Source organism: Felis catus, chromosome B2, assembly GCF_018350175.1.
Source record: "Felis catus isolate Fca126 chromosome B2, F.catus_Fca126_mat1.0, whole genome shotgun sequence".
Classification (NCBI taxonomy): domain Eukaryota; kingdom Metazoa; phylum Chordata; class Mammalia; order Carnivora; family Felidae; genus Felis; species Felis catus.
In genome coordinates, this window is record NC_058372.1 from 22,562,675 (window position 1) to 23,606,033 (window position 1,043,359).

At 41.4% G+C, this 1,043,359-nt stretch overlaps 4 protein-coding genes, 5 long non-coding RNA genes, 1 other non-coding gene and 4 pseudogenes across 59 annotated transcripts; 5 read left to right on the forward strand and 9 right to left on the reverse strand.

Moving 5' to 3' along the window:
* The first annotated feature begins 43,374 nt into the window (after positions 1-43,374).
* LOC101080789 lies at positions 43,375-45,307 on the forward strand (annotated as a pseudogene).
* Positions 45,308-48,413: 3,106 nt separating this feature from the next.
* Positions 48,414-51,105, reverse strand: LOC109500144. The gene is made up of 2 exons (XR_002157778.3): positions 50,723-51,105; positions 48,414-50,211 (listed from the first exon to the last, which is right to left on the reverse strand). It is a non-coding gene; the product is annotated as an uncharacterized LOC109500144 (long non-coding RNA).
* A 27,195-nt stretch (positions 51,106-78,300) lies between these two features.
* On the reverse strand, positions 78,301-81,574 carry LOC101081044 (annotated as a pseudogene).
* Positions 81,575-95,166: 13,592 nt separating this feature from the next.
* Positions 95,167-713,539, reverse strand: FARS2 (phenylalanyl-tRNA synthetase 2, mitochondrial). Of its 40 annotated transcripts, none has more exons than XM_045058541.1 (13): positions 713,426-713,440; positions 661,131-661,217; positions 629,992-630,048; positions 620,337-620,479; positions 620,206-620,240; positions 584,215-584,410; positions 576,130-576,764; positions 533,475-533,634; positions 509,907-510,038; positions 382,709-382,869; positions 331,659-331,810; positions 306,241-306,308; positions 175,580-175,873 (listed from the first exon to the last, which is right to left on the reverse strand). In XM_045058541.1, the coding sequence occupies exons 7-13, from the start codon at positions 576,739-576,741 to the stop codon at positions 175,656-175,658; spliced, it is 1,503 nt and encodes a 500-aa protein (XP_044914476.1). In that variant the 5' UTR covers positions 576,742-576,764; positions 584,215-584,410; positions 620,206-620,240; positions 620,337-620,479; positions 629,992-630,048; positions 661,131-661,217; positions 713,426-713,440; the 3' UTR covers positions 175,580-175,655. The 40 variants fall into 40 exon arrangements, 38 of the variants coding, with proteins under 38 accessions (XP_019685854.1, XP_019685858.1, XP_019685855.1 ...); XM_045058529.1 differs by lacking the exon at positions 713,426-713,440 and adding an exon at positions 713,229-713,378; XM_045058540.1 differs by lacking the exon at positions 713,426-713,440 and adding an exon at positions 713,203-713,364.
* LOC109499589 lies at positions 127,466-129,239 on the forward strand. The gene is made up of 2 exons (XR_002156926.3): positions 127,466-127,638; positions 128,892-129,239. It is a non-coding gene; the product is annotated as an uncharacterized LOC109499589 (long non-coding RNA).
* Positions 270,747-270,845, reverse strand: LOC111560724 (annotated as a pseudogene).
* Positions 277,226-279,254, forward strand: LOC123385665. The gene is made up of 4 exons (XR_006598612.1): positions 277,226-277,364; positions 277,560-277,691; positions 278,366-278,641; positions 279,046-279,254. It is a non-coding gene; the product is annotated as an uncharacterized LOC123385665 (long non-coding RNA).
* A 114-nt stretch (positions 713,540-713,653) lies between the features above and the next one.
* LYRM4 (LYR motif containing 4) lies at positions 713,654-894,492 on the forward strand. Of its 8 annotated transcripts, none has more exons than XR_006598611.1 (5): positions 713,654-714,209; positions 758,631-758,751; positions 828,947-829,054; positions 840,777-840,908; positions 842,222-842,416. XR_006598611.1 is itself a non-coding variant. In XM_045058561.1 (5 exons), exons 2-5 carry the CDS (start codon positions 756,749-756,751, stop codon positions 894,207-894,209), a joined length of 384 nt encoding a protein of 127 aa, XP_044914496.1. In that variant the 5' UTR covers positions 713,868-714,209; positions 756,687-756,748; the 3' UTR covers positions 894,210-894,492. The 8 variants fall into 8 exon arrangements, 6 of the variants coding, with proteins under 6 accessions (XP_006931541.2, XP_044914497.1, XP_044914496.1 ...); XR_002156924.2 differs by lacking the exon at positions 842,222-842,416 and adding an exon at positions 894,026-894,073 and having other exon boundaries at positions 713,655-714,209; XM_045058561.1 differs by lacking the exons at positions 828,947-829,054; positions 840,777-840,908; positions 842,222-842,416 and adding exons at positions 756,687-756,783; positions 780,735-780,778; positions 894,026-894,492 and having other exon boundaries at positions 713,868-714,209.
* LOC109499588 lies at positions 765,744-766,726 on the reverse strand (annotated as a pseudogene).
* LOC123385666 lies at positions 778,816-809,677 on the reverse strand. Its single transcript, XR_006598613.1, has 2 exons — positions 809,165-809,677; positions 778,816-779,057 (listed from the first exon to the last, which is right to left on the reverse strand). It is a non-coding gene; the product is annotated as an uncharacterized LOC123385666 (long non-coding RNA).
* Positions 894,493-897,788: 3,296 nt separating the features above from the next.
* LOC111560689 lies at positions 897,789-897,922 on the reverse strand. Its single transcript, XR_002742682.1, has one exon. It is a non-coding gene; the product is annotated as a small nucleolar RNA SNORA70 (small nucleolar RNA).
* Positions 897,923-914,315: 16,393 nt separating this feature from the next.
* On the reverse strand, positions 914,316-916,704 carry PPP1R3G (protein phosphatase 1 regulatory subunit 3G). The gene has a single exon (XM_023253712.2). It carries the CDS (start codon positions 915,965-915,967, stop codon positions 914,930-914,932), a length of 1,038 nt encoding a protein of 345 aa, XP_023109480.2. The 5' UTR covers positions 915,968-916,704; the 3' UTR covers positions 914,316-914,929.
* Positions 916,705-993,072: 76,368 nt separating this feature from the next.
* Positions 993,073-1,015,571, reverse strand: LOC111560427. Of its 3 annotated transcripts, none has more exons than XR_006597585.1 (5): positions 1,014,931-1,015,571; positions 1,004,812-1,006,722; positions 1,003,895-1,004,017; positions 998,671-1,000,227; positions 993,073-993,568 (listed from the first exon to the last, which is right to left on the reverse strand). It is a non-coding gene; the product is annotated as an uncharacterized LOC111560427 (long non-coding RNA). The 3 variants fall into 3 exon arrangements; XR_002742201.2 differs by having other exon boundaries at positions 1,006,037-1,006,722; positions 1,014,931-1,015,274; XR_006597586.1 differs by lacking the exon at positions 1,003,895-1,004,017 and having other exon boundaries at positions 1,006,037-1,006,722; positions 1,014,931-1,015,271.
* Positions 999,328-1,008,078, forward strand: RPP40 (ribonuclease P/MRP subunit p40). 2 transcript variants are annotated; one of them, XM_003985838.5, is made up of 8 exons: positions 999,328-999,459; positions 1,001,054-1,001,198; positions 1,002,525-1,002,593; positions 1,003,436-1,003,531; positions 1,004,211-1,004,336; positions 1,006,062-1,006,260; positions 1,006,394-1,006,528; positions 1,007,859-1,008,078. In XM_003985838.5, the coding sequence occupies exons 1-8, from the start codon at positions 999,337-999,339 to the stop codon at positions 1,008,055-1,008,057; spliced, it is 1,092 nt and encodes a 363-aa protein (XP_003985887.1). In that variant the 5' UTR covers positions 999,328-999,336; the 3' UTR covers positions 1,008,058-1,008,078. The 2 variants fall into 2 exon arrangements, with proteins under 2 accessions (XP_003985887.1, XP_044913104.1); XM_045057169.1 differs by lacking the exon at positions 999,328-999,459 and adding an exon at positions 999,703-999,824.
* Positions 1,015,572-1,043,359: the final 27,788 nt, after the last annotated feature.

A 1,043,359-nucleotide genomic window follows, 5' to 3' on the forward strand; every position in this document is an offset into this window, starting at 1 on the left:
AAATCCTAGAGGAGAACACAGGCAGTAACCTCTTTGACCTTGGTCATAGCAACTTCTTACTAGCCACATCTCCAGAGGCAAGGGAAACAAAAGCAAACATGAACCGTAGGGATCTTATCAAGATAAAATCTGCACAGCAAAAGGAACAACCAACAAAACTAAAAGACAACATATAAAATGGGAGAAGATATTTGTATATGACATATCTGATAAAGGGTTAGTATCCAAAACATATAAAGAACTTACAAAACTCAACACCCAAAAAAACAAATAATCCAGTTAAAAAATGGGCAGAAGATATGAATACACATTTTCCCAAAGAAGACATCCAGATGGCTAACAGACACATGAAAAGATGTTCAACATCACTCATCTTCAGGGAAATGCAAATCAAAACTACAATGAAATACAACCCCGCATCTATCAGAAAATGCCTACAATTAACAACACAAGAAACAACAGGTGTTGACAAGAATGTGGAGAAAGGAGAAACCTCTTGTACTGTTGGTGGGAATGCAAACTGGTATAGCTACTCTGGAAAATAATATGGAGTTTCCTCACAAGGTTAAAAATAGAACTACCCTACACCCAGCAATTGCACCACTAGGTATTTACCCAAAGGATACAAAAATACTAATTCGAAGAGATAATTGCACCCCAATGTTTATCATCATTATCAACATTATCATCATTATCAACAATAGCCAAATTATGAAAAGAGCCCAAATGTCCATTGACAGATGAATGGATAAGGAAGATGTGGTGTATATACACAATGGAATATCATTCAGCCATCAAAAAGAATGAAATCTTACCATTTACAATGATGTAGGGAGCTAGAGTATATCATGCAAAGTAAAACACGTCAGTCAGAGAAAGACAACTACCATATGATTTCACTCATATGTGGAATTTAAGAAACGAAACAGATGAACATAGGGGAAAAAAGAGAGAGAGGCAAACCAGAAAACAGACTGTTATGTATTCAGAACAAACTGACGTTTTCTGAAAGGGAGGTGGGGAGGATGGGTTAAAAGGGTGATGGGCATTGAAGAGGGCACTTGTTGAGATGAGCACCAGGTGTTATATGTAAGTGATGGATCACTAAGTTCTACATATGAAACTAATATTGTGTTGTATGTTAATTAACTGGAATTTCAATAAAAACTTGGAAAAAATAAATAAAATTCAGGGTCTATTAATTAACAAAATTGACAAATGTAGGGTATATTATTTTTCTTCTTTAATGTCAGATCTTAAAACACCTGGATATCACACAACCAAAAATTGGTCAGTATATCGATGTATTTGTCAATTTAGCTGTTTTGTAGTCCAGTCATTTCAGTTTCTTCATGGTTAAATTGTATCAACAATGCAAGGATTCAGTGACTGTAAAGGGAAACCTGTATTCTTGTTGGATATATGTATTTTTTAATCTATGTTATACTCATAACATGAAGTAAAGATGCAAGGAAATTGCACAAGAGTTATTTTTAAAAAATGTCCTCATGGAAAAATCAGGATGGAAGGATTGTATAAATATTTGAAAGTCAAGGGAAAGAACATAGGTAGATAAGAAAACTCTTTCCCCTCTCCTGGGGAGAGGAAAAAAACCTTCTTTTTCCCTCCGAAAAACATAGGGAAAATTTATGACGTGGACCCTATCCAAAAGACCGAACAGAAAGAAACGTATGCAACAAGGATGCAACTCATGTTATAGTTGATGATGTTAAGAATAAAAGAGTATGAGGAATAAAATAATGATATTGAGTCTCTGTGTAAAGCTCAGTGGGGAGGGTAATAGTGTTCTATGAGAGTTTACTAAAATATAAAGGAGTTCACCAAGAAACAGCAATAGTTGAAGCTAGAAGTATGAGGCTAGATGCTTTGCAAGGTATCTTTTTGGTTCACAGAGGAATTTACTCAAAGTTCCAAAGAAAATCTCTTCAGCACCCACCACACTTACATCAAATGAACACTTTGGAGGCAAGCAAAACAATGTCCCTCCCACATCCAAAGATGTCTACCTCCTAATCCCCAGAATATGATACCTGGATTATTCAGGTGGGCCTAATCAGATCCCACCCATCCTTGAAAATGAAGGACATTTCTCAGCAGCTGGAAAGGACACAAGAAGGAAGGAGGAGAGATTCAAAACATAAGACGGACTCCATATCATTGCAAGTTTTGAAGCTGGAAGAAGAAGGCCACAAGCCAAGGCCTGCAGGAGCTTCTAAAAGCTGGGAACAGCCCTCTGCTGATGACAAGGAAACAAGGACCCTAATTTTAAAACCACAAGGAGTTGAATTCTGCCAACAACTTGAGTGAATAAGAAGTGGATTTCCCTTAGAGCCTCTAGAAAGGAATAGAGTCTGCTGCCACCTTGGTCTGAGCCCAGGGAGGCTGTGCTGCCCTTCTGACCTACAGAGCTGTGAGATAATAAATTTATGATCATTTGATATGATAAATGTGTTGATGTCACTAAGTTTGTGGTAATTTGTTATGGCAGCAATAGAAAATGAACACAACTTTTATCAGATTATCTCTACCAAGGAAGCCCAGATAAAATCACATATTTGGACCTTGGAGTTTCCACAAAAGGATATGGATGTCTTGAAGGAAGAGGCTCATTTAAAACTGGAGAAATTTCAGTGTGGGCCATCAGACTCTATGGTACCTTTCTGAGAGTCAAGACTCAAAGGTAGGATTTGAGGTGATGGTGGCCCCATGTTTGCCTCTGATGGGGTCACGAACAAGGACTTTTCTCTCTGTTCGTGCGGCCCTGAGCAATCTTGTGTCCAAATGTTCCTGCTTCAGATGTCTCTGCATCATGACTTCTGCCCACAGTGCTACCCAACATTCTCCTGAGCTAAAATGTGTAACCACTTCATGCTTTGTTGGATGAAAGGAAGAACACAGATTCTAGAAAACATCGTTTTATTTGTTTTTCCTCAACTGTTATTTTTTCTTTTGCCCTTGAGTGTTTAGCCTAGCTCAAACTGGGAGATATTAAATTATCGAGGTTTAGTGGTTGATGGCTATATTTGTAAATATTTTGATTAGCAAATCTTTAGACATTGTCTGGACAAACCCAACCTTTAAGTTTAATGTTTCAATTTACAAAATACACACACAAATTTATGCCTAAATTATACCCATGATATATGTGAAAATTACATTCCACAGACACTAGTCAATTATGCATTGTGGTAACTCAGATTTAGAATCAGTTAAAGACACAAAGAAAAGTTTGGTATAACAAAGTATTCACATGTCCCACAAAGCTCACCAGAGTAACTGGGCTTAGTTGAGAGTATTAGCTTCTTCCTTATTCTTTTTTTCTTTCCTTTATTCATCAAACATATATTGAGTCAACACTATTATGGATTACGTTAGTGCTAGAAATTAAATGATTAGCAAAACATGTATGTTGTTGTTCTAATAGGACTTAGAGTTGAAAGGTCATCCATACGTGAAATAACAATGTCAATAGACAGAAAGACACTGAAATAAAAGTGTTTAAGGAGAATGTATAGTAGGAAGCTATTATGAATGTTTGTGTCCCCTCAACATTCATTTGCTAAAACCCTAATCCTCACCAGGATGGTATTAGGAGGCAGGGCCTTTGGGAGGGAATTAGGTCATGAGAGTAGAGCCCTTATGAATGGGATTAGTGCCCTTATTAAAAGAAAACATGGAAGATGATTTCTTCCTCTCAGTCATGTGAGGAGGCAAAGAGAACAGAAAACCAGGAAGAGGACTGTCACTAGACACCAGATCTGTCAGCACCATGATCCTGGACTCCAGCCTCCAGAACTAAGAGAAAGTTCATGGTGCTTTGTCTGTGGTGCTTTGTCACAGCAGCCTGAACTGGCCCAGCTGGGGACCTAGAACTGCTCTGGAGGTCAGAGAAAGCACTCTGAGGAAGTCATGCTTAAGCTGCACTGTGAAGGATGGGTGGGGCCAGATAGGAGAGATTAGCTTGTGTGGGTTCTGAGGGGGGAGCATGGGGGCACTGAGGACTAAGAGAATCCAGGGTAGCAGGGAGAGAGGAAAAGAATTGCTGGAGTAAAGGCAAGGAGGTGAGTGGGCAGGGCCCAAGTCTACGTACTTTGCTGGCCCTTCAAAGATCTCAGTCCTTACTTAAAAAGCCAAAGGAAGGCATTGAAGATTTTAAATGGAGAAAAAATAGTCATATTTTTGACTCTTCAAAAGATATTTGTGACTGCAGAAGATAGATTAGGGAGGGATGGGGGAGGCAAGAATGGATTTGGGGAAGAATGGTGGCCTGTTACCATAGGGTGAAGTAGAGCATGAGGGAAGAGCAAGTGTCAAGACCACTCTTGGGTCTGGTCTGGGTATTGGATGGCTGGTGGGTCTTTCAACTTGGAGGACCAGATGTGGAAGAGAAGAGGTGAGGCCAAGTTGGACCCAGTGACTTTGAGACTCCCAGTGGAAATGTTGACAGGTCACTTGGCTGTGAGTCCCAAACTTGGAGAAGCTATGTTTGAGTATCATAAGCAAAGAATATCATTTGAAGTCATGGGTGCAGAAAAAATCAACTGAAAAGCATAAAGCACTTCAAGTCATCTTTGAGGAAAAGCATAATTTTTTAAACGTTTATTTACTTCTAAGGGAGAGAGCACGAGCAGGGGAGGGGCAGAGAGAGAAAGGGACAGAGGATTGGAAGTGGGTTCTGTGCTGACAGGAGCCAGCCCAATGTGGGGCTTGAACTCACAAACCACAAGATCATGAGCTGAGCCCAAGTCGAATGCTCAGCCGACTGAGTCATCCAGGTGCCCCTGAGGAAAACCATAATTTAAAGGCCAGATAGAGGAGGATGCACTCTGACAAAGGAGGCTGAGGAGAAGCAGTCTGGAGATAGGATGACAACGAGGAGAGGGTGGTGATGTAGAAGCCAAGGGCAAGGGTGGATATGGACTTGGACATTTCTCTGTATCTCCCTATATGCTCATGACATGAGTTGTGCCCCTAGTGGTTTTATCACAGCTGTACTCTGTGAGACTCTGTGAGACTCTGTGAGACGTTTTTGGAAAACACCAGGATGACCTTCATTCATCTTCCCCTCATAAGCTCTGTGGAACCTCGAAGAGCGACTGACCTGCATGGCCAATGGTGCCTCCCATACCCTCCTCCGCTGGCGGAATAAAAGGAATTGGTATTTTTAATGAGAGAAGTAGCAAACACATTTTATGTTAGTGTTAATGATCCCATAGAGAAAGGAAAATAATGATGTAGCAAAAGAATTTCTGGAGTAATGTTCTTGGGTTAGCCAGAGGGTACATCATAAGATATGAAGTCGTGGGATTAGCTTTAATAAGAACATGGATAGGTAGTCCAAGGTCACAAATGGGAAGGCAGAGCTAGTCGGTGAAGGCAGGTGGGTAAGTGTGGGGACAGTTATTGCTGCAGGAAGACTGTTACTTCTTGGCCCCTGTTGTCTCTATAGCTACACTCTGGGGAGGAACAGAGAAGAAACAGAGTCAGAAGGCATGAATTGGCTTTATTATTTCCCCAGCTGGGAAATCTCCCAAAAGTAGTTAACCAATGAGGAGTATTTTCTTTTTCACAGGTAAAGTTTTATTCAAGATATATAAAATATATTTTTATATATTTATGATGTTATCAATATTATTGATATTTATTTTTTCCAGGTTTACTGAGATTAATTGACATACAGCCCTGTGTAAGTTTAAGGTGTACGGCATAATGACTTAATTTACATACGCTATGAAATGGTCACCATATCTCATATTTATACAAAAGAAAAAAAAAAGAAAGGAAAAAAGCTCTTTTAGTTGTGATGAGAACTCTTAGGATCTACTCTCTTAACTTGCAAATATACCATACAGCCCAGTGTTACTTACAGTCATCATGTTGTACATTCCATCCCCAGTAGGAGGTGCTGTTTCTGGTTTTGTTTGTTTGTTTGTGTATATGTGTCAATATACATATATATATATTTGAGAGAGTGCAAGTGGGAGAGGGGCAGAGAGAGAGGGACAGAGGATCCAAAGCAGGCTCTGCGCTGACAGGCTGACAGCAGAGATCCTGGGCTCAAACCAACCAACCATGAGATCATGACCTGAAGTCAGATGCTCAACCGAATGAGTCACCCAGGAGCCCCTCGGAGGTATTATTATAAACTCATGGGTTTTTACATACGTGATGTGTTTCAATGAGGACCAGCTGTTACTCCTCGTTATTCATTATTGTCCCACCTTTAGGCACTGGGAGCCTTGCAAATTGATACCTGTGTCCTTTTGACATGACGTTAGTAGTCTAGTCTTTATTTCCTTTCTTTCTGCCTTAATTTCCTGCCGTAGCCCTGGAAATGGCCACCATTCTAAGGAGCCTGGTTTGTTTTGGTGATGGAGAGTATCTAGAGACCACACTCCGAGCACTGTAGTCTTGCAATTTATTTTCTAGGCCTGCTTGTCCCTTGATCCGCAGTAGGCAGTTTTGCCAGATAGAGCTTCCTGAAACCCAGTTGGTCCATGTCTCCCCTGGGTTTGAATATCCTACAATGAACATTTACTGCCCCCAGGACACGGGCCATTCAGGTGAGTCTGGAACTCAAGGTCTCCTGCATCAGCTTCCCTGCGCTCATCTTTCCACAAACATTGGAACAGAGACAAGAAGCGTGCTGGTTCCTGGAGAAGTTCGCTCCCATCCCATGTCCACGTCAGAGGTGGGTTGGGCCAGAGTCCCAGCCAGAGACATCGCGGGGGTGGGGGCAATGTGAGGAGCCTGCTCTCAGATGGGTGCCGCATGCCTCCTACGGTCTTCCAGGCACAGGTGTTGGCCTGTCTCTGCATTTGCGAGCTGAGTGATTCTGGCATGTCATCCCTCACCACCGGCTGCTCATTCACAAAAAGGAGATGACACCAAACTCACAGGGCCTTTGTGAGGATGAAGTGAGAAGACCCACATTGAGCACCTGGCTCAGGATATTAACAGACAATAAATAACCACTACTTGTCCTTCTCCAGATCACTGTACACTCTGTTATACAATCAGATGGCTCAGAATTTAAAAATACTGAGTCCCTCTGAAAGCACTGCGGCTATTTTTACCTGTCCCTTCACAAAAGGTCACAGGTGTGCCCTGTTGTTGGGGAGAGGGCAACCCTGAGTCACTTCCTCCCCCACGGCTGGGCCTGCTGGGCCTCCCTAGATGGGACCAGGCTGTTCACGGAGAGCTGCCCAGGCCCCAAGGATTCCTCCTTGTTGACATTCAAGAGGGTTTTCAAAAAATCACCGTCCTTGCGGGAGACTGGGCTGACTTCCCACTTCCTGAATTGCTCATGCTTCTTTACCTCTCAGTCATCCTCTTTCTGAAATTGACCACTGCTCTTCCCGAAGTTAGCAATGATTAGCAGGCAGTTGATAATTCAAATTTGAGGCTGACTTATTTGGACTCGAAGCAAGTGATAAGACTCCTTCCTTTAAAAGATGAGGGGAGGGGGCGCCTGGGTGGCTCAGTCGGTTAAGCGGCCGACTTCAGCTCAGGTCATGATTTTGCGGTCCGTGAGTTGGAGCCCCGCGTTGGGCTCTGTGCTGACAGCTCAGAGCCTGGAGCCTGTTTCAGATTCTGTGTCTCCCTCTCTCTGACCCTCCCCCGTTCATGCTCTGTCTCTCTGTGTCTCAAAAATAAATAAACATTAAAAAAAAAATTTTAAATAAAAAAATAAAAGATGAGAGGGGCACTTGGGCCGCTTGGTTGGTTAAGCTTCTGACTCTTGGTTTCAGCTTCTGACTCTTGGTTTCAGCTCAAGTCATGATCTCATGGCTCATGAGTTTGAGCCCCGAGCCCCGAGTAAGACTCCACAGGGACTCCGTGTTGCCAGCGCAGGATTCTCTCTCTCCCTCTTTCTCTGCTCCTGTCTCTCTCTCTCTCTGTCTCAAAAATGAATAAACATTAAAAAATGAAAAAGGAGGGCACCTGGGTGGCTCATTCAGTTAAGCATCTGACTCTTGGTTTTGGCTCAAGTCATGACTTCTTGGTTTCATGAGTTTGAACCCCACTGTTTCTGTGGAGCCTGCTTGAGATTCTCTCTCTCTCCCTCACTGTCTGCCCCTCCACTACTCACGCTGTCTCTGTCTCTCTCAAAAAATAAATAAATAAACTTTAAAGATAAATAAATCAAAAAATAAATAACAAGCACCTGGGTGGCTCAGTTGGTTAAGTGTCCAATTTCAGCTCAAGTCATGATCTCATGGTTCATGAGTTCAAGCCCTGAGCCCCAGGCCAGGCTCCTCTGTCCCCCTCTCTCTGTCCCTCCCCTGCTCACACATGCGTTCACTCTCTCTCTCTCAAAAATAAATAAACATTAATATAATATAATATAATATAATATAATATAATATAATATATGAGAGTCAGTGGGGGTGTCCAACTCTTGGTTTTGGTTCAGGTCATAATCTCACAGTTGGTGAGATCGAGCCCCACATTGGGCTCTGTGCTGATAGCATGGAGCTGCCTGGGATTCTCTCTCTCCCTCTCTCTGCCTCTCCCCTCTTCTCTAAATAAATAAATAAATAAATAAATAAATAACTTAAAAAGATGAGAATGAGTGTATAGCTGTGGTCTACAACTGTGACTACATATTGGAAGGACAGAGGAGCTTAAAAATACTGACACCTGGGTCCCACCCTCAAAGACTCTGGATCATTGGCCTGAGGTGTGGCCTGGGCATTCGACTATTTTATACACTCCCCATGTGACTCTGCTGTACAGCAAAAGGTGAGAACAGACATAAGGTGAATGCAGTTTCTCTGTGCCACACAGGAGAGTCATCAGCTGGGGAGCTACATAGGAAAACTTGCTTTTCTCTGGCTTCTAGAACTCTTGTGTGTATTGTGACTCCAGGTGAGGGGAGAGAAGGAAGCACCTGCCAGGTCATGGAAGGCTTGAACCCCATGTTGAAACATTTTCAGCATATTTTAAGCTTGGTCAAGTTTGCATTGTAGGAAATATTGTCTGGCAGTGTGGGGAGAATGTGCAGCAGTGGGCATGCGTGCAGAAGACCAACAGTCCATTGAAGGCCCCTTGTGAGACAACAAGAGCCTGAAACAAGGCAAGAGCCATGGCAGATGGCAAGAGCATGGAAAGCAAGAAAGAGGGGGCTTCACTATCTCCTATGGGCTCTGGCCCAGATGCCTGCCTTCCTTGTGCCAAGCCCACCCTACCCATTGCCCCTTGGCTTATTGGGACTTTTGTGTGCAGGCCTCTATGTCTCCACTGGGGTATCTCTTAATCAGCATAATGAACCACATTAATTATGCTTTTGTTTCGGGCCAGGCATTTGTCTAAGAACTTCTCGCTTTACCGTTAAGAAAACTGAGGCTTAGCAAGGTTAAGTGACATGCCCAAGGTCACACAGCCAGGGAGACGTAGAGCTGGATGCACGCAGGTTTCTGACTTGACCCCTACACTCTCTGTGACTCCCCCTTCCTACCTGTGGCACTCAAATGCCCCTTCCCCTGGCTGAGGCCATCTCTTTTTAAATTCAGTCTGAGAACTGACTGAACCCACAGGCTTCGTCTGGTTATCCATCCTGGCCAGCCCAGCCTTGGAGTCTTAATGTCCACACCAGCAGGAGGTTCCAACCTGTATTTGCATCAGGTAAATTGGCCACCCTGTTAAAATAGTTCTAATTGATATGATTTCAACTTGTACTACCTCATAACTAAAAATATCCCCTAATCCCTTACGTTTTCCACATGCTAAAGCATTGAAGCCTCATAATTTTCTTTTCAGGAGAAGAAAATTAAAAATAGTATTGGTAATGAATTTAACCTTTGTGAAAAGTCAGAAAGGTCCTACATAAGACTGAGTACAGGCTCCCAGCATTCCTGGAGAAATCTGGAAGGCAGGAAATTTATCCTTTGAGAACTTCTACATGAACACTGTTGGAAATGCCACCTAAAATTATGGCCACAATAATTGGAACTAACTTCTCAAGGCTCTGTCAGTTTCCAAGTGATCATTTACTTCATCTTCTTTACATGTTATGCGGTTGTGATTGACATTTAGTGAGTACATGTGATATGGCAATGCTGGACTATGCATTTACATAAAGTACTCTCATTATGATGTCCCTATTTTTCATATATTTTGAAAAGTTTATTTATTTATTTATTTATTTATTTATTTATTTATTTTTGAGAGGGAGAGAGAGAGTAGGGGAGGAGCAGAGAGAGAGAGAGAGAGAGAGAGAGAGAGAGAGAATCTCAAGCAGGCTCCACCCTTTCAGCACAGAGCTTGATGCAGGTCTTGGACTAACGAACCATGGGATTGTGACCTGAGCTACAATCAAGAGTCAGATGCTTAAATGACTGAGCCACCTAGGCTCCCCATGACCTCCCTATTTCACAGATGAGGAAACTGAGGCTCAGAAAAGCTAACTTGTACAAGTTTCCAAGATGGTGTGTAACAGAAACTACATTTGAAGCCAGATCTGTGTAACCTGGACACCATGCTTATAACCATTAACTGTATCGTTAGGACTCTCGATAAGAACAATTATAGCCTCATGTATACATTAATACCTGCCACTTTGCACACCACACCTATTAGCAACATTTTCTCTGAGCTTTGTTTTAAAAACTTATATATTGGAGTGGTTTTCCCTATAAAGAGTATTGTAATAGTTCCATTTAACTTTCTTGTGTGTAAAATGGTATCACTGGCGTGTTTCAAATACATTTACAGTCAGTGATGGTTAATATTCAAAAGGGTAATGATTGGGGAATCATTTCTTATCAAGATCTTTGCCCAGCAGCTATGTCTCTGCTTGCTGTGTGATACTGTAGGGGTGTCAGTCATCTGGGAAACCTGTGATTTAGCCTTCAACTCGGTGTGGGACACCAGGGAAGGGCTCTCCTTCTTGGAGTCTCAGTTTCTAAAATATAAGGTGTCTTGCAGCTCCCACCTTCTGTGATTCTCTCTGGAAAGCAGCTGGTAGTACATTAGTGACTCCCCAAAGAGTCCTTTGGCTCTATGATTTTACAGTTTCATTGTTGGATATAGCATTGTCCTTAAAAACAAGAACCTGTCTATATTTTGCAGACCCTGTATCTCGCAGTCTATGGTATTCATTAACATCAACCTCTGATTAAACAGTTGATTCAATAAGATGTTTCTGAAAAAAAGTAAAATAGTCAGAACTCAGGCATTTGCATCCTCTGAAGAGTAGGAAATCCAGTCTGAAAAGCCAGGCAATTTGTGTGTGGGTGGGTGGGTGGGGGGTACCCAGTTCATTTGTTAACAACCAAGTACATTCAGTAATTCCATTCATCAGATGGCCTTGCCAGAGCCACCTGCTGGCAGTCTTGCTTTCTCTGTGTAGTTGAGTGTTTTGGAAATTACAGTCTCATTAGTTTGAAAGAGCTCTTTGGTGATTATTTTGGGAAAGCTAAGAATTATTTGGTGATATGGATAATTTCCTCTAACTCAATTTGGCGGGGTGGTGGGGTGGAATTTTTGTGTGCTAGGTGTTATTTAAATCTGGAAAATCTGAGATTTGGGTACCACAACTGTAACACTACCAGACTGGGCTCCCTGAGGTCAGGACTGATACACAATCTTACCTGGCACAGAGTAAGAACTCGGTGAGTGCTTGTTGAATAAATAAGTACATGAATGAATGGTTATATTCCAGCATCCAAGAGGGCTTTAAATTCAAAATTCTTGACTTTTACTTTATAGGAATCACTGAGTTTCCTTGGGGACTATATATAATTATCTCCTTTATGTTATAAACATATTCTATGTGTTTTATAGATTCTTCTAATACGGAAGAGGATTGGATAAGAATAATGGTTTATGGTTGTTAAGATTTTCCAGTAGGCTTTATGATTAGAGCATATGGCTTTCCTTAGTATAAAATAATATGTGAACAGAGACAAGAAACCACATAAGAGGAAAATAAATGCCAGAAGAATTTTCCTTCCTCATTTAGGTAGAACTGAATGAAGAATTTGCTCAGGTTTTACCATAGAGAAGAGTCTTGTAAAAACTTCAGTTTGGTATTCTACTGGCTCTAGGTGAAATAACACAATAACCCCAGTAAGTTTTTTAAAATTATGCTATTCAAGTAAAACAACACCTTAACTATAAATATGATTCTTCAGCTTGGATAAATGAATATACAAAAGAGTCAACTAATGTATCAAGTTTGAGAACTAACATTATCTGGATGATTTTTTAAAAGGTCACACCTAGCTGGCTCAGTCGGTGGAATGTGCTACTCTTGGTCTTGGGCATGTGGGTTCAAGCCTCACATTGCGTATAGAGATCACTTAAAAATAAAAACCTTCATGAAAAAACAAATAAAAGTCACCCTCTAAAAGAAATTCTGACACATGCTACAATGTGGATGAAACTCGAGGACACCATGCTCAGTGAAATGAGCCAGTCGCAGAAAGGACAAATACTATATGAGCGCACTTAGAGTAGTCAAAATCATAAAGAGAAGAAAATAGAATGGTGGTTGCCAGGGGCTGGGGAAGGCAGAGTTAGTGTTTAACAGGAGAAGAGTTTCAGATTTGAGAAGAGTCATGGGGATGAATGGTAGTGATGATTGCACAACAGTGTGAATGCATTTAATACCATCTAACTGTATACTTAGGAATGGTTTAGAAGGTAAATTTTATGTTATGTGTATTTTAGCACACACACAAAAATTACAAAGTGAAAAAAAGGTCACCCTTTGTCTTGGTCAGCATAGTGTGACTTCTAGAACTTTGTGTCTTCCTTACTGTGTGGACAGAATGAGTATAATTTCACTTTGGTCATGTTGGGCAGAAGCGTGATATGGTGGTGGTTGCTGTTTGGATTTTTATTCTTTTTAAAAAAAATTTTAATGTTTATTTATTTTTGAGAGACAGACACATCATGAGCGTGAGAGGGGCAGACAGGGAGGAAGACACAGAATCCAAAGCAGGCTCCAGGCTCTGAGCTGTCAGCACAAAGCCTGACCCAGGGCTCAAACCTCTGAACAGTGAGATCATGACCTGGGCCAAAGTCAGATGCTTAACCGACTGAGCCACCCAGGCGCCCCATGGATTTTTAAATATGGGAAGAAGTGTGACAGATTTTTCTGCACTATCTGTGTTAATCCAGCATTATCTCTGCCCCCTTATGTGGTGTATTCTACATTGCTGAGGAAAAGTCTGCAATTTCTTTTCCTTGTATGGTTTGAGTTAAGGTTTTCCAATAAAAAAGTGGAAGAAAAGAACTCTGTCAGGCAGCAGAGATGGTTTGCTATGGCTTTTGCAGGAGGGGAGCACCCTCTTTCCCAAGAGCCACACACTGAAATCCTTGATAGCAGCTGTCCTTGGCTTTGAGACACCCTCTTGAGAACCACCTGCTTTGGGGCTGTAGGCAGCTGGAGTCTGGGTAGCAGCTTCCCTGTGATTCCTGCTCTTCCAGATTTCCTGAAAGCAGACTTCCCTAGCCCTACTCAACAGTCATGTTTTTCTTTGGATTAGATCTCTTTCGACTTGAAATACTTGGTGTCTCCTTTTCTCCTGAATGAATCCTGACTGTTGGACCATTTTTGCCTTATTGGACATTTTAGGGAAAATTCTGTGTGGTCCAATCTCACTTCTGGGTGACCCTGAGTCCCAGAGTTCTGGAAGTCTTGGAATAGAAGAGGGAGGAGCTATCCAGCTGTTAGGGGCAAATGCAAATCCTACCTGGGCAAGCCCAAAGCATGAGGTCCCAAGGAGTGAGGGGAGAGCAGGAAGGGTGTTGTGTGTAGGCAGAACCCTGGAAGTTCATCAGAAATAAAGGTTAGTAGGGAGAAGGGGCTTTTCAGAGAGTCTGGGTGGGGAGGTTGGCTGTGGAGCTGCTGGGTCAGTTTTCACAGACATATTTCTCTAGCCATGAGAGGGCATGTATGAGGAAAGACCCAAAAACTGAGTAAATACATTGTCTTTATAGGGGAATAATATCATGCACAGTTTAACCTGCTTTGACTGAACTGAAACCACGTCTTTTACATAAAATTAAAAATACTATACCTTAAGGACTTGTGGTAAACTGAATTATTTATCCTATTTCTTCAATCCTCAGCAGTAGCACTAGATGGCCACATTTGGCCACGGCCTCATGGTGTGAGAAATATACTTTTCTGCCCCTTGATTTGGGGCTTGGGCATGTGACTTGCTTTGGCCAATGGGATGTTAACACATGTTGATGCAAGAGGAAGCTTAAAATGCACTTATGCGGTCAGGTTCATTCTCTCATGCATGTACCATCCCATGGGAAGAATGTACCATATATAGTCAATGTCTCTCCAGCCTGAACCCCAGAATGAGTCATATGAGGTAGAGTCTGCAAAAGACCCAGAGGCATATGAGTGATACATAGTTATTTTCCATGGAGAATTTAGGGTTGTTTGTTACCCAGTAAACTTGTAGCAATAACTACCTGACACAGTTACATATAGCACATCATAGATACTGCTCTTTATGGAATAATTAATGACTTTTCATGGATAGTTTTTTTTAAGAAATTTTTTAATGTTTATTTTTGAGAGAGACAGAGCACAAGCAGGGGAGGGGCAGAGAGAGAGGGAGATAGAATCTGAAGCAGGCTCCAGGCTCTGAGCTGTCAGCACAGAGCCCAACATGGGGCTCAAACCCAAGAACCGTGAGATCATGACCTGAGCCAAAGTCAGATGCTTAACCAACTGAGTCACCGAGGCGCCCCAGAGGATAGTTTTGAACACATTCAATTTTCACAATCAATGTACTGACTTTAGACTCAAATTCATGCCGAGAGGAGATTCTGTATCACCTTCAGTGACCACTTTGTTTTGTTTAGTTTGATGAGTAAAAATTGTTTCAGTTTGTTACAGTTGATATCCTAGCTGGCTTGTGTATCATCTAGGTAATGAAGAATAGGCCTAGAATTGATGTGGATCAAAACAAAATCTGCATTCACAGGTCCACAGAGGCCTCTTCTTCTTGTCAGCATTTAAAAATGGTGCTTTCAGATAATTTCATAATTATTTTTTTCCATTTTGCTTAGTGAAATTTACACAGCAGAGAAGTGTCTTTGAGAATGAACAAACTAAAAAAAAAAAGGCACGAACAAACTGAGAAATATACATGATCATTCATTTGGCACTATCTTCTAAAATTTCACACTTTGGGGATAAGCAAAATTAGTATAATTTGCTTCTTAAATTGCTTACTAACATTGTAAGTGAGCCAGTGCAAGAGAAAGGAAATTATAGCTTTCAGTGGAATATGACAAAGTGAGACTTCAAGAGTTTTAGTGAACAGTGATGCTGATGGATACCAACCCTACTGACCCCAGCACTGTTGGCTCCCAGAAGGAGACCTGAACTGTCTGACCCCCTGAGTCCCCTTTTGCTTATAACTCCAGACTCTGGGTGGTCAAGGGGCAATATTTCAGTCACCAAATTTCTTCACCAGCTTTTGCTACCTGAGTTGAATGTGGTAAATTATCCTGACAGTTATTCTTTTAAGATAAAACCATCTTCTTTCTATTGGATAGAGATTAGGGCATATCACGGTTGCTATGGTTACTCAGACTCCTGCCTTGAGTTTGGATAGTGCCACCCGATAGCCAAGAGAACCCGGTTTACATGAGCAGCTCCCCCCATACTCTATACAGTCCATCTGGGGGAGAAGCTGGGTTCAAAAGTTTCCCAGTCCATTTCTGTCTGGGTCAAAGACAAAACAAGAGATATCTGTGGAGTGGCTTCCTTAGTTACTCCTGCGTTACTTGGCTATTTTCTCTCCAGGTCTTGGGTGGACAAAGTATGGCTAAAATCCCAGGACCACCTGGGTCTGAGTCCCTGCTTCATCATTTTATTAGTTGAGTGAACATGGGCAGGTTACTAAATGAACTTGGGCCTCAGTCATTTCATCTGTAAAATGGAGGCAATGACAGCACCCACCCTATAAGCCTACTGTGAGAATTAAACCACATAATCCTGTAAAAGGCCTGGCCAGTACCTGGTATACAGTGCATTCTCAACCAATGTTAGCTGCTATAAGAGAAATAACAGTTGTTCTCATGAAGGCATCTTCTGCCATAAAATAGGGCCCCTCCCAGGTACGGGAGACTTTAGGCACAATGGCAGCAAAGAGACAGTTCCCTGTCTGCAACCTCACCCTTGTATCAGCCCCCAGAGGCTCCAGATAAGAATGGCCCAGTATTTAAGGATGTGGCATTTGGCATCTTGACCCCCTCACCAGGTTCCAGTGGATGCTTTCCACCCTCATTAGGACACAAAGGCTCTCTCTCAACACCTCTGTGATGGATGGAGGGGGCCGCCTACAGTGGTACCAGCCACACCTGATTCCTGAGGAAGAGAACGGTGAGGCGGGATGACATCCCCAGCCTGCTGGGGCTGGTTTTGATGTCTTATTTCAGATCCGTTGTAGCTGCCCCAGGCCCCCCAGGCTGCTCTCTGTTGTGGTTTGACAAACTCGTCTGTCACCGGGTACATGCCGTTTGGGGCGACTGTGTGACAGGCAGGGCCATGTCATTCCTGAGCCACACAGTGACACTTTCTCTGGAAGGCACCACATAGAAAAGCACGTGCACAACCTGCCTTTCATTTTTTTCCCTGTTCAGCCCCTTTCTTAGCTCCTGACATTGTAGTTTGGAAAAGACACACCTGCTTTTCCACTCTGCTCCAAAAAAAAACTGTTTAGAGGCTTCTCAGCTCCTTCTAGGAAGCACTGAAAGAATACCAGGTCATGTGGTGAGTGGACAAATCTCTTCAAGCTCAGTGCAGGGGATCTCACCACACGAGCTTTGCTACACCTGAGAAGATGCTCCTCTACCTTCCCTGGCTCTTATCTTCACTTACTCAAACTAAATTGTAAGTTGTGCTCGCCTGCGCCTTATTTCAAAGTGGGTCGGCTAGGTATTGTGCAAAACGCTGGGCTGCAAAGCCCTGCCCTGGAGGGCCTGACAACCTATTGGAGGAGCCACCAGGAAAAGACTGGCTGTAACATCGCATGTGGATGGTACACATCATGATACAACAGTGGAGTTGGACAGAAGGACAGACAAAGAAGTGCCTGATTCTTCCTAACGTACCTCACGCAAGTGGGTGTGGAGAGGGGAGGTGGTCAAGAAAAGACTACCCAGAAACTGATAAATCAGAAGGTTCTAGAAAGAATTCCTCAGGAAGAGAAAAAATGAGCAGGTTTTTGATAAGAGAAAAGATATTTCTCTTTTTTTAATTTTTATTTATTTATTTTTTTAACGTTTTATTTTTGAGACAGAGAGAGACAGAGCATGAACGGGGGAGGGTCAGAGAGAGGGAGACACAGAATCCGAAACAGGCTCCAGGCTCTGAGCTGTCAGCACAGAGCCTGACGCGGGGCCTGAACTCACGGACCGCGAGATCATGACCTGAGCCGAAGTCGGCCGCTTAACCGACTGAGCCACCCAGGCGCCCCAGGAGAAAAGATATTTCAATCTGAAAAAAAAGGCATAAGAAGGTCAGTGGTGTGAGAGTCTGGGAATGGCAGACTGGAGCACATTCTCTGCAGAGTCTGGAATGTGGGGTGTGAAGAAGGAATGATATTTGAAAGGTCGTTAGGGCCAAAACAGTGAAGAAAATATACGTTTAGGGGACTTCTGTGGATTCTTCCTCTGTAGAGTACCCTCAGGCCACACCCGTAAAACCAGTGAGTTGCCCCAAGTTCATATGGCATCAGAGAGAAAAAAGAACTGGAGAAAAGTAAAGGGAATGATGGATATTTATGCTGTTATTCCTTTTGTTCCATAATGTTATTCATGCCTCAGACGAAGATTCACATTAACAAATGTGAAATAAATTGCCCAATAATTGGTGTATTCCACAGAGTGTTATGTTTTACTTTTATCTCATGCTAAAATAAATTTTATTTTAAAATTAAGTGAAATACTCCTTTCTTCAAGATTAATCTTTTTTTTTAACTTTATTTATTTCTTTTGAGAGGGGTGGAGGGGGGAGAGAGAGAATCCCAAGCAGGCTGTGCACTGCCAGCACAGAGCCAGATGTGGGTCTCGATCCCACACACTGTGAGATCATGACCTAAACCAAAATCAAGAGTTGGACGCTTAACCTGACAAAGCCACTCAGTTTCCCTCCCCATCCCCCCTTTTTTGTTGTTGTTGTAGATAAAGGTCAAAGGTAAATCAACCTAGAAATGATCTTTTTTTAGATTAAAAACTCAACAGCTTCTTTTTAAGAGAAGAAAAAGTGAATGAAGTCAGAAGAGTGAAATGTCTTGCTTAAGTTAAGATCTGAACATACGATATCAAATTTCCAGTTCAATCCAACAAATTTATTAGAAAAAATGTTAGTAATAGGAGATAAGCCACCTTAGGGAGTCCCATTTTATAGCTGATGAAATTGAGATCCTTCAAGAGGTGAAATGGGGGCACATGGCCTTAAAGTTGCCACACAGGCAAAACTGCCATTGAGAACCCCAACCCCCAAGCCAGGCAGTGTCATCTGGCTAGGACACAAAGTTCATTACTCTTTATCACAGCAGGAGAAGCAGCTCACGTGCTCCTTGAAAGCGGTTGGTGGCACCATCTTTGTTTGCAAAGGGCAATGCCATTCTACAGAAGCTCAGAGAGGACCCCTCCCTGGGAGGTGTTTATTTATTGGAGACCTCAGCTGGAGAATTATGACCCTATAGGACTTTTTCAGCCTTCTGCCCATTATAGATGGCGGTTCCCTATCTATGGAGCCCCTTTGTGCCACATTCTCTGCTAGCCCAGGGTTACAGACTCTTTGCAAGCTGACCACCCCTCCTAAGGAGTCAGACAAACTCACAGAGTCACCTTCTGGATCCCAAGATCCACCTGGGATGTGTGAATGGTTTGTTGGAGGACCGAGGCTTGAATCTTCAGAGCCAGGCACGGGCAGACATTGTCACCTGCTTGATGTGACCCAGATTTCTTTTTTCCACTGCAATTGAATTTATATCTCTATTTAATCTTGTTCCTGTGTGGGTTTGGCTCTCTGCTTTGCTCTCTCAGCTCCTTAGAAATGTGGCCTTAGTAACCGAGGGGGAACATTTGCTTTCACAGTGTGTATAAGTGACACAATGGGGCAACGTAGCCTGATCACCAGCGCTACGGAGGCATTTCACTCACGCACCTTCCACAAAAAGCTCCTTTGCAGTCCACAGTGGGATTACTAGGAACCAACGCTGGCCAAGCTCTCAAAGAGAAAATAATGACAGGGAAGAAAGCTTGAGAAGAGCAAGGCAAAGAGAATTGAGAGACATGTATACAAAGGAGTAATAAATAGCACACATCAAATATCACTCTCAGAAAAATCTATCAACCCACATATTCTACAAACGTGTATTGATAACCTACTACATGCCAACACTGTGCCCTCTTGCATGCCTAATTGAGCTAGAATTGCTGCCCCTGATCTGACTCATTCAAACTGAAATTCTGTAATTGAGGGGAAAGAGGATCTAAAAAGCCAAACTTTCCAAAATGCCAAACCTGAGCAAATATGACTGACTGTCCACCTCAGTCAACCTCTCTACTCAAAGACCGGTCTTGTCACTTCCCTGTGGCTATGGGTATCCCGAGATGCTTCACTTCCATCCCTATCAAGAGTAGATCACTTCACTGCACACTTCAAATGGAGAAGCAACCTCCAGAATTATGGGGTTTTTCTATTTTATATATTTTTTCCAGAATTATGGCATTTTATAAGTAAACCTTTTATTTTTGGAATAATTTAAGATTTTCAGAAAGTTTCAAAGATAGTACCCATAGTTTCCATATACCTTTCATTCAGTTTCCCTGATGCTATCATCTTACATCACCATTACTTCTAGACTTTATTCCCTAATTTTCCTACTATCCAGGCCTTTTGTTTTGTTCCAGAATATTCTCCAGGATACCACACTGCATTTAGCAGAATTTTGTTTTTCAGCCCATGTGTTCATAGAGAAGATTGCCAAAGTTAAAGGAGGTTGTTGCTAAGTATTTAGAATTAATGGACTAATAATTCCAAAGGATTAGCTCACATTTCTCCCGTCTTGTATCTATACTCACAGCCTAAATAATTAACTAAGCAAACAGTCATTTTTAAGAGAAAGTTTTAAGATTTTTGTTATTGTGGTAATTGCAAAATGCATTTTCTACTTCTGGCTCTCCTTTGCCCAGAAATAGCAGCAACTAACTCTTCATAGTGGACAACAGAGATTTCCTTCAGGGCTGGAATTCCTGTTCTCTTGGAGTTCCAGGAGTTTCGAGGAAGAGAAGGTTGGCTTCATTTTCCCTGAATGGCATGGTGAAGTTTCTGTTCTCTAACTAAAATGTAAGAAATACAGACTCCTAAAAACTCACACCCAGGTTGTGGGGTTAAAGATAAGCCAGATTCCCAGCTAAGAGGTGGTCTGCATTTCTAGACAGTGTTAGAATTTGTGTAGCAACTTTTCATGAAGACGTTCTGAAATGGAGGTGGCCAGAGGTGAAGATCCAGATGTAAGTTCAGAGATGGGCTTACTTGGGGCCCCCACACTGGTGTACCAAGGAGTCTGGAGTGCCTACTAGGCCCTTCTTTGGAGCAGACTGGGGTGGAAATAGTTACATAGGTTTCTGATGAAATCTATTAATACCAAAAAGATGGTGTTTCAGATAACTCATTTTTGCCACAAATTCTGCTTTTTCCTTCATTAACCAACATACTGGCTTATTTATCTACTTAACAGAGAGAAGGATTTTGAGGGTGACGGCAGTGACAATTGTCATTCATGTTATTGCTGAAGTATTCAGTGTTTTGACATAGAGTGCATGCTTAGTAATAATGCTATTTAATCAAGAAGGATCAATGACAACTTAAAAGATCACCAAATTGTAAAGAGCTACTTTGGGGAACAGTTTGTGTCTTGTTGGCTGTGGGCAGGGCTGTGGGCAGCTTGTGTCTTTTAGCTGTGGGCAAGGCAAGGAAGAAAATGGAGAGAAGGGGTAGAGGAGGAGGGCATTCACTCTGCATGGATGTGTCTGGACACATACAATCTGGGTACATCTTCTTCTCTCACTTTGGGAAGGGAACATTTTCCCCTGCACACTTTTATTTCTGATTTATAAATTCTTTTCAGAGAAATATTTAACCCCAAGAAAGCTTCCTTTAAGACATCATTTTGTCTTTTTTCCCCACGGATAAGAAAAAAGTAGAAGTGATTTTAAGCTAAAAAATATTTCTCTTAATAACTAAGAATAAATCACATGATTTTAACTACAACCTTCAAAATATTGTTTTTCCTCATTTAATAAATGATATTCTGTGCTTCATTCTTTAAATGAACTATACAATTATTTTTTAACAAATAAACTACAAAATCATCTGTGTTTTTTGTTGTTTGAACTGCATGTATATTAACATACATTGAAATTTAGCCATGGGTTATAGCGTTAAAACAGACAAAATAGGGGGTGCCTGTGTGACTTAGTAGGTTAGGCATCTGACTCTTGATTTGCACTCTGGTCATGATCCCAGGGTCGTGGGATTCAAGCCTGTGTTGGGCTCCATGCTGAGCATGGAGTCTGCTTAATATTTTCTCTCTCTCTCTCTCTCTCTCTCTCTCTCTCTGCCCCTCTCCCCCACTTGTGCTCTCTCTGTCTCTAAAATAATAATAATAATAATAGACAAAATAGGTTTATTTATGTAATTTTATAGCTTTATTTCTGAATGATAAGAAAAGGGAAAGGATTATAGATTACTAGTTCTAAGCTCTTCACCACAAATACTGCATTCCAGGATAGATAGTCGACATCTATGTAAATGAGGAGGGTGGTTTTTGGTTCGTCTGCTATTACATTATATAAAAACAACTGGATAGGTTTTTGCCAGGTGTAGGGGATATGTTTGGGATAACATGACTTAAAAGATATGCTGTATGACATAGACAGAATTCCATTTGGACATCTAAGATTCACTGACAGAGAGAGGCAGACATTCTCCTAAGTAGCAGAAACAGGTCAAATGAGATGACCTCGCGACCACCAGTCAGAACTGACATCTGTATATTAGGATGAACTGAACTGGAAACCTAGAAAAGCAGTGATTTCATTTATGAGCCCCAAATTAAAAATCAGTGGAACAGATGCACCTTATTGCCAAAGTTAATTTGCAACAGATATACTTCTCTCCTGGGGAACCCAGTGCTTCTCTTGGGTGATCAGTAGCAGAGATATATTTATTTCACAAATAATGCTTCTACACATTCTTGTAGAATATAATTCTTGGATCCATTCCTCTTTACAGTATGAGGAAGCCCAGCCCCAGACCTCAATAAAAGAATAGTCATGTTGGATAAGCTCATTGTTTAGATGTCTTCTGTTTAATATTGGTATTTCAGGATCTTAGAGATATCTTGATATGCTGTGAAGAATTTTGATCAGATGAATACAAACTTCACACCTAATATAGATTCTCTAGAGGCAAATTTTCAGAATATCATCTTCATGCTCCTCATTAATTTGTCGAATTTCTTCATTAGTTTCAAATGCTTTCTGTCTAACCAGTGGTCTGTTGTGTGAATAATTGAACAATATTTGACTAAGATTACAAACAAGTGAAATTTGACTAAGATTACAAACATTTCAAGGCTGCTGGATGTTTTAGCTGAGCAACAAACCAGGTGCAGGAGTCATGAGCAGACTTCTCTGATCTTTATTCACCACCACATAGATCACTTGGTGTGGTCTTAGGCTCTCAAATGGTTCTATTAAAAATGTATTTATTTATTTATTGGTTGGGGTGCCTGGGTGGCTCAGTCAGTTAAGCATCCAATCTTAGCTCCGGTCATGATCTCGCGGCTCGTGAGTTTGAGACCTGCTTCAAGCTCTGTGCTGAAGGCTCGGAGCCTGGACCCTGCTTCAGATTCTATGGCTCCCTCTCTTTCTCTCTGCCCCTCCCCCATTTGTGCTCTCTCTCTCTCAAAAATAAATAAACATTAAAAAGTGTTTTTATTTATTTGTGATTAAGGAACACATTTTACATTAAGTTCCAACATTGAAAAGTAAAAAAGCATGCTATAAAAACTTTCCTTCTGACCCTATAGCCTTGTTCTTCCCATAGATGACTTACCATTACTTGGTCTCTGGCAGAGGTATGTTATGACATGTAAGCAAATATACATTATATATTTGTTTGATTTAACAATACATCTTGAAGCTCAGTCTATATCATTACAAAAAGAGATGCCTCATTCTCCTTAGTGTCTGCAATTCAATTGTATAAATATACTCTAACTTATTTAAATTCTTTCCCCTTGTGGGACATTGAGGTTGTTCCCAATCTGTTGTCATCAAAAACAATGCTCTAATAATGAATAACTCTGTACGCTGATCATTTCTTACATTTCCACATATATATGTAGGATAAATTCCTACAACTGGGAATTGCTGGGTCAAAGAGTTCATGCATTTGACTTTTAATAAATATTGCTAAATTGCTATTAAATAAATATTAATTGCTTTTAATAAATATTGCTAAATGTCTAATTTAGAGATTGTACAAATTTTGACACCAGCCAGCTATACATGGTTTAATTTTAAAAGCCAGATATATTTAAATAATTTAATTAGTTAATTTTCTAAAAATGAAAGGGAAGCAGATGCCATGACCACTTTGGACACTATCAACCCAACTGAGGCAACTCTCCTTAGTGTTCAACAGAAATCAGTATCAGCCAACCTCAGCTCTGCCAGTAACTGCAGTGCAACTTTGGGCAAGTCTCAGTTTCATCTGGGAATGGACACACCAGTGGGTAACTGTGCCTTCTGGCCTCCAGTGTGGTTCATCCAGTAGAAGTATTATCTGACACTCAGGTGTCAGGCCTAGACTGGAAGTCAGGAGCCAGGAGAAAACAGACCAGGGCCAAGCATGGAAAGTGACTAAGTCCAGGGAGGCACCAAGAGTAATAACAGCTAACATATGTGTGACGCTTTCTATGGGACAGACACTGATCCGAGGACTTTTCATGTGTGAATTCCCTTAATCCTTATAACAACACTAAGAGATAGGTACCATCATTGTTTTCCTTTTACAGATGAGGAAACTGAGGCTCAACAAGATTACTCAAGTAGTAAGCCACAGAACTAGGGTTTGAAGCTGAGAGGTCTGACTCTAGGGTCTCAAAGAGACCAAAGGATAAAGACAACATATCTGAGGTCTGGAAGACATCTGATGTGCTATCAGCTTGCACAGGGGCCTATCTCAGAAGGTAGGCAACTAGGAGGTGGGTGTCTCTGGCAGGATGAAAAAAAGAGAAGGTGGGTTGGTTGACAGATAAATGCAGATACACTCTTCCTTGGAAGTTTACATAAACCTGACCTTCAACCTGCAAGTGAGGGACCTGGCCTCATGGTCTGGCAATTTGCAGTGCTGTCATTCCAGTTGTGTGTGGCACCAAACACCAGAAAGTTGCTGTATCTTCTGAAAGATGAAGAGCCAGGAGAACCAGACATGATTTTCCAGCTTGGGATCTCATTACTTAGGTGGTTACTCATCGTAGGGCTGTTTGGACACACTTTCCTAAACTCACAGAGCTTTGGAGATTACAAAGACTGCCAGTACTAGGAACCCCCTACTCCAGGCCTTTTATAGAATGTTTGCAAACAGAGTAAACAATACAAAAATATTCATCCCTCTTAACTGAAGTCAGGAAAGCTTAAATCTGTGGGCAGAGAAGAAATAACCAATTTATTCTAAAATTGCTCCTTTTTTTAAACATTATCAGGGCAAATATCTTACTAATCGCTTGATTATTGCTATTACAAGCCAGTTTAGACAAGAAACAAGATACACCAGCAAACCTTTTTTTCCCAGCAGAATTTATCCTTCAATTAAAAAAAAATACTGTCTAGTTTTTTCATTTATGCACAACTTCAGTAGACTGGCTTAAATATTTGTTTAAAATTGTAGGTGTCCATCCAGGAGAGCAGCCCACTGCTGCAAAGACCCCATTATCTACCCTACAAGCAATGGGGTATAATTCTGGGGGAGGTGTGAATTGAGGGGCTCAGAAGAGGAGTCTAAAGGTGGACCTCATCCAGTAACTATATGGTGGGTATTTCCCCTAAAGGAGCTTCCAATAAATTCACACCATGGACTTCCAAAATAATTAGCATTTGGATGTCTGCTATACTGAGTGCATTGGCTGTAATGTCACTTAAGTAAGAGACACTTGTGCCTTGCCTTATGTCCCTTTCTTCTGGAAAACCCAGAGACCCAGAGGAGAGGGTAGGAAAGGCACTGGGGTCAGACAACCTCCTTCACCCCCTGCATTCCAAAGTCAGACCACAGGATTTCCCATACTCCAAGGTCTTTATGCTGAAACCCCACTGTTGCCCAAGGGAAGAAAACTGGAATTATATTTGAGATTGGAGTTTTAAACTGGATAATGCTTTTGATAACAGAATTTTGCTAACTAGTTATGGAATATGCCCAATTTTTCAATATGGAGCATAGAGGAGAAATTTGGTATAGCTTAAATGGGGAAGTACAGGGAGTGGAAATCTATTTGTGTATTCACTTTTCTGCGTTCAGACTATTTCACAAACCCATTGTGAGTGTGAGAATTGCAATGACAGAAAGAGAGGAGAGAGGGTCATGAGAGCAGATGCATGAAGGCCCAGAGAGATTGTAGCACTTTTAAGGGGTAGAAAGAAACTCCAAAGGGCTAAGGTTCAGAGGCCTGGATGTGAGGGCTGAGGTATGTGTGGGAGCATGTAGGGAGAGATGTTAGCAAGGTAAGAAGGAACCAGATCATAAAGGGCCCTGGAAGCCATAATCAGGAAGCTGGTGTTATCCTTTAAAAAGGGGAGAAAGCTGTGGAAGTGTTTTAAAACTGGTGGGGAGGGGGGAAGCAAGATGGAACAGGGGTTGGAAGAAGGCAAAGTTGAAGCTGTTGTGCTAATCTAAGCAAGAGATGATAATGAACTGGTCTGGGATTGTTGGCAATGAGAATTAAGAGCATCATAAAAATTTGAGATATATGTAATAAGCAGAATAAACAGAATATGTAGGGAATGGTTGGATGGTGGATAGTAGGGTAGATGGAATATAGAGTGAAGAAGATGAGGGGAGCCTGTGTGACTCGGTTGGTTGAATGTCAGACTCTTGATCTCAGCCCAGGTAATGATCTCACAGTTCCTGGGATCAAGTCCTGCATCAGGACTTGGAAATTTCCTGCTTGGAAATCTCTCTTTCCCTCTCTCTGTCTCTCAAAATAAATAAACAAACATTAATTAAAAAAAAAGAAGATGATGATACCCAGGTTCTACTTTACCCGATCTTGAATTGATGGTGGCAGGTGGAACTTCAGTATACTTCCTGAAAATAGACCCATTTCTTAACTTAGACCCTCTGGATACTGTCCAGTCCTCCCAGGCCCTAAAATGTCTACTGCTCACATCCTGAGTGGAATCCTGACACCCCAGCTAGGCAAACCAATTGTCAGGGTCAACTAAAAAGCAAAAAGCCTAATTCAGTACAAGGATTGTCTCAGTTAGCTAGTGCTAGAATAATGCTGAATAACAAAACCATCCCCAAACTCAATTTCTTAGAAGAATACTCATTTGTTCTCCTGAGACTGCGCGTTGGCTGGGGCAGTTCACCTAGGCTGGACTACAGTGGGTGTATTTGGGCTTCAACTATTGATCTGAGTCTGGCTGCGGTAGCTCTACTCCATGTGTTCATTCTGGGCTGAAGAGGCAGTAGTTACCCTAGAGAAAGCACATCTCATGGAAGATGGAAGATGGAAGAACCAAGAGAGCAAGCCCAATCATGCAGGTGTTTTCAAGCCTTTGGTTACATCATGTCTCCTAACACTGTATTGATATTGACTAAAGCAAATCCCAAGGCCAAGGCTAAAGCCAAAGGTCAGGATAGTATGCTTGGTGCATAAAGGTAAAAGTGGGGCAGGAATGACTATCACTAGACAACAATATAATTCACCATATGGATATAATAGAAGTGTTTTATTTTATTTAATTCTACATGACACATTATTATAGGCTGTAAAGCTAGGTAAGGGGAATAAACTTACTACCTCAAGCAAGGTTACTCTGCAGTGAAATAATATCTAGACTCAGTAGGGCATGGAGAGAAATTCCAATCCCACTAAAAATTCTCATCATTTTATAAGTTAGAGGTTGCAAGTCTTTCCCTAAGAGGACTTGTTGTTCCTTTCTAGAGGTTAGTTCCATATGCTATTGAGTTGCTGCCAGGTTAGCAGTGGTACCTGATCTGTGGTCATGTGGACCCAATGATTAAGCAAGCAGATCACAGAAAGACCAAACAGAAAACACATAATTCAGCCATTCATGAATTTATGCCAGGATACAGCTTCTGATTCAAGTAACAGCATAAATATTTTAACCTTTTTCTGTGTAGAAGTGATTTCATATTCAGATTCAACCGTTATTAATCACTATTTAATATAACTCTGGTTTTAACTTCCAGACTTGAGTTCAGAAACCTTCTGAGGTATGTGCATTCTTGTCAGTACGTGGCTCCAATACTGAGGCTTTCAAGATGTTTTCTCATAAAAACCCTAGCCAGTGACTCGCAATTTTCAATTTCCTGTGTCTTCTGTGTTACTAATACTGTTCCCTTCTTCCATTGCCTTAATGAAAGTTTCTTATATGTCACTGCAAAGTGTCAAATCTCACAGAAGCCCTTGGAACAATGTTTTATAAAGGTTTTAAGCCTGTTGCCAACCTTTTAAAATAGGTGAGATTTCAAATCAAAATCTTAGCTTTTCTGGTTTTTCTCAAAATATTAGAAGATCTGGCTAATGGAGTCCTGCCATTGTAGGGTGTAAGGACTGGCTGGGGCTGGGCAGCCGCTGCCCCCTGCAGGCTGGGCTCTCACCCTGCAGGTGGGGCCCTCTGCCTCTGTTTCTGCTGTTAGCTTGGCTCCTGGAGGGGGGTTGTCCCCCCACTTTCCATCCTTGTACCATCTTTTCATGAATGATGGCCTCTCTCTAATCCATGTGATTTTTCTCTGTGCGCAGCCTCCTTCTTTTCCAAGAGAAGTGAAATTGATTTGTCGTTCTCCTCCATCTTTTCTGCAACTCATCCCATATATCCTTCCTAGGTGAGAAGGTTGCTCTCCTGCATCAGCATAAAAGCCTGTGGCGGATGCGTTTCCACCAGAAAAAATATCTCCCTGGCCATCATCCAACTGTCTTACCCCACCTTGCTTTGTGGTCTCTAAATCTCAGTGTGTTTTGAATTATTTTGCATAGAACACCCAAATCTCTGAAGATTATCCTCTGCCCTAGTGCCTCCAATTTACATCAAATGATTTCAAAGTGTCATGTTTTCTTTAGAAGACATTTGGAAAGCCACAATTTTTAAGCAAAATTATATAATGATTTTTTCACACCTACTTCACAAGTTTTTTTTCCCCTCTGAAAATGTCTAAAGAGTTCCCTACTGAATAAGGAAGGGCCTACGATCCCCCTTGGTGACCCTTTGTGGTTTCTTCAAGCTAGAACAACTTTTAAGTCTTCTTTTAATTAATTTTCCAAAATGTTCCAACTCTCTACCCAAGGATTTCAAGGTGGATTCAAGAACGATGATAAACGGAAGCACAGCACTCTCAGCTGCTAACTAAATTCTTTCTTAATCATTAAGTGAAAAACCAAATCAATATAATTTTAAGGGAGAACAAAACATATAGTGAAAGGTTGGCATTCCATCTTGCTTAGAAATGGAGGCAGGTGTGTTTTTTTGTTTTTTGTTTTTGTTTTGTTTTGTGTGTGTGTGTGTGTGTGTGTGTGTGTGTGTGTGTGTGTTGCTTATAAAATAATGTGTATGTGGCCTCAGCTTGCCCATTGCTACGCAACTCACGGGAGCCCCGGGAGCAAACCAAAGCAATTCCAGAAGCCCACTGAACCACACGGACCTGGAAACTCCCAGATTCCTCCCAGGCAGAGGCACTGTTTAAGCAGAATAGACTTAATCTAGCTGTTTAGACACATCCCATGCTCCTGAAGAATCTATTTCTGGCTCTGGGTTTCATTATAAATGTCAGGACACCATATAGTTATGGTTAAAAAGGCACTTTCATTAGAAGTCCCTCTTCCCAGACATTTGCAGCTTTTTGAATAAATTACCCTTTGGGATGAAATTTCTTCTTGATGTGAAGGTAAATTAGTACGGAAAACTTAACAAGGTCCACGTTTTCTTCTCCTTTTGGTGGGATGCAACACCAGTATAAGGGAAATAACGAACAATGCCTTCCATTAGGATCTGGGAGGCATTCATTGCCAAAGTCCAGGTAGGATCACCTATTTGACCATTCTTTTTTTTTTTAATTATTATTATTTTTAATGTTTATTTATCTTTGAGAGAGAGAGAGACAGATTGTGAGTGGGGGAGGGGCAGACAGAAAGGGAGACACAGAATCGGAAGCAGGCTCCAGGCTCTGAGCTGTCAGCACAGAGCCCGATGGGGGTTCAAACTCATGGACCGTGAGATCATGACCTAAGGTGAAGTCAGATGCTTAACCAACTGAGGCACCCAGGTGCCCCTGTTTGTCCATTCTTAGTGTTTGCAGACTCATTGTGGATTTTATGATCAGTCTAGCAGTGAGTTAAAAGGAGGGAGGCTGTCAAAGAGAGAGAAGGGAGAAAGAGAGGGATACCTCTGTTACCCCAGTATATACATATATCTCCATTCAGGAGGGCTAAGGCCCAGAAGCAAAGGTCAAGGGTTGTTTTCTTTAGGGTCAATGTTAAAGCAGCACCAAGGTATGCTGAGTGTTGAAGCTCTCACTAAGCAAAAGCATGCAAGAGGAAAAGCCAAAGTTCACATACCAATGTCAACAGGGCAGAGAAAGGATCAAGGTCAGGAGTCTAGAGTCAAGAGTTGAGTTTATTGGGAACAGAACTACAACAAAACCAAGATTGGTAAGATGCTGGTTAGGCCGGAGGGGCTGTCTTTGGCGGTCGCCTCAGCTGGCCCAGAGATATAGAGCTTGAGGATGCTTCCCAAAAGAGACGCCAGCAGTGTGACAGTGACAAAAATGGGACCAGTGTCCACGATCCCTCCTCATCAGCTGGGAAATACAAATGCCCAGACATCAGTGTCACTGACATGACCTGAACATCTTGTCTGTCCTATGAGTCAAAACAGCATGGATGGAGACAGGTAGCCTTCTGCATAAATGCCTAGTTATTTAACTGTTTTATATTTTTTGGTTTGGGATGGCAAACAATTAGTAACCATAATGGTCCCATATAAAGCACTGTTAAGTGCTTTGAATTAAGAAAGGTTTTTGTTGAGAGCCTGAGTGTTTGAAATATCGAGGGCTGTATCTCACCTGTCCCCAGTGAGTGGGTGTGGAGAGATGGGTTACCGCCGCTCTCTCTTGACATCACCCCAGCAGAGTGTGAAGGCTCCTTACTGCCAAAAGAGAAAATTTCCTCCTTCCACCCCGGAGGCTCGAATTTCTTCTATATTCTGTCTCCTACCTTCCCTGCATGTGTGGGTGAACGGTAAGTGCCTTTGACACTTTTGAACAGACCTGTGTTAGGAATGAATCTCTAAGGCTCTTAAAAACCACCCGCTGAACAAGTAAAAGTTGTCTTTCTCACCCTGATAGAGATTTTACAACTTTTTAATAAAGTATCAAGGTAGAAATGGGCTGTACTTTGAGCCACCACACTAGTTATGAACAACCAAAAGTTTCTCCTGGCACATTTATAGCTCAAATAGACCCTTTGGATCCCAAGCGCTGTGTCAAAGTTGACCCACTGGATGTTTGCAATTCCAAGGTTCAGGATGAGGACAGATCAGCTCCTATGGCGGCTCTGCCCCTTCAGGGTCCAAACTTCGGTTCAAAGATTCCACAGCTTAACTGAATTTGAACAATAGTAACTGAGCATCTTGCCAAAAGAGCAAGGAAAGGGGTTAATTGGCATATCCTCCCATAATTGCAGTAAAAGTCATCTTTAAAACAGGGATCATTTAGGAGCGCCTGGGTGACTCAGTCGGTTAAGCGTCCGACTTCGGCTCAGGTCCTGATCTCACGGTCCGTGAGTTGGAGCCCCGCGTCGGGCTCTGTGCTGACAGCTCGGAGCCTGGAGCCTGTTTCAGATTCTGTGTCTCCCTCTCTCTGACCCTCCCCCATTCATGCTCTGTCTCTCTCTGTTTCAAAAATGAATAAAAACGTTAAAAAATTTTTTTTAAATAAATAAATAAATAAAACGGGGATCATTTGAGTCATATTCTTGTGAGAAAGGGGGAGTGATACAGATGAAAGCATGCAGACTCTGCTTACTTTAAAAGCCTATCTAGAATAATTCAGGGGAGACAACAATATGTGATTCTTTTCTCCAAGTAAATGTGTATTTCTTTCAGTATCAAGTTGCTGAAGATTCTACAGCAATGATGGGCAGCCCTGCTATGGTAAGCATGTTTTTATCTTCACAAAAAGCACATGTTGAAATCCTAACCCCTGAAGGTAATGGTATTAGGAGGTAGAGCATTTTGGGAAGTGTTTAAGTCATAAGACTGGAGCTCTCGTGAATGAAATGACTGCCTTTTGAAAGAGACCCCTGCAGAGATCCCTAGCCCCTTCTTCCATGTGAAGATACAAAGAGAAGTCTGCAACCCCAAAAGGGGCCCTCACCTGAACCCGACCCTGTTGGAACCCTGATCTTGGACTTTCAACCTCCAAAACCTTGAGAAATAGATTTCTGTTGTTTGTATCCACCCAGTCTGTGATACTTTGTTATAGTAGCCTGCATGAAGTAAGACATATCATGCCCTTTGGAGGATACTGGTGTTGCTGGGCCCTGTTAATAAGGGTATGTATGCTTATAATTTTTCCAGCTGTCAGTCGGTGTTCAAGCCACAGGGTGAAGCTCATTCAGTGACCAAGGTTTTAGTCTTGCCAAGTGACTAAGTTCAACATGAGGGGAAGAGTCACTGAGGAGCCCCATGTCCACCATGGTTATCAGCCTGGGAGCTTGGGAGTTGGAAAGAATGGTCTAGCCTTTTGCTATCCCTCTCTATGTGGGAAAGGTTCAGACCTCTTTACAAGGGTATCTCTTGCTTCCTGATTCGCATCAAGCACTCATGCATCCACTCGCAGGGGCATTGACCGCCAGTGCTAGTTTTTCTGACCCTTCCACCACAGAACAGCTGTTTCTGTCATCCTGGTATCCTTATTGTTCCACAAACCAGGCCCACTGACATGTAAGCTTTGCTCACTCTCCTGGAATACTTCAGCTTTCTGCCAATACTGAGTCAGATTCATTCTTGAGGGCTGAGCCCGTTCTCTGTCCTCAAGACCTCCCGGCCCTGACTCTGGTCCTCCCTGAGGTCCTCCTCTTCTGCTAACTGTTGCTTTAGCTTTCCCTGTTCATCAGTTGTGGAATGAATATTTGCTGAATCTGAGCCCCCCAGTGAAGCTTGGTCTTGCCAGGTGTCTGAGCTCATACAGTCCAGAGCAGGGGTACATGGGGAGCACCACGTCCACCATGGCTATAAGCCCAGATCTGGGGAGCTGGAAGGAATGGCCTATCATGGCCTTTCTCTATCCCTCACCTTGTGGAACAGGCTTGGGCCTCTTTACAGGAGTCCACCTTGGTTCCTAGATCGTTCTCTTGTCCCCTTGATAGAATGGCTGTGATTGTTGAACAGTCCTGAAAGGATCTTGGAAAATAGACCCTGCTTAAGTCAAATCCAAAAGCCCTTGTGTCTGCATTCATGTTGGCTTCATTCTTTACCTTATTTCAAAGAACATGGGCATCAAAGAAGCCAAAGATCTTTTGTCTTAATTTTATTCAACAAAGTTGCTGAGCCTGTATCTGTCAGAATCCATCCATCATTCAGCATTAGACATAGGTGGACAGGGAATGGATGGAACAAAGGGGGATTCGAGAATGACTACATAATGGTGGCTGTGTTCATGAACTTAAAATGAGCTTGAGAAAATCATATCAATAGCTGAGTACAATATAAGTCCCATTAATATAGATATTATAATAAAATTGTCATGGGTCACAGGGGTAGGTGAAATCCACCCCAATTCAGAGGACTACAGAAAGCTGCTTGACAAGATGTCATTTTCATTGAATGTTAAAAGCTGAAGAGAATAGGTAAATATAGAAGTGGAGGGAATAATGTAACATGTAGGGCTGAATATGGGAAAGTCATGTAGACTTCAGCAAGGTATCCTTGTGTTTGAGTTCCTGGGATGTAAAAGGAGGGGATTAGTGAGAAACAAGGTAGGAAAAAAGGGCTGGAGTAGAAAAATGGAGAGCTACGTTCAGAGACAGGGCCCTCTGTCTATAAACCAGCCACCTGATCCTCATGACATGTGCTCATGACTGAAGATCCCCCACTGCCCTGCCACTTCCTCTCCTGCCTTATTGGAGAGTTAAGAGCCATATGCTCTTTCCCTGCTTTCTCCCCAACACTTAAGGCAGTTATGTTTAAAAACAATGGACAAATGGATTTATTTTACCTTAACTTATTCCGTTTGCAGCACTTTGTTTCTATAGATCCAAATCTGTCAGGCATCACATTTTTTATGCCATAAGACTTCTTTTAACATTTCTTGTAGTGACGGTCTTCTGACAATGATGTCTCTCAGTTTTGGTTTGGTCGAGGAGGTCTTTATTTTTCCTGCATCTTTGAAAAGTATTTTCACAAGATATAGAATTATGGTGTAATCCCATTGCCTCTGGCTTCTTGGTTTCTATCGAGAAATGTGCTGGAATACTTACTTTTGTTTCTCTTTTGGTACTGTGTCTTTTATTCTTTGTCTGATCTCAAGATTTCCCCTTTATGATTTTGTTTCCAATAGCTTGAATGTGATATTCCTGGATGTGTGGGTGGTTTCTGAGCTTCATGGGTTTCTGAAATGGGGGCTGTCATTCATATTGGAAAAATCTTGGTCATGAGTCCCGACATGTTTCATGTTGGACCTCAAAGATAGCCTTGGTGCTTCTCCTTGTCTATTCTATTGGACTATCTCTGGCTCCAATGGCCTTAGCTGATTTGTTACCTAACCCACTTTTTTAGCACCTGGCAGATATGGCCAATTTTCAGTCTGTATTGACCAGACACCTCAAAAGGGAAGCAGACACATGCTAAGCAGCTAGGACTTTACTTTGCTGGCAGTACGGGAGCCATGTATAATTTTTGAGTAGGAGAGAAACTTGATCACAACAGTAGTTTGGGAGGCTATAACTCTGAGTGCAGAAAAAATAATAAGCTATAAGTGGTGGAGACTGATAGTGGGGATAATAAGTAAAAGGCTGATGCAAAGATCTTCTTAAGAGGAAAATCTGGGGTGCCTCGGTGGCTCAGTAGGTTAAGCATATGACCTTGGCTCAGGTCATGATCTCATGTTTTGTGGGTTCAAGCCCCATGTCAGGCTCTGTGCTGACAGCTCAGAGCTTTGAGTCTGCTTCAGATTCCATGTTTCGCCCTCTCTTTCTTCCCCCGCCCTCGTTTTCACTCTGTGTCTCTCTGTCAAAAATAAATAAACATTTTTAAAAAAAGAAAGACAAAAGGAAAATCACAGAGGAAGTAAGCAATGGGAACTTCTGGGAGGAACATTCCAAGGATGTATCCATAACAGAATTTTCCAAATTAGTAATGAACCATTGTTATGTAGAACACTAACAGGAGTTCTAACAAATGTTCTGTGGTTGAAAAATGTGGAAAATTCTGTGTCAGATGAAGTTAAACAGGTTTCTAAATTGCAGACATTCTCAGAAACTTTAATATGGGAATGCACTCAGACCATCTCTTGGGAGGGGTGAGGATATGATATGTAGTGTTTCCCAAATATGCTGACCAAAGTATGCTGTTCTCATAATGCTTCCAATATCTTCAGTGCTTCATGGAACATCAGTTCTGGAAGTACATCTCAACAAAACCATAAACATTTGAATTCAGTATTAAGGAGTTAGGGACAGGGGTAAAGGAGAGGGAGGAAGATGTTGACCACAACTCTGAGGTTTAGCCTGAGTAATTAAACAGATGTTGAGGTCAAAACTGAGATAGGAATATGAGAGGGGTAGCTGACTTGGAGGGAAAAAATGAGAAATTCACTTTGGGGAATGAAAACACATACGCTGAAAAGAAGAATGGTTCTTTGGTATTTCCTATAAGAGTGATTCATTTCTGCATTGGAAATTTCCAACTGATTTAATAAAAAATAAACCTTACATCCTCTAAGGCCATTAACTAGAGCAAAAATTTATCCACTAAGTGGAAAGCTGGATTCCAGAGACTTGGTATTAGTTTCCTAAAATTTCCTTCCCTTGGATCTCTCCATATTATTACAACCACCACCATCATGACCTTGGGAAGGACCTTGCTCCCCCTGTAAATAAAGCCCTCACCCAAATTAGGAAACATGATATTCCCCACTAACACCCAACAGTATGACTGAGATCAAGCTGGAATTTTACTAAAGGTTTTGGCTTAACAAAATCAAAGAAATATAGGTAGTCATAAGAAACTGGTAATCTGGCCTACAAACTATTGCTTCCTCACTTTCCATTTAGGACCTACTCAGTTTTCCCTCTGTCCTTCTCTTATGAAGGCCATCACTAACTCCCTCACTCAGGAGCAATCTGAAAGACAATTCTATGTCCAACAGTCCCTGACACATAGAAGGTGTTTGATAAATACTGTTGAATTAAACCACATTGTGTTTAGAGAAAAGCAGAGGTTTGTCTTCTTGTCTGGTTTCCTGGACAAAAAACCAGCTTTGTCTTCATGTGGCCAACAGCATGATAACCCCACTAGGACACAAAACACAGCACAGATTGCAAAATACAAAGCGCCTCTGCTTTCAGGTAGAATGATCACGTGTAGACAGAGGGTAGCTCTACTGCCTGCCATGTCTGCCTACTACAGGGAATGGCTTCAACCTTGAAGAGAATCTGTCTGTAAGTACAGGGTGAGGAGATAGAGGGGAGGGAGGGGTGATTTGTGTGCTGCTAACATTCTCTAGGGTGTATGTTGGACAAAGTGTGATGAGGTCCAGGGATAGTTTCCTTCTCCATGGCCATGTCCAATCAAGTTTGGCATACCCTACGGAAGGATGCAGGTGGCATGTGGTATCTCTGTTTAGAACGAGGTTTAAGAAACTCAGGCATCAATCAGTGATCCTTCTGTGGCCATGTGTGAACCTAAAATCTTAGATGAACAACTCCATACAAACAGGAACAATATCCTAAGTTATCTGGCTTCTTCTGAGTGTTTCCTGACCCCACCTTTCAGCTTAGATGTTGCTGTCCAGCAGCTGACAGCTGAATCAAACCTTCAAAGAATTCTTCAGTGGTGGGAAAGGTGTTTTGTTTTTATTTAAATTAGTTCTCTGTGCTGACAGCTCAGAGCCTGGAGCCTGCTTTGGATTCTGTGTCTCCCTTTCTCTCTGCCCCTCCCCCACTTGTGCTCTGTCTCTCTCTCTCTCTCTCTCTCTCTCTCTCTCTCTCTCTCTCTCTCTTTCTCAAAAATAAATAAAATATTTTTAAAATTTTTTTAAAAAATAAATAAATAAATTAGTTGTCAAACATTAGTTACCTGAAGCATTCACACAAAACTCCAGATTTCTAACTGGGGCTCCTGGGTGGCTTAGTTGGTTAAGCGTCTGACTCTTGGTTTAGGCTCAGGTCATGATCTCACAGTTTGTGAGTTTGATCCCTGTGTCAGGCTCTGCTCTGACAGTATTGAGCCTGCTTGGGATTCTCTCTCTCTCTCTGTCTGTCTCTCTCTCCTCTCTCTCTGCCTCTCCCCTGTTTGTGTGCTCTGTTACTCTCTCTCTCTCAAAATAAATAAATAAACTTAAAAAAATGAAACTCCAGATTTCCAACTTCTCCTAAAAAATCAGAAGCTATGTCTACTCAGGTCCTGCAGTCTGTTGTTAGCTGGCTCTACGAATGGCTGTTCCTGGTAGCCATCTGGTCTTCAGTCTTCCACAGCCTCTCCCATCCCACTGAACCCATGCAACTTGCCTGCCTTGTGGCTGTAAGCATCAGCAGATGTGAGCCTTGGTTCACACAAGGGCCTACTCTGGGCACTGCCATCTGATGGGAGATGTGGGCTATGTTCCTGAAATCCACCTCATAAAGAAATTCTGTGAGGAGCCGGCTAATTTCTGGGAACTGCTCTCCTAGAATTTCAGCAAAGCATGTCAGACACACTCATGGCCTTCCTAATCCAAAGAAAGCTATTCCTTAGCTATAAATTGTGTGTACTTCTGATTACCACCCAGGTAATGTCTAGGCAAGGCAAGCATCATTTGTGTGTAATTGCATTTGAGACTGTACTTATGTGCCAAGGCATTTGGCTGACTGACATGTGGTTGGCTCTAGTGTGGTCCCCAGTGAATTTAGGAACATGATTTAATGACTCATTTTCAAACTCACTGGCAATGAATGAGAATTGGTGGGGGTCGGAGGTGGGGAGCCAAAGCCAGTCAAGACCATCAAGACTTTTAGGCCAAAGCCATGGGATACCCTTTCCCTTGGGAAGGTGAGGGAGGGAGCAAGAAGCAGTGGGAGACCTCAAGGAGAAAAGCAGAGAAGCAGTCAGGGGAGGGAACTTTGGGGGAGTCTTTTTGCAGCAATATTTCTTTATAGCAAAAGTTGCACAGTGGTTATCCCTGAACTAAACTTGGCCTACACATGTGCTTTAGCTGGCCTGCACAGTGTTTGTTTTACATTTGAGCTATCAAGATTATTGTGTAGGGGTACTTTGGTGGCTCAGTCAGTTAAGCATCCAACTCTTGGATTTGACTCAGGTCATGATCTCATGTTTTGTGAGTTAGAGCCCCATGTTGGGCTCTGCGTTGCTAGCATGGAAGCTGCTTGGGATTCTATCTCTGTCTCTTCCTCTCTCCCTCCCCCCTCTCCCTCTCTCTCAAAATAAATAAACTTGAAAAAATAAAACCACTATTCATTAAAAAAATATATTGTGTAATTTTTAAAATACAGACTTTTAGGTTTTTTTGTGGAAAAAAATAGTCCCAGGCAAGATGTTGCAGGTAGGCATTCCGGCAGGACAAAAAGCCACTGTACTAAGTGAAGGCTAAGCCCTTGTAGAGAGTATGCTCTCTGACTCAGCCCCCATGCACACAGTGACCCTGCTCATGCCTGGCTCCCTTCAGTCATCCTCATGGCCTACCTGCTCCAGGCAAGCATGTGGGTTGAGACTCTGCTTTCTAACAGTGAAATCTGGAAAAAAAAAAAAAACAAAAAACAAAAAACAAAAAACACACCAGACGTCACCCTGAATCTAATCCTGGCTGAGTCACCTAGTCTGCTGTAATGGTGGCCAAGTCACCTCAACAAACCTGAGCCTCTGTTTTGTCATCTACGCAATGGGGAGGTCCTACAGAAAAACCCAGGTCCTTTCCAGCTCCAACAGTTATGATCTGCATACCAGGAAGGGGGGAATTATTTAAAACCCAAACTGACTGAGGTTGAATTTACCTTTGAAGGTGAGGGAAGGGTGTACCAGAGGGTAGTGAATGTCGGTGATCCTGTACCCCTCCTTGCAGAGACTGGGGTCGGGGTGGGGGGAGCAAGAAAGGGTTTGGCCCACTGGGTTTGTAAAGGGGATGCCTGGAACCCAGCTCAGGGGTGCAGGCCAGAGAGAGCCAAGTTTTTCTCAAAAAGAAGCTGGGAGAAACTGAGTTTGCAGAAATGGCTGAGGTCTAGAACAGCATGTGCCCAATACTCACTTCTCAGCTGTTTAGTGTGTTCGGAGTACCTTCCCTTCGGCTCCCACATTCAGGAAAGGCTTTATGTGAATGGGGCGTTTTGTGGGAAATCAAGAAAGGAGCTGAGATCCTCTGGCTCCCTGGGTCCTCATAGTGCAATGTAGTAGGGGTTGTCACAGGTGGAGGGCAGTGGCAATCCATAATCGGAACGGATTCAGGGGAGCAGGTACGATGGGCAAGGTGGCAAGGAAAATGGGAGCCCCACCTCTACCCCACCTTCTCCTCTGCCCAGGAGGGCTTGGGAGGACACAGGGCTCCCTCTACAGCGGTGTGGAGTGGGACTGGAGCCTACTCATTTGAATCTCAGGGATAGGGTTCCTTCCCTGCAATCTGGGATACCACGTATGTGCATGGCATTCTGCATGTGTCCTTCCATGGACTCACATTTCCGACAAAGGGCTGACAGGGCACACCTCAAAGTCACTTCTCTTCTCACATGCAGAAATGGAAAGGAGTCAGACTCACTGCTTCCTTTGCTTGGGGGTATCTGGAAGGAAAGACTCCCAGAGGCCAGAGCTGTGGGCTCCCTGGAAACCTTTCTTCCCAGGTGTGTCTCTGAGCTGACATGAGGCTGGAAGCGTCCGCAGGTCCTGCCTGGGAGCCTGCACAGAGCTGCCGAGGGGCACACTGCAGGGCATTTGTCCACCGGCCATGATGCGGGAGTCCTATCCGCATCTTTCCCTGCCTTTTCAGAACCCACAGAAACCCTGTCTGTCAGTCCTTTGTGAGCATTTCTTTTTGGAAAGACTGTTTGAAGGGAAGAGACCCGTTATGGAGTGCATGTGCCCTATTTTCACACTATCTCCTGCCACTCTCAAGGCCTAGTTCCCAGGGGCAAGAATTGTGTCATTTCCAGATAAAATGTGAATGTGCCCCAGGGGACATGAGGCTGGGGTGTGTCAGGCTCTGCTGCTGCTGAGGCATTTGCTCCCACAGGACTTATCAGTGCCTCTCACTGGGGTTGAAGGCCTCACATGGCATGGCCCTGTTCCTCTCCCACTCAGGGCTATATCCAGGCTCTGTGGGCTAGGCCATGTCATAGAGCATTTTAGGACAACTGTCTATTTCTAGGCCACCTAAAGGAAGCCAGAGGAGTCATAATCAGACTCATTCACTCAAACAACATACCCCTTGAGCAACCTTTACCTGCTAGCTTCCGGGGAAAAGCAGTTAACATGAGGGAGGCAGTTCTTTCCCATATTGAGCTTATACTCCTGCAGGCCTTAAATGACTAATTAGACAATTTACTATTTACAGCAGTCATTATTAGTGGTATAAGGAGGTATCAGAATATGAGACAGCATATAAAAGGATGACCTAATTTTGGGGTTGTCAGTGAAGGCAGCTCTTCGGAGCTACAGTATTTCATTGAATCGAAAGTGTCACCAGTTGTAACACACACCATTATTCTGTGTACACTAAGAAAGGAAAAGATGTTTCCAATTAAATATGACAGAAGACTTTCTTATAACTTATAATATTTATTTTATTTTTAATTTGACATAAAGCTTTGTTACCTATCATTTTGTGCATAGCTAAGAGAGGAAATGTAAGCAAAATAGGTCCTTAATGAATTCTTAAAATGTTTTTATACTGAGTCCATTTCTTCCTAATCACCTTCAACTCAGAGTTGATGTCTCCTGGTTTCCACACATTCTCATCCTCTATGCCATTAAGAGCACTGGTGATGCGATATTTCTTCTTTTAAAGTTTTTTAAATGTTTATTTGAGAGAGAGAGTCAGAGAGAGAGACAGAGAGAGAGAGAGAGAGAGAGAGAGAGAGAGAACATGAGTGGGGGAGGGGCAGAGAGAGAGGGAGACACAGAATCTGAAGCAGGCTCCAGGCTCTGAGCTGTCAGCACAGAGCTGGAAATGGGGCTCCAACTCACAAATGGTGAGATCATGACTTGAGCCAAAGTTGGATGCTTAACTTACTGAGCCACCCAGGCACCCCCTGTGATGTGATATTTCTTAAAAGAATCTATAAAAGAACTAACAGCTATTGTTTCTGTGCTTTTAAGTCAAATTTGCAACAATGTAGAGCTGACATGTTTTGAGTCCTGCTTGGGAAATGTTGCTAAGCATGTCCAATCCACCATTTCCTCCCTCCCATGACATAGCCACTTGATTCCACGCATAGCCAATGCACCCCAATTTTGGAGACATTAAAATGTGAAGGAATATGTGCTTTCATACCAATGAAACATAGTAGTTTCTAAGATGAGATCTTATGGATGAGCAAGAACTAGCTATGGAAAAAAGGGATGGACAAGAGAGTATTCTGAAGGGAGGGAGACCACATGTAAAGGCTTGGAGATGAGAAAAGTGTGGTGCATGTGACTGACCCACAGAGTAGGGAGGAGATGACAAGGAATAAAGTTAAGTGATAGGTAGGGCTTGTCCTTACCTGTGCAAGTCCTTGCAAGCCATGCCAGGGACATGGAATTTCATCCTAAGAGCAATAAGAAGCCTTTGAAATGTTTGGGGCAAGAAGTGGGCACATAAGGGTGAAAGGCAGATGCATTAGAGAGAATCTGTACAAGATATTTCCATCTGAAGTCTGGAGACTACATGTGAAAGGTCAAGCATAAGCCCTAGCAGTAGCCCCATGAGAGAGCATGGTGGCTTTGTAATTGGAATTTGTGGCTTGATCCTGATTGGATAGGAGGTGGTGAAGGGGAGGGAGGGAGAAATCCAAGATGACTCCCAGATACCTCTTGTGAGTCAACAAACACTGCATCTGGGCCAAGTCTGGGGATGGAAACAACTAATTGATTTTGGTCAAGTTGCATCTGCAGAAGCTCCAAGACAGCCAATGAGAGACAGTCCATAGACAGTAGGATATATGGGTCTAGAGCTCATAAGCTGGGCATTTAGGCAGGAGAGGTGAATTTGAAAATCATCAGAACATGCCTGGCAGCTGCAGTGATGTGCATGGATGTGATTAGGGAGAGGGTGCAAGGTGAGACTTGGAAATGGCCAAGAGCTGAGTCTTGAGGAACTTCAAACTTTGGACTTGAGTGGTGGAGGGTAAGCTGTCAAAGGAGCCCAAGGAGGAAGAAGAGAAACCAGGACAGTGTATCACAGAGGCCAAGAGATGAGCACTGTCTGGGATGTTGCCTCTAGTGGTTCTTTAGAACTTGGGCATCTGCATACCTTCCTGCAGAGTATGGCTTCTTCCATATTGCCTCTGTCTTCAACATTTGCCTCCTTTATAAAGTATTTTACTTTGAACAAGCTCGACTTAATTTGCCTTCACATAAAATATACACCTATTCATCATAACCTCTCCTGGGGGCCCTCAAGTGCACCCAATTTGCCCAACTTAAGCCCAACTCTCCAGCAAGCTCATCACAGTCCTGTCGATGAAGTTGTTGAGTGCTTCTGAGAAGAGAGAAAGGAGAGAGAGGGCAAAGGGAAGAAGCAAAGGAGAAGAAGAAAGCCAATGTTTATTGAGCACCAACTCCGTACTGTCATTATGCTTGTCTAATACCAGCAAAATGGTGCAAATGAGTATCACTATCAGCAACTTAAAGGCTCAGAGAGGTTAAATAATTTGAGTTAAGTCACACGGGTAATATACTGTGTATATAGAGCCAAATCTCCAACTTACATCTATCTTCTCAAAAAATATTTTTTGAGGGGCAGTCTTTTGTAGGAAGCTCATGTGTGTTTGTGAAATGCAAGCACGTCAACTCTGAGGCAAAACCACCATAGTAAAGGGGAAGATTCCAGTGTGAAAAAGAAGTGGTAATAGTTGACAACAGAAGTCTAAACGTAACCCTGATGAATGACCTCCATGAATAATTTTGTTCTTTTTTCTTTTTTTAGTGATATTGGTGGGTTAGAGTTTAGTAGAAATATCTGTACTGTGATGGATATATTGGTGGCAATTACCAGTGAGAAGTCTCCTTCATGGGGTCTATTTTAATGGGAACACCATTTGAAGGAGTTAGCGGTGACAAACCTATTTATTTCTCTGCTTCACTTGTTAGCTCCTTTCAGCACAGTAGGAAACTACAATCTAATGTGGCCCAGATTCCCTTCAGAATAGCCAGGGTCTTTGTAATTCTCATTAAAGTGTCTCTGGGTAGAGTCTGAGGAAGGAAGAAGGCATGTATGAGAGCACCAATGAGCTGTAACCATCTCTTTTACCTGGAGGAGGCACTGCTCTGTGCTAAATACTCAAGAAATTAACAAATAGGGGCACCTGGGTGGCTCAGTCTGTTGACTGTCCGACTCCAGCTCAGGTGATGATCCCCCAGTTTGTGGGTTCAAGCCCCGCAGCAGGCTCTGTGGTGACAGCTCAGATTCTATGTCGCCCTCTCTCTCTGCCCATCCCCCCTCATTCTCTCTCTCAAAAATAAATAAACATTTAAAAAATTTTAAAGAAATTAATAAATAACTAATGTTCCTAAAATTAACCTAAGGGAGAGTGGGGGAAACCCAGGTAGCCAAGAAGAGCTGCAGTGCGGAGACATGGTGGCCTGTGGAGCCTCCCCTGACCATCCAGCAGGTCCTGAAATGTGGTGAACCCCGGCTTGTCTGCTACCAGGATGGACCGCAGCGGCCTCCTGCCCTTCCAGCTCTGGTGCCCCTGGCCCTTTGGCACCTACTCCCAGAACCAGCCACTCCCACCTGCCGCAGCCCTCAAGCCATCAGCCTGCTCAGAGCCGGCCAGCGGGGCTGAGCCAGACCACAGGCCTGCCCACTCAGAGAACACCCCACCCACCTTGGCCACTGACGCCCCTGCCTCCCAGCCTGCCCCGCTCCTCTCCGCAGCAGCTGCTGGCGATGAGGGGTGAGTCCTGCTGGACACGTGGTACATTACCAAGCTCGGGAATACAAAGGAGAAGGTGGCCTTTCTTGTGGCCCACCAGTGTGGTGGGGACAGCCGGGCTAGCTCCATGAAGGTCAAGGAGCACTGGGGCAGTGACAGCTCCAAGGCCAAGTGGAGGAGGGGCTGTCTTCAGCCTACTAAGGCTCCACCGGATCCAGGGGGCCTAGAGGGCCCCCTGCCACTGAAGGGGCCCAGACTCAGCTGGTGAGGATGTAGACCTGCTCTCTGTGGCCGAGATGGTGGCCCTGGTGGAACAGCGGGCCGCCCTGGCCCTACAGAACTACCCATGCCCAGGCACCCCAGCACCTATGGTCTCCACGTCAGTTGAGCAGGGTGGGCCTGCCAAAGGTCTGGGGTCCAAACGGAGGTCTGGTGGCGGGGACTGCAGCCGCATAGCTGAGGCAGTGGCCCACTTTGAGGCCCAGCGGGACAGCCCTCCAGCCAAAGGCCTCCGCAAAGAGGAGCAGCCGGGGCCCGGCCCAGGGGAGGTGCGCATCGCCTTTCCTATCCCCAACGGCCGAGAGCCTCAGGCTCCCGATGACAGCTTGCCCAATGGGAGCAGCGGCTGGCCGGTTGTGCCTACCCTGGCAGCCCAGGCCCCGGGGCCCGAGCCAAGGACAAGATCACCAGTGACCTGTACCAGCTCATCAGCCCCTCTCAGGATGTCCTGCCCAGCAATGTGGAGTTCCTTCTTGGCTCTGGCGGATGAAGCCAGCGAGGGGGGGACCACGGTCCCTGCCAGGCCTGAGGACATTCCCCCGGTGCCCCCTCCAGCCCCTGCCCAGGACTGCGGCGCCTCAGGCTTCCACGTGGACGTGGTAGTGACGGGTGTGGACGAGTGCATCTTCTTTGGCAAGGATGGCACCAAGAATGTGAAAGAGGAGACGGTGTGCCTGACGGTCAGCCCCGAGGAGCCGCCCCCACCCTACTCTTCTTCCTCCAGCTCTTCTTCCTCCAGTCCCGGTGTCGGGACGGGCCCCCCGAGCTGCCCCCAGCCGACTCCCCCGCCACCGCTGGACGACGCTGAGGGGACAGCGGACACCTCCCTGTGCCGCCTGTATCGGCACGTGTCACACGACTTCCTGGAGATCCGCTTCAAGATCCAGCGGCTGCTGGAGCCGCCGCAGTACATGCTGCTGCTGCCCGAGCAGGTGCTGGTGAAGGTCTTCAGCTTCCTGCCCACGCGGGCCCTGGCAGCCCTCAAGTGCACCTGCCACCACCTCAAGGGCATCATTGAGGCGTTCGGTGTGCGGGCCACAGACTCGCGCTGGAGCCGCGACCCCCTGTATGGCTATGACCCTTGGAAGCAGTGCCGCAAGAGATACGAGAAGGGTGACCTGTTGCTGTGCAGCTAGCACCCGAAGCCCTACCACCACGACCTGTCTTACGGACGTTCCTACTGGATGTGCTGCCGCCGAGCGGACCGCGAGACGCTTGGCTGCCGCCTGGGTCTGCAGGATAACAACTGGGTGCTGCCCTGCAAGGGGCCGGGAGGAAGGGAGGTGAAGCCGGGGAAGGTGTTGGGGGGGGGAGCCCACTGTGTCCACCCCTCCCCCCCTCCCGCCCCTGGGAGCCCAGGGCCAAGACTGGGTCACCCTCCAGGCGGTACTGATCCCCTTCCAGAACTGAGATGGGGTTCAGGGGGATGACTGAGAAGGCACTCTGATCGACCAACCCCTATTGGTTTTCTAGTCTTCAGACACAGGGCCTGTGGACCCCTCAAGTAGGGTGGTTTTTATCAGCATTTCAATTTCTTCTCCATTCAGCCCCAACACCCTCCTTGCCACTCTACACCCCAGGGACCCACCAGCAGGGAGCAGACGGGAGCTAATTTTGGTACTACTTAAAGGTTTCCCCATTCTGGCCCCCTTCTGCTGCACCCCCCCCCCCCCCCACACACACACACAACCCATGCCAGCCAGTTCTTTGTCTCTGGAGCTGTGTTCTCCCAAGAGGATGTAGCATGCAAAGTCAGTATCTCTCCTGACTTGCCACACCAGGGCTTACCTCCTCTTTAGGAATTGGGGGCCATCAGATCACAGATCAGATGTGGCACTTTTCACGGCAACTTACCATTTCTAGACCTTTTCCCCATTAAAACAATAAAAAAAGAAAAATCCCTGTTTTCTCCTTAACCTAAAGCTACCAGTCTCTTCACTTCCCCTAAAGAAGAGAAAATAAAGCTGAAATATAAAAATTCCCTATATCCCATTATTTAAACTATTTCCATTGCTTCTCTACGCCCCACCTACCCCCCCAAAAAAAGCTGTAAAGCCCTTTGCCTAGCTCTTGACAGTGTGGGGGCCGGTGGCCAGGGACTGTGGGTTTGAATTTCTGGATTGTTTTTCCTTCCATTCTGGGTATTTGTTCAGGCATTGGGGTCTCTCCAGCCCCAGCCACATGAGTTTCTTTAGAATCCTTTGGACTGAGACCTTGATTTTTCAGGCAGTTTGCTCTGGGGTATTTTCGTTCAGGGTTTTTTTTTTTTTGTTTTGTTTGGTTTTGGTTTTTGGTTTTGGTTTTGGTTTTTTATCCTTGTGGTTCTGGAAGCTTCTGGTGTGCGTCATCTGACCAGTTTTGAATTGGTCCTTTCTATAAAATCAATATTTATAAGGCAAAAAAAAAAAATTTAACCTAAGGGGACCAACCCTGGTCTCTCTAGCCCAGACAACATGGCAAAGTGTGAGAGCAGATAGTGGTTGTGATCCATGAGGCTGTTTCCACAGCAGGGCAGGTAGCTGCTTTGGCCACATGTGCAGGGCAGAGGGAAGTAGCAAGGTGGTGGTTGCTTCACTCTGTTTCTTGGACATACAGATAATCATTACTGGCAGTTTCATCTTGATTCTCAAAGACAGCATCTGTGACAAGGAAGCTTAGTTCTGTACAGTCATGGTGGGCAAGGTTGCTGTCAGTATCAGAAATGCACATTTGTTTGTGGTACCTCAGCACCACATAATTAAGGAGGCTGAAACTATAGAGATTCTTGTGCCCATGTTCAATAGAGGCTCTTTTGGATGGGAAACTTTTTAGGTGAGCGTGAGGGTATAGAATAAAACAGAAGCAGGAATCACCTGAAAAGTATCCTATGTCTGCCTGGGGAAGACACACTTCAGGTGATTCCTCTCCTCTCCCTTCCTCACCCTTGTCTCTCCAACAAATCCAGATGTGAACACCAAGAAAGTAGATGAACAGGAGAAGCTGGTGACCCACTAGAACGACAGCCAAACAGTGTCAACTGGACTTCCTTTTTGCCAAATAACTTGAAAATCTGATGAGAGTACTAAAGTACAGCACTAAATGGTTACTAAGCTGGTTTTTTCTTCCTGGGTTCACAATTATACTACATTTCCCAGAGACCTTACAGTTGGAGGGAGCCATGTGACATACTCTTGCCAATGGAAACTGAGCAGAAGGGATGTGCCCTGGCAGGCAGTGAAGAGGTGATGTGTCTTCTCAATCTTTCTCTGCATTGGCCTTTGTCGACTGGTGAGGGGATATGAGGGTTTCCTCAAGGCCACATATTAAAGATGGCTGCGCCTCAGCACAGAAGAAAATTGGCTCCCTGAATGGCTATGTGGAGCAGAGCTCACTGACCACATCAAACTATGACAAAAACAAGCAATAAACTTTTATTATACCAAATCACTGAGATTTTGAGGATCGTCTGTTACAGCAGTCACCATTAACAGATACAGCTGCACAGCCCAGGATTATGGATCTTTGCAGTAAGCCTCCTTCTTCTTTACCTCCTGAAGTCTTTAACGGCTTTGCAAAAATCAGGGTTGTGTTTTTGTCCTTTGATTTTTAGTTCTTAATGCATTTGTTCAGGGACAAAGCATTTTTTGAAACAATTTTTAATGGAAACTCAATAAAAAGACCTCAAACCAATGTAGCAACTTGGTAATTAATCATTCAAAATGAAGCATTGGAGTTCAAGGCCTGATGTGCTATTCAAATAAAATTATGAAGATTTGTTCCAAAAATCCAGCTAACATTTTAGGGGGGGAAAGCATGCCTTGTTTTCTGTTCTGAGCCTGTTTTTAGCTCTTGATCTGTCCAACACTCTGTACCAGCTCTTCGGAATGTGTGCCTCATGTGTCCTTTTCTGATGAAATGTCATGAGCTGGCCTTTGACATTCAGCATTTCCCAAACTTGGCACCAAGAGGTTTTGCCTTTGTTCACTGTAACACAATTGTTGTCTTTTCCCCAAAGTGGGATTTCTGATTCTCTTCTCTGAATCCTGAAAATGGATTTTCCTCACTGCTCTTACCTTGATTTTGAGTTGTGGGCCTGAAGGTAGTATCATGGGAACCATCAAAGCAGTTAGAAATCAGAAAAGATGAAAGTACAGAGACCTGTATCTGGTGAGTTCCTGCCACAGTGGCTTGACTCAGCTTTCCTCCGGTCTTGAAAACTTCTTCTTCCTTCTTCTCCCTGTCTCTCTAAATCCTGCTAATGCTTCAAGGTCTGGCTCAGTGTAAGGTTTATAAGACTTCCCACATGGACCCTCACTAGGTTAAACTTTTCAAGAGCACAAAGAACACGTTTGGTTTTGTTCATAATTTCCCCAGCATATACTGCTCTGACTGCCATTTGCCACATGTTTTTAAAATATATGCTGAATGCATTGATGACTTGGAATAAATGGATGAATTTTAGGTCCTCTGCCCATCTCAAGTAACTGAATTACCAGGAAGAATGGAAAGGAAGAGACACTCATTCTTCTCCAAACACACATTATCTACACGACATCATTTAGCAAGTAAGTGCATTTAATGCTCATTTTGACAGTACACAGAACCAGCAGCATTTGCTTTATGCACTTTGACAACATTTCTAACTTATCTGGGGGGGGGGGGAGAATAATAATCACAAATGACAGTGTCCATGACAACCTCCAACCCAAACCATAAAATAGATCATTGTGTTCTTGCATTAAAAAACATTGAGATATGATAAACTTTTCATTTTCTCATGTTTTATTTTTTTAATAGAAATATCCATTGACCTACATGGCATTCTTTGAAGAATATACAATGCTGGGTGTGATAAAATATTGCTCCTCTCCCCCAAAAATGTCTATGTCTTAATCTCTAGAACCTGTGAATTTGTTATGTTCCATGATAAGGAAGAATGCAGGTTGCTGATGGAATTAAGGATGTTAATCAGCTGACCGTAAAATATAGGAGATTATCCTGTATTATTCAGGCGGCCCAATGCAATCACAAGGGTCCTTTAAATGTAGAAGAGGGAAGCATAAAAGTTATTGTCCTAGTGATGCAGGGTGGGAAAGAATTGACTGCCATTGCTGGCTTTGAAGACAGAGGGGACTGTGGAATGTGAGCAGGTTCTATAAGTCAGTAAAGGAAAGAAAATAGATTCCCTCCTAGAGTCTTCAGAAGGAATGGATTTTAGTGCACTGGGACCCATTTTGGAACTCTGATCTCCAGAACTATGAGACAGTACAGGCATACCTTCGAGATATTGGTTCAGTTCCACACCACTGCAAAAAAGCATATATTGCAATAAAGCAAGTAAAATGAATTTTTTGGCTTCCCAGTGCATATAAAAGTTATGTTTACCCTATACTGTAGTACATTAAGTGTGCAATAGCACTGTCTAAAAAGAAATATACATACCTGAATTTAAAAATACTTCATTGCTAACAAATTGCTAAACATCATTTGAGCTTTCAGCGAGTCCTAACTGTTGATCACAGATCACCATAACAAATATAATAATATGAAAAAGTTTGAAATTTTGTGAGAATTACCAAAATGTGACAAAGAGATAGAAATTGAGCAAATGCTGTTGGAAAAATGGCACTGATAGGCCTACTTGATGGAGGGTTGCCACAAACCTTCAGTTTGTAAAAAAAATAAAATGCTGTATCTGTGAAGCACTGGAAAACAAAGCACAGTAAAATAAGCCACTGAGTTTGTGGTACTTTGTTATAGCAGCAATAGGAGACTAATATACTGAGGTTCTAAACAAAACAGAGGAGAAGGGGTACAGATGCATTTTACAACTTAGCAAAAAAAGATAAAACAAAAACATTTATTTTTCTCATTTTGTCCATTTGAGCTTATTTTTTCTCTCCAAACATTCACCACCGGCAAAGACTAAGACATATGCTCTTTCAGTATTCAACACAGGGCAATACAACACCAATAGAAGGTGGCCAGAAACAACTATTGGTTAAAAATATACAGTGGATGGCAAACACATTCTGTTATTCAGTAAAGTGGAACTAATTTGGTGTTTTTCCAGGAACTCTTTGGTGATAAAGGAAAAGCTCACAACTCGAAATAAAATTATAACATACAGATGCTCTCCTATTGTCGGGAGGTTTGAAGACACTAGATCTTGGAAGAGACAGGCAGATCTCCATGGCAGGAAGGACAGGGCTTGGGTGAAAAATGCCCTTGACAGGGCATCCCATTAATTTCCAGCTCTTCAACCTCCTGGTCTTTAGCAGAGATGATAACAGGTAACTGTGTCTGACAGATGTGAGTTTCTGCTCATCCTCTCTCCCATTTGCAAGGGACATGTCTAGGAACAGAGGAATATCAGAAGGCGGGCACGGAAGGGAGAGGGAAAAGAGGTGATGAGCCTGGACTATTTTAAACTTTAGTAATTGGTGCCAGAATGGTTAAGAGTAGGCATGCATTTTATATAATACCCAGACCTAAAAGAGATTATTTTCCAAAGGGAGAAAGAATTATTAGCAAACCCAGGGTTTCATGAAAACATGAAAAAGTTTCACTGGTCTTTCCAAGCATTAGTTCATAAACCCAGGCCGTTTTTCTGAAATGAAAGCTATAGACAACTCAAACACACTTCTGGGCATTTATCTGTTAATAACGTGAATGTTAGCTACCACCTGGGTTTGCTGGAAGGATTAACTGAATTCATATTTTTTAACTGATTAAACAGTGCCAGGCACATGGTAAGAAATGTGGAGGTGTTGCTGACCATTATTGTTAAATCAAAGTAAACCACCTTATTTAGAATAATGAATCAAAAATAGAATGTGACCCTTTCAATCTATGCAATCACATACCAGAATTTAAGTCATGATTTGGTGGTGGATCCACCACCAGATTTGTGTGGTTTCCCAGTCCGAGAGAAATAAAAGGAGCTAAGTAAGCTGAGTTCCTCATACAGGTAAGACCACACCAGGGGGAGAGGGAGCATGTGACCATTGGGCCAGAGAATCTCACTGAGCTCCAGCACTAGTGATGTCACAACAGGAAGCCGCATGGCTTCAGTGTGACTCTCCATGCATCTGTATGTACATTCTGCACAACCTACAAGGAGTCCAGCTCCAGTCCTGATAAATATCTGTTGATTGAGTGAATGAGCTGAACAGGACACACACACACACACACACACACACACACACACACACCGAGCCTCCATAGCCCATTCTATAAAAGAAAAAGAATGCATTTCGATAATTTTTAAAGACCACCCCATTGCCTTCTTAATAAAATTTTTAAAAGAATCAATAATCTTAAAAAAGAAAGATATTGAAAAATAATAAGGGAATCTGCGCTTATAAAACAAAAGCAGATTTAAACAAGTTTACCAGCACCTGTTCCTTTCTCAATTGCCTTTTCCTTTAGCTCTCAGACTTTGGGGGAGATCACATGACAATAGTGATGTATTTAAAAAAACGGTTATAACTGCAGTTATAACTGCCTGGCTCAGTTGGTAGAGCATGTGACTCTTGATCTGTGAGTCGTGAATGAATTCAAGCCCCACATACTTACTTGATCAATCAATAAATCAATTAATTAAAATTTTAAAAAATGCTATAACTATTTTAGGTTGGGTTCTCTGGAAACAGATATGAGGTAGAGATTGGCATGTAGGGAGTATTTTGTGGAGTGGTCTCAGGGTCAACTTGAGGGTTGACCTTAGTGTCTATCCCAAGGGGATAAAGAAAGCAGGGTGACAGTGGCACCTAGGTGTCTCAGTTGGTTAAACATCTGACTTTGGCTCAGGCCATGATCTCATGGTTTGTGATTTTGAGCCCTACATCGGGCTCTGTGCTGATAGTTCAGAGCCTGGAGACTGTTTCAGATTCTGTGTCTCCATTCTCTGCCTCTCCTCTGCTTGTGCTCGCTTGCTCTCTCTCTCTCTTTCAAAAATATATAAATATTTTTTAAAAATTAAAAAAAAAGAAAGCAGGGTTAGAGAGAGAGGGATGGGGGTTGAATGCCTTGCAGTCACAACAGAGGCTTCAGTCAGTCCCATGATGAGTTCTGACATGGTCCTTCAGAGCTGTCCCAGCTTGAAGCAAGCAGGCTATGCCCTCACATTTCCCTGCCTTCCTGCCCCTTTGGCCAATCATTGACCAGTCTTTGGAGCTGACTGCCCATGAGGAGAAAGGGAAGCAGCCATGGGGGAGGTGGCTACCTTTGGCTGAGGGTACTTCCAAGGAGGGACGCAGCACCCACACCACAGGAACTGGGAGAATGAGAGCCTCAGTCTTTGTGTTAGTTATCTGTTGTACAGAAACAAATCACCACTTAGAGTTTTAAAATAGCACATATTTATTATCTCATCATTTCCATGGAGTAGGAGTCTGGACATGGCTTAACTGGGTCCTCTGGTCAGGGACTTACAGGCTGTAGTCAATGTGTTGATTGGGTTGTGTTTTCATCTGAAGCTCCACTAAGGAAGAATCCATTTCCAAGATTATTCAAATTATTGGCAGAACTCATTTCCTTGCGGCTGTATGACTGCAGGCCTGGCTTTTTGCTGCCTATTGCCTGCCGGCCACTTTCACACCCTAGAAGTTATCCATATTCTTTGCCACATGGGCTTTTCTAACATAGCCAATTACTTCATGAAGCCTTCAGGAAGAGTCTTTCACTTGCAGACACTGTCAGTGTCTATTTCAAGTGCATTCGACTGATTAACTCAGGCTCACTCTTTTGATTGACTCAGAATCAACTGACTTGGGACCTTAATTATATCTCACAATCCCTTTACTACTGCTATATTCTATGGACTAGAAGCACACTACAGGTCCCATCCAGGAGAGCTGGGGAGGGGAGGAGAGATTACATAAGGCATGAACATCAGGGGGTAGGAATCGTGGAGGCCATCTTGGGATCTGTCTGCCATCGTCCTGAAGGGGAATTCTGAGTTGTATGCTATAGATCCACTATAATAAATATAAAATCTGGTAAACAAGATTCTTCAAGTGCCAAGTGATTTTAGGCTGACCCATTTTGTAGGCAGCTTTAAATTTGGGGGGATTTTAACAGCCAACAGAGATAGTGTCAAGGTCTTCATGGTGGCAGGGGACAATACCACCTAAAACCTAAATATGTAGCTCTCAATGGGCAAGTTTCAAAGGGGTGGGTGTTAGCACAGCCCTTTGCACATAGTGAGATTTCATAAATGCCTGTTGAATGAAATTCAGTGGGATAGAGAGCAGCATTTTATGCTGCAAGGGAGTTGTGAGTCTCCTCGGTCTGAATCTTCTGCTGAATGTCTAACCATTCATAAGTGGCCAGACTGTCAGTGAAAATAATGGCTAAGTTTGAATGCCTGTAAAAGTCCATAGAAAAGTGCTTCTTTTGTCAAGTGAAAATACCAAGGGGAAAAAAAAAGTCTTTCCTAAACTATATAAATTCACCTTTATTTAAAAAAAATTTTTTGTATGTAGGTTGTATTTATAAACTTTTATTTTTAAAATAGAAGCAGAGTAGAGGGAATAATAAAAAATGATCTGAAGATCCCAGACAGTTCCTGCAGGAACCCCAAACTACCAACAAGAGTTATGGGCCCTGGCATTTTGGTGTGGGGACAATTCCAGCCACTGAAACTATGTGGCTGATTGACAGATGAAAATGGAGAAAACTGTTTCAAGTAGGAAGGGAACTAACTGCCTAATTCTTTACATATGTGATTGTCAGTTAATACTTTAAGGTCCGTGCAACACCCACTCATCTTCATTTTGTAGAAAAGGAAGCAGTCTTTGCCCTCATGTGGCATAGTCTACTTTGGGGGCCAGACAAGGAGAGGCCATGTGACACTGGGGGTCTGTGCTCTGGGAGAGAACATGAAGGGGCTGCCGGGCAGGGGGGAGCACTTCACCCTGCACAAAGGAGGCTTCCCAGCAGGAGGAGATTCTGAGTGGACACTGTGTCTTTCCTTCATGGGTCAGTGGGAGAAAAGAATGCCATGTAGGGTGGAAAGGGCAGCCAAAGAGGAAGCCTGAACCTTCTACTTTGCAGTTTGCCTGGAGTCACCTACGTCACTGTGTCTTATGTGGAAGGGGATGGCTTTGGGCTAGTTTAACTCACATATAGATAGATGGGAAGAGGCTAGATAGACAGACTTAGCTTATACAGCTCATAAGAAGTCCTACTTAGGGGACACCTGGATGACTCAGTCAATTAAGTGTCCAACTCTTGGTTTTGGCTCAGATCATGATCTCATGGTGGTGATCTTATGGTTGTGAGATAAAGCTCTGCTGTGGGCTCCGTGCTGGGCGTGGAGCCTGCTTGAGATTTTCTCTCCCTCTCTCTTTGTCCCTCCTCCCTCAAAGCCCTGCTTAGGAATATAGTACCTTCCTTCCTTTTGTTGAAGGTAATTTACCCTCAAAATGGTTTCTAACAATGTAGATTTCTTCTTTGATGAGTTTTGGAAAATCAACCCCAAGCCACCCAAAGATAAGGCTTAATAGGTCCTCTTTCCCTAGCATATTATTCTTCACAATTAACTGTCTTCATTCTCTCATCTGGAAACATGGATCCTCTTAGAGTTAAGAAACCACACAATTAGAATTAGGGTGATCATATAATTTATCACCTAAAGTGGACACTTCAGAGAGTGAAAGGGAGCATGAATAATAATTATTCTAGTGCAACAGACAAAAACTGGGGCCATCCAGGCAGACCATCAGGCTACCATCAGCCCAATTTTTTTAAGTTTATTTATTTATTTAATTTGAGAGAGACAGAGACAGTGCAAGTGGGGGAAGGTCAGAGAGAGAGGGAGGCAGAGAATCCCAAGCAGGCTCCACATGGTCAGCTCGGAGCCCAATGTAGGGCTCAACTCACGAAACCCTGAGTCATGACCTGAGCCAAAATCAAGAGTTTGACGCTCAACCGACCGAGCCAGCCAGGCAAACTCAACCCAATTCAACGCTAATTAGCTACAGAATGGAAACAGAACTTTCCCAGGACTCCCAGAAGCTCCCGTATCTGGGTGATAAGGAAGAAGGCAGCCATGTTCTTCCTGCCTGAGTTACACAGAGTGTGCCAGACTTTGTCTAAGAAGAATATTGTTACCTAACAGGACTTTAGGAGCCCTGTGTTTAAGAAAAGTCTGTTCTCTGAAAATGAGAAGAGCAGATAATAAACAGTAGGCTCATTAAATGCCCAGATTTTTAAAAATTCAGCAATATCTATTTTTAGAAAGCTCATTTTTACTCACTCTAAATATTCTCCTGCTCCACCCACGAGCAAAAGGTATTTTGTAGCAATTGACTCTGAGGCTGCTGACGTCATTAGGTAGGGAATTAGACTGGAGAACTCCCAGGTTTGCAGTGAAACTAGTGAACACTGACATGTAATGGAGGAGAGCCACCCATCTGGAGGAGATACAACCTAGACTATGATTATAAAATGTGTATTGAGGAGGCCTGGGAAGCACTTATACCTAACTGGAGGACCAAGGGATAGCTTTAGTGTGCAATGGAACTGATGAAGAGGAAGGCTGTAGCCTAATCAATTCAGTTAATGTATCTGAAGACAGTGTTAGCCAAACAAGATGGTCTGCACAGAATCTAAAAGAGAACTGAACAACCTTGCATGTGACAGTGCTCCTCCATCAAGGCCAAATCTTTCAGATTGGAAAAGGTGGTTTTCTTTGTTAAGAGTCAAGGAAAGCCCCTCTGATTTTGGCAAGGCTTGAGTGAAACCCCATACCCCCCACCAAATCCTCCTCAACAACCCACTTTCCATTGTTCTGATTCTCAATTTATCCAAACAACTTTGAGTGACACCGCATCTACACAGAAATTCTCTGAGTCTCTAAATCTACTGATAGTTCAGCAACAGGGTCTAGTTGATGGAATTCCTCACCAACAGTCATAACCAGAATCTGAAATTCTCCTAAAATATTAAGAGGATGAAAGATGATAGTTTCATTTAAATTTTTAAAAAAATTTTTAAACGTTTATTTATTTCAGAGAGAGAGAGAGAGACAGCGTGGGAACAGGGGAGGGGAAGAGAGAGAGGGAGACACAGAATCTGAAGCAGGCTCCAGGCTCTGAGAAGTCAGCACAGCTTTCTCACTGGAGAGAATTTTCATATCTTTTGTTTACTAGTAAGCCTCTTCTAGATTCACTTCATTTCCCAATGCCTGTTGGAAAATGTGATTCTCAGAGCTAAACATGATGTTCAGGTGTGGTCTGACCATTAAAGAAAACAAGACAACCACTCTTCTCTTGATTGGTCCAATTAAGTACCTCAAGTCTGTATGATTCAGGACTGTCAGCAAGTCAGCTAAGCAAGAACTCTGTTGTGTGTGTGTGTGTGTGTGTGTGTGTGTGTGTGTTATTGTAATTCAATTTTTAAGTTTTGAGATATTTATAGATTTCCATATAGTTGTAAGAAATAATACAGAGAACCGTGCAACCTTTACCTAGTTTCCTCTAGGAGCAACATCTTACAATACTGTAATGTAATATAACCAGGGTATTGATTGACACACATATGCAGTCAAGATATAGAACATTTCCATCACTATAAGGAACCCTCATTTGCCCTTTTATAGTCACATCTATTTCTTCCTTCCCCTACTCTCTCTTAATCCCTGGTAACCACTAATCTGTTTTCCATTTCTACAATTTTGTTATTTTAAGAATAAGTGGAGGGGCACCTGGGTGACTCAGTCAGTTAAGCCTCCAACTTTGGCTCAGGTCATGATCTCACAGTTGGTGAGTTCAAGTCCCATGTCGGGCTCTGTACTGACAGCCTGGAGCCTGCTTCAGACTCCCTGTCTCCCTCTCTTTCTGCTTCTCCCCTACTCATGCACTCTCTTTCTCTCTGCCATAAATAAATTTAAAAAAATTTTTTAATTAAAAAAAAGAGTAAGTGGAATTGTAGGGTAGGTAACCTTTGGGATTAGAATTTTTACTCACCATAATTCTCTGGAGATTCATCCAGGTTGCTGTGTGCATCAACAGTTGTTTCTTTCCATTGCTGAGTAGTATTCCATGACATACTACATTCCATGGATGTACCAAAGTTGGTTTAGCCATTCACTTATTGAAGGACACCTGGGGTGCTTCCAGTTTTTGGCTATTAGTAAGAAAACTGCCGTTCCTGTGTGAACATAAGTCTACATTTTTCTAGGATAAATGCCCAAGAGCGCAATTGCTGAGTTTTATGATAGTTGTATGTTTAATATCCAAAGAAACTTCTGAACTGTTTTCCAGAATGATTTATACCTCTTTTTGATCCAGATCTGTAGTTAAGCTGGTGTACCCCAATTCAAAGCCGTAAAGCATTTTGTGTTTTGGTGTGGTTGTGCATTTTTGTTCTTGGACCTGAATGCAATGTGCATTTATTTTCCTTAAATGTTATTTTGGTAATTTCATGCCAATATTCCAAGTCTTAAGATCTTTCATATCTGCTTTCTCTCATCCAACATATTAACTGTTCTTCTTGACTCCATTTTTTCTGTACCTTTTGTAACCATGTTTATTAAAGCTTTCTTCACCCAGAGCTTGAAGGGGGAAAAAATGGAATAGGACAAAACCCTAAAGCATGACACTGGAGACAAAGTCTCTCCAGGTGAATCTTATCAGCTGATCTACACTTTCTTCCCTGTCTATAAGGATAATACCAGGAAAATTTCCAAAGGATTTGCAAAAGTCTGATTCCTCTGTATATAGCATTTCCATTCCTATCAATCCAAACACTTCATTTATAAAAGAGAGAAACATTTAAGTTCCTAGATCACACTATTTCACTGTGAATACACTTTAATTCTTACTGAGAGACATTTTCTTTTCTCAGTTAACAGAGATGGAAGACATTAATAAAATTACTTTCAACATGGTAGCTTTGCTCTTTTTTTTTCTTTTTGAGAGAGAGAGAGAGCACAAGCAGGGGAGGAGCAGAAAGAGAGAGAGAGAGACTCTTAAATAGGCTCCACACCCAGTGAGGAGCCCAATGCGGGGCTTGATCTCATAATAGTGAGATCATGACCTGAGCCAAAATCAAGAGTCGCATATTTAACTGACTGAGGGTGGCTTGATTTTTCAATCTAGGCTGCAATGCCCGTTTAGGGCATCAAGATTTTGGAAACAGGATATTGACAATGATGAAGATGATGGTGGTGGTGATGGTGATGATCACAGCTAACACAGGTAGCATGCTTACTAGATGCCAAACATTTCTGAGAACTATGAGGTTCTGTGTCATTTTTATACCTGTATCTGGTTTGTGAATAATTGTATCATTCATAGGGATTGGAAAAATGAGTGTTCTTTTTAGATGCACAGCATGGCTGCCAGACACTTTAATCATAAGCTTTACTTGGGATTGTGTCTGAATTCTTGGTAGAAAGGAAAATTGGTAATATAAAATCAAAGCCAAAGAAAGCTTGTGCTTTATTATCTGATCATTGTAGGCATAACAAGGCTTGAGAAGCCTAATTACCTTAATTTTAGTCACTGTGTACTATATCCTGAGAGCATTTTATATCTCTGCACTTTTCACATTTGAAACGTGACAATTCAAATAATTAAAACTAAAATCCAGAGTTCAATAAACACAGTATTTTAATTTTATTTCTTTATGTATTTATATATTCTTATTATTACTTATTTATTTTATTTAGCTCTCTTCTGATTCTCAAGAAAACCATTGAGTTAGTGATACCTGATAGGATAAAGAAATATGCAATTTAAAGAAATAATTATACAATAACACGGATATAATTTGATTTATACTTGTAAGTGGTACGGGGAGAAACAGAGCTATATCATACTTTGAAGAGTGATAGTAATAATTATTCAGATTTAATCATTTTATTAATACAAAATTAAAAAAAAGATTTTTAAAACGTTGAAAATCAGCTTGGCTTAAGAATCTTTTGGTGGCAATTTAAGCAGCCATGGAAGGTGGAAATCTGTACTATATTAGAAGAGAGAAACAATAAAATGCAAGACATCCCACTCACATGGGAGCATACAACCTTAGTTATAAGCAAGAATCATTCTGCCTCACACTATAATGACATTCCAGAATCAGATTGAGGAGTCAGTCCCAAAATGGGATTTAAAAAAAATCAAATCTTGAAGGAAGTCTTGGTTGACATGTTCATTTACTTTGTTAAATCCAAAGCGTCTTAAGTGGCAGCTATACAGACTAATCCAATTGTTACACAGGAGGCACTGCACTATTTCTTAATATGTAACTTCAAAGCACTTGAAACCATTAAGTTGGTTTGAAAATGATACAGAAAGTACTGGGAGGGAAGGTGATATTAGTGGTCAAGATCATAAATGCTGTTAAGATGAAAAGGCTCTGCTAGTTGATTTATTATCACACCAAAGAGCAGATAATAGTCACGTGACCTCATATGAGTTTCATTTAGCATCTCTTAGACTCCGTTTCTTGTAAAAACTGGCAATTAAAATTGCCTTGGAGTATATATGGAAAAAATCCCTATTCCTGTATCTTGTATAGTATGCAGGGGCAAATTATAGTTTCTTTTGGTCACTTACTGCATTATAATAATGACTATTGCTTATTACTTACTTATTGAGCATTACTATGTGCCAAGGCTAAGGAACATTTTTATATCTTATCAAATCCTTACAATTCTATTGGAAAATGCCAGTTTTTCTCATTTTTTGCTGATGGGAAAACTGAGGCACAGAAGTTAAGGGAATTAGCCAAGATTCCCAGGTAAAAGGGGGGCCAAGCCCGTACATAAAGTCTATCAGTGAGATGGCAGAAATCAAGGATGTGATCACCACACTACACACACACACACACACACACACACACACACACACACACTATGTATTTATTTATAGTATAAATTAGCTTTCAATGGACTAGAAATAAGAAACTGGGCTAAGTTGACTGGGGCACCCACCAACTTCCCTGATTTCAGGCTAAATGCTCTTTGAGTTTGTCTAAACCCATTTTCTTTTTCTTTTTCTCAGTAAACAAATATTTATTAATACCTTATTACTTTTTATGAACCTACAAATGGTGTTTTAGGAAAAATAACATGTTTAAAATGTGATGCAGTCTCCATTCTAGACGACAGTCATTATGCACACAGTGCACTACCCTCTGCCTCGTATCAGTCTGAGCACTGAAGTACCTCAGACAGACCAACACCTCAGCCCTCATGGAGCTTCCATTTTATTCTAACAGCTTTGTTGGGATATTATTTGCATACAATAATATTATCCTATTTAAAGTGTATGACTCAATGATTTTTAGTGTAGAGTTGTGCAAACATCCCAGAGTTGAAGTTTAGAACATCTACATCACTCCAAAAACAAAATGTTGACTTTATTAACACTCACTCCCCCTCCCCAACCTCCAGCCACAGGCAACCACTAACGTGTTCTCTGCCTCTATAGGATTACTACTGTGAACACTTCTGTACCTGAACGAAGTGGTTTTTTGTGATTGGCCTCTTTCACTCAGCACAATGTTTGCAAGTCTCATCCATATTATGGTATTTATCAATACTTTATATTTTTAAGATTTTTTAAAATTTTTAAGTAATCTCTACACCTAACGTGGGGCTCAAGCCCACAACCCTGAGATCAAGAGTCACATGCTCCACCAATTGAACCAGCCAGCTAATTCTCAATACTTCATTTTATATTTATTTTTTTAAATGTTTATTTATTTATTTTGAGAGAGAGAGAGAGAGAGAGAGAGAGAGAGAGCATGAGCAGGGGAGGGGCAGCGAGAGAGGGAGAGAATCTCAATTAGGCATCATGCTCAACATGGAGCCCCATGCAGGGCTCAATCCCATGAACCATGAGATCATGACCTGGGCTGAAATCAAGAGTTGGATATTCAACCTACTGAGCCACCCAGGCACCCCAAGATATTTTTCAAGTAATCTCTGCATCTAACATGGAGGTCAAACCCACAATCCTGAGATAAAGAGTCACACACTTCACAGACTGAGTCACCCAGGCGCCCCAACACCTCATTTTAAAGCCTGAATAGTATTGCGTTGTATGGGTAGACCACATCTTATCCTTTCATCAGCTGATGGACATTTAGGTTATTTCCATTTTGTAGCTATTATGTATAATGCTGTTATGCATTTTGTATACATTTGTTTTTAAGTTTTTGTGTGGACATGTGTTTTTGTTTCCTTGGAATGAAATTCCTAGCAGCAGAATTGCTGGGTGATGTGATTGCTCAATGTTTAACGCTTTGAGGAACTTCTAAATTGTTCTTTAAAGTGGTCACACCATTTTACATTCTTAGCAGCGTGTATGAGGGTTCCAGATTCTCTACATCCTCACCAATGTTCATTATCCAACACTTGTTGTTGTACGTCTTTTTGCTTCTATGGTGTGAAGTGGTATTCCATGGTATTTTTAAAAAAAAATTTAGCGTTTATTTATTATTTCTGAGAGACAGAAAGAGAGCACAAGCAGGGGAGGGGCAGAGAGACAGCCCCAAAAAGGAAAGGATACATGCTATATGAGGAACCCTGGAAACATCATGCTAAGTGAAAGAAGCTAGTCACAGAAGACCACATATTATATAATCCCATTTATAGGAAGTGTTCAAAATAGGGAGATCTATAGAGACCCATTAGTGACTTAGGGCTGTGGGGGAGAGGAAATGGGGGTGATAACTAAAGGGTGTGGGGTTTAATTTACAGGTTGTGAAAAGTTTCTAAAATGAGCTGTGGTGATATTTGCATGTTATCTGTAAATATAGCAAAATCCATTGAATCATACTCTTTAAAGAGGAAGTTGTATGGTATGTGGATTATAAGCTGGTAAAGCTGACATTCTTTAAATGACTTTTTAAACATTTATTTATTATTTTTGAGAGACAGAGACAGAGAAAGTGCGAGTGGGGGAAGGCAGAAAGAGAGGGAGACACAGAATCTGAAGCAGGCTCCAGGTTCCAAGCTGTCAGCACAGAGCCCGATGCGGGGCTCAAACCCATGAACTGTGAGATCATGACCTGAGCTGAAGTTGGACTCTTAACCAACTGAGTCCCCTAGGCACCCCTCCATTGTGGTTTTAATGCCATGTCCCGAACAACCAATGATGGTTGGCTTTTTTTCCATGTGCTATTGGCCATTTGCATATCTCCTTTGGGGAAATGTCTATTCAAATCCTTTGTCCCTCTTTAAATTGGGTTATTTATCCAGGAGCCTGGGTGGCTCAGTCTGTTAAGTGTCCAACTCTTGATTTCGGTTCAGGTCATGATCTCATGGTTCATGAGTTCGAGCCCCACACAGGCTCTGTGCTGACAGCATGGAGCCTGCTTGGGATTCTGTCTCCCTGTCTCTTTGCCCCTCCCCCTCTTGCTCTCTATCTTGCTCTCAAAATAAATAAATAAAAATAAATAAATAAATACATAGGGTTATTTATCTTTACTGATCTGCAATTGTTCTATCTGCACCCTAAGTGTAAGTCCTTTGTCAAATATATGATTTGCAAATATTTTTCTCCCATTCTAGAATTTGTCTTTTAACTTTCTTGTGGTATTGTTTGAAGCACCAAAGTTTCAACTTGTCTCTTTTTATTTATTTATTTTTATGGTAAAATATGCGTGACCTAAAATTTATCAATGACATTAAGCACCTTCACAATGTTGTGCAACCATCACTACCATCGACCTCCAGAAGTTTTTTCCACCTTCCAAAACTGAAATTACATGCCTCTTAAGACTAACTTCTCATTCTCCCCTTCCCCTCAGGCCCTGACAACCACCATTATATTTTCTGCCTTTATGAATTTAACTACTCTAGGGATCTCATATGAGTGGAATCATATAGTATCTGTCCTTTTGTAACTGACTTATTTCATTTACCATAATGTCTTTAAGGTTCATGCATGCTATAACATGTGTCAGAATTTTTTTCCTTTTTAAGGCCGAATAAGACCCCATTTGTATATATCACATTTTGTGTATCCACTCATCCATTGATGGAAAAAGTTTTTAATTTTGATGAAGACCAATTTGCTTATTTTTTTATTGCTTGTGCTTTTGGTGTCACATCTAAGGTATCATTGCCTAAGCCCCAAACATGAAGATTTACTCCTGAATTTTCTTCCCAGAGTTTTATCTCTCACATTTTGGTCTATGATCTATTTCAAGTTAATTTTTGTTCAGAGTGTGGATATCCAGTTGTCCTTGTACCATTTGCTGAAAAAAAAAAAAACTATTCTTTCCCCCACTGAATTGTCTTGGCACCTTTGCTGAAAATCAATTAACCAGGGGCACCTGGCTGGCTCAGTCAGTAGAACATGTGACTCTTGACCTCAGGGTTGTGAGTTCAAGCCCCACGTTGCGTGTGGAGCCTACCTGAAACAAAACAAACAGAAGGAGAAAAGGAAAATCAATTAACTTAAACATAAGATTTCATTTGGGGATTCTCAATGCTATTCTCATTTCCTTATCTTTAAGCGAGCAATCTGATCTAGATTACAGTTACTTTAAATTTGCCTGATCAGAATCACCTCTCATGTTTGTAAAAATAGACATTCCCAGGTATTTTCTCTGGTGATTCTGATTCAGTAGACTCGGGGGTAAGGCGGGAATTTGCTGTTCCTCCAGTCTTCCTTAACTCAGTTACCAGCAGCACATTTCCCCTGGTTCCTCAGACCAAAAACTAGAATGTAACAGTGCTAGTTATTAAGCTACTGTCTGTTATTCCTAAACTCACCCTTCTCTACTCTGCTCAGAAGTTGGGCTGGAGCTCTGGAAACCACATACTCCATGGCAGCTGCTCTACAATGTGTTCTGCCAATAAGAAATGTGAGGGGGAGACTGAAAACCCAGGGGGAGGGAGGGAGAAGGACTTGCCCCTCCCAGTTTGTTCCTGATTATGTGTCATTCTGTGGGCATCACGCCAGGGTGGCATCTTAACTCCAGTAGCAGCAATTCCTTCCCATTACCAGCAATTAAATCTATTTTGTAGGATTTTTAAAAAATATTTGCAGAAACAACTTTATTTAAATCTCAGTTAAGACAGCAGCACCCACCAACCAGTCAGCACCCTCTTGACAGGCGTCTGGGTTACATGCCTACAGGGCACTACTCTGAGTTCAGACACCAACACCAACACCAAATACGCAGCACCTCCTCAGATGTCTAAGTTTTAGCTCCCCGAGGTTACTACTCTAAGTTTCTAAGTTTTAATATTCTTAATATCTTCCCTTTGTTCCATTGACCCTACATTTTGGGAGCTACTTCCTGGAATTGCTTCCCCCATACTACTTTAGACTTTGTGTTGCATCTTTTCAGTTACCTATATAACAACTAGTTAATTTTAATCTTTTTAAAATTTTTTTAATGTTTATTTATTTTTGAGAGAGAGAGAGAGAGAGACAGAGCATGAATGGGGGAGGGGCAGAGAGTGAGGGAGACACAGAATCTGAAGCAGGCTCCAGGCTCTGAGATGTCAGCACAGAGACTGACACGGGGCTCAAACTCACAAGCTATGAGATCATGACCTGAGCCGAAGTCGTACACTCAACTAACTGAGCCACTCAGGTGCCCCACAACTAGTTAATTTTATATATGAAATACTGTCTTTTTTGACTTCCACTGCATGAAGAAGTACCTTGTTTGGAAGTTGCTTATTAGGCAACAAGCAGCCCCAGGACTATGGTCCCTTAGAGAAGAGAAAGAAACAGGGGTTCTCTATCATTGTCCCATCTTCATACTTAGAGGTAATCTCCACTCCATGGTTCAGAGAAGAGGAATCCAAGCAGAGTCTATTGTTCTCACTGAATTGAGGAGACAGAGAAAGACGTTTGGAGATCCTGAAACAATGGGATTTTGCAGAGCAGACTACCAGGGAGAAGGGAGTTACACAGAGAAAGAACTCACAGATCTTCACTACAGTTCTGTTTAGTCTTTGGCTATGACTACTCTGGGCATGCATAGGGGTAAACTCCATGAAGCCAGGCAAAGAACAACTATCAGAGAGCTACAAAAGAAACAGATCTTAGGGCTAGGAGATATTTGAGATATTTGAGTTCCAAGTAGCCTAAGTGGAGTGAGGTAGATGAACACTTGGGCCATTCCATAGAGAACCCAGAGGGGTCACACTTTAATAATAGGGTTTAATTATCCCTAGAGTAAAAGCTACTTTGGATATACCTTAATAAAATTTGAAAACAAGCCTTGAAATAACCACGCTGACCTGAAAGTAACTTCACTGCTTAAGTGCTAAAACAAACTGTAGCACCCTTTAAAGGAAGACAGCATACAGGAGAAAAATTAGGCAATAGAAATCATGTTGTCTAAGAAGCTGGCATCAAAACAAGATGAAGCGTGCAAGGATTTTATTAGCAGAAGTATCTGTATGTGGAAAAATGTGAAAAGAGCCTAATAAGGGTGGGAGAAGTGTCAAAACATAATAAAATCTGACCCTGAGGGAAGAAAAGAGAAAGAAACTGAAAAAAAGTGAACAAAACCTCTGTGACCAATAAGATAACATCAAGTGATATAAAACACGTATAACTGGAGTCCAGAAGGTGAGGAGATAGAGGAGGGGCCAGAACATATACCTGAAGGAATAACAGCTGATTTTTTTTTTTTTTGCAAATTTGATGAAAACTACGAACCGCCAGGCCCAAAAAGCACAATAAATAGAAAAACATAAAGAAACCCACATCAAAACAGATCAGAATCAAATTTCTGAAAAACAATGAAAAAGAGACAATTTTAAAAGCAGCCAAACGAAAGAAGACAAGTTTTATAGTGACAGTAACACAGACAGGGATTAAAATAGACTTTTTGTCAGATCCCATGCAAATCAGAAGACAATGCAATGGCATGTTTAAAGTTCTAAGAGAAAAATCTGCCAAACTGGAATTCTATTCCTTGTGAAAATATTTTTCAAAAATGAAGACAGAGTGAAGATTGTTCAGACGAACAATGAGACACAGTCACCAGTAGATCTTACTACAAAAAATAGTAAAGGAAGTTTTGCTGTTTCATGGCAAGAAAAAGAAGTTTCTTGGGGTGAAGAAACATGATTCAAGATGGAAACTTGAGTCTACACAAAAGAAAGTAGAGTGCCAAAAAGGAAAATGTGGGTAAATACAAAAGGCTTTTGTTGTTGTTGTTGTCGTTGTTGCTGTTGTTGCTGTTGTTGTTGTTGTTGTTGTTAAGTCTGTTAACCTCTTTCTGTTCAAATAATGGGTGTGGTCTCTGTTTTCTGGCTGAACCCCAAGTGATATAAGAGCCTATTTTTCTTCTCAAATCTGTCCCATCAGCCCAGAGGGCTCTGTGAACCACATTCTGTTGGCTTCCCATTATTCCTCTCTCATGGCTTCCCATTATTCTTAAAAACAAAAAGAATACACTACAAAGCAAAAAGAAATCACTTTCTATTGACTGCCTACCACAACCCACGCACTGCTTTTCTCCCAGCATTCTCCTTAAAATCCAATCTCTTCACCGTCTCTGATCTGGCTCCTGCAAATTTCTCCAACTGCAGCTACTATCCCTGCCCACTTGCTGTTCTCTAAATCACACCAGCCTTTGGGTTCCTCAAAAACATCAGGTGTGTTTCCATCTCAGGATCCTTTTATACTTGCTGGTCCTTCCACTGAGTGCTCTTCCCTCAGATACTTTCATGGCTCTCTCCTTCTTCTTAATGGGATCACTGTTTGAATACCACAGTCTCAGAGAGATTGCCTCACCCTATTAAGTGTAGCAAGCCCCTGGTTTCTCCCCAACTACCTTCTCTACCATTCACTTTCCTGGGTTTTATTTGTTGCTTTTTATTTGAGTATAGTTGACATGCAATGTTACATTAGTTTCAGATATACAACATAGTTTATATAAACAACAAGTTTATGTGTTATGCTGTGTTCACCACAAGTGTAGCTACCATCTGTCACCGTACGATGGTATTACAGTATTATTTACTATATTCCCTATGCTGTGCCTTTGATTCCCATGACTTATTCATTCCATAATGGGAAGCCTGTATCTCCTACTGCCATTCACCCATTTTGCCCATCCCTCCCCCTCTCTCCCATCTGACAACCACCAGTTTGTTCTCTGTATTTATAGGTCTGATTCTGCTTTTTATTTGTTTGCTCACTTATTTGTTATTTGTTTGTTTTTTTAGATTCTACATAGGAGTGAAATCATGTGGCATTTGTCTTTTTCAGTCTGACTTATTTCACTTTGCACAATACCCTCTGGGTCCATCCATGTTGTTGCAAATGGCATGATCTCATACTTTTTCATGGCTACATACTATTCCATTGAATATACATGCCACATCTTTCCTGTCTATTTGTCTATCAATGGACTGTTGGGATGCTTCCATATCTTGGCTATTGTAAATAATGCTTCAGTAAATATAGTGGGGCATATATATTTTTGAATTAGTGTTTTTGGAATTTTTTTTAAAGGGGGGGAGGTAAATACCCAACGGTAGAATTATTGGATCATATGGTATTTCTATTTTTAATTTTTTGAGGAATGTCATACTGTTCTCCCCAGTGGCTGCACCACCTTATGTTCCTACCAACAGTGCATGAGGATTCTTTTTTCTCCACATCCTCACCAAAACTTGTTATTTCTTGTCTTTTTTAATTTTAGTTATTCCAATGGGTGTGAGGTAATATCTCATTGTAGTTTTGATTTGCATTAGTGATGTTGAGCATCTTTTCATGTGTCTGTTGGCTACCTGTACCCTACCATTCACTTTCTATTCTGTTACCCTGCTCAACTGACTTCAAAGCATTGCAGGTGGAAGTTAAGTGACTTACCTATCTTCCATTAGATTTTTGGGGCCCCTGGTAGATTGCATATTGACTCCCCCAAAATGTCTACATCCTAATCTCTATAATCTGTGAATATTTTACCTTATATGGCAAAAGAACTTTGCAGATGTGATTAAATTAAGGATCTTGAGAGGATGAGATTGTGCTGGGTTATTTAGATAGACCCAATGTAGTCATTAAGGTCTTTAAAAGAGGAGGGAAGGAGGATCACACTCACAGAAGATGGTGTGACAATGGAAGCAGAGAGACAGAATAGGACATGTGATGTTGGAAGCGGGAATTTGAGTTATGAGCTTTGAAAGATTGAGGAAATAACTATGAGCCAAAGAATGTAAGTGGCTTCCAAAAGCTGAACAAGACTCCCCTGGGGCTTCCAGAAGAATCAGTCTATACCTCAACTTTTTCCCAGTGTGACTTATTTTGAACCCCTGCCTTCCAGAACCTTAAACCATTTATTAGTAGATTGTTTTAACCCGCTTGTTTTGTGATAAGTTGTCACAGCAGCAAAAGCAATCTGATAAAGGTTCTTATTTTAGAACAATATAAGTGCCATGAAAAGAATCACATGATCTTTCTTTATCTTGTATCTTATATCATCAAATTAATCGTATCAGGTGTCCTTTTGGAATAGATCCCAAATCCAACAACTTCACAAGACCTCTGACACTAAGACCACAGTCCAAGATACTGTTTTCTTTCACTGGGAGTACTGAACGACCTCCCAACTGGTCTCCCTGCTACTACTCCCATCCAAGTACTAATCAGGCCTGACCCTGTTTAGCTTCTGAGATCAGATGAGTTTGAGAGCGTTCAGGGTAGTTTGGCCATAGACTCCCTGCTTCTACTCTTAATTTCTACTGTCTATGGTCCACAGAGCATCCAGAGGAATCTTTAAACATGAGTCATATCACAGATCCCTGCTGAAGCCTTCAATGGCTTTTCTTGTCATCCCCAGGAAATTCCTCAGTCCTTACTGGGGCCTCAAAGCTGCACATCATCTGTTCTAAGATGCCTCTCTGACCTCATCCCCAGTCATTCTTCCTCTTGCTCCCCCAAATAAGGCATTTAAATGGTACAAACAGAATTTGAACCCAGAACTGTGCTCCAACATGATGTCAGCTTGATTAGGCATTCCAACCATATGCCAGTGAAAGCCTCTCTGTCTCAGGGTTCTACCTCACTGGGTCACGTGGGACTCAGCTATGCTGGTTAAAATACAAATAGCTGGGCCACTCTCCCAAAGATGTCAATTCAGTGGATCTGACATGAGGCCCAGGAATCTGCTTTGAAGATTTAGGTGCACATGATAGTTTGAGAATCCCTGCACTGCTCAATGAATAGAGTGTAATTCACCTATAGAGGTAAAAACAGCACCTTGTTGATAGGCATGAATGAACTTGATTTAGAAAGCCTAAGACCAGAAAGATCAATTTATGTTTCCATTATCAGCCTCAGCTGAGCAGCTGTGCAGAAGCCAGCTTAATTAAGTACATTATTATGGGGAAAGCCAAATAATTAAGGAAAAATTATCACTATATCCTTTAACTACTATGTTTATTCTGAGGCACTGAAATAAATGTTGGTTTTTCCCAGCCTCCTCAAAGCAGAGGCTGGGGTAGGGATAACAGCAAATGACTTTATCAATGATGTCAGGATAAGCACAGAGATGATGCCAATTGGTGTTAAAAAATTTACTTGGATGGTCTGGACCAACCAGCCAGGATTTGGAGATCAAGAGCATAGCCTGAGGAGCCTGACCCACCTGAATTCAATTCTGTCTTCTTGAGCAACCAGCTGTATAACATTAAGCAAATGATTGACACTCTCAGTCTTTGTTTTTCTGTTTGTAGGATGAGGCCACTAGCAGAACCTATTTTGTGAGGTGGTTATGAGGATTACATTTGAGAATATCTTCAAAGCATTTATTTCTGGCATGCAGGAAGCACTCAACAAGTGGTTGATTTGATTATCACAGCTACCATATTAATTCTCTTCCTTGCCTTAAACACCGACTAACTTTGCTTGTGTAAAAACATCTTAGGGATTCTTCCCCATTGACGTTTCCTGGAACACACTCTGCATTCCATTCAGAACTATTCATGAGAAATGATCCTTGACCCTGGGACCTGATCCAACAGCTGATAACTGCACGAAGCAGGTGGCTTGACTGTTTATATCTCTGCTATTATACAAAGAGCTCATGACCTGGTAGCATCAAAGACCTCGCTCATCACTGTTTTTACCTTCTACTTAAATATCTTGTGTACAGAGCAGAGTATCTGCTCAAGAAACACTTGTTGAATGAATACATAAGTAGAACCCTGTATCTCAAGAATGACATAATGCCGTGTGCCAGCTAGGATTCAATAGAGGTCTTGCAATTCTCCTAATGAAAGCTATATGAGCAACTCAGTTTCTTCATGAGTTCATGGTCATCACTGTATAGATAGATAGTAATGTTTTGTGTAGAGTAGGAGTCGGTCTTTTTACAGTGCAGTGCCTGAACAAAATTGGGTTTGGGGTAAAATTTTTCAATAAGTATAGGGGCGCCTGGGTGGCTTGGTTGGTTAAGCGTCCGACTTTGGCTCAGGTCATGATCTCACGGTCCGTGGGTTCAAGCCCCGCGTCGGGCTTTGTGCTGACAGCTCAGAGCCTGGAACCTGTTTCAGATTCTGTGTCTCCCTCTCTCTCTGCCCCTCCCCTGTTCATGCTCTGTGTCTCTTGGTCTCAAAAATAAATAAACATTAAAAAAAATTTTTTAAAAAAAGTATTAAAAATGTTCTCCCTAACATTGGGGGTCTTATTTAAGTGTCCATAGGAGAAATTAGACAGGATGGTTTTGTTGGCCTCTACTCATTGGTCTTGGCTATTAGCCTCGTCCTATATTTTGCCTGGAGCTTGATATTCTTGACAGTGAATTATTACCTTCCAGATGTCTCATAAAAATAATAATAAAAGAAAAGATTATATGAAGAAACCCAAGACCTTGTCAGCCTTTGTGAGCAGACACCCATATCCTTTTAGCCACTGCCAACCTTCTAAGAGAAGACTGTATGAAATGTGGTCCTATGAGTGGCCCCAGTGTGACACAAGGTTAAGAGTTTGGGCCCTGAAATCCAGCTCTACTTTTTGTTACCTGTAAAATTTGATGAGTGAATGTAACATGCGTGGAACATGCCCTGGCACAATTACGTTTGTCATTATTACCTGGAGGAGTGATCCTTGTCTGTGTCAGTTATGGTCAAGTTCCAGGACTAGGAATTTACAGCAGCTATATTTTAGGGAGTGTAATACATTGGAAGGGCTGGAGGAATGGCTGCCAGCATGTCCTCAAGAGACGGCCTTGGGAACTGGGTTTAAGAGCACACAGCTACTGAGCTGAGATGCAAAGACCAAGAGGCTATGCTGCCACCATCAGGAACCTGGGGACTGGACATGGCTGATTTGGGCCACGACAGCCACCAGAATGCCTTTCAACATCCATGAAGATTAAGCTGGACATGCTGCCCCAAATCCCTCCCTATTACCCTACTTGTGAGCAAAAGCAGCCATGGAAGCAAGAAAATGGCTCCCACCTCATTCCTGCCTCTTAGCCTGCGTCTATGGTAGCCTACCTCCAGGATGGCCCCCAATGATCCCTGCCTCCTGGGGTTCACCTCCTGGTGGAGTCCCTCCACCATTGTACCAGCAGTGGTTTGTGTGGTTAATAGAACCCAGCAGGAGTGATGGTGCATCACTTCCAAGACTGGGTTGTAGATGACGCTCTGATGTCTATCATATGACTTCTATCCCTTGTTCTCTTCCTTTCTCAGATCCCTTACTCTGGGGGAAACCAGAGTTGCCTTGTCTTTAGGACATTCTTGCAGTCTTGTAGCAAAGCCCATAGGGTGAGACACTGAGGCCTCTTACCAACAACCATGTGAGTGAGCAAGGAAGCAGCCCCTCCAGCTTCTGAGACAACAGTCCCAGTAGACTTCTAGGCTTTATAAGAGACCCAGAGCCAGAACCACCCAGTTAAGCTGCTCCCAGACTCCTGACCCTCAGAACTAGGAAAGAGAATAAATGTTCACTGTATTAAGCAGCTAGGTTTTGGACTAATCTGTTACTTAGCAATAGAGAACTAAACAACATCTAAGTGGGAGGACTCAATTCACCTCCCAAACCCTAGCTGCAAGGAATATGCAATGTAGTTTCAGCCTTATGGCTGTGCAGAGCAGAGAAACACAGGAGGAAGGGGCTGGTTGCTGACTGATCCGATCCACACACTACGCCACACCATTTCATGCCAAGGATGCCAGTGTGATCGTGTTTGTAAGCAACTAGGGATCAGACAACCAATACATTTCAGACAACTCTGTCTTACAGAATCTTGTCCATCTTTATTCACAAACTAAATCCTTCTTTTGCTATGATCTTTGTCAGCCACCAAGAGCAATTCGCTCCTCTTTGCTCCATTAAACAGAGAGAAGCGAATCCTTTCTGCATCACATAATACAAAAAATATCTCAAGATTCTCCACTCAGTGGAGAATTATAATAAGTAGCGCTTATAATAAAATGCAGATACCACAGTGACAAAATAAACCCATGCAAGTCACCAGGCTAAGACATGAAGCTCTATTGTGGACCCACTTTTGCTACTGTTGATCAGCTGATGAGCAAACTATTTGACCTATTCTCTGCTGCCACGCCTGCCTCCTGCCTGGTGAGAATGAGCAGCTCGGGGAGGTCCATACTGCAGTATTCACAGCAGAAACTGTTTTCCTTAGTGGTTTTCAAAAATGCCTCAAGGGAAAATGTCTGATGCTTTATAAAAATGAATGCATCATCTTTGAGGGGCCCCACACCAGGAGGAAGTGACTGAGATAGGAGCTAATGGCATCAACAGAGATGTTTGTGTCTTTGTTTTCCAGAAGTCACAAGGACCATTTAGCAGAGAAATGGTATGATATGGTGGGGACCTCTGCTTGGGAGACAGAGGAAGGCTCTGTACAGAGGAAGTAAGGCAGGCAGTTCTTCTAGGGTGGCATCAAGGGTGCAAACCATTAACACCTCTTTTTGGAGAAATTATAACAAGGCTTAAACAGAAGAGGCAAGAAGAAACTGTGCAAATGTCCCAGAGTAGATGCTGTGAATGAGGGACAGACCTGCACAACAAAGGATTTATGAACTGGTAGCCTTGAAAAGACTTACAGAGGGTGGCAGGTGGGAAAGAACATTTAATTTGTACTTTGCGCTTGTATGTTTTTTAACCTAGAGCACTCTGAGAGGAATTTACTTTTTTAAATATATATTTTAAGGTTTTTTATTTATTTTGAAAGAGAGAGAGCATGAGCAGGGGAAGGGGAGGGAGAGAGAGAATCCCAAGCAGGCTCCATGTTGTCAGTGAAGAGCCCAACGTAGGACTAGATCCCACAAATTGCGAGATCATAACCTGAGCTGAAACCAAGAGTTGGACACTTAACTGACTAAGCCACCAGGCACCCCAAGAGGCATTTACTTTTTTACAAAGAAGGGTTTTTAAAAATTAAATATAATTTATTGTCAAATTTGTTTCCATACAACACCCAGTGCTCATCCCAACAGGTAAGAAGGGTTTTTGTTTTTTGGTATTTTTTGAAAAGCAAAGGTATATATATTATATATAAATAAATATATCAATTTCCTGGCTTTCTTAGATTTTTTTAAGACCTAAAAAAGTCTAGCCCAAAACATGCTGAATACAAGTATCAGTTATTAGGAGGCTGTTGCTCTCTGTCCCTAACTGGTATGCAATCTAATTTCATACAATCCACACAGACATCAACACCCTATATAGCCTGTAGGACTCAGAGTTTTTTAATTTCTGCATGTCAGCTGGTGAACAAACACTCTGAGATGATGTGTCCTGTGGTACCACCTACCCGTTCAACTTCTGACGTGTTGGCATCTTTAGGTAGTGGTGAACTTTGCGGGGCAGTTTTATTGTATTTGGACCTTCTTCTTTTCTAAACCTGGCGGACTATGGAAAAATCATAATTGCTGGCTTCCTAAATTTAACAGATTTACGTAAAGATACAAATCGTTGCAAGATACAAAAGTACTGAATCCTAATCTTCAGTCAGAAACCAATTATACTTAATCTGATTGATTCTTTGTTCAATTATGAAGGAAAAGAACAATATTGGAGACTATTATGAAAAGATTACATATAAAAAGCAAATGTAGTTGGAGACCTTATGATTTTTCAATCTCTAGGAAAGGAACAATGTAAGAAAAGAGTTGTTACACTCTCAGAGAACAACAGGAACATATTATATGCAAACAGGGAGCATCATGCAAACAGACTCTCTAGGAGCAGTTTGTTCACTGCCATGCCATAAATTAGGCTCCCTTGATCCTTTCAGAGATAGAAAACTCGTCGAAATTAATCATTGTAATTTAGAGGGGATCAGGATGGTCATTGAGATGCCAAGAACCAACAGACCCGGGCATCTCTGTATTCTTCGTTCCTTCCTTGTTTCTTTGCTTCCTTCCTTCTTTATTCTCTCTCTCTCGGGGCTCCTGACTGGCTCTGTCAGTTGAGCGTCCAATTCTTGGTTTCAACTCAGGTCACAATCTCACAATTTGTGAGTTCAAGCCCTATATCAGGCTCTGTGCTAACATTGCAGAGCCTGCTCGGAACTCTCTCCTCTCTCTCTGCCCCTCCTCTGCTCTCTCTCTCTCTCTCTCTCTCTCTGAAAATAAATAAATAAGTATTTATTCTCTCTCTTTCTCTCTCTCTTTCTCTCTCCCTTTTCAATTTATTTATTTTTTAATTTTGCCAATTTTATCATTTTTACTCTAAAATCCATTATTTCTATTTCTTTCTTCCTTTCTTTCTTTCTTTCTTTCTTTCTTTCTTTCTTTCTTTCGAGAGCAAGCAGGGGAGGAGCAGAGAGACAATAGGAGAGAGACTTTCATTCAAGCTCTTCACTGTCAGCAGGGAGCCTGATGCAGAGCTTGATCCTACAAATCATGATATCATGACCTGAGCTGAAATCAAGAATCCAATGCTTAACCAACTGAGACACTCAGTCACCCCTCTCTCTCCCTTTTTACAAATGTGAAATATCCACTTCTTTAACTACATACACAATCACAGACATAGAAATAGGTATAGGAGTATATGAAGATCTACAGATGCATATACATGTAAATATAGTAAAGTCTTCTGCCCAATTCTGTTCCATTCCAACCAGGGAAGTTATTTAACTGGTAAAGTTGAGAAGCTATTTGATGATAGGAGAATACACTTGTGGACTGAGATAGGGAAATCATCGTGCAACATGGTCCAGAACAATGTTTTGTCTGAGATGGGGTTCTTTTTTTTTCTCGGCTCAGTAGGAGATTGAATGAGAATACTTGAGACCTTCAAGCTTCTGGAAGGGAACTGAAGAGAACAGATCTGTAAGAAATTTGAGAGGTTTTAGAGATGGACACATCCAATTTTCCCAATGTCTCACAATAACTCTTGTTTTATTGATAAAAGAAAATCAGTGTTTTTGCCCTTTGATGAAGAATTTCTTGATGTGGTAAACTTGATGAAGGGAAGGATGCTACACACACACACACACACACACACACACACACACGTGCATGCACTCAGTTCCATGCACAAAAATGTTTACCATAGCCTCATTTATAATGGTCAATAACAATGACAAAAAGCAGGCAACTGAGGAACCCTAAGAGAGTTATAGGTAAGAAAATAATGATGTCTATGAATCATTCATGCTATCTTAGGCTCTCTGGGCTCTAAGATAAGCTCAAGCCAGTAGTGACAGAGGAGCTATCCAAAAATGTCCTTGGGACAACAGGTATGATATGATAAGCACATACCAGGAGCTGGGATTTGGCCAGGCCCCAGGAGAACAGGAATTGGTTCCAAGTTTCTGGGGCTTTAAGAGGATGAGGTCAAGGATCTTCACTGTATGGTTGTGTCACTTATGAGTTCTTGCTACTCTCCCCTCCTCTGTTCCATTCCCAAGTTCCTCAACAAGAGCAACTTCCTCGTCTGTCACCTGGAATCTCTTCTCCCCAGCTCACAGCTTCTGCTATGTGTCCTAGTTCCTGTTTATTTATGTTATTCATGTTTTTTTATTCCTTTTATGACTTTAACTTGCCTTGGCCCGTGATGACACTATTGCATCTTTCATTTATACTTTAGCTGTCATTGGTAAATGACAGAATCTCTGTTTCCATCTAGCACTTCTAAAAGAGAGAAGTTGGCCAGTTGAGCAAATAGCCATCACCCTATTAGGCATGAGCCTCTAAGCCCCAGGCCTTCCGGTAGGCTGCTGATAAGCCTGTGGACTGCCTGCTGTGGGTGAGCAGTCGCCAAGGAGGGTGGGTTTTTACATTATAGAAACACAATTATGCAGGTTGTATCTCCAAAACAGACTATGGGTGAGCAGTCTCCCTTATAAGGGACTCCAGGCATGGGCAGGCACCACAATCTGCATCTCTAGGACCAACCTGATGGGTGCATTACAATTGCCCACAGAGTGTCTGCATGCACTTCTAACAGGGAGTCAATGAATCCAGCTTGTCGAGAAGGTAATTTGGCAATATATATCAAATAACTTAATGTTCATAGACTTTGCCTGATCATTTTACTCCCAAGATTTTTAAAATTTTTTTTTCAACGTTTATTTATTTTTGGGACAGAGAGAGACAGAGCATGAACGGGGGAGGGGCAGAGAGAGAGGGAGACACAGAATCGGAAACAGGCTCCAGGCTCCGAGCCATCAGCCCAGAGCCCGATGCGGGGCTCGAACTCACGTACCGCGAGATCGTGACCTGGCTGAAGTCGGAGGCTTAACCGACTGCGCCACCCAGGCGCCCCTCCCAAGATTTTATACCAAGGGAATGATTAAAGATGAACACAAAGATCTACATGTAAAAATCTTCTTCAGGAGATTATTTATATTAGAAAAAATATTCAAAAAGGAGATTTGTTAAGTTATGCTTTATATAGGTGCAGTAGAATACGATGCAGGTATTGAAAAGATGGTGGAGACAAATAGTAGGGATGTTCAGGATGAACAGAAAAACAGATTTAAAAGTATGGTGTAGTAAGAAATATATTTGGTCTTTGTCCCCAGTTCCTGGCACAGAGCTTCTAAAATCCCTTGGAATTTCCCCAATGATAGGACTGTCTTTTGTTATTCATTAGGAGCCCCTTTGGTTACACCTGAGTTTATTGGAAGGGGGGGTGGGGCTGCAAACTGATCTCTATAAAAACTCATGAACAATGGGGGGCACCTGGGTGGCTCAGTTGGTTGAGCGTCCGACTTCAGCTCAGGTCATGATCTCACAGTTTGTGAGTTCGAGCCCCACGTCGAGCTCTGTGCTGACAGCTCAGAGCCTGGAGCCTGCTTCAGATTCTGTCTCCCTCTCTCTCTGCCCCTCCCCTGCTCACGCTCTGCCTCTCTCTGTCTCTCAATAATAAATAAACATTAAAAAAAATTAAAAAAAAACCTCATGAACAATGAGATGTGATGAGCTTCTGAATTGGAAAACACATCCATGTGCTGGGACGGTGGTACACCCCTTCTTTACTGGGACAGAAGCTCCTGAACTCAGCATCCTTCAAACATTGTCCTATGCACCTCCTCATCTGGCTGTTCATTTGTATCCTTTAGAATAAACTGGTTTAAGTAAAGTGTCTTCCTGTGTTCTGTGACCCATTCTAGCAAATTATCCAACCTGGAGAGGGGGTTGTGAGAACGCTTGTTTTATGGACATTTGGTTAGAAGTATGGGTGGCCATTTGGCCTCTGGGCTGGGGGTGGTCCTGTGGGCTGAACTCCTGTGGAGTCTGATGCTGACCCTGGAGACAGAGGAGGTCAGAATTGTGTTGAATTGTAGGACACCCGATTGGTGTCTGAAGAATTGGATATTGGTGTTAGACATCCTCCAAATAAGAAAATATAGAAAAAATTCCCCAATATTATTTATAAACACACAAAACACAAAAACAAAGGAGTTATGTAACAAAAACTTAATTATGATTCTTTTTTATTTTTATGTGAGCAATCATCTGATGTATAAAAAGATGCAACTAAATTCAAAATGATACAAAATATCAATTTCAGGGTGCCTGGGTGGCTCATTTGGTTGACTCTTGATTTCAGTTCAGGTCATGATCCCAGGGTTGTAGGATAGAGCCCCACATCAGGCTCAGTGCTGTGCATGGAGCCTGCTTAAGATTCTCTTTTCCTCCCTCTGCACCTCCCCTGCTCCTGCACTCTCTGTCTCTCTAAAACAAAAAAAACACACCACAAGATATCGATTTAAAAACAACAAAAAGTGAGTATATTTAATCATACTCAGCTTATAAGAGAGCGCATGGGTAAAAAGAATAATTCATTCTATAGCATAGTGCTATATGAACTGGGGACAGAAAATGGTGGTAAAGGAAGGCAGAGGAACTCTTAAGAATTGGAACTGAGCTTGGCGGGGGGCGGCGAGGGGCACGTCTGGGTGGCTCAGTTGGTTAAGTGTCCAATTTCGTTTAGATCGTGATCTTACAGTTCATGAGTTTGAGCCCCACAATGGGCTCTGTGCTGATAGCTCTGAGCCTGGAGCCTGCTTCAGATTCTGTGTCTCCCTCTCTCTCTGCCCCTCCACTGCTCACACACACTCTCTCTCTCTCAAAAATAAATAAACACTAAAAAAAAATTTTAAAAAAAGAATTGGAACTGAGGGGCTCCATAATCACCTGGCATCCACTCAGTGTTGTACCTATGGTTAGAAATGTACGTGATGCGGGGCACCTGGATGGCTCAGTGTGTTAAGCGTCTGACTTCAGCTCAGGTCATGATCTCATAGTTCAGGAGTTTGATCCCCCCATGGGGCTCCATGCTGGCAGTGCAGAGCCTGCTTGGGACTCTCTCTCTGCTCTCTCTCTCTCTGCCCCTCCCCCACTCATGCACACACTATCTCAAAATAAATTTTAAAAACTTTAAAAAAATAAAAAAGAAATGTACATAATGGGAACTCCAGGGATCTTCCATATCCTTCCTTTAAGCTCCCCCCACCAATCAACTGTGGCCACAATGTAACGGTTGTGCTGAGTTACTCTCTATATTAAGTAGTTATCCTCATGGGTTCCTTTGTGCTTGGTAATCATTCAAACCTAGGATTCTCGGGAATCCTTAGAGCCACTGGATACTCTTGACCCAAATTCTCAACTTCAGCCATTTAACAGTCAGTTATACATTTGGCATACAGGTAGTCCATCTTTGACTGTACTAAGTCAAGTTTGCCTTTAATAGACAAGTTGATAAAGTTGGTATCAACCAGAATGTCATAAGATGGGCCCAGCTATATCATATTAAAAGAATACGCAGGATGGTGTTGGGCAACTTCTCTTTCCTTGAGTGCACTGGAACCTTTCTTTTCTTTTTCTTTAGGCTTTTATCTTTCTGTTGAAGCCTCTGATATCTGAGACTAAGCATTTACTTCACGGTCATGTACTTTCTTGCCTTCCTTTGCTTCCCCATGTTCATGCTGCACTCTTATTTCTTTTTAATTACTGTTATTTCTAAAGGAAGAGATGTGTGTGCTTTTTCTAAAAATTGTTATTATGAATAGTTATTATGCTTACAACTGGAAACAATAATTTAGCAATTAGTGTTTACAAAGAGTTTGTGATAACACTCATATATAATGTTAAATGAAAACAAGAATACAAAATTGAACATTGTGCAGTTACAACTCTGTTAAAAATATGGAGCAAAAAGGCGGGAAACACATTGCAGGGTGGAAATGTCTATTTCTGAGTGGTGGACCTACAAGTGACTACTTTTTTACCTGAGTGTATTTTGCTTGCTTTTCTAAAATGGGCATATGTTGGTTTTCACCTTTTTTTTTTTTTTAACTTAAGGAAACTTGAAGGTTATGGAGATTAAGAGATCTATCCAAGGCCACAGTTGTTCAGCAGAGAAACTGGGATAGGGGGCCAGATAACCTGACATACATGGAGTGGACACTGTGATGTCCTGCTCAGATCCCCTTCAGAAACAACATTTCTTCCCCCAGCTACCAGAAGTGTTAACACAAGACCGTGTGCAAAGGCCAAAGTGCTAATGCTGGAAAAAGCCACTTTCCCAAGGTGAGCCACTCTTTCGTAGCAGCTCACACCCAATGATGGAGGGTCACAAAAGACTCCATTTGGGGCAACTCTAAAGTGTCACTCTGCTTCATAGTCCACAAGGAGTCACCAAAGATCTTAGCACTGTATCACAGCTTGACACCTCTCTCTGCCCAGTCCTGCTTCTGTCCTCTCCCTTCCATGAATGTGGTTTCTCCCTAATAAACATCCTGCACAATAAGCTTTATCTCAGAGTCAGCTTCCCAGTGAACCCAGCCTGTGACAGTTGGTAGGTATCAGGAGTGGTTCAAGAAAGGAGACACTATAATGAGATATTGGAACAAGATCATCTGCCACCCAGCTGAGGATGAAAACTCTCTATCACTGGTGGAGGTGGAGTCCAGAGCCCACGGCATAAAACAGAAGGACAATTGCTAGAACTTTCACCAGGGGTGAAATGGGACAGCATATCTGTGGTAGGGGAGGCATCAAGCATTTGAGAAATATGAGGGAAATCATTGCTATAAGAACAACAGAATTGTGTAGCTACTGCTGAATTTGCTAGACTTCTGGAAAAAGAGAAAGAAAAGCCGGGAGCAACTAATCAGCAATGAAATCTAGGCTGGAAAGCCAGAGGGCCTTCTTGGAAGCATAGAGGGAGGCTCTTGTCTCTGTGCTGGGAGACTGAAGACAAGGCAAGGAATTGAATCCACAGGGCAGCAGAGTTTGAGAGAGACCACTCTTTCAAACACATCACACCTGTTGCTCCAAGGCCAGGCCCTGGAAAAAAAAAAGGGGATCTCAATACCCAAGGTGAGGACACGGGGGTTGAAAGGCCCAAATATGCTTGTGCCCTGGAGCTTGCAGAGAGCTCCCTTAACCCAGCCCCATGTTTGAAGCCTGGCTATAGGTAGGTGCACAGGCCTCTCCTCCATAAAACACATGCTCCTCTTGGGGTCCCACCCACCTCCACTTCTGGCATAAGCCTACACTAGAGCTAATAGGGCTAAGGCACAACACAGCCCAGCTAGGGTCATTCTGGGTCTGGGAAGGAGGAAAGGAACAATATCTCACAGGAGCAGCAGGACCCAGCCAGCTGAAGCAGCAGCCTAGGCACGTGTGTGGGGGCCGGACTGTGTGTCGGAGCAAGGGGGGCAGAACACAAGGTATGATAGTGGAAATGCTATAGGTTTGGAAGCACTCCCCCAGGATTCCAGATGGAGCACCCAGGGGACAGCCCCAGGAGACAGTGCGGACATGCTTGTAATGGAAAAGTAACCGCTGCACGAAGTAAGGTAGAATTGCCAGCATTTTGGTGGCATATGGTGGAGACTGTTGAGAGAAATGTGCACACTCAAGTGGATATACTGTATCAGGTTGGAAAACACAGCAGAGGAATATGCTCCGAAGGAGGGTCCAGGGGATGTCCAGGGGATGCCCTTGTTCCCAGGGCACTAAGGAAGACACATGTGAGACAGGCTCCAACTTCCCTCAGGGACTCAGTGATGGCTCTGTAGGAGATGCTGCCACAGAATTGAGCTTGCCAACAACAGGATAGTGGGGTGAAAAGACTCTGGAACAAGAAAGATCACGTGATAGCATATCACCACCAGGAGCCAGGTGAAGGCAATTATCATAGTGTCCAGGTCAGAGGGGCAGCCACAGAGCTTGACCCCCAGGGAGGAAACAAATAGTCACTAGAACTCAGGGCCCTTAGGGGCGCCTGGGTGGCTCAGTTGGTTAAGCGTCCAACTCCTGATTTTGGCTTAGGTCATGATCTCTCAATTCATGAGTTCAAGCCCCACATCAGGCTCTGTGCTGGCGGTGCAGAGCCTGCTTGAGATTCTCTGTCTCCCTCTCTCTCTGCCCCTCCCCTGCTTGCATGCTCGCTTGCTCTCTCTCTCTCTCTCTCCCTCTCTCAAAAATAAATAAACTTTATTTTAAAAAATTTAAAAATTTAAAAACCTCAGGGCCCCTAGGGGTAAAATAGATGGGCATCCAGCAAGGATGGCATTCTATTGTGCAATCCAAGAAATCAAGAATGGATGAGCTAGGCAGTGCCCCAGTTTTGCTCAGTTCCCAAACCTGATCCAGAACCTACAGACTTAAGAAGAGTCTCCATCCTCAGAAAAAAGGAAGGGAAGGGAAGGAGGAAGGGAGGGAGGGAGGGAGAAGACAGGCAGGTAGGCCTTGCAATCATGGAAAGTATACATGGTAATGATTCCTCATGTCTTCCCTAATGGAACATAAAGTCATTTACTTGGATTACTGTACACTGGAGAAAGCAAATACCCAAATATTCTGAGGACATTGTTGACATCGTAAAGCCATAAAGCAATGTCATGCCTGCCTACCTTAACTGAGGAACATAAGGGGGCTGGGTAACAAATGGAGCCCTGGCCTAGGCCCAGCTCACAATGGGCCCACTGGGTCCATAAACTCTGTCCCAATGGTCATTTCCCTGGTCCCTGAATGTCTAATTGGGAGTGACATACTTGGAAGTTGGCACAGCATCCACATTGGGTCCTCAGCCAGTGAGGGAAGAGCTATCACAGGGGAAAAAGTCAAGTGGTGCTGGCAGCTGGCAAACTTTTTCTATAAAGGTCTAGGTAGTAAATATTTTAGGCTTTTCAGACCAAGAAGCAATCAATACCCTCAACTCCTTGAACAACTGTTCCCACCCCCAAAATGTAAATGTAGTCTTTTTTTACATTTTACACTTAAAAATGTATAAAACCATTCTTTGTCCTCAGGTTGTACAAAAACAGAAGTATGATTTCCATCATGTTTGCTATATTTAGAACAAATATAAATGGACTGAGAGATCTCCCAGGATGCACAATGAAATACAATTTCCCTTGGGGTCAGATAGTCCCTAGGATTGTTGGATCTTGGACATATCAAAAGCTTATTTACTTTTTTCAAAACTAAGAAAACTCATCCCCAGAAGAATAAATTTAGATAAAAATATTTAGCCTGGGAGTCTAGTTCCTCCATTAAATTACATGCAAAGTTTTGTGTGCATGTGTGTTTGTCCGTATGTTCAAAGATAGTAAGAACCTTGATATGGTGGTGCCATGCCTCATTGCAGCCCAGACCCTTGTCTCCATGAAATTGAAGGTGAATGTTTGCCTGGCTTCCCCTGTGAGGACTCACCATCAACAAAAGTCTCCTGGGCTGCCACCAGGTCCCAAGGGCTTCGGGCATCTGAGGGACTCAAGGGGAAAAGCTATCCCAATCGATAGACTGAATGGTTCAATAACTCATTTTGCTGCCAGGGCAGTAAAATAAATAAATAAGAACCTGGCTGGAAGTAGAAATTGTCCATGTTCAGTGCTTCTCGGAGGCCAAGTTGATGGGCTTTAATAGCTTCAGTCGGCACAGGACACAGGCAGACTGTCCCAGCAGTGTGCCCTCTGTTTCCTAGGTAACCGAATTTGAAATAAGATGATGACTGGAACTGGGTACCGAATCAATTTGTTGGAGGTACAAATGTGGGAAAGGCAAACTTCACATAAAACCTCAGTCTGCAGCATCCGCATTTATTATCATTTCAGCTTGTGTGTCTCTACCGCTCAATTACCTGCCACCCAGCTTAGCCAGCCCTTCCCTCCCAACTGAAGAGCCCCACCCCCTGAAAAAAAGAAAATCACAGTTCCTTGTGCTGTCATGATCAATAGGATGCTTCTCTCCATCAGATGAAAAGAGCTAGAGGCAGATATGCATGGGGAAAGCTCTTTTGTGTTACAAGCCTTAGTGGCGGGGTTCTGGCTAAAGTAAGGATCTAGAAATTGCTACGTGATCCGCCATCCATCCGATGTGGTTGTGAAGAGATTGCTCCAGAGTTTCTCCAGAGGGAAGGAAATTCCTAAGTACTGTAGCTAGTGGGTCACCAATTCTTAGCCTTTGCCCGGCTTCAGTTTCAGGGAGTTTCAGCAGTTACCACTTTGGCTGGGTCAAGGGTAGGAATAGGGATAGGAATAAGGAAGAACCTTCCCTGGGCAACTTGTGCCCCTCCCATCCTAACACTTAACCATGGTGTATTGTAATTGCCTCAAGATTTCTTAGTGTCATCTATTCTGTTCTGGACTCAATCAATGGCATCAGCTTATAACATATGTAATGAATGAATCAGTGAGTGAATTTTAGTGGAGATAGTAGTGAGAAATCCCTTGCCGAGTCCTTGAGTTTTTTTTTTTTTTCTCTTGTCACAGCCTCCTTCCCAGCGTCAGTCCTTATTTCCCAAATTTACAAAGAAGGGGAGCACATTCCCCCACCCCTGAACATAGAGGGCCCCAAGGAGAAAGCATTCTCCCTAAACCTGACACATAACGGTACTTGATACATACTTGCCAATTAAGTTGCTCTGATTATCATGCAAAATAATTTGACATGATTTTGGAAACAATTTTGGGCTTCAACCTTTTATAGTGTCGATTGGATTATTTAAAAGCTTTTACAGAATATTTCAATCAGGATAGGCAGGTATCAGCTAGCCTTGTCTTTACAGGGCCAAATAGTAAATATTTTCTGCTTTCCAGGCCATGCTGTGTTACACCTATTCATCACTGTTACTGCATCATGAAAGCAGCTGTATGTATACCCATAATGAATGTTTATGAATGGGTGTAGCTATGTTCTAATAAAACTTATTTATAAACACAGGTGGGGGGGGCCAGATTTGGCCCATAGGCAGTAGTTTGCCAACCCATAAACTAGGCTAGGTTATACTAACAAAACCACCAAAATCTCAGAGGCTACGCACACTGAAAGGTTATTTCCCCCTCACGCTACATGTCCAAGATGGATGCTGGTGGCAAGGAGGTTTTTCTCCAAAAAATTACTATACACCATTTTAGGACACCTGCACCTCTATGTGAGGCTTCACTATTCCCCACAAGAGAGGGGGCGGGCAATAAGGTAAACTCTGGCAACTAAATGTCTTAGCCCAGAAGGACACACCTCACTTCTCTTCTCATGTCTGTCTGGAGCTCATCACTTTGCCATCCCTAAATTCAAAAGTGTGGAAAATTGTAATCCAAAATTAGCAGAGAAGTGAATATTGGTAAATCAGAGAACTATGCACCACATTGAGCATTAGAATGTGCAGAGCCCTATTTGGGACTAACAGGAAGCCTCTGTCTCATAGTGGATGAGACAGATGTGCCTCAACAAAAAGTGGATGCAAAGTCACTGTGATAAGTGAGTAGTGGGTAGTGTGGCATCTACAGTCCCTTTAGCTGCAAACTCTGTGATTGGATCTAAGTGTGATAAACACACAACACATGGAAGGGATAGCAGGATCACTGCTCTATTTACACACTCAACGGACAGTGCAAATTCTGACACAGGATTCTCCCCACCCCCTCAGTGCCTCCAGCCTATTTCTAGATTGAGGAATATGGGTCTGCAGGGGATGAGGTGAGAAGGGCAAAAGAGAAGAAAGCAAACACAGCTTCCAGCAGGCAAAAGTCATCATGTACATTTCAAAAATGATAAAAGACTTACCTGGAACACAGTAGAAAGTCGCCAAGGACAGACATTTAACCCAAGCAAATTTTACTCTATGTCAGCAACAGATACCAGTAGGTTCTCCTTTTGAACATCCAAATATAACTGGTCAGATTCATGTTCTAAGTGGGAAAAACACCAGAATTGAAAAGCCTGGTGTGAGACTGTCAGTGAAAGTAAAAGTTAAGACACACACACACACACACACACACACACACACACGGCACATTGGTGCCCTCGTCCATAGGGCCCCCAGGCACTGGGGTGGCAGGATGCCCCTGGGCCAGCCCCGTGCAAGGGGGACTCCTGAGGTGGAAAAGCTCAAGCCTCAGGGAAATGCTTTACCTGCTTAATGAAAAGTCCGTTTTGTCAGTTCCCAAGAATACTTACCTTCTCCCTAGAGACTTCCAAGAATTAATTAATACTAAATGCTTGTCCGGCCCTTTGCCAATGTAAAGGATCTGTTTAGTCTGAAAGGCCAGAAGAAGCACAAACAGGAGAGTTGGGCTTTATTTTATAAAGACTCCACCTGTATTCATGCACAAAATGACCTTGCCATGTGGAAAACACAAGGGAAAGAGGCCCTTCCTATTTTAGGAAGTGTCATTTCCACACCACACAGAATGCAGGTCACACATTGCTAGATTCTCTCTCTCTCTCTCTCTCTCTCTCCTCTCTCTCTCTCTCTCTCTCCCTCTCTCTTTCCCTCCCTCTCTCTCTCTCTATATATATATGGCATGTATAGTCCACATTATGATGATATATGGACTGTTAGGGATACTACTAAAGATAAGAACTTTGTTATTTCCTCTAAGACCCATTTCTGAAATCTGCAATAAACAACAACAGCATGTGGCCATTTCTTGGGATTCCAGTGGAACAATAGAAATAGAGAACAATTCAAAGTTGTTTGTTGTCTAGAGGAGGCACAGAGGCAGAGGGGGGCCTTACCTGGAGCCAGTCAAGCTGTAGAGTCTGAAGGAACAGTTCCCAAGGCTACCCTTGATTCTGACATCATCTGTAAATTCAGGGACTTTCCAAAACTATTTCCAGTTTCAACAGTTCACTGAAAGGGCTCACAGAACTCACTGAAGGCTGTTATACTCATGGCTACAGTTTATTACAGGGAAAGGATTAGAACCAACCAAAGGAAGACACACAGAGGACAGAGTCCAGGGGTTTCCAAACACAAGACTTCCATTGTCCTCAGGAGGTGACACCCTCTCAGCATCAGTGTGTGAGGATACACAAGGAGTATTGCCAACCAAAGAAACCCACCCATGCTTTGGTGTCCAGAGATGTTATTGGGGCTTCATTACATAGGCATGAGTGATTGATTGATTGCCCATTGGTCTGAACTCAATTCCATCTCCCTCTCTAAGGAATTTGGACTGTTATCACATAGTCTGAGGGGCCCATCCTGAGCCACCCATTAGCATAAGCTATCTGTGGTCCAAGGGGCTCAGTTGGATAGCAAAGACTGTCCTATCACTCAGGGAGTTCCAAGGGTTTAATGGTTCCCTTCCAGGAGCCAGGGATAAAAGTGAGATCTCTCTGGGTGAAACCAAATTCCTTACTACACCTGTCCCAAAGGAGACACCCCCAGTAGCTTTGCCTGGGAAGTTTGCTGAGGACAGAGAGGTCTAAGCAGTAGCATCCAAGTTTCAAGGGAAAATGATATGTCCCCATGGGAGTAGTCAGTGGATTATCTGTTTATCATTCCTCTTCATGCCTAAGTCTTTTCTGGGCTGCATAGCTTCCCAGAACATGATTCCAGACCACAATCTCTTCTCTTCTCTTTTGTCCATTCATGAATTTCATTCACCCATAGCTCAAGGTCCTTCTCAAGCTTCATGTTCTTTGTGAAATGTGACAGTTTTGAAAACTGGCTGAAAGTAACAGGAACTCTCACTCATTGCTAGTGAGAATGCAAAATGGTGAGCCACTTTGAAAGCCAGTTGGGCGGTTTCTCACAAGACTAAACATACTCTTACCATACAATCCAGCAATTGAGCTCCTTGATATTTACTCAAAGGAGTTGAAAATTTATGTTCACACAAAAACCTGCACAAGAATGTTTATAACAACATTATTCATAACTGCCAAAACTTGGAGGCAACCAAGATGTCCTTAAGTAGGTGAATGGATAGATAAATTTTGTTACATCCAGACAGCATAATATTATTCAGCACTATGAGCTACCAAGTCATGAAAACACATGGAGGAAACTTCAATGCACATTACTAAGTGAAAGAAGCCAATCTGAAAAGTCTACATACTGTATGATTCCAACTCTATGACATCTTTTCCAGGCAAAATTTTGGGGACAATAAGAAGATCAGAGGTTGGGAAAGGTTAAGAGGAAAAGAGGGATGAATAGATGCAGCACATCTGGGAGGCAGTGAAACCTTTCTGCATGATACTATTGATGAGGGAGCATGGGGCAAGCTGAGGGCAAAGTGCAGGCTAACAGTACCCCTCCCCACCCCCACCAACCCCAACAAGTCTGATATTCCTTGGACACTCCAGGCTACCCCAAAACAGGGAAGGACAAAAAAACAAATGGTTAAACTGATAAGAGTCTCCACCAGTTTACCAGAAAGGACAATCCCATCATAGCCTAAAGTCCAGGAACTGTCTTAATTGTAATGCTTTGTTAGGGGGAAAAACAACCTTAGTTTGACAATAGCTAGGCCTCCAGTAAGTCTTTAGCATGTGAAAGTCTCTTTGGAAACTCCCTCTCCGCTCTCTGACTCCATAACACCCTCCCCACCACACTTACAATGCAGCTCTTCCTGCCCATGGGTCCTGTCCCCATGCTTTAATAAAATCGCCTTTTTGCACCAAAGACATCTTCAAGAATTCTTTCTTGGCTGCTGGCTCCAGACCCCATGAATCCCCATCACCCCAAAACTTCATCATTATGACAGTGAATGCATGTCACTTATATTTGCCAAGGCTGTAGGGATCACACCAAGAGTCAACCCTAATGTAAACTATGGACTCTGGGTGATAATGATGTGTCAGTGTGGGTTCATTCATTGTAACAAATGTACCAGTCAGGTGTGGGATGAGCAGTGCCAGATGAATAACTCTGGAGTTATTTAAGTGTGTCTTCTTTCCCCGGCTGGGTTGCTGCTCTCTCTGGGGCAGGGACCAGCATGCATTTGGTGTCCAAACAGCACGGGGCAGGCACAGAGCTTTGTACAGAATAGGTGTTCTACAAGAATCTGTTAAAAAAGAAAAACCATGCAGGTCGCCTCGATGGTTCAGTCAGTTAAGCATCCAACTTTGGCTCAGGTCATGATCTTGCAGTCCGGGCGTTTGAGCCCTGTGTCGAGCTCTGTGCTGACAGCTGAGAGCCTGGAACCTGCTTTGAATTCTGTGTCTCCCTCTCTCTATGGCCCTCCCCCACTTGTTCTCTCTCTCTCTCTCTCTCTTTCTCTCTCTCTCTCTCAAATAAATAAATAAACATTAAAAAAAGAAGAAGAAAAACTATGCAGACAAGCATCTGCATGACATCATGGTCTCAGTGTTGCCTGACAATAGCAGGGTCAGGTGGCCCTGCTACATCTTCACGTGGTCAGCCCAAGACAGTCACTCTCCCTGCCAATGCTCCTCCTCTTTTACCACCTCACTTACTCTCTAGAGTCTCAGCCTTGGGAAAATTTTGGTCCAATGAGTTCCATTCACCCCAGTGTCAAAGTACTTAAACCTCTCATTGTATTTCCTGAGAAGCTGTTGATTGGATTGGGAAGACACACACATGGAGATTCCTGGTACCACCCAGAGTTGACGTGGGTGTGGACAAATGGTCACTGACTTGGACCGCTGCTGTATGAGAGTTCTTTGATGTAGACATTTTGGAAAGTAAATTGGCACCATGTATTGAAAGCTGTAAAACAAAAAATGTATACCTAATTCTGAGAATTTGTTCTAAAGAAATAGTGTATGAGCAAAAGCACTTAGTTTTATGGATCTCTGCATTATCTATAAGAGGAGAGGAAATTGCTACAACAAGATGCCCAACAATAGAGACTGCTTAAACATACCACGATCTACCCACAGGTGACATGCTTTTTCTTCATTCTGTACCAAGCATGGTTCCATAGGAGAGAAATGTATGAACGACACAGACAGAAAGTCTGGCTTTGTGGAGCCTGCATGCTGGGTTGGGGAGGGTGGGTAAATGCAACAAATGTAACACATTTTTCACAAAAGTACAATACTTGGTATGTTGGAGAGTGATGTTGACTGTGGAGAAAAATCCAACAGGGCAGGAAGATGGAGAGTGTATAGAGAAAGGGTTTGGGTAGGAGTTAGAAAATATTAAATAGGCTAGTTGGGGAAGGTCTCATTGAGAAGATGATATCTAAGTAAAGTTGGAAGAGGCAAAGGAACAAGTTGGGGGTAGGGAATGTTCTAGAGTATTCTAGAAAGGAAGAACAGAAAATGCATGGCCCTAAGGCTGGAGCATATTCAAGAAACAGCAAGGAAGTCACTGTGGCTGAAGTGGAGTGAGCAGGAGGGAAAGAAGTAAATAAGGTGAGGCATATGGTATAGGGCCTTACTGATCACAGTAAGAACTTTGAATTTTAGTCTGTGGAAGGAGGAGTCTATAGAGGGCTTGGGAGAGGAGCAACGTGATCTGACTCAGGTTTTTAAGTAGTCACTCTGGCTGCTGTGTTTAAGACAAGCATAAGGGAACAAGTCAAAAGGGGAGGGTCTATTAGGAAGATGTTGCAATATTCCAAGGGTGCCTTGCACCAGGGGTAAGGCCGTAGCAAAATTCTGGATCTGTTGTGAAGGCAGAGCCAACAGAATTTGCTACCATATTTGGACACAGGGTATGGCCAAAAGGCAGAAGCCAAGAAGAACGGTCATTCTGAATCCTATGCAGAAGGAAATCCAATAACAGAAAATATTCTGAATATATTTCTAATTGGATCAGGTTATAAAACAATGTTGTTAAAAATTACTCTATTATTGGAAAAGAAAATACAGATATATGCGAATACAAAAAGACTTGAAGGATATCAACTGAACTGTGAGAAGTGGTTACCTTAGGAGCAGGATTGCTGGTAGTTTTTATTTTCTTCTTTTGCCTGTTTTTAATGACTACTTTCCCAGCATGAAAACACATTGTTTTTTAACCACGAAAAATAGAATAAGTCATTTTAACCTGACCCTCCTCTCCATCCTCCTAAAACTGGGTCAGTCAATACAAGACCCTCTTCCAGATAACTTCAGGGTTTCCTCTGTTTTCCTGATGTTAATTATAGCTACTTAAGACATTATGTAGTTTCAAAGAGAGATGACAGCAAATATTTAGAAATCCTTGTATTCTTTCCCAGAAGCAATCTCAGGTAGAAGGGCGGGACTGTCTGTGCCTTGTGATGTGAGTAGACAGATTCTTGGGAAAGTTTGTGGCAAAATACAGTACAGTAATGTGTGGGTTTTTGATTCATACCAAATTATTCAACACAAAAAGATGCCCATAATGGTATCAAGAATGACTGGGGACACCTATTGGAAGGGTGACCGCCTTGCTGTGGAGGCTCTGTCTCTTGCTTTCTGAGGACAGCAAGACATACATGTGTGGGAAAATGGGGGAAAACATGGTGCAGCTCAGACCATCAGCCTTACAGATGGGTGGAAAGAAGATGAAGCAGTGTGCTGGAGCATACAGGGACTTCTCCCTGGAGGTTGTGGAAGCTGACCCCAGGCCCAGAGAAAGAGAAGGGGAGGATGAGGGTAGGCACAGGGAACAAAGGAGGAGAGCCCAGATTAAGTAAAGGGCTTGTTACTCAGTCAGTGACACCTTTCCCAGAGAAAGCCCTGTAGCAATGCTTAAATAGCTCTTCACATGAGGGCCTATTACTTCTGGCACTTGTCCACACAGTCACTTTGTCCATGGAAAGTTTTCCATCTCCCTGAAAGGAACCTCTATTTGAGTTAGGATTATTTAACTAATCTTTTTCTTCTTTTAAATGAACAGTTAAGATGGAAAGTTTTAAATTATGTGCTTGATGATATTTATGTGTTTAAGAAATGAATTATTTTAGCACAATAATTTGAACATTGTGCCAGTATCACAGTTAATGACTAAGTAAATGACTCCCACTTTTGGTTTGGGTAAATATTTCTCTCTCCATTATCATTTATTCCCTTATGGGAGCCATAGACTGCATCATAAACTCAGCACAGAGGATTGTTCTAAGTTTGTTTTATTCAATATTTAGTAGAAGCTACCTATAACATCCATTAGGGGAGATAATGGATTTCTTTCCTTTTCTAGAAAGTCTGTACTCCTATGACAGTCATAAAATGAGCATTTTATATGCTCTGGGTCTGGATTGACCCAAGTTCTCAAATTGTGCAGGTTTGGAAGCAGGCATGAAAGCAATTCTCTGCCATTCTGAAAATATTCAGTCTTTTCCACTGCCTTCACTGTGGAAAGAAAATGCTGGTGCAAGACTGGAAGATCTGGAGGAGGTGAGTCTGTGTAGGTGCGTGTGTCTGAGACGGTTGGGGGAAGTCATGGAGAAGAGGTGACCACCAGCAGACCTATAAGCTGGACCCAGTCAATGGGAGGGTCCTCAACCCTTTCCCTGTCCTTGAAATATGGGTTCTTCTTGTTCCTCCTCCTCCCAGAAGATGCTCCAAGGACAAAGCCTTGAGATAATGATGTGGTGTTGAGAGCACCTGCATGACATGTGTGACTGAAATCAGTTAAGGCTTTAAGATGTGGTGGGCAGGTGTGGGGATCCATTCATCTTGCTGCTGAGCAAAACAAACCTTGTATGTAAATTCCCTTTGCTCAATAAAACAGCCACCTACCAACATAGAGTGGCCTGAGTCTTTCTTCAGTCTCTCCCTGCCCTCTGAGTATGGTGGCCAGTTTCAGATTTCACCCAGGGAAACTCCAAAAGGGGTCATGAATCAATGAGGAGCCAGCTGGTAAACTGAGTCAGTGATCAGTGACCATACATGTGTGACCCAGGCTCACATGGCATTGAGTTCAGATGTTTTTCTTTCAATACAAAAGCATCATCAACAACCACAACAGATGCAACCCATGGAGTGTCAAGTTGTGCCCGCTGTGTACTGAAGAAGAGCACTCGGCTGTGTGCTTCTTGACGGCAGACACCAATGTCAAGAACCCCATCGTGGGAAGGTTGCAATATCCCTCCTGCCCCCTGCCCTCACACATCTCTCTACCCTCTTCCCTCCTCTGGGACTTTCCCAAAGAACCTGTCACAACCTAACTTACTAAATATTATTTATTGAATCTTGCTCAATGTCTGTCTCCCTCCCCTACAATGCAATCTCCATGACTGTTTCATACAGTGTGGTTCCCAATTACTAGTACAGTGTGGGTACTCAATAAATATTTAGTGAAGAGTGAATGAATTATCCCCCAGTGCCTAGGAAAGCACCTAGAACACAGTAGGGACTCAATACATAGTTTCAGAATGCATGAAGGGATCCACTGATTAACACCTTATGTCATTTAATCCTACATGATAGTTATTATTATTTTCATTTGACAGACAAGAAAACAGAGACATAAACAGGTTCAGCAGTTTGTTCAGGGACGTGGAAATGGTTAACAGCAGAGAGAGGATGCAAACAATTTTGTCTAGTGTCAAAGCCCATATAATTATGCTAGACTGAATAAGACTGTTTAATGTGGAATTTGGAAACAGATCCATTGAGAACGCATAGATTTACAGATATATATGTGTACATTTCATTACAGCTTGTAAACACTAGTGGCTTAGAGACAAAAAATCTAAGATCTGGCCCAGGTTCTCTCTCTTTTAAATTGAGGTATAATTGACATGTAACATGATATTAGTTTCAGGCATACACCATAATGATTTGATACTTGTATATATTGCAAAATGATCACAATTAGTCTGGTTAACATCCATCACGAAAGATAGTTACAAAATGGTTTTTACTTGAGATAAGAACTTTCAAGACCTACTAAGTGAACAACTTTTATGTATGCAATACAGAATTACTAACTATAGTCCCCTTGCTGTACATTATAATCCTCAGGACTTGTCTGATTTATAACTGGAAGTCTATGACTTTTGACCCCCTTTCACCCATTTCGCCATGCCCTCCCAATCCTAACCTCTGGCAGCTACCATTCTGTTCTCTGTGTCTATAAGCTTGGTAAGTGGTGTTTCTTTTTTTTCCCATAGATGCCACATCTGAGTGAGATCACATGGTATTTGTCTTCCTCTGACTGACTTATCTCAGCATGATGCCCTCAAGGTCTTTCTGTATTGTTGCAAATGGCAAGATTTCCTTGGTTGAATAATATTCCATTGTGTATATCTACCACAATTTCTTTATCCTTTTATCCATCAGTGGACACTTAAGTTGTTTTCATGTCTTGACTATTGTAAATAATGCTGCAATGAACATGGGGCTCCAGATAAATGTTCAAGTTAGTATTTTAATTTTCTTTGCATAAATATTAAGCAGTGGAATTGCTAAATCTTATGGTAGTTTGATTTTTAATTTTTTGAGGAATCTCCATACTGTTTTCCACAGAGGCTGCACCAATGTATATTTCCCCCAACAGTGCACAGGGTTCCCTTTCTCCACATCCTTAACAATACCTGTTATCTCTTGTCTTTTTGATAGTAGCCATTCTAACAGGTGCAAAGTGACATCTCATTGTGGTTCTGGTTTGCATTTCACTGATGATTAATGATGTAGACTATCTTTTCATGTAACTGTTGGTTGCCTCTTTCTCTTCTTTGAGAAAATGTATATTGTGATCATCTGCACTTTTTTAAATCAGATTGTTTGGGGGTTTTTTGTTATTAGTTTGTATGAGTACTTTATATATTTTGTATATTAATGTCTTATCAGATATGCTTTGCAAAACTTTTTCCCCATTTGGTAGCTTTTCTTTTCATTTTGTGAGACTACATCATATTAAAACCTTCTTTACATCAGAAGAAACCACCAACACCCATTGAAAAACAGTTAAAAGAGAACTACCATATGATCCAGGAATGTCACTTCTGGATATTTATCCAGATAATTAGGGAGGGTGTTTGTTTGTTTGTTTGTTTCACAGCCAGCATGGGGTCTAAGCACAACCCTGAGATCAAGACCTAAGCTGAGATCAAGAGTCAGATACTTAAGCAACTGAGCCATCCAGGTTTGGATGGTTTCTTTGGATATTTATCCAAAGAAAACAAAAATACTAAGTCAAAAAGATATCTGCACCCCCATATTCATTGCAGCATTATTTACAATAGCCAAGACATGGAAACGACCTATTAATGGACGGATGGACAAAGAAATTATTGTATATGGAGAGAGTGGAATATCAGTTAGTCATCAAAAAAAAAAAAAAAACAACAGTGAAATCTTGCCATTTGTGACAACATGGATGAACTCTGAGGGCATTATGCTAAGTGAAATAAGTTTGACAGAGAAAGACAAATCGTATGATCTCTCTTATATGTGGAGTTTAAAAAAGGAAGAAAAAGGCTCATAGAAGCAGACAACAGATTGGTGTTTACCAAAGGTGGAAGGAAAGGGTTAGGAGTAAATGGGTGAAAATGGTATAAGTCTATTTTAAAAATATTTTTAAATATGAATATGCCCAGGCTTTCAGCCAAAAAATGGAAAGGCAGTTCCAAGCAAGAGGAAAAAGTGAGCAAAGGAAAGAAAGCTGCAGCAATGAGCCAGAGAAATGAGGCAGGACTGGGAGGGCAGTTTCCCCAACATCCAGAACTACCTTGGTCACTGCTTTACAGCTGAGGAAACTGAGAGTTAGCCACTCAAGTCCAGGCAACAGCTGCAGGGCCTTTGACGTTCCAGGTTCCTGCCATTCTTGCCTCAGTGGGTCCAGGCTACGAGGGTGGCTAAATACAAGCCTTGTCCAGCAGGAAACATGTCTCTCTTCTGCTTGTATTTCTAGAGAAGTACAAAAGGATAGCAGATATTCATGTGTCTACCACTCAAAATGAAAAATGTTAACATTTTGTCACATTTGCATGGGGTCCTATGGCCCATGATTATTCCCAACAGGCAACCCCAGTGGTGAATCTGGTGAGGATCTAGGTTTTTATAATTCTACACCACACCACACACATGTATCTATAAACAAAATACACCATGTGTGTTTTAAACATGCACAGGCAGGACTCAAACAACACATACCATCATACCATTCTCCTGCCTGCTGTTTTCATTCAATATTGTATCTTCGAAGTTTATACAGGTGGAACCATACAACCATTTCATAGTATTCCTTTAACTTATTTACCTGTTTTCCTCCTGACAGACACTTTAGTGGTTTTCAGATTTTTGCTATTATGTCTCATTGTGCACACATGACAATTTGTCTAGAATTCGGATTGCTTGATAGTAAGTTATGCACATGTTTTGGCTCTAGTAGATGTTTCCAAAGTGGGAGGAAGAAGAAGAAGAAGAAGAAGAAGAAGAAGAAGAAGAAGAAGAAGAAGGAGGAGGAGGGGAAGGGGGGAGAGGGAGGAGGAGGAGGAGGGTGGAGGGGGAAGGGGAGAAGGGGGAGGAGGAGGAGAAGGAGGAGAAAACTTGGGCCAACCCATCCCCTTTCTTCTAGAAATTTCTCCTCTCAATCCATCTCTAGCAAATAGGAACATTCTGCTTTGCCAAAACATCCCAGAGAAGAAGACCGGTGCAGAATTCTCTTCTAGGGAATTGCAGTGCTGTGCCATTTTGACACAAATGTTCTGCCTTAACACTTTCCCACTATAGTTAAATCCTCATCCTTCTTGTCCTAATCTATGGAAACAGTAAGAGGTTGCCATCATTTAATGATATCCTTTTACATACCTCATGATAGTTAATAGTTTTTACATTGGATGGAGCCCATGTTTAATTGGAATTAAAGGGTGCTGAGAATGTACAAAGCCATTCTTGTTTGCAGTGAGTTATTCATTGCATTTGTGCTTGCCTTCTTGAGTAGACATCTGGAACTGTGCTACCATAATTATTTCTTATTGTAATGAGTTGAACTATACCCCCACCTACCCAAATAGGTTGAAGTCTTAACCTCCAATACATTAGAATGTGTCTTTACTTGACAATAGGGTCATTGCCGATGTAATTAAGTAAGATGAGGTCACGGTGGAGTAGAGTGGGCCCTGGTCCCACACCGGGGCTGGTGTCCCTATAAGACCGCCATGTGGAGACTCACACAACAGAACTCCACGTGGCAACAAAGGCAGAGACTGAAATTATTCAGTCGCACCCCACAGAAGGCCAAAGGTTGCCAACAAAGCACCAGAAGCTAGAGGAAGCAAGCAAGGATTCGCCTAAAGTTTTCAGGAAGAGCATGGACTCACTGACACCTTGAATTTGGACTTTTGGCATCAAGAACTGTGAGATAATACAGTTCTCTTATTTCAAAGACACCTGGTTTGTGGTGCTTGTTATGGCAGCCTGAGGAAACAATATAATTATATAAATGGTTTCTCTTTGATCAAGTATCTAACCTGTATTGATCTGGATGAAAGTGTGTCTCCACATTTCACTCATCTCCTCCTGCTTTGAGAGACTTTGGAAGCTTCTGAATGAGGAGGCTATTTTCAGAAATAGTAATGAAAGTTTCAATTTTGGATGTCTTTAATTATAATGTAAAAATGAGTAACACTCCTTCCAAAAAGAGCTACCCTAAATCCATCTGGGATTCAAGGAGATACTGAATTCAAACAACGCACTACTGCCATAGTCCTTAATGGATGCCCAATTCTCTCTAAGAATAGCAGAGCATTATTCTAAAATTAAAATAATCACTAAAGCTGGGTGACAGAATGCCTTTATGTGGCCTCTACAGGCCTGGCTATGCCAGATTTAATTAAGGAGTTTTATTTGCATCAATAAATTATTATCCAAGGTAAAATTAAAGTTATTCGATTTGTTCACACTCAATTTCGTTTAGGTGTACAATTAGTGGTATAAGTCTATTGCAAAATAATTCAGCCAAGAAATCAATTTTAGCACCTACAAAAAGCCCAACCAAGCTATAATTACAATCTTCCAAATGCTAATTGTGTACAGTTTGGGATAGGAAATATACATATATATCATCTCACTGTTTACAACCAAAAAATTATACTTGCATAAAACATGAGAAAATTATCTTCATTATTTATGACCCTCTAAAGGCTAAGATGTTCCTTTTAGGGCCCTTTTGGATGGATCCACATTAGAAATTATTGTCTTCCCTGGCTGCATATGTACCATTTCTTCTTCTTGTGGAGTCAGAAGCTAATGTGTGCTGATGCAGAGAGCCCCATAGTAGGAGGCAGCGGGGACCAGAGATCAATGCAGGAGCTGGGACCTCAGGGAAGAGCCTGGGTTTGGGGGAAATGTCTGTCACCTATAGTATCAATGTGTTCTCATCTATGAGAGAAAGGTCACAAGCTGGGGGATGAGCAACTAATGGAATAATTGATAAAAATGATGTTCATTTCCATATAGAAAATTAGATGTATGCTTCAGGCAGGCCATAAGGTAACCATACGTGATGAAAACCAGTGAGAACTAAGACAACATTCAGCAGATTGTTCTGAGAGTCATAATGGCCTCTAGAGCATTCTCTCTCTAAAAATACTGGACAGAATCATTTGGAGCAATATAAGAACGCAAAGGTGGTAGATACCTGAGTTGGATTTTGTTATTTTGACAATGATCTCTTGCTATCCGCCAAAACCACATGCACTGTGACAATGATGCCATGCATTTGCATAGCAAGTCACAGTGTACAAAGGTCCAACATGTGTATCTCTCCCTGGGAGGTCCATTTGCAAGTGATTATTACCGCCACATCTGTTTTTCAGTTGGAGACGAAACTGAGTGAATTGAAGAAGAAAAAGGACTGGGTAAGTGGGAGACTCAGCCAAGACTCCACAGCCATGCTGGTAACATATTTTGACATACATCTTTCACATTTGCATTTCACAGAAATTCATTATTTTATTTATTGTAAAGAGTTACTCTGTTATGTGCTACACTGCTTGCCTGGGACTATGGGGAGAAATTCCTTAATATCTTAGCACCATAAAGAACTGTTTCCTGAGCATTGGGCTAGTTACCTATTCCAGCACATTCTCCCTCTAGAAAAATGGATGGATGTTCTTCTGGGTCATTTTTATGCATAATGACACTTATGTGTCTCTCCAAGGTGCCCAGGTTCTGAAAGGGAAAAGTAAGGATTGATTCAGAGAATGGGAATGGGAAAAGTAGGTGGAATAGGTAGAACTGAGGAGAACAGGAAGATGTCAGCTTCCCCTGACACTAACCCAACTGATTGGCTCACTTGTGTAGAATTTCATGTGACTCTGGTACTAAGTTTGGGGGGAGATGGTGACAAATGCAGTGCATTCAGATAGAGAATGGGGAGCAGTTAGGAAAAAATTCCCATAAGGAGTTGTTGAAGTAACTGGAGATGTTGAGTCCTGACTACAGAAGTCTCGAGGAAACACTGTACATGCTTTCTATGATGTGGAGAGCCACCATACAAAGAGGCAGGAGAAATTTTCCAGTGAATGCACAGGACATAATGAGATCATTGGAAAAGAACACCAGGAAGAAAATTTCCTTTCAATGTAAGAGAAGGTATTTTAACAATTCTAGCAGGCAAACAATGGTCAGGGTGTCCTGTAGAACTTTCCACCCTTGACTGGAAGTATCCAAACAGTGACTGGAGAGTTGTCCTAAAGGGTACCATTTGGTTCAAGCAAATGGCTCTGGGGTCAGTTCAATGGTACCAAGTTCAATGGTACCAAGGGTACCATTTGGTTCTAGCTCCAACTGCCCATGACTTTATGAATAAGTTCTACTTGGTTCCCAGGGTTCATTATTTTTTTGGTATTTGCCAGAGACCTCTCCATGGGGCAGTAAACCTTTCTCCCTTCTATTATCTCATGGTCATTTTAGAATGTCATTTCTTTGGCTGGCTCCTTCTTCCCTGGCTCCTTGGGTCTGAAGAGTGATGCCATATTCTGAAGGAATCAGGAAGTGCTGGTGGAAAATTTCTATTAATTGCCAATATATTTTTTATCTTAGTAGACTTTTGTGTTCTCTCTGTACCTCACAGTTTGTAGGCATTTAATGAAGTTTTAATGGTGAATGAGTGAGTATGAATATTATCTTGGCAGCTAATTTTGAAAACAATATTCCAAGCTTTAAGGAGAAAAGAAAAGGGAAATAATCCAAAAAAATTCTAAACCTTTTAAAACAGCTCTAAGTTAGAAATTGAATTAGTTGCTCATGATTTTTAAAAATACTCTTAGCAAACTGGAAATAGAAAATTTCCTAAAATGATTTTGAAAACACTATAAAAATACATAGCCTACATCATGCTAAATGGTGAAATATTAAAAATATTCTCTTTAAAATCAAATCAGATAAGGAGGCTTGCTATTTTCATCTCCAATGAACATTTTACTAAAGGTTCTACACTGTGTGATATGACAAGAAAAAAGGTATAAATAATGCAGTGTAAAAAACAAAATTGGTAGAGGCACCTGGGTGGTTCAGACAGTTAAGTGTCCGACTTCAGCTCAGGTCATGATCTTGCACTTTGTGGGTTTGAGCCCTGCATCAGGCTCTCTGCTGTCAGCATGGAGCCTTCTTCAGATCTTCTGTCCCACCGCTACCCTCCCCCACTCCCTCATGCTTTCTCTCTCTCTCTCAAAAATAAATAAACATTTTTAAAAATAGAGCAAAATTCGGGTCATGTACTCATGGTTCATGAGTTCAAGCCCCACGTCGGGCTCTGTGCTGACAGTGCAGAACCTGCTTGGGATTCTCTGTGTCCCTCTCTTTCTGCCCCTACCCTTGCTCGTGATCACGTGATATCTCTTTCTCTCTCTCAAAATAAATAAACATTAAAAAACACAAAGTTTTAAAAAATAGAGCAAAATAAACAAAGGTGTATCACCACAAAAATGGTCTCTTCTTAATTTGGCCTTGTTGAATCTGCTTTCCTGTCTCTGTTATCAGTGGCTAAGCAGCACATTAACAAAAGTTTGCTACTCACCAAGTTCCTGTGAACTCTCCAGGTCCACCTGGTCTGATTGTGTCTTGCTTCTCAGCATGGCCAGCCTCTCCTGGGCTCCAGCCTATCTTCAGCAAGCAGCTTTACTTTTTGGAACCATATCTTATCTCCTGTCTTTACAGAGCAACTCTCGTAAAGGGGCACAAAGCAAACCTTGTCTTCCCTGCCTTATATGATTCTCTATAATCCCCCTCTTAAGGATTTAGCCCAGGTTAAATGTTGTTTATTTGCTTAAAAAAAGAATTTAAATCAAATTGAGTTTTTATACAGCCTACATATTAAATAAGTATGAACAAATATATGTTATGGGGTCAGAACAGGCATATACATTGATGAGAAAACAGGCATATTGATTGAGCAGTATGGCTGAAAGATCCAGTCATCTAAGATCTCACTGAGCACTTATCAGCATAGGGGTCAACAAGAGAAAGAGGTGGCCCCTGCCCACCATTAGGCAAGCAACACCATCTATCATACAGAACACAAGTAGATAATATATGCAAAAGAGCTAGATGGACTATTCCCATAGACAGATGGGGGAAAATGTGGGCTAGATGACAGAGCACTGGGTGATTCACACATAACTGGTTGAACTAACATACCCAGCAGAGCAGATTAATGAACAAATGTCAGCATATCATGAGATCTCTATTGGCTCTACCCTCATCCCAGTCTTGTCCAACATTTTTATAAATGATTTGGACAAAAGAGGGGTAGTGTAATCAACCAAATGTATGTTATCATGAAAGTAGGAGTGATAGTAAATATGCTGAATAACAGAATCAGAATCCAAAAACCTGCAGAGTGGCTCCAATTAGCCAGCCCGGTTAGGGGTGATGTGTCCAGATAGAGAGACAGGATGTGTTCACCATGCCCAGTGCTGTACTTACCACACCTGCGTGGTCCTTCGGGGGCAACATATGCAAATGGAAATTTTACAGTAAAACAAACTCTAGGCAAAGTGACCAGGATAATGTGACTGGAAACCAGGGTAACTAGATGTGCAATCTAGCACAGGAGATGTAGCCTATGACTACATGTGATCCATTGCCATACATTTAAGGGAATACATATGAAATGAAATAGGACTTCAGCTTATTCCATGTCATTCCACAAGGCTGAACTAAGACAAGACAGAGTTTGACTTTACGGGAAAGAAAAGGAATATTGGCTTAGTACCTATCTAGTGCCAGAAATGATGCTTAGTGTTTCATAATAATCCTCCCAACAATCAAATAAATTGTTCTGTTTATCTATGGCTAAATAGCAAACCACTACAAAACTTAGTAGCAGCTTAAAATAGCCATGTATTATTCTTCTAGCTCACCTGTCTGTGGGTCAGAAATTTGGACAGGGCAGAGCAAGGAGAGCTTATCTCTTCTCCGTGATGCCTGGGGCCTCAGCTGGAGTGTCTGGAATGGCTGAAGGCTGTTTAGGTGTCCCTCTTGGTCTCTCTATCCAGCCTCCAAGGGTGGGCTTCCTCACATCATGGTGGCCTTGGGATGGGTGAACCTGTTAGGCAGGGCTCGGGGCTCCAAGAGGTGAGGCAGATGTCGCCCCTCCTCTCAGGTCTAGGCTAGCAGCTGGCAGAGCAGTTCCTCTTTACCGTACTGGTCAGGCTGGTCCCAGAGCCAGTGCGCATTTGGGGAGAGGGAAAAGGAGAGACAGAGAAAGCCTCTGTGGCTGTCTATGACCCAACACACTGGGGAAGAAGCACAGGATCGTAGGGACCGGCAGAGCCAGGACTCAAACCAGAACTGACCAGTGATCATTCCACTCAGTACCTTCAGGCCCTCAGTGACCTCCCAGATGTCCTCTCAATGTGCATGCTTCTTTTTAAAAATTATTTAAGTTTATGTATTTATTTTGAGAGAGAGAACACAAGCAAGGGAAGGAGCAGAGAGAGAGAGAGAATCCCAAGTAGGCTCCACACTGACAGTGTGCAGAGTCCAATGAGGGATCGAACTCACAAACCCATGAGATCATAGCCTGAGCCAAGGTCAAGACTTGGACATTTAACTGACTGAGCCACCCAGGCACCCAGCCCCCACCCCCGCTACCTTGCTTATCTCCAAATGTGAACCACACATCTCTGTTTGAATTTTACAGCAGCCCCTCAGACTCAGCAGGCAGATGTGAATCCTAAACTTATCACGGGCCCCCTCTCCATCCCAAACTGGGCACACCCACTGCCCCTCACATCCACCTAGTCTCCCAGGCTCAGCACATCCTGGCGAATCTGTTCCCACTCGCTCACTCATTTCTTGGGCCCCATGTCAGTCACAAAGGCCTGTGAGTTCACGTACACCACAACAAACCAGGGATCTGGCCTGCTGGTTGGGATACCCCTCTCCAAGCTCACCTAACTCCAGTCATACTGTCCTGATGCTCCTCTGTCCTCATCCCCGCCTTCTGAGCAGAAGCTCAGACAGCATCTCTCAGATGCCACTGTGGCAGATATAGCACCTTCCCTTAGCCCTTCCAACCCCTAAGCTCACTTTCTTCTTCACGGTGTTTATCCTTACCTGATATGGCAGTATCTATTTATTTGCTTATTTACTGACTGTCCCCATCATTCCCTGGAACAGTGCTATTCAATAGAAATACAACATGAGGGGTGCCTGGTTGGCTGAGTCAGTTCATCACCTGACTCTGGCTCAGATGATGATCTCACAGTTTGTGGTTCAAGCTCCACATCATGCTCTGTGCCTGCAGCCTGCTTCAGATTCTCTGTCTCCCTTTCTCTCTCTGCCCCTCCCCATTCGTGCTCACTCCCTCTCTCAAAAATAAAGAAATAAACTTTAAAAGAAAGGAAAGAAATACAACACGAGCCCTGTATGTAATTTCACATCTTATGGTAGCCACGCGTTAAAAGCCAGAAAAGAAGCAAGTGACATTAATTTTAATCATATATTTTATTTTGCTCAAAACATCCAGTGTATTATCATTTCAATGTATAGCCAATGCAAAAAAAAAGATTAATGGAATCCTTTCCACTTTTTGTTCTCTGTTTTGAGTTCGGGTGCACACGCTCTCCCAGCACTTCTCATTGAGACTCGCCTGTTTCAAGGGCTCAGCGGCTCCAAGAGCAGCACAGCTCTAAAATATAATAAGCTCCAGGGCTCAGAGGGCTTGTGCTCCTTGTCCACCTCTCTCTTCTCAGGGCCTGCAACAATGCCTGGCACTGAGTCAGTGTTTGTGGATTGCATAAATACCATAAAGTAAATTGCATCCCTTGTCTTGGTTCCTCTCCCTCCCACACCAGCCCCAGTCCCCCTCACCTCTTGTATGGCAGGCACTTCTTACCTGTTGGCACCTGCAGGTGTGGCCGGTAGTTATTTCCTTTTCCTGGAACCTTGTCACCAGTTCCAGAAGCTACTGGAGAAAGGCTATAAGGGAGCAGCCTGGGTGTTGTGCCTGTGCCTGCCACCAGTAGCAGCAACATTCAAGCTAGCGAAGCTTTAGAATCTGCCTGATCTGGTGGCCCCACCTGTGGGCACCTGCTGAAAGCCTCTTCCCCTTCTTAGCCAGAGTGTCTGGGTCTCTGGTTCTCTCCTCCCCTCTCCCTGCCTTTGCCCTTAATCTTGAGCTCTAGGGTGGAGTCCCCTCAGGGATTTCTAAAGGTCTTCAGTGTAACTTAGGTTGGGAACACTGACATCTGATTCTATGCTTTTATAAAAAAATTTTATTTGAGAGAGAGAGAGAGAGAGCAAGCAGGGGAGAGGGAGAGAGAGAGGATGAGAGAGGAAGAGAGAGAGAGAGAGAAAGTCTTAAGCAGGCTTTATGCTCAGCACAGAGCCCAACTTGGGACTCAGTGCTACAACCCTGGGATCATGACTTGAGCCAAAATCAAGAGTCAGATGCTCAACCAACTGGATCCCAGGCACCCCGACCTCATGTTTTTTGACTGAAGAAATTGATGGCAGAGGCCTGTTTGGTCTGAACTGGTGCCTACCGTGATGGCTGGCTCTAAGGACCCACTGCCTGCCCATTTGTCTGCTACTTCTGTGACAGCTTGGTGCCAGCCTGCTGCCCGAGCTCTTGGCCTTGGCTGACAGTTCCAAACTTCTTGTCCCTGGATGTTCCATCTAGGTGTGGCCCAGAGTGGTCAGCTGGCTTTGAGTTCCTCCTCTACAGATTCTTTTTTGTGCCTAGGTGGTTCAGTCAAGCATCCAACTTTGGCTCAGGTCATGATCTCACAGTACATGGGTTCAGGCCCCACATGAGGCTCTGTGCTGACAGCTCAGAGTCTGAAGCCTGTTTTGGATTCTGTTTCTCCCTCTCTTTCTGTCCTCCCCCACTTGCACCCTTTCTGTCTCTATCTCTCAAAAATAATAAATAAACATTTAAAAAGTTATTTAAAGAATATCAGCTTTACCAGCTTATGATCCACATACCATACAACTTCCTTTTTGAAGAGTATGATTCAATGGATTTTGCTATATTTACAGATAACGTGCAAATATCACCACAGCTCATTTTAGAAACTTTTCACAACCTGTAAAAGAAACCCCACACCCTTTAGTTACCACCCCCGTTTCCCCTCCCCCACAGCCCTAGGTCACTAATAGGTCTCTATAGATCTCCCTATTTTGAACACTTCCTATGAATGGGGTTATATAATATGTGTGGTCTTCTGTGACTAGCTTCTTTCACTTAGCATATTTCCATGGTTCTTCATATAGCATGTATCCCTTCCTTTTTAGGGCTAAATAATATTCCATTGTACAGACATATTCACTCATCAGCTGATAAGCATTTGGATTCTTTCCACCTTTTGGCTATTAGGAATAATGCCATATGAACACTCATGTACAATCCCCCATCAGTTCTCCCCATATCTTGCTGCCAGGCTGATCTTTGACAAACATGGGAGAGCAGATCAGTTTATTGTTCTGACACTTCCAGGGGCTTGGCCCTTCACAACTGGAGTGCCCTTCATTTCCCCCCCATGCTATGGAGGGAGCAATGGAGGAAGCAATGGAGGGCCATGGTCAGGGCAAAGGCTTTGGACTCAGAGGTCACAGTTATAGTTATCAGTGGGCTAAGCCAGACACAAGACCAGCCCAGTTTTGGGATTTGGGGACAGCAGTGATGATTCTTTCACTTTGATTTACTATCCACTAGGCAACAAGCAGATCAAAGATGCCAGGGGCTGTACTCCACAAGGCTACCTTCTGACTTCCACAGAGATGTCCAGGCTCAGAGGACAGCTGGCCACCCTCCATGTGAGCCCACAGAGCCCAGCACTGCCCCTTATCAGCTAGAGAGGGACCATGACAGCACTTTAGGGTCCTCCACATTAGCACTGTAGCCACACTCATCTGTGTTCTACCTCTGACTGCCTCATCAGGTAACACCACAGTGCTTATTATCCCCTGTTTATGGGGATAATACACCAACCTCACAGGATTCCTGAAAATCCATGCATGCATGCATGAACCAGGCCAGAACAAGGAAAGCACTCTATGCATGTCAGCCACGATCTCTTCCCAAGGCAAACACTTTGCTCTGTGGAGACTTCTCTCCCACCTGTGCTCATCCCCTCTTCATACCTTGCATCTAGATTCTCAGGTTAACCAAGTTCTGGCTATTTCTATTAGTTTCCTACTGCTGTTGTAACAAATTGCCACAAACTCAAATGTGATGGCTTAAAACACACACACTTATTATATGTGCCTTCTGGAGGGCAGAAGGCCGAAACTTGTCACAGTGGGCCAAAATCAAGGTGTTAGCAGGGTTCTGTTTCTTCTGGGGACTCTAGGGAAGAATTGTTGCCCTGACCTTTCTAGCTTCTTGATGCTGCCCACAGTCCTTAGCTCACAGCCCCCTCCTCCATCTTGAAAGCCAGCCAGCAATGGCTGGTGCAGTCTTTCTCAAATTGGGTCAGTCGGCCTCTCTGAGTCTGTTGTCACATCTCTGCTTCCTCCCTTGAGATTTCCTTGGCCCACCTGGATAATCCAGGATAATCTCCCCATCTCAACTCAGCTCGTTAGCAATGTTTATTCCAGCTGCAACCTAATCCCCTCTTGCCACAAAACCTTTTGTCATGGCAGCTCCAGGTATCAGAGTGCAAATATCTCTGGGGAGCATTATTCTGCCTACCACACTATTCTTTAATGTTCAGTTATGGCCTCCCCTTGCCACTTGGGTCTTCCCCAAATGACCCAGTCCTCTGCCTCCTTTCCTAAATGCCCAAAATACTTATCATCTGTAACCTTCATGTTTACATAGCTTTTGTGCCATCGTGTACTCTTCGTGTACTCATCATGTAAGTGAAATGTAAAGTCCAGAAAGGCAAGGACCACGTCTCACCCCCTGAGAGAGGCAGCGTGGCAGAGCAGAAAGGCCCAGAACTGGGAGCCAAGGGGCCTTGCTTCCATTCTAGCCTCTGGCTGGGAAACCCTGAGTGATTTTCTGGACATCTGTGATTCTCATTTCCCTCTCTGTAAAATGGGGTTCATCCAAACTCTAGCCATAGCCACTGTTAAAAATCAAAACAAAACAACACATCAACAAAAACAAACTACTCAGGGGCGCCTGGGTGGCGCAGTCGGTTAGGCGTCCGACTTCAGCCAGGTCACGATCTCGCGGTCCGGGAGTTCGAGCCCCGCGTCGGGCTCTGTGCTGATGATGGCTCAGAGCCTGGAGCCTGTTTCCGATTCTGTGTCTCCCTCTCTCTCTGCCCCTCCCCCGTTCATGCTCTGTCTCTCTCTGTCCCCAAAATAAATAAACGTTGAAAAAAAAATTTTAAAAACAAACTACTCAATGAAAAAAAAAAATGAGCAGAGGTCTTCAATAGACATTTCTCCAAATAAGACATACAAATGACAAAAAAAGCACATGAAGAGATACTCAACATCACTCATTAGGAAAATGAGGTACTACTTCATGTCCATTGGGATGGCTATTATAAAAAGAAAAACAGAAAATTACAAGTGTCGGCGAGGATGTGGAGAAATTGGAACACCTGTTCACTGCCAGTGGGAATATAAGATGGTGTCGCTGTTGGGGAAAACAGTATGATGATTCTTCAAAAAATTAAACAGAGAATTACCATATCATCCAGCAATTTCACTTCTGGGTATATGCCCAAAGGGAAAGCAGGACTTCAACACCCACGTTCACAGCTGCACTATTCACTACAGCCAAAAGGTAAAGCAACCCAAGGGACCATCAACAGATGAATGGATAAACAAACTGTGGTATACTCATACAATGGAATATTGGGGCCACCAACAGGGATGGTCCCACCGCCCACCAGAGACACAGTCTTAACAAGGAAAGAAATTCTGGAACATGCTACAAAGTGTGTGAACCTTAAGGCTACTATGCCAAGTGAAACGAGCCAGTCACCAAAGATGAATATTTTATGATTGCATATATGAGGTTCCTGAACAGTCAGGCTTATAGAGACATAAAGGAGAAAGATGGTTGCCGGGGGCTAAAGGGTCGAGCAGGAGTTAGTGTTTAATGGGGACAGACTTTCAGTCTGGGAAGATGGAAAACTTCCGGGGATGGATGACGGTGATGGTCGCAGAACAACGTGAAGGTACTTATGCCACAGAACTTTCCACTTAAAATGGTTAAGATGGTACATTTTATATTACATATACCTTACTGCAACAACAACAAAAAATCAAGCAATGTAAGAAGTGCTCTGGTAGCTATAACATTTGTACAACTTTAAGGTGACAGTTTCCTGATATCCTATTACCTCCTCACCATTTTTCTGCTCATATTCCAGATCTCAATAAATAGTGCAGAGTTGTCCAGGCACATACATCTTCCTGTCCTTTTCTTTCCCAGCCCATCTGCAGACGTGTGTAGCTAACCATCTTACCTGACGATGTCTCGTAAACTATAGCAGTCTGAACATTTTTAAAAGTTTTTTTTAATGTTTATTTTTGAGAGAGAGAGACAGAGTATGAGTGGGGGAAGGGCAGAGAGAGAGGGAGACACAGGATCCGAAGAAGGCTCCAGCCTCTCAGCTGTCAGCGCAGAGTCTGACTTGGGGCTCAAACTCATGGGCTGCAAGGTCATGACCTGAGCCAAAGTCGGAAGCCCAACCAACCGAGCCACCCAGACGCCCCTGAACATTTTTAATGTGACAAAACGTGAAAAGGGATGGAGAAAGAAAGGTAGAGATGTGTGTGCATTGTGCATTCATGGATTTGTGTTTATAATCCAACGATGTTATTTTTCAAGTCTGCCTAAAGCTGGTTCCACCTGCTGGTTTCTTTTGGTCACCCAAATACGTGTGTGCATTCTCCATATGCTTTGGAGTCTGCACACAATGAGCTGTGTTTGTCCCTCGACTGACTTTATGCAGTGGAAGCAGAGCACACAGCACGTAGACCAGGGAGCCCGAAATCCCGAGCCAAGCTGCACGCAGGGTAGGTAGGAGCTAGGGGAAGCAATAAGACCTAATAACCTCACCCATTCTCCTAATTGCTTTCTTCTCACAAAGAACCACACCAGAGGCTCCGGTGGCCCTCAGGGAAATCTCTGCTTGTTATGAGGCTGGTGGGCAAGCCTTCCCTCACTGTGAAATGCTGGCAGTTTGTGTCAACAAATCCAATTTCAGTCAATCAATAGCCCGCCTCCTAGCTCTGTCCTCCAGGCCCCACAGAGCCGGGAGCTGGCTTCCCCTTCCTCCCAGCCCTGCCCACAGGAGCCCTGGCAGGAAGAGCGGCTGGCTGGGTACAGAGGATGAACAGGCAGTGGGGTCCAGCTGGTTGTGGCAGAGGGCCACCAACAGGGATGATCCCACCGCCCACATGAGACACAGTGGGGCGTGTGGGTTACAAGCGCCAGCTTTGCACAGAGAAGCCCAGGTACAAGGGCTGGCTGTGCTACTTTCTTTTGCCTGTATGGCCTTCGGCAAGCTCTTCACCTCTTTGAGCTCCAGGTTCCTCTTTTCTAAGGCAGGATGGTAATGGTGCCCACATCCGGGATTGTTCAGAGAAGGATTACAATGCATGCAAGGCACCCAGCTCATCTCTGGCCCATATTAAGTATAAAGAGGGAGAGGCACTGGAGATCTGCCAAACCTTACAAGCCCGATAGGACAGCCCATGGGAGCTACTGTGGAGATTACAGTCATCGTTAGCACCATCATCATGACCCCTGTCTTCTGGACGATTGTGTGGGAAAATAGCTCAGGACTCTACTGGCAGAGAGGGAACCAGCCCATGTAGGTCTACCAACATGGAGGAGAACCTTTGACCATACACTAGTTCGTGAAGGTTCCCTAAGCAGACATGCTTATTAGATGTCATCAGTGTTTGTAAAAAGAAATATCCAAACTATAGGGGTGCCTGGGTGACTCAGTTGGTTAAGCATCCAAGTCTTGGTTTCAGCTCAAGTCATGATCTCATGATTTCATGAGTTCAAGCCCCACATTGGGCTCTCTACTGACAGTGTGGAGCCTGCTAGGGATTCTCTCTCTCTCCCTCTCTCTCTGTCCCTCCCCCACTCACCCTATCTCTGTCTCTCTCAAAATAAATAAACTTAAAAAAATATATATCCAAATTGTAGTGTCCTCATCAGATGCCTGGTACCTGACCTCAGGAGAGTCATTTGCAGGCAGATGTTCCCAAGGAGGTTTGCTCCATCGCCTGGCACAACATGCAATAGGGACAGGGTTTGACCTCAGACATACTGGTTTTCCAGAGAGCAAGGCAAAAGGACTCCACAGCGGTTCCCTGAGATTTCTGCATTTCCCCTGGGAAGCCAGAAAGAACAGAGCCCTCCCCAAAAGGAGCCCTCTCACCTGTAGGGGAGGTCACAGTTTCATAGATCTTTGGGTGCTAGAGGTCCCCACCGGGCAGCAAAGAGTTAACACAACCCTACTTCTTGCTAGCTGGCCATCATGCCCAATAGATTGGGGGTGAGACCCTTCTGCATGTGCATGATCATGTGAATTCCCTACAGGGCCAGGAGCAAAGCCCCTCAGAGCAGGACACACAAGGACAGATTCAAGCTAATCAGGCAGCACAGGGCTCCAACTGAAGCTCCGGAAATACGGAATTTGTAACTAGCCGAGGATGCAAACATTTCTCCAGCAGGAAATGGTTAGAAAGAAAGACCATAGAGTGCATTTTGCGCCTGCCGTTGCTGCTGCTGTTTTGCTTAATTGGGAAAGGAAAGAGAGTAATTAGAGGTGAGGTTTCCAGATGCAGAATGCCTTAATATTTATGGAGTTTCTACTCTGAGGCAAGCACTGTGAGAGACCCTTCCACATTCATTATTTCATTTTGTGCATCACAATAACCCGGCCTAGCCAGTATATTTACCTTTTTGTTGTTGTTAAATGAGGAAGCAGAGGCCCAGATATAACCTGAAAGCTCAGGGACCTGGCACTGAGCAGGTACTCAGTAATGAGAGATTAACTGAGACCTGCCCAGGGTCACAGTCAGCAGGAAGGATTCAAATGCAGATTCTAAAGGTCCAGGCCACTCCTGACCCCACTTTGCTCTCTCCCTACCTGCTTGCTCAGGGCAGGAGACTAGGAGGCCTTCATCAGGAATGGGTTTTGGCTTCTGGGAAAAACTTCCAGATGGAGAAAATAAAGCTTTTTCTAGAGGAATCTGTTTTTACAGGAGCAGCCATATCTCCATGCAGCCCAAGGGGAGATCCCTCTGAACATTTAAGGTAGTCTCAGATATTCAGAGGAGAGAGCCAAAGATTCTGAATTTAAAAGAAAAAGGGAGTGAAAGACCCCCAGGCTAATAAAATGTGTGTTATATCTGCTATGAAATTGGGCTTTCCTATGAAAGCACGGGGTCAGTGCCTGCTTCCTTCCTGGAATTTACCTTACGGTGAGTACAGTGAAAACCAAAAGAACAAAAACCAAGTCGCCATGCATGTTTGGGACATTTGGGATTAGGATATATAAGCACAGTGGGAAGAGTCCTAGAAATTGCTCCCAGGAATTTGATTACTGGGTAGAAATGACAGGAATCTGGATTTCCAACCAGACTTCTTGAATTCCAGACTCTAGCATATGAAACTTCTTCCTGACACTCCATGCAGATGCACCATGGGCATATACAACTCATCATACCTGCAGTCAAATGAATGATTGGTTGCTGCTTACACCCACCCCCATGCCCACTGCCACCAACGGGAACATGGCCTGCCTTCTCTACTTGGGTTGGAGGTATCATTGTCATCCACCCAGCCTCTCAAACTAGACACTTGGGATATGCGTCAGCCCTCCCTCACTGATCCAGCAGGCTGCGTCCTGCCAGAGTCTCTCCTTCACACTGTCACTGACCTGTGGCATCTTTCTTCCATTCTCATACTCGAGCTTCTAGACCAGCCTCCCCAGTTGTAGTCTTACCCTCCTGTGCCCATCAGTGGTTCCAGAGACATTGTTCTAAAATCCTAATTTGATCATGGCACTCCCCTACTTATCAGCTTCCATCACTCACCAGCATTTCACACTCTAGAGTCCAACCCTCTTAGCAGACTCTGAAAACTTGCATGATCTCCATAGATGGACAAATTGGGCTTGCCTCCAAAGTGCCTCCCATCTAGGTTAAATATGAACACTGAGAGGGTTCATTTTATGTGTCACCTTGGTCAGACATACTAGTTGGCTTGGGCTGCCATGTAAGATACCACAGGCTGGGTGGCTTAAACAGCAGAAAAGTATTTCCTTGTGGTTGTGGAGGCTGGAAGTCCAAGATCAAGGTGCCAGCAGGATTGGCTTCTCCCGAGGCCTCTCTCCTTGGCTAACAGACAGACACCTTCTCACTGTGTCCTCATGTACCCCTGCTTTTTTCTCTCTGTGTATCCTAATCTCCTCTTTTCATAAGGACATCAGTCATACTGGATAAAAGCCCACCCTAACAGGCTCAGTTTAACTTCAACACCTCATCAAGGGTCCTATCATCAAATGCAGTCATATTCCAAGGTACAGGAGGTTAGGACTTCAACATATGGATTTGGAAGGGACATCATTCAGCCCATAACAGCGATAGTATCCAGTTTGGGGGTCAAACACCAGTTTAGATGTTGCTGTGAAGGTATTTTTTAGATGTGATTAAAATTTAAATCAATGGTCTTTAAGTAAAGCAGGTAATGCTCCATAACATGGGTTGGCCTCATCCAATCAGTTGAAGGCCTTGAGAGAAGAGACTGAGGTCCCCTGAGGAAAAAAGCATTCTGCCTCCAGGCTGCCTTTGGCTTAGAGCCAATCATATCAATTCTTCCCCAGCTCTGGGATTTCAGACTTTCCAGCCCCAATAATTGTGTGGGACAATTCCTTAAAGCAAATCTCTCTTGGGTCACCTGGGTGACTCAGTTGGTTAAGCATCCAACTTCGGCACAGGTCATGATCTCACAGTCAGTGAGTTTGAGCCCTGCATCAGGCTTTGTGCTGACAATTCAGAGCCTGGAGACTGCTTCGGATTCTGTGTCTCCCCCTCTGTCTAGCCCTCCCTGGCTTGTTCTCTGTCTGTCTCTCTCTCTCAAAAATAAATAAACATTAAAAAAATTTTTTTAAACAAATCTCTCTTGATATATGTACACATATCTTTTTGGTTCTATTTCTCTAAAGAACCCTGACCAGCCCTAACCACATACCCCAAAAGATACCTGAAAGCACATAAAAATGTAAATACAGAGGTAGGCAGTCAAGGGTTGGTATGGTGTTTCCAAAATCACCAGGGGCCCAGGCTACTTCCATCTTGATACTTAGTGTGCTATCTCATGGTCCTATCTGGCTGCTTGAGCTCCAGATATCACGTCTCTATTCCAGCCAGCAGGAGAGAGGAAGGGACATAAAAGAGAACACCTCTTCCTTTCAGAGATACGTTCTGTAAATTGAACATGAACATCTCGTTAGCCAGAATTTGGTCACATCTAGTTGCAAGGAAACTGGGAATGTAGTCTTTATTCCAGAATATGTGTGCCCAGCTAAAATCAGAAGGTTTTATATAATCATAGAAAGGAGGGGTGGATATGGCATTGCACCACAATACATTTGCTACAAGTACCAGCTTAAGTGGGTGCCAAGAGGAATGAATTATTTAGAAATTAAGAGATTAACGTGGGCAGGGGCAGGCAGAGAGGGCTCTATGATGGAAAGGGGACCTAGGCTACTTTTGAAGGAAGGGTTAATTCTCTCAAGCAGGAGAACATCCCCGCAAGCTTGTCCCAGGGTGCGCATAAACACTACTGTGAGCAGCATGACACTGGGGGGGGGGGGGGGGGGCGGGCTGCTCAGCCCAGGATCGGCAGAGTGTGAGGCCAGTGCTGGAAGGCAGGCTCACTCTGCAACAGGCTGGCAGGCAGCAGCTGCCCGCCGAGGATGGACAGGCTGACGGCTAATGGGACCCACGGCCAAGGGCATGGCGACCCTTCCAGCACTGATTCAGTCTTCACAGAGACCAGGGGTCGGGGGAGGCCGGGGAGTGAGGGAGGGGCCGTGGGATTGCTTCCATCTCCTCAGGGCAAGCCAGCCAATGGGCGGCCTCGCTGATGTTGTAATGCTCCAGCTCGGCATTTCATTGGCCAGCTCTCTTTCTGGGCTCAAACTATTTTTTCATTCCCCCCCCCGCCCCCCCCAGAAGTCGCAACTAGGCATAAACAAGATACAGAGGAGCAGCGCTGAGCCCAGATGGGTGGAAGAACACGCCCCTCAAGTGCTGTGTCGTCTGTGAGGACAGAAACTGTGACAAGCCCCCAAGCCCCTCACAGGCCTTGGGGAGGCTGGGCTCTCCCACCCAGGCACAGGAGAGATTTCTCCCCCCTGATATTTATTTTTGTTTTCACAGTTTTACAATTCATGTTTCTTACTGTACGGTCGCTCAGGGCTTTTAACACACCAAAGGGCTCCGTGAAGCTTCAACAGGGATAAGCCTGTAAGTGAGTAGCATTTCCTAAACCTAGTTGATCTCAGAGTCTTTTACTCGCAGACCATATTCCACTGGACACGCTCTAGAAGATGCTCCGCTAGCGAGTAAGTCACTCCGGAAATCCCAGCTCTTCAGGCAGTCATCCTCCCAGGGCCCCTCCCTCCCTGGGCTGGGTTATCTGGCCTCCACACCCACCTTGGGGTCTGCCCTTGCCAGGCTCTGCTTAGTTGGAGCCTTGTGGCTTAATAGTCATGAGCAGCAGCCCAGGGTCACTCATGGCCCCAAGTTGGGGTGGGAGGTGGAGGTGAGAAGTCTGGTGCTGGGAGAGCCTTACTTACTCAAGCAAGTCACTGCAATACCGTGTGCTGGGTGCAAGACTGGAAGTCATACTACATATGGTCATGGCTCTGAGGAAGGGAGTGATCGCTCTATTTTGGAGGGGACAGTGGGACGGGGCACCAGGGAGAAAGGGGATATAAGAGGCTAAAGACAGAAGTCAGTGCTTGAGGTGGTCAAATGAAACCTCTACGCAGTTCAGTGTCCTTCAAAGTGTTCGCATCCCAGGAAACCAGGTCTGAGAACCAGACTTATGGAACAAGGGCTAAGCTTGCCAGTGCACTCCAAGTTAAAAGCAGGCCTAGTGCCTGTGCAGAGGGTCAGTGAGCCTGGGCTGGTGTGTGCTCTGGCCAAGCCCATGCCTGGTTTTCCTACTGCAGCTCCCAGATTGTGTCTGATACCAGAGAGGGAACTTCTGTCAGGTGATAGCCACGTGGTCAGAGGCGAGCAAGCCTCTTCATCCCAAGCGGGGTTAAGCACGTTGTATGGCGGTGGGGCAGAGGCATGGGAGTTGCTGGTGCACTGAGGCTCGGGGCTGAAGTGGTAAGAAGAGGTTGAGGACAAGATGGAGCAGAGGCAAGGTAAAAGTTGAAGAGCGGGAGGAAAAAGATGGCTGCTTGACGTAGTGCTGGTGCCCCGGGGATTAGGAGCTTTGCATTCTGGCTCCAGCTCACCTTCTTCCTGCCTGTGTGACCTTGGGCCAGGCATCTCTGATCTGGGCTAGTTCACTTTTCTATAAAAGGAAGTGGGGAGAGTAGCTATGATCCTTAAAGCCCCCTCCTTCTCAAGTGTAATAACATCTTCCTTTCTGGAAGGTTCCTTACCAACTGCAGGTGTTACCACTGTAAACAGGAATGGGTAGACAGGTGCAGGTGGCACAGTGATCCTCATGAGGGTGGGGTAAGGCTGCTAGCACCCTGGGCTGACTCAGAACGGTGCAGCACACAGCCCTCCGCCCCCCCCCCCCAGCACCATCTCTCTGCTTTCTACCTGCTGAGCCCCCCAGGACACTGCAGCTCATGTAATAGTCTCCTCCAGTTCCCATAATGGTCCTGCAGCAGCTCCTGCAGGCTCAGCCTCTCTCTGCTGGCAGCAGACTGTGAGTTCAGAGGGAAAATGAGCTCCTGGCTCTTGGGAAGGTGAAATCAGGCTCCAGAGTCAACCCAGGACAGTGGTAGAGCCACAGTTTCCCCTGGACACAAGGCCTGTGCAGGGCCCATACAGCGGAACTCTCACTCAGTCCTCCACCCTGCAGAATCTAAATAGAAAGAGAAGGATCAGCCTTTGCTCCTCATTTGATATGGTACCCTTTCTTGCAGGTGTTTCCAAACCATGTTTACCTAAGAGTCCTGTCTGTAAATGCAATCTAACATGAAAGTGTAAACAACAAGTATTCAATAATTATTTCTTGAAATAAATGTCTATTGGGTGCAGTGTTGAGAACTTGCTACACACTGATGGTCCAAATAGACCTTCTTCCTGCCTTCAGAGCGTGTGGTTTAGTGAGTGAGACCACACATAAACAAATATTTTATGGACACTTATGATCAATGCAATGAAGGAAAAGAAAGTGGGGATGTGTTTAGGTTGATTTGTCAGGATGGATTTCCTGGGAAGGGATGCTCCTGCCTCTAACGAGGACCTGGTCAGTGTGAAAGCTGAGGACAGGGCCAGGCAGAGCCTTCAGTGACTGACAACACCCAGAAATAATGAGCAACCCCCACATGCAGATGGGACAGTGAGACGCCCCTGCCTGGTGGGAGGTGCTGACCTTCTCCACAGCGCAAGCCAAGGCAACAGCTCCCACCTGTGCCCCCAGTGGCCTGCCAAACATCAAGTCATAGGTTAATAAAATGTACAAATACAGAGATTTTCACACAATCGATACACATTAAGCATTTGAAGGTGACCAGCCTCATAAAAAAAAGCATCAACAAATTCAACAAAACAAAGAGCTTGCAACTGGGGAAACTGAGTTACTAGCGTATCAGAACAGAAAGTTTTAGATCATGTATTTAATATCTTCAGAGAGATAAGGGAAGATGTATATATCACATATATCAAGAGAAAAGATGGGTATGACTCAAGAGCCTGGCAATTATGAAGAGAACTAATGAGAGATCTTAGAAATGAAAAATATAATTATGCAAAAATTATTCTGACTGTAGTGTGGAGAATGAATACAAGGAGGCAAGACAGATAGAATCCAGTAAGGGATGACAGTGGCTTTGGCTAGGATGGGGGCAGAGCAGAAAGAGAAGAGTAGATGTATTCAAAATATATTTTAATGAGGATTCTGCAAGACTTTCTAACTTGCTAAGGGTTTGAATGTGAGGATGAAGGAGAGAGGGCACTCAGGGATGATTTCTAGAACAAACACAGAACTGCTCCCTGCATAGACCAGGGAAGCCCCTTTACCCTCTGTGTGCATCAAACTGAGTTGTACAACCCCTTGTACAATCCCCAAACTGCACCTTTTGAGGTTTTCTCTTCTCCTTGCTCTTGACCTAGAGGGCTTGAAAAGAAGAGGTGAGAGCTGAGTCCATCACTGAATGTGGCCATTATGTTTGTCATCCCTGGTGCCTCAGGGAGGGTCATGGCTGTGAGGGGAGAGAAATGTGACTGTTGCAGATTGGGTGCCCTTGAAAGCAGGCCCTGAGATGGAGTTTTTCTTGCAGAATGTTAAGGAGTCAACAATGAAGGAGTGGAGGGCGGGGGGAAGAAGGATCAAGCAGAGAAAGAAGTAGAACCAAACCCGATGACAGCCTTGGTCAACCCCATGGGGGATGGAATGACCAGACTGTTATGCACTTTCATTCTTCAGTCATAGATTTGGGTAGCACTCCCCATTGCCAGAATAGCAAGTCCTTATTGAAGGGTGGCACATTACAAAGATCAGCACAGTGATTGAAGTCACAGAAGCCCCTCAAGTGGCTTGATGTGTGGCCTTGTGTATATCTTACTGTTCCTTGTACTTACCTGGTCTGAGGTCATTACTAAACATATCTCCAAATTGTGGGGAAATCGTAAGTTCAGAGGCAAAGGAAGGCCTAATCAAAGCCAAGAACATCATTCATTGGGATAAAAGAGAAAGGAGTGGCTTTAAAAATGGTCAATATGGAGCTGAAATCATCTCACTTATGGCAAACTGTATAACCCTAAGCACAAATCTTGGGAAGTTCATACCCTGAGATCCAGAGTCTACAAGTTCACAATATAATTAATACCTTATTGAGAAAGCAAGTCTAAGTCAATCGATAGAGACCCTCTCTGCTGATTCAAATTCTGTTTTCACATGACCTGGCTGGCAGTGGGCTGAGACTCATCTCTCAGGACACTTGGAAGCCCTAAATGTGGACTGATGAACTGCAATATAGAACATCTTTGAGTCCCTACATCATTCAGGGATTCTATATTCTACTAAAGTCTGCTTATGTGATATTTGGGATTGTGAATGTAAAAACTGAGGCAGGAGGCAAATGATAATGTATCCAAATATGCTCTCTGCTATTTGGTTCAATGGGGCCTGGGATTTTTGAAATTCTGAAATAAAGTGGTTTACTGGGCAGTGTTCCATGGAGGGGAATAAGGAAGCAGGATAGGGAGAAGGAAGCCAAGCAAAATGCAAAGCCAACAAAGCCCCATGCTTGAAAGGTGACTGCCTCATCCCACACAGGAGGTCTGTGGACCATGAGCCCCTCTACTCACTTGTCAGAGGGATGGACATTGGCTGGCAATTCCCAGACTCCATGTACTCAGGCAAAGCACCTTCCAGAAGTAGCCCTCTGACAAAGAATGGAGTCTAGATATTGGGAGAAAAAGCAAACTGGGAACTGAGGGGCATGGAAATAGGAAGGGAACCTGAGGATACAGAGCGGAATGGACACCACAATTGCCAGGAAGAAGTTCCAAGGTTATGGAGTCAGCCCCACTGTGTCCAAGACCATGCTGCCTATTGTGGAGAAGACAGAAGTCCCCAGACTCCACGGCTCTCATCAGTAACAGATGTCTGTTCCTTCAACATTTCAAACCAGGCTTAAGTTTCCTCGCTGTTCAGATATGGCTTCCTGGGATGATGGCAGCGAGCATCAGTGAATGTTAGGGGTCATAGTTGCATCTGGAAAATGACTGGCTTTTCAATGTACTGTATTCATAATGATCATAGCAACAAATACAACAATAATGTGGCTGAGACTACGCTCACCACACCTATTTTTTCTTCCTGGAATATAGCAAATCTTTCTATTCAAGCACCCTTGGGTCTAGGTAGATTGGGTCTAGTACCCTTGGATCTATTCTCAATAATGTCATTGCTTCCAGGTCAAGGCAGTAAAAGCAGGTGTGAATTTCCTTCAGAAACCTTAAAGTCCACATGCTGGAGATAGTGATTCCACAAAATGGAAGGGCAGCATTCTTGAGTCCCTGGGTCACAGGAGAGCCACCTGACCACAATTATCCACACTGGACCCTGTGTTAGTGGGAAATAAACTTTTGCTAAGCCATGAAGATCTTCAAGCTGTGAGCCGTTAGCTTGCTCTGTTACATTTAAAGGCAATAACCACAGAAACAACAACCTGTCATGTAGTATCATGATTTTCCTTTTGTAGGTGAGGAAATTGAGGATCAAAATGGTTAAAAGGCTAGCAATGGCAGAGGTGGAACTCAAAGTTTATCTTTAATCCCAGCCTGTGTTCACTGTCATGTAAAGCCTAGTGTGACTATGTTTGATGCTTTCCCACATGTCAGCTTTGATGGGACAGAGAAGAGAATATAGAAACCTGGGGTCTCTTGGGTGGGATATGGAATGGGGAGGTAGGACACAGAAAATAAAGGCTCTCCACATCAGAAGCCAAGCTTTAGGCACTCTGCAATTTTGCTAAGGGCTTCCCCACCTGCTCACATATGGTCTCCCCTTAATATCCTCACTGTAATGAAGTTGTTTCTTCACTACAGTATGCTCATTTGTCTTGTGTGATTCTAATGACTACTTGCTACTGAAGAGAAGAAATGAGGTGATTTAAGTGTCCAACCTTAAATTCTCAAGGCTGTGCCCCTCAACTCCAAGCAGAAGCAGAGAACCTCTTGTATCATGTAGACATCTTGCTTGCTTTCTGTTCTGCCACTTACCCATTTCCTTCTTAATAAATCTGATTTTCCAAGCTACCATATCCTTTGGGGAAGTCTAAGCCATTCCTCTAGCCAGGAGTGAGAGTTCATGGCCTAAGCTAAATATGTATGATGGAGTGATTTCCCTGTCAGATTATTGGCTTAGGCATGGGCATGGGATGTAGTTCTGGTCAATGGACCTAAGCAGAAAGTCTGCTGATGAGGTTTCTGGGAAGGCCTTCCTTTAAAAAAAAAAAAAAAAAAAGATGAAAATGTTTGCTTTTCTGTCTTGGGGCTTGGGTGTGTATATTGTTCCTGAAACCAAAACAGTCATCATGGGTCCATTAGGAGAATAGTCTATGAGGATAAGCCAAAGATTCAGGATGGCAGAGTAGTAAGACAGAAATAACCTGAGTCTTTAAGACATTGGTGAACTTGTGAATTAACCAAAACTGGAATTTCTGCCCCTCTGGACTTATTATGTGAGATAATAAACTGCTTAATTGTTCACATCATGATGAATTAGGGTTTCTATTACTTGCAACCGAAAGCATCCCAATGGATTCAACTGATAATGTTGCCGTATGCTCTAGGAGGGAGAGCACAAGAAGAGCTTAGTGGCTCCCACAATGCTTAGTGGCTCAGTTGGCTTTCTTGATAGGATCTTAGCTTCCACCCATGCCCTGTGCTCTGACTTAGAATAAATCCTTCCACATTTCACTTACTCATGACTCTGCTCATCTTAGCCCCACTGCCCTTCAGAGGGAGCATACCCTGAATTACTGCACAACAAATCCTCAAGTTTCCACCCAGTTTCCCAGCTGCCCATTCTCATTGCTGCAAGCAGGAGAAAGATGTTGAACACCACGAGTCCTGGCAATTCTTTGCAAAAGATGGTGACTGTTTTCTTGGGTTTCCATAGGTGAGTAATAGGAAGGAAAAGAAGCTCATTTTTTCTAACATTAATTCACATAAGGTCACATTTTACATCATTTTAATTAACTTTCATTGAGTTCATGTTCAAAATGGGAAAAAAAATATGTTCATTAAAATAAGTCATGAGGACCTTAGGTATAACAGTATGGGGTATTTAAACAGGTTAGAAAATTGGAAATCTTTTCCTTCTGCTCTGATGTATGGTGGGGTTTTCCTAACTTCTCTCTAACATATCACCTTTGCAGAATTCAGGAAGAAATAGACTTGAAGGTTCTAACTCTTTCAGGAAGCCTTTTCTGAGATTTCTCACCCCTGCTTGTTCCCTTCCTCAACCACTGGCTAAGCCCCCTGTCCCATTAACACTTTGCAAACCTCTGTCTCACAACTACTACGTTATTTGACGTTAATCATTTAATATTTTATTTCCTCCACAACACTGTGAGGTTCTTGAGGGCAAGACCTTGTGTTATTTCTTTATCTTCTAGCAAGATGGTTGGCATACAATAGGTGCTCAGTATAAGTTTATTGAATGAATGAAAGCCAGGAAAATTTTTCCTGGGTCTCATTTTAATTTAAGAAAGGACAAGTATATATAGAACTGTGTAAAATGAAAATTAAAAGGCAAAGTCCTTTAATAGTAGTATTGAAGGCCTGCAGAATGTGCTGTCTATGTCAGAGTGGCTGGTGGAACACAGCTGGCAGCTGGGCTGGTCTCTGAAATGTGGACTTAGGACAAGTGTGGGTCCATGTGCCTCACACACCTGGGAATACAGTAACAGAGTCTTAAAGCATACCCAGTGACAATCTGCACTAATCTGGAGGGTAGGAGCTGCCTGAGGTGCATTTGTTCTATGTTTTGGCTTTTGGGATTGTCCCCAAATGAAGCACAAGCATTTTTCTTAGCTGAGCCTGACACTGATTCTCCAGATACCTGTCCATCTAACTCATAAGGCCTCCATGACTCTTTTTCCATTTCTCAACAAGCCCCTGTCAGATGGAGTTTCATCACACAAGTCCTTGCTGAGCCTGGCAATGTGCCCAGTTACATAGCAAGTCCAATTGTAGGACTACAGGTCCTCCTTGGTGCCCCATTTGTCCTTCCCCATTGTCCCCAACAGCCACTTCATTCACTGTCCTCATTCCCCTCCCCCTGTGGAATGACCTGCCATCCCCACTTGGTCAACAAGTGTGAAATTGGCTGGAAAAAAAAAGCAACAGTCTTCTTATTTTTCAAGAGGTGCTTTGTAGCTGGGAAAGTTTGAGACTGAATTTCCCCATGCTCAGATTTACCTCCCCGTTGAAATTTGTTATGTTGTCTTACTTTTTCTTTTTCTTTTCTTTTTTAAGATTTTATTTTTAAATAATCTCTATATCCAATGTGGGGCTTGAATTCACTACCACAAGATCAAGAGTCACACGCTTGGGACAGCTGGGTGGCTCAGTCAGTTAAGTGTTCGATTTCGGCTCAGGTCGCAGTCTCATGGTTCATGAATTTGAGCCTCACATTGGGCTCAGTGTGGAGCCTGCCTGGGATTCTCTGTTTCCCTCTCTCTGCCCCTCCCCTGCTCACACATTCTTTTCTCTCAAAAATAGATAAATAAATAAACAGGAAAAAAACAAAGAGTCACATGTTCTACTGACTGAGCCAGGCAGCTGTCCCCTTGTGTGACTTACTTTTAAGTAAGTCCAATATTTGGATTTCTAAATGTAGATTCAAACACTATTCACACCACAAAAGGATTTTCCCATCTTCAAAGGACTTGTCCTTAGACTCCTACAAATCAATAAGAATAAGTTAACCAAATAAAAAAATGAACAAAATGCTTGAACAAGCCTTTCCTTTCAAAGTTTATCCAAATGGCTGTTAACATAGAAAACTATGCTCAATTGCATTAATCATGCACATGCAAATTAAAATCAAATTAATACCAATAGACACCCACCAGAACGGCCAAACATTCTGGTAAATGAAAAACATAGAAAATAATAAGTGTTAGCAAGGGTGTGGAGGAACTAGATTCATATACACTGCTAGTGAAATTGGTACAACATGTTTGACAATATTTATAAAACTGAATATACACATAAGCCCTGACTCACAGATTCCACTCTCAGGTATGTACCCAATGGAAATACACATATATATCCACCAACACACAGGTAGTAGAATGTGCTGATCAGCATCATTTGTTGTAGAATATGTCTGGTAATTATGCAAATGTTAATCAATGGTAGAATAGATATAAATAAACTGTGATATAGTTCTTCAGTGATAGTTCTTCAGTGATGAAAACAGATAGACACTACATGCAACAATGTGGATGAAATTGATGAACACAATGTTAAGCAAAAGATAGACACAAGAGTGTATCACTTTAAATAAAGTAAAACCTGGTAAAATTAAGCTATGTTCTTGGATATCAGAATAGTGATTATCCTAAGGGGGTAAGAGATTGGAGGGAAGCATGGGGAGGGCCCTCTAGAGTTTTTATAATGTTTTATTTCTTGATCTGGATCCTGGTTACATAGATGTGTCCAGGTTGTGACATGTGCACTTTCCAGTGTGTGTATTAAACTTCAATTAAAAAAAGGTTTTTTAAGTATGATGAAATTTATAAACTTTTCATGCCACAATAGAACTTTCTAGAATTATATGTGCTATCCAGAATGAAACATACCACCGATGTTCAATTGGATTAAGTATTTTCCCTCCCTAGTGTCTTTACTAGCTTACTAATTCTGGAAGGCTAGGGAACTGAGTTAGGATTTAGGGACTAACTTCTACATGCATGGCATTGGATCATGTGTTTTTGGTATTCTCTAAATAGCCTATGTTCCTGCACTTCAATTGAGGCCCAGAGGACAGAGACCATTTTTCATTCTCTTTTGTCTCCCCACCCCATCTCTTCCTCAATGCCCAGCTGCCCTGAGGATTCTTCAGAGGACATAGTTTCAGGCTGGAGAGGATTCCTTACTTCTCTAACTCTGTCACAGAACAAGCTCTGAGATAGGATGCCTTTCTTTTATGAAGCAAGAATTTATTATGTACCTGTAGTTACCTCAGTTTACCTTCACATTCTCAAACCTATGCCCATTTTATGGAGGAGAAAACTGGGAAGCATCACTCAAAAGGCAACATCCCTCAGAAGTGACAAGCTGGTCACAGGATTCAGTTGGCTCCATGACCACACCATACTGCCTGGTGTTTTCTAGAGAAGCCTCACTCTGCAATTTTAGTTTCCAAAAGCAGCCACCTTCTTTCTGCAAGTAACAACCTGGGCTGGCTGGCCATCCCTGACCGGCCGTGAGTTTTGATGTCTCTTCATTCTGCCCCAGGGCCTGGAGACAATCAATCAGAACTCCCCTACTAGAGGCTCTGGTTCTTCGCAGGTCCCAATGGGGCCCAAGACAGGGTCACCCCACTCTGAGCCTGCCTATTCCTTCTCTGCAGGAGAGGAAGGAAGACCCCAGAATTTTGCTGGCTTCTCTGTGGCAGACATGGAAGCTGCTCCTGCCTGATCAGTACCTGGGCGAGTCTGCTCCGGGTGCACGGGCCCTGCAGATGCTGTCAGAGCTGCCCATTTATAGACAATGGCCAGGCGCCCAAATTTTCCCCAGGCAGCCTGACTGCACGCTTCACCTCCCAGCCCGGCTGTGTGGAACTCTCCATCTGTATTGATCACACTGGCTTACCACTGCAGACAGAAAGCCGCTCTGTAATCTGCTGGGGAAGGCACAGCGCTACCCGGCATGGCGATTACAACTCAGCTCAGGGAAATCAGCCTCTGGTCTTGAGCTCAGCCCAGCAGCCTTTTTTTCCTCAGTGGAATTTTCCCCAGGCTTGCTCGGCGCAGACCCAGGGATAGCAAATTGACCACTCCTCAGTGCTCTGGTGCTGCCATGGAAATCAGTAAAGGCAGCCTCAAGGGCAGGGTCTAAACCAGCACATCTTGATGGAGAGCATGCACACCCATTATCTCTGTGCTCAGGGTCCCCAAACTCCAATCTTTGGCCAACCTCCAATGACCATTTTCTGCACTTTATGCCTCCCTCACCCTTGGCAGAGAAATCGCTGCATGATCCCAGCAAGAGTGATGGAGTTGCAATGTGGCCAGGACTTTAGAGGCCGTCCGGTGCTCCTTTTACCAGTGAGAAAACAAGCCCAGAGAAGTTAACTGACTTGCGCAAGGTCACACAGCCGTGCAGGTAGAAGTTGTATGAAAATAATCCAGGCCTTCTGATTTGGTGATCACCTCCCCCTCCCCCACAGCATTCTAGGCTGTTTTTCTTTCTTTACTTAAGGGACTCCTCTAAGCCCTGCACAATTTTGGGCTACAGATTCAGGAGAGCCTAGAGATGATCACTTTCCTTTGGGGAGGCCAGAGAGATTTGTGAGGGGACCCACCAGGGATGACAGTGCTAAAGGAGAGCACACTCCAGGGCCCAGGCGGCTCACAGAAAAGTAGGCAGAAGGTGAGCATTGTTTGGGCCACAGCAGGGAAGAGTGAGGGGAACACATGTGTGCACCAAGTCAGTGTCAGCTGCCCTCAAGCATCCGAATGTCCCAGGAGGGGCAGCAAATGCCTGCTTCCCCTGGCAATATTGACACCCAGACCAGTGACTGTCAGGTAATTCCTGTGCTCTGTTCACTGCATCAGTTGAAACCGAAAATGCATCACCCTCCAGGAGGGTTGGCATGGAGGACATCTGAGGCAGTGAAGGCAGGCGTCAGGTTGGTCACCTCCAGTATATTCAGAGATGATCAGAGGAGGGTCGCACAATGGCTGGATGTCCCCAGCCGGCAGCCTCTGCAATTCTCTCCTCTTTTCCCATCCCCAACTTCCTGTTCCCTGCCTTGGGCCAGTTTTCCCCCTCTCCCTCTCCACCCCATCTAGACTTTCCAGGCCTGTGTCCCACTTTCTGAAGGACCTGCCTATGAGGTAACTGGCTAGAGAATTGGGCCAATGCAGAAGGATGGCCGTGGTGGCTGGTGATTTTCACAGTTTGCCTATCCTTGGATAACTTCCCAAATCTACATCGATGTGCCAAGTCCGGGCCAGTCTCCATGCCTCCGTGGGCCTCTGTTTCCACATCTGAAGCTCTGGGTCTTTTTAAGCAAGAGCAACCATGCCTCCCATGAGGATGGTGCTATTACTTTTTAAAAAAATGTTCTTGTCTTAAAAAATGTTTGTGCTCTGAATTCAGACAGCACAGACCTGAGCTCCAGCTTTGCCCCATCTTCACAGCCTGCCCTCCAATCCTCAGTGTCCCCATCTGTATTATGGGGTTGATAAAGTCAACCACATGGTTTGTTTGAAGGACTGAGTGAGATGATGCATGGGAAGTGCTCAGCCCAGTGTTATCCCAATAAATGTAACATGTTCACATGTCCTCATTATTTATGAAACAGGTAGGGCATATTCTAGCATCAAAATGATAGATGCATAAATGGAACTCCAAGAAGTGACTCATCTAGAAGCAGAGGTTTCAGGGTCTGTGGACACCTCCCAATGCTACCTCCTCAGTATCTCTGTTTCTGATGAGCTATCTGCCACTCCTTGGGAGGTTTGGAAAATGCAGAGTGGGTTCTCATTGCTCACACAGTCCTGACTGCATGCAAGAATCCCAGAATAAAATCTGTGTGTCTGACATTCCTCAAGGTTTGCCTTCATGATTAATTTTATAGATGAAGAAGTTAAGGCCCAGAGATGTTGAGTGGCATCCCTGGGGGTCACACAGCTTATTCTCCCCTCACTCCCACCTCCATCTCTGTGCCCGGAGATGCTGTCCCTTCTCCTGATTCAAGGTTCGATCTAGGTTGTCCTTACTTTGCCCATTCACAGATCTTGGAGCGGGAACTCAGGGGTCTTGTAGTCCAGGACCTTCTGGGCACAAGAAGACCCTCCTGAGCAATGCCTGACCCAGCCCCCTCGCACACTATCCCGAGTTGGTGGGATTCCAAGGTCACACTTTGCTCCTATCTTCCACGTAGCTGCAGTTGTCCAGTGGCTGTTCCTCTGCTCAGGCCAAAATGTGTCTGTCAACTCCACCCAGTAGGCCTGGGGTTAGGAAGAGGCCCCAGAGAGGGCCATAGCAGAGCAGGTGAGACCAGGGACCCAGCTCATCCTGGGGGGCTCACAGCCCAGTGAGTTACCACCAATCTGCAGGGACAATGAGCCCAAAAGTCACTTCTGCAGGGGGCAAAGCCTGACCTTCCCTCGTGGCTCCAGTGGGGCCAGAAGCACAGCCAGTTCCCCTCATCTGCCATCTGTGTCTGCTGTGCTGACTTCACTCTCAGGTTGCAAGGACAGTTGAGTAGATGCCATCAGAGAACACAACTCCTGAAGGAGCAGCGTCTGGGTGGGGATGGAGTTCACGTTCACAGGTGTTTGATGCTCATCCTTATTAAACCCAGTCCAGAGAACTTATTCCTGGCCAGCACATGTCCTGGCCTCAGAGGGGAGGAAGGCAAGTGGGCAGCAACCCTTGAGAGGGTTTTCCTCTTGGGATAATATTCAAGGCTGGATGAAGAGAGGGTGGTTGGCCCTGCCTTCCACAATGTTAGGGCTACTTAGGGGTCCAACTCCAGTTTTTAGGAAGGAAACACAAATATTTTCAGGCTTCAAGTGAAGCAAAGCATGTGCCTTGTCTCAGAGGAATCCAGTCACAACCTTCAAACAGGCTCACAGTGCTCCCCCCAGGACCCTCCCCAACTCTTGTCCCTCTCCACAGCACCCCCCCCCCCCAGGTTGGGCCTCACAGTCAGGAAGAGCTCAAAATTCCAAGCTGTTATTATGACCTCACAGGGGGCCTCTGACATCCCCATGAGCCAACACTGTGCATGGGGAAACAGGGCTATGACTGAAACAACATTTGGGCCTAGAACCTCACTGCTGCCGGGCTCGGAAGCCCAGGGATCTGGCAGGTCTGAGCAAAACAGCAGCTCAGGCCCGTCTGTGCGTCCTGAGCTGCCCTGTCCCTCAGCTCTCTGTAAGTGCTTGGGGATGGCAGGGAAAGTTGGGCCCTAGTGGGGAGTCCCTCCCAAACAGTGGGCACGATGAGGCCTCTGGGTGTGACCTGAGAGCCCATTTGACCACCAAGCATCCTGCAGCCCACTGTCCTCAGCTGTTTCAGCAGATCAGCTGTGCTCATTCCAGGTCTTTAAGTTTATCTCTTTTTTTTTTTTTTTTTTGGCTCCCTCTGAGAGGCAAATGTTCTAACAAAGATGTGAGATACTGGAAGAAGGCATTAATTTCAATAGTCACTTAAAAGCAATTGCTTGGGAAATATCTCATTTTCCCATTAAATGCTGCACAGCCAAAACCTCAGGTGATTCTCTTCCTTTCCTCTCCCTGGCCCCTTCCACCTCCATGTGCTAACCCCCCTTCCCCTCTGCCAACAGCTCACAACCAGCAGATCATTTCCCAGTCCTGTCCTAAAATTATATCCTGAGTACATAAATGATTCCATTTGGCTAATAAGCAACCTCTAGACAGCAAATGCCTGACAGGTGACTTACCCTAAAGAAATCATCCTGGAGGGGCTTCCCCCCAAGGTGGGTGTCATCTTAGGAGCACAGAGCAGGTGGCTAATCATGTTAGCAGCTTTGTGAACACTCCATTCTTGGTGCAGGGGGACTGGCAGGCACACAGGGGCCTGGAGAGGGGGCAGCCTGCCCTCTGAGGTCTCTCCTTGCTAATGAGACATGGATGATGTAAAGAATGCATTTCCAGGTCTTCCCTGGCCTTCCAGTAGACAAAAGTCTGAAGAGGCGTGTCTTTCAAGACCTGTCTCAGGGGAAGCTGTGATCCAGGTGGGGCTGAGCCTGACAGACGTAGTGGATGATTTGAAAAATTGATTGTGGTCTTTCACTGCAAAACCGGGAGAGAAGTCCTGGCTGCCTCCCTTCCTCCCCATCTGAAGGCCCTGGGGCCTGACTGAGACAGAGCTAGAGGCTGGAAAAGGGGAGTCTTGGCCTGTCCCCCATTTTCCCAGTCTCCCCATGCCCCTGACCCCCAACCCCCTACTTGTCTTCCAACTACAGGCTCTCCTCTCTGGTTCCATTACTGCAGGGCCCCACTCTAAGATGCCATCTAATGTAATCTCTCTCTAAGGGAGACCTACAAAACACACCTGCCCCCTCTTTCACAGAGATTCTGATTATTATTATTATTAAAAGTAAGAGTTGACTATATGTGACAGACTTCCGCAGGCTCAATTCCAGCTGTCAATTTCATTGACAGTTTACAGAAGAACTGAGGCCCAGAGAAGCTCAGTCATGTCCCCTGAAGTCACACTGCTGGATTCTGAGGATTTGAGCCCAGATTCTCTTGGTTCTGGGGCCTGAATACATGATTGCATGGCAGCACTCTCCATCTAGCCTGCAAGACTCAAGGAAATTCATCTCCAATGAGGAAGCTTCGAGTCCCGGCAGTGAGGAGCTCTCTGGAGCAGGATACTGATCCCATAGACTTCATATGGCTTCACAGCTGCTAGCACCTGCAGCCTCTCCTCCCTGAGTAAGAGAGGAGCATGGAAAACAGTATGGCAGGCCCTCAAAAAAATTCAAAATAGAGCTACCATGAGATTCATCAATCCCACTTCTAGGTATGTATCAAGGGAAACAAAATCAAGTTCTCAAAGAGATATCTGCACCTCCCTGTTCATTGCAGCATTATTTACGACAGCCAACATATGGGAACAACCCAAGTGCCCTTCAAGAGATGAATGGGTAAAGAAAATGTGGTCTATACGTACATAACTCAACCTTTAAAAAAAAGGAAATCCTACCCTTTGCGAAAACATAGAAGAACCTGGAGGACATTGTACTAAGTGAAGTAAGACAGACACAGAAAGAGAAATACTGCATGATACTTTAATGTATGTGGAATCTAAAATAGTCAAACTCATAGGAGTGGAGAGTAGAATGGTGGTTGCGAGGGGCTGGGGGTTGGGGGCACATGGGAAGATATTGGTCATAGCCAAATACAAAATTACAGTTATACAGGAGGAGCTAGTTCTGGGGATTTAAAGTACAACATGGTGGGGTGCCTGGGTGGCATATTCAGTTAAGCATCCAACTCTTGATTTCAGCTTGGGTCATGATCTCATAGTTCATGGAATTGAGCCCCATGTCAGTCTCTGTACTGAGCATGGAGCCTGCTTGGGATTCTCTCTCTTTTCTCCTTTCCAGCTCTCTTTCTCTCTCTCTCTCTCTCTCTCTCTCTCTCTCTCTCAAAATAAATAAATAAACATTTTTAAAAAATAAAGTACAACATGGTGACTCTGGTTAAGAATATGTATTATACTTGAAATTTGCTAAGAGGGTAGATCTTAAGTGTTCTCACCAAAAGAAAAAAAGGAAGAAGGAAAATGGTAATTAATCAAGGTGATAGGTTAATTAGTTTGATTGAGGTGCTCCTTTCACAATGTATGCGTATATGAAAACATCAAACATGGGGGCACCTGGGTGGCTCAGTCGGCTCAGGTCATGATCTCACAGCTCGTGAGTTCGAGCCCTACATCAGGGTCTGCACTGGCAGCTCAGAGCCTGGAGCTTACTTTGGGTTCTGTCTCTCCTCTCTCTTTCTGCCCTTCCCCTGCTTATGTTCTCTCTTTAAAAAATAAACTTAAAAAAAGAAAGAAAACTTCAAACAGTATACCTTGAATATATACAATTTTTATTTATCAATTATACCTCAATAAATGTGGGGTGAAAGGAGAGACAGACCAGGAGCCACCAGCTCTGCATACAATTATGAGTCTCATCTTACTGATTCCCACCTTAGGGAGAGAAGCTGAGGCTCAGAGAGGCTGAATCAAATGATAAGGTCACATAGATTTAAGGTCTCTTCTCTTCTCTAGGCAATGGGCTTTAAGGCTGTCGTTCTCTTCTTCCCTGTAATTTGATGGCTCTGAGTTGCCCTTCTTGGGCTTTGGTGCAGCTGAGCTCTTGCATCAGCCTGCATATACATGTGCACTTAGAGACGTGAATGCTGTAATTTCCTTGTTCACGCACAGTCTATCCCAGGGCTGGGGGGTGAGACGGCAAGAGAAGGGGTCTTGAGGGTCAAGACCATGTGGGAAGGCTGGGCCACTGAACCCAGAGTGTGGCTCAAGTCAGCCAGCCCGGCTCCTGAAGCCACACACACATAGGAAGGTGTTATCCCATTTCAGCAGCTGCCCTGATGCCACAGGAGGCCACGCAGCTGTTGGAGGCTGCTCTGGTCTGTCTGGGGTCACTCTAGCCAAGGTCTGGTCTTTCCTTCAGAGCAGAAAATCAAAGCACATTGAAGAAAACCCTGAGAAGGCTATCGTTTTCCAAATTTGAGTGCCTGGGGTGGAATTCTGGTCCGATGTTTGGAGGACTGACTTTTGTGAAGTAATGTGTCTGGGACAAGTGATGGTTCCTTCTTTTCCTACTGTCTGGTCTGCTCCTGCCAGACTCACCAGCAGAGTGGAGAGAAAGAGCGATTGAGTTCTATGATCTAAGGGATCCCAGGTGCCCCAAGGCAGCCATAGAGCCACACCATTTGGAGAGCCCAGTTTTATGCTTTCCACAGCCTCCTGCTGCTGGTGCTTGAGGAGGATGACAAAGCAGCAGCAGCCTCAGCCGGTCCAGGCTCAGGAAGTGTGGGGCGAGGTTCTCGGTGTAGGAGTACGATTATAGGCTTGGACAACAGAGAGACCTGGTTCCATTGATATATTCCATGTAAACTTGGGCAAGTCTCAGCCTCTCCAAGCCTCAATTTCTTCACCCGTGCATTGGGGACAAGAGTGTCAATTCTGCAGGGCTAGTGTGAAAATTAAATGAGAATCTTAATAGAAGCCTAGAAATGTCAGCATCATAATGATGGTAGTCTATTACTGCCTACAACTCACATTTTCTCAGCACTGACTGCAGACCAAGCTCTGTGCTAAGCATTCATATTAACTGTCCCAAATACCAATCAAAACCATGATGAGATGCCACCTCATGCCTATCAGAATGGCTAAAATTAACAACACAAGAAACAACAGGTGTTGACCGGACGCAGAGAAAGGGAAGCCCTTTTGCACTGTTGGTGGAAATGTAAACTGGTAGAGCCACTCTGAACCGTGTGGGGGTTCCTCAGAAAGTTAAGAATAGAACTACCCTATGACCCAGCAATTGCACTACTAGATATTTACCCAAAGGATACAAAAAGTGGCAGATGCACCCCAATGTTTATAGCAGCATTATCAACAATAACCAAACTATGGAGAGAACCCAAATGTCCATCAACTGACGAATGGATAAAGAAGATGTGGAATACATATACAATGGTGTATTACTCAGCCATCAAAAAGAGTGTAAATTTTGTCATTTGCAATGATGTGGATGGAGCTAGAATGTATTACGCTAAACGAAATCAATCAATCAGAGAAAGACAAACACCATATGATTTCACTCATACGTGGAATTTAAGAAACAAAACAGATGAACATGTGGGAAGAGGGACAAAAAGAGGAGAGAAGGAAACAAACCATAAAAGTCCTTTAATGATAGAGAACAAACTGAAGGTTGGTGGAGGGAGGTGGGCGGGGGATGGGCTAGTTGGGTGTTAAGTACGAGGGAAGTCACTTGTTGTGCTGAGCGCCGGGTGTATGTAAGTGCTGAATTGCATACACTGAATTCCACTCCTGAAACCAATATTTCACTGTATGTTAACTAACTAGAATTTACATTAAAAAATTGAAAAAAAAATATTAACTGTCCCACATAGTCATCCTAAAAATCAAATGAGGTATGTATTATTACTATCCCCATTTTGTAGATGGGAAGACTAAGACTCCAAAAGGCTAAGTGGGCTTTCCAGAATCACTGCACATGTGTATGCAGACAGTAAGTCATAAGAAGCCCAAGTCATTGGATATCTACCTTTCTCTCCCGCCATTATCACACAATCACTTAAGTGGTGGTTGTTCCTTTAACTGAATGAGCGCACCTGCTGTTTCCAAGTCTGTGGACCTTCCCACATCCATACCACACAGAGTTCTTCAGTTATGCCATGAAATAGGACATGCATTGTTTTTTATTTTCAAAATGAAGAAAGCGAGGCATTGCAGAGTTAAGTTACACACAGCTAGCAAGTGGCAGAGAGTGGAAGAAAACCAGCATTTATGAGCACTTACTCTATGCCAAGCGCTGTGATTATTTCAAGCTTCTGTTGTCGCCGATCTGCAGGGAAGCTTTGGGGGATGTTGGAATTTCCTTGACTTCTCATAACTACCCTGTGAAGAAAGTCTGATTGTTTATTTTCTTATGTTACAGACAAGGAAACTGAGGTCCAGAGCATTTAATTAGACTCCAAAGCTTGTTAACAAGGAAGGAGAGGGTTCCTTTCTGCTTTTTAGGGAATGTGTAGACAACCCCGATTCCCACCTGAGGACGAGATGGAGATGAGTTCTGTTCGTCCCACGTACTCCTGCCCACCCCCCAAATCCCACAGATCAGTTAGGGAAGGCTTTCGAGGCCCTGGCTTCCCAACAGAGTGAAGGCATGGGTCAGAAAGGGCTGCTGCTTTTGTGGGTGGCCAGGGGGACCGAAATGCTGTGCTCCCCACTCCTGGATGCTTCCCCATCTCCTCCTCCCTATGTCCCCAGTAAACCCCGGGAGGACTGGAATGCTAGCAGGTATGGGAAACAGCCAGAAGCCATACATCCAGCCTCTGGTGATGCAAGGGTATCCTGCACTCTGGTTGTGGTGGAAGTCATCTTTCCTAGACAGCCAGGCACAGCGCCACTGAAAAGATTGGTGTTGAGCAGTGTCTAGAAGGATCCTGAGGAACAGACAGACATAACTGCAGGTGAAAGCAGAGGCCTATGGCAAGCCATCCTCTCTGGCCCCTGAGAGACCCAGGGGGTGGGCTACCTTGTCATTATCTCCAGCATTAGACCCCATCTTTTTGTTCGCTTCCAATATTGGTAACATAATTTGGGGCATACATCCAATATGGGAATGTTTATTGATTTGCAAATTCTATTAATGTGCCACTGAGCTAGTGAAGGCATCCCAAAGCAGACACCAATATTGATATTACAAGGGGACAATAAGAAACCCTAATTAGAATTTCTGATGCTTTCTCCCTGCACGTATGACAAGTCCCCCATGGTGTGGCCCCTCTGGCCTGGGAGCCACTGCTTTTAGACCTTGGTAGAGAGCCGGCTGGGGCCCTGGCAGGGCTTGGGCTTCAGGAGGCTGTTTAGTGAGGGCTTTGGAAGCACAGGCTTTGGAGGGAGTGGGTTTGGAGCCCTTCTCTGCCTCTGAGGAGACATGTGGCCTAGGAATTGACCTTCCTCCTTGAAGCCTCTGTTTCCTCACTGCTGAAATGAGGCAGACCACCCTGTTGTGCAGAGTTGATAAGGTGACAACCATGGGGCCTAGCACTGGGGAGGTACTGAAGTGGCCTGGGTACCTGGATATCAGTCCCAAGGATGAGGTCTAAGTTAGGAGGGACTGATGGCACAGGAGAGAAGTCCAAGGACCAAGGACCCACTCTGCTCTTGAGCTCATCCCCTCCCCTAAGCTGGGTGGGCCTCCACAGGGAAGCCACACCAGTGTCACTCCAGGTAGAACTCCATTAACAGAAACGCACACATTCATAAGTTCAGTTTAATCCTTCTGGCATCTTCCCAGTTTTGTTCGCAAAAGCTTGCACGTCCCTTTGGCAACTTAGAAAGCAGAGTAAAACCAGAAAAAGAATTCTGGAGAAGTAGAAATTTATTTTTGACCTGGAACAGCTTCATGATATGAGACCGACACTCTCTCCGAGTCAAGGCAGAGACTTGACCCCCACCCACTCCGCTGCCCCAGGCCATTTATTTAGCAGGACCCACATCATTCTCAGGAGGCTCCTGAATGAGCTGGGGGCCCTATCATTAGCAGGATGTGTGAAGCCACTGACCATGCCCCGGGGTAGCTCCTGTGGCCTGGGACAGGGTGTTCCAGGGGATAGCAGTCCAGGGCCAGTCCATCCCAATATGGCTCCCCCTGAAAGAACCACTTTCACACTGTTGCCAAATTAAACTTTCATTTGGGCAGGGGAGGGAAGTGGTGGGTAAAGGTGGAACATGGGGAGAACTGGCCACAGGCAGAGGGGGCAGCTGCTCTGGCTTCCCTGGGAACCACAGCCCTGTCTCTCATACATCCTACCTCGGAGCACTCACATCCGAGCTTTATGAGCGGGTATTAGATTCCACTGCGGCTGCAGTGGGCATGTTGATGGAGAGTTCAGCTGGGCTGCAAGGACACATCCCTGGTGCAGTCCTGGATCACAAACACTGTGGCTGAGGGGGGGCGCGGTGGTGGCGGGGAGGACAGGGTGACCTGGATACATCCTCCCTAATAACCCCACACTCTTTACTAGTTACCTTCAGTGTCTTTTGCCCTTCCATCCCCTTCAAAATGAAGATACTCACAATACCTATCACCATCCTTAGCGCAAAGTTGCATAATCTTTCACTTTCCCTGAGCCCTGGCCTGCCAGTCTCTGCTGCAGCCACTGTGAGGACAGGACGAATTCATTTGCAAAGGACAAGCACAAGCCTCTGGTGGGAAACAAATGCAATGTACCACAGTAAATGGGAGCAGCTTAAAAAAAAAAAAAGGACAAAATCCATTGGGGACCCTGTTGCCATAGGAACTGGTGTTACAGCTTGCTTCCGATAATTAATGGAGGGTTTTGCTATTACAGTATTCTTGAAACTTCGCTCTCCCCTGTGCTGCACTGCAGAATGCAGCATCGCCTCCCCATTCATAAATATTTCATTACCACCGGCTGCTGCATTTCATCATGGAGGATAACACTTGGCCTAATCCACCCCTCGCCAAACTCCTGTTGTCCTGTCAGAGAAGCAGAGCTTTTTTCCCTCTTCCTTCTGCAGCTTCCATTTACCTGGTGTGAAGCTTTCTTCATTCCCCAACCTCAAAGGGCGGCTTCACTGGCTTTGTTTTCAGATCCTGACATCTATCCCCCGTGCCTCATCTTCCTTTCCTAGAGGTCGGGTTGGCCTCCGCCTGAGGCATCTGTCCAGCTCAGGGCCCTGCTGCCTCTCTGTGTCCCCTTGGATGGTGGCCTGGAAGGATGCTGGGCTTTCCATCCTGGTTTTGCAAGGTGCTGGCTCAGCTTCAGGTCCCTCATGGTTCAGTGGAGACATGGCCTGACCCACAGGGTCAGAGAGGGAGGAAGTGAGCCTGTGCTGCCCTGGGATGTGCTCACATGGTGGTTGCTGGTGCTGGTTTGTTCTCAGATTTCCTGTGTTTATCTAGATGAAATCATATCCATGTTATTTTATTTTATTTTATTTTATTTTATTTTTTAAAATGTTTTATTCACTTATTTTGAGAGAGAAAGAATGCAAGCAGGGGAGGGGCAGAGAGGGAGAGAGAGAAAGAACCCCAAGCAGGCTTCGTGCTTGAACTCACAAACCATGAGATAAATGACCTGAGCAGAAACCAAGAGTCAGACGCTTAACTGACTGAGCCATCCAAGTGCCCCTTTTCTTTTATTTTAAAAGAAGGGCTTGTTCCTCCTGGCTGCCAGGGCTGCCTGGCTCCTGGCTGCCAGCTGCTTCTGGAACCACGTGTGGACTCTGTGGCGAGAGCTGGCTCTGGCGAGGGCCCTTCACTGGAACTTGAGGGAAAGGACATTGAGCTATAAAAGGAGCTGTCTAAGGGCAAGAGGGAGGAGTCCTGAGCAAGGGGGAGCAGCAAGGTGGATTCATGTGCATAAAGTGTAGAAAACTAGTCTCAGGCTCACCTTCCCCCCAGGACTCAGCCAAACACACCTTCCCTCTTGTATCTCCTAAAAGCGTTTTAAGGCTCAATTAGTGAACATTTACTCAGGGCTCTTTGAGTCTTGCTCTAGGAAGAGGCAGAGCAGTGGGGGTGGATGGAGTCTGCTGCTCCTCCAGGTGAGGCAGCAACACTGGGAGAGGGGGGCTGGGGGCTCAGAAGCCCAGCTGCTAGCAGATACTGAGCACTGGCCTGGGGGGAGACTTGGGGAAATTCCCCCGGGCTCTGGGCTTGTTTCCCTTCTGCCTCCCATAAGAATATAAGCACCAGCGTCACTCTCTACCAGCCCCAACTGTACAGTCTCCCGAGTTTTGATAAAAGGGTGTATGCCCTCTGTGATGCCTCTGCGCCCAGCCTACTCTGGGTCACCGTGGCATCCCCTTTCCAAGCCATCCCCAGACTGCAGGGAAAGTGGGGGCAGATGCCTGGGAAGCCGCTCACTGCAGACAGGCCTGAATGCGTGGCCCCCCATGGTCCACTTTTCTCCACGCTCCTCTCTCAAGGCACAGGGTCTAGGCAGATGTGCACTCCCAGGGGCCAGAGCCAGGTGAAAGAGGCGCCAAGGACAGGAAGAACCAGACAGGATCAAAACTGGGGAGATCAAATTGTGCCAGGGAGTCCCAGGAAAGAGTTCAAGGAAGACAGAAGACAAGGCCAAGAAGGTTAGAAATGGTGGGACTTCTGCAGGAACCAGGAACCAGAAGCAGAGAGCCAAGCAGGACTAAGCACAGACACGTCCAGCCAATAGGAACACCTAGATGCTCCTTTGCAGTGGTCTCTACTATGGGGCCCAAGCGAGTCAGGCCAGCTAAAAGCATGAATGTGGGATAATGTCAGCCTCCGTGATTGCATTGCTTTTACTGCTTTTAGCTCCTTCTCCAAACCCTGCCTACATCATAGATACTGGCTTGATGGGTGCTACTGAGTTCCAGAACCATGTCTTCCACAACCATCAGTCATGCCAGTGTAGACAGTGGGCCAGAGGCTACCCATAGAGACACTCTTCCCTGCCCCTGAATTCCCCAAGCTGCCTCCATGAGTTCAGGACTCTCTGACAGAACTTCCAGCCTTCTTTTCAGTCTGAGGGGGAAGCTGGTCCAAGACTCGGTGCTCATTCCAGAAGCCCCTGATGCCCTGGAACTATCTAATATTCCTATCTAAATGCTTTGACTTATAAGACCAGAGACCTGGGCTCAGTTGAGCATCTGACTTCGGCTCAGGTCGTGATCTCACAGCCCTCGTTGGGCTCTCTGCTGTCAGCACAGAGCCTGCTTTGGATCCTCTGTCCCCCTCTCTCTCTCTGCACCTCCCCCACCCACACTCTGTCTCAAAAATAAATAAACATTAAAAACAAGACCATGGACCTAGGGTGTACCCTCAACCTCCTGCCCCTGGGGACATTTTCTGGAATCCTGGCCTGCTCTGATTCTGCAGGGCCAGTCTTCGAGGTGGGCTCATACCAGCCTCAAAAAGCCTGGACCTCTCCACACCTAGTCTCAGTGGGACAAGCCTCTGCAAGGCCAGCTTGTGGGAGTCTTCTTCTGCAAGTTCTCTTTCTAGCCTCATCTGTTCCAGTTTCTGGGACACAAATTTAACTCCCCTGCCCACAGTGCTCACCACCTTCTCTGCCTATTTTTTTTCTTAACTATGGTAAGATGCACACATAACATAAAAAGTACCATCTTAATCATTTTAAGTGTATGGTCCTGTGATATTAACTATATTCACAATGTCCTGCAACCATCACCATCTCCAGAACTTTCTCATTTTGCAAACCTGAAATTCTGTCCCTTTAAATACTAACTCCCCCTTCCCTCCCTCTGCCCCTGGCACCCACCCTTCCACTGTGTGTCTCTAAGAAGTAGGCTGATCTAGGAACCTCACGTATGTGGAATCACATAGTATTTGTCCTGTTGTGACTGGTTTGGCTATTTCACTGGGCATGATGTGTTCAAGCTTCCTCCATGTTGTAGCATGTGCCAGAATTTCCTTCCTTTCTAAAGCTGAATAATATTCCACTGTATGTATACACATTTTGTTTCATCCATTCACCCATCAACGGACGCGTACGTTGATTATACCTTTTGGCTAATGTGTGTAATGCTGCTAGGAATGCGAGGATACTAATATCTGTCTGAGTCTCTGCTTTGACTTTGGCATACATACCCAGAAGTGGAATTGCTGGACTGCATGGTAATTCTATGCTTAGTTTTTTTTGAGAAATGGCCATACTGTTTTCCACAGTGGCTGCACCATTTTACATTCCCACCAGCAGTGCACAAAGTTCCAATTTCCCCACATTCTTAACAATACTTGTTATTTCCTGTTGTTTTTGTTTTTGTTTTTGTTTTACTACTCACCATCATAATGGGTGTGAAATGGTCTCACTGTGGTTTAATTCACACTACCCTAATGATTAGGGATGTCAAGCCTCATTTCATGTCCTTTTTGGACATTGGAGAAATGTCTCTTCAAGTCCTTTGCCCATTTTTCAGCAGGTGTCTCAATAAGTGTTTGTATTTTTGTTGAGTTACAGGAGTTCAGCTTGTTCTGGAGCTTTTGAGGCAGGCACCTTTGCTATGAGTGAACCCGAGTGATATTCAGACACACACACCTTTAATTGTCCTTTGGAGTCTGGTCTCCCCAATCACATCTCCTTCATCAGGATCCACCTACCTGCCCTCTTGGGGGCCATCTCCAGTCTCTTTTTTTGCAGGCAGTAGTAAGAAGCACAGGAGCATTTTCAGGTTTGGGGACACCATGGCTCCCCTTGGGCAGAATGTGTGATGCATTGTTTTTGTGACCTTCCCCTTCCTACTGGTGCCTGGGCCTTGCTGACCTTGGGTCCCAGGAGCACTCTCCATTGATGACTTCTGGGAAGTTTCCACAGAGCTCCTGTATCACATTTTCCCAGGTCAAAGCCAAACATTTCATTACAGCTTCAAAGATTCAGCACCACATGCACTTCAGGGAAGCTCAAGGGCAAGGAAAAAGGAAACGTGGACCAGAAGTATTCTTTCAGTCCATTATTGCTACTATGAGAAGTGTGTAAGTACTCGCCTTCCAGATCCCATTGTGTTCTGTGCCAGCGCATTTGCTGGGCATCTACTCTGAGCCACACACCAAGCTGGGTGCTGATCCCACAGCCTTCCCTGACAGCTTCACCTTATTCCCCACAGGTTTCTGCTTTCCAGCTCCAGGGAAGCCCCGGGGGAGTCAGTGCCACAGAAGGGAGAGAAGTCAGGGGAGAAAAGAACAAAGATGGAAAAGGGTAGGAAGACTTTCCCTCTGTCCTCTGCTCCCATTCAGGGGAGGAGCCCCAACCCCACACTTGTTTGCTTAGGAGAAGTGGACCAGCTTCTCAGGTCTGGATTTCGTGGAGCCAAGCTGTACTAAGGCAGAAGGAAGCCTGGGTCAGGGTCTGACTTTCAAGGAAAAAGGTTTCTCCTAACATTGAGGAAATCTGACATATTTGTAGGTTAGCTCTGCCATCATAGGGGAAGACATCTGTCCTTCAGAACAAGCCCAGGGAGCCAGGTAGGGAGTGGGGGACAGGGTGACGGAAGCAGGAGGGAAAGGAGGGAAACACTGGAAAAGAGAAACAATGGTAGGCAGAGGTGGGCTGTGGAGGAGGGGGAGAAAGTGTTCATGAATACAGAATGTTATTTGAAGAGCGATTAGCACAGCACCCAGTGTCTATGACATGCTTAAAGAATGCCCATCACATCACCAACTAAGGCTGGCCCCACCAATCTATGAAATGGGGGGTTTCTACAGCAGCAACACCCCCTCTCCTCTTGACTTGCCACCCACCCATCCCCACCCTCACTTTTCTGTGGAAAATAAGGACTCAGGGTGTGGCCTCTGGAACATTATAAATCTCTCCAGGTTGTGGAGGACGGGCGCTTCATGGGTGGGTGGACTTTCCAGCCCACTATCCAAGGAGGGTGCCTCAGCTTCTGTCTGTTCTATATGTATGTATCGGAAGGAAGTTCTCCTGCTTAAACATGATGGTGTAAATTACTGGCCTGGAGACCCTCTAACGACCCTTCCACCTGGGACATCTCATGGTCCCACACTGCCCCAGGCAGACAGTGATCGGTGCCCCCATCCCTGTTAGCCACAAGAAGCTGGCCAGGCATAAGGTGGCTGTAAAGAGGAAGCAGTTGGCCCACATCTCCTGCCCAACTGAGCAAGTGTGTTTGTCACACTAGGAATGGTTGTTCCCAGAAGTTGGAAATGGTTAGCAGAGTCCAATGTCCCCAGGAATGCTGGAATTTGATAAAGTGAGACTTTCTGGACCTGGTGTCAATCTAAGGAAGTGAAAGGGGACAGATTTTAACCTCACATGAGAGATTTTATAAAAAATGAAACTGATTTGGGGCGCCTGGGTGGCTCAGTCAGTTGAGCGGCCGACTTCGGCTCAGGTCACGATCTCGTGGTCAGTGAGTTCAAGCCCCGTGTCAGGCTCTGTGTTGACAGCTCGGAGCCTGGAGCCTGTTTCGGATTCTGTGTCTCCCTCTCTCTGACCCTCCCCCGTTCATGCTCTGTCTCTCTCTGTCTCAAAAATAAATAAACGTTTAAAAAAAATAATTAAAAAAAATGAAACTGATTTGGGGTCAAATGGAGACCCAAAGTAGAAATATTTCACAAAACATAACAAACAGCTGGGTGTTTTTAAAACCATTTCCCTTGTGTGCTCAAAGCCCACATGTGCATAGGTGGAGAGGCTGACTGAAAATCACACAAACCCAGGAGTCTGGTGTCAGCATCTGAATTAGTGACTCTCAACCCCAGCTACATACTGTGACGACCTGATGGTTTTGTTTAATTCTGTTGTTCAAGCCCCACGCTCACCAAGTCTGATTTAAATGGCCTGGGTGAGGGTGGGCATAGGGATTTTATTACCTTATATCGGTCAGGATGGCTATTATCAAAAACAAAAGACAACAGTGTTGGTGAGGATGTGGAGAAAAGGGAACCCTCGTGCAATGCTGTTGGGAACGCAAAATGGTGCGGCCACTGTGGGAAACAGTATAAGGGTTTCTCCAAACATTAAAAATAAAACTATTGGGGCACCTGGGTGGCTTAGTCATTTGAGCGTCCAACTCTTGATTTTAGCTCAGGTCATGAATGCAGGGTGGTGGGACCAAGCCCCACGTCAGTGTCTGTGCTGAGCATGGAACCTATTTGAGATTCTCTCTCTCTCCTTTTGCCCTTCTCCCCCACTTGTGCTCTCTCTCTCTCTCTCTCCCTAAAAAATATAAACAAACAAACAAACACATAAATATAAAGCTATCATATGATTTAGAAGTCTCATTTCTGTGTATTTATCCAAAAGAATTCAAGATAAATCAGGATCTCAGCATTATTAGTACTCTTATGTTCACAGCAGCATTATGCACAATAGCCTAGGTGTGGAAACAACTTAAATGTTCATTGATAGGTGAATGGACAAAGAAAATGTGGTCTGTACTCACAATGGTCCACTATTCAGCCTTAAGAAAGAAGGAAATCCTATTACATGTTGCCACATGGGTGAACCTTGAGAACATTATGCTCAGTGAATGGGCTGGTCACAGAAAGACAAAGACTGCATGATTCTACATACATGAGGTGTCTAAAATAGTTAAGTTCACAGAAACAAAGAGTGGAAGGGTGGCTGCCAGGGGCTGGGGAGGGGGAAATGAGGAGTTATTAATCAACAGGCATAAAGTCTTCAGTTAAGCAAGATTAATAAGCTCTAGAGATTGTCTGTACAACATCTTATCTACAGTCAACAATGCTGTACTATACACTTAGAGATTTGTTAATGGTAGGTCTCATGTTTAGTGTTCATACTACAATTTAGAAAATGTTTTTTAAATGCTAACCAGATAATCATGATGGGCAACCAGGGTTGAGGACCACTTACCCAAAACAACAATAGCACAACTTCCACCAATCTCACACCTTGGTACTTACCCAAAGGAGTTGAAAGCTTATGTCTAAGCAAAAACCTGCATGTGGATATTTGCAACAACTTTATTCATAAGTGCCAAAATTTGGAAACAACCAAGATGACCCTCAGTATCTTCAGGAGGTGAATGCGTAAATAAACTCTGGTACATCCAGACAATGGAATATTACCCAGCATTAAAAGGAAATAAGTTATCATGTCATGAAAAGACACAGAGGAATCTTAAATGCATATTTCTAAGTGAAAGAAGCGATCTTAACAGGCTACATGCTGTATGACTCCAACTCTATGACACTCTAGAGAAAGCAAAACCACTGTCCATAATCTATGGAGACAATAAAAAAGAACAATGGTTATTAGGGCTTGGAGGACAGAGGACTGAAAAGGCAGAGCACAGAGGAGTTTTAGGGCAGTGAAACTACACTGTGTGATACCATAATGATGGAAACATGTCATTATGCATTTGTCCAACCCCACAGAATGTACAACACCAGGAGTGAACCCTAGTGTAAACTATACACTTTGGGTGATTATGATGTGTCATTGTGGGTTCATCCATTGTAACAAATGTCTCACTCTGGAGGAGATGTTGATGATGGGGGAGGCTATGCATGTGTGGACCAGGGGGTTTACAGGAAATCTCTGTATTCTTCATCACTCAACTTTGCTATACACCTAAAATGTCTCTTAAAAAATCAAACCTTTCTTAAAAATTGCCTAATTTAACATGGGCAAGTCTTCTCACACACATGATTCACCATATTGAAATTTTCATTAGTAAAACAGAAGAGTGATACATTTTTTTAAATTTTTTTATTTTTAGAGAGAGAATGAGGGGAGGGGCAGAGAGAGAGAGAGAGAGAGAGAGAGAAACTCAAGCAGGCTCTATGCTCAGTGTGGAGCTGGACACAGGGCTCGATCCCACGACCCTGGGATCAGGACCTGAGATGAAACCAAGAGTTAGGTGTTTAGCTGACTGAGCCACTCAGGTGTCCCAAGAGTGATCAAGTTTTAAAGATTTGAGTCAGGTATGTATTGACAGAAATGAAATGTCCATCCTTGGCTGACATGTCTTTTGAGGGAAGTGCTGAGGTACAATTTCCCCCAGCTAATCCTTAAGATCAGGCTCGACCAGCCCTCAGCATAGACTTCTGAGAAGTTTCAAAGACATTGAGAATACCTCAGTTAAATTAGCCACCCCCACGTCAGTATTATCTCGAATTCTGCACCCAGAAATTCACCCTCTCCTCCCAGGAGTTTCTGGGAATTTCTATGTACAAAATATGAATAGCTAGGCACCCATCACAGCTTTTTATACCTCTTCCTGGGAACAGGATTTGATAAGAGAGAGTAGGTAAAGGGAAGAGTGAGGAGCCCAGGGTTGAGCAGGGGGCCCTTCCCCTCCATCCCCTCCTCCATGACTGTTTCAGGGGGCAGCTCTGCAAAAGGGGCTTGAGGTAGGGATGGCCAGTGGTCTCCAGCTGACCCAGCTTCTGCCAGTGTGCAGGAGGCTTGGTAGGTCCTGCCTATTATGGCCAGACCTGCACCAGCGCCCACCTCTGGAAGAGAGGTCGGGCATGTGGGCCCTGAGGCGCTGTGGCCACTCTCTTATCAGCCCAGTGGCTGTGTCCCAAGAGGGTGTGACCCACCTCACAGGCCCAGGATGGTGTGCCTTGTGGGTATGAATTCTATACACAGCATGCTTCAGTCTAGGGCCCCTACATAGGGCACAGGGCAAGGAGTTCTGGGATGTTTCCCAGTCCAGCTGTCACCAATGTCCTTTGAGACACCAGCAGGGCCCTGGGATATAGGCCACAGCATGTGTGGAAGTGGCATTCACTCTTGAAGGAAACCTGGGCTGTTTCCTACTGCGGGGATAACATTGGGATATAGTGGGAAAGAGCTTCAGGCCTGGAGTCAAGAGACCTTCCATTTACCACCCTGTGCTTTTATTTACTTAGATTTTAATTTCGCCATCTCTAAGCCAGTGCAAATGTCTGTGGTGCCTACTATCCTGGTAGGTTGTAAGGATCAAGTGGGGTGAAAACCTTTGAAATCTTATTGCTCTTTATGAGTATAAGTGATGGTTATCTGCCTGATGGGCGCTGGCCTTTTGGGGGAAAATGGGGTTAGTGCTTAACCAAATGCAGCTTACAGAGAAGTCCAGACACGGAGCAATTGGTTATACAGGCCATTTGTGTCCATCACTCACGTCACAGATGCAATCATTCTTTTGGGTTGCATGATTCCTGTTTTAGTAGCTTCCAAAACAACTAATCCTTTGATGTTAAATTAAAAAAAAATATTTTCTCATTGGAGTTCCCTGAGAAAGGGAACTTTGTTTCTTTTTGCAAAGGAATATTATTAATAATAATTTTTAAACTCTTATTCTGGAGTAGACCATTGTGGTAGAATCTCATGGTGTTGCAAGCCCTAAAGAATTGTCTGAGGCTGCCACCCTCAGAAGGGAGTCGTGCTGGCCTTGACTGTCCCTGGTCTGCCCAGGAGACTGAGTGCACGAGCAGGAGGAGAGAGTGACCCACAGGGGAGGGGCGCTCACAGTGCCAGAGGACCAGCCATCCCCACAGACAGCTCCCTTTGCCTCTGCTCTACAAACACCTCTTGGCTCCCCAGAAGGCACACAACACTAATGCCCTTATAAATAGGCTCCCCCGACTTGGGGAGTTAGCAGTTTCAAGAAATCCAATGGAAGAAACAGCCAGTGTTGCAATCCTGGCAAACGCTCTTGGGCTTTCTCTCTCTCTCTCTCTCTCTTTTTTTTTCCTTTCCCCGTTTTAACTGTTAAAATTCATCTCCGACATCGCACACACGAATGAAATCAACAGTCTCTTATCAGATCCCAAATCTGTCAGCGATGTCTACCAGCCGCCTGGAGCCAAAAGCCTCTTAGCACATGTGTGACTTGAGCTGAAAAGGGGCTGGGACAACAGTGCAGGCAGTTTTGTTCTGGCACCCTCGTTCCCAAACATTTGCTCATTTAGAGCACGGCAAGCAGTGATGCCTGCATTCTCATCTATCTCAGTTCCATGGGCTTCCAGACATGGTTCAAGCATCTCCCTGGCATGCATTAGGGTCTGCCTTCTGCAGGCACCAGTCACCGGCCCATGGCTGTTTGACCAGTGGCCAAACTCAGTGCTCTCCCCCAGCCCTAGGATGCTAGCCCAGGTCTCCCCAGGGTGGGAAGAGCTGGGGGTACTGCCTGGGAGGAACAGGTGTCTGAGTGGATTGGACTGAGCCCTGGTTCTGGGTTCACCCCCCACTCACCCTGGCCCAGTGCTTTCAGGACTTGGGTGCTTTGTATGGTAAGTCCACAGGCAGCTCCGGGAGTGCTGGACTCCAGGAAGATCCCATTACTCCTCTCTCTAAGACCCACCTTTTCCCACAATTTCTGCTAGAGAGAGACATGAGACTTAACAGAACATAAGTTTCCTGAGAATAAAGTGTGGGGTTAATCCATCTATGTATTCCTGGGTCTGGCACCTACATACCAATATTAATAAGAACCATCATGGGGCATCTACCAAGTGTCAGTTACTTTATATAGATCTTCTTGCAGATATTAATATAGTTTTTAAGCAGATGAGTAGAATAAGCTAGAAAGTTAAGGAAATTTCCTGAGGTAGTGAAAGTGGCAAAGCCTCTATACATTTCCCCTTGACTTTCTATTATAATGATTGATGAATAAATACATCGAATGGATGTGTGGATGAATGAATGAATGAATGAATGAATGAATGACAGAGTGAGTGAATGAATAAATCTGTTATATTCAGTGAGTGAATGAATAAATCTGTTCTATTAATCAGTCTATGTGTCTGTCTGCCTGTCTGAAGACAGGGAGAGAACATGACCTAAAGGATGAACTTGGGTCTGTGTAGCAAAGGTAGGGTACCCCACCAGCTCTGCCCCAGTGAAGACCCAGGTTTCTAGGTGGGGAGGGGGGTGAGCTCAGACTCATGGGAAGTAGAAATAGGTGCAACTCCTTCCTCTGCGCCCCAGGCAGGGCCACATGGGAAGCACCAGCATTGGTCAGGAAGTAGAACAAGTGGGAGAAAAGTATGGGCCAGAGTCTTTATTGTGGTTTCCTTGGGCTGGAACTTGCAAATCAAGGTGGGCAGGCTTCAGATTGGCTATTTTAAATAATTCAGCTCTGGGATATACGGGCTCTCCCTAGTAGTCTGGTACCTGGCTCTGGGGTGATTAGGGCATGTGGACAGTGGCCGGCAGTGAAAAAGCCCATGGAGGGTGTCGTTGGGGTGTTCCTGGATTGGTTTGTTTGTATTTGAAAGGTGAACTCTGAAGGGGAGAGTGCTATCTCCAGGAGTTAACTAACCCTGGGAGGGGCAGTTCCTCCAGGGTCAGCACGTCCTGAAGATGTCAAAAACATCAGAATATAGAAAATGAAAGACAGTTGGGGTGCCTGGGTGGCTCCAACTCTTGATTTTGGCTCAGGTCATGATCTCATAGTGGTGAGATTGAGCCCTGCATTGGGCTCTGTGCTCAGCGTGGAGCCTGCTTAAGATTATCTCCCTCCCTCTCCCTCTGCCCCTCCCCTCATACACATGCGCATGTGTGCTCTCTCTCTCTGTCTCAATCTGTCTCTCACAAAAAAGAAAAGAAAATGAAAGAGAGTTGAATGCACTGAGGCTCCTGAGGACCCATCAAGGCAGAGGTCTGCTTTGAATGCTGGATATCCAAAAAGATATAATAATGTTAACATGTTAAAAAATATAAACTATATCCAGGCTAATTCCCTTTCCAGATAGAAATCCAGAAAGATTATGCTTCTGTGGTCATCCATGGAGACATCCCATCATCACCTTCACCTTTTATCAATTCTGTTACCATTTAAGGGGGGGACATTAAGTGCCAGTACCATGGCAGATACTGCATGGTTGGTCCCACCCCTACCACCTCCCCAACCACACCTTGGCCATCTTCCTGGGCTCCAATTTTTCCAGCATACCAGGCTCCTCCTTGGCCTCTTGTCTTTTGCAAATGCCCATCCTTCTTTGGCCTGCCCACCACTCCACCTTGCCTATATATACATATATATAAAATATCTCTCTATTGTCTCTCTCTCTCTCTCTCTCTCTCACTGTGTGTGTGTGTGTGTGTGTGTGTGTGTGTGTGTGTGTATAGGGAGGGAGAGAGAGAGAGACATTATAATGAGTTGGCTTACACAATAATTGCCGTGGAGAAGTCCCAAGATCTGTAGCTGGCAGGGTGGAGACAGGAGAGAGCCAGTGGTAGGATTTTTGCTTGGAGGACAGGAGAAGACTGATGCTCCAGCTCAGTCAGGCAGGAACCTGACCTCTTATTCAGCCTTTTTGCTCTATTCAGGTCTTCAGTGGATTGGATGAAGCCCACCCACGTTAAGAAGAGTAATCTACTCAATCTACTATATCATTCATAGGTTAATCCTATCCAGAAACACCCTCAGACACACCTAGAATGATGTTAGACCCAAGATCTGGATATCCCATGGCCCAGTCAAGCACACCCCCCCACACACAAAATTAACTACACTCTGTTAATGTCCTACAGACCCATAGAGCTTAAAATGTCCAGAACTGACCTCGATACCGCCCCCCACCCCAGCAGGCTGCCTAAACCAGCGCCTAAAATGTCCAGAACTGACCTCGATACCGCCCCCCACCCCAGCACGCTGCCCAAACCAGCACCTAAAATGTCCAGAACTGACCGCGATACCGCCCCCCGACCTCCACCCCAGCACGCTGCCCAAACCAGTGCCATGTCCCATCTGTCACTCTGACTCCACGTCGCTCAGCACCACGCCCCACAGCCCCGCCCCTAAAGCATGTCTCGAGTGCATCCCCACCTCTCATGTTCACGGTACCAGCCTTCTTTGGCAAGCCCATCACCTGCCTGAGTTTTGGCCACTGCCTGTGTGGCCTCAGATCTTCAGTGTTTCCTCCAATCTTGTCCCCACACTGCCACCTTTGCTGTCTTTCTGAAGTGGTATGCATTTGGCTGAGATCTGTTCGTGGCGTCCTCTTGGGATGAAATTGCACTCCTGGGCCATGTACTCTGACGGCTTGGGAGGCCTTCTTCCACTGGATCTGACCTACAATGTGGCTTGCACTCCTTGGTGGAGAACACTTAATATAAGTCACAGCCTCCAGCTCCCCACACCCAGGCACCTCCACAGGGCTCAGAACACAAAGGAAGGCTGGTCTCAGTCCTGATCATGCGGTTCATCATGATGAACCTTTTAGGGAGCATGGGCAGCATTTTCCCCTGAAGAATTGTTTATTCATTCATTTATTCGTTCATTCATTTAACAAGTATTCTGAAACAGTATTTCATGACTAGTACTATTCTAGACACTGGGATATGAGGAGAAGTAACACCTGATCTGCAGTGAGGGAGTCAAGATGTGTTGTATGGAAGCCAACTAACAATGCAAGGCAATGAGAGGAAAGCACAGAGGGGCACGGTCAGTCCCTATGGCTTTCTAGATCCAGGAAGCACTAATAAAAGGAGGGGGGGGGGAGGAAGGAGGGAAAAGAGAGCACAGGAATCCTTAATATACCCAGGAGAGTGTAAAACTGATGTCCATACCAAATTCTGCACATAGATGTTTATAGCAGCTTTATTTGTAAGTGACAAAACTTGGAAGCAGTCAAGACGTCCTTCAGTAACTGAATGGATAAATGAATTCTGGTATATGCAGACAATGGGATATTATTCAGTGCTAAAAAGAAATGAGCTATCAAGCCACAAAAAGACACAAAGGAAACCAAATGCATATCACTAAGTGAAAGAAGCCAATCTGGAAAGACTACACACTGGATGATTCCAACTCTGTGACATCCTGGAAGAGGCAAAACAATGGAGAGAGTAAAAAGGTGGGTGGTTGCCATGGGTTTCGAGGAGAGGAGGATGAACAGGTGGAACACAAGGGAGTTCTAGGGCAGTGGAAATACTCTGTAGGACACTGCAATGATGGCAATTTGTGGAAACCCACAGAAGGTACAATTCCAAGAATAAACCCTAATCTAAGGGAAACTATGGACTTCGGGTGTTTTTCACGTGTCAGTGTAGATTCATCGACTGTAACAAATGTCCCACTCTGGTGGGGGTGTTGATGGTGGGGAAGGCTGCATGTATGTGGGGGGAGGGGGCATACAGGAAATCTCTGTACTTTCCTTTCAACTTTGCTGTGAACCTAAAACTTCTTAAAAAATAAACTCTATTTTTAAAAAAGAAGAAGAAAAAGAAAAGGTGGGAGGGAGGATGGGTTTTGCAGGAAATTGCTCTAAGGTTCTGAAATCCTTTTCCCTCCCTTTTCTGAAATGCAATGATGCTTACCAGCCACCAGCTTGCCTGCCTCTTGGTCCCCAGTTATGGAGATGACAGTGGTCTGTGATATGTGCCTCTGACTCAGTCACCTGGCCTGGTGTCTGAATCCCCTGAAAGCTGCTCCCTGGTCCCATATTCTCTCTGGCAGGCGCCCAAAAGTCTCTGCTCCCTGTCCTACTAGAGTTTCTCCCCAGGCCCCACCAGAAGTAAGCAGACCCCTCAGCGTCTGTAAGCAGGCATCTGGGGCCTCACTGTGTCTCTCTATTCTGCAGGGACTTCTGGGGCTCCAGTTTTTCCCAATTGTCAGCTTCCTCTGGGCTTTCCCTTTATCCCTATAGGTTCTGATTTTTTTTTTTTCAACCTCTTTTGACAACGACCCTGCCTCCATCTTCTGGAAAGAGCCCTGTAAAATCTGAGCTCAGCCCAGATCCCCTTAGGGTCAACAGGGATGTCTTCTGTGGCCTTGGGAGGGACTGTGCGTGGGCTGGCTGGATGGGTTTTACTCCCCTTGGATTTGACTATTCAGAGTTTAAATTTGATCTTCTCAATGTAATTCTTCATGTACTCCTTCTTTTTAACATATTTTTATATATCCTTATATAAAATTCTTACATATTTTTATATGCTTTTCTTTCCCCCTGAAGTCTAATGTATATGTTCAGCCTTATGAATTCTCTGATGGCATTCTCTTTTCTACCAAGACTCCTACTGATTCTTCTAAGATCAAAAGTTAATTCAGATAGTAGCTCCCCTTAATGCTTCCTTTTTGCTTTTCATTGCATGGCTAATTCAAAATTTATGTGAAAATATTGTGAAATTTTTTAATGTTTATTTATTTATTTAGAGAGAGAGAGAGAGGAGAGAGAGAGAGAGAGAGAGAGAAAGAAAAAACTCAAGCAGGGGAGGGGCAGAGAGAAAGGGAGAGAGTGAGAATCTCAAGCAAGCTCTGCACTGCCAGCACAGAGCCCAGTGCAGAGCTCCATCCCATGAACCATGAGATCAAGCCCTCAGCCGAAATCTATTCAGCCACCGAGGCACTCTGAAAATATTGTGAAATATTTAACAGGAAAATACTACCATGAAGTCAGACCTTATAATCACCACACTTTTCTTTTTTTTTCTTTTTTTTTTAATCTTTATTTTTGAGAGAGAGAGACAGCATGTGAGCAGGGGAGGAGCAGAGAGAGAGGGAGACACAGAATCTGAAGCAGGTTCCAGGCTCTGAGCTGTCAGCACAGAGCCTGATGCAGGGTTCGAATTCACAAACCGTGAGATCATGACCTGAGCCGAAGTCAGACACTCAACCAACTGAACCACCCAGGCGCCCCATCACCACACTTTTCTTTACACTGTTACTACATATGCATGCATCTCTACATGCCACATGGTATTGTTTTTTTCATGTAATCTTTATTGTAAATGAATCTCCATACCTGTATTCTTATGCACTTGCTTTTCTGAACTCAACATTACATTTTTTTATATTCAGGCATGTTAATATATAGAACACCAGCTCATGCATTTTCACTACTGCCTAGTACTTCCTTATATAATTATATCACAACTGATCTATCCATTGTTCTGCTGATGATCATTGTAAATGACTCGTTTTTGTTTTGTTTTGTTTTGGTTTGGTTTGGTTTGGTTTGGTTGTTTTGGAATTCAAAGAATGCTGCTATGAACATTTTAGAATAAGCCTTCTCTTCTATTTCAGTGTGGTGCATTATCCAAGAAAATTTTTTATTGTGAAACCATCTTTGGATTCTTAGGTGAAACACAACTTGGTTACAATGTATTTTTATTTTTATAGATCACTGGATTTGGTTTGAAACTTTAACACAGATGCCTGCGGTTGCAGGTGCCAGGTGGCCGTTCCCAGGGTCAGGATAATCCTCCAAGAGCCTTGTATAATCTGGGGAGGGGGGCGCAGTATAACCAACTCCTTTGGGACTGTTCCAATCACACCTCCCACGGTGCACACCTCCTCCTCAGAGACATGCTCCACCCCGCTCCAGGCCCCTGGCTGATGTTCATTCTCTAGTTTGGGAACAGAGTAAAATGACAGCTGCCACATCGAGGTCCCTCTCCTCCCAGCTGGGTCCATTGCCAGGGTACCTGCTTCTCCTCCTGTCCCTTCACTGAGTCTCTAGGCCATTTGCTGCAAGAGTCAAAATCCCACCTGGTGTCTACTACGCTCACCTTGCCACCTCCAGGGCAGCTGGAGAAAGTGTCACCTACATGGCCAGGTGCTGCTTGGCAGGTAGAGGTTGTTAATGCTGGGGGACTCAACCTGTGAAAGAGACACATCCCATCTCACTGAGAGATGACAGAACACTTCAATAAGTACGTCTTCTTTCTGAGGACATAGGGACTTGCAAGGGAGCTAATGTAGTGGAGTCTATTTTGAGAAACTGGGGGAGGGGGAGGGGAGTGGGCTTCCAGGGTCTGCCTCTTTTACTCTCTCCCCTTTAAACAAATTGGCAACGATTGTGCTTCATGCTGTAGGGGGAGCGTGCAGTAGTGTCCACCACCAGAGTAATTCCCTTCTGATTTTTATTATTTTGTGGGAAACCCTAATTACTTGGGAAAAGGGAATTCAGAGCACCCTGAAGAAATGCAAAGGAAGAAAGAACCACGCAGGATTAAAAGAAATGCCCTTGGCACATCTGCCATTGACAAAGCCAGGCGTGCATCTCAGAGAGGAGAATAAACCCCAGAAAGGGAAGAGCCACAGTGGGTGTCCAGCCCGATAGGCCCATAGGGAGACACACGGGGTTTCTTTGCCCCTGGCATGGCACAGGACCAGCAGCAGCCAGATGCTGTCCATGGTCCTGTCCACAGCAGCCTGGGCGTGCAGGCCCCCGGGTGCCAGACAGACACCCCTGGGCCAGTCAGCATTTTGCTCAACCCTGAAGCCGGGGAGGGGAGAGGCCCCGGGAACAAGCCCAGTTACACTTTTTAGCTGCCTGAGTGGAGATTCAGAATTAGGAATGCATCATAGAAAATGTGACGTGATATATATTTTTGCACAGTCAGGCTGTGGGCCACGAGTCACACTTGCCACACCTTGTTAAGTGGTGAATCCTGTCATTCTGTGTGTCATTAGTCCAGAGCCAAACTAGGCTGTGGCTGGTTTGTGGCTGCAAGATGCAGACAAGTCACCTGGGGGAAAGCAGCAGAGCCCCGAATTCCCATCCTGCAAACTCACACCCAAGGACCAGTAGTGACCCACCTAGAGATCCAGCTCTCAGGCTCTGCGAGGCTTTTCAGGCTGTGAAAAGCCAGTGGGGACGTGGAAAATCCAGTGAGGAGCAGGGTGGTAGAGGCTCTAGAACTTTCCGTGAACAGCCGGGAGCAACATATTCTCAGGCCCTGAGAATCCCCACAAGTAATGAGTCGGGCAGCAGTGGGGTCTTGCGGGGGATCGGGCATGTGTGTTTGAGACCCTTCAGTTTCTCCATGACCATGATAATCATACTATTATGCCTCCAGTGTGTTTCCTGTTGGGACCCCTGTGAGTCCGTGTGGCAGGGACATTTGAAACTCCACAGGCTGAATGTAATTAGATGCAATGGAACACTCTGGTGGTTCTATTTTATTAAAGAAAAATGGAAATAAATTCACCTCAGAGGAAAGATCAAACCATGAAGTCATACAGAAAAAGGAACGGACCAGAAGGTTCTCTGCGTTGTGCTTGGCGCTGGTTCTTCGGGTTAACAGACTGTCTTTTAAAGCCACTTTCTTTTTTCTCTCTTTTTTTGAACTAATTCTATCCAACCATCCAGCACAGATTCAGAACTGTTAACCTGGAAAAGAGGGGACATGTGGAGGTCGCCTTGGTAACTAGCGCCTGTGCAGTCTGTAGCTCCTGCCCCTGGCAGATCGGAACAGAGCGCGTCTGAATTGATCTTGCTGCTCAGCTCTTGCCCTCTTTGCCTGGAGGCATCAAGCAAGGTTTAGAAAGATGAGCACCAAACACCCCCATGTTCAGAGGACCATCTCTGCCTGGCGACACAGCCCCTGCTTCTCCCTCAGGATTTCAACTTCGCTCATTAGTGTCAGTGGCAAATCTGCCTTTTTTCCCCTATGTTGTTCTCAAGTCTCTGTTTAGATCATCAGAAATATTTTTTTGATGTAAAATAGTACCCTTTGACCCAGAATCTAGTGAAATGAACTAATCCACAAGATGGAAAAGGCTGTATGCCTGAAGATGTTCACTGCAGCATTTTTTATAAGAGTGACAGATAGCAACTTACATATACAGAATAGGAGGAGGATTATATACCTTGTAGTATATATATGAGAAATATGCAATTATGCAGTCAACAAATTATAACTATGTGGAAACAGAATAAAATACATCTCACAATCCTAAACTTGAAAAGACTACAACATTATACATTAGTTGGTTATATATATATATATATGCACAGGACAAAGGACTAGAAAAGAATGCACAAGAGTATTTGTTGTTGTTTTAGATGGGTGACTTCAGGCATGATTTCCCCTCGCTTTTGTAATTAATAAAATGAATAGCATTCTTAACTTCTCCAAATATAAACCAATATCATAGTTATTTTAAAAGACCTCTCACCAGTATGGGGCCAAGTAAGTCAAGAAAAATTAAAAGCTGAACTTTTTCAAATTTGCAAGAAGATCTCTTTTCACCTGAGCAATAGATTTGTTATTCTCCTTATTCCTGTTTTGTTTCTGTTTTTTTTTTTTTTTTAGGCAAAATGCTTATTTTTCTTATCTATTCATTTTATTTAACGCTGTCTCTCATGCTACCTTTGGACCTCTATTGTCACATCAATGATGGCCCCTGTTTCCTCAACTGCAGGCTCCAAAAACCATTTCATGTTAAGACAGAAGGGATGTTAGAATTCATTTCCCTAGTGTTCCTCAAACTGGGGTCAATTGTGGGTGGAGAGAGAGAGGACCCTGTTTTCACTTCTTCAGTTTACTCTGCGTTGATCACTATATAATATGCTATAAGCATAAAGCATTTGTATTTAGTTTTATGTTATACATATTTAAGTGTTATTACAATAGAAATATTTTCAGTCAACACTAGGGAGCATGAGTATTTTCTTTCATTTTTTCTTTATGAGTGGCAAGTCCTCATTAAGCCTTCCCCTGTCTTCAAGTGATAAGGACCCTGAGTGCAAGGGAGGAGAATAACTGGGTTCTGTTCCCTCTGGAATGGGGACACTAAGACCTGTTCAGTGCTTAACTATCCCATGCAGGGTTTAGAAGTGCCAGCTGGGATTGGCCTATCAGACTCTACATCACAGGTCTGAGAGCTCAGTGAAGGTTGTGGCTTTATAGTGATGGAATTTCCATAACCAGCCTAGACCTCTGCTCTGACCTCTAGATTTACCTACTGGGCTACACACCTGACATCTCTTCTTGGACATCTTAAACTTGACACAGGTCAAACAGAACACTTAGTCCTTCCCACTGACAAGGATCCCCTCCTTTACCAAATTGTAGTTAGGCTCCTCTGAACTTTCTTCTCAACTTCCTTGGCCTTGGCTGGTTGCCCTTGGTTTGTGAGCCCAGAATAGCAAGAAGTCTTCCAACCCATTCAGCAAGAATTCTCCTACCCTTGACACCTAATCAAGTTCCTCTTAATAATTTTCCACAAACTGACCCCCTTGCCCTGCCTATCAGATGTAAATCACCAGTTACCCTATTGTATTGGAGTTGAATTTAACCCCTCTCCACCACTGCAATAGTCTTGAATAAAGTTCCCCTGCTGGTTTAAGTCTGTCCGGTACAGTTTCTCTTGGACACCTCTCATACTCCCCAAACATGTATACTTCTGGTTTTCTCTACCAGCCACCCAGCTGCTTGAGCCATGAAACCCAGGGGCCATCCCTGATGCCACCCCTCCCCCTGTTCTTTGCATCCAAGCAATCCATCTTGAATCCCTTCTCTCTCCCTCTCTGTCTCCCTCTCTCCCTACCCTAGTCCCAGGTACTATGATCTCCAACCTATACACCTGAAACCTCTAGCTGGTCTCCCAATTCTAGTTTGGCCCCCTGAAATCCATTCTATACAAGGCAGCAAAAGCAAACTTGTTATAGGATAAATGAGATCATGGCTCTCTCCTGCTCAGACCTTCGAAGAGCTTTTCATTTCTCTGAGATTTTAAACCAGGCTCCTCACCTGACTGCAAAGCCTTATGAGATTGGCCCAAGCCCCCCTTCTTGGCCTCATCTGATTGTTATATATTTATGTGTCTGCTTATCTGTCTTTGTGTTTCCTTCCCACTAGAATGTAAGTGCCGTGAAGGTAGAGCCATGTCATTCTTGTTTGCTGTCATCTTTACATACCTATGACCATGCCTGGCTTGTGTTCACTCTCAACCACAATTTGTTAAATGACCTAATTTAACCTTGGGTTGAAATTGACTTTCAGAGAACCCCTTTAGTCACCTATTCCACATGACACTCATGTACAAACCAAGAGCCTAGTCTTCCTGATGGGTCCCAGGGTCTTGTCTGCTCCAAACAGCTCCTGTATGTCCACCTTGCCACAGCCAAATTCAGGCTGGTTTGAGCAGAGAAACACATATCTTTTATGTTAGCTTGAAAGTAGGACTGAATGTCCTTATATTCTGTGTCACAAAGTGGGAAGGGGGGGTCACATGACATTGACATTGTGTGGGCTGTGGGCAGGTGATCTTGTTCCATAGTCCACTGTCAACCATGAGTTCTGAGAACTTGAAATGCATCCAAAGTGGGGCACCTGGATGGCTCAGTCAGTTGAGCATCTGACTCTTGGTTTCAGCTTAGATCAGGATCTCATAGTTCGTGAGTTTGAGGTCCACATCAGGCTCGGTGCTGACAGTGTGGATCCTGCTTAGGATTTTCTCCTCCCTCTCTCTCTGCCCCTACCCCTACTTCTCTCTCTTAAATAAATAAACTTAAAAAAAAATGATTCTTAAAAAAAAGAATGCATCCAAAGTGATATTTGAGGAATTTTATATATCTTCAGTCCAACTGCAAAGAATTTCTATATTTTATTTCCATTGAAAAAGGTCAGTAGGAATAAAATTAAGCATAAAAAATTCTTTTTTTTTCCAGCTTGTAACTAAAAGGCTTTGCAGGTAGGCAATAGATTTTGCTGAAAGTGGTTGTTTTATGGATGTCTGGTCTCTGGGATCCCCTGCTCATCTCTGGGATTCCCTAGCATACCCCACCAGAAGTGGTGAGAGATATCCTCAAGAAATTCTCATGGCTTCAAAGTATGGCCTTGCTCTTTTCAGGTTAAACAGTTTCAAATGTGGTTACATCAGGCTTATTCAACAGATAACAGGACAGAGGGGACAAGGGCTGGGTGAGGTCTTTGAATAGGCGAAGTCCTTGGGTAGTCGTGTGCACAACTGGTCTACACAACTAGCAGGGGTATGGGTGCTGACATGCATGGGGGGCAGACAAGGCACTGGGAGCTTCAAGATCTCTCTTCTCATTGTTTCCATGTTCCAAGTTAATTGGGAATTGAGGTTAGGTCCCGAGTGCATGTAGGGGGAAGAGGGTGTTGGAGGCTTCAGGAGAGATAAGGTGTAAAATGACTATGTAGGATAGGGAAGAATGCTGACTGACAATGTGTAGTAGAATCTGGCAGTGCTGAGGGGTGCATGGGGTCTATGGTCATGAATTTCGAGTGATGCTTGTCTGTACTGGTTGGCCTTTTCTTCCAGGAACAGAAAGTTGTTTGGGCGTGTGTACAGAGTAGGTGGAGAGATGCCGACGAGCAGGCGAGGGGTTTTGCCAGGCAAGTGTGATGAAGAAAGGGAGGGCAGCCAAGTTATAAATATTTGTCAGTGAGTGATTAAAATAATGGAATATAGGGTGTTTCCACTGTAAGGTTTTTTTGTGCCATTCGATTAGTTACCATGTCCATAATTGCTAATATTTTTTAATTAGAAAAGAAAAGAGTAAAGTAGATGTCGGTCAGATTAAGAACAAGTCAGTCCAGGGAGGTACGTACTGAGGTGATCTCCAGTCCAACCTCCACTCCTGTCAGGTGCTGGTCCCATCTCTCTCCTCCTTGGGGTACAAGTATCACCTACACAAGGATTGAGGGGCCCGCTCTAGGGTCTCCTGGGCCTCTGAATGGGTTTATTGTCAGAGTGTATCTGGCTCTCTAGGGCCTGGATCCCACTCTTCTTAAGATCAAGTCCACTCCTCACTCTTTCTGAGGTAAAATATGAGTCAATACACCAAAGGTAGGAGGCTCAGGAGACTTTCTATCTGTCAGGGACTGAATTGTATCCCCCCCCCCAAATTAATATGAATCCTAACCTTTAGTACCTCAGCTGACTGTATGTGGAGATAGGGTCTCTAAAGAGGTAATGAAGGTAAAATGAGGTCATTGGGATGGGCCCTAATCCAATCTGACTGGTGTCTTCATAAGAAGAGGGGATCAGAATGCTGACACATAACCACACTGAGGGAAGATTGTGTGAAGACACAGGGAGAAGACGACCACGTACAAGCCAGGGAGAGAGGCCTCAGAAGGAACCAACCAGCCTCCAGAACTCTTATTTTAGCCACCCAGTTTATGGTACTCTGTCCTAGCCACCTGTGAAATCTAATATACCATCCAAACTAGGTGGGCTGTCTTCTAGAAGATTACTAAACTATGTCAAATATTTCAAAACTGTTTTTATGAAATACAAGCTGAAATTTTTCAGCAGTGTCTCCTCCTTTGCACACTTAGATGTAAGTGAATTACTGGCCCATGTTTTTGTAGGTTTAAGCATACGGCATCCAGTTTATTTCATATGTGTTTACTTTTGCCTCACTGAATTCTTTCATTATTTACATTAAGTCCCAAAATGAGCTCTTCATCTAATGTTAAGGAAAGATTAAAATCATTTCATCAGGTAAGTAAATAAGTAAATCAGATGAAACCCCACTGAAATTGGAAGTCATCATGTTGGGGTCAAGTTTGTCCCATTCAGAGTGATAGTATACATATGGAATGGCATAAACGAGATGTATTACTAACTGTGTGTGTGTGTGTGTGTGTGTGTGTGTGTGTGTACTGATGTATAAACTCTGGAAAGATTAAAAAAAAACCCAACTATGTGAACATGCTGGAGAGTGGATAGAAACAGGCAGAAACTGGAAGGGCACTGCCTCTGGGTAGAATGGGCATTTGTCTGGCTCTCAGCAGGACACTCCCTGGTTGGCAGGCAGAATAGCTGGAGTTGAGGCAGAAAACCCAGTCTTATTGCCTACTCCCTCAGAGCAGGGAGAAGGGCTGCCTGAGCTGCTAGAAAACAAAGGGAGAAATGCCAGATAGGAGGAAGCCAGTGAGGGGAACCCTGACATCTGCATATAAACTGCCCCCAGGTCCATGGCTGTCCTCTGAACTGAGCTTGCATGGAAAAGAATCCAGAGAACCTGGGAGGAGGAGGCGTGGAGTATAGGGTGGGGGCGGGGAAGGGCGGGCATAAAGGAGAAGACAGGATGGTGCAGCCAATGTGGAAAACAGTATGGAGGTTCCTCAAAAAATTAAAATAGAACTACCGTATCATCCGGTAATTCCACTACTGGGTACCTCCCCCAAAGACTGTGAAAATGCTAATCTGAAAAGTTATATGCACCCCCATGTTTATTGCAGCATTATTTTTACCACAGCCAAATTATGGAAACAGCCCAGTGTCTATCAATAGATGAATGGATGAAGAAGTATGGTATATGATACACACACACACACACACACACACACACAGAGAAATATATACACAATGGAATATTATTCAGCCATAAAAAGAATGAAATCTTGCCATTTGCAATGACATGGATAGAGGGTATAATGCTAAGTCAATCAGAGAAAGACAAATACTGTATGATTTCACATAAAGGTGGAATTTAAGAAATAAAACAAACTAACAAAGAAAAAAGAGACAAACCAAAAAAATAGACTCTTAACTGTAGAAAACAAACTGGATGAAATAGGTTAAGGGGATTAAGAGTACATTTCCCGGGGTGGGGGAGAAGGAAAAAAAAAAGAATACATTTCCTATGATGAGCACTGAATGATGTACAGAATTGTTGAATCAATATATTATACACCTAAACTCAGTATACATTGTATGTTAACTATACTGTAATTAAAGTTTTTAAAAAAGAAGACTTAGGAGATGTCAAAAGTTGAGCTCTTGGGGAGCATGTTCTTCCAACTACAGTGGAATTAATCTAGAAACCAACATTTTGAAAACCCCCAAATAGCTTCAATGGACCTTATTGGCACAATTGATGAATTTTGAATATGGACAGAAGATTAGGCAATAATATTTATCCATGTGGAATTTCCAGATTTGTACAATTAGGCTGTGGTTATACAAAAGATGGTCCCTGTTCTTGAGAAATATCTGCTGGATATTTATAGCAAGACGGAACCATATGGGGGAGAGAGGATGATAAAGCCAATGGGATCCATGGGAACAAGTAGTAAATCTGAGGAAAGGTATACAGGAGTTCCTTGTACTATTTTTGCAACTTTTATGGAAGTTTAAAATTATATCAGTAGAAAAACATTTAAAAACCTAATTCTGATCCTATCCATCTCTTTTGCTTCCATTTCCCTCTTGAAAAGTCTGTATTAGAGATCTGAGGCAAGACTTTCCATCCCATGTGTTGTTTCTTCCCTACTTGAGCGGGGAATCGGCAAGGTTGGGACTGTGCCCAAACAGCAGGCAAGGGTTTTGTCTCCCAGCATCTGGTTGCCCTCAGCCGGCCCCACTTCCAGGCACCAGCTCACTGTTATTTGGCTTTTAAGTAGCCAGGCCCCTGTGTTCAACTGCAAAGCTAATCACAGAAAGCCAGCAGCAGGGATTGGTGTCCACTAGATAAATGACCAGCAGCTATTGTCATATTGTTCAAAGGGTAGAAACCTCTAGATAGGAAAGGTGAAGAACAATTGTGTCTGAATAATGAATTTGTGGGTGGTGGGGTGTGAGAGAGTATTCAGAGAAGGATGAAGAGGGAAGGGAAAGGTTGCTTTAGCCCGTATCTCACAGGAGGGAGGAAAGGAGGGCCAGCATTTCTGGCGCATTCCCCACACGCCAGGCTCTATATGCTCTGTTGCGTCTGAAGTAGACAAGAGCTCTGTGCACTTGTCCTTCTGAATCACCTTTCACTGCTTTCCCAAGTCTGGGAGAAGTTCCCCCTGTTGTGTCTATGTGGCCTGACTCGTCCCACAAGAGAATGTGAGGATGCCAGAACCTGTCTACCTCAGTCTTCCTTGCAGTGTCATGGGGCCTGTGACCCAGTCCCCCAGTCAGATGCACCAGCCTGGAGTCTCAGGGACCCGAGGCCAGAGTGGCTGCAGGAGACAGAGACTCTGGGCAAAAGGGCAGTGTCTGTGCGGTGGTGGGTCCTCACAGTGAGGTTAGAGGTGTGGTTCCCACACTCTTTGCCTTTCACCCAGCACCTCCCCCCACCCCTGCCACACCTCTGTATGTACTCTTTTTTTATTGTGGTAAAATACACATAAAGTTTACTATCAAAACCATTTTTTTTTTTAGAAAAAGAGAGAAAGAAAGAGAGAGAGTTCATAAGCAGAGTAAGAGCAGAGGGAGAGAGAATCTTAAGCAGACCCCATGCCCAGTGAGGATCTCACAAACGTGAGATCATGACCTGAACCAAAATCAAGAGTCAGACGCTTAACCAACTGAGTCACCCAAGCACCGAAAACCATTTTCAATTGTAGTGGCATCAAGCACTTTCTCGGTGTTATTACAACCATCACCACCATCTAGTTCTAGAATTTCTTTATCGCCTCTGATGGAAACCCTATACCCACTAAGCAATTTCTTTCCACTCCTCACCTGTCCACACCCCAGCCCCTGGCAACCACTAATCTGAATTCTGTCCCTATGGATCTGCCCATTGGATACTTCACATGAATGGAATCGTTATGGGATCTTTCGTGTCTGGCTTCTGTCAATAAACACAATGTTTCCAGGGTTCACCCATGTTGTAGCATGTTATCAGAACTTCATTCCTTTTTATGGCTGAATAATATTCTGTTGTATGTTTGTTTATTCATTCATCCACTGATAGACATTTAGATTGTTTCTAACTCTTGGCTGTTGTGAGTAGAGCTGTTGTGAATAGTCATGTAGAAGTGTTTGAACACCTGTGTTCAGTTCTTTGGGGTTTATACCTGGGAATGGAATTGCTGGGTCATATGGTTTTAACTTACAGGGGAGCAGTCCCACTTTTTCCCTCAGCATCTTTTTAATACCACTTTTTTCCCCTCCTTGATATGAATATGTTTTTTTTTTTCTGCTGCTTGTTACTAAGAACTCTGACTAATGCCTCATTCCCATCTCACTGATGGGAAAACTGAGGCTCAGGGAGATTGAGTCATCTGTCCAGGCTCCTGGCTGGTAGGTGCTTGATCCAGGCCACAAACCCTGTAACAGTGTAGTGGCAAGACTCTGGGACAATGAGATTCCCTTTGTGTCTTACTTCCTGCATGATATGGTGCAGTGGTTCCCACTAGGGGGTCCCTGGAGGCCAGGGTCTCCATGATTTAGTGGCAGGAGTCTAGGAGCTGTTCTGAATATTTCACAAAGCTTAATGGAAAACTCCACATTCCCACAATGAGGCTATTCAGGCTATCTAAAATGTCAAGTTTCTTTGCTTTTGGAAGGAATTAAATCAACCTAGGGTGGTAATAAGGGTTATCTCCTGCTGACCAGCAGACTCTGGCTGGCAGTTATGTATATTTTTGCTTAATTTAAAAATGGGAAAATGAATAAATTATTACTTGATAAATGCAGTTGTTTGGTAGATAAAAATCTCTTAAAACATGGGGTCCTGGGGGGAAAAAAGTAACAAATGAGTTTCTTGGTAGTAAAAAAAAAAAATGGTGAAAGCATTGGCCTGGTAGGAAGATGTCTGAGGCTAGGCCTGTAGCTCTGGGTTTGGCCTCCGTTGTACCACCAACAGTCAAGCCTCATGGAAGTGACGGAATCTATGAAGACTTCAGTTTCCAACTCTCTAACGTAAGGAGCGGCTTTCTGGGCTACTGTGGTTCTGACCTTGACAAGGAATGAGGCAATGAAGAGTGAGAGAGTTCATTTCTTCTAGGTGCCACAGCATGGTCTGGCCTCCCAAAGAAGCCAGACATGGAGCTCAGCTTCCCCCAGGATCTCAGTGTGGTCAGAGACAATAGATCCAGCAGAGAAAACCTGCAGGCAAAGGACACCACCGTCTCTCTCCAGACCCCTCCCCTGCAGTATCCTCCCCACTGTTCTCAGCCCAGGGACTTTATCTCTCTTTCCCATCTCCCTTCTATGTCAACCCTCTCCACCCCTCTGCTGTGTCCCACAAGGATCACTGCCTGGCTCCTTGTGTTCATGCCCACCTGCTTCCCTGGCCATCTTCCCAGGTCATGGATGTGTTCTCTTGCTCTTAGCCTGCAGTCATGTCACCAGAGCTCTCCAGTGCATCTCTCACCATCCTTCTTAAGACCATGGCCCTCCAAAGGCAAGGAAATTAAAAGCAAAAATGAACTATTGGGGCCTCATCAAGATAAAAAGCTTCTGCACTGCCAAGGAAACAATCAACAAAACTAAAAGGCAACCTATGGAATGGGAGAAGATATTTGCAAATGACATATCAGACAAAGGGTTAGTACCCAAAAGCTATAAAAAAAGTCATCAAACTCCACACCTGAAAAACAAATAATCCAGTGAAGAAATGTGCAGAAGTCTTGAATAGACACTTTTCTAAAGAAGACATCCAGATGGCCAACAGACACATGAAAAGATTCTCAACATCACTCCTCATCAGGGAAATACAAATCAAAACCACACTCAGATACCACCTCACGCCAGTCAGAGTGGCTAACATGAACAAATCAGGAGGCTATTGATGCTGGAGAGGATGTGGAGAAACGGGAATGCTCTTGCACTGTTGGTGGGAATGCAAACTGGTGCAGCCGCTCTGGAAAACAGTATGGAGGTTCCTCAAAAAATTACAAATAGATCTACCCTATGACCCAGCAATAGCCCTGCTAAGAAAATACTCAAGGGATACAGGAGTGCTGATGCATAGGGGCACATGTACCCCAATGTTTATAGCAGCACTTTCAATAATAGCCAAATTATGGACAGAGCCTAACTGTCCATCAACAGATGAATGGATAAAGAAGATGTGGTTTATATATACAATGAAATACTACTTGACAATGAGAAAGAATGAAATCTTGCCATTTGCAGCAACGTGGATGGAACTAGAGGGTATTATGCTAAGTGAAATAAGTCGGTCAGAGAAAGACAGATACCATATGTTTTCACTCATATGTGGATCTTGAGAAACTTAACAGAAGTCCATGGGGGCAGGGAAGGGGGAAAAAAGTTACAAACAGAGAGGGAGGAAGGCAAACCATAAGAGACTCTGAAAAACTGAGAACAAACTGAGGGTTGATGGGGGGTGGGGAAGAGGGGAAAGTGGGTGATGGGCATTGAGGAGGGCACTTGTTGGGATGAGCATTGGGTGTTGTATGGAAGCCAATTTGACAATAAAATATATTTTTAAAAAAACCCAGGGCCCTGCCACCAAAAGCCACATGAAGCCCCCCACCTGGGCCCAGCTGCTTCCCACCTCCAAGCCTTTGGATCAACCACAATTGCAATCTCGACATTAAACCTCAGAAAGTGACCAAGGGTTTAGCATTTTGATTTCTGGTGATATGCAGTCCCTGACAACAAATATGGTAAGCCCCTGTGAATCAGAACACTGTTTTCTCTGTGGTTTTGAACAAGTTCTTCCACTTTGTCTCCATACTGAATGCTCTCATCACTGGAAAGAATATTTGCCATCTACCTCACCATGAGTTATGGACATAAATAAATGAACATTTGTAAAGAGCTTAAAAGCGCTAGAAGAAAAGGCATGGGCTGTGAGTAAACACACTTCATAAAGCGTCAGCTCTGGAGGGCCATCTTTCATGTCATGAATACTGACGTCCTTGACTGATTAATCCACAAAGGGATGTTGGCCACCCTCACTGACAAACACCCTGGCAGAAAGGTCATGAGGGGTGAGCCCTGTGGGAAGTGGAGTTGTTAGTCGAGTGGCTTCAGTATCTAGCACACCCAGGCTGCCCTCCACAGCCTCATCCTGCCTGGACTAGCTTCTACACACTCTGTTCAGTTTGGACTCCAAGTTTCAGCTTAACTAGTCCCTGTAGTTTCTGACTGCCAAGTAGCTGCATGACATTGGGCCAGTCTGGGAGACACTGTTGGCTTCCTATAAAATAACATTCCCCACTCCACTTATTTTTTCTGGCAGAGCCTTTTTCCTACAACAGAGGCTGGAAATGCTAGATACTTCCTTTCCCACTTGCCTTGAGATGCTGGAGTGTGGGCATGTGAACTAATCCTGGCTGATGAGGTTTGAAGGAAGGCTAAGAAATACTTTATGATAAAAATAAATTTGTGAAAAGAAACTGAGATGCTTTGCCATCTTCATTCTTGCTTTTGGAGGTTGTATGGAGACATGTTTGTTGATGCACTTGCAGCCATATTGCAACCATGAGGGGAAGACATGGTCCACATGCTGCAGTTGATAGAGCACAAAGATGAGAAGAGCCTGAGGTCTCAGTGACAGCATCAGAGCACTGAATCAGCTGTCCCCTGCAGGCTTCTCGTTCTCTGAGATAATTGTGTAAGCCAGTCTAGATTGGGTATTCTGACATCTGATAGTTGAAATCATCCATATAATACAGCAAGTCATTTTACTTCTCTGGGTCTCAGCAATTCATCTCTAAAATGGGGCTACTGGACAAATGATCACTAAGGGTTCTTTGGATCTAGATTTTCCTGGATACCTCCAAGTGCCATATTTTTTCCCCCAGAAACTTCACAGACCTCACAATCCCTTCAGTTGGGATTGTGGTCCTCTCTGAAACTACACCCAGATTTCCTTTCTTTTTCTTTCTTTCTTTCTTTCTTTCTTTCTTTCTTTCTTTCTTTCTTTCTTTCTTTCTTTCTTCATTTTCTTTCTGTGCCTGCTTACCAGCTCTAATGCTAGCTGCTTTTCCATGCACTGTGTCACTTAATCCTTATGACAATTTCACATCTCATCCTACAGCTGTGGGTCTGTGAGGCTAAGAGGCATTGTGCTCAAGGATCCCACATTTCAACTTGCATCTGCCTGATTCCAAAGCCCAAGCTCCTAACCACCTTGGTGAACTGTCTGTGTTATCTTCATTATCTTGAGAATGAGCTTTAAGTGACCCTATTAAACAGTATTTTTCAAGCCCTGAGGCCCCCACACAGCATTAAACTCCAGGAATTAGACTAGCCCGTCCCAAGTGGAGTCACTGGCAAACACCATTCAGAGCCTTCTGGGGGTGGGGGTGGGGGGCTGGCCCAGCAAACAGGTAACCTGGGGCCTGGGCCCTGACTGGAATAGCACAGCGTAACTGCATCAGAGCCAGCCAGCCCCGAGGCGTGATGCAGGGAGGCCAACACTGCTTAGCATCCCCTCCTCTGGGTTCTGGGGGGGCTCGTCCAGACAGGGATGGAGAAGCTCAATGAGCTGTTTCTCCCTGTGCTATTAAGAGGCTCTGCTGCCTGTGCCCAGCCTGGACATGAGGTGATTAATGGGCAGTGACAGGAGAATTAGTGGCTGCCCTCACCAGGGAGTGGCAATTTGCCAGGTGCTGTTTCCCTCATCAAAGGGGGTGAGCAGGTGAGCAGGCCAGTGTCCTTCCATCTGGCCGGGGCTGTGGCTGCATTCCCATCATCCAGGGCTGAGTTAATCCAGGCCAGAGCTGCATTCTCTAGGAGGGCTGAGTGGGGGGGGGCGGGGGGTGAGGGGGCAAAGGGATGGGGGAGGAAGGAAGAGGAGAGGAGGGAGGGAGGAGACAAAGAAAAAGAAAGAAGAGAAGCAGGGGTGGAGGAAAGTGGGGACGGAGTTCTGTCCAGCTGCCTGAAGGGAATGGTTTGCAGGGAGGAGCAAATGGAACTAGGATTAAAGATATCACTTGTGATGCCTTGAATGCCTCTGAAACAGTCAGAACACCCTCTGCCTAGGCAGACCTGGGGGAGTAAGTGGTCACTGGCACTGGCTGGGGCCACAGTGAAAGCTCCCTCCCAGAGCCACACCCAACTACCTGCCACCAGGGGCTGGAGCAGGAGGCAGATTCTCAGATTCTTGTCACTCCCTTCCCAGTGCAGGGCGGACTCCTGGAGGATCCAGAAGATTCACCTAGTGTGTGAAAAGCATTTGAGACTCGCTCTTCCTCTTGTCACAGGCAGTCCACGGCCCCTCTGTCTCTCACACCCTGACAGCCTCGGGCACCAAGGTCACTGCCTGGTAGCACCTGCGGCCTTGGCACTCTCTGTGTGAACAGGCCCTCCTTCTCTGGCTCATTTCAGGGCTATCTGGCTGGAGCACCCCCATGTGTTCTGGTCCCTGAGGCCCACATACTGGCCCTCAAGTCAGCTATCCTCTCAATGTTTCCCTGAAGGGGCCCATGAGATGCTCCTTCAAGGCCAGAGAAACCCAGTGTCTCTTGGGAAAGTGAGACTTGAAGGCCTCTCTCCACCTAAACACACCACAGCTCCAGCTTCCCAGCTCACTCCCAGGCAGATTCCGCGAGGAGGGGCAACTGTGAGGTGACCCTCTTTTCAGAGTCCTAATGAGAAAGAGGGCTGGTCCCTCTGGCTTGGGGCTTATATTAGTTTCTTAGGGCTGCCCTAAGTACGTGCTACAGACTGGGGAGCTTAAACACCAGAAGTTCACTCTCTCACAGTTCCAGAGACCAGAAGTCCAAATTCAAGGTGTCGGCAGGGCTCTGTTGCCTCTGGAATCCTCTCTTGCCTCTTCCTGGTGACTGGTGGTTTATTGGCAATCTGGTGATCCTTGGCTTGTATCTCTGCCTGTATCATCACATGTCACATGGCATTCCCTCTGTGTGCATCTCTGTCCTCATGTGGCCGTCTTCCTTCAGGGACACTGGGCCTTCTGAACCAAGGCTCACTCCAGGATGATCTCATCTTAATGAATTACATTGTCAAAGACCCTGTCTCCAAATAAGATCACACTGCAGTAAGTGGGGGTTAGGACTTCCACAGCTCTTTTTTGGGTAGATGCAGTTCAGCTCCTAACAGGGGACAAGGATCTGAAGGGTGGGATTTTCTTCCTCATTCTCTCTGCAGTCCGGTTAAGCCTTAATGATGAGCAGTTCAATCCTCTATGCTCTGGAAGGTGCTCATTGCTCTAGCCAAAAGCTTCTTTAGATCTAGTGCACGCCAATCATCAGGGATCTTATTAAATGCAGATTCTGATTGCATTCTGGGGAGGGGCCTGGGACTCTGCATTCCTAACAAGCTCTTGGGTGATGCTCACACTTCAGGAACCCCACATCACACAGTAAGTAGCTGTCCCACTGAGCCATTCTGAGGAGGTCAAGTGTCAGCCCCTCCAGCCCTGGGGAGGGGTGGAAGGCTGCCAGGTCCATGTGCTAGAAGGCAGAAAGTAGAACACTCCATTTTAATCACCAGAAAACAGCATCCCTGGTAAGTGTGTGGTCGAATATGCTCCAAGTCTTGTGTGGGAGCTGCTGGCTGAATCCTCGGTGCGGCCAGATCCCAGGGAAAGAGTGGAAGACAGACTTGGCTGCCAGTTTCAGAGAAGGCACATCACATCCACATCAGTCCTAATTCAGGAAGATCCTTTTTTAAAATCTCTCTTGGGAAATACTTTAGGAATGGAATTGCTGGGTCATATGATAAATATATATTTATAACATTTTATTACTATTAAATGTCAATATTCTTAATGCTTTAAAAATAAGTTTTATTTATTATTATTATTTTTTAATGCTTATTTATTTTTGAGGGGGGGGGAGCAGGTGAGGGCCAGAGAGAGAGGGAGACAGAGGATCCAAAGGGGGCTCTGAGCTGATAGCAGAGAACCTGACGTAGGGCTCAAACTCACAAACTGTGAGATCATGACCTGAGCTGAAATCAAGAGTGGGACGCTTAACTGACTGAGCCACCCAGGCACCCCCAAAATATCAGTTTTATTGGGATTATAATTCACATACCTTGAAATTCACTCTTTCAAATCATACAATTCTGTGGACTTTAATACATTCATATGGTTGAGCATCCATCCCCCACAACCAGTTCCAGAACATTTTCTCAACATGGGCTTCAGAAAAATACTGCTACACCTGTAACAGCTCATTGTGCTAAAAGCTTCCCATGCCTTAGCTCACCTAACCTCCATCACAATGAGTATGATTAGTGCCCCCGTTTGTAAAATGGGGAAACTGAGTCAGGAGGCTCAGGAACTCCTCAAGTTCACCCAGCCAGTCAGTGGCAGGGCCCCCGCTCACATCTGATATCTAAAGCATGCATCTCGACCCCTTGGTCAAGCCTTCAGGTCCTCCCAGCTTCTGACCCAGGGAGGGAGTACCGCTGACTATAGTCAGGCCTGGTGGCTTGAGGGCAGGAGGGAGAATGTCACGGGAGTCTGATTTCTCAATCCGGCCACAGTATGAACCTCCCCTACGTGGGAGGGAGCTGCTCTGTGGATCCCGGAAGCCATCGGCAGCTGCTGGGCTTCACTGTGATGCCTGGGTGCTTCCCACCGGGTGGAAGATGGACACAGGACGTGCTTTGTTGTAAGCTTGCCCCAGCTGGAGCAGGGGAATATGGCTACTGTCACCGTGCTGCTCTAGCTCAGAAGGACTTTGGGGAGAAGCTATATGGCTAAACCAGAGGCTCTATCAGCAACCCTTGGGGCCCCTCCTTCTCTTCTCTGTGCCATTGAGTCAGCCAGCCAGTCGCCCAACGTACCCCAGCTCCAAGGACAGCACTGAGGGCTCCATCACTTCTTGCCTGTGTCCTGTGCGGGGTGGTCTTGCACCCTCACTCCTCCACCTTCACCCAGTCTCCCCAGCATGTGTTGCCCCTCTCCTGGAGATGGTTGCACCTCAAGGTGCACCTCCAGCGTCCTTCTGGACACTTCTCTACCCATGTCTTCCAGAATCCCTGCTTCCACCCAGCTGAGCAGCTTTCTCTGCTTTGGAGTTGTAGCATTCATTTGGCTCTGAGAGCAGCTTGGTAATTTTTCTCTTTGTTACTGTACATACATAATTTACATGCAGTGAAAGGCACAGATCTTCAAGTGTATGGTTTGATGAGTTTTGACAAATGCATTTGTCCACGTAACTGCCCTCCTCTCAAGATATAGAACGTTTCCATCACCTAAAAATGCCCCATGTGCCCCTTTCAGTCAATCACTTCCCAGGCCCAAGCAACCTCTGATCTATCTGCGTTTGCCACTGTAGATTAGTTCCGTCTGCTCGATCACTTCATAAATGTGTTTCCTGATGGCTAATAGGGCTGAGCATCTTTTCATCTTATTGGCCATTTATAAATCTTTTTGTGAAGTGTTTGTTCAAATATTCACTCATTCCGTTCAAAGGGTGTTTTGTTTTGTTTTGTTCTTTTTAAATTACCATTGAATCGTAGGAACTGTTTGTGCATTCTGGATATAAATCCTTGTGAAATACAGGTTGCAGATATTTTCTCCCAATCTGTGGTTTGCCTATTCATTTTCTTAATGATGTGTTTCAAAGAATAGAAGTTCTAAATCTTGAAAAAGTCCAATTTATCACTTTTTTCTTTACTAGTTTTTTTCTGTGTCCTCTCTAAGAAATCTTTGTTTATCCAAGGTCACAAAGATAGTCCCTTGTTTTTTTCCTGAAGCCTTACAAGTTATGGCTTTTGTATTTAGCTCTATGTTCCATCTCAAATTATTCTTTGTGTGAAGTGTGGAGTAGGGTGGAGATTCTTTTCTTTCTTTCTTATGCGGATAACCAGTAGTTACAGAACCATTTGTTGAAAAGACTTTCTTTTTTCCATGGAGTTGCTTCAGCACCCTAGTTATTTCTTATTAATAATAAAGTATAGATGACTTCAAATAATTCACTCTTTTTTAAAGTTTATTTGTTTTGAGAGAGACACAGAGAGCGAGGGAGTGAGTGGCAGAGAGAAAGGGACAGAGAGAATCCCAAGCAAGCTCTACACGGTTAGCACAGAGCCCAATGCGGGGCTCAAACTCACAAACCCTGAGATCATGACCTGAGCCGAAACCAAGAGTTGGAAGATTGACTGAGCCACCCACCCAGACACCCCAAATAATTCACTCTTGATAGGTGAAAAGATGTTAAAAATAGACTTTAAAGTTTTCCCTGTAAAATGGCAAGTCCACACATTGTCTTCCCAAATCCTTTCTTGACTGGGAAAGATGAAGTGCTGCTGTCTGGCTGGCCAGCCATGACCTGTACACAGCCCCGGGTGCACCTTCACCCTGCCCAGGAATGGCCAGTAGCTGAGGGTGTGGCAGGGAACATGGGCTGGGAAGTGCTGCTTTAGGGTGGAGCACACTGATTCTCTTTCTGGATGGATCCTTATTGTGTAACCAGTCTCAAGTGGCCTCCTTGATTTCTGCTGTTAACTCAGTGTGGTCTGGCGTCCCCTCCATTGTTTGATTCTTGGTGAGAACACCAAGCCCTCTGTGAGGCTTGTGTCCACATTAGGCGTGCACACACACACACACACACACACACACCCTAGCCTTCATTTTGAGAGAGAAGGCTATAGGGGGGAGTTCCTTGTTTTATTGCTGCAGCTGCAGAGGGCAATGTGCTGTGATGGTGTTTTCATCCCTCTTCCGTGCGTGGCAGACATGTGGCAGACGTGGCATGGTGGAAGGCCATAGGCTTTTTAGTCTTACGGACAAATGGCCTTAAATTCTAGCTCTATTACCCACTGACTAGAGAAGCCTGGTCCTGGCCTTGGGCTTGATGTGTTCAACCCCTAAGCAGACATACTGTGATTACTTTCAGAGTTGTTGTGAGGTTAACATGAAATACTTGAGAGTTTTACGCACAGCTTTCTTAGTGCTTGCTGAGCCATTCATTTCATACTCTGCAGTAAGAAGGGCAGGGATTACCACCTTTGTTTTAGTGTGGAGGAAATTAAGCCTTAGGGATGCTAGATGACCCACCTGGAGCAGAGCTGGGTTTAGACCTGGGTCTCAGCCTCAGGCTTGGCCCTGTGCCCAGTGGAACATCCCTGCACCGCTCCCCTCCTAAGAATGGCCACAGGGCTCAGGGATGGGAGGAAAAAAGTGCCAGTAATTTGTTTTCTCTTGACTGCTTTCAAAGCAGTAAGGCATTTCTGGGTACAGAAGCCACCCAGAAATCTCGGAGTCAACACGACCTTGAGTAATTGCTGAAGTCAGGAATAACCACATTTCCTCCCTATCCCGGTGCTGGGACACTTTCCTGGGAGCACCGATTGCCCTTACAGGGTCCTAGATTGCTCAGTTTTGGTTCTTCCCTGTCACTCAGGAGCTGACCTTTTCGACTCTGAAAGTGACCTTGAATCTAACTTTCTGTCCAGAAGCAGCGATGGCTACATGTATAAATCTATTGAAGGTTTTGAGCATCAGAAGATAAAAAGCGGCTTCTAGTGGTTTTGACATAGAACCCAAAGCTGGCCCCCAGAGCCTACATCAGATGACCTAGCATCTCACTGAGAGGTCCTGTGGCTTGTCTGTAGCTTCTGTCACTATCCTGAAACTTGAAGCTCCTGCAGGTGAGGTCTCCACCACTATGTGGTCCATCACCTCTTCCGTGGTCCAGAATGAACTCCCAGCCCTGACTACTGTTGTCTCAGTGCCTGGGCAGGTGCACAGGGAGGAGTGGGAGGCAATGTTAAGAGCACAGGCCGGGGGGTCAGAAGGACCTTCTCCAGTGCTGCTGGTTTTGTAACATTTCCCTGTGCACCTTAATCTTGCACCTGGAAATGAGAGATAATGGGACCAGCTCTAGGCGCTTGTGAGGTTTGAATAAGAGGAGGCATATAAACTCCATGAGGGCTGGACTTGGTCTCTCTTTCTATGACTCCATGGCTCCATCAGTTGTGTAGAACAGTGGTCCCCACTCTAAACAGCTGAATGAAGGTGGAGTACTGTGCCCGAAACACGACGATATTAGCCACATCAATGTCACTGTCATGTGACGCTTCCACTACCAGGCAAATACTTACGTGGCCTACAGATGGGTGGAGGCAGATGGCCCTGGCTCGTAGCCTGTAAGCGCTGAGTGACAATAGTCACTGTGAAGACTGGAAGACTCCTAGCATGAGAATGGAGGACACAATGTGCCCACTGGGGTGTCTCAGTAAGTAGAGTCCACGTGTGGGCATTTGGAGGCTGCCGTAAATTCTTTGAGTTCACTCGTTTCCTCTGATGCATGAAAATGAATTTAAAAAATAAAAGAACATCCAGTGTCGAAGGGTTTCCTTTTTCTTTTCTTGACTACTGGGCCATCAGCCAATGGTTGGGAGCACTGGGCCAGTGTTGTGGTGACTGGCTGGTTCCAGGAATGATAAGTCACAGGGTACAGCACAGGGGAATCAGTTCACGGTGTCATTCATCCGGAAGAGGGAAAAGCAAGGAGGGGACAAAGGGGTAAATGGCTCCACCCTTGAGCTGCAGTTGGTCACAGAATTTATCACCATGACCTTCAGAGTAGCCAGTGTCTGCTGACCTCTGGCTGCCTGGCGTCTTGAGAGGCCTGTTGACATGGATAAGTGATGCATGGGCCTGAAGCATACTTGGCCTTCAACTCCAGGACATGGCTGCAACCCTAGCCTGAGCCTTCCTGCCTCTCATGTAAAGTCATGCTCAGGATGCCTGACTCAGTGTGGTGTTGTGGAAAAAGGCTCCAGAAAGCCCAGTTCTGGGCACAGCTCTATAGTAACTAGTTATGCCCTCAAGGAAGCCATCTTGCCCCTCCGGACTCCAGGGTCCTCATGTGTAGACACTCAGCTAGGGGCAGATGTGGCTGCTCCCAGGGGCTGTTCCAGTTGCAATATTCCACGGTTCTACTGTTTCCCACCTGAATCATGATCAGAGCAGGTATCATTTACTGCTGGCTTGTTAGGTTCCAGGTTCTATGCCAAGTATAGCACATGAGAGGTCTCATTGGGTCCTCACAATCAACCTCTGTAGTAGGTGTTATTATTACTCCCATTTTATGAAGGAGGGAACCGAGCATTCTGGAGGGTCACAGTGACGGTGCTGGTGTTAGTCACCATGCTCTACGTTATACAGAATTGTCTGTTTTTGAATTGCAAGGTTCTGTTCGTCTTATGGATTAAATTACCTTTCCCATTGTTTCCTTTCTCATTACTTATTTTCCTATGGGAACCATGAAAAAAGTCAAGAGCTGGATGGGGCGGGTCTGCTTTGGTGTGTCAGCCCACTAGATTAGAAAGAGGGGGTCAGCACAAGCTCATGCAGCTGGAGTTCTTAGAAAAGAACAGAGGCCCAAGGAGCAGGAGGGAGGCACAGACCCGACCACCAACCAATGTCTGTGTAGGCAGAAGGTGCTAATTTGGAGGCGGCAGGCCTGAGAGTGAGGGTATTGTTCCTGGTCTAGTCCTGTGACATCTTTAGGCCTTAGTACCTCATTAGTAAAATGTTAGATAATGGATATACATTATAGAGTATTGAGAGGAAACATTCAGAAAAGTCCTCTATGAACCTTCCTGAATGTCACTCCTACCCCAGGCCCGAGTATAAGGTTTGGCACAAGCACGGTATTGGACAAATATTTGTGGGCCATGGGGTGGCACTGTGATTTTCTGGGTGTTATCTACCTAACTTGGGTTGTTACAGAATATTAATAAATGCCTAACTGGTCTTGGGGAGAAGATGGCTCTCTGAAACACAGCCTAAGGCTAGTCGGAAACGGTCTGCTGGCAAACGCTCCTGAAGAAGATATTACTAATCATGGTGTGCATTCCACACAAGATCTATCCGCTTTAGTAACTGCATCGAGGGGGCCTCAGGACCCTGGACAGCAGTTTGATGCCATGCATGGGTGCAGGAGTTGGGGCACTGCTCCCTTAATTCCCTTGAAAATCCAAAGGAAAAGTACAAATGAATAACACTGTAAAATGACATTAAGGCCCCTTTGGAGAGCAGCTGCCCACCCCCCATGCTGCTAGCCGATAATGGCCACCCCTCATCAAATATTTATTCCAGCCCTTGTGGTCGTCCATCAGCCTCCAGCATCATGCCAGGGATGGAATCTGATTATTAAAAATGGTCAGGAGCGAGGCAGGCAGACTACAAAGTGCTTGGGATGGAAAGGAGGGAACATCAAAGCCCTATATTCTTCCTTAAAGGTCGTCTCCGGAAGCAGAGGCCTCCTGTTAGGCAATCAAACTCGCAGGGATTCAAGGACCTGGCCCCTGCGTGCTTCCCAGCCTCTTGCTCCTTTCTTTTCTCGCCAGTGGGCCAGAAGGGAGTGAAGCCAGAGCCTGACTCTGAGCCACGGGTTTATGAAAAGCAAGAAATACGCTGCCCCATGCAGACATGTGACTGCCTTCACTTTTGAGGGGGGTCCTGGCATTTCATTAGTGCCCTGTTTGAAGCCTGCCCTTTGCAAAGCAGAAAATGAAGAGAAGAAAGTAAGTATGGAGGCTGATTCAAACAATCTTCTGGTATCTTGAGTTTGTGATATCCCTTTGTGTGGCTTCACTTATTACATGGGTGGAAGAGCCTGTCAGGCAAGAAATCATGCCTGGTGTTTACACTTTAATGGAACCCAGGGACCAATTAACCACACTAAGTGCCAACGGGCAAAGCATTTCTTAAAGGAATAGGAGGGAACTCTTATATTATCGTTCCATTTCCCTCCACTTTTCCCAAATAAAAGACAGATGCTATGTCAACAGTCTCTCAAGAGTGATCTTTTATTTTCTGAAAGTCCTAAAACTGACCCATTTATCAAAACATGACTGATGTCTCAGCCTACAAACAATATCCTTTTCTCCCTCACAAATCCTGGAGCCCTGAGAGGCTGCAGCCTGGTCCAAGCAGTGCCATCAAAATCTGCCCTCCACTCCCAGCAGCTGCACGGCGGCCTCCTGCACAGCCTGGTGGACACGCCTGACCTCTCTCTGGGACAAGGTCCTCTCCATGTGGCGGTAGGTGATGCGGTAGCAGTGGCTTGTCTTGTGTGTCCTGGAGAATGGAAGAGAAAGGCAGGTAAGTGAGGGACAGACGTGCCTGCCGCCTGTAGGAACGGTGTTGCCGGCTCTGACCAGATCAATCCCAGAGGAGAATAGGATGGGATCCAGGGCCTACTGGCATGGTGTGACAGAGACATCACCATCACTAACAGCCTGCACCTCTTACAGGCTTCCTGAGAGGTGGTGGTTGGGAGACCACTGACTTGAATAATCAAGAATGCTGGTTCCCACTGGACTAGCTGCATTCAAGTTCCCTGGGCAGGATGTTTCTTACAAGTCTGATTTCCTGGGCCAAGCCCTGGATAGGTGGGATGTGGGCTCTGGGTTTCTGGGCTTTTTATCGGTTCCTCAGGGGACTCTGCTAAGCAGAGATGGTCAGGAGCCAAGGCCAGCAAGCCTCCACCTTTCTCACGTCACAGAAAACATATTTGGAAGGCACAATGCAGTCACAAGGCCGGGATTGGCTCTGGGGGCTCTAGCCGCCTAAAAGGCTGAGCGGTATCACTCTGTTTGCACCTCTAACAGGCCATGGAAAGCATAGAGACAATTGTGCCATACAGACATGCTTCCGAGTTCCAGGTAGTGGGGCCTTTTGCAGAACTTAGTCTTCACAGAGACACGTGAAGCCACAGCTCCTGGTGCGGCTGCTCTGTGAACATGCTTCTCCGCAGGTGTGCTTGTGTGTTTCAGGTATATTTGGACAGGCCTTCCGTTGCTGCTGGAAAGGCAAGGCCTGCCCTGCTGGGGTCCTTAAGAAGCGTTCCACTGCAAAAGTACAGCCCAACTGTGCCCAGTGGCACTGGGCCTCTTGTGGCCACTGGAAAGACTCCACACTGCCTCCCCCAGGTGCAGAAGACAGGCCTCTTTTTCAATTTGACATCATCAAGGAAGGAGGCTGCAACATCCTGAGTTTCTGAGAGATGGAAGATTCCAGAGGAGGAAAAATTAGTTAAGGAGTGAGAAGGAGGGCATAGGAATCATAGATGCTTGAAGATGATGCCAACATTTACTAGAACAAGTGTGGTGATAGGATCTGGGGGCCCAGGTTGTCAGTGACCTGGTGATGGTGCAAGGGTGTGATGGTTTCCTGCGGGTGGGGGGCACAGCCATGTCAAGTTACGCCCACTGCAGGGGACACCTCCACTAGCCTCCTAATTCCCCGTGCCAGTGAGGGAGACAGAGGCCCCCTGCAAGTCAGTGGCAGCTGGGCCACGACACACCTTTCCTGGGTCTCAGTTTCTCCTCTGTTGAAAGAGGTTAACAGCATAGCACTTACACCATCAACCTTTCCAATCTGTTGCAAAGACCTAGTCAGAAAGGGACAGGGCTCTGCAAATTATGAAGAACTTGAGTGTGAGGCAAAAGTATCCTTGTGGCAACTGCTGGTATGTGCTTTCGTTGGTTCACTCAGGCATCTTTTACTTAGCTGAAGAGTTCGTAATATGGCCACTCTGCATGCTGGGATGCCCAACCAAAGATGAATGGGAAAAATTTATCATCTTGTCTCTATATGCTTCCCAGAAGGCCCCTAGAAGGATTCCCGGGATTCAAACAGCTTTTATAAAACATTTTGATGAGTGAGGTGTAAATGAATCATAAACATATGGATTAATTTTATAATTTGAGAGAAATAAAATTTGGCAGAATATTTGGTGATAATTCAGTAACTTCAACTGAAAATCAACCAGCTTTGCCTTTTCCTAACATCACTAGGGAGAGAAAGAAGACTTACTTTTGTTTTCTAGAAACTTCTTTTTGAAGATTTTAGTTGGTAGGACATACTCCTGTCCTCATTTGCTTGTTGGAGGACTGAAAGCAGTGGAGCTGGCAATTGGTCATGAGTCTCCTCATCCTTGAGGAGTGGGTTGTCCCCGAGAACTACAGGGTCACAGACCTGAAGGGTCTCATGGCTCGTCACTGACCAGGTTAAGACGATGGATTTCTCAAGAGGAGGGATGCCCTCAGTGCCCAACTCCAAGTATCTGAATTAGAGCTCTTTTGATTCTTTTATACCACCCAATGTGGCCTTTTTGTGGTCAAAAAGCTTCTCAACCTTTTATCTGCCATGACCCTCACTGTCACTCAATGAGAGCAGCGTTGATATAGTGCTTCTTACGTACCAGGAACCACCGTAAGCCCTTTGCAGGCATTAACTCATGTAAGCATCAAAACCCCACTGAGTTCCTAGCACTCTTGTCCTGGTTATAAAAATAAGGAAACTGAGGCACAGAGAGCAAAATAACTTGCCCAAGTTCACACAGCTACTAAGTGGCAGGGCTGGATTTGAAACCAGGCCATCTGGAGGGAATGTAATCATGCAGCCACTGTGGAAAACAGCTTGGTGGGTCCTCAAAGAGTTAAACATGGAATTACCATATGAGCCAGCTATTCTACTCCTAGGTATATACACCCCAAAGAACTGAAAGCATGTATTCAAACAAAGACCTGTACGAAAATTTTCAGCGCCAAACAGTGGATATGGCCGTCAATGGATTAATAGATAAACAAAATATGGTATAGCCATATGGTGGACCTGTACAATGGAATATTATTTAGTCATTGAAGGAATGAATTAATGATACATGCTGCAATGTGGATAAACCCCCAAAACATGCTAAGTGAAAGAAGCCAGACACAGCAGATCACATACTGCATGATTTCATTCACATGATATATCCAGAATAGGGAAATCCGTATGATAGAAAGCAGACTGGCGGTTGCCAGAGGGTGGGGGAAGGAGGTACAGGTAGAAACCGCTTAATGGTGTGAAAATTAATAAAGGGGACTGGGATGCTAGAAGGGGAGCCTACAAGGGAGAGCCCTTCCACTCAATGTCAATTACAAGAAGAATTGTCAACTACAGACTCCAACGGAAGTGTCAGTTACAGACCTCAACAGAAGAGTCTCAACAGGAAACAATTGTCAATTACAGGTCCCAACAGGGAAGGATGTACACTGCATCTCCTACAGGAGATCAACCACCCCTGCAACACAGCCAGTGAGAAACCACCATCACCCTGAACTCTTGCTTCTCTGCAATGAACTTTTGTCCAAAACAACCCCTCTCAACTTCCTCCTTATCTATAAAATAATATTCTTCGCTTGTGTTTGTTGGATTTGCCTATGATTGTGCTGTAGCTGGCTTGTTCCAGATTGTAATTCTCTGTTATTTCCAAATAAGTGCATCTTTTGCTGGTAAGATAACTGGCAGTGTGAAGGTTAACATTAGGCACAAGGTTTTCTTTTGGGGTGAAGAAAATGCTTTGGAACTAGGTAGGTAGTGTGGCTGCCTAACATAGAGAATGTCCTAACTGCCAATGACCCTCCCACTTCAAAAATGGTTAATTTTCAATGTTTATTTATTTTTGAGAGACAGAGGCAGAGCATGAGTGGGGGAGGGGCAGAGAGAGAGAGAGAGAGACACAGAATCCGAAGCAGGCTCCAGGCTCTGAGCTGTCAGCACAGAGCCCGACATGGGGCTCGAACCCACGAACCACGAGATCATGACCTGAGCTGAAGTCGGACGCTTAACCAACTGAGCCACTCGGGCGCCCCAAAAATGGTTAATTTTCACCTCATTACAAATACACACAAGGAAACTAGGCAGTTTGGTTTCAGAGCCCAATATTAGCTACCATGCCTGAGCACTCCACCCCACTCCTCCTTGTCTTCTTTTCCCTTCTCCAGCCTCTTCCTTCTACCCTAACTTTTCCTAAGAAGTGACAAGGCTTGCAAGCTACTGAGAAGGGAATTGCCCTTAATCCTTCTATTCAAGAGATGGAGTAAGCCCATGTTCCTTTCTAAAAATTTTTTTTTTCAACGTTTATTTATTTTGGGGACAGAGAGAGACAGAGCATGAACGGGGGAGGGGCAGAGAGAGAGGGAGACACAGAATCGGAAACAGGCTCCAGGCTCTGAGCCATCAGCCCAGAGCCTGACGTGGGGCTTGAACTCACGGACCGCGAGATCGTGACCTGGCTGAAGTCGGACGCTTAACCGACTGCGCCACCCAGGCGCCCCAGCCCATGTTCCTTTCTAGCTCTGCTCTTTGACTAACAAGCCAGACATGAGGCATAACTGTGACATAGAGTGGGAATCCCTGGAACATGGATACTTTTTAAGAGGTCTTTCCCATATATACAATGGAGTATTACTTGACAGTCAAAAAGACTGAAATCTTGTCATTTGCAACTCTGTCGATGGAACTAGAGGGTATTATGCTAAGCAAAATTAGAGAAAGACAAATATCACATGACTTCACTCATATGAGGACTTTAAGATACAAAACAGATGAATGTAAGGGAAGGAAGGCAAAAATAATGTAAAAACAGGAAGGGGAACAAAACATAAGAGACTTAAATATGGATAACAAACAGAGGGTTACTGGAGGGGTCGTGGGGGGGGGGTGGGCTAAATGGGTAAGGGGCATTAAGGAATCTACTCCTGAAATCATTGTTTCACTATATGCTAACTAATTTGGATGTAAATTTTAAAAAATAAAAAATAAAATTAAAAAAAATTAAAAAAAATTAAAAAAAAAAAGGTCTTTCCTGCTTATGGGGCCATTAAAAGGCGTGTTGCAAAGCCAAACAGCTGGTGGGAAATCAAGAGGGCTTGCAGGGAGAGCATAAAAGGGGGGTTGGGGAGGGGTGCAGTCGCAGCTCCTGTCCACACACAGTTGGCTGGGCAGAGTGAAGCTGCCAAAGCCTTCCCCCAGACTCACGTGGGCACAGCCTTCAGACAAGAAACCTTCTCGGAAAGAGAGAAGAGACTACATTGACAATTCTCTCTTCTGTACCTGATAGCTTCTAGTCATAGGCAGAAGAAATGAGAATATCCCTTATGGAGTTTGTGAGGGCAAATTTCCTTACAGTAAGTCTGAAGAAGAGTCTAAACATTTCTTTTGGTGCTGGAATTTCACTGCATTAGGATATTGGCGGAAACAAGTTGGTCACTGGTTGGAGCTTGGATTTTTTTTTTTAATTTTTTTTTTCAACGTTTATTTATTTTGGGGACAGAGAGAGACAGAGCATGAACGGGGGAGGGGCAGAGAGAGAGGGAGACACAGAATCGGAAACAGGCTCCAGGCTCTGAGCCATCAGCCCAGAGCCCGACGTGGGGCTCGAACTCACGGACCGCGAGATCGTGACCTGGCTGAAGTCGGACGCTTAACCGACTGCGCCACCCAGGCGCCCCATGGAGCTTGGATTTTTAACAGAGACTTTGGATTGAGAACCTGAGAATGTTTGAGCTTCAAGGGCTTATCACTCGTCTAACTCAGAGACTGATTCAGTTCTTGAACAGACAGCGCGTTCCAGGCACTGAGCTGGACAGAGGTAAGCGAGTGAGGGGAGTCCCGACCCAACAGGTTCACATCTGGGGACCAGAGGTCTGCAGAGGTCCTGCAGCAACCTGGGAGGAGCCAGAGTGGAGGACTGTTCCCCTTGTCTCTGTGATGGGGCTGGTGCTGCATTGAAATCAGCCACGCGGCACTCCCACCTCGCATCCTCCTTCAGCAAACGACTCTTTCCTCTGGTGCTTCCCCGTGAGCATCTATGTGGTACTACTCATGTAACACGAGGCTGGGCTCTCCAGGGCCTGTGAAAGGGATCCAGATCATCCTGCCTACTCAGGGGCTTACCTCTGGTGAGAAAAAGGACACAGGACGGCCCATGCTTGCCCACGCACAGAGGAGCTGAATGATGCTGTGGTTCACTGCTCTAACCAGCCTCCCACTTTTTGTGTTTTCCTACCTGGCCTCCCTTCAGTTCTCATTCTCAGAGATCCAACCTGGCTCATGAAGCTGGAAACATGGCTCAGAACTTTTTCTGAAACTTACTTCTTCTTGGGTCCTGTTCCCTGCTCCGGTGTGATTGCCAAGGTGCACCGAACTCTGCTGTCCTATGTGTCCGGCTGCCCGCCCCCCTCCCAGGAACTGAGGGGCAGCCCCCTGTGGGCAAGTGGCAGCGCTGGGCTGCATGGTAGACGCACCTGTGGGCAGGGAGCCTGTATTTTCAGGCCTCCTTCTCCCGAAGCACTAACTAACCTTAAACCTATGGAAGGGGATGTTTGGGTGCTGTGCATGATCGAGTCTGGATTAGTAGAGGAGTGTCGAAATCAGACATGTTTAAGAGGAATCCTGCCCTAGCTCTTTCTTTTCTTCCTGACCAAATAAGTGATAAAATTAACAAGTATCAAAAGTACTGCTAGGTGACTGGCTGTGCTCCAGTTCACAGGGTGCCAGCAATAGACTCTGAAAGAATGTGGGGCTAACCAAGCATCGCTGGAAAGAAGGGACAAGGGGTCTGAGTGCTAGCGAGGGTTGGATTACTTCTATTACACAACCACTTGGTTTACTCTGGCAACTAGACAGGTTCCAAATGTGAAATAAAACCCTTCCATGGGATGCAGCCAAAGCTCAGCTCCTGCAACACCCACAGTGGTTGGCTTTTCCATCTGTGACAAGAGCAGCTACTTCATGTTCTTGGCCACTGGACACATCCTGGAGTAGATCGTTTACCACCAGTAGTTACTGCAGACGCCACCTATGCGTGCTGGGACTACTCAACATAATAATGTCCATTTGGTCTGTCACACGGGTCAGCCTCACACTGGATTCTTTCATTTACTTCTGAGGATACACAACTACCTGATGTTTCCCTGTTTCCAGTATCATGTGTTATGTGCGATGTCACATGTATAATGCGTATCTCTCTTGTCCTATACACAGCACAGAGGATATGGGTGTAGGTTATGTATACTCTCTTCTACTCAGGTCACTGTCTTTTTCTAAATTCCTGCCCCAGGTGCTGCCATGGGGTGGGTTCCGTTTTCTGAGTAAAGAAAACAGGAATTCCCCTGTTCACTTTTAATGTGTCTCCTGCATGTATCATGCAGAAGGTCAGTGGGAAGCCCCACAAGGCAATGTCCCGCGCACCATCAGGAGGGTGCAGAATGCTTTCACTGGGTGGGGGTGGGGGTTGGCTCAGGCAAGGGAACAGGATGATGGAAAAAGGAGAATGGAAGGGAGTATCTGTTCAAGGCTGCTCCTGAAAATACAGAATGAAAAGGGGCCTGGTGGAATGCAGAGGAGCCCAGAATTTGCACCTAGAGACCTGAGTTGTAGTCCCTACTCTGCCCTTTGCTTTCTGTGTGACTTGGGGCAGTTTACTTAACCCCTTGTGAAATGAGGGTCACCACCCTACTCCTGGGGTTGTGCCAGCTGAGTGGGGCATGTCTGGAGCCTGCTAGGATGAAGGCTGCCGCCCTGAGAGCTGAACCCCTAGTCCGTCCCATCTCCTTCCCCTATTCCCAGGACGCGTCAGGAGAGGAACGGCACTACGGGGAGGACGACCTGTATTTCTTACATCCTTCTTTGAAATCTGCTTTTGTGGGCCTGGAATCTGACCTGTGGCCAAGGGTAGCATGAGCACATTGGTTAGCTGTGGCTGGGAAAGTTCAATGAGGAAGACAGGTCAGGGAGAGTGATGAATTATCACTCAGAATTAGGCACCATTTAAATAAGTCATCTGGAAATTAAGTAAATTATTTTTTCTTCTTTACCTTTCATATATATATGTACATACATATATGTATGTATACATATATACAATATTTCATATATACATACATATTTCATAAATATATATAATATACTATATATAGTATATATTTAGTATATGTATATACACTAAAAAAGAAGAGAAAATAAAATCTGATTATAAGACAGCATACAGTGATTCTATATCACTTTCCTAATGAACTGCTCTGGGGTTTTCTCTGAAAGAGATATCACTGGTTTAATGTAAAGAAAGAATATAGGCGTGGGAGGCAGGAGACCCGGGTCCTAGTCCAAGCCCCAGCAACATCTGTGTGGCCTCCCCAGTGAGATGGCTGGACTGAATGGGCTCGAGGCCCCTTCCAGCTCTAACAGTCCAACAGTTACTTCAGAGGACAGATGAGTTTCTAAAGCAAATGCACATGCAGAGGAAAGGAGCCAGCCAGCCAGCAAGCAGCATTTGCAAGCTGCATGGAATGAAAGAGAAAGGGGCCCTGATCTGGCGGGCAATTTCTTGACAGGCTAATGCATGAACACAAGATGCATTAGTAATATTCATGATCAAAGCAAGAAGGAAGGGAGTTGGCTTCATGAGGTTGGATTACGGCTTGGTAGAGCCCACTGAGAAAGTCTTCTTGTAGAAGGTGGACCTCGACTTATAACAGACACTCTGGACAACTTATAGCCCCTCTCCATCAACTACGCTTTTCTAGCCTGCATCCCTTACCCTCACACTTTCCAGAACTAAGAGGTCTGCTTTTCTTATTCTCAGAATGGTAGGTTGTAGGCTCAACGCTCCCTGGTGGGCCGTTCTAAGTGAGGTACCTCCCCCCCCCCCCCCGCCCCCAGTTCCTAGCTAGCCAGCATCAGCAGTGCCTGTCACTGCCACTGCTGTGGTTACGATTTCTTCCCAGAGGGATTTCTGTTCCTGGGAGTCAGTCACAAGAAACCAAACCAGATGGTGCCTCTGACAGTTACTGCCTTGGGAAAGACAACTCCAATCCAGGCCTTGATGGAGGGAGAGTCAGAGCCAGGGAAAAAGGAACTTGCTGGGTGCAGCTTGAGTAGAGTTGCTTTCAAACCTGCCTCCCCCGCCCCCCTCCCCAGTTCCCAGTCATCTCGCGTGGTGGCAACTTAAGAGCTCCTCAGAGACGCACGTTTTGCAGGCAAGAAATGCTTTTTCACATCAAACACTTGTCAAGTCCTCAGGGAAGTTTCCAAACACCCCCAGGGTTTTATTTCCATCAATCCCTGTAACTTCTCCTGGTACTTCCCAATGAGTGTCTCATGCTAAGCTCCTCAGGAGGGACAGTGTTCATGCTCTCGCCTCCTGGGGAGCATGGCCCATGTTCCTGCCTCCCACATGCATGTATATACATATGAAAATTGTTTTGGGGAAATCATCTAATAGAATCTCTTATGGAGGGGCACAAGATCTAGACTAGCCAGTGCTACGAGGGCCTAGCTAGAGGACCTTAACCTTGGGCCAGTTCTTCATTTCTGATCTAGGTTCTCATTTTAAGACACAGATAATGAGGGGCGCCTGGGTGGCGCAGTCGGCTAAGCGTCCGACTTCAGCCAGGTCACGATCTCGCGGTCCGTGGGTTCGAGCCCCGCGTCAGGCTCTGGGCTGATGGCTCAGAGCCTGGAGCCTGTTTCTGATTCTGTGTCTCCCTCTCTCTCTGCCCCTCCCCCGTTCATGCTCTGTCTCTCTCTGTCCCAAAAATAAATAAACGTTGAAAAAAAAAAAGACACAGATAATGAACTCATAGGGTTTTTTGAAGAAACTGCATGAAAATAATATATGTTAGGTGTTTAGCATAGTTCAGGCTTATAGTTAACAATTAGTATTATTAATTATGTACCTAAATATTAAATAGCCTCTACTTTGGGCCACACAGAAAGTGACCTTAGATGAATTATCAGAGTTTCTACTTCTCATTTGTAAAAATGGATCCCTAATATGATACATACTACAACACAGAAGAAACTTGGGGGCATTATATCAGGTGAAATAAGCCAGACACATAAGGTCAAACATGTAAGTCCACTTATACGAAGTTCCTAGAGTAGTGAAGTCAGAGGCAGAAAGTAGAAGGGTGGTTGCGAAGGGCTGGGGAAAGGGAGGAGGGGGAGTTAGTGTTCAATGGGGACAGAGTTTCAGTCTGGGAAGATGAAAAAGACCTGGCGGCAGATGGCGTGATGGCTGCAAAACAGTATGAAGGTACTTAATGCCACAGAACCATACATTTAAAAGTGGTGAACATGGTACATTTTATGTTATGTATATTTTATTAAAATAAAAAAAAATTTGACGAGGAGAGTTGGCCCAAATAACCTAGTTGACTATAACTAGGAATGGGGGTTGGCAACTCACATTTATATTTAGAACAAACAAACAAAAGACATCAACGAAAACCCGACCAGATCACTGACACCCATGTGGCAGACTGTTGGAGGGTATGACGTGACTGCTTCCCGTCCTCCCCAGATGGCTCACTTTGACTTCATTAACCTGTCTCCTAAGCTGCCCTGCATTTCATACAAATGAATTTTTACGATGCCCTGCTCATAACGCTATAACAGAGAATTTAACCATATTTGAACAATTCTTTTCCATGATTCCATGATCTTCCAAGCTATCCTCATACATTTCTAACAAACTTGGAGTAATGGTTCATTTTGCACAGATTTCCAAAGCTCTGTGCTTTTTGGTTGCGTGGAAAATTTGGAAGAGGTTTTATTTTTCTCCCTGGCTTAGTCTGCCAAGCCAGAGTCAACAGAGCTAACTTTAACTCTTCTACTGTTACATGGCAGCTTCCCAAACGTGTTGACACTTTGGTGGATGACTCACGTTACAAAACAGAAGATTTGTGGTGGGTGAAGTGCTACATTTCCAACTCAATCAATTGATTAGCAATTATTTATCCTGTGATGAGGCAGACATTGTGGAAGATACAAGACACGAGTTGCTTGATCAACACACAAATATTCACAGAGTGGCTGTTCTGTGCACAGCTCAGTGGTGGTGTGAGGGGGAAGTATCCCAAAATAATATAAAGAAGGACTGGCTAGATAACCATCTACTTGGGGCTTAAGACATTTATATATGAAAGGATACCAACAGGACAAAGCAGTTCACACTAAATGTTAAATGAACGACACAGATTGTAAATAACTTAGTATTGAGAAACATTAGCAGGGGAGAAGAGATTAGATTTAGATCTTAAAGTATGATTAGGATTTTTGCAGGTGAAGGTCAAGGGGTGCATCTAGCTGGCAAAATGACACAAGGACTGGCTGAGGGGCATTCCTTATATCTTTTTTCCTCTTCCATTTCAACGCTGAGTTGGTGAGTGTATGTTACAGGTATAAATGGTCCAGTGAAGAGGTATCCAGAGGATGCACGATCTGCTTGCTGGGAGAGGGCTGTATACAACCACAGCAGGACGCCAGCTTTGGTCACAGCATGTACAGGAAGTGATTGACCCTGTAAGAGGGAAGGGTCATTTCTGCAAAGGCACAGACAGAATCATGAACATGCAATGGACAGGTTGAGGAGAGGTGAATAGTTCAGAGTGGCTGGTCTGGGTGTAGACAGTACAGAACTGGTAGGGTAGGAGGCTGCAGGGTGGGTAGAGATTATAGAGGAGGGTCTTATGAAGCCTCAAACAAAAATCCATCATTAAGCAATCAACCAAACAACAGAGTCCAGGATCTTGTCTCTAAAGTATCTTATAACTGCTCTGGACAGTTTTATTCCATCTAGAGTCTGGTCCTCAGTGAACTTCAGATCTCACTCCCCACAAACAACAGAGGATTACTCAGATATTATGGTATATTATGTCACCAATCTGGTAAAAAAAATTTTTTAAGGGAGAGATAGTGTGAGCAGGGGAGAGGGGTGGGGGGCAGGAGGGTGGGGAGTGGGAGAAAGAGAAAGAGAGTATCTTAAGTAGGCTCCATGCTCAGTACAGAGTCCAATGCAGGGCTCAATCCCATGACTCTGGGATCACAGACTGAGCCAAAATCAAGAGTTGGACACACAACTGACTGAGTTACCCAGGTGCCCCCTGATCTGATATTAATAACCACCCAACCAAGGAATATCCTATAGATCTATCCTCAATCCCATTATTATGAGTAGAATTACCCATAACTGTGTTATGTTGTATAACTTATATTTCTTTAGCAAGTAATGGATCAAATGTGCTGATTGCTTTAAGAAGGACTCAGTGTCTAGATAATTATGAAGGAAGTATTAGGAAAGAGAAATTTATATACATTTCAAATGACTTATGGTTATTTTGCAAATGTTTTTGAGGAGGGACTCTCTCAGTCTAATTAATAGCACCATCTCTTGACAAATAGTGAGTGGGAGATTGAGGGAGAGAATGACAAAATAGAGACTTGGTTGGCAGGATGAGCTCCCACTAATTCATCGTATTCTAGGCTGGAATACAGCAGTGATATCTTGATTAAGGATTCACTGTACAAGCAACATATTTTATGGAATCATAGAATCCAAGACATATAGGCCTTAAAGATTTTCTGGCCCATGATTGAGCTCTTTCTATAAAGCCTTATGTTGGTGTACTTCTGGGGCAGACCATTCCAGGCTTCCCCAGCACAGGCTGAGAGCAAGATCGCCTTTACAATGAGCTGACAAGTGCTTCCTATGTTTGTCCTCATTGGTCCTCAGTTCTGCTCCATGACAGCCCTAGTGAGGGACTCCTAGGATCACTGATAGTCAGAGTTGGAGGCAGCACATGTAATGTTTAACATCACTGTCTCTAAGGTTAAATGTATGTCTGTCTATGCATCTGCCCGCCCATCCATCCATCCATCCATCCATCCATCCATCCATCCATTTCATTTATCCATCCAACAGATGAAGTGAATATCCAATATATGTCATGTATTCTGCCAAGTATTGAGGACCAAATGATGGAACAAAAAACAAAACAAAACAAACCTGACCTCATGAAGCTCACAGTCTAGCATAAGACACAGGCATTAATCAAAGAATTACGAAGAAATGCAAATCGCAACTACACTACTGGGTTTGAAGAAGAGGTATGTGAGGCTACATAAAAGGGCAATTGACTCAGATGGGTGGGTCAGAGAAGGTTCCTTGTGCAAGTGTTAGTGAGCTGAGATCCTATAGAGGGTAGGAACTAACCAGGAGAATGAAGGTGAGGGGTGGTGATCGGAGGAGTTTCTGGTAGAGGGGCTGACAAGTATACAGGCCCTATGGTCTGAGTTCAGATCCTAACTGCTCCTCCTCTGAGCTATGTGATCTCGGTCAGATTTCTGACCTTCTCCAAGTCTCAGTTTTCATGATAACATGGAGAAAACAATCCTGCATGTCATGCAGATGAAGCCTTCATGGGCTCAGTCCAGGTTCATTACTATGAGCACCATCATCTGAGAGTCCCATAGTTCAGGCCTTTTTTCTTAAGCAACAGAACCCCAATCTCTCTCCCATGTGATGCCCTTCAATTTTGTTCCCTATAATTACATGGTATATAGAGTACAGCTTAAAGCAAAACTACTTTAGTTAAAGTGGGCTTGAGGATCTCATGCACGCGGCCTCTGCTTCCTGCCCACAGCAGCCTCCTTCCCCAGAGGCTCATCAGAATCCCCAAAGCTCCAAGGAGGGCAATTTAAAAACCACCCCAGGGGCACATGAGTGGCTCAGTTGGTTAAGTGTCTGACTTCAGCTCAGGTCATAATCTCATGGGTTTTGAGTTTGAGCCCTGCATTGGGCTCTGCACTGATAGTTCAGAGCCTGCCTGGGACTCTCTCTCCCCCTTCTCTCTGCCCCTCCTCCACTCCCTCTCACTCAAAAATAAATAAATAAACTTAAAAAACAAAACACCCCAGATTCTACAATAAGAAGCAAAACTCAGAGAGGCAATGAATGATTTGCCTAAACTCATCTCAAAATTTACAAATCACAGTGAAATTTGCTTACAATACAATTGAAGCTCATTTGGGGGAACATATTCTTCTTTTTTTTTTTTTTCAACGTTTATTTATTTTTGGGACAGAGAGAGACAGAGCACGGGGGAGGGGCAGAGAGAGAGGGAGACACAGAATCGGAAACAGGCTCCAGGCTCTGAGCCATCAGCCCAGAGCCTGACGCGGGGCTTGAACTCACGGACTGCGAGATCGTGACCTGGCTGAAGTCGGACGCTTAACCGACTGCGCCAAGAGAAATCTTTGCTTCCATGGAGTATAAATCCAGGAAGATACAGCAGAGAGCAGATAGGCTGCAGAAGTTAGAAACCTGGATTCTTATCTGAAAGCTTATCACTAAGACAAGTGACTTAACAGGTCCTTTAACAGCTCTGAGCCTCGGTTTCCCTATTTTATAGAAGGGATTACAGCTGTCTTGCAGTGTTACAAATAGTTAGTAGGTTTTTAAAGTGCTTTGCAAACAAGTGACTATTTAAATATACTATAATAAAAGGGAAATTTCATCTCTGCAAATGGCCAAACAATATTTAGTGCTAAACTTGGGGAGAAACGGTAATCTAATTGAATATTTCCTGTTAAAAGAAAGCACAGTGATATAGTAAACAAGACACATTTTCTGATATGGCCTATGGCTTGTCCTATAAAAATTCTTAAAAAAAAAAAAAAGAGTTCCAAACAACTTTGGAGAACAAAACAGCATCATATAGCCTTTAACACAGACCACTTGGCAGGTTAGTGTTACTTTTAGTCAAGCTGCTGGACTGGCTGGGTGTACTACGTTATAGTCATACCACAGTCACGTATGTTCCTAATGGATCTATTTTTACCATCTAGAGAAAGACACAACTATCCCAGACCATCTATTCCCTCGGAAAGCTAACATGACACTGACAGAAACCTGTAACATCTATATGAAAACAGTACTTAAATTCCACATATTGATAAAATTAAAGAAAGCTCTGGGCTTTGCCATCACATAGTCTTTGTAAAATTGAAGATACTTTGTTACTAATCATAGTAGCAACAGCAAGAAAAGTTAATTATAAAGTGATGCAGCTTCCAAAGCCTTGGACCCACACAATCTTATTGGTTGAGATCTACGTGGCAATCCTGACAGGCAGACACTGTCACTTCCTTCTGCAGAGCCAGGAACGGGCCCAGGGAGATGAAGGGACTTAGTGAGGGTCACAGCTAGAATATGTGGGGACTTGCTTCCTTCTTGAGCAGGTCTGCTCATCTTTTTGTCCTAGGCACACTGTTCAGCCTGTTAATGTCACCATTAGCGACTTTTAAACAGGGATATCACAGTAACCAGTAAAATTACAGGATGCTTTCAGAAACAGGACTAGGACTTTGTCACAAAAGAGGAAAAAAGATATTCCTTAGTAAATATTACTTAGCAGAGAAAGTGGAGGAAGTATAAAGAAAGGGTGAAACAAGAAAGAAAAAATATTTTAAAGGGAAGAATGATCTATTATGTACTCAGTGCTACGCACCATAATGTTTCACTTTATTCTCATCATTAATAGAAAATGTGGAGGAAAAAAAAGAAAACAACAACAAAAAAATAAAAACAAACATGCCAGAATAAGGGAGAGTATGAGACTGATGAAGACACAGTCAAACCTAGAGAACACAGAACCCAGATCTGCAGGTTGTGAGTTAAACTAGTGGAGACAATACACTTGTTTTTAGAATGTGCGAACAAAATGGAAAGAAAGCCTTATCAATTCCATGGTTTGTACTGTCTGAGAGGAGAAAAGACCACAGTTCTTTAAGAAAGCAAAATTTACCCCAACATAATACTCTAAAAGAAATTTCTCAAGTGGGGCTCCACACAGGGAACTTCAAATTAATAATGACTATGATTTATGGATCACTAAGTATGTCTACATGCATTACCTCATTTAATTCTTAGCCAGTCCTATCATAATGGGAATTATTTCTCCTATTTTGCAGATAAGAAAACTATAGCTCAGAGAGGTTAAAAGTGACTTGCCCACGTCACTCAAATAGTAGGTAACAGACGCAGGATTATAATTTGGGTGTCCAAAGGCCTCCAAAGCTATGCTTTCATCCTGGGCTGGGAATATTGTCTGATATTAGTGGCCAATGTCTCAACCATATCACTATTTCAAGGCAGTAGCTGAGTTTCATCAGGCTGTTTCCTTGATGAAACTTGAGGGAATAGTCCTAAAATGTACTTCCATGAAAAAACAATGTTGCTTCAGGCAAGGGGGGGTGGTCAGTTCAACACAGCTTTTTGGGGGGTCCAGATATCTTTGCTACTTGGATAAATCCATTGACTTTTCCAGGTCTCAATAAGACAGAAGCAGTGCTATTTGCTCCTGACTAGTCCCTCAGTTAGGAAAAAACTGAAGTCATGTGAGTAAAGCATTGTCAGCAACTTGTTAAAAAGTTACTAATAAAGTAAGAGTCAAAGTCAATAAGCCATTTCAAATATTATTGAATTACAGTTGTTTGTTTTCAAATTCAGTGAAAATAAATATTTTCTTACTTCAAAATAATGTTATCAAGCTTATATTTCTGGTATACTGGAGAGAAACATAATCAGTCTTCTTAAGTTGAATTCTATCCATTATAAATAATTCGGCAAGATTTGATGAGTGCCCATGGGTTAATTTCAAGGGCAAAGTATCAAGACACCTCAATTGTGGGCTCATGGGGCAATGTGACACACTGCCATGCCTTGAAGAAACAACTAGTGTGGTCCAACATCTTTAGGTTCCCTTACTTCATGCTGATTTCTTTTTTTTTTTTTTTTTTTCTGGGCAAAGGACTGAGTGTGCAGAGTTGGGCAGTGTGTGCTTTGGACAGATTGCTGGGACAGGTAACCAAAGAGTATGTCTGTCTCTTCCATGCATGACAATTAGCTCAGAATAAGAAAGCAGTGAAGGAGGAAGGTTCCAGAATGATGACAGAATAAAATAAAAATCCTACTGCTATATACTCCCAGATGTGTTGAATAACATATAAGAACATTGGCTTAAAAAAAATAGCTAAATAGATAACATGAAAGCAAGGGAAAATCTCCCTAATGCTTCAGCTGTCTAGAGTAGAGAGAAATATCAGTTACTGTAACCTAGAGTTTATATTTTGATGTCCACCTGGGAATAGGGGTGAAGTCTTTGGTCCACATGAAGCAAGGAGTTGGAACTGGGTAAGCAGCTGGATTCCTGCACAAAGCTGGTACCCTAAAGGACTGCATCCTTAATAAAACAGTATACTAAGAAAAAATATACGCTTGGCACAAAGAGGGGCAAAACAATTTTGTCTCTGCCTAGATTCTGAGAACAATGCAAAGGAGTCTACCCTGAGAATCGAAATCCCAGGTGTGTGTCACAAGAGGCTTTTGGATCCAAAATATACAGTGCCTTAGATCCTCAAGCTGAGAAGTCAACATAAAATTGGTCCTGAAATGTGCTAACCCCAGGATGCCTGGCAGAAGAACATGAAGAGCAGCTCTGTAGAGAAGGTTAGCTACATGGGATCACTTCAGGAAAAGCTCCAAGGAACATAACCTCATAGTCAAAAATTACAGAACACATGAGGAAATAACCCATTATATGCCCGAGTCATTAGATAAAAAACACAGAAGGATCAGTACCCCCAAGAATTTCAGATATAAGAACAACCTAAAAAGTGTTTAAAATGCTTAAAAATGGATTCAAACATTTAAAAATGCCCCAAATACTTAAAGACTTAAAAGAACCATATGAAAGAACATTATGAAAAGAGAACAGCAGGTCTGAAATAGACCTACATAAAAATGTAGAGAAATAAAAACACAGTTATAATTTGAAAATGGGTGGAAAGGTTAAAACAACAGATTAGACACAGCTGAATGAAGAATTAGTAACCTGGAAGACAGATCTGAGGAGCTGCTTAGAATGCAGTAGAGAGAAAGAGGTACAGAAATGGAAGACAGGAGAGAGGGTAAGAAACATAGGATAGAATACGAGTGCCAGAAGAATATAGAGAGAAGAAGGAGAGGCAATATCTGAAAAGATAACAGCAAGAGACTTCCAGAATTGATGAAATCCTCACACTCTGGAAGCACAGTAAATTCTGAATGGGATAAAAGGAAAGTCTACATCAGACACATTGTAATGAAACTGCAGAACACCTAAGACAATAAGATGACCTTGAAAACAACTAGAGAGGAAAAATACAGAATTTACAAAAGAACAGTGAAAGAAATAGGCGACTTCTCAATAGCTACGAAGGGGTCAGGAGGTAATGGAATAATACCAACAAAATGTCAACTCCTATTAATTGTACTCAGCTAAGCTGTTATTCTAGAATGATGGCAAAATAAAAACACTCTCACACAAAGTGGAACATGATGAGAAAGTTTACCACTCAATACCTTCATGAAAGACCTACGGAAAGTATATTTTAGGAAGGAAACTGAATTCAAAAAGAAAGTGGATGTGAGAAGCCAGCAACAATAATATGATGGCTTAGATCACAACCAGGTGAAAGCTAGGTCTGCGATGTCCCAGTTTTCAGGGATAGTCCCCCTCTTAGATGGTATTCCCAGAATTGCTTCGAGTTGGAGTAAGCTCTCAGGAAAGCCGATCTCCTGCTCTGGGCATTACCCTCAGTCCTAGGCCTCCCACAGAAGCCAACTACTTGCAGAAATGCACTGTGAAGCCACACGGCAGAACTGAGGGCTCCCGCTCTGGTCACATACACCGGCTTTCAGCACATGCTAGGTGTGATTTCTTTCTGGAAAGTTGCTGAATCTCTGTAAAAGTGGGGCTAATAACATACTTTATAGATATGTGCATGGAGATCCGAACACAGTGCCTGGCGCAAAATAAATAGTAAGAGACAGCAGTCAGTATATAATTAGTATTAGCATCATGACCATTGCTAATTAGTTTAATGAACAGTACATACATTTATTTGGGTTCCCAAAAAAGTGATGTGTCCCCATATTTTTCAGAAAAAAGAAAAATGAACAAGAGTATTAATATCAACAGAAATTTATCAGGCTCCAGGTGCTAAGTACTATACACTCTCCACCACACTACTTCTGGCCTTTGAGCACCTCTGACTGCATGACATCAAAGCAGGTCCTCTGATAGCATCACCCTGGTGCTGGCTGAATTAAAACTGTAGGGAAGTGGCTGGCAAGTCTTTCTCAGAAACACTGTTGTTGACTGTACTTGATTTGGAAGATACATCCTGGTTGGTTTTGTTTATAAAAAAAAATTCTTTTTAATGTTTATTTATTTTTGAGAGAAAGAGACAGAGCGTGAGTGGGGGAGGGGCAGAGAGAGAGGGAGACACAGAATCCAAAGTGGGCTCCAGGGTCTGAGCTGTCAGCACAGAGCCCGATGCAGGGCTCAACCTCACGAATGGTAAGATCATGACCTGAGCTGAAATCAGATGCTTAACCGACTGAGCTGCCCAGGTGCCCTGGTTTTGTTTTTTAAAACCACTTTCTGCAGTTACCTCTGGCCACAGGAAAAATCAAAATAGAGCAGAGAGAAAAGACAGATCTGCTGCTCTCTTTTCAACATACAGGACAAAGCCATGAAATCTGCATGCATGTTAACATGGGGGGGGGGTGCGGCAAAAGAAGGGCCTGGATTATTGACAGCTCTGTGCCACAGCCAATTATTTTTACAGTTCATTAAAAGACCTCATTCACCTTCGTCTCTATTCCAATAAGCAAGACAGCAACTCGCAAAACAGACACGTGTCCAAGGAGAAGTGCTGCAGAGGGATCTAATGTCTTGTTGGTGGACCCTGAGTGGAAAGCTCTACAGCTGGAATAGAGCTACAGGGATAAATCCTGGGCCTTCAAGCAAACAGGCCAGAGGGGGCACCCTTTCTCCTTGTTACTGACCAAATAAACTGATGTCCAAAGCAGAAACCCCTCTGGCCACCTGCTTGTTTCAGTGTTTGCAGAAGTGACTTTGATTCATAATGCTTCCATGCAACACATGTACTCTTCTCTGCCCTTCTCTCCCTCTGTCTCAGTGCCCCCAGATCAAGATCCAAGGGACTTCGGGGTGCTGAGTTGCTACTTTGTTTTGGGCACGTTTATTTAAAAAGTGCTAAGTACTTTTGTAATATACTATAATATACTTTTCTAATATACTATACTATCTTGCATACTTCTCAAAACTCTCTTATATAGCATTACTCCCATGGGAACAATAAGGACACTGAGAGCCAGAGGGGTTGTGTGACTTGCCCACCTCACCTGCTCTGCTAGTTGGGGCAGAGTCTGTGGGGCCCTCTCCAGGACACCCCGCTACCCCTTTCCTAAGACACGGCTCTGGGTGAGAGAAGTGGGGGGCACTGGGAAACAGCAACATGTGGGGTGTGAGGAAGTTTGGTTTCCCATGCTGTTAGTCTTTTCCCTAACCACCCAGGTAATCCTGAGCAAGCAGCTAACATCTCTGGGCCTCACTTCCTTCACGTGGACTAGATGGTCACTGAGATCTCTGGCCTCTTCACTCAGGGTCTCTAAGTGCTTATGTATCCATAGCAGGTCAGGAAGGACGAAAAACTGGGACCCAGGAGGAAGCATGTCTCTAAGTCACCTTGGCACCCAGCATCTGTCCTACTTCACCCTGGCCATGAAAACTGTTGCTTACAAACAAGCATTTGGCTGGGAGTTCCAGCGGCTGACGGTGTATGAAGCTTTACTACGGTCCTTTTGAGTACGTAGCTACAAAACTGCTAATTGGATTCGGCGAGTTGCTGAGTCACCATTGGGTAAGATCAAGTTGCTCTGCACATTTGATGAGGCCCATCCTGTCAGCAGCTGAGAACATTTTCTTTGTGATTAAAAAGAACAGGAGTGCGAGAAGACGTGCAGGGGATTGGCTTTCACAATTTACGACGAGTAATTAAAATCTAACAGGCCACAATTAGAAAGCCTCCACCACAACCTTATTTTGCCATTTGTCTTTTAATTAAATATGTCCCATGATTTAGCTCTAATTCAACACAGATTTCTGGTGCGGACAGGGGAGAGGAACACACAGAGGTCGGGGCCCTGATGGACTGGTGATGACATCTTCTTGGAGAAAGAGGGTAGTGAGAAGAAGCTCAAGTATTTCATATAAACCACTGATCTTTCCTTTCTGGGCATCTTTGCACATCACAAAAAAGAGATGAAATGTGCCTGGCCCTTCACAAAACCACCACTGGGCAGAGCTGGTGGAAGGACTTTTTAATCTTCCAGAATTGATAGGGTGATAAGTGGGAGAAATTTACCATTATGCCATGAAAAAGAAACATTTGTTAGGGCACTGTGGCACAACCCGGGGTGGGAGAAATCATTTTTAAATGGAAGAGATTCAGAGAGATTTCACTTTTGTGCTACTAATGGCTTACTGCAAACAAGCAGTAACTTTGTGCACGGCGTGTTTAAGGTGCCTGAGTGGGGCCATCGAACAAGGGTGCGAGGAGTGGGGGGTCCTTGGATGTGACTGTCTTCCTGAGTGCAGCCCGGGGTGGGAGACACTGCATGCCATCACAGGCTTCCACCAGGCTCATCCCTCAAGCAAGAAACAGGCAAGGGAGAAGCATTTACGCATCTGCTTTGTAATTTGGAGCTGGCATGAGGGAAGATGTTCCACTTTAGAAGCTTCGGAAGGATCCATGATTGGAATTAGATTTACTGACTCCCTTTTAAAGGATTTCTCACTGGAATGAATGCTGGTGAAGACAGAACAGAAGGCAGTTCACATAATGGATCATTCTTTAGCTTGCTTTGCTCAAAAGGAAAAAGTTGTCAGTTGCATGCTGGGAACTGCTGCATTTTTATTATTCATCAACCATCAAGTGTCCAGGACAGCAGCACCTGATCCCTGGGCTGCAAGAGGCCATTTGTCTGATAAACTAGAGGCTGAAAGTCTATTGGCCTAAGTCACTTCACTGGCTACTCCTTTCTTCCCTCCACCGACACACCCAGGAGGCTCAACTTCTATAATTACCCCCAATAGTTAAAATCACTAAAGGGGGGTGGGTGGGATCCCTTATGGAGAGTTATGTCCCAAATACCATTTAGAAGACAGTGAGTTTGTATCCAGAATACATGTTTGACACCCAGAAGCAACACTGGAGAGGTATTAGGATTCCAGCCTAGCCTCTCAGAATCCACCTAACTTACTATGCTTATGAGGCTTCCTCAGCATGAAAAAGGAAGGGAACATTTCTAGGTTGAATTAATAGGGTGCTTAGCAAAGCAATATCCAACATGGTGAAGACTTTGAAATCCTATAAAAATGGGTTCATCAAGAGAGATGCTTAGGGATCGATCAGTTGGAAAGTTGAAAGAGACCTTGAATAGTCATCTTTTATTTTCTTTATTTAAAAATTTTTAAATGTTTATTTATTATTTTGAGAGAGGGAGGGGGAGAGAGAGAGAGCGAGAGAGAGAGAGAGAGAGAGAGAGAGGGAGGGTGGGGCAGAGAGGGAGATACAGAATCCGAATCTGAGCTTTCAGCCCGGAGCCTGACACAGGGCTCAAACTCATGGACCACGAGATCATGACCTGAGCCGAATTCAGATGCTTAACTGCCTGAGCCACCCAGGTGCCCTTGAATAGTGATCTTTTAAATGATCGTGCCTTCTTTCCCAGGCAAAAATAAGAAGTCACAAGAAACCCCTTCAACTTTCGTCTACTGTCTTGCCTCCTCCCGAAGCCTGGACCCCAGCATAGTGATGTGCATTCTACAGTCTCCAAATTCTGGGGGCCTTGTCTACCAATGATATTTTCTCCCTCCGGTATCTGCAGCCCTCTTCTCTCTGGGCCTTCCCCTGCCCTCCCACCAGTATTTAGAGAAGCCTAAGTCCATCTTAGAGAAACTCTTTCCAAGATGTCTCCTCTGATTCTCTTTTATTTCTTGCCTCTCTGACAGAGCCAAGCTTACTGCAAATGTCTATCTAAATGCCTCCACGTTCTCTTGCTACTCATTTCCCAGTGCACTATGGTCTTGTCTGATCAAGAGGGTTGAGGGGCTGAGGTCCAGCTTGTGTTGTGCTCACCACGTGCGGGGATGGGTCCGCAGGTGAAGTCACACAATCTTCTCACTGGTTCTTCTAGGAGTACCTCATGTGCAACCCCCTGGCCTGGGGCCCTTCCCTCAGGAGAGGGATTAGCCTGAAGGGGAGGAAAGGAAGAGAGCGGGGCCTGAAGGTCTCAGTCCATGCAGGGCTCCCCCTTTTGCACCAGCCCAACCTCCGCATATCTGCCCATTCACGGAAGTAGGGAGTGGATTTCAGGGATGGTAATTTCGGGAGCCCAACCATATACCAATATTAAAACTGTATTTTGATCTTCACCTGATTCCTGTACCTACTTCTTAGTTACATCTCAATTCAATGAAGAAGAGGGATGCCATTTATTGGTCCTCCTCAAAATGTCAACAAACCCAATCTGTTACTGTTTCACGCTAATAGCATGCAAGTCAAAAAGCAAAGTAGCAAGGATCCAGTGTTCACCTATAGGCAGCACCGAATTTGTATTTGCTGAATGGGTGAATGAAAAGTATTCAGTAATGGCGGGCAGTAGTTGAACCAACTTATTTTTCATTGCTGTTCCAGACTTTGTCAATGATGAGTCGTGTGTCCTGTAACAAGTTGTTCAACCTCTCTGAGCCTCAGTCATATTATTAAGACAAAATGATATATTGTATGTAGTACACTTAGCTGGCATACATTAATAATGAAGGCTGGTTCTTTTTATTTTCAGTTTTACTCTTAACCCCTGATTCTTGCCTGCGGCTATGATGCCTGGTGCTGGCCCTCTCCTGCCCCTCACCATTCTTGGTAAGGAAAAGGGTCAAGTTCTTACAGCACATTAGCCACGAGGGCTGTGATTCCCGAAGCTCTCAAGATTATTTTCTCTTTGTTTCCTGCATTTATCTGGCAGTGCCCTTTGTACCAAACATACTGTTCTTTTCACTAGAAACGAGTCCCTGAGACATACTTATTTTTCCCTTTTGCTCAAAATAGGAGGTGTCATTTTCTCCCTTGGTCAGCTATGAGAAAAGAGGCTCCAGAATGCCAATGGGAAAGGTTTGAGGGGAGAAGGCAAAGTTCCGGGAGGCATTGATTCTAGCACCCATGCTGGGAAGACATAGGCAGGGGTGGGTAGAAGGGAGGTGGGGTAAGGGAGAGAGGGGCTACATTGGGAGAGTTTTCTTGAGGTGGGAACGGAACTGGGTTGGGGGGCAGATTTTGAATGACAATGTTAAAGTCATTTCAGATAAACTCTTGATCTTAAGAAACAGTCCAGGATAAAGCACAGAATAGTAAAGGAAATGAGCTTGGAACTGGAGAAAATGGAAAGTTTCGCTAAAGAACCATCTCTAAATTCAATAATTGAAAAAGAGAGGCAAATGGGCTGGTAACTCAATATACTTCAGTGATAAGAAAAAGGTTGCTTAACAACAAGGTGAAGGCTGACAGGTGACTGCCAGTCACTTCTGTCATCTGACTCTCAAGATCATGTGTGTGGTTTTGGCAAGTGACTTAACTCCTCTGAGCCTCATTGCAGCCAACACTAGCATCCACTCCCCTTCCCACATCGTGGTATCTAGTCTGTGGTCTCATAGTCTCCAATGATCCCTGACACCTGTATTCATGCTTCCATGTAATTCCCTCTCACGTCATACCATATTCCACACATACCTGTGCGACCAAGAGAATGTGGCAGACATTACAGTATGTTATTTCTATACCCCATGACAATCCATAAGCAAACCCTGCAGGCTGTGGCTTCAAAGCACGCCAAGAACTGAGTGCTTCTCACCACCTTCCCAACTACCATCCAAATCAGCACCCTCTCTGTCTGAATTACTCTAATAGTCTAACTGGTCTCCCTGTCTCTCCCCTTGCCTCCTTAGAGCAGCCAAAATAATGCTGTTAAAACATTAAGTCACATCATGTCACCTCTGCTCAAAACCTTTTTTTTTCAAATTTTTTAAAATTCTTATCTTTTTGGTGGGGGGGGTTAATGTTTATCTTTGGGGGGGGGAAGGGCAGAGAGAGACGGAGACAGAGGATATGAAGCAGAGCCCAATGTGGGGCTCGAGCTCACAAATTATAAAATCATGACCTGAGCTGAAGTCAGAGGCTTAACTGACTGAGCCACCTAGGTGCCCCCAAAACCTTCTAGAACCTTCTCACTGCATTCAGAGTTAAAGCCCATGTCATGTCAATGGCCTACAAGATCCCGTGTGGCCAGACCCCCAGTGTTACTTTCAATTTTCTCCTACGACGCCCATCACGCTTGCTGTTCTATTCTTCAAACTTGAGGTTTGTACCTGCCTCAGAACCTATCTCACTTCCCTGCTTTTTATCCACAGCACTTGTCATAATCCATAAAACACTATGTATGTTACTCATTTATTTTATTATCTGTCTCCACAGAACATAAGCTGTGGGTGGACACTGCTTTCTCTTCAATTTTGTTCATTGCTGCAGTCTCTGAGCCTGGCAAACAGCAGGGGCTTAATACATATCAACTGATATTGACACTGGTTACTATCAAGAGATATGCATGGGCTCAGGCACTGAGGGGACAAGGATGAATAAGATCTGACCCTGTCCTAAGAAAGCATATCCCTTCTCCCTCCACACTCCAGCTTCCTCCTGACCAAGCCCCCGTCTCACCAGCCAGATCTGGCTGCTGCCCAGAGGCTGGACCACTAATCATGGAAGCCCCAGGCCTGAGTAGGTGCTGTTTGCGAAGAACTAGGGTCTGAAAGAACTAAGAGCCTTCTGCCATCTTACTGGGCTGGGGGGTTCTGAGTGGCAGAAGCTCACTGACAAGGGGCCCAGAATGCCACCATCTGGATTACGCTCAGAGTGCAAATAAATGAATATATGGCAAGCAGACAAGAATCTGTCACTGTCAACACAAAAACAGACTAATGGTATGGAAGACTAACTGTGTGTGAGTGTGTATGTGAGTGTGCATCCTCTTCCATGCACCATCTAAGGACCACTGTCTTTGTTCACTAGGGTAGGCTCTGGCTTCTAGAGGAAAGCTTGCCCAGCTTTGGGCTCGTCTCCACGGTATAAAAAGATAATTATCTACTGGCTGCCTGGGAATATATGGTATCAAATAGATTACTTTAGTAATTAAAATAATGAAAGGAGTTATCAGGGCTGGAAGATATTTTTTTTTTTTTGTCTTTTTAATTGAAGACTCTAAGTAAGGGTGAAAATATGAATGGGAGAGGAAGTCCTGATTAATCCATCTGATAATTACAGGACATGTCAGTTGAGGGCTTGTCTCCACATCACAGGCCTTTGGGGTTCATTTCACTGGTCAGCTTTTCTTGGTGCCCTCCTCTGACTCTGAACCATACAGGGTCACAGAGGGCTTACGTTGGGATAAAAAGTGGCTGTTGCAGCCCATTTATTTATGTATTCTTTTGTTTGCAGCCATGGACATTTTGTACTTTCCTCAAACAGACCTTTTTATTCTACTGTCTTTGAAAAGAGCTAATAAAGAATCAATTACAAGGGATACACACAAACAGAAATTGGTATTTATCTATGCGGGATATCTGCTGAGAAATAAAAGGATCATTAAACCACAGGCACACACGATGAAGTGTGTCTACTGAAGATTGTCCGCCATGAAATGTGTGAGTGTGCCCCGCTCTCAAACGAGAGGCTCGTTCCTCGCCCACAGGACAAAAAGAGCCAAGGCTGAGGCTGTGGGGGGCAGTTGTCCCCTCTTCTCAAGAGCCCTGGGAACCACTCCATACTCCAGATTTCCAGGAAATCTCTTGAGAGGCCACTTTTCCCTGAGAATTTGGCGCTACAAAGAGCCAGAAAGTAGAACAGGGCTAATAATAACTTCATTGCTGCTCTCATCCTTATTCAGAAACTTTCATTTTTTTTTAATGGCTCTTTTCTAGGAGCCATTAAACCATTTTGTGGGTATATTTGTAGATGTTAATTTTGGCATAAACGTTAGAGGCTATGGCATAAACACCATTTCTTTTCCTAAAGAGCGTCAAATGCTACAGATAAAGTTAATGATGTGACTAGGTTGGGGAGAATGACTGAGATGATCGTAACTATTTCCTTTGTCACCAAAACCTAATTGCCAAATCCAAACAGACCTTGACGGGGGTATTTTCTTTATGATTGTTCATTACATCGTATATTTACGTTTTAACGCACTTTTCTGCTTATGTGTTGTATTTGGCAATAAAAAGGTAAAGCAGTTTAATGTGTTGCCTGCCAAGAGGAGGCTTATGGTATTTTCCGTGCTTAAAGTACGGGACTGCCTCTGAGCTCTGAGGTGCATTGCAGGGGTCACTAGGCATTTGCCCTGTGCTCTGGACTTCATTTATTCACTTGGGTTCTAAAGCTTCCTTCTGCCCACCCCCCCCCCGCCCCCCTCCTTATAAAAAGCTGGTCAGGATACGGGAATGGGTGGAAACTGGTGGGCAGGTGAGCGCAGGCTGAGGAATCAGATGGAAGTAGGTTTGCACTGCAGTTCTGTTACTTACTAGCTGTGTGACCTGGGGAAGCTGCCCCCCACAGCCTCTGCTTCCTAATCCGTGAACAGAGACCATCATAGTATCTATCTCAGAGAATTGTTGTAATGGGTAATTTGTTAACATACTGTTTCAGTCAGGATGCTGATGGCTGGGGGTAATAGAGTTCCCAATTCAAACAGGTGCAAGGAATGCAGAAGTGTGTTGGACCGAATTTGTCTTGTTAAGAGTAGGGCAGGTGAGAGGGCTGTCCTATGGCAGTGGCTTTGGTTTGGTTTCTCTGCCATTTCCCCAACTAGCTCCATCCCCAGACTTTTGCCAAAAGGTCCAGGCTTGTTACCCACACAGGAAAACACCCTCCCTGAGGTTCTCTCTCAAGTGTGAGGCTCCTTGAAGCCCTTGGATGTCTCAGATCTTCCCCTCACAAATCAATGGTCCCCATTGGGTTAGGGCCCATTCCTAGGCCAATCATCGTCACGGAGGAAATACCATGTACTGATTGGCTTAGAACTGGGTGGAAGAAATGAAATGAGCACCATTACCAGAGATTAGTTAGGGGTCTGCCCTGGAGCTGGGGGTGGGCAGTGGTCAAGGGTAGAAATGTTGAGGAGAAATGCACATTGAGTGTTATACATACATAAGATGCTCCTAGCATGTAATTAGCCCTCAGTGAATGGAAACTATTATTGTGGTAGTTGTGTAGGTAGGACATTTATTAAATGCCTGTTGATATATAATACATTTGTTTTTTACTTTCTCAAAGGAGAGTGCAACAGCTAACTTTAAACTCAGCATTGCTTCTGGGGTGCCTGGGTCGCTCAGTTGGTAGAGTGTTCGGTGATTTTGGCTCAGGCCATGATCCCAGGGTTGTGGGATCAAGCCCCATGTCAAGCTCTGCACTAAGCATGGAGCCTGCTTAGGATTCTCTCGGTCTCTCTGCCCCTTTCCCCACCTCCCACAGTCTCTCTCTCTATGCCCCCACCCCCCAAAAAATCTAAACTCAGCATGCTTCTGTGAATATGCTTTCCTAGCCCTTATCTCCTCTCTTCCAACTCCTCTAGAGCATGGTATATACCCACAAAGATCTCCCTTACAAAGCCTCTCTCACGTGAAAACAATTTCAGTGCATGTGAGAGCCTTCAACAACAGCATTAGAAACATGGTTTTGTTCTAAGCCAGGCTTGTTACTGATCAAATGCTTACCATGAAAGTTTCATTAGGTTATTAGGGATCATGGCTTTCACCTTCTAATATTCAAGCTGTTTTGTACAGTTGCAAAGAGACTACAAAACTAGGAGCATTGATTAAGTGCTTCTGTAAATCAATACGAACACTGTAGCCTCTCAGACACTATAAGAAAGGTAATGTATGATCTTGGCCTCATCTGTTGCCCAGATGCTTGTGGTCAAAGTCCCCACAACAGGGACTGCTGCTGTGGATTTCAGTCTTGCCAGGTGGACAAAAGGAAGGCTTTGTGGTTTCCAATGTTACAGATCAGTTTGAAGGGTGAAAGTTACTCCCATCAAGGGAATTTTAGAGATGGGAGAAGTGAAAGTTTCTAAAGGGGATGCAAGGTGCCACTTAGTAAGATATTGGAATCCCAAAGGACTTTTCTCAAAGTTCTCAAGAGGGCTGGGTTATAGCCAGGGGAATTCTTAAAGCTCAAATAACTAGACAGAACTTACCAGGCAGGATACTGATAATGTTACTGACCTGCTGGATATATATCCTACTCCTGCTCCATCATCCTTACATATACCCTCAGTCCCATCCCCACACAAACACTTAAGCACCTGTGAGCAACTCACTGGCCATCAGGCAAAAGCATCATTTCTCTCAGCAGGGCTGTGCACTTCTGTTTTTGTCCATGTATATCTAATTCTTTCAAAGATTATGGATGACTTCTTTTGTTCTTCTTAAAGAAACCCTTATGGGATAAAAAGTTTACCTGTTTAGAATACTATTACCAGATTCCTCTGCCTTATTTTTAATACCCACGAATGTGTCCTTTTCTTTGCAGACACTCAAGAAGCACAAGGCAAGTAAAGAAGGGGAGGTGGGGGCGAGGGTCATGTGAGGGTAAGAAAAATCAACCATCCAACCAAACAAGCCACAAAACAAAACAACGAAAGAAAAATAAAAATAAGAGGAAATTTTGCACAGACCAAAAAATAAGATAAAAAATAAGAGGAAATTTTGCACAGGCCAAAGGAAAAGTCTCCAACTCTTCTAAAGGCTTTCCACAGCAAAGTTCTCCTTGAAGTTAATACTTGGAAGATTATACGAATAACAGGAAAAAATAAAATATGCCTAATAAAAAAACAACCTGCTAGAATTCTTGAGAATTATCACCCTTCTCGCCACCCTTATCCATCGGACTGACTGACTTATTTCTTTTGAGGAAACTATGTTTGGAATCAAAGGGATAAGAAATCTGGGAAGAGCAGTGATGCAGAAAGAAGGGTCAAAATAAGAGATGGGATGATGATGACAGGAAATGTTGTGGGAGGGTGAAAAATTGTCCCCAAATTGGATCCGGGAAGAATGAGGCACCAGGAAATGCTCCATGTGCCCCCCTGCACTGTGAGCATCTTGCCAACAAATAACAAGTGAAGATTTGAGACCAACCAAACCTGGAATTGTGAGTCAACTCCAGAAACAAAGCTGGCTTCGAGATACTTGTTAATCTTAGAACTGAAGAGTCAAGCCTGTCTTTCCCCAGGCCAAACCCACACTGAAACTTTCCTCACAAGCAGAATAAAAACGTGGAGGCTGAGACTGAGTTCAGAACCGGATGCTTGGGAAATATCCCAGGAACCTGTGGAACATGGAGGCACCTGTCACTAAGGGGAAGTCACTCAGTGGGGCCAGGCCAGAAGCCGTTGGGTGGGGCTGGCTGGCTGGCAGCGTGCAGCTGGGGTGGTTGGAAACCGATGGTCAGGAGGTGAAGTGTAGCTGCCGGAGTGAGTGTGGGCACTGGGGACATCAGCTGGAGGGTGTCAACTAAGCCATGGTTCAGGAGTGCTGGCATGCCCCTGTAGCCCTGGAGAAATGTCCCACACCTGCTTGGCAAGCTAATGCTACGCACAGTTTTGGAAGAATCAACAGGAAACCGGGGAATAGCAGCAGACCTGTATCAGGGTGGGGAAACAGTGTCAGAGCCAAGGCTGCCATGCCACGAATCCGCTGCACTCCACGGTGTCCACACGTGCGGTCAGCTCATGGCACCTGCAGTGGGGGGCCTTGTGTACAGAGACAGCTGGGAAGGGGAAAGTTGAAAATGGGAATGTGGTCCTATCAGGGTTTGGTGAAATTCTTCCTCCTCTAACCTCTAAGGCGAACTTGTGTCCTCCTTCGCCTCTAAGGAGAACTTGCGTCCTGAGAATGAGGAATGAACACGCGGATGCTCTTGGGAGACACTGAGAGGCCAGTGTCAGGGGAGGGCAGCCATTTCTTGAGTAGCCGGCAGGGTGTTGCTGTAGGACTGACCGATCAAAGGATGTGGTGGCCGAAGCTAGTCTGTTTCTTTACTTAAAAATTTTTTTTTCATGTTTATTTATTTTTGAGAGAGACAGAGAGAGACAGAGCATGAGCGGGGGAGAGGCAGAGAGAGGGAGACACAGAATCCAAAGCAGGCTCTAGCCTCGGAGCTGTCAGCACAGAGCCTGACGCAGAGCTTGAACTCACAAACTGCGAGATCATGACCCGAGCCAAAGTCGGACGCCTAATGGACTAAGCCAGCCAGGCACCTCTAGTCAATTAGTTCAGCAGGTTGTTGTGCATATTCTGCCTCAGCAAGGCTCTTGAGGAGAACAGGGAGCAGAGGGCAGAGACATTTATTTTCTCAGAGGTGCTGCCTACAAAAGATGGAGCTGGTGAGTGACACACAACACACCTTAATGCAGGTCTTCTGGAGAGCTACTCCCCAAGGTCAGAGACCAGCGTGACATTCCCCTCCTTTCATTTCCCAGATGGAGGGTCTATTTGCTCAGTAGGGATAACAGGCAAGCCTCTGCCTAGGTGAGGCATGGTGATGTGCCCTTTCTTACAGCAGGTGGGCGCTGAGATACGGGGGAACAGCATCCAGAAGTGCGGGTCCTTTGAGGCTCTGTGGGGGTCTGTGAATATCCTTAATACGGGTGCTTAAACCAAGCCCAAGGATCTGCCTTTTTCAAAAAAGCAAGTGACAGACAAAAAAGAAGAAACAGAGATTTAAAAAAATTTTTTTCTTAATGCTTTGCTTTGTACCAAAGTCACTGATTTCTTTCTTTTTTTTTTTTTTTCAACGTTTATTTATTTTTGGGACAGAGAGAGACAGAGCATGAACGGGGGAGGGGCAGAGAGAGAGGGAGACACAGAATCGGAAACAGGCTCCAGGCTCTGAGCCATCAGCCCAGAGCCTGACGTGGGGCTCGAACTCACGGACCGCGAGATCGTGACCTGGCTGAAGTCGGACGCTTAACCGACTGCGCCACCCAGGCGCCCCAAAGTCACTGATTTCTAAAGGTACCAACAAACTCATCTGGTACTTACTTTTGATTAGAATGGTGCAGGCTTCTGCTTCTACAGACTTAAGAAATCTCTATCCCTGACTTAGTTCACTGGGACAAACTAAAATGGCCCCAAAGGTCCCTGGTGTTTGAAAATCCCCGAGGCTGCCACACCATAAGCCCCCCCTTAGTTCTCAGTTTCTATTTAAAGAGCCATTTACACTTGCACGTGCGTATTTTGTCACACCTCAGATGGAGAGGGTTTGAAGGGCAGACATCAAGGCTTCTGGTGCACTAGGTATATGGTCTCTCCCAGGACAAGGTGGAACATGCCAGTGTACATAGGCCCTTCGGCCTGCTTTCTGCTCTGGACTAAAACAACTTGGTGGTTAAAAGCAAGGAGTCTGGGGTCCTTTAAACCCTGATCCCAGTCCTGCGTTTTGCTCTATGGTCTTGGGCGGAAGGGCGTTAAACTTCCTAAGCCTCAACTGTTTTACCTGTGAAACGGGGTCAGTAACAGTATCTATCCTGTAGAGCTGTTGAAAGGACTGACGAAAATACTGCAAGTGGTACTTCCAGTGGAGTGGCTAGGACTCGCTCTAGAGGCCCCAAGGACTGGGAGATCTGGATTGAGATCAAGCTCCCCTCCTTTCCTTTGCTCCAAAATGCCACGTATAGATGTGGCAGCACGGGGAGCCCTCCTGGACAAGGATTACAGATGGAGGCCTAGAAGGGTAGTTGTTTTTCACTAATACTCCAGAATTTTGCCATGAGAAGTGAAGTGGTCAATATTAGCCTGGGAAACACGTGTCCATGTTGTAGATGTTTCTCAGGGAGTCAGCCCACCTCCTCCGCACAGGCTCCCAGGGACCCTGAGGGCCTAAGGTCACAGTTCCTCCTCCTAAGCAATTTTTATTTTGCTCTAAGTGTAAAAAATAACCAACTGCTTTGGTTTTAATCACTCCTCTCAGGGAGTATGGGTCAAACAACAGGCCATGGTACCAACTTGGCCAAAGTTGGAAATGGCTGAGTTAGGAGTTAGTTAGGATTCTTGTTTTCTTGACACATGCAACAACTTGTATGGATCTCAAGGGCATTAGACTGAAAAAAAAATCTCAAAAAGTCACATACTCTAAGATTCCATTTATATAATATTCTTTTTTTTAATTTTATTTTTTTATATTTACATCTAAATTAGTTAGCATATAGTGCAACAATGATTTCAGAAGTAGATTCCTTAATGCCTCTTACCCATTTAGCCCATCCCCCCTCCCACAATCCCTCCAGTAACCCTCTGTTTGTTCTCCATACTTAAGATTCTCATATGTTTTGTCTCCCTCCCTGTTTTTATATTATTTTTGTTTCCCTTCCCTTATGTTCATCTGTTTTATCTCTTAAAGGCCTCATATGAGTAAAGTCATATGATATTTGTCTTTCTCTGACTAATTTCACTTAGCATAATATCCTCCAGTTCCATCCACGTAGTTGCAAATGGCAAGATTTCATTCTTTTTGATTGCCAAGTAATACTCCATTATATATATATATATATATATATATATATATATATATATATATATACACATACACACACACACACACACACACACACACATCTTCTTTATCCATTCATCCATTGATGGACATTGGGGCTCTTTCCATACTTTGGCTATTGTTGATAGTGCTGCTATAAACATTGGGGTGCATATGTCCCTTCGAAACAGCACACTTGTATCCCTTGGGTAAATACCTAGTAGTGCAATTGCTGGGTTGTAGGATAGTTGTGCTTTTAATTTTTTGAGGAACCTCCATACTGTTTTCCAGAGTGCCTGCACCAGCTTGCATTCCCACCAACAGTGCAAAAAGAGATCCTTTTTATCTGCATCCTCACCAACATCTGTTGTTGCCTGAGTTGCTAATGTTAGCTATTCTGACAGATGTCAGGTGGTATCTCATCGTGGTTTTGATTTGTATCTCCCTGATGATGAGTGATGTTGAGCATTTTTTCATGTGACTGTTGGCCATCTGGATGTCTTCTTTGGAGAAGTGTCTATTCATGTCTTTTGCCCATTTCTTCACTGGATTATTTGTTTTTTGGATGTTGAGTTTGATAAGTTCTTTATAGATTTTGGATACTAGCCCTTTGATATGTCATTTGCAAATATCTTCTCCCATTCCATCTGTTGCCTTTTAGTTTTGCTTATCGTTTCCTTTGCTGTGCAGAAGGTTTTCATGTTGATGAGGTCCCAGCAGTTCATTTTTGCTTTTGTTTTCCTTGCCTCTGGCAACGTGTTGAGTAAGAAGTTGCTGCGGCCAATATCAAAGAGGTTTTTGCCTGATTTCTCCTCAAGGATTTTGATGGTTTCCTGTCTTACGTTTAGGTCTTTCATCCATTTTGAGTTTATTTTTGTCTATGGTGTAAGAAAGTGGTCCAGGTTCATTCTTCTGCATGTCACTGTCCAGTTTTCCCAGCACCACTTGCTGAGAGGCTGTCTTTATTCCAATGGATATTCTTTCCTGCTTTGTCAAATATTAGTTGGGTACACATTTATGGGTCCATTTCTGGGTTCTCTATTCTGTTCCATTGATCTGAGTGTCTGTTCTTGTGCCAGTACCATACTGCCTTGATGATTACAGCTTTGTAGTATAGCTTAAAGTCCGGGATTGTGATGCCTCCTGCTTTGGTTTTCTTTTTCAAGATTGCTTTGGCTATTTGGGGTCTTTTCTGGTTCCATACAAATTTTAGGATTATTTGTTCTAGCTCTGTGAAGAATGCTGGTGTTACTTTGATAGGGATTGCGTTGAGTATGTAGATTGCTTTGGGTAGTATCGACATTTTAACAATATTTGTTCTTCCTATCCAGGAGCATGGAATCTTTTTCTATTTTTTTGTGTCTTCTTCAATTTCTTTCATAATCTTTCTATAGTTTCCAGTGTATAGATTTTTCACCTCTTTGGTTAGATCTATTCCTACGTATTTTATGGTTTTTGGTGCAATTGTAAATGGGATTGATTCCTTGATTTCTCTTTCTGTTGCTTCATTGTTGGTGAATAGGAATGCAACTGATTTGTGTTCATTTATTTTATATCCTGCAACTTTGCTGAATTCATGAATCAGTTTTAGCAGTTTTTTGGTGGAATCTTTTGGGTTTTCTATATAGAGTATCATGTCATCTGCGAAGAGTGAAAGTTTGACCTCCTCCTGGACGATTTGGATGCCTTTTATTTCTTTGTGTTGTCTGATTGCAGAGGCTAAGACTTCCAATACTATGTTGAATAACAGTGGTGAGAATGGACATCCCTGTCTTGTTCCTGACCTTAAAGGGAAAGCTCTCAGTTTTTCCCTGTTGAGGATATTAGCGGTATGGCTTTTATGATCTCGAGGTATGATCCTTCTATCCCTACTTTCTTGAGGGTTTTTATCAAGAAAGGATGCTGTATTTTGTCAAATGCTTTCTCTGCATCTATTGAGAGGATCATATGTTTCTTGTCCTTTCTTTTATTGATATGATGAATCACATTGTTTTGCAGATATTGAAGCAGCCCTGCATCCCCATTTATATATTATTCTTAAAATGACAAAATTATAAAGATGGAAAACAGATTAGAGGCTAAGGGTTGGGGGGGAAGACACTTGAGGGGAGACACTCGAAGGGAGCATGAGGGAGATATTTTCACAATAGGATCATTTTGTATCAGATGCCAGTGGCAGTCACACAAATCCACACATACGGTATAACAAGACAGAGCTGTGCACCTGTGCGCGTGCACACGTGAGCAACCCACTGCTTTGCTTTGCAGGAGTTATGATACAGTTAGCATTCAAGCAACAGGCCAGTGTCCTAACTTTTTCAAAGTTGGAAATTACTAAGCTAGAGGTCAGGATTCTTGTTTTGTCATTGTAATTTTTTGGGGGGGGGTGCAATGGGGGGAGGCCATCTTTCACTGTATCTAAAATCGAGGCATCACAGTGTTTTAAAAACCAAACCAAACCACTGCAGAGAAGGAAACCACATGTTACAACTCACTGCCTGGTGTGTAGCATTCTGCCAATTCAGTGGTGACTAGATGGTAAACGATCACCAAAGAGGATCTGTATGATGCAATATGTTTCAGTATCCCTCTCCCTCTCTCTCTCTCTCTCTCTCTCTCTCTCTCTCTCTCACACACACACACACACACACGCACACGCACGCACTCACACACGCACACACCTGATGTCCCCCGCCCTGAGGTTTCCCAAGGGCTGACACTCCGTGACTTTGAACCTCTCGCCATGGTGAATGTCTGTTCTGCCGATGCTCAGGCTGTGTGCACTGGTGGTTAAATATTTTGAATGCAACTCATGACTTCTAGGTCTTGTATCCCACAGAATAAAAACAACAAGAACAACAACACAATGAAATAAATGCACAACCCTTCGATGAAAGTTTTATACTTTTAGGAGTCTTGCAACTTGCAATTTTTTTTTTCTAAATGTAGGGTTTGTGATAAGTATTTCGAATTTAACTGCTGGAAAGAAATCTGTGACTAGCTTCGTGACTTGTAACTAACTCTTCTTGCTGTTACCATATGGTGTTTCCTTTAATAAAAACATTTTGCAGAAATAATGATAAAAAATTACTTTAAGCTTTTATAAAAGTTAGATGTTCCTGGCAATAAAAACACTCCTTATAATGAGGTAGATAACTTTGCATGTGGTAAACAGGAAAAACTCTGCTGACCTTGCCACTTTATCTCTAAGTGAAAATGATGCAATCCATTTGTGTCATTCATTCTTAGACATTTCCTGAATCTCTCATTCACTGACCTCTTATTAGACTGCAGGGACATACATTTAAGGCTCCTGTTCTATTCATGTATCCTCTAGGATCCTGTTTCCTTTGACTGTTTGCAACAGAACAACATATTCTCTATCTTCAGAGCTCTGAGCCATACTGTGTGTCGGTTCTGATGAGTTTAGCTGAAGGGAGCCAAAAGAGCTGACCTGGCTTAAACACATTAAAAAACTTCTTGGAGGCGTGCAGACCAAAGCAGCTGTGAGTGATGGCAGGGGGAATCTGGCCTCTTTCTTCTTTCTGTCCCACCATCCTTACCAAGCAGGCCGCTGTCTTTACGTGCATTCCCTAATGGCTACAAGATGGCTGCCCCATCTCCAGGCCTCCCATCAGCTCTGCGGATAGACAGGAGAAGAGTTGCCTGGTAAAAGGCCAAAGGGATGTCCTAGGCAAAAAGCCTTTTAGGAAACCTCATCCAGAAACTTCTCCTTATTCTTTGGCCAGAATTGGGTTGCACAGCCACCTCTAAGCCTGGGATAAGAGAGTCATGGATGAGGTTAGGTCAGCCAACGAATACCATCTTCTGCTCACACTACTGCAGAGAGGAAGGAGGGATGAGCCTGTTTTCTTATAGGATCTTATTTCTGAAGGGACTTCGGGTCCCCCACTGCCTTTTAAGATCCCTGTGAATGGTTTTGAGTGTACATATGTGAGGTCTTGGTTGCTCAGCTTTACCTTTATAAGAACTAACTGCGCGATATTCCTTCTTGTGAGCCTGACTGTGTGGCTCATGTATGGAACCTATGAACTGTGATTTCATGTCCTTATGTTAGTTCACAGGGCAAAGTGAAAGTAGAGTAAGTTTAAATAAATGTCTTTACCCCCGAATCATCTGGCTTAGAGTGGAGGGAGGGAGGGTCCAGTCTCAGGCACGAATGGGTATTGTAGGGATAGAAAAGAGACGAGACAGAGGGTATGCAAGTTATTCTACACTGCAGATGTGGAAACAGTAAATTGGTTTGCTATGTATTTAACCACCACTCTTAGGTAACTCTCCCCTCTGGGTTGAAAAAGAAGTGTTCTAGCAATTATGATGGTTTCAAATTTATAAGAGTTGAATTCATGCTGGTCTGCATTGAAAAATTCTGTGGCCACTTCTATAATAAATAGCCAGGGGTACATATAGTTAAAAAAGTCCCTTGAGGTTAAACTGAAAATATGTTTCTCGCTTTTGTTTCAAAACTATCATGATCACTGGGCTTTTCGCATTTTAATATAATCCACAAAATAATCAGCAGGCGTGTCCTGGAATAAATGTGGACTAAAAATTTCCTCTAAAAGGCTTCTTATCCCATTGTGTTGGTCTTTTTAGAGCTTAAGAGTTGTAAAGAGCGCGATTATGTCAGTTCTTCAGAGATGTGAATGTACTACCTGTGGTAGCCAGTCTCTGAGGGGCCCCCAGTGATCCCCACCTCCTGCCATTCACACTCTGTGTGGTCTCCCTGCCACCTGGACCAGGGGTGTGTGGCACACACTACGGCAGAAGTGATGATGTGTTACGTCCAAGGGTAGGCTATGAAACGCATCATGGCTCCTGTTCCCTCTAGTCACTCACTCATGGACGCCAGCTGCCATGCTGCCCTGTGGAGAAGGCCACATGCCAAGGAGCATATGACTTCTGACCAACAGCTTGGGAGGAACCAAGGTCTCCTGGCACAGCCAAGAGAGTGAGCTTGGAAGGGGATCCTCTAGCCGCTGTCAAGCCTTTAGATGATACAGTACGAACCCCCACCCCCACCTCAACATCTTCACTACAATCTCATGACAGAACCAGAGCCAATATCACCCAGTCAAGACACTCACTCTCTAATTCCTGGCCATAGAAACTGTAAGAGAATAAAACATTTGTTGTGTTCAGCCACACTGTTTTGTGAATAATTCATTATGCAGCAATAGATAACTAATCTACTAACCTTCCCTCTTCTGAATGGTTCAAACCAGCTTTGCAATCATCTTGAGAATAGCTTCCTAAAAGGGGGAACATCAATGGTCATTGTGACACCCAACCTTCCTCACTATTTTGGGAAGTTAACATGACACACTACAGAGCACGGTGTCACAGACAGGGCCAGACCTGCAGGGTGTGTTCAACAGGCAGGGGGTGAACACAACTTGCCAAAGAGTGAATCTAGAGGTTTAGGACATAGGTAATATCCTATTTACTATAAGCCTTAAAGTAACAATATTCAGAGGCTTACAGTGGCCTTTTAGACTTTGCATGGCTCTATGAGTAGGCAAAGAATTCCTGAGAGAAAAGAGCCAAGGGTATATGATGTCCTATCAATTAGAACCACAATTATCACTTATGCACTGATACTTTACACCATTATTTCACCTAATGCTCCCAACAATCCAAGGAGAAATGGAGGTCCAGTGAGGACAAGTAATTTGAGGGCACGAAGTGATGGAACCACAATTTGGGCCAGGAGCTTTCTTACTATGAAGCCCTATTCCTTTAATCACTAAACTCCCCACATTTTCCCTGGTTCAGCCCACCAATGTGATCTTGTGAGCCACCCACAGAAAGTACAGGGTAATGGAAGGAAGACATGGGAATGGCAGTAGACAGAATCAGAGAAGTAGGAAGATTACAGTTCTGCCACTTATTAGCTCAGTGACCTCGAGTAAGTCATTTAACCTTTCTGAGTCTTTCATGAAGAATGAACAATTCTATAATGAATAGCCAGGGGTACAGATAGTAAAACAAAAACAAAAACAAAACCCTTGAGGCTAAACTGAATATATGTTTCTAGATTTTGGTTCAAAACTAATAACTAATAATCCTTTTTGCATTTTAATATAACCTGCAAAATAGCCAGGAGATGTGTCTGGACTTGATCTTCTGAAAGGCTGCACACTTTATTGTGATGGTCATTTTAGAGGCCAACAGTCATGAAGTAGAGGAAGAGAGGAATTATCTATCTATAGAAAGACACTGTATCCTATCCATTCAACTGTCCATCTGTCTGTCCGTCCGTCCATCCATCCATCCATCCATCCATCCTTTTGTGGAGGAACTCTCTAGGCTCTGATTACTTATCCTCATTTTTTTGGTGAATCTCCCTATGTATAAGGTGAGTATAACACCAATATATATATCAAAGGATTATTATGAAGATTGAAATAATTTATATAAAGCATTTGAAGTATTGTCTGGCCATATTAAGTGCTGTGGAAGTGCTCCCTATTGTCATGGTCATCATCAGCACCATTGTCTAAGGAGAGAGACTCCAATCTGATGGGTCAGATTCCAGGACACAGTCTGAGTGACGAGACTGCAGAGTGAAAATGGCACCTCAGGGACATGGCTCTCCCTGATGCCCTCCTCATGCTATCTCACAGTGCAAAGAAGATCAAAGGCCCAAGGCCTACTCCCTAATTCCATGTACTTAGAGTCCTAAAGAAGACCAACTCTTTTTTCCTGCTTGGGAGGAGAGCTGGCCACATCTTCTTTTCTCAGGAGAACATGCATTCAGGACCCCACTCTCTTGTCCTCCAGTAGTACAACAAATCTGAAATCTAGTTTGGGGCGTGAAACAGGTCTTAGGCCTCTAGGATAGGCCTCCTGCTCCAGCCCAGCTTTCCAGAATTCCCAGAAAAATCTGTCAGACTACATTCTCCATTGCTCACCATGTTCAAATCTGCCGATGGAACTTGTGGCTACCGTCTACATTCAGTGTTGGTAATTCCAAACCCCTTAGCTATAACACCAATGTAGCACTTTTGAATCCCATGGTTATACAACAGCAACAATGATTATAATAGCTGGTATTTCTTGTGGATTTACTATGTGCTAGACATTCATATATCTATCAATTCATTTAATTCTTACAACTCTGATGAAGAGGCTACTACAATCCCTATTTCATACATGTAGGAAACAGAGCTCAAGAAGGTTACTGATTTCAAGGTTACATATCAAGTAACTAGGCTGGGAACAGAACCCGGGTCTCTCTGACTTCAGAACCAGTGGTCCCCACTGCTGTGGGGGCCTATCAATGTATAGCAGCTACAGGCTCTCAGGCTTGATTTCACAACACCGAGAAAAAAATCACATCGAAGAGTAAAGTATAGTCTCCAAGGTTTTGACAAAAGTTCTGCTTTGGGCTACTAATCTTTTCATTCATTCATTCATTCATTCATTCATTCATTCATTCATTCATAGAGTAAGTGAGTGAGCTGGGGACAGGCAGAGAGAGAGGAGAGAGAATCCTAAACAGGTTCCTCACCACCAGTACAGAGCCCGTGGTGGGGCTGGAACTCACGAACCATGAGATCATGACCTGAGTCGAAACCAAGAGTTGGACTGCTTAACTGACTGAGCCACCCAGGATCCCCATCTGGGATACTATTCTTCTCTTTTTCTTCTTTCTTTCTTTCTTTCTTTCTTTCTTTCTTTCTTTCTTTCTTTCTTTCTTCTTTTTGAGAGAGAGGGTACAAGTGACAGAGGGGTAGAGAAAGGGAGGGAGAGAGAGAGAGAAGCAGGGCTCAAACTCACTGGATGCAGGACTCCAGCTCACAAACCATGAGATCATGACTTGAGCCAAGGTCAGATGTTTAACTGAGTCACCCAGGCACTCTGGGTTACTATTCTTATATATTCTTGGGCAAAGGTGGTTAGATTAAAAAATGGGACAATCAGTGTGACTATGAAAATCAGGGTGTGGCAGTGGCAACGAGGAGAAATAAAACAGATTATAAACCCAACTGGCTCTACGAAATGTTTTTGATATTTTAGAGAGTCAATGGTTAGGATGGAAAAAACAACAACAACCATCTTTTTAGAGTAAAAATCTCCTTTTTTTTAGACCATGGTATTACAAAAGTTTAAAGAAAATGTGCCATGAGATTTCCTGCTCTAATTTGCAATGATTCAGGACACACTTCACTTAGATCGGGAAATGATAAGCATGTGACCCACATAGCTTCAATTTCCTCTGTTGAAAACCAAATCCCATTTTCACTTGTGGGCATTTCATTCATCTTTGCTTTTTTGGTTTTTTAATTACATGGCAGAAAGCGCTACTGTAATTTCCTCCCTGCGTAACGACAGCATTATTCATCAAGAAGCTTTTAATTCTATACAGCAATTGCTTCTCTTCAAAAATCTGCTTTCAATCTCCACAGAGGCAGGAGGGTGTGATTTTTTGACCCTAAGGTTAATTGTCTGCAAATAAGTTAAAATCACACAAAACCTCATCCTGGGAAAAGGGAATGCGAGCCTGACCCTTCACTTTACCTGCCTTATTGTTAGAGGTGGTATGGGATTGAGCTGGGACAGGGCAGCCAGACCCTGTGGCATTCCTTGTCTGTCCCTCTGGACCTTGATCTGTGAGGGAGGGGCAGGACCATCTCTTCCACGGCTGTAATTTATTTTATTTCTCTAAATATGATTTATTGTCAAGTTAGCTAACATACAGTGTATACAGTGTGCTCTCAGTTTGATTCATCGCTTACATACGACACCCAGTGCTCACCCAACAAGTGGCCTCCTTGCTGCCCTATCACCCATTCCCCCCACCCCATCAACCCTCAGGTTGTTCTCTGTATTTAAGAGTCTCTTATGGTTTGCCTTCCTCTCTGTTTGAGGGCTCACATGGTATCTGGCTCATGGGAAGAAGTCAATAAATGACTGCAAAAGTGATCCGGGTTGAAAGAAGAGTGAATGGAGGACTGAGCTCTGAAGCATTCCTGACTTTTGTTTTTAAAGTTCTGTGTATGAAAAGATCCTATTTCTGGAGGAAAAAAAGGAGAGAAGCAATGAGGAGATTCACTAGGGGCCCTCAGGGGACTAGTGACCAGGACTGAGGAGTGAGGCTGATCTGGGAGGAAAGTCTGATGTGCCCATGGGATCTGGTGTCTTCTTCCCAGACTCTTCCCTCCCAATTGCACCACCAATAACATCCATCTTCTCTCCAGTGATGGGCCCAACTCTCACTTCTTCATTTGTTTCATTGTAATTAAAAACCACTTCTGAGTACCCTATGTGTGGCCTGATATTGAACTTTGGCTGGAAGGGAATGGATAAGAATAATGGTTGCTAACATGTGTGGAGTACCCACTAGGCACCAGGGACACCTGCACGCGGTTTCAAGCATTAACCTCTCAGCCTCACGGCACCCCAGGGGGCTAAAGGCCAGGTGATCCCTGCTCCCCAAGGGGGGCTTGCATGCTTCATCACTACAGCATCCCACATGCACCCCTCGTTATACTTGTGTCTGGTGTCACCAGAACCATTTGTTGACATGTCTGTCACTTCTAAAGACTGCTCATTCACTTTTGTGTCCCCAACACCTAGCACAGTGGCTGGTACATGACAGGTGCTATATAATGTTTGCTGTGTTATTTAAGTGGCTTCTTAAATCCAACGGGGAAAGAAGCACATTAGGAAGCAATGCAAAATTGTACACACAGTTCCAGAGGGGCAGAGTGCAGGCAGGGGCGTGGGCCAGTGACACACACTTGGAACCTTGCGGGTTGAGGGGCAGCTCTGCAAGCCTGTCACAGCCATGGGGTCAGCAGGACCCCTGAAGAGGACAGCAGCAGAGTAGGCAGCGATTGTGGGAAGGCAGGTTCTCCTCACGTGGGTGACACGAGGCAGGGTCTCGGTGCGGTCCAGACGACACATGATGTGATAAATCACTGTGGGCCATCGAGCAGATAAAGGTTCCCAGCTGTGGCTAACAAATGTTGAGGACCTGAGAGGGACCAAGGGGCCCTATTTTTATGATCTTCAATTTTTGATGGGAAAGGATGTCTGAGAAGATGGAGATCAAACAGTGTGCCCCAACATGATGGCCGCATAGGCTTCGAATGGAATTTCAGTGCAGAGGGACTTTCAGCTCCAGTAGACAACACAGCCCAGCTTCTGCCCCTTGGACAGGACACTACCCACAGAAGAATGTGCAGAACATCAAAGGGCAGGACTAAGTAAAACTTCTCACTAGAAACCACACCCCTGCCTGTGAAAAATGCTCCATCACATAGGATCTATGGCTCCTACTCCAGGGGGCAGGGGCTGATGGCGTGAGTGTGCTGGGGAGAGCACTGGGCAGGATCTGGGGCATGGGGTATTGAGGATCTGGGGTCCTACTCCCAGCAGAGAAAGGGGAAAGTTTTGTGGGCTGTATGGAGAGAGAGAGGACCCACAAAGAAAAAGAGAAAGAAGGGAAAGGAGGAGGGCAGGAGAAGGAGGAAAGGAAAGTGGGAGGAGAGGTGTTTTCCTCTGAGTGGTGGTCCCTGGGGTCTGTCTCATTTCCCAGCTTCTTCATACCTTTTTAAAACTCCCAATGCCCCAATTCTTTTAAATGCCCAAAGTCTGTCACCTTCTCAGGTCAACTGAATTTCCAAGAGTTATTGGTCTACCTGGGGCGGGGGGTGGGGGGGGAGGGTAGGGTAGTCACACTTGCATCCAGGTCTCAGTGTTTTTCCCACACAATGAGCATGTAGCCTCAGAGTCCGTGCTTGCAGAGACTGCTTGGGTCGGTATACCAGCTCTACCTCTTAGTTGCTGTGAGACATGAAGCAAGTTACTTAACCTTGCTGTGCTTCAGTTTCCTCATCTTTAATGTACCTTCTAGGGCTGAGTGACTAATTGAGTTAACCCATGTGAAGCTCTTAGACTATAAGAAGCACATAATAAAGTTACTGATAGCAATGATTTGGGGAGGCAAATTTACTATTAACAGAAGAACCATTTAATAAGAGTGACTAAGTGAAGACTTAGCTCATGACCTCTGAAAGATCACCAGCTCATAGTATAATCCATCCTTTGTGAAGAACAGTTTTGTCAGTTGTACAGGAGTTCTTAGAAGGAGTCTTAATTTCTCTCTCCTGGCCTTGTGCTCGGACATACAAACCGATGATAATGAATTACTGCCCTATGACATATCTTGGGTAAATAAATCCAAGGAAAACAGTTCTAGTTGGACAAAGATCCCTTTGACCCTGTAAATCCTCATTCTTTATAGACTGATCTAGGCCTGGGGTTGGTTGAAATCATCTTCCTAACGACTGACCCATATGTGTCTCTCTTTTCCAGTCTCCCTTCCCCCTGGTTCTCAAAAACAGAAGCATCTATATCCTCCTCCCAAGCATCTTCTCCCAAACATTTAGTGCCTTCGATCTCCTGCCGTTTCCTCATTAATCGTCTCATCTATCTTCAATCTCTCTTTCTCCCCGAGAAAGGCTCATATTTCTCTCAAAAAAATTTTTTTTAAAGGAAACTCTTTTACAGTGCTTGTTTTCACTGAAAAAGTTCTTGAAATGTAATATACTTCTTGCCTCTACCCTCAGTTCCTAAGTATGGGGGCTCCATTAACACCATTCTCTATAACTATGTATTTAAGTCTCTGGTGACCTTCAGTGTCCACCAGAGAGTCCTGTAACTCCATCTTCACTCATCTAGACCTTTTTGAGCATGTCAAAGTCAACCCTATCTTCCCCTCTGAAACTTTTCTCAGCCTCCCATGACCCTGTGTTCCTGGAAACCTTAGTAAGCTTCTGACTGTTCCTTCTTGGGCTCTGGATTTGCGCTCTCTTACAACCTCCTCAACTGCTCCCATATACGGCCTGCCTTACCTTGATGTGGGTGCTCCCAAAGGACCTATCCTTGGCAGTATTCTCTTCTCTGCTCTTTACTTTGTTCAAGCACATGGTTCAAGTGACCACCTCTATGTAGAGAACCTGGGTGCTGACTTCTCCTGCAAGCCTACATTCCCCAACACCTGCTCAGCACCTCCAGCTAACTGTATGTCTATGGGGCTCAGTCTCAAGCTAGTCCAAACTGAGTCACCCCCTCCTTCCATGCCTGTGCATCTCCCTGGGTGCCATCACTCTGATCATGGCCCATCATTCTCCCAAGCACCCAGATACTCTCAAAGACTTGGGATCACCTTAGACTCTTCACTTTCTCTGGCCTCCACTTCTAAATCTTATCAATCCTGCAATCTCAGATGCACACCTCCTCTTCTCAATGCTCATTAAACACATCCCAATTCAGTCCCTCCTCAACAGCTTTCGGCCTTTGCCTTCCACTCAGAATCTCCGCCATCTGTTTTTCCCCAACTCCAAGCCACCATCATCTCCACAAAGCCCAGTCTAATCCCGGTCCTGCTCTGTGTCTCACGAGTTGGGCACTGCTTTCTCCTTTCCTACATACAGATGGAGAGAGTGAGGTTCACGGAAGTTCAGTCTAAGGTCAGTAAGTAGGAGAGCCAAAATTTAAATTCAAGAATGTCTAGCTCCAAAGGCACTATTGTTCCAGGGATGGATTGTTGGCTGGTGAGCTGGATAGACAGATGGATGGGTCAATGGGTAAAGAGGTGAATAAATGAAGAAATAATAAGCAGAGTTTGGTAACTAAGAACAACCCATCCCACCAAGTGGACTGGCATATGTTTAAAATGGGAGGGCAGCCTTGGCATAATTCCTGTAGAGCAGTGGTTCTTAACAGGGTAAGTTTTGCTCCTCAGGGGACATTTGGTAAGATTTGGGGACATTTTCAGTTGTCACAACTGGCGTGTGTGGGGGGCATGTTGCTCATGGCATATGGTAGGTAGAGGCCAGGGAGGCTGCAAACATCCTGCAAAGCTCAGGACAGCACCCACAGCAAAGACTTATCCGATCTGAAATGTCAACAGTGCCAAGCTTGACAAACCCTGCTTAAGAGTGATTCAGTGCCAAGTAGTATTCCATTTGCAGCAACGTGGATGGGATTGGTGGGTATTATGCTCAGTGAAATAAGTCAGTCAGAGAAAGACAGATGCCATATGTTTTCACTCATATGTGGATCTTGAGAAACTTAACAGAAGACCATGGGGGAAAGGAAGGGGGAAAAAACAGCTACAGAGAGGGAGGGAGGCAAATCATAAGAGACTCTTAAATACTGAGAACAAACTAAGGGTTGATGGGGAGGTGGGGAGAGGGTAAAGTGGGTGATGGGCATTGAGGAGGGTACCTGCTGGGATGAGCACTGGGTGTTGTATGGAAACCAACTTGACAATAAATTATATCTAATTAAAAAAAAGTGATTTAGGTCAATCCCATGGGAAATAGGCAAGTTTTCTGAGGGTAAGTGAAGGAATATGATGAGTAATTTTATACTTGGAAATCTGTGCTTCAAAAATAAGCAAACAGAAAACAAAACCAAAGCGTGGATGGCTTGTGCTTAAAAGAACAAGGGCCCACCCCTTGAGGGGAAAGAGAGAGAGGAGCCGAGGATGGAAACAGAACTCAGTACAGAGGAGTGCAGAGCATTGCCATATATCCTCAATGTTTCCAAGAGAAAAATAAAGTGAGCACATACCTCACCTTTCAAAAACACATGCAGGTGGATGTGTGTTGCCTTTTCTGAACAACCGTCTCTGTTCTAAGACTGTGTGCCTACCCCTGCTTTCTTGTCCCCATCTCTTTGATATTCCTGCCCCAGTTTCCCCAGTGTTGTGCTCCCTGTGCAGTCCATGTCAGGCCGAGGGGCAGGCTCTGAGACTCCCGTGGCTGGGCTGGAGCTTTGGCTCAACCCAAAGCTGGTGTTGGCCAGCCGGGGTGCCTGGCCCTTGGCTCTACCTTTGGGACAGCCAAGGACACTCAACAGGCCCTCATGAGCCCTGCCAGGGGTTGACAGGACTCTGCGTCCACCTCACTCATTAGCACAAGCTACTCATTTTAGTTACCTTGAGAGGAAGTTGATTCAACATACACTCAAAATCAACTCCATGTAGTGGCTGCATGGGCCTTGGCTCCTTCCTGCAGCAGCAAGATTGATTCTCCCTGGGACTGAATGCTTGCTTTGCTTAAGTGCCCCTTTCAGTTAAGTTGTGAGAAATGGAAATAATAGCCATCTGCAGGATGAGTGAGCACTGCAGTGCTGAGAGTCCTCAGAACCTACCATCCGCTTCCTGGGTACAGACTGCAGCCTGGGCCATGGTCAAAAGCATGCTGCCCAGTGCTGGAGACAAGGGGGACCTTCAAAAGTCCACGAGAGAAGGACTGGAGAGCTCAAGCAAGGTTTCAGGTGGCTTCAGGGCGGACAGCTTCAACACAGCAGGGTCCCTTGAGGGAAGGCAGGGCAGCAGAGAGCAGAGAATTTTACCAAAAAATATAGTTCACACTGGGTAACTACCTGGTTGTTTCCTGGAAAAGCCCAAGTACAGGAGGCTCACAACTGAGCCTGATAGCTCTCGTATTCTAAAACAAGCCTCCATTTGCTTCCTCCACCCAGGTTCTCCTGAAGTACAGTGAGCCGTGCAAACGGAGGCTTTCTTTATGATTTAGACCAATTCACTGCCAGTTATAGCTCTCCACAGTGCACGATGTGTTTTTCCTGTCACTTACTGCAGGGAGAGAATCATGTGAGTATGTTCTCAGTTTTGCCAACAGCAAAAATCATTTTGAAGAAGGCATTCTTTCTAGATGAATAGAATTATTATTCCCTATACTTCCTTGTCCCCTCCCCATCATGAATAAACAGTCATTTCAGCTTTAGCAAACCTCGCTTCAAAAATAGGCAAAGCACACACACACACACACACACACACACACACACACACAAAAGAAAGAAAAAAACACCCAATAAAGCTGTAATGCTCTAAAATCCATAATTCGCCTCCAAATGTCACAATGTGAAAGCACCCGAGTCCCTTCTAAGCACATTAGTAAGGGACAGTAGGCCATTGCCAGCTATTAGACTACTTTGAAATAAACCCAAATGATTGCAAGCCAGGCATAATTCCTCTATTTAAGTTTCTCATGGAACTGCAACCCTGTGAGTGCAAACTCCGGCTACCATTCAAAATTAACAAAGGATGCAGACACTGTCGATGAAACATTAATGACCAATTTGCAAATGTTCTAAGACCCCCTTCGTTCATCATGGGTTCATCAATGCAACACTCACCCATCTCTCTTTATTCTTTCAATTATTTAGCATCCATTAAGCGCCCACAGTAGGCCAAGCTCCGATGACCTTTCATCCACATTACCTCCCCACTAACAGCTTCATTCACCTGGTGGCCCTTCTAACTGCACAGCGAATCGACCTTTGCCTTAAGGCAGGAAGCTCATTTAGAAATCATTCTCTATGGGCACCCCTTGCATTACATCTCCAAGTGCTGAGGACACAGGGCAGTGTGCAGATATGACAGAAGCTCGAGGAACTTTTCCAGGCTGTCCCAGTGCACCGGAGGAAAACATACCTGAAAATGAGATCCTTGTGGTACCTCAATCTGTGAATCCTTCAGACCCACTTTGTCTGACTTGATTAATTAACTCAGACATCTTTAAATATTTACCACGTGCCTACAATAATGTTCCAAGAAGCACTGTCTCAGAGGGTGGAGGATACATAAGATGAGACAGGTAAAAGCATAGCAATGTCACAGCTGCTGTGGAGGGCTGAGCAGTGTTGTGGGTTCAGAGCCAAGTTCTGATCACCCAGATGTGGGGTCACCTCCACGTAAGTGGAGTTGGGGACCATGAAGGATTGAGGGACATGGAAAGGTCCTCCCCATTTCAAACGACTCCCCTTCGCTGCGTGTCCTAGACTCAAGTGCATCCTGAATCACAAAGACGGACACCAGACGGTGCCCTGAATGCACTTGCTTCACAGTTACCTGAAGCCCACCAGGGTAGCATTTCTGATCTTAAACAGGAAGTCCCTGACCTGGCCTTTCCTCCATTCTGGCCACTCAGCACCATGCCGTGACCTCTGAAAAGTGATAATGAATACAAATGACACCGCTACCATAGAGAAAGTAGCAGATGCTATGAAACAGGTATAAACAGAATGTTCCAGGAGACCAGTAGAGAGACAGAAAGCTCTTGGCAGAGGAATAGGGTCTGACCTCATGAAGGCAGTGGCATTTGAGCTAGCCATTGAATGATGGTTCTCTCCAATCAACTAATAATGATTAATAACAACCCCAACCCCCCACCCCACAGAGCAGCCACTACTATTTACTGAGTAATTCTCTGGGTGCCAAGCACTGTATTCATGCTCTTCCTATTAGCAACAGCCCACGGGAAAACCCCATTTTACAGATGGTAAAAGCAAGGCTCAAAGAGGCTAAGGTCACACCATTTGCACACAATAATGATAAAGCTGGAATCTGAATCATGTTTGTTTAGCTGAGATCATCACTGTGATGACCCGAGGATGTTACATGTTCATTCCATGTCACTCTGGAAGGGCCTTGGTTCCTGGGGAGTGATGTGGGTGCAGAACAGGGGCCCACTGCTGCTGAGAGCCAGTGCAGGAGCCACTGGCTAGGAACTTCCAAAAGTAGAGAAGACGGATGAATTCTGGGGCGAGAGCGGGGAGAGGGAGCCCCGGCTCTGGGGACTGTAGTCTCGTTAACTACTGATGCCCTCTACCCTTCCACAGCCTCCATGCTCTTCCAGAACGATGTCTGCTGGGCAGTGGGGGTCTCTTAGGCACGGGGTGGGAGGGAGGGCCTCATGCTCCCTCCTTTCTTTTTACTGCTTTTCGCATATTCTTAAAACAATCACAGAAACGCTAAAAGAAAAGCAATTAATGTGCTCATGTCCCTTCTCATCTTAACACAAATGTTGTCACATGTCTGCATTTCTTTACAGTCCTTGCCAATATGTATCCCTATTTTCACACAGTTACGGGATGCACACACAATTTTAGGTTTTGTTTTATGTAACGTTATTGTCTAAATATTTTCCTATTTGCTGCAGTCTTCATAATTATCATCTTGATGGTGGGTTCCAGACATCAAATTTGCATCCCCCGCACAGGGGCCTGCTGGCTCCAGAGTGAGGCACTTGAAATTCACTCCCCAAATCTACATGTGGGAAGTACAGCCCTGAATGTGCACACGTCCATTAAACACTCTGGCGAAGGGGCTCCAGATTGACCCAAGTGAGGATGAAAAAAAAAAAAAAGATTTGAAAGAGAAAAAAAGGGCAAGGTTTCTATTTGTGTTTCAGCCGCAGGGGTGGAAGAAGAGGAGAGAATCTGGAGCTGGTGCCTTGGTGGGGGTGGGGGGAAGGGTAGCACAGCCAGACTTTTAAAGTCAAGCCTCCCAAGGCTGGTGTGCTCCACTGTGCAGTCACTTAGCCGCTCAGATTCACCCACCTTCCTTCCAATTAAAGTTCCTAAAATAGCAACAATGACAATGCTGATAAGCATAATACAAGATGACGCTTTCACAGCACGTTGTCACATGCCACGTGCTGTTCCAAGAGCTTCACATGTATCAGCTCATTCAATCTTTGTAAGTATCTACTATTTTGTCCTGTTTTACAGGTGTGGAAACTGAGGCACCAAGAGGAATAGGTAGGTCTTCCCACAGCTGGTGGCAAGGATTTGAACCCAGGCAGCCAGGCTGGAGAGTCCAGGCTTGGAATCATTTCATAACAGCTGCCTCAAAACTCAGATTTCAATTCCTTCCCTGCTTAAAATTCTTTTCTCATCTCCCACTGAACATCAAATTCAGTTCCAACCCATTCGGCTGGCATTCAAGGCCCCACACAGCCTGCCTCCAAAGTCCCTTTCTAGCTTTCTTCCCATAATTCCCCTTCACACTTCTCCATTCCACACGTGAGGTACAAAGCATGAGCATGGGGTCCAAAGTATGACTGTTCTCAGCTAGTAATCCTTAGTCTCTCTTCCCTGTGTTGGCCTAGAATGTCCCCTGTTTCCACATATCCCAATCTTACCCGTTTTTCTGCTCCAGGAGCTTTCTCTTCCCATACTGCTCAGCTCTTCCTTCTCTGAGCTCTAGGAACCATGTACTGTGATACCTCCTTTCAACCTGGACACTGAAGTCCACGCAGGGAAGGAGAAGAGGGCTTATGAGGCATAACACACAGCTGTACATGATACTCTCTCTCCTCATTAGTCCCTGCATCCCACCCCACTGCCCCCACCTCACATTTTCCCTTCCCTTTGAGTTCAAGTCCATCCCATATTTCTGACTGACCTTCAAAGTCTGGAAGAAGTGGGTTTTGGAGGGCATTCTTCCTGCTGCTTCCTTCTAGGGTTTCTGAGTTTTTGAAGGAAGAAAAGTATGTTGACTGAGTACTTTTTCTCTTAGGTACAGTTCGTTAGAAATTGTCCTTCCAGCCAGAATCATAACACACAGGTGCATATTTCTACCTCCCTTAGGGCTGGTCAGGCCTTATTTATTATTAAACCTACCCCATCTGCTGGGCTAGCATGTAAGCTAACCTGTAACACTGGGAACAATCACGGCGATCTCTGCTCTAAGAAGGGAGCTGAGCACACTTCTGAGCAGGGATAAGAAAACTGCTGGCTTCTCTCTCAACCCCACCAGGGCTCCACTCACTTAGAACCTGACCCCAAGGGAGTATGGCATGACCCACACTTCTTACCTAGTGTTAGTCTTATTTGGGAAAATATCTTACATTGCCTACCATGGACCTAAGCTTTTTTTATATCCCACATAGTACCTTGTAGAAAACCTGCCACTTGATATTCAACAAATGTTTGATGAATCAATGAATAGCTTTTTCTAAGAGGACCAATATGATAAACTCATGAAGAATTAGTAATAAACAATAATAAATTTATTAGAGATCCTAGTGAGTGAAATAAGGCAAAAAAACGAAATAAAAGGCATGGATTGAAAAGGAAGAGATAAAATTCTCTTACTTACAGATGTCATGATTTGGCTATACTGATAACCCAAAATAATCTATTAAAAAAACTACTAGAACTTAGTAAGGTCACAAAACACAAAATCAATCTTAAAAAAAATCTATAAACTAGCAATCAACAACTGAAAACCAAAGTAATAAAAATGATGCCATTTGCAGTAGCATGAAAACACATGAAATATGTAAGCACAAATATGAGAAAATAAGTACTAGATATGTGTGATTAAAAATATAAACACTGGCAAAATAAATCAAAGATCTAAATAAATGATGAGATACATATACCACGATCATGGATTGGAACACAAAATATTTTGATGTTAATTTTTCCCAGACTACTATATATATTCAACACAATGCTAATCTGATTCTGAGCACAAGTGTTTGTAGAAATCAACAAGCTGATTTTAAATTTTATATGGAAAGCAAAGGAATACCCCAAACAGTTTTGTAAAAAAACAAAATTAGAGGACTGCACTACTTGATTTCGAGATGTCCTATAAAGCAATAGTAATCAAGCCAGGGTTGTATTAAATAAAGGACAAACAAAAATAACCAGAATAGAAAACCCAAATAGACCTATATATGTGGTCAACTGATTTCTCAAAACAGGAGAAAAACAAGGAGAAAGGAGAGTGCTGAAACTATTGGATATCCATAAGCAAAAAAAAGTAAAAAAGGAACCTCAATTCACATCTTGCACATTCTGCAAAAATTAACTCAAATTAACTTAAGTGTAAATCTAAAACCACAAAGCATCTAGAAGATAATCTTTGTTGCCCTGGATTAGGTAAAGATTTCTTAGATACAATGCCAAACATATGATTCGTAAAAGAAAATATTGATAAACTGAATCTTAATAAGAAGAAAACAAGTTAACAAAATGAACAAAAGATATGAAGAGACAATTCATCAAAGATATACAAATGGCAAATGAGCACATGACACTCAACATCATTTGATATTAACAAAATGCAAATTAAAAACAATAATTTATCACTACATCTATTAGGTTAAAAAACAAACGATCTGACAATACCGAGTGCTGGTGAGGATTCTAAGGAACTAGAGGTGTCATACGTTGCTGGTGGGAATGAGAAATGGTACAGCCACTTTAGGAAACAGGGCAGTTTCTTACAAAGTTAGACATACATTTACTATATGACCCAGAAATCCCACCCACTCTTGGGTATTTACCAAAGTGAAATGATAACTTATGTTCACACAAACACCTGCATGTGAATATTTACAGCAGTTTTATTTACATTTGCCCCAAACTGGAAACAATCTAAATGTCTCTCACCTGGAAAATGAAGAAACAAATTGTGGTTCATTAATACAATGGAATACTACTCAGCAATAAAAAGGAAAAAAAACTACTCACATACAACAACATGGAAAGACCTCAAGGGCATTATGCTAAATGAAAGGAAACAGATTCAAGAAGTTACATACTGCATGATTCCATTGCTATGACATTCTGGAAAAGGCAAATGCATAGGGTTAGAAAATAGATCAGTGGGTGCTATTGGCTGAGAGTGGGAGGTAGGGTCGGCTAAAGGGTCTCAGGTCTGGCAGATTCCAAAACGCTGTAAAACAGAACTTAAATCAGGCAGTTCAGGGAAAAGTGTGCTGAAATTTACAACACTTGCCTGGCTTGGGCTCCCATGGAACCCAGGGGGAGCCCTTCCCTTCTGACCTAGCACACTCTCTTCCTGCCGCAGGTGAGTAACCCAGTGGGCAGCCCAGTGAGGGCTCTGCTGGGGGTTTCCACTGTCCTGGGGGAGTGTGCCTGTCACCAGCAGGGCCCCTCACAACTGAGACCTCCTGCTGTGGCTGCTTCTAAAACTCACTGCGAGCCACATTTTGGCCTAACGCCCTGAAGCCTCTTTTCAGGAAGAAAGCATTGAACCTTCCAGTTTCATTTTGTTTTTTACTGCTTGTTCAAAGAACAATCATATAAAATAAAAATATCATCCTCAGGCAAGAGAATTTAATTCAAACATTCTTAAGAGTAGATTCAACAACAAACAAACCTGCCTCATTCTTGGTTTCCCCCGGTTACAGAAAGAAAAAATGGAAAGAAGCAGAGAGTATTTACCGGAACAAGAATTTTCACCTGCCCCTCACACATGACCAAGAAACTTTGTAACAAGCACTTTATGGACATGATCCTAGTACATCTTCCCAACAACCCGAGGTCAGGGATTCTGCTATTATCCCACCTTACAGATGAAAACACCGAGGCTGGAAGGATCAGTACTGTGTCCAGGTTGCACAGTTCGTAGGGCATAAGGCAAAGATTTGAATCCAAGCACTTTTGCCCCAAGGTCCAAGCTCTTAACCAGATGCTACAGTTGATATTTACACAGCTATGGTCAGAATGGGCTAGGAAGTTGCCTTTTGGTTTGTGAAGAAATGAAAAAGGTGTTAGATTTGTTTCTTCTCAACTCTTACTCTCTTTTTATATTAAACCCGTATGCGCACACTTGGGTTAGTCATTATCTGTGCCTCCTGATGGACTCTTATGACTGGCCCATTCGTGGCCTGCCTGCTTTCACTCACTCATCTGTTCTTAATAAGGTAAGATAATCAACACCCACAAAACCACCACTCAACATCAGAACTGGAACTTTGACAAGGAGCTATATCTCTCTATGTGGTCTTCCCTGAACCGGTCCCCCTGACTCCCCTATCTGAGGTCATCGCAACTTTGAATTTCTGTTTACTGTCCTCTTGGTTTCCTTTTTATATAGCCTTATCACAACTATAATATTTTTAGAATTTATTTTTATTGTATAAAAAGTATCATGCTATATGTAATCGCTTGGATTTTTCCACTTACAGTCACAACTTTATTTTTTTAAGTTTATTTTGAGAGAGAGAGAGAGAGAGAGAGAGAGAGAGAGAGAGAGAGAGAGAACACGTGCAAGTGGGGGCAGGGCTGAGCCTGAAGTGGGGCTTGATCTCACAAACTGTGAGATCACGACCTGAGCTGAAATCAAGGGTTGGTTGCTTAACCGACTGAGCCACCCAGGTGCCCCACATTCACAGCTTTATAGCCAGCAGTTGGAATTTCAAGGCCAGCTATAGTCATCTGCAGAAGAAAGGAGGTATGAAGATGGGTGAAAACACACTTCCTGGGGGCAGTACGAGGTGGCTGTCACCTTTCACTCTGGCTCAATCCCCTCCAAGTCTTCATCAAACTTAGAATAAAAGCCAGCTCCTTACCTTGGTTTCTAAGGCCCAATCCAGTGTGGACCTGGACTTTCTCACTGACCTTCCCTCATACCATGTCCTCCTCAGTCACTACGTTTAGTGACATGGTCCTCTTTCTGTTCTTCAGCCATTCTTGCTTCAGAGCCTGACTAGCTGTCCTGTTCTACCTGCTCTTAAGTTTCACCTGAAATGTTACCTTCTCTGAGGAGACTTTCATGACCACCCAACCTAAAATAGCCCCTCTGATGCACAGCCCTGCTTTAGTTTGGTTATAGGATCCCATACATTTTGAACAAAATTCTCTCTCTTGCCCCTCTATAAGAAGAAAGTCTTGTATAGGTCATCCTGAATATCTACTGTAGACCCTTTGGGGGCCCCCAAGACCCTTTTAGGGGTTTATAAGGTCAAAACAATTTCATAAGAATAAAGCCTTGTTTGCACTTTTCACCGTGTTGATATTTGTAATGTTGGTGAAAAAACAAAGGTGGATAAAATCCATGAGTCCCTAATGCCGATCATGGTGGCAGTGGCACCGACATGTGACTAGTGGCCATTGAATGTTTTATCATTTCATACTTACAGGGAAAAACAACAATCCATTTCACTTAAGAATGCCTTGAAAGAGCAGTAAAAATGATTGCCTTTGTTACATCTTGACCTTGGAGTACATATCTTTTCGATAATCTGTGTGACTACATGGGATGCCTGTCTGTTACATACTGAGGTATGGGGGTGAAAAGCACTTCTGTGATCATTTGAGTTGTGAGACGAACTAGCAACTTTCTTCATGGAACACCATCAACTACTGACAGATTATGGCAGAAATTTTCTCAAAAGTGAATGACGTGGCCTGATAGTAATTTTTGGCAAGGATAAAAATCAAGCTTTCAAGTGAAAATCTGCATTTTGGAAAACTTGTATCGGCCAATGCTTCCTGATACTTAAGACGTTTCTGATAAGAATGGTGGTGATATTAATAAATGTGATGTTTTAACCTTAGATAATGAAATGTGTCAACATTTGAAAGAGCTGCATAACTCAGTCAACCAATATCTTCCAACTGACTAATGCGAAATGTCACAAAAACATGCCTTTGTAAGAAATCCATTCAAATTGTATGATAGGCTAATAGATTTTAACTTAACTAACAAGTTCAAGTGCAGCTAACTTGTAAGAAAGTACTACTGGCTGAGTTTTGGTGTAATACCAAAAAAGATTATCTACAATTTTCTCAAAAGGCTATTAAGACGCTCTCGCTTTTTCAGCAACATATGGCAAGGTCGGATTTTCTTCAGATACTTCAATTAAAACAACTTAGAATACCAAATTGAATGTAGAAGCAGATATAAGACACCAGCTGTTTTCTATTAAGCCAGACATTAATGAGATCTGAAAAATATAAATCAATGCCACTCTTTCATTACAATTTTGTTTTTTCATAAAAATATATTTATGTTAACATGCAATAGCTTCCTTATTACCTCTATGTGAGTTAATAAAATATTTTTAAATATCACATTTTAAAATTTCAATATGGTCAACATCAATAGATATATACTCCCCACCCCCGCTTCAATATTTTTAAGAGTGTAAAGGGGGAATCTTCAGACTCAAAAGTTTGTGAATCTCCACTCTAGTGGCTAGCATATGCTGGGTACTTGATAAATGTTGTTAAATGAACATACTAAAGACATATTCTCTTTACTTTGTATCTGTCCTCCCTGCTCTTTCAAAATGTTCCACAAAGCTTTCTCAGTGGCTCAAAGTATTAGAATAAGACCAGCGATATGAGGACCCAGTGACAGGAGCATGTAAGTCCCTGCAGAACTCAGAAGTTTCCCTCAGAATCACCATATGTGTCTCCAACTATTTTTTTTATCCTTTCCCTTTTCTTAAGTGCTTACGTCACATACAAAATTTAAAACTGGTTCTAAGTGTGTTTACTATGATTGCTTTAATTTTAACTACTGGTATTGCTGTAATATTGGTTTTTTTCTTTCTTTTTTTGCTGTTGTGCATTGAACATGCAGGTGATCTCACCACACTGCATGCTCAAGAGGAGGCTAACTGCCATTTAAAAATCACTTTTTTTTTTAATTTTAGAGAGAAGGAGAGAGGGGCAGAAGGAGAGAGAGAGAGTGGGAGAGAGGGGCAGAAGGAGAGAGAGAGAGTGGGAGAGAGGGGCAGAAGGAGAGAGAGAGAATCCCAAGCAGGCTAGATGCTCAGTACAGAGCCTGATGTGAGGCTCAATCCCACGGCCCTAGGATCATGACCAGAGCCAGAATCAAGAGTCAGATGCTCAACCAACTGGGGCCACCCAGGTGCCCCTAAACATCACTTTTTAATAGGAAAGCACATGACTTATTTTGAAAGTGACTCTCAATCTTCTGGGAGACAGATGACATTGTGGCTGTGGCAATTTCTGTGGCATGACAGAGAAAGTTCACAGACGGCTTGCATCACACTACAAGAAGTCACATTTGGAAGCTGTCTCATGTAAAAGTAAATACACTGTGCTACAGCTTTATAGATAAGCCAAATGATGTTGCAGAACCTGCCCTTGGAATTATATTATAAAGGTGTATGCGCTCTCCTCTTAGTGTCACATCAATGACAAACTAGTGACAGCCACAGCATTTGGCTGGACACAAAACCAAGAACTTCTACCAGAATCCACATAAAGTTCTTTGTGTTGAGGCCTAAGAGAATGTCCACACACAAGGGCACTGATTGTACCCTCACAACTGCCATGCCCAGATTTTCCAAATAATGGTCTTCTGCTTTCAAAATCTCATGTTAGCATCTAAGTGTTCTTCTTCAGACAAGTATAACTGAATCAGCAGGTAAAACGGGTGCAGGGAGGCAGGAGACAAATCTCAGATCCTGACTATGTTGTGTAAACAATGTGCTCTGCACAAGTTGCAAGTGGTAAGGTTCCAAGTGGGGTTGGAAACACTCCTGAAAGCTTCCATAGGAAGACCGGGGACATACACTGGTTTAGGAGAACCAAAGATTCAATATGAACAAGAAGATTCTAAATAAAATTTCCCAGGGCGCCTGGATGGCTCAGTTGGTTAAACATCCAACTTTGGCTCAGGTCATGATCCCATGGTTCATGAGTTCGAGCCCCATCGGGCTCTGTGCTGACAGCTCAGAGCCTGGAGCCTGCTGTGGATTCTGTGTCTCCCTCTCTCTCTCTGCCCCTCCCCAGCTCATGCTCTGTCTTTCTCTCAAAAATAAATAAACATTAAAAATTTTTAAATAAAACGTCCCTGTTTTTACAACACACCTAACATGAAATTAATAAACCAGAATTTAACACAAACATTTTACTTTCCAATCCAAAAAAGGAGCCACACTGCTTTGGGCTGACAGATTTCACAGGCTCAGGAGGAACAGGCTCAAGCTTTCATTAACTATTCAGTTATGCAGGGCGCCTGGGTGGCGCAGTTGGTTAAGCGTCCGACTTCAGCCAGGTCACGATCTCGCGGTCCGTGAGTTCGAGCCCCGCGTTGGGCTCTGGGCTGATGGCTCAGAGCCTGGAGCCTGTTTCCGATTCTGTGTCTCCCTCTCTCTCTGCCCCTCCCCCGTTCATGCTCTGTCTCTCTCTGTCCCAAAAATAAATAAACGTTGAAAAAAAAATTAAAAAAAAACTATTCAGTTATGAGACATCTGGGGCCACAAAATGAGGGTGGAAAAGACCACATATTTTTTGCTTCAGTTAAATAAAAGAGGTTTGGTTAAAAGAAAAAATTCAGCTTAAATTGTGAATGGTCATCCTTGAATTTGATATTCTAAATGTCCCCCATTATACACTCAGAGTTACAGCCTGTTTCATCTGATTCACTGTTCAACAGTGGCATTATCTGAAAACCAGGAAGCCACTAAACACTTATCAGCAAAAATGTGACCAACCTTGGCCATCACAGGAAATCTTCTGAACAGGGTACATAGCAAGGAGCACGGGATATTCACTCACTCACTCAACATCTACTTAGTAAGCTCTTACCATGCGCCTGGCTTAGGGGAGGTGGACATTAAGAACCCAGCACTAGCTCTTGCCCTCAGGAAGTCTAGCACAGAAGAGCTGAATAAATTTTTACACAGCTAATATTGAAAGTAAAACGCCATCTTAATTACTGATACCTCCCTGCTTTCAACACTTCTGCAATATAAAGAAAATAGGGTATAGTAGAAAGCGTACTGTTGCCTTCCTGGGAGGCGCTTGACATGTGTGATTAGGAACGTAAGCTCCCCTGATGAATAATGGATCTAAGCCATGCTCACCAATGGTTGCCAAAAACATTAGTTAAAAAAGCCAATGGGGGAACTTTATCATAGATACGCTAAGCTGACAGTGCTCAGTACAGTGAGCTCAGTACAGTCCAGTGCTCAGTACAAAGACAGAGACATACAGAAGTACAGATCACCACCCGTGAAGTAGTCTTGCCTCCCCACAAAACAGTCAAATTTAAATCTGATGAAGTCTCTAGATTAAACTACTACAGGAAATACAGAGGCTAGAAGAACCTGTTAAATGACACCACAGGGATGCAACTGGCAAAGTTTTAGAATGTAGGAAACTGTATAGGGCAAACCACCTAACTTCTTCAGCAACAAAAATTACCAAGAAAAGAGGAAGAAAGGAACCATAGACAAAAAGGGGCCTAAGAGATGTATCAACCAAATGCAAGCATGGGCCTCGTTTAGATATGAATTCAACAAACCACTGAAAGAAGAAAGTATGAAACAAACAGGGAAAACAGGAAAATTTGAACACTGACTATATATTTGATAATTAAATATTTTTTAAGGGAGTGATAAAAATATTGTGGTTACGGTTTTTGAAGAATGCTTTTTTGCTTGTTTTGTTATAGGTACATACATGGGTGTTTATGGATGAAACGGGATTAGCTCCAAAAGAATAAGTGGAGAAATAAGTGTGTGAAAAGATGCTCCACATTTATTCGCCCTATTATTATCATCATTCAGCAATAAGAAGAAACAAAGTACTGACACATGCTACAACATGGATCAATCTTGAAAGCTTTATGCTAAGTGAAAGAAAACAGTCACTAGGGACCACACGTTACATGATTCCATGTACATGAAATGTCCAGAATAGGCAAATCTACAGAAATAAGAAGCAGATCTGTGGTTGCTTAGGGCTGGGGTGGGGAGGGTTACAATACTGGGGGATGGGGGTTGATGGCTTTCTTTTTGGGGTTATAAAAATATTCTAAAATTGACAGATGCACAACTCTGTAGAATACACTAAAAGCCATGTAATTGTACACTTAAAAAAAGAATTCATGTTGGGGAGGGAGTAGGTAAGGATACAGGTGATAACAGATCATGTGTTGTAAATTTTTTACATGTGTAGGCTCCATCATAGATCCTTTGGGTCAAATCCTGGCTGTCAGTTACTGGCTGTGTGACCTTGGGCAAGGCATTTAATGTCTTTGAATCTCAGCTTCCTGGTGGAAAATGGGGACAATATAGGGGATAACAAAGACTCTACATGAACCTAGGTATATATGGGCTAAATGAGGTTGATACACTTGTTTTTTTTTAATTTATTTTTTAAGTTTTTTTAAATATATTTTTGAGAGGGCAAGCAAGGGCGGGGTGGGGGCAGAGAGACTGGGAGGGAATCCCAAGCAGGTGCCATGCCATCAGCGCAGAGCCGGACACGAGGCTCAATCCCAGGAACTGAGAGATAATGACCTGAGCTGAAATCCAGAGCCTGACCGCTTAACTGACTAGGCCACCCAGGCACCCTGAGGTTGATACATTTAAAGCATGTGGAATAGTGTTTGGCATGTATGAAATGCTCAGTAAACAGTTACGTATTATTATTCTCAACTGTTTTTGTTTTCTTACATCAGCTCCTTCAGGAGCATCCATTTCTTCAGTATCTCCCTCAGAAGTCACAGTAATTATGAACAAGTAGTAGATGCTCAATAAAAGCTTCCTGACACTTCCTGATGTTTTGCTGGCTTTGCGTTTCTCAATTGTTAGGATTCTCCTTAATATGAGGTATTATCCTTCAAAGTTTCTGTATTCTGTGAGTGAGTGAGTGAGTGAGTGAGTGAGTGAGTGAGTTTTCTTTTTGGTTTCAGGCTACAGATGGGGATTTGGGAGGAGCAGTGAGATATAAGGAGACCAACTATAGCCGCAGTAATCAGCTTCATGCCAGAAGAAAGTCTGGCTGAGCCCCCAAAGGCCACAAGTGCTGGGACAAAAAAGGATAAAGCCCACAGATGATCCTTCTAGACCCCTTTCCTTCGGTGATGCCTTTGAATAAGAGTGGCTCAACTCAGAGATGGCCGCATTTTGTTGCTAATGTTAATGGGACTGCCAGCTTTCCCTCTGGATTCAAACGCAGTCATCTGTGGTTCTCACTCTTATACCCCCACTTAGCATCTTAAATTAGCAAAGTGCTGTGGCTCCTTTTCAATAACAAAGGCTCTACATGAACCTAAATCAGTAAAACCATGATAAATATTTTATAAATGGCACTCCGAAAGCACAGCTTGAGTGTGTGTGCGTGCGTACACACACGCACACGCACACACACACACACACGCACACACACACACACACGCACACACACAAGGGGATTTATATGCTCACACACGCTCTCCACACAGAACTCCGGCATTCCCTCTCATTCAAGTTTGCTCCAAAACAGATTTTTTATTTTTATTTTGTTGTACTGTACATATCAACTGCACAAGGCAATCAGCCAAGGAGAGATTTAAACATATGGACAAAATTTCATGGCTTTGAAAAACATGGTAGAGCAAGACCGTGTTATGTATGCCCTTCTGCTCTGCGCTATGGACTGCCATTTGGCTGGGCAGGTGCTCCATGCTCGTGCCAGATTCCCCCTGGGGCCATGGGGTCAAAGTGCCTCTCCCACATCTGCAGTGGCCGGTCCAAACATGCAAAGGCTCCTGTGAAAGCTGACGTAGAGCTGTGATACTCAGCACTCTCTCCACTTGAAAACTGCTCGTCCCCCTGGGCCTACCAACGTGCAGCAAGACAATCAGAAATGTTGAATGGTACGGGCATTTGATATGCTATGGATGTGTAAGATCGTCACGTACTTTAGAAAATCAATGTGGTAATTCAATTTATCTTCCAAAGTGTTCATCTTTCCAGACCTCCATTCCATTTGTAAGGTGAGCAAATATGTCCTACCAAAGAATGAACCTAAAATAAACTCGATGTTATTGTTATAATATCCAGAATTTACAAATTTTTAACATTTGCTAAAATGAGTAGTGTTCTTCCAGTTTACTTGCATAACTTCTTTGGCTTCTTCTGGCTGGGTAACTGAAACAGAAATGTGTTGATGTGTTATGACCAAAACACCGCTACCTCTGGGAACACAGTGCATCCTCACCTACAGGTACACAACTCACCACCTTCTTGTCAATGTTGTCCATTCCCAGGGAAAGGTAAAGAGAATAAGTGGAAACAAACAAACAAATAAGTCCCAACCCAGCAGTGCTACCATAGTGTCACACTGCCATGACCCCAAAGGTCCTGTGGTCACGCACTGGAGGTCAGCCTAAGCTAGGAAGCAGGTCATACGTTGTCCCTTGACTTTCTCTTCCTTTCAGAAAGCTTATTGGAATGGACACTTCATATTGGGGACAGTGACAGTTGTAGAGCTATGCCTCCTGCATGCTCCATTTTAGGGAGAGGTATTGGAATGGTACAGGCATGTGTTGTCTGCAGCGTGAGCTTTGGGACCAAGCATGACTAGTCACAGCTTCCTTAGTGCACGCTGGACACGTGCGTGTGGAGCAGCCATTTGGCAGAAGGAGCAGCCATTTGGCAGCATTGGTGAAGGAGCTCTCCCCAGCCTCGCCAACTGGCTCAGGAGTACAGAGCAGGGAGGGGACAGGTGGCAGGGGGCTGGAGGGAGAGGCAGGCACTGCAGTGGGAAGACTATGGCCTTCATAGGCAGGTATCTCTTAGTTTGAACCATGGCTCTGCTACTTTCTAGAGGTGTGACTGGCACAGTGAATTCCATGGCTTTTTTTGAGCACTTCCTTCTTTTTCTGGCACTACAGGATACTTCAGGCTCATCTTATGTATTTCCTGCCGCAGTCCTAGAATCTGTCATCTCTCCAAGGAGCCTGTAAGCTTGCATTCAAGCTTTGTTGGTCAGGACCAGGGCAGCCTTTAGTCTAGGGATCCTTTTCCCCCAACACTGAGGGATTACCCTTCTGACTACCATCGCCATGGTTTTCCTCCTCTGGCTGGTGGGAACACAAACCATTCCCTGCCCTGTAGGACCTCAGAGATTGTTCTGTCTGTTCCTTTCCTGTGGTTCTTTCCTCAGTTGCTGGTAGCTTCCTCACACCAAGTGCTGAGCAGTACCTGCTGAGGACCAAAGGGAAAGCCTCTGCAGACCCCCAAAGCTCACTCTCTGGGAAGCTCAGCTCCCTCTTGGACTCTACCTAGAGAATTCCAGCTGCCTTGGCCTCTGATTCCCTAACTCTGTCTCTTGAGAGTAGAGACTCCTGGGCTCTGGCTGGGTCCTCTTACCTGGGTTGTGGCATCGGACCCCCCTCCAGCAGCAAGCTGGGAGGACTGTAGGGCCTACCCTGGTGTTTCCCCTCAGGGACTCCGTACTACCTTGGGTCCAATGTCTGCAAACCACTGTTTTGTATATTATGTCTAGATTTTTAGTCTTCTGAGTTGGGAAGGTAAATTCACTCTCTGTTACCCTATCTTGGCCTGAGCCGAAGTTCTGAAGTTCACTATACATAAAGGGTCCCATTTAGAACCATTTGTGATTGACTTTCCTGGGATACTCAATAGTGTTATCACAGTGATGTGCAGTGAGTCACCTCCTTGACAAGTGAGGAACACAGCTTGGGCCACATGGCATCATATGAGCAAGGCGAACCTGTCTACGTCACATATGAGGGTGCTGGAGGTGTCAAACCTAACTAGTATGAAGCTGGGAGGCTGAGAAAGCCAAAATGCCTTCCCGCACAGCTACAGGATGATCAGACAGCTGCTGGGGAGAGGGCTGCCTCACCAGGCACACCTCAGGAGCCAAGGGCCTGTGTCAGCCAGCAATGACCAAGGATTTTAAATGAAAACAGCCCACCTGAGTGATGTGCACATGTCAAAGCAGCTTTAATAGCCCACAGGAGAACAGCTGATTTCATACGATTTTCCCTTCATCCTAGGCAAGCTGAGAAGTGCTGGTTAATATGAGCACTCACCAATAGCTGAGAAACTCACTCAGCTAACAAGGGAAGACGGTGGAAAATCATGGCTGAAAATGCCCCCCTGGGGCTCTACTCGGGAGTCTTCCCTACATCTCAACTATATCAGAGGGAGTGACACATTGCATGTGTGTGCACACACACACACACACGCACGCGCACGCGCACAGTATACATCCTTATGGAACATAAATAGGAAACCATCATTTTCTTCTGGGTCTCAATTCCATTGCCTTCAGGCCTTAGCAGCCTTATTCCCAAAATTGTGAAACAGGTGTTAATGACTTGCAAACAAATTTTTAAAATTTAGGAGACTTCCACCAAAGGAAAGAATATGTTTCAGATGTAAGTGTGTCATTCACTGTCAATCAGAAATACTGCAAAGGGAATTTTCTTTTCATGGTGCACATTGGCCTCCCCCAAATGGTAGATCTACCTGTAACTTGCAACCCAGAACCACCGACTCCTCTCTACGCCAGTTAATGCGACCACATTTTCTGTCCTCCTTCAACCAGGGGCGGGGAAGTAGCACCTAGAGTAGAAAAGCTGCCAAGGAGCAGCACCCAAAGTTCAGTTTTGGCAACTGTTTGTTGCAGAACTTTTGCATTCAGTGGGCGCACCATGATCTCTGCTAAGTTACACTGAAGTACTTCAAATGGTGTCCCCTTGTTTCACCCTATTCCCTTCAGGATAACTGCCTGGGGTCCTGCCTGTGAATTCCTGTGTCCTGGCAGACCAAGGGACAAGCTGAAGCTAACTGACCATGTAGGAATCTACTGAGAAATGACCGAGGCTGGCTAGCAGAGCTCCTCTGATCTCAAATACAGATAGAGTGAAATTAGGCCAAAAAAAAAAAAAAAAAAGCCAAAGAAGGACAGAATCAATCTGAATATAGATATATAGATTTAGGCTTGAACCATAAGGAAATTCCATATTCCTGGGCCAATCTAAGGAATGGAAGTTTCTAACAAAACACGGGTGGTATTTTCCACAATGACTGCTTGTTAGTTAGAAGACCATGTACAAAACCTTTCTGCCCGGGCATTTTGCCACCACACCAGACTGTTCACTGCTCTGCAAACACACCGTAAACTTCCAGGCTTGTGAGTTTTCATTCTACCCACAACATCGTCCCCATGTGCTGCACGTGGTGAATTCTTGCACATTCTTTAAGGTTTAACTCAAATGTCACCTTCCTTGTTAGGCATATATCCTGACAATATCCTGACAATAAGGAATTAATAACCAATGCATTCCTTCTCTGTGCTGCACAGTGCTTAATGCATCCCTTAATTAGAGCAGGTATCCTCTGCACCGCGATTACCCAAAAAATGTTTGCCTTCTGCTTTGGAATGTGGGGCACTTGAGGGCAGGGACTGAGCCTTGTTCATCTCTGGGGCCCCCTGAGCCTAAAAAAGTGCCTGGGACATGGCGGGGCCTGTGTGAGATGTGCACTGGGAGGCTGGGTGCACGAAAGCAGGGAAATGAGCTCCTGTACAGGAAAAGTACAGTACTTCAGGATCTTCATGGTGGATTTACACATGCGCTCTCATTTGCCCTTTTCTACCTCGGGAAGTGGGGGAGGTGCTCCTCACCATCTACTCCTAAGGAAGACATTTGTGTTTCGAAAGGTCTCATGAGCAGGAAATGCCTGGATTAGACCTAAAAAGACCGAGGTTCTAGTCTTGACTATCCTGCAGAATGTTCTGTGTGACTTTGAGCACGTCTGTGCGCCTGGGTTGGAGGAGATGATCTCAATGGTCTGTAATCTGACCATAAGCAGCTAAGCCTCCTGTAAGGTCATACATGTGGAGGAGGTGAAACCAGTACTGGCATCAAGGTTTTCTGATTCTTAATGTGTTGTCAGAGGTCCTGGCGCTGTTTTAGAGCGAACTTCTGACTTCGCTTCACTCTCAGATGCTGAATTTGTTTTTCAAATCCATGTACTATTGGAATAATGGCTGTTCCCCAACTGTTAATGAGAAGCTGCTTTTAGGAGTGAAACCCATGTTGCCAGCACTGCGTGGGGTCGGCCCACGCTGCTAGCCACAGACGGGTCCACGGGAGACCACGCAGACACATTAGTTTCTTTCAGCAAATATGGCAACAGGGCAATGATATCAAGCATGTCCCTAATAAAAGAAAGCGGGAAAGGACACACAAAGGAATAAAAGTGAATAAGAACAAGCACTTACAAGGTCCTGGGCTAATTGTGCCTTTGTTAAAGCAGAACATCTTGGTTCGTCAAGGCACTTTGGAGAAAGCAAGGCTGTATCTGCTGAGTCCTTATTACAGGCTTCCTGACTGCAGTGATGGAAACAATGGGAGCTTCATAAATGGATGGAAAGACTGCCATTTCCCCCACTGCCTCAAAGTCTCACAAAAGCTCTAACTACTTTTCCGATCATTTGTCCAGCAACATCTGGCAAATCTCAAGGCTGAAGAAGTAGTAAGAGAATGAATAGTGCAAGAGTGATGGCGGGAGTATGCTGAATGCAGTTCTCAGTCGTAAACAATAAGGAACCACACAGGGAAGGTAAAAGGTGGCCAGTATTAGCAAATAGCTTCCTTACTACAAAAGCATAGTAGCCAAAGCTCTCATTCAAAGGCAAGTTAAATATGGTCTTCCTTGTTGGAAACCCAACAGTTGACAGAGCTATGGGTTTAAAAGAGCTGCCTCACTGGCTACTCTCAGGGCTCATTCATGGCAGGTAAGCAGCACAGGCTGTCAGCCATGCCCAGTGACCTGCAAGGCTCTTGGAAGTGGAATGGGGGGAGGGTATCTGAACTAATGGGGGCAGCACTGGCCACATTTAATTCAAGAGCTATTGCCCTTGAATTAAGGGATGTGCAAGGGATGTGACAGTGACCCAGACACAGCCCCTGCCCTTGGAAAGCTTGCCATCTAATGGAGGGAGGAAGATAATCCTGTCACTGTTGCATAGGGAAGGCTAAGATAATGATCATCAACAAGGAATCAATTGCAAAGTGTGAATGAGGTTCAGAGGAGGGAGAGAGCACAAGATACTGGGAAATAAGCATTCAAGATGGTTAGTGAAAGGCAAGAAAGAGCTCAACAGGCAGAGAGGGGTTGATGCAGAATGACAGTCATGAGCAACAGGTGAGGTGCTCGCCCGTGTTTAAGCAGGAACAATCCCAGGGATGGAGCAGAGGCTACATAAGTAGGAAAACAAAAGGAAATAACACTGAGAATATGACGGTGCTATGCTTTGAATGTCTGTATCATATGTTGTAATATCAACCCCAATGTGACGGTATCTGGAGGTGGGGCCTTTGGGAGGTTAGATTAGGGTTACATGAGGTCATGAGGGTGGAGCTGCCATGATGAGATTAGTGCCCCTATAAGGAAATAAGGGGATGAGACTCTCTCTCTCTCTGCCATGTGAGGAAGCCAGGAACAGAGCCCTCACCAGAACACAACCATAATGGCATTCTGATTTGGACTTTGAGTTTCCAGAACCGTGAGAAATAAAAGTCTGTTGTTTCAGCCTTGAGTCTATGGTATTCTTCTTAGAGCAACACAAGCTGACTAAGCTAGGTGGGCTCGAAAGGGCCCTAGGCATTAGAATAAGCCACTTGGTTTTGGTAGAGACACTGGAGAACCACCATGCATTTCTTAGCAGGGAGGTTTCCAGGTCTGTCTTCTAGGAAGATTAGTTGGACAGCGATGTTTAGGATGAATTAGGAAGGTCAGGATACAGGCAAAGGGAAGCAAGTTGGAGGCTGCCGAAGTAGCAGCTGTAACAGAAGGTAACAAGAACGTGAGTGCCCTGAGCTGACAATCCAGGTGGAAGGAGGAAAAGGCAGGGATGAAAGTGAGCAGAGAAAGGAAGGCAGATGGGAGGAGGCGGGGACGGGGGGGGGGGGGTGTCCCAGGCCCAGGTGACGCAGAGAAGGCTGAAGCCATTTAGAAGGGTAAGAGGTCAGAAGGCCAAAATGAGCCCCATTTATGTATGTTCAACCCACGGTGCAGACAGCTGGAGATGTGGGGCTGAGGCTCTGCAGACAAGCCTGCTGTGGAAGCAGAGTGAGGAGCTGTCAGAAGAGGGTCACTACTGATGCTGGAGGAGTGGGTAAGCAGGAGGGAGAGAAGCCTCACATCAGGGGATGGCAGAAGAGGAATCAGAAACTGGAGAGCCAGCCAAAGCAGCAGGGGTGCTGTGTGAGTCTGGCCAGCACACCCAGAAGGCAGCAGAGGAACTTATGAAAGAGGGGTTCCCGGGGCGCCCGGGTGGCTCAGCTGGTTAAGCGTCTGACTCTTGGTTTAGGCTCAGGTCATGATCTTGCGGTTTCATGAGTTCGAGCCCTGTGCCGGGCTCTGTGCCAACAGTGCAGAACCTGCTTGGGATTCTCTCTCCCTGTCTCTCTGTCCCTCCCTCACTTGTGCAGTCTCTCTCAAAACAAACTAACTAACTAACTAAAAAAAAAAAGAGGGGTTCCCTAAACATACTTCCCTGTTCTTATCCCAAGTGATGCCTTTGGCCTAGATGGGGAGAGATTACATAAAAACCAAGGGAAGCCACAAGGAGAGTAGCAGAGGGAGGGAGATTCCCCAGTTTTTAAAGACTAAGACCCTTGGCACTTCCATTCTCACAGGACTGAAACAACTCCTGCTCTTCCTACCTGCCAGGCCCAGCTACATCAACCCTTAACTTCTCTGGTGGACCAAGGTTTCCTGGCATCCAAGGGCCACTTTAAGGGCATTTATCACATAGATGGGCAGGATTATTTGGTGATTTTTTTCAAAAGTTGAAGAAACGCTGGCTAACAAAACTGAAACTATTTTTAAAGTAAATATTATTTTTGGCTGCTGTCAGCACGAACCCTCTCAGCAAGGTACCTGCTTAGTGCAGGGATGGTGAGCCCGTGCCACAGCCCCCTCTCTGGTGTCTGTGTTCACGAGCGGGAATTCACAGCCACAAACCCTGGGGTCCCTGCCACAGTGCATGCCATGGCTCTGCCATGCTGCTCACTAAGCCCCTCCGTTCCCTCGATGTATGCTGGGGACAGCAAGCTGACACACGGGGAGCATTATAGGAAGTGATGCTCTGAGAAATTATCTGCCACAGAGTCTCAGAAATGTTAACTATAACCATTACCCTGATTGTTAATAGTACTCTTTATTTCTACCAGAATAAAAATCCTGAAGACCAATTACTGTGGCTTGGCCCAAGGGCAAGTGTTTGGAAGCTTTGTTAGCGGCAGGCATGGGGATCAATCCACAGGTCACTGTGAATTTCCTCATTGGAAACTATCTCCGGATCAGTCAGATCTTAAATCCATGAGCAGAAAACAGTCAGGAACTAGAAGGTTAAATGTGTCTGATTCAGGAGGAAGAAGACAGTGGGCCGATTCCTAATCTATCCTTTGATTGCCTTTCTTTCTACAAAGTACTTCCTATAGTAGCATTTGGATGTAGTTAGCAACTCTGGCCTTCAGTGCTTCCAGATTTCCTTTTCCCATGACTACAGAGAAAGAAACACAGGGAAAGATGTAAACTTTTAGATAAGAAGCCATTTGCACTGCAGTTCCTTTCTGATTTTGTTTTTAATGAATTCTATTATCCTACCTTCAGAGTTAAAAAGTGTAATATTTCAGTGACAGGTTCAGGCTATTCAAAATGCTGAATATGTCTCTATGATTTTGTTAAGTGTTTGAAATCACAGAAAGGCTTTCTGCCAGCATGCTCCCTGTCACCAGGAAATCCTTCTACCTGAACTCTTACTTCAAAACTCATGAAGCTAATGAATCAAATTCCATTTCTACGAAGTGCAAAAGCAGAAAAAACTCCCCTACAGTGACTGAAGTTAGAGTGGCTGTCTCGGAGGGGAGGGGTGAGTAGTGGGAAGGGACAGGAGGGAACTTTCTAGGGTGATGGAAATGTCCTATGTTTTATTTTCGATGGTAGATACATGGTATATACAACTGCCAAAACTCAAAGATGTGAACAATTAAGATTAGTTCATTTTGTAGGATATAAATTATATCTCAATAAAAATTTTGACATAAGTGAACAAAAATTCTTTGCAAGAACCCTTTTCTTTAAAAACTGGCCCCAGGACAGAGCAGGGAAGTACAGTACCCACGGTTCTCTCCCACTGTCATTCTTTCTTGGGGCGGGGGGGGGGGCTTGTGTGCACACAGGACACAAGAAGCATGTGGTCAATGCTCTGCCAGGGCTTGCCAGCGTGTCGCCCCGGCATTTGAGTGCAGTTTCTTTCTTGGATAGAAGCCCCTTCCTTCTGGTCAGGTCGTGGTGGATCAGTAATGAAAGTAAGTACTCTTTCCAATCTACAGCATGCCTGGAATAATCATTAAATAATGGACGTCACTTCATGGCTTGAGTTTGAGGGGACAGATACAAGAGAAAGCTACCCAGTATTTCATCCACCTGCCCCATCCACACCATCCTCCTCCTCACCCTGGACCCCGCCCCTGCGTGGGGAGGAACATCAGTGGCCCCAGCAGGAAGCTGACACACTCATGGAGCAGAACTGCCCTTCACAGTATACGCAACCAAGAGCGTGTGGTGCCTGCACTGTCACTCAGCAGAGGACTTTGTGTCAGCAGCTCGCTCTGCTTTTCCTCTGAGCATGTTAAGTTGGAATATATGGATCTTCGAATACTTAACGCTGCAGACTTAAAAAAAGTGATAATTTCACGTTTTGAAAATTTCAGAGTTTTGACACATCTGCTATGTTTACTATATGGTTTATTTGACCAGATTGTAACTTGCACAAACTTTTACAACTCTTGAGTGAAACTGCTACAATTCTGGTCACTTCTTCATCATTTTTTAAAAAAATTGTTTGAATGTTTATTTATTTTTGAGAGGGAAAGAGAGAGAGGGAGAGGGAGAGGGGGAGAGAGAGAGAGAGAGAGAGAGAGAGAGAGAGAGAGAGAGAGAATAAGCGGGTGGGGGGGCAGAGAGAGAGGGAGACACAGAATCTGAAGCAGGCTCCAGGCTCTGAGCTGAGCTGTCAGCACAGAGCTCAACACGGGGCTTGAACTCACAGACTGCGAGATCATGACCTCAGCCGAAGTCAGAGCTCAACTGACTGAGCCCCTTAGGCTCCCCCACGTCTTCATCTCTAATGACAACATTTACCACTTGTGTGCCAATAGCATCAATATCTTCATTTGTTTGGAAAAACGCAAGAAGCTTATAGAGATCACTATGCCTGCCTTATGTTAATAACATTGATAAAAATGGCAATAACGATAACAGACAGCACATAAGTGTGTACATAAGCATTCCATATATATTAACTCATTTATTCGTTACAACAACTCTGAGGTAAGTTCCATTATCATCTGCATTTACAGAGAAGGAAACTATTTACCAGGATTCCATGATAATTACCAAAGCTGGGGCTGAATGGCTCCCAGTGCAAATAAGTTCAAAATTTTAGATATTCATTATCATACTTCCTATTTGTATGTTTCTTTTTTTGGCAGCTTTTGGGAAATCATCCGACTTGCAGACTGACCATCCATGCTCACATTATAAACCTGTGGACTATTACCATTTGCATGTTGATTTGATTTCTAGGATTCATATTATCCACCCCCCCCCTTTTTTTTGGACTTCAATGAGTCATTCTGAACCTAAGATCCAACCACTAAAGAAAAGGGCAAATTTAGTATATGTAAATATTAACTTGTAAATGAGACAAAAATACATTTGTAGATAGTTGAGAAGTAAACAAGACAGTCCTTGGAGTGTATGTTAAATATTTAATGCCCCTTATCACTATGATGTATTAAGAAAAAAAATCTGGCCGGTGTTAAAATTAAGAAAAACTAAACCCTCTAATCATCCCTATCAGTCATAGAAGGGAGAGCCCAGCACTGTGTTTCTCACTGAAGGGAGGTGACACAGGATTTCCCAGGGAAGGCTGCGGGTGGAGGGGAGGGAGGCAGCTGGGTCTGAGGCAGAATAGGGGGCACAGACAATGAAAGTGCAGCAGGTTTGGAGGGTCCTGAGAGAAAGGGAAGCCAGTGGTCCATGTCAGCATAGCACCTCCCAGGGGGTGGCAGGACCCCTGGGAGAGCTCAGGGATGCAGTGTGGACTCAACAGCAAAAGCCGAAGTTTCTGGAGTCCTGGGAAAGATCCTCATGCCCAGCTCTGCACAGAAGCAGAGAAGGACCTGTCTGCCTTCAAGAGATCCAGGCTTGGACACAGAACACATCACGGCTATGACCCGTGTGCTGTGGCTGCAGAGTGCTCCTTCCCAAATTTGCAAGGCCTTCAGGTGATATGGTGTATGTGTGTGGAAGAGGCAGGCGTGGTGGTGAGGTGGGGTAGAGGTAGGAGTAGGAGACTGATAAAATCATATTTTGACAAAGAAAGGAAGGTGTCATGTCTCATATCTAGAGCTGTGGGATAAAACATATACCTGCTATAGACCCATTAGTAAGAATACAATGGGAACCTGCAAAAATCTCAATTATCTTATATTTTACATTTCCTCTAAAATTGTCAACTGCCAACAGACCCACTAGTATGCCTGCCAGAGACCCCCAGGGATCCACGAAACTTACTTTACAAAGCAGTGTACTCGATCTTGAGCACCAGAGAGTGGGGACCTTTTAGCACCTAGCAGACAGGAAGCACACAACAAAAATGTGTTGAGCTGAACTGATGTTGTTTGATTAGAGTTAAATCCATGCCTTTAGAATCATAACCCAGGATGAAAACCTGCCACTGCAGGGGCCTACCGGAGGTTCATCATTCTTTGGAACCACAACATACAAGCCACAAGACCTGACAGCTACATTTGTTTTTAACAATTGTCTGATCTGATTAAATGGGAATTTAAAGGAAAATAATATGTCCCTATGTAATTTCCTTCCCTTCTTCCCTTCCTTCCTTTAAATTTTGCCTGTGGAAGTTTTCAAGCCTGAGAAGACCTCATTTCGTTTTGAGGCAGAAGGATGTAAAAAATCTTGAAAAACCAATATCTGTTAAACCAGACCAACAGGTATGAAAGTTCTGCCAAAGTCCAGCTCTGTAAAATTTTCTGGTGTTCCCAAGGGGCAACTGTGGGGACAGTGACAACCAGAGGGTACACAAGAAAGGAGCCCAGCCGGGCCTTCCTGAACCACCAGTCCCTTGCAGGACTCACCATGGGAGCCATCCAGCTTAGGCCTCCCACCTCTCATTATCTCAGTCCCCAGTCTCTGGGGACATGGCAGTATACTGAAGGAAAGGGAAAACCAAAACATTTGTCATCAAAAGTCTTAATTAAGTAAAATCCAAGGAACCAGAATCTTCAGACAAGCTTTATTTTGCTGTCTTATTTCACTTTTAGAAGATGGTAGACTGAGCATTTGTTTTTAAACAAATAAAAAGTCCTTAAATATGGCTTAGGGACAGTCCAACCTTAGCCCCAAATTCCTAGCCTTCTAAAATTTATTCATGAAATTAGTGAATTGCCTTTCCACAAGTTCTAGAAATATCTGTGATCGTAGCCCATCAGAAAAACATTTCAATTATCAAAGAAAGGTTAAAGCTAAATTTTATCTACTTACTAAGGCAGAAGGTACACACGTCACCATAGAAAGATAAATACGAACAGAAACTAAAAGGGTTTTCTGTATTAATTCTCATTCCAAAAAATATTGAACTAGTCAGAACATACTCTTCATAGAACATTCCAATTAATTAAGGTTGATCAAAATAGATGTCATTATCTCTGCAGGTACTGTCTCCTCAAAAAGCTTGCCACTTTTTTCAATATTAAAGAAAATACTACTGGAAATCTGGTTGAGCATGTATTTTGCTAAAAGAACACTTTAAAATATTTCTGAGATCACAATTAAAAAGCTTTATGCTTTTTAAACATAATTTCCAACAGGGAGAAAAATGTTCAAAGTTTTTTGTTGTTGATTTGCTTACTCTTTTATATTATTTATTTATTTTTGAGAGACAGAGAGAGACAGAGCACAAGCGGGGGAGGGGCAGAGAGAGAAGAGAGAGAGGGGAGACACAGAATCTGAAGCAGCTCCAGGCTCTGAGCTGTCAGCACGGAGCCCAATGTAGGGCTTGAACTCACAAACCGTGAAATCATGACCTGAGCTGAAATCGAACGCTTAACCGACAGAGCACCCCCAGGCACCACTGCTTACTCTTAACGAAAACACTTAAGAGGGATATGTACCATGAGCTTTCGAAAGTCCCAGATTTCGGGGTGCATTTTATAAGTTAGCACAAAATTCTAATTTGGCAAGATGTCAAGAACAACAATATAATAAAACAGAAGTCAGAGAAAGGCTACACTAGGTTAAGAAGTAGCCAGTATGAATCTGAAAATGGGATAAGAGCACACATATTACGAACTGCTTTATTTTATATTTGACAAGTCACATCTATTTCTCACCTCATTATTGCTCCCAAGATCTGTTTTAATATTTACTGTGCGTTAATAAAAATGAGTAACGAAGAGCGCTGCACTCAACCACATGCCACGAGTAACCGCTAAAGCGCAAAATAACTTAATAAAAAGTTCTTATTAGAATATACCAAGAATTTCAATTAGCCCTTTTATTTACCGATGTTATCTTAAAGTTGACATAAAGTTAACGGCTCCCTGCTTTTAATTTACTCCATTTAATGACTAATTCTTCTCCATTTCTATTATTCTTTTAGGGATGAAGCCAGAGAAAAAAGCAAAGCAAAGGTATTGCCAGCGCTGTGACTGTCAGTTCCTGACATCAGCAATGTTGCTCCGGATTCTGAAGTTTCTGAAATGTCACTGGAGTCCTCTATTCTGCCCCTGTCCAAAGTTGTTGTGTGTGTCCCTCGTCTGGTAAAAGCCAATATGAAGGCCCAAGGGCAGCCATTCGTATTCACCAATAACGTCAGTTTCACCTGCAGGCTTCTGTAATGGACAAGCGCCCGCCTCCAGGCTGTGCAGGGCCCCATGCTGAGGGCAATGTGCCCGGCAGCCAGAGGCAGACGCTGCTAATATCAGGATTCCCCATGTGTCACCAACGGCCTTTCCAGAGACAGGCACACGCGAGGCTCTAACTCTCCAAAGGCTGCCAGGAGCAGAGCCCAGGTAATCCCGATGAATTAGAGGATCCCGTCCCTCCCGACACCAGGGCCCACCGCGATTGCAAGCTTGTCACAGATGGGCAGTCCATTTGTCTGCCACGGCCCAGCAAATCCCATAGATCCTCTGAGCCTCTGAGGTAGGCTTTTCAGACCCTGAATCTTATTTAATGTTCACACGGAAAGGCAACTACTGCTTGCTGTGCCCATAAAAGTCTTGGTGAAAATTAACACCTTGCTCATATAAAAGCAGAAAGAAAGGTATTTCTCTCTTTGGAGGCCATTCGGGAAGGAACACGATCTACCTATGAGCAGGGTTCTACGTTAGCACTGGGGTGATAGGAGTGTGCTCCCCACAAAAGTGGGGCTCTGTTATGTGAACTGCGGGCCTGGCAGGAAAAACCCCCTTGTAGATGTCTGTATGTCTGACATCCTCAGTTCAATAGGAAAGGTAACAAAGAGGGTCTTTATTTGATTCTGTCCCCAAAGCCAGGTGTCTCTCACACATGTGTCACCAATCACAAGGTCAGTAAGTTGAAGCAGTGAGAATAATTAAAGGCAGATTATCACAGCTATTGCTACATGTTTTGAAAAAAGATCCCTCTGTATATAACCCTCAAAGTTACTTAAAAGTAAACACATCCATCTCATTATCTACTGTATTTTTGATGTTCAACAGAGAATAAAACCCGTTATGTTACATGATAACATAATAAGGTAACCTCTTGCTGTCATCAGGGGAAATTGAGTTTTAAATTCTATCCATCAGGAAAATACTTAACTTAGTAAATTAACGTATTTGGATTTCCATGACTTGTAGTTATGGCATTTTAAATTTAGATGTGGTGGTCCTAAGCCCTCTGCAGTCATTAGGGAAGACACAGATAATGCCTGGTGAATTCTGATAACAGACTGGAATTGCACATTCTATAAAAGTGTAGAATGCATTGGAGGATCGGAGTCCAGTCCAAAATACAGTGAAATGCCACTGGGAAGGTTCTGTGGAACACACTAATGGTGGCTGTGAATGTCACTTGGGTCTCTGTATAGCAGTGGTTCTCAAATTCTGCTACATGATAGAATCACCTGGGAGCTTTTTAAAATCTTGGTGCAAGGCCTCACTCCAGACCTGCAAACTGGGTGTTAGCAATTTTTAAAAGCCTCCAAGTAGTTCGAATGTGCTAATGTCTGAGAACCAGTGTTATGGATAAGTGCTTTTTATTTTTTATTTATTTTTTAAAATGTTTATTCATTTACTTAGAGAGCATGTGCACACACACACACACACGAGCGGGAGAGGGGCAGCAAGAAATGAAGAGAGAGAATCCCAAGCAGGGTCTGCACTGTCAGCATGGACCCCAATGCAGGGCTCAAACCCATGAACTGTGAGATGATAACCTGAGCTGAAATCAAGTGTCAGATGCTTAACTGACCCAGGTTCCCCGGATAAGTGCTTTTCAAAGTTGAATGTGCACATGAATCCCTGGATCTTGTTAAGACGCGGATTCTGATTCAGTAGGTCTAGAGTGGGGACTGAGACTCTGTTTTAACAAGACCCCAGGGAATGCCGCTGGCCCATGGACTAGTTTCAGTAGCAAAACCATAGACAATGGTAAACCACCAAATACCTCTGTGAGGGGGTGATATAATCAAAGCTGAGCTTTCTAAAGATGAATCAAGCATGCTTTAGTTCAGTAGATTTCAAGGCGAGGGAATGGGATAGGAGACCAGTGAGGAAGCTACTGACAGAGACCAAGAGAGGGGCACAGGGGAGTCTCAAGGAATCCTAGTAGCAGACTCACTTAGGGGAAGTAACCCTACCTTCTTCAGTGCCACCCATTAATGCTGTTGTTAAGGGGTGCACTTGTACAAGGCCCTAGTAGCATCTCAAAGACCGTATAAAACTGCAGTCTACTTTGGTACATGGTCCTTCCGGGCAGTCTGAGTAATTGAAAAGCACAACAGGGGTGTGAATGCCAGTGCCTTTGAATTCTCCTTGTGGAAAAGACTCCTTGTTCACCTATCAATCACTTCTCCTTTCTTTGGAGGCACATGGGGGACTTCCTCCTGTCTGCTCCTTGCAGTTGAGAGGGCCCTGTAACAATCTGAGCAGGTGGGGTGAGCCAAGCCGGCAATCATGCCCACTCTTCCCTCCCTGGCTGTCCCAGTAGCGGCCCAGAGGGGAAATCCCAGCTCTCAGTGTAAGAAATATGCTTTTGTCGGGTTATGTGGCAGAGACCTTCAGGTTATTTGTTACCAAAACATTAGACTGGCCAATCTCTACTGATGGATACTCTGATCAAGTGGCTTCACTCTGTGTGGGTCAGTCCCAGCAACCAGGCAGGGGTGATCTGAGGCTCCTGGTGGCCTGGTGAGCCTGCTGATGAACTGTCCAAATTCTATTTAGAATGGGGGATATTCCTTTTGTTTGCTTGTTTGTTTAACAGTTTGTGATATTGAATTCTATAAAAGTTATCCAATCTATTACATCAAGTGCTGAAAAGAAAAAAAAATGTTGACAATATCCAAATGAATATCTAGCAGTTATTTAAAAGTTATTTTCTCATATCAAGCAAAAATTAAAAGTTGAGCTCACTAAAAATAATTTTTAAGCAATTTAATTTTTGAATTACAGCTAACTCTTGAACAACATAGGTTTGAACTACATGAGTCCATTTACATACAAATTTTTTAACAAGTATAATACAGTACTATAAATGTATTTTCTCTTCCTTATGAACTTTTTAAAATGATTTAAAGTAAATATGATTTTTATTCATTGTTTTTATTTTTTTCCCATTATTCATTTTGTTGGAAGAGGTTATAGATGTATATATTTTTAATTTCTTTAAATTCAAGTTAGTTAACATATCATGTAGTATTGGTTCAGGAGTAGAACTCGGTGATTCATCACTTACTTATAACACCCAGTGCTCATCCCAACAAGTGCCCTCCGTAATGACCAAGGATGGGGGGGTGTTTCTGAAAGATCCTAGTACTAATGACTCATGTAACCCACAGGCCCAGTGGGGAAACTTCACAAGGCCTCATGTCAGAAGGGTTTCCTAAGCTCCTGAAGTTTTCCTTCTTGTAAGTAAGATAGTTCTAAAATAAGTATTCTTGGCCACAGTGTTTATTTCTTTTTTCCCTTGTTCCTCCATATCATGGGTAGCAAGAACCAGGCATCATTATTTGGCTTTAACCTCTGCTCTCTATTTTAATCCAACTCTCTCAAAGCCAGTTTTCTACATCCAGAGTTTTAACTAAAAAGCATGACACAAACCTATTGTTAAGATTCAAATTATATTGGGTGATTTTTTTTAATTAAAAAAAAAATAACTGCTGCTTTTAAGTTGAAGATGTAGCTTGATATTCGTTTCAGACTTCTCACTTTTCACACCAAACCGGAGAAGGTTCAGGGGGCTCTAATGTCACTCAGCTAAACCTCACCCTGAAATTAGATATTTGAAGTCTGCAAATGAATGTAAAACAGGTTGGGTGTGAGCACAGTATTAAAAGGATGACCTGAAACCACTTCGAAGGCGAGTCATCAACTTTAGTGGTATCTCATCATTTTGTCTTTGTTTATTCAAAGTCATACTTATTTCTCAAATGGATAATGAGCAGAGTCCTCAGAAAATATTCTTGCCTCACTTATCACGAAGTGGAAAGAGCACTGCATTGTGTACTTGATAAATATTTTTAAATTTACTGAATAAACTGGACCCAAATTTCTCATTTGTGCAAAGGAGTTAGATGTCTTTTCATCTCTATAGTTTTCTGCCATGCTGGGTTAGGATTCCCTTCAGTGACAGATGTGAACTTATCTTGGCTGGAAATCAAAGAAGGCTTTTAGTTCTCTGAGACTCTCAGACAGCCTCCTATTCTCTACCCCTCAGTCTTTCCTTTACCTCTCATACAATGCAGTTCAAAAGAAATTTCAAAACTCATTGTAATTGGTCATTTCACCCAAACATCTCTTTCTGCTTAGACATAATCACACAGTCATCTGTGTCTACCTTTACAGCCCATTAAAAATAAAGCCCTAGTGAGGTTTTAATTTGTTTTCTTTGAGTTTCTTGGTATTTTCCAAATTCTGACAATGAACGTGTTACTTTGGTAAACAGGAGAAAAGGCATTAAAATACATGAAATTGGATGACATCTCAGAAGCTGTGCTTTCCCCAAAATTATTTTTTCCTATTTCTGCTAAACTGAAAAACTCATCTAGCCGGAGAGACTTGTTCCCAAGAGAGTCTAGTTGGTTTTGCTGAAATTTTTATTACCTTTTGTTTATTAAATCATTGATATCTGTTCTCTATGGTTGGGTAAGTTCTATCTGTCAATCCAGGATGATCCACTTATATGGGCTGCATCTTGCAAATAGGGCCTAATAAATGAATGTCTTCCATACTGGATTTTTAAAAATTATTGTTTCATCATAAAAATAATATATGCTAATAGTAAAAATTCTGAATTATACAGAAGGTGGTATGAACTGAAGAGATAAAGATATCCTCAATTCTAGTCCCCTGCTGTGGAGGTAACGATTGTTAACAATCTCCTTTGTGTCTTTTTAGATATTATCTATGCACAAAAAAACAGAAAATGAAATCTCCTATACAATGCTCTTTCAACATGTCTTATTCATCTTTTCTTATTGTTGGATATAATTGTTTATAATAACAACTAGTGTTCTGTAGTATGAACATTCTAAAATTTATTTACTCAGTCTTCAATTGAGGAACAGTTTTGGGCATTATATCAAGCAGTGCAATGAACATACTGGCCCACACATCTTTAAATACCACTATTAAGATATTTATGGGATGAGTAAATTCTGGGTTAAAGAGTGAGTGTGTTTTCAATACTGGTACTTATCATGAAAACTGCCTTCCAGAAGAATTATACCTATCTGTACTTCCACAAATAATGTAGATGGATAGAACCTGTTATTCAATACATTTGACAGCACTGAGTATTATCAACTTTTAGGATCTTTACCAATCTAACTACTGAAAAAGTGTTAGTCATAATTATTAATTTGTATATTTCTCCAACCATGAGTGAGGCTGAGCACACTTTCCTATGTTTACTAGCAGTCTGTATTTCTTACTCTCACTGACTGACAAGGGCTCTTTCTTACATTAAGAAAAGTGGTCTTTTATCATGGTGTGTCAATTCTCCCTCCCCACCCATCCTCTTGTTATATGTCCTTGATCCACTTGTTGAGAAGTTTTACATTTTTATGTGGATAAATTCATCGCTCTTTTCCTTTATGGCTTCTGAGTTTTCTAGTAGGTTTATTTTTCTAAGAAAGGAAGGAATGATTCTAATTTAACCTGTATAAACCACTGAAAGTAGCTGAAGAGGCTGGCTCTATTACTAACATACAGTGCAACCTTCTGCAAATTACTCATTCTCCAAGAATTTCAATTTCCTCATCTGTAAAATTAGAAAAGCCACTACCTTCATGGATGATTGTGAAGACCAAATAAAACAAGGTAAGTTGTGACTCAGTGCACTGCACACAGGGAGTATAGTAGCCTTGCTTCCCCCAGATTTCAGACGTTGCTATCACTTAGCTCCAGGGCGTGAGTGCTAGCTAGTTCAGTGGTGAATTCACATTTCCCTGGGAATCCCAGCACACCGTCCAGGAGCTCAGCTCCTGGCTTGCTGTGGTAATGCACGATACATTCTTAGCACGGTTCTTAGAGCACCCTGGGATCTAAAAGCTTTTGATTATTTTTGGGATCTATGCTCACCAAAATGGCTCAGGGCACACAAATGCCAGTGACAACTGCGGGGGCACACAAACCCCAGTGATGACTACACAGTTACCCGGCTTTTGAGGAAGAGTGACGTCTTTACCTTACTTTTCATGAGAATGAAGGGAGGAAATTGCTCCAGAGCAAAGAACAGAATTGAAACAAGAAATTAAAAAGTATAAAAACTTACATGGCATTTCCCATTCTCTTCTTTCATTAAAGGAGAATTCATAAGCACCACACAGGTTGACAGTCCTCTTTACAATAGGAAGAGAGACATGTATGTACATCTAATTGACAGTCTATGCTACACATTCACACTTGGCCTCTTATCTGATTTTATTTATTATGGCTACATAGATCAAGAAGACCAAATATTTCTTCAGAGAACTCAATTATTTAATAAACTTCTTACTTAAATGAATATTAAATCCCAAGCAAGTTTTATTAGAAGGAATTTATTTTTCCTACACACTCTAAGCACTGTAACATCAGGGTTATTCAAGCAAGAAGTGAACCTAGTTGTCATGACCTAATTGTTCAGAGTGGCAGTTGCTCTTTTGGCTCAATTTTAAGTTTTAAGTATCTAGAAAATACATGTGTTGGGTATCTATTGTTAACTGAGCACTCAGAGCTACTGTTCTAGTACCAGGCCCACCAACACTGATCTTAGCATCTGCAATAAAAACTCCAGGATTAGTCACATTCTATAAACACATTTTAGCCAGAGAACTCCATTATTCATTTTTTACAGAAATCTGTGCACGGAATATAGCACCATCATTTTCTCAAAGGTGGCAGCAATGATATCGTCCATGCTACATGTGCTTCCTCCAATGTGACCTTGATAGTTCTTTCTTTGAGAGGTGCAAGCTGTGTTCTGTCCTCTTGAAAACAAATGGATTCTATGACTGTTTCTACTAACAGAGGCCAGCAGAAGTGAGCCTATGTGACTTCTGAGGTTAGGTCACAAAAACAGCTACCATATATAAGGAGTTTAAAGGTCCAGAGATGACAATGGTGAGGAAGCTCAGGCCATGTGGAGAGGGCCAGGTGTTCTCCAGCCCAAATCCCATCAAGTCCTAGACAAGGCCTACTGCCAGTCTCGAGGATTCCACCCTGCCATCAAGCCACTCCCAGTCTTTGAACCTTCAAAGGATTGCAGCACAGAGACAAGGATTTGTGCACTTAATACAGTCAGTGCCACAAAGTTTTGGGGCAGTTTGTTACACAGCAATAAATAACTAGATCTTTATCCTAGGTTTACTTGAAAACAGGCTATCTTGCAACTGCTGAGGATAAATGATTCCCCAAAGCACTGCAAAACTTCTGCAGGAACAATGTGAACAGATTAGCCACCTTGCCCATTAATATCCTGCTAAACAGCCCTGTGTCGGGAAGCAGTCATTCATCTGTTACTCTCCACGTAAAAGCCAAACGATGGATTCCCCATAAGTCATCAGGCTGCTCTAAGATTAGTGGTGAAGGGGTAAATCTGGAGAGGGTCTTCCAAAATGAAAATAAAATATTTAGACCATCTTGCAAGTTGCTCTTCAGATGCTGCATTTTTCTCTTTCATCGGTTCCAGCTGACAACAGTTGACAGCCGCTTCTGTGGCTGTTTAAGCCGAAAACCATTTATCCTGAGAACATAAAGACGAATGCCAGACTGGATCTGATATATGTAAAAGTAAACTCATAGGATGGTATCGTGTCCAAAGAGCACATTAATAACATTATTATTATTAATATTTATTTTGCAAAGTAGATGAAATATGAATTCTCTGATCCAGGGTATAAAATAAACTCTGGATGGGAAACATGAAATACAGTATTGATTAACCTGAATTTATAAGGATCCTCACTGCGGGTGGCAAAAAAAGCGGGGAAGGTAGAATAAAGAGCTTCATCCCCATGAAACCTGACATGGTTGGTAGCAATATGGTAGACCTGGCGACAGTACCACTGACTTGGTGCTTATGACATGTTTAAACAACTGGACCAACATACAAGGCAAGAATGCAAAATAGCCACAGACACATCCCACCCCACATGTTCATACGGCATAAACTCAACATATTGGTATACATACATTTCCACATTAGCATCCATTACAGTAGATTTTGGGGATTATGTTATATATAATTTAGCATTCCCCTGCCTACTGTTGGTTAGCAGTAAACAGATTAAACTTTCTAACCATTAAGCATTATATTTTTTTAAGCCTGCTAGCTTCTGCATGTCTATTTTACTTCCATCTAAGGTTTAAAAAATCTAATTATCAAGGTAGATTCTGAACAAGACTTCAGTGCCCAGCTCGGGGTGTGGTGAAGAGTGTTTACCTAAGCTTTCAATGGAAAGAAGAAAAAAACTTGAGGCCAAAAGAGTTTACATGGCTTGCCAAAGGGCATACCAATGGCTGGTTATTATTTTAAAAGATGAAGCTGAGATCAATTTTCAACAGCATAAAAGGTTCATGGAAACAAAGCCTGTTATCATCAACAATATGAAACTTGCCTAATTTCTGTGGACATCTTCTGAGCATCCACGACAGCCCAGGAGCTATGCTCTGTGACATAAGACAAACAGAATAACCTCCCTGTTCCTCCCAGTCTTCCTTAGGCAGGCTTCCAGGTGCTATAAATTCAGCTCAGGTGTCATTTTCACCATTTTCCAGGGGAGTCCTGAGCTCGTAGAAAGTGATCTTAATATGTACTGAGTGGTGCCATAGGAAGTGTATTCTAAAGTTCTTAATAGCATTCTAAAGTTCTAATTAATAGCATTTAAAAATATAGTCTCTATGCTTCTCTATTCTTTTTTTTTTTCAACGTTTATTTATTTTTGGGACAGAGAGAGACAGAGCGTGAACGGGGGAGGGGCAGAGAGAGAGGGAGACACAGAATCGGAAACAGGCTCCAGGCTCTGAGCCATCAGCCCAGAGCCTGACGCGGGGCTCGAACTCACGGACTGAGAGATCGTGACCTGGCTGAAGTCGGATGCTTAACCGACTGCGCCACCCAGGCGCCCCAATGCTTCTCTATTCTTAAGAAAACTGAAGAAGGTTTTCACACCTGAAAATATGGGAAAATACTGTCAAGGCAATGAGACTTCTACAGGATGTAAGAGACCCACTATAAGCCTCACCTGGGAAGCCTTTGAACATGACCTCATGGTGATCCCAAGCATGACCTAGAGAGGCCAGTCCGTGAGCTCCTCTCATCCTCATGTGTGCCATAACCGAAATCTCTGATGCTTTATTCACGACAGGCAGAATCTAAAATGCCCTTTCCAGTCCAGAGAGTCTCTCCAGCTTAAATCGCTCCCCCAAACTAAATTCTCCCTGCTTTCTGTACGGGAGAGTCAGGCTACTGGAAATGTCATTCTTCACGCAGTACTCACACATCAAGGTCAGCTACCTCCGGATTAAAGCTACCCCGTTACAATAGTGACTTTCAGGATGTCTCAAACAGGCCTGCCTGTTTACCTCTAGTTTTACAATCTGGGCTGCTTGGAAAGGTTGGACAGAAAGTTCTGAAGCCAGCTGTTGGGTGTATAAATCCATATCAGTTCAATACTACGGTCTGGGGCACAGAACCGGAGAGGCTCACAGGAAACCGAGGGGGAACTCAGCTTCTGTACCTGGCTCACAAATAATGAATCTTTTATGCAAAAGCAATTACATATACGAGGAAAAAAAAACTTTCCTTGAAATGGCAGAAGTGAAAAAAAACTATTGATTGGTTTTGTCCCCAAACAATAGGATCATTTCCCCTTTGCTTTCAGCCCACATTCTGGATGGCTCTGCCTTGGTCCTCAGCTGGCTGTGAGGTGCCTCCTGAGCTAGCCAGCTCCTGACCTCCAAGGACTGTCCCCCATGCTTCTGCGCACACTTAATGTCATTTGAATTGAGCTCCTCACCGTCATCAGTCTCCGTGAACCCCACAGTGTTTCAGGTGAAGGATTCTGAGTTTCAACACTTCAAGAAGAGAAATTATAAAAGGTAATTGTTCTCTGGCTCTGCTTACTTTTTTTTTTATTTGCTTAACATTTCCCCCTGGCTGGTGAGCGTGCAATTCGAGTGACTTTAGAGCTAAGTTTAAACAGAATACTAGGAGTCAAAGAAACCTGTCTTTTTTGTTTTAAAGTTTTTATTTACTTGAGAGGGGAGGGGGAGGGGCAGAGAGAGAGAGAGATGGGAGAGAGAGAATCCCAAGTAGGCTCTGCACAGTGTGGAGTCCAGTGAAGGGCTCAATCCCATGAATGATGAGACCATGAACTGAACCAAAATCAAGAGTCAGACGCTTAACTGACTGAGCCACCCAGGTACCCCAAGAAACCTGTCTTATTATTAGAGCCTTTAACAGATGTAATAGAATCAGGCTCCTGTTAGCAAGAAAAACATCTACTGGTTTAGATTAGCTCCCTTAATTGTCCTTTCAAAACCTATTCCACCTCTCCATTCACTGTAGAAGATGCCATCTTGAAGTGACAGGTACTGGGACTTCTCAAGATGCTACTTAAGAGGGAGAAAGTAGTTTGCTGATTAGGACTATTAAGCAGTGCTTGGAGGGGAGAAGTCAGCTTCTTGTTGTGGCTTCTCATTTATATGGCTGGCTTAATCTAGGGTAAGGCTCCTGGAAATGGCCCTTGGAAACAAACACAGGTGGGTCGTGAGAATGAAAAGCAACCAACTACCTCAGTTAGCAAGAGTCCTCAGAGAACAGAATGCAAATTTAATTTTTTACTCAGGGATACATCAGAATATGCTTTTGTTTCACTCTTGAAGTGGATCTTGCTAAGTCATTTGTTTTGAGGACTAGTGCACAGTGTTTGCATGTGATGGGGGTGCAGCAGGTGCTGGGCGACAGGCCAGGGGTGAATCAGTGGGCTTTTTTAAGAGTCAGCAAATCAGGGGCAATCCTCTGTTGACCTGTGCTTTCATGCATGCTCTGGGTCATGATTCTAAACAGGAATGCTAATATATACAAGTGTGTAGGTGACAAGAATGACACCATTATGTATCTGTATCGGACTTTAGTTTACAAAACTCTGAAAGGCAGATATACAGAAAACTGTAATTCTGAGAAGTGAAATGATGTGTCCTAGATGAAACTTCCGTTTTATAGCAGAGGCAGACCAAACTCAGGTTTCTGGGTTCTTAAGCTGGAAGTCTCTCCATTGGCCCATGAAACCCTTTTCCTACCCTTGAAGATACAGCCATAGAACTCTGGGAATTAGCAGCAGCTTCCAGACTGACCTAGATCAGATCTAAGTAATCTTTTCACTAGGAAATAACAGAAACTGGGGTGCCTGGGTGGCTCAGTTGGTTAAGCGTCCGACTTCAGCTCAGGTCATGATCTCATGGTTTGTGGGTTCGAGCCCCACGTCAGGCTCTCTGCTGACAGCTCAGAGCCTGGAGCCTGCTTTGGATTCTGTCTTCCTCTCTCTCTGCCCCTGCCCTGCTTGTGCGCTCGCTCTCTCTCTCTCTCTGTCAAAAATATATAAACACACACACAAAAAAATAACAGACCCTACTGTTCCTCCCTCCTAGCACATCATCACCATTCACCTGGTGACTCAATCCTAAACCTAGGAGACATCCTTGTGTCCTGAATCTTCCTCGTGTCCCATGTGCTCTGCCTTCATAACAGGCCTTCCCTCCATGCCTATGCCAGCCTCCCATGCCAAACTTCCTTCACCTTTCATCTGGACTGATAACCCACCAGCAGCTCGTCCTCTGTTTCTCTTCCACCTGACAGTCCATTCTCTACCCAAGTAGAAACCACGCTAACACTCCTTAAAACTTGCCATCACACTTAGAAAAGTTTCCGTGTTGTGGCTCACAGAGTTCCCAGGCTCACCAGCTTCTCTGACTCACTGCATCTCACAAACATACCAACCTAGTTCCTGTCTCAGGGCCTTTCCCTAACCTTTTCCCTCCACCTCCTCCAGACTTTGCCTGGCTGCTCTTTCACTTCCCTGTTTTCTCAGGGGGATCTTCCCTGACTCTCCTGAAAATAAGCTACTGCTTTCTGCTTCACTGTCTCTGTACTCTACTGTCATTCACTGTACATATCACTACTTGAAATCACACCGCCAATGAACTTATTTCCTGTCCTTCCCAATAGCCTGGAAGCCCCTTGAGGACAGAGCCCTGTTGTCTTGGTCCCTGTGTATTGCCCACACCTGAACAGAACCTGGCACCCATCCGCTGAGTGTGTGTGTGAAAGAATAACATGCAGCAGATGGGAGAAAAGCCAAAAGTCCTTGGCTCCCCGAGGACTCAACAGATATATTATAGTCCAGCAGCATAAGCTTTTCCTGGATCCAGTGTGGAAAAGAATGGTATATTAAGGGTACCCTTTATGCAATCAATAGTGCCCACAGTAACATCTACAAAGATGAATTCCACCACACTGCCTTACATTTCTTTAGAAACTGCATTACGTTAATATATTATATTATATTATATTATATTATATTATATTATATTATATTATATTATATTATATTATTATACTATACTAATATTATATTATATTATACTATACCATATTATATTATTAAATATTATAGAACTAAATTTTAACAATAGACAGGACAGGGCACCTGGGTGGCTCAGTCAGTTGAGTGTCTGACTTGTGATTTCAGCTCAGGTCAAGATCTCACGGTTCATGGGTTCGAACCTCGCATCGGGCTCTGCGCTGACAGTGCTTAGTCTGCTTGGGATTCTCTCTCTCTCTCTGCCCCTCCCCTGCTCTCTCTGTCTCAAAATAAGTAAATATTAAAATAAAAATAGACACGGCTAGCATGGTGTCAGGCATATAGTGGGTGCCCAGTAAACATACATTGCTGAATTTTAAAAATTTCTACCATCTGCCATCAAATTAATTATTTTCATTTCCTCATGTTTCCTCTATCCCTTTCAAAATACAAGTATATACTTTTACATTGTCGTAACCACATATAGGTATTGATTTGTTTCCTATTTTACATTTTTTAACACTTTTTTGATGTTGCAACCCAGTCTTTGTAATTTTTAACAACTATGTAATATTCCATCAAGGTGCCGTCCTATATAACTCACCTCGCCTCTTTGGGGCATTTGGCCACTGAGTTCACTGAAAGTAAAAACACCACATAAATTGAGGTAGGATCAGAAGTTCAGCAGAACCAAACCCACATTCTGACCAGGGCAGAGAATCAACCCAACTGCATGATGTCTGTCACAGAGCAGCCTAAATTCTCTCTGTTGCATCAGTTTATTGGAACAAACTGTAGATTGTCGTCAGAAAGCTCCAAATCACTGCACAAATTATTTATGAAAGAATGACTTCAACCATTGGCCAAGTGTAGCCAGACTCAGGAAAAGGCACCAGAGGAGGAAGAGGACGGAAGAGGCAGCAGCTGTAAGGGAGCTGGAAAGACTTTAATACAGGCGCCAGTCAGAGCCTATTTTATTCCTCTGCTCTCTTGAGAAAACAGTCAGCAGTTTGTTAGGGGATGAATCAGTCAGAGTCAGAGGGGGAAGAAAGGGCTTGTATATCTTGAGGATTATTGTTAAAATGCTCGATAAGTGGTTGTAAAGTTATGCGGTTTTCTTCTTTTTCCTCTTTAAACATTTCCCCCTCTTGGTGTATAGGCGAAATAGTCATTGGCAAGAATTTGGGGAACATGGGAAAGTATGAAGAAGAAAGTAAAAATCCCCTGTAGTCCTGTGAGCTGGACTGGCCACTGTGACACGTGTGCTTGTCGTGCTCTCCCTTACGGATACATCAATCTACATAAAAGTAGAATAACAACACCTAGCCTACTCTTTACCTTTAAACCTACTATATTGTGAACCTTTTGTTCAATGTCTCTAACAATTATTTAAAGTAACACAGTGTCGAATATGTGCAAAATAGTTCTTTGTGTTCAGATGAGGAAAGCAGAATTGATTTGTTTCTCCGTGGGTAACATACAGGTTGTTCCCAAATTTTCTTATAAATAATAATGCAGAACTCTTTGAATTCTTCTCAAATGAATTCCTTAGGGCAGTTTTTTTTTTTAATTTTGTTTGGTTTTGGTTCTTCTTAAACTGAAGTATAGTTAATACAATGTTACATTAGTTTCAGGTGGATCTATGAGTACCTGCTGAATTTTCTAGAAGAAGTGTAATAAAAAGACAACAATCAATCATCTTCCACACCAGCTGTCTGTGGTGATGATGGCAGAAAGAGGGAACGGGGAAGTGGACCAGAGAGTAGCTATGTGAGAAATACAGGGAGTACTGCTTTGGTTTTTAACTCTGGTTTACCATAATTCTCATTTACCACTTTCATTAGGTCTTACCTCTATCGTTGATAGAAATATCTACCCTAAATCCTTCTCTCTGTGACACTGTGGATAAACAATGGTGGGGGATAACTGGACCTGCTAGTGGTTTGGATGACTGCATAACCCATGGCTACTTTTACCATTAGAATTACAGTCTTGTTTGCCTGGTTATGAGTCTTCCTGTTGGAAGGGCACCTTTTCTCAAGGTTGTGGACTGAAATACAACTTTGCCTACATTTACGCCATGTCCAAGAGCACGCAAGTGTGCTGACCATGAAGCTGTTTCTCATGACCTCACTCAGTCTCAGCATCTGAGCTACACTGTAATGGTAGCCACTGGACTTGGTTGAAATCAAAATTTCATTAAGTAGCAGAAAGATACAATTGCTGTTAACTTACACCCGGATGCAGCTATTTCCACATTGGGTTTAAAGATAAAATTCTGCTACAGAGGGAAAAGAACCCTGTAGTTTGGGAAAACACTTTAATCAACTTATTATTATTCATATTATTATTATTATCATCAAGAACAGGGAAGGTGAAACAGAGGAAGCTAAACCACTCTAGTTGTTAAGTAAAAGGATATCCACATAGGGGGTTGTAATGAAAGAAACCGATTTGTGGGAGCTTCCTTGGGTCAGGCCAAAGAGATGGGAGTTTAGGGAAGAGCAGGCACTAGGGAGAAGCCAGGAAATAATAAATTTCCTCTAAAGAGACAGCTGCTTCCTGGTGTTACTCCAGAAACAAGACAAGAGATGGCCAGTAAGTGATTCACTGTGGTGACAAATCACTGATTGACTGTCACAACTGTGATGCAGAAATTCAGTTTTAGTTTCCTCTCCATTATTTCCAATCTCTTATAAGTCACTGCACCACTTAGGGTATCCTGAGGACTTAAAAGGAGGTGCAGTGATCAATGTCATGAAGCCAACAACCTGCGGAGTGTTGCCAAGACCGTAGGGGTGCTGGAGAAAAGGGCCAGAAACAAGAGCTAGAGGAGGGCATGATTATCCCCATGGGATCTGCAGAAACTCCACAGGGCATGATGGTTGCATACAGCTGAATATTTTTGTTTGGATTTTAAAGGAAAGGGTAAGAGAAGGCTTGCGACCCGAGGGCATATTTGGTTATAACCAGAGGCTGGTGATCACTCATTTTGAGGACCTAGTTTTAATGTCTTGCAGATATGGTCTCTAAAGATATAGAGGATATCAACCCTAAGAAAGTATAGCCTGAAGGAAATGTTAGAAAGTAAAAGGCTTGCTTTCTCCTCTTTGTTTTCTGGCTTTCAACAGAAGGTCAGGTGCAGCATATCATCCTTCACCAGCAAGAAAATCTGAGACAATTTCCTAAGGACAGGCCTCTGGCAGGATGTTCCTGGAGCTTAGTTTACTATTCCAACCACAGATCAATGTGTTTTAGACATTCCTTCTGATCCAAGGGGCACCACTTTTGGGTCAAGACAAGATTGCAGGCTAATTCATTAGGATATCAGAGAGACAATGGACAAAATTCAAGAAAACACACAGCAGATACCTTTGCATCCTGTCCTCTGCTAGAACTTTCAGGGGAGTCCTTGGGAAATTTAGAGGGCTCACTCTAAAACTTTGAGGAATGAGGGGCTGAAAACTGAAAGTGAATTATTTAAAATATCCTCTTTGTAATTCACAGACTTTAATGTGCACATATCAGGATACATTCCTCCTAGCTGACATATCACCTAGCTAAGGTAGACCCTTCTTTGGCATTTCTAGAGGATGTAGGAATGAGACGTGTTTGGGGCTCCAGAGGCTATCAGAAACAGTGCCCAAGAAGCCCTCGAGCTACTAAAGGATGGCTGGGTATGAAATGAGGTGAATCTCCTCCCTCGAACATTATTTATCTAGATATTAAGAGGCTATCTCCAGTGGTGGCTCAGGGCACACAATCTATAGCATAGATTGTAAGTATCAGTGTCTTCTCTGATGTGGACTTAGTACCTTTAAGGGACATAAGTCCTAGGTGGCTGACCCCTGCCAGCAGTTACCTTACTATAGGATGGGCTTCTATTGGGTTGTGAGAACCTTCTCAAGGCATCAGTCTCAGCTTTTCTAGATCCCTTACCTGCCCCCAAGTCTACAAAGGATGGTGACCTTCAAGAATTGATGGAAGTGTTCTTGGGGCACCTGGGTGGCTCAGTTGATTGTCTGACTTTGGCTCAGGTCATGATCTTGTGGTATGTGGGCTTGAGCCCTGCCTTGGGCTCTGTGCTGACAGCTCAGAGCCTGGAGCCTACTTTGGATTCTGTGTCTCCCTCTCTCTTTCTGCACCTTCCCAGCTCATGCTCTGTATCTCTCTCTCTCAAAAATAAACATTAAATTTTTTTTTAAAGAATTGATGGAAGTATTCTTTAAACCATATACATCTACCATATCTACAAAATAGTTTCTTTCTGTTGGTAAGTAATCTATCTTAGATCTCCAAGAAATTGGGTTGGGTATGTAAGACAGGTGTCAGAGGCACACTTAGGGACTGTTTCTTTGAGGAAAAGATTTTTGACACCCAGTTTGTCAATTTTTATTCAACTTGTCTGAAAGGATATTGTCAACTTCCCTCATGAAATTTCTCTTGTAGAGTTCCCCATTTAACCCATTGCCACTCTTGTTCTCCCTTTTGTTCAGCCCAAGCCCTAGAGGCATCGACCACTTATTTTTCTTACTTCTACTTCTATGTATTTCACATCCATCCATTGTTTGCAATTTTCATTATTATCAGTTGAACCCATATTCTCATTGGTGTCCCTTGAATGAACTGTTTGCTTGACAGACTGATTCATTCACTCATTCATTCTACACCCATTTTCTAAGTGCCTCTTTTGTGTTGGACACAAGATAGAATTCCTGCCTTCAGGAATTTCACCACCAAGTGGATGAAACAGACACGTAAGTGGACATTTCAAACAAGTGCAAAGCAAAACCAGAAGTGTTAGAAATGTATATACACACTCAGGGCACCTGATGGCTCAGTCGGTTAAGCGTCCAACTCTTGCTTTTGGCTCTGGTCATGATCTCGCAGTTTGTGAGTTCAAGCCCGACACTGGGCTCTGTGCTGACAGTGCAGAGCCTGCTTGGGATTCTCTGTCTCCTGCTCTCTGTCCCTCCCCAACTTGCTCTCTATCTCTCTCTCAAAACAAATAAATAAATAAACATTAAAAAAAAAGAATACACAATCATACACAAGCACATGGGAGAAGGAACAATGACCCTGGGCTTTGGCGACAGTCCCTTGCTTGTCCCTCTTCCAGGGGTGGGTGCCTACTCTTCTCTGTCCTACTCACTGAAGCCAGGTTAATTTCCCAAAGCAGTGTTGCGAGGCCAATATTCCTAACAGGGATTCATCTAGCACCTGCAGGACTTCCTCACACACACATGGACTGATTATCAAAGGCACCTGCCTGTGTCTTTTTGCTGTGGCTCTAATTGTTAGAAAGTCTTTGGAATATATCACCTAACTACTCTGTTGTTAGAGAAGTCTGGCTAATGGAATTTTATTATGTTGGCCCATTGCCAAGTTCTTAACAGATACTATGGTGTAAAAGGGCAAAGGTGGGAAGAAAGAACTTGTTGAAAGGGAGTTAGAAGAAGGAAATGTAAGAAAGCTGAACACAAATGTTAGCTACTTTACGACTGTCTTATGGACCAGTCCTTTTTAGTTATGGTGACTTTGATTATCAGCGTTTGCACCATGTTCATAAAAAAAAAAAAAGATACATGGTTTGATAAGAGTATCTTTTGATTCACAAATATAAATTATATGAAATTAATCATCTTCGGTTATGTATTTCAAATGTTTTTTTAACTAAAAGAATATCCGCTCATGAAACTAATGAGCAACAATCTCGACGTGTGGGCACTTTAAATATACATATGCCTCTGAATTTGAGATAGATTTTTAAAGATCTATTTTGGTCACTGTTAAAGTAAAGCAGGGCAAAGTAATTCTTTCCAACAGTAATAACCACCTCTTGGTTGTTCCAGGAATGACTATGCTCTGTGGATTTCTCAAATGGAATTTTCTTTGTACTAGGCAAATATTGAGACAACATTTAAGTTGGCTCGAGTCTGTCTATATTGACTTCAGGAAGCAGCAAATATCATGGGACAATACAAGGGTGAGAGAGGGAATCTTGCAGTCATTACCACCAAGGCAAGATGAAGCATACATTCACAGAAAGTTGACCATAAGGATTTTCTCTCACTAATATAGTATAAAAGCACAGACTAAGTCCTATTAAGTTTGGGAGAGTTTAATAGACATAAACAAAATGAGACTTTTGCATGCAGAAATATGGCTCCATCTACAATTTTCTAAACTGCTTTGATCTTTGTATAAAATCCTATTTGAATCATTTAATGTATTATCACAAGGCACATGGCATACATCCTACCTTAATGTGACACCATAAATGTCCTTATGGCTAGCTGTGCTCCCTGAATCCTTTTATGAGGATGTTATTGAGAATTTAAGCAGATCCTAAACTAGGACACCAGATTCATGTGCAATAAAATATACTGTTAGTCTCATGATTTAAAAATGGAAGATTATATAAATGCGTATTTCTGGATGTATAGCTGGCCTAATGTGTATGATATTACATTTGTATTTAACAAATGCAAAGTCCAGTTGAATTAATGAGGGCCTAATAGGAGAATGAAGGAGAGAAAAAGACGAATCAAATAAAGAACTCGTCAATAATAGATGAGTATAGACACCCCTCATTCAATTAATGTTCCATTCAAGTGACTTTCCTTGATTAGTGAGGCTAGCATCTTTACGTATCATTTAGAAAATCTTCCTACATACTTAAATGGAGTGTGTTAATTAAACTTTTCTGTAGCAAACTTCAGTCAGGTTGTTTGGACTGCTTTTATTAGCTTTATATGAGCCTAACCAAATTGAATAGACTTTATTTTAATTTATACTTTAAATGCCTTCTTCATTCAATAAAAAAAGTGAAATTTCCCTTAGGTGGGAGAAAAAGGATGATTTTTGCCATAGTTTCAATGTAGCATATGCCACAATTATCATCAAGATGTTGTTCAATATGTGGAGAAGGTGATTAAGAAAACACGTTCTGTGACACAGAAAAGAAAATGAAATTTAACTTCCTGCCGGATATGTTAACCAATGGAAAACACGAGGAAAACAATGTTCTTCTGTAGGGTATTTATGTATTTGTCCTGGTTTGTGTTCTTTATCTGTAAACTGATAAGAACAGATACTACACTTGATCTTAGTCAAAAGGCCGAGAAGTGACTGTGTTCTTTATCTCTAAACTGTTCACTCTGTTTTGGTGAAGATTAGCTCTTCTTGCAATGTTTTCTAATTTTCTAAGTTACTCTTTCTAATGTTTCTAAGTTACTCTTGTAAAATAAACGAAACTTGGAAGCACAACTCCAAAATCAAGATATACTGTTTAATTACCGGGTGATGTTCTTACTACACTTCCCCTATGACTTACCCTAATTTAATAGGTCTCTTCAACATTATAGGTGGTACAAGTGGAATGGCAGGTGACATATTTTGTGACTAAACAGTTACTGTAGACAATATTATACAGATAACAAGACACATGCACACAGGTTGCATATGGCTTTATGACTTCAGCAATTCTGCTAGGTTTTCAATGAAAAGGAGTATATTTTCTCTGTTTCCTAGAATCTCCTGTCATTCCTCTCCAGAACCTCTTCCTTTGAAGAGAGCCATGTAGACTGGGGACACATGGTGACTAAATCCTTGTGCTGAGAACACATGTGCCATTACCAGTTACTTATTATCCACTACATGTCATCTATCTAGTCATCCGCCCATCTACCTACCTACCTACCTACCAATCTATGTGTTTGTGTCTGCAAATGTGCTATAGTTTTTACTGACTCAATAGGTGAATATATGCAAGCTTATCCATACCTCCTTCACCAAATATTTATTGACCATGTTGTGCCAGATACTGTGCTTTTTATTTCGTTTCTCCCTAAAAAAATGCAGATTAGAAAATATTTTAGTTACCCATAATAATTGGGAAATATTAGGTAAAAAGTACAGAATAGAAGTAGTTAAAAGAAAACTAAGCTCTGGCCTTAGCCCTGCCACTACCCACTTCTTGGGACTTTGGGCATTTCCCTCTGACTGTGTTGGTCTTAACTTTTTCATTTGTATAATGAAGGAACAGGACCAGACAATCTTTAAAAAATCTCCCTGGGTACAAAATGTCAGAGTTCCAAATATGGAAGTATTTTATACTTTATAACGTTGAAAACGGGCTAAAATAGTGCTTCTCCCAGAAGAACAACGACATTGATCTTATTTAGGTTACAAGCATTCCAATGTGAGAAAAAGGCAAATATTGTGCTTCTAACCCCTGCTTAAGAATCTGAGCCCAGGCAAAAAGAAATTGGGCATTCACAGAACTGTTGAACAAAACAAGTGTGAATGACTGTAAACATTTCATAAATTTCACGTGCCATAAAATGTAACAGTCAAATCAGTACCCCTTGTCTATAGTTGCTCGATAAGTGGAGGATGAGGATAGAAACAAGATTTCCCAGCCTCTCTATTGCTTCAGGGTATTTGAACATCCTCCAGGGGCCAAGCATCAGTGTCCCCTGTAGTTGGGCCAATTGGAACTAACATCTGACCATCAGGGTCTTCTCTTAATCCAGCTATCAAACACAAAAGGAAGTGGCCTTTAGGAGAATATTTACAAATGGAGAAAGTTTGGGCTGTTACCAGTTTGGGCCCATATATACAAAGAAAATAAGTGGTGTGAATCTGTCAACATGCAACAATTTCTCTGATTTGTGACACCGGCTTTCCCATTTCTTTCTTTTATTTTTTTTTGAAGAGTATGCACCAACTGAAAATAGTCATTTTTAAAATGACAAAAAAAAAAAAAAGAGGACAAACAGTTTCTAAGTCAGTGCTGGAATATAATATATACATGAATCTTTGGCTGGGCCAAAAAACTTGGCAAGTCTTCAACATTTTGGTTAGCATTTGGTTGACTTAAAAAGTTATATGGTTAATTCATATAAATTATATAAAAATGAAGATAAATAAATATGTAAGCAAAATTAAAGGATACTATAATCCTACCATCCAGACACAAGCAGTTGACATCCTGTATAGTCTTCTAGTCTTCTGCAATGTATACACACATTATACATATTATGTCTGTATTTATATTCATCTATAAATCCATGCCATCCTGCAGGCATATCTAGGTGTCCAAAGAGCTCTGGAGATGACGATGTTGGCACACCTGTGTGTGTGTACATCTGTGTCCTAAGGCACCCCATTTGGGAAGCTTTGCTCTACACTCTCCATAAATTTGACTGTCTGAAACCAGCATCGTCAGCACTGCAGTGAAGCAGTAGCTTGATTTCTTGGAAAGCACCCACGGTTCTTATATCTGCCCCTCACTTCAAAAGAGCTGGCACAAGTCCAGTTAGCATAAATTTGGCTAAATTCTACACGAGTGTTGGAGAGCACAGAATTCTTTACTGTCCAAGTCCCACTTTTAGAATAAAGCCATTGTTGAGGCACCTGGGTGGCTCAGTCAGTTAAGCGTCCGATTTCAGCTCAGGTCATGATCTCGCGCTCCGTGAGTTCGAGCCCCACGTTGGGTTCTCTGCTGACAGCTTGGAGCCTGGAGCCTGCTTCTGATTCTGTGTCTTCCTCTCTCTCTGCCCCTCCCCTGCTGATGCTCTGTCTCTCTCACTCTCAAAAAATGAATAAATGTTAAAAAAAAATTATTAAATAAAGCCATTGTAACTGTGTCCTTACTGACATGTCTCTCCTCTCCCTCCTCTGGACATTGCACCAGGGTGGACGGGCCCAAATCTGTGTCCTGAGATGGGCATGGAGAAATGGTGTGCTGAGTCCTGAGCACAGAGGGAGGCAAGCAGGTACTATAGGTAGCACCTGTGCACTTCAGTTCCTCAAGCATGACTGACCTCATGCCAGGCACCATGCACGAGCACAAGATGAGGCTTTCGCCCTCAATGTACAAAGCTGGTTTGAAGCAGACACATATATTGTTAGAATCAACATGGGAAGTACAAGCTGCTGCTGTCGTCACTGGTTTATGTTTCCTCAAGTTCCTTTAGGGTAGGGACACATCTATTCAGTCTATTTTGTCTCTTCTCAATGGGAAGCACAGTTTGGGGCACAAAGAAGGTGCTGGAACACTTGGCTGGTAGACTTAGTATTGAGCTGCAGTGGTAGATGTGATAAACTTCCTGCCCAGTTATAGTCTCCATAGGTCTTTAGTTATGCTAATTACCCATGTTTTGCCCTAACTGGCTAGGGATTCTGTATGTCACAGCGGGAGGGCACAGAGGGTGCATTCATGGCAGTGGCTTGTGTCATTCCATTACTATCACCATGCAAAGGTGTTTCTACTCCTAAGGCAAAACACGGTGTTGCCAAATTCCAAAAACAGAAAGGAACACATGTCGTCAGTGGCAACCAAACTTCGTTTCTGTCATGAATCACTGTGGCCTCATTCTGACAGGTCCAGTTGCAACCTAGCCCTGGATCACACCAAGTAGTGACTCAGCTACATTGAGACTTCAGATGCTATTTTTAAGGGGGGGGGGGTGGGTAGGGGAGGTACAGAGAAGCTATATTGTTTTCCTGAATTTTAATAGCCTAAACTAAATCTTTAGGAGAAGTTAACTGCCCCCAAAATTATGTAATTTATACAGTTTACTTTTTATATCATAGTTTGCCCATGAAGTCACAAATCATTCTCATGACCAAAATTGATCTGATCAAAATGGAAGAGGGAAGTTTTCAGAAGAGTCTGGGTCCAAGGAAAGCAACTGTGGTGCACAGTGGAAAGAACGCCAGCCTGAGAGTCAGAAAGCCTGGCCTTGGTACGCTTAGTAGTGACATTTGGAGTGACCGGTTAGTGAGGCTGGGCCAGGTGTGCTGGGGGGAGTCTTGGGGACTGCGGGTGTGGGTGAGTGTGGTCTGCCCTGCTGGCTTTGTGCTTTGGATCTGGTGAAGGAGACTGTCCTGACCCCAGTGAACCTGCCTGAGACTCCACATACTTCGATGCTGTCTTTGTGCTCTTATCTTCCCACCGAAGGGGCTCTGCTGTTTCCTAACTCTCATATAGCCACCTACTGACTCCTGTGTTCATCCACTCATCCTTCTCTGGAGTTTCTCCAAATGCCACCTTCTCTTGAGTGATCAGAACAGCACACATGTTTCCAAAGTAGATACATGATATTTTTGTTGAAAACTAGGACAGTGTTTTCCTCAAATCCTCATTCCTCACGATGATTGGAATTTTGTTTCCTCTCCTGGCACCGTCCCTATCTTCAGGGGAACATCCCACCTACAGTGAGTCTTAACTTTAATTCTTGGACAAAAGTGGAAGGCTCATAGGTGTTCACCTCTCCACACTCGTGTGGTTTCTCCTGTGCATGTCCCCTCACCGCTGTTGGTAGAGTAAGCCATCTAGCTTCAGAGATCTCTCGTGACACAAATTCTACTCTAAAAAGTGTTCCTTTGATGGAAACATTTTTAAAAGGTAAATGACCCTCTGTAAACATGTTTTTGGTTCTTTGAGGAAGTCCTTCTTTTCTATTTTTTTCCAGAGTAAACACTCTTTCAGGTTGGAAGGCCTAGGGAGAAATAATACCCAAACTGGCCCTATGACTCTGAGAGGAAGCGGTTAATGAAGGGAGGGGGCTAATAATCTACAGAGAAATCTGTTATCACAATGATGCTGGATATAAGGATTCTTTCTGGAACTTCAGGAAGTTCCGAATAGAAACAAAGAACTGCACAGAACCCCAGTTTAATGCTGAGATTTCCTGTTGCCACACCACACAATTCAATGCCTGAACAGCTCATTAACCAACCACTTTGAGCAACAAAGCCGTCCAACTCTGGGGACAGGAAGAGCGGAGACAGAGTGGGAGTAGCTCCTACGTCATGTTCTGAAAGCTCAGTCGTGGAGCCTCATTTTTTCTTTCTGAGGAACTCATGGACGCTGAAACTTCCTCCTCCTCAGCTGTTGGCCAGCAGCAGGCCCTAAATTAGTTAAATTTAACTATAATAAACATGCTGCAAATGAATTATATTTAACTCTAACAGCCACCTCAGGGTTTGTCTCGAGATGGAATAATTTTAGCTTATGCCACCATACGTCCCCTAACTAAGGCAGAAAGTAATTACCTAAGCATTTACCATAACAAGTTCACTGACACTCACTATTTATTATAGTGTGTGAACATTCAAGTCTTTTGTATAGTCAGGCAAAGACTGTAGGCTGCTGAATGGGTAGTCTCGGATGGATGCAATAGGGACATCAAAAATAAAAATGTTTCAGGCAAATATAAATCCGGTAGAACCACCTAACTTCATCTTCATTAACAATTAGTAATAATTTTGGAGAGTCCCAGTTGAAACTTTTATAGTGTCAGTAGAACAAGGCCAGCTAAGAAATTGAACACTGTAGGTCAGATGATAAGCTTTTTGAGAGAAAAGGTACATGGAAACACTTATAAAGTGTATTTATTTAAAAACAACAACAACAACATAAAATTGGGCTTCAGTGCTATGCATGCTAATGAGAAATCATGTTTATCTATCCATTAAAGCAGGATCTTACTCAGTAGCATTTGGTTCGGGGAACAGTCTGTGTTTCTCAAAGTACCTACAAGTAATAACAACTTAAACTGCCATTCCTCATAAAATATTCTGATATTCTATACTTCATTTGTTCTGAATAATCTCCCCATTTGAAAAATTCTCACTTATTCACTCATCCCTTGTGCATTTATTATGCATCAGTTGTGGGCTGAGTACTATAAATGTAAAGAACAATAAGACATGGTCTCTGCTTTCTAGAAGCTAAGAGCTGAGTAGGAGACACAGCCCTGTAAACAGATGACTTCCTGCAGTGTGATATCTGCAATGATTAGTGAGGTATACTGCCTGTTCAATGAAAGTTAATTTGTTTGGTATTGATTTATGGGATTCAAGAAGGAGAACCTAACTATGACTTGACGAATAGCCAAACTGCCTGGGGCTGGCCCTGGCCACTGCACACGCTTTGTATACATGTGCTTTTAGGGCAGAATCACCCATATTTAAGCGCATATGTCATTAACATGCTACATTTAATTGGTATATGTGATCTGTGAAGCTTCATGTTTTCACTTCTTGCCTTAAAGAGGCTTACAAGAGAAAATATATAATAAAAAACGTTTAGATATGAATGAAAATGAAGAATAAATATGAGGGGTGGTATGTTCTTGACGCCTTTTCAAGCCAGACTCATTTCAGCCCACTCCCTCCCTGTTCCCCTCCAGAGGCCATGAGCCATATGAGCAAATACAAAGAGAGACCTGCAGGTGTGGGTTGAGAATGAGGTACAAGGGTGCTTTGGCCAACTCAGACCCTCTTGTCCTTCACCAGCTCTGGACTGGGGTGCTGGGTGTTGTTGAAGCTGACAAGGTGCTAGCCCAGCATCCCCTCTGTTAGGCTGCCTTCTCAGCTGATTCTCTCAAGAGCCCACAGAGGGCAGGAGAGGCTCATAGGGCAGGATTCAGCAAGTCCAGACTTGTGGCTGAAATCCATCTAGTGGCACCTCTCTCCTGACAGAACAGTGTGGGGAGGGGAAATTTCAGGAAGAGTAGGCCTGCAGAGATCAGGAAAGGGCAATGCAAACAGCAAGCTCTGAAGGCTTCTGCGTAGAGCCGGATGACCTTCACCCCCAGCCCTGAGCCTCTTCCCCACCAGAGTGAAAGGGAAAGTGGTGAGTAACATAATTCTTAAGATTAAATTTACCTGCACCTTAAGGCAAGCCAGGTTTTTCTTGGCAGTTAACTCTTAAGACATTTCTCACAGAAGGTTTTATAGAGGGGGTGCTGAAGGATAATAATGGATAAGATCCTCAGCAATCTTCCTGTTGGACATTCGGTAACACATTGCATATGGCTGTTTCTTACAGGACCTGATGATGAACGCCTAGTACAAGCTGCTCAAGCTTCTCTCCATGAAGGCCCGAATAACGATGTGGACACGGTGTTATAAAATGATTCCCACAGCAGGATGGGAATTAACATTTGTTTGTTTGTTTCAGGTATGCGCTAGGTACTCCAGATTTATTATTTAAACACAACTGTCTTGAAAACACTACCCAGTAAGTATTACTATCCTCATTTTTACAAGTGAGCATACGGAGACCCAGAGAAGTTAAGTAACTTGATCAAGGCATACAGCAACCAAAAGGTAAAACCAGGATTCCAGCTTGGATATGTCTTCAAAGCCACACCTTTTTGCTTCAGCTGTTTCTAAATAATATTCTTTATTATAATATTCTTTATAATATATTTATATAAATATATATATTTATAATATTCTTTTTGAAATGTTTTGCCTGAATCAAGATGTAAAAACCACCTAAAAATCAATTCATTTAGTTAGGTTTTAGGGGTTCTTTTCCAACTGATTTCTCTGATGATCTGACCAAAATGATCAATTGGCTGGCTATTTCACTGTCATACAGACATTTGGGTAAGTCAGTCCCACACTTAAACTGGTGCAATATCATTTATATTAGCTGTCGCTGTCCAGCGGTACAAGAGCAAACATAAATATTTGCTAACGTGGCTGCGTATAAAAGACAAATAAAACTCACATTATATACAAGTCACCCCCATTTATAAGTAAAATTCAACATAACTGAAGCTACTGAACCCTACATCATCCCTTGGGGGAAAAAGCCATATTTAAAAACCTCTCATCTGTTTTCAGACCAACTATTTATTGTCAGCGTACAGAGACTTCTGAAGGAGTCGAGCTGAGGAACAGCTGAGAGAAACTCTCTGATGACGGGCATGAAAGCAGTGTGTGCCAGGAAACAATAAAGCAGGGGGTTGGAGACAAAACTCAGCAGCTCAGGAAGCACACACACCACAGGCATAATTTCTCATCAGTGTCAGAAAGTGCTTCTCCTGCTCTAAGAGGTGGTCACCAGCAGCCAACACAGTTTAAGAAGAGAGAGCATCTGTCTTCATCAACCCACTCAAGGTGTGTTTACCTACTGGAAACTCAGAGAAAAAGAAATGTAAACCAACTAAATGTGGTTGATGTCTTCACCTCTCTTTGCTCTGTCTCCATTTCTCCATTTGCAAACTAAGAGCTTTGAACAGAGCTAAGGGCTCATCTGGGTCTGACATTCTATAATTCTATGAATTTAGCCACTGGCTCTATGACTAGTATTGATTTTTTTAAGGGGTTATCTTTAATATCAAATGATACTTCTTTTTTCTCCCCAGATTTTGGTTTTGTTGGTCATGATCTTAATCACATTTTGATCATTTTGTCTATTTTTGTATCTCTAGTGTCTAGCACTGCATATGCACGGTACATGGCAAATCTTCATCATGCACTAAATATTGATTAAACTTTTGTCTCTCCTTTCAACTGGCAAGCCTCCTGGAGCTCCCGGTAGTGAACAGGAGAAGACTCAATACGGTTCTTGCACAATGAGGCTGGCTGCCCTCTTGTTATCAAGAGTCACTCATGGAGCATCTAGATTGGCACCTCTTCCAATTCAAAGCACATTCTGGGACCTGCAGTGGCTGTTAATCAGCAAGTGTTTACTGAGCTTGCTTTAATGTGCTTTGCTCCCTCTCTCTCTCTAAAAAAAATAAATAAATAAAAAAATAAAAATGGTGCCCTTTACTTCTGTTTCTTTTAGGTAAGAAATAAATATTCTAAGTTAGTTGAGGGAGTTGGATTTTTCTTTGTATAGTTCGCCACTCCTATTTCAGGGCATTACACATAGGAGGAACTCAATATTTGGGGGTTAACGGAGTTCAGTGATTTAATAAACACCACAGTCTTTTCAAGCACAGTACCCTAGATCTTCTATGGCTAGGAACCCTCCTTTCCTACTTCTGGATCCTACCGTGGGGCTAGATGCACCTCCTCTTTTTAGGTCTCTTCAGTGTCAATGCCTCTACAATTATAGCCACCTCTTTTCCCTCATGATACTCTTGCCAGATCACCAACTCGTTCTATTCAGAAGAGTGCAATTGCCGTAAAGAGAAAGCAGGAGGCTCTCACCTCTCACTTCTGCTGCGATGTCACCCTGTAGCTGGTTTGTGGCTAGCTTTTGGTTTACCCACTTGAATTCTGCCAGGGTGTGTTTTGTGAAAGAATTAAAAAGGCAATACTATGTAGTTAAACTTCAAAGGAAATAGTTAAAGGAAAGAAGCACAATTTCCATTATCTTTCCAAATGGCTAAATGCATTTCAGCCCCTTATGTTTCCAAAAACTGTTTATAATGTACTTTTCTCTATTCTAGGTCACTGAAACGCCTGCCCTGGGCTATGTGTTTCTGGCTCAGACATCCTCATATGAGGGGAAAATGAATACAATAGAAACATAAAGCATACAGCCTTATTATCAAGCAGATAGAAACCACCTCATATACACACACCCATGCCTCTGTGTCTCCTTGACATTCTCATCTCAAATCCCTCAGGAGTGTGTGAGTACTAAATCTCTAAGAAATTCTTTCTGTTTTGAAGACAAACTGCATTATGGCCCCAGCATACCTGTCTAGTCAGCATTCTCTGCGCATTCTCAAAGCTGTGCCCCATGGGCTCAAGAAACACAGTAGACCGCCAGCCCTAGCATTGTCCCTAGAGTGGGCCTAAGGAACATGGCCTCCTACCCACCTGCTGCATCTCCTCCATTGCCATCAGCCAGCTGAGGTTCCAGGCTTTAGGGATATTAGAGGGTCCCCAAGGAAAGCCACCAGTCAGCACCTTGGCCAGCTGAGCCTCAGTTTAGGTTCTGTCAGGACAATAGTCTTATGTGACCACCCAGATTCTGCTTAACAAACACCCCGTTGTTAGAAAGCTCTTTGTACGAGCTGAGATCAACCTCTTATAATTTTCTCCTACTGGTCTTAGTCCTGTGCCTGAAAGAGTATATTCCATTTTCATCATGAAATTGTCTCTTTAAAACAACATAAAGTAAACAAAAAGCCATCATCATTGGGTATGGAGGAATAGAGAAAACTAGGTAAAGAGTACTGGATCAAACTGATAAAGAGAAGCTTCTGTGTGATGAAGAAGCAGTGGAAACAGGACCCTTCCAATCTCTTCTTTGTCCAACTGTCTTTGAACTATGAGGGGACAGACCCAGAGAAATCGCTGGAGAGCAACAGTTATAAAATTTGACAAGTACATAATAAGTGCCTACTCTGAGGAAGGTCTCATGTTAGTGCTAGGTGCAGAGATGAGGTTCCTGTCCTCAATATCTCATGTTCTACCAAGAGAAATAGACAAATCCAGATCTAAACACAATACAATGTCCATTATTCAAAACATTTACAGTCATGGAGTTATGGGTTACTTTGTGCTTTTGAGATGACACTTTTTGTGAATTAATTATTCATCTAAAATAGAAGTAGAGGAAATCAAAGGAAGTCAATTTTGGGATATGGATATACCAGGGAAATCACTGATGCAAGACCAAGGAGAGATATGTAGACTCTCTTGGTCATGAATCCATGCCCAGGACTTGGGGGCTGATTTCCTGGGTGGGAGGTGATGCCCTTCCCTAACATGGCCCTAATGGCAATGCCAGCTGTCTTGAGGGCCAGGCCAGCTCAGAGGACATTTTCTAAGTGGGATTGAGTTGAAGGGGTCTACTTGGCTCTTAGCCACTCAGATATCTTTGATTTCTGGCCCTTTCTCTCCTCTTCTAGTGCAGGAGAGTTTCTATCTTCAGCATAAAATTAGCATAGAGATGAAGCCATTTCAGGGGATATACAGTGAATTGACACAGTAGACATTACGTTTTTCATTTCTAAAATGAAAAAGTTACCTTTTTTCTTTAAAATCCCAAGACTGCCACTTAATTTGTGTTAGCCTGCACTTCCACTGTTGCTCTGTCAACAGTGGAGCAGTGCTGAGGAAGGCTGAAGAAGGTGGAGGAAGATAGCAGCTGTGGGCTGTGAACAGAGTCATCTATCCATGGGGACACCTAAGCACCTGCAGGGCATGGCACTGGGCAGCTTGTGGACAGTTCATCCTTGGAGCCTCTAGGAGACACACTGGTAATGGCCCAGGAGCGAACAATAGTGCTGACCAAATCTTGTCTCAAGATATATAGGGCAGAACCTGGTCCAAATTCACTCCTGTCTGTCTCTGACTTCCCTCACATCATTTCAAAGGCTTCTTCACTCTCCTTCCTTTTCCTACTGGAAAAAAAGATTCTGAGTAGCCAGGCTGGGATGAATGACAAATTTGCCATGGAACTGGCCCCACCTCTTCTTCCTCACCAACTTTTGTCTTTTTTTAGGTTTTCTCACGTCCCTCCTCTCCTCTCTTTTAAGCTCTTAAGTTCTTTCCACTTTTTCATTAGTGGATTGCTTCTGATCTCATCGGAAAACATTCTCTGAATCATTAACAATATAAGATGCTATGGAAAGCTGCCTGCTGGTGGCCCCAAAGGCAATCTCTCTTCAATGTCACTGTCAGAGCTTTTCAATTAAGGGAGCACAGAGTGGCTCTGAATAACACTGGATCTTTACAGCAAATGATTCCATCCAAACAGATTTAGGAAGAGTGTTTTCTGGAAAGTTCAATCATCTGATTCCATGGCTAAATAGTCTAAAAGAGCTAAAAAATAATGTTATTTATGTGTACCAAGCTGGAGGAAGGTATTCTGTGTCTCTGAGAGTCATGCTGTTCCTCCTGGGTGGGTGGGGTGGGGGTAGTGTTTTTAATGCAAAGGGAATAAATACTGCTTATTGCATATATGGAAAATGATAAATCAACATTCATATAATATAAAATCTTATTAGATCATATGAATTTAGACACTGTGAAAAACTGGACATACAATAACCTATTTTTAAAGTTGCATGTGTTGAAGACGAGGTGTCTCCTAAATGAAACCTCCAACAAAAGGAGGCAGGAAGACAGACTTCTGAAGCCCATTCTAGTATCTAAAATAGCTAGACTCTGTTAAGTGCTTAGTATGTGCCAGCTATTGTTCTAAGAGTTTTATATTAACTTTTTTCTTTTTAAAAAAATGTTTATTTATTTTTGAGAAAGAGAGAGAGACAGAACATGAGTGGGGGAGGGGCAGAGAGAGAGGGAGACACAGAATCCGAAGCAGGCTCCAGGCTCTGAGCTGTCAGCACAGAGCCCGACACAGGCCTCAAACTCATGAACTGTGAGATCACAACCTGCGCCAAAGTCAGATGCTTAACTGACTGGGCCACCCAGGTGCCCTGTGAGTTAACTCTTTCAATGGTTATAATAATCATATGAGATTAAGTAGTATTAGGTCTAGTTTATACAGAAGTAAAAAGGGGCACAAAGAAGTTCTAACCTGTCCAAGGTCACACATGGCCGGCAAATGGCAGGCCCGGCATTCAAACCCAGGCAGCCTTCCCCGGGCACCTTCCCTTTTGACCAGTGCTATTATACATTGCTAGCTTCTCATGAAAGAACCTGAAAAATAGCTAGTTAGCATCATTTTCTTAGATACTTATAATTTTGGTTAATTACTGAAAGTAGTATTATGCGGTCTTTACACACATTTCAACTAATCTAGGTAACACTTGTTCCTGAATTAGTTGAAATGGCAAATGCCAGAAATGGGAATGGCCTCAGTAGACAATACTTCTCTCTCTGACTACATCCTGAGAGGAATCCTGGGAGGCTCCTTCTGCACACAAGGGGTTACATGAAGCTTTGGAAGCTGGCAGTATGGGTAACGACTTCCACATTGCTGTTGGAGCAAGTGTAACATATAGCACAGAGGTGTTACGACAATGATTGTCATATTTCATAAATTACATTCTGCTATTCACAGGGAAGTCCCTGCAAAACTAAAGCAATAATATGCATACAGAACAGCAGTAATAATATTGTAAGCAATGCATTGTAAGGATGGGGACATATAACAAATGAAAAATACAGTCTGTAATAAAAAAGCTGAGAGAAGAAACGAATACTGTGAAAAAAACATATTGTGAATTTAAAAACATGTTGAGACAGAATAATTCATGGTAAGAAGTTAATAAAAAATTACAGTGGCCTGGATCCATGTCAAAGATAAGCCCAAGTAGAAAATCTAAGCAAAACAATAAAAACATTTTTTCCTTTTTTTTTTTCATTCAATGTAAAATATCTTTTTGTCCAGTTGAACACAGTAACTTCTGGAGAGATTAGTTCAATAAAAGGTTTCCCAATGAAGGAAGGAGGCTGGTGTGCTTTGGCAGTATGAGACCCCCAGAAAGGATCTGTGCCTAAGTCAAACCACAGGGGGACAGCCTCATCCTCATTCACAGCACCCACCACACAAAGGCCTGGCTTCTCTGCTCAGCCTGCTTCCCCACTCCATCACACTATTTCAAATGTTCTCCATTATCCTCAAACCACCTTGACCTGACCTCTCCCTCATTCATCCTCAAGAAAGCCCTCCCATGTACTTTACAGAGCAGAGAGAAGCCACTCAGGTGGGGACTCCATCAATTTCCAGTCGCTGAATTGAGAAACCTATAGTACCTGTCTCTCCATTCTGAGGTCAATGCTATTCACCTCCTTCAGCTTTGGGCACCATGATGTCTCGTCTTCTTTCAAGAACAATGCACCACTGGGTATGCCCTCTCTCCCTCACTCATGTAGTCAATCTCTCCTTCTCTACTGGATCCTTTTATTGACTTTTTAATAGACTTTATTTCTTAGAGGAATTTTGGGTTCACAGCAAAAATGGGAAGTAGGCACAGACATTTCCAATATACCCCCCTCCTACACACATGCATAGCCTACCTCATTATCAACATCTCCTGCCAAAGGGGATTTGTTACAACTTGGTGAATGTACACAGACACATAATCATCACCTACATCCATACTTTACATTGGGGTTCATCCTTGGTGTTTTTTGTTGACTTGGAAATACACAGAAGTCTACTACTTTTTTTTATAAAACTTTCCTTGACTCACACATCCCCTCCAACTACCACTTGGTCTCTCTCCTTCCCTTGAGTTGTCTCTCCTCATTGTCTCTATTTCCTCCCACTTTTTTCTCAATCCACTTTAAACCTCACCTCTGCCTCCCCAAAATGCTCATTTCTCAATAAGGTGGCCAATGACTCTTATGTAGCCTAAATAACAATGGCTCTTTGTTAGTCATTAACAAAGTCATTACTTTTGTGATGTGCTGTGTGATATGTTGGCTACACTCAGTGTCTTGAAGTATGCATATTCCTTGGCTTCTATAACTCCCACACCCTGGCTCTCTCTCACTTGCCCAGCTCTGCCTATTCCATGCTGGTTTATTATCCTTCCCCTGGTCACTAAATGCCTGAGTTCCTCAATACTCACCCCAAATCCCTTGGTTCTCATTCCATTCATCTAGTTGATCTTCTCCATACCCTCAGTTTCAAATATATCCTAAATGAAGATTACCCACAAATGTATATTCTAGTCCCCGTATCTCCCGTAAGCCCCAGACTATTTTGAATTGCCTGTGCAACATGTTTACCTCAGCATCTCAGGTAAGCCTCAAGGTCAATGTGTTCAAACCTAAATCTCAACTACCTATGTCCTTTTTATCAATAAATGGCAACACCGTCCATCCAGTTCCACAAGTCAGACACTTGGGGTCATCCATCATCACCTCATAGTCAAATAAGTAGCAAGTTCTGGAAATTTTAGTATTTATTAATGTTAGTATCTGTTCACTTCCCTCATCACCTTGGCCATAACCTCAGCCCTGGCTACCATTATCTCCAGTGTAGCTATTGCAATAGCCATCTCTTGGCCCTGTAGCCCCACTTTCCCCTTCTAATCTATTCTCCACAAAACAGCCAAAATACGTCTTTTTGGAAACCAAATCTAGTCATGCAACATGCTTTGCTTAAGCATTTTGGGGCCTTCCTATTGCTATTGATAAAATAAGATGTCCTTACCCAGCCTATAAGGCCCAGCATGGTCAGGCCTTGCCCACCTCTTCAGCCTGGTCGCCACATTCTCCCTTTTGTTCACCTACATTGGCCTTCTTACTGGGTCCACCATGCATCAAGTTTTTCCTGCCAGATCCTTGCTTGTGCTTCCTCAGCTTTGAATGTTCATCTCTCTCCCACCTTGCACTCAACCTTGATTCCAGTGTTCAGCTATTCTTAAAACACCATGTTAATAACTTACCCCAGTTGTCATTTCACATTTATATTGATTAAATTTAGTTTTTCCATCTAGTCTAGACTATAAGCTCTTTTCAAATAGAGCCATGTCTGTCTTTGCTTTCCACTGTAACTACACACAGCAGACATTCAGTTGAACAAACAAATGAATTAATGGACTAATGAATGAAGGTGGTAACCAGACTGTGATAGAGAGAGTGCAGGATTGGTAAATGGCTTCTCTTTGTAGAGTGGGGTAAAGGAAGGTGGCTGCTCCAGTCTGGAGTGAGAGTGAGGTCTACCAGCAAGGCCTCTTTCAGAAATGACACATTCTGGCCATGTTTACCATGCCTCCCTTAAGAGAAAGGAAAGGGAAAGAGGGAGAGGAGGGAAGATAGTAAAGCAAGATTTCCAACCTCCTTTAAAATGTAAATGCCCCTGAGAAGGTACATTTTAAAGTTCATTCCATTAACTAACACATGAAATATCTGTGGAAGCCTTAGGAGGATTTAGCAACACTGAAACCGTCTTCAATGCACCTTGTCATTTATATTACAGTTCTTTTTAACACATCTTTGTACTATGTTCTCTATATGCCTATCTCCTTCAACTGGACTATAAATTACTTGAAGCCAAGGACTGTGATTTTCTTTCCCTGCTATGTAGCATTGAAGCGACACTGGTGTCGGGCATAGCTTGGGCACTCATGAGTGTTTTTTGGTGAAGGTCAGATAGAAAAACAAGGAATTGTTTAAATGTAAAGGTAGGCATAAAAAACAAAGCTGCCTAGTTTACCATTGTGTAGATGGACTAAAACGGTATATACCAAATAATTATATCACCCTGATACAGGGCACTCTAGTGTAGGGGAATGAGCTGGAAATCAGAAGACAATTCTGTAATTATCTATTCACCTGATTGTCACCTCTTTTTTTTTTTAATTTTTTTTTCAACGTTTATTTATTTTTGGGACAGAGAGAGACAGAGCATGAACGGGGGAGGGGCAGAGAGAGAGGGAGACACAGAATGGGAAACAGGCTCCAGGCTCTGAGCCATCAGCCCAGAGCCCGACGCGGGGCTCTAACTCACGGACCGCGAGATCGTGACCTGGCTGAAGTCGGACGCTTAACCGACTGCGCCACCCAGGCGCCCCTGATTGTCACCTCTTTAAACTGTGACTTCCTTAAGAGATGGCAGGCTTTTTTTTTTTTTTTTTGTCTTTGCGCGGGGTAAATGTGATTCTCTTCTCAATTCCTTTAATATAGTTACCAAATGAATCAAAATCGAGTTGTAGCTCTGGAACTGACTAGCAGGTTAATGTTGTCTAGAAGTCTTGTCTCTCTGGGTAAGAATCCTGATGGTAAAGTGATACAGTAGGACAATATGCTCTCCAAGATCTTTCTCTCAGGTCTAACATTTGATGAATATATAATTAAACATCTGAACAAGGAGAGAAAAGCTGGGGACAGCCAAGGAGGAAGTAATTGTGTTAATGACAGTAAGTCAAATGGGACTTTAAGAAATCTTCCATAATGTTCATCCTAACAGGTATGCTAACAAGGATCACGATAAAGGAGCAACTAGTATAATATTGGCAATTTGCATAAAAGTCTCTTAATATATTGCAAAATGTTATGGGGAACAATTATAAAACAGGGGTGAACGTCGGTGCCAGGGAACCTGGTAGTTCAGGAAGACAGTAATTCAAATAAAAAAATGACCCAGTCTGAAATATGATATGAGCTTATATAAACTATTTTTACCAGCAGCATCTATGGAAAGGATGATTAAGTAATTTGACCTGAATTTGAAATTATCTAATAACTTGGTTTTACCTTGGAGGAGAAAATGCTTAGTTTCTCCTAAAATTCATCTCCCTGAAGATTTCTGACAAACGTGCCAGTCATATATTTTGCTAACAATGTATCTACCTCCTTCTGGAAAAATTAGTTCATTAATGGAAAATTCTTGGCAACTTCCCTCCAGTTTATACAATGTAAATGCCACCATGGCTACGACAATAATGTGCTGTGCAACATGGATTTCTCAAGGAAGCAAGTGTACAAGTAGATAATTACTTATAGTTAAATGTGGTTAAACAACAGTCTCAGACCCCAGAAGGATACATCTGCATAGCTCAACATTCACTTCCTTGAAGCATCTACGTGTTTTTTCTTGGTCTCAGTAACATGCTGTGCAATGTGTATTTCTTAAGGAAGCAAGTGTACAAGTAGATAATTACTTATAGTTAAATGTGGTTAAACAACAGCCTGAGACCCCAGAAGGATACATCTGCACAGCTCAACATTCACTTCCTTGAAGCATCTACAGTTTTTTCTTGGTCTTAACAATTGGGGATGAAAATCTTTCAAAAATGTGTTGTTTCCAAACTCTGCAGAGTAATAACCATAATAACTTAGTGGTAACCACCAATGTTTATTGAGTACTTACTTTGTGCCAGACAGTCCTCAGTGCCTTTATATGCTCATTTATATAATCCTCAAAGCAACTCTGAGGAAGGCACTATTTCTTATAATTCCCCATCTCACGGATGTGGACATTGAGGCACAGAGAAGTTAAATAACTTGCCTAAGGCAACATGGTGAGTAAGTGGTGAAGCCAGTATTTGAACCCAAGTAAGCAGCCTGCCTCAAAGCCTACACTCTTAACGACAATGCGATACCAGGCCTTTATAAACTACTGGCCATAATATAATGTAAACTTCTAGTGAAAACAGAGTAACAATTTTGAACATCAATTTTTGAAAATGACTCTGTGTTCCCTTTCCGTATTCTCTGCTTTTAAAAACCATTAATGCAATTCAGGCTTCATGCAGCTAAATGCATAGAAATCCCAGTGCAGCACTAATAACCAAAACCCCTTTGAAGCCAGAACCTCATGCACAAGGGCAAAGGACTCCAGAACCAGTTTTACTGTTGCCACCTTCCTGCATCTTAACGGTAAAAACCTGAGTGTCCCAAATTAAGCGGACTTCAGTGATCTGACAGGAGGGCACACATTTAAGTGATTTCCCACATCTGGTGTTCCATGTCATTTCCTCTGCTAAGCTTGATTGGACAATCTGATCAGTGCAGCAAAGTGGAAGAGACGCCTTCACTGTACCAAGTGATCCTGAATCTGAGCTTGGCCAGAAAGATTTAAGCTCTGAGGCCCCCATTTAGATAAAGTCTTCTCCCTAAAAAGGTATAGGAGTCAGGCTTCTAAGCTGAGGCAGAGCTGGTAGCTGAACAATAATAAAGGGCTCTTCCTCTTATGGGGGGAAATATACACCCATAAAAAGAGGGCTAGGGGATAAAAGCTGAAAGGAAATTTCAAGGCTTTTACGTATTATTATACATTTTTCTACATTATTATATACATAATAAATGTATACACACCTATACATATAATGCATGTAATATACATATACCCACAATGTATAATGTGCATGCATTATATGTTATACGTATTACATAGTAAGATGTGAAATGTGTAATGTTTTGGTGCCTGTAGTGTATTGATAGAATATTACAGTATCTGTCAAAGCCAGTCAGGTGACACTTGCTGGTTGATCAAGATACACAGAATATGGGTAACCATTCACAGGTTTTCCATTCTCACTAGGAAACACCACATGGATGCTTAAAACGGCCGTACCAGAGAACAAATTTAAGGACAAACATGCTATTGGCCTAGGCTTTGTTTCAAAGTGTCACTCACTGTTCTGGCAGGTGGGCAAGGATTAGAATGACAGAGGAGACTGCTCAAGCATCTCATTCACTCAGCTTATCTCCTCCTATTCCGTGATGGGCAAAAGAAGGATCCTCCACAGATGTCTGCATCCTCATCCCTAGAACGTGGGAGAGGGGACTTTGCAATTGGGATTCAGTTAAGGATTGTGAGATGGGGGATGCCAATTATTTGGGTGGGCTCAAGGTGATCACAAGAATCCTAACGGAGGGAGGGAGGAGGGTCAGAGTTTGAGGAGATGAGATGCAAGAGGTAGAAGTCAGGGTTATGTGAGGAAGGGGCCACAGACCAAGGAAAGCAGGCTACCTTTAAAAGCCAGGAAAGGTAGGGGACTTTTCTATATTAGAGCCTCCAGCAGAAGGAAATAGCCCCTGGCGATGCCTTGACTTCAGCCCAGTTCTGATTTCAGACCTTGCTTGACCTGCATAGCTGTAAGGTAGTAATAAATCTGTATTGTCTTAAGCCACTGAGTTTGTGGTAATTGGTTAGTGCAGTAATAAGAAAGTAATACAGCTACTACAGAGTGAAAGGAGGGATTCTGGGCACAAAAATAAATGAGAAGAATCATTTGAAAGGAGTATTACAGAAACGGTAAGGAAACAGGGCTTTCTCAGATCACACAGCAGAAACTCAAACTTTACTAGACTTAAGGAAGAAAAATTTGGCTAGAAAGACATAGTGAGAGAAAAGCATGGAATTTGAAGGACAGGTGCCTGAGTAGACCCATTGCCTGGACTCAAGCACCGTGGAGAAGGAGGCTTCCAACATACTGAGTAGTGTAGGGAACATGTAAATCTGTTCTCCACAATCTTTATAATGGCTGGGTTCCACCCTCAGGAGCTTCAGATCTTTAGGTCTTAAAAGACTTTTGGTCTTATGATTTTCCTCACCAAACCTTCAGTTACTCCTAAGAGGAAAGGCACTATCCCAACCCCAGGGGCAACTAATGCAGTCCAAGCCATTATTCACAAAGATGTATCGGTCTGACAACATCTTTCTTTGAAGGATAAATATTTTAAATAGCAACTCCAGGAAAACATTTTAAAATTCTGATTTAATCTTCCTGAAATTATCAGCTAACACTGCAGAGAAGGATTGAGAAAGGGCTGGCTGACCTATGATCTACCAAGAGGAAACACTTGGACGTGGCAGAGGTTCAGGGAAGGTTGTGATGACCCATCAGAGATCCTTCCCCTCCCATGTCCCAGCTGGGCTGGGGCAGCTCTGCTTTTTCAGTGAGCCTACTCCTGCCTCTCCCAGAAAGCCTGAGGACCCTAAATGGACTCTGATTCCATGGCCAAAGGGCCATTGATGGGCATCGCTCATTCTGTTAGTGATGTCATCAATGCTACCAAAGAGCCTAGGGCACCATTGACACTGTACTTACATACGGCACCCAGGTCAGGCACACCTGAGACCACCAAGAACTGCCCAGCCCTGCTGAAGGCTAATGTCACATGTAACAGGAAACTTCTGAATGGCCACCGAACACAAGTTTGAGTCAGAGCAGAGGAGGTGCAAGCTATCCTTTGCAAATTTTTGCCCAAGTAGCTGCTGTGATGGAAGGCGTTCCAGCTGGGCTATGTGCTCAATGAAGGGGGCTTTGTTTTGTTCACTGATACATCCTCAGTGCCCAGAGAGCCACCTGACACAGGGCAGGCACTCACGTTTGTGGAATGAGCAAATGAATGAATGAAAAGAGGCTGGGATGTGTTTTTTTAGAATTACAATATAGCAAATCCTTCAGACTTAACTCACTGGAGCTCTTCCTGGTCCCTGAAATGAGATCTGTGCCCCTTTGAGCCCCTATAAGAGGGCTCTCATATGTTCTTCTCCTCAGACTTGTGCTGTTGTCACTAAGTTCTTCCGAGTTTCCTCTCCAAAAGAAACTGAAAACGGCTAAGGGTTGAGCCTGCCTTATCCATCATTGTATCTGCTGCAGCCAGTCCAATGCCTTCCATGAAGTAGGTGCCCAGTAAATGCCAAGAGATGTGAATCAGTACAGCATCTTTTCTTCACTTTTCCTGGAGAGACAGGGTCACTTGGATCACAGTAGATTGTAGTAAATCAATACACTCTTTTTTTCCCCCAAGCTCATAATTACCATATAAAAGAAAGAACTAATGTAAAATAAGAAGTGATCCTCCAACAAGAAGATCCAGATTTATCAATATCTGAGGTTTTGCCAGAAGTGATAAGCATTTTTAAGTCAATTTCTCAATACAAAAACCTTGATATTAATATAGATATATATGCATATACATAGGACTAGATTTACTAATAGGCTTTCCCTATCTTTGAAGTAAGAGGAGATAAAAATAAAATGCAGATTGCATTGAACAAATAGCATATGGCATGCTTTATAAATATATACGTTTTTGTCTCTGTCTCCCTCACACACACAAACCCCAAACTCTGTCTTTCAAGATACTGGCCCCTTGCCCTACTTTGAGGTACCTAAACAGAAAGCTTTGGGATCTCTGATGCTATCATTTCCTTATAGGCCGTCTGGGGGAAGGCTTGTCTGTTACCACCGGTCAGGAAATGCACTGGATGCTTGTTCCTCAGAACACCGTGAGATACTTTTGAAGCCCCTTCCCATCAAAGCTGGAGGGTTCTCTAACCACATTAGCTACACCTTAGGTCTCACCATTTGCTGTGCCTGGAGCCAGGTACCCAACAGGGGCTGCAGATGCTAACAAGCGCTGATCAAAAGACTCTGTCAATAGAATTCCCTACTTTTCTCTTCTTCGCTGAACATTAGTGACTGAAAAATGAAAGGGCCGAAGGGTAGCTGCGCCATGGAAAGTGGTCAGGCAGCACAAACACATGCCAGTCTTTTGATTTCTACATGTGATGGGAAATTGGTGCTTTGAAAAAAAGAGGGAGGACAATTAATATTTATCGGCTTTGTAGGAAGATAAAGCAAATTTATTCTTGAACAGTCCTGCCAATTATTCCTTGATAAAAATGAAAACTAAATTTTAGAAAAGTTATATTTGCACACATTTGGAGAGCCGAATCATTCTAAGGGCTTATTCCCAAAGACTGCAGCCCCCAGCCCAATCCTGCCATAGTCAGCTTCCCAGTGGCAACCTGCGTTCAGCTCTTCCAGGGGATGCGCTTGGTATTTCTCTCTGGATCTTTAAATAACAGACTATTAAATAACAGTTATTGCTATGTCTTGTTGGAGTTTTGTTTGTTTTTCGTTTTCAGCATTATATATTAGCTTCTGCATACCAGAAGAAAGGCTCTCCACACCCCATTCCTCCCACACCACCATTCTGCACGTGCGTATGTCCCACCGTCACCCCAATAAAAGCATGTTGAGACTTTAGTTAGCTCACCATTCAGTGAATGCAGAGGCTATGATTACTTTTCTTTTTCTGTGCAACTTTTTGTTCTCCCTGGCTTTAGTAACCATGTTGATTTTCATCTGTGTTGTTTCTACAAATGCGTGCATTTCCATGCTCTTCTCCTGTTGTGCAGGGGGTGGAAGGCATGGTGCAGTGGTTATGAGTGTGCACTGCCTTGGGTTCAAATCTCACTTTGCCACTAACTAGCTGTGTAACTTTAGACTAATTATTAAAGCACTGAGTGCCTCATTTGTACAAGGAAGATAATAATGATCATCTGTCTAATAACTGCTACTCTTCAGATTCAACTAAATTGTATCCGATATACAGTGACTTTGCAGTAAGTAAGTGATGATGACTGTTGTTAAGTATTCAATCATTATACCCTGCTAAAGCCTCCCCTGGAGCCTTCTGATCTGCTCCAATTGGATGGATCACCCTCTGGAAGACTGCACCATAGCTAGGGCTTTGGGATGGTCGTTCTCCAGCATCCTGGGGATGCCCTTTGCCTTTCTCTGATGTTGGGTCTTCTTCCTCATGAGTCTTGTCTTGGCTTCTCACTTTGGTGGAATGTCCTCTGGTAGTCTGAAAGTACCCTTCTACCTTGAGGTTTGATGGATGGTATGACCAAGCATCAGATGCTGGGTTGAAAATTATTTTTGTTAAGCTTTTGAAGGCATTGTTCTTCTGGTTTCTAGAGCTACTGCCAAGACATATGATGTCATTCTAACTCCTGATTCATATTCTGTCTCTCTCTCAGGTTTGAGCATCTTCTCTTTTGTCTCCATCACTCTGTCAGGCCCTGAGAGTCTTGATGTGACTCCCGTTTTGTTCATTGCCCTGGGTACTTAGTCTGTCCTTTCAATGTGGAAATGCACGTTTTCTTATGTTTCCTCTAAAATTTTCTTTCTCTTCTTAGGGGAACTCAACTTCAGTTTTCAACTCTCCTACTGACTTCTGTATTTCTGCTATCAATTTTCTAATGTTTAAGAGCTCCTTTTGTTCTCTGAATATTCCATTTTTAAACAAGTCTTTGTTGTTGGTCCAAAATCATTCGCATCTTTTACTTCTCTGAAGATGTTAAAAACAAGTTCTTTTTTTTAACGTTCTCTTCTTCCTCCACAGTCTAAGGATCCTTCAAGCTGCACTTGTTTTCATTTTTGCTTTGGTCCTACTTTGCAAATGCCTGGTACTTCTTGGATATGTGTTCATATTTCAGGGTGAGCTGCTGGGAGCCCTGTGTGTCTTTGCATGTGTCTCGTGCAAGACTAGGGCTTTACTGTCACTGTAAAACTGTGCTGTTAGTGTAATAGCATCTTGACAGGTAACTGAAGTTAATGCTTGTTTCAATCCGCCATCTTTAATCAGAAGCCTATTAACCGTACTTCTTAGGTAAGGTAACTGAGGTATCAGGAGAGGGACTTCACTGAAGAATAATTTGTATGCTCTGTTTCTTGGAGAACCCCTGTCAGTATATTAGGCTCTTTTCTCACAGGCTGGTAAGATTCCCAGAATGGCCATTCCAATCCCCTAGTGGGGTAAGGGTGGGGATGGTAACACAAGTGGCTAAGATTCAGGGAGACGAGTGGGTGAAGAAGTTGGAGGTCTCAGTATCCAGCTAGTAAACTTTTACTTCATCCACCAAATGCTTTATCCTCTGCTTTATCCTCTCCAGAGATAAATCTTTAGCCTTCTATCAAGATAAAAGCTTGTCAGTTACTGGGTTGTAGCAGTACATATTACACAGAACTGGGGAGAAAATCTGGAGTTCTGCTTCCTGTTTTAGCCCTGTCTTTACCGCCCACCTCTGACCCCTCACTCCAGAGGGACCAGTGCTACTAATGAATACTGGCGTTTAGGTTGGGTTGCTTCTTGGATTTCCCCACTGCTAACTTGGATTTCAGCTTTCAGGGTCTACTTAAATAGCTACCACTTCTCCAACTGCTTCTCAGCTTCCAAAATTATGTAGCTGATGTCTCCTATTCACTTAATCTTTAATTAATTTATGCCACAATAAATAAGCAAAACTTTACTGTTACAGTAATGGTATCTTGAGAGGTAACTGAGGTTGATGCTTGTGTTCAATCTGCCATCTTTATTCAGAAGTCTGTTAACCACACTTCTTAGGTAAGGCACTTGGAGGTACCAGGAGAAGGTGTGTAATTTGTCGAAGCTCATAAAAATCAGTAAGAAATGAAATCAGAACCTGAACTCAGGTCTGCCTGATCCTAAAAGCTCACCCCTTCCACGAGAGCACACTCCTCTTCCAACAGGAGTCACCTACTAGAGTGTGTTCCACTTTAAAATCAGTACCAAGATAAATACCATTAGACCTTGAAGATTCAGGTGATGTCTCTCAGCCTAATGTCGCCAGAAGGCCCCATTCCACACCTTGTTGCAAATGTTACACTTTTGCTCCATGAATTCTACCCAAAGCCCTGGCTTAGCCCTCTGACCTCAGTTTGAAAGGGTTTCTAGAAGGGAAGGGAATGCCTCCAACAGAAAGGTCCTTGCCCAGTATTGTGAATGCTAACTGTTACCTTTTTCAGTGATCAAAAGACTCCCAGGAAATTAAAAAACAAAACAAAACAAAGCCTTCTCAGAAAATGTCTGAGGTCTTTGTATCAAAAAGTCAAAGAGACGGGTACTTCTAGGTCTCACTCATCAATGGTCATGGTTATCTCCTCATGATGAACCCTGGACTCCATATGACAAACTTGTCCTGTGGGTCCCCATCAGCATTAGTCTTTTCTGCACAGCTAGAGTATCAGAGTACAGCTCTAGAATCACACAGGCTTGGGTTCGGATCCCAGCTTTGTCACGTACTACTCATGTGGACTATGAGAAAGCTACATAAGTTCTCTAAGCCTTGATCTTCTCTGCTATAAAATGACAAGGGTCATAGCAGTCACTTCATCGAGCTGCGATCAGTTTGAGATATTGTATATTAAGCATAATATCTAGTGGTCCATGGTAAATAAATTCTAAGTGATATTTTATTTTTCTTGTTATCACCACATTCAAGAAATGTTTATGCAGGGGCATGTGGGTGGCTCAGTTGGTTAAGCGTCCAAATCCTGGTTTTGGCTCAGGTCATGATCTCCCAGTTTGTGGGTTAAAGCCCCATGTCAGGCTCTCTGCACTGACAGTATAGAGCCTACTGAGTATTTCTCCCTCTTTTTCTCTGCCCCTCCCTAGCTTGCTCTCTGTCTCTCTGTCTCTCTCTCTCTCAAAATAAATAAACAAATAAACAAATGTAAAAAAAGAAATGTTTATGTATATACACACAAAAAAACTTTGTAACTGTATACTGAAAAATGCTAGCTCGACTTAATTGTGGTGATCATTTCACAACATACACAAATGTCAAATCATTATGTTGTACACTTGAAACTGACATAATGTTACATGTCAGTTACATCTCAATTGAAAAGACAAAATGTTTATGTTACAAATTCACTGGAGACTAAAATATCTACTATGTTCAAAGAGTTGGATTATACTTTGTGGAGGATACAAAAATGAACAAAAATCAGCTCTACCTTTAAATGGCTTGTGGTCTGGTGCCAGGCAGGGCGAACACAGCAGGTGTCCCGCATGATGTTACTGGGAACGGATTACCCAGCAGCCAGTGCCCACAGCTCCTGGCCCTGCAATAAGCCTTGGGGGTCACTAGAAGCTGGCCCCAGTGTCTCCAGGGTTGCTCCCAGCCACTCAGATCTTCCAAACAATGTATTCTGGGGATAGAACTTCGGTTATGTAAAAGTTTAAAAAAGTGAAATGATGCAAGCTACGTGAAGGATACCGGAGATAAACGATCTATTTATATTTTTATGGTGAAGACATAAATAGAAAAAAACGCAGCATCAAAGAAATGTTCCTTAAAATATACATACAGCATGGATGAGAGATATATGCGCAGCACAAACACATGCTAACTATATACCTTTTCACATCAGCCATAATTCTACAAGACTCATTAAGGAAGATTTACCGACCACTGTAATTATAGAAATTAACCCTCTGACAAACTGGGGCATGGTGTGCTTCAGTGATTTTTTAAGACATTTTGTAATAAGACTGTCAAAACAGTAATGAGCTCCTAAGTCCAATCCTTGGCTATTAGCCCACAGACAATATACACATAGATGACCATGTTGTTTTATGTAACATTAATGCACTCAATAACTAACTGAGCACCTATTAAGTGCCAGGGATTGTCTGGAACCTGAGGATATAGCATAAGCAATACAGAAAAGGTTCTTGTCCCTACGGGGGGGTGTGTTTATTGGCAGACATTAAACATATTAATAAATAATATTTTTACAGCATTAAAAAAAGCTCTTTATAAAGAAAATAAAGAAGGCTAGTGGACTCGAATGATATTCCTGAAATAAAGAGAGTTCGTTTAAAAAAAAAACAACTAGTTTTAGGATTTGAATTCTTTGAAGGGTAAAGGCAGACAAACAGTTAAAAAAAAAAAAAGAAAAAAAAGAAGGAGAAGGCAAAGATGACAAAAGAAATCACAAAGGAAGCAAAGGAGTTCCGGAGCTCATTATATAGGATCCGAGGAAGGACATTCACCAGAGATCGTGGTTCCAAAAAACCCTTGTTTCATCCCTCCCTCCCCCCCTCCAACTTAGTGTGAGTGGGTCCCCAGGCACAGGGAGAGGGAGGCAAGCAATGGCTTCCACTGCAGGCACACAGAGCCCTGTCGTGTAGCACCCAGGCAGGGAGAGGGACAGGCCCAGGATAGCTGGATGGGACATTGGACTAGAAACTTAGGCTGGGGTACAGACGGCCCGGAGATTTGGGGATGTCTCGTATTCTTGCCAGCAAAAGACAGCAGGGACTGGGGGCGCCACTCAGGAAGCCAGTCCCTTTTCTGAAGTCTGAATGAGGCACACACACTTAGTGAGTTGGCAAAAGAGGCTGGCTGGGTGCTAAGAAATGTCACGTTTGGCATTTAATTTAATGAATCCACCCTGGTTCAGCATACATGAGATTTTCAAAGAGAATTTCTCTGAAATTATCCCATGTCTCTCAGACTACTTATAAACCAAACAATGGTATACAGTAATTGTTTTCAGTGAGAAACAGTTGTCACTGAGACCAGGAGGCAGTGTGCCTGGCACTTTACATGCATTGATTCATTCATTTCTCACAACGCTCCGGATGTAGTTGGAATTATTATTACCCCCATTTTACAGATCAGGAAACTGAGGTAGAGAGATTAAAATAACAGCAAGTGAGTGCAGAGCTATCATTAGAACCCAGGCAGTCTGGCCCCAGATTTCCTGCTGTTAATCCTAAGGTTACAAGCTAATGGCAGGGGTTGCAAAATGGGGGAGAATCTAGAAACTGGAGGTGTGGTGGTATCACTCATTGATTATTCTGTGGATGTTAAAGCACATGTTGGTATTTTACCTTTTAATTTTGGTCATTTCACCATGTGACTCTTCTACAGTAGATGCCATGCTTTATTATTTTCTAATTTATTTATTTAAATTCAAGTTACTTAACATACAGTGTAGCAGTTTCAGGAGCAGAATTTACTGATTCATCACTTACATATAACACTCAGTGCTCATCCCAACAAGTGCCCTCCTTAATGCCCATCACCCATTTAGTGCCTCCCCCCAGCAACCCTTAGTTTGTTCCCTGTATTTAAGAGTATCTTATGGTTTGTCTCCCTCTCTGTTTTTATCTTATTTTTGGTTCCCTTCCCTTATGTGCATCTGTTTTATTTCTTAAATTCCACACGAAGCACGATACTCTATGTGGAAAACCCGAAAGACTACCAAAAAACCGCTTAGAACCGATATGTGAATTTAGCAAAGTCGCAGGATATAAAATCAACGTACAGAAATTGGTTGCATTTCTATACACCAAAAATGAAGCAGCGGAAAGAGAGATCAAGGAATCAATCCCATTTACATTTGCACCAAAAGCCAAAAGATATCTTAGGAATAAGCCTAACCCAAGAGGTCATGCTTTATTTTGAACCTGGTTTTTGCTCTGTTGTTCTCAAGGTGTAAGGGATGAGCTTCTCTAACTTTCTGAATGAAGAAAGCAGTGACTGCAGAGTGTTTGATAGAGCAAGCTACAAATTTTCCAGGATGCTACAGAAATAAGAAGTGATCGATCCATCCCAAAACTTTTTTCGATAACTCTTGCCAACATTTATTCAAGTCCAGGCTGGCAAATGTGTGCATGCTCTGTCTTTCCTAGCTTATAATGTTAATTTCATTTTATTTTTAGGACATGGTTGATCACATTAATTTCCAGTGTTAATTCCAAGTATTCCTTCTCATATTCTTGGTCTACTTTTTGAACCAAGGCAGTTGACAAATACATTTGGATCATCTGTTATGTGCCAAATACTATGCTTAGGGTACAAAGATAAATAAGACATTGGTGCCTACCAGGAAGGAAGGGAAAGAGGAGGCAGGAAAAGGGAGGCCAGCCCAAAGTCAAACTCCCTGCTCGGGATGGAATAAAGTGGTAAAAGAACAGTCATGCCCTTACTAACTGTGGGGGAGGAACACAGCAAACAAAACTAAACCACAGACACATCTGGGCCACTGTTTTCGTTCTCCTCCTAAATCTCAAACTCATCAGTGCTAATAACAAGTAAAGGAGTGATGGGTTTCATCTCCCCTCCCCAGGTATTCTCTGATAAAAAAAACTTACAAGGAGCTAGAAGAACCATAACAGTTTTAATAAATGGATTGCTCATCCAAACCCCATTAGGCAATTCTTCTTCTGCTTTGGAGAAGAGGAGCCACAGATGGGAATCCAAGGCCATGAGATGCAGACCACGGATGGGGAGCTCTGGAATAGACAGAGAGAATGGCATGACCCCAGCCTCTCCCTCATCTCACAGGTGGGAAGTGGGTTCTCAGAGATAAGTCCAAGGTCACACAGCTGGTTAGTGGCAGAGCCCCTGCAGCCTAGATATATTCTTTCCTAATCTAATAGTGCAGACTTTATTTGTTAAGCAGCATTGGCCATACCCTGAAAACAGTGAGGACCCAAGGGAATAAGAAAGACATTGAAAAGTCATGATTAAGAGTGAAAAGTAATCCCCAAGAAGGCCTCTCCATTGTCCTTGATGTTCCCCCCTACTGCTCCCTCTCTGTCCTCAGTCCAGCTTCCCACTCTACTCGAAAACTCACTGCCATCTCAATCTGCCGAAGCATGAAAGACCTGATTTAAAAATACCACTTGCATCCTGAAAACAGGATGGCCTCCCTGGCATCATCCTATTCCTGTACCTCTGTTAAATCATGAGTAAAATGAGTGGGAAAATGCCTCAGTCTTTGAATGAAGTGGGAGACAACCAATCGCCACATGGCACTGGAGACGGTAGAACGGAGGAAGCTCTCTGTTGAAACGCACAGTTAACTTACCCTACAGCCTAAGGAAATGTGAGTCCCGTGCAGTTAATTTTAATATTTCTCATGTGCCAATTTTTTTGTGGCACCAGGTCAATTTAATGCAGCCGACTGTGCCAGACAACACAAATGCCAAGACAAAGGCACAATTCAACCGGACCAAATGTCCCCCGTTCTCAGGATGGGCCTCCTTCCTCAACTTGAAAGCTTCCACACATGCCAGCTTTGATTTTGCTGTAGTTCACACACACACTCTCTGTCTCTCAGAAACACACACACACACACACACACACACACACACACACACACACGGAGGATATTTCTGACGATGGTGAAGCAGAGAAAGGACTGTGAGGCACTGAACAAAAGGCACGTCTGCTTTCCTGCTTTGATTCTGGTCCTTTGTAAACAAATCTGCAAAAGGCGGCCCAAGTGTGGGGACAGAAGGAGGAGCCTGGCACTCTCCTTCCTAGTCCCTTAGGGTTTGTTAATCTCTTTATACTCTCTTCCAAGGTAATATTCAAATCAGCCACACAGCTCAATTTACTTTGCTTGGGACTCTAATTGAATAAATCTAAAATAACAACAGACGCAGTGGCCCTGCGCTTTGGTCAAGTTTTTCTTAGATACTTAAGGCACATTCTGGCTGTCTTAATTCTGACTGCATCAGGGAAAGTGCTCTGTTCCGGTCCCTGATTTTACACCAGTGGCAGGCTGACTGTCATTCACTGTTTCAGAGGTTGATAATATTTACTGCTGGGTGAAAGGTTTCCAGAATAACATAGGAAGTGTTTAAGTATCCCTGAAGGTGTAAAGAATGTCTTACCCAAGTCAACTGGTACGTTTTTAAAGCAAAGAAATTCGGTAAGGTCCTATACTGTGCTAAATGTCACTTCTTCAGAATCACGAGACCTGGGTCAACTATGGAGTGGGAGTTTATTTGGTCCATTTTCTAAGTTACATTAAGGTGAGCCCGCGATGATCCTGCATTTGTAGCTACTCCCATTTGTAAACATATTCAGGGAATGACACTACAGTAAACCTGTCACTCATTCTAGCTTCTTTCCATCCTTTGGCAAAGGATAAGAATTTTAAAAACTATATTATCACCTACTGGGAGTAGGGATGCAGGTTGAAACCTTAGGAACATCATAAGATAAGTGAGCCACTGATAATGAGTTTAAAACTGGTAGATCAAACCTTGGACCTCCAAGCTTTTCTCTGGGAAGAGTATCACCTAGTAAGAATGCTTTTAAGGAAATCATACACTAAACATGCTGAGAGGCTATTCAAGATCACGTGTGTAGAAATGCTGATATTCTTTCAGTTCTTTGGAGACAACGGTTAAAAGGAATCAGTGCACACAACTGGCACCTCTTAAGGAAAGGAAGGAGCAGGTCTGTGCTGTGGCTGAATAGTGATCACGTTGTGGAAGGATCTTCTGTCTTACAAATGAAAGTAACATTCTGTGCCTGAGCATTGCCCTACTGCAGGATGGTCATCAGAGTGAACATTTCTGCTTCTTGGTGTGCAGGTGTTTTCATTATATGTTCACCATATAGTCTTAGGAGTTCAGAAACTCTTCCTCAGGGAACCATCAAAATTCTCAAGAGAAAAACAGGCAACAACCTCTTTGACTTTGGCTACAGCAACTTCTTACTTGACATGTCTCTGGAGGCAAGGGAAACAAAAGCAAAAATAAACTATTGGAACCTCATCAGGATAAAAAGCTTCTGCACAGTGGAGGAAACAATCAGCAAAACTAAAAAGCAAACAGCATAATGGGAGGAGATATTTGCAAATGACATATCAGATACAGAGTCATCCAAAATCTATAAGGAACTTATCAAACTCAACACTCAAAAAAAAAAAAATTCCAGTGAAGAATGGGCAAAATACATGAATAGACACTTTTCCAAAGAAGACATCCAGATGGCTGGATTTCATCATTTCATCCATGAAAAGATGCTCAACATCACTAATCATCAGGGAAATACAAATCAAAACCATAATGAGATGCCTCACACCTGTCAAAATGCCTAAAATTAACAACTCAGGCAACAACAGATGTTGGCAAGGATACAGAGAAAGAAGAACCCTTTTGCATTGCTGGTGGGAACGCAAACTGGTGCAGCCACTCTGGACAATAATTAAAAACAGAACTACCCTATGACTCAGCAATAGCACTACTAGGTATTTATCCGAAGGATACAGGAGTGCTGATTTGAAGGGGCACATGCACCCCAATGTGTATAGCAGCACTATCAACAATAGCCAAAGTATGGAAAGAGCCCAATGTCCATCAACTGACAAATGGATAAAGAAGATGTGGTATGTATACACACATACACACTGGAATATTACTCAGCCATCAAAAACAATGAAATCTTACCATTTGTAACAATGTGGATCAAACTAGAGTTCATTATGCTAAGCGAAATAAGTTAGAGAAAGACAAATATCATATGATTTCACTCTTATGTGGAATTTAAGAAACAAACCAGATGAACATATGTGAAGGGCAGCAAAATAATATACAAAGAGAGAGGGAGACAAACCATAAGAGATCCTTAATACAGAGAACAAACTGACGGTTGCTGGCAGGGTATTGGGGGAGGATGGGCTAAATAGGCGATGGGCATTAAGGAGGGCACTTGCTGGGACGAGCACTGGGTGTTAAATGTAAGTGATGAATCGCTAAATTCTACTCCTGAAATCATTATTAGACTATATGGTAACTAACTTGGTTTTGAATAAAAGAAAAAAAAGAGAAAAACACTAATTCAAAAAGAAAAAATAAAAAGAAAGTCTTTCTCATGGGTTCAGTAAATGCCCAGCAAACACTTTGGGCCAAAGACCTCCTCTCTCCTCAACAGACCAAGGGGTCTTCACCTTCTCAATAATCCCACCACACACTTGCCCTTAGCCTCTCAAGTTTTTCTTTCACTGGTAGAACTGCTCCAAGTGTATGAGTCCCTTTCCCAGGCCCCTGCCTCTCATCTTGGGCTCATAAGGCCCAGGTTCCACTACCGCTCAGGCTGGAGCATGAACCAAGCAGTCCATGCTGAAAACTGGCTCCTAACCACTGGGAAATGTGCAGATGCAGGGTTAGGAGCCCAAATCCCTCTCTGCTACCTGAACACCTGTGAACTAATGCTCACACTTCAATGGGAGCCAGCTGCTCACCCTGTCGTTGCATATAAGGGCAGAATGTGAGAAGTCACCTGAACACCCTGCTGCCATCGTCAGTGCAGCAGGGAAATGTTAACCAAGTAAATGAATGAATGTCGACATCACTACCTGGAACAAGCCTCCAACTTATTAAATATCCCACAGCCTGCGCATTTCAGCTCCTATCTGAGATTTTTTCCCTTCTTACATTCGTTTTATGCCCCTCTGATCTCACATCTTGTTTCTAATCACAGCTCAGAGTGAAACACATGTAAGGTAATTACTCCTTGGTGCTCTGTGGTAGCGCTCATTGATTAGAAATCATTTTCAGAGGGAACACTATAACAAGGAGTTTTGATCAAAGCTGGATTATTATTTCAGTTCCTTGTTTCACCCACATACATTTGCTTCCTCCTCCAGGAAGAAAATTTGTGTGTGTGTGTGTGTGTGTGTAGATAGAGTTTTTCTTAGAGTGGAACTATTTATTTCCTTAATCTAAAACAACCATTTCTTTAAAAAGCGGCTAATCAAGCTTCTTCCTGAGACTCATGTTTCAAGCTCTTAGTGTCACTCCTTCAGTCCCATCTCTCTGGGATGGGGCCATGTTTATGTCAAGATGGTGGGCACTGCAGGGTCAGGCCCAGCCAGGGCCAGAGGAAACATGCTCATGGAGGATGTGGCCCTGGAATGTCATGAGGACGCAGAGGGAGCTCTGAAGGCAAAGACTGGGCTGTGGAGGGTCTGACGCGCCTAGTGAGTTCACTTGGAGGCCCCATCCTTCTGTGCCTGCCCTACTGGCACATTGGACTCAAATCATGAACACAGTGCATTTCAAATTTGCCCTTCTTTTAAGTTGTTTACAGCTGTGCAAATGACTTTCTTATCTAATCCTAGAAAGCAGGCATCCGAGGTCTGCCACAGAAGCTAGAGTGAGATGCACAGGAGGAAGTTCTATTTTTATTTTTTGACATTTAAAAAAATCCTCTTCCATTCTTCTTCCTGAGGTGCTGGGTTAGATTCTACAAGCAGGGCAAAGACAGGATACGCTAGAATGTCAACTCTCAATTACAGTTTTAAAAGGGGAAAGAAGAAGTTGAGATATTCCAAAAGGTTTTAAAATTAAGAGTTTATATTTTCAAAGTAACGGTTTTAGCTTGGAGTAAACCATCATTAGCCCTTAATCCAAATAATCAGAAAGCTTAAACAATGGTCAAGTGACTTAAAAGAAAAGAGACACATCTTGGATTCAGAATATTTAGAAGAGCACTATACATGGATTGTCCTGGATCAGCATAGCTCATGGTTAAGCCTTTAATGTTCTACATTTATAGTTCTCCATAGCAATGAACTTGTCCCCTGAAAATGAGAAGCTACCGGTATCTGAAATAGGTCTTATATAATATATATGTGTACACATATATATGTATAAGTGTGTTACAGTCCATATACATATACACATTACACATACACATATGTACATATGTGTATAGTATGAGCATATGGCAGACTTTCCCCGCTTGTCTACAGCTTTCCTTTCCAGGGTTCCAGCTACCCATGGTCTACTGCAGTTGGAAGCAACCAGTCCTCCTTCTGACCTATTATCAGCAGGTCGGTAGTTAGCCTAATGTCTATGTCACTCACCTCACTTCATCTCATCATGTATGCATTTTGTCATCTCACATCATAAGAAGGATGATATAGTACAATAAAGGTGTTTTGAGAGAGAGAGAGAGAGAGAGAGAGAGAGAGAGAGAGAGAGAGAGACCACATTCATATAACTTTTATTACAGTACATTGTTATATAGTTCTATTATATTATTGTTGTTAATCTCTTTCTGTACCTCATTTATAAATTAAGCTTTATCACAGGTGTGATATCTTGTGTAGAGGAAAAACATAGCATATACAGGGTTTGGCACTCTCTGCAGTTTCAGGCATCCTCTGGGGGCCCTGGAATGTACCTCCTGTGGATAAGGGGGAACTGCTGTAAGTCTATGGCTAAGAAGATTTTATTCATTTAGTAAATATTTATTAATTGCCCATCATTATGGCAAGCCCTGAGAAAAATAGATCAATAAGATAAAATTCCTACCCTTGAGTTCACAGTCTAGTGGGAGACACATGAAAATATGAAGTACAATGAAATGTTAGTGGCTTTCTGATGGATGTACATATGGGCATAGTGAAAACCAACATGAACAACTTTCCCTGGAGGACAGGGGTATCATGAGAGGTTTCCCAAGGAAAGGAGTCCTTGAGTTGTACTATTAAGATTGCCCGGTGGCCTCAGTATTTGAACTTTGATATCCAGTAACCCACACTTGGTATGTGCAGTAACTCACAGATAAGCATTCTGGATAAGCAAGCATCTTCTGTACAGTTTCCTGGGCTAAAATTAACCCTGAGTTTCATTACCTGCACTTGACACCAAGGGAATGCAGTCTGGGAGCATGCTGTCCCTAGGACCATTGACACACAAAATATAATGGACAGTCAGTGTACGAAACACCCGTGGAACAGAATGGGCCGGGATGCCTCTCGGCTCTGTGATCCTGCAATGACACACCACTTTGAGTAGGAAAAGTCCAAGGGAAATGAATAGTGTTTTGAAAATAAGGACCATCTTCCAAAATAGCTGTCCACTGCCCTCACGGCACTGCCCCAACAGGAAGAGGGGTTGGCCTGTCTCCAGCCTGCACTGGGAACAGAGCAGTGGGGGCTCTGTCCTAAAGCCTGGGCTGCCAGGGACCTCTGCATGAAACTGCTCAAGTCAGGACTTGAGTCTGGGACACTGACCTGGAAAAGTAAAATCCTGGTGCTCCAAGTAGGAGGGATGGCCAGCTCCCAGATTTAATTTGGTTGTTCTGCGTAAAAAGCAAAAAGTCAGAGCCACTGTGTCGCTTTTAAGACCTGCATGATTACTGAATAGCTGTGTAACATCAGGAGGGTGAATTAGACTTCTGAGCCTCAGTCTTCCCACTGTATCACTACATAATACAGTACCTTATACAGACCTGGTGCACAATAGCATACATATACACACAGACACATACACCCTAAGAAAAGTACCCACATGGGATTCCAGGAAAAAGAGACCTCAAAGACACACCCTGACAAAAAAGTTAAATGTTATTTAAGGACACAACCTTTAAAACCTCTGTCCAATAGTGAAGCATATTATTAGTAAAATGGAGTGATTAAAACAAGTTATTCAGAAACCCACCAGATGAGTGGAGAGTTGATTAAAGAGACAACTCACCATAGGGAAAGTATGTGACCCTTGGGCACTTGAAGCCCTGAAGCAAGGAGAGGAAAGTAGGTGACCCTTCCAAGAACTGCATGTTCTAGTCAGATGCCCAGGACCTACCCCCGTGATGGGTACTGGCCACATCTCTCTTGGTGAGTGTCAGATTGGTTCTGCAGGGGACCTCACTTGCCAGTGGAATACTACAAGGACATCATGGATCCTTACAAGGCCCTACACCTCCAGAGCCATCACTGGCACCTGCTCTCATCTCACTGACCTGTTTGCAGAGCAAGAGCCAAACTCTGATGAAAGAAGAGAGGAAGATAGGTCTGATTCCCCAGTTCACAAAATGTGGCCCTTCCAAGACACCATGGCTCCCCATGGGCTATTTATGCAAATGGCCTGCTCAACTGTGAACCATACTTAAGCAAGAAGCAGCTACTTCTCATTTCTGAAAATTCCCCCAAATATTCCGAATATGTCCGACAAGATTCCCTGATGAACACAAGTCTTCAGAAGTTCTTTAAGTGCAGGGTACAAACATTAGAACATTTCATATGCAAATTTCACATAATCACTGAGACCAATATGGCTTCTGGTTAAAAAACTCCCCTGACAGGACATGAGATACAAAGGTTGAGTAACAGGCACTGGGAATACATCAGCAGTCAAACAGAAGGCTGAAGAAACACATGTTAAAATTAAACATTCAATCACTTTGCTTTAAAACATTTGGATGTATTTTTAAGAACTTCATCTCATTTTAGACTTATAATACTGATTTTAAGGTAGGGTTATTATATCAGTTTTTTCAGAATGATGAACCAGTGGCTCAGAGAAGCTAAGTGACCTGTCCCAAAACAGGACAGAGGCTGGTAGAATGCAGAGCTCTTTCTCCTACATCAATCCATGCTCAGGTTACATGACCCCATCTGCAGGCCTCTGATGACTGGACTGGGGATGGGGGTTGGGCAGGCAGCGATAAGTGTCTTGAGCTCTATCCAGCAGAGGCCCCCCTCATGGCAGTGACTCTATGGACCAATCAGATCTTCCCTTGTGGGGAAGCTGGACGTGTCACAAGAGAAAAAGAGTCATTAGGAGCTGTGAAATAGGCACCATTGGGTGCCCAGGCACCATCATGGTCAAGCCCTGTTGTGGGAAGCACATAACAGGGGCATGAGACAAGCTTCCTGGGTGCTAGCTAGCAAGGCACCCAATCCTGAGAGAGGTCAGTTCTCAGGGAGGCCTACTCTGAGACTGGGTGGATTTTGTGTCTTCCCTACCGGTTGCACATCCCCAGAGCAAGCTTCAGTGCCTAAAGTAGCTCATTTCATTGTGAAAAGCAATGATACAAAGCAAAAGCAAAAGCAAAGCATGTTATCTTTTTACAGTCCTGTGCTAGAATATGGGATCGGAGAGTGATCAGACAGTAGCATCTCCCAGCTATGTATATGGTACAGCATCCCCAGCCAGGAGCGACTGCTCTAAAAGGGTGCTCCTTGTTTTCACTGCCCACCTTAGATATCAGACTGGGGACAGAAACCCAGAACTATCCATAAAATTCCTTTAGGAGCTGTTGTGGGCTGAATTTGTCCCCCCAAATTCATATGTTGAAGTCTTTACTCTCAGTACCTTAGAATATGACCTCACTTGGAGACAGGGTCTTTACGGAGGTAATTAACCTAAAATGAGGTCATGTAGTGGGCCCCAATCCTACAGGAAGATATCAGGACACAGACATACACAGAAGAAAGACCATGTGAGGACGTGGGGAGAATGTGGCATCTGAGTCAAGGAGAGATGCCTCAGAAGGAGTCAATCCTGCTGACACCTTGATCTCGAACTTCTAGCCTCCAGGCCAGGGAGACAATAAATTCCTTTGTTTCAGCAACCCAGTCTGTGGTGTTTATCATGGTGGCCCCAGCAAAGGAATGTGGAAGCCTTAATGCTGGGTCTCTAGCACAATGCCAAAGGGGCCGGCGAGCAATTTCAAGCCACATGCTGGAAGCAGTAGAGTGATTTGGTAGGAACGTGTCCGGGGCTCACACCACTGGGGTTGAATCCTGGCTCCGCCACTAGAGGCCATGTCTCTTTGGGTGAGATGCTTCACCTAAGGTGCCTGGTATCTAAACGGAAGCTCACAACCTTTTCTCAAGGGAGGTGTAAAGGTGTAATGAGGTCCAGCGAATAAAGACTTAGTGCTGAGCCGCAGCCAGTGGACACAGCCCTCAACAAAGGTTTGCTTTTATTCTCACAGTTAATTCAGACACAGCTGATTGTATGGGATGTGTTGAGGATGTGGACTCTGAGGCCCTAGTCCTCCTCACCAGAAACAGCTCAGTCTGACCTGGCAATCAGTTGTTCCTTGTTCTGCTCTGGATTATTCTCCTTCCTCTTCTCATGAGTTTGCCACACTCCTGGGAATGTCTTGTGGACCTCATGCCGGGATGGATGGCTGTGTGTGTTTATTTGTCTCCCTGTACGCCTGCCTGAAGCTCCCTTCAACTGACAGTGTTTAGGGAAAGTATTAGCAAAGAGGCTTCACTTCTTACCAATATGTTCTATGAAATTCTCCTTGCCATCTGGTGCCTGGAGTGGCTTTTCTCGATTTGGGAGGCACTCTCTGCCCACTCCCTGACATGGGAGCTGCTGTGACAATGCAGTGGGTCAGAAAGTGTAACTGACGGATTGAAGTAGACACTTAGGCAGCAGAGCTCCTAATTGCCAGCGAACGTACTTAGGCACTTAGGCTAACAAAGAGGCTCTCAGGGGACAGAAACAGGATACCACTGTACTTCCAGGGTACCTTAGCTGGATGCCTGGGGCAAGTTAAGGAAATCTACTTTTCGTCCTGCTGGCTCCACAAGAAAGGGGAATTTGTTTCAGGAGCCAAACAGCCTGGGAGAGGAAGGCCTTCCAGCCCCAGGAAAGCATAGGAATAAGGGACCTGACTGCCCTCTGGGTTTCATCTTGGCCTTCTGTCTCTACTTCTGTCTGTATATCTGCTTGGTTTTCTTCTCTGTAAACTGCCATTCTTTGCCTCTCTGCTCCTTAAGGCAAAAAGACAACATGGAAAGTACCTCTGTCGAAGAATGACTTAATCCCTGTCATCCCCAGCTGTAAATTCTCATGGGTCAAGCATCTGTCTGGGTCCAATCATCTGAGACTGGGACTAGGGGTAGGGTGGTGTAGAGAGGAAGCCTCACTGCACAACATGGCTGCCAGGGCCCACTGCTCTGGAGAGGGAGAGAGGAGGTGTTCACAGAGGAGGGGAAATCACTAGTAGCTATGCAGATACCCCAAAAGGTAACCACTATGCTCTCAAGCCTTAGCTGCAAAAGCTCAGGGTTCTATAGTCAAGCTCAAACCCACATCCATATACAAGAACTACACTTCCTCATAGAGATTTATACTTTTAGTCTTCCACTTAAGTGTGGCCATTTTCTTAGGTACATCCAGTGTTACAAATGCATATATGATTTTGAAGTTTGGAATGCTCATGACACATCTCCAAACAGAAATGCTGATTAACACAAAACACCCAAACAAACCTATCACATGTCTTTAAAACTCAAAAAGAAATGCAATTGCTTTTTGTAAGTCAATATAACTATGCTATTTAAAATTAGATGTCTAATAGTTGATGTGCTTTGAAAATTATTTTACCATGAAATAGACATAAAAATAACAATAGAGGGGTGCCTGGGAGGCCTAGTCGGTTAAGAGTCCAACTTTGGCTCAGGTCATGATCTCGTGGTTGGTGAGTTCAATCCCCATGTTGGGCTCTGTGCTGACAGAGGGCTGGAGCCTGCTTCGAGTTCTGTGTCCTCCTCTTTCTGCCCCTCCCCCACTCACTCTGTCTTTCCCTCTCAAAAATAAACATTAAAAAAATACCACTAGATGATGGCAAAATAGTGATAGCTCCTAAAAATGATTGCTATCCCTTGTTTAATGAACACTGACAGTAACTAGTTAGTATTCACTTACATCACTGAATGAACTTCTTCCTGAATTCCAAATCAGAATACAAAGTGCCGTCTGCCTTGTGCAGGATCCCTCTGGTATTCAGACTCTGTGGTGTAGACATCAGGCCTGAATCAAAACCCTGAGATACAAAGACATAGGGCCTGTCCAGAGTGGAAGTCTCATCAGATACCACCCTGTGAACAGATGTGCTGGCATCATTTCCTGGCATGGGGCGTCCTTCTCCTCTCCTTTGTCCCACTTTTCTACCAGCAGCATATATATACAGCACTTACCCCGCCCCACCCCCCCAGTATAATTAATTATAATTAATGTTTTCTTAAGATGCTAAAAAAATCCCTTTCTCATATCTTAACCCCACCATACTTTTCTTCTCTTGTCATATACTCAACCTTCTTTTTCTGTCTTTTAATCCAATATAATTAAGACCTTGAGAAAGCAACTTTATTGCTTGCAACAAACGATCGTTGAGCAACTGGACGCTTGAGTATGAGCTTAACTATAGTAAATACAACATATAAAGCTTTCCAACCTAGATGCTTTGCTGTTCTTGATGTGTGTTTAATGCTTGCATTTAATTAAAGTTAGTTTCTCCCAGAAGAAATTCACCGCTAGGATATTAACATCACCATCAACAACAGTATTAACATTTATTGTATACTTATGTGCCAGGCACTGCAAAATAGCCTTATAAAGTAGGCCCTAATGTTAAGTCCATTTTAAAGATAAAGAAACTGAGGCTTAGAAAGATAAAGCCAGCTGCTTAAAGTCCCACAGGCCAACAAGTGACAAAGATAGGAGCTGAACTGAAGGCAACTCCAGAACCCATGCTGCAGCCACTACCCCACAAAGGCTTCCCCGCTCTGGGCAATGACATGCTCTATTCCTTCCAGGACATAACATGAAATAAGACAGAATATGGCAACAACTACATTGTGTAGCTACTGAAGGTTAACTGAACCCCAGAAACCACAATCCAGCCCAATCTCAGGAACCTGATCAATCTGACACATAAGCATTTGCCTGGGACAAAGGACATGCAAAGGCTTTGCTTCCCAGTGTCCTCAGATGACAATGCAGCCTCCAGAAGAGAGACTTGGGGTGGTCACATGGCTACTCTGGTCTGACATGACAGTGTGGCTACTCATTTAGTGAGAATAGGAATACATGTAAACCAAGGCATAGATGACCCAGTTCATATATACATGCCAGTGTTTAAGTGTCTTTAAAAAAAAAAAAACAAAACTGAGTAAAGTAATTGGTTTCATGCCTTTGGTAACAGATTCTATTATTGCAAATTATTGATCTTGTATATGGTATCAGGAAAGACAGTTAGCTATTTAGGAAAATAAAAGTGTGACCCTCTCATCTCGCAATACCATCGTAAGTTCCAGATGGATCCAGAAATACAATTTAAATAAACAACTTAAGAGAAAATGTGAGTAGGGGTGCCCGGGTGGCTCAGTCAGTTGTGCATCCCACTTCAGCTCAGGTCATGATCTAAGGGTTTGTGAGTTCAAGCCCCAAATCAGGCTCGCTGTTGTCAGCACAGAGTCCACTTTAGATTCTCTGTCCTCCTCTCTGTCTGCCCCTCCCCTGCTTGTGCTCTCTCAAAAAAAAAAATAATAAAAGAAAAAGAGAAAATGTAAGTAAATATTTATATAATCCTTTATGTGTTAGATAAGGACTTTTTAAGACAATTGAAGGAATTAGTGAAAAAAACATTAGATATGACAATACGAAAGAAGATAAAATATTGCTATGTCCCAAACACCACACACAATAAAAGGCAGATAACAATCTGAAAAAAAATCATAACAACCATGAGAGAAAGTGGACTAGGATTCTGGGTATATAAATAGCTTATACAAGTTGATCTGACAGGTTTTATTGTTTATAAAACCCCAACTCTTATGAGAAGTATTCAAATGATTAACAAGCACACGGAAAGATTTTATTCCACCATTCACTGAAACAACGAAGTGCTCTGATAATTATATGTAAATAAGTATAACTTTTCCACATCAAAAAAGCATTAAAAAATTTAAATAGTACACGATGAAAGCAGAATTCTCTGAATATATATGTATGCATGTTCATTCTATATATTAAAAAAAAAAAGACTAGAAGAAGGACATAAAAATGAAAACAGTGCTCATCTGTGAGTGGTTGAATTATAGGGAATTTAAATTATCTTTCTTTTCTTAAAATAAAGATCCATTATATCTAATACCCAAATCTAATATTTTTAATATATAAGAAAGAAAAGAATGGATGGAGCTAGAATGTATCATGCTAAGTGAAATAAGTCAGTTGGAGAAAGACAAATACCATATGATTTCACTCAAATGTGGAATTTAAGAAATAAAACAGATGAACATATGGGAAGAAGGGGGAAGAGAAGAGAGGGAAACAAGAGACTCTTAACGACAGAAAACAAATGGTTGATGGAAGGAGGTGGGTAGGAGATGAGCTAGATGGGTAGTAAAGAGGGTACTTGTGATGAGCTGCATGTAAGTGATGAATCACTGAATTCTACTTCTGAAACCAATATTGCACTGTATGTTAACTAAAATTTAAATAATAATAAAAAATGTGGTATAAAAAAAAGGAGGGAGAGAGGAAGAAAGGAAAGAAGGAAGGGGAAAGAAGGAAATAATTTGTAACTTTCAAGAGGTTAAGAGGCAATAAAAAGTTTGGTGTAATAAGTGCCCAGAACATATAAAGAACTCTTACAGCCCAACAAAGGACTTTATGAAAAGATCAGTTAGTTGCTAAGGAAATATAAATCGAAACCAAATGATGGATGGATGGATGGAAGGGAGGGGGAGATGGAGGAAGGAACAAGTGTCAGAGAGTATGCAGAGAAACTGAAACCCATGTACATTGCTGGTGGGAATGTAAAATGATTTAGCTACCATAGAAAACAGTTCGACAGTTCCTCAAAAAGTTAAACAGAATTACCAAATGACTCAGCAACTCTATTCCTACGCATATCCCCAAAAGAATTGAGAACGGGGACTCAAATGCTTTTGCATACATGTTCATACCTGCATTATTTACAGTTGCCACAATGTGGAAACAACCTAAATACCCACCAGGAAAGGAATGGATAAATAAAATATATGTTTCTACGTACAATGGAAAATTACTCAGCCATAAAAATGAATGAAGTATTGCTACACGGTATAAGGTAGATGGACCTCAAAAACATGCTAAGTGAAAGAAGCCAGACACAAAAGGTCACATACTATATAACTCCATTTTTTAAAATGTAATGTAATGTCAAGTTGGCTAACATACAGTGTATATGACATATTCAGAATAGGGAGACCCACCGAGACAGAATGCAGACTGGTGGCAGTTAGGGGCTGAGGGATGGAAGGAGTGGGGAAAGGGAAGCAGAGTGTGGGGTTTCTTTGGGGTGATGAAAACGTCTTGGATCTAGATAAGCAGAGACATGTGGTGGTTACACAATACTGTGAATGTATTAAATGTCACTGAACTGCTCACTCATGTAAATTTCACCTCACTAAAAACAACAATAGAAAAATAAGTTGAGAGTAGCCTTTCCATGGGGACACCATCTACATGGCCACCAATTTAAAACAGATTTGTCAGACATCCATGAATCGGAGACTTAGATTCAGGGATAAAATGCAGTAGAGATCTCCTCCTCCTCACATCTGCTATGGATTGTTTGGATCTATTTTTCCACAGAATACATCCAGCAGATATTTTAACACATATGATTTCTTGATTTTTATTGGAGGCCTCAGGTGGGAAACTGTTTATTTTTTATTTTTTTAATGTTCATTTATTGTTGAGAGAGAGACAGAATATGAGCAGGAGAGGGGCAGAGAGAGAGGGAGATACAGAATCGGAAGCAGGCTCCAGTCTCTGAGCTGTCAGCACGGAGCCCAATGCGGGGCTCGAACCCACGAACTGTGAGATCATGACTTGAGCCAAAGTCGGACACTTAACCCACTGAACCACCCAGGCACCCCAAGAAACTGGTTTTAAAAACATAATGCAAAGGCCCAATTGATAAACAAATATGAATTTTGAAATTTCTGCTACTGTTTTATTCTAGCTTTATTTTTCATATTTACTGATGATAAGGACCTAAAACTACCACCTAACTAAAATTATTAGCCACTCAAGGCAGCATACCAAAAGATGATAATAGCTCTATTTCACAGTTGCTTGAAAGTATGTATGTCAGAATGACTGAATGTAATTTTTTTTTTCAACGTTTATTTATTTTTGGGACAGAGAGAGACAGAGCATGAACGGGGGAGGGGCAGAGAGAGAGGGAGACACAGAATCAGAAACAGGCTCCAGGCTCTGAGCCATCAGCCCAGAGCCTGATGCGGGGCTCGAACTCACGGACCGTGAGATCGTGACCTGGCTGAAGTCGGACGCTTAACCGACTGCGCCACCCAGGCGCCCCTGAATGTAATTTTAATTAAACAAATTTGTAATTAGGAATACAATAACTGTCGTGCCATTTTTATATTACAGCCTGAGCTAGAAGAATAAAAATCCTCCTTGTAGTACCGTAAGTAGGAAACCTAAGTAAAAGCATTATTTAAAATAATTAAATGGTGTCATTACGGTGTATAAATCTGGTCATATGTTATGGGATCCAATTTCGATCTCCACCTGGTCCAGCCATTGGCCGAACAAAGCTGTCTAAGGGGCAGGGCAGGCACTACTGGAGACATCAGATGATTTAAAGGCAGGGAGGGAGGGCACCCCAGAAAAAGACATGAAAATGTGTTGCTCCCCACCCCAGCTAAAATCTCTAAAACACATGTTTTCTGAGACGCACTTGAAACCACTCTGCTCTGAAGGTTGGCGGGACCTTGAATTTTGGTTTTCTATTAACTATTAGGATTTTTCATCTTGAATACCTATACTGATCTCCTTTACTTTAACTATGCTAAGAATAGCTTCTATTCAGACTAGTCTTCTGAAGAATTTGATCTGTTTAATATTGCCAGGTATATTCCTGTATCAGACGTGATATAACATTATTCGGGATTCATATTGAAATAGATTTCCTGGCAGTAGGAATCCTGAAAAGAAGTTCAATGTGCAGGTATTCATTGACTCAATCCAGGTTAAAAAAAATATAACATTCTAAATATAATCAAAACCAGCTCTTCTTGGTTCTCCTTGCGATATGCTCCTCACACCTTCTTTTCCTAGCTTTCTTTGTCTCATTTTGGGGAGGCTGTTTTTGGCTCCAGAGGCGAGTGGAGGTCAAGTTTAATTTCAGGAGCTGTGTGTACTTTGTATTATACTGCACTTCTGTTCCCAAGGGGTGGCTTTATCTTCTGGAGGAGGCAGAGCTGCACAGCAGGTGCCTAGGTTCCCCAGTCTTACAGAAGTAAAGGGAAGCATATGCAACCTTAAGGAGTTTTTTCTTTCCCATGTGCCATTTTAGGAAATGCTGATCAAAGTATTGTTCAAATTCCAAATTCCATTCATATTTTCAGGTCTTCATTTGCATGCCATATCCTTTCTTAAGTTAAATACAGTGGCTATATACAGGCCCAAGTGAATTTAATTAATTTAATTGGTGCTGGGGAGTAATCTCTATCACTCCAGTATAATCCCTGCTTCTCGGAAAGGGCTAATAGATATCCTTCACCTGCTCTATCTACCCCTTAAATGAGCTATGCAGGAAGGGAAAATAAAACAGGTAAGTGTCTGAAAAGTGAAACTTCCCTACAACATTATTGTAAATGAAAATTACCAAGCACATAACCCTGAAGAGGCAGGTTTAAGTGCTAGAGTAAGGACATTTTGTTTGCTCCGTAACACATCAACCCTCTGTATCTACCCATTAAATCAAGTATTCTCTAATTACTAGCATTTGTGGAATAAATATTCATGAAGGCACAACAGGGGGGAAATGAGAAGAAATATGATTAACCAAAGTATTTTCTATCATTGAATTTCCTACTGAAGGCCTCCTATTGGCCAAATCCATGTGGTCTTGGCAGATCTATCTGACGGCATTCTATAATCTCGCTCCTGCAAGACAGAACCTTCCATGGCTTCTGTCCCCCAGCCTCTGCTCCTCTACGTGGACCTCCTGGATTGCACTTCCTAATTCCTTCACTCAGTCTTTCTCTCTTCCATCCCTTAAGACTTCCTTGGGGTTTGTTCTTTCCTCATCTTACCCTTTTCCTGTTCCAGACATGTCCTGGGCACCTCCTATCTAGAGCTGCCAACTGTATATCCTAATCTTGTCTTCTTGCTCATGTGCTCTTAGGTCAGCATTCCCACGTGGCCTACCTAAAACTCAAGAAGTGGGGCGCTTGGGTGGCTCAGTCAGTTAAGTGTCCTACTCTTGACTTCAGCTCAGATCATGATCTCACAGTTCTTGAGTCTGAGTCTTGCATCAGGCTCCATGCTGACAGTGCAGAGCCTGTTTAGGATTCTCTCCCATCTCTTTTTGCCCCTCCCCACCTTGTGTGCACGCAATCTCTCTCTCTCTCTCTCTCTCTCTCTCTCTCTCTCTCTCTCTCTAACAGACTTGAAAAAAAAAAAAAAACAAGAAGACCAGAAGTAATTAAAATCACCTCCTCCAAACCACTGCTCCCTCTACTTAACCCCTGCCTCAAGGTCAGCCCCCATCCTCGTAGTCATAACACTCAGGACTGGGGAGTGGTATTTGGTCCCTTCATCTAGGTTGTCTCTCCCAAATGGGTCCACATTTCCTGTGGATTTTTACTGAATTTCCTTTCCATCAGTCAGCTTTTCCCACAAGGCTTCAGCCATGGTCTCAGCTCAGACAATTATCTCCTCTCATTCAGATGTGCTTCCATACCTTACCCTACCTCCAACCTTACCCCATGGCCAGCACAGTCTCAAGACAGATAATCACTTACAAACTTGAAAACAGCTGAATTAGCTCAATGAGTACCCGCATATTCTACCAGAGAGGACCACATGTTTATAAGGAAATACCAGGCCTTTAAGGTCTGGCCCCTCCCAAACTCTCCAGCTTTATTCCCTTCCCTTCCTCCCTGCCCTCCCGGCTCTGCCAAGCTTCCTGTATGCTAGGTACACTCAATTATGTTCATATCTCTGTGTTCCTGTCTCTGTGCCTGCTGTCTACTCTGCCTGGAATTTCTTGGCCCATTCCATACCTAATTCTTATTTGTCAGCTGAAACATAATCTGTAAACATTTCTTGGGCATTTAAGGCAAAGTGACATGATGCTCTTCCTTGAAACCATGGTGGCACCATCTCTCACCTGACACTTCTCATATTAAATTGCAAATATCTATGTGGACTGACCTCCTATCAGATTGTGAGCTCCTTGAGGACAAGGACTCATTTAAAAAATCATTTAAAAATTTTTTTAAGTGCTTAGCTTTGAGAGAAACAGTGGGGGAAGGGCAGAGAGAGAGAGAGAGACACAGAATCGAAAGCAGGTTCCGGGTTCTGAGCTGTCAGCCCAGAGCCCAATGTAGGGCTTGAACCCACAAACCATGAGATCATCACCTGAGCTGAAGTCTGACACTTAACTGACTGAGCCACCCAGGTGCCCCTAAAAAGTCATTTGTATATCTCCTGACCATAAATATCATAGATATCATGGTGCCTCACCCATGGTAATGTTCAAATACATATTCACTAGAATGAATGAGTCACAACTTGAGACACATGAATTTTTAGCTATTCTAGCTAAGAGGAAAGGACCATTCAAAATTATACTGAATAGAAACATTTGGAGCTCAAGGGCCCTCTGCAGCCTCATCTCTGCAGTTCTCCAGAGTTCTCTGGAAAGGAAGCTGATGACTTCTGCCTGTCACCCTCTTATTTCCTGCCCTCTTCCAGTGCCAAAAGTCTGCGATTATGAGTCTTAGAAATCACTTGATCTCAAATAATGAAAACTCAAATGAAACAACAAGGGAGTCACACTTGCTTAGGGAATCTGACCAAGGATTGGACAACCAAGCTGTGGAAAGGGCAGGGTGCGGCTGGGCCCCAGGACACAATGGAACCTGGGACTCAACCATACCAGCATCTTCTCTCCATCTTGCATCTCTGTTCTGCTGCTTCCTTCTCCCTCTCTGCTTACCACATTCTCCCCGCATGGGACACATGGCCAGAGATGGTTCCTAGGTATGTCACTCACAGCTTAAGCTCTCTTTGGTCTTCTATCCAAACATTATGGAGAATAGGCCTTACTGGCCCAGCTTTATCAGGCGCTCACCCCTGGATCAATCACTTAGGCCGAGGGGCAGAGTCCCACTGGACCAGTGTAGATGCTCTCCTATTAACCATGCATATTGGGGAAGAAGATGCTTCTAGAAAAGGATGTTGGCAGCCATGTCAGGGGTCCACTATTCCTATTATGCCAAATGGCATGCCTTAGGTACACAGGTGGCTTGGAAAGTCCACATTCAACACAGCTAAGGTTTTTCTGCCTTCCCTGTACAGACAGCTTTTTTCTCCCTTTCATGTTATGTTCCTTCAAAAATTTCCCTTGTTCCTCATCTTGTGGCAAACAAACATACACAAAAGCATGTCATGATTTGACTCTCTGAATTTCTATTCCACCTTGCAATTGCCCCTCTTCCAATCAGAAAAGGGTTTCCTAGGTAATCATGAAAATTTGCATACTTCCAACACCCCACACTTTTCTGATCCTGGATGCTCAGAGCTTTAAAATATATTTTACAGAGGATACAACCAATCTTCTTAAAAGGCATTTTTTTTCCTTTTACTTTTTTTCCTTTTCTCTATTTGAACACTGGTCTCAAAAACATTATTTTTAAACCAGCAGTTTACTCAGAATCTAACTTGCTATGACCTAATTTCTGTTCCTAAGGAGCAATTCTCCTCTCCACTCTGTTTTTCCTCAGTAAGAAACCGTCATAATGGATATGGGTTGTAAAGGCTTCTGGTCACCCAGGTGCAAAATGTTAACAAATGGGGTCTCCTCTACATAGAAAGGGATGCCAGTTTTATCTGCAGAAAACATGACAGAAGTATGTTGTTGCTGGCTTTTCTTCCTTTTTATCATTCATTCATAAAAAAAATGTTTATTGAGTAGTTGCTATGTTTTATATCTCAAGTAGAGTAGAAAGTTACAGACCCAGTGTCTGGCAGTAACTGGCAGTGCAGTAGTGGGAACTGTATAAATACAATGCAATGTGGCAACTGCCAAAAAGACTGTGTTAGAAATGCTTATTCCACCATCACTACAGAATTCCAAAAAGTGCACACCGTGTGTGTTGCTGGACAGACGATCATCTAGGAGAGATTACCATATTTAATAAATGCTGGGATAAGATAAGTGATTATTCCAGTAAAATTCTGTATAAATGTTGAGACCACAGCAGTCCTCTCTCGAACAAATACTTCACCTGCTTAATTTTCACTGCTGGTTTCCTCTCTTCTCATCTTACTATTGTACTTTCTCTCGGGAGAAGTTAGCCAGATACGCCAAATAGAGAATCTAAAAACTTTCATGGGGTATTCTTTCTCCTCTGAGAAATATTAAGTAAGACATCATAAAAAAAAATTATGTTGACAAAAGATGAGGTGACTGGCATTTTGTTGAATTTGTCCTCATTTCTGAGCTGTGCTTCCATGGAAAAGATTTTAGTCTAAGCTGAGATGGAGTCAGGTCTGCACTGGAATCCCCAAGCCTTCATTTGCATGGGTTGGGGGGGGTGCGGGGTGCATGCAGGAAACCTGGTGGGGGGTAGGGGGAGAGCTCTGCAAGGTAGGAAAGAAGACGGGCTCAAAGCAGAGTTGCTGAAGTCCCAGGGGACAGGTGTGACACCAGAGGGGGAAAGCACAGGGACACCCAAACCTGAAATAGCACAGGACACCATAAAGACCCCAGAGTCCTACAGGTGTGCCAGCCAGGGGAAGCAGCAGCAGGGCCGGTGATATGCAGGAGGAAACCCGAGGGCCCCAGGAGAGTCACCAGCATGTTCACAGGAAGCTTGTAAGCAAATGGGAGACACCTTTTGGGATCTCCAGACATACTTGAGGGTAACTCTGCAGGAGGCTGAGGTCCCTGTGGGCACGTGGTGGTGACATGCTGGGGATATCTGAATATAAGGTCCTGAATTCATTTCTTAAGTGTCTGACTAGTGCTCTGACTGCCAAGCGGCCCTATGGAGACGGGACTCCCTAACTTACACCACATTGCCTTAAGGTGTCCTCTTCTTCATGTAAATCTCATGGAACATTCTATCTTACTCTGTCCTCACTAGACACATGATTAAATTCCCATCATAGTAATACTTTCTCTGGCTCCAAACTACACATGAATAAACAGACCCTCCTTTCCCCACCAGGGAAGGTATAGGTATTCAAAACAAAACAAACAACAAAAAACAAAACAAACAAAAAACAAACCAAAACAATAACAACAAAAACCAAAACTGAAGCTCCTGTTGGTCTCCTGGATTTTCTAACTTAACCACACCCCGCCCCCCCCCCCCCCCCATCTGGACTCCAAAGCCAATCCCAAGTCTAAGTAGGGGACAATCAGGAGCCTTGGGTCTTCAGCCAACCAGTGGAGTGTCCAGGCAGATGGCTGCCCCTAAGCCCGGCTGCCCTGTGACTGCTTGTCTGCTCTGTCACCTGCTTCCACTGTGCTTGCTGACTGCATGGCCCCCTACCAAAGGTCCCCAATAAGAAAGATGCCCTAGCTCTTGGGTACCATTTGGACCATCTGTGGGCACGACTGGTCCCTTCCCCTGGAGCTGACCTTTCATCCCGAGAGGTGCCTGCCTGCCTGCTGCCACCTTTTGTACATCAACTGCTTGCGTCTCGGTTATGACCAAGTTAAGAAAGATAACTAGCCCAAGAGACATTCAGGTGACCAAATGGCACCACCCCAGCCCACACACTGTGTGCCTTGTAGCCCCAGCCTGTGTGATGCTGGAGCCAGAGGGATTGACAAGTCTGCTAAGTCCATCTCTGCTATTGAGAAATACGAATTTTCTAGAATGATTCAAAGAGGTCTCAGAGACTTTCTTACAAATCATAGGCCCATCTTTCGAGACTCAACTCTGAAATCTGTACTCAGGATAACTGTTTGGTTATCTTATATATGATTCTGAGGCTGTATGTGGATTCATAAACGTCTTGGTTACTAAGACATCATCGTTAACTGTGAGGGCTGTAGCACATTCAAGGTCAAGCCTCTGTGGGGTGTGAAGGACAAGGTAACTAACTGACACAGTGCAGACAGTGCCGTGGGGGAGGGGAGTGAGGGGGGGAGGGCTGGGAGGGAGGGGCAGCCTCCCAGGGCTGGCTCTGGGTATCAAATTTGGGTGGTAGCTTAGTTGAAGTGACCTTGTGACCTGGGATAACAGATTTAAAGATCCAAAATGATTTAGAGCATTGCTCATAATTGCCCCAAATGATGGGGTGGGGCTGCCCTTCCCTGTCACATTTCTGCCAGCAATTCTGTGACAGGTTGTCCTTGGTGTGCATTTTAACTTGCTTTAATCTGATCAATATCGTTAGGGGTGAGACAGGGAAACATCAAGTGATGTTACTTGAGCCTCACATCATGGAAAGAGAGCATTCAATCTCCACGCTACAAAAAGGTGCACAAGTTGCCAAGTGAGGATAACATCCAAAGAATTCCTTGAAAACCGCTAATTGAAAGTTAAAGAGGGAAGAGCAGCTCCATGGCTAATTCTCACAAAGGTGTGCTATAACACAGCACATCACTGAAGATACAGCTCATTAAGTGCCTGGCCTCTCTCCTTGCCTGGCTGTCATCAAGCAATCTCTCTGCTCCTTCTCTGCCCTGTGCGGAGATGCTGTTCCTGGGGCCCTGCCAGGTCAGTGCTGAAGGTAATCCCAAAGAATCCTTCAGCAAATGGTGAAGTGCTGGGGCACAAGGCAGAACAAGGTGTTCGGGGACTGAACTAATTGTGTTTTAATTTGTCTAGCGCTGGTGGCAAACAGGGCTGCTGTGTGACGGTGAGGAAAGGCACCCCTCGTGGGCTGCTTTAAAAAGAAGCCTTTGGGAGAAGGAGGGAAAGGATGGGAGGCAGGGAAAAAAAACAAATATCCAAGCTAAAAATAGTATTCTTAGAATTGCTTTCTGGGCTGTCTGAACCACAACAATAAAAGTTCTTACACTCACGCCACCAGCATTGCAATAAAAGCGAAGAAAGGGAAAGAAGCCAGGAGGGTTCTAAAGCAGGCCTGGCCACCTCGAGCCACCTCCCTGGGACTGCATGCTGTCAGCTTCAAGCGGACACAACTTCTGACAAGCTCTCTCAAGATTAGCTGTAGCTGGCTTTTCATTGCTGGCCAAGCTTTAAGTCCAGATAACTGCACTTACTTGGCTCTGTCACAAGAAACCAGACCAGGGAGTGATTTGTAAACCAGGGATGTCATCCCACCTGTCCCTGTCCATAGCCTTTTCTCAACACACAACCCAGAGAGCCGCCATATTGACTACACAGCTTGGCCGGTCAGCATCTTTGTGATTAAAAATTTGCTCCTTAAGTTGCAGGAAGAACATGTATCATTTCAGAATGATACTTTTATATGAAGTCTGTTCTGCTTCCCTTTAGTACCAGAACTTCCTATTTATATGTATTTGGCTGCCAAGTCCAAGACTCCTAGCTGTGCTAAGGTTATTCTTTATTTTAATAAACAAGACGGGTTGATTGTGAAAGTTACTAGTATTTACTGTAATAGCTAGCCATTAAAAAAAACCCAAACAAACCTCTGTGTCATTTTGAAAGAATTTTACATATACGGGCTCATCTAATTTTTGCAGTTATACCCATTAAAGATGATGTTAGCGCCCTTGCTTGGCAGATGAGGGAACTGGGCTCAGACAGTCCCAATTTCAGACATCTAGGAGGCGCAGGGCCAAGACTCAGCTGATGGCTTCTGACTCTGGATTCTGAGCTCTTTCTTGCCTCTAGTTTTTATGTCATAAAATACTTCCAGTCATTTAACAAAAGCTCCTCTAAGGAGTGAAGAGGGATCAATGAGCTATCCATCAAGTGTCACATAGTAAGGCAGCCTCCTTCCACTAATATAAACATTGTGGGAAGATACAAGTGAGCAACTATGCCATCGTGCCTTACAGAGTGTCCATCAAGTGCAACAGCCTAGAAAAGTTTAAATGCAAATAAGGAACACAAGATAGGAATGAGCCAGTGATTAGGAGCGGTTACCTAGAGCCCTAAATGTGGGGTAGACTAGTGGGCGACGGGGAAAAGAGGGCAGTACGCGGGTGCTTGTTCCATTCTGAAAAAACATCCTGTGAACCCTTTTGGTTGAAAATGTTCAGACAGTTGGCTCTTTGTTCTGGAAAGCAGGGCTGAGTTGTCTTATTAGTGGTCCCTGGCCAGATCAGCAATAAGGTCTTGATCCAAGAGTGGTCTATCCACAGATTGCCTGGAACCTCAGAAGGCAGCCTGGTACAAAGAGCTCTCCCTAAAAGGGGTACTGGCAGTTTGACCAGTCAGTTGGATTAATTCCTTCCAGTTTGCACTTTGATAATGGAGTGGACTGGCCAGAAAAGACTTTGGCCAATGCAGAAACAGATGGAGATGTCCGTGTTTGTGTAAGTAGCGGGGCGAGGGGCTGGGGGAAGACACAGACACTGGCTAAGAGGAGCGAGCAGAGGGATAGAGCCAGAGGCACCCAGCTGAAGAAGGTCTCTGGCCTCTGGACCCATCTTGGTTCCAAACAGGTTTCCTGTTCTGAATCAGGTGTACCCTTAAATGCATCCCCTATGTCTTAAAGTGGCTACCATGAATGAATCTGTCCCAGCAACAAAATAACATAACAACCCAGAATTCTTTTTATAGGAACTGAAGGTTTCTACTGAAAAGCACTTACTGACAGTAATTAGAGTCAGAATTGTGTATATCTCATTCACAAGGTATCAGAAGGGAGACAGATGTGCAGAACTTGCTATCCTGTCTCCTGGGAAATCTTCCCATCCCAATGGCTTCTTTCCTTTGAATCTATAACCCTAGACATGTGCCCCTTGTTTTAAGTCCATGAGAGGTTACTGAGCATCAGTTACGTGCAAGTAATCGTGCATGCAATTTATTAGGCTTAACCCACCTTATATCTATCACCTTCTACTTTTTATTGCTGTTCACTTTTCCTGTGTTATTTGGCTCCACAAAAATTAGGATCTTGCCTTAATATCCTTGTGGTCCTAATGTCTCCTATGACACAGGAACTCAAGAATCAATTAATTAATGTTTTTACAACATGCCTCTCTGCCTGAAGTTCAAGGAAGTCTAAAAATGGTAGTGCTGGAGTCAGAAGCTACTGAGTTCAGGTTAAAAAGAAAACAAAGAAAGATATGTATAAACAGTAAACCTACTAACTTGTAAAACAACGTCAGAGGCCATTAGACTCATGTGGCTAATTAGAGCAAGGAGAGGCATGTGACTCAAGTGAAGCCTGTCCGCCAGCTGCTCAGTGACCTCTGACTTGGCCAGAAAAGTTGAGTGGGGCCAGGGAGATTCCTTTGTCGAAAGTGTCAGAATTGGGCAAGGTGCTAGCAACTGGTGCTGAGAGCTGACACCTGACAGTCATTTAGACTCAGGGGCTGGGCAGGGTATTCAGAAATCAGCAAGATACAGACAGAGCCTGAGCTACATGGCAGAAAGTAGAAAGGCAGGGGGTGGAGAGCCAGAGTCAGTGTGCGGAAATAAAATGCAATAGAGAAGTAGAAACTGGTACACACACCCCAGAAAGAGCTCGTGCTCTTTCTGAAGCCTAGTTGGTGTGCCCAGCTTTTCCTATGTTCCACCAAGTATGTTTCTTGGAAACACAAGAAACCCCCCACCTGATACACCTCCCTCTTGTGAGGTCCTTCTCTTCCTTCTCCCTGCTGGCCAGAACATATAACTAAAGCATGATTTTAAGAAATATATTTCAGAAGACATAAGAAATTCTCTACTAAATGATATCCCAGTGGTTCTCAACTGGGGATGATTTTGCCCAACAGGGTGCATTTGGCAATGTCTGGAGGCATTTTTTATCATAAATGGGGATGGTAGCAGAGGCCACAGGTATTGCTGACAAATTACAATGCACTGAATAGCCCCCAAAACAAAGAATTATCTGGCCCCAAATATCAGTGGTGCAGAGGCTGAAGAACCCCACTCTAGACCAAGGGGCTGATAATACAGAAATCATTCAAAGATCAAACATCACCTGATGCACATGTATAGAGAAAGTCAAGACAGGGAAAATGTAACAATATTAAGAATTGGTGTTAGGGTGTTGAGATGGTGAGTGAATCTCTACCTTTTTATTTTTAAACTTTCATGTTTTTATTGGATACAGTTTGACAAAGCAAAAACAAACATACCAGGAAAAGAAAGAAGGGAGGGAAAGATTGGAGGAAGGAGAAATCACTCCAACTGCCTCATCTTTAGGTGCTCCCACTGCCACATCATGGCCAGTTATGGGCAGGTGATGCCCATGACTCATACCCACTGAGAGGTGGGGCTAGCCACGTTGAGAAGGTGCCTCTCCTGGTGAATTACCTCTTGAGCATTCTGTTAAAAGTGCTGACAAATGCTCCAGTATCCCTACCTATGCCAAATTAGTTCAAACTACAAGTGGTCAGCCATAAAGGACAGAACCATTATTGTATCAAGTCGGGCTGAAGAGAGCTGGGACTCACCTTTGGTGCCCAAAGCTCGAGGTATGCTCCCTTTTAGCATCTCAGCCCCAACTAGACCCTGACTATGGGTTCACGGATTCAGGAAAGCATGACCGTGACTGTGTGAGCGGGCTGTGCAGGGTAAGCAGCAGCCTCAGGAACAGGGTGGAAGTCTTTGGGAGGCTCTGGTTTGGGGACATTGCTGGGCAGTGCCTGCTGCAGACACCTGGGCACTTTCCCCACCACGCCCCACTCCTTGCAGTAAAATCAAGTAACTCTTTTTAAATTCTCAAGTTCTAACTCCCCAAAACCTCTGCCTTGAGCTTAAGCCAAATCTGTCCTATTTGAGCCCACTTTACAGTCCATTTCTACAGTTCACAAATAATTGGTGGCATTCCCAAATGAGGTGTTAGTAGCTGAAGACACTGGATAAGTTTTCTTCTGCCTTTCTTTGCTCTCTCTCCTACCCCGGGCTAAGAAATATTTTAAGCAACTGTGTTACAGGAGAAAATAAACACTGTTCACTATAATTCCTTCAGTTGCATGGGCCATGACCAGTGTACTCAGAAATGTGTCGGGCAACAGATATCCAAGTTTGTATGTTGACGTACATATTTTCCTAAGTTTTCTCATTATTCAGCGCATGCATATAGCACAATATTGCAAAGGCATCAGAGTACATGTGGTGACCGTAGTTCTCCTCTCCAAAGTAATCACTACTCTACTTTTTGTTATATGAAATTTGGAACTATAAGAACTCTACTGCACATCAAGGGGCCTACAGATTAAGTGGCAAAGATGCTCTGGGAGAAGGTTCCGAATGGCAGACTAGAACAAAATGTCATCTTCTTCTAATATGAACAGCTACGTCCTTCAGGGCGCAAACTGTTATTTGTAATCCAGAAAATATCTGCCCATTTGTCTAACATTATGAAATTAGGTTCATATTCAGCAGTTTATGTCTCCCTGAAAAATCTTAGGATATGCTTTTGTTCACAAAATGAAACCTAATTTGTTGAAAAAATAACACATGATTTGTTCAACTACTTGTTTATTTCAAAGAGTCATTCACTCATTACTAGCATTTCTCAGTTTTTGATGTTAGGAGAAGAAAGGGTCACAGCTCTTTGGACTGTCTAGCAATATTTAATTTATGTGTTTAGAAGATAAAGTTAAGTCTTGAGTTCAAGATATGCATTGATGAGTGCAAGATCAGGTGACCCTCCACATGCCACCACCCAAGTCAGGAACTCTTAATGGGAGGACAACAGGAGGGGTGTAGGGTCCCTCAGGTAGGGGCGCCTGGGTGGCACAGTCGGTTAAGCGTCCGACTTTAGCCAGGTCACGATCTCGCGGTCCGTGAGTTCGAGCCCCGCGTCAGGCTCTGGGCTGATGGCTCGGAGCCTGGAGCCTGTTTCCGATTCTGTGTCTCCCTCTCTCTCTGCCCCTCCCCTGTTCATGCTCTGTCTCTCTCTGTCCCAAAAATAAATAAACGTTGAAAAAAAAATTAAAAAAAAAAGACCTATGAGAGGAGGATTTTAGAATATGTGAGTGGCTCCCTCCCCTATATCAGGGATCCAGAAACTATGGGTCAAATCTAGCCCACCACCTGTTTTTCTAGTTACAGCTTTGTTGGAACACAGCCATGTTTGTTTGATTTCATTTTGTCTATAGCTGCTTTTGTAACAGCAGAGGTGAGCAGATGTCACCTCAAAAGTCAAAAATATTTACTATCTGGCCCTTAATGGAAAAAGGTTGCTACCCCCCTGCCTTAGATACTTGCTGAGAATTTACTCAGTGAGCCGCTATTACTAAATAACATCTCCTTTTCTGTAAATACGTCTTTTTCCTCAGGGCTATAATAGCAAAGTTTACCTTTGGTGGACAGTAACAAAGATCCAAAAACTAGTGGCTTCAACAAGATACTTGTCTCACATAAAAGTCCAGGGCTGAATGGACTCTAGCGTCGGAGACCCAGGCCGTATGCAACACAACTTCCATTTCAAAGGTCATAACATGGGCCATAATGGCTGCCAAAGTACCAGCCATTACATTCACATCGAAGTAGCAGGAAGAAAAAAGGACAGCCTCAACCCAACTTTTCAGGAAAACTTGTAGAAATACCATTAAACACTTCTACTTATAAATTATTGGCTAAACTCGGCCACATAGATACACTTAACTTATAGTGGAGGCTCAGACGTGTAGACTTTTAGTTGGCTGGCAAGCTGCTTAGATAAAAAATTAAGGTTACATTATTTTTATATATATATATATATTTAAAGTTTATTCATTTATTATTTCTGAGAGAGGGAGAAAACACATGCAAAAACAGGAGAGGGACAGAGAGAGAAAGGGAGACACAGAATCTGAAGCACACTCCAGGCTCTGAGCTGTCAGCACAGAGCCCAACGTGGGGCTTGAACTCACAAAGGATGAGATCATCACCCGAGCCAAAGTCGGACGCTTAATGGACTGAGTCACCCAGGTGCCCAAGGTGACATTATTTTTTAAATGGGAGGTTGGATATTGAGAGATAATTAGCAATCTCTGCCACACCAAGTCCCTTTTTAAGATCGGTGCACACTCTGGGCAGGCTAGTCATTTGGCAGAGCTCTGGAATAATAGGCCTTAAATAGTTGTTTAACATTTATTTAAAAGATGGTAAGATCAATGCCAATAAGACATATTTTTTGGTTAGATGGTTTCTTCCAAATTTCCAGTCAAAAGTACTGTCTCCTTCAGAAGAAACTGGACAAATTCTTCTTCCAGGTAGTATGTGGTTGTGTGTATAGACTGGCATCAACAGAGTACTCCTAGACAGTCCAGTGATTTTTTAAAATTTAATTTTATTTATAAAAATGTTTTTTAACTTATTTTTGAGAGAGCACGACAATGTGAGTGGGGGAGGGACAGAGAGAGAGGGAGACACAGAATCTGAAACAGACTTCAGGCTCTGAGCTATCAGCACAGAGCCCGATGCGGGGCTTGAACTCACAAACCATGAGATCATGACCTGAGCTGAAGTCGAACACTTAACCAACTGAGTCACCCAGGCACCCCAGTGATGTGTTTTTCTGTTGTTGTTGTTTTGTTTTGTTTTTAATGGAGTATCTGTCTGCCTGGTCTGTCTGTGGTCCACAGGACCCTGATGCTACCTCAATCTCATTGTAATGTCTCCAATTAACATGCCCATTCTACATTTACCCTAACTACTGCAAATCATCTACAAGTCAGGAAAACCCAATATTTGCTCCCTACCCCAAACCACACTTACTCCCACATCCAGACAATAACATTGCTCTATAACCTTTAAGATCTGATGATATTAACCACAAAGGGCAACTCATCTAACTTTGACACTGGTGATATGAGAGGCAGAGCTACAGAGCTAAGGCATTAGCAAGAAGCAAAAGCTTAAGAAATAAAAATTTAAGAAAATATTCTGAATCCTTGATTCCAAAGGACTTTTACGTATCAAACAACAATGGGGAAAAAATTAACAAGTCATGTGCTTCTGGCATATCAGTTATTACTTAGCAATCAGTCTTATTCCCGTACTTTTCCTCCTTCTCAAAAGTGAGTAATCAGAATTTCAGTATTAACATGTAAATTCCTGGAAATTTCTCTCTCACATAAAAGTCCCAGGCTGAATGCGTACTCCATTGTGTCAAAACCCCAGGCTGCTCCATACATTCTATTTTCTGTAAAGCTAAGGGGCAGATATCATCTACAAACTCCAAAGTAGATTTCGAGGCTGCCAAAAGCAGCTGAAATCAAGTAGAAGCCAATGAGAGGATGTGAAGAAAAGAAACACACACACAGTGGCATTTCTCAGAAAACACAAGCAAAGATACATTTCTCAGAGCTGAGGGCTACGACGTGAAGTTCAAAATCTTTATCACTGAGGTAAACAAAAGGTGAATCTTTTGTTTGTAATAAGAGAGGATTTGGGACGGGAGGCAGAACTACGTAAAGAATCAATGAGATGAATGAGCCATGTTTAAAGAAAGAGTTGATTTCTTGGTACTGGAGAGGAAGAAAACTATGTGTTGTGAAAACAACTAGCCTGGATGATCACCCTAGCCCCTCTCTGCCAAGTCAGCCCCCAACCTCACACCTCAACTTTATGCAAATAGCTGGCTCAGAAAATCCAGTGCTGTTCAAATACAAGTAACAAAAAAGCAATCATGTGCACACCACAGATACATCAATTTAAAAATTGGGGAAAAAATAATGAAGATGGCAGAAAAACTCACTAACAAAGAAGTCACAGAAAAAAAAAATGTTGCCAATGGATCATAAGAACTTGCTGGCAAAATATCCTGCAATAAATTTTAAAAACCAAATGAAGCAATTTCTCTGTGAAGCAAAATTACAAAGCAGAAATAGAAAGTAGACGGCAAGAAAACAGAACGAACAGAAATGTGAGCTCACAGAACTCAGAAAAGGTGGGGAAAACAAAGTAATCAAAGACGGAAATGGAATGTGAGCAGGGAAGAAGAGATTGCAGAAAACAGTAAGGGACAGAGAAGCTAGCAATGAGAAAAGCATTCAAAATGAAGTGGAAATAAAGAGTTTTAAAACATTAGACAGAAAGCTGACAAGTAGAGAAGTCAGACAAAGAAGAGCCTACTCATGTATAACTGGAATCCCTACAGAAAGAAACAGAATAGAATGATGGATCTGAGCAAATCCTTAACAATATAACTCAAGAAAACTTTTCTAAAGCCAAAGCAGAGTCAAATCTGATTAGCGTAAGACTCTCTCTCTCTCTCTCTCTCTCTCTCTCTCTCTCTCTCTCACTCACACACACACACACACACACACACACACACACACACACACACACACACACCCCAGGGTGAACAGGCCTCAGACAGTTAGTAAACTTTATCCTAGGACCCAACACAGCTTTTGGCATGTGGCAAACACTTCATAAACATTCACTGAGAGACTAACCAAACAGCTTTTTTTCCCACAAACTCCTCTGTTCCTGGGATGTGATATGGTAAGAAATAATTTCTAAAAACAATACTGAAAAACTCCAAGATCCTTAAAACATTCTGTTTCACATATTTTTCTTTACGAAGGCAGAAAAGATTAAATACACAGTTTAGAAACATTTTCAGAAAGGACTGGTATAAAAATCTTTTCTGATAAACGATACATTCACTATAAATTCTAGAGACGTTTTATATCATATGCATTAAGTTCCAGCAAAATTTCATTATGTGTTTCCATAGCCATTTTTCACAGAGAAACAACAAAGGATAAAATCAGAAAGTTTTTTTGTTTTTTTGTTTTTTTTTTACTTACTTTGGATGTTCAAACTTGTCTATCAGTTCAACTTTTTCCACCAGGTCTCCTCCAATTGTTCGTACTAAGTCATAGAAATCGTTTTCTATATAATTCTCAGAGGGTAACCAGAATGAGATGTCATTTATCACAGCAGGATATTTGCTAAGAGGCTAACAAAACAAGAGAAGAAAAGAGATTGATTTGTTAGTTGGATGAGAATGTTTAAATTTTTCATGGAAAGTTACACTTGGCTAATTAGAAAATGCTGGTAAAGCATTATTTCAGCACTTGGATTTTCAGGGACAAAGTGAAGAGAAAGATAAAGCCAATGTTCAAAATTAGCAAATTCCATTATGAATGTTATGGATTCTTATCACATTCATTTGTAACATTATCATATATTATATTTATATAACCATTAATGTTCAATTTAGTATAAAGCAATTTGAATATATCATATTTCAGGGTTTTTTTTTCCCATTTGAATACTAGAGTAGAAAAGTTCACATTTAATTAACAAGTGATTCATTAATTTCCTGTGATATTTCAGGAAATCATTTTAATAGAGAAATAAGTAAAGGCTTGTCAAAATTGATATTTCAATTAGTAATATCATTATTTGTTAGTATTTCTGGTTATTAAAATAAAAGACTGGGATGATAAAGTAGTCATTTGGGGAGTTATTTTTCAAATTATGGTTCCAAGAATAAACACAAATGTAGTCACTTCCCCCATTTTATCCCATTTTTTTCCAGTTTATTTGAGCTCATTATTATACTGGACAGGTGTTTAAAATTAGATGCTTTTATGAGTCACTGCATTTGTTTATGTGGCGCATATATATATATATATATATATATATATATAATTATATATATATATAAAAAGTGTGGGTCCCACTTATATATATGTGGGTCTATAAGTTACTGCCACGATAAAAAATGTTTTGTTATATAACTATGAAGTCCTAAGGGAATATGTGCTAAAGTATAAATCTGTTAGAAGAGCAAGTTTATACACTGGTTTACAGCAAGCCTGATATCACTATAAACCCTTTAGTGAATCACTGATCAGGAAAAGTATAACTTTTTAAATGGCAAGACCTCTGAAGAATCAAATACTCAAATGAAAAATGTTTATACAACTTGAAATATCAATAAAGTTGTCAGACAAATGCATCAGTTCAGAACACACATTTCAAATGAACGTTATACAGCTACCATCAAGGTGCTTTTGACAAAATAGCAAGGCTCCTGAAAAACATCCTGGGTTTTCTCTCCTATAATAAAGTCAGGATCCTGTGATAAATCATCCCTGGGTTAATGTAACAACACAACAGGAGTTTGGTGGTTACACAAGTTGCTCTTCCTTTGGACAACATCCTCCTGCCACTTTAGGAACACGAAAGTTTAGGGAGATTAGATGAAAGGCTGGGATTGACAGGAATTAGCACAAAATGTCCTCTTCAGCTGATCTGAGCTGAGATACCACTGAGCCCTGATGGCAGAAATGGGAGGTGTCCAACTGAGCATTAGTGTTAGCAACCCAGTGACAACAAGAAACATGATAGTAACATAATAATGCTGTCCGCCAGGATATAGGCCCCCAAAACATTAAAAAATACATCTTACAGTAAATTACACTTTTAAAAATTAGGGCGAAAAGCCCAGACTGTTATACTGCAAACTAGTTTAGGCTAACAAATTATATACGACAAGTTTAAAGTAATGGTTTATCTAAAGGAAGCATTCACTATATTAATTGGTATATGTCAGATGTGGGATACCTACTGATGACTTATGCTTTTTTGAGGGGGAAAATAAAATTTTGTTTTGAAAATAAGATTATGGATCTATGGTCACTGGAACGTAGGCTTTCTGATCCTGAGTCAGAGGTGGTGTTAAAAACTAACCAGGGGCTTCCCACTGCTCTTAGGATAAAGTCCCCAATTCTTGAAAAGTTCTAGTTCTTTCTGTTGTTCTCCAGGCTCTCACACCAGCCTGGTTATTCAGTTTCTTGAACACACTAAGTTACTTCCTCCATATACTGTTTCCTGCCCTCCCTACCCTATTTCTGATCCTGTGTTACCACATTCAATTCTAACCCTCACAGACTCCATTAGTCCTTTGTCATGGCAGCCTATACTTCTCTTTCATACTACCTTTCATATTGTGATTGTGTAATTACTTAATGTCTGTCTTCCCAGTATATTACAATTTTTGAGGGTGGGGTGTGTATCTTTTTATACCTCCAAATCTCTATTACCTTGCATAGTCCCCGTGACATTGTAGGTATTCATTAACAGCAGATTACAACACTACCTAGTGTGAGCAATGGCTACATTACAGTGAATCAATCAGATGTTCTTTCTTCTGTAGCCAGACCAGCTAATGGGTGCGTAAGGTCAGTAAGGCATAGAGACTTGCCTCTATCCCTGGCTATGCTGCCATGAAGAGATAGTGATCATGTGGGATGACACAGAAGAGGTGGACAGGCAAAGTGATTTGGTAAAGACTTGATAATCCACAATCACAGAACCAGATAATTTTAGAATTGGAAAAAACCTGTTAACCTAAATAAAGAGGTAGACTGAGGCAAGCTTGAATGACCAGAAACTGAGTTTATTCAGGAATAGCAGAGGAATTGCAATTCAGAAAATTCATGCTGCAGGTGAGTCCACTGAGAGCTTGGGGCAGGCTACATCAACAGGGAGGAGTATGCAGAGAAGGCAGTCCAGCCAGAGTCTAAGCAGTAAGTACCCTGGCAGGAGGATGACAAAAGATCTAAATATATATAAAGAACTTATATAACTCAATATTGCAAAACCAAATAATCCAATTAAAAAATGGGCAGAAGACATGAACAGACATTTCTCCAAAGAAGACATACAAATTGCTAACAGACACATGAAGATACTCAACATCACTCATCATCAGAGAAAATGAAAATCAAAACCACAATGAGATATCACCTCATACCTGTGAGAATGGCTAAAATAAAAAATACAAGAAACAAGTGGTGGTGAAGATGTGGAGAAAAAGGAACCCTCGTGCACTGTTGGTGGGAATGCAAACTGGTGCAGCCACTGTGGAAAACAGTATGGAGGTTTCTCAAAAAATTAAAAATAGAATTACCATAGGATTCAATAATTCCACTACCAGTTATTTACTCAAAGATTATGAAAACACTAATTCAAAAATATATGTGCACCCCTGTGTTTATTGCAGCATTATTCACAATAGCCAAAACAGGGTCCATCGATTGATGAATGGACAAAGATGATGCAGTATATATACACAATGGAGTATTATTCAGCCATGTAAAATGATGAGATCTTGCCATTTGTAAATGTATGAATGGATCTAGAGCATATAATGCTAAGTGAAATAAGTCAAAGAAAGGTCAATACCATATGATTTCACTCATATGTGTAATTTAAGAGACAATAAGAAAAAACCAGACTATTAACTATAGAGAACAAACTCACGGTTACCAGAGGAGAGGTGGATTGGAGGATTGATGAAAAAGGTGATGGGGATTAAGAGGACACCTTGATGGATTCAGATGGGGCACCTAGGTGGCTCAGTCCGTTGAGCATCAGACTCTTGATTTTGGCTCAGGTCATGATCTCATGGTTCCTAAGATGGAGCCTGCTTGGGATTCTTTCTCTCCCTCTCTCTCTGCCCCTCCCCTGCTCACTCTCTCTCTCTAAAAATAAATAAACTAAAAAAAAAAAAAAAAAGGACACTTATGAGCACTGAGTAATGTATACAATTGTTGAATCCCTATGTTGTACATATGAAACTAATGTAACATTAAAAAAAAATTAACGTTTATTTATTTTTGAGAGACAGAACGAGAGCAGGAGCCAGAAAGGGGCAAAGAAAGGGGCAGAGAGAGAGGGAGACACAGAATCCCAAGCAGGCTCCAGGCTCTGAGCTGTCAGCACAGAGCCTGATGCGGGGCTCGAATCCATGAATGGTGAGATCATGACCTGAGCCAAAGTTGGATGCTTAACTGACTGAGCCACCCAGGCACCCCTAAAACTAATGTAACATTGTATTTAACTGTACCGGAATTAAAATAAAATTTTTAAAAAGAGGCCATGTCTCTGTCCTGCTCTGTCCCTAGGATCAAAGCTTCACTTAAGCCGGAGGTCATGGTGGCAGCAATTTGTAGCAGTGATTATTGCCTCCTTTCTAGAGTTTACAGAGCACAACCACCACCTGGCCCTATTTCTAAGAGTTTCGTGGTTCCTGTACTTGTACTTGAGTGAACACTTTGGCCCAGTGCATGATTCAGAGCTCTTTTAGTTCCAACATTCTGCCAGAGCCAAACCTCTGGTTTCCCTTCCCTGCTTATGAACCCAGAATGCACAGTGTCTTCATTCCCGCTCTCAACTTTGTGTTGGTCTTGTCCACAGATATAGATCTTTTGTAGGGGGAAAGGCGAAGGCATGGTTCTTTTTCATGTTCTCTTTTTAGACTGTTATCTCTCACTGCTGTGTGTGTGAAGCAGGTAGAGAGAGGCCTACAGAGCAACACTGACTTGACTCTGTATCTCCTTACACAACGGTTCTTAACTTTGTCTGGGAGAGGACAGAGACCTCCCTGACAATGTGAAGGTTCAAATCCTTGTTCTAGAACATATTTTCACAAACACAGATTTCTACATGGGACTTCTGGATTCACAAACCCAGTAAAAGTCATTCAAAGGGTCAGATAAGGACCCATACTCAAAACCGTGTCATGAGTTCAAATACAGACAACTGAAACTACTGTATGAAGGGAATTTAAAAATACCAAAATTGTTCTTACTACCATATGATATATACACATAAGTATGCAGTTTGCATTCATATACATTTAAGGAATGTATATTTTATGATAATAAAACCATACATGAAGTCATCATTGTCTTATGGTAGCTACTAGAAATGCAGTCACATTTATATAAACAAAAAAGTCTGCTTTTTATGGACTGGACTAAGAAACTCCTTATTGCAACTCAGGACAACTCTGAAGGGCCCCCCTCATTCCAGAGCTGCCTATGGGTAGGCAGAGGTCTTTGTGGCAAATGCATCATAGCCCACCTTCTCCCTCTGTCCAGTCCAGCTTCCGTCCCTTCCCGTCCACAGGGGTTGATCCTGACAGAACCTGATAATAAGCTTCCAGCTTGCTTACCTTCGTCTTAGAGTCTGCTTTGTGGGGGAACCTGACTTGTGACTCTGAGACATCAGCAAAACCAGCTGACAAAAACTTTAGTGCATTTAGGGGGACGCTAAGCATCAAGGAACATACACTTAGAGTGAGGCACATCTGGATTGGAGTGTGGGCCCTACTGCCAGCTATATGCTAGAGGGAAATGGCTCCACTGTGGTGCCCTGGCAGACTGGCATATATTACATAGGCCCCACAGGGGAAGACCTGAACCACAGCCCCACCTGCATTTGGCAGGCTGCCTTGTGATCCTCATGGACAAGACCGCTAGGAGGCTATCTCCTGCTCACCCTGCTTTCCCCTACGAGGTTGTCATGAGGCAGCTTCTCATCACCTCCTGGGTTCTGAAGAGCTATGAGGCTTCCTACCTTGCCATCCCAGGATATAAAGAATCCCAGGATATAAAACCTCTTGGCTGCCATCTAGAACTGTGTACTTCACAGTCAGGGTATAACTTGTGTTATAATCATCCACTCTGTTAACAGACTGAATTATGTTTGAGTCCTAAAGCCCAATACGTCAGAACGTAACCTTCTTGGGAGAAAGAGCCTTTACAGAGATAATCAAGTTTAAAATGAGGTCATTAGGGTGGGTCCTAATCCAATAAGACTGGTGTCCTAATTTAAAGGGTAATTTTGGGCACAGAGACAGACGCAGGAAAGTCTCCATGTGAGGATGAATCCAGAGATAGGAAGGATGCTTCCACAAGATAAGGAATGCCAAGGACTGCCAGCAAACCACAGAAGCTAGGGGGAGGCTGGAACAGATTCTTCTTCACGGCCCTCAGGAGGAACCAACCCTGCGGGCACCTGAATCTCAGACGTCTAGGCTCTAGGACTGTGACGAAGGAGAAGTTGCCTGGTTTGCAGCACCCTGTTACGGCAGCACTGCGAAACCAATAGAGCCCCTTATGTTTCAGTGTCACCCTTTTAATGGTGTGTGGGAGGAGGACCACAGGGAGCTGGCAGTCTGCGGCAGAAACAAACTGTCCCAATCCCCAGGTGGCTCCCTGTAGCTTCACCAGCCAAATCAGCAGGCCTTGGCCTTTCCTGGTGTGTTCACGGGCCTGAGAAAACTTACATCACAGTTTCTCTGCCTATAACATGGAGACAGCACCTATTTAGCCATCTGTAGTGAAGAGGACACGGAGGGATGTTCATAAAGCATATGCTTAGTCATTTTCAAGCCAAAACATTGACTTGGACAGTTCAACAAATACACAATTTTGACAGTTGTCCACGACACCCGGTTATAAGCTTGCCAAAGTGATTGAGGTGTGAACAGGGGTCTGAACAGTGAGATCTGGGTTTATCAATACTAGTCCATCCTAACTGGCCCCTTGCTCCAGACTCACCTCCATATTTAAACTACAAATGTCCCCATGCACCTTCCCTCAAAGGCTCCCTTCTTATCACTCCATGATAAAATCAAAGCACTTTAGGCCCTCTGTACCTGTTCATAAATATTCTCAAGGAAGATAATCTTAACCTCCAGTTGGTAACACAAACGAGTACTTTTATTCCAGTTCTCTGTGTTTTGACATCAAAATCTTCCTCTTAAATGTTCTCTTCTTGTGTAAGGATACTAAGGCAGGAGAACAGATCATCGTTCTCCACTATGCATATTTTCTGTACTTGTTGCTCAATTATTACCTCCACCTCTGTCTTCTTTCCTTTAGGCAAAGCTGTTATGTTTTTGCTTTTCTTTTCCTTTTCTGGTCTACTAATTATTTTGATAGTCCCTTTAACAGGGTACTTCTTCCACGAGTTCTCCACAGAGTTCTAAAACTGTCAAGGTGACTTTTAGTCAGCTTTTAACCAAGGCCAAGTTTTGGCAAAGGACTACTTTGCAGCTCTCTTAGGCACTGCTTCTCTTTCTAGTTCAAAACACATGGCCCTTGGTTTATTACTAAAACTACATTATTAATGATTACCATTCGTGGGATGCTGTGTGCGAAAGAATGTGCTCGCACGTTCTTTTTTTTGTTTTTTTAATGTGTATTTATTTATCCATTTATTTTGAGAGAAAGAGACCACAAGTGGGGAGAGGCAGAGAGAGAAAAGGAGAAAGAGGATCTCAAGCAGGCTCAGCACTGTCAGCACAGGCCCGGTGCGGGGCTCAAACTCATGAACTGTGAGATCATGACCTAAGCTGAAATCAAGAGTCGACACTCAACCAACTGACCCACCCAGGTGCCCCTGTGCCAGCACTTTCTACGCATCAGCTCATTACTGTGTAGCACAATCCCATGAGATGAACATGATTCCTCTTCCCACCGTGCCCATGAAGAAACTGTGGCTTGCAGACCTTAGCTCATTTGCCCAAGGTCAAACAGCCGGGAAGTGGCAGAGCCAAGATCAAATGCAGGGCCAGGTGGTGCTCTTAATACTCATGCTTTAAGGCCTCCCATTTGAAACCAAGGGCTCGCAGAAAATGGCTCAGTTTCTAGTACTGTTTCCAGAAGTAGTCTCTCCAGCCTAATTAATAATTATGTAAATAAGAACAAATCTAACATTTATCCCTATGGTGCCTTCCATGACATTTCCTTTTCGAATGATTCATTGAACTTTTAGATTAATTATCTTGATTTGTAAGTATCTCTAGACTGTTTACAGTCTGTGTGATTGTGTTCTTATCTAAATTAACTTAAAAATCAGTCTTACCTATGAAAACAGTGTGCACTATCGATTACCTCGCTTTATATCCCAATGTTTCAGAGCTCCCTTACTTTTAATTCCATCTCTTCATTTTGTAATAAAAAAGCTGTTTATCAAATTGGGCTGGCAGGTTCGGTACTTCACAAATTCAGGTTGTTCTAACTCATGATTCCATGCTGCCTTGGTGTTTACAGATTCTCTCACTTTGTTCCAATGTTCTGTTTTTATCCTTACTTAATTTCGCTCAGTGCCGGGAGCATGGCGTGTTGGTCAGGGGTAAGCACGGCTCCTGCTCAGGCAGCTTCTGTTCTGTTACTTCGCCCAGAAACCACAGGAGAACCAGCATATTTGAAGCATTCTTTCAAACTTCCAGTTTCTCATATTTGTGCTTAATTTTTTGACAGAATTCCAGTTCTGGTTGAAGATTCACAGGAAATCAACGATTTCCATAACGAAATAGTGTGGGACAATCATTTTGGCAGCCTGCTTAATGAATGAACTTTCCAAGTTTCAATGGCATGGTCCCTCCTCTACTATTTACTGAACTCCTTAAGAGCAGAAACAAAATTTCAAATCTTTTTGAATCCTCTCAAATTTACTTCAAAGCTCTAGACCTCTTAGTTATTTAAAACAAATCATAGGCATGTGAGAAACAAAGATGTGTTTGCTACTCCAGTTAATGAAGAGGGCGGAAGTGGAGAGTGGTGGCCCTACATTCTCTGTGGGGCCCTAGGGATCCACAGCAGGGTGTCAGGGCCCTGCCTGCAATAGTTTCTAACTTAAGAAACAAGAAAAAAGTAATCCTCAGAAATCTCTGTTCAAATAAAGTATCATGTGTGCTTCTAGTTAAAGAAGGAATCGCAGAGACAGTGGGGGCCTGCGGTCCAGACCACCCCTCAGAGCACTGGCAGAGTGCCGCGCACAGAATACTAACGTGAAAAATACAGGAGTCTCTTTTGGGGGGTGATGAAAACGTGCTCAAATCGATTGTGCAGAGGGTCGCACATCTCTGTGAATATACTAAAGACCACAGGATCACGCAATTTCAGTGGGTGAACTGTGCACTTAGGTGGCTCAAATCTCAGTTTTAAAAGCAATATATGAATAAACCTCTTGGTCAAAAAAATAAGGGTTCTGGAAATGGAGAGCTGCAATTTTGTATTTAGTCTCTGTACTTCATCTTCCGAACTTAGCAAAGATTTCATCTCTTATACTCATCGTTTCAGGTTAGATCATTAAACCTTTCTGAAGCCGGCATTACTTCTGCATTCTGTGTTTTCCTCTCCGAGGTAAAACATTTGTAAAAGTTTTGCCCAATTGTTTACATCTCCCATTAACTGTCTGGTCTGGATCTTTACAGCCTTGTACAGTCACAATAGTTGAAGTGAGGTCACATTTGCCTTCATGATCATACTTTTTCCCAGTTAATCATGTTCACTGGGAGACAAGTATTTATTTCCCTTATGCCTCAAGGAAGTGAATGGAGGCCCCAATTCATCCCATCTCATTCTCTTGCCTCTCCTGAAAAAATACAAAATAGGAAACTAGGTTTCTTAATCTCCAATCCCAAATTTAACCTCAAAATGGTACATGCTAAGAGCAGGAACTCTGTGAGGGGATCACAGTTTCTTTTTCATTTTTTGCCTCAGTCTATGCAATGTTGCTCCCATTCTGTTAGGGACTACACATGCCAGGAGGTAAAACCCAGGGCCAGCTAGAAAACATAACTTGAACTTGCCTGAGTTCATACAGGGCTGGCCTTCTGACTATTCCAGGGTTCAGAGGAAAATAGGCAAAACAAAATTTAACCTCAAGAACTTAAGACATCGAATTTCAATGGCTTGTTCAAAACTGGAGTAAAGATCAAACTTCAGACTCTCACAGACAAAAAAAAGGTATTTTACAGAGCAGACTCTCTTGGATTTGACCTTCCGCCTTTCTTTCTCACTCCACATTCTTCCCCCCACACTACTGTCTGCTGGTCCTTTTAGGCCAGATCCTTTTAGGTGTCTTAGGCCATCAAACTCCCTTGATACTACATATTTTAATACTTCTTCCTGACTCCCATAAAGCCAAAGAATTAACACCAGTAAGCAGATACTCATCCTGTGTCTAACATTTTGTTCTTCATCCCTTTTGGTAAAAGAAAGGTCTGGGGGAGGCGGGTTAGGCTAATTACTTCTAAGAAACAGTTACTGATTTGTTTTTCCTAGAATATAATCTAATACCAACTCTCAGCCATAGCGTAGCAATGGATGGGGGAATAAAAAGTTGTGGCCATCTAAATTTTTAGAAGAAAACATCATAGCTGCTTCAGGCAAGGAGAGGGGACACAGGAGATGAAACGCGAGGAAAACATGGGGTACAAGGTACTGGTGATATTCACCACGGTGGGGAGGTGGCTTCACAGGTATCCACTGTATTAGTATACTTCACAACTTAAACGTATCATTTTTCAAGTATCAAATATTAAAGAAATTAAAAGGCTAAAAGGGTATAAATGCTTAGTCATACCTGGAGAGATTGCATAATGGAGGGGAACACTGGCCACAGATTATGCATTCCCATGTTAAAAAGAAATCGTTTTTCCCATATTTAAAAATAAAATTCCAGCTGTTACTATTGGATTCTATTTCAACAAAGAAAACAATGAGTTCGGCTTCTGCACATTAGGGACAGACGTGAGGCATTATTTTCTTCTGCACCAAATCCAAACCAGTCTAACAAAACCTACAACAAAAAGTTCACAGAGGGCAGATGTGACACCTTAGTTGAAAGTAAAGGGAATGTGAATGAGGGGTTCCAATCGAGAGACCTCCACTCAGGTGATAGCAGAAGAATTTACGCATCACTGGAGACAGAGAACGAGAGAAATTCACCAGGCACCTACTATGTGACTGCTCAGACACTGTCCCTGCCACCGAGGAGCTCACAGACTAGAGGAGAAGAAAACCATAAGAAGCGGTGTGCACAAAATGCGGTTTGTGCACTGCAGCAGAGGGAAGACTCCCTTGTGGTGCAGAAGGAGACTCAGGCATCTTTGTAAATCCGGCTGAAAGCCTGAATGGGGACCCTTACATTACCTCCCCCACTCCTCAGAGAAAAATGAATCTTCCATTCATTAAAGAAAAGTTAAGTTCATTAAAGTAACTAAACCATGGGGGCACCTGGGTGGCTCAGTCCTTTAAGCCTCTGACTTCAGCTCAGGTCATGATCTTACAGTTCATGAGTTTGAGCCCCACATTGGGCTCTGTGCTGGCAGCTCAGAGCTTGGAGCCTGCTTCAAATTCTGTCTCTCTCTCTGTCCCTCCCTTCCTGGTACTCTGTTTCTCTCTGTCTCACAAATAAACATGCATTGTAATTAAAAATAGAAAATAAAAAAATAAAAAAAGGGGCTCCTGGGTGGCTCAGTTGGTTGAGCGTGTGACTTTGGCTCAGGTCATGATCTCGCGGTCCATGAGTTCGAGCCCCACGTCAGGCTCTGTGCTGACAGCTCAGAGCCTGGAGTCTGCTTCAAAATCTGTGTCTCCCTCTCTCAGCCCTTCCCCCACTCACACTCTGCCCCTCTCTCTCTCTCTCAAAGACAAATAAACATTAAAAATTTTTTTTAAATAAAATAAAATAAAATAAAATAAAATAAAATAAAATAAAATAAAATAAAATACTAAAACATGGAGTGTATATGAAGAAGTTTGGAGCCATTTGTCACATCAAAATCCAAACCTGACAGGGAGACAAAGGTGACGAATGACTACTTTCTGGAGCAGGTGCAGCCATAATAGGACACCCTCTGCAGAGAGGTGATAGTTTCAGACTGTGCTCCTCTCTGACTGTGAATAAGCTGCCAAGCTCTCTGGGCCCAGATTTCCTCATCTGAAAAAGAAAGAACTTAGCACCTCATACACTGTTGTCTATTAAAACTGTCCCATGTGATGCCACAGGAGGCACCCTGAAGAACCTGGGCCATTGTCAAGTGCATCCGAGAAATGCTGGGTTTCACCATGTTCTGCAGGGAAATCTGCCCTTCCTCCTCGTCAGAGGGCTAGGTCTTCCTAAATTGTAAACTAAATGGACCATGTGCAACCCAAATTTTCGATGCCACTGATCATGCAAGCCACACCCCTGGCCAGAAAAGTGGCAGCGGCATTTGCCAAAAACATCTGTGTCCTGACTTCTAGGATGGCTCTGTGTCATCTCCACTCAAATCACAACTCCTCGAAGTGACCCTGGGTTTCTTGCCACTTTAAACAAACTTTTAGAGCTGGAAAAATAAGCTTTTCAGACTTCTATCAAATAAACCTTATGCCATGTTGCTGAGGCTACAAGCAAGCAAAACTGTCACTCCTTTTTCTCCAAAAAAATCATATCTGCTGATTACCTGTATGGGACATGAGGTTTTTCATTCTCCTGTACCCACCCTCACAGCGGGTTAAGGCACAGAGTGCGGTCCAGGTTGTGCAGATGGGGAAATGGAAGAGCAGGGGCTGTAGCACTCAAGGGTGCACACGGGTAACGAGGGAGTGGAGACTGGGTCCTGAGGGAGTGGAGAGAGGGTCCTGAGGGAGTGGAGGGGGGGGGTCCTGAGGGAGTGGAGGGGGGGTCCTGAGGGAGTGGAGAGGGGGGAGTCCTGAGGGAGTGGAGGGGGGATCCTGAGGGAGGGGAGAGAGGGTCCTGAGGGAGTGGAGGGGGAAGTCCTGAGGGAGTGGAGACTGGGTCCTGAGGGAGTGGAGGGGGGGGTTCTTGAGGCAGTGGAGATGGGGTCCTGAGTGTGTGGAGGGGGGGTCCTGAGAGAGTCGAGGGGGGATGTCTCAACATAGCTGCAGGTAGCTCCCAAGTCTCCTATTCATCCAGGAAATCACAGCACAGCCAGGGAAGGGCCCTCCTCCTGAAGGCCACCAGGCATATGGAGGACAGAGGTCATGCTGCCCCTTGCCTTCATGTCTTAGGACTCACCTTGTCCTTTTCGAGCTAGGGCACACCCCTCAGCCTCAGCAGACTCCTTGGTAAAATAGGAATGATATTCTTACCTTGCCGAATTATTATGAAGATTAAATGGGCTAATATATATTAAAAACCCTTATAAATAACAAAACACCATATAAGGTAAGGTATGATTAATTATCCCTTCCTTTGTGTTTTGTAAGCTTTCTTAAAAAAAATCATCAGACTAATGACACAATAATGGCTGCCATTTAGTACCATATACCAGGCACCGTTACCTCGCTTCCCCTGCAAATTAAGTCTCTGTGGGACTTTATACCACTGCTGGTACAACCCACCTACGCCACTTACTAGTTTTTGTAAGGTTGGGCAGTTCCTTTATCTCTCAATTCCCCATGTGCAAGACGAGGACCCGGCCAGGGGCCCCTCAGGGTGCTGTGAGGATTAAAGGCATCGGTATACGTAAAGCGCATAGTAACTACCTAAGTGTTTAGTGCCTCATCTCTCCTTCATTTGTACGTGGCCCAACCATGTTTCAGATCCTGCTGTTTCTACCTCTTTGTGCTGTGGCACTTACTAACGTCTGTAATCCGGGAAGAGTTGACATAGCTCTATGGGTTATGTGATTAAAAGTGTCTCAAAAGGCAGGGACCGTGTTTTCTCCCTCTTTATGTTAACATGGTGCCTGGCACACAATGTTAGTAACTAACGCATGTGGGATTGAATTAAAAAGCCACAAGGCTCACTGCCATGATTACTGGTTTGCCAGCCTTGATCTGGCTGTGGTCCCAGGGTAGGTGGTTCCTGGGGTAGGGAAACAGGAAAAGGGGGAGAAGGGCGGTGCAAGAAAGGCTGACAGAGGAAAAGGACAAATGCTGGGGAGGTGGAGCTGAGGCATCATTTCCCCTCAGGGAAGTGCATCAAAGATCAAGGGACAGATCCCTTTTAGTGGAGGGAAGAGAGGGTTAATAAACTGAAAACAGAAACATGGAGGGCCTTTTCAGACTTTTGTTCTGGAGAGCTAAAGGGTCAAACGTGGAGTGGAGTGGAGAGGAGAAAAGAATGGGATGCTCAAGACTTTTGCATTTTATTAAGGCTCGGAGTGATGAGGGAGGAAGACCCTCTTAGGCTAACGGAGCAGCATACGTTCCTGGGTACCCAGCTCCTGCCTTCCAGCTCTGGACCCACCTCCCTGCTCTGCCCCAAGAGGATGGGCTGGGCTCTGCAAACCGCATCTCTGGAGGGAGGCTGCAGGAGGGAGGAGGGAGGCAGGAGGAGGGCGTGGTTCCCCCTGCTGGCTTCTTGCTGTCAGGGCCCCAGCAGCACCGCTTGGGCGGCACCACTGTGGCGCCACTTTGACCCTGGCAGCAGCGGCTTTTCTAATGCCTGCAGAGCCAGCTTCATGGGACCCTCCCCAGCTGTGGGTCCCAGTCCCTCCTCTGGACTCAGAGACAGTTGCTCTTCCTCCTCTTCGGAGGCCCTGGTCTAAGCTTTGAAGGATCAAGCTTGTACATCTTATTATTTCCAACTTCTTTTGTTCTCTCAGCCTTAGAGGGGGGAGCTGCTTCCTGCAATTGCTACATCTGTGAAACCTCAGTGTTGTCCTTCTGACTTTTTAGTTACCTCCCTCACAGGTCCATTTCTTTAGATTAAATTCTTTATAATAATAAAAAAAAGTAAATGAACTGGTGTGGTTTCTGTCAACTGCTTAAACCCTGACTCATAATACCAAGGAAGAAAGGGAGAAAGAGATTTACCAAGAAACCTGTGGTCCCCAATATCACGTCAGATTCAAATAAACTTAGAAATAAGAGCCGGAATAACCAATTTGCAATGTAAGTCTAAACAAAGAAATGAAAACCAAAGAAGGTACTGAAAGTTGCTCACAGAACAACAAAGCTGCTTCCTCGAGCACCAATCCTCTGTTCATTTAGGGACACGTCAAAGGTACAAACCGTATCTCCTTCTTTTCTAAGAATCAACAAAGACACCCTCTCCAGGTACCACCCCCCCAGATTGAAGCACTCCATCCCTGCAAAGATAAAAGACACCAGACCTATGATCCTTCACGTTTCTTCTCCTTCCTTTGTCAAATACAAGTCAGTGGTGTGAGAAGTGAACCTGGCAAGGTGGGGGTGGGGTGGGGTGGGGGGCTGGGGAGAGGACATGGAACAAACACCCGGAGGGGTTAATGACCCTGGGCAGATGGAACAAGGCTGGAGGGACATGCCACTGTGTGTCTGGCTTGTAGCAGTGACTCCTTTCCAGGGTCATCAGCCAGGAGTTTAGCCACAGCTTGTCCAGCCACCTAGTACCCTGAGGAGCCATCAGTAATGGTGTTTCATTCAAAGCCTTTACCGTGCTTTAGTGTTACCCTCACTTGACAGGTAATAGGGAGACAGTCTTTGTTCCTATGGAAAGTGTGAAGAACCTGAATTTGACACACCAGATAGGAGGTAATTTCCTCGTGGCAGAGTTTTTCAAGGTTCTGAATTTCTTTATCCGCTTATTTTTTTGAGAGAAAAGCTGAAAAAGGTGAGGGTAAGGGAAGAATACTGGCTCCTCATTTCAGTTGGAGGGTCGTGTTGCCCCTGAAAGATGGTGATAACTATGTAGCTGGGCACAAGGCCCTGTGTTTGGGAGGATGTTAGCAGAGGCCGGGGAGGGCAGGAGGCGTGGCTCCTGCCTAGAGGTGCTGTAAGTGGTGAGCCTTCCAAGAGAAACGGCAGAAGAATGAGCTGTTAAACCTTGAACTTCCCTTGAGCTGATACACTTGTTACTTGCTCTCTGTCAGGGGGGATTCTGTCCATGCTGTCTGCCCCCTCCTTACTTGTTCTGTGTGCTGCTAATGAACCAGAACACTGTCAGTGCTCGGGAAGGCTTTGATTGGCTCACCCTTTCTCTGATTGTGACAAGGAGATGAGGCAGAAAGCAGAGATGGGAGGAGGGAAAAGGCTGGACAGAGGATCTGGGGGCTGAGGCAGAACAGGGAAGAGCCTGTGATCACTGAAGAGGCTGGGACACGAGCAGTGCTGTGAGCTGGGGCGCGGCACTGGGCCAGTGTCACACAGGGTCCCTCAAGCTGTCTGTCCAGTACCTGCCTTGTCTCCTTTCTGGGCTCCTCCCACTGCAAAGCAGGGAGTGCTGACTGGGAGTGGACAGAAGTGAGGCAAGACACAAAGCAGGATATGTCAACATCAGGGACATTCTTTTTGGCTATTGATTGTGGGTGGTTGAAATATGGGATCCCTTCAGGTGACTGACAAACGCCCTCTCGGTCCTAAAGCAGAGACACTAGATAAATCCAATAAAGAGAGTCTGTGTGGAGGCCGAGTCTATTTTAGGGCTGGCAGGTTGGTGAATTTTCCACTGCTAGATTTCACCACTGTTTTCAACCATTTTAAAAATATTACAAGTGAGATTAGAGGTTGGATCTCTTAAAGATTTAAGACAATCAAAACAAAATGGCACATTTCAGAAAGGCTAGAAAAGGGACACAAGAACACAAATGTCTACAGAATACACTGTCTGCAAACACTTGGGCACTGATCAACCCACCTTCTGTCAGTCTTTCTTTTTTTTCTTCATTCATTCATTCAACAAATATTTCATGAATATCATGTGTAAGAAACATGAAAGGCACACAACAGACATTAAGATGGGGAACATATTCTTTTTCCCAGGAAATTTGCAAGCTGATAGGCGTGGTCAGTATGGGTTACTATAAATATTTAACTTAAATCTCAGGGAAGTGAGTTTCAGGAATGAGGTACCAACGCATAGGAATCCAATGAGCCATCACTGTCAGCTGGGATGTTCTTGAAGGGAGGGGCTATCTGAGCCTGAGGACTGGAAAGTGGTATGTGTGGGAGAGAGCAAGGGATCTTCAGGGTACAAGAAAAATGTCTTCAGCAAAGATATTTTACCAGCAACATCCAGGAGATAATATCTGAGGTTCTTTTGAGTTCCAAAGGCTGAGAAATAGATGAACTACATTTGGTATGTTGAACCTGAAACTCAATCAGGACACCCATGTGGACAAGGCTAGTGGGCAAGTGGCCTGCCTGTCAAGAGGAAGAGTGGAAGCTTCACGAGAGCAGAAGCCAAGTCTCATGTTTTTGTGATCCTCCCCCCCTTGTTTCTAACAGAGTAGTTGCTCAGAGAAGTTGATGTGACTTGTAGACATAACGTACGATTTCTTGTCATATTCAACCACTCTCTAATGCCAAGAAATTGACTGCTTAGTCTAGGGTCACTCAGTCCCTGGGCTTAACTCCTTCCTATTATGATAGGAAAAGACAGGATTCAGTAGGCAGAGAGGGAAAGATTAGGACCTGAGGTCCCTGGGTGGGGAAAAACACACATTTTGGAACAATGCTGACAGTGCCTGACTATAGCAAACCTCCTCTGGCCTAGGAATTTGACAAAAGACCTGACTAAATATAATTAGACCATAAAACCTATGACCCACAGGAACGGTATGGCCACAGACTACCCCTCATACAATGGAAACGAGCCAATCAGGAATGGACAACCCAGCACACAGAGCTATCAAGCCAATAAGGGTAGAACCTGAGAAGGAGCAAGCAGGAAGGGGGGGTGGACAACCAGAACCTTATAAAACAAGGGCCTTTGCCTATAGTCCTTGGGCATTCACTTTCAAATGTCCCCTCTCTGTAAAGACAGCTCTCCTATATTCTTACTTTCTGATCTTATATACTAATAAACTCTCCCTGCTGCTCATTTTGTGCCCACTTCTTCATTCTTTGAAGTAGTGAGACAACAAATCCTGAGTATTGAGGTAAAAAAAAAAAAAAAAGTCCTGCAACACTATTGCTGTTTGACCTTAGGTCTCTCTGTGACTTTTAGATATCTAAATTTCATTTAAGTATGGTATTTCCCCGAAATCCCAGGAAATTAATGTACAGTTTGGTTTGAAAAGATAAGACAGTGAAGTTTTCTTTATCCAAGTTTCAATGGCATTAACACCAGTTATGCCTCATCCATTCCCAAAGTTTCCATAAGCAGAAGTCTGGCCTTACTGTGAAATTATAATGTTCTATTTGTACTTGTTCTCTTAGATCTCTTTATTTTTTTAACATGTGGCTGATTTGGATAATTTAATGAGCCCAGAATACATTTTCGAAGCTGATCCTGATGACTGGTTACTAATTTCTCATGGCTAATCCAATTCCCCAGGAATTTCATTCTATGCCTACAACATGCAAGGCAGTTGTTAAGAAATTTAAAATGAATAAGACATAGATACTCTTCAAAGGAGCTTAAAATTCAGTGCAAGAGAAAGCCCAGAAATGTTCATAACAGACATTCTAGGCTATGTGAAAAAGTGAAGCAAAATCTACCCACCCCCACCTCAAAAAACGGAAGTGCTGACCAGGTTGGTACAATTTACAAAGCTATACTTCCACAGACTACTATAATCTGATGGAACAGGTGCTACATATGTGGGGTTTAGCAGGAAAAGAGGAATGTGAGTGGTGTGTTAGTTCTCTCTCCAACCTAAATTCCTACCAGCATATTATATGCTGGGAATATCATCTCAGAGGTGGGGATGGAGATGAATGAATACTGTACTGTACTCCAGCCTGTTTCTTATCAACCAATGCACATCCCTGTGCCAAGTGACACTGAGGTACAATTCATGGCAAGGAATGCCCAGGTGGACACTGGCCATGATCTCTTTACCCGTGGAGTACATGCTCTGGCCCAGGTGCCTGAGCCTCTAACTAACAGAATCCACACTTCTGGGGGGCTGACCTGGCATGGGTCTCTTCCAAGAGCTCCCCAGAGGGCTCCAATGCAGACAGAGTACTGGGAACCACTGCCATAGTCTCGTTCACTGCTTCTCTCACTCTGTAAAAGGATACTGGTCATACATGAGCCACTCTTCACTATTCCATCTGCCCACACTGAGACCCAAATCAATAGCTCTGTCAACCATAAATATATGTATTATCCAACATTTGCTGAGCACTTACTATGTGCCAGCATTTGCTAGGTACTGAGCTGAGGACCTTGCATACATTTTGACATTTAATCTTCAAAAACAACCTTAGGAGGTAAGCACTACTGGCTTCCCAGTTTACAGATGGAGAAACTATAACTTAACAGAAGTTAAGTGACCTGCTCAAAGTCACATAGCTATTCAGAGTGGAGTCAGACTTGAATCTTATCTGCTTGGCATCAAAGTTTGCGCTTCTAGTCACTAAGATATACCAGCTCATTTATATGTATGAGACATTCAGTTTTTAAAATGTGTTCTGCATCTACATACAAAAGACTATTTGATACATATTTCTCCATAAAATGGAGAAAAATAAAATATCTACTTGGAAGTGATTTACTGAAAGGATATATATTCAGCATCTATTTTCATAGAATATTTTGCTGATGATGTGCATCTAGCCTTGGTGTCTGGAATCTTAACAGGATACTACTCGTGTTCCCAGAGATGGCATGTTCCAGTGTGCTTCATCTGACACCTCAGGAGTCACTGCAGTGCGCTGCTGCAGTCCAGCCCATCTGCAGAGGTGACTGAGCAGGCTTGGAGAAATGTTGACGCTGCTGAGCAAAGCTACAGGATTTTCACTGTTTTCAAAATAAAAGATGATCCTTACACTGTTCTAGAGAAGACTCTTGCTAAAGCCAAACTAGTCTTCTGAGTTCATTCCTCTTATCAGCACGTATCGCACTCCTGCCTGATGAACAGTGATCCCACTATTAATACGAGTCAGTATTTATGGAGCTCTGACTGTGTGCCAGATACTGCCCTAGTGCTTTCCATGAATCCTCACACCAACTCTTCATTATAGATGAGAGGACTGAGGCACAGAGAGGCTAAGAAGTCTGCCCAAGATTATAGTTACATACCTAGTATCTAACTCTGCTCTCTACAGAACTCTCGAACTATAGTTAGCGAGCAGAAGAGCTGGGAACCAGGCATGCTAGCTCCCATTCTTTGGTTCGTTACCACCCGCTTCCTATGTATCAGGCACCGTGACAGGCACAGAAGTTATGACACAGCACCTCTGCAGGTCGAGAAGCACACCAGTGGGAGATAGGATGGTGAGAGCCAGTTTCCCAGGTAAGTGTAAAGGAGTAACACTTTGAAGACTAACCTCAAACTGTCAAGAGAAATTATCAAGTAAGTTTCAGTCTGATGAGAGTAAGAACTCCTAGAGAATGGTCAGGAGCTGATAAGCCATGCCAAAGGTGTGAATATGGAGAAAGGCAGAGAGCAAGAAGAGGGAATGACCTTAGGACATGGCTCTGACCTGAGGGCCTTTCCAAGCTGCTGAAGGGCTCACCGTGTAGGCAGCTGGGTCTCCCGAGCCTGGCATCCACTGGGTAATCATGAATGAATGGTGATTACCGGGCAGGGAGAATTCAGAGGAAAGCAGGTCCTATGATGAGGAGAGAATCAGTAGGCAGAACCAAGGAGACCCATTAGTTTAACTGAAAAAAAAAAAAAAAGGTTCTTTTTTCTTAGTAAGGAGAAGAACAGATGTCAGGGCAAAGCTTAAGGTGGGAAAGATGTCAGGGGAGAAAGGAAGCAGCACCAGCAAGTTTGCTTTTGATGCAGAGGTTGCAAAACTGGGAACTCAAGGACCAAATATATGTTGTTTGTATTTTTTTTTAACGTCTATTTATTTTTGAGAGACGGGGTACGAGTGGGGAAGGGCAGAGAAAGAGGGAGACAGAATCCGAAGCAGGCTCCAGGCTCTGAGCTGTCAGCACAGAGCCTGACATGGGGCTCGAACCCACAAACCGTGACATCATGATCTGGGCCGAAGTTGGACGCTTAACTGACTGAGCCACCCAGGCACCCCTGTTTGTATTTTTAATCTGAATACTTTGTCTACATTACAAAATCAGGAAATCTCACATCATCTGGATTTCTCACTTATCTCTTAAAAATGAGAAGATGTGGCAATGCCAGGCTTGAACCTCCATATGACCACAGCAGCGACCCCCTTTAGAAGAGGTTTCATCGCCCTATTGTCCGCAACCACTTCTTTACACTGGGTCCCTTACCTTGCCTATGTCCCCACAGAGCCCCTGTGCACATGCGACTTGCTGACCTGCAGTTTGGATATCAAGAACAGGAGGTGAGAAGACTGCTCTGGGAAGAATTCAGGGCCACACTTCACGGGAAGGGGAGACTTAATCATGCAGAGACCTGGCAGTTGTCTTAATGGGAGAATAAAAGACCAGAGAGGATGACAACTGGCCAGAAAGTCATTTCAGCCGGCCCCCCACCCCACCATCTCCAAAAGCAGAGTTTTTCATGTCTATAGATGTGTTAGTTCATGATTCACATGCAGTACCTCATTTAATAGTGTGTATTAAAAACATGTTCTCATTTAACAACCTATGAGATAAATAATATTGCTCCTTTTTAAAAAATGAGAATATTGAGGCTTTGAGAGTTAAGTAATTAGCTCAAGGTCACATAACTGAGGTTTGAACATGGGCAGTCTGACTCCAAAGCTCAGGAACGTAAAGGAGTCTGGGCATTAGAAGAATGCTAATAGATGTGTTTCTTAAAAGGGTTCCATGGTCAAATAAATTTGGGAAATGGTAGCTTCGGGTTTCTTCCTGTAAGACTTCTCAGAACCTTTAAAACACTAACAGGCTTTGTGAACCTCCAAGTAAGGGAAGCCATGTCCCCAAGTTTCCTTGTGAAACCTTCTTTTGTGAGAAACACAATACGGAGTATGCTGTTGTGGACAGGATATGTTCTGGAGTCACATGAATGAAACCTGATAAAACTGGGTTGAACAGTACAGATTTTCTGAACCAGTCAAATGTTTTGCACAGCTTATATTTTTGAAAACAATATTTCATTTATAGAAGTCTTTAGCTTATAAACTCACCTTTTCCTTGCTAACCTGAGATCTCCTCCATTGAAATATATCTTGTTGTTTTGGTTCTATTAATCTGCATGTCTATTAAAACCCATTCTAACACATCTGTAGCAGGAAGGTAATAAAAAATAATCTTACACATACAGGATATTTTGACACTTCATTGCATTCCCATTTTAAAGATGAAGAAAATGAAGCCCAAAGAGGTTAAATGAATTGACAATAGTCAAAAAGCTATCAAGTAAGTGCTTGTTAACCTATTCTTCCACTTTGTGATGGACATCACAAAGTACTGCCCGATGTCAGTGTACTCAAACATTAATTAGGTTTTTATGCCAAATGTATTTTGTTTTCTTATTTAACAGTCATTTTGACATTACTCATCTAGTTAAGTCATACAGTTCCCAGTTAGCCACACATTTTGATTAACTCCATTCCTCAACCATGGTGGTTTACAGAGAATATATTATAATGAGGCTTCTAAATAATGCGGTTGAGGCATATTATGACTACTAGGACTTTAATATACGAAGAAGTCAAAACTAAAGACCAATAGCCTGTAAGAAAGCAATGTAGACGGTTATTTTTATTTTACAAAAAAGTAAATATTTATTTTCCCCACAAATCTAAAGATCTCTAGCACCAATGTTTTGCCATGAGAAAGAATATGGGAAGAAGGGTATTACAATAATAAAAAATAATGCATTTTTCTTCTCTCTGCTGCCTCTTGTCATTTAGTTTCCATGTAACCTAATTCTTATTCTGATCAGAGGAGAAGGAACTGGAAACCAGGATTTTATTAACACCATCGATATCTACCCACGCTCAGGCACATGCACAAACACACTCCTCTGGTTTCTAATTATGCATTTTACAGATGAGCTTCGCTGGCTGCTCTCCTTGCAGATGATGAATAAAGTAGCTTTTGTTTTTAGAGATTTATTTCAAAGACCTCTTCATTAAATGCTATTTGGGGGCAGATACATATCTATGGAAGGTTTGAAAAAAACATGCTGATAAAATAACCATCAAGGAAATGTGTCGCTGACAGAACCTAAGACAGTCTCTCTCCAAAGGACACACTTAAAATACTACACACACACACACACACACACACACACACACACACACACACACACACCAGGGAGGAAGAAGTTTACTATGAAAAGGCCTTTAAAGACTCTTTTAAAATATCCAAAATTCCTATGCAGAGAGTAATAAGCACTTAAAGATATGGCTGGAAAATGGGTGGCTGCTTGTTGGCTGGTGTGTTTGGCTAGTGGAAGAGAGGGGAGGAGACAATGGTGTTGCAAAAACTGCCCCATTTTCTTTGAGAGTCTGTTGAATTCTGCTATTTCTGTCCCACAGCTTGGATGAATGGGTTGAGGAAAGTGTGAGGAAGGGGGGAAGTAGAACTCTGATAAGGGGGTGGCATAAACAGCCAGAGAGGAGGTCCTGACTCCGCCTCTAACTTCCCACCTAGGCAGGCAGAATTTCAGGCGGGTCCCAGCACCCTCACCTGAGCACTCAAGCCAGGTGGGGGGAAGGGAGGCCACGAAGAAGGGGAGGTCTATACCTGACAGCTGTTCCAAAACACAAATGGAGATGTTTCCTGCAAAAATCCAACTTTTCTGCTTTTGAATTTCACCACAAATTGGAAGAAAAAAGCATTTAACCTTGAGGCAGCAGTAATTTCCTCAAAATGCCCCACATTTAGGGACATAATAGAGAATCCATCCAACACAGGCTTCCCTGATGAAATGGCTACTTGCCTGTGCTAGATCAGACCGAACTGCAGGGTTATCACATGTACTCATTAAATGCATGAACCAGACTGCCCGCATTCAAACCTGGCTCCACTACTTACTGTCAGAGTATGTGGCTATTGCCTTATTTTATGACCTTTCGGGGTCTCAGTTTCCTCATCTGTAAAATGGGGATATTAACAGTATCTGTTTAAAATATGTAAACATGAGGGGCCTAGACTGGCACCTGGAAGTATGATATAAGGATCTGTTAAACAAATAACTCTAATTGTAAATATAGGAGATAGTGAGCCAGCTGGTTTCTGTTACTGAACGATTTATTAACAATTTAAATGACATCCACATTTCACTGGAAGCGTTTAAGTTGTCATTCAAATGAAATCCCTTGGAAGTAGAACTATCTTCATTCATTTTACAAGCGGGGAAACTGAGGCACCAAGGGGACATACTTAAACATATATGATACTTCTGCATGTCCTGCCAAGTCCTTCTCGTGTGGCTATATCCATGGCAGGTGTTTAACACACATTGGTGGCCTGAACTGAATTTCCTGAGGTCTGAGACCTAACTGGAAACGTAACAGAGCTAGAAATATTCTTTAATTTCATGCCTTTTACAGATTTTAATTGTTGAGGAAGAACAGTGATAAATTTGGCATACTGAACCATTTCATTTTTACAGTGACTTTTTTTTAAGCACGGGAAATTTTGTACTGGGTATGAGGAACATTCATTCATTGGTAAGATGTTTGTGTAAAGAGTGTCACTGGGCTAATGATGAATGAGTGAGGGCTGTAAAACACCAGACACTGCAGCAATTTATTTCCTAAACCCCATCAGGCCTTGGCTAGGCTGTCTTTTAATCTGTATGTGAGCTTCACTGGATACTCTGCTTTGAAAAAATTCAAGCCACTCAAAAGAAACTGATATACTGTATCACAGAATCTGCAAGGCTGAATGAACGCTATTATGTCAGCAATGACATCATAAACTTCATTATTCTATAACTCACACTTTTCACACAAAGGACCATCCAACTTTGCTGAAAGACAATGCAAAAATGTTTTTTATTGTGACTTTGGTAAAGGTCATTTTTTCCCAAGTGACTGAAATCTGATTAAAAGTTAGCCCAGCTCTGGAGTTCTCCATCATTATACACACACAAACTTAGAGCTACCTGGCAGCAGAGGCTCTGACACAAATGATCATACTGAGCCGTGTGAAATTGCTAATGATTGAGGGTCTTGACTCTCCTAAAAGCAATTTCATAGGGTTCAATCTGATAGTTGTGTTACTTAGGACAGGTTTCAACATTCTGTAAATGTCAGTTTCCTCATCTATAAAGTGGGGATACTCTTAGTACTTTGAGGTGCTTTCATAAAGATTATATAAAATATACAAAAAGTACTTAGCATTGTCATGGTGGGCACATTAATGCTTACTAAAGGTTATTCATTATTCGTAGTAATAATATCAGCCTCTGGTTCTGGTTCTGATGTGGCCTTCCTGGGGTCAATCTGAACTGGAAGTACCTACTGGAATCATGTAAAGTGCCTCAGGAAGTAAGCACCCAGCAACTTCAGCAGAAACCACCCCATGCCCCCACGAGCACAAGCGGGACTTCTAACCGCGTCCTTCTTTCTTCTCTGTCCCTATTACGCATTAACGGCAGCGGCAATTTTCACAAAGCAGCTGTCAGCTGCGGGAAGGTGCCAGAGCTCAGAGCAAATAAGCACGCCCAACCTCTAGCACACACACCTGACTGGGCAACTGCCTGTGCGCCATGCTGAGAGATGGCGCCCTGTGGGACCGTTCAGCAACAAAACGCTGCCGCTTCGGCAGCAGCGCTAGCAGACCAGGCAGATGACTGACTTCTGTTTTTCTAATAAAAAGCAAAACAGAACCCATATAAAAGCTTTCTGAGATCCACTTTTCTGCTGACTACAGTCCACCCTCATTACTCCTTGTTTTTTATTTGTTTTAACTTCCTTTTGCATTCTTAGTCACGAGAGCATTCGCATGTGCATGAAATCGCTTCCTGTGCATTGGTTTTCTCTCCCCAGCTACACTGGGTGCTTTCTAAGGCAGAAGCCATCTCCATTGCTGGGCATATACCAGCCTCTCAATAAATCGCTGGTGAATAATTGATGTTGCAAATCCAGTGTGAAAATGGATCCTCCCCTCTGTCATCCTTCACACTTTTAGGCTGCGAAGCTTCAGTACAAAACCCGTGTTCGTTTGTGGCTTCCTATAAACTCTGCCATGCTGCTGTGATTCCAAAGACTTGACTTAATAATTCTATGCACAGTGAGAGAGAACTTTCCAGAACCAGTGAACAGACAACTTTCCCAATGGTTCTGTTTATCCTTTATACTAAACAAATGTGGTTTTTGGCAACCTGTGTCCTCCATTAAGTGCACATATTGGCAGATACTGAATATACCTATGAATCTTAACAGAGATAGAAACCAGTCCTCTTTCTGGAAGTGAAGAGGACTACCTAGAACCCCGAGGGTGAAGTCCTCTCCCGGAAAATAGTTTTCTCAATTTGCACATCATGCAAAATGGTCTACAGTCTACAGAAGCATACAGATAATTTACATCTTTATAGCACTATCCAATACCACTCCAGCACACAAAGGGATTTCGCATGCAAGGTCTCAACTACTCCTTTCTTGTAAGGTGTGTGTGTGTGGGGTGGGGGGGGGGGGGAGTGCTGATATTATGCCCATTTCAAAGAAGCAACTGAGGTTTAGAAAGCTTATGTATGTGGTGCAGGGCTCCACTGTGGACAATGCTGCCGGACATTTGGGTATCTAAGCTTTTGATAGGTGAAGCTACTAGGACAGGGCTACTTAGTTTCTGTGTGGTTGTCTTCCTGGACCACAACAGAATAGAAACACCTTGCAGCCTCAGTTTTGTCAGAAGAAAAATGGGGGTAACACAATCCAGAAGATGAAAGTGTCTTAAACTGAAATTCCACCCTTTCTTCCCAAGGGCCCTATGTTCTGGCAAAGAAAAAGAAGATGAAACCAAGGACTCAAGGAAAAAAAAAAAACAAAAAACAAAAACAAAAACCAAAGATATATAGAGAAAGGATGAGTACTTGATCTCAAATGGGAGAGCAATATTTTTAAAAAACGCTATTTTATTTCTAAGTAGATTTGCAGGTATATGTAAGTCTTACTTTCATCATCAGTGAGTGACAATGCTGTCATGGTGATTACTTATCTGTTTGCAGAAAAGAAATAACCACAGAGAAGTCATCAGTGACTCAACAAGACACACGGTGCTGTTCTCAGCCTATCGGGTGCACACACCCCCTCCACACAGGATGTAAAGAATGTCCGAATGGGCAAAATAAAAGCAATGGCTTTGGGGGGAAAAACAACTTGGGCCTTCTGCTGAATCCAGAGAAAAGGCATTAAAATCTCATTATTTTTCCTTTTTTTTGGGGTAAAGTCATTCTGGTAAAAAGTAAGAGCTCTCAAAAAAAATGTTTTTTTTCAGGGCACCTGGGTGGCTCAGTTGGTTAAGCATCTGACTTTGGCTCAGGTCATGATCTCACAGTTCGTGGGTTTGAGCCCCGGGTCAGGCTCTGTGCTGACAGCATGGAGCCTGAAAACTGCTTCAGATTCTGTGTCTCCCTCTCTCTCTGCCCCTCCCCTGCTTGCACTCTGTCTCTGTCTCTGTCTCTCTCTCAAAAATAAATAAACATTAAAAAAACTTTTATTTTCATACATTTGCTCTTACCTTAAAGTAGATTCAAGTAACTCTTAACAGGGCCCAAACAAAAGGTTTTTGTACACAAGCACTTTATAAATTCATTTAAACACATGATGTAGTGGGCGTCTGGGTGGCTCAGTCTGTTGAGCGGCTGACTTCAGCTCAGGGCATGATCTCATGGTTCATGAGTTCTGAGCCCTGCACTGGGCTTGCTGCTGCTAGCACAGAGCTCGCTTCAGATCCTCTCTCTCTGCCCCTCCCCTGTTTCCTCTCTCTCTCTGTCTCAAAAATAAATAAACATTTAAAAAGATACATTATTTAATACGCTAACATGGACCTTTACAGTTCTAATAGTTAAGATTTACATAATACTACGTCAGGCATTGTGCTAAGGATTTTACATATATTTAAACTGATTGATCCTCAACAACAACATTACCCTACAGGTGGAAATTGATATTATTCCCATTTTATAGGTGAGAAACAAGCCCAGAAAAATCTTTGTATGTACATCTTTGTGTATACATGTATGTATATATGTACGTATGTATACACACCTACTAGTATGTAGGAGAATTGGGACTTATCCGGGAGTCTGGCTCCAGAGGTCATGTCTTGCTACGTTTTATCTTTGTATCTCACTTCTAAATACCTTTTTTACATCGAAAAGGTAACGAAGTCACTTCTCCCCACACTGTGCACGCAGGTTTCTTTACAGCCATGTGCACATGGAGTGAAAGGCAGGTTTTTGTTTGAGCGCAGTCTCACCACCGTCCAGAGTAGCCTCCCCAGGGTGGTGGACACCCTGCCCAGTGAGAACCGGCCACTGCCCGGGGTGCTGTTGATACGCTGGAGAGGAGGCATATTGGGGTCCTGGCTGAATACTTGCTCTTGGACACCAGCACCAAACGTGCTGAGGAAGAAGATGCCGGGCAGTCACCAGAGGAGTTAACCACTATTGATGCCTACAAATGCAATGGATGTTATCAGATTTCAGGAAACAGCAACTAAGATTAATTGTTGCAAGAGGATTCCATGAAAGATACAGTGCACATTATCTTTTCCTGCAAAGCTACTGCAAGATGTTAATTAGTGGATTCTGCTTTCTGGATTTACACTTAACAAAGGCTCCATAGTTTTGCTTTCCTATAGACTGAGGAAGCAGTTTAATGGAAAAAGTGAATGTAATTCAGTCTTTCACAAATGACTGTGAAGAAAAAAATATATAATAAAAACTCATCAAGTTCAAAGACATATTCCAGGGTCATCTCATATTCTCCCTGCTCTGACCATGGATTCAGTTTTTTTCTACAAAGAACACTGCTTCCTTTTAGGGTAGAATGGTATTTAGAAAGTAAAATCTGAGTACCAGGCCTGCTCACTGCTACTGCTATATCACTGCTTCTAGGCCCTCACAGTAGGCAGAGCTAGAGACGGGAAATGTGTGCATGTACACACACACACACACACACACACACACACACACACAACTTATATTAACTAGCTAAAATACCATGAGTTGATACCAGTACCTCTAATTTGAATTTAGCAACCAGGGTTCACTGTTGTCTTTCCTTTCCTCATATCTATTCTTCCTTTCTTCAACAATGAGAAACCTGACTTTCATTATCCTGAGTATTATTGACCTCTTTGCTCAAGCTAGAAAAGAAGACAGTTTCAGAATTACTCACCCATAGTGTTATAGATTAAAAAAAGACCCCACTGAGTAGAGTTGAACATTTTTTCAAGCCTTTTTCTTTGGTAAAATATACATACAGTGAAATGTATAAGTTGTAAATGTACATCCTTAGAGCCAGCTATCAAGATATAGGACACTTCTAATCACTCCAGGTAATACAAAAGTTGTCTAAGAATCACAGGGACACACCAAAAAGACATAGAAAGCAGACTGAAGTGCCAAATCTGAGAAAGGAGAGGTTCAAAAAAAAAAATTAAGCAAAGGATTGCAACTCACTGGATAAAATAAACAAGTCCTTTTTATATGCATAACTGAAGGAAGGAAGGAAGGAGTGAAATTCTGATGAGACACAAGAGATTCAGAGTATCACCCCATAAATAACTTTCTTACTACTTACAAAGGGAAAAACAGTACCTTTCTGGTTAGAGAAACATGGCAGGTATTACCTTAACCTAGCAATCAGAGATCACCACTAACATGAGGTCAAATGGACATTGTGCTTCTCCTGATACCACACGCTGAGAAGGACCAAACATGTTGGTTGCGGTCTTCCTGTGGAAAACACACAACCTGAATCCAATCGTGAGGAAACTTTGGACAATTCAAACTGAAGCCTGTTCTACTACGCAACTTATTTTACTTTCCAAAGAATGTCAAGGTCAAGAAACATAAAGGCTGAGAAATTATTCCTGATTTAAGGTGACCAAAGAGATTTGACAACTAAATGCAACTATTAATTGTATTGGATCCTGGACCAGGAAGAAAACAGCCATAAAAAACATTATTGGGAAGGTTGACAAAATCTGAATATGGGTTGTGGGTTAGAGGTTGAATCAATGCGAAATTTCCTGACTTATATTAACTATACTGTGATCATGTATGAAAAAGTTCTTGTTCTTAGAAAATACAGGTTAATACATTTAGGAGGAAAGGGCATGTGTGGGCTACTTGATCTCAAACCAGAGGGAGTATATATGTGTGTGTACATATACACACTTGTATACACATTAAACACTATCTATTCAATCCTCATTATGTATCTCATAAAAGATACATATATATATTTGCTCATTATTCAGGTTCTGCTTCTGCCAATGTGCCTACTCTCTACCATGTATTTGCAATACCTGCAGCATTTTCATGGCCATTTGCAGATATGAGCAGAGTGGTGCCCATGTGCCCGTTCCCAGCTGAGGCTGAACAAAAACTACACTGCTGTCCTGGTCCAGCTCTCATACTATAAACAAGTGTCCCTTTGAAAGTTTATTTAGTGCCACATTTTTGCCATTTTTGTGTTTTTTGTGGGTGTTTTTGCTGTTTAAAATAGCCCCCGAGTGCAAGGCTAAAATGCACTAAGTACCTAAGTGCAAGAAGGCTGTGATGTGTCTTATGGCAAAAATACATGCGCTAGCTAAGCTTCGTTGAGGCATGAGGACAGCGCTGGCTCATGAGTTCAATGTTTATAAAACAACTATATATTAAATAAGGTATCTAAAGCAGAAATGCAGATAAAGCAAGGTCACCCACTGATAAATTGATGACAGTGTTGTGACCAGAGGCTGGTAGAAATCTAATCCTCTATTCTCCCAAGAACTGCAGTTTGCTATTTGGTGTTCAAGGTGAGTTTACAGAACACGCGTACCACAAATAATGAGAATTAACTGTACATACACATACAGTTGGTCTCTGTACAGGGTCTTAGAGTGTTTTTTATACTATTCTTGTAACTCTTCTTTAAATTTGAATTCATATGAAAATTAAAAGTTACCAAAAAATCACATCAGGTATAAAACTGCCAAAAATGTAACACATGCACATAGCAAGTAAGTCAAATGTTATAAAACGGCATTTAATAAAAATGAAGTCTCCCTCCCAACCTAGACCTCGAGTCCCTTCCTCTCCCCAAATTCAATCACTGTTAAGAGTTTATGTATTCAGGCTGCCTGGGTGGCACAGTTGGTTTCAGCTCAGGTCAATTCTTGATTTCAACTCAGGTCATGATCCCACAGTCCTGGGATAGAGCCATTCTCTGCCCCTCTCCCACTCTTGTGCTCCCTCTCTAAAAAAGAAAAAAACAAAAAACAAAAAACCAGACAGACAGACAGGACAAAATGAACAAACAAAGAAAAACTGAAAAAAAAAGTTTCTGTATTCCTCTAGGGCTTTTTTGGGAATATTCACATGGCATATATTTTTATTTTCAAAATCCACATGGGAACATGCTATAGCTACTGCTTTTCCTTTTTTTTTTTTTAAAAAAAATGTTTATTAATTATTTTGAGAGAGAGAGAGAGAGAGAGAGAGAGAGAGAGAGAATTGGGGAGGGGCAGAGAGAGAGGGAGACACAGAATTGGAAGCAGGCTCCAGGCTCTGAGCTGTCAGCACAGAGCCTGGCGCGGGGCTTGAACTCATGGACTGTGATATCATGACCTGAGCTGAAGTCCGACCCTCAACCGACTGAGCCACCGAGGTGCTGGTGTTTCTCATTTTTATACAGAGCTACCTTATTCTTTTTCGTTGCAGCATAGTATTTCTTTCACAAACAGTCCATAAGTCATGTAACCAGTCTCTTCTAGATGGAGGTGTAGGTTGTTCTCAGCCTTCTATTACAAATATCATTGCTCCACACATTATACCTATTTTTTGGAAGATATTGTCCTTATGATTTTAATAAGGTAGCTGATAAGCACGTGCAATCAGTAGATGCACCACTGAGATACAAATGCTGCCCTTGAGGCGCTGCAGGGAAAAGCTTGTCCACCTTTACTATGTAACATTTCTTCTACTGTCTATTATTTTAGCTGGCAGCTACTTTTAGTCACAGATTACAGAAAGCACACTTTAACTGGAAATGCTCCGCTTCCCTTGTATCACTCATGGAACATTACTGGATGCTGCTGTTGGCCTGCAAATTGTGCTAGTGTCCAAGAGAAAACCTGCACTGGGTACTGAAGATAAAAGGAATATGACTTGACCCACTGCACTTAGGGGTCTTCTAAGCCCAGAGGCAAGGAGAAGGCAGGACAACTATTGCAAAAGTGAAAAATGCTATAATTAAGCCCAGTATGGGGAAGACACTTACATTTTGTTGAATGGTTACTGAATAAACAAAGTGCTTAGTGGAAAACTAAAATAAAGGAGAGGAGGGAAGGTGTAGGGAAGGGAGAAGAGTGGGTGTAATGTCGATCATGGCCTAAAGGGGGAGCAGTAGAGCATAAAGGGAAAGTTCAAGCTCTAGAGTCAGAAGGCCAGGGTGCCAAATGTAGAGTCTAGTTTTATCAGCTCTAAGACTGTCTAAACTTCAAACACCTTCACTGCAATATGGGGATATCAAGATAACAGCATCTATGCCAGATGCCTGGGATTTAATAAAATTACACAAACTGAAAGACAGCTCAGGGTCAGCACTCAATAAAAGCTACCTATTGTTTCCAGCAAGAGAAATGGGGGAGGGCAGGGGCCTTTCAAAGAGAAGCAATAGAATAAAGTATGACTGTAATCTCAGTGAGGGCAGGGACTGTCTTGGTCATAAATCCAGCGGCTAAATGCAGAGCGTGGTCAAAACAGACTCAACAAGGAGTTGTGGAATCAATGAACTAAAGAATGACTGACTTCAGAAAACAGAAGTCCTATGTGACATCAGAAAGAGGGCAGGAGGGAGGCAGGGGCAGGAGATAGGATAGGAAGGGACAATTTGTGAACAGATTGGACATCATGTAAAGAGTTCAGATCCAATCTCTAAGCAATGGGGAACCAGTGAAAGTGTTAAAATAAGACAGTAACATCATGATACATGGATGATGGTTGGGATGGGGAAGAACCCAGAGCCATGGGAAACAACCCAGGAATGTTGGCTAGAGGTTCTCATAGGGTTAGGCACATGAGAATCACTGGGAGCATGTTAAAAAGCAGATTTCTAGATTCTGTTCTGAAAGATTCTGACTAGGTAGATCTAGGAGCGATAGAGGAGTATTAAAAATCAAAAACAAAAACAAAACAGAAGTAGAGAAGAAGGAAGATGTGGGATTCCGTGTAAGATGGCCTTACTTTTTCCAGTGATAAAATGAGGTTATTTGTTAAAGGCAAGGGGTGAAAGAGGCTGTGACACAGATCCAGGACTCCCAGTAAGAGACTGGACATTTGCAGAGGGGTTAATCAGTTCTGCTCCGCTAATGTTTTGTAAGGCACATTCCACATGGGAACAATGTTCAAGCAGGAAACAGGTGAATCTGGGGCTTAACATAGAATAAGGGTCTGCCTATGCGGGTTGGCAGAAATGGGGGGTGGGTATCGGTGAGAGAACAGTGGAGGCAGCTGACTGACCTCAGGCTCCATCTGGGCATGGAGGGGCAAGAAGTGAGGCCTGGGGGATGCAGGCAGAATGGCAGACTGGGCAAGAGCCGCAGGGTAGAGAGAAGGCCAAAGAGGGGGGGGTGCTGGTAGAAATTCAGGGGGCAGAAGGGCAGAAGGACAGAGGATCGAGGCAAGAGAGGAGGTGCACAGAAAAGCCCAGCAGCCGGATGACCCGGGTGTGGTTGTGAAGTAAATCTGAGGCGGAAGTGCTTTTTATGTGATTCATAGAAGGCCAAGTGACTGTGGCATGCAAGCATTGCTCCTAGGATGGCGGAGAGAAAAACTCGGGTGGGGGTTGGAACCACCAGTTGATCAGGAGGGCAGTCAGATGATGGCAAGGGGAGTGGGAAGGGTGTTATTACCCGAGGGCTCCAGATGCAGCCACCTCTGAAAGTGCTGAGCAGGGAATTCGAATCAGGGTCTCAAGGTGCCCTCTTGTTAACTTCTGAGGCTTTGAGAGCAGGATTCCCTACATGCTTTCCCATATGATTCAACAGTCTTTCCCGTATACTATTTATTATTATTTTATAGTTATGTAAGCACCTAAACCATTTTGAAATAAAGGTATTGTACCCACGTCACAAAGCAGGCATGAATTAAATCAGACCAAAATGAAATTGACATGTTTATATTAATGCAGGCCTACCACAGGTAGTTTTACGCACTCTTATAGGCTCTCCTCTGATTACAATAAAACTAATTAGTCAATAAATAATGTTGGAGGCTCTACCTCATTTGTTCAGTGTCCAAGTTCAATTTACATACTAATGGCTGCATACTTGCCTTTAATAGATACAGTATGTGAAAGTAAGTATAATAAATGAATAACCGTTTAAGTGTAAAGTTAGCACATCTTCATGAGAAATCTGAAAAATCAAACAGACAGTGAATCTATTTATTTCTTCTATATTATGAACTAAAGCTAATCACTGGATGAGATGATAAATGAGAATTATTTCAGAGTGGCATAGCAATGAAGGTGCCTCTTCCATAAAGAAATGTGCAGAGCGGCACCTGGGTGGCTTGGTCGGTTAAGTGTCCGACTTCGGCTCAGGTCATGATCTCACGGTCTGTGAGTTCGAGCCCCGTGTCGGGCTCTGTGCTGACCGCTCAGAGCCTGGAGCCTGTTTCACATTCTGTGTCTCCCTCTCTCTCTGCCCCTCCCCTGTTCATGCTCTGTCTCTCTCTCTCTCAAAAATAAATAAACGTTAAAAAAAAATAAAAAAAAAAAAAAGAAATGTGCAGAAACTGGTGCAAAGAACAGTTTATCCATGAGGCTTGATCTCTGTGGATTGGAACTGGAAAGGCCCAGCTGCCAGGGATGGTGCAGATGTGCTCCCCGATTCCAGGAACCTGTCAACAGCCTTTCTTATCCTAGCTCTAGAATCTATTAAACAAGCAGGTTCTCCCCTTCAGCAACCACATTGAGGCTCCATACCGAGACCACTTTCTCTGACGCCAAATTAGCCAAAATTAACAAAGTGTATTCTCCATTCTATCTTTTCTCCTTTAAAAGGTTAAGTGGCACAGGACAATTTTCTGTGTGCCACGTGTGCAGCTAACAAAGTAATAATTGGGAAATTGGGTGAGAAGGACAAAAAAACCCTAAAACTAGAAATCCTCAGTATCTGGGAAGAGGGCAACTGAATTACCTTTAAAAGATGCAAAAGTTATGGTAACACATCACTAAAGAAGCAAACTAAAGTCCACAAAAGGAAAAAGGGAGATGCTAGGGTTTTAATCATTCCACCGAAATTCAGAGGGCATACCATAATATTCCAGATTGCTGAAGCTTTAAACGAACAATGCAAGCCAACTTTAGATCTCTCTTCTCACTTCCTCACATTTCCAACAAAATAAACACATTACAGAGATTTCCCAAGTAATTCAAATGTAGATGGAATTTATTAGAATATTTGATTCTAATTTCCTTTTCCTTTTCAATCTTCGGTCAAGAAAAAAATATTTTCTGCTTACCATACAGAAATATTACAGAAGTCTCCAAAAGCTGAAAACCACCGTAATTTTTTTTCTTTGTGTGTATGTAATAATTTTATGCTGACCTTCCATGGATATGAGCATTTCTGTCACTGCCCTAAGCAAAGGTTCATGAGCCTGAAGCAGGAGAACTATCCATATGCCCCAGCAGGCCCTCCTCTGTCCCTGCCCTGCCTCTGTTAATGTAGTCCTCTGGCCTGAAGGAAGAAGCTTCTTCACCTGTGGATTTGCTGGCCTTCGCATTCTGTCCTGAGCCAATTCCCCAGTGCCAACCCCAGTGCTTGCTTACCAAATTCATCTCACTTGGCAATGATGTGCACACCCATTGTGACCTGAGTATTATTAAAAATAGTTTTTTTTTTAAGTCAAGATAATAAGAAAATGTAGAGGCCACTTTTGGGAACCAACTTGAACAATGGAAACGTGAGTAAGGTAGAAAGGCCACAGTGACTGACTTCAGCCCCCTGGCTGAATATAAACAGTCCCATTAGGTGACCCGCCTCAAAATATCCATAATCCCTAGGTGACTAGTGGGTTACTTACACTGGCCACAGGTACCAAAAAAGGAAAATTCCATTTCCCACACCTGCTCACTTTTCCCCTTTAACTACAGCTCCCAGCCACTACCCAGTGGCAGACAGTCTCTGCTTTTTGTCCTGCCCACCACTTCCTTGTGGTGTATTCAATAAACTTCCATCTGTTTTGTTGTGCTTACGGCGAATTCTTTCACCATCCACACTGCTGGCTTCCGCTGGATCGGGGCACCCTACATTTGGTGGCCCCCATCCGATCAGGAGAGATCCCGCAGAAAATATTACAAAAGACTTTATGCCAATACATTTGAAGTTAGATGAAACAAATTTCTAGAAAAAAATACAATTTATCAAAACTGACACAAAATAAAACAAAATCTGAATAGCGTTAAGAACTGTTAAGAAATTTAATCTGCGGTTAAAAACTTCCCACAAAGAAAACTCCAGGCCCGGATAGCTTCACTGATAAACTGGATCAGACACGTAAGAAAGAAATAATGTCAATCTTCAAAATATTCTCTCAGAGAATAGAAAACAAACAAACAAACAAACAAACAAACACAAAACACTTCCAAATTAGTTTTATGAGGATAGCATAATCTTAACATCAAAACCTGGTAAGAACGAAAACTGAAATCTATTTCATTCCTCATCCACAAATTTAGAATCCTTAACAAATATCTGAAAATCAAATCCAGAAATCTATTAAAAAGACCATATATTCCAACCATATTCATTTCAGGACTAGAAGGCTTTAACATGCAAAAACACAATCACTATATGTCACTATATTAACAGAATAAAGCCAAAATATTATGAGATTGCTTTTCAATATATGGGTAAAATATAAATTTACATAATTCTAAACATCTGAAATATATATATATCCCATTTGTTGATAAATTTGTAATCATTTATGATAAAAGCTCTTAGCAAACTCGAAATGGGAGGAAACCTCTTTTATTTGATAAAAGGGTTTACAAAAAAACTAAGCAGACCACTTTAAATAAATATACATTTCAAAACTTTTGAGATCATACATTGGATTTGGTTTTAGTTTTACATTACCATAGTTCATTTAGCTCAATCTCCCCAGTTCAGTCTACTCCAGTGAGAAACAAAGAATCACTCCTGCTAAAATGACTGTTTCAAAGTCCGTCAGCTAGCAAACTGCTTTTTGCATTTAGATTTACAAATCCCCTGGAATTCACTTTTTGATAATTAGGAACCTGGGGTCAAGTTCCATTTTTTCCATATGAACACTCAATTTTCCCTGTTCCACTTTGCACAAAAGGCTTCTCTGCTCTGTCTGTCCCACAGGGCACGTGTGTTTCTGGGCTCATCACTGCATTCTGGGGGCCTCTGTGTCCACCCTGCTTGAGTGCCACCCTCTCAATTACTGCAGCTTTTAAAAGAACTTGACATCAATGTCCATCAACCGATGAATGGATAAAGAAATTGTGGTTTATATACACAATGAATACTAAGTGGCAATGAGAAAGAATGAAATATGGCCTTCTGTAGCAACGTGGATGGAACTGGAGAGCGTTATGCTAAGTGAAATAAGTCATACAGAGAAAGACAGATACCATATGTTTTCACTCTTATGTGGATCCTGAGAAACCTAACAGAAGACCAAGGGGGAGGGGAAGGAAAAAACAAAAAAGGTTAGAGAGGAAGGGAGCCAAAACATAACAGACTGTTAAAAACTTACAACAAAGTGAGGGTTGATGGGGGTGGGAGGGAAGGGAGGGTGGGTGATGGGTACTGAGGAGGGCACCTGTTGGGATGAGCACTGGGTGTTGTATGGAAACCAATTTGACAATAAATTTCATATTTAAAAAAATAAAAATAAAAAAATAAAAGAACTTGACATCAGATTAAGCAAAGGCTTCCACTTTGGTTATCTGGCTATTCCTGGTCCTCTGTATTTCTATATACCTTTTAGAATCCACTCATCAAATTTCTCATAAAATCTCTCTGAATTTCTACTTTTTAACTATTTTGGTCACTTAGTATGCATTTTGAAACAACCCTACAAACTGTTTTTGAATATACACATGTAACATGAGAATGGTAAATATCAAACTGAAGTCAGGCGTCACCTCTGGGGAGGAGAGCAGGAAGGAGAATGTCATCGGGGAGGGCTAGGTGTTATCAACTGCATTTCTGATGCTTTCATTCTCTAAAAGAATCTGTGGTAAAACCTTAGCGCTTTTGAGGGAGGAAGGCTGCAGCTTAGCTGGAAAGAGGGCACACAGTCATGTTATCGGCAAATCAAATCAAGAAATAGATGCATGTTTAGAATATTTTGTCTTTTTAAAAATAAATAAAAATAAATATAATACACTTACTTGGTTCTCAAAAAGCAGTTAACCTGGAGTTCAAAATCTGCCAAATGGGCTCTACAGGGGTCATGTATTTATCATTCAGTATCTTTCATAGTGAATCACGGCCTATAATTGTAATTTATAACTCTCACAGGGAGGCCCTTTAGAAAATAAATTCTTCCCTCATACTGAAAGAAAACATTTGATTCATTCCTCAGCCAAGTGAGAGAAAGAATAATTAAGCTATCTACTATATAAATTACTGCTTACTTTAACCATTCTTCATTTCCAAGATCACAAGATTACACATAACAAAATGCCAACATAAAGGCACAAAGTTTGAAAAGCTGTGCAGTAATGTGATCACAAAGTAATTCTCAATTCTCTATTTAAACACAGGCTGACTGTAAGTCCTAACATTTCAGATGAACCCAAATGTTCCTCTAACCCTTTGAGTAAAGGAGCAGAGCCCACCTCTAATTGCATCAGTGAAGTGACCTGTTTTTCCTATTGCGCAGGATGAAATAAATTAAAGACACAGAACAACCTCACTTACCTTCCTTGACTAAGAATTCAATAAGGTAAACTAGTTGGATTTAATTTGGTTCCCAGAACATTAATATATATCTTGGGTTTGCCATTTGAATTGGCTCTAATCAACACTTGTTATGTTTCTGATAACTCTCAGGATCTCATTCCTAGGTTGAGTGGCTTTGAGGTTAGTATTTCAGCCCTTTTCCCCTTAGGCCAAGATAGTTAACATAGTTGGATATGCCATGGTGACCCTGATTTTCTATGCTCAATCTGAAATACAGCCACACATGCCCATGAGCCCCATCCAGTTGTTCTATGAAAAGTAGGCACAGCACGTTCTAGGCAAAAGGAACATTTCACATTTGACTTGGGATCAAACTCTAAGGGATGATTTCAAGCATTAGCCAGCTTAAGGTAGGCTATAGGCTGGAATAGCTTTTCTAGCTGCCTTATCATCCCATTTCATAAGTGACTGTTTATTCATAGAAATGCCTGTGGTAATAAGAGACAGCATTGCCTACGGGGCCTAATTGTACACATCTGGTATCACAGTTAGTGAAGTAATGCAGAAAAATAAGTCTTATTGACATGAGCTCAGTATAAATGTCAGAAAACAACAAGTTGCCATCACAGACCACTCCAACTGCCTTGAAAATGAGGTGACAGGACTCTGCTAAGGACTTCTGGAAGACTTTTCCTCACACTTAAAAGGAAACAAAAGTGTTCTGTTTTCTGCTTCTGGACCTTGTTGTATGAGGGGAGGCCTCGTGCTCCTGCCACCATCCTTCAAGTCTAAGGGGGAAAAAGCATTCAAGGTTCTAGAGCCCTGGCATCACTGAGGGATGCCTGCTGTTGTTCTTATTTTAACTACCCTGAGTTGGGTTTTTCTTGGTTGAAGCCAGAAGCATCCCTAATTCAATCTTGTAACAATCACTCCCTATATTAAGACCTGAGAAAAAAAACCCATTGACCCACTCATCCTTGTTTAATTGACATGTTCTTTCTTTCTATGACAATTCCTTCAAAACTATATTTGTTTCTGGTCTCTATTTTGATGATTTCCTCTTAAAACTATACATTTTTCTCCCCAGCTTTATGAAGGTATAATTGACAAACCAAAATTATATATAATTAAGGTACACAATGTGATGGTTTGAAATATATATATATCATTTATATATATATATATATAATGAAATTTTTAATTTATATTTTTATGTTTATATATATAATGAAATATTTAGTAAAACTGTAACTTTTAACTTTATGATCCATCAACGATTAGTATTCAGTTTAGATGATTCTGTTTAGTACTAATGTACCCTTCAGTTTCCAGAGACAGAAATACCAAAACCTCCTCTAGTCAGTTAATTCCCAAAATATATTGCACATAATTTGTCAGATTTTATGGATGTTGGCAAGATTTAAAGTCTAATGTGCTGTCTATAAATAGGAAGTTCTTGTATATTTCCAAGGTTAATAGCCAAGAAAATGTAATATGGATATTGAATGTGTGTACATATAAAGGTCACATAACACACATCCTTCTAATCTATGCTATGAGAAAGCTGTGGAAGAAGACACTGATGGGCTCATTCTTTTTTTTTTAAGTGCCTCAAACAAACAAACAAAAAAAACTGTGGTAGCAATTTTTGAAATATGTAAGTGCATCACAAGACCCTTGCCTTAACGATAGCAAAAAAACAGTCAAAAATCCACAGGCCTCTGATGATAGAGGCTCCAATACAAACATGGGGCCACAGTCCAGAGGATTCCATAGACTACAGGTCAATGAAACATCCTCACAACCCACGAGTAGGGTTATATAACACTAATGTTGCCAAAGCAAGCTAAAGATGGGAACTATGGGCAGGAAGGGTCAGGAGCCACGAGGACTACAGCCGCTGCACTGAGAATAGTGTGTTTCATAGTAGTTACGGTAGTGGTGGTGATAATATTGGTGGTGGTAAAAATATGAATAATAGTTAACCTGGATGAAACACTTACTATGTGATAGGCTCTGATATAAATGCTTTACATATAAGCACTATATTCCCAAAACAAACTTGTCCATTCTCTTGCTCACTGCATCTCTCCTCATTTTGCAGTCAACGATGATTACAGAGCACATATAAAAGGTTCTATAGATGGTCAGGCTCCCCACTTCTTCATCTACCTCTATTATAGGCATAGCTCCCAGATATTACAGGTTCAGTTCAGGGTGCCCATAATAAAGCAAGTATCACAATAAAGCAAGTCAAATGAACTTTTTGGTTTCCCAGTACATACAAAAGTTACGTTTATGCTATACTGTAGCCTATTAAATGTGCAATAGCATTAGGTCTTAAAAAACAATGTATATGCCTAATTAAAAAATATTTTATTGCTAACCATCATCTGAGCTTTCCATGAATTGTAATCTTTTTGCTGGTGGAGGGTCTTGCCTTCATGTTGATGGCTGCTGACTGAACAGAGTGGTGGTTGCTGAAGGTGGGGTGGCTGTGGCAATTTCTTAAAATAAGACATCAATGAAGTTGGCCACATTGATTGACTCTTCCTTTCACAAACAGTTTCTCTGTAGCTTGTGATGCTATTTAATAGCATTTTACCCACAGAACTTCTTTCTGTGGAGTCCATCTTATTAAACCCTGTTTTATCAACTGTTTTATCAACTGTTTTATCAACTAAGTTTATGTAATATTCTGCATCCTTTGTTGTCATTTCAACAGTCCCCACAGCAGCTTGACCAGGAGTAGATGCCATCTCAAGAAACTATTTTCTTTGTTCATCCATAAGAAGGAACTCCTCACCTGTTCAAGTTTGAAAACAAGATTGCAACCATTCAGGCACATCTTCAGGCTCCACTTCTAATTCCAGTTCTCTGGCTCTTTCCACCCCATCTACAGTTACGTCTTCCACTGAAGTACTAAACCCCTCCAAAGTCATCTATGGGAGTGGGAATCAGCTTCTCCCAATGTTCTGTTCATGTTGATGCTTTGATCTTTTCCCATGAATCATACATGCTCTTAATGGCATCTGGGATGGTGAATCCTTTCCAGAACACTTTCAATACAGTTTGCTCAGATCCATCAGAGGAATCACTGTTGCACCTACAGCCTTACTAAATGTATTTTTTTAATTTATTTTTGAGAGAGAGAGAGAGAGAGAGAGAGAGAGCAAGTTGGAAAGGAGCAGAGAGAGAGGGGGACAGAGGATCTGAAGCAGGTTCTGTGCTGACAGCCAAGAGCCTGATGGCAGGGCTTGAACTCACGAACTGTGAGATCATGACCTGAGCTGAAGTTGGACGCTTAACCAACTGAGGCACCCAAGTGCCCCACAAAATGTATTTCTTAAATAACAAGACTTGAAAGTCAAAATTAACCCATGAGTTGCAGAATGGATGCTGTGTTAGGAGGCATGAAGACAACATTAATCTCATCATATATCTCCATCACAGCTGTTGGGTGACCAGGTACATTGTCAATGAACAGGAATATTTTGAAAAAGATCTTTCTGAACAGTAGGTCTCAAGAGAGGTCTTAAAATATTCAGTAAACCATGTTGTACACAGATGTGCTATCATCCAGGCTCTGGGTTTTTGGAACAGTAAATGAGCATCGGCTTCAACTTCAAGTCACCAGCTGCATTAGCCTGTAACAAGAAAGTCAGCTTGTATTTTGAAGCTTTGAAGGCAGGCACTGACTTCTCCTCTCTAGCTATTCAAGTCCTAGATGGCATCTTTCTCCAACAGAAGGCTGTTTGGTCTACACTGAAAATCTGTTGTGTAGTGCATCCACCTTCATTAATGATCTTAGCTAGATTCTCTGGATAGCTTGCTACAGCCTCTATGTTAGCACTTGCTGCTTTACAGTTTGCACTTTGATGTTATGGAGATGGATTCTTTCCTTAAACCTCGGCTAGCTTCAAATCTTTCTTCTGCAGCTTCCTCACCTGGCTCAGCCTTCACAGAACTGAAGAGAGTCTGGATACCCTGGATTCAGCTTTGGCTTCAGGGACTGTTGTGGCTGGTTACCTTTCATCTGGATTACTAAAACTTTCTCCATATCAGCAATCGGGTGGCTTTTGTTTCTTATTCATGTGTTCACTGGAGTAGCACTTTTAATTTCTTTCAAGAACTTTTCTTTGCATTCACAACTTGGCTAACTGTTTGGGGCTAGAGGCCTAGCTTTTGGCCTGTCTCAGCATTCGACATGCCTTCCTCACTAAGCTTCATCATTTGTAGCTTGATTTAAAGTGAAAGACATGTAACTCTTTTTTTTACTTGAACACACAGAGACCACTATAGGGTGATTAATTGGTCTGATTTCAATATTGTTGTATCTCAGGAAATAGGGAGGCCCAAGGAAAGGGAGATGGGAACCAGCTGGTTGGTGGAGCAGTCAGAACACACACTTTTTTTATTAAGTTCACTGTCTTACACGGGCGTGGTTGGTGGTGCCCCAAAACATTTACATCAGTAACATCAAAGATCATTGATCACAGATCACCTAAGGAATATAATGATAATGAAAAAGTTTGAAATACTGCAAGAATTACCCATATGTGACACAGAGACACAAAGTGAGTAAATGTTACTGGAAAAATGGAGTCAATAGACTTGTTCGACACAGGGTTGCCACAAACCTTTATTTTGTAAAATACGCCATACCTGTGATTTGCAATAAAATGCAGCACAAGAAGTGAGACATGCCTGCAGTTTCTTCTGGGATAAATATCCCTTTTTTAGAAAAAGAACAATAGTTATGTGTTTTCTGTATACATGTGAGATGGGAAAAAATGCACATGGAAATAGTGAAAAACTGTGAGATCCATTAATATCACCGCAGCACAACAAAGCTGATGGGATTCTCACAGCTGGATTTATTTGGGGACAGAATGAAGAAAGTCTGCATCCTCCTGCATTAAGTCTCTATAGACAACATTTATGATAATGACAGCAGAACTAGATCTAGGAGCTAGTCCAAGCCATGGAGATTAGCACGTAATCACAGGCTCAAGTCCTAATACAATTTTGGAGAGACATGGAGGGATTTCAAGAATTAAACTAGGAAAAAAGGATTAAAAAAAAAAAAGGAAGAAGAAAATTTTAGCCTCCACATGCATTGGTCAGTGTCAGCAAAATTCTACATGTTCCATTATAGTACTTCTATATTATTTTATTATCTTTGATAATTCTGTCTCTTCTTCCAGACTATAAACAACTTGATGTCAGAAACTGTCAATTTCATCTTACTGATTCCAGAATAGTGTTTTGGTCTAGGGACAACAGAGTTCACTAGTTCAGTATCAGGAGCTCGCTGGAGTCCACTGCAGACAAAATCCTAGCTCAGTCACTTACTACTAGAGTCCTTATGGTTGAGCTACTTGGTGGTTCCAAGCCTCAGTTTCATCACCTATAAAACCAGTTTACTGTACCCACCCCATTAGATTGTGTCAATGAAAGTTATAATATCAGCAAAATATTTAGTCCAGTGGCCTGTACACAGCACTCAACAAATGGCAAGTATTATAAGCTATTTAACGAATTAATGTACAACATGTGGGCCACTGAACTATGATTGCTGGAAGACATCAATAAGGGAAAATGGCCAACCCTAGCTTTTAGAAACTACCAGTCTTCATATAACCCAGCATCCCCTGCTGATGCTTGGTACTACAGGGAGAGCAAGGACAAACTGTGACACACTTTCCCTCAGGTGTCTATCCATGATTGACCTCACAGATGACCTTCACAGTCAAGGTCCTGTTGGTGTCTGCACCACATTTTGTGTACATCCAGCCTCATCCTTCACATCTTGGATTGTATGTTTTCTAATTTAAGTACTGACAGCTTCTCTTCATAAATTACTTAAAGTACACAAACACATCTCTGACTAGAGCACGGTTTAAATACACATTTAAACCGTGTGAGATTAGGGGCGCCTGGGTGGCGCAGTCGGTTAAGCATCTGACTTCAGCCAGGTCACGATCTCGCGGTCCGTGAGTTCGAGCCCCGTGTCAGGCTCTGGGCTGATGGCTCAGAGCCTGGAGCCTGTTTCCGATTCTGTGTCTCCCTCTCTCTCTGCCCCTCCCCCGTTCATGCTCTGTCTCTCTCTGTCCCAAAAATAAATAAACGTTGAAAAAAAAATTAAAAAAAAACAACTGTGTGAGATTATTTACACAGTCTCCTCTCATTGACAAATACAATGAATGAATGAATGAATGAATGAATGAGAGAGAGGAGATAGAAAGGAAGAAAGGAGGGAGGAAAGACAGAAGGGAAGAGAAAAAAGAAAGGAAGAGAAGGGGAGGGAAGGGAAGGTAGGAAGAAGGAAGAGAAGAAAAAAGAGGGCAAAGAAGAAGGCAGGAAGATCTCTGGCAGGTCATAAAAACAAAAGTGTTACAGTACTGCACCTGAAATTTATGGTAACAAAATCAAAGGCAAGAAGAAGAGTTTCAAGTTTTGTGCAAAGGAATCATAATTTGTTGTAATAGTTATACTAAACAGAAATTTAGAATGCATCAGAGGAGGAAGTGAGTTTAATCACCTGGTCAGACTATCTCACTTTATTATCACATTTTACTGAGGAGGCAGCTGAGGCTCTGACAAGTAAGATGACTTTGCCCATCATTACGCAGCTGCAGAATGTGGTCCATGGATCAACAGCATCGGCATCGTCTGGTAATTTGTTAGAAATGCAGACTCTCAGGCTCCATGTTAGCCATACTAAATCAGAATCTGCGCTTTAATAAGTTCCTTGGGTGATTCATCTGAACATTGAAGTTTGAGAAGCATTAACACAAGCAGCTTGTTACTAGTAAGTTAATAACCTGGATGATTTACTCAATGCTTTATTTTTCTATAAACTATACACCAATCTTTGGATCTGTTAGAAAAATTTAAATCCTTTAGCTGTGAAGAATCAACCTATGGATTTTACACTCAGGATAGAACTTTGGGAAACGGCTCTTCGAAGCCCTGAATAAACATGTGCTAACACATAACACACAGTGACCACTTGGCTACTGTTTCCTCATCTGTCAAGTGGAAAGAACAACAGTACCTAACCTCAGAAGGTTATTAAGAGGACTAAACGAAGGCATGTTAAGTCTTTAGAATAACGGACACAGAGTAAGGCCTCAATGACTGTTAAGCTTGGAGTGTGACTGTTGTTAGCTCTTACATAGGGTACATAAGGTGTAGTGCAATAGGCTTGCACACCGCAGCCCATGATTCTCACCTGTTCTGGCTGCAATGACACATGTATGAAGTACTATTTAGGATTGCGAATAAGTATAGCCTGTGCCCACAAAAGAGAGCCGATAAAACTCCTTAATGGGGTGAAAACATAACAACCAACATTGCTGAAACTTGGCTTGCTGACTTTTCCACTCAGTGCACTGAAGTGGCAAATTTCACCTACAGGCATTGGCAGGTGTACACACAACCAGTGCCCAGATGCCAGAGTCAGCCCAGCAAGGGGAGCTGGAGTGTGGGACAGAGATCTCTTGTGCAGAATGAGACGACACTTGTATGATAAAACCACCAGCTTGTTCATCCACGTTATTTCAAGCACCGATCCAGGTTGGGGAAAGAGAGCCATAACAGACAAAGCAGGTAACTCAAACCACGTAAAATAGAAACCAAAAATCAAAATCACATTATAACCTGCGTTTCTTACTTTCTAGACACACACAATGGTGTGAAGGTATTCAGGAAAGAGTGGCATAGAGGGGGTCTTGGGGTGATACAAATCAGACCATTGTTAGTCCCTAGAAGAGAGCCATCACGGTGAGATGGATAGATGGATTTATAAGACTATGCAGAGGAAGATGCCAGAGAAGCTGAGAGCCTAAAACATAATCTTGGATGGCCTCAAGGGAGATGAAAGAAAAGGAATTTCTGTCGCCTTCCAGCCCTCCACAATACAATTCCCAAATGGCTCCCAGGTTTCCCAGCCAGAGAAGCCACGTACTCAATAGCTGCCAGCAAACCTTCTCCCCGCCACATTCCTCCCCTCCCCTCGGAGAAGAGTCTTGCACAGTATTTTGATCATGTTAAATATTCTTCTGAAGACAGGCCAAAAATATTAAGTGACAAAATGAGTCTCATTCCTTGCATATATATGAACATGACTGTTCCATACCAATAGGTAAAAACTGCTAACACTCAGGTACTGTCTGCATCACACTTATCTAAACACAAAATCTGCTCTATTATACCTTCCATGATGAAAATGGGATACATAAAGGTATACATGGTAAGTTGAATAATGGCTCCTCAAAGATGCCCACGTCCCAATCCCTGCAACCTGGGAACATGTTACCTTACATTCAAAAAGAACTTTACAGGGGCTCCTGGGTGGCTCAGTCAATTAAACATCTGACTCTCAAGCATAAGAGACTCTTAAAAACTGAGAACAAATTGAGGGTTGATGGGGGGTGGGAGAGAGGGGAGGGTGGGTGATGGGTATTGAGGAGGGCACCTGTTGGGATGAGCACTGGGTGTTGTATGGAAACCAATTTGACAATAAATTTCATATATTGAAAAAATAAATAAATAAACATCTGACTCTTGATGTCGGTTCAGGTCATGATCTCACAGTTTGGGGGTTCGAGCCCCACATCGGGCTCTGTGCTGACAGGGCAGAACGTGTTTGGGATTGTCTTTCTCCCCCTGTCTGTCCTTCCCCTGTGTGCGCTCTCTCTCTCTCTCTCTCTCTCTCAAAATAAATAAACAAACATGAAAAAAAAAAAAAAAGAACTTTACAGATGTGGTTAAGAAAGGATCTTGGGGTGTGGAGATTATCTTAAATGATCTTGGTAGACTCCATGTAATCACAAGGGTCCTTTTCTTTTCTTGTGAGAGGAAGACAAAATTTCAGAGGCGATGTGACCAGAGAGGGAAGGAGAGGGGAAAAGGCAATGTGGGAGGAAACCATGATCCAAGAATAAGAACAGCCCTATAAACTTTCACAGGCAAGGAAACAGATTCCCTCCCACCTTGAGCCACCAGAAGGAACCAGCCCCACTGACACCTTTGTTTCAGCTCAATCTCAGACTGGTTCTGCATTTCTGACCTCTGGAACTAAGAAAGGACACTGTTTTAAGCTGCTAGATTTGTGGTAATTCGTTGTGACAGCAATAGGGAGCTAACACAGAATATAATCAATAAATACTAATTATAAGTGAATAATTAGGAAACAGCTCTCTGTGATCTATAATTTACAAAGTATTTTATATTTTTCAGTGATCAAATCCTAGCTGCTCATCAGAAATTCTTAAGTTTATTACACAACGACAGCCATTTAGGTTATATAATAGTGCAAGTATGCATACATTGACTTTAAAATCTGAAAGCAAAAGAAATTACAAAAAATGTATTCATGTAATACAAGAAACCCATAGTCTATTCCTGGATATCTTGGTATCTCCTAACAGATGACAGTTAAAGTGCACTTAAGATTGGACCTAAACCACTCACTTATGGTAGCATCTGTGTTAGTCACCTGTGTGTGTCCCTCCAGTGTTGGGCACACTGCTCTGTACAGTGTTGGCTGGTGTTCCATCAATATTTGCCAATTAAATAAATGACTGAAAAAATGAAAATATGAATGAGAAAAACTTACACCCTTAGCCAGGTTTTACTTTTGATCATTCAGATGGAGCTTTATTCCAAATTAACCTAGAAGGACTTGGTGCTAGAATAAAAAAAAAACAAAACAGCTTCCTTAAAAAAAAATAGGATTTTTTAAAAAGGCCATTAAAGATGGAGTCAAAATGTAAATAAATTATAGGAGATTTTCCAGTTCTGGTTAGGAGGCAAAAGGTCACAGAAAACCATCGGCCCCATTATAGCGATGAGAAAACAATAACTTTAGAGATCTTATTTGTCATACAAGATATTGAGGAGATCTGGACACAAGTCTAATCGAACAGACTGCCTTCTACTGTCCTACTGTCTGGGGGACAGACATTGATGGATACTTCCCCTACTGGTGCATGAGTGGGCAGAACTAGCCTGCTTTTGGTAAAGAAACCTTGCTGGAATAAGGAATAATGAGCCAAACTCTTCTCAGCCAAGCATTGGTGGGTGTGGCAGACTGGAAAGTGGGGGAATGGCTAGCTAGCCCTCACTGCCAGCCAATCCTCCTTCATAATACTTTTGCTTGGCAGCTACTGGTGGGTAGAAGCTGGCAACTGGTGGAAAGTAGAGAGATCACATCTCATGTGCATAGATCCCAAAGTCTGCTGCAGGGCCAGATCTCACCACCAAGGGGATGGCAGATGTGAAATGCGGTTCAACTCCTGATTAGAACGAAGAGATCTGGCCTACACACCTTAGCTGCCTGACAGGGGAAAGGACCAGGCTTGCTGAGGACATATACTACCTATTTCGGTTTCTTTGTTCTTTTATATACAATATAAAAGTGAGACACATGAAAAAGCAGGGAAAGTGTGACCCATAACTAAGAAGGAAAAAAGAATAAAAGGAGAACAACAGGTAACAAAATGGTTGGAATTAACAAGACAAAAATAACTACTACATGACGATGCTAAAGAATTTAAGGTAAAATGTACAAAATGGGTGAGAAGACGAAGAATCCTCCAGAGTAATAAAAACTCTAAAAAAGAAGCAAATAGAAATTGTAGAACTGGTAAGTACAATATGAATTCATTGGAGGGGCTTAATGGTTAAGTGGACAAGATAGAAAAGGCTGGTAAATCCAAAGATAAGGGAATAAAAACTATCCAAAATAAAGCACAGAGTGAGAAAAAAACCCAATAATAAAAAACACACCCTGAGAATCAGAGTACTAAGGCATAACTTCAAATGGTCTGACACACATGTAGTTGCAGCCTGAACAGAAAAGAAAGAATAGAGTATAATTGTTGGAAAAGATATTAGATGAGGGTTTCAAAGATGGTTGAAAAGACATTAAATCCAACACAGTGAAACTCTAAGCTATAAAACAGAAAATCATATACAGGGCAAACCACTGAAACCCAGAGTAAAAAGATAAGACAATGAAATGACCTGTTTCAAGAGCTGAAAGGAAAACACATGCAAACACACACACACACACGCGTGCACATGCACATGTGCATACAAACTGGCAACCTAGATACCTATAATCAAAGAAAATATTCCTAAAAAGTAAAAATGAAATAAAGGCATTTCCAAACAACCAAACTGAGCACATTCATGCTGCATTACAGGAAAATATTTAAGGAAGTTCTCCAGACCAAAGGGAAATGATCACAGAGAAAAACCAAGATCGGCAGAAAGGAATGATCAGTGGGGTAAGTATCAAGGGAGATATAAAACAACATCGTTTTAAATTTCTTTAAAAAGACAATTGGCTATTTGAAGCAAATAGAGTGACTACTGTGGGATTATAATACATGGAGAAATAAAATAACAATAATAATATAAAAATCAGGGGAGTAAAAAAATGACACTGTTGAAGGATATTTAATGTCTCATGAAGTTGTGTAATAGCTACTGATGGTAAAGGGTGATGCATTAATTATGTATATCGTAATCTAGAACAGCCACTTAAAAATAATACAAAATGGTGAAACTAAATAGTAACAGGAGTAATAAAATGGAATGTAAAAACAAACAAACCAAAAAACAGAAACTCTCAGTTTCCAAATAAAGAAATGAAGAAAAGAAGGGGGAAATGAGGGAAGAAATAAAAAATGACAGAATTAAGCCCAAGAATATCCCATGTAATTATAGTAAATGTAAGATGTATTCAACACTCCAATGAAATAAAAAGGCCCAGTTCTACACAACGTTCAAGAGACACTTTTAAGAACATAGAGTGAAAATAAAAGGATCAAAAAGACACACATGACAAACACTAATCACAAGAAAGCCAGTGTGTCTGTACTAGTATCAGAAAAACTAAACTTTAAGATAGCTATTTCATAATGATAAAATGGTCATTAACAAAGCCCAAAGTTGGTTCTTTGCTCAGACTAAAAGCTTCGTAAATCTTTTTTTTCTTCCGTATACAGCTTCCGATGGTTTATGAATTCCTGTGTTTATGGACCTCTATTTAAAACTTCTTTTCAAATGCACATTATTTTTTTTTATTTTTTTTAATGTTTATTCATTTTTGAGAGACAAGGAGAGACAGAGCATGAGCGGGGAAGGGGCAGAGAGGGAGACACAAAATCCGAAGCAGGCTCCAGGCTCTGAGCTGTCAGCACAGAGCCCGATGCGGGGCTTGAACTCACGAACTGTGAGATCATGACCTGAGCCAAAGTCGGACACGCAACCGACTGGGCCACCCAGGCGTCCCACAAATTCACATTATTTTTAAATTCAACAAGTTTCTTTTCAAGTGCATGACCCCTTCAATTCTTGAAAATCATTATTATAATTAATATTTGATTCTTACAAGTCATGTTACCTGAAATTTCACCTTCTGGTTGATATCTGACACGCGGAACTGCTTCAGGAAACGCTCATCCTCACTCCAGAAGAGGCGGATATCAGGGATGTCATAGAGGATCATGGCCAGTCTTTCCAATCCCAGGCCAAAAGCCCAACCGATCTGATCTTGAGCACCAGCTACAATTAGGAAAGCAAAACACAACTGATTTAAAAAATACGAAGACTACAGGGTGCCTGGGTGGTTCAGTCGGTTGAGTGTCCAACTCTTGGTTTCGGCTCAGGTCATTGTCCTGTGGTTGTGGAGTCAAGTCCTGCATCAAGCTTCATGCTGAGCATGGAGCCTCTCCCTCTGCCCCGTTCCCCTGCTCACGAACTCTCTATCTCTAAAACAAACAAACAAAACATTTTTTTTAAATATATAAAGACTTCACAGGTGCATCCTACTTTCCTACTTGTGGGTAAATAACCAGTAACACTGCTTGTGAGCCTACTAGCAGGCAAGGCACTGGGGAGAGACATCCATAAGCCCATCCATAAGTTTTACATTTCTTGTGCTCCCCACATTCCTCACTTCCCTCCCTGAGGCACTCTGGAGTCACACTGCCTCTAATGTTGCCTTTCATTTTTTATTATATTCCAAGCACTTTAAGCCCTGCTTCCTGCCTCTGAAAAACAATTTTCCTGTAATCTTTATTTGCCCTGATTCAAATTTAGCCTACTATGTGTAGACAGAGAGAAAAAAGATGGTCTCTGTCCCTATGTGGCTTACTAAATGGGTGGGTATGTTGGAAGTGTGCCATAATGGACTGTTAATATTCAGAAACATCCCTCATTTTGTTAAAACAACTTTTACCCTTAGTAAGAGCTACCTCCATAATGGATGGAGATCAAGCAAGCCAAGGTGGAACGTTTATTTAGTACCACTCACTCCAAAGGTAAAGTGTGTTGTTCACAGTACAGCAATGCTATGAACTCAAAGGGTTATTTCACTTAACTGAAGCAGACTAAGACCAAAGACATAGACCTGCTGTGTGAAGAAGGCAAGAGAGCAAGTCATACTACTTGAAAAGCTTACGGAAAGGGCTCATGAAAGGAACATAATTTCAACTGGATACTTAGGGCGTCTGGATCCTGGGCAGGCTGCAATGGCCTCAAGATTTTACTCCCGTCATACATGCCCTGTGTAAATCTCTCCCTTTGAGTGCGGTGGCCCTGGGAACAGAATGGGATTTCAGCCCTGTGATTAGTTACTTTATATTGAAGTTCATCTGAGCAAACCAGAGAGACTCTCCTGCTGGCCCAGGAAAAGTGAGCTGACACGCAGCGAGAAGGCCACATGGCTAGGACCTGAGGGAGGCCTCTAAAAGTTGGGGGAAGCCCTGGTGGTCAGCAATAAGTGGGACCCTAATTCCTACAATCATAAGGAAATGAATTCTCCCAACAGGGTGAATGGGCTGACAGGAGGACCAGAACTCCCGAAGAGCACATAGCCGTGCTGACCCCTTGATTTCTACCTGTGAAGACCCTGGGCAGAGGCCCCAGCCAACCTGTGCCTGGACTTCTGATGCAAGGAAACTGACATAATAAATGTGTGGTTTTAATCTACCAAGTATGACATTAATTTGTTACCAGGCAAAAAATAAAAACAAACAATAACAACAAAAAACCCCACAAAACTAATACACATCCAAAATGTGGAGAAAGGTAAAAGAAAATTCCAGACTGAAGGAACGTCTTCAAATAGCAGACGGGTAGCAGTGTACCATAGAAGCGTTAGGAGTGCATTATGGAAACACAGAAGGTTTGAGGCAGATAGGACATTGCAGAAAGGATCCATTTCTGGCTAGGTGCTCCCACCACCATAATTTATAAATAAAACAACAAGGATAAATGTGTAAAAGAAGCCAGGCAGAAGTATGAGCCTCTTCAAATGGTTTGTTTAAAAGCTGAATGAATTAAAATAATCAAAATGAGATCAAAAGAAAAAGATACTAAGAGAGAAAATGGATCAGTAGCGAAAGGGAAGATGAATGAGAAAGAAAAGCCAGTGGTTCGCTGAGTACACCTGTTCCTGAACAAAAATGAACACTCAGGTGAGGCAGAGGGAAGTGGGGTATTCAACCTCACAGACAGTGGGATCATGAACATTATGCACAACCCCTGACCCAGTGGTCACATGCCTAAGAGAACAACTGAAGAGTGAGGCAAAATAGTTTAGAATAATTCATACTGATTCATGAGACTTGAAAAATAGGTTGGTGACTAATTAAAGACATGAAATTTAATATAACCATGATAGACTTTTAAAATCTACTTAAAGAAGAATTTTTATTTCCTTAAGTTTTTATTTATTTATTTTGAGAGACAGAGAGAGAGAGAGAGTGAGCATGAGCAGAGGAGGGAGAGAGAGAGAGAGTCCCAAGGAGGCATCACACTGTCAGTGCAGAGTCTGATGCAGGGCTTGAACTCATGAACTGTGAGATCATGACCTGAGCCTAAATCAGGAGTCAGACGTTTGACCAACTGAGCCACTCAGGCGCCCCAAGAATTTTTATTTTTTTAAATGGAAAGAAAAAATGGCAGTCCTGCTGATATGGTTCCAGCACATTCTGCATTGTGTGGTTCCACTGTCCTCATTCACTGGGGGGTTACACTAGGTATTCTTACAATTTGGAAACAATATATACATGTAAAGATCCTTAAGAATGTTCATACTCGTTATTATTATGATTCTACTCAGGAATTGATCCTAAAGAAATAATTCAACAAAAGAAAAATATAAATGAAAGAAGATATTCAGCAGTATTACTTTATAAGAGCAAAAACATGGAAACAACCTAAGTGGCCCAAATTAGGGAATGGCTTACAAAATATACTACATTTTAATAAAATCATTAAAAATTGTAATTATAAAATACAGATTTATTAAGTGACAGACTATAAGAAATTATGAAAAATATTTATGATAACATGAATATGTACTGTGATACCACTATTTAATATAGGTCCAAGTGAGGGTTGTAATGTGAAAAAACAAAAAACAAAACATGATGTTCAAGAATTATAATGGGTAATAGTTTTAAAACTTCAAAACATTTTCCTATAATTGTTAGTTGTTTCAAGTAAAAAAAAAATAAAGATAGGTAGCAAGGTTAATGCTGCTTTGTGACTGAGGCTTTTTCTTTAATCTTTTCAATTTTATTATCATTCTTTTAGATATAACCAACCACTTAGAGCCTAATATCTATAACTGAATAAGCAGTAACAGATATTTCCTACTATACAGTAACTACTGCTTATTTAGGGTATTTGACTTTATTTAATATCTAGTAATTTTTTTTAGTATGTTATGCTCCTTTCATGTTTCCCTCAGTTAGTTCCCCATCCCCTGAAACTTTTTCTAAAGCGAAAACACGAATAGAGCCCCTAAAAGTAGGTAAGAAAATGAGCAACAATCTAATTTTTAAAGTTGAAAAAAATTAATTTATATTTGAGAGAGAGACAGAGTATGAGCAGGGGAAGGGCAGAGAGAGAGAAGGGAGACACAGAATCCAAAGCAGGCTCCAACCTGTCAGCACAGAGCCTGACGCAGGGCTTGAACTCATGAACCACAAGATCATGACCTGAGCCAAAGTCAGATGTTCAAGTGACTGAGCCACCCAGGCGCCCCCTCTAATTTTTTAAATGGACCAAGAATATGAAGACATTCACAGAAAGGAAAGAAAAATTACCCTTAAGCAAATGAAAGCTTACTTAAGAAAAATAAAAGATGAAAATGCACAAAGTTATCATATTTTATATACCAGATTGGCAAAAATAAATACATCTGATTCCATACTTGAGAGCAAAGCCAAGGGAAAACAAACACTCTCTATATTGCTGGTAGGTTCACAATTGAGTCTTTAAGCTATTGGCCTAAGAAGCATAGAATACCAGTAGCTATCAGAATTACAGATGCATGTACCACCTTGTTACTTTAACTACTAGAAAGTATCCTCCTTATGGGAAATTAGGACTGTGTAAGACCACTTGCTGGAGTATTGTTTATAAAAGCAAAAGACTGTAAACAACCCAAATATTCATCACTAGAGAAATGATTAAATAAACTATGCTATGTCTGTACAATGAAATATTATTATAAAAAGGCTCCAACCAATTTCAAAAACTCAAAGCAGCAGCTGTTTTTATTTTTTTATTATTATTTTATTATTATTATTATTTTTAATATTAAACTTATTGTCAAATTGGTTTCCAAACAATACCCAGTGCTCATCCCAACAGGTGCCCTCCTCAATGCCCATCACCCACCCTCCTCTCCCTCCCACCCCCCTCAACCCTCAGTTTATTCTCAGTTTTTAAGAGTCTCATATGGTTTGCCTCTCTCCCTAACTTTTTTTTCCTTCCCCTCCCCCATGGTCTTCCGTTAAGTTTCTCAGGATCCACGTAAGAGTGAAAACATATGGTATCTGTCTTTCTCTGTCTGACCTCAGCCGCATCAGTTTCTTACTTGACACATCTCCAAAGGCAAGGGAATTAAAAGCAAAAATGAACTATTGGGACCTCATCAAGATAAAAACCTTCTGCACTGCAAAGGAAACAACCAACAAAACTAAAAGGCAACCAACGGAATGGGAAAAGATATTTGCAAATGACATATCGGACAAAGGGCTAGTATCCAAAATCTATAAAGAGCTCACCAAACTCCACACCCGAAGAACAAATAATCCAGTGAAGAAATGGGCAGAAAACATGAAGAGACACTCCTCTAAAGAAGACATCCAGATGGCCAACAGCCACACAAAAAGATGCTCAATGTCACTCCTCATCAGGGAAATACAAATCAAAACCACACTCAGATATCACCTCACGCCAGTCAGAGTGGCTAAAACGAACAAATCAGGAGACTATAGATGCTGGCGAGGATGTGGAGAAACGGGAACCCTCTTGCACTGTTGGTGGGAATGCAAACTGGTGCAGCCATTCTGGAAAACAGTGTGGAGGTTCCTCAAAAAAAATTAAAAATAGATCTACCCTATGACCCAGCAATACCACTGGTAGGAATTTACCTGAGGGATACAGGAGTGCTGTTGCATAGGGGCACTTGTACCCCAATGTTTATAGCAGCACTTTCAACACAGCCAAATTATGGAAAGAGCCTAAATGTCCATCAACTGATGGATAAAGAAGTTGTGGTTTATATACACAATGGAATACTACGTGGCAATGAGAAAGAATGAAATATGGCCTTTTGTAGCAACGTGGATGGAACTGGAGAGTGTTATGCTAAGTGTTTTTATTTATTTATTTTTAATTCGGGGGTAGGTAGGAAAGAACTGTGCAAATGGAGGACAAAGGTAGGAAGTCTTTATAGTACATGCCTTTTTATATAAAGACTGATAGAGATTTTTGTTACTAGATAAAATACAAGAATTTGTTTTCTTTTTATTTTTAAGAGGTTATAAGAAGCACAAAGTATTCCTCTTTGGTTGCACTGGGACCAAACTTTCAGGAAAATCATGAGTAGTAAAAATGGATCTCTATGTCCTCTTTTTAGAGCCAGAATTGGTCTCTTTCATTCTGTAAGAGGCAAGGCTGGAAAATAAGTGTTATCATCTGTAGGGATTTCAAAAACAACAACAAATTTCTTCTACCCTTCCTCTTCAATCTCAGTGGGTTGTAATGGCTTCAACCAATTGAGTATGGGGGAAGTGATACTATGTGACTTCCAAGGTCACATCAAAATAGCCACACAACTAACACTTGGTTTTCTTGGAATGCTCACTCTCCACACACCCTCCCTCACAATTCTTTCTCTAGAACATTCTCTCTTGGAACCTAGCTGCCATGCTCTGAGAAGGAAATAACACAGAAAGATCATGTGTAGGTGCTCTAGTGGACAGTCCCAGCTGAATCTAGCTTTCAAGCCATCCTGGTGTTGACAGCAGGTATGTCAGTAAAGAAGACTCAAGAGGGTGCCAGCCCTAGCCCTCTAAATCACCTCAGCTGTTTAATCTTCCCAAGGCTCCAGCCATTGCGGATGAGAGACAAACTATCTCCACTGTGTGCTCCAAATTTGTGACCACAGAATAATAAAATGGCGGCTTTCTTAGGCTATTAAGTTTGGAGTGGTTTATTATTCAACAAGAGATAACCGGACATTGCCCTTGTTAAATCATCTGGGTTGTGCTTTCTATTGCAAACATTTCCCATATGGGTAATCTAAGGTTAACTGAACTGCTGATGTAAGTTCATATGTCTGAGATATAAGAATGATGTGAATAGCAACTAGATAGGGTTTCACATAGATCAGGAATTAAGCTTAAAATAAGATGAATCCACTATACTATAGCACATCATATACACCAGAATATTAATTATGTCCTAATATCACATCTTATCCAAAGCCCATGCCACCCCACATCATTCATCGCATTGCCCATCCAACGTATAAACAAAACAGTCCTAAGCCAAAGCTATCCAAAACCCCTCTCCAAACCAACTACTGCTTTTCATCTTATTTTTCCACCTCATGATGAATGGGGTCATCATCCATCTAGTTACTCAAGGCAGAAACCTGGGAGTAAACTAACTTAAAACACTACCTCATTTCAGATATAGACCTTTAAATTATATCTCAAAATTTCTCTCAAAACCATCCCTTCATTCTAGTCCAATTGTAGCTATAGATTTGTCCCTTCAACAAACATCTCCCACCTGGACTATTCCAAGAAACTCCCAAGTAGTCACCGTCTGTCTCCCTATTTGGTCCATCTGTGATAGTGCTGCCAAGTCTCTTTCTAAAACATAAATCTGGACATTGTCACAGTAGATATGTGTAAGGATAGGACAATGAATGACTCATCTCCAAGACAGCCATATGTGTTCTTATTTTTATTTTTCAGTGTCTTTCTAAACCATAAAAAAAAAACCTCTTAAAATTGTCCCACAGATTCCCATTCACTCTAGCTGAACTTGAATATTCATGGAATTTCAAGATTAGATATGCAAGGTCCAGCTGGAAAAATGCTTCATAATAAGTTAAATACTAACATCTCTGTTTATCACTTGGTATCAAGGCAATCATAATGACAAATGGGAAAACAAATATTTAGCTATAAGATACATACAGATTAAGAAGCACTGGTCTAGGGGTGCTGGGTGGCTCAGTCAGTTAAGCATCAGACTTCAGCTCAGGCTATGATCTCATGGTTTGTGAGGTTGAGCCCTGCTTTGGGTGAGCTCGAGCCCCACTTCTCTCTCTCTCCCTTTCTGCCCCTCCTGGGATTCTCTCCTCTTCCTCTCTCTCTGCCCCTTGCTCACTTGCATCCCCTCTCTCTCTCAAAACAAACAAACAAACAAACAAACAAACAAAGCCCTGATCTTTAGTGAAGAACTTTCTAAAAAATTTCCAACATATCACAGGTTGTTAATTTTGTCAAATATAAAATTATGCACACCATACAACAGAATTCACATTCTTTTCAAGGAAGATGGGTCATTCATCAACATAAATGATTTTCTGAGACACAAAACAAATTTCAAAATACTTAAAAGGCGTTAAATTTAAGAAATGTCCTATGTCCAAAGAGAAAATAAATCAGAAGTCAAGAGTATACAAATATCTAAAGACATTCCCAAATACTGGGAAATTACACAACATACTTTTAAATAACCCAAGTCAAAGAAAAAAAATCACAAGGAAAATTAGAAAATGCATTCAAATGAATACAAATTAAGATGCAACAAAAAATAATGTATGGAATGAATCTAAAGCTGTAATTCAAAAGAAGCCTATAGCATTAAATGCTTACGTGAGAGGGGAAAGGTGTCAAATCGATGAACTACTACCTTACAAATGTAGAAAAAGAAAATAAAATTAAGAACAAACTAAGCCAAACAAAGGAAAAACTAAATATAGCAGTGCAAGTGATAAAAAAAAAAAAAGGAAAGAAAAACAATAGAGAAAATTGATGAACACCAAAATCTGGTTTAAAATAAATTTTTTTAAATTGAAGGACAGTTGACACACAATGTTAGGTTAGTTTCAGATGTACAACATAGCGATTCGACAACTCCATACTTTGTGGTATGCTCACCACTCTGTATGTTGTGGTAGCTACCATATGTCACCATACAATGTTATTATAATACCATTGACTATATTCCCTATGCTGTACCTTTAACCCTGTGACTTATTCCAGAACTGGACGGCTGTATCTCCCACTTCCTCTTGCCTGTTTTGCCCATCCTTCCACCAACCTCCTCTCTGGCAACCGTTAGCTTGTTCTCTGTATTTATGGGTATGTTTCAACCTTTTGTTTGTTTGTTTGATTTTTTAGTTTTCATATGTAAGTGAAATCATATGGTATTCTCTAGAATCAAAAAAGAAACAGTAAGTTTTGATGAGGATGTGAAAAAAAGAAAGCTTTGTGCACTGTTGGTGGGAATGCAAACTGGTGAAGCCACTGTGGGAAACAGTATAGTAAGGAGGGTCCTCAAAAAATTAAAGATATATAGCATCTGTATGTTTATTGCAGCATTATTTACAGTAGCCAAGATAGGGAAACAACTGAAGTATCCATCAATAGATGAATGGACAAAGAACAGGTGGTATACATACACAATGGAACATTACTCAGTCATTGTATAAAAGAAAAAGCTTTCTCTGTTTGACTGATTTCACTTAGCATAATACCTTCTGGGCCCATCCATGTTGTCACAAATGGCAAGGTCTTATTCTTTTTTATGACTGAGTAATGTTCCTTTGTATATGTATGTGTACCAAAAGCTGAGCGGTTTTTTTTTTTTTGAAATATCAATAAAATGGATAAATTGCTAGCCAGACAAATTAGGAAAAAACATGAAAAAGAGAAAGTACAAATTACCAATGTCAGGAATTAAAGATAGGACCTCACTAAAGACAGATCCTAGTGGTAATAAAAGGATAATGAAAGAATATTATAAAATAACTTTATGCAGGTGAATTCATCAACTATTCAACAATCCATACAAAATGGACAAATTATTCCCCAAAAAACCCCCAAACTACCAAAGCCCATTAAGAAGAACAGATAACCTATATCAATTAATATACTGAATATATAATTGAGAACCTTCCCACGGGCACCTGGGTGGCTCAGTCGGTTAAGTGTCTGACTTTGGCTCAAGCCATGATCTTGCAGTTCGTGAGTTCAAGCCCCGCATCGGGCTTGCTGCTGTCAGTGCAGAGACCACTTTGGATCTGCTGTCCCCCTCTCTCTGTGTCCCTCCTCAGCTCGTGCTCTCTCTCTCTCAAAAATAAATAAAACATTAAAAAAAGAAAATAAAAGAAAAACCTTCTTGCAAAGAAAACTCTGGGGCCAGATGGCTTCACTAAGTGAATTCTATCACAATGTTAAGAAAGAAATAATACTAAATCTATAAAACACTACCAGGAAATAGAGAATAAGGAAATTTTATGAGACCAGGATTGCCCTTATACCAAACCAGACAAAGACATTACAAAAAAAAGACAGTTTTAAACCAATATGCATCATGAAAAAACAAACAAACCACCTTTTACAAAATATTAACAAATTAAATCCAGCAGTGCATACAAGGGACACTATGTCAGGACTGGATTTATCCCAGGAATGTAAGGTTAGCTCAACATACGAACATCAATCAATGTAATTCATCATATAAGCAGATTAAAAAATAAAACCCAACACACAATTAGAAAAAGCAATCGTAGATGCAAAAGTAGATGCAGAAAAAGCAGTTGAAAAAAATTCAACATCCATTCATTATAAAAATTCTCAGGAAATGAAGAACACAGGGCATTTCTTTAATCTGATGAATGACACAATACAAGAACCACAGCTAATATAATTCACAGTGATGAAAGATCAGTTGCTTTGCCCTCAGGGTCAGCTTGAAGATAGACAGGTATGTCCACTCTCTCTATTTGTTTCTACTAACCTGAGTTCTAAGCTAGTGGGGAAATGGCGGGGGGTGGGGAAAGGGTAGGGGGAGCAAAAACAGGTGAACAGGTTGTCTTTATTTGGAGATGGCATGACTGTCTACATAAAAACACCTAAGGAAAATATTTCAAAGGTTACTGCTACGTGAATTCAGGAAGATGATGATATACAAAAATCTGCAGTGTGATGGTCTTAGGGGCATCTGTTCCACCTGGCTGTCAGTGGGGACAAGTGCAGAACCTCTCCTGAACACAGGAGACTGGCTCTACTGAGAAGACCCAACGCACAGGCCAGTGAGGGAGCCATGACATCAAGCACCCGCAATCCCAAGCACCTTGGTCGAGGGCTAGAGTGTCATTAGTAACAGGGAGCAGCTGGCCTCCAGCTTCCTTCTGCTGCACTTTGAGTCTCGTAATCATTCTTATTGAAAAGACTACTTGTGACCATCACTGTGGAGGGCTGCAAGAAAGGATGTGGCATCTCTTTGCAGAGCTGTACCAAATTGTACCTTTGAAACACTTAGTTTTGGTCCCACCTAGAACAGCTTCTTTTGAATTGTCCCCTGAATTGGGCTAGCTGGCCATGCCATTAGTAAGGCACCAGGCATACCTGTCCAGGATGCTGATCTCTGTACCACATAGTCTGCCCTAGGAGACATCATTAAATGAACTGACCTCAGATCTAAGAAGATGGAAATGGCAAACACTTCTTTCCCTTGAACAACTGGGTTGTTTTTCATTTTAAGGATACCATGAGTTACATAATTGACCGTAATTCTCTCCTTACTTTGGCCCCACAGATGCTTAGAGCCAACCTTGCAGGTCACCTCCACAACTGTGCAAGTGTTCAGGGTACATTTCTCTGTGTGACTCTTGGCCCAGTTTTATCTTCTTAGTCTTATTTCCTCTTTGTCCTGATTATCTCAACTATTTATTTTCTCCTCTTGTACATACTTTTATATGGTACTTCAAATTCTTTATGGAAGGAAGTGAGCCATAAATAACTAGATACTTAAAGATACTGTCAGCCAAGGCAGGTCTAATTTTCAGGTCTTTGGCACTCCCCAGCTATAATTTGTTGCCAGGTGCTCAAGGGCTGACAGGGTTTTAAGGCAGTATATTTTTTTCCCTATTCTAACACTAGAGAGTTCCAGTAAACTAGAGTCCCCAAAGCAGAAAGCTGACTGTAGGGAAACATCCTCACTTAAACAGAATATTCAGGATGGGAAGGAATTAGGTGTTCTGATTAACACGACTTTGTGCTGAATGGAGCAACCCACACAGGAAAAGATTTTGTTTTTGTTGTCGGTGCTGAAAATCATTCTAAGAAGGTCAGCCTATATATAGAAGCAAAATAACATGAGACAGGAGCCCAGAGATGGGGAAGTTAAAAGGAGGGAAAGGAAAAGAAGAGGAGGAGTAGAACGGCAACTGAGAAGAGGGCAGTAAGAAGTCATCAGCGTGAACATGGAGAAACCAAGTGGACCTTAGAGCCTAAAAGCACCTAATCCCATACACTGTCCCTTCTACAGCAGATGGCCCTCCAGGCTCTGCCTCAACAGCCGCAGAAAGAGAAGCACTAGTAAGAGAGGAACCAGAGCAGTGCACAAGCCTCCACACACAGCCTCTGGTCTGGCCCCTCCAAAGCAAAGCCCCTGCGAGCATGAAGCATGTCAGAGAAGACAGTGGCTACGCTAGCCATGCATCAGGATGGGAAACAAAGAGCACTGAGGGAAGATTAAAACTGGCTGCTATTGCTCAACACCATGCCTCTGAAGGCGTAGGACATCTGTGCTATCTGTGGAAGGCATTGGGGGTGGGGTGGGTGGAGATACCGCTCAAACCTCCATCCCCAAAGTCCTTAGAAAAATCACTGTGCCACACAGAAAAGGTTGTATCACCAACCTGAGAAAAGTCTGAGAATGGGCAGTTGTTGACTGTGACACAGATCTGTACACAAACACACAGTATTTAAGCTGCACCAAGACAAGTGAAGCCCATGTACCTTCATCGCTAGTATGGAGCCACATAAAGAAGGTTACATAATATAATTAGACTTTTGTCAGACAATGCCAGAAGATAAGGAATTTGGGAGAATTTGGTGGGGGGGGGGCGGGCAAGAAGTAGAGAGAACTTTTAGGGCAATGAAAATACTTTATATGACACTATAATGATGGATACACGTCATTATACATTTTTCCAAACCCACGAATGTACAACCCCAAGAGTGAACCCTAAAGTAAACAATGAATTTGGGGTGATAATAACGTGTAATTGTAGGTTCATCAGCTGTAAAAAATGTAGCACTCTGGTGGCACATGTTGATAATTGGGGAGGCTGTGCATGTGAGGGGGCAGAGGGTATATGGTAAATCTCTGTACCTTACTCTCAAGTTTGCTGTGAACCTAAAACAGCTCAAAAAATTAATTTTTTAAAAAAATTTAAAATTAAAAAGAGGGGAGAGTGGAAAGACAACTCATTGAATTAGAGAAAGGACTTGCAAATTATATATCTGTTAAGGGTCTATTATCCAGGATATCTAAGGAACTCCTACAACTCAACAACAGATACAAAACCCAGTTGAAAAATGCGCAAAAGAGGGTCACCTGGATGGCTCAGTCGGTTAAGTGTCTGGCTCTTGATTTCAGCTCATTAAGTCCCACAGTTTGTGGGAAAGAATCCCACGTTGTGCTCTGAACTAACAGCACAGGGCCTACTTAGGACTCTCTCCCTCTCTTTCTGCCCCTCCCCTGCTTGTGCACTCTCTCTCTCAAAAATAAATAAACGTTAAAAAGAAAAAAAGAAAAAAATGGGCAAAAGATTTACAGAGATATTTCTCCAGAGAAGTTATACAAATAGCCCACAGGCACATGAAAAGATGTTCCACATCATTAGTCATTCGGGAAATATAAACCAAAACCACAGTGAGATACCACTTCATATCTACTAGGCTGGCTACAATACAAACAAACAAAAAACTCATAAAACAAGCATCAACAGCGATGTAAATGAACTGGATCCCTTGTCCATTGCTGCTGGAATGTACCATGACGCAGCTGCTGTGGACAACAGTTTGGTCATTCTTCAAAATGTTGAACATAGAATTACTGTATGACCTAGCCATTCTTCTCTCTCTCTCCCTCCCTTTCTCTTTCAGTCTACCTGCTTACCTACCTACCTACCTACCTATCGCTAGCTATATGCAGGTATGCATGCACATGCATACACACAATATAGTTATAGACATATATGGATATATAGATGAATATATGTATATCCAAAAATTGAAAAAAGGGACTCAAGATAACTGTACACTAACGTTCACACCAGCATTATTCACAAATGACAAAAGGAAAAAACAAAACAAAACAACAACAACAACAAAACTCAGTATCTGAGAATGAATAAACAAAATGCGGTACATATATAAAATGGGATATTATTCAGACCTAAAAGGAAATGAAGTTCTTATACATGCTATAGGATGAGTGAACATTGAAAAGATACATTAAGTGAAACAAGCCAGACAAAAGGACACATACTATCTGATTTCACCTATGCGAAAAATCTAGAATAAGTAAATTCATGGAGACAGCAAGATTAGAGGTTACTAAGGGGCTAGAAAGAGGGGGGAATGGGGAGTTACTGTTTAATGAATACAAAGCTTCTGCTTGAGGTGATGAAAATGTTTTGGAAATCGATAGTGCCAATGGTTGAACAACACTGTGAATCTAATTAATGTCAGTGAATTGTATACCTAAAAATGGCTAAAAATAGTTAAAAAGGCAAATTTTATATTGTAAATTTTACCACATAAATATAAGATTTCAAAGGGGCTAAACATTTACAAACTTTGAAAAAAATTTGTGTGTTCTTCACTTTTTTTTTTTTTCTCATTACCACATCCATCTCCAAAAACACTGAGATTTACCAACTGAGCCATTATGCAGCCAATTATTTCAGTAGATCTGGGCTGCTTCTCCCATAAAATGAAAGAACAGCAGTAATACAGCATCTCAAGTTCCTTTCAGCTCTTAAAAGTCTAGGATGCGGCTCAGTTTAGAGGTAGTTAACTAAGCTCTAAAGAAGCTTTCTTTTTGTTGTTGTTGTTCATTTATTTATTTTGAGGAGAGAGAAGGAGAGGGAGAGGAAGGGGCAGCAAGAGAGAGGGAGAGAGAGAGAGAATCCCAAGAAGACTCTGCACTCATAGCAACATGGGGCTCAATTTCATGAACCATGAGGTCATGACCTGAGCCTAAATCAAGAATCAGACGCTTAAGTGCCCCTAAAGAAGCTTTCATCGAAATAAATACAAAGTACCGTAAAAATAATTTGTTTAATATTTAACAGCATAACAAAGGTAACTGCCAACTGCTCTCTCCTCTGGCCATCTGGTCACCTTCGACCCCTCAGACATGCAGGTACACTTGACTTTGCACCCTTTGCTTGGACAACTGTGTCCACTGGGAATGGTCTTTTCCTCCACCTGATCCAGGTCTCTGTTCAAATGTCACCTTCTCAAGGTGGCCTTCCTGACCATCCACTTTAAAACTATATACTTCTCCACCAATCCACACTTCCAAACCCCTTATTCTGCCCTGTTTTCATCAGAGAATATCATCTTCTAAGATACTACAACCTTTCCTATTTTTTCTATTTATTGTTTACTGTCAGACTGCTGCTAGCCTGTAATCTGCGAGGGCAGGATCTTTGCTGGCTTTCATCACTAATACATCTCAAGTGGCTAGAACAGTGTGGGGCATGTAGCAAGTGCTTGGGTATTTGCAATGTGAGTGAATGGCATGGAAGGAGAAGTGCTGAGAATTTTCTACTTTTTAAGTTACTTGTTTCATATAAATGGGTAGTATTATGAAGAATTTCAGACTTAAAATGAAGTCTTCAGTATGAGCAGAGACTTTCTCTAATGTATCTGTGAGAGATTTTATCCATCATATTGTGAGGTGATATTTTAACAGGGGTGATATCAGAAATGCCATTTCTGAAAAAGCTCAGAAAGCAGAGAGTTGGAACACAAAAACATAAGAGGAAAAAAATGAATATTCTTATCACTCATCCCACCCTTCACGGCCATTCACTGAGCTTACTCTATAGAAGGTAGCTGGCACTGGGCACGAGCTCCTTGAAGTCTGGGACTTCAGCACTGCTTCTGTGCCAGTATTTTGTCTATTTTATTTTGTTCCTCGGTGACTGAACTGCTAAAATGTAAAGAGCCCCTGTACCCTGAGGTTCCCTCTCAAAATGTTTTGTTGCAAAGCCAAGGATCAAATTAAAACTTTAAACTATTTTGCTGGAAAACATTTTTTAAATTATATTAAGTATATTTTTCCTTCCTTGTCAATAGGGGCTAATTTCTAGGCGTCCTTTGACTTAATGAATTGACGCTTTCCCACAATAATTGCCACAAGTAATACTGAAACAACCCAGCAATTAACATTCATATTTTATAGAAGTTAACCAATTACAAAACATTTCATCAATATTATCTTGATTTTGACTCTCACAATTATCCTAAGGGAATGCCAGGACTGGTATTATCATCTATATTTAAAAAATAAACACCATTTAAGCAAAATCACAGACAATGGGACTCAAATCTGTTTTTTCACTTCAAGTATGTATCCAACGAATGCTTCCCTAGATTCACTTTCAAACATTATTGTAGAGGAGCTATGTTCAAAGTATTTCAAGCCATTAAAAATTCCACTTCTACTGTATGCCTTCTACCTTCTAACTAACTGCCAGCTTCCTGACTGACTTCATCGTTACTCCATGAAAGCTAGTAAAATGACTTGTATAAGTAAGTGCTCAAATATATCGGATTTTTTCTGAATAAGTAAAATGTGGGTTTTTTCCACCACACCAAATAATGCTTTTAATCCTGAATTTGACTGACATATATAGAAACCCTGAGTGAGATGACAGGGCTAGTATTTAGCAGTGGTATTGGACAAAAGCTTCCCCCTCCCTTGATCATTAGGTACCCTGGCAGTCACACAAGAATGAAAGCCCCGTATACTGCACACCCAAAAGCAGGTCTAGAAAAGCCAGTACAGGTACATAAATTCTGATTTCTTCTCTTTTCACCACTGGGTTAGTCCTTGATCCCCTGCTTTCTAGCTACAACTCTTGAATTCTTCAGAGACTTACTACTAGATGATTGACTTTTCAAGCTGTGCCCAAAGATCGATCTCCTGCCTGAAAAATTTCTCTAGTTGTATATATCCTTGGCCCCACACAATTCTGTCAATAAGTCCTTCACACAATCCAAAGGCAGACCTCTTTTAAAAGAACCTTTTGATGGTGTGGAGCAGACTGGGGATCAGATTCTATGAGCTGTAAAGACAGTGGTCCTTTATACAATCTGAGCTAGACTGCATGTGAATAAACTTAAAACAACAAATCCTTCAACCATGGGTGTTGAAGGATTGGACCATGGCCTTTCCTTCTTGTGTTCTAGATTTCAGTTTTCTGTAGTTTAATGAAGGAGAAAACAGCTTCTGGTTCAGGTACCAATCAATAGTACATGAAGCAATTCCCAATGGTCTTGTCCCCTGAGAATCTTCCTCACGGATGTTTCCAGCTTCCTTTGAGGGCTTGTGTCCCAGCAATCGGCATCCTTCTGCTCCTTGTGCCTTTAATCTGGGTGTGGTGGATCGTATTAGTTGCCCCCCCCCGCCCCAGCAGCCATCCTGTCTTCTGTGGAGTATGGGGGGCAATGTACCTACCCCCAGGGGAGAGAAGGATCCCTGTTTTCCAATGACTCATCTAGGGGAAGACATGGCTAATGAGATAGATCGGGAAATCTGCTAGGATGCTCAAGGGCAAGCTAAAGGTCCTTCAAACTCTTCCTGTCTCCCTTCCTGCACTGAATACTGCCACATGAGAATATGATGCCTGAAGCTGCAGCAGCCAACATGTGACCAGAGGGCAACAAGCTGGCAGATGAAAGCCAGTGTGCTGAGGAGGGAAATGAGGGTGAGTGTAAAGAGCCTGGACCTTTCAAAACCAGCCCTGCAACCTATACATTAGGACTTACTAATCTTTGAAATGAATTATAAAAGTCTGTATTACTTAAACTACTGTTATCTATGGTTTCTGCTTCTTGCCGACAGATACTTAAAACCTGACATACCAAAGAACAGGGAGAGGACCATACAGAGCTATTTGTAAGACAGGTCCTGTTGGGAAGACAATGGTAATTTTAATGCATGAAATCTGGTCTTTTTGAAGCCTTGTGTCAGGACTCAAGACAACAAATTTCAGTTTTTATCTGGGTCTCAGGTTGCCTTCTCTAAAGCCTAGCCATCATGCATCAGTGGGAGACATGCAGACCAGGGTACCAGTCACAATGGCATGAACATGGAAACTGGGATCTTAGTAAGGTTATGAACATACTAAATGACCATTGATGGTGGAACAAGAACCATATGAAAATTCCAGACAAATGAAACAAAAGGATGCCCTAAGAGATCCATCCCCCAAATATAGAAAGACTAAGATATATTGTCATACAACTACTGATAGAGAAGTAGGACTTCAACTGTTATCAAAGCAGGGAAAATGGCACTGAGAAGACAGCCAGATAACTCTCTTCAGCTATTTCTTCAATAGGTCCAACAGGTAGGAAGTGCAGTAGTCAAGCCTATATGCAATAACATACACATCTCTTTATGCAGAGTTAGTATTATACCTGAGTCACAAAGGATGTTAACACAGCAGTGCCTAGTAATAAACTTCTTATGGAAGGGAACTGACCAGTATGTCTCAGTCCAAGTGCTCCAGTGAGAGGGCACAAGAAACTAATGGTGTTGACAAGTAAGAGGTATATACTGGTCACTGCAGATCTTCAGTCAACAGTCAGAGTACAGGAACTCTGAACTCCCATTAGTAACTACGCTAAAGGAGAAAAGAGCACACACACCACCTTGATATCACCCCTTAGCGACCGTGATTTCGGTTTGCTCTTACAAGCTGCATGGCGCTCACATGTTATACTCACTTGATCCGAGCATAGCAAAAGGTACAATCTATGGAAAAGTGAGCACACTCCCTAAAAACTTAAAGACACTTGCTAAAACTTTCCTCAGTCAAAAAGTATGGCAGTAGCTATATTAGTTATTATTTTTATATTTATTTACATATTGATAATTATACAAACATATGTATTATATAGAATTTATTTAGCAATTTGAGAGTAGGCTCCTTATATCGTGTTCCTTCATCCCTACTACTTCCATGTATATTTCCTAAGACCAAAGATATTATCTTATATATCCATAGCAGAGTTAACAAATTTAGGAAATTTCACATCAATGTAACACTCTTATCTAATCTGTAGTTCCTATTTAATTTTTGTCAGTTTCCCCAGGAATGTCCTTGTAGCCTTTTCTCCCTTAGTACAAGATCCAGTCTAGGATTACATAATACATTAGGCACCATGTCTCTTTAGTCTCCTTTAATCTGGAGCAGCTACTTGAACTTCCTTGGTCCTGAAAGATACTGACATTGTAGAGAATCCTGACCAATTATTTTATAGAATGTCCCACAAGTTGATGTTTTCTGATGTTTCTTCATGATTAGATTAAGGCCCTGGAACCCAGATGGAGTACTACGACAGTGATATGGTGTCCTTCTTTCTTTTCCTAGGCATTCATCTTCGGACATATGGCATCCAGCTACCCTGTATCAGGGGTTCCTAAGACCATCCACATGTCACTTATTTTTTGCTACAAAAACTTAGTGGTTTAAGAAAACTATTCATTTAGCTTAATATCGGTTGGCACTTTGAGCTCAGGAAGAAACCTTTCTGTTTTCCAGGGTTTAGCACTCACATGTCCGGTGTTGGCTGCCTGTCAGCTAGGACTCCTTGGTTCTCTCTTACCATGCAACAAGCTAGCTCAGGCTCATGTACATGGTGGCTTGCAGGGACCTACTTGCAGTAGGAAGGCAAGTCTCAATGTGCAAACACTTTCCAACCTTCTGTTTGAATCATGTTTGCTACTATCACTATCGGCCAAAGCAAATCACATGGCCAAGTTACACAGGAGTAGAGAAAGAACTAAAAGGAAGGTTAGAATTTGTGGCCATTTTTTACCCTACTGTAGTGAGAGATTGGTTGCGTTGTTCAGAACTATTTTCCAAAACCTTCCCTCTCCTACCTATACCCCAATTATTAGGTGAATTCCTTCTCCACTGTCTACTCAGCTATTAACAAGTCTGTGGGAAGCCACTATAGTAGCCTGTCTTGCAAAGTCTGCTCAGCTGCTTTAATAGTCATTTAATTCACTCATCAGATATTTATTGTGGCTTATATTTGTACAAAAACATGTTTTCTGATGAACAGTATTGTATGAAGGAAGGAGCCAAAAGAAAATTATCTGCTTATCATGTTTCAGAAAATATATCTCTTTTAATCCTCACATCAACTCTGTTATGTTGCTATTATTAGCTCTATTTTATAGATGAGAAAACCAAAGTGTAGAGAGTTAACTAATTTATGCCAGATTACATAGCTATCCAGAAAAGCTTCTGGCTGCAAGTCACAGAATTATTTGGGCCATTTATTTTTAGTGACTTAAATAATTAAACTTTTCATTTCTCTAACTAAGATTCTCGAGGTAGGCATTTCCAGGTTCAGTACAGAGCTCAAGGATATCCTGAAGGAGGCTTGTTCTGTCTTTTTGCTCCACCACCCTTGGTTTGGTTTTCATACTTATTATACTGCTATCATGACTGCAAAATGGCTTGCCCATTTGTAGTCATCATACTTCATACAAGAAGAAAACAGGGGGCACATGGCTGGCTCCGTTGGTGGAGGATGCTACCCTTGACCTTGGAGTTGTGAGTTTGAGCCCCACGTTAGGTGTAGAGATACTTAAAAATAAAATCTTAAAAAAAAAAAAAAAAGAAGAAGAAGAAAAAGGCAGGGGCAGTTCTAATGGTCACTGCTCTCAGGTTTGCTGCTTTATAGGGAAGCAAAAGCTAACCCCAAAAGCCCTTAAACTTCTCCTTACATTGCATTGCCTACCACTGTGTCACTTAGCCACCACCACATGTAAGGGGTACAAGGAAAATGAGTGTTTGGTTTCTTAAACTCTAAACTGGGGTGTGTCCAAGGAAACATGGGGCTGGGAATGGCATTGGGTCAGCCAACCAACAACAAGTAAGTGCTAGATCAAGAATGTAAACACAGGCATGTATCATTCCACAGTTTATGCTCTCGAGGGATGAGTACTCTCAAATCAGAGACAGAAAAACCTATGAACACATATATGATAGGTCCAATGAGTAGGAGAAGCTAGGTTCTCCTCCTCTATGGAATCACAGAGGAAGGAGAGGGGGTCTACTTTAAGGTCAGCTGAACAAGAATGTTTTGGAAGGGTTAGATGAGTATGGTCTTAAATGACAAGTAGAGTTTAAGAAGATAAAGATCTTCCAATTAGGGGGAAAGCTAAAATCAAACATATGGAGGCAGAAACATGAAATGAAGTTGAGTTGGCCAAATTGACAACACTACAGGGTAATTCAGAACCATCTGAAAATGTAAAGGGAATAGTCATTCCTTACTTAGCATTTATTAAGAGTTAAAAGTGAAATATATTGACTCAAATATAATGAACCAAGGATTCACATCCCACCTCTTATACCTCCCTTTGACTAGCTGCTAAAATATAGTATTCATACCTTTTGCCCCTTTCCCTCCCGTTTCGATCTAAGATTCTAGAACTCAAGAGAATTAAGTACTGCTCCACAGTAAATCACAAACAAAAGTTTCATTCAGCAAACATTAGCCTTCCTAACAGTTTAATAGTCTTCAACATTTTCTATTTTTGATATAGAAGTTGCTTTTGTTCAATTTTTTTTGTTGTGTTTTTTTTATAATTGCTTAAATTACATACAGAGCTGTAGGTAACAATGTATTCTCAAAATCAGCAGATGAGACTTTTTAAAAACAGAATCACATTTTAGGTGCATCAAGATGGTCATTAATTAAAAAATCACTTTCAACTAAATGTGGATTCATTATACATCAATTTTTATAAGGTTAGTCACGTCCATAATAGGTGTTTGAGGGAACACCATTGAACACTATACAGAGTTGTTAGGTGGGATATGCTGTTACTTACTTCAAATGTACCATTAAGTTTCCTTATTAACAAGAGTTATCAAAACTGGGCCACAAGTGAAAAAGCCAACTAGAATTGTGAAGTCTTCGAGGAAGAAAGGAGCAGAAATGGAAAGTGAGTCTGTAAATCCCCCACACTGTGGTCCTAGGGAACAGACCTTTGGATGGCAGGGTCAACAAAGTCCTTCCAACAGACACCATTGGCCCTTTCTCACTCTTATTCCAATTTCCATGAAACACAGACTTATAAGGGTCAGCTCCAACTTGCGAGTAACTTGGCCCAGCTCCTTGATACCCAAAGGGAACACAGCTTAGCTACAATATTTACATAAGCACCAGAGAATGCTTTCTTCTTAGTGTGGAGAACATGAAAACCTGCTGATGCACCTTTTAAGCATTTTAACCCATTGCTAAAATTCCTGAAGTCTTAAGTTATATGTGCTTACCTATTCTTTCTGTTATAGAACCAAGGAGTAATACTTGTCTGCCTTGTAGTCTGAAAAAGTGTGCTTTCATATCTATATTAGAAAAATTGCTTTCCAAAATAAAAGTTAGTAGTGCTCTATTTCTTGTCACACTGTTATAATTTTTTAACCATGAAAGGAATTTAATTTAGAGTAAGTAATGCCACTGTCACTTAAATATATGAATGATAAAAGAAATGTCAGCTGTTCTAATTCCGTAATTCCCAAGTAACGACGATTAATGAAACACTCTTTACTAGTGGGAGTTGTTTTAAGCAGTAGATAAAGGAGCCACTGAGCCTTTTAAGATTTACTCTCATAACCAAATTACATCTCTCTTCATCATTATCCAAAATATAATTAAAAGATGACATTTAAAACAAACAAAAAAAAAATCAAACTACATCCCACTCCCAAAGGAAAGGCAACTGAGAAACACCTCTTTACCTCCACTGAGAGTTGACATGTATTGCCAGAGAAACCCTTACTTCTAACTTCTACCTTTTGCACTGCATCTGTCAGCCTGGAGTGTCAATCTCCCATCAATACTTGAAAAACAGGATGATTTTATCATTGACTGTTATTGGATAGATATTAATTGGGTTGTTTCACTGCTGTGGAAATATTCTTTGACCTTTCCAAAAAGAAAACAAATCAATATAAGTAATCTTATAAAGACTTCTGTTTTCTTTCTCGGTTTGCTCCAATAGTCTAAAATTTATTAAGTTACATTATCTGTGGTCTTTACGGTTTTAGACCATGTACTCTATCAACTATCTACACTCACAGAAAAGACATCCTTTCATGTTAGCCCAAATACACAAGGTTATATATAACCTCTTGGCTGAAGCCAAGTTAATTATCATACACAAGAGCATTTCTGAGCAAAAGTCAAGCAGCTTGATTCAATCTCTCCCCAAATATCTTAAGGACAAATGAACAAAAACTGTCTTGGCAAGCTCTTTGAACCATTTTTTCCTTTGTATTTTTAAACGTTAATTCTCCATTTTCTGTTCCCCTCTTGCACCTCCCACAGTTTTCTTTATATGACGTAACTCTCCCAACTAACAGAGTATTTGCGACTAGAGGGTGGGCACACCCCTTCTGAAGCCAAAGTTATCAGGGATTGATTGGAGGCATGGAACTAATGTCCACACTGGAATTCTTTATGGCCTGACCCTCCCAGTTGTGTGAAACCAATTATTACAAACTCGGAAAAAACATAGATCAAGTCTTAATACAGTCCTAAAGAGGCACTGTTCATTCACACCATAAGGAAATGCATACACAGCTGATGGTGTTACTGATTTGTCAGGGACAATGGTAATTCAACTGTCACAATAATAAGTCTGTAACAGTATGAAAAATACACTAGATGAATTTTTTTTTTCACATCAATCCAGATGTATTCGGTCTGTGCATGGTAAAAAATATGAGATAAAGTAAAAACAACCACTGGAAGGCCAATCCATCTATGACCCAACAGGTCAAAAAGTGAGTATGCCAGATGTCCTTCAGCAGGTGGATGGTTAAATGAATGGTGAGACATCCACATGCCATGTAATGCTAATTCGTGTGATACAAAGGAATGGACTACTGATAGAGGTGACAATCTGGATGAATCTACAGGGAATTATACTCTGGCAGTGTCAATTCCAAAAGGTTATATGTTGTATGATTCCATTTCTACAGTATTTTAAATACACAATTTTAGAAATGGAGAACAGATTAGTGAACGCTAGGGACAGCAGATAGAGGTGGGGGTGGGTATGGTTGTAAAAGGACAACATGAAGGATCCCTGTGGTGATGGAACTACTTTGTACCTTCATTTTTGTGGTGAATACACAAATCTATACACGATAAAACTGTATAGAACTGAATATGCATACAAACAAATAACTTAAGGGAGAACTGGAAAAATCTGTATAAGATCAATGGAGTGTCAGTGTCAATAACCTGGTGTAATACTGTGCTATATTTTGGCAAAATGCTACCACTGATGGAAATGGGATAAAATGTTTTTACAACTGCATACGAATCTACAATTATTCCCCAAAAATCATTAAAAAGAAAGGCAAGTGCAGCTCTACACGTTTGTGAAAAGCCAAATCCTGACCTCCCCTTCCATGGTAGTCTTGTAAAAGCCTTCCGAACAAGGTCGTCTACAGTTCCTACAAGCCAACATGCTTAGGAAATCCTCCCCAGCACCCTGGAAACACACCCGGCAGAGGGATGTCAGTGCACCATTCTGCAACTTCTTTCTGCTCTCATTCTTTATCCTGTCTTCCCTTCTCCAATAACCTACTCAGTCACATGCAAATATTCCTTCAATACCAAGATGCATTATTAACAAACAACTACTTCTAAATGTGATAAATAGTATTGATTGGATCCCTGGATAAAGATATTTTCTATGCCCTTTTTCTCAATGTAAATCTGAGTTCCCTTGGGGAATCTGCTCTTGCCCCATCCCCTTTCTTTTTCTGGACATTTCTAGAACCTGAGAACTTGACAGAGAAGAAGGGACAGACATGGAACAGACCTATTTCCTGGGTCAGGGCAGCATCTGTGTACAAATAGGCAAGAGGTTGCCTTGTGGGGGGTTCTACTTGCGGGGAATTACATGGAAGCTGAGCAGAGATAAATCTCTCAGTAAGGAAGGCCAGGTGTTCCTTTTCTACAAATTCCCAGTGAGAGTGTGTGCCCACAGGAAGGACTGCTGGCCCTTCGGTATGCCACAAAGGTTGATTGGCCATTCCCTGCTCAGAGGCTCTCCCCAACCCACTCAGAAGCAGGCCCCGCTCTTTGGTAGTGCATGGAGATGTCAGGCCAGGGGAAGAAAGTTGCTGCCAACTAACATGGGCTTGTTTTCTTCCTCAGAGGAAAACTGGGCCCTAAGTAAGTCACAGTCTTCTCCTGCAGTTAGCGTAATCACATACTGCTATCCAAACAGAGAGGCCAAGAGCACTGACTGTGGATCCAGACTAGTCCTGGCTGCATCATTTACTAGGCAGGCAGTAACCTCAGGCAGGCTCTTTAACCTCTCTCTGAGTCAACTTTCCCATCTGTAAAATGAGGACAATTAAGAGTATCTACATTATGGAGCCACTTTGAGGCTTAAACAGGTTATTGAGGTGAAGGGTTCAGATAAACACCTGAACAAAGAAAGGGCTCTCTGAGAGTCTGTAATGATCATCACATAGTTCTGTGGAGACATCAACACAGAGGGGACCATTGCACTTGTTCCACTTTGAACTTGTGACTTGCACCAACCCTGTGAACAAGCAGTTCATATCAGATAGGAATACATCCTCTCATGCGAACATGAGAATCACGGCTGTCTCACTAGACATGCATATGAAATAGAAGGTTAAATGGAATATTTCCTGTTGTCGGTGGGGGTTCCAAAGGCTAAGAAAGATAGATACTCCATATACTCTGAGACAGTGAGATAAGCTTGCTCATCATCCACCTCCGCGATACATTAGTAAAAGCTAAGAATTCACTGTGTTACTGGAGAAATGCCCTCTTTTGGATAGAGTTACCATTGGATAGCTGCCTTTCTCTTCGTCAGGGAAGTCAGGGAGTGATTCCCTATCAAGGAAGTAGGGGGATTTAATGAACCATGTAGAGAACCTGGCAAATATCTCCCTGGATTTGGGGGACCCAGAGACTGCCCCTCACCCACACTTGAAAAGCTCTGAAGGCAGAAGACTGAATGGAAAAGATTGTAGTCATGGAGCAGAAAAACAAGTCTTTGCTAGACAACAGGGGGGGAAATCTGAGTTTTCTGTAGCCTGGAGAGGCACTCAGCCGAAAGGAGCTGGCTATAAGCAACCTTGAAAAGCACCCCATCCACGGGTAGCCTACAGTGGATGAGTTGACTTCAGCAGAAGAAGTCTATAAATACACAGAGACCCTGGGGTGGGATCCAGCCATCAGTCAGATATGACATGACCCACATGGGGTTCTTCAGTCAAAAATCACTAGTGGGAATCGCTAAGGAATCCACAAATGCACCCCCATGAGAAGAAGTTATTAGCATCCCCATAGTGGTCACACCCAGAAGTCACTGATGCCATATTCCAAATCTAACTGTAAAACAAGCCTCACTTCTGCCTTCCCTGCCCAATCCTCTTCTCCCCTTGCTCCCTGCTCCTCCATTACCACTCTTCGTGCTTCTACACCTGTGCCCCTGTTCTGACCTGAGGGAGGAGAAAAAGCTTTAAGTAGATGGAAGATGGAAACTTTGCTATTAGCCTGGACTGTACTTGAAAATGATAAAAAAAAAAAAAAAAAAAAAAAGCTATGGGATCTATGGGATCTGCTTGAAATTTCACTCTGGATGAGGAAGAACGGTTAGAATTTGTTGAATGAAGGTCATGGTATGAAACATAAAACTATTTTAGAAGTTTATCTGTAGTGAGTCCAGCTCACTGAATGCAATGTTATAAAAAGATTTTACTTTAACGTTCCCTCTCCACTCCCCTCATCCTAAGTGCCTCAAAAAAATTCTCCCTTTTTTGTGCTTCTCACTGTCTCATCTTGCCTTCTTATGCCTCGAGGTTAACAAATACATAGTTGAAATATCTAAATATTTTACTCTTGACCCAAATTAGAATAGCATAAAATGTTAAACTGAGTAAAAATGATGAGGAATTGAAAAAGAAAATATAAGAATATGGATTAAACATAACCAGTTTTTTTTCATTCTTAGTCCTAAATCTTGCCGCCAAATCATCCACTTAGTCAAAATTGCTCACTCTTTCCAAGCAAGCCCAATGCATTTTTTAGCCATGACTATGGAATAGAAGAGATAAAACAGATGGAGGGTAACTTAAAAGGACATGAGAACAGAGCTGGATAAAAATAAGATATTGGTTGGCAAAGCTAAAAACACAATTCCACGGGTCTAAGCGCATGAAATTTGTGTAACATGATGTGTTAATCAGACAGACCAAATTGGCAGAGTTTATCTTGGAACAATGGTACAGATTGTCCCTTTCATCAGCAAACTCTGTCAATTCACATCTAGGCCAGTAAGAATAATCTTTGTGGGAGAAAATGCTACGTGAAAACCAAAACCCTGCTTTATTCTCATCTTTCTGGAAATGAAGGCAAGTATGTGTCCCTATCCTCCTTGCTGACAAACAGAGGGTTATGCAGACTTGTGCTCTTCCTAACAGAATCTAGGCAGACAGGACATGAGCTTCTTCTCAGTCTGGCCCTGGGAGACCCTCCCTCCAGCTCTCTCTTCCCCTGCAGCGGGGACCTTGGCAGTCACATGTTCCCATGCTGTCCCTGTGGATGGATGACTCCACGTTGGTCAATCTCAGATTGTCAGTGGACTGTGGATTTTCAATGGATTAAGATACTGAGATTTCAGAGGATTTCTCTGTTAGTACAGCCTGACCTAGCCTATTCTGACTGTAAATTACCCCTAACATTCTCATATGTTGGAGGAATCTGGACTTACTGAAGAGTTGCATAACCTAATTGGTACCAATCCTAGAATCAACACCACTTTTCCTTGTCCTATAAAAATAATTTTGCTAACTCAGTATAAACATTTCATATAAGGAGATTTGGAGAGTTAACCACTTACATAGTGTTATAAAGAAAATAATGTTCCTCTACCGTGCAAAGGTTCAGTAAGCAAGAGTTTGGCTAAAATATAAGAAAAAGAGTTTTTGAATGTCTATACAACGAAGCACTAAAACAGGTTACTTAGAGTGGTTGTGCAATCATGACTTCTGAAAGTCTTTATAATTAAGACTGACCATCGCCCAGTGGCCTGTGTCAGACTTTCATTCAGTTTCTTGCCTTGCTAGAGCCTCAGGTCTTGGGTTAGAATATCCAGAAGGGCTTTTCTGGCTTTATAAATTTTGTTCAGGAGGGGGCTTTCTATTACAGAAAGAAAACAAAGCAAACTCTGGTATGCATTCATCTAACAACTATTTAGTGAGTACTGCCTGGGTGCTTGCCCATGCCACACAGTACAAGGGATGGAATGGGGAGTGGAAGAGACCCTGTCTCTCCCTTCATAAGTTCGTAATCCAACAGCTTTATAAACTAGCCCACACATTTTTGGTAGGACAAGATCAACACCATATGTTGGACACTGCTTCTCAACTTCAGTGTCAAATGTTAACTGTTACTCTGAATACGGAATGTTACTAAATGTCAATGCACAAAAAATTTCCCACTGCCCATTATCACCCAAACCCAAACCTTAGATAAAAGCTGAAAAGAAATCATTAGGATCTTCTTCAAACCTCCAGGATCTAGTCATTTTAGAAGTTTTTATGTTCCAAGTAAAAAAAGAGAGAGAAAGAGAGGAGAGAAAGGCAAATATATGTCGACATATACATATCAACATATCTATGTTGATATATTTTTGTCGATATTTTCTCATTTTCAATTTTAATAAATTTATTAAATTTATAGAAACCCCAAGGATAATTTGAAAAATACAGCTTCGTCGTTTTTCACTCATCAAATTGGCAAACATTTCAGTCTGACAATGAATGGTGCTGGCAAAAGAGTGCACAAACAGGACGCTCCTACATTGCTGCCAGAGGCAAGGCAGGAAACAGGGGCTTCAGCTGTATCTATAATGTCTCATTTCATGAGCTGTTAATTTGAACAGAGTGTCTATTATATTACTCTCCGTACTTTGTGGAATGCTTGAATTTTTCCTTAGTAATAATTTTTAGAATGTGTCCTCCAAGGGCAGGGAAGAAGAGGTCACTTCTTTCACACACTGTCGAGAACAAAGAAGTAACTATGCAAGTTTAGTCTAAGAAAGCAAGAGACACAAGCACTTTTCTAACTGGGCAGCTTGGAACTGGATGTGGCTACTCCCAGCAAGAGCCAGAACCCAGACAGGAAGTATGGACACCAGCTGCAATCACAACTTGTGCTTAAAGACCTGCATTCAGGCCTCACAAATCCAGGAATACAACCATGCTTTAAACCAGTAACAACCAATCCAACATGATGCTTCATCTTTGAACAAAACGTGTAATCTTCAGTTTCCTCAGCCTCAGGTACGACAGGATCCTCTGGCACGTTCCTATTTTTGGTCAAGAAGAAGTACCACTGTCCACTTCCCCTGAAACCTGCTAACAGCTTGGCCTTGTGGGGAATTAATTGGTCAGGACTGTGTGGCAGGGAGAACCCAATCTTAGTTACTCTCTTTGGCAAGAAGCAAACTGAATTTTAAGGAAGTCACCTAACCTTATAGCTAAGCTTCTCTGCTTGAATTATCACTTCTAGTCTCATCTGCCTATTCAAAGCAACACAATACAACTATGAATAGATAAATCATCCCCTTTCTCAACACAGCTCAACAACATTAAGACCACATCTGTGAGTGTGAGGAAAAAACACTGTGATGGTATCGACAACCAGACAACTAAATTAAAAAAAAAATTTTTTTTAAATGTTTTTATTTCTTTTTGAGACACAGAGAGACAGAGCATGAGCAGGGAAGGGGCAGAGAGAGAAGGAGACACAGAATCCAAAGCAGGCTCCAGGCTCTGAGCTGTCAGCACCGAGCCCCACGCAGGGCTCAAACTCATGGACTGTTGAGATCACGACCTGAGCTGAAGTCAGGCGCTTAACTGACTGAGCCACCCAGGCGCCCCACCAGACAACTAAGTTTGATAACACAATGGGGCCCTTATTTTATTCTTGCAAAAAAATTACATAGGGGACTGGGCTCACAGAGTCATATTGTTGTTAAGAGTATACTGGGGAAGAAATGGACACTCGGAATACAGTGGCTCTTCTATCAGATATATCTCCTTCCTTGGAGATGCAAGATTGATGGAGAAATTAACAGCATTGTTTTTGTTCTACACCCAAGCCTCACCCAGCAAATAGTGTTCAAAATCATGACCCCTTTCTCCAACCAATCAGCATGGTTAAAATTCTCCCATCAAAACCCTCCTTGACCTGCTTCTACCTTGTTTTACTTCTTCTTTTATTTGACTCCTTCCCTTCTGGACAAGCTTCTTGAAAGGATAGTCTATACCCACTGCTTCCACATCCTCAACTCCCACTTACTTTTTACACTCGGAATTACACTCGGAATACAGTGGCTCTTCTATCAGATATATCTCCTTCCTTATGGAGGTGCAAGATTGATGGAGAAATTAACAGCATTGTTTTTGTTCTACACCCAAGCCTCACCCAGCAAATAGTGTTCAAAATCATGACCCCTTTCTCCAACCAATCAGCATGGTTAAAATTCTCCCATCAAAACCCTCCTTGACCTGCTTCTACCTTGTTTTACTTCTTCTTTTATTTGACTCCTTCCCTTCTGGACAAGCTTCTTGAAAGGATAGTCTATACCCACTGCTTCCACATCCTCAACTCCCACTTACTTTTTGGGGCAATCAAGATTAACTGAGTTCTGGTTTCTACTGCACCATTCCATTAAGATTACTTTCACAAACATTGACAAGATCCTCTATCTGCCAAATTCAAAGCCACTTCCTAGAGCCAACTGCCTTAGTTCAGGCTTTTATAGCAAAAATACCATTCTCTACGTGGTTCACAAACAACAAAAATTAATCTCTCACAGTTCTGGAAGCTGAGAAGTCCAAGATCAAGTATCGGCAAATTCAGTATCTCATGAGGGCCTGCTTCCTGCTTCACGGACTATCTTTTCCTTCAATGCCCCTCGCATAGAAGGAGCAAAGGGAAGTACTCCGGGGTCTCTTTTTTTAGGGCCTAATGCCATTGATTAGGGTAAAGCCTAATCACTTCTCAAGGGCTACACCTCCTAATACCATCACACGGGGTATTAGGATTTCAGCATAAGAATTTTGGGAAATACAAACATTCAGTCCATAACACCAATCTCATAGCAAATCTGCCACATGACATCCTTCTTTTTGAAATGCTGCACATCCACCCCTTGCAATGGATGCTTTCTGAGGTTCTGCACAGACAAGTCAGCTCATACACCCAACGTGAATGTGCCAGCAAACATCTTGCTTCTTCATGGCTATGGCCTGGTCACCACCTATTCGTAGCTTCTGGACAAATTTCCCCATGATGCTTTTCATCTGCTACAGAATTCTGTATGTTATGCGCTATGCCAAGTGTTATTATATCAACATTTTGCGGGCAAAATTTAACCTTAAAGTAATCACTCTTATTTTGTGCAAAAAGGTTTCTAATATACTGCAAGTATTACATCAGTTCACATGAATCTGAACATCTTCTAACCATGCAGAAAAACTGCAAGTGCTCATACTGGAACCACTACAAAGCTCTTACTTGTTTCAGAATTCTTAGATTTTATTAAGAACTTGCTTTGTTACTAGGGGCGCCTGGGTGGCGCAGTCGGTTAAGCGTCCGACTTCACCCAGGTCACGATCTCGCGGTCCGGGAGTTCGAGCCCCGCGTCGGGCTCTGGGCTGATGATGGCTCAGAGCCTGGAGCCTGTTTCCGATTCTGTGTCTCCCTCTCTCTCTCTGCCCCTCCGCCGTTCATGCTCTGTCTCTCTCTGTCCCAAAAATAAATAAACGTTGAAAAAAAAAATTAAAAAAAAAAAAATTTAAAAAATAAAAAAAAAGAACTTGCTTTGTTACTAATATTAATAAAATTACAACTGATTTGATTAGGGGTTATTAGTTTTAGATATTATATGACTGTAAAAATTATCAAATAGTCATCAAAATATATATTTCTTGCCTGATGCCAACCTTGATTCTACTATTAATAGAAATGCCACACTTTAACATTTATTATAATAAAAATTGGTGATTCTTTAAGAAATCAATTATGGGCATATATCTTCACATATTATAGAATCAATTAGAGTCTTATCTATTCCCATATTTTCCTCTGGCCCATGCTTACATGTCAGTGTTCCTCAGGCAAACATTTCTGCCTCCCATACTTCTCAGTCTACATTTTCTCTAGGTAGTTATATAGAAAACCATTGTTTTATCCACCACCTGATCACTCTCAAATCTATTTCTCTAGCCCAGCCCTTCTTCCAGAGTTTAGATTAATCTACCCAAGCACCTTGTGAATGAGCCATAATCGAGTCACATCAACATTTTCAAAACTGAACTCATTGATGCATAGCCTACTTCTCCCAAATTCAAAATCTTAGTTTGTGACGCAACTGCCCATCAGTCACCCACACCGGAATCCCAAGAGTCACCCTCAACTCCTTGTTCCGAAACTCCAATTCCCAATTTCTATAGTCATTGCTACTGCTCTTATGCAACCCTCATATTTGTCCCCCTGGATAGTGCAACAACCTTCTGGCCAGTATCCCAGTCTCCATTCTAGAGTCGGGCACACCATCATCAGTACTGCCCAGAGCTAACTAAAATGCAAACATGACGTTGTGATTCTACTATTTAAAAATTTCTAGTTTAAATAGTTAAAAACTAAGCTGCTTAGAGAACAGCATCCAAGACTCTTCCCTCCCTGGTTCCCGCCACCCTCTATATCACCAACTCCTGCCACATCTTCCTTTACAAGTTATGCCCCAGAACAGCCCCATCAACAGAAATATAAAGCAAGCTACATATGCAGTATTAAATTTTCCAGTAGCCACATGAAAAAAAAAAGGAAAAATAAACAGGTAAAATTAATTATATTAACATATTTTATTTAATCTAGTACATCTAAAGTGTTCATTTCACCATGTAGTCATATTTTAAAAAGTATTAATGAGATAGTTTATATTCCTTTTATGAACTAAGTATTTGAAACCTGGTATATATTTTACTGTTAAAGCAAATCTGAATTTGAGCTAGCCACATCTTGCATGTGCAATAGCCACATGTGGTCAGTGGCTACCATATTGGACAGTACGGTTCTAGCACTGACAAGATGCATGATTCATTTCCCTATTTACCATGACTTTTCATGCCTCTGTTGTTCTTTTTCCAAACTTTCTCATTTCATTTTTTGAGATTTAGCTCAGCCAGCCCTTCCTACCTCCCACACTGAACTAAGTACAGACTCATATTTCATGAGTTCTTGTGCACACCACCATCACAGCACTTCCAAAAGCACACTGAATTCATCTATCTACATGTGTGTCTCCAATGCTAGATTTTGTCTGGGAGACAAAATCCTACCAGATCTACTCATTTATAACCCAAGTACCTTACAAAATGATTTTACACAGTAGCAATTAAATCTTTGTTGAATTAAAAAGATTCAGAGTAGTGTGTATACCACTAAAATCAGAGTTACAAGTTTATGTTCTGGTTCCTGAGTGAACATTTTACAGTTAATCTTTGAACAATGCAGAGGTTAAGGCCACGCGGACAACTTTGACTCTCCCAAAATTTAACTACTAATAGCCTACAGTTGACCAGCCTTATTTACACATATTTTGTACACTATGTGTATTGCATATTGTACTCTTACAGTAAAGTAAGCTAGAGAAAAGAAAATATTATTAACAAAACCATAAGGAAGAGAAACTACTGTTACGGTATTGTACTGTACTTATTGAAGAAAATCCTCATGGAAGTGTACCTGTGCCATACATATTCGTCTTGTCCAAGGGTCAACTACATATCCTTAATTAATAAAAAATTGTAAAGATATATTGCAAATACACACAATCCTTGTATAGGTTCTCTTCCCATGCAGAGCCTACTTATAAAAAATTGTAACTATGGAGTAACTTGGGTATAATACAGAAATTTAAAATATGAAGTTATAAAACATCTTGGATATGATCCGGGTACTTCAGGAAGAAAGAGAAAATAGGTGCAAGAGTTTAAATGACAAATACAAACTATGAAAGTAGCTAATGTGGAACTAGTGCCATAACCATGTGCCCAGGTCCCTAGAATTTTCCATTACACCAAACCGCACATGAGGCTGTGTCAATGACGCACATTAACCAGATACATGTTGTACTTAAAATCCACTTAAAATTGGAGAAAATTGTATAATTGAAAGTCTTCTGGTTATGACTGGTGTCGATTCTTTTCTACACGGCATGGCAGATAATGCACTGCTCAACTAATATTCCTTATGCTCCTCCTTCTGGTCCTTCTACAGTTCCTTGGGGCCACAGACACATTCTAGCCATCAAAACAAGTGTAAGTGGCACATGTCACCTCTGGGATGAGGCATTGAAGAGCTGGTGTGTCTTCTCCACATTCCTCTTCCCTGTCCCTAGGTCCAGTGCTGCAATGGCACCTGCCAGCTCTAAGAGGCCTGCTGTGCCGAATTACCAAGTGCAGGGGTCAGCTCCCACAGGAGCAAGAAACAAACTTGAGTCATGCTAGGTTAGTGAGAGTTTGAGGTTATATTTTGGTGGCAGCAGCTCATGTTTAATTACCCTGAGTAATAACCGACAGAAAACTAAATTACATTTCTAAGGACGTGTATCTTGAAATTGAGTACTGTAGCAATGTAATTAATATTACACTAAATTACCCAGGGCACCTGGGTGGCTCAGTCAGTTAACCGCCCGACTTTGGCTCAGGTCATGATCTCGTGGTTCACGAGTTCAAGCCCCGCATAGGGCTCTGTGCTGATAGCTCAGAGCCTGGAGCCTGCTTTGGATTCTGTGTCTCCCTCTCTGTCTCCCTCCCCTGCTCAAGGTCTGTCTCTCTTTCAAAAACAAATAAACATTAAACAAAAAACTACCCTAAATTACTAAATACAAATCCACTTTAAGATATTTTCTGCTACTTTTCCCATTTTTAAAATGGCATAATAAACTATAGATTAAACTTCAGATGTATCAGGTGTAAAGTCTGGTTAAAGACTTATAAAATCATCAATATTGAAAACACAGACAAAAATCAAATCCTGAACAAAATTTTAGCACTGGTAAGTTTTCCAAAACTGGCAGTATCCTCACAAAGTGGCTGTATCAGTGAAGGTCATTGTGAGTCTAGGACCTATAGTTTTCTTTTCACGTAAGATATCATTCCGTGAGGAATTCCTACTGACAAAATTATCATGGAACTTCAAGTAGGCTCCATTCATCATCCTTGAGTAGCATTACTAACATCACCTTACTTCTGCAAGTACAAAAAACCACTTTTTATTATTACAGTCAGCTATACCTCTTTAGATTTTACTAGTTGCAATTACTTCCCTCCCTACACATATATTCAATATATCTGTAATTAAAAGACACAGATGCCATTTGAGGGAGGATTAATGATGTACAATATGCATCTCCTGACTGTACATATAGGGCTGTCACTATAAGATTGTATTGAAACATTTGGAAAGAGTTCGAGTTGGCGCTGGCATCAATTTTAGCGTAGATCCTCTTCGCCAGGCAGAGTGGCTCACAGCAATAGTTATTTTGCAAACTGAAAGCATGATTACCTTGTGTTTCAGCCAATTGTGGGGTGAATTCTCTGAATGTCTGAATTTTAAATTCATACTGAAAAACTTTTAGACATTTAGAACAGATTTCATAGATGCTTACACTTTTAAATGCTGCCAAGCCTTTCTAAATAATGAATTAAACTAGGTAATTCCCAATTACTATTATAGAATTACTATGCAAGGCGAGGCTACCCATATCTCTGAGATGATCAATATTTTTGTCTTTTTCCAAATAAATATCACTGAGACTGATGCCAAGGAGCTTACTGCCTATGTTTTCTTCTAGGAGTTTTATGGTTTCAGGTCTCACATTCAAAGTCTTTAATCCATTTTGAGTTAGTTTTTGTGAATGGTGGTCTAGTTTCACTCTTTTGCATGTGGCTGACCAGCTTTCCCTGCACCATTTATTGAAGAGACTATCCTTTCTCCATTGTATGTGCTCTCCTCCGTTGTCAAATTAATAAATTAACAATTAATTAATTGATTTTTTTTTAATTTTTTTTCCACGTTTTTATTTATTTTGGGGACAGAGAGAGACAGAGCATGAACGGGGGAAGGGCAGACAGAGAGGGAGACACAGAATCGGAAACAGGCTCCAGGCTCTGAGCCATCAGCCCAGAATCCGACACAGGGCTCGAACTCATGGACCGCGAGATCGTGACCTGGCTGAAGTCGGACGCTTAACCGACTGCGCCACCCAGGCGCCCCTAATTGATCTTTTTGTACACGTTTATTTCTGAGCTCTCTATTCTGTCCCATTGATCTATGTGGCTGTTTATGGGCCAATACCAACTGTTTGATTACTACAGCTTTGTGGGGTAGTATGAAATCAGGGAGCCTGACACCTCTGGCTTTGTTCTTTCTCAAGATTACTTAGACTAATCAGGGCTTTTTGTGGTTCCATACAAATAGGATTATTTGTCATAATGGCTATTATCAAAAAGATAAGATCTATCAAGTGTTGCTTGGAATGTGGAGAAAAGGGAACTCTAGGACTCTGCTGGTGGGAATGCAAATTTGTGCAACCACCATGGAAAACAGTATGGAGCTTTCTCAAAAGAATTAAAACTAGAACTACTGCATGACCCAGCAATTCCACTTCTAGGTATCTACCCCAAGAAAATGAAAACACTAATTCAAAAAGATATATGTGGGGGTGCCTGGGTGGCTGGCTCATTCAGTTAAGCATATGACTTCAGCTCAGGTCATGAACTTGTGTTCGTGAGTTTGAGTTCCACATTGCTCTCTCTGCTGTCAGTGCAGGGTCCGCTTCAGATTCTGTGTCCCTCTCTCTCTCTGCCTCTCCCCTGCTCTCACGTGCTATCTCTCAAAAATAAACATTTTTTAAAAATTAAAAATAAAAGACATATATGTGCTTCTATGTTCATTACAGCATTATTTACAACAGCCAAGATACAGAAACAACATAAGTGTCCATCAATGGATGAATGGATAAAGAAGATGTGGTGTGTGTGTATGTATGTGTGTAGATATAGATATAGATATAGATATAGATATAGATATAGACATAGACATAGATATATATCTACACATACATACAATACAATACTATTCAGCCATAAATAAGAAATCCTTAAAAAAAAAAAAAAAAAGAATGAAATCCTGCCATTGCCAATAATGAAGACAGACCTAGATGGTGATAATGTTAAGTGAAATAAGTCAGACAGTAAAACAATAGTGCATGATTTCACTTATAACAAATGTAAAAATCAAAACAAAACAAAACTCAAATGCTGAGATACAGAGAACAGAGTGGTGGTTGCTAGAGGTGGAAGAGGTTGGAGGATGGGGGTGGAAATGTATGAAGGGAATCAGAAGTACAAACTTCCAGTTATAAAAAAGTCATAGGGATGAAAAGTACAGCATGGGGAATATAGTCCATAATACTGCATTAATTTTGTACAGTGACAGACAGTGACCAGACTTACCATGGTGGTTAGTTTGCAATGTATACAAATGTCAAATTTCTGTATTGTACATGTAAAACTAATATAATATTGTATTTCAATTATACTTCAATAAAAAGTGCCACTATATACTTCAAAGCAGTTAAAAAAAAGATTTTTGTCTTTTTAATGTTAGTCTGAAGTACATTTCCTTACATTAAAAATGTGTACTTGGTTGGAAAGGATTTCATTATAATTCACACAACTTGTTTTAACTAGATGGTTGGCAGATTACTTGTGCTTCATTTAAGAATTTGGCTGAATACTCGTGAATTTGCAATACACAGACTTTTCTTAAAATCAAAACACATCTGGGACATTCCTAGATTCACTTTATCTTATATTTTTCCCTATTCCTCACTTTTATTTTTTCCTATTTGATAACTACATTGTGTGTTTTCCTGTAAGCATCCTCATACCTCTGTGTAACATGGAGGAACATAGATAACCAAATAAAGAGATAAAACATCACATCTGACCTATCAATGTATTTGTTTCAGAATATAAAAAGAGTTCTTGACTCTCGAATTTGTAATGGTTTATAAAGCCTTCCCTACCCTAGGCATCTGAAGGGACCCTGACCAGGGCCTAAGTGATAAGTTAGACAGTGATAAGCCCTAACCACTGTGTTCAGATTCTAGGCTGTTCTGGACTGGGACAACAAAACTGCTCCACAGTAGTTACTGTTGCAATCATTACTATTCTTCTCACCCTGGCCAACCTCCCAGCAGCCTAGACAGACAGAAGAAGCTAACAGGTAAAGCCAGGAATGGAGAGGGGACTAAAGAAGCACCCAGAACAGAAAGACAGGTGAACCCCAGATGGAATTTCAGGGTCACATACACCATGTATTACAAAGTTCTCCTCCCTCTTCCCTGGCTAACTGCCATCCATCCTTCAACCTTAGGCTAAATATCACTTCTTCCAGGGGGCCTTCTAAATGACCTTCTGGATTAGGACAAATTCCCGTTCCAATGCTTCCACAAAACTTTGTATTATACTTTTGTTATATTCAGGTATTCATTCAAGAAATATTTACTGAACCCTTACTTACTATGTGCCAGGCACTTGTTCCAGGTAATACGAACACAACATGAACAAAATTCTGCTCCTTTTCCCAGAGTTCCAATCTCTTAATGATCTCACCATTCACCCAGATGCCCAAAATCTGTATTGACCCTGTTCACTGCCTCCTCCTCACATTTAAATGAGTCACTAAGGCTTACTGGGTTTGACCTCTGGATTCTCTCTTGAATCTAGCTTATTCCTATCCCAACCATGGCTGCCAAGCACAACTATCTGTCCTCTCCCCTGGGATCTATTCTCACAGCCCCCAACCTCCAACCTCTCCAACCCAAGGTACACACATATAACTGGGGCTCCCAGAATTCCAGCTCCTACAACTGGAGCAAACCTGTCTAGGGTTTCTCTAGAAACCAAGAGATTTGACACTGGTAATTTCCCTTGGTTCCCACATCTTCTCTCAGGTACCCTGTGCTGCTGCCATCTATTTGTACTTTCCCACCTATGTTCTACTATTTTGTGCCCACCAGTGACATCTAACATGGTTCCCTGACACCTACTACATGTTTAATACTTACATGTTGATTAAAAGAATCTGCACGAATTGTCCTTGGTCTCCAGTTGCCAATGCCTTCATCACATCTGCATCCCAAATGCCTAGCACAACACCTGTAACCTAGGAAATGCTAAATAATGCTTGCAGAATAAATGTAAGGACAAATGATTGCTGGACAAGTGATCTACCTTCGCCTAGGACACAGAGTGTAATACAAGCAAGTAGAGAGCAATGATTTTCTCCTTCATAAAGAAGCCCAAGAGCCTTGGCTAGTTTCCTTCAGGAACATGAACTATGCAGGTCTTGAGAGGTAAAATCAGAATAACCTATTAGAGTGACTCCAGGGAGGACATATTCCCTTCTTGTTTCATTTTTCTTTTAATTCAGCTGATATTGATTGAGGTACTATGAAGGTAGCACCATGTAATGGAAACAGAATTGCCCTGGGAGTCAGAGGACCTGAGGTAAATTCTAACACTGGCTCTACCTCTAATTAGCTGCGTGACCTGGATCCAGCTGTATCAGAAGCCAGCCCACCCTGTGGACCTCCTATTTATGTAAGCAACTGAAATCCCTTTTTCTGCTGTAGTTGGACTCCTGACTCTTAAAACTAACAGTGCTAATAGCCCATCCTCATTGTCTATTGTGGTTGCATCACTGTGTGGATAAGCCAAAAAATGCCACAAATGAAGCACGTTTGGATTATAGCAAAGCACTTGATTAAAGTCTCTTAAAATATCCTTGCAAAAGAGAAAAGAGAGCTCAACTGTATACTTAGATGATCTGAAACCTGTTGAACCAATATATGCAAAATGTTCTGATTAACCAACGCACATGGAGAGAGTTTGCTGGTATCATTTTACAGGCTCCCTAAACCCACCAGTATCCTACTTAGGGTGCTCAGCAGGCACCTGGAGGAATGAAAGACATGCTTATCAGACTTCTAGGTCTCTCGAGGCGGAGAGAAACAGTTAATACAGTAGATATATGAGTCAAGATTCAATAGCCTAAAGAGGCCCAAGAGAATGGGTTTAATAAGGAAAACAGAGAAAAGGCCCATGTAGGGCCATACGTCTCCGAAATAACCCTTATCTTCAGTTTTTCCCCAAATACATTTGGAGAATTTACCTAGCCTAGGAAATGAGATTCTCTGCTTTTCTTTTTGGTTTTTATGGCTTGTAATTACGTTTCTTGTCTGTGCATTTTTATTCTCCTTCATAGATAGGGTATGATTTTTTTTCTTAATTGTAACTGTTCTTAGAGTTATTTGGGAAAGTTGCCCATTTATGATTAATTAGCTTTTTGATTATTTTGTATTTAAGAGCCTTGAGGCCTTCAGGCATATGCACCTGAAAATTAAAATGTATTAACGTTAACATTATGAAATCAAAATGATTTTATGTTACCTCGTGATTTATATTGATTTGAAAAGTTATTTAAGCATAATTTATAGGTTACTTCTCACCAGCACAATAGCTTTTAGCCCCCTCATTTTCATCTGCTAGAAAGTCTCAAGATTTCTTAAATCCCTTCTATAAAAACTATTCATTCTACCTTCCATTATTCTTTCTTGTTACAACTTCCATCCCTCTAGCTTTCCTCTTGTTTACTGGTTTTGGGGGGCTCCTGGGTGGCTCAGGTCACGATCTCACAGTCTGTAAGTTCCATCAGCACAGAGCCTGCTTGAGATTCTCTCTTCTTCTTCTTCTTCTTCTTCTTCTTCTTCTTCTTCTTCTTCTTCACTCTGCCCCTCTCAAAATAGATAAATAAACTTTAAAAAATGAAATACTAGTTTTGGCCAGCAAGTCCAGCTAGTTTGGGGTGGCCATGCAAAAAACACTTTCATCCCAGGCCTCGTGCTCATTGTGTCTTTAGAGTGAAGGGACCTTCTGTCCTCTCTGAGCTCAGGGGAGGGTGCAGAGAACTACACTGGACCTGATGAGGGGCGGGCATGGAACTCATATCAGATTCTAACCACAAAGATGAGTATTAAAAAAGCCCTCCACATATGCTGGGTGGGTTTGGGGGGTGGTTCCTGGAAATTTGCCTAGACATTAATAAACAGTAGCTCATTTTTCATCTGGACATTATTTTTGTGAGCTCAGCTCCTCTGGCGGTGAATCCCCAAGAGGACACGAGGATGGTGGCAGGACATGGGAACAAGGCTCAGAACCCGTTCTACTACCTATGTGGTCAAGCTCATAACTTTATTTCATCATCCATGTATTTATCTACTCATTCAGCAAACAGTGATTAGTGCAGGAGGCTCCCTACTAAGCATAGGGATTGCAAAGGTTAGTAAGACACAGGTTCTGTGCTCCAACCCCTCCAGGTCCTCTCATTCTTCCAACAAATGCTGCATACCTACAAAGTGCAAGGCCCTGTACACATTGCTCTGGGGGCCTTGGGAAGCTTAAAGACTAGGAAGAAAGACAGGCTCTGCTGTGGTCAAAGAAAGCTTTAGAGAAAGTGCTCTCTGAAGCCTGAACAAGGAGAAACTGCTTTAGCAGAGAGGGTTTACAGAGGGCTTAATGGAAGGAAGCAAGATGGGATGGTAACCCACAGGGACCAACTGGAATCTCCCTTAAGTGATCACGTGCACCTCTGCCATCCCTGAGAACAGAACAGTAATGTTTCACTTTTTAGATAATCACAGATTTGCTGAATTGGAAGAAAAGAAAAAGAAAAAGAAAAAAGAAATGAGGCAAAATCTTTGTTAAAAAAAGGGAGGAAAAAAACCCCAAACAACCTATCCTCTCCTCCCCAGTAAAACTTGTGGTTGCTGCTCTTCCCTGCCATCTATCTATAAAACAATCTCTGTAATCCCCAACCCCACACTGGCAGGCCTCACAAAATGTAAAGCTAAAATTATAGTTAACACCACCAAACACAGCGCCACATTAAATTAGAAAACAAAATTGGGAGACATAATGTATTTTGAGTAAAAAGAAAATAAAGTCGAAATGATGTGTATATATAAACACATAAAGGAGTATACATATGTTATGTGTTAGTATATATAGATGTTGTATTGTGGATAATGCTCTTCCCACTAACCTGTTTTTTAAAAAACAGTGCACTACAGCAGGTGTCCACATAAAGAAACCACCCACATTCCAAGAACAGTCCTAATGCTCTGCCCACCCACCTTCTGCCCCGCTGCATTCCAGCTCCACATCAAGCTTGACTTATTACACTCTTGACATCTTTTTCTCACTCATCATCTACTGCCTGGAAAAGCTAGTCACTTAGACATTACAAGGACGCCTTGCCTTATCCTTAAGAACCCATCTTTCTGGGACCTGCGCCCTGAGAGACTGACCCTCATTCTCTGAGCTCAAGTGTAAAAACCTGGGCCAGTTCTATTCTACTACAATCAGCTCACTTAGGCAATATGCTCACTGGAATTTCTTTATGACATTTCATCAGCTACGTAATGTGTGTGAGGAACCATTTACCAGACAAAGTGTAGCTGAAGCAGTGGGTCATCTTGGAGTTCCAGGCTACGGAAGGCTGAAGTGCATAGATGTGGGTAATGTTGGATGTTTAGTATCTGGGAAGAAAGTGTTCATAACAGTTTTGGTTCAGAAAAACAAAATCTTGGTCACAAGATTACCAGTGTATATACCTAATGTTCATTTCTGTTTCCTAAGGCTATTTTCCCCCCATCCTTTATATGAAAGGGTTGGCAAACTATATGTGGCCCTTGGGCCAAATTCAGCCATGTCCATTCATGTCTGTATTTTCTGGAGACTGGCCCACACAGCTGAAAATATTTACTCTCTTGCCCTCTACAGAAAAAGTCTGCCACTTTAGATTTTTCACTATACATAATCACCTCCTAATATCACTGACATTTCTTCCCTCCAAAAAGCTTCTCAATTTCATAATACCCCCATTTCCAATGATCACACTAAGGTTCATGCTCTCTCCACTTCATGGTTTGAGGGATTTTCCCTCTCCTATACCCATCCTCAACATTGCTGCCAGGCTGATCTTCACTATGAATCCTCTTAGCCCACACCCAAAGACTTACATGCTCTTAACTGCCACCAAAGCCAATTTCCTAAGGGCCCCAAGTCTTACCTCTGCCCTGTTTGGCTGGTGCCCTCCCTGCTGCTTGCACACTGCAAGCCTTCCTCCCCTACTGTTGTGCTCCTGTTTCCTCCCCTACTGTTCCTCCCCTACAAGCTTCTGTTGCTTCCTCTGCCCAGCCTCCCAGACCCAGCACTGCTCCTATTTCCTTCTGTGGGTCTCCTCCCGATGGTCCACTGATGCCCTGCTGGCCACTCCACATTCTGCTCTTTTGTTTAACTCATGCTGCCAAGTGTTCACTCACTCCCAGTTCACGTCCTGCTGAATTATCTGCTCACCTTGCAGATTCTGATGGTGGAAAAAAACATTAATTTATCAAGACAAAGACTACAATAGAGATTCTGCTGAGAGGAATTCATCTGGTGGATGGTCCTCTCTTGGATGTGGTTTCCAAAACTGGACCAGATCTCAATGTGCAGACCACCTACTCTTTGGCACATTACACTTATAGTTTATGTCACATACTTAACTCTTTTCAAGGTTATTTCACATTTTTGCCTTTTATCTCCTCTCAGAGTGCATAAATACCAGTTGAGATATGGGATATAGCTTGCAGGGCTTGGTAATACGTAGAGGAACTTAAAAACTGTGAGACAGCACTATAGCTGGCTTTAAAACCTCAAGATTTGTTTGCTCTCCATACCTGCATATGAAAAGCCAGAACTCTTTATCACATGCTTACCAGATATCATGAATTTGGGAAGGAAAGGAAACCCCTCCAACAGGGCATATGCTCTGGTCTCAGATACTCATTTGAATGGTCAGGTCTTTAACAGGCTGAATATTTCTAAATATACTGTTCTGGGAACTCTTGTACTTTCAACAAAATAATATAACCTTGCTATAAAATCCTGAAGAAAGAGAGACTGGAGTTTTCCTCCCTTGCTTCCTGCTTTTTCTTTGTTCCTCTGCTCTCTCTTTAGTCTTCTCTCCATTGCCCCATGAGGCTCCAGCATCACCCTCATTATCTGACCCACTAGCCCAGAGGTCACTGACTGACAAACTGGGCCACTAGAAACTGATCTTAATGTACAACATAATCTCAAATGACAATTCCTGCCTCTCTTGAAAGCTATTTTCATTATTCTCTTAAAATTATTGCAGACCCCCAGTCTTCCACCCCAGCACACCAATCACTCACTGTTGCCTGGGAACTTGCACTTCTAACTGCCTTATCAAACAGCAATGAAAGTACTAAAAATTAACAGCTGAAAGAAGAGATGAAAAAGAACATGCTTCAAATTCACTTTTAGTCATTATAGGTCAAAAGGTGCTAAATGTCAGCCTTAAAAAAAAAAAAGGAGCTTCCTTTTTATGAATTGGTACAACAAATGTAGGAGATGATACCTCAAACCCCAAATGGGTTTTAAACACAAACATTTAAGTTGTGTGCCAGTTTCTAAGTCAATGTTAGCCAGCGTGACCACACTAAACAATGGGAAAGCCGGTCAGGTAGGGCAGGGGTAAGTAACCACTATTGTCAACCACACCGCTAATTTGCTAGGTGCCATCAATTTTTACTGCCAAATTCTGAAACCTTTCTCTTTGAAAGGCTGTGAGCCCTGTATTCACAGAGAAGGTAGGTGGTAGAAAGGGGTTGGAGAGGTTAGGTGTCTGTGTGAATCAGTTTTTAGAAAGATCTGAAACCTGAAACAGCAGTGTGCATGCACTCGAATGTGCAAAACTGAAAGAAAGCAATCCTGGGTTGAAAAATCAAAGCCATTTGCAGTAGACACACATCCAGGAAAGGGGGGGGGGCAGTCTTTAAATATATAGTTAGCCTTTTAGCCTCTCTCTGTGGAAAACTCTGGATTGCCAGAGAAACCGTCAGATTTCCCCTATCTTATTGTTCATGAACTTTCACAGTGATTTTACATCTAGCTGTTTTCACAAATGCCTAAATGATCAACCACTGCAGCAGATGGCTTTTCTCACCCATAGTCACATCTATTAGCTAAATCTGCTCTGTTCCCCCAAAGCAGATCCTTCCCCGGTCCAAAGCATCATCAGTCATATTATCAACAAGTATTAATGATTCTAGCCTGTCATTTGTAAATGCTGGTCTTCAGCAGACTGATACACATTGGGAATCTTCAGGCAATGGTGGGAGGTGCTAGAGACAAGCTAGAAAAGCTTATTCACTGATACCAACAGAAAACACAGGGAGGGTGCTCGCAGAGTAGTAAATAGAAGATAACAGGCTGTGAAGACAGCAGGCACACTAAGGGCTGGCTGGATAGTCTGGCCCCCAGCCATGCTCCAGGCCCACACTCTCTAGCTGACCTCCTGAACACTGGTGTTCTTTCATCTTGAGAGTTTAAATTCAGGTGTTAGTTCAGACTTGTGGTGGGTTGTCCTCCTTTCTGTCGGCCTTGAGTTTCCATCTGTGGAGAAATTTGTAGTAGAGCAACTGTTCTGATCTCTCACTCTGCCTGTACTGAGTCCCTGTTGAAGAAGTAAGTTCCCTGATTGGTCCATCTTTCTGAATGGGGTGCAGTTGACCTATTAAAAGACCTCAAACAGTAGAAATTTGCTTTTTTCCTATGCTTCCACCCCAGCCAGGTGAGAGACTTGGTGCCAGTTAATGTCAGGTTCACCATCCTGTCAGGTGAGCTGGAGAGGAGGGGTGGGAGTGGTGGGAAGGAAGTGGGCCCCTTGGAAAGCCATGGAAAGCCACGTTATCCAATCAGCTTAGAAAAAATCGAGTTAACATTCTGTTTCCTCCATCTGCTTAGATGTCTTACTCTTAATTTGCTTTAAACTCAGGAGAGGAAGAAATGACTCTTATGGTTGCAATTGACAGCAATTAAACTTGAATTTACAATAGCAAAAAGTTAATTTATTATAAAAATGTTCAGGTGACTGGTGAAACCTAAATGGGAATATCAGGAAAAACTCCACCTGGGAAATTAAATATTATCCTGCCTTTCATTCTGTATCTCCTTTCTTCTTTTAATTTCTGCTGACTCTCAAGTCCAAAGTATGGAATATATGGCCGCCCAATGCTCCCCAGCTGTACATCTTATAACTTTAGGCACTTAAAAGAGACTGTATTATTTGTTGTCTTCAATCCACAGTTCCTGGGCCAAAACTGTGAATGTTCCAGCCTGGGCCAGGGGCCCACTCCCGCCAACCATCTAAATGGAGTGGAGCTAATCAATTAAGGAAGAGGGTGTGGTAAGGCAGAACAGCTAAAGTACAACTAGACTGTGAATACCAAACTGGATGGATGAAGGAAACCCCAAGGGAATGAGTTTCTGGGATAGCAAACCTTTTACAACCTGGTCTGAATATTCTTAATTCTGTCATGTTTCAATCCTAAAGATTCACCAAGCCATTAGTGAATGAAAGACCCACATAATTTATTATAAGACATTTTTGGGAGTAAAAATGGATGTAGCAAATAATTAAAATTATATTATTTTTTGAAGGATTTAGTTACTGACAAACTAGTTTTCTTATATTAATGGATCTACAGAATCACTTTATTCAGAAACTATTTCCAAAAACAAATTTTTTCTAGAAAAAAATATGTTCATGAATATTAAAAATAAAAAACTTCTTTATATTAATTTTATGAATTTCTAAAAGCAGTATAAATGATAATTGGTCTTGGCATATATTTATAAACCTTGATCAGTTTCACAACAATCACTTTTAAATTCTATCTCTGATATTTTTCTAAAAGCACATGTTTTCAACATGACCTTGGTATTTTAATTTTGTGTCATTAAATTGCCTGATATCTTCTTTGAAGTTGCATCCTGTGCAAGTTGAGATTGTTGACACCTTCAATGGACTCTTCTGTGAAGACTACCCAAGTTTGATTTTTGAAAACATCCTGAGGGTGTGTGATATGCTCAGAACAAGTCCTACCAAATGGAGAATATTTCTCGATTCTATTTTTTTATTGGAGTGCATAAATATTTCAGCCACAATACTTTCAAAGGAAATGCCTTTCTGCTTCTACATTAACAAGAGCAAGCTCTTCATATAAATCGTCTCTATTTATGATTCTGTTGAATGTTTTGCCAAATTTAAATGATGCAATATTATGTCATCTCAATTTCATTCCATTGTGCTACAGCATAAAAATTTATCCAATTAAATACAGAAGTTACATTTAAAAAATACTTTCCATAGTACAGTTATGCTAAATCAGAATTACTGAATTTCAAATTAGAGTTTATGTACCACTGGGTCCTCATCATGTAATTTTTCAGTACCTGCTTTCCTTTTGTGAGGATGTAGTCCAGTATCTTCTAGATTTCAGGCCTTGTTTTTAATAACTGCAATTCTCTAAAAGCTTCAAATGCTGATGTTTTTGGTGTTTCATTAACTGAATGCTTTAAGATTTCCAATGGATTTTGGGGAAAGAAATATAGCCAAAATGTAAAGGACTCATACATTCAATAACACTGTACAATAGTGAGGGGAGATACAAACTAGTTTTTCAAAGGCTGAGCCACTGCTAAAATTCAACTGACAACAGGTAGCAGAGACAGCAAGTAGGACGGTTCTTGGAAAACTGAGGTGTTTTTCATATTTAACTTCAACTTTGTTGAAAAAAATTTACAGTGATATATATCTCACAATCGATTCCAAGTATATTTTGGATCCACTTTTCTAAATTTAGAAAATTGTTTTTATTAAAACACCATACTCCACAAAATTTTAATATGTTATCATTGCAAAACTAAATAATTTGTTCATAAATGTTGAACTTTGGGACTGGATTTGCAATCACAAGTACAATAATGTCAGATGTGTTTCTTTGAACAGTATGAACTACCAAAAACTTTCCTTTGATCTCATGAATTGGATTTAAAAAAATGGAAAATTTATTGGAATCAATTTAAGTTTCTACTTAAAGTATCTGATGAGATGATACTGATATAAAATTGGCATGATCAACATCACTAGTCATCAGGAAAATGCAAATCAAAACCACAATCAGATATCACCTCACACCTGGCAGAATGGCTGTTATCAAAAAGATAAGAAATAAACATTGGCGAGCATGTGGAGTAAAAGAACTCTCTCATGCACTGTTGGTAGGAATGTAAATTGGTGTAGCTGTTGTGGGAAACAGTATAAAAGTTCCTCAAAAAGTTAAAAATAGAATTACCACGCAATCCAGTAGTTCTACTACTGTACTTATCCAAAGGAAATGAAAACACTAAGTTGAAAAGATATATGCACCTCTACTTTCACTGCGGCATTATTTACAACACCCAAATTATGGAAGCAACCTAAGCATCCGTTAACAGATTTATGGATAATGAAAATGTCACACATACACACACACAATGGAATGTTACTCTCAGTTATTAAAAAAAGAAAATGGATGAAATGTCACCATTTGCAACATGGATGCACCTAGAGGGTATTGTGCTAACTGAAATCTAAATAAGAAAACAAACGAAGAAAATCATAAATACAAGGAACAAACTGGTAGTTGCCAGAGGAGAGAGGGGTGGGGGGAAGGGCAAAATAGATGAAGGGAATTAAGAGGTATAAACTTCCAGCTATAAAATGAATAAGTCATGAGGATGAAAAGTACAGCATAGGGAATACAGTCAATAATATTGTAATAACGTTGTATGGTGACAGATGGTAACCACATCTACCGCGGTAAGCTATGCATAATGTACAGAATTGTTGAATCACTATGTGGTTCACCTGAAACTAATATAACAAAAAAACTATGGCATGATCTCTTAATTGTTTACAAAGTTATTTTGCTAGGGGAGCCAAGATATTAACAGCTACAACTATACTTTCTAAAAAATGTTTATTTTTTGAGAGTGCAAGCAGGGGAGGGGTAGAGAGAGGAGGACAGAGGATACAAAGTGGGCTCCGTGCTCACAGCAGCGAACCAGATGTGGGGCTTGAACACAGGAACTGTGAGATCATGACCTGAGCTGAAGTCGGATGCTCAACCAACTGAGCCAGCCAGGTGCCCCTACAACTATACTTGTAATGTGTGTGCAAGGAAACTTGAACTCAAAAATGAGTGAAATTAACTTAGAGAAATAGTTATTTGATCTAAATGAAATAATAATGTAAAAGCGCTGCATCTGTTAAATTCTCACCTTTGGAATTTTTAGGTTAGTTGCTAATGCTTTTTCAACAGATTGATTTCCTTGTGTTTTCTTATGATCACTGATATTTTTATGGCCTTCATGTGAATGGTAAATATTGACAGGTTACATATTCAGTATCAACTTTCTTGAAAAATGGAAATCTGGCAGTTCATTTTCCCTTTTAAAAGGGCACTTATTTGGTGAGTTGGCACTTATACAGGGGTGCTGTACTTTTTGTCCTCATGACTTATTCATTTTATAGCTGGAAGTTTATACCTCTTAATTCCCTTCATCTATTGTGCTCTTCCCCCCCCCCCCCTCTGGCAACTACCAGTTTGTTCTTTGTATTTATGAGGAATAATTGCTACTAAAAGCGTTTACAGAAAGATAAAAAACATTACCAAAAAGTGAAACAAAGGAATAGTTGTGGATTTATACCCTACACAATGTGACAAACCCCTGCAGCAAGAGCATGCAGACTCTCCTTATCTCTAGGCTCTGCCGCCCAAATGCTCACAAGCCCTTCCCCCATATATTTCGACCTGTAATTTGTTACAATTCTCACCGAGAGAGCTGACTGAGCACCAGTGGCTCGTGCCTCCTAGAAGCTGTGGAATGGACCCTGGTACACCTGGCTGATATACCACATGGCTGGCAGGGGTAGCAGTACCCAGCACTTCTCCCACCACCACGCTGGAGTAGGAGGCATTAACTGCCCCAACCCAGACCCTCATGTCTCAGTGCACTGTTTGCTTGAGAGCATAGTGCACAATATCCTTAAAGGGCGGTGTTGTTTAAGCTGCATCTGAAAGGCTTGGGAAAAGAGAGGTTATGGCTGGTCAGATTCAGATTTCACTGAGAACCCTGTTCACTGCACATGCTTCTCACATACTACTGAGGGACAGCAGGGCAGAGCTGGAAGTACAAAGCAAAGATCTATCAAGCCCATCCTGGTTTATTTTAATGCAACCAGTAATAATGACAGTTTATTTTATTTTTTAAATATTTATTTTTGAGGGGGGTGGGGCAGAGGATCTGAACCAGGCTCTGTGCTGACAGCCACAAGCCCAATGTGGGGCTCGAACTCAGGAACTGCGAGATCACAACCTGAGCCGAAGTCAGCCACTCAACCAACTTAAAATAAAACTCACAGTGCCCCATGACAGTTTATTTTAAACATTAGAAATCTGAGACAATGCTAATTTGGGGGGTATGAAGGCACAAACTGGGCCTGCCCTGAGCAAACTAAGATGTGCTTGGATCACCCCATCAATTAACGACTCTGCAAAGGAAACACGATTAACATAGCTAAAACTAATTACCTACTTACTAACCACAAGGTATATGCTAAGTGCTTCATAGGTATTACCTTTTTTAATGTTCCAATAAGCATATCTATAAAGTAGGTATCATTTCTTCAGCAGACTTATTTCCTTCAGTTTTCTTAGTACAGAGCTGAAGTAGTGGAGGCATTACCCAAGTCTGAGATTTTACCCAAGATTCAGACAGTGAAACACTGAGCGGCAGGAGTCACTTACATCATACCCACGTGTTGGTTTAGTCTGCATAACAACCCTGGCTGCTTCTTTTGAAAAGGGTGGCCCAATCTTTGGGTGAACCAACTTTGTTTATGTTAATCACTATGTCTCCCTAACCACCCACCCACCCACCCTCCCAAAAAAGCAAGGCAGAACCAATCATCTGTCTCTTAAGGATCTGGTTCCTGAATGACAGAAAATGTTTTATTTCAAGTCATTCCACTGGCACTGCCTTGGAGAGGCTGTCCTAGATACTACAGCTACCTTGTTCCTCCCCTTTTTGAGGGTTCCCTGTGTGAGACCTCACCAGTTCTGTGAATGACTCCGTGGCCTTTACCCTCCCTTTTAAATTAAAGTTAGCCAAAACTGGTTTCTATAGTTTACAACCAAAGCACATCGACCCCTCAAAAACGAAATCCAGGTCTGTCTGAGTCTGGAGTCCGTGCTGTGCTCTTCACCACAGTAGCCCGGGATCTTCCTTAGCCACCACCTCATGCCAGATGAACCCACACTTGGCTGTGCTACAGGGGGAACACACTGGAAGGAAACAGCACAGACCTCTCCTTGGAAAGCCTCTACCTGAAGCACCTGTGTCTGCTCTGCTCCTGGCTGGCCTTCATTTCCCAGGGGTTGTCCGGGAAAGATACTTTTTAATGTGCTATCTTCCTCCTCAAATCTTATTTAGTCTGCATTCTGCTTCAACAAAATCACAGGCAGCTGTTAGCAGTCTTGTGAAAAACAGCGTTTCTATGAATACTTTCCAGCCTCCACATCAGCCTCTTTCGCAAGACACTGAAGAAAATGCAGTACCCGAGTGGCCAGAATTTCTCACTGTACCACACACATTTTTCCAAGCTGGAGGAGAGGAGGGAGGAAAAGGGCAGCAGAGTTGAATAACAGAGAACTGGATCAGATACTCAATAGGCTTTTCAACGACATTAAGTGGCAAAACGGCTGACACGAAGAATCGTGTGAAAGGTCTATCTTCATAAAACAACACATTTGCAAAGGACGCTGCCCCTAGAATTGCTGCCTCAGCTTGGACCAACTGGCATTTGCTTCTGCCCAAATCCCAGATGCCCCTTACAATCATTTCTGTGGAGGAAAGAGAGAAGACACTGTGAAGGAAGCAGAAAACCAACACAAAATGAACAGGAAATATAGGCCATTACTGCACCCAGTGTTTAAGTAGTTAGTGACTGCTATTTGAGTCAGAATTGGTTTTTCAAAGTAAAAGAGCAACATATGATCTCATCAAAGATATTCTGGCACACAGTACTGGATAAATGGCTTTGAACCAGTTTTCTATTTCTGCACACAATGACGTCATCAAGCCAAAGGGAACCAAAGTGGGAGAAAGTGACCCTGAAGTTTAAGCTCCAGCAAACACTGAGCACACTGGAAGAGCTTCAGAGAACAGCAGTCATTAGCCATCAATGCATTTAACTGTGGATGAGCATGTTGAGGCCCAGAGACAGTAAATGACTTGGTCTAAGGTCACAGACTCAATTAGTAATAGATCTGAGATTAGAAATCAAGCCTTCTAAATCCATTCTTCACCATTCATTCCTCTTCACCACATTGCTCCGGTTCACACGAGTTAAGTCTGAAGGACTCCAGTGCAGTTTTCATCTCCTGAAGGGAAGACCCAGCCAGCGCTCCCTAAGAAAACCACCAGGGAACTTCCCCACACTGCCTGTTGCACCTCCACTTACTCCTAAAACACTTGACTCTGAAAAACCATATTTACTCCAACCTCTCAGATTCCTTGGCTTTCACTTGGGCCAGAACCAGGTTACAGAACTGCCAGTGCCAAGCGTGGTGCAGCCATGATCAACACATGCCTCACGCAAGCCTCCTCCAACAAGAGAAAGGCACCACTTGCCTCCGTGGAAATGCAACTGCTACTTGTGGGTTTCTAGCATCCTGGTTCTTCTGCGTTCCAGGTTCCCCCGGTGTAACTGAGATGTTCCTCTGCTTAACTCAGCAATCTTTTTTTTTTTTTTTTTTTTTGAGAGAGCGAGTGAGAGCACTCAAGTGAGCAAGGGGCTGAGAGAGAGAGAATCCCATGAGGGAGAGAGAGAGACAGAGAGAGAGAGAGGATCCCACAAAGGGCAGAGAGAGAGAGAGAGAAGCAGGGCTTGTGTTCACCCAAAGCGGGGCTCATGTTGGCCTGAAGCAGCTTGAGTTCACCCAACGTTGGGGCCCAAATGGTGAGATCATGACCTGAGCTGAAGGCAGATGCTTAACCAACTAAGCCACCCAGGCACTCTTTTTTTTTTTTTTTTTTTTAATTTTTTTTTTTTCAACATTTACTTATTTTTGGGACAGAGAGAGACAGAGCATGAACGGGGGAGGGGCAGAGAGAGAGGGAGACACAGAATCGGAAAACAGGCTCCAGGCTCTGAGCCATCAGCCCAGAGCCTGACGCGGGGCTTGAACTCACGGACTGCGAGATCGTGACCTGGCTGAAGTCGGACGCTTAGCCGACTGCGCCACCCAGGCGCCCCAACCCAGGCACTCTTAACTCAGCAATCTTAACCTCATCTTCATGCTACTATCCCCCTGTGAACTTTAACTGACAGGCACTCACCCTGAAAAACGGCTGATGGGCTGGGGATAGCTACAGCAAGTGCTGCTTTGTGGAGGGCTAGACAACTTGTAGGCAAGACAAATCCAACTTTGTTCTTTGCAGGAAGTGAAAAAAACAAAGAGTATGCAGATAGAACATCTAATTCAACAATCAACTCAGACAACATCTACTGAGTGCCTGATGTGGGTATGTCACTCTGTTGTTAGAGACACAGGAAGAACAGGATCTTCCTTCAAGGAACACTAAATTCTAGAAAAGAAACGCACAAGTCCAAAGATCACAACACCTTTGGCTTTATGCGAAAACCAGACTTCTTGGTGTCAGATAGTTAAATTTGGCTGATCTGACTTCCATCCTGGCATTTCTTTTCTCCTGTTGGTGCTCTTGAGCACTGACTTTGAAAAATGAAACAGTCAAAAGCCTGGTGACAAGGACAAGAAGAAAATAGACCCTTCAATCTCTACGACTCCAGAAAACATATCTTCTAAACATATGACCTAGAACTGACTTATTATCAGAGGAAGTCAGATTTCCAATTTAGAACTATGAAGTATGGAAAAAAAATTTTTTTAATCATTTCTTAACCTTTAGGATTTGTCCTAGATCGTTCAGTGAAATGACCAGTAGCATCAAGATGCCTAAGCAACAAATAAATATTTGTGTCCTACACACTCCCAGGCCAGCTCCCTACCCCTAGAAGTCCCCAGTAGAGACGGCTAAAGCAGATGTGATTGGAAGAGGTTTTTATCCCTCTCAAAATTGGCCCCAGAGTTATAGAATTAGCTATCTGATCCCTAAATTATGGCAATTTGAAGGAAGAGGACTGAAAATTATTTGTTTATTCACAATGAACAATAATGTGAAACACTTCATTGGCTTCCAATGCCCCCAGATCCTATTATGATGAAAGATTAAGGGAGATTAACCTCTGGGGGTAAAGGAGAATAAATTAAGGGATTACATTTTTAAAGCAGACAGTTTTTAAAATCCCACTTAAAATGAAGCTAAGAGTAATAAAATCAGTCACATCGATAGCTCTTGATCAGAACAACACTGAGGAAATATTTTTAAAAATATAGTCAGAAAACTGTAAGAAGTTTGAAGGACACTACTGGTGTTCACTGTCAATGTTAATACCTTACTTACTACAGTAATAGTTAACACAGGCTTTTAACGGAAGGTGTGAAATAACGTTTGGTGGAACATTTTGATTTCCATTATTAAGAAAGGAACACAATGTTCCTTTTTACTCATTTTTTTTTTCTGACATTTAATCCATGACAGTCAATCATTTCAGGTACTGTTTAGTTTGTCCTTCATCTGACATTATGAATTTCATTCTCAAGAAGGCTGGCAAAGAGATCCACGCTATAACTGCCCAAAACTCAGCAGAGTGGCAATGATGCAGACTGACTGCTCCTATCCCCAAATTCGTATTTCCGCTTCTACTTGCACTAGTTTCTCTGGAACTCTGGGAAGTGTAACATCAATCCAAATTCTTTAATTTCTCACATGGATTCAAATAACGTTTCAAATACCAATCATTTTATATTATAATAATCACATTATATTTACTGTCATACATTATATACAATGATAATGACACTGCCACCCGTACTAGTAAGGATTTGGAGTTTTACAAATCTTTGTCACAAGATTTCATTTACTCTCAGTGTCATCCTGTAAGGGAGTTATCGTTAGTCTTGGATTTCCATTCATACCATTCAGGCAAGGGATTAGAGCTTACCTACCACTGCTTAGGGCCAAACTGTACAACCTCCCCATTCGTATGTGGAAGTCCTAACCCCTGATACCTCAGAATGTGAGTGTATTTGGAGAAAGGATCTTTAAAGAGATAATTAGGTAAAGTGAGGTTATTGAGGTGAGCCCCAATCCAACAGGGCTGGTGTCCTTCTAAGATGTCAGGACACAGGTAGGCACAGACAGAAGGCCACAGGAAGATACAGAGAGAAGGGGGCATCTATAAGCCAACATAGAGGCTAATACACTAATTCACAAAACTCTTCCTCTGCTGACAAAACAGTCTGAATACCAAACATCTCATAAGGTTTTACTTTTAATAATCTTTGACTCCTATAATACCAACACCAAAGTCAACATCTAAAAACACCTAAGTGATGAATGACCCACTTGTCACTTGAACGACATACTCTGCTACAGAGCAGTCAGGAAATCATGCAACAGATTCAAAACCTGAATAGTAAATAGAGTGAAATGAACAACTCCTGCTCCAAAAAGAAAAAAAAAAAAAGATAAGAAAGAAAAGAAATATATAGTTTTATGTGGTGTGGCCAGAGTAATTGGGAAGAAAGTCAGCAGAGGAATTAGTTGGTAGGGGAGGGCGGTCAGCATGGGGATGGTAATTTGGGAAGTGAGGGGTACTGCTGATTTTAAGAAATGAGTTTTCTCCCATGTGCAGACACGAATGAAAAGAACTGAAAATCAGGCCAAAAAAATGCCACCATTTCAAAACATCTTTGTTCTTAAAGCAAAGACGTGATTGAGAGAAACACAGAAGACTCCATGCTCTGTATCACTGTGCTAAGTGAAACAAACAAAGGACATGCTGTCAGTGAAAGAGCTAACTATTCTGAAAGCTTCTCAACATGTCCCAGAGAGTCCAGTGGACAAACTCCTTCTTTACATGTATTTTCACCTGATTCCAGTTGACATTTCACTAAACAAAAAGCGTTCTTTTCTCCTTTGCTGTAATTTTGAGGCTATTTTGCTGTTCTATAGCATCCACTTAAAAGGAGGCAGGAGAAGGGCAACTGAGTGGCACAGTCAGTTAAGCCTCCGACTTCATCTCCGGTCATGATCTCGCAGTCTGTGGGTTCGAGCCCCACATCGGGCTCTGTGCTGACAGCTCAGAGCCTGGAGTCTGCTTCCAATTCTGTGTCTCCCTCTCTCTACCCCTTCCTTGCTCGTTCTTGTTCTCTCTCTCTCTCTCAAAATAAATAAATATGTTTTAAACAAAGAGAGGAGGCAGGAGATGGGGCTCCTGGGTGGCTCAGTCATTAAGCATCCAACTCCTGATCTGGGCTCAGGTCATGATCTCAGGGTTCATAGGTTCCAACCCCACATCAGGCTCCATGCTGATAGTGCAGAGCCTGCTTGGATTCTTTCTCTCTCTCTCACTCTCTCTGCCTCTCCCATGCACTAACTCTCTTGAAATAAATAAGTATACTTTTAAAACAAAAAAAGAGTAGGCAGGAGATGAACAAGGCAAAACTAGGGACACCTGCGTGGCTCAGTCAGTTGGGCATCCAACTCTTGGTTTCGGCTCAGGTCATGATCTCACAGTTCATGAGTTTGAGACTTGCATTAGGCTCTGAGTTGACAGCACAGGCGAAGCCTGCTTGGGATCCTCTCTCTGGCTCACTCTCTTTCTCTTCTCTCTCAAAATAAATAAAAACTTTAAAAATATTTAAAAAATAAAATAATTAAATTGAATTTTAAAAAGGTGAAATTATAGATAAATGTGAAAGTTAGAAGAGACTTGAGAACTGTTTATCTAAAAAATCCACTAACCGTTAATCTGATTTGAACAAAGCTACTGGAGAATGAGCAAGGGGCTGATGCTTACAGACCTATTTATGCCATCTCTTGGTGCTATTCCTGGCTCCTCCTCCTGTAGGCTAAGTGTCTCATGATTTTAGTATTAAATCAATTTTATGTCCAGCCCATTTCCATATAGAGGTATGCCAAGTATCTAACTCTAGAACTTGCTGAATAAAGTCAAAAGAATAAAACTGGAAAGTTTCACAGGTTCTCATTTCATTCATTCATTCATCAAACACCTATTGAGTCTTTACAATGGGTCAGACACAGATCTAAGTGATAAAGATGTAATGGTGAAAAGATAGTCCTGCCCCTTGGCCTTGCAGTGCTTAAAGTCTCCTTTGTGTGCAATGCAGTCGTGTCAGAGTTTAGGGAAAAGTGATATCAAAGTGAAGGGCTGGTGAGTTGCTCAGACAGGACCTAGCAACTCTGCAATCTTGCCATGGACTCTCCAGTCTAGTCCTCACAGCCCTCCTCAGGCCTGCACTCTGGGAAACCAGTCCATTAGAGCTGAGACAAGAAATAGGTTCTACTTACTATTCTTGCTTAGAGCATGAACATTTGAATACAAATCTTTCCTAGTTCCAAACAGCTCTGTGTAAGTTTCTGCTCTTGATGACTTCACCTGGGAAGGTAATTTGTGTGGATCAAGCCAATCCTGAGCAGCACAAACCACCACCTCACTATTACTGGTTTAATTTTGGATAAAACTTAACTGATGATCTTCTGACCCAAATAACAGAGCAAATTTAGAATAGCTAACCCAAAAGCTTAAGGATTCATGTTCCATTAGGAACCCTTTAACCTGAATAGCATGCTTCCATTTTCTCTTTCTACCCCCAGATTCTTTTTTTTTTTTTGCACCTTCTTGTGTTTCTATTAGACTAGACCCCAGAAGCAATGGCAGAACAGAGGCAGTGTTCACATTTCCAATTCACTTTTAATTATAGAAAACAGTTGGCAAAATATCAAAACCCCATGTACAATTTCTTCTGGTTCCACAGGGAGCACCAAGGTTTACCAAGGGGAGAGAACAACTGAGAAAAATAACGAAGTTAGAGAATTATGACAATGCAGAAAAGAAAAGAGAAGATAAAACACAGGCAGAAAATGATGACAAATCTACATCTTCCAGCTGGCACACTACCTTGGATCAAAAGCTAAAAATGTACGTTCTAATTTAAGGTGGGTACAATTTTCACTGGGTTTAACCTGAGTCACATATTTGACCTCTACAGTTTCTATAGTTGGAAAAAAAAGTTTTTATTATTTGAGAGGGTAGAACAAAGGCCATGGGAGGGAAAACTACAAAGTTCACTCCTGCCAACCTTTGTCACCCAGGAAGCATAACCTCACAAAGCCAGTCATTTTAGGAAGTGTGTTTCCAAGAGAAGAGCAATTACTTCTTAAATGGGCCAACATGTTCATTTGTTTAAAAGGGTCAAAAAGAAGAAAAAGATTAATCTGAACTATAAGGAAGCATCTAATAGAGTTATTTTCCATTGCTCTTTCTTTTCCTGGTTTTCTTTTGACATTGTAGACAATTTGGATACCTTGAACTTGCCAGCTCTAGGGGAAAAGGAGGGAGGGAGAGAGAAAAAGGAAAAGAATATAACCTCTTTGTATACACTATGTTTGAAATTTCAGTCATCAAACATGTGAAGTCAGGCAGGCAATATGGCAAAGGAGGCAACTTGAAAAGTAAAGAGATGTAAAATGCAAAAGATACAACAGAGGAAACACCCCAAATCAAAAGGACAGGTAGAGGGAAGAGAGAGGAGAGGAGTAGCAGGCATGAACCCACTCAATGGTGCGCCCATCTGCTAGAGGACCGCCTTCCCCAAACATATGAAGTAAATCTCTGCAGTGCAAGCTACACTAGTTTGGCCACACTATTAATGGGAAGACACAAAGGGAATGAGAGCATGCCAAAGACATCGAAATAGAGCAGGGGTAGCAATGTGTGATGCTTGCTTAGAAGCAAAGAAGGTGAGTGTAGAGTGCCAGAAAACACAGACAGGATTTCAGTCCTATAACTGTGCAAGCTCAGGCATGCTTCTAGAAATTTCTGAGCCTCATCTGTGGGATTCAGAATGGCTGGACTGTATGATCAGTAAGCTTTCTTCTTTTAAAAATGTTATAGTTCTAAAATCTAGAATTTTACTTTTTATTATTTTTTTTTAAAAAATTTTTAATGTTTATTATTTTGAGAGAGAGGGAGACAAGAGTGTAAGTGAGCGTGGGGCAGAGAGAGAGGGAGACACAGAATCTGAAGCAGGCTCCAGGCTCCGAGCTGTCAGCACAGGGCCCGACGTGGGGCTCAAACTCATAGATTGAGAGATCATGACCTGAGCCGAAGTTGGACGCTTAACCAACTGACCCATCCAGGCGCCCTGAGAATTTTACTTTTTAAAACCAATTTTGACTCAAATACTAATCACTAACTACTGAGACTTTGAGTATATACCCCAAACTTTAAACTATCCCCACAAAGCTACTTATACCACAGAAAAAAGGGGGTACAGGGGAGTGTGGGAGTGGGACTGAAAACAAGACCTATAGAAAACAAGCAATACAAGGGAGGACTGAGGTGCTCCCAACCGTGGACCAAGATCAGCTTTTGACAGGAGTTCCAACAACTGCCCCCCATGACTAAAGGCCTTCCAAACACTGTCCTGGTCACAGATGGCACTGCTCACTGTATCTTCAAACAGAAATAGTACTTCCATAATATAGAGGGTATGTCACTGATGCCACAGACAAAATGAAAGCAAGTAAAATACTGGCATAACTTTGTGCCTTATAAAGTAATTTAATTACACAAGAGTTACATCTCTAGTGCTTTACAACAAAAATGTTGTAAATAATGTTCTAAGTGTTATGGGAGAGACACTCATGCCAATTTCTGTGCATTATTTCTTTTAATCCTCAGAACACCACTAGGAATAAGTAATACCCTTGTCTGCATTTAATTGCTGAGAAAGCTAAACTGAGAGACATGAGGGGACGTGTCCAATGCTGCAGAACCTGCCAGCAGTGCAGCCGGAAGTCAGACCCCCAAGTCCTGGCGTAGCAATCTGCTGGAGACACAACACGATCCCTGGAGAACATGATCTTGCCTACTCATCACCTCAAAGGTCAATGTAATTCAGTCGTGATGGAGTCACATCACAAAAGACATTTATTCTATCACTATCTTGTCAGCCCCTTGTTTCATTTTAAAAATTTCTTAGATGCTATTCTGTCCTAGGCACTATGCTAAAAGATACGATGATTCCCTCCTTTCAAGAATATGAAAATCTTACTAGAGAAATGAGAAACAAATGAAGCAAATGAGAATTAAAAGCAACCATCCAATAATTTAATAATCAGACAGCAAGATAGTGCAATATGTGGTTCATTTCTAAATGAGGAATATATAGAATACAAGTCCACAAGAGAAAAAGGCCAAAAAAAAAAAAAAAAAAAGGAATTGGTAGGTAGCTTTGTAAACCATGGAAACCACACTGAGAGAGAAGAGAGGCAGACAGTAGACTTAGTCCACAAAGGCACACTTATAAAGCTGAAACACTTAAACTGGTGGGGACAGGACAGGAGTGTGGTTTGCTGAGTCTAGTGCAGCGCTTCCTGGTGATAGTCACTAAGCAAATTACATAAGCAAAAGGTTGCAAGGGGAAACAACAAATTGGCTTAGCATTACAGGATTTATCATGTTAGAAGAAAGTATCTTTTGAGGAGACATTAATTTGGGCTCCAATTATACAATAAACACACTGAAATAATCAAATTACCTAGCCTCAAATGCATTTAATAATCACCACAAAAGGAGAGGAAGATGCAAATGCACTAAAAACGTTAATATAAATAACTTAGGTCACTGCTGAGATAAAGAAAAATGAGTCACAAAAATAAAATAAAATGATAGGAGATACAATCCTGTCCCTAAAACCTTGTCAATTTTTGATGCAGACAGCACCCTGTCTTCCACAATAAGGACATAAGAACATACGGAAATGTTCTGTGATATTGTTCTCAAAGACACTTCTGTGTATTGTCTTATCCTGCATAGTCTAGAACAACCTTTCCTGACTCTTGCCATTTGGTGAACTCCTGCTGGCCTTCAAAATTAAGCCCCAAGGTTACTCCTCAGGAAGCCTTTCTGGCAAACTCAGGCACAACTGACCTCGTACTCCTAGACAGCTGCGTCTGAGCTCTGTAAAGGCATTTCCTGCTGCATTCAACATTGCCTCATGGGGACTGCCAGCCTCCATGTCTGCTTATCTGAGGGCTCCTGGACTATAAGATTGTTGACTTATTCATTTTCATATGTCTACTACCTAGCACTGTTTTAACACTGTGCCCAGAACATGGGCTTAATAATTACTGGTTGAATAGCAAATAAATTAAAATTCATAGACAATATGCCAAGTGGTATTTGGCATTTACAGATGTAGTACAATGCTTAACACACTGCAGATATTTGAAAAATATTTGCTGGTATGATTCTATTGCTGGTAGAATTTAAAATCTCTGCTTGACATAAAGCTATGAGGAAATGTCCATTTAAACAAGGCCAGCCGTAAATAGTAGTAGTATATTAATGCTTACAGAATGCATTTTACGTTCTTGGGAGTCTATGCTTTAACTCATCTCTTAAGTTAGGAAAGTCAAGATATACACTATCTTATTATCTTTCCAGTAGCTTCATGGGGTAGATGTTAATAAAAAGCTGCTAATCTGACTGAAGACCATTCTGCTAGCATTCCCTGTAACTTGTACTTAATTTTAAGGTATCAGAAGAATAAGATTAGTCTCATGACATCTGAAAAGTACAAACAGCAGCGAGTGTTTAGGGGAGTAGTGAAAAAGGTGAGCTCATGGTAGAAATAAAAAATAGGGATGACTGTAACATGCGAATCAGGTGTGAAAATGATGAATGCTGCGCATATGTATGGAATGAAGCAGATGCTAGGAGAGAAAATTCTAAGGGCAGAGAAGGCATCAGGCAACCTGGGAAATGCTCTGTATTTATGCAACTCTCAATAATTGGCAAGAGACAAGAAGTGATCAAGGATATGGAAAAGCTTCTGAGTGGTAGCTAGAGAATTTGCTTCAATGGTGCATGATTATTAACCTGATGTGACTCCAGAAAAAGGCAAGGAGATTGAGAGCTTTAGGCTAAGTATGGTCAAAATGCTGCTGAGAAATGCTATTGCAAGGCCCACTTGATTCTGCTCAGCAACAATTCCAGAGGCCATGACTAGAAAGGATTCTTATCTCCCATGGAGATGGTACAACAGATTTTCAGTGCAGATTAAGAAAAAAAAAAAAAGCAAGCCAATTTAAAAAAATGGGCAAGAATAAGAACAGACACTGCACAAAAGATATATGAATGGCAATTTAAAACATGAATAGATATTTAACATCACTAGTCACCAGAGAAATGCAAATTAAAAACATAATGATACCACTACAAATATACTAGAATCATTAATGTTAAAAAGACTGTCAATGTCAAAGGTTGTTGAGGAATTAGAGAAACTAGAACTCTCATTGTATTTGTTACCCATTGCTGTGTAACAAATTATTAAAAACTTATAAGTCTAAAACAACAAACAGTAGTTCTATCACAATTTCTGATGGTCAGGAATCCAAGAGCAGCTTAGCTGAGTGGTTCTGACTCTGAGTTTCCCATGAGGTTGGGATCATGATGTCCTCAAGGCTGAAGGCATCTAGAGATAGAACTGGCTGGAATATCTGCTTCCAAGCTCACTCATATAGCTAGCTATTAGTAGGAGGTATCAGTCTCTGTTCTTTTTAATGTTTTGAAAATGTTTACTTTGAGAGAGAGCATGTGTGAGCAGGGGAGGGGCAGAGAGAGAGGGAGAGAGAGGATCCCAAGCAGGCTCCATGGTGTTAGCACAGAGCCCAACGTGGGCCTTGATCTTACAAACAGAGAGATCATGGCCTGAGCCCAAAAATCAAGAGTTAGACGCTTAACTGACTGAGCCACCCAGGTGCCCCCAGGAGGTATCAGTTTCTAACAGGCTGTTGGCCTCGTCATGTGGGTCTCTGCATAGGGCTGCTTGCAACATACCAACTGGCTTCTCACAAAGTGAGTGATTCAAAAGACAGCAAGCAATCAGTCAAGATGACAGTTGCAGTGCATTTTAGAACCTAAGCTCAGAAGTAATACACCATCATTTCTGCTATATTCTACTGATCACCCAAACTAATCCTGATACAGTGTGGGAGGAGACACTGTACAAGTAGGAATCTCAGAAAGCAGGGATCACTGTGGATCATCTTACAAGGTGGCTACCACAGTTATACATTGTTGGTAGGAATACAAAATGGTAAATCACCTTGGAAAATAATATAACAGTATCTTACAAATAGTTACCAAATGACCCTTCTTTCATTTCCAATCTCATTCACTCAAGAGAAATGAACACATGTATCCACACAAAGATGTGTACTTGGGTGTTCACATAATATCATTACATATGATACTCCCAAACTGAAAGCAATTCCAATGTTCATCAGCTGATGAATGGATAAACAAATTGTGATATATCCACTCTATGAAATACTACTCAACAATTATAAAGAATAAAATATTAATATATTCAACATGGATGAATCTCAAACACTTTGTAAGTGACAAAAGCAAACACAAAAGTCTATGCACTTTGAGTCATTTCCATATGAAATTCTAGACAAGGCAGACTATAATGACAGAAAACAATATATCAGTGATGGCTTACAGCTGGTGTGGGGGAGAGAGAACAACTGCAAAGGACCACAAGGAAGCCTTTTAAGGTGAGCCTTTTCTATATTTTGACTGAGGTGGCTACACAATTGTATATATTTACCAAAATTCATCAAACTGCACGCTTGAAATGGAGGTTTTATTGTACATAAATACCTTAATAAGAATATTATTACGTGCATGATATTACTGTATGCTTCTCACTCCAAAGATACGTTACTATACACAAAATGTAAAAACACTTAATATGCCAACACGGCTAATCAGAAAATCAAACTTAAAGGAGACCAGTGACTGGTAGGCTTATCTGGAAAGTAATACAACTGTGCAAGAGAGGAAGGAAAAGCCCAGAACTAAAAGTAATGGTGTCATGAATAGAGGAAAGGAAAGAGATGGAAGCCACATTGCATAGGCTGAACTGATTCAATCTGTCAAGTGATTGGAGGTAAAGGAGAATCAAAGGAGACATTCAAATATTGGGCAACTGGGAGATCATGATATCATTAAAATGCCAAATGCCACCTTCCCGGTGAGGCATCTGCTGATTGTCCTATTTTAAAATGAAATAACCTCACCCACCCCTCTAATCTGAACCTCCTATCCTCCTTCCCAGCTTCATTTTTCACTAACATCATTCATGATCTTATGACACTAGGATAATGTATTTCACTCACTCACCTTGTTGTTGATCTACTCCAACCAGACTCTACGCTCCAGAAAGGTATAGTTTTGTCTTGTTCTATTCACCACCGTATACCCAATGCCTAGAAAGGTACTTGCTACATAAGAGCTCAAGAAATATTTACTGAATGAATTGAATGAAAAGATTAAAAGAGATTTTAAAAATCAGGAAAATTAATGGGTGTGCATGTATTGTGTTTGAGGAGATAAGGAAGAATTGATAGATTTGGATTCAGATATGCAGAATGTGAGGTATTTAACAGCTAAAGAAAGACCAGAGCTGCTGTGGGAGAAGTCACAGTTGGTGATTTTCCCAAAGATAACGACTGAAGCTCTGCAAAAATATGAGATCTCTAACAGGCACCTCAAATTCAAGTCCACAACTAAACTCTTATGCTCCACTAAACTTGCTATCTTTCAACAAAGGATTCTAAGGCACACAAACAAATATCTGAAATATTATCTTCTGCATTGTACTTCACTGTGCTGTAAAAGTGTTTGTCTCTCTAAGTGTGGACATAATGCACACTTTGTAATGGTGACTTTGTGTATCATCAGCTATCATTAACAGAATAAACAATTCTGTCCACAGAACCAAACATAAGCACATAAGGTCAGTAGAAATATTTAGGCAGTGCAACAGTAGACATCAACCATACTAACTCTTTAAGCCCTGATAGACCAATAGAAGTCTGAGTACTTAATAACTCCAGAACCACTGAAAACATTTTTCAGAAGAAACAGAATGACAGCCTGAGTAAAGTGAATATCATCACAAATGTATGGCTGCACTTTTGTTCTTGAAGCTTGAGTGATTCAACCACCATTGTTTTGGGCAAGGTTGAGTGAAGATGGAGACAGGATTCAGAGACAGTTAAAGAAATAGTCAGGGCCTAACACAAAAGCTAACAATTGACTCCAGGGATAGGAAAAAACACATTTGTCCCAGGACGCAGCTGACTCTAACACCTAGTTCCTGATGAAGAAGAAAGTGCTGAAGAAATTATCCCCAGGCATGATGGATACTGCCTCAAGGAAAGCATATTCTACAGAATCCAGCACTGCCCCTGGTGGCCAGCTCCCTTGTCCCCACCAACGTGGAATAATAAGAGTTTTTACAGAGCATTACCATGTGCCAGACAGACAAGGCACGTAATGTCACGGAGCTCAACTCACGTAAATGAGTAAAGGTGCTGAGGGAAGACTGGTCATTCCAAGACTTAAAACAATCACATGCCCCAGGAGCCTAATGGAGAAAACACTAGCCTCCTAAAATCACCCAGGACTGTCAATGCCCCCAGGGACTGTAGAACAGTTTTGTCAAACCGCTCACGCTCCAGGGGAGGAAACGAGGCCCCGAGAGGTAGAGCCGCGTGCATGCACTGGCCTCCGTCAGTACAGGGCAGAGCAAGGAGACAGAGCACAGGATCTGCTGCAGGACTAGCCAGGGTTGAATGCAGCTCTCCACCGATTAACACATGTGACTTTGGCCAAGTTACCTTCTGTAAATCCCCACTTGGTCAGCAGTGAAAGGGAATGGCAACAACAGTGTCAAGCGTACAGTGCTGTTGTGAATATTAAAGGAGATAACTGGGGCATGTTATTACCTGGGTACCTGCGCAGAGCTGCTGAATGTCCAGTCTATGTTCGCAGTTATGCTGGCTGGTATTGTCACTACTCTGATTCTGTTTTATCCGCTGAGTATTTGAGATCAGTTGTCGAACTCTGTTCTGGGATTTAGACTCACTCACTGACTGTTTAACTCGCTTCATGAGCTGTTGGTCTAGATAGCTTGTTTCCAAAATTTCAGCAGCCTACCTAAGCGCCAGTCCCTGACTTCTCAAGCGGCTTGCACCAGAGGCTCTCACCTGTCAACCATCAGCACCCCTCCACGCTATGCTCACAAGGCAGGATGCAAAACCTGTCCCTTGAGGCGAGGATTGGCCCAAGGCGGGGACTGGAGCTCTCAGTCATGCCAGCAGCTTGCTCATGATGAAGAGGAATCCATCCAGGCAGCGGACCCAGAGGCTCAGGCACACAAATAGGACTGCACATCTCAGGGGGGAACCACAAATGCCTTGATGTGCAAATTGAAAAACAAATAACCAAAAATTCCTTCCCTGTATAAGCATGGCCATTTCAGCTGAGTATCATCTTTTTATATATACCTCACTTTGTAACTTCTTCGTAATAATCAGCAATACCCCTGAACATGAGCAACCAATATCCAATCACCTTCATTTCTGTCAGTGATGCGTCCCTCTGGGATTCTAATGGTATGAAGTATACAGAACACGAAAACAATGACTGAGTATATAAATCATATAATTCAATTGATCAAAGTTTCATTTCGAATTACTAATAATATTACCACTGTCAGCTGATAATATTAGCATGTAAAGATCATGATCTCTCTTCAGCAAGGATAGAGGTAGATCATTTTGCATGGAAAGGCAAACAGGTCAGCTCTTAGTGGCTTGTTCATACATTCACTTGATGTAAATATGGCTGACAGCTGCCCACGGGGGAATGAAAGAAAGCAATGCCAACTTTAAGAAGCCCATGACCCCACAAGCTGCCCTCCTGACATCACATTTGGCTCATTACAACATATAAAAGAAGTCTTGTTGCTCAGCAACAAGTAATATGCTGGCATTGAGAAACGAATCAATACAGTGTTGGCTAGAACTCCTTCATAAGCAAAAGTAAAACAATAATTTACTCTGAAATTCTGATTGCAGAGCATTCTCCCCTGTGAGCTAACCTTTGTGTCTACCACACCACTAAGCTGAACAAATATTTATCATGGATTTTTTTCACGAAATTACTATAGGGTGAGTACTAACCTGAATCGAAGGTTAAATTGAAAACAAATCACAGAAATAACAGACAAGAAGACACCTGTTAGGAAATATGGTCAATAATACTGTAATACACTTACAACAGTGAGCGTTTCATATATAATTGTTAAATCATTATGTTGTACACTTGAAACTAACTTAATATTACATGTCAACTATACTTGAGTTAAAAATAAAATAAAATAAAATAAAATAAAATAAAATAAAATAAAAAGACAAATAGGTAGATGGACAGCAGGTGTCCTGTGTGGAAACGTGGTTCAGGACTTAGGTAAGCATTCTTTTGCACTGGGCAACTACTAAAACCAAAACCAATGTAATCTTGTACTTTACAAATGTCCTATAAAAAAGGATGATAATTCCTTTTCCAAATATAACATTTTAAAAAGTTAAGCTTTATTAAAATTACCAGTTTAACAGAAACGCATCTGCTTCTATAACATTAATAGTTTACATTTACTGAGTGTGGCCAGGCCCCGTGCTAAGTACTTTATATTCATTAAATCTCTACCATATCCTTGAGAGAGGGAATGCTATAGTTTCCACTTTACAGTTGTGCAAACAGAATCTTAGAAAGAATAAATAACTAGTTTAAATACACGAGGCTAGTTAGTGGCAGAGTTAGGATTCTACCTAACTCTAGGGTAGGGCTGCCCAGTAGAACTATGTGTGAGACATGCTCTGGATGTATGCTGTCCAATTCAGAGCCACTGGCTACATGTGGCTCCTAGGCACTTGAAATATGGCTACTGTGACTAGGGAACAAGAGTGGCTAGTGGCTAAAACACTGGACTAGACAGAAAGGCTCTAGAGCTGTGATCATCAACCTGTAGGCTGTAGACCAAACCTGGCCAGCAGCCTGTTCAAGCATGACCATGAGCTAAGAATGTGTTTTATGTCTTTAAAAGGCATTACAGAAGCAGCAGCAGCAGCGGAGATAGCATATGGCCCACAAAGCCTAACATATTTACTATCTTGTATTTCATAGAAAAAAAGTCCATGGCCCCTTGCCCTACAGCTGTCCTCTTCACCACCAAAATCACTGCCCGTGGGAAAAGAGATTTCAAACCCAATCTCCCAGTTTAAATCTTAACAGTATGAGGATGATATTAAACATCATGCCATGTGAGCGTTTTTGTGTTTTCCATTATAGTATTGAAGAGACTCAAGCCTGAGCAAAGGCCAAAAAAAAAAAAAAAAAGAAAAAGAAAAGAAATGCTGACTAAGATATGCTCTAATTAAGTTCTTCTGTCCAGTCAGCCACTAAAATAACACTTCACATTTACAAACTGCTTTTGCATTCATTATCTCATGTTTTATTTAAAACGACCTCATGAGCGGGGATGTCCATTTCACAAAGGAGAAAACTGAGACACACTAGGGCTCAACGCTGCATGGAAGAAGTGGTCTCTCCAAGCCCGCTGGCTTACCCATGAAATAAGATTTCTGTAGACGCTGAAGAAAACGGTACAAGAACGAGCATCCCACATCTTCAACTGATTCAGAACAGCTAAGGCCACAGGTTTCCTCCCTCTGTGGGAGAAAGAGCCTCTGTTCTCCCACCAGGTATGTGAATGCAGAGGGAGAGGTGGGGACAGGGCTCCTCCAGGGCTGTGTCTCATTCCTAGAACGGAAACAGTCTCTGACGGACAGAGTGGCTGTTTTGCAGGGAGTGGGGAGGCTAAAAATCAATAGGAGCACAACTCTTAAGAGTCAGGCCCTCTCAAAAGTCTGAGCAGCTTTGCCCTCTTCGACCTGGCTGTCAGGTGAGCACATGCATTAAGAAGGACACCACTCTTTTGGCAATAACTGAGACACTTTGGAAATTCACTGTACCCTTCTACAGAGCTGGCAGGTCTCTCTGACATCCCGCATGGCACTCCTGTGATTTCTGGGACCTGAGGTACCTCTAGGATTTACAGTGTGTGGCAAACTATGCTTTTTCTGTCCTGGGCCCACTGACAGTCCCCAGATTTTCCTGTAGGTACATATGAGCCTTTGGTTATTGTGATTCTTTTCTTAGACTTGACACAGCGCTGTCCAGTAAGAGCCAATAGCTCCATGGGGCTATTTCAACTTAAGTGAATTAAAACTAAACATTAAAAATCTAGTTCCTTGGTTGCATTTATGTACAACTCGAGCTCAACAGCTATGTGTGGTTAGAGGCTACCATACCGGAGATGATACAGAACATTTCCATCATCACACAAAGCTATACTAGACTGTGCTGCAATCCAAACCCCAATATTCACACAAGTATCATTAGATGCACATACATGATGAGTGATCACGTTTTTGTTCTAACTTCTGATTTGTAATACACCGATGCCACACAACCACTACCAAAATACTTCCAGTAATTACTAACAGAAGTCCTTCACAGCACCACAAATTCAAATCACTCACTATTTTTGAATGCTTCCCTCCACACACTCCCCTTTGCCCATGGGACAATTACATTATTTATTAATGTGTTTGCCTGAACGTTTTGCTTGGCAATTTAAACTTCCAAATCTCCTTTCTCATCTGGGGTATTTTGGCCTTGATGGGGCGCGTGGAACTAATGACACTGTATATTACTGTGTAAATCAGTAAAGGCTTAGAAATGTGTGTGTGTACTTACCTCCCATCTGATTAGTTTTCTGTTACCTTTGTCTATTAGCCTTCCTTGACTCCTCAATGCAAGCTTTAAGTAATTACTATGGAAATAATTTCAGTGGGGAATCAATTTGGGTTGCTCCAAAAGCAGAGCCTGAGGCAAGGACTTCTTGCAGGTGGGTGTGGTGGCGGGGGGGGGGGGGGGGGGGGGGTTGATCCCGGGAGGCTGGAGTGAGGCTAGAGTGACTGATGAATGGAGAAAAGCTAAACACACGTGTGCTATGTAGGTGCTAGGGTACGCGTAGGATCTCAAAGCCACCATGTGGAAGACTTGTAGAAATCATCAGCATAGGGTATTTACCTATCCACTGGCTCCCAAACCCTTAGCTGAGAACTGTACTTTGAGGATGCTCTCAGGCAGGGGTCTAGTGAGTGCCTGCAGCACTGGATGCAGAAAGTAAAAAAAGAAGGTGGGCCCTGGAAGTATAGGTGGGTCCCAGCTTGCATGATTTTTTCCCCTGCAGTTGTGGCTGAACCCAGGGCTGGGCTGAGAGGTGGTGAGGCAGCCGCCCAGGGCAGGCTTCTCTGAAAATGAGAACAAGCATTATTTCCCTTACTGTAATATCAACCAGTAACTTCCCTTGCAAAACTCTTCTTCATCCTTTGGGACTCAGCCAGAGTAGTTTCCTCCTTGAAGCTCTTGCAGCTCTGCCAACCCCCAACTGAGCTGGATGCTTTTTCTCAGGGCTCCCCCAGCACCCTGCTGCACTCACCACCATCACTTGCAAAAGTGTGCACTCGCTCACTCTCTCTCCACTAGACTCTTAACTCCCCCATGGCAAAAAATGGTCTGTCCATCACCTTTAGGAATGGTGCTCCTCGCATACTGCCAGGCACACCAGAACTCAGTACCTGTGCACTCAGTGAGTGGAAGGCAGGAAAGGAGGAAATGGGCATCCCCAGACATCAAATAGGAAGAGAGGATTCCAAATCTCTATCCATCTTCATGCTCACCATCAATGATAAAGGGCCCGGGCCCAACAAAATCAAATAGGAATTTGTAGAACTTTGTACTTCATGTTACTTCGTTTACTCCAGCAACAGCCCTGGTCAGTTAAACTGTATTTCATCAGACCTGAGACATCACTGATTAGAAGATGCTGCATTATCTGATGTGCCATCAGGAAAGAAAAAATACTGCCAAATAAATGAAAGATGAACTGATTGGTAAGACAAGTACTGACTTCAGAAATACAAAAACGTGGGAGAAAGAAGCTTTTTCTTCCTGGAATTTTTCAAATGTGATATTTATTTATTTCCCATCCGATTCCAAAAAAGGGCTAACTTGGCAAGCCTAAGAGACAGATATTATTATTTGCATTTTACCAATAAAAAATAAATATCGAAGATTCTAAGGAAGACCGCTGGCGTTTCCTTGGTTTTCGTCCCGGTCCATTTCATGATGCCCACCCCTCACTCTGCTCAAGACACCCTTAGATGAACTCATTCATGCTGACAAGGAACTTACAAGGACAGCCTTCCAGAGATATCTGTGTATACCTGGACTCCTTACACTTGAAACAGAGGAGCAAGAAACGGTAACTGAGGGCTGCACCCCTACATGAAAACCTAAGCATCCCTGTCAGAATATGTATCAATGCAGAAGTTCCACATTCCCAGGGAAAAAAGATTACATATGCTGAAGTAAGTGAGGAATGTAAAAGGAAGTTCTTATGCATGGTTAAAGCAAGTGGCCAAGAATTTGATTTTTGACACTGATTTTTGACACCACTGATTTTGACAGGCAGCGGAACTGGTGGTAGGAAACGACGTCACAGTTTTGTTTTCTTTTGAAGAGTCAAGTGAATGGGTACAGATACTGGGCTACTGATGCCAAATGGCTAGTCACCTTCCTCATTCCCAAACTTAAGAATAATGAACGTGGGCGGACCCAAGAAGAGGAAGAAGGAAAAGAAGCTGTGGAAGTAATTACAGCTCGCACTCCATGTCCAACTGACAGCTCGCAATATGCCCCATGCCTTTTGCCCTCCCTTCCGAAGGGCCTGAACCAGCTAATGAACAGGTGACTGAGGCTCGATGCTTTGTGATGCACCAGCACTTCCCCTCCCCCATGCGGGCTCTCCCCCTCTCCCTAGCCTATTAGCAAGTAGGCCTGGCACAGTGTCCACGTTACCATGTGGTGCGCCTGGGCAGGAACACACGGAGGGCTCCCCTGGGCTCTGGAGGCAGGTGGTACCCGTTCTAAACAGAGATGACAAAAAGATGCTTGTGCCAGAATATTTCTCTTTCCAGGGTGAAGAGCCGTGAATTGAAAGGGAGGTGTAAGACATGTAGAAAGGACTGACTGCCTTTTCCTGCTGCCAGTAAACACTGTGCTGCAGGCCAACTGCAAAGGGGCATTTTTAAAGGGTGCTTTCATTTTTAATTTTGCAAAATGGATTCAACCAACAGACTAGCATGTGCATGCACACGATGTTGTTTTTCATTTTTCAAGTCCTCTACACAGCCTGCAGAAGCTGATTTTACAGAGAGAACCACTAAAACACTTCAAATCCACCATACAGTTAAACACGGGCGGGGTAGGGTTGGGGACATATACATTTCAGTGAATAAAGAAGATGCCTAGATGGTAGCTCTGCTTTAAGTAACAGTGGTGGTGGAGGTTTCAATTTTATGGTGGGAGTGGGATGGCAGAGAGCCAGGAAGGAGATAGCAAAGGGCAGGGCCTTCTCTAGATTTTTAACATTTCCCAAGATGGGTTTTGAAACATTCATTTCTCTGTTTCAAATAGTTTACCAAAAGTTATATATCTCACTTGGCAATTAAGTATTTTCGCTTAACATATGAAAATGGACATATCAGTTGGTAATATTTGAATCCTAGTGTATCTCAGGTAGGGGGGCATTATTCAGTACAATAACCAGATGTGGTCTGCTCAACGGTAATACTTCCCTTGGACTGCACTCTGCTTCTATAATATCATCTACGTTTTTCAGCTGCCTTAGCATACATAAACTCATATTGAATTTGTGACAAATTACCTCCTCCACTTCTCCCCACCCTGGAGTTGTGTAATTAATTTTTTAAACCTAATTTAAAGATTTTATATTTATCTTTACTATTTTTTTACCCTCTTATTTCTGGCGCATCATTTTAGATTATCAAGATTTGCTTGACTCAAGATCAAGTCACTAATCATATTAGCTGTCCCTCCCAGCCTTGTGTCAACTGCCAATTTGATAAACGTGTCTTCATCACCGTCATTGATAAAAATTATGAGCAAGACAAGTCGGAGGGCAGAGCTCTGCACGGCTCCACTATAAATATTCCTGCAGCTTAATATTAAACTGATAATCCACACTCTGGAAAGGTCTGTCTAAATAAATACAAAGGCACTATTCTTCTGCCCAGCCCACATTTCTCCATGTTACTCACAGGGCCTCTGGGGATATTTTCTCAAATGCCTCATGAATATCCAGATCCACAATATACTACATGGTTTCTATCTGCTCTCAGATAAATTTAGGTACTGAGCCTAGTGGAAAGGGAGACAGGAGGGAGGGGACAGAGGAGTTTCAGACAAGTATTGTCGGCACTCTATCAACCTAGTCACAACTGCCAAGGCACCTCCCCAGCCCCAAGGAGGTAGTTAATCAGCATAACTTTCTTTTTACTCAGAACTTCATCTTCCACATCAGGGAATGTTAATCTGATGGCTTACGTGTTCCATTTACCAGAGGTTTGCATACTGGTGGGTTAAAAACCTGAGATTTCATCATCAGGACAAAGACAAATTAAAGGCAAAACCTGAAATTAACTAAAAAAAAAACAAAAAACCAAAAACAAAAAAAAAACACCTCCCTCAAACAGTGAAAGCATCAAAAAAATACAAGCCCCTAGCAATGTCTTTTTTTCCCATGTGCCTGAGCTGTTATACTGGAAGGGGCACTGAACTGGGTCTCAGAAGACTTAGACCTAGAGCCGCCAGAAGACGCTCTGTCCCCTGGTTATATCATTTGTCCTCCAGTATTTCAATCACTTTATCTGTAAAGAGAAGGAGCTGTGCTAGAAGTCTCCCAGCTACCGGCCCTCTTCAACCCTGCACAAACCTTCACTTGCCCTTGTACACCCTGGTCCCTTTTTCACTTTGGGGAACTGGGTCTAACCTGCCAGGGATAAGAAAAGGCAACATCATATGTGTGTGTGCACGTGTGTGTGTGTGTGTGTGTGTGTGTGTGTGTGTGTGTGTGTGGCATGTGTACATGGGATGTGTACAAGTGCACGCATGTGCATATGTACCTTGTGTGTCTGATGCTTACTACAGTGGGGAGGTATAGGAGCCACAGACACAGATTTGAGAGGACAGACTGCCAGTTCCCAATTCTGCCAATCGTCCTTCCTTCCTCCTGTTCCTTGGGAGTGGAAAGCTGCACTAGGACGTTGTGCATCAAGAGGCCTAGCTGATGTCTGTCTGAGACTGGTAAACTCAGGTGCTCAGGTGTGGCTGTGTAGGTTTTGGCTTAACTGCTTTCAAGTTGCCAGTTAACCTTTGAAATTAATTGCTAGTTAACCTTTGAAATTAAGTTGTAAGGTGGTCAATACTATTAGTTCAAATCAGAATGTGTTTTTAAAACTATTCTGGAATTTTATTATATATACAATACCACCTAAACTGGGTCATTGCACAGAGCTTTGGAAATTGTTTTATTATGCAGAGGTCTGAGCTGTAACAGCATTTGTTCCAAGATGCTATAACTTTTATAGATATATTATGCAAAAGTAGAGATTAGGAATCAGAAAATGAATAAAATTTAAAAGATAAACAACTGCATATTAGAAGTGGTTTTATGCTGCTAGGAGACAAATCTAGACGAATATGTGGAGACCTTCCCGTTCCTGGGTTTTTGAGAAAAGACTGCCCAGTGGCACCAGAGGAAAGAATAACTCAATCCCTGGTTCAGACTCCTAAGACATATTCCACATCATGTTGCCTCTCTGATGGTGGTACCCACTTGAACAGAAGATGATCTATTTTCAACAGAATGAGTAGAATACAGGTATACCAACAAGAAAGAACAGACAAACCTAACACATTTTGTACGCAACATGCTAACTACTGACCCCATGTTGGACTACAATAGGGACCTCTGAACAAAGGAATCACAAGTGAAAATATCTGCATACAGGAGCCAACATAAGCCCAGAGTTAACATGGGTAAGAGGCATCTCCAAGTGCGTCCAGGAAATGTAGGATCACAGGTTAAGCACACTGGAATTTTTAAAAGCCACCATTTCACTATATGACACATAATGTTAAGTGATTTTATATATTAAAATGAGAATATATGATGGCGCCAACAATGTGTATATTCTATTGTCAAGAAAAGACGGGAGGCTTTGAAAAATATTTATACTTGGAACAAGCATTGGGACTTTATCTTACCCAGCCATGGGACTGAGCACCCTCTCCTCCACTGAGAATGGGGACAATTCTGGGAAGAAATGCCACATGGCCACCAAGAGTAAATGGCCAAATTGCAATCAGCTGTCCATTCACAGTTGCTGAGAGCAGGTCATGAGACAGCCCAAAGCAGCACCAACTTTGGGGGAAGGTGGGAAAGCTACCCAAATGAACGAATATACCAGCCACCAAAAACCAACCATTTTTGTGGTGACGTGGTTGTTTTCCATCTGCAGGTGGGGGACTCTCAGTCAACTTGAGAGAAATATGGAGGCCTGAACACTTTTATCCAGCCTCAGCCTCTGGTTATTCTTTCTACTTGGCATTGGTAGCACAGACGGATTAACACATGAGCAGCCCCAGCCAGGGGCTAGGAAACAGAAGGCTCAAGCTGTACTCATGCTTCGGCTACTCATTACTAGGACATTTACCACACTATTCCTAGGCTTCTTCCCTCAGAAAATGGGAATGATATCCCCCGCCTCTTCCCAATAAAGACTGAGATCAGAAAGTAAGAAAATAATCTGTAAACACAGCATACAAGAGAAAGATGTTGTCATCAGCTAGAAAATTACTTCTATCTCTCACATTCTAGAATTTTAAATACAATAGGAAAAAGCTACCAATGGACAAACAGGTTAAATAGTATCTGGTCACAGAAAAGGATAATGAAATTATCTGAAGCCTCTGTTGCTACCACAATAATCTGTGTTCTTGCAATTAGATTTCCACACATTTTTTTCATGTTTTCTTTTTTATTTTTCTCTCCCATGTTTAATGTGGTAAAATTGACAAACAAAAATTATATATATTCAAGGTGTATAATAGGATTTTGATACATGCATACATTGTGAAATGATCACCACAATGCATCTAATTAATATACCCATCATCTCACAGTTACCATTTTCTTTGTGTGTGTATGTGTGTGTGTGTGTGTGTGTATAGTGAGAACAGTTAATAAGACTTATTCTCCCAGAAAATTTCAAGTACACAATATGTACTGTTAACTATATTACCATGCTAAATATTAGATCCCCTGAAATTATTCATCTTGTATAATTAAAACTTTGTACTCCTTGACCAACATCTCCCCATTTTCCTCTCCCTTCATTCTCTGGCAACCATTGTTCTATTCTCTGCTTCTATGAATCTATTTTAAATTCTAAATATAAGTGAAAAGAGGCAGTATTTGTCTTTCTGTGTCTGGCTTATTGCACTTAGCATTGTTGCCCCAAATGTCAGGATTTCTTTCTTTTTAAAGCCTGTATACTATTCCATTGTACTTACACATATCACATTTTACCAATTCATTGACCAATTCATGGACACCTAGGTTGTTTCCAAATTTTGGCTACTGAGAATAATGCTGCAATGAACATGGGAATACTGATTTAATTTCCTTCAGATATACACCCTGAATTGGAAATGCTGGATCCCATGGTAGTTTGGTTTTTAATTTTTTTAGGGAACCTCGAGACTGTTTTCCATAGTGACTACACCAATTTACATTCCCACCAACAATGCACAAGGGTTCCCTTTTCTTACATTGTCACCAATACTTACCTTCTCTTTCTTTAATAATACCCATTCTAATAAGAATGAGGTGAGATCTCATTGTGGTTTTCATTTGCATTCCCCTGATGACTAGTAATGTTGAGTACCCTTCTGCACATTTGTTGACCATTGTGTCTTCTTTTGAGAAATGTCTGTTCAAGTCCTTTGGTCACTTTTTAATCCATTTTTTTTTTTTGTTTTTTCTTTTGTTTTGTTTTGTTTTGTTTTTGCTATTGTGTTGTATGTGTTCCTTACATACTTTGGATACTAATCCTTTATCAGAAATGTGGTTCGCAAGTATTTCCTCCCTTTCCATAGGTGGCCTTTTCATTCTTTCATTTCCTTTGCTGTGCGGAAACTTTTTACTTTGATGTAGCTCCAATTGTCTATTTTTGCTTTCGTTGCATGTGCTTTTGTTTTCATATTCAAAAAAATCATTCCCCAGAACAATGTCAAAGAGCTTTTCCCCTATGTTTTCTTCTAATAGTTTTACAGTTTCAGGTCTTATGTTTAACTCTTTAATCCATTTTGGGTTGATTGTATATGGTGTGAGATAAAGGTCCAATTTCATTCTTCTGCATATAGATATCCACTTTTCCCAACACCATTTATTAAAGAGACTATCCCTTCTACACTGTGTGTCCTTGACACCCTTGATAAAGATTAGTCAACTGCAGATACATGGTGTTATCTGGACTATATCTATTCTGTTCCATTGGTCTTGCTTGTTAGTTTTTAGGCCAATACCATATTGCTTTAATTACTATAGCTTTCTTTGTTTGTTTTTATGCCAGTATCATATTATTTTAATTACTGTAGCTTTATAATAAAGTTTGAAATCAGGAAGTGTAATGCCTCCAGCTTTTTTCTTCTCACTCAAAACTGCTGTAACCATTTAGGGTCTTTGTGGTTCATTTGAATTTCAGGACTTTTTTTTTCCTATTTCTGTAAAGAATGCCATTGGATTTTGACAGGGATTGCATTGAATCTGTGGTTCACTTTGGATAGTATGGGCATTTTAACAATATTAATTATTTCAATCCATAAACAACAGATGTATTTCCATTTATCTGTGTCTTCCTTACTTTTATTCATCTTTTTTTCTTCCTTATAACTTTCAGTATATAAGTCTTCCACATCTTTGGTTAAGATTATTCCTAAGTGCTATGTCAGTGTTAACCTGGCAGGTAAAGGCACCTTTTAGGATTTTCTAAATATATGATCACATCACCTGCAAAACAGAGATAATTTTATATCTTCCCTTACAGATTGGATGCCTTTTATTTATTTTCCTTGTCGGACTGCTCTAACAATCAGTCCTAGGTTGAATAAAAGTGGCAAGAGTGGGCATCCTTGCCTTACACTGTTATCTTAGAAGAAAAACTTTCAGTTTTTCCCCATTGATTATGTTAGCTGTGGCCTCTAAGACAGCACATGAGTGCCTTCATGTGCCAGGAAAATACTCACATAGCACTTTATGTAGGCCAAGCACTGTCTAATCATATGAATTAATTCATTTAAACTCCAAGGTATTAAATTTTGCATGTAGGTATAAATATATATGTAAATTGCATAAATATGTAAATTATATGTGTAATTTATACAAAATATATACAATATACATGGAATATGTAATACACACACATAAATTAATTTATAGTATAGTTATTAAGGCTTAGAGAGGTTAACGAATTTGCCCACGGTCACCCAGCTAGTGAAAACAGGATTCAACCTCGAGCAATCTGAATCCAGAACCCATATTCCTAATAACTCTTGCTATATGTCCTGCAATGAGACTTGCTGTCCTGAGTCAAACAAACAAATAAAAGGGTTTTCACGAAAGGGGGAGTATTAAGAAGAAAATAAGAGCAATGGGATAGACGGTATCTGAAGGAGGTCTGTTTATGGGCTGATACTCTGCTCAGAAAACAGTTCCTATACATCTCAGACCACCAAGCTAATCTTAAGACTAGTTCTGCTTGGCCCTGTTAGAACCAAGCACAATCAAGGCTTCCATTTGTTTTTATTTTTGTTTTTGTCTCAATTAAAGGATTATGTGCAGAGTATTGTGATAGGTACACACACAAAGGAGTTTGGACATATAAAGTTGAGTTGGATATGGACCCTGCTTTCCAGTCATACATTTTAACTAGGAAAGAGAATCAATTGCCAAACCTAATTATCTTTAGAAAGAAAGATGAGGATATTTTCTTCTGATTGTAAAAAAGTCTATCTCCATTCCTGATTTTGAACTACCAGCTAGAGAGAGCCTCCTGCTGATGCCTAACTGGCACTAAGTATTCTCTATTTCTAAATTTCACCTGTTCTCCTGCACTGTAACTGCTCTGTCTCCTACATCCCCTATTCTTCCCAATAACCCTGAGTATCAGTGTTGGGATAAAATCCCAGCCCTCAGTCAGTTGTCCAGTCCTCTTAGGTCTGTCATATCCTTCTGCTCTGGCCCGGCCTCCACTACACCACCACAATCAAGGGTAGGCTTTCATTGCCTCTTGTATAGAACTTCTCTACAAAAGCAACAGCGAAAGGTTTCCACCAGTCATGTATAACACTTCTCCATGATATTTCATACAAGGCCACATTAATTCATTCCCTCCCTCATTCCATTCATTCAGCCAATAAATATTTACTGATCACCCATCAACACACCTCACTCTGTTCTAGGAGTTATGGAGTCAATAGTCACAAGACAGATAAGTACATGCCCAAATGGAGTTTAAATTCTGGTAAAGACGACAGATAACAGGGGCGCTTGGGTGGCTCAGTCAGTTGAGCGTCCAACTTCGGCTCAGGTCATAATCTCAGGGTTTGTGAGTTCGAGCCCCACATCAGTCTCTGTGCTGACAGCTCAGAGCCTGGAGCCTGCTTCAGATTCTGTGTCTCCCTCTCTCTCTGCCCCATCCCCACTCACACTCTGTCTCTCTCTCCTTCAAAAATAAATAAACATTAAAAAAAAAGAAGGCAGATAACAAACATGTAAATAAATAAAAATTCTGAGTGAAAAATGCCATGAAGAAAATAAAGCTGGATGATATAAAGGAAAGCATATCAATTAGAATGTCTCTGACTCAGGTAACAGAAAACCCAACTCAGAGGGCCTTATTAAAAAAGGAATAACACCTCAGGAAACAAGTCTAGAGTGGAGAGGGTTCTGGGCATGTTCCATCAGGATTCTGGCTCTTTATAGTTCTGGCACTATCTTCCTCTGGCTATTGGTTTTATTCTGAGGCAGCAGACCTCTATATCACCATTGTTTATTCAACTTCAAGGGGATGAAGAGGAAACCATCTCTTCCTGTGAGCTTTCTTGGCAGAGAGAACAGTTTTCCCAGAAGCCCCTTGTAGCTCATTCATCCAGCCCTGAGTCATGTGCCCAAGACTAAACCAATCACTGATAAGAAGAGGATTACAATGAAGAAGATTAGATCAGTCAGGATCTACCCTTGGAGAAGGGATAGGAGCACCTTCCCCCAAGGGTCAAAATGGCTATGTGAGCAAAATCAGAGGAGGAAATAAAAAGGAAGCAATTTTTCAGTGTCCACTGTGGCAAGCCATTTGGTGTTAGGCTGTACAGATGGGAACTGCAGGTTGGGAAATAGGCAAACAGTGAAAGAGGGACTCTCCAGGCTGCAATCTGAATGATGAGAAAGAAGTAGTCATAAAAAGCCCGCGGGAAAGAGCGTTTCTGATGACAATTCAGTAAGAGCAGAGACTCAGACAAAAGGAAGGTCAGCCTGTTCAGAAAACAGAAAACAGTGTGACCACAGTAGAGTATGGGAATGAGACAGTGGTTGGTGAAGACAGAGTGATGGGCAGGGGCTAGACACGCAAGGTCTCAAGGCCTTAGATGGGAGGTGCCATTCTACCTGCAGGAAGCTTTTAGAAGGCAGTTGGGAGAATGACCTGATCTGAAACGCACATGCTTCCTGAAATGTCCTGTCACCCTTTTTGACTATGACTCAATTCACAGACTAGAAAATATGAAGCACAAACTCCTTGGCTGAGCATTTACAGTCCTCTATGATCTGGCTGCAACAGCTTCTACATCATACACTCAAATACTCTGTTCCCTTATTATATCCTAAGTAGTGCTACACACACATTCTTGCACATACCTAGATTATACTTCTCTTCAAGCCTACACATCCACCTCTACACTTTTAAGAAACTACCCAAAAAATCTAGTCTTTGACCACTGGCTATGAGTGCATTGGGAACCTCTTCAAAGACCAATTCAAATGCTGCAAAACCTTCCAACACTCTGGGAAAAGTCATCTTTCCCATCTTAAAACAATCATGTCTCTTCCTCTAGCCTTCCTCTTGTGGGAAATTGCCAATTACCTTGCATGTTGTTCTTTCAGAATATATCTTATCTTTATAACACTATCAGCATAAATGTGTTTGTGAATGCCCCCCTCTTCTACCTTCATCTCCACTTCAAGTACTGGAATGCCTGGAGTTGACTGGAATGTCACTTGTTTGGTAAATAACGAATATACGAATTGCTAAATAAATAAACAAATGAACAAACAGTGCTGGCTGGTCCTGATCACTGAAGCTCCAGAGGAGATAAACACAGGTAGAAAGTGGCATGTGCCATTAGAGAATACAGAAATGAGCTGCTGGCTCAAGAAGTATGCAGTGACCTTAGTTTGGAAGGTATGAAGGCTATTTCATGAATGAAGTGTTTTCCTACCTTCATGTCAATTCCTGGCAGAACTCAAGGACCGGGTTCTGGGAGGCTGACCTACAGAGCACAAATCTGGCAACAGGGGGTTGCCTGAAATTCCCAAAATATCCACAATTGGACTGGATTTCCTGGTTGGTGCTCTAATAATGTGGTGGTATTAGTGATTAGGGATGTGAGTTTCTAGGGCTATCTAGCAGGGCAGGATCTGTACTGTGTCACCAATGCAGTAAGATGTTTGCTTTACTGCTTACCTGCTTTTACTACTATGTTGAAAGACACTGCTGCCCCATTAAAGATCTTCTATCTTTATATGCCTATGTAGATCAGGTGAAAATGCAGGGAACAAAGATAATTCACTTTAATGTACATATTTAAAAAACTGAGCCTTTTACCAAATTCACTTTAAACAAGAACAACAGAAACAAAGAATAAACAAGAACAATGGAATAAACCTAAGGAAAACTGAAAAAAGAAAAACCATGTATTTATATCTAACTCAGGGTTTTCTAAAGCTTTACATGCCCTTTCATGAATTAGGAGTGGCATATTCTTAACTCACACATGCATAAAATGTTCATGAGTTATAGAGTGTGAGGCTCTGCTAAAGCTGGTTTGTGTCACACCTCCTTGGCATTATTTAAATGCAAGGTTTGGTATAAAAATATGAATAACTTCAAAAATAACATGCAACATGTATTCAAAATAAGAATATTGTATTATTACTTTATTACATACTGGTTTAAAATAGCCTCACAGACGAACATATCCATGGACCACAAATACCCTTTTATGCTATGAATATGTATTTGCAGACAGTTCATCCAAATACTAACATTGTTTTTTCTTGCACACAGAATTTTATGTGACATATACTGCATTTGTGCTCCTCTTATTTAACAAAGTTGTGTGTGTGTGTGTGTGTGTGTGTGTGTGTGTGTGTGCGTCTTCTTATTTCTTCCACCCAAATAAACAAGCAGATTGACATCACAAGGCTTCTTTTTTGCTTAGGCAGAATATTGAGCAAACAAATATTTATTCTGGGTTACTCAGCTGTGATACATAAGGGGATTCATGACATGCTATGTCTGGTGCCTGCTTAGCTTTTACGAGATAATTGCACCTTGGATCACCTAGAACATCACATTAAATGGAGAGACCTGATTTTAAAATTTAAAAAACATGGAATGGTCAGAATTTAATCAGTCATGCCTCCATAAATTAAGGGAGATATAAATAAATGGGCAATAGAAAGGTGCAATAAAACCAGGATTAATCAAACTGTGATTAATTCAGGATCAGATTAAAACCAATAGTGCCAGCTGTATCAGATCCATTCTGCAGCGTTATTCTCTCGTGCTCCTTTTTGTTACCTCTTTTTTCCTCCTTCTCATTCCCCTTTGCTCTCACCCCTGGGGCACCCTCCTCGGTGGATAAACCTGCAGGAGAGTTAATTGTCACATACATGGATTTAATCACATTGTCCATCACATTTGGGGGCCCTGCCTTTAGCGATCCGTGACTAATTGTTGTGGTAATTTTTCAATCATTAACAGCAGCGCATATGCTGCAGACAAATCCCAAGGTGTCCACTAAACCCCAGTGACAAGCGGCACACAGGCTCCAGAAGGGCCGGCACACGCCTGGCCCCAGCCCCCATCCCCAATCCTATTAGTCATGCACCATCATTAATATACATCTTTTCCAAGGCTATGCCAGGCTGTGATGAGGTCAGAGGGGCCTGAGCATGCTTTATAACATGGCCTTGCTTTCAATCTATTCTTTGAAAAAGGAAAAGGTAGAGGAGAGAAAAGGAAATTAAAACTCCATGTGGGACAAGTAGCTGAGGGCCTGTTCTAAATTCTGCTTGCTTCTCATTCATTTTCAGGCAGGCTCCTGAGCTGCGGCAAGTGCCCTTTCTTTGAGTTTCAGCAGTATTAGTGATCTCCATGGCAACCACTGGTGCTCATCTGCTGCACCACACTGCAGCTTCCCTGGGCTCAATTCTCAAGTCGCCCTGGTGTCAGACGGGGCACGCCATGCGCACTGGTGGGACGAGACCTTGCCTTGGGGAATCCTCCAGCTGATTGAAGTCCTGCTCTAATCACCACACAATATGAGTGAACAAGATCACACGGAATATGATCTGCCTGCACAGATTCCAGGAATGCTATTTATTTTTCATTTTCCATTTTTTGAGGGTCTTTGTTGGGTAAAAGCAAAGAGCCACTAGAATAACTATCTTACAAAAAGGATTAATATTGAAATCCCTGGTGGTACAGTGTTGTGGGTAACTGATTTATTTAATGCATGCATCTCATATATCTTGCATTAAAGGAAATACTCAAGAGAAAATTCAAACTCCTGGATTTTCCCTTTGGCTCTTCCTAAATGAAGGAACATTTGGGATACTGTCACAGTAGGGAAAAGCAAGAGAAAGATTCCTGCATTATTACTGAAATTCTGACTCTTCCTACAGAATCTTAGGAAATTCCCTCTTATACCCAGTTTTCCCAAGATTAAAATAAGATCTACTTATTTTAGGCACTTAGCACTGGATCACTGAACAAGGTCTCGGCAAGACTTAATTAATATGTGCAATTCATTTTTAGTTCCTCAGATGAAAGATGTTTGGTGCAAGCTCCATTATTACGAAATGAGGGGCCTAGCGCCCTCTACTGCTGCTTCGAGGTCAATCTCTTAGCATCTGAAGTCCTGTCTTTGGGGTTCATTTATTGTTAACAAGTATTCTTACACTTTGACTTAGAAGGCATTTACTGATAAGAAAGAGCAGGAAGAAAAGTGCAAGGGAGGAAGAAGAGAAAACAGATAGAGAAAACAATAGGCTGGCTGCTATAAATGGAACTGAGTTACACCAAGATGACTCAAAGGGATCTAAGCTTATTTACAGCAGAGTGACAAAGGTCTGAGAAAATTCACCATGCCCAACTTTGCTCCATTAGCAAACATTAAAAGGATAAACAAAGGGATACCTTATTTTCTGCTCACATTCTTCCAGGACAAGAAGGTGGGGGGGGGGGGGGAGGCGGAGAGCAGGCTATCAATAGGATCTTAATTAATTGTTCTGTTTTTAGATAAGTCAGGTAAAAAAGAAAGCCTCATTTTTCTTGGAATTTTTAACATTCATGGCACTAGTTCCCAACTTCATTTCTGAGGTTAATTTGAACAAACTCAGACCCATACTCCATAACACTGCACAGAACAAGTCCATTCTTGAGCCTAGATTTACTTATTAGTTATCATAATAGCCTAAAATTTATACAGATGAGAAAGGAAAACAATTTTATCCTTTTCTCCATTATGTAAATAACCCTTAAACAACATTTAAACAACTATAAATATAAGTTCAGCTGACAGCTGAAATTGGACAACATTCGGAAGAAATTCTGCTTCTTTATTCAAAGTTAACTCCTTCTGGAAAGGTGTTGGTAATAAAAATTAATAATATGTTAAAGTCTAATACTCACTGAATTGTTTTTCTACATCAGAAACAGTTCTAAGTGCTCTCCCTGCAACATTCTTTAATTTTTAGAACTTCTCAAAGTCAGCACCAATATTATTCCCATTTTTGAGTTGAGGAGAACGAGATACAGTGAATAAGTACCTTGTGTAAGGTCACACAAACAAGTCACAACACCAGAATTCAAATCCAAGCCATAGGAATCCTAACCACCCCCCAAATTAACCCTTAGGCCATAGTGAAGAACACTGGGTAGAATCAAATTCTGAGAAGACTGAACTCAAAAAAGCTGTTGATTATGGAATCTAGGTCCTTAAAGAAAAATTAAAATTACGAAAGCTCTTTTTATCTTAAATATTTCCACCTCCAAACCCAATCCTCATCTTTGTAGAAGCAAAGACCACATGTTTTTCTATCACCTTTAATTTTTTAATGGTACATCATCAGTTTACTCTGCAACTGAATCGGTGCCACTGACAGAAACCCAGCTCTGGTAAGGCACATCAGGGCCAGTGTCCAGAACACGCTACATGCCCAAATTTCAGAGCCAGCAGATGGTCTGGGAGCTGCCACAGCGGCAATTAACAGTGAGTTGCTGAGCGAGGACAAGGGGTTTTCTCAGCCCTGAGCAGCTGTCTAGGGAGAAAGACAAGAAAGTATCCAGTGGCAGGATTAGCTACTCATCACCCCCACCCCAGTCTCTTCAGCTGATGCCAGGAGGGACACGGAGCAGAGGAAGAGTCTGAAGTGTGCATGAGTCTCAGAGAGATAGGGAGGAGTGGTGGGGCGGGGAAGTCGGTACCAACAGAGTGGACTCTGACAGAGCACAGATCTGCACAGGAAGGAGCCTCAATGGGACAGTATGTGGTGATGACCCAGGTGGGAAAGCAAAACAGCTGCTGGGTGGGCAGCTGAACCCAGGGCCACCACTGAGTGCCCCCCCCCCCCAGGAATAGAGTGGAAGGAGCAAGAGCTAAAGACAGGGTTCTGTCAAGTCATTTGTGTAAGGGGCTCACACGGCTCTCTGGCTCTTTTCAAGGACATGAATCCCATCAGACTTGAAATGACCAGAGTCCAGCAAAGTGAGACTGTCAGGAAGACATAATTTCAAAATTTTCTTGGGGCGCCTGGGTGGCGCAGTCGGTTAAGCGTCCGACTTCAGCCAGGTCACGATCTCGCGGTCCGGGAGTTCGAGCCCCGCGTCGGGCTCTGGGCTGATGGCTCAGAGCCTGGAGCCTGTTTCCGATTCTGTGTCTCCCTCTCTCTCTGCCCCTCCCCTGTTCATGCTCTGTCTCTCTCTGTCCCAAAAGTAAATAAACGTTGAAAAAAATTTAAAAAAAAAAAAAAAAAAATTTTCTTGTCCTACAGTAGCTGGAAGAGGGAAGAGGGATGCCAAGCCAAAGGCACATCTATATTTGTATCTACAGAGACAAATTCTAGATACAGAAATCCTGAACTTTCATCATTCTGAACCAGGGATGGACCCCGCAAGCTCGCACAGGGTACCCTAGAAAGACAAATACAGCGTTATCTTTTCTTTATTATCTCACTATTAGTTTCCAAGCCATTTGTGTAAGAACAGGAATGGCCTGCAGCGTCCCAGGCATACAGTGCTTCTCTGAAGTGCAAATAATTTGCTAATTGTTAGGAAGTGAAATGATTTACAGATTATGATCTATTCTGCAGACATGGGAAAAAGAGCAAAGATCACACTCTAGCCCTCAAAGTAATGTCATTCCACTTCATGAACGAAATGGCCCCCTTTGACACAAATAAAGCTTTCTGGTCAAACTAGATTTTAGAAAATTAGTTTCTTTCTATAACATTATGTATTATCCTTAAATAGTTCTTTCTTTAAATACAAAATGCTTGATGGGGTGCCTGGGTGGCTCAGCCAGTTGGTTGAGCGTCCCGCTTTGGCTCAGGTCATGGTTTGTGAGTTTGAGCCCCACATCAGGCTCTCTGCTGTCAGCACTGAGCCTGCCTCAGGTCATCTGTCCCCTCCCCACTCTCTGCCCACCCCTCCCCCCCGCACATGTGCATGCTCGCTCTCTCTCTCTCTCTCTCTCAAAAATAAATAAAATTAAAAAATAACAAATAAATAAATAAGCAAGCTTGGTCAGAATACAAAAGGAAGTCACTTATTACAACAAGATATAAGATTCCTTCACCATCACACAAATTCTTTCATTATATAGCTAAAAAATTCTTTTTTCTATTACCAGCCAGGGGGAGGGGGAGATATCTAATTGGCATGCTTTGAAATATTAGATATTTGAAATATCTAACTTTGAAAACAGATGTACAATCTTTCAGTGCTTAAGAATACTATTATTCAATGCATTGCAACATGAGAAATACCACTTAGGAAATCACTGGCTTTGATGTTACTGACACTAAGGGTTACAGCTCTTTTTTTTTTTTTTTTTTTTTTTTTGCCTATTATAGTGGATCTTTATTTTTTTTCTTTAGTTTTTTTTTCAATATATGAAGTTTATTGTCAAATTGGTTTCCATACAACACCCAGTGCTCATCCCAAAAGGTGCCCTCCTCAATACCCATCACCCACCCTCCCCTCCCTCCCACCCCCCATCAACCCTCAGTTTGTTCTCAGTTTTTAAGAGTCTCTTATGCTTGGCTGTCTTCCACTCTAACCTCTTTTTTTTTTCTTCCCCTCCCCCATGGGTTTCTGTTAAGTTTCTCAGGATCCACATAAGAGTGAAACCATATGGTATCTGTCTTTCTCTGTATGGCTTATTTCACTTAGCATAACACTCTCCAATTCCATCCATGTTGCTACAAAGGGCCATATGTCATTCTTTCTCATTGCCACGTAGTACTCCATTGTGTATATAAACCACAATTTCTTTATCCATTCATCAGTTGATGGACATTTAGGCTCTTTCCATAATTTGGCTATTGTTGAGAGTGCTGCTATAAACATTGGGGTACAAGTGCCCCTATGCATCAGTACTTCTGAGGGTTACAGCTCTTAAAAGACTTTAATTTGATGCATATAACACGTGACCAGAAATGTTGGGATGAGGACATCCAGACTTCCTGCAGAGGATGGATGTGACGCTCTCTCAGGGCCCTTTCAGCCTTGATATTTGGTGACTGTAGGTTTTTACCACTGGCCTCAGTCTCTCAATAAAGAAAATGGGCAAAAAACATTGTACCAGTATATATTCTATTTAATGGAAGCCTGAAGTAAATCATAATGTTAAGAAAACAAATGTTTTGAAACATGGCTTATTATTCCCTTCTGATAACTTTCTTAAGGTAACGAACACTTACAACCATCAAAATGCAGATCTAAAATCACAGAGCTATAAAAGATAAAGGCATAAGGAATCTTAGAAATAATCTTGTAGTGCAACCCCATTTATCTCACTGATCAGGAAACTGAGAAGTCTGGAGAAGTATACTAATAATAACAATACTACTACCATTACTATTATCATTTTCTTTTTTTTTTTTTAATTTTTTTTTCAACGTTTATTTATTTTTGGGACAGAGAGACAGACCATGAACGGGGGAGGGACAGAGAGAGAGAGAGACACAGAATCGGAAATAGGCTCCAGGCTCTAAGCCATCAGCCCAGAGCCCGACGCGGGGCTCGAACTCACGGACCGCAAGATCGTGACCTGGCTGAAGTCGGACGCTTAACCGACTGCGCCACCCAGGCACCCCAATCATTTTCAAACTAACATGTACCAAAAGGGAATTATGTGCCCAAACTACTCTAAGTGTTTTCTACATATAATCTGCTTTTAATCTTGAATCCTAAAAGATACACATTAGTATTACCATGCCGAGCTTTCCAAATAAGGAAATTAGGGCACAAAAAGGCTATCTCAGGGGTCTAGGTTTATCCAGATGGCCAGGACAAAGCAAGAGGAGGACAGAGCAGTTTGCCTCTACAGCCTTACTCTTTACCCATGAAACCATGAAAAACCACAGCTTCTCAAATAAACTGTACCTACAAGTACATTCATAGTATTAACCAAGGTAAAACAAAGTGTATACTTCAGGATTACCATGCCCATATTTTTTAGGACCTTCCCTGTGCCAGGTGCTAGAGGTACCTAGAGAATTAAGACATGGCCTTCTGAATGAGGAGCTGAGATGAAACCCACCCAAGGACAGGAGTCCGGAGAAAGATGCTACAACTACAGATGCTAACTCTGCATTGAGAAGTAGACTCTAAAAACCAGACACAATCTTGAAAACAGAACTGCCCATGACCATTTGGGCCTCAAAAGCTACCGTGCTTATCAAACGATTCACTGATGGCAGTCTGGTGACATGCGCCTACTGGCAGGCAGGAAGGCAGAAAGATTAAACTAAACATTTACTTAATGATAGCTACTATCTTAGATACAATGAAGTTACTTTTTTCCTTCTGGTATTCTATCACGTTGGAAGAGTCCCGAACACCATGTGAAGATTCACAGCCCGCAAACTAAAAGTAGATGGCAAACCTACTCTCATCATCCTAAAAAAATGAGAAAACTTGGCCATGAGGTGGTTATGAGGTAGTTAAGTGATTTGCTAGGAATCTGCAGGGGGGAGAGGACAAACTACCAGAAAAAAATTAGGTTGTTCAACTACAGCACGTAGCATGTGGGGCGAAAAAATAAGACTATCAATACTAGAAACTTATGTTTTGATGAACTGGTGAAGGAAGTGGATCTAGCAAAGAAGATTGAGAAAATAGATCACTGAGGAACATTTTATTACCATCTCATACCTACTGTATCTTCAGCATCTAAAAAGCCCTCATGGATAAGTGTTATTAGCTCACAAGCAGGTAGGGGTGATTTCAAGGACTCTCAGGTATTATAATGAGAAAGAAACTACTTCAGCAGTGATCACAAAGAACTTCTCAGAAATGGAATGGCCCCTAAATTAGGGCTTATGAAGCTTCAAAAGTAATTCTTCAACAGCAATAAAATTTACGTAAATCTCAAAGTATCCATTTAAGGACCAGTTAATAATAGGTAACCACTTGGGAAAAGAATCATTATTAAATTTATACAGTCAAAAAACTTGAGCCACATACAGAAACGTCCCATTTAATTTAAACAAACTAATTATTAGAAACATATGTCTTAACAACTAATGAATTAGGGAGTGACTAACTTATAAAAGAATTCAGTACTAGTATCCTGTTTTCCTTTTATAAAATGTTAATTTGTATTCAACTTTTCAGAGACATATCTTTTGCAGGAACTGAGAAACATGTGCCTCTGACCATTCCTGCCAAGAAGGTTTCAGGCCATGTCCATGAGGAGAGAAGCCACTGCAGCACATGGCTGAAGTGTCATGTCCTCATGGGCAGCAGGGAATCCAGACAAGAGCTGGGAGGAGCCATTTCTGACCCCAGTGCTTCTCAGAAGGTGGCTAATAATTCCCAGCACCACAATTACCAGGGACAGTACTTCAGAATGCAACCCTGGACACCCTACACATGCCCTGCGTCAAAAGCTCAGGGGACCTGCATTTGTATCCGACTCCCAGATTTGAGAAGTGTTGCACTAACAGCTGAGCTGTTTTGCCAGCAGCCTGGGAAAGAGCTCTCACTGGATGGGTACGTGTTATCGGGCCATTATGAAGGCCAACATCGTCTGGGTTGATCCGAAACTTGATTATGTTTTCAGAGTTAAGCCTGCAGGCACAAAGTTGACTAATAAGACAGTTTTTGCCTTTAAGGAGCTCAAAATCTAGGGGGATACAGAAAGAAACTCAGAAAGCACGGAAGTATGGAGATGGCATTGGAGAGATATATACAAGGCATTTGAGAAATACAAAGAAAGGCCCCATCTTGGCCAGGGTGGAGACAGAAATGGAAATGAAGGGACAGACACAGACTCTGTGAAGATTTTGCAAATGAGTTAAATGAGGGACTGACATTAGATCTTTAAGGATGAGCCACAATTAAAGGGAGAAAGTGGGAAAGGGAAAGGGGACTAATGGCAGAAGGAATGGCATGTGTGAAGTTATAGAGGAAAACAGAGAAGAAGCATTTAGGGAGCAACATATTACCCATTATCTTTGAAAGGAATGAACTACACAGGAGTTGTGCATAAGAAATGAGCCTTCTCTGGTGCACCTGGGTGGCTCAGTAAGTTAAGCACCTGACTCTTGATTTTGGCTCAGGACATGATCTCAAAGTTCTGAGTTCAAGCCCCATGTCAGGTTCCATGCTGTCATAGAGCCTGCTTGGGATTCCCTCTCTCCCTCTCTCTCTGCCCCTCCCCTGCTTGCTCTCTCTTGTTCTCTCTCACAAATAAATAAATAACCTTTAAAAAATACTATTTTTTTAAAAAAGAATATGGCTGTGAAGTTATAACTGAAAAACTTTAAGTTAAAACTGAAAAACTAAAAATATCAATGATGCTTACACTCTAAAACTTCCAATATAAGAGGAAAAAAGGGGGGAATGTTTCCTAGGGCTTGTCAAGTACTTTCCAACAAATATGAAAGATTGAAGGACTGGTTTTCTTAGGAGTACTTACATTGAAATGTCTACAAAAGGGACCAGCAGATTCAGAATCCAAGGTGTGTCCATCTGGGCAGAGTTAATGGGGATGAAATACATAAATGGAAAGACTTAGCAGGGGTCTTTAAAAAGTCACAAGTAAGAACAGAAAATCAATTGAGGATGTAGTCTGAAGCCAGTACAATAGCTCTGCTACAGAGCCAAGGTGCTGAGCTGGTCTGGTTTGGGTTTGAAGTCAAGGAGCAAAATTGTAAAATAAACTATAGCCCACAGATAAGACTGGAAGGTTGCCGAAACTAAGTTAACTTTAAATGAATGACATAAAACATAAAATGACAAAATAAACAAATCACACACACACACACACACACACACACACACACACACACACACACCCCACATACCAACCACCTTTCTAATTCCATTCTCTCAGAAATGCTTCTCATTGCTTCTACTTTTTCAAAAGACAGAGGCCTGAGATAGTCACTGAAGATGTAGAACGTATGTTCAATTTCCATCCTAACACAACTACAAAAAAAAAACTAAGCAGTTAAATCCTGATTCCCCCTCCACCTCTTTTTGCTTTTACATAAATAGATTTGGGGTTAGAATTGTCTCTTCAGAGGATGTTATAAAAATCTATTCCTTTCAGGAGGGCTATATTTAAAATGTCCCTGGGAAGAGGAGATCTACTCAAGTTAAAAAGCTATATATCCCCCTAGTAACTGAGTTCAGTCTTTACCAATCTCCATGGGCTAGAGCTCTGCTTAGACAATAGTCTCCCCTTATTTGCAAGAGATATACTCCAAGACCCCCAGTGGATCACTGAAAATGTGGATAGCATCCTACCCTATATATACTACTTCTTTGTATGTCCTATACATACAGGTCTATGACAAACTTTAATTTATAAATGAGGTATAGTAAGAGAGTGACAACAATAATTAATAATAAAATAGAAGAGTTATAACAATTTTCTGTGATAAAAGTTATGTGAATTTATGGTCTCTCTCAAAATATCTTCTTATACTGTACTCACCCTTCTTTTTGTAATGATATGAGATGATAAAATGCTTACGTGTACAGATGAAGTGAGGTGAGTGACACAGGCACAAGGATGTAGTGTTAGGCTACTAGTGACAATGTGTCAGAAGGAGGACCATCTGCCTCCAGACCCCGGGTGACCACAGGTAGCTGAAACCGCAGAAAGCAAAACTGTGATAAGGGGGACCTCTGTGTGTAACCTAAAGCCTTCACACTCAAGTCTGTGGGGATTCCACTAGCTGTACCTTCCAGGACTCTAGAAAAGATCTGTCACCTTCCTTAAAGAAAAATGGCCATTTTACTATTTTTAGTTTTTCAGGCTAAATTATGTAAACACATGATTAGGTCACTAATCTCTCTGAAACAAAGTTGTATTTTTTTGTTGTTGTTGTTTGTTTCCTTTTTATTTGTTTTGAATCTACAGGAGAGGTACTTTTCTGTGGCTTCGGGTTGCTGTGCATTTTGAAAAATTTCAAGCATTGTGAAAAGCTAGGAGATGCCATTTCATAGTCACTTGAAAATACTACATATGATCCCAGTATTACTAGAGCTTGCGAATCAAAGGAGAAAAACAGATACTTAATAGGTTGAGAAAAAGCTGAGCGCTATGAAGGAATGTTCTCATCAATGACAATTAAATAAAGTAGAGCAGGGAGGTTTGAAATGGACAAGGGACAAAGTGACAAATCAAAACAGTTACATTCAGCAATGCTGGACAAAGGAGGCTCTTTCCACCACAATATACCCCTAATGAGTGAGATTTAGGGATAAACTGGAAGACAGTCCAGGATTCCCAATGACTCCACCCAGACTGCCCTGATGGGACTTGAACACCTCCGCCTGAGCCACGGTCAAGGTCATGACTAGGCATCTGCAGGAGTAAGGGGCTGGCACATATTGTGGAACCAGCTGCTGCTGACCCTGCCGCTCTGCTGAGTCACAGCCCATTTCTCAAGCCTGGTAGGGTGGCAGTGTAAGAAACTATTTCTACCTTGTCCCAAATGGAACCCTGACCTCGTGACACAGCTAGCTTTTCCTTGCATTAGGAAATAGCACGTAGCAGATGCTCAACAAGTGTTGCTAAATAAGTTAGTAAACTGGTTAATAAATTAATGAATGAACAAATGAACAATAGCTCACATCAGCCCCCAAGAGACACATACAGCTGCATTTACTATCACACTCTTTCACATTAGATGGGGGACAGCAACCAGGTGCGTATACTTCAGGTCAGAGAGCTCATCTTCGGCCCCTCCACAGTGCCCAGCATGAATTCTCCACAGCAGAACACCTTATAAAACCTCCTTCTCCTTTACCTTAATATAGTAATGTGGCTGTGTGAATTTAAACCTTATTAAAGCCTTCTCTATCCCTTTCCTTCAAAAAGGCCTTTTTCAATTTGATATTATTACAGGGAGTAGAAGAAGGAAATTGGTAATGTAAACCAAAAGAAAAATGAAAGCAATCTAAGGTTGAGGCACGCTGTCAGGGGACTCTACCACACAGAATCCGGAAAGCAGTTTTCATGTACAGAAGCAACAGAAAAATGGCATGTGTGATATGCTTTAATCCAGATTTTTTTTTTTTTAGAAAACAAATCTGCTCATAAATAGCACATACCTAAGCAACCATACTTTGCAAATGCTATTTGTGTATTTATGCCACAGGCACAAGAAATGAATCTACAGATAATCTGTATTATTGAAGTTTTATCACGTCTATTATTGTTGTAAATTTTCCTATGATATTTTCAGCAGAGACATAATAATGTAACTGTGCTTTTATTTTTCCTTAAAAAGACAAGAAACAAAATAAACACTCTAAACTCAAGCAAGGAATTCCTGTTACTTTTTTTTTACAGATGACAGGAAAGGCAGTTCAACACAATGGCTATAAGTGGACCCAGCCCAACATACATGAAATTTCAGAACATGGGGACAAAAAGACATTCCTAAAAATCCCCGGAATCCACAAAACCTTTTAGAACAAATAAACAAGTTTAGCAATGTTAAAGAATACAAGATAAATATGCAAAAATCAATCATATTTCTATTTACTAGCAATAAATAATCTGAGAAAGAAATTAAGAAAGCAAGACCATTCATAATACCTTTAGGAAAAAAATATTTAGAAATAAATTTCATAAAATAAGTACAAGATTGTCCACTGAAAACTATAAAACACTGCTGAGAGAAATTGAACATGATCAAGTCGTAGGTCCACAACCTATTGGCCACAGTCCAGTCTCTTGTTTTTGTAAATAAAGTGTTATTGGAACATAGCTACAGCTCACTGTCCATGCTAATTTCCCACATTATAATGGCAAAGTTGAGTAGATGTGACAGAGTCTGAATGGCCCACAGGAAGAATCTACTTCCTATCTGCTCCTTTAAGAAAAAGTTTGGCAATCTCTGACCTAAATAAATGGAGAGATATTCCATGCTAACACAATACTGTTAACATGGCAATTTTCTTCAAAATGATCTACAGATTCAGTGCAATTCCTATCAAAATCTCACCAGGCTTTTTTTGTGTACAATTGACAAGCTGATTCTAAAATTTAGGAGTTAGAATGGCAAAAATAATGTTAAAAAAAAAAAAAGGAACGAAGTTTGAGAACTTATACTACCCAATTTCAAACATGCTATATAGCCACAATAGTCAAGGCTGCACGTTTCTGTATACAGATTTTCAACACGATTATGAAGGCAATTCAGTAAAGCAGGAATAGTCTTCTCCACAAACAGTTCTGGAACAAATGGATAATCGCAATCAAATAGATAATGGATTCAAAGAGATGAATTTAGAATCTTTCCTTACATCATATATAAACTTTATATAAAATTAGATCATACACCCAGATGAAAAATAAACAATAAACTTCTAGAAGAAAATAGAAGAGAAAATCTTCATAGTTGGAGTAGTCAAAGAACTTTTAGGTTACACAACAAAAGCACAATCCACAAGAGAAAACAAAGATAGACTGGATTTTACTAAAATTAAAAACTATCCTGCTTCAAAAGATACTAAGAAAATAAAAAAAGTCACAGACTAGGAAAAAATATATGCAAATCATATATATGATAAAGATCCCTTTTTTAATGGGAGTTGTAATATTTTTTTAAATTTTTTAATGTTTATTTATTTTTGAGATAGAGAGAGACAGAGCATGAGCAGGGAAGGAGCAGAGAGAGAGGGAGACACAGAATCTGAAGCAGACTCCAGGCTCTGAGCTGTCAGCACAGAGCCCAATGCAGGGCTCGAACTCCTCAACTGCGAGATCATGACCCGAGCCGAAGTCAGACGCTCAACTGACTGAGCCACCCAGGCGCCCCATGATAAAGATCTTATATCCAGACTATATAAAGAACTTTAACAACTAAATAATAAGGCAAACAACCCAATTAAAAATGGGCAAAATATTGCAATAAACATTTCACCACAGAAGATATATAAATGGCTCATACACACGGTTAAAGGATGCTAAATATCATTATTCATGAGAAAAATATAAATTAAAACTATAATGAGGTCCCTTTACATACTCATTGAAACAGCTATTATCAAGAAGACAGACAATACAAAATGTTGGTGAGGATGCAGGAAAACCACAATCCTCACACACTCCTGGTAAACACATAAAATGGCACTGTCGCTCTGGAAGCCAGTTCGGCAGTTTCTTCAAAAGTAAATTGTAAGCTCACATACAACCCAGCAATTCTACTCCAGAGTATCTACTGAAAAGAAATGAAATAATATATCCCCATAAAGACTGGTACATGAAAGGTCACAGAAGCTTTATTCATAACAACCCCAAATCAAAAATAATCTAAATGTCCACCAACTGTTGAGCAGAGAAACCAAACGCACACAATACTAAGCAAAAACACTAAGGAACAAACCACTGAAACACCCCAACAAGATGAACTGTAAAACATGCTGAGCGAAAGAAGCCACATGCAAAGGGCTACATGATTCCATTTATATGAGATGTCTAGAAAAAACAAATCTATAGAAACAGAAAGTAGAACAGTGGTTGCCTGGGGCTAGGGGGGTAGGAGGCATGAGGAAACTTTTTGGGATGATGGAAATGTGCTAAAAGCAAATTGTAGTGAGGGATGCAAAACTCTATAAATTTACTAAACAAATCCTTGAATTGTAAACTTGCAGTGGGAAATTTTACATCATGTAAATTATTCCTCAATAAAACTTAAAAAAAGGACACCTGGGTGGCTCAGTTAAGTGTCCAACTTCGGCTCAGGTCATAATCTCACGGTTTGTGAGTTCGAGCCCTGCGTTGGGCTCTGTGCTGACAACTCAGAGCCTGGAGCCCGCTTCGGATTCTGTATCCCCCTCTCTCCCTGTCCTTCCGCCACTCGTGTTCTCTCTCAAAAATCAATGCTAAAATAAATTAACAAATAAATAAATAAAACTTAAAAAAAATTTAACTCCAGGGAGAAAAAAAATGGTCACAAATAAATGATCAGGAATTAAAATGTCTTCAGAATTGTAAACAGAACAAGGGAATCTGTAAGACATTCTTTATCATTCTAAAAGATTTTCACACAAAAATGTTATACCCTGACAAATGACTACAAATGAGCAAAAACAGAGTAAATGACTTTCAGACATGCAAGAACTCAGGGAAATTGCTTCCCATGTATCCTTTCTCAGAAAGGCACTGGAAGATAAGGTCAATTAAAACAAGACAGCAAACATACACATGTGTGTGTGCACGTATGTACACACACACACACACACACACACACACACACACACACACACACACACGGCCCCGGTGTGGTGTTTAGTATAGAATGGCATTCAGCAGTCTATCTACTTCCATGTACTTTTTTTTGTATGGCAGAGGCTGAAAGCTAAACACTACACTTCTTGGCCTTCCTTGCTGTTGGGTTGAGTCATTAGGTTCCTCCAATTAGATGCGGTCAATTAGATGGGCTGTGGAAATGGAGGTGATCCTTCTGCAGCTTTGGCTCTCTGTACTGGCCAGCATGGCAGTGGGACTGATGGATTTTTCTACACGTGTTCCAATATGTAGCTATCTTCAGCTTCACAGATATCAAGAGACAGTAGCTGTTACAGGTTCTGATGTTTAGACTGCAGCTACAGCAGAAGATTTCTGAAGTGCACAGTCCCAGGGGTAGCCTCCTGACTCCCCCCTTCATCCTAAAATGGCAGAAGATGCAGTACCTTTGGCAGTGAGGGCACCTGTGTGGTTCTGGGGCATTCCTGGAAGCCTGGCCTCAAGCCCACTCCTCTAATACTTCCAATGATTTGGAAGGCATTTATTTTCTTTTTTTGTTTAATTAGCTAGTGTGGTTCTGTCTCTTCCAGCTGAACCCCTGAGTAATATAATACTCAGGTAGACACAGGAGGCAGTATATCCCATACAAAAGAGAGGTAAAGGGCATTTCCAAGAATATGGCAAAGAGAGACAGCAAGGTGACTGCAGAATACCAACGTTAGAAATCAACCCATCCAGGGGCACCTGGGTGGCTAGTTGGTTAAGCAGCCGACTCCAGCTCAGGTCATGATCACACAGTTTGTGGGTTCCAGCCCCACATCGGGCTCTATGCTGACAGCTCAGAGCCTGCCTGGAGCCTGCTTCGGATTCTTTCCCTCTTTCTCTGCCCGTCCCCTGCTCGCACTCTGTCTCTCCTCTCAAAAATAAATAAACATTAAAATAATTAAAAAAAAAAAAAAGAAAAAGAAATCAACCTGTCCAGATATTGGAAACAACCTAAGTGCCCATCGATGGATAAGGAAATTATAGTATGTGTGTATACATACACACACACACACACACACACACACACACACACACACACACACAGGAATATTATTCATCTGTAAAAAAGAATGAAATCTTGTCATTTGTGACAAAATGAACGGACCTTGAGGGCATTATGCTAAATGAATCAGACAGAAAAAAGGCAAACACCATATAATCTCTTATTATATGTGAAATCAAAAACACAAAACTCCAAAAAATAAGCTCATAGATACAGAGAACAGAGGACAATTGGTAGTTGCCTGAGGCAAGGGACTGGGGTGAGGGGTGGGGGGAAGAAATGGGTGGCAAAGGTTTTTTTTTTGTTTTTTGTTTTTTTTTTAAGATAATCACAGTTCACTATTTCACCTGTGGACAGAATTTAGGTAATCAAAATAACCTAACACAGAGTATTGCCCTATTCCAAATTATATTCTAACCACAGACAAGTTTAGGAGAGCAAAGAGCACCTATTTTAGTGTTAGGGTGGATAAGAAATGACTACATCCCCATATTTCATATTGAGTAGTTAAAAGAGAAGGTTTGAACTGAAAAGAAATCAAGCAGCAGCAGTGTAAGCATGTTACGTACAGACAGAAACATCAACAAGAAGAGGCTCTGAGAGCTGAAACACTGCCTCTAGGGCAGAGGCAATTGGCATGCAGGGGTAGGTAGAGGAAAGGCACGTGGGGGTGGGGGGCTGTGTACTAAAATGTGTATAACTATTTGACTCTTTAAACTATGGGCTCAATACACTTAAGGAAGTGTAAAAAGTAAAGAGTAAAGGAAGTGTCAAGGGCCCCCCCCCCCATCATCCCAAGGCCGAAGCCCTCTGGGGACAGATGGGATGTCCCTCCAGCTCTGGGCCCTGTGAGCAGTGGCTCTGAGCATGCCAGCATAGGTGGCACTCAACTTGTGTGCTTCCCACTCTCATCTGGAAAGGTGCTGGGTCATGGTGAGCCAAGAGCACAAAAGAGGAAAGAAGCTCAAGTGAAACTGTAGCTAAAGCGATAGAAGATCAAATGCAAAAGCAATGTCTCGGGATACTGGGGATAAAATAAAAGATCATAGATTGCTTTTCAGAGATAAAGTCTCTGAAATGAGTTTGAGCCAACCACTAGCAACTGTCTCTATCTTAAAGAGTTATTGAAATACCACATTTTGAGTTAAAGGTTAATTACAGTGCCTAAATTCAAATTTTCTTCTGAAGTATCCAAGAGTCATGATTTCCAGGAATATATAAAACTAATTCATTTTTTTTTCTTGGAAGTAGTGTGGGTCTATGAAAACAGATCCACTGACTACTATTCTCAAAGGACTCCTGTTTCCTTCAGTGCTGTCCACCCGGACCAGGTTTCACCAGTTCTGCTAAACCGTATGGGTGGGTGGTGAGTCAATGCAAAAGTTTTACAAAACACATGCAGCTGAAATACTGCATGTGGCCAAATTAGTACATTTCATTCTTTAATTTTTAATCTAATGCGTCTGAGAGAACAAAAGCATAAAAACCACTACCACCATCTCTGTTAAAATTTATCTTCAGAGTAGAATTGTACCATTTATATAGGCATGGCCCTTCTCCCCACAACAGATAAATTTGCACTTGCCTAAGTGAAATTTCATTCTTCCTGCAATCAAATTGCTACCAGCATGCTTGTGAACACTATAAATCTGCCCATGTTGATTCTTGAAATGAAAAATATCAAGGGAAATAAATAATCCTTTACTCCCTGCCATTCTTAGGAATAAGAAACAACAGACATTTTGACTAGGTAGAAGAAACAATAAAAATGTCCTCACTTAGCAGGCTTCTGGTTTGAATTGCCAGCCTCAGCATTATCCATGAATACTGGGCAGATTATGCACCTGTCCAGGGGTAATGTGTCTAATCTGTACATGGAAAGCAAGATGATGATTTTATGCTATTAATTCACTGTTATTAGCCATTATTTGCAGGTGGGGAGGGTAGGAGGATGAAGGGACACCCAGGTCACCTCCAGGCCTTTCCAATGGTAGATTCACGTGACATTTTAGACTACGGAGGGCCTTGGTCTGGCTGGCCAAAGAGCTAGAAGGTACTCCTCTTTACAGAGAAGAGTGCTCCTCTTTACAGAGAATAGTGTGTCATGGCTCTGGGCAAGAAGGCCAACTTTGCCAGTCCAGACTTCTTACATCCCTAGCCACAACAGGGCCTCGGGTACTTTAAATGCCATTCAGCTAGTTCCTGCTCAAACCCCTTTCTTGCTAAGCTAGTACTGCATTTCCAGCCATGGGCAGCTCTCACTCTAAATGACAGCAAGGGACTAAATGTAGACAGACCTAAGGAGCAGAAGGCAGAGTGGGGCCAATCAGAGCCAAGGGGAAGGCAGCCAGGGGCATTGGCAGCAGGAGCAGACGCACAAGCTGCACCCTGGAGCTGATCACAACCCACACGGCAGAGCGATGGGCAGAGGACCCATGACAGTCACAAGGAAGTCATGCCAGAGGAATCCATGTCTCATCTCCACCTTCGATCGGGGACTTCGCTGATGCCAGAGCCAATCCACTTGGTATCTGGAGGCTTTTCCAGCAAACAAAGCATATTTTGTATAACACATCTGAGTGTGAAAAGTAGGAAACACTTCTAAAGAGAGAGATTTGGAAGCTTTTAAAATTATAATGCTCTTTTACTGCTTAATTTCTGATCTCTCAGCTATACCCTCCCAATTTTTAGCCTTGGCTGACACATCAACTCATGAGTTATTTATTTTTCCTTGACTCAGTTTCCCCCCAGAGAAACAGGAAATAGAACCATATGCTTATTTCTAACTCTCAAATTCAACTATCTAAGATATTCATTTCTGTTTATTTCAGGCCATTAAATATTCAGTGAGTCCAGAACCAGGTACTTCAGGGGATTAAAAATAAATAAATAAAAGAATCACATGCCCTGCTGTCAAGAAGCTCAGATCTACCAGGTTTAAAAAAACCCTTAAATAACCATACCAAAAGGTAAACTACGGTAAATATCATAGGAGAGGCTGCCAACAGATGGCTCAACAAACAACTTCTGTGGCTCTGGTATGTGCTGGCCTTGCATCAGGCACAGAAGGAAAGAAGATCAATACAAGTCAGCCGGCCCTTCCCTTCGGGGTGCAGCAGAGGGTCTGGGAGGGAGAAGCAGCCTCTGGTCCTAGTGATCCAGCATCCAGTGACAGGAGTCAAGCAAGCTCTGACAGTGCAGCTACCAATGGCATGCTTTCTGACGGCAGAGGTGACGCTGGCCAGCAGAGACAGAGAGATGGTGCTGTGAGCCTGAGAGAACAGCATGGCAGCCTCGAGACTGGAGGGCACCCACCTCTGTGCTGCCAAGAGCACGTGTAGGGGAAGGTGAGGAGGGTGGCTGGAAGCCTCCTTGGAAAAGCAGGTATTTATGGTTTGTCTTGCAGATAGTAGAGGATCACTGAGCTTTGCAGTGTCACAACTGGAATTTAAGTCAAAATAGCACGTAAGCCTCTGCCCAAGGCCAGTGGGCTACCGTCAGCCTCCCTTTCCTGGCTGCTGTGGAATAGTAAGTACTCTTGCCAGGAAATGGGGATAAGCAGGGACAGGGACTAGGAACATTCTGTCCTTCCTGTTGTCGCTTCCATCAAGCACTCTGAGAAATGCCTGGGGGAGCAGAGGGGTGGGTTTCCACCAGCCAAAGTAGGACGAAGCGGACCTTGCAGTTCCGCCTTTGCCATCTCTTCCCTGACCAGATCCTCCAAACACACCCTTCCGCCAGACAGAACCATAATAAACTGCTAGTAGCTAAACAGTGTTAAACCCTGCAAATGCTCCTAGAACACGAGCTCCAGCAGGGCAAGAAGGTTTGTGCTCTGCTGTGTCTAAAGCACCTAGAAGAGTAGTGGGCAGTGTAGGTGTGCAATGAGTATTTGTTAAATGAACAAAGTTCAAGGCATGCAGGTAAGTATAAACAGAGACCATAAACAATCTTCAATGTCATCTTTAATCTTTTCTTTTTACAGATGAGGAAACAGAGGCTTGATGGTGTCAAAGGATCCCCTCCATTCACAGTCAGCCAGGGAGTTAATCATTTAGGTGCAAAACAACAACTATCATCCAGGTCTCCTGATGCTGAGTCTAAGGCTCCTTCCAATGTCCCACATTACCCCCTGGTTTTTGCATTTTCAATGCCCTATAATTAAGAGTGATGAAATTAGAAAGCAGCAGTTTCTACATCTCCGAAGAGTTTTATTCTAAAACTGTTCAGAACCTCCATGACACAGAGTATTAAGGTAGTAAAAACCAATTGTGAGCAGGATGGGAGAAACATTCTGATTTCAGGTCAGTGAAATAAAAGCAACACTCTCTCCGCGCTTTTACAACTCTGCTGCTTAGCATTTCTGAGGCTACCTCCATTACTCTGCTTTGAAACTGCTTGGTAAACTACATCAGACATTACTCGACTAACACTCTCACAATCGGCCCTTCCCCGCTGGCTCCCCAGAGACCAACACATACCCAAGCTTCAAACATCATCCCCTGGCACTAAAAGTGTATCTATTTTGAAAGAAAACAAATAGCAGCTTGTGTCATCTTTGGAGTAGCTTTTTGGAACCTTCTGCAAAGATTTAAAATAAAAAAGCTGCTTGGTAACCAACCGCAGGGTCAGAAACAAATATAGGTGAGGGATAACCAAGCCAGTTTTGAATGAAGACCAGAGAAGGGAACCTCACAATGACATCATTGTTCAAAAATCAGGATTTGTGATCACTAGCTCTGCGCCGGGCACTGCAAGATGCTGGGAGTCAGCTGTGAACGTTCAACAGGGTCCTTGTCCTCAAAGTGGGACAAGGTGGGAGTGGTGAGAAGAGGGTGGGGGGGTGTTGGCGGCTAGAATCAGAGACATTTAACAAAGACACAATCACAAGCAGTTCATTGCAATGGCAATACTTACCACGAGGGGTGTGCAGGTGCTAGAGAGTGTCCCATGTCCTCTGCCGGGCCAGGGCAGTCCCAGCATAAGGAAGGGCCTGTGCACAGCCTAAGCAGGAAGGAAGATCTGAAAAGGCCTGGGTGGCTGGAGTGCCTGGTGCCAGGTGGAGGGGACTTGGCGCGGCTAGAGAGGCAGTCAGGACCAAACCCACAGCAGGCACTGGGCCCAAGAGCACTGCAACTAAGGGTTTTGAACTTCACCCTTTGAGAATCCAAAGATTATATAAGGAGATTATAATGACAGAGACTTGATGGTTAAAAGAACATCCTTTGAAAAACAAGTGTTTATGTTTTCAGCACAGTACAAACCACGTTAACAAAATAATGTAAACTAGTACATAAGGACTGCGAGTTCCGCATTTAAGAGCGACAGCAGAAAAACATGTTCGTGGATCCACGAAATGCAGGGCATGGTTAGCAACCCCCAGTGGCACTGATAAAAAATAATAGGCACATTTCTGTGGAAAATAAAAAAGAAAACAAAAATTAGGGAACATGATGTTTCTAAAGACTATACTAAAATTCAAAATTTGTTAAAAGAATAAACTAATGACTCCATTTTCCATTTAGTGTATAAACTAAATAATAAAAATACTGAGGCTTTCATTACAAAAGAAAAAAAAAGATCATTCCTCCTTCTCAAAGCTCCCTCGGCCCCTCCAGCCTACATCTACATTCACAGACATCATCTAACGTCTTAGCACACAGATAGCAGTGGGTCAGGCACTGCTTTGCTGGCTGTCTTGGATGGTTACCTTACTAGCCAACTCTTACATTTAACACACTTTGCCTGTGTTGATGGCCAGAGTACCCATAGGGACTGTGAACTCCTTAAGAAATTCCCACACACTTTTGTACCAACCAGGGCACCTGGCAACATGCCAGGCACATGGGAGCAGCAAGCACTGACTCATCAAGTGAGCAATTAGCAAAAGACAGAAAATGGGATTTGGAAATAATCTGCGGATTTGGGTTATAGAGATCTTCCACAATTAACTTCATTATACATTAAACAAAGCAAATCAAATCCTATCACACTAGTAAGAAAAGACTAAGGAACGTAAAAAAAAAGAGAGAACATTATAAAATTCAATTGTTTTAAAGACACAGTGCCTCCCAGATGAGGGGGGGGTTTCCTCTCAGCTCTCTGTGTCAAGAACATTGTGCTTTCCCTGCAAAAATGGGCATGTTTTTATCTCGTAGACACTGTGGATAATATTAATTATGCTTCCCTCTTTCCTTTTTACCATTTGGCAGCTACAGCCAAATCTACATCTCCTTATGGCAACCAATATAAATGTGCACTTTGCTGTTACCACCTTAACTCAGCTTTGTATTTTCCTATGCTTATTTTACCTTTACCTTTTGCCCCTCGATTTTTGTCTTCTCCAGCTGTATCTGTTATCTATAGATGTCACTATCTCATAGCCTTTGTAGAAGTGTTTTGAATAAATCTGAATAAATTACTAAGCAAAGGATGCTTTAGTGCTCCACGATTCACTCTATTGTGCATCCTTTAGGAAAATAATTTTTAAACAAGGCAATTAATCCTCTGTTAAGCTGATTTCCCAATCAGACCTACCCAGAATGACTCCCTTGTCCCCCAACAAAATATCCAGGGAGTGACATGATCAGGTGTATTATTTCAGGTGCCTAGCTTTACTTTTCTGTTCCCTGGCTCTTCACAGTTCCTATTGTCTCTGTTGATCACTGGGGCCTGTCAGGTCTACTTCCTCGGGTCTCCAGAATCTATTTCCTCGCTTGAATTTCGACTGCCACAGATATAATTCAAGCTCTCAACATTTCTTTCCCAGGTTGTATGATGCTCCAAGCCACTCTCACGGCCTCCCGTCTCTGCTCCATCCAATCTATCTTTCAGTCCAGAAGTGGAGGGTTTGTGCCAAAATCCATTCACCCATTCACGCATTTGATAAATATCTACTGAGTACCTACTAAAGGTTAGGCGTGTGTGAGGCATTGGTGGCAAAGAAATAAAGAAACCTGATCTCTCTTCAATAGCTCATGAAAAGAGCAGAGGCAGAGCCATAAACAAACGACACTACAGTATGATAAGTGTACAGCCTGCCTAGTGTCCTGTCGGGAAATAACCATGACGAGTACACACGGCACATCCAAGAGCTGTGCAGAGCATGGAGTATCTACAGGTGAAAGAGGAAGAGAAAGCTGCAGGGGCAGGCCAAGGCCAGGTCAAAAAGGACTGACTTGCTATGCTGATCTCAATACACAATTTCTATTTAGAAACTTCCAGTGGTCCCCCATTCCCAGCTCCAAGTAAGTCCCCAATCTCCCTTTGTGATCCATTCTCAACTCCTAGTCCTGTGCCAGACCCAACTACACCTCACTTCTCCAAGACTCAGAGCAATGAGGCCCTTGGCCTGCTTCCAGTCGTTGTTCTGGGGCCACAGAATGTTCTAGCCCACTTCACCCATCTCTGCCTGCTGAGAACCTTATTTACCATCTCCTCAATATTTTATAATCTGGCAACCACTAACAAGTATGAATTAAGTATGATTCCTACCTTCAGGGAGGTTACAGTCTTGTGGAAGAAGATGGTAAGCTGAGTAACTACCATAGAGAGAGATTACAAAGTGATTCTATCCAAAACAGACTCCAAGATAAAACATTAGCCATGCACAGCATTATTGTTAGCTTTACTTCTCTTAATTCTAAGAAAAATCTAGTAGGAATAGTAGCTCATATTAGCCCCATACCACTGGGACAGATGCTGCCCATAGCCCCAGATATAGGGTCAGGGCTACAGGAATAAAGTCTCCACTAGCCATTTCCCCCTGAATTATCAAAGTGAGCAGTGAGCACAAAATCCCAAATTCTTATGACAGTTCAAGAGCCAAAATACGGACTTACTTGAGAATTAAATACTAAGCAGAACATGTTTCCTGGAGACAGGAATAATTGGATTTTCATGAAACGTAATGCAATGTTTGTTCATTCTATGTAAACATATACAGATTGCAAGTAAGGCTAGATTAATTCCCTCAAAGCACACTAGATTTCCACCAACATAATGAAGCTGTCTGTAGTAATAAAGTCTTAGAAGTCAACATTTGAAGACTTTTTCATTTATTTCCCTATACCTGAAGTGGCAGGATAAAAATGAGATGAAAATATAGGACTTTAATATGTAAATTAATCCAAAAGTAACTTTTCCAGAAAATATGCAAAAAGCTCAGAATGAAAGTAAGCTCTATATGCATCTACAGGAATGAGCAGTGACCTAGAAAGCCCTGGGGTGTTTATAGCACTTCCAATCATACCTAAAATACTACATTATACAGTCAGTGGAGCAAAACCTTCCCCAAATTCTTCCTGAAGGAACATTCATGCAAACAAAGCAGACAATGAGGGGGAGGACCTTAATTACCTTCGTGGGAAATCACTGCAAGTTTTTCAGAAAAGCAGAGAAATTATGAAAGAGGTGTCTACGATATATCTAGCAATAGCATGTGGCACAGATTAGAGGAAAAAGACCCAAGAGGCCAGCAGAAAAAAAGGCTACTACAAAAGCCCTAGTGTTCATACTTGCTTGCTTGCTTGCTTGCTTCCTTTCTAGGCTCCACACTGAACATGGGACTTGAACTCAGGACCCTGATATCAAGAGTTATTGGATGCTCTACCAACTGAGCCAGCCGGATGCCTGCCACCCCCCACCCTTTTTTTTTTTTTTTTTAAATAAAACCCAGTGTGCTTTCTCTTGCCTCTCAACCTCTTAATATGCAGCTGCTCTAGCCTAGAACAGAAGTCAGCATACTACAACCTTCAGGCCAAAGCTGGTCCCCACTCCCTCTGTTTTTGTGTGGCCTGCAAGATAAGAATGACTTTTATATTTTTAAATGGTTGAGAAATATCAAAGGAAGAATTCTGTTTCATGACATATGGAAACTACATGAGATTTTCAGTGCCCATAAGTCAAATTCTACTGGAACACAGCCACACTTGTTTGTTTACCAATGTCTGTGGCTGTTCTCATGCTATAATGGCACAGTTGAATCACTGCAACAGAGACGGGACAGCCAGCCAAGCCTAAAATGTTTGGCATCTGGTGCATCACAAAACAAGTTTGCTGACTTCTGACCTCACATGCTTCCCCTTCTCTACCGCCTTTCACCCCTAACTCCCTGGTTCTTCACGGCCCACACTGGAAGGCCTTTTTGAAGCCGTCCCCTAAGTCACACTGGACGCTGCCTCCTTTTGTTCTCGTAGCAAAATGCACAGGCATCATGCCCCACTGCAACTGTATGTTTACCTGTCCATGTCCCCCACCTGACTGCAAGTTCCATAAGAGCAAGGACCATCTCTAGCTATATATCTATCCCTAGTTGATATGCAGTAAATATTGAATGAATGAATGAATGAATGCATGATGAATTAATGGAGACCTGAACCAAATGAGAACTTGCCTGTAGACAAATGAATTCTACTGAATTCAAAAGATAAAGAAACCCCAGATAATGTTTATTTTTTTGCAGTGTTATCTCCCTTGGCTTTTTTCGCCTTTCTCTATGATAATTTTCTTACATTATCTTAATTTCATGACTTTTAACAACACTAATGACTCCAAAATCTCTTATGAAGCTCACTTACACTTTCATATCTTTTATGTCCAAGTATCTCTGAGATATTTCTACCTAGATGTCTTACAGGCACTTTAGACTTAGAAGGTCCAAAGCTTGGGTGCAATCTCCATATCCTTCTTTGTCTTCAGCTTGTGAAGTGGCATTATGAGTCACTAAGGCTTAACTTGGCATCACCTTCAACATCTCCCTCTTGCTCAACCCCTTCCAATCCATATACCAGATATGGCTGCTTTACCCCAGAAATACCTTGAAATCCACCTTCTCTTCTTCTCTCAATTGTCACTGCTGAAATGCAGGCCATCCCATTTTCTCACATGGATTAGCAGGTTCTATCTACTCTTCCTATCACCAATTTTCACTGTTCTGAAATTCTCCCACAAAAAAAAAAAAAAAAAAAAACAACAACAAAAAAAACCCAACCTAAACCTGGTCACATTATTTCACCACTTCAAAAAATCTCTAATGGGAAAAAAATGAGCAAGAGATTTAAGGGCTGTTCATAGAAAATAAAATAAAAATGTCTCTTTTTATATATGAAAAGATGCTTAGCCCTCACTGAAATACAAATTAAAATGACTTTGATCCACAGTTTTCATTTGTCAGATTAGCAAAATCCCAATGCTCGATCACACACATGTTGTTAGGGGTGTGAGGAAGTAAGAACTCTCACACATCACAGGTGGGAATAAAAACAGGCAGCTTGATGTGGTTATCTATCAAATGTACTTGACAGGCATGAGGGCTATAAAAATTATAAATGCTGGGAGGGGGAGAGGGACAGGTGGTAAAATAGGTGAAGGGGATTAAGAGTACACTTGTCACAATGAGCACCAACTGACATATGGAATTGTTGAAATCACTATATTGTACACCTGAAACTAACAGAATACTGTATGTTAATTATACTGGAATTAAAATTAAATATACATATATACACAAAATTATAAATTTTTTTATACTGAATACACTGTTTGACCTAGCAATTCCATTTCAGGGAACGAATCTCAGAGAGATACTTGCTATGAAATGTGACATGTGTACAGAGTAATTCACTGAAAGACTGTTTTTAATAGAAAAAGATTGGAAACCATACAAAACGCCTACCAACTCAGCACTAGTTAAATACATTATGGCTCATACACGCAATGGAAAACCAGGCAGCTGTGAATATAAATGAGTATGCTTTCTAACATACAAAGATCTCTAAAGCACACTGTAAGTGAAAAAAGATGTAAAATAATACAGTACACTATTTGTTTTCAAGAAGGAAAAAAAAGAATATATATGTGAGTTGCATTTAAAAGCTACATGACTACAAAATGAAGAAAAATCAGAAGCAAAAGCAGTGGAAGGAAGAGTGTACACACACACACACACACACACACACACACACACACCCCTCCCCCCCAACACACACACCACATAAACCCCAAATGAATGTATTTCCTAGAAAATAAAACCTACATAGTAAATGGGCAGGTCTCCTTCTTCTACTCTGCTATCCCTTTCCCCTTCCTCCAAATAAATCCCTACTGGCTGTAATACTATAGTATTAAGCCCAAACTACGTAATTTTGCCAAAAAACCCATCACACTACAGGCCCCCTAGATTCATCTCCCAACACATACTGCTCCAATCATATACAAATTCTCTGCCCTCAAACATCCCAAATCTTTTAGTAGTCTGTATCTTTGAACATGCTGCCCCCTCTACCTAGAAGGCCCTACATTTTCTCTTGCTCTTGGGGCAAGGTCCTATCCATTCTTTAAGACCAAAGTGAAAGAACACCTCTTCAACAGTAACTCTTCTGGGACAACTTCCCTGAACCCTCTCTGAACCCACTTGCTACCTGGCATGACAACTTTGTTTCTGAGGCTCTGTGTGGGACTGTTTCCTTTATTAGACCATTAGCTCTTTGAGGTCAGGAACTCTGCCTTATTCATCTCTCACCAGGCATCTACCTTTCCGTCAAATGCTACCTGCCTTCCTTACCCTTTCCTCATCTGATGAATGGCTTGCCCTTCTGGGTAACAAACACCTTCAAGTAACAAACTGTACTTGTCTGAATAAGGTCCTTAAGGCAGAAAACATTATTAGTCACAAACTGTTCAGTGACCCTCAAATCATACCTGCATTTGATTCTCTACCATACATACCTAAAATCTTCCCATTAAACAATTCTAACTCCTCATATGTAAAAGAAGGGTAATCAGTGTTTCTTAACTCTTTAAAGCCACAGAACCCTTTGAGAATCTAATGAAAACTACAATTACTCTCCCCACCATACACCTTGCCCTAAAACATCCCTTGACAAACAGATGCAAAAGTTGGCCTGTACTTTCAGGGGATTCAGAGTTAATGAAAGCTGAAGGTTCCAACTTTTACTCCCCAAAGGATGGAAGGGTTAAAGTAAGAAGAGAAAGGATCTAACACTTTTTGATGCACCAAATACTCCACAAAGCACATTATATGCATTATTTCATTTATTTTTCAAGCCAAACCAAAAAAAGTGCCTATTATCAGTCTCATTTTATAGATGAGGTACTTGAATTCAGGGATGTTAAGTAATAAATGTGTTTGTGAATGAAAGTATACCTTTCTGGCCTAAATCCCCCAATATTTTCTACAGACACAAGTATACCTATCCTATGATGGTTGAGGAAACCAGTTAGCAGTAACTAGTAAGTACTAGAATAAGCAAGTCCTACAAGATACTGTCCTTTCTTGTCCACATCTTCTCCCCATGTCTACTATTCCATGCACCACCAAGATACTGACAAAGAATGCCCCAACAGGCAGCCCCATCAATGGCTAACAGAGAAATAACCAGCCATGGACAAGGGAAAGAAAACTGATTTATTAAGCAAGTCAATTTCAAAGTCCCATACCCAAAGAAAGGGAGCTATTCAAAGACTCTTTCAGGCCTCCTCAGGTAGAGACATATTCTCTGTGCCAATCAACCAGTGTAAACTACTGGTTGATACAGCTAATCTCCAGGAGGCAAATACACTTGGACTTAGACTAGATACAGAGAGAGCCTGTCAAGGAGAGTCATAATAATCTTCTAGATGAGATAATAAAAGCCAACTCACCACATGCATTTCATCCAGGAGTGAATCCACGTTTGGTAGGGCTCAAAGCCTATCCAATTCAGAAGAGCTCTCTATAACTTACTTCTTTCATTTCAGAGGAGATCTGGCCCTGATTGCCTCCTCTCTCTTAAAAACTGCCTCAGTGATAAGAAAGAAGTAATGCTAGTTACTTATGGCTCAGGAAACTGATTGTATACAGGGTAGAGGGTAGGGGCCGTGGAATTCACTTATAATTCTCTGGAGGGCATATAGTGGCAAAGCATGCCCAACGTTCTGAGTATCACTTATGCCTAGAAGCGCTGCAACCACGACTACCTGATCCCTTCAGCATGCCCAGAATGCGGCCCCCAGGCACACAAAGCCTGGCAAAGACTCTTAAGATTCACTCCAGTCTGGTGTGCTTCTCTCTCTCCTGCCACCGCTTCAGCTAGTGCTCTCATCATTTAGAGTCTAGACTGTTCATCTTTCCTTTGGACCTGCATTTCTTCAACTCACTCTCCTCAGTAATGCCACTTTCTAAAACACAAACCTGATCAAATCTTTCTCCTACTTCAAAATCTCCCAATCTCTTGCTACTAACAGAAGGATGAGATGTAAGCTCTTTTATATCCCCTCCAAGCCCTTCCAAACTGACTACGACCAAGGAGGTCTTCTGCCTCCTCTACTTGATTCCTATGCCTTTGGTCTGACCAGTACCCTATACTAACCAGTCTTTCCAGAACACATGGTGCTGCCTCCTACCCTACACATCTCTGCAAAAGCTACTCTCTTTGCCTAGAAAGATCTCTTCATTCTACTACTATCATGTAACCTGGTCAACTTTATTGCTCACTTCAAGCCACACAACCTTGGTGAAGCCTTGCCTAGTCTCTCGAGGAAGGGTGTCTTCCTTCAACTGTTACCACAGCGTCATGGAGACGGTAGATGCCTCCGTCCCTACCACTGGATTTTAAGTCCCTCAAAGGCAGAAATGACATCTGTATATGCAGCACCTATCATGGTGGCTGCCACACAGATACTTAATAAATGCCTGTTAAAGGAATGGACAGAGGGAAGGAAGGCTGATTCTAATAAATGGAAGCATGAAATAATGGATTTCAAGAGCTTTTCCTTCCTAATGCCTTCAAAGCCCCAAACCCCTCAATTTCCAGGGCTCCACAGAGAGTCTAAAATGCCAAATGAATGTTCGAAATCATGTATGTTAACATCAGCTGCTTTCCTTCATATTCAAGGCATTCTTTAAGATAAAATTTTAAAAGACTATCTTACTATACTTTGTCATTACTTCCCTAAAACACGTTTTTACTAGTCTCCTAGTTCGCGGTCAAGCCCAGGCAAACAAGGGAAAAGCATTTTCCTATGTGTCCTTCCTGGAATAGGCTCCACAAAAGAGATCTTTTCTTATGTTTGAAAATACTGCCCTCTCGATCCCTTGCACAGTGATAGGTCTTCCTAACTCAGAGATGCTCTCTGCTAAAGAGAGTTTCAGGACTTTGTCAACTCATTAATTTCCACACTTAGTTGAATATCAAATCTTCTCTTGTGTGAAACATCCAACAGTACCCAGGTGCTCCAAGCCATACACTTTGAGAAAAGTTATACTTGACCAAATCCTGAATTATGTCAATGAAAAAAAATTTTGAGAATCTGGTATAAATTTTACCTAGTGACATTACTTCATTTTATCTATGGACATAAGAGGACCTTTTCATGAAGACACTGTTTCCAACCTAAAATACAGACACAAACCTTAAAAAAAAAAAAAGAAGATAAAAGAAAAATAACTTACCAGATTGTGTTTATCCCCACAGTACCATAAATAATTCCTAAACTTCTAAATTGCCTTTTTGTGAGGGAGAAAATAAAATTGAGCCATTGAGGAGCACATTGCTACCTGCCTGCAAAGCTGCAGTAATCCCATGAAGCAAGAGTTCATAAACAGTTTAAATAAAATTCAATTATATGAGCACTCTTTTTTTTTTTTTTTTTTTAATTCTGAGAGTTTCTTTAAGGGGGTGTGGGGAAGAAACCTGATTAACCAACCATATACACCAAAGTCCTGCTGTTATGCAATTTTCCATGTGGTGCTATAAAACAAAACACAATCCCCTGTGGGTTTTATTAATATTAAAAATCTCTAGCTTGTTTAAGAGGCCAAATCATAAGATCTGAGAGCTAAAAAGAAATCTGGAGTTTATATCATCTATGCCCTGTATTTTACAGATAAAGAAAATGAGACACTCATGACCTACCCAAAATGTCTGCAGCAAGGAGTGGCCAGGACTGACTATAGGCAGATCTTCCCTCTGAGGCCCTGCACTTCCCACCACATCTTTCTGTGTTAGCAGCTGAGAATAAATAGACCAGAGGCCAAGCTGGGAAACTAGGTGGTTTCCCTCCACACTTTATTGTTCCAATAAGCCTGGATGGAGAAAGAACAGTTAACATCAGGATGAGGAAGAAGGGGTCCACCCACTCAATACCCATTGTTAATGTTATAATATGTATACTGAATGCCTACTATGTGCAAGCCATTGCTCTAGGAACTGGGAATACAATGGTGGTCAAAACCAAAATATTCCCTTGGGGCGCCTGGGTGGCGCAGTCGGTTAAGCGTCCGACTTCAGCCAGGTCACGATCTCGCGGTCTGTGAGTTCGAGCCCCGCGTTGGGCTCTGGGCTGATGGCTCAGAGCCTGGAGCCTGTTTCCGATTCTGTGTCTCCCTCTCTCTCTGCCCCTCCCCCGTTCATGCTCTGTCTCTCTCTGTCCCAAAAATAAATAAACGTTGAAAAAAAAAATTAAAAAAAAAACAAAAACAAAATATTCCCTACTATCACAAAGCTTACATTCTTTTTTTTAAACTTATATTAACTTTATTAGCATTTCCCTTTTGCCCAAAAATGAAATTACAAATGAACTTCACTTCTTCCTGAGACTGACTGAAGTCGGAAACCTAGAACTAAAACATTGAAAAGGTTATACTGAGGGGCACCTGGGTGGCTCAGTCGGTTAAATGTCTGACTCTTGATTTCAGCTCAGGTCATGATCTCATGATTCGTGAGATCGAGCCCCATGTTAGGGGATTCTCTCTCTGCCCCCTCTCTCTCTAGCCCTCCCCCACCCATGCTCTCTCTCAAAAATAAATAAACATTAAAAAAGGTTATACTGAGAATGTGTACATGTACATGGGTGCGCACGCACACACACACACACACACACACACACACACACACACACGATCCTCCACGTCAGTAGCATTTTATAAAACTCCCATGGGGAGAACTTTCCAGATAAATCCCATCCTGAATCACTGCCTGGTTTAGGGAACAACCACAACACACACTAAAGTACTAGGAAGCAATTTCAATGGCTTCTCAGGGGCAGTGGGGTGGGTAGAAAAAGTCAAGCGTTTCAACCATCCTTCTTACTAAGATAGTAAAGGAAGTGATAAGGAAAACTTGAAAGAAGTAAGTCAATCCTATGAAATGATATTGGAAGAGAGAATCTTAAGTACCTATGAGCCCTGCATAAACTGAGAAAAAATACACAGGGCAACCACAATGTACATTTTATAACCAGCTACTGCAGATGGAAAAAGCAGTACACGATCTCAGTGGTGTAAAACCACAAGCACATATCTATGGGGCTGGGGCTTGACTGGGGCTCAGGGAGTCCAGACTGGGCTGGGCTTCAGCTCCAGGTTGGTTTTGGATCCATTCCACATGCTTCCTACTGTTCTAGAACGTGCAGGCTATACCTGTCCATCTCATTAAAAGGAAGGAAGAAGCAAAAAAGGACAAAACTAACTGTCAAGTACATTTCAAGCTTCTCCTCATATTACATCTGCTAATATCCTATTAGCCAAAACAGTCACATGGCCAAGCCAAAAAATCAGCAGGGCAGAAAAATCCACTCCTCACACTGTGGCAAGTGCTTGAAGGTCATGGGACAAAGTGCATGGATATGGGGAGGGCATACAAACTGGGAACAACAATGGGGTCTAATGAAAGAAACAGCATTTTGCAACAATCCAAACTTGCCAAATTTCATTTCTTTCTAATCCAAACCCCTTATCTGGAAACTCATAAGCTACTCCATCAACTTTAAAAGATAATGGTTGGATTATGTTACTGAGGTTACTGTTTCAGGAATGGGGGAGACAACAGGAAAAAATACAAATAGTTGAAAAGGGAAAATTAAGTCCATATCGATGGAAGAAGGACTAGGGAAATTAAATGACAATTGCTTTATATTTGCCAAATATATAAGCCCTAACACACTAAAAATACAATACTGGGCAGATTCTCTGCTATCCAGAAGTTTCCTACATATAGAAAGTATGCCACAGACAGTATGAAATACATACTACCACAGCTGCAAAAACATCAGAAAATAGGGCACTTGGGTGCCTCAGTTGGTTAAGTATCTGATTCTTGATCTTGGTTCAGGTCATGATGTCATGGTTTGTGAGATCAAGACCTGCTTCAGGTGCTGCGCTAACAATGCGGAGCCTGCTTGGAATTCTCTTTCTCCCTCTCTCTCTACCCCTCCCCTACTTACTCTCTCCATTTCAAAGTGAATAAATAAACATTAAAAAAAATCAGAAAGGTACTCATACCACAACTTGAAATCAACCTACAAAAATGTTATTTTCATTGGAATAATGGAAATATGAAGGAGTGACATGGAGCCTAAGTAGAGCTAGACAGAACTAAAAAATATACCAGGAAACAAATCAAATTCTGTACAACTACTGTAACTGGAATCCCCAAGCAAGCTCCAAGCTACATTTCCTAGTCAAACAAGTGCATCCTACAGCATACCTTCCCAGCTAGAGAAACTGTCATAGGGGGTGGGACCAAATCTGACAGAACATTAGGAAAGAGAAGGTAGATGTTTGAAAATCATTAAATATTTAGAATCCCCATGCTGAAAATATGAATGATATGGCAATAACATCAGAGACTTAAACCACCAGAATCAAGCATGACAAGCAGAAGGGTTATCTTTATGGAACCTGTCAACTTACACCCACTCACATTCCCTGATAAAGTGACTTTTTTTGGAGAATGGCATTATATAAAGAAATCTAAAGTTACTCAAGTAAGAAATACATATATCCCATTTATGAAAGAGCAACTGGGGGGAAAAAAGCCACCTAGACAATACTATTATAATACATAAAAATGACAAATGATTAGCATTCAAAATAAAGAATTCCTACCAATCACTAAAAACAAACAAACAAACAAACAAACAAACAAAGACAGATAAATGAGCCCCATCTGGAAAGGAACAAAAGAAAAACTATAGATTTCAAATAAACACATAAAAAATGTGTTTGACCTTAATATAATCAGGTGAGTAGAAATGAAATGATAGTAAGATACTATTTTAAACCCACCAGATCAGCAAAATAATTTGAACAAGGTCAAGTGTAGAAGAGGATACAGAGCAACAAGAACTTTCATACAAATGCACAAGGCAGTGTAAATTGGATCAACCACTCTGGGAAACAAACTTGTGATGGCCAATAAAGCTAAAGAAGTCCATAAAAACTAACTTTGGGAAATCCACTGCTAAATAAAATATACCTTAGAGAAACGCTTACACCTATACACATAGGATGTACAAGAATGTTCAGCAATAGCATTTGTAATAGGAAAAGAAAAAAGAAAAAACTAGAAATAGTCAAATGTCCAATAGATGAATAAACTATGGCATATTCTTCCAATAGAATTTAAGTAGTGAAAAATGACTGAACTAAAACTCTACATATGACAGCACAGATGAACTTCACAATGCTACATGGAAAAGTAAAGTCATAAAAGGATGGCATAATTCCACTTGCAAAAATATAAAAGCCCATGAATGTTAACTGTTTTATAATACACATAGTAACTCTACAATGAAAATCAAGATAACAACACAAAATTCAAAATAGTGATTCTCATAGGATGGAGGCAAAGTGGGACGATACCAACAAAAAGGATATATACAGTGGGGGCAGGGAGGTTCAGCTGTATAATGTCCTTTGTCTCTTAAGCTAGGTGGTGGATAGTGGACTGATAGATAAAATAAAGCATTGGAATACAGAGAGATACAGACAGATGAGCAGACAAAGTATAAGAATAAAGTATCTCAAGGAAAACAATTTTAAGAAAAAATAACCCTTAAAAAGTTAGAGAGACTTCAGTAGGTTTACAGTAAAAAGTAAAGAATGAATGGAAGAAGAACTAAGTTGGAAGACTCACACTTACCAATTCTAAAACTTACTGCAAAGCTACACTACTCAAAACATGTGGTACTTGTGTGAGGACAGAAACATAGAACACTGGAATAGAACTAAGAGTTCAGAAATAAACCCATACATCTATGGTCAACTGATTTTTGACAGAGGTGCCAAGAGCTTTCAATGGTAAAGGAATAGTTTCTTCAACAAATGGTACTGGAACAACTGGATGCCTGCATGCAAAAGAATAAATTTGGACCTCTACCTCATATCATGTACAAAAATTAACACAAAATGGATCAATGACCTAAATAGAAGAGCCCAAACCACAAAACTCTTATATAAAAACACAGGGGTAAATCTAGTTGACCTTAAGTTTGACCATAGATTCTTAGATATGACAGCAAAAGCAGGTGCAAGAGAAGAAGAACAGACAAATTAGACTTCATTAAAATCTAAAAATTTTGTGCTTCAAAGGACATACATTATCAACATATAAAAAGAAAACCTACAGATTTGGAGAAAATATTTACAAATCATACATCTGATAAAGGTCTAATATCCAGAATATATAAAGACCTCTTACAACTCAGCAACAAAAAAACAATCCAATTTTTAAAATGAGCAAAGGAACACGTGGGTGGCTCAGTCAGTTAAGCGTCCAACTTCAGCTCAGGTCATGATCTCACCGTTCTTGAGTTCGAGCTCCACATAGGGCTTCTGTGCTGACAGCTCAGAGCCTGGAGCCTGTTTGGGATTCTGTGTCTCCCTCTCTGTCTGCCCCTCCCCTGCTCGTTCTGTCTCTCTCTGTTTCTCAAAAATAAATAAGCATTAAAAAAACTCTTTAAAATGAGCAAAGAAATTGAATAGACATGTTTTTAAAGAAGATATACAAACAGTATATGAAAATATGTTTAACATTATAAGCCATTAGGGAAATAAAAATCAAACCACAGAGAGGGACTACTTCATACCTACTATGATGGCTGTAAAACAAAACAAAACAAAACAAAACAATACCAGGCAAACAGAAAATAATAAGCAATGGCAAGGAAGTGGAGAAATAGAAGTCTCATATATTGCTGGTGGGAAGGTAAAATGGTTTAGCCCTTGTGGGAGATAATTTGGTACTTCCTCAAAAGTAAACACAGAGTGGGGCGCCTGGGTGGCGCAGTCGGTTAAGCGTCCGACTTCAGCCAGGTCACGATCTCGCGGTCCGGGAGTTCGAGCCCCGCGTCGGGCTCTGGGCTGATGGCTCAGAGCCTGGAGCCTGTTTCCAATTCTGTGTCTCCCTCTCTCTCTGCCCCTCCCCCGTTCATGCTCTGTCTCTCTCTGTCCCCAAAATAAATAAACGTTGAAAAAAAAAAAAAATTTAAAAAAAAAAAAAAAAAGTAAACACAGAGTTACTATATGATGCAGCAATTCCACTCCTAAGTTATGCACCCAAATAAACTGAAAACAATGACTCAAATACATGTACATGCATGCTCACAGCAGCATTATACACAATAGCCAAAATATGGAAATAGCCCAAATGTCTGTATAAAGACTGTTTACTGTCAGCAATACATAAATGGCCAAAAAGACTCCCCCACGATGTCTATACAACCATTAACAATGATGATGTAGGTGAATATTTGGTAACGTGAAAAGACACTCATGTCAAATTTGTTGTGAAAAAGCATAATACAAAAAAATAATCAAAGGATGATTATATTTTTCTAAAATATATACAAGTTTTTCATACGGATATGGCTAATTATATATATATGCATGTTTTAAAAGGTTTACCTAGGTAACAACGGAATTGCTTTTATTTTCTTTTTTATACTTTATTTTTAAAATTTTTCCAATGATTACAGATTTTTTTATGTCAGAAAAAAAAATCTCACCATCTTACCCATTTTGAAAAGAGAAAAAGGACAAAGGCTAAGTAAATATTTGAAAAGACATCTCTACTCTGACAGCTTGAAAATGTGTCACTAGGAGGAACTACAAGGCCACACATACACATGGGGCTGACACATATTTGTTTGCTTTTCTGAAAGGGCACTAACAGGGCCAAGACTGACTTAAGGGAAGGGAGGAAAGTTAGACGGCTAAAGGAAAGGAAGGAAGAAGAGAAAGATTGGGGAGTGACATGGGAAGGAAAGAAAGAAATCAGAGTCTGCAGATCTTAGTCTCAACTCAGTGTTTTACCTAAAAATGCACTATGTTTAATTTTAATTAATAAAGTCAATAGATTAGGGGTGCCTGGGTAGCTCAGTCAGTTGAGCGTCCGACTTCAGCTCAGATCATGATCTCATGGTTCGTGGGTTCGAGCCCCACATCGGGCTCTGTGCTGACAGCTCGGAGCCTGGAACCTGCTTCGGATTTTGTGTCTCCCTCTCTCTCTGCCCCTCCCCTGTTCAACTCTCTCTCTCTCAAAAATAAACAAACATTAAAAATTTTTTAAAAAATAATAAAGTCGAGGGGCGCCTGGGTGGCGCAGTCGGTTAAGCGTCCAACTTCACCCAGGTCATGATCTCGCGGTCCGGGAGTTCGAGCCCCGCGTCGGGCTCTGGGCTGATGATGGCTCAGAGCCTGGAGCCTGTTTCCGATTCTGTGTCTCCCTCTCTCTCTCTGCCCCTCCGCCATTCATGCTCTGTCTCTCTCTGTCCCAAAAATAAATAAACGTTGAAAAAAAAATTTTTAAAAATAAATAAATAAATAAATAATAAAGTCGATAGATTAAATACACAGGTAGACCCAATATATCCACAGTTTTCTGGCACCACGTAGATATGTCCATGCAATTATCCTTTTACCTGGGGTGCCTTCACAATCCAACCTACAGTTTGGTCTCACTGTGGAGGTATGAGCCCTCTATTACTCACTCTGATTGCAATTTAAATCCCTGGACAAGGATACATACACAAAATCACTAAAAGAGCACTATGAAAAGTAAATAGACAAATTTTGATTGAAAGTCAAAACCTGGAGAAACGACCTCCATAGGAGGAATTTCATGTTTGTTTGCTTCTCCCATGTTTTTGCCCTGAAGGTGGGCCCCAGCTGCAGAGCCGCACAGCATCAATGGCAGCTAAGACTCCAAGAGAAATCTCTCCTTCTATATTCAGGGAAATGGCTCTGTGAGTTGGGAGTGGAGAAGAGCCCAGAGGAGATGCCCTAATTCTACCTGCATAAGCATCAGCCTAACCCATGACTACACATGCACACCACAGACTCAAGCTAGCATAGCAAAAGCTGAGAAAACTGAACTGAGATGTGAACCATTCACACGAGTTTCTGACTAACCCCTCAAGTACGTATGTGCGGGAAGTACAGAGATCAGCATCACTAAGACTTATACTGAGATCTGAATGACTGCCCATAGGAAAGAAGTCAGAACCAAGGTCTAAACTTCACCAAGTGACCATCTACTAAAATATCAACAGTTAACACAAATTTAAAATAGGACAGAGTGCACACAACTTACCGTTCACAACTTGCAACACACAAAGTTATTTGACAAAGAACCAAGAAAATATGATGAATTCTAAACAGAATTCATTCTTGATGCGACCCAGATGTTGGAACTATCAGACAGATATTTTAAAGCAATTACTGTAACTATGTTCCATGAGGTAAAGAAAAACACAATTGATAGGAATGAAAATATAGGAATTCTCAGAAGAGAAATAGGAACCAATAAATAAATTCAAAACACACATACAAAATTTAAAACTAAAAAAAAATCTGAAATAAAAAAATAAAATAAATGAAACAAAAAATAAAAAAATATATTTGATGATCAAGGCAGTTCTGTGAAGGTGATACAGGAACATGAACATGGAACAGAAATTAGTATGAAAAACAGCAAAAGATAGACAAAAGTGAGCAGAGTATTGGGATCTTCTGATATAAAATCGAAAGATCTAACATGGGTATAATTTGAGCTCTAGAAGGGGAGGAGGAAGAGACTGAGATAGAAAAAATTATCTGAAGAAATAATGACCAGAAAATTCTCAAAATATGTGAAAAACATAAATTCATGGACTCAAGCTCAGTGAATCTCAAAACAGAATCCAAGAAAACCACACCTCGATGCATCAAAATCACACTGATGAAAACCAAAGGTAAAGAAAACAATCTTGAAAGTAGCTAAAGAAAGACAACATATTACTTTTGGGTCAATAATGACTGAAATGATTCTGTGGTTCTCTACAGAAACTATAGAGGCAGAAGACAATGGAACAACATCTTTAAATTGTTAAGAAAAAAGATGAATTCAGAATTCTATTCTCAGTAAAAATATTCTTCATGATAAGGGGTAAATAAAGATATAAAGAAATAAAGAATAAAGAAATAAAGTGCTCAGATAAAGGAGCACTAAGAAATTCATCACCAACAGACATGGTAAGGGAAGTTTTCCATACCAAAGGGAAAAAATACCAGAGGGAAACAAGCATCTTCAGGAATAAAAGAAGAGCAAGAGAATTGTAAGAGCTAGGTAAATAGAAAACTATGGTCTCTTAAGTTCTTTAAAATGCATATGACTTTTTAAAGCAAAAAAGTTTAACACTGAGTGGTGAGGTTTTCAATGTATATAGACACAACACATGTAACTATAACATAAAAGTAACTGAGAACAGGGGTAAGGCTAGAATGCTTATTTTAATATAAATAAAACAGACTTCAAGAAAAAGAGAAGTACCAGAGATAAAGATGATATTTCATAATGATAAAAGGGGCAACTCATGAAGAAGACATAAGAGTTATAAAAGCATATATATCTAATAATATAGCTTTAAAAAAACATAAAGAAAAATTAATAGGATAAAAGAGCAGATAGAGAAGCCCATAATCATAGTAGAAAATTTTAATAATCTTTTCTGGGAAACTGATAGGATACTAAGACCAAAAAAAAAAAAAAATCAGTAAACATAAAAGAGCTGAACACTATTCAATTACATTGATCTATTTAACATTTATAGAACATTCCGCGCCTAGGTTTTTTCTCAAGGGAAATGGAAACATACAAGCACACAAAGGATTTTATATAAATATCTACAGCAGCTTTATTTCTAATAGCCAAAACTGGGAACAAACTAAATGTCCATCAAAAAGTGCATGGATAATCTAATTGGGTATGTCTATACAATGAAACAATACTTAAAACAATAAGGAATGAATGACATATACAACACTGATCAATATACACAACACGGATTAATTTCAAAATCATTATGCTGAGGGAGAGAAGCAAAACATAAAGAATATACTGTATGATTCCACTTATATAAACCTCTAGAAAATCCAAACTCATCCATAATGACAGAGGTAGATCGGTGGTTGCCTAGTGACAGGGTGGCAGGAGGGATAGATTACCAAAAGGGCACAAGGCAACTTTGGCTGGTGATGAAAATGTTTATTATCTTGACAGTGGTGATAGTTTCATGGGTATACACATATGTCAAAAATAGATCAAACTGTACAGTTTCAATATTCATAGTTCATCATCTTTCAATTATACACCAATAAAACTGGGGAAAATATTCAATCTAAAAGTAGAATTTTCAAAGCATGGTCTGAATGTGGGTCATTCATAAGAATTATCTAGGCTATTTATTTAAAATGCACATCTCAGGGGTGACTGGGTGGCTCAGTCAGTTGAGAGTCCGACTTCAGCTCAGGTCATGATCTCACGGTTCATGAGTTTGAGCCCCGCATCAGGCTCTGTGCTGATAGCTCAGAGCCTGGATCCTGCTTCAGATTCTGTGTCTCCTTCTCTCCCTGCCCTCCCTTGCTTGTGCTGTCTCGCTGTCTCTCTCTCTCTCTCTCTCTCTCTCTCAAAAATAAACATTAAAAAAATTTTTTAAATGCACATCTCAGTCCTCATCCCAGACCTACGTACCCTGATATGAACGTTTTACATAGGCTCTCCAGGTGATTACCAGGCTCTCCAGGCAGTTACCAGGCACACACTTAACCACTGGTTAAACCCAGGACCAATTCAAATACCACCTCCTCTCTGATGCTTCCACTAATCTAACTGATGAACATAGTCCCCTCTTCACACCTCCCCAAACTCCATGTCATGAGTGGCACTTAGGTTACCATGCTCTAATTATATAATCTCATCTTCCCTACTACATGGTAAATTTTACAGGGAGAGGTCACATCTTATGGTGTCTGTGTCCTCCTCTTTGGCTAGCACAGTGCCTTACACACAAAAGATGCTAAGTAGATTAATGGTAGGTCTGCCTGTATATAATACTATGCCCAGTACAGGCACATATCTTGGTTGTTGTCTCTAGAAGTTCCCCAGCTGAGATTAATAACACTGAATGTCACAAGTGTGTGTAGAGGCTGCAGAGACTGGCTACTAAAGACAGTAACAGACTGGAAATAGATATTTATTCACATAGGAAAAGAAGCACTGGGTATCCTACCTGGCCATCCAAGCAAAGTTCATAAAGTACACAACTCCTTGCAAACAGAAACCTAACTTATTCTGGGACATACATTTCAAATACCCATACTTCCAGCATTCCATCCTGAATGTAATCAGGACAAGGTCTTGGCACAATCTTCTTCAATCTCTTCTTCCTCCCCATTCTGCCCACGATACCTCTGTTACAAATACTTATCACATGGTATTGTAATCATTTGTATGTCTGTGTATGCTATGCTATTCCCAAAGGCAAGAACAATACTTCACTTTTCTACAGCCTTAAACGGAATTCAAGAGAAATTGACAAATGAACAAGAACAAAGAATCATTGTTAACAATGGAAACTGGGTGCCTGGTGGCTCAGTCGGTTAAGCATCCAACTCTTGTTATCAGTTCAGATGATCTCACTGTTCATGAGTTCCAGCCCTACATTGGGCTCTGAGCCTGCTTGGGATTCTCTCTCTCCCTCTCTCACCCTCTCCCATTCATGCGCACCCTCTCTCTATCAAAAATAAACTTAAAAAAAAAAAAAACGGAAACTGTTCATGTATATATTTACAAGGTTTTCCCAAAAGATCACACTTTTAAATTTTAACAAAGAGGTAAAGAAAGAGATTTCATCTTTTAAATGTTATATTCCACCATAGAGCTTTTTCCATTACAATCTTCTAAATTTCAAGGGGCTCAAATAAATGGTAAATTCCTTTCTGGTACAATCACAGCCTATAGTCACCCTGGTGATGATTTTAGATGTTTGTGCTCCATATATTACTTGAAAAGACATTAGCAACCTGAGTCAGCCCAATGGGAAGTGAGGGTGTGGTATTCGGGGACATGACTCAGTACTGTCCTCAAAACATCTCCTCAAGGAAAAACCAATAAAATCATCATAACAACTGTCATCACCCACATCATGAATAGTAAATCTAAGAAATCTGAAAGCAATGGCAAAAACATTATAAATTAAAGAAGAAATAAAGTAAAATTCTATAAGCTAGTGGAAGAGCCTTATCTTACTCCAGGGGAAAAAAATCCACATATATGCCATAGTCAACTTAAATGTGTAATAGCGTTTTCACAAACTGTTCATATTAACAATCTAATTCCCTGCTTTTAATTAAATGCACTCTGTCATAGGAGACAACATACATGATGGCCTAGCCCTTCTTTAGGGGTAACAAATAACTACCAGCCAAAGAGAGCTCTGTTCGCTGTTGTTTGTTTCATTTGGTTTCTGTTCTTCATTCTAGGTGAGACAGAATAATTTATTTGCAATGGATTTCTAGCCACTTCATAATCATGCAATTTACTATCTGGATAGTGTGGCATTGTACCTTCCTCAGGCTCTGTCAATGGGATCATATCAGCATCTACATGAGAGCCTTGTTATCAAGGCTAAATGAAAGAAAGCCTCAGAAGCATTGGTGAGATGAGGTGAGATCCTGGCCCACAGGAAGGGCTTAAGTGTGGCTGCTAATTTCACCATCTAGTTCCGGCTTCTTTGGTGTCCAGTTACTTTAGCACTTACCTGTGCCGCTATGAGACCCTTAAAGAAGGAGATCTACAGCCACATGTTAGTGTTTCTTGGAAGTTCTATTTTAAAAGGCAGGGAAGTAGAAGGGAGAGAAGGAAATGTAGGAGAGAAGATGGAAGGAACGGCAAAATGGAACTAAAGGGCTGAGCATGCACAGTCAGCCTTTCTCTAGACCACGGAGCTCAGCAGACAGAAAATTAGCTGTTCTTACAAATAAAGCCTGCGGTTGATGATTGCCAGGCACACAGTTTAAAGATTTTAACTACAGATGTCAAAACACATCCCAGTCTGAGAACACAGAGCAGAACTTTGTCACAATAACTTAAAGTTCAAATAGCACAGCCTACACAAAATTTCTTTTACAAAATCATCTCTTCTTTCTTTTCAGTAGTCTCCCTCGCAAGATATTTCATTTAAAATTTATCTGCACAATTTTCCACCAACTAAAACCACATCTTACCACAACTGTGAACCTCTCAAATATATTTGCATCTCATATGTTCTGTTTTTTTTTTTCTTTTCTTTTCTTTCACTTTGCCACTTCCCTCAAGAACACTTGACATGGCTGATCTAATTGTGGAACAGCAGTCCCATTAATGTGCAATAATGACTTGGAAACCTGTTTCAGATAACTGTATTTGGCCAATTACTGTGTGAATAAACCTCATAAAAACCCATCAAGGACACTGGAAAAGATACAAGGAAGCACTATTCCCAGCAACAACTGACATGTTAAGCTGACCATCCCCTGACTGGCTTTCTCAGTCCTGGCCCTTGATAACACATGTTTCTGGGATGAAGCCTGGGATTCCTTCAAATCTTCTAAGAAAAAAAACAAAAACATCCCAGAAGTATTTGAAGTTAGCTCCTACTCAAGAAGAGATTAAATCTTACATATCTGCTTCCAATTTTTTGTGTTTTCTACTAAGATGGATATATACGTATCAGGCTGATTTTCCGGTGTCTCTTACTATTGGTTAATTGTCTTTTTCCCTCTAAAATCACTCAGACTAGAATCATGGATACTGAAGTGACTAAGATCAAAGAGGTAATCTAATTCCAATTAATGAGAAATCATTTCTGTGATGTACAAGACAGCCTCTGTTCAAATATTTCCTTTTAAAGGGGGCTCTGTTGATAAATGGCTCTAACCATTTGAAAAACAATCTAAAAACAAAATCAGCAATTAATTTTAGTCAGCATGCCAGACCCAGTGCTAATAAGCACGTTACATACATCACCTTGATGAATGCTCATAATGAAACTTTGAGCAAGGTATCATTGTGCCCATTTTAAGTATGAGAAAACTAAGACTCACAGGGGTTTAAGCAACTTGCCTGAAAACACACAGCTGTCAACTGACAGAAAACCTAAGACAGACAGACACCCAGGCCCAAGCCTCACAACTTTTATACACAGCCCTTAACATGTGACCTCTTTGTCCTTCTCTAGGTCAGCTCTTCAAATATTGAAAACTATCCAGGAAGCATTTGGCACTGTTCTGGGCTTTCCCCCAAGCCTTCCTTGGCAGAAAGGAGAGGAATCTGTGAGCTGAGTCCAGGCCCCTGCAGACAAAGGTTACCTGGGAGTAAGAAGGGAAGGCTAGGCCTCCAGTCTCCCAAGCCGGATTACCACAAATCTTGCACTTGACTACCACCTCATCTCTTCTGTCTCACACCATCCTTATTCTCTAACCCCATGACCTTACCCGTGGTCTCTCTACATTTCTTAGCCACCAAGAGGGCCTGCTCTTCTCCATTCTGCTGCCCGAGGCCCTGTGACCAAACCTGAACCAGAGCCACTGCCCTCCAAGGCCACAGAGTAAATGCCCTACTATGGGAAGGGGAGAGGGGCAGAGTGCAATCTTCATCAGTTCCCCTCCACTTAACTGCTTACACAGAGTTCCTGCTCAAATGCCCAATCCCACCGACTTCTCATGGAGGATTTATACTCTGAAAAAATATTTTTTAATTACGTTCATATAGTGATTTAAAAAAAAACAGCTCTGAAATTAAGTTTAGAAATAATCATTTTTATTAAGCAATGGTCCTGCAGAGAAGAGCTGTATCCACAGATATAACTTACTTATAAATGAAATAAGAACAAAAAAGTATTATATATTGGCCTTGTTCTTAAACAGTTTGGAAGGCAAACTGGACTCATGTGGTATGCATCAAATGCTTAGAGGCAACTGCAAAGCAACATATCAACAAATGCGAAATTATGAAGTACAAATCCAATACTTAAGTGCTAACAAGGAAGATCTCCAGAAACAAAAAGTCTGTGCAAAATATGAGAAATGAAGTTCTTCCAGAGTTAAGTATGGAGAGTTTAGGGACAAGTACGGGGGCAAGAGGAGGAGACAGAGATTGTGAGGCTACCCCTACAGGGGCATATAAATGCATACGAAAATAAGTATGCAAATGAAGTGAAAGGAGAGAGAGTCTTTTTCAAGAGAGCCTACAAAAAAATGTTGGATTCTTTTCTACCTGAATTTACTAGTTGCTGTTCCATCACCCCACAGCCAAGAACTTCTAGCCATTCTCCGTGGAAGTTGATCTCCATCTCGAAGGAAGGATGAGTAAAAGGGAAGTAGCAGTCTACCCACCTAATGTCCAGTCCTGCAAAGATGGCAAATAAAAACAGATAGTGTTAAAAGGCAGTCTATCCTTCCTTATGATCAAGCCTGCCCTTCAGCTAATGACAACAATTACTACATTCTGAGTAAAATAAATAGGAAACAAACTCATTTGCAGCATGTTAGGGGGAGGCAATAAATCTTAAAACTTGTGAAAAACTGGGCATGTCTTTTCCAATATGAAGAACACTTTGTGCAGTTCCAGGACCCTCTAAAACCAAATCAATCACTTGTCAAATCCCTGCAAACACCTGGCAGAGGGAAAAAAATTAGGTCAAGATCAGGGGAAAGCAGGTAATTCGTCTGGTTCTATAAGTGAAAATGATATCTTCTCAGAGGTAAAGAAAAAAACGTTTTACTATATATCCTGAAAACTTATTTATCAACAGTATGACCAATTTTGGATAAACTAATCAACTTTTATTTCCATAAGTATATACATTAATTTTTTTAATTAAGTTTATAAGAACTAATAAAAAGTTAAATAAGATCTCTCAGCTAAATTTAAGCAAAACATCTAGAAAGTCAAAACATTTATTCCTACAGAGGAGTACAAATATTCATACATCTAAACAAACAAGTACAGGCTAAATGCCAGAATAAATTTTTCAATAAGCAATCATGAACATGGCACTCATAAACAATGACATTATTAATTAACAAAAGAAAAGACTAAAGAATTAAAAACAAACCCTGCAAAGAGCAGAAGTCACTATACCAGAAAAACCAGATGAGAAGGTCATCTGGTAGCTAAATGGCCACCATGAGGAAAACAGAAAAGTGGGCATCGTGCAAATCATCTATGGTCTCCTGCCTAGGCTCCCTTCCCTTCGTGTAGTGATCTTTCTCTTCTCTAAGCAACGTTTCTGATTCCATTTCTCCACAGTAACATGACCTCCTATGAACTGAAAACACTGTCTTTTCTCACTCAAGACTATCTGTATTTTAAACCTTGTGGAAATCAGAATGTGAAATGAATAAAAGTAATAACAAAAACTGCTTCCATTTATTGAGGACTTACTATGCCTCTGTCATCCCACTTCACATGTAGGGAAAACAAACTATCGGAAAGGTCAAGTGTCTGCCCAAAGGCATACAGCTAACAGATCACTAGGCCAAATTTAGGCCTTCCCAACTCCAAAACTCCCGCTCTTGACAATTAAAATATAATTCCCTGCCCATCAATAAAAGATATTTCAATAATCAAAAAGCAGATGGGAACAGAATTATGAAACATGGGGACCTTCCCTATGCCCCAGACAACAAAGGGCAAAGTAGGCTTTTCTTTTATGTTTTGTTTTAGTTGCCTTTATTTTCCTATCTACCTGATGTCTACGGCAAGTGACAAATGATTTCTGTTACACCAGTAACACAATATTCCTCGCTCTTGCTATACACATAGTATAATAGACAAATGTTACACTGCACATTTATATAGTGCACAATTTGACATATGTTGACAATGTCTACATCTATGAAACTGTCACCATGATCAATATAATGAACATGTGCATCACCCCCAAAAGTTTCCTAGTGCCCTTTTGTAATCCTACCCCTCTGCCTGTTGCCCCTCACCTCTTGTCTTCACCCCACATGTCCCCAGGCAACTGAAGATCTCCTTTCTGTCCCTACAAAATAGTTTGCCTTTCCTAGAATTTTATAACAACGGAATCATATATCATGTACTTTTTTTTTTCATATGGCTTCTTGCACTCAGAAGAATGATTTTAAGATTCACCCATGTTGCACCTATATCAACAGTTCCTTCCTTCTTATCACTGAGTAGATTTCACCAACAGTTTTTCTAACCAGGAAAAAAAGCTGATCCTGTTGCAGGCCACTGGAGAAGTGTCCTCAGGTCCCCTGAGTAGTTCAGACTTCTCTGGATGGAAGCTCCTACATGCAGAGCAGGTGTTTATTCGCCACTATGTTCTCAGAAGAAGGTATCGGTATACCTGTGTGTTTGTCCAGCTTTGGGACCCACGATCCCTACCACACTTTTACTGAAAAGCTGCAGACGCAGTCCCACTGGCAAACAGAGACGTGTGAAGCACTGGGATATATAACCGAGTGCAGACAGACGAACAGAGAAACAATTTTTATCATTCTTTTTTTGTAACTCCTGACAGATAAGCACAAATCACCTAGTGAAAACAACTTAGAAAAACAAATTTTGTTTACATGGCTTGAATCGAATTTTACCAAAAGCAAGATGAGAACTCAGGGTTAACATGATTCAACCATTACACAGTTAAACATCACCTGGAGCAAAGTTAGGTGAGGTCTACACAAATTAATTTTTCTTGTGTGTCCTTACTTTATTCCTTTGGACAAGTTAAATGCATAGAATTTAGTTTATATAGCTTTATAGCTCACACCTATAAAACCTTACATTCCCCACCCCCCAGTCAGAGAGAAAGAACATATAAGACATTACTGAGCCCTGAAAACAATCACAAATGTTGATTCAAGTAATTCTACTATCAATTTTTATGAAGCCCAGACTAAATCCCTACTGCATAATGTCTATGGGAAGCTCAGCCTGCATAGACAGGACTCTACACACACCCTCTGAGCTGTTGGTATGAGTGGTGTCAACAGAGCACAAAGACTGAACTGAAAAGTGATGTAAGGATCTCACCCCTTGTCTAGGAACCCGCTGTTACTGAAGGGCTTTGGCCACTTCTAGAAGTAAAAAAAATTACAACCATGGATTGAAATTTTTTTAGTGTTGAATAAATTCTTAAGATAAAATGTCCACATGTTGGTTGTATCAACCCTTGCTCTTTTTTTGTTGATGACTTCAGCCACCCTGGCTCTGAGTTTCTTCTTGCTCAGTCATCCTACAGGTGTCCGTCAGGAGCAACCACAGTAATCGCTCCACTCTGAAAACCACACCCGGCAAAGCAGAAAAGGCAGGGAAGCTGGCCAAAGTTCTTCAGAATACATGAAGATGATTAATATTAATCATTTGTGGAGCAGAATCCATTGATAACAGTATCACAGAAACTAAGACAGAAAACATAGATTGGCAAAAGTTATGTCCAATGGACCTAGAGCATTTTTAATCCTTTTCAACTCCTCAGATCCTGTTAAAAGTTTCCTTTCTGAATCTATATGATCATGCAAAGAATGCCAAATCCATAAACCATTTACCCCCTTTGTTCCATTACTTTAAAGACCTCAGTTTAAATTCTACTTCTTTCACATCAACAGGCAAAAGCCAAAATCTATGAAACCCCAGTTTTGAGAAACCTGCATCTCTGCTTCAAACAAAAATGGTCCTTATTTGAAAGTAAATTCTATTATTTACTGTGTAATTTTTGCCAAAACACCATATTCTTTTATATATATATATATATATATATATATATATATATATATATATATATATATATTAAACGTTTATTTCTAAAGGGGGAGCAGAGAGAGAGGGAGACAGAAGATCCAAAGCAGGCTCTGCGCTGGCAGCACAAAGCCCAATGTGGGGCTCAAATTTCACAAACTGTGAGATCATAACCCGAGCCAAAGTCGGAAGCTTAACTGACTGAGTCACCCAGATGCTCCCTTTTATATATTCTAACAATTTAAATTCCAATTATATTGACACATTAACAGTACTTTTTTGTTTTTCAACCACTCATAGTGGAATTATTTAAAAATACACCTTCTTCTTGTTTTCTCCCCATAACCTCAAAATTATAGTAAGGTTGGGGTGCCTACATGGCTCAGTCGGTCAAGCATCCAACTTGTGGTTTTGGCTCAGGTCATGATCTCGCAATTCATGAGTTTGAGCCCCACATCAGACTCTGCACTAGGGATTCTCTCCCTTTCCCTCTCTTTCTCTCTGCCTGTCCCACACACTATCCTTCTCAAAATAAATAAACATTAAAAAAAAAAAAGAAAAAATTATAGTCAGGATTATAATATTGGGTTGAAAAAGCATCTGGAAATACAGCTTATATTAAAAGATGTGGTACTGAATAACTGGCTAAAAACTTACAGAGTATGGCTTATTTCACATGCCCAAGTATCAGGAGTCAGAAAAACAATCCACGAAAACCTACATATTTTGTGTTACATATTAATGGAGAAAAACGTTTTGTAAACATGTCCAAATCATATGGATTAATTATGCATTAGACCAATCTCTTCTTGGGATGACAGAAGAAATTATGCACACATGTATTATATATCTAATGGAAAATAATTGCAAATATTTTTCTTACCTTTTGTTTTGTTTTGTTTTTGTTTTTGTTTTTGTTTTTGTTTTTTTTTGCTTAGTTGGTTGGTTGCTTGGTTTGGACCACAATTCACTAAACCATATTTATAAATGAAGCTCAGAGCTTTTTAAAAATTGCCTTAGAACTCTGTGAGACTGGAGCAACTGTCAAAAATTACATACCATACTTTTGAGCTGAGAGTCAAATAAAAGAAAGAATACCTTAGAATAAACAAAATATGATTTGAGTCTCAGATTTCTACCTATTTCTGTGAAACAGTGGGCAGGTTAATTAATCTCTCTGAGCCCCAGATGCCTCTTCTCCCCACTGTGTGTAACGACATCTATTTCAAGAGTGGTCATGAGTAAAGAACTTATATGTAGGAGCCCAGGTTTTCTCAAAGACAGAGAGATCCCTTTTGGAGATCTGGGCCCTCACTCTGCCTTTTCTCCTAAATGAGGATGCCGGCTTTGTTCAAGAATGAAGACAGCCCAAAGTCTAAAAGCATCCCCTCAAATGGGACCACAGAAATGATTAGTGAAAATTCCTTCGGCATAGTGACGTGAGCCCAAATGCATGTAGCTAGAAATCTAATTCTCCCAACTCTGGTGAGATATGACCTGCCCCTACCTGCCACGGGGAACCAGGGACATGGAAAGGCAGCACTGCATGTCATCTGCTCTGTGTACCAGCTTCGCAACTGCTGGACCCTTGGAAAACCGATCAGGGATACAATGAAGGGGGCCAGTGTGAGGGTCTCCTCCCACCAAGCCCTGTCTCCTATGCCTGTCTCCTATGCAGTGTTGCAGTGCCTAACCACGGTGACATGTTGTAAATATTAAATAGGTGTCATTCCACCTCACCCCCCAACCCACCTTCACCACAGATCTCCTACAACATGTTTAATTGCCCTGACTTATTGGCTCACTGAGGGATTCTTCCTCTGTTTCTCATCCATACCCTGTATATTTAAAGATGAGACTTTGCTATCAGAACCACCTCCCAGAGGTGTGAGAATCTAGATTTTAAAAGGTTGATGGCCCAAACTAGAGCATGTACCAGTGATTTTATATATCCTACCATGGCTACCCTCCACTGAAGCAGATAATTGTTTAAATTGACTATACAAATATGCAATTAATAACTGCTACTGGGCATTAATTTTTCAACAGGTTTTCCCTCGGCTGGTAGCAGGGAAACAGAATGCAGTGCTCTCATACCAGGGTGGCTATTCATACTTTCTGCACAGGATATAGCAGGCATCAGGAAGGAAAGTGAGGTAGGCAGAAAAAGGGTGAAAGGCTAAAAATAAATTCTTAGAAAAACTATGATCATCTTAGATGATTACCATCTAACTAGGGAAATTATCCGGACGCCATGTCAAAGGTACCTGACAATTCCATCTTTTTCTGTTTCCATTTAATTGAACTAAAGACCCACAGCTCTTTAAACTGAATACACAGCAAGTGGCATACAGGCATTTTTCCAGGTTTCTCAATATTGCTCTATTCTAATAGCTTTCTTTAAAAAGTCATTTTAATAGGTAATATGTTCACAGGGTTCAAAATCAATATACTGTACGAGGATATATTTTACTATGTAACAAAGCATCAGTGACATCACAAGGAACAAAAGTTTTGTAATTATCTGAGGTGACTGATGTTAGCTATTGTGGTAATCACTTCACAATATATACACACATCAAGTCATTATGTTGTATACCTTATACTAATACAACACTGTATATCAATTATATGTCAATAAACCTGGGGAAAAATATGTCATCAGTTAAAGTCTCACTGCATCCTTGTCCCTGTCCTATCCCCTCCTCCTGAATCCTTATGGGTGAACTACTAGGGTTTCCTTTTCATCACCAGATGTAAGCAAATATGGACATGTACCTCTATTTTCCTTCCTTTTTTATATAAAAGACAGCATTCTTGCACATTATTCTACACCATGCTTTTATCACTTAATGATATGTTCTGGAGGCACCAACCTCCTCATTCCTTTCCCTGCTCCTTCACAGTGTTCCAGCAAGTAGCTATGCTACATTTATGTAAGAAGACCCCTATACTTGAACTATATCCATTATTCTGCTATGAACAATAGTGCTACACCAACCTACTCTGTTGGACAAAGAGTAAATGGTTTTATAGTTTTAATATTGCCCTCTACAAGAGTTGTAACAATTTTGCACTCCCATCAGCTCAATACTTTTCAAGGGCACCAAGGCCACACAACTAATTAGTACAAGAGTCAAACTGGAACTCCTGTCCACGCTGAACATTCAGGGTATCTGCTGGGTGTACTGAGACAAGACCACCCAGGTTGACCCCCCTGAGCAGCTCTCATGTAGCCAGTGCAGAAGCTGGACACCATGGACAAGATTCCCAGGTTCCTACTGAGTTCCTTGCCCTTGTTGTCTGTTTGCATATCCTGTCTCACCCTAACAAAGGAAAAGAGTATGCTCTGGACCAAATAACCACATGGCTGGCAGTAATGAGGAAGAGGAAGCACAGGTAAGGCTTGAAGCATCCATGTGGGAATATGAAATTGATTCCATTTCCAAAACCCATCCCACAAGCAGAACAAAGTCATTCACAACTTACCATTAATTCCCCATCTAGGACCTTACAAACCTGGCAATGCCATCAATGTGACTCTTTAGCATGCCATATATATCCTATTATGTCCACACAGCCGCATACTCTTGAATCCAGGACTGCAGACAGCTAAGAGGAATAAAATCATTCCAACTACAAAGTTAACATTAAAGACTACCTTTTCCCTCTTGGAGAGGGAAAGAGGATAATAAAATACTCTCGTGTGGAACCTCCATAGCACATAGCAGAAGCTATCAGCACTATTTCAGCCACAATGATGCCCTCTACTAAGACGTATACAAAGTAATAGGGGAAAAAGAAAAGGCTAGCATTTTCTACCACCAACGGTGATAGTGTAACTGATCACATATCTATTATCATAGTCTTCTGTTTATCACAGTCTTCTGCCTGGTGGAAAGACTGGGGTGGTAAGTGTTGTTTCAGGCTCTTGCCATAAACTGCTATACACAGGAATCCTTTTGATTAGGGCTTGGATCTTAAAATGATACTATCATCTCTCTACCTCACAATGGGGTGAGAAATGGAGTACAGCACAAATTAATGGCACCTCATTCCAAACCTGGCCATGAGGTCAGAGTCACTAGGATAACTGACTGCTCTTGGGCTATGTAGGGAGCAAAGGAGACAGTGTAACAACAACCTGGCCTGGGGTGAGCCACAGCAACAGGCTGGTCCTCAATCTTCCTTGCCAACCATTCCCACGGGATGGCACACAAACCTTATAGACAGAAGCCTAACACTCCACCCCAACAAATCTCATCAAAGAAGACGTAGGTAGGCCAGTCATAATGTATGGAAAGAGCAATCATAGATCTAGGATCAAATCCCAGCTCCACCATTTAGCAAGTTCCTTACCCTCTCACTGCCTCAATTTTGTTTAAAATAAGAATACTTACCTCACAGAGTTCTGGTAACAATTCAGTAAGAAAAAGTATGTAAAGAACCTAAATACCAAATGAGTGATTTTTGAATTGAATGTCATTGAAATTCAGACCATAATATAAAATATCTTTCATCTTCTTATAAAAACATGAAAAAAAAATTTTTCCAAGTTGCATTCTTAAGGTAATCAACATTTGCTATTCATTTAATGTGGCGCTGTGCTGAACACTTTGCATGCCCTCTTTAATCTTTGCACTGATATAAACACTGCTCAATGACTCCTACCGTCCACATCTTATAGATGAAGGAACTGTGGTTACAACAGCTTACATATCTTATCTCAATTTACACAGTAAATGTCAAAATCAGAATTCAAAACCAGGTGCCAGACAATAAAGCCCTATGCTGCCCTCCACTGGAACAGATAATGAAAAACTACACTAACTTGGCTTTCCACGCAAAGTGGCTTTATAAGACCAAGATGACATCAGAGACTCGTTGTTTTTCTAACACATTATGACAGGTATGATAACAAAGAGAAAACCAAAAAGGTATAGTCTACATTCAAAGATAAGAGAAATACCTCCATAGGCTAGAAACAGAACAGAAATGGAACACAGTGAGAGAGGAGAAAGCACAGTGCTTCTGGACTCAGGGTCCATACTCAGGAAGGGGTGCCAAGACTTGCCGTCAGCAGGATGATGTACTACTGGTTCAGGATCTGAGGGAAGCTAAAAGCTTAAAGTCAGTTGCAAGAATGGAATACGCTCCAAGCTCATAAAAGAAGGGTGACAAAAACTCACCAAACCCAGCCTGGGGCAAGAGCTCTAAAGAGCTGTAGTCTGAGAGATCCAAGCCATAGGCCTTGGAGCTTCCATATCCCTTAAATCAGAGCTGGACAGTAAATCAAACAGATCCCTATGAGTCTGTTCTGGATTTTAAGCCTAGACAGCTAGGTGGAACCAACTGCAAAGACACATAGGGGAGAAACACGCAAAGCAGGAAAGAACAGAAGGGAGGAAAAGAGAGAAAAGGAAAAAAATGAAAACAAAAATGCTCCACTGAATATGAACCTGTAAACCAAAATTCCAAAGTACATGAATAAGTCTAATGCTAAGTAAGCCGGCTAACAAAACCAACCATCAAACAAGAATTCACTCCAGATGAAATTAATTTTCTAAAGCAACCTAAAATCTTATTTTTATTTTTATTTTATTTTTTAATTTTTAAAATTTACATCCAAATTAGTTAGCATATAGTGAAACAATGATTTTCAGGAGTACATTCCTTAATGCCCCTTACCCATTAGCCCATCCCCCCTCCCACAACCCCTCCAGCAACCCTCAGTTTGTTCTCCATATTTATGAGTCTCTTCTGTTTTGTCCCCCTCCCTGTTTTTATATTGTTTTTGTTTCCCTTCCCTTATGTTCATCTGTTTTGTCTCTTAAAGGCCTCATAGGAGTGAAGTCATATGATTTTTGTCTTTCTCTGACTGACTAATTTCACTTAGCATAATACCCTCCAGGTCTATCCACATAGTTGCAAATGGCAAGATTTCATTCTTTTTGATTGCTGAGTAATACTCCATGGTATATATATATACCACATTTTCTTTATCCATTCATCCATTGATGGACATTTGGGCTCTTTCCATACTTTGGCTATTGTTGACAGTGCTGCTATAACCATAGGGGTGCAGGTGTCCCTTCAAAACAGCACACCTGTATCCCATGGATAAATGCCTAGTAGTGCAATTGCTGGGTCGTAGGGTAGTTCTATTTTTAGTTCAAGCCCTGTGTTGGCCTCTGTGCTGACAGCTCAGAACCTGGAGACTGCTTCAGGTTCTGTGTCTCCTCTCTCTGCCCCTCTCCTGCTCAAGCTCTGTCTCTCTGCCTCGCTCTCAAAAATAAATAAACAGTAAAAAAAATTAAAACAAGTATGTTTCAGATATCCCAAGGAATACAATAAAGCACAATTTACAGATTTGTTCTAAAAAAATCATAAGGCAATCTTTTTGTAAACCAGATCTAAACAATGCAACTGTAAGATTTTATCTATCTCCCTATCAAATTCTGCTTTGAGAAGCAAAACACCAGTCCTGATTTCAAAGAATTCCTGTCACAAATAGTAAGCAGCAACAGAAAAGAAGCCAAAGAAAAACAGATTAAGTGATGAGTGAGGAATAAGAAAAATTTAAAAAAAGAAAGATGAAGACAGTGAGGTGTAAAAGAAAAAATGGAGAAGAAAGTACAGACAGTCCTTGACTTATGATTTTTTGACTTTACGACAGACTGAAAACGACATGCGTTCACTAGACACTGTACTTTGAATTTTGAAGTTCGATCTTTTCCCAGGCTCTGGTGCTACTGCGCAGTGGCAGCAACAAGCCACAGCTCCCAGTCAGCTATGTGATCACAAGGGTAACAGCCCACACACTTCCAACCATTCTGTACATGTACACCATTCAGTGTTTCGCCTTCATTACAGTATTCAACAAATTACATGAAATACTCAAGACTTTTTTTTTATCAGATAGGCTTTGTGCTAGCTGATTTTGCCCAACTGTAGGCTAATGTAAGTGTTCTGAACACATTTAAAGTAGGTGATGGGGCGCCTGGGTGGCGCAGTCGGTTAAGCATCCGACTTCAACCAGGTCACGATCTCACAGTCCGTGAGTTCGAGCCCCGCATCGGGCTCTGGGCTGATGGCTCAGAGCCTGGAGCCTGTTTCCAATTCTGTGTCTCCCTCTCTCTCTGCCCCTCCCGCATTCATACTCTGTCTCTCTCTGTCCCAAAAAAATAAATAAACGTTGGAAAAAAAAAAAAAGTTTAAAGTAGGTGAGGCTACGCTATGATGTTTGGCAGGGTAGGTGAATTAAATGCATATTCTACTTAGGATATTTTCAACTAACAATGAGCTTATCAGGATGTAAACCCATCATAAGTCAAAGAATATATATATCTAAAAGGAGAAGTCAAAGTGTCAAATGAAAAAGAATGATCTCCATGTCTGGACAAGGTGGAATAATGATAAATCAGTTTTACCTTTCCACATGAAAAACTAAAAACAAATAAAAACCAATGCCACGTAAAACATTGGACATCAGGTAACCAAGGACACTGATCAGTGAGAGGGGAGCCCTAATACTGTCCTTGGAGAGAAGAACACAGAAAGAGCCCAGAAGACTTCCTAAGCTAAGGAGACAGAGTGGGAATCTGTACAAGTCAGGGTTAAGTAGAATTCATTGAACAGAGGGGAGAGAAGAGGGCTGCATACAGAACTCTAAAGATCTGAAAAAAACCTCACAATTTTAGTATTAAATTGAATACTATCAGTACTTAAATCTACACAAGGCCAGGGAACAAATAACACAAAAACATTAGAGGGAATAATGCTGGGAACTCACAAGTACCAAGAATACTGCCAATTTCCAACAGCCAAGTGGAAAACAATAATCAATGGGTTATCAGTTACAGTACTAAGAAGGGTCTTATGTTGGTTGTGGGAAAAAAACTAACCTGGACCCTGTGTAACAAGATTTAACAGGAAGAACAAAAAGTATTAAGGTATTTGTAAGTAATCTCAGAACAAACTTCAGGAATACTATGAGGAATACAAAAATACTGAAAGCATTACAAGGTAAAATTAACAATGCCTGGCATTTTCTAGAAAATTATTATGCAAAAAAGAAGAAAACAGTAGGAAAAAATAAATAGCAATTCATCAACAAATGACACAGACTATAGAGGTAGCAGAAAAAAAATATTAAAGTATGTATGATAGTAGTATTCAATATATTCAATAAGTTCCAGGAAAGCCTGAAAATGTTAAGTAGAGACAAAGAAGATACAAAAGAAGGCACTCACTGAAACAAATGAATGGGGTGAATAAGAAAGGAACACTGGCTGGAATTCACAGCAGATTAGACATTGCAGAAAAAAATAATTGGTGAACTTGAAGATAAAGCAATGGAAAGTATCCAAAAGGAAACACAGAAGGAGAAAAAAAGGAACAAAATAGAAAGAAAAGTGAAAAGAACACCAATGAATTCTGAAAAAGTTTAAAGTGGCCAAATATAGATGTTATTGGAGTCCACAAAGGAAGAAAGTGATAGAGAAAATACGAAGAATAAAATTTACCAACATTTCTCAAAGTGGACGAAAAATATAAACCCATCAATCCCAGCTCAACCAACTCAGGCACAAAAAAATTTAAAGAAAACTACAGTTATGCAAATCATAACCACATTGCTTAAATCTAATGACAAAGAAAAAATTTCAAAAACAAACAGAAGACACATTATATATAGAAGAACAAAGGCAAAAGCAAAAATCACAGCAGATCTCTTACAAGAAACACACATAAGAGAGAAACAATATTTTTAAAGAACTAAAAAAAACTGTCAATCTAGAATCCTTTACTCAATGACAATATCTCAAAAACAAAGACAAGGTAGACACTTTTTCAGACAGACAAAAGCTGAAGGAATTCACTGCTAGCAGATCGAGACTATGAAATATATAAATGACAGTCCTTCAAGCTGAAGGAAAATGATACCAGGTAGAAACTAGAGAAGAAGCAATGCACACTGTAACTAGTTGGGTTAATATAAGACTTTTTTTTTCTTTTTTTCTTTAAATATCCTTAAAAGCTAATCAACTGTTTAAACAAAAATAACCACAATGTATTTAGCAGTTGATAACACTGATATAAGTAAAATACATTAACAACAATAGCACAAAGTCCAGAAAGGGAGAAATGAAAGTCTACTGTTGCAAGGGTTTTATACTATACATGAGTAGTATAATATCACTTGAAGATAGACTATGCAAACTTAAAGGTATATATTATCAACCATAAAGTAATTGCTAGAATAACACAAAAAGTTATAGCTACTAAGTCAAACAAAACAGATAAAATGAAATAGTAAAAACTCTACAATTAATCCAAAGAAAGCAAAGCTGAAAAAAATAAAGAACCAAGAACAAATGTGACAAATAGAAAACAAATAGCAAAATGATCATTTAATCACACAGATAATCACATTGATGCAAATAATCTCATTAAAACAACTTTGAGGGGTGCCTGAGTGATTCATTAAGTGTCCAACTTGCAGTTCATGAGTTCGAACCCCGCAACAGGCTCTGTACTGACAGCTCAAAGCCTGGGGACTGCTTCAGATTCTGCATCTCCCTCTCTCTCTGCCCCTCCTCTGCTTGCACTCTGTGTCTCTCAAAAATAAATAAATAACATTAAAAATTAAAGAAAAAAAAACAACTTTGAACAAGAAGAACAAAGTTGGAAGGTTAAATTCAAGGCTTGTGATGAAGCTACTATAATGAAAAAAGTGTAACATTGAATCAAGATAGACAATCATAGATGAATGGAACAGAATATAGAATCCAGAAATAGATCCAAACATATACAGTCAATTGATTTTAGACAAAGGTAGGAAGGCATGGTTACTTCAACAAATGGTGCTGGATATCCATATGCAAAAAATATATAATCCATAGCTCATACCATATGTAAAATTTTTCAAAATAATGACAAGCCTAAAAATAAAACCAAAAAGTATAAAACTTCTAGAAGAAAACAGAGTAGAAAAATCTTTATGACCTTGGGTTGGTTAAGATTTCTCAGAAACTACATGAAAAACATATTCCATAAAAGAAAAAAAATAATTAAATTTCATTAAAATTAAGAACCTCTGTTCTTTGAGGGTCACTGTTAAGAGAATGAAAAGACAAGCACAGAATGGGGGGGGCAGGTATCTTCAAATCACATATCTGATAAAAGACTTGTCTGCAGAATACATAAAGAAGCTTTGAAAATCAATTTAAAAAATTTTAATGGGAAAAAGGTTTGGAAACTTCACCCAAGAATACATAAATGGATAGCAAATAAACACATGATGCTCAGCACCAGTAGTCATTAAGAAAATGCAAATTAAAATCACAATCAGGTATGACTATATACCTATTAGAATGGCTAAAATTAAAATGACCATATCTAGTACTGCCAAAGATGGGGAGCAACTTCTATCATATACTACTAACAGAAATGAAAAATGGTTCAACCACTTTGAAAAACAGTTTGGGGGCGCCTGGGTGGCGCAGTCGGTTAAGCGTCCGACTTCAGCCAGGTCACCATCTCGCGGTCCGTGAGTTCGAGCCCCGCGTCAGGCTCTGGGCTGATGGCTCAGAGCCTGGAGCCTATTTCCGATTCTGTGTCTCCCTCTCTCTCTGCCCCTCCCCCGTTCATGCTCTGTCTCTCTCTGTCCCAAAAATAAATAAACGTTGAAAAAAAATTAAAAAAAAAAGAAAAAGAAAAAAAAGAAAAACAGTTTGGCAGTCTCTTCTAGAGTTAAATGTACACCTCCTATTCAGCCATTCCATTCCTACATATTTACACAGGAGAAATAAAAATATATGCCCATACAAAGACCTAAACCTGGGTGGCTCAGTCAGTTAAACAGCCAACTATTAATTTCAGCGTGGGTCATGATCTCACATCATGAGATCGAGCCCCGCACTGGGCTCTTTGCTAACAGCGCGGGGTCTGCTTGGGATTCTCTCTCTCCCTCTCTTTCTCTGCCCCTCTCCCACTCAAAATAAATAAATAAACATTTTAAAAAAGAAGAAGAACAAAGAGCTAAACACAAATATTTATAGCAGCTTTATTTGTAACAGTCAAAACCTAGAAACACCCCAAATGTCCATCCACCTAGATGGATAAACATATTGCGAGCTGTCTGTACAATATAACACAATTCAGCAGTAAAAAAGAATGAAGCATTAATACATGCTGAAACATGGAAGTATCTCAAGATAATTATGCTCAGTGAGAAAGGTCATGATCTCACAGCCTGTGATTTCGCGCCCCACGTTGGGCTCTGTGCTGACAGCTCAGAGCCTAAAGCCCGCTTTGGATTCTGTGTCTCCCTCTCTCTCTGCCCCTCCCCCACTCGTGCTCTGTCTCTCTGTCTCTCTGTCTCTCTCTCAAGAATAAATAAACATTAATTTTTTTTTAATATTTTAATTTGATTCAATTTTAGGAACAAAGTAGAACTAACCACTATAAACCTAATTACCATTCTCAATCGCTTTCACTTCAGTTATATTAACAGGGATTCATGGATAGAGAAAAATGTGAAAAGATATGAAAGATATGGTATCCTCATTACCATTACAAGTGACTTCACTCTTGACTAAGTCAACATACACGATACAGAGCCCTAGGATATTTTGGTTGGATGGGACAACATGTACGTTGGGTTGACAAGCAGGTTATTTTGGGGGTATCAATACCTATGGAAGAAGAAGGTGGCAACAGGTTGGAACAGAAGAAGCCAATGAGCTGCAGTCAGGCCCACAAAGCCTTACATACAGCTCTGGTGCTTAGCCCATCAAGACTGCCCTATAGTGGGATAGTGGGGTAGTGGGTCAAAATGCTGGGCCTTTTTATTTCTGCCACAACCAGTCTTTGGATGTGGGCAGCCCTGGGAAAGGCATCTCCTGGGGCAACAAGTCTGCCTATAAGCTGAGGCAGTCCCCAAAGGAGCTGACAGCTGGAAGCCATCTGCACTCTCATCAGGAGGATCCTTGGAGGGGATCCTAAGACATGTATCTCAATGACCATCACAGGTCTTTTTTATCTTAAACAAAAGATAAGAGAAATTACTTGCCCACAGCAACATATCTAGTCAACAGCAAAGGACACAATCTGTTTCTTCTTCAGACTAGTTAATCTAACTTGTGCTACAGTCCAATGGTTTCTAAAGGGAAAATCCAATGTTTAGCAAGACTGTACCAAAGAAGGCCTGTAAATCCTATGGAACAGAGGGTGAAACTAAAACGTTAGTTATCCTAAACCCCCACCTTAGCTGCTCTGAAAGAAATGATTGGCCAAATAGGATACAAAATATTGGAGAAACAATTTAGAAATGTTTAAAATGACAGCAAATGCCACAAGCATGAAAATAATCTAAAGGGTTATTTTATTCCTTTCTAATTCTAAACTGGAAACCTCTCTTAGCCTTAGGATGCTGGCACAATTGAAATGTTAACAGAAAATAATAAACTGCTTTGGAGAGTCAGGGGGAAAAAAACCTGAACTAAAGCAGCTGTAATAACAACAAATTGCCACAAGGAAATAGTATGTTCTAATTTTTAATTTTGCTTTTCAAGAACAAAGGAATATGATATTAATAACAACATCTAAAAAGGGGGAACGCAAGCTTAGACCATAAGCACAAACATAAAAAGTCACTAAATAATTCTGAGGGGCGCCAAGGTAGTTACTAATGAGTAGTTACTACTCATTAACTAATTAAAGAAAGATGGAATTTGAAGTTTTTAAATGATCTTTGGTGTCTATAATGGAACTGAGTCTGATGTGGCAAATAGGGCTCTACCCTGAGCTAGCAATAAGAGCCAGAGTAAGGCTCAGAAATATTCACAGTCTCAGAAATATTATCTTTTCAAAAGAGCCTACCTCTAACATGGGCTTGGAAGTCAGGCTGATTAGGCTAAAACCCAGGCTCAAAACATTTCCAACTATGTGAACTTCATGGTACTGCATTTCTCTGTGTCTAGGTTCCCTTGTCTAAAAAGAACAGAGATTATAATCATAGATGTGGGTCAAAACAAAAAGATCCTTGTGCAGCATTTGACACTGTTAATTATTATCTCTATCACTGTCACTTATCATAATTAAAACTATTAGTAATCTAAATGACACCCAGGTTGTTTGTACCTGTATGGTTTACCAAGGTATTTTTCAGAAACTAGCAGACCTCCCCCCAAAAATTTAAATGACCCTCTGAAATGCCCAGTGTAATAACATGGCACTTCTGTTCAGAGTGCAGAAGAAACAGCCAAGAGTCTTGAGGGAGTAGTTAAGATTCCGTGTGAACACCAGGAGAGCACACGGCACCTGTTTTCTCTTATACATACCCCCTCGCCCTTGTAGTTCATAAAATGGGTCTGGATTTGGCTCACCTTCCCACCCTGCTTAACATCTACCCTGAGAAGAATCTTAGCAGATGTTATACTCATACAAACACACCTGGGGACAAGCTCACTCCCAGAGACGACTCCCTTGGCAATATGCATGGCAAAGATACACCAGGGCTAGGTAAGATGCATCTTTAAGGATTTTCAGGGTATTTGGCTACTGGGTGAATGGGGTTAAAAATGATCTCATAGCTGGAAGGAAAGAAAAAATAAAAGGCTTTTATCAGATAGACTTTAGTGCACTGAACAACATATATTCTCCAAGCAGGTGGATTTTTTACTTCAATGCCATTCCACAATTCACCGAACTCAGTCTTATAAACAAAAAGTAAATTTGAAGATTTATAAAACAGTACCTCTGATCTGTAATGAAATCTAAAACCTAAAAGTCAAGGCCAATAGGTTTTTAAAAATAAAGAAAATGTTTGCCTGAAATAGAGAAGTAACAACTTCACTGCTGTTTCAAAAGTTAATATTCTTATTTTAATATTCAGAAAAGTCATACACTTCAGAAGTGGTTTTTTTATGAGGAAAATTGCTACCTGGAAAACTTTTGCCTCAAAGCACAATTTTGAGTGGCATTCAAATACAAATATTAAAAATAAAAACATAAAGGAAATCCGGCACTGGATGCAAAGTTCCAAGGTCCCTGGGAAGGTTTTATAATCTACAGAGGGTCTAGAACATTTTTTCTCTTTTTAAAATATTTGCTGGTGTTCAGAGAGGACATTAAGGCTTCCATCAACCCCAATACGACTGTTATGTCAGTCTGGTATAAAATCACATCTCATTTCATTAGACAAAATAAAGACAAATCAAACATAACTACTGTTCTTTGTATAATATTTCCTCATAAAAATCCCTGTTTTTACTGCCTTGTTTTAATTTTTTTCCCTTTCCTTAGTCCTTCATTATTTTTCATATTTACACATTTATTTAACATTTTCTTCTTACAAGGCACCTTTCACATATGTTATTTTATTTTATTCTCATGGGAAACAAGTATTATGTTGGCTTTTAAGAATTAGAAGACTGGGGCCTAAAGCACTAAATGACCTGTTTAAGATTTTAAAGTGGATGAAAGAGAATTTAAGTTTAATTTTTCTGCACACTACCATTTCTCAGTGGACATGAGATTTCTCAATTAACCATTTTTCTTCCTTTCTTGTGCATTTTTCATGCCTTAGTGCCATAACCACTATCTGCTTACTCTCAATGACTAGAGTCAGCCCTGATGTCCTCCAACCAGGAAGCTCTCCTGGAGCACATGCTCAATCTCAGGGGAGGTCCCTCTCCTATGTGCTGTCATGACACTTTGCATTTCCCTGTGAGAGGGGTCAAGATTCATGCCTCCATGAAAGCAGAGATTATGTCTAACTTATTTAGAACTGTGATGCCTGAAATGTGCTGGAAATCCAAGAGTCCACCCTGCTCAGAAAAATAAAAACCCAGCCCCAAAGAGAGTTTAGATGAGCACACAGAAGAGCGTCTGCTTCGGGACTCAGCCTGTGCACCAGAAAGCTTCCTGGTTGGAGGCCACATGAGTAGACACTAGAGGATAAATAAGAATTATCCAGTTGAAGGGTGAAGGGGCTGGGAGGCCTAAACAAGGTGAGGGGGGAAGACAAGAATAAAAAATAACAAAGTAGGAGAAACACAAATACTGGCATTTAAGAAAGGAGGCTACCTGCCTGTTTAGAACCACTCAGTTATCTAACCAGGAGGCACTTTCTGAACCTCACCAACAGCAAATCCTTTGATGAGATAAATGTGTCACAAGGCACAAATAAAGAGGGTCCTAAAAACGATTCTTTCCATAGTTTGACAATGGGAAAAGTCAGATGATCATGAACCTTTTTGTAAAGCGACTAGAGAAGGATTATGATCTCCCTCAAATACTACAATCCCTTCTACCCTAACTTGCCTTGAAAATGGCCTAAACAACACAGTCCATCTCTCCTGCGTTCCAGTGTTAAATAGATAATATTACTGCTAAAAATGTCACAAGTCCTTTATCATGGAAGTAAAGAGAAGCTGGCTATAATAGGATTTTCCTATCAACAATCTCACTCTGAAACTTGTTTCACTACTACATTATTTTATTTAAATACAAAATATTGCATAGCAAGCAACAGAAATAGAAAATAGCAAATATCCATGTACCCACCATTCAGTTTTATGAAATCAAAACATTTTGTCATATTTAACTTCGTATCTTTTTAATTTTAATGAAACATTATGAACACACTTGGAAGCCTGGTTTGTACCTCCTCCCTATATGATTTTTCACCTCCTAGAAAAAGACATTAGCATGAAGTTGATGTTCTCTTTTTAAAAATACATATATATATGAAGAATATATAGGATTATTTAGTGGTTTCTTAAATATTACATGAACTAGGCATCCAGCAGTTGAGATATTCTAACAAACCTTGCTAAAATAGGGCAGCAGAGGCTTAATGAATTATAACAAGAATCTCTATAAATATAATTTGAACTCGCACATAGGTAGGGAAATCTGGAGGTGCAAAAACATAGAGGTCAATTAAAAGTCGTAAGGGAGCACTCAAGTTCCAGCTAGGGGAATGGTAACTAAGACTCCCACATAAGGCGTGCACTTCTGTTTTTCTATGTCATTGCAAACACTTACAAATGTTAGACTTTTAGGTTTTACACATGAAAAATGACAATAAACAACTGGTGGCTTTCATTTGCTTTTCTTTGGTACTAATAAGGGTGAACGTCTTTTCATGTGTTCATTTGTCATTCTCGCTACACCATTTGTCACCTTCACGAAATGTTCACCCATTTCTCCCTTAGGTTGACTTTTGCTTATTTATTTGGAGGACCTCCTTATATATGCTGAATGCTTACTTGACATGCCACTGTACTCTTATTATAATGTCTAAAATTAAAACGATTGACCACATCAACTATCATTGAAGACACAGAGCAACTGGAAGTTTCATACACTATTGGAAGGAATATAAAATGGTACAACCACATCAGAGAATAGTTTAGTGGCTTCCTAGAAAGTTAGAAGACAACTACCACATGATGTAGCCATTCCACTGCTTTTACCAAAGGAAAATAAAAGCATACATCCTTACAAAGACTTGTACATGAATATACAAAGCTTTTGCATAGAGCTTTACCTATAATGGCAAAACACTGGAAATGATCCAAATCTCAATCAATGAGTAGATGAATAAATAAACTATTGAATGGAATACTGCTACATAAAAAAAAAAAGAACTATTAATATACACTCCACCATGGATGATATTAAAATAATTATGGTAACTGAAACAAGCCAGGCCAAAAAGAGGGGCAAAAAAAACAGGGTACACATCATAGCATTCCATTTATAAAAATCTAGAAGGTATAAATTAATCAATAGTGACAGAAAGTAGAAAAATGATTACCTAGGGTGAGGAAATGTAAGGAAGGGCAAGAAGGAGAGATTACCAAGGTACAGAAGGAAAATTTGGGAGTGATGAACATGTTCATTACCTCGACTGTGATGGTGGTTTCATGAGTATATACATACGTCAAAATTGATGAGAGTGTGTAAATATGTTTACTTTACTGTATGTCAACTTAGCCTGTATACTTTAAACATGTATAGTTTATTTTATATCAATTATAACTCAATAAAGCTGTTCCTTAAAATTTTGTAGGAATAGTAGGAGAATAATGCTAATATCATCCTCAGTGGGAAAAAACTGAGCCCCCTAAGGTCAGGAACAAGACAGGGATGTCCACTCGCGCCACTGTTATTCAACATAGTATTGGAAGTCTTAGCCTCTGCAATCAGACAACACAAAGAAATAAAAGGCATCCAAATTGGCCAGGAGGAGGTCAAACTTTCACTTTTTGCAGATGACATCATACTCTACATGGAAAACCCAAAAGATTCCACCAAAAAACTGCTAGAACTGATTCATGAATTCAGCAAAGTTGCAGGATATAAAATCAATGCACAGAAATCCATTGCATTCTTATTCACCAAGAATGAAGCAACAGAAAGAGAAATCAAGGAATCGATCCCATTTACAGTTACACAAAAAACCATAAAACACCTAGGAATAAACCTAACCAAAGAGGTGAAAAATCTATACACTGAAAACTATAGAAAGCTTATGAAAGAAATTGAAGACACAAAAAAATGGAAAAAGATTCCATGCTCCTGGATGGAAAGAACAAATATTGTTAAAATGTCAATACTGCCCAAAGCAATCTACATATTCAGCGCAATCCCTATCAAAGTAATACCAGCATTCTTCACAGAGCTAGAACAAATAATCCTAAAATTTGTATGGAATCAGAAAAGACCCCAAATAGCCAAAGCAATCTTGAAAAAGAAAACCAAAGCAGAAGGCATCACAATCCCAGACTTCAAGCTATACTAAAAAGCTATAATCATCAAGACAGTATGGTACTGGCACAAGAACAGACACTCAGATCAATGGAACAGAATAGAGAACCCAGAAATGGACCCACAAACATATGGACAACTAATCTTTGACAAAGCAGGAAAGAATATCCAATGGAACAAAGACAGTCTCTTCAGCAAGTGATGCTGGGAAAACTGGACAGCGACATGCAGAAGAATGAACCTGGACCACTTTCTTACACCACACACACACAAAAATAAACTCAAAATGGATGAAAGACCTAAACGTAAGACAGGAAGCCATCAAAATCCTCGAGGAGAAATCAGGCAAAAACCTCTTTGATCTTGCCCGCAGCAACTTCTTACTCAACACGTTTCTGGAGGCAAGAGAAACAAAAGCAAAAATGAACTACTGGGACCTCATCAAAATAAAAAGCTTCCACGCAGCAATGGAAACAATCAGCAAAACTAAAAGGCAACCGACAGAATGGGAGAAGATATTTGCAAGTGACATATCAGATAAACGGTGAGTAGCCAAAATCTATAAAGAACTTATCAAACTAAACACCCAAAAATCAAATAATCCAGTGAAGAAATGGGCAAAAGACATGAATAGACACTTCTCCAAGGAAGACATCCAGATGGCGAACCGACACATGAAAAACTACTCAACGTCACTCATCATGAGGGAAATACAAATCAAAACCACAATGAGATACCACCTCACACCTGTCAGAATGGCTAACATTAACAACTCAGGCAACAACAGATGTTAGCGAGGATGTGGAGAAAGAGGATCACTTTTTGCATTGTTGGTGGCAATACAAGCTGGTGCAGCCACTCTGGAAAAAAGTATGGAGGGTCCTCAAAAAACTAAAAATAGAACAACCCTACGACCCAGCAATTGCACTACTAGGCATTTATTCACAGGATACAGGTGTGCTGTTTCGAAGGGACACATGCACCCCCATGGTTATAGCAGCACTATCAACAATAGCCAAAGTATGGAAAGAGTCCAAATGTCCATCAATGGATGAATGGATGGATAAAGAAAATGTGGTATATATACAATGGAGTATTACTTGGCAATCAAAAAGAATGAAATCTTGCCATTTGCAACTATGTGGATAAACCTGGAGGGTATTATGCTAAGTGAAATTAGCCAGAGAAAGACAAAAATCATATGACTTCACCCCTACGAGGCCTTTAAGAGACAAAACAGATGAACATAAGGGAAGGGAAACAAAAATAATATAAAAACAGGGAGGGGGACAAAACAGAAGAGACTCATAAATATGGAGAACAAACTGAGGGTTGCTGGAAGGGTTATGGGAGGGGGGATGGGCTAAATGGGTAAGGGGCATTAAGGAATGTACTCCTGAAATCATTGTTTCACTATATGCTAACTAATTTGGATGTAAATTTTAAAAAATAAAAAATAAAAATAAATTTAAAAAAAGAATAGTAGGAGAATAAAACAGAATCCTAACCATGCTAGGCTTCTGTCTTCTAAACATCTTTTCAAATACAGGTCAAAAATTTTAAATTCCCCTAACCTTCTTTTTACATCTTTCTAAAAATAAGCAAAATAATATCTCAAGTAAATTAGAAATAGTGAGAGGGATTGGGGGCATCACAGACAAAAGGTTATCCTGGAGATATAGCGGAGAGCAAGGACTGAAGTGAGAATCCAGGTCTTAAAAAGACTGTTCTTCCTCCAGGACATTCACTGTTAACCTGTTTGCTATTGATAGTAGTAATCTGTATGTCAACATACAAAATTTTCCACTGGGCCCACTCACATGGTTGAGAATCTTGCCCCATCAATCCAAGTCTGACCTAATGATAGTATGGTAAAAGAATAACACTAATCAACCTATACACTTTCTCTGCACTGATCTTAATCCATTCTCATTCTTATCAAAGGTTGTAATCATTTTTCCTTCTCAAGCTAATTCCATTTTCATGTCCTCTGGCTCCACAAGTGAAATGAACCAGCAAATCTGTAAGTTCTACTTCACTGAGGACCAGAACCACTAAGCCACAACTTAGACCAAAAAATCTAAACACAACTAGCCTTTTTTTTTTTTTTTTTTTTAAAGCAGACTCCATGTCCAACGTGGGTCTTAAACTTATGACCCTGAAATTAAGACTCACATGCTCTACAGACGAAGCTGACCAGGCACCCCAACACAACTAGCCTTAATGATTTCAGAAAGATGGTAATTGTTAAATATTTAAGCTCCCAGAAGACAAAGGCAGATGAGTACCTACCATCTCCAAAAAGGTGTGTCACAAGCCTGGTAAGCGTTTGCTTAAGGTCAAATTCAACGAGCTTTGTGGCCTCCATGGTATGTGTCTCCTGTTTATAGGCAGAACGAGAACTCTGTTCAAAGAGCTGCAGGCTTTCTCCATCCTTTATGCCAGTAAATAACTGCAAATCAAGAGGAATAAGATAAAGTAAAATAAATAAATAAATAAATAAATAAATAAATAAATAAATAAACAAACAAACAAACAAACAAACAGTATCCTGGTCAGTCTACATGAAAAACACATAATATGAGAATAAAATCCATTAAGTCTTCTAGCCAATCAACATACTGGAATTAACATTCATTTGGTACCAACTCTGAACAAAGCACTATGCCACATGTTATGGAGAGTCTTTAGGGAATTAAAAAACACTGTTATGATCTTTTCTCATCTCTTCATTTCAGTTTGGCTTAATTTATAGTCATTTCCTCAAAACAGACATTATCCTCAAGTGCTAATACAAATACCACTGAATCAGGTTTTCAGACTCTAAAATTATATCCCTACATCCTACAGTGTCCTTACAGTGTGACCTGAGACTAGGTAAGAAAGTATAATCCAAAAATTAAATTCTGTAATGTTCATGAAGTCAGGAAGTATGCCGGGCTTTGCTTAACCTTGTTATCACCAAAACCCAGGACATAATTTTGCCATTTACTATCCAGGTAAACACAGGCAAGTGTTATGGTAAAGAAATCTTGGGTAATGATTTGTGAAGTAGAAATAATAATACTAAATTAAGATACTTTGTGATAATTAAAATAATACATGAAAAGCATAGAGTACCTGGCACATTGCGATGCCTTAAAAAAATGTGATTATCATCACAATCAACATTATTTTTTATTATAATTTATTGACAAATTGGTTTCCATACAACACCCAGTGCTCATCCCAACAAAAGCCCTCCTCAATGCCCATCACCCACTTTCCCCTCTCCCCCATGCCCTATCAACCCTCAGTTTGTTCTCAGGACCCAAGGAAAAAAATAAAGTTACAGACAAGAAGGGAGGCAAACCATACGAGATAATCATCATTATTAGCCACAGCTATTATTAGTCATAAGCTGCTTTACCACAAAATAAAGTGTCCCCATCTTTAACAAAATAGATCTTCAGCTAGGAGAGGACTAAAGATGGAGAACTGAGCAAATGAATCTATTATTCTTTCCACCTAATGTCCCATGAAATAATTTTTTTTAATGTTTTAATTTAAAAAACCGAGTCAACTGCTGTTTCTAGTAACATTGGGGTGAATAATTAGAACCAAACCTCCTCATATTTCTACTAAAACATACAAAAATTCTTAAAAGTATAGAAGTAACACAATAGAGAGGAATTACTTAAAATTCTACAAGAAAGCACAAAACCAGAAAACAAAACCCAGCATAAGCCAGAGAGAAACACTGAGAATATCTGCATCTCCAAGTATCAACTGAAAAGGTGAACATTGGTCATGACAGCTTACCATGACAAGTAAGGTTAAAGTGAAAAGCCCACAGTATCTGACCAAGTTGGGTTATCAAATAAACAGCCCTAAAGCACTTCCCTCATGATAAGGATGAATACAATAGTAAATCAGTTCTTGTCAAACTTATAGTCAAGGCTCACATTTACCTGGGCAAGACAGGGAACCTCAGGCTGTGAAAATGGACTAAGGCAATTACAGACTGGTAACTCCTCTAAGTGCCAGCAAAATCAAATGAAAATCTCAGAAAAAGATTCTACTATCCTATAACTCAAATTAGTCCTATGAGAGCTGAAGACAGTGCAGCTGCCAAAGTCTATGTCTTTCAACACTTACTTTAACAGTAACTTAGAACAACAAAAAGAACAAATAAAACTATTAAACACCATGCTTTCATCACAAAACAGACAATGCCCAACTTTCAAAATGATTGTAAGTTAAAAAGGTAAGGGGGAGAAAAATTGAGGGAAAGAGAGAACAGGGGAAGTAGTGAGGTACTAAGTTTGATCTAAAATAGCCACCAGAAAGAGGAAGTGACCTTAAGTGTGAAACTGCTATGACTATTCTAGGGGATGTGACTAGGGACCACAAGAAAAGGACTGAAAAGCAAGCCCAGGTCAAAGTGACACTCTTCCAAAGGCATGGTTACAATGGAAGAGAAGAAGGTGAAAACAATGAAAGACATCCTTTGACAACTGAGGGGGGGAAGAGTAAAAGAGGCAAAAGAGAAAACTTAGGACTCCATAAAATAAAGCAAATCTAAAAACTTAAGAGGATTTATAAAACTATTCCCAACCCACCTTACCAAAAAACAAACAAAAAACCCAAAACAAAAAATTCCACTAAAGACTACACTTTGCCACACTAACAGAAGAGGGCACCAGACAAGTATAATTTCCTCTAAACAACCAAAACCCACAAAAAGTAACAGAAGAAAATGAAATAAAGCTACAGAGAATTATTACTACCCCCTACCCCAGAAAATCAGAAAACCATTCAAAACAGATCAATAGATGAAAATCTAATCCTTTCCCCCCTCCCAAAAAAAAAGTCAAGAAGCAGAAGCAGAAGAAAAAGAAGAAGGTAACATACTACTTGAAAAGCAAATTTAATACACTAAACCAAGCATTTGGAGTACAAATAATTGCTTGAGTCAGAAACCCAAAAATTAAGAACAAAACTGTATGAAAAGCAGGAAGAAATGAAAAGAGAGTTGACTGAACTCAGGAAGGAAATAGAAGAAAACTATCTCAGAATGGAAGTCTAAATTGCAAAGTATGCAGGAGGTAACAGCCTCAATGAGGATTTAATAAGGGGCATTAAATAAAAGCAGGAAGACAACCAAGATAAGAATAATGAGGTGAAGAAAGAAAAGTCTGAGAGAAAGTGGTGGAAATAGAAGCCATGCAAAGAAGGAATAACATATATATAATTGGAAGTCCCTAAAGGAGGAGAAACAAAACACTGGAACAGGACTAATGGGCACCAGATAAAATAAGCATCTGAGAAAATGCACCTAGGAGGACAAAACACAAGACATATCCTGGGAAAAACTCTACCAGACTTCAAAGATAAAGAGGAAAAATCTCTTAGGCCTCCAGGCAAAATGACCAAATAAGTTAGAAGGGCAAAGCAATTAGACTCAAATCAGACTCTTGAAAACAACATACAAAACAGGGCAACAATGCAGCCACGTTTTCAGACAACTCAATAATAAAAAAAAATTTGTTTTAAGTATGGACCAAGAATTTTATATCCAGCAACACTGGCCTTTGAGCATCAGGTCTACAGAAAAAGTTGTAAACATACAAGAACACAGGGGATTTCACATTAATGAGTATTTTGAAGAATTCAGCAAAGAATAAACTTTATTCAAGCACAGCATAATTGGGAAATATTCAACTAAAAAAGAAAAGCTACCACATTAATGATGAATAACACATTAATGTATAAAATTGTAGATTTGACACTAAACAAAAGTAGAAATAACAGAACAAGAAATGGAAGGAGAGGGAGAAGTAGCAAGTTGAACATATACACATTGGTTACTGTATACATGATAAGTAATACTTAAAGAACACTTTAAAACAAACTAGTAAGTTAAATAAGAAAACAGTGAAATAACAATTAAAAAGATGTAAAAATAAAGGTTACTATTAAAACAAAAATATGAATCTTTCTAAAAGGCAAAAAATTAATTCAAAAGGAAAAACACAATAAAACAAAATATATCTGGTGGACAAAGAAATAAGCTGAATATAAAATAACCATAACTACAAAATACAATTGTGGAGTTGAGACCAAACATATCAGGCATTATCAATACACGTGAATGGATTTGATTCACCTCTTAAAAGAAAAAAAGAACAAAAATATTAAATATGATCACAAAGTAGGACCCAACTAACTACATGCTGTTTACAAGAAACACACCTTAAATAATGTTAAAAATAAAGAAACAAAGTAGAGTATAACAGGCAGAAACAAAAAATTAAGCACAGTAATTACGAAATTAGAAAAGGTAAAATTCAACCAAAAAAAAAAAAAAAACCCACTAAACATGGAAAAGACATATTAATTATCAAGTTTGCAAGTCATTATGAATACACAGTACTAACCAATGTTTACCAATCAAATAAGACAGAAATCACGCTTATTCAGAAAAAAATCCATAGAAGAAGTCCATTTTCTAGTTCATGGCTACCGTGTTGGGAGTCCCTAGAATCCTTGGAATCTCCCTGGGCCTCCAGCAGCATGATCATCTTTGACACGGCTCTGGAAGCTATTATGAGCAAGCAGCCTAGTGGTCAGCCTGGCAAAGGCACACCAGACCCCGATCCTGAGTGGTCACCATCAGTCTTCAGGAGGTGCTAGGCTCATCAGAGTCCCACCATTACCCTCCCTGTAGACCAGGCAGGATGCAGCAAGCAGAAGCAATTGGGTTCTTTCATATCAAAACAGCAAAACATTTAAAAGGAAGTTGAGAGAACCCCACTCTTTACTATCCAAGACACACCCAAGCCTTCCTGACACACTATAATCATGTGCACTGCACCACATGGAAAATAAACTCTAAGCAGCCGGCGGGGGGGAGCGGGGGTGGGGAGGAGAGGAAGAAAGGGAAAAAAAAACTAAAATCCATAGGAGATGAAAAGGACACTTAGAAACACTAATAATATAAGAATTTAATATACCATTCTTACGATAAAATCAAGTAAACAAAATCAACTTAAGAAGATAGAAGAGCTAAACAACATAACTAATAAAGGAAAGTTGATAGCCATATACATATATCTCCCCTGGCAATATAAAATACATTTTCTTCTTAAAGACTCGGCAACACATAAGTACTCTCCATAAAGAAGAAATAAGAAGTATGTCCCATTATAAGAAATAATAAGCTCCATTCTGACTACAATACTATAAGCTAAAAGTCATTACCAAAAAACGAAGAGAACACACAGGCCCTTCTATATGTTAACTGAAAGAAAAGAAAAGGAAAAAAATCTTTCAGGCAACAATGGGACAAAGGGACAATATCCAAATACATAAGAAACTTTTTAGAAGTTGACAAAGGGCTAAAACATTACTAGAAAAATGGGAAAAAATACAGGAATATACAATTCACTAAAAAAAAAAAAAGAAAGAAATGAAAATGACCCTTAACATATGAAACCTATTCAAAATAGAAATGCCAATTAAAACACTGACATATTATTTCTAATCTATGACACCGGTGGAAATGAAAAAGCAAAACATATTCTTCTCGTGAGGCTTGGGAAAACTTGTATTCACACAGACTGTTGATAGAAACAGAAACTGGAAGAACCCATTTGAAGGCAAATTTGGCAATATCTAACAAAAATTACATTCGTGTTCACCTCCTGACCCAATCATTCTACTTCTATTTACCCTGAAGATAAACCTCCGGAACCAATACTTACGTTCATTGTTTTTGTTGTAACATTATTTGTAACAACAGAGCACTAGAAACAAAGAAATGTCCATACATAAGAAAAAAGTTAAATAAACTATGGTCTATCCATACAATGGAGTACTTTGCAGATACAACAAAGAATGAAAATCTCTGAACTAATACACAATGATTACCAAGATACACTGTTAAGTGAAAAAGCAAAGGACCAAAAAAGCATTTATCATATGCTACTTTAAAAAAAAATCGATTTTGTGGCTTTTCATGTAAAAAAAAAAAGGAAAATAATAAAAAAATATACACAAATCTGTTCATTTGTATAAAATAAAACTGAGCAAATAGCATCGAAAAGATGAATTGAAAACTAAAGAGATGAATTTCATAAAGGAAAGGAGGTGGTAACACACTGCAGACTGGGAAGAATCAGTGAGTGGAAATGGAGTCAAGAGAAGGAGGTAGTAGGAGTCAGGGGATGAGACAGAAGTAAGACTTTCTTAAGTAAACTTTTTTGTATAGTTCTGACATTTAAAATCACGGTAATATTTTGTCTACTCAAAAAATTTAAAATAATAATTAAAACCCACCCAGATGTGGTGAGAACTCAAACTGAAATAATAACAGCACTAATTCTATTCTTACTAAAGGACACTGCCACACTGAAGAGGGTAGAAAAGAACCAACCAAAGTAAATGTGAAAAATTATATTTTAACTATTTTGTTAGACACAAAATTATTACAGCAAATACTGTATGTGCCAACGTTTCTGAAACTATCTGATGTTCATTCTAGAACTGATCAAGTAAGCAAATACATTGTGGGTAAGGAGAACCAGGCAATTAACTAACTGTCAAAAAAAAAAAAGGAGGAAGACTAGAAAGACTCATGTGATAATGACTGGAATTGGAGATATCAATATGAATTCATATTTTTTACACATATACAGATAAAAAAAGAAAATTAGGGGCGCCTGGGTGGCTCAGTTGGTTGAGCGGCTGACTTCGGCTCAGGTCATGATCTCACGGTCCGTGAGTTCAAGCCCCGCGTCGGGCTCTGCGCTGACAGCTCGGAGCCTGGAGCCTATTTCAGATTCTGTGTCTCCCTCTCTCTGACCCTCCCCCGTTCATGCTCTGTCTTTGTCTCAAAAATAAATAAACGTTAAAAAAATTAAAAAAAAAAAAAGAAAATTAAATAAAAGTGCACGTAGGGGCACCTGGGTGGCTCAGTTAAGTGTCCAACTCTTGATTTCAGTTCAGGTCATAATCCCACAGCCATGAAATCAAGCGCCGTGCCCCTCATCAAGCACCTCACTAGGCACGGAGCCTGCTGGGGATTCTCCCTCTCTCTCCCTTTCCTTCTACCCCTCCCCTGCTCAAGGTCTCTCTCAGGGAAAAAACAAAACAAAAAGTACATGTACATACACTTACATGTATGTATTGTCCATTGAGGGGACCTAGAAACAATGACCTTCCACTAGCAATAATGGCACTCAAGCCTGGGTTTCTAAACACCATTTTTTAATGAAAAAGCAGGGCTCCTAAAGAAATGAATGGTTCCAGGGCTGAGGCAGAGAGAACACACCATGAACCTGAGATACAATGTGGAGCCAAGGAAGGATGAAAACGTGTGAAAAGAAATAGGAGACTGTTCGAAGGGGCTCCCAGTGGTCAAATTGGGGTCAACTGAAAAGCCAAATAAATCATTCTAGTAAGGAACTATAACCCACGAAATAAATACATATCCACAAAATCATACTGATATAAATAGGTGAATAAATACACATGAAAGAAGGTAAAGGCTGGCCTTTCTAATAATAAAATTCTAAACAATAACTTTAGAAGAAATGATGGATTAAAAAAAAATGACCATTTGGCAAACACTAAAGTAGTAATCATTTCAGGCAATAATTCTCAATGAATTCTAAAGTTAGTGGGGATAAATATATTGAAAAAGAGGATATTTATATATAGCTTCAAAGTATTCTCCCACAAGAAACTTACTAATTGCAAAGGGAAGGATAATTACTTTATTGTGCAGAAATCTAATAGATGCCATATTTACCAAGTGATCAAAATTTAAAATTATACATAATGATACCATGTGCCTTTTAATTTAATATACAAATAAGGGCACACATAACTTATAATATATATAATATATATAATATTACACATATAGTATTATAAGAGCACAAATAACTTATAATATATATAATGTATATAATATTACATAATATGTATATAATAGTACATATATAATATTATGTAAATACAGTTACTGTCCCCAAAATAATTACACAAAAAATCAGCAAGGAGTGTCAAGTATTCCTACGGATAAAAATAAAGCATTTTTCCCTAGGAATAAGAACTACTCCAAGGATACATTAATCAGAAAAAAGGAGGAGAGCTGAACTAGTAAGATGAAATGGAAGAAAATATTTCATTAGTAATGGTACAGAGAAAAAGAGAATGAGGTGCTCTTAGTCAAAATGCATATCCAGGTATAAGGTGTTATTATCCCCCCCAAATAAATAACTGACCAGAACTGAAAAAGCCCCAGGTTCCAAAAGATACCTTTTATAATCCATTAAAAGTAAAAATCTTATTACAGGATCTAGCTGGATAATAAAAAAGAAATATTTACTCACAATCATACATTAAAAAAATACACTGTGCTAACAATGCCAAGTTATTCAATTGGAGAAGGAAACTGGAGCTGGGTCTTGCAGAGTAACTCTGGCGTAACTAACCAAATAAATGAAAAAAGGGCCCAAAGGGTGACAGCCCTGCTCTGTGTCCACTCCAAAAAATGAAGATTAGCCTTTTTATTTTTATTTACTTAATGAGATAAAAATAACACAGAACATTATATGATTTGTAGACAACATTATGACTTCAGGTATGTATACACTATGAAATGATAACCAAAATAACTTTTGTTAACATTTATCATCACGCACAGTTACAAATTCTTGTTTTAATGATGAGAAATTTTAAGATCTACTCTCTTAGCAAGTTTCAAATATACAATACAGTATTATAGTCTACTGCCACCAGGCTGTATATTACATCACCAGGACTTACTTCTCTCATAACTGGAAGTTGTAACTTTTGACCACCTTCACCCATTTTGCCTACCTCCTAACCCGCTGCCTCTGGCAACCAATAACTTTTTCTCTATGAGTTCAGAGGATTTTAGATTTCACATATAAGTGAGATCATACATATTTGCCTTTTTCTGACATTCCACTAAGCATCAAAAACCCTCAAGGTCCATACATGTTGTAAGAAATAGCACAATTTCCTTCATTTTTGTGGCTGAAAAATAGTTGTGTGTGTGTGTATGTGTGTGTACCACATTTTCTTTATGCATTCATCATCAATAGACACTTAGGTTGATTCCATATCTTGGCTATTATAAATAATGCTGCAATGAACATGGGGGTGCAGATACATTTCAAGATAGTGATTTCCTTTCCTTTGGTACAATACCCGGAAGTGGGATTGCTGGATCACGTGGAAGTTCTATTTCTAATTTTTTTGAGGAACCTCCATGCTGTTTTCCATACTGGCTGCACAAATTTGTATTCCCACCAAGAGTGCACAAGGAATCACTTTTTTCCACATCCTCGCCAACACTTGTTACTTCTTGTCTTTTTGATAAAAACCATTCTAACAGGTATGAGGGGATATCTCATTGTGGCTTTGGTTTGTAATTCCCTGATGAGAAGTGATTTTGATTAACATATCATGATTAATCATGTTGATTAATGTGTCTGTTGGCCATTTGTATATCTTCTTTGGGAAATTTTCTATTCAGTTCCTCTTCCCATTTTTAATTGAAATTGTTTATTGACTCTTATTGGTTCTTTATATATTTTGGTTACAAAACCCAAATTAATATTTCTCTTTCTGATAGTGTGTTATTAGTGTTTAGAAACAAAATAGACTTTTGTATATTGATCTTTCAACTGGCAACTTCACTGAATTAGTTCTAGCAGTTTTTTGGTTGGTTCTTTATGGTTTACTACATATAATATTATGTCATCTGCAAATAAAGATAGTTTTACTGCTTGCTTCCCAATGTGGATTCTTTTTTTGGGCCTTATTGCTTTGGATAGGACTTCCAGTACTATGTTGAATAAAAGTGACAAGAAGTGGCATACTTGTCTAGTTCCTCATCTTGGGGGGAAAAAAACCTTTCAGTTTTTCTCACTGAGTATGATGTTAGGTGTGGGCTTGTCATATATGGCCTTTATTATGTTGAGGTGGATTCCCTCTGTACACATTTTGTTGAGTTTTTACCATAAATGGATATTGATCTCTGTCAAATGCTTTTTCTGCATCCATTGGGATATGATTTTTATCCTTCATTACAGTGATATGGTATCTCACATTGATTTGCAGACACTGAAGCATCCCTGAATTCCTGCAATAAATTTCACTTGGACATGGTATGAACTTTTGAATGTACTGCTGAATTCAGTTTGCTAATACCTGTGTTAATACTAGTTGGGAATTTTTGCGTCTATGATCATTGGGGTATTGGCCTCTACTATAGTCATACCTCATGTTATTGTGTTCACTTTCTTGCACATCACAGAAATTGCACTGTTTACAAATTAAAGATTCAAAACTTCATTGGAGGAAGTAACGTGTGGTGAAAATAGCAAGAGAACTAGAATTAGAATTGGTGGGGCACTTGGGTGGCTCAGTCAGGTGAACATCCAACTTTGGCTCAGGTCATGATCTTCCAATTGTAGGTTCAAGCCCAACATCAGGCTCACTGCTGTCAGCACAGAGCCCACTTTGGATCCTCGGTCCCCCTCTCCTCTCTCTCTGCCCCTCCCCCACTTGCACGTGCATGCATGCACACACTCTCTCTCTCAAAAATAAACATTAATAAAAAAAAGAAGTGGAACCTGAGGATGTGACTGAACTGCTGCCATCTTATGATAAAACTTTAACAGATGTGGAGTTGCTTCTTATGGATGAGCAAAGAAAGCAGTTTCTGGAGATGGCATCTACTCTAGTGACGATTCTGTGATGACTATTGAAGTGATAACAGGATTTATATTACATAAATTTAGTTGGTAAAGCAGCAGGTTTGAGAAGATGTACTCCAATTCTGAAAGTTGTTCTACTGTGGATAAAATGCTATCAAACAGCATAGCATGTCACAGAGAAATCAACTGTGAAAGGAAGAGTCAACTGATGCTGCAAACTTCATCGTTGTCTTAAGAAAATGCCACAGCCACTCCAACCTTCAGCAACCACCAGCCTGATCAATCAGCAGCCATCAATGTTAAGACAAGACCCTCCATCAGCAAAAAGATTACAACTCATTGAAAGCTCAGAAAATGGTTAGCATTTTTTAGCAATAAAGAATTTTTAATTAGGGTATGTACATTGTTTTTTAGACATAATGTTATTGCATACTTAATAGACTACAGTATACTGTAAACATAAATTTTATATGCACTGGGAATCCAAAATATTCATTAGACTCATTTTACCAAGATACTCACTTTATTGTGGTGGCCTGGAACTGAACTTGAAATATCTCCAAAGAATGCCTGTAATTTCCTTCATTATATTGTCTTTGTCTGCAAACAGGGCAACAGGGTAAAATAAGTAAAAGTGCTCCCTCCTCTTCTGTTTTTTGGAAAAGTTTGAGAAGGATTGGTATCAATTCTTCTTTAAACGTTTGGAGGAATTCAGTAGTGAAGCAATCTGGTCCTGTGCTTTTGTTTATAAGGAAGTTCTTGATTACTGTTTCTATCTCCTTATTCATTATTGGTCTGTTCAGATTTTCTATTTCTTCATAATGCAATGTTGGTAGATTATGTTTCCAGGAATTTATCCACTTCCAAGCTGTCCAATTTGTTCACATGCAATTATTTATAGTAGTCTTATCATTTATATTTCTGTAGTATCAGTTGTAATGTCTCATCTTTTATTTCTGATTTTATTTATATTGAGGCTTCTTGCTTTTTTTTCTTGCTAACTCTAGCTAAGGTTTTATCTATTTTGTTAACCTTTCCAAAAATACAACTCTTAATTTCATTGTTTTTTTTTTTTCTATTTGTCTTTTCAGCCTCTATCTTGGTTATTTCCGCTCTATCTTTGTTACTTCCTTTCTTCTACTAACTTTGGGCTTCATTTATTTTTCTTTTTCTGGTTCCTTGAGTTGTAAACTTAGGCTGTTGATAGGAAATATTTTTTCATCCTTAATTTTAGATGTTTATCACTATGAACTTCCCTGTTAGAACTGCTTTTGCTGTATCCCATAAGTTTTACTACATTGTATTTCCATTTTAATTTGTCTCGTGACATTTTTTTATTTCTCTTTTGATTTCTTCTTTGACTTACTGGCTGTTAAGTAGCATGTTGTTTAATCTCCAATATTTATGAATTTTCTAGCTTTCATCTTTTATTTATTTCTAGTTTTATACCATTGTGACCAGAAAAGATGTTTGATATTACTTTATTAAGATTTCTTCTGAGGCCTAACATAGACATGGCCTATCCTGGGGAAAGTTCATCAGTGTTCAAGAAGAATGGGTATTGTGCTTCTATTTGGATGGAATGTTCTATAAATGTCTGGTAAGTACATCTGATCTAATATAGAGTTTTAAGTCCTATGTTTCCTTATTTTTTTTCTGTCTGCATGATCTATCTATTAATGAGAGTAGGATACTGAAGTCCCCTACTATTACTGTATAGTTGTCTATTTCTCCCTTTAGGTGGGTTAATCTTTGCCCGATATATTTAGGTGCTTTTATGTACGGTGTATAAACATTTATAAATTTTAAATATCCTCTCATTGGATCGACCCCCTTTACCATTACATAATGATCTTCTTTGTCTCTTATTAGTCTTTTCTTAAAGTCTATTTTGTCTTATATAAGTATGATATCCCAGCTTTTACTGGATTTCTATGTGCATGCAATATCTTTTTCCCTTCCTTCACTTTTGGTCTATTTGTGTCCTTAACTCTGCAATGAGTTTATTTATGAGTCTCTTATAAGTAACATATAGTTGAGTGTTGTTTTTTAAATCCATTTAGCCACTTTATGTCTTTTGATTGGAAGACTTCCATTTACATTTAAAATAATTATTGATAGGCATGTACTAATTAACATTTTGTTAGCTGTTTTCTAGTGGTTTTGTAATTGCTTCATTCCTTTTTTGTCTTGCTCTCTTCCTTTGTGATTTGATGATTTTCTGAAGTGGTATACTTAGGTTCCTTTCTCTTTCTCTTTTGTGTAACTACTACAGGTTTTTGTTGTGTGGTTACCATGAGGTTTATATAAAATACAGTAGGGTTGTAACAATTTATTTTAAGTTGATAACATCTTAAGTTTGAACACACTCTAAAGTTCTACATTTTATACCCCCCATTTACATTTCTAATGTCACGATTTACATCTTTTTATCTCATGCATCCATTAACAAACTATTATAGTTATAGTTATTTTCTAATACTTTTGTCTTTTAACCTGCATAATAAAGTTATAAGTGATTAACCCACCAGCACTAAAACATTAGGTTATTCTGACTTTAACTACATAACTAACTCTACCCTTGAGATTTATACTTTATGCTTTCCTGTTACTAATTAGCACCCTTTTATTTCGGCTTAAGGAAATCCCTTTAACAATTAAGACCACTCTAGATGAACTCATTCAGATGTTTCTTGCCTGTTAAACTCTACCTTTTCTTTAATTCTGAAGGACAGCTTTGCTAAGTACAGTATTCTTGGTTGAGCAGCTTTTTCTTTTGGCACTATGGATATATCATGCCACTCTTGCAAATTTTGCTAATAGTCTTAATTAAGGGGTGGGAGGGTGTGTGGGAGTTCTCTTGCACATAACAAGGTTTTTTTCGTTGCTGTTGTTGCTTTTAAGATACACTCATGTCTGGAACTTAAGAAACAAAACAAACAGGGGTGCCTCAGTGGCTCAGTCAGGTTAAGTGTCAGACTTCAGCTTAAGTCATAACCTCACAGTTCATGAGTTCGAGCTCCACGTCGGGTTCTGTGCTGACAGCTCAGAGCCTGGAGCCTGCTTCAGATCTGTCTCCCTCTCTCTCTCTGCCCCGCCCCCACTCGCACTCTGTGTCTCTCCTTCAAAAATAAAAATAAACATTAAAAAAAAGAAACAAAACAAAGACAAACAAAAATATAGACTCCTAAATACAGAGAACAACTGATGGATGCCAGAAGGCAGGTGGGTAGGGGGGACAGGTGAAATAGGTGAATAGGAGTATACTTACCATTTATGAGCACTGAGTAATGTATAGAATTGTTAAATCATTATATTGTATACTTAAAACTAATATAACACAATATAATTATACTTAAGTTAACATTTAAAAAAATTTTTTTACAAATGTGTAATAACTATGACCAGTGATGCTCCCAGTCAATTGTACAGCAAACAATTCCATTAAAGTTTGAAACCTGTCAGCTTAGTGATTCACAGTTATGGAATAGACCTGCTTTAGCAGGACAGCCGGCCTGGAGGTTGGAGGATAAGGGCTCTCCATGACCACTATATGATCTTTTGGAAGCCCCTTCCCCTCTGAGCCTGGTCTCTTAGTTAAAGACATTTCATTTTTAAACAGTCTTAGAACAGCATGTACACTAGATCCCCATTATTGGAAACAAACCCAATACTTAAATTACTCCTTGTAACAAACAGATCTACAATATGCATTCTGATAACTGAATATTAATATTAAAATAGAATACACCAATGGCAATAAGCAGGAACGTCAGCATTTTTGTTCATTCCTCTTCTACCTCTGGAAATTGAGTTATCTGAAAGACGGATTATTTGATAATGCCCACGTTTGCATACAGACTTTGATTTTTTTTCCTGTATTTGCTCTAGTGTGGTGGTCCTCAAACTGTAGTTTGTACAAGGTTTGCTATAGATTGTTAATGATTTAAAATAAACAGTCTCTAGTGAAAAAAAAATTTTTTTATAAAGATTCTCTCCTTGGATGTGGAGAAACAGGAACCCTCTTGCACTATTGGTGGGAATGCAAATTGGTGCAGCCACTCTGGAAAACAGTGTGGAGGTTCCTCAAAAAATTAAAAATAGACCTACCCTATGACCCAGCAATAGCACTGCTAGGAATTTACCCAAGGGATACAGGAGTACTGATGCATAGGGGCACTTGTACCCCAATGTTTATAGCAGCACTCTCAACAATAGCCAAATTATGGAAAGAGCCTAAATGTCCATCAACTGATAAATGGATAAAGAAATTGTGGTTTATATACACAATGGAGTACTACGTGGCAATGAGAAAGAATGAAATATGGCCCTTTGTAGCAACATGGATGGAACTGGAGAGTGTTATGCTAAGTGAAATAAGCCATACAGAGAAAGACAGATACCATATGGTTTCACTCTTACGTAGATCCTGAGAAACTTAACAGAAACCCATGGGGGAGGGGAAGGAAAAAAAAAAAAAAAAGAGGTTAGAGTGGAAAAGAGCCAAAGCATAAGAGACTCTTAAAAACTGAGAACAAACTGAGGGTTGATGTGGGGGTGGGAGGACAGGGAGGGTGGGTGATGGGTATTGAGGAGGGCACCTTTTGGGATGAGCACCGGGTGTTGTATGGAAACCAATTTGACAATAAACTTCATATATTGAAAAAATAAAAAAATTAAAAAAAAAATAAAGATTCTCTCCTTACTTTTAACTTTTGGCAATTTAATTATAAAGTGTCTTAGTATTCATCTTATTTTGAACTCCTTGCGCTTCTGAGATCTAGATGGCTATTTCTTTTCCCAGATTAGGGAAGTCTTCAGTCATTATTTCTTCAAATAAGCCCTTTTCTCTCTCTCTTCTTCTCGGACCCCTATAATACAAATATTCGTCTTGATGGTGTCTCATAAGTATCTCAAGTTATCTTTACTCTCACTCTTTTTTCCTTTTTGCTCCTCCTACTGGATGAATTCCATTGCCCTGTGTTCATGTTCCCTAATCCTTTCTTCTGCTTCATCTAGTCTGCTGTTGAACCCTTTACTGAATTTTTGTGTGCAGTTATATTCTTCAACTCTGCTATTTCTTTTTGGTACTTTCTTATATTTTCTATCTCTTTGTTAAAATTTTCACTTTATTTATGCATTGTTCTCCTAACTTTGTGAGCATCTTTATGGTCATTATTTTAAACTCTTTATCAAGTAAATCATTTATCTCTGTTTCATTAAGGTCTTTTTCTAAGGTTTCATCTTGTTTTTTCATTTAGAACATATTCCTCTGTTTTTTCATTTTCCTTAACTCTCCATGTTGGCTTCTGTGCATTTGATAAAATATGCCCCTTTCCCACTGCTCATGGAATAATTTGTGAAGGAAGTGAATCTTACCATTCAACCCTGACCCAGCTCTTGCTTGTTTCTAAAATCTCTGTGATTGTCCTTTGTTCTTAGTGACTCCCAGTAGTTGAGGGTGTTGCAAGACCTGTCACTGTCTCAAAGGAAAGGATCCCAGTCAGCACCTAGATATATGCTGATTAGAAGCCAGACTGTAAGGCAGCAGCTTTCAAAGTATGCAAATATACTTTCAAGGGACAACTGGGAGACAGGAAGACAGCCAATTAAGAATTATTTCTTTCATGAACACAAGTCCTCCTGGCCACAAGAGCCAGGTATCAAATGATGTGTTCTCTGGGTGGCAGCCATAAAAACCAGGGCACCAGATGAAGATGACCCTTTTCAGAAGATGTGATCTTGTTCCTGTACCACTCCAAATGCCCAACTGAGTGTCATGTAAAAAGTTACTGAACACTAAAAGAAAGAATACGTTTATACTGCTGTTACTTAAGGACCCTGAGTGCATAATTTTTTTTTTAAACTGATTTTTGTATGATCAATATGGGTATTTCAAAGTAACACTTGGAGGTAAAAACAAATGGCCCTTGCTCCATATCACTTACAAAAGGTACAGAAAAACAGCATATTTCTCATCAAATGCCATTCAATTAGATATTTCCTAATTGGATACTAAGGTTCTAAAATCGTGTGTGAACAATAATATCCATATGATTTTGTTGTAACATTATGTAAATAGGTGTACATGGATTAAATTGGTTTTATGTTCCACTCATTCTGGGGCTTAAATAGTCTTTTTGACACCAATGTCATTGTTACCAGGAAAAAAATGGAATCGTCTCTCAAATTTCCACTCAAACAAATGAGAGATACTTGAACATTTAGGAATTCAGAGCCTAAAATCAGACATTTAGTCCAATGTGGTGATTCTCCTGATTGTCATGGGTCAAAACTGAGAGAAATGAAAACTAAACAAATACCAGAGCACAAAGGTTAAGGATGTCTCATCAATCATGCTCCTTCCATAACCCACACTAAACACACAACAGGTGAAAGACAAGCACCATGATGGTTCTCTAGTCTTACACAAGATGATAGCCCTAGCATGTGTGCTCACAAAGGAAGAGAATGCCCTTCTCCAACTGTTATGTTCTTGCTGAAAATACTAATCATGTCTCATATTTGTAAGGTGTATTATTATTTTTCAAAGAGTACATTCTTGATACATTATTTCTTTCCGTTGTCATAGAACGTCCCCACCATTACCCTCAAACCCTCCCACTCCTACTATGAGTACTTTACACAGGTGGAATATAAGTCTCTCAGAGTGTGTGTCTTGCCCAACCTTTCTCAGCATAACTCAGGGAGTCCATTTGTGCACTACATGCTTCAATTATTCATTGTGGCCAATCTAGTTTTAATAGATCAATCAGAAGCACTGCCACATCTGTGCAGATGCAGAAAACATAACAAAACTTCTGGAGGAGTATGATGGGGATGGATGATGTAATAAACCCAAAACCACCAATGTTTCCCCAAAAGCAGCACACATTCTATTAAGATTTAGGAAGGTATACAAGTAAATACATTATTTTAATAGTTATGTATTAATTTAATTGTATACTAAATAAATATGTCACACCCATATGAAACCCATAATTTCAGAGATTGTAGAGCTTAGGACAGAGCTAAGTAAGAGAATTCAGTCAGTTTAAGACTATTTTTCAAAAATTATAAGCATCTAATAGTACATGCAATATAGAGGAATAACCAAAAATTACTTGTAATATACACTAAAGACTCAAGATTGAAAAACTCTCATAGGAAGAAAAGCAGTAATTTGTAAGGCCATGTGCACACTACAACACAAAGAATAAGACCATGTGAACAAATCAGCTATTATTCCGAGAACAAATATAATACTGGAACTGGAAGGGACTTTACAGATCAACAATATCAACTCCAAATAAGGAAATGAAATCCAGACAGGGGAAGATCCACAAAGGCTAAGACTACTGAGCCAATTAGCCATCACACTGGGACTAAAATACTCAGCTCACCCCTGATTCCAGGGACCTTTAAAGTGGCTGCCTCTGAGCGTTATGTCTGAGAGACATCCACCATTGATGAAATTAAACTTGATTTCCATTAACTGCACACAATAGGCTATGTCATTTGTTTTTCTAACCAAGATTTCTTCTATTTCTCTGACATTTTCTTAAGTGTCCTTGCACAAACCCCAATGACCAATAACACAAATTCCACCCCTACTGAAATTGCTTACAAAAGCCAGGGCAAGTGGTTCACAAATGAGAAAAGAATGAATGTGAGAAATTAATTCTAATCGGGTGTAAAACTAAAAGTGGATTGCAAAAGCCAATTAAATTTAAAATTTAGAAAGTCAAAGGGATTTTTCAAAATGCCCCAGATTTTTAAACACACATTTAAAAAGCAAATAAAAAAGCAAATGATCAGAAGAATAATACATATCTATGCAAAATCATGAGTGGCCAAGTGTAAAAGTGGCTTAGATGATAGCAGGACAGAGTTATTTAGGACTGGTCTGTGGTTGCTAAAGCAGTTTTTCTCTTCAGCCATTTGAAGATACCCATTGGTCACTGGTTTAATCTATACAGTCTGCCTTTAATAGTCATGCTAAAGACACACCATGCCTCTGGGTTCCTGTGAAAGACACATGACCCTGTAACAAATTTTGCCACTGCTGTTGCTTGCACTACCACTGGCTAACAGTTCTGGATCATTTACTGTATTTGCTCCTTATTGAGTGCTTATCTCACTTACTCTATGCTTCCACTTAATCCTCACAATCCTTAGTATTTTCCTATATCTCAGATAAGAAACCTGAGGCTTAGAAAAGTTAAATAACTTGCCACTTACACAGTAAGTGGTGGAGTCTGAATTCAAACCAAAATATGGCTCATGGACTCATCCTCCAGTTTCCTATGGCCATTTCCACGACAACGTGTATATTATCATCTCTTTGTCTTCGGTGTAGCAAGGATTTACAGAGCCGGATGGACAGGACTAGTAACTGAATACAAAACATGAACAGAGATGAGCTGCCACAATTCTTCACACAACGATACTGCTTTAGGCACCTTATATGAAATAGTGGCAGTTTACCTTAATTAAATCACTGTTATTGTACGAGGTCCACTAAACCTCTCAAAATATAATTAAGGTTTGCCTTTCAAATGTATTAATAATGTGTAAGTGCATCAACGTGGACAGTTATTGGAGGAAGACTGCTCTGAAATAAAATGGGAGCTGCATAATGTTCTGTCTCATCGACAGGAGGGCAGCATGTGGCAGAGGCCATGTGTACTTCAAGAGGCAATATTGAGCTCCCAGAGGCTGACATTCCTGTGGCACCTATTACGACACCAGTGCTTGATGCAGGTTACCTCAACCCTTTCCTTCTGCACTAAAGGAAGGAGCAGAACCAAAGGAAAAGAGCGGTAGAAATGTGGAACTGAAGTAAATAAATGATCCTCATGCAGAGTTGAGCAAATAAATAATCTTCATAAAGGTGAGAAAGCAGAAGAAATGTGCTCAAATCCAAAAGTGGTTCAGAAGAAACCCTCCAGAAAAGACACAGATTTATGATACTGCTGCTCAGTGTATAAATCCCTGGAGGTTGAAATAGCATAGGAAATAATCAAAATAAAACCTTAGTTCAAACAGACCCTGAGGTGACGGGGTCTCGCAAAGGCAAGGTCCCTCAGAGGCATCCAGCAAGGATACGTTATGCATGTGCGATGAACAGCACGTGTTCACTGTATTTTAACTTCATGTTAATGCTGCTAATTCCACCTTTCCTGCCTGAAGTATGAAGCCTAGCCTGATCTCATGGTGAAAGACAAAATTAGGCTTGCTTTCTGAAAAACCTAAACAAGCTAAGGAAGTATTGGAACAAGAAACAGTATTAGCGGTGTCCAGATGGCATTTAGAAAAATACATTTGAAACAGATAGAATGTTTGCAAGTTGCAAAGCATGTCTGCATTATAAAATTAAAACAAGTATGGTAAGGTCACTTCAACAGCATATGAAATTTTAACCAGCTGGCACACTAATCAGGCCACGACTATGTCACCAACTCTGTTAAGTCTGGGTTCCTAAAGCCAATCTTGGTCTGAGGTAACAGAGCAGAAGTCTAATGCCTTGTGGGACAGCATGCTTGCTCTGCACAATATCAAATGCAGGCACAAGAAACATGAGTGGTAAAGCTATAATCCGAGATCGTATTAATGGGAAAATATTGCCGAGTGATACAGCCAAATAAAATAGTTTAAGCAGAAATGTTGAGTACAAGAAAGAAATGAGGTGATAACTATGAATTCAGGTTAAGCAAACTAGCATTTTAATAAAGGAAAAGGGAGGAAGTGAAAGGAGAAGGGGAAAGAAAAAGAGGAGAAAGAGATGAAAGACAAGGAAGAGAAGAGGGGGAGGAGCTTTCAAATCTCAACAATAGTGTCCAAGTGACATTTTAGTCTACTGATGTGCTCTGTTTTAGAATGATGCTTTGCCTACAGTCAAAAAAGATTTCTGCAAGCTGACACTTTTTTTTAATGTTTCATTTAGCTATATAACTCTATTAGAAATGATGTGATTCAAAAGATTACCAGCTTTATTAGATGGGAAAAAAATTAAAACAATAGTCTTTGAGTAACAAGAGAATTCTTTGGCAGTTGGGAGCACTGGCGGGGGACGGGGGTAGGTTGTGGGGACAATAAGAAAGGTGGGAAGTAAATACTCAAAGGTGCTCACAGAATACAATATAGTTGTTACGTAGCTCTGCATGATCAAGAGGATTTCTTTTTGATAGATTTTGAAATGTCCCAGAGCTGGGAAATGGGTGCCAGAGAACTAAGTTCTACAAAGAGGAACAATTCAGAACAACTCCCCACTGACAACAGAAAAAGGAACTTGGGGAGAAGAGTTAGGCTCATTCAGAAATTTTTCAGAATGACTGCACTGCAGATTACATGACACAAATTCTTTTTACTCACGAAATTATCGGCAAATCCCTCACCGCTCATAATGACTTTGTTATCACTAGCCTTTTATAGGAAATAAGAGAGGTTCCTAGTTCTGTGTTCTGCTGAGCAGGAGGTGAAAACAGAATGAACACAGACATAACATTAACCAGATAGACTTTTTTATTTCAAATTGTATAGCTTAAAAACAAAGGCCAGTATAAAACCAGTGCCATCTAGAGGCAAAGAAGATATGGAACTGTTTATCAATGGCGATGGTGCACAATCTCTTCAACAAAAAACCCACTCTTTCCGTTATCCCCCATGAACCCATTTTTTAAAAGATTTTTGTCTAGCAAATTGCATTTACTAGATAATAATACTTTTTAAATTAGAGACACTTATGGGCACCTGGGTGGCTCAATTAGTTATGTGTCCAACTCTTGATGTCAGCTCAGGTCATGATCTCACAATTCGTGAGATCAAGCCCCACAATGGGCTCACACTGACAGTGCAGAGCCTGCGGGATTTTGTCTCCGCTCTCTCTCTGCCCCTCCCTCTGCTCGTGCTCATATTCATTCCCTCTCTCTCTCTCTCTCTCAAAATAAATAAACTTAAAAAATAAATAAGAGACACATAATTGACACCAGTTGCTATTTATTTTTCTTTATAAACATTTTCCCCTCAATTGTATGACTTTTTAAAGAGATAAGAAGTAGGGTTTAAGATAAGGCAGTCCCAAAGACACAAAACTACTTATTCAACTCAAAGATTCTGAATTATCACTAGACAAGTATTCCTCCCACTGCCAAAGGTAATTAAAAAGGCCACAGCAAGAAGGTTTGGAAATAAATAAAAATAAATTTAGGTCATAATATATAAAAATTAGTTCAATTATGGTGACAAATACACCATACCAATATAAGATGTAAGAGGAAACTAGGTGTGGGGTACACAGAACTGTGTACTGCCTCTGCAATTTTTCTGTAAAATCTAGAGCATTCTAAAATAAAGCTGACTACAAAATTGAATATAGGGACTACATGCTCCTCTGAGTGAGGTCAGCATGATAAAGAGAAACTAAAGCCCAAAGAGCAACATACCAAACTCTTAATGTGAGAGAAGACAGGCGACCACGATTTGTAACCAGCTGAGAAGCAACAGGAAAACCAACTGTGGTCCATGTGACAGACCTGGCCTCAAGGATGAATGAATGAATGAATGAATGAATGAAGGCACCATCACAATGCCTTGAACAGAACAGATGCTCATGCATGCCTTCTTAACTACCTGATTAATTTAGAATTGCCTCTACAAGGCATGTGCTGAGTCAACAACCAAATCTGGAGAAAGTATTAGCTGATCTCTCTAGTCAACTTCAGAGACTAACCAGGTATGTTACTCCTTAAAGATGTCTGTCTCAGCTACACTATTTTGCCAGGAAACTAAAAAATTGCCTTTTCCTTCATAGTGAAAAATAAAAGTCATCAGGAAACTCCCCAAATTCTAGCTTCCCGCTTCCACTTATAAATGTGTATGCCTTTGCAGTCATCCTTCAGTCCTTTGTGCCCACCTTTGTTTAAAAAAGGAAGGAAGAGGGGCGCCTGGGTGGCTCAGTCGGTTAAGCGTCCGACTTCAGCTCAGGTCATGATCTCACAGTCTGTGGGTTCAAGCCCCACATCGGGCTCTGTGCTGACAGCTCAGAGCCTGGAGCCTGCTTCGGATTGTGTCTTCCTCTCTCTCTGACCCTCCCCCGTTCATGCTCTGTCTCTCTCTGTCTCAAAAATAAGTAAACATTTAAAAAAAAAAAAAAAAAGGAAGGAAGAAAGGAAGGGAGGGAGGGAGGGAGGGAGACTCCCTCTGATGGGGCTCTAGACCCTACCAACACTTCTCCCAGTGACTTGAATATACTTTAAACCCACCACTTTCTGTCTCCCCAAAGTTCTTACTTAGAAATCATCCCATGTCTCCTCCTCCTTTATTCCCTTTTCTGGCTCTTTGTCCTCAGTAAAAATATTCAACTCTTCCCTTTAACCAATAGCCTACAAAAGACACAAAGCTCCCTCTCATTCATGCTACTACTACAACCCACTCTCCTCTTCCCAAGTAAGTTGGTCACTCTTTCTTGGTCTTCTTAAGTTGCCTTTTCCTTCATTTCCTGACACTAAATATTTGTATTTAGCCCTCGTTTTCAGCTTTGTACACTCGTGACTCCACTTCTGCTCCCGTAGATGACTACAGCTAAACTCTTAGCCGCAACTGTGCTCAGAGATCATAAATATCCACCTCTGTCCTCGACAACTGTGCCAGGGCCCAGACACATACCTGCACCTGCATGAACATGAACACTGCCATCTGCAAATCCTCTACCCAGACACATCCCAAACTCAACTAGCTCCCCTGATCGCAACCCCAAAACCTACTTCTCCTCCTGTCATCTCCAACTTTGGGAATGGGACCAAGAAAGCTGACCAACAGTTATTTTCAAATACTTTCCCCTTTCCCTCACTCCCCCATGTATAGCCACCAAATCCAGTAAATTCTACCTCCTTAACATCTTTCAAGTCCATTCTTCCATATCTGTAATGCTTATTGTTTCTTTGGCTTGGCCTTAACTGGTTTTCAGGTTATAAATAATCTTCTAACAGTCTCCTCATGTCCAACCTTGCCTACACTGCTCCATCCCATGGGCTACTCTTGCAGAATTCTTTCTCTAAAATGCCAATCTGATTGCCTCACTCTTCTACTTAAGAATTATTAAAGACTTCCTGATACTTTTTTTCCTTAGTATTTTTAAAGGTCAAATTCCAAAAAGTTACATAGAAGGCCCTTCACGAAGCAGTTTATACCTCTCTCACTAACTTCGTCTCCTATGACTTCCCCATGCTCCAGCCACCCCACAATACATTTTCTAGGGATTCATCACTCTCTTGTTTTCTCTTGCCTTCAAATATACTACTACCACAACCTGAACAGAACACCCCTTCCCTGCCAGGATAACTTCAAATGTCTCTTTAAGATTCTCTACTAAGCCTTCTATTATTACCCCAGGTATAAACATTTCCTTCTTCTGTGCCTTCATCATGTCTCTTTCACTGAGCTAACTGTGTTGGGTTGAGCTTCCAGTTTATTTATCTGTCTCCTTCCTTGGCTATAAACAAAAGGAAGTGCACTTAGTCAGGATCTTATTTTACAACAATCCTGTTTTGAGGTGGTTGCTAAGAACACACAGCATCCAAACACAAAGGCAATCTATATCTAACTCAGCTCAACCAAAACCTGTCACCAGGCAGATCGCCTCTGATCCCCAGGGACAAGTCAGTCACCTAGAGACTGACAGATAAAGCCTATAATTCCGATGAATACAGCCTCACACATTTGGCAGGCCCACTGCTTATTAATTCTTGGTGCACAGACAGAGAAAGAAGTAAGAATCACTTCTAAAAAGAAGCACGTCCACATATCTTACCACAGGAACTCCCAAGCCTTCATTCCCCCAGAATGCAGCAAGCAAATTCAATTACGTTATTCAAATCCAACTAAAGCATTTCAGCAAATATTAAGTATTCAAATCACTTTGGAGGAAGGATTGGGATGTCTTAGTGAGATGAATAGACAGACATATTAAAGGGATAGCAGACTCATCCAAGAGGATTTCAGCCGCTAATTTCCACAGTTTTTAATTTCTTTAAACAACTGGGCCCTAAGTGAGATCTTCTACTGCTCATCATTTGGGAAGACTTGTGGTTGAAAGGGCCCAGTTAAACACAACTCCGTCCTGGGGTCTCTGTGGGAAGTCCATTCCTGTTTTAGTTAATTGATATTGAATCAGTTTTGTCATTCCCTGGATTTTTTGTAATGCACCACATGCCAATTAATCAAGTTACAGAGATTAGCACAGGGGAGGGAATGCATTAAAGGTCTGCACTGCAAAAGTAGACTTTATTTTCTCTCCCTCCTGCTTGTCTCATTTCCTCTTCTTGCTATATAGAACTTTGTGCCAGTGGAGTAATGGGAAGAGATTTGAAGCAGTCAGTGTTTGTGGCGAAAGATGCTACAAAAATCACTAGTAGTTGAAAAGAAACTTCTGCCAGGCAGCTGAACAAAATACTGGCTGTCAAGGGTGCTCTATGAAACAAGAAGCTCCAACTTTCAAATGGACAGGTTCCTGTGCTTTCGCAGGGACACCCCCCCAACACTGGACCTTCATTTGCAAACTCTAATAGGCCCCCATTGGACAACACAATCTTTCCAAATCTCCACAAGGTGAAGCCTCCATGAGAGGAAACTCGAGTTAAGTGCATCATAGAGGCTATTCATTTCCTTGCTTAGCGACAAAATGCATCTTCTCAAGAAGCCAGGAACAGGGAATCCTCAAAAGAGCAAGTTGGCGCCCACATGATGCCACACAGTTGTTTTCCTGGCTTACACAGAGGCTGTGCTCTGCAGCAATGTCAGTGGGGCATCAACAGTGACTCCTGCCTCCTTCTTCTCCCTGGAGATATTGTCAAAGGCTTCTGGCTATTCTGGAAATCTGGTCAGTTTTTGTTTTGTTTTGTTTGCCTGCTTTTATTAACTCTAGCATATCATGACAAGTTTATTTCTTAGCACTTTTCCTCTCTCAGGGGTTCTCCTAAGGGTACCAATGGGTAAAGGAAGTAGATTAATATTCTGCCAAGCTCTAGCCTACAGAATAAAAAAAAAAGAAAAAAAAAAAACAAACACAACATCAGGAACTTCAATCCATCAAAGTAAGGAAGTTACGTGAATCTATACACAAACTACATGAGAGATTAAATATCTGGATATGTGGAGGCAAAAAGTAACGATGGCAATAATAATAATAAAAAAAACACTCCACCCTGGTGAGAACTGATTCTCATGACAACCCCCATGTAAAGGAGAAGAAAACTTCATCCATTCTGCTGTCACCTTTAAAATGGTGATCTCTCATCACCCTATTCCTAGGTTATAATGACAGATAAAACAGAAAGAGATTCCATTTTCTTCTTCAGGTGGTTGACCAGCTCATTCACAATGTCAGTGGGTGAAATATAACAGGACCAAGGCCCCATCTAAATTCTATCACCTACTCTAAAGAAAAATGACAGGAGACATATTACTAACCAGTCAACAGAAAAGACAGCAGTGGCTTGGAAAGAAGGAAGGAAGGAAGGAAGGAAGGAAGGAAGGAAGGAAGGAAGGAAGGAAGGAAGGGAGGGAGGGAGGGAGGGAGGGAGGGAGGGAGGGAGGGAGGGAGGGAGGGAGGGAGGGAGGGAGGGAGGGAGGAAGGAAAAGAAAAGAAAAAGATCAGATCTAAAAAGCAGGACACAAAAGGTATCCAATTCATGTGGATAATATACTGATAATACACAGCTGTATCTACACTTAACTAACACAAGAAGGGCAGACATCTATTTTTAAGATAATATAAGGGGATGGGGAGGGAGCAAACATTTGCTGGGCAGCTCCCACTTGTCAGGAATCATGGTAAATTCTTTAACCACAAGTCAAGAGTTGTACTTCTTTTAATTAAGGAACCTGAGGCTTGAAGTGGTTAAGTAATTTATCTAAGGTCACCAGAGAGTAAGATGCAGAGCCAGGATTTGACTCCCCTCACACCAGCTCAAAAGCAGGTGTTATTTGCAGAATAACAAGCACCGCTACCAGAAACATTTTCCATCTATGATGCCAAGACCCACAGATGGGCTCAAACAACCCAAAAGTTCCTTATTCAATCCTAAAGGTTGCAAAATACAAAATTACATACTTTCACACTTTTATGCACAAATAAAAGCTACTTACTAGTAATTAACTATGTTGTTTACTAGGAGTTACTAAAATGTGCCATCCACAGAACAAAATTAAGGACTTACTACAATTGACCAGGGACTTTTGGCATTCCACTACAAACTGTGGCTGCTCAAGAAGAGTGTAATGGTTCATTTTATGTGTCCACTTGACTGGGTCACAGAATGGCCAGATATTTGGTTAAACATTATTTCTGGATATGTCTAGGAGAGTGTTTATAGATGAGTTTAATATCAGAATATGTAGGCTGAGTAAAGCAGATTACAGTCTCCGATGTGATTGGGCCTTATCTAATCTGTTGAAGGCCTGAATAAAATAAAAGGCTGAGTAACAATAAATATTTTCTCTGTGCGTGGCTGTCTTTGAGGTAGAATGTCAGTCTTCTCTTGCCATTGGACTTGTGGATTTGGACTGGAACTTATACCATTGGCTTTCCTGCTTCTCAAGCCTTTGGACTCAGACTGGAACTATACTACTGGCTATCCGTGGTCTGACTTCTCAGCCTCCATAATCATGTAAGCCACTTCCTTATAATAAATCGCTTTATATAAATCACACACACACACACACACACACACACACACACACACACACACACACAAACTAGTGTTCTGTTTCCAGAGAATTCTAACACAAAATGACAACACCAAAAAACTCCTATAGCCCTGGACCACATTGGAAAATTTGGACTCTCCACAATTCATTAGAAGGAGACTATCAGTTAATCTTCAATAGTATCCAAGGTTGGCTGCAGATGTAGATTTCGAATGCTGGAGGAGCTTTTTAACAATAAACCATGGTTAGTCCTACCACTATGGACATGTTTGTTGTGGGTTACTTGATAAATGGTATCATATATATCGATGCATGATGGAATCAACATCTAAAAAGATTTTCAAATTAAACTTGACAATTTCATTCAAAGAAGAATCATTTACACCACGATTGCCAAAGTAGAAACATACATATTCTACATGGTCCCACCACCAAATTCCCTAAGAAATGACACATCATTGCTATCACAAGTTTCTGCACTGAAAAGGTGAAAGAGTTGGGACAAATGAACTGAGGGTCTTTAGCCTTCTAAGAGTCCATCTCCTTAAAATATGGAGAAACATTACCTGGAATGATAAGGTGACCCAAAAATCCCTTAAAAACAGCCTTTCACTGATAATTCTGTACAGTAAGAAAGTTATTCTTTCTACTTGTCTAATGTAAACCCTACTCTGTTTTGTTTGAGCCTAGGTCATAAACCTAAATGATACCTACAATGAATTATCTAAACCCCAATACATACCAGGCCTCCAAGAGTCACCTGTAGTGGATTTGTACTAAGATCTGCTCCCCACAAGACCCATGCCACCCAACTCTGTACCTGAGTCTGATCTCAAGGTAGCTCTCTACCTTACAAGCTTCTAAACCTAGAACAACTATTTCCATTTCTTGGATCTAGAATGGCCACGACATAAGAACTTAGGCAAAAATTGTCCCCTTGGCTTCCCCAAAAACATTTAAGTCACCCTCCTATTCTTAGCCTTTGACTCTTAACTTGACTTCAGTCTTGATCCTCCAATCACCCCAACAGCTGACATCTGGTCATTCCCAAATTAGGCAGTGGTTCTATGTCTTCCTATAGCTAACTTAACCCTAACTTCTGCTGTTATTCATGTAATCCACCACCAAACATAGTCCCAGTTTGGATCTCAATGTGATCCAAGAGAGGTATTATAAAGAAACAGGAGAAGTAGGAAGAGAGAATTACTAAGGGAATAAAGAACAACAGCTTTTCCAATTTACTATAGACTTGGGCTGGGAATTACTGACCTGGAGACTGAAGACTGAACTATCTCCTCGACAGTGACTTCTAATTTCACAACTTAATCCAGGAACATATCATACTGCTTAAGCTATATACAAAATCCTGTGTGTGTGTGTGTGTGTGTGTATGTTTAGTATCCAAATCTCTCAGCAGATTCCCAAATGGTAAAAAAAAAAAAAAAGAGTAGAAATCATTGCTATGATGAAATGCTATCAATCATATATATAACATTAAAGTCTCCATACTGGTGAAAAATAACACTGTCTTTAAATGATGCATCTGGTTTAAGAAAACTGTTTTAGGGGCGCCTGGGTGGCGCAGTCGGTTAAGCGTCTGACTTCAACCAGGTCACGATCTCGCGGTCTGTGAGTTCGAGCCCCGCGTCGGGCTCTGGGCTGATGGCTCAGAGCCTGGAGCCTGTTTCCGATTCTGTGTCTCCCTCTCTCTCTGCCCCTCCCCCGTTCATGCTCTGTCTCTCGCTGTCCCAAAAATAAATAAAAACGTTGGAAAAAAAAATTTAAAAAGAAAACTGTTTTAATCTTTCAAATTCATTCATATTAACCAGTTTACAATTTCAGAGACCTACCCCCAGATGAGTCTGGGGGATGACATTAGACAGAAGATTCAAGGACAAAGCTTCAGAAAGCAGACACAAGTCAAACAGCAGGAGCATCATCTTTTAAATCTAAGAGAAGACTCGGGTATCTGACCCAACAATTCAACAAGATATGTTTATCACAGGTTAGTTGCTGGATCTGAGACTGGCTGGTGAAGAAAACTCTCTCTCCTTACCTTTCCCACCTGTACCTACCAAGTCGAAATGTGAAATTACACCATCCCTTCCATACAAGTAGGTTTCCGTAATGTGCACCACACAAAGAAATGTGGTCTCCAGCAAGGTGTAAAGTCTACTGCAAAAGAGCATATATCACTGTGAAAATATTTTTGCTACTTTCACACATCACTTCAGCTAGTACAAAAAATACTCCTATTGTAATTATGTGGATTAAGTAAAAACCCAATGAGGCCCTCTTGGCCTCCAATAACAAAGGCAGAATGTAAATGATAATGATTTTCCTGAGATCTTCAAGGGATGAGATGTAGAGGATATTCATCTGTTTTTCTCTGGAAGCTATCTTGGTTCAGGAGTACAAGTTTACCCTTCAGAACATCCTCTGTCCTTTATACATTCCATGTACTAAGAAGCAATAACTAGAGAGCTTGTCCACAACCTAAATTACATTCAGAAATTTTAAATTAGAATCACGGACAAATGTTTGTGCCTCCCTAAATATGACTTTCTCTAGCAACCCATTTATTGGGTGAATAACAGCCTATCTCCCTAAAGACTTCTAGATACTCAGGAAAATGAGCAAGCTGGCTGTGCCAGTTACCAATGTATTGCCTCTCACCCACAAATCAATCCTCCATTGACCGCTCTGTGAAAACTGAGTTGGGCCCTTCAAATGTTTTTCCTTTGCCAGCTGGCACAATGTTAAACTCTGTCAGTAGAGGTCTCTGAAAAGACATTCATTGCAAAGGGATTCCTGCTGGATCCCCCATGCCCTGCAGTGTAAACCCAGCACTCAGCTCACCACAGTGGTCAGCTGCTTCCTCCACTACCCTTTTTAGGCAATTTTATAGCAGAGTGCTTCCTACAAGACACCACCTCCAACATAGCTTTCCCTGGCACCTCAAAAAGCAGATTTCCAGCAAATTCCAGAATGTGGACATCCAGCAATTTCACCAGCATGAAACTACTACCACCTCTGTGCCATTAGTGAACCACAGCTGGGGGTATGGGGGAGGGGGCTCTTCCTTAAGAACTCAGTGTCAATCCTAGGGGTATCACCTGCTCATTTATCTGCTAGTTCTCTTTACATCTTACTAGCCAGTCCCTCATTACCCCAGTTTTCTATGTTATAGTGAATAATTCTTTATATTAACCTTTCCTTGGCCCATTACTATGTGGTTTCTGTCCTGCAATCCAGGCCTGAGTGACAGACCTGCTCCTCTGGAAGGCTGGAGCATGAGAGTCAGCTCTGAGAATGCCTGGCCAGAGGGTGGACTGGTGAGCTGCCATGCACTGAATTATATTAGTTGCCATCCTTTGCAGAGTAGAAGCTGGCAGATAAGAATAAGGGAGACATGCAAGTGACACATTTACCAACTGCTACTCTGTGCAGGAGCCTGAGTTAGAGACACTGTTAAGGAAGTGACCAACCAGTTGGAGATACCAGACATACACAAACCAAAAGTTCAAGTCAGGAAGTACTGAAAGCTCAGTGAGGGTCATGGGCAATAACACTAAGGGTCAGTGACAGGTTCTCAGGAGGCTAAGACACTAGTAGTTTCTATTTTGTCATAGCAAGAACAAATTATCTGCAAAAGCCTGTGCCACAGAAAACAGACTAGTCTCTCTTTAAATGCTTCTCCAACCCCCACTTTGTCCTCCAATAATGGGTTATTACTCAAATCCAATATATTGTAGACTCCTGGCTGTGACCAGTTGTCTTTTGCTTCACTGTCAAGCGATATACCTAAGTAAACACTCGGCTCGAAAAATAGAATTTAAAATCAGAAAAGCCATTTCAATTTAACTGTGTCTTTGGCAGAGGGAGTCCTTCCTAAAAGATTTTAAAGAAGAGATTAGGGAAACATGGTGACTATAATCTATCAAAGCCAAACAAAAATGCCTTCAATAAAACCCCTCCACATGAGGCTATTAAGGAAACCCAATAACCACATGGTAGAGAATAAAACCCTGTCATTCACTAAATGATAGAAAAGTGATTCAGGGTAGAAAGCAGGAATAAAGAGACTACCTTTGGCTCACCACAAGAGTAACAGTGGGGAAGCTCAGAAAAAGAAGCCCAAGAACAGGAGGGTTCTAATGAACCATCTGGAAGGTGGGAGAGATTATCAAAGGGAGCAAAAATGAAATTTGCTGATGATAAATGAGAGTGGTTTTCTAACATGGATGAGCCACAAAGGATGTCAAAAGGGTTGTTCTAAATGAAGGATATCCACTCCAGTAGGATTGAGTATTACAGGAAGGAGCACAAGCCATGGAAGGAACCCCTTAACCACACTCTGACAAGAAGAAATGGGGAATGACAGTGATTATTTTTAAAGAGTAAGCAGTTGAGATGGGATGGGATATGAACTTCGACCTCTTGATGAAGTAATGTGTTGTGGTCCGAATTAAGTCAAAATTTACTTCCCTACATACCTTTAGTACTCATCTCTTCTATAAAAACATTCCCTTTGTTTCCATGTGGATATTCATAAATTAGATATTAATTATAAAATATTTACAACTTCTCCATAATATAGCTATGTCTCCATTTATCACACCATACTTGTGTTTACTTAGAAATATAAGACTTTACTTTGTATTCTGTAGGCCGGTAAAAATTTCAAAAAATTCTAGGAAGGAAGATAAGGTTGGCAATGCTTTATTTTGCCAAGTACAGGCATATTTTTAAAATTCTATCACCATCACTTCATAAAGAAATATTTGGATAGTTATGAAAGTAGCAAGGAAATAATCTCAGGACAAGGAAGAGTCCTTTAAAGTGAACAAATATATATTTATAAAACCTGCTACATTGCTCTTATATTTATAATTTTCCTGGAAGATCAACAAAAACTAGGTGAATGAATGAGGACTTGTTACTACACTCAAGTTTGAGAATTACTAGCCAAGAAGACAAAAACAAGATAGATACACACATTCTTAAAATTAAAAAGAAGCAGCATTTAGATTTTTTTTAATAATAATAAAGACAGAAATAGGAAGAAAGGAAGGCTCATCATGAACAATCTTAAAGTCAGACAGAAGTACAGCTTGCATAGGTGCGTATGTAAGAGAAAGACTCTGGATAAAACTGACCCAGAGGAAGTCATTTAAGGGGAATGAAGACAATGAAGACACTCTGAGGAAACAAAGACTCTGCAGTGAAGAATAAATTGCAGAGCATCCTACCTCCTCCACAGCCCCTCGATGCGTTCCTGTACTGAGTGCATTCACAAGAATCGTACACAGGACACAGCTGGTGGAACAGGACAAGACATCTCCAGGGACAAAAGGAAAATATAGCTTCTTTGAACAGGTCCAGGTATGTACTTATTATTTTTTTGTTGTTGTTACATCAGATTAAATAGATACAGGATTTGTATGGGCTCCCTCTGGTGGGTCTGTCAAACACATGAGATTTTCTACTCTTTGCAAAATAAATGCCTCACATGTTTAGTAAAAATTCAGTTTTGAAGGAATTGAACAGTGATGCTCAAACTTTTTAATCTCAAAAATCCTTCTATGCTCAAAAAAAATCATAATTTGTGGCATTATTAGCAAAGAATAATGATGCTTGCCACCACTCACACTTCCTTCGCCTGCCAGGTAATCAGTGTCTTGATTTTGATGTTTATCACTCCCATATATTTTTCTCACACCTACCTACGTATTTATCTAACCAAAAAAACACGGTATATGTGATGGGGGGAGAGAGAAGGAAAGAGAGCTACAACAAGTGAAAACAAAGAAAGCATAAGCAAGTATACAATGAGAACACTTGTTATTGGGCATATTCTAAAATATCTATTAAAAAAGACATCACAGGGGCGCCTGGGTGGCGCAGTCGGTTACGCGTCCGACTTCAGCCAGGTCACGATCTCGCGGTCCGTGAGTTCGAGCCCCGCCTCAGGCTCTGGGCTGATGGCTCAGAGCCTGGAGCCTGTTTCCGATTCTGTGTCTCCCTCTCTCTCTGCCCCTCCCCCGTTCACGCTCTGTCTCTCTCTGTCCCAAAAATAAATAAACGTTGAAAAAAAAAATTTTTAAATAAATAAATAAATAAATAAATAAATAAATAAATAAATAAATAAATATAAATAAATAAAAAAGACATCACAGTTTGGTATCACTCATAACTTATTTGTTTCTCTCAACCCTGTATTAAAACCTCATCCTTATTGACATACGTACTCTATTTATGTTAACTAAAATAAAGTATTCAGTGTACAAATAGCCAATACTTTCTTTATACTTAAAGAAAAAAATGCCACATTAGAGCATATAATTAAAAAAGAAAAAAAAAACTAGCAAATAACTCTACAAAGTGGAGACAACTATATACACTCCCAAAAGAAAGGTACAAGATTTGTGGTTCCTCTAGATTCTTGCTACTGGCCAGGGTTATTAATTTTTGCCAATCTAATGGATTTGGAACAATATTTGGTTCTAGTACTTTGCATTTTGTTATTTGCGGATAAAACCCGTACTTGTTTACTAGCTGATAGACTATTAATGCTGATGAGATGAATAATTTTTAAAAATTTACACAATAAATCATTCATATAGCGTATAGTGTATCATGTTTAACGAATAAAAGCACATACACGTGTGCTCGCCACCTATATCCATTTTCAGAAAACAATACCAAAAACTTCGCAGCCCCTTTCAAGCCCCTACCTGACCACAATCCCCTCGCCGCTCCTAACAGAGGTAATAACTAAATTTTTTCATTATTCCCTTGCTTTCTTTAATTTTCCAACATATGCATGAACCCCTATATAACATATTAATTTTTCCCATTTTTTAGACTCTACATAAATACAATTATACAATGTAAGTTTCTGTAACTTTCTTTCCTTGCCTAATACTACTTTCTATATTCAGTCATATTGATGTATATCCTTGTGACTTACTCATTTTCACAGATATTTCCCAGATTTCACTTATTTTCACTCACATACCACTGTATAAATATACCATAATTTACTTATCTGTTCTACTCTTGGTAGAAACATGGGTTGTTCCAAGTTTGGGTTAATACTAATAGCACTATGAACATTCTCATCTATCTGCTAATATAAGCACTCAATCTTAGAACATATCTAAGTATATATGTGGGCATGAAATTTCAGGTGTTCTGATTTCATACTCCCCCAGAGCATTGCCATGGCTCCACGTATTGGCCAATACTTGGTATTGTCAGACCTTCCCTACTGAATTCTTTTTTTCAAACTAAGACCTTTTTATTTGATAACATTAATCTCTTAGCTATACACACAGCAAATACCTCCACCCTGCCTGTTACTTGTCTTTCAACTTCATTTATGAAGGCTTTTATTAGACAGAAATTTTACCTTAATGTAGTGACTCTTTAACAATGTTTTCTATTTAGGATTTTTCTTGTTTAGAGAGTCTCAGTTTACAATATTATAATCTACCTTCAAAGTGATAATAATAATAATCTCTCATATCGTCTTAAGTTTTAAAGACCTCTTCACAATTGGTGGAATTGTCAATCCACCGAGAATTGCATTTTGAATTAGGTGTGAGATAAAGATCAATTCTTTTTCCCTACACAGATAATTGTCTCCGAGCAATTCATGTAGAATCCATCATCTCTCCACTTATTTAACATCATCTCCATTTTATAGTAAGATAATAAAATCACAAATATGAGTAGAGCTATTTCAAAATTCTCTATTTGACTAAACTTGTGCCAATAATAAACCATCTTAATAACTACAGCATTAGAAGTCTTGACAGCTGGTAAGGCATGCACATTATACCTGTGTTGTAAAAATTATTCTGGCTATTCATAAACTTGCTCTTCCTATGAATCTGAAGATCAGTCCTTCAACTTCTCTAAAATACCCAGTGGATATTTTGATTAGATTTGTGCCAAATTTATAGATTGATTTTGGAAGAACTGCTATTGTCATGATATTGTTTCCTAACTACGAATCTGTGATCATGACATATCTCTCTTTTTTCTCTTCTTCTTTTACATCTTTTAATAATATCTGGTAATTTTATCCATAAATATCTTGACCATCTTCTGAAACAACTATAACTGGGCACTTCAAAGTGTTAGTTGATACGATGAATGAAATCTTTATTCCTTTATATTTTCTAATTGGCTATTACTTATGAATAAGAAATGTATTTTCTCTATATTATAGTCTTTACACCCATCAACTCTACTGAACTCTCTCATTAGTTCTAACAATTGACCTGAATATTCTATTCAATTTTTGAGGCAAACAATCATATCATTTACAAATGAAGCAGCTTTATCTCATGTTTTCCAATGCTTATACCTTCCATTTCTCTTTCTGGCTTACTACATAAAGTAGAACTTCTACACAATGATGAATAGCACCAGTAATGGCAATAATCCCAAATTATTGCTAATTTTGATAGAAATGTTTATAATGAGTCACCACTAATTATGATGTTTGCTGTGACTGCTTGACAAATATCATGTCAGTTAAGAAAGTTCCCTTATATTCCTAACTAAAAGTTTGTATAAGTCATTAATGTCATCCAATGCTTCTTTAATGTCATAAAACATTAAATGCCATCAAATTACTTTTCTACCTCTTTTGAGGCGATCACATGCTTTTTCTCCTTACAGAAGTTAATATAATGGAATAAATTTATAATAATAATGTGGTAGAACACAATACATCAGTGAATTAAATCTGCAAATATATCACTTAAAAATTCTGTATCTATTCATTAAAATAGAGAATCATCTGGGGCACCTGGGTGGCTCAGTTGGTTGAGCGTCCGACTTCGGCTTAGGTCATAATCTCACGGTTCATGAGTTTGAGCCCCACGTCAGGCTCTGTGCTGCTGGCTCAGAGCCTGGAGCCTTCTTCGGATTCTGTGTCTCCCTCTCTCCGCCCTCCCCCACTCATGCTCACCTGCTCTCTCTCCCTCTCAAAAAAATTAAAAATATTAAAAATTTTATTTTTATTTTTTTTTTAATTTTTTTCAACGTTTTTTATTTATTTTTGGGACAGAGAGAGACAGAGCATGAACGGGGGAGGAGCAGAGAGAGAGGGAGACACAGAATCGGAAACAGGCTCCAGGCTCCGAGCCATCAGCCCAGAGCCCGACGCGGGGCTCGAACTCACGGACCGCGAGATCGTGACCTGGCTGAAGTCGGACGCTTAACTGACTGCGACACCCAGGCGCCCCTAAAAAATTTTTTTAAATAGAGAATCGTCGTTAGAGAGGGAGGGAGCCAAAACATAAGAGACTCTTAAAAACTGAGAAGAAACTGAGGGCTGACAGGGGGTAGGTAATGGGTATTGAGGAGGGCACCTGTTGGGATGAGCACTGGGTGTTGTATGGAAACCAATTTGACAATAAATTTCATATTTTAAATAAATAAATAAATAAATAAGTAAGTAAAATTCAGCATATAAAAAAATAAAAAATTAGAGAATCATCTATGTTCATAAAGATGAAAATTCTAAAATTTTCTTTTTCATCTAGTTTGTATATGAACATGTCTAACCACATGAAATGAGCTTGATAGGTCTCTCTTTCTATTCTCTGAAACAATGTACAAGCCTTTCAGACTTGGTAAAAACATGTACAGTCATCTCAGGATGATGGAAGAGAGGATAATGATCCTAGATTTAATTGGCTTCAGTCTTCTATGGAAAGCAATGTATTCTCTTATAATAATATCTCCTGCTTCCTCTTTGTTTTTTAATCTTAATAAATGTCTCCCAGGGCACCTGGGTGGCTCAGTCAGTTAAGTGTAAAACTTTGGCTCAGGTCATGATCTCACTGTCACTCTGCTGTCAGCACTGAGCCTGCTTCAGATCCTGTGTGTGTCTATCCGTCTGTCTGTCTCTCCTGCCCCCCATCCTCTCAAAAATAAATAAGCATTAAAGAAATAATAATAATTGTTTCCCACATGAAATCACGGAGCATCTCATGATTGTCTGAAACCTTCTTAAAGATCTGGACCCCAGTTTGTGTTCACCAAATGTTTTTCTAATGAAATGACTGACTGACCCCAGTGTTTTTCCTTCAGTCTTTTTCTTTAAACTTTTATCAGAAAAATTTCAAATATGTGCAAAAGTAGAAAGGATAATGAATCCTCACATATCCAACACCAAGCTTAGATAATTAACAATTCATGACCAATCCTCTTCCATTCATCCCCAAATGCCTATCCCCATATTATTCTGAAGAAAACCACAGACATCTGATCATTTCACCCACAGTATTTATATATATATATATATATATATATATATATATATATATATATATCTAAAAGAAAATGACTTTATAAAAATATAATACAATGATCATACCTTTAAAAATAAAAATAAAAGAACTCATTAAATTTAAATATTCAGTTAGTACTCAAATTCCCAGTGGTCTCAAATGATTTCTTCCCTTAAAGATGTTTTCTCTTGATAGGATCTACACATTGTGATTACTTGATCTTTCTTCTCATCTTTAATGTTCTTGCCATTTATTTGACAAAACTGAATCATTCATCCTGTAGAGCAGGCTTCTCAAACTATCTGTGTTGAAAGGATGGTTTTAGATTTCCAGTCGGTCTTATACTAAGACCCGGTCCCACTGTGCACAACTACTAAACACTCTGAACACGTGCAACTCGCCAAGATCATCTAAGAACACCAGAAGCAATTTATTATATGCTATTCAACAAAATGAATATGATGGCTAAAACATTTCTAAACACTGCTCCTTAAACATTTCTAAGGTCTTCCTATTGATTCTTCTATTTATTCATTATGCAGGTAACATCTTGAGTAGCATTGCTGTCACATTTCCCACAGGCTGGATTTTGCTTATTAATTCTCCATGGTGTTGTTTAACATGTTTCTCTGTACTCTGTACTTTCTATAAATTTGGAGCTGGATCTAGAGATTTGATCACATTCAGGTCCAAATTTTTTGGCAAGACTTTAGAGTTGGCATTGTATTCTTTCATCAGGAGACCCAAAAGGCTGGCCCTGACCCTTCTTTTTGGGATGTTGGTGGTCATTGGTGAACAATGTTATTAACTAGTACTAAATGTCAAAGGCCTGCTAGTAAATTTGGTTCTCCAAAGTTTGTTCTCTGAGAGACTCAGATCTCCTGAGCCACCACTGGTTCCCTCCATGGCCTCAGTTGCTGACACAATGCAGATCATCCAGCTGTCAGTTGTGAGTTCCCAGCATTTGTGAAGATCTGAGGGAGAACTTGTCACCCAGCTGTGTTGGAGATGGGCTTTGCTATTCCAGTTGCTGTTTTGTAAGATTTGGGACTATTAAAAACGATTCAACCCGTCTATCTTCCAGTTTTTAAAAACAGTGCTGTTTGCTTTAGCATCTTAAACTGAACTTAGTTGATAGATATTTTTCAGGGCTTAAAATTATTCCTGGGGCACCTGGGTGGCTCAGTGGGTTAAGCGTCCAACTTCGCCTTGGGTCACGATCACACGGTTTGTGAGTTCAACCCCGCATCGGGCTCTGTGCTGACAGCTCAGAGCCTGGAGCCTGCTTCAGATTCTGCCCCTTCCCTGCTCATGCTCTGTCTCTCTCTCCCTCAAGAATAAATAAACATTAAAAAAATGTTTTTTAATTTTTTTTAATGTTTATTTATTTTTGAGACAGAGAAAGACAGAGCATGAGCAGGGGAGGGTCAGAGAGAGGGAGACACAGAATCCGAAGCAGGCTCCAGGCTCCGAGCTGTCAGCACAGAGACTGACGCAGGGCTCGAACTCACAGACTCAGATCATGACCCGAGCCAAAGGTGGACACCCAACCGCCTGAGCCACCCAGACGCCCCACATTAAAAAACAATTTTTTTTCAAAGAAACTTAAAAAATAATTTTTTCCTAAGTATATTTTAAATTAAATGTACTACAAGTACCTTTTTAGCTATATCCAACCCATTTTGTTTTATGTTTCTACAAAATAAAGTGACTATTTTCCCCCACATCTGAGCAGTCTAAAGAGAGTGTTTTCATTGCTGGTTAGTGATAAGTGATTTGTAATTTACTGTAATATGTCTCTTTAACCCATGAATACTATAGCTGTGAATTTTTAAATGTCTGAGGATGTGAAAAGTTTTTATTTTCTTTTCTTTTATTTTCTTTTCTTCCTGCTTTCTACCTAAACTACATTGCAGTCAAGCATAGTTCTATGTTATTGATTCTTTGACAATTGTTTAGACTTCAGCTGTCTGCTAGTCTATGGACAAGTTATTGTAAGTAGCCCACACTGTATGCCTTTAACTCTGGGGATAGAATCGGTGTGTGTGTATAGTTACAGGATTTTAGTTTAGTTACAAAATTTTAAACATAAACATAAATCAAGCCTGTTAATCATGTTTTCAGGTTGTCTGCATATTTACTCATTTTGTCTTCTTAATCCATTGATTTTTGATTCAAGTCATTTAAATTCTACTATGGTTATAAATTTATCAAATTTAACTTTTATTTCTTCAGTTTTGGTTTATGTATTACGGCTATGATGTTGGACACATTAAAATTTCTGATTCATAAAGCATCATGGTTGATGTATTCTTTATTCATACTTATCATTGTTCCCATAAATTCTATTTTGTCTAATATTAATATTGCTGTACCAGCTTTCTTTTGGTAAGTATTTTTTGATATGTCTTTTTCCTGCCCTTTATTTTCAGCCTCTAGTATCGTTTTGTTTTGGACCTCTCTAATTGAAAAACATCCATTATGATAATGTATGTCTTTTTTTTTCTGTTTATTTTTGAGAGAGACAGACAGACAGACAGACAGACAGAGAGCAAGTGGGGAAGGGGTAAAGAGAGAGAAAGAGAGACAGAGAATCCAAAGCAGGCTCCAAGGCTCCAAGTTGTAAGCAAAGAGCTCGGTGTGGGGCTCGAACTCCTGAACTGCAAGATCATGACCTGAGCCAAAGTCGGACACTTAACTAACTCAGCCACCCAGGCACCCCTGATAATGTATGTCTTCAATTGGTAAATTTAACCCACTTAGATTTGTGAGTACTGATATGTTTAACCTTTTTTCTAAATAAAAAGGGTTTTCTTAACAATTGATAGTTAAAATATATATGTGTATGTGTGTGTGTGTGTGTATATATATATATATATATATATATATATAGACAGAGAGAGAGAGAGAGTCATAATTCAGCCATTTTTTCTAGGCTTATCATTATTTCTTTTACCCATACCTCTGTATTTACTTTTCTTCTTGTTGACATATACCTTATAGTGATTAAAATAATAATTACACAGATTGTTAAAAACCGGACTTCTGTATTAAAAGATAATAATATAATTGTTAACTACATATTACATAAGTAACATGATTAAAGTTACTTTAAAGTCCTATTCCTAGGGGAATAAACTAAAAGAAGGAAAAAACTTTTTTTTGAGGGTTAAGATTAGGTCAGACTTAGTACCAACACTTTAGTTGAGGCCAAGAATTAAAAAACAAAAACAAAAACAAAAAAAACCCTCTCTCTCCCCAACACCATTCTTGAAACTAACATTTTACTTGGGTCATAAACAGGTTCCACTTACAAAGCAGCCCCCTGAAAAGCAACAGAATACAGAAAAATGGGCAATGAACTACAAATACCTGAGTTCAAGTTTTAGCCCTACCACCAACTGGTTGGGTAACCTGGGGCAACATTTGGGGACTTCAGATTCCTCATGGTTCAAATGTAAACAATCGATCTCATGAAGTTTTCAAGAGGAGTGAACGAAACAATAAACAGGAACTCTTATCAAACTATATCATTAGTTTTATATGTGTAGGTATTGTGTATAATTTTTTAAACTATACAGCAGAAAATACAGTAACATTATCAGTCCAGATTAGTCATGTTTGCTACCCACTAAATTGGACTGGACCCCAAATAAGAAAACAAGATCAAGATCAGTTTCCTACTCCTCTTCCTATTTTCCACCTTCTAAGGATTTTTCCTCCATTAAAATGCTAGCGTAAGTCTCGAAGCTTTCCCTGCCACTTTCAAGGCATTCAGGCTTACAAATTAGTGAGCGCTTTCCTTTCTCGGTGTTTTAATGAGGTAAGCTGGGCTGAGCACCTGCCCGCTGCTGTGACCTGGACATCATATTACTAGCATACGTCTCCTCCAGGACATTAACTGTAGGTGACATTCTACCACTTGGTCTTATTTCCTCGACTTTCACCTGTCTTTGTTCACTTCCAAAAGGAAGTGTCTTGTATGACATGACTCATTTAATACAAGAAAACAATGGTCACTTATTATTAGCCTAGGGATCATATACTATTCCTTTCCATGTCCAACAACCATTTAGCTTATGTTCACAGGAGGGAGTTTTGTGATGATAATCATCCCTCCTATTTCAATTAACACATTTGGAAGAAGTGCTAAAGGAGTAAAAGTAAAATACTTGTTGTGCTTCATTTAATTCCATTTGTTTCTTACATAAAAAAACAGACAGGGGCACCTGGGTGGCTCAACTGGTTAAGCGTCCGACTCTTGGTTTCAGATCAGGTCAGGAACTCCTGGCTCGTGAATTCAAGGCCTGCATTGGGCTCCGCACTGACAGCACAGAGCCTGCTTGGGATTCTCTCTCTGCCCCTCCCCTGCTCATACTCTCTCTCTCTCTCTCAAAATAAATAAACTTAAAAAAAATAGAGACTTAAAAATAAATGAATGAAAGACTAGTGCTAATGCAGGTTTTTAGGAAACAGACTCAAGCTTTTAGGGATTTTCATAATTTGCCAAAAAAAATTAGGAAATCAATATATTATGATATCAACTAACAAATGCAAGGTGCTGGGTGCTTTTAAGAATAACTAGAATATCAGATTTCCCAATCAAAAAGCACTAAGTATCCACACATACACTTCAGGAACAGCAACAACTAAGACACCTCACAAAGAAAAAAATGTAAAGCACCTACAAATGTAAAGCAGGGAAGGGTAAGGGAAGAGCTTGGGTAAGAACGGTTTCCAATCTCAGCCAATAAATTGCCAGTCCCCTATACTGTATAAGAAATTCATTAACCTCTAACAGCATGAACACATAATTAACTCTTACGAACTGAGAACTAGAATAATCTGACCACAGATTTCAGCACTGTATGTTCCTCCTTTTGGATTGAGGATAGATTTGAACCACTGACTATTCATTCATATGAAGAAATTCTGAAAAAAGCAGGTCAATATTGAAAGAATAAGGTCAGACAGGCAAAAACAAAAGCCCACTACTTTCTGTAGGTACCAACACAACAAATCAATCAAAAATATTGAGGCTTGGCCTGTACAAAGGAAATCATCAAGGATGTATAATACACAAATGCAAAATGAGGTCAAGGACAAGTGGTTTCATTGAGATAAACTTTAGGGACTTCAACAAGAACATCCAGGCCTTCTGTCAAGGATAAGAAATGTCTCAAGACTCACCTCATGCTTCGAGAAGAGTCGGACACCCTCCAGCTGGTGGAACACTGGGTAGTGCTGGGAGTCTATCTGGTCGCGCCGGTAGACATCACCCACCACCAGGAAGGCATCCAGCCCAGCATGCAGCAGGTCCCACTGGTGTGCGGACGTGTGAGCTCGCAGCATGTGAGTCCCATTCACGTAATAGTTGTCTCCCTTCTTCCGGCTGGGGTGGTCGGCTGGGATGAGCAGGCTGTCAAAGTTCTGCCAGGTGGTGACCACTGGAGAAAGGTCGTCATAAACTGAGAACAGCGGAGTCCCAAAGCGGCCCACATACTGCTGGTAGAAGTGTTCCTTCACCCTCTCCTTGATCAGCCAAAGAGGGTGATGCTGCTGATTGTGCAGATTCCTGCCAACCCTGGAGAGAACTTTCCGGGAGAGGTTGCTGTAGTTGTCCTGAGGGTAGGATTTGCCCAGCAGCTCCAGCACGTTGCCCGAAGCTCCTCGGGCAGCAAACTCTGAAGCAGCAGGTCTTGAGCCCACAGTATGTTGATGATGGCCTTTGGAGACACCGCTGGCCTTCCTCACCAGGTAGATATGCATGTGGCCAACTCTCCTGAGTGTCGAACAAATCATTGTAGAAACTTATTTCACAGAGTCTGGAAAGAGCACACGTGCAAAGCACAGGTCAGGCTTCACACTGTAAAAAGTAAACATGTCCTTTGTGTCTCCTCCCAACCCCTCACTGTCCTGACATCTGTCTCCCCACGACCTCCTTCACACAGATCAAATTAAGGAAATCTGCTGCCAGAGGCTTAATAGTCACCGCTCTAAGTCAAAAGAACCTTGGACGTCACTTTTAGACACCTACTCTCAAGTTTTCCTTCCCTTGTCCTTGAGTTTGAAGAAATCTTCCTTTATCACATCATGTCATGTCCTGAATCCCTTATGTTGAATAAAACTTTAAATATGACAATTTCCTTGTATTTGGACTATTCGAGAACCAAGAAGTTTAGAGGGATCATCCAAAAGACAGGGAGGGCTTGGCTGACCCTAGAAAAGTCTCATTAATTAAAGGAAACACATGATTACATACAGCAGAACAAACAGATGATATTTGAAACAGCCATCCTGCACATTTCTGTTTATCCTCCTAACTACCAAGTTCGGCTTACCTGTGACAGACATGACTTCTGGATTATCCCATATATTACAAAATGTTGTTACATAATGTTACAAAATTGTTATCACATTAAAATTTTTTTGATGTTTCAAATAAAATACACCACTTCAGGTGGTGGTTATTTTAGTTTTCACTTTTATAAAAACAAAAACAAACAACTTCAGGAAATATTATACAAAGTGATAGACTATACCAATGGACAGCTGAAGTTATTTTTATAAATGCAAATCTTTTCTGTACTCACATTTGGTCGTGTCATTTAAATGTGTGTCATACCACTGCAGCATCCTACCATTGTATTTTTGTTTTGCGAAAGAGCAAGTTTCTACTATACACCCACAATAAACCAGGAGAAGGGCTGCACTTACATGGCTAGGGATACAGAGCAGTCAGAAAACAAAGTACTGACTAAATCTTTAAAAAACAAAAAATGCCTAGAATTTAATCTAAGAAGAGACCAAATTAATTAATTTAAGACAAGCATCATCAAATTTCACAGTGGAAAGTCACTTCAGAAGTCACCTGGCACAGGCCATTCAACGTCAAAGATGAGGTGGCTAAGATGGCTAAGTGGCTGACTCGATGTCGGCTCAAGTCATGATCTCACAGTTCATGAGTTGTGCACTGAGAGCATGGAGCCTGAGATTCTCTCTCTCCCTCTCTCTCTCTGCCCCTCCCCCACTTGCACACGTGCATGTGCACACGTGCTCTCTCTCTCTCAAAATAAACAAACAAACAAACAAACAAACAAACAAAAAGGTGACAAAGACCCAGGTATAGCTGACTGAACTTTAGGGCACTGAAGAGTTAAGACAACAGAGGAAGAGTCTGGGCCACTAATATATGGTCATAGAAGCAAATTTTAAACTGACTCAGGGATCTCAGTAATGAAAATCTTTAGATGTCATTTCCCTATGTTCATAAAAAAATTTACTATGAATTAAATCACCGAAATCGCCTTCAAACTTTTAGAATTGTTTTTATCTATTGAGCTACTTTAAAGCATACAACCAAGTAATTATTTTACTTTAATGGCCCTATAATCATACTAAGAAAGTACATACCTTCGTCATAGTAAGCTGCATTAGAAGGGAATTCTATTGTTCCACGTGACCATCAAAAGCATACTGAGCATGTACCCAGGCAGCAGAACGTAACTGGTTCAAAAGTGCAACTGAAAATATCTAGCTAGAAGTTAAGTTATTGTGGGTGTGTGTGATTGCTTATTAGAAGCCTGTGCATTATACCTTTGCCAGAGACTACTGTCATGACACAAGATACCCGGGAACTCCCTGGATTTATTCAAATACGGCACTATTTTGTCAGTTGTTTCTAAAAGTGTTTTTGGGTGAGCTTCAGGGGGAATCTGTCTTCCTATCTACAGTGTTCAGGGGCTTGTCAATGCAAGAGACAGGAATTTTAAATATGCATGTGCCACCTTATACATCTTGGCACAAACTCAGGCTGTTAGGTTATTAGCTACCTAGCTCAGCACCCTTGGCAAGACATGAGAAAGCATTTATTCCCTCCAAAGGCATATGCTGTTACACAAAGTTCAGAATTCTTCTGGGGAAGGTGCTATTGGTGCAGTTAATCAAGGGTTGCTGACTCTTTTCCTTCTCAATTCCCAGCCCTTCACACATGCACTTCTAGGTTCTGTTCCCACATCTGTGCCCTATCCTCATGCCCCTTCTTTGTTCTCCTCACCCCACCTCTACCTTACTTATTAGCAAAGTTTAATTATCTTGTCTTCTTTTCCAGGCTTTTTATCTAATCTGCTAAGCCCTGGCATTATGTTCCCCACTGTGTATTCTCCCCACCCAAAACAATTACTTGGGTTTTTTTCTTCTATTATCATCTCTTACAGGGAGAGAATAATGATTATGATAACATTCCCAGTTCCATCCAGCAAGATTCCTTTCCTTTTGTCTCTGTCAAATTTCCTATAAGAGTTCAAGGGGCACCTGGTGACTCAGTTGGTTAAGCACTGGACTCCTGATTTTGCCTCAGGTCATGATCTCATGGTTCTTGAGATACAGCCCAGCCTGGAGCTCTGTGCTAAGAACATGGAGCCTGCTTGGGATTCTCGCACTTCCTCTCTCTCTATCCTCCCTCACTCGTGTGTGGCTGTGGCTGTGGGTGTGTATGTGTGTGTCAAAACAAATAAACATTAAAAAAAAAAAAGTTCATGTGGGAAACACAGGAGCCATGGGAAAATACCACCAATGGCAGTCAGACTTCTATTGATGGCGGGTCTTTTATCTCATGCTTTCAACAACACTGTGAGATAAGTACTATTCCTACCACTTTACAAAGAAACTAAGGCTTAAACAGATCATGCAACTTGCAGAAACTCTTACATCTTCCCAAGAACAAAGTTCAGAACTCTGAGCAACTCAAGTACTTCTCAATCAATAGACCCAGACTGTTAAATTCAAATTACACATCTTTAATTACCTCTCTTAACTTCTTTCTTATGTGAACATGATTACACATAATTGCATTTTAAGTGCACAAATGAATACAGGAATGAATAAATTAATACATCAAATAAAACCCATTAGTTTAGATAGTGGAAGTGAAATACTATTTAACCTAGAACCATAGGACCAAACCTGCCCATGTTCTGTTTTTGTAAATAGCTTTCTTGGACTGCAGCAATGCCCATTCATTTATAGTTTGTCTGTGGTGGCTTCTCTACTCTGAAGGCAGAGCTGAATAGCTGCCAGAGACTAGGTCTTCAGCGGCAAAGACCTAAAATACTTACTATCTTGTTCTTTACAGAAAAGTCTGCTGAGCCCTGTTTTAGCTTAATTCACTGAAAAGTTCTTCCACACTATTAAGAATCTCTTCCTACTCACAAATATATGCAGATTATAGAGCCACAAAAAGTAACAAAAGTACAAATGTGTATGTTAAATGTGCTAACATTGGTAGAGAAGAGACCATGAGACCAACCATGAGAAGTCAATACAATACAATGGGCAAAAGACCACACTTTGCAGAGACACCCACGTGGTGTGACCCTAAGTTGGCCAGTCAGGCACTGCGTATTATCCTCAGACACACCGCCTGATCTTTCAGACTCTCAAGTTTCTCATGTATAAAAATTTAGGAAACAATACCAACCTCATAGTAAAAGAATTAAACTAGATCTTGTTCATAATGTACTTAACCCAATGCCCAATATGTAAGAGATGAGTTGAATCAAGAGTTGGAAATGACCCAGAGACTTCTAGAGACCAGATAACAGAGAAAACAATAAAGTTATTCACTGAAGAAACACAGGATGAATTTTGTTTGTCTGTTCAAGTGATTTTCATATGTGTATTTGTGGTTGGAGAAGGAAATAGCTTTGGATAGGTTGAAGTTAAGAATGGGTTAAGACAGTCATGTTAGTAATTTCTAGGAATCAGTCTGTAGTATGGGTTTGAAAAAGTGAGAGATTAGTGCTAGAAATGTAGACCTTGAAAGTTATGTGCATAGAGGTAAGAGGTAACATCATAAGGGTATATGAGAATCCATGGGCAAGTGAGAACAAAAATAAAAATCGGCAAAAGACTGAACTCTTAGAAATTATCATATTTCCAAGGAAAGGGTATATAAAGAATAAGCCAGAAGAGAACCAAAGAGTACAGTATCACAGAAGCTAAGCACAATGAAGTTTTAGATGGAAACCAAGGTGTTTTCCAAACCTTAATGCTACTGAATGTGCAATCCTTAGCATGCTATATTATTACTATTTGTCTTCTTGTTAGACTATGTGGTTCTTGAGAGTAGAACTAACTAACTCTCTCTCTCTCTCATGTAAATCTTTGTATACCCAGACTCTAGCACTACCCCTGATACTGGATAAAAGAGGAGGGAAGAAGTAAAAGAAGAAAAACAGAAAAGGATGGAAAGAAAATTGGTCAAAGGATAAAGTATAACAAAGAGGTTAGGCAAGGAGCAAAGTAAAGAATTATTTGACAAGATGATCATCAACAGGGCAATTTCAATATTTCAATGGCTGAGTGAGGACAGAAACCAGATTATAATGGGTGGGGGATAAACTTAAGAATCCCCCAGGCTTACACCAATGGGTTAGCAAGGCATAAAGAAATACAAAGCCATAGGATGCTCACACCCACGTTTGGGCAAACAAGACAAGGCAACCAAGAATAGGGAGGTGCAAAGGCATCCCAGAATAGAGAGGAGGTACAGAGTCCCCAGAATAGAAAGGGAGGGGCAAAGGCCCAGAAAGAAGGGTACACAGGTGCCCAATACATAGGTATATGAAATAAACAAGATTAGATATTCAGGGTGGAAGCACCCCCAATTTAGTACTATAGCAAAAAGCTGCTTTCACAGGAGGAAAGGACCAAGTTAGGTAAATAGGTAAATTGGGCTACAGACCACTGCACTGCAGGTGTAACAGCCCAGAGTGGAGATGATCAACAAAAAGAAACGTGCTTTGTTAACTCTGAGATTATTTCCCCTATCTGACTCATCCCCTAGGCTAGCTAAGATAAACAGAAGTGTTGCCTCATGTCTGTTGTAAACAACCTTCCACCCAACTGCCCAGCATTAGGATTTTGCTTTGTATTAACCCAAACCCCTAACCCCAGATATCTTCAAGACCCCCTTTCCCTCACATCCACAAGGTAATATTCACAGATTCATTGTCTCTTTGTGCACATCCATCTCCATATTTGTAAGCCTTCTGATCCTAATAAAAACAGGGCAAGGACCCTTATTCAGGGCTCTTGTCTTTTCCTGGACATTAGCCATATCTCACTTTTCATCCTACGTCCCACTGTCTTGCTAAACAAGACAGAAATTTAGACCGAGAGTCTATGACAATAATGGGCTAAGAAATGAACAGAAGATGTAAAAATGAAGGAGGATACCAATGAGAGAATAAATGAAAGTATTTAAAACTTCTGAGACTCAAGGAAGGGAAGCTGAAGGAACTTTTAATAGATGGTCCTAATCTCTCAAGGAAAGCTGTAGACTTATAAATAAAAATACTGTGTATGATCTCAAATTCACAAAATAAATGTGATTTTTTTTCAAAGACAAATGCTGTAATTTAGAGTGAAAAGTTATAAATATTAGAAAACAGGGTCAGAGGAGGGCACTGTGCATGAAATTAAGGGGAATCCATTTAAGAGTTATTTGTAGAAAATAAAAATTAGGAGAAACATGAAAAATTTGAAAAAGTAAAAGGAAACTGATTTAGAGAAAGTATAAGCCCAGAATGTGTAGGAAAATACTAGAGAAACAAGGATGATTGATGTGGTTACTAGGAAGTCAGGAGTCAGCCAAAAAGAAATACCTGTTAATTCGTGACCTGTCATCCAGGAACAACCTAACAGCAGAGAGCAATCACTAGAATATTTTTCTAGACAGACCCAAAGATTACTGATTTTTCATAAATAAATAAATATTTAATATACATTCTGTACAAATCCAAGAAAGTCACCAATCAAGGATTCTGGAGGCTGGTGGATATTGATCTGAATATTACTTAGTACCAGATAACCTATCTTCCTGGCACACCCTTAATTTTAACCCATTTCACTCCAATCTCTTGGGTCCCCAGAGCTTTCTTAACTGAATGTTAGGCCTACTTTTCGATTAACCAATCATTGTAAGTCAGAATATCCTACAGGAATATCCTATAGGAATACAGCACAGCTCCTTATCAAGAATGCAGTATCGCTTTTGAAAAAATACGCAATAACAAGAATGTTTACATTTTATAAAATAGTTTCACATGCATTTTATTATTATTGATTCCAATAAGACCTCCTGTAGTACACATAATTATTCATCACAATTCACAGAAAAAGAAATACCAGTTCATAAGTGACATAACTCAATTCCCATGGGTAAAAGTAGAAAATAGGGGCCTCGAATCCTTGTCTTCTAACTTTAAAATCCCATGACCTTTCCAATATACTCTAAGCCACTGAAGAAGAAAAATAAGATGGGGACAAAAGAGGAACAAAAACAAAGGTATAAATAATAGTTTCTTTAGTCAGTGGTAAAAGTTTTAGTGCAATAAAATAAATATAAAAATGTCATACATTGACTACATAAGGAACTCTGTGTACTTCTCACTCTACCATGACTTGAAAAAAATATGCTATAGGTAGTCACTACTACTAAAAAATGCAATGACATTTTACTTACAAGGACATTTATTACTTTATTACTTACAAGGACATTTTGAGATGTCTGCAATGGGCCAAAACTCTTTTTAAAAGGCTATTCAGGTAAGTTCATACTGACTTTCTTTTGATACATTTTCCCATAAACATCAGAAGGCAAAATCACTCTGCTGGCTTTAGAGTGAGTGCCTCAGAGCCCTATAAAAAGTGCTCACTGCTGTTGTTTGTTGATGATGGGAACAATGAAGATAAGGGGTCATCTCTTCCAGTGTACAGGATGGACTAATTCATTCCATCATATTTTCCTTCCTTCTTTGGTCATTCCAAGTTCTGCAAACATACAGTATTTTAAGCTACTTTGACTAATTACAGATCACAGGACATAAAAAAAAAAATATTATGGTACTCTAAATGACATTTACTTATAGCTACTACATAACTTTGTATTTATAAGAAAAAAATAAATAATTACAAATAATAAATTCAAACCAGAAAATAAATGAAAAATCTGACTGGAACCTGCCTTTTCTTTATTCTTGGGTATTGATAGTTGTAGAAATTACCTAACACCACAAGAGTCCTTCTTCTCTTACTTTCTGGTCCTCTATTTACATAGTCCAAAACTGTGGATTATTAGAAAACAAACTTCTGACTTGATGTCATTACTACCATGAGTAACTGTGCTGCACTACCCAAATCTGCCCTCAAGAGAGAAGGACTCATCCACCCAGATGCCCCTCAGGTTTCAGCCTTTTTTAAAGATAGCCTCACCTCAAGAAAACTGCCTTGCCCAGGGTCATACAACCTTCCAGGAGCAGTCTGCATCCATTATGGTGGGTGGTTTGTTTCAGGAAAGGCTGGCTGACAGGCCCCCATGCAGGTGACTGAGATTTTCGTTGGGACTGTGCGGAAGCTCAACTTCTCCCTCCGCCCAATCCAGCTTCTTCTCAGTCCCCCATAGGTGTTGCTGCCAAGAGCAATACCACATAATTAATAAGTGTCCTGCATGCTAAACTTCACCTCAGAGTTTGCTTCCTGGGAAACCCAGTCTGGGACACATTTAACAGAATTAAACCCTCTACTCTTCCTCCTAAAGCAGAAAGACAATATATTGAGCTTTATTTTGATGCTACCCTGACACTCATTTTCCTTGTAATCAGAGCAAATTGTTTTCTCTGCACTTAAAATACACATAAAATTTAAGTGTACAGTTCCGTGGCATTTAGTACATTGACAATGTTGTGCAACATCACCACCATCTATTCCTGGACTGTTTTTATCATCCCAAACTGAAACTCGGTAAAAACAATTTTTTTAAATGTTTATTTATTTACTTTGAGAGAGAGAGAGAGAGAGAGAGAGAGAGAGAGAGAGAGAGAGAGAAGGGGAGGGGCAGAGAGAGGGGGAGACAGAGAATCTCAAGTAGGCTCTGTGCTATCAGTGCAGTGCAGGGCTGGAACTCACAAACTGTGAGATCATGACCCAAGCTGAAATCAAGACTCAGGTGCTCAACCAACTGAGCCACCCAGGTGCCCCCAAACAATTATTTTTAAAGAAAAATTATATAGTGACATTTAAGACTTTTAACACTGTAAAATCCTTAAGGGAAGTGAGGCTAAAGTTCATCTTCTGCAAGTGTCAAAAGCAATGTAGTTAGTTCCATGTTCCAACTTGGACAGAAAATGCTTCTTAAAAAATTGACACTGGAACCAAATGAGGGGAAAAAAGAAGTCCTAGCATACCATAAGCAGTACACCTTAAACAGACACTGGATCACTTTTTTCCAGCCCTTTTTGACAAATGGTGTTGTTATTTACAAGACAGAGCTTATTCTGACCAAAAACCAATGGTCCATGCCATCCAACAGAACTTTCTGCAATGACAGGACTGTCCTATATCCACACTGTCAAATATGGTAGACACCAGCCACATCTGGTTATTGAGTATTTGAGATGTGGCCAGTGCAACTGAGGGATTTCATTTTTAATTTTATTTTACTTAATTTTAACTGAAATTGGCCACATGTGACTAGTAGGTATATTAGGGCAGATCTAGACCCCCATATAAGAAAAATGAGGATTCTATAACCAAAACGATCAAAACTGATTTCCAAGATTGTGTTTTTAGCATATAAACTAGCTTCCGAAATAGTATATGGATTTCAGCTTATAAATAGGGAGAGCTATTCAATCTTCAGAAGAATTTAAAAAATTAGAAAACTAGAAAGGATCACAGAGATCATGAAGTCCAACAGTCATATTTTGTAGATATCAAGTCAAAGATTAGCTATATCCCCAAGGATGTGCAGCCAATGAGTCAGTCAGAGGTGAGAACGTAGTGGCCTAATTCCCAGGTAAATGTTCCTTCTACTTCAACTTAAGTCTAGTTAAGATCTCACCTATAATGTAGAATCTAAAAAAGCAAGTACACAGAAGCATAAAGAGTAGAAAGATAGGGGTGGAGTGGAGGGGGAAATGAAAAGATGTCGGTCAAAAGGTACAAAGATGCAGCATGACATCAACTATAGTTTATAATACTGTATTGAATACTGGAAATTCACAGAGAGCAGATTTAAGATACTCTCATTGAACATAGAAAAATGGTAACTATGTGAAGAAATGATTGTGAATTAGTTGGATCGTAGAAACCATTTCATATATGTGTATCAAAAAATTATATTGTATACCTTAAATATACACAATTTTTATTTAAAAAAGTAAATTAAGTGAATATAATAAATATATAAAAATAAAAAGGTATCTGAGGCATCTTGTTACATGGTCACAAATTATACTTGGATGCTTTTGGTTGTTCAATAGGCCACATGAGAACGCTATAAACTGTCTTTACCACTATATATCTAGCACAAGTGACTAGAACTAGCAAAACATCAAGCAAATGTTTGTTGTTAGAATGAATGAATTTTGTAACGATTTAAACAGTCGGTCCTTTCAATTTCTCTCTAGGTCTTGTATGTAAATGAAACCAGGCAGCGCATTAAGTCTGCCTGACTGGTAATTTCTTCAAAGCACACTTAGCAAACATGACCCACATATGGTCATAACCATACCAAAAAAAAAAAGAAAAAAAAGAGATCAGGCACATTCCATTAACCTCCAGTTTCTACCAAGAAATATGAAGCGTGGCTCAGTCAACACAGTTTATACATTTAACCCCACTAAAATAATGGTGGAGAAATGGCCAACTTCCATTAACTTTTACTCATAAAAGGGCAAAGCAAGAGTATGTTTATGCTCCTGCTGAGTAGTATGAATACCAAAAAAAAAAAAAAAAAAAAAAAAAAAAAAAAGTCTCTAAAAAGGCAGCTATATTATTAGTGAGAGTGTTATTGGTGCAACCTTTCTAGAAGGGAATTCAGTACTACCAAGAGATTTAAAACTGTTCATACCCTTTGACAGGGTAATTACCTTTCTAGGAATTTATCACAAGGAAATAATGTAAATGAAGACAGAAGTTAAACACAAAGAAGTTTCATTATAGCATGATTTATAATACAAAAATATTAGAAACAACATAAACATCCCCCAACAAGGGAGTGATTAAGTAAATTATAGAACCATACAATAAAATATTATGCACTCATAAAGTATAATGGTTTCAAAGAGTTTTAATGATACAACCATATACTTATAAAGTGATAAATAGGATATAAAATTCTATGTATGATATGATCTTAACTATGTAAATATATATCTATACCTATAAATATACACATATTATATTTAGGAACTAAGCAAGATTTAATAGTTATAATCCCCAGTCCTTATTTTCTGTTTTGTACTTTTATATTTCTAAACTTTCTAAACAGATACTAAATTTTTAATTAAAGTTCTTTATTATGAAATATTGAATTATGATTATAAGAAGTTGTTTTAAAATATCTGTTGAGTTGAGCTCTAGCCATCTTAATTGCCTATACTAAACCCACTTATAACTACATCAAGAATAAATGCCACCAGTATAAATGTAACATGGCCATAGATAGTTTAATTAATTGTGTTCAATGACCCGCTAAGCAATTATTTTTTTAGAACAATGCAGGTAGAATGCTTGGCATGTATAAACTTCTGTGCCTTTCCAATTTCCTCTCCCTAGCTATAAATCAACTGTCACAATCACCATGCCAATCACTCAACGTTATTTCCCTAAGATATTCAGATTTTCTAGGAAATTAATGCCAGATCCTATACCAAATAAATGATTTTCAATTACACCCATTAATGAAGTCTTTAATGCATGTTAAAGCTAAAATGTTACATTGTATTTTGGTTAAACAAATATTTATTTCTAAAGGAAAGTTCTCACTAAAACTTAGTTCAAACTAAGCTACTACCTATGCTTTATATGCAACTCATTGTATGGGACTGCCAGAGGATCTCAGAAAAGTATGGCAGTATTACTACCATCACGGTAATCATTAGCCTCAATCTGGCCATCTAATGATGGGCCAGCCCTGATACATGGAAGTTAAGAAGGCTTGTTTCAGTCTAACTCTTTATCATGGGTTTCTGGCCTAGCAGGCTCTCCTCAATTCAGTTCCCCCTTGTTTACTGTTATCACTGCACACTCACTGTTCAAGGGCCAAGAATTAACTCATGACACATTTTTCACTACAGCAGTTATGGGGTTTTACATCTGCTGTGATGTGTGTTTTTCAACACCACCAAGCACGTCTCCAGTCCTCTGCAGATACCAGTTGGGTGCCCTACAATTTACTGAATTCTGACATTATCTACCTGGAGATAGCATTAGACAGCGCAGGTTAAGAACTCAGTCCCACAAGACTGCCCCCTTGCCCCACTTTAGATGCCAATCACTAGTCCAGATGATGACCAGCTATAAGTCAGAGGTTCCCCCTCCTCAGGTTTTATCAATTTACTAGAGTGGAACTTAGGAGAATAGTTTACATACTATATTACTGGCTTATTATAAAAAGATATAACTCAGGAACATCCAGATAGAAGAGACACATAGGGCAAAGTTTGTGGGAAGGAGGATGGAGCTTCCATACTCTCTGGGCACACCACCATCCACACGACCAGCAACCCTGAAGCTCTCTCACCGCATCCTTCTGGGGTTTTATGGAGGATTCATTACGTAGATCTGACTGATTAAATCAGTTGTCATGGTTGGCTGGGCTCAATTTCCAGCCCCTCTGCCCCTCCTCAAAGGTCTTATTGGTTCTCTTGGCAATCAGCCCCCATCCTCAGGTAACCTAGGGGATTGCCAAAAGCCACTTCATTAATATAAACTCAGCTGTGCTAGGAAGGGTTTGTTATATGAGTAACAAAAGACACCCATTTTACCTTTATGTCCCTGGAGCTTTTTCTGGTAGTGGGAACAAAACTAAATATTACAACAAAAGATGCAACTATGGGTTACAATTACAATTAGAAATTACAAGGGCTGGTGCACCTGGGTAGGCTCAGTTGGTTGAGTTTCCAACTCAGCTCAGGTCATGATCTTGTATTTCGTGGGTTCAAGCCCCATATTGGGCTCTCTGCTATCAGCACAGAGCCTGCTTCAGGCTTCAGATCTTCTGTACCCCTTTCTCTCTGCCTCGCCCCAACTTGCGTGCACTTGCACACTCTCAAAAATAATTTTTTTTTTAAAAGAAAGAAATTACAAGGGTTTTAGGAGCTATATGCTAGGAACATGGACTAAACCAAGTATGTATTTCTTAATTTAAATCTCATTAGCACATCTGCATTCATAATGTCACCGTCATCAGCACTACTCTCCTCATGCTGGCCTGAATTCCAGCAATTTCCTCATCATTCAAGGAATGTACAAGAGGCACAACATTATCAAATTTAGCATCTATTCAATTTATTTAATAGTCTGGATGATCAACTTCTGGCATAAGAAGAGAGTGTGACATAATCTTTTCATTAGTGCCATGGTTTCCTTCAATGTCTCCTTTGCAGGTTTAATTTCAAACTTCATTGTAGTCCCAAGTCAGGACCAAGCATTTGTTGTGTTGATTGATCAACCTCATTTCAAGCACTAGCAACTGCATCAATAGCATTTTTAAGGTTGAGTTCTTGTACTGAAAGTTGTAAAACCCAAGGAATCTATTAACTACAGCAAGCATGCAGATTACCTTTATTTTTTTAACATGTTTACTAACAGGAAGCCTCACTTGAAACAAAATCGGGAAGTCTCAGGATGGGAAGCTCTATGCCCTTCCACTCTTTATCAATATCAATTGCAGACCCAACAAGAAAAGCCTGACTTGACCTTACTGGGACTTGACCTTACACATGGAAGGAAGCTGAAGGAAGAGATGCTTTCCTCATCCCCAGGTAACAGCTCAGCCGATGAGAAGCCACCATACTTGGAACTCTGAGTTTACTCCAAGGAACTTTTAGTTCATAACTGCCTTCCCAACTTACTCATTTTCTCCTTGAAAAAGCTTGCCTCTCATTTGTTCCCCAGACTTGCCTGAGGTTTTGCCTCAGTTCATTTGTCCTGGGATTGCAATTCTCTTTTATCCTCAAATAAACCCATCTTTTGCTGCTAAAATAACTGGCAGTTTTCACTTTTAGAGTTATCAGGGGCATAAAATTCTTTGGTCACCAGGCTCTATTAAATGTGTCCGTTAAAGATGTCACATTGTTGGGTTAGGTAGACGTCAAAAACATTACTTTTCACAATAAATTGAAAAGTAAGGCTGTGTAAACCAGTTATCTAGGAACAACAAAATTCCTTTTTTCTTCCAGTCCGGCTTATCATTAGTCAGTTTGTACTGCTGATTCAAAGGAGTAATAAACTGTTCAGAAAATACTTCTCTGGTTAGCTCTGCTGTCTTATGTAAATAATAATTTCTAACTAAAATGCATGTATACTCATCCCCCCTTATTCATAGGGAATATGCTCCCAAGACCCCCCCCCCCAGTGGATGCCTAAAACTAAAGACAGTAATGAACCCTATAAATCCTTTTTTGCTATGCATACCTGTGATAAAATTTAACTTGTGAGACCCAGTAGAAGATTAATAACAATAAAATAGAACAATTATAATAGTATGCTCTAATAAACGTTATGTGAATGCCCCCCCCCCTTCAAAATTGTTAGAGAAGCCAAGAACACACAGTTGAAACTTGGTCAAATAGGACAAAGGTCTTACAAATTAAACTACATACACCCAGGTCCTGGTCACCATAGCCAGAGTTTTTCCTCCTGAGACTGAGACTATCATGAAAAGGGCCATATGCAAATGAAGTAGTCATCAGAGACAAGACCACACATTATCTAGATAGCTGTACCTTGGAGAATAAGTAGGAAAGTTATTCTGGGAGTGGTTCTGTTCAATACACAAAGAATAAAATCACCAAGAGTCCAGCTTGGCTGTGCAGAAGATCAGAAGATATGGTTTTTGCAAATTCTGGAAATAACAGGGCACCACAAAAATTTATCTCCTGCTGGTTGAGTTGAAGTCAATATAAATAACCTGGATGTTTAAAATATAAATATTCACACTTTGAATGCCAAATACATCTAGTAGTAACTATCTGTGGACATGTATATCTCTCCCACTAGAAAACAACCAATACAGGCTCAAACAGACATTGTGTTTTTGAAATCATTGATTTGCAATAACATGAAATGCCTAGGAGAAACCTTTTAACACACAGTTGTACCGAGAGCATCCCATATTCTTTCCTTGACTTTTGTCCATTTAGACACAATTATCCTTTTGCAGAGCATCGCTGTGCTTAATTCCTGGAAATTACTGTAGGCACCAATAGCAACAACCTGGCTTTTCTACCTGGGGCACTTTAACAGCACTGAAGAGAATAAAGTGAATAAACTCTTTTCTCTAAGGATTCACCGAGATATGTTTTTCTGATTGATTCTGGAGCATGTAAGTGACAAAAGGGAAGCCTGCAAGGCAGGAAGCTGTAGTGCCAGCACACAAGAGGGTCTACAGCTCAGAAACACCAGCAGTCCCTTCCCTTTCAAAAATGCTCTCTTCTTGCATGGATAAATGAAAGTACTTCTTACCTTAAGTGACTATTTATTTATCCATCATTGGTTTCAACAACATATTTAAGGCATGGCTTAAAGCCACCAGCAAGAAATTGGCACCAGACTTGACGCCTGGGGCACATGGCTTCCACAGATTGGCAAAGGTCCAGTTGCAGTATTAACGAGTATACCATTTGTCAAGACAATTATGCAAGAAAACTTGGCAGCTGCTCATAGAGGGCAAGCCTGATGAGAAATGGTGCCAGAGCACACGGATCAGAGAGCCTGAGAAATCCCCTGGCAGTTCAGTCTTCTTTGGTAAGAGTTACCTTTTGTGTAGACAATGCCTTTTATTAAAATGAAGTCTTAAGGGGGGAGAAAGGAGCTGGAAAAGCAATTTTAAAATACTCATTATCTGAATATACAATGCTCCCATTCAGAAGAAGTGTCTTTTCATCACTATAAATTCAGTTGAGAAATGACTACCAATACCATTCTTTGTTAATAAATGCCATATTTTCAAGAATGAAAGTTTTGAAAATGTTCTGTCACACGGGAAGTTTCTTAATTGTTCAAGAATAGAAGGGTACTCCAGAGAAAAGTTATCTAGTGATGGACATGAAAACAAATGGAAAAATACTGCACTTGGTTCCAAGAGAAATCAGTTCTGTTGCCCTAAGTCAAAAGGTTAAAATCTGTAATTAAACAAATGCACAAGGGAATGACTGCAGACCAAAGACGCTGCAAAATGAATTTGAAGATTGGTTAATAAGTATCTTAAAGATATCGCCATATTTGGAACTGCAGAGAGATTCCCAATCACTCTTGCACTATTTTTCAGTTAAGAAAAGTATCATCAGTTAAAATTAAGATCATGTCACCAGTATCCATTAGTATGAATGAAATACCAAAACTGCTAGTTACTCTTAACGTGAATCAACTACTAGTTATCACTTATTTTGTTTCTAATTTGAAAGGCCTATACTGTGGTTCTCCATTCACATTTGCAGAATGACAGAATAATTATCCACTAAATTCCACATGTAAGATAACTGTATAATAATCTTACTAAAGTACATGTACATAACAGGCTTAAAATTTTAAAAAAGTACTCAGCTAATGAAAAAGAATAAAGTTTTCACCCAGAAATAATTTAGCAAGCAGAATGGCTATGGCAAATAAAATTAAAACTTGTTTTAAATCAATTCAATAAACTGCCTATTAAAAACTATTTTAGGCAATTAGAAATATTACTGTTACATAGAAAAATAGCCTCCAGGTTAAAAATTATTTTCTCCTAAATATTCTAAATAAATTGATTTTAGCTAAGATTCTCCAAATAAAGTTGCTGCATATAAAAATCCTGGAGTCTGGGCTGTAGTGGTGGAAGGAATAAATCACAGCACACAAAGGCTTGGCCAGTCCTCAGTTCCACAATTATTAAGTAGATGCTATCAGCCTGAAATATGTGTCTACCAACAAATGGTAAAATAAAATCACCTCCTCTCAAAAGTGTTTCCTTTCTTCTTTATATTATTTTTTTCATTCAGTTCTCACAACAACACAACAAAAAACATAAACGGATTTGTCCAAAGTCAACTGAGAACTGAAATCCCTGAATGGAGCATCAGGAATCAAGCCCAGGCCTTCTGACGCTTGCCAGATCCTGGTCTGTCCTGCCACTGCCATTATCAGCCCTCTTCTGATAAATACCTGCTGTCCTCACTTTTTCCAATGGACAGTCCTGATAAGCTCCTTGTCAGTTTTCTTTTCAAATGAAAACACACCTTCCCTTTGAAATGTTTTGTAATTGCAGAGATGTTTTATCTCTGTTAAACTATGTCTTATCCTTCCTACTTTCCTCAAACACAGCTGTGCCCTCTCTTCTCTCTTCCCCACGTGCACATAAGACACTCACTGAGCTCACCTGGCAGCTGCAAATCCATCTGTTAGAGCTTAAGCTACTGGAGGACAGGGACAATGTTTTTGTCCGTAAAACGAATGTTTTCCCAAGCCAAAAGGAGTGAACTCCACTAAGAATATCCATGTTATATCTTTCTGTATTACTGTTCTGCTGAGAAAAGACACTATTCATGAACTCACGGTGACATTTCCACGGGACCACCCTCTCCCCACAGCACACGTAATTATAAAGTGATGACAAGCAAAGTACAGCAGTGAAGGTCATTTAGAAAGCCATTTGAAAACGTGGAAATCAAATAACATTCTTTAGTTCTTGCTTCAGAGAAGGCTGTTATGTGCACACTAAACCATATTCTGAATATAGTGACAGGAGGGCAGAACAGTGAAATTTAGGCCCACTTATGAAGGTTCCATCACCCTCAATCAGTCCAGATCATATTATGCTCTCTGTTAAAATTCCCCTGTAAAGGGGCACTGGGTGGCTCAGTCAGTTAAGCATCAGACTCTTATTTTGGCTCAGGTCATGATCTCACAGTTCAGGAGATCGAGCCTTGCCAGGCTCTGCACTGACAGCACAGAGCCTGCTTGGGATTCTCTCTCTCTCCCTCTCTCTCTGCCCCTCCCCTGCTTGTGCATGCACATGTGTGCACTCTCTCTCTCAAAATAAATAAAAACTAGCAGTGCCTAGGTGGCTCAGTCAGTTAAGCAGCCAACATTGGCTCAGGTCATGATCTCAAGGTTCATGGGTTTGAGCCTCGCATTGGGCTCTGTGCTGACAGCTCAGAGCCTGGAATGTGCTTCAGATTCTGCCTGTCTCTCTGCCCCTCCCCCACTTGCGCTCGCTCTCTCTCTCTCTCTCTCTCTCTCTCAAAAATTAAATAAATAAATAAATAAATAAATAAATAAATAAATAAATAAAATCCCCTGTAAAAAAGTTCTGCATTTCTCTGTACACTATGTAACTTCTAAAGGATTAACTAGTGCATGAAATCAGTTCATTGAAATTACAAAGTATATATGAAACAAAAATGATGAAAATAATATACACACAGTCCATTCTCATTATTCACGGTAGTTATGATCTATAACATCTCTAAGAACACTAGATTAGTGAATACTGAACCACTGCTCTTAGGGGAAATAGAGAGTTAGTTTCCTGTGAGCCTCTGTTCACATTTTTGTCAACTAATCAATACATAACCTTGTTTTATGTGTGTTTCTGTTAAAAGATACTCTACTTAATATATACTGTAGATTCACTAAAGTCGAATTCACAACCAACGGCACTATAACTCAGGGCCTGAATGAAGCTATCTAACACAGGTATTTTCTCAATAAGGCATATCACAGCCGTCTTGAGCTTGGGAGCACAAGACAGCACTTGAGCACTACTCTTGGGGGCCATTATAAATAGCAAAATCATCAACAACACAAAAATGTGAAAAACATGGCACTAAATAGCTGGCAAAAAGTACACACATTTATAGAAAGAGCTGAAACAAGAAGGTAGAGCATTGTGTTATTGGACCTCAGGTGGAAACATGGGTGAATCAAAGTTTTGATGCTCTTTACGTATCCTCAAATGACCATGAAAACTCTACAAGTATTGATTTTGAGGTTACAAACAAATGTTAGCAACTAAGCAAATTCACAAATACAGAATCCATGAATAATCCAGGAATAATAAGGACTGCATGAATGTCAAGATATTGACAATAACAGATGCCTCCACGGAAGTGAACCTAGCTGGCTGGGAGATGGGGGGCAGAGAGGCTTACTTTTGTACCAAAGTGTTAGAACATCTTGCATTTTTCTGTGTGTGTGTGTGTGTGTGTGTGTGTGCGCGCGCGCGCACGCACGCGCGTGTGTGTGAGAGACAGAGACAAAGAGAGACAGAGACAGAAACAGAGAAAGAGAATTTTATGACCTGTGCTCAGAGAAAATAGCATGAAACACACTAATGATATAAAAAATATAAAAGTAAGTTTGGGGTTCTGATAGTAAAAAGACAACCAAATAAAATTAGGAATAAGGAAGAATGAAAGTAGAAACAAATAAATTCAAAAACAGAAAATCACAAATATTTGGAGTTTCTCTGCTTGGAAATGACAACACACTCTCATTAAGAGAACAGCACAAAGGGAAGAAAAAAAATCCCATGATTTTTTAAGCTCTCAATTCCCACACAAGGAGGGGGCTACAGGAGGTATGATACAAAATGAAGATATTATTAGAAATAATTATATAGTAAAGTATGAGCTTTACACATAATTTAATTTTTCCAAGTATTATTATTTTAAACAATATTTAAAATGCTTTTGCATAAGACAGTGGTTCTCAAAGTATGGTCCCAGGAACAGCAACATCAACATCAAAAAAGAAACTGTGAGGGGCACCCAGGTGGCTCAGTGGGTTAAGCAGCCGACTTTGGCTCAGGTCATGATCTTGCAGTCCGTGAGCTCAAGCCCCATGTCAGGCTCTGTGCTGACAGCTCAGAGCCTGTACCCTGCTTCAGATTCTGTGTCTCCCTCTCTCTCTACCCATCCCCCTCTCCCACACGCTCTCTCCCTCCCTCCCTCTCTCTCAAAAATAAACATTAAAAAAAGAAAAAGAAAAAAGAAAAAAGAAACTGTGAGTGGTAGATTCTCAGGCCCTACCTCAGACCCAAGAAATAGAGACTCTGGAGCAGGGCCAGCAGTCTGTAACTTAACAAGGCTTCTGGATGACTCTACGTCAGCAAAACTTGGAGAACCACTGGTAGAGAAACACTTTGAAATATTACTATACTATTTAACAAAGGCTATAAACAAAATTTAAACTTTTCTCAATGACAACGGTCACCCTTTAGGAAAAGCTATTGCTATTTCTGCAGTTTTTTTAGTGTTTAATTCTTTTTTGCCTCTTTCAATTTCAGTTGGCCAGCAGAACCTCTACCACAATTATAATAGTACTAATAGCACTGCGATGCTCTCAGAGTTTGAGGCTTTCACTCTGTTGTAAACTATCAGGGAAGCAAAACAATTAAGCTAATTAGAATTAAATGCTATGTATCCATAAGACTGGGTGCAGTCCTAAAGCATAAAGTGCCTGGTGTTAGTACAAGAAGATTGAAGTGGCAAGTTTTTTATTCCTATAAGGCTTTTAATTCCCAGACGCGGCTGTGCACCAAAAGAATCACATGGGTAGAATATTAATCTCTAGAGATGATGGAGATGTTACCATATTAATATTTGGAAATATTATTCACTTAGACTAAAATATATGTCTGTGACTACTGTTATAAGAATTCACTTCAAAAAGTACACAGTTGCAAAGAGTTCTAGAAGCCTGGTTTCCAGTTCTACCTTGGGCTTCATTCTTCCACAGCCTTTCCAACATTAGAAAAGATGGTTCTCTCATGTGGCTAGTTAAGCAAGTATTTATATTGAAGAGAAACTTAAAATTTTAAAGTCAGGGGGAACTTAAAGATGAGATAGACCCAGTATGGCATTTAACAGATGTGAAAACTGAGGCCCAAAGACACCTTCCCTGCAGAGACCAGGCCTTCTATTCCCCTTTACTTGTCACCTAGTATTCTTTCCATGGTCCCACCAGTATTTTCCTCCACACAAATAAAGCACAAGCACCCACAGAGTGGTAAGCAAACACTTGAGCAGCGTGGGCATTACATACTTAAATTATTTTAGATTTTAGAATAGCCAAAACAATCTTGAAGAAGAAAAACAGAGATGGAAGTATCACAATTCCAGATTTCAACTTATACTACAAAGCTGTAGTAATCAAAACAGTATGACACTAGCACAAAAATCAATAGAACAGGATAGAAAACCCAGAAACAAATCCATGATTGTGTGGTCAATTCATCCTCAACAAAGCTGGCAAGAATATGCAATGAGAAAAAGACAGTCTCTTCAACAAATGGTGCTGGGAAAACTGGAGAGCTACGTGCAGAAGAATGAAAATGGACCACTTCCTTATATTAGACACAAAAATAATCTCAAAATGGATGAAAGACCTAAATGTGAGACCTGAAAATATAAAAAACCTAGAAGACAGCACACGCAGTAATTTCTCTGACAGGAGCCATAGCAATATCTTTCTAGATATCTCCTGAGGCAAGGAAAATAGAAGCAAAAATAAACTATTGGGACTACAGCAAAATAAAAAGCTTCTGCACAGTAAAGGAAACAATCAACAAAAGTAAAAGACAGTCTACTGAATGGGAGAAGATAATTGCAAATGAAAAATGATAAAGGGTTAGTACCCAAAATATACAAAGAACTGATACAACTCAACATCCAAAAAGCAAACAATCCAATTCAAAAATGGGCAGAAGACATGAACAGACATTTCTCCAAAAATGACATACAGATGGCCAACAGACACGTTAAAAGATACTCAACATCACTCATCATCAGGGAAATGCAAATCAAAACTACAATGAGGCATCACCTTACACTTGTCGGAATGGCTAAAATCAAAAACACAAGAAACAAGTGTTGCCAAAGATGTAGAGAAAAAAGAACCGTCATGCACTTTTGGTAGGAATGCAAAACACAGGGGTGTACCACTGTAGAAAACAGTATGGAAGTTTCTCAAAAAGTTAAAAATAAAAGTACCCTACAGTCTAGTAATCGCATTACAGGGTATTTACCCAAAGAATACAAGAACACTAATTCAAAAGGATACATGCACCCCTATGTTTATTGCAGCATTATTTATAATAGACAATCTGTGGAAGCAGCTCAAGTGTCCATCGATAGATGAATGGATAAAGAAGATGTGGAGTGTGTGTGTGTGTGTGTGTGTATAATGGAATATTAATCAGCCATAAAAAAAGAATGAAAACTTGCCATCTGCAAGAATATGGATGGAACTACAGTATAATGGTAAGTGAAATAAGTCAGTCAGAGAAAGACCATATGATTTCACTCACATGTGGAATTTAAGAAACAATACAAAGGAACAAAGGAAAAAGAGAGGAGAGAGACAGAGAGGCAAACCAAGAAACAGACTGTTAACTATACAGAACAAACTGATAGTTACCAGAAGGGAAGTGGGCAGGGGAGATGGGTGAAATAGGTCAAGGGTATTAAGAAGACACTTCTGAGCACTGAGTAATGTATACAATTGTTGAATCACTATATCGTACACTTAAAACTATTATAACAGTGTATGTTAACTATATTAGAATTAAAACTAAAAATTAAAGAAACATCAATGCTAATCTTCTTGAAAGAGGGGCATTTTTTTTTAAGGCTTCCTCCCAGAAATCAAAGTTTCTGTCAAAAAAACATCATGCCAATAGATGACCTACCTTATAAATGGGAAAAAACGAAAGTGGTTTTCAAATTTTTACTGCCAGAGATTTAGTCTGTTAGACAGTGTCCTTGTCTTTTTATGGTGATTGCAAAAGTGTACCGCCTCTAAGTGACTGAATAGGACAAAACCAGAAACTGAGTATTCACATTTGGAAAAAGCTTAAGTGTCCAACTCTAAGGGGCTGGTGAAATAAAGTACTGGCACTGTTAAACTAATTTTAAAAAGAGGTCATTAGACAGAGGTTGCTCTAAGGCTATGGCAGCCTACCTAAGCAATTCAAAATCTACACCCGCAAAAGTCTCAAGGTTACAAAATCAAAACTTAAGGACAACTGATCACAAACAGCCAACTAGACTTTAAGCTATTGCCAATCAATAATTTCCTTACTTCACTTCCACTGTTTCTCTATAAAAGCCTCTCCCCACACTCCTGTCCATGGAGTGCTCCTATCCATTTTTGGTTTGGCACTGCCCAATTCAAATCAATATTTGCTCAAACTCTTAAAATGTTTAATATGCATCAGATTATCTTTTAACAGTTCAAATAATGTGGGAGAAAACATTAATTGAGAATATTTTTTGACATTGGTCAAGGATCACAAAACAGATAAAGCAGCTAAAAAAATATACATATAACATGATAACGTATTTTTTACATATGTGTGTAGGTCTTAACCTAGAAAAACTACCATATGAACATAGAAAGAAATTAACTGCCTCTGATTTCCCCCACCCTGCTTTTATGCACTGAGCTTTTGTAATGTAGTTTCTTATGGAGGATCAGTTCATCTCTGTCAATATTCTGTCAAAGTACTCCTGAAAATCCTCCATGAGCTATTATGAGGAATATATCAGGAATGTGTTTTCTGGAGATAGAGATTTTTATGGGTTTGCTAAACTTCAAGTCCACCAACCAGTTGCTGTTCATCGTACTGTGAAAAGGTATGTTCCCACAATCTAAAAAAAATTAATTTCGCATCTCCCTATCCAGTTCTTTTGTTTGGTCATAAAGCTTATTTCCTCTCCTTCATAAAAACTACAGCACTTGTAAGGAAAGGAAAAGTTTTCCTCAACCCTCTTAGAGTTTATGACAGAGTTGAAAAGCAAACTGACAAAGACAGCTAATCCTATTACTCTAACAGGAGAAAAACACGCAAATTTTATTAAATGTTTACATGTACGTGGGAGCCTTCACAAGAGAATGAGGGCCCAAAGACAGGAAGCGTTTATAGCTTACAGACAAAGAAACAATCAATTTGTGAAGGGTGAGGGCAGTAAATAATAAAGTAAGAAAGTAGGGATTAGCCTAACAAGGTTTGTTTGGACAGATTTCTTGGCCCCAAATTCCCATCTCTGGTGATAACAATGCATTCTTTCCTCCTTGTACAGAGAGGGTGCCTTTCATATGGGAGATTTATGTCCATCTACAAAGAAGACAGTGGGGAGAAGCAGTGACCTTCTTCTGTCATTTTTTTCAAATTCGTCAGTTTAAGATCTTCAATACGCCAAGGTGCCTTATTTTGGGGTGAGCATATCTTGAACCCCATTGCATTCATGTAGTCAAATAAAGCTTCCAGCATATTTGCATTAGTGTCTAAAATATCCCAGCTACAAAGGCAAGTACTTGGAATATAAAGATGAATAAATGATAGCCTTCTCCTCAACCTCACAGTCTGAAACCCAGTATAACAGAGTGAAATAAATATAGTCCTGATGCTCCCTGAAGCTACAATCCCCTCCCTGGATAGTATCCCCTCACTTAGATGCTTCTAGATTGCAAATATTTACAACCACACTTGTCTTCACTCTGTATTTTCAGAACCTAACCAGTGAATTGGCAAAAAGAAGGAACTTACCAAATGAATAAAGGACTGTCAAAGATACAAAAGGCTGGAAGACAACCCAGCCCTCCAAAGGAATTTATTTTTATGATGATTTTTTAAATTAAACTTTTAACCTTGAGATAATTCTTGATTTGCATACCTACAGTTAGAATAAATAACACAGAGAGAAACCAAGGTCCAGTTTCCCCCAATGATAACATATGCAAAACCATGGTACCAAAATCAAAACCAGGATGCTGACACCGATAACATTCAACACAGAACATTTCCAACACCAAAAGGAGCCCCTGAGCTGCCCTTTCACAGCCAGGCTCACCTCTCTCCTCTACCATGTCCATCACCCACAGTAACCAGTAAGTCTGTGCTCCACTTCCATGCTTTTAGAATTTCAAGAATGTTATATAAATGGCACATATAATACAGGCCCGCTTAGGGTTGCATATTTTCATTCGGCTTAATTCCTTGGAGCCATCCAGGCTGTTGTATCCAGACTTTCTTCCATTTTATTGACTAGTACCCATGTGTGAGATCACAGAAAATATATAGAAATAAGTATATTGGGTCTCTGTCCCTGCCTTCTGGCAAAGAGCTGATAAAGCTAATACAAATCCCTAAGCAATAAGAACAGTAGGAGCATCTCTTGTTCTAGTATTTGGTCTTTGACTCCATCCCTGACACAAGGCTTTTCAAACCCTTTCAAATTCCTACACGGTACGAGCACTGGAGGCAACTTTTGTTCTAATGAGGCAACTCTAAGTGGGCTCCTGGATAGAGGCTGGTCACCAGAAAGACCAAGCCCTGAGTAGAAGCTTGGAATACCCATCTTACCTCCCATCCCCCAAGGAGGGGAGAGGGGCTAGAAATGGAATTAATAATTAATCATGCTTATATGAGGCAGCCTCCAAAAATCCTAATAGCACAAGGTATGGAGAACTTCCAGGTTGAACACATCCACATTAGGAGGGGTGGTGCACTCCAACTCCACAGAGATGGAAGCTCTTGCACTCAGGAGCCCCCATCAGAGCTCACCCTATGTAACCTCCTATCTAGCTGTTCATCTGTACCCTTTACCATATCCTGGAAGAGACTGGTAAACATAAATTAAGTGTTTTCCTGAATTCTGTGAGCCACTCCAGCAAATTAATGGGGAAACTGAGGAGGGGGCTGAGTGAACTTCTAATTTCTGAGCAGTTGTTCGGAAGCTCGGGTGATACTCGCGACGGGTGTCTGAGGTGTGTAGGTGTGTGTTTTGGGACTGAGCCCTTAAGCTATGGCACCTGACATTATCTCTGGGTAGACACTGTTAGAACTGAATTAAATAGTGGGACACCTAGCTTATGTCTGAGAACTGCTTACTGATGTGGAGAAAAATCTCTGAATGTTCAGTGACCAGAAGTGTCAGAAGAGAAGCATTCTCTGTAAAAGCAAACAAGACAGGCAAAGAGGATGAGGAAACATGCAGGAAAGAAAAAAAAAAAAAAAAAAACAGAGACTTTTTGCTTTACACCAGTTTGCTTTACTACAGTCTAATGAGTCACCCTTTGAAGGATATCTGGATTGTTTCTGTTTTGGCTATTACCCAAAAAAAAAAAAAAAAAAAAAAAGCTACTATGAACATTCATGTACAGATTTTGATATGAACATACATTTTCATATCACTGGGATAAATGCCCAAGAGTGCAACTGCTGGGTTACATGGGAGTTGTGTGTTCAGTTTTATAAGAAACTGCCAACCCGTTTTCCAGAGTTGCTATATCTTTTACTTCCTGCCCAACAATGTATGAGTGATACAGTTTCTTCACATCCTCGCGAACCATTTGGGGTTGTCACTACTTTTTATTTTAGCCATTCTGCTAGGTATGTAGTGATAGCTCACTGTGGTTTAAATTTATATTTCCCTAATGGGTAATGACTGTGAACATCTTTTTGTGTGCTTACTTGTCATCTGTAGATCTTCTTTGGTAAAATGTCTATTCATGGTTTTTGTCCATTTTCTAATTGCATATTTTGCTTCTTTTACTGTTAAATTTTAAAAGTTTTATATATGTTGTATGCTGGTCCTTTATCAAATATGTAGTTTCCAAATATTTTCTTCTAGTCTTGTAACTTGTTTTTTCATCCTCTTAACAGGATCTTTACCACAGTGAGAGCCCAATTTTGATGAGATCCAGTTCATCAATCTTTTTCTTATGAATCATGGTTTGGCTTGTCAAGTCTAGGGCTTTTAAGCCCTAGACCCCAAGATTCTCCTGTTTTCTAAAATATTTATTTGTTGTCTTGCATTTTAAATTAAATTCATGACCCATTCTGAGTTAATAAGGTGTGAGGGTTAAGCCATGGTGTATTGTTTTGCCAATGAATGTCCAATTGTTCCAGCACCATTTTTTTTTTTTTAACATTATCCTTCTTCCATTAAATTGCTTTTTTCTAGATTTTCTATTCTGGATCTATTCCTCTATCAACACCATAAGCTTTACTTTACCTTAGCTATATTATGTTTTAATAATAAGTAGTGTGATTCCACTGACTTCATTCTTTTTCAGGAAGATTTTTTAAGTATTCTAGGACTTGTGCTTTTGCCCATAAATTTTAAAAGAAGCTAGTGTGTAAAAATCTTGCTGGTTCTGAAGAGTACAGTAGAGAGGGGATGAGTGTTTCACCTTACAGAAGAGAAGCCTGATAAACACCACCTCAGCCAGGTGATCAAGGTCAACGTTGACAGTGATTAGTTACACTGATCATATGAACCCATGATATGATGTGATGAAAATGGCCATTACCATTGTGGTTGTTTTCCCCCAAAACACATAACCCTAGTCTCATCATGAGAAAAACAGCACATAAATCCCAACTGAAAGACAATCTAAAAATATCCCACAGATACTCCTTGAAACCGTCAAGATCATCAAAACCAAGGAAGGTCTAACAAACTGTCCAGCTCAAGACAAAGATGACTACATATAATGTGGCAACCTGGATGAGATTCTGGAAAACAAATGGAACATTATGTAAAAAAAAATAAGAAAATCTGAATAAAGTATGGACTTTAGTTAATAATAATGCATCAATTTTGGTTCATTAATTGGAACAAATGTACCAGACCAATGCAAGATGTTAACAACTGGGGAAACTGGGTATTGGATACATGAAAACTTTTTGCTTTATCTTACCAATTTTTCTGTAAATCTAAAACTGTTCTAAAATAAAAACTTTTATATATGTTTCAAAAAGACAAGTGTTCAAAGATTAAAATTTAGTATAATTAATAATAATTACCACTTCATCAAGGCCATCTTTAAATGAAAACAAAACAAAACAACAACAACAAAAAAGCATTGTTGGGGTTTTCATAATAATTGCATTGAACAATTTAGGGAGAACTGACATCCTCACTAGGTTGAGTCTCCTGATCTGTGAACACAGTTATCTCTCTGCATTCATCTAGGTCTTTGACTTCTTTCATCAGTATTTTATAAACTTCAGCATATAGATCCAAGATGGAATTCATTAAATATATTCCTAAGTATTTCATTTTCTGAAGAGTGACTATAATTAATTATGTGTCTGTAATTTTGGTTCCTAAATGTTCATTGTATAGAATAAAATGGATTCTATTTGTTCATATTACATCCTGTGACCTTGCAAAATTCACTTATTAGTTTTAGTTAGGAGGGCATTCTGTTTCCTTTGGGTTGGGTTTGGTTTGGTTTGGTTTTGGTAGATTCTTTGGGATATTCTGTACAGATAATCAGATCATCTGTAAATAGGAATAATTTTATTTCTTCTTTTCCAATCTGAATGCCTTTGACTTCTTGTTCTTACCTTACTGCAGTGGCTAACACTTCCAATACAATGTTGAATAGAGGTTAAGAGAAGACATCCTTGCTTTGTCCCCAAACTTAGAGAAAAAGCATTGAGTGTATTAGCATTAAATATGATACTAACTGGAGAATTTTTATAGATTTTTATCAAATTGAGGAAGTTCCCCTCTATTCCTAGTCTGCTGAGAGTTTTTATCTTGAATGAGTATTGGGTTTTCTCAAATGTTTTTTCTATATCAACTGATACGATCACATGATTTTCTTTAGTCTGCTGATATGATAGATTATAATGACTAGTTTTCAAATACTCGATTAAGATAAATTTTAAAGGATAAAGAAGACTTTACCAGACATAAATATAAATGCATTTGTGTTTATTTGCTTAATGTGTATTTATCATTACTAGACTACCAGCTCAATAGTGGATTATTTACATTTTATTCAACAGTGCATACCCAATCCTAAACCTAGTACCTAGCATGCTATAAACACTCAATAAACACTTGTGGAAGAGAGAGAAGAAAGAATAGAATGCTCAAGTACACAGCCACGAGTGTATATGCATTAGAAAAATGACCAGACAGAGTACAGAAGCCAGAGATTATGTTGAGGAGTGGCTGAAAGGCAGAGCATATACATAAATTAACTCAAGATACATCAAAAACCTAAACATACAACATAATGACCTAAATGTGAAGCTTTTAGAAGTCAATATATGAAAATATTTGCATAACCTGGAGTAGACAAAAGCTTCTTAGAAAGTAGAAAGCAATAATCATAAAAGAAAGTATTGATAAGAAAGTATTGATAGAATTGAAAATTAAAATTCTCTGTCCTTCAAATGACATCTTCAAGAAACTGAATAGGGAAGCCAAGGACTGGGAGAAAATATTTGCAAAGCATGAATATGGCAGCTATGATGTATAAAGAATCCCTATAATTCAATAGTAAAAAGACAAACAACCCAGTTAAAAACAAATGAACAAAATGTTTCAACACATTTCAAAAAGATATACAAAGGTCTGATAAGCACATATAAAAGTGTCTGACATCAATAGTCAGCAAGAAAATGCAAATAAAACCAGTGATATACTACTATTACTTATTGCCACTATTATCAATTATTGTTATAGCAGTAGAATAACTAAAATTATAAGACTGACAACACGAAATGTTGGAGATGTGGAGCAATCAAAACTCACATATACTAGTTAGGGACAGTGTAAAATGATATAACCTCTTCAGAGCAACGGTTTATAAAAGCAAACATACACTTTTCCTATAATCCAACAATTCTAATCCTAGATATTTAACCAAGAGAAAATGTCTACAAAAAGACCTGCACAAGAACATTCATGGTAACTTTATTCATAACAGCCCCAAAACAGAAAAAGCACAGATGTTCCTCAATAGAAGAAGGGATAAACAAATAACGGTATCATACAATGGAATGCCATTACATACATACACACAGATTACTAAAGGCACAATAACACAGATGAACCTCAAAAACACTATGATGAATAAAAAAGAAACCAGTCACAAAAGAGTACATACTATATGATTCCCTTTATGTTAGGTAATATAACAAATCAAACTAAATTATAGTGGAAAGAGAATTAAAACAATGCCTTCCTTTGGAGGGTGGGGGAGGAGATTAATGTTCAAAAGGGGCATGAGGAGACTTGTTGGGATATATAACTTAAGTAATGTTTTGTATCCTGATGGGGGTTTGAATTACACACTTATATACATTTGTCAGAACTCAATCTGTGCATTTCACTGTATGTAAATTTTGCCTTCAAAAACAAAATTATATTTTCATATGTATTTGGAGAAAGTGTTCAAATTACTTTGAAATTTATTTAAAAAAAAAAAAAGATGGATTGTACTGGTGGATGGACAGAAGGATAGACAGATGGATGTGTGGTAAAATGAGCATACTAATGTATGAACTAAAAGAATCCAGGGATGGCTTTACAGAGGTTCAGTGTAAAACTTCTTTGAAAATGTACTGTATGCTTGAAACTTCAACAATAAAATGAAAAAATGGGAAAAAGTAAATTCGGATTAGATCAAGCACACAATGGTACACTCAAGAGTATGGATCTCCCCCTGTAATGTCTACTTTTCAAACCCTAGGGCTCTATGGAAATGGCTCAGGGGGTGAATATTAGACAGGAAGGACTCTGGCCCTAATGACACTACAGCAGCTCTACTTGTATACACTTTATAAAGCAGCATTTCATGCAAATAGTTTGAAAGGTTCCAGTGATGCAAAGAAACACACACACACACACACACACACACACACACACACACACACACACAGGAAATCACTGCTGAAGTCGATGACAACTTTCACCACACAAGTATCATGGGCCTCCATGAGTGACAAAACACCTGTCTTTTCCAGGAATGGCTGTGTAAAATATGCAAAGTGGTGCCTCATACATATCCTCATAGAAATGGAATACTTAAAAAACACTGAAGATCACTGGTTTACTATCTTGACTTTCCAGATGAGAAACCTGGGTCCGATAAGGAAAGAAACTTCCAGGTGACAGGTCAACCCATAGTGTGGGGTGAACCAGGTCCAGGCTCATAAGGTGTCACCAGTCCCCTTCCTGCTCACTCTTCTGTAACACCACATCCTGCCATGATCCCCAGCACCCCTGAGGAGTCTTTAATGAGATTTTCTAGTTATTTTGGAGACAAGGTATTTGAAAAATAAGGTCTGTGCTTCATAAGACAAAATGCTTCAAAAGCAGAAAGTCCATTTTCTTCAGAGCAGCCTGTGAAAGATTATAGGCTTATTTTCTGATTTTGACATTTATTTGAAATTCAGATTCTATTGTATAACCTAATATAAGCTATGGAGATAATTAATATAAATGTGAATATCTCCAAGTGAAGTAAGGAGAATGGAGGAAAAAGAACGTTCTTAAAGTTCAAGCCACTTTTCTGTGCCACTTTACAGCATTTAATTGTCTGCTATTCTCAAACACAAAATTCAAACATTAAGCTAAAATTACTCTCCTCTCTAAATCTCTATTACCTGTTCTGCACAAAGAGCGTGTGGACCTCTTTTATACATGTGTCTGAGAAGCTTGTGGGTAAACTGCTATTTAACGGAGGCCTGGAGTTCATCTTTCAGTATAGTCAAGAGGCCCCTCAATTTAATTTAACTGAGGGTGAGCTGATAACACATGTCAAACACACACTGGTAAGCTACCAGTTTTATAATCTATGCAGCCCTGGGTCTCCCTGATATTTTTCAAACATCAAAATAACAGCTTGCCTTTAAGATTTTTCACCTTTGTAGCAGAATCAAAGAAGGCTATCTCTCAAAGCTACTTACCTTTTTACTAGCCCTCTTGTCAAAGTTCTGGTAGGAGAGCAGAAGGATAATAACAATGGCATTATGATTCTCTCTTGAGTCACTAACTGGGCACTTCACATGTATTATCTCACATAGTCACCGTCACAATCCAAGATTTATATTATTTTGTAGAAAAGGAAAATGAGGCTCCAGTTACACACACAGAAAGGGTACTGCGAAGAATCAGAAACCCAGGTATAACCGCAAAGCCCAGTTTTTCTATCAAGTTGGATGATGGGAAAACTTTAGTTATCCTCATCAAGACCCCTCACTCCCATCACACTGCACCCTGGGCATTGAGCAGAATTTAGCATCTGGTGCAACACATCCTCTAACCCAGATAGGGGTTTCCAGAAGATGCACTGCCTCCGTGACCACTCGCTCCTCTAATGTGCTGCCTCCTCCCTAAACCACCAGCTCAACTGTCAATATGTGGCCTTTCGGTGGAGCAGAAGAGGGAGGCAGAGTATATCAGGAGGACACCACAGGTTGCACAAGACATAAAGAGAAGGGCCACGGCTGCCCTGCATGTAATAAGATTTGCTATGTACCCCAGGGCCCCCCTTCAAGGTAGCTGGATCTGTTACAAATCTCTGGGAGTCTCCTGTGAGGCTTACTGCATCATCTCCACGTCCCCTCTCCTGTGCAGGGATGGGACTGGAAGCAAATGCTCCCCACAGGGAACAAGGCCACAGCCACAGCCAGTCTCTCCAAAGGAAGCAGCCACAGTGGCCTTTCTGAATAATGATTCCAGACACAGATAAACTGGACCTGGAGGCCACCCACCTCCAAGTTCACACATGAAAACAACAACGCAGTGGCTTTTGTGAAGTTTGATGAGCCGAAATCTAGGCTGAGATCATTTTGGTGACCACGTACCCAGAAACAACCAGCGAGAGCTCTAAAAGGAGGCACGAAGGGCAGAGCTGGCCCTTGCTGGCAGCAAAGAAGGCTGAGGGCGCTTCAGAACAGGGCAACGCTCGTTCTTAGCCATCATCATACACACGGACCACTGTGACATTTTAGTTTGAGAGCTAATAAACAATTTCTCTCCTTTAAAGGGACAGGAGAGGTCACTTTAAATTTGGAAACTCTGAAAGGGCAAAACTGATACCACAGTCTTAAGAGGACAGGAAGGAGAGTCTGTAGGATGGATGACTGAAGAGACAAAGGTCCTTTCCCAGCCCTCAGATATCCCCCAGCAGGGTCGATAATACCAGGTAGCCCATTTCACCCTTTCCCTGTCAGGAGCCTGCCAACAGCCCTGTGCATCGCAGGTCCTAACACCCAGCTTCTCTGTGGTTCTTCTTTTCCACTTTTGTCTCCATTTCCTTACGTGGTCCTCTTTATTTTTATACCATATCATAAGTTTATATCCTGCTTGTAAGCAGCCTTCAATTATTTAAGAGAAAGGTAAGAAATAAATCACAGTAATTCTTACTTTCTTCTCCATACAGGGCTGAAAAAAAGAAGATAAAGTTGTTCAAATTATATCTAAATAAGAATGCTCGGTTTCTGTGTAAGGATCTGAATTAGTTTAAGTAGAATCACATTAACTACATTGGAAACAATCTTAAAGATCATAAAGACTAACTTGGTCATCTTGCAGAAGAGAAAATGCCCCAGGAGACACTCAACTTAACGAAGGTTGCAATGTTACTTGTAGGCATGCCACAACTTTACAGCATGATGTGCATGCAACCGACGCTTTCAAATGTTGAAAGAGGACATATTCAAACCATGTCTCTCGAGCCATGTATTAGCTGACAGACACACACATGCCACTACAGCAGTTACACTTTGCCAAGCAACGTTTACTTGTGCAATTATTTAAAGATCGTGTAACATTTACTTATTTTCTGAAAATGAGTGGAAATGGAAAAATATAAGTGCTGATACTAACAATACAAGTGAAACAAAGATGGACACAATTAAGGGTACGAAATTGACGGCTCGCCATCCACTGACCAGTTAAAGGACATAAGTTGTTCCATTCAGCATGCAAAGGTAACAGGGAGCAAAGTATAGACATCCCCAATACCAAGACCACAATGTCTAAATAGAGTCCTAGCGATGAGAGCAAGTGATAGAAAATTTTTAAAAGATGACAAAAATCTTAAATGAAAACTAGCATCAAAAGAACATTCCAGTAACTCAAATACAGAGCAGGGGAGTTCAAATGTCGGTTCGCCAGGTATACACCTTACTACACAATCAGGGTAACCAGTTCCTTATTAAAAAGAAAAAAGGACACTGGGGTGCCTGGGTGGCTCAGTCAGTTCAGCATCTGACTTCAGCTCAGATCATGATCTCACAGTTCATGAGTTCAAGGCCCGCATCAGGCTGTGTGCTGACAGCTCAGAACCTGGAGCCTGTGTCAGATTCTGTCTCCCTCTCTCCCTGCGCCTGCCCCACTCATGCTCTGTCTCTTTCTCTCTCAAAAACAGACATTAAAAAAAAAAAAAAATGAAGAGAAAGTTTATTAATAAGCCACAACAACTGTGTACCAGAAGTATTTAGGTATAATAATTTTGTCTCTTTTTATGAGAAATAGTAATAAAAAACTGGCTTACAATATACCTCATTAGAGATAAATTTAAAGAGAAGCCAATCCTGAGGCCAAACTATGTATAGGAACAGGTCTATAACTCTGGGATACATAAAAGAAAATTTCTGCATATATTATATCTAAGTCAGTGATTCTTAACTGAGCGGCTGGCAGGGGGAGGATTTTGACCCTCTTGTCCCTCAAATTTTTGGTTATCACAGCACAGGAGGAAGGGCTACTGGCATCTAGTGAGTAAGAGCAAAGGATGCCACTAAACATCCCACAGAGCACAGGACAGCTTCCACAACAAAGAACTATCTGTTCCAAAATGTCATGCTGCAGAGGTTGGGAAATCCTGGTCTTTCTGTGTCTGTGTCTGTTCTGATTCCGAATCTCCCATTCTCTCTGCCCCTCCCCCGCGTGCACTGTCTCTCCCTCTCAAAAATAAACAAACATTAAAAAAAATTTTTTTTAAAAGATAAAAGGACAAGATAGCATTAAAGTCAACATCACGGGTTTCTGTTCTACCCCTTACAAAACCACCGGTGATATAGTCCTTACCTCTATTAGTACTAACAGTGTATTTCACTGATATGGACAGTACTATTACTGACAGAAGCAAAATCTGAGCTACAAAATTACAGTTTGTAAAACTGTCAATATTTCAGCTTACTATACGTTTAATGCTCTAGAAATACATGTACATTGTAATAAGAGTTGGCATAAAAACACACATTTATCTTTTACTTCTCTGAGAACATAAAACTACATGTTCAACTTCTACACATGAAAGTTTTAAAAACTTTTTGAGGAGTACATTGTGAAGTAAGGTGGATGGCAGCCCGTAGTGGCAGAGAAAACACTAGAACCCAGTCTCTTGAAGAGTATGTCTTTTACATTTCTTTTGCTAGGCTTCTCTCCCATGACTAGATTGCACTGGCTTTGTGACATCTTCTCTGGCTACGCACAAACTCTTGTTTATTGTTCATGGTTATTGGCAGAGAATTCCAAGATCTGCAGGATAGAGATAAACAAAGAACCTACCAAGTGGATGTTCTTCCACTCTATTCTTAACCCATGAAAAAATGTGGTCAAAGGCAATTCACATTGACTTTCAGTTCTTTTTTTAAATAAAGTACATCCAAGGAAATTAGTACTAGATCATAAGCAAAAATTCAGGGGTTAGAGAAGGAAATAAATAAAACCACAAAAACCACTCCAACTCTCTGCCTTGCATACAAGCTCCTAGCTGTGGGGCACCTGGGTGGCTCAGTTGGTTAAGTGTCTAACTTTGGCTCAGGTCATGATCTCATGGTTTGTGAGTTCGAGCCATGATCTCATGGTTTGTGAGTTTGAGCCTCTCATTGGGCTCTCTGCACTGACAGGTGGAGCCTGCCTGGGATGGATTCATTCATTCTCTCTCTCTCTGTCTTTCTCTCTCTGCCCCTCTCCCACTTGCACTCTCTCTCTGTCAAAATAAATAAACCTTAAAAAAAAAAAGTAAATAAATAAATAAATAAATAAATAAATAAGCAAGCAAGCAAGCAAGCAAGCAAGCAAGCAAGCAAGCTCCTAGCTACAAGACAGAAGGCAAAGAAGTAGGAAGATGCAATTGTTCCTCCAGGAAAAGGCACTCAGGATTACCAGGATCGCAAGACAGCCAGAGAATGACTATCTAGATTTCCACTCATGTGTAATGATTTGGTTAAATAAAATAAAAACAGTAATATCATAGAGAGTGATAACAAGGCTAACAGTAGAAAGTAAAAGTAAAAAGTTTCAGTGCCTAGAAGGGAGACTTTTCTACTATTTTCTTCTAATGAGCTATTTAGGCCTTTATTCACATAGTTCTTCAAATTTCTATATTTTCTATCATTTAAAAAGTCCCTCTCGGGGCACCTGGGGGGCTCAGTCAGTTGAATGTCTGACTCTGTTTCAGCTCAGGTCATGATCCCAGGGTCATGGGATCAAGTCCCCCATCAGGCTCCACACTCCACTGGGCTCCATGCTGAATGTGGAACCTGCTTAATTTTCTCTGTCTCCCTCCCTCTGTCCCTCTCCCACTCATGCATATGCACTCTGGCTCTCTCTCTCTGAAATTAAAAAAAAAAAAAAAAAAGTCCCTCTCTTGACCCTATCTTCCTCTCCAGCTACTATCTCATTAACCTCCACTCTTTTACCACAAAACACCTCCAAAGTGTTATATACCAATGTCCTCTAATTCCTCTGCTCCATGCTCTAGACTCAGCCCAAGGAGGCATTTATTCCACCACCATAATTGCTGCTGTCCAGGCCATCAGTGACCCCGCATTAGTAACCCCAACAGCTGGTGCTTGGTGTGCATCCTTCTTGAACAATCAGCAGCATTTGACAAACTTGCTCCCTTCTTTTTCTTAAAACATTCTCATCTTAGGGTTCAGCTCACCACCTGGCCTTCTCTTCTCTCACTAGCTCTTCCTTACTGGTCATGTGCTTATTCCTGCTCCTCACCCAACTGGGAACACTGATGAGCCCCAGGGCTCAGTCCTCAAGTCACGCCTCTTGCACTACACTCACTTCCTAGGTGACGTTGTCCATCTCACAATTTTAAATGTCACCTGTAAACTGAAACTTCTCTAACTAAATCCTCCTCCCCTAAACTCCAAACCTACTAACCTACTGCCTACTCAGCATCTCTACATGGATGTCCAATAGCCATTTCCAACCTATTACAACCAACGCTAAGCTTCTGATTTTGCACTCCCCCCTCTAATTTGCTCTTCTTCACGTCATCCTCCTAGCGGATCAAGTCAGAAACTCTGGAGTCACCCGTGATTTCTGTTTGTCATGCTTCATATTGAATCCATAAACAAATTTTGTTAGCTCTACCTTTAAAACATATGTTGATTCCGACTTTCTTACTTATCTCCACTGTTACCACCCCAAACTAAGCCACCAAGAACTCTCACTTGAAATTTTACACTTGTTTCCTGTTTCCATCCTTACTCCTCTACAGCCTACTTTTCACACAGTTGAAAGAGTAATCCTTTAAAATTTTTCCGTATCCTCAGCTCCAAAATCTCTGCCCAACATAAGATGACCCGAATCACCCATATCCTTATATAATCCTCTCCCTTTGTCTATGAGAAGAACTTGCATATATGAAGGCTATCAGTTCCATGACACTGTTGTGTTTACATGTCAAATGTGAAAGGGTTTTGCAGACACAGTTATGACCCCTAATGAGTTGACTTTGAGTTTATCACAGGGGTGACTATTCTAAGTGGGTCCAGCCCAATCAAGGGAGCCCTTTCCAAAAGGGCTTAGGTATCACAGAGGCACAGAGACTGGAAGCATTAAAGATTTTCCTACTGGCCTTAAAAAATAAAGAGCTACAGGGGCGCCTGGGTGGCTCAGTCGGTTAAGCGTCCAACTTAGGCTCTCACAGTCCTTGAGTTCGAGCCCTGCATCAGGCTCTGTGCTGACAGCTCAGAGCCTGGAGCCTGCTTCGGATTCTGTGTCTCCCTCTCTCTCTGCCCCTCCCCTGCTCATGCTCTGTCTCTGTCTCAAAAATAAATAAAAACATTAAAAAAAAATTTTTAATAAAAAAATAAAAAAGAGCTATAATGTGAATTATCTATGGAGGGAGCTAGGTGGCAGGGTACTTACTGTGGGAGACCTCTAGAAGCTAAGGGTCACCATAATGTGAATTCTGCCAGAAACCATATCAGTGTGGATGAAGACCCCAAGTTCCAGATGAGAATGCAACTCAACTAACACATTGATTTCAGCCTGGAAAGACCATGAAGAAAAAACCCACCTGAGCTGTGGCTAGACTTTCTTACCTACAGAAACTGAGATAATAAATGGGTGCTGATTTAAGCCACTAAGTTTGTGTTAAATACTATGTACCAAGAAGGTATATATTCAATAAACACTGTTGAACAAATCATTTCTCATTCGTTTATATGCTTTGAATTAATAAAAGCCACACATATCAAGCTTCCTAATACAAGTGAAATTCCTAATAATCTGACTAAAGGCTACTTTATCACCAATTCACAGGATTTGATATCCTAAAAAAATAAGGCGGCAAAAAAGGGGCACAATCATTTCAATCAAATAGTATATGATGGTAAAAATCAAATTCCAAAAGAAAATTAAAAAAAAGAATTAGGGCTCTTTCATTTTACTTTCCTATTGTATTCTTAGTGTTCTAAATAAACAACTGCATCACAAATGCTATGAGAATTGATTAAAAAAAAAGTATCAGCACAGATAATTTTGCCAGATGTGATGTGATGGCTAAATAACAGGGGAAAACTTCCCTAATGTATTTTTAGAATTTTCTAAATATTTAGTTTGCCTTTGTTCAAATAATTCTTTTACTTTGGGGTACCTAAAATACAATTCTGGACACAGGTTAAATGTTTGAAGACAGAAATAAAGTCCACCAAAAAATAAAAATGAATTTCTGGATGTCAGTATAGAAGACACTCAAGGCAGGAATCGGAAAATAAAAAGGGATACCATCGCAATCCCATGGGTTGTGGGACCACCACGCTGGAAGACAGCCAAACTCCACCCACCAGCTCCCTGGAAAATTCTCACAGCTTCCCTCAAAACTTCTCTCCCAGGACATACAATCACAGGACATGAAATCTGTATGTACAGCCAGTGAGCAGGCAAACAAAATTGGAATGATATGCCCACAGGAAATTTACTCCAAAAAAGGATTTCTGTCTCCATTTTGTCTCCTCTTTTTCTCCTCAGCCACCATGCAGGTAATTCCTCCTCTACCGACATACAATTAATCCACACCATTGACAGCCTCCAGACAGGAAAGACAGAAGATGGCACAGCCTTGACCTGAAATGACACGCATCTTCCCAGGAAAGACCCCAATACCCCCCACAAGGGAGGTTTCACGTAGCCATTCCCAAGACCCACTTATCATCTTTCTGTTAAGGATATGGTACTATTGCTTCCCTAGTAATTTCTAATATTAGGAAATGTACGTGAAACATGATTTTGTGAAACACCAAATTCCTGACTTTGACTTTCAAGGAAAATAGCTTAAAATTAAATGGATTCGTTTATTAACATAAGAATCATGAGGATTAGGGGTGTCTGGTTGGCTCAGTCGGTGAAGCATGTGACTCTTGAATTGGGGATTGTAAATTCAAGCCCCATTTTGGGTACAGAGATTACTTAAAAATAAAATTATGGGGATCAGAGGAGAAAAGGGAGAATTCCTGTGAAGCATTCTGAAGACTTAGGAATAAAATAAAATAAAATAATACAAAAAAAAAAAAAAAAAAAAAAACCACCCACATTGCTGGTAGGATTAACTTTTTACCCAAAGCAGACCTTAGTATTTGCTCTTTGATCTAATAAAATATAATCAATGAGTTTGGAATATTTCTAGGATATGCAGTCATTCTCCTGGGACATATGCCACTGTTCCACATCAAACAAAACCTTTTTCCTGGGCATCTGATAGAAGCGAGGTCATATGAAAAGACATCTCATAGGTGACTGACTAGTTTTACAAGGGCAAGATAGTTTATCACAGAGTGAGGTCTCATCAATAAATAGCAAAACTGATTCAACATAGGTGTTTGGTTACTGTAATGATTAAATGTGGAAAAAAAAAAAGGTGCCTGGGTGGCTCAGTTGGTTGAGCATCTGACTCTTGATTTCGGGTCACAGTTCCTGAGTTTGAGCTCCACATCAGGCTCTTCACTGACATTGCGAGGCCTGCTTGGGATTCTCTCTCTCTCTTTCTCTCTCTCTCTCTCTCTCTCTGACTCTCCCCTGCTCATGCTCTCTCTTGCAAAATAAATAATCTTAAAAAAAAATCTTTAGTTTCCATTCATTTTTATAATAGCAACATATGAAGCCCAAGAAAGAATTTATGTATTATAACTTATATGCCATGAACATTGTTAAAATAGTATGTTTGAGAAAATATATATATTCAGGAAAGAACAGTAAACAAGCAGGTATCATGATCATTATTAATATAGTATTTTTGAGAAAAACAGAATATATAGAAAAGGCTAGCAAATCTGGGAAGTATGTAGGAAATTTATGAGAAGCATGTTCCAGAGCACTGAGCATGAAAATATGGACAGCTCCCACTCATTCTTCAACAAACAGGGGCAGTGCCAAGCACTGGGGATTTCTGGGAATTGTGACCTAGCCATGAAACACTGTGGCAAACTATAGACAAATGCAGAGAAAGCGGGCTAGAGTGTTAAATACTATAAACATTACCATACAGTGCCCTGGGACTCCAGGAACTATTGGCAGAGATGATCAGAAAAAGCCCACTCAAAGATGTAAACTTCTGAGAATTCCTGCCATCTGGACAGGATTAGGACCTGTGTAATGGAATGCAACATCTTGAACACTGGGAAAGGCAAGTCACTGCTGCAGAAACATCCAGGGAACAGCACCCACCAGTTCTGTGTGGATTCTATGCAGAACCTGGAGACAAGTGACAAGCTATGCAAAAGACAGCTGACGAGAAAAGAAAGACACATTTTAAAGGTACACCAGGTAGACTGTAAACACACCAAAGCAAATCTAGCAAGTAGCTTTAGCTTCCTGGGAATGGAGACAATTCATGAGATAGAAAACAGCACAACATGAAAATAAGTTAATTAGTAAAAAAGTTGTTTGCATACTAAAAAAAAAAAAAAGGAAAGATAATTCTGCTGAGTCTCTAATGAAAACATTGAAACTTTTATTTTTTCTATACAATCAATATAGAAAACAATTATCCATAAAAGTTATGAAAACAATTATCCATAAAAGTTGGATTTTCCTTTGGAACCAATGAGTCATATTACTTTCAGACTCTGAATTTTTCCTTCCCAATATCATCAAGTTCCCACCTAGACACATAAAAAGAATAAAAATATACGATAATTTATTTAAATATCTGCTTTAAATAAATTTTCAAAGCAATTTTTAAATAAATTTTGTCTAAAATTATAATTCTTGGAGTGCTTGGATGGCTCAGTTGGTTATGCACCTGGCTCTTAGTTTCAGCTCAGGTCATGATCTCATGGTTTGTAAGTTTGAGCCCAGCATAGGGCTTCACACTGACAAGGCAGAGCATGCTTGGGATTCTCTCTCTCTCTCTGCCTCTCTCCACCCCTCCCCAGACCTCTCTCTTTCTCTCCCTCAAAATAAATAAACTTTAAAAAAATAAAAATAAAAAAATAAAATAAAATTATAATTGTTCCTCTGAAAATACGAACAGATTTCATTGATTAATTACCAAGGAAATGTGACAACTTTCCAAAAACCTTTCTTCTTGGTGGAAAGCAACCTACAGTCTCTAGGTAAGTTATAAAATCATTTATAACAGGGTAAATACTTTACAACCAATCATTTTTTTTTTTCATTTTAGGACTTTAGCCAATGTGAGAACATAAACCAGAAGGTAATGGAACATAACTTCCAGAAGGAAGAAACCAAAGTATTATTGGCCACACATAACTGTCTCTCTAGAAATCTCAAATGAATTGACAAACTATTAGAACAAATAACAGGATGCTCAAGGGAATAAATGTAAAATTCCTAAAAAGCAATAGTATTTTTCAATCCCAGCAATAACCAACAAGAAATAAAGTTATAATGAAAACAAAATCTTTTATAATAACTAAGTAGCCCCCCTGCCTTATAAACAGTTTCATTTTCCACGGTTCTGGTTACCCTCAGTCAACCATGGCCCAGGAGATGATCCTCCTTTTGACATATTTTCAGAAGGTCAGTAGTAGCCGAACACAACATCACAAGCATACATCATTCACCTTGCTTCATCTCTTCACACAAGCATTTTATCACCTCACATCATCACAAGAAGAGTAACTATAGGACAGTAAGAAATTCCGAGAGAGAGATACCACATTCACATAACTTTTATTACAGCATACTGTTATAATTGTTCTATTTTATTATCATTGTTAATCTCTCCCTGTGTCTAATTTATAAACTTTATCATAGGTATGTATATATAGGAAAAACACAGGATACATAGAGTTCAATACATTCTGTGGTTTCAGGTGCCTGCTAGGGGTCTTAGACCAAATTCCCCAGAACTAGGGGAGGAACTACTGCATATAAAAAGGCCTATATGAAGCAAATTACAAAAATTTACCAAAAGCCATGAAAGAAAATCAGAATAAATAGAAAGAGATATATGTTGAATGGGAAGATTGAATAATACAAAAATGTCAGCTCTAGGGGCGCCTGGGTGGCGCAGTCGGTTAAGTGTCCGACTTCAGCCTGGTCACGATCTCGCGGTCCTTGAGTTCCAGCCCCGCATCAGGCTCTGGGCTGATGGCTCAGAGCCTGGAGCCTGTTTCCGATTCTGTGTCTCCCTCTCTCTCTGCCCCTCCCCCGTTCATGCTCTGTCTCTCTCTGTCCCAAAAATAAATAAACGTTGAAAAAAAAAATTTTTTTTTAAATAAAAAAACTTAAAAAAAAAAATGTCATCTCTATCCAAATTATTTTGATGTAATTTCTAACGGCAATTTCTCCGGGATGTGAGGGGAAAGTTAAGAGGACTTGAGGGGCACCCGGGTAGCTTAGTCGGTTGGGTGTCCGACTTCAGCTCAGGTCATGATCTCACACAGTTCGTGGGTTTGAGCCCTGCATCCGGCTCTGTGCTGACAGCTCAGAGCCTGAAGCCTGCTTCGGATTCTGTGTCTCCCTCTCTCTGCCCCTTCCCAGCTCATGCTCAGTCTCTCTCTGTCTCTCAAAAATTAATTAACATTAAAAAAAAAATGTAAAAAGAGGTCTTGAAATACCACCTAAGTTCATTTGAAAAATTAAACAAGTGACAGAAGCTAGCAATTTTTTGAAAAATAAATAAGAAAAAAGGAACAATGAAAACTCGCAAGAGGGGCACCTGAGTGGCTCAGTCAGCTGAGCATCTGACTCTTGATTTCGGCTCAGGTCATGATCTTGTGGTTCATGGGATTGAGCCCCACACTGGGCTCTGTGCTGGCAGCACAGAGCCTGCTTGGGATTCTCTCTCTCTGCCCCTCCCCTGCTCATGTTCTCTCTCAAAATAAATAAACATTTTTTTTTTAAATGGCAAAAGACCTGACATAGCAAACAGATTCTGAGGAAGTTTAAAATTTAATATAGATCCTCACAAATCAATGTAGAAACAAATTCCATAAGACATAGTGTTAAGAAACGGACTATTTGGGAGAAAAATGAACTCATCTTCACATGATATGCCAAAACAGACTGTAGAGAGTTCTGTAGAGTTCTATGTTTAAAAACAAAAGAAAACAAACAAAAACAGAAGAAATATTTGTAATTTTTTAACTGATCTGGGGTTAAGAATGACTGTTATACAAAAGAAGTAAATGAAATAAATGAAAGGAAGACACATAAGTTTGACCATATGAAAATTTAAGACTGCTGATGTTTGTAACCATCAGAAAATTTGAAAGTTTAAAAAAGAAAATGGGGAAAATCTCTGCAGTGAATGACACAGCCAGCCGCTATTTACTAGGGCTCTGGGACAGAATGTCAGCTCTTTGAAATGCTGATGGTCTTTTCAACATTCTATGCCATATAAATAGTTGTTTACATCATTTTAAATATAGATCTGGAAAACAAAAGCATACATTTTATTTCAAAAACAAATCTGGGCTTTTGAAAATAGTTTATTTGCCCATAGAGTTATGAGTTCCCACATATGTGAAGAAATATCTTTGATCCTAGGAAGAGCTTGAAAAGACTCAGCTTTCAGTTACACTGGTATGAGGTAAAGTCTCTGAGACTTTTAAAAAACCATCAGCCTTCCATGTCTTTGTTCTTCCAGAGAAAAAACTGTCTTATTTTAAAACTCTAGAATGATATATTTAGAACTAAGATTTTTTTCCTCCACTCTGAGCTTTCTTACAAAAAGCAACCTTACCTTTTAGTCTGTTTTAATCCCAAAGGAGACAGTATCTGAAAAATAAAAATAAAACACAATCGGAAAAAACAGTTGAAAATTAATGGTTCAAATACATTCAAGCCTCTGTAATTTTTCATAGTAAGTCATACCAGAGCTCTGTGCAGAAGAAATAGGTGCAGTGTTTGTCCAAGTTTGCACTAGTGGGGGGTAGCACCTCTGAGGTACAGCACAGTGTGAACAATAAAATCTCGTCCCTCTTGTCTCTGTAAAACGTAAAATGCCTGCCCCAAGGCTATAAAAAGAATGGACTTGAATGCACAAATATCCACTATCTACTAGGCTTGTTGTACACATAAGCACTAATGCTTACTATTTGACAGTACAACTAAATAAAAACAAGGTTATTTTTTGCATATCAAATGTTAATTTGTTTTACTTTCTACTTTGATAAATATTGCATTCTCTAATTACATACAATTTCTCCCAAACTTAACCTGTAGAAGTAATAGTGAAAAACTCATTCATGATATTTCTACACAATGAATCACATGATGTAATTTTATCTCACCTAATAGCATTGGTAAAGTAATTTTTTTTCTCCATTGCTAAAGTATTTTTAAAAAGGATTTACATTATAATCACTAATTGTTCATAACATGTTTAGTTTTACCTAAGAATATTTGCTCAGAAGAAACAGTTTGAAATCTTTTATCTGAATGATATCTGTTCATTTAATTAAATCAATTCTAAATTTCAATACTGGTCAAAAAATAACATCAGTATGTAAGTCAAGACACAAAGAAAAAAAAAAACACATTTATAAATAGATAGAGTCTAGCAAACCAGAAAGCTTCAACACTCTTAAGAAGAAATGTCAACACAAAACACCTGCACATGATTATCCTACTGGTTAACTATGGATCTTTCTCTGGCATCTGTTGATTTGTCATTCCTACTTGCCCTCTATACAGTTTCTAGGAGAGTACTTGTTTCCCTTTCTGGCCTAGGTTATAACAAAGGATAAGACAGGGGCAGAATTGAAATGGAAATGGAACTTATAAACGTATGAGTCACTTAAAGCAGCAAAAACCCATGAAGTGAGGACACTGATTTGGAAGTAGCAATTTTGGACAAATATATCTTGCTAGAGTACAGTCACATATGCCAGGGAACCACTGTTCTCACAGGTCAAATGGCAACAAATGGTCACATGACTTAGAAACCAAATTTAGGTCCATCGACTTCAGAGAAATCATTACATCATCATAAAAATCAGACCCTAATCTTAATATACAGATAGATGGCAAAGGACAAGGGTTCCACATTACCACAGGATAAGCATGGCTTAACAGAAGACCATGGAAGGGGGGAAAAGAAAAAAGTTACAGAGAAGAAAGGAGGCAAACCATAAGAGACTCTTAAATACAGAGAACAAACTGAGGGTTGATGGGGGTGGAGAGGGGAAAGTGGGTGATGAGCATTGAGGAGGGCACCTGTAGGGATGGATGAGCACTGAGTGTTGTATGGAAACCAATTTGATAATAAATTATATAAAAAATAAATAAATATAAATAAATAAGTAATAAGATAAAAAATCACCATCCATGAAATCAAAGAGTTTAAAATATATGAAGCTGGAACATCACAGTATTCACAATGAAACACAGAAATACGCTTATAAAAGAACACATGATTAACAGGAGAAGAGCCATCAGGTCCTGCAGATGTACATGAGGAGGAACAGCAAATGCAGACAATGCCTGGTAATGCATTCATGGAAGAGGTGAGACTCCGACTGGTTATTCCATAATAAGTCAAGTTCAGACAGCCAAAAAAGTATAGAGAAAAGGCAGCAGATGGTATACATACAAGAAAAGTCAAATCAGAGTTCAAAGTTACAACAAATACTTAATGTTGTATGCTACTGGTCTAATATCTGGCTAGGGATTGCTCGAAATACCAATAGGCCAGTCAGACACGGGAAGCCAAGCAAAAGCCAAACAGCAGTTTTACAAGTAACATTGGCCGAAAACAACTTCTAAAATTCAACAATAAATGGAGACCAGCAATTAAGAAAGGTTCCAGGTGATTATATCCTTTAAACAAGGTTCAAAACCTAGTGAGGCAGGACTTTCCTTACACATTTTATAGATTTCACTATAGGACTCTCTTGAAAATATCTTAATATGATCATGTTGATCAAAAAAAAAGTAAATCAAACCTGATGCTATAACTTCATCACTCTGTGTTTTATAATCTTGCTGATAACTGCAATTCAGTCATTTCAAATCAGCAGCAAACTCCAGCAAAAACAGGGGTTTTGAAAGTAAAAGTCCTGGGTTCAAACCTACACCCACCTTAACTAGCAAGTCATTTAATATCACAAAACCTCATCTGAAAAATGGTAATAAATGCTATGAAATGAGATCTATATATCTGTATGGGTATAGATGATATTTAAACATACACACACACAAACACACACACACAGAATCTAGCTGGGTGTCTCACACACAATGAGTGAGCTTTACACGCGTTTCTTTTTCTTATCTTCTTGCCTATTTCAAGTAAAACCAAAATATATAGAACCACTTAAATACTGACTGCTTCTAAGCACATCTTTTAGTTTCCCCTAATTTCACTGACATAATTCCATGAAAGCAGTAAAAAAAAAAGTAATGGTGATAAAGAATATCCAGACAATTCAAAAAGAAGAATGGTACATTTTAGAAATTACCAATACAAAAAGAAAGCATTCTGAATAAATCCAAGGTCATATAAAAAAGTATTAGCATAACATTCTTGATTTGATCTATAAACCTAAGAATTATTCATTTTGCTAAATAAAAGCAAATTCCTAGTATCTGTTCTTTTATAGTCCTTAATACTGAACCAATATGTTTTTAATGTAATTCATCCATTGTCTAAGTCTAATCATTTTCCCACATGAGCATTCACCCCACTTGCCCTTCCCATAGTCTCATAACTGCACTGGCACAATATCATGGGTAATATACTGACGAACAGTGTTGAAACCATGTGATATTGACCTTGTTTTCTCCATTTCCTCTGATTCGAAAATAGCTTATACCCTACATAACACAGGTATATACCTCTGGGTGCATTAAAAGTAAGGATCTCTGAGAAAGCAGGGTTTTAAATAAAGCCACTTAAGTTAATCTGAGTAGCTCAGCTACTTTAGGGATATCATCAATCATCAAAACTAGCCAGAAACTGCTAGAATAGCATCTTCCAAACTTCACATAAATAAATCTGTGAGTTTCTTAACATTCCATGCTTTCAATTAGCCTTTCTATAGCTCTGCTCATTTTTTTATAACCATATACTTCTTCCTATTGATTCTCAGCACTCATATATTGGCAGGAAACCATTGCCAAGCTAATAGAATGACATGCATTTATGCAATGCTTTTCATTAAGTCATTTTGGAATCTCCTTAGCATTCTGATGAAGATGATATGTTGTCTTCCTTGAAGTGAGCACAGTTGAATTTGTCTTTGTATTTCCAGTACCTGGCCCAGTGCCTGCTACATACCAGGTGATCAGTATCCATCACAAATCGCCAGAGTGACACAGTCCTGGGTTTCAATACTGGCTCCAGGACTCTCCAAATCTAACCTGGAATGTGAGCAAATCATGTGACCTCCCAGGGTTCTAGTGTCTTTTATAAAAAATGGGAATGAAGAAATCCATTTCATAGAGTTTCTGTGAAAACTAAATGAAGTAATGTATTTAAAGTCATTTTGGAGTAGCTGGTACATAAGGACTGGAAAAATTGTAGATTAGTTTCACTAAATCATACATACTCCTCACACAAATCCTCTCTGAGGTCATAAATTACATAGGTAATGTCAGACTATGGATTCAGAGTAATACCTCCCTTAAGACCAATGATTATAGACAGAAGGGTACTAGACCCTAAGAAGCAGCATTCTCTGAAATTTGCCTTCATCATTTTAGAATATTTCCCACATCTGGTTTCATGGTTCAATTCTGTAAATTTTGATCTCACGGTTCCTTTAGACTCAACCCTACTATGACCCATTAACAACCATACTGTGCATCCTAGGCCAGCTAATCCCTAATACTCTTTATATCTATCTCCTTCCTTGTATCTAACCCTTAATATTCCATTACTGGTCCTAACATTCCAAAGAGAAATAGAGATGAATAAGCTTTGGGGTCAGATAAGAGGAAATCCCAGCCACCAGAACACTATTTTTTGAGCCCTTCTGTGTGGCCATAGAATCCCAAGAGGTATAACAACTATAACACAGCAGGCTGGACATGGGGGAAGCAGTGACATTTCAATGCTCCTAGAAGATGTGAAACAGGGATCTGGTGAATCTCTCATTATGAATATCTAAATACAAAGCATTTTAAAACTAAAATTCATTAGTCTATAAACATAAGTGAGAAAGACCATGGTGAATTCAGCCAAGCAAAATAAGAGAGATAATGAAATCTTCTATCTGAAGACTATCTAAGTATAAAGCCTGGAAACTTCAGAGTTCATAAGATGTAAGTCTAAAAAATATTTGGGATAAGATTATAAATCAACAAATATTGACCAAATGTCTACTACAATAATGCAAACATTTGCAAGGTCTTCTAGAAGTTACAAGGTATGTTCAAATAAATACTTGCATAAATACTGGTAGCAAACATCCAAATCTACCCGAGAGAATAGAAGGAATGACTATATCTCTAGGGGAGACTGGAGGCATAATCCAAAAGGGTCTGTTAATGAACATGAAATTTCTTTGATGCCACATTTCTGATTTTTTTCCTAATATATCCCTATATTTGTTGTAATTATGCTTACATAATAAAACACCCATTAAAAAAATCCCTCTCTCACACTCTCAAAAATAAATAAACATTAAAATTAAAAAAGGGGTGCCTAGATGGCTCAACTGGTTAAGCTTCTGACTTCGGCTCAGGTCATGATTTCGTGGATCATGGGTTCAAGCCCTGCATCAGGGTCTGTGCTGACAGCTCAGAGCCTGGAGCCTGCTTCAGATTCTGTGTCTCCCTGTCTCCCTGCCCTTCCCCCACTTGTGCTGTCTCTCTGTCTCTGTCTCTCTCTCTCTACAGACACACACACACACACACACACATACACACACACATATATATGAAAAATAAACAAACATTAAAAAATATTTTTTAATCCCCAACAGTGGGGTTCAGAAAACATTCAAAGTTAGTGAATACACTTAGGTGTTGGAAGATGGCACGCTCTGAAATGTGCTGCCCAACACTCTACTGTCGCCATCCACTCTACTGTGCTTCTCTTCCATTTAGCTGTTCCTCAGGTGTATCCTTTATAATAAGGCAGTAATAGTAAGTAAGGTGATTTCCTGGGTTCTGTGAGCCAATCTAGCAAATTATTGAATCTGAGGAGGGGGTTAATGGGAACCTAAGATTCAAGCTGGTTGGTGAGAAGCATGGATAGCAACCTGGAAAGGTGACCAGCATCTACAGGGGTTGGGGGGAGGAGGGGGTCTGGTGGGATTGAGTCCTCTCCCCGTGGGGACTGAGCTAAATCTGGGTAGCTAGTACAGAAACAAATTTCATTGTAGGATACACAGTCAGTATCTGAAGAGCTGGAAAAGTGTTTAATACGGGGGGTGGGGGAGGAACAAGCAAAGGACACATTTGGTATCAAAATTTTATGAGTAAGTCAGCTCACAGGCACATCAAACATGGAAGGACAAAAATTACAGTCAAGAGACAACGGTGAGTTCATTCTAGATTTCACTCACATTCTTTTTGCTTTTTGTTGTTGTTCACTCACATTCTTGATTTTGAACCATCATTCTAATGTGTGGAGAAACTGAATAACGTAACACACATGAATGATTGTGGAAATCAATAGGCTATCAAATTTTAAAAATACTGCACCAGGTGGTGGACTTCAATTTACAAAAGAAATACATTCTATCAACTTCATTACAAGTTGGATGGCAGCCCCACATGTTTTAAAGCAACAAGGTTTACGAGAGTGGGTGAAAATCCATGAGGCTATGGTGTAGCTGAAACATGGCACTCTATCACCCCAAAATCTTCCCACACATAAAGCAGGACCATTTTGCAAAGGTATGCTCTGATCTTGCAGCCCTGAAGGAAGTAGCACCAGAGGTGTTCCCTCCCTCTAACTTCTCTGACAAGACACTCCCTCAGAGTTCAAGGCCAGGAATGGTGAATTTGACCATGGCTGCCCTCCACCACAACAGATGGCTTGGTAAGGTTTATAAAAGAAACAGTAGTGGGGAAAGAAGAGCTGTTTAAAACACAGAACTGGGCTCATCATTCTAGGCCTCGGAGCTGCAGTGTAAGGTGTTCACAACTGAAATGGCTCAGAAGCTGTTAGTACAACAACTAAGAACTTACTGAGTTGTTCTTATTACAGGATAATTCCTAACAAAATGCATGTCGTATCTTAAAAGCCAAAAGGAATAAAATAGAAGGCACCAAGACACCTAAAATATTCTACCATCGTTTACACTTCAAAATGACAAAGTAAGAGTAATCAACACCTGTAGACAGAGGTGTGACAGACCAGAGTGCCTGGCTTAGGAAATCGAGGCAGACATTCCCCCACAGTCCTATGGGAGTTCTTCAGAACACAGCTCAGTCAGAACCTGGGTCTCCTGAATCCTAAGATGTTAATGTTTCATAACATGATATTGCCAATGAAGAGGCTAACATGGGATCCTAATGATAAAGAGGGGGGCATCCTACCTTCACATCATTCATGCTCAAAACTAACAGAGCAAAAGGACCACTCTGCAAAACCACACTATTATTCTCGAGACCAATTTCTCAAATATCTAAGCTCACAGTGGACGGACGGTAAGGATGTCAGTGAGAAAGACTAAGCAGCCTCCTGCTATAATTAAAGTAATTTCCTACATAATGATAGGTAGACTCTTCCCAATTTATTTTCTTATAACTTGAGGAGAAGGGGATATTTAATTCTGGCCTATCCTGAAATGTAGTAAAAATGGAAGTCTCATTTACCAGCAACAAAAATAAAAGTTACACGTTTAGTTATTTTAAGATCTAACAATACTAAGATCACTATTTTTAGGTGATTTGCAAAGACCAGCATGAATCTGAAAGACTCTTTTTACCATTTAAGAACAAATCCATTCTATACCCTGCCTGATCTCTGAAGGGGATAAAATTTCCCAGTCTGCTACTAAAAATCAGATGTACAAACCAGGAGTCAGTATGTTTCAGTAAAGCCCAGAATAGTATCAACGCCCATAAAGTGAGAATCAACACAAGGCAAGGGGCGGTGCAGGTGTAGCTGTCCCCTGCCTGTCCTCCCAGTTTTCTATTCTCAAGTGAGGCAGACTGCAGGCTGACGCCAGAATGAAAAGTAAGAAAGGAGAAAAGGAGGAAAAGGTCAACTCAGAGCTAAACGGCATGCAGGGACGCAGGCTGCACACTGCAAACCCTACGGGTGATCTTCACCATCCACAACGTGACCTTTTCTGTGTTCTTCTCTTCACCAACCAGCTTCACAAACTATGGAGATTTCATATCGAATAATGGAAAAACTGTGAAATAATAACTGGCACCATTAGCTGATTAAAAGAAAGAAAGTAAAAAAAATTTTTTTTCCTTCCTTGTTTTTCCAGGGTGGGGGTTAACTCAGCTGAACACTAGAAAGCCACAATCTCCCTTGACAGTGTTACAAATTTTTAAATGTTTATTATTTACTTTTGAGAGAGACAGAGTGAGAGCAGGGGAGGGGCAGAGAGAGACAGAGACCCAGAATCTGAAGTAGGCTCCAGGCTCTGAGCTGTCAGCACAGAGCCTGATGCGGGGCTCAAACTCCAGAACCGTGAGATCATGACTTGAGCCAAAGTCAGACACTTGACCAACTGAGCCGTCCAGGTGCCCCTCCCTCGGGAGTGTTAAATGCGCTATCACCCCAGCATAAGGAACCAGGCTAAGGAGTATGTGCATCTGTGAGGGGCCTGGGCTGATTTACCATTTTCATGACTCTGTTTTCAGTCTTGTCAGTATTTCCTGTGTGTAATGCCCTTAATACCAGGTCTGGCTACCATAGTGGCCAGCTGCACTAACTAGTTAAATTCCTAGAAGAGTATCTACAGATAGTTATGAGGCTGACATGTAAATTAACATAAAAGGTCAATAAGTCACTGATAACAAAATACTGCCTCTTGAGAAAGAACAGTCCACACCCCAACTGCATGCTCCCCAACTCTGAGCATCCGATGGCACTTGCAGGTGGAGATGCAGTGATGCTCAGAGCAAACACTGTGCCGTGTGGCTCACTTGGGGTCTCCCATGTGGCTATGTTCTCTACCCAAGTTTCTAGAGAGAGAAGAGTGACAAGGCCATTGACCCCAGAACACAAAGCCTTAACAAAGGTGGTAGAAAAGGAGTGAAAAGGGAGGAACCTGGAAATTTGCTCAGCAGCCCCAGGCCTGGCCAATCTCTAGTCCCTGTTGGTGCCAGTTAGGAGAGAGGGGAAACCTGGCCTGTCCTTGATAAGGACCTCCAGGAGGATCTCAAAGCAGCCATTGGAGCCCTGGGGTCAGCAGCCATGCGGGCAAGGCTTCCTCTGAAGACTCACCAGGATGGTCCTGTGCCAAATGCTAACAATTGAGGGAAATGAAAAGTGTTCCTCCTGAGAACATGTCAGGGCCCTGCCCTAGAATCTGTGATCACTCTGTCTAGAATAAATATCCCTACAGTGACTTGGGCTTGCCCTGAGGCTCAGCTTAAGTCCTGATTACAGGGAGTTACACGGCAGAGTAAACGCTCCACTGATGGTCACTTGAAATAATGCCAAACTAAAGGAGCCTGACCAACCACCTTTGGAGTTGCTCCAGTCATATAAGGGTAAGATAGGTAATTTTCAGAGCAAATAATGTGTATGCATATTCTACGTTGTAAAACCATATAGACACACAGCCTAATAAAAACACTGTACCTGTGAATGCACCTCAACACTTCCTCCCTAACACTAGGTATTAGGAATGTTATTTTCAAATTTCCCAATTAATGCTTCAAAATGTATCCTTTTACACTCATTTATTTTTAGTGGCATTTAAAAGGTTCCCATATTTTTATTAAACTACTGTGTTTTTAAACTGACAATGCTTGCCATTTTTAATACTACAGTAATGATTGTTTTGTAACTAATTTGTCCATCACATACATTGCATGCATTGGACATAGTCATTTACAAATCATTCTTTTTTATGGTGATTAAAAAAAACATTTGGAAAATTTGATCACTGAGTAAAAATCATACGGCCTTCCTAAACAAGTGGGAAATTTTTTCATGGCTAGACTGCAAGTACATGCAAAATATTTCTGATACTTGGTTTTAAGAACCTGTTGTTTGAGCTGGAAAATTATGCTACATATGATAAACCACCAGAAATGCTTGTGGCTCCTATTCTTCAGCAACTTAGAGATCCCTTGCTCCTGAAGTTTGGAGGCTGGACACCGCTGAAACAGGTGCCCACACAGGGAGGCAGAAAAAAGCAGGTGCAATCATGCCAATCCCTGACTGCTGCTGAACGACAAAGAGGACCGCACTCAGCATCCCCATTATGAGACTCAGCATCAGGGAAGAAAAATAAATAATGCACCACTCTGGAAATTTCTTTAGCTGCTATATTCAAGCTGGAAATAGATTTGCTTCAGCGCTCTGGCACGCAGTATGCCAGCAATTCCTCTCCCCTTTGTCAAAAGGAAAAAAAAAAAACCCTACAGACTTTAAAATACCCACCAGAGCTGCCAGCTTACAGGGGGATGAAATAGCCAGAGGAACTGATATGCCATATATCTAGGGAACAGAAAAGCAACAGAGAAACACTCTTTTTAATATAAAAAGACTTGACAAAATTAAAAGAAACATTTTAAAAGTAAAAGCCATTTTTGAACAATGCTCAGATTTCTCGCAATCTGCACCTGCGGGAAGCATGGGAGGTACAAGGAACCAGATGTTTGCAGGGGCTTGCTAACAAACGCCTTCCTGCAGCAGAATGCCATGTCTCTCCACATGACAGTCTGAGGAGGCAGGGAAGTGACACAGGAAATCTGTGGTCCATTCTCGGTGGAAAGTCAGTCTGATTCCCTGTCAACTGCACGCGGCAACCTTAGCGCCCGTCCTCCCAGAAGCAGGGCTGCACCTCGGGGGCTGCGAGCCAAGCCCAGAGAGACAGAGGAAAGGTAGATTCCATCATTCATCACGCTGAATTGTTAGAGAAACAGCTAGGTTTCCTCTAGCACTGTTTGCACGCAGTGTATCATATACCTATGTTTGGGGTCCCTGAGCGTGCCCTCCTCATACGCTGGTCAATGGAAATTCCCTCCACCAAAATGGCTCAACTGCTCCTTCACCAGTATGTTCACAAAACGTGCGAGTAGCAGCCCAAGAACTAAGAACGGGAAGGGATGATGTCTGAGAGGTGAGAGGGCCCGCGTGTTCATACAACAGTGGAGGGAGCTGTAACACACACCTTGGTAGAAAATCCTAGTCTCTTCCCTGCGGTTACCACTAAAAAGAGCAGTGATTGGCAGGTAAGGGAAGAAAAAGTAGAACAGATTATAAATTAATTGGCATAGAGAGCAAATCCCAGAAGGAAGTCACCTATTAGTTTCAAGCAAGTAAAATGTATATGCATCGTCCCCACTCTTTTCTGAATAATTTCACAGCCCGGTACAATAGGAGCTGCTGTCACTGCAGAACCAGAGTCAGCCGTGCAAAGTCCTCAGTGAGGAGCTTCTTGCCTGCTCCGAAGGCCCAGCAGTAACGAGACCTTCCCCAGCCTGGTCATTCCGCTCTGTCCTCCGGGTGACTGACAGGAAATCCCGGCAAGACTCTGGATGACCGCTGCTCTCCATCCTAGATGTTCATATTTCAACAGAGACTCATGATGAAAAGTCTGTAAGACTTAAAAGTATAACTTGCTACTTATGTAATTTTGCATATAAGGAAAGCAGCAGGAGGTCTTTTGACCATCTCTTAAACCGTTATAGAAAAAGAACTCTACCCTCATAAGGCCAAGTCTTGGTACCTCTATTGTGCAGAGCAGGGCAAATCCAAGATGGCACGGAAGGTTGCAGAAATGCTATTCTATCCATCAGAACTACATCACTTTAATGACTCAGGAGGTGTTTGAAATAATAGAACATAAAGAAAAATTTTCTTTACAAGGAAAACATTACAATCAGAGGAAAACTTTCTAGAATTTTCACATCTTATGATAATTAAATTATATGCCATAATCTAATCCTGTGAGTATATCATCAGTACCTCTATCATACTTTTAATTTTCAACTAAAAAACACACAGATGCTTTAAAAAACAAAACAAAGCAAAACAAAAGACCCATTTAGAAACACAGAATTATTGTTGTCTTAAGCTAATAAAAGTAGTAACACCCCAACTTTCCAACAAAATAATAATTTCTGATAGGGATTAGAGAAGATGGAAGCTTTTGCTTATAAAATAATGGAACTAACCCAAAACAACCCAAATACTGACTAATAACAAAGGAAATCAAACTCCCACCATCATCTCTGGAAGCATTTCTGGGACTTGCCCTCTGGATACAAATTTTTTTTATCTTCCAATAGAGACAAAACCCAAAGCAAAGCAAGACCCACAGCAGACCAAGGAAGGTGAGTCCTGCAGGGGTAGCACTGAGAGAGACTCCGTTCCTGGACCTCACATCTCCAGGGAAAGCACTAGAAGACAGTTTCCACCAGAACCCACTCAGCAGGAGTCCTCAGTGACATTTTAGCTTACTTCCCCCCTCACCGTCAAAACCAAACCAAAACAACCAAGAAAGAATACCAGTTAAAGCTTTAGTTCCTCATTTAAAGCATGCAAATCATCTAATTGTGAATTCAAACAATGGAAAAACCAATCTGCTCACTTTCTGGCAACAACAGTCCTTTTTAATGAGAACATGCTCTATGCTCTACAATGATATCACTAGGAATACCCACTGTTCAATGTGTTGTATAATCAGCTTTCCTATGCATAGGCAAACATGTATTGTTTTTACAAAGTAGGGACTATACTGGGGCGACTGGGTGGCTCAATCGGTGGAGCCTCTGACTTAGGCTCAGGTCATGATCTCTCAGTCTGTGAGTTCGAGTCCTGCATCAGGCTCTGTGCTGACAGCTCAGAGCCTAGAGCCCGCTTCAGATTCTGTGTCTCCCTCTCTCTCTGCCCCTCCCCCGCTCATGCTCTGTCTCCCTCTCTCTCTCTCTCTCTCTCTCTCTCTCTCTCTCTCTCTCTGTCAAAAATAAACATTTAAAAAAAAAGTAGGGACTATCTTATATCTCCCTTTTTAAATACCCAACGTAAGTTACTACAATCATTTTACAAGTTGTTGAAACAATATCAATGGCTACATTATATTAAGTCAAAAAAACAAATTACAATTTATTTCATCATTTGCCCATGGGATATTTAGGTTGCTTCCCATGTAAATTTATGTTTATTTACATGATTACTTAATGAACATTTGTCTGACTCACCAGATTGCAAACACCTGTGTTTGTAATTTGTGACTGTTATATTCTCATTTCACAGCAACACTTGAAATATGCTAGGTAGACTATAGCATCAGGTAAATAAATGAGTGACCCTATGCTTTAATTCTTGCCTCATATCAGCCTCATCCGGAAAACATTCCTGATACATCTCAGCTATACACAGTGCTCTAGCTCTCTTCTGAAATACCATGGACTTCTTTTTTTTTGTATCTACATTGCAGAGAAAAGAGAAAAACGTTATTTGGTGAATGCTGTTATGTGCCAGGCACCATGCCAGTCATATTCAAGAAGGTCCATGCCAAAAAAGATTGCACCTTAGGAAAAGGACACACCAAAAACCTACCACTAAATTTTCAATCCAGGGACTTTCCTTAATTCTTCAGTGGCCTCACTAAGCAGTCTGACCAGAAGCAGCTCAGGTCCCACCCTAAATGCCTGGGGATGGTCTGAGAGGACAGAAGCACACTGCAGCTCAGACGGTCTGCCACTGTGGCTGAACCCTGGGCATGGAGATGTGAGCTCACCTCTCTACCTCCTGTACTATTGGGGCACATGGTAGCTGCCCAATATATACATTTGTTTGACAAATATTATTGATAATATTATTATGGCTTCTAACATCCCCTCAGGAGTCAAAACATTAAGTACTTGCATACATTACTTAGTACATTAATAGAAAAGGATTGGGCTAGGGAGAGAGGCTCTTCTAACTCAACAAGTGAACTTAAAATATACAACAGATATTCAGCCTGAAGTCATCAGTCCACGTTTGCTCTCTAGCTCGTAAGGATTTAATGTGAGGCAGGAGAAGAGAAGAAGATCTGGATGAGGCCCCTCCAAAAGCTGTCACACCAAGGTGGCCAGCTTCATGCCAAAGGGCCTACAAGGCACCATCCCTCCTATCAATAGGGTTCTATACACCCCTTAGTGTTTCTAGCACTCTGGACAGTTTCATTTTTCTTTCACATTTTCAAGGAAGAATTTGTACTCAGGACCTGCTTCAAGGACTGCAGACAATTCACAAGAAGCTCTGAAAAGTGCTACACAAAATGGCTGGTTGTCTCATCCCTCATATGACTGAATTATTCATTTAAGAGATAAGTATATCAAAACTCAAAAGGATGTCAAAACCTGGGAGTCTCCTGACCCCACATCTGGCCCATGGGAGCCACAGAGCACCTAGTAGAGAACACTAGCTCAGGACATGATCTCTGCCCTCACCTGCTCCACGTTATCATCAAGCTGCTTACCCTCCCTCAGCATTCACTTGCCAATTAGCTAAATGGGGATCTGTAGCTAAAATGAATTAGAAAGGCAGAGAAAGTCTTTGAAAACAGTAAATGCTACTGTCATTTGTTAGTGTTAATACCATTATACAATCTGCTCAAGGCAGTGACAATGCTACACTAAGACAAACACACACGAGATCCATTCAAATCAGTAATCACCTCCCATAGTCCATCATCAAAAGCCAATCGGGAAGATATTAAATGCTTACCCGTTAATATTTAATAGTGTTTATTTTACAAAACCATCTCCCCTCCCCACAAACACAGAAGAATGGAGGGAGAGGAGAAGGAGAAAGGAGTAAGGTTCCAGGTACAGTCTAGTCTCTGAAGTTTCACCAGGTGTGAGTAGAGAGACTGGCCTCTCCACTCCATAGGGGGCCCCTGGAAATCCCATAAATTGCAGCATCACAGTTATTTTTGCCACAATGGTTTTGAATGCCTTAAAAATGCCAGATAGCTCGAACCCAACAGACAGACCCCACAGCACTTGGCACACTTCCATCCTCCACTGGACAAAGTCCCCTTAGGTGGCCAGGGCACATGCATACAGCTGGAGAAAGTTGGAGCCACCTAGGGCTCCACCACCATTGCTGGCATTGTAGGAGGAATGAGAAGACGACAGGGACAATGTGGGAGAGTTTTGTTCAAATGGTAGTCTTCATCTCCTGACCAGGTTGGGACTTACAGTCACCTTGGCTGTTCTGCTGGCCTTCCACACAGGCTCCTGGTCCTCATGCCACTGATTTTCTGTCTTAGAGAACAAAGTAAAGGTGGGAATGACAGCACTCTGCTGCTTAGGTTGACAGAGACACTTGTCTCCACCACATGGGACGGGGAAAGACAACACTGTTCTTGGGATCAGCCGTAGGCAGGGACTTCACAGTGACAGAGTGCTCTTCAGCTGGGGTGTCTTAGTAGTCCAAAGCCAGCAGATGGTCTTTAATTCTTCATGCCTCAGGCCTATCATTGAGTCGTGGATCTCTTCCCACTTGTAGCACATGGACAGCATCGACTCAGACTGCCAGGGATCCTTGTAGTCAGGGAGTGGCTCAATGGAAGGCCTCAGTTCCTCTTCAGGACCCATGTCTATCCATGAATCCCTCATAATTTCCTCTAAAATGTCTCTGTCACTGTGGTTGTAGATCAGGAATTTCTTAAGCAGGCTTTCACTCTCTATGGACATGATGAAAGAAAAGTCATATACTCCATCCAATACCTAAGCCCACAGGTCTTTGAATTCCAATCCCTCAAAATGTAGGAAACTGGTGACCATAATAAAAAAAGGATGATTCCAATGCTCCAAATATCCACCTAGGGGGCATCATAATTATGACTCCAAAAAAATTCCAGAGAATAAGGAGGTCTGCCACAAGAGGTCTGCCACAAGAGGTATTCAGCTTATGCATTTACACATTACCAAAGCCAAAGTCCACAACCTCGATATTAAGGTCAACAACAAAAAGCAAGTTCTCTGGCTCTAAGTCCCTGTGGACAACACTCTTCTGGTGGTAGCACTGTACATGGACACTGTCCAGAAAATGTGCTACAAGCCTCTTTCTCATGTAGCCATGGTCCACCAAGTAATCAAATATCTCTCCTCCACTAGTAGACACCCTGACCAGGTAGAATGGTCCTGGATCAAGATCATGTCAAACAGTTTCACATTATTAGGATAATTCGAGACCTTTATGTTTCAGACTTCAAGGAATAGTCTCTGGGGGCTAGAAAATCTCTGCCGGAATCTATTAATGATATTCACAGCCACCTTTGTCCCATAATATGCTGAGTCAACATGACCTTGGTGAAGCTGCCTGGCCAATAGTCATAAGAAGCTGCTGTCAATACGAATGTCTTCATCAGTACAGATGGTGCAAAACCCTGCAGCATGGCAACTTGCTAACTACACTAATAATACTAACAACAATACTAAAAAATTTTAAATCAATAAAAAAGAAAAACATAGAAAAACATAAGAAAAAAATAAGAGACTTGAAAAATAAAAGAAAAATAAAGAAAAAAGAATGAGGACAAATGAAAGTAAAATAATTTTCTTAAAAAAAGGAAATAATTTAAAAGAAAATAAATAAAAAGAACAAACAAAAAAGACAAAAAGCCAAACAGGAAAAAAGCTAACTGTGGTCAACATCCCTCAGGTCACCAAAACTCAGCTTCCTGGGTAAAAGAACCAAAAACCTTAGGGCCAACCATGGACTCCTACAGGTGCATGAAGTTCCCTAACAATGGTTCCTTATGAGGTCATAGCAAGAAATGCACCATTCACTACCGGGAATAATCCACAGTGCTTTCTCACATTTGTCTCAAGACAAATTTTTTTAAGAAAGAGAGGGGGATTACCCCAAGAGATTTTTTTTATGTGGTTGTTAGCCATCAATAGCAACTTACGAAAATGTAAAACATATAAGATGCTTCAGTGGCCTTTTCATTTCTAGTTTGGAAAGCTACAATAACATTTGTCTTTTAAATAACATTTTTAATAACATTTGTCTTTTAAAGCTCATATGTCGGGGCGCCTGGGTGGCGCAGTCGGTTAAGCGTCCGACTTCAGCCAGGTCACGATCTTGCGGTCCGTGAGTTCGAGCCCCGCGTCGGGCTCTGGGCTGATGGCTCAGAGCCTGGAGCCTGTTTGCGATTCTGTGTCTCCCTCTCTCTCTGCCCCTCGCCCGTTCATGCTCTCTCTCTGTCCCAAAAATAAATGAACGTTGAAAAAAAAAAAAAAAGAGCTCGTATGTCTACACTTAGTATATTCAATTCCTTTTCCTTTAAGGTCTGAGAGATTCACCTCAAAATGATACCACTGGCAGAGTGATACTATATAACAAAAATTTCTGTTACATAAGAGACAATAAGGTGCATGATTAACATACACAGAGCTGAAGGGAACAAGACTTTTGGTATTTATTTTGTTTTGGTATTTATTTGTTCTTTACACTTTTGCCCAGAGTCTTTGGAGGTTCTACTCTTCCATGAGCCAGAGATCCTGCTATGTCCATTTCAGTAATTTTTAAGCATAGAGACTGAAGCTGCAAGTTGAGAAATTCACCCTTTTTAAAACTAACAAGTCATAAAATTCCATGTCTGTATTATTCAGCAATGGGTGTGGGCATGGATACTGGGTGCCAGGCATGGCACCAGTGCCTCAGGAGAGGGAAGCAAGAAGCCCCTGGACTTATTCCTTCTCTGACACTCCTCCTTTCTTTATGTAGATCCAAGTTTCTGACCTGTATCATTTCCCTTCTCTCTGAAGAACTTTTTTTAACACTTCCTGCCAGACAGATTTACTAGTGAAAAGTTCCTTCAATTTTTGAGAAACTCTTCTGCACTCTTCTGTCACTTCTGCAGGATAATTTTACTAGATTATAGCATTGTTTCAAAGATATTGTGAGTTCAGTTCCAGACCATCACAATGAAGTGAATATCATAATAAAATGAGTCAAATTAATTTTTCCTAGTGCATATAAAAGCTATATTTACTGGCATCTATTAGGTATGCAATAGCATCATGCCTGAAAAACAATGTGCATAACTATTTAAAAAACACGTTTATTACTCAAAAGCGTTGACCATCATCTGACCTTTCATCAAGTTGTAATCTCTTTACTGGTGGAGGATCTTGCCTCCATGTTGCTGGCTGCTGACTGATCAGGGTGGTGGTTGCTGAAGGATGGGGTGGCTACAACAATTCTTTTTTTTATTTTTAATTTTTATTTTTGAGAGAGACAGAGACAGAGCGAGAGAGCATGAGCGGGGGAGGGGCAGAGAGACAGAGAGGGAGACACAGAATCTGAAGCAGGCTCCAGGCTCTGAACTGTCAGCACAGTTCCCAACGTGGGGCTTGAACCCCTTAACCACGAGATCATGACCTAGGACGAAGTCTGACACTTAACCTACTGAGCCACCGAAGCGCCCCTATGGCAATTTCTTAAATAATACAACAATGAAGTCAGCCACACCTACTGAGTCCTCCCCTCAGGAACAATTTCTCTGTGGCTTGTAACGCTGTTTGGTAGCATTTTACCCACAATAGAATTTCTTTCAAATTGGAGACCATCCTTTCAAACCCTGGCACTGCATTTATCAACTAAGTTATGTAATATTCTAAATCTTCTGTTGCATTCCAACAGCCTTCACAGCAACGTCACCGGGAACCCACTTTCTTTGCTCATCTGTAACAAGCAGCTCCTCATCCGTTCAACTTTGATCACAAGATGGCAGCAGTGCAGTCACATCCTCAGGCTCCACTTCTAATTCTAGTTCTCTGGCTGTTTCCACCCCAACTGTAGTCACGTGCCCCAATAAAGTCCTGAACCCCTCAAAGTCATCCACGAGGATGAGAATCAACTTCTTCCAAACTCCTATTCATGTTGGTATCTTGACCTCTTCCCATCAGTCACCAATTTTCTTAATGGCATGGAAAATGGTGAATCTGTTCCTGAAGGTTTTCAATTGACTTTGCTTAGAACCATCAGAGGAATCACTCTTTATGGCAGTTCTAGCCTTACAATATGTATTTGTTAAATAATAAAACTTGAATGTTGAAGTTACTCCTTGATCCATGGGCTGGAGAATGGATGCTGTGTCAGCCGGCATGAAAACAACATCATGTTGTTACATCTCCAACTGATGTCTTGGCTGACCAGGTGCACTGTCAACAAGCAGGAATATTTTAAGGGGAATCTTTTGTTTGTTTGTTTTTCTTTTTTCTGAGCAGTAGGTCTCAACAGTGGGCTTAAAATATTCAGTTAAATCATGTTGTAAACAGATGTGCTACCATCCAGGCTTTGTTGTTCCATTTACAGGGCACAGGCAGAATAGTTTAACATAATTCTTAAGGGCCCTAGGATTTTGGAATGGCGAATGAGCACTGACTTCAACTTGAAGTCACCAGCTGCTTTATACCCTGACAGGAGAGTCAGTCTGTCCTTTAAAGCTTTGAGGTGAGGCACTGACCTCTCCTCTCCTACTATGAAAGTCCTAGATGACATCTTCCAATAGAAGGCTGTTTGGTCTACGTTGAACACCTGCCGTTTAATGCAGCCACCTTCATGAATTATCTTAGCTAGCTATATCTTCTCGATAACCAGCTACAGTTTCTACGTTAGCCCTGCTGCTTTACCTTGCACTTTGATATTACAAATATGGATTCTTCCCTTAAACTTCGTGAACCCCTTCTAGCTTCAAACTTTTCTTTAGCAGCTTCCACGTCTCTCTCCCCTTCACAGAATTGAAGAGAGTTAGGGCCTTGGTCTGGATTAGCATTTGGTCTAAGGGAATGTTGTAGCTGGTTTGATCTTCTATCCAAGCCGCTAAAACTTTCTACATATCAGTAAACAAGCTACTTTGCTTTCTCATCATTCGTGTGATCCCTGGAGCAGCACTTTTAATTTTCTTCAAGAACTTTTCCTTTGCATTCACAACTTGGCTAGCTTTTTGGTGCAAGTGGCCTACCTTCTGGCCTGTCTCGGCATTTGACATGACTTCCTCACTAAGCTTCATCATTTCTAGCTTTCAATTTAAAGTGAGAGACGTACAACTCTTCCTTTCACTTGAACAGTTAGAAGCCATGATAGGGTAACTGGCTTAATTTCAATATTCCTATGTCTTAGGAAATAGGGAGGCCCAAGAAATGGGGGAACAGCTGGTCAGTGGAGCAGTCAGAATACAGACAGTATTTATTAATTCAGTTCACCATCTTATCCTGGCACGCTTGTGGCACCTCAAAACAATTACAAGAGGAACATTGAAGATCACTGGTCACAGAGCACCATACCGAATATAATAATCATGGAAAAGTTTGAAATATTGTGAGGGTTATCAAAATATGACACAGAAACATGAAGTGAGAAATTGTTGTTGGAAAAATGGCACCAACATACTTGTTTGATGCAGGATTGCCACAAACCTTCAATTTGCAAAAAACACAGAGTGTGCAAAATTCAGTAAAGCAAAGGACAGTAAAACAAGATACGCCTGTACAGACTTCAAGGTTAACTGTTTTTTCTGATTTGCTTATGTGGATTCTGAATAGAAATCTAGTGTAATTCTTACCCTTGAGCCTTATACAGGTAAGGTATTTATCTCTTCTGGATTTACTCAAGACTTTCTCTTTTGTCTTTTTCTGCAGTTTTAATATGCTATGTCTAAGCACAGATTTTTTGAAATTTGCCTGCATAGCGTTCTCTGTGCTTCCTAGATTTGTGGTTTGATGACTGTCATCAATTTGGGGAAATGTCTCAGCCATTATTACTTCAAATATTTCTTCTTTTCCTCTTTATTCTTTTGGTATTCCCAATACACATATTTTATAGCTTTTAATTGTCCTATAGTTCTTAAACATTCTGTTCTGGTAATTTTTTTTTTCTTTTTTTCCCTTTGCTTTTCAGTTGGGCAAGTTTCTCTTGACGAATCTGCAAACTCATTGACTGTTTCCTTGGCCCCAGTCCAGTCTACTGGGGACCCAAAAGGCATTCTTCATTTCTCTTACAGTGTTTCATTTCTAGCATTAATTCTGATTCTTTCCAGAGTTTCCACCTCTCTGCTTATATCTATCTGTTCTTGAATTTTGCCCACTTTTTCCATTAGAACCCTTAGCATATTAATTATACATATTTTAAATGCTCAGTCTGATCATTCAATAATCTCTTCTGTATCTGACTATGGTTCTTCTGATGCTTCATTAGTCTCTTCAAACTGTGTTTTGCCTTTTAGTGTGCCTTGTAATCTTTTGTTGAAAGCCAGACATGATGCATTGTGTAAAAGGAACTAAGGCCTTTAGTGTGAGGTTGTATGTGTATCTGGCTAGGAGGTAAGCTGCGTTTACTGTTGGTTTTAGGTGGCAAGAGGCTAAAAATTCCTCTAGTGTCACTGTTTTTGTCTTTCCTGATGCCTTAGGCTTTCTCTTACAAGAGTTTGAGCCTTGCTGTTGATAATCCCATGTTATTATCCAGGACCATGACTGATATGGTAGTTAAGGTACATAGTGCTATAATTAGGTCTCAGCCTTTTAGGGAGCCTGTGCCCCTGGACTGTGACTTTCACAGGTGTTACTCAGCTTTCTTCTTCCCCCTAAGGTGAAACCAAAAGTCTAGAATAGGCTGGAAATGGGTACTTCCCATTCCCCAAGTCAGTTAGGTTCTGTTAGGTAAAACCCAGGTCTGTTAGGCTTTAGTGAAGTAGTATCTTTTACGGCAGGCTTTTGTTAAGGAGAACAGAATGCTTTGGATATATTTCAAAATGGTTTCTTTTCCCCTCCTACTGCCAGAAACAGGAGAGGACTTTTCTGAGACTCTGGTGGGGCTTCTGGAAGTAAAATTCATGAAAGCGCAGAGCCCTTCTCCCCAATACAAGGCCCTGGTAGTTTTTAACTCTCACCCACAAGCCTCTAGAAATTCACCTGTTACAGTTTAACTGTTCCTAACAGTCCTGGTGGGGGAAGGGCAGGAGGGAGGGGAGCAAGGGCTGGGCATGGGAGGGCTCTACTCTTGGACTTCTACTTCTGGTAAACCGTGATTCTTGCTATGCACTCCTCTTTCCATTTCTTGGGCCAGCAATTTACTCTGTGACCTCAATTCTCTCATGGATCTGAGAAGAATTGTTGATTTTCAGTTTGTTGATCTTATTTTCTCACTATGAGGACAGGACAGTGGACTTGTAAGGTCTTCACATGTTGTCCCATGAAACTGTTTGGTTTAGTAATGTGTCATTTTGGTGATATTATAGTCCTATTTTTTTTTTAATTTTTTTTTCCAACGTTTATTTATTTTTGGGACAGAGAGAGACAGAGCATGAACGGGGGAGGGGCAGAGAGAGAGGGAGACACAGAATCGGAAACAGGCTCCAGGCTCTGAGCCATCAGCCCAGAACCTGACGCAGGGCTCGAACCCACGGACCGCGAGATCGTGACCTGGCTGAAGTCGGACGCTTAGCCGACTGCGCAACCCAGGCGCCCCAATATTATAGTCCTATTTACAATGCTCAAAACTACAAAAATCTGTTTATTTCAAGTATTTTGTTTATAACATGCTATATGGAAATACTACTTGCATACAGAAAAAACACTCAGCACATATGAGTGTTTAGAAAAGCAGCTAATCCTTCCTACAGTGCCACCCAACCTAGATGTATCTTGCACAGTACATCTGACATTTAAAAATCTCTCTGTTTGGATTACAACGATCTTTTCTTTATAAATAACTTCTAAAACCAGATGTCAGCCAACACAAATATGGCTCCATTAGTCAGTGAAGGCTGCCAGTTAAGCATCTGGATAGCCACCAGCATGCCTCTCCATAATGAAGCCCTTGCAGATGACAGAGTGAGCACAAGCAGAATATGCTGCTTTATTTCTAATGCACAACTCATTTGTTGATGCCATGCAAGGCGGCAGGAGGCAAATGATTTCATTTCATATGAAGCAGGTTCCTATATGGTTGTTTATCATGGTCATTTACCTCTGAACATGCATGTATAACCAGCCCATCATAAGTGTGTTAGGTGTTTGGGTGCCCTCTATTCCCCCTTTCTCCAAAAATCATCTTACTCTTTAGAAACAAAATATTCTTTTCAAAATAATATGTTGCCAATGGTGTATCTTGATGCTTTGGGAAATACATGTTTTGTTGCTAGTATATCATTCTTTCTTTGGAAGATGGGGAAAGCTATTACTTCACCACAAATACTTAAGAACTTACTCTTACTATTTCTCAAACTGTGGAATGTTTTTTTTTCCAGATTATATTTTCATAACTTAGCTCCTTCGTCTTACCATTAAATGAATTTCCCTTCTAACTGTAATTTCTGGCTTCAAAACTTATTTACCTCAGTAAATCTACAGTGAAATTCATTACATGTAATTTATGACTTTAGAATCACATTCACATCAACAAACCAAAATGTCACACAGTGTTTGATTTTACTATGGGGTTCTGCAGGTGTCGCAAACATGTAAAGAGATGAGACAACTATCCACAAAGCTATGATAATGGGGAAAGGTCAGATAACACATATATATAAAGGAATACTCACCTTGCCTGACATTGTCCATCATTATGTGGAGGTCTTAACCCTTATTAACGTTTGTCCAAGATTCTCATAGCAATATTAGTTGTTTATCTAATATTCAGGCAGACTGTTCCTTATCCCAAAAGATTATTCCTAAAATCCAAATAATTTAAACCTTATGTTATGAAAGATTCCTAAACCTCTTCAAAACCAAGAATCCATCAGCAAGATCATCAACCACCAATTATCTCCACCCACAATTTGCCAGCTTTATCATTTCAGATTTTTGTATATTAGATTTTCCTGAAATAGAGCACAACTGAACTTTTGTTACACAGACTGTATTTCTTTCTCAAAGAAATCCAGATTGCTATATAAAAGTTGCCTCAAAAATTCTCAAGAATCTTCTCAGATAAAAGTAATATAAATTCTCAATTCAATTATATGAAAGAGTAATGAAACTTCTATTTCCCAAACTGAAATATAAGCTTTTTAGATGCCACTGACCCACAGGGCCAACAGGCCTTCCATGGATCACAAATATGGGGAGAATCCCCTTACTCGATGGCTTAATGCACATAAGATATTCAAGATCACTAATCATTAGAGAAAAAACATCCATTCAAACAGCAGACAAGATATAAGCTCTAACTGAGGAGAAATCAGACTAGAGGAAGTTCACCACATAAGGTCAGTGCTTAGTAGAGACCCAAGAGACTTCCTCAGCTATTCCTTGGAAGGAGAATCCAGCAGTGCTGGTGATCCCTGCCGAAACACAGAAACGACCTACCCCATCCCCCACATCATCCCTGCTTTCCCTGCTCCCACTGGCCTCAATCAAGTGATAACTCCGCTCTGCCCCACACACCCCATCCCGCCCACCACAAGTTCTACTGAATCCATCTCTTCAATATCTCAGGGATCCATCTTCCTCTTTCCATCCCTACTGTCATTGCCTCCATCAGGCCACCTTTATTTATCTAAGGGACCCTTGACTACATTCCCTTAGTCCAGTCTCAGCTTTCTCAATCTATTTTCCCCCAAACAACCAGCAATATCTTCCAAACTACAGGTCTGATCAAGTCACTCTACTGGTGATGCACCTGGATAGCTCAGTTGGTTAAGCGACCAACTTCAGCTCAGGTCATAATCTCATGGCTCATGAGTTCGAGCCCCACGTAGGGCTCTGTGCTGACAGCTCAGAGCCTGGAGCCTGCTTCAGATTCTGTGTCTCCCTCTCTCTCTGCTCCTCCCCCACTCACTCTCTCTCTCAAAAATAAATAAACATTAAAAATTTTTTTTTTTAAGTCATTCTACTAGAAAAATCATTTAGTGGCTCTTCCATACCAAAAAATGTCTCTGTGGATAAAATCCTTATGCCTCAGCATAATTATACAGACCTCCATAAATTGGCTTGGATGTTCCCAAATTTTGCTACACATGGAAATCTGGGAAGCTTTGCAACTTCCAATGTCTTGGCATACCCCATCCCAACTAAGTCACAATGCCTGCAGGCAGGAGCCAAGTATCAGTATTTTTTCATTTCCAAGTGACTCCAAAGTCAACAAAGCTTTGGGAAACAATGCTTCCCTCTAGAGATTCACCTCCTACAACTCTCTGACTCCAAGCCACAAACTAGCCTCCCTGACCCATTTTCTGTTTTTCAATAATCCAAGGCTTTGCTGAGGCTGTTCCCTGTGAACACTCTTCCCTCAGTTAAGACTTGTACAAATCAATGTCCTAAAAGAGCTCCCAGTACATTTTAGCAGAGTCCTTAAAGAATTCTCTATCAGAAATTACTTTCTGGGGAAACAATCAACAAAACTAAAAGGCAACCTACTGAATAGGAGAAGATATTTGCAAATGACATATCCAATAAAGGGTCAGTATCTGAAAAATACAAAGAACTAATAAAACTCAATACCCAAAAATTAATCCAATTAAAAAAGGATAGAAAACACGAACAGACATTTCTCCAAAGATGACATACAGATGGCCAACAGACCCATGAAAAGGCGCTCAATATCACTCATCATCAGGAAAATGCAAGCAAAACTACCATGAGATATCACCTCACACCCATCAGAATGGCTAAAATAAATAAAAAACACAAGAAACAGCAAGTATTGGCAAGGATGTGGAGAAAAAGGAACCCTCATGCACTGTTGGTGAAAATGCAAACTGCTGCAGCCGTTGTGGTAACTAGTACAAAGGTTCCTCAAATAATTAAAAATAGAAATACCATATGATCTGGGAATCACACTACTGGATATTTACCTGAAACATACAAAAACACAATTCAAAGGGATACATGCACCCCTATGTTTACTACAGCATTATTTACAATAGCCAAATTATAGGTGCATCCCAAGTATCCATCAACAGATGAATGGATAAAGATGTGGTATATGGTACACACACACATAGGAATATTATTCAGCCATAAAAAAGAATGAAATCTTACCATCTCCAACAACCACTGAATCCAATGGATGGAGCTACAGTACACTGCCAAGTGAAATAAGTCAGTCAGAAAAAAACAAATACTATATGATTTCACTCATATGTAAAATAAAGAAACAAAATAAATGAACAAGGGAAAAAAGAAAACAAGAAACAGACTCTTACCTGCAGAGAACAAACTGATGGTTACCAGGTGTGGGGGTACAGGAGAGAGGGAATTGGTGAAGGGGATTAAGAGTACGCTATCATGATGAGCACTGAGTAATGTATAGAATTGTTGAATCACTATATACACCTAAAACTAATATAACATTTGGCATCTTAACTATATTGGAATTAAAATTTACAAAAGGAAAGAATGAATTATCTTCTGGAAATACCCAATCAAGTCACTGACAAGGAAAGCACATATTAAACAGCTATACATACAGATCTGTGCTGTGAAAGTTGTGATGTGTAAGTGGTAAATGCAGTTGGGAATCAGCTAAGACAATAAAGTATGGCCCTAAACCACTTGGCTTTTATCCAATAAATTTTTATACTTTGCTAAAAAAGAAAGAAAGAAAGAAAGAAAGAAAGAAAGAAAGAAAGAAAGAAAGAAAGAAAGAAAGAAAGAAAGAAAGAAAGAAAGAAAGAAAGAAAGAAAAAGGAAAGTATAAAACTAGCAGTAAAGTATAAGTGACTGCATAACCAGAACTAGCTGACAACAGTCTCTCTGGGTGTGCACAACCTGGGACCTAGGTAAGGATTTTGTGGCATATTCTAGCCTGGGATTTGTCTGGCATATCCCTCACAGACAAGAATCCCCAAACGTGGGATTCAGATGATTCTCTAGTTAACCATTATCTGTTTAAATAACATTGAGATTTGTTTTTAGGGTATTGGTTATTTGTATTTTGCTGGTAAGCTTGCTCTGCACTCCTACCACCTTCCAAATATACACACGTACACACACACACACACACACACACACACACACACACACACATGCAAAATCTCTCTCTGTATCTCTCTGTCTCTCTCCCTCTCTTCTCAAATCTCAGTTAAAGGCCATGCCTATAGGTTCCCTGGCAACATGTGCTTCCCCTATTATACCACTGAATACACGGTGTTGGGTCTTCCTATTGATCAGACAGCAACCCCACTAAACACCAAGTTCTCTGGAAGCCAGGGGCAAATCCTCCTTGGTGACCACACATCCCCAAAAGGAAGCATCAGATGGAAGCTCCTAAGGAAAGGGACTGCGCCCTCGCCGTTGAACAGCTGTCTCCAGCACATCCAGCACTGGCACATACTAGGCACTCCATTGTTTATTCAAGTCCAGGTTGGATCCCTTAAAAACAGTAAATCAATACTTGCCACTGGGGTCTTGAAATTTTGAGAGATGGCTCTTTAAGAAAGAACAGCCGGAATAGGAGGCAGGAATAAAGTGCCTCATAATTTCTAGCACATCCTGGAAATTATCCTACTTTTCAAAACCCTCTTCAAAGAGGACATTCCCAGCAGCTACAGAAATGAACCCAAACTTTAAGTTTTGATATTCCCAGTTCTTTCTCCTGTCTTACTATAATATTCTGTACCATTGTTAACGTTTTTTCCAGGTTGGTGATATTGCCCTCCAATGTCAAACAATAAGTCCTCAAATAATAAAGACTATTCCCAGGGCTGTTAGGAAGAATAAGTGAGAATGTAAAAAAATAAAATAAGTCTTCTGGAACACAAGAAAATACTATACAAATGTAAGTTATGAGACTTATAGATTAATAGCAAGCAAAACCCAAAAGAAATTCTTATTGAAATTTTTATACTTTAATTTCTGGGGATAAATGAATGCCATGAATGAAACTGCATCACTTTTGAATTAAAGGCACATTCACAAGGATTGCAGCTTCATTCATAATCTGAATTGCTTCCAGAAGATGGTCCCAAATCATGTGCTTTTTTCTAAATTATCTACCAGTTTCAGACGTTGCACACATCTAAAAAGCTCATTAGAAGTCAAAGAGCTTTATGTACCTAAATTTGGTTTGTGAATGAATATGTTTATTGCATAAAACCCATTAACATTCAGAAGACCCTATGATGCATGGAAAATTATTTAAACTAACTTTTACCCCCAAAGAAATCTACAGTGGGTAAATTCACACGGGGCCACGATGGAGATGTTATACCACTATGGATCAGAAATGCATTACAGTTATGCAAGAAGGCAGTTTGTGAGTGGCTTTTTGTCTCTCATTCTGACAGCGAGATCCAATCATGAGCCTCTAGTTCCATCACTTACAAACCTTCAGGTTCTTGGGGCACCTGGGTGGCTCAGTCAGTTAAGCATCCAACTTCGGCTCAGGTCATGATCTCACAGTTCGTGGTACAAGCCCCACGTCGGGCTCTGTGCTGACAGCTCAGAGCCTGGAGCCTGCTTCAGATTCTGTGTCTCCCTCTCTCTCTCTGCCCCTCCCCTGCTCATGCTCTGTCTCTCTCTGTCTCAAAAATAAAACATTAAAAAAAAATTTTTTTTAATTAAAAAATAAAAACCTTCAGATTCTCACCAACCCCCCCCCCACCATGTTTAAGCTTAAGAAGAGGCTGATGGCCCTCTTCTTAGTTAGATAAACCACCAAGATCAAAAATTGAAAAGGTCTCAATCTTAACAGGGCTTCATATATCTAAAGAGGACAGGATGAACAAATTAAGTTGATCTGAGTCTCATACCACCATCTACAAGAAAGTTTTACAGAATTTTTTCTACATAACATTTGTTAAGGAGTGTAGATATATAAATGTTCTAATACAGAGAAAGAAAACTCTATAAACTCATACTCAGATAACCCCTGTTGAGTTAAAAATAATTGAACAGACTATAAGCACACACACACACACACACAAAATTCCAACAGTACCCCCCCTCAATCTCTACCTCAGTTACTTTGTCACCTTTCTTAATGTTTCCTATTTTGGAAAGAGTGGGGGATTTATTTAATCTATCTATAAAACATTCTCTTCGAGTATTTCTATAAGCAGGGTCATAGGCCACATCTTGCTTTTCATTTAAGAACAACATGCACTGGCATTTTTTCCTCTGTCAGCACATTATACGTACTCCTCACTCTTTGGACAGCTACAGATCATACTACCATTTGGGGGTGCCAGGATTTATTTAACCAGTGCCACACTGAGATGCTCTGGTCTCCCAGGTTTTTGCTATAGCAAATGATGCTGGAATAAGCATCCTTGCCCACATAACTTAGCACATCACTGTGTTAAGTACAGAAGGAAGGTGATTTTTTAAAGGTGGGATTCCTAGGGAAAAAAGCATACGCAATCTACTTTGATACTGTCTGTATATCTTATGTTTTTGTGGTGAGAGTTTCTGTTTGCCGAAATTCTCATGAGCGCTTAGAATTTTATTATTATTTTTTTTTTTTTTTTTGCCTAACTGGTCAAAAATAATACCTCATTGACATACCTGTATATTTTGTATACTGTATATTTTTTCTTAAACTACCAATTCTCTCTCTCTCTCTCTCTCTCTCTCTCTTTCACACACACATACACACACACACACACACACACACACACACACACTATCGGATTAATAGTTTTTCATTATTTCATTTTTCATTATGAATTCTTTTAAAATTAAGAATTGTTTTGGGGCGCCTGGGTGGCGCAGTCGGTTAAGCTTCCGACTTCAGCCAGGTCACGATCTCGCGGTCCGTGAGTTCGAGCCCCGCGTCAGGCTCTGGGCTGATGGCTCAGAGCCTGGAGCCTGTTTCCGATTCTGTGTCTCCCTCTCTCTCTGCCCCTCCCCCGTTCATGCTCTGTCTCTCTCTGTCCCAAAAATAAATAAACATTGAAAAAAAAAATTTTTTTTTAATTAAAAAAAAATAAAATAAAATTAAGAATTGTTTTAAAATTAAGATAGTTACTGGCAACTCTTTCTTAGCCACGTGTGTTACAAATATATGGCTTAGAGAAAGGTCTTCACCATTCCAAAATTATAAATAAGTCCATCCATGTTTTCTTACAGTTTTACTTCTTTGTATTTTCATGCTTTAATCTTTGATCTATAGGGAATTCACCTTGGTGTAAAGAATGAAAGAGAAAAAAATGCATTTTGTTTAATCTTGTTTCCCTGAACATTTAAATTATTGGAAAATCTATTTTCTACAGTGGTTTGAAAACCATCATTACCATAATCCAATTTCAGGTCCATTTCAGGTTTACTTCTGGATACTATTTTGTTCTGTTGATCTGTCTGCCTATTTCTTCTTTTGTAGCAAGAAGTTGAAGTTACCCAGTTCCAGCGTTTAAGTAATGATACCTTCATAATGTATCTTAACATACAGTAAGTCCAGGTGCTGCTCCTTCTTCATTTTCCAGAATTTCCCAGGTTTTTCTCACATTTTTATTTTTGCAGATGAATTCTGTATCATTTGCCAACTCCCTCCGTAAACAACAAAACTCTTTTGAATTGGGAAAGCACCGGTTTTACAAATTTCTAGAGAACTGACCCCTTTCAATATTGAGCCTTCCTTTCTAAACTCTTCCTTTTTCCATTTCTTCAACCCTCCTATCATAGCCCTTTAAAGTTTTCATCATATAACTCTTCCACATTTCTTATTCCAAGTTTATCCACAACTGTTCTAAAAACCTAGTTTTAAACATATTTTGTTGGATAGGTAATATACAGAAACACTACAAAATTAAAAAGATACAAAGGGATATAAATTAAAAGGTAAAGCTCCCTCCCACCCCTATCCCCCAGCCATCTAGATTTCTTCCCTGGAAATCATTTCAAATCTGCATCAGATGTAAATCATTTTGCTGTTAGGAAATTAGTATGTCCTCTCTTTAAACAGAAAAGCTCGAGGCTAAAATGAATCTCACGCACCCCAGGTCTTAACGATAACCCTCGCTCCTGCCAGTCAGCCTGGATTCCTACTTCTCCTTAAATCTTCCATATCTAATCCACCAGTAAGTCCTAATGCATCTACCCCAGGTTCATCTACTTCTTCCCTAATTCAGCTAGACTACAGAATCAGAGAAGGCAGAGACCCCGCTGACTTCATGTCTGTTTATCCCGTACACAGCACACTGACTGGCACAGAATGTTAACAGTGCACCACTGCCCCATGCATACAAAGTGCCTGATGTAGTACTGCATGTTAGAACAGCAGTCACAATGGGGGCTACACAAAGGGGGGTCTGCAGGTGCCTAGTGCCAACCTATGGTAGGAAAGGACAAAAAAGTAGGTACAAAAATCCTTTTGGAACAATTAGGCTGCCACATTCTTCCAATAATTCACGTTTCTCAAAATTTACAAAAATCAACAACAGAATAGAAATAAAAAATTATGATCTTTTGCCACAGATGGTTTAAGAAGCAGGGGCATGTAAGCCACCAGTATCTCATGCCTAGACTACACTGGTAGGCATCCAATGAGACTCACTGCTTCCTCTCTTGCCTACCTCCAATCCATTTCTACAGTGATCCTTCTAGAGAGTAACACAGAACCACAGCCGTGCAGCTCAAATCCTTCAGTGCTCACCCTCAGCATTCACCAGGACCTACAAATCTCCACATCACTGGGCTCCTTCCCGCTTCTGTGACCTCACCCATTATCTGTTTTGTTACCATCTGGGTGCCGGGCTCTGTCTGCCTTCCCAGGACATACCACTGTCTTTCTGCCTTGAGGCCATTATATGGCACGCTCCCTCAGCTAGGAATACCTGGCCCAGTAGATACTCAATAAACTGAGAAAAGAATTAATGGAAGAAGAATAATTTTATAGCAGGCTACATTTAAAAAGTAAAAAAATTCTCACATCCATGCCCCATTTTTTTGATAAAAATAAAAACCTCACACTCTCCCTTTTAGACTTTTTTTTTAAAGATTTATTTTTAAGTAATCTCTATACCCCGTGTGGGGCTTGAACCCGCAACCCTAAGACCAAGAGTCGCGCACTCTACTGAATGAGCCAGCCAGGCACCCCTTCCTTTACTTCAGTCTTCAAAGATTCTCATATCTTGAAGCAATGTGAGTAGGGTGTAGGTAAGGCAGAAGATAAAGCACAATGTGGGATCCTGTCCTCCCAAAACCAAGTGTGCAGGGCAGCTCTGTGTTCTAACCACCCGCCCTTTAAGATTCCCACAGGCACCACCCTTTCCTAACCACCACCCACAACTGTAAGCTGAGCTGAGGTAATTCATAAAACAGGAAATCAAATAATTAACAAATATATGCCAGAATGTTCAAACTCACTGGCAACCAAACAAAAAATTAAAAACTCAATGCTATTATTTTGTTTATCAAGTTAACAAAGCTTAAACAGCAATAATAACCAACATTAATGTGCAGTGTGTGGTTAGTTTCCAATGTTTGGCATTCGTAGTATCAACTTATGGAAAACAATATATACAATATTATACAACATAAAACCCTGTGTATATGTTTTGTGTGTGTGTGTCTGTAACATCAAAATGTTTTATCTTTTTTGACCAGCAATTCAACTCTGAGAAAACACCCTAAAGAACTAATCCTAAATACATACCAAGCTTCATACATAAAAAGCTCACTAGAGGATAATTTGTAATTGGGAAAATACTGGAGCTGTGCCAATCAATTTCTCTCAGAAGAAAGAGGGAGCCCATCACTACTGACTGAACAGACATTGCACCCAGGTCTGTCTCCATGACTGAGGGGCAGTGCAAAACCCCACTGATGAAAAAGGGCTGAGCCTGTGGTCCAGACACTGCCAGAATAAGCAAATATTTTAGTAACTGTCTCCTGATGAAAAATTCAGGTGTCTGTAAAGGAAATTATATAACAAGGAAAAACATGCATTAAGTAGAAAGAAAAAACACTTGCATAAATAGACTGATTACAAGCACATAAAAATTACATATAGGAAAGGAATGGCAGACAATTTTGAAACATTATAAGTGGGTTGCATTCAACTAGAAGGAACTTGGGTTAATTTTCTCTCTTCTTTCAGTTTTTCCTCATTTTCTAAATTTTTGAGAACAAGCTTATAGTTCCTATCACAAACAAACAAAAAAAAAATTAGTCCCTTTGAGACCAAACAAAGTAAAAAAGTGCCTACCTCAGCAAGTTGTAACAAAATGTTTATCCACAGTGTTAAGAATCTTCTAGCTTCTTTTACTGTATAACCATATTACTGGTTATTGCACAGAAAGCAGTATGGAGCTAGAAACCATCCTGTCCACTAGTCGACAAATAGGATTAACAAGATTATCTTCGTGCTCTCCCAGGAAAAAAGTGGTTTACACTCTGAGACAGTTTTAAACAGTGGCACCATGCATAAAGTAAGCTATTCAGTCATACCAAGGACAAACATTTCTACCCCAAAGTTATAGAAACACAGTAAAAGCCCTCTGAAATGTAAATACTCATAAATTTCAAACCCGATTACCCAGTAGCTATAACTACTGACAGCTTATGTGGTTAACATCAATTTCAAGAGGCCTCAAGCCATTGCAGACTGAGCAGGCTGTAGTCATCCACAAATCATTCAAATCCCAGGGCAGACATCACATGGCTGTTAGAAGGACCCGGAGACTGTTCATTCTCCCTCCTGCTTTGTCTCCTCAGTGGTGCCATTTGGCATTCACCACGGGCACTTCCCTCACTATTAAAGCCTTTAGCTTTAGAATTTCAACTGTACAAACAAATGTGCTTGTCACATTCAGGATGAGAGGTTACAAAGAGGAAGGAAGAAAAAACACCACACAGACGATGCAACACTGAGGTTTAGATTTCAGTCACACAAGAGAAATCAAGAAACTCAAAGTTAATGCTCCCTTGACAACCTTAAATCTCTACTCCGCACGTATGAATCATAATCAGAGTTTTATTAGGGTCACAACTGCAGCAAATACACACTCAAATCATGTATCACAACTAACACTGAGCATTCTTCCTCTGAAATAAAAAGTTTATATTCAAATCCAGAGATAACGCAAAGCTGTAATTTTGTATGAAACTGAATTTGGATCCCGCGCTATCCCTTGACCTCTATGGCTCTGGACCCTATCTGACTATTGCATCAAGGTCACAATCTCTTTAACACATCTGTGCAGCTACAAGAGAGGGGAAATGTGGGCATATGGCAAAGTAAACTCCAAACATAGATCTGGTGAGGGTATGGGGGGACAGGAGTAGCAAAACAAGTGACCTAAGTTCTGTCAACACCATGTAGTGGAAGGGACACCAGAGCAGGAACCAAAGGACCAGGTCTGAGTTCCCAGTTATCATCCACTATCTGTATGATCTTGAGGAAGACACTTGGCCTTACCAGGCTGGGTTTCTTCATCTGTTGAACAAGGAGATCCTGTGAGATGATGTGGGAAGTAAAACACACAAGTGAGAGGTCTTTTCCAGCATTACCTTTGTCAGGTAATTTCTCCACCAAAGCATCCTCCTCCTTTACCCCTGGGAGATCTGCTGCAGGTTTTACATGAGAACCCAGGACCAGTGCAGTCCTGTCAGGTCACTGCAAGGCTTTGGTAGAACTCCTGGGACCACGAGGATGCAGCCTTCATTTCCCCCATTCATTCAGTCAGTCAGTCAGTCAGTCAGATGACACAAAGCCACCACTACATCCATAACATACAAAATAATATGCTAGACAATCCAGGGGACAGGTATAAAAAGTAACGATTTTAAAAAGTACAGTCCCTCTTCAAGGCATTTAATGTTTACAGTCCAATGGGAAACAAAGAATTAGAGGAAACTGTAATGGCACAGATCTAGAACAAATTACTAATGAAGCAAAGTACCTTTCCAGCTGAGGCCTAGATAAGACCTCAAAATCCTCAACACAAGCATTCCATTATGAAAGACTGTAGTTATCAGGTGAGGGAACTGATAGACTGTAGTTATCAGGTGAGGGAAGTTTTGCTGCCCAGGTAGGCCTGCTCCTGAGCATATGCCCAGATACCTCCCCTACCTGTCCTAGGACTCCTTCAAATTCCACCTTCACTTCCAAATCATTAGGTATTCTCAGAAAGGAGAGGGCCACTAAGAACCTCATCACAGTGGCTAAAGGTTGTTAACTAACTTTTGCCAATTTTAAAAATTTTCAAAATTCCAGAGAAACAGGAAATACACATAAGTTGCTTTATTCCTTGTCTAACACACTGCAATACTAAACACTGAACTGGACAATTACTACACTGGCATTAGACACCTAATATATTCCTATTAACAAGAATATGCATAATGTCATTGAGGCTTAAATCAACACACACAGGAATCCATGAGTTTTGCGTGCACACGTGCATACGCACACACACACCCACACACACACACACACCCTTCTCCTCTCCTACTCTGAGAGGCCACATCCCTAACCCTGGCTAGCCATCTGGGAAACAAATGACTTTGTGATGGCATTGTAAATTGGTTCCACTCCTCTGGAAAGCAATCTGGCAATATGTTTTAGAAGCCATAAAATTCTTCATACTCTTTGACCTAGTAATGCCACACCTGGGACTCTCTCATAAGAATCTAATTCAAAATATGGAAATACTTACACGCACAAAGATATACCTTATGGTGTTATTAATAATTGTGAAAAGGTGGGAGCAATGTACTTGCCAACAACAGAGCTAAATAATTAATGGTACAGTACCACAACAGAATATTATACAACCATTAAAATGGTAATGATGTAGATTATGTAGCAATAAAGGGGAATGCAGACAGAAAACAACAGGCACAAATATGTAAAAATCATTGCAGAAAAGTTTAAAAACTGATAATCACTGTTTTAGGATGGTAAATGGAGGTGTTTTTTCCCTTTTTATTTATCTTTTTGTCATATAGTATTCTTTTAGGGGTGCTTGGGTGGCTCAGTTAAGCAACAGACTCTTTTTTCAATGTTATTTGAGAGACAGACAGGCAGGTGGAGGAGGGACAGAAAGGGAGAGAGAGATCATTTTGACCTGAGCCAAAATCAAGAGTCGGACACTTAACCAACTGAGTCACCTACGCGCCCCTCAGGTGCCCTTAAGTGACTGACTCGATTTCAGCTCAGTCATCATCTCATGATTCGTGAGATCGAGCCTCACATTGGGCTCTACACTGATAGCATGGAGTCTGCTTGGGATTTTCTCTGTCCCTGTCATCTCTCAAAATAAACATTTACAAAATAGAGAGAGAGAATCCTTTTGAAAAAAATGGAAGGCAGGCTTTTAATCTTAAGAATAAAGAGGAAAGGGGCCACATCAGAGAGTAAAGCCTGCTCTCTTACCCAGAGAGGAAGGGGACCAGAGGCATTTCACACTGCATGAGGGTCTGGAATTCGTATGCACAGCGCAGCTTCATGGAGAACCTTCTGGAGGTGTCCCATATTGTCAACGATTACCAAAAAAATGAGCAGTGCCCACCAGCTAACCCCATTCAACTCCCTCCATTATGAGCATCCTGAGGCAGAGAATTCCCCAAGCACACCACACATGCTGTCAGCTTAGTTCTCTGTTAAAGAGATTTATATGGGGTCATATGAGGCTGTACAATAATTCATTTAAAGGAAATAAGCTCGGATTTTCACATTTGGAGCAATGAGGAATGTCTGTGGCAAGAAATGTAATAATCAGAAAGATGGGAGGAAGAAAGCAGAAACATCTGTCACTTGTAGGGAAGCAGAGTGTGGCAGCAGAGGGTGTGTGTCCCAGGGACAGGAGTCAAAGTAAGAGCAGGACTGGCCTCTCCTGGGCTGACTCAGGGATGAAGGAAGCAGGAAGTCAGGAAGAATATTTAATCCTAACCAGATGGAAACGGATTTAAACTTGGAGCCATTCAACCCTACATGCAGTTTCAGCCCTGTGTCCAGCCTGGGGACCAGCCCTACACTGGGAGATCTTGGGGGACTCCAGGCCAGTTTTAAAGGGCCAACACTGAGTGAGTCTTGTAGATTCTCTGCTTTGCAGCTCTTGTGTTCTTGCACTTATCTGTTGGCCAAACACCTCATTTACCATGCAGTGTCAACAACCAAGTTCTAACCTCCCCTCTATATTTTAATTTCTACTCTAAGGCCCTGCCCTGGAAGGCCACAGAGCAACTGACTTCAAATTTAAAATTATATTACCTTCCTCTCTGTAGACCTTGGGAAAATTACTTAATCTGTCCAAACCTCAGTTCCTTTATCTTTAAATTTGTACCTGTACCATAAGATCATTATCAGTTTCAAAAGAAATAACGAATGTAAACCATAGTATCAGATGCATCATAATGCTAAAATAAAAGTTTGCTACACATGCCCTCTTGTTCCTCAACTACTAGCATCTGGCCTGTCTCCCTTCCTCCACTACTCCTGCCCATTAAACATGAATAGCATGGCCCACTCTCTATTGGTTATACCTTATACCAACCACACACCTGGAAACAGCTTGCCCTCTGGAACCCTACTATCCAAACCGAGACACTCATTTCTGAGCCATGATCTGACTCCACTTTCCCACAGATATAACACCTTAGACAAAGAGGAAGCACACAGCAATCCTTTCAAAGCTGGGATGGTGAGGTCATACTGCCTGCGTTCAAAGCCCTGTTCTTTCACCTGTTAATGTGACTTTGGTCAAGCTACTTAATCCCTCTGCGCCTCAATTTTCCCATCTATAAAACAGATATAAAACTGTTGTATCAAGTATATTAACAAAATTCTGAGAGCTCTATCTAGCACCTAGGAACCAGGTACATTTTTTAACTTTGACTCCCCATGAGAGTATTTAGGTAGAGGTATTTGGTTAGCTACGTATGCTATCCCACATTAGCAGACAAGTCAAACATCTTTGCTTCTCTCTGGCACTGGCATAGATTAAGTAGGCTTTCTAGGGTAAAGGCTTGCTATCCCCAGTGTGGTGCACAGACAAGCACTGGCATCACGTGGGCGTTCCTTAGAAACGCAGATTCTCGGGACCCATCTAGCCCAACTGAAGCAGAACCATTTTGTATGCCAGGTCACCTCGGGTTCTTGTGATAACACAGATCTAGGTGGGGAGAGGTACCTGAAGCCACTCTGTTAGGACCACACATGGGAGCAGCAGGTGCTACAATGAAAGGAGCACCCTGCATTCCAAAAAGAAAGGGCACCACGATGTGACAAAACTGTCATCTTGGCATTTGTAAGGGGACAAGGAGGGAGATGGGCATGATTGGTAATGACGGAAGAGTGTACAGCTACGAAGATAAATGGCACAAGGAGCTTCTCACTAAGTTCTTAGAGGGGAGGGACCATGTCTTACTCACCTTGGTTTTTTAACAGAGACTGACTGACATAGAGGAAGTGAATGGCTCACTGTAAGCATCCGACACTAGCTTTACTTTTGTTTAATAATCCCCATTTTCAATTAGATTAGAACGTTTGTTAGTTTTACAAAAAAAACACCATGGTTTTACTGTTATATTTGTGGCCCCTCCCATCCTACCGTAATATAAAATTTGATTCTACACTTCCTATATGAAGATGCCACAAACTATCATTGAGGGAAGGGAACCATTTCTGAACTGTTCCCGTTAGAAATGGTCCTGGCTTTGAAAGCCCCTGAGGGGGCACTGGGACTAGAAGAAGGGGCCAGAAGAACATCCTTCTCCACATGTTGTTAAAGAGAATTTGCTGCCTTTTCATTTCAAACATCTGGCATGTTAAAACTAAGTTAAGGTGACAGAAAATTAAGTGCCCCGTTGTTACAACCCTTGACCTTTTCTTAGTGACATGTGTAACTAATTAGCCCCTGGAGGTCAACAACCAGGGAATAATTAGAGGGAAGGTGATGGAGAATCAAATGAGAGTACAGAGCAGAAAAAAATCATTCCAACTGATCCAAGATCCCCTTCAGGTCCTTGCAGGGGAGCACAGCCTTCATTTTCTAAGACATCAGAAATGAACAGACGCCCTTGCCTTTGATCTGAGCAATGAGTCCCCCTCACCCATCAGGCCTTCACTCCACCCCTCCACACAAACCTGTCACCAAGGTAATGAACTTAAGTGGAGAAATCCACACAAATGGGAGAAGACAGCCACCTCCCCACTCCAGCCCCCACAACCATTATGAAATTACCTAAATGTGAATGCTAGATCAAACCCAAATGTGTCTCTCTTTGAAAAAACCAAGGAGGATGAATGACAGATGTCCCTACGAGAATTTCCTGCATCACTCTGAATTAGCAGCTATGTATGAATACAAATAAACATAACATTATGTATGCTTATACTACATACATACCTAAGCGCATACACATATACCTGTACAGATTTCTCTGCTCTGCCCGTATCTGCAAGGTTTCGGAGTGGGTCAGGAAGTCCTTGTCCTCCACTACTGGAGTAACACAAACATTTTCTACCCTTAAGTGAGGTCTCTGATACACAGCAGGAAAAGCACCACAGGTCATATATCCTTTCTGCTTCAACCGCTGACAGAGCTCTCATAAACACACAGAATACAAACAATGACGAAGTTAGAAAATTTTACATCTAAATACTCATTTTTAAAACAAAATCAAAGCAAGGAGAATACTTGGTTCCCCAAACCCCAAATCTCATCTCTGGACTTTGACGAAGTTTCAACCAAATAATCTTAAAGCCACAGTACAACACAGGGAGAAGGGTGCCAGATCCTTCACTGCCTTTTTAAATAAACTCAAAACGGCCCAGGAGAGGCTCAGACAAAACATTCCTCTAAACCAGACTGACTGTGCAGTTTACTCAGATACAGCCAGATTTCCCAAAGTAATGATACGGCTGAGTGTCTAAATACACAGGCCGGCAGGCACTACAGGTACTAAGGGTCTAAATGAGAAGACTTCCAGAACTGCAGAAACATCAGCTCTGATGTCACAACAGTCTTCAGTTTACAAAATGAAACTGCCATTAGAACTCAGCGACCTGGAGCTTGCGTTGAAATCTTGGAAAACAAATTGTTGTCTTTCCTCTCTATTCCTAAACTCAAGCCTCTGCAGAATAAGATCTGTCCTCCACAGCAAACAGCACAACATTGTGTGAATATGAAGACATACATACTCCATAAGGATATGAAAATAAATTTCAACCACAGATAAACAAAACAGAAGAGAGTCCCTTTGTCTATAAGAAATATATTCCAGCAAACCTTGCTAATAAGGACAACTAGAGAAAAGACCTTCTGTATCTTCTGTGGTGGTAGAAATCTTAATTAGAGCCCAAAGAAACAGGTACTCAAGAGAAATCAGAACAATCCTATACTTTAACCATACATTAGAATTATCCGTAGAGTGTTTTTACAAATCCCAATGGCCAGGGCACCCACCAGACGAGTTAGATCAGAATCTCTGAAGTGGGCCTCAGGCCTCATTTTTTCTTCTTTTTTTTCCTTTTTTTTTTTTTTTTTTTTTTTTTTTTTTTTTTTTTTTTTTTTTTTTAAGGCATCATCATTTTTTCAAGCTCCCCAGGTGGAGTGCAGTGTACAACCAAGGTTAGGAACCACTGAATTAGTGACTATTCTAAAGATACCTTCCAGATCAAACTGTTCATCTTCGCCGATGGTGGACTCTTGATACAAGGGGACCAGGAGTCTCTATCTAAAGCCAACACCCGGTATAATGCTACACTATACAATCCATTACCCCCAAACCTGGGAGGGCACTTAAGGCCATGCACACCCAGCCACCCAGTCTTAAAATGAAGCACAGAAGTCACCCACCCAGATGGCCTGCCTAGATGAACAGGGTCAAAGAGGCCCCTAGATCTGTTGTTTTCACAGGAGGCCTCCCTGGCAGTGGCAGGAGAGGTTCTGGAGATAGGCCACCCTGAGCCAGCATTACCAAGGAAGGGCACTATTTTCAGAATGCCACAACACCCCCTTAGATGACTACTCTCTGAGGGAGAATGCACACCTCTTAGCAAAACACAAACGGGGATTAAAAAAATAAGTACACTTCCTAGCTCCTCTGGTGAGAAAGCTGGAAATTTCACTGTCATACCCTCGTCGTTTCCCCCAATTTAAATCTGGCTTGAGATAATTTTGCTTGGTTTTATTTGAAGGCAAACTTTCTGGCAGGAGGAGGCAGAGTGAAGATGTATAAAAAATTCCACCAAAATCATTTCATATTTATTCAAAACATTTAAAGGCAAAATATTGCCCAAGAAATCCGAATAAAAAGAAAACAGAACATACCACATACATCTCTTTAAGATGGTTATTTTAAATAACAGTTTAAAGTATAAATTTAGAATGGCAGAAAAAAACTATTTAGAGATATTCAAAAATTAGTATCGTTCTACAAAATGTGGAATTTTTTTAAAGACCATTTTTAACAAAACAAGGAAAAAGAAAAGAAAAACCAACCACTAAATCTAACAGTGCTTAACTGCCTGGGTCTGAATCCAGGCTTGGATACTCTATTAGGCATAGTGCCCTTAATCATGTCTCTGAGCCTCTCTGGGCCCCATCTTACCTGGATAACAAAGGTTCTGAGTTGGACTACAGGGTTCAACTCAGATCTGCACATGTTAGCTGTGTGAGCCCATTCAACCTTTGCACTTCTCTTCCTCCTGTGTAATACTAAAATAAGAATAATACCTACCTGTGATCTGGAGAAATAGGAAGCCTGGCACACCACTGACGGAAATGAAAACTGGTGAGGCCACTGTAGAAAGTAGTATGGCGGTCCCTAAAAATATTAAACATAGAATTACCATATGAGCCAGCAATTCTACCTCTGGCTATATGCCCAAAAGAACTGAAAGCAAGATTTCAAACATATTTCTACACCCATGTTCATAGCAGCATATTCACATGGGCCAAAAGTTAGAAGCAACCCAAGAGGACATGGACATATAATTGCACAAAATGTGGCACATGCATACAATGGAATACAGCTCAGCCTTAACAAAGAAGGAAACTGACACAGACTATAACATGGATGAACCCTGAAGACGTTATGCTGAAATATGCCAGTCACAAATTGACACACATTGTATGATTCCACTTATGTGAGGTCCCTAGAATAGTCAAATTGATAGAGACAGAAAGTAGAATGGTGGTAGCCAGGGGCTTGCCAGAGGAGGGAAGGGGAGGCAGGGTGGGGAGGGTCCAGAGGTAGGAATCAGGAGTTAGTATTTAATGGGTACAGAGTTTTAGTCTGAGGAAGACAAAAAAGTTCTGAGAGGGATGGGGTGATGGTTTACACAACAATGTGAATGTACTTAATGCCACTTAGCTGTACACTTAAGAATAGTTAAGACAGTCATTTTTATGTCTTGTACATTTTGCCACAATAAAAAAATAAACGTAAATAAGAAAGAATAAATAGTCCCTACTTTCTAGAGACATTGTAAAGATTAAATATAAGTAAAGTGTATAGAGAGTGCCCAGCACAGAGTAAACCCTCTGTGGTTAAATATTAGCTACTATCTTATTTTCCTGCTTTTGTTGCTCCTTCCGGTCCCCACTACTGTGTACTACAGAAATAGATGCTCACTGATTACCTTCTGATCCCCTCCCCCCTTGGAGCTGTATACCTTCTGCAATGAGACAGTTCCAGTCCAGGCCTTCCTTGTAATATAAACTTTCACACAATCAGATAAAGAGGAAAAAACCACCTAACTTCACAGTCTTCACACATAAAGCTGAGACGACCACATTTAAATAAAACAAAACAAAACAAAAAAAAAAAAAAAAACCCTGATTTTAGTGTCTTCATTTCCTAAATGGATTGTAATTCTGCCTCAAAAAATGGGTTCAAAGGCTAATGCTGTCACTTATGTCTGATAGAAAAAAGAAGGAAAGTCTCCCTGCTATTCATAAATGTTCTCCCACTTTCTGTCAAAACCAAGACTATTTTACTTCTTTGCTCGATCATTTAAAAAAACTATCAGTATGAAAACTTCCAAGTATACAAAAGTAGAGAGTTCAACTAGCCCTCATATAACCAGCTTAATAACCAACATTAACCTTTTTCACTCTGCCAAAGACTCTACATTCTCTCTCTAAAATATCAGAATAAAAGCACCACAATTGGCTACACTGAAGCAACATTCATCTGTAACAATCACTGTCATCATCATCATCATCATCACTATTTTTTGTTACTTTTAAAAGTTCTTTTCTGGCATCTTCTCACCTTTTATTTTTTCCTTTTTTTTTTTTTTTTTAACGTTTATTTATTTTTGAGACAGAGAAAGACAAAGCATGAACAGGGGAGGGTCAAGGAGAGGGAGACACAGAATCCGAAACAGGCTCCAGGTTCTGAGCTGTCAGCACAGAGCCCGATGAGGGGCTTGAACTCACGGACCGCGAGATCATGACCTGAGCCGAAGTCGGCCGCTTAACCGACTGAGCCACCCAGGCACCCCTTATTTTTTCCTTTGAAACTACAAATAATCTCAATATCTACCTTGCCAAGATAATTGTAAGAATGTAGCATACGTGAAAGTGCATAGCTTGGTGTCTAACACATATTGGTTTCCTAAGAAATATTCGTTCTCCAAAACCACCATCTCATCTTGCTCCATGATGAGAGACATCCCCACATATCCTTCTCCATGCTTTGTCCCTTCTTTGGGGAAGGAAGTGTTTCCTAACGCTCGTCCTTATTCCTTCTTGTACCCCTGCCTCCTTCTAAACCAGGAATCCCAAACACAAATGACTAACCACAAATTCAATCACTGAGAAGACCCCAAATATAAAGACAAAGAAGGTAAATAAATTGAACTGATAAATGCATTCAACATTTAGGGTACCAGTCCCTAAATTAAAAATAAAAAACATACCCAATTTGTGCCTATATATTATTTAACAGAAAAATCAGGCTAGACTTACTAATGCAAGTCATTCCCGTGTGTGTGTGTGTGTGTGTGTGTGTGTGCGTGTGTATCTATATTTTAAATGTTAAACTCTTTTTTGATGATCTAAGAAGTTTTAAATGCTGATGAGATTCATTTCCTTGCAGTACTTTTCGCCCATGGCAAAGCTGCCACCTCTAATTTGTTTTAAAAGGAACTGTAATCACCCAATCAATCATACTCTTGACCTTCAGCCTTTAAAGTCACTTCACTGTGGTCAAAATTGGCTCTAAAAATTCATGTTGTAACAGTGCTATTGTCCTCAAGCTCCAAAATGCCAATGACAGGAATATAATTTGAGTAAACCCTCTGGTAGAAGAAAAAAACAGCACATGGAGTTTCCAGTTTGTCTTCTACCAGGATTCGTTAAATAAAAGTGAATGTCTATGATATTATTAAGTAATAACTTTTCCTCCACTGGGGTTTAAAGACTTATAAATCACCCAAGTTTCTATGCAGTGAAACTAGTTTCTTCACCATAAAAACCACATGGCTTTCTTTTGGTTTTAAATAACTTATCTTTCTTTATGGGGAGGTACAGAATGACCAAGTAATAATCTTTCCAGTTCTCACCTTCTCTTCTCCTAGCACACACTCAATCTTCACCTCATTGGCATCCATCTTTCTTGCTTGTATCCTATTTCAATGGAAAAAGGATCTTTCTGCTTGCGCAGGCCAAAGCATTATGGCTAATTTCAACATACAAAAATGCTCAAGTTTCTTCCATGACAACAACAAGCACCCACAAACCCATCCAGCTACAAGTCCCCTCTGGCATTGTCTATCTCCCTATTTCTTAAGAAGGCACTGAGGCTCGGGGCGCCTGGGTGGCGCAGTCGGTTAAGCGTCCGACTTCAGCCAGGTCACGATCTCGCGGTCCGTGAGTTCGAGCCCCGCGTCAGGCTCTGGGCTGATGGCTCAGAGCCTGGAGCCTGTTTCCGATTCTGTGTCTCCCTCTCTCTCTGCCCCTCCCCCGTTCATGCTCTGTCTCTCTCTGTCCCAAAAATAAATAAACGTTGAAAAAAAAAAATTAAAAAAAAAAAAAAAAAAAAAAAAAGAAGGCACTGAGGCTTAAACATTAAGTCCATACTATCTTCATTTCCTCAACCCAATGAACTATAGGTTCTATGTCCCACTGCAATAGAAATATTTTCAGTAGTGTCTCCAAAGGCCTTCCAGTTATCCAATCCAGTTACTTTTCAGTGCTTATCTCACTTGAGGTCTCTGTAGCATTTGATATTACTGGTCACATCCTCTTCCAAAGCATGCCTTCCCTCAGTTTTTTTGGCCTTTCTCCTGACCTTCCTCCTACCTCTTTGAACACTCCTACTCAATCTCCTTCAAGGACTCATATCCTCCAATCATCCCTATTAGTCAGTGACCCCATCTTCAGCCCTGTTCTCTTCTATATCTACTACATACCATTCTTGGTCCCTTTTGAATACCACTGACTTCAGTTACCAATTATGTGTCAAGTTCTGTCAGATCTCCGTATTTCCATCTCTAGTCTCCCTCATGAGCTCCAGTTTACACATGCAGGACTTCTCCGCCTGGGTGTTGCCAAGGCACCTTAAACTCAACACATCCAAAATCTAATATAAGCTCATGCTCTTCCTACATGGGTGAATGCTACCAACCACCACCTGATTATTCAATCCAGAAAAATGGAAGGCATCCTTTAGTCCTTGTCCTTTATTCCTGATATGCAAGCAGTCAATGGGCTTCTAAACTCCAATCTCTAGGATTTGTGTCTCCCCGTCAATCTCCTCCACTACTGCTAGTCCAGGTCTTCCCATCATTTCTCACATAAATCATCTCTCATTACCAAAATACCCAAGTGCAGTTCTCTGTCTCCAATCAACACATGTGGCTCTGACCAGCTCTCCAGCCTACTGTCAAAATTATCTCGGGGCGCCTGGGTGGCGCAGTCGGTTAAGTGTCCGACTTCAGCCAGGTCACGATCTCGTGGTCCGTGAGTTCGAGCCCCACGTCAGGCTCTGGGCTGATGGCTCAGAGCCTGGAGCCTGTTTCCGATTCTGTGTCTCCCTCTCTCTCTGCCCCTCCCCCGTTCATGCTCTGTCTCTCTGTGTCCCAAAAATAAATAAAAAACGTTGAAAAAAAAATTTTTTTTAATTATCTAAAATACAAGTCTCATAAGGTCACTCTTCTAAAACTTTTCCAAACAATCTGACGTCTTTTATCTTCATTATTTATTTCCTGAATATTTGACCTACCCCATGTGTTGCCATCAACTACCTCTCCCAGAGCATCAGCCAGACAGAAGTACGCATCCATGCAACACAGCTTCCTCACCCAAGGGAAGCGCTTCCACTCTCTGCCTGATTAACTCTTGTGCATTCTGAGAACTTCCTTGTGAAAAGATTTTCTGACTCGACTTTTCCAGGTAAAGTAATCCTCCATTCTGCAGCCACAGCACCATGTGCCTATAGATCACTGGTTTTTGTTGGAGATGTTGACTTTATCTCTCCCAATAAACTAAGCACTCTTTGAAAGAAGGAAATGCATCTTACTAAATTTGTATGTTCAGCTACTACATATTTGCAAAATTAATGAATGAATATTCATTCATAAGGCTTATTTTTCACCAAATAAATTTTTCAAAATTTGATTCTAACGATAAAAGGCAAATCGCACACTAAGAACAACAGAAGAAATGACATTTTTTATGAGAGACCTTGTACTTCATTTTCTTACAAACTATAAAAGTCCAAGGGTTTCTTCCCCCCAAATGGAATGGTTTGGGGAGCTGGAAGCACCACTAACCACTATCACTGACCTCCCGCCCAGCCCTGCGGCACACTGCCTTCAGAGAAGCACTTTATGCAGCACTGGCTTTTGAAACAAAGATTAGAAGATCGTCAATTTGTTCAAAAGCAACATGCTACTAAAATTCCAGATAAAAGAAAGAATCAAGGTTAAGCAGCAGTTTCTTATACTAGATAAAACTAAGTTCCTTATATCAGATCACATCAACAAGAATGAACTTATGAAAATAACTAGGCACCTGGCAGGGAAATACTTATCAAGCTCTTTTCCCAATGGTGAACACACACCACACCACAAAGATTTCTACACCTGTTTCTGGAATGTAAAAAAGCAAGAAGGATACAGATTCTTCCATATTGCATATGCTCTTGAGGAGCCATGTGGAAAGAAATGTTCCATGTAAGACTAGCACAGTGCTTCCATTCCAGAATTTCTTTAATCAACCCCCAGGGGATGAAAGGGGATATCACCAACTAAGTTGGATCTCATTAACCAATCACAGGTCACCAAAACATGTCAGCCTAAAGTTTTTGTCATCCAAGTAGAAAAGACTGAACTACATTCAACATGAGCAACATTCTGCGTAAAAAACTCCTATTTCAGAGCACCTAGGTGGCTCACTCAATTAAGTATCTGACTCTAGATTTCGGGTCAGATCATGAACTTCTGGTTCGTGACTTTGAGCTCCACATTGGACTCTGCACTAAGAGCATGGAGCCTGCTTGGGATTCTCTCTCTCCCTCTCCCTCTGCCCCTCCCCCACTTATGTCCTCTCTCTGTCTCCCTCAAAATAAAATAAACTTAAGGGAAAAGAAAAAAAAGAAAAACTGTTTTATTTCATCTAGGCTACCTTGATTTCAAACTTTAAATGTTTGCAAATAAATACACTGCATGTGCGTTTTCAGTTGTCAATAAAAGACATCCAAATGACTTTGATGCTCTTTTCTCCAATGGAACTTGCAATCCCAGTGATAACTTAATAGCAATCAGTGACATACCACATCTTATGTCCACAGAACGTGCCAACTTTGTGTAGAAAGTCCACTTGACTACAGAAACCTATATACAAGAAAGCATAACTTATGGACTATTACTGCCCCTGTCTGTCCTGCACAAAGTCATTTGCCATAATTTGGTGAAAAGTAGATAAAACAGTGTTAAAAGATTCAAACAGTTCCAGATTTCTAAGTATGACATAGATATATCCAAATTCAATTTTCCTGTATCTTTAAGAAATGTAACATTTAGCAAGCTATTTCTAATTTTTTTTCAAAACAGTATCATACATTATAAACACCATTATAGGGGAGGGTCCAACATGGTGGAGCAGCATGGTAGTTTTCTGCTTCTCTCCTACCTGAAATACAGCTAGATCAACAACAAACCAACTTGTACATCTAGAAAATCGATCTGAAGATTAACACAACAATCTGCATAACTTGAGCCACAGAACTCAGCAGGTACGTGGTGTGGAGAGGAGAAATGGGGAAGAGAGAAGCCATAGAGAGTAGGGAGCTGTTTTTGCTTCCAGAGAGAGGACAGAGACAGGACGAAGAGTACAGGAAAAACACTCCCCCCAAAAGCAGCTGGAGAGAAAGAGTGGAAACACCCATAAAGGACCAAAAAAGAAAAGGAGAAAGGAGAGGGTTTAAATACCATCAGGGCACTATAAACGGGGGTGGCACAGAGTCTGAAACTCCACAGCTTGATATCTGATGGAAAGGGTAAAACCCCAAGAGCAGAGAGCAAGGTCCAAGGGGTCTTTGGGCCCAGGGAAAGAGGCGATTCCCCTGCTGAGAGCACAATTGGTAGAAGCTGTGCGGCCTCCCCACAGGGAGAGGTCCCAGTGGACCCCAGAGAACAGCCACGTTTGCTGTCGCTGTAACAAGGACAATGGGGGGGGGGGCGGTGAAGCTGCGTGCCAGGTATGTATTGTGCTTTACCATAATCCCTGAAACGCTACTGCTACACTACAGCGCAAACTTTTTCAGGGGCAGGCAACCAGCCGCAGTCACTGGGCATCTGCAACACTGCAGTCATATGAATGTTCCTAGGGATGAGCCAGCACCCAACCACTGATCGGCAAGAGGCTCAAGTGGGTTTGCATGGGTCAAAGACACAGGGCCTTCAAAAGTGAGGGGTTTGGAAACACAGCCCCATCTGAGATAAAACTCAGGAGGGAGGTGCCACTTGGAAGGCTGACAACTTAGTTGCAGACAATGCAGAAGCAGGGAGTGGCCACAAGTCAGAGACAAAGAGTGATGCTTGATTGCCAATCGGGGAGAACATATAGTTCTGATACTAGAGACTAGGTAGATGGGTGGTGCCATTTTCACCTCTCCCGCACATGTGCGTACACGCATAAAGAAACCACAACAATCCACACCAGTAAACTAAACAATGCCATCTAGGGGAGAAAGGTGCCATTACACCAAGCCACGTCCAAATGCACCAACCATGATATAAACACAAGTCTCTAGGCTTGTTTAGTTTGCACACTATAAAGTCGTTCATAGTTTGACTTCTAGGGGAAACTGGATGTAATTTCAATCATATTTCATTCTGTTTACTGGTCCTTCTACTCAATTTTTTTCCTTTTCTTCTCATTTCTTATTTTGAATACAGAAAGAGAAAAATCTATTTTTATTCTCCGTTTTATAAAAAACATTTTTCTTTAAATTTTTTCTACTATATTTTTATTTTTTAATAATTTTTTCTTAATCATTTAAATTTTTATATTTTATAGTATTCATTTTTGTAAATTTTCAAATGTTTTCCTACTTTTTTTACTTTTAAGTTTTCTTTCCCTTTTTCTCTCTTCTACGAACCTTCTTGCAACAACCAAACCAAAACACACCTAAGATATCACATCCTTTATTTTTTGTGTTGTTTTTAATTTTTAATTTTATTATTATTAATTCCTTTTCTTCCTTCAAAATGACAAAAGTGAAGGAATTCACACCCCAAAATTAAGAACAGGAAGAAATGACAGCCAGGGACTTAATCAACACAGATACAAGCAAGATGTGTGAACCAGAATTTAGAATCACGATAATAAGAATACAAGCTATGGTTGAAAAAAGCATAGAATCCCTATCTGCAGAGATAAACGAAGTAAAATCTAGTCAGGACAAAATTAAAAATGCTATAACTGAGATGCAATCTCAATAGATGCCACAGTGGCAAGAATGGATGAAGCAGAGCAGCCAATCAGCGATATAGAGGACAAACTTATGGAGAATAATGAAGCAGAAAAAAAGAGGGAAACTAAGACAAAAGAGCACGATATAAGAATTAGAGAACTCAGTGACTCATTAAAAAGGAATAACATCCAAAAAATAGGGGTCCCAGAAGATGGAGAGAGATAAAGGCATAGAAGGTTTATGTGAGCAAATCATAGTGGAAAATTTTCCTAACCTGAGGAAAGACACAGACCTCAAAATCCAGGAAGCACAGAGAACTCCCATTAGATTCAACAAAAACCGACCATCAACAAGGCATATCATAGTCAAATTCACAAAATACACAGGCAAGGAAAGAATCATGAAAGCAGCAAGGGAAAAAAAGTCCCTAACCTACAAGGGAAGACAGATCAGATTCACGGCAGACTTATCCATAGAAACTTGGCAAGCCAGAAAGGAGTGGCAGGATATATTCAATGTGCTGAATCAGTAAAATATGCAGCCAAGAATTCTTTATCCAGCAAGGCTACCAGTCATAATAGAAGGAGAGATAAAGAGTTTCCCAAACAAAAATTAAAGGAGTTTGTGACCACTAAACCAGCCCTGCAAGAAATTTTACGAGGGACTCTCTGAGGGGAGACAAAAAGAAAGAAAAGACCAAAGGCAACAAAGACTAGAAAGGACCAGAGAACACCACCAGAAAGTCCAACTGTACAGGCAACACAATGACAATAAATTCATATCTTTCAGATCTCACTCTAAATGTCAACAGAATAAACACTGCAATCAAAAGACACGATAGAAGGGATTAAAAAACAAGATCCATCTATATGCTGTTTACAAGAGACCAAGTTTAGACCTAAAGACACCTTCAGATTGAAAGTAAGGAGATGGAGAAGCATCTATCATGTCAACAGCCACAAAAAGCTGGGGTAGCCATACTTATATCAAACAATCTAGATTTTAAAATAAAGACAGTAACAAGAGATAACGAAAGGCATTATATCATAATGAAGGGGACTACACACCAAGAAGATCTAGCAATTGTAAACATTTATGCCCCCAATGTGAAAGCACACACCTATATAAATCAATTAATCAAAAACATGAAGAAACTCATTGACAATAATACCATAATAGTAGGGGGCCTCACCCCCACTTACAACAATGGACAGATCATCAAAGCAGAAAATCAACAAGGAAACAATGGCTTTGAATGACTCACTGGACTGGATGGACTTAACACATATATTCAGAACATTTCATCCTAAAGCAGCAGAATACACATTCTTCTTGAGCGCACATGGAACATTCTCCAGAAAAGATCATACACTGGGACACAAATCAGCCCACAACAAGTACAAAAAGATCAAGATCATATCATGCATATTTTCAGACCTCAACACAATGTAACTCAAAATAAACCACAAGAAATAATTTGGAAAGACAACACATACTTGGAGACTAAAGAACATCCTACTAAAGAATGAATGGGTTAAGAAGTTAAAGAAAAAATTTAAAAACACATGGAAAGCAATGAAAATCATTAACACCACAACCCAAAACCTCTAGGACACAGCAAAAGTGGTCATAAGAGGGAAGTATATAGCAATCCACCTTCCACCCATAAGGAAGGAAGAAAGGTCTCAGATACAGAACCTAACCTTTCACCTTAAAAGAGCTGGAAAAATAATAGCAAATAAAACCCCAAGTGAGCAGAAGATGGGAAATAATAAAGATCAGAGCAGAAATCAAAGCTATCAAAACAAAAACAACAACAACAAACCATGAGTAGAACAGATCAATGAAACCAGGAGCTGCTTCTTTGAAAGAATTAACAAAACTGATAAACCCCTACCAGTTTGATAAAAATGAAAAATGAAAGGACCCAAATAAACAAAATCAAGAATGAAAGAGGAAAGCTCACAACTAACACTGCAGCAATACAAACAATGATAAAATATTATGAGCAATTATTTGCCAATAACTTGGGCAATCTGGAAAAAATGGACAAATTCCTAGAAACATATACACTACCAAAACTGAAACAGGAAGAAATAGAAAATTTGAACAGACCCATAAACAGTAAAGAAATAAAATCAGTAATGAAAAATCTCCCAAAAAACAAGAGTCCAGGACCAGATGGTTTTCCAGAGAAATTCTACCAAACATATAAAGAAGAATTAACACCTATTCTCTTGAAGCTGTTCCAAAAAACATAAATGGGAGGCAAACTTCTAAACCCATTCTATGAAGTCAGCATTACCTTGATTCCAAAACCAGACAAAGACCCCACTAAAAAGGAGAACTACAGACCAGTTTCCCTGATGAACATGGATGCAAAAATTCTTAAGATACTAGCCAATCAGATCCAACAAAACATTAAAAGAATTATTCACCACAACCAAGTGGGATCTATACCTGGTTCAATATCCACAAAATAATCAATGTGATACATCACATCAAGAAAAGAAAGGACAAGAACCACATGACACTCTCAACAGGGGCACAGAAAGCATTTGACAAAATACAGCATCCTTTCTTGATTAAAACCCTCAAGAAAGTAAGAATAGAAGGATGATACCTTGAGATCATAAAAGCCATACATGAAAGACCCTCTGCTAATATCATCCTCAATGGAGAAAAACTGAAAGCTTTCCCCCTAAGATCAGGAACACAACAGGGATATCCACTCTCACCACTGTTATTCAGAATAGTCCTGGAAGTCCTAGCCTCAGCAATCAGACAACACAAAGGAATAAAAGGCATCCAAATCGGCAAGGACAAAGTCAACTTTCACTCTTCGCAGATGACATGATACTCTATGGAAAACCCAAAAGATTCCACCAAAAACTTCTAGAACTGACCCATGAATTCAGCAAAGTAGCAGAATATAAAATCAATTCATTTCTATACACCAATAATGAAGCAACAGAAAGAGAAGTCAAGGAATTGATCCCATTTACAATTGCACCAAAACCCATAAAATATCTAGGAATAAACCTAACCAAACAGGTGAAAAATCTATACACTGAAAACTATAGAAAATTTATGAAAGAAATTGAAGAAGACACAAAATCATGGAAAAATATTCCATGCTCCTGGATTCAAAGAATATTGTTAAAATGTCGATACTACCCAAAATCATCTACATATTCAATGCAATCCCTATTAACACCAGCATTCTTCACACAACTAGAACAGTCCTAAAATTTGGAACCATACAAATTTGGAACCATACAAATTTCCATACATATCTGGAACCAGATAAGACCCTGAATACTCAAAGCAATCCTGGGGGAAAAAAAAAAAAGCTGGAGGCATCACAATCCCAGACATCAAGCTGTATTACAAAGCTGTCATGATCAAGATAGTATGGTATTGGCACAAAACCAGATACTCAGATCAATGGAACAGAATAGAGAACCGAGAAATGGGCCCACAAATGTATGGCCAACTAATCTTTGACAAAGCAGAAAAGAATATCCAATGGAAAAAGACAGTCTCTTCAGCAAACGGTGTTGGTCAAACTGGACAGTGATTTGCAGAAAAATGAACCTGGACCACTTTCTTACACCATACACAAAAATAAACTCAAAATGGATGAAAGACCTGAATATAAGACAGGAAGCCATCAAAATCCTAGAGGAGGACCTCAAAACCTCTTTTGACGTCAGCCACAGCAACTTCTTACTCAACACAGCTCCAGAGACAAGGGAAACAAAAGCAAAAATGAATTAATGGGACCTCATCAAGATAAAAAGCTTCTGCACAGCAAAGCAAACAATCAGCAAAACAGAAAGGCAACCGACGGAATGGGAGAAGGTATCTGCAAACGACATATCATATAAAGGGTTAGTATCCAAAATCTATAAAGAAGTTATCAAACTCAACACCCAAAAAATAAATAATCCAGTGAAGAAATGGGCAAAAGACACGAATAGACACTTCTCCAAAGAACACATCCAGATGGCTAACAGACACATGAAAAAATACTCAACGGAACTCATCATCAGGGAAATACAAATCAAAACCACAATGAGATACCACCTCACACCTGTCAGAACGGCTAAAATTAACAACTCAGGCAACAGCAGATGAAGAGAAAGAGGATGGATCTCTTTTGCACTGCTGGTGTGAATGCAAACTGGTGTAGCCACTCTGGAAAACAGTATGGATGTTCCTCAAAAAGTTAAAAATAGAACTACCCTACGACACACCAATTGCACTATTAGGTATTTATCCAAGGATACAGGTGTGCTGTTTCAAAGGGGCATATGCACCCCAATGTTTATAGCAGCACTACTGACAGTAGCCAAAGTATGGAAAGAGCCCAAATGTCCATTGATGGATGAACGAATAAAGAAGATGTGGTATATATATACAAGGCAGTATTACTTGGCATTCAAAAAGAATGAAATCTTGCCATTTGCAACAACATGGAGGGAAATAGAGGGTATTATGCTAAGAGAAATTAGTCAGAGAAAGAAAAATACCATATGACTTCACTCATATCTGGAATTTAAGATACAAAATAGATGAACATAAGGGAAGAGAAACAAAAATAATATAAAAACAGAGAGGGGGACAAAACATAATAAAGTGAACAAATATAGAGAATAAACTGAGGGTTGCTGGAGGGGTTGTGTGTGTGGGGATGGGCTGAATGGGCAATGGGCATTAAAGAAGACACCTGTTAGGATGAGCACTGGGTTTTATACATAGGGGATGAATCACTAGAATCTATTCCTGAAATCATTATTCCACTATATGCAAACTAACTTGGATGTAAATTAAAAAAAAGTTACCTATAAATAAATGCATACATACGTAAGTACATTAATTAATTAATTAAAAACACCATTAGTTAACCCCTTGGACAACACGAGATGTAGTGGCACCAACCACCCCCCCACACCTCCACAAAGTAGAAAATCCATGTAAGAGTTTTGATATCCCCAAAACTTTACTAATAGTCTGTCGTTGACCAGAAACCTTACCAATAACATAGATTAACACATTTTGTGTTATATGTTATCATATACTGTATTCTTACAATAAAGCAAGTTAGAGACACAAATGTTAAGACAATCGTAAGAAAGAGAAAATACATTACACTACTGTACGAAATCCATGAAGAAGTGGACTTGCAGAGTTCAAATCCATGTTATTCAAGGGTCAACTGTATTTAATAATGATCTTGAAAACTTTACACTTTCTGACTAGCTTCTAAAAAGGACCCAAGTAGGGGCGCCTGGGTGGCGCAGTCGGTTAAGCGTCCGACTTCAGCCAGGTCACGATCTCGCGGTCTGTGAGTTCGAGCCCCGCGTCAGGCTCTGGGCTGATGGCTCAGAGCCTGGAGCCTGTTTCCGATTCTGTGTCTCCCTCTCTCTCTGCCCCTCTCCCATTCATGCTCTGTTTCTCTCTGTCCCAAAAATAAATAAACGTTGAAAAAAAAAAAATTTAAAAAAAAAAATAAATAAATAAAAATAAAAAAAATAAAAAGGACCCAAGCACAAAAGAATAGCATTCTGGCTCCTCTGGATTTTCCCCAATGTAAGAATTCAAACTAGTGCCTAATTTGGTAACTACATAAGCAGTCTATCATTCCCAGTCTGTACGGCAATGGTAAAAACTAGGGAATACTTAAACTTTTAAGGATTAAAAACAAACATAATCCCTTCTCCTTTGATTTAAATCTGGAATTTGGTTTGTGTAATATGTTAAATGTGTCATCAAAATATTTTATTCAAATTTTATTACGTTTTTAATAACTCAGTTATTGCTGTTAAAATGAACCATCAATATTCTTCACATCTAAGCGCATGTCAATTGTGAAGGACACATCACAAATGGGGTAAATATACTCCACAATATCGAGAGTTAAACATCTTAGAACTTTCAACTTAGAATAAATGGCTTGGATGCTTTTGCTACCTCCATGGGACTTAAACATGATGATATTCCTGTGACTGTCAGTTATTTATTTTAGGCTATATATTACATGCACTGTCAAAATCTGTCTTGTATATATAAATGTAAGTGCAATGCCTAGATCCATTAGTAAAAGTTATTATAATGGAGAGGGAAACAAGAACTATTATTCCACATAGATGCCATATATAGAGAGAGATAAGTAAAACTGTACAACTTTACTCAATAGTTTTATCTACTGTGGAATAGAACAAATATATATATCATATGGAGGTTTATTTACAGCTACAATAACAGTAACCTTTAATTCATTTGAACGCTTTCTACAAGTAGCTCAAAGAATTGCTAAGTATATATTGGTCTCACAACTTGCCTAAAATCAGCACCATTTTGATGAAAGAGTAAACAGACTCAATAACTGTGTTGCTTAAAATCAGTAGCACAGACTGACCAGTAGCTATTTTCTCTCATCTGTGTATTAAAATCCAACAGACTGCCATTTTTCTTTCTCTGTCTTTTAAGAGTATGTTCTAAAAACTTCCTAGAGGAGAATGTAAGTTGTAGGAGAGCAGGGACTTTTGTCCACCCCACCCCCACGCCCACATATGGCCAGCACCGTCAACAGTGCCCCCCAACAGCACAAATGGGAGAATCAGGCTACTTATATTCAAAACCACAGGTCATGGCTGTGTCTTAGGATGGCTGTCATCAAATTCTATAGTATCAGCAAATGTAATTGGTGAGAAGAGTTCAGAGCACAATAGACAAAGTCAGGCTGGCCCTCAATAGGCCAATAATAAGGCACCATAATAAGTTCCTCCAAACTGTTGACTAGAAACATCAAAAGAAGATAGCAAAAACTCAGGACAGATGGTTGGACGAGATATGACAATCACTGGCTCAGCACAGATGGAAAAGCAAAACTCAGAGGAGAAAATCTTTGTCACCCAGTCAAAACTATGACATTGCCAACAAGCAAGGAGAAAGAACATGTTGGATGTGGTGACACTCCCTGATAAATACAAGGAGAGCTCTGAGAATAAGGCTGTGCAGGAGGCAGAAAGAAAACAAGAAAAGAATAGAAAGAAAATATTATAGGAGAACCAAACAGATACCCACAATTGGGTCACATATTCTAATAAATGGAGGGCTCTGTGAACACATTGCTACTCATCCCTGTCCCCTGCCCTCAGAAGAGTGAACACCTGCACAATTTCCAAAAGTGTGATCATAAAACACCTACCGAGAAAGGGGACTGGAACCACATGAGGCTGGGGTAAGCTCCTTGTCTTGAAGAATTAGCCATCTGTACTAACAGTGTTTCTTCTGGAAGAGGTTTTGATCTGAAGGTTCATATAAACAGAGCTATTTCTGATAATAGAATTTGTGGCATACTATAAAGGTCAACCAAAGAAGAAAATGGCATTGCCAGAATATAGGTCAACTCTAGAAAATTCTTTTTGGAAGAAGTATAAATAGGAGATGAAAATGCACAGAGAAACAGAAAACTGAATGTCCCCATCCGTTAGCTTACACCAGGCCCAGGCCAGGCTAATTTCAGGGACGGAATTTGTTAGTTTCTTTACATAAAGACACCTCCTTGCCAGAGCTTACCAGGTGGACCCAGAGAGTCAGACTCAGACCCACAAGCACAGCTTTCCCTACTCAGGGCTCACAGGTGTAACAATACCCAGAAGGGGTCTATTACTCTCTGGAAGATTCTCAAGCAGTACCAGAATTAAATTGGCAATTATTTAACATGTAGAAACTATTCCCTCTCTCGTGCACTCTCTCTCTCTCTCTCTCTCACACGCACACACACACGCACACACACACACACACAGAGCATATATGCTTTATACATAATTTCATAGTACTTGAAATGCTATCATGCAAGAGGAGGAATGGATGTGGTCTAAGCAGGTGAATGAGAGTAGGAACAGAAAAGAGAGAAAAATGTAAGAACCATATTCCCCATATGTGAACTTTCTTAATCAGGGCAAACAACTGGAGGGAAAAGGAGCAGCACTCTGAGCCCACCAGGAATTCTGGGGGAGGACAGCCTCCATCAGGAGGCTGGGGGACTGCTCATGGGAGTGCATGGTGGCTTACTGCCCCCCACACACAGATACCATTGCTAAGAAAGATATTCAAACATGGCCTAAATGCTATGAGTGGCATTGGGAGAGACATTAATTCCTTCCCTACCTGCCCCAGAGCTCCAGATAACCAAACTGCTAAAAGAACCAAAAAAGCAGACTTCCCTGAACAACAACAAAAATGTACTTGCAGATGGAGCCTTAAATTCAAGAAATAACTGTGAGCATCTACAACATGCTAAGATTAGCCCTGGATGGTCCTTCATGCCCTCAACAGAGTTCAAGAGTCTATCAAAAGTAGCTGAAAGCAGGATTTTGCTAATACAGATAGACACACTAAGAAAAATTTTCAGAGAACTTAAAAATATTCTCTTCAAGAACAAAATGCCATCTTTTCCATTAACCCAGACCTCATGTTCTTGTACCCAACGTATCTCCTCTCAGAGTCTCTATGGCTCTTCCTTTCCTTCTCTTCTCCTTCTGCCTACTGATTCCATTGGCTATCTCCCAAGCAATGCTCCCATTAACCTCTTTGATACTTGCATCTGATGCTTCCCACCTTGACTGCTTCCTCACTTCAAACAAACCAGGTTTCCCTCAACTTCTTTACCCCTTCACCTTTACAATGTATTTTTCTCCATTATATCAAGTTTCTAGAAAAAGAAATCTGCATGAGAGCCCGCCCTCCCTGTTCCCACTTTCCCTGTCTCAGGGTCTGACATACAGCAGTGCTCAATATATGCCAGAGCCAGGATCATTATGAAAATGTTAGTTGTGGGAAGCCTGTGTGGCTCAGTCGTTTAAGTGTCCAACTCTTGGTTTCAGCTCAGGTCATGATCTCGTGGTTCATGAGTTTGAGCCCGTGTCAGGCTCCGTGCTGACAGTGCAGAGCCTGCCTGGGATTCTTCTCTCCTCTCCCTTTCTTTCTGCCCCTCCCCTGCTTGTGCACTCACTCTCTCTCTCTCTCTCTCTCTCTCTCAAAATAAATAAACTTTAAAAAATGAAAATGTTAGATGTTACAATAAACAGAAGAAAGTGTATCAAGTGGAGAAGCTGATTTGGGGTGAGGGTGAAGAATGAGTTTCTGTTAGACACACTGTGTGTGTAGTGATGGCAAAATGTGCAGATGGGCATGTTAAGTGATATATGAGAGGTCAGTCCACATTAGTGCTGATGTCACGCTTGAAAGAAGGTCAAAGAGGAAGGCTCTGGGCAGACAGATTCTCCTATGAGGAGAATCCATTAGGGAGTGGAGACCTTAGTTCCTACTATCACAGAAGCTAGGAAAGGAAAGCATTTTAAGAAGGTAAGGTGAAAACACTGGTAAGGGTATGAAATGCCACCACTAAAGTGAAGATGATTCAAGACTGTACATGAGGTGAGGGGTAATTTAACCACTAAGAGGTTATCAGTGATCTCAGCAAAGCTGTTTCTTGATGAATAAGATACGTACGGAATATATGCAAAAATCCCAAATGAAACATGAACAAACAGAACCCAGAAACCACTAAAATACTATTCCAATAGGGGTGGTGGGTGCCTGTTATGCACAGGACTCAAGGATAAACCAAAATAGAAAATCTAGTCCTCTAATTTACCCTATGATCACAGGAGAAAAATCATATAATCAGCCCCACAGATACTCAAATGGCATGCGACAATCTTCATTAAAACAAACTCTTAAAAAAGGGGATAACCGGGGCGCCTGGGTGGCGCAGTCGGTTAAGCGTCCGACTTCAGCCAGGTCACGATCTCGCGGTCCGTGAGTTCGAGCCCCGCGTCGGGCTCTGGGCTGATGGCTCAGAGCCTGGAGCCTGTTTCTGATTCTGTGTCTCCCTCTCTCTCTGCCCCTCCCCCGTTCATGCTCTGTCTCTCTCTGTCCCAAAAATAAATAAAAAACGTTGAAAAAAAAATTTTTTTTTAAAAAAAAGGGGATAACTATTGCCTTAATATCATGCCAATAAATACACCAAAACTCCAGAATTATGATTTTTGAGAAACCATTATAAGCATTCCATGAAAGCCCAACTTCTGAATAGAGAAATGGGAATCAGGAAGTGACAGAAAGTTCCCCAAAAAGGAATTACAAATGCATCTGAAAGTTATGAAAAGATGCTCAATCTCACCCAGAAATAAATGTAAATTAAAATGACAATCAGATATTTTTTAATCTACAGATTGGGAAATTTTATATTGTTTGATAGCATACTATTATGAAGGTCTAAGAAACAAGCATGCTGATAAAAACTCTGTGGAAGACAATTGGCAATATAATCAACATTGAAAACACACATATCCTTTCATTCAGCAATCCCACTTGTGGTAATTTAAATCTACAGATATATTTGTTGGCATGTGTGCAAAATAATGCATGAACAAAGATATTCCCTAAACAATTTGTAAGAGCCAAAGACAGGAAATACATTCTATTAACTGGGGACAAAGTAAATTAGGAATAAGGCAGCTCTACCTGTATTGCCATAAGATATCTCTAAGATATGTTGTTGAATGACAAAAGCAAGACATTGATTACTGTGCAGGGTAGCTAACATTTTTAACAGGAATATAAACATAGCTTATGTAAATACACACACATATATAAGAAAGTATATAGGAGTAAGAGCTTAGGGACAAACACAGGAGAGAGGCTTACTTTCATAATATATGCATTTACACTTTTGAATTTTATATGAAATCCATTACAATCCAGGAACTCTATGATCACTCTCGACCTTCCTACTCAGCTTAATTCCCCAGTCAGTCCATTGGTAAGGACTGTGAATTCTATCTTCACATTTCTGCCAGTTTGGCCCTCCTATCCACCGCCGCCAGAACTAACATAATTTAGTTGTTATCTTCCTTGTTATCTTTCTCCAAAATAATTAAACAGCCTTTAACCACCTCCCTCCTGAAATGATCACCTTCTCTGATATACTTTATGCACTGTGCCTGGACCTACCCTTCTAAAGCACAACTTTATTAAGCTTCAAAAGACCTGGATTCCAGTTGGCCTATCACAGTACTCTCCACAGGCCCAAGCCCTTTCCCTCCCAGGGACTGTACCCTACACTCCAGTTGAACAAAACTGCTCTCAAGGACCAGAACTACTGCTGCTTTTTCCCATCCCTCCCTAAATTCTAGTGATCTCCTCCACCAGGAACACCCCATTTCATGCACATCTCTCCTCCTTACATGCGCAAGCTAAGATGGTTTGTGGCCTTCAGCACCCACTGCAAAGGCCACCAGTCTCAGGAAATGTTTCCTAAAGTACATTCAGGATGTGACAACAGAACTGTGTGTTTCTTTTAGGGTGGTTCTTTATGTCCATTCTGCTGATTTTTTCTAAGCACCTGTGCCAGTGGTAAACCTCTCCCTTGGAGCTGCATCTTCTGCTTTGTTCCTTAGTCTTCTGAATATGGTGATGTGCCCACAGCAATAAAGAGCAAGTCACTTGGTGAAGGCAACACTTCCCTTCAAATTCTCCAAACTCCTATTGCTCATTAAAAGACTAAAAAGCCATCTTGAATCCCTATGTTTGGATGTGCTTATTCTACACAGTTGCCCAGTGTTCACAATGGTATCATACTCAGTTAGTAGCTATTACAAACATTAAATAACTGTCCCCTGCTTCTTTTTGCTTTTCTCAAAGGAGACTGATAAAAAGTCTGGAGTACCAAGCACATGACAACACATATGCAAAGAAGTTAATTTTACCGCTTGTCACTTAAAAGTAATTTTCTAGAGTTATTGTTTTTTAAATGAGAAAAAATTATCTTTCCAGGACAAGCAAGTAAGGTTAGTGATGGCTAGGAGCAGTAGCTAAATTGGATGGATTCAGATCCTTAGCAAGAAGTGCCTACCACATCCTAATATATGGCAATTAATGAATTTAGTTAGGTCATGATGATTTTATTTTTTTAACTTTTTAATGTTTATTTTTGAGAGAGAGAGAGAGAATGTGGGTGGCGGAGGAGCAGAGAGAGAGGGGGACACAAATCTGAAGCAGGCTCCAGGCTCCGAGCTGTCAGCACAGAGCCTGATGCAGCACTCGAACCCACAAATCCGAGATCATGACCTAAGCTGAAGTTAGACACTTAACTGTCTATACCACCCAAGCACCCTGGTCAAGGTCGTTTTAAAAGGGGTGATCCCAGAGTGCCTGGGCGGCTCAGTCTGTTAAGCATCTGACTCTTGGTTTCACCTCAGGTCATGATCTCACAGTTTGTGATTTTGAGCCCAACATCAGGCTCCATGCTAACAGTATAGAGCCTCCTTGGGATCCCCTCTCTCTCTTCTTCCCCTCCTGCGCTCTCTCTAAATAAATAAATACTTAAAAAAATAAAATGTGTCCCTATAGACACATAAGTATCAGTATTATATATTGGTTTGGACAATGACTTTGAGCAAGAATTTAAAAATTCATCATCAAATTTATATAGACAGAAAGTAGAATAGTTACCAGAGGCTAGAGAGAGGGAGAATGGGGAGTTATTGTTAAATGGGGATAGTGTTTGGGAGATGAAAAAGTTCTAAAGAATGCACAGTCGTGATGGTTACACAACAATATAAATGTACTAATGCCCCTGAACTGTATACATAAAATCATTAAAATGATAAATTTTATTGTATGTATGTATATACATACACATAACTACAATTTTTAGAAATCTTTCATGAAACATGACCTTTAAACATATGTCATGCTCATGAATTAGAAGAATTAATTTTGTTAAAATATCTATAGTACCCAAAGCAATCTACAGATTCAATACAATCCCTATCAAAATACCAACAGCATCTTTCACAGAACTAGGACAAAGAATCCTAAAATTTCCATGAAACCACAAAAGACCGCCAAAACCAAAGCAATCCTGAGAAAGAGCAAAGCTAAAGGCTTCACACTCCTTGATTTGAAACTATACCACAAAACTCTAATAATCAAAACAGTATGGTATGGCACCAAAAAAGGAAATATAAGGACCAATAGAACAAAACAGAATCCAGAAATAAACCCATGCTTTTATGGTCTAATTAATCTATGACAAAGGAGGTGAAAACATACAATAGGGAAAAGAGGATCTCATCAATAAATAGTGATTGAAAAACAGGACAACTGCATGCAAAAAATATGGTATTGGACCACTTTCTTATACCATACTCAAAAATAAACTCAAAATTAGTTAAAGACTTAAATCTAAGACCATAAACCATAAAATGCCTAGAAGAAAAAAGACAGTAAGCTCCTGAACTTACTGAACAAAAAATATTGTATGAGCAATATTTTTTAGATCTGACCCCTCAGTCAAGAGCAACACAAACAATAATTACTGAACTACATCACACTAAAAAGCTTCACATAGTGAAAGAAACCATCAACAAAATGAAAAGCAACCTACTGAATAGAAGGTAACTACAAATGATATTCTGATGAGGGATTAATATCCAAAATGTTTAAACAACACACACAACACAGTAACAACAACAACAACAACAACAAAACCAATTAAAAAATGGACAGAGGGCCTGAACAGACATTTCTCCAAAGAAGACATACAAGATGGCCAACACACATAAAAAGATGTTCAATATCACTAATCATCAGGAAAATGCCATCAAAACTACGAGATATCACCTCATGCCTGTCAGAATGGCAATTATCAAAAAGATACGAAATACCAAGTGTTGATGAGGGTATAGAGAAAAATACCTCTCATGCACTGCTGGTAGGAAAGCAAAATGATACAGTCACTATGGAAAACAGTATGGAGGTTCTCCAAAAAATTAAAAGTAGAACTACAATACAATCCAGGAATTCCACTTCTGGGTATTTACCAAAAAAAGATAAAAGAAAAAGAAAAACAATACACTAATTCAAAAAGATATATGCACCCCTATGTTCACTGTAGCACTATTTACAATAGCCAAGTTACGGAAACAAGGGTACATCAATAGATGAATGGATAAGATCCATTGATAGATGAATGGATAAAGAAGATTTAGAATATATAATGGAATATTAGCCATAAAAAAGAATGAAATCTTGCCATTTGCAACAACACTGATGAACCTAGAGGGTATTATGCTAAGTGAAATAAGTAGGACAAAGAAAGATAAATACCACACAATTCCACTTATACATGGAATCTAGAAAACAAAAGAACAAAACTAAACAGAAACAGACTCAGAAAAGAGAACAATGTGGTGGTTGCCACAGGGGAGGTGGATGGGGGAATGGGCAAAGTAAGGTAAGGGGATTAAAAGGTACAAACTTCTAGTTATGAAATAAATAAGGCACGAGGATATAATGTACAGCATGGGGAATATTGTTAATAATGGGTAAAATCTTTGTATGGTGACAGACAGTAGATAGATCTGTTGTGGTGATCAATTCATAATGCACATACTGCTGAATCACTATGCTACACACCTGAAACTAATATAATATTGTATGTCAATTGTACTTCAATAAAAAAGACAATATAAACAAAACATAAGCAGCTTACTGCTTAATCAGATTAAATTTGATGCTTCAAATATATTAATCATAAAGTTTATCCCGATAATTTTTTAAATCCTACCTTCATTTGGAAAGTACTAATGTATTACTTAAGTTTACTCTGCTAATTCTTATTCTTCCTCTTTTTTATCCTACTCTTCACTTTACCTTCCAAGACAGATCCATGCTATGTAGTCATAAGACAACTGTTACATATAGCTGCTGACAGTGGACAGCCAGGCAAAGGAGGCTGCAGAAGGCTTGAATGCAAAGAAACCCAACCCTTATTCCTTGATGAGTCCTCTCCCAAACTAAAGCCCAGGAGGCTCCAGTCAATTGATATAGTGCAATTAAAATAATAAAAAATAAGAAATAAAGAACAGAAGAAAATGTAATATTAATACCGAATCACAGAATGTCACTGAGGACATAAGATCTTCTACATCTCAAGTAAACCATAAAACACACTAAGTTTTGTAAAATGAACTGTGCACATGGTACTGCTTTTAGGAGGCCTTTTCAGCTTCAGCAATTACCTATGGTTACAGGGACAGTATTCAGTATTAATATTTTTAAATGTAGGAGCACTTGGGTGCTCAGTAGGTTGAGCATGTGACTTCGGCTCAGGTCATGCTCTCATGGTTTGTGAGTTCAAGCCCTGCATCAGGCTCTGTGCTGACAACTCAGAGCCTGGAGCCTAATTCAGATTCTGTGTCTCCCTCTCTCTCTGCCCCTCCCCTGCTCGTGCTTTGTTTCTCTCTCTCTCTCTCAAAAATAAATAAACATGAAAAAAAAAATTTTTAATATATATATTTTCTTAATGTCAAAGGCAGATAAAAGCACATCTAGAACTGTGCTAATACACCCTCCAATAATCACATGTGGCTACCTAAATTTAAATTAAGTAAATAAAGTGAAAAATGTCTTCAGGGGGTGCCTGGTGGCTCAGTTGGTTAAGCATCTGACTCTAGATTTCGGCTTAGGTCATGATCTCAACATTCAGGAAATCAAGCTCCACGTCAGGCTCTGTGGTGACAGCGTGAAGCCTGCTTGGTGTTCTCTCTCTCCCCTTCTCTCTCTCTGACCCTCCCTCTCTCTCTCTCTATACATATAAATAAATAAACTTTAAAAAAAATGTAGTTGCTCGATTGCACTAGCCACATCTCAAGTGCTCAAGAGCCACATACAGGTGGTGACTGCCATACTCCACAGCACAGATGGAAAACACTTCCATCACCACAGAAAGTCTACTGAACAGATCTCCTCTGGATACTAAGTGCCTTTTTCTGAAGCAACCACAGCATTTTCTTTCATTCGTTCACTCAACATGTGTTTGCTGCTGAGCTCCTGCTTCAGGACTGGCACTGTGCTGATTATCACGCATGGCCATGAGTAAAACTAATAATTTAGGTAGGCCATACATAGAAACCTAAAAAATATGAGTAGAGACCATAAGTTTAGACAAAGAGCAGTCAAGGAAGTTCTGCCTGAGGAAGTAATATTCAGGCCGAGATTAGAAAGATTAGCCATTCATGGGGCGCCTGGGTGGCGCAGTCGGTTAGGCGTCCGACTTCAGCCAGGTCACGATCTCGCGGTCTGTGAGTTCGAGCCCCGCGTCAGGCTCTGGGCTGATGGCTCGGAGCCTGGAGCCTGTTTCCGATTCTGTGTCTCCCTCTCTCTCTGCCCCTCCCCCGTTCATGCTCTGTCCCTCTCTGTCCCAAAAATAAATAAAAAACATTGAAAAAAAAATTAAAAAAAAAAAAAAAAAGAAAGATTAGCCATTCAAAAAGAAACAGTTTCCAGAGGGAACTGAAGAACCAAAGTGTTCAGGAAGGAAGGGCTTAGCATGCTCTAGAAACTGATTTCAGTGCATTTTGCAGCTGCCTCATTAAACTCAAACACCAAGCAAAGCATTTCACTGACACCAAATCTATTCCAATGGGGAAGTTAGACAACAGTCCATATATTATCCGAGGCAGCTCTCCTTCTCCCTCTAAATCACCTGCTTTTTTGTCATTTCATTTCTTGAAGTACCAACTTCTGAGGGGGCAGGAACAGAAAGAGCAATTAATTTTGTTACTTCTTAGCAGAGGAAAAATGGGCTTAAGTGGGGTTTCTGAATTATGGTGAATTTTAACTAGCTGTGTTCTCCCAAGCCACTGCTTATGCGGTAAGCAAGACACTGCCATCACAAGTGCAACAGCTTCCACTTGAGGGTAGCTGTCGTGATCTCTGCCAAGGGCAAACAACCCACACAGACTTGGAGCAGCAGCATCTGGCCGCTGGTCTGACAGCTAACTGGGGGCATGGTCCTCTTTCTGGGAGACGCAGTTGGCTGCCATGCAGTGAGCCCCACAGCACTGTCACTGTCCACTGACAGCTCCCATGTGGGGCAGCTTTCCAAAGCCAGGACTGAGGGGCACTCCAAACAGCAAACCCCAGGGCCTCTGTAAGTGTGGGTACTTGGAACACCTCTGCCTAGCAACTCATTCACCCATTTATACACACCTTGTCATCCTACTGTCTTTTCAAACTTTTTCATCACCTTTCCACCCCAAATGGCTCTTTACTACCAGGTCTTGGGCTGCGATTGATAATGCCCAAGGTCCCCTTCAAGGAGCTACACAAAGCAGCTGTAGGGAGCACCCCCAAGACCTCTGAGCAGAATGGAGGCAGGAAGGTCGTGAACGAGCGCTGAAGCCACTGTCCTGTGTGTGTTGTCCACTGTGCACACAAGACCTCCTAAGGGTGGCTGAAAGACACCATCTATCTTCCTCTCTACTTAATGGGAGCCAAACCATCGAGGCAATTTTTTTTTTCCTATCCCATTTCTTTCAGAGAGGGGAAAAATACAACCTATGTTGCTGGTAAGAACTGAAGTGCTTGGTATTGGGGGTGGGGGAAGAAGACGCCTGCATTTTCATACCAAATTAATTAAGAGTCAAATATGGAAATTCTGCTTCTGACATCAGCTTTTGATTTCTTAGCCTTAATGAAGAAAAACCCAATGCTAACTAAACTGAAAAACCCAGGGAAATTGCATAATTCTAGAAGATCAGGCTACGGAACATCTTTTAAATCCACACGTTATAATATTCATTGCACAGCGACATTTCTGCCGAAACACATTTCAGTAATTAAAATTAAAGTTCTTTCAAATAAAGTATGCCATTATCATTTTTAGTAAAAGACCTTGTAAAAACACTTCATTTTACTATATTTTGAAGACAGCATAAGCTTCATATGTTACAATACCATGTGAGTATATCCAAAAAAAAGAACAAGAAAAAAAAAACTAAAGCCTGTGCTACTGCCAGATCTAGTTCACTCATGGCAGTAAGACGAAGGCCCTCCCCCCACACCCTCTTTTTTTTACAGAAAACCAAAGCAGAATGTCTTAGTTTGAGCTGCTATAACAAAATACTACAGACCTGGTGGCTTACAAACAACAAATAGTTTTGGAGGCTAGGAAGTCCAAGGTCAAGGTGCTGGCAGGTTTGGTACCACATGAGAACCCAATTCCTGGTTCAAACAGCCACCTTTTCGCTGTGTTGTCCACACATGATAGAAGGGCCAGAACTCTCTGGGAAACCTTTTATGAGACACTAATGCCAATCAAGAGGGCTCTACCCTCATGACCCAATCATCTCCCAAAGGCTCCACCTCATGTGATTTCAACATGTGAATTGGGGAGAGTGGGCACAAACTTTCAGTTTATGGCACAGAGTAATGAGAATACGTTCTTAATCTTCACAATGCCCCTAGGGGTAGGGAGAGAACAGATTCCATTTTGGACTGAAGAGAGATAAACAGAAAAAGGTAACCTGAACACAGATCACACAAGCTGGGGCAAAGCGCGGCTGAACTCTGATCTGTCAGTGCTCTGTTCAGTACCTCATCCCCGTCACGATCATACTGTAAGAGCTGAAAACTGTCAGCAATTGATGTCTGCTTTATTTAAACTATAATTTAGATTAATTACAAATGAAGTGTAACTTTAAGAAGAAAATACTTTAAAAGATTAGGGTTCTAGTCCAAACAAGCAGGATATAAGATACCAACGCACAAGAACCTACTCTCTTCAAAACTTCCCTCATTTATTATATGGACATAATCAAAATAGGGTGAACACAAGGATATTCCTTAAAATGAGGGTCTAGGGGTAAAAACTAAAATGTGAGGCTGGGATTTTATTGAAAGAAATACTGAAATAATGCTGAGCAAGGAAAAAACACCAGTGTTCTTCTATATTATGAATAAATTACGATACATAGATTCTATAAAAAAAGTCCATCCATATCTTTCATATTTTAAATACATTCTCTTCTAAACATGGTATTTCTGATAATATACTACCACCTAAAAACAAATTTTAGCTTCAATATAGGGCCAGCAACTTTTATACTCTACAGAGATTACTTGGGAAGTAATCTAACTTTAAGTACAAATGTATAAGACATTTGAAAATCAGTATTCCTTAACTTTAACAGTTAAAGTTATACCACATTTTCTTTACTTTCCAGTTTGCAGCTTTCTGGTAAATAAAGGAATTTTGTTATAAAAAAAAAAAAAAGTACTATAAACCTTGGATTGTGAGTAACTTGTTCCGTGAGTGTTCCACAAGACAAGCAAACATTTCTAATAAATTTTAACTCGATAAATGAGCTCTTGTGATACGAGTAGTACGTGACGCCAAATATCACATGATCACAACTGAGCCAGCGGCGCTCTCTCTCTCTCTCTCGTTGCGGTATTGTGGGTGATCATCTCCCGTGCTCAGATGCTCAGTCTCAGAACACGGTATTTGGCAGAAATGAGTGATTTTTCAGAACACTGGAAGATGCCCACAACTGGCACTAATGTGTTAGTGAATTTTGTCACTTCATAGCACCTATGGACAGACCTTTGCTTTTCCATACAAGTTTGTAGAAGCTTAGGAATGCTTTGCTTCATTCTAGGTCAGGCTGCCTGCAGATATAGACCCTTTCCTCTGCTGCATTATTGCTGGTTACACTAAATACAGTATATGACAAGAATGTATTAATACTGTACTATAGTCAACATCTGTGTGAGCGTATACAATGGCCCCCACATAGAAAGAGATTCCATTGAACCGATAGCAGTGATTCCATTAGTGACAGTGAAAGTTGTCCTACACAAAAACCCTCCTCTCTCTTGTCTCCCTCACACCAGCCACGAAGGTTTTCAAAGGTAAGCGCAAGTTAATTTGTTTATTTCTTTATATTTTGTATTTTCTTTATTTTGTATTATATTACAGTGTTGTAATCATTTTTATATGAATATTTTTGAGTTGTGGAATAAATCATCTGAATTTCCATTATCTCTTATGGGGAAATTCACTTTGATAAATGAGTGTTTTGGATTACAGGCATGCTTCTGAAAAGAATTATGCTCACAAACCAAGATTTTACTATATCCATAACCACCCATTTGGAATGGGTATATATTTCCTTCTCCTCAAAAATGTAACTGATGAGCAACTGGGTAATGTATTGAATTGTTATATTATTATGTTGTATATCTGAAACTAGCATAACACTGTATGCCAATTATACTTCAAAAATAAATAAGTAAAAAATTTTTAAAACACCAGAAAGATGTACCTGAGGGGCACCTGGGTGGCTCTGCTTTCAGCTCAGGTCGTGATCTCATGGTTCATAGGATCGCACATCACATCAGGCTCTGCGTGATAGCATGGAGCCTGCTTGCGATTCTCTCTCTTCCCCTCCCCCACTTGTGCATGTGTTTTCTCTCTCTCGCAAAATAAACATTAAAAGAAAGAAAGAAAGAAAAATGTACTTGAAAAGTACAGTCATTCTAAAACCTCATGGGTCAATTCCACTTGTTTTAAAAGCAAACCACTGTGCAATTCTAAGTGCAACTTTATTTAATGTTTTAAGTCTTTCAAAAAAATCAAACACCTGCATGTGACAGATACCAATTAATCTAAAGAAAACACTGTGAACCAGCTCCTGTACACATGCAAACAGCTCTGAGTAACATTAAACCAAATCCACCACCTGTGCATTTATCCTGCTTTGCAGCCACCATCTGATCAATGAATAACAAAAAGGGAAAGTTAATTACAGAGTAGCTTCTGTATGTATTAGGCTTACACATCACAAGAGGATAAATGATTTCTCATTCCTCCACAGTATTCTAAAGGTGACTCAGGAGTATACTGAGCCTGCATTTGAGAAGTACAGATTTTATTTGAAAATACTACTACAACAACATGTATTTGTTCCTGTGCTGCCTGTTACAGAGACAGGAATAGATAGATCCAAGAGATCCTTCAAGGTTCTTCCCAATGCCATGAAGAGTTTCTGGACAGATGGACACAGTCATCTCCTGACGAGGAAGGAATAATTCCTGTTCCACCAGCCAGTCAATCCCACTACATTAGGCCTTCATGACCTCCCTGCTTTAAATCTCCTAAAATCTCCTGGTTTTGTTTTTGGATTTTGTTGTTTCTGTGTGTGTGTGCATGGTTTTTTGGTTTTGTTTGTTTTTTGTTTTGTTTTGTTTTTTTTTGGAGGGGGAGTGGGTGTCTTCATTTTTAATATTTGTGCATATAGGGCTGTGTTTCTCTAGAGGAAACAAAAATCAGTTTGACCTAGAGAATAGCTTGAAATATGGAATACTTTAAAAGAAATAAAACTAATTTGCAAATATTTACTGTGCCCTTGGAAGAAGTGCTAGGAAACAGAATAAGAAAGTGTCTACCCTCAAACATTTCAGAAGGCCAGTCTTGCAAAATTCCAAAATCATTCATGCGCAATGACTGTGCCTTCATCAGTCACACATATTAGTGGCAGCACTAGGGGCCAGTGGTTTTCAATCTTGACTGAACATTAGAATTACCTGGAAAGCTACTAAGAAAGATGTGTCAAGGCACCCTCATGAGATTTGTATTTGACTGCTATGGGAGAAGCCATGACATTAGTCGTTTCATAAGCTCCTGTGACTATAATGTACAGCCAGGACCAAGAGCCACTGCTCCACATAGACAGTTCACAAACCCTACAGCTGCTAAATCGAACAGATATAAGACTGGTTCTCAAATTGTCAAGGGTTGTTTAACTCAGCCTTAGGTTTCACAAAATACCTAGCATTCTACCCATAGAGTTCCTTTTTTTGTTTGTTTTAGGTTATAAAAGATGATTTGTGTCATCTGACCTTCAGCTGGCAAGTAGTCCTGAGAAGCCTATATGTGCCTTTAGATAACCATTTTAAAATTATCTAGATTTCCCCATGAAATCATTTTTGTTACAAATATTTCTTCACATAAAAATTTTTAATGTTTATTTATTTTGAGAGAGAGAGAGAGAGAGAATGTGTGCAAGCAGGGGAGGGGCAGAGAGAGAGGGAGAAAGAATCCCAAGTTGACAGTGTGGAGCCAGAGGTGGGGCTCGATCTCATGAACTGTTAAATCATGACCTGAACTGAAATCAAGAGTTGGAGGCTTAACTGACTAAGCCACCCAGGCACCCCTGAAAATTTCATTTTTAAGTAATTACTGACAACAGTCAAAATGATATTTAATAAAAATGCTATTTTTCCAAAAAGTAAGAAGCAATGCTGGCCATTTTCAGAAGACTTCTGAAATTATCTTCACATCTTTCACATCTTCTACAGGAAGTTTTGTTAAGACCAGTTCAACAACAGGCTGGTATGATATAACTTCAGGCCTTTGTATATGCAAAACTAGATTTTGCTTTATTGATTTGCTGTTAGGTTTTGAAAGAATGAGGCACATATGTCACAAGAAGACTGGTTAAATGGGGGTAGCAAGAAGTCTTGGTGTAATGTTAACTGTCACGTATTTCAAGATTATAGACAGGATCAATTCTAAAAACTGCTTAAGGGAGGAAAAATTCAAGCACAGAATTTATTTCCTCTTAAAACTAGGTTCTTCCTCTTGCAAAAGGGGCTTACATAAGGAAACTTTGAATACACCTAGCCCACAGTCATGTGACCTGGTCCTGGAGCATGGGGATAGGAGGGTATATATGCATCATCCTACTAAACTCAGGACTTCCCCACAGCAATGCCAGTACGGAATGGCAATAGCACACCTGCGTGGATGCAATGAACACGGATGGGTACCATCTGCTCTTTCAGACAGCTGTCTGACTTGGGCCTGATGACCATGGTCCTCCACCCTGGTGGCACATTAGAAGCCCCTGACACTTTTTAAATACATTATTACTGGGCCCCATGCCCAGCATTTATAATTGACTTGATGTGAGTGGAACTAGAATACTGGTAGTTTTTAAAGGTTCTCAGATGTGAAACAGAAGTCCAGGGAACCAGTGGGTTAATGAAACCAAAAGGTTATCCATCTGTCAGCTAATGTGATCTGGAACAACTAAGGGGAACAAGTTCAGATAAAGACAGATCTGACCTCTGAGCTTGTTTAGACTACTCAATCCCGGCCTCTCTCCTAGACAGAAGGAGGAGGGGGAGGTGGCTCGTGTGAGAGGAAAGAGCTTGAGCTTACAGACAGGCAGGCAAGGGTTCAAATTCCCATTCCACCTTTCACTAGCTGTATAGCCCCTGTCCACTGAGAAGATTCTTTCAGCCTGTTTTCCCAGATGTAAACTGGCACCCATTGCATCTCATCAGGGTTCTACCTAGACTAACATGAATTTGATGTAAAATAAGTGGTACAGCAGGTATTCAAAAATGAGAGCTGTGTCAACCTCTGAGCAATCCAAATGAGCCTTTGGCAATAGAGAGAGGCATCCCGTAGCTCATCTCTTCACACATAAGACACATTCAATACCTCATTTCTCAAAGTTCCACTGCCGTAGTACAATATTTTGTACTCCATATTTTCTTGAAGCCAGTAACAAAGATCTCTCATGGCGAACTTGTGGAGAAGATCATAGCTTACTTGTTAAACAAAACTGCCAGTGATGCTGAATCATAACAAAGACATAACTGATGGATCTGAAACAGGAAAGAGCAGTTCAACTACCTCAGCACAGCTCCCAGGGAAGAACAGGATACTTAGCTGAGGGGCAAAGAAGGAACCCAAACCCTAGAACAAACATACCCCTGTGGCTCCAGAGTCCTATGGCCTTGAGTTCAAATTTCAGCTTCAACACTGCAGTAAATCACACACTCTGTTAGCTTTAATTTATTCATCAATTAGATGGGAAGAGTGCCATCGGAGCCAGAATTCTCATAAAAACTAAAGTGCAAATGAGGTAAAGGGCAGAGCACAAAGTGGATGTTCAGTAAATCAGGTTTTATTTCCCTTGCCCTATCTATATTTTGATCTCTGGTCATGAAATTTCTGATAAATTATGCCTCTGAAATATTGCCTCCTCATGAATCAAACAACTCTCAAACCTAAAGTGCAAAAATTCACAAAGCATTCAAAAATCACTAGAAAGGTATCTTTTGGACAGTGGGTTCCCTTTGGGGAATGGGGAAACTAGACAGAGACGAAGAGACACAGAATATTTCTGAATACTCACTTCATATCCTATGCAACATTCCCAATGTCTAAACCTCAAAACTAATGGAAATATATTGAGGAAAAAGAGTAACTAAGCATGATAACAGCATAGGCTTATTTCTTATTCTTTAAAATCTTGGGGTCATCATCATCTGACCAGGTCTCAAAGGGGACTCAATGATTGATTACTAAGCACAAACAAATTGTGTTAAATTAGAATATTAATACAGGAAATCTGTATCAAATATTTTACACCTAAATGATAGGAAAGCTGAGATGTATAATCAATTTACAAATAATTGTAACTGACTGACAGGGAAAAAAAAAAAAACTCAGCCAACTTTCCACTTGATTTATATACCTATTAAATCCAGGAACTTCTAGACAGTTTTGTATAATTATTATGACTAAAACAAAAAGTATGAGAAAAGGAAGTGTGTAAGAAAATAACATATAAACATCAATTCAGAGGGGCGCCTAGGTGGCTCAGTTGGTTGAGCTTCCAGCTCTTCATTTCAGCTCAGGTCATGATCCCAGGGTCATGGGATCGAGCCCCACATCAGGCTCCGTGCTGAGCATGGAGCCTGATTAAGATTCTCTCTTTCTCTTCCTCTGCCCCTCTCCACCACTCTCGCTCTCACTCTTTACAATAACAAAAAACAAAAAAATGTTTTTAATAAATTTAAAAATAACTACAATTAACAGCAAAATAATCTGTTTTCCATTTGATTTATATACATGTTAAATCTAGCAACTAATAGACCGATTTGTGCAATTATTATCATGACCAAAATAAAAAGTATATGAAATAGAGGTATGTAAGAAAATGACATACAGTCATCAATGACTTTTTTTCATTAGAGACAACAGATCTACAAAGATCCTTCTAAGGCTCCCATCTGAAACATAACAACCAAGATCACGGATACACTGATTTGACTACAAGTCTTGCTGTATATTTAGTATTATAACTAAGAAATTGGTCACACCCCTCAAGGAACTCACAGAAAACCAGAGTGAGAGATATATAGGTTCCCAACTAAAATTCCAGACTATGTGATTATGGAAGGCAATGGAAGAAGTGACTAACTCTACATGGAAGAAGAGCAGAAAAGATTTCACAAAGGGTTAATTTCCAGGGGTTGACGGCTAACACCATCAGAGACTGCACATCTCTTCTCAATTCTGCATTTGGCGGCTTTTTGACAATGGCCTGAAATTGGGTGTAAATACACTGACTACAGCCAAACACAATCAGGCACTGCTCCCACAAACATTTTGTTTTTAGTTTATTTATGTATTTTGAGAGAGAGAGCATGTGTGTGCATGCACGAGCAGGGGAAGGGCAGAGAGAGAGGGAAAGAGAGAATCTCCAGCAGGCTCTGCACTGCCTACGCAGAGCCGACTCAGGGTTCATTCTCACAAACTATGAGATCGCGACCTGAGTCGAAATCAAGAGTCAGATACTTAACTGAGTCACCCAGGTGCCTCCATAAATACTGTTTATTAAACATCGACCAGCACACCAGTGATCTTGATGGCAAATTTTATTTAATGTTTTTACTTATTTTCATACGTGGAATTTAAGAAACAAAATAGATGAACATAGGGGAAGGGAAGGAAAAATAAGATAAAAACAGAGGAGGGACACAAACCATAAAAGACTCTTAAATACAGAGAACAAATTGAGGGTTGCTTGAGGGGAAGTGAAGGAGGGGGGATAGGCTAAATGGGTGATGGGCATTAAGGAGGTGGCTTGTTGGTATGAGCACTGGGTGTTATATGTAAGTGATGAAGCATTGAGTTCTACCCCTGAAACAGTTATCACACTGTAGGTTAACTAACTTGAATTTAAATAAATAACCTTTTAGAAAATAAAAATAAAAAGCCATATATACACAGCACCGTCTTTTCCCATCACAGTGTCCTTTGCAGAAGGAATGGATAAGGGAAGAAGTAAGTTTTCATCCAGAGGCAGGGGAAGATTAGCTGACTGAACACAATGTTAAAGAAGTATTAGTTGGAAAAAATGTGTTTGACCTACATCCCATAGGTCATGCTAGTACAACATATTGTTACATATGAAGTATCCCTAAACCACAGGCAGTAAGTCAAATCCACTAACGAAAGCACATCAACAAAGCAGAGTAGGGAAATTCACACTAGTCTGAAGCAGACCAATAAGATGATATTAAAAAGCAGTCAACAAAAATCTGGACTAGGTAAGGAGAAAAGTAGGTATATGAGATAGATATGGAACAGTAAAAAAGTGCAAAGCCGAGTAGATTCGAAGTCCAATTAGGGAGAAAGAACTGTGCTTCCATGGTAGCAAAGGGTAGCTGAAAGGTGGGAACAGCAGAGTTAGAGAAACGCTTAAAATGGAGAATATGGAGGCAGTTCAGTCAATAAAATGTGTTTAACTACGAATCCCAGCTGGCCACTTACTATTTATGTTTCCTCATTCTATGCGATTGTGATGAGTATTAGATAAGGTAACCCATAAAACAGCCAGCCCAACAATAAGCACTCAAAGAGTAATTAGTCCCTTCCATGCCCATGGGAGCTGATGAGCTGTGAACCAGGAACCAGCAGTGTGAGGGTGGAAACTCGAGCTATCAGAATAGAGCCATCCACAGTTTAAAATTCATATTATTTAACTTCAAATACAAGAATCCTACAGCAAGGAAAAAAAAAAAAAAAACTTTGAAGGGAAAGAAGAAAACCAAGGACATTAATTAGTACACCATGAAACTACAGCACTAGTAGAAAACTCCACTGAATTACTGACCTCAATTGGCAAATATTTATTGAATCCTAAGCGAAGTACAATCTAACTTAGAAGCCAATTAGAGGTAAAATAGGTAGAACTGAGTGATTGCTTGTATTTACAAAGAGGGGTGGAAGCCAAGGATGACCTGAGTTAGGACAGCGAATGTCCACTGAGCGATAAGAGGACATGTTTCTGTCACGTGAAGGGCTTCACAATGTGCTCTGCAGCCATGGAAGAGATGGAAACATAATGGTTAGCACAGTAGAAACATCCTGGCATTATTACAGCCTAACCAGGGGCTCCCAACCTATTTCAGCCTTAAAATAAATTTTAACTTGGAAAAATCATCCAATCTCCACAAGATCAAACATATATATATATATATGTATTTATATATATATACACATACACATATATATATACATATATACACATGTATACATATGTGTGTATGTATGTGTATATATATATGTTTCATCTCGTGGAGATTGGATGATTTTGTAAATATGATTTTATATATTGGCTTTATATATTGGATGATTTTATAAATATGATTTTATATATTGGCTGAAATATATATATATATATATATATATATATTTTAAGATTGATGTTTAATGAATGAATGGCTATCCAATGATAAAGGATGGTTATAGTTCCTAAGGAAAATCTATACTTCAGAGTACATAATCAAACCAGGCTCTCAACCCAAAAATCAGTAATAATAATAGCTAACCTTCCTACAGTACTTTCTACAAATCCAGAACTATTTTAAGTGCTTTGTATGTATTAATTTCTTTCATTATAACAACAGCCTGGGACAGAAGTACTTTTATTTTTTCATTGAGATATAAGTGACATATATCGTTATATTAATTTCAGGTATACAACATAATGATTCGATATTGCAAACCGATGACCACAGTAAGTATAGTTAGTTAAAATCCACCATAATCACAAATTTTTTTTTCTTTTGATGAGAACTTTCAAGATCTACTCTCTTAGCAACATTTTAATGCCCATTGTATAATTCAAAATTATTTAAAACCATTGATAATCACAGTAGCTTTTTATCACTGCATATTTTTCCAGTCACTATACTATGTGCATATGTTTGAAAAATGAGTGGACAAGCATGTTAGAAATAAAGGGATTCATGGGGCACCTAGGTGACTCAGTCAGTTGAATGTCCAACTCTTAATTTCGGCTCGGGTCATGATCCCAGTCATGAACTGCACTGAGCGTGGAACCTGCTAGGGATTCTCTCTCCCTCTGCCCCTCTCCTCCACTCATGTGCTCTCTCCCTCTCTCTCTCTCTAAAATTTAAAAAAAAAAAAAAAAATTTTTTTAATTAAAAAAATAAAAAGAAGCATAGGGATTCCTAAGCCTTTTCTTTCTGTGGTTCCACAGTTGACTAGCACATGGACTGGAAATCACTGTTCTAAGTGATTTAACTGACAGGACCATGAATCTTTTAAAATTCATATTCCTAATCCTAAACTTGCAGAACCTGTAGAATAGCATTTCTAAGAGGGAGAACAAATGCAGTTGAAAAGAACAGGTTCAGAGAGAGTCTAGCAAAACACAAAACAAAAGAACAAGTAGCCAATATTCACTGAATACATACGGTATGCAAAGTAATGATCATTCACTCTAATCATATTTAAGCATTTTATTAATCATCTAGTATATGCAAAGTGTTAAGCAAACAACTGTAATAAGAAATAGACATAGTCTCCGTCCTCATGGAATACACAGCCTGATAACAGAGAAAAAGATTAATCAAATAATCACACAAAGAGATGTAGAACTCAAGCAAGACTGCTGTAATGACTTTTGTTGCCTTTTACAAAAAAAATCAGTCCCTGTTCTCTTGGTAACTACTTCAATGTCATTGTATGTACCCGACATGCTTACCTACCCATTCCCAGCTTTCAGAGCCTATATATCTTGGGGACAGCTGGACCCATTCTTGCCTCTAAGATATAGGCAGGTGACTCAAACCTAAACTAATTGTAATCCTATGCCCCAACTACAGTGATTGGTTCAAAGACAGATGAGCACACAACTCACCCCAGAGTTGAACAGATAGGATTACTGGGCGCTCCTGGTCCGCAAACTCACTCTTCTGATGTTCTGGGAACAAGTACCCCAGAATTGTTGCTGGCCTTCCACAACTAAGAGAGGATGCCAGCCTGAGGATAAAGCTGCTATTGTACAGGACAGAGTGAAAACAGGACAAAGCCAGGTCTTTAACAACATCACTCAAATAAACCACTCCTAAAGCTTATCTGACTTCTGAACTTTCAAGATACATGACACAGTAAGGCCATTATGTTGGTTCAAATTTATTTGACTTGCGTTTTGTTACTTGCAACTGCAGTCACTCTCAGCAAAAAATACACTCACAACATTAAGAGGGCTTAAAAGAGGAAGCTCTGCTTAAACTCTGAGAAGCTATCTTTGAGTTAAGTATCCCTTACACTAATATTGGACAAATTAGGAAAGGCGGAAAAACCATTCCAGGGTGTTGGATCAGCATTTGCAAAGACCTTCAGGGTCATATTGGCTGTGTTAGAGAGTTTACACACTTTTTTAGACTTTATTCTAAAAATGATGCAGGGAGTTTGGGGAGGGAGGGGAAGGAAGATCAGCATAAATCACTGTCATATTAATCTATACTGAACATTTTATGTTAAAATAGCTTTCAAGACCATAGAAAAGGATTTTCAGAAAACAGTGTAACTTGGCACCCATGGAATCTCCTCTACAAAATCTTTAACAGAGGGACATTCCAACTCAGCTTGAACACTGGTGAAACTGACCTTATTGTGATGAAATGTATTAATCCAGGATGGTTTACCCAGAGGCTTTAAAAAGTAGGGGGTATAGGCAATTCTTGGAAGACCAGGTGTCTACAAATAAAAGCAGCACCATAACTATCATCACAGCCAGGTCTCAGGAGGCTGGAGGTGCTCTCACTGCACCTGGAAGCCAAGGCATGAATGAGATTTCTAACAGAGCTTAACATAAATGCTCAGGCAAACGCACTTACTTCAAAGTGCTCAAAGACTTGAACTAGATAACACTGTCCATACCTTAAAATGTCAAGAAGGAGAGAGGAAAGTATGCCTGATAAGCTTTCCTGTATTTAATGACTTAGCCATTTTCACTTTCCCCTGCATTCCAGAATGTATATATTACAAAGATAATTCTACCAATAAATGAATTCTTATTAACTAAAGCTAACTCTGTATCACTGTCTGCCAATATTACTGCAATCCATTTCACACAGCCAGGCTTTTATTACTCTTAAATATTATTAGTTAACTCAAGCTCACCATTACACAATATACAGGACACAGGTTTGCCAAGGTGAATTGCTTTAGTTGTATTCAGCAAATAAATTTTTAAATTAAAAAGCTATGAAATATTAGATCATATAAAAGTATTCACTACAATAGCAAAAAGTCATGAATTCTCTATTTAGCTGCCACTGATAATAACATTCTCCAGGATAGTATTGCAGTCAATTTATGTATACGTCCCAAAATTCATATTAAAATCTTAAGTTAAAAACCCAGGTGATGGTATAAGGAGATAGGGTCTTTGTGGGTGATTAGGTCATGAAGATTCCTAAGGAATGGGATCAATGCCCTTGTAACAGAGGCCCCAGAGACATCCCTTGCCCCATCCATGCGAGAACACAGCAAAACAGAAGACATCTGTGAACCAGGAAGCTCTCACCAGACATTTATTCTGCCAGTGCCTTGATCTTAAACTTCCTTGCCTCCAGACCTGTTAGGAATAAATTTCTGTTGTTTATAAGCTCCCCAGTTTATGGTACTTTGTTATAGTAGCCCAAACAGACTAAGACAAGTATCCAAGATTCTAAGATATTTCTCTAGACTGGGGCCAGCTGCCCAGTTTGCACACCTGGGGAGGAGGGGAGCCAGCCCCGAGCTCAGTAACTACTTCAGAGGCACAGTCCACAGTGGGAGAAAGCAATCCCTTCCCTGGAGTGCGGTGGGAAGATGGTATATAGCCATTCAAAGGACAAAGGTCCCTTCCTGCACCCACCAGCCAGAGGCCATTTATCGATGTGGTGGAGAGGCACTTCCCCAGAACCAGGGCACATGGAGCAGGCCCATTAAGACATCGGGGTTTAAATCCCAGCCAAGTGCCAGGGAGGTGTGGGAGTCAGCAGAGTGGGACAAACCGCCTCATTCGCGACTGCGGCACCATGAGGTCAGCCTGAACAGAGTGGTTTGGGACACCCGATGCAGGGAGGAGAGGCTGGGGTGTTGACATTTTTCTCCCCATCACCATCAAGGTGTAGCTTCAGGGAACAGACAGGGGCCCAGACAGTGGAGGGGAACTGCCTACACCAAACCATGCCCTTCTGGCACCTGGTAACTGCATATCTACTGGAGCGGAATTGACACTGAGGAACCAGACAGCCCTTCCTCCAGACCAGAGCTGCCACCAGTCCAAAGGCACCCATAGTTTTGTACTTACAGACGTAATTCTGGGACAATTCTTATTACATATGTTTTTTTTTTCTTCCTTTTTTCTTCCCTTCTCTAGTCTGGGTATTCTGGTTCTTGGTTTGTTTAAGCAGACATATTTAATCTATTCTCTTTATACCTGTTCTATATCTCCTTCTTTATTTTCCCCTCTCTCTATCTGAATTAAGCAGTATAGTTTCCCTGCCTGGTCAATTTTCTTTTCTTTTTCCCCGCCCCTGTCATTTCTCTGTATGGCATAAGGCCTCTTCCACCAACACCTCCCCGCCCCATTGGGTTTTGTTGTTGCTGTTTTTTGTTATTTGTTGTTTTGTGTGTGTGTGTGTGTGTGTGTGTGTTCTTTTGTTTTTTGGGTTCTTTGTTTGGGGGGTTTTTTGGGGGTGCAGGGTTTTTTTTTCAGGGTTACTTCAGTGAACAACTCAAAGCACACCTGGTGAAGGGTCCAAAACATCACTACAAGTAGGGAGATAAAGCAACCAAAGTCACAATAACAGAGAGCAAGTAACACTCCAAAAAACACCTCCTGAAGGGTCAGGCCCTGGACAGTGTATGACCCCTCTTTAATATAGTAGTGCTTGCAAGTGCAGGGCACATGACAAGCTTTTAAAACACATATGGGACAGAAAACTAGCCAAAATGATGAAATTGAAGAATTCTTCTCAAAAGAAATTCTAGGAAGAAATGACAGCTAAAGAATTGATCAAAATAGATATAAACAATATAACTGAACAAGAATTTAGAATAATAGTCATAAGATTAATAGCTGGGTTTGAAAAAAAGCATACAAGACAGAAGAATCTATTGCTGAAGAGATCAAGAAACTAAAAAATAGTCCTGAAGAATTAAAAAATGTTGTAAATGAGGTGTAAAATAAACTAGAGGCTGTGACAGAGAAGATTAAAGAGGCAGAGGGGAGAATAAGTGAAATAGAAGATAAAACTGTGGAAAAAGATGAAGCTGAGAAAAAGAGAGATAAATTCTAGACCACGAGGGGAGAATCAGAGAACTAAGTGATTCAATGAAACATAATAATATCTGTATCATAGGAGTTCCAGAAGAAGAAAAGAGAGAGAAAGGGACTGAAAGTGTACTTGAACAAATCATAGCTGAGAACTTCCCTAATGTGGGGAAGGAAGCAGACATTGAAATCCAGGAAGCACAGAGAACTCCCTTCAGACGTAACAGGAATCGAACTTCTGCACAACAAATCATACTGAAACTAGCAAAATACAAAGATAAAGAGAGAATTCGGAAAGCAGCTAGGGATAAACGGGCCTTAACCTACAAGGGTAGATACATAAGGGTAGTAAGAGACCTATTTACTGAAACTTGGCAGGCCAGAAAGGAGTGGCAGGAAAATTTCAATGTGCTGAATAGGAAAAATATGCAGCCAAAAATTCTTTATCTAGCAAGCTTGTCATTCAGAATAGAAGGAAAGATAAAGGTTTTCCCAGACAAACAAAAACTGAAGGAGTTCATCACCACTAAACCAGCCCTACAAGAAATCCTATCGGGGACTCTGTGAGTGGGATGTTGCAAAGACCACAAAGTACCAGAGACATCACTACAAGCATGAAAACTACAGATAACACAATGACACTAAATCCATATCTTTCAATAATAACACTGAATGTAAATGGACTAAATGATCCAGTCAAAAGACACAGGGTATCAGAATGGATGATCCATCTATTTGCTGTCTACAAGAGACCCATTTTAGACCAGAGGACACCTTCAGATTGAAAGTGAGGGGATGAAGAACCATCTATCATGCTACTGTAAGTCAAAAGAAAGCTGGAGTAGCCATACTTATATCAGACAAACTACATTTTAAACTAAAGCCTGTAACAAGAGAAGGGAATTATATCATAATTACAGGGTCTATCCATCAAGAAGAGCTAATAATTATAAATGTTTATGTGCCGAATATGGGAGCCCCAAATATATAAAACAATGAATCACAAACATAAGCAATCGTATTGATAAAAATATGCTAATTGCAGGAGACTTGATTATTCCACCTATAACAATGGACAGATCATCTAGGCAGAAAATCAATAAACAATGGCCCTGAATGATACGCTGGACCAGATGGCCTTGACAGATAAATTCAGATCTTTCCATCCAAAAGTAACAGAGTACACATTCTTCTCGAGTGCACATGGAACATTCTCCAAGATAGATCACACACTGGGTCACAAAACAGCCCTCAATAAATGTAAAAGAATTAAGATCATACCATGCACATTTTCAGATCACAATGCTATGAAACTTGAAATCAACCACAGGAAAAGTTTGGTAAAACCTCAAAATGCATGGAGTTAAAGAACATCCAACTAAATAATGAATGGGTAAACCAGGCAATTAAAGAAGAAATTAAAAAATATTTAAAGAAACAACAACAACAAAAAATGAAAACACAACAGTCCAAACACTTTCAGATGCAGAAAGGGAAGTCCTAAGAAGAAAATACATTGCAATCCAGGCCTATCTCAAGAAACAAGAAAAATCCAAAATACAAAACCTAACAGAACATCTAAAGGAACTAGAAGCAGAACAGCAAAGAAACTTCAAGGCCAGCACAAGAAGAAAAATAATAAAGATTAGAGCAGAAACAAACATATAGAATCCAAAAAAAAAACCAGTAGAACAGATCAATGAAACTAAGAGTTGGTTTTTGAAAAAATAAACAAAACTGATAAATCCCTACCCAAGACTTCTCAAAAAGAAAAAAGAGGACCCAAATAGATAAAATCATGAATTAAATTGGACTTATCACGACCAACCCCTCAGAAATAAATTATTGGAGAATACTATGAAAAATTATATTACAACAAACTGGACAACCTGGAAGAAACAAATTCCTAGACACCCACACACTACCCAAATGCAAAGAGAAAGAAATAGAAAATTTGAACAGACCCATAACTAGTGAAGAAACTGAATCAGTTATCAAAAATCTCTCAACAAATAAGAGTCCTGGGCCAGACTGATTCCCAGGGGAATTCTACCAAACATTTAGAGCAGAGTTAATACCTATCCTTCTCAAGCTGTTCCAAAATATAGAAATGGAAGGAAAGTTTCTGGACTCATTCTATGAAGCCAGCATAACCTTAATTCCCAAACCAGATAGAGAACCCACAGAAAAGGAGAATTACAGGCCAATATCCCTGATGAACACGAATGCAAAAAATTCTCAACAAGATACTAGCAAATCAAATTCAACAGCATATAAAAAGAATTATTCACCAAGATCAAGTGGGATTCATTCCTGGGCTGCAGGGCTGGTTCGATACTCGCAAATCAAGCAATGTGATACGTCACATTAATAAAAGAAAGGATAAGAACCATTTGATCCTGTCAATAAATGCAGAAAAAGCATTTGACAAAATACAGAATCCTTTCTTAATAAAAACCCTCAAGAACGTCGGGATAGAAGGAACATACCTAAACATCATAAAAGCCATATATGAAAAGCCCACAACTATTATCATCCTCAATGGGGAAAAACTGAGAACTTTCCCCCTGAGACCAAGAATACAACAGGGATGTCCACTCTCACCACTGTTGCTCAACATAGTGTTGGAAGTCCTAGCATCAGCAATCAGACAACAAAATGAAATAAAAGGCATCAAAATTGTCAAAGAAGAAGTCAAACTTACACTTTTCACAGACAATATGATACTCTACATAGAAAACCTGACAGACTCCACCAAAAGACTGCTAGAACTGATACAAGAATTTAGCAAAGTCACAGGATACATAATCAATGTACAGAAATCAGTTGCATTTCTATACACCAATAATGAAGCAACAGAAAGTGAAATCAAGAAATCGATCCCATTTACAACTGCACCAAGAACCATAAAATACCTAAGAATAAACCTAACCAAAGATGTAAAATGTCTGTATGCTGAAAACTATAGGAAACTTATGAAGGAAATCGAGGAAGACACAAAGAAATGGAAAAACATTCCATGCTTATGGATGAGAATAACAAATATTGTTAAAATGTTAATACTACCCAAAGCAATCTACACATTCAATGCAATCCCAATCAAAAGTGCACCGGCATTCTTCTCAAAGCTAAAACAAACAATCCTAAAATTTGTATGGAATCACAAAAGACCCTGAATAGCCAAAGTTATATTGAAAAAGAAAACCAAAGCAGGAGGCATCACAATCCCAGACTTTAGCCTCTACTACAAATCTGTAATCATCAAGACAGTATAGTATTGGCACAAAAAAGACACACAGACCAATGGAATAGAAAACCCAGAATTGGACCCACAAATGTATAGGCAACTAATCTTTGACAAAGCAGGAAAGAATATCCAATGGAAAAAAGACAGTCTTTTTAGCAAATGGTGCTGGGAGAACTGGACAGCAACATGCAGAAGAATGAAACGAGACCACTTTCTTACACCATACACAAAAATAAACTCAAAATGGATAAAAGACCTAAATGTGAGACAGGAAACCATCAAAACCCTAGAGGAGAAAACAGGCAACAACCTCTTTGACCTCAGCCGCAGCAATTTCTTGCTCAACACATCTCCAAAGGCAAGGGAAACAAAAGCAAAAATGAACTACTAGGACCTCATCAAGACAAATTCTGCACTGCAAAGGAATCAATCAACAAAACTAAAAGGCAACTGAAGGAATGGGAAAAGGTATTTGCAAATGACATATCAGATAAAGGGTTAGTATCCAAAATCTACAAAGAACTTACCAAACCCAATACCCGAAAAACAAATAATCCAGTGAAGAAATGGGTAGAAGACATGAATACACACTTTTCCAAAGAAGTCATCCAGATGGCCAACAGACACATGAAAAGATGCTCAATGTCACTCATCATCAGGGAAATACAAATCAAAATCACATTGAGACACAATCTCACACCAGTCAAAGTGGCTAAAATGAACAACTCAGGAAACACCGATGTGGAGAAATAGGAACCCTCTTGCATTGTTGGTGGGAATGCAAACTGGTGCAGCCACTCCGGAAAACAGTGTGGAGGTTCCTCAAAAAAATTAAAAATAGAACTACCCTACGACCCAGCAATAGCACTACTAGAAATTTATCAAAAGGATACAGGAGTTCTGATTCATAGAGGCACATATATCCCAATGTTTATAGCAGCACTTTCAACAATAGCCAAATTAAGCAAAGAGCTAAATGTCCATCAAGTGATGAATGGATAAAGAAGATGTGGTTTATATATACAATGGAATACTACTTGGCAATGAGAAAGAATGAAATCATGCTATTTGCAGCAATGTGGATGGAACTGGAAGGTATTATGCTAAGTGAAATAAGTCAGTCAGAGATAGACAGATATCGTATGTTTTCACTCATCTGTGGATCTTGAGAAACTTAACAAAAGACCATGGGGGGAGGGAAGGGGAAAAAATAGTTACAAACAGAGAGGGAGGGAGGCAAACCATAAAAGACTTTTAAATACAGGGGCGCCTGGGTGGCTCAGTCCGTTAGGCGTCCGACTTCAGCTCAGGTCATGATCTCACAGTTTGTGGGTTCAAGCCCCGTGTTGGGCCCTGTGCTGACAGCTGAGAGCCTGGAGCCTGCTTCAGAATCTGTGTCTCCCTCTCTCTCTGTTCCTCTCCCACTCATGCTGTCTGTGTCTCTCAAAAATAAAATAAAACATTAAAAAAAATTGTTTTAAAAGAGACTCTTAAATACAGAGAACAAACTGAGGGTTGATGGGAGGTGGGGGAGAGGGGAAAGTGGGTATGAGCACTGAGGAGGGTAACTGGGTGTTATATGTAAGCCATGAGTCACAGGAATCTATTCTCAAAACCAAGAACACACTATATACACTGTATGTTAGCCAATTTGACAATAAATTACATTAAAAAAAAGAAAGACTGTGAAATAGAAAATCTGTATATTGGTCTCTGCCCCCAGTTCCTGGCTCCTAGAACCCTTATAATTTTCTAACCAATAAGAATCCTAGAAGCATCTCTTGTTCTAATATTTAGTCTTTGACCCCATCAACACAGGGATCACAAAACCCTTGAAAATTCCTAAGTGATAAGAGCACTAGGAGCATTGTTATTTCTAAAGAAGTGACCTTGGGTGGGCTCCTGTAAGGCTCCTGAAGGGACTGGTCACCAGAAAGACCAAGCCAGGATTAGATGCTTGGGATTTTCAGCCCCATCCTCCCCCTCCCCCCCCATCCCACTTCTCTAGTGAACAGAGGGGTTGAAAATGCTAATTGATCATGGCTACATGAGGAAGCTTCCATAAAATCCCAATAGTATGAGGTTTGCAAAGATTCCAGGTGGGTGAACACATCCACACAGGTGGGGCAGTTCACCCCAACTCCACAGGGACAGAAGCTCCTGCACTCAGGGCCCTCCCAGACCTCACCCAATGTATCTCTTCATCTGGCTGTTCATCTGTGCTCTTCATCACAGCCTTTAATAAACTGTTGAGTGTAAATGTTTCCTTGAGGTTTGTGAGCCTCCCTAGTAAATTACTCAAACCTGAGCAGAGAGTCACAGGAACCTCCAATTTGCAGCCAAATCCGACAGATGGCATGGGCAACCTGGGGATCCACTACTTGCAATTGGCATCTGAAATAGGAGGGTAGGGAGGGCAGTCTTAGGGGAATGAGCTTTACCCTGTGGAATCTGATGCTATCTTCAGGCAGTGTCAGGATTGAGCTGAACTGTAGGATACCCAGCTGGTGTCACAGAGAACTGCTTTGGTGTCGGTAAAAATCCCCACACATCAGGTAACCAGAAATGAAGTGTTCTGTTTGAATAGCTAAGGAGACGCACAGGAAAGAAACACACAGTAGGGAAGAACTGCAGGATTTTTCTTTACAAAGATATACCGTCCTTCCAAGATATCAGTTAATATCACAGAACTCCGTTTCTGTATCAGACATTGACCTAGTATTTCGTCAGTGACTAGGCAAACGCAGGCTGCTGTGTGTTTTTTTTCTCCTAAACAGAGTCAATCCTAAGTGCTGCAAATCCTAAGTGTTTTCTGTACACAACCACTGATCTGAACAAACAGATGGTGGTTATTACTCCCCACTCAAAGAAGTCAATCAGGGCTTCAAATCTGTCTTTATAAGAATTTTTTAAAAATTTTTTATGATTATTTTTGAGAGAGAGGAACAAAGCACAAGTCAGGGAGGGGCAGAGAGAGAGAGAGGACACAGAATCCAAAGTTGGTTCCAGGCTCCGAGCTGTCAGCACAGAGCCTGACACAGGGCTCAAACCCACAGACTGCAAGATCATGACCTAAACCAAAGTCAGACACTTAACTTGCTGGGCCACCCAGGTGCTCCTGTCTTTATAAGAATTACTGAAATGAGATGTTTGCAAACTGCCTGGCAAAGCTTTTGGAAAAGAATATAAACTTTAAGCATTATCATCACATAGAGCTAGCTGATGAACAATTCATTCTGAAATATACAAACAATAAGAAAATATAATTGCTCTAATTCACCCCTCATAACTAGTATGAAAAAGAATGCAGGTGATCTATAGCAGAGTATTACTATTAAAAAAAAAAAAAAAAAAAGGCAAGGGAGCCTGGGTAGCTCAGTCGATTCAACGTCCAAGTCTTGATTTCAGCTCAGGTCATAATCCCAGGTCATGGGATTGAGCTCCACTTTGGGCTTGGTGCTGAGCATGGATCCGGCTTGGGATTCATTTTCTCTCTCTCTCTCTCTCTCTCTCTCTCTCTCTCTCTCTCTCTCTCTCTCTCCCTCCCTCCCTCCCTCCCTCTCCTCTCCTCTCCTCTCCTCTCCTCTCCTCTCTCTCCCTCTCCTTCCCTCCCTCCTCCACCTCTGTCCCTCTCCTCAACTCCATGTGCTCTCTCTCTTAAACAAACAAACAAACAAACAAACATTACCATAAACCACATTGTAAAAGAATTCCCATGTTGGTAAGAGTTTGTAGTAGGAAAAGATGGTTTCTTTCCTTCAGAAGGCAAAGAATTTGTTTCCAAAAAAAAATGCTCTACAAGTAACATTTGATCTACTTTATACAAAATCAATTGTCAGTTTTATTGTTGTTGTCCAAAAGTAAGGGAACCTTTCGCCTCCAATCAATGAAGCTAGACTATCTAGCTGCTTTCTAACTTTCTTAGAGAACAGATTTTCTTAGGTAAGACTCTCCAGAAAGGAGAGTCTCAGAAATCCCCCAAGAAGTAATGTCTGTTGCACACATGAACAGACAACCTAAAAAGGGCATTTGATTGAGGTCTTTTCTAAGACACGTTAATAGGAAAAAAAATTTTTTTTCTCTTACAAGGTTAAATAAAAAGCTAGTATAAAAAAATCAATATTTGAGATTTTATGAATATTTGTTAGGAGCTAACCAGTTAGCTTTATAAATAAGTGGAATCCAACTAAATTAAAGTTCAGATATGGTTGAAATTTACCCATGTTATCCAAGAAAAATTAATACACTTCAAACTCCTGAAGCTTCCACTGAAGACTGTCTGTGAAGCAGTGTAGCATCATGGCTAGACAGATCAGGTCCTCGGCCAATGCCTACCCTCACTGCTTCCTAGCTATGGAACATTCCGACTCAATAACCCAACCTCTCAGCTTCCCTGTCCTTAAATGAAGTCAACAGCTTTCTTTCCCATCAGGTCTCCAATCAACTGAGATCATACAAGTACGGAGCAGGTGTCCACCATCCAGGAAAGCTGCTGTGCCAGGCTTCCCAGCTGCATCTCCTGCACTCCCCCTCAAGTACCCTCCAACTCCCCCCTCACAAGTCTGTAGGCCTTGATCATCTTTCCCCAGACCTCACTCTCTCTCTCTCTTCTACCCTTTCTAAGAGTTAAGCTTTATCCTGCAGTAACCATCGCACCCACACACCAAACCCTGGGATTCCTTTCAAGACCCAGCTCAAACATATTCTCTCAAGCCCAAATGAACACTACCTCCTACAAAAGCCCCCTAATTCCCACAGATTAACGCTTCTCTACCAGGCTACATCCAATCACCTGGGGAATAAAAAACAAAAAAAATTAAAAACAAAATCCTCCTGGAGCCTGGGCCATGCTGACTTTGTCAGTCTGAGGTGTGGCCCAGGCACTACCCATGGAAGTGACCTCTCATGCTGAGATTCCATGCTTCTCCTCAAGCACTTTATACTTTGTTTTAATTACATACAAACTGTACTTAAACTATAAACTCTTGGAAACCTAGATCAGTATTTGATTGATAGCCCTCAAATATCCACAGGAACTGTGGCTTGAACTAACAGGCTGGTCAACTATATGTTAAACACAGAGGTAAACAGAATTTCAGTACTCCTAAAATATAGGATTCAAAAGTATGGTTTAAAACAAAAACCTGACAACACCTAAAAAACTAACCTATATTTCAACAGATGTTGAAGTCTACTTATGTGAACTAGCCAATGTATAAGAAATAATTTATCCCCAAAACAGAAGAAGCATCATTAAAACAAAGCAGGCACAGGACTAATCACGTCTGGTTTCACAGATGGTCCTTCCCATCCATCTCCCAGAGTTCCCTGAATGGGTCATGCTCCCTCATGCTTCAATTCTCTGAATATACACTACAACGTCTTACCACATTCTTCATCTGGGTTACTAACTAATTGGGGAAACACCTTCTATGATGGAAAGCCTCCCCTTAGGTCAAAATCCTAGTTGAATGGCCCTCTTCTGTACTCTCCAGACACTTGGTAACATAGCACCTGACAAAACAAATTAATACTTTGCTTCTCTAGTTCCCTGTCCAGTTCTGGGAGGACCAAAAGGCTCTGTTCACGGTAACTCCATCATCTTAGATAATGTATGGCACTTAGGAAGCATTCAATCAATGTTGAATAAATGAAATCAAAAAGGCCTTCAGTTTGTTCATCTGTAAAAAGGAGTTGATATCCAAGGTCTCTTCCAGCTTCACATTCTATTACAATAATGGTTCAATAAAAAAAAAGTGAAAATTACATATAATAAAGACTTAGATCCATGCTTGGAGTGGAATAATTTCTAAATCATAATATCACAAGTCACTCATTTATATAAGATTTTCTTTGTACATCATTTTAAGCCTGGGGAACCTGGGTGGCTCAGTCTGTTAAGCACCTGCCTTCGGCTCAGGTCATGATCTCAGTTTGTGAGTTCAAGCCCTACATCGCGCTCTCTGTTGTCAGTGCAGGGCCCACTTTAGATCCTTTGTCCCCCTCTCTCTCCCCCTCACCCCCTCATAAATAAATTAATTAATAACTTAGTATTTAAGCTTAAGACAATAAATTGCTGTTACGTTACTATGTTTAGAGAAATTTCTCTTCAAAAAGGATTAAGCGTTCATTAGCAATCCAGCAACCCGAATTTTAATATGAAGTAATACATCATTAAAACTTTTTTTTTCGTGTTTATTTATTTTTGAGAGAGAAAGAGAGACATATCATAAGCAGGAGAGGGCAGAAAGAGAGAAACAGAATCCGAACTAGGCTCCAGGCTCGGAGCTGTCCGCGCAGAGTCCGAAGCAGGGCTCAAACTCACAAACCCTGAGACTGTGACCTGAGCTGAAGTCCCACGTTTAACAGACTGAGCCACCCAGATGTCCCATACATCATTTTAAATCGGTAGTTAAAGAACTGTAAATTTTTACATTTTGAGGCTTAAGTGGTAGTAGATGGGTACCACTAGCTAATAGTCATTACCTAAGAGAATACTCAGCCCAGAATAGAATGCATATTAAAGAACATATGAGTAAGTAATCCTCACGTAGTGGCCTAATTCCTTTCAACCTCAAACAGAGCTACTATTCAAAATAGTCATCTCTGCAATAAAGATGTACAAAAATAGAGATTTAGCTTTGGAATGCAATTTTTTTTATTAGTTGTTCAAGACAACAATATCCAAGATGCTGGTAAATTATTTCAAATACAATAAAAATATTTTTGTGAGGACTTGGCTTGGAATCTACTGGGAAGGTATCACCGACCTAACCTCAACTATTCTTTGTACTAACAGATGACTAGCTACCAAACTAAACTTTAAATATTTATTTGGAAAGCTTTCTTTGATTACGACAAAGTTAAAGTCCTTGATCTACATTAACTGTATAAATGATTAAATCACCTGATAATTAGACATAAACAACTGTATACAGTAATAATTATTCCAACTTTATTTTATAGATGGAAGCAAAATATAATGCAATCCCAACTATTTTTTAAAGTTTATTCACTTAAGTAATCTCTACACTTTACACTGGCCTTCCTCCAACTCACAACCCCGAGATCAAGAGCCACATGATCCACCGATTGAACCAGCCAGGCAACACTACAATTCCCAATATTTTTAAACAAGCCAAAATAACTTTTCTGGTTTTTTTTTTTCTTTTACCTTGATAGCTTTCTCTATTTTTAACTTGCAGGAACGTTGTAGTTTTCCCAGGTGCCCCATTTTATGTCATTAGCACTCATGTACCATATTATGAGAAAATGGCTCTAGATCTTTCTCTGTAATAATCAATTACCTTGGTCTTGAATCCTTTCACTAATGCCAAGGATAAACTCAAAATATTAAAATCCCTTTCAGTAATTCTGAGGCAAGACTTGCCCAATGACCTGATCAACCTGCAAGAGTGACAGAAGCTTGACTATTCTGTAAAAAACCTTATTTTGATACTCACAGATGTGGGACACCTTTAAAAAAAAAATCAAACAGGAAACTTAAAAAGATTTTAATAGAAGTATGTTCTCTTCCAAGCCTTTTTTTAAAATGCCATTGCATTATAACAAGTAATATTAACAAGAATATATGGGTGCAAGGACACCAGGCTGCAAGTACACTAAAGTGCATAGAGATCAGAAAAGTGTTTCCATCTCTTAGTTTCTGAAAATACGAGGTTTTGATATAAAGCAAGTGTCATTTTAAAACCAGATAAACTTAAAGAGACGAAATACAACCACAACTCAGTGGTTGAATTAAGATGGCTGTTGAGGGAAACTTGTTTTTTACGTCTAAAGTTACTCCTACCTGTGATGTGAGCAAGAAAACTGTGACTCTTCTAACGTTGTCTATATAGACAGAAACACTCCCAAAATAAGACAGGTGCTTTACAAACACACCTAGTTTTAACTAGAACTAGCTCAGGCTTCTCTATGCCCGGTCCTACGTTCAAGAACCAGAACAACTAAATTTATCCACCACGGTAACAAAGTGATTCTGAAGTGCTGATGTCTTCAGGGAAAGACCAAGAGAGAAAACTTAGCCATGAAGAACTTGTGAGAAAACTTGCTCAGCTTCTAGTTTTGGGTCTGAAATTATCCCAAGAGAGTTCTTAAATCCTTTAAGTTTTCCCAATTAACCACTCACGCCACCCCACCTTTCGTACACATTAGATGACAAAAGTCCGCGGGACTCTCAAAAACAAAACCTCGAAAGCTCAAAGAACACCCGGAAAGGGGGGAAATTCCACGGCCAATAACTCTCCCCGCCACCACCGACCGCCCATGTCGCACATCACGCTGCAGCGAGGCAAACACTCACCCACCGCTCGCCCAGGAGACACAAACCTGGGTGTTTCAAAATCTGAAGTGCGGTACGCTGCTCACTCTCCTGGGAGGTCTCTTACCCGCCGCACCCCCTCCCCACCTTAGAGATACCTCCCCAGCATGCTGGGCGCTGCCATTTTGACAAGAAAGGGGGCCTTGCTATCAAGGCCCTTAGCCGGTCGTCCTGAGCAGAGCCTAAGAACCAGGGAGTCCCTCACCTGTCGACTCAGCGCCCCCTACAACCCATCCCTATGCTCAGAAAGTTCCCTGTACAGGGGGTCCACAGACAGAGAGCCGTAAAGTAAAGGCAACCTGGAAAGCCCGCTCGGCCTCTCAGGCAGCGCGGAGGGCGGCCCCAGCGCAAGGGGCGGGTCATCTGCGGCCGAAGGCGGGGCGTCTACCCACCGCGCTCCTGGTAACCGTGGCAACGAGCCTTGGGCCTTGCAGAGATAGCACTGGGAGCTGCAATAGGAGGCTAAATGTACCCGCCACGACCTAGGCAGTTCTCGAAGGCGCTCCTTAACGGGCAACGCGCACTCAATGCTAGAAACTCCGCCCTGCGTCCCTCCCCAGGCTCAGACCTTCCCCTGTGGCCGTCCCCCTTCTTCCCCCTCAGCTGCTGCACGCCTCCTCCCAAGCGCGGGCAGAGAACGGCAACGCCTCCCTGTCGGCACCTCCCCCTTAAGCTGCCCGAAGCCCGCCTGCGCCCGCCTCCCCAGCGGCGCGCGACGCCCAGCGCCCCGAGGTGCGGGCCGGTGTTCTCCTAGGTGGAGGTGCGGCCCGCTAGCGAGACCGAGCCCCACTGTATTTTCTTTTATTTCATTTCACTCAAGGTTTTGCGCAGACTGAAGTTTTGTGGGTTAGGTTAAACTCGGGACCTCCTCAAAAAGGACCCTTTTTTTTTTTTTCTTTCAAAATGGCAGCCTCCAGCCGCGCACAAGTATTAGATCTGTACCGGGCGATGCTGAGAGAAAGCAAGCATTTCAGCGCCTACAATTACAGGTGACCCAGTGGGCGGCGAGGGCCGGGAGGTCCGGGGTGCGGGGAGCTCCTGTCCCGCGCCGGAGGCTTTGGAATGGGGATGCAAAGGCTCCGCCGCCGAAAAACGTGCCCCTGTCGACCAGCGTAGCTCTCTGAAACCTTCAGGGAAGAGCAGGGGGCTTGCCCTTTATTGTATTAAAGAATAGGTTCAAATATTGTGAAGTTTTCCCCAAAATCGAATACCGTGGTTCTCTGGGAGTGTGGTTACTAGTGTGTTTCTGTGGACGTGGAAACTGCAAGGGTTCAAGCTAGGACCCATTTGTCGCATGTGTAGAGCTTCAGGATTGGAAGAGTTGATAGTGGAAGTAAGCAGTCAGTAGCACATGTCCGCAAGCTGAAGACTCGCTCTAGCCACATCTTTAATAATAGCCTACGTGTCTTAACTAGCTTTCTTGGTTGCAAGAATCAGAATCAAATCACTTCTACTTAGGGCACTGGCTTTGCGGAGGGGGTCGGGCGAGGGCAGGGTTTGTAAAGGAAATTCAAGTAGCGGTAAAGGAACGAAAGTCTCACAATCTTCCAGGAGCTGAAACGTTTCCCTTGGCCTCATAAAATGGGGATACAGCCTTAAAAATCTTAGTAGCAGAAGGATGAGAGTCTAAACTTACATCCCTCAATGTGTTGCACGACTTTCTCCGTGCCTGCCCCTTCCTCATATATGCTCTTGAGTTCCTTATACTCTTCATATATTTTTTTGGTCTACCTCCCAGCCTCTGCTTCCTTTTTTGCTTCCTTATAACTTCTGACCCATCGTTACTGTATGGATTCTATCTCTGCGTCCTTTCAGATGTGGTGTTTCCTACCAACTACCTGATCCTGTCTGAGTATGAGACATATTTAGGCGAGATCTGACTTTGGGTGATTGGCCAGGCCAAGCGTCCTAGGAGAGAGCCTATCCTTGGAAAGATCTGGTTAAATAGGCGCCACCCTCCCAGTGAGTATATGAGCTGTGAGGCCCTATAAGTAGACCCAGTACAATGTAGGTTATGGGAACACTAAACCTCTCAAGCAGTGGCTAATTTTTAGATACCTGCATGGTAAAGGTATTCATCCTATACATTTGAGAACATCTGGACCATACCAGTGAGACCAAATTTACCCAGTCAAATGACTGAAAGAAACATTTCATGAGAGACCGTGGTTTTACTTAATGACTTTGCCTTTGGAAGGTAAGGTTTATAAATATCAGGAATACTGGTAGAATTTTTAACAAAAAATTAACCTAGTACTTAGCACCAAGACTTCACCAAGTCTATTGAAGAAACCCACAAAATATGCAAGTGAATAAATGGTAACCAGTTATTTACATTACATTCTGGAAGAAGATATTTTGTCATTTAAGTTTACTGAGCATAAGCAAGAATTAGGAATAGGCACACAGGTCACACACTGAAGAGACAGCAGCAGGGATAGGGTAGATGAGAAAGCACATTGTGGAAAAGTCAAGTACGAGCCCTCAGAGAATATATAACCTTCAACAAGTCACTCAACCTTAGTATTTCAATTTTCTTGTTTGTAAAATTAGCCTGTTGGACTAGGTAATCTCTAAGGACTCTTACATTTCTAAAAATCCATTCGGAAATTATTTATGAGCCAGGTGGTGAAATGTACACTTGAGGCAAAGTTTTATCCAGTGAATAAATGCCAAGTCAACAGGAGTAAACTGCAGGAAAATCATTCAAAGCTCATAGGCAGAAAATTGGAAATGAGTTTCTGTAGGAGCCACTGTAAAGTAATAGACAATTAGAAAGTAGTTGCTCAAATTATACTTTGAGTAATGCTTTTGAACCAAATGTATTAAATACATGTAAATGTATTAACTGTAGGGATCTGGTAATCATTTTACACTTTCTTGAAATCATGGACATAAAACCTGAGATTCCTACCAGTATGTCTAAGATAATAAATGTACTTTTTACAAAATAATGTTCTTCTTGTATATTAAGGCTATGTCTTGTGAATTTCAAAGACATCCCCTTCCCCCTTGTAAAGTTCTTTCTATTGTGTTTAAACATTCTTTAAACAGTCTTGTCTTGAGTTCATCCTCTTTTGAGATTCAGCTCAATCATGACCTTCTCAGGACAGAGGTTTTCCTAATTTCCCTCATCCACAACCCCACCTCCATCTAAACAGGTCCTTTTCCTAAGTGTCATTTTACTTCAGTGCTTCCAAAAACTTTGCCTCTGCCATACCAAAACCTAGATATAGAAAGATGAGAGCTTTGGGCTCAGCAAGGCCCATCAGTGGCTTTTTTACCAGACCTTTGTGGGACACAGTTATATTTTTGCAAACTGTGTTAAGTGCTGTGATGGGCATGCACAGGGGATAGAATCAAGAATATATTGGATCAGGGGCGCCTGGGTGGCGCAGTCGGTTAAGCGTCCGACTTCAGCCAGGTCACGATCTCGCGGTCCGTGAGTTCGAGCCCCGCGTCGGGCTCTGGGCTGATGGCTCGGAGCCTGGAGCCTGTTTCCGATTCTGTGTCTCCCTCTCTCTCTGCCCCTCCCCCGTTCATGCTCTGTCTCTCTCTGTCCCAAAAATAAATAAACGTTGAAAAAAAAATTTAAAAAAAAAAAAAAAAAAAAAAGAATATATTGGATCAAAGGCATAAAGCAGCATAGTATGTTCAGATAACAACAAACAGCAGAAGACTGTTTAATTTCTGAAGAGTTAAGTGTGATTCATGAGGTGACAGAGGATGAGACTAAGGTTAGAAAGGGCCACATACATATTCAAGGACCTAGGCACCATGCCTTGGACATGGACTTTATTCTTAGCTAACAGGCAACCAATAAAGCATTTTAAACCAGAGAGAGACATGGCCAGATTTACGTTTTAGGGAGATCACTGGCAGTAGTGTAGAAGATAATTTTGAGAGCTAGATACAAGGACACCAAATGGAAGTTCATTACAGCGGTGCTGAGGAGAGATTAGGGTCTTAATGAAGGCAGGAATAGTGGATGATAGAGAAAAAAAGGCATTTTAATATAGGATAAAATTGTTAGAACGCTATGAATGATTGGATTCAGGAAGAAGGAAGAGAATCCAAGCAGAGTCTAGAATCACAACCAGGCTACTAGTTAAGAGGAGGCACAGAAAGATTAAGTGTAAAGTTCTGCCATTAACTGACTTACAGAAATAGCTGGTCTTATGACAAGAAGACTCCTAAATACATCTTAGGACATCTTGAGTAAATGTCATCTGATGTGCAGCAAAGGCAGTTATGCACAAGCATCTACAGCTCAGGGGAGCAAACAGGGCCAGAGTTACTATAATCACTTATTTGCTGTGTGACCCTGGGGAAGTCATTTCACGTCTCTGTTTTGCAGTTTCTTAATCTATAACACAGAGATAATGATTTATTTCTCATACAGTGATAGAGGTTTAAATGAGTTAATACATGTCAAGTGCTTACAATTATGCCTGGCACAGAGTAAGTACCCAGTAAGTGGAATTATTATCTTAAGAGGAATTAAAATCTTGGTATTAGGTGAAATTTCCAGGTAGAGTATTTAGGGCAGTAGCTCTCAACCAGGGGCAATTTTATTTGACAATGTCTGGATATATTTTTGTTGTCACAGCTTGGGTGGGAGGATGCTGCTAGCATCTAATAGCTAGAGGCCAGGGATGCTGCTAAACACAAGAAAGCCCCCCATAATAAAGAATTACCTGGGGCCATCTGGGTGACTCAGTCAGTTGAGTGTCCAGTTGATCTTAGCTAGGTCATGATCTCAGGGTTTGTGAGATCAAGCCCCACATCAGGCTCTGGGCTGATAGCATGGAGCCTGCTTGGGATTCTCTCTCTCTCAAAAATAAATAAATAAACTTTAGAAACAAATTATCTGTTCCAACATGTCAAACATGCTAAGACTGAGAAATCTTGGTATATGGTGAGAAAATTAGTGGGCTAAGGATGCTGTTCTAGAGAACATCAAAATTTAAGGAATTAGACAATGAAGAGCCACTTAAGGAGACCAAGATGACATAGTCTAAGGATATGATCCTCAAATTTAATGGTCTCAGGATCCTTTTACATTCTTACATATAACTGAGGACCCCCAAGAGCTTTTTTGTGTGCAGCATAGTTATCAAAATCGTATTAAAAATTAAAACTAAAACATTTTAAAACACCTATCTTCAAACAAAATAATAAACCCATTACACACAAACATAAATAACATTTTTATGAAAAATAACTTTTTCTTCCAAATTAAAAATTAGTGGCAAGAGTGACATTATTCAACAGTTTTGCAAATCTCTTTAACGTTCATCTTAATAAAAGAAGAGTACATTCTTCTATTTGTTTCTGCCTTCAGCCTCTTGCTGTATTATTGCATGTCATTTAGCCTCTGGGAAATTTCACCATACACTCATAAGAGAGTGAGGAAGAAACAAGCAAATATCTTCTTGATATTGTGAAAATACTTTTCCTGATGAAGCTGCTGAAAGGTCTCAGAGACCCCCAGTGGCCCCTGAGCCACACTTGGATAAGTACTCTAATGTCTAAAAGGGAGAAGAGAACAAGCAGAGAGAGTAGTGTCACAGAAGTCAAGATAGTCACATGTTTGGGGAAAGTGGTTGTGGTCAGGGTCACTTGCTTTAGCAAGGTCTAATAAATAAAGATGGAAATGTGGTCCCTGTTTTGGGCAGTGTGGAGATCTCTAGGGACCTTTACCAGAGCAGTGCCAGTGGCTAAGGCAGAACCCAGATTGTGGGGCTTGAGAAGTGAATCAGAAGGAAGTAAACAGCCACAATGAGTGTAGACCAACCCGCCACTGCAGGAAGTCTGGTTAATGTGATATGGGAGTTTGGATAACTTCGAGAGTGGGGCCGCACAAAAGGTGAGAGGCAGAGTATCTGACAGCATGGTTGGTCCTGGGACTTGAGGGGGAACACTTTCTCATCAGTTAGGGTGACAGAAGTGACCATGTGGGAAGGTTGGGAAGTTCACATGATTCGTGCCATGCCTGATTGCCAGTGTCTGGATAAACTGGGAAGTAAGTAGATGTTGAGGAAGCACTGTGTTGTCAGATTTATTGTTATACATATCAAATACTATTGTAGTTGTAGGTGTACTTGTCTCAACCATTTGTTCCTTGAATGCCTGTATTCCGTTCCTATCTTATGTCTGTATTTCTAGTGCTTAACACAATAACTGCCTAGTATATACTTACGAATATTTGTTGAAAAGCAAAAGGAAATTGTATTCAGAGGTAATTTTTATCAGCCATTTTGCTATTACACATTAAAAATATTGTAAAATGTGGGGCACCTGGGTGGCTCAGTTGGTCACACGTCCGACTCTAGATTTCAGCTCAGGTCATGATCTCAGGGTTTGTGAGTTCAAGCCCCACATCCGGGCTCTGTGCTCACAGAGTGGAGCCTGCTTTGGATCCTCTAGCTCCCTCTCTTTGCCCCTCCCCCACTCACACTTCTCTCTCTCTCTCTCTCTCTCTCTCTCTCAAAAATTTTTTAAATGTTAAAAAAAATATTTTAAAATGTGAGACAAAGCAAAAATAATGCCCATGTGCTTACCAAACTGAGTGTCAGAACTTCTTTTTTGGTAAATTTTAGAGTATCATATAGTTCCTGTAACACTAAGCACTGTGGTAGGAGCTGCAAATCAAAATTAGCCTCCCATTAATGGTACGAAAATGGTAAGTACTGTTGACCTTAAAAAACAAAAGAGCCCTTTATTTTACCAGCATAATGAGTTCCTTTGGGAATAGCGGAGGAATTGTGATTCAGGACTTGCAAGCTGTGACAAACTATAGGCCAGCCGGTCTGGAGAACTCAGGAAAGGAACATTACAGAGAAAAAGGAAGAGGTTGGTAGGGGCTGCTTGGAACAAAAGACTGTTGAAGGGTGGGGATGGCTTCTTATTGGCTGAGTCGTGGCAGTTTCTCCTTGGCAGGGCTGTTGCTGGGCAAGGAGAAAACCTTCCTTCCTTCCGCTGGAGTAGCAAAGTGAACTAGACCAAAAGTTCATGGGTGAGCAGTCCCCCTACGGGACTTCTCACCTGCATTTTAAATAAGATTTCCCTTCACTAATTTTCATAGTATCATCAGGAGTTTATCTGTAAAGTACAAAGGAGGAAAGGCTGACCTCATAAACACCACCTTAAAAATAGATATCATTAAGAATGCTTTTGACTATAAGTAATAGAAAACCTTTACACAGTACTCAAGTAAAGGGTTTATTCTCACATAGAGAAGATCTGGAGGTATGTAGCTAAACTGATTTAGCTGCTAGATGATAACATGTCTGAGTGTTCATTTTCCTCTCATGCATATGCCTGATGGTTGTAAATGGCTGTCAAGGTTCCAAATATCATATCTTTATGCAAGGCAAGAAGAAGAAAGAAGGATATCCCAAACAGGAAAGAGTAAGTTTTCTTTTCACAAGGAAAGGGTAAACTTGCCTGCAGCCTTTCTAGTGAACTTCTGGTTACAGCACCGACCAGGACTCTGTTACAGTTTTATCACTTGCTGAGCACAAGGCTGGAAAATGAGGATGTAGCTATTCCAGGCTCTGCAGTGGAAGGCAGCAAGAGAAAAGAGTTGGGAATGACTGCTGGGCCAGCCAACACTTGGTGTCTTCCATAGCTGGGGGCATGTAGACATGGGTGGAGGAGCACACCAGGCACAGACGATGAGGTACTGGGGAAGTAAAACACAAGGGCACATCAGAACCAGAGGTAGGTAACTGGCTGAAGCATTGGACTGGAGTTCCATCATAGATGACTTTAAGCGCTCAGCGAAATAGCCAGCAAGTGATAAAATGGGTCTAAAAGGAAAGTAAAGACAGAAAGGATAAACAGCTTGACTAAGGTCTCACAGCTGGTAACTGACAGAATAGGAGCTAAAAAGCTTCCCAGCCCCCAGTGCACTGCTATTTCTATGACTCCACGCTTTTCCATGGAAAATTCCTACAACCCCATGCATCCTTGACTTGACCTTCAGAAGTTTTAGAAACATCAATCCAAAGATATTTATTTTCATGGTTTCTTTTACAGCTGAAGTAGCTAAATAGACTCTTCAGTTTCGTGACTGATAAACTGCTGTTGATAAATGTCAGGTCTCCAGTACTACCTGCTACACAATTGAAGGCAACATTATTGAAGTCCCTGATTGCAGTCTTAACAAATGGACTAAATAATGATTCCTATTTAGTAATCTGTTCTCTTTGAACTAGAAACTGAGGACATGGAACCTGGAGCTTCTGGACACAGCAGGAACCAAGTAGAGGGTTTACTTCACAGGTTTCTATACTCGTTGCAGATGTTTTCACATTAACAACCTTTTCTGCCCCATGTGCTACTGATTGATCAAGAATGTAAGGTGAATAATACTAACTGACGTGAATAGTGTTAACACTAAGCACCTTTCTAAAACACCTTTCTTTCTAACACACCTTTCTAAGATAGGAAAGCTCTACTAAAGACCTTACTGCCAAATATTCTTTGGACAAATCAGTTTGTTTCTAACAATTCCTGGCCTTTCATAGAATATATGTTACTGCACTAGAGCTTTGGGCTAGTTATAACTATATAACTTATATAAGATGGCCCTGCAGTTATAAGATCGTAGTATGGTTGGGCCTAAGAAATGTACACATAGGACAGCTCAAGAAACTCAACAGAAGAAACAAATGCAAATTGAAACAGTGACCAAACACTGGAGATTTGCTAAACGTAGTGGCTTTGAATGAGACACTTGTCACACAGATGGATGTTTTGCCAGACTCCTATATCATACAGATATTGTGAAAATAATGCTATAGTGATTGTGTCAGTTCTCTGGCCCTACCGTTGACTTCAGCTGTAGCTTCGTACATCTGTTTTCATGTAGAAACTTTAAATCCTTAAATATGTTTTTCATTTTTATAAAGATAATTTTAGCCTCCCCACTGAAACATTCTTTACTTTGTTCTCAAAGTAAAACCTGCCTTTCTGGAGACTGTGATGCTAAGTGAAATAAGCCATACAGAGAAAGACAGATACCATATGTTTTCACTCTTATGTGGATCCTGAGAAACTTAACAGAAACCCATGGGGGAGGGGAAGGAAAAAAAAAAAAAGAGGTTAGAGTGGGAGAGAGCCAAAGCATAAGAGACTCTTAAAAACTGCGAACAAACTGAGGGTTGATGGGGGGTAGGAGGGAGGGGAGGGTGGGTGATGGGTATTGAGGAGGGCACCTTTTGGGATGAGCACTGGGTGTTGTATGGAAACCAATTTGACAATAAATTTCATATATTGAAAAAAAAAAAAGTAAAACCTGCCTTTAACCAGAAGTTTCTGATGTGTGGGAAATTACCCAGGAACTCTTGTTCTTTTGCACCTCTTCTTCCCTCACTCAGTTTAGAGCCATGCATTCATGCCACCTGGGACAGCCCTCAGGTTGGCGAGCATTAAGTGTTGCATTTTGCTTTTTGCTATTTTTATCAAGATTGTTAGGATTCCCCCCATCCCTCTGTAAAAAGTTTTGCCTCTTGTGTCTTGAAATGCATGTATAACCACAGAATTCTGTAATAAACAGCCAGATGAGAGTTTTGCTCAGAAATGTTGAACAAATCATACCTCTCTGTGAATTATATTACAGGCTATGAAAGTTACAGAGGAGGAGAGCAATAAAAAAGAAAAAGACAACTATTAAATTTTCTAAGTTCTTCCCAAATTTAGTCTTAAATTTGAACTCCTAAGTCAGCTCGTAGCACTTTATTAGAAGTGTTCTTACCTGACCCCTTCTCTCTATAAAGCTCCACAACAACTCAAGAACTAGAGACAGTTCATTTGTGCTAAAGAATAACAGCTTCTTAGACTCTTCAAAGAAGGATTATTCATTATTGTTGAATACGCTTGAAATCCCCCACAAAAATTTTTTTTTTCAGGGAGCCTGGGTGGCTCAGTCAGTTAAGCGTCCGACTTCAGCTCAGGTCATGATCTCGCGGTCCACAAGTTCGAGCCCCACGTTGGGCTCTGTGCTGCCAGCTCAGAGCCTGGAGCCTGCTTTGGATTCTGTGTCTTCCTCTCTCTCTGCCCCTCCCCGGTTAATGCTCTGTGTCTCTCTGTCTCAAAAGTAAATAAACGTTAAAAAACATTTTTTTTTAATTTTTTTTTTCTTTCATGGTTGCTAAGTTCTGCCATGTTGAGTCATCATGATTTTGAAAAATAAGTAAAAATTGTATAGATAACTCAGAGAAGAAAATATTTAAGATATTCACCTGCCTGAATGGGGGAGGGAGATAATGTATTATTTTTTACCCTTAACAGTAGAGAGAAGTGTTAAAAACTTATTAGATCTATGTGTCATTGTTGACTTACTGAGTGCAGTTTATAAGAATTTCCAAATTGGACTTACTCTATTTATACTTCCTCTTAGCCCCTAAAGCATTTTTAAAACTTGGAAGAATACATATAATAAAACACAATAAAATGAAATAATTGTTATAATTAAAAAATAATAAATGAGAAAAGCAGGGCAAAGAGAAAATAAAGGTAGAGAATATATAAGAAAGTAAAGTTAGAACACAAAATACAATTATAAGTCAATAGGACTTCCATAAAGTATCTTTAAATTATTGTGTTGTACTAGGGTATGCTTTTTTTTTTAATGCAAGTGTACTTAAAAACATTTTGTTTGAAAACTGCTGTAATGAGCACCATAGAAAATTGCCTGCCTCTTAATGACTTGCATCAGTAACCTTATGACTACTTTTGCCTTATCTCCTGTTTCTTGTCTTCTGTGACCCCTTTGCTGACACTGAATCCCATTTCATCAGATCATAGATTTTTATATACGTCTTAGCATTTATGTTTTCAATTAACTGGTTCCTAGCCAATTTAGGAAAATCCTTCAGAAACCAAATTAAGTAATACAACTAGATCAGTTACATGGATCAAACTGAATATCTGGATTTAGCAAGAATCAGCTAAATTAAGATGGGTCCTCCTGGCTTTTGTTTATATTAGCAATAGGCATGCCTTCAATAGGGTCCTTTCAGTTGATCTCTCCCCTCCAATTTTGAGAATCAGATTTAGAATTTCCAAAGTTACAATTAATGTATATCACTGTGATATCTTGATTATCCATGTGGCTTCATCACCACTTATTATTGGAATTGTCTTTGAAAGTATAGTAGTTTTTTTTCACTCAGATACTTTGAGATTTAAACAAAAAAAAATAGCTCATAGAAATGTCTTTCATGACAAAAGAGAAAAGTTGCAGTGACTTGATGCTAGGTCTTCTCCTTTATTTTCTTTTACCCCTTATTTCTTTCCCTAATGTTATCATTCCTGAACTAATTTGCTTTAAATGTTGTTTTCACTATTATGAATGAGAATCATGAGCAAGGCAGTCTTGACTTAGAAAGATTCCTGGGAAGGGCGCCTGGGTGGCTCAATCGGTTAAGCGTCTGACTCTTGGCTTCAGCTCAAGTCATGATCTCAAAGTTTCATGAGTTCAAGCCCCATATTGGACTCTGCGCAGGCAGCGTAGAGCCTGCTTAGGATTCTCTCTCCCCCTCTCTTCCTGCCCCTCCCCCACTCACTCTGTCTGCTGTCTCTATCTCTCTCAAAAAAGAAATTAAAAAAAAAAAAAAAAAAAAAAATATATATATATATATATATATATATATATATATATATATATATGAATGAAAGAAAGATTCCTGGCCTTTGAATCAAGAAACTTATTTCAGGGATACCTTGGCTGGCTTAGTTGGTAGAGCATACCACACTTGCTCTTGGGGTCATGAATGAGTTTGAGCCCCATGTTGCATATGGAGATTACTTAAAAAAAAAAAAAAGCAAACTTGTATTCACATTTGAAGTCAACTAGCTACTAGCTCTGTGATTGTTATTTACTCCCCAGTACAGTGTCTGTAAATTGAGAATGCTGACATTGCAAAACTTTCTAGCAGAATGTTTGGCATACAGCAGGTACTCCAAAAATCACTTCTGTGTTTCAGCAGATACAAGTTAATTAGCTACTACATAGTGATCTTTTATACTGACTATCCAACTGCCAAATCTTCGGGATTTGTAGTAGCCAACAGTCATGTAACCATTTCAGTTAAACTGTGGAGTCCCATTTGGTAATACATAGTTTTGGTATGATGGTTTGAGCCTTCATTCAGCTAACATTCTTTGGATACCTGCCGTGTGCCAGACCTTTTGCTTCTGCTGGCGGTACAGAGATAAACAGAACATGGTCTTTGCCTGAGAGGAGCTTCACAGTTCAGTGCATACAGTAATGCACTCACTGAGGATTTTACAACACTGTGGTGGCAGTGTGCTGATAGAGAACTGAGCAGCACATCGTGGGAGCAGACGGTGCAACATAGCCTGTCCAGAAAGGGGAGTGAGGTTTAGAAAGCAATGGTAGTTGGTCTGAGCTGTGAGGATTCAGTAGGGATTTGCTGGTGAAGGGGAAGCAGAAGCAGAGTGATGTTGTTTTAACCACAAATCATTTCTGTAGGCAGAGGCATCTCTTATCTAGAATCACCATTGCCCTTTACTAAGCAAAATGCTAAATTAATTGAGAACGTAGTTCCTTGTAGCCAGACTGGAGCGAGAACAAACCTTTGATCCTCTAACCTGATCCCGTTGTCTCTTACTCATTTAACACATGTGTATTGAGCACTCGCAATGTATTCAAGTTCAGTGCTCTGTGTCTTTCCTTCTCGAACCCAGAATGAACAGATTTTAGTTATGGTGGCCCTCTAAACTTGTGGAGACATGAAATAATAAGCACAGCATTTAGTGGCAACTTAATGCTTTATCCCCGAATTTGAAACTCTAAAGGAAGGAAATCCCGGAAGGTATTCGGTAAGTTCGGGCAGACCCTGCTGGGCAGCCTCCTGGGAGGGGTGTTGCTTACAGGCTCTGCCCCCCTGTAGGCCCCAGTCCTGACTATGGCCTTCATTCTCCGCACCCAGTTTAGGCACCTCTCCTTCCCCACGGCTGAAGGACTTAATTCCCTTGAGACCCTGATATACCTAAAGGTCTGTTCATTCCCAGGTTCCTGTGCTTGGTCCTTCCTCTTTTCCCTCTTCGTACATTTCCAATAATTTTATCATAATCCATGGTTTCATTAGCCACCCAGGTCTGTCTATTTCCTGCCCAAGCCCCTTCCCCAAGCACTGGATGCCATAGGCAGCTCACACCACCTCCAAACCTGCTTAGGCTCAGCTGGAAACTGGATGTTCGTCCAAGAATGCTTCCTGTTCTTCCACATTCTGCCGGCATGCCACTCAGGCCTATCTCCTCCCTTTCATCCCCACTTGCTTAGCCCAGCCCATCCTTACTCCTCACCTGGATGGCTGTGCCCATATTCTACCATCAGTCCCCTCTGCACCCTGCTCTCTTCACTGCGAGCTTTCTAAATGCAGGTAGCGAACTGAGCGGGTGCTGGGCACCAGGCTAAGCATGGTAGGCAGATGATTTCTGCCAGGAAGGAATACCATGGTTTATCCAGCTGAAAGACCCTGTAAGAGACAGAGTCAATATTTGAACCCAAAACTTTGGCTCCATGATATGTGTGCTCCCACCCAGCCAACCACCTCCCCTTGCTTAAAACGCACCAGAGGTTTGACAAGCCTTTCTTCCTAGCTTCACATGCCCGTCTTTGTGTTCTGCGTCCTCTCTTTGTGTCTCTCTTCATTTCAGCCACATCAAACTTCTGCCATTTTCCTAATGGTGCCAAGTGGCTTGGGGCCTTTGCAGGTCACACACTGATTCCTAGGTTTGAAACACACCTCCTTCCTTTGTACAGCAAATACCTAATCATCCTTCAAAATTCAGCTATTTGGCTGATTCTTGGTAAGCTCTCGGGCACCACCGAACCCCATTCTGTTTCCTTACTATACAATTTTTTTTTTAAGAAAATTTTAGTTGCTTTCATTGTTCTTGATAAAATCCAAAATCCTTACCATGGCCTACGTTTGCCACGGGATCTGTTTCCCTGCCTCTTTAGCCTTAGATATTATCACCTCCCCATTTGGGGGTACTCTCCTCCTACTGTCCTTTTATTGACTTCCTTATATCCTCTGCTGCCTCAAACCCATACCCCTCCTCTGTCACAAAGGTCTTCTTTCTCTGTTCCTTTAGGTCACCCCTCCCTGCTCACCCACCTGGACCCCAACAAAGGCACTCCCCAGTCCTGTAAGCTCTCACAACCCTGTGATTTCTCCATCATGACACTTACCCCAGGTGTAATTTTACATGGACTTTGTGATTGCCTTAGTAATGTCTCCTTGACTAGTCTGACCGCAGGCTGTAGGACATCAAGGACTGTGTGCATCTCACCACTATTACTGCAGCATCCAAGCCAGGCACCAGTGCATGGTGCATCAGTATAGGGCACCAGTGCATGGACCAGTGCATCAGTATGTGGCAAATGTGTGGGTCGTATTTATGATGGCTCCTCCCTTGTCTTCCAGACAGCTTGTGCAAAATCCTTCCATGTTAATTCCCTTATCGCTCTTGTCCCTTTTTTTTACTAAACTGTCATCCCAGGACATAGGGACTCTGAATCAACTTTGCTTCCTCAGTGGTAACATACTATAAAAGCAAGAGAAATGTGAGAGTGAGTGCTGTGTCTATGGGTAACTGCTTACTTACAAGTGTAAGTGAAAAGATTTTGATTAACTAACACGGTGGCCATGTTTAGGGCCCAGACAGCCACATAATTTTCTTTTCCTTCCTAACTTCGTGACATACCTAAATACAGAGAAATCTCAGAGAATTTTAAGAGAAGACTTGGTTTTCCCCAACCAGATTTATGTATATATCCTTTTTCTTTTCCAAGAAATTCACCTATTATATTTAAAAAGGTCTTCCTAACTGAGAACAAACTGAGGGTTGATGGGGGGGTGGGAGGGAGGAGAGGGTGGGTGATGGGTATTGAGGAGGCCACCTTTTGGGATGAGCACTGGGTGTTGTATGGAAACCAATTTGACAATAAATTTCATATATTAAAAAATAAATAAATAAATAAATAAATAAATAAATAAATAAATAAATAAATAAATAAAAAGGTCTTCCTGCAAATGAAGGAAGCTTGATTTCTTTTTCTTTGGGATCACCGTAAGGTATGTGTAGGCAAGCCAGCTATTAATAAGTAATCACACAGTACTAGGACAGTTGTTTTCCAAGCCGCCTCACCAAGCCTGGGGAAGACCTCCAGGCAGTGTGACAACTGCAGCAGGAGCCCAGCCCAGGGGACAGCCTTGTCAGCCTCCCCACCCCAGCCCGCTGGCAGCACAGCCTCGCTGTCTATGTTTGGGTTTTGAATGCTCGCGTGTGTGTGCTACCACTGCCGGCCTGCCTATCCACATCCATGTGGCCACCACTGCTGAGGCCTCTCAAAACCTCAAGCTGGGTGAACATACAGAGAGCAGGTCCCAACTTCTATTCCAAGCTAGGGCAGAAGTGCTTCTCACCACAGGGTGAGGATCTTGGGTTTGGTACCATTTCTTTCTACCTTCTGGCTGAACTCATGAGCTAAGTCAGACAGGATTCTTTCTTCTTTCCCAACACTCCTGCTCTTGCATCTCTCCGTGCCCTGGGACCTTCAGACTTGGTCTGTCCCCTAAAGGATGAACAGAGAGGGGGGAAGGGGCTCTATTATAGTGATTTCATGTCAGTAGCAAAGTTAAGAAGTAGACTCAATTCAGGAAGCAAGATGTGTAGGACGTATATTTTCTTAAAAGCCACTTCCTTTTCTTTCTGAAAACATAAAAACACAAGGAAAAAGTATCCAAAATATTGAGACATCCCAGGTGATGAACAAAAATTGGTATGAGAGGAAGAAAAGACCATGTCAGAAATAATCTGTCACTGGTAGTGATTGTGGATGTGTTTTCTTAAGATGCCTTCATCTGTTTCACTGGGAAGAATTTTTAAAGGTCAGAAGAACCAGTATAAGATAATAAGAGAAAAATAAGCCTCTTTGTTTTAATTAATTAAAAATAACCAAAATGCAAAAAACTACTTCTAGTTTCATAACCTCTACTTCTAACCTAGATAGTCTTCTACTGGAGATAATATTATTTCCACCATAATTAATTTTAATCCACAGTCAGTTGGAAAACTTCATATATTTCAGGCGTATAATTATTATCACAGAAGATTATTTCCCTGGCATCATTCTAACCCTAGGGAGTAAGAGGAAATCCAGTGTTTATTTTTAGTGTATCTTCCATTTTTTTCTTCTTTAAGGATGGAGCAAAAAGTTATTACCTTTCAACACAGCCTGTTTTCATTTTACAATTCCTTTATATTTTTATTTGTCAACCTGAAGACAAATGTGTTCAGAATACTGGAACCTGAGAAAAGAGAATCTCGTTCATTTCTATTCTCTAAGTCTTTCACTGTGCAAGAGAATGGGAGCTAGGGACAGCAGGGTTAAACACCAGCATTCTGTGCACCCAGGGTCATATCTCTGGAGTCCTGAGTCTGACTAGTGATGGAGCAGTGTGAATAAAAGAAAGCTTGGGGTGGAGGCAGAAAACCTGATTCAAGTGTGGGTGGAGCAGACAGATGAAGTTAACAGAATTTGCCCTTGAAGGATTTGCTGGTTCCTACTATATTTTGAGTCCTTGAAGAATGGAAATCTTGCTATATTCATGTTTGTTTGTTTTTTAACCTCCCCTTCCACAGCTTTGCCTATAATGAAGATTCTTATAAAAACCACAAGCAGGCCAGCAAATTATTAAATGAGAATTTACATGTGGAGGCTTCCTAATCTGTGAAGCACTTTCAAATTAAGGTGGTGGTAATATGGTTAAGAGTGTTTGAGTTTGTCTTACTTACATTGAATAATCTTCTTTTATGACCTTGCTATGGATGAAGGGCTCTGTTAGGATGCTCAGTATTCCTGAGTCAGGCCAGTGCTATGTGTCATTATTTTAGAGTGTGTCACGTGTCCACCACCAAGACCGTAGCTGCCTTCAGGCCTCCCATGCCTCCTTGATCCTTGTGGACAGTAACTTTTTGGCAAAGACATTGGCATATGACATATCCTCACGAGCCATGTTCATTCAGTGAGCAAGTATTTATTGAATTTCCAGTATACACCAAGAGTTCTGCTGGGAGGTGGAGATACAGCAGAGAATAAAAGTCAGAATCCTGCATTCATAGAGTTTTCATTCTGGTTAGATGGTGTTTTAACAGAAGCCTTCCAGCCCTTTGATAACTACATCCAAGGGAGAGAATAGTCTCACACATGTCTGTTGTACCAAAGTCTGCACTCTGCTGAGGCTTAGTTGCATTCCAGGGGTCAGTAGCATTGGGAGAATTGATTTTATTCAAATTCTGATTAAAATAATATTAATAAAATCAGTCCTTGCCACTGAGGCTGTTTACTGCCTCAGGGATATCTGTTCCATATTCACACAGATCCCCCAGTGTTTAGGGGGAAAGAGAAAAAAAGGGGGGCTCCAAAGTTGAATTAACATTGATTGATCACATGCCTGAGATTACATATTTTAATATGCATTTTCTTGTTCAACATAGAATCACTGTGAAATAGGCATTGTTATTCTATTTTACAACTACAATCATAAAAATAGCTTTTTTTTACTTAAACATTTCTTGTGGGCCAGATGCATGTTAGTCTCTTCCTTGGATTATCTCATTTAACCATCATGGAAACTCCATGAAGTGGATTTTTAATTTCCCCCAGTTTGCAGGTGAGGAAGCTGCAGCTTAAAGCAGAAAGTAGTATACCTAAAATGTTACAGCTGATAGGGAGTGAAGGTAACACCTGAGTCCTTTAACACCAACACTTTTCCCCGTGTTCCATGTGGACTCAGGTTAGGAAGCCTTCTCTACCTCCACCTGTCTCCACAGGAAGATGCAGACCTTTATCTTTGAGTGGGCTTCTTTTTTTTTTTTTTTTTTTTAATGTTATATTTATTTTTGAATGAGAGAGAGAGAGAGACAAAGCGTGAGCAGGGTATGGTCAGAGAGAGAGGGAAACACAGAATCCAGAGCAGGCTCTAGGCTCTGAGCTGTCAGCACAGAGCCCAACGTGGGGCTCAAACCCACTAGCCATGAGATCATGACCTGAGCCTAAGTCAGACACTTAACCAACTAAGCCAGCCAACAGCGGATTCTGGTGTCTTGCCAAATAGATGCATGTAAGGTGTTCATGAAAACCCCTCCTGGGGACCATTGCCAACATCACAGAAGATATCTTTCTGTATATCTGTATATCAGATATCTTTCTGCCCCTTGACTTAAAAGCACAGATCAGTAATTTTAATTCCCTATATAATTATTTTCATTTTCTTAGCAATCCTTTTTTTCTGTTGGCCTTGCTCACAAGCTAAAACCCACACTGAATACTACTCCTGAGGGTTTACAGTCCTGTCTGTGAGAATCCCCCAAGAATCTCTTGACTTTGGAACTTCCCTCCAGCCCCAGGTTGGTGGCCTTTGTGTGCTCCTTTTAAGACAGAAGATAAAACAGATGCTTAAAATTGTCATTTCACAGTTGATGTTTTAATAGATGTTGCTCCCCAACTGATATTTGTTTTAGGTTCTTAAGTGAATAATTTATAATGTGTGTGTATACCCTAAGGCAATATTACCACAAAAGGTACAGTGTTATAAACTGAAAATAAATTCACTTGGTTCTGTGCCATATTCTAAAAATATCAGTGGAAGGGCAGGAACAGTAGTAATGAGAAATAATATTTCTGCCAAGTAGTTGGGAGAGAAAAAAAAGAGAAGGAAGATAGGAGGCAGGATTTTATTGGAAAGAAGCAATACTCAAGATGAGCAGAAAGAGTGGGCAAGGTCACTGTGCCCTAAGCAGTAGAATACAAGACAGGCTAGCTTTGGCAGAGCTGGATGTACTACCTAAAGGGATCTTTCCAAGAAAGATCTGTGGTGGGGCTGCCTGGGTGGCTCAGTCGGTTAAGCAAGCATCCAACTCTTGGTTTTGGCTCAGGTCATGATCTCACTGTTTGTGGTTTGAGCCCCATTCAGGCTCTGTGTTGGCAGTGCGGAGCCTACATAAGATTTTCTCTCTGTCTCTCTCTCTCTCTCTCTCTCTCTCTCTCTCTCTTTCTGCCTCTCCCCTGCTCTCTCTCTCAAAATAATTTTTTTTTTTTTTAAAAATTTTTTTTTAAAGAAAGAAAGATCTATGGTGCTGTGAGTCTCATTTGGCACAAGGCCACATGGCCCCACTTACCATAACGAAAGGAAACAGTTCTGGACCACAGGCCCCGCTTCCCTCCTGATTGATGCAGAACTCGAGCTGTAGAGTGTGAGCATCCCCCTGCCATCATCGCCTTCCCTTCCATGTTTCTGCCTGCTCGTGCTCTTGTCTTATGCCGTGTCTGCATCCGTTGCTTTTTGGGGACAACCAAAATGGTGGCTGTGGGCCTATGTCAAAGGACCTTCTAGAACAGACAGCCAGCTTCTACAGGAAAACATTATTACTTTAAAAGAGCCAGTAGCCAACCCTGTAGAACAAAGACCAGTGTGGTTTGTGCTGTTAGGGGTACAGATAGTCCTCTGGTAGCCTGCTCATGGTAGAAATGGTCTACACATGCTATCCACTGTTCCCTTCAACTTATTCCTCATTCCATTGCAGTCTGGTTTGGCAAATTCTTCCTGTTACTTTTTTGTCTTTGGCCCATTCACCATGATCATTGACTTTCCTCCCTCCCCAGCATACAGGACACCATCACCACTGTCTCCTGGTCTCCTCCCCAGTTGTCACACTTGTCCTCCTCTACCTCTCTTCCTTCAGTATGAGAGGTCCCTTATATCACATCTTGACCTTCTCACACCCTCCCTAGATGTGCTCATCAGTTGTGGCTTCAATCCTAATGATTCACGTTTGGTTTATCCTTTCCCCTAGCCTGCAAATCCTTTCCAAGGCCTTCCGTCATCTTCTGGGTATGCTACCAAATTGAGTGTGTCTACACAAAATTCTGCATGCCCTTCCAGCAAATGTGTCCCTCCTGCATTCCCTCTCATTGTCTAGATGTTCAGCTTTCAAGCTAGAAATCACTCTTTTTCTCCTTATTTTACCCATAGTCAGTCTTCTTGCCAAGTGGATTGCACATTTCTCTTACTAGCAGAAATTTTGTGCCTCCACAGTGATTTCCTTTGTTAGTCCTCAACATTTTTTGTGTGAATTTTATGAAAGCCTTCTACTGATCTCTGCACCTCCAGGTCTTAGTGCTACCAGGCATTCTTCATATTGTCACCAGAATGTGTGTGTGTGTGTGTGTGTGTGTGTGTGTGTGCGCGTGGTTTTTTCTAATGTTTATTTATTTATCTTGAGAGAGAGAGAGAGACAGAGCACGAGCATAGGAGGGGCAGAGAGAGAGGGAGAAAGAGAATCCCAAGCAGATTCTGTGCTGTCATCACAGAACCCAACATGGGGCTCAATCCCACAAACCATGAGATCATGACTTGCCAAAATCAAAAGTCAGACACTCAACTGACCGAGCCACTGAGGTGCCCCTCACCAGAATAGTTTTATAAATCCAAATCTGATTGTGCCACTCTCTGAAGTCATGCATTTAAAAGTAGTACCGAGTTAGTAGAAGCAGAATTCTTCCCTTAGGAGCCAAGATTTGTCAAGAAAATTTGACTAGGTAGACTTCCAATGAATAAATTCTGAATGAGAGCCCAGTAAATATAAGCCATAGTCTAGGACTATGAATAACTATGTCCAAGACATTATTATGTTTATCTATATGAAATATGTCTAATTTGCTTGTAAAATTAAGGTATTCAAATAGATTCGTTTTCTGCTGCTGGAAAATTAAGAACTGACCCTCAGTCAAAATTTGCATTTGTGTCCTATCATGAAGAAGCTTTAGCAAAATAAATAGGATCATAAAATTAACATTTTATTGTTCTTCAAAGATCTGTATTCACTTCACTACTCTCACTGAATTAAATTACCTTTAGTTATTTGTTTATATAAGGAAAAAAGAACAAGTCAACCTGACTGAATAAAATATGGATTATTTACAAGCTCTTGGACTTTCTCTTATTTAAATGCTTATGAATTTCTTAGCTGACTTATGTACCTTGTGCCAATATGAGTTTGGTTAATCAATGAATGATGTGTCTTTACACTCAAATTTTCTAATAACAAAAATTTCTTTTTTCACATGGGTATATAGTTACCCTGCAGCACTTGTCTTAAATGACAGTAGCTTCTCTTGATACTACTACATATTGCTGTATTGTGATTAAATGAAATTTCCTTGGGCTGGCCTGGCAACTTTACCATCTTTTAGCATTGTTATTCCAAATTCTCGATAAATAAAAAATTTTGCAACCTCATCTTTTCTCAAATAAACTGAAAACAAGCTGCACTTAATTTTAGTCTTAATTCATTCCAATATGTTTTTTTACCAGTGAATCAGGATTGTATGTGTGTCTTAAGTGAGAAAATTGGGGAAAATAACAGGAAAACCAAAATGAGACCTGCAATGAGGTTATTAGCAAGCAAAATGCATGCTGAGAAGACAGGACATTTGGCAGCCAGGAGCACAGCCTCAGGTCTGGCTCTGAGCTTCCCAGCAGCCTATGCAAAGAGAAGACCATGAATGGTTACTTGAATCAATCAGTGTTCTGAGATATATAAGCAGCCAGCTGCTTAGAAATACACTCTCCTGACACGAAATCTCAAGAGATTGCTCTCCTGAAGGGCAACATCCTTAGCAGAAATACAACCAGTTTCAAAGGGCAGTCTCTTCTGGCATCTCATAATGTGGACTAACAGCACCAGACCAGCAGATCTGCAAGAGACCCAAGATTGCAGGTCCCTGGCACAACCCACAGATAGTATCCAGAGGAATAGAGGGCTTGCCTTTTAGTCAATCCTACATAAATAGTACTTATTTCAGTCGGAGCCTTGATGTGTTTTGAACAGCAGTGAGTAAAATTATACTCCCACCCAAAATCTAAACTGAGTAGGAAGTGAAAGCTTTACCTTTATCTTGAGGGAATAGCCATGGACAAAACCAAAGACTTTCTAAGAACTTTGGATCCATTCCAGTTCTGTACCTTATGATGGACCATCTTTTTTAAACAAAATAACTTTTAGATGAGACATGCAAATAAATTCATGATACAGTGAACCCCTATATAACTAAATTGGTTTATTCTGTACGGTTATTTTGAGCTTTATAAGCCACTTAACATGTACCAAAAATTAAGACATTGTTTTCAGAAAATTTTATCTAAGTCTTTTTTTTTTAAATAATATTTGAGCTCAAAGCCGTTGTCTCTTAAGACCACTCTCCATGTGTGTTAAAACCTCTCTATCTAGGGGCGCCTGGATGGTTCAGTCGGTTAAGCATTTTGACTCTTGATTTCCTGTCAGCTCAGGTCATGATTTCACAGTTGGTGGGATCAAGCCTCGCATCCAGCCCTGCACTGACAGCACAGAACCTGCTCGGGATTCTCTCTCTCCCCATCTCTCTCTGCTTCTTCCCCACTTGCTCGCTCGCTCTCTCTCTGTCTCTCTCTCTCTCTCCAAATAAATAAATGTAAAAAAGAAAAAAAAAAAACCTCTCTATTTGCATTCAGGTATGACTTCATGCTCAGGGAGAGAGATATTTTAGTCCCCGCCCTTATCTGTGGTGGGGCGACATATGTCAGTACCCCCCAGTGGATGCCTGAAGCCACAGACAGTGCAGAACCCTATAGTCAATATATATTTTTTTCCTATACATACATACCTTCGATAAAGCTTTACCTATACATTAGGCACAGCAAGAGATTAACAACAACAACTAATAATAAAATAGAACAATTATGACCATATGCCATAACAAAAGGTATGTGAATGTGGTATCTCTCTCAAAATACTGTACTCCCCCTTTCTCTTGTGATGATGTGAGATGATAAATTGTTACATGAGGAGATAAAGTGAAGTGAATGGCGTAGGCTTATGAGGTAGTGTTAAGCTACTATTGACCTTCTGAAGATACATCAGGAGGATCACCTTCAGGACTGTGGTTGACCAAATATGACTGAAAACGCAGAAAGCAAAACCACAGATAAGGGGCAGATAAAAGAACACCATACGTTATTCTTTTCGAGAGGTTGTGGTTTTGTTGACCTAGAGTTTCCCTCAGAAGAGTAGAGTTTAGCATTGACCATGGTGATAATATTTTTTTCTTACTGTAAGCCAAATATACTAATCTGCCTATTCTTAATCTCTAAACAAGTGAGAACATTTTAAATTTTCAAATTTTTTCAGTGGCAGTCAATCAGTAAACACATTTTTTTTTTCTGATGAAACTACTTTGTAACCAAGTAAAGCTTGGACACAAATAAAAGAACAGGCCTTAAGCCATGCACTGAAGATTAACACAACCAGATTATTTCTCTGTCTAAAGTATTCTAAAGTAACTTAACTACACATATTTGATGTTGTTGCAGGAAGAGAATTGTGATGATGTGTTCAAATTACACTTTATTTAGGAAATGTTAAAAGTGTAGTGTGCAGTAATTGGAGATAATATGCGAGTTATTTCCAGAACTATCTAGCACTGATAATGTGCAATAATAATTATTAAATAATAGTGAGGAAAAGATATAAACATGTAGTTAATAGGTGAAATAAAAAATAATATCTAAAATTGTTTGTTAGGTTAAAAAAATATGGGGTGCCTGGGTGGCTTAGTTGGTTAAGCATCTAACTTTGGCTTAGGTCATGATCTCACAGTTCGTGGGTTCAAGCCCCGCGTCAGGCTCTGTGCTGACACCTCAGAGCCTGGAGCCTGCTTCAGATTCTATGTCATGTCTTCCTCTCTGCACCTCCCCCGCTTGCACTCTCTCTCTCAAAAGTAAATAAAATAATATTATTTTATTTATTTTTTTATTTATTATATTTTATTTATTATATTTACAGAATATAAAAAAATAAATATTTTATTTATTATATTTACAGAATATATTATTCTGTATATAATTATGGCTAAATACAATTGAATTTTTATTCCTATTGGTTTAGAAATCTTACATTTACCATTGGGTCACAGGTTTTTGGGCAAGTTTTGTTTTTTGTTTTCTAATTAAATAAAAATGTCCAATTCAACAATAGTTATAGAGTGGCTACCATAAGCAAAGCATAGTGTGGCCTGCGGGGAAGTAAAGATGAATACGGTCAGGGCCCCTGTGTTGAAAAGATGAAGAACCTGGTGGGGTGGACATACTCTCCGTAAAGCTGAGGGAACAAGGCAGTGTAATGGGGGGACCCAGATGGACTAGAAACAAAGTGTTAGAGGCCGAGAGGGAACCTGGGAGTGGAACGGCCATGAAGCAGTGGGGCACGGGGGTTGGATGTACTCACTAGTGGAAACTAAATTTCATTTGCAAACTATGTAATACTAAAACTACAACTTCACTGCTAAAGTACTTTCCTTCTCCCTTAATCTAGCAGCTAAATCTTACCAGAGAATTCCATCTCCTGTTCAGAGACTCGTGCTTTAAAAAAGTAGTCTTTTTCCCTCTCTTCTCCCTCCAAAACTTCTCTATTCCTTCTTCCATATTTTCCTCTTTCCTTTTCCATACTTTTTCCCAGTCATATAGAAGTACAGAATTTTGAATTCTAAATTTATCATTGGCCTCCCTTTGTGGTATGGCTGGTCCACTTGGGTGAAATTCTGTTCATCCTTCAGCCTCCTCAGACAGACTTCCCAAACCCCTAGACCAAGTTACTCCCTCCTTCCTCTCTCTTCTCAGAGCATACATGTTTTCTTAGTATAGTAATTTACAATGTGTCCCTGATACCATGAGCCTTGTAAAGCCTTGGCCTATTTCCATTTGAACCTTTAGTACCTGACACTACCAGCTGCCTAAATGGATGAGTGTATGAGTGAACAAAACAAATTCCTTTTGACTAGTAAATACATCTCACAAGGTACTGTTCTCTATATCTCAGGGATATTGGTTACAAACAAAATAAATATTTTTAAATAATGGTGAAGATTCCCTAAAAACTGATACTTCACATATAAAGGCAGTGCTAAACTTAGTCATCTTAAATAACCATGAGAGCTTTTACTTTGTTCTTTTTTTTTTTTTTAACATCATGATAGATAATATAGTATAGGCAGTTTTAAGAAGTAAGGCTTGAAATTGGAGTCCTGATTTTTTTTACCACCTCTTTTTTTTGTTTTTATTTTTTTTTATTTATTATTTTTTTAAATATTAAATTTATTGTCAAATTGGTTTCCATACAACACCCAGTGCTCATTCGCACAGGTGCCCTCCTCAATACCCATCACCCACCCTCCCCTCCTTCTCACCCCCCATCAACCCTCAGTTCTCAGTTTTTAAGAGTCTCTTATGTTTTAGCTCCCTCCCTCTCTAACCTTTTTTTTTTTTCCTTCCCTTCCCCCATGGTCTTCTGTTAAGTTTCTCAGGATCCACATAGGAGTGAAAACATATGGTATCTGTCTTTCTCTCTCTGTCTTATTTCACTTAGCATAACACTCTCTAGTTCCATCCACGTTGCTACAAAAGGCCAGATTTCATTCTCATTGCCACGTAGTATTCCATTGTGTATGTAAACCACAACTTCTTTATCCATTTGTCAGTTGATGGACATTTAGGCTCTTTCCATAATTTGGCTATTGTTGAAAGTGCTGCTATAAACATTGGGGTACAAGTGCCCCTATGCATCAGCACTCCTATATCCCTTGGGTAAATTCCTAGCACTGCTATTGCTGGGTCATACAGTAGGTCTATTTTTAATTTTTTGAGTAACCTCCACACTGTTTTCGAGAGCAGCTGTACCAGTTTACATTCCCACCAAAGTGCAAGAGGGTTCCTGTTTCTCCACATCCTCGCCAGCATCTATAGTCTCCTGATTTGTTCATTTTAGCCACTCTGACTGGCGTGAGGTGGTATCTGAGTGTGGTTTTGATTTGTATTTCCCTGATGAGGAGCGATGTTGAGCATCTTTTCATGTGCCTGTTGGCCATCTGGATGTCTTCTTTAGAGAAGTGTCTCTTCATGTTTTCTGCCCATTTCTTCACTGGATTATTTGTTTTTCGGGTGTGGAGTTTGGTGAGCTTTTTATAGATTTTGGATACTAGCCCTTTGTCCGATATGTCATTTGCAAATATCTTTTCCCATTCCATTGGCTGCCTTTTAGTTTTGTTGATTGTTTCCTTGGCAGTGCAGAAGCTTTTTATCTTGATGAGGTCCCAATAGTTCATTTTTGCTTTTAATTCCCTTGCCTTTGGGGATGTGTCACATAAGTAATTGCTGTGGCTGAGGTCAGAGAGGTTTTTTCCTGCTTTCTCCTCTAAGATTTTGATGGTTTCCTGTCTCACATTCAGGTCCTTTATCCATTTTGAGTTTATTTTTGTGAATGGTGTAAGAAAGTGGTCTGGTTTCATTCTTCTGCATGTTGCTGTCCAGTTCTCCCAGCACCATTGGTTAAAGAGACTGTCTTTTTTCCGTTGGATGTTCTTTCCTGCTTTGTCAAAGATTAGTTGGCCATACTTTTGTGGGTCTAATTCTGGGGTTTCTATTCTTTTCCATTGGTCTATGTGTCTGTTTTTGTGCCAATACCATGCTGTCTTGATGATGACAACTTTGTAGTAGAGGCTAAAATCTGGGATTGTGATGCCTCCTGCTTTGGTCTTCTTCAAAATTACTTTGGCTATTCGGGATCTTTTGTGGTTCCATACAAATTTTAGGATTGCTTGTTCTAGCTTCGAGAAGAATGCTGGTGCAATTTTGATTGGGATTGCATTGAATGTGTAGATAGCTTTGGGTAGTATTGACATTTTGACAATATTTATTCTTCCAATCCATGAGCACAGAATGTTTTTCCATTTCTTTATGTCTTCTTCAATTTCCTTCATAAGCTTTCTATAGTTTTCAGCATACAGATCTTTTCCATCTTTGGTTAGGTATTTAATGCTTCTTGGTGCAATTGTGAATGGGATCAGTTTCTTTATTTGTCTCTCTGTTGCTTCATTATTAGTGTATAAGAATGCAGCTGATTTCTGTATGTTGATTTTGTATCCTGCGACTTTGCTGAATTCATGTACAGTTCTAGCAGACTTTTGGTGGAGTCTATCAGGTTTTCCATGTATAATATCATGTCACCTGCAAAAAGTGAAAGCTTGACATCATCATTGCCAATTTTGATGCCTTTGATTTCCTTCTGTTGTCTGATTGCTGATGCTAGCTAGCACTTCCAACACTATGTTAAGCAACAGCGGTGAGAGTTTTTACCACCTCTTTTTAAGCAAAGCAGTGTTGTTAGTTATAGCGGAGAAGTAAAGGGACAAGCTGGGGAAAGAGCTGTAGAATCGCAACCTGATCAGAGATGCTCAGGCAAGACCAGGCTCCACATCCACAGATGAATCAGCATCATCTCCAGCCAGAACTGCTCACGGTCCTGAGCCATCCCCCAGACCGCTGTAGCAGAGGAAGAACACAAGTACTCTTAACATCCTGTGCTTGGAACATGCAAGTTAAACTGTGAGAAGATTAACAGGAGGCAAAGCACACAAATTTTATGTCCTATTGATATTTTTATAGGGCATGTGGAGGGCTACATAGAAAAATGAAGGCCCCCCCAAAAAGCAATTAGACCTGGGGCTCCTCTGCCTTTTTTACAAAGGGTGATAAAGCTGTGGAGAAGTGACCAGGCAAAGAAAAGGATTGGGGTTTTTTAAGGGTAGTATATTGGAGGAAAGTGACTAGGAAATACATGGGGGAAACTGATGGAATATAAAGGTGGTGTTAGTATGGTTTGTGCAGACTCATTGTGGTGTAGACTCTTGTCTCCAGTGTTAAGAATGTTCTCTTTCTCCTGGTACTGGGAGGACATCTTTCTCATGGGAAATGTATGCCCTGCTTTTTAGGCAGAAAGAAGGACAGAACCCTTCCTGCATCTGCTGTTCTTTCTCAATTGCCTGCCACTCAAAATGACCAAATGCCAAAGTGGCATATTTGGGGGCAGAATGTTCTGACCCCTTTTGTTACTGTGATCTAACTGTGGACTGGCATGAGGTGTGTGTGGCAGGGGACTTCTAGGGAGAAGGGGTTGGGGGTCTCTGTTGAAGATCCCTGCTGCGACTAATGGACTTGACATACCCAAAGTCAGCTGATGCCCTTCTTAGGCAGTGTGGCTAGGTGGTTAAAGGAAATACAAGTAACAGGGCTGTGCCTGGAGTGTAGTCAGTGTGCCGGCCCAGTTAGCTGCTGTGAGAGAAGGGTTTGAGGTTGGTCATGATGCTCTGTAAGTAGCCTTTAATGACTGAGCAGGACTTGCACAGAGTAACTGTTGTCACAGGGTCTGGGACCAGCCCATTCAGTCTCCAGCTCTTGAACCTTAAAGGAGCAGCCTCAGTAGAAGTTTTGTCCAGATCAGCATTTCCCAAAATGTCCTGGATATTATTGGGAGTGGGAAGAGGTATTGTGAATGAATCCAGGTGCCTGACTCTGTCTTCCTATGTTTCCAGATTTCTGTACTGCTTTAATGTGCCGATATTCATTGTAACTCTTTTCAAGGGGGTACTGGTATTTTTCACATAACACATGCTGGGAAATGCTGTCAGATCTGATTTTCACCTGCTGTAGGCTCTTGAAAGCACACCTAGGCAATTGGAAGGTCCTCCTCAAATCTGTCAGATCACCCATTTTCTGGGCCTGCTATGGTTGATCATGTACATGAGAGCTCCTTATTTCTAGGGAACATGTTTTGCAAAAAAAAAAAAAAAAAGTTGCAGTGAGGCAAGCTTGCTGACTGAACTTCAGTGTATTAAACAGAGGCTCAGAGGATGAGACCTCTCTTGTTCCATTCATCCACTGATGCTGGTTCTCTGTAAATATAGTTTATCACACTTGTGTGGCTTTTAATGCAAGGTGGACAGTTTAAAAATTTTAGTAGATAGTTAAAGAACACGGAACTCATTTAAGTTTGTGTGCCCTACATTAAAGTGATTGCTCGATACCCACTGTGAACGTGCTGTTTGTTGATTCTCAGCTAGGCTTATTAGATTGTGGAATTGCAAACAATACTGAGGCCAAATACCTTCATGCTCTGAGCATTTATGTATATTGAAAAGTCGGCCTTCGATTTAGGCCAAGTAATAAAAGTTTCATGCAACTCAAAATCAAAGTGTGTTGCAGATTTCTGGTCCCTGAGTTCTCAGTGCTAAAATATATAAGTGGTGGGGAGAAAAGCCCTTCATATTTTACCAGTTAGGCCTGGTATCTACACAGTTGTGGTCATCCTTCCACAGCAGCAGTTGCTAGGACCTTGGACCTAAGCAGATAGAAGAAGATCAAATTTCAAAAGAAAATGCCCGGTAACATATAGTGAAGGGCTTTATTAGCAAGGTAGTACATTCCTCTCCTGCACTTCTTTACGCTTCTGTAAAGTGTCCTGGCTCCTGTCCATGTGTTGGCATTTAGTTGCCTGTCCTTAGAATATCATGCCTTCTTAACCACGTACTTAACCGTGGACTAACTGTCCAGAAAGTGTCACTACCTTTGCGAATCCTCTATATCCCAAGAGAATTGCCAAGACTTGACCTTGGACAGGAGCTATAAAGGTAGTGACCAAGACATGGAAGGTTCCGGGGACAGCCTGCGGCCAGGTTCCTTTAGCCACAGCACGCCCTAAAGGAAGAGGTGAAGTCTGCCCACAACTAAAGATGCCTGTCACCAGTCCTACGGCAGAATGAGGAGAATTAGGTTTATATAAATCATCAGAATTTATTCTGAGACTACATTTGTGGTTTGACCTACCATGTATTTTAGTTTTCATTGTTGTTTTGGCCGATAAATGCCATGTCGTTCTAATATTACTTAGTATTAATACGAACAAGTAGTATAATAAAAACAGCTACCAAATTTGGAAATGCAAATGTTTACTCGATTTTCTTCAGTCTTCAAGTTCTTTAAAATAAAATTAAATCCTAACACAAACACCTACTAGATGATTCACAGAGATGTTATGGAAATAAATTATGTAATGCATGGAGATATTTTGACCTACTTGGAAGAAAGCTACAATAACAAGTTATTTGTATTATAGATGGCCAAGCAAACAAACTTTATTTCAAAGCGATACAGTACCTAGACCAAAATAGCCATCGCTTTATTACAGTGCTCGTATTCCATGCCTCCTGCTGCTTATGACATCCCAGGAGACATAGAGGTTAATTGCATTTTTAAATTCATAGAATTTTAGACTAGACAAGACTTTAGAGATGCCTCTTCTCTATGAAAAGCAAAATTAAAGCTCTCCAAAGGGAGAAAGGGCTACTAGATTTTGTCAGTAATTCTAGGGCTATGATTAATGTTTTCATTTGCATAAATTTACATATAACATTCAGAACTCTTTAACTCCAAGTAAGCAAAGTAAAGTTAAGCTAATGGGCTCCCTTGCCCTGGATTCAATCCGGTATTCAGAGATTGCGGGAACTGAGACCCAGCTTGTCCCTTCCTATCCTTTCCAAAGCCAAGATACTCAGGGGAAGCTCACGAGGATTTTGACTGTACTTTGCAGCCATGATTCCAGGCCCTGACACCTTTTTAGTTTTTCTCCTGGTTTCTAGTTTTCTTGTGGATGGGTATGGGTACTATACACCTGATATATGTTTATGTCGATTTTTCTTCCGAATAACTCAGCAAATATTCTGCTATTTCCTACATTGTAGGATGGGGGAGGGAGAATCATTCTGTTTTTTGCCTGTGAATTATCCTTAATAATACACTGTGCACAAGCTATGTGACTTATCTGTGTTCCCTCTTGTCTTTCCTTCTTTGCTCATTTATTGTTGCTGGTGACTGATGGCAGGAGGAAAGAATAAAACAAAAGACATTTTATTTGGTGCTTTTTTTTTTTAGCAGCACTGATAGGAAATTTTAATGAAGACATTTGAGTTTAATGACCAAGACTTGTCCATTTTTCCTGCTTACCCTCCTCCCCACCAAAAATGGAAAATCCAGAATTAATTAATTGAATATTCTATTGTGGATAATTATTCTCCATAAATTTTAAGTTATCTAAAGGTCATGTCCTTAAAAACTGAGAACAAACTGAGGGTTGATGGGGGGGTGGGAGGGAGGGGAGGGTGGGTGATGGGTATTGAAGAGGGCATCTTTTGGGATGAGCACTGGGTATTGTATGGAAACCAATTTGACAATAAATTTCATATATTAAAAATAATAATAATAAAATAAAAAAAATTCTCTGCCAAAAAAAAAAAAATCATGTCTTACACTGGCTGGTTCACACTGTAACTTAAAATAATTATTTTAATTGTATTCTGAGCCTGACTTTTATTATCCCTTATTACATAATGAAAACTTGAACTTGCTTTTTTGGTATTAGGTCAAGCTCCATTCTGGTAGTTGCAGGGAGAAACAGAGCCAGAAAATCCTATCCCTGCACACGGAGCCTTTATGTCACAGTGATACTTTTAAAAGAAATATGGCCAGTTCCATAAGAAGAGGATTTGTAGATATGAGGACAATGAATACTTGAGTATTATCTTGTTTTTCTCCTAATAAGAGTAGTTGCAGGACCTGTTCATCTTTCAGTCCACGAGTATGTGAGGAATGGACCATGGATCTGAGCCTCAGCTGCCAGCTCTTGGATTTAGCTTGCAGGGGACTGCACTTTCTAAACAGCCATGTCTAAAATGAAATAAAAGAGAAGCCAGGACCTCCCCATTACTTGATCTGCATGCCTTACTGCAGGAAGCTGGACCACAGTTGTATAGGCGGCCTTTATTTTGATAAATTGGTTTACGTTTTGAAAAATCTTGTTTGCAACAAAATGTCAGTGGCTGTGAGGAAGGATCCAAGTGATAATTACAAGTTCAATTTTGATGAATTATAGGTTAAAGATACTAAATGTTTTTAAGCACCAAAAAGAAACCTAGACAGAACGATTCTAAAGTTTTTCTCTAGGGCCTGAGGAGAACATCTGCTACAGGATGGTGCTGCCTTTCTTTCCTTCTGTTATTTTATTAGGTGTTTTTTTAAAGGCACCTGGCTAGCTCAGTCAGTAGAGCATGCGCTCATGGGGCACCTGGGTGGCTCAGCGGGTTAAGCATCAGACTTTTCGGCTCAGGTCATGATCTCATGGTTCATGAGTTCAAGCCCCACATGGGGCTCTCTGCTGTCAGCACAGAGCCAGCTGGATGCTCTGTCTCCCTCTCTTTCTGCCCCTTCCCCGTACATGCTCGCTCTCTCTCTCTCTCTCTCTCTCTCTCTCTCTCTTTCTCTCTCTCTCTCAAAAATAAATAAACATTTAAAAAAACAAAGGAGCATGGGGCTCTTGATCTTGGGTTGTGAGTGTAAGTCCCACGTGGGGAGTGGAGATTACATAAATAAGTAAAACTTCAAAAAAAAATTCTCTATGGAGGGTTACCTAAAATCTACAGTTAAATGAATATGTTTTTAAGTGATTTTTTACATATATTTTTACTCATTTGTACATAATTGTCCATTAATTTACCATAATTTCTTGGTTATTATTGGACATTTAGATTGGGATGAATCCCACAAAGGGGGCTGAGTGGGGTGATAGCCTAAGTTCTAAGAACTGGGGGTTTTCAGAAGTTCATCTCATGGGGGAAGAAATTCCTGGCACCACCTCCTTTAATCCATGGAAAGTTTTTCTCTTGTGTGCTCTCTGTCTCGCCCTTCTGTTAGTCTCATCTGTCAAACCTGCAAGTATGGATTTCCTCAAACGTCTGTCTTTTCCATAACTAGACCTGGACTAATTACACTAGAGAAGAACCACCATGTTTGGCAAATTGGTACCAGCATTCTGGATATTTCCAACCTCAGCTGGCCCCTTCACATTGTTTGGCAACTTCTGGAGTCTGTGAATGCTCTCAATTTCTGAAAGGATTCTTTTAAACCCCTCTCCTCAAACTTCCAATCCTCCTCACTCTTTTTTTTCTCATAATTTTGTTTTCCGATGTATACCCCAGAAGCTATCACATAAAAGAATAAAATCAGTTGTCTTAACTAATCCCACTGATTTTTTTTTCATTTTTAATTTGTTTGACATGTTTTAAAAATACCTTGTTTCCTCCTCTATTTTCTTATGTGATACTGTTTTTCCTTTCTAAAATGTTAACAAACATTGTTAATTTATTAAACTCTGCTTTTACTTTATTACTAATAGGGCTATGTAAGCCATTAATTTTCATCTAAGAACGGTTTTAACTACATTCCAAAAATTCTATGCATAATCTTTGTCATTATTTTAAAAATATTCTTATTATGTCATGAATTTTTTTCTAGGCTCAATTATTATTTATGAGTGTGTTTTCAAGAATTTAGGGTTTTTTCCTCTATACATTTACTAATTTTTGTCCAGTAAGTATATGCTGATGTTGTTCTTGCTAAAGTTACTAATAACATCCTGACTGCTAAATTCATCGGGGCTCTTTTCAGCCTTTGTAGGACCTGTGACAGTCTTCTTTACTCTCCACTTGTTAAGTATGTCTTCTTGCTGTCTGTCTTTCCTGCCTCTACTCTGATACCCTGTGCCTGCCCTTAAATATTTACTGTGTCTCCAGGGCTCTATCCAGGGCCGGCTTCTCTTCCTATCCTACTGCTTTCCTCTCAGCAATCACATCTACCCCCAATGGTTGTGCCTCACTCTTCTTTATCAGGGATTTTCAAGTTCATTGCCAGCCTGGACCTTCTCACCAGAGATCCAAAACCCAATCTCTTCTCCCACAAATTGAGCCTTCTCTAATGCAGATTCTTCTTTATTGTAGTGTATTACTGATTTTATGTTGTCACTAGGAACTTATGAGGAAATAATTCTGATTGTAATAATTTAGAAAGCATAAACTCCAATACCCAAAAGCAATTATTGTTAATATGCCATTATATTTTCTTCTAATTTTCTATGGCTACATATTCCAGAATTTAGGTCATTCTGAGTATACAGTTACATCCTTCTTTTAAAAAACGTACTCGTGGCACCTGAGTTGCTCCATCACTTAAGCATCTGACCCTCGGTTTTGGCTTAGGTCATGATCTCACGGTGTCATGGGTTTGAGCCCCTCATTGTGCTGTGTGCTGACAGCGCAGAGCCTGCTTGAGATTCTCTCTCTCTCCCTCTCTCCCTCTCTCCCTCTCTCCGTGCTCCTCCCCTACTCATGCTGTCTCTGTCTTTCGCAAGATAAATAAACTTAGAAAAAAATTTAAAAACGTACTCTTAGTGAATGGTGTAAAGTTAAGATTCGTATTCAACACCTTCCACCATAATAAATTCCAGAAAGAGTGAAACAAAAAATTAATCCATAAAAGTTCTCAAGAATACATGGATCAGGGGCGCCTGGGTGGCTCAGTCGGTTAAGCGTCCGACTTCATCTCAGGTCATGATCTCATAGTCTGTGGGTTCAAGCCCCACGTCGGGCTCTGTGCTGACACCTCAGAGCCTGGAGCCTGTTTCAGATTCTGTCTCCCTGTCTCTGTCCCTTCCCCACTCATGCTCTCTCTCTCAAAAATGAGTAAACGTTAAAAAAAAATTAGAAAAAAAAAGAATACATGGATCAGTGTTTTCTTGTGATTTTGCAATAGAGAAGGCTTTTTGAATATATGATAATTAACCCTGAAGCCATAACATAAAAATTGATACACTTGACTACATGAGAATTAAACATCTCTATGACAAAAACACCCAAACATCTTAAAGCCAAATGACAAACCAAGAACATTGCAACTCCTTACAATAGATGTCACCAATGAATCAAAAAGAAAAACCATTCAGTTAAGAAAAGGTAAAGGATATAAACAAATATAAATGGCCTTAAACTTGTGAAAAGGTTTCATTCCTCAAAAATTAAAAGGTAAAGGATATAAACAGAAATATAAATGGCCTTAAACTTGTGAAAGTTCCATTCCTCAAAAATAGGTAGAGAATCTTAATAGACATTTTCCAAAGAAGACATATAGATGCCCAACAGACACATGAAAAGATGCTCAACGTTACTAATTATCAGGGAAATGGCAAATCAAAACCACAATAAAAGACCTCCTCACACCTGTTAGAATGGCTAGTATCAAAAAGAAAACAATAACAAGTGTTGGTGAGGATGTGGAGAAAGAGGGACCATCATGCACTGTTGGTGGAAATGTGAATTGGTGCAACCACTGTGGAAAACAGTATGGAGGTTCCTCAAAAAATTAAAAATAAAACTGCTATATGATCCAGAAAATTTACTTCTGAGAATATATCTGAAAAAATGAAGACGCTAATTCAAAAAGATATGTACCCACCTATGTTCATTGTAGAATTATAATGACCAGGGTATGGAAACAACCTAAGTGTCCATCAGTGGATGAATGGATAAAGAAGATGTGCGTATGTACACACATACACATACACACACACACACACACACACACACACACACACATACACACACACTGGAATATTAGCTGTAAAAAAGAATAAAATCTTACCATTTGCAGGGCACCTGGGTGCCTCATTCGGCTGAGCATCTCACTTCGGCTCAGGTCATGATCTCACAGTTTGTGAGTTCGATCCCCACATCAGGCTCTGTGTTAACAGCTCAGAGCCTGGAGCCTGCTTCAGATTCTGTGTCTCCCTCTCTCTCTGCCCCTCCCCTGCTCATGCTCTCTCTCAAAAATAAATAAACATTAAAAAAAATTTTAATTTTAAAAAATTTACCATTCGCAATAACATGGACCAATCTTGAGGAAATTGTGCTAAAGGAAATATTATACAAATATCGTGTGATTTCACTTACATGTGGAATCTAAAATGACATATGAACAAACAAAACCAAAATCATAGATACAGAGAACAGAATGGTGATTGCCAAATAGGAAGTAGGCAAAACGGATGAAGAGGGTGAAGAGACACAAACTTCCAGTCATAAAGAAGTCATGGGGATGTAACATGTGCAGCATGCTGACTACAGTCCATAATATTCTAGAGCACACTTGAAAGTTGCCAAGAGAGTAGGTCCTTAAGTTCACTTTGTATGGTGACAGATGTTCACTAGACTTACTGTGGTGATCGTTTCACTGTGTATACAGATATCAAATTATGTTTTTCACCTGAAACCAATACAATGTTATGTGTTAATTATATCTCAACAAAAAAATGTAATAAAATGAGATACTGTTTTCACCAGTTAGATTAGCAAAGATCAGAAACTTCAATGACACATTGTTTTGGCAAAGGTGTTGGGAAATAGTCATACTTCTACATTGCTGCTGGAACCTGTATGCAGAATTTGGACAATATTTTATCAAAGCTGTAAATTCACATGCTTCACCCTACAAATTCCATTTCTTGGAATTGATCCCACAGACACACACATACATGATGCTACTGTAAACAAGGATATTGATTAATTACAGCATTGCTTGTAATAGCAAGATTTCAAACAACCTGGCTAAGTGAATCCTAATTCATCCATACAGTGGAATAGGACACAACTGTTTATGACTTGAGTCAACTCCATTTATATTGATATGAAATGCTCCCTGATACATTTTAACTAAAGTTTTTAAGTTACACAGTATGTTGAGTACAGAGGTTTTAACATGAATCTACTATCTCTCGGAGGCTAGTAAGAAACAGCTGTGAATTGCATCCAGAGAGAACTGGGAGGGAAACTGATCTTTTTTCTGACGTTTTTTAAAAGCCGTGACTTTTGCACCTGTGACTTCAAGGTTGTTGGGTTTTTTTAATGTTTATTTTGAGAGAGATAGAGAGTGAGCAGGGGAGGGGCTGAGAGAGAAAGAGACAGAGACAGAGAATCCCAAGCAGGCTCTGCTACTGTCAGCGAGGAGCCCAACATGGGGTTTGAATACACGAACCATGAGTTGTGACCTGAGTTATGACCTGAGCTGTTTTATAAGCTGCATAATTTTGAGGTGTCTGGGTGGCCCATTTGGTTGAGCATCCAGCTCTTGATTTCCGCTCAGGTCATGATCCCAGGGTTGTGGGATCGAGTCCCATGTCAGGCTCCATGCTGAGCATGGAACCTGCTTAAGAGTCTCTCTCTCTCTCTCTCTCTCTCTCTCTCTCTCTCTCTCTCTCTCTCCTGCTCTCAAATAAAAATTTTTAAAAAGTTTTAAAAGCTGCATAATTTCATAGTGTATGTACTCCTTTCTCCATTATTGAATGTTTAAGGTTGTTTTTATTTTTAATGCTTACAAATAGTTCTATAATGAACATCGTTCAGTATGCATCTTTGTGCATGTTTCAGGTTATTTCTGCAGAATTGCCAAAAGAATTCCTGGATAAACAATTATGAACATTCTTACACATTATTATGCTATTTTCCCCCAGAGGAAGTGCAGTTCCTACACCTACCAGCAGGATGCAAAGGCCCTTTGTTTTTTATTTATAAAAAATAAAACTGCTGATGTGATAGCAGAAAATCCCACCTTGTTTAAATTTGCATTTCTCTGATTATGACTGAGGTGGAACATTCATGTATCTCTGTCCATTTATCTCTCTAAATTTAGTCACTCTTTGTGCTCTCTTGTGAATTATTGTTTCTGGCCTCTTATTTATTTACTGTGGTCCTAATGTCTTTCCACTCGATTTATATGTGCTATTTATGTGCTAAGGATATTAATCTTTTGTCATATTTGTTTCTAACTGGGTTAGCTCTTTAAGGACGAGTAGGAGTTAGCCAAGAAATCAGGCTGGAGGAGGACACTCCTTGTACAGAGAAATGCCAGGCTAGGGTTGGTGGTCCATGCTGGAAATGGTGCTTGATGGAATGTGAGAGATGAGCAGGGCTATACTGTCCCTGCATTTGACCCTTATCCTGAAGATCATGAAATGCCATTAGGAGATTTTTAACAGGGAAGTATATAGTAGGTTTTGTTTACAGCTGCCCAAAAACTAAGAAGCTTTGGTCTCCAAAGTAGGTTTTCTAATAGTAACTTCACCTCCTCTCTCCACAACCCTTCTTATTGGTCACTGTCCTCCTTTTGAAAACAACTAATCTCAATTATTTCACATATTCTTTCTGCTTGTATCAATAGCTCTTTTCCTCATAATGTTCTCAGCTCCTTGTCTTTTCATAAGACATGCTTGGCACTTGAACTATTTGTAGGACCACCTGAAGCATCATTGAGAGATCAGATGATCTTTTTAAGCTTTGTGATGCCAGAGACAATTTTTTTAATGCCTTTTCCAATGAATAACACCTTGGCTTATACCAAGTGCTTATCACAATTTGGGTGGAGTTTATCAACCTCTGGAAGAGGCATGGCCTGGAGTTGAAAATCACAGACTGTAGTCAACTGGGTTCAGAACCCAAGTCTGCCACTTACTGGACATGTCATCGTGGCCTAAATGTTCTGAATCTCTCTGAGCCTTGCTTTATGAACATTACATGAGATCATGTGTATCTAGTACTTAACATAGTGCCCTGTGCATGGTACTTGGTGCCATCAATCACAGATAATATTTTGTTCTCCCTTTGGGCCCTCAAAACAACAAATGACTGTGGAAACAGCCTTTTTCTTTGTGGTTTTGAAAACAGAAATCTGAGGATATACTTACCTATGTTCCATTCTCCTACTATAAAACAACTATAAAAACTATAAAGTTTTTTCTTTATCCTTCTTTTGTTTTTGAGAGAGAGAGACCATGTGCATGCACCAGCAAGCTAGCAGAGGGGCAGAGAGAGAGAGGGAGAGAGAGAGAGAGGGAGAGAGAGAGCCCAAGTAGGCTCCACACCCAGTGCAGACCCCAACACAGGGCTCAATCCCATGACCATGAGATCATGACCTGAGCTGAAATCAAGAGTCTGACATTCAACCAACTGAGCCCTGCCACGCCCCTCTTTATCCTTTCTTAAACTATTTTTTCTCTGACCTTGGAGTTCACGGTTTTATAAGTAAACATCTTAGCATTGTACTCTGGTTGTTAAATCTCAATGAGTCTCCTCAATTTTTCATAATCACTCCTTGCACATTTTCTTCCATTATAACTTTAATTATCTACCCAGTTCAGTTTGTTCACGCTTATTATTCATAGGTTAATACCTTTGCCCTGTTCCAAGGCTTAATTTTTTCATACGTATTTCTCATTTTTCATAATTTTTCTACTCTAGATTTGATTTTCCAGTTTGTCCTCCACCCTGGTTTCTATAATACAGCATTAATTTCTACTTCACCCATGTATATAATCATCCTCTAATATTGCAGTCTTTTGTTGGTGGTATCTTTTTGCTTTTGTTTCTCTTAAAATTGGACACATGTGATATAACTCCTATACTATTTATCTTTTCAATTTTCTTTAAAGTCAACCTAGTGAGAAATAATTTACCTACAATAAAATGCATCTATTTTAAGTGTACAATTTCAATGTTTTGACAAATGGATGGTCTTATGAAAACAGCACCCCAATCAAGATAAGAACTATTCCATTGCCCTCCAAAACTCTCCTTAGCCCTCTGTGTTCACTTTCCAAGAATTCCAGTTCCTCTTTCATCTCATTTTAATAGATTTCCTATATAGTCTCTGACTCCAAAACCATATTGATCTCCCCTGTAGCCCCAGCACCTCATAGAGCACTTACATAATAGCCGTTCAGTACATAATTTCTTCAGTGAACTCTCAGTGCAGATTTTGTAACCACTGCCTCTCATCTTTATGCTGCAAACCCTCTCATTCTGTTTCCTTTTCAGTTTCCTATTCTTTGTTATGTTTTCCTTATTGATTATTGGTCTTTTTCCCAAAGACCTTTAGAAGGGCAGAGAGAGAGAGAGAGAGAGAGAGAGAATCCCAAGCAGGCTATGCCCTGTCAGCAAAGAACCTGAGATGAGGCTCGAACTCATGAACTGTGTGATCATGACCTGAGCCAAAATCAAAAGCCAGATGCTTTACCAACTGAGCCACCTAGCACCCCACAAGATCTTTGTAATGTTGCCTATGATGTTTTGAGAAGTTTTATTTATTCTCTAAATATTTATTGAGTACAATTTCTGAGCCAAGCACTTTAGATCCAGTGGTAAACAAAAAAAGACAAAACACCCTATTGTGTGGGGCTTATATTCTAGTAGGAACTTGGACTCCTAAGAAGGAAGCTTTTTGATCTGTCCCTCACCCTGTTATCCACCCTGAGTACTTATGACCTTCAAATGACCCTTGAGCTTTCTCTCTGTTGGTGGTAGTATCCATTTTATTGATCAACACATGTGCTATAGTTATCCCAAGTCTACTGCATTAGTGTGAGAGATAAGAGCCTGAACTAAGATGAGGTCTGAGGGTTTGGAGAAGTGGAAGGTGATTCAGAAGAGATGTAAAAGGTGTGTTTGCTTGAATATAAGGAATTAAGGAAAAGGAGGGAATTTAGGATGAATTTCCAAATATCTGGCTGAGGTAGTTAGCTATATAAAGATGCACCTACCTAAAAAGGAAATACTGGCCACTGGGGTCAGGAAAGAAAGAGGGAGGTGACTTCAGTATTGAAAGTGCTCAGTGGAAAAAGCTGTAGTGGGTATAGTGGGCATCTTTTGATGGTAAATCCAAAGGCAATTGGTTTATATGGATTTGGGACTCAGAAAGGAGGCATGGGTGAGCAAAAGACCTGGTAGCCAATGGTATGAATGTGATCATGAGACCTTAGGCAACACATTCAATTATTGGAGGAGATTTTATCATAATAAAAGAGGTCCAGGGCCACCTGTGTGGCTCATTTGATTAAGCATCTCTTGATTTTGGCTCAGGTCATTATCTCAGGGTCATGAGATTGAGACCCACATTGGGCTCCACGCAGGGCATGGAGCCTGCTTGGGATTCTGTCTCTCTCCCTTTTCTCCCTCCTCTCCCTCTGCCCCTCTCCCCCCACCCTCACTGCCCCGTCTCTCTCAAAAAAACATTTAAAAATAAATAAATAGCATTTTAAAAAAGAAAGAAAAGAGGTCCAATACGTGCCCTAGAGAATGTAACATAGAAGAGGCAGCCGAAAAAGATGAGCTCACAAAGGAGCCTCAGAAGAAATAACTGGTAGATCTAGAGAGCAAGACAAGAAACCAACCAGCTGTGGAACTTTCCATCAGTAAAGCAAATGTAGATAACTCAGTAAAAGATTGCAAACACTGTCATCTATCTCATTGTAAAAATCATCGACTTTAAACGATTTTATTTTTGTTAAAAATTATGATCATTTTGTAAGTCACCTAAAACTGGAGGCCTGTGTGTACACTGAGTGCCATTTAGATATTAAGTCTTGATGAATCTTGAGACTTGATATCAAGAAGTCAGCAGATAACAGTGTCATGGAGGCATACAACATGCCTCTGTTAGGTAGCTTAACACTAGGTACCTTAACGTAGGTACGTAATGTTAACATTAGGTAACTTGGCCTCAAAACTGTGTCAGGGGTGAACCAATGACCCGTAAGCAGCAGTAGGATCCAAGAACACACTGGCACTTTCCTCTCAGTCCCATGGAATCTGGAGGCATGGCAAAATTTAAGCAGCTTTCTCCTAATGGCTGTAAAGGAAGATCTTCAGGGGCAAGGCACATTTGAGTTAAGGCCAGTTGATGGAGGACATGTCCCTCCAAGCAGTTGAAGGAGTTTGCCCCAGAGAGGCTACAAGAAGGGTCAAGTTGTTTTGTTACTGGGATACTTGACTTGGGGTTGGGGAAAGAAGGAAAAAGTAGCTGATGTTTTTACAGGATGGATAAGCAGAGAAACCAGCATGGGCTTGGCGGGGGTGGGTTATGAAAGATGGTGCAAATGAGGGATATTCTATCAGCTTATTTCCCAATCACACATTTTGGATGCTACAACCAGTGTGAGCCTCCAGGTGCCATGATTATTATGGCCTGCATTTAGCTGACAGTGGTTCTGGAAGGGGAGAAAGTAAACCAAAACCTTGGGAACTACATACAGAACTTTCATTACTGCCGGCTGTTTATTTTGTGACTGGGAAATTACAATGCATGGAAGACCCTCACAAAGGAGTTTGATCCTTGCGATGGAGAGCTTGAAGGGCTGCTGGGAAACCAAAGAGCAAAGGCTAGGGTAGAAAAGGAAAGCCAAATGGAAATCTCCTTCACAAAAAAGCCCTAAGGAACTCTGCCAAGCTTCAGGAGGGTAGAGGTAGAATGGTGACTATATGAGCAGCAAAGCCTTACTGTTTCCGCGGATGTGGTCTGCCTTCTCGTGGTTGATAGCTCTTGCTGTTCTGTTGCCTTTTATGTGTTAATTTTTCATGCCTTATTTCAAACAGCATCTGACTCCCATTAGGATGATCCTAAGGCAAGGCATTGTGTAGCAGCTGGCTGCCATTTTCACAGCAGCGTCTGCACATCTTTCTTTGGAATGTTCTTGCTCAGTGATGTGATTGAAAGGCCAATAGCCAGAACGTGTTCAAGGATAAATGGTTTACCTTAATAGTGGTAGAAAAAAATGCAAAGGATAAAAACCAGGCAGGGACAGAAATGAAACAATTGATGGTTGGTTAGCCCTCTCCTATGAAATTTGAAGATTCAGGCAGATTTGTGATTACCTTCAAAAAGTTGTGATCATTGGAAATAATTCATAAAACTGAAAAATTGCTCATGAAGTAATAGTCATGTTACTTGCATGGTTCCAAGCCTGTGCAATGTCTTCTGTTAGGGCAGAGGAAGACAGTGGAGGAAGAGGAAGAACAGGAAAGAAGAGGGAAACATGTATATGTTAAAGGTGCATTCAGATTTTGAACAACTTTTGATTGCTTCAGACACATTTAATTCAAACTCTAGAACTTTATTCCATTAAGTGTGGACTCTGGGGATTTGGGGAGACAACAAGAATGCACAGCAGAATATGTAGAAGACCAGATCATGAGCCCAGTTGATACAATTGTAGAGTGCCATAAGTTATTTTCTGATTTCTTTAAACTTAAGAAGAACTTCAGACTTTCCATTCCAGGCCATACTCCTTTTTTGCTAGCTATTGTGAGCTAGTCACTAGCTTTTAGAAAAATGAATTTAGTAATGACTACTCTTGCCCAGTACATTTTTTCTGAAAAGCCCATGAAGCATCCTGAGTGAAGAATTAAAACAATGGATGACTCCCTGGGGTAAATTCCTGTTCTAAAACCAGTTCTACATATAGAACAGAATATTAGAATTAAATTGTGGTGTCCACTCGGGTCCCATCACCACAACAAGGAAACTTTTGAAGAGTGTATGGGTGTGAGGATGATCAGTGATGTTGTGTTGTGTTAATAACCATCATGCTGTGCAAGACAGTGCGCGAGAAATTGCTTTTAGCTTACCTCCGTACTATCTAAAATTTTGTTAGATTAGCAGCTACACAGGAGGAGAATATCTAACATAGTCTATTAGTAAAAATCCTTTCCTGTGCCTTTGCAAGTGAAGGAGACCTTCATTACGTAGTGTCTGCTAGTTCAGGGATTCCATTTCCATTGTTGCCCCAAGATGGATCCTGAGCACCCAGGAGGGTCTCTGCAAATATTCCAGCTGGTCTGCAAAGGTCTCAGATGAAAGTCTCCCCAGTGGCTTACCTCCTAAAAATGTAAGTTCCTAAACTGTCTGCTTTTTGCCTTTACAATTCTTTTTTTTTTTTTTTAAGTTTATTTATTTTGAGGGGAGGAAGGGCAGAGACAGAGGGAGAGAGAGAATACCTAGCAGGCTCTGCACTGTCAGCTCAAAGCCCAACGCAGGGCTTGATATCACAATCCTAGGATCATGACCTGAGCCAAAATCAAGAGTCAGATGCTCAATCAACTGAGCCATCCAGGTGCCCCTTGCCTTTACGATTCTTAATGTTACAAGATTTCATTTTACTTTTGTTTTTAAAACCTGATATTTGTGCTCGCTTCGGCAGCACATATACTAAAACCTGATATTTGCATTCTTAATTTAAAATGTCTTTTTATTTTAGAAAAGTTGATCTAAAACCAAATTAGCCTTCTCTAAAACAAGTTTTCCCAGTAAATTATATCCATCTCCCAAAGCACTAAGAAATATTTCCCTTCTCTCATTTCTTTGCCTCTATGTGCAGATGTTACTAATAGTTTCACATGGATTCTTCAGCTGGTGTTTAAAGTTAAAAGCAAAGCCATCTGATACCATTAAAAGGCTAGAGAAAATGGTATCTGATGTGCCTGACTTGGACTCTTTCTCCTTAGTCTCTTGTCTTCAGGCTGTTGTAGATGAGACAGACATGGGTTAAGGCCGTTACTATCTGCATGTGGGGTACATCAGGTTAAGGACTCTTGATTATCCAGACCATTCTGCCTTCTGTACACACACCTTGGTATGACTCTGAGGATGCAGGATGAAAGTGAGCTTGTGACGTGAGGAGAGCAGAAGACTAATGCATTAAGGTATTAAGAATTTTCGGGGTGCCTGGGTGGCTCAGTCAGTTAACCATCCAACTCTTCATTTCAGCTCAGGTCATGATCCCAAGGTCGTAGGATCGATCCCCCACATCAGTCTCCATCATGACACTGGGGAGCCCACTTGGGATTTTCTCTCTCTCCCTCTCTCTCTGTCCCTCCCCCTGTGCTAAATAAATAAATAAATAAATAAATAAATAAACTTTAAAAAAAAAGAAGAGCTTTCAGTTTTTGGGTCTTCCTATGTACCCATCTCTGTGCCAAATTCCAGACATAAATTATTTAAGCTGAATCCTCCCAGCAGCCCTGAGAAATAGGTGGTACTATGCCCATTTGACAGATGAGGAAACACAGGCTTACGTTAAGCTTGTGTGATTTGAAAGCCGTGCTTTTGAACTGCCGTCCTGTGCTGCATGTAATTTATATTGAAGGGGAGAGGGTGTTTGTGTGTGCATGTATATGCATATCTATGCACTTTAAAGATGGAGGAAAGCATTTTGGTGTCCTCTCCACCCTCAACTGTGGTAGGGTCCCAATGTGGATCCTTATATGTTATGTTCCATGAAAGGAACAAACAGCTAAAACAGGGGACAAGATTAGAAAGCTGACCCAACCAAGTTAAGCATAGGTCATAACTGTCTCGGTGCATGAATGTGTAGTGCATCATTTCACCTCTTTTAATTCTTGCTTTGTCTCTGTGCATTAAAGTTTCAATTATCCACGTTAACGGAGAGAATGCAGACATGAATAACTAAAGACCCGGTAATCTAAGGAGCAGTTCCGTAGCAGTTTGCCATTTATATGTGATTTGTTTGCGCTAGATTTATTTCCCTAATCTGTTTGCTTAGTCATCCCAGAATAGTAATAGATGGGTCTGTCCCAAGAGCAAAGATATAAGTGGATTATCCACAGGGGAATACAGACAGTTAATTCATCAGGAAGAGCTTTTGATTTTATTTGAAAGCATAGCTTCAGACCGCTGACACCTTTTCTTTTTTTTTTTTCCCCTGAATTCATTTAGAACTTATGCTGTCAGGAGGATAAGAGATGCCTTCAGAGAAAATAAGAATGTAAAGGATCCTGTAGAAATTCAAACCTTAGTGAATAAAGCCAAAAGAGACCTTGAGATAATTCGTCGACAGGTAAGATGGTTCAATGATGTCCTGTCTTTCATTAAGCGCTGTAAGCTTTGACATCTCCTTCCTAATTGGACATCACTGCTTTCGGTGTTTATGACTTATACCACAGGGCCATGAAACTCTGTTCTTTTTACTCATATAGACACAGAAAGATGACCTATCACATTACTGAACTCAAGAAGAACCTAAAGGAAAATATCAGCTTTCCAGAATTTCCAGGGGACGCATCCTTCTGGGAAGCTGCGTTCTCATAGTTCACTCAAGGTTGATCCTTTAAACATGGGAAACGTTTTAAAAATTTTGTCTCTTTGTAAGATATATTTACACATTTATGCGTTGACATATGTCAAAGAACATAAATATATTCTGCTTTTCCTTGTATTTTAAAATCGTAATTCAAGGTGATGTTGCCCTTTTCTTGAAGACACCATCCTGGTGAGTCGTTGCCACATGGAAGGTGTATCTGCAGGTGCGAATGGTGTAAAGCACAGCTGCTTAGCTAGTGAGCCCATAACAGACCCTGGAAGGTGTTTTTGTCTTCATCGTGTAGAGGTGCCAGGGATCACACTGATTTGTGCTTGCTTTTCTCCTTCTCATGAGGTGGAGTGGGGCATCTGTAGCAGCATGGTCTCCTGGGTAGTGTCATTTGTCCCTCTTTCTGCAAAATTAATTAAAGAGCCAAAGGCCAAGCAGCCTGCTATCAGTTGGTTTTCTCACTCTCTAAAAAATTCATCCTTTTCACTATTTTTCTTTGATTTAACAATAATCACACCATAAGCTCCATTTCTGCTTCTGTTCATCTGTCTTACTTGCAGTAAATTTGTTTATAAAGTATGGAAGGGAAACCCCTTATCATTTCCCTAGGTTCTGCGTAGTGTTATGGGAAGGGCTTGTTTTGTTTTATTTTGTTTTGTTTATTTAAATCCAAGTTAGTTAACATGTAGTGTAATAATGATTTCAGAAGTAGAATTTAGTGATTCATCACTAACATGTAACACCCAGTGCTCATCCCAACAAGTGCCCTCCTTCATGCCCATTGCCCATTTAGCCCATCCCCCACTCAGCACCCCACCAGCAACCCTCTGTTTTCTGTATTTAAGAGTCTCTGGTGGTTTGTCTCCCCCTCTCTTTTTATCTTACTTTTCCTTCCCCTCCCCCGTGTTCATCTGTTTTGTTTCTTAAATGCCACATATGAGTGAAATGATATTTGTCTTTCTCTGACTAATTTTGCATAGCATAATACCCTCCAGTTCCATCCACATTGTTGGAAATGGCAAGATTTCATTCCATTTCATTGCCGAGTAATATTCCGGTGTGTGTGTGTGTGTGTGTGTGTGTGTGTGTGTGTGTGTGTACGTGTACCACATTTTCTTTATCCATTCATCAGTCGATGGAGATTTGGGCTCTTTCCATAATGGTGGCTGTTGTCAATAGTGTTGCTATAAACACTGGGGTGCATGTGCCCCTTCAAATCAGTATTTTTGTATCCTTTGGATAAATACCTAGTAGTGCAATTGCTGGGTTATAGGGTAGTCCTGTTTTTAATTTTTTGAGGAACCTCTATTCTGTTGGAAAGGACTTGTTTAGCATCATCAGGAGATACCACCTTGGCTGACAGCATGTCATATCACAATATATGACATACATATACACATCCCTAACCCTTCTTCATGCTTGGCTCTAAACAGAATTCAAAAAAGAAAAAAAAGAAGAAGCTATAGTATGCACTGTAGTTTTCTTTTTATGTCACATTTGAAAGTCTTGCAATCTGATGAAACAGTCCCTTCTAGAATAACCTTTCAGATCTGATAACCCTTCTTGAGTTCTACAGTTATCTAGCAACAGAATAACTTGGGCACATCTGGACAAGCCTAGGAAATGATCTTTAAGGAAGGGCACGAAAAGATAATAGGAGTCAGAAAAAGAAACTGATCTGCACATTTGCATGCACTCTGATAGTGGCAGGTAAAAGAGTTGTCATTTTGAAAACTCTAGGACAATGGCATTTCCTAGACATCAGTGGCTGAATTTTATGGGACCCTTTAGCACTGGAACTTGGAAAAGCAAGCAGCCTGAGTCCTTATTTCACATAAACTCAGAGAGATTCAATTCTTTGGCAGTTTCTTATGTGGAAGTTGGCAAGCGTCTCCCAAACAGGCTGGCTTCATCTTTCTGTGTAAAGTTGCACAGAGTAGAAACTGCTTAGAAAAGGTGCCTGTAAGTACTCTGTGCCACTATTTCTTCTGTTATGTAATTGTCTGTGTCTTCTCCTGTTTTGAAATGCTAAAACCACCTTTCAAGAACAGAAAGACTAGACTAGCTCTCATCACACATCCCCAGTAAATCCATGCTCAAAACAGACTCCAACTCTGCAGTCATGGGACATGTGCTGGGGCCAGGGCGCCCTCCCTAGGACAGCCTGGCAAGTGCACCTTCCTTGACCTTGGGGGACTTGTGCTGCCTAAAATTTTGTTATCCCTGAAGACTCTGCTCATGCTCAGAATGGTTCTGACAAATGAAAGCATTCCTATTCCATTAGAGAACTCATTAGCCATATAACAACGTTTCTGTTCACTTCCCTGTCTTGTCAAGAGTATTCCTGAATCCAGGAATTTACCATGGTTAGCTTATGAGATGTTAATGTTACTGACTCCTCTAGCTACCTTGCTGAAAGCTGATATGAGTTGACCTTGGCCTAAAGGCCCAAAATAAAGCAGTGTCTGTATTTTCTTCACACCAGCTGCTATAATAGCCGTCTAGCTTGCCTCCCTGATTTCCCTCGCCTGAATGATCTATTCTCCACACACTGCCAGAGTGATCTTTTTTTAAAAGGAAAATTAGAGCAGGTTATACCCTTGCTCAAAACCCTCCAGAGGCTTCATAGCGCCATGGCAATAAAATCTGAAGTGCTTAAGAAGTCCTCAAAGGCCCTCCATTGCCTACGTCTCCCTCACACTATTTCAGATACCATCTTGATGTCCCCAAAACACCCCCGGCTTGTTCCCGTTGCAGAGGCTTTGTACCTTCTGCCTGGAATACTCTCTCCCCAGACCTTCCCACTGCTCGATTCCCCTTTTCACTCAGATTTTTACTCCAGTTTCACCTTCTCACAGAAGCCTGTCCTGACCACACTGTCTAAAATAACCTTCCCTCTGTCATTCTGTCCCTTGTCCTGCTTTCATTTTCCTTATGGCATCTATCAGTCCTGAAAATAACATTCCTTATTGCCTTGTCTGTTTTCTCCTCTTCTGTGAGGGTAGGGATCTTCCCTGTCATGGTCACCAATGCCTAATTGCAAGAACACAGGCTCTGGGTCCAGCCTGCCTGTGTTCAAGTCCTGACTCAGGCTACTAACTATGTGATCTTGAACCACATATTTAACCTCTTGGTGCCTAATGTAAAATTCAGATGAGAACAGGCTCAACCTCATGGGTATGGTGAGCATCGAATAATATATGTGAAGCCCTTGGGAACATACTGGCACATAGTATATACTTGACATTGTACTATTGTTATCGGGAGTATCTAGAAAAACTCTTAATAATCCTCTGTGGAGGGTGCCTGGGTGGCTCAGTCAGTTACGCATCCAACTCTTGATTTCAGCTCAGGTCATGGTTTCACGGTTCATGGGCTCGAGCCCGGCACTGTCAGTGCAGAGCCTGCTTGGGATCCTCTCTCTCTCTGTCTCTCTCTCTCTCTCTCTCTCTCTCTCTCTCTGTCTCTCTCTCTCCTTCCCCTGTTCGTATACTCTCTCAAAATAAATAAATAAACTTTTAAAAAATAAAATAAAAAAATAATCCTATGTGGACTAAAGGAATATGTGAAGAGTTTGGCCCCTGGGATCACACATGTCAGCCAAGGGGTCTATGCCACCAAAATCATGGTGTCTTGCTGGCTACCCAGAACCTTTCTTCAAAGAGAATGAACCATAAAGGGAAGGTGGAAACCTAATGAGGCCCTTAACCTCTAATCTAATGAGACATAACTGATACGAGCTGTAATATGCTTCTATCAGGTCCCTCTTCCATTTGCATCCTTGGACCCAAAGACCATCCACCAGGATGCATATCCATCTAAGCATCATTTTTCCATGGATAAGAAAGCCCCTGGCCACCTTCCCAGCTGCTACGTATACACATCCTTAAAGGCAGTGCTCAAAGCGGAACCCTCCATCCAACTTCTCTCCTCTCTCGACACTGTTTACCTCTTCCTGCTTTCCAGTCAGTCTTTACAGTGGATCTTGCTTTCTGCCAGTGCTTCTTCATTCCCTCCAGTCAGCTGTGATGCTAACAATACATCTGTACACATGATACGATTGTGAAGTTTTAAAGAAGTCTGTGAGCAAAGGTTTTCTTCTGGCTTTTTTGGGTCGAGAACCAAGGTGCAGGCTGGATGCCTTAGAGCTTAGAGCAGACTCAGAAGTTGAAGGACATGAACTCCTAAGTCAGTAGAAACTGAAGGATAAAGATTAAGTCATTCCCCAGTTTTGTTCCCCCGATATTTAAGGACATCAACCCAGCTTAGCATCTCCTCAGAGGTCTTTCTTCTTTCGTATCCTTCACGCTCAGAGATCCCGTCTCATTGTGGCAACCCTGGAGGGGGCTAGTTGGCATCAGTATTTCTCAGTAGTCCTGCACACCACTCCTGAGGATTACTCTCATTTCAAGAAGTGGCATGGCAGATTGTTTTTCCTCCATTATGACCAAGTCAGACTCCTTTTGCTCCCCTCTCCATAATTATGGCCCACTGAATAGAAACCTGACGTACACTTGTTCTTTCTTTGACATTCTTGGACCAACTGTCCCCTGAAAATTATAATCTAGTCTATCAGTCCCCATTCTCTTTCCAGAGACAAGCATCATCTCATATCCCATAACTAGTAGAGGCATCCTTTTACCTTTCTTAAATTCCCATTATTTCCATATAAAATGGTCCTGTAAAGACAGATTGATCCTGGCAGCTTGTATGAGTATTTCCTCTCTGCTGAAAGCAGGTTCTGGACTAGCCCCCACTAACCCTAGCTTCCCTGTCTGCTTCCCAAGCAGGATCAAAAAGTTGGAGAGGCCTTCTGTGTATGTGCCAGATGGTGCCAAAAAGGATGCCCAAAAGATGGACTATATATGTGTAGGGTTGGGCAAAAAGGTCTCACACAATCTGGACAGCAAAGAAGTACCTAAGGACTTTCTACCTCAGAGGTTACAAAAGGCCGCTTAGATGTTGCATATCAGAAATAAGAACAAGAAGGTCATCTTGGTTCTTTTTTTCCATTTTGCTGTTCTGACGGTATTCCTTTTGATAAGGCACTGATTAGAATTAGCCTTTAGTTAATCATTCCCACTCATTACAGTTTGTCATGCCCCTTTGGATTTTGAACAACCAGAGCCTTATTTTGTATCACTGCTTCCATGCTCTACACCTTTGCTACTTGAGGTCACCCCTCTCCAGACCCGCAGCATTGCTACCACCAAGGGGCCCTCTTCCCCTATGTAGTTCATAGAGATTTGTGGTCGTCATAGTGAAAGTATTTTCCAAACATTCTGAAATAGAGTTATCGCCTTTGTTATATACCCAGCTAAATAGCCACATGTCTGTGAGAGGAGACATGGAAGAAACAGCCGAGGGTGGGAAACTATAACTACAGCAAGGAGGCCAGACCAATCTTTGTATACGTTGACAAAATTTCCTTGGATATGCAAATTAAGGTTGTGACTTTAGGAATTCTTAGCTATAGCCTAAATGTGTAGCAACTTTTTCTTGAAACCAGCTACGCAACATTCTCACTATTCATCAGAGTGCATCCCATGATGCATACCATGAAGACCAGGCTCTAGGTTCTCGGGTAGCAACACACCTACATAACAGAAGGGGTGTGTATGTGTGTGTGTGTGTTTGTGCGCATGCGTTTGTGATTGACTCTTTTCTTACACAGTTAACCAAGTAAAACCACAATCTCTAGGAAAGGAACAACTATTCCCTATTGAGAGGTTCCCAACCACCACCTTAACTAGGCTAGCAGATTTAGCACTAAATTTACATCCAAATGTTTGCTTCCCCTACCAGGGATGGTTGTACATGCGCTGATAAGGAATGCATCCCACAAAAGGAGGTTCAAGTGTAACTTCAGCATTTCAATGAAGTATTTGTTGCTGTGGTAGGTAATTTTACGTGCTGGGTGACAACAAGGTTCTGGAGTCATACCAGCCTTGCCAGCAGCTTTTCAGTGACAACAATTTTTTTTTTCTAATACTTTCCTGAAGGAAGGATTTTTTTTTTTTTTTTTTTCATTTTAGAGAGAGCTTAAGCAGGAGAGAGGGGCAGAGGGAGAGAAAGAGATAGAAAGAATCCATGCTGAGTGTGGAGCTTTCCCTCTCCCAGTTCAGGGCTCAATCCCATGACCCCAAGATCATGACCTGAGCTAAAATCGAGTTCTATGTTCATCCAACTGAGCCACCCAAATGCCCCAGTGATAACAATTTTATACCACATTAGTCATTCTTAAGCCAGTGACGGCTTTGCGGGAGGGGCTTGGTTTGCTTTGGTTTGGTTTTTGACAAACAACTTTTTTACATATATTTTTCCTTCACATCCAGTTAAACAAAGTTGCTTTCAGTTTAGAAACATTGATTATGTCTTTTTTTCATTAGAAAAAAGTCTTTACCTGAATATTTATATAACTTCATTGCTGTTTTTACAACAAAAAAGTTTTAAACTGATTCATAGAATCCATCCAGTAACTTATGAAATTGAAATCCATTTCTCAAGAAGATGAGATGGCTGAATGTATTTGATGCTTAGAGTACAGCATGAATAAGAAAAAATCCTTCATTCATCTGTGTTCATCTCTCCAAAAGCAAAAGAATCCATTTGACGTTTCAGTAAATATCAAAGTTAATTGTTTTCAAAAAAAAAAAAAAGCTTCCCACATTCCCACAGAACCTTCCACCCAAGAAAGAGCAGTTTCAATGAATGGCTCCTGGAATCGGCTGAGTCTTCCTTTAGTCCAGTGAGGAGATAGTGTCAGGAATGTTCCTTCCACTGCTGGTGATGACCCCTGTGTCAGTCAGCTGCTGGTTGAACTAACATGAATATTGCTTTCATGGGGGCTGGTGGTGGTGACAGATGTGCTCTTGCTGTTAAAGGTGAGGTGAGACTCTCCAAAAAGATAAGAGGACAATACTAGGGATCAAGTGGAATAGGAGGAGAAAAATCCAGACCTGGCAGATCTGATGACATGCTTTATATTGGCACATGGTGGAATAGCACTGAGCAGTCTGTTAGTGAAGGCGAAATAACAGCAGCGTCAACCAATGTCACACTAGGCACCCGTACAAAAGATGGCTGGGACATGAGAACCCCTTTGCTGGGGCTGCTTTGTGCTTCTGACATCAGGATGCCTTTTGTGTTGGCAAGAGGGGCTTCCTTTTCCTGGGGAAAGCTTTCTAGTGTTAGGTCAGTAACATCCCCCTTCTTCCTGCTTACCTCACTGACTACAGTCACTGAACAAGGCTTATGAAGACACTTGGAATTTTTATTTTTATACATGCTTGCTGGATACTTTCGTCACTTCTTTTCTTCTGTCTCATTGGACACCAAGAACCATCTTCTTGGAATCCGATCTCATCCACATCAGAACAGTCATTGAGAATTCCCATAAAAAGCCCATCTAAAATTAGACTTTCATGGGCAGCTTTTTTGTCACACACAGGACAAATCCAAGCGGGCTTCTCATTCATTTGCAGATAAAGGGCACCATCAAAACACTATAGATGTGTACCAGTCACTGCGTGGCATGGGATTGTCGGCCTCATTTTCCTTAAAGGGCACCTCAAGGATACCTGAAGGAATTTCACTATCAGGAGCTGCAGTTAAGTTTTTCTTTAATTAGTTTTCTGAAATGATCAGGGTTTCTAGTATCTCTCATCTTTAGTCTCTGTAATGACATGGTCGATGTGAGCTGTAATACAAGATATACAGACATGGAGTAGTTCTTTCCAATATCTTTTTTTTTAATACTTATTTATCTTGAGGGAGGGTCAGAGAGAGAGGGAGACACAGAATCCAAAGCAGGTTCCAGGCCCCAAGCTGTCAGCACAGAGCCTGACATGGGGCTCAGAACTCACAAACCATGAGATCATGACCTGAGCTGAAGTCAGACACTTGCTTAACTGAGCCAACCAGGTGCCCCAATTCTTTCCAATTTCTGATGCCCAAGAATGGAAATCTGATTTGGCACAGCTGAAGACAACCCAACTAAAGATGTATTTGTGTTCAATCCTATTTTTAGGTGGTCATGCATAGCCAGGCAAAGGAAATGGCTTCCCATTCACTTTTATACATAGACCATTGAGGTGATTTTGTTCTTGAAAGCAACTTCTCTCTACCAGGCAGAATCCCAGCTAAACTTGTACTTTGTAATCTCTCCTATTATCTGGCAAAAAAAAAAAAAAAAAAAAAAAAATCCCTGAATATGCATTTCTCTCTAACTTGTGTCAGAACAACAATAAAAACTTCTCTTGAAATCGTTGAATACTGCTTTGAGCTAAACTCATGGGCTTGATGAGAACATCAGGAACATCATAAAAGGGCAGTTTTTTTTAAATGCACATCAGGATGGACAGGAGGAATTGGGGGAGATGGCTGCATCTCAAACATGAGCTTAGTATTTTGAAGCAGCACGGAACCAACAGGAGAGGTATCGTGGGTGTGGTATCATAGAGGTGGAAGGCAACCAGTGGATTCCAGCTATGGCCAAGTCAGATTCTACAGGATGAGCTGTCATCCATGTTGAAACCAATGGCTTGATTACAGATAAACCAGAAAGTGCTTCAAGAGACAGTGGGTATCCACATCTCTATAATTTTTGGATTTTAGTCTGAGCCACAAGACTACAGCCACTCTTCTGTAAATGAAACGAGTATCAGGAGACCATGCTTGTGTCCACTTTATGCTGTCCAGGAAAGCCTAATAACAAGTGTAGTTCAGATCCCCTAAAACTAGAACCGTATTCAGATTGGCTAAAATGAAAAACAGTGAGAACACCAGAGGCAGGTGAGGATGCAGAGAAACTAGATCACTGCATACGTTGCTGGTAGGAAAGTGAAATGGTACACCTCTCCTGAACTCGAAATCTGCCAACTGTGGGTGCTGCCGTCAGAGCACCCCTCCCACCAGCACCCACGATACCTCCAGCACCGTCCTAAGCTGGACCCTGCTGGCAACAGGGATGCAGCTGACCAGCAGGGGAGCAACGCCCCACCAAACTAGGGCTTTTTATAATAAAATGGTTCAAGTAATGAATGTATGAAACTGCAGTTATAGGGGCGCCTGGGTGGCTTAGTTGGTTGAGCATCCAACTCTTGATTTCAGATCAGGTCATGATCCCAGAATGGGGCTCTGCACTGGGCATGGAGCCTGCTTAAGATTTTCCCTCTCTCTGTCCCTCTCCCTCTGCCCCTTCCTCCCGCTCACATGCCCCCCTCCTCAAAACATAAAGAGTAAATCTCAGTGGTAAGCAGTTAAGAACAGACTCCATACAGCCATTAGAAATAGTAGGAAAGGGGCGCCTGGGTGGCGCAGTCGGTTAAGCGTCCGACTTCAGCCAGGTCACCATCTCGCGGTCCGTGAGTTCGAGCCCCGCGTCAGGCTCTGGGCTGATGGCTCAGAGCCTGGAGCCTGTTTCCGATTCTGTGTCTCCCTCTCTCTCTGCCCCTCCCCCGTTCATGCTCTGTCTCTCTCTGTCCCAAAAATAAATAAACGTTGAAAAAAAAATTTTTTTTTTAAATAAAAAAAAATAAAAAAAATAAAGAAATAGTAGGAAAGAGGTTGATCTTACTGGTAGCCAGCATTTCTATGTGAGAGGAAGCATTTTCACCATTTCTTAGCTTGCACCTAATTACTTTGTCAGTCACTAAAAGCAATTTGCCCAGTTTATTGGTGTTTGGGTGGTGATAGATGAGAGTCTCTGAAACCAAATTTTTTTTTACTTTTGTTTACTATTTTATGGTTTAGTCTTTACATGACCGTTCTAGAGAAATGTCCACCAATAACATTTTTAGTGTGCATGTCATGAAATGAGAAGTTCATGAACGATGCCTGTCTTCTTTCACCACCAGTCACTGCAACATCCATTTTAGTGCCCCATGTAGTAGTTAAAACTTAACTTAGAAGTGATATCTCGGGGCATCTGAGTGGCTCAGTCTATTGAGCGTCTAACTCTTGATCTCAGCTCAGGTCTTGTTCTCAGGGTCATGAGCTCAAACCCTGCATTGGGCTCTGTGCTAGGCATGAAGCCTACTAAATAAATAATTAAATAAATAAAGTTCAGGATTGTTAATTTTATGGTGCTTTTTTTCACCATAAATAATAAAAAATATCTCCCCACCCCCCGACCCCCAACAAAAGAATTATAGCTAGTCATCCATTTTTTTTTCTTAACTGGGAAAAATAAAATTAAATGCTTCAGACATTGGTATTTAAGCATAGGAGGCTTAAGTCGTCTGAAGCTTGAACAAGTGGATTTATATCTGTGAGCCTTCAGTTTCTTATCTGTAAAATCAGAAGATTATAGTCCAATTTCTAAGCCTACTTCCAGTTCTAAAATTCCATGGTCTAACATTTCACGTAAATATCTGTCCCCTTCTTTATTTGCAGAAACTTTCTGGTATATTTTTTTTAGTAAACTACTCTATGCTTTGCATTCCTTGACCAATCTTTGCTAAGATCTTAACTCACTAGAGTTTAGGCTATAGATAAGCAAAGTTGTAAGCCAGCTATGTATTTATACCATCATAAATTTCAAAAACTTCTCTTGGTCTAATCTCTCTGCCACAAGGAAAGTCAGAAAATTGAATTATTTTATTAATGTCGCTAGCACCTCTGCTCTTAGCCTTCCTTTCTGATAGAATATACATCACCAGTACTAGAGCATATCTCTGAACAAAACATTTTCTTTCAAAGAAAATTAAGTAGCAATTCAAGAGCAATAATATGATAACTTGATAGGCAAGAAAAGGATTAAAATGCTTTCCTCAAGCCCCACCTTAATGTTGATACTAGTTTCTTCTTGATTGGACTTTTCCCTGCTCCCTGGGTGGCTTCTCAGCTGCATGAAACGCAATCTGTGAGATAAATCAAATGACACTGTATATTTTGTAATTCCGTGCCCACAGTTTCTTTCCCTAGATATTTATCAAGCACCCACTCTATGCCATGTAATTATGAATTGACTTTATGAGCTTTTTGGAGGCAGAGTTGGGAATGGAATTTTGAAGTCCATCAGAACCTTGTAGAAGTTCTTTCTCAGTTTGATTCTTGGGAGACAAACCTTTTCTCTTCAATCCAGATCATACCTATTTGTTCATTTAATAGAACAGAAATATATGGACTCTGATAGGGTACCCCAGCAATACTTTCCCCTGTCTCTATATAGATCAACTAAGATTAGATCAAAAGATCTATCTACATATTTAAAAACTAATAAAACAGTCAGAAGCAAAGGAGATTTAAGTACTCTATCTTGGACTTCAATAAAAATCCTCAGGAAATCAACATGAATTTATATACAATGACTCAATTGCCCCCTGAGTGAACCCTGTATCTTTTGGATATCTGAATTCTTTCAATGTGAATGAAAGATTCCCCAACCCCCTGTCAGATGAGAAAGGATGATTACTTTTATAGCTTGGCCTACATGTGACATTTTTTTTCAGCCTGTTCAATATATAGTTCCTCTACAGCTATAAAAAAAAGACTTCTTCATACAAGGATTGAAACCAATTTCTCTGCATTTTCTGGAAATTCCAGTACATCCTTGAGTCTGGGACGATAGTATTCCCACAGTTAGCATTCCTGTGGAAGAAATGCCTCTCTGATGGAGATTGCCCAGCAAATTTGCTTGAGTCTTCCAAGGCTGACATGCATAAAACAAGACTCCATGTTCTTTCTAGAAGAAGCCTATCCCACCTCTGCATTTTTTCATATACAGCAATTGTTCTTTTTCATATTTGCATGTGCAGAAGAGCTCCTGAAGAAGGCAGCAGTAACACTATTTATAGAAAGCTTTGCACGGGTTTCATTATTATCCTTCTCCCGTTGAGCCTACGAGAGCTGTTCACTCTTGAATTCCCTAAAGAACTATTTTTGTTGCTAAAGTATCTAAAGTGGAAGTAGATACCATCAACTCTGAAGCAGAAAGTACATTGATGTTCTAGGCAAGAAGTGGAAGTTGTCAATCTAAGCTCTGAGAGGAGCTTACTATGGGACCTTGGGGTAGCTGTTTATGTGCCCAATTTACCATATGTGTAAAAAGATGATTTTATATATGAATATTGATGAAGGTGATGCGGGTGGTGGTGGTGGTGGTGGTGGTGAGGTGTGCTTGTTGTCAGTGTGGTTCATTGTGTCCTCTTTAGGCACTGAGACTACATACTAAGCCCTTAGAACATGTTTCAGTTTCTCACAGCGGCCTTGTGAGAAAGATACTGTTTTCCTCATGTGTTAGATGAGGAAATTCAGACTGAGTGTGTTTGAATAACTCCCTGAGAACACACAATTAGGAGAATGGTGGGCCCACATGTCTTCTCACTTTTTTGGCCAGTTCTTAGAAGAGAGATCAAACTGTGGGTGGTCTGATCTTTACAAAAGCAAATAAGACATGGGAGATAGGAAAACAAGGCGAGATGTAGGTTTCCTTTTCTAATTGCTCATTTAGAATTTGTATTAGAAGGTAACAGTCTCTCTTCTGTAGACTCATGAATAGTTTATCCCTCTGAGCTGATCTCCTTTATCATTTCTCAAAAAACTATCTCTCTCTCTCTCTCTCTCTCTCTCTCTCTCTCTCTCTGCCTTCAAAAGAAAAAAAAAAATACAGAAACCACAGTCTGAAAATGTTAAAGTTCAGCCACCTTATTTAAGAAGTGTTTGCTCAGAATTTCCCCGTAGATCTGAAGGTTGCAGCTCCAAATGTGCTTTTCCTGACAAGCAGTAACACTCGAGTGCCCTTCACTGGAAACCTTTTGATGCCTCGCCGCTGGGGTTGTCCTTTCAAGTAATCAGTTAATTTCAGCCATGCTTATGCAGAAGATCTTGTCCCAAGATGACTAAGGAACAGTTTCACACCTTCTAGGAAGGGGGCGGGGGGGGGGGGGGGGGGTCCAAGGGATTCACCCCATTTATGTTTGTGTTTCTATACCACATCCTCTCTGGTGGCAGGAAGCCAGTGTGCTCCCACGCCCAGCGTATGGATAAGAAAATGCACTCCTTTCTGAGCACTTGGTATCTGCAGTTGGATTTTTATAAATTTGATGTGTTTCACTGGTATATATACATGAAGGCTAGATTCACTGGTGCTGTTGGAAAGATACCTCCTCATTATACATCTCTCAGTGTTAAAAACTATTGTTGTTTTATGCAGAGATGTAATAGGAATGGTAGCCAAGAGAAGAGGTTTTGAGTAACATACACCTAAACTGAAATCCTAACACTTACTCACTAGCCCTCTGGCCTTGGTCATGTTATTTAATTTCTCTTAAAATACTACCATCATTCAATTTTTCTACTAAAGGCAAAGGAATACCATTCTGAAGTTAATGTTAGTTTTGTACTTGCTTTGCTTTTAAAATACCAAAGCCAAACACGTCAGAAATTTTCTCTCTTCCCCAGTCTGGTAATGAAGGCTGTCGTATCATGAATTGGTCCGTGGTAAATAATCAAAAGACTCTATTCTCTAAGATGTGGCACTGTAATAATCTTAGTTTTATTCAGTAATGATAGTGCACAATTAAATCAGTATTTTAAATGTTTTTCTTTTCCTCGAACATTTCCCCTTCATACAGCCTAAGAAATACTTCTCCCCACCCATCTCGACTTCTTAATGCAGTGAAAATAGCACCAACCAGAGGCCACAAAGATTCTCCTCAGTCTCAGAAATTAGCAGTAGCATCACCAGGAAGTCCATGACCCTTTAGGCCTCATCTGTAAAAAAGTAAGGAATTGGGTACATTGGTTTCCAAGATCTCTAGCAGCATAAGAATTTGTTTATGAATCCTAAGTTTAACTGCCTTGTCGAGATTGGACTTGGGGTTTCTTTCAGCAGATTATTGCATCTCACTAATAAGTGAGTACATTCCAGAATTGCCTACACAGAGCAATTGGACATGCCTCTGGAGCTCAGTGAAAACTCAGTCACTGAATGCTGGGTGGCCCAGGAGCCAGCAGACCTGGGGTCTGCTCCCACCCACCGTCAGTGGGCAGGCAGCTCCCCCTGTGAGTGAGGAGGGAGGTGCTCCATGACCCTCTGAAGCGTCTCTCACACCGGACATTCTCTGATCCTGAAACTAGTTGGTAATGATTGGTAGGTCCCAGAAACATCCCTGGGAATGTTGGATTTTGACCAAAGGTGAGTTATGTCACTGACCTCCTCTGTTTACTGAATTGACTTTAAAAAGAAACCCGAACTGCCCTGAGCTCACAGACAGCATGTTTTGTTGAGTGTGGGGGCGTAGCTAGGTTACGTAATGCTGGGTTATGTAATGTTCGTGCTTCGTTGTCAGCCTCAGCAGTGGAGCCGATTCGAGAAAACCCTTTGGCTGTACTTTGTGAAAGCTTTTAATACCCAGTGATGGCAGGAACGTTACCTGGGTCATGGTGACGTCAGGAGGCCTGTGAACTGTGCACAGAGCCCGCTGTTCTGTACATTCACAGACTGTACGTACCTCACGTACTAATGAGGTTTTCTTCACTGGGACCCAACGGTCCTCCAAGCCAGAGTGGGATGGGAAAGGGGACACCTGGAGAAAAGGCAAAAGGGGGAATGTTCCCCTTGCTTTGAACTAGGTTCTGAGCATTGCCAAGCTCAGTGTTTTGCTTTGTTTTTCTGCTCTCAGCTGCTGTTTAAGGTGTGCAGTTGTCTGCATAGCTATCCGTGTTTTTATAACACTGAAGTATTCTTCTTACTGGAAATGTGTTTTAAAACTGAGTCCATGTTTCCCTACAAGACACTGACCACTCTCCTCTATTCTGGGCAGTTTCTGGATCTGTTAGGAAAACTGCTTGCTCCTGCCTGTTTCTGTGCCTCCAAAGCCTGTCCCATGGACAGTCCTACTTTATATCCTGCCTGTGCAGCTCAGTCTCTCTGAAGCCAAATTGCAGGATCCTTGAGGGGGTGGGGCGCTGTTGGACCAGCACTGCACAGGCACACAGCACACACCCAGTGAACACCTTTCTGCGTTCACCAGCTCCCCACGGGAAGGCCTTGAATACCCTTCCTCCTTCTTTCTTGCCTGCCCAAATCTTGTCCTCTGAGCCACCAGAGCACTGAAGTGTGACTCCACAGCATTGACATGGCATTGCAATGGCATGTTAGTGAGTCTTGTCTGCCCTTAGCCTCTGACCTTCCAGGGAGACGGGGTTGTTTTCTTTTTTTATTTTTTTTTTATGTTTATTCATTTTTGAAAGACAGAGACAGAGCACAAGTAGGGGTGGGTGGAGAGAGAGGGGGGCACAGAATCCGAAGCACGCTCCAGGCTCCGAGCTATCAGCACAGGGCCTGACACGGGGCTTGAACTCATGAACCGACAGATCATTACCTGAGCCGAAATCGGTCGCTCAACCGACTGAGCCACCTAGGCGCCCCAAGAGACGAGGTTGTTTTCTTGTTCACTGTGATACTCCCAGGGCCTTATAGATACAGTAAGCACTCCATTAATGCTTCATAGTGTCAAGATAGCTTGATAGGAAGACACAGAGGATGATTTTAGCCTGAAACTCAGGAGGACCAGTGCTAGCCCAGGCTGTGCCTCTTACTCCTGGCCCAAGCAGCCTTGGCCCCTCTGACTGGAAGTCTTCTGATAATTGTTAGCACGTTTCTGAATACAAAGGGAGATGACACGTGCCAACACCCTCTGAAAATCAGCAAGGCCACTCGAGTTCCCTTTCAGTAACCAGCACTCGGGCCCTCAAAGATCCTGCTCTGGCTGAGGACAAGGCCACCTCCTTTACCAGAAAGGAAGCCAGGAACTCCTTCTGGAAATTAGCGCATTTATGAACTCTGCAAGACTAAGCTGAAAACAAAAGCTGGTCCGATAAGGTGAATTCCAACTGTACGAAACAAGGCTGTTGAACTGTGTGTTCACATTTCCTTACTCCACAAAGAGACATGAGAGCACGGGACCAGGGAGTCAGGAGTGGTTTCAGATCCTGGTTGTCGCTCCCTAGCTTTATGAACTTAGGGAAATGACTTCCTGTGGCACTCATTTCTCTGGTTACCTCCTTGTTGGGATGCGAGAAGACAAAGAAATGTGTGTGTGAAGCATGCAGCATGGTGCCCGGCCCATGGTCAATGTTCAATGAACGTAGCTGCATCCACGCTCTGGCTTGTTTTTTTTTTTTCCATACATCTTTTAAAATCTCAAGTGCTGAAATGATGGAGATGTGGTACAGTTTGGTTTCAGATCTCTACATGTGCAGCGAGGGAGCAGGCACTGGCCCCTCTTTCAGGCAGTTCTGTTCTCTGGTCTCCTCCATGCTGACTCCTGAGGCTTTGCTAATCTGCAGGCTCTTGGCATATGGTACTTGTTGTAATGTAGGTCTGATTTTCCCAAATGCTTTTCAGTGGTTTCAGTGAAACTGCGAAGATTAAATTCCAAGTGACAGTTTCTATATGAAATATTTATCACATGCTGATAAAAGCATATCCACCAAATGGAACTGGGAGGGCAAAAGGGAAATTCAGTCCACATAATCTTACTTTCTTATTTTAAATGTTTCCATCACATTGCAGACTGCTGGGCAATGAAATGAAAGAAAGGCTATAGGAAAATAAAAGTGGCAGGGAAGGGCCAGTTGGTTTTTAGAAGTGAAAAATGGGGGTGCCTTCATTTGAATAAATAAAGGTATCCTCAAATTCAGAATACGGGAAGACAGAACCAGGAGCCCTTAATGGGCCTGGCAAGCAGAGCAGACAATACAGATAGAAAGATTTGGCTTCACAATGGTCTTCTCATCCACGCTCATACACATAAAACATTGCCTGATCGACAAGGTATGTCTTAACAGGTGGGTGAAGTTTTCCTTACGTTGCTGCAATATTCATCTCAGACCATCTGTATTTATCCATAAGCAGTATTAAGTGTCTGCTGGAATGAGTTACCAAAGTAGGGGCAGAGATCAGTATTTGAGGAACTTGTCTTCTGATGACAGTTGATTGACAGACTTCATGCGTACATGTTCGAACACATGCCTTCGTAGAGGTAGACAAGTCATGAGAGTCTTATTGGTTTAATAGGGGTTTTTATCCTTGTCTCCTTAAGAGCAGAGACTATCTGTCCCCACACTTAACCACAGTGCCTTACACACTGATAGTGCTTAGAAAATATCACTGAATGAGTTATATGCTTTAATTCTAAAGGACTGAATTATATATGCTTGAATATCTTAGTAGTGGCTCAGTGTCATTCACTCTATTTATGGAATAACCTTTATCAGCAAAGCAAAAAGCCTTACCTGAGCTAACAAAATTTTAATCCATAACATGGAGCAATAATTAGAACCATTACCGATTATAATAGCGCTCTCTTTGAGGCAGATAGTGGTCCTGACATACATACAGCCAGCCTTATGACAGTCTATTCATATTTTCTTGGGAGAATTGGGGAGAAATAAAGAGAGTGGGGGTGGGAACCAAAGCTTCTTTGGAGAGGCCTTTCATAGCAATTCATTCTTGTCCAAACATCTGAGTGAAAAAGACTGTGCTGAGTTGGTCTGCACACTCCTACATCTTCCTTTGGTAGCCTCTTGGGCTGACATAAGGTTCGTAATCCCTTCTGTTTTATATGTGAGGAAATCAGCCTGTCTGTGCTAGGTGGGGAATCAAATATAAGAACCAAGTACTACATCGTGAGCTGGGCTCCCCTTGCCTCTCTGGTCAGTTCTCCAGAGCTTTCTGGAACACAGATATTATAGACAAATATATTATGACTTATGCACCTTTAGCCTTTGGGAGAACTCTTTTTATGTGAATTCAGACATGCCCAAAAATGTAGGAAGGTCAAAAGCAGTCATGTTCTTGCCAGGATTCTTTGTTTAGACAAATCCATTGTGAAAATTCAGAGTACCAAGAAAGTGTAATTAGAGGTTGATGGAACACTTATAAAAACTAATTCTGGTTATAGTTACTCACTGGCGGTGGAGACTACAGGGGTTAACATTTCATTATCTCCTACTGCATGCTACATGCTGCAGGCACGGATCATTTCGTTTACAACTACTCTGCAGCCTGTCCTTATTTTACAGGTGAGGAAACCAAGGCACAGGGAGAGGGGTTACGGAGAGGGAGATTCATTAGCCGGTAGTGGTTGAAGGCAGGGTTTGAGCTGAGGTCTCTTATCGCCATCCCATGTGCCTGACAGTAGGACCTTTCATTGTATTTTAATAAATGAATTCTATAAAAATTTGATTTAGATATACTCTGTAGCCTTGGAAACCCCTTTCAACTAAAAGCCAGTGGGTGCTCAACATCAGGGAGTGGGTCTCCAGGAAAGGTGCCCACAGGACTGTGACTCCTGAATCCCTTGTCCTCAGGTCCTGATTCTCGAGAGAGAATAAGGTGCAGCGATCCCAAACCCTCAGAGCTCTTCAAGATTTACTGATGGCGGGATATGAAAGACAGATTGTTCCCTCTGGAGGTAGCAAACATGATCTCAGGGGTAAGCCAGAGGACTGACCCAGAGCTGAGCGGAAGGCTGAAAAGGGAATTAAGTCTGGCCAGTGAAAGGACTTACTCAAAGAAAAGGGATAGTTTGTGGCATGAGCAAATCAAACTTCCTGCTCCACAACCCCGGCCTCTGGTTGATGGCCATTTGAGGCTTTGGTATCAAGGCCAAGGATCAAACTTTTTGGCCAGTCAAGGAGGGGAGGAGGGTATGTGCCTGTGCATGCACTTGTGCACATAGGAGGAACCTTTTAGGCTTACAGTACCAAGGTTTGCTGGTAGTAAAAGGAAAGTAAATGAAGACTAGCACATTCTATATCAAATATACATGTTACTCGCACACCTCAAATACTTTAAACCATACACAAGTGAAGCTTTTTACTATCTAAGCATTTTTTAATGTTTGGAGAGAAAAACTATAAGCTCAAAACAACCATGATACGTTTCTCCAAGAAAAAGAAAAGTTTTAATCTTAATTTTAACACGTTTTGTGCTTATATGTTGTAGTATACATGGAATTTAGTTCAACTCCGCTTTATATTTTAAACTGTATTACTAGGGGAACCAAAGCCTGCCTGGCCTCTAGTAGGATCTTCAAAGGCAGGACTTTGCACCTTCTGCTAATGGGGCAGCCTTGATTGTACTGTGGAACCACCTGAGTGCCTTTACAAATCTCTGTGACCAGGCCCCTCCAAGCCAGCGGAGTTAGAGACTCTGGGGGTGGGACTCAGGCATCAGCAGTGTTAAAACTCCCCAGGTGATTTCAGTATGCAACAAAGGTTGAGAACCAGTTTATATAACCCTGAACGGCTGCCTCCAACCTGTCACCCTGCACAGAGTGCATGTTCTCCAGAAGGCAGAGTCTTTGATATTTGTATTACTGATCTCTGGATATCTCTAAATTAACCTTTGGCCCAGGGATAATTTTTATTCTCTTGTACTTTCATGGAGATTCAGACTTCAAGCTCTCATATATATTAAACAATGAAACTCTCTCTTATTACAACTGAAAATCTCATGTGTTCCCATTAAGAAAGAGTGCATATCCTAATGAAGCTCTTTGGGCTGCTATTGCCAGACAATATTCTTTTTTTTTTTTTTTCTTTGAATGCTTATTTTTGAGAGAGAAAGAGAAAAAGGGGAGGGGCAGAGAGAGAGTAGTGGGGAGACAGAGGATCTGAAGTGGGCTCCATGCTGAAAGCAGACAGTCCAATGCAGGGCTCAGATTCACAAACTGAGATCGTGAGCTAAGCCGAAGTCTGACACTTAACCGACTGAGCCACCAGGCACCACACAAGACAATATTCTTAACCAAGTAGAATACCAAGGCTTGATGTCAAAAGAATGGCAGAGACATCTTCTCAGGAACACAGCCCTCATCTCAGGGAGAAGTTATTTATTGTTCTTTGGGAGGGGTATTTTTAGTGCAACAGTGGGTTTACTACTCTTGTAAATTGTAGCTCATCCATCCTGCATTTCTGCTTGTCCCATAAACCTTGGCAATAAGAATATCTGCAGAGTCTTGGACCTTCACAGCAGGTGCATTCCCAAGTCAGGTTCCAAGTGCAGGTGAGATTATTCAGGAAATCATGCATCTTCTCTCCTTTCAAGGAGGAATATATGGGAAGAAAAGAAGATTAATAGAGCTATGTGCCAAGAAAGATACTTGTAAAATTTGTTCAGCCTTTCAAGATCATTGATAGGAGTGTGCTTCCTGCTTTGGTCTGTTTTGAAGCTGTCTGCAAGCCCTCAGCTGTGCTACTTGTCCTCAGCATCTGCTCTCAGATCACCATGGGGACAGCAAGGAGACCAGTGGAAGCATAACAGGGCAGTAGCTTTTGGGAACCAGCCCAGTGACAAACGCTAATGCACTGGGCCAAATGTTCTAGCACTCAAAGGAACTGGATATCAGGGCTTATATTGGGGTGGGTTGGCCCTCCAGTGCACTGAATTTTTCTTAGGAAGTTGTCTGGAAATTTCCTGTCCTGATTTTTCTCAACTCCAGAACCAATCAAGATTCAGCCCATTGATGGAACTCTCTGATGAAATCTGGCAGTTCATTCTGTCCTTCTCTACTGAAGCCCAGTACTATGTTGATTTCATTAGATCGCATGTTCCTTAGCTCGCTAGAATATTCAGCTATGCCTTTATTGACACATAATTCACATACCATAAAATTCAACCATTTAAACTATACGATCCAGTGGTTTTGGTATATTGAGTTGTGTGACGATCACCACAATCATTTTCAGAACGTTATCATCACCCCTTAAAGAAATGCCATACACATCATCAGTGACCCCATTTCTCCCCAACCCACTCTCCCCCAGCACTTGGAAACCACTAATCTGCTTTATATCTCTATGGAGTTACCTATTCTAGACATTTACATAAATGGAATTTGTTTTTGTGACTGGCTTCTTTCATTTAACATCATGTTTTCACATTTCATCCATTCATAGTATGTATTCTTTTTAATAGCATTGTATGATTGTACCACATTTTATCTACCCATTCATCAATTGATGAACATTTGGGCCATTTCCACTTTTTTGCTATTATCAGTGATGCTGTATGAGCACTTGTGTGCAAAGTTTGGTGTAGACATACATTTTCATTTCTCTTGGGTATATACCTAGAAGTGGAATTGCTGGGTCATGTGGTAACTCTGTGTTTAATTTTCTGAGGAATTCCAGCCTGTTTTCCAAAGTAAGTGCTCCATTGCACATTACCATCAGCAGTGTATAAGAGTTAATTTTGCCACATTCTTGCAAACACTTGTGATTATCTGTCCTTTGCTTATAGCCATCCCAGTGGGTAAGAAGTGTATACCTTTTGTACATAAAACACTCAGATTGAGGTTGAAAAACTAATATTAACACAGTTGCTCGTGGAACATTCAAGGGAAGGTTAAGATTGTGTTTAATTTTTATATATTTATTTTGTCCACACGAACCTTGGGCCAGTCTTTCTGTATATCTAAACCCTGCTTCTCTGTGAGAACCAGTTTAAGCCCCCATTGGTTTTACAGTTTGTATAAGAGTTGGGTATGGGTTGGCAGTGTGCATTGGGTAGCCAGGGGTTGATTCAGATGATCTAAAGCTCTGGATGAGAATCCTGTCTTTCACCATCCCATGTGGCCCTCCCTGAGTTTGGTTTGAAGAGAATGAACTTCCCAGATGGACCAGGGTAATGTGCTTTGTCTTTCATAGTCCCTGAGAGTTCTTCCACACAGTAGGTGTTGGTTGATGTTTTTTTAACTCTACCATCTTCCTCACAGAAATTCAGTTGCTGTCTCAAAAGCATAGACCTCCGTACTGCTAAGTAAGTCAATCTTTTTTATATCCTTATTCTTTATGTATCTAATAGTTTATTCCTTGAAACTTCTCTTTCATGCAAATTGGTGGCTTCAGTATAGTAGATATTTGCACTTGAGTGTTTTATCAGGACTTGAAACTGTCGTGACCAAAACTTAATGACTTATCTTACCTTCCCCTTAAACTAATTTTCCTTTGCAAATTCCCAGTACTTCCATTGTCTTGGTAACCCAGGCTCAAATCCTTCCTCTTCTCTATACACAGAGAATGGAGCCCATGAGTGCTCATGTCATTCATTTAAAATAAATCTGAGACTCTCTTCAAGTCCTCTAAAATAGGGTACCTGGAATATTAGAGTATGTTCTGAGATACTACCCTAAAAGCTACCTTTTTCTTTAGCTTCTGGCTTGGTGTATGCTAACCATTTATATAATCTGGTCTAACCAACTCAGGCACTTGTTAAATCAACGTGTCACATTCTTTGAATACTTTCCTTACCTAGCTTATCATGAATCACAAATAAACATTGTGGTTTTTTTCTGTAGGACTTTACTTGAGGTTCTGTTAGGTATTCCTGTTGACTAGATGCTCATCTGTTTGAAAAATCCCACCTTTAATGTGAAAGCACCCCTTATTTCCTTGCAGCCTAATTTCCCTTGGCATTTATAGTGGTTGGATATGTATTGATGGGCATTACTCTCTAACTGCTGTGTCAAAGCACTTTGGGAAGCTCATCAATCTTGTGCTTTTTTTAATTGGCATCAATAATGTGTTTGCATTTATCAATATTTCCTAATTGCCAAGTTATAACAGTAGAACTTCTGCAATAAATCATGCCCACAGATATCTTCAGACATTAAGATTTAAAGTTTCTGTCAATATTTTGATGTATTATAAATTGTCTTTATGAGGATTTTTTTCCTATGAGAAAGGAAGAACTGTGTAGCAGGAGACAGAATTGAGTCAGTGTCACCATATAAAATTAAGTTAAAGGGCCAAATCATTCCAGTGAAAAGAGAAGAAAGCTGTTTCCCAAGCCAGTACAATACATTCCCGTAAAGTTCAGCATTATTGTCCAAATGAATGTCAATGCGTCTCCCCTGCAAGTGATGTGCTGTGCCAATCCTCTTCCTGGGAGAGGAATTTGAACATAAGGACAGTTAGCACTCATGCAAAGAAGAAACTCTTTATCAACTCATTTTTCAGTAGCAGAAACGGAGGCTTCGTGAGCTAAGGTTATTTGCTGAGAGTCAAATAGTGACTTTGCAAGGCCAGGACTCAAACCCAGGGCTCTCAGGGTCCACAGGTGGACTTTTTACCTTTCAGGGACAAACTTGACCAAACCCAAAGGAGAGGGAGACCCACAGGTTGTCAAAGAACTGAATCCACATCATCTCTTAGGCAATTGAAGACACTAGAATGTTTGGCTCAGAAAAAAAAAGAGTGAAAAGCTCAGATGCTCTGTCCTGCTGTGCCTGAAGATCCTTCCCAAGGAGATGAGACACTGTCTTCCATGCACACAGACAGCAGAAGTGGGGCCAGCCCTCTGACCTGGTGAGAGGTGATGTTGTGGGGCAGTTACAGATGTGGACCCAGGAGTCACATGGGCCCCAGCAAATCCCAGCTCAGCCACTCACCCAACCCCTGTCCTTGGACAAGTCAGTTGACCACTTTGTGTCCCACTTTCCTCAGCTAAGATAGGACTTTTGACAGTACTTACTTTTTAAGGTTGTCATGAGGACTCGGTAAGTTAATATGTGGAAAGTGCTTTTGATGGTGCTTGGCTCATAGTAAGTGTGGTATGTGCCACTGTTAGTGTTTTTACATTATAAAGCCAGAACTAGATGGGAGGAAGAGTTCTCTAAAAAAAAACCCTCACCATTTATACATTAATTCTGCAAATCTTTCTGTACTAGACACTGTTCTAGACACTGGGACACAGCAATAGATAAGACAGATTTAGTCCTTGCCCCTGTCCTCCTACTGCTTACAATGTGTATTAGGGAGAAAGGGAATTACTATGTGAATCAATAAAGCAGCCATTCAGCACTGGAATGAACCATTTCTGGCATTGTGACACCAGCCCTTTCACTGTTATCCCTGAAGATATCCAGGCACAGGCTGCCTGAGGTCATTTTGAGAGGCGCTTGCCACTGTTGGATTTTATTAACATCTCTCTGCAAAGTAAGGTTAATTTAATGCAACCAGTGATTAAAACATCAATTCAGACATTGCTTTACTTTAAAACTGTCATCCTCTGGATCATCAAGGTGAGGTGGGGGGATTATGCAGGACAATCCTGTGAGGTACAAGAAGAAAATATAGGACTTCTCATAGTTTTTATCATTTTTTAAATGTATATTCTTGTATATATTTTATAATGTGCATAATTTCATAGCACAGGAGCACATGTAGATAACTTCCAAGTAAATATAAATACAATGTAAACACACATTAAAGTTGCATGGGTAAACATATATTTTCCTTATTTCTGATGTGGTCATTTATGGATAATTTTCAACTATAAAGATAGTAGCTTTCTACATGAATGGAAAATTAAGACATACTTTCACCTCTACTGAAGAGTTTAAAAAAAAACAATCATGATAATACTTGATGCTTTTATAGGGGTTAATGGTTTCATTGCTTTTAATCCTCCTTTGAGGATTAGGATAGGACCTATCCATGAGATAGGTCTTACACCCACTTTGCAGATGAGGAAACAGAGCATTTTAGAGGTTATTCCCAGAACTCTTGGCACCTCATCATTTTGCCAGGGAAGAGAAATTTTAAAATTAAGGACTATAAAGCTGATGCTCATTATTAGCAGTATACCAGGGGAATACCTGTTGGCATGGGTCAAGATGAATACTGTCCAGTCTCCCGTGTTGCTAGAAGAAGGACTGTGGCTATTTTTTACTGCTGCCATCTTCTGCTCTTACCCAAAAGGCAAAACCCTATCAAATATGTATCCTTCCACAAGATTTATTAGGAATGTGCAGTGAAAAGGTCTTCAAGGAGCTTTCAGTGTACAAGAGGAGGTAACATTTATTTCCTAATCCCCAAATTGGTAGCTTGAAGTTGACTGTTATTTAAAGGCAAATGTCAGTTTGGGAGATAGTCTCTGTGTTTTCTCCTTCCTCATCCCCGTGTATCAGCAATCGGGATCCATAGTTGTAGTCAACAGAAAACAACTCTGGCTAATTTCAGCACAAAGTAAATAGTTAAATATGTGTTGAATTAATGAACAGTGAATTTCTGTCTGTGTTCCTTCCATTCATGGATAAGGTTCTTAGGGGAAAGGGAACAGAGAGAGTTTAGAAGCTTGAAAAGGAAAGTTGGGAAGTATGTTCTAAATACGTAGAAACTAGTTTTCTGCCAACTATGGGTTGATAAAGATTTATGTAGATCTGTTGGCTTTCATCTAGTAAAATTGTATAGCATGAAAAACAGTGAATTGGAGTTCAGAGACCTATATTTTCCACTACTGAGCTGTGTGATCTTGAATAGGTTATATAACTTCTAGATCTTGGTACTTTCTACTCTGAAATGGATGACTGGATGATTTAGCCTGAGTCTTCTTGTGAACTTTCTCTGCTGATAAAAATGTTGTATGTCTGTTCTGCCTAACACAGTAGCCACTACCCACATGTGGCTATTGATTCAGCACTTGAAATGTGGCTATTGTGACTAAGTAACTGAAGTTTCACTTTTAATTCATTTAAATTTAAATTTAAATTGCTGCTTGTAGCAAGTGGCTACCATATTGGACAGCACAGTTCTAGAGCATTCTATGATTTTCTGGATTCTGTAGGTTTACTTATGAGGTATAGGCTTGGAAGGTAGAAAAGATAAAAGTCAGAACTTCACATTAGTAAAGAATTGCACTCATACTTTTTTTCACTTTTTTTTTTTTACTTATCTTGAGAGAAAACACGTGCACACAGGGGAAGGGCAGAGAGAGAGAGAGAAAAAAAATCCCAAACAGACTTCCTGTTGTCACCACAGAGCCCTTTGCGGGGCTCAATCCCACGAACCATGAAATCATGACCTGAGCCGAGATTAGGAGTCTGACACTTAACCAACTAAACCACCTAGGTGCCCCATGTTCGTATTTTAATACCTAATTATTTGTTGGGAGAGAAAAACATACTCTAGAAATTCACATAGAATAGTGTAAAAAGCACAAGATTTGGAGTTAAGGGATTTGAATTTGAACTCTGGCACCACTAATCATGAACTTACCAGCCCTATCTACCATACAAGTTTATCATCAAATGAGATGATAAATGTGAAAATACTTTGTGAATATAAGATTACTTTATGAATGTTAGTTATTCCATTATTACATAGAATCAGTGATCCTACTAAATTACAGATATCTCATATCTTAGGTTTTTTTTGTGTTCATTGGTTTTTGGTAAAGATCAAGGGTGTGAGTGAAAACCACATCTAGTGCTTACTTCACAACTTCTTCTTGATCTGTTTATATTTTATTTCTTTTTCTTGTCTTATACCATTAACTATGACTTCCAGTATGATGGTGAAAAGAGTGGTGAGGGGGGCATCCTTGCCTTGTTCCTGATCTCACTGGGAAAGCTTCTAGTTTTTCACTGTTAAGTATGATGTTAGCGCTGGATTTCTTGTAGATATTCTGTATCAAGTTGAGGAAGTTCCCCTCTATTCCTACTTTACTGACAGTTTTTATCTTATTTCATAACTTTAGATTTATTATCTTAGCCCTTGTAACTAGTTTGTTTGTTTGTTGTTTCCTTCCTTAGAAGCATTCCTTTGGATCTGATTTATTACCCCTAAGTGACAGAACTACTACTTTTCAGGCCCTGAAGATAGGGTTTTGTGATGGTTAATTTGGCTGGGCCAAGGTGCCCAGATATTTGGTCAAACATTATTCTAGGCATTTCTGTAAAGATATTGTTTGGAGAAGATTAACATTTAAGTGGGTGGACTTTGAGTAAAGCAGATTACTGTCTATGATATGAGTGGCCCTCATCCAGTCACTCAAAGGTCTGAGTAGAACAAAAAGCTGATACCTTCCCACACCGTACCCTGAGCAAGAAGGAGTTCTGCTAGCAGATGGCCTTTGGACTCCAATTGCAACTCTTCTCTGTGAGTCTTCAGTCTGGTGGACTGCCCCCTACTTGCTAAGCCTCCACAATCAGGTGAGCCAGTTCCTTAAAATAAATCCATCTATCTCTCTCTGTCTCTGTCTCTCTCTTTCTTTTTCTCTCTCCCTCCTCCCCTACCTCCCTCCTTCCCCCCTATGGATATACATGTACTATATACACAGAGACATACACATAGACATAGACACATTCTGTTGGTTTTCATGCCCTGCCTAACATACTTTTAAACTATTAGATCATATTTCTGTTAAAGCCCCTGAAATCAAACCTAAGCCATTAATTTCAGTTATTGTTTTTGTTTAGATATAATTTGCAGGTACCTCAATGCTGTGTGTCCATTTTCCTAGTTTCCTTACTTTTGTCAACCAAACCATATATGCAGACTTTGATTAGTAGGCTCCTTTTAAGGGACCTATAATCCTATTATCTGACTTTCTAAGGGCCTTTACCAATTGACTCCCAGTTTCAGCCTAGGGAGGTTGTCAGGTCTCCGGTCTTCTTTCCTTGTCTGCTTTTGTCTGTATCAGCCATACACAGAGGTCTCTTGTTAGTTAGATTGTTAGATAATTAGAGAACAACTTCAATTTGCCATTTTTAGCACATCTGACTAGCTGGGAAACTCTATTTCCCCCTCCACAGTTTCTCTTCTCTAAGATTCCCTGCTGCCTCTTTTTCAAAGACCAAAATGGGAAGAACGGAGATGCTACATACAGAATCTGTCCACTAACATCTTATCTCTTTCTGGCCATTTTTCTCTACTCTCTCTGTAAAAATTACCTGCTTTAGAAAGAGTCCAAGAGCCCTGCCCTTCCATCACATGTTTCTTCAGTTGGAGCAGCTAATGACCTACAACTTCATAGTCTTCACAAATACTGCTTTTAATAAAGCTATCAAGACATTCTTTAAATGTATTTTTATGGGGAAATAATCACACGTAGTATATGGAGATGCTGAAATAGAGCTTATTGCTCAACAGGAGGTGTACTGTCACTCCAGGTTCTTCTATAATATCAGCCCTTTCATTTTCTTGATCAACGATCTTGCATGTTAGATTTTTGCCTATAGGACTGTATGCTTTTTATTATTGTATCTACCAAACTACAAATGGGGATTAAGCTTTTATGCCCAAACACACTTTGGATACATTATGAGTATACCTTATTGTAAGTATAGCTTGTTGTGGGTTTGATGTCTTTTAACTCCACACCAATTGAGAAGAGTTGATGTGATCACAGAACAGAGGAGCAGTGCCCTTTCCACAGAAGCACATTCCCACTCAAGCCAGGACAAGCCCCTCACAAGCAGTGTGCTTTTCTCTAACAAGAGGAAACTGTGAAGCACAGAGGTCTAATCGTCCCAACAGTATAATAATTATTAGGACCTCAGAACTTTTTTTTTTAACATTTGCCTTAACTTTTTTTCTAATAGATCCTCCCTACATGTCATATTTGGGAGAATGTGAGGAGGAGTATTTTTTCAGAACATCTAGGATACATTCAGGGAGGTGAGGACAAAGTGTGCTTAGTCTGTACTTTTCTAATCCTGCTCACCTGGTGGGGATGTCATTGTATGACAGGGCCAGACACTGCTCTTGGATCCCTCCTTCCTTGGTCACAGCAGTTCTCTCCACCCAACCCCCAACCACCACACCCTCCACCCCTCATCATCTTCATTCAGAAGTGACACACACTAAAACTCATTCACAAGGTCCTATGGGGAGTATACTACTCAGCAAGGAAATGGACTGTGTCTCTGAAGAAGTGGGTTATAGACTCATTCATTGCCTTTTATAAATCTCAGGCTTTCATTAGCTCTGCATTTTGTTTTTGTTTTTGTTTTTGTTTTCATTTTTCTACATTTTATTTTATTTTTTTTTCAATATATGAAATTTATTGTCAAATTGGTTTCCATACAACACCCAGTGCTCATCCCAAAAGGTGCCCTCCTCAATACCCATCACCCACCCTCCCCTCCCTCCCACCCCCCATCAACCCTCAGTTTGTTCTCAGTTTTTAACAGTCTCCTATGCTTTGGCTCTCTCCCACTCTAACCTCTTTTTTTTTTTCCTTCCCCTCCCCCATGGGTTTCTGTTAAGTTTCTCAGGATCCACATAAGAGTGAAACCATATGGTATCTGTGTTTCTCTGTATGGCTTATTTCACTTTAGCTCTGCATTTTGACTGGAAGTTATTTCTTAGCTTATTAATGGGGGGTGAGCATCAGTATTTTGTTGTAAGTTAAAATTCTCATCTTCATTTTATTTTTTTTTTAATGTTCATTTATTTTTGAAGGAGAGAGAGACCAAGTGCAAGCTGGGGAGGGGCAGAGAGAGAGGGAGACACAGAATCTTTATGAAGCAGGGTCCAGGCTCTGAGCTGTCAGCACAGAGCCTGATACGGGGCTCATACGAACCATGAGATCATGACCTGAGTTGAAGTCTGATGCTTAACCAACTGAGCCACCCAGGTGTCCCTCATCTTCATTTTATAATGCCTGTGATATTTACTGATAACATGTATATAGGTTTGCAGATTTAACTTGGAAGAGGCTTATGATTGACCCTTCCCAATGTGTGCTCTACTCCATACGCATTGTCCCAGTGCCTATGGTAGGAACCCAGGATAGTTATGGGCTGACTACTAAAACTAGCATCTCAGGCATGTTTCTTTGGAATGAAAAGTAGCATATTGTTCTCTATATTAGTTTTCTTCTTTAAAAAAAAAATTACTATTTTACTTGGACTTAAACAGTTTATGTAAAAGAATGAATATTTTCCCCTTTACTGAATTCCACCAATGTTGGCATTTTTTTTTTTTTTTGCCACATTTGCTTTATCTCCTATTTGCCTTTCTTTTTTTCTTTCTTCATTGAACTGTTTGAAAATAGGTTGCAGGCATAATACTACCTCTATATACTTCAATATATATCTTCTTAGAACAAGGACATTGTTCTGCATTATCACAGCTGTTTTCACACCTCAAAATTGAGCATCAATCCATACTTCAAATATATAGCCCATTTTCAAATTTTTCCAATTGTTCTATAATACCTTTTTTTAACTTTTTTGTCCTAATCTGGAATCCATTTGAGGATCAAGCATTGCATTTTGTATTCATGTTTCTTTTTTTTTTTTTAATTTTTTTTTTCAACGTTTTTTTATTTATTTTTGGGACAGAGAGAGACAGAGCATGAACAGGGGAGGGGCAGAGAGAGAGGGAGACACAGAATTGGAAACAGGCTCCAGGCTCTGGGCCATCAGCCCAGAGCCCGATGCGGGGCTCGAACTCACGGACCGCGAGATCGTGACCTGGCTGAAGTCGGACGCTTAACCGACTGTGCCACCCAGGCGCCCCTGTATTCATGTTTCTTAAAGCTCCTTTAACAGAGAAGAGTTCCTCTTTCTTTTATGGCAAATTTCATGATATTGACATAGTCTAGAATGTTCCCTAATATGAATGTGTGAGATTCTTTCTCTATTATTACACTCAGAATAATCACTTTGGCAGGAACACTCCTTTAGTACCATGATATTCTCCCTTTGCATCATGTCAGGAGGCCCCTAATGCTGGTTGTACCATTCAGTATTCGGTGCTCATCATGAAAAGTGTGCTCTTAATCCCATTACCTATTTCACCCTCCCCCCACCCACATCCCCTCTGGTAACTTTCAGTTTGTTCTCTATAGTTAGGAGTTTGTGGGGTTTTTGTCTTCTTTTTTTTTCCTTTGTTTGTTTTGTTCCTTAAATTCCACATGAGTGAAATCATATGGTACTTGTCTTTTTCTAATTTATTTCACTTGGCATTATACTCTAGATCCATCCATGTTGTTGGAAATGGCAAGATTTCATTCTTTTATGGCTGAATAATATTCCATTGCATAAATATGCCACATCTTCTTTATCCATTCATCTATCGATGGACACTTGAGCTGCTTGCATAATTTGACCATTGTAAATAATGCTGCATATATCCTTTCAAAGTAGTGTTTTCGTATTCTTTGGGTAGATACCCACTGGTGCACTCACTAGATCATAGGGTAGTTCTATTTTTAATTTTTTGAAGAACCCCCCCCCCATACTGTTTTCTACAGGGGCTGCACCAGTTTATATTCCTAACAGCAGTGCATGAGGGTTCCTTTTCTCAACATCCTCACCATTCATTTGTTGTTTTTTGCATTGTTGATTTTAGCCATTCTGACAGGTGTGAGGTGAATACCTCGTTGTAGTTTTGATTTGCATTGCCCTAATGAGTGATGTTGAGCATCTTTTCATGTATCTGTTGGCCATCTGTATGTCTTCTTTGGAGAAATGTCTGTTCATGTTTTCTGCCCATTTTTAATTGGATTATTTGTTACTTGGTTGCTGAGTCATATAAAGAATTTATATATTTTGGATACTAAACCTTTACCAGATAGGTCATTTGCAAATGTCTTCTCCCATTCAGTAAGTTGTCTTCTGGTTTCATTGATTGTTTCCTCTGCTGTGCAGAAGCTTTTTGTTTTGAAATAGCTCCAATAATTTATTTTTGTTTTTGTTTCCCTTCACTCAGGAGACATATCTAGAAAGATGTTGCTATGGCCAATGTCAGAGAAATTGCTGCCTGTGTTCTTTTCTAGGATTTTTATGGTTTCAGGTCTCACATTTAGATCCTTAATCCATTTTCAGTTTATTTTTGTGTGTGGATAAGAAAGTGGTCCAGTTTCATACTTTTCTTGTAGTTGGCCAGTTTTCCCAGCACCTTTTTTTTGAAGAGACTCTCTTTTTCCCAAGATTAATTGATCATATAATCATGGGTTTATTTCTGGGCTTTCTGTTCCATTTCATTGATCTGTATGTCTCTTTTTGTGCCAGTACAATACTGTTTTGATTACAACAGCTTTGTAATATAATTTGAAATCTGAAATTGTGATACTTCCAGCTTTGCCTTTCTTTTTCCAGATTACTTTGGCTATTCGGGGACTTTTGTGGTTCATTACAAATTTTAGAACTGTTCTAGTTCTGTGAAAAATGCTGTTACTGAGAAGCGGCAAGATGTCGGCTTAGGAGGACGCTGGGCTCACCGCGCGTCCTGCTGATCACTTAGATTCCACCTACACCTGCCTAAATAACCCAGAAAACCGCCAGAGGATTAGCAGAACGGAGTCGCTGGAGCCAAACGCAGACGAGAGGCCCACGGAAGAGGGTAGGAAGGGCGGCGAGGCGGTGCGCGCTCCACGGACTGGCGGGAGGGAGCCGGGGCGGAGGGGCGGCTCCCCGGCCAAGCAGAGCCCCCGAGTCTGGCTTGCAAAAGTGGAGGGGCCTGACAGACTGTGTTCCCACAATAAGCGCGACTTAGCGTCTGGGAGGTCATAAGTTAACAGCTCTGCTCGGAAAGCGGGAAGGCTGGAGGACAAAGGGAGGGAGAGCTGCTGAGCCCCCTGACAACAGAGCTCAGTTTGGTGGGGAACAAAGGCGCTCGCCAGCGCCATCTCTCCCGCCCATCCCCCAGCCAAAATCCCAAAGAGAACCGGTTCCTGCCAGGGAACTTGCTCGCTCCGCGCAAACACCCAACTCTGTGCTTCTGCGGAGCCAAACCTCCGGCAGCGGATCTGACTCCCTCCCGCTGCCACAGGGCCCCTCCTGAAGAGGATCACCTAAGGAGAAGCGATCTAAGCCTGCCCCTCCTGCCCCTGTGCACCTTGCCTACCCACCCCAGCTAATACGCCAGATCCCCAGCATCACAAGCCTGGCAGTGTGCAAGTAGCCCAGACGGGCCACCCCACCCCACAGTGAATCCCACCCCTAGGAGAGGGGAAGAGAAGGCACACACCAGTCTGACTGTGGCCCCAGCGGTGGGCTGGGGGCAGACATCAGGTCTGACTGCGGCCCCGCCCACTGACTCCAGTTATACACCACAACACAGGGGAAGTGCCCTGCAGGTCCTCACCACGCCAGGGACTATCCAAAATGACCAAGCGGAAGAATTCCCCTCAGAAGAATCTCCAGGAAATAACAACAGCTAATGAGCTGATCAAAAAGGATTTAAATAATATAACAGAAAGTGAATTTAGAATAATAGTCATAAAATTAATCGCTGGGCTTGAAAACAGTATACAGGACAGCAGAGAATCTCTTGCTACAGAGATCAAGGGACTAAGGAACAGTCACGAGGAGCTGAAAAACGCTTCAAATGAAATGCATAATAAAATGGAAACCACCACAGCTTGGCTTGAAGAGGCAGAGGAGAGAATAGGTGAACTAGAAGATAAAGTTATGGAAAAAGAGGAAGCTGAGAAAAAGAGAGATAAAAAAATCCAGGAGTATGAGGGGAAAATTAGAGAACTAAGTGATACACTAAAAAGAAATAATATACGCATAATTGGTATCCCAGAGGAGGAAGAGAGAGGGAAAGGTGCTGAAGGGGTACTTGAAGAAATAATAGCTGAGAACTTCCCTGAACTGGGGAAGGAAAAAGGCATTGAAATCCAAGAGGCACAGAGAACTCCCTTCAGACGTAACTTGAATCGATCTTCTGCACGACATATCATAGTGAAACTGGCAAAATACAAGGATAAAGAGAAAATTCTGAAAGCAGCAAGGGGTAAACGTGCCCTCACATATAAAGGGAGACCTATAAGACTCGTGACTGATCTCTCTTTTGAAACTTGGCAGGCCAGAAAGAATTGGCACGAGATTTTCAGGGTGCTAGACAGAAAAAATATGCAGCCGAGAATCCTTTATCCAGCAAGTCTGTCATTTAGAATAGAAGGAGAGATAAAGGTCTTCCCAAACAAACAAAAACTGAAGGAATTTGTCACCACTAAACCAGCCCTACAAGAGATCCTAAGGGGGACCCTGTGAGACAAAGTCCCAGAGACATCACTACAAGCATAAAACATACAGACATCACAATGACTCTAAACCCATATCTTTCTATAATAACACTGAATGTAAATGGATTAAATGCGCCAACCAAAAGACATAGGGTATCAGAATGGATAAAAAAAACAAGACCCATCTATTTGCTGTCTACAAGAGACTCATTTTAGACCTGAGGACACCTTTAGATTGAGAGTGAGGGGATGGAGAACTATTTATCATGCGACTGGAAGCCAAAAGAAAGCTGGAGTAGCCATACTTATATCAGACAAACTAGACTTTAAATTAAAGGCTGTAACAAGAGATGAAGAAGGACATTATATAATAGTTACAGGGTCTATCCATCAGGAAGAGCTAACAATTATAAATGTCTATGCGCCGAATACCGGAGCCCCCAAATATATAAAACCAGCCTCGATACCAGACCGTTGGGAAGATGGTGGAGTAGGAGGGCCCTAAGCTCACCTCCTCCCAGGGATACAACTAGATAACACATCAGTGTAAATAACCCAGAAGATGACCTGAAGACTGGCAGAGAAAACTCCACAACTAAATGTAGAGAAGAGGTTGAAGAGGGTAGGTAGAGCAGAGATGCGGTGGGGAGCTAAATGCACTTGTTGGGCTCTCTGTGGGAGAAAGGGACTCCAGGGCGCAAAGAGGGGAGAGAAACAGACCCCCACACTGGGAAGGTGAATCCCTATAACATTTGGCTTTGAAAACCAGAGGGGCTGAATATCATAAGTTCTTACAACCAGTGGAAACTTAAAGACATTCAATTTTAAAAATCAGCTGGCTCAGCTCTGGGACAGCTGGGAAGGGAAATGAATCCCTGCCCTTAAAGAGACAGCACAACAAAAAGCCCACAGAGATACTGTATAGAAGCAGCAGTTTGAAAACTGCCTGAGGCTTATAGAAGGGAGAGCTGTCCTGGAGGGAAAGAGATCCTTGGGGGACTCCTCCGGGAACAAAGGAACTAGCAGGTGCCATTTCCCTCCCCTGCTCCACAGCAAAAAAACACAGGCACCTGCAGGAACCAGGTACCTAACCTGCTAATACTGCTTCTCCCCCCACCACTGTACTTGAGTGGATCTACTCCCTCCAGCCAGGCTTGTCTCAGTCCCTGCGCTGCAGGTCTGCTCCTCCAGTGGACCTGTGCGCAAACCTTGCACACACTGCTCACCCAGCCTCCGCATGTTGCAGGTCCACTCCCTCCAATAGCTCTTGGCCAGAGCCCATCCAATGTGGTGCCACATACCTGGCAGTATGCATGCAGCCCCAACAGGGGTCAGCACCAGTCCAAAGATACTCCTGCCCCTGAGAGAGGGAAAGAGAACTATACACACCTGTCAGACTGTGGCCCCAGGGGTGGGGTGCGGGCAGACACTATTCTGACTGCAGGCCCACCCATGAATGAAAGTTTCTCAGGGGACAACACAGGGAAAGTCCCCTGCAGTTCGGTGCTACAACATTTTGCACATGCCTGGTCTGACTCAACTCAAGCCCAAGACAGCCCCAGACTGGCCCACTAATACCAATGGAACCAAACACGCCCACAACAGATAAAGATAACCACTGAAGATGACTGGACTGAAGGAAAACGCACAGCCAAAACAGCAGGGTGCACAAAACACACACACGAGGCACCCATAAAATGCCAAGTTCCGGTGAAGAGGGGAGACTTCAGTGCAGGGCACCACAGGATCTCTTCTCCATCAGGTCACTACTATCAAGAGCAAGAGATGTAGCTGAATTTCCTAACACAGAAACAGAGACAGACAAAATAAGGGGACAGAAGAATATGTGCCAAATGAAAGAACAGAACAGAATCATGGTGAGAGACCTAAGCAAAACAGAGATAAGTCATATGCCTGGTAGGGAATTTAAAATGATGATCATAAAGACTCACTGGACATGAGAAAAGAGTGGAGAACATTAGTGAGACCCTTAACAGAGATAAAAAAGAACCAATCAGAGATGAATGCAATAAATGAAATTAAAAATATACTAGATGGAATAAATAGTAGACTAGAGGAAGGAGAACGACTCAGTGACCTGGAGGACAAAGTAATGAAAAGTAATCAAGATGAGCAGGTGAGAGAAAAAAATTGTAAAAAATGAGAATAGATTTAGGGAACGCAGCGACATCATCAAGTATAATAATATACACATTACAGGGATCCCAGAAGGAGAAGAGAGAGACAAGGGGGCAGAAAATTTATTTGAATAAATAATAGCTGAAAACTTTTTGAATCTGGAGAAGGGACAGAAATCCATATCCAAGAGGCACAGGTATCTCCCAAGAAAATCAAGCCAAGCAGATTCACACCAAGACACATAGTAATTAAAATGGCAAAAAGTAGTAATAGAAAATTTTAAAAGTAGCAAGAGAAAATATAATAGTTATATATAAGGAAAACTCTATAATGCTATCAGCTGATTTTTCAGCAGAAACTTTGCAGGCCAGAAGGGAGTGGCATGATATATTGAAAGTGCTGAAAGGAAAACTTCTGCAGCCAAGAAAACTCTATCCTGCAAGTCTATCATTCAGAATAGAAGAAAAGTAAAAGAGTTTCCTGGACAAACAAAAGTTAAAGGAATTCATGACCACTAAGTCAGCCCTACAAGAAATGTTAAAGGAGATTCTTTGAGTGGAAAGAAAAGATCGTTAAGTAAGAGTAAGAAAGTAGGAATCACAAAAGCAGTGAAAATAAGTATAGCTATAAAAATTGGTCAATGGACTCACAAAATAAAAGGATGTAGAGTATGACACTATAAATCTAAAATGTGGAGGGGAGAGGAGTAAAGAATGAGTTCAAACTTAAGTGACTAACAACTAACCAGAGAGTGCTAGCTATATGCAAAAGATGTTATATGCAAACCTAATGGTAACCACAAATGGTCATAGATATGCAAAATATAAAGAGAAAGGAATCCAGGTAGATCACTTAAAAAAAGCGAACTTATGGGGAGAGCAAGGGAAGAAAGGAACAGAGAAGATCCACAAAAACAAACACAAACCAATTAAAAAAATCCCAAGAAAACAAGACCCATCTGTATGCTGCCCACAAGAGACTCATTTCACACCTAAAGACATATGCAGACTAAAAAGGGGATGGAGAAACATCTATCATGCAAATGGATATGAAAGAAAGTCGAGGTAGCAATACTTATATCAGACAAATGGACTCTAACAAAGACTGTAACAAGAGACAAAGAAGAACACTATTTGATAATAATGGGGACAATACAACAAGAAAATATAACAATTGCAAATATTTATGCAGCAACATGGGAATACCCAAATGTATAAAGCAGTTAATAACAACCATAAAGGAAGCAATCAATAGTAATGCAAGAATAGTAGGGTACTTAACACCCACTTACATCAAAAGGGACACATTATCTAAACAGAAAATCAACAAAAAAATAGTGGCTTTGAATGACACCCTGGACCAGATGAATTTAACAGATATATTCAGAACATTCCATCCTAGAACAGCAGAATACACATTCTTTTCAAGTGCATTTGGAACATTCTCCAGAATAGATCACATATTAGGCCACAAAACTAGTCTCAACAAATTCAAAAAGACTGAAGTCATACTATGTATCCTTTCTGACCACAATGCTATAAAAACTAGAAATCAATCACAAGAAAAAACCTGCAAAGACCGCAAATAAATGGAGATTAATGACACGTTACTAAAAAATGAATGGGCCAAAAAAGAAATCAAAGAGGAAATCAGAAAATACATGGAGACACGGGTGCCTGGGTGGCTCAATTGGTTAGGTGTCTGACTCTTGATCTTAGCTCAAGTCTTGATCTCAGGGTCATGAGTTCAAGCCTGGTGCTGGACTCCATGCTGGGCATGAAATGTACTTAGAAAAACAGAACAGAACATGGAGACAAATATCAATGAAAACACAATGGTCCAAAATCTTTGGGATGAAGCAAAAAATGTTCTAAGAGGGAAGTTTATAGCAATACAGTTCTACCTCAAGAAGCAAGAAAAATCTCAAATAAAACAACCTAATCTTACACCTACATGAGCTACAAAAAGAATAAACAAAACCCCAAACCAGTAGAACGAAGGAAATAATAAAGATTAGAGATAAATGAAATAGAAAACTGAAAAAACAATGGAACAGATCAATAAAGCCAGGAGCTGGCTTTGAAGAGATCAACAAAATTGATAAAGGTTTAGCCAGACTCACCAAAAAACAAAAATAAAAAGAAAACACACAAAAAAGAGAGGGGACTCAAAATCAGAAATGAAAGAGTAGAAATAACAACTGGCATCACAGAAATACAAAGGATTGAAGAATATTATGAAAAATTATATGCCAATAATTTAGACAACCTAGAAGAAATGGATAATTTCCCAGAAGTATATTACTTACCAAAACTGAAGCAGGAAGAAATAGAAAATTTGAACAGACTGACTATCAGCAGGAAAATTGAATCAGTAATAAAAAAAACTCCCAACAAACAAAAACCCAGGACCAGATGACTTCACAGGTGAATTCTACCAAACATTTTTATTTTTTACTTTTTTTATTAAAAAAATTTTTTTTAATGTTTTCATTTATTTTTAAGATAGAGAGAGACAGAGCATGAACAGGGGAGGGGCAGAGAGAGAGGGAGACACAGAATCCGAAGCAGGCTCCAGGCTCTGAGCTGTCAGCACAGAGCCTGATGCAGGGCTCAAACTCACAGACTCTGAGATCATGATCTGAGCTGAAGTCGGACGCTTAACTGACTGAGCCATCCAGGTGCCCCGAATTCTACCAAACATTTAAAGAATAGTCCATACTTATTCTTCTCAAATTATTTCAAGAAATAGAAGAGGAAGGAAAACTTCCAAATTTATTCTGAGGCCAATATTACCCCCATACCAAAGCCAGATAAAAACACTACAAAAAAAAGAGAACTACAGGCCAATATCTCTGATAAACATAGATATAAATATTCTCAACAAAATATTAGCAAACGGAATCAACAATACATAAAAAAAACCATTTACCGCAATCAACTGGGGCTTACTCCTGGGATGCAAGGATGGCTCAGTATTTGCAAATCAATCAATGTGATATGTCCCATCAACAAGGAATAAAAACTGTATGATCATTTCAAGAGATGCAGAAAAAGCATTTGACAAAGTACAACATTCGTTCTTGATAAAAATGTTCAACAAAGTAGGTTTTAGAGGGAATATACTTCAACATATTAAAGGCCATATACGAAAAACTCATAGCTAATATCATATTCAATGTTGAAAACTGACAGCTTTTCCCTAGGGTTAAGAGCAAGACAAGAATGTCAACTCTTATCAATTTTATTCAATATAGTACTGGAAGTCCTAGCCACAGCAATCAGACAAGAAAAGGAATAAAAGGCATCCAAACTGGTAAGTAAGAAGTAAAACTTTCACTATTTACCGAGACATGATACTATATATAGGAAACCCCCAATGACTCCAACAAAAAACTACTAGAATTGATAAAGGTTGCAGGACACAAAATGAATATACAGAAATCCATTGCATTTATGTACACTAATAATGAAGCAGCAGAAAGATAAATTAATCCCATTTATAATCACACTAAAGAAAATAAAATACATAGGAATAAACTTCACCAAGGAGGTGAAAGACCTATACTCTGAAAACTATAAACCACAGATGAAAGAAATTAAAGATGAAACAAATGGGAAGATATTCCATGCTCAAGGACTGGAAGAACAATATTGTTAAAATGTTCATACTACTCAAAGCAATCTACAGATTTAATGCAATCCCTATCAAAATAGTAACAGCATTTTTCTTTTTTTTTTTTAAGAATCTTTTTTTTTTAATATGAAATTTATTGACAAATTGGTTTCCATACAACACCCAGTGCTCATCCCAAAAGGTGCCCTCCTCAATACCCATCACCCACCCTCTCCTCCCTCCCACCCCCCCATCAACCCTCAGTTTGTTCTCAGTTTTTAAGAGTCTCTTATGCTTTGGCTCTCTCCCACTCTAACCTGTTTTTTTTTTTTCCTTCCCCTCCCCCATGGGTTCCTGTTAATTTCTCAGGGTCCACATAAGAGTGAAACCATATGGTATCTGTCTTTCTCTGTATGACTTATTTCACTTAGCATCACACTCTCCAGTTCCATCCACGTTGCTACAAAAGGCCATATTTCATTTTTTCTCATTACCACGTAGTACTCCATTGTGCATATAAACCACAATTTCTTTATCCATTCATCAGTTGATGGACATTTAGGTTCTTTCCATAATTTGGCTATTGTTGAGAGTGCTGCTATGAACACTGGGGTACAAGTGGCCCTATGCATCAGTACTCCTGTATCCCTTGGATAAATTCCTAGCAGTGCTATTGCTGGGTCATAGGGTAGGTCTATTTTTAATTTTCTGAGGAACCTCCACACTGCTTTCCAGAGCGGCTGCACCAATTTGCATTCCCACCAACAGTGCAAGAGGGTTCCCGTTTCTCCACATCCTCTCCAGCATCTATAGTCTCCTGATTTGTTCATTTTGGCCACTCTGACTGGCGTGAGGTGATACCTGAGTGTGGTTTTGATTTGTATTTCCCTGATAAGGAGCGACGCTGAACATCTTTTCATGTGCCTGTTGGCCATCCGGATGTCTTCTTTAGAGAAGTGTCTATTCATGTTTTCTGCCCATTTCTTCACTGGGTTATTTGTTTTTCGGGTGTGGAGTTTGGTGAGCTCTTTATAGATTTTGGATACTAGCCCTTTGTCCGATATGTCATTTGCGAATATCTTTTCCCATTCCGTTGGTTGCCTTTTAGTTTTGTTGGTTGTTTCCTTTGCTGTGCAGAAGCTTTTTATCTTCATAAGGTCCCAGTAATTCACTTTTGCTTTTAATTCCCTTGCCTTTGGGGATGTGTCGAGTAAGAGATTGCTACGGCTGAGGTCAGAGAGGTCTTTTCCTGCTTTCTCCTCTAAGGTTTTGATGGTTTCCTGTCTCACATTTAGGTCCTTTATCCATTTTGAGTTTATTTTTGTGAATGGTGTGAGAAAGTGGTCTAGTTTCAACCTTCTGCATGTTGCTGTCCAGTTCTCCCAGCACCATTTGTTAAAGAGGCTGTCTTTTTTCCATTGGATGTTCTTTCCTGCTTTGTCAAAGATGAGTTGGCCATACGTTTGTGGGTCTAGTTCTGGGGTTTCTATTCTATTCCATTGGTCTATGTGTCTGTTTTTGTGCCAATACCATGCTGTCTTGATGATGACAGCTTTGTAGTAGAGGCTAAAGTCTGGGATTGTGATGCCTCCTGCTTTGGTCTTCTTCAAAATTCCTTTGGCTATTCGGGGCCTTTTGTGGTTCCATATGAATTTTAGGATTGCTTGTTCTAGTTTCGAGAAGAATGCTGGTGCAATTTTGATTGGGATTGCATTGAATGTGTAGATAGCTTTGGGTAGTATTGACATTTTGACAATATTTATTTTTCCAATCCATGAGCAGGGAATGTCTTTCCATTTCTTTAAATCTTCTTCAATTTCCTTCATAAGCTTTCTATAGTTTTCAGCATACAGATCCTTTACATCTTTGGTTAGATTTATTCCTAGGTATTTTATGCTTCTTGGTGCAATTGTGAATGGGATCAGTTTCTTTATTTGTCTTTCTGTTGCTTCATTGTTAGTGTATAAGAATGCAACTGATTTCTGTACATTGATTTTGTATCCTGCAACTTTGCTGAATTCATGTATCAGTTCTAGTAGACTTTTGGTGGAGTCTGTCGGATTTTCCATGTATAATATCATGTCATCTGCAAAAAGCGAAAGCTTGACTTCATCTTTGCCAATTTTGATGCCTTTGATTTCCTTTTGTTGTCTGATTGCTGATGCTAGAACTTCCAGCACTATGTTAAACAGCAGCGGTGAGAGTGGGCATCCTTGCCGTGTTCCTGATCTCAGGGAAAAAGCTCTCAGTTTTTCCCCATTGAGGATGATGTTAGCTGTGGGCTTTTCATAAATGGCTTTTATGATCTTTAAGTATGTTCCTTCTATCCCGACTTTCTCAAGGGCTTTTATTAAGAAAGGGTGCTGGATTTTGTCAAAAGCCTTTTCTGCATCGATTGACAGGATCATATGGTTCTTCTCTTTTTTTTTGTTAACGTGATGTATCACGTTGATTGATTTGCGAATGTTGAACCAGCCCTGCATCCCAGGAATGAATCCCACTTGATCATGGTGAATAATTCTTTTTATATGCCGTTGAATTCGATTTGCTAGTATCTTATTGAGAATTTTTGCATCCATATTCATCAGGGATATTGGCCTGTAGTTCTCTTTTTTTGCTGGGTCTCTGTCTGGTTTAGGAATCAAAGTAATACTGGCTTCATAGAATGAGTCTGGAAGTTTTCCTTCCCTTTCTATTTCTTGGAATAGCTTGAGAAGGATAGGTATTATCTCTGCTTTAAACGTCTGGTAGAACTCCCCTGGGAAGCCATCTGGTCCTGGACTCTTATTTGTTGGGAGATTTTTGATAACCGATTCAATTTCTTCGCTGGTTATGGGTCTGTTCAAGCTTTCTATTTCCTCCTGGTTGAGTTTTGGAAGAGTGTGGGTGTTCAGGAATTTGTCCATTTCTTCCAGGTTGTCCAATTTGTTGGCATATAATTTTTCATAGTATTCCCTGATAATTGTTTGTATCTCTGAGGGATTGGTTGTAATAATTCCATTTTCATTCATGATTTTATCTATTTGGGTCATTTCCCTTTTCTTTTTGAGAAGCCTGGCTAGAGGTTTGTCAATTTTGTTTATTTTTTCAAAAAACCAACTCTTGGTTTCGTTGATCTGCTCTACAGTTTTTTTAGATTCTATATTGTTTATTTCTGCTCTGATCTTTATTATTTCTCTTCTTCTGCTGGGTTTAGGCTGCCTTTGCTGTTCTGCTTCTAGTTCCTTTAGGTGTGCTGTTAGATTTTGTATTTGGGATTTTTCTTGTTTCTTGAGATAGGCCTGGATTGCAATGTATTTTCCCCTCAGGACTGCCTTCGCTGCGTCCCAAAGCGTTTGGATTGTTGTATTTTCATTTTCGTTTGTTTCCATATATTTTTTAATTTCTTCTCTAATTGCCTGGTTGACCCACTCATTCGTTAGTAGGGTGTTCTTTAACCTCCATGCCTTTGGAGGTTTTCCAGACTTTTTTCTGTGGTTGATTTCAAGCTTCATAGCATTGTGGTCTGAAAGTATGCATGGTATAATTTCAATTCTTGTAAACTTATGAAGGGCTGTTTTGTGACCCAGTATATGATCTATCTTGGAGAATGTTCCATGTGCACTCGAGAAGAAAGTATATTCTGTTGCTTTGGGATGCAGAGTTCTAAATATATCTGTCAAGTCCATCCGATCCAATGTCTCATTCAGGGCCCTTGTTTCTTTATTGACCGTGTGTCTAGATGATCTGTCCATTTCTGTAAGTGGGGTGTTAAAGTCCCCTGCAATTACCACATTCTTATCAATAAGGTTGCTTATGTTTATGAGTAATTGTTTTATATATTTGGGGGCTCCGGTATTCGGCGCATAGACATTTATAATTGTTAGCTCTTCCTGATGGATAGACCCTGTAACTATTATATAATGTCCTTCTTCATCTCTTGTTACAGCCTTTAATTTAAAGTCTAGTTTGTCTGATATAAGTATGGCTACTCCAGCTTTCTTTTGGCTTCCAGTCGCATGATAAATAGTTCTCCATCCCCTCACTCTCAATCTAAAGGTGTCCTCAGGTCTAAAATGAGTCTCTTGTAGACAGCAAATAGATGGGTCTTGTTTTTTTATCCATTCTGATACCCTATGTCTTTTGGTTGGCGCATTTAATCCATTTACATTCAGTGTTATTATAGAAAGATATGGGTTTAGAGTCATTGTGATGTCTGTATGTTTTATGCTTGTAGTGATGTCTCTGGGACTTTGTCTCACAGGGTCCCCCTTAGGATCTCTTGTAGGGCTGGTTTAGTGGTGACAAATTCCTTCAGTTTTTGTTTGTTTGGGAAGACCTTTATCTCTCCTTCTATTCTAAATGACAGACTTGCTGGATAAAGGATTCTCGGCTGCATATTTTTTCTGTCTAGCACCCTGAAAATCTCGTGCCAATTCTTTCTGGCCTGCCAAGTTTCAAAAGAGAGATCAGTCACGAGTCTTATAGGTCTCCCTTTATATGTGAGGGCACGTTTACCCCTTGCTGCTTTCAGAATTTTCTCTTTATCCTTGTATTTTGCCAGTTTCACTATGATATGTCGTGCAGAAGATCGATTCAAGTTACGTCTGAAGGGAGTTCTCTGTGCCTCTTGGATTTCAATGCCTTTTTCCTTCCCCAGTTCAGGGAAGTTCTCAGCTATTATTTCTTCAAGTACCCCTTCAGCACCTTTCCCTCTCTCTTCCTCCTCTGGGATACCAATTATGCGTATATTATTTCTTTTTAGTGTATCACTTAGTTCTCTAATTTTCCCCTCATACTCCTGGATTTTTTTATCTCTCTTTTTCTCAGCTTCCTCTTTTTCCATAACTTTATCTTCTAGTTCACCTATTCTCTCCTCTGCCTCTTCAAGCCGAGCTGTGGTGGTTTCCATTTTATTATGCATTTCATTTGAAGCGTTTTTCAGCTCCTCGTGACTGTTCCTTAGTCCCTTGATCTCTGTAGCAAGAGATTCTCTGCTGTCCTGTATACTGTTTTCAAGCCCAGCGATTAATTTTATGACTATTATTCTAAATTCACTTTCTGTTATATTATTTAAATCCTTTTTGATCAGCTCATTAGCTGTTGTTATTTCCTGGAGATTCTTCTGAGGGGAATTCTTCCGCTTGGTCATTTTGGATAGTCCCTGGCGTGGTGAGGACCTGCAGGGCACTTCCCCTGTGTTGTGGTGTATAACTGGAGTCAGTGGGCGGGGCCGCAGTCAGACCTGATGTCTGCCCCCAGCCCACCGCTGGGGCCACAGTCAGACTGGTGTGTGCCTTCTCTTCCCCTCTCCTAGGGGTGGGATTCACTGTGGGGTGGGGTGGCCCGTCTGGGCTACTTGCACACTGCCAGGCTTGTGATGCTGGGGATCTGGCGTATTAGCTGGGGTGGGTAGGCAAGGTGCACAGGGGCAGGAGGGGCAGGCTTAGATCGCTTCTCCTTAGGTGATCCTCTTCAGGAGGGGCCCTGTGGCAGCGGGAGGGAGTCAGATCCGCTGCCGGAGGTTTGGCTCCGCAGAAGCACAGAGTTGGGTGTTTGCGCGGAGCGAGCAAGTTCCCTGGCAGGAACCGGTTCTCTTTGGGATTTTGGCTGGGGGATGGGCGGGAGAGATGGCGCTGGCGAGCGCCTTTGTTCCCCACCAAACTGAGCTCTGTTGTCAGGGGGCTCAGCAGCTCTCCCTCCCTTTGTCCTCCAGCCTTCCCGCTTTCCGAGCAGAGCTGTTAACTTATGACCTCCCAGACGCTAAGTCGCGCTTATTGTGGGAACACAGTCTGTCAGGCCCCTCCACTTTTGCCAGCCAGACTCGGGGGCTCTGCTTGGCCGGGGAGCCGCCCCTCCGCCCCGGCTCCCTCCCGCCAGTCCGTGGAGCGCGCACCGCCTCGCCGCCCTTCCTACCCTCTTCCGTGGGCCTCTCGTCTGCGTTTGGCTCCAGCGACTCCGTTCTGCTAATCCTCTGGCGGTTTTCTGGGTTATTTAGGCAGGTGTAGGTGGAATCTAAGTGATCAGCAGGACGCGCAGTGAGCCCAGCGTCCTCCTAAGCCGCCATCTTGCCGCTTCTCGAGGCTGGTTTTAAACACAATGCCTTATATGTGATAAAAGCTCTTTACCCTTTCCCCAGAAATATGTACACATATACATACACAGACAAAGTATTGCATAAGCTATCTGGTTTTCTTGAAGCTATGGGCTCAGGTTCAGAAACCAGTTTGCAAAATTAAGGTATGAAATTATCCAAGACCACATTCTCCAAGAAGCTCTCTCAGGCCTATTCTCATTACACCATTTCGTGATTCTAGACACTGGCTTTAATTCTGATAAGTAGTTGTGAGACTGTTAGGAGCTTTTCCATTATTTGCTGATAAAAAATATGTATGATCACATCTCAGATTCTCACTTCTCAAGAGTAAAGTTGGGGTATTTTATATTCATAATTAGTTCCTGCAGCTTCTCTTGTAATCCCCCTTACACGGTGAACACTTAACCTCTCATAATCAATAACTGACATTTGTTCTCCGTAGCTAAAACACTAGTAACTCTAGTTATGCCAGTTTGGGGAATGGCACTTGGGTTTGAATTTCCCTGATCAGTTACATCAATTCAGTTGTTGTAACTTAATGTATTAACACTATCGAAGACTAATTCGAGAACCTAGACTGACCAGTCCACAGCTCTGATATATCTTTTCCACTTAAAATCTTAGAATATACCATGATAAAAGACCCTCGATTTTGACCTTTGGGACTCTAAACCAGGAACATCCCACAGTGGGAATTGCAGTCTGGGTATGTTTTCATCTTTCTTTCAGTTAGGATGGGACACGCCAGTGAATTCTCAGCAGCCTTTACTGGGGAAAAGATTGGGATTTTGAGGTCACTTACATCAATAGCTGTCCTTCCACATCACCATTAAAAACACAGGAATTTTAACTTACACAGTCTGCTTCTTTCCCTCTAAGTACTCATTTTTGGGCAGCTGAGATATGGCACAGAGATTTCTAATTGCATTATGTTCCCAGAAAGAGTCTGACCCAAAATGTTTCCAAAGATGTCAGAGGAAGATGACTGATTTAAATGATGTTTTCTGGATTTGAGTTTTCAGTCACATCAGAAGTGGTCAATTATATACTGTGCATACATGTATGTATGTGTTTGGGGGGTGGTGATTTCAAATAAATAAATAACATTAAATTAATTTTCAATGTACAGCTTATTAGAGCCATCATATTTAATTGATTCCTTATTAGTATAGTTCAGAATAGAGATGGTGCTACTATAGAATACCAAATGAACTTTCTTCTAAGTGGATTTTTCCTAAGCATTGTGCTTAAACATTGTGCTAAAATACATTTTTTTTTTAATTTTTTTTTCAACGTTTATTTATTTTTAGGACAGAGAGAGACAGAGCATGAACGGGGGAGGGGCAGAGAGAGAGGGAGACACAGAATCGGAAACAGGCTCCAGGCTCTGAGCCATCAGCCCAGAGCCTGACACGGGGCTCGAACTCACGGACCGCGAGATCGTGACCTGGCTGTAGTTGGACGCTTAACCAACTGCGCCACCCAGGCGCCCCTAAAATACATTTATACATAAGGAGAGCACTTAGAAGTCACAGCTACTTAAAAAATGTACATTCTCAGTTTGAGCCAAACTGTTTAAAAAAAAGAAAAAAAAACTCAAGGAAATCAATTATTTTGAGTCTATTAAAGAATTTACTGAGACTCAAGTACTGTCTACTTCGTGTGCTCAGTATAATATTTTATTCTTCCAAAATAAATTCAGAACTGATTCTGGGAAAGTCCTATGAAAAAAATTAAAGCAAGGAAGAGTGTGATCTTGGTGTGTGGTATTTGAGGCAAATTTGAAAGCAAGCAGCTGAACTCAAATGTTTCTGCCCTTAACTCACTGAAGGACCTTGAGAAAATTGCATAAATTCTCTTTGTCTTGTCTACTAAATGAAGATGCCAATATCAGCCTACTTTTCTAGTTCAGGAAAAAAATTCTTTGGGTCAGATCAACTTCTGTTATATAAAGAATTATTGAACACAGTAGTACTCAAACGAAAATGCCTAGATTTCAAACAACAGAGATCCGATTCATAGAGCAAATGAAGCATGTATTGATTTTTTTGGACAGGTGATTTAGCCATCTTTGTTTTTTTTTTTTTTTTTCTTTTCTGTGCTTTTTTAACTTCTTGTGCTATTACCACTAACCATGTAGAGATGTACTTAAATCTTGTTAAGGAAAGTTATAAGCATCAACAGAATGGCATTCTAAACAGCACTTTGGTTTCCTCTGTCCAAAGTATCATATGAAGTAATGTAGAGCTCCATGGTTACTAATGCCTAGGATTTCACAATCAACATTAACGCATGTCAAAATATAGGGTCTTGTGGGCTTTTTGGTCTTCAGACAGCTAAGATCAGGCGAGAAAAAAACCCTTGAAGTCAAAAGAGATGCTTTTAAATCCTAGATTGTGATCTTAGGCTAACCACTTAATTTCTCTGAAACTCAGTAAAACTTTGGCTGCTGTGAAAACTAAGATAGGATAATAATGTTTTAGAATCTGCAAAGCACAAGTCAAGTAAGAATTCTATGTAATAAGGTAATAGCAAACTATAAGATGAAGGAGCTTTATTAATAATGATACTAGATCACATTTATTGGACACTTCGTATGCTAAATGATTTACATGTACTGTCTTCATTTAGTCCTTCAACCAGTACTATGAGATGAGGAAACCGAAGTTTAAAGCAGTTATTTAGGTACCCACTGTCGCTCACTAATAAGTAAGAGACCCAGGATTCACATTTAGACTGTGAGCCCTAGCTCCTAAGGATGTGGATCAAGTGGATCAAGCTCCACTTAATGTGGTGATCACTACCAAATATCAGAATGAATGGGAACAGAACACAACCAATAATGCCCTGTGACTTGCAAGTTGGGCAACTTGATCTTTCAGACATTTACATCTCTTTACTTACCATTTTTTAGTCAAAATATTATATTTTCAATATAAAAAACCTTAAAAGAAGAAATTTGCTCTCAATCTTTCTCCTAAATGTAAATCTCACTTTCCCATAGTAAGGGGTCTTATGTAGCCTTCCAGAAATTTCCTGTGCATTTAAAGGTAGTGTGTGTGTGCATATGTGTGCACTCTTTTCTGTTTAAACCAGAGGACAGTACACTAAAAATACTCTTTCACGGTCTCTTTTTCCCCCCACTAAATATAATATATTCTCCCATATCAGAACATACAACCTTTTTGGTGGCTGAATAGTATTCCTCAGTATGATCTGTTGTAATTTAACTAACTGGCCCGTTACTGATGGACATTGCACCAATCTCAGCTCTGTGCCATCATGAGCAGTACGGCAGTGGACATTCTGGTACCTGTCTTCATGTTGAATAAAGGCCTAGAGGAGGAAGAGCTAAGTCGAGGATGTGGGCATTGAAAACAGATACCAGCATTCCCACATTGCCCAGCTTGCTACCATCCAGCAAAACCCTGTCTTCACACTCTGCAGAATATCAAACATCTTCGTCTATACCAATCCAATTTCTAAAAGGTGGTATCTCTTTAGTTACAGGTCAAGTTAAGGATAGTTTATGTATACTACTATCTCTGTCTCTTTTCTGTGTTAATTTATTCACTGTTTTATTTCATGTCATACATATCACAAATATATTTCCCCCATTTGTCATTTATTGTTTGGCCTTGCTTACTACATGTTTGTATACAGGAGATTTTAATTTTTATGCAGTTAACTTTTTACTTTATTGCCTTTAAATGTAGCATCACGCCAGATTCCCATTCCAAGATTCCAAAATTCTCTTGCATTTCCTTCTGGTGCTTTTAGGGGTACTTTTTTATGTCCAATTTTTGATGAGTATAGAATTTATTTTAGTATAAGAACGGAGGTAGGGGTACAGTTAACTTCATCCAAAATCATATCCCCTTGTCCTAGTTACCATTTATCAACTAAGCAGACATTTTTGTTCTAATCAAACTTACCAGGCCACAAAATCCTCTGTTCCCTCCAGTTTACCTCACGAAGAATACCTTAATTTTACCCACCTCAGCGGTCCTACTTCCCTCTCAGTTCCCACCACCTCCACCTCTGAAAGCCTGCTCATCCTCTTCAGCTGCCCACTCTCCTAAAACCTTTCCTCTCACTACTGGCTCCACGGCTCCCTCCCTAAAGCACATCTCCATTTCCCAGGTGCACAGATACACTTTGGCTTCTTTGCTCCCATTTCAAGTGACCCTGCCCAGCTTGTTTCCTTTTGCTTCTAAAGGGCCACTTGGGCTCAGCAAGTACCACTTCCTGGCCTTGCTTTCACACCTCAACCCCTGTCATCCCAACCATATGCCAGCTCCTGTACATGTAACCCGGTTCCTAATGACCACAAGCAGTGCGTGTACCCTCATCCAAGTAGACATCCTATTCATGCCTGACCGTTCTAACCCCTCTGAATGGCTGGTGTCCTCACTCCCGCCTCCCACACCACCAAGCCTGTCCCAGTCTCCTTTGCTGGCCCTCCCTTTCCCTGTGATCACGCCCAGCACTATGACACATCTGTCCCCCTTGAGGACAACTCTCAAGTCCCTCTCCAGTCATCCCCTCTCCCCCAAGCACAGACATTGCAACCAGACAAGCCTTCTGGAGGTCTCTGCCCCGCCACTTACCAGCCGTGTGATGTTAGGGAGCCACTTTCTGTCTCTCAGCCTCCAAGTGGGTCTGTCTCTCCTACTGGACGCTAGGTTTCATATGGACAGAGACTCGATGGTATTGTTTTGTATTGTATCTTATACAAGATTTGATTTTGCTGTACTGAGAGCCTGCTCTGTGTCAGATACTGAACTGGGGCCTTTATACAACTCATCTTTGATAAAGTAGGTGTGTGTTTGTATTCACTTCAAATATTGTATTTCAATATTGTATCTCAACCAAAACCCATCTCTTCCCATTAGCTATCCTATTATCATTAGTCTTTCTCCAGAAGCTTAGACTCTTTCAGAAAGAGAAGCTATGTTCTCGTAAGAAAGTCCCTGTTACAGCCATTTCCAGTGTCTGTGCTCTTTCCCTCCACCATGCTATCCCCCGGCTCAGCCAGCCGTCTGTCCCCATGGCCCCGAGCATGGAACCGGCATTCAGTCACCCTTTAGTCACCAGAAGACACAACTTGTCTCATTCATTTGTTCCCCCACTCATTGATTGAACAAATATCAGTCCTTCATGCCAAGACTCACCTGGGCTTTATGAGTTCAGTGGTGATGACACAGACTCAGCCCTGGAGGCACTAGAGTAGGATACTGTTGTAATGAGGCCACAGAACACACAGGGTGGGAGGTGGGGAGCAAGGGGGCAGTTTGAGGTGAGGCTTCCGAGCAGCAAGTAGGAGTAAGCCAGGGGAAGGCAAGGGTTATGAAAGCTGCAGAGATAAACAAGAGCTGGAGACCCGTTAGACCTTGCCCCCCATGCCTGGGCTTTATCTGGAGGGAGGGCCCTGCAAGTTTTACTTGGAGGTGCAGCACGATCGCGTTGCTCTTTCGTGCTTCCACACGGCTCCCTGTTGTTCTGCTGGTATCTGCACGGATCATCTGTTTATGGATTGCCCTTTGGAAGTGCCTTAAAAGCAGACTGTTTCTTTAACATGACAGCCTAGAATAGTGCCTGAACCACAGTAGGTGCTCCACAGGGTTGGTGGGGGAATAAGGGAATGTTGGCAGGGTAGATGATCAAGAGTCTCCTTTTCCTTTTTTTTTTTTTTTTTTTTAAAAAAAGCATGAACTCAGGAGTTATTTATATCTTGTTTATTTTCTTTGGAGAACCAGACCTATTTTCTAAACACCAGATGGCTTAAATTAGTTTATTAAAATGTTAATATGGCTGATCTTTATAAAATATAAGCAAGTCCTTTTTGTTTTTGTAGAGTTTTAACATCTCCTCAGAGTAAAATCAAGCCTTAATAGAAGTGTGAACACTAGGTTGTTTAATATCTATTGCCTTCTAAAGGGGGAAAAAAGTACAGCTTTTTCTTTTTTTTTTTTTTTTTTCATTTAAAGAGACAGCTCTTTTGAGGAAGGAAGGGAGACTCCCAGTTATAATTTTGAACCCCTTTATTGTGAAATTACACACCACTTGCCATTTGTATCTTGCTTTAGAGTTTTGGAATTTGTTTATTCTAATAGACAGACCCTATAATGTGTGTATGAAAAATCATTTGTCGTCAGTGAAGACGAGTCTGAAGAAAATGGACTAGATTTCCTCCTTAGTCCCTTCCATAAAAGGTTTTGATACATGAGGAGAGAATATAAGGCTTGATTTTTATTATTCTTAGCAATTCAAGCAGAGCTTTAAGTAAGATCCAGGCATTCATATTTCATTGTTAAATTCTTTTTCCTGCATATTTTTTTTATTTCTAGTCATGTAGTCAAATGATGAGAAATGACCCCTTTTGTACCATACACTTGATTTAGTGGATCTGAAGAGGGGAAAGTAGGGTGTGGGATAAAGAGAAATGAGGTCCGATGTGAAACGTACGTAGGAGATTGTATACGCTTAGCAGAGTTTGACACCGTGGTAGGCTCGTTCTCCAGACATTTTCTAACAACCAGGATCTCACAGAACTACTGTACTGGTGAATGTTCATCCCTTTTGGATGGAAAACCTTTACTTCACTAAATAATAGTTCCAAATATAATAATGATTATAATAATCATCGTAATAATACAATAGTGGCCACTATTCGTTTTGTTTCTTATATGCCAGACACTAACATATTTTCACTGAAGCTAGAAAGGAACAATGCATGCCACTCAAAGCTGCAAAATCCCACCTTTCAGTATTTAAAACTACTGCCCCAAAGCAGATGGTGAATGCTGTGCAGGGATAGAAAGCATAAGGGGCCTTTCATTTATACATCACAAGAAAGGGCAGAAATGACAAAGCAGCATATTTTATATTCTCTCTTTCCTGTAGCCATTGGCCCATAAGCTGTGGATTAGCCAGCGAGCAACCCCGTTCCCAAATGCCTTTCTAAATAAATGCACATTGGCTGTGGGGTAAGGTTTCTCTACATGGAAACTATATAAGAGGAGGGAAGGCAGAGAGGAAGAACAGCCTTTAGTAACGAAATAGTATGTGTGTGCCAGAAATCAAAGATTTATGCTTTTATTGTAATTTCTACAACTTCATGTGGCAAACACTAGATTATAAAAATAAAATACACAGGCAAACTAAATCTTTCTGTAATAAAAAAAAAAAGTCTCTATAACATATGTTCCCCACTCTTAGGCTGTGGCCTCTTTGAAAATTAATGCATCTCAGCTAAAGAGTATAGGAGGTCCATCTATGTCAAATAAAATGTGATTTGACTCGTAATTTAAGTGACTAGTAATTTAACTGGTGACTGTACTCTACCTACTATGCTAAGTAAAGGAAGAACTAAATAGTGATTGCATCTCGGAACCACCTCTTTAAAGTAGACATTCCTGGTGTGCCTGGGTGGCTCAGTTGGTTAAGTGCCCAGCTCTTGATTTAAGCTCCAGTCATGATCTCACAGTTGTGAGATCAAGCCCCATATCAGCCTCCATACTGGGCATGGAGCTTGCTTGGGATTCTCTCTCTCCCTCTCCCACTCCCCTGCTTGTGCTTTTTGTCTCTGAAAGAAAAAAGAAAAGAGAAGAGAAGAGAAGAGAAGAGAAGAGAAGAGAAGAGAAGAGAAGAGAAGAGAAGAGAAGAGAAGAAGAAAAGAAAAGAAAAGAAAAGAAAAGAAAAGAAAAGAAAAGAAAAGAAAAGAAAAGAAAAGAAAAGAAAAGAAAAAGAATTTTTTTAAATACACATGTCCAAGCTTGCAGTTCTGAGCACCTCGACTGTCCTAGATAAAGCCATGGCTCTAAATCATTTTTTTAAAGTTTTTATGTATTTATTTTGAGAAAGAGACAGCATGAGCAGGGGAGGGGCAGAGAGAGAGGCAGGGAAAGAGAAAATCCCAAGCAGACTCTGCACTGACAGCACAGAGCCTGACTTGGGGCTCAAACTCACAAAACTGTGAGATCATGACCTGAGCCCAAACCAAGTCGGACACTTAACTGACTGAGCAACCCAGGCACCTTGGCTCTAAAACATTTTAAGACAAAAAGAGACACATATGATATACCTCTAAAGTATCTATTACCATTTAATATCCAGGGAGCTTATGGCCATGGATACGTTTATTCTCGATGATCAATTTATTGTTATATATCCAATAATTGAAACATTAAAGTGGATCTTTGCTAAACATTTATCCATTGATTAAAAGCTAAATTTTATTTTCTTAACCAATTTAAAAAGCAGTTACTAACCTAATCTAGCTGCTGCTTTCAAACTCTCCAAATATCTTAAAGATGAGCTATAACAACACAAAAGTAGTCATTGCAAAACCAGTTACTATACTTACTCCTAAACCTCTTCCAGAATATTAACACTACTGGTTTAATTCAAGTTTTTGTTATTTCTACACAACATCCCAGGGTTTCAGAAATGTCACATTAATTAATACCTGTCTCCATGTTAATAACAAAAGGAAAAGAATACCTGAGGTTTCAGTACCTGAAGTAGATACCACCTGATTCCTGTCAGGGCACTGATCACCAATCTGAGCTACCTTTTTATTGCTAAAGTCCATTTGTTAAATCAGTGCAACTGTGTGTGTCTGTACGTGCTTTGTTTCTTTGTTCAATGGGACTACTATTAGCAGTCAAGAACAGTGGACCCATGGGAAGGAAGGAAATGTTTTCCTTAAGTCGTACTGAGTCAAAGATGCCGGCATTATAACTTCTAGGTATGTCCAGCAAACCGCAAAAATGCAGACCTAGCACTCGGAAGCCACTTAAAGCAGGAGACCTAAGTTTGGAAGTCATCTGATAGGATGCGAACCCCTGAGACTGAGCTGTGTTGCCTAGAGGGAGCAGACAGAGAAAGAAGAGGCCGAGAAGAGCTTTCAGAACAGAGTTTCCAAGCATAATATTTGCCTGTGTCCATTACTTATAGAGAGCTCATCAGGAGGCTGTCTGGAAGAGGCAGTTCAAAAGCCATTTGTATTTCTGAGAGCAGCTTAATGGAAGAGAACACAATCAGCAGGGCAAAGCTGGTGGCCCAGAGGCAGAGGCACCAGCTTTGGAAGAGCAGCTTGGTAGAGAAGAGCAGGAGAGAACAGAGAACTGTTTGAGAATTAGGGGAATAGGTAGATGGGTCCATCTGGGATTTGTGTGGGGGGGAGGTGATTTTTTTTTAAGGATGCAAAGATTTTATTGTTTGACTAAGAGAAAGGAGCTAATGCAAAAGAAATCATTGAAGGTACAATAAAGAGTAGGAAAAAATTAATGGAGAAAGGTCCCAGAGCAACCAGGGGAAAGTGGTTTTCCTAAAGAAGTCTCAAATACCATTAGACAAGAGAAGGAGAATAGAATTGATAAAAAGACATGTAAGATAATTCTGAGTCAAATGAAGAAGCTTACATTTTCTTTTTCCTACTTTGTCATTCATCTTTCAAGCTGGTTTGTGTTTGGGACTATTAAAAGGACTTCAAATACGTAATTAAATATATCAACAGTTTCAGGGCACCTGTCTGGCTCAGTCAGTTAAGCGTCTAACTTTGGGTTAGGTCATGATCTCACATTTCGTGAGTTCCAGCCCCGTATTGAGCTCTGCACTCTCAATGCAGAGCCTGCTTCAGATCTTCTGTCTCCCTCTTTCTCTACCCCTCCCTTGCATGCTCGCTCTCACGCTCTCTCTCTCTCTCTCTCTCAAAAATAAACATTACATATACACATACATGATATATATACATATATATACACATATATATCATGTATGTGTGTGATATATGCATATATATATACAAACATATATATGCATCAACAGTTTCTTTTATAGTTTTGTTTCTCTTGACACTAAAATTCACTCATCTTACATGGCCTCAATTCTTTGAAAAAATTTAGAAAGCAAAACTGCATAAAATTTAGGTTGTGGGGTTGAGATGCATTGCTTGCAAAGAAATGTGAAAAGGGTTGTTAGAATAGATGTAAAGAAAGCCGGGGGGGGGGGGGTGGGGGCATTAACAATGCTTACAAGGATAATTGTGCAACGAGATGACAGAGATAAAGTCAAACGCGCACTTTAGCAGCAAGATCAATCAGCCCTGTTTGCAACATTTGGGAGCAGATAGGGAGAGAGGTTAGTGCCATCTGCCAGGCTGAGATTGGCAAGGAGAATGCAGCAGTAGAAGTCAGACAAAGCAAGGGCACCCACACTAGCGTCACTGCAGTGACCAGTCACCATGCCCAAGAGCACAGCTGTGGGGCTGGAAGGGGCAGGTGAGCTATGAGAATGGGAGAGACCAATCAACTAGAGGCCATACTGAGGAAGAGCAAGCTCAGGGTGACCACTTGAGAAGAGCAGAAGGAGAAGGATGGGAGATTGAATCAAGGTCTGGGGCTTGGCTTATGTCAGTGAGGTCCATACCTAAGGGTAGGTGACATTAGGAAGGCACTGAACATCATTGGACTTGAGGATTGTAGGTATAAGGCAGGGTGTTTGGAAGGTCATTAGCGTAGATGCTGAGAGACCTAAAAATGCTGGCAGAGGACTGAGTGGATAGGAAAACTGAGCTATGTACTGAAGTTATCAGAGAAAGGACATGAGCAGATAATAGCTACAAGTTTGGGAAGAGGGTCAGGATGGCAACAAGTGCAGGTACACCCACACCACCTTACACGGTAGCGTCAGAGAAAGTGGAGTAAGCAGGTGATATAAACTTCAGAATAATCCAGAGGCTCTACAGGGGCCTCTAGGATTATAGGCTCTTCAGATTTCATCAGTAACCATCTCCTGCAAGATGCTTTCATTCTCAGGTTAGCCCAGTAAACAAATCTACTTACATAGCGGAATCACCATTTGCGGTTTTGTAATGAGACTTAGCTTGTTGGTTTCTAAGAAACTGTGATGTGTGGCTAAAAGTGAAGGAAATTGTGTGGCTGGCATAATAAGATTCTATCTGACATAATCACATCTCCTGTGATTAAGCACAGTAAGGAATTAATGGTAAGCAGAGTCACAGCCAAAAGTGTATTATAAGCATGATGGGGCAAGATATTACAAAACTCTGTTTTGTATGAAACATACAAAACATATAGTTACAAAACTCTATGTCTGTTTCTCAAAAAAAAAAAAATCATAGAGTTGCCATATGATCTAGCAATCCCCTTTGGGTATATCCCAAAAAAAATTGAAAGCAGAGTCTCAAAGAGATATTTGCACACCCGTGTTCATGGCAGCATGATTTGCAATAGCCACAAGGTAGAAGCAGCCCAAATATCCATTGATGAATAAATGGATAAACAAAATGTGGTTTATATGTATGATGGAATATTATTCAGCCTGAAAAAGGAATGAAGCACAGGCACATGGCCACAACGTGGATGAACCTTGAAAATGTTATGCGAAGTGAAATGAGGCAGTCACGAAAGGACACATTTCATATGATTCCACTTATATGAGGTATTTAGTATATCCAAATTCATAGACACGAAAAAGGAGAATGATGGTTGCCAGGGGAATGGAGAGTTACTGTTTATTGGGTTCAGAGTTTCAGTCTGGGAAGTCGAAAACATTCTAGAGACAGATGGTGGTAATGGTGCATGACATTGTGAATGTGTTTCATGCCATAGAACTGTATACTTAAAAATGGTTTAAATGATAAGTTTTATGTATAATTAACCACAATTTTATAAAAATATATGAATACATTTTTATAAATAAATGGTTTAAATGATAAATCTTAATGTTTTATGTGTTGTACCACAACTAAAAAATAATACCAATTCCAGATTTGTAATTATTGAGGGGTGTTTACTCCCCCTTTTTTTCCAATTGCGCATTTACTTCTCAGTGAGAAGAAATCAGTAAGAGCATGCTCTCAATGATGAAAATAAATCATTTTCTAATCTTACAAGTGTAGGTGGCCATGTACACACAAGTGTGTGTGTGCACCTGCAAATCCATGCTATACTCAGCTTAGAAACAGAAAATTTGAACTGTCAGGAAACCCTCTTCCTTAAAAAGAACTCGCTTTATTTTAATCTTCTGTAGCAGGGAAGTATAACCAGAGAAAACTCTTACAATCCACCCATTTTATTCATTTCTGCTCCTATTTCTCTCTGGGTCAGAAAAGGTAATACAGGTATAAGAAAGTCGTCTTTCAAAACCATGACGTTCTGTAAATGTAACACATGAAAACGGTGGTAGCACACCTTCCAGCCTGCCCACTGGGATCAAGGTATGATGCCCCTCCAGACAGGCAAAGCAGGACTGGGGGGGAAGCAGCTGCCTCACTCTGTCTATTTGGAGGAAACCTTTGAAAAGGAAGTCTTCACTGGAAATTGCACCTCTTAATCACTCTGACAATCTTGTGTCTTTTTCCAGTTTCATGTATTTTTTAAAAAAATATTTTCTTAATGTTTACTTATTTTTGAGAGAGACAGCACGTGACCACAGGAGGGACAGAGAGACGGGGAGAGAGGATCTGAAGTGGGCTCTGTGGAGCAGACAGCCTGATGCAGGGCTTGAACTCACGAACCGTGAAATCACTACCTGAGCCAAAGTCAGACACTTAACCAACTGAGCCACCCAGGCGCGCTGATCTCATAAATTCTTAATTGAGCTCTTGTTGGGGGAATGTTTGGAGGAAGTGTTGGGAAGTGCGTGTGTGTTATAAGGAAGGGAAGAATGACCTGCCAGTTCTGCTTTCAGGAGCACAGAGCCAGTGTAGACAAAAGGACAAAGCTTCATGTGTATATACACATGTCCCATCTGAGGCTGTTCTGGTGGCTCTGTGTTTTGGGGGTGTTTACGTAAGCATCAGCAGCAGGAGCCTGTGAAGCAGGACAGAGAAATACAAGTGTTCAGGAAGCATTAGACCGGCAGAGCCCTAAAAGGTAAAATGGTGAAAAGGTGGCTCCAGCAGACAGTTTAAGTAGAATTAGCTGAGCATGCATACAAAGATCTGTAGCCACTTTGGTGCTGTGAGACACGGGCCTGGATCACTGACCGTCTTCATGATAGTTGCAAAATGGTTCTCTATGTCTGTCAGGGACTAAATGATTGTGACCCCCCAAAATCATATGTAGAAGCCCTATACCCCCAATGTGATGACATTAGAAGCTAGGGTCTTTGGGAATTTATTAGGATTTGATGACGTCTTAAGGAGGGAGCCCTTGTGGATGGGATTAGTGCCCTGATAAGAGTCCTGATGGACTTTGCTTCCTCTCTCTGCTCTGCAGTAGGAGACACAAGGAGAAATCAGCAGCCTGCAACCCAGTAAAGGGCCCTCACTAGAACCCCACCGTGCTCACACCTGATCTCAGACTCCCAGCCTCCAGAACCATGAGAAGTACATGCGTGTTGTTTCCAAAGCCACCCAGTGGATGGTGTTGTGTTAAAGCAGCCCGAGTGGACCAAAACAGTGACCATGACAGTTAAGAGGCAGAGGCGGACTAGGTGACCAAGCGGGCTGTGAAGCACACTTTCAGGACCATGTTTGCTAAACATAGAATGCAGCCGGCTTTGCAGTGCTCAGTGTTGATTCCTCTGGCCTGTCATTTCACAGGAAATACATAAAATCCCTTTTCTACATAATCCTTTGTTTATAAAAAAACAATTTTTTTTTTCTGATTCTCACCTTCTTTGGACCATCTTTAAAATGATGTTGGGGTTTAAATTTGTTTAGTTTTTTTTTCTCATTCTTGAAGTGATTAATATTAATGCTAAAAGTGAATACATTCACTTTTCCCTTTTAGAAGTTGCCAGAAAAAGGAATTACTTGCAGTCATAACAAAGACAGTTTGATTCAATAATGATGTAACTGCTTTACTATACAGAAGTTATATGTTGGATTGTTGTTTTTTGTTTTTGTTTTTTTTAAGAAATTCTAGGTAGATCAGCTTTGCAATACGTCCATTTGGATTAAAAGTTGGCATTTGTAATAGGGGCACTTGTTCCCCAATGTTTATAGCAGCACTCTCAACAATAGCCAAGTTATGGAAAGAGCCTAAATGTCCATCAACTGATGAATGGATAAAGAAATTGTGGTTTATATGCACAATGGAGTACTACGTGGCAATGAGAAAGAATGAAATATGGCCCTTTGTAGCAACATGGATGGAACTGCAGAGTGTTATGCTAAGTGAAATAAGCCATACAGAGAAAGACAGATACTATATGTTTTCACTCTTATGTGGATCCTGAAAAACTTAACAGAAACCCATGGGGGAGGGGAAGGGAAAAAAAAAAAAAAAAAAGGAGGTTAGAGTGGGAGAGAGCCAAAGCATAAGAGACTCTTAACAACTGAGAACAAACTGAGGGTTGATGGGGGGTGGGAGGGAGAGGAGGGTGGGTGACAGGTATTGATCAGGGCACCTTTTGGGATGAGCACTGGGCGTTGTATGGAAACCAATTTGACAATAAATTTCATATATTGAAAAAAAAGTTGGCATTTGTAGCAATTGAATAAGGAACTATGGTTGTAGAAGGAGGCTAAGCCTCAGCCCTGAATCAAAGTTAACGGTATGTTATCAGGCCAAGGCTGCCTGTTTCTAGCCAACTCACAGCGATGCTCCCACCCTCAACATAGCTCACTCCCAACCTTATGTTGACATTGCTTATTTCTGAGTTGAAGTGGGTTGTCTTTTAACTCCGTCCCCATTTTTGCATCTCTCCAAAGTTCTGCCCACCCAAGGCATTAGGGGAAAGATCATTTACACCAGTACACAATCACTGCCAAGAAAGATGGGAGCCAGAGAAAGCGCAAGGTTATCTCTTTCCAGCTCTGCCTATACCAGAGCCTTGCTTCAGGCTGAGATGTAGAGAAATGGGAAGGAAATGGGAACAGGAAGCCAAGATGGAAAGGCTAAATGTATTTTGGGCCCCTTTTACACCCTCACAGATTGCTAGAATATGAGGTCTATCCATGCTTACATGTCCATTGAAGAAAAGCGGATACAGATGATTTTGTACGTTTCATTTACACATACACACTTCTACAGAAAATAAGGAGTTCCCTTTCGGAAGCTTTGGGGTTTTTTTCTTTGTTTGTTTTGTTTTTTAATACTTAAGAATCCTGAACAATGATTCTGGGGCACCTGGGTATCTCAGTCGGTTAAGTGTCCAGCTCTTGATTTCGGCTCAGGTCATGATCTCACAGTTCGTGAGTTTGAGCTCCACATCGGGCTCTGTGCTGACATCGCAGAGCCTGCTTGAGAGTCTCAGATTGTCTCTCTCCCTCTGTCTCTCTGTCCCTCCCCCTCACACACTCTATCTCAAAATAAATAGACTTTAAAAAAAAAAAAACCTGAACAAAGATTTTTTAAGAATCACATGGGAATTTCTCCATCCAAGTGTTACTCTTTAAATTATTTGCCTTGAGGGCCTGCCTGTTTACTTCAATAAACTTCCTTTTCAAAATTGCCATCCGTTTTAGTTTCCAGTGCACATAAGAAAATTGAGTTGTAGTATGGCCTCTTTCTTCATACTTGACTCTGAATCACTTTTGACTCTTTCAGAAAAGTAAATCTACCCTCACAGGATGAAACTTTGACAACACAGACAATATGCAAAAGAATGTCTGAGTTATTCATTCAATAAATATTGAATACCTACTATGTTGCCAAGTGTTCTGTGGGAGGACAGGCATGTAAGATGAATAGACAATTTCAGTCCTTACTCCTCAGCTGCTGGCAGTCTTAGGGGAAGACAGACATTCTCAAACAATTAAATCCATAGTGAAAACTGGTGGCATATGGGGGTATAGCAGGAGCCCAAGGCGAGGAGTGGCTTTCAGAAATGTTTTGAATAAAGACACCATCCTTGGAATACATTATCATCTCTCAAAATGACAGTTTCAAGGAAGGTGCAGGATCTAGTATGTTTCTTGAAGACTATCTTCATTTTCTAATAATTGTAGTAAATAATAATAAATAATCAATGCATTTGACCTGATTTGTTAGAATAATAGAAAGCAGAACACTATAGTGTTGCCCTTTAGCCCCTAAAACTATTCAAAGAAGATAAGTTGGAGCATCTTATGACTCTCGTTGGATGTTATATTTTTGTAAGTCATTGAAAGAACCTGGCACTATAAGGATATATTTGATAAGGATAGCTAAAATGATTGAAGAAAACGCTTCAGTAAAATATCCCTCAAGCCAGAGCAGTAGGACAAAAACAGCATGTCAAAACAAGACAACATGGGAGTCTGGCTCTAGAGATAAATTAAACAAGCATCCTTCACTTGGATGATAATTGTGTTGGCACCAGAGAGCTTGTGTATCACTGAATTGTGCTCTTAAAGAGGCAGTTGGTGCTTCAAAAGCAGTCATCCTGGTGAACAGGGGTAGGGTTTTCTGGTCAGGAGATTTCATTTCAAGCAAGGATGTGATTATTCCTGACTGTCATTGCATTACCAGGAAAACTTGTTTCTGAGATCCTTAAGAATACATCAGCTATGACATTTAAGGAAGGCCTTCAGAAGCTGTACTAACTAGCAATAAAATATAAGGTTGAGAAATTTCTAAAATCCTCTGTAAGTTTTTGTGCCAAAACTCACATTTCAGCAATGGTCACAGCTGTCAAGAGCACAGCTCCCCTAAATACAGAGAAGTGGGAGACTTCAGTAGCCCTCCCTCAGTTATTGGTGATGTCCCTGCATTCACACACTTCCATATTTTTCCTTCATACTGCCATTCTCAAGTTTTACACACATTTATGACATTGAAACAGGATTTTGGAGGTATTACAAAGAACCAACAGCCCTAAGCAAAATGAAATATGTCATTTAGAGCATTAAACAAGCATATTCCTAAACACAACAATGTTTATATGTAATTGTGTGATGAGAAACTTGGGAAAACATACAAGAAGTTTTGGAAGTAATACCTCTGTCTCCATGCCGATGGAGATAAAATGATATTCTCTCACTTTTAGAAATCTGAGGTTCATATTCACTAAAACTTGAAAGACTGTGAAATAGGTAATCAGTCAGCTGACATTATCCTTGATTTCAAAGATGAAAGCTTCATTTTCAGAGACAAATCTAGATCCAGTACTTCCACTGCTGGCTATTTACCCAAAGGGAAAATAAAACACTAATTTGGAAAGATATATGCACCCCTATGTTTATTGCAGCATTATTTACAATAGCCATGATATGGAAGCAACATAAAGTTTTGTCTAGTTTCTATGCACAGGTTCTGAACCCCTCTTAGAAAGGTCCAAAACTCTTAATACAAAGCAATACTAAAGATTGCACATTTACATCTATTCACAAAAATCTATGCACTGGGGTCTAGAATGCCCTCATTTCAATACTGCTTACTTAAAACTTTTTTTTTAATGTTTATTTATTCTTGAGAGAGACAGACAGACAGAGACAGAGTGTGAGTGGGGGAAGGTCAGAGAGAGAGGGAGACACAGAATCTGAAGCAGGCTCCAGGCTCTGAGCTGTCAGCACAGAGCCTGACGCAGGGCTGGAATTCACAGACTGTGAGATCATGACCTGATCTGAAGTCGGACACTTAACCAACTGAGCCACCCAGGTGCCCCTCAATACTGCTTACTTTAAATACTATTTGTAGAGCCTCTGTTCAAGAATCTAGGGTCTGCGGTGCCTGGGTGGCTCAGTCAGTTAAGCATCCACCTTCAGCTCAGGAAATGATCTTGCAGTTCATGAGTTCTAGTCCCACATCGGGCTCTGTGCTGACAGCTCAGAGCCTGGAGCCTGATTCAGATTCTGTGTCTCCTTCTCTCTCTGCCTCTCTCTCTCTCTGTCTCTCTCCCTTTCAAAAATGAATAAAAATTAAAAAAAAAAAAAAGAATCTAGGGTCTCACTAAATGGAAGGCATTCTTCCCCCATCTGTAATTAGTATAGTAATGGCAACATTTTAGTGCATTAATTTTATGTGTGATGTCTTTAAGCCCAATTAGCTAAGGAACAGACCTTTAATGACTAGCTGTATAAAATCAAAGAAGGACTGGCTTATATTTTATATCCTCAACTCGTCTCAATATTTGTTAGAATTTAAACTTTCCAAGGTTGATAATCTGTTTAAAATAAAAGGGAAAATATATATTTATACATGTACCTCAGTTTAATATTCTGGACTTAAGAATTACCAATTATAAATGTAAAGACAAAAAGAAGTATAGTAAAATAGACCAAGAAGAGATTTAAGAAATCTAAAGCTAAAGCTTTATTTGTCTTCCTGCCCTCCTTGTGCTAATCATTAACTGAGTTTACAAATAACCCCCTCCTCTGAGAAGAAATACAGCAACACCGAACAGGACAAGCACACCAAATGATCTGTATTTTCCTTTTTATAACTGAGTCTTTGTGAAAATGTCCCTGTGCAATATACATGCCTCAGGTTCTATTCATTATCACCTCTGGATGAAGCCAGGAGTTGGGAAAGATGGATAAATTCCTCGTTTTAACCATAATAATTGATTTGAGAAGTGATGCTATCCTTAGGAACATGGCTGATGTGCTGAAAGGGTGAAATTAGTTGTTGTTTTCTTGGTGAAGATGAAATTCTAATGTTTATTTATTTTTGAGAGAGAGTGAGACACACAGAGCGTAAGTGGGGGAGAGGCAGAGAGAGAAGGAGACACAGAATCTAAAGCAGATTCCAGGCTCTGAGCTGTCAGCACAGAGCCCGACACGGGGCTCAAACTCCTGAGCCCCGATCATGACCTGAGCTGAAGTCCGATACTTAACCGAATGAACCACCCAGGTGACGCGTTATGAAGGTGAAAATTTTAATGATTTTTCCATATTCTCTAGAACATTCACTGCTCTTTGTAAAATGCATTGTTAGATCCAAACACAGGCAGCTGCTTGTAGGAAACTCTTTATTCCTCCTTTACCCTAACATGAAGGACAAAAAAAAAAAAAAAAAAAAAAAAGGCAGCAGCAGCAGCTGGGAATATTTCCAGAGCATCGACTACGGGAAGCATCAGGTCTGACTATACAGAAGGTGGTTTTCTCCAGTCTGCATACTGGGCCACAGTTCTCTTCTCGCAGAACTCTGGAGCTCAGGACCAGAAGTGACAGTAATGGTCCCCAGAACCTTTACCCCAAGGCCTTGGGGTAGGCTCTTCAGTCTGTACCTTCCAGAATCGATGCACAGACTCCTGGGTCCCCAACACCAGGTACTGCAGGAATCGGACCTTATCTCTAGGACAACTTGCTAGTGAACGCAACTCTCCCAACAGGATACTGTAATTTGTAAGCCAGTTCATTTCCCTAAGACCTTACTTCTTTGTAAAATGAACTTCTCTTTTGCATACATGAGCCCTACCTATGCTCAGAAGAATGGACCACCACCAGAGGTGTCTAGCCCAAAATAAGCACTCAGTAAATAGTAGGTCTGTAAACAAAAACCTTAAAATATGACATGATGAGTTACTAATCACTCATACTCATTAAGTGCTCTCTTCAATATTATAATTTAGTGGAATTTCAAATATGTTAATATAGGTTATCATTCATTAATGAGAAAAGGATTGCAATTTTAACTCTCATATTTAACTCTTTAAAGTGTGGCATCTTTAATGCAGCTGGATGTTCTTATTCTATGACAGATTAGCTCATGATTCATTAGCTGTACACATCTTGGGTCCATATGTGCTGCTACACAGTAGGTTAGACCCCCACCTGGCTCAAGGAGTAGCCTAAAGGAATCTTGCAAACAGAAGATTCCAGTCCCTAGAGCAGTGCCAGGGCATAGCTTACATACAGCATGTGGCAGGGTTATTATGTCTAATTGGTACGTTGGTATTAACAAATGTGTAATGGCACAAAGCACAGAAAATTTCACTACATCTCTGGCAAATTCATAGTGAGAAAGAAGGACAGATGGTTGAAAACGGCCATAAAATGTTCTATTCCATGTCTGCAAAAATCATTAGTAGTTAAAGAGATGTTATTAATGGATCAGATTCACTTAGGGAGTCGTGTTTCTGTAATGCACATTAAAGCAATGATACTTCTGGTATTTTTAATGTAATCAGGGTCAAAGACAAACATGTCTTTGTATGTAATTAGAGAATAGATTTATCGACAGTAAAGAAGCTGTTCCACATCACTTAGGAAGTTGTTCTTATCTTCTTACATTGAGGAGTAAAACGCCAACCACATGCTAGCCTCGTAGGTCCCTGAAATAATACCATATTGTTTCATTGGTATAATCTCGGGAGATGGAGAAGGGGTAAAGTTATTATTTCTGAAAATCACCAAAAGCCCATTTTTAAAAAGCCACAAATAACCAGTTTGTAAATTATGAATGAGTGATTTTAATTCCCCAGGTTCTTTAACATATTCTTTTAGAATTAAAACGAAAATCAGTGTTTGGACTTTGTGAGCATGAGAATGATTTCCGTGGATGTTTTTAAATTTCTTTCTTTCTTTCTTTTTTTAATTATTATTATTTTTCTTTTTTTTAACTCATCTCTGTACCTGGTGTGGGGCTCGAACTCACAACCCTGAGATCAAGAGTTACATGCTTGTAGGGAACCTGGATGGCTCAGTAGATTAGGCATACAACTTTGGCTCAGGTCGTGATCTCATGGTTGGTGAGTTCGAGCCCTGCATCAGCCTCTGTGCTGACGGCTCAGAGCCTGGAGCCTGCTTCAGATTGTGTGTCTCCCTCTCTCTCTGCCCCTCCCCCACTTGCACTCTCTCTCTCTTTCAAAAATAAATAAACATTTTAAAAAATTGTTTTTAAAGAGTTACATGCTCTTCTGACTGAGCCTACCATGCGCCCTAATTTCAGTGGACGTTTTATGTCTGTGTGACAGCATAATATCTGTGAACTGATGGAGGTGCTTTAGGCCAGGTGCAGTGGCTTGTCATGGTCCCCTCCATGTGGAGTGGAACTTTCCGCCCTGCAGGTCCAGAATGCCAGAATCAGGAGGTTGTCAGTGCTTAGGGACAGCGGCTTAGGGTTGTCAGTGCTTAGGGACAGATTTCCTTAGGATATCTCAAGGTGCAAAACAGGAATAAGGTAATTGTGTGAATCTAGCCGGGAAGCCAGAGGGATGGAGGTGTTCAGGAACCTGTGGTCATTGTTCTTGGGCTTTCTCTCACTCAGATTGTTCAGAAATACTCTTTCCCCAGCTCTTTCTCTTTCTGGGCTTTCTGAAACTGCTGCTCCTGAGAGCAACTCTTGCACGCAGAGGCAGCTCGTGTTTCTGCATGGTTTCCCAGCGTGGTAGAATGCATGGGCTTGTAGCATGTTTTCACTTGTTACCTTTTAGATCAGCTGCCAACCTTTGGCTTCCAGGCAGGCCTGTAATTACATAGTTTGTGTGTCTCCGGAGCCCCTTTTGGACATGGGCCAGAGTTCTTAAGGCAGCTGGCTACGCTCATGATGCTTTTCCTGAAGCACACGACCTGGAGCTACAAACAGAGACAGCGGTTCTGTTGCTGTCCCCACACGACTGTGTGGGCGTCACATCGTGTGGGCATCACAGTTAGGTTTGTGGATTTTATCCCAATGGAGCACTGATTTACAGTGTTCTCTTCTACAAACCGATTGCCTCTGAGTAGGTTTCCCCCATCTCGTAGCCATTTCCTTATCCTGTCAACCTAAAAATAATAACAATAAACCATTTAAACATCCTACATAAATCTGCCAGGTTTGATAAAAAGCGAGGGGGAGAAATCTCATCACCTCCAGTGACAGTGGTGTAAAATCCCTGCATTTGGCTCTGGCAGAGTTTCCACCACAGAAAGAGGTGCTTTGTCATCACTTTGGACTCTTAAAATGTTGGGTGTTTTTTGGGGTTTTTTTTTTCCCTCTCCCGCCCCTCTCCCTGCCCTCCTTCCTGAACAGTTAAAATGTTTATACGGTTGGTTAACAAACATCAGCAAAATGATAACAACCGCTATTGATCCCTGTATTATGGCTGTGGAAAGCCTAAACTTGCAGATTTATTCCTGATTATAAAGTAAGTCTTGGCTCTCTTTGTGCATTCGTTGGCCCCCGCCACCCCACACATTGTTCATTTCTGTGTGACACTGGCGTATCTTCCTCAGGTGAGAGGTGTCAGCCGTGAACTGGAGTAAGCCCTCCAGGTGCTAGATGCAGCTGTGCACCAGTGATTTATTCTTGTAAATGTAGGACTTGAAGGGGTAGAGGGCTCTCAAAAGCAGTGTTCTCCTGTTTTCCCCAACAAGGAGAGAGGGGAGGAGCTGGAGACAGATAGGACGTTGATGAATGATCAGTGGTTTTGTTGCCACTGGGAAGGTTGGTTCAAGGGAAGTATTGCATTTTTTATTACATGAATAATCTATAGTTACTGTAATAATATTTGAGGGGAGAAAAATTATTCATAGTTCTATTCATGAAACACTATTATTTTCGTGTATATCCTTCCAGAATGTTACTTCTGCAGATACATAAGAATGTGTATTTTTCAATAAATGGAATTCTAATCCTTCATAACTTTGTGACTTCCTAATTATAATTAACAGCTTTCAAGTCAGTAAAAGTACGCAAGCATCGTCATTTTTAAATGGACACATAGGGCACCACTGAATGCACTGCTTCATTTGTTTTGCTAATCCTTTATTGTTAGAGCTGAAGGTGTGTGTGACTTTAAGCAATGCCATGATGAACATCCTTGTGAGTAAGATATCTTTGTTCACTTATCTAGCTCTTCATTTCGGGTAGATTACTGGAAATAGACTTGGCTCAGGTCATAATCTCGCAGTTTGTGGGTTCGAGCCCTGCATCGGGCTCTGTGCTGACAGCTCGGCCTGGAGTCTGCCTCAGGTTCTGTGTCTCCCTCTTTCTGCATCTCCCCCACTCACTCCCACTCCCTCCCTCTCTCTCTCTCCCTCTCTCTCTCTCTCTCTCTCTCAAAGATAAATAAACGTTAAAAAAAAAAAAGTACACCCAGTTTAAGGAGATTTTCTACATGCCTGATTTGGGAGAGAGGGTGTGTGTTTGTTTTTACTATTCTACTGTGCTCTTCCTATGCTGTGAGATTAGATAAAATCTTGTCATTTGTATAGCCATATTTAAAGGAATAAAGTAAGAAAAGCTGTTTCACATCTAATTGCTTCTTGGGTCACAGAACCGTTGTGAATCTGACTAGAAACCGTTGTGAATGCTCCCCTAGAAAAATGGATGTATGTATATATACAATGCCAAGGGTTCATCTGCTCCTGAACCTAATCCATGGACTCCAGTTCAGTCTTTGACTTCTAGGTTCTTCTTAGTTTTTTTATTTGTGATTATTGTCACTTTCACACCAGTTAAGAGTGAAGTTAATTTATTGTTTCTGCTCTAGTCTAATAAATATTTTATGCTCTTCCATGTATAGTCTGTTTTATAGTGGACTGTTATAAAATAGTATTGAAACCAAGAATGAAATCATTTCTGCATTAAGACAGACTGCCCCTACTACTCTAGACTTACATATTGCAAAGGGTTACCAAAGATGTGTTTGAGCCATTTGGGTGAGACCATTCTAAACATACAGAATGTGATGTTCACATGCTTCACTTTACCCCATCTGTTCATGCATTTTTCCTGCTTGTAGGATTTACCCAGTTGATTGTCTCACGGTCCCATTTGGCATGACCAAAGCCAGACTCATCATTTCTTTCCCAACATGTCTGCCTTAATGTATCCAAATGTCTGTTAATCACATTGCTCTTCTTCCAGTTACTCATGGGTGGAATTTTAGACTCAACTTGAGCTTTCCTTGCCCAATGTATTAATCAGGGATCCCCACAGAAACAGAACCAAGAGGGTAGATATGTGTATAGAGAGGGAGAGGGAGAAAGGGAGAGAGATTTGTTATGAGGAATTGGCTCACAATTATGGAGGCTGGCAAGTCTCAAGATCTCCAGGGTGAGTCTGCTGGAGACCCAGAAGAGCTGACTGTTTAGTTCTGGTCCAAAGATCAGTAGGCTTAAGACATAGGAAGATCCTTTATGTCAGTTTGAGTCCAAAGGCAGGATAAAAGCTGATACTCCTTTTAAGACCATCAGGCAGGAAGAACTCTTTTTCTTAGGAGAGGGTCAGCTTTTTTATGCTTCTCAGTCCTTCAACTGATTGGGTAAGGCCCACCCACATTATGGAAGGCGGTCTACTTTACTCTGTGTTGGAAATAAACTGGCCACCATAACATGGAGGGCAGGGAGAGACCTCCATGAGGCAAAAAAAGAGGCAGATCATCCCAGATTGGTAGTTGGCAGGTTTAACAAGCAAGGGAACTTCCTTACAAGGCTTGTCTGGAGTGGCCTCAAGAGAAGTAGATCTTTGCACCTGCCCACCAAAATCTTAAGTCTATATAGAGACCTGAACTGGGTTCAGTCACATACCATCTAGATGGTCTTAACAACACTTTGTTCTTTCAAGGTTATGTCCTTGAAATCAACGCCTGCTGTGGGAATGGTGAGCAGAACACACATTCCAAGGACAGGGGCAGCATTGAGGAACCTCTACTTGCCAGGGTCCAGCTCACAGGTAAACTGGCAGTCAACGTCCTCTTGATTACCTCCCCCAGCACTCAGTCTACCTATTTAAATGATAATACCATCCAGAAGCATCACACAGGTCATCTCTTCTTCCTGCAAACCTAGTAGAAGACACATAACAAATGAAGAGTGCAAGCTGACAGGATAAAGTAGAAGTGGTTTTTTTCCTATGGGGCTTACAGAATACTGAGAGAAACAGTTGGGAAAAGGCAAGATAAATCAACATCACAACCCTAGACAGGAAACACTTTCAGGGTTGAAAAAAGGTTTTAACTTACAGGAAGAATGTGTGTGGTATACAGGAATGAAAATAGGAATATGTTTCATATACAGTTGATACTCATTATTTTCAGAGTCCATATTTGTGCATTCACACACTTGATACCCATGGCACCTTCACCAGTGGTTATCTTACTGTTGGCCACGCCATTAACAGTGCCACTGTAATTCTCTGGTTTTTTTTAAGTTTATTTATTTTTGAGAGAGTGAGAAAAAGTGTGAATGGGGAAGGGGCAGACAGAGGGAGACAGAATCCCAAGCAGGCTCCTCACTGTCAACGAGCCTGATGCAAGGCTTGATCTCACTTAACCGACACTTAAGCTAGACACTTAACCGACTAAGCCACCCAGATGCCTGCTTAAAGATGCTCTTGTGTGCCCTGACAAGTTTTGCTCATGCCTTTTGTGGTGTCATTTGACTCCTTGTGTTCTCAATGAAAACTGTCCTGTTTAGGGGCACCTGGGTGGCTCAGTCAGTGAAGCATCCAACTCTTGATTTCAGCTCAGGTCATGATCTCACCATACATGAGATCAAGCCCCATATCAGGCTCATTACTAACAGTGCAGAGCCTGGTTGGTATTCTCTCTCTCTCTCTCCCTCTCACTTCCCTCCCCCGCTTGCGTGTTCTCTCTCTCTCTCAAAATAAATAAATATTTTTTAAAAATAAAATAAAAACTGACCAGTTTTATTTCTGTTTTGATTCCCTAATTGGTCAGATCTAACTGCTGCCATCTAAGTGATGAGATTTGTTGTTCAAGCAAGAAAGAGCCAAAAACATATCAGTCTGGGTTTTTTCCCTAGCAATTTATTTTGAAATTTTTCAAAAATACAAGAAAAAAAATTTTTTCAATAATACAGTAATAACCCATATACCCTTTGCCCTTATTGACCGGTTGTTAGCCTTTGCCACGTTTGCTTGCTCTTACTTATTTGCCCATCTTCTTGCTCTCTTCCCTCTTTCTCTGTCACCATCATGGTCATCCTCTGTATGTTTTCCGGAACCATTTGAAAGTAAGTTGCACACATGACACGTTACTCCTAAATGTGTCTCCTCTAAGAACAAGCGCATTCTCCTACATGGCCATGATACCAACATCACATCCAGGACAGTTGTCAATGATGCAGTAGTATTATCCGTTAGCATAAAATACAATCCAACACACATTTCTCCACACTCCCCCATCATACTCCTCCCTCTCCCGCCTCCCACCAGGATCCAATAAAGGGTCCAGTCACTGGCCTCCATGTTTCTTCTGTCTCCTTAAATCTCCTCGCCCTTTTTTGTGTCTTTTGTGAGATTTCAGTTTTGAAGAGTCCAGGCCTTGTCATGGATAATGTCCTGCCATTTGGACTTAGCCCATTACCCTTAGATTCAGGTAAAACATTTCTGACAAGAATACTACATGAGTAATGTACCTTCTCATCTTGTCACATCAGGAGGTACCCCAGTATTGGGGATACTCAGTTTGATTATTTGCTCGATACCTCCTTTTCTCCCCATAATTAGTAAGTGATATTTGAGGCCTAGTGAAAATCCTGTTCTTCAGCAACTTTTCATCCATGTTTTAGCATTCATTGGCAGTGACCCTTGCCTGAATTAATTATTACATGAGTGGTTGCAAAAGGTGATTTTCCAAATAGCTGACATTCCATCCAAAAGAGCTCTTTTCCTCTCTTAGCCTTCTCACCCAATTTTTTTTATCACTAGAGATTTATTGTTGGTTCAGAGTGTAATCCATTACCATCATTGTTTCTTTGATGCTTGCATTGTCCCACATTTGCCAGTGGGAGCTTTTTCTAACCAGTTCCTGTGCCCCTTTAATACGGTCCAGTTCGTCTTTGAGCACCTCCTTGTTTTCTGACACAAAGTGGGTTTTTTTCTTTGTTTCTTCCCAATAATATGTTAAAAGAAACAATTGTATATTGTTTTCTACCCATAACTATATTTTATCAGAGCAGCCTACTATTTTAAAGAAGCAAACAAAATGTATACCCCATTCATAGCTAAAAATAAAATATACTGTATTTCTCCACAAACAGATTTCTGGATCAGAGCCCAGCTACTAATAACACACATAAACAGTCACTTCCTTTCAGCAAAGAGTAGTAGGCCATTAAGAAATATCTGACTCGGCATTGTTTGTGTGTGAAAAGCCTCTTCCATGACAGCAGAAAAAGGAAAGTGAGTTGTACTGACAATTCAGAATGTTTAAATCATTCATCAGACAGGTGTTTTTATAATTTACATTGTGTGCCCAGCACCATGCTAAAGGCCATTATAGATCTATAAGGATATATTGTTAAAAAGGCAAAAGGAGATAAAGCTAGTTGAAAAATAGAAACGGGTCAATATGTGACAGCGTACTTATTAATGTTATAGGAATTAATAGGGGAAGAGATAGCATGGAGCAGAATGTGGGAGAACTTGTGAAGGAGCTCAGAGCAAAAGTGAACTTTGAGTCAATGGTTGTGTATCTGGTTTGTGTAGGCATGAAACGAGACTTTTTCTGACATATGAAGCTGTTAGCAGTGATTATCTTTGGGGAGGGGGACCAGAGCAACAAGACATAAGGCAGCAGCCTTTTTGTTATATGTCCTTGTGTGCATATATTACTTTTACAGTAACAGAGACAGATTTAAGATCTTGCTTATTAAAGATGAGTGACCTAATAGGAAGAGGAGTCTATACCAACTGAATAAAAAACTTGAAGTCCAGCCATGGGTTGGGCTGGGTAGTGGGAGCAAAGTTATAATTGATCTTTCAGACAATGGGGGACTACTGAAAGGTTGTGACAAAAGTAGGCATGCCTTGGGGGAACTAATGTAGCAAAAAAGTAATTTGCACATACACCAAAGGCTTATTTGCCTTTATTCAGAAGAGAGTCACTATGTGGTAATTAAAATCACGTTTAATTGCATCTAGTTTATTTAAAACACACTTTGATTTATATTTTTGAAAGTGGAGTCATTGGGATATGTCTTTTGAATAAATCAAGGCATACCTGGATGTATTTATGGATTCTTTGGACAATTTGTTTTGATCTATGATTTCTGAAATTGCACTCCTCAAAACCTGGCTTCTGGGGGCGCCTGGGTGGCGCAGTCGGTTAAGCGTCCGACTTCAGCCAGGTCATGATCTCGAGGTCCGGGAGTTCGAGCCCCGCGTCAGGCTCTGGGCTGATGGCTCAGAGCCTGGAGCCTGTTTCGGATTCTGTGTCTCCCTCTCTCTCTGCCCCTCCCCCGTTCATGCCCTGTCTCTCTCTGTCCCAAAAATAAATAAAAACGTTGAAAAAAAAATTTAAAAAAAAAAAAAAACTGGCTTCTGTGGCTTTGCCACAACCTTTTTTTTGTTTTTGTTTTTGTTTTAATTACCACAAAGGTTTAAATGCCAGTTGATCATGTATCTAGTCAAATCCTAATGATACAGCTTTTGGAAACAGGATGCCACAGTAAAATGATTTTTGTGGTTTAATCAGTTTTGTACTTACATACTGGGCCGCTTTCAACTGTGGATTCCACTTATACCTCACACTTCACTGTGATGAGTCATGCGCAGGGAAGAATGGAGAGGAACCTGCATGTATGACACACTCTGTAAATGGATGACCCTTCCCTTTCTCCCTGTGAAGCCAACTCTTGACAACTATAGGGTTTTTGTGCTCGGTTTGCTTTGGTTTGGATGTTTGGGTGGGGGGGAGGGTGGTGGTTAGAGGTGGTGTTTTTGTTGTTGTTGTTTTTGTTTGTTTGTTTTTTGCCTCCATTGAATATAACAAATTAAATCCAAGGAAAATTCTCAAACTGTCAAAATAAATTCAATTTGTATTTACTCAAGTACAGATGGTGCCAGTTTTCAATAATTCATTCAGCCAAGGAGGCTTTTAAAAACTAGTATTTTATTCCTCTTCATTCTAAGCCACTTATTTCTTTTCTCCTAAGTCCAAAAATAAGCATATGAAGCTCAGATCAGTGTTTTGTTTCACCTGTGCTGAAGTCTCATCCAGTGGTGGTGATGGGTTGTCCGTCCCGATGTGGATTACTTATGAGGTCAAAGGACTTGTTTTACTCCCCTCTACTCTCTGACAGGCTGAAACTAACAGGGACAAGTGGGACGTGGCTTAGGTAAAACATCACTCTCTACTCCACTTCTTATCTCACCCCCCAAAATCAACAAAGGCAGCAAGAACACCTTGAAAAAAAAATGAAGCACCTCTACACAGTATATTCAGCATAAAAACTGGGCCAGAAGATCACACAGTGTGGCTTTTTAAAACAACTCTCACTTCCTCAGGTCACCACTGTTTACATGATGATGTTGGGTAGCTTCTGAGCTTTTTAAGCGAAACCTTTTAATATTTAATGTGGTTAAAAAAGGTTTTCCACAGGCAGCTTTCAACACTACCACAAATCCCTGTCTGTACGGTGGTGGTTATTGTAGTGTATCCCTTAAAAATTCTATTTTTTTTTTCTACGTACTACCAACTCTGGAGTAAATACCAACACAGAACAAAATATTCTCAAATGGCTCTTTCATAGCACTTGCTATTCTAGTGAATGAGATGTTTTTCCCCACTATATGCATTTTTGTTGCTTTTAGTAAAACTTGAATTGTACTTATTTTATGATGTTTTTAAAAAACTAAGATTGTCGGGGCGCCTGGGTGGCGCAGTCAGTTAAGCGTCCGACTTCAGCCAGGTCATGATCTCACGGTCCGTGAGTTCGAGCCCCGCATCAGGCCCTGGGCTGATGGCTCAGAGCCTGGAGCCTGTTTCCGATTCTGTGTCTCCCTCTCTCTCTGCCCCTCCCCCATTCATGCTCTGTCTCTCTCTGTCCCAAAAATAAATAAACGTTGAAAAAAAAAAATTTAAAAAAAAAAAAAAAAAAAAAACTAAGATTGCCCTCCTAGCCTTTCACTTTACTGATTTTGTAAGTCTCAGCTTTGTCCATGATTCTCAGTTTCATTCGACACTTCCTTTTAGCAGATTATGGACAAGTAAGTCTCAGTCTCTGTAACCTGTTTTCTAGAAATAGACTAAAAGGAAATAAGCTAGCATTTGTTGCAAATTTTGGGAAAATTATGTTGTGTCATATCTAAAAATGAATTTCCTAGGATTCTGTAATTATAGTCACTGATTCGTGTAGTATCAACACAAAACTGGAGAAAAACAAATCAGGACAATTGGATGTTAGCATAGCAGAGCTACAAAAAGATGGCTAAAGGGATCATTAAAGAGTCTGCTCACTGAAAAATAAACACAGACATACACTTGTGTCCACACTAAAACTACTACTAAATCACTCACGGGCAGGAATAATAAGTGATGATTTGAATGAGGAAGTAAGACAAATTCACTGAAACTAGCAGTGTCTTCTATCCTTTTATTTCTCCATTTTCTCATCTAAAAGAAAGTAAAGAAAATACTTCTAATTAGATGCTTACAATGAGTTCAGCATGCTTGACTGGATGATAAAATACCCAAAAGCACTACATTCAAACTCTTAAACTAAGTTCCAGCTGGGGAAGCTTCTGCAGAGCATAGTTTCCCCTTTTTTGTTCTAGTTTCTTGTTTGTTTTGTTTTTAAGAATTACCCACACACACACCAAAAAAAGGGGGGGGGGGAGAATTCCCTTTAGATTACTAGTCATATAAAAATGCCCTGGGAAGGGGGTGGAGCAAATGGGGAAAGAAAATTGTTTAAAAGTGAATTGGGCTTTGGTGGGGGGGGGGGGGGCACCTAGGTGGCTCAGTCTGACTTGATTTTGGCACAGGTCGTGATCCCAGGATCATGGGATCAAGCCCCGCGTCAGGCTTTGCACTCAGCATGGAGCCTGCTTGAGATTCTCTCTCTCTCCCTCCCCCCATCTCCCCCACTCACAATCTCTCTCTGGAAAATAAAAATAGAAAGTGAATTGGCTTTTAAATAAAAAACTCAAAAATGAATTTCTTTAAAAACACATTTTGTTAAAATATGTAAACAGTGCAATATTGTAACAGCACAGCTCAACGTATTTTTGTACAATGAAGACATCATGTACTCAGGACCCAAATCAATCAAGTGAACGTTATCAGCACTCCACAAGCCCCTTGTAGTTCCTTGTCCCAGGACCCCACCAAGGATAACCACTGTCCTGATTTATCACATAGATTGGTTTTCCTGTTTTTATACTTTCCACAAATGGAATCTGGCTACTCTTGCTCAATATTATTTGAGATTCGTCCATATTATTCTGTGCTGGTGTGGATGGTTTGTCCTCAGGGCTGTATATTTTTTCATTGTGTTAATACACCACAAAACTTATCTATCCTTTTTTACTACTGATGGGTATTTGGGTAGTTTCGAGTTTAGGTCTGAATAGTGCCAATATATATATTTTTTGGTACTTATCTTTTAGTGGATGGTCATTCTAGGACTATAACTGCCTGGTCATAGACTTTGCATGTATTCAGCTCTAGAAGATTCAGCCAAGCGGTTTTCCAAAATAGATGCACCAAATTGCATCCCTATGGATGCATGCAATTTATAGTCTAGTTGTTCCACATCCTTTCTAATACTTGGTATTTTCTGTCCTTTTTCATTTTAACCACTCTAGGGGATATGGTGGTTTTAATTTTAATTTTTCTAATAACTCACAAAGATGAGCCCCTTTTCATGTATTTGTACATGGAGGGATATTTCATGTTTAGAGATTGGAATACCCATTAGAAAGTTGTCAGTGTTGTTCAAGCTGATGTATAGACATAATACAATCCCAGTCAAATTACTAGCAATTTTATTTTTGCAGAAACTGAGAAGCTCATTTAAAAATTCACATGGGTATTCAAAGGACCAAGGATAGCCAAAGAATTCTTACAGAAAATGGAGAAAGCAAGAATACTTGTACTATTGCATAGAAAGGTTTCTAATGCTTTGGTAACTAAGACAGTGTTACTGGTGCAGGGCAAGGCTAACAGATCAATGGAACAGACTAGAGTCCAGAAATGGGCCCACTTCTATACTGTCATCTGATCTATGGCAGAGATGACACTGCATTGCAGTGGGAAAGGGATAGCCTTTTCAATAAATGGTGTTCAGCTATTTGGATAACTATTTGGAGATAAAAGAATCTTGACCTCTTCCTCATTTCATGCAAAAAGTGGATTGTAGATTTAAATGGGAAAAATAAATAAATATATATGTGTACTTTTAGAGGAAGACCAAAGAAAACAACCTTACTACCTGGGAGTAGACAAAGATTTCTTAAATAGGACACAAAAAGTATGAACCATAAAAAATTAATATATTGGGCCATGTTAAAATTGTGATGTCAGGGGACCCCTGGTCAGTTCGGTGGTTAGAGCATGTGATTCTTGACCTCAGGGTCCTGGGTTCAAGCCCCATGTTGGGCATGGAGCTAACTTAAAAAAATTAATTTAGGGGCGCCTTGGTGGCTCAGTTGGTTGAGCAGCCAGCTGCGGCTCAGGTCATGATCTCACAGTTTGTGAGTTCAAGCCCCGCATTAGGCTCTGTGCTGACAGCTCAGAGCCTGGAACCTGCTTCAGATTCTGTGTCTCCCCCGCTCTCTCTGCCCCTCCCCCACTCACACTTTGTCTTTGTCTCTCTCTCTCTCTCTCTCTCTCTCAAAAATAAACATTAAAAAATTTTTTTAAATAAAAATGGGTGAAAATTTTGAACATTCACAAAAGGTGATATCCAGATGGCCATGTTTTTTCATTTTCTCCTTACTTTTAATAAGAGAATATGTATGTCATGTACATATTCAGCTACTCTTTACTACTGCCATTCTAAAAGAGTATGCCTAGAAAACATCAATAATATGTATAATTACATGAAAACATGATGTCCTTTCAATATTACTGTTTTAGGTTCATGTTGTTTTGATGCCATGGACATATAAACATGCAGAATCTAAAGCATGCAACAGCAGGAAACACCAGATGGTTTCTCACATACTTATAACCCTAAAAAAAAAATTAGCTTTTCCATTACCGTGAAATGTGAGCAAACAGATCTCCTCTGCCTCCTGCTTCTCTCCTTTTCCCTCTCCCCCTCCCTTCTCTCTCTCCTCCCCTCCACCCCTTTCTCTCTCTCTCTCTGTCTCTCTCTCTCTCTCTCTCTCTCTGTCTCTCTCTCTCTCTCTCTCTCACACACACACACACACACACACACACACACACACACAGAGTTCAGTCTTTGAGCTATGGACATCTCATCCCTGACCCAGAGCCACATCGGGCTCACTATTGCTGGTCACTAGTGTCATCTTTATGGAAATAACGAAAGGACACATAAGTGGCAGGAATAGATGAAGTGCAGAAGCCTGTGGTGTTCTCTGCTTGGAAATTTTTTAAAGCTGAAGATTTAATGTTTTTTTAGGGAAATGAAATAGGTGTAAACTTGACCAAGTTAAAACATTCTGCTCTAATACATACTTATTAATTAGAATCATCTGGAGGGTTCTGAAAACCCTGGGATCCTGGGTGCAATCTGGAACCTGGGAGGTTTTGTTTTGTTTTGTTTTGTTTTGTTTTGTTTTTTAATTTTTTAAGTTTATTTATTTTGAGAGAGAGAGAACACGAGCAGGGGAGAGATAAATAGAGAGGGAAAGAAAGAGAATCCCAGGTAGGCTCCACACACACATCAGTGCAGAGCTCGATGGAAGGCTTGAACTCATGAACCTCAAGACCATGACCTGAGCTGAAACCAAGAGTCAGATGCTTAACCAACTGAGCCACCCATGCTCCCCTGGACCCTGGGAGTTTTAAAAGCTCTGTGGGTGATTCTGATGTGCTGGTAAGGTTGTGACCCCTGCGGGTGCTTAAGTCAGGGTACAGTTAAAACTGAAATCCTACGTTGATTGCTCCAAAGAGCCACCCTGTTAGACTACCTCATTTGTGTTTTGGTTTGACTGGGGAGGAGGGATATTTATTCCTTTTAGAGTACTTCTCCAGGGACCTGAGTCCTGGGAATGACTAACAGAAAGTGGTAAAACTGTCTTTTCAGGAATATGCTCAGATGTTCTACACAGGGTCCCCTACCTTCCTAGTTATCCCAGGAGCACCTCACTGCAGATAGTGTGCACACAGTGCTAGTTCAGCAGAGAAGGCTACTGCAAACAAGAAGGATCTAGATTTCTAGTACATCCGGCCATCCTCCCTCCTTCCTTCTCAGCCCCACCACACTGATTAAGAATTCATGATTGTAACTCAAGTATTTCAATACCGTGAAAGCACAGACCCCTGGCAGTTCCTTCCAAAGAGAAACATGGTGGTAGTGGCTGTTAAAATTTTTATTTTTTAAATGCCATTGTGAATATAGATATACTGTAATGAAAATAAATCACTAAAATTTTTACATAATTCATACAGCCTTTTGTAACTGGTATCTTCCATGATTAATATCTTATTTACTTTCCCCTTCAGTAACCAAAAATAATTGATGTACTACATTTTAATATTTTCTATTTGTACTGCTTTAATTGATTTCATAAGTTATTCCAAATGCTGACCGCAAAGGTTATTTTATACTCATCTAATAATCGATTTAAGGTTGTAATATGTTGGGGGAACATAGATTATATACAACAGTTTGAAGACCATGCAATAGAAAAGTCTAAATAAGGTAAATAAAGGAAAACTTTTAAAGATAAAACCTACTAGTCTACTATGTAGCTAATAGATTTTTTCATATCTTCAGTTTTTTCCATTCTTTACCCATGTCCTCTGCCAACCAAAGAGCAAACAGGAGATAAATTTTAATCTCCAACCCTTAATCTGATTCTTATTCTTAACACGTTTTTCATTCACTAGATCAAAATATTGTTATTTAATAAAGGACCTAAGTTTGTACACCATTAACCTTAATTTGGAACATTTTGGTTACTCGGTAATTTAACAATTTCTTCTAGTTTTGCATACATCATATATATTACCCCATGCAGAGGCTCAACTTTTTCAGTAGGTTGGACAGGACCAGTAGGTAGTATTATATTCTTCATTTGTCTAATGAAGTCCAGAGAAGTTAGACTGTGACTTTCTCTATTATAAATACAGGATGCAACTATTACTAGAATTCCATTTTTCTGATCTAAATCCTTTGCTCCGTTTGTTTGGGGAGCATTTTCATCTCTGTTAATTTAGGGCCCAGTCAGTTCGGAGGCAGTGGAAGGGAAGGAATATATCTACTAGTCAGTGATAGCCACTGAATTCAAACACTGAACAGGATGCCACTCAGACCTCGACTTGGTTGAGAGTCACACCCCTGAGAAGCCAGCACTTTGGCCTCCAATTTTCAGTTGAGAAAATGGAGACTCAGGGAGTCTACTAACCAGTCCCAAAAGAGTGAGACCCAGGTCTGTCAGGTGCTGAAATTCCTTATTTGCTACTTCTCCAGGAATTCAGCATCCAGTTAGGAGGGAGGGGAAATTACACACACACATGGACACACCTGAAATTAAAGTACCATTTACTGTTCTGGAAGTTGCAGAAAGAGTAGTCACCAAGTTAAAGCGTTCCAGAGAAACAAAAGATCACTTCTGAATGGATGGTCAGCAGAACTCCTTTTTCACTGAGAAGATTCGCCATGGCTAAAGTCTAAGAAAGGAGATTTGGGCAGGCCAAGATTAGATAGATAGATAGATAGATAGATAGATAGATAGATAGATAGATAGATAGATAAGATAGATTTCAGTAGGCAAAATAAACGGATGGATGGATGGATGGATGGATGGATGGATGGATGGATGGACAGACGGATGGGAGGAAGGAAGGAAGGAAAACATTCCAGGGAAAGATGATAGCTTAGAAGGAGAAAGCCAAAGAGATGGGGGAAATGAGGATGTAGGGAATAGATGAGCAACAGGAAAAGCAGGTTTGAAGACCTTGCGTATATGCTGAATGAGCATGGCTAGTTTAATATATGCCCAATTCCAAATACTAAGATAAGTGCTGCTAGGTTAAAGGAAGCATCAAGAATTTTTGAACTGAGCTGATCCCATAAAGCTTCACAGCAGAGCGTGATTTGAGGTGGATATAAAGATAGGTATGAATTTTAAGGAAAATTCTTGAACAAAACGTCAAGACGGAAACACTAAGACCTAAGGTATGATTGCCAGGTAGAGATGAGAGGACAGCTTTGCTTTAAGAGAGACTTTGCGGTGGGTTAGGAGGCAGTGCAGAACCATTGAAAGTGTTTTAGTTCAAATGCTGCCCTCACCAACCTCTTTATTGTAAATACAATGGATAAAATATAATAAAAACAAAAAATAATTTTCATCCTTTTATCTTACATAATCTCTTAACTTTTAACCATGTGTTGACCTATTTCTCTCCTGGTTTTTGAAATACCCCCACTGTCCTGGCTTCTCTTTTACCATTATTTAGTCCCCTTTGTGGGCTCCTTTGTTCACCCATCTCCTTGTCTCCCCGCATTACCAGAGTCTGCCCTACTCATCTTCATCCTCTTCAGAAATGACCTGAGTGGCAGTGACACCTAAATATATGTTTCCAGCCCACACTTCTCTCCAGACTACACCCTGATCTGCCTTCCTCCTTGACGTTTCACCCGGGGTGAGTACGGCACCTGCTGTCATCCTTGCCCTGTCCAACCCAGTTCTTGCCCAGACATAAATCTGGTCCTGACCCTCCCTGTTGAAAACTCTCCTGTGACTCTCCATGAGGTGGCATTTGCCCATTTCCCAGTGTGGCCCAGCTGAGTGTCAACATTCTGAACCCACCTACACAATGAGTATACCAAGGCCTTCTCCCCACCCACATTCCCCTATAATTATGGACCTTTAAAAAATTCCCACTCAAACAGATGGGCATGATGCCTCTAGAAATCTTTGTTTCTTCCAGAGCTGACCCTCTTCCAACCCAGGCAATGGCAGTGATTATTTAGATTTCTGCTCCACAGGCATAACCTCAAGAGCTGTAGACCAGAGGAAAGAACTCTCCATAGCACAAATTTATCTCTCTCTGAGGCAGGTGCTTTGGAAAAGAATATTATTAAAGCTGGCTTGTGACGTTATGTTCAGGGTCAGTCTTCATTGCCAAGAGTACCTGCCAAAGGTTTATCTGCTCATATTTGCTTATGCTAGAAATACTGATAAATTACTCCTATTCTATATAAATGCGAATGTATATGTATTCTATATAAATACATCTGTGCATGCACGCACATATATACACACAAAACATGCATATGTGCGCTTACATATATATATATATATATATACACATAGGCACATTCACATTCACACACGTGCCCCAATACACATATGCATATAAAACTGTTGGGGAATGGGGACCATTTTTCTTTTTTCTTTTTTCCCCTTCTCTCTGAGTCTGTCCCAAAGTCAACAGAGTGGGGTATACTTTGTGATGGCGTTGCCTTGGAGTTTAGTGCTGACACTCTTTTTCAAAGTCCTGTATTCTCTTTTCCTCAGCCACCCTGGCTGGCAGTAGGGGCTGTGGACTGCACAAAAGTCCCGGGTGCTCTCACCACAGTCTCTGCCCACGGTCTTGATTGAAATCCAGCTCACGTTATAGCGCTCAGGCTCAGGCATTGTTAGAACTGAGAGATATATTCAATTTTAAGCAAGAACAAACTACATCTGCCTTCTAAGGAAAAGTAGGCCCAGCCTCCTGTGGCATTTCTTTAAATGGATTAATATGTTGATCTGGGAGAAATCGGGAGCCATCCTTCATGTTTTCATTATGAAGCCAGGTGAAATGAAAACCAAATCTTACTGCTAAATGCCACCCCTGGGAATTCTGCAGTGTTGTTTCTATTTTAAACCAAACTGCAGGATTTCTTCTTTAGTTAAAGCATAATGTTGTAAATATAAAATTTCAGTGTTCCTTTCTTTTTTTAACTTTAGACACCATTTAGTTGCTTCCTGTTTGCAGAGCTCATACCAGGAACATTTTATAATGTTAAGCGGCTGTGAATATCTAATCACATGAGAAACAGTTGCTGTGTATCTACCTTCCCGTGTTGGAGAAATTGCAGCCTGAGCCTGGTAATAAGGTACTAATTATCAGAGTACTGCATCATAGTCCTTAGCAGACACCTAAGACTTTATTCACTTAAATGTTTAAGTGAAATTATCAGTCATAAAATAAAGCATAGGCATGAAATGGTGACTTTTGTCATGCTAAATTATTCTTGGTGATTTAGGGTAAAACACTTTTCCATGTCGTGTGCTTTCGCTCAGTATCTGTTTATAAACGAGCAAACATGGGGGTGGGGGGGCGTCTAGGTGGCTCAGTTGGTTAAGCGTCCAACTTCAGCTCCAGTCACAGTCTCACGGTTCATGAGTTCGAACCCCGCATCAGGCACTATGCTGACAGCTCAGAGCATGGAGCCTGCTTCAGATTCTGTGTTTGCCTCTCTCTACCCCTCTCTTGCTCGTGCTCTGTCTCTTTCTCTCTCAAAATAAATAAACATTAAAAAAATAAATGAGCAAATATGATTTTAAGAGAATGGAAGAATACTTTTCTCTGTTTTCTTAGTTACACACTCTGAACTTGTCATCCTGTACTGTTTATCTCAGTTTAAGGGGAAATTTCTGGAAGAAAAACTGACTGAGCATTGCTTTATTATTACTATTATTTAAATTCAAGTTAGTTAACATATGGTGTAATAATGGTTTCAGGAGTAGAACCCAGTGATTCATCATGTCCATATAACACCCAGTGCTCATCCCAACAAATGCCCTCTTTAATGCCCATCACACATTTGGCCCATCCCCCCACCCACCTCCCCGCCAACAACCCTCAGTTTGTTCTCTGTATTTAAGACTCTCTTATGGTTGCCTCCCTGTCTGTTTGAAACTATTTTTTCCGCTTCCCTTCCCCATGGTCTTCTGTTAAATTTCTCAAATTCCATGAGTGAAAACATAGGAGTCTTTCTCTGGCTGACTAATTTTGCTTAGCACTCTAGTTCCATCCACATTGTTGCAAATGGCAAGACTTCATTATTTTGATCACCAAGTAATATTCCCTTGTATATGTATCTTTGTTATCCATTCATCAGTTGATGGACGTTTGGGCTCTACTTCACACCTGTCAGAATGGCTAAAATTAACAACTCAGGAAACAATAGATGTTGGTGAGGGTGTGGAGAAAGGGGAACCCTTTTGTACTGCTGGTGGGAATGTAAACTGGTGCGGCCACACTGGAAAAAACAGTATGAAGGGTCCTCAGGAAACTAAAAGTAGAACTACCCTACAACCCAGCAGTGGCGCTCTGTTTATCCAAAGGACACAAAAATGCTGATTCAAAGGGGCACATGCACCCCAGTGTTTGTAGCAGCGCTATCAACAATAGCCAAATTAGGGGCATTGCTTCACAAGGCAAAGTTCAAAATGCTGAGAGGGTGTTTCATCTTCGGAACTCAGCTGGAGTGGAAGGTCAGGGTCTTGTGACCTCACCATGATGTTTATTGTAATTTGAAACCCTTGAAGATTTGCAGGCAGCTACCAGGCTGCTTCTGGGGAGCCTTACAGCAGTCAAGATTCCTCTCCCTGAGGGGACCCAGAATATCCCCTTGCGTTAGGCTATTTCTGTTTGCACAAAACAGATAATAGGAGGTTCAGAAGTGTGGGTTGGCTTGGAACAGATCTGAGATGGGGCTTTATTCTAATGACACCTGGAGAAATGGGGCAGCTCAGCAAAGATTGCCAGCCATTTACCTGTCTTACCTCACCATAGACAGGTCCTTCGAGATGGAACGGCAGCTCCCAAAGTTCACCTTTTCCTTTCCTGTTGCTTTGCTGCTGCATCTTTGCTTCCCCACTCCCACCCCTGCTGCTTATTCTTTCTGCTGCTGGTGGGCTGGCTGACTCTGTTTCAAACAATTGCTTCAATTCCCTCCGTTTGGAGCACACCCACCCTCCATGGGCAGAGTTCCTGTGGTCTGGCCAGGTACCTGTGGTCCGTGCACCTCTGCCACTCGACAGAGAAGGCGCCATGAGCCTCAGCTTGGTTCATCTTGCATTTAGGCTGCGTCTCTGGGACACGGTCTTCCTCTTCAGAGCTAGCAATGTGGCCTCATTGTCTTGGATTCAATACAGGAGTATTCATTTCATACCTTTGCCTCCTGTTTTGGCAAACACTCTAGAAGACAGATGATAGAGTCCTATTGAAGAATTCACTATTGGATGACCAAGATTATAAATCCGTGTGGTTACCTCTGGAGAACTCTAGGTGAAATGAGAATGTCTGGTTTGTCCCACCTGCCTCCACAGGTATCTCAAGACTTTTCTCTCTGCTCTTTTTTTCTTAGCCATATACATCAACTGTTACTTATTTTGCAGGGAACATGTATGATACTTTGGAACACACACAAAGTGTAACATACAAGAGTGTATATATAGTGTGAATACAGGCTGTACGCCACCAGAGATCTTGCTTTGCTTTGTTTAATGCTTTAAACTTTCCTAAATGCTCTCCCATCCTTTATCACTTTAATCTTCCAAGTAACTAGGAGAGGCTAATCTCCACCTTTTGCTGCTGAGAAAACAGACCTAACACTACAGACAGAACCATTATTACAATCCCAGTTTTCTGATACGTTCCACAACGTCTTGACACAAAAGTGTACGATCACTGAATGATGTGTGCATGCATGGCTTCCCCCCCCCCCACCCTGCCAAGCACACATACACACACCTGTTGAGACTCATTTATTGAAAACTGATAGAATTTACCAGCATCGATAATTTTTCCATTCTGTATATGGTATTGGCGGCTGAGAAATTAATGATTAGCCTAGTAAAAATGGAGTCTGAAAACCTGTCCTATGTCTTCAGTATTGTTAGCAGTCAGTCTAACGGTAGGCAGTGTGGGAAAGTCAGTGATTCTGTACAGAAAAGAATCAGTGTTTCCAAATCACTCGTCTTCCTAACATCCATCCGTTCAACCAGCCATCCTGTTAGAGTGACATCGTTTGGAAAAAGTCCCAGACCTGGGATAAAGGGACCTGAATTCTGATACATGCTTAGTATGTAATTTGGGTTAAGTCATTCTACATTTGTGAATCTGATTTTTTTTTAAGTTTATTTATTTATTTTGAGAGAAAGAGAGCGAAAGAGTGCAAGCTCGGGTCGGGGGGGGGGGGGAGAGAGAGAGAGAGAGAGAGAGAGAGAGAGAGAGAGAGAGAGAGAGAAATCCCAAGCAGACTCCACGTTCAGCACAGAGCCTCAACGCAGGGCTTGAACTCAGGAACCATAAGATCGTGACCTGAGCTGAAATCAAGAGTGGGATGCTTAACTGACTGAGCTACCCAGGCGCCCTATAAATCTGATTTTTGTTTTTAATCTGTAAAATGAGGTGTTGAGATTTTGTTTTCTGATGTTTCATCCATGTGCAGCATGGTCTTAGGTCCAACACACCATTGTCTACTATAGTATCCCCTTTGTAACCTCCTTACCCACCCACTCCAGAGCCTGGAGACTGGGAAGGGTAGTGTCACTGATGTATTAAAAATCTTCCTTAGGCCCAATTTCCAGGTATTATATGAAATTCCCTCTGCTGCTTAATTCCACTGAATTACATTTTTCATGTTAATAGGCTAATATTTTTTGAACTTGTAAGATTGAATGTATGGAATGAAATCAATATCTCTGATAATTACTTGACGGGGGTGGGAAGGTTGAGTAGAAAGTCATTTAAAACTCGCAGACTAATATTGATTAAAATTATTGGCTTGAAGATTTAGAATATCTAAAATGTAGCCCCGGCATTTACGATGACATGTAGCAGGTCATTTTCTTTACTGGATTTAGGGAAGAACCAGTAATTTAGAATCAGAGCATTCTGTGCATCCCTATATAGGGTGTTCTCAGGCTTTATTCCTGCAATTTCGCATTTTTATGTGGGATGTTCTAAGGGACAAGCAGTTCTCTCTTTCAGAATTATTGGAATCTTTCTTTTGTTATCTTTCAGTAGTCACAGAATATGTGGTCATTTCATTCAAGTGTCCATGAATGATTCTAGACAGATCCATAGTTCTTTGTTTGTTGAATGCCGTATAACAGTGGTTCCCAATTCTGGCTAACCATTCAACATATTTTTTTTTGAGATCACACAGATGATTTTGGTGAGCATCCCTATTGAAAACCACAGGTTTACCAAAAGTGTCAGATTATAATTCACATGGTTTTCGGTCACTTTCACTCATCATGAGAAAGATACAAGAAGCCTTAGTGATGATCCCCCACCCCTTTCACAGAGAAGGCAATTGAGGCTCGGGTTAAGTGAGCTGCCGAAAGAAACACTTCATCTGCTTTTTTTCCCCAATGTCCAACTTCTGCACCGACCCACTGTGTTATAACCTAAAGTCTTAGCCATGTTTCAGATTATCAAAGCTTCAGCAGAAACAAACCTGAAAAACACAGTATATTGTGACAATCATGGAACCACAGAGAAGCAGAGTTAGGTGAATACTCTTCTCGTTTAAGGACCTGAAAGCCCAGCGGCCTTAAGTATCGTGTCAAGGATGTACCACTGGCTGTTACATATATAATCTGTAGGTAAATAAAATAGTAAGTACTCTTACTGTATAGTCAGCCCTTTATAGCATTCTCCACCCACCAGCAGGTTCACCATTGGAGGGCAAGGGGGTAAAACGTCAGCCCAGCTGCACAATTACATTAGCCTTCTGGCCCAGCCTGAAAACCCTACCCAGTCATTAACAGAGCAGACCCAAAGAGGAGGGCTTTCTTCAGAAGGACACAGTTAATATCTCATTATCTGAGAACAGTTCCCATTAGCATGTTCATTTTAGCTGGGTGTTGAGATTAGCTAGTAGTCAACTCAGGCAGTGAGGAAATGGCCTTTTGATGGGTGGGACTGTAGGAGGAAGGATGCCTGCAGGAGGTGAACAGCCAGAAGGACAGGCAGAATCACGGTAGAAGCCAGAGGGAGGTAGCTGGACTTGCCTCCACCTGCCCATTTACCTCCACCATCCATGCCTTCTGATTGCACGTTTTTACCAAAAAAGATACAGTGAAGTAGACTCTTTTTTTAGATCAGAAGGATGAAAGGTTACTAACAGCCAGCTCTGCTTCCTTGTCTAATCTACTATGTCATGCCAGGCACTGAACTACTTACTACAGATGTGTTGTCAGATTACAAGTTGTTTATCTCTGATGGATGTTTCCCCAAGTGGCATAAGTTATATGGGTGCTAACATTTTCCTAAGAAATGCTCTTGGCATCACATACCTGCCAGCAACATCTCACTGATCAGGGAAGCAGCATGGTGGAGCAGAAGCACAGAGCTGAGAGGCAGCCAGTGTGTGCATGCTGCTACCCGGAGGCAATAAAATGAAATTGAGTTAGTGATTTATTTCCAATTCCCGTACTCCATGATTCCATTGACTCATGTTGGCAAGAATATTATAATCATACCGTAATTCATTCATTACATATGTGTGTATCAGGGCGCCTGGGTGGCTCAGTTGGTTAAGCGGCTGACTCTTGATCTCGGCTCAGGCCATGATCTCGCAGTTTCTGGGATCAATCCCCACATCAGGCTCTGTGTTGACAGTGCGGAACCTGCTTGGGATTCTGTGTCTCCCTCTCTCTCTCCTTTTGCGTCTATCTCTCTCTCTCTTTCTCCCTCCCTCTCTCTCTCTTCCAAAATAAATGTTTAAAATTAATGTTTAGTTTTTTTACTAAATCTTTAATTTTTAATAAATAAATATGTGTGTGTCACCTTCTCTGTCTAGGGGGTTATGCTAGATGCTGTGGGGAATGCAGCAATGAGTCCCACAAAGACCTGCCCTTCTGGAGCCTCCCATCCAGCCTGGGAGATCAAAGTATGTCCAGAAAGTTCTCCCAGAAAGTGAAATGAAAAATAATCAGTTGAGAAAGATGTGGAAAAATAAACTTATAGTTTTTGAGCCTCTCTGTGTGCCCTAGGGACTCTACTGGATATTTTATATACATTTAATGTAATTATCATGATAATCCTGTGGGGTAGGTATTATTATCCCATGTTATAGATGAGGGAGCAAACATTCAGAGAATAAGTAATCTGCCCCTAGTTGTACAGCTAGTATATTGAGCCACGACTCAGAAACAAGCCTTTCTGATTCCAAACTCAGACTTTTTCTATTAGATCATGTCACCTCCGGTTAAAATTCTAGGAGAATTGATACTCAGATAGTTTTGGCGGGGCATGGTAAGCACTTTCTGGTAAAGGAGCCATTCGCTCAAGGGCTTAAATATGGTAGAAGTGGCATATGTTAGCTGGAGAGTATATATATTTCCAGCAAGGACACTGGAGGGAAAAAGCAGTGGGCTGGTAGGAACCCCTGCCTGCATGTACTCTTTGCCACGTGAGCAACACTTGTGAAAGCGTGGCCACGGAGCAGGGAAGGGCTGAGGCAGGTTGCAGGGGCAGATCCTACAGTTACTGCAAAGGCATCTCAGTGCTACTCCAGATTTGGGTGAGAGGTCATATCTGGCTGTGTCTTATGAGTACTTGTGTGTGGAGAGATGAGATCTGAGTCCACTGGACTGGCTGGGGTGCAAAGATGCAGGACTGAGCTGCCGGACCGAGATCAAAGGTCAGACATGGGGGGAATGGAGACAGTGGAGCATTCTGTGGCCTTCTCATGAAGGTGCTGTCATCAGTCATCAGGGAACCACACCCAAGAGCAGGGGCAGACTGGAGATGCACACGATTTCTTCAGCAGCAGTTCTAGGACTCCAGAGAGTGGTCAGAGCCAGAGTACGCAGGCGTCACGCTTTTGTAGGGGGAAGGGAGTCAAGGTGAAGTAGTAAGCTGGCACTCTACTGTTGACTAAGCACAGTTGGTACCTCCTGTGCTATTTGCAGTGGCTGAAGAGAGACCACAGAGAAAGAATAGCGGTGCTAATGGCTAACAATTATTAACTGCCTGCTTGTACCAGGCACTGTGCTCAGCGTTGTGCATACCTCAGTCCCTGTGCATGTCCCTGTGAGGCGGGGGCCATTTTAGGCGGGGGAGCTAAGACAAGGGGAAGTACATAAACCAACTAGTAAATGACAAAGCCGGGGTTAGGGCACAGGTCTGATGGCCATTAAGTCCACCGACTTGGTTAAACAGAGAGAAGGAAGAGAGATGCTGTGATGGGGGAAAGTCAGACTCCAAAAAAAGAAAACCGGAGACAGCTGATTCCTGTTTATCAGTTGGCCACTAGATCCTTGGAAAGTAAAGGTCGGGGCTGGAGTGACTTTGCATGACAGGTGCTGGTTCACCACCATTAACATTCACCTGCCTCCCAGAAAGCTTGCATATTGAGCTCTTAAATTTTTTTTTTTCAACGTTTATTTATTTTTGGGACAGTGAGAGACAGAGCATGAACGGGGGAGGGGCAGAGAGAGAGGGAGACACAGAATCGGAAACAGGCTCCAGGCTCTGAGCCATCACCCCAGAGCCCAACGCGGGGCTCGAACTCACGGACCGCGAGATCGTGACCTGGCTGAAGTCGGACGCTTAACCGACTGCGCCACCCAGGCGCCCCAAGCTCTTAACTGATGTACTAGAATTTTCCCTACTCGCAATAGAACAGATGGACTGTGGCGCATTATGTGCCTCTCACTGCCCCATATTACTGTAGCCTGAAAGAAGGGTGAATGTCTGAAAGTCAGCAAGGATGCAGGGAGGCCAGAGACACACTGCTGTGCTCATCTGCTTTTGTGCATGAAGGTCTGACATGTAACCTTTGCCCTTCTTTACATTCACCCTACAGTATTTTTAAGCGATGAATGTTTTACTTGCAATAGTAACTATCTTAATACTGTGATGAGCCAGTAAGATGGCTTATCCTCGAATGGCTTCTACACCATGTGTGTGTGTGCGCGTGTATGCGTGTGCGTGCATGCACGCACACATATGATTGTAAATGGAATTGTAGATCTGATGGTTACATTTGCAAATATATTTAATTTTAGGGGGACACTGGCTCAAAATTTTCCATTTTTCTCATAGTATTACTATTTCAATCATGGCTCAGCAGGGAAGGCTTATTTGAAGCTCTGACCACTCACCTAAATTTAAGATATAACAAACCCTCTGATGTTCTGATCTCCACAGCAATGAAAGACTTCAGGGATACATTTTTTTTTTTCTTCCATAAGACGTACCAAGATTTTTAGTCTGCTTTTCCCACCAACCTTAGGATATATCATGTTATCCTGAGATATTTAATAGCCAGATGGGTTAGGTAAATCTGACTGCTGAGGTTTACTTTGCAGTTTCTGGCTCTTTCCACCCTGCCCATCCACAAAGAACACTTGGAGACTGTCCAGAGAAGCAGTAAGGACCAACCAGCGGTTTGAGCTGTGACTTTCTAGGAAGGCTTGGATCCCGGCTCTGTGACATGCTATATAATCTTGATTAAACCATCCACTGCCATCCCAGCCCCCACTCTAGAGTCTGAGATAATGAGCCAGACACCATCCTTGATGCCTGTGTCCTTGAGATGTGGGTGAATTAATGAGCTAATGCCAAAAAAAACCTAAAAGAGACTTGGATTGAAGGACCTCTCAGAGGAACAGCCTCCTGTTGCACTGCTTCTCCACGGGCAGGCTGTTCCCACATAGCATGCTTCCTTCAGGCCCTCATCCTCTCATTATCCTCATTTTATCCGTACCTGTGAGAGTATTCGATATCACTGCAGTAGAACCTGTTCCACTTACAGTTTGGAAAAACCTGAAAATATCACACACCATAATGAAGTTTCAGTGAATTACTAATGATCACTCAGGACTGTATGTCCAATGCTAAATTGGCTAAATTTTATTTTCCCAATCATTTATCTGAAACATAAGTATCATCCTACAATCCTAAGAAATAGTAATAGTAAGTAATACGAAATTTTAAGCTTAAAGTACAGTTTTGTAATATCAAACAAGTAGCACGTCTGATAAATGAAATTTTGTTAAAGGAGCTGCTGTAGATAAGAAATGAAGCTAGAGTTCTGAAAGAAATCCAAAACTTCTATTGAATTGGACATTTAGAAGTGCGTCAGAAATGACAAAGTAATCTTCCTATGTATATTTATAGGTTTAATGAGCAGTTATTTCATTTATATATCTTTCATATAAATGGAAAATGATTCCAGAGCAGAGGCTGTCATTTTCAGTAATTGTTTCTGGCATGGTTTTAGAAGAGTTTACTTCTAAGGTCTGAGATCATGACCGACCTAGCTTGGTCGGTTAACCGTCCAACTCTCGATTTCAGCTCAGGTCGTGACCTTACAGCTTGGGATTCAGTTTGGGATTCTCTCTCTCTCCCTTTCTCTGCCCTTCCCCTGTCACTCACGCGCTCTCTCTCTCTCTCTCTCTCTCTCTCTCTCTCTCTCTCAAAAATAAATTTAAAAAAAACTTTTAGAAGAGTTGACGTCTTGATTGCTGTAAAGTGTGTGTGTGTGTGCTCATCTCTTCACCAAGTAAATGTTATTACCCACTAACTAACCTGAAAATTTTTCTTTCACTGAAAAAACATTTTCCAAGACTAATCGGTTTTCACACTTTTTCATCTGTGTTTTGCACTTGAGAACATTTAGAAGGCACAGTTCAAATGGACACACTGATCAAGACTCAGATTCAGAGCCTGACTGTCCCAGCCCACATTGTGCAGTCCTCCCCTGCTTATACTGCAAGTATCCAAGAGCCTCGGGCTTGTCAAGGCCTTCACTTCTCCTGTTTTCAATAAACACCTCCTCAGTGCAGTGCAAGGCATGGAGGAGCAGACACGGCCCCTGCTCTCAGGAGCTGGCAGTCTGGGAGAACAGACATTAAACAGACAAGCACACGGGTGACTCTATCACAAGCCAAACTAAGTGCTGACAAGGAGGGCACATGACAGGATGACCAGGGACACCAGTCAAGGATGTCTTGAGACCGAGTGACACTTGGTCTGGGCCCTGGCGATAAGCAGAGGTGCGTGAAGGGAGGGTGGAGAAGGGCAGGCGTCCTGCAGGTGGGGACAGACCATGCAGAGACCCTCAGTGCTGCAGAGCATGGCATATTCCAGGAAGTGGAGGAAGATCCCCTTGCCCTGGCTTCCCCACTCCAAGCCGCTCTGTCCACAAGAGAGAGTGTCTCCACCACCTCAGCCGCCATCTCCTATCAGCGCCACTCATTTATGAGACCTGGAGCTTCAGAGCTTACAGAACTCACGTCAGCAGCACCCCAAGAGAAGCAAGAGGCAAAACAGGACATAATTTGTCCCCCGGTTCACTTCTATCTAACTTGGCTTGCTAACACAAGCAATCCAAGCAGTGGGGATGGAAGGTCAATAATCCATATTTCTCTGCATAGAATTTTTTTTAGGATTGTGAAATTTTGTATCTGTGTTTACTGTCTTCCTTTGAACAAAGATTAACCTTTTTTAATTTTTTCTAATGTTTATTTTTGAGAAAGAGAGAGAGCATGAGCAGGGGAGAGGCAGAGAGAGAGGGAGACACAGAATCCAAAGCAGGCTCCAGGCTCTGAGCTATCAGCAGCAAATCTGATGAGGGGCCCAAACTCACAAACATTGAGATCATGACCTGAGCTGAAGTCGGACACTTAAGCAACTGAGCCACCCAGGCACCCCTTTTTAAAAATTTTTTTTCGGGGCGCCTGGGTGGCGCAGTCGGTTAAGCGTCCGACTTCAGCCAGGTCACGATCTCGCGGTCCGTGAGTTCGAGCCCCGCGTCAGGCTCTGGGCTGATGGCTCAGAGCCTGGAGCCTGTTTCCGATTCTGTGTCTCCCTCTCTCTCTGCCCCTCCCCCGTTCATGCTCTGTCTCTCTCTGTCCCAAAAATAAATAAACGTTGGAAAAAAAAAATTTAAAAAAACAAAAAAAAAATTTTTTTTCAAACAAAGATTAAAAGGGACCCATTTACAAAACAGATAGCCAAATATATTTATTTACTGTTATGCATATTAATATAACAAATATATTTGGTCATATGAGCATATATAAAATATGGTTAAGCAAATCCAAGGACTTTTTTTTTAATGTTTTTATTTATTCTTAGAAGAGAGAGAGAGAGAGATAGAGAGAGAACACAAGTGGGGGAGGGGCATAGAGAGAGAGAGGGACAGAGAATCCAAAGCAGGCTCCAGGCTCTGAGCTGTCAGCACAGAGCCCGATGCGGGGCTTGAACCCACAAGCCATGAGATCATGACCTGAGCCAAAGTCAAACACCCAACCAATTGAGCCACCCAGGTGCCCCCAAGGGCTTTTTTTACTTAATCGGGGACAGTATATTTTCTGGACACTGATAACCCACAATTTAAATTATAATCTCATCGTGAACCTTAATTCTCAGGGAAAGGGACACTTACCTAATTCTGGTCACTCATTTTTTTTTTTTTAATGTTATTTTGAGAGAGAGCTCATGTGTGAATGGGGGAGGGGCAGAGAGAGAATTCCATGCAGGCTCCGTGCTGTCAGCATGGAGCCTGACACTGGGCTAAAACCCACTAAGGACGAGATCGTGACCTGAGCCAAAATCAAGGACTCCCAATCAACCAAGCCACCCAGGCGCCCCATGGTCACTGACATTTTTGGTGAAACCTGAAGCAATTGTTCATTGGTAGCCTAACCAGGCACTTTAACTACCCATCCCCAGATCCAGCTTAAAATGTGAGGACATCAGGTAGATTATGACTACAAATGTTTGCTTCCTGGTTAAAGAAAAGAAAATCCCACATATCCTTGTTCTGTTAAGTAATAAAAGGAATTCACATAGAACATAAACATAAATTGCTAAAACAAAAAATGTTTGGCTCAAACACAAGCATCACAGCAAAGCTTACCTGTCACCCAACTAGGAACATCATTAAAAGTAGAACTCTCCAGCCTACACAGTAGTACCTGGTCATGGCTTCTTATAGGCTATAAGGGTTCGTCTCCTGCTCTGCAAGGAGAAATGTTGGCAAGATTATTGCACCGTCTCTGTGCAATCTTCTCACACGCTGTTCCATTTTCCAGTGAAAGTCCAAAATGACCCTCTAGTAGTGTCTCTCTCTCTCTGTCTCTCTCTCTCTCTGTCTCTCTCTCTCTCTGTCTCTCTCTCTCTCTCCAAATCTCTGACCCGAGAATATGATAGGACTGTTTCGTATTATAACAACAAGTCCTGGATCGGTTAATTCAATGGCCCATAGACCTGGCTCCAGCTTGACAATGTCCAACAGTAAAAAATAGAAAGTCCCTGTCTCCTTGTCTTAAGAGCAGGGACACCTTTCCCACAAGGCCTCAACCATCCTCCCTTCTAGTCACATTGACCAGAAGTGTGTTATATGGTTGTGCTCCAACCATTCACTGGTCAGATAGATTGAGACCACAGTGACTGCCTTAGATCAATCAAGGTGGACACCATGGGGCTAGAGAGAGACCAGCCTTCTCTAAGGCTCACAGGGGGCTGGACAGTTTGGGGCCTTGTTGGGAAGGAAGGAGGCAAAGAAGGGGCATCTGTGGATGGGTAGCCAATGGTCTCAGCCACAGTAGGTTTAACACATGGGGCCCAGGAACCTGCATTTAACAAGTACTCCAGGTATTGCCCAGTAGTAGCAACTGGACAAGTACTTCAGTTTGACCCCTGCTCTCCCTTTACCAGCTCCACTACCTTAGATAAATCACCATGTCTCACGTCTGCATCGCAATTTTCCCACTAATAACAACGATGTCTCCCTCAGAAGATGACAGGAAAAAAAAAAAAAAAGATGACAGGAAAAGTAAGGTGAATGCACAGTCCCGCCCTTCATTCCCAATTGATTAGGTCTAAGCTCTTTAAGGACAAGGTGTTAATAAGGGGCCCATTGGTGCTTTGCACAGTTCATTTACCTCACAGACATTGGTTCATTCGGGCTGACGGGAACAGCACATGAGTGAATGAGTGTTCCAGCACCTCCCAGTGTAAGGAGGCAGGCAGGGGTGAGTACAGCGTGATGAGAGCAGGAGGGGTGAGTACAGCGCGTGAGCACCATATACAGTGAGAGCGTATTAGAGTGCTTTAAGCGGTGAAGTGATAGTATCAAATTAATGTGCTGGAGGCATTGCAGTAATGAAGAAAATTAATTGTAGAGTGTGGATAATGGAGGCAGAGTGTCCAGGTAGAACTAATCTCTAAGCAAGAGATCATTTAGAGCTGAGGGAAGGGAGTGGCAGGTTGGAATGGAAAAGGATAGATGAACTCGAGAGGTAATTTCAAGATTGAATATACTGGGTTGGGGGCTCAGGAGATAGTCTGGTCTAGCAATATAGATTTAACAGTCAGCACTCTCAGAACATTGATAATGGAGCCATGGGTATAAATGAGGGCACCGTCGTATTTATTAAAGACATATTGGTGGCCTTGCTGATGTTTTATACCGTTTCCTATCAATATGCATGAGCAATGAAGAAATGAAATGTTCTTTTCTCCTCCTTGGCGGCATCTCTCCTGTGATATTTTTTTCCCTCCTGATGACTAGAATCATATTGCTTTCCCTTTAGATGGATTTTTTTTTTTAACTCGGTGGGCAGGAGGGCCTTAGCTCTGGCAAAGAAACGTCGCACCCACAGCCCTCACCATCACAGAAATGAGGTGCGTTGACTTTATTGTCAGACGAGCTATGGGTTTCAGTTCTGGCTTCATTTCAGTCCTGGCTGCCCACCACATTAGTTGTGTGAAATGGAGCACATTTTCTTAATCTTTATAAACCTCATTTTCCTCTCCTGCAAAACGAGAATAATATTATCTCCGCTTATCATAACCGCATTTCCTTTCCTTTGTTCAAATACAGAGACAAGAGGCAAATATGAGAAGGAGCAGAAAGAGCTTGCTTCAGACTTTAATATGATGTATTAGTGACTGAAAGCCAGAATGCCCACGTGTTGGTGTGTACTTGGGGCGGGGGAGGGGGGGCGGCGCCTGGGTGGCTCAGTCGGTTAAGCGTCCAACTTCCGCTCAGGTCACGATTGCACAGTTCATGAGTTCGAGCCCTGCATCAGGCTCTGCTGTCGGCGCAGAGCCTGCTTTGGATTCTCTATTCCCCGCTCCTCTGCCCCTCCCCTGCTTATTCTGTCTCTCGCTCTCAAAATAAACTTTAAGGGGAAAAAAAAGAAAAATGGTAGGTTGGCATGTACCACGGGGACTGGCCTATCGCACTGTGCTTTCTGTGGAACCGTGTCCCAGCTCTAGGTGCAGTGATAGAGGCTGCCTTTCTGCCTCTCAGGCACATTCCCAGTGAGAAGTACTTCCTTCCCAGGGGCCTGTGCCATCAAGGCAAATGACACGTTGGCTTTATGCTGGCAGTTCCGTGGCTCATTCCCACTTATGATGGTGCATCAAAATGTCACAGCACATCAGACCTCAAAGGCATTAGAAGTCCTGCGGCACAGCCCTGGCCGGAAAACCACGTGGGAAGGGATTGCAGAGGTTTGGCCAGGAATGGCCAGCAGCCTTCAGAACAAGCTCCCCACACCTGAGGATGTTCCGTTTCCAGATGGTTCTAGCTCAGTGTTGTTTGGGATGCTGAAGACATTTCCCAACTCCCATAGCTGTGGGTAGCTAGGGCTCTCTGGAAAAGACAGGAAGAAAAACCCCATGACTTAATACCCCTCTATGAGAATTTCACTTTTTTATATATATTTGACATATTTCTGACAAATAGGCCATTCCTTTACTCTGTCCATGCTAAGACTACTCCCCTTCTACCCTGTCGGCTCAGTGGTGCTGAGCAAGGCAGAGCAAGGTAGAGGGAATCCAGGGAACAGCAGTGGGAGTGCGGGGAAGCCCTGGACAGCTTTGCCTTGAGGAAACCATCTGACAGACATTTGCTTTTCCTAACACCTGCTTGGTAAGCCATTCTGATGATGTGGTCACATCACATCTCTCTCTCTCTCTCTCTCTCGGCTCTCCCTAAGCATTTCTTTTTCTGGGTTATGGAGCAGCTATTCTGGAAGGAAAGCAATTTGATGTCAGGGGCTCCTTTGAGCCTTGGGAATTAGGACTCAGAAGCTTGGACCTGGAGCTCAGCTGCTTTATGGAAATACACTGTGAATGTTTTATTCAGTAATGCATATATAACATTGAGCAGAATCCAAATACATAAATCACTTGTACAATAGCTGTTAAAAGCTACCTTCCAGCACGTCCGAACTCAACTGCCAGAATCGCTTACAAAGTCCTCTATTGCCACCTGCTGGCTGAATGTTTTATTACACTGTTAAATCTTCCTCTGGGTATTTTCAGTTCCCTTCAGCCTCTTTATAATAGTCCTTGGCACTCAGGTTTTTCCAGGGTAAAATTTTCCCCCATCAAAAACTGAAATGCCTTATGCTTTTGAGGATTGCCAAGGAGAACCATAGTATTCTTTCAAACTCTGGCAGCAGAGAGAATAGGATGGACAGAAACCTTAGCATCTGTGGGAAGGCCCCCTGAATTCAGGCCCCCTGCCAGCCTACATCTCAAGGGCAAGAACTCAGTACTCAATTTATCTTTAGATCGGGCCCTATTATCATAGCTGTCTACCTCTCAGTGTCTTTCTATCACAGTCACCAGTATATTACACCAAAGGAATAGGAATTATTCATGTTAGCAATGTAACATGCCTACAAATCAGCATGAGTTCACAAGATTCCCAGTACAGAAACCTTAACGCCCCCCCCCAAAAAAAGAAACCTTACCCCAGAAGTTGCCATGAGACACCAGAGCCAGAAGGTAAATTTGGTCACCTGTGCAAGACATAGTTGAATAATGATTGTGTGACTTTTGACATCAGTTCAAAATGGCCATCATATCCTAAATGACAGTGGTGTGTCAACCTAGCATCGACTCTAATCCAAACAAGATCTCCAATGTAGCCGTGGGTCCTGGAGCACTCACAGATGTCACCTGAGTATTCGCAAAGTGAGTTATCAGCATTATATGGCTGAGTTGCGGCCACAAGCCCTTCTGAACTAGAAGTGGCATCATTGAGGTCTTACCAGCTCAGAAACAGTACACTGGCATCTCAGCTCTGGAAGCATCAAGAAAGGCTGGAGGGAGAATATCCCAAGTGCAGCCACATGGTGATTCAGGGAAGGGCAAGAGTACAAGAGTGCTGACTGAACCATGGGATGCCATGCCTGCAATGCATCTGTGATGTAAACGTTCTGTGAGACATCTGTGGCAGACAAGCAGGCTGAGGGGCCATGCCTGGAAATGACAGTGCTCTTTTTAGGCAAAGGTGTTCTAGAAACTGCGCTTAAGAGGCAGAGTTGCTAAAGGATACTGAGCTCTTCAAATCTGGGCACGGGTATAGCCCAAAAAAGATGTTGTCAGGTAACATTATCTCCTAATACAAAGGCTAAGTTAACGGGTGGAAAATCGTGTTTTAAGTTTAGGGGGAGAATTCAAAAGCAGATGGCTTTTCACTTTCGCTATAAACTATGGAAGGGAATGTGGGATGGAAGAGTAGTAGAAATCTAACAAAGGCAGTAAACTCAAGAACTTGACATATTGCTTATCTGTTTCTGCATAATAAACCACCTCCAAAATTGAGTGCCTTAGGACAACAGTCTTCATTTATTATCACTCCCAGCTTAGGTGCATCAGGGATTCAGACTGAGCCTGTCTTCATGAGAATGTTCCATGGTGACCAGGCCTAGCCAGAAGACTCAGAAGGAGGGGCCTGGAATCATCTTACTCACTTACGTGCCTGGTGGTTGACACTGCCTGCCAGCCAGGGCCCTGGCAAGAGTTGTCACCAGAACGTGCTTACACGGCCTCACCATGTAGACTGGGCTTCCTCACAACATGGTGTCTGGGTTCCAAGGCAAGAGTCCCAAAAGAGAGAGCCAGGCAGGGGATATGGTGCCTTTATGACCTAGCCTCAGAAGCCATGCCCTGTGACTTTCACTGTCAAAGGTGTATTGGTCAAGATAGTCAGACAACCTGCCCAGATCAGAGGGGAGAGCACTTGAACTCCTCTCAGTGAGTGTCAGGTCATGTATTTGGGAAATAACTCAGCCACATCTGTCTCATTCCTTGTAACTCCATTCTTTACACGGGCACAGCAACAGCGTGTGGCATGTTGTGGGCCCTCAGGTAACATGAGACATACCTATGCAGTGGATAAATGGGTGGGTCATTGGGTTGGCTTTAGTTCTGGTTCTTTCTCCAACTTGCAGTTTGACCTGGTCTTAGTGTCTCTGCATCTCAGTATCCTCTTCTAGAGAACAAAAACACTGACCTCTGAATCAGTAATTATTTCTCTTTTTTAGCAGGCTGATAGACATGCTTCAATGGTAGTGAAGTTTGCTACAAAAGTAATTCGGAGTGAAAGGGTGATGATAAAAGTTTGGAAAAGCCCCCTCCCCTCCCTTAAAAGCCCTTATTCCCCTCCCCACCTTGAGAATCCTGAGTTAAATGATCTCTAAAATTTCTCCCATCTCTGATCATGAGCATTGAAGCCTTGGACCCATTGCCTGGCTTCTTTGGGTCTTAGTTTCCTGCTCTGTAAAACAAATGGATGGTTAAATTATCATTCAGACTTTGTCAGCTTTCAGATGCGTGATTTTAGTGTTTATTTTGAACTAAGATTCCTTTATCCACACTAATTCTGCTTTACTATATGGACACTTGAGTCTGTAAGAGTCCAGTGTTTATAAGTTCCTACCTAAGCCATTTGCAATGTTTTCCTTTGTGTGGAATAATAGAATCGCAGACTGGCTTTGTGATTTGGATTTGGAAATTGTCAAACTCTCCATTTTACAATGGAGAAAACTGAGGCACACAGAGGCCAAGTGATGTGCCCAAGGTCAGAGGGTGTATTAGGGCTCTACAGAGGAGCAAACCAACTGGATATAAAAGGAGATTTACGCAGAGGAAGCTAAGTCCCTCAATCTGCAAGCAAGAGACCCTGAAAGCTGGCGGTGTGATTCAGTCTTGAGTCTGAAGGCCTAAAAACAGCAGAAGCCAAAATAAGATCCCATCCCCAGCTCAGTCAGGGAAAAGGTGTGAATTCTTCCTTGGGAGGACAAACCTGATTCCTGGGAGGGCGATCTAATTGCTGAGTCCACCAACTCAAGTGTTAATCTCATCTGGAAAAAACATCACACACACCCAGAAATAGTGTTTAATCTGGACATCCCTTGGCCCATTCAAATTAACACTAAAATTAACTATCACAAAGGGCAGGGTTAGAGGCAGTTCCAAGAGGTAGTAGGGTAACATCCTACTACCCCAGGCAGTATACTGTACCTTTCTGTTTGTGTGACATCATCCTGTTAATCAAAAATATGTAAGTGTTGTGTGGACCCTGGGGGACAGTGCCATCTTTTTTTTAGTTCCTCAAATGTGACAAATGTTCAATTACTTTTTATAAAGGTACAGATTTTTTAGACATGAAAACTCCACATCAAAAAACTGAAAAATCCAAAATCATTTTAACCAGAGGCAGTCATGAGCACGCATGGAGGTTCTTGGTATGATGTCTGTGGGGACCAACAGTGTTTGGATACATGTAGAACTAGGTATTTTAAATACAAGCTGACAGGCTTTTTAATCTACTAAATTAATTATTTAGGAGGTGGTAGGTGGCATAAGGAAAACCATACTGGTACCTCACAATGTAGGAAAAAGGAAGGGGGCCACATTCTGGTTTAAATTTAGGTGTTTGTTTTTGTTTTTTATGATTTATTTATTTTTGAGAGAGAGAGAGAGAGCACAAGTGGGGAAGGGGCAGAGAGAGGGGGAGACAGAAGATCCAAAGTGGGCTCTGTGCTGACAGCAGAGAGCCCGATGTGGGGCTCAAACTCACGAATCGTGGGGGTCATGACCTGAGCCAAAGTTGGACCCTCAACTGACTGAGTCACCCAGGTTTGACTGAGCCAAACCCAGGTGTTTGGGGTTTTTTTAATTGTAGTATCTTACTACACATAATAAAGTTTATCACCTTAACCATTTTTAAATACATGTGTTACATTTTTAACAGGCTCTCACTGAGTGATAAAGAACCCAAGAAATGATAAGCGAGGAATTGTTAGGCCTTACCTGTTCACAAGGACAAATCAAGTTGAAGCCCAAAGTAACTTTTCCAGACCCAGCTCCACGCTTCATAGAGAAGGTCCCCAGCCACAAATTGCAAATACCTGTAAAATCTTACAGGAGAACTTTTGCATTGTAAAATGCTTGCAGCCCATGATAGTTGTCTAAACCTACCTGTTGAGCTTTTTGAATGCAAAAGCCCTATGTCGTTTGCGTGTTCTCATCATATCCTTAATAAATCCTCCTTCCTCCAAACATTTTTAGAATTTTGGCAAGTTTTAGTTACATTTTATGTTTTAAAAATATCTTACGTAATATCAAACACAGTTATATCAAAAGTGTCAAAAACCAGCAAATCACTCCTGTTTTAAAACCAAACATTTACTTTTACGTAACACTCTTGAATCTCCTACTCCTGTTTATATTTTTTGTAAACAGAGTGGGACCTATGTCATGAATTGAACTTGATAATCTGTTGCCTAACTTCGGAGTATATTGTGGATCAAAGTTCTCATTATAATGGCTTTGCCATGTTTATAGAGCCACAGGGATGCGATGGTTTGAAATTTGACCCTGTTTCTCCATGGTCATCAGGTAGCCACCTGGCTTACTGTCGCTCTTTAGTTCCCAACTCTTGTCTCCTAGAACAGGCTACTCACCCTTTCCAGGCCTCTGTCTTCTGTCCCTACAACAAAGATGTTAATGCTTGTTTCCTAGGAATTTAATAACAAGGATGACATTCAGTTCCATAAAACACCCTGCATAAGTGCCTGGAACTTAGTAGGTACTCAAAGAACATTAATATTCTTCTTTTGGGATTAAACTCTCTCAGGCTTTATCCATAGCAACCACTTTGGAGTCCTTCTTTGACTGCCAAAAGACTTTCTTTCAGACTTTATTTAGATTATTAGCATGATTATGGAGAGCAACATTTCTGTGTCTGAAGGATTAATCTCCTTTTTAGCACTCAACTTTTCTTAAATACCTCTAACACTTGCTTCTATTTAAAATCCCAAAAAACTGTTCCTTTCTCTTAACTCTAGTTCTTACCTTTCTCTTACTTCCTTTTATTTTACCCCAGTCCAAAGTCACATCTGTCACCAGGTTTGTTTTCTGTTGCATCTTGCTTGTTTTCCTGGGTTTTGAGTTTAGGATGTGTGTAATATACAAACTTCTATATATATAAGCTTTTTTGTGACATAGTCTGGAAAACACTCATAAGAACACTTATTCTTGGGGCACTTGGGTGGCTCAGTCGGTTAAGCACCCAACTTCATCTCAGGTTATGATCTCACGGTTCATGGGCTCGAGCCCCACGTCAGGCTCTCTGCCGTCAGCACAGAGTATGCTTGGGATCCTCTGTCCCCGTCTCTCTGCCCCTCCCCCACTTGTGTGTGCACGCACGCACACAAAAAATTAAACATTTAAAAATAAATAAACATCAAAAGTAAATAAACTTTTTTTAAAAAGAACATTCATTCTTACTGGCTACTGATTCAAAATTCTGTAACTGAGGAAAAGTATTTAACATCACTTTTTCTATAAATAAAATTTCAGCAGACATTTTTCTTTTGTCTTCATGAAATGTACTCTTGTGATACCTTCTCAGAGCCCCTTATCTACTATTAATCTTTTTTAGAATCCTTTTTCAACTCCTAGAAGACAGCAAACTTGTTTTTCCTCTCTGTAACCTGTGGAGCCACTACCATACCCAATAGATTTTGACCATAGGCAACACCACCTCAAATGTGTGAGTAACACGGTTGAGAGAGGGCAGATATTGGACAGAAGACATGACTAATATGCAGCTAATATGAATTAGAACCTCTCATATAAGATGATGCAGAATAGAAGTTAGAATTTGCAAAACTGCAGGAGGAATGTTCTGTATCTTCCTTCAAAATTATGTTTTCAGGGAATGGCTAGTATCAAAGAGACGAGAAATATCAGGTATTGGAAAGGATGTGGAGAAAAAAACCCTCGTGCAGTGTTGGTGGGAATGCAAATTAGTACAGCCACTATAGAAAACAATAGACAGGTTCCTCAAAAGAATTAAAAATAGAACTACCATGTGATCAGGTAATTGCACTACTGGGTATTTACCCAAAGGGGGGGAAAACACTAATTAGAAAAAATATATGCACCCTTATATTTATTGCAGCATTATTTAAAATAGCCAAGATACGGAAGCAATCTAACTATTCATCGATAGAGAAGATGTGATGTATCTATACAATGGAATATTACGCAAAGAAAATATATCAGCACATCAAGATTACAAAGTACAAACTGGAACAGCTTTTCAAAACTGTCACTGAGTGGAGCTATCCCCAAGAGTTTGGTTTCTGCTGGTCTGGTGCCCTCCTGACAGATCCAGGAAGCAACAGTTCTACATTGTACGTATAAAGAAACACTACGATCCAGCAATCCGCCCGCAGGCAGGTACTCCAGAGAAATGAGAATATATGTCCACTCAAAAAGGTTATACCCAGAATGTTCACAGCAGCACTCTTCACAATAGCCAAAAAATGGAAACAGCCCAGTGCTTGTCAGCTGATGAATGGATAAACAAAACATGGTATATCCATACAATGGAATATATTCAGCCATAAAAAGTAATGAAGTACTGATATACACCAGTATATGAAAGGGCATATATTACATGATTTCATTTTTATGAAATAGCCAGAACAGGCAAATCGATAGAGACAGGAGATAAGCAGTTGCCAGAAGCTGGGGAAGATGGGAGGTTTGAGGAGTAACAACTCAGGTATAGTTTCTTCTGTGGGTAATGAAAATTGATCGTGCTGATAGGTATACAACTGTCAATATACTAAAAACCACTGAATGGTACACTTTGAAATCTTCTACAGTATGTGAATTATGTCTCCATAAAACGGTTAAGAAGAAAAGGTTCCAGGAAGAGACCAGTTCTTTCTGTACATAGACCTACACAACAAGAAGGAAAAAAAAGTGGGACCAGTCTTCCTACAGGTGTCATTACATCAGAACACTTTAGCAAGCCATCATAAGAGGCTGTGACTAGAGCCTGTGGGACTCACCTTGTTGTAGGTGCCATTTGCATAGCCAACACCTGGGATCATTGAATGCTATGTGCCGAGCATTGTGCTAAAACAGTATAACTACTAATGACGTACGGTTGGTATTATCTTATTCTGTAGGTGAGGAAACTGAGGCTCCAAGATTAAGTAATATAACCACGGTTTCAGAGCCAGTGATTGGCAGAGCAAAGATGGAAAGTTAAGTTTGTTTTAGCACAAAGTCCAGGATCTTCAACAGTGATTATCCTACCTTCCCACCTCTCCAGCCCCATCCCAGTTCATTCTAATAGACAGCAGGAAATTGTGGACAAGTTATTATTTAGAAGAACAATGACTTGGTTTTAAAAGTATTGAATAGAATTACCAAATGATCTTGCAACTCCGCTTCTGGGTATATGCCCAAAAAATTGAGAGCATGGATTCAAACAGATTATTTGTCCAGCAGTGTTCACAGCATTATTCATAATCACCAAAAAGTGGACTCACCCAAATGTCCATCAACAAATGAGTGGATACGACGGCCAATAGACACATGAAAAAATGCTCAATATCACTCATCATCAGGGAAATACAAATCAAAACCCCACATTGAGATACCACCTCATACCGGTCAGAGTGGTTAAAATTAACAACTCAGGAGACAACAGATGTTTTCAAGGATGTGGAGAAATGGGAACCCTCTTAACCCTGTTGATGGGAATGCAAACTGGTGCAGCCACTCTGGAAAACATTGTTGAGGTTCCTCTAAAAATTAAAAATAGAATTACCCTACAACCCAGCAATAGCACTACTAGGAATTTATCTGAAGGATACAGGAGTGCTGATTCATAGGGGCACATGCACCCCGAGGTTTATAGCAGCACTGTTAACAATAACCAAATTATGGAAAGAGCTCAAATGTCCATCAAGTGATGAATGGATAAAGAAGATCTGGTTTCTATATACAGGGGAATACTACTTGGCAATGAGAAAGAATGAAATCTTGCCATTTACAACAACGTGGATGGAACTGGCAGGTATTACGCTAAGTGAAATAAGTCAGAGTAAGACAGATATATGTTTCACTCATATGTGGAACTTGAGAAACTTAACACAAGACCGTGGGGGAAGGGATAGGGAAAAAAAATAGTTTCAAACAGAGAAGGAGGGAGGCAAACCATAAGAGACTCTTAAATACAGAGAACAAACTAAAAGTTGATGGGGTTGAGCATTGAGGTGATGAGCACTGGGTGTTATATGTAAGTCATAAATCATGGGAATCTATTCCCAAAGCCAAGAGTACATTTTATACACTGTATATGTTAGCTAACTTGACAATAAATTATATATTTTTAAAAAATGAACGGATAAACGAAATGGTCTTTGCATACAGTGGAATGTTTTTCCACCTTAGGAAGGAAGAAAATTCCAGAGAGGGAGGCAAACCATATGAGAGTCTTAAATACAGAGAACAAACTGAGGGCTGTTGGCAGGGAGGTGGGTGGGGGGATGGGCCAAATGTGTGATGGGCATTAAAGAGGGCATTTGTTGGGATGAGCACTGGGTGTTATATGGACGTGATGAATCACTGGGTTCTGCTGAAACCATTATTACACCATATGTTAACTAACTTGAATTTAAATAAAAATTAAATTAAGGAAGGAAATTCTGACGGAGGCTACAACATGGATGAACCTTGAACATTATGCTCCGTGAAGTAACCCAGGCAAAAAAGGACAAATATCATATGATTCCATTTATGCGAAATCCTTACAGAAAGTAGAACGGTGGTTGCCAGGGTAAGGGGGAATGGAGAGTTCGTGTTTAATGGGTACAGAATTTCAGTTTGGGGAGATGAAAAAGTTAAGATAGATGATGGCCGTGTTCATACAACATTGTGCATGTACTTAATGCCACTAACGTGTACACTGGTTAAAATGGCAAATTTTATGTTGTGTATATTTTGCCACAATTGAAAAACGGTACAGTATCAGGTTTGTTTCAAATTCTAGAACAGGAGAGCTTTTTTGAGTAGATTCAACTGGAATTTTTTTTTTAATATATGAAATTTATTGTCAAATTGGTTTCCATACAACACCCAGTGCTCATCCCAAAAGGTGCCCTCCTCAATACCCATCACCCACCCTCCCCTCCCTCCCACCCCCCATCAACCCTCAGTTTGTTCTCAGTTTTTAACAGTCTCTTATGCTTTGGCTCTCTCCCACTCTAACCTCTTTTTTTTTTTTTCCTTCCCCTCCCCCATGGGTTTCTGTTAAGTTTCTCAGGATCCACATAAGAGTGAAACCATATGGTATCTGTCTTTCTCTGTATGGCTTATTTCATTTAGCATCACACTCTCCAGTTCCATCCACGTTGCTACAAAAGGCCATATTTCATTTTTTCTCATTGCCACGTAGAATTCCATTGTGTATATAAACCACAATTTCTTTATTCAACTGGAAATTTTAATGGTGTTTTTGTTTTTGTTTTTGAGGGAGGGAAGGAGAGAGAATGAGAGAGAATCCCAAGCGCAGTCCATGCTGTCAGCACAGAGATCATGACCCGAGCTGAAGTCAGATGCTTAACAGACTAGGCCACCTCAACTGGAAAATTTAAAAGACAATCCTTGTCTTATAAGGAGACCAGGTCTAAGGCATCCAGAGTAAACCCCACCTAGGGAGCTAATCCCATTACCCTAAAAGCCATACCTGTGGTGAATGAGCAGTCCATTCACAGTCTCAAGCATTGTAGTTACCTAGAGAGGAGAATAAGTAAAGATGAGGTTTTTTTAAACAAATAGACATTTGGTTAATTCTTTCCTGTATATTAGTTTGCAATGGTTGGGACTTTTTGTTTGTTTCTTAACTAACCCCTCTCCCCCAGCTTTATTATGCTTTTATGGACAAATTAAAATTTCATGCAATTAAGTGTATGCCATGATTTTTTGATATACATATAAATTGGGACATGATGACCACAGTCAAACGAATTAAAATATCCATCATCGTACATAGTTACCCTTGTGTGTGTGTGTGTGTCGTGAGAATGCTTGAGATCACTCTCTTTAGCACATTTTATTATTAACTATTTGTCACCACACTGTACATTAGGTGTCCAGAATGTGTACATCTTATAACTCAAATTTTGTACCCTTTGAGCAATATCTTCCCGCCCCCAACCCCCCATTTTCCCCACCCCTCCAGCCTTTGGTTACTACCATTCTCTCTGTTACTATGAATTTGCCTTCTTTTAGTGGGATCATGCAGTATTTGTCTTTCTTTTTCTGGTTTGTTTCACTTAGCATAAAGTCATCCAGATTCATCCATGTTTTTGCAAATGCAAATGGCAGAATTTTCTTCCTTTAATGGCTGAATTATACTCCATTGTGTGTGTGTGTGTGTGTGTGTGTCTGTGTGTGTGTGTGTGTCTGTGTCTGTGTCTGTGTGTGTGTATGTGTTCTTTATCCCTTTACCTGTTCATGGACACTTGGGTTGTTTCCATGTCCTGCCTAGTCAAATAATGCTGCATTGAACATAGGCATACAGATCTCTCTTTGGGATAATGATTTTATTTCCTTTGGATATAGACCCAGTTGGGATTGCTGGATGATATGGTACTTCTATTTTTAATATTTTGGTTATAATAGTTATACAAATTTGTTTTCAAATTTTTATTATGGAAAAATATAAACATATAAAAAAATATACAACATAGTGTAATGAGCTCCATGTACTGTTCACCCACCTTTAATAATCTTATACTCATGGCCAATGGTATTTTATCTGTATGCCCACCCAGGCCCTCCCATATTATTTTGAGAAAATTTATATTTCATATGAAACTATTTTAGTAAAAATCCAAAAGAGGTTTTTTAACATAATCATAATACTATTATCATACCTAACAAATTAACAATTCCTAAATATCATCAAATATACAGTATCTAAATGGTGAACAGTCTCATATATATAATCTTTTAACCCTTGTGTGTTTGAATTAGGATCCATATCCACCTCTGAATGATATATCTTTTTTTTTTAAGTTTATTTATTTTTGAGAAACAGAGAGAGAGCACAAGAGGGGCAGAGAGAGAGGGGACAGAGGATCTGAAGCAGGCTCTATGTTGTTGGCAAAGAGCCCCATCCGGGTCTCAAACCCACGAACTGCAAGAACACGACCCAAGCTGAAGGCAGATGCTTAACCAACTGAGCCACCCAGGCACCCCCGGATGATATATCTCTTAAATTTCCTTTAATGTATAGGTTCTGTCCATATCCTTGTTTTCCTCACCTTTGTTTTCCTTGTAATTCATTTGCTGAAGAAGCAGGTTCTTAAGTCTAGATTTGTCACTTATCTCATATAAAAATTGGTAGTTGGATCTTAACCAACTAGGTTCTTAACCTTGGCTAGATATTAGACTCACCTGGGGAGCTTTTAAAAATCCTGACATGTGTGGAAATAGTTTGGCAGTTCCTAAATAAGTTAAACATAAAATTCCCATATGATCCAGCAAAACTATTGAAACAGGTGTTCAAACAAAAACTTTTACACAAATGTTCAAAGCACCATTATTCACAACAGCCAAAAGGTAGAAACAGCCCAGCTGTCTTCAACTGAAGAATGGATAGACAAAATATGGTATATCCATACAATGGAATCCATTCCATTAATGGAAAATTAATGAAATACTGATACATGCTTCAACCTGGATAAGCGTTGAAAACATGTTAAATGAAAGAAGTCTGACACAAGGGCCATATATCTTATGGTTCCATGTATATGAAATATCCAGAATAGGGAAATCCATAGAGACATCAAATAGGTTAGCGGTTGCCAGGGACTAAAGGGTGGGGAAATGGTAAGTGGCTACTTAATGGGTATAGGGCAATGAAAAAGTTCTGGGGCAAGATAGTGGTCATGGTTGTACAACACTGTATATGTCATTAATGTATACTTCAGAGTGGCTTAAATTGTGAGTTTTATGTTATGTATTTGACCACAATTTTTTTATATTCTGATATGTAAGCCACACCCCAGGCCAAGTAAATTATAATCACTCTAAGTGTGACCCAAACATCAGAATATTCTAATGCTTGGGGTGCCTGGATGGCTCAGTCAGTTAAGCATCGGACTCTTTTTTTTTTTTTTTTTTTAATTTACATCCAAATTAGTTAGCATATAGTGCAACAATGATTTCAGGAGTAGATTCCTTAGTGCCCCTTACCCATTTAGCCCATCCCCCCTCCCACAACCCCTCCAGTAACCCTCAGTTTGTTCTCCATATTTATGAGTCTCTTCTGTTTTGTCCCCCTCCCTGTTTTTATATTATTTTTGTTTCCCTTCCCTTATGTTCATCTGTCTCTTAAAGGCCTCATAGGAGTGAAGTCATAATGATTTTTGTCTTTCTCTGACTAATTCCGCTTAGCATAATACCCTCCAGTTCCATCCACATAGTTGCAAATGGCAAGATTTCATTCTTTTTGATTGCCGAGTAATACTCCATTGTGTATATATACCACGTCTTCTTTATCCATTCATCCATCGATGGACATTGGGGCTCTTGCCATACTTTGGCTATTGTTGATAGTGCTGCTATAAACATGGGGGTGCATGTGTCCCTTTGAAAGAGCACACTTATATCCCGTGGATAAATGCCTAGTAGTGCAATTACTGGGTCGTAGGGTAATTCTATTTTTAATTTTTTGAGGAACCGCCATACTGTTTTCCAGAGTGGCTGCACCAGCTTGCATTCCCACCAACAAAAGCATCTGACTCTTTTTTTTTTTTTTTTTAATTTTTTTTTCAACGTTTATTTATTTTTTGGGGGACAGAGAGAGACAGAGCATGAACGGGGGAGGGGCAAAGAGAGAGGGAGACACAGAATCGGAAACAGGCTCCAGGCTCTGAGCCATCAGCCCAGAGCCTGACGCGGGGCTCGAACTCCCGGGCCGCGAGATCGTGACCTGGCTGAAGTCGGACGCTTAACCGACTGCGCCACCCAGGCGCCCCAAAAGCATCTGACTCTTGATCTCAGCTCAGGTCTTCATCTCAGGGTCATGAGTTCAGGCTTTGCACTGGGCTGCACACTGGACAGGAAACCGACTTAAAAAAAAAATAGAATATTCTGACGCTCTCCAAGGGATGCCAGTGCACAGCCAAGGTTTGGAATCATTGATAGGAGCTGGATTTCAAGCTTTCTTTGTAGGTGGTAGTGGAGGTGTGATATATTTAAGTTTGTGCCAGTCTGCTCACTTGTTCTTGGGAATAGCTATGTCTTTTCGGCTCCTATAGTCAGCAGATGCTGTCAGAAATTGCTGCCTAGAGTCACGCAAAATGTTGTCTCTTTTTTTAGAAAATAAATTTTGGAAAACCAGAGAAGAAAAAAATCATCTTGCATTGACCTGGTTGGGTTTTGGTTTTCGTTTTAACTTTTATTATTGAAGCATAGTTGACATACAATGTTATATTAGTTTCAGGTATACAAAAGAGTTATTCAATCTTGTTTTTGTTTTTTAATGTTTATTTATTTATTTTGAGAGAAAGCGTGAGCAGAGGAGGGGCAGATTGGAGGAGGGGGTGAGCAGAGAGAGAATCCCAAGCAGGCGCCACACTGTCAGTGGAGAGTCCAACACGGGGCTCGAACTCACAAGCCATGAGATGATGACCTGAGCTGAAATCAAGAGTCAGATGCTTAACTGACTGAGCCACCCAGGCACCCCACGACCTTGTTTTTTTAATAAGAGGGAAAAAGGGGGCACCTGGGTGGCGCAGTCGGTTAAGCATCTGACTTCAGCCAGGTCACGATCTCGCGGTCCATGAGTTCAAGCCCCGCGTCAGGCTCTGGGCTGATGGCTCAGAGCCTGGAGCCTGTTTCCGATTCTGTGTCTCCCTCTCTCTCTGCCCCTCCCCCGTTCATGCTCTGTCTCTCTCTGTCCCAAAAATAATAAACGTTGAAAAAAAAAATTTTTTTTTTTTAAATAAGAGGGAAAAAGGCCCTGCATTTGTAACTGCCGTGAAACCTCAGCATGGCCCATAAGGTGGCCCTTCAGTCTCCCAGCACACACCCTGCCAAAACGGGTGCTGTCCTGGCCACTTCTTGAGAAAACCGAGGGGCAAGAGGCCAAATAACCCCCGCTGATGCCTCAGGAAGGGAAGTGAACTTTCTCTTGTCACCCTTCTAATCCAGGGATGGCTCGTGCTGCCCTCAGTCCTATCGAATCTCAGCAGTGCCTGCTTCCCTACCTCGGAAAGGAAAATGCCATTTCCTCAGCTTCCCGTGAGCTCGTATCAGGCCACAGCTGCTGCCTGCGGCTTTGGCAGAGTTGCAAATAGGCTAAATGTAGACCGGGAGTTCTAGTTGTCCTCTGCTTCAGCCAGCTTCCTTTTCTGGCAAAATCTGAATAAACTCAACAACCCTAGGCAAATGGCTTGTTGCTCCCCATGGAGCTTCACAAAGCTAAGTTCTTTAAGAGATCCAAGAGATGGATGGCTTGTGATTTCCTTTGCTCAGCGTTACTCTGTTAACATCCTAAACTCTCATTTCTGAAAACGATGTGGCTGAGATGTGCCCCTGAAGGAAAACTACAAATTAAACTGGGAAATGAAATCTCCATCTTTCTCAACCTTTTGTAGCCCGGCCTCAGTGACCAAAGGACTCTTCTGTTTGAACAACATGGGGTTTCCATTTAAGATGTTAATTGGAAAGAATAGAAGACACTCATTCCGAGGACATGTATTGTAAAAGGTCATAGATTTGGCTTGGGACCAAATTCCCCTCACCAGCAACCTTTCTAGGTTTGTCAGACCAGAAGCCAACCCTACTTCTTCCCTTCCATTTCTTGACCTTTCATTTGCTCATTCAGCTCTAATAAAGTAATAAAGCTTAGTTGTGAATATTTCAAGAAAAAAAAAAAAGAAAAGGAGGTCATAGATTTTGAGTTAGAAGACCTGGAATGGAATATGGCAGCTCTCTAGAATTCATTTACCAGTTGTGAAAATGTAGACTTGTTAATGAATTTCTCTGATTCTGTGTACTCATCTATAAGATTTATGTGGGCATTATGTATCGTATAGGGTATTTGTAAAAATTAAGTGAGAAACTAAGTAAAGCATCTAAGCCTGGCATCTGCCCAGTAAATGTTACTTTCCTAAATATGCATTTCTAAGTAGGTAAAGCAAGTGATGGTCAAACTTTAATCCCTGAGAGGCAGGAAGGTTAGGGGACAAGATGCAGAAATGCCTTCTGTCTTTACTGTGGGAGTGTCCCGAAAGTCACAAGAGTTGGATACAATCATGGAAGCTTGCTTAGGGTTAAACCAGGTTACAATTTAGGTACATCCTAATCTATCAGTTGGGGATCCATAATTACTTGAAATAAAGGTGTAAGTTAGGGATAAAGTTATGAGGCCAAGACATACAATGATTGCCTTTCAATTATGATTTATATCTTTTTTTTCCCCTTTCACATGTATTTTCCAGGTCATTAAATATTCTTGTATAATGTCACTTTTAATGATTACATATTAAGGATATGCCGTAAGAGAAAGCAGTGACCAACTCTATGGCAGCTAATTTGAAAATCTAATGAAAAGTAATTTCACCTGAGAAATGGAAAGCTTTTTTAAGGATTTTTTCTGTGGCCAAGTCCTTGATAAATGTTTATAAAACAGTAATATTTGTAAATATTTTGTGGTCAAGTTTTGTTAAAATATATTCTTTGAGGGGCACCTGGGTGGCTCAGTGGGTTAAGTGTCCAACTCTTGATTTCAGTTCAGGTCATTATCTCACGGTCTGTGGGTTCGAGGCCCACATCAGGCTCTGTGCTGACAGCTCAGAGCCTGAAGCCTGCTTCAGATTCTGTGTCTCCTTCTCTCTCTGCCCCTCCCCCGCTCACACTCAGTGTCTCTCTCCCTCTCTCTCTCTCTCTGTCTCCCCCCAAAATAAATAAACGTTAAAAAAAAATCAAATCAAACGTTAAAAAAAATTAAAAATTTTAAAGTCTTTAAAAAAATTAAAAAATAAAATAAACCTTGTCACACAGGAGAGATGAGGCCTCCCTCAGACATGTAAGTAAAAAAAAGCAAGATGGATGAACTTGGTCATCCCCCCACATAGTATTTTACATCCAAAGCTATATAAGAACATCAAGTGTGGATAGAGAGAGGAAAACAAAAAAACAGAGGGCCCATAAGAAGAAGTCACAGAACAATTGGGAGAAATTGGAGGGGGCATAATCTCCAAATATATTTATTGTGACAGTCAGTTTGTGAAAAGCGGCCTCTGAAGTCTTCAGGTATGATTTTTTTTCCTGAAAAGGGAAAAAGGTAAGGGTGACTCCTTTTTATCTGCTGTCAGTCAGCCAGGCAGCTTGGTAACTTTGACTTTCCCCAAGGAACTGTGCTCAGCCACAATCAAGCCCAACAGCTTAATTTAGCCCCTTGTGATTGGTGAGGTTGAGAAGCAACTTGTACCGACAAGGCCACAAGGTGCCCTTATTTTGCAACAAGTTCAGTGAGTGTGCAGTTGGCCACCCCCACTGTCAACCAGGACCAGGGGAAGCATGGCAATCGGCACCCCGTTCCCAGAATATGAATGTAATCACTGTGGCTCTCTTCACACCGACAGGTTCTATAAAATATTTCTGTGCAGACAGCAAGAAACCTAAATTTAAATTTCCACTTGTTTTTTTTTTTTTATTCCAATAGGAGTAATGCGTATTTTATAGATGCTCAGCAACTTTAAGATACCATTTCCTGTTGCATGTGTACCTCACCAAGGGTTATTTAGTCTTACACCAAAAAAATTTAAATGGAAGGTGTCACAGTCAGTTTCCTGGTTTTAGTTTTACGCTGAAGTTCAGCAAAATGCTACCTTTGGGAGAAATAGAATGAAGAGTACACAGCACCTCTCTGTACTACATTCACTTTTTAATGTTTATGTATTTATCTTGGGGAGAGAGACAATCCCAGACAGGCTCTGCACTGTCAGACGTGGGGCTCCACGTGGGGCTCCATCTCACAAACTGTGAGATCATGACCTGAGCTGATATTAAGAGTCTGACATTTAACCAGCAAAATCACCCAGGCACCCCTCTTTTTGCAGCTTCCTGTGAATATATATTTATTTCAAAATGAAAAGGGTTCGGGGCACCTGGGTGGCTCAGTCAGTTAAGTGTCTGACTTTGGTCCAGGTCATGATCTCACAGTCTGTGGGTTTGAGCCCCATGTCGGGCTCTGTGCTGACAGCTCAGAGCCTGGAGCCTGCTTTGGATTCTGTGTCTCCCTCTCTCTCCGTCTCTACCTCTCCCCAGCTTGTGTTCTCTGTCTCTCAATAATAAGTAAATAAGCATAAAAAAATCATTTTAAAAAATTCAAAATGAAAAAGGATAAAGTGATACATTTTAACACAGCATAATATATATTTTACCATGATTTTTAAGCCCACTAAAAAACAAACAAATAGAACTTTTTTAAAGGATGATATAGACCACCACTACTCTATAGAAATGTAATACAAGCTATAAATTTAAGCCACATGTATAATTTTAAATTTTCTAGTAGCCACGTTAACAAAACTAAAAATAACCTGGCAAAATTAATTCTAATAATATATTTTTCTTTAACTTGGTGTGTCTAGAATATTGTCCTTTCACCATGTAATAAAAAAATATTAATAAGATATTTTGTGTTCTTTTTTCCTTATTAAGTCTTTGAAACACAGTGTGTGTTTCATACTTACAGAACATCTCAATTTGGAGTAGCCATAGTTCAAGTGCTAAATAACCACACGGCCAAGTATAGACTGTATTGAGATTATAAACACAAAATCTTTAATGTCTTTTTCAACATCTCTTAACATATTTATTGAGATTCATATACCACGTGATTCGCCTATTTGAATTCACCTATACAATTCAGTGGTTTTCATATATTAAGAGTTACATAAACATCCATCACCATGATCCCATTTAGAACATTTCAGCACCCCAAAAAGAAACCCCATACCCACAGGGAGTCACTCTACATTCTCTCCTGTTCACCCACTCACCCCCAGCCCTTGACAACCACTAATCTACTTTCTGTCTCTATGGATTTCCCTCTTCTAGACGTTTCATGTATATGGAATCATAGAATATGTGGCTTTATGTATCTGACTACTTTCGTTTAGTGTCATCTTTTCACAAGTCCTCCATGTTGCAGCTTGTATCAATGCTTTAGTCCTTTTTATGGGCAGATAATATCCCATTACACAGGTCCATTGTTTGGATATACAACATTTTGTTTATCTGTTCATCGGTTGATAGGTTGTCTCCATCTTTTTGCAATTGTGAATACTGCCGCTATACACATTCTTGTACACCTTTTCATGTAGACATATGTTCTCATTTTTCTTACACATATGCCCAGGAGTGGAATTGCTGCACAAAATCATTCTGCACTGTGCTTTAATTTTTTATACATTTCCCTTGGCCATATCTGCCTGTTTACATTCTTCAAATAGCTGAGCATTTATAGAAGCTACACTGCTAATCTCCCCGTGGTCTCAGAGGATTTGTCTCCATTTCCCCTGAACATTATAATGAGTTAGTGCTAATGGCCCGGCTATGTCGAGTTCACTACCAAATGGCTAAGGACATAGTCAGCTTTTATCACTTTCTTCCTTGTGTTCTCACAGCCCTCAGTTTTCTTTCATTGTTCGTTACAGGAGTGTGGGGTATTTCTATCAAAAGATAAAGGAAATCTGAAAAGGTCAAATTTGTGATAAAGTCTCCAGTTTTCTATAATAGATTCCCTAAGCTAAATGACAGGGACACATCACTCTAAGACACTGGGTGGAAAGGAAAGAAGAAAGGTGAGGTCTTCATGCAAACTACTCAAAAAGAGAGGCTTGTCCCACTGGCTGGGCCATGTCATCAGGGTTGAATCCAGTGTCAGGGTTCCTCCATCTTTTTTTTCTTAACGTTAGCTCTTTTGTTTTATTTTATGTTTATTTATTTTGAAAGAACAAGCATGCAAGCAGGGGAGGGGCAGATAGGGAGAGAGAATCCCAAGCAGGCTCTGCTCTGTCAGCTCAGAGACTGATGTGGGGCTCGATCTCATGAACCTTGAGACCATGACCTGAGCTAGAATCACGAGTTGGACACTTAACTGACTGAGCCACCCAGGCGCCCCAGGATCCCTTTTATCTTGATGACAGAAATGCATCATCCACCGTACTCAAACCAAAACGCAAATCAGAAATCAATCCAAAGGAAAAGATACTTCTAGCAGGTCACGTTTGGGACTCAAGGGTAAAATGAAAATCCAGAGCACAACATTTATCACTGGACTATCACCAAAGCCTTCAAGTTATACTCTTTCTAAAATAACAACTGACTACCTCAGATGGTGAAGTTTCTCTAGTCGAGATGAATATAACTAAAACATCTTATTCATAAACCACATGCTCCCAAGAGGGGCTGCCTAAGGAAGAAGGCTTCCTCTGCCAAACTTGGCTTTTGCTGGTGACCACACTTAGTACTAGTTTCTTCTCTTCTGCAGGGCTTGCCTGAGACCTTGGACAGGCGCCTCCTTCTGGGATTCATTCATTCAATAGAGATTGCTAAGCACTGGGTATGGCTAATGAGGATGCCGACACCCAGACTGGTTCGTGGGCTCAGACCCCACCTGCAGAGACCCAAGGTTCCATGTTCAGGCAACAAAAGCAAGTGATTGGGTACTCTCAGTTGCTCTGAAGGGAGAGGAGTTGGTAGAGGTCCTAGAGCTGAGCCAGGGGGTGAGGATTCAACAGGAGTGAGTAAAGAAACCACAGAGGTTTCCATGCCAAGCCTTCATATCAGAGAGATGATTTTAGCAGCTGTATGGGGTGGACTGAGGTGGGATAAGGGTCCCAGCCTTACTTCTTCCGTGTCTCTGCCAACCATATCAACAGGGACACGGAAGGTATCCCACAGGCCTCATGTGATCAGGTCTAGCTTCCAGGCTCTTATGAGAATATAGCTCCCTTAGGGGGGGTGGGAAGGAAGGTAACACAGCAGTGCCGGGTGCAGGGGACATGAAACAGACACAGCCCTGCGTCAGAGACAAACAACACATAAACTATACAAAATACAAAGGCAGTGCAGCGTAACTGGTGCTGCGACAGAACAGAAGGCCCTGAGTCCACAGAACACTTTTCCAAACATGGTCCGAGCCTCATCCCAGATCTGCTCACTCATAATCTCTGGGGGCTGGCAAAGAGCCCTCTGGTAAACTCACACACACTCAAGTTTGAGAAGCATTGCCAGCACAGGAGGCCATGTCCTTCTGTTGGGGGGAGCTGGGCTAGGACAGGGACGGGGGGGAGGGGGCAGACAGGGAGGAGCACGGAGGCACAGGGATCCCAACCTCCAGGCAAAGTGTATTCTTCACTAAATAACTGTCTTCAGGCAGTCATGGTAGTGATTTAAAGTGCATCCCCATTTCCCTGAACTGAGAGAATTCTCTCAGGGATCCCATCCATGAGGGACACACGTTTCTGAACGTTTCTAAAGTCTTATTTTTAGCCCAATCAGATGCAGGTCAGGGGAGGAAAGAGTAGGAACAAAAAAGAGGCAAAAGACCCAAGACTCATAAAAGCAGTAATATATTTTCTAGGAAAAAAGTCGTTTCTCCAAAAATTTTAAAAAGGAGGTAGGGGGAAGTTAAAGACCTTTATCCTAGAATCGATCATGTTTTCAGCTGAACTACTGAAAGTGAGGCTGACACAAGATGTGCTGAAATGCACTGTTTACAAAGCACAGTTGTGAAGACAATGTAGAAACACAGGGGCAAGTGTCTGCTGTCTGGATTCTGGAGTAACTCCAAAGAGTATACTCCCGTAACAGTGTGGAAACAGTGACTTTTAGTTTTTCACATATAAACATGACAAAAGGGGTATGCAGAAATAAAAATAAAGGTGATTTTGGGGTGGTGGGATTATGGTTTTTTTTTTTTTAATACTGTTAAAAAAAACACTGTACTCACGGAATACACTGCGATTTAAAGGATTAGAATGTAGAGCTTTGGTAAAACTCAGAGTAATAAGAATTAACCCTGTGATGTTGAGTAAATTAGGGTTACCCTTTCAACCCTGGATCTCTTTAAAACAGAGACAATGACATCTGCTCTATATATGAGGATCAGACGAGCCAATGAAGTGTACAGATACCTTACAAACTGTAAAGTACTAGACAGATATTAGCTGTCACCATAATTATTACATGCAGCGTCTGAGGCTGTCTCATTTTTATATATATATATATATATATATATATATATATATATATATATATATATATTAGTTTATTTTGAGAGAGACAGAGCGAGTGGGGGAGGGACAGAGAGTGATTGAGAATCCCAAGCAGGCTCCACACCATCAGGACGGAGTCCAATGAGGGGCTTGAGCTCATGAAACCATGAGATCATGACCTGAGTCAGCTCAACTGGCCTGAGTCACCCAGGCACCCCTGAGGCTGTCCCAGTCTTCATGAAACGGCGTAGTACGATTTCATTGAAGCAAAGTGAAAATGAAGAAAAGGCTGGGTCACAGTTGCCCTCACAAAAGAAAATGGTCACAGGTCCTTTTTCAAATTAGCTGTGGCAGAAAGTTGGGGCAGGAAGATCAATTTCCCTGCACTTTCCCCCTAGCAGTTGACAATGAGCACATTTTTTTAAAGTTTTTATTTAATTTATTTATTTTTTTAATTTACATCTAAGTTAGCATATAATGCAATAGTGATTTCAGGAGTAGATTCCTTAATGCCTCTTACCCATTTAGCCCATCTTCCTCCCACAACCCCTCCAGTAACCCTCTGTTTGTTCTCCATATTTGAGTCTCTTATGTTTTTGTCCCCCTCCCTGTTTTTATTTTTGTTTCCCTTCCCTTATGTTCATCTGTTTTGTCTCTTAAAGGCTTCATATGAGTGAAGTCATATGATATTTGTCTTTCTCTGACTAATTTCACTAAGCATAATACCCCCCTCTAGTTCCATCCATGTAGTTGTGAATGGAAAGATTTTGTTATTTGACTGCCAAGTAATACTCCATTGTATATATATATATACCACATCTTCTTTATCCATTCATCCATTGATGAACATTTGGGCTCTTTCCATACTTTGGCTGTTGTTGATAGTGCTGCTATAAACATGGGGGTGCATATGCCCCTTCGAAGCAGTACACCTATAACCCTTGGATAAATACCTAGTAGTGCAATTGCTGGATCATAGGGTAGTTCTATTTTTAATTTTTTGAGGAACCTCCACACTGTTTTCCAGAGTGGCTGCACCAGTTTGTATTCCCACCAGCAGTGCAAAAGTGATCCTCTTTCTCCACATCCTCGCCAATATCTGTTGTTGCCTGAGTTGTTAATGTTAGCCATTCTGACAGATGTGAGGTGGTATCTCATTGTGGTTTTGATTTGTATTTCCCTCATGATGAGTGATGTTGAGCATTTTTTCATGTGTCGGTTGGCCATCCAGATGTCTTCTTTGGAGAAGTGTCTATTCATGTCTTTTGCCCATTTCTTCACTGGATTATTTGTTTTTTGGGTGTTGAGTTTGATAAGTTCTCTATACACTTTGGATACTCACCCTTTATCTGATATGTCATTTGCAAATATCTTCTCCCATTCTGTCAGTTGCCTTTTAGTTTTGCTGATTGTTTCCTTCACTGTGCAGAAGCTTTTTATTTTGATGAGGTCCCAGTAGTTCATTTTTGCTTTTGTTTCCCTTTCCTCCAGAGGCGTGTTGAGTAAGAAGTTGCTGCGGACAAGATCAAAGAGATTTTTGCCTGCTTTCTCTTCGAGGATTTTGATGACTTCCTGTCTTACCTTTAGGTCTTTCATCCATTTTGAGTTTATTTTTGTGTATGGTATAAGAAAGTGGTCCAGGTTCATTTTTCCACATGTCGCTGTCCAGTTTTCCCGGCACCACTTGCTGAAGAGACTGTCTTTATTCCAATGGATATTCTTTCCTGCTTTGTCAAAGATTAGTTGGCCATATGTTTATGGGTTCATTTCTGGGTTCTCTATTCTGTTCCATTGATCTGAGTGTCTGTTCTTGTGCCAGTACCATACTGTCTTGATGATTACAGGTTTGTAATACAGCTTGAAGTCCGGACAATGAGCACATTTAAAGGAAGTCCATATCGTGAAAGGGAAAAACCACTATTTGCATGCAGAACCTCCCACTGCAGCCATTTGCTCAGGGTAGGCAGAAGGAGGCTACAGGGAGCTCCTCTGGGTTGTCTCTTTCTCAGGGAAGCCAGGAGGGCACAGAGATGGGGCAGGCAGAGGGTGGTCTTGCTGCGGCTCCCCGAAACCCAGGAAATCTGGCCACTGCAGCTGCCCTGCTCTGGAGCAGGACAGCCACGTGTCCTGGCCACCACTGAATGCTGGCAGGGTGTCTGCAGCTTGTGATTCAGAGGCCTGATTCTTTCCCCCTGTCGGGGAGACAAACTGCAATGGATTTCTTGATGCTGATTCCCTCAACAGGTTATCTAGGGACTGATTGTTTCCTCCACCAGGGCACATCCATCTGTGGCAAGCCTCAGAAATCTAGACTGTCAGCCACATGGTAGAGAGCAGTAGTGGGCACAGCCACAGGATCAAAGAAAAGATGTGCTCATGTTGGCATTGGTGCTTCTGTTTGAGGATCGGTAGAGCCCTTCTGGTGTCAATTCTTGGCTTCCTGGGTTTTTCATTGGAAGGTACAGTCAGTAACTGGGCTTCAGGAACAGCACAGAGGCTGTGTAAGCAGAGGACAAATCCCCTGTGTCCTTCTAGAGCCCCAAAGATCAGGGAGGTGGGCTTGGTAAGACACCCAGCCCTCCTGTCCTCTCCTTGACCCTGTGAGTGCTGAGGAATACCAAGGAGCCACCACACTGGCCTGACACCAAAAGAGAAGCTCTAGCCTCCTGTCTCATGATGTCATTTCAGGCTCTAGCTTCTGGCCTTCCCTTTCTCCCTCACCCAGAATAACTTCCTGGAGGAAAATACACTCCTCCCTTGCAGAATGCTAAGAAGAAACAAGAAAATGTGATTCTTATGATCAGAAGTGGCCTGTGCTTACTCTGCATACCTTTTCAGTAATGGCCCAAATTACTTTCCAAAGTCCCTACCCTATAGGTGATATTCAGTGTTTAACCGCCAGTATGGCATAGGCCTTGACCTGTCATAATGAAAGCTGGCCCAAGCCAGAGCAGGGCAGCAATGCACTGAGCCAGACAAGGACCCTGAGTGTGAGGTCCAAGCATTCCATCCTGGAGGTATGAGGAGGGAGGGAAGGAAGACTCTAAGTGTGAGGTCCAGACATCATGGAGGAGGGAGAGTCCCTGAGCAGCAGTCACTTACCAACAGTGCAGAAGTCATTCAACATTTTAACTAGTCTGGTATATACTGGCTGACTATCAGCTTTGCCCTGTCCCCTGGCCAACAGAGACTCTGTTTCCTAGCAGTCCCCCTCCCCCAGACACTATTGAGAATGCCCAAGAGTCCTGACGTATACGGAAGTGTCCCTGAACCCTACCAATTTGGGGGTCCTGTGGAAGCTGGTAACTGTGGATTCAGGATTAGGATCTGTAGACGTGAGCCATATTAAGCAGAGAGGTGCCATCCACTGACTGCCCATCCCTTACTACCCATCACTGCTGATGCCCTTTGTCCCAGGTCCTCCCACCCCCAGCTTTCCTCAACCAGCTTTCAGGGGCCTTCCAGGAGCACAGCTATTGGGCTTCAGGAGAAGCTGGGATGGATGGGGAAGCGAGTGAGTGCTGGGTTAGAGGCCAGGCAAGCACAGCTTCTTAGAGCATCTGGACCCAACACTGCCTCTGAGGTGTTTAGTTCACGCTGGTGTTTTTCTCTCATGTCTGTTATGGTGCACTTTTCAACCTGACTTCTGGATGGCGAAAAGACAGAAGAGAGCCAGCTAAGCAAATGTATATGTCTGACCCCAGTGTTGCTTAAGGTTTAATATCATTCCCAGAAGGTCCCTAAGCCCTGGGAAAGTAAGATGCTATTGACCATGTGTTCTAATGTCCCTGGATCTGACGTGGCACGTCCCCACAGGGGTGGGTGCAAAGGAATGCAAAGCAGCTGTTTGAAAGAAAGAAGTAGATCTGTGTCCTGACATGGAATGATGCCAAGCTTGAAAAAAGGCAAGTTGTAGAAAAAAGGGTGGACTTTGACTTCATGTTTGTATCTATTGTCTCCCACCATTTCTTGTGTGAGCCGGGCTTCAGTTGATGAGGTGGAGGTAAGGCAACTGCCATGGCATTCCATCAGCAGCTGCTGGTGGCATTGTTGCAGAGAAACTGTTCTGGCAAACCTGGGTCCGTGAGAGGTATGAGCACAGCAGGGGAGGGAATGCACATTGTCTCAGTGGGGACACTTGATCATTCCTGACTTCTTAACACCAAAAGGCATCAAAGTTATCCTGTTTATTTTTGTTTTGTTTTTAAGTTTTATTTATTTTGAGAGAGAGAGAGCACATACGCACAAGTCGGGGAGGGGCAGAGAGAGAGGGCAGAAGATCTGAAGCCAGTTCTGCATTGACAGCAGCAAGTCCGACGTGGTGCTAGAACTTACCAACCGTGAGATCACGACCTGAGCTGAAGTTGGACACTCAACCAGCTGAGCCACCCAGGTGCCCCAGACTTACCCTGTGTTTAAAAGAAGCCGGTAAATCAACACATTTCACAAGCCTGAATTTTAAAAAAAAGAACAAGTGCACCTTCTGGCTCATACTCTGGAAACTTCAGCATTGAGTGCCTTTTCTTTATGACCTCGACTTTGGATCTGCTGTGTTCATTGCCCTGGAAATTGTGAATCTGTTTACAGTGACAGGTGCCTCAAATAATGCTGTCCCCCAAACCTGGAAGCTCACAAAGTGAAGAACTTGTAAAATCAAACCAAGTTGTGTGAGTGACCCTGCTCTGTACCGCTGACCAAGTATGATGCCGTCAGCCATCCGATGAGCAAGACAGAGCCAAACCAAGTGAAATACAGTCAATCCACAAGTCTCTAGAAATAATTGTCCGAAGTGGTGGGTAATCATCTAACTCTGTATTTGTCTTTTTCTCTTTTTTTTTGTTTTTTGTTTTTTTGGCCACCCTTAATTTTTCAGTTATATTTGCTTAAAGAAAATGTAAAATCAGAATTGAATCAAGCTGCCCCTGACAAAGGGTGTCCCCGAAGGGATAAAATAGCACCTGATCACCCCCACAAAGCATCAAGGATAGTCCTCAAACAAGTGATAAGCACACCATCAAGAACTTTCTGGTCCCAGCACCGTCCCAGGAATTGTGAGCCTAGTCACTTGCATCACCTTGCCACTAATTAAAGTGGTGCCGGGATACTGGCCTTGCTGCTATGGTTTTGGTGACCTGAAGCACTGAGTTCAGGGGGCTGAGGTGCAGCTGAGCTCAACGCAGGAAGACCAGCACCTCTGGCAGTTTGCCTGGGCTCTGTCACCATCCCAGGGAAGTGCCAGGTTTCACTCTGACGTGATGTTTGGGTCCTGAGTTCTGCCCAGTTCCAAGAAGGGCTCGGTGACTGGCTGCCAGGGTGCTGACGTGCAACATGGTGTGCTTGCCATGTGGGTGCTTTCATCTCACAGATGTGCAATGCTTCACCGCCGCCTCCGGAACACTCCTCAGCGGCTAGCAGAGCGTTTGTATCCAGTATCCCCACGTGGTCAGCTCTGCTGCAGGCGCAGGTGCGGGTGAATATCTGGATATGATAGGCCTGTCTCCTGTTTTGTAACCATCTGCTCACCCCATGCAACGGTCCAGACTAGCAGGTAGGAATCATCCTCAAACACCCAGTACCTCTAAAGAACAGATGTAGAAGGATTCCCTGGCCTTCATTAACAGTGTGGTATCCTAGGGGTGCCTGGGTGGCTCAGTCGGTTAAGTGTTCAACTTCAGCTCAGGTCATGATCTCACTGTTCATGAGTTCGGTCCCTGCATCAGATTTGCTGTTCACAGCCCAGAGCCTGGAGCCTGCTTCAGATTCTGTGTCTCCCTCTCTCTGCCCCTTACCCGCTCGCATGCGCTTTTTCTCTCTCTCTCTGTCAAAAATAAATAAACATTTTTTTTAATTAAAAAAAAAAAAAAAAAAAAACGGGCACCTGGATGGCTCAGTAGGTTAAGCGTCCCACTTCAGCTCAGGTCACAATCTTGTGGGTGGTGGGTTCAAGCCCCACATTGGGCTCTGTGCTGATAGCTCAGAGCCTGGAGCCCGCTTCTGATTCTGTGTCTCCCTATCTCTCTGCCCCTCCCCCACTTGCGCTCTGTCTCTCTCTCTCTGAAAAATAAACATTAAAAAATTATTTTTTTTTTTAAGTGTGGCATTCTAGAATGATACTGAAGTACAAAGACCCCTCCCTGCCCCAACCTGGTCTTGTAGTCCATGGCTGTACCTTCTAGAAGGGCTATGCCCAAAGAGCACCTGGTGGGTAAATATCAACCGGAGTTTTTTGTTTGTTTTTTGGAAAAGTATTCACCCACTAGTGGGAAAAAAAACTGATAATTTAAAAATATTAATAATAAACCCTCTTATATGTGTGCTTCTTCTTCACTTAGGGGTGCCAATCAGAAGCAAGAGAACAGTGCCATACACAAACCCCTCCCCCACCTCCCTAATGAGAACCTCCTTGAGTGGGACCCAGCCATGTATATCCTTGAAAGCTAGCCCTGTAGATCTGAGGCCCAGTCTTGTTAGCAACCACTGCCTTACATGTATATTTGTTCAAAAAAAGGACTCACTCCTGCAGAGGGGACAGCATGCTTGTCGAGTTGGGAACCCCTGCTGGCTGCCCATGACTTCAGGCTCTTTGAGACCAGAGTTTTCTGAGCCCCATTACAATAGTTTGATTTCTTTTATTCTGATGGCCTGGGATACAAAAGAAAGAGGCTGTCCCTTGGTGGGCTTTTTAAAAAATTTTTAACTGAACATCAGACATGCAGAAAAACAATGGGATGGCCTAGAATTCTGACAATAGATAAGACATAGGACGACCATATAATTCATCATCACAAATGGAGACCCTTGAGAGTGAAAGAAGGCTCTATTAATAATCACGCTGGGACAATTGCTTAAGCCGGGCATCTGGTCATACTGATGAGCAGACACACTCCTGCATCTGGGGTGTCTCTTGTCCCCAGAAGCGAGGATGAAACGCATTAACTGTGACATGGAATTTAGAGAAGAGATATGAATTTGTTCACCATTCTGCCGGGAATATTAGAGAAGATAAAAGGTCAGTTCCTCACCACCACCCTCCACATTAGGAATAACCAGTATCCAAAATTCAAGGCTCACAGAGTTGAATGGAGATGGAGCATGGGTGGAGAGAGAGGGAACACAAGAAGATCCATCTGTGGATTTTTTGGACTAATCTTCTTTCTCTGTTGTACATTCAGTTGTGGACGAATTTACAGAGATCTAGTTTGAATTCTTCAGGCATTCTTCCATTTCATAAAAATGATAGCAAATTCAAAAGCAATAATATTAGGATACTACACGTAACCATTTTGAAAAACATCTTAGGGGACGCCTGGGTGGCGCAGTCGGTTAAGCGTCCGACTTCAGCCAGGTCACGATCTCGCGGTCCGCGAGTTCGAGCCCCGCGTCAGGCTCTGGGCTGATGGCTCAGAGCCTGGAGCCTGTTTCCGATTCTGTGTCTCCCTCTCTCTCTGCCCCTCCCCCGTTCATGCTCTGTCTCTCTCTGCCCCAAAAATAAATTAAAAAAAAAAAAAAAAAAACGTTGAAACATCTTAGGCTGCTGAATTCTAGAAAGAAAAAGCATATGCATAAAGAGCTGTTTTTAGAGGAAGACCATGTGACCTATATTCGTAAGTTTGGATTTCATAGTGCCTCTTACTGCTAAACAGAAAAAACTGAAAAAATTATAATTTCATGTATCCCTATTTCACTTTGCTTCGTTAAGAAGTTATTAGGAAACTAGTATGGTAAAAATGGTCTATTTGAAAAATGGTTGTGATCACAGTTGCCTTGACTGTGGCAAAGCTGTGGCAGCTACTCTCCATGCTCACTAGAGAGATTTGCTAAACAAGTTTTAGGCAGCATGGAAAGCTGTCTGACATCATCAAAGGTCAGAGGAGGGGTGCACATGTCCTGTCCGCCTTCCACAGGGCAAGCAGGCAACAGTCAGCAGAATGTATGGTCTGACAGACCAGAAGCTGAAATTCTCCTACCAAAGATTCATTTATATTGGTGGCTCAGAGGTTTGGGGGGACCTTCCAACTATCTTAGGAAATGGCAATACCTTAAAAATATGCCTCTCAACTGGGTGTGTCAGGAGGCACTCAAAGGCACAAGGTTACTTAAGTGCATTTTCTCAAAGTGCCAGCATTATTTGACAACTTGGGAAAACATTTTTATAAAATGAGCATAAATACATTATGGAGGAGAACACACCATTTACATGAAGATCAGTAAGGGACTTAAAAGAAATATTTAGTTGCCACATCCTCTTCAAGCTAAGCCCCAAAACCCGATGAGTATGATTTTATTTAGTAAGTACTTCCATTTGATAGGACCTGCTTCTAACTCTTATTCTGTTCATTTCTCTCTCCTTGGGCTAGTACCAACAGTTTCAGTTGTTTCTCAGAAATGCTTTAATATCTTCCTCATGTTCTTTCTTATTCTTGACATGTATTCATTCAAGTAAACACTAAAGTCATTTCCTCAGGTATCTCAAAAAACCCCATTGGGATTTTCATTATCATGTTACACATTAATTAATTTGGCAAAAGATTGACATTTTTATATGATTCAGTCTTTCCATGAACATGGTATATATCTTATTTTATTCAAACTCATTTTCTATTTGTAAGTTTTATAGTTTTCTTTCTTAAAGCCTTACACATTTATTTTTAAGGTTATGTCTAGATGTGTTATTTTTGTTGTTGTGACTGTTGTTGCTGTCTTTTCTCATCATATTCTGGCTTTTTATATGGGAAATGGAAGGACGTGCCCATCTAAGCAATTATACTCCTTCCAAATATGGAAATTAAATACCAAAGATGGCGTTTCCCTATAAAAAGCCTGATGATAATAATGGCATCTTCCTCATAAAGTTGTTGTGAGATAGGAAGAATTCCTAATTGATTTAATTAATTGAATGCTTAGAACAGTGCATGGCACACAGTAAATGCTCATTAAATTGTGACTGTTACATATCATCATTATCATTTTTATTTTTTAGTAGTAATAGCATTATCATCATTAATACTAATAGTGTAGTAGGGGCGCCTGGGTGGCTCAGTTGGTTGGGCATCCAACTTCAGCTCAGGTCATGATCTCATGGTTCATGAGTTCAAGCCCCATGTCAGGCTCTGTGCTGACAGCTTGCAGCCTAGAACCTGTTTCAGATTCTGTGTCTCCCTCTCTCTCTGACCCTTCCCTACTCAACACTCAGTAGAACTCTCTCTGTCTCAAAAATAAATAAACATTTAAAAAACTAATAATTTTTAAAATGATGATAATAATAGTAGTAATAGTGTAGTCACTACAATGCCAGAGGTAAGATTTGTCCCTGTTCCCCACCCCCCATTGTACAGGGAACCATCCCTGCCTGGGTGGTTTTACCATCCTCAGAAAGGGAAGAGAGCAGGGACAGCCCACCCCTTGGCTTCTCCGGCAGAGCCAGGTGTCACCATCTCTCCCAAAACTTTTCAGTGCCCAGGGCACCTCCTTCTCATGCCAGACTGCCCTGACCAGCTGGAAGCATCATGGTCCTACTGGTCAGGAAGCTGTGCCCCAGAGCAATGAGTCCTCAAGTCCAGCCCAAGAAGCTCAATTTCAAAAGCAGGAGGTGGTGTCAGACATCACTGACACCCTCTCCACAGTGTGGGTGGGTTTAGCAACTACAGAGTCATAGACTTTTGCACCCAGGGGGTGAGGAGGCTCTGAGAAAACATCTTTGAGGTCAGGATCTGACACCCTGTGGTATTCCTCTCGACAGCAGACAGGCCATGCACATAGGTGACATTTACAAGCCCTTACTACATGCCTGGTACTGTTCTTATTTAATCCTCTCAACAACATGAAGACAGTTAATATAATTGAGGCCCTAGGAAGTATCTGGGACAACTGGTACATTTCCTTCAAGTCTTGTATCCCATTTGATTCTCATAACAACTGTGTGAAACAGGCAGGAAGTAGCAGAGGCCCCATTTCAGCCTCCCCACCGCCCCCACCCCTGGCGATTGAGCCCAGCTCCTCTGAGTCTAAATCAGATTGAGATGTGTTGCACGGGAGACAGTGCATTGCTTCAGATGAGTAAGCAATGAAGGAAGACCTGAAACGCTGTACTCAATTTTCTTTTCTTGGATCCTCCTTCTTCCTCCCCAGCAGGTTATTTGCCTAATGAGTCTCAGAGCTCATAAGTGTTTCTAGGCCATCCAGCCATCCCATCTACTTGCAGTTGAGTAATCTGTGTATTTTTCTAATGGACTCTAATGCCAACTCCTGAAGTTTATAGAATAGAAGTGTGATCAGCTTTAATGACCAATTTATGCATGGTAATAGTCATATGTGGCTGGCTGAGCCCATCGGGGCTTCTGGAAGGGCTGTAAATTGAAGCTGGTAACTGCACTTCCTCACTTCATTGACCGGTTCCTCTCACCTGCAGCTCAGAAGCGACATGCTCTGTCATTAGCACCACAGCATCCATCCCGTGGGGGGCTGGCCCCACATGTGTGCTAACACATTTTGTAGCCCAAATAAATACAACAGAACTGTTACACAAACATTTATTGCCTCCCCTCTATAGCTCTCATTGAGATAACTTTTTAATATTTCCTCCCTGTGTGAACTGAGTATTTCTCTTACATCTTCTGTAATTGCTCTGGGTTAATCCCTTATAGCCCTGGATTATAGCTTTAAAGTTTCTACTGGGCCAAATTTAAATCATTTGATTTTGCTTAACAGTGAGTAGAGCATTCTTGTTACAATAAAATGATCCTATTGCGATTTTTATTGACTTGCCTTTATCAGTTCCATAATTCCATGGGTAGCTCGCCACCAAAGCACTGCAATAATTACTTACAGATCTGGGTTTCAGAACTGGTGGACGCAGAGCTTTGGTTATAACCAGGGATACTAGACATTGGTATTTTTAGTTGCTGAGTACTTACCGAGCACTTCCTACGTGCTTCGCACTGTCCTAAACTACGCTGTGAAGGCAGCTAAGTCAGAACAAGTAGAACGTGAACCCCTCCTTTCTCCCCATCAGTCATTGATGTTCATGCAGAGGAACTGATACAGGTATACAGATACATGTAGTGAATGTTCCCAGGAGAGAGAGTGAGGCCCTTCTGCATAGGGGACCCAGGAAAGCTTCAACCATTTGCACAAAGTGTGTGTGTGTGTGGCAGGGGCGGGGGGGGGGGGGGGGTAGGCTTTTGTATGGTGGACATGGAACAAACCTTTGTTGGTGGAGGAGTCTGAGCAAAGACCCAAAGTGATTTGGAAAACCCAAAGTGTCATGGCAGTCCATGAGAGGCTCAGTGGTACGTAGGAAGGTGGGCACATACCAGACGACTGTGACTCTCAGACCAAGGGAGCCTGGACAGATGAAAAGATACTAATTGTTATGGTTTCTTAATGTCATTGACGATAAGATCTGATTTCTTTCTTCCACCCCCCGCAAAAGCCATGAAAGTGTTGTATCTGGATGGAGTTTGTTGTTTTTTTTTTTTAATTTTTTTATGTTTTTTAATTTACTTCCAAATTAGTTAGCATATAGTGCAACAGTGATTTCAGGAGCGCTCCTTAGCGCTCCTTACCCATTTAGCCCACCCCCTTTCCCACAACCCCTCCAGTAACCTTCAGTTTGTTCTCCATATTTATGAGTCTTCTGTTTTGTCCCCCTCCCTGTTTTTATATTATTTTTGTTTCCCTTCCCTTATGTTCATCTGTTTTGTCTCTTAAAGGCGTCATAGGAGTGAAGTCATATGATTTTTGTCTTTCTCTGACTGACTAATTCCGCTTAGCATAATACCCTCCAGTTCCATCCACGTAGTTGCAAATGGCAAGATTTCATTCTTTTTGATTGCTGAGTAATACTCCATTGTACATGTATACCACATCTTCTTTATCCATTCATCCATCAATGGACATTTGGGCTCTTTCCATACTTTGGCTATTGTTGATAGTGCTGCTGTAAACATGGAGGTGCATGTTCCCCTTCGAAACAGCACACCTGTATCCTGTGGATAAATGCCTGGTAGTGCAATTGCTGGGTCGTAAGGTAGTTCTATTTTTAGTTTTTTGAGGAATCTCCATACTGCTTTCCAGAGTGGCTGCACCAGCTTGCATTCCCATGGATGGAGTTTTTAAAATCTAATTCATACTTCTTTCAAAATGGGACATATTTGAAGGTTTGCTTTAATTCAAGTTCCCTAAAACCTGAGCTCTTTGTATTGCCCCTCACTCTTCATTCTGCAGTTTTCTTTGGAGACTTTTATGCAGAGTTGATTACAACTAGGCCACCCCATACCACAGCTGCATTTCTTTCAAGAGAGCACCTGTCCCCCAAAGGTGCCATCCTTTAGATTGTGGGGCAAGGAGAACCAATACTATGTTAACTGTGTCCCTGGAGGCTTAGTTAGGAACACAGGAGAAAGGCCACACAACAGATGTTATAGCCTATCCATCAAGAAGGTGGCTGTTAGCACAGTGTCCACAAAGTGAGTTGTGTGGGAGAAGACGTGTTTATTCTGTGGCATGATAAGTGTCCTCCTGGATCTTCAGTCTCCACCAAGAAGACCACCTTTTCTTCCAGGTTACCAGAACACATGGCTGAACACTGGGCCCCTCAGGAGCCATCCAGCTGCTCTGAGATGGGTCCTGGAGACCCAGACAAGCATGGCAGTCACAGAGGCTGAGAGGTGGAAGAAACCCATCTGGTTCCACCTCTGTCCAGCATATAAATCCTTCTCCATCCTCACCTCCTCCTTCTTGTACAGAATTGACCACTTCCCAAGGCAGCCAATTCCATTTTCTGACAGCTCTGTGAAAGAGTTCTTCCTTATGCCATATCATAACTTCTGCCTGCCACTAGAGCCCTGAAAAAAACACTGATAAACTCAGCCAAGCCCTCATGGAACATGGTATTGTAGACACTTCTCTAAGAGGGGTTCCTGTAAACCCTCCCAAGATCAATTAAATATAAAACAAGTTCCCAGGTAACTGAATCATTTGAGCAGTTATATAAAATTATTTTTATTAGACATTCCCCAAAAACGTTTTGTTTTGTTTTGTTTTTCCTTTTTGAGTAATTGGTATTTTAGCCTTTCTTCTGAAAAGCATTGAGGGGCACCTGGCTGGCTCATTTGGTTAACCATCTAAATCTTGACTTCGGTCAAGGTCCTTGCTTGCTCAGGTCATGATCTCATGGTTTGTGAGTTCAGGCCCTCCATCAGGCTCTGTGCTGAGAGCAAGGAGTCTGCTTAGGATTCTATCTCCCTCTCTCTCTCTCAGCCCCTTCCCTGCTTGTTCTCTCTCTCTCAAAATAAATAAAAATAAACTTTAAAAATAAAAATAAAAAGCATTGATAGTGGCCCATTTGTCTGTTGAGGTTAGCAAATGAAAATAAAACCATATAGCAGCCAAAGTGGAGAATGCCTCTCTACCTCCCATCTGGAGTAGGGTAAATATGGCTTCCACTCACCCCACAGCTATCTCAGGTCATCAAGAAGAGAGGCCAGACCAGCCTCTGTGCTCCATTCGTCATGAAATCCCATCCAGCTAATCTCACCCCTCAAGATGGTTTATTGATTGTGTCATTCAGAGTGTGGTCCACAGAATCCCAGGCCCACCCTTTCCTCTTGCATCAGAAGCTATATGTGTTCTTTATATGGACAAGAGGAAGGGAGACTGAAGACACAGGAGCAAAGCTCATCACTGACTTTTGTTAGGAACTGTGCAGAGCACTCATTCCCCACCACCACCACCCCCTCTTTCCCTTTTTTCAGTTGAAGGAATTCATTTGCAGTTAAAATATCTACACAATCATCCTCATCCCCCGAAATCTCCACTCTTATATTTTGGCTTTCTCTTTAAATAATTTGGCTGTTCTGACATCTTCCTTCACTTCCCTCTAGCACCACAATGCTTGTGAGCTACTGGTGCTCCCAAGGCCATCAGGATATCTCTCCGCAAGACATAACCAATGGCATGTGAAAATTCAGATGGTCTGTTGGGGTGTCATTGATGAGAAACCACCACTGTACCTTAGTAATGACAATAGAGTATTTAACCATAAATAAGGAGGACATCTTGCCATTCACAACAATATGGGTGGACCTAGAAGGTATAATGCTGAGTTGGATAAGTCAGACTGAGGAGGACAAATACTAACTGATGTCACTCCTATGTGGAGCCTCAACAACAAAACAAATGAATAAACCAACAAAAAGCATAATTAGACCTATAAATACAGAGAACAAACAGATGGTTGCTGGTCGGGGAGGGGATGGGAAGAATGTGTGAAGGACAGTGTGAGATACAGGCTTCCCATTACAGAGTGAATAAGTCATGGGCATAAGAGGCACAGCGTAGGAAATATAATCAGTGTTGTTGTAATAGTGTTGGATGGTAATAGATGGTAGCTACACTTGTGGTGGGCACAGCATAAGATATAGAGAAGTTGAATCACTATGTTGCACACTTGAAACTGCAAGATTGTGTGTCAACTGTACTCAAAAAAATAAAATAGAATATTAAAGCCTTCTGACCCCTGGCTGCTATAGGTGTCTGCTATAGCCATTGAGAGTTTCCCTCATTTTCTCAGAGAGCAAAGACCCCAAATTACCCATAGATAGTGGCCAATCACTCTAAAATCCCTTCTGCACCAATTCTCCGTTTTCTAAGAAAGTATCACTTAGGAAATGCTTTTGGAGAAAACTCGTGAAAACCCTTTGTTCCAAAGGAAGGACTAGTTATCTGCTGTGGCCCCCAGTTATGGCTGCAGCATCTACTTGGGACAGTGGGAACACCTGGGCATTAACAGAAACACTCACTTTAAGAGGACACTTAGAAAGGGCAGGAAAGACAAGAGACAAGAGGTGAAAGAACATAGACCATGGTCCTCAGCCCCGTCTGGGACAGGCGGTCATATTGCTGGCAGTGCTCTTAACGCAACGCCTATTTTAGCCCAACAAAGACAAGACACATTTCTGTGTTATGCTGAAAGCCTTTCCTTATGGAAGAACCGGTTCTAAAGGAAGGGGGTCCTGTTCAGTGAGGAGCTGCTGTGCACACATCTGGGTGGCTCTCCCTCTGGCCACCAGCCAGGGAACCTGGTGGATGGTCTCAGCCAGCTCAGGACAGCCTGAGAAACAGAGACCACAGCTGATGGTGCCACTTCTAAAGTGAGAACGAATGACTGGATCTCTAACTTGTTCTCACAGTGAGGGACGTGGGAATCAGAGGGCACAGGGAATTAGCGAAGGCCAACCTAGTGACTATAGTTTGCCCCGCGATGCAGTTTCCCACAAGCAACAGCCCTTTGGTGGCAGACATTGGCATTTAAAAGGTTAGAAATGCTCTTTCTGACTTTTCACAGCTAACAGAGTCTTTCTTTGCCTTCAGGTCCACATTGGCCAACTGTATTCGACCGACAAGCTTATTATTGAAAATCAAGAGAAACCCAGGACCTAGAGAGTCAGGACCAGCCACCACTGGCAGCTGTGGACCCCACCTTCAGCATCCATTCTGTGCTTGGGATGCAGGCTCCCAACAGACCACAAGCGGCCTCTTTCTTACATCAGCTTAAAATAGCCTCTTGCTCTGCCCGCCCTGTAAGGAGCTGATAAACTGAGTCTGGTTTCCATTCTTCTTTAGCCTTTAGTGAAAAAGGATGGCTGTCTCCTTGGTTCAGGTGTTCAAATGAAGAGCTGGAGTTCGCTCCCAATACTGCTGTGTATTATTGTGTCTCCTCTGCCCACCCCTTTTTGTATCTCATCGCTTGTATCTCACCGCTTGTATAGAGCACCTCCACACTATGTTTCTTGGTTGACAATAAACAGAATTGTCTGCCTAAGTCACCTGACACCAGATACACTCCTCACGATGAATGCATTTCTTCCTGCCAAGGCAGGTCCTGCAGAGGGCGGTGGGGACCCAGAGGGAGGGTCCCAACCTGAGCTGAGCCCTCCCTTAGTGAAGGTCGAAGTCTCAGCACCCAAGATTTGGGGGGGCAGCAGAGAGTAGGACAGGGTCAAAGGGGTGGAGGGCACATCCTGCGGTTTATACCTGGGCCTGATGCAACAGCAAAGGTGGCCCACAGGTGGCCACACACGTGCAAACAAGACACCATGAGCCCCACCTGCGAACTTGTTTCAAATGCAGAATCTCCAGCCCCATCCCAAATCTTCCGAATCAGAATCTTCAATCTAGCACATCTGGATTCCTCCAGCGCACAGGGAGGCTGGGGAAGGGCCACTCGCAGCACCACTCCTGAAAGCTGGCTTCCAGAAGCACCCAGAAAATTTCTCGGCATCTCCCTCCCGCTCGGATTCTTAGTGAGAGGTGAGGCACGATCATTTATATCTGCATTTTTAAAGATCCCCTAGTGTTTTTAACATTTCTTAGCCAGTTTGGGGAAACTCTGCCTTTTGAGTATGTTGCAGGTAATGGAGATATTTGTGTGCATTTATCCCTGGAAACACATCAGTTCAAAACATAAAAGGAAGGTATTAAGTAACTTTCTTGATTTCCGGGGATTTTATGGGGGACCCAGATGCTATCCAAGTGATTTTTCACCTTTGTAAACAACATGAAGTGCGTTCATTACTTAGGTGTTCCGGTTTGGAACAGACTCATATAAATATTTACGGATCACAGAATCGCTGTGACGGTGTCACTGACCCTGCCACTGACCCACTGCCCCATCACTGTAATTCTTACAGTCATGTGAGTCAAACAGGAACAGTCTAGATCCACATCCTCTTGCATGGGAAAAGATCATGTCTGCCCTTCTCACCCACAGATTGCAGATTTTGTGGTAACAGTGGATTCAAAATAGATTAACAGTGTGCTCGTTCTGATGGGCAGTACATCTTGTGACTTCAGCAAGCTTTTGCCCAATGGATAGTCTTGTACACCTGCACCTTGGTGGGTCTGGGGTCTATCACCGGCCCAGCAGTGTTAGGGCTGCAGCATGGAGCAGAGGGTGAATGTAGGTGATGTGGGTAATGTCCTTTCCCCCTTCAGCTGACTGTCCTCAAGCAGAGTCCCCCAGCCCTGGGATGTGCAGCTCTGGATCAGTTTTTCCACTCTGCATCAGTAGAAAATATAGTCATTCAGCAACCGTTGCACCCAACAATGGGGGTAGCTAATGGATGTCACCTCTGATTTATACTTAATTAATTAAAGCAGCTGCTACTTGGAATCCTAAGTCTAGAGTTGAACCTCTCCTCTAGAAGTGTCAAGTTACCAGTAGGGTATCAGCTCCATAGGAGACTTCCCCCAGATTTTAGTCACAGACACAGTGGACCAAGCAAACTTAACTTTGTTCTACAGGCCTTAACAGCAGGTCCCTTTTGTGTTAATTAAAGCTCATGAATGCCTTTGAACATGCCAAGCCTTAAAAATAGGGCTAATTTTTATAACTCAGATAATACTAACTATGCATTAGGAATATATGGAAAGACTTGAAAGAATTGTGTCACACACAATCCACAGACGGGTCTTGAACCTGTACTTCAGGTACAGGTAAGGCAGGCAGAGCCTTACACTAGTCAGTCCCCAAATCAGAGGACCCAGGGTTGACTCTAGAGCTTTGACCAAAGGGACATGCCCATGGTTGTGATCTCTGAAAGAGTTCAGCGTTCCACGTGCTTGACTGGGTCCCACATCACACTCAGCCTCACGGACCTCTAGTGTGCTCAGCTGTTCCAAAAGAGGAATTCAGGCTGGGGTCTGGAGATCACTTTCCAGTGTCTGCATTTAGCAAATGGGATATGCCACTATGAGTTAACTTCTCCTGAGGTGAAACCATTGGCCAAACACGGCTATTTTCTAGACCTTCAGAGAGAACACTTGGCTGGTCTGGCTCTCATGCTTTAATATCCAGGAAACCTCGTATGACCTAGTGCATGGCTAGGTTGTTCTGATGGCTGTTATTCTCTGGACTGTGAAACTAAAAGGAGATGATGGATTTGACGTAGCTGACTTCACCTTCTACTCTGCCCTGCCACCAACAGCAGTTACCTTTTTAACTCCCTTCGTTCATAGCCTCACCCACCATCTCCAGCCCCAAATACAACCAGTAGTGCAATCCGGCATTCAGGAGCAAAGGGAACAGGCTGGGGTGAGTCTACAGAGAAGATAAAGTGTCACAGTTGGCTGGCGGTAGAGCCTACCTGGTCCGACCCCCAAATCTGCAGGTGTGAAAAACAAGATCTCGATCATCCCGGCTCATTGGCAGACCTTTCCCACCCACCCCTTTTGCTGATCTTTTCGTTCATTCAGCACTGCCTGCGAGCTGGCGGTGCAGGTGCCAGGGGGAGACCAGTGAACTAGACACGGCCCCTGACCTCACAGAGCTTGCAGTCCAGGGGGCAAATTGAATGAGAAAGGACCAATCTGAGGAATGTTACAAAGGGTGACGTAGAGGTACTCTAGGAGCTGATGGGGTGTATCTGGAAAGCCCTCCCTGAGGTCAGGGGGATTTAAATTTAAGATTAAATGAGGAGTTGGCTGGACAAAGGATGTAGAGAGGAGCTCTCTAGGCGGGAGGAACAGCATATGCAAAGCCCTGAATCAAGGCAGGAAAGTGCTATGCAAGGAACCAAAGGAAGCCCAGGATGGCTGACAGGCAAAGATGAGTCAAAAGGCAGGAACCTCTCTGCTGAAGGCTGTGGGAGCCTTGGCCTGAGGCTTTAAGAAGCTACTGAAGTTTTTCAGCAGGATGATATTTGTATTTGTGTTTTTGGACAGGAAGTAGGATTTATTGGTGGACGTGGAAAGGGATGGGCGGTGCCAAGGTTCTCATGAGTGCAGAGCCCACCATTTGTCCAAGGGGCCATAATTAGGGATGTGTTTGATGATCCCTATCTGGGATGAGCCACTTTTCAGCCACCATTTCTTCAAATTCATCCACATTAAACTTAGTAAAGCCCCACTTCTTGGAAATGTGGATCTTCTGGCAGCCAGGGAACTTGAACCTGGCCTTACATAGGGCCTCAATCATGTGCTTCTTGTTCTGCAACCTGCTATGCATGGACATGATGACTCAGCCAACGATGGCCCTGGCCTTTGTGCCCTGGGCCTTTCCAAAGTTACCCTGCATACCTGTCTGGAGCCTGGATTGGAGATAGCATGAGGTCAGACATCAATGTCCACTGGAAAGGGCTGTCCCCAAGGCCCCTTAGGGCAACCCATACAATCAACAGGCTTCATACACTACCAAGGAGGCTACTGTGTGTGGCCATTGCATACTGGGCCCCTGTGGGGAAAGAGCACAGTCCGCTTAATTGGCTGCAGATGATGTTTGTATTTCTAAAAGGTAACATTGTTATAAGGGGACTAGACTGGGAGAGATGCAGTGAGACCAACTTTTTTGGGGGGTGGGGGAAGGGTTAGATTGAACACTAATCCAGGAAAGAGATGGTAGTGACTTGACCTAGGATGGTGACAGTTGCAAAGTAGAGTCAACATCACTCTGAGAAGAACTTGCTTCGGCTCAGCTGCTCTCCCAAGGAGGTGGGAGACACGTGGAGCAGAGACGCCCGGCTGAGCCTCCCAACCAGGTCTCGCTTAGATCAGTCAGCTGCAGCCAACCCTCAGGTATGTGATACATAAATTATTGTTTAAGGCACTGCGTCTTGGGTAGTTATGGAGCAATGACAAACTACTACAGAGAGCTACCTAGTATAATAGTTTATCACTTTAACAGGGCCCACATAGCAAATCAGAAGGTAGGTAGACAAACTTGGTAAAAACTGTGCATCTCCCATGTAGAGTCATTTCCACAAGTACCTACAGAGTATAGGTGTCACGTCTCCCAACTACTGGACCCCATCAGTGTGTACATTAAGAACAGAACAAGACCAAAAAAAGAAAATAGAGTCAACAGGACTTGGTAATTGAATGTGACGTGGAGACAGGGTGTCAGGGGAGTCCAGGAGGGCTCCCAGGTCTGGGGCCTGAGTGACTGAACAGATGTTGGACACCTGCTAAGACAAGACAGGAGTGGGCACTATCTAAAGCTTTCTCCTCCTGCCAGGTTCAAACAACTTCAAGTTCAAACAAAAAGCTAGCAACTACAAATGTATCTTTTACTTCCAAAGGTTGAAAATATTATTTCGGGTTTTTTTTTTTTTCAAACAAAACAAAATCCACTGGAAGAAAACAATTTAAAAGACCCTAATGAAGAGATTTTATCCATAGCTCTCTGTAGAATAAATATACTCCTTCCACAAGGAAAGCCGATAGATAAATATTATCACTGGGGACAGGAGGAGTAGGGAGAAATGTTTCTATATTTTGCAAAAGGTGATATAAGATCAAAAGAAAAAAAGGCTAAGGAAGGTTGGTCTACATATTCTAAGAATATGGTACTTAAAAAGGCAATTAGGGACAACTGGGTGGCTCAGTTGGTTAAGCGTCCGACTTCGGCTCAGGGCATGATCTCACAGTCTGTGAGTTTGAGCCCTGCATCAGGCGCTGTGCTGACAGCTCAGAGCCTGGAGCCTGCTTTGGATTCTCTGTCTCCTTCTCTCTCTGCCCCTCCCCTACTTGTGCTCTGTCTCTCTCTATCAAAAATAAATAAATGTAAAAAAAAAAAAAACTTTTTAAATAAAAAGTATGCAACTAAAGTGCACAGTAAACTATCAGCAAGTATACAGAAAGAACACAAATACATTTCATAACAGAATGAGCTGCTTTTGTTTGTTAAGTACTTCATACAAACTGTTAGTAGCTTTCTAGATTAAAGGGTATCACAGTTGCTGAGGCCAGGCTATAAATATAGCAGCAGCTGAAGAAATAAGCACTCAAAACACAGGGGAAAGCATTTCCTACACCAAGAATGATGTTCTCTGAGTTGGCCACCCTTCTTCTGGACCTACCCACAGTCACAAACAAGAAGTTCTTTGGTAAACATACAGAACCCAGATGACCAATTCTCGACTGAAGACAACCATATAGACTGAAGAACATTTTCACAATTCAACCCGTTAAACTGTGCCGTTGGCTTCAGTGGTCCAGTGTGTGATTCACATGCCACGAGAAGCGGCCACAGTTTCTAGATCGTTGGAACAGACACGTCTGGGGAGGTCATGCAGATGAGGGTGGGGAAGCCCATGCAGATGTTTGTTATGAACCAAAGAAACAGCCCACAGGAACATGTGCTCTGCACATCCCAGGTCAGCAGACGCCTCATCAATAATCTAGTATTTGCTAATTGTCACAAAAGGATCTAGAAAAAAGCTGGAACTTGGTAGAGAAAGCAATGATTTGTGTATGCTGCAGCAGGCTTTTCCTGTGACAGTTTGCCCATCGCCTGGATGGACAGTGGCTCACCTCGTCTCTGAGAACAAATAAGATTGTTGCTTTTCAATCTTTCTGCAGCCCTTCTTTGTACTTCAGAGAACCATTCATGAAAATTGCTTCTCATGTTGAGATCCCATTTGAGGAGTGAGATAGATACTCTTGCTCTTGCTCAAGGGCAAAGTTTTAAGTCCAAAGACCCAGAAGGAGAACTCGCAGAAATGAATCTGACTGTGCTCTTTACCTCGGGGGACCACAGACACCGCAATGGTGACAGCAATCTTGCCATCTTGAAATTTGACCACACAATCGTTGACACCAATAAAGCTGGAAATTGCATTTGTTGGTGTCTTTCTGAACCGATTGGTCTCAGACTCAACACACCTGTGCTGACCATTGTGGCCATGTCGATCATTAAACATTCTGGCTGCTTCTCCCAGAGAAGTTGAGTCTCTGAGGATCAGGAGACCCAGCAGGAAGACAGCTTCCTACTCCAGTGATAACTGTTCTTAGAATGTTCAATGGTACTAAACCCTTTTTTTTTCACCATCCCCAAAGTTACTTTATTTACTTTGTCTGAGAGTATCACTTAAATGGCTGTCAATTAAATATCGCTAAAACATTCTGACAGAACTTCCCATCAGTTACCAAGTGACTTCATGTGACTTCATCTGTCTTGAACACAGAGACAGTTTAATAACAATATAATTGGTTTGGTTTTTAAAGGAATATTTAACTTAGGTACATCTATGTGAAATACACAGCACACATAGGATATAGGATCAAGGAATACAACGTTAATGCCACGTGTCTTGTCAAGATTTGCCATGTTTACTCTCCCACTCATGCTTCAAACATGTAACATATTTAGGACTAATTTGCCAAATTTTAGCACGTATTTTCACTTTAAAAGCACATCTTGGGGCACCTGGGTGGTTTGATGGGTTGAGCATCCAACTCTTGATTTCAGCTCAGGTCATAATCCCAGAATCATGGTATTGAGTCCTGCATTGGGTTCTGCACTGAGCATGGAGCCTGCTTAAGATTCTCTCTCTCTCATTGCTCCTCTCCTTTGCTTGCATTCTGTCTAATCTAAAAATACTTTGAAATTTAAAAAAAAAGTTGTTAACGTTTATTTATTTTTGAGAGAGAGAGAGAGAGAGACAGAGCATGAGCAGGAGAGGGGCAGACACACACACACACACACACACACACACACACACACACACAGACACACACAATCCAAAGTAGGGTCCAGGCTCTGAGGTGTCAACACAGAGCCTGACTCAGGGCTTGAACTCACCAACTGCAAGATCATTACCTGAACTGAAGTTGGATGCTGAACCAACTGAGCCACCCCCAGATGACCCTTTTAAAAATGTTTTTCAATTAAAAAAAATTTTTTTTAATAAAAGCACATCTTTGTGGGACTCTGTAAATAGAAGCTTGTTCAAAGGGGGGAAATGATATATCAGTAACTCAGACTGTAAAAAAAAATAAAACAATTCTTTAAAAAAATATATTGGAAGACAGGGGCACCTGGATGGCTCAGTCAGTTAAGCATCTGACTTCAGCTCAGGTCATGATCTCATGGTTCGTGAGTTCGAGCCCCTCATCAGGCTCTCTATGGTCAGCACAGAGCCTGCTTCAGATTCTCTGTCCCCCTCTCTCTCTCTCTCTACCTCTCCCCAGTATGCACTTTCTCTCTTTCACAAAAATAAACAAACAAAAAAAAAAAGCATTGGAAGACAGGCGCCCAGACAGTCTGAGCACCAAGGATGCCACCCGTACAAAGGGCTGTGCCTCCAACTGGGCCGCTAACTGACTTTGCAATGTTGCCTAAGTCCCCTCAACTTGGGCCTTGGCTCCTTCTGGGCAATGTGGGATAGTCAGATCCCAGGACCCCTCCCCTAACAACATTTTTAGCTGTAAAAGCTTGCAATTCCAGTTAAATTTAAAGGAAGGAAATAAACCATCCTAGAGACCCTCTGAATGTTCACTTTTGAAATAATTAGCAGGATATCTTCAGGACCAGTCCCCCAAGGTGGATGGAGGTTTGGTGCTATTTGGGTGGGCCATAGTTTTTAGCCCAGCCTGTGGCCCATGAGAATGTGAATTTGGGGTTAAACTGGGCAGTGAAGCCAGTTGGGCTGTCTGCAAAGGCACGGGGAAGTCCTGGAGGCAGTCCTGGCCCCTCAGAATCCAACCCGGCCTCCAGTCCAGTGTCTGACCAAACAAGTGGGTTTCCAGTTTTTTTCTGAAATGAAAACTTTCTTGAGGATGCCCGGCTGGCTCAGAGCCTACTTTAATACATACATACATACATACCTTTTCTCCCTGGCTTCTGGCTTTTGAGATTGCTAAAGAAAAATTGGACACAGCTGAAAAAGAAAGAGGCCATCCTTCTCTTGCTTACCCAGCAATAACTTTTGCTTTGCATGTTTTCCCAACAGGCATGTGGTTAAAAACCAAAGCTCTGAATGTACTCAAGCAAGAATGAGTGCTTTGGGGTAGAGGCAGGTTGTGGGCCAACATGAGCCAGGGGTTCCTGCCCCTGAGAATTGTTTGAGGACCCCCGCTAAACACATGTAGAACAACTAGAAAATGACGGAATGCTGAGACTGGCTATGAGAGCAAGAGAACAGCATGGACCAGAGGGAACTCCAGGGTCCCAGGGCTTGAATAAGCCTCAGAGTGGGAGTGCAGTGTCAGGACAGGGAAGAGGTGGGGCATTCTCACGGGAGCACTGCACAAGGCAGGCACACTGAGTCCACACTGGATAAGGGAGCAAATCCTGGTTCCTTACGGGCTTAGGAATGATAAAGGCAGGCCCACAAGGTCGCCCCAACCTGTAGACCAACCAGAAAACTCCTCATTCTTCCCTCTTCCAGCTCTGCCTCTTCCTGGCAGTGAGATCCCAGGTAAGTAGCTTCTCTAAACTTGATTCCCTGTCTATGAAATGGGTCTAACTGCCTACCTACCTTACAGGGTAGGGTTACTGTAAGGATTGTAAATGTATCCTGCACATAAAATTCTTCTACCGTATTTGATCTAGAATAAGCAAGCAATAACTGTAAGGTGCTTTATCATTCATTTAGAAACTGTATCAGACACATTGGGAGATGCAGAAATGAACCAGATGTGGATTCTTCCCTTTACTATCCTTAACGACAGCAAATTTAGCACTGTACTCAAGACAGGTAAATAGCTTTACAAAGTCTAAGATGATAAGTTACCTGAGAGGGTCCAGGTAAAGTAGGGCTACAAGCGAGGAGGGAGGTAAGATACAAAAAGAGGGAGAGATTATTTCTGCCTGAACTGTAAATTCTAGGCTAAGGAATCTGAGTTTTATTTGTTGGGAAAGGAGGCCCTTAAGCAGGAGAATGGTGGTAAACAGCAGATTAACTTCATAGTGACAGTGACACAGAGGATGCCCCTGAGGGGAGACAGCCAGGAAATTGTTGCAGTAACTTAGATGCAAACAGTCTAAAGCTGGGCTGGGGTTGGCAGTGGTGTGGATTGGATGTAGAGGCAAGAACAAATCCAGAAGGTATTTGCAAATGACAGATTTGGTGAGAGACTGGATATGTAAAATAAAGAACGGGAGTGATGCAGAGATAACTTGAATGCTTGCTCCTAAAAAACTGGTAAGGCAGGGTTGCCTCTCACTGAAATAAAATACAGGGCAACGATACATCTCCCTGAAGGCAAACACACGTCCATATACATATACCTCACTGCACTGCTGTATGTCCACAGTTCACATTGCTGGGTGTATTATTCGCAGTAGAGACACTTCAGGCTATCTTCCTGTCTCCTGAGACCCCAACAGGAGTCAGGAGCTCTTGACAACCATTTTGCATCATAATCTTACCCCACCAGGAGTGAGAGTTCTATTTCTTTCTGGGCTATTTGCTGGAGCTCACGAGGAACAGGCTTGGGAGGTACACCTTCCATCTGTCATGCAGACAGAAGATGGGATATCTAGTCTGCAGGAAAGATGAATGGAACAGGAAGGAGCAGAGCTGAAGCAGAGAGTCCCTCCTGAGTCTGGTAGCTCCAGACCCCGCAGAGGCCTGGCTGACTTTGGATTCCACATGGTAGCCCCGTATCCATCAAACCGACTCCCCTGTTTGCTCAGGCTGGCTTGAGTTAGTTTCTGTAACCTGCAGTTTGGAACCGTGACTAACACTGTGTTCTACTGACATATGGGGCCATGTTGAGGACTACACGAAGTTTACATTTTTCAACAGATAACGTCCCCAGTGAAAAGGAGACCTAGTCCCCATTACACTCCCCCAGAAGAAGTAGGAAGTAGGAAGAAGAGGGACGTTGACCTCTTGTCCCAAGATTAAGAGGTCTAGATGTCTTACACTGCAACCATAGTAAGGAAGGAACCCAAAACAAAACTCCTTTCTTTTCTATGGATGAACTCCAGATATGTTTTCTTCTCTGTATTTATTGAAACCATATATGGGTAAGAACAATGGATCTGGGCCACACTATCGTGGATTCAAATCCAAGCTCAGGCTCTTACTCACTGGCACATTGCTCAACCTCTCTGAGACTCAGTTTCTTTAGCTATAAAATGGGAGCAATATGTCTCTCACAGAGTCTTAGCAAGAGTCATGCTAAAGGGGCCTGGTGGGCACCCGTCTTCCCAGCCCAAGTTTTGTACACTTACGAAATACGAAAAATGAAGGTTGGTGGAAACAGAATGACTTCTTTATCGTTGGTGCAGGCTACCGTGAACAACACCGCTAAGTGTGTGAGTCAAAATCAGTCCATACTCCCAAGGAGACCCTTCACGCCAGGGAAGCGTGAGTCTACTGAGTTGTGGCACCACCCAGGTTGTGGCCTCCCCTGGTGTGAGAGGAGACTCACCCTCAGAAGCTGGGACAGGAGCTCAAAATGTGAACCAATGGCTGCAGCCTACCCAGCAAGTGCCTGTGGGCAGCAGGGAGGAGCAGGGCGAGAGCCCACCGGTGAGGGAGAAAACCCTCTCAGTGGCCAGGAGTGGAAAAATGGTGTTTCCCCACCTCAGCCCCCCACTGATAGTTGTCAGGATTGAGTGAAATAATCCTGGCAAGTGGCATCCCATCCCATGGGTATCTAACCCAATCAAAATCAGCTATTATCTTCAGCAAGAAGAGACATAACTGACAAGTTAGGACACCACTGACAACTTCCGCCCACAGCTGCTTTCGATGGATGCATGTGTTGGGGAGATGTGGGATGGGTTGTGTACATCTGTGACTCTCTCATGTGTTCTGCTCACCCTGCTTCAGGCAGGACGTGAAGATCTCTGTGTGCCGGCCAGGACTTCAATATGTATAGTTTCTAGGTGTTACTGCTACGAGCAATGCGGCTATAAACTCTTGTACACGCTCTTGGTGCCCATGTGTATACACTTTAGTACCTCTGTGGAATTTCTAGCCGGGGACGTATGTATGTGTTCAGCTCTAGCAGATGCTGCCAAACAGGTTTACAATGTGACACTCCCATTTCTGGGATGTCTAGCCATATATGAGTGTGAGAACAGGGGGAATGGAAAGGGGCTGAGAAGCAGCTCTCTGCTGTGGGAGGCAACAGCCTTTGTCCAAAGCCCCCCATGCTCTGCCATGAGGAAGGCTGGCCTAAGGGGAACAGAGGCAGAGACACAAGGTCTACCAGCCACCCCACTACCAGAGATTCTCACACTACCAACACTGGGGATTCTGAGGGCCAGATTTTTTGAGAAAAACATTTTCTCATGTGTGTGGAGCTGGCTGGGGTTTGTAAAAGAAAGGTCGATGGGAGTGTGAGTGCACAGATGTGCCAGTCCACATAATGGCCCAAGTGTCCTGAATCCAAGCTCCCTGAAAGTCGCGTCCCCTGTATGTCTTCATCCCCACGTATCCCAATGCTATGACTGTGCCCCCACCTGGGAAGAGCTCCATTGACCCGTGCTGAAAGAATGAATAGATTTCTGATGAGCTGACTCAGGGAAGGGTCCACCACAGAGGGTTTAAAAAGAATTAGACATGGGGCACCTGGCTGGCTCAGTGGGCAGAGCATGTGACTCTTTTTTATAGATTTTTTTAAAGTTATTTATTTATTTATTTATTTATTTATTTATTTATTTATTTATTTATTTTGAGAGAGAGAAAACAGGGGAGACAGCAAGAATCCCAAGCAGGCTCCAAACTGTCAGCACAGAGCCTGATGCGGGGCTTAAATTCACAAACCATGAGATCTCACCTGAGCTGAAGTCAGAAGCTTAACCAACTAAGCCACCCAGGCGCCCTACAGCATGCAATCTCAGGGTTGTGAGTTCAAGCCCCACATTGGGCATGGAATCCACTTTAAAAAAGAAAAAAAGAATTAGACACAGTCTTCCACTTGTGGAATCTGCAACACCTTTAAAGAGAACAAAGAGTTAAAAGTGGATTCCTGGAGGACTGTGTGGCAGACAAAAGGAGAATCCCTCCCAGTAGGAACTGACAAGGTTCAGCCGGGAGGGAAAGGGGATGAATCAGAAGAGGGCAGTCACAAAATCAAAACACGTCCCAAAGAATGGGTTTTCAACAATATCACACAGTAGTCAACAAACAGGAAGCCCCTCAAAAGTAGCTTCTTAAGATAGGGCGGACAATCTTTGAAGAAGCTATTGCAAGGAATTCAGAAGACAGAAGTCAGATAAATGTGTGTACATGTATATATTATGTTATAACAACATGTATACACAATATACCACCCATTATGTGAACAAGAGGAAACAAATGACATGTTTTCTGCCCACGTAACAAGAACAGTTTGGTTAGCACATTGGCGGCCACCATAATTTGTCCCCCAAGTTGGAAGTTTCATTTATTCTTCCTACACTCGGAGGAAGATAGACATTTATTCTCAGAACGAAATCAGTAGAAACCACCTTGCAGAGACCAGAAGGAAAACAGAAAGATGTTTAGAACCAACTGTCTGCTTGGTACTTTATAAGTAATTTCCCTTTGTGCTCATAACAATCTAATTAGGCGGGAATGACTGCCCCCATTGTGCAAGTGTGAAAACTCACACTCAGGTTAAGGGTCCTGTTTGAAAGCACACAGATAGCCAGGGCTGAGCTGGGGTCAACAGCAGGCCTGGCTCACCTGGAGCCCAAGTGTCTTCCCCACGTCACGCCTCTAATCCTGGCAGCTAAGTGTATTTCACCAGCACAGCACCCGAAAACGCTTTATACATTTCTCAATGGAAGGGATTTTTTCTTAATTTAATTTTTTTATTATTATTATTATGAATTTTTATTTGGAAATGGTTTAAAACTCGCAAGAAATTGCAGGAATAGCAGAGAGAATTCTTGTGTGTCTTTCACACACCTTTCCCTGATGATAATATCATCCATAACTATAGTACCTGGTCACAACCACGAAGTCGATGTTGGTACAAGACTATTTATTATCAGGGTTTTTCAATGAATCCTCACTGAGGACTTAAGCCAGACAATTACTTGTGGCCAAACGCTGTCCTGTGCTTTGTAGGATGTTTGCAGCACCCCTGGCCATTTGCACCTCCCTCCCCAGTTGTGACCACCAAAAATATTTACGGATGCAGAAATAGCTTTCAAAGTACCAAATTGCTGGGATGCCTGGGTGGTTCAGCCGGTTTAGTGTCAGGCTCTTGATTTTGGCTCAGGTAATGAGATTGAGCCCCACATTGGGCCTGACACTGAGCATAGTGCCTGCTTGAGAGTCTCTCTCTAAAAAATAAAAAGATAAAGTTCCAAATTGCTTTATATTCTTTATTCAAAATACAACTTCGGGTTCAGCATCTCTCAGACATAACACATGTAGAAAAATAACCACAACAAACAAAGTTTTTGTATTTGTTTTTAATCCTCGGGATTTAAAAGACATTTTCAAACCACAAAAATATAATTATCCTTTAAAAAAATCAAGGAGAAATAGGAAGGCTGCATTTTGATTACAGTAGTTCTCTGTTTAAATAAACACTAACAAAAATCACATTCACAGAAATCTGTTACTCATCCCAAACATTCCTGGGCACATTTCTCAAGCAAATCTTAAAACACAGATTGATAAGGTTATTTTCTCTCACATTATTAGAGAGAACTGTTAAAACATTCTAATGTGATCATATAAAAATCTACTGTCTGAAATAGTGACCCATTCTTGCTGCTGCTGGCTGGCTGATAAAGGAGCATTTGGCCCCATCTTGTTTCAGCTGAGGAGGGCAGACACTGTGCCGATGAAAGTTGATGGTCATTTCTGCTCCAGCTCTGAGAACCACCCCCTACTCTCAGACAGGGTTGGGAACCTCACCAACTTCCTTGGGCAAGTCAGAGCCCTCCACAGGTAGTATCCCTAGAAAGCTCAGGGATTCCAGACACACACCTACTGAAGCTATGTTGCATTTTAGACTCTGGAAAAATGACTTGGGTGTCAGAACCTGCCATTGCTTCTTACGATTATGCCTACAGAGAGTGTTGCTGAATCATTCTGGAAACCCTTGGCTATATAACATGTTTATCTGGGTAGTGAACCAACTGGATGTAGCAGGTAGCAGAATCAACAGCAAAGGCTCAAAAAGCTACGCCTTCCACCTCCCAGCAGCTATCAGCACACTTCTGCTCAGGCTAGAGCCTGTGGGGGATGGGACCAGACAAGCCATGGCCCAGGCCTGAGGCCCAAAACAGGAGTTTCATCCCCCTTCCACCTTCTCACGGCTTTACACAGCGATAGGTAGCACAGGGGCAGCCCTTACCCCTTAGCCTCAGAACTCAATGCCTTTACAACCCATTTTTTTAATGTTTATTTATTTTTGAGATACCATGCGCTTGCAAGTGGGGGAGGGGCAGTGAGAGGGGGACAGAAGACTCCATGCTGACAGCTGTGAGCCTGATGCAGGGCCTGAACTCACTAACCTCCAGATCGTGACCTGAGCTGAAGCTGGACGCTCAAGCGGATGAGCCACCCGGCGCTTCCTTTACAACCCATTTTGAAGGTGTTGTTTCCTCCACCAGAACAACTAACCTTTCAGAGCATTCATTTTTAATGACTTTATGGTGAATAGCAAAGTCCAAAATAATGCAGGATCTAAAGACAGAAGCGACCTCCAGTTCAGATTTGGGGAAATGGGGAATGAAGGGGTTACTAAGTTACTTTTTTTTATTTGCAAAAGAACATGTTATGTATTTCATTGTTAAACACTTGTTTGTCATTTATTTCCACAATTATCCATTTTATAGATATCGCAGGGACCTTCAAAACTCAATTCAATGTATAGATTTATGATCCTAAAACAATAGACCTCACTAATCTTGGTGTCTGCACTTATTTGTGAAATGGGTTACACAATGGCTTTGGGGTTTTCTGACTGCAAAACGTAACATCACAAGCAACATGCCTGAAATCTGGACATAAAAACACAATTGCTCCTTAACCAGAGGCTCCTTAACCAGACAAGAGTATGCAAATGGACTATTTAAAGGAGTTCTGAACACAAACTCACCTTTCTTTTTAAATAATGTAAAATTAGAAAAAACAAAACAAAACAAAACCCTTATCCTCTCCAAGAAATTGTAACCTCTTTCACTACCCCAGAACAGCCTCCTAAAAGCAAGGGTGTTTTACCCAAAGACTTCGAGGGAGGAGCTGTAGCAATACGTCCTCTAGAGAGCACTGCGAGGTGTCCCCACTAAAGGCTATTCGTTTCCCGTGACCATCAATTTCTCATCTGCTGGAGTGGATGCTTCCTCAACATAACACGTGCATAGCTATTTGCAGAAAAGCCATCTGCGTGATGTGCTCATGAATTTTTCAACTTGGAGATTAAATATTTCAGGCTTAGTTCACAAAAATCTACCTGTTTTCCATCTTCATTCAATTCAGATTTTCAGACAGAATTTCCCATTTCAGGATGCATTAGGATGCTGTTGACTCTCCTTGGGAAATGACTTCAGGTAACAAGTTTCAAAGGACCTGAACGCTGCCAACTATAAGAACGGGATGATAAGTAAATACAATCATGGAGAAATTAGACTGGTCTAAATGTAAGTTAGTCTAAAATATCTTTGCTTTGCCAGAGATGTTTATAGATACGTACATTTCCCGGTTGAACTGGCTCTGAACTCATGACTTAAATAGACTTTTACTCTTCTATTAGACTCATTGGCAAATCTCACCAGCGCATCTTAAACGTAAACCCTTGATCTTCGCCAACTCAACAATCGATATTCAGCTGAAATGTGACTCTGTTCTCTCCTTGCCAATATTTGTCCCCTCAGAGGCGGCCAAGGTCAAAGAACTAGACTCCACAAAACGCAAATACAAAGCCTACCCAAAAGATTCAAAAAAGTTTAAATCCTAATGAGTCTAAAGTTAAAATATTTAACACAACAACCACCAGCCCTTGGAGGATTAAAGGACCATTTAGGGCTGCTTTCCAGTAGTCTCCGTGATCCGCTACAGGGAGTCCAGAGAGGAACATGAAAACACAGCAGGTCACCTAGTGGAATGTGTCTATTACGGAGTCGGAGTCGGGAAGAGAGAGCTGGGTCAGCCCCTCCCAGCGGGCCTCGGGCACTCACCTGCTGATCTGCAGGATGGGCCAGGACTGCTCTGGAGAAGGAAAGCAGGGGTCACCAGGCTGAGCCCAGGCTGTCAGGATCCACCCTGGTCCAAGCCCTTTGCCCTTGTGTGGCTACCACGAGCACATCCCCGATCTCTGGAAGACCATCCTTGCCCCGGCATTGTGGGAATTGGCTGCGCAAAGGCTGGACTGCAAACAGCTCCCTGTTTGTCAGGATTTGCTTATTAAGTTGCCACACGTCACAGTGCTGTCTTTAACCCACAAACCTGTGCTCCACTGCCTGAATCAAAAATACACATTTGATTCAGTTCCATGATGCCACAAAAAAGGAAAGCATCCCATTTCCTCTCGAAGGCTGTTCTTTGCAGTCCTGACAAAGCACATGCGACACAAATCACAATACTCCAAGTGGCTCCAAGCCACACGCTCTTAAGAAACACGACTGAGTCGGGAAATGAAAAAACTTGGCATGCTCAAATATGCGCACCTGCTGTGCTAGATAGCAGCAAGATGGGGAACTCGCGAAACAATGTATAGTCCAACACTACAACTCCAGAAATGAAATGAGCAGAAGGCTCAGCTTTGCTGCGAGTGAGCAGACTCACGAACCACAGCATCACCAGGGAAGCCCTCAGCCCGGGTCAGGGAGGAAAGGCACAGCAGGTGAGGGCATGGTCAGGTGGAAAGCCCACTGAGCACCCAACCGGACAAAGTTCCCCTGGCCCTGCAGCTAAGGTTGGTGGATGACAACTGCTCCACCCCCACGTGCTATAGGAAGGCTGCTGGAGCTGTGGCCCTGCTGCCTATGAAGAGAGGCATGTCAGCCCCCAGAGCTTGCTGGGTTTCCAGGATCCTAATCCAGTACTTCACTGAAGCAGGATCCTTGTCTCCCTGAGGGAAGTCTTGGAACGTCCTGATCACCCTGCTTCATAAACCTGGGGACTGTAAGGGGAAACTCTGTTCCATACAGACTGCTACATTTTCCAGCCACTGCTTCTGAGACCTCACATAAGGACACACACTTCATCCAACATTTCCTGACCCAGTGATCCATGGACCCACTTGCCCATAAAGAAGATGCTGGAATCTCTCTGGTAAAATTCAGCATCATTAAATGAGCCGAGCAGAACTGAGTTTTGATCATTAGAGCTAATAGATACTTCAGCTATTACATTTTAGCATTTCAACTAGAATGACAGGCTCCCCTCTCACTCCCTTACTCAAGGTAAATATTCCTGAAAAAAACCCCACAAGTGAATTGTTGGAATTTTGCTTTGGGGGATGAGCATGTGAGTTTTCATTCCACTCTGGAAATATACTCTCAAACACTTCCTTGGTCTGGCCAGTATCGCCCCTTCTTTTGAAACTACCTCTTCAAAAACAAAACCTATTTAACTTCCTTATGTTTCTTTACAAAATGTTTGTTATCAGTCTATAATGAAAAGTTGGCACTTTATAAAATTGACATTTAGAAGATTGCTTAATACTTAATGTATGAAGGGCCATAACCACGTGCAGAAAGACTGGGCTGTTCCAAATCTTTTACAAAATTCTGAACCTTAGAAAAACTATTCTCCAGGATTTGTGAGACAGCAAAGCTAGATTTCCTCACCTGAAAGCCAGGTTTGACTTTCATTATATTATGAAATAAGTACTTTTAAGAGTCATTGCTTGAATTCCAAAATATACTTTTGAAAGTCAATATTTTTTTAAATAAAAAATTTGCTCTTCATACCTCTTTAAAATCCATTTCTTACTTTATTCCATATTTGAAGGGTTACCCTTTTGAAGAATACCAGACAAGGGGATCTCTATTTTGATCATGTTATTGGGCTCCTAATTTCATCCTTGTTTAATTTTAAATAATCCCAAACAACCCAAAAATAATGCATAATTATCATATGAATTGGCATTTCAAACTGTGCTATAGGCCATATACACTAGCAATATGTTTCAACTAAAATGTATTCATAAACACATAAGAAAAATATAAAATATATTTATCTAAGTGTTCTTATGCAATAATGCATTTTTTAAAAAGAAGTGGCATACAGAACTCAGTATGGGGCGTTGCATGAAAAAGCTTGATAATTTTTGTATTTAGTAACAGAAAAATGATGCAATTGTTAAAATTGTAAAAAATTGTAAAAATGCAGTTGTTAAAATTGCTTATTTCTATGGTTATAAAACTTTTTATAAGTGTATGTGAATTAAGTATTCATTGTTTCATAGACATGACTATTTTTTAGTCTGCTTTACTCCAAGCATAAATCATAATGAACTTCGGATGGCTATCCGCTAATAATTATTTGAAACTTTTCCCCATGATCAATTACCTTTGGCAACCACTGCTATAGTCAAAAGGAATGTCTCCAAAACAGAGGTTAAACTAAATATTTCCATGGCTTAAGACATCTCCTTTTGAGGCATGGAAGTATCTGGCAGTTTCTGTAGCTTGATGTCAGTTCAGATAGATGCTATATTTCAGCCGTACTGATTTATTATTATTTCTTAGATGAAAGAGGACAAGTAGATTCTCCCCCCTTGCACAGTAATAATTGTACATTTGGTGTCTTAGTGTTTATTGTAACCAAGATTACTGAAAATAATGTAAACAGTTTTACCTCTACCCACAAGAGGTTCATTTCAAGTGGCAAACCTTACTGAAAGTTTAGCTACTTTATTAAGTGTAACTCTCAGCATCTACTGTTAAAAAATACTACTTTTCTAGAGCCAGATAAAAGACCAGTTAGTAAATATTTTACCTTTTGCCATATAGCCTTTGTTGTATCTACTCAACTTTACTTAGCAGGGAAGCAGTCACAGATTATATGTGAATGAATGTGCATGGCTGTGTTCCAGTAAAACCTCATTTATGGAAACTGAATGTAAATTTCATATAATGCTCATGTGTCACAAAACAGTATTCTTCTTTTGAGTTTTTCCAATTGTTTACAAATGTAAAAGCATTCTCAGCTCTCAGGCCCTACGAGAACAGGCTTCAGGCTGAATTAGGCCCATGGGCTGTGGTATGCCTACCCTGGTTCCTATACAGCAATGGTAGAAACCATCCTTCTTAAAGATTACCATTACAAAATGAACTGACTGTACTCATCATGTGCTGGAAAATAATAAAAACGAAAGAAAGACAAATTACCAAGGGGTAACCAAGGTGTGGTTAAAAATCAGGTCCTCAGCCAGGATACTTACCTGCCCTGCTCATACATAGCCACTTTATCTTGGCATCCACAGCATCAGCAGCTGAGTGACGAAGGCCAGTGTGCACAGCACCCATCTGGTTCTGACAACATGTACCTGTTGGGCATGCTTCATCTCCTATCAGGTCATCACTACCCATTGTGGCTCTGACTAAAGACAGAAAGACACCTGTCCATTCCACACACACACACACACACACACACACACACACACCCTCCAATCACCCAACCACTGGAAAGTCCAGCTTCTCTGGCTGCTAAAGGCCCAGAGAAGTCTAGCAGCTATTATGTGGTCCGCCTATACAAGGGGGTTGAGGGCTAGTGACTGCAGCTTACACAGGTCTACGGGATTACTCTAATGTATCAATTGACCAACCACCTCATTTTGGCAGGGGACAGAACCCTCCTACAAAACATTTCAAAGAACATTTTTGCCCAGAATAGGAAATCTGGGCCTTTCCACATCAGAGAGCAAGGATTGGAGGAAAGAAACTTGAAAATACTGTTAACTATTTGAGGAAGATCACCTGTCAAGACCTCCCAAACTCCCCAGGAGCTGAAATATAAAGTACAGTGTAAAAGAGTGTGCAAGTTGCCTTTACTTTTTTAAAGGACATGTGTACACATAGATAGGCCCAAGTAATGTCCAGTCTGTGCAAACATCTCCCAGATCCCAGTTAAGAGAAAAGGACGGCCCAGCCCAGGCCCCACCCGGTTTTCTCAGAGAAACAGGCCCCTCTGCGAAGGCTCCCCTTCACGCCCACGGTCCAGTGCATTCTCCTGGCATGATGTGGCAGGATGCCTGTCCTTTCTCTAAGACTCAGGCATCTCCAACAAGCAGCAACGGCGAAAACACTTTGTCTATAGTTTTAAACAAATCCCAAGGTCTTACAATTAGGCGCAAGGGTCAGGAGACTTTTTCTTGGAGAAAGCTATGGCTCAGAATCTTGAGAATTTCTTCCCATTCTGACGCAGAGCGAGAATCCCAGAAGCAGCGGAGGAAGGCCTAAGCGAGGAGACAACCGGCGAGGAGTTTTGGTGCTCACAAGGCTCACTCGCCGGATCTGTCCTGGTGAAAGTTTGCCGTTGAACGGCTCCCTCCTTTCCTTCCCCGAGGTACGGGGCTCAGCAAATCGTCCCCGCAGGTCACCCGGTTGCTCTGGGGCGGCGCGCGGCCTGGAGCCCGGCCTTGGGCTCAGAGCGCGTCGGAAGGGCGCACATAGCGCAGCGTGTAGTTGGCCCCCGAGTTATTGTCCCAGTACTCGCCCTGGGCACAGCGGTAGCACACGGCGAAGTGGACCGCGGCGCCCGGTTCGTCCGCGTCTTCCCCCTCCTGGGGCTGCAGGCCAGGGGGCAGGCACAGCGAGAAGTGGAAGCGCTCGGCGCCTGGCTCCTCCTCGGCGTCCCCGGGCCCCCCCGACGGCGCCTCAGGTGGCTGTGGCTCAGCCGGCGGCTCGGGCTGCAGCTCGGCCGGCACGTCTAGGAAGGAGCGCCACTCGGTGAAGGTGTAGCGCACCGCCACGGTTCTCGGCCCGGGGCAGCCCAGCACCCGGCCGGAGCCCGTCACCTCCGCTCCCGAGGGCGCCGAGCACTGCACGCGCTCCAAGCACACGCGCTGCCGCCGCAGTCTCTCGGCGGCGGCGCTGGGCCCAGGAAGCTCGAAAAGAGGCCGAAGCCGGGGAGGCTGCGCAGAGAGGGCCGCGGTCGCGGCCGCCGCGGCCAGCAGGCCGGGAAGCTGCTCCAGGTCTTGGGCGCGCATGGGGAAGCTGCGCAGGCGGGAGAGCACGGCGGGAGGCACCTGCGGCTCCTCCGCCTCGCTGAAGTGCTTCACGCTGGCCAGGCTTAGCCCCAGCGCGTCCGCGAACTGCACTCGCTTCTTGCACTTGGCGCAGCAGCTGCCGGGACCGTGCGGCAAGCCCTCGGCCCCCTCGCCGCCCTGCGGGCCGAGCCCCAGGCCAAGCTGCTGGCGCTGGCGCAGCAGCTTGGCCGCCTGCAAGATCGGGTCCGCGGGCAGGGAAAAGGAACGTGAGAGGCGGCGGCGGCACTCCAGCAGCTCCTCCGGCTCCTGGGAGGCGACCTCTTCCTCCGCGGACAAGGGGTCAGCGTCGGGGCTCGGGGCTTCCGACGCGCCGCCGCCGTCGCCCCCCGGAGTGGGCAGCCCCTCGGCTGGCGGGGGCTCTCCAAAGAGCGCAGGTCCCTGTTTCTCCAAACTTAGCGCCCCCTGGGGCTCCATGACGCTGTCTGGCCCCGGGACTGTCCGTATCGCTTCTCCCTGGAGACTTAACACCTTGGGTCGTTGCAAGGGCGCGCGGAGCCCGCCCCTGGCTGGAGAAGAGAAGACAGTCCCACTGCGTAGCCCCGGGTTTTAGCGGCGGCGACCCGGCGCGAAGTGGGAGGAGGATGCCAGCGTGGGGCCGGCTCTGGGGATTGAACCTGCCAACGGCGGGGGAGGGCCCAGGGCGGGGAGGCGCAGGCCGTGGGAACACCGGGAACCTGGGCGGCGCGGGCCGGAGCTAGCGGGCGAGCTTCCCGAAGGCTGAGGCAGAAGGTGGAGACGGCTCTCTGGAAGTTGGGGGCTCCCTTTTCCCTCCCGCCCACCCCGGCGGGGCCCGAGTCGGTCCTGCCTCCGGAGCTCCTCGGGTGAACTGGCGCTCAGCTTTCGTGGACTCGGGCGCGAACTGCCTTCCTCCGGCGCGTCAAGTTGCTCCAGGTCTGGACGGTCCGCCCTCTGGCGGGTCGCAAAGCCGTCTCCTCCCGGGTGTCGCGGCGGCCGGGGAAGTCCCCGGGGGCAGGCGCTCAATTAGGGAAGCTCGCCTGCGGGCAAGCGGACCGAGAGCACCGAGCGCCTCCCTCGCTTTCTTTTCCTTCCTTCCCAAACTTCGGGGCTCCCGGGCTTCAGTCCCGCTCTCCCGCCGGCCCGGGACCGGCGCGCTGGCCTCGGCGCTCCCGCAGTGGCGGCGCCCGGGGGCTGGGGCCGAGTCCGGGGCGGGGACGCGGCTCTGCGCCGAGAGCTGCCGGAGGCCATTAGCTCGGGGCCCGGGAGCACGTCCCCGCTCCTCCCCCCTGTCCCGCCCGCCGCGCTCCGGGGCCCCGAAGACCGGGGCCCCGCGGGACCGTCGCCGCGCGCACTGCCTCTCCCCGAGGCCCCGAGGGGCCTCGGCGTGCGCTAGGGCTGCGAGGCGGCCGACCTGCGGCTCTACCGGTGGAACGTGGAACCTGGGCACTGGGGAGACCTTCGGTAGTGAGTTTTTGTTGTTGGTTTTGTCTGTTTTTAAGGCTAACTTTACCTTGATCAAAGTCAGTGTCTCGCAAACATCAGCGCGCGTCGGCGTTACCTGGAGGGGTTGTGAAAACATTCCTGCGCCACCCTGGAGTTTCTGATTCAGTGTTGCTGAAAGTATTTCCAACAAGGTCATGCCGATGCTGGGCTCCAGGGACCGCATTTTGGGGACCTGCGTATAAACCTGTGTGGACGTGTGGAGTTACTTGTGTAAAAAGCTAGGGATTCTAGAAACATAGATACAGTATTTCAGGGGGAAAAAAAGAAAAGAAAAAAAAAAAAAAAAAAGAAAAGAAAAGCCAACCTACCCGGGTCATTTAACTGAGGCATGGTAACTAAAATACCTTATGGTCTGGCAGAATTTAAAGGGGCCAGCACCTTAGGCATTTTGGTGAGGCGGCAGGCATAAGATGGACAGTAGGGAGTAAGGGTCATATTAGTCACTAATATTGACTGAGCACCCAACCATCAGCAAATGTTGGTTTGAACTGATCCTCCTTGCCTGATCTTATTCTCAGAGCATCATCCCTGCTCTACAAGTGGGACGTAGAGGTGTAGAAGGATTTTTCATTGCCCAGGCCTCACAGCTAGGTGTGGTGGGATTTGAACCCTGGGCAATGAAGAGGGAAGAGTTCTCCCATCACTAGGAAGCCAGGGCTGGGGGTGTGATGCTCCTGAGGAAGGGGCTCTGCCATCCTCCTGTTAGGGTGGTAGGTCCTTGGGTGCCCAATATAGAATTCCATGATTGCATGTCAACTTGGAAGCTTACAAGAGGCGCGTGATACTGTGTGTGTCTGTCTCCCTGAACAACTCCAAGATTTGAGGAAAAAGACATTATTTTTACATTTAGGTAAATATTTACATATTATGGAGTTAAACACAAAATTTGAAAATTATTTGGAAGATTAAAATAGGATTTCAAAGAGATTTTGAAGCTGTGGTGACCCTTTGGGTTACTGCCCTCATCAAGGCCACGTGCCCACTGCAGGACAAGGGACTTCAGGAGGTGAGGTGCCTAAGGGGTAGGACTCAAGGAGGCGTCAGTCTCAGGGTTATTGCAGGGCCCTAGGCCCAGCAACTCTCTTTTCTTTTTAGTGAAAGTGTTAGAACACCTCACCCTCAGGGAGCTCTCAGTATATTGGAGGAGACCAACATTAACCAAAAAGCAAATACAGGCTTGGCCACACTAGCAGATGCTAAGAAGGATGCAACCTAGCCAGGGAGGCCTCCGGGAGGAAGGTGAGTAGCAGTGAACAGATAGGCCTGCAGGTAACATTTCAGCCCATAGTTGTATGGGCCCCATACAACTCCCATGGGTGGGAATGTGGGGAATGTAGGTGGAAGGGGTTCACATGGCGGAGGAGGCAAGGGGTCTTTCTTGAGTCTCTTTCATAAAGCACTAATCCCATCCATGAGAGCCCCACCCTCATGACCCAATTACCCTCCAAAGCCCAATCTCCTAAAACCTTCACATTGGGGGTTAGATTTCAACATAGGAACTTTGAGGGGACACAAACATGTACACTACAGCAGACACATTGATTGTTTTGAGGTGAAGACAATTGAGAAACAGCAGATACAGGAAGGGCTCTCCTTTCTACCCAAAATCACGGCATAGATTTCTTATACCAGGAAAAGGAGAACATTCTTATCATCAAGACAGAGTTGACACCAATTTGAATCTGGACAAACAAACCTACTAAAATAGACCTTAGCTTCCACTAGTTTCCCCATGTACTTCTGGGTCACTTTCCCACATTTTACCCTTTTAGCCCAGACCCTTTTTTCCTTCGTCTTGCCACGTCCCCTGACTTATCCATCATTGTTAAAATGGTACATAAGCTCCCAGGCCTATCCGTTTCTTTGGGTCTTCATTTCTTACACTGAATATGAAAGCCTCCATGTACACATAAAACTACCGACAAGAAATAAACTTTTTATGTTTCTCTCTTGTAAATCTGTCTTTTATCAGTTTAATTCTTAGGCCCAAACACAGAATTTAAGAGGATAGAGACACCATATATAATATGTTAAAGTGTTACAAAAATACTTAATTTTTAAAGTATTTTAAAAGAGCAGAAACATTTTAGAAACGTGTCCCCTAACTCTTCTTCAGCTTTTTGAAGAGGATTGAGTTGATTAAGATAAAGTCACAGTGAGTTTTCAGGGGCTTAAATGCAGCCATGGAAACTTCCTAGAAAAATGCCTTCTAATCTAAAAGGATCAAATTCTGTAGTGCCTTAGACTGCATTTTTCAGCACAACTGAAATATGGCAATGGGATGAACTTGCAATAAACTTGAAAAAAGCATTACCCTTTTGCCTGGTTCATTTTTCTTTCTTATGTGTACCTTCTAGCAGAATCTAAGAGGTCTGAGTATAACTGACTTGCTTCAAAAGTGGAAAAAATAAAGCCAAGTGAGATTCAAATGATCTGCTTAACCAAAGCCACTCAGCCACCCAGAGAAGGGAGCGCCAGATTGATATCTAGTATAGCCAGGGCTTGCGAATCATCGTGTGCTAAAACACTGCTCACAGCATTGCACAACCTCACACAGCCTGATGGGATGGTTATGTTACCACAAGTATGGCAACCTGGAGGCCTACAACAATTCACTGAATTGCTCTGGTTACCCAGGATAGAATTTGCTGGGCCAGGATTTGGACTCACACAACCTACTGTCTGAACCCCGCTGCAGCCCTCTCTGGGAGCCTGCTGGAGGTAAGTCATGTTGCTTTTGGCTTAAAAAAAAAAAAAAAAAAAAAGTCACCAAGTCAGAAGGGGCCTTGCTTCCCACAACAAAGGGATGATGAGTTAATAAGAAAGCCTTAAGGATGGAGTTGTCTATTTTTATTCTAAATTTCTTTGGCTTCCCTATTTCAATGAGTTTTACTCATGTTTCTGACCATCCAGGTTTTTTTTTTTTTTTTAAATTTTTTTTTTTCAACATTTATTTATTTTTGGGACAGAGAGAGACAGAGCATGAACGGGGGAGGGGCAGAGAGAGAGGGAGACACAGAATCGGAAACAGGCTCCAGGCTCTGAGCCATCAGCCCAGAGCCCGACGCGGGGCTCGAACTCACGGACCGCAAGATCGTGACCTGGGTGAAGTCGGACGCTTAACCGACTGCGCCACCCAGGCGCCCCGACCATCCAGGTTTTAACATGATTTGCATAATATATTCTAAGTGTAATTTGTAAGTTTCCCAGAGCTTGATTGGCCTAATACCCAACCAATTTTTTTTTCTGAAATTAACAGAGTCATTTACACATTACATGTTAAAGAGCCCACTAGTATCAAGTTAACCTCCTATCAACACTTCAAGTTTTAGTATGTTAACTTTTTATCCTCATATCAATTTTCTGCAATGTTTAAGTCATTTCACTTACATTTAGTGACTTTTCTCATTTGACTTTGGATGACTGTAAATACCAATCATAAGCATAAACAAATGTGTGAAAACTTCAGTTCTTGGTATATGTGACACAATTCTAATGAGCATGCGAAACTCTGGGAGTGCAGGACTAATATCAATCTATTACTTCTGCCTGGCTCCCTAGAGTCTCTGTCAGCTTCTGGGAGGAGGCCCTTCATTAGTCCTCTCAACCTTCTTGTCCAGAGCCTCCCTGCTTCTTTTCCTCTGTGTGAGACAGAACTGAAAGGTTAGGGAAACTACTGGATTTGACATCTTTCTTTGAAGGGAGCAGGGAAGGACCCCTATGTCTTGCTGTCTCATAAAATGACAGAGACTTGGTCTCCTAATAGGGTCTGTGACAGCCTATGAGCGAGTGTAGTGGGCATGTGCCTGGCCAGCCCCACACACACCCCTCTGCCTCTGTTCTAGCAGGTATCCTACACACACTTCTCCCATACTCCCCTCCAGAATAGCATCTGTCTGATCTCGGAGGAACACCCATCCTGCCCATGACTGGTTCAGGAATGAGCAAGTGACCCAGCCAGTAAGATGTGAGGGGGAAGTCTAAGAGGAAGCATCTGAGGGGCATTTCCTTTTTCCCAAGAGAGAGCCAGAGATGATGCATTCTTGTTTGATCCCTTGGACTCACAGCAGTTGCAACTACCTTGAGGTGAGGTGCTTACTGAGCACGGGAAATGGAACAGCCATTTTGTGATTTTGTGACTGAGCTGCTAAGTTGATGTTTCTCGATGGGAAGTCTCTTTCGCTTTTTGAACTGGCAAGTCTTTACTGTGACCATTTATAGCAAACAATTTAAGATCTTTAACATCCATGAGCCCTGCCCTCAAAATGCCTCTAGCAGCCCCAGGAATGAGACAACCAAAAACATCCATCCTTTTGTTTCCAAATGAGAACCATGACACTCTGTCTTTGGACCTCTTACCATGTGAAAAAAAAAAAAAAAAAGTATAACCTTTTGGGGCACCCGGGTGGCTCAGTTGGTTGGGTGCCCAATTCTTGGTTTCGGCTCAGATCATGATCTCACAGTTCATGAGTTTGAGCCCTATGTGGGGCTCTGCACTAACAGCAAGGAGCCTGCTTAGGATTCTCTCTCTCCTCCTCCCCCTGCTCCTCCCCCTGCTCCTCCCCTGCTCACATGCACACTCTCTCTCTCTCTCTCAAAATAAATAAATAAACTTTTTTTTTTTTTTAAGACAGCCTTTTGATTTCAGCCAGTTTAATTGAGCTTTCTCCAGGTTGCAGCCCAGGGTCTCCTAACAGGAAGGCATTTAAAAATTTTTTTTATTTATTTAAGTAATCTCCACATTCATCATGGGGCTTGAACTCATGACCCCAAGATCAAGAGTCGCATGTTCTTCTGACTGAGCCAGACAGGCACCCCAGGAAGGCATTATTATAATAATTTTGGAAGAATGAATAAATTGAGCCTCAAAGAGGTCAAAGAATGTGCCCAAGGATACCCACTGGCTGTGGCAGAACCAGCACGTGGCTCCAGATCTGACTTCAAAGCTTAGCTACTTCCTCCCTATCTGCTTCCTCTCCAGTCATATAGAAGTTACTCTGAACTTCACTATTCTGAATTTCTCCTTCCCGTCAATTTCCTCCAAAAGAACAAACCTGGTTAGTTTGTTCAGTGGAAAAATTCACACAACAAAGAAACAAAGGACGGAAGTTTTATGTGGAAAAAAATCAATAAATACAAAACATATATCTGTTTATTTATGTGTGGCATATTTCTGGGAAGACTCTGTCACAGGGTTTGCCTCTGGGGACTGGCGCTCAAGGACTGGGGCTATAAGGTGCGAGGAAAACTTACTCTCATTGTAGATCCTTTTGGACTGTTTGAATTCTTTGTCTTTTGAAAGTATCTTTTCATTGTATTAAACATTAAAAACTTTAAAGCACTTGTCAATAAATTTTGTGTTAACGTATGTTTGCCATAATCTTAAAAATATTTTTAAAAAGCATTCATAGCATTCAGCATTTAAGAATTGGATTCACCTGACTCTTCCCTCTCACTGGCTACATTTGGCTGCTTGGTCTTATTCCTGTGCCCATTCTTCCTTTTGTTATAGTGGAGCCATCCTTTCTTTTTCCATATCACTATTGTTATTCACCTAGCATGACCTCCTCCAGTCTTTGGTGCAGCCCTGGTGAAGGAATCTTACCTGACCCCTGCTTTGACACCATCTATATACATCTCCCAACTATGGTCCAAACTCCTTACCCAGAAATAATCTGACTCCAACCACTTTTTTTTTTTAATGTTTATTATTTTTGAGAGAGAGAGACAGAGTACAAGTGGGGAAGGGGCAGAGAGACAGGGAAACACAGAATCTGAAGCAGTCTCCAGGCTCTGAGCTGTCAGCCCAGACTCCAATGCAGGGCTAGAACTCATGAACCAGGTGGTGATGACCTGAGGCAAAGTTGGACACTTAAGTGACTAAGCCACCCAGATGCCCCTCCAACCACTTTTCCATCCTCTCCTCTCTATTCATCTTAAGAAGTCATTTTCTGCAAAAATCTTCTAGGAGCCCCCTGGGCTGATATAAGATGAGGCAGCAGAGCCCTAGGCCCTCTGCTCCACATCTAGCTAAGAAACTGTTCTTTTACCTATTTTACATATTGGGATTCCCCAACATGATGTTTCAACAAAGAACTCCACAGCAAAACAATATCACCATCATCACCATCATCACCATCATCATCATCATTATCACCATCATTACCATTACCATCTTCACCATCATCACTATCATCATCACTGTCATCATCATTATCACCATCATTATTACTATCACTAGCTTCAGCATCATTACCATCATCATCACTGTCATCACCATCACCATGACCATCACCACCACCCTTATCATCATTATCATCATCATCATCATTATCACCATCATTATTACCATTACCGTCTTCACCATCATCACTGTCATCATCACCGTCATCACCATCATCATCACTGTCATCACCATCATCACCATCATCATCACTGTCATCACCATCACCATGACCATCCCACCACCCTTATCATCATTATCATCATCATCATCATTATCACCATCATTATTACCATTACCATCTTCACCATCATCACCGTCATCACCATCATCATCACTGTCATCACCTTCACCATGACCATCACCACCACCCTTATCATCATTATCATCATCTCATTATTACCATCACCATCTTCAACATCATTATCATCACCATCACCTTGACCATCATCATTACCATCACCAGCATCATCATCATCACTATCATTCCCATCATATTTTAAAACCATAATTTGCTCTAGAGAAATTTGCTCTAGAGAAAACTCTTCCAAAATTTCTTCCCTTAAAAGTGCTTGTGCTCTTCTCATTGCCTGGAACATCCTACCCCTATCTCCACTTTTTGAAATGACTTGGTCTTTAAGGCAATTTCCAAATTTCACTTCCTTTATGACCTTGTTTTGGATCAACCCAGTCAATAATGGTGACTTTTGCCCCAAGGCAGATTTGGAGAGAAACTACTGAAGCTTAAGTGTTATTTGACCCCTCTGATGTATTCACAGTCATGCTTTCGTATAATTTCAGGAGTAATGCATTTTAACCACAATTAGTTAAGACCACTTGTGTGAGGTGGTGTTGGAGCATCCAGTAGCATTTTGGGATCTAGATGAGGGGCATATGAGTTGGGGACACATCTTTCAGTTTAATGGAGTATGTTTAGACGGTTCACAATGTCTCTTTAAGGTACTATTAGATGTCTGGTGTCAGAATGGCTTCCAGGATGTTACTGTGGCCCACTCTGTCCACTCAGCCAGTGGTGTGATGGGAAGGTACAGGGCCAGCATCCACAGCACCACCTGCAGGTGCTGTGGCAAGCAGCACCCACACGGCTCCCAGGGATCCTGCCTCCTGATGTTCAGGCTATAAGGAGAAGAAAACTTTTCTTCTAAACTACTAGGTTCACCCCTGAGTTCCTGCAAATTAAGCTGACAAAAGATAGATTAACAGGATAAAAGAAAACAGTTACTTACATGTGCGGCACGCATTCACAAGGGTGCGTGTGATGAGGAACTCAGGGTGAGGGGCAGTGGTTTGAACTTGGGCTTAAACATCATCGTAACAAAGAACAATAAACTTGTAGAGAAGCGACAAGACAAGGGAAAAGGGATAAATCCTTTTAGAAGTGGCAAACCTGGGAAGGCAAATATATAGGGAAAACATAGCAGATTAGTGCTGTTTTAATAAGGTTTATTATATAGATTCTTCCAGTGTTGTCTGAGCGGTTAAGAATCTAGAGTCATCTCCTGGTAAGAAGAGGGAAACACCTTTACAAATGGAAATTTATGTTGTGCTTCTGGCCAGATAGGGGGAGGGCCGAGAGCTTTTTTTCTTTGTCTGCTGTTTCTTAATTTTTTTCAGTTCAAAATAATCCTCATGCCAAAGTGGCATATTTGGGGTGTCATATTCTGATGCTCTCCAGTGTCTGGTGTAATCTCCTTTCCTTGAGTGTGGGTAGAGCCTAGGGCCTTCTTCCTCCTGAATAGGGATAGGATGTCACTTTCATGTTAGGTCTTCTGCTGACACTCTCTGGCTCTCTCTCTTACTGATGTTGTGAAGAAGCCAGATGCCATGTTGAGAGATGTCCTGAAGGAAGAAGCTCATGTGGAAAAGAGGGTTTTTCTTTTATAGTAATTACGTGGAATAGAATTTATTAGCTTCCTGCATTGGTAGCCACAAACCTATAACACATTTTTTACAGTTGCTGTGTCAAAGACACTTGATGGGGGGTTTCCAAAGTTTTCCCTCTCCACCACCCCTAAATTATGTAAGTTGCAGCCCCATATCACTGGGATCTGTCCTCCAACCTTTTTTTTTTTACTGTTTTTTTCTTTAATTTAAAATGTTGATGTTTTGTTTTTCAGGAATTTCTTGCATAATTTTGATTCTTAAAATATTGAATTAAAATATTATTTATCTTGATTGCTGAGGGGTTTTTTTTGGTCTCCCCTTAAATTTTGTGCCCCAAACCAGTGCCTGTCTTACTTCACCAGGGTCCTGACTCTGCTTATTGGAGGTGGTTGAAAAGTAACCCAAGACACATTTCCTTCCTTAGTGGTACTTCCTGACTCCTTGGGTTAAGGTTTCATTTAATATGGTTTTGAAAAAAAAATGTTTAATATATATTCTTACATAGTATGTTTTTATATTTGTATATAATGTATAAATACATGTATGTTAAAATTTTCTTCAAAACCATATTAAATTAAACCTTAACCATATATATATTGTCACATATTTGCATACACAGAGTATCATTGAGAAGTTATCCCAAAAACCATTAATAGAGCATGCTACAGGAGAAGGCAAGTGACAGGGGGAAACTTGCCTTAGAAAATGTGTTTTTTAATTTTTAAAGGAACATTTCCTAAGATAAATGTATTTTTTCCCTTAATACAAAAGCAATACTTACTCACTAGGGAAAACTTAGAAAGTATAGGTAAAGTAGGAAACAGAAAGTATAAATATTCATAATGTCATCCAGCAATAACCCTGTTAGTATCTTAGTGTTTATCTTTTTCAATCTGACCCTTTCCCCTCCCTCAGACCCAGAGTTTATTGCCTGCTTCTCTGGCGTGCTTCTTAACATTTACATCCCAGTTGGGTCTGACTTGTTTCCAAATCTTTTCTTCAATGAGTGCATCTGTACTTGGAGAACAGGGATTGTGTCTCATTGGTCTTTGTGATTTTCCTGAAGTGTGGAATAGGAGGTTTGGTCTGAATAAGGACCTGGGAGACCATGTCAGCAAATTATGTAATCTCCATGAGCTGTTTCCTCAGCTGTAAAATGGAATAATGTTAGTGCCTAACTTAAGAGAATCCAAGGGTGCCTGGGTGGCTCAGTCAGTTAAGCATCCGACTCTTGATCTCAGCTCAGGTCTTGATCTCAAGGGTGTTGAGTTCAAGCCCAGTGTTGGGCTCCACACTGGGCATGAAGCCTACTTAAAAAGAAAGAAGAAGTCCAGGGAACCTGGGTGGCTTGGACAGTTAATCTTCTGACTTCGACTCAGGTCATGATCCCGTGGTTCTGGAGTTTGAGCCCCCCATTGGGTGGTGTGGCTCTGTGCTGACAGCTCAGAGCCTGGACCCTCCTTCAGATTCATGTCTCCCTCTCTTTCTGCCCCTCCCCTGCTCATGTTCTGTCTGTCTCTCTCTCAAAAATAAACAAGTATCTAAAAAAAAAAGAAGGAAAGAAGAAGAAAATCCATATGAATTGCTTTCAGCAATTATTTTCTAGCATGACCTAACAGCGCATTCATTAATTCAGCACACATTTATTGCATGTGATTATGTGCCAGAGACTCTTCTAGGTGCTGGGGACAAAACAGTCAACCAAACAGTCACAGATTCTACCATCTGGCTGGGAGTGGGGACAATATACAAAATTTACAGCATATCTGATCATGATAGGTGCTTTGGAAAATATAAAGCTTTACACATAGGTACTCGTATTATGTATTTATTGAGTCACTTACTATTCCCTAGCCTATTCTCCCTCACTTTCTGTCCCAAGTTCTGCTTTCCCATGGGATTAAATAACACACATGGGGTTTAAACTCTCCAGACCTGCAGTGTAGACTGGCAATGGATCCCAGGTAGATGACTGGTCAGGGCTGCAGCGTGGAAAAACCAAGCCAGAGGTCATACAACATTTGTACCTCTGCCATCGGGAGACACCAATAGGTATTTTGACGTGGGTCTTCTTCCAGATGAGCACACTGTTGTACTACTCTTAATTTGCACTCGGTTGTGATCGATAGTTACTGCTATGTGCAAGTCAGGACAGTAAACAGCAGCTCTGGCCCCCGTGTGGGGTGAGGGTGTGGGAGGTGCTGGCTAGGGGCTGTTTGACCCTTGTGTCACCAAGTTGTGGCTCCTGTCCAGGAAATTTCTCGCCCTGCCTGCTGCTACAGGAACCTTTCAGGGTGTTGGCCTTTTCTCCGCTCGTTCCCCAAGCCATTTGCTGTTACCATTCAAGACTAGAGCCTCAACTGGGACCTCACAAAATGAGTGGGCAAATAGACAACACCACTGGGAGACAAACATCTTTGTAAATAAGCAAAGATTAAATGTATGAGCCCAAGCCTACAATAAATCAGAGTGGGAGGAACAGATTTTATTTTTAAGGGAAAAAATTAAACTTAGAGCATATCCAACACTGAGATCAATGTAGGGTGTTCTTGTAAGAGGATTTTAAATATATGGAAGTCAATTTATTACTACCCTATTCCTATAGCCAAGCATTAACTAATGTGCACACAAATTTTATATCTTCATACTAGGCATTCATACTTTTATTATTCCATTGTTATGATGGTTAAAATTCCTCAACACAAATTGCCCCAAACTGGCATTGGATTTGTTCTAATACTGCTTACTTTATATGAGTAAAGCCTAATTGATTACAATTTGTAATTTTTCCTTTCGCCAAATATAAAGTTTTCCACAAGAGTTACAAAACAAATCCATGAATTGCACGATATGATCGTCAGCCTCCAAAATAGTCCTGAGTAATTCTTGCCTCGTGGTATTTAATCCCACCCCACCTCCCCATCCTGAACTGTGGTACCCAGCAAATTGTGGAAGTGACTATGCATGACTTCCCTGCTGGGTTATAAAACACACTGAGGATTCCCCTTGCTCTACTGAATCACTTGCTTTAGGGAAGCCAGCCACCAAGTGGTGAGAACATTCAGGCAGCCCCGTGGAACAATCAACATCAATTTGCTGGTCTTCTGGGCAAGCCTCCTTGGAAGTGGATCTAAGCCTTCAGATGACTGTAGCCTTGGCTCATACCTTCAGTGCAGCCTCATGAGAAACTGAGAACAACCCAACTAAGCCATTCCCAAGCTCCTAGCATGAAATCTGTAAAACAATAAATGTTTATTGTTGTTTTATGATACTAAATTGGAAGTAATTTTGTTACACAGCATAGATAATGTAGTCTGTGCGCATAAGCGTCTATAAATGCAGAAGAAACATCTAGAAAGATGCACATGGCAACATGTTAAACTTGGAGGAGGTGGAGTGGTAACAAGGAAATTAATGTTTATCTGCGTTGCTTTAATTTTTTCTTCAGATGAATATGTTTCAGTTATATAAGTAGAAAAATAAATTTAAAGCCAAAACTTTAAAGCAATCAAGATGTCCTTCAGTAGCTGAGTGTAAAACTGTGGTGTATCTATACAATGCAATATTATCCAGTAATTTGAAAGCCACAAAAGGGCATGAAGGAAACTTAAATGCTGAGTGAAATAAGCCAATCTGAAAAGGCTACATACTGTATGATTCCAACTATATGACATTATGGAAGTGGCAAAACTACAGAGACAGTAAGATCAGTGGTTTTGAGGGTTTGGGGGAGGGATGAATAAGGCAGTGTACAGCAGATTTTTAGGGCAGTGAAACTATTCTATATGATACTATACCAGCAGCTACAGGTCATTATGCATTTGTCCAACCCATACAATGTCAACACCAAGAGTGAACCTTAATGTCAACTATGGCCCTTAGTTAATAATAATGTATTAATGTTGGCTTGTCAATTGTAACAAACGTGCTACATTAGTGCCAGATGGTAATAATATGGGAAACAGTGGGGTGAGGGGCTGCAGATATATGGGAACTAATTCCACTTTCCACTCAATGTTTCCGTAAACCTAAAACTGCTCTAAAATATAAGGTCTATTAATTATTTTAAAAACACTATAAATTTTAAAAGATGAGTAAAAACAAGTATACCAACACAGATGTCACATCCAATTTGCCAGACACCAATCAGGGCCAGCTGGAATAGCAACTTCCGTGAGCAAGGTGGGAAGATTGACTCACCTGTCACTCTTGTTTCTATCAATGGTTTGGTTTTTTTGTTTTTGTTTGTTTGTTTGTTTTGTTTTTTCCAGCCAGCAGATAAAAGTTCAAAAACTTTATGGAGAATAGTCCAAAACCTGGATCCCTTATAGGCATGTATTGTTAAAACTTGCCCCCCAAAGCTAAAAAGTAGATTGAGAATGGACTCCTGTAATGTTCCAGGAGATTCTGGGCCAGGGAGAGTCCACCAGATCTGAAGGAATGTGGCTTATAGGTCTCTCTGCAGAGCTTCAAGCTACTAGACAGCTCCCATTGGACCACTGCTCCATCTAGGCAGGTCACAGTCCTTTTCTTGGAGGCAATGTGTGGCCAGCCAATTCCTGGGAAGCAGATGACAGTACCTGGGTCAGGTTACTAACGTGCTGGTGTGAACAGAGATGAAGAGAATTGCTCAGGGTCTGGGGAAAATGGGGCAGCTGGAGGGCACAGCTTTCCTATTGTTGGAAGTATACCAGGGAATGTGTTGCCAAGAGAGGCTGGGCAATCATTAAAAGGATTGATCTAGTCTCTGGAGATGGCTCCCCCATCACGGTCCACAGTGGTTCCTGACATGAGATCTGGTGGGAGGTAATGGCACACTTTCAGGAGTATTCTTGCTCATTTACTGCACAAATAGCACGGTGCTGGTGCTGGGATACAGAGGTGAGCAAGCCCAAATTCCCGGGGCTGTTGGAGAATTTATTCTAGGGGGGCTCAGATCATGTTTACATGGTGAATGATGATACTCACTATGAGGAAAACAAAGTAAGGGGGAGGGGGAGGGAGGATAGAATGAGTGGAAGGTGCCATGATGGATACAAGGGGATCAGGGAAGACATGGGACCTGGAAATGGAAAGTTGGTTAATGTGGTTGCAGAGAAGGGACTCCAATCTCCCCAGAATAACACCTGGCTCTCCCTGGGAGTACAGCAGACCGGTAAAGCCCAGCCTTGGCCATCTCCCCCTGCACTGTTGCATCACGGGACCAAGGCTTTGATAGATGAAATGGACCTCCCTGTCTCTGTAGATTGTGCCATCCTAAAAAAAAGTCTAAGTGTGCTGCCCACCTTACACCATTTCAAGAATGCTACTCAGGACAACTTCGTATAGAAGAGGAAATGCCCACAGAGATTCTTCCTGTGCCTCTCGAGAAGGGGTGCAGAGAGATGGAAAGGCGTTTGTTGGAGGGCTGGTTTGTAAGCAAACAGTTTCAGAGGCCTGGTGGTGGGCTGGCCACACCACCCTCCTCCATGGTGCCCTTGACTACAGGGACATCGGTGCCACATGGGTCCTACCAGGTCCCTTCCCATGTGACTTCCACTTTCCCTTCCCCTCCTGGCTGTGGAGGGCTTTGGTGTGCCCCCAATCCAGCAGTCACACACTCATGAGGAACCACAGATTCTAAATTATGCAGTGTCTCTATAAGGACACAACATCAGAAATCCACTGACAGAGCTGGGAACTCATGTTCATTTGCACAGAGATGTAAGTTTTGTCCTGCGAGTCACCCGGGACTAAGGAGGTGGTGAGTGAAGGTTTTATTTGTTTGTTTTGTTTTCCTTTGTTTAAATTTTTTTTTAACATTTGTTTATTTTTTTTTAATGTTTTTATTTATTTTTGAGACAGAGAGAGACAGAGCATGAGCAGGGAAGGGGCAGAAAGAGAGGGAGACACAGAATCTGAAGCAGGCTCCAGGCTCCGAGATGTCAGCACAGAGCCTGACGCGGGGCTTGAACCCAGAGACCAAGATATCATGACCTGAGCCAAAGTCAGACGCTTATCCAACTGAGCCACCCAAAACAGCACCCCTGTTTTGCTTTGTTTTTAAAGAACCATCCTTAAAGTGGATGAACTTTCAATGGAAGAGAATAAGCTACAGGCAGCTCAGGGGCAGCTCAGAATAAACAGAATAACTTCCTTTTGTGTTAGCTCCATACCTCTGACCCTACTTACCTCAGGCCTTTCTAAAAAAGAGATCATAAATTAAATAAAATTGTGAAGGGAGAAGAAAAACAGGTCATGAGATTGAGAAAAACCAAGTATTATCAAGAAATTAGAATAATTGTATTTTAATCCAGGCGAAGGAAGACAAAATTTGTGCTCAAAATATCAGTACTAAAATCTTACTTTTATATGAAAGTGCTAGAGTTAGTTATACAAAAGTTGAGCCATACGCACGTATAAAAGGCCTTCATTTCCAGAGAATTACCGGTATTCCAACGTCCTCAGTTATGGAGGTTCTGGGTGCCGCAGCTCTGCTTCACACTCAAGTCTCCCAAAGGTTTGCGGTACTTTGTGTGCGAACTCATTTTCTTGGGTTTCTGGGGGAGTTCTGTGAGCCCTCGGTGGTAATACAGAAAAGTATGAGGTTTCCTTCCACCAGCACCTCTGGGCTTTCACTGGTCACGGGCCTGATTTTATATTAATTTCTCAGGATTCAATTCTTGCGCCATGCAGGTATTGGGTGCAGACCCTGTCCGCCTCACCCCCACATACGGCCCAGACCTGTCGTTCTTCTTTCCCTGCCAGTGAAGCTTAGGAGAGAGGACACTTTCTCAGCACTTCTGGCTGATGCTCCGAGCACCACATCTCACAGATCGTGGGTGTTAGCTGTAGCCCTCAGTGCCTCATGCTGGGATCCAGCCCAAACTCTTGTATCAACTACTTCTTACCGCTTGAGTTCTTTTCTCTCTATACTTTTTAAAACATTTTTTAAATGTTTATCTTGAGAGAGAGTGAACAGGGAGAGTGAACAGGGAAGGGGCAGAGAGCGAGGGAGACAAAATCCCAAGCCGGTTGCACACGGCCGGCACAGAGCCCAATATAGGGCTCAAACCCACAAACCATGAGATCATGACCTGAGCCAAAATCAAGAGTCAGGTACTTAACTGACTGAGCCACCCAGATGCCCCATCTCTGTTTTTCTGATACCAAGAGTTTACATTCCATTCACTCAAACTTGGTTATGTAATAAAAAGAAAGAATTATTTTTTTTCCCTCCAACTTAAAGCAATCAACTTAATGAGTATGAAGCATAATTTGACAGGGAAATGAGTGTATTTTATCCAGGATTAACCCAGGGATTTGTAGCAGGAGAGGAACCCTAGGCCTCATTCTCATCTGCCACGTTGGTGAAACCCAAGTGTCCATGAACAGGTTAATAAAGTGAATAAGTGATAATACAGTAATAAATAAATGGACAAATAAAGTGTGGTATATACACACGGCGGAATATTATTAGGCCATAGAAAGTTCTGACACATGCTACAACTCGGATGAACCCTGAAAATAAGTTAAACGAAAGAAGTCAAACACAAAGGACCACAAATTGTAAGATTCCATATATATGAAATATCCAAAGTAGGGAAATCTATAGTGACAGAAAGATTTGTGGTTGCTTAGGATTGGGGGATTGGAGAGGCAGGGAATGAGAGCTGAAGGGCATAAGGTTTCTTTTTGAGATGATGGAACATTCTAACACTGACTGTAGTGATGGCTGCATATATCTGTGAATGTTCTAAAAACCTTTGAGTCATATACTAGAAATGGGTGAGTTGCATGGCATGTAAATTATATGTAAATGAAAGGTTTTTGTTTTTTTTAAAAAAGTGATTCTTACCTTAAATCTGGTGTCACACGGGCAAAGAGAAGAGGTAGATTTGGTTTGGGTAAGTCTGCAGAGACTGAGTGGGGGATTCTGATGGTATCCTATTAACTTCCTTGAAAACAATATCTTCTCTTTAAAACTTATTTGTATCCCTATCAGTAGCTTTTGGAGCCTATTAAACTCTCTTAAAAATTCTCTTTGCATTTGGATCAAAAAAAATTTTTATGACAGTTGTCATCCCAAAATGTTCACGTTCTCTCCATTTCTTATTTTCCTACACCAGGTTTATGGATAAAATCTTTGATGTTCTTTCCCCCCCACATTTTTAACAGTTTCTTTCATTTGCTTTTACTATTTTGAAAATATCTTTATTGAATTATACTTCATATACCATACAATTTACCTATTTAAAGTGTAAAACTCAGTGTGTTTTTTTAGTATATTCACAGATACATGCAACCATAACCACAGCCAGTTTTAGAATATTCTCATCACCTCTCCCTCTCTCTCTCTCTCTCACACACACACATGCACACCTTACCCTTTAGCTATTGCTGATGAACACACATTAAATCTATGTAAGCCTAGGGTGCCTGGGTGGCTCAGTTAATTAAGCATCTGACTTCAGCCCAGGTCATGATCTCACGGTTCATGGGTTTGAGCACTTCGTCCAGCTCTGTGCTGACAGCTCAGAGCCTGGAGCCCACTTCAGATTCCGTGTCTCCTCTCTCTCTGCCCCTCCCCCATTTATGCACGCTCTCTCTCTCTCTCTCTCTCTGTGTCTCTCAAAATAAATAAACATTAACAAAAAAATTTAAAAAGAAACCTATGTAAGCCTAGTAAGCTAAAAGTTCGAGGCACAAATAATACTTCTCTTTGTCTCATTGATGTTATAATAAAATCAACCTTCTTTATTTTAGAGTTGTTCATTCTTTTATATGAAAAAGGGCAAAAATGAAATAAAATATTCATATAGTTGAGAAATCACTGCTCTACAGGCAGAGGTGGAAGTTCAGCCAGAATTGAATTGTTGACAGAAAGTCAGGCCCACGTGGAAGACAGAGATGCTAGCTTGTTGCCATGCATGAAAAGTGGTCTGTGGATGGTGGTGGACAATATAGAAAGTACACATTGGGTAATAATTAGTACATGAAACAGAAAACTGCTTATAGATCATGTTTGGGATAAAGGAGACAAAAAGCTAAAGCCCAAGGAATAAGTTTAAGTCATGAAAATAGAAAATAGAAAAATATGAAAATACAAAGATTGAAGGGTTAAGAGTGAATCAAATATTAGAGTTAAAAAGTAAAATAATACCAACAAAATAAAGACACTTAATTTTGTTTTAAATAACGAAACTAAAAATTTAGGGCAAGAAGATGGAATATTTAGTGGAAGAAATACTCCATTTAAAAAAGCTACAAAAAGTCTAAAATACCTACAGATAAGCTTAAGAAATATATAGACTTAAATCTGTACAGTGAAGGAAAGTGTATTTCTACTGAGAGACACAAAAGAATACATCCATAAATGAAAAGAGCCTTATCCTTGAATAGGAAGAAACAATAGAAGACAGGTGTTCATTCTTCCGAAGAGAATCCACAGATCTACTGTGACCCTGATAGAATAAAAATATTTTGGAGAACTATATGCTAAAATTCATATGAAAATAGCCAGGAAAATTCTAAGAAGAAAAAGAAGAATGAGTAGGGGTTGGTCCTAGCACATATTACAGCATATTTTAAAGCTATTTACTTAACAGGTTGATCCTCCCATGTGAATAAGAAGACAGATCACTAAAATAGATTAGGGAACCTAGAAACAAATGCAAATAGCTATAGGAACTGTGCAGTGTAGGTGATATTTACCATCAGTGGAGAAAAGATGAATTATTAACTATTACTGGGGGTGCCTGGGTGGCTTGGTCGGGTAGACGTCCAACTTGGGCTCAGGTCATGATCTCACAATTTGTGAGTTTGAGCCCTGTGTCGGGCTGTGTGCTGCCGGCTCAGAGCCTAGGGCCTGCTTCGGATTCTGTGTCTCCTCCTCTCTCTGCCCCTCTTCTCTCTCTCTCTCTCTCAAAAATAAACATTAAAAAAAATTTAAAAACTACTACTGGTAAAAACCAGTTGGCTATTTGGGAAGAAGTAAAGCTCTTCCCTGATTCTAATTCTCAAGTTAAGTTCCAGAGAAATTTAAAATTTTAATGTCAAAATTGAAAGCAAAGAGACTAGAAAAAAGCACAGTATGGGGGGGAAAAATCAGACTGAGAAACACCTGGATTAAGGAAGAAACAGAGACCAAAAACCATGCATGAGTTTACCTGCAAAGCATAAAGAAAAAATTTACTTGCAAAAAATCTACCAGTTTTTTCAAGGCAAAAAAAAAAAAAAAAAAAAAAAAATATATATATATATATATATATATATATATTAAACAAAATCAAAAGAAAACATACAGGGAACAATACTTCCAACACCTATGACACCTCTGACCTATGCCTTGGAGGGCAATGTGTCAGTATCTATCAACATTTTCTTTTTTCTTTCTTTCTTTTTTTTTTTTTGGCTTTTAGGATGTCACTTTATTTTTTTTTTATATTAGGCATAATTTATTGTCAAATTGGTTTCCATACAACACCCAGGGCTCATCCCAACAGGTGCCCTCCTGAATGCCCATCACCCACTTTCCCCTCCCCCCACCCCCATCAACTCTCACTTTGTTCTTAGTATTTTTTTTTAAATTTTTTTAAACGTTTATTTATTATTGAGAGACAGAGAGAGACAGAGCATGAGCAGAGAGGGCAGAGAGAGGAGGAGACACAGAATCCGAAACAGGCTCCAGGCTCTGAGCTGTTAGTGCAGAGCCCGATGCGGGGCTCGAACCCGCAAACCGCGATATCATGACCTGAACCGAAATCGGATGCTTAACCGACTGGGCCACCCAGGCCCCCCTGTTCTCAGTATTTAAGAGTCTCTAAATGTCCATCAACTGACAAATGGATAAAGAAGATGTGGTTTATATATACAATGGAATACTACTTGGCAATGAGAAAGAATGAAATCTGGCCATTTGTAGCAGCATGGATGGGACTGGAGAGTATTATGCTAAGTGAAATAAGTCAGGCAGAGAAAGACAGATACCATATGTTTTCACTCATATGTGGATCCTGAGAAACTTAGCAGAAGACCATGGGGGAGGGGATGGGGTAAAAAAAAATTTACAGAGAGGGAAGGAGGCAAACCATAAGAGACTCTTAAATTCTATTAACATTTTCAAAGCAAATAGTTTTGACCTAAGAACTGTACTTTTAGAACTTTTCCTATGCTCTCATGTGTATGTACATATTTTACCAAAGAACTATTTGCAACAAGAAGAGATTGGAAACAACCCACGTGTTCTATAAAAAGGGGACAGATTCAAACATATTAATATAGTTTTATATTACTAATATATTATATACATCTATAATCTGTGTTATTGGTGCAGCCCTTACAAATATTGGGGTAATTCTTTGCATGCTGATATAAAACAATCTCCAAGATACGAGGTTAAAAAGAAAACAAAAGGTCCAGAGCTGTGTGAAAAGCAAGTTTCTATTGGGTCAATAGAGGGAGAGAGTATGTTTATTATATGCATAGACCATTTCTGGAAGGAAACATGAGATGCTGGTAACACTGTTTTCTCTGGAGACAGGGATTAGCAGACCAGAAGTCTTGCTTGATTTTCATTATATACTCTTTTATCCATTTTCATCATGTGCTTTTATTACTTTTCCAATTAAAGACAGTTAATAAAAAATCAAGGAAAACAAGTCGGAAGCGGGAAATTTTTACCTTAAAAATAAAGGAAATTAAAGTAGAAAGATAAAAATGGAAAGCAAACAACAGACATTGAAGCAACTTGATATACTCAGAGTGTGGTGATACAGAGCTGTGAGACCAAATATGACATTGATAAAACAGGAAAAATAACAGGGAACTAAGAAAGGAAGGGAAAAGATAACTGCTGGAGGCAAAGCTGAGTCCTCTGTGCTGTCTATAGGCTGGAAACAGGTCCCCTCCAAGGATACCTGAAGCTGAGCCAACTGCACAGCATCCAGGCAAAGTCCAGAAGCAGAAAAAGGCATTAAGGACAGAGGGAGTCCAGGCTTGAGGGTAGGACCAGTGTGTGACAGGGAAGCTCCTCCAGGTCCACTCTCTCTAGCACTGGTGCTGTGGTTTGGAGAACGATGGTTGAGTATGGGGTGTAAATTAAAAACCTTGCCCTTAGAGCATCCTGTTCCCATGGAGACAATGGGCTTGGACAGGTTGTTGGGGAAGTGGTTTGGGCAGACAACCAAAATTCTTTTTAATGTTTCTTTGTTGAACTTCTTATTTTGTTCTTGTTTTGTTTTCCTGATATTGTTAAATCATTTATCTGCTTTCTTGTAGTTGTCTGAACTTCTGTAGAACAATTATTTTGAATTTTTTTTCAGCAATTCTTACATCTCTGCTTCTTTGGTGACAGTTACTGCAAGTTTACTATATTCCTTTGGTGGAGACATGTTCCTTGAGTTTTCATGATCCCTGTAGCTTTGTGTAGGTGTCTGAAGCAGTCATTTCTTCTAGACTTTATAGACTGATTAAGGTAAGGGAAGCTTTCACCTGTGGATGGGGGCATGCTGGATTGTGCTATGACCCTGGGTCTAATGGTGTATGGTGCCACGTTTGGGGGCACATGGCAGCACTGGGTCTGAGGGGGCACGATGTCTCTTTGGTTCAGGCCACTGGGATTCCCAACATTAACAACTCTATGGTCTCGGGTGAGAACTTCAGGGAGTCTACAGTGGCTGCAAGAGCTGTTCGTGTCTTCAGCAGCACTTCTATCTACCAGGGACCTCAGGGGGCAGTGGTAGTGGCCAGAACCATAAGTGTGCACACACTCAGCGGTGGGGGTCAGCTGCAGGTGCCTATGTAGTGGTAGGGGCACGTAATGATGGGGGCCAGAGCAGATGCTAAGGGCTGGGGCCAGCTATGAGCCCACCAGAAACTGTGGGGACCCTGATTATCAGCATGCTGTCCTTCGACTGCATATGCCCCCCCCCCCCCCCGGCCAAGCAGGCACACTGCAGTGGAGGCCAGTGGCAGGAATCAAGCAGGGGACATCCAGGTACACAGCTGAAGAGCAGGCACAGTGTTGTTGGCCAGTGATGGAAGGCCTGCAAGCAACTGGGCGGTCTCTATTTATATGCTCACCTGTGGCTTCACATTCTTCCCCCATCTCCATCCCCATCCCCAGGGCATGCACACTGTCATAAGGGAAGGTGATAGGCATCAGCCTGGTATCATATAGATGCATATCTGGGGGGGCTAGCCCTCAGCATGGGCACAGTTAGCGGAGGAAATTGTTAGCAGACAGAGGATTCTAGGCTAGTGTCTTGTACTCATGCAGAGGCCCAAGCTGGTTGCAGGCATGGCCCCAGGGCTCTGGCAGAGATGAGGAGGGATTCGGGGGACTGGTATCTTACACTTGCACAGCTGTAGCCATGGAGACCTCGGATGGCTGTCATTGTGGTTCCTGTCTCTGGCAGGGGCAGAGTGGGGAGGGAATGAGGAGGGAATTAAGCAGCTAGTGTCAGGGAACAAATGTGACTACTTGTGGGGTAAAAGCTGGCAAAATCTACAGGGGGTCTGAGGCAGCTGTGCTGACCATTGGCTTTGCAATGGCAAAGTTTGCGGAATTTGTCTGCAGATTGGGTCTCTAAACTGCATTTGATCTCACTGTGTGTCTGCTAATCAAGCCTCTGCTCTTCCTCCTTGTTCCTAGCCAGCTCTATAGTTTCGGGTTTGCCGGTCTGGTTGGGGTGGCACTGAAGCAAGTCACTTACACAATGCCCCAAGAGGCTGGAAAAATTTGTCACTCACCCTGCTCTCTTCCCGGATGAGAGGGAGTCCTTCTAGCTGGCAAGTTCCTTCTTGATGCACAGTGCCAGCTTGGGGAATGGGATGATACAAGCAAATAAAATCCCCAATTATTCTCAGTTATTTTTGTTACACTGTGTCGCTGAACTTCCTAAATGGACCTTAGAGGTCTCCCAGAACTGTTTTGGTTTGTGCATAGCTGTCCAATCATCGATCTCGTGGGATGATGGGGAAACTGGGTTCTCCATCACCATTTTTTTCTGCAACTATTGATTCCTTGTAGGTGGTGATTCCTTTCTCCCTGCTGCTGTCAAGATTCTCTCATCCTTACACAGGGGCCATGGTAATACCGTCCACATTGTTCCTGTTTCAGTATATGTGCTGCTGAGGCGAGCTCTCAGGATTCTTTGTCTTTTGATAGTTTGATTATAACGTCTCTTGGTGTGGGTCTTTTTGAGTTTATCCTACTTGGGTTTGAGTTTCTTGGATGTTTATTTTCATGTCTTTAATCAAATCAAGGACGTTTTCAGCCATTATTTCTTCAAATAATCACTTTGCCCTTGTCTCTCTCTCTCCTCCTTCTGGGACTTCCACAACATGAATGATGGTCCATTTGACTGCATCCCACATGTCCTGTAGTCTCAGTTCATTTTTCTTTAGTCTTTTTCTTTTTATTCCTCAGGCTTGAGAATGTCAATGATCCTGTCTTCAAGTTCATTGCTTCTTCCACCTGCTCAAAGCTGTTCTGATTCTCTTTCACACATTTTTCATTTCAGTTATTGTAGTTTTCAGCTTGTGGATTGATTTTTATATTTTCTATCTCTTTGTTGATATTTATACCTTGTTCATACATCATTTTTCCTGACTGTGCCTAAATCTTCTTTTGGCTCTTTGACCAGCTTCAAGACAATTGTTTTAAGGTCTTTGTCTAGTAAACTTGCCATCTGGTCTCCCAGGGATGGTGTCTATTCATTTTTTTTTCCTTTGAATGTGTCATACTTTCCTGTTTCTTTATATATATATATATATATATATATATATATATATGCCTTGTGATTCTTTTGGTTGAAAACTGAACATTTGAATCTTATCATGTGTTAACTGTGGAGTTCAGATTCTCCCCTTGCTAGTTTTTGGGTTTGTTTTTATAGAGATCAGCCTGAGATGTAAACCTAAGGTCTTCTCAGGCCTTTTCTGAGCCTGTGTCTTTCCCTGGGTATGTGCTGTAACTTTCTTTTTATTGTTTTTAATTGTTTATTTATTTTTGAGAACGAGAGAGAGAGAGAGGGAGAGACAGAGTACAAGTGGGAAAGGGGTAGAGAGAGAGGGAGACACACAGAATCTGAAGCAGGCTCCAGACTCTGAGCTATCAGCACAGAGCCTGACACGGGACTCGAACCCACGAACCACAAGATCATGACCTGGGCCAAATTCGGACGCTTAACTGATTGAGCCACCCAGGCGCCCCTGTGCTGTAACTTTTAAATTCATATGTGTAAGTGTATATGTATTCATATTTTTAAATGTGTATGTGGTTGGGGCACCTGGGTGGCTTAGTTGGTTAAGTGGTTGAGCACCCAACTTTGACTCAAGTCATGATTTCATGGTTTGTGAGTTCAAGCCCTGAGTCAGGCTCTGTGCAGATGGCTCAGAGCCTGGAGCCAACTTGGGATTCTGTATCTCCTTCTGTCTCTGCCCCTCCTCTGCTCGCATTCTCTCTCTCTCTCTTAAAAATAAATAAACATCAAAAAAAAATGTTAAATGTGTATATAGTTGCTTTTGAATGTCCTAGTCCTTAAATGTCTAGCTCCCAAAATGAAAAAAAAAAAAAAAAGGAAAACATGAAGGGAAAAAGTCTCCCTAAACAGGTGCCAGCTGTTTAAATCCCCCTGAAACTGCTTTGGCTGGAGGAGGTGAGGTTTGTAAAAATTGCAATGAAGACTATAACAATGTCGCCATCTCTGTGTCTGCACATCTGCAATCACAAGCATCAATCAGTGATCAGAGACAGATCCCTGCTTATTCAGAGGGCAGGGTCCTTATCACCCACTGTAGCTCTTGCAAGTGCTGTGCAAGCTGTTTCAGGCTGCCTGACAGGGGCCTGGTGGGTGGGGGATGCTACTGTGCTAGGAGTTGAAGTTGACCAAAATTAACTACAACTTACCTTTAAACCTTCCTCTAGATGTTGCAAGCCTTCAGTAGACTATCTGGTTCTAAAATAGCTCTGCCACTGCAATTGTTCTGTACATGGGAGAGGGTCTCAGGATGCTTCCTACTTCACCATCTTCCTGACATCCAATTTTTTTTTAAAGAGATTCCAAACTTTTCTACCAAAAATTTTCTTCTGAAAAAGAGATCAAAATTAGGTTCTCAATCCGAGAGGCCATGTATTATTATAATGAGCCATTATTCCCATGTTACAGATGAGGAAACTGAGAGTTAGAATGGCCAATACCTTTCCCGTTGAAGGTACTACAGCTGTTCGGTGGGAGGCACCACACAGTCTAAAACTGATAATCTCAGCTGCTGTGTTCTTTGGACAGGGGATAGTTCTGTGGGTGTAGCAGGATACAAGACAATCTCAGTCACAGCAAATAGTGTACATTATTAGCTAACTTAGGTGGGAATCTTGGGCCCCTATGGATTGCGCTTTCTGAGGTCAGTCTCCCCACTTGCCAATGCCTTTGGACCTGAAAGAAGAGCCTATCCTCAGATGCTCAGCAGGGGCTCCTTGTTGTCTGTGGAGAGGAGAATGCAGGCTCCCCCTTCAGGAACACAAGAGTCCTCTGGGGCCAGAGATGGCGGTGAAAGTCTGGTTATCCTGACAAACATCAGGCCTGTCTCACAGTGGTGATGCCCATGAGATCTTCATTGCCTCACTGCTCTTCCTTTCAATGCTGGCTCTTCTTTCAACCTTCCTTTTCAGTGAGCCCTCTCACATTTCCCTCACTCTGCAATTGAAACTCCCACTGTCCTCAGCTCTCTGCACAACTGCCTCCCCAAAGGGAGCACTATCTCCTTGCTCTCCCTGAGGGAACTTCTTCCCTTGCGGCCCTCTGGAGCAAGTTCTGCTAATTCTTCCATACTTGTTCCCCAATTTCATGAGCTCAGAGGGACTATCAGCTTTCTGTCTCTTCTTATTATCCCTTTCAGGCCATTACTTACCTTCCTTTAACTACTGCTCTCATCCCTTGAGACACACACTACTCAGCTACACCCACCCAACCTCCGCCTTGGGCTGCTTTCCTCCTCCTCGAATCACTGTCCATGTGGGGCTCTGCAGTACAAAAATCACAAGATGAAGTAGGGGTCCATGATGGAAAGCCCAGAATGCCCTCATGGAAACACACTGTCAAACAGAGCCTGTCTTTAAATGTAATGTTGCCATTCTGCTGAGCCTAGATTGTCATGAAAAAGAGAGCCATCATATGGAAAAGTTCCTACAGAATCATCAAGATTTGTCACTAAAATTTCAGTCTATCATCAATATTATATACAAATCCTAAGACACAGATGCTCATAACTCTAATGGGAAATGAAATGTGTTAGTTGACGTTGAAACTAAGTGAGACTGAGTTTAACAAGGGCATTCATTAATCAGAATTTATTAAGCATATACATTGTAGAAAACTATTGAAGGAGAGCAGTGCTGACTGATTTTTAAGGAATCTTCAGACTCTAACAGAGACCTCAGGTTGGAGAGAACTTCACTACCCTCACCAGGGCACAGAAACACTCAGCAGGACTCCAGGCTATCCATAACTCTTTCCACTTTGTGATGCTTGATGCTATTATAACAAGGAAAAAACGAACAATATGTTAGTGTTCAGAACACACGTAAAACTTGAATTGCCTTTTGAATTTGACACCTTTACCAAGAATGGGTCATGTGAACTTTTGGGTTTATATGGGTTACATTTTTTAAGGCTTACCAGATGAGATTTTGGATCTAAGATACAGTGCTCAGCTATATCTTGGATTAAAATAATCAGTGCAAGTCCAATCCAAGAATGCATCTTCACTGCCATATTATTGGATTTATAGTGCTCCAGACACAAGTGGATCAGATACAAACCATTACGGGTTGGAACACCCACCAGAAAAACATAGGGAATATACGGAGACTTCACCAGAGTGGGAATCAAAATTTTAAGGCAAACCCAAGCTTTGGGTTTGGGAAAGTCAGCTCTTAGCATTATATAAGTTCATGAAATTGAGGATGTGTAAGGACTTTTCAGTGCTAAAACCAGAAGAGATCCAGGAAAATGCACTGATGATAGAAATACAGAGCATACAAAAAAATAATAATAATAAATACAGAGCATACTCACAAATATGAGTTGGCAACCAATCTAAAAGATGCCTTTATGATATTAGCAGCTAATAGTTGACTTTTAATTTAATCTCACAGGACATATAATTTTACAAGAAATAAAGAAAATGTCCTAGAATGGCAAAGGAAGTTGAATAAAATAAACAGGAAAGACTGCTTCATGTTTGTATTCAGATTGGACAGATGCTAAATCAGGCTCCACCGGATGATATGAGAGCTGGGCTTAGAAAATCAGAAGTGACTGGGTCAGGTCAGTCCAGGAGAATTGAGAACGGAGAATTGTGAATCAGTCCTGGATTTCATCACAAACCAAATGGGCTAAGTTCCCACGTTTGTCAAAGTTAATCAGGGCTGAGGAAGATAGGAAAGGAAAGGAAAGGAAAGGAAAGGAAAGGAAAGGAAAGGGAAAGAAAGGAGCCATGACCATCATCCAGGAACAAGTCCAACATACAGAGGTCAGACCCAGGCACCAGGGTGCATGTGGAAATCCTGAAATGAAGCAGGTAAGCCTCACCCTCTTGAAGTTGGACCCCTGACATGGTACTGGGGATAAGAAGTTTCCTAGGTGTTTAAAACAATAATGTATTAATAGAAATTTTGAGGTATATTAAAGCCACCAGATTAGAAGACAATGGCCTTTGAAAAGATGGTTTACTACTCACACTTCTGAGGAGGAGGGGGCATGACACACCATGAAGGGAAGCACCAGTGTTGATCTGGAGGCAGATGGAGAGCGGGAGGTGTGGGCAAGAGTCTTTGTTGTGGTTTCCATGGGAAGGAATGTGTGAGCCAGGCCTCAGGATGGTGGTACCAATCCAGGAACACCTCCAGCCTTCTCAGACTTTCAGGGGTTGGAACTGTCCCCCTGTGTGCTCTAGATGTGGCAGCATGGGTCATTTAGTGGCCAAAGGCCACTGGAAATGAGCACAACTTTCCCTAATCTTGCTAGACACAGGGATCCTGGAGGTGGGAGGAATTAAGCCCTTAAACCAGTATCTTTGCTCCCTGGTCTGCAAAGAGAAATGTTGGAAATGCCCAGAGAGTGTCTTCAGAAGTCCTGGGCACTGGGTGCCTGGGTGGCTCAGTTGGTTATGCATCCGACTTTGGCCCAGGTCATGATCTCACAGTTCGTGGGTTCTAGCCCCATATTCGGTTCTGCACTGACAGCTCTGAGCCTGGAGCCTGCTTTGGATTCTGTGTCTCCCTCTCACTCTGCCCCTCTTCTGCTCATGTTCTGTCTCTTTCTCTCAAAAATAATAAACTTTAGAAGTTCTGGGCAGGAATCCTGATCAACTGGAAGGAGAAAAGACAGCAATGGGATTAGCGCTGAGGCAAAGCCCTTCTGGGAGATACACTGTCTTCCTGCCAGAGACTCATAAAGACCCAACAAAGGAAGAGCACAAAATTGCATATATACAACCTTCCCTCCTTCTCTCCTGCTACCTCCCACACTCTTATTAGATCAGTTCCTGGTTCTTCGGGTCTATTTTGTACAGAATCCAGGTGCTAAGAAAATAAAAAAATGATAGAACACAGAAAGGCTCAGTGGATGGATACAATGAAGAGATGGGCAGAGAGGGAGGATAAGGGGAGGAGGGGCCAGGTGGGCTAGGCGTCAGAGGCGGGGTCCATGGGAAGCTCTGACAGAAGGTGTGGGCACGAGGGATAGAAAGATGAAGAAATAGAACCTTTTGTAGATGTTGTGCTGTGTCTAAAAATTGTTTCCTCTTTCAAGTTCCCTCTAGAGACGAAATACAGATTTGGACTCCTCTCAACCCTACTTTTATGTCAGGCTGTTATTTCTTGGAAGGGAACACTGTGCCAGGACTGGGCCATATTGGGATCCCATGTTTATATGGATTATATTGTACTGAGCTGTGTTTTCATAAACTGTAGTCGGAGTTGATTTTGCTGCTGTCAAATTTTATAGAAAAGCAGAAAAAGCATTTTTGGCTTTTGTGTTTTGGGAAAAAGAGAAGTCTGGGTATCACCCCTAAGGATGGCGAGTGCTCTGATTTCATTTCCCCTCCCAACTATGCAAGCCTAGACCTTTCTATTCTGATTTCAAGCTTGGAGGTGAACAGGACCTTTTTTTCTGAGGAAACATCTACACAATGCCAGACAAATTGAAGGAAAAGTAAAACCTTAACAGCCCGTTTGGTCCACGGATTGTAAAATGACCAAAAAGGATGGTTTGGCCCACTGTCTCTGTTATATTCCACTGCTCTCTTTCACTCAGTTGTCTTAAGAGTGACCGTTTCAGGTTTAAGACAGAGCACAAAGTCTTTGTGACTTTTCTCAGCTGAAAGAGTCGTGCTTGTTTTGAATGGCAACATTGTTATGCCAAATAGAACTTACTTCTGGCAAATGGGATGGCTAATTGATAAATTCAGGACAGCAGGCCTCCTGAAGGAGACAGTGCAAATGAAAAAGAAAATGCGCAGAGCCTATGTACCAATAGTTAAGCCAGTGGGGAAGCCACTCTCTGGCATCTCTGATGGAAAACCTCTGTTGAAAAAGACACCCCACCCCCACCCCACAGCAGTTTAAAGTCAAAAGACTAGCTGCTTGCTACTTTTTATTTTTAACTCTGAGAGGATCAATTAGAGCCTTCAGATGTCATCCCCTAAGGTCCTGGTTTGGAGCCTGCTGACTCAGGAGAGGCAGACAGCAGGCCCTCCTGGGGCCTCAGTGCTTGTCCTTAATTGGTTTGAAAAATTGCAGCTGGATCTCAACAGCCACTGCTCTCAGGCTGGGTCAGGAGCCCAGAGGGACAGACGGAGGATGACAGCATGGCCTCCTGCCTTGCAAAGCCCCTTCACTTACTTTCCTGCCGTCACCCTTCTCTTCCTTCCCTGAAGTGTGTTTCTGGGACCTCTCCCCCAAACTGTCTTATGACAAGACCTCTTCTCATCTGTGATGACACTTCTGGAGGCACTTCCTGTCTGTGCTTGCTGGCTGGTAAGTCATTAATGAGAGGATTCCTCTTCCTGTACCTCTGCCTCAGGCCCCAAACAGCAGCCTGCTTCTGTTATTACCTTTGAGTTAAAGCCCATCTCTGGTTTTTCCTCTAGCATTTATTCTTTTGGTTTTTTTTTTAAGTTTATTTTTATTTCTTGAGAGACAGAGAGAGCAAGTAGGGGAGGGGGAGAGAGAAGGAGACAGAATCCCAAGCAGGCTCCGCACTGTCAGTGCAAAGCCTGATGTGGGGCTCAAACTCATGAACAGTGAGATCATGACCTGAGCTGAAGTCAGGAATCAGACACTTAACCGACTGAGCCAGCCAGGCGCCCCTTATCCTTCTGTTCTTTAACTGAACCCTTTCCTGCTTCAGTGTGCCACAAGTACTCTGACCACCCGCCTGCCTCTCCAGGCATCTTGGGGAAGCAGGACACTCACAAGGGTGGGAGAAACTCTGGCTTGCAGAAATAAGAGCTGTGCTTGCTACAGCCTCGGTTTCCTTGCCTGTAAATGAAGAGGGTTACAGAAGTATTTCAGCTAATACATGGAAAAGGAGTAATAGACCTAGAACATCCTCAATTTGCAAATCCTAATGTGTCAACAGAGGTAGCAGTGATCATTAATGGCTGCTAATATCACAAGACCAGCAGACTTCAGATCTTCCTGGTAGAAGGAAACCCCACCATCTGTGAAGTTGCTCTGTCCCTCCCCCAGCCCCACCACAAAAACAAAACCAAACCTGAATCTTGTCAAACCTCTAGATCTAATGAAGGATTTACAGGAATCAAGCAGGAAGGAGAAACATGTTAAAACAAACAAACAAACAACTGGGGTACCTGGGTGGCTAAGTCAGTTAAGCGTCAGACTCTTGATTTTGGCTCGTGTCATGATCTCACATTCATGAGTTTGAGCCCCACATCAGGCTCCATGCTGACAGGTTGAGATTCTCTCTCTCCCTCTGTCTGCCCCTTCCCTGCTCATGGTCTCTCTCTCTCTCTCTCTCTCTCAAAATAAATAAATAAAACTTAAAAAAATTAAAATAAATTAAGATACAAAATTGAGGCTAAGGGAATCTCCACAAGGCAAATGACCCAAAATATACATGGGGGGAAAAAAAGAGATGAAGGGTTAACCTATAAGTGAGATATAAGAGATATATCAACCAATCACAATAGATTAAAAAAATAAATTTGTTCTCAAATCTCCTTTTACTTTCAGCTGATTGAAATTTTATTCAAACAAAACTACATCCTATGGAGGCCTGCCTACTTAGTCTCATGCCCTCCATTCCCCCCGCTCTCACACCTGTCCCTGCAGCCCCTGGGACTCCCAGAGCACAGTCCACAAATCACCAGACTGGAAGCTTAAGCGCTAGCAGTCTGGGATACTGAGACTGAGATTTTCAGGAATGGCCTGAGGGGAGGAAAGGGACTCTGCAGTGCGACAGCCTTTTCCCCCCATGGGGCAGAGGACTAAAGGACAAGAAAGAAGCAAACAGTACTACCACCAATGACAATAGCTTATGCAGTGGTGTCCCTTCCTGTAGCTCCAACTGACCTACAAGTGAGTTGGGGGGAAACAGAGTGGCCAACTGCCCTGGCCCATCATCGCCCTGGAGACGAGGTTGAAGAGGTAGGCCACATTGGGGTTTTTGCTTTTTTTTTTCCTTTAGTACAATGGAAAGTTATTGAAAAATTTTAGATACAGGCTCAGCATGATCTAATTTTACACACTTAGAAGATCTATGTTTGAAAGAGTCTAATGTTGGTTTGGAGAGGGGGGGTGAGAAGATAAGCCTGGAGGCAGGGAAAACCACAAGGTTTTTTCACTAGTGTTATTGACAGATGATGGGATTACCTAAGAGGATTGAAACCTTGTGTCCACACAGAAACATGTATGGCAACGGTCGCTGCAGTACTATTCATAATCACCTTAAAATGCAAACAACCCTGAAGTCCACCAACCAATGAACGGGAAAACAAAACATGAGATATCTATACAGTGGGATATTATTTGGCCACAAAAAGAAATAAGGTACTGATGCTGACAGGTGCTACAGGAAGGATGGAACTTGAAAACATTATGTTGAGTTAAAGAAGCCAGTCATACAAGAACACATGATGTGTGATTCCATTTATATGAAGTGTCTGCTACAGGCAACTCTATAGAGACAGGAAGTAGAGTCGCGGGTGTCCAGAGAGGCCAGCAGGGGGATGGGGAGTCACTGCTGAGGGTGCAGGACTTCTTTCTGGGGAGGTGACATGTTCCAGAATTAGACAATGGTGATGGTTGCACGACTTTGTGAATAAACTAAAAACTAGTGAATTGTAGACTTAAAAATAATTAAATTTAAATTTAAATTACATTAAGTTAAAATAATTTTTTTTTTTAAAATGGTGGGAACTGGAACAAAAGTGGTAATGGGGACGGAGTAGGTTCTAGAATTTTATTTTGTTTTCTTTTGTTGTATTGTATTGTATTGTATATAGAGAGAAAGCACAAGCAGGGGAGAAAAGCAGAGGGAGAGAGAGAGATTCTTAAGCAGGATCCATGCTCAGTGCAGACACCGACACAGGGCTCCATCCCATGACCCTGGGATCCTGACCTGAGCAGAAATCAAGGGTCAGATGCTCAACCGACTGAGCCACCTAGGTGACCCAGGTTCTAGAACTTTTCAAGAAAAGGAATGGAATTTGGTGAGAGGTTGGGCATGGGGTATGAGAAAGAGAAAGAGGGAGGGAGAGAGAAAGAGAAAGGGCAAGGGAAAGAGAAAGGAAAAGGGAAAGAGAGAGAAAGGAAAGGGAGAGAGAGAAAGAGAAAGAGAGATAGAAAGGGAAAGAAAGGGAAAGGGAAAGTGAGAGAGAGAAAGAGAAAGAGAGAGATTGAAAGGGAATGAGAAAGGGAAAGGAAGAGAGAAAGAAAGGAAGAGGAAGGGAGAGAGAAAGAGAAAGAGAAAGAAAGTGAAAGGGAGAGAGAGGGTGTGAAAAAGAGAAAGAGAAAGAGAAAGAGGAGGCTGGCTCTCAGGCACCCAGAAGCGTTCTGCCTGCGGACAGGCCTGCCACAGAGCAGGGCAGGTACAGAGGATGGGCAGTGATAGAGTGGGAGCCGTCGCCTGGAAGAGATGTGTGAGCTGGAAAAGCCCGGATGTGCTGCCTTGAGGCTGGACTTCCTTGCGGGGGTGGAGAGGACGGAGGCCACACACAGTCGGCTCTCAGATGGGGATTTCCCTGCTGCTAACAGATGAACAGAACTGAGCCCAGATTGTCCCGGAAATTGCCCAGGCCTCCATCCTGTTTCCTCCTGTGTGTTTTAGGCACGCTGAGCACTGTTCCCACCTTCTTTACTCTGGACTCCCCTTTATCTTTGCTCTGACTACATGGTATTGAAGGTTTTCAGTCTGTATCCAGACGAGGACAAGACTTCTGTGTGGAGACAAGTTCCTGGAGGTGGCAGGCATACAACGCATGGTTATTGGACTGGATTAAAATTTTATGTAGAGTTGGTCCATCATCTTAATTATTTGGAGTTTGTTTTTCCACCTCTGACATAGGTTTTAAAGCTAAAATGGCCAGAACTCCCTGTGGCATTCCAAGCTTGGACCTACCAGGAGGTGGTGTGTGGGAGAAAGCACAGGTGTGGAATTACTGGTCGGGTTCTCGGTTTTGGTTTTGCTGCAAGCTCTTATTTCTCTTAGCTGGATTATTCTTTATTCTTTATTTGATTTGATTTGATTTTTTATTTTTGGTAATCTATACCCAACCTGGGGCTCTAACTCATTACCTGGAGATTAAGGTTGCAAGCACTTCTGACTGAGCCAGCCAGGCACCCTTCTTAGCTGGATTATTTTATACAACTTTTAGGACTTACTCATCTATAAAATAAGGCCTAGGTATTATCTGAGAGAGTGCTGTCGGATGGAACTTGGGTGGTGACAGAAATGTGCTGTGGCTGTGCCGTCCAATATGGCAGCCATTAGCCACCTGGCAGCTGAGACCTTGAAATGTGGTCAGTTTGACTGTTGGGAGCTCAGCTCTAAGACTCCTCACAGCTTTAAGATATCACTTTCTTTTTTTTACAAATCTTTTTAAAAAAAATTTATTTTAGAGAGAGAGTGTGTACAAGTGGGAGAAAGGGAGAGAGAAAAACAATCTTAAGCAGACTATGTGCTCAGCACAGAGCCTGACACAGGGCTTAAACCCATGACCCTGGGATCATGACCTGAGCCAAAATCAACAGTTGGTTGCCCAACTGACTGAGCCACCCAGGCGCCCCTAATATAACACTTCTTTTATGTGTTTCTACACATTCTTTCCTCTAGCCTTGTTTTCAAGTTCTAATGTATGACAATAGAAAACTCAAAGATATTTTTGTTTGAACAAATGTCAACACGTTTGTAATATAATCAGTGATAAAGGAAACTTTTTAGGTAAGTATTTTGGAGAACTGAGAAAAAAAGACAAAAGGATACCCTAGCTGCAGTGTAAGGATGAGTTATGAGTCCTGGGACGACTTGGGCAGTGCCATGAGCAGACAAGACTTGCCTGCAACCCCAACTCCTCCAATGTGCTATACAGACAGCCCCTATTATGCCTCTCCTGCCTGGGGGTGGGAACTGGGGGTGTCAATGCATCTGGAGGCTGCCATATCTGCCCAACTAGAGGGAAATGCCAGTTTAGAACACACAACAGACCTACTGCCACCTGTGGACCTGTGTCTTCAGTGTGTAAAAGGGGGCCCACTTGTGTAGAGAAAGACTATGGTAGGAATGGTTTGTGGTGGGGGCAGTTTTGCCCCCCATGGACATTTGGCAATGTCTAGAGACAGTTTTGGTTGTGACACACTTGGGTGGGAATGCTATTGGCATCTAGTGGGTAGAGGCCAGGGATACTACTAAACATCCTATAATACACAGAAGAGCTCCCCCCCCCACACACATACACACAATGAAGAATTATCCAGCTGCCCCTAATCTCAATAGTGCTAATATTGAGAAACTCTGATTTGTAGCAACATTCCATCTAGAAATGCAAAGCTTTATTATTGTATAGTCCTGGATTCCTAAAGCAGAGGCAAATGTTGAATAAATAAAATGGCTTATCTTCAGGGTAATGTCATCATTTGGCTTCTCGTCATTAACTAGGAAAAAAGACCAGAAATTGTTATAGTTTCCAGCTGTATTCGATTTCATATGAGTTAGGCAGAGCCCAAATTACATTAAACAATTAAGTGAAAAAAGATCAGTCACAAGAGATTTTTATTATATTGATCAAAATAATCTTACATGAGAGATATTTTCTCTCTTTGTTCATTAATAATTGTACCTTTCTTTTCCTACTGGTATATATATGCATATATTTGTATATATTTTCAAATGGGCTATAACTTATAATTCTAACTTGGCTGTAAATGCTATGATTTATATATGTAGTTAAATAATATTTACCAGGCAATATCTATCAAGTATTTAATATTTTTTCAAAAATTTCACATGTATTAATAAACTATGAGCCATCTTGCAAAATGATATCATTCCTGTTTTATAATGAGGGAAACAAAGAATAAGGAACAAGTTGTTTCCTCAAAGCCATAAAAAGGATCATGTATTTGATCCAAATATCCAAATATTTAAATACTTTTATCCCGTAGGTCCTTGTATACAAAATAACTTAGAAAATAATTACTTTTTACTTTAAACTTCTTTTTTTATTTTCTCTGTTTTCAAACCAAATTTTATTTAGGTATAATTTATATATATTAAAACTAAAATGTACTGTTTGATGAGTGTTTAAAAACTTATTCAGGGGTGCCTAGGTGGCTCAGTCGGTTAAGCATCTGACTTTGGCTCAGGTCGTGATTTCACGGTTCATGAGTTTGAGTCCCGCGTCAGGCTCTGTGCTGACAGTGCTGACAGTGAGGATTTCTTTAGGATTTGTTTTGTTTTTCATGTCTAATTGCATATATGTACATATACCATAGCCATTGCTTTATCCATTCATCCATCAGTGGACACTTAGATTATTTCCATGTCTAAGCTATTGTAATTAATGCTGCTGTGAAAATGGGGATGCAAGTATCTTTTCAAGTTAGTGTTTTCACTACTTTTGGACATATTCCCAGAAATAGAATTGATGGATCATATGGTAGTTCTATTTTTAATTTGTTGAGGAACACCCATATTTTCCATAATGGTTGTACCAATTTACGCTCTCACCAATTGTGCATAGGGTTCCCTTTTATCCACATCCTCACTGGCATTTGATATCTCTTATCTTTTGATGATGGCCATTTTAACAGGCATGAAGTGGTATCTCATTGTGGGTGTCTTTTTTAAGATTTTATTTTTAAGTAATCTCTACACTCAACATGGGGCTCGAACTCACAACCCTGAAATCAACAGTCTCATGTGCCACTGACTGAGCCAGCCAAGCTCCCCTCATTGTGGTTTTAATTTGCATTTCTCTAATGATTCGTGATGTTGAGCATCTTTTCAAGGGTCTATTGGCCTTTTGTATATCTTTGGAGAAATATCTATTCAGGTCCTTTACTATTTATTTGTTTAATTTTTTGCTGTTGAATTGTATGAGTTGTTTATGTTTTGGGTATTAACCCCTTATCAGATATATGGTTTGCAAATATTTTTTCCCGTTCTGTAAGTTGTCTTTTCACTTTGTTGAATTCTTTTGCTGTGCAGAAGCCTTTCTGTTTAATGTCTCTCACTTCTTTATTTTTTATTTTGTTGCTTATGCTTTAAGTGCCACATCCAAAAAATTATTACCGAGACCCATGTCAAAGAGTTTGGTCCTATATTTTCTTCTAGGAGTTTCATGGTTTCAGGTCTTACATTTAAGTCTTTAACCCATTTCCAGTTAATTTTTGTCAGTGGTTTAAGGTATTCGTCCAGTTTTATTCTTTTACAATTGAACATCCAATTATCTTAGCACCATTTATTTATTTATTTATTTATTATTTTATTTTTTAATATGAAATTTATTGTCAAATTGGTCTCCATACAACACCCAGTGCTCATCCCAACAGCCTAGCACCATTTATTAAAGAGATTGTCTTTTCTCCATTGAGCATTCCTGACCGCCTTGTTGAATATTAGTTGACTGTATATTCTTTTTTTTTTAAGTTTTTATTTAAATTGCAGCTAGTTAACACACAGTTTAATGTTAGTTTCAGGTGTGCAATATAATGATTCAGTACTTTGGTACATCACCCGGTGCTCATCATGACAAGTGCCCTCCTTAATCCCCATCACCTATTTCACCCATCCCCTCCCTCCCTCTGGTAACCATTAATTTGTTCTCTATAATTGAGAGTCTGTTTCTTGGTTTTCCTCTCTCTCTTTTTCCCCTTTGCTCATTTGTTTTGTTACTTAAATTCCATATATGAGTGAAAATCATCTGATTGACGTATTTCACTTAGCATAATACTCTCTAGCTCCATCCATGTCATTGCAAATGGCAAGATTTCATTCTTTTTTATAACTGAGTAATATCCCATTGTATATATATACACATATATACAATAATATATAGATACCATATCTTCTTTATCCATTCATCAATCTATAGACACTTGGGTTGTTTCCATAATTTGGCTATTGTAAATAATGCTGCTATAAACATTGGGTACATTTATCCCTTTGAAGTAGTGTTTTTGTATTCTTTGGGTAAATACTTAGTAGCACAATTACTGGATTGTAGCATAGTCTTATTTTTAATTTTTTGAGGAACTTCCATACTGTTTTCCACAGTGGCTGCACCAGTTTGCATTCCCTCCAGTAGTGCAAGGGGGTTCTCCTTTCTCCATATCCTCACCAACAACATCCTCACCAACACCTGTTGTTTCTTGTGTTATTGATTTTAGCCATTCTGACAGGTATGAGGTGATATCTCATTGTACTTTGGATTTGTATTTCCCTGACAAGTGACATTGAGCATTGTTTCAGGTGTCTGATGGCCACCTGTATGTCATCTTTGGAAAAATGTCTATGTATGTCTATGGGGCGCCTGGGTGGCGCAGTCGGTTAAGCATCCGACTTCAGCCAGGTCACGATCTCGCGGTCCATGAGTTCGAGCCCCGCGTCAGGCTCTGGGCAGATGGCTCGGAGCCTGGAGCCTGTTTCCGATTCTGTGTCTCCCTCTCTCTCTGCCCCTCCCCCGTTCATGCTCTGTCTCTCTCTGTCCCAAAAATAAATAAAAACGTTGAAAAAAAAATTAAAAAAAAAAAAGTTAACATACAGCACTATACCATATTTGATTCTATGTTTCTGTGTTCTGATGCTTAGCACAGAGCCTGGCCCAAAGAGAGGATCAGTAAATAGTTGTTGAAAAAAAAAAGCATAAAGGTTAACAATATTTATTCATTTTACCTAATTGAAGTTCCTTGGGCCATATAGTTGAAATAAATAAAATAGTTTTAAATTAACATATTAAACTAATAGCCTGTTCTTTGAAATATTTTAAATAATTCCTCCACCCTCTCTTTAACTTGACCTATATATAAGAAAATTTTGCTGACCAGGGGCCTGGGTGGCTCAGTTGGTTAAGTGTTTGGACTCTGGATTTCAGCTCGGGTCACGATCTCACAGTTTGTGAGTTCAAGCCCCATATTGGGCTCCATGCTGATAGTTCAGAGCCTGTTGGGATTCTTTCTCTCCCTCTCTCTTTCTGCCCCTCCCCTGCTCACGCTCATGCTTTCTCTCTTTCTCTCAAAAATAAATAAACTTAAAAAAAACAATTAAAAAATTTTGCTGAACAAATAAGATTAGCCCAAGTGGAGTAATTAGAAACTTGGAAAAAGTGGTCTGCATTAATGAGTTTTTACTATGCTCAGTAGAATTCTAGAATTTTAGAACCAGAGAGATCTCATTTATACATGGGTTAATTAGGCTCCTGCAGTGCTCCTGGGTGGCTCAGTCATTAAGCATCTGATATCGGCTCAGGTCACGATCTCACAGTTGGTGAGCTCATGCTCTGCTTTGGGTAAAACACGAGCCCTGGGTGAGCCCTGCTTCTCCCTCTCTCTCTCTCTCTCTCTTTCTGCCCCTCACTCGTACCTTCTCTCTGTCTCTCTCTCAAAAAAAAGGCTCTTCCAGGTTAACTAAGGAGACAGGAGGGGAAAGACCATAGACAGCCTTTCATATGGGGCTGTGGGGCTTGGAAAGAAGGTCATTTGTAGGCAGCTCTGCTCCAGCCATCTGACAGCAGCTGTGTGAGTCCACAGCAGCTGTCTTTTGGAGATTGGACATTTGCTCCTTCTGGAGCAGGGGCTGCTGTTCTGAAGCCTGGGCTACTCCAGACAATGCTTGGTCATGGCTTGTCCTGACTTGTTACTTCTGCTGCTATTCTCCTTGCTTGTCTTATGCTTCTACCCTGACTAGCAAGTGCTGCCAGTTTCTAAAGAGTCTCAATTCAAATCCTCACCTAAAAAGGATCTGAATGCTTAATATAGTTATTCTCCTTCCTGCTGGGCAGAGATCTCATTGCAGTCTACCTCCTAAGATGGAGGCTGATGAGGTTTTGGGGTGATGGTGGGGTTCGGAGCCGACAGCCAAGAAAGAGTTCTTGAAGACGTCTTTGGTGCAAAAAGGTGATTTTCTTAAAGCATTGGGACAGGACCCATGGGCAGAAAGAGCTGCACTGGGGTCATGAATAAAGACTGGTTATATACTGTGGACTTGGGGGAGGTAAAGTCAAAAGGGAAGTTTCCAAAAAGACTTTCATATGCTAAAGACTCACAGAATACTGGAGGCCTAGCAATTGTCAAGCTAAGGTTGTTTTTCCCTCTAGCAAAACATTAACCTTAAGACAGTAGGGAATTCTGGACTTTAGGCTATTGATAAGATTGCCCTGTTTTTGTAATTGTACTAAGATATTTGTAAACTGATGGAGACTCTTAACAGTTTAACCATCTGTTTTCTGTCCTTTCCTTTGTTCTTGGGCAGCCAGGAGTGCCTGAGGAATATTACACACATCCCACCTTGTGTGTGGGATGGTGCTAGCTTGTACTTTGCCCTCAGCTTGCCTTATACTCCCTCATCAGAGGCCACTCATAAATTATCTGCCCTTGGGGCCAGCACTTCCTCCTTGAACCAGGATGGTGAGAAGCACAGCTTTCTCAGAAGGCCTGTGGGTATGGACTGCACTCCACTTACACAACCAGGACTGCTCCTGGCTCTGTGGGTCCCAAACAGACCAGGTCCGGCCACTCACTGCTGACAAAATCCACAGGCAGACGAGGGGTCACAAAACAAGAAAGGATTTTGTTTTCATGAGGCCAACACCGGGAGGACGTGGACTAGCATCTCAAAGACTGTCTCCAAAGTGCTGACTACCCTTCCAGGTTTAAGTCAGGAGGATGTGGGACAGAGGTGGGTGGGTATGTGTAGGTGGGCCGTGAAGGTCAAGTCATTGTGGCCATGGGGTTAGTCACAGGGACCTTGCTGGCTCCAGCAGCCCTTGATGCTTGAGGGGGTAGTTTTGGCTTCCACAGGGGACTCAGGGTCTCCCATCTGAGTTCGGAAAGAAGCTGGAAAGAACTTAATTAGAAAGTGATGAGGTTTTGGGGTGATGGTGGGGTTCAGAGCTGATGGCCAAGAAAGACTTCTTAAGACATCTTTGGTGCAAAAAGGTGATTTTATTAAAGCACGGGGACAGGACCTGTGGGCAGAAAGAGCTGCACTATAAGTGTGTGTGGGGGGACCATTTTATGGAGTTGGCGGAGATAAAGAGGGAGTTCCTAAAGGGATTTTCATATGCTCACAGACTACTGGAGGCCTAGCTGTAGTCGAGCTAATGTTGTTTTTCCTTCTAGCAAAGCATTAACATTAAGACAGTAGCGAGTTCCTGGACCTTAGACTATTGATGGGGTTGCCTTTTTCTTGTAAACTGGTGGAGACTCTTACCTGTTTAACCATTTGTTTGTACTTTCCTGCTCTTGGGTCACTGGGAGTATCCAAGGAATATTGTACATGTCCCACGGCGGGGGGGGGGGGGGGGGGGGGAGGCGGGGGCAGTGTGCTAGCTTGTGTTTTGCCTACAACCTGCCTTATGCTCCCTCATCAGAAAGTACAGACTGATATCAGAATGCAGGTGGCTGAAGTTCTCTTTCAGGAACTCCTCTCTGAATCAACAGAGGCAGACACTGAAGCCTGGAAAGTTCGGTGGGTCATTCTAAAGAGGGGCCTTTCGAAATCCACTGTGGTCTAGGTCTCTGAAGGATGTCATCCCCCAGATTTTGAGAAGACTTGCCTGTATGGCTCATTTCTTTTGACTTACTCTAAATGTTTGGGTTAAGCCTGAAAGGCTGGTTAACATACATCTCATTTATGGATTGTCTAAACATACTGCCAGTGGATCTTTTATCAGAATTACTTCTGGCTGAAAATGAGGGATGTCTGATATGACTGAACATGAGTAAGTGGGCCTACAGCACATTGATTCTTTTCATTTGTTTCCTTAGTCTAAATAAAGGAGTTATTGCCTTAAAAATAAATGTAGGGGCGCCCAGGTGGCTCAGTCAGTTAAGCATCTGACTCTTGATTTGGGCTCAGATCGAGCTCCCCATTGAGCTGTGCGCTGACTGTGTGGAGTCTTCTTGGGATTTTCTCTCTCTCCCTCTCTCTCTCTCTCTGCCTCTTCCCTGTTCATGCTCTCTCTCTCTCCCTCTCTCTCTCTCTCTGAAAAATAAATAAACATTAAAAAAAAATAAATTAATAACACTGCAAGGGAAACTGGTATGAAACTTACTGATGTGAAATGTTGGGGTCTGGGTGTGAACAGTTAATAAAGAATTCTTGAGATGTCTTCTGTGCAAAAAAGATGGTTTTATCAAAGCACGGGGACAGGACCAGTGGGCAGAAAGAGCTGCACTGGGGTTGTGAGGAGTGGCCAATTATATACTTTCATGTTGGGAGCAGATTAGGGATAGCGGGATTAGGGATAGTGTAAATTCGTAAAGAATTTTGGAAACAAGGTTTCCAGGACCTTGATGGGCTAGCTGTTGTTAGGATAAGTCCATTTACTACTGTCTAGTAAACCCTCAGCCATGAGACTCTTGGGATTCATAGCAGTGGGCTATATGCTTGGAGGATGATTGCTAACATATATCCTGGGGGGTAGAGATAAAGGAAGTTTCCAAAGGGATTTTCATATGTTAAGGAAGACTTACAGGATCCTGGAGGTCAGGCTAATGTCAAGCTTAGGTTGTCTTTTGCCCTTAGCAAAGTATTAATCTTGAGGTAGTTGAGTTCCTGGAGGAAGGTCACTCTGCCCATTTCAAGTACTTATCAATGAACTGTAAGTTGTGAGGAAGTTTAATTTTTTCTACATTTCTTTTGTCTTTGTTCTCCACAGAAGTTGCTGTTACTTGGAAGCTATTAGTATTGTTTTATTTTATTTTCAAATTTTTTTAATGTTTATTTTTGAGAGAGAGATAAACAGAATGTGAGCGGGGGAGGGGCAGAGAGAGGGAGACACAGAATCTGAAGCAGGCTCCAGGCTCTGAGCTGTCAGTGCAGAGCCCGACAAGGGGCTCGAACTCATGAACTGTGAGATCACGACCTGAGTTGAAGGGGGACGCTCAACTGAGCCACTCAGGTGCCCCTATTAGTATTGTTATAGAAGTATGAAGCCAGGCAGTATGGAGACTAGTATTTAGTTAATTGATATTTATTGAGAACCAACTGTGGGCCAGACATCATACTAAGCCCTGGGAATACAGCATTGAACACGACAGACATATTCCCTGCTGTCATGGAACTTAAATAGTATATATTCAACCAAACTGGTTTTCCATTTTTTTAGAACGATGAAGAGTAGGGCAAAGGGTGGAGGGAAGGTCAAAAGTAAGTCCAGAAGTCCTGCACCACAGTTGTCTAATTAAAGCATTTATGAAAGAACTTAAGCAACCAAATTAGCAATTTTAACTTTGAAAACGGCAATTAAACTCCAACCTGAAGCAAGCTGTGAGTCAGAATAATGCCACAATGATACTGTTAATCATCAGAGGGCTTGTTGCCCACTGGGCTTTCTTCCTTTTCCTCCTTCCCCCCTCTCATTTCCTCTTAATAAAAACAACCCTTAATAAATAATTAACAGTAGACATGTTAATTATTGGATTGGTTATAAACTTCCATAAACCCAGTGATGTATGATGAGACTCAGGCCCTAAGGCCCTGAGCAGTCACCAGTTTCCATCACAAAAGACTCATTACTGGCTCCTCTGGTGTCCATCTGAGTTAATCAGCCCCAGGCCAGTGTGGAAGACCCTGTCCTAACTTCCAGTGCTGATTTACTTTTTTCTGAAGCAGATTCATCATTGCTCACAAAGCAGTTCCCTTAAAACAGTTCCATTAGAACCCCCAAAGCTCAGGCTTGTGAATGGGGCACTTCCCTGTTGTTTTTCTCAGCACCGAGGAGGGCACACTACTGGCTGTGGAGGTTCGGCAGCAGACTTCTTGGAAGCATGTCAAATATCACTTGACATCTACTGCTCACCCTTAGAACTGATAAAGCCCTACTACATTCCTGCAGGGGCACCCTGTTACCCAGAGCATCGAGCCCTGGGTCAGGGCCAACAGATGATGGCCTCATCATTCCCCAAGACAAAGGATACTGAGCCCAAAAGTAAAACCTTGGTGTGTGCCTGAACATTTTCCACATGCTTTTCATATGACTTTATTTCTAATGGGACATGGAGGGGTGCCTGTGTAGCTTAGTAGGTTAAGCATCCGACTTTGGCTCAGGTCATGATCTCACAGTTCGTGAGTTCCAGCCCTGCATCGGGCTCTGTACTGACCACTCAGAGCCTGGAGCCTGCTTCAGATTCTGTGTCTCCCTCTCTCTCTGCCCCTCCCCCGCTCATGCTCTGTCTCTCTCTCTCAAAAATCAACACTAAAAAAGTTTAAAAAATAAAATAAAATGAGACACAGATTTACACATTTGAGCTAAAGAAGCACCCAACTGTGCTTCTGTATTTGACAGTTTGTATACTCTGCTTCTTCAACCAAAGGCTCTCCCTGCCCTTGACCCCTGGACTATTTCTGTAGTACATAAACAGCAAAGTAAGCACCCCAGGATATTGAACCACAGGGCAGTTTCACTGGGAGAAAGATGTGTCTGACCCCTTGCCTCTGGAAATGAACCAGCAGTCAGATTCACCTGGAATCCACTCTTACATCCAGTTGTCTGCTGGAGAGTTCAACCTTGGACACACTGACTCACAAGCACATTGAAGTGTCTGGGCAGCTTCATGCCTGCTTGGGTAAGCGGGTTGTTAGAGTCAGTCTCAGGACAGCACATTTGTCATGAATGAGATGAAAATATTTATCACACTAGTAAATTTGTAACACTGGAATAGATTCCCCTGAAGGCATGTTCACTATTATTGTTGTAATCTATCCTCATATTAAAAAAAAAAACTAATAATACCAATTATTATTAAAGTCTGCTGAGTTACTCTACACCAGACTGATGTATAAAACACTGGGCAACTTAAAGCCCTCCCTCATCCAGTAGTTATTTCATGTTAACCATGTGAAGTGAGGCTTATAGATTTTGGTGAATCTGTGACACTTGATAGGGAAACAAAGAAATTTACATATCACTCTCTGGCTTTCTTTATTATCGTTTTGGCCATAGAAATTACACAACTTGATTATGAAAATAAAGGTCATCTAGAATATCCAGAATATTTTTATGTCAACTTCCTAAGATTACCATCTAAAATAAGACATTTAAAAATATTTTTGAGAAATCTTAGCTCATGAATAATATGTCCATAGACCCATGGGAGTTTGAGAACCTTATTTCTGTAGAAACAATCAAGAGCTCCATTTGTCTCTCCTAGGATTTTGAGATTCCAATGAAATACCACATCGACCCACTAATCTAGATCAAATGACCAGATTTCTGTTTATTATTCAAATAATTCAAATTCAGAATTTCTGTTTATTAAAAGATATCATTAAGATAATGAAGGAGCGATTCACAGAGTGGGAGTAGATATGTGTAACTAACAATGGGCTCATGTGCACATAGAAAATGAACTCTTATAAATCAATCAGTAAAAGACAAAGTTTAATATAAAACTGGGTTGAAGACCTAAATACATAATTTACAAAAGAAGATATCCAAATGGTCTTCAACTTCCTTAATAATTATATAAATTCAAGTAAAATCACAATGATATTTTACACACATCCTCCAAAATAGCTAAAATTAGAAAGACTAACAAACCAAGTGTTGGTAAGGGTATGGACCAGTAAGTCTCATTTATAGCCAGAGGGAGTACATTGTATAATAGACCTAAAAATTAGCACATCTTGAGTCCCAGGTATTTCACTCCTGGGGTAACAGAAATGCACGCACATGTGCATCAAATAACACGTATAAGAATGTGTATAGCATCATTCTTTGCAATAGGAAAAACAAATGAAAAAGAAACTAAAACAGACTTCTGGTTTGCAGCTAGAATTGTCACTCTGGTCCTTACAACAGGATAAAAACTGAACAAATTGAAAAATCAGCAATTTTTCTTAGATTCATCAGAGAAGTGAAGTCCAGGGCAAACTGCTGTCTCCAAATTGGAGAGACAGGTAACTATTGAAACTCTTTGCTTAGTAGGAACAAAACTTACCAGTGGAGGCAGTACTGGGAGAGAAAAACTTAAAACTTTAATTGAAAAATTGCTGGAGGTCCACCAAGAGGTGGACCAACTTGGGAATTAGAAATTAAGAGGAGTCCTGTCTTTTGTGAACCTACGTCAAGGAGGTGGGAACACTACCAGGTTTTCAGAGTGAAAATCAGAGGAAAAACTTCCTTCTGTCTTCCACAGGGGAGGAGAGAAGTAGCCATTTTAAAATATGCCCAGAGCATTCTGTTCTTAACAAAAGCCTGCCCTCAAGGGACACGATTTTGCTAGAGCCTAACCATCTTGGGATATACCAGAATCTAACAGACCTGAGGCATGGCAAATACCCAACTCCAGCCCCCCAAAGCTCTCCTGTCTTAGGGCAGGGGAGTGTGGTGGTTGTCTGAGAAACTCTTTGTGAAGGTCATAGCCTAGGGCACAGGCTCATTAAGAACAGAGGTCTAATAGACTAGGTCTAAGAACATTCCCCCTCCCTCCACACCTCCTCACCATAGCGGCAAGTTTCCTGTACAAGGTTCCTGTAACAGATTACATTGAAAGAACTACAAGCCTCAGATCGTATTGAACAAGTCCTTAGGAAAACCCAGAGACAACAGAGGAGAAAGACCAGTAACACAGGGAAATTTTAGCCTCTAACACACCTACAGCTACAGCAAAGAGTAAACACAGCTTAACCCCTGGCCAGATAAACATAAAACCTCACACAAAAGGCATATTTACCTCAGATCTTCTTATCAAGTACATCGTGTCTAGCTTTCAAGTAAATTACAAAGCATGCTAAAAGGAAAAAACACAGCTTGAAGAGCAAGCATCAGAACCAGACTCAGATATGGCAGAATTTTTGGAATTATCAGACCAAGAATTTAAAATAACTATGGTTCATATGCTAAGGGCTGTAGTAGAAAAAGTGGACAACATGCAAGAACAGATGGGTAATGTAAGCAGAGAGATGGAAACTAAGAAAGAATCAAAAGGAAATGCTGGAATCAAAAACACTCTACTGGAAATGAAGAATGCCTTTGATGGGCTCATCAGTGGCCTGGACATGCCAAGAAAAAATCCAATGAACTTGAGGATATACATCAATAGAAACTTCCCAGACTAGAAAGCAAAGACAACCAAGAATTAAAAAAAAAAAAAAAAAAAAAAGAAAGAAAGAAAGAAAGAAAAAGAAAAAAGAAAAAAGAAAAAAGAACAGAATAGAACATCCAACAATTGCAGGACAATTTAAAAAGGCATAATGCACCTTTCTTCTCAAAAAAGAGAAGAAAGAGACAGAGAAAGGCATAGAAAAAATATTTGAAGTAAGAAGAGCTGTGAATTTTTCAAAATTTATGATAAACACCAAACCACAGATCCAGGAAGCTCAGAGATACCAAAAAACTACACTGAAATGTATCATATTCAAAGTGCAGAAAAATCAAGGCGTCTGGGTGGCTGAGTCGTTTAGCATCTGACTTTGGCTCAGGTCATGATCTCATGGCTAGTGAGTTCGAGTCCCACATAGGGTGAATTCGTGCTCTGCTTTGGGTGAGCCCCACTTCTCTCTCTCTTTCTCTCCCTCTGCCCCTCCTGGGATTCTCTCTCTCTCTCTCTGCCCCTTGCTCATTTGCACCCTCTCTCTCTCTCTAAACAAAACAAAACAAAAATAAAAATAAAAAAAAACAACCAAAGTGCAGAAAAATCAAAGACAAAGAGAAAATCTTGAAAAGAACCAGAGAAAATAGATGCCTTACCTATAGAGGGACAAGGATCCATCAAACTTCTTGCAAATCATGCTAGCAAGAAAACCCCACCAACCTAGAATTCTGAATCCAGGAAAATTATCCTTCAAAAGTAAAGGAGAAACAGACTTTCTCAGACAAACAAAAATTGAGGGAATTTGTTGCCAGTAGATCTGCCTGGTACAAAAATGTAAAAGGAAGCTCTTTAGAGAAAAGGGAAATGATACAGGTCAGAAACTTGGATCTTCATAAAGAAAGGAGTGCTAGAGAAGGAATAAGTCAAGGATTTCTCGCTTCCCTCCCCTGAGGCATCAGTGCCATACCTGGGCACCCAGCACCCATGCCCACACCTGTGCTAAATAATATGGACATGGAGTTTTGTGGCTTTTTGGCTTAAAGAAAGAGAGTAACTTTCTCAACCCATTGCTACAGCCTCTACACTTACAGATTACTAAAATGCACATAGCAAGGTCTCTAGCTCATGGAAGAGAGGAGTCTCCTCCAAAGACTCTGGGAAAAACAAAATAAGAACTGAAAATATGATGAAAACCATCTTCTCCTCTGCTTTATAGATGTTGATAATGCACCTTAGTGTGTCTTTTGCAACAGAACATACTGTTCTAATATCACCCTGCCAGTTAAGTGTCATGGCATCATTTTGATACAATCACTCAGAACCTAAAGAAAAAAGAATTGAATATACTAAATGTAAACATGAGCTTTTTTTTAAAGCCAAAGATTATTAACAGCTTTTCCAAGTAGAAATGAAAAAGCCACTGAAGCATCCTATAGGTTTTAATTTTTAATAAGGTAAATATTGATTGCTATCCACCACATAAACAAGAAGCCTTTTGGGGTGCCCCCCCCACCTTTGTCCTTTAAGAGTAAAGTATTCTTGAGGCCAGCAAGTGAGAAAAGCACTAGGAATTATCCCTGGTCGTGAATGGTACATTTCTTGCTATGACCTCATAGGGAACCATTGTTAGGCAACTGCACGTGCCTGCACAAGTCCGTGGTTGAGCCTAGGGGTCTTGGTCCTTTTATCCAGGAAGCTGATTTTTAGTGACCTGAAGGATGTTGGCCACAGCTTTTTTCCTCTTTGTTTTTACTTTTTCCTGCTCTCTTTTTCTCTCTTTTTTCTTACTCTCTTTTTTTAAGTTTTTGGTTTTTTCTTTCTTTTTAATTCCCTCATTTTTCTTTGTTCTAGTCTTAGTTTCTTTATTCTTTCATTTTTACTATCTCATTTTCTTAGTTTGCATTTTTATTCTTTGATTCCTTAATTTTCCAACTTTTTTATTATTCTTTGTCTCATTTAAAAATTTTTCCTTTTGGGGTGCCTGGGTGGCTCAGTCAGTTAAGCATCTGACTTCAGCTCAGGTCATGATCTTTTGGTCAGTGAGTTCGAGTCCCACATGGAGCTCTGTGCTGACAGCTCAGACCCTGGAGCCTGCTTCAGATTCTGTGTCTCCCTTTCTCTCTCTGCTCCTTCCCCTGCTCGTGGTCTGTCTCTTAAAAATGAATAAACATTAAAACAAAATTTAAAAAATTTTTTTCCTTTTTCTCATTTTTAACATTTTTTCCCATTTTTTTTTTAAATTTAGTTTGTTAGCATTGTTAGTATTGTTAGTATTTCTTACTATTGTTAGTGTTGTCAGTTAAGGTTGTTGGTATCCTTCATACAGCTAGCAGGTCACCATGCTGCAGGGCTGTTTTCTGCTGACAAGGAAACCCATATTGACAATTACCAGCTCCCTTAGACCATCAGCCAGATCAGCTTTGCTGAGGTGATGTTGGTCTGGCACATCCTGGCTGGGACAGGTAGTCATGAAGGTCATTTAACAAGATCAGCTCCTCCAGCCTCCAGAGACTATTCCTCAAAGGTCAAAGCACGAAGGCCTGGAGCCATCCAATATCCTGAAGGTACTTGATGTTATTGAGACCCAGGAAACAGTACCTGGCCATGGAATATGCTACTGAAGGAGAGATGGTTGCCCACTGCTTCAGAGCCTCATGAAAGAGAAAGCAGCTTGTAGCCAAGTCCACCAGATGGTGTCCGCTGTGCAGTGCTGCCACCAGGAGGCCAGTCAGGGAAAGACATATAGCATCACACTCTAGATCCATCCATGTCATTGCAAATGGCAAGCTTTCATTCTTTTTTATGGCTGAAAAATACTCCATTGTGTATATATTCCACATGTTCTCTACCCATTCACCACTGATGGACACACGGCACAGTGAACAGAGGTTATCCCTGCTGGTGAGTTTGTGAAGCGTTGGAACGTGTTCCCATTAACGAGTACCATTTTTTGTTGTTTTTGCCAGGAAGTGAGTAGATTTGTTTTTCCATTGTTTGAATTTACAATTAGATGCTTTACATGCTTTAAGTGAGAAACTAAAGCCTTAACTGATATTCTTTCTAGGTTGTCTTGGTTTGGTTTTGATGGTGAGGGGAGAAGTTAGCTAAATGTCACTGAAGACTCCTGCTGAGTGGGGCAAGAATGGTTCTTGTGGAAGCTGTCATCCAGTGTGGCCCCTGGAGGTGTGAGGTCCAGGCGCCTAGTCCTTCTCAGTGCTGCCCCTGCAGGGCTCACCTTCCATGGTCTGCTGTGGGTCTTGCTTTCCTTTGGGTTTTGCAAGGTAAAAACTTGCGTCTGGAGGGAAAGCTCCAGAAATGCTTCCAGGGATGATGGTGGGAGTTTGATTTCCAAGTAAGTATTCCTGGGCATTTGATTAAATTGCTTTGTTATTAACCAGTATTTGAGTTGTCCTGGATTAGTTCCATCATTCACAGGGATAGCTCCCATCTTCTACCATCCCCACCAAACACGATTGTTTTGTTTGAGAACTTTCCCCTTGGAAGTCAACGGTGTGTTATTACTTTTATCAGCTTAAAAAAAACCAATAGTTCTGTGTTTCTGAAGTCTTGGTTTTTGGTTTTTAAAAACATCTGTGTGTTTTTGAGCTGAAAATGAAAAGTATTATGAAAGTACTCGTGGTATACCTATAAGGATAGAATAGGGCATTTATTATGTGGTGTGAAAATTCTAGAATTTTTCCTCTGATTTGTAGCATTTTCCCTTTAAGGAAAGTTTGTTTTCTTTATGTTCTATTATTTATTTTAAACACCCACTGTGTCATTTAAAGTGCCATAGATCTTTTTTTTTTTTTTTAATTAAGTAATCTCTATGCCCAACATGGGGCTTGAACTCACAACCTGGAGATCAAGAGTCATACACTCTGCTGACTGAGCCAGCCAGATGCCCTTAAAGTGATGGAGTTCTGATGGACAGGATAATGTTTCTACAACCTTCCATGCCATCTTGGACTTACACTGTTTTATACAATAGAGGTGCCAAGGTTCGGCCTCATAAGGATGGGACTATTTTTCTGTTACGATTTAAGAGATGCTCAAAAGACCTCCCTCCTACTGCTTTCTGTATACCCCAAGTTACACAAGAATTGAGTTTGGCTCTTAAGTCTTACAGACTTTTCATCATGAGTCTCTATTGGAATATAAACATCTAGGATGGAGAGCAGCAGTCATCCACAGTCTTGCTGGGATTTCCTGCCTGTCATCCATAGGACAGAGCAGAATGACCAGGCTGGGGAAGGTCTCGTTACTGCTGGGCCTTCGGAGCAGGCAAGAAGCTCCTCACTGAGGACTTTGCACGGCTGACTCTGGTTCTGCAGTGACAGCAGCTCCTATTGTACCGGGCTGTGAAATTATTCAGAAAAGAGTGGGGACGATGCATATACATTTTACCTGCTTGAAACTAATAGGCAACTTCCTTCTGGGATTTGCTCTCTATGCCAATTAATTTATAATCTGTTCTACTTTCTTTTCCCTTACCTGCCAATCACTACTCTTTTTAGTGGTAACCGCAGGGAAGAGACTAGGATTTTCTACCAAGGTGTGTGTTACAGCTCCCTCCACTGTTGTGTGAGCACGCGGGCCCTCTCACCTCTCAGACAGACATCATCCCTTCCCGTTCTTAGTTCTTGGGCTGCTACTCGCACGTTTTGTGAACATACTGGTGAAGGAGCAGTTGAGCCATTTTGGTGGAGGGAATTTCCATTGACCAGTGTATGAGGAGGGCACACTCAGGGACCCCAAACATAGGTATATGATACACTGCGTGCAAACAGTGCTAGAGGAAACCTAGCTGTTTCTCTAACAATTCAGCGTGACGAATGATGGAATCTACCTTTCCTCTGTCTCTCTGGGCTTGGCTCGCGGCCCCTGAGGTGCAGTCAGTCCTGCTTCTGGGAGGACGGGTGCTAAGGTTGCCGCATGCCGTTGACAGGGAGTCAGACTGACTTTCCACTGAGAATGGACCACAGACAGATTTCCTGTGTCACTTCCCTGCCTCCTCAGACTGTCATGTGGAGAGACATGCCATTCTGCTGCAGGAAGGTATTTGTTAGCAAGCCCCTGCAAACATCTGGTTCCTTATACCTCCCATGCACCTCACAAGTGCAGATCCCGAGAAATCTGAGCATTGTTTACATATGGCTTTCACCTTCCATAATATTCCATTTCAGTTTGGTTAGTCATTTTAGGTTAAAAAGGAATGTTTCTATGTTGCTTGTCTGTTCCCTAGATACATGGCATATCAGTTCCATTGCATATCTCTTCCCCTTGTAAGCTGGCAGCTCTAATAGATATTTTATTTTTTTTATTTAAATTTTTTTTAAATGTGTATTTATTTTTGAGACAGAGAGAGACAGAGCATGAATGGGGGAGGGTCAGAGAGAGGGAGACACAGAATCTGAAACAGTCTCCAGGCTCTGAGCTGTCAGCACAGAGCCTGACGCGGGGCTCGAACTCACGGACCGTGAGATCATGACCTGAGCCGAAGTTGGCCGCTTAACCGACTGAGCCACCCAGGCGCCCCTATTTTTTTTATTTAAAAAAAAAATTCTTTTTTTAATGTTTATTTATTTTTGAGACAGAGCATGAATGGGGGAGGATCAGAGAGAAGGAGACACAGAATCGGAAACAGGCTCCGAGCTGTCAGCACAGAACCCGACACGGGGCTTTAACTCATGGACTGCGAGATCATGACCTGAGCCGAAGTTGGCCGCTTAACCGACTGAGCCACCCAGGTGCCCCACCTAATAGATGTTTTAAAATATGGTTTATTTCTCTCAATAAAAAGGGGGAGGAATTGCTGGCATACTGTGTGCCAGGGCACTTGAAGCAAACCTATCTCATTTTTAAGTGTATTGATTTATTTTGAGAGAGAGAACCAGGAGGGGAGGGGCAGAGAGAAAGGAGGACAGAGGATCTGAAGCAGGTTCTGTACTGACAGCAGAGAGCCCAATGCAGGGCTCAAACTCACAAACCATGAGATCATGACCTGAGCTGAAGTCAGAGGCTCAACCGACTGAGCCACCCAGCAGCTCCATAACCCAATCTATTTCTAACTTGAATATCGCAGCTAAGGAACTTGCCAGAGTGGTGCGTTATTTTTGCCTCCTTGATGCTAGGTGCACTCAATGGGTAGCTGAGTGCTGCCACCTGTGCCATCCAGCAGCATCCGGGACTGGCATGATCCCACCTGCTTTGCCTGCCTCCCTGTGCAGGGGCCGATTTCATCTGTGTCCAGCCTTCTCCAAACATCCAGTACAAAGGATCACTCGCTGAAAAGCAGGGGCCACAAGCATTTCTGGTGGTTTATTGTAGGGTGTATCTTTCTACAGTTTAAGCATCAGGTTCCTAAAAACAAGTGTCAGAAATATTTTGTGTGTATTTTCAGTCTAGCCATAAAAAAATTATTCGTTTAGAAAGATGCCGTGATTTATGCTTAGGGATAAAATTTTGTAAATGATTACTTAATTTTAAACAAAAATGAAAGCAAATGACCAGATACTTCCAATGTATGCAGTATATGTGACCGACAAAGTAGTAAAAAAACAATCCATGCCCTAGTAGTAAAGTGTTGAGAATAGGCAGTTTTTAAAAAGGAAAAAAAATCTAATAAAAATATGAAAATATTTTATTTATTTACTTATTTTTGAGAGAGAGAGAGAGAGAGAGAGAGAGAGCAAGTGGGGGAGCACATGCAGTATGTCAGGCCCACACTCAGCATGGGGCCCGACCTGGGACTTGATTTCATAACCACGATATCCTGACCATGAGATGATGACCAGAGCCAAAATCAAGAATCATTCACTCAACTGACTGAGCCACCCAGGCGCCCCAGAAATATGAAAAGATTTTAAACATCACTAATAAGAAATGAACATAAAAGCATACATTTTGGGGGCACCTGGGTGGCTCAGTTGGTTGAGCGGCCGACTCTTCCTTTTGGCTCAGGTCATGTGGGACTCCGTGCTGACCGCATGGAACCTGCTTGGGATTTTCTCTTTCTCCCTCTCTCTCTGCCTCTCCCTCACTCTCTCTTTCTCATAATAAATAATTTTTTTAAAAAAGCATAAGTTTTTAAGCATCAGAATGGTAGAGATGAAAAAAAACCAAAATACTCATCGACAGAGAGTAGAAGAGCAGGAAATGTGCCTTCTCACCTGCTATCAGTGGGTATGTTCATAGGTACTATGTTTTTATAAGGGTGTCTGCCAATACATTATGCAATTTAGAAGATGTGCACACGGGTTTTGACATGGAGACTACCTTCATCCAGGATTGTTCAGCACAGCAATTTTTATTTCATGTGACCATCAGTGGATGCTCTGCCTGATGTATAAGTCACTGGACTCAGGACTCATGCTTGGTCCCAGTGGAAGCCCTCGTTGCTGTGCTGGTCACTGAAAGGGCATCTCGTTTGCTCTGGGAAGAATGATCACAGATTCTAGAGCAGGGGCCCTGATGTTGTCAGGAAGAACACTTTCATTTCCCTCAATTGTTAGCATTTGGCACAGGACCATCCTGGTGAGTCTTCAGAGGAAGCCTTGCCCGCATGGCTGCTGACCCCAGGGCTCCAATGGCTGCTTTGAGATCCTCCAGGAGGTCCTTATCAAGGACAGGTCAGGTTTCTCCCCCTCCTAACTGGCACCAACAGGGACTAGAGATTGGCCAGGCCTGGGGCTGCTGAGCAAATTGCCAGGTTCCTCCCTTTTCTCACTCCTTTTCTGCCACCTTTGTTAAGGCTTTGTGTTCTGGAGTCAATGGCCTTGTCACTCTTTTCTCTCTAGACAGTTGGGCCCAGAGCATATCAGCCACATGGGAGACCCCAAGTGAGCCACACGGCACAGTGTTTGCTCTGAGCATCACTGCGTCTCCACCTGCAAGTGCCATCGGATGCTCAGAATTGGGGAGCATGCAGTTGGGGTGTGGACTGTTCTTTCCCAAGAGGCAGCATTTTGGTTTCAGTGACCTATTGATAGACCTTTTGTGTTAATTTACATGTCATCAACCCTATCCATCTTTTATGGATTCAACTAGTTAGTGCAGCTGACCACTGCTTTCAAATACAAGATTGTGGGGCGCCTGGGTGGCTCAGTCGGTTAGGCGTCTGACTTCGGCTCAGGTCATGATCTCGCGGTCCATGAGTTCGAGCCCCGCATCGGGCTCTGAGCTCACAGCTCAGAGCCTGGAGCCTGTTTCTGATTCTGTCTCCCTCTCTCTCTGACCCTCCCCTGTTCATGCTGTCTCTCCCTGTCTCAAAAATAAATAAACGTTAAAAAAAAAAATACAAGATTGTGAAAACAGAATCGTGAGAATGGTAAATCAGTCCAGGGCCCTCACAGATGCACCTGCTCCTTGGCCTGGTTCCTTATGCTGGGTGATAGCACATTTAACACTCCTGAGGGAGGGGCACCTGGATGGCTCAATTGGTCAAGTGTCTGACTTTGGCTCAGGTCATGATCTCAGGGTTCTTGAGTTCGAGCCCCGCATCAGGTTCTGTGCTGACAGCTCAGAGCCTGGAGCCTGCTTCAGATTCTGGGTCTCTGTCTCTCTCTGCCCCTCCCCCACTCTCACTCTGTCTCTCTCAAAAGTAAATAATAAACATTTAAAAATTTGTAACACTCTCAAGGGAGATCATGGCTTTCTAGTGCTCAGCTGAGTTAACCCCCACCCTGGAAAAACAAGGAAGGAAAAAAACTTAACAGTTTTTTACTATCTTTGTTTAATCAGCACTGTGCTGATGGTGCCAGTTATTATTTCACAGTTTTTCCGTTATTTGTTATGAAATCTCCATAGTTTGTGAAGCTGGTTGGTGAAGAGAAGAACACAGAAAAGGTCACGTTGTGGATGGTGAAGATTGCCCGTGGGGTTTGCAGTGTGCAGCCTGCATCCCTGCATGCCATTCAGCTCTGAGTTGACCTTTTCCTCCTTTTCTCCTTTCTTACTTTTCATTCTGGCGTCAGCCTGCAGTCTGCTCACTTGAGAATAGAAAATTGGGGGGATGGGCAGGGGACAGCTGCACTGCCCCTTGCCTGTGTTGATTCCCACTTTGTGGGTTCCAATGGGCTTTGACATTATTCTGGGCTTTACTGAAATAACATACTGGCTCCTAGTTTGTATAGACGATTTTTAATAGCATTTAGGGAAATTTTACACACCCAGTTTTACGCCATTTTGGGAAATTAGGCAGGAAAGAAGATGAAAGATCCTTGAAATTCATGCTACTCTTTGCAGGTCCTCTTAAAATCCTGATTTCTTTTAGGGTTCCCAGATCCAATTCCAATATGTGGGTGCGTCCCCCATGCATACCACCAAACAATTCTCCAGCAATTCGTTGAGAATTCAATGCAATTCTGACACTATCTACCGGCAGATAGCATCAGATTCCATAGGTTAAGGGTTCATTCAGTTGTACAAGACTGCCTCCCACCCCTAACTTCAAATGCCAGTCATGAGCCGCAGACTGTTCCCAGTGCTTCTCACCAACCGCTACAGATTGGAGGGTCCTGTGACCTCTCCTCTGGTTCGATTAATTTGCTAGAGCGGCTCACAAAACTCAGGGAAACACTAACTGACATTTACCATTTTATTAAGGGATATGATAAAGGATATAGACCAATAGCCAGATGCAGAGACCCATAGGGCAAGGTCCTGAACAAAGAAGCTTCTGTCCTCGTGGAGTTTGGGGCCCAGAATGGTGACATATGGAAGCATTCTGGTTTCCCAAGTGGGGAAGTTCTTTAAAAGACAAAAAGGCCCCAAAAGCTGTTCTCTTGGGTTTTTATGGAGGTGTCATTGCATAGACATGATTAAGTCATTAGGCATTGGCTGATTCAATCTGTAGCTCTTCTCTCCTCCCCAGAGGTGGGACTAAAAATTCCAACCCTTTAATCACAAGGTTGGTCCTCCTAGCAGCCAGGCCCCTGCCTTTGGGTGGGGTTAAAAAGTCACCTTTAATAACAAGACACCCATTTGTGGCTCTGAAACATTTTCAGGAACTGTGGAAAAAACCAAATATATCTGAAAAATATGACCAAACATATGTGTTTCATAAATTATATTGCATGATCTTAACAGATCCTTAAATAACTAAATTTATACCTTTTATATTTATTTTTATTAAGTCAGACATCCATTTACACTAGAGTTCATGATAGGCCAGCATTAATAAGTACCCTTCTCCCCCCAAATAATAGGAGAATAAATTGGGAAGAGTTTACATTTTAGCTTTATTTTCTTTCTTTCTTTTTGTTGAAGGATATAGGAAAATACTTCAATTTTAGCAAAAGATTGCTCATTCTCTCTCCCTCTCAACCCTTCTCCTCAATCCATTGTGAGCATAGTTATTTGAGAACATGGTTAGAGAAGAAGGGTGTGATTTTGCAGAGCGGTCCTATTGCTGTTTTGAACATCAGTAATATGAAGGAAGGAGGCCCCCATTTTTCTTTCTTCTCTAACATGAAGGGCCTTGACTCAGGCTCTTTGGCAATGTCATGTCAGGAAATAACAACTTGAGACTCAGGAGATCCAGGTCTGGCTGTGCTCTGTCCTAAGAGCTCCCATGTGACAATGGGCAACCATTGCCTCAATTTCCTAAGCTGATCCTTCTGGTCCTTCATACCTCTGTTCAGATTTATAGTTTTGAAGTATAACTGATGCCAGCATATTTATGGTGTCCTGGTGCTACCCACCCCGCCACCCGCCGCACATTGCCTTTTAAGATATGGTATATATTGAATTAGGAATCCTTTTATAGTAAGAATGACTTCTAAACTATTCTCCTGGTGAACATCTTTTCCACTGCAGCTTTGAGGCCTAGAACATTGCTCTGTGGATCTAACAAGGGGGAAGTTTACTTACTGCAGGTGGCCTGTTTTATGCTTAAAGAGCTCTTCTTTCCCTACAGAAATTACCTTATAAACCTTTAGCAGCCAATTTTTGCTGGGGAGGGCAGCCATGGTGAAATCCACTACCATTGGCTTTGAACAGAGGAAGTGCCCTGGCTGAAAAGTTGGCAAGAGGGAAAGTCTCTAGTGCTGCCATCAGGGCTGTGATGTCAGAACATACATTTCTGAATGGTCCTCTTCTATGTGGTGCATAAAGTCAGGGATATTAGAGTGCTGTATTTTATTTAGTTACTGTGGCCTTATCTGCTTATGTGGCCTGATTTCTAAACACTCTGCTGTACATTGTTTCTATTAAAAAAAAATATGGCTAACCATCTCAAGTTGATAGAAGGTAATTCTATTGTAATATGGGTGGAAAGCCTTGTGAAATATTTTTAAGTTGCCGTAGCATACCAGTTTTTAAAATAAATCGTATGACTTACCTGAGTTCAATTTCTCCTAACATCAGAGTTGTGGTACAAAATTATGAATTTGTAAAGTAAAACTGAATGAATTCACCAATATCTCTGAATTGACTATGTTCATTGCCCTGCCTTGGTTAAGGTGCCATTATTTTCTCTACTAAATCTTATCCATCCATTAAGATCTCAGTTTCCTCCTTCTGTGTTTTTCCCTTCTTTGAACATCTCTAGGACCTACTTGATTAGGCACCACCTTGCCCTATAGATTTTTTCCAGTTTCATATTCCAGAATATTCATTTCCATAAGGTCAGGAGATGTTATGCTGCTTATACACTGGCAGCACCATTTAGCTCAGTGTTTTGTGTCTAAGAGGCCATGTTTCTCAAGCCGGGTCATAGGTGACAGCACAGTGATGAGTTCTGCAAGAAGACATAACAATCCTTAATCCTAATAATAAAGCATACAAATATGCAAGGTAGGAACTGATAGAACTGCAAGGAAAAATAGATGAATTCACGATTGTAGTTAGAGACGTCAACAATCAGTAATTGACAAATCAGTAAGGACTTATGGAACAGCATAATCAATCAACTAGCTCTAATTGACTACTTAAGGTAAAGCAAATCTTATACTATACATCCTTCTCAAGCTCATGTAAAATATTCAACAACATATGCCACATTCTGTGCCATTAAACACACCTTAACAAATTTTAAAGAATAGAAATCACACAAAGTATGCTCTGAGGCCACAGTGGAATTAAAGTGGAAATAAACAACAGAAAGATAGCTGGAAAAATCCCGAAATACTTGGAGATTAAATAGCATGTTTCTAAATAACACATGGGTCAAAGAAGCATCAAGGGAAATTTAAAAATAATTGAACTAAATGAAAATGAAAATACAACTTATCAAAAGTGTAAGTATTAAGGGAAATTCATATCATTGAATGTGTAAATATTAGAAAAGAAGATCTAAAATCAATAATGTAAACTTCCATTTTAGGAAACTAGAAAAAGAAGAGCAAGCTAAATCCAAAGTAAACGGGAAAAAAGAAATAATAAAATTAGAGAAGAAATCAATGCAATTGAAATAGAATATCAGTAGGGAAAATACTAATAAAAGATTCAATACAGCAAGACAGCATAACAATTACAAACATTTATGTACATAACAACAAACCAATGAAATATTTGAAGCAAAAATTGATAGAATTGAAAGGAGAAATAGAGAGTTCTACAATGATAATTGAAGACTTTAATACCTCACTCTCAATAATGGATAGAATAACCAGACAGAAGATAAGTAAGAAAATACGGGATCTGAACAAGTGATAAGCCAACTAGGTGTAACAGACATATATGGAACATTCTACCCAACAATAACAGAATATACATTCTTCTCAAGTACATGTGGGACATTCTCCAGGATGAGCCACAAATGTTCAGCCACTGATAAATCTCAATATATTTTAAAAGATAACTGTCATATATAGTATCTTCTCTGACCACAATAAAATAAAGTTAGAAATTAATACAGAAGAAAAACTAGAAAATTCACAAATTTGTGGAAATTAAACAACACACTCTTAATCAATGGGTCAAAGAAGAAATCATAAGGGAAATTAGAAAATACTTAGAGATGCATGAAAACAAAAAACACCATATACCAAAACTTATGGGCCCAGCAAAACCAGTGCTATGGGAGAAATTAATATCTATAAATTTTTATATTACAAAGGGAGATCTCAAATCAATACCCTAACATTACAATTTAAAAGATTAGAAAAAGAAGAACATGTTAAATCTAGTAGAGGGAAGGAAATAAAGACTGGAGTAGAGATAAATAAAATAGAGAATAGAAAATCAGTGAAACCAAAACCTGGCTATAGATAGAAAATGTACGGTGATTCCTCAAAATATTAAAAATAGGATTATCATATGATCCAATAATTCCACTTCTGGGTATTAACCCAATAGAACTGAAATCAGGGACACTGATATATATGTACACATATGGTTATAGCAGCATTATTTCCAATATCCAAAAGGTGGAATAAACCCAAGTGTCCATCAATGGATGAATTGATAAAATGTGGTAATACATACAATGGAATATTATTCAGCCTTAAAAAGAGAGGAAATTTGGACACATGCTACAATAAATAGAAAAAAAAAACAAATACTGTATGATTCTACTCATATGAGGTTCCTAGAGTAGTCAAGTTCACAGAGACAGAAAGTAGAATTGTGGTTGCCAGGGCTGAAGGGAGGTGGGAATGCGAAGTGATTGTTCAATGGGTACGAGTTTTAGCTTTATAAGATAAAAAAAAAAAAAAATCTGTGCATGGATGGAGGTGATGGTTGCATAAAAACGTGAATGTACATAATGCTACTGAACTGTACACTTAAATGCTTAAAGTGGTAAATTTTATGTTGTGTATATTTCACCACAATATTTAAAAATAAATGATGTATTTAAAAATGGACGAATTGTGGCTGCATACAATGCATGGATAAATATCACCATCATAATGTTGCAGCAAAGAAACCAGATACAAAAATATATAAACTGTATAATTCCATTTATATATATTAAAAAAAAAAAAAACACGGGGCACCTGGGTGGCTCAGTTGGTTAAGCGTCTAACTTCTGCTCAGGCCATGATCTCGCAGTTTGTGGGTTCAAGCCCTGCATTGGGCTCTGTGCGGACAGCTCAGATCCTGGAGCCTGCTTTGGATTCTGTGTCTCCCTCTCTCTCTGCCCATCCTCTGCTCATACTCTGTCTCTCTGTCTCTCAAAAATAAATAAATATTAAAAAAAACAATTGGAAAACTGAGGTTCTGGCTTCCAGTAATTGTTATGTAGCCTGTGAACTAATACTCTCACAGATAACAGTAATAAAATCTGGATAAAATATCACATATAGTTAAAGAGAAATATGTACCTATATATAATACACATAAGCTATATGTGTGTATATATTTCCAGAAAGTAAGCAGAAGAGAAAGGGAATCTACCCTTGAATGATGGGAATTGTGACAGGAGATATTTGCAAGCTTGAGTCTTTTTGCCTCAATGTACTTCACAATCTGTGCATGACCCATGTAGGCAGAAAACCACAGTCTTGTGGTGTCAGAAATGACATTTTTAGGGCTAGCAGAGTTGCTGGAAAGTTAGGGGAGAAATCCTGGAAGGGAGGGAGCCACAAAGGGGTAAATTCCAAAATATATATGTAGGTTTCCCCTAAATAGGGGATAGATCTTTAAACTACATATGTGCAGAACATCTTTTAAGGGGCCCAGCCTGAAAGAGGATTTCAGCTGTGCCTACTGTAGTGAGTTTTGAGCCTAGCCAAGTTAACTCTGTACTAGGAAATTAACACTCTTCAAAGGAATAAAACAGAATCCAGAGTCTTCTATAACTATCACTGATAATGTCTAGTATGCAATTTTTAAAAATCATGAGATGTGTGAAGAAACAGGAAAATGTATTCTGTATACAAAACAAAAAGCAGGCAGTGGAAACTATCCCTCAGATATCCAAGATGTTGCAGTTAGCAGACAAGGATTTAAAATCAGTACTATGGGGCTCAGTCAGTTAACCATCTGACTTTGGCTCAGGTCATGATCTTTATAAGTTTGAACCCTGCGCTGGGTTCTGTGCTGACAGCCTGGGCCCTGCTTTGGATTCTGTGTGTCTCTCTGTCTCTCTGCCTCTCCCCTGCTCACTCTCTCTCTCAAAAAAAAAAAAAAAAAAAATTAAAAAAATTAAAATCAGCTACTATAAATATGTTCCTCGGGGTAAAGAAAAATGTTCTCATAATTAATGAAATGATGTGGAAACTCAGCAGAAAAATGGAAATTATAAAAAGTAGAAAGATGATAAAAGGAAAAGGAATTTACTTTTGAGCTTGTCAAAAATTAAAAGCCTAAAATTTGGTAGAATACCTAAATTTTTAGATCCAAGAAGGTTAATAAAAAATACAAATCAAACTAAACCTAACACATCACAGTCAAACTGCAAAAATCCAAAGATGATAAGAAAATCTTGAAAGCAGGCAGGGAAGGACACCACATTACATACAAGGGATAATAATATGAATGACAAATGATACATCATCAAGAATAAGAGACAAATCGACAATGAAATGATATCTTTAAAGTGCAGGGGGAAAAGTCAATGTCAACAAAGGATTCCACATTCACTCAGCAAAACTCTGCTTCAAAATGACGCAGAAGCCACAATGAGATGCAACATACCTATTAGAATGTTTAGGGGTACCTGGGTGGCTCCATCGGTTAAGGGTCCAACTTCAGCTCAGGTCATGATCTCACAGTTAGTGGGTTCAAGCCCCATGTCAGGCTCTGGAGCCTGCTTCAGATTCTGTGTGTGTCTCTCTCTCTGCTCCTCCCCATTCATTCTCTCTCTCTCTCTCTCTCTCTCTCTCTCTCTCTCTCTCTCTCTCTCTCTCAAAAATAAACATTAAGAAAAAATTTTTAAATGTCCAAAAATAAATTGCAAATAGCAAGTGCTTTTGAGCATCTGGAATGACTAGAACTGGAAATGCAAAATGGTGGTGACTTTGGAAAATAATTTAACAGTTTTTTGTAAAGTTAAACATTAGATGATCCAGATATTCCACTCCTAGGTATTTAGTGAAGTGAATTGAAAACTAATGTTAAAAACTTGTGCGTGATTATGTATAGCCACTTTAGCCATAATTTCCAAAACCTGGAAATAAACCAGGTGTCCTTCACCATGTGAGTGAATGAATAACCCAGATACATCCATACAATAGGATACTGCTTGGCAACAAAAGGAACAGACAGCTGATTCACACAATGACAAGGATGTATCTTAAGTGTTTTTCTCTAAGTGAGGGAAGTCAGACTCAAAAAGCTATATATTACATGATTCCTCTTACATGATATTCTAGAAAAGAAAAAATTATAGGGATGAAAAATGATCAGTGGTTGCCAAGGGATAAGGGGAGGGGAGGAGCTGACTGCCACAGGGCAGCATGAGAGACTTTTTGGAGTGATCTACAGTGATAGCCATTTAAGACATCAGTTACCTTTGTGAAGGAGGGAGGAAGAGAAGGATTGTCAGGGGGCCTGAGAGAAGCTGGTTCTAGTGCTTAGTTACACAAGTGTATTCAACCTGTAATAATTCACTGAGCTTTACGTGAATGGTTTCTGCATATATTCCTGTATGCATGTTTATGTCAATTAAAATTTAAATGCATATTTGCATAAAAATCCTCAATATCTCAGAATAAACAGCAGCATTTGGTTGGGTTTTGTTTTAAAGTAAACATGTTCGCTTGTGGCATATCAGATGGATTTTAATATTACAAAGTATGAATGTCCTAAACCTTGGGTGACTGCCTAGGGTCTTTCTATTTTTTTTTTTTTTTTTTTTTTTTTTTTAGAGAGAAGGAGATAGAGCATGAGCAGAGGAGGGGCAGAGAGAGAGGGAGACACAGAATCTGAAGCAGGCTCCAGGCTCTCAGCTGTCAGCACAGAGCCTGATGCAGGGCTGGAACTCACGAGCTGTGAGATCATGACCTGAGCCGAAGTCGGACATTCAACCGACTGAGCCACCCAGGTGCACCGGGTCTTTCTATTTTTGCTTCAGTTTGGTAGGTCATATGGCTTTGATTTTTTGTGATGCAATTTTTTTTCCAGGAAAGTCCTCCCTTCCAAAGATGTGTACTGACACCAGGACACCTAGCACAGCACCTTGCATTTTGTATACACATACTCGTGGAACTGTGTTGACAGGAACAAAGCTAGTAGCAGAGGTCTGTTCATGCACAGGATAGTGAGCAGGTGATGGCAGGTAAGACTGAAAGGCTACACTTGGCAGTGAATGTTTTTACACTTTACTTGGTAAACTATTTGCAGCTAGTTCACCCAACCAATGTTGGTTTCAGCCTTGCCACCCACTATGATCACCTGAAAAGCTATTTAAAAAAACGCTGATGCCCAGGTCCCACTCCAGGGATTCAGATTTAACTGATCTGTTGTGATTTGGGTTCCGTGAATTTCGAAAGCCCCCAGCTGATTTAATGTGCAGCCGGGGTGAGGGCCACAGATTCAGGGCCAGGGATGCATATGCTGTAAGTGATTTCCATGTGGGTCTTAGAAAACAGCTCTGGGGTCTTAGAAAACAGCTCTGCCCTGTTAAAATCAAAGGACTACTTCAGATTACTCAGCTCTTTGTCTAAACTGTAACAGGAGGAAATGTCTTCTTAGCAGATCTATCTTTATGTCACTTGCTTTCAGAATAAGAGGTTGCTTCGGGCACAGCAGTTTGATTTAGTCTGTGTTGAAAATCATTAATAGCCTACAGATACCAAAAAGGGATGAAAAGAATTTGCAAACACGTGGAGTGCATTATACATGTTTTCAAATTTCTCCTATGATTAGAAACTAAAACTCTACTGCTGAAGACTTGATTTCCTAAACTCAGCCCTCAGCCATTTCCCTAAATTATTCCAAATCTTTCCAACTCACTCAGTATTCTCTGGACTATTCCCAACATGAAGAGTACAAGATGGATGCAGATCTCAAAGGAATTCTCTTTCTATTGCAGAAGCCTCACTTTCCAGAACCTCGGGTGATAGGGAAGCTGCATGCAGTGTGATCTAGTGGAGGCAGGAGGGCTCTGCAGTCAGGAGATGATATGGGGTCCCAGCCCAGCCACTTAGTAGCTGTGGGGCTTTGGACAAATTTCTTGACTTGGAACAGTTACATAAACCTCATTTGCAAGAAAAAGCATAAGGATACTGATTGTAAAAACAGCAGTGACTTTTCATTCCTCCTTGTGGTCCACAACCTTTGCAACATGATTTTATAGCTGCCCCTACTGACAGGCAGACTCTTCCTCCAAACCTTGCATCAGACATGGTCTTACTTGCTCTGGTCAATAGAAAGCAGTGGGTATGACAGCAGTGTGCCAGTTTGGGGCATGGGCTCAAAAGGTCTTAGATGCTTCTGCTTTTTCTTTCAGAATACAGCTGTCTCCAAGCCCATGTTAGCTGGCTGGAGGATGAAGTACCATGAGGAAGAGAACCAAGGTGCCCAGTTGACAGCCAGCTCATCCCCAGAAGTAGAGTCCCCTGGTCAACCAGCTGCTGACCACACGTGCATGAAGGAGCCCAGCAGAGACCAGACTGGTCCTGATGAGCCCAGGCTAAACTGCTGACCAACTCAATCATGAGCTAAAGTATTGGGATGGTTTCTTATACAATGGCTAATAATACACCAATTGCAGACAGGATGTCAAGATTCAATGATATATTAATTATAAGTTACTTAGCAAATAGTAGGCATACTATAGATGCTGATTTCCTTCTTCCCTCATTAAAAAAAATTTTTAGTTTTATTTATTTTTGAGAGAGAGCGAGAGAGCATGAGTGGGGGAGGGGCAGAGAGAAAGGGAGACCTAGAATCCAAAGCAGACTCCAAGCTCTGAGCTGTCGGCACAGAGGCACAGAGCCTGATGGGGCCTTGAACCCACGAGCTGTGAGATCATGACCTGAGCCAAAGTCGATTGCTTAGCCGACTGAGCCACCCAGGTGTCCCAACTTCTTCCCTTATTTAATGTTGGATCTCCTGAGTGAAACAGAAATACATGTGGACATGTATGTATGTGATTGGTGCTTAAGCTCACATAGTGCCCCACAGTGCAAGAGTAAATAGGCGACCAGAATCTGACCGTAGGACTCAAGCCCAAATTGCAAAATAACAAATTTGCCTTTAATCTAGTCCCTCCAAATCTAAACTCTGGATGTCAAGGCTGTGGACAGGTCTGAAGACATGGAGTTCCCTCCTCCTGGGGCCCCATCTTCCTTTCATTGCTGTCTGATATCTGAGGAGGAATGGGCCCCCGCTGAGAGGTAGCTGGGAAGCAGTGCTCCATTTGGGGAAACTTCCTGCTTGTGCCCCTCTGTTTCCTCTCAGGGTGCTTTTCTCCCCTTTGGTGGTGGAGGAGAGGGAGGGGTGTGACACTTCACTTCCTGGAGGTCAAGGGGAGTCAGAGCCCTCACTGTTGCACTCAGTGTGCCTGCCTCTCAACACATGTGAGTACTCAGCACCTGGAATGTGGCCAGTTTAAGTTATGGTGTACTGAAAGTGTAAAATAGAGTGAACTTCAAAGATTTAGTACCGAAAAAGGTAAAAATTTCATTAATAATTTTATATTGATTACACATTAAAATACTATTTGAGATGTATTTAGGTTAAATAAATTAATAGTATTACCATCAATTTCACCCGTTTTTTTTTCTTTTTTCTAATTTTCTCTGTGATTAGAAAACTTAAAACTGTAGACGTGGCTCACGTCCTATTTCTACTAGACATTGCTGCCTTAGAGGACTGCCTCCTTTTCAAAGCCCAGGCTGCCTCCTCAAAGGACCAGAGGCCAGGAAGGTTAGGAAATCTAAAATTTTAAAAGAATTTGGCATTTTACTATTTCCATTTGTGAATGAAGGATTTAGTAAGGTTTTAAATTTAAGATTTAATATTCAAAATAAAATGCATTCATTTCAACATTGTGCTTGGGGTTGTTCTGCATGGGGGTTGCAGAAGCACTGTGAAGAGGCTGTCCTTGGCTCCAGACCTTTACTACTTAGACAGCTTTTCATGGATTGGCTTAGGGCCTGATATTTCCATTTTTCATAGATATTCTTCCTCTAGGGTGATTAAGGAATGAGACTGAAATGAAATTTGAAGCTCTCACAAACCAAAGATTTTTCTTTCTGTGGCTTACCAGCATTTTTAGTTTCTACTATCAGAAATACTAATTGTGAGGTGCCTGGATGGCTCAGTTAGTTAGACGTCTGACCTCGGCTCAGGTCATGATCTTGCTGTTCATGAGTCGGGCTCTGTGCTGACAGCTCAGAGCCTGGACCCTGCTTTAGATTCTGTGTGTGTGTGTGTGTGTGTGTGTGTGTGTGTGTGTGTGTGTCTCTGTCCCTCCCCCGCTGGCACTCTCTCTCTCAAAAATAAATAAACGTTACAAAAACGGAGTCAGAGTCTTTATTTTAAAAAAAGGAAGAAAGAAATACTAATTGCAGGCCACAGCTGGGGAAAAGAACATAATGAATGGAGCTGCAGCTAAGTTTCACAGACATGTGAAAAAGAGACCTAACTTTCAACAATTCCAGTAAGTTCCCAGGACTCAGTCCACACGGAGCATTCGACTGCGACAGTTCCCACTGCCATTGCTGGTATTGAAATGGGATTGTGCACTGAATCCAGACAGGGCTGGGATGCTTGAAGAGAGCAAATCTTCACAAAAACACTAAATAATAACACTCTTTAGTGAAAGCAAGCATAATGGCCAGCGTTAGCTGATGCAAGGCAACTTTTTTTCTTTTACTTTTCCAATAAACAGTATCTTCAAGGAGAGAAGCCTAGTTTCCACACAGCAGTGCATTGATGGGTGCTTGGGGATATGACTGAATTAAAGAGGGATAAAGGAGATGAAATCCACATTTTAACTGTAAACAGATGAGTCATTGAAAAACTTTCAGATCCATAAATCCATGTATATATTAATCATCACAGCAATGTGAAATGCAGGAAAATGATAAAAGCATGTGTCACTTATTATGTGTTTTTTCCTGCTCCTCCTTTTGTAAACTTTTCAAGTTCCTAAGTATACTCTTTATGAGAAGAAAAATTCCCACTAAATCAATGTGAACCTTTAATACTATACAATTAGTTTTTCACTTTTTAAATTTTGTTTGTAAAAGATATATAGTTGAACATCTTACATATTGCATTTTTGTAAAAACTCTGAATGTAAAAAGCTTCCTTTCTTCAATTACTAATAATAGTTGCAATTTGCCCATTATATGAAGATACACTTCTAGGAACTGTGCGAAGGTGGAAAAGAAATAGCAAATATTGTTCCCGTGAGATGGCAAGTCCCCCACAGGCTGGGGCAGACAGATAGTCTCTCTGGGGCTTAGCACGGTGTTTGGCACCTGGCAGGAGCACAATTCAGAGCTTGTTGATTGAATAAATGAATACTACCAATGCACATAGAGGCCAAATACAGATACGTTCCACATGTGGTGCTTTGGAAGTCCAGAAGCACACTGATGCCACCTGTATACCCACCCCTTCGTAAGACTCAGCCATGCACTACTCCCCAGCCCCAGGGTGATGCCACCAGCTATGGGAGAATTCAGGGATTTCTCTTACCCATGTCCTCACCTCATCACCATCTCCCTTCCCTTTAGTCTGTCCAAGCTGTCCTTCCACCTCTTATTCTTGTAGCTCTGTTCCTTCTACTGCAGATAGCTCTCCGCCCCCCTCCTCACCCCTCCCGTCTCTTCCATCAGATCTTGTCTGCTTTTCCTCATGAAATAACTCTTCTGCACTCTCCCCATTCACATTTGCTTAGGAATCAAACATTTGCCCCACAGCTTTGTATTCCACAAATTTGGAAAAAAGGAAGTCATGTTCTGGAATGAGAACCAGTGCCATCCACCTCTAGAGATCCTAGAAGTAGTTTAAGATCCTTTAGAATCTGCAGAGAAATCTTCATCTTTCTCATTTCCCTCTAATTAAGCTATTTTACTACAAGCACCAGCATTAAAGACAAGCCAATTTTTAAAAACAAATTTTTTAATGCTTGTTTATTCTTGAGAGAGAGAAAGAGAGAGAGAGAGAGACAAAGTGTGAGGGAGGGGCAGAGAGAGAGGGAGAGACAGAATCCGAAGCAGGCTCCAGTCTCCGAGCTGTCAGCAGAGCCCGACGTGGGGCTCGAACTCACAAACTGTGAGATCACGACCTGAGCCGAAGTTGGATGCTTAACCAACTGAGCCACTCAGGTGGCCCTTAGACAAACCAATTTTTACCTATTTGCCAGCCATAAAAAGGGATGAAGTACTGACCCATGCTACAACTTGGACGAACCTTGAGAACATTATGCTGAGTGAAAGAAGCCAGTCACAGAAGTCTAAATATTACATGATTCCATTTATATGAACTGTCCAGAGAAGACAAATATATGGGATAGAAATCAGATTAATGGATGCATAGGGTCAGGGAAGGTGGGTGGGAATGTAGGAGGCTGACAACTAAAGGGAGTTTCCTTTTGAGGTGATGAGAATGATCTAAAATTGACTCGTGTTAGTTGTACCTATCTTTGCATGGACTAAAAACCATTAAATTATACACTTAGCTTAAAAAAAATTTTTTTTTAATGTTTATTTTTGAGAGAGAGACAATGTGAAGCATGGAGAGCAGAGAGAGACACAGGGCAGGGAGACACAGAATCTGAAGCAGGCTCCAGGCTCTGAGCTGTCCGCATGGAGCCCAATGTGGGGCTTGAGCTCATGAACTGTGAGACCATGCCCTGAGCTGAAGTTGACACTTAACCGACTGAGTCACCCAGGAGCCCCTAAATTATACACTTTAAATGAGTGAATTGTACAGTACATGAATTGCATCTCAATGATTTAAAATTTTTATAAATTATGAACCATTTTACATGTACAAAAAATATATAGCATAAAGACAAATAAACATTCTGTACGTGTCACCTGCTTAAAAAAATTTTACCACCACCTTTGAAGCCATCTGCATGGTTCTTCCCAAATACAATGCTTTGCCTCCCCTCCTAGAGAATCATTCATCTGAAGTTTAAAAAAATTATTATTCCTTTGACTTTCATTATAGCTTTGCCACATCTGTATCTCTAAACAGTATATTGTTGGGGAGGAGTTAGGATGGTGGAGAAATAGGGCTTTCCTTGTCCCTCAAACGCAGCTGTATTGAGGCCAGGTCACTTGGAACACCCAGAAAATCAATCTGCAGAGTAGCAGAAGGATTTCCAAGGTTGAAGAGAGAGAGTGTAGCAGGTATGAGGTTTATTCTTTTTTTTTTTTTTAAGTTTATTTGAGAGGGAGAGAGAGAGAGAGAAAGAGATAGAGACAGACAGAGAGAGAGAGAGAGAGAGAGAGAGAGAGAGCGCGAACACAGGGGAGGACAGAGAGAAAGGGAGAGAGAGAATCCCAAGCAGTTTCTGTGCACCGTCAGCACAAAGCCTGATGTGGAGCTCTAACTCAGGATACCATGAGATCATGACCTGAGCCAAGATCAACAGTCAATTAACTGAGCTACCCAGGCGCCCCTGGCTTATTCTAACAAACAAATCAAAGCACACTTAGTGAAAGGTCCAAACACTCCCCACCGCAAGCAGGAGGAGTTCTGCAGAGGACTGACCTGGGGGAAAGAGCAGCCAAAACACAACAGCAGAGTACACACAACATACACCAGAAATACTTCCTGGAGTGCCAGGCCCTCAACAGTGTATGACCCCTTTCTAATATAGCATTACTCTCAGGTGCAGGAAACATTAACAGGTTTCTAGAACACACACACGACAGAAACTTTAGCCAAAATGACAGAATGGAGGAATTCTCCCCAAAAGAAAGGTCAAGAAGAAATCACAGCCAGGGACTTGCTCAAAACAGATCTAAGCAATATATTTGAACAAGAACTTAGAACAGTCATAAAACTACTAGCTAGGCTCGAAAAAAAGCATAGAAGACACCACAGAAACCCTTGCTGCAGATCAAAGACCTAAAAACTAGTCAGACTGAAATAAAAAATGCTATAACTGAGGTGTAAAACTGACTGGATACAGTCACAATGAGGATTGAAGAAGCAGAAGGGAGAATAGGTGAGAAAGAAGATAAAATTATAGAAAATAATGAAGCTGAAAAGAAGAGGGAAAGGGAACTATTAGAGCACAAAGGGAGACAGGCTACTTAGTGATTCCATAAAATGAAACAATATCCATTTCACTGGTGTCCCCGAAGAAGAACAGGAAAAGGATTATTTGAACAAATTATAGCTGAGAGCTTTCCCATCTGGGGAAGGAAACAGACATTCAAGTCCAAGAGGCACAAAGAAGTCCCCTCAAAATCAAGAAAAACAGGTCAACACCACAACATATCATAGTGAAACTTGCAAAATACAAAGATAAAGAGAGAATTCTGAAAGCAGTGAGGGACAAAAGGCTCTTAACCTACAAGGGTAGACACATTAGGTTAGCAGCAGACCTGTCCACTGAAACTTGGCACGCCAGAAGGGAGTGGCAGGAAATATTCAACGTGCTAAGTGGGAAAAATATGCAGCCAAGAATACTTTATCCAGTAAGGTTATCATTCAGAATAGGAGAGATAAAGAGTTTCCCAGACAAAAACTAAAAGAGTTAGTAACCACTAAACAAGTCCTGCAAGAAATTTTAAGGGGGACTCTGGGTGGAGAGGAGGAGGATGAGGAGAAAGAGAAGGAGGATGAGGAGAAAGAGAAGGAAGATGAGGAGAAAGAGAAGAAGGATGAGGAGAAAGAGAAGAAGGAGAAGAAGGAGAAGGAGAAGAAGAAGGAGGAGAGGAGACCAAAACAACAAAAACTACAAAGGACCAAAGAACATCACCAGAAACACCAACTCTACAGGTAACACAATGGCACTAAATTCCTATCTTTCAAGAATCACTCTGAATGTAAATGGACTAAATGCACCAATCAAAAGACACAGGGTATCAGAATAGATAAAAAAAGATCCATCTATATGCTGCCTACATGAGATTCATTAGACCTAAAGACACTTGCAGATTGAAAGTAAGGGGATGGAGAACCATCTATCATGCTAATGGATGTCAAAAGAAAGACAGGATAGCCATGCTTATATCAGACAAACTAGTGTTTAAAAAAATTTTTTTTAATGTTTATTTATTTTTGAGAGAGGGAGAGACAGAATGCAAGCTGGGGAGGGGCAGAGAGAGAGAGGGAGACACAGAATCCAAAGCAGGCTCCAGGCTCTGAGCTGTCCACACAGAGCCTGGCGCGGTGCTTGAACTCATGAACTGTGAGATCATGACCTGAGCTGAAGTGGAACACTCAACTGACTGAGTTACCCAGGCACCCTCAAACTGGAATTTATTTTTTAAAAAATACATTTATTTTTGAGCGGAAAAGAGAGAGTGTGTTAGTGGGGGAGGGGCAAAGAGAGGGGACAGAGGATCTGAAGCAGGCTCTGTGCAGAGAGCCTGATGCAGGGCACAAACTCACAAACTGTGAGATCATGACCTGAGCTGAAGTCAGGTGCTTAACCAAGTGAATCACCCAGGCATCCCAGACAAACTAGATTCTAAAACAAAGACTGTAACAAGAGATGAAGAAGGGCATTACATCATAATTAAGGGGTCTGTCAAGAAAATCTAACAATTGTAAATATTTATGCCACCAACCTGAGAGCACCCAAAGACATAAATCAATTAATTACAAACATGAAGAAACCCATTGATAATAATAATAGTAGGGGACTTTAATACTCCACTTACAACAATGGACAAATTATCTAAGCAGAAAATGAACAGGAAACAATGGCTTTGAATGAGACACTGGGCCAGATGGACTTAACAGATACATTCAGAACATTTCACCCTAAAACAGCAGGATACACATCTTCTTGAATGCACGTGGAACATTCCCCAGAACAGATCACACAGCTGGCCACAAATCAGCCCTCAACAGGTACAAAAAGATTATACCATGCATATTTTCAGATCACAATGCTATGAAACTTGAAGTCAACCACAAGAAAGCATTTGGAAAGCCCTCAAATACACGGAGATTATAGAACATCCTACTAAAGAATGAATGAGTTAACCAGGAAATTAAAGAAGAAATAAAAAAATACATGGAAGCCAATGAAAATGAAAACATGCCAGTCCAAACCCCTTCTGATGCAGCAAAGTCAGTCCTAAGAGTGAAGCATATTGTAATACAGGCCTATCTCAAGAAGCAAGAAAGATCCCCAATACACCATCTAACCTTACACCTAAAGAAGCTAGGAAAGGAACAGCAAATATGGCGTAAAGCCAGCAATAGAAGGGAAATAATAAAAACTAGAGCAGAAATAAATGATATAGAAACAAACAAAAAAAAAACCCAGAACAGATCAATGAGAGAGCCAGCTCTTTGAAAGAATTAACAAAATTGATAAAAACTTAGCCAGATTTATCAAAAAGAAAAGAGAAAGGACCCAAATAGATAAAACACAAATGAAAGGGAAAAGATCACAACCAACACCACAGAAATACAAACAACTGTAAGAAAATACCATGAAAAATTATATGCCAACAAACAGGGCAATCTGGAAGAAACAGACAAATTCCTAGAAACATACAAACTACCAAAACTGAAACTCAAAGAAATAGAAAATTTGAATAGACCCATAACCAGCAAAGAAATTGAGTCAGTAATCAAAAATCTCCCAAAAAATAAGAGTACTGGGCCAGAAGGCTTTCCAGGGGAATTCTACCAGACATTTAAAGAAGAGTTAATACCTATTCTTCTCAAACTGTTCCCAAAAAATATAACTGGAAGGAAAGCTTTCAAACTCATTTTATGAAGCCAGCATTACCTTGATTCCAAAGTCAAAGTACCCCACTAAAAAGGAGAACTAGAAACCACTATCCCTGATGAACCTGGATGCAAAAATTCTCAACAAGATCCTAGCAAATTAAATCCAACAGTGTATTAAAAGAATTATTCAGGGGCGCCTGGGTGGCGCAGTCCGTTAAGCGTCAGACTTCAGCCAGGTCACGATCTCGCGGTCCGTGAGTTCGAGCCCCGCGTCGGGCTCTGGGCTGATGGCTCAGAGCCTGGATCCTGTTTCCGATTCTGTGTCTCCCTCTCTCTGCCCCTCCCCCGTTCATGCTCTGTCTCTCTCTGTCCCAAAAATAAATAAACGTTGAAAAAAAAAATTAAAAAAAAAAAAAAGAATTATTCACCATGAATTTATTCCTGGGCATCAGGATGGGTTCAATATTTGTAAATCAATCAACATGATACACCACATTAATAAAAGAAAGGATAAGAACCATATGATCCTCCCAATAGGTACAGAAAAAAGCATTTGACCAAATATAGCAAACTTTCTTGATAAAAACTCTCAAAAAAATAGGGGTAGAAGGAACGTACCTCAACATCATAAAGGCCACATACAAAAAATGCACAGTTAATATCATCCTCAGTGGAGAAAAGCCGAGAGCCTCCCCCTAAGGTCAGGAACATGACAGGGGATATCCACTCTCACCACTGTTGTTCAACATAGGACTGGAAGTCCTAGCCTCAGCAATCAGACAACAAAAAGAAATAAAAGTTATACAAATCGGCAAGAAAAGGGGTGCCTGGGTGGCTCAGTCAGTTAAGTGTCTGACTTCGGCTCAGGTCATGATCTCACAGCTCGTGAGTCCGAGCCCCGTGTTGGGCTCTGTGCAGACAGCTCAGAGCCTGGAGCCTGCTTCAGATTCTGTGTCTCCCTCTCTCTCTGCCCCCCCCCACTCATGCTCTCTCTCTCTCTCCCTCCCTCCCTCTCTCTCTCTCTCTCTCTCTCTCTCTCAAAAATAAAAACATTTAAAAAAAAAAAACCAAAAAAACAAATTGGCAAAAAAGAAGTCAAACTTTCACTCTTCGCAGATGACATGATATTCTATGTGGAAAACCTGATTCACCAAAATTTGCTAGAACTGATACATGAATTCAGCAAAGTCACAGGATATAAAATCAAGGTACAGAAATCTGTTGCATTTCTATATACTAATAATGAAGCAGGAGAAAGAGAATTGATCCTGTTTACAATTGCACCAAAAACCATAAGATACCTAGGAATAAACTTAACTGAAGAGATAAAAGATCTGTTTGCTGAAAACTATAGAACACTTATGAAAGAAATTGAAGAAGACAATTTCTTACTCATGGATTGGAAGAAAAAAATATTGTTAAAGTGTCAATACAACCAAAGCAATCTACACATTCAATGCAATCCCTCTCAAAATAACAGCAGCATTATTCACAGAGCTAGAACAAAGAATTCCATAATTTGTATGGAACCAGGAAAGACCCTCAGTAACCTAAATAATGTTGAAAAAGAAAACCAAACCTTGTGGCATCACAATTCCAGACTTCAAGCTGTATTACAAAGCTGTAATCATCAATACAGTATGGTACCAGCACAAAAACAAACACATAGATCAATGGAATACAGAACCCAGAAATGGACCTACATATGTATGGCCAACTAATCTTTGACAAAGCAGGAAAGCATATCCAATGGAAAAAAGTCTCTTCAGCAAATGGTGTGGAAAACTGAACAGCAACAAGCAGAAGAATGAACCTGGACCACTTTCTTACACCATACCCAAAAATAAATTTAAAATGATGAAAGATCTAAATGTAAGACAGGAAACCATAAAAATCCTACAAAACAGGTAGCAACCTCTGTGACCTCAGCCACAGTAACTTATTAGACATGTCTCCAGAGGCAAGGGAAACAAAAGCAAAAATGAACTACTGGGACCTCAAGATAAAAAGCTTCTGCACAGCGAAGGAAACAATCAACAAAACTAAAAGGCAACCAACAGAATGGGAGAAGATATTTGCAAATGATACTGGATGAAGGGTTAGGATCCAACATCTACAAAGAACTTACCAAACTCAACACCCACAAAACAATCCAGTGAAGAAATGGGGCAGAGGACATGAATAGACAGTTTTCCAAAGAAGACATCCAGATGACAAACAGACACATGAAAAGATGCTCAACATCACTCATCATCAGGGAAATATAAATCAAAACCACAATGAGTTACTACCTCACACCTGTCAGAATGGCTAAAATTTATAGCTCAAGAAACAACAGATGTTGGTGAGGATATGGAGAAAGAGAAAGCCTTTTGCATTGTTGGTGGGAAAGCAAGCTGGTGGAGCCACTCTGGACAACAGTCTGGAGGTTCCTCAAAAAATTAAAAATAGAACTACCCTATGACCCAGCAATTGCACTACTAGGTATTTATCCAAAGTACACAAAAATGCTGATTTGAAGGAGCACATGCACCCCAATGTTTATAGAAACACTATCAACAATAGCCACATTATGGAAAGAGCCCAAATGTCCATCAGCTGATGAATGCATTAAGATGTGGTACAGGGGTGCTTGGTGGCTCAGTTGATTAAGTGGCTGACTTCGGCTGTGGTCATGATCTCACAGTCTGTGGGTTTGAGCCCCGCATCAGGCTCTGTGCTGACAGTTCAGAGCCTGGAGCCTGTGCCCGATTCTGTGTCGTCCTCTCTCTCTGCCCCTCCTCTGCTCCTCTCAAAAATAAACATTAAAAAAAAAAAAAAAAGATATGATTATTACTGAATATTACTCCCAGTGCAGGACTCAAACTCACAAGCTGCGAGACCATGACCTGAGCCAAAGTCAGCCGCTTAAACTGATTGAGCCACCCAGGCACCCTGAGAGCCTTTCACATTTTAAAGTTTCTTATTCTATTCTATGCGTTATTAATTAGCCTCTAAGTTGAAGGTACTAAAACCTACTAACACCTACCTCAGAAAGGATTCTTATGAGATAATTAATATAAAGTGCTTGCGGTAGTTAGTGCCTGATTCGTTATAGGTGTTCAATACTGAATATGCAATATTATGTATTATTATAGTTATTGATAATTATATATAAAATTATGGTGATTGCCCCTATCTCTGTTAATGTACACTATTTCATTAACTGCATTGTGGATTAATAGTTTTCACATTATAGTAAAATCCAAGATAAACAGAAATGCCTCATCCTAGATATCTGAAGTCCCTGGATAGCTAAGATTTAAATTTTTTATGTACCAATTTACTTCTAAACATATGTTTTTCACTTTAAACAAAAGAATGAGCTTTATAAAAAATGTCAACCATTTCAAAATCCTCTTCCAAAATTGTAATGAACATATGTGACAGAGTTTTAGTCAGACGGTGTGACTGTTTTGGGTTCTGCTTTTCTCCCCCAGATTTATTGAGATACAATTGACATATAACATTGTGTTCTGTTTTAAAATACTCCATTTGTGCACTTCCATGTGTTGACACAGTCCACACAGCTGCCAGTGTTAATATGTTTGCATGTTCCATCGATTCCCAACCAGTCAGAGGGAGAGGACATGAAGCAGTCTGGCTCTGAGCCCTTCCCAAAACTCCAGGGATTCAAGTCCTCACTTGGAGTGCATCATATATTCTTGGGGGCCGCTGATTTTTTCCACTGTACCTGCTGGATCCAGTTCCCAGGCTGCCTGCCATCATAGGGTAGTTTTGATCTTGTACCCCAACACCCGTCCATTCGTGGCAGCTGCCTGGAGCCCAGTGCTGATAAAGACTGTGAGGTCAAGTTTAGGCTTGGCAGGATGGAGTCCTCTAATTTATTACTGGTGTCTTCAATAGTTACAGTTCCCAGCACCACCTTCCCTGCTGTTCCCACCTGTAATGGGATGATGTTAACAGATTTTAGGTTGGCTGCCTACTGATGAACATACCCAGGAGCTTCAGAGATGGAAAGCTCTCTCCTTTCACCAGTATAAATACAATACACTTGCATGTACAATTGAATAACACGGGTTTGAAGTTTGCAGGTCTACTTATATGTGGATTTTTTACACTACAGTACTATAAATGTATTTTCCTTCATTTTAACAATTTTTCTCATTTCCTTTAAGAATATAGTATATAATACATATATAAAATAGGTGGTAATTTATTAACAGTAAGGCTTCCAGTCAACAGTAATTAAGTTTGGGAGGAGTCAAAAGCTATATGCTGATTTTTGACTGCAGGGGATAAAGGAGTGTGTGCATCCTAACTTCAGTGTTGTTCAAGGGTCAGCTGTATATTTATAGGCAATGTATTTGTGCCTTGAATTCGCACACTGATGCAGGCATTAATTTATGTAGAATAATATTTTAATGTTTTCACGGAGTTGAGCATATTTATCTATTTTTAAATGTTTATTCATTTTGAGAGAGAGAGAGAGAACGTGCGCATTTGCGTGCATGGGTGAGACGCAGAGAAACAGAGAAAGAGAATCCCAAGCCGGCTCTGTGCTGTCAGCGCAGAGCCTGAGCTCAGTCTCATGAACTGAGAGATCATGATCTGAGCTGAAATCAAATTGGACACTTAACTGACAGAGGCACCCCAGCGCCCTGAGTTAAGCATATTTAAATTATTTTTGTACTTCTAATTTTATTGTATCATAGTCCCAAAATGTGATGTGTAAAACTGTTATCCTTTTATATTTACTAAGTATATTTTTGTGTTTTTAGAATACAATCAAAGGTGGGGCGCCTGGGTGGCTCAGTCGGTTAAGCGTCCGACTTCGGCTCAGGTCACGACCTCGCGGTCCGCGAGTTCGAGCCCCGCGTCGGGCTCTGGGCTGATGGCTCAGAGCCTGGAGCCTGCTTCCGATTCTGTGTTTCCCTCTCTCTCTGCCCCTCCCCCGTTCATGCTGTGTCTCTCTCTGTCTCAAAAATAAATAAACGTTAAAAAAAAAAAATTAAAAAAAAAAAAAGAATACAATCAAAGGTAATTTTTTTTTTGCAAGTCTGTTGGTGTGGTCATTTAAAAATTCATATTTGCTACTATATTCTTTTGGATATATACATACAAATCAGTTATGTTTTGCTTCTTATTTCTTTCTTCTTCTTCTTTCTTTTTTTTTTTTTTTTTTTAAGCCATTCCTAGCCCTTCATCCTCAGACTTTTGCTATGCTCCCAAATCTGTGATCTAATATCCATTTGTCAATTAAGATTGCTTTCAGTTCGGGGCACCTGGCTGGCTCAGTCAGTTAAGTGTCTGACTTTGTCTCAGGTCATGATCTCACGGTCCATGGGTTTGAGCCCCGCATTGGGCACTGTGCTGACAGCTCAGAGCCTAGAGCCTGCTTCAGATTCTGTCTCCCTCTCTGCCCCTCCTCAGCTCATGCTCACTTGCTCTCTCTCAAAAATGAATAAACATTAAAAAATAAAATAAAAAGATTGCTTTCAGCTCTAGATACCAGAAATTCAGACAAATAATAGTATGAACAAGCAAGGGTAGCAGATGAGGCTGCAGAGGTAGGCAGGGGCCAGGTTATCTAAGCTTTCACACTACTGCAATGAAAAGCCAGGTTAAAGCCAGGCAGGGTTTAAGTGGGGGTGGGGGGGGTGGGGGGGGGTGGGTAGCATATACAGGCCTGCCTCAGATATACTGCAGTTTGGTTCCAGCCAACCACAATAAAGTGAATATGCAGTGAAGTGAGTCAAATAAATTTCCTGGTTCCCCAGTGCACATAAAAGTTTTGCTTACACTATACTGTAATCTATTAAGTGTGCAATAGCATTTCGTCTTAAAAAATGTATATACCGGGGCACCTAGGTGGCTCAGTTGGTTAAGCGTCCAACTTCAGCTTATGTCATGATCTCACAGCTTGTGAGTTCGAGCCCTGAGTCAGGCTCTGTGCTGACAGCTTAGAGACTGGAGCCTGCTTCTGATTCTGTATCTCCTTCTCTCTCTGCCCCTCCCCTGCTTGTGCGCTCTCTCTCAAAAATAAATAAACATTTAAAAAAATATACATACCTTGATTAAAAAATTGTGTATTGCCAAAAAAATGCTAACCATCACCTGAGCTTTCAGAGTTGTAATTACTGATCACAGATCACAGTAACAAATAATAATGAAACAGTTCGTAGTGTAAGAATTACCAAAATATGACAGTTACACAAAGCAAGCAGATGCCTTTGTAAAAATGGCACCAATAGACTTGCTCAACACAGCGTTGCTACAAACCTTCAGTTTGTTAAAAACACAGTATATACAAAGCCCCTGGGTGGCTCAGTTGGTTAAGTGTCCCCCTTTGGCTCAGGTCATGATCTCACGGTTCGTGGGTTCAATCCCCACGTTAGGCTCTGGGCTGACAGGTCGGAGCCTGAAGCCTGCTTCAGATTCTGTGTCTTCCTCTCTCTCTGCCCCTCTCCCACTCATGCTGTCTCTCTCTCTCAAAAAATGAATAGACATTAAAACTTTTTTTTAAAAAAACAGTATCTGCAGAGCATAGTAAAGTAAAATGCAATAAAATGAGGTACGTCTGTATGACATTTTTACATTTTTGAGATCGGTTTGGATACTGAGGGGAGAAGAGACCGCAGGAGAAGACAGGAAGCAGGGAGGTGGTTAGAAGCCTGTGTCTGGCAGTCAACTGAGAGAGGGGAAGGTGGCTGAAACTGGTTGTAGAAACAGAGGGAGTGAGTGAGAAGAGGCCGCCACCAGGATGCATGCTGCAGGCAGAGCCAACAAGCCACAGATATGGGGTGAGAAGTGTAGAAGAGTCAAGAATGATGCCTGGGTGTCCCTCACCCCCACCCCAGGGATGAGGACCCAGGCCTGGTGGTACAGATAGATGGTTCTGAAAGCTGAGATCACGAGGGATCACTCTGAGAAGAGAGGGCAGGAAAGAGAAGCGGGGAAGGTATGGATCACTAGAGATCTAGTGGAGGAGGACAGGCAGGAGGAAGTAGAGTAAGGTAAGCGGGGGTCCAGAAGAAAGGTTCTCAAAAATCCACAGGGGAGTGTACCAAGAAGGAGGGTTTTCAAATGTACCCAGAGATTTGTTCTGACAGGGATGGCAAGCATGCACAGAAATGACTGTCATAAAGGAAGTTTTTACTCACAGCTCCCTAGAATCCGGAGCCACAACAGGAAGCTTCTAGGTTGGTCAGGAGGCAGGGGAAGTGAGGGGAGAGCATCAGTCAGAGCTTTTATTATGGGAAGGAATGACTGAGGCAGGGTAGACAGACTATGTAGGCTTAGGAGTGGCTAGTCTAAACAGTTTCAGTGGGCTCTGAAGTATCAGGACTGTCCCCAGTTATCTAGGACCTGGCCCTGGGGTTATTAGGGCAGGGGAACATTAGCCTGGAGCGAGCCTAACAGTTTCCAGAAGAGGTGACAGGGTGTAAGCTCTGGATTAGTTGGTTTGCAAATGAAAGACATGCTCCCTGCACAAATTATTTGCTATCTTTAGGAGTTATCTAAACCTGGAAGGGGCAGTCCCACCCTAGTCAGTGAGGCCCCAGATCCAGAGCATCAGAGAAATTTTTAAAAAGAAGATAAGAAAATATAGTTAATACAAGGAAGAAGTGGTCAATTGTATCATCTGTGTTGAGTGCAGCTAAAAGACTGAGATAAGAACAGAAACTTGGCTTTGAATTTGGCAAATGGAAAGACCTTGATGAAAGCCAGGTCAGTAAAGTAGTATGGAGGAAAGCTAAAATATATTGGGTTCAGGAGAGAATGTGCAGAGAAGTGGCTTTTACGGAGCAGAGAAACAGAATGGTGAGAATGCAGAGGAATTCAGGGTCAAAGGAAGTGCCTTCACTTAATGCACAACATTAAGCACATTTGTATACTGATAGAAATGACCCAGCAGGCAGGGAGAAATGAATGAGTCATTACAGACAGAACTCCAGAACACTGTGGAGGGAGGCTGAAAGGATTCTGCAGTCCCAAACTTACTTGAAGTTATAGCTTTAGTCTTTTTTTTTTTTTTTTAGTGTTTATTTATTTTTGACAGAGAGAGACAGACAGTGCATGAGTGGGGGAGGGGCAGAGAGAGAGGGAGACACAGAATCTGAAGCAGGCTCCAGGCTCCAAGCTGTCAGCACAGAGCCAGACGCAGGGCTTGAACTCACAGGCCGCGAAATCATGACCCGAGCTGAAGTTGGACACTTAACCGACTGTGCCACCCAGGCGCCCCCACAGCTTTAGTCTTTAAAATAAATGAGAGTTTTAGAAGCACCTGGATGACTCAGTCGTCTGAGCATTTGACTTTGGCTCAGATCATGATCTCACGGTTTGCAGGTTCGAGCCCCGCGTCCGGCTCTGTGCTGACAGCTCAAAGCCTGGGGCCTGCTTCAGATTCTGTGTCTCCGTCTCTCTGCCCCTCTCCTGCTTGAGCTCTCTCTCAAAAATAAACAAACATTTAAAATAAATGAGATTTTTGCCTTCTATTTCATAATACAGGCACACCCCCATAAAACATATCTGCAAGTATGATTTCCCTGGAAGAACACTGAGTTATGAATACCAGAATGACATAGTGGCTGTTTATCAACCTTCAGCTGATATAATTTATATTGAATTTTCAAAACTTAATAACATATTTTAAACTAAATGGCTTGCAAGAAAACCTTCACATTGGCTCCAAATACAATTGGTAGACCATAAAATTACAGCACTTTGCAAATTTTATATTATCAGCAAAGGTGTGTGTACACATCTGATGGTGGTCTAAGAGAGGCCACTGCTACTTAATTGTGACGTGACTAAGAGGTAATGTTTTAAGCATTTTATATCCTAATATGACATTTGTAACACCGCTAGGTGCCATGTTGTGATTCAGAAAATTGGTAGAATTTTTCAATTAACCTGCTATCCCTTATAATTTTTCCTGTTTAAAATAATGGTTAATATGTTTTTCTTAGTTTTCTCAGAGATAGTCTGACATTTTGGGCATACGTTACTGGCCCGGTCTGTTTAAAAATTTTAAATACTTACCTTGTAAATTACGTAACTTCGGTTGTTCCAAATCTTACAGTAAAATTGATGCTCCAGACAGTTGTACCACAGATGGTCTGCTGTTTTGCATCCTCTCAGCACAGAATTGGGGCTGTGCATACTCCAGCTTGAGAAACGTATAGTACTTGATCAGAAAAATTATGGAAAAACAAATTCTCACATTGTAACAATAGTAACAAAATTTTTAAAGCCGTTCAGGTGGTATTTTTAAAAAGGGATCTTAAAGTGGTTCCGACGGAGTCGTATTGTAGGGCCGAAAACAGAAATTGTGTATTATCTTCCTGCACAAAACTCCTAAACCACTTGTGAAGGAACAGAGGGAGGATATACGGCAAGACAGCAGCAGGGAGGGACGGAGGTCTTGGCGAGAAAGGTGGGTTTGAAAAAGCAAGTTCCAGGTTTCCAGGTACCAGGTATTTCCCCTGTAGGCAATGAATTTGCGGTTTCAGGTACCCAAGGTTCAGGAACCTAAGCTTCCGAAGAAACCCAGGCCCGCCCTCACCCCTAACCGGTCACCAAGCCCGAGCAGCTTCAACCGGCACTGCGCAGCTGCAATGCGCATGCCCGCGGGGCCAGGCGGAGGGGCGGAGCGAAGCGGAGGGACTGGGCTCCCCGACCTCGCTCAGGGCTTGTGCCGGAGAAAGCATGGCCACACTGCGCAGGCTGCGAGAGGTTCCCCGACACTTGCTGGTCTGCGAGAAATCCAACTTCGGCCATGACAAGTCGCGCCACCGGCATCTTGTGGAGACGCACTACCATAATTACAGGGTGAGTCTGGCCGTCGTGGGCCACTCAGGAAGCACCCCGTCTCCGGGAGCTGGAGAGATGTGGGGAAAGTCGCGTTCAGTGAGGAGCCCGCCCTCAGCGCGAAGAGGGGCGGGGCCCCGCGCTAGGCACTTTGGGAGCTGTAGTCTCTATACTACTCCGAGCTGGTAGCTTGCAGAGCTGCAGGACTACAACTCCCAGGATGCGCCGGGAGTAGGGGCAGTGTCCTGTCCTCGCAAGGAGGGGCTGGGCGATTTGCTCCGGGCCGATTCCAAAGCGTCGCTGGCTACTTTGGCCCCGCCCCCGGTGGAACACTTTCTTGGGAGGAAAAAGTCAGGCACGGGCCTCTGGAGTAGAGACGCTGTGACGTATGCCACGTGGAGCCGCGGACTGGCTCCAAATTGTGGCCTCGCGCCCCCCCCCCCCCCACCTCTTGATTCTTTCTCCCACCTCATGGGAGCATCTTGCCGAGTCCAGACCCAGGAAGCACATGCTTTTCTAAACTGTTTAGAGGAACTAGTTTTATCTCTGAGAAAAGTTTCCACTTTGCCTGTTAACTTCTGTGGTCTCCAGCTGGAGCGCGCTAGGTTGTCAGGTTTAGAGTGAAATGAGTCGTGGTGTCCCTGTTTGCAAGCACAATTTAAGAGCTTTACGGGGGGCGGGGGGGTAACTTTGGCTTTTGCTTCGTAAAAATGTCAGCCGCATGGGGCGCGTTTCCGCAGATGTGGAAGTTGAGGCATCAGTGAGGTTAATTATTGGTTTATCCGGCATCTGGCAAGAGAAGAGGAGAATAATCCAAATGTCAGTCAAGGGTCTAATGGTCCGTTCTCACCAACCCATTTAAGTGGTGAGGCCTCCAAAAACTCGACTTAAACCGGTTTAAGCCTTTTGCGTTTACTTGAAATTGATCAGCCTAATCTCCACCCAGGTCTGACTGGCAGTTTCTCAGAGACACAAATGGTGACCTTGGTCCCTCAGGAATAGACTGGTGTTTGAGCTTTGGGAGAGCACTTTTCAAGGTGTGGAGCATTTGGGCCACATTTGAAACTGGTTAGGCTTAACATCTCTGCCTTAGATGGAAAGCTCCTCACCAGCAGCAGTCAGGGTGTGTGCCCTCTCCCGCCTGGGCTGATCTGTAGAATTCTTCTGTCTAGAAAATGGAAATAACCAGGAGCACTTATGCTTTGGTGGAGCCTGTTAATGATTGATGTCCCTAATTTCTGTAAGCCCTAAAGGACAGTCCCTTTGATTCCAGCTGGTACCAGGATAAACAAATCTAGGGATATTCCATTGTACTAGATTGCCCTAAAAATTAGAGTAGTGGACAGGATATAAAAGATATTGCTTATTTGCAAAAGATGAAACGCAAGCAAGAGCTTTCTATTAATTTGTTTTTCTCATTCAGCTTTCCTATAATGTGTGAATACAGAAATAACATGAAGTGTCAAATTTCTTTTTTCCTGAGACTGGTAAATTAAGAGTTTTGTAGAAACCTGTGGGGGAATAGTTAGCAGCCTTCATATGTTATAGCATCCCTAAAAAGCTGGGGGTTAATCTACATGAAAATAAGGCTTATTTATATTACACATTCCAATAGGTTTCATTTCTGATTCCTGAATGTGGGATACTATCAAAAGAACTGAAAAACCTGGTCATGGAAACCGGACCCTATTACTTTGTGAAGAACTTACCTCTTCATGAGTTAATTACACATGAATTCATCAACACCTTTGTGAAGAAAGGTGAGGAAAACCTGATCATATCTATGAACGTGGCAAGCTGAGGAAGGATAGTTAGATCACATCACAATACTGGGGGTCTTCCCTTGTCTTAAACAGGGCCTCTGGAGATGGTCTGTGGGGTCAAGGGCATGCATCGCCCCCCCCCCCCCCCCCCCGCCCTCATTGTTCTCACCCTACACTTTCTGGCGCTCTCTTTAGGTGGTGGTTTCTGATTACACTTGTTCACAAGTGTGGCATGGGGATGTTGTAAGATGAAGGTATGTCTCATCTTAAAACAAGGATTCAGGGAGAGGAAGGTCTTGGGACCTGTGTGTTCAGATACACTGCTATTGGGTGTGTGGCTGCAGAGACCACTATGTTCCCACTCAGTCCCCACTCAGCAGTCTCAAAGGGTTCATCTCCTGATGCAGCCACAGCGGCTGTTCACCAGGCGGTGTGCCCGTTTATGGTTCAGTGCCTTCTGCTTAGATTTTGTGGCTCTGACCCTCTTCTCACCCCATTTCCATTCGTGTCTGCTGGGTTGATTTCTCTGTTGTAGTTGTTTTGTAGGGGCCACTTGTTTGAAACTGTATTTCAGTGTCTTTAGGGAATGCACCCTCACTACATGAATCACTGTGAGTAAGCCCCTTAGCTTGTTGCCGGCCCTGGGTCTGTCCTCTGCATGGAGCTATGAAGAATCCAGTTCCTTGCAGTTCCTCTCCTTCAGGTGCTGCTGGCACTGCTCGAGAAACTGGACATGTTGTCCCTGGCCCCATCAACTTTATTCCTTTCATCTGCTCTGAAATTCGGTACTAATTTGTTAATAATGTGGACACTGGCTGCAACAGGCACTTTTACCTATCTGAACTCTTGCAACAGCTCTACAAATTAGGGCTATGATCCCCACTTTACAGGTGAGAAAACTGAGGTTCAGAGAGGCTGCGTGGCTTTCCTAACCTCACACAAGTTCCTGGAACATTTTGAAACTTTACCTGGAATCCTTCCTCTCAAGTGTATACATTTCCCTAGTGTTCTACTTTGTGCCTCTGCCAGCATCCCCGGGGGTACACACTCCACCCTGAGTCCATTTTCTGCTTGATGACAGTCACCTGGCACAAATAGGCCCTGGGGGGAGGGGGGGGCATGAACTAGCTAGAGTGTGGCCTCTGTGTCCTCCAGCTCACCCTTGGCAGGTTTGAGGTTGATTGAGTGAGCTGGAGCAGTGGTGGATACTGACCTTTAATCACCTGGAAGATTTGTTACAGTGTAAAGATAATCTGCTAAATTTTTGTAGGTGTGATTTTTTTTTTTTTCCTTAATTTCTGGTCTGGGCTCTTTCTCTTATAGGTTCATGCTATGCACTAACATACCATACAAATATTGATGAAGATAATACAGTTGCCCTGCTGCCAAATGGTAACAACACTCAATCTTTTCTTTGATTTTAGAAGAAATACTGTAAAAAAAAAAAAAAAAAAAAAAGTCAAAACTCCAGATTCATTCCCCTTCTTAGAAGGAATTATTGTTAACAATTAGGAATTATTGGTGTTTATTCTTCCTGACATTTTCTTTATTTTTTTTTTAATGTTTTATTTTATTTTTGAGAGACAGAGAGAGAGAGAGAGAGAGAGAGAGAGAGAGAGCGAACAGTGGAGGGGCAAAGAGAGAGGATCTGAAGCGGTCTCTGTACTGACAGCAGAGAGCCTGATATGGGGCTTAAGCTCATGAACCATGAAATCATGACCTGAGCTGAAGTTGGACTCCCAACTGACTGAGCCACTCAGGCTCCCTTCTCTTGATATTTTCTATAAATTTATAAACAGACATAAAGCTTGTTCTTTTTTTTTTTTTTTAACATAAATTGCAGTGTATTACATTGTTTCTCAGTTTGCTTTTTTCCCCAATATGTCATAGACATCTTTCCATTTCAGGGTATATAGTTCTGACTTACTATTTTTCATATTTTGAAGGTATTCCAGTGAATAGATATACCATGATTTAACTATTATTTCTTTAATAAAAATGAACATATTTCTGTTTTCACTATCATAAGTAATATCTGTGTATGTATAATACATTAAAATATCCTTCTACATAAGTAAGATGTATGTATAAATAATATCTTTGTATCACAAGGAAGATCCTTGTATGTAGTTTATTACCCTCATATCTAACTGTTAAATTTGCTGTGTTCTCTGTTCAGTCAGAGAACATGTCATATTTTAGCATCTTTTTTTTGGGAATTATTTGATTTTTAGGGAAATTAATTTTATCACTGGATAAAGATACTTATGAAGAAACTGGACTTCAAGGTCGTCCATCTCAGTATTCTGGCAGAAAAATCATGAAGTTTAGTAAGTATTATGCTCCATCAGTTTCCAACAAGTCAGTAATCGTCCTGTAGCTATTGAAGTTTAAATGTTTGAATTGCTGCTGTTCTTTTTGTTCAGAAGAACTATGGCTTTTTCTTGTCTTTAAAACTTCTGACTCAAGGGGCTCTAGGTTGAGCTTTGGAGAGAATAAGATTGCTGTTGTATCTATTTCTCTGCAGCTGTAGGCTGAATCCTATACAGATCACAGAGTTGGAATGGTCCATTAAATATATGTTTTGGGCCAAAACTTCAAAGTAATGAACCCAACATGAGTCTACAACTTGTTCTTAATGAAGAATTTCCTTTACTTTCACCAAATTTTTGGGATTACTAGTAGAGATTCACCTGTGAGTGAAAAGAGATGGTTCTACTGATAGTGTCTGGCTTGAACGTGAATAGGTGAGGCTGCCACATCCATAGGTAGATTTAGGATTGACTTCCCAAGGACCTCTGCTCTTGGTCTTTGACCTAGGAAAAAGTATGAATTTAAAACAAGGCAGAGTTTTGATTTGGTAAACCAAAGGAGTGCAAGAAGAACAAAATAATTTTTACTATTCACAAAATTCCAAAAATTCTGATGCTTTTTAATACAACACTTTTGCCACAGTGTAGGCTGTAGTATATGTGAATGAACGATGTATTCCTCTTTCCATTTTTTAAGTTGTTTCCATTGATTTGATGGATTTATCCCTTAACCTGGATTCTAAGAAGTATGAAAGAGTTTCTTGGTCCTTCAAAGAAAAGAAGCCCTTGAAATTTGATTTTCTCTTGGCTTGGCATCACACAGGTATGAAAAATATTTAACAATACAATGACTTGGAAATCCAGTTATTGATTAAAGGGGGGTAATAGAGAATTCAAACAGGTGATTCATCCTTATGGTCTAGGATATTGTATACATATATGCATAAACATTATTCAGGAAGCTGCTTGCAGCCCTCTGCCCTCCCCAAGAGCTATACTTCAAGATGATCTAGGCCCACAGGCATCTGCCTCCATCACCGTGGGGTATGTTTGGATCCAGAGATCATGGCTTCAGAGCAGCTAACTCTTATCTGTTTCTCCTCTCCCTTCCCGCAGCTTACCTCAGATAGCCTTGGCTGCACATTTTTAAGTAACACACATTCTAAATACAAACTGTTGATTATGGCAAGATAATAATCAGGCAGACCATTCATTGTCAGGTTAAATTTGTCATAACTTGAAATTGATTGAACGTTAAATTTAGTTCAGGGGTCCCCAGACAATGTTGATTTGCTTACAACTGCCATGTGCCTTGGTCCTTTTAGAGCGTATCTTTGGTCCATCACAAGATTGTCATGGGTCAGATCATCAGTTATGATGGTGTGGTACTCTGTTTTGGAGAATAGGGAGACACATAGGTCCATTTTGGAGATCACGCCTATCCATCTGCTCTTCCTCGGAAGTTTCTGGTCACTGGGTGCTGTAGGTTGCTTGCATGGGTCTGGAATGCTTCAGTGTTTCTCCTACTTATGGTAGAGATACAAGAGGGCAGAGACACTGACTGACATTTCAGTTGCTCGAAGTGTTCATTGAGTACCTTCTGTATATTGGGTTCTGGAGAGTTCTGTGTCCCTAAGACTCCATATTATTCTAAGGGCTTATCAGGAACTGGGGAAGGTCTGAGATTTTCCCCACTTGTAAGCTAAGAAGTTAGCCTGCACAGTCTCATGGATGCTGGCAGAAGGTACGAGACTCAGGTCAGAGGCAAAGGGTTTAATTATTCATAGTGTCAGTGGCTGGACTATGAGCATATACAGTAGTGCACCAAGTCCCAGTACCTACAGGGTGATACACAGTGGGCCAGGTGACACCCGCGCATGGAGTGGGCTGCATTACAGAAGAGGAATCCGGAACTCCAGTCTTATACTGGCCAGTAAGCCTGCTGACCTTTGCTCCTGGTGGTGGGGGATGGGGGTAGGTGGGGTTGAGATGGAGAGCAGATTATTTCTATTGCCCTGGACAGTAAGAAGGCCTGCCTGTTGCTCCCCCCACTAAGGGGGCCACTACCGCTTTCTCCCAAGGCTGTTGGAAAATCCGTGAAGATACATTGATTTTACTGGGTTTTTAAAGACAAGCTCAGATGAGATGCTGCCATCGTTCAGTTCGTCTTGTGCTTCCTTTAGAGAGATTATGCAAATAAGCTCCTCTCTGTAGAGTTCACTAATTTTATTTATACACGAGTGGTGCTTTTTTATTTAGTCAGTCAAAATTCTCAGATTAGGGCACCTATGATACTACTATAGGTTGGACGTGAAAGGGTTACGCGTTTCCAGGAAAAGTGAAAGAAAGCGAATGTTTACAGAACTTTGGCACCAAGGAGCCCAAAGCAACTTAAATGATTTTAATTTGAATACAGCTTTGCACACCCTCCCTCTGCTTTACTTCATCCTGCCTGCTCCCCGGAACTGTCGGGAGGGAATGGGGTGGTTCCAGGGATTCGCAGAACTTGTTTCCAGTACTCACATGGCCTTTTATGGTGTGTTCTAAGGTGCAGAAGAATCAAGGATGATGTCGTACTTTTCCAGTTACGGAATTCAGGAGCGGCAGCCGCGAGTGGCCCTGAGCACGGCGAGCGAGCTGCAGTGCCCGGTGCTGCGGAGCGGCGAGCTGGGGGGAGCCCCGGGGGCGGCTTGCAGCGCCCCCGAGCTCCTGGACTGGCTGGGCGCCGTCTTCAGTAACGCCCAACTGTGCGTCTGGGGGGCCTGGGCTGGGGCGTGGCCAGCTCCGCGTTCTTCACGGGGGTTTATACTTTGAAAATGATCAGGTGCGAGATAACAGAGGTGTTTTCTTTCTTTCTTTCTCTTTCTGTGTGTGCTACAGAAATAATGAGCCGAATAATTTCGTATCAACCTATTGTTGTCCTCAGCCGAGCACGGTGGTGGCAAAAGCTTATTTGTGTACAATCACTGGGTTCATAGTTCCAGAGAAGATACGTCTCCTGTTGGAACAGCTGTGGTGAGAACTTTTTTTGCCTTTTAGGTCTTGCTTGTTCATGCCAGCGTGACATGTCCGGGGCAGGGCTACTGTTCCAGATCTCAGGGCTCTCTTGCACACGTCTTCTCTTTTTTCCTCACTTGGGTGCACAGTGTGGTAACATTATCATCTTAAATGATGTGACTGTCCTTGGTGAGAGGAAAATTCTGTTTGTACTTAACAAAAAGACAAATAGCAGAGTTTAATTAGGCTTCTTGAAAACAAGCTGTTCATTTTTCACGTCGTGCCCCAAAAGTTATAATACCACTTAGGAGAATGGTGATACTCTGTGGAACATGTTATGGTCTGTTTTAAATGTTAGAGTTCTGCAAAGGTTTTTTTTTGAAATGGGGTGAGAAAGCAAGTTGACCATCTTTGAAACCAAATCATGTCTAACATCTGTTCCCACTCTTAACATCTGCCCAGGGCAGGGTTCACATGCCAAGGACTGGACACGCAGGATGGGGTGTGTGGTTGGGGTTCGGAAAGGTACTCTCCAGAAAAAATGCCACATTGTATCTAATGTCAGGAAACTCCATTCCCATATTAAAAAGACTATGAAGTAAACATAATGCCTTTGCAGTCTTCACTTTTCAAATGTCTAAGATTTAAGTCTTGAGGGTTTTCTAAGTCTAATACCCCTTTTCACTTACTAGTTTAGTAGTTTGATTTTCCTCAATAAGAAGGTTGGATTTTAGGGGCACCTGGGTGGCTCAGTCGGTTGAGTGGCTGACTTCAGCTCAAGTCATGATCTCGGGGTTCATGAGTTTGGGCCGGGGTCGGGCTCTGTGCTGACAGCTCAGAGCCTGGAGCCTGCTTTGGATTCTGTGTCTCCCTCTCTCTCCCCCTCCCTTGCTCATGCTCTGTCTCTCTCTCTCTCACTCATTCTCAAAAATGAATAAACATTAAAAATAATAATAATAAAAAGAAACTTGGATTTTATTTAAATCCAGTAAATTATTCTGCAGTGTTGCCGTGAACACAGACTGTTGAGTGAATAATACTGTTAAATGGAGGGAAACTATTTTTATACACTTCTGTGGGGTTTTTTTTCTTTGCATCTTACATGTTGTTCCATAGTAAGCGTAGGAACTGCTGAAGTTGGTTTTGTGCATTCTGTATTGGTTAATGTTTATTGAGTTCACCACATAGTAATTTGAATGTAATTTGTATCTCTTAATTTTTTATCAATAGAAGCTAAGGTCTGAGCTTCATTGGAACATCAGAAATACCACTCATTCTGAATAAGTGAAAATATAAATGTGAACGTTCCTAGCCCTCCCGTTTGTTAAGATTTCTCTTTCTTTTTCAGTCGCTACTTTGATGAGCCAAAGTTAGCTCCTTGGGTTACATTGTCAGTTCAAGGCTTTGCAGACAGTCCTGTTTCGTGGAGAGAAAATGAACATGGTTTTCGAAAAGGAGGAGAACATTTATACAACTTCGTGATTTTTAATAATCAAGACTATTGGCTTCAGATGGCTGTTGGGGCGAACGATGACTGTCCACCATAAAAACTACAAAACTTTAAATCACGTTTGTGTATGTTTCTGTTTGGTTTCAGATTTCTTAATGGTAAAGGGCTGTGTGTTCACCCAGGCTTGTATGATGATGGCATTTCTACTCTTGACTTAGGGCCCATCCTGTGAGTGCAGCTGGGCCTGACATCAAGTACAGAGCTCATAGTTGACTACCCCTGGTCAGCGTCAGTATAAGCACAGAGGTGTGGGTCACTACATGGTAGAGCAGACCAGGATGGCCAGGGAACAGGCGCTGTTGGACCATTGGGTAAGATGTGTGCCATTACTCAGGAGTATGATTACAGGTTTTTCACATAATAATAAAAAGAAGTCCTTAGATTATACTTCTCAGGGCCAGTCCCTGTTGTAAGTGCTGATTGTGTATCACCTCATTTATTTCTCACATGAACCCCAGGAGGAAATAGTGGCACAGAGTATAAACAAGTGAGCAAGATCACGCTGGCTGTGGATCTGAGACTTGACCTCAGGTTAGCTGGTTCCTAAGTGTGTGTTCCACTCTTGCCTCTGGATCAAGGAGGGGTGCTTCGATACTGTATATTGTAAAGCACAAGTCAAAAGAATTTTTTTTCCAGCTGTGGCTGATAAGGACCAGCTGAAAACAACTAAAACTCCTGGAATACATATCAAGAACGATTTTTAAAAATGGATTGGCGAGCTGCAAAAGAATTTAAGAATTCTCAAAAAAATTTATTCTTTTTTTTTAATGTTTATTTTTGAGAGAGAGACAGAGTGTGAGTGGGGGAGGGGCAGAGAGACAGAGGGAAACACAGAATCCAAAGCAGGCTCCAGGCTCTGAGCTGGAGGGCTCAATGCAGGGCTTGAACTCATAAACCGTGAGATCATGACCTGAGCCAAGGTCAGACGCTCAACCTACAGCCACCCAGGCGCCCCAAGAATTCTCAAAAAATTTTAAATGGAGGTAGAAACATAAAGAGGTAATTAGGATACTGGTGCCACTTTTCACCCTTATGACATTTGCCAAATATCAAATTGAACTTTGTTTTTCAGCACCTGGGGTGGGGAAGGGGCAGTAAGTAGCACAGCTGACAAAACTTAGGTCCTGCCCATGGTAGGGGGACTGATAGGAGACCTCACAAAGCTGAGACCCCAAAAAAGACAGACTTAGTGTAAGGGTGAACAAATCTGTCTGTTTCCTCCCTCTCCAATCTCCCCTTGTCCTCCCTCACTCCCCCCGCCCCCCAGATAGCAAGGAAGATTGCTTATCCTGAAAACCCATCTCCCCTGAGGATATGTATATATATGTGTGTGTGTGTGTGTGTGTATATATATATGTATACATACATGTATATATGTATATGTAAATATATAGCCACATTCAGCCCCCAAACTGATTTGTTTACACAGCCTGGGTAGTCTGAAAAAGTGTCATGCTGGAAATTTAAAGTGAGATCAGGTTTTTAGTGCCTTCCAGGTGACAGAAGCAAACCATTGTCTTTGGGGGAACTCAGAAATAGTTTCAAGGAATGCAATTTCACAACCAAAAATCACAAACATGTAAGAGAGACAAGAGCCAGCAGAAACAATGGACAAAAGAAGCAGGCCTACAGACTTAAGCTATTAAGACTTACCAGACATGGGGTGCCTGGGTGGCTCAGTCAGTTAAGCATCCAAATCTTGATTTCAGCTCGGGTCATGATCTCTAGATTGTGAGATCAAGCCCCGCACTGGGCTCTGTGCTGAGCGTGGAGCCTGCTTGAGATTCTCTCCCTCTCCCTCTGCCTGTCCCCCACTTGTGCATGCGCACGCACTTTGTCCTACAAAAGAAAAGACAACCAGACATGATATAAGAGTATGTTTTATATTTAAAGAAATAAGAGAGATTAAAGAGCATGAGAGCAGATGGGAAAAGGACCAAATGGAAATCTAGGAATGAGGAACACCATAATTAAAAGTTAAGTGGATTGACTAACATGACAACAAACTAGGTACCACTGAGAAAATAACAGGAAGAAATAAGGATGTTTTGGACTTGCAAAAGACTGTATCACCAGCAGATACTCACTACAAGAAAGATGAAAGGGTGTTTTTCAGACAGAAGGAAAATAATCCCGGATGGAAATACAGATCGTCACAAAGGGATGAAGAGCAGAGGAAATAGTATGAGTAAATGTATGATTTATTATTTTTAAAGCTTCTTTAAGAGGTAATTATAAACAATTATAGAAAAGTAGCATGGACTTTATAATATATGTAAAAGCAAAATGATGACAAGAAGGGCTAAACAAGGGGGGGAGTATACTATAAGCATACTTATAAGGGTCTTATATTAGATGTAAAATGAGAGAACTATAATTCGAATGTAGGCTGTGATAAGTTAAAGATGTATACTATAAACCCTAAAGCTACCACCAAAATAGCCAAAAGATTATAGCTGTGAAACTAACAACAGATGAAATGCAATAAAAAAATAATAGATTAATCAAAAAAAATGATAAGAAAAGAGGTAAAAGAGTAGAGAACAAATGGAATAAATAGCAAGGGGGGCGCCCAGGTGGTTTAGTTGGTTAAGTGCCTGACTTGATTTTGGCTCAGGTCATGATTTCACGGTTTGTGGATTTGTGCCCCATGTTGGGGTCCCATGCTCATTGTGGAACCTACTTGGGATTCTTTCTCTCCTGTCTTTCTCTCCCATGCTTGTGCTCTCTGTCTCAAAAAAAAAAAAAAAAAAAAATATATATATATATATATATATATATATATATATATATATATATGTAAAGAATAAATAGCAAGGTGATAGACTCCAACCTAACCATACCAATATTCACATTAAATGTAAAGTCTAAATTCCCCAATTAAAAGGCAGAGATTGTCAGATTGAATTTTTAAAAACTACATTAGGGGCATCTGGGTAGCTCAGTTGGTTAAGCATCTGACTCTTGGTTTCGGCTCAGGTCATGATGTCACAGTTTTCGTGAGTTCAAGCCCCATATTAGACTCTGCGCTGGTAGTGTGATGCCTGCTTGGGATTTTCTCTCTCTCCCTCTTTCTCTGCCCTTCCCCCACTCGTACTGCCTCTGTCTCGCTCAAACACAAAAATAAAACCTATATTATGTCTTCAAGAAATGTACTTTAAATATAAAAAATAGGTTAAAAATAAAAGGGTAGAAAAAGATACACCATGCTAACACTAGTCAAAAGAAAGCTAGAATGGGTATATTAATAACAAAATGGACTGTAGAACAAAGAACTTTAACAGGGATTAAGGATTATTTCATTATGATAATGGGGTCAGTTAATGAATGTAACTGACAGCAATCCTAAATGTTTTTGCACCTAGTAACAAAGCTTCAAGACATGAAACAAAAGCTAATCAGACTAAGGAAAAATGGATAATTACACAATTATCAAAGATTTTATTACCCCTTTCTAAAACTGATAGAACAAGTTGGCAGAATAAAAATATAGCAGACTTGGATGACAATATCAGCCTATTAGACCTAGTTGATATTTGTAGAACATTCCACACTAACACTGCAGAATACAAAAGTGCACATAGAATATTTATAAAGATAGACCACATTGTAGCCCATTAAAAAATCATAAATTTGAAAGTATTCATCATAACAAATTATGTTATTTGGTCATAGAGGAGTTATGTTAGAAATCAATAAAAGGAAAAAAAATCAAAAAGAGATCCTTGAAAATCCTCAAATATTTGGAAATTAAATAACTCACAAGTCAAAGAAATCTAAAGGGAAATTAGTAACTTGAAGTGAATGAAAAAAATTGTAGGTTGCCACTAAAGCAGTACTTAATGGGGAAACTTGTAGTAGTATATACCTGTATTAGGTCTCAAATCAGTGACCTGAATTTCCACTTTAAGAAACAAAAAAATAAGAGCAAATTCAATACAAAGTAAGCAGAAGAGGAATAATAAAGATCAAAGTGGAAATCAATGAAATAAAAGACAAAAACAATAGAACAATCATGGGGTACCTGGGTGGCTCAATCGGTTGGGCATCCAGCAACCTTGGCTCAGGTCATGATCTCGTGGTTTGTGAGTTCAGGCCCCCCCAGTCAGGGTCTGTGCTGACAGCCCAGAGCCTGGAGCCTGCTTCAGATTCTGTGTCTCCCCCTCTCTCTGCCCCTTCCCCGTTTACACTCTGTCTCTCTCAAAAATAAGTAAACATTAAAAAACAAAAAGAACAATAGAGAACAATCAGTGAATCTAAAAGCTTCTTTGGGAAAAAAAGACCAATAAAAAATCCAGCCAGATTGGTGAGGGGAAAAAGAAAGAGAAATTACCAATATAAGGAAAGAGAGAAGTAACATCCCTACAGATTCTACAGATATTAAAAGGAATATTAGGAGCACCTTTATGCCAATAAATTCAAAATCCTAGATGAAACCAACAAATCCCTTGAAAGACACAAATTCACAGACCTCACCAAAAAAGGAGCAGATAACCTGAACAGCCCTACAGAAGAAATTAAAATTACAGTTTTAAGACCTTCCTGTAACAAAAATCCAGGTCCAGGTGGCTTTAGTGATGGGTTTTACCAAACACTTAGGGAAGACATAATACTAAATCTGCACAAACTTCCAAAAAATCAAGGACAGAATGCTTCCCAACTCATTCTATGAGATGAACATAACTCTAGTACCAAAATTATCCAGGTACCCTAGCCAGACAAAGCTACAAGAAATACTACAAGAAAAGCTACAAAGCGATATTCCACATAAGCATAAATTCAAAAGTTCTAAGGAAAAGTTTAGTAAATTGAATCTTCTATAATAAAAAGATAATATATCACGTTCATAGGATTTATCCTAAGAATGCAGGGCTGATACAGCGTTCACACAATCCTCTCAATCAGTACAGAAAAAGCACCTGACAAAATACCATCATCTATTTCTGAGAAAAACTCAGGCAAACTAGGAATAAAGGGCACTTAACCCATTTGATAAAGGGCATCTACAGAAACCATAGAGCTAACATCATATTTAATTGTGAAAGACTGAATAATTTCCCCCTAACTTCAGGAACAAATTTGGGATGTCTCTATCCAACATTATACAGGAGTTTCTAGACTGTACAACTGGGCAAGAAACAAAGGGCATCCAGATTGGAAAACATAAAAGAGGACATGATTTTCAGTCATGTAGAGAATGCACAATGGAGTCCACAAACTATGCATTAGAACTAATAAGTGACTTCATCAAGGTTGTAAGATACAAAGCAATGTACAAAAATCATGTTTGGGGTGCCTGGGTGGCTCAGTCGGTTGAGCATCTGACTTCAGCTCAGGTCGTGATCTCACAGTTTGTGAGTTTGAGCCCCGCATCGGGCTCTGTGCTGACAGCTCAGAGCCTGGAGCCTGCTTCCAATTCTGTGTCTCCCTCTCTCTCTGTCCCTCTCCCCCTCGTGCTCTGTCTCTTTCTCTCAAAAATAAATGTTAAAAAAAATTTTTTTTAAATCATGTTTGTGTATGTAGCAACAAACAATTAGAAATTGAAATTAAAAATCCACATTTATAACAGCTTAAAAATGTATTTAGGGATAAATGTGACAAAATATGTGATAGACCTGTACATTGAAAACTACAAAATATTGCTATAATAAGACATAAATAAATAATAATATATACCTTGTCTGTAGATTAGGAGATTCCGTATTGTTAAAATATCATATTTCCAAAATACAGATTCAGTATAACTCAGTATATTCCCAATCCCAATCCAAATCCCAGCAGGCTATTTTGGGTGTGTGTATATATAAATTGACTAGCAGATTCTAAAATCTCTGTACTACTGCAGTGGACTTAGAATAGCCTCCAGGGCTGCTTTAGAACTTGACAATATTATCACCAAAAGTTTCCAGCTGCTCCATTCTCTGCCCCCACATGATGTAAAACCTCAGCCCAAGCAGGAAGTCAGAAGGTGTTTTTGTTTCAGTATGTCCCTCTTATTATCTGTAAGAGTGCATGCCAACTGAGAGGAAGTATTGTAATAAGGAAGTTAATTTAAGAAGTGTCAATTGAAGTTGGAAATAAGATTTATTGCTGTTAATTCTTTGGAATAATCTGGGGTTGATTAGTGTTTTCAAACTGTACCTGCCAGTTGATACCATTATCATCTACTTTCCATATAAGATTAAAATGAATCTGATATAAAAGGATTTTCTAAAGACTGAGTTGATGAATTTATACGCATAGGAAAATAGACTTGTAGATCTCCAAGGAACAAGTGTCAAGAGGTTTCTGTAAGAAAGGAAGAGAGAGAGAGAGAGAGAGAGAGAGAGAGAGAGAGAGAGAGAGAGAAGGAAAGAAAGACCTACAGATTACCAAGGCAGTTTTCTTAAATTTAGAGAAGGGACATGGTAACACAGCAACCAACCAAAAAACCTATGCCAGAAGCATCCCTTTTAAGGAGCTAAGATCATGTTCAAATTCTTTTAGTGTCATTTGCTGGGACTTGGGGACCAGAGGGACTATTGCAAGCATATTCCTAGGAATCCAGATCAGGGGAAAAGGTTACCCTTTGGATGCAAAGTTACTGCTGTATTCATCTTAATAAATAAAATTAAATTATTTGGCAGAAAGCCAAGTGTGACCCACCCATTTCTGAGGAAATGACCAGAGGTTGAAGATGATTATTTTCATCTCTTGTAATTGAAGAAATATTTGCCTTGTTTTCCTATTGCCCAAAGTTGGGATTTTCCTCCTTCTTCTGGCATGTTGCCTCTAAACTCATGTGCCATTTTGACCACAAAGCTCCCTGGCTTCTTTGGAGACATGAAACCAATGGAATATATATATTTATATTTATAAAATAAATATATTGTTATATATTACAAATATTTATTATGATGAATTTACTTACAATTATGGAGGCTGAGTAGTCCCACCATATCTGCTATCTGCAAGCTGGAAACCTAGGAGAGCTGAAGACATGGTTCACTCCAGCTCAAATGCCTGAGGACTAGGAGAGACAATGGTGTAAGTCCCAGACCAGGGGAAAAAGACAGGTGTCCTCGCCCAGCAGCCAGGCAGAGAGAGTGCAAATTCTCCCTTTCTCAGCCTTGTTGTTCAATTCAGGCTCTCAAGGGATTGGATGAGGACCACCCACATTGAGAAGGGCAATCTGCTTTACAGAGTCCACTGTTCAAATGCTACTCTCATTTAGACACCTTCCTCCCAGACACACCCAGAAAAAATGTTTAGCCAAATATCTAGATACTGCAATGGTCTAGTCAAGTTGACACAAAATTAACCATCACACTCCTTCATGAATTACTTTAGTCTGTTGTAGTGTTAGTCAAATTGTTGGTGTGCCTTCCTTCTCCTTTTGAAGAAAAGCTATTCAGGAGGAGTGTTGTCTCTACCTTGACCTCATTAGCTCTTGACTCAAGCTAACATGGTGGACTATTACCGCTGAAGGAGCTGAATCAACATTCTGGAAGGGATGAAGTTTCAGGTCAGCTAGGACTCTTCCCCTGGGGAGGAGATCCACTTGGGAACACCCTGGTCTTGGAGCTACTCTCTTTTAGCCCCACCCCTTCACCCCCTGGGCCCCAACTTGCCAGTTTGGGAAGATATCGCTCAAAAGGACACCAGCTTTCTTTGGCTAGAGGTTGGTAGGAGCCACATCAGGAGAATGCATTACTTTATAGAAAAAACCATTTTCTTAAATACAGCCTGGTCCCCCTTTCATGGGATAGCTGTTCATGCATTGCTTCTACAGAGTGGCTACCCTTGTTTTAGGACAGGAAAAACTCCTGGAAAAGACAATTGGGCTTGGGGTAGGATTGATTTTTTTACTTTCTCTTTTAACATCCATATTAGGGGTGTCAGTGTAGGAAGTTGCTGCTGCAATCCATCACAATCACTTGAGCACCATAAGCAGGGAAATCCTCAGTGAGAAAGGTGGAAATGTAAAGAAATTCAGGGACTGGAAATCGGGGCTATCATTCTATTAGCATCTGTGAGCTCTTTCTGAGGGAAAAACAGGCACACACAAAAAAGTATATTCCTGCAGACTTCCGTTGTTTCCCTCAACTAATGAGGTAAGTTGGAGCCCTTTCATTTATGAAGAACTCACATCTGGTTCTTATTTCAGATAACAATTGGCAGCTTCAAGGCAGTGCATTCTGTAAATCTTAGTAAGTCTCTTGGCTTTTAGACCAGGCTGCCTGATACTCTTCTGGGTGAGAGACCCAGATAAGATTTGGAGGGCTTGAGAATGTAGGGCAGTCTCTTGGGTCTATAAGCAGACAGAATTTATGATGTTTCTCATAGGCCTCTAACATGTCTCAATATCTTTGTTCCTGAGGGAAAGTTGTGGGCAGATAATGCCTTCTGAACTTCCAATGCTTGTCTGTTTCTCAACTGGTAAACTTTGCCCCTGTTTCATTTTGGATTCATTCTAAAGTTTTCATAATAAAAGTACAAGCCAGTGTATTTGATTTCATGATAATAGCTGACATTTACTGACCACCTACTGTGTGTTCAGGCAAGCTAGGCATTTTATATACATTCCTTCGGTGAATGCCCACTAAGGACACTTGAAGCAGGTGTTACTCACATTTTGCAGATAAGGTTAGAGAACTTAAGTAATCTTCCCAAGGCGACATGGCTAAGTAAGCAGCGAAACCAAGAGTACAAATTAAGCTTGATTGCATAGCTGTAGGTTTCAAACATTAAGACATGCTACTTCTCACAAATTTCCTTATTTCTCTGTGATTACAAAAATGAGATTGGGAAGATGAAAAGGAATTGCTTCAGCTATCCATTGTTAGGCAACAAATCAGCCTTACAATTTAATGGCTTAAAATAACAACAATCTATTATTTCTCATGACACTGCCAGTTGACTAGAAGGTCTTCTGTTTTACCTGATGGTGGGTTGGCTAGACAGTCCAAAATGGCCTTACTCCCATGGCTGGCAGTTATGTGGTTACTGACTTAGATATCAACTGCGGCTGTTGGCCAGAGGCCTCAGTTGTCTCCTACAAGGGCCCTTCTGTGTGGCTGCTTGGGTTTCCTCACAGCATGGTGACTGTGCTCTAAGAAGGAACATTCTAAGAAGACAAACCCCCCGTGAAAGTGCTTATCAAGGTTCCACTTTTAGTATCCTTGCCAATGGCCCATTGGCCAAAGTTAGGCTCATGGCCAAACCCTGAGTCAATGTGGGAGACTATACAAGATCATGAATTTAAGAAGGTGTGGTTCACTGAGGGCCACTAAAATAATGGTAACAGACATTAGGTGATAATATTTTATTTACTTGAGAAGCATTATTCTCTTCCTCTCAGGCTAATAATACCAAAGTCCACCCATTAGGGTTTCAAATTACATATATATCCATTTACATATAAATTTTGAAATTTTGAATGGTGGTAATGGTGGTATTCAGGCTGTTAAATGAATCGATAATTGCAAGTTCATTTACTAGTTTAATATTCTCTTTTTTTAAAAAAATATTTTTTAATGTTTTATTTTTGAGAGAGAGAGAGATGGAGTGCAAACAGGGGAGGGGCAGAGAGAGAGAGAGAGAGAGAGAGAGAGAGAGAGAGAAAGAGAATCTGAAGCAGGCTCCAGGCTCACAGAGCCTGATGCGGGACTTGAACCCACAAGCCGTGAGATTGTGACCTGAGCTAAAGCTGGATGCTTAACTGACTGAGCCACCCAGGTGCCCCAATATTGTCTGCTTTCAAGGAGCGTTAGCTTGTTAACACAGTCATTACCTTGTTTGATATTCAAAAAACCCCAATTATTTTATGATCTCTACTTTACAGATGAGAGGTGGAAGTAACTTGGCCTGGGTCACATGCCTGATTCTCAGCAGATCTGGTTTTGAGGCACTGCTGGACTCCAAAGCCATGCTCCTTCCTCTTCTCCAATCCACCTCTGGTGCTGAATGCAAATCTGGGGAGCTGAGGAGTAAGCAACACAGGACACTTAAACGTTTGTAAGGAAGGGTGCTGTTTCTTTTTCTTTTTTTCTTTTTTTTAAAAGTAAGCTCCATGTCCAACGCAGGGCTTGAACTCATGATCCTGAGATTGAGTTACATGCTCTACCTACTGAGCCAGCCAGGTGCCCTGGGTGAAGATTTTTTAAAAGCAATTGCAATCAAGTAGAAGAGGAAGCTCACAGGAGGAAAAGTATGGAGGCTTTGTTTCATATTGTGCTGATGTGTTAAACTAGTGGGCCTGGTCTTAACCTTTCTTCATCTATAGCACACACACACACACTCACTCACACACACACATATATATACATATAAGTTTATTTATTTTTGAGAGAATGTGCACGCGCATGAGGTCAGGGGAGGGGCAGAGAGAGTCTGAGACAGAGAATCCCAAGTAGGCTCCATGCTGTCAGTGTCCGTACTGATGAGGAACTGTGAGATCATGACCTAAGCTGAAATCGAGTCAGAGGCTCGGGGCGCCTGGGTGGCTCAGTCCGTTAAGTGTCTGACTTCGGCTCACGTCATGATCTCAGTTCCTGAGTTCCAGTGCTGCATCGGGCTCTGTGCTGACAGCTTGGAGCCTGGAACCTGCTTCAGATTCTGTGTCTCCCTCCTTCTCTGCCCTTCCCCTGCTCTCTGGCTCTCTCTCTCTCTCTCAAAAATAAATAAACATTAAAAAAAAGAAGAGTCAGAGGCTCAACTGCTTGAGCCACCCAAGCACCCCAATCTTTTGATTTAAAGTGAGAGACGTGTGACTCTTCCTTTCACTTGAAAATGTAGGGGCTGTTGTAGGGTGATTAATTGGCCTGATTTCAATACTGCTGTGTCACAGAGAATAGGGAAGCCCAAGGAGAGGGAGAGAGACTAGAACACCTGGTTGGCAGAACAGAACACACCCAACGTTTATTAAGTTTGCTTGTTATGTGGACTCAATTCGTGGCGACCCCAAATAATCACAGTAGTAATATCAAAGATCACAGGTCACAGAGTACCATAAAAAATATAGTAATCACGGATAAGTTTGAATTATTGTGAGAAGTACCAAAATGTGACCCAGAGACAAGAAGTGAGCAAATGCTGTTGAGAAAAAATGGTGCCAGTAGACTTGCTTGACAAACCTTTAATTAAAAAAAACAAAACAAAAAAAAAAACAATATCTGCAAAGCATAATCCCATGAAGTGCAATAAAACGAGGTCTGCCTGTAACATAAAATATACCACCTTAACCACTTTTAGGTGAACCATGCAGTTAACTACGTTCCCATTGTTGTGCAATGGATCTCCAGAACTTTTTCTTCTTGCAAAACTGAAACCCTAGACCCATTGAACAATTAGTTTTCAGTTTCCCCTCCTTCTCAGATTTCAAAGGGAGAAACTGGTGACCTGAGAATTCACCCAGGTGACGCATCTTCTTGGAGTTTTTCATCAGTACCTTGTGCAGATCCACGTGTGATGCCTAAGGACTGAATTCTGACCAGTGCCTAAAGGACAAGGAGATTAAAATAACAATACACCTTGTGACAGGCGGTGCTGAGCACCTGTGGGCATTGTACCCCCTTGATTCTCCCAGTGGCTCTATATCCCTTATCAGCAAGTCTGTGCATTGAGCTTCTCTTAACTTTTATTCTCATGGCCACAGGTTTCCATCATTTTTCTTTCCTGGGATGGTGGGTGCACTTTGTGCACTGTGCTCCGAGGAGCCTGACTCAGTGTGTGAAATGTGGATGGGCTGTGCTAAGACAGAGCCTTCACTCTGGACATAAGCAGGGCTTGGTCTTTAGCTGATAGTAAGCATGCACACTTAGCAACTGATGTTCCAATGGCAGAGCGTGCATCAAGGGGACCCCGGGCTTGTGTATTCTTCTACATTGGATGAATGAAGCAAAGAAAAACAAAGCAGGCAGTAGGAAATTTCGACTCTTCCAGACTGCAAAATGGGTGGGAAGATGGAAGGATAAAGGAAGGTGTTGGGGGTCAAAGCCCTTGGATTAGGGTCCCTTGAGGGGCTGGCAGACTGTGTCCTCCTTGGGAAAGGCTCCAGCCCTCCAGCAGGGAAATAGAGGAGCATCCTGGGTGGTGGTGGGGGGGCACTCGCCCCCTCCTGGATCCCATCGCTGAAGGAAAATACCCACCCACTCTTTCTAAGAGCTGCCACAGGTTCTGGCCCTGGGGTTCCTTGGATTCCTTGGGAGCAAGGTTACCTGCTCCTCTCTTCCATCAGCCACTGTGCCCTCGTCCACTTAAAATTTTTTTCTTTAAGTTTTTATTTATTTTTGAGACAGAGAGAGACAGAGCATGAACGGGGGAGGGGCAGAGAGAGAGGGAGACACAGAATCAGAAACAGGCTCCAGGCTCTGAGCCATCAGCCCAGAGCCCGACGCGGGGCTCGAACTCACGGACCGCGAGATCGTGACCTGAGTCGAAGTCGGATGCTTAACCGACTGAGCCACCCAGGCGCCCCTCGTTGTCCACTTTAACTGGCCAATGTGGAGACTCAGGGTCCAGACCCAGATCCTAGCTCCCAGAGCAAGTTTTGGAGAAAGCACCTTCACATTTCTTGAGTCTCTCTCTCTCTATATATGTAGTGGAGGCAGGAAGGGGAGCCACTTGAAATATCTAGAATTATCTGAGGTAGATTTATGGGTAAAGATTCCTTTCACAAAATGCTGTTTTTCATTTTTTCTTTCTTCAGAAAGATGTTTTTCAAATGGAAGCATGATATTTTCACCAAGATGGATATTTTACATCACTTTGGGATGTTCATAAACACCGTTTGCTTTGGTGCAGCCCAGGAAACTGAAAAAGTGACAGAAGTGAATGAATCTGTCTTCCTTCTTCTTTCCTGAAAGATAGCAGACAGCAAGTGGCTGCTTGATAAACCCAAGGCCTCTGTGATTAAACAATATATAACCACGTGGAACCAACAGGCGAAAGAATCGGTTTTCTGACAAGAACATTTTCAGCCAAACAGGGGGATTAGCTGAGGGGACCTGCTCCCCTTCTCTAGGGAAACCAGTAGCCTCTGGGCTTTCAAATGCAGCCACTGTCCTGCCTCAGGCATCTTCCAGAAGAAAAATGCATATTTATGAAGCCTGAATTTTATGTAAAAACAAGACGAAGGGACCAGTTGGAATGGTCCTGCCAGAGAGGGAAAACATCAATTTAAATATTTGATTTGCATCCAAAATTCATTCCATCAAAGATCTGGCACCCGCAGCCGTCTGCTGACCTGTTTGAGAAATAACGCAGACGTTTCTGGTGTGCCTGTAAAACAGCCTGAGCTCCCCAGGACCTCCGGCTCAGAGTATGGGACAGCTTACCCGAGTCCCAGGATAACGTGGATTCAAAACCAGCAGACACCGGGCTGCCCTCAGCTGCTGCTTCATGCTGTGTCTTCGGGGCCTGACTGTCCTCAGTCTCAGCCAAAATGGGGCCCGAGGTTGTGTGGGGGATGGGCTGGGAGCCAGCCGCCCGCCCCCGGCGCCTCCCCACTGCTCCTCTGCTGCCTTCGGGTCCTTGAGCAGCAGATTTTCCCGTGCTCCTGCCAAAACCCAAGACAGCCAGTGAATAATCAGCTGCAATTTGTAAACCCATTCCATTTTGCAACTGCTGTTTTCATTCAGAATTTTCTGGAATTCCAGTGGCCAGCCACAGCAGGTTTTTTGTTTTTTGGGTTTTTTTTTGTCTTCAGACTTGCAAGGCACTTGGCCCTCTGCAGCGGGGACATGGGAGGAGCTCGGATCTGCTTCCCAGACTGGAAAGAGACCCCAGACACAGTGAGCCACAGGGAGAGCCTTTCCAGCTTCTTCAGGGGAAGGGGCCTGTGCCTCAGAGGTCAGGGTGGCACCCAAGTTGTGTCACTCCCTGACACCCAGCTGTCTGTTCTACACACAAGACGCCATTCGTGGAAAAGCAAAGCACAAAAAGATGGAAATCATACAAACACATAATTGGTGCCCAATGAGTGGTGGTTGCCTTGAACTGCTTGGCGAATAGGAGGGTTAAGCATCCAACTTTGACTCAGGTCATGAGGTCACAGTTTGTGAGTTTGAGCCCTGTGTCTGGCTCTGTGCTGACAGTTCAGAGCCTGGAGCCTGCTTCAGATTCTGTGTCTCCCTCTCTCTCTTTGCCCTTCCCCTGCTTGCATTCTGTCTGTCTCTCTCTCTCGAAAATAAATAAATGTTAAAAAATTAAAAAAAGAAGGGGCGCCTGGGTGTCTCAGTCAGTTAAGCGTCCGGCTTTGGCTCAGGTCATGATCTCACGGTCCGTGAGTTCGAGCCCCGCGTCAGGCTGTGTGCTGACAGCTCAGAGCCTGGAGCCTGTTTCAGATTCTGTGTCTCCCTCTCTCTGACCCTCCCCCATTCATGCTCTGTCTCTCTCTGTCTCAAAAATAAATAAACGTTAAAAAAAATTTTTTTTAATTAAAAAAAGAAGAGGAGATCAGGATACAGACACACACAGAGGGAAGATCACGTGAGGACAGAGAGAGAGGCAGCATCTGCAAATCAAGGAGAGAGGCCGCAGGAGACGCCAATGCTGCTATCACCTTGATCTCAGACTTCCAGCCTCCAAAACTGTGAGAAGTCAATGCCTGTTATTTAAGTATCAAGGCTGTGGTACTTGTTATGGCCACTGGAGCTGATGGATGCCAGGCTCTCTATGGTCCTAACCTTGTCTGCCCTCCCCTGGACTCCACCTGCTGTGGGTCCCCAGTGTCCATGTGTCCTCCCAAAGCCCCCAGGTGGTTCCTCTTCCTCTGCTCACCCTGAGGTGCTGCTGCTCTGAGCGACTGTCCCCCATCATATTCCTGGGACCTCTCCGGGATGTCCCGCTGTCCTGGCACTGGCCTCACGCACTCACACCTGTCCAGTGTCCCTGAGCCCGAGATGGGCGCTCCGGCATCTGCTCCAGATACTCTGTGGGCACCTCAAACTCCACCTGTTAGAAATGGAACGCACGTTCCCCCCACCCCTTACTGGTTTTCCCCTGAAGATCTCCATTCCTGGGGGCATCCATTGCCCTTTTGCAAACCAGAAACTCCTCTTTCCCTCAAATCTAACCAATCACACACCAAGTCCTGCTATTTTATTTGGAAGGTATTTTTCAAATCCCTTCCTGTGGTTTCCTGTCACAGGATGAAATGCTATCTCACTAGTTTGGGCCCTCCCAGACCCCATTCCAGACCCTTCTCTTCCACTGCGTGCGCCTCACTCCAGCCCCTCCTCAACACCACAGGCTGCCGCAATCACCACGCCATCTCATGGCTCTGAGACTTTCTAGGCCATTCCATCCATCTGCAATTCTCTCTTCCCTTCCCCTCTCAAACTCTTTGTGCTTTAGGAAGGCATCCCTGAATTTCTAGTCTGGGTCTTGATGCTTCCATCACATCCTGGGTTCCCTCATCATCAATATAACCACGGCCTAGTCGTCATCATCACAGTCATGGAGCAAAGTCAAATTACTGTGTGTTGGGCACCTGGCTAACTGCTCTACCTGCATGATCTCACTTCATCCTTACAACAACCCTGTGAGGTGGGTACTATCTTTATCCCCCAGTTCACAGATGACGAAACTGAGGAACAGAGAGGCTAAGCAACTTGTTCGGGGTCATAATCTATGGATGATATCATTCATAACATTCATATCATCACCTTGAATTGCAATCTGCTTATATAGCTTCTTGCTCTTGAGAATAAGAGCCATATCTAATTTATTTTTGAATCCCTAAGGCTTAGCATAACTTCTGATAAGGAGTAGTTGCTACATGGAACTGAGGAAAAAAGAACTGAACATCTTACTACGTCATCTGGCCCAGCAAAGGCAAGATGCCTCGAGGTGCCTGGCTTGAATTCAGCCCCTGCCCTACCCGAGGCTGGCTTTAGGGTGTGCTCAGTATGTGGGTCCATAGGGATCAGTTCTGGCTCTAAGAAAGAAACCCTCCCACCCTAAAAAGTATCTTTCCTATCTTCTCTACCAAGCGTCTAATCTCTTTAACTGAATGAAGACCTTCATTCCATAAGTATAAGTAAAGATTCCAAAGAAAATACAGCCAGTCCACTTTTCTGTTTAACATTTCCCAATTTTACCCATTGTTCAGTTTGTTAATTTAGAGATTAACCCTTCCCCTTTATCCATTAATTCCAGAATCCATAGTGCTCTTTTTTTTTATTGTCACAAAGAATTTATGCATAAATATAGTTATTACATGGCAACCGGTCTAATAAAAGCTTTCCAGCTTTTTATTATTTTATATGGGGCATGAAGACCAAGCGCAAATGATAATTAGAAGAATTTGTTTAAAGAAAATATAATGCTTCTTTATCAGTAGGAGCTTTTTAAAATAAACTTAAAAAAATGGAAGTATAGTGGTGCCTGGGTGGCTCAGTCAGTTAAGCGTCACACTTCATCTTAGATCATGATCTCGCAGTTCATGAATTCGAACCCCACGTTGGGCTCTGTGCTGACAGCTCAGAGCCTGGAGCCTCCTTTGGATTCTGTGTCTCCTCTCTCTGCCCCTCCCCTGCTTGTTCTCTCTCTCTGTCTGTCTCTCTGTCTCTCAAAAAAAAAAAAAGAATAAACATTAAAACAATTTTTTTAAATAAAATTAAAAAATGGAAGTACAATATACATATTATATATGTATGTATACATGTATGATATACATATAATATACATAAAAAGCCACCAATCCTAAGAATATAGCCTGGTGAATTATTACAAAATGAACATAACTGTATCACTAGCCCCTAAGATCAAGAGAGAGAATATTACCTGGGGCACCTGGGTGGCTTAGTTGGTTGAGCATCCAACTCTTGATTTTTGGCTCAGGTCATGATCCCAGGGTCATGGGATCAAGCTCCCATGATGGACTGTGTGGTGAGCATGGAGCCTGCTTAGGATTCTCTCTCACCTCCCTCTGCCCCTCTTCCCTGCTCATGTGCTCTCTCTCTCTCATTCTCTCTAAAATAAAATAAAATTTTAAAAAGATTTTTAAAAACCATTAAAAAGAGAGAGAGAGAGAGAGAGACAGATTATTACCAGAATCACCTTCCCTGCCAAAGAACCCTTCTCCAAGCACTAAGGTAATTGCTATACTGACTTCTAATGCCATGGGTTAGTTTTACCTGCTTTTGAACTTCCGATGAATGGAATCACGTAGTATACATTATTTTGCATATAGCTTCTTTTGCTCAACATTATGTCGGTGGGGTTTATCAACTATGAATAGCAATCCACCTGTTAATCCATTTTCACTTCTATAAGAATTCCTTTTGTAGATATATTAAGGTGTGTTTATCCATTCTCTTGTTGATGCACATTTGGTGCTATTATGAATATTGCTGCTATGAACATTCTAGCACACATCACTGGCAACAATATATATACATTTCTTTGGAATCTATGCCTGGGAGTGGAATTTCTGGATAACGGGTATACTCAGCGTTAGTGGATACTCCCAGAGTTTCCCAAGGTGGTTGTGCTATTTTATATTCTCACTGTGGAATGAGTGGGGATGAGTAGATGTTTCAGTTACTTCATATTCTACCCAACACTTGGTATTAACAGTCTTTTCCATGTTAGCCACTCTGGTAGGTGTATACTGGTTTCTTAACCAGTGGGTTGTTTGTCAGAGAGCTCATGAGGTTATTTTTTATATGATTTTTGTTTTTATTGTTTTTATTTTTTATTATATATAGAGAGGGAATGTGCACACACGAGTTGGGGAGGGGCAGAGGGAGAGAGAGAATCTCAAGCAGGCTCCATGCTGAGCACGGAGTACTATGTGGGGCTAGATCCCATGACCTGAACCAAAATCAAGAGCTGGATGCTCAATTGATTGAGCCACCCAGGTTCCCATATGCTTTTTGGACATTTGGATGTCCTTCTTCCTTCCTTCTTTTGGTGAAGCATCTGTTCATTTCTTTAATCAATCAACCAATTATACTGCCTTTTATTTATGGTGATGTATACATAACATGAAACTTACCATTAAAAAATTTTTTTTAATGTTTTTATTTATTTTTGAGACAGAGACAGAGCATGAGCAGGGGAGGGGCAGAGAGAGAGGGAGACACAGAATCTGAAGCAGGCTCTAGGCTCTGAGCTGTCAGCACAGAGCCTGACGTGAGGCTCGAACTCATGGACTGCGAGATCACGACCTGAGCTGAAGTCTGACGCCCAACCAACTGAGCCACCCAGGCGCCCCAAAATTTACCATTTTAAAGCATACAATCCCATGGTATGAGTATATTGACAGTATTGTACAGCCATGCCCACCATCCATTTCTTTTCTTTTTTTTTTTTTTGCTTTCTTAAAAATTTTTTTATTATTTATTTTTGAATTTAAATCCAAGTTAGTTAACATATAGTGTAATAATAATTTCAGGACTAGAAGTTAATGATTCATCATTTACATATAACACCCAGTGCTCATCCCAACAAGTGTCTTCCTTAATGCCCCCACCCCTTTAGCCCTTACCCCCACCCAACACCTGCCAACAACCCTCAGTTTGTTATCTGTATTTAAGAGTGTTTTATGGAGTATTTAAGAGTCTTTTATATTATTTTTGCTTCCTTCCCTTATGTTCGTCTGTTTTGTATCTCAAATTCCACATATGAGTGAAATCATATGATATTTGTCTTTGTCTAATTTCACTTAGAATAATACACTCCATCCACATTGTTGCAAATGGCAAGATTTCATTCTTTTTGATTGCCGAGTAATACTCCACTGTATATATACACCACATCTTCTTTATCCATTCATCAGTCAATGGACATACAGGCTCTTTCCATACTTTGGCTATTATTGTTGATAGCACTGCTATAAACATTGGGATGCATGGGCCCTTTGGATCAGCATTTTTGTATCCTTTGGATAAATACCTAGTAGTGCAATTGCTGGGTAGGGTAGTTCTATTTTTAACTTTTTAAGAAAACTCCACACTGTTTTCCAGAGTGGCTGCACCAGTTTACATTCACACCAGCAGTGCAAAAGGGTTCCTCTTTCTCCCCATCCTTGCCAACATTGGTTGTTGCCTGAGTTGTTAATATTAGCCATTTTGATGGGTGTGAAGTTGTATCTCATTGTGGTTTTAATTTGTATTTTCCTGATGATGAGTGATGTTGAGCATTTTTCATGTATCTGTTAGCCATCTGGATGTCTTCTTTGGAAAAGTGTCGATTTATGGCCTCTTCCCATTTCTTCACTGGATTATTTGGTTTTTGGGTGTTGAGTTTGGTAGGTTCTTTATAGATTTTGGATACTAATTTATCAGCTTTATCATTTGCAAATATCTTCTCCCATTCTGTCAGTTGCCTTTTGGTTTTTCTGATTGTTTCCTTTGCTGTGCAGAAGGCTTTATCTCAGTGAGGTCCCAATAGTTCATTTTGGCTTTTGTGTCCTTTGCCTCCAGAGACATGTTGAGTAAGAAGCTGCTGGGAGGTCAAAGAGGTTTTTGCCTGCTTTCTCCTCTAGGATTTTGATGGTTTCCTGTCTTATGGTTAGGTATTTCATCCATAAGTTTATTTTTGTGCATGGTGTAAGAAAGTGGTATAAGAAGGTTTATTCTTCTGCATGTCGCTGTCCAGTTTTCCCAACACCATTTGCTGAAGAGACTGTTTTCATTCCATTGGATATTCTCTTCTGCTTTGTCAAAGAGTAGTTGGCCATACGTTTGTGGGCCCATTTCTGGGTTCTCTATTCTATTCCATTGATCTGAGTGTCTGTTTTTGTGCCAGTACCATACTGTCTTGATGATTACAGCTTTGTAATACAGCTTGAAGTCCGGGATTGTGATGCTTCCAGCTTTGGTTTTCTTTTTCAAGATTGCTTTGGCTATTCGGGGTCTTTTCTGGTTCCATACAAATTTTAGGATTATTTGTTCTAGCTCTGTGAAGAATGCCGGTGTTACTTTGATAGGGATTGAATTGAATATGTAGATTGCTTTGGGTAGTATTGACATTTTAACAATATTTGTTCTTCCTATTCAGGAGCATGGAATATTTTTCCATTTTTCTATGGCATCTTCAATTTCATTCATAAGCTTTCTATAGTTTTCAGTGTATAGATTTTTCACCTCTTTGGTTAGATTTATCCCTGGGTATTTTATGGTTTTTTGTGCAATTGTAAATGGGATAGATTCCTTGATTTCTCTTTCTGTTGTTTCATTTTTGGTGTGTAGGAATGCAACTGATATCTGTGGCATTGATTTTATATCCTGCGACTTAGCTGAATTCATGAAACAGTTCTAGCAGCCTTTTGGTGGAATCTTTTGGGTTTTCCATATAGAGTATCATGTCATCTATGAAGAGTGAAAATTTGACCTCCTCCTGGCCAATTTGGATGCCTTTTCTTTGTGTTGTCTGATTGCAGAGGCTAAGACTTCCAATACTAAGTTTAATAACAGTGGTGAGAGTGGACATCCCTGTCTTGTTCCTGACCTTAGGGGGGAAGCTCTCAGTTTTTCCCCACTGAGGATATTAGCATTTGGTCTTTCATATATGGCTTTTATGATCTTGAGGTATGATCCTTCTATCTCTACTTTCTTGAGGGTTTTTATCAAGAAAGGATGCTATATTTCATCAAATGATTTCTCTGCATCTATTGAGAGGATCATGTGGTTCTTGTCCTTTCTTTTATTGATGTGATGAATCACAGTGATTATTTTGTGGATATTGAACCAGCCCTGCATCCCAGGTATAAATCCCACTTGGTCGTGGTTGGATCCGGTTGACTAATATCTTGTTGAGGATTTTTGCATTCATATTCATCAGGGAAATTGGTCTATAGTTCTCCTTTTTAGTGGGGTCTTTGTCTGGTTTTGGAATCAAGGTAATGCTGGTTTCATAGGAAGAGTTTGGAAGTTTTCCTTCCATTTCTATTTTTTGGAACAGCTTCGAAAGATTAGGTGTTAACTCTTCTTTAAATGATTGGAAGAATTCCCCTGGAAAGTTATCTGGCCCTGGACTCTTGTTTTTTGGGAGGGTTTTGATTATTAATTAAATTTCTTTACTGGTTATGGGTCTGTTCAAATTTTCTATTTCTTCCTGTTTCAGTTTTGGTAGTTTATATGTTTCTAGGAATTTGTCCATTTCTTCCAGATTGCCCATGTTATTGGCATATAATTGCTTGTAATATTCTCTTGTTATTGTTTGCATTTCTGCTGTGTTCGTTGTGATCTCTCCTCTTTCATTCTTGATTTTATTTATTTGGGTCCTTTCCTTTTTCTTTTTGATCAAACTGGCTAAGGATTTACCAATTTTGTTAATTCTTTCAAAGAACCAGCTTCTGGTTTCATTGATCTGTTCTAATGTTTTTTTGTTTGTTTGTTTGTTTTGTTTTGTTTTTTTGTTTTTGATAGCATTGATTTCTGATCTAATCTTTATTATTTCCCATATTCTGCTGTTTTTGGGTTTTATTTGCTGTTCTTTTCCCAAATCTTTAGGGTGTAAGGTTAGGTTGTGTATCTGAGACACTTCTTCCTTCTTTAGTAAGGCCTGGATTACTATATACTTCCCTCTTATGACCGCTTTTGCTATGTCCCAGAGGTTTGAGGTTATGGTGTTATCATTTTTATTGGCTTCCATGCACTTTTTAATTTCCTCTTTAATTTTTTGGTTAGCCCATTCATTCTTTAGTAGGATGGACTTTAGTCTCCAAGTATTTTTTTATCTTTCCACATTTTTTCTTGTGGTTGATTTCAAGTTTCATAGTGTTGTGGTCTGAAAATATGCACGGTATGATCTTGATCTTTTTGTACTTGTTGAGGGCTGATTTGTGTCCCAGTATGTGATGTATTCTGGAGAACATTCCATGTGCACTGGAGAAGAATGTGTATTCCACTGCTTTAGGATGAAATGTTCTGAATATATCTGTTAAGTCCATCTGGTCAGTGTGTCATTCGAAGCCATTGTTTCCTTGTTGATTTTCTGTTTAGATGATCTGTCCATTGTTGTAAGTGGGGTGTTGAAGTACCCTATGATTATGGTATTATTATCAATGAGTTTCTTTATGCTTATGATTAATTCATTTATAGTTTTTGGTGTTCCACCTTTGGAACATAAATGTTTACAATTGTTAGGTCTTCTTGGTGTATAGGCCCTTTAATTATGCTATAATGCCCTTCTTCATCTCTTGTTACAGTCTTTATTTTCAAGTCTAGATTATCTAAGGACGGCTACTCTGGCTTTCTTTTGTCAACCATTAGCATGATAGATGGTTCTCCATCCCCTTACTTTCAATCTGAAGGTGTCTTTAGGTCTAAAGTGGGTCTCTTGTAAACATCATATAGATGGATCTTGTTTTCTTATCTATTCTGTTACCCTATGTCTTTTGATTGGAGCATTTAGTCCATTGACGTTTAGAGTGAGTACTGAAAGATATGAATTTATTTCCATTATGCTGCCGGTAGAGTTGGAGTTTCTGGTGGTGTTCTCCAGTCCTTTCTAGTCTTTGTTGCTTTTGGTCTTCTTTGTTGTTGTTTGTTTGTTTTGTCTTTTCTCCCCTCAGAGAGTCCCTCTTAAAATTTCTTGCAGGGATGGTTTAATGGTCATGAACTCCTTTAATTTCTGTTTGTCTGGGAAATTTTTAATCTCCCCTTCTATTTTGAATGACAGCCTTGCTGGATAAAAAAATCTTGGCTGCATATTTTTCTAATTCAGCACATTGAATATATCCTGCCACTCCTTTCTGGCCTGCCAAGTTTCTGTGGATAGATTTGTGGCAAACCTGATCTATCTTCCCTTGTAGGTTAAGGACTTTCCCCCCACCCCCTTGCTGCTTTCACGATTCTCTCCTTGCCTGAGCATTTTGTGAATTTGACTATGATATGCCTTGTTGATGGCCGGTTTTTGTTGAATCTGTTGGGAGTCTTCTGTGCTTCCTGGATTTTGATGTCTGTGTCTTTCCCCAAGTTAGGAAAGTTTTCTGCTATGATTTCCTCACATAAGCCTTTTACCCCTTTTTCTCTCCCTTCATCTTATGGGACCCCTATGATTCTGATGTTGTTCCTTTTTAATGAGTCAGTGATTTCTCTAATTCTTAAATCATGCTCTTTTGCCTTAGTCTCCCTCTTTTTTTCTGCTTTATTATCCTCCAGAAGTTTGTCCTCTATATCACTGATTAGTTGCTCTGCCTCATCCATCCTTGCTGCTGTGGCATCCATTGGAGATTGCAGCTCAGTTTTAGCATTTTTTATTTTATCCTGATTAGTTTTCACTTCTTTTATCTCCACAGAGAGGGATTCTAATCTATTCTTGACCCTAGCTGGGATGATTCTAAATTCTGGTTCAGACATATTGCTTGTATCTGTGTTAAGTCCCTGGATGTCATTTCTTCCTACTCTTTCTTTTGGGGTGAATTCCTTAGTTTCATCATTTTGAAGGAAGAAAAGGAATCAATAAAATTTAAAAAATTAAAATTAAAAAATGAAAAACAACACAAAAAATCAAGTAAATGATGCTAGATCCTAGGTGTGTTTTGGTCTGGTTGTTGACAGGAGCTTGATAGAGAAAAAAAGGGAAAGATAATCAAAGAAAAAAAAAAGAAAAAAAGGAAAAACGTTTGAAAATTTGAAAAAAATGAATACAATGAAATAGAATAAAATGAAATGATGAAAGTAAAGATAGAATTTGAAAAATTTACAAAAAAGTAAAAAATATAGTAGAAAAAATTTTAAAAATTATTTTTAATAAAAATTGAAAATAAAAATACATTTTTTCTCTTTCTGTATTTGAGAATAAGAAAAGAAAAAAATTTGAATAGATGGACAGCGAACAGACTGAAATGCATTTGAAATTATATCAGTTTCCCCTAGAAGTCAAACTATGAAGGACTTTATAATCCATAAACTAAGCAGGTGGAAAGACTTGTGGTGCTCCTGAAGAGCGAGGTTGGCCCAGTTGGGCGGGGCTTAGTGTAAAGGCTCCGTTCTCCACTAGATGGCGCTGCTTAGCTTACTGGGGTGGATTGTTGTGGCGCTTGTAGGCGTGTATGCACATGAACAGGAGGGGTGAAAATGGCGTCACCCAGCTACCCAGTCTCTACTATCAGAACTCTGTTCTCCCCAACCAGCATTCGTGCACCCCGCCCTTTGTCTCTGGCTTCTGTTGACTCCCCACTTTTACAGTCTGTGACCAAGCAGTCAGGTTGCCAGGTGGCACCTCCCTCCTGAGTTTTATTTCAGATGTGGCCATGTTTCCCAACCCCTCACTTCTGAGGGACTACAGTTTTGACCTGTTCTGACCCTCTGAGTGAGAGTTTCACCAAAGGATGGCCAGGTGCCCACTGGCCCCCAGGAACATTCACGAGACCATGGTGCTGCTGATGCCCAGAGACTGCAGCTGGGTGCAAGCCCACCCCCAAAAAGTTCACGTGATCATGTAGCAGCATTTCAGGAATTATGGAGAATCACAACACTCATCTGGCACGAGGCTTCACACTTAACGACCTTGTTCCAGCACCAGTGAATGTGGTTGTTCCCCAGGGTCTGCTCGGACCTTTGCCTGTGGAGTGGCCGCACAGCCTCTACCAAATGTCCTGCCAGCAGGGGAACTGCATCTCCCTGTATGGCCCTTGGACCCCTCGGACCTCACTGTCTGCTAGTGATTCACCCTTCCCACCAGAGTACCACCAGTTATCAAGCTGTGGAGGTATCTGCACAGTTATCTGCAGGTATCCCCCTGTTTATAGAGTATTAATGAAATTTAAACCCTCTCCTTTCTCCCTTCTCCTTTCTTCCTTTTTTGTTCAGTCCCTGTGGCTGTTTCCACTTTTCCATTTTCTCTTCAGCTGCTTTTGGGGGGAGGATGCTTTTCCCATACTCTCCCCCCATCTCCTTCCTCTCTCCACAAGTAAAAACAGCTCCCTTGCCCTCTGTGGCTTCTCTTTCCCCCAGTTCACTTCTGTGACACATATCTGCTGAGTTCTGTGGTTCAGGTTGTGCAGATTGTTGTGTTAATCCTCAAATCAGTTTTCTAGGTGTGCAGGATGGTTTAGTGTTGATATGGCTGTATATTGTGGATGAGAGATGCAAAAAAACTTCCATGCTGTTCTGCCATCTTGGCCCCTCCCTCAAGTTAGGCACTTTTAATATGTAAACTTTATTGTATTTCAATTATCCCTCAATGAAGCTGTTAGAAAAGCATCCTCCCAACACAAACACACATACATTTGCATACATGCAACACACATGGTTTGCAATGAAGTATTTCAAGTTATACTTTAAAGTTTATTTATTTATTTATTTATTTATTTATTTATTTATTTATTTTTGAGAGAGAGAGAGGCAGAGAGTGAAGGAGTGACAGAATCCCAAGCAGGCTCCACACTGTCAGTGCAGAGCCCGATGCAGTGTTTGATCTCTCAAAATATCATTAGTTGATGACCTGAGCCAAAATCAAGAGTTGGATGCTTAACTGACTGAGCCACCTATGCACACCTCAAGTTACACTTTAATCACTCAACTATGAGCATTTCTGTTTCCAAACTTGCCTGCTTGGCAGGAGCTATGATTCTTCTAAGTGTCCTGGCCACCCCTCCGAACATTCCAGGATTCCGTGAAGGTCGAAGCTGATGAGAGAACTTGCCAGCAGTACAGAATGGGTAAAGCTCTTAATCCCATGTCTACCTTGTCCCTACAACTATCACACAACACACAGTTACTGGAGCTGGTGACTTGAACTTCAGAATCTGCAGGCCTACAACGGGAGTCCCCCTTCTCCTCATAGCTTATGGGATATCCTTCTCTCCTTCCTGGGAAAACTGGAAATTGAGAATTGGGGCAGGGGTGGGGGGTGGTATTAGAACAGCCAGGGAATGAGGCCAAGCTGAGTCCCCATGACTGAGGGCTGGTGCTGTGGTGACGATAGCCCATCTTTAGAGAACAAGAATTATAGGTCATTCTCTTCTCTCCAAACTGTGTGTTGATGCAATAGTTTTTCACTGCAGGAGGCTTTAAAGCTCCAGATAATAAAGCTTTCTAGTAATAGAGGGGAGAAAAATCCCAGTGGTAACTGTCACAACAAACAGATTGCTACGAGCAAAAATTTACAGCAAAGTGTAAAAACTAACAGATTGTTTTTTCTTTTATTAAAATGGTGTCTCTGGCCTTGGAAGAGGTGCTTTGGAGGGTCATGGACATGTTGGCCTGCTACCTGCAGGAGTGTACAGCCTTCTCCAAGAGCCCTGAAGTGGCCCCGGTCCATTCCAGCTGCTCTCTTGGTCTCTCTGGTGATCAACAGTTGCTGCCAGGCAGCCAGCCAAGGTCTTTGGCAAGGGATCAGAGGCTGGCAAATGAGTCCCCACGGCAGGACCAGTGCCTCATTAGCACAGTGTTCTAACCATCTGAGCACTAGCTCCAGAGTTAAAGGAAAAAGAACCAGTAACGCTGAGCCCCCAAGCAATATGTTGGAGAGGCCCTCCACGCCCCCCCCCCCAAAACACCCAGTAATGGACCCTGGGTCACCAAGGGCCTGAGGAGTGAATTGTTGGCTTCAGAGTAAAATCTAAAAAGTTCAAAGTGTATGTGAGTGGTTGCCTCTTCAACTCAGAGGCATCTAGCCCAGCTAACTAGAGGTGACGCTAAGGAAAGACTTACTGGAGCTTAGATCTGTAAGTGGAAACAGGGGGACAGGGCTATTGCTCCTCTCTCTGAGGGCATCAGTTTCCAAATATTTGGGGAAGGCTGCCTTGGGGAATCTGGGTTATGGTTCCCGTGATAGAGACAAGGGCCTTTTCACCAACTGGTGTATTTTATAAAAATGAGTTATGTAAACACGCTCGTAAAAATAAAAACATTACACCAATTTATTTGAAAAGTAAATTAGCAATAGAGATAACCAGCGAGAGCCAAACCAAAATTTGGTGTATTTTCTGTGCATGTGAAACTGTCTCTCACCATCCAAATCTACTTGCTTCCTGATTTGGATAATGAAAGTCAAATACGAAACTTGAGTCAGGAGAGATAGCTCATATTCCAAGTGAATTTGGTTCTTGAGTTGAAGACAGTCAATAGCAAGAGTTTATATAACAAAGGGTTTATCTAACTTTTTAGAGTTATCTGACTTTATTTGGGGAGCCCGGGTGGCTCAGTCAGTAGAGTATGCAACTCTTGATCTCAGGGTCATGAGTTCAAGCCCCATGTTGGGTGTAGATATTACTTTAAAAAACTGAACCATAAAATTCAGATGTAAAAAAAAAAAATCATACGACTTTGACTCTTAAGCTTGATAGCAAAAGTTTGGATAACGAAGGTATCTATAATGGTATATATGTAACAAGTATACAGATTGCTTCTAAAATTCAAGAGGCCATAAATGTCACATTCACTTCTATTTCTAGATAAAATCAAGTTCTGGTTCTTAGTTGCTCATGAGAAATGAGAGAATGAGCAAGTCCAAGTGCTCATGGCTCCCTTCCCCTTTCTTGGGTTATGTATACCAGGACTCAAGCGTCTACAGAGCTCAGGGGGACAACATGGGAGGTAAAGCTGTTCTTTTTTAATTTTTTTTTTAAGATTTTATGTTTAAATTTTTTTTTTTAATATTTATTTATTTTTGAGACAGAGAAAGAGCATGAACAGGGGAGGATCAGAGAGAGGGAGACACAGAATCTGAAGCAGGCTCCAGGCTCTGAGCTATCAGCACAGAGCCCAACGTGAGGCTTGAACTCACAGACTGTGAGATCATGACCTGAGCCGAAGTCAGATGCTTAACTGAGCCACCCAAGTGTCCCAAGATTTTATGTTTTTTTTTTCTTTTTAGGTTTTAAATAAATATTTGTTTAATAAATGAACTAGTAGTTTCCTTGCTTCCAATCTTTTATCCTTGTCCCAGAAGTGTCCTCTTTTTTTTTTTTAAATATGAAATTTATTGTCAAATTGGTTTCCACACAACACCCAGTGCTCATCCCAACAGGTGCCCTCCTCAATACCCATCACCCATCCTCCCCTCCCTCCCAAGGATTTTATGTTTTTAAGTAACTCAACACCCAATGTGGGGCTTGAACCCATAGCCCTGAGATCAAGAGTAGCATGTTTCACCAACTGAGCCAGTCAGGCACCCTGAGAAAGCTGTTCTTGGGTCAAGTTTGGCTGTCAAACACCTGACCAACATTTACTATGGGATGACCTTAGGGAAATTATATAACGTTTCTAAAACTCAGTATTCTCGTCTGAAAAATGTAATAGGTTATAATTCTAATATAATTAGAGATTAATATAATTAATAATTACTACCCTAAGAGATTAGTAAATATTTATCATCATATAAATATTTACTACTACAACTACTACTACATCATCAGCAGCAGCAATATCATATTCATTTGGAGTTGCAGACAATTCCATTGGATGATCATAAAAACATGTATGCACCCAATCCCTCATAAAGGGATATTTAAATGCAGAGAATAAACAAGATGTTAAAATGAAAATTTTTTCTAACACTCTATCCTATCTATCTCTATATTTAAATGTAGATATATATTTGTTACCTATATATTTATCAAATACTAAAGTAAGCTGTGAGACTGATCATCTTGAGTATACTAATTATCTTCTGTTGCATAATAAATTACTCCAAAACTTAGTGGCTTAAAATACCAAAATTTATCATCCCGTAGTGTCTGGAACATAAATCCAGGTATGGCTTAGCTTGGGCCTCTGACTAGGGGTCTCTGGCTACAGTTAATGTGTTGGCCAGGTGTAGTCTTCTCATGGCTGGACTGGGGCAGGATTTCTTCCAAGCTCAGTCATGTGAGCACTGGAAGGATTTGCTCCTCTTGGGTTGTTAGCCCAAGTGCCTCAGATCCTCACTGGCTGCTGGGAATCCCCCTCAGTTTCTTGGCTCATGGCCTCACAGCACCTCACAACATGGCAGTTGGCTTCCCCAGAGTGAACAAGATGAAGCAGAAAGAGAACAAGTGTGTGCAAGATGGAAGTCACAATCCTTCATAGCCATATTTCAGAAGTGACACCCCCATCACATTTGCCATACTCTGTTAAAAACAAGGCACTTGGTCCATCCCACACAGAAGAGGAGGGGATTATACAAGAGTGTGCATACTGGGAATTGGGGATCACTGGGAGCCAATTTAGAAGCCACCTACCACATTCACACTCAGGAACTTGTCAAAATAGAATCAGTCAAAATCAGGTACATGATTATTAAATCCCACATCTCCATTGAAGGTGTAAGAGGGTCAGATTCTATCAGTTACTGGGGAGTGCCAAAATCTCCCGTAATGGTTTTGTGCTTGTCTATTTTTTTTGTAGTAGAGCTGTCAATTTTTGCTTTATATATTTTGAGGATAAGTTAAGTAGGGCACACAAATTTGGAATTGTTTTATCATTCAGTAGAACTCAGTCTGCTGTCATTATGAATACTTTTTCTGACATGCTTTTTGCTTTAATAGTATTTTGATAATATTGTTATGGCAGGGTTTTGTTTGGTATTTGCACAGTATATATTTTCTATATCTTTATTTTGAGCTTTGCAGTTTTATATGTGTTGGGTTTTTTTTGTATGTGTGTGACCAGCATATGTGTGTATATAGATCTTTTCACACATTTAGTCCATTTTCATTTAATCTTTTTATTAATATTTTGAGAAAAATCCATCATGTCAACTCTGTTTATTATTCATCCTTTTTCATTCCTCTCTTGCTTATTTTGGATCAATTATTTTTCCATTTTCTCCGTGTGTTAATTTAGAGGATACACACTCTTAAAAAATTGAGATATAATTCAAATATCTTAAAAGTAACCACTTTAAAGTATGCTAATCAATGGTTTTTAGTAGATTCCTGAAGTTGTGCAAACATCACCACTAATTCCAGAACATTTTCATCAACCCCAAAGAAAACCCTGTACTTGTTAGCAGTCACTTCCCATTCTGTCTCTCCTCCCCCCTTCCATTCCCTGGCAACCACTAATCTACTTTCTGTTTCTGTGGATTTTTCTATTCTGGACATTCCATATAAGTGGAATCATACAATATGTAGCCTTTTGTTTCTGGATTTTTTATTCCACTTAGCATAATGTTTTCAAGGTTCAATCACATTGTAGTATGTACCTATACTTCATTCCTTTTTATTGCCAAATAACAGTTCATTATTTGGATATACCATATTTTGTTTATTCTTTCATCAGTTGAACATTTGGGTTGTTTCCACTGATTGACTATTATGAATGATGCTATGAACATTTGTGTACACTATTTAGTTGAGAACTTGTTTTCAGTTCTTTGGGGTATATAACTAGGAGTAGATTTAATTGCAAAGCTACATAGCAACTCTAAGTTTAACTTTTTTCGGGACAGCCAACCTGTTCTGCATTGTGGCTGTACCAATTTACATTCCAACTAGCAGTGTAGGAGGATTCCAATTTTTCCATATTTTCACCAATATTTGTCATTTTCCTTTAGAGCTATCCTAGTGTTGTAAAGTTGTATTTCATTGTAGTTTTGATTTTTATTTCGATAATGATTAATGATATTGCACATCTTTTAATGTGCTTATTGGCCATTTAACGTACGGATTCCAGTCCATGAATATCTTGCTATTTTTTCAGGTCTTCTTTAATTTCTTTCAGCAGTGTTTTGTAGTTTCCAGTGCACAAGTCTTGCACTTCTTTGGTTAATATATTTCTAAGTATTTTATTGTTTTTTATTCTATTGTAAATAAAATTCTTTTGTTTTCTTTCTCTCTCTCTCTTTCTTTCCTTCCTTCCTTCTTTCTTTCTTTCAAGAGAATCTCAAGTAGGGTGTGGAGCCTGACACCAGCCTTGATCTCACAACTGTGAGATCATGAGTGGAGCCGAAATCAAGAGTCACTTAACCAACTGAGCCACCCAGGTGCCCCTGAAATTATTTTCTTAATTTTATTTTCAGATTTATTGCTGGTGTATAGAGATACAACTGATTTTTGTATATTTATCTCATATCCTGCAACATTACTGAGTGTATATTCTAATAGGTTTTTTGTGTGTGTGTTTGGATTCCTTAGTATTTTCTACATATGAGATCATATTATTTGCAAATAGATGGTTTTACTTATTCCTCTACCATCTGGATGTCTATTTCTTTTTCTTATCTAATTGCTCTGGCTAGAACTTTCAGTACAATGTTGAATATAAGTGGCAAAGGCAAACATCTTTGTCTTGTTCCTGATTTTAGAGTAAAAGCTTTCAATTGCATCATTAAATATGATGCTAACTGTGGGTTTTTTTATAGATGCCCTTTATCAAGTAGAGGAAATTCCATTCTGTCTAGCTTGTTTTTATTGTAATGGTTGTTGGATTTTTCAAATGCTTTCCTGCATTTACTTAGATGTTTATGTAATTTTATCCTTTATTTTATCAATATATTACTTTGATTGATTTTTACATGTCAAACCAACCTTGCATTTCTGGGATAAATCCCACTTGGTCATGGCATATAATTTTTTATACTGTGCCAGATTATTTGCTGAGAATTTTTGCATCTATATTATTAAGGGATATTGATGTATAGTTATCTTGTCATGTCTTTGTGTGATTTTGGTATTAAGACTGACCTCATAGAATTATTCCTTCCTATTCTATTTTTTGCAAACATTTGTGAAAGATTGGTAATGATTACTTTTTAAACACTTGATACAATCAATGAATGAAGCCATCTGTTTCTGTGCTTTTCTTGATGGGAAGCTTTTTGATTACTAAATCAATCTCTTTACCTGTTATAGGTGTGTATTCAGATTTTCTGTATCTTCTGAAGTCAGTTTCAGTAGTTTTCATCTTTCTAGGAATTAGTTGATCTCATGTAGCTTACCTAATTTGTGGGCATACAATTGTTTGTAACATTCCCTTATAATTCTTTTTATTTCTATAGGGTTGGTAGTACTGTCCCCTCTTCACTCCTGGTTTTAGTAATTTAAGTATTCTTTTTTTCTTGGTCAGTCTCATTAAGCTTTTCAAAGACCTTTCCTTGATTTTTTTTCTATTGCTTTTATATTTTCCATTTTATTTATATCTGCCCTAATAATTTTTATTTCCTTCATTCTGTTTGCTGTGTGTTTAGTTTGCTCTTCTTTTTCCAGTTTCTTAAGGTAGAAGTTTAGGTTATTGACTTGGCATCTATTTACTTTTCTATTTTTTAAATATAGGTATTTTGTTATGAATAATTTATTTTTTAATTTTCTTAATGTTTATTTTTGAGAAAGACAAAGAGAGAGAGAGAGGCGGCGTGAGTGGGGAAGGGGCAGAGAGAGAGGGAGACACAGAATCCAAAGCAGGTTCCGGGCTCTGAGCTGTCAGCACAGAGCCTGACACGGGGCTTGAACTCATGAACCGCAAGAACATGACCTGAGCCAAAGTCGGCCGCTTAACTGACTGAGCCATCCAGGTGCCCTTGTTATGAATAATTTATTATGTTTTGTTACATTGTGTTTTCAGTTTCATCCATCTCCAGATCTTTTCTAATTTCTCTTGTAAAGGTTATAAGAGGTTTAATTTCCACATATTTTTCAATTTCCTAAATTTCTTTGTTACTGATATCTAACTCCTTTTGTTAAGGACACACTTTGCATGATTTGAATCCTTTTAAATTCATTGAGACTTGTTTTATTGCCTAACTTATGGTCTATTCCGGAAAATGTTCCATGTGCCCTTGTAGAAGAATATGTATTCTGCTCGGGTGGAGGTTTCTACAGATGTGTGTGTATTAGGTCTACATTTTTAAATTGAAGTACAATTTACATGCAATATCCTATTTTCAGGTGTACATCATAGTGGTTCAATATTTTTATACACTATGAAATGATCCCCATAATGACTCTAATTACCTCTATGGTTTATAATGTTGTTCAAGTGTTCTATTTCCTTGTAATATTATGTCTTGCTGTTTTATCCAGGGTGTTTCACGTGGGTGATTACATATATAGTCTGTATGGATGTTGATAAAAATTTATATCCTCCCATTTTAGAATACAATCTAAAATTATGAAAATAGGAATTAATGTTAAAACTCATTAGACCTTAGCTTTTATTTTTAAAAATGCTTGCTTTAAACAACTTATTAGTCATTGAAGGGCATAATATGGTTCAAGATCATAAAGTTGGCTTTTAACTGAAGTTTTCTGCCTCACCAAAAAAGTAACTTTCAAAGCAATGTTCTAACATCCAATGCCATTTTCAGAGTGTCTTCAGAGACACTGTCAGGAATGTCCTCTAGAGAACAGGGAGGAGTTTCCTGGGATATAGTCAGTCTTTCCTCTGTTGCTAAGCAGTGAGATATTTATTTCTAGATGCTAGTATTGAGGGTTTTGTGGAGTGGTCCAGCTCCTCCAGATGTAGAAATAGTTTGTAGACCATCAAAACTCTCTAGGTAAGGCCAGCCTCCACTTGAAAAAGCCCTAAATCCCAAGCTGCCAAGCTGCTCAAACCACCCACTCTGCCCCACTGCCCCACTTCCACCCACAGAGCCCTAGGCCCATGAGATGTCAGGATGCACTGAATTCTCCAGGCCACTCTCCTACTCATTGCCACCCCCAGGCACAGACAAGTCAAGCTACCTGGGTCAAATACTCCAGATGCATGGATCCCAGCTCAGAGATTGTGATTTATTTTCATGTATGGCCAAAGCATTAAGACTTTTTAATGCTTTCTAGATCATTCTAATGTGCAATGAAGTTTGATCACCACTCTACACTCCCTGTGGCCAGTGTTCACCTCAATCTGATCTTGGCAAGTTAAGGTGCTGGGAAGGCAGGCACAGATGGCAGTGGGGTTTTGTGAAGAGCACTAGCTACTCCTGGATGCCAGGCCTCTTACAGGCAGTATGATGATGGGAAGGTCCCTTGACTTCTCTAGTTCTGTTTCCTCATGTAGAAACAGTTGCATGCAACATCACAGATCCTCTCCCACTCTCCAGTTCTGGGCTGTACTCCAGGGCTAAGGTTCCTTGGACTTTCACCTGCCCTGAGTCTCTTCCTGTGAAGGCCAGGACTCCCCCTGGCATATTCTGCAGGTCACTAGCGTGCCCTCTAGGGCAGGAAAGGCATGGACTGGGGAAAGTTGGTTATGGAAGGATAGAAAGGTCAGTAACAGAAAGGCCACCAGATGGGCTCGTTGGATTTGGGGAAAGCAGACTGAACTTTGAGCAGGGACAGACTCAGTTGACAGAGCCCCACATCCCTGGGCTATCCCTAAGATGTGTGTTTTTATTTGGGAAGTGTCAATTCTCCTGCAACATACACATTTTCCTCCCTTTGGAGAATAACATTTGTTCATATCAGTGTGACTAAGTAATTTAGGAGTGGGTTAGAGCTTCTCTGCTGTGGCTGAAGGAGACAGTTGGTCATAGAGGCTGGTCTCTGGCTCGCTGGGCTCCTGCTTTGCCCAGATACTTGGGTTACCCCTCATTTACTTCCTGACCAAGCAATGAGGCCAAAGGGTGTTAGGAGCAGCCTAGCCAGCAGCTCTCCGGGCACCCCTCTTCTTACATCATCGGCATGATTTCCTTCAAAGATCCTCAAAGTTCGGGCCTCTTTTGATTTCTTTGGTCTTCTTGCCGGAGTGGCCAGAAACGAAGTCAGCCTACCACAAGATTTTTTTGAGAGCTCTCATTTTATAGTGATTATATATTAATATATACTATGTTAATAAATATTCTCTGGAAATTGGCAGTTCCCTCAAAAAGCCCATGACCTAATACACAGAAGTGTTTGCAACAGTGCCTGGTGCATACTGCAGGCTATGTGCTGTTTTACCATTACTACAGCTGAGGAAAACAAGCCCAAGAAGGGGATGGCCCTGGTCAGGGGCCTAAATGCATGGGAATGCCTGTCTCTGTCCAGCTCTCCACCTTCACTTGCCAGAGGCTGAACAGTATTTAAATCCAAGAGTGGGGAAGCACTAGAGGAGAGGATATGATAAAAAGAAGACAGTCTAGTTCTTGGGCACATCCTTTTAATCTCTTAGAAGCATATAGTGAATGTTTTGACATGTTATTCTGTAATATGCTTTTTTCACCTAAGGTTTAGAAGTATTTTATTCTTTTAATGGTTATGTATTCCATTGTGCAGTGTGGCATAATTAAACCCATCATTTCCAGCTTTTCACGGAGACGAATTTAGTCACCCGTGGTATCTTTATCCTATCTTGTGCAAGAATTCATTCCTTATGATGAGTCCTTATAAATGGAATTGCTCGATCCTGTCAAATTCTCCTCTGAAGTTGAACCAAATTAGAGAGCATTTCCTGTCACCTTCCCCAACACTGGGCAAGAATATAAGGATTTAAGGTTGTCAGTTCTTCCTCCTAGTTGGGCTCGATTCATGAGCCAGAAGTTGGAACGTGAAAGTTTTG

Coding starts and splice junctions, on each gene's coding strand:
- LYRM4 (XM_045058560.1), top strand. CDS start 714,124: ATGGCAGCCTCCAGCCGCGCACAAGTATTAGATCTGTACCGGGCGATG. Junction 758,752..780,734: donor TTGAGATAATTCGTCGACAG/GTAAGATGGTTC, acceptor TCTTCCTCACAG/AAATTCAGTTGCTGTCTCAA. Junction 780,779..894,025: donor ATAGACCTCCGTACTGCTAA/GTAAGTCAATCT, acceptor CTTTGCCTTCAG/GTCCACATTGGCCAACTGTA.
- PPP1R3G (XM_023253712.2), bottom strand. CDS start 915,967: ATGGAGCCCCAGGGGGCGCTAAGTTTGGAGAAACAGGGACCTGCGCTC.
- RPP40 (XM_003985838.5), top strand. CDS start 999,337: ATGGCCACACTGCGCAGGCTGCGAGAGGTTCCCCGACACTTGCTGGTC. Junction 1,003,532..1,004,210: donor CAGAAAAATCATGAAGTTTA/GTAAGTATTATG, acceptor CCATTTTTTAAG/TTGTTTCCATTGATTTGATG. Junction 1,006,261..1,006,393: donor GTCTTCAGTAACGCCCAACT/GTGCGTCTGGGG, acceptor TGTGTGCTACAG/AAATAATGAGCCGAATAATT.
- FARS2 (XM_045058536.1), bottom strand. CDS start 576,741: ATGATTTGTTCGACACTCAGGAGAGTTGGCCACATGCATATCTACCTG. Junction 331,811..382,708: donor ACCAGAAGGTGAAATTTCAG/GTAACATGACTT, acceptor TTGTTTTGTTAG/CCTCTTAGCAAATATCCTGC. Junction 306,309..331,658: donor GACAAGTTTGAACATCCAAA/GTAAGTAAAAAA, acceptor CTTTTTACGCAG/AACAACCAAATTAAATCTGG.